Consider the following 1,153,433-nt stretch of genomic DNA (forward strand, 5'->3'; position numbering starts at 1 on the left):
GTAACTAAATTTCAACGCCTTACTGAACAATGTAGATGCAAATGTGACATTAGCAAATGTTATACTGATGCTATCATATGTGATGCTATCATATGTGACGTCATCACGCACAATTATGACGAATCTGGAATTCGAGGACAGAGTCTTAAATACCTGGCCCATTCCTTGCAACGATTTTGAAAATTGTAGGCTATTAGCATTCCGTTAAAGTGCTGCAGACCGTTTTGAGGTAGCGTCTGTTTGTTCCGTAGATAGCCGCGCAAGAAAGCCACGCAGTCGGCTCACAAACAACGGTCCGGCCGAGTAAAGACAGCCACAGCGCTTGTGCCAACACACTGCGCATCCGGAACAACGTGTGCCCTCGCTGTAATATGGACCTTAATCGCCGATCTTGTCCCTTGCGTGAAGCGACTTGCTTTTTTGTGGCAAACGGGGACATGTATAGTCTGTCTGCTTACAGAAACGTAAGCCACCTCCTCCCGTTACTCCTTCACGCAAATCTAAGTCACAAAAAGCGTGTAGCGTGTGTTCCAAAATTGCTTAGCAAACCTAAGTTGTCCACACCGTGCCATACGCTGGCGGTGTATAACAGACAAGAAATTCCTGTATTAGGTACTTACAGCCTGCCTGCAAATGTTACAGTGGTTACCTTGGGAGACAGTACTAATATTTTTGGTCTAGACTCTTTTGGTTTGCTTGGATTAAGCATGTGATTTCTGTTTGTTTCTTTGATCCCAGGGAAAGTGTAGCTAAGATGTACGCAGAATTTCAGGATTTGTTTTCTGAGGGTTTAGGCAAAGCCAATGATTTTGCCCTTGTCACAATGAAGAATAATGCACAGCCACGTTTCGCTAGAGCTTGTCCTGTCCTGGTGGCTCAGGAACTTACTGCTTCGCAAGAAAACGGCTCGTAGCACCCACTGTTGCCTATCAGTGAGCATCCTCTCTTGTTATTCTAAAAAAACCGTCAGGCGGACTCCGGTTGCGCACGAATTTTAAGAAAACTGTAAATCGTCGCACATTCATTGACAGTTATCTCTTACCACACCAGGAACAACTGATGAATAAATTGGGTGCTAGTTGTTACTTTTCCACAACTGAATTGTGAGAGACTTAACTTGCAGATCACTGCAGATGAGCAGTCGCAGCAAGTCTTTGACACTAATATTCATGTTGGTCTCTTCAAATTTTCGAGATTTCCATTTGGAAATGCTTCCCCACCAGCCATATTTCAGCATTTTCTGGAGCAGCTGACTGCAAAAGTTCGTCGTCGTTGACGCTTCCAAAACTTTCGTTTCGTGGTTCCTATGCACTGTGTTATGATTCATTCGACAATCCACTTCTTGCAGTTGGTTTTTCGTCTCGAGGAATTGCCTCGAGTTATTGTAACTGACAACGGAGCTCAATTTGTTGCCGCCGACTATGAACAGTTCTGCACTGCCTCCGGCATAAGGCACACTACGACTGCACCGTGCCACCTGCAATCAGACGGCGAAGCTGAATGCTTTGTACGAATATTTAAGCAACAGATGGACAGACTTCGTGCCTCCCATGCCTGGAATCAAGCTCTGTTGTTATACTTCTCCTCTTACTGCTCCCAGCCATGCCAGCAACCATCGCTGGCAGAATTTTTTCCGTGGAAGGCGCCACCGCACCTTGCTTCAGCTGCTGCAGCCTCCCCCCCCCCCCCGCCTCCTCCCGGCGGGCAGCGTCCACCATGCACAAGGAGGCAAAGTATCACTCTAAGAATTCGGTGTTTTGTATGGCGGATGGAGGTACAGTGAGTGAGGTGCCATTGTGTTGGACGCTCTGTGCTTCTCCTGCAGGGACGCAGAGGATAGCTAAGACTCACCAGAATCAAATCCGTCCATGTGAATTGCATGATCCAGCCTCATACTTTGTGCTTTCAGGTCTCATGCCTGTCTGGACGCAGCAGCCCTCGCTGCATTCAGCTCCCGCAGACCCCGTGCCGTCAACCCTGATACCGAACCCAATGGAAGTCGACTCCCTTTCGTGGTCGTCGCTGTCTCAACACCCTGGGGGTTGGCCCTCTCCCAGAGGCTGTCCCATGTGCCGCCTTGTGTTCCTCTGCACTCGTCGAAATGCCTCCGTTTTCATTTGCCGCTCCACCTCTGGATGCATTTGCGCGCCCGGATTTCAGCTGGTGATCCTGCTTAGGCTTAGGCTGTAGGTCAGGGAGCAAGTGGGAGCTTGGCATCAGCTTCAGTTTGGGCTCCTGTTTCCTCACTGCTACCTATATCCATCAGTCCCTCCTGTATTCGCTATACATCTACACTACATGACGACTGTGAAGAGGTTTGGGGGAGGGGGGAGGGACGTGCTATGACATATCAATACGACACCAAAGGTGTCATAACAGTGGAATTACACGTTCCGGTCTGACGCCGAGAGCGGTCGTGCAGGATCTGGCGGACACAATGGGGCATGCCCGTTGAGCCACACCTTTGCCACCACAATACTGGATGGCCGGTGGCAGCCGCTTGCCCCACTTGCACTCGGAGCCACTTGATGCTGTGCAGATATCATCTGGTCGCGTCTCCATATCCATCGTTAGTGCTTTAGTTCAGGGAGCCATATCCTTGTTGGCATTGTGGTAGCTGGATTCTTTCCTTGTTGCCTCATCTGTAAAGAGTCTTGGTACATTTGGAGAAATACAAGTTAAGTAAATCTTTTGTTTGCTGAATTACTTGATAACTAATCGTTCCTGCTCCTGTCCATCTTTCCTACAACAATGGCTTCAAAAACACTCTATAGCCCACCTCTCCTTGCCATTGTGTACGAGATTGTACACAGCAAAGATGACCCAGTTTCATGGACATTTTTATTTATATTAGAGGCGGACACATCACATTTTTCAGTCAATGTACTGATATTTTCCGAAGTTTTAATATTCTGTTGCATTTCGTTTATACACCTGTTCTGATTTACTGCAGCTTATTCCTGTCGTGACTCATTCTGATAAATCATAAGCTACTGCCCTCTGTTTCTTTATCACATTCCCTTTTTCTCGTCTACGGCTTTAAGACATTTTTCAGTCTCCCTGATGTATTTCCCTAATTTATTTGTGATTTTTGTTAGTTTCCTGGCTGACTGTGATTAGCTGTCGTTTAATACTCAGTCACTTTCTTCTGTTTTATTATTAGTCACTTCTAGTCTTTGGTCAGTCTCAACTTGTTGTTGCTTAGTGTTTCTAGCAGTTTCTTCTCTTTTGTTATTAGTTTCTTCCTGTTTACTTATTACAGCTGAAAACATCCCTTGCTTTCTAAATTCTGTGCTTTTATTTTTCATAGCTTCACTTCCTGTAGTTGTCCGTTCGCTGTCAACTGCCTGATGCTCTCTGTCGCCTTTAAATTATCTTCTGTGTAGCGGCACCACCGTTTAGGATACGGAAAGTTAGTTTTGTGCGATATTCTGAGCACAAGCTACGGCCAGGTGCGGGCTGGATTGCAGTAAGTTACGCTGACCAGCGGTTATGAAGTGGAATGGAGGCCACAGGGGCCATCGAACCGCTGAAAAGCGTAAACGCAGAGGTTCGCATGTCGCAAGCTATAGGAAGAAGAGGCCCACTCGGAGGGATTTGTTAGCGAAACAGAGCCGCGAAGCCGAGTATAAAAAAAATGGTTCAAATGGCTCTGAGCGCTATGGGACTTAACATCTATGGTCATCAGTCCCCTAGGAAACTACGTAAACCTAACTAACCTAAGGACATCACACAACACCCAGTCATCACGAGGGTGAGAAAATCCCTGACCCCGCCGGGAATCGAACCCGGGAACCCGGCCGCGGGAAGCGAGAATGCTACCGCACGACCACGAGCTGCGAACAAGCCGAGTATAAATAGGTGTTGTTTTCTAACGAGAGAAATTCAAGAGTGGCAGCTCTCCTGGACGGCGGGGCATGTCACACTACCGGCGACACACGGCGATGGGGCTGCTGTGTTGGCAGAAGAACCAACACCGTGTTGCTAGAGGAGGCCGAAATGCACGCGTTTAATTACACGCAGACTGGCGTGAGATCAGGAACAGTTAAATGTAATTAATATAGGCAATAAGGTACGCTGTTGCTGGAATACTTAACTTTAATCCATAATCGGTGTACATCGCTCTTGACGGTACATTAATATGCTCAATATAAACTGGTAATGGCACCTTGCTAGGTCGTAGCAAATGACGTAGCTGAAGGCTATGCTAACTATCGTCTCGGCAAATGAGAGCGTATTTGTCAGTGTAGCATCGCTAGCAAAGTCGGCTGTACAACTGGGGCGAGTGCTAGTAAGTCTCTCTAGACCTGCCGTGTGGCGGCGAGAAGTCTGCAATCACTGACAGTGGCGACGCTCGGGTCCGACGTATACTACCGGACCGCGGCCGATTTAAAGGCTACTAGCTAGCAAGTGTGGTGTCTGGCGGTGACACCACAGGGGCGACAGCGTCCCAGTCCACAGGGGGTCGTTGGTTCGACCCTCTGAGGTCGACGCGGGGTCAGCAGCCAGCGAGGGCGGGCCACTCTTCAGCTCGCTACCGCGCGCAGTCGTCTCGGCTCCCGAAACACGCCGGGGACTTACGAGGCGAGGGCCGCAGATTCGGACACTGGAGAGCGCGGGCGGTCGTTGCCACCGCGTTCCCAGCTACGCCAGCCGAGGAAGGAACAGAAGCCCAGCTGGCTTGCAGCTCCCGGCGGAGGAGCGCGCGGAGTCAACGGTGGCCGCTGAGTCGGCTGCTGGCGCAGCCATCCTGACGTATTCGGAACTCTACAGCTGGCGAACAAGGCCGGCACGATACAGCGATGCGTTGCACAGGCCGCTGGGGGTACTTTCTCAGCAATGCGGGGCCTGTGACGCGGACCGAGGTCAACGAAACACTGTAGTGGAAACGAATAAATCATTTGAAAGGCTCTCGCCGAGTTTTAATACGGCACCTCCTGGCACCCATCAACTACAACTGGTATTTCCTACTACTCCTTTCCCACAATATCTCTCATTTTAATTACTAATACTTCCTTAGATATTGCAAACGGAAACATACGACCATTCTCTCGCTCCATAATTGATTCTACACTTACGTCACTCATCATAATTTTTCGCTCATACTCTACTGCCGGCCGCGGTGGCCGAGCGGTTCTACGCTCTTCAGTCCGGAACCGCGCGACTGCTACGGTCGCAGGTTCGAATCCTGCCTCGAGCATGGATGTGTGTGATGTCTGTAGGTTTGTTGGGTTTAAGTAGTTCTAAGTTATAGGGGACTGATGACCTCTGATGTTAAGTCCCATAGTGCTCAGAACCATTTGAATCATTTGAACTCTAATGCTTCTAAGGAGGGCCGTCTTTAAAGTATTAGAGGCACTGGACACATTAGGATAATGGGGCACCTATGACCTCGACAGAGTACTATTTTGTTAGAATATACAAAGAAAGCAGATAAGCAAGGTTCTAGATATATTTTTATTTCTTTACATCCACCTTAAATGAATAGATAATACAACATAATCCACAAAAATTTAGGATTCACAGGTTAGTGCTCAAAAATCTATGTCGATTGAAGAGGTACCTTTCTAGATTTGAGATGAACAAACTCGTTAATCGCTTCTTCAAAATATATATTTTCAAGCATATCATATTCTATGCACATCAGCGATAAACTTGTTGATCTCTCCTGAAGCGTTGTGCTTCTTAATTCACGTTTTATTCTTTTCAATTTGGAGCAGGAGTGTTCCGCACTGCAGTTGGTTACCATGAAGCTTAAAAAGATTTTCAAAGTGATTTCTACATTTGGAAATGTGTGTTCAATTTTGTTTTCTTTCAAAAGGCGATATATTTCCTGCGTACTATTAGATCCCCTATTTTTACTATGAACAGCTTTCAAGTATGTTAAATGCAGACATTCCGTTTCCAATTCTTCATAATAAATTTCAGTAAATTCTTTGCAATTTTGTCTCAGCTCTTCGGAATTCAGACTTTTTATGCAAAAAAATAAACCAAAACGTTGACTAAATCTCATACGAACTTAATGGCTCTTTTAGATGAACACTCAGGGTATCAGAAGAAAGGTTTCTGATTTGAATTTCTCCTTTCCATTGAATTGGAGTGACGGTGCAGAGCCACCAAAAAAACTCGTGAGTTCCTATGTTTTGTTCTCTGACATAGGTCCTCGTAATTAGATTCTGTGTTTCTTTCTTTGGCGGACGATTCGAAGGCATCAGATTTATCCCTGAGGTTAATGACAATATCATCAAATGAAGCGAACATATTAGATGCAACAAGCAATGTTATTGTTTCTTACTTGTTTCGTCAATTCCTTGCGAAATAAAGCTCCAAATTTCCGTTAGTATAATAAATTCTAGCTTTCCCATTTTTCTGGACGGACTAAGAGTTTCGTTTCTAGTTTCTCTTGCCGGTTCTGTATCTTCTGCGATGGACATAAAAGTTTGTATAATTTGTTTATGACCACACAAGGCGCTTACTGCATCTGCTCGGGCTGACTTTTTTTGAACCTAAACGTTCTGTCAATATACTCCATCGGTGTGTAGATCTCGACAAAAAGTTGTAACATTTCTGAACCATTTCAAAAGACTTCGTTGCCTATTATACAAACCTAGCAGGTTCGAAACCTAGATGTTTAGTGAATGTCCCGAACATGGCACAAAGGTGGCAAATTCACATCTCTCCTTGATTCTTTCTGGTAGACATATTTGTAGCATTGTCGTGGCTTTGTCCTCTGGAATCTTTTACGGGTCTTCCACGATTTTCTAAAACATGCATGATGCTTTCCGCTAAATACTCAGATTTATGGTCTTCAGTAGGTATATATTTCAGGAACCTGTCTAGAGGAGCACGGTCTTTTACGTATCGAACTACAAAAGTTAGCTGGTCAGCATGAGATAGATAGGGCGTACTGGCAATGCCAATGAAAAAAATCTAATTCAACTTCACTTATAATTTTTTCAGGATCTGTTTTCTCTTTACGTCAATAAACTAATTACAGATATTCGTTGATACATAGTTACTTTTTTCAGGATTCACAAACTTTTTAAATGATCTGCAAGAAACGGATCTAATTCAGTTAATGATTCCAAACATCCTAAATAATTTCCATTGTTGGGAGATCCTAGTATTTCATTGTCATCTCGAAATGCAAGTTCTCTCGATGCCAAAAATTTACAACACCTACAATCCGTTTAAGTACATTTCTCCAGCAATCACTTCTTTTGGATGTTGAGATAGTGGGTCTATATCTATTCTACCAACCGCTTTCCCTCGTGCCAGGTAAGTCATCATACATTGCCTACATTCTGAGCTATTTTCATGTGTTAAAATTATGATTAATGTGTTTCAAATCATTACATCCACTCGGAGAGCATAGATTTACATCAGAAGGGTTAAACAATCAGCATGAAAAACTAAATACAGAGTTTTGGAAGGCGAGTACAACAACCATTTTCTTTCGACGCTTAATTTGTTTTTTAATTTGCGAATAAATTTTGCTCGAAAAAGTCAGAATCTTTATTTTGGAAATATACAGGTCCCGCATGAATCAAAATTTCGCGATTTCTTTCTTTAAAAGTTTAATGAAAATAATCAGCGAGATCGTGTGATATTTCTTCTGGGTTGGAAAACTGTTGTTCATTTGACACAGTTGTCACTGTTGGTGAAGTCATCGAAGTTGTTGCACTTTCGTCATAGGGACGGTCGCTTTCTGATTCAATCTGTTTTCCTAAATTGGTAGAAATCTGAAACTAGTGTAGAAGACTAGCATTCAGATATTCCCGCAGTTTGTGATCGACATGACCCAACATGTGGAAGATTTATGATCTGATTGCTACTTACAGAATTTACTCCAGCAGTAGTAATAAAATATGCTGTTAGTTTTGTTAACTTTTCAGTTACTTCCTTCTGACTTATAGTTTTTTTCCTTTTGGCAGATTCACTCGGCTTTGACCGTTTAGACATTTTATACTATAATTTAGTAATTATTTTTACACCGAAAATAGTCGCTAAACAAAACAAAACAGGTTCAAATGGCTCTGAGCAGTATTGAACTCAACATCTAAGGTCATCAGTCCCCTAGAACTTAGAACTACTTAAACCTAAGTAATCTAAAGACATCACACACATCCATGCCCGATACAGGATTTGAACCGGCGACCGTAGGAGCCGCGCAGTTCCAGACTGATGCGCCTAGAACCGCTCGGCCACACCGACCGTCTAAAACAAAACAGGCAAACGACGATTTAATCAAAGAATACCCCAGAGCAGAGTAAGTAACAACTATAAACAAACCAAACGTTATAACACCGCAGGCAAATACAGGGGAATTTCCGATCGTCGAGTCGGTTTACTTAAGTCGGTCGGTCACGTGTAGTTTTACGTCCCTATTCTCTCCGTGAAGAACTGCGCATTTGCGAAAAGCTAATAAGCAAGTAGGTATTGTAGTCAATCATTATCGTTAGATTTTTCCGAAATAAATTTGTTTTTCGGTAGTAAATATCGGTTATCGTTTTGTGATCTAGCAGGAACTAGGGGCCCCTATCGATAGCGGGGCCCTGGTCACGTGCCCAGAGGGAAACAGGGGCCTGCTTGTAAGTAGCATTACTTCATATTAAACAATGTTAATCGAGCTGAATTTAAATTTACTTCAGGTAAGTTTCAATTATTGTGCGTCGAAATCCGGACCTCAGCCTGCGTGCCTCCAGCGCATTCCTTCTCTGCCGCTGCGCTGAGCTGAGCTTCTTCCCTCGTGATTCCGTCGCGTCGCGTTGCTTCCTCTGGTTACGCGGTTTGCCTTGCCACGCCCCACGTCACTATCTTTTTTTTTTCTCTGTAACGACGTCTTCTCGTTGATCGTTTTTTAAGTTTGACTCGTGGAAGGTTCGTAATCTTGTACACGAATTTTATTTTCCGCTTCTTTTGGGTCATCAGTCTTCTGACTGGTTTGAGGCGGCCCGCCACGAATTCCTCTCCTGTGCTAACCTCTTCATCTCAGAATAGCACTTGCAACCTACGTCGTTAATTATCTGCAGGATGAATTCCACCCTCTATCTTCCTCTACGGCTTTTACTCTCTACAGCTACCTCTAGCACCATGGAAGGTATTCCCAAATGTCTTAACAGGTGTCCTGCCATCGTGTCCCTTCTTCTTGTCGATGTCTTTCATATATTCCCTTCCTTCTTCACCGATTCTGTGGAGAACCTCCTCGTTCATTACCTTCTCAGTCTACATAATTTTCAACATTCTTCTGTAGCAGTACATCTGTAATGCTTCGATACTGTTCTTTTGCAGTTTTCCCACAATCCATGTTTCACTAAGATACAATGCTGTGCTCCAAACTTACATTCTCATAAACTTCTTACTCAAATTAAGGCCTATGTTTGATACTAGTAGACTTCACTTGGCCAGGAAAGTCCTTTTGGCAGGTACTAGTCTGCCTTTGATGTCCTCTGTGATCTGTCTGTGATTGATTATTTTGCAGCCTACATAGCAGAATTCCTTAACTTCATGTACTTTGTGACAAGCAGTCCTGATGTTCTGTTTCTCCCTGTTCTCATTTCTGCTACTTCTCATTACTTTCATCTTTCTTTTATTTACTCACATTTCTTATTCTGTACTCATTAGACTGTTCATTCCATTCTGCAAATCCTGCAATTATTCTTCACTTTCACTGAGCTTAGCATTGTCATCTGCGACTCTTGTAATTGATATCCTTTCGATTTGATTTTCCATTCCACTCTTGAAACTTTCTTTTATTTCCGTCACCGTTTTTTCTATGTATATTTTGCACAATAGTGGAGATACGCTACGTCCATAATTGACACCCATTTTAATTCGAGCAATTCGATCTGGGTCTTTCACTCTTGGTCTTTTACCTGTTGGCTCTTGTACTTATTGTGTATTACCCGTCTTTTCCTATAATTTATAACTATTATTCTCAGTATTTCGAACATCTTGGGTCATTTAACAAAGTCAAACGCTATCTCGACGTCGAGAAATCCTATGAACGTGTCTTGATTTTTCTTTATCCTTGCTTCCATTATCAACTGCAACATCAGAAATGCGTCGCTGGTGCCTTTACCTTTTCTAAACCCAAGCCGTTAGTCATCTAACATATTCTCAATTTTCTTTTCCATTCTTCTGTATATTGTTCTTGTCAGTGACCTAGATGCATGAGCTGTTAAGCTGATTGTGCGATAATTCTCGCACTTGACAAATCTTGCAATCTTCTGAATTGTGTGGATGATGTTTTTCCTAAAGTCATGTAGTATATTGCGGGACTCATACATTCTATGCACCAACGCGTATGGTACATTTGTTGCCATTTTTCCCAAATTATTTTAGAAATTCAGATCGAATATTATCTATCCATTCTGCCCTCCTCGATGTTGAGTCTCCCAAAGCTCTGTTAAAATCTGACTCTAATAATCGATCGACTACCTCTACCATACCAATTCTTGTTTCTTCTTCCATCACGCCATTAGACAAATCTTCCACTTCATAGAGGCCTGCAATACAATCTTTCCAACCATCAGCTCTCTCCTCTGCATTTAACAGTGGAGTTCACACTGCACTCTCAATGCTACCACCCTTGCTTATAATTTTCCTGAAGGTTATTTTCACTTTTCTCCTTGCTGAGTCAGTCCTTCCGACAATCACTTTCTTTTCGATTTCTTCACATTTTTCATGCAGCCATTTAGCCTTAGCTTCCCTGCACTTCCTGTTTATTTCATTCATAAGTGAGCTAAATTTTTGTATTCCTAAACTTCCCTCAAAATATTTGTACTTTCTTCTTTCATCGATCAACAGAAGTATTTCTTCTGTTTCCCGAGGTTTATTAACAGTTAACTTCTTTGTACGTATGTTTTTATTTCCCGCTTCAGTGATTTAGACATATCCATTCCTCTTCAACTGAACTGCCTAGTGAACTACTCCTTACTGCAGTACCTCCAGCCTTGGAGAACTTCAAACAAACATCTCCATTCCTTAGTGCTTCCATATCCCACTTCTTTAAGGTTTGATTCTTCCTTACTAGTCTCTTAAGCTTCAGCCTAATCTTCATGACTACTAAACTGTGATCGCAGTCGCTTCTGGATAAGCCATACAATCCAGTGTCAGATTTCGGAATCTCTGCCTGACCAAGTAGGATGTAATCTAACTGAAACCTTCCCGTTCCTCTCGGCCTTTTCCAAATGTACCTCCTGCTCTTGTGATTCTTGAACAGATTACTAGCTATTATTTGCTAAAATTTATTACAGAACTCAGTTAGTCTTTCTCCTCTCTCATTTATAGTACCAAATCCATATTGTCCCTTAACCATTTCTTCTACTCCTTCCCCTGCAGCCGCGTCCCAATCGCGCTTGACTATTTGACTTTCATCTCTGTTTACGTACTGAATTACCCTTTCAGTATCCTCATATGTTTTCTCTGTCAGTTCATGTTCCACTCCGACTTTGGCATGTCAACCTGAACTATCGCTCCGTATAAGACAGGCGAAACACTTTCTACGTTGCTCGACTCCCATAGTTTTAATATTACTGTCCGCAAGTCACAAATTTCAGTCATTTTTACAATTATTCTTGTTTTCGCTTCCTTTTTGGTGCACGCGCTATGAAACTGCACTTCCTGTTGTTCACACAAATTAGTAAATAGCAGTTAGTTTCATCGCAAGTTATCCAACTGCACTCGCATTTCACATTCGAAAGGTGCCTAATATGACCACTGCAATTTATCCGTATGTGGCCATTTCATCGCAAGACAAGCCAAGTGCAAGAACCCCTCACTCGCGTTAAAACTCTAAAAACGTGTCAGTTTAGGTAATGGGACCGTAGAGGATGGTATAAGAGGCGTACCATATGACTGCGCATGCTCTTAAGTCCGAGTTTTGCGGATATTAAGACTATCCGTCCTTGGAAGTCCTTAATGAGTCATCATGTAGGATTGTTTCTATCTGTCTTGCTGAGAAAGTCTCCAAGTTCATGTCCCTCGAAGAACCAGTATCGGCGCCGTCGGGTTCTCTGTAAAGTGGAATTATACTTCCTGCGATTATAAGCGATAGAGTGGTAAGCTATATTATTCGGAATAATGTTCAGAAACACTCTATTACGGTGTATTTATTTAGTAAACACCGTAAAATGATAATATTGCCACAGTTAATGTACCTCGTACATTTACTTCCTTGACTGATTTCGGGCACCGTAACCTGTAGGCTTCTCGTAATATCTGTATTAGAAAAATCGACTTTTGTTAGTCAAGATCACTTGCTTCGCATCGAAATAACTGTGCTTGCCCTAATGTCACCATGCTGACGTAACGGGTGTTCTCTTGTCTAGCCACAGTGCCTCACACCACCTTCTACTGGAAACGCCATGTGCTCCACCGACTCCTTCACTCAACATCGGGACTCGACTCTTTACTCCTGACTGTGTGCGTTCTGCAGTAACGCATTAGTCACTGAATGCTGCATGATAGATGCAGATGCGATATGGAACAGTAAGACTGGAAAATAAAGAAATAAAATAGCGGTTGAAAGGAAGGAGTACCTTACAAGTAGCTACAACGACCTCTAGTTTTAGTCCTTAAGATGAAAATGTCTGAACATGATCTGTATGCGTTTGTTCTACATGCGGCTGCTATTTCCTAAATACAATGCTGCCTCCTTCCCCCCTTACGGCTGTCTAATCCTCCATTGCCATCCACTAACTGCGCCATAATGGCGTGAATCTTCCTTTGTAGCTCCTTTCTAACCTAATGCAGGAAATTAGGGGAGGTTCTGCTAAGCTGACAAATAATATTACATGTGTATTTCCAATTTTCCCATCCCCCAACTCTCCAATCCCCGCACTGCCACTCCTCCAGATAGTGTTTACGCTGCATGGGAGCCCACCGCTCACGAAAATATACAAGTTCGCACTTTTATGACGCATAGGCATCATTCCTTAAAACAAGTCTGTGACTGTCTCCCGTGATTCTCCGAACTACATTTATTTACTTCACAGTTATCCAAAGAAAGTACAAGAAAAGGAATCTATATTCTGCAGTTCAGTGACGCAGTTGCTAACTACACAGTGTTCCAAATAACATGGTGTGAATACCTGAGTCGACCGATCGCTACAAATACAAAAATCATTTATAAGTGACATTCACTGCCTATTTTATAAAACAGTGAGTATTTCACTGTTACCGATAGCTTTCCGTCCGTTAGATATGCAGGAATTTGCGAACTGTTATAATATTCATCTGTCGAGCTACACAACCAAATCGTAGCACGCAGCGTCCCAGTTATTAGTAGTAGTTTTAATTGTATTATTGTAGTAATTAAACCAGGCAGTAGATAATAATAACAACTGAACAATCAAAACGTTCAATTAATAATTAGTTTATGAGATGTGAACAAAATAACTAATACGGTTTCCAGTTCGTTTTCTAGCTAACTGAATTTACTGATACTGATTTACACTACTTAGAAAGCCCTCGAGTGCTCAGCTGTGTCAAGTATCTAAATATGTAAAACATCGTTTCCCTTAGAAAAGTCAGAGATGCGTGTCCAGTGGAAATTATTTTGTCATTAATTCAGATTAAATTAAAACTACTAAAATACGAAATGTAATTAGTGGAAAGCGAGTTATGCAGTTGACAGTTCATACGAGTCACAACATATTCGCAGTCTCACACAAAATTAAGAATTGTCTGAAATGAACTGTATGTTTGCAATATATTCTGAATACGATGATAAGTACTGTACTATATGCTAAGCTAACTTAAGAAATGTATAGCAGATGAAAATTCAAGCCAAGTAATGACTATGCAAACTCAAATATGTATTACTGTTAACGAAACTTATCACTGAACGTAGGCATACTTTTAATTTACAGTCCCAAAATGAGCAAAATTTGTTTTAGAGAACTATTTGAATCACTTATTTATCCCTAAGTAGTCATTTCACAAATTAGTAATTCAGACCAGGACTTAGTTGTGAACATATACAGGAGACCAGTAGAGCAAAAAAAAAAATAATCAAGCTGAATAAGGAAAAACTGTTGTCAGTCTAAGGACTGCTTTCATTACCACGGTGATTTATCGGGGTAGTATGGTTGGAGGTGGCTTCCTGAACACTTTGAACCGATTTAAGCACCCAGATATACGGGGACAGCGATTTAACGTAGGCTAGAATCAAGTATGAACTTAGTATTTTTCGCATTTACTACTTATTGTTAGAGATGAAACAAGTGATAAAAAATGACAAAACACATAGGACAGTGTCGCAAGCCACTGGATTTGTGGTTTGACAACCACCCAATTCTTTAGCCCCTCCTCAAGTTGTCTTCATCGACGTTAGCTCTTTGGCCATTGAGTTTCGTGTTTCTGCATCTTGATGTAAGACTGTCTCTTTTGAAAAATGATTTTCAAACACTATTTGCAGAAGAGAAAGCGAAAAAACTATTACTGACAATCCTTACCAGTTTTGCCTACTTCTCATTACACAGAATACACGTTTAAAGTGAAACTCAAAAGAAAATGAGCAAATGTCTCCTCATTTATAATTGCCGACCACAACACTTAATCTTCCGAAGAGTGATCTGTATATTTCCAATCTTCCTTTTCTCGACTTTGTCTTCTCATTCGGAAAAACATGGCTCTTCAAATGTTCTGCCTGTAGAAATTCGTCTCTAACTGAGTACATTCCTCATGCTGCTATCACGGAACTGTATTTGTCGAGTTCCTCATGTGAAAGTGAATATGTCAATGTGTTGTTCGCGTAACTGTTTCACACTCGTACCTTCGGGAAATTCCATAACAGTTGTTCCGTCCCGCTATCATGGCTCATTAATATGTCCGCACGGGTTGCACGTTATTCGCGACTGAAATTTGTTAGTTCCTTCGGAAACATCTAACAGGCACTAACGGCCGTATTCTGTGTCATTCCACATTACATTCCGTCACACCCAGTTATGTTCCACATGTTGCATGAAGCCCTAAAACTTCTAACGTTACTAGCTCCCTAATTAAAACAGAAATTTGCATTAAATTTATTTGTACACCGCTTATTTAAAAACAGCAGTTACTTATTGGATAAAATTGACGTTCTGTTTAAAATTTTACAACTTGTCTCTGTAAAAACCCCTCATATAACTATCTAACGTTCAGAATGCCACAGGAAAAATAACATGTCACACTTTTACCTATATAACAAGATTCATTTTTCTTATTATTTTATAAGTTACAGAGGAAAATACATATGGCAGGCGTGGCCAAGCTTTCCGGTGGGGGTTAGAGGTGTCCCTCGGGCATGGATGTGTGTGTTTGTCCCTGGATAATTTAGGTTAAGTAGTGTGTAATCTTAGGAACTGATGATCTTGAATTTTTTTTTTTTTTTTTTTTTTTTTGGGGGGGCGGGCGGGCCAAATTGGATTTCCCCGTGGATCGCATTACTAATTTTTGTATTGTGTACCAAAACAAGCAAGAAATATTAATTAATTTTTTTTAAGAAAATAAAACAAATCTGAGGAAAGAATCTTTATTATATAATTTAATGAAATACAATTTTATTGGGTTGTCTGGCTTAGTCTGAACTAAGTGAGTCAAAATGGTTCAAATGGCTCTAAGCACTATGGGACTTAACATCTGTAGTCACCAGTCCGCTAGAACTTAGAACTACTTAAATCTAACTAACCTAAAGACATCACACACATCTACACCCAAGGCAGGATTCGAACCTGCGAGCGTAGCAGCAGCACGGTTCCGGACTGAAGCGCCTACAACCGCTCGGCGACCGCGGCTGGCTGTAGCTCTAAAGGTATGCATTTTAGAGCACATGTTTACTGAATATTTTTCCCTGTTTTGGTCCATACTATCATCTCTAGAAGTTGCCTATCGTGCAGTCTTAGCAACAACAGTGCAAGTACATGCAGTCCTCTGTCAGAGGTGTCAGAAAGGTTTTCGCTTATAACTTTCTACCCGTTCGTTTTTAGTATGGGGATCCTTGCACCAAATTGATACATTTACCCTTCTCAGTTATCCTAGAAAGTTTGTAACTTCATTATGGAATCCCCCCATATACATATAAATCTACAGGCGTCAGCGATCTGTAGCGTCGTTGGATGAAATTACTGGACATGGGCTTCTACTCAGAATATTATGTACTCAATTCCTCTACAAGTCCTAGAAGTTTTTCACTGATACATATTACTCCAGCAATATGAATGTGACCACATTCAAAAAGCCTGGCTAACCACCTTTTGCAGCCCGAACGGTCGGGAATTGAGTCAGTGAGGGTGTGGAAGGTTTCGACAGAGATGTGGAACCACGGCGATTCCAATACCTTGGACAGCTGCTATAGGATTCTTGGCTAAGGCTCGATGGTACGTCCAGACGACCCAGGGGGTCCCATAGATTGCAGATTGGGTTTATATCCGGGGAGTATGATGGCCCCAGGAGTACGGTAGAGTCGTCCTGGTTCTCTTGGAACCACGCACGTACAGTGCGAGCTGTGGACACGTCGTGTTGTTCTATTGGTAAAGCTATCGCGCTGAGGGAAACACAAACTGCATGTAAGTGTGGCCATTGTGCCGGAGGATGGATGCACACTTATGATGATATTGTTCCTTTCAGAATGACGAGATCACACAGGAATTGTCATGAAAACATTCCCCCGGCCATAATGGTCCCTTCTCCGGTCTGGACGCTTCTGATGATGACTCCAGGGCGTACACGGCAACAGCTATCTATTTGATTTATCATACAAAGTAGTTAATCTGAAAAGGCCATCTGTCGCCAGTCAGTACACGTCCAGCGGCGTTTATGTAGTGTACATTCCAGCCTTCATCGCCGATGAACAAGAGTCAGCATGGATGCTTGAACCAGGCTCCTGAACAGAGAAGACACTGTTGATAGCCCTTGGTTCATTTGGGCGGTTAGTTGCTCAACAGCCTCAACTGTATTGGCCCATACACAGTTCCGCAGCTACAGGATAGCGTCATTTTGCATAAACGGTACACTTTAACTACGGTGATGCACGAATACTTTGCGAAATTAGCCGGTTGGGAAATGTCTCCAACCTTCGCCCGGAAGCCAATGATCATGTCCTTTTGGATATCAGATAATCTCTCCGTTTCATCGTTACGACAACGACTCCACTCCCTTCTGCATCCACGACACGCTTTACATACCGTCCACTGCTATAGTTGCCACCTGCCATTTGTGAGTCGTTATAGTACGTTGAGGTCGAACATCGGCGATGGTCACATGTGAATCGACCGTGTGTGTGTATGTGTGTGTGTGTGTGTGTGGATGGTGAAAGGAGGGATGGCGGGCCCTCGCTGATCAAGGAATCGAATAACAAGAGCGAGTACGTTTCCACATGGCGCTGCCTTTTTTTCCACCCACACAGTGATGCGTGTGAACAGGTGGCCTATGTCGCAGGCGGGGAATGAAAAACGCAGTGCTCCTCTTCACTAAAACTTTGCCGGCGGAAACGTGCAATTACGCGTGTGCATATCGGATAGCGACTGTACTGAACCCCGCAATGAGAGGCCGATTTGATCAACCGCCGGAGCGGTCCAGTGAACATGACTCTCTCTCAGTTTCAAATTTTGCACCATCTGCGCTCCCAGCAGGACGTAACAGGGTAATTTTTTATTGTATATAATCAAAGTCGTGTGGCAAACGTGCAGGCCGTCTGGTGCATGACACGCCGTTCCGCGCTAATGGCTGCGCAATAACTCACGATAAACCGCTGCTGGAAAACGGTAATTCCACTCATTGGAACTAAACGCCAGTCAGTGTACGCTCAGCCATGAGTACGCAATACAGATATTCACAAATGAATTGACGTATTGAATGTGTGATTCTTGGCTGGGTGCTAGTAACCGAGTTTTAGACAGTATTATGTATGATTAATCCCGCAGTAAGGAAAAGCGCTTCCTTTTTCTCCGTGTCAAGAAGAATTACGATGAAAGTTGTTCAGTATGGGAATTATATTCCTGAAAGCAATATTTTTTTTTTCGTACCTGCTTCTTAGCAAAAAGTATTCTGTGCCGTTGCAGAATGAAAGCTCTGCAACATGCAGCCATCGACAAATGAATATCTGCCAAAATTAAGAAATTATCCACAGTTTTTATAATTGATACCATCTCGTAGGAATGTAACATAGTCTGGATAGATTTTTTATTATCGACTCCAGCATAAAACTGCGTTGCAGATCATGGAATCGGGACAAGGACAAGAAAAACAGGCAACAACAATAAAAATTACAGAAGTGTGACATAACAAACTTTGCCATCAGATACGACATGGACCGAAAGAGACGGACTGAGAGGGCGCTGCCATTCGTAGACACAGTACAAAGCTCTCCCACTAGATGGGGTTAGCAGACACCTTCACGAAGTAACTGTATACACTCAACCACGAATATGCAATACAGATATACGCAAACGAATTCACGCAGTGTGAACGTAGTGTTGTGTTTCTCTGACGGCGTGTCCCGCTTGCATAAGTCGTTGCAGAAACTATAAAACAACAAAGAACGTGTGTGAAATTTTGTTTCGTGCTTAAAATATCGGCAACGCAAAATCATTAAACGCTTCAAGAGGATTTCCAGGAGAAAGCTGTGAGCCGCACACTAGTTTTCTACCGGTTTGGGAGCTTTAAACATGGAGATAGCATTTCTGAAGACCAACCTCGTTCTGGACGCCCTACAACCTCGCGAAAACAGGAAAACATTGAAAAATTTGAAAAAAAAGAAAAGAGGAAAAAAAACGAGGATCGTCGTTTCACGATCTACTAAATTTCAACAGAGATACGCGCGAGTTGGACCTCATGCCAGTGGATTTTGATTGGGCATTTGCACATGAGACGTGTTGCCGCTAAATTTGTTCAGATCCTTTTCGCACAGGAGCAAAAAACCATGCGCATGAATGTGTGCCAGGACTTAAAAATAGACTGAAAGTGATCCAAACGTTTTGAACAAAGTCATTCCAGGTGATGAGAATTGGTGGTGTTGGTGTTACGGGTATAACACAGGAACCAAGCAAGCGTCAAGCAAGTGGGGGACTCCCAACTCTCCCATACCAAAAAAAGCAAGACAAGTGAGATCGAATGTGAAGACGATAATCATTGTCTTTTTTATGTTTGTGGAATTGTGCATCAGGACTTTGCACCTCCTGGACAAACTGTTAACCAGCAGCGTAATGTGGAAGATGTAAGACGTCTGCAAGAGGTTGTGCAGACGAAACGCCTGGAACCTTGTCAATCAGGTGACTGGTTCATTTATCACGATAATGCCCCCCACACACGGCCCAACGGATGACCCACTATTTGGCATCTCACCGATAGTCTGTCTTTTCCCACCTGTTGTCTTCGCCTAAAGTAGCCCCATGCGACTTTTCCTATTGCCGCGAAAGGAAAAAAAAGAAACGCCAAAAGGGAAGGGGTATGATGATTTGGAGGCTGTAAAAATAGCTTCGCAAAGGGCACTTTATGATATCAAAGTGGAAGTGTTCCAGACATGCTTCAAATATGGGGAAAAACATCCGACAAGTGCATTGTATCTAATGGACAACACTTTGAAGGTCACTGAAGGAATTTTGTAGAAAGGTTCTGCAGTGTCCTCGTCACCACTGTAGAGTCTCGTACCGAGGAGGATAGGGAGAGGATGTTATTATGGTTGGCCGGTATCCTCTTCCTATAACACAAAGGCACACTTGGATGAACACGGTTCTCTATTTACATGAACAGATAGCTGCTACTTAACTTTAAAACAGTCCCTGTGTTTTGGTACAAGCTCTTCAATGAATGTCCTCCTGCGAACAATATCGGTAATCTTCCTGTAATCTGACGCTGTGTACTGTCGTAGCTAAGTCCACTCTGCAAATGAATGGCATACGCCAAACTGAAGTAAGTGCGCGCTTGATCCAGCTTCTACTATCGACCTTCTTGCTACATCTTTGCCGAGTGGTGTGCTGGCGACAGCTTATGCCAGCACAGGTTCATGAATAAATTTTTTATTACAAGAAAATCCTGGGTTTTTTGGGTCCATATATTTTATGAATTCGATGTGTCCCTTCTTCTGGTCATGTGTCGGACCGGGATTTCGACATGTCTGAAAGAGCAGACACCAAACATTCATATCAGTTATCATTTCTATGGGCTATGAGTCCACAACCTCCACAACCTTCAGTGCTGATGCACAGTCACGTTCGACCTCCTGCGGAAATCAGAAAGTAGTAACCATGGAGGACATGGATGGGGACTGCTGGTAGGTGACGCTAAGTGTGAATGTGAGTCGGCCGATGGCGTACCAAGATATTCTGCGCAATGGCGGTAAAGACTGTGGTCGCGTGGAGCAGTGGGTAAGCCAGCTGCCTCGTAATCCAGAGACCCCAGCTTCGAATCCCGATCAACTCCGCTAACTCTGCAAAAGCTCCTGATCCAGTTCATCATGGGTTCCTTCCCCTTCCTTTCCTTCCACCCATCTCCACCTTCAATTTGCGTAATATGACCACCAGAGGTTGCAGATTTGTAAAAGAAAATAAAAATTGATAGTTACACATACCTGGCGCCGTAAAGTGCAGTTTGTCAACTAACATAAAATACGAATGTACTAGATAGACTACAAACTTAGTATATACAGGTGATGTGTGCGTATATCATAGGCTAGTATATCAGAAGAGTGCCATAGATATTTCTCCAAAATAAAATAAACTAATATAAATCAAAAAAGACATGATCTTAATCCAGATTTCTATATCCAAAATACGCCATGCAATAAAAGCAAAATCTCACAGTAAATGTGTATCTTACATATTCGTTCTCCTTATTGTATTTTAAAAGACAGTCCAAAATTAACAAAAATATCCAAACCGTATAATTTCAGTCTTCCATCTGTTAAAACACAGCTTTAAGAATTGCCCTTCATTTTAATGAAGAAGTTTACAAATCTCTTGAGGATTATAACTGTAAGGCAAAAAACGGGAGAAGGGGGAACAAAGTTACTAAAATAACTCTATTAAGAATCTTAAAGAGCAGATTGAATTTTTCTATAACGTTTACTTTAATAGTTATGATGTTCTTCAGTAGGTACGCAGTGACTAGTATTTCTCCTCGTTCTACAAAAATTAATCTGTTTATCTTGTGTGGGAGTGGTGGGAGGTAGTCGACGAAGACTGCAGCCTGTGACACGCATAAACTTATTGCTGCATAGTTCATCGCTTTAGTTGCTATGGCAGGTGGCATACTCAAGCGGCCACTCTGTTAAATATCTCACATTACTATCATTGAATGAGTTCGTAATTTGTAGTATTTGCAAAGAACTACAGCTATTTTTGTGACTGTACCCCCTTCTCGCGTTTTATAGCTCACACTAATGGTCCACAGCATATTTGTATTCTGCCTCATTAAAATGCGGGGCAATTTTTAAGGCTGTGTTTTAGGAGATAGACGACTCAGACAGTGTTGATTAAAAATGTTTGTTAATTTTGGACCGTCTTTTAAAGCACAGAAACGAGAAAGGACATGTACGGTACATCTCTACTTTGAGATTTTTTTACATTTCTTTTCATCTTTTATTGTATGACGTATCATGCATATGGAAATCCGATTAATGATTATATCTTTTAGTTCATGATTTCAATGTCTATGTTAGTTTATTTTATGATGGAAATCTCTTACGCTGTTTTAATATACTACTCTATGAAATATTCACACGTCACTTGAGTATGCAAAAACTTTTTTAGCCTTTGACATATGCAGTCGTCATCTGAATATACGTTTGTCAGTTACGTTAATACTGAAACTGCACTTTCCAGTGAGGGTACGTGTGGGTTCTCATAATATACTGCTGATAATTGTGCAGCCTCTAATGGTAAAGTTTGCAATGTCGCATTTTGTAATTTTTATTGTTGTTGCCACTTGTACCTGTTCCAGCTAGATCTGAAGGTGATATGCAGCTCAGTGTGAATAGGTAGTCGGTAATAAAGGAAGTTACACAGGCGGTGTTTGCTTATTTACTAACGTAAAGAGCGTTGATGGACACACAACACCAACCATGCACTTTTTCTGGTCACAGCGAGATTGATTTTTGCTAACTGAAACTTCGCTAACTTTTCGCTGAACATGATGGCACCAAAAATGTACTTACCATTTTCCTAATAACGAAACAATGTAAAAGAATTGGATCTCGTGAAGTTCAGACTAAACCATTAACTATCAGAGATTAGAGTTCTGAACTGAACAGAGCTGTTAGTTGTGTTGCCGACGATAGGCTATTAAAAAAAAAAAATGTTTGATTGGTTCTATCAGTACTTACAAATGTGCATACGCGCAGACCCACAGTCACAGCAAAGAAGAAGTATAGCAAAAGATAGGCGTTAAGTTTGACTGTAAACATATTTTAATGCTTACATTCTACGCTTGCAATAACCATGTCATTTATCATCTGTTTAGAACGCAGTTTACGTGTGGCAGCCTGTCACGAAAGAAATGATACAGTCCATCATACAAAACTTTACGGCCCTAGGCAACGGGTAAATTAGAATACGACATTTGATGACACGGGTCGCAGAATACATGTACTGAGCTTTTCGGTTAAAGGGAGTTACAACGAAATAGGATTTCATCAGGTGATGTCAGCACACAGAGGAAGTTCAAAAGAAAAGAGTCAGAAGGAATGAGTTTATCCGAGTCCTGAGTGCAGTTCATATGGCAGTTGTGGAAGATCGCCAAGGCCTGTCCTCTCTAATACGCCACGAAGTGAGAGAAGAGACACTGTATTTTATGGCGGGAGACAGCAGCCGTCAATGTCGACAGAATATGTCAGGAAGTTCAACAGAATGCTAAAAATTTTAAAGAAAATGTCTATCTCAAGCACTTATCTCCGCCAGCAGCCCGAAACGCCAGGAACAATACACTCGGCCATCTCGCGTATGCTACAGCCGTCAAGGGAACACAGCATCCGACCAACGCAGGTACAACCAACTCCTCCTCCTAGTATAACTACCCGCTGAAGAATATGTGTCTAGAAGACGAAGGACAACATGCCGTTGTTTATTCACTATTGTCGCCATAGAAACATTTTGCGCTACTGCCGGGAAGGAAGGCGAGTTTTCAACCTTTTACTGCGCCACCAGACATCAACACCACAACAGTTTCTTTTCACGTCAGTTAGCTGCACGTGACTACAGTCGATCTGCTGTACGAAGTTCAACGCCGCATCCTGGTCGAAATACCCAAACACGGTGTAGACGTTTTTCATCATGTTTTGGATCGCCGACTTCGTGCCAGACCTCACCGACCGACATAGATACCACTCCTCAGTGCAGCACACCGTGAATAATGGGCTGTCATTCCCCAAGAAACTTTCCAGCACCTGATTGAAAATATGCCTGCGAGAGTGGAAGCTGTCATCAAGGCTAAGGTTGGGCTAACACCATATTGAATTCCAGCATTGCCGATGGAGGGCGCCAGGAACTTGAAAGTCAATTTCTGCCAGGTGTCCAGAGGTTACTTTTGACCACATAATGTATAATCTACGTTGTAAATTCTCCAAGTTCGCAATTGTGAAACATGAATTCAATACAAAGCTATCTTTTCTCCCAAACGAGAATGACAATACTACAACAAGGGTGTACACGGAAAAGTCGTCGGGGAAGCACTGGAAACCCTAAAAACACAAAAATCCTGTGGCTGTATCATATAACGGGTATTAACCAACGTCAAAAAGGGTGATGCAATGTAACAACTACCTGGAATAGTGCAGCACCTGCGTGTAGACTATTATTAACAATTTGATACGAACGTGAAGGAAGATTTAGCTGGGATTTCTAACGAAGTGGTGCTGTGCGACTACCTAATGTCAAAAAATGGCTCTGAGCACTATGGGACTTAACATCGGAGGTCATCTGACCCCTAGAAATTAGAACTACTTAAACCTAACTGAGGACATCACACACATCCATGCCCGAGGCAGGATTCGAACCTGCGATCGTTGCGGTCGCGCGGTTCCAGACTGAAGCGCCTAGAACCGCTCGGCCACTCCGGCCGGCACCTAATGTCAAACCATAACTTCTGCGTAGAAGGAGAATGCCAGGGAAACTGCAATGTGATTTTGGACAAGCATTACACGGTTGACACTGGCTGTTTATTGTGGGTCAGTTCCAAATGTAAAGATATGTAACTGATTTATGTGTCAAATCACAAGCTCACTATAAACGAAGTTAATGGTAGCCACCTTACCGTTTTTGTAAAGTGTCTAGACATGCGACTTTTATACATGTTTATACTTTTCTTGGCTAAAGGACGTGATATTGTCAGGGTAAAGGTTACAATAGAAGGCTACAGAATGGGCTGTGAGTTTGACCTTGTGCAAGACTCTTCAACTGTATTAAAAACGATCAAACAGTATTTACCACGTGCTCTAGTGGTCTCCAAGCCAATTCGTTCGATGTGTTGTCAATTAATTTACAGAACAGATGTTTTGTGGTGTTTTTCAACGCTCTGCAGTTTATCTACTGGGGTACTAGGAATATCCGAAAATGTACTGGTGGACAAGTGAGTTTTTAAAACACTCAAGGCCAAGAAAACTTATAAGATATGTTCTACCTGCACACAGTTTTAATTATCTATTTATAAATTGCAGTGATGTTTGTAATATTGACTACAACAAAGGTAATACAAATGTCATTCAGAAGTGTTATGTTAAAACAGTAGAAAAATGTTTTTCTCAATCTAGGACATCGTTCTCCACAATAATATCAAGTATAGGTATTGTCGAATTAGGGCTGGTTGCCACAAACAAGGTTATTCCATAAGCCTTAAGGAAAAGAACCAAACTGTAGAACGGAATTGAACCTTTCCTCTTCAGGAAATTACTCCCCTACAAACAGTTAATGTGTTATGTTTACGAAAAAGGAAACCTTAAACGGAGGACGTCAAAGTCAGGAAACGAAAGCTGGTAATATGAAGAAAACTGAAATTAGAAAAACATCAAGCTACTGCAGATGTACTAGTGCAGTTTATATATTGTTTTAGAAACATCGCATGTATAAATATGTCTATGGCTGGAATAAACAAAATATTTGCATTTACAGCAGACAGTAGAGGAAATTGATCACAAGTTGCAGTGCTGACCGAAATCAAAGGAATCGAGAGAATTTACTGCATTAAAGGATACACGAAAAAAAATTTATATTTCTCTATTCCCACTTGTAGTAGCTTAGTGTGGTGAGCTGGATGTTGTGCACTAGCAACAGAACAGCCATTTGTAGAATTTAAAAACAGTGGAATATCTGAATTTAACGGACACTCATCTGAAAAATTTATAGTTCTACGTTGTACACAGAAAATCAGAAAAAGTGAGTAGAAGAAAATCTGTTAGCGTACACACAGGATGTATGAAGAGCTTTAAAATTAATGTCATGGAGGGACTAAGAGTTAAAATTACAATCGCCCAATGCAAGAACAGAGCTTACAGTTCAAGGCGTACAGCAGGCATTTCACAGGAGGGAAATTAGATATATATTAGAATTCGAGAACACACCATCTGGTAATTGTCAAATTATTGGCTGGAGAAAGCAACAGCTGATTCAGATCTGAATTTAAGTAACAGGTTGAGAATTAGGCCGGGTGTTATGGAAACTCTGACAAACGAAAATAAAGAAACAGTTGTTTTGTGTGGAAATGTACATGCAAAATTAATAACAGTTTTTGTATAAGAATGTTTATTGTTATTCTTCTCTGTGCCGAAATCTTAAAAAAAGTTTCCAATGTAAGATGATTACTATGAATGTCTTTTGGATAGGGGATGTTGGTAGTTGGGTTACAATGAAAAGCTGTTGAAACTAGATAGTTGAGAGCATTGCGACTCTGTTTCTTACCTATAGGAAGTGTGATAAAGTTAGTGGCAGTCCTGATACAGTTGAAAAGTTTGTTTCATTTTCCAAGAGAATCACCCCAAGAATATCATCACCGCTTCCAGTATTCGCTTCACTTCATGTATGCGTCTGTTGAGAAAGTTGCTGAGACAATGCAACAGGACTTGCATATTACCAGGGCAACGTGTCCTGATGATGCAAAGCTTCAACTTGTGGCAAAGAAGGGAGTCTTCCATACGAAAACCTAGACTCGATGGAGAGACTCAACATAATCACACTACCAGACATAGCTGCATTTTGAGTCAACAAACAGTCACTGACATAACGGACGCAGAGTATGAGCATGCAGTGAATGTTTGGCAGAAGTCAGGTATCTCTGTCTTAGGACACTATGCTACATTATACATTAAGACGGATGTGCGCCTACTCACAGACATTTTCGAGGAATTTCGCAGTGTATGCCTGGCCACATACCATATGGATCCTGCCTTTGATTTCATTGGACCAAAGCTTTCTAGGTTGCAGTGTTAAGAGCACTTCTTAGCATCAAACTGTTGACTGCCGCTCTTCTGCGAGTGCAGGAATCGTAAGGGGAATTTTCCAGTGTGTGCAGAGATACACCAAGCCTAATATCCTGTGAATGATTGATGAGGAGTGCACGCCATCTAACGATTTATGTCACATTGTTTAGTTGGACGTAAACAACCTATGTAGGCAAGCCATGCAACAGAGTCTACCGTATTGTGGGTTCCAATTGACGCCAAACGGAAAGTTACAAGACTCAAGGAAAACGTCCACAATGTTGCTGTGGATGCCGGTGAGGGATATATTCTGCAGGGAGAACTGGTACATCCTAAACATTTGCACGACACGCCCAACGTACACAGCAAATTGTCACTCATTCGGCAGCGCTTAGTCCTGCAAAATGAATTTTTCTATTCCTGAACTTCCCTCAAAATTTTGGTACTTTCTTCATTCATCGATCAACAGAAGTATTTCTTCGGTTTCCCTAAGTTTTTTATCAGTTAACTTCTTTTTACCTAGGTTTATCTTTCCAGCTATTTAGACATGTCATAAAATATTCAGATGTGTGTGAAATCTTATGGGACATAACTGCTAAGGTCATCAGTCCACAACCTTTCATACTACTTAACCTAAATTATCCTAAGGACAAACACACACACCCATGCCCGAGGGAGGACTCGAACTTCCGCCGGGACCAGCCGCACTGTCCATGACTGCAGCGCCTGAGACCGCTCGGCTAATCCCGCGCGGCCAGTAATGTCACATATTTCGGATGGAATCACGCATGGCATCCCTCTCCAGCTTCATATAAACACGGAACTGAGGGTGTCTTGACATGTCACATTGAAAAGGATTTTAGAAATTAATGAATAATTCACTATCCGGAATGTTGTAACTGCGACTGTTCCAGTCGCGGGGTTACCGAGAATAAAACAATGGTGGGACCAAACAGGAGCGGCCCGAGAACAAACAAAACGAACGGGAAAAGACGGACAAGAACAATGACGGATGACCAAGCAAGACCTTACGAACAACAACACGTTACAAGCGAAAAAGCTCACTTACCCACAACGTCCACTCGTCCACTCGTACACGGAAACAAAGTAACACTTTCTTTGTCCGTAGGCGAGATGTCGATAGACTCATGCGAATATGAGATTGCCTCGCAGAGCTCTTTTTTTTTTTTTCCTTTATTGTGGTTTCATTCCCCTGCCCCATATGGGCAGGGGAGGGCTGTCAGCGGCACAATCCGCCGCTCTTCAGCCGAGAGACACGACAACTAAAACAAGAATAAAATGATACATACATAAGGAGATAAAAAAGGTGAACATAAAACATAGTAAGGGGAGAAAATGGAGGTAAAAAGACATGGACATGTAGACGTTCATGGGGAACAGTTACTCGCTGAGCGAGAGGCAGGCGCTTAAATACATGATAAGGTACGTCACTATTGGTCACTGGGACCACGTGCTCCATCGTGGCGAACTCACATTATACATGGGCCAGGAGCATGGGCAGCCAAGAGTTACGGCGCGATGGCTGCAGGAGCCTCTAGTACTAATCGAGGTCCATGCCATCTGGGGCGGATTCGAAACCTGCGGCGCTCGGTACCAGAGGGAACAACAATGGAAAATGTTAGAAAACGTCGCAAAACGCATTTAGTTTCCCCGTGGCTGGAGGGAGGTTGTCGTTATGACAAGATATGACATTTTAAAGCGGGTCATCATCTTCAGTGTGGGGCTAGTCACTTCAGAGATGGGCAACTTTTCAGTGCAGTTCACGATAACTGCCTACATCGTCATGGGTGTCCTGAATCCCTCTGTACCACTTTCATTATGAGTTTGCGAAGCTAAATTTCATCAATCTCAAGTACGTTTTTATGGATACAGATCGATTTATCTACTGGATAAAAGGCTCTGATTCATATGAAGTAATTTGTACCGTTACAAAGAACTCTGCACGTCTGGGTATGTAGAGAAATATTCTTTTGTAATAACATCGCAAAAGAAGAAAGTTAACGGCCTGATGAAAGACGAGACATATGGCTTACAGATCGTAGAATTGTATGGATCAGGTCCAAAATGTACACATATTGTATAGGTACATACACGATGGAGAGGCAGACTTGGGATGTGCATCATGTGGCCTCGACTGTTGCATAGATAGATGATTGCAAGGCGTTGGCTCTACTGCTCCGGTCGCAGGTTCGAATCCTGCCTCGGGCATGGATCTGTGTGATGTCCTTAGGTTAGTTAAGTTTAATTAGTTCTAAGTTCTAGGCGGCTGATAATCTCAGAAGTTAAGTCGCATAGTGCTCAGAGCCGAGCCCGTTGGCTATACTTCACATATAGTGCACCAGTGAGTTTTCCTATTCACATATCACGACAAATGGTTCATCTACGGAGACTGGATCAGCACCCTTCTGGACTCAAGCTATTCATTGAATGAGTGTGTGGTTGGTTAATTTACATGTAAACAGTTGATGTGTGCGCAGAATTTTTTGATGAGCCACTTCTCATAGTTGTGTGTGGACGAGCTGCACTAGAAAGGGTGCCGATTCGATCTCCACAGATGAGCCATTGGGCGTCATGATGTGAAAGCACGATTTTAAGTGGCAGTGCAGTTTGCACCTCATGATCTCTCTATGGAAAGACTCATTGGTCCAAGTCCAGTAATGGCCACACATCGCAATCGTCAATATAGGTAGCGTTTTAAGCTGCATGATTCACATCCCTAGACAGTAGGCACATAGACTGATGGAAAAAAAATTGGAACACAAAAACGTAATTAATGTAGAGTAATGAAATTTTGACAATACATTTGTCAACGTAATGGGTTTAAGTGATTAACATTGCAGAATCACAGGTTAATGTAGACGTAACATAAACCACTACGAATGTGAAGTTCTGATACATTAATAGCCGGTGTAACCACCAGAATGTTGAATGCAAGCAAGCAGCTGTGCATACATTGTTACTGTACAGGTACCAGATGTCAGTTTGTGGGATTGAAGTTTCATAATAGTTACACTTGGCAGGTTAAACGAGGAACTGTTAATGCTGGTTTTGAATTAGGCTGGAGTTATTGTCTGATGATGTCCTGTAAGTGCTTCATTTGAGACACATCTGCTGATCGAGCAGGCCAAGTAACATGTCGACCCTCTACAGATCATGTGAGGCTCCAACAGTGGTAAATGGCCTTCCGGCTGGAAAACGCCCCCTGGAATGCTGTTCATGAACGGCAGCGCAACATACTGATGTACAAATTTGCTATCAGGGTTTTAGGGATAACCACAAGAGCACATCACTGAGAGGCGAATTCACACGCCAGATAATAACTCCAGATGTAGTTCCATTGTGCCTAGCAGGCAGTCAGGTTGGCTGCAAGCCCTCGACTGGCCTCCTTCTAACCAACACACGGCCATCACTGGCACCGAAGTTGAGTCAGCTTTGATCAGAAAATACAACAGACCTCCACCCTGCTCTCCAACGAGCACTCCTTTGGCACTGCTGAAGTCGGAAAGGGCGGTGGTTTGGGGTCAGTGGAAATTTCAACTGCTGCTCAAATCGCTGCTGCAGATGCAGTACGATGTGACACGGCCATCTTCCCTCTCAGTAGTGCCACGTGCCCGTACGTAGCCTGGTCTTCTTGCGACTGTACATTCTCGTGAACACTGCTGCCGGCAGTCATGTACAGTGGCTCCATTCCTGCCAAGTCTTCCTGCAGTATCGCAGGAGGAATATCCAGCTTCTCAGAGCCCCATTACACGAGCACGTTCAAACTTAATTCGAGAACACACCATCTGGTAATTGTCAAATTATTGACTGCAGAAAGAAGCAGCTGATTTCAGTTTAAGTTGCAGGTTGAAAATTAGACCGGGTGTTATGGAAACTTAAATGCATTCTTGACTAACGTCAGAGTACCACGTCAAAACTCAAACACTCACGACCGTTACAGCGTGTATTTGATGGAAATCTCATTTGCACCCTCATAGTGGCGCTACTAGAGCCACTCTTACGCGATTGGCGCGAAATTTGAATAGACATCATCTTTCACGTATAGAAACACGCCTACCAACTTTCTTTTATGTCACACAACCCTTTATTAGAGCTTACATTTTTTCCGGAAATGCGCATACATTGTAAACAGAAAGACATGATTATAATGTAAGTATTTTACGTGTAATGACCAAGGAAGAAAATAGAAATATTGTAAAAAAATGTTTATAGAAACAAAATTTGAAACATACTACATAATTTCTTCCCTATACTAGCCTTAGTAAAAAAAAATGTACCTAATAGTTGTAAGTCATCAGAGAAATAAAAATTATTTGTAAATAAAAGGTATATATGTATTTACCAAAAACATTGGTTTTGTAAATACATCAAACAAAAAATAGCAAATTGTTGTATATAAGAAAGAAATAGCTTTGTAAAAAGACCACTGTGTGTGTGTGTGTGTCTCTGTGTGTGTGTGTGTGTGTGTGTGTGTGTGTGTGTGTGTGTGTGTGTGCGTGTGCGTGTGTGCGTGTTATCAGAAACAATTAGTTTTGTAAATAAAAGAATACAATTGTTACCAAACAGCAAAAAGATGCATTGCCACAGACCAAATTTGTAAATTATAAACCACATCAAGTTTGTTAGATCATTGTATTTATTTAGAGAGCAGAACCTCTCCATATGATGCACAGGCCTTGCAAAAACAGCGCTAAGCAGTTTAGTCAGTTATAACGGGTGAAAGGATGATACGAGCCAGGCGGAGCTCAAATCTTATTCGTCCATGGGGGAGACGTGGGGGTTGGAGGGGGGGCGGGGCGGTCTCCTGTCACATCAATGTGTTCCAATTGTCCAATTGATCCAGGGGTTCCCCCACTCCATTTTGTATCAAGTTACTGGTGTCGAGTTATGTTATGATGTAGTCCACTTTGCTGAGGTGCATGGGTAGTGCGGAGGCTCTCCTAACTGTTCCTGAATATTGCTCACACACTTGACAAAGTTGCGTGGTTAGGACAGGGGTTTCCCTGGATGACCATGATCAGTTCAGTTGGGGGATGGGAGTGAGGAGTGACCTTGAATATAAGTGACCCAAGCGTGTAACCACACACTTGGAGTTTGACCTGACACTGGACGTGACCTCTAGATAATATTGTTATCTTGGTTTGTACTGGCTCTGATAAGCTACTGCCCAGAATATACGAAAAGGTTGACTGCTAGAACGGAGAGGACGATCAGACATGTCTTATGAAATTAAGTAGTCACTTCCATGGTAGTTGAGCAAGTTGAAGTGGGTACAAACTGTGGGGATCAGAAGACATTTGTGTGCCCAGCTTCTGTGGTTGCCTATTCCAGTGACGAGCATTCCATTTCAACTTAACTGTCTATTGTGATATTCATTATCGAAGTATTAAAACCTTAGATACTTCAAATGCACCCAATTGTTCCTCAGTGCTTGCGTATCCTAGTTCTGTCCTGATTGATTGATCATGACCAGTGTCTTAAACTTTTAGTAAACCCTACATAATTACTCCATTCAGCCTAACATCTGATTTCTGAATCTCTTTCTGATCATGATGTAATCCAATTGGAACCTTCCTGCGTTTCTGATCTTTCCCAAGTGCACATCTATTACCTGCTTACATTTACTGCAGAACTAAATCAGCTTACGTCTCCCTCATTCTTATTACAGAGCACTTATTTTCCTGTAATTCTGTTTTCCGTTGCTTTCCCACCATAGAGTTCGGATCACCCAAGATCTATAGATTTTGATTTCCCTTTAAATAAAGAAGTACACGCTCATTACCCTCATATTCTTTCACTATTTGTTTATGGCTAAGTGATTTCTGCGGGTATACTTGAGGTTGGTATTCGGTTTTCTATCGATTCTGATGACAAAAGTCCGTTGAATGCACTGCTTACAGTAACTCTATGTCGTACTTTTCATGAAGATTTCTACTCTTGTTACAATATTGACGGTTGCTGTTGACATGACGCTAGATAAGTCCGACCAGAAATCCTTCCACCATAATTCATTATTACCTACTATATCTTGACTGAGGCTTTGCTTTTCCCTTAGCAGTATTTCTAGTTTCCATACGATAATCAGATTTCTGACATTCCGCTTCCTACTCGACGAATATTAAATGTCCGCTGGTTTTTCGTTTTCAAACAGTCACGTCCGTCCGATAATCTTTTACCGCAAGGTTCCAAAAATTGACAAATCCAGGCTATTTTACGAATGGAGAGATCATTTTGACCCTTTTCCGTATACCGGCCTCATGTGCTGTGCACATTATACATCGTCGTTGTAATGGTTTCCTTTGGTTTTTAAATCCTCATTCACTTTATCATTACTGATTCTTCCGCCTCTTACCGTTTCTCGACCTATGGGGAAGTGGTTGTTCCGGAACGTCTGGTCACTTCTCCACCATCTTCAACAAGGCCGTTGGGCGAACGTAGTAATGTGACTGGCTGGGGACACTTTCTCCCGTGTGGTGTCAGAACGTAAGAGAAACGCGGATTTAAAGGGTTATTTCACTATATGAGAGACGAACGTTAACTTCTTCACACAAGATATCTGGCCTCGGTGGAGACCATCTACTTAATGAGGTGGATGTAATTTATCTGGTGCCACTCCCCCTCTATGGTTTTGCCGCTGTCCAGGACTCTGGCCCGTGAGGAACTGTATAATCTGTCCGGTCACAAGGTTGCGGAACTGCCACACAAACCGTGACCAGCGGGCTGCCATGGAGACGTAGAAAGAAATGTTTTCAAATGCCCTTTCGTAATGTAAGAAGGAATACAGAAAAAAATCGATGTATCCGCATAACATTTATGGGTGCTAAAACCCTTCCCAAATATGATGTTACTTTTCAGCATTCGAAATCGTCAGACAAAAGGCGATAAAGTACAATCAACAACCAAATGGAACGAGATAAAAATGCAAAATGGTGAAAGAGACGTTCGTGCTGACAAACGAGTAGAACAACAGTGGAGCACGTGGTTCAGACAGAAGAATATAATACAAAAATTATGTTATGTATAATGTTCGATATAGTTATTACGTAAGGGTCATAGGGCTAAGACAAACTGAGAGGAGCGTCAGAAAGACTTAAACCAGTCGAGACTGGTTTATTAATACCCACCTCCTCCATCCCCATTCCAACAGCCTCTCCACTCTCACAGACTCCCTTAGGTAGTTACCGTGATCCCTCAGTTAGCTCTAACGCATGTGACCAGGAGAAATAAAATCATGTACAGTTTTCTACATTATAGTTTTTTTTGGTCATCAGTCTACTGACTGGTTTGATGCGGCCCGCCACGAATTCCTTTCCTGTGCTAACCTTTTCATCTCAGAGTAGCTTTTGCAACTTACGTCCTCAATTATTTGCTTGACGTATTCCAGTCTCTGTCTTCCTCTACAGTTTTTGCCCTCTACAGCTCCCTCTAGTACCATGGAAGTCAGTGTTTTCCACATATTCCTTTCCTCTCCGATTTTGCGTAGAACCTCCTCACTCCTTACCTTATCAGTCCACCTAATTTTCAACATTCGTCTATAGCACCACATCTCAAATGCTTCGATTCTCTTCTGTTCCGGTTTTCCCACAGTCCATGTTTCACTACCATACAATGCTGTACTCCAGACGCACATCCTCAGAAATTTCTTCCTCAAATTAAGGCCGGTATTTGATTTTATAGTTTATGTGCAAATAAATATTCACCGGGAAACACCTTTATACCATGTGTCTTTAGCACACACAGAACAATAAATGGGTGCATGAACAGGATACAAAAGTAAACATATAAAAATTTAAACATATAACGTTACACAGAAACAGCTTGGTCTAAACAAACTGCCAAGGAATCACTACAAATCTCACCTCACAAAATAAATAGTGAATTAAATTTGTATGTATAGGTTATGTGCAAATAAATATTTACTGGACGACACCTATACCATGTGCATTTAGCACGTATAGAACAACAAATGGCTGCGTGAACGGGATACAGCTTAGAAAGTAAGTAAAAAGATAAACATATAATGGTAAATCTTGGGGCGGTTAGTAGACCCGCAACCGAGCGCCTTCCCAGGTGGCGGATAGGGGAATGCCTCCTAGATATAGGTGGTACCGAGGAAATGAAATACTCGGGGCGGACCAAAACTACCAGTAGCGTCTGTTCCCACAGTGGGCGGCTACAAAAGGCTTCTGCTCCACATGTCACTAGCGGCCTCAACCAGCCTCCTGATCTGGAAAGTCAGGAGTACATGAGAAGAATCGGAGTTTCTCAAACTCCCTCAAGACCAAACGCAAACACCACATCGTCACACTCAACGTGAACACACTGATGGAGACAGGAAAGATGAAACAACTCACAGATACTTTCGAAAAATTTCGCATCAAAATATGTGCACTGCAAGAAACACGGTTCCCAGACGAAGACCATTTCAACACGGAGAACTTCAGAACACACAAAGGAAAATCATCGAGACAACTGAAAAACCTACAGCTTTTTGGCGCGGGATTTGCAGAACACAGGTCCATCACGGAAGGCATATTCGGCTTTTCGTCACCAAACCAAAGAATCAGAACCATTACAGTGAAATCAGCCAACAAATCCTACACAATAATCAACGCACATGCACCGACTAATGACTACAACAGGAAAAACCCGGACGAAATTGATGACTTCTGGACGACAATGAAAGAAACTGCCAGGAAAATTCCTGAACATAGAGTCAAAATAATACTGGGAGACTTCAATGATAAACTCGCAAAAGAAAAGATATACAGACATACCACAGGAAAACATACTCCACACAAGGGCATAAGCCGCTCGGGAGTAGCCGAGCGGATTCAGGCGCTGCAGTCGTGGACTGTGCGGCTGGTCCCGGCGGAGGTTCGAATCCTCCCTTGGGCATGGGTGTGTGTGTTTGTCCTTAGGATAATTTAGGTTAAGTAGTGTGTAAGCTTAGGGACTGATGAGCGTAGCAGTTACGTCTCATAAGATTTCACACACATTTGAACATTTTTGAACCACAAACAAAATTGGAAAACACCTGATAGACTTTTGCAAAAGCCACGACCTTGCCAGTATGTCAACAAAATTCAAGAAACCAACACGGAACCTTATCACATGGAAATTACCCAGTGGAAAGCAAGAACTACAAATCGATCACGTAATAGTCGAGAAAGACTCACAAAACAAAATTTTGAACATAGACACACGTAAAGGCTTCTTCGACTCAGACCACCACCACCTACTACAGATCAGGATTCGTCTTTTGCCAAAGAAAAAGCTCCAGAAGAAGAAAATTGTTGGACCAGATCCAGAACCTTACTTTAAACCAGACACAAATATTAGACAACATTAAAATGGAGAAAACAACAGACTGGACGCACCTTTCGGGAAGAATCCGAGAGGCCATGAAACTAGGACAAGCACCACGCACAAGGAAACATCGTTAGTGGAACCATACATGTGACCAAGCTATTGACCAACGAATCAGTACATGGAAAAATTGAGTAGCCATAAACCCCAAGAGAATTGGATGAACTTCCTGAAAACACAGAAACAATCAAGCAAAATCATTCGCAGTGAAAAACGACAGTATGATAAAAGGCTACTGACGGAGATCGAATCGGACTGCACGAAGAACAATACAAGAAACTTCTACAGAACGTTCAGAGAAAATATTATTGGATATCAACCACCCAACGTGTGCGTCAGAAGACCGGATGGAACCCTAGAAACTAGTACCAAAAACAATTGTGACATTCTGGAACAGTACTTTGAAAAATTCCTTAACACGAACCTCCCTATGGAAGAAATGATGACAGAAACGAGCACGTACAATCCGGATAGTGAACCTCCAACTTAGAAGAAGTTAAAGAAATTATCAAGTCACTCAAGAATCGTAGAGCACCAGGAGAAGACGGTATCATCGCGTAAATGTGGAAGTTACAAGACCCAGAATGAATGTGGTATCAGCACATTCCGCAGTTAACATTCATTACGCCAGAGATTGCAATTGTATGCAGCAAATGATGGCCACCACATTGAACATCTATTGGTCTGACATGTCGTGACACACTCTATTCCACTCCGTAATTGAAAACGGAAACCGCTCAGTGGTTAGCGTAATAGATTCTCATCCGACCATCATGATTTAGGTTTTTCGTCATTTCGCTAATTGCTTCACCCAAATTCCGGGAGGATACCTTTGAATGGGCACGACTAATTTCCTACAACGTTCTTCCATAATTCGAGGTTATGCTCCATTTGTAATGACCTCGCTGTCGGCGGGACATTAAACTCCAATATCCTCCTCCTCCTCCAGACGTTACCGATGCTGTAGTAGAGTTGTGGCGATTCGTGAATGAGTCGTTCATTTGAACGGCTCTAAATAAAGAATCATAAGAATCGAATCGGGATACGGATGAATCGTCGTTCAAAAGAATCGTAAGAAAGATTGCGTGTTTCCGAGTCGTGACGATTCCAAGTTCCAACGATTCATCGATTCTTGGTACGCTATGCTTCGAAGGCAACTTCCGAATCATGCCGAGTCGTGCCGAATGATTATGACCGCCAGATGGCAGTCTAGTGTAGGATGCGTGTGAACAAAGGAAGCTCGGAACGAACAAACGAAGTTCGTGGGCCGTAATATTACTCGTGAAAACCAAGCTGACACTTGGCGGTGGCTGACGGCAACGAGCGTAAAGGCATTTCCCATTTTCTATCGCTACCATCAGCCACCGCGCCGACGTCAGCTTAGTTTGCGCGAGCAGTACACGAACTAGTTATGACACAAACGATATACAGCGAGTACACAGCTCCCAATACAGACGACTAAAATCAAGAAATCCAAGTATGATGAATAAATACGTACCTCTTATTTGTTGCAGACGGAATGCAAAACACACACACCTTCTATACACACGATTATGTATTATATTTCGCGTACCTCGAAAATGGCCCTAATGATTTGGATGAAATTTTGTGTTTAGACTGGTTTTTGCTTTTTGAGTTCACCTACGTCAATTTTGCAATATAATTATGCTACACAGTTCCATTCGTAAAAACGCAATTTTATATTATATAAACGCTATTTCATATGTTTTTATAACGCCATCTCGTAAAACTTTGTTAGTACGTATTTAATGTAGTTAAGGTTTTGGTTTTTATGTTTATCTGTATATAGCACGTGATTTTACACAAAAGAATTTTTTAAATAAAAACGCGAATTTCGTGTTTCTTGGGAACGGCTTTAACAGAGTGGATAAAATTTTATATTTAGATATGAATTTTGATTTTTAAGTTTATCTTTAAACAAAAGCTTTTTAATTTATAATTTCGAGTTTTCGAATGTTATCGTGTTCAGATTCATATTAAATTTTAGTAATGTCGCCGTATACAATTGAATCCCACTGTTTAGAAGTATGTCGTCTTCTCACGTAAATAGTAGTGACAGCCGCAAGTTCTCAGACAAATTAAAAGCAAAATACCTATGCTTTGTATTTAGAAGAAATGAAAGTTAAGCTAAATTTGCTGTGTGGGAGGGCTGTCAGCTGCGTTATGAATTACAAAGGTGATGTGGACTTGGAAAGACATCTTAGCACAGAAAAACATAGTATGATATGAGCCAAACCACGTCTGCCTCACTGCTAGATTTTGTTACTATAAAACAGACGTCTGTAGTTAGATACGTTCAAGCCACACAACCAAACTGGCATACCACGTAATTTTGCACCACCTTCCGCACAAATCGACTCCTCTTTCCTGGCATACTGAAATAAAACAATAGATGCAACCAAATCAAACGTGACCTTTCATCAATTAAGGCATTACACATATAAATCGAGAATCATACTTGCAACTCCTATGCATGTTTACACATAAGTAAACTACTACTGGCATATCTTATCATGACACAGTTCGATTCTACTAACCCGATTGACAATTTCAGACATGTCCTGCCATCTTTTTGCATTCCGTAAGAATCGTGCCATCGCAGACTAGAATGAATCGTGAAAGAATCGCGAACGAATCGTGGGAATCGATTCGCAATGTGAGATTGAATCATAGGAATCGAATCGTGAAAAAGATTCGTGTTGCCCAACTCTATGCTGTACGTGTACTGCAAGAGACTGTTTGTTAGGAGAATGAGCCACTGTGGCGCGGAAGCATGGCGACCTTACGCCTGTCACCGCTAGATGGCAAACGCATCCATTTCACAGCAGCAGGGAACTTCATCGTAGCTGAGCATACTAGCACGAAATGTTTGTAAATCGTACACACAAAGCTTCCTCGAGAAACTCTGTACCTATTAACAAAGTCCCTACAGTAGTTCCTGAAATTTTTTACGGATTACGAATGTAATGTGAGTTAGTAATCACAGAACCATATATTTTTAGGAATTTTTCCCCTAGCTGTGCCGTGTAACAGTGTTTTTTGCCAAATTTCATGACTCTAGATCAAGGCGAAGTACTCTATAGGTCATGATGAGTGACTTTTCGGGTAACAGAAGATAATTGGCTGTATATTTTCTGTGGTGTCACCGCCAGGCACCACACTTGCTAGGTGGTAGCTTAAATCGGCCGCGGTCCATTTAGTACATGTCGGACCCGCGTGTCGCCACTGTGTGATCGCAGACCTAGCGCCACCACAAGGCAGGTCTCGATATACGATAGAGCACTCGCCCCAGTTGTACGACGACATTGCTAGCGACAATACGGACGAAGCCTCCCTCTCATTTGCCGAGAGTGAGTTAGAATAGCCTTCTGCTAAGTCCATGGCTACGACCTAGCAAGGCGCCATTAGCCTTACCTACTTTGAGAGTTATTGTATAAATGTCTCAAGAAGAACGCTGTATTCATCAAAGAATAAAAGTTAAGTATAAAGCAGCTACATACTTTTCTTGCTACCATTCAATAGTTATCCTGTTCCAGACTTGACGCCAGTCGGCGTGTGTGTAAGCGTGCCTTTCGGCTCCCTTCCCAGTGTGGCGTAGCAAGCTTGTTACGCCACAACAGATTGGCGACGAGGATGGGATCTTGTTCTTTCTGATAGCTTACATTTATTTGTGTCATGGCTTCGCCACAATCTCCAGATGTACTGTCCGAATTTTATCGCTTGCAGAATCAGCAGACGCAGGCGTTATTGGATGCCCTTGGACAGCTCGTCCAGGGTCAACGTGCCATTCACACCGATGCGGCAGCCGCCGCTTCACCGCTACCGCAGCCACAACATGCAGTTGCACCGCCGTTTCGCAGTTTTAATGCGGCGCACGAATCGTGGCCAGAATGGTCCCGACAGTTCGGCTTTCATCTAGCCGCCTACGGAATTCAAGGTAATGAGCGGCAGCCGTTTTTGCTTTCTTGTGTCGGTGTGTCCACCTACCGTGTGATAGTGAAATTGTTTCCCCGACGCGACGTAGCAACTCTGTCCTACAAGGAAATTTTGTCTGCTTTAGATGCCTATTTCAAAGAAACAGTTAATGTGGTTGCAAAACGGTATACGTTTTTTCGTACAAAACGCACGGCCGGTCAAACTAATAGGGAGTGGGTAGCAACATTGCAAGTACTTACTAGGGACTGTGCCTTTGACTGTGACTGTGGCCTTTCTTATTCAGATACAATGGTACGTGATGCAATTGCACAGAACGTTTCTGATGTTCGCTTGACTGCTCAGGAATCTTTTGAAACTTCGCCAGCCGTGTGTAACATTAACCAGCCCGCCGGCGAGCTGCGCGGCCCGGTAAATTGCCCTCGCGCACGTCGAAGCAGCTGCCGCTGCGCTCTAAGCCACGTGTGCCGCGCCAGCACACAAATGCAGTGAAATCATGCCCGCGGTGTGCTACTCGACATTCGCGTGAACATTGCCCGACACGCCAAGCTATTTGCTTTTTCTGTAATAAGAAAGGACATGTTCAAAGTGTTTGCCAGAAAAAGCTCAGATCAGACAATCACAATCATTCCAGGCCCTTTGCTTCGCGCCGGAATCGAACCAAGGACACTCTGGATCGTGGACCTTCGCCCATGGACATTCATGTAGTTAATTCCGCTTCGTCCAGTGCCACTTTCTCTAACAGTGACTGTGTTCGTCCCACAGAAACTGTGCGTCGACGTCGCCGGACATCACGTCAATTAGCAAGTGATTCGGTACAAGTGTCTGTTCAAATTGCTCAAAACAGTCGCTCTTGTCGTCAGCAGGACAATAAACTTTTTGTAGATTTGGACTTTAATGGCAAGGTCATACCGTTCCAGCTCGATACCGGAGCTGCAGTTTCATTGCTCAATCACGACACGTACAAACAACTGGGCAAACCTCCATTGCGTGCCGCAAATGTTCAGCTCAGTACGTATTCAGGACAGAAAATTCCTGTGTTAGGACAGTGCAGCCTTCTTGCCACATATAAAGGACAAACAAAACTTGTGTCATTTTACGTTCTTCGTTCTTCTTCTGCAGTGAACTTGTTTGGTTTAGATTTATTTCAGTTGTTTAACATGTCTATTGTAAATCAGGTCCTATCAGTGAATCAGACTGTGCCTACAGACAGTGTTTCTAGGTTATGTGAAGAATTTGCAGACATTTTTGCACCGGGCCTAGGTTGCGCTACAAACTATGAAGCACATTTGGAACTGAAAGTCAACGCGCAACCGAAATTTTTCAGAGCGCGCAATGTTCCTCACGCATTGCGTGATGAGGTCGCAAGAACACTAAACGATTTAGAATCACACGGTGTAATTGAACGTGTGCAAGCTTTTCTCTGGGCCTCACCCTTAGTAATTTTGCCAAAACCTTCCGGAAAATTGAGACTATGCGTGGACTTCAAGGCCACAGTGAATCCACAACTAGTGACTGCTACTTTTCCTTTGCCCCGCCCGGAAAATCTTTTTGCTACACTGTGCCCGGGAAAATATTTTTCAAAGTTGGATCTAGCCGATGCGTACTTGCAAATACCGGTGGACGACGAATCCCAGCGCGTATTGGTGGTTAACACGCATCTTGGATTGTACAGGTTCAAAAGACTGCCGTTCGGGTGTGCATCCGCCCCTGCAATATTTACAAACTATTTGTGCGTTGGTCCCTACTGCAGCAAACTATCTGGACGATATAGTGATCTCCGGACAGACAGAAGAAGATCATCTTGCGAACCTACCAACGTTATTTCAGGTCTTGCGACAAAATGGTCTTCGCTTGAGGAAGGACAAATGTGTGTTTTTTGCTCGTGACTTACCATACCTGGGCCATGTCATCAATGCCCAAGGCATACATCCAAGTCCAGAGCACCTCCGTGCCATACAAGATTTGCCTTCCCCTCAAAATGTGCAGCAGCTGCAGAGTGTGTTGGATAAAATTACCTACTATCATCGCTTTCTGCGCAATGCCTCTTCCATTTCAGCTCCGCTTCATCGCTTACGCCGTAAGGGTGTTCCGTTCGTCTGGACGACGGAATGCGAACGCGCCTTTCGCCAGTTGAAATCGGCGTTGCTTTCTAATACTTGCCTCACGCCTTTCGCTCCCCAGAAACCCCTTTTGTTGATGGTAGATGCATCGGATTTCGGGATCGGTGCTGTGCTTGCGCACAAAGTTGGCTCGCATGATCGCCCTATTGCCTTTGCGTCCAACTTGCTCTCATCTGCGCAAAGAAATTACTCACAGATAGAGAAAGAAGCTTTGGCTCTCGTGTTTGGTGTTACTAAGTTCCATGATTTCTTGTATGGTCGTCACTTTCCCATCATCACAGACCACAAACCTTTGACGTCGCTTTTTCATCCGACCAAGCCTGTACCTCCGGGTACAGCGCAGAAATTCATTCGCTGGTCTATTTTCCTCTCGCAGTACCGCTACGATATCTTGTATTGGTCCACTGCTCAGCACGGCAACGCTGATGCGTTGTCCCATTTGCCTGTTGCTGAGGATAAAGCATTCGATTCTTCCGAACTTGCTTGCCTGTTCATTGATTCGGAAACCGATGAAGTGGTCGAATCGTTTCCGATTGATTTTCGTCGTGTAGCTACAGCCACAGCTGCTGACCCTGTCCTTGCTACCATTTGCGTTTTGTTGCTACGCAATGGCCTTTGTCAAAGTCTCGGATCGAGGATCCGTTGGTTCGCCGATTTTTTGCTCACAAGGAGAGACTTTTTGTTCGACGTGGTGTTTTGTTGTTGCGTTCTGATAATGATCAGTCCAGAGTAGTGGTCCCACGTTCGTTACAGTCCTCTGTTTTAAGGCTTCTTCACCAAGGACATTGGGGTATAGTGCGAACGAAACAACTTGCTCGTCAGCACTGTACTTGGTTCGGAATCGATGCTGCAATTACGAATATGTGTTCTTCTTGCATGGCGTGTGCCGAACAACAATCCGCACCACCGCGGAAAGTCTTTGCATGGCCAAAAGCCACTTCCCCTTGGCAACGCTTGCACATTGATTTTGCTGGTCCATTCTGGAATGCTCGATGGTTGGTTCTGGTCGATGGCTTCAGTAATTTTCCTTTTGTTGTCCGGATGTCTTCCATGACGTCCTCCGCCACCATCCAAGCGTTGTCTGCTATCTTTTGCATTGAAGGTCTTCCGCAGACTATTGTTTCCGACAATGGCCCACAATTCATGTCCGCAGAATTTCAGTCATTCTGCCAGGCCAATGGTATTCAACATCTGACATCCGCGCCGATTTCGCCTCAGTCAAACGGTGCCGCTGAACGATTGCTCGGGACTTTCAAGTCACAGATGTTGAAATTGAAAGAGTCGCATTCTCGGGAGGACGCATTGTTGCTCTTTTTGTCTTCGTATCGCTCTCAGCCCCGAGATGGTCGCTCGCCGGCTGAGTTGCTCCACGGTCGTCCTCATCGAACCTTGATGTCTTTGCTGCATCCGCCACATCAGGTTCCTGTGCAGTGGCAGACTCCTGCTTTTGCTCCAGGCGAAGTTGTATTTTATCGCAACTATCGAGGTTCACGGCGTTGGCTCGCAGGGCGCATTCTTAGCTGCCTCGGCCGCGCGATGTATTTGGTTGTAGGGGCCTCTGGTGAGGTGCGTCGGCATCTCAATCAGCTGCGCCTCTGTCGTCGCACGGGTTCTGCCGCTCCCCGTCTGCTTTCAGCGACGGTGCCGTCCGGTCAGCGCCCTGGGGACCCATCTACTGGCTCGCCTCATCCCCAGGTGTTACCGATGATGCCTTCCATTTTGCCCCATGGCGACGCGCCGCCGCAGCAGCCGCCGCCGCCGCCGCCGCCGCCTGTTCTCCCGCCTGCGCCGCCCGCATTCGACGCTTCGCTGCAGCCGCCAAGCGCCTCCCTGGGTCACGCGCCGCCGATCGCTTCCCGTGACCAGCCGTCCTCCGCCATGGACCTTTTGCCCGCTCCGGACCACATGACGTCATCGCGCGTCGGGTACCCCGACGCAATGGAGGTCGACCCTTCGGCCCCTCCTGTCTCATTACGGGCGCATAAACCGCATGTTGACGTGCACACTGGACTGGGTTTTCAGGCGTTTCCTAGATCCCCTCGGACCGAATGGCCGGGTGCGGGTGGCACAGCCTCGCCTGTTGTTAGGCTCCCCACCTCATCGCATACGTCAACATGGGGTCCTCCCCACGGCGGGCGGAAGCCTTATCACATGACCGTTCGCCGATTTGCGGGGGAGGAATGTGGTGTCACCGCCAGACACCACACTTGCTAGGTGGTAGCTTAAATCGGCCGCGGTCCATTTAGTACATGTCGGACCCGCGTGTCGCCACTGTGTGATTGCAGACCTAGCGCCACCACAAGGCAGGTCTCGATATACGATAGAGCACTCGCCCCAGTTGTACGACGACATTGCTAGCGACAATACGGACGAAGCCTCCCTCTCATTTGCCGAGAGTCAGTTAGAATAGCCTTCTACTAAGTCCATGGCTACGACCTAGCAAGGCGTCATTAGCCTTACCTACTTTGAGAGTTATCGTATAAATGTCTCAAGAAGAACGCTGTATTCATCAAAGAATAAAAGTTAAGTATAAAGCAGCTACGTACTTTTCTTGCTACCATTCAATAGTTATCCTGTTCCAGACTTGATGCCAGTCGGCGTGTGTGTACGCGTGCCTTTCGGCTCCCTTCCCAGTGTGGCGTAGCAAGCTTGTTACGCCACAACATTTTCATTGCATTGACTTAAATATTTTACACTGCCAATGGACCATGGATCTTAGTATGTGAGATAGATTTCAATCTGATGCCTCCAACTGTTCCTAAGAAAAAGGGGTCTTAACAGTCGGGCAGACAGATAGACAGATAAGTGATCTTAAAGTATTTCGTTTTTACCGACTGAGGAACAGAAACCTAAAAACGAGCCTGAAACATTTTTCTGGAAACGCCAGCGTTGGACAATAATTCTCACGCTGGGCTATGACATGCAGCTATTGTGTTCCCTTGTCTCTTACTTTTTAGCTTAAATGGAATAAAGACTCATTACTGAACGCTAAACCGGGTTCATATGAGTCAGGCTTTCGCAAAAATTATTACAACATCTGGTTTAATAAAAGTAACAGACGATCTGAAGCTACCTATGGATGGACAATATTGAACTACGAAGCTCAACATAGTTTTGACATGATATAGTCCCAATAAAGATCGATTTCAATCTCTCGATTTTTCTTAATCGATGTGTTCAGATGAAAAGGTCTTTGTGTAGTGTAACCAAAATTTTATCTAGTAATAGTTGTCCCTTATGTGACGTACCAACATACTTACTTACAACTGCTGGAAATTCTACGTCTCTGTTGACACTACGAACATTAATTTTGGTCAAGAGCCTCGATTTAATTTCTGAATCATAAAACCATTTTAAATAATCACCGTAGGCTGCCAAATTATTTATACAAGGTGACGCTTATTGCATCATGTAACACATTACATTATTGGCCACATATTGACTGTGGCCATTTTCAGGGCATTCGTGATGCATATATCATCGACACAACTGCATTTGAAAATTGTCTAAGGCAGAAACTGGCCACACATCACGTGATGCAATAGAGGTCACATTCTACAACGAATTTTCCAGCCTAGGGAGGATGTTTAAAGTAGCTTCATGATTCAGAAATTAAGAATAATCATCGCACGGGAGAACCATCCTAGACCCGCGTTCTGGAGGACAACAGCACAAATCTGATCCCGACCATCCAGATTTAAGTTTTTCGGCTGTTTTGTATTTTACTTTTCTCTCTATTCAAAATGGGGCTTACTGAATTCTGGAATGCGTTGGTAAAGCGTACGTAAATGTACCATCAAACATTGTCGGTGCGGTGGTGGGGGGTCTTATGAATATTAAGTGAAATAAGAGTTACAACTACTTCGTTTTATTACAGTAAAATCAATGGCGAACAATTGCAACCTGTGGCAACGTTAACAAGACAAAACTATGGACAAATAAACAACTGAAGGGCAACTCTAATATGCTTTGCGTATCGGACATAGAGGACGGGGGGAAAGCTAATAACCTCACAAGAAATTGTCGTATAATCATGAAATGCCTAGCGAGTGCTTTAAGGTTAATGGAGGTAACTCATACTACAGGAAGCAAAAGTGTCACATCTGTGGACATAGTTGGAAGGAAACTATTCATTACTCACAAAATGCAAGTCTGTAGAGTGAAGCGCGTACTAATCGGATTACGAAAAAGTGACTCTAATTTTTGCACATTCCGTCCGGCAAATGTGACACCATATGGGAGTGGTTTAAGTGGCTGTTGAATAGATTACTGGTCGACCAGTGAAGCTCGCCAGTCGTCAATTCTAAATTAGTCCGAAACGTTCTGACTTCCCAATCCATCATCTCAGGAGGCTCTGCGACAGCTCTCAGTTTCGAAGTGGGGCTTCGGAGGCTCCAAATATAGATTTTTGTGACAGAAGCCAACTTACCCGTCTGGTTTCCTATCGAATGGGAAGTAAGGGGGAACTTCGCGTTGGCGCCTTTTTCCTTCTGTCACGATATTTAATTGCTTCGATATGCAGTCTTCCGAATGCAGACCGATCAAACTGCTCATTACAAAAAGTTTGTTCTTTCTCAGACTGGCTAATCACTGGCTTGTGTCCTACCAGACTCTTCCGTGTTCCTCTCTCTCTTGTTTGTTTCTTCGGCGAATGAGGTGCTCTGCCCAATCACTGTCTGGTATCCTTCTTAGAGTTTGTTTACGTTAGCCAGTAGCGGCAAGTTTCACTTCAAATAAACATCGCTTTTCTCCATAAGCAGAGCGTTCGGGGTTCTCTCCCAATTTCAAAGGCTCAGTACCGAGCATCCATTATGCATTAATACGATGTTTATCTTTAATTTTCTGTGCTTTTCTGCGGAAACGGCAGGCTTCGGCCATCTTGTATACAAAGGTGTGTTCCAGCTAAGGAAGGCGAGTTGCTACTCCATTTCCTGGCTGTAAAACTTTTTTGTCAGGCATTTAACTTTTGGGAGATGCTGTCTGCTCTTGTAGACAATGACGCGACGCTATTAGGCGCCTCTGCACGGCAGAAGCTTCTGTTCAGTGGTCAGTGACCTTTCAGAACGCCCCCAGCGGCTTTTCCTAGAACTTGACCCTGGGGGTGACTCTCTTATGACGTGATCTGGTGCGTGTCGCTGCTCATTGCCTCATAATGCTTTCAACATTTCGCACTAATGCTTCGCATGCAAATATGAATTAAGGGTGAGAGAACAGCACAATTGTGGCAGTTACCCAGTAACGTTGACTGTAGTACATTAATTTTACTGACGTAAATGGAGAATTCCTTTTAAATGAGATTTGCATAGGTGGCTAGACTGTCTGTACATAACTGTTCTGTCCCAATGGTTCCTTTGGAAGAGTATGTTTAATTTCACCCCCATCCTTGAAACAATATGTGCTGGTGCTCCATCTCAAATTACCTCGATATCGACCTGTACATTAAACAGTAATTTTTCTTCATTTTTTTCAAATCTGAACTACTTCTTAATCGCTGTATCATCATATATTTTTTGAGAGATAGCTTCCGTGAGCCAATCCTGCAAATCCAGTTATGTGAATAATTTATGAATTTTCGACACATTCTATTACAAAAGCCTTTTGAGACAATTAATGTATATTAATAAAACACTGTGATCAAGATACTTCAATTACGATACTTATATTTATATAACAATGCCTTAATTGCAATTATTTGATTACAACATTCACAAAGTTACATTGGTAGCTCGAGTAATACTTTGCCTACAAAAAAAAAAAAATCCTATTTCACTTTCACAATCCTGAATCATTTGATATGCGTCACTGTAACATCCTTTATGATTTACATATTTCAATTGTTTCTATTGATTTAATTTTTCTATGTTTCTCTCTCTTCCATTCCCCCTTTCATCTAAGTTCAGCCATCACATTAGAAACACGATTAGCATGCGATCGGAGCCGGCAGTTTGTGACGACTCTGAGTGTCATTTACATGTACTGAGTTACCCATATAATTGACCAAACGCATATTTTACATTTGTATGATATTTGGTCTAATTCTTAGGGTATGTCTTAATTCTTTTGTAGGACTTGTTGGAAGCCAAAGCGTTGACGTCACTGGCCACTAGAATAAAAGAGGCAACCTTCGCTTAAAGATGTAGTTGTGGTCATGGTCCCTGGCACGATGTGGACGGGCGGTAGCAAGCAAGCTCTCTGACAGCTACAGATATCGATATTTTCAAGACGGTTCTATGTTGGTTTTGACCAGTATGAATGTGGCAACAGTGACTCAGCGAGAAAGTTCAGCGCTTTTAATTTGATTTCTTGCTTACACCCGGAATCCAAATATGTAAACTTTTCGTGAATCCAAATATATAAACTTTTCGTAAAGTTTTTGTTTATTACATCCGACGTTAACCAACATTTCAGACACACAATGAATCCGTCGACATGCAGCCCTGCACAACCAACGACAACGAGATAGATATATATCCATGGAGCTGTGGATTCAAGAGTCTACATCATTCGTTGGGGTAGTTATTGATGCCATTTTAAATAAACGTGGGTAGATCTCACACTTATTCGCCATATATAGCTGTCTATATTTATCTTCAACTACATTGCAGTAGATTCATGTGTATGTGACAAGTTCAAAGACAGTTAAGAACAGATTTCGAGAACGTAAAATTTTACCTACGTGCATTACCAAAATTTCCACAGTGTAAAAAATTAAATCACAATCCATCTCAATAGGAAGTGGTACTGATTAGTGATTCTAAGCTGATCTTCATGACATAATTTTCTCTTCCCCAGGTCATAACGGATCGAAACATAAACTGGCGTGATCATTTGACTAGAGTTCACATTAAGGCATCAGAATCTCTGAATGCGCTACTCAAATACGAAAAGCTTTTCCTTGAAAAGATACCGTTATAGGTAACTTGTACAACCTCTTTCTTTCACTTCCATTTGTTAGTCTGAGTCATAACATCGAGCGAACACTTCCTCATAAAAGCTCACGGCGCTTGGTACAGGAGATGAATATCTGCTTAAGATATATCAGTGACGTCATGTTAATCATATTTACAGTTTTTGGCTTTCTGCAGGCAATCGCAAAGATTTCCAAAGACGATGGCTCCTTTATCTTCCGAACAATACATGGAGTTCCTGATTCTTCTCGTTGACCTTAACGTATTTGCATGAACAACACAGAAATACACTCGTTCCTATCAAATTGAAATCCTTCCTTCCCACTCTATGCCGCAGATACCATTAAAGTCCCTTTCAATTGTAGGAACTCGATTCTCGTATTACCTTCCTCACCCTATCAGAGAAATCCATTAGCACTCCAGCTTCTCCAGGTGACATAACAAAATTCCAGGTGACATAACAAAATTTCTGAATTCGTTTAGGTATGCATAGCTTATCCTAACACAACAAGGTGCTGTCCTCTGCCACCATTCTCATAACATTTTAAAGTCTATCTAGCAAGTAAAATCTATATGAATTCTGTCCTGTAGAACCACGATTTCGTGATATCTCTCCGTTGTGGACTCCTAATAATATTTTATGTCTTCCGCTGTCACTCTATTTACAATAGTTATTTTTATTGTTAGCAGTAGTATTAGTAGTGTTCTCATTGTTATCATCTCTTTTTCGTTATTCCTTTTCCATTACGTTTCACATATTTTAAAACCATTCTGTATCTTCTATTGCTACCAGTATTATTATGATTATTACTATTATTATTATTTATAGTTCCAGTGCTATAATCGCTTAAGCAAATGTGATGTGGAACGTACTACTTACGTAAAACGTGGTTTCGATATAAGGGAAAGATGGAAGGCCTTAAGATGATCACGATCAATATGCAAATAAAATACAAACTCTCAACTGTATACGCCACGAACCATAATATGAACTTGCTCAGGTAACCTATGTTGTTAGGGAATGTGCTGTTTATTTTATTTACTTACTCTTCACAATTACAGCCTATTATCTAAAAAACTTAAATAGGCCATCCATATTACATCTCCTTGGATAATAATATGTATTAAATATTTTCTTCTGATACTTAATTTTTACAATACAACTACTTCTACTCCTACAAAACTAGAATAAACCCCTTAACCAGTTACCCAACTACTAAGCACTACAGAATCTGTTCTCTGTTTGTTTATTTATTTCGGTGCATTTAACATGTAGATGGATGTATAAAATGTTGAGCATGTCTTGGCTTAGTGTACGATGACACGTTGATTAACGAAACTGGCTGCTTCACAGTAAAATACAATGACTGCTGCTTCCCACTTTTAATTATAGGACTGCATATCAGTTCTTACGTCAGTTTGCAGAATCAGAAAGACTGCTTCTACCGGAGTTTCCCGATACTCGATAACTTTTAATCTTGTTCTTATACCAGAATAATCGCAATACCTGTGAGAGAACGTTACCGTAAGAAAGCTATAGCTTTTGTTCCAGATATCAGCACCACAATCACTATAACAGATGCAAATACAAATAGATCGTAAAGGAATGACGGAGGTCGATATGCGGTACTGCTAAGTCGTGTCTTTGACACTGCTTCCCTCATAAGGCAAATTAGTGGCGCTCTAACACAAGAATAACATTATGTTTTGCTTCTCCTTTCAAAAGTTATGTGTTTGAAGAAGACAGTTCGCTTGTATCTGTGCGTTCAAATGTTTGTTTCGCAGTGCAAAACAGAGGAGCAGTAACCGGAATTTCGCAGCTGATGTAGACGGTATCTCCATACTAGCGTGAATATTAAGAGTTAACGGGGGAGACAAGAGTGGAACTAGCAACTCTGGCGCTATGTAATTCCGAGTTGTGCGTTACTTAAACGGCTGACTCGCGGAGAGAATGGCTAACCGCACTCCGCGCGAGTTCTGCCACTTTTCTCGACAGCTGAGGAGGTGCTGTCTGCCAGCAACACTTGCTCCGGTGCCTTAATTAACCGCCATGTTTGAGCAGCAAAGTTGAGCGCAGCCTGCAAGCAGCTTGTCGACACCAGGCCACGGCGGGGGTCGGCCGAGCTGCAGAGCTCCTGGCAGGCAGTATAGGACTTCGCGATACACAGATAACCACTTTAAAAATACTTCGTTTGAGCATTGTTTTAAAGACATGTCAGATAAAAGTAGTAAGAAAATTGAAAATGTAAGAAGGAAACAGAAGATCATCGTAGGAAATTAGACCTGTAACTGACGACAAATAGGCCTAAAAGACATCTAGGATGCACCCTGATCTCCGTGGTTAATGGGTAGCGTCTTTGATTACTAATCCTAAAACTAGTGGGCCACTGGCATGGCCTCCAACCGAAATAATAGGGAACGGTGACTGAAGGTAACCGGTGTATTCAAAAGGCCTTGTCATCGAGGGTATAGATGTCGGGAAATGTTGCGCCACCGTATATTCTCTTGGGTTGGGAAGAGTGAATGCCAAAGTAACATTTTGAGAAACAGTTGATCAGAATCCTAAGAAGTTTTGGTCTTAAGTTAGTAAGGAAATCGAAATTGACATCTTCAACTTTTATAGTCCTGTCTTCCTCAGTTGCGTGTAATATTACGGTATATTAATAATTTTTACTTATGGACCGTCTGACAGCAACTGAATAAAACACAATTTTAATGACATACGCGTTTCGCCTTTATTTTCTGCAAGACATCATCAGTGGCCTGGAATATGTACATATGTTAGCTATTTTATTTACATTTTTGTCATTGTGCCTATAGGTTATAAACAGTTCTGGTGGTTGGTATTTCCTATTAAGTAGTAATGTTTTGAACTGTACTTACAGGTTGCGTGGACAATTTCCTACATATTACGATCTTGTTGCATTTTTGATGTTGTTCTTCTTCCTATGAACGCCAATTTGCGGTTTTTTTCCACATTCCACAACACTATGCACTGAACGCTTGTTTTACAGCAATATATATCACACCAAAACACGCACACACACACACACACACACACACACACACACACACACACACACACACACATACAGAAACGCACACACATACAGAAACGCACACATAAATGCATACACGAACAGACCAAAGATACTTTAATAGTTACACTCATAAGTTTGGCAATAACATTCGATCTTTGGCAAAAACATTTGACAGTCGGCAACAGAAACCAAAACATTGCTGTAAAACAAGCGTTCAGTGCATAGTGTTGTGGAATGGGGAAGAAAAAACCGCAAATTGGCGTTCATAGGAAGAAGAACAACACCAAAAATGCAACGGGATCGTAATATGTAGGAAATTGTCCACGCAACCTGTAAGTACAGTTCAAAACATTACTACTTAATAGGAAATACCAACCACCAGAACTGTTTATAACCTATAGGCACAATGACAAAAATGCAAATAAAATAGCTAACATATGTACATATTGCAGGCCACTGATGATGCCTTGCAGAAAATAAAGGCGAAACGCGTATGGCACTAAAATTGTGTTTTATTCAGATGCTGTCAGACGGTCCATAAGTAAAAATTATCAATATACCGAAATCGAAATTATCTATTCAATAGCTCAGTGACCATACTGAAGCATATGATGACAAAAAGAGGCAGATATGATGAATTCTGTGTTTCACAGTAAACGACCGTAATGCAGTTTCTCGTTTCGATTGTTGAATGACTGTTTTTCTCGAAAAAGGTACGTAACGTATGCAAGTTCGTTTTGTGAACTCTACCAGTGGTGGTTGTCTTGGGATGGACATCTGCTTCTGTTGTACTGGAGGCTGGTGGACTGGTGATGGGACCCTCACTTTTGTGTACTGGTCATACAGCTGATCATTTGAACTATGCTCACAGTTTTTCTTCCTTCTTCTGTGTGACCCCCTCTGCTTTCCTTGATGCCAGCCTGGTATATATCACCAGCAATGCAAGCTGGCCACTTTTACCCTTCCCCTCTCCCCATAGTTTTTGCCCCTTGATGTAGTATGGTAAGCTTCTGGCAGGTGCACATGTTGTCTGACAGTAAACACATGATGCACACTGTGTCGTGTCACCAGTGTTATGCTACATGCCCAATATTCAGGCAGCGAAAACACTGCACTGCTCACTTCGTGTCACTGGGCTTCAGTCTGCCCAATACCTCAAAGAGCAGTAAAATGGTGACTATTTCATCGTTCTTGCTGTATCGGGTGGGGCCCACAAACAGGAAGACAGGAGGTCGTGTCCTGTTTGAGACCCGGCAGGGTGTGGTAGCATCTGCGTTTTATCCTGTGGGCGACTATGCCTGGTGTGAGAAGTCACGGCAAGCTGCAGATTGTGGCTTTAATGGTCTCCTTCCACCTCGGTTCATGGTCAGGAGGTTCTTCCATCACGATGTCACGGAAAATCTCTGTGGATACATCATAGGCTCGATGGTCATAAAGGATAACAACAGCAGGTCGCCATCACGTTTCATGCTTTGTAGTAGCAGTGAAGTCTCCTTGTGTGGCAGCTGTGTGACCGGCTTGGAGTTCAGTCCACTACTTTCACCCAGTAGAAGAAGAGGCGAACAGGATAACGCCATTGGCGAAGGTAAGCCAGTAATTTGATGCATTTCCACTAAAATTGAAGTCGTGTGGGGTGATGAGTGGCCACCTAAAGTGGATTCCAACATATGCAGCATGACGTCATGACCAGTACATGCTATGCTACACAGGGTGAAAGTAGTGCACTGAGCTCCTAGCCGGTCTCACAGCTGCCATACAAGGAGACTTCACTGCTACTACGAAGTGTAATGGCGGCCTGCTGTTGTTATCCTTTATGACCATCAAGCCTATGATATATATGGACGAGCGGTGACTTCTCCAGTCGTCAGGTTGTTAAGAAATGGCTGTAGAAGCGTCAGAAACGCCAGAGAAACATTATTAATTCATAATACCTTTATTCCTGCTGAGTACAATGTGGCTTGGTGATATCAACGACCTTCCCCGAGTCCTCGCTGACTCGTAGCTATGACACCAGATCCGGTCCGCACAGTCTTGCTAGCGCAACGCCGCGTGCTGTGACATAGCGGAGGAGTGCCCTTACTCGCACTTCGGCCGCGCGTAGCTGGTGGCACCCTGCTGGCCGGCCGGCTACGGACAGCAAGCTGCTGCGTGTGGAGGCTCCGGGTTGGAGTCCCGACGCTGTCGGCACGAGAGGCGTTCTCGTAGTGCGGAGTGTACTCTATACCACCCCGTCTTCTTCCCTGCTCCTCCAGGTGGCTCGTCCGCGGTGGACGGGCGGAAAGGGCTGCAGTCGCCCAGCGTCGTCGGCTGACCCGGTTGTGACGGCGGATGCACAGGGTCTACGCCCCGCACGATCTCGACGACGGCTCCCTGATGTGGTCAGCACTGGCGGCGAGTGAGTCTGCCGCGATGTCTGCTAATCCTGCGTCGATGACTGACAGTGGCAGCAGAGAGGACCAGAGCTGGTACTGTCCCCTCACGTCTGCTGTTGGATGGGCCGCCCTTACTGCAACATCTCCTTAATAAAGATTAACATGTCGATCACCGAGCTGAGCGCTACGCAGCGACCCAGTACACATCTAACTGCAAGTCTAACTGCGAGTGCCTTGTTGCTATCAAAGCTGGCGTATTTAAAGGGAGCACGAGCGACCTCCTGACGGCATGCTCGTTTGTAATGAACGCATTCGTTCCACTTATACTGCTGATTCATCTGTCGTACTCGCCCCTTAGGTGTTCTTGCGACAGAGTTACGTGTTGTTACGGCAGACTTACGCGAAGTTGCGAAATGCAGTACAGCTGACGCTATACCTCTGTCTTGCACTCTACGGAAGTCTCCGTCTAACACAAACCCGCGCGCTAAGCAATTTTTTCTCGCCCGTTGTGTGTAACCGGGCCATTGCCCCTGCGTGACGACACATTCCGATGTATGTGCAATCCTCTTAGCTCTTGGCTAACCTACTGCCTCTGGCTCTCGGCATAGGCAACGAAACTTTGACAATATTCCACGTTTCTAACTCTTTACTACTCAGCGACACTACAGTACACCAAAATATTGTTTATATGCATTTGTGCCAAATATTTTCGTTAATATGGTTCTTAATTAAGCATATTACAAGCAAAAAAAACATTTAATTGTAACAGATAAGTGAGACACAAGTAGCAATGACTCAGTTGTCCAAGTTTCTGGTAAAAGAATAGGGGTTGGGAAATAATTGTCATCCTAACAATTACATGAAACATAGGGGTGGTGAATGCAATAGATATTAGGACTGTACCAGCCAGAGAAGAGATAATAAGATGGAAATATGCCTGCTTCCCTTTTCATTGATGATCATACATGAATTTAATGAATTGTCAGACAATGCCTAGTTCTATTAGGTCCTAACCTGCTAGTTAGACTCATCACAATCATGAAGGGGACCAAACTGTGTATGAATGAAGTAGCTGTCACTGCGACTCATCACACAACCTGCAGTCCACCTCTCCAGACAAACGTTCTTCTTGCTGCTGCCACTCATTGCCGAAGTCTGAAGCCCCTAGTCTTAACGCAGTCGTGTGTATTGCCTCAAACCCTCTGCAAGAGATTCTTTCTTCTCTGCATCTCCTGCTACTAATCTGAGGAGCGCCTGCACAACGAACATAATCTTCGAATGAAAAAAGGTGCACTGAACTCTGACCAATGATGAAATCCATTATATATATTCCAATATTTTAATATGTATGCCAATACTTGTTTCTTTGGCGCTTCAGAGTATAATTGAAGAGAACATATCTTGCTTGTACATTACGGCCAGTTCCATTTTACCAATGTGAAGGTATATCATATCTGCTTTGACAAAACAAATCGTGAGAATCTGTTTTGTAATAGGACCTCCTATACGAATTTACTGCATTTCTCTCCCTCTCTCTCTCTCATCGGTAACATGGAAACCAAGTTCCCTCTAAATGCTTACATTTGACAATTTTGCTCCATAACTCCTCTCTGCCGATGTGTCTGTAAATGTTCCATTAATCAGAGATTCTAGCATTGTAGTTTTTTGAGCAATTTCATCATCACAGCCTATTTCACACAATCTACTCACATGTCTGGAAAAAAACACTATCATTTCTAGCCGGCCGAGCGGCTCTAGGCGATACAGTCAGGAACCGCGCGACCGCTACTGTCGCAGGTTCGAATCCTGCCTCGGGCATGGATGTGTGTGATGTCCTTAGGTTAGTTACGTTTAAGTAGTTCTAAGTTCGAGGGGACTGATGACCTCAGAAGTTAAGTTCCATAGTGCTCAGAGCCATTTGAACCATTTGAACTATCATTTCTAGGTTCCACATTGACCTATAATTCATTCAGTGTCTTCCTTATAATTAGAGGTTATGGAGCAGGGAATAACACAGAACTTACATTAACACTTATTTTTATAAATGCAATTCTGACGATAGTAATGAAAACAGTTATGGTTCCACCAGAATAGATATAGTCGATTTCTGTTAGTTTTATGGGCAAAATCAGTGTGGTTTTCAGGGAACTGCCATATTCAAACTTTTAAGCAGCTATACCACCCCTTGCAATAGAACCTCCTTCTGTCTCTCTCTCTTCCGATATATCAAAAAACAAATATCTTCTGCATGTTGAAATCAAGCGTACTACATATACATGTACCGCTCCAATGGAGCGGGTGGCCAGTGCTCGAAGTCACTTGCTCAGATCTGTGTAAAATTTTGTCAGTTGTACTGGAGGAATTCCATACCCAACAGTCTGTCAATCACAATGGAGGGTCCTCGTATTGTTCCTTCATTAGCAATGTAATACATTGTTCTTTTGGATTTAACACATCCCAAGCAGTGTATGGCTACAGCTTTGTTCACTGCCATACACTCTGTTTTCCTACCATGACTTCAAGGTCTGTGTTAGGTGCTAAACCAACATTAAAATGTTTCGATAAATTGCCTGTCACAGAAAGATGAACATTGGAAGATATAAACTATACAGTTCTCACCACAAACATGTTGGTTGAAATAAAACAGAGAGTTGATGTTACTCACTGAAAAAAACATGGAAGACATCCCAATATATGAAAGTTGAAAGAGTTTACAACTTTGCAGAGAATTTCCAACAGCTATCCGAAGGTGATGACCTATACAGTTACCCTCATCTTCTACAGAATGGGATAGTGGATGTCTTGGAGATTGGTATCAAAGAGCATTATTTCCTCAATTTGCAGTCATGTACATGATTAATGTCGGGTGTTGACCATCACCGGAAGCTGCTATTCATAACACATGTACTGCAGTAGAAATAAAAACAGGTACCATTATCTTATTGGTGAAAATAAAAAGACATGTGGAGGGTATTACATCATATGGACATAGGACGAGTCTGCAGCATTGAGTAACACTTCCGAACACCTGTTGGAAAGTGATGACCTCTATATTTAAGACCATCGTCCACAGTGCCAAGCAGCAGATATCCAGTGGTCTAAAAGGATCTCTACACCTCAAGCAAGTGTCTTCAGTCAGTCGTTATGTGGTAATCAACGGTGTACCAGTGGAGGTATAGGATGGTAAAGACACCCTTGATATGGGACAACATACTGTAAAACACACCACAGTTAATAGCATGAGCAATTTTAGCAATTTTATCAGTTGTTCCATAATTTCAATATCATCCAATCACATGGTACAACGCTTCCCAGTTTCTGTATCATCGCTAAATCACCTCTCCTCTACTTTTCAAGTACCATATACTAGCTTGCAAATGCACATAGACGACTGCGCAGTACATCCATTTGGTCATATACGTCAAAGTACACAAGGTGTTTCATAATTTATAAGCCAGCGAATGACACAGCAAAATGCTTTCCAATTTCTGTATCATTGCTAAATCACCTCTCCACTACTTTCCAGGTACAATATAGTAGATTGTGAGTGCAGATAGATGACTATGCTGTTCCACCATTCAGTCCTATACATCAAAGTATACCAGTTGTTCTGTAATTTTATTGCCAGGCAGTGACACTGTAGAACACTTCCCAATTTCTGCGTAATCGCTATATTACCCCTGTGCTACTTTCCAGGAATGATATGCTAAATTGTGAATGCAGCCAGATGACTGTGCAATACGTCCATTTGGCAATACACACCAAAGTATACCAGACACTGCCCTATACCGATGCAATTAGGTTATCTACAAATTTACAGCGCACTGACTAGCCATATTTCCCTGAGTGGATGGGCGTCACAGAGTATATAGCATAAAGTCAAACACTGACAGATCCCTCCCACACTGTCATTGACCAATCCCCCCTGCAACGCCAGTCTTACCCACAGAACCAATCTAAATGCACAACAGCTCACCAGATGTGTGCGTGTGGAGGAGAGTAGTACCTTTTATGGGTGTGTAGTATATATGAGACTGTTACAGTGATAAAACCGGTAGTTAAGAAGAAACCTATTTTTTATACATGATGGACCTCCAGACAATTGGAGTTTTAAACAGTTCACGTAAATCAATCATACTATCAATTCTGAAGCATTATTCCACTGTCTGGAGTCAGTACCAGGAAAGTAACAGCATGACACAAATGATTATAGAGCATAAACACACACTCCGATGGTTAAATGGTTCTGCGACTAAAAATGCTATATTGTTAAAGCCATATGGTTTCAGAAGTATTAGTTGTGCGAAATGCAACGCTCTAATGCAGGCTATATTTGTCTAACATCGGCCATACAGCAATCCTGCATGTTTCCTTCCCCAATCACTGCAGTGGCGAACTTTAAAACGATAAAACTATTTCCATCTAGCCTATTGTGGTGTCCTAGGAAGGCATCGTCGGTGTATATCCACCACTTGAGATGCTTATAAGCCAACCAGAACGAAGTCTGGAGACTGCTGTTCTGTCTCTTAGCAAATCAATGGATTTTATACGTCTTTTTAAGTCGGAAGCGTACCATCCCTCGATCACACTTCCCGCTTGAATCGTGCTTATCATTAGTTAGTAGTGCTACCATCAGTTTTGATGGATGCAGCTATGTCTCACTAGGAAATTGATCGAAAAAAAATCCGAAGTGAGTATTTTCAATTGCTGGTACATTGAGGTACCACCCAAGCCCTGCTGTATGGAAATGTACACGAAGAAGCAGCAGTTTCTTACGATGGAGTAAGCACCATGATCAGAAGCCAAAGGAAATGTATGTAGCAATTTCGTTCTAATACCACATCTGTCGAGTACACCCTCCCTCCCACCCGCCTCACGTTATTAAAGATCATATATGTGACAACGATCCACTCTCTTACAGAACGCTCTAGGAAACGGCTTAATTCTAATAAATGCATAGCTTCTTCTCCTTAATACTTAAGTAATAACAATGTTTGTGAGAACCAATCACAATTCGGTAATACTGTATACGCGACTGCATGTGTGAGAACACAATTATAGATTGGGATATATATGTTTTGTATGCTTTAATATGGCGCCTCTGTGTAATACTTATATCACTTTTGTTGAGGTATTTGTTACAACAACCCACATAATTTACAGCTGTAGGTGGAGGGTTAAAAGTGAAGAGTGTCAGATCATAATTTTTAAGCTTTTCTCAAATTCGACTGTCACAGTACCCCCAACCTACCTCAGTTACCCGCATTCCGTGCTGCTTTTTCTCAGTCAGTCTAAGTAAGTATGCAGGTTTTTTCGCAATTTTACGTATTTCGTCGTATTTCCCTCAATTTTACGTATTTACCATCAATTTATGGTAATTATAACGGTTTTTGCTCCATTTTAATCTATTTTATGTCATTTTTCAAATAATTTGATATTTTTCCGTAAATAGATGGTCATATAGCTGGTATACCAATGTATTCTTTGATTTTGTATGAGGATATTTCTGTGTCATGTGCACCAGCCTACTAAAAGACCCTAAGAATTACTCTAATCCCGATGATCTACATGCATGCATTTTAGGTAAGAAGTCTATGAAAAGTATAGTAATACTCTCATTGTACCTATCCGAGAGTTAAAAAGTGAATGGAAGCTCGTAGCATGGAAACAAATCCCTGTACTCCTACGACACATCAAAGAGCTTGTCTACAGACTCTTGTAGGGAAGTACATGATGGGAACTCAAAGCCTATCACAGTTCTACATGTTCATCAGGCTTCCACTCTACCGTGTAGGGCTCCGCAAAAGGGAGTTGACATGTGCACCCAGCTGATTTCTGCTAATGCTCTGACATTTTTTTCTCGTAAGTACATGCTCTTATTGCTTACCAGCTTTACTACTTTTGTTTACACCTTCCAACTCTGATACGTCTCCACAATCATGTCAGGACATTTAAAAACTGTACATTTCGGATACTAGTTTTTTATGCTAGTGATGCAGTATTCGTTATTTGTAAGTGTGTGGACTGCACTTAACATTCTGGAACGTGAGAGTTTCTCCTCCCCGCATCTACAGAGTGTGCAGCACTGGCAACATAATTTATAGACGAACAGTTAGGAAGCTATGCATATGAACCAGCACCGTCCGCCACTGACAGCACTACGCATATGCATATAGAGACTATGGAAGAATATTACCAATAGCGATGTCTCGATTTAAACCGCTTGTGTATTATTTTCGAAAGGGCTACAGCTCTGCAAATAGCGACAAATTCTTCGCAAAATGGTTCAAATGGCTCTGAGCACTACGGGACTTAACATCTATGGTCATCAGTCACCTAGAACTTAGAACTACTTAAACCTAACTAACCTAAGGACAGCACTCAACACCCAGTCATCACGAGGCAGAGAAAATCCCTGACCCCGCCGGGAATCGAACCCGGGAAACTCTTCGCAAAACGATTCTTTGGTATGTAAGCACATTTAAATTCATCCTGCTACAGAGCATAACAACCTCAATTTAAGTTATGTTATCGATATTTGGTAACAATATTGTCTAGATTCTCCAATAATAACATCAAACCAAGACATCCTGCTGCGCCTATCATACCTCCTTTTACATATACAATTATGGGACGTAATAACCTTTATTCTCTAAGTTATTTCACGTATTTCAAATGTCTGTAATACATACGTGCATCACAGTTTATTTACAGGCACTGATTTGAAAGCGAGAGACGCTCTCAGGTCATGTAATTTGTAAGCTGAAAGGAATTGCTTAATATAGGTTTCTTTTTTTATTCAGAGTTTAAATTCTGGCTTTTTCTTTACTCTGATGACGGTTTAGAATAACAAGGACATTCTGCGATAAACGGTAGTTTTTGCAGCAAAATAGTGGAAGTTTTTTTTTCTTCAGTTCTATGCAGGGTGGACTTGTATGGGTCTCTGCAGTCTGGTCGTTTGTAATCGGTGCTGCACTTCATTGGATGTCTCAAAATAATGAGATGCGAACTGTATCCTACAGCTGAACGCAAAAACTTTACCTATTTTGCTCATCAACTAAAAGAAAATGGACTGCACCTAATTTCGTGGAAAGGGGACATTTATTATCGTCACGATATTTAACAGATGCTCGATTATAAGAGATGTTTTTGTGCTGGATACAAGTGTTATAGTGCAGTGTTTTCCTCCCAGAATGGTGGTTACTGGCAGTGGTAGTATAGTGACAGCCCAGTGTGTGTGTGTGTGTGTGTGTGTGTGTAAGGGGAATGGCTGTAGGCAGATGTGCTCTGGTCAGGGAGTGGCGTGTGGGGTGGGGTGACCTTAATTTATCATTTATCTCCTACCGTTTAGTTGCATTTACATGTCTTGTTTTGGCAAAGTACCGCCGCCTCAAGGTGGGCCGGGTGCTGCTCGTCAAGGAGCCACTAGCTGTAGGCTGCAAAGCAGGGCATGGTACTTGGTGGTAGCAGTTGACTGTTCGAAAAAGCCTTTGCCCCCTGTAGGTGGAGAGAGGAATCGAGGGAAGGAGGAAGGGAGAAGGTAGGATGACGGGCGCTATGAGGCCCTTCTAATTTTCGGCAGTTCGTGATTGCACACAGAGAACAATGCACGTTCAACTACCGCCCACTCAGCAATCTTTTGGGACGGCGATTTTCCCCAGTACATATATTGCATTATGACCTGTTCATTACGAGTGCTTGTTTTTTTTTCACGGCAATTTCTATGTGTAATTAAAAAAGTGGTGCATTTTCCTTCAGATGCACTAGTGTGTAATGGCTTCGATTACGTGGGCTGCAGAGTTATTGTCGAGCAGGTGTCTGTAGCGATCTCTCACGTCAAACAGTGATAGATGCAGTCCTCAGCTGTGTGCTTACAGGTAATACACTTATTAAACTCCTCTCTGCTCAAGACCAGTATCTCGTCAGTTGAATACATTTCCCACCAAATAATAGACATAGTACCTTACACCGCAGCCTTTTTCTCATCAGCTTTTAGGTGAAGGATAGAGATTGAGTGGATCTCCTACAAGTTTCCAGTGGTATTGTGAAACTTTTTCACAGCAGGATAGCACCAGTTTTATGTCATCATCAATTTTTCACCTGAATTGCAATTGTAGGCAGTCCATGAGTAGCACTATGCATGTAGTTGTGTAATTAGGGCCAATATCTATGATTAATTACGTAATAATGTCAAGTCTTTACTTCTGCTTCCCAACCAAATTAAAGAAAATACATAAGATAACCTTCCTCTCATGCGGCGGAATGGTTTCCATGTGTTGGGGGGTATACTTGGACTTTCTGTCCAGAAGGACCAGGGTTTGAGTTCCAGAAAGGGCAACGCGATTTTTAATTTATCCTCCAATTCCCAAGTTCGGGGGAGGGGGGGGGGGGGGAGGACTACGACAGCATAGCCCTGAGACAAACAAATTCCCAAACAATTCTAAATTTCCTCCAAAATCCGATATTCCCGCCAATAGGTAGGTGGGTGAAGGACAGGAGGAGGGTGGGGAATATGATGGGCCAAGCTGAGAAAAACACGTGACTTCATTTGTGGTGGGGAGTGGGGGTGGGCGTGGTTGGGGTAATTAATTGACAATCTAATTAATTTGCATATCTTTTGATATCAAAGTTAGGGGTGGTGCCGCTATCTCCGTACTACTTACCTATTGAAGACACAAACGCAAAAATACACTGTTCGTTTTATCACAGTAAGAATTATTCGTAAAATGAAGATAGTTCGCTTCACAGCCGCAAGGAGTTCTTGCAGACAGACTGAATTTATTTGCTTCCTCTTACTATATTTTCAGGCGGTAGTCGCGATGAATGCTCGACACTGTGCAGTCGTGGTGTATCCAGGGCTGGAAGTTTTGAAACAGAGTAAAAATCACCAGAACTACTGGATGCATCCAGTTGTGAGTTGTTTATACAAGTTTTTTTTAAAGAACTACGAGAGAATGAATTCATATTTTTAAAGTACTTCTGAAAGTGTTTCTCAAGCTTTGATGAATTACGCCACATCGTTAGAAACGCATTACAGGAGAAAGACATGAACATGAGACTATTTACACTTTCAGTGGAAATTTGACTGTGCCTTCAAGGTAAATTCTAGTATATTAGTATCCTACCTGAGACAGAAATTATCTCAGCTAAAAATAAATCAACCTGTTAATATCTATTACTATTCTTAATAAACCTTCACGGCAAATATTTAAAAAAGTAATGATATGATCATTAAAGGAAAAAGGTGAATTCTCTTTTCTGCTCTGATATAAAATGAGAAGTTACTTGTATCCTTCTCTTTTTTAAAATAAGATAGGTTAATGAACTTTTCATGAAAGTGACAGAATATACATGCAAAAGTAGAAAGAAATTAATACCTTTCACTTCATTTTTATGAAAATGCAGTTAAATCAGAATTAGAATCAGCACGGTCTTGTATTACTGAAGATAATTGTTCTACAGACGATAGTTTCCTCAAATTGATACTACTGATATTACATTTGCCCTAATTCAGGGGTTGCACCCAGGTTGTAAATATTTCCTTGTGTATGTAACGTCTGGAAATTTCCTGGGCATGCTGCATCCGTTGCTATACGTCACATACGTGGCTGACACACTGCATGGAAACCATGAAATCGTTGTAATGGTTCAAATGGCTCTGAGCACTATGGGACTCAACTGCTGAGGTCATTAGTCCCCTAGAACTTAGAACTAGTTAAACCTAACTAATCTAAGGACATCACAAACATCCATGCCCGAGGCAGGATTCGAACCTGCGACCGTAGCGGTCTTGCGGTTCCAGACTACAGCGCCTTTAACCGCACGGCCACTTCGGCCGGCAAATCGTTGTAATCTCGAGTTTCGTATGCGGTGAAGATTTGACGTAGTTGTAAAGCTTTCACAGAGAATTCCAGTTTTTGATCCGCATCAGATCAAGTGGCAACAAGTAAATGAAAACGATTTGTCTTCGTGCTCAGGGGAAGGGGAAGTAACTGGAGGATTTTTTATTTTGTGTAACTCATTGGCCTACTTACAGGGTGATAATTATTTAACTATATGAAAAGAACGTAAATTCGTTACAAACTACGTACTTTATTCAATATGTAAACATCAGTACAGGTATTAGGATTCAGGTTAGGACATTTTCGATATGTCTGCCATCATTGGTAATGAAGTGCAGATGAATAGAGAAGTTCTGCAGGACACGCTGAGTTGTCGGACTATCGATGCTGTCGATGACCTACTGAATGGCTGTTTCCACCTCAGCAGTGGTTTTGGGGTTATTGCTGTGCACGTTGTCCCTAATGTAGCCCAACACAAAGCAGTAGCGTGTGTTCGGATCCGGATAATATGGCGGCCAATCGAGATCCATGCCAGTGACCTCTCGGTACCCCAGAGCCAGAATGCCGTTCCCAAAGTTCTCCTCCAGGACATCAAACACTCCCCTGCTTCGTCTTGCCTAAACCACATTTTGTCGAAATAAAGGTCACTTTGGATAATGTGGATTGAAATCATCTTCCAAGACCTTCATGTACCGCTCGATAATCAACGCGTCATCAAGGAACATCGCACCGATTTTTCAGTGACTGGACATTATACGTCACACAGTCACCCGTTGAGCCTGCAGAGACTTCTCGATCGCGAAATGGAGATTCTTAGACCTCCAAATACGTCAATTTCCCCCACGGCTAAGGCTATATATAGTTCAATAACTGTCACCCTGTAAGTCCACCCATAGCGTCATCTGATGTTAGTACTTTGCCTGTTTTATCTTTTGCCAGGGATAACTCCAATGGATATTCCGAGTACCGTATTTCGTCTTCCTGCAGACTTGAAACTGAATCACTTGTTTCTAAAGAGGGTGCCACCTAATCAGTCTATAGGCGACAGTTTAGTTAAGCCTTCTGGAAAATTAACATCCACTTCAAAACAACTGACGACATCAATTAATGACTAAATATTGACTTTGAGCTATACATTTCCTTAGTTTTAATTTGACGACTGGATGTTACATAGTTAAGCTGCACTATACTTGCAAATTTGGCAAGTCAACAGGCGGTGATATGGCGAGAACAGTGCCGTGCGTAATTTGGGGTTCTCTGTATGGCACTTGTCTACCTCAGCGACAGGCAAGGACTGGAAGAGGTTCAGACAACACTATTTTTAAAACATTGAGATGGTGCAAAGGCCTGAACGAAAATACATTTTATATACCACAGCCATCTGGTTTACCAAATGCCAATGAAATACTTAAATTGTATATGGTTGTAGGTAACGAAACATTTAGGATCTCAGAATACGAACTACATGAGGAAAGAATTTCCAGCTTCTACTTGTTGTGAACTCGTCGGTATGGCGTATGTCCCTCTGGCATATGTCGTACAAATGACGTGTGTTCCAGCAATCAGTGAATGTGAAATTGTATTTTTCTATTTATATAACTAAAGACCTCGTGAAATGTATTCGCATTTGAGAATATGCACAATCATCATCTGTTTAATACAATGAAAACTTGTGCCGGACCGGAACGCGATCCTGGATTTCCCGCTTATCAACATCAGTCCCTTCCCATCAGGCTATCCAATCACGACTCACAGCCAGCCTAAAACTTACTTATGTCGTTAAATCTGTATTTCTGAAGAAGTGAGACATTTTGCATGAATGTCACTTGCCCACACGTCCGAAGGAACACTGCGTCGTAACTCGGAATGGCATAGGCAGTGGCGGCTATTGTGCGAGGGTGCAAGAGTATGTCAACACCCGAAATTTTGATGCCTCATGGATTTATTGGTTATTTTTCTTCGAATGTTGTTAAATGTATCATAGATGAACCAACCTGAACCTACTGTGTTATTGCTCCTCTAGATTCCGTGAAGCTTCTCGTCAGGGTCGCGAGCACATCTTCGGTGGTGCTCTTTTTAAGGAACTTCTGTGCTTGCAGAAGTTGCTGTTATATTGTTTCAAGTGCAGTGTCGCAGAATAGTAAAGAGTTGGAAACGTGGAATATTGTCAATGTTTCGTTGGCTGTGCCAAGAGCCAGAGGCAGTAGGTTAGCCAAGAGCTAAGAGGATTGCACATGTATCGGAATGTGTCGTCACGCAGGGGCGATGGCCTGGTTACACAACACGCGATAGAGAGAGAGTTGCTTAGCACGCGGGTTTGTGTTAGACGGAGACTTTCGTGGAGTGTACGACAGAGGTATAGCGTCAGCTGTACTGCATTTCATAACTTCGCGTAAGTCTGCCGCAACAACACGGAACTCTGTCATAAGAACACCTAAGGGGCGAGTACGACAGATAAATCAGCAGTATAAGTGGCAGGGGTAAAATACAGAGAGCGAAAGGCTATTTACAATTTGTACAGAAACCAGATGGCAATTATAAGAGTCGAGGGGCATGAAAGGGAAGCAGTGGTTGGGAAGGGAGTGAGACAGGGTTATAGCCTCTCCCCGATGTTATTTAATCTATATATTGAGCAAGCAGTAAAGGAAACAAAAGAAAAATTTGGAGTAGGTATTAAAATTCAGGGAGAAGGAATAAAAACTTTGAGGTTCGCCGATGACATTGTAATTCTGTCAGAGACAGCAAAGGACTTGGAAGAGCAGTTGAACGGAATGGACAGTGTCTTGAAAGGAGGATATAAGACGAACATCAACAAAAGCAAAACGAGGATAATGGAATGTAGTCGAATTAAGTCGGGTGATGCTGAGGGAATAAGATTAGGAAATGAGACACATAAAGTAGTAAAGGAGTTTTGCTGTTTGGGGAGCAAAATAACTGATGATGGTCGAAGTAGAGAGGATGTAAAATGTAGACTGGCAATGACAAGGAAAGCGTTACTTAAGAAGAGAAATTTGTTAACATCGAGTATAGATATAAGTGTCAGGATGTCGTTTCTGAAAGTATTTGTATGGAGTGTAGCCATGTATGGAAGTGAAACATGGGCGATAAATAGTTTGGGCAAGAATAGAATAGAACCTTTCGAAATGTGGTGCTAAAGAAGAATGTTGAAGATTAGGAGGGTAGATCACGCAACTAATGAGGAGTTATTAAATGGGATTGGGGAGAAGAGAAGTTTGTTGCACGGCTAGAAGAAGGGGTCGGTTGGTAGGAGATGTTCTGAGGCATCAAGGGATCACAAAGCATTAGAGGGCAGTGTGGAGGGTAAAAGTCGTAGAGGGAGACCTGGAGATGAATACACTAAGCAGATTCAGAAGGATGTAGGTTGCAGTAGGTACTGGGAGATGAAGGAGCTTGCACAGAGTAGCATAGACAGCTGCTTCAAACCAGTCTCAGGACTGAAGACCACTACAACAACAATCTATAGGCACTGTTATTAATACAGCAGTATTTCAATGGAATGCAGATTTTACTAATGAAAATTACTCGCTCTTTAAAAAAGGTTTATTTACAAACGAAAAATTTTAGCACATTTACTACAGCTAATTTATATTTGTGTATTAGCAAAAAGTAAAGACATCTGCTTAAGGTTTAACGACAGGTACACAGTTTTTTGTTCTACTGATTTTTTTTATTATTTCGAACTAGTTTTCGGCTTAATAGGCCACCTTCAGGAAACAGCTGACTAGCGTCTGTAGATAGTGTAATAAGCCGAAAACTAGTTCAAAATAAGCAAAAATCAGTAGAACAAAAACAGTGTACTTGTTATTAAACGTTAAATATGGAATTTTTCTACCAAGTAGTAACGGAAGAATTCATAAAAAGAACACCTGTTATAACCGAGACCAAACAAATACCTAGAACTACCGGTTATTCAAAACTAAAATACCAGTATCGGTTTTAACCGGCTTGTTTCCAGCATTGACTACCTTCAGTCGGCACTTCTTCTGCCCCACTGCCCGTGTGAACTGGCCAGTAGATTCTCGTGGTCCATACCGTTGAGGATGCAGCCGAGCCACTACCTTCTCGCTGCGGGCGATGCGGCTGGGAAGCAGCGAAATTATGCAGCAGCATACTTTCCACCTTGAGTGGGCTGCTGCATCTCTAGACCGTGCACCATAGCGGCGCTCCCATTTTCTAGACAGCTGACGTACAGCAAATATTCTGCTCGTATGAGTGAAACAAGCTTAATCGGCCACGCCGCGCTGCGCCGAACCTAATTTCTTGGTTTCGCGCGGCTGGTGTGGTCGTGCCTTTGTAAGGCGCCCCATGAAATCCGACGTCCTTAAAATCCGCAGCCCCAGGCAGTCGCCTAGACCGAAATATTCCCCTGAGTTCAGAGGACATCCTGCTCTTCCCTCCGTTATAAAAATTCCGGATGTCGTTATTTAAGAGATGCCTAATTAAATGTTTTGTAGAACACACATAGAGTACAGTATTGCTCACTGGAAAATTTGACTACTTGCTAGTCTAAGCTAACAGCGGTATTTGAAGTTCTGTAATCGGCAAGGTTTCCCAGTGAGCTCTGCTGCTTAAGGCGTTTTCACTGGAGGTGTTCTGTTTGTTCACACATTCTGGAGCAGCACCGAGGGTAAAGAGGACCACCGTAATGTTATAGGAACACGATTTAATCGGCGACAGTGGCCCATGATGTACCTCGCTACGCTTCAGAATGTGGCGTAGATCTGTCGGCAATTGTCTCGGCTAAACATCGAATGACAATGAAGATGACTAACTTTATCGATAGAATCGGTTATCTTGCGTGTTTAGTAGAAATAATAAAAAGTGAACTTCGATGGCCTAATAATTTACTGGAAACCCCGCGCTTCACTTTCGAAGTTTTGTTTTGTGTGGTGCCCGAAGTGATGTAGAAAACTTCTTGACAAGTAGCGTACCTTATTCACCAATTTAAAGGAGAGCAAATAAGTGTATTTATTTAACAGACAGAGCGATTATTAAGAATACTTGGAGATCCGACTAAATTCATGTCTGAACAGTGTGGAGTAGTGATTCCGATAGGAAGACTGTAAACGAGTTAGAAAATATAACATGTGCGAGGGAACTTTTACTGAATATATCGAGTTTCTGCACAGCGATGTAAAAATTATGCGTAGGGATAAAATTCTGTCAGAACGGGCTGGGCCGTTGCTAAGTGTAATACATCCGCCGGGCACCCAACAGTGGTGCAACGATAGTGAACGCTCATAAGAACTGAAGAACACACAAGGAGCTTATTGCCTCATAATGTGCGATAACGTCAGGAACACCTGCTGCAGCATTCCGCAGTGCAGAGCAGACACAACGGTCTTCTGTAACATTTCACCTGTGTAAGTCACTGGGAGTTCTACTACATGATGGCCTCATGGTTGAAACAAGCTGCAAAATAATATTCGGTCGTCTTTGATAGAATTATTTGAGCCTATTTTTCTCTACGTCGTGTGACTAGGGCCTCCCGAAGGGTAGACCGTTCGCTGGGTGCAAGTCTTTCGATCTGACGCCACTTCGGCGACTTGCGCGTCGATGGGGATGAAATGATGATGATTAGGACAACACAGCACTCAGTCCCTAAGCGGAGAAAATCTCCGACCCAGCCGGAAATCTAAACCGGGTCCTTAGGATTGACATTCTGTTGCGCTGACCACTCAGCTACCGGAGGTGGACGTTTTATCCTCTAATAAACTAACTTTAAACATATCTTCTTGTGATTTTACTTTTCTTTACTATAATTTAGGGATTAGTAACTTCGTAGTGCGCAAAGGAAATGTATTAACATCTTTCTCTACATATCGCTGCGCCATTCGGCTAACTTTGCATTTGCTATAGTGTAGCCAGTCGTGAATAGTCTGCCACAACGGCTGCAAATATATTTACATGTCACTAAAAATATAAAATAGTTTTATGATTTTCGATTTGAATTTAATGCTCTCAGTTACATATTATTGATGCACATACATTCCATACTCTAGCATACATTCACTACTCAAGCATAATGTTACATGTATCCCGCTACAATAAAGTTTTAATTGTTAACTTTATTAGAACAGTAGTACGTTCTCTTACTATATGTTGTATGTACTTCACACTTACTTTTTCTGGGCTGCACCATCCTAAGATTTTCTCTTTTCTAATTATACATGCGATTACACTATCCAGTTACTCATCTACTCACTATTTCTAATTTCATCTCTCTATAGTATAAAAGGCGATGTCGTGACTGACCGACTCACTCATCATCGTCCAGCCCAAACCACTAAGGATAGAAACTTGAAAATTGGAGAAGGTGTGGATCTCATTTTCAGGCGTCGATTAAGAAGAAATTTTACGAAATTTCAATCCTAAGGAGGTGAAATAGGGGGTGAAGGGCTTTTTCTGAAAAATGTCGCAAGGCAATTTTGAAGCCAGAACAACGAAAATTAGTGTTTGATTTCTCGGTCAAAAATTAAAAAAATGTGTTTCAACTTTTTCGAAATTTAACCTTATGGGAGTGAAATAGTGGGTGAAAGCTTTTTTGAAAATGTATCATTACTGAAGAAGTGCCAAAGTATTTTTAAGGCTACATCTACAAACATTGGTGTTGACTTCTCGGTTACTAGTGAAAAAAAAGGTCGTGTTTCAGCGTTATAGGAAATTGTCCCCTAAGGGTGTGAAATAGGAAATGAGAATTTTTATGAATTTGTTTTATTATAAAAGTGTTTTATAGTTACATCTATGACAATTTAAATATGGCTTCTCAGTTAGAAAAAAATACTTGTTTCACTCTTTTTGGAAATTCAGCAATTATGGGGGTGAAACGGGGGAGGAAAGTTTTTTTGGACATGTTTCACTGCAAGCATTTTTGAAGCCAAATTTATGAAAATCTGTATTTGGCTTCTCTGTTAGAAGTTAAATAGACGCATGCGTTTTTAGGAATTCAGATCCTAGTGGGGTGAAACAGGGTGCATTTGGCTTAGAAGTGAAATATACGCAGGCGTTTTTGGGAATTCATCTCCTAGTGGGGTGAAACAATGTCAGACTTATTCACTCACTCATCGTCGCCCAGCCCAAACCACTAAGGCTAGAATTACTTCAGAGCTACTAGAGGATTTTTAAGACTACATCTATGACAACTGATATTTGACTTCTCGGTTAGAAATTTAAAAAAAAAAAAACTATGAGCTTCAGTGTTTCTGGAAATTCAACCGCTTAGGGAGTGCAATAGGGAATGAAAATTTTAAGGAAAATATTTCGTTACATTAAAAAAATTTATAGCTAAGGTAATGAAAATTGGTATTCCACTTCTCGGTGAGATATAAAGAAATATTTGTTAGGGGATGAAAGTTACTATGGAAATATCTGCACGAGGACGTGAAAGGCATGAATAACAAATACTTTGGACTCCAGCTACCAGATTCGCTTTTTGGTCTTAAGTACATTTGGAAAAGACCATGCCTATATGGCTTTAATCTTAATTAGAGTGAAAAAGTTAGAAGGTGTTGCAATTTGTAAACAAGATAAAAATACGATTCAATGAAAACAAAAAAAAAAATCTTTGTAGACTACACAGATTACGCGATCGAAACATCAGGTGTTAAGCTAGTTCACCTATATAATGCTTTTAAATTATTATAACTTCACCTGGTTCTGCAGATTGTTACTTTGGAACAATATCAATTGAGAACTGTTACCTGATCTAGCTATGCCTTGATGGCTTTATATGTAAATCTACATTATTTACGCTGTAAAATAGAGCGCTTAGGTCACGTTACGACGCCGCCAGTCATATCTCAAAATTTACATTAGCTTAATGCGGCAGAGATTACGAAGAACCTCTGTTTTACTGTTGGGTTTAGCCAGCGTGAAGAACAGAAAGAGTTGAAGAAGCCAGTCTCTTCGGTGAACGAGATAACGCCTTTCTAGCTTGTGCCCCAGCCGGAAACGAACGACATTAAACCCTAGAACCAATATTTCATGGCTTATCTCGCGAATGTCGTTGAAGGTGCGAGGTTCATCGTTTCTGGATTGATTCCAATTTTCGTCGAGCCAGCAGCACAAAAGTTACGAGTTGGCTGAATGCCTCCACCACCACACCCCGGGTAAATGCTTCACCTCACGTTAGCTGGTCTCATCGTAGTGGTGAGACACGCGTAAGATGTAGTGCACCTGGCGGGTTGTGTGACTTTAAAACGCACCCAGACGCTTTTTGAATTTCATAAGAGTTTATTACAGCATTAACTAGTTTTCTAGCCACTGCGTTCTCAATTCCAGATGTAGGTGACAGAGGAACGTTACATACCTCGGACCGAGAGCAGCCAGACGCTAAAGCTGTGGTGCTGACACGAGTAATGGAAATTTGTTATGGTAGCATTGTCTACACAAATCATCAATTTAAATTAGAATTGGGTGTTCACCATCCTCAGTGGATGTAATTAACGTACGTAGTAAGCGTCTCAAACACACCACTTAGAGCAGAGCAGTTAATCCGAATTTTTTTTCCTTATTTTTTTTCCTTTCTTTTCTCTTTGTAAATTACTTTGTCAGTAAGAAAGTACCAACCATTTATTCACTGTCTCCTGCATATCTTTATACTTGCTAGTGCACTGAGCTTGATGAGATGTATATATTTTTTCTTGCTTCTGAAATGGCATCTGTGGAGAATTTCCCACAAAATATTTAAGCTAAAATTAGAAAAAGAAGTTTTAACAAAAAATGTACACATTTTCGTAATACACTATTTATACGTCTGTCAGCCCGCCTCAGTAGCGTAGCGGTAGCGTTACCGCCTACCACACTAGGGGCCCGGGGTCGCTTCCCGGCAGGGTACTGGGTGTTAAGTGTCCTTCACCATCGTTATCATCATCATTAATTCGCAAGTCGCCGATGTGGCGTCACCTAAAAAGGACTTGCAATACGACGGCCGAACTTCCCCGAATGGGGCCTCCTGGCCAACAATGCCATACGATCATTTCATTTCATTACATACGTCTCTCTAGTCTTTTCATAATTATACAGATTCACTGCAATACTGGTTTACATCTGTCGTGTAGATAAGGTTGTATACAATGCACTGGAGGTTAGAAATGCAATTAAATACATTTAAGTTTACACATGATACCTGCAACACATTCTGTGCATAGTTGTGAAGTACTTTTTAAAACATGGCCGAAATGCTATGGTCTTTATGCTTTCTTAGACTTCACATTGTGACCTTTTGGAGATTTCATGTACTTTCTCGTTTGTGGTGAGTGTCTAACGAAGGCAGTGTTAAGACTTATGTAAGAAACGAGTAGCCACGAGCTGTGGGATATTTTCATAGGGCTTAAATATGATGCATGTGAAAGTGGAATTGTATGCGATGTTAAAAAAAATGTAGCAGCGGCGTGCTTGAGGATAAACCGGGCCATCTTCTAACCTACTGAGAGTAGTGGTTTTCGGGCAGTATTCGCCAAGTTAAAGATATAAAGAACTGGGTTCACATATGCTGACGTTCGCTAGACTCATTGAGGCTAGTACATGTACAAACCGACGTCTGCATGACCAGTATGCAATTTACACTTGAGTACTTGGCAGAGGGTTCATCGAACTACATTCAACTATTACTGCACCGTTGCACTCACGAGTAGCGAGCTGCAAAAATAAACTTAAATCTTTCCGTGTGAATTGTGATTTCTCAAATTTTCCTGCGATGATAATTACTCACTGTGTAAGTGGGCGTCAACAAAATTGTTTCGCATTTGTATGAGAATGTTGGTGACTGTGATTTCGTGAAAAGATGTAGCCGCGACAAAAAATGTTTTCCTTTAATAACTGCTGCCCCACCTCACATAGTCGTATCATATCCATGACGCTCTCTCCCCTAGCTTTCGATAATGGAGAATGAGTAGCCTTTCTTCGATTCTTTTCTTTATCCTCCGTCAATCCTACATGGTAAGGATCTCGTACCGCATAGCATAAGTGCAGGAGGTGACGGAGAAGTGTACTGTAGGTCTCCTTACTAGACCTGTTGTATTTTGTAAGGGCCCTGCCAATAAAGTGCAGTCCTCGGGTCGCCTCATCCACAAGGATTCTTACGTGATTGTTCCAGTTTGAGTTGTTCCTAATTGTAGTCCTTAGGATTTTTGCTAAACCGATAGCATTGTGGTTTGTGTGATTTGTCGTGTAAACAAAATATTACGGATTCCTTTTAATCCCTATGTCAGTGATGAAATGGACCCACCTTCCAACAATAAGTTAAGCAGTTTTTAGTAAAAATAATGTACATTTATTTTTAATACAATAAATATAGACAAAAGGGTAGGTAAGCACATTTAGCACTAAGGTTTGATGAATAATTTATTCAAAAAATGGCTCTGAGCACTATGGGACTTAACAGCTATGGTCATCAGTCCCCTAGAACTTAGAACTGCTTAAACCTAACTAACCTAAGGACATCACACAACACCCAGTCATCACGAGGCAGAGAAAATCCCTATCCCCGCCGGGAATCGAACCCTGGCGTGGGAAGCGAGAACGCTACCGCACGACCACGAGCTGCCGACAATAATTTATTCATAAGATTTATACTCATCTTTTTGCTGTAACAATACGGTGCTCGTCGATTTAATAGGAAACGATTTTGGTCCGCAGGCGTCGATTGTCCATTGAAAACATTATTTCACACAATTTCTTATCACTTTATTTGACGTTGTTTACCTAGTCACAATAGTAACGCATTTCCATCAAGTGTTTACAAACAAGAGAGCAATTTGCGCAACACTTTTTCAAAACAAAGTATATTACAAATGAGCAGCAGACGTTATTACAGATCATAGTTTGACTGACAACTGACTGCAGGATGAGCGCAGACTAAAAGCAGACTGACTGATTTGGGACGCATTCCCTTGAATACATGAAATTATGTTTTTCCTGAATGTTATAGAGTATATTTGTTAATTCTGCAAATTATAATAATATCCAGTTTTACAAACAGAAATAATCTAGGTAAGCTTTTGTCCCTTTTGTGTGAAAAGAGCAGTTTTAATAAAAGTTCTTTGGTACAGCAGCAAAATAAAAATTTGAAATTCCAAGGCATGCCACGACAAGGAGTTTGTTTATGCCAATAGTTGATATCACAATACATCGTTTTTACATAAAGTGAATGTGTTTTCAAATATAATTTTTAAAGGAATTGTATATGTTTTTTTTTCAAATATAATAACCATTCCTAATTTGATTAATATAAATGTTTTGTTTATCATTACGTAAATGAAATTTGAGAAACAGTCAAATCCACGTGGCATTACTTATGAATGATATGAAAAAAATTCTATCTTTCTTAAACAAAAAATCTCTCTAGTAAGTGATATCTACAGGATGACACGTTTTTGTATTTTAATTCATTCACATAATGCTGTACAGTGTAATAATATTGTAGACAAATTTGTGAAAGAGTGTAATTTCATAAATACTTCAGACTATAGGATACTCACATAAAGTCCATGAATTACGTACTACAAGATCGAAATCAGATTAAGCATTACAGAAAAGCGAGATGTAATTCCATCGGTTTCGGTAAACATAGGATGGTGTCACAGTTATCGCTTGATACAGAAACCTCGTAATCTTGGTTTGTTATAATAATCTCATATCTTTCATTGTTCGCAAGTTGCCGCGATGAGAAACATTCCATTTTGAGATATCACAGCCGACTGTGTATTTTCTTTCTAAACGTTGCGCTACAGACCTAGCTGCGGGAGATCTCTCAGGTTCGACTCAAAATACCATGCGTCTGCATACTCTGACACCCAAGGCAATGTTAATTTCTTAGACTGTCTCATTTCTTTACCAGTGTATCATGTGTCGAAACATTGTCAGAGAACACATCACGCAGAGGCAGTACCACGAGCTTGTGAAAGGGCCATGATGATCAAGCTCTTTAGCGCCCGACAAATTTAAATTCATCCACATCGAGTTGTTATAAGTAGTAGGCTGTGGTTCAAACGTGCTTATTGTAGTCAGGCAAAGCTTCTTTTGTTTAGAGTCAAATTTTGAGCGTCACGCACGTTTATTTGAACTTTATACAGATGACGTGGCTAGTATTTATGATCTTATCGCATTCTGATGATAACAGTTTAATGTCTTCACCAAAGTGCGTTTTATGGCACAGACGTTGACTGTGTGTGTTGAGTTCACTGGTCGCGTCATGCCTTTCTCAGAGTCAAACCAACTCGGCCTTTTTAGGACGTATATTGTCATTATCCACTATGTGAAGATTATTTCGGCATACTGTACATGTCGAGTACGTCGTCGACTTTACTCCGTATACACATTAACATATATACTTACACACACTCTAGATCTTCATATTTATAGCTCTGTTACAAAAGTTCCAAACACCTGGTTCTGCCGTGGCTTTCGGGAGGTTTCCCTTACTTGTAAGGCGAATGTTACAACTGGTAATTCACTGAAAAATATTCCCAGTAGGAATTTCATTTGCCCCAGTATCAACTTGTCCAGTATGTAGCTACGTCATTCTTGACTCAGCTGCGTCGTTATTCGAACAGCCCAGTTCTGTATTTCGTAATGGGGAATGAAAAGTACTAAAAGATCTTTCTCCGTCCACGGAATATTAGTGAAATACCAGAATCATACTGTCTGATATCTCTTTGTAGCACAAGCAAGACACGCTTTGAGAGACAGACAAGTATCTACATTTTATTTTAGACTAATCCATGCATTACAATCTTTAGTCACAGCCTTCAATGTTGTTGTATTAGACATTTCAGTGTAGACATGAGGGGATGTCTTCTGTATTGTCCGTAACAGATTGTCCTCGGCATTTTCGTTCAGGGTGCTGCGACGGAATGTTGCAGATAGTGAACACACCTTCAGCCACAACAGTGTTGGGTGATCTGTGGAAATCGTCATGTTGTGTATGCCAAGACTGGAGTTAAGCTTCGTTTTACGAATCCAAAGCCTCTCAACAACTGAAAAGTAAGGAAGTTTTCAGTACGATTTTTGGTAATAGCTGTTTACCTAGCATACGGGGTTCACCGACGCAACGGTACGTTGTTTTGTTAGATGCATACTGAGTTTCTCAAAAGCCTTCATGTGAAGTAGATGCAATTACCGCTCCAATGCCTCAATTGTGAGCGCCTTCATGTTAATGTTGTTTTCCTCTCACGCATTCCTCTGGGAGGGTGCGAATCTCTTCATCTCTTCGAAATTGCGTCCATTTAGTCGGAATCTACCTAATTAGGAGCTCCACAGAAAAAACTTATTTGCCATGGGTACTTTCACGTGCTTGCTGTTCTACACAGCACCTTCACTGTTTTTAAATGAAATGTACAAAAAAAAAGTTTTCATACATGCGAATCAGGCTAAGAATCTAAATGTTAGGTAATCGGGAAGTTTCCGGTGGGCATTGCTTGAAGCACTGTACTGCGCATGTATTGTGCAACTGCAGAACGTATATAAATCTATGGAAATATTGGTTAAATTTATAATATAGACCTAACCAGAGAAAATTTCGCGATTAGCATCCCTCAAAAATAGCAGTTTACTATAATCTTTATTTCGAAAACCTACTACATTTATCGTCTAATTTTACTTAATTTTCCTTTAATAATGTTGTGAGATCAGAAAAATTAAAGAATTTTAATCACTGATGTAAGAACGTAGTTTATTAACATAGCTATTAACAACTAAAAGTATGTTTAAAAAATAACTAATCATTTCCGTTCATGTACATGCCAAAATCAGTTAAAATATTGCACCTGTATGCTATTTGTTTGTTAGGCAAATTATGGATAAGGAAAAGAATGTAACAGCAAAGTCAAATTTGACTCCCATTTAATACAAGTACAACACTTCAGCAAACAACCAGCCTTAATATGAAGGTCTCAAATAATCTTATTGGTTTCTTTTCCTGCGATGGCACGTTATACTTTTGAAACTAGATGTAATAGCTTTATAACTTAACCGAACCATAATTATATGTCACGTTCTAATAAACTGTGGGAAGTCGTAGTGTTGAGCCGGAAATCTTACGTTCAGATTCAATACCTATTTTCCATCACCTTCAGTTTTGGATGATGGCCGTTTTCAAGTGCTGTTAGTTATCATAAATGACAGGGCACATTCACTTCATGGTGAGGTCAGTTGATTTCTGGTTCATAAAAACAACTAACACCTTCAACCGTATTTTTACTTCGAGATCGCTCTCTGATTCACTTTTATGAGTAGTGCAGTCACCTAACCCACTACTTCTCGATTCATATTCTTCAAAGCTACCGCTTTTTGTTTCTATGGAGCTTTTCAGAATAGTCAGTGGTGAACGGTTTATGTTTATGTTGTAATATTATTGGATTTCAGATACTTTGCAAATGAGATATTTGCCATAAAAGAAAGGAACAGCCAGCAGGCTGTAGTTCGTAAAGATATTAAACATCACAGCGCATGTGTAAAGAAACGAAATACTTAATAACGTGCGCCTACACCAATACGCGCGTCCAGCGTTAAAATATTTCAAACAAACACTATGACCCGCTGGGTGCAGATTCTAAATCATTGCCACAGCACTCGTTAGCAATAAGCTGCGAAACATTTGAAAGAACAATCCATCATTTGTTAAGAAATCTTGTAGAGACTCCATTACCTTTTTACGTTTGGTCGCCGATTTGTTAAGACGTGTTGTGTAGCGCCGCTACAGGTTATATTTTACTTACTGTCAAAAACCATGTAAATCACCAAGCAAAACGCTTCGGTAAACCGTGTGACGCTAAAAAGTACTTATGCGCACGCCAGAAAATTTTATTTTAAGATCTCTCAGAGAGACAAAAGCAGCGATTGTTGAACTGCTCCATGTATGAAAGAAACATAAAAATCTAAATTTTGTATTCATTGTATATTTGTTAATGTCTATTAGTTTAACGCCTTTGTTCTTTCAAAATATATTGATGCTTCACTTTACAGAAAATGACTGCTTATTCTTTTCTTTAAACTCACAATGATTTTTCAGTGTATGTAAGCTTTGTTACAGGTTCGTTGTTCATCGCGGTACCTCTATTGTATTCGGGAGGACATTAATGTGTTCAATTTCCAATCCGATAACTTTTCACAAAATCTAACAGTTTTGCATTCATTTCCATTTTTTTTTATTATTCAAATAGGACCCTTACGTTTTTTCATCGAAGATTCTGATTGCGAGAAGGATATCCGGGTCAAAGGTCAGTCACGAAACCACCTTCGCGTAATTAAACCTTACGTCTCTTGAAAACAATCGAGAACCGACGCATCGGCGATCATCCATTAATTTTTCTCTCTTTTCAAGTCGTACCAAAAACGGCAAAGCAGAACTGCCGTGAGTACGCAGTCTAGTGTTGTAGGTTGCATTCTTTATCTTTTCGGCAAACATTGCCAGACATTATCATCATTACTGTTATACTGGATTAAATTTGTGTGAATTGAAAAATCTATAACACTAGAATGTCCACTCCATGAGTTGCACCAGTTGTTTTTAGGGTAGGCAGGGGCAAAGGTGACCACTGGACAAAGACCCGACTCTAGTGTTTTTCGTTCTGTTAGTGCAGTGTGGCAGCGATGCATCTCCAGTTGAGAGCTGTTGTGGTAGACGTGTGTTGTGATAGCGGTTTGTGCTTTGAAGATTTCGCTATACAAAGTGATTTAGCTTTTCGGAACTTTCACTCACAGTATTTACCACGTAACTGATGGCTATCTGTCTACAATAACAAAACGCAATGAATAGCCACTTCCTGCTACATAATCTAACTGATGCTTTAAGCTTAGCTTTTAGTTTAACAAGTTGCCATCTACATGTACGTGATTACTCTGCTATTCACAATAAAGTGCCTGGCAGAGGGTTCAATGAACCACCTTCAAGCTGTCTCTCTACCGTTCCACCCTCGAACGGCTCGCGGGGAAAACGAGCACTTAAATTTTTCTGTGCGAGGCCTGATTTCTCCTATTTTAGCGTGATGATCATTTCTCCCCATGTAGGTGGGTGCCAACAGAATGTTTTCAAAATCGGAGGAGAAAACTGATGATTGAAATTTCGTGAGAAGATCCCGTCGCAACGAAGAACTCCTTTGTTGTAATGATTGCCACTCCAATTCACGCATCACGTCTCTGACACTTTCTCCCCTCTTCGCGATAATAAAAAACGAGCTGCCCTTCTTTATACTTTTTCGATGTCATCCTTCAGACCCACTTGATGCGTATCCCACACCGCACAGCAATACTCCAGAATAGGGCGGACAAGCGTAGTGTAAGCAGTCTCTTTAGTAGACCTGCTGCACCTTCTAAGTGTTCTGCCATTGAATCGCAGTCTTTGTTTGGCTCTACCCACAACATTATCTATGTGATCGTTCCTATTTGCGGTATATGTAATTGTAATCCGTAGGTATTTAGTTGAGTTTACAGCCTTCAGATTTGTGTGGCTTAACGCGTAATCGAAATTTAGCGGATTTCTTTTAGTACTCATGTGAATAACTTCACAATTTTGTTTATTCGCACCATAAAGATATCTTATGTAAATCATTTTGCAATCTTTTTGATCATCTGATGATTTTACAAGCACTGACTTTACAATGACAGCATCAACAATCTAAGACGGCTACTGAGATTCCCATGTCGTTAATATAGATTAGGGACAATAGAGGCCCTATAACACTTCCTTGGCGAACGCCTGATGTTACTTCTGTTTTACTCTATGACTTTCCGTCTATTACTACAGGAAATCACGAATCCAGTCGCACAACTGAGGCGATACTCCATAGGCACGCAGTTTGGTTAGAAGACGCATGTGAGAAGCGGTGTCGAAAGCATTCTGGAAATCTAAAAACATGGAATCAATTTGACATCCCCTGTCGATAACACTCATAACTTTATGAGTATAAAGTTGTGTTTGACAGGAACGATTTTTTCTGAATCCGTGCTGACTATGTGTCAATAAATCCTTTTCCTCTAGGTAATTCATAATTTTCGAACACAGTATATGCTGCAAAATCCAAATCGAACTTAGTGATATGGGCCTGTAATTCAGCGGATTTCTACTACTTCCATTTTTGGGTATTGGTGTGACTTGAGCAATATACGGCAGCTGATGGCAGAAGTTCAGAAATGAACACCATGGGCAAGATCCTACGAAATAGCTGGGGCAAATGACGGCATGCATACCTTTGCTCCAAAACGTTTGTCTTCTCTTTTTCAATCCTGAACGCTTTACTTTATTTGACATATTTAATGGACCTTAACTCACAGTTCACTATTACACATCGACTGATTCAATACTAAAAGACTAATTCAGTTTCGTTTTATATTAACTACGAGAGAAAAAACTCCTCCACGCGGCTGTCTTCCAAAACGTTTAAGGAGGTAAAGTAGCTAACTGAAATGGATCTTCGATTAGAAGTGCAGCTCCAAGGTTTGGATGTAACGAGTCCACATTTCGTAAAACGCTTAAGACAGGCAATGGAGTGACATCACTGGACCTTTCAAGACAGTGTTTTCTGAGACAGCGGCTCACTGTATCAATCTGAAGTCTATGTTCTATGGCCTTACGTTTAAATACGTGCGACATTTAGCATATCAGTTTACCAAAAATAATGGCATAAAGCACCCATTTAAGAAAGAAACTCAAATTTCAGGGGAAGGCTGAGATGGCTCAGTTATCGCACGTCATAATTTGAATTTGAGGCAACCGGAGGAAAACAGTACCGGGAGGATAACGGGGTTCAATAAATCACAAATGGAACTTTTTTCAGCAACTTGGAAACTTTTCAGCCTAAATGTAATTTTCCGCCCCATTGAGTCCATAATGAAGTCTAAAGAGAGATACAGGCTGTACTGGCAAAACTGTAAAAAAGTGTGGGAGTAGAAGACCAAACAACAATACAGTGTTTTTCATTGCGTTAAAATGTTTTGTAATTATTAGTGATGTGTTAGTGTTATGTTTTGATGTTTAATACGAGCGCAGTGATAGAGACAATGATGATGATGATTGAAGTGATGGTAATGATTTCGATATAGTAAAACATTTTATAAGTTAGTAATGGTAGTACCTGATAAATATTGTAAATCTCCCTTAGTCTGTTATAATCATAATAATTTCTTTTTATGTAGAATTTTGGCACATAACAAGAGGATGTTTACCCTAGTCATTAGGTAAAGATTCATTTCCTTAATTTGTCACATTTTATTAAATATAACTTTAATATAGCATAGAAGCAATCGTGTAAAGTATGATCTAGATGTATTGTGTTCAAATTTTATTGTCACGTAACATGAAAAGGAAAAAATAGAAAAGTGTTAAGTGCGCACCTTTTTCCCTGTCTACCCTACTTTCCAAAAATATTATCAGAAAATCTTTTGTAGTGTTCCGTTTTTGACATTACGGTTTTATACCTTAAGCCACAGAGCGAGGTGGCGCAGTAGTTAGCACACTGAACTCGCATTAGGGAGGACGACGGTTCAATCCCGCGTCCGGCCGTCCTGATTTAGGTTTCCCATGACTTCCCTAAATCGCTCCAGAAAATGCCGGGATGGTTCCTTTGAAAGGGCACGGCCGACTTCCTTCCCCGTCCTACCCTAACCCGATGAGACCGATAACCTCGCTGTTATGTCTCTTCCCCCAAAACAACCCAACCAAAACAACCTTAAGCCAATAACTTGTGCAATTTCGAATCATCTTTGGTCTCTGAAATCGCAAAAAGTTCATTTATTATTACTTTACGGCCTCGGAAGGGGGCTATTGTAGGAACAGCTAGGCATGACCATCGCGATATTGTTATCGTTTTCGGCCCGGAAACGGAAATGTTTTTCCTTTTAGCATGAACTCACAAAGAACTTGAGGCTGTAAAAATGAATGAAATGCTTCTAAAACGACTAAAGATTTTTAAAACACTTCAGCAGCACTTTCCTCCTACAGGTACTCCAAGATTTAGTGAAAATGCATTCCAGTTCCTGATCAGTGAAGTGGCCTTACCATAATGCAAACCACTGCACTTTTTGATGTCTCTGCCGTTTCTTACCCACGCCCATGCCTTGTTGGGACATAATTGCTACAGATTTTTCGATGTCTATACATTTCTTAAAACTGAAGTAAGCTGATTAATCAGATCTCCCTCTGGAGTTAATACTAATACTAGGTCTACAACTTTGCTCCCAACGTTTTTTCTCGAAGTTCGGGGCCTTATTGCGAAAAACTTACAAAAAAATTATGATTAGTAGTATTGCCCATCGCTGGCCACTACATTATCCCATCTTTCGGATAGCATACGAATCACGTGGTGGAAGAACTGGGCGTCTTTTGTGGGGATCCATGAATAAACTGAATTTTGCACTTGTTCAGATGATTGTAAGCGCTGGATAGCCAGACTGTATGCCACTGATCGGAAAAGGTGGTAGTCAGAGAGAGAGCAACGTATGGAGAATACGGCTGGAGGGATAGGACTTCTCATTTCAACGTTTCCATGATATTCTGACGGGTTTTGCGACATGGGATCGAGCACTGACCTGCTGCAGAATTACCTTTACCTGTCTGCCGCTGTATTGTGGCCGTTTGTGTTTCAGTGCTCGGCTCGAACGCATCAATTACTTTCGATAATTATGTCGTGTGATTGTCTTCGTCTGTTTCAGTAGCTACGAAAACGTTCTGTCTTCCACCGCCATGCCGGTCTTCGACGTCAAAATCACTGTTCTTAAGGCGTTGAAAACATTTTGTGCACCTTCTTCGACTAATAGTTCCGTTAACATTGGTCCTACCCAGCATTTTAAGACCAACAGCCGCTGATTTCTTCATGTTAAAGCAGAAAATTAAAACTTCCGGAAAATGGCGAGAAATGAGTATGTAAGTTGACGTACTTAATCGATAATAACCTTATGATGCAATCACAAATCGACTAATACTTTTATGGCATTACGTTTACAGATGCCTATACTTATTGTATTACACCTATGACCAACCGCATGAACCCCACTTGCCGCTACTGCCGTCTATTGCAAAACGGCGGAAGCAAAGTTGTAGACCTAATGTAATGGAGTAGTATTATTACTTTTTGATTATAGAGACAACTAAATCGAAATCTCGCCCGCATCTCGTGGTCGTGCGGTAGCGTTCTCGCTTCCCACGCCCGGGTTCCCGGGTTCGATTTCCGGCGGGGTCAGGGATTTTCTCTGCCTCGTGATGGCTGGGTGTTGTGTGATGTCCTTAGGTTAGTTAGGTTTAAGTAGTTCTAAGTTCTAGGGGACTGATGACCATAGATGTTACGTCCCATAGTGCTCAGAGCCATTTTTGAAATCGAAATCTCGTTTGTCAATTACCTGCACAACTGCATCGCATAATGTCAATGGAGGGTAAGTTGTGTGACTACCTCAACTGTTTAAACGCTCTTTTTACGTGACAGCCTAAACAATTTTCCGACCTACATGCACTGAGCACACAACGTCACGTACCAAACATACTGACTTTCAGAAAGCACAAATTGGTACACTAGTAGTTACGTAATATACTGACATCTCTAAGGAATTCTTTGGTGGGATGGCGAGTCTCGGTTATATTTACACCACCATAATCACCAAATGAAAGATGTAGTAAGGTGAGGTATCGTTACATCACAGAGCGAAACGATAGCCATGATGGCTTGTTTTGGTTCGAGCACATGGCCACTGTTCTATGAGCCCACCCTAACGTTTGCCGGGTTCCTAGGGGCGTGGCACTGGGGTGTGGTGATAGCAGCAGGACCCACGTGATTAGTTAATATTCTCTAACGTCCGGACGTGACGTCATGGATGCCAGGAGCATTTCTCAGTGATACACATTTACGCACATGTGGTACAAACTGCAAAATTATAGCAAAGTACGCTATGCCACATAAAAGGTTCCAGACACGCTTTCACTATGTAGAGAACGACTATTGAAGAGAAGTATTTAATTAGTTAATGAGTGGAACATAACTCTATAACTGCCTTTTTCCAATAACTGTAATAACATTTATACTAATTAAACCGTAGCGAAGCCCATCATGTCGATGCGTATCGAATGAGCTACTCACATGTTTATTTAAACAATGAGGCAACGATTAGAAGAGTCTGAATTAAGTAGTTAATGAAAATCTGCGTAAACGATAACAAAAAACTGATACACCTAGTAGTACCGCAGCACATGTTGAAAAATAAAAACAAAAGTTGTGAACAACATCTATACCGTAAATTTATAATATTTAATGCCCATTTATATTCTACTGACTAAATCTCAGCATCACTTGGGCTATTATTTGAATTCTATCAGAGCTGAAGAAATTTGGAAGACAGCAGCGGAAATTGCCGTTCATGTACTAAATGACTGATGTGTCACTTGCACAGATATGTATGCCGTGAATGTTCAAGGCACAGTTCGCTAAGATAGTCCGAATTATGTGAATATTTTAAGAATATGATTGTGTTTGTGGACTACCTATTCGCCTTAAAATGTATCTCAGGATTTTAAACATGGCTGTCATCATTTACCATGATGCTTAAAATTTATTATGACATATCATTGATAGCCGCTCGGGGTAGCCGCGCGGTCTTGGGTCTCTTGCCCGGTCCGCGCGGGCCCTCGCGTCGGAGGTTCGAGTCCTCCCTCCAGCATGGGTGTGTGTGTCGTCCTTAGCGTAAGTTAGTTTAAGTTAGACTAAGTAGTGTGTAAGCTTAGGGACCGATGACCCCAGCAGTTTGGTCCCATAAGACCTTACCACAAATTTCCTAATTTGCTTGGGTCAATCAGATTCAGCTCTAAAGACGTGTCTGGAGACGCCCTGGTCAGCCGTGGGATACCAGCATGATGTCGTCCGCTGCAAGGCCCGACAATCGGGAGTGATTGTCTGGAGTGAAATTTCTTTTCATCGTAGGACCTTTTCAGCACAGTTGTCGTGGACGATATTGCAATGGTTTGTTGCTCTTCATAGCAAGCCATCCTGAACTTACATGGTTACATTCCAGCAGGATAATGCCCACCTGCATAGGGTGATAGTTGTACTGCTTGTCTTGGTGCTTGTTAACCCCCACCGTTGCCAACGAGGTCGCTGGATCTCTCCCCGCTTGAGAAAGTTTGCAGCAGTATGGGCAGAGCCTCCCAATCTAACTCGCCAGCTGTCGAGATTTCTGGCACAATATCTCTCAGGTGGATACCCATCAAATCTATCAGACAATGCCAAGTCGAGTAACAGCTTGCGTAATGGCTCTAGATGGACCAACGCCTTACTGATTTCCTCAGTTTGTGAAGCTCTTTCTCTTAGCTGTTGCACATAATCTACACGTTAGCTCCAGAGTGTCCGACGTTGTTCGCATTTTGCGTTGAAACCTCTTCCATTTATGTCAAGTCTTACTTCAACTGTATATTAACCAGAGGGACTGCTGAGGCTAGTTGAATATCCGAGGCAGTGGTGAGTAAGAGTTTGGTGTCATATTACTGCAGACTACATAAACGGCCGCAAAACATATCCACAAATATACCTGGCCAGTAGAGGCTCTGTTACATTTATACACTGTGTAATTGCAAACAAGTGGACTTGATCTATAGTGCAGATGTCTCTTCAGGTCATTTCTTGACAGTTTAGAAAATGATAATTTTTAAGGACGAAAAGTACATAAACAAAATAAAGCAGCTGCAACGTTTAAAGCACATTTTCTTCAAGAGGATAGTATCTCGTTACTATATCAAAAATGCTTGAATAATACATTAGTTTAAATACAAAAGCGGGTAACATCAACAAGGAATGGAACAATATAAAGGAAGCTCTAATTAAAGCAGCAACAGCAGCGCTTGCCACAAAAAAAAACCTTTTAAAAAAAAAAAAATGAGTCTGCTATACTGGGTAGAAAAATTCGTATTCTAATTGCGGATAAGAAACATGACTACTTAAAAATGTTGAATTACCCTGACGATCAAGATCTGAGACAAGATTATAAAAGGAAATCAGCTGTAGGCGAAAGTAAGCACAGGAAAGTTAAAAATCTCAGTTGGGATAAATATATTACAGACATTAGGCATGATGTAAGAGGAAGATAAGGCAAAGCATACAAAATAATGAAACATTTAAACAAAAAAAATAAGGAAAATCTGCAAATAAACACTGAGCCGTGGCAGCTCTGTTCCTTATCGATTTCTGCTCTGATTCGACATTGTTGCCTCGATAGTGTTAAGTGCTTCCGGTGGCGCCATTGTTGCTCGCTCGCGGAAAGAGGGAAGGTAGACAGAGAGGAAGTACGAGTCGATGTGATACGACGTGAAGACGGAACGCTCCCTTCGGGGGTGATTCCCTTGCCGAAATCTGAGGTGTCTCTCGGCAAAGTGAGCTACTTTGTTGAGACACTGGCGTTTTGTGGACACAGTCAACTGCTTCTGGGTAGGGTCGTAAGACTGGCTGAAATCGACTACGATAGCCTGTTCTGGGGATCAAAGTCAGTTAGCAGGAGCGTGACACATTTGCCAACGTTCTGACTGCAGAGGTGATTTGGAGTTTATTTGCCCCTAGGGAACCAAAGGACGACGCCATTGCATTTTAGGTTAAGTAATTTCGCACATGTTTGTTGGTCTTCCCTTTGTTTGGATTTAAACCGTTGGTACTCAAGTACAGGAGTGTTCTTGAAAGACAAGTGTCGCTTGAGCTTGTACATACTACTTAGTGTTTCAGATGCCCGGTTAATAGTTGCTTTCGTTATTTTAAAAAAATTGTTACGCTTGTTAGAATATTTTTCTTAAGCTGGCGAATACTAAGAAGTTATATGAGCTGCTGCTTCATAACCCTATTGATCTTTTTTAAAAAATTGCGGCATGTGTTAGGATATTTTTCTTTACCTGAGGTATATTAAGAAATCATTTGGGGCTGTTTGCATAATGTCTGTTGATTGGTAATTCAAAATTTTGACAGCTTTTACAATATTAGTCAAATTAGTCAAATATAGTTTAAACATTACAAAGTTATAAAAAAGGAAACAGACACGAATGTCAGAACTACTGTGGTATTAGTCACTTGAATCCATGTCATAAATTGTATGCTAGAATTTTAATAAAACGACTATCGGCAATCGCTGTAACGGTATTCTAATGCCCAACATGATTTTCGGAAAGACAGATCATGCTCGTACTGTGTCTTCACCACTACTCAACTAAAAGAAAAACATCGTATATTCAATTTATCAACTTTTTTACCTGTATTGACTATGGAAATGCGATTAATAGTGTAAATAGAAACAGAGCGTGAGAAAGTTTAAGAAACAGAGCTATTCCATCCTGTAAGAGCTGTACAAGGCTTGTATATGAGTAATAAAATACAAATAAAAAATACCAGGCAACAGACATAATATGGCTGAAGTAAACCAAGGAGTTAAGCAATGGTGTTCCCTCTCACAAATTCTTTTTAATATGTAAATCGACGCCGCAGCGAGAACTTGGTTATAGACGATAATATATTTTAAAATTAACGTTATGGATGTTAGTACCGGCACACTACTTTTTGTTGCCAACAAATTAAATTTTAGTCAGAATGAAAATGGCTTAGAAAAAGCTGTCTTTGATTTACGTAAAATAGCTTCAACACAAAGACCACATCAATGGCATTTGTAGGATACCAGCCTCTGTGAGTTAAGACTGAAATTGACAAACATATCAAGTTAATACAGCTCAGTATTTATAGTTCACTATTACAAACAAGACGAACAATGAAATATTAAATAAATTAGACGTATTTAACTATTTCCTTGGAAATTTATGCAGGACATTGGGAAAGAAACTCCAGACAGATACTCTACACGACTTCTACAAGATTGTGGTCATACCAGGACTGCCCTATGGATGCGAAAAATGATCTCTTAAGGAGAGAGGTGAAAAGAGAATAGAAGCATATGAAATGAATTTCCTTGGGTAAGTGGTTGGATATACTTTGATGGATAAATGGAGAAAAGATAACATCCGAGCTGAACTGAATATGCAAATCGTAACTGACTTAATAATGGCAAGAACATATAGACGGCAGGTGAGACGCAAGAATCACTAAAACCATAAAACAGTACAAACCAAAGGCAAAATATATTTAGCAAGACCGTTCTTCTTCTTCCGTATCCGGATGCACCAATTATATCTTCCCTTCCTAGTACTTAGCAACGTAGTTTGCTTTGTCATTGACTTTCAAAATATCATCTTTAGTGCATGTTAAAGACATATCTGGGCAAATCAATAGGTGGTCCAAGTCCTGTATTGCTCCGCATTCACACTTATCGCTATCACTGTAACCCCATTTAAATAGGTTTGATTTGCACCCTGTTACTCCAGTGCGCAGCCGGTTTAATGACCTCCAAGTTGTAAAAGGTAGTTGAAATCCCGCAGATCCCTCCTCAAGTAGTTCCATTGTGGAGTGTACCACCATTTCTTCCCAAAGAGATAGCCGCCTTGCGACGGGCTTGGTGGCAAGCTCTTCAGTAGTTTCAATGAAACTACTGCGGGATTTCAGCCGGACACGTTGTTTTGGGTGCTTATGCATTAGGTGTCGAGGATCATTCTTTTGTTTTGATCTTTCGATCTCGGCGGCTACTTGTCTGTGGATAGTGGGTGGTGCTATGCCTATGAAGGGATAAATGATGTCTGTGGGAGTTGGTTTGAGGCATCCTGTGGCAATACGTACAGTTTCGTTTACGGCGACGTCAACTTGCTTAGTGTGAGCAGAGTTCCTCCAAACTGGGGCCGCGTATTCCGCTGCTGAGATACTCAGCGCAGACCCGTGGTGCGCAAAACATGTGATTGAGCTCCCCACGATGAACCTGTTAGCTTCCGCAGTATGTTGTTCCTGGCACAGACCTTTTTTTTAGTGTTGTGACAGTGCTGCTTAAAAGTAAGTGCTCTGTCCAGTGTTACTCCCAGGTATTTTGGGCTGTTTGTATGTTTCAGCTCTTCCCCTTGCCACATGACTCGGAGTTTCCGTTTGGCTTGTTTGTTCCTAAGATGGAAGGCGGATACTTGAGATTTACTAGGGTTTGGTTTGAGATTATTGCCGTCGTAATAGGTAGCAAGTTCTGTTAAGGCTCCTGAGAGATTCTCCTCCACTTGTTCAAAGATTTTATCCTGAGTGGCCACTGCTGCATCATCAGCATATATGAACATTCGTGTCTGGTGGCTGATGGGAAGATCATTGGTATAGATGTTCAATAATATTGGAGCCAAGACACTACCCTGTGCAAGTCCATTTTTCTGTGTCCTCCACCGGCTGTTTTTAGATTGTAAAGTAACATAGTAGCGTCTGTTCTGTAGCATGCATTGCACGGACATAGAAAGGGTGTAGTCCTTAGTGACATTATACACTTTCTGGGTAAGCAACTTATGGTTAACTGTGTCATATGCAGCACTGAGATCCAGGAATGCGACCCCAGTTACTTGTCCTCTCTGATAGCCGTCTTCGATGTACTGTATGAGATTAAGGATTTGGCCACAGCATGATTTTCCTGGTCGAAATCCAGCTTGTTCGTTAATGAGGGCTTTGTCCACATAATCAGCAATGCGTTTGAGGATCATTCGCTCCAGCACTTTGAATAAATGACAAAGCAGTGAGACACGCCGGCAATTTTTAGCTTCAGCTGGGTCTTTCCCTGGTTTTAATAACGCAATAACTCGAGCTTTCCTCCGCAGTTTAGGAATTTGCAGTGTTGTGATACAGTAATTCATTAGCTCTAGGATACATGCTTGTACTCCCGGTCCAAAATGTTTAATTTGCTCAGATCTCAGATCGTCGAGGCCAGCGGCCTTATTGTTTTTCAAATCGTTGATGGCATCTTGTAGCTCCTGAATGAAGAACGGGCGAGCTAGGAAGCTAATCTCCTCGTTCAATTTTCTTTTAATTTTGCCATTCCTGGTCTTCCTTTTAGTTTTTCCGTTCATGAGTAGTTGGTGAGCTGTCTGATCAGGTGTAACTTCACTGTAATTTGGTTGTGGTTCTGTTGGGTCGTTGTTGAGACTTTTGACCAGTTTCCATGCCTTCCTACTGCTGCGCTTCATGTCCGTCTCTTGTAGGAGGTTACACCACTTTTCCTTTCTCGCTTCGGGGATACCAGACATCAGTACCTCAACTGCCTGGATCGTTTCCTCTGAGAGGGGGTCCTTATTGTACAGTTCTTCATACTTTTTCAGAGCTTCCTTGCTGCTACCATTGAGTCCAGCGATATACTAGGTGCGGCACCCTCTAGGTATGCGCCGTCGAGAGATTTTCTTGACAAGGTCTATAAAAGATTCATATGATTGTATCTCTGGTTTAATTTCCAAGATCTCCTTATCAAGGTCCTCTGTGAAAAGTTCCCAATGAGCTTTTTTGAAATTGAAGGGTCTCTTGAAGGGCATTACATCTGATTTGATTACTGCAGTAATGCAGCAAGTTATTGCTCTGTGTTGCGATCTTGGAATTGGGTCCTCGATTTGCTTTACAGTTTGCAGGGATACCTTTTCGGAGACAAAGATGTTATCTGGATTATATCCTCGTTTCCATCTTCCGCTGTTAACTGATGCAGGCATCTTTGGGTCATGTATCAATTTCAGTTCAGCCTGGTCTGCCCAGATCTCCAGCATTTCGCCATCGTCATTTGTCTCTTTATAACCCCATACGAGACCGAGACAGTTAAAATCTCCTAGTACAACTTTAATGTTTTTTGAATGGAAATTTCCAGGCTCCGTAAATTTGAACCTCGCACTGGGTGGTTTGTAGACGGATGTTACAGTACATGAATGTAGCTCAATAGTTAAAATTTCTATATTTTCTTCGCAGGTCAGAGCACAGGAGCATACGTCTAAGTTCGGTTTCACAAATATAGCACTTCCGTACCTTTCGTGTGGTCTCTCAAGAACTAATTTCATGCCCTGTGTTTTTGGTCTATGGCTAGTTGGTGCTCTGTGTGTTTCTTGTAACACTAAAACATCACAGTTGTTTCGTTTGCACATGTCAGATAATAAAATTTCTTTATTTACGGATAAGCCTTCAATATTGCAGGAAGTTGTCACTAGTGATGGTCTTGATAAAGGCCTTTTTTGAGTCTCTTCGGAGAGTTGTTTTGTCATCTTTGGTTTTGGTGCTCCGGTGTTTGCAGGATTGGCCGACTAGGTCGTTTCCAGGGGACGCCCGATTGCTTGTTGTTCGAGTGGTGAACACAATCTTCGTGGAGACTCCTGCAGTGTCCCTCAGCAAGACCGTTGAAGAGATGGCTTGATCAATTGTGAAGGAGGTGGAACAGACCAAAAGGTCCAGTCTTTGATGTAGATGATGACGACGATGAATTTCTTAACGATGGGCTAACGTCTCTCCTAGGGGAAGTGAATACATCGATGTATGTGGTACGAGTGGTATGGGTGCTGGCTGTCTCAAGACTGCCTTGTGGCACGGAAAACGCTCAGACAGCTTCTTTGTGGTAGCTGGATAAGAAGTGAAGCCTGATTTGACACCACTGGTCCTTCTTCTGTGGCTGAACTCAAAGGTAAATTGTAAAAACAACTCATCGTTGCAGCGAGTGCAATGGTATATGTTGTACAGTAAAGTAGTAAGTAAACGCAAAAAGAAATTATGTGAGAAACCGGCCGAGTCGCTGCCATTATGGGGCTCGTCTCCAAGCAGTGCAACAATGCCGTCCCCGAATACCAACTCACGAAGTGCAAAGTGCAATCAAGCTGTGATCTCGTTTCATCAGACTATGTGACAGGGCATCCAAGAACAACTGATTCTGCCAACTGTTCAAAGCAGTCAGGACGCTCAACTATAACGGGGCTAAACGTAGCAACATCACCTACATATGTCATAAAAATGCATTTAGGGACGCAAACTTCGCATAAACGAACGCTCTGGAACTCTGAACACTACAGTAGCCGAGAGCGCTGACAGGCTCAGATAACGAGATTACATTTGGTCTCCGGTGTGTGTGTATGTGTGAATATGTGCGCGGGGGGGGGGGGGGGGGGGGAGGCGGGCGGATGTGGAGGGGGGGGGCATCTCATCACCTGCTACAAAACTTTCATCCATCTCATGCTCACTGTCAGAGTGAGGTCATTCCATCTGCATCACGGATACCGATGGCTCTGATGAACGCAACAAGTGTCTACAAGCTGCCGTGAACTTGAAGTACACTGCTGCAAACCTGCAGCCCTCCGTTTGTGGAGGGGACTCCTGATCGGCAAACCTGCCGGTCACAACGGTGTATGAATGGAAATGACGGCTGGCTGATCTTCCGCTGATGAAGAACCGATCTGCACGTCTGCAGTCAGTTAGACTTGGGCGCTGGGGGTCTGAGTCGCCACTACTGCGGCCGTTCAATTACCGCCTTTCTGGCTGTATACTGGGACCGCGACCTGGGGTGTCCTAAGGTGTTGCTGACTCTTCACAAGTACTCTCACCCCAGCTCAGCGCTGTACCGCCTGATGACAACCCGACCTCGGCTAGGGTCGTGGCATTTAAAAGGAGTTCTTCAATGTGTCCAGAGATACACCAGTGACTACAACTGTGCAGTGTTGAATACGACAAGCATTTCGAACACTTGATGATGTAAATCGAATTTTAAGAAACTGTTAATGGCCACATTCCTTCCTGAAAGGCTAGTAATTAATTTTTATGACGTAATATTTCAATGTAAGTTTATATCATGACAGTAAATTCAAGGCGCGAAGTTGTTATTTAAAAATTTTGTACCTAAAATCTCTGTTACACAAACCGACTTTCTATAAAATCTGTGACACAAACAGTAGCAGAAATGTTACTTAACTTGCGACACACGATTAAAACGCTATTTTCTTCGTCGGCCCTACCGGATGTAGCGAGTGTATTAGCAATGGTTTTCATTAAACTTTAAATGGGTTATTTCACTTTTATGACACTCTTAGCTGAGTCTAGTCGGAGCATCCCCTCAGCATGACGCGACAATGCTGTAGAACCACACTAACTTCCGTGTAAGACATCAATCAATTTCATATTCAAAACAGGCACAGCCTAAGTTTGAGGCATTCTTATATTATGCGAAACGACTAACTGGATTTTGAAGGGCGAGACGATGTATAATTGGTGGTGAACAGAAAACCATATCACAAGAAGTAAAACGGGAAGGGAGATCGGATTTAACGTCCAGTCAACATCGAGATCACTAGAGACGCAGAGAAATCTCGGATTACATGATGGATGGGGAAGAAAATCGGCCGTGTCCTTACAAAGGAACCGTCCCGCCACTTGCCTGGAGGGATTTAAGGAAACTACAGTAACCTAAGTCTAGGTGGCAGAACGCGCTTTTGGACCGTCGTCATCCTAAATGCAAGTCCAATGTGCTAACCTCTGCGCCATCTCGCTCGATCACAAGAACTCGTTACCAATCTTGTGGTCAGCAAGAGAGCACGTTGAACAGCAAACACTGCCGTACCTGGTGAACATACACCCTGTTGAAACTTCCTGGCAGATTAAAACTGTGTGCCGGACCGAGACTCGAACTAGGGACCTTTGCCTTTCGCGGGCAAGTGCTCTACCGTCTGAGCTACCCAAGCACTTCCCCGCGAAAGGCAAAGGGCCCGAGTTCGAGTCTCGGTCCGGCACACAGATTTCATGTGTCAGGAAGCTTCACATCAGCGCACACTCCGCTGCAGAGTGAAAATTCCATTCTGTATACACCCTGTTAATAACCACGTCCCGCCTTTTTTTTCTGCGCTGTGCTATGGCAGTTCCTATGTATGGTCCACGTTTCATCGAACTATGGCACTTCTCAGTGAGACATCATCCCGAATTTACTTTCTGTCTTCACTTTTGCGCACCAGAAAGAAAGCAGGAGGAGTTACAGCGAAAATTATAAAGCGTCTGGAGTGATTCACAGGGAGTATGAGGTGGAGAAGAATGCCAAGCATTCTGGTCGCGCCGTGAACCTTGGTCTTCACATACAGCTAACTGCGTTCACTGTTATGGCGACCGCATTCGACGAAACGACGACAGCTCTGCGGGGATGAAGTGGAGGCCACATCGCAGCGGCGCCACATGTGACGTATTTGATGTAAAATGGATGGCAGGGGGGGGGGAGGTGTGGGGGCGGGATGGAGGAGGAGGAGACGGTGCGAGACCGTCTCGCCGGGACCTCATATTGAAAGCGGGGTGAATAAAGTGGCCCGCAGCGACGGCGCGTGTGGGCGGCGCAAAATCACGCGAGGTGAATAAAATGGAGAAGCCACGCGGCGTTCTGCCTCAGTGATCCCGACGGCTGTCGTAGATCATTCGCAGACATTTACACGGTTTCTCTACGATAGTGGAAATTGTTCTCGAGATTTGATGGGACAACTGACGCGATTGTATAGCACTCGCTTTACCTCATGTCATTAACGTTTTGATGATGTCGCATACGAACTCACAACTCCTCTCTGCTTGCCGCGCATAAAATACACTGGCCAGTCATATTAATGTGACCACCCTACACTACTGGCCACTAAAATTGCTACATCAAGAAGAAATGCAGATGATAAACGGGTATTCATTGGACAAATATATTATACTAGAACTGACAGGTGATTACATTTTCACGCAATTTGGGTGCATAGATCCCGAGAAATCAGTACCCAGAACAACCACCTCTGGCCGTAATAACGGCCTTGATACTCCTGAGCATTGAGTCAAACAGAGCTTGGATGGCGTGTACAGGTACAGCTGCCCATGCAGCTTCAACACGATAATACAGTTCATCAAGAGTAGTGACTGGCGTATTGTGACGAGCCAGTTCCTCGGCCACCATTGACCAGACGTTTTCAATTGGCGAGACATCTGGAGAATGTGTTGGCCGGGGCAGCAGTCGAAAATTTTCTGTATCCAGAAATGCCCGTACAGGACCTGCAACATGAGGTCCTGCATTATGCTGCTGAAATGTAGTGTTTCGCAGGGATCGAATGACGGATAGAGCCACGGGTCGTAACGCGTCTGAAATGTAACGTCCACTGTGCAAAGTGGCGTCAATGCGAACAAGAGGTGACCGAGACGTGTAACCAATGGCACCCCATACCATCACGCCGGGTGATACGCCAGTATGGCGATGACGAATATTGGCTTTCAATGTGCTGTAAACAGAACCTGGATTCATCCGAAAAAATGACGTTTTGCCATTCGTGCACCCAGGTTCGTCGTTGGGTACGCTATCACAGGTGCTCTTGTCTGTGATGCAGCATCAATTCTAACCGCAGCCGTGGTCTCCGAGCTGATACTCCATGCTGCTGCAAACGTCGTCGAACTGTTCGTGCAGATGGTTGTTGTCTTGCAAACGTCCCCATCTGTTGACTCAGGTATCGAGACGTGGTTGCACGATCCGTTACAGCCTTGCGGATAAGACGCCTGTCATCTCGACTGCTAGGCCGTTGGGATCCAGCACAGCGTTCCGTATTACCCTCCAGAACCCACGGAGTCCATATTCTGTGAACAGTCACTGGATCGCGACAAGCGCGAGCAGCAATGTCGCGATACGATAAACCGCAATCCCGATAGGCTACAATCCGACCTTCATCAAAGTCGGAAACGTGATGGTACGCATTTCTCCTCCTTACACATGGCATCAAAACAACGTTTCACCAGGCAACGCTGGTCAACGGCTGTTTGCGTATGAGAAATCGGTTGGAAACTTTCCTCATGTCAGCACGATGTTGGTGTCGCCACCGGCGCCAACCTTGTGTGAATACTCTGAAAAGCTAATCATTTACATATCACAGCATCTTCTACCTGTCGGTTAGATTTCGCCTCTGTAGCACGTCATCTTCGTGGTGTAGTTGTAGGTGTCGCCACCGGCGCCAACCTTGTGTGAGTGCTCTGAAAAGCTAATCATTTGCATATCACAGCATCTTCTTCCTGCCTGTTAGATTTCGCGTCTGTAGCACGTCATCTTCGTGGTGTAGCAATTTTAATGGGTAGTAGTGTATATTGAGTACAACGTACCATAAACACTGACAGACGGTGGGTGGCACTAGTAGCAGTGTATGGCATACGATACGAATTGGGATGACAGTCTTTATCGTAATGCGATAACGGAGCGATTTATCCCACGTCCAAAAGGGAATGGTCGTTGACTTTCACGCAAAGCGTGGAATTATTTCCAAAACGGAAAAGTCTATAAATTGTTTGCGTGCCACCGTGTTTAATGTATACCATGCATGGAAAAATGGCGCTGTCCGAAACCAACACCAAGGCAGCTGTGGTGCGCCACGGGTCATGTATGACAGGGGTGAACGACGGCTGAGGAGATGTAGACGTGACACGTTTGAACAACTGATCTCCCATACGAATCAAGGAACTTCCAACTGTGAATCCTAAAGTATGGTTCATCTAATGTTACTGTTGTAAATGCGTCGGCAGCAGGTGCCTTGTTCTTTCACCCATGCGGCAATTTGCAAGCCAATATCCCAACAGGACGTCCAAGAAATGGTGGCAAGTGACCTTTGCAGGTGAATTTTTTATTCTCCAAGGGACCCATGGTCGTTGGTGTGTACTGCGTGAAACGTTTGAAAGCAAATACTCTGCGATCAGGAGAGAGTATTATGATCTGGGGAATGTTTTCTTAGCATTTCCTGGGTAATATCGTAATTCTGGAAACAACAAGTATACCTCTGTCCCTGGGGACCGTGTCAATCCCTACACGCAGTTTGATTCCTCTCGGCGCGATTGCGTTTAGCAGCAGAACAACGCATCGTCTCACACAGCTTGCAGTGAACGTGCGTGGTTCTAAAGGCACGAGGATGAGTTACTGTACTTCCCTGACCATAGAACACCCTGGATTTAAACCCAGTGGAGAATCTGTGGAGCCACCTCGATCGGGCTGTTCTCGCCATCGAACATCAACCGAAAAAACCTTTTTATTTGTTTATTTAAACTGATCTGATTAGGGCCATCAGGTCCTCTCTTACACCACACCAGAGATTCACACATACAATATCTATTACATAATTGCTAACTATGAAATAACAATTTCAGTATTTCATATTGTACTAAAATGATTCGAATACAGAAAGTGGCAGTGTAAGTAAATTACACTGTCTGTAAACTAACAAATTTAATACTGGCTTTAATTATAATACTGCAGGTGCAGCTACAAATGTCGGTAATTGTAATAACGACAATAATAATAATTATTAATAATAATAATTATTATTATTAGAATAATTTTGTCGTAAATAGCATTAATCATAGTGATAAATATAAGAAGATGTTGGCCAGATAAAGAGGGTAAATAAATTTAAATATGTGGGAGAAATTCACTATAGAAGGCAATAGAAGAAAGAGTATATAAAATGGAGAGAGCTTGGGGAATAACTAGCAATGTCTACAACAAAAGGTGTCTGTCTAAAAATTTGAAGATACAGCACTACAACACAGTAGTATAACCAGAGTGACTTTATGCAAGTAAGTGTTTAGTACTGAACTAAAAATTACACAAACTTGAAGCCCTAGAAAGAAAAATCATTCGAAAAATACTTGGACAACCAAAAAATACAGAGGTATGAAAATTAAGAAGCAATGAAGAAGTTTATTGCAACATATAAAAAATAAATGAGACACTGCGAAAGAGGCAACTGCTATTTTTTGGACACTAATACAGAATAAACAGCAACAGGTTAACCAAACATATTTTTAAATATCTTTGGGACAAGAAGTCAACAATAGCCTTTATTCAAGAAGTTTGGAAAGATTTGGAAAGAAACAACATAAGTGAAAAAGATGCAACAGAAAGAGAGAGTTTCGAGGAAAGCGTTACAAATGGAATGATTCCAAGACAAGAAGGAGAAGGAGACAGGGTCAAAATGGTCCGAGGAGAGAAAAAGGATACATAGTGAAAAGATGAAAGAACACTGGAGGAAAAAGAAAGAACAACAAAGAACGAAGCACTAAAATTGGTGCGAGGTCCTTAGATGGCCCAAACGAAGAAAGAAAGAAAAAGAAGAAATATAAGAAGACTTTATGGATCTGCAAAATAGATGTTTTCTGATATAGCGGGCTTTGGGAAAAGGAAATTTAAGAAGGCTACATTTCCTAAGATTATTGGTTAAAGAGGAAGTAGAGAACGTGACTAATGTATCCCGCCAAGCTAGCGGTTGCAGAACACTGCTTGAACGAGATTCATGCGATGGACAACTGTTAAACCATTATTAGAGATGTCATTAAAATACGCACAAGATACATTATCATCATCTGGGACTACAGCTATAATCTCAGCGACACTTGAAAACCAGCACGGGGTCTAATTAAGAAGACAGCGAACACAACGCTCTGGCGGGCAGAGTGGACAGAGTAACTCGACCCACACAGTTGTTAAGTGGGGCGCCCTGCCATATGTTATCGGCCACGGAAAGCAAAGCAAACACCTCCTAAGTATACTTTACGGTGTTCAACAAGCTTAAACTGGCACTCGCTACAGTTACATACTGCACAGGCCATGCACTGACATACACCCTGATTATCTTGCCAGATTCTTCCCATCTCCCTCTCTCTCTCTCTCTCTCTCTCTCTCTCTTTCTCTCCGCCCCCCCCCCCTTTTGTCAGATACTTCCTTCTCTTTGCCACTGTCGAACGCGAAATTACTCGTAATTCGTTGGTATAAATCTGGAACAACTGTTCCGAAACGCATTAAATGCACACAAATACAGCAAATGGTTGTCAACATAGAATACCCAAAAGACTCTTTCAAGGTGTTCATTACAGCTACAAAATATTTATGGGACATAGTTAACGTACCTTCATTGATGACCTCATATTACTCCTACAAGTTAAGTTAGAATACCTTTAAATCAGAAAAAAATGGAAATTAGTGGTAAGTTCCTATAGGACCAAACTACTGAGGTCTTCGGTCCCTAGGCTTACACACTACTTTAAGAAACTAACTCACGCTAAGGACAACACACACACCCATGCCCGAGGGAGGATTCGAACCTCCGACGGGGGAAGCCGCGCGAACCGTGACAGGACACCCTAGACCGCACTGCTACCCTGCGCGGCTTAGTCACAAAATCATTACGTCCATGGTCAGCGTTTCTCTTGCTGTAAAATATTTTTAACATTGCAGCAGTGGACATGTAACAGATGGCAGTCAAATCCCGTGCGAACATTATACACAAAATACACAAATAAATCCTGCACCTACTATTGAGCAGACTCATGTATTATGTGACGTGGTGTGTAAGGAATCTCTCCTTCCCGACAAATGTACTCAGTGCCTCATACTACTTTCATACTTACTCACAGTAAAAAAAATACTCCGAAGCTCAGTACTTCACTGCATCCAGCAAGACAAAATGCTCAGTGCTCCATCGCTAATGGCAATTACCACTCAATGCTTCACGGTACTAGCAACAGATATCAAAATTGTAAGGCGCCTATCATCTTTATGAGGTAAAGTAATCTTACACCCCATCTGATTCTTCCATCATCGTCATCTTACAATACTGCCTAAATAGTTTAAACATTAGTGGGAAGTTGTCCACGTTTCTCTATATCATTCTATTGTCCTCTAGGTTGTACATCCCCCACAGTTACGATACTGGTTATTTCTTCTCTAAGAATACTTCATTTTCCTCACTCTGTATTGTCCAAAATATCAATAAAAGAAATTGCGGTTTATAACTTTGCGCTTGTGTTATTTCTTCATCATCTTCAATGCAGTTTAAGTGTCTTCAGCGAACTCTCTTCATCTCATTGCACTCTGCAGTTATCGTGGCGTTATTTAAAGTAATGGAAACATTTACTTTGGGCACACATGCATATCTGAATTCCTATTCTTAACTAACTCCTAACCGAATCTATCGTACTTCTAGTAACCATATTCATCTTAGTAACCATATTCATCTTTGATGTCGACCGGAGTTGCCGAGCGGTTCTATGGGCTTCAGTCTGGAACCGCGCGATCGCTACGGTCGCAGGTTCGAATCCTGCCTCGGGCATGGATGTGTGTGATATTCTTAGGTTAGTTAGGTTTAAGCAGTTCTAAGTTCTAGGGGACTGATGACCTCAGATGTTAAGTCCCATAGTGCTCACAGCCATTTGAACCAGCCAATTACGCACCCCATAGCTCGTCTTTCGCATCAGCGTTCAATATTTCTACCGCTTTCTGCCCTGTTTCTACCAACACAACTGCTGGACTTCCTGGATCGCTAACACGACATTCCTCTCTTGGTTTCATTCTTAGTTGACCATTTACACGTTCAAATTTACGCCCACTAAACTCGTCATCTCCTTCGGGTAATTACATTTTCGCATTTATCCAATATTTTGTGTGGGCGAACACATCAGAGGATTTCCAACCTCAGATAATGTATTACAACTTAACTATTTATAATTACTTCTTTTCATTTATGATTTCCTAGATGTAACGTATTCCCAGTCTTCATCATGGACACTATTGTGGACTGACAAGACAGCCAGTCCACAATGACGGGTAACCGAAAGGCAAGCGTTTAAACTCACGCAGGCTGGCGTGAGGTCTGAAACAGGATACGTAATGAATGCTATAAAGAAAAGTACGTAGCTTCTGGAATACTTAACTTTAATCCACATTTGTAGAACATCGCTCTTGATGATACATGTTATAACCACAATATATATAGCAAAGGATTATGGCGCCTTGCTAGGTCGTAGCAGTTGTAGCTGAGGGCTATGCTAACTATCGTCTCGGCAAATGAGAGCGTAGTCGTCAGTGAACTGTAGCTATGAACGTCGGCTGTGCTAGTAAGCGAGTGCTAGTAAGTCTCTCTAGACCTGCCGTGTGGTGGCGCTCGGTCTGCAATCACTGATAGTGGCGACACGCGGATCCGACTTATACTAATGGACCGCGGCCGATTTAAAGCTACCACCTAGCAAGTGTGGTGTCTGGCGGTGACACCACACACACAATGCCCTTCAGACTGTGATTCGTTATTTTCCGTGATGACTTTGGCCACAATCTGGGTCTTCAGAAGTCTCGCTGAAGCAGGTGGTCAGACTGTCAAATGGCTCTGTGCACTATGGGACTTAACAGCTATGGTCATCAGTCCCCTAGAACTTAGAACTACTTAAAAACTAACTAACCTAAGGACATCACACAACACCCAGCCATCACGAGGCAGAGAAAATCCCTGACCCCGCCGGGAATTGAACCCGGGAACCCGGGCGTGGGAAGCGAGAACGCTACCGCACGACCACGAGATGGTCAGTCTGTCCTCCTCCCATTCCAGTTTCTTCTTGGCCTACTCTATTAATTAAACACTTTCGTACTTTCTTCGCTAAGCAATATGATGCCTTGTATTTCCAAGTTCTTGTTGCACAAATCGCCCTTATCGTCTTTGGAAGTTAACTTGAATTCTTTCCCACAAAGTGTACTGGTTTTTTGACATCAAACTCATCAATTAAATGCTGAAATGAGCCTGCATCATTCATTCCACAAGTGGTTATCGTAATACCTTTTTGTATTCTATTTGGTTATTTGGTTTGGCAGAACCGTGTTCGCTCATTCTCCTCAAAGCAGGCATCCGAGAATGATTTTCTATTGACATTTCTTTAAAATACTGCACTGGACTGCGAAACTGCAAGCCTGCGCAGGGTGCCATCATGTAAATGCGTAATCTGAAACGCTTCTGCTTTTCTTGCAGCCAGAATTTCTGCAGAGCTGCCTATTTACACTTCTCATGCGTCCTACATCTTGCCGTAATCACTCCGTTGCTACTATCTCTTCCCAAAGATGTATGGAAATAAAGCTGACTTTATAACCAGCAGTCCGTGACCTCAGAAGTCTGTCCTGGAACTGTTCGCTCCAAATTTTAGAATGTAAAATGTCCTGTCTGTCCAGAAGCTTCACGAACTCCTGAACAGAAACAAAATGTTTTCTTATTTCGTCCTCTTCGACGTCTTGATAATCTATTCCTACCAGTGCAACTGATCATACATTCGCAGGTGGTGGTACAAGACAGCGGCGTATGTGGCTATTTTGTCTATTAATTCACGTAATTCATCTTCTTCCTTCCACCTGTTTCTTCACTCATTGTCGTCGCAATAATCTTCGTGTTCTTTCTGACCCACTATTACGCTGTCTATCCTTAAACAATTCCACCGTCGCTTTACGATTGTAGCAGTTTCTGTCTAATTGTACTTCTTTAAATTGGAACAACGTATTTATGTCCCTCTCATCTTTTAGATTTACTAAACAGTCCTACCCCAACCTACTTATTTCCTGATTTGAGATACGTCGTCTGTGACTTTGTTTTTCGACTCTTTAAACACATCAACGTCTTCGCTTAATCCATCGGATTCATGTCTTTAGATACGGTGCGTAGATTATTTTCTCAGGCGCTGATTTGTTCTTCAAGTAACTGTTATGTAAACAGTTACAGATGATGTTGAGCCGCAGTCAAGCAATATTTTTTAAAAGAGTAAACCGTGATTTGGTTTTGTATTACTACATTATCTTCGGGACTATTCTTTGACAGTTCATCTTAAAGACATGTGTTGATCTTTTTTACTTGATTTGGACTGCATTAACAGATATGATACAATAATGGTATAGCAAATTTTAGCATAGTACTTGAGAATAGCATAAAAATCTGGTTAGTACAATCAAATGGTGGATTACTCTTATAAAAAATACCTATTTCGTCTTTTATTCGGATTTCTTACTCTCTTTCTCAATCATTTAGTCCAATTTTACCATTCATTCGTCACATGTTAATTGTTGTCTAATTTAATCACCATGTTCCTTGAACTGTTCCTCAATATTTTTGAAATACGTATCATTCTCCCCGTCTAGATTTTTGAAATTTTCGTCTGTTTTTTTTTTAACTTCTTAAACTTTCTTGTAACGGTCGTCAAGAATTTCATTACGCTCATCCACATTTTTGTAATGTTCTTCCACTTCTTCCTGTAACTCTTTTTGAACATCCTGTCATGCTATATTTGTTTTCTGCCGCCATCTCAGTTAAGAATGTTTGTAGATTAAAAGGTGTAGCTGAAGAAGAATTTGATTCACGATCCTTAACACTCTGTGTCACATTCTCACACTCAACAGCCACGGAGTCCTCCGTTGCCTGTGACAAGGTCACACCCTCTTCAGAAAATAATTTAGCTTTAGACTGCTCCATATTGTTCTCCAAGTTATTTATTTAACTATCCATCATTAATGACCATTCCCAACTGCTCTCCCTCTCCTCTGTCCTTTCTGGACTGCGTTCTTCAGCTCCCATATTAAGACCGCAGTTTATAATTATAGATGGACTCGCTTCTTTCTTATCAATGGTACTTATCTTTCCTGAACTAGACACATGAGAAATGTCAGCCTTAGCCTAACCAAATACTGGTACAAACCTCAAACACTTCCGCCTAATAATCAAGTTCCTAAACAACACCGTATGAAACAAAATAAAATCCTGCCAAAATCGCAAACACAATAAAATATTTACCTCAAAGTTCCAACGACAAAACTCAGGACAATGATGGAATTTACCCAACAACCTTTCCGGTAAAAAAAAGCACAGTCTAGCACAGAACAAACAAGTTATCATTAGCTTAAATTCTTGAAGTTATTTCTTTATAATTGTGTCCATCCTTCCTTTTCTGGTGAATATGCGATCAATAAGCGATGAATAATAGCAAGATTCATTGATTTAAAATTTTGACTATATAAATCAGAACAGCTTCAAATTTTGTAAGTTAATCCTGGACAGGGTTCTCCACGTTTCTTTATGAGCTTAGGCTGAGCTGTTTACCATACCACTAAGATGTTATAAGTCTGATCCTTTGTGGCATACAGGGAAGCAAGCTCCCCACAAGATCATGTCAGTTTAAGAAAAAACAGTTTTATGAAATGGAAATGATTTATTTATTGAAGGAAAATTGTTAGGTGTGGCTCATTTAACGATGAAAGTACAAGTATCACACCACACGTGGATGTATTAATGTAGGAGCCCATCTAAATACAATAGAAACAAGTAGTCATACAGCAATTTGGTTTGTCACCATAAAACGTCAACCAAATGAATTATCCACTGAATTAAGGGTATGAGCTTTTGCTAAGTGGACAAAAGGACTGTGATTGTGAAATACAGGCTTGGGTCAGTTTGGTTGGCACAAGAAAGCATACTGTGAATGTGTATTGTGGATACAACCACTACTGTGAAAACGGTTTGTCGTTTCAAGAAAAACTCGTGGTAAAGTACATATGAACACCAGTAGGGTCGTCAAAGTTGGTGACGGAAGCAACAGAATGGTACGAAACTTAAAACCATCCAATATCACATGTCCTTCGAAACAGCGATTGCATTGCCCGCTCATTCAAACCGTTCTTTAACGGTCTGCGTGCAGAACATGATAGTAGTAATTGTTGGAGCCTTAGAGTCCGGCTCTGTACTCAGTTTGAATAAGCAGACATCTTTCTGTGCAAAGGCTCAGCAGCAAGACTACTCTCTCCATTGTCTATACCGCAGGTGATCTCCATCCATCACTTGGCAGCAAGTATTTTCTTCGGTCTATGGCACGAAGAGTCCTCTAACTTAACTCCTAGCAAAATGGATATTTCTGCCAGTGTAGGGATGTCACCGGCAGATCTTGTGAGTTTCAAAAAATAATAAATTTATACATAAGTTTAACAAACTTGTACTCCAGTGGATTTTTTCACGATTGACTGAAATGATCTGGCAGAGAGAGGAAGACAAAAAATTTCTAATGCCGACGAATCAAAAGGCACCCATTCTACAGAAATAATTACTTCTAACTAATCAGAGTCTCTTTTACTAGGATTTAAACGAACATTCCTTCGTGGTTTGAACACAGATAAAATGGTCAGTCTGATGCTTTACCTTTCTGAAGGCTACATCTTCCTTACAATTTATCTTTCTTAAAAGGATTTCAACCAGTGCGAAAGCAATTTGGTGGTAGACAGGTCACCCACAAGTCGCCAGATAGGAAATTCTCTTACACCACCTTGGAGGCTGCTTTCAGCTATAAACACCTTTATAAGCCTACAGTTCTTCTAAGTAAGCTTCCATGTTGAAAATGCCAGCTAAGAGAAGCTCCAAAGCTGCACAAAGGTCCCCATCACTGTAATAAAAGCAAAGGAGCAGAAAAATAAATTAGTTGAGCCGTAATCAGCTGTATTGAAAATGTCTGCTGTTATTATGCAGTGTTAAGGAATTAAACATTAGTGACTACTGAGATATGCATATTACACTATAAAATACGTGGCATGACAGTTTGCAGTAAACTGTCATGCAAGAGCAAGTTTAATTTTTCAGGGGTATAATAAAATTTCACTATCTATCATAAACATGATTACACATGGAAGCTTTTTTCTTGTGGGACTTTCAGTTATGCCATTCCTATTCTTTATGTCAGCGTGTCAAATTGAATGAAGTTAATAACGCTGTCCACGCATTATCACTCTGGTACATTTATTGAAGTATAGCTGGGTCCTTAATATTAAGGAATATTACAAATGAAGGAGAGGTCTACAAGATCTAATATTAAGTTATACATATACTGCAAGGATATCAGCACATTACGAAAACATTGGCATCCAGATGCAAATTCGTACCCACTAATGTGTGAATTAAAACTTGAAGTGAAACTACCAAGAGAATTACATAATGTAGGATGATATAACATCAGTATGAGAAAGGAGATAGCTGAGAAATTAAAAACTGCATTCCAACAATCCTCAGGATGTAACGCCTGAAGCGTCCGCACATCATCATCATCATCACCATGGAAAAAAGTTCAACTATGCACATTGAGTTTCTCCAAATAAGACGAAAGTTAAGTAGTGCATGCATATGTTGCACTGAACACATTGTGAAAAACAATCCAGATGATTCTGAATGCACTGTATATGTGTATTAAGTGAGCCTCATGTATGCAGTTGTACCTCACGTATATACCATCAGAATATCAAAACTTTTAAATTATGTTGCTCTGCTTACATGTTTTAATTCTATATGTAATATCTGATGAAGAATGCTAACATGTTTTAATTCTATATGTAATATCTGATGAAGAATCCTATGTCAACTGAGAACTGCCATTATTAAAAAATAAAATAAATTTATCCAACTTTAGTACTAGTTCCAAAATTGCTATTAAAGGACGTTACCAGTTGCTAATTTCAACTACATTACAACTACATTTATATACACTGAAGAGCCAACACACCTGCCTAATATCGTGTAAGACCCCCGCGAGCACGCAGAAGTGCCGCAACACGACGTGGTATGGGCTCTACTAATGTCTGAAGTAGTGCTGGAGAGAACTGACACCATGAACCCTGCAGGGCTGTCCATAAATCCGTAACAGTACGAGGGGGTGGAGATCTCTTCTGAACAGCACGTTGAAACGCGTCCCAGATATGCTCAATAATGTTCATGTCTTGGGAGTTTGGTGACCAGCGGAAGTGTTTAAACTCAGAAGAGTGCAGCTGGAGCGACTCTGTAGAAATCCTGGACATGAGGGGTGTCACATTGTCCTGCTGGAATTGCCCAAGTCCGTCGGAATGCACAATAGACATGAATGCATGCAGGTGATCAGACAGGATGCTTACGTTCGTGTCACCTGCCAGAGTCGTATCTAGACGTATCAGTGGTCCAATATCTCTCCAACTGTACACACTACACACCATAACAGAGCCTCTACCAGCTTGAACAATCCCCTGCTGACGTGCAGTGTCCATGGATTCATGAAGTTGCCTTCATGCCCGTACACGTCCACCTTCTCGACACAATCTGAAACGAGACTCGTCCGACCACGCAATATGTTTCCAGTCATCGACTGTTCAATGTCAGTGTTGACGGTCTCACGCGAGTCGCAAACCTTTGTGTCGTGCAACCATCAAGGGTATACGAGTGGGTCTTCGGCTCCGAAAGCCCATATCGATGATGTTCCGTTCGCACGTTGACACTTGTTGACGCCCCACCATTGAAATGTGCAGAAATTTGCCGAAGGGTTGCATTTCTGTCACGTTGAACGATTCTCTTTAGTCGTCGTTGGCCTCGTTCTTGCACGATCTTTTTCCGGCCGTCCGCGGCTCGTGGTCTTGAGGTAGTGTTCTCGCTTCCCGCGCACGGGGTCCCGTGTTCGATTCCCGGTGGGATCAGGAATTTTCTCTGCCTCGAGATGACTGCGTGGTGCGTGTCTTTCCTCATCATATCATCCTCATTTATTCGCAAGTCGCCGTAGTGGCGTTAAAGAACATGTGGAGGAGCGACGTCGTAAATTTGACGTTTGACCGGGTTTCTGGTATTCACGGTACACTCGTGTAATCGTGAAATGGTCAAACGGGAAAAGCCCCACCTCATCGCTACCTCGGAAATGCTGTGTTCCATTGCTCGCGTGCCGTCTATAACACTACGATTTTTATAACCTGCCATTGTAGAAGAGTAGCCGATCTAACAACTTGTAATATTATTATATTTCCGTAATTTGCAAATGAGATATTTGTCATAAAAGAAAGCAACAACCATTCGGCTGAAGTTCGTAAGGATATTAAACATCACTGCGCATGTGTAAAGAGACGAAATACTTTATAACGTTCGCCTAACCAAGGCGCGCGTCCAGCGTTAAAACATTTCCAATAAACACTATGACCCGCTGGGCGCATTTAAATCATTGCCAAAGCGCTCGATAGCAATAAGCTCCGAAACATTTGTAAGAACAATCCATCATTTGTTGAGAAATGTTCTAGCGACTTCATTACCTTTTTACGTTTGGTTGCCGACTTGTTAAGACGTGTTGTGTAGCAGCGCTACAAGTTATATTTTATTTAGTGTAAAAAACCATGTAAATCATCAAGCAAAACGCTTCGGTAAACCGTGTGACGCTAAAAAGTACTTATGCGCACGCCAGAACATTTAATTTTTTAAGAAATCTCGGAGAGACAAAAGCTGCAACTGTTGAACTGCTCCATGTATGACAGAAACATAAAAATGTAAGTTTTGTATTCATTGTATATTCGTTAATGTCTATTAGTTTAACGCCTTTGTTCTTTCAGAATATATTGATGCTTCACTTTACAGAAAATGTCTGCTTATTCTTTTCTTTAAACTCACAAAGATTTTTCAGTGTATGTAAGCTTTGTTACAGGTTCACACTTCATCACAGTATCTCGATTGTATTCGGGAGGACATTAATGTGTTCAATTTCCACTCTGATAACTTTTCACAAGATCTCACAGTTTTGCACTCATTTCCATTTTTTTATTATTCAAATAGGGCCCTTAGGTTTTTTCATCAAAGATTCTGATTGCGAGAAGGATATCCGGGTCAAAGGTCAGTCACGAAGCCACTTTCGCGTAATCAAACCTTACGTCTCCTGAACACAATCTAGAGCAGACGCATCGGCGATCATACATTAATTTTTCTCTCTTTACAAATGGTACCAAAAACGGCAAAGCAGAACTGCTATGAGTACGCACTCTAGTGTTATAGGTTGCATTCTTTATCTTATCGGCGAACTTTGCCAGACATTATCATCATTACTGTTATATTTGATTAAATGTGTGTGAATAGCAAAATCTGTAACATTATTACTTGGCGCCCGAACAGGGACCTGACTAAAAACTAATCTGCTCTTTTTAGTTTTCACGCAACCAGTTTGGGGAGATTTGGAAGCGAGTCGCAGAAAAATCAGTAAAAGAAAGAAAATAATCGCAGCTCTCAAGACAACGAAAATGAGTACGACTTTTCATTACGTTCGATGCTTTGCACACCAAGTATTCCATCGCCTAATGAGAATTCATTGTCTACGATTTATTCCTTCTCCTTTCGCTCTCTAAATTCGAAATTTCCGTTTCCTTTTTCCACTTAAAACGGTCTCTTTCACTTCATTCCGCTTAAAATAGATATAATTTTGTAAAAATTTTCAATGTTGTAAACTTTGGTGGATCATAATGGCTGCTATCTGCACCAGTTTCAGCGCTGAATAAATGCTTTCCATTGTTTTTTTGTCTTTCCGGTTGCCATATTGGCATCTTCGTGTGTTAGAGTTTCAACTGTTCACTACGTGGAAGCAATATCTGAGAAATCAGGACGCCAAAACATTGGCGCGCCTGAGAAGTGAAAATCATAATCATAAACTATCTTCTCTGTCTAGTGTGGTGTAACTACGCTAAATCTAAGATGGCAGATGAGCAACACAGACGACTTAGATCGCCCACGGGCGTAAGCAAACCTGTATCTCGTAGTGAAGGACTGACGGACGATGAAGTGGTACGCGATGTGTCGGCGCCACAGTCCGCGTCGATATCGCGAGAATACTCGCTAACAGATGTGTTAAAACTGTTCGATGACATGAAAACGAGTCTTGAAACACACATGAGTAATCTTGACACTCGACTGGGACAGTTAGGGAACAAAAGTGAAAATCTTGAGGCTCACATGGGTACTCTTGGAGGTCAAATAGCGGATGTCGATGCCAGGTTGCAGGAGCAAAACAGGACAGTTGACACCAAATTAAGCAATTTAGAGTTGAGAATAGAAGATACTCAAGTGCGCTTGACTAACTTAAATTCCGTTATGACCGACATCCAAGCGCAAATATGAAGTTCGAATGACACCATGTAAGAGAAAATTAAAGCCATTACCACTGCGTACGCAAGTGAGCTAAGCGTAAGCGTGAATGCCAAAATTGGCAGTGTTCTTTCCATGGTGGAATCCGCCGATGCTAACATTGGTTGAAAGTTTACGAAATTCGCACACCCAGGTAGACGTATGTAAATCAACTGCGAGTGACTCTTTGAAGCATTAGAGTGATGTTTCAAAGAGAGTAAGTCAACTGACAGAAAGTGTCAATAACATTGGCGAACGTATTGAAAACCTTGCCCAGTGTATATCAGATGTCAATATTGACAAAACGATCAAAGATGTCATTCATGCATGAGCACTACACTTAATAGGGAATTTGAAGAGTGGGTACAGCCTAAAGAACAGTACATAGAGAGTAAGGTACAATCCGAACAGGAAGGCGCAGTTAAGTCTGCCACAGTAGAAATTTGGACTTCTCCCGGAACTTCTGCTGACACTCTAACCATTACTGAACTAGACGAAATCAGACGAGCATTCAACCATGATCTTTCGGAATGGAAGCAACAGCTGACCAATGACGTCGATCAGCTTAAGAAACAAGTTATCGATTTGCAAGGCGATAATCAAAGCGATTATTCGCTCCCGCCAGAACAAGATTCTCGGCACTATCCGGAATGTCATGTGCAATTCTCACCAACAGCAAATAATAGGCGTGAAAAAACTTCAACCTCACGAAGTCACACTGATCAGCTGACACTTGTCGGACTAATGTGAGACTGTTTTGAAACATAGTTTTCCAGCCGTTTGTATCTGAAAAACGGAATATATATCCCATAGTATTTCTAAAATCATTCTCAGGTGCCTTTCCCGAATCATGGAATGACAAACAGCGAATACAGTTCACATTAGGGTATGTACACGGAGAAGTATCAATCTGGGGAACAGAAATAATAGACAAGTGTTGCACAATGCAGATTTCGAAAGACATTTTTTGAATAAATTCTGGAGCTCAGGTATTCAACAAAGACTTCGAAAAGAGGTCTATAACGCCGAAACTTTCACGCCAAATGACGAGGTCTGAGGCGCTATTTCGGGAAATACCTACGTAAAATTCAGTATTGGGATACGTCCATTTCAACCAAAGATGTCACCATGATCTTAAAGTCAAAACTTCCAGTGTCAATAAGGGAAAATTAGTCAATGTATGCGATGGTGACCAAGAAGCTTTCCTTTCCGTTCTTGATAACTTGGATATGATGTATGAGGAAGTGCGTGCGAGTGCGTGGAATAACTACAATAATGGACCGCCAGCTCCGCGACAGCACGTAGTAAACAGTGCCAACACCGGACCACCAAACTTGCAGCCTTACAGTAATCATACCAATTTCAATCGCCGCAACGAGAAACCATATGCCAAATACTCAAATCAAAATAGATACAATCCGCTTCAACAATAACCACAGCGACAGTACTGCAATTCGCCGTTAAATCACAACGGTAATTACCAGTGTCAGAACAACAGGAAACGCAATGACAATCGTCACAGGGGAAGGAAATGGAACAATTATAACAGGGCACAACAGTTTAATCAGCAAAGTAACTTTACCCCTTCATGCCGAATTAATTTTTCACAACCTCAGAATGCGACATTTCCTCACCAACCTAATCAGCAGATGAGGAACAATAATCAAAAGAATCCGTCACATACTTTTCCGAACACCGCCAGTTCCAACAACCAAGGAAACCCGACCATTTTCTGCACACAGGCGAATCAAGCAACAAACGCGATTCCAAATGACCTGAAATTAAGTGACTCACAGTTCGCATCGAATACGAACGCAAATTTCCAGCCAAATGTGACACAGAATCCCATCAGTTAAAAACAACTGACAGTTCATTTGCACCCAAGATGGAAAATCAGTAACAGCTTCTTTATGCCTCCATGGAGAAGCTGCGGAACATTTGGGGGGCAACTTCATTAAAGGACGTATCAACGTAATGAGATACGAAGATGACAGCGACTTACGGGACGACCTATTACACGAAAACAACACATACGACATCGATGACCTGTGGGAGAAACAAGTCAGGGCGTCAACTTTGATTCGCATCTCTGATATACCTGTCATTGCCATTATCGACGCAGGTGGAAACATCAATGTTTTGTCTATGTGTGTATACAAAATGGTGTGCTCTGTAACAAAAATTCCTTCACTCTCTGTACAAGGATGTACTGTATCCGGAGCAGTGGGCTCCTTGGTACAGAAGGTTAGCCTGCAAGTACAAGCACCGATACAATTGGAATCCGACTGTATACAGTTGGCATTTTTATTAGTTAAGAACTTGTCTGATCCATGCTTGTTAGGAATGGACTTTCTAAGAAAAAAGCGTACCATTATCGATCTGGCTGAAGGGAAATGTACGCTAAGACTCAACGATAGGAATTTAGTCATACATCTAATAAGAACAAAAGTCAAGATACCCAACCTTAAGCCCAAAGTGAAAATACGCAGACTCTCGGACAGGCAACATTACTATCGCTCTATTGTTGAGTCTAGCGACGTCAACAATGACTCTGACTTGTTGCCAACCGCAGACGAGCTACGCACGAAAACTTTGGAAACAGACGGACTCAATGACCGACAGAAACATGAATTGCATGATTTGCTGTCTAAATTTGTGAACATTTTTCCCGAAAACCGGGTATTATAGCTAACTATGAATTTGACATGAAGGTGAATCACCATGATACTTTTTGTAGAACAACCTATTCTGTTACACAGGCCTGTAAGGAAACAGTCAGACAAGAAATTCGTAAAATGCTTAAATGGAAAATAATAGAACCATCGAATATCCATACAGTAGTCCTTTGTTGTCTATTTATAAACACGAAGAAAGCGTCAGACTTGTCTTACACTAGAAGAATATCAATAAAATCATCATACCAGTATGCACAATACCTGAAGCCCTGCAGGAACAATTACAAAGATTCGATTGTGTGAAATTTCTATACTCCACTGACCTCTGCAATAGTAATTGGCAGGCGAAACTGTCATCATCTTGCAGGAAGTACATAGCATTCATCTTTTGCTGATCACTCTTATCATTTTCGAGTCGTACCTTTTGGTGTTAACATTACTTCTGGTATTTTCATTGCAGCCCTTGATCATGTGCTAGGCCCGGTGTTGCTTGACCAAATAACCGTCTATGTTGATGATTTACTGGTAGCAACGGCTTCCTGGGAAGAACATTTAACTCTTCTACAACAGATCTTCCAAAGATTCTCTGATTTCGGAGTGACCGCCAATCTGCAAAAATCCAAATTCGCAAAGAGGGAAGTAAAGTATTTGGGACATCTAATTTCTTTGGAAGGAATCTCCCATGAACCCAGCAAGCTAACAGCTATAAAAAATTCTCCAGTACCTTGCACTAAAAGGCAATTAAAAGGTTTAATCGGATTAACCTCATTCTTATCGTCACTTCATTCCAGATTAATCAATGAACCGCCCAGCGTTGTTGAATTTATTCAAGAAAAACGTCCACTGGATAAGGACTTCTGAATGTCAAAATGAATTTCAGAAAATCGAAGAAGCTCTTCTAACGAGTACACATTTTAAGTCATCCGAACATGAATTTAGATTTCTACATTTCTTGCGATGCATCATTTCAAGGATTAGATGCATGTTTATTTCAGACAGAAGAAACTGGTGGCCAGAAGGAAATCAAAATAATCAGTTTTGCCAGTCGAGTCCTAACCGAGTGTGTGAGATCATATTCGGTAGCCGAATTATAAGGATTAGCTGTTGTGTGGGCTTTTCGTCTTTTTAATTACTATATTTATGGACGTAAAATAAAGGAATACGCAGATCATCAAGTACTAAGATTTTTACTCTCCTGCAAACCTTATCACCCTAGGCTTACCCGAAGGTGCCTGTTTTTACAAGAGTATGATTTCGAAATTATTTACATAAAAGGCAAGAATAACATTATTGTTAATGCATTGTCACGTATGCCGGTTGGATTGCCGGAGCCTACTGAATTAATAGAACAGATTTCCAATCACAAGATACTTCTCCAGAAAAATCCTCTGCATCGAAGTTACTTTCCTCGTCTTTGCTGTCAAATGAACACTCTTCAAGACACAGATCGCATTGGTTGAAAATTAAACAGTTTCTTCAAAATAATACCGATCACTTGTTGTCAAAGTTTTATAAAATACAAAATTAAGTTCTGTTCCATCGAACTTCTCTTTTGACAGGGAGGTGGTGTGTCTGTGATCCTAAAGATTATGTTGAACATCTCATCTGGCACACTCACCTTTCCTGGGGTCATTATGGGCCGGAGAAATGTAAACGCAAAAATTTCAGCATATTGGTATGTACCTAATCTTCATAAGAAAGTTCACTAGCTGTTAAGAAATTGCTCCATTTGTCAAAAAGCCAAATCTTCTAACCTACCAAATGCCTTACCTCTAAACCCGATGCGTACTGAAAGACCAAACCAAATCGTCAGTTTATATAATGCAGGGCCGCTTCCTCGTGGAAGAGGAGGTGGAAGTATCTGGTCGTACTGTCAGATCTTTTAACGAAGCATGTAAGACTCTATGCAATGAAGTCATCTAACCCACTTCCACTGATCAGACGAATTGAAAAGCACTATTTCCCTCGCTTTGGCAAACCTGAAGCCATATTATCTGATAACACATCAACTTTTGTAGGGAAATGGTGGAGAAATTTCCTTGCAACCAACAACATCAGGCAAATTTTGATATCGCGATATAGACCGCAGAGTAATCCCACAGAAAGAGTCTTCAAAGAGTTCAATTGTTTCATACGAACTTATATTCCAAACTAGCAGACTCGCTGCATTGATTTCGTCACACAGTTTGAAGAGATTGTCAATAATGTACTTCACATATCAACAGGTTACACGCCATCTGAACTAGTTTCTAAATGGCTAGGAAGAAATGAATTGGTAGAGCCTATTCCGAAATCACAACACCCTGAAGTAACGTTAGACGACAAGTTAAGGCAAGCTCTCATATCTTTAACCACTCATGCCAACCTAAGAAAAAAGGCACATAACAAGCACATTAGCAAAGTTTTATCGTATCGTATAAATGAACGAGTGCTATTAAAGACCCACTTCAAACCATCTTTGATTCATCATAAGAATTGCAAGTGGCAACACTTATATGAAGGACCATTTATCATCCTAAGAAAGTCGCACATTGGTTGCTATCTATTAGCTCATACTGTATCTTGACCAATGAAAGGGATGTATCACCACGCAAACTTGAAGAAATACCGAGGAACTCCTTGAAGCTATCTGCTAAGTTAAGCGGATATATATATATATATATATATATATATATATATATATATATATATATATATATATATATATATATATATAGGGTGTTACAAAAAGGTACGGCCAAACTTTCAGGAATCATTCCTCACACACAAATAAAGAAAAGATGTTATGTGGACATGTGTTCGGAAACGCTTACTTTCCATGTTAGAGCTCATTTTATTACTTATCTCCAAATCACAGTCATCATGGAATGGAAACACAAAGCAACAGAACGTACCAGCGTGACTTCAAACACTTTGTTACAGGAAATGTTCAAAATGTCCTCCGTTAGCGAGGATACATGCATCCACCCTCGGTTGCATGGAATCCCTGATGCGCTGATGCAGCCCTGGAGAATGGCGTATTGTATCACAACCGTCCACAACACGGGCATGAAGAGTCTCTACATTTGGTTCCGGGGTTGCGCAGACAAGAGCTTCAAAATGCCCCCATAAATGAAAGTCAAGAGGGTTGAGGTCAGGAGAGCGTGGAGGCCACGGAATTGGTCCGCCTCGACCAATCCATCGGTCACCGAATCTGTTGTTGAGAAGCGTACCAACACTTCGACTGAAATGTACAGGAGCTCCATCGTGCATGAATCACATGTTGTGTCGTACTTGTAAAGGCACATGTTCTAGCAGCACAGGTAAAGTATCCCGTATGAAATCATGATAACATGCTCCATTGAGCGTAGGTGAAAGGACATGGGGCCCAATCAAGACATCACCAACAATGCCTGCCCAAACATTCACAGAAAATTTGTGTTGATGACGTGATTACACAATTGCGTGCGGATTCTCGTCAGCCCACACATCACGTTGTAATGAAGCCTTATCCGTAAAGAGAACATTTTTACTGAAATGGGGATTGACACATTGTTGGATGAACCATTCACAGAAGTGTACCCGTGGAGGCCAATCAGCTGCTGTTAGTGCCTGCACACGCTGTACATTGTACGGAAACAACTGGTTCTCCCGTAGCATTCTCCATACAGTGACGTGGTCAACGTTACCTTGTACAGCAACAACTTCTCTGACGCTGACGTTAGGGTTATCGTCAACTGCACGAAGAATTGCCTCGTCCATTGCAGGTGTCCTCGTCGTTCTAGGTCTTCCCCAGTCGCGAGTCATAGGCTGGAATGTTCCGTACTCCCTAAGACGCCGCTCAATTGCTTCCAACGTCTTCCTGTCGGGACACCTTCGTTCTGGAAATCTGTATCGATACAAACGTACCGCGCCACGGCTATTGCCCCGTGCTAATCCATACATCAAATGGGCATCTGCCAACTCCGCATTTGTAAACATCGCAGTGACTGCAAAACCCTGTTCGTGATGAACACTAACCTTTTGATGCTACGTACTGATGTGATTGATGCTAGTACTGAAGAGCAATGAGTCGCATGTCAACACAACATTACCTTCCATCAATTGGGGCAACTGGCGGTGACTCGAGGAAGTACAGTACATACTGACGAAACTAAAATGAGCTCTAACATGGAAATTAAGCGTTTCCGGACACATGTCCACATAACATTTTTTCTTTATTTGTGTGTGAGGAATGTTTCCCGAAAGTTTGGCCGTACCTTTTTGTAACGCCCTATATATACATATACATATATATATATATATATATATATATATATATATATATAATTTGTCATACTACATATGAAGTAACAGGATACATAATTCAGAATAGTGCACAGGATTAATACCCTGTCAAATGCCTCAACAAGAGAATTAAACAATATGAGCATATTCTTAAGGAGAGCAAGGTTTCTCTCAGATGTAAGTTAGTTTTAAGTTAATTGAGCCATGAACGGCCTCAGACAAAGAGCTGACAAATAAATAATATAGTAGGGACTTGTAAGTGCCACCCGCTACAACTAGTTTTAGGCATAGCAATGTTATGTTATGAATAAGGTGTGTTTGACAACAATTTCTATAAGAACACCGGTGAAACGCATCAAACAACGGCAACAACACAGCATGTAAGAATCAAGTAAGTCGATAACGATCCAGGTAACAGGAAAGAAATGCGCAACTTAATTATCTTTGTTACCGCACGGAGAAAACCGTATGCTTTTATAAAAATTTTCTGCAGCATCGCGCAGCTGACATACTTAAGGAGATCAGTTGCGGGTGAACTAGTACTAGAATTATCTATGTCAAATCTTCAAGATACGACGAGTGTTTCAAGAAACCAATTTTGCGAATACACAGAACAGAAAGCAGCCAACAGACTCTGTTCACTGCTAATGTATGCTTATGTAATTTTAGATATGTATAGAGAAATGCCTAGATAGCTGGATCAAACGATACTGAAACTACTGTATCGATTTAATTATACTAACTATCTCGAAAGACTAAGGTGGTAATGAATAATTTATGTTAAGCTCATCATTTCATATGTCATTGACATTGTGTCTTCAAATTTGTTCACTCTATTAGGTTCTATTGTGTTTTCCTCCAATCAGGATCCCTGCCTTCCCAACTTATCCAGTAGAGAAGAGAATTTTGCTCGCTGATTGATTGTTTGATACGTACAGACTGTACGTATGGATGGTCGTGACACTATGGTTGTTGACAGGCTATGCTCATTTTCCGCGAGCCGCGAATTCAATCATGATTTGTTATGTGCAGCTGCACGATAGGGAGCAACAAGCTTCCCAATTTCCCTGGTGGAAACTTGAACATGAACTGTTCATCACGTCAATAAAGCCACGTTGGCTATGTCTTCAAACTAACGACGTAATTAACAGAGAGAAAATAAAAGAGCTGAACCTGAGAAAAGAGTAACTATGGTAAAAGGAAAAGAATAACAAGATTTCGAACTAGGTGTAAACCTAATGTGCCTTAGGAAGCACAAACTCTAAATGAGGGACACGTTTTCTTTCGTTAGGCCTTGTAGTCACAGAGACTGTTTTTCCTTTGTAAAAAATTTTCAGACATATTATGTATACCAATGTTAATTGTAGTCTGTAGGGATAATGCAGGCAGCAATTAATGGACACACGTATGCTGCTGCGGGTCAATCGACTATAGACAAGGAATTAAAGGACACGTATAAAATTGTGGCGTGTGAAACTTAACATGACGACCAAATACATTTGGACACGAAACAATAATAACGTGTGAACTGAAAAGGTGATAACTCCATGGACACGTGTGAAATTCCGCATGTGAAGTAACGTCATAAGTACTAGTACCGCGAAACCACGAGGTGAAAGCCGAACAGTGCAAGTGAATAAGTGCTGTACTTACCTAAACCGGTACTGTACATCCTTCTATATTCTTCGACACAGGTTTCGCTGAAGTTGCCGTGTCTGGCTGCTCCCTTATTCCCGAGTCGATGAAAGTGTCAAACTTACAGCACTGCTAGTAGTAACCAAAGCCTCTGCTTCTCACAGAATACTGCCGCCACCGTTGTCGAACCTTCAAGTTATTATCACGTGACTATGACAAACTTATCTAACACTGCGCACGCTGCGCGCTCAACAATCCACATTCCTTTGCGCAACGAGCGCGGGCGCCAAACGTGTTTGAAATACTGTCAAAATAAACTATGATAAACAATGAGTTAAGCACTCATATACCTTATGAAATTATAAAGACACTAATCAGAAAAATGTGAAGCTCGGCTTTGACAATTGCTACCGAATTTATAACGAGGCCAAGTAACGACGAAACGTGTCAACAAAAAATAAAACAAGAAACTTGAATCAATACGAAAGCTAAGCAATAATAAAAGAATGAGACTTTGTGTACACAAAAAAATTGTTATCCTTACCTAATCCAATTTTTCTTTTAGACTAAGTTATTAGTAAGTAAGCACATTCTAATATAGATTTTCTCTGTATTTTTCATGTATGTGAACATGAACGGAAGCTCGAACATGTTTCAAGTGAAATAGAGACCACCACCAAACGACTCAATACGCTACAGAACCAGTCTTCCATTTCCTAATCCACGACGTTTTCCCAAAGGTCCATGACGTCCAGACAACCACTTCAACCACCATAGTGAAAGTGATGCCCTAATTTTCCTCCATTGCGAAAGTGCAATCTATTTCTCCACTCATGTGCTGTAGTATGATTTTAACTCGAAATTTGACACTCGCAGTGCAAGTCATACCTACCCAAGTGTAGTGAAACCTTTTTCTGAGTAGGTCACGAAAGCCATAAATCAGTAAAGTGCTACGCGTTTACCACAAGAAATCTTCGTCGAGATCACAACAAAAATGTTCCTGTAAATGTTACTGTACAACAAGAATGTCAAATCTCTGTAATATATTTTTCCAAGAGTGCACAATGCAGCAAAACTTCCTGTGAAGTCAAATAATTTATTTCTTTATTATTTTTAATATTTGTTGTGCCATGTATAACGCACCTATGTATGTGTATTTTTGTCCTAATTTCACGGTCTCTTACTGAGAAATGAACATCTGTTATCTTAGTATAATACATTAGAAAGAGTACGAGTCAATCGTCAAGTAATTACTCTGTGAACAAGTCAAAATTAACTTCATGTGTACGAATGTATTTACATTTTATTCCTTATGTCAACTACTTTGCTTAACGGCATATGTGAGATTTAATGCAAAGAATTTAAATTAATAATCCTAACTTGTTTCACGAAAGGAACAATATTACGCCTAAGCGTGGGTCGCGATGATCCTCACGGAGCCTCCGCTCCTCACGCGGGAAGCAATGTGATGTTATTGGATTTCAGATACTTTGCAAATGAGATATTTGTCATAAAAGAAAGGAACAGCCATCGGGCTGTGGTTCGTCAAGATATTAAGCATCATAGCGCATGTGTAAAGAAAAGAAGTATTTATACAGTGCGCCTACGCCAAGACGCGCGTTCAGTGTTCAAACATTTCAAATAAACACTACGACCCGTTGGGAGCAGATATTTAAATCATTACCACAGCGCTCCATAGCAATAAGCTCCGAAACATTTGAAAAAAAAAGCAACCCATCATTTATTAATGTTCTAGAGACTTCATTACCTTTTTACGTTTGGTTACAGACTTGTTAAGACGTGTTCTGCAGCACCGCTACAAGTTATGCTTTATTTAGCGTAAAAAACCACGTAAATCACCAAGCAAAACGCTTCGCCTAACAGTGTGACGCTTAAAAGCACTTATCTGCACCCCAGAACATTTAATTTTTTGAGAAATCTCGGACAGACAAAAGCAGCAAATTTTGAACTGCTCCATATATGAGACAAACATAAAAATGTAAGTTTTGTATTCATTGTATATTTGTTAATGTCTACTAGTTTAACGCCTTTGCTATTTGAGAATATATTAGTGCTTCACTTTACAGAAATTTTCTGCTTATTCTTTTCTTTAAACTGACAGTGATTTTTCAAAGTATGTAAGCTTTGTTACAGGTTCGCACTTCATCGCGGTATCTCGATTGTATTCGGGAGGACATTAATGTGTCCAATTTCCAATCCGATACCTTTTTACAAAATCTCACTGTTTTGCATTCATTCCCATTTTTTTTATTCAAATAGGTCTCTTAGGTATTTTCATCGAAGATTCTGATTGCGAGAAGGCAATCCGGGTCAAAGGTAAGTCACGAATCCACCATCGCGTAATCAAACCTTACGTCTCCGGAACACAATCGAGGACCGACGCATCGGCGATCATACATTAATTTTTCTCTGTTTCCAAGTCGTACAAAAAAAAACGGCAAAGCAGAACTACCGTGAGAACGCAATCTAGTGTTATAGGTTGCATGCTTTATCTTATCGGCAAACATTGCCAGACGTTATCATCATTACTGTTATATTTGATTAAATGTGTGTGAACAGCAAAATCTATAAACTAGGAACTCCGGCAGACACTTGTTGTCTTATGTAGGCTTTGCCGACCGCGGTGACCTATTCTGGCTGTTTACATATCTCTGTATTTAAATGCGCAGGTGTGTACGAGTTTCTTTGGCGATTCAGTGTACTTAATTAGCTGAAAATTATTTGCTTAACACGGTATGGTACAAATACTCAGGAAACACATTTGTTAAAAGTAGAAAGTACACTGCAAGTGAACTCAATCCAGACACTCACTTGAAGTGGTTGTAAATGAATATGTGAATAATTTTCAGCAAGAGAGTACAAAGAAAGCGACTTGAAGAGCGTTGTATAATGGTCGCAAATTATAGAATTGAAATGAATTATCACTACTTATGGAATGTATGGAACACAACGAACTTATATGAAGCATACATTTACAAGAGATTTTGTGCAGTCTGTATGCTACAGACACTTTGCACTTCACGAATGCTTGTAAATATTGCTCTACAGCCGGCCGGAATGGCCGAGCGGTTCTAGGCGCTACAGTCTGGAACCGCACGACCGCTACGGTCGCAGGTTCGAATCCTGCCTCGGGCATGGATGTCTGTGATGTCCTTAGGTTAGTTAGGTTTGCGTAGTTCTAAGTTCTAGGCGACTGATGACGTCAGCAGTTAAGTTCCATAGTGCTCACAGCAATTTGAACGATTTTATTGCTCTACAGCTGTATGTAATGCAGTTTGCCAACTTCCCATCTGTTTTATACAACAGTTTTAATTTTCATTCGCTATCAACTCTTCTATATCTGTTATGTAGGTTATTTACAACGATATAAATAGCAATTAAGGAATAAATGCAAGGTAATCACAACGATGTTCTACAAGTGACAGTGATTGAAATTGTTAAAAGCCTCTCTTCATTTCCCCTCCACTGTTATGATCAAGAAATCCGTGGTAATCCTTATTTTCCGACTCTTAACTTCCATTTTTTGATTTAGTTCAAATTACATAAGCAGCTACTTATTACCAAACACAATTTGACTGCAATGTTTGTCTCTTAATGAGGCTACTAAACTTTGTGAATTAACTTTCCGCAGGTTCCTGCCTTTTTTATGAACACAGTGTGCATGAAATTCTAGTGTTCAGGGTCTGGTTCATTAACGTAGGGCTACCATCGTCATTTTAGCGGCTACTCTACTGACACTTGCTAATGGAATTACAATGGGTAAAATGTCTTCTACGTGAGGAGATAATTGTAGAAGACTGTTGTCAAAGACGTACTATGATTAAATTTACAGTTTTCAATTACAGAGGAAAGAAAAACAGACTCACATCGCTAGATTATTATGTAAACTCATCATAATATAAGCTTCTGTCAGATATTTAATGGCCTAGAACCATTCTCATATGAATAATGTCAATGTATTGTTGACCATGTTATGAAGAATATCTTTGAGTTGCTGCTCCAGCGAAGTAATATGTACTACGATATTTCGTGTACTGCTACTACGCTTTGGACACTGGCACTACATGTACACGTCTGCTTGTCGCTATCAGTATTTATGACCGCCCTCACGAATGGTTTTCTTCTTCGGAGAAAACAAGTAAACGAGTTGCGCAGAAAGCCATAAATCCTGCTGGTACTGGTGCCGCCGGCAGACACCCATGCCGTGTCCCGGCGGAGAGACTCGGCGATAAAGCTGTGAGGTCACTTCAGCAGTAAATTATATCAAAACGGGGCAACCAACGTAAGCGACCTATCGTGGAATGGCGATGCTCTTCCCTTGGCGATTCCGTTGACTCTTCCCAATAAGTACTCACGTTAACGAGACACCGTCGCTATTACCTGGTAAAAAAAATGAAGAACGGTTCGAAATTGTTATTTCCTTAATTTCGTGTGTGATGTGGAGCTCAGCACACTGAGTCGCTTACCTTGATTTTTCTGAAAGTCGGTACTGTTATTTCTTTAATTTGTCTGGGCGTTTTCGAGCATAAAAAGCTAAACGACTAAGCCTTGCGTTTGCCCTAAAGTTAAAACTGAATCTCTTAACTTTTTCTGCACGTTTTCCAAGGGTTAATCGGCATATTAATTGTTTATTTGGTTAAGATATGTCAGTTCTATTAACTTTTGTTGTTGCTTTATTGATTTTTAGGTACTTCTGGGGTTTAAGAGTTCATGTAGGTGTCCATCTGGTATATTCGGCATAAAATTGTTCTGCTTATGTTTTAATTACTTGCATTTTTATTGTTACTGTGATGCAAGCTACTGTGGAAACCTACTTAGAGAGAGAGAGAGGAGGCAAGATTTGCCATAGCATCTATTACGGTATAGGTTCCACGTTATTAACCCGTAATATTCAAGTGATGCGCTGCTTATTTCGGAAGATAGTGTGTTATCTAACTGATTAGGAGTTGTAAAAAAGAAAGCAAATAATCTGATTAATGAAACTGACTGTCAGAAATCGCAATTCATTCATAAGGGACCGAAATGTCTGTCTCAGTCCTACCTGAAATTATTGGGGTTTCAAAACCACATCGATTTTCGACTTGTCTGAGGTAGTTTTAAGTACCGCAAATACAATTACGCCTCTTCCACCACGTCATTCACTATAGTCGGGCAGTTTTTAATGATTAATTGATCTTAGTCAGCAATGATTCAGAAAATATCGTTCTTGCGACACGCAGATAGCTCTATATATTCATGAAGTAATGAGTGCTATCGACAGGGGACGTAAAATTGACTCCATATTTTTAGATTTCCAGAAGGCTTTCGATGCCGTTCCTCACAAGCTTCTTCCAACCAAACTGCGTGCCTATGGAATATCGCCTCAGTTCTGCGACTGGATTCGTGATTTCCTCTCAGAAGGTCACAGTTCATAGTAATAGACGGAAAGTCATCGAGTAAAACGGAAGTAATATCCGGCGTTCCCCAAGGAACTGTTATAGGCCCTCTATTATTCCTGTTCTATATTAACGACATAGGAGACAATCTAAGTAGCCGTCTTAGATTATTGGCAGATGATGCTGTCATTTACCGTCTTGTAAAGTCATCACATGATCAAAACGAATTGTAAAATGATTTAGATATCTATGTAGTGCGAAAAGTGGCAATTGACCCTGAATAAAGGAAATTGTGAAGTTATTCACATGAATACTTAAGGAAAACCGCTAAATTTCGATTACACGACGAGTCACACAAAACTGAAGGCTGTAAATTCAACTAAATACTTAGGGATTACAATTACAATTACCCCAAATTGGAACGATCACATAGATAATGTTGTGGGTAGAGCTAACGAAAGACAGCGATTCATTGGCAGAACACTTAGAAGGTGCAGCAGGTCTACTAAAGAGACGGCTTACACCACGCTTGTCCACCCTATTCTGGAGTATTACTGTGCGGTGTGGGATCCGAATCAGACGGGACCGACGGATAACAACGAAAAAGTACAAAGAAGGGCAGGTCGTTTTGTATTATCGCGAAATAGGGGAGATAGTGCCACATACACGATATGTGAATTGGCGTAGCAATCATTAAAATAAAGGCGTTTTTCGTGGCGACAGGATCTTCTCATGAAATTTTTCAGTCGCCAGTTTTCTCCTCCGCTTACACAAACATTCTGTTGGCACCTAAAGGATAAAATAAGACAAATCAGGGCTCACACAGAAAAATTTAAGTTCTCGTCTTTCCCGCGAGCCGTTCGAGAGTGGAACGGTAGAGAGACAGCTTGAAGGTGGTTCAACGTACCCTCTGCCAGGCACTTTATTGTGAATAACAGAGTAATCACGAGGATGTAGATGTACGTGTACAGACACTGTAATGGGTATAATTGCTATAGCAGGTGCTTTTGTCCTTACGCATGGGATAGTAATCACCTACGTTGAAGTACTATAATAAGGAGAATTAATACACCGTAACTGAAAATATTTAATGAAAGACATTATGACAGCGGTGGAAACTTTTTACCGTAAATGTATAAGTTTAACGCCTCATCAACAATAAGGTAATAAGATATGGTCTATAAGGATAAGTGAGTGTGGGGACAGTCTTCATTGTTGCCAGATTTCGAGGCATCTCCCCCTCCCACCACCATTTCAGCCCTCACCATGTCCTTGCTTGTTGGCCAATTGACTCGCATATAAAATGGTGGGCTGTTATCCTATTACCTGATGTAAACTGGTATAGCTGGTATGGACGCTAGATTACCAGGAAATTTTACGCCACAATTTGATACCCTGTGGCTTTATCTCTACCATTTATTATATAACTATTTTCCCCTGGTTTGTTGTCACTAAACATTATTATCCAAGATGTTTTACAGATGTTTCCCAAAATATACTTATCTTAACAAGTATATTTTATGACACAGAGTGGCTGTCTCAACCCAAAAATGGGGGTCGAAGATAAGTCTGTCCCGATCTATTTATTTAGGAATGTTTAACACTATGCCAAATAAATTCTACTAAATTCAAGGTAGTTGGATTACAAAAAGGCAATCACTGATGTTTTATGGAATACATTTACTCTTTAGCATTGTAAATCACGAAGGAGACGCGTTGGGTAGCCTCGCGATCTCGGTGTCCTGCCGTGGTTCGCGCGGCTGTCCCTGTCGGAGGTTCAAGTCCTCCCTCGGGCATGTGTGTGTGTGTTGTGTTAGCGTAAGTTAGTTTAATTTAGCGTAAGTAGTGTGTAAGCCTAGGGACAGATGACCTCAGCAGCAGGAACTTACCGCAAATTTCCAAATTTTCCATGAAAAGACAACCGTAACCGCTGTAAGGACCTTCCACTGACACCAAGAAACATTATCAACACTAAGTATGTATTATTTAACGTATTAAAACATTAGACAACTGTTCACACGCTGCCAAATAAGTACATTCTTTTAATGTTCTGAGAGTCCCAGCTAAAGTCCGCAATGGCTGCCACCTCTGGCCTACTTGGAGGTCCAGTTTGTAATGACTTTAATAGTGCTGCAGCAGACCCAAAACCAAGACACATTACACAGTCCTCGTGAGTCGACAGTTTACCTGAATAAGCACTTTAAGCTTCCTGCCGTGCCCCACAAGCAAATAAGTGTCTTTGAGTGATCATGAAACCAGCTAATGCAATGGCTGCTTACACTCATGGTGTAAAATTCTGTAAAAACATCTTGTTTACTATAATCTGAAGTCACATAAACAGTATGGAGGCTATCTTTACTCTTTGTTTAAACACAGTATGGCCGTAAGAAGTTGCCATACAAGTTTAGATATTGCCGCTATCGATTACGTGGTATCAATATCGCCTTGTTTTTATCCACTGCCCTATACAGATTTGCGATGGCTACCTGCTAGAGCCACCGCCACCACTCATGCTGTATGCCAAGGGATTGCTATGCTGTCCAGCCATGAAGTATGAGCCAGTGTCACTGACTGATAGCTCTTCGCTCAGTGATATGAAACAACAAATAAAACTGTAGTAAGCTAACATCTGTAATAAAGTGACTCCAGGGAAAAGGTTCAAGTGGCTCTGAGCACTATGGGACTTAACATCTGAGGTCATCAGTTCTCTAGAACTTAGAACTACTTAAACCTAACTAACCTAAGGACATCATACACAACCATGCCCGAGGCAGGATTCGAACCTGCGACCGTAGGGGTCGCGCGGTTCCAGACTGAAGCGCCTAGAACCGCTCAGCCACACCGGCCGGCCAGGAAAAAGGACTTCATCCATTGTACTCACATGTAATAGAAAAGAAAGGATTATTTTACAACACAAACCCTCTGTGAGCTGCAGAGTTATCACTTAAAACACTTCCTATGCTTTATTTTAACACAACACACTTAAGAGCAGTTTACTAAACTGTATTTTATAATCCACAATTCACACGTTATTTAACATAGTGACTGGTGTAAAGTAATTACCACGCTAGCTTGGATACCAATACCTCACACCACTTACCTATCCCTCACAGCTAAGTACCAACTAAGATCAGATGCATAATACAGATGTCTTTCATTTCATTACGAGTATATCCTCCAGTCATTCCATCGATTAAGTGAGTAATAATCATGCATTTCTAAATGCCATCAGTATACGTACGGATCCACCCATAAACTAATGATTAAACTATACAACAACGTTTAAATCGTGTGGGAAAGACTGCGTTTTATTGCTAAAACATATACAGGATGCAGCAAATCTATACTCAAGAGGCTTCCTGTGATATGATTGCTAGTCCTCTTTCATAGCGACTATCTACATGTACATGTGGCGAAGAGTAGATAGTATCAATTTGCCGATATGAAAGTAATTAAGCTAAACGAATGCCGATACTTCGAAAACGATAGATAATGCTTAAGAACCCAAGGCTACCTACGAAACTCATTCACTGTACATTTGCTATAGCTCAAACACACATGTAACAAAGGGGAGCGAGCTTGTATCAATAGTTGTTTTCCACTGTTATCTGTGATAGCTACTCAGTAACCAGTTTGGTCACATCTCATGAGGGCATAACTTGTCCACCTGCGAAGCTTTTACAGGGCTCGCTGCAGAAGCTGGATAACGTTCTGTTTTGGAGTTCTGATTGGAGCGGACCGGCAGGGAAGCGCCTGCTGGACAACGTGGAGTGGGGTTGTGCACACTCGAAAGAGGAAGCAGACGTTCTGACAAGGCTTTATTCTGTGAAACATTTGATACTCCGAGGGCACCGATTAGTAGTAGCAGTTGCTGAACAGACTGAGGAAATTGCTGCTGCTGACTCCATAGAATGTGTCAGCTGCCATCACATAGGAATTAAAACTGGTGAGCATGTTCGAATATTTGCTTCTAAGATTTCTATATATTGAAAACTGTGCCTATTGACGCACTCCCTAGACAGTCTTGTTGGACCGTCAAGCTTCGGTTGTCCCTACAAAGATGTTTCTGATTCTGTATTACTTGCCTTACACTGCCTTGATTCTAGGTATAACAGACGCCTGTGAATTTTAATTAATTGAGACCTGTTCCATGTTTTGGAGCTTGACAAACAGATTAGGTTTACGTTGTGTTTTATTAAGGTTCAGAAATGTTATTTCCATAATGTGCTAGCTGTTTAGGAGCTTAACCGACTGACTTTCCTTGTACTGGCAAATGGCTCTGAGCAGTATGGGACTCAACTGCTGAGGTCATCAGTCCCCTAGAACTTAGAACTACTTAAACCTAACTAACCTAAGGACAACACACACATCCATGCCCGAGGCAGGATTCGAACCTGCGACCGTAGCGGTCGCGCGGTTCCAGACTGTAGCGCCAGAACCGCTCGATCACCAGCGGCCGGCTTTCCTTGTACTCTCTGAAGTCAAAACTGTTATTTCTTTACCTTTTCAGGGTGTTTTAGAGCATAAAAAACTGAAAGACTTGTATTTTTCTTAAAGCGCAATAGTAATATAATTAATTTTACTGGGTGTTTCCTGCAGGTTACCTAGCATTTTAACTGTATGAGTTAGGGCTAGTCAATTGCATTAATGTTTTTTGATGTTTTATTAATTTTGAAATACTTCTGGAGTTTAAGACTTCATTTTTTTTTTTTGTATGGTATAGTAAGGCAATCTATTGCAGGAACTTACTCAGTGATTTGCACAGAATACATGTCTAGTACTAATGTGTTGGGCCAGGTCCTAGTAACATGCATTATTCATCCTGCTGTAAACTTTTTTTTGTGTCTTTGGTATAATGTTGTGATCGTTTTGCCAACAATTGTTCATTAGAGACAAGGGTATCGTCTGGAGTGCCCCAGGGAAGTGTAATAGGATCGCCCCCCTATATACATAAATAGTTTGGCTGGCAGGTTTAGTGGCCATCTGTGGTTGTCTGCTGACGATGTTGTGGTGTACGGTGTACGGTAAGGTGTCGAAAATAAGTGACCGTAGGAAGATACAAGACGACTTCGACAAAATTTCTAGTTGGTGTCATGAATGGCAGCTAGCTTTAAAAATGAAAAAAAGTAAGTTAATACTGGTGAATGGGAAGATCAAACCTGTAATGTTACTAGTGTCCTGCTTGACACAGTCAAGTCGATTAAATACCTGGGCGTAATGCTGCAAAACGATATGAAATGAAACAAGCATGTGAGGACTATGGTAGGGAGGGCAAATACTCGACTGCAGTTTTTCGGGAGAATTTTAGGAAGGAGTGTTTCACCTGTAACGAGACCGCATATAGGACGCTGATTCTTGACTACTGGTCTAGTGTCTGGGATGCGTAACAGATCAAACTGGAGGAAGACATCGAAGCAATTCAGAGGCGGCTGCTACATTTGTTACCGGTGGCTTCGAACAACACGTAAGTGTTGCGGAGATACTTCAGGAACTCAGACGGGAATCCCTGGAGGGAAGGCGACGTTCTTTTCGAGAAACACTGTTGAGAAGATTCAGAGTGCCGACGGTTGAAGCTGATTGCCACACTACTCTACTGCCACCAACATACATTACGCGTAAGGACAACGAAGATAAGCTACGAGAAATTAGGGCTCGTGCGGAGCCATACATACCGTCGTGTACCCCTCGCTCTATTTGCGAGTGGAACAGGAGAGAAAATGACTATTAGTGGTAAAGGGTACCCTCCACCTCGGACCATAATGTGGCTTGCGAAGTATCTATGTAGACGTACATAAACAATTACAGCTTCTTATTTGATTAATTCACTTTTTCCCTTCCAGTTCCTTGCTACCTGCCTTTCAATGGCTGCCAAGTGTGGATCTGTAGGTGTGTGCCAAATAATTATAATTTAAAAAATTATCCTTAGTAAGATACGTTGTTCTAGGTTAAGAACTGAGATTTATTTTGTGCTGAGGCTAGACTAATGTTTCAGGTATGCTTTTATAACTTTTACTCGTCACGGAATGGAGAGGTCTAATGGTGATCTCACATTCCGAATAGCAGCACCTCCGGTATCAGTTGTGGATACGTGGCCAGCCAGGGGAAGGGAGGGGAAGGGAGAGCTGCCGAGCAATGCGTGCAGCCATGTGAGATCTTGCGCTGTCCACTACCAGCCATCGTTGACAATATTGACAATGTAAGTGACCCCCTAAATGTGTCCTACTTCGTGCTAGGCAGTACGCAGCAAAATGCTGACTTCCTGCAGCGTGTTAATTGTTACCGAGCTCAGATTTATCAAAATATGTGCCAAAAATCATTTGTGGAAGCCAGTTCAGAACTTACAGTCAGTGAATACGAGTAAGGAACCGGTCCCAGTAATCAAAGTATTGCAGAATAATGTCATGCAATTGTGAGATTCAGTGTATTACAATGGCACGACAATTCTTTTGATAATAATAAGGAGTAAGCTGGCCGCTGTGGCCGAGCGGTTCTAGGCGCTTCAGTCCGGAACCGCGCTGCTGTTATGGTCGCAGGTTCGAATCCGGACTCGGGCATGGATGTGTGTGATGTCCTTAATTAGGTTTAAGTAGTCTAGGGGACTGATAACCTCAGATGTTAAGCCCCATAGTGCTTAGAGCCATTTGAACCAATAAGAACTAAACCTCTTCTGTGACGAATTTGTAAGCTGACACGATGTGAAGTTTTGTTGGTGGTAAGAGGTCTCATCGGTTTAATAAGTCACCTTACGCCATTTTTACAATGCTTTAAGGCACTGGTGGTTTGGCTATTGATATGAGTGAAGAAACTGTTCAATTAGAGCATCATGCAGATATTCTTAAGGTTGCTCATTTGGTCGTTTTCCAAATGACATCGCCTTTAACTCAGGACTGCTTATGTATAGTGGTTGCTACAATTTTGCAAAAGGCAGGTACGTTGAAGGATTTATGGGAAATGTGTTTCCAAGATAATGTATCTATTTGAATCAGGTATTAACTTGCCAATCAGTTTTGTGTGTGTGTGTGTGTGTGTGTGTGTGTGTGTGTGTGTGTGTGTGTGTGTGTGTTGTGGTGGTGGACGGGAAGGGGGGGAGATACTGGTTCGTGATGAGATACTCACGCAGTATATTAACAAGATTCCGATTGCCATTTCGGAGCTAAGTTTAGAAGTTACCGTAGACGAAGCCATGAATAATATTTTGGTATGAATGCAACCTGAAGATCGTTCAAATGTATTATGTACTGAGAAACCTAGTACTCTTACTGACCTCCGTAAAGTTGTGGCAAGTACACATAGTATCTGCTTTGCTGTGAGGAACAATCAGGTTAGCGAGTCCATTGTTAAGAAATAGTGGTGCCGCAAATAAGAAGAGGGTGGGGTCCGACTGGTATCCCTTCCAATAGAAAGAGTAATCATTGTGAAGGGCACTTTATTTCAGGACATCATATTGCACGACACAAATTTCGGAGAGGCAGACGCCAAAAAAACGCGAACCCACCCAAGAGCGGGTCCCACTAACAGCGCGTAATAAGGTCATGGCAGTTACAAGACAATTTCTCCTATTTGAATCATAAACTTATGTATACCTCCTTAGACTCAGACCGCAGTTTTTCAATTCTGGGTTATGACTGCTATTTGAAGTAGATAGCGGATTACGGTGCCCTCAATCAAAAGACGATTTTTCAGTCATTTGCATTGCCAGACGTACACAATTATCTTACATTATTTGCTAGCGCACTATACTTTACTGTGCCACACCTTAACCAAACCTACCAAAACGTACCCTTCGCTTAAGATTCTAAGCCCCTTACAGTGTTTCTTACCGACTGGAAATCATTTGAATTCAACCATAGTCTTTTTGCAGTATCTACCAACGCCTAGTTCTTTCACGTTTAACGCTCTTTAAGGGGATCTTAAGTGAGAATTTATAACTATTTAAATAGTGCAGTGGTTTGCTATTTCAGGGACATCTGGAACATGTTACGCAAGTTCTAGTTCGTTTGTGTTTAGCAGGCTTGAACGTAGAACTATCTAAAGCGAATCATACCTAGCAGGAAATATTCTGTTTAGGCAAATTAGTTTCTGCCTCCGGAGTGAAGACTGATAAGGAGTATTGCAGAGTTATCCAAAATCTTCCTCCACGTAGGGACAGGACTTACTGGGAAAATCACTTTATTTCGGAAATTCATATCCAATTTCGCACAGTTAGTGGCTTCCTCGAATCGGATGTGTAAAAAAAGGGGAAGTTTTCGGTGGACGGTTGGTTAGCAGGTGGCGTTTGGTGCTCTCAAACTTGCCTGAAGTAATGCTCCTGTCTTGCTGTTTCTTTATTTTGAGGGGCCATTTGTAGATCGAACTGGTGCCTCGAATTTTGGCATTGTCGGGATCTTTATTCAGGAGCACGACGGTGACAGGGGACCAGCCACGTATGCTTCTAAGACTTCCTCTGCTACCGAACTGAAGTACTCTGTCTATGAATTAGAGGCGTTAGTGGACATTTGCGCTTTGGAAATATTAAATTTTATCTGAAACATCAGGAAATTTCGCCAGAAAGCCACAACGACACATTAATTTGGATGCTTGCCTGAATGAGACGAAGTGGAACGATCGTGTTTTGGGACATCCACATCTCTGCCTTCCGCTTTTCAGTGAAACACGTAAGAGGAGCACACAGTCAGATCGCGGATACCTTCTTGAGCTACGTGTTTGAGAGCGATAATACTGATACAGAGGTTTTTAAGGATAGAGAGTGTGGAGTCTGGGTCTCGGCAATACTGGCTGAGATATTTTCGTTGTTCCTGCAACTTAAGGTAAAAATAGGATCAGGACCGGATAATACATTTCGTGAAAAGGAGGTTTCTCGCTAGGGAACCAGTACCAGGTTTCCAACTCAATAAAGAGTTCCTTTATTACCACATCCATTATGATAAGAAATTATAAATTTGCCCTCGAAGGAGTTTATACCTGTTTGCTTTCCGGTATTTTCATGAATCGTTCAGGGACAATTGGGGATTGATAAAACTGTAATGAGATCTAGGAATACTCATTTGGCATAGATTAAAGAACGAAGGCATGTTGGTGAGTTAGAGGCATGTAATGTTGCTAAGACAAATCTGAATGCTCGCCGTGGTTTTCTCTATTCTACACAGGAAGAGAACCCCCGTGGATGAGATTTTTAAGATTACTTGATGCTCCTTCCTTGTACCCCAAAAGGGCAGCGGGTACTTGATTGTTGAAGCATTCTCTCATTTTCTGTGGCTGATACATGGTTGGGGGGGGGGGGGGGGGGTGACATGACAGCCAAATTAACACTCAGCATTTGGCTAACGTTTTTTTCCTATTTTCGATCAACCTAGGACCTCAGATAGTGATAATGCACCGGCCTTTGTTTCCGGAAAGTTTAGAATTTCTGCTTTCGGAAGCATTATTTCGCACTGTCACCATTCCTTGGTATCCGCTGTCTTTCTTTGTTGAAAGGGTGAATCATATCACACTCAGACTAGGTAGATGCAAAATTGTACCCTTGTAACTCCTACGCATGATACCCACAGGGCAATCCCGGGTGCTGAGATATTCACTTACACTATTAACTCTGGACAACTATGATCTGTTAATGATCCCCTATCACAGCAGCTTAACCCTAATATTATACAGACATACGGTTGTCTTCAAGCCAGAAGAAGGCTGAGTGCTCTCATCAGCTTTGCCAAGTTGAAAGTTGAGGGCATGGTCTCTATCATCAGTTTTGGAAACCAAACCAAGGCGGGATAAGATTTCTAGTAAGCTATTAATCTAAGTCTGTCATACTCACAAAACCGCCTAACGGTCTGTAGTGGAGGGTACTTCTGGCGCCACTAATTAAAGAAGAACGACTGTCGTCAAGTCTCTGAATTAGCTGTAATTTCTCGAATCTTTTCCTCGTTGTCATCACATGAGATTCATGTCGTAAGAGTTAATATGTTGTCTACTCTTCCAGGAAAATGCTCTCTGGAAACTTTAATAGTAAACCTCTACATGATGCACAATACCTCTCTTGTACCGTCTGTCACTGAAGTTTGTCGAATGTTTCCCTAACGCACCCGCACCCACTAAGTGATCGCAGTACAACACGCTCTGGTCTTCGTTAGATCTTCTCTGCCTCTCCTATCAGACCTACCTGGTCTGGATCCCATACTGGTGAATAGTACTCAAGAATCGGTCAAACAAACACCTTATGGATGAGTTACATCTCCTTAAGAGTGTTCCTAGGACTGTCAACACATCTACTTTTCCTACTAGTTGTTTTATGTGGTCATTCCACTTAAGGTCGTTCTGAATAGTTACTCCTAGATCTTTCGGTGGATACTGTTACTACCAGTCGTTTTTCATCAATAGTGTAGTTGTAGAGAAGTGGAATTCTTTTCCGAAATACTCGCAAAATGTTACATTTAATTACGTTCGGAGTCAACCGCGAGAGAATGCACCATTCATCAATCCTCTGCAGGTCAAACTGCAAATCGATACTGTCTTCTGACTTTGCTGCTTCGTTATAGACAATCGCATCATCTCCGAACCGTCTTGAAGAACTTCCACACTTTCTACATCACCAGTTGTACATATTGTAAATAGTAACAGTACTGTCACACTTCCTTTGGGTACATGAAAGTTCCCTTTGCGTCTGCCTGTATTGTCCTGTTAAGGGCAAAGTGTTCAGTTTTTCCTGCAAGGAATTCCTGAATCCAGTAGCAAATCTAGCTCGATGCTCAGTAAGAATGTACTTTATTCGGTAAAAGGCAATGCGGGACGTATCAAATGACATCCTGAAGCCAATGGACAGGGTATCAACCTGAGCGCAGATGTCTCCACCTCTAAGTATCCCATCGAGGAACAGATCGAGCTCAGTTTCACAAGATCTTTGTTTGGGGAGTCCATGTGGATCTTTATAGAAAAAAAAAACAAGTTCCATAATTGTGCAACAGAGGCCTGTAATTCTGGGCACCTTCCTAGGACTCTTCTTGAAAACTGAAATAAGATGACGTTCTATTCCAGTCGCTAGGTTTCATTCGTTGCTCAAGCGATCTACTGTGAATTGCTGCTAGAAGGGGAAAGAGTTCTTTCGCATAATGTCTGTAGAATCTTATAGGCATCTCGTCTGGTCCTAATGCCTTCCACTTCCAAGCGATTCTAGTTGCTTTTCTGTTCCGCGATCGATTATCTCAATATCTGCCATTTCGACATTCGTACGACGATTCCAAGGAGGGACCGTGTGACGATCCTCCGCTGTGAAACAATTTCGAAAGATCGAATTCAGCATTGCGGCCTTCTGTCTACTGTCTTCTGTTTCGGTGTCCATACGATCACTGAGGGGAATGAACAGAAGATTTTGGGCAGCTTACTGATTTTACGTAAGAAGAAAACCTCTGAGTTTTCAATCAGATCGTTTGAGAAAATTTTGCTTTTAAAGTGACTGAGCGCTTCTCTCATTCTTCTTCTCGCACTCATTTTCGCTTTGTTCAGCCTTTGTTTGTATTTGTGTATCTTTCCCAACCCTTAATTTTTCTAAGTAGACTTGGTTTTCTAAAGTGTTATCCGCAGTTCTCGAAATATCGGCATTCTTGTAACCTCTCTTCTTCTACCTCACATGCTGGCATTTGCGTCATGGTTTTGGAGCTATGATAACGGAGTTTAAATGGTGGAAGTTACTCTTTGTCAGACAGCGTAATGTGGAGTGCGGTTGTTGTGCATCTGGTTTCTGCAACAGTCTTCGTATAGACGTTAGCGTCATCTGGGCAGAAGCTTCATGGAGTGTACATATAATACCATCTTTGCTAATTGCAAAGGGAGCGCAAACGCGGATTTGTTATGGATGGGGAGCTAAATCGGTTGTCTCCTTCTCTAAGGATTCATCAGTCACATAGGGTTCCCATATTGTGCAGCAAAACTGTAAAAGAGGACTGTCAGGCGTAGCGTATGCAATCCCTTTTGGTATCGATTTGCTGCATCTTCTAGGTATTTTGGCAATATAAAACAGTCCTTGATTCGCTCTTCCACGCGATAAATGGTAAAGTACAATCATGACATTTACTGTGTACAAATGCTATTCAGAAATGTATGATGATTTCAGAATTAAACGATGAAAGCTACATGTGAAAACCACAAATGACTTAGAGGACACACTCGTAATGGACTGGATGACATCTGCATTATTCATCTGATGTTATTTAGTACCTGACTGTCAGGAATAGATTAGTGGTGTGGGTTGCCAATACCTGAGAGTGTGAGTAGATGTTGTAAACCACCCCGCATTTACAATAAAGTGTAAATTACGTGTCATCATACACATTTTATCAACAACTAGCGAGTGTGCTGTGCTCCAGTAAAGTGTTGGAATCGCTTTAAGTGACAACGCTGCAGGTGACAGAGGGTAATGTGAGCAAGCAGTGTAGTAAAGGAATCATACGAGTGCACACGTGGTATACACTGAACTGAGTCATATTCCCTCAAGTCATCTTATTTCTGGTGATAGTTCTCACGTGATGGCTCTTTGATAAGCCAAGTGCCTTCAGCCACCCACAGTGGCCCGTAAATCACGATTGACTAGCATAGCAGTCTCTTGGGATCTGGCTAGCTGTGGCGGCTGCAACGATGGGCAGCAGACGAAATCTGTGTAGGACTTGCATAAATACGAGTCCAGATTGATGCTGCGTACACGCTAGTTGTTACACTTAAGTCTGTCTGGCAGCTGCTAATGTGTTTAAACAAAATGTAGACGTAGCACTCATCCTGTTTATGTGTGCACAGAATTTAACAAGACAAGGTTGAGCCGTGCGTGGTTCGTGTTCTCGCCATTATGTATTTTACACCCTGTTTTTAACGTACTTCCACCTCACTACGCTAATTTAAATTACTACTGTCACTGAGTTGCTGCTTTACCTGACATTGTGCAGCGTTATCAGGGCGTATCTATATATCCCCTCTCGTAGTATCTTTGCTTGACTGCTATTACTTCCCAGTCGTTGTCTGTCGAAAGAGAGTTCACGTAGCGAGTTCGTGTTGCGAGTTCGGGCTGCTAGTCTGTTGTGGACGCGTAGGGATCGCAGTCCGGACCTGCCAGTTGGCGAGTTGCAATGAGGTACTAGTGCAGTCTGGTTGGAGTAGTGAGGTGTGCATCGACATGGCTCGCCCGACCATTGCCGCCACGCATCACTTGAGCCGGACCACGGTCTTGGTGGATCGTCGGTCGGTCGTCTAGCCGGACGATGCGTTTTGGTTCGCCGATCGTTAATGAGTCGGCGGTGTGTGTGTGTGTGTGTGTGTGTGTGTGTGTGTGTGTGTGTGTGTGTGTGTGTGCATCGACTCCCGATTTCTCTTCGTGCATGCTTAGTTACTGTTGTGTATCGTTTAGCTTTTCGTGCAAGTGTTTGTCAGGTTGTGTGTGTAGTTCGCGTTATGTCTACTGACGACGATTTTAGATGATGTCGGCATTCTGAGTGCAGTTGGTCGGTTGTGGCGGACGAGAGAAGCTACCTCCGAAGGGTGCAGTCGGCTGGGGCCGCTGGCAGCCCCTGCGCAGTGTCGGAGCGTGTGTGGAGCTGTCCGATCGCTACGAGCTTCGTGGTTCACCGACCCAGGACGTCACAGTTGAGTAGTGGTCTCAACTAGCCAAGCTACGTCTATTAGTGTTGTGGTGGTCCGCTTCGGTGGTTTGCTGTTTGGGAGGTTTTCCGATGAGCAACACCGAGTGGTTCTACTGCTGAGATTTAGCCGCCATGCGGTGCAATTAACTATTTTGCTCGACTACAATTTGAGTGCACCAGCGGGATTTTCTGCCTTGAGACCGTTAGTGTACCGGTTACCTGCCCTAGCCACTGACGTAAATTCAGCCATCGTCCTTTCCTCACCTGCTGTCGCTGTCCAACATGGTGTGTAATTTTGACAGCTAATTGTGGATCATCACGTTTGTAATATTGCCGGTTGGAGTTCTCATGTACAGACCGACGGGAAGCTAGTCGTTGTGTCGGTCGGTCCGTGGCTGTACCCTGGCTGGGTTCCGACGGATCAAGTATAGTTGGGTTCTCCACCTGTCTCGCCCAGGGGAACGAGGGCAGACCGACCTCCCTGGGGGCATTCTGAGTGCCACCGGTGTTTAATTATCTGTTGTCAGCTACTTTAAACTTTAGGCTTATGATTATTGTTTGTTTCTTAAAACTTTGCAAAATAAATTAAAAATTTTATCTTTCAAGCTTAAACACTGCGGCCCTCTGCCTTTAAAGATTATGGTAATATATTTTGAAATTTTGAAGTTTAACTTTGGCCCTCAGCCATTTGTGTTGCACCTTGCATATTTTGCCTTTTGGGTTTTAAATTATTTTATTGCTATCTTACTTAAATTTTTGATTTTTTAAAAATTTCTTGTTAGCCTTCTGCCTTTAAAAGTCTATGGTAATATAATCAAAAATTTTGGAAATTAATTGTAGTCCTCAGCCATTTCTAATGCACTTTGTGCATGTTGTTTTTTGAATTATTTTATTGCTATCTTAATTGGATTTTTATCTTGTTAAGATTTTTTGTTGGATACCTTCAGCCGTGAAAAAGTTGCTAAATTACAATAAATGACAATTAGAAGCAGAAACTGACCTCAACCCTTGGCTTTTTCCACGGCCCTATTACCTGTTCTGCCCAGCGGGTTTAGCGGGCGTTTCAAAGGCGACTCCTGGAAAAGTACGGGGCGAATGTTGCAGCAACTGCTTTAGCATAGAAGGGTGATGGATGTAAGAAACCTATCTCCTCCCGCTCAGGATGCAGGCTGGGGTGACACACTTAATTTGTTTATTCAAATGCACTGCTGGTATACATGGACTGCGTAGTGCAGTTTGGATGTACGTCTGGTGCAGCGATTTTAAGATATTACATACTAGCCCTCCATGTCATCCAGAGACGACGAACGGCGCACGCTTTCGCTGGCAGCTTCTGCGCACAGTGGCGACGTATTGGGAAGCGTGAAAATGCTCACATAATGATTTAAAATGCCACCTAAAGCACATTGATTCCTGATACCGTTTTCGGGTTGTAAGGTACCCCTAATTTCCGGATAAGAGGGCATTTTACATCGTTTCCAGTTTTGCTATTTCATATATGTGATATGAGTGTATCAGTGCTGCAGTATGTGCGAGCTAAGGAGAGAGCGGTAGGTTTCCCCGCTGGTGGTTGGCCGTCTGGCCCTTTCGGTGGCAGTGGGATTAGGTGCCGGCAAAGAGATACGCAAGGAAAGCTCATTCGTTCTGACGAAAATCAAGTAACTGACATTAATAAATACTTGCTAAGAAAAATTACCTTTTACCACTAAGACATTAGCAAGAGTCTATGAGTCATACTATCTTTCAGTAATTTTACAATGCCAAGAAACGTTGATATTAATAAATAAATGAATAATTGTGACGTAATCGAGGATGTACGATCTTGTACGAACTATATAGATCTTAAGCTCAAGTTACAGGCTGTGCGGTATGGTCGGCAGTAGTCGATAGGGTGCCTTTCGATCTAACTATGCAGTAGACCATGCACCGTTAATAGTTAGCTTATAATCAGTGTGAACAAGTTCATTTTACCGTTTTTCTTAAATAAACGCCTCATAATGGCATCCAGTGTAAAAATTATTTGCGCAAAAAAAAAAAAAAATCTTCCCACTTCATTACGTAAAATATAGACTGGGGTACTGCACTTTCAGAAACCGACTGCGCTGCTGCATTTCTGCAATGAGACGTGAAACTACGGGAGCGTCTCCATACGACACATAGGAAGAAATCCTACGCGACGGCCTACTACGTCAGTTAAAGGACGGACTGGCTTAATTATGGCAAACGTCGGGTGGGAAAGCGTGGCCAGTTACGCTCCCGGTTGGTTGGTTGGTTGACTGATTTGTGGTGGGAGGACCTAACAGTGAGGTCATCGGTCCCACAGGCCTAGGGAAGAATGGGGAAGGAAGCAGGCCGTGCCCTTCCAAATGAACCATCCCGGCATTTGCCTGAAGTAATTTAGGTAAATCACGTAAAAACTAAATCAGAATGGCCGGACACGGGTTTGAACCGTCGTCCATCCGGATGAGAGTCCAGTGGGCTAACCACTACGCCACCTCGCTCTGTAGTTACACTGTACGTCTACGAATGGGGGAGGGAGGGCGGTTCTTGCACGGTGTGAGCGCAAGCACCAGAAAGCGTTATACTATTTTTTATTGTAAAAAGAATTCTGCTACATGAGTAATAAGGCTGAAATATTACAATGAACCAAAAGGCGAAAGTAATTATTCTTAAATTTCGGAGGCATAATAGGGGTCTCTTAGATCCAGCAACCATTACTTCTCTCAAGGAACTGTGTTAAAATTTATTTATTTTAGGTGATGTTCTGTGTAATCCTTGTAAAATCAATTGGCGTACTTCAGAAGGACCACTGCCTATTGCATGTGACACTAATTATTTTATTTTGCAAATTTAGTAATCCTACTTGAATAACTAAGGACAGCGGTCTCTCAGACCCCGTAGCGAACCAGCTGTCTCTGCCACGTCATATTTATATTTTACCAGGATGATGTGAAGTAACTAGATTAAAAATATCAGTTTAGCACAATTATACTCTTTATTGAGAGGTCAGAAGCAAAGTAAAAGGTACATCCCAGAGCTCAACTGAAGGTAAGCGGATTTCTCAGTACCAAAACGCTTTGAGATAAGTGTAAGTTTTGTATCAAAAGCGGAACAACAATTTAAGATACTATTGTTCCTTGGTTAGAAAATAATTATACACCGTACTGCTTGTAGAGACAGAAGAATGTCTGACAATAAGAGTCATCAAAACTTTAAACCATTTGTTACTGAACTGTATCAAGATGAACCTCTCTTTAATCAAGAAGACAGCAGAGATTCAGACATTATTGGTCATCAGGATAATAAACTAACGTCTAGCTTCCCAGGTGACGTTAGCAGTGAAGAATTAGATTATGCAGCTTACAGAATTGCATATTTCCCTATCGGTCATGATGGAACTCAGTAGAATAAATCACTGCCGCCAGTGAGAGGAATACGAGTACACAGTACCACGGAAAATCCACCTTGTACAGTGAGAGGTACTGTAATTAAACACATAGGAAAATCCACTCGAAATGACGAATTCCATGACCTGCGAACTTTTATAATCAACATGTTCGTCAGAAACACAATCTGATAGTTGCACATTATATGGCCAAAAAGAACAAATGTGTCTGTGAAACACACTACTGTAGATGAAAGACGGAGAAGCAACGTTGCTCTATAATGATGCACATCAGCAGCTGATTCTCTAGACCAGAAGACAAATACATGCACCTGGAACCTGTGGTGTCACCGCCAGACACCACACTTGCTAGGTGGTAGCTTTTAAATCGGCCGCGGTCCGGTAGTATACGTCGGACCCGCGTGTCGCCACTGTCAGTGATCGCAGACCGAGCGCCACCACACGGCAGGTTTAGTGAGACGTCCTGGCACTCGCCCCAGTTGTACAGCCGACTTTGCAAGGAACGGTTCACTGACAAATACGCTCTCATTTGCCGAGACGATAGTTAGCATAGCCTTCAGCTACATTTGCTACGACCTAGCAAGACGTCGTATTCAATTGATATTGAGATTCTATTAATGTATCATCAAGAGCGATGTTCTACAAATGTGGATTAAAGTTAAGTATTCCAGTAGCTACGTACTTTTCTTTATAGCATTCATTACGTATCCTGTTTCAGGCCTCACGCCAGCCTGCGTGAGTTTAAGCGCGTGCCTTTCGGCTTCCTCTCATTGTGTCTAGGCTGTCTCGTCTAGACACAACAGAACCGAAAGTCAAGGAGATAGTACTTTGTCTTATGGAAATACGTGCTTATTTCGCAGTAATACCCCAATGACATGGCAATCAGATACGACAAAAACACAACTCTCCTGATGTGGAGAGGAGAATCAACAAGCAACGCCTCCAAAATAAAGTACTACAGGTCACGGTACATTGTGGAATTAGTAGCCAACGGGCAAAGATTACGGCAACTGCAAGATCTCCAAAAAGAAAGTGCTCCATGTTTGCATACCTACAAGACATAAAAGCGCTCAACCATTCTGCAAATGCAAAAAATATATGTGAAGAACATAGCGAAATTATTTGCGAAAAGTGTTACTTTTAATGAGTAAATATCCTAATATGGATCAGTAAAACTGACAATTAATTACTCGATCATGAAAGATCATAAAGTACTTTACTATGTTGTATTTCATATTATACTAAAATAAAAGTCACCCTATCATAATAAATACTTCTTTATTCATTTTGTGTCATCAACTGCTTTTAAACTTTATGATATTTCTTTTAATACGAACATTTAGTACTTGCTTTAAGGTAGTGGTCTACAGACCTCTCCCAACCAGTTTTGCTGGTCCAGCCACTCAGGCATCCAAGAGTTAACTAACAAAATATCTTGCGATATTCTAAATTTAATGCCACTTTGTACTTAGCACTTTGTTGAAAGTTCCAAAATAAAGAGAGCATGCAATAAGAAAGCTATTTTACTTGGAGTTTCTTTTAATTTTCCATCCTTTTGACACTGGGCTATGTCCACTGTAACGTCGTAGTGGTTGACTTATCTTGGACAACTACGTTTTGATTGTGGCACACATGTTAGTCATTAGTTATACTGATTTATGAAACGTCATCTCTGAAAAAGGTCTTCAGTAATAAATTATTGCAAAAAGAATAACACAGTGATAATAATTTATAGGGATAAGTGTCATGAATATCTGACAACTATACAGGCTGTGCCAGTAAGCCTCAACCAACAGGATAACAGGCCGCCATTTTACACGAAAGGCAATTGGCATAGAATGGTGGGGGAGGGAAAGGGATAGAGTAAGAGAAGTTGGGTGGAGACCGGGCAACAATGCAGACTTGGCTCAGGCTCCCACTGTTCCATTACTGTTGGCCTCACATCTCACTATTTGTCTACATGTATTCAATGAATGACCTGGAAAGCTGAATGTCGATGGCTGGACTGAACTTCGAACATCCCCAAAATTAAAGTTTGAGGGCAGTCTCTTGAATACTGGGCAGCCAAGTCTTTTGGATCGCTGGGCATATGCATGGTATTCTAAATTCCATTCCAGTAATCTCAGTGATGATGGGGCCCATATGGAAAGATTCACTGGCAACCACGTCTGCGACAGTAATCTGGTGCTTTGAAAATTGTGCAGAATCGTGTTCATCCTCATCTACATCTTGATAAGTGATCTGAATACCGCTGTACACTGGACTGCGGGGGATGTGTCATACCAAAATCAGCCACCTCCTGTCCTATCTAATTAGCACCGTAATTTTTCTTACCTTACTTCCATATCTGCGCGATGTATGTGATATTCGTAGCTGGGCAGTCTTCTCAGAATACAGCTCCTCTTTATACATCCAGCAGCGTCATATGAGAATCCGTCTTCCTTACAAGAATATAGGGCGGTGCTCGGCGGTATTATCTATTACATTAAGCTGATCTGGGTGATATTTACAGACGTCGGACGATGGTTTGTGAAAACGTTATAGGTTTGTAGAAAAGAAGATGAAATCTGTGCAGTTACGAGAGTGTCACATATCGGAATAGACGTACCTCGTCACAAACGACGCAAGACTGGTAGTAACAGTAAGGAACTATTTTCACAAGCTGCGACATTGTCGCGAATCGAAGAGTGACCCGAATGTAGAATAAATTTCCTTTACTTCACGTCTATGGTTACAATGCTTTTTGTCTCTGTGAAACAGATCTGAAGATGGTCATTATAGACCGAAACCGGCAGTCTGACCTCAAAAAATTTGTAACCATAGACTTGAAGTAAAGGAAATTTAAGGAACTATCTATCGTTACGAACTATTTCTGAATACTGGACTGTGTCCTATTAGCCTCTCATGTTTCATGAAAATCGATCACGTCATTGACTGCAGATTACCAGTTTACCATTTACCCTTACTTGCTCTTCGATAGAAAGGACTTGTGTGAAGCTCTGCGCAAGTCCGCCAATACTGGTGGCGAACGTATCAGTTCGATGATGCTCACTTCACCATTATCGTCTTCACAGCTGGACCCATTTTAAATCCATACGTTCTGATTTTGTTCCTCTAATCAAAATATTGTTGCACGTCTTTAGCGTGCACCGAGCAAAGTGGCGCTTAGGTCAGGTACGGCACTCGCATTATGGACGACTCGGGCTCAAATCTTTGTTTCTTTCAGAAGGATCAGGCCTATTTGCTTCCCCATCCCTCGTGCTGCGTCTCTGATGATACCGTCGTCACTGAGACGTTAAATAACAATCTTCCTGCCTTTCTTTCTTTTTTTACCGTGAGCACTGTCAGAGCCGCGTCGATATTGCCCTCCAGCGGAGGGCAAGAAGAGGTAAACTGCTCGTCCACTTCCAGTGACTTGATTGATATTGATGAACGTTGCCACCCGTAAGGACCGAGCTCACACTAAAAAAAAAAAAAAAAAAAAAAAAAAAAAAAAAAAAAAGAATGGAAAAACTGTGCACCAATGCGCCACGACAAATATTTCGTTAGTGCTGTGAGCAGCCGGTTTTTGTCCCGATTAGGTGTCTCCCGAAGGCTATGGCCTAAGATCATTACTACATCGGAAACAGCAAGTAACAGCAATTGGTTTTTATTTATTTATATTGTGGGCAGTTGCATGTGGTTGCATCAGATTTAGTTTTGTTGAACATAATTGATTACTAAACAGGAGGTAGCGTACATTTATCATTGAATATACATTTCACATCATGTTAAAACTCGGTGCATTTTTTTTTTCAAGAATCCCTGTGGAACTACAGTTCAATAGAGTCGAAAGACTTAGTCAACAGAAAGCATTTTAATATATTTCCCTACTACACAACATCAGCCACAATCAAGACTTTGGAACAGATGTCTGGTGGAGGTAATTAGCGAGATTATAGCGCTTGGCTGTGGGGCCGCATATAGTCAAAAATGTTGTCATCGGTAGAGGAACTAGACCGCTTTTACGATAAACAACGACAAATGGCTCCCCTCACTTGAAAGTATCTCAAACAGGTTTGAGGGTCTACACTGTTTATGCAGAAAGTAAATGTATCACACCGTACTACTCCAGTTTGAAGCTGAATAACAATTTTTCAACAGCACGCTAGTATGCACTACAGAGCAGTGGTTCAGAGGTGATGAGGTACGTCATATACTGCTACTGTCGCGTGAACGGGCAAGTTGTTACTGGAACTTAACTTGAATGGGAGGGGTGGTCATGTGTTTGTTTCAGATGAGGTGTAAAATGTAGGTAAACATATTGAATTCATAGCTGTTGATCTAACAAAGCTGGAGATCTACACACTGCAAAAAATGCTTTGCATCATCCTGGTTCCCAGAACTCCTGAAGATCTCAAACACAGTCCCTTTGACAGTTCAGAAAAGTTACTAAATCCGCCCAAAGATGTAAATAACCATGCATGAGCAGCGCCTATTAGACGTAGGGGGTTCGACAGTCGAACAGTTCCAGTCGTTCCACCAGGAAGGAGGCACACGGCTCGTGTCATCTGTAGTTCAACCATGCCTTAGACAGTCAATACCGCGTTTCGATCGTGTCCACATTGTTACTTTGTATCATGATTGGCTCTCAACAAGGGAAGTGTCCAGGCGTCTTGGAGTGAACCAAAGCGATGTTGTTCGGACATGGAGAAGATACAGAGAGACAGGAAATGCCGATTACAGACCTCGCTCAGGCCGCCCAAGGGCTACTACTGCAGTGGGTGACCGCTACCTACGGACTCGGAGGAACCCTGGCAGCAATGCCACCATGTTGAATAATGCTTTTCGTGCAGCCACAGGACGTCATGTTAACTACTCAAACTGTGGGCAACAGGCTGCATGATAAGCAACTTCACTTCCGACGTCCTCGGCGAGGCCCACCTTTGCAGCCACGAAACCATGCAGCGCTGTACAGAATGGCCCAACACAATACCGAATGGATGGCTCAGGATTGGTAACACGTTCTCTTCACCGATGAGATTCCTTCAACCAGACAATCGTAGGAGACGTGGTTGGAGGCAACCCGGTCAGGCTGAACACCTTAGACACACTGTCCAACGAGTGTAGCAAGGTGGAGTTTCCTTGCTGTTTTGTTTCCTACGGATAGTGCAGCAGTATCGACAGCATATTGACCTAGGCATTCGTCCTCGTGGACGACAGTTAGCTCCCCCATCGTGCACATCTTGTGAATGATTTCATTCGGGATAACGACATCGCTCGACTAGGGTGGACAGCATGTTCTCCAGACATGAACCCCATCGAACATGCCTGGGGTAGATTGAAAAGGGCGGTTTATTGACGACGTGACCCACCAGCCACTCTGAGGGATCTACGCCGAATCACCGATGAGGAATGGGACAATCTGGAACAACAGTGCCTTGATGAACTTGTGGATAGTATGCCACGACGAATATAGGTATGCATGAGCTACCGGTGTGTGCTGCGATCTGGACCACCACCTCTGTAGGTCTCGCTGTATGGTTGTAATGGTTGTACAGCATGCAATGTGTGGTTTTCATGAGAAATAAAAAGAGCGGAAATCATGTTTATGTTGATCTCTATTCCAATTTCTGTATAGTTTTCCGAAGCTCTCGGAACCGAGTAGATGCAAAACTGTTTTTGATGTGTGTATAAGAAGTCAACCATTCTCTGTTTGTGTGTGTGTGTGTTTGTGTGTGTGTGTTTGTGTGTGTGTGTGTGTGTGTGTGTACTGTTAACCAAGTATTAATGCTGATATCGTCTTTGGCAAGTTAACTGAAGTCCTACAAGGAGTGTTAGTCCCCAAAAGTAACAATAACACGTGAGGACATGAGTATTAATGTAGGTGTTTAGGCAGAAATTAGTGAAAACTTACTATACATTATTTGCACTTTTGGCGTGACACAAATGGTAAACACGGCTGTCAGGGTACCAAACAATTCAGAATCAGTGCGAGGCCTTATACTTGCAGTTACGGACTAGGGAAATTTTTAAGCATTCGTAAGGGATAATTACTCTCAGATAATAGGGCTAAAGACAGGCTTGGTAAAACGTGTAAAACTGCAGATCTACCAAATAATTTTCTCGGAACATAAGATATATTCTTTTTCGGGGACAATGGGACATTGGCAAACAAAACCTAGGATGAAGTGTATGTGGAGAACAATGCAAATGCAAAGTTCCCTAAGTTCTGCACATCGCTTAAATTAGTTTTAGAGGAGGCATTTAGAAAGAAGCCATTTGTGCTGCAGCAGCTGAGTAAAATCGATGCATCACTGCTTATATTAGAAAGTCCTTCCAGACATCTAAATTTCTCAGTTCATTTCAGAATCACTACACTAATCCACAGTTCCTGCATTACTATCATAAGTATAAAGAAATATACGGGAGAGTACTGTTTGTTGCAAAAAATCAATTAACGACAAAATAATAATAGCAAAGTAGCGTTGTATGTCATAAAACAAGAAACTGGGAACAGCAGACGCTAGTGTAATACATACATAACAAGGAAGGTGCTTAGGAATATCCAATTTTGTAGATGATTGTTTCTCTGGTATTGTGGAATAGCAGCAGCAAAATCTTTCGAACACACATCCAGCGCCCACAATGAGTTACAAAGCAAGCTGAAACATCCCCTTAGAAAAATTTATGTATGATTGTGCAGATAAACCCCTTACGTTATTTGATTTTCAAACAGCTGAGCAAAACTGAACGTGCACAAACATGTCTCTCTTTACTTATTCAGATCATCAATAAACTAACACACAATATTTTTAGCACAACGCAATCTGACTTTCAATAATCCCTACAAAAGAGTGGCCCTGACTAACAATAACCTGTACCTTTCATGAATCACTTACCTCACAAAAATCATCGTTACTCGAACTGCTGCAATACAGCGAGCGCCAATACTGCCAGCTAAGTAAAAGATTCTAACTACTGAAGGCACTAACTACTGATAGGCATACTTAGCAAATGAAAGATTTTGATATAGAACAAACAATGTAGTTACCTTAATATTGTTCAAAAGTCACTATATATATCAGTTCATGACATCAGGTCTTACAAATTTACTGTCTCTGATGGACACACGTCCAGATCATCCGCTCTCAAAACTCCGCGGCATCTCTCTCCCCACATCTACCACCGCTGGTGGCTCACCTCCATCTGCGCAAAGCTACGCGCTGTTCACATCCAACTGCCCACCACTACAATAGCGAATATCACAACAATGCCAACCAGCCACCGCAGACTGCACACAGCACAGCTAGTGATTTTCATACAGAGCGCTACGTGGCGTTACCAATATAAAAACTAAACAGCCTACTTACAAAGATCAATGGAGTTCTTTCCCAAAATAGAGCTTGGAGTCACGACGACCTTCCAACAATAATAAAACAATTCAGCAGGAATTGTCCCGAAGTCGTGGATAGATAACACACAAGCCCCTTTAACTAACATAACAAACGTGTGCTTTAGATCTGGTATTTTCCTATAGTACCGAAAGCATGCGTGAGTTGTGCCCTTGGTAAAGGAAGGGAAAGCGGGATCAGTGAAAACTACAGGCCAGTTTCACTGCCGTCTTGATTCTCAAAAATAATGGGATCAATCATGGAAGAGATTAGTAAATTACACGAATGAATTCGTCGGCTGCTGGTGGGAAGGTCTCAGTATTTCAATATTTTGTAGGAGCACAATGATGTTACTCCGAGTGTCATGGCGTGGGGACCCATAGGGTGTGAGTTCAGGTAACGGCTAGTAGAGACTGAAGGAGCTCTGGCTGCACAACGGGACGTCTCGACCGCTTCTCCGTCCTCGTGTATTACCCCCTTGCAACGGTTTTGTAGTGACATTTTTCGATACGACAATACTCTTACAGACATGAAAGATATTTCTATAAACAGCTTGCCTGATGTTTAGGTATTTCCATGGTCAGAAATGTCTCTCATATCTGATCACGACAGAACACTTGTCGGACCATCTTGCACATCAACTCCACATCCAACATGTCAAGTCCTGGGACAGACGGTCTCAAGAGAGGAAAAAATGATCATATGACATCTTTCGCTACCGAATCACTCAAGTATGCAGGACAGACAGGATGCAATGTCTGTGATACAAATATGTCGACTCGTACTGCCAAGTTCTTTGTAAATTAGTCTCGAATTTGTAATCACTGAAATAACATGATTCACACTCTCTATCCGAGGAGTTTCATTTTCTACTCATCCTCCTGGGCGCAAATTTTATTTTGTCAGTCAATGTATTACATGTTTGTAGGATGTGGATTAGCTGCCAATCCCTATACAAGACTGTGATCGGATGCAAGACTCTCTGCACTTTATAACAGACTTGTAACGATGTGCTTCAGGTACACAAGTGCGTCATCTAGGAACAGGCTCTTGGGGAAACAGTCTCTAGCAGCCGGATTACTTGTACACTTACGACCAGCGTTATGTGTCATACTATCTTCCGAAACGCCAGTTGCAGCCTTACCATGTGGTGATGCGTCTTTAGTAAGACCCTCGAGACAGCTCACACTGTTATACGGTTTGGCGACTGCTCGCTTGTTAGGAATGTACTCTTTGATAATGTCGACGCGATGGAATAGGAAACTGTTAATACCATTTGCATTTTTTGTAAAGCTGTAAGCATCGTATTGTCTTACCTCTACCAATATCTCACTCACAAAAATTTCCGTACACTCTGGACAGAAAACAAAGAAGTTCCGCAAGCTTCGACAATACAGTCTGGGATTTGTTCATATTGGGAGAGGTGTGTGAGAATGCCGTAGCACAATTTTATTTACACTGGATACAGAATAGATTAGTTATTCCACAAGGTGAAAAAAATCCCCTAGGAAACAGTGGGTGTCAAAAATTACACATCTTTAAATGATTTAAAATGGTGAATATGGAGCGTCAGTATGGCTGTTCGCGATACTTCAGTGGGTAGAAGTGGGTGGCGCTCGATTTTGGACCCGACATACATGACTTTTTTTTCAATAAAATTACAAAAAAGTTACGAAACTGACTTTAGACCGTTATTGTGCAAACTTATATTGTTTTATGTATTTTATGCACAAAACGTACACTTACAGAAGACTACACAATATTGACTAAAGGCCTTCGGCGGAAAGTGAAGGCAGTTGGTGGGAACTCTGAACGCTACAGTTTTCAACTTAGAACAAATGTCAGAAACTATTTCGAAACTGATTATATTGTCCATCGTAGCATGCATGGATATTTGAAGAAAACTGGTTTTTAACAAAATGGAGCACTCTGAAATAAAATTCAGTGTTTCCCACAAAAGGCCGTTACAAAAACATGTTCCAAAAATCGAAATTAAAATATACCTCAAAAATCGTTCGCACTACGGCAGCAAGAACGACGATTCACAAGTTACAAAAGACTATAATGTAACTGCATCTATATTTCATGAGTTACAGCTGCTGTCAACTTGAAGACCGTTGTTTTGAAAAAAAACCAAGCGTTTAAATTATCGACATGTACTTTTCAACAGTGAAACTGAACAAACCCTTAATCAGCAATTACAGCAGTGTAAAGGTGGTTTTTTTTTCTCGCCGATGTCGAAACACTTTTATTTTTACAAAATTATATCGATTAACTGGATTTATCTTACCCATCGCAGCGTTCCTTGTACGACTGTGATTACTTTCCAGACGTTTTCTATCAGTGTAAACGTTATTTTCAGGCAAGCGGACTGCCAAGTCAAGGACACGCGAGAGAAATACGTGCCGCGCGGGATTAGCCGAGCGGTCTTAGGCGCTGCAGTTATGGACTGTGCGGCTGGTCCCGGCGGAGGTGCGAGTCCTCCATCGGGCATGGGTGTGTGTGTGTGTGTGTGTGTGTGTGTGTGTGTGTGTGTGTGTGTGTTTGTCCTTAGGATAATTTAGGTTAAGTAGTGTGCAGGCTTAGGGACTGATGACCTTTGCAGTTAAGTCCCATAAGATTTCACACAAATTTGAACATTTTTTGAAGAAACACGTGCTTTCAGACAGTTTACCATACACGAATCGTGTTACGATGAGAAATCTTTTTGAGAATAGTATCGTAGTCGATACTAATACCCTCTGTGATACTATCCGAACTAACGGGACACTGTTGCGCCGGTAACTGTTACACAGCTTGCATTCGAACGCTCAGATGTGCCAGACCCCCTGCAGTAAATCGCGGTTCTAGCATATTTTAATATTTGTGGCACATTTTGCATGAATGAAACTTTAAAAAAGATTATATTGGAACAAATAAGCCCTCGGTCACAAATATTAAGTCAAAATTGACCTGGTTTCGACACTACTATGAGCGTCGTCTTCAGAATTAGACTAATTGTACTAAAACATATTAGGTGTATAGTACATTAATAAAATTAAAGTTTGTACTGACTCGAAAAGATGCAGTACTTACAAGTCACATATTAAAAAAGGTTAAGCCGGAAAGGCGACGTCATGAACAGTTGTGAGATGGCGAGCCGCTAAGGGCCTCTCGTACTGTGAACAAGGGTTGCAAAAAGCCCCTTTAGAGGAACATTTTGAGCCAATAAAAATAAGATAAATAAATTTGTACCCTGGTCTGCTTCCTTAACCTTGAATAGGACGCGCTATGGCACCCGTATTTACACAGGGCACCAGCACGCCAGCAGTAGTTAACCTGTAGGACAGTGGGCTGCCTGGGGCACCCGGCCAGCCCTCGTCGTGACTGCATTCGCGCCGCCAACTTCAATAGCCGGCGACGGAAGGACGTGCGCGGTGCTTCCCTGCGGCGGCCGCCTTAGTAATTCATGAGGGTCTTAGCGAGTCAACCAAAGTTGGCCCCCTCAGGAACTTGTGGCTCCCAGGAGGAATGTTTTGCGAGCTGCCGGGCACGCGCTACGCGCCGGCAAACAGCAGAACCAGCAGTAGCAGCAACAAGCCCACGAAGCGGCTCAGCGCTGATCCAGCGAGGCCAGCTGGGACCGTGATGACACTGCGACCGGTCCTGGACGACCAGCCGTTCCAGTACTTCTGTGTTTCCTCCTTCACTGAAAGTGAACATCAAGGCATCGAAGAGTACGTACCGCCGTAACTGACGGAAGCGTGTATGTGCTGTGTAACTACGTTACTGGCCATTAAAATTGCTACACCACCAACATAACGTGCTACAGATGCGAAATTTAACCGACAGGAAGGAGACGCTGTGATATGCAAGTGATTAGCTTTTCATAGCATTCACACAAGGTTGGCGCCGGTGGTGACACCTACAACGTGCTGACATGAGGAAAGTTTCCAACCGATTTCTCATGCACAAACAGCAATTGACCGGCGTTGCCTGGTGAAAAGTTGTTGTGATGCCTCGTGTAAGGAGGAGAAATGCGTACCATCACGTTTCCGACTTTATCAAAGGTCGGATTGTAGATCGCGATTGCGGTTTATCGTATCGCGACATTGCTGCTCGCGTTGGTCGATATCCAATGACTGTTACCAGAATATGGAATCGGTGGGTTCAGTAGGGTAATACGGAACGCCGTACTGGATCCCAACGGCCTCGTATCACTAGCAGTCGAGATGACGCATCTTATCCGCGTGGCTGTAACGGATCGTGCAGCCACGTCTCGATCCCTGAGTCAACAGATGGGGACGTTTGCAAGACAACAACCATCTGCACGAACAGTTCGACGACGTTTGCAGCTGCATGGACTATCAGCTCGGAGACCACGGCTGCGGTTACCCTTGACGCTGCATCACAGACAGGTGCGCCTGCGATGGTGTACTCAACGACGAACCTGGGTGCACGAATCGCAAAACGTCATTTCTTCCGATGAATCCAGGTTCTGTTTACAGCATCATGATCGTCGCATCCGTGTTTGGTGACATCGCGGTGAACGCACATTAGAACCTTGTATTCCTCAACCCCATACTCGCGTATCACCCGGCGTGATGGTATGGTTACACGTCTCCGTCACCTCTTGTCCGCATTTACGGCACTTTGAACAGTGGACGTTACACTTCAGATGTGTTACGACCCGTGGCTCTACCCTTCATTCGATCCATGCGAAACCCTACATTTCAGCAGGTTAATGCACGACCGTATGTTGCAGGTCCTGTACGGGGCTTTCTGGATACAGAAAATGTTCGACTGCTGCCCTGGCCAGCACATTCTCCAGATCTCTCACCAACTGAAAACGTCTGGTCAATGGTGGACAAGCAACTGGCTCGTCACACTATGCCAGTCACTACTCTTGATGAACTGTGGTATGGTGTTGAAGCTGCATGGGCAGCTGTACCTGTACACGCCATCCAAGCTCTGTTTGACTCAATACCCAGGCGTATCAAGGCCATTATTACTGCCAGAGTGGGTTATTCTGGGTACTGACTTCTCAGGATCTATGCACCTAAATTGCGTGAAAATGTAATCACATGTCAATTATAGTATAATATATTTGTCCAATGAATACTCGTTTATCGGCTGCATTTCCTTTTGGTGTAGCAACTTTAATTGCCAGTAGTGCAAAAAGTTACACAGCCTAGTAATATTAATTTGACCACGGCCTGTGGTGGACGTCAACGAGCAATAACCACACACAGACAGACTTGTGACGTGGTACAAGCCCAAGGCTATCTGTGCCATTAAGTATAAAATGAGATTCATCAGAAACCACCACCTGTTACCACTCAGTGCACATCCGGCTGTCGTATTTGGATACAAATCATGAGTCACAAGCGCCGGAATGAACAAGCAGAACGCAAGACCAGAGAAGGCGGTGGGATGACGTCAGACAATAGCCCACTGACCAGGACGTCACTACAATAGGAGCGGCATCTAGCCGAAGTGAATATAAGTCCTGCTCCTGCGAGCCTCGGCCGGACTTTAGTGGACAGTACTCATAGAATATTAGCACGGCCTAGCAGAGAGTGCTACGAGAACAGTTATTACTGATGCATGTTCATTGCTTGTTTGGATTTTGTCTATAGTGAAGAACATTACTGCATGCATGTCGCCCACCACTTGCGACACCGATGTAACTCCAAAGTTAAGTATTACCAATCTGCTTTATTCAAAAAAGCTATTAATGTAAGTTGCTTGTATCGTTGTACAGCATTCCGAGAACGCAGCATCCTTTAGGCACTCTATACGAGACGAGTGAACGGGACCCTACACTTAGGAACCGCTTAAAAATGAGCCATGATCGAAAACGGTAGCAATAAATAAAAATACATGTATATATTGAAGCATCTATGGTGGAATATCGTTAGAATGAAATATATTAATGAGATATGAATTAGTTATTTAGGTGGGGCACAAATATGCATGAGAGATACTAAGAAAATAGGAGTTCTGAGAAACAGAGAAGGAACAAAGGGAGGGTGATAATTCAGTGGGGTACTCTGAAGTTGTTACGCTATGGTGTTTGCAGATCAATGGAGCAAAGCCTTATATATCTGGCGAGGACTGATTAAACACATGATATGGAAAATGAAATTAATGGTAGAACGTTCAATGTTCAAAGAATACTCTATACCACCTTTAGATGGATATGTACCATATGACAGTGCAAAAACAGACGTAACAGAGCACTGAACATTATACACAACTAACTTAATGCCTGCTGCTTTGCTCGTGTACTGGTAGACTGTATCGCCTGCAGAGAATTTTTTTTTTTCATTTCTTTTATCGAATTTTTGTGTCGTTCACAAAACGCAGCACCTTCTAAGCTTTCCACGTTAGTTAAGGCCATATAAGCAAGGACTTTTGCTAGCAGAAGCCCAAAATTTTTGGTAATCGTGTCTTTTGCTTTCTTGTGGAGATATTTCCATACCAACTACCATCCCCTAACAAATACTTCTTTATATGTAACCGAAAAGTAAAATACCAGTTTTCATAACTTGAGCTTTAATAGTTTTTTGCTGTAACGAAATATTTTCTTAAAATTTAACACCCTCTATTTGACACCCTCAGGGGTTCAAATTAGAGAAACTCTGAAACACTTAGTGTTTTGTTTCTAACCAGGAAGTGAAAAACCAGTTGACACAGACGCCTTAAAATCCTTTAGTAGTACTTAAGTAATCATTTATTTTCAAAAACCACTATTTGGCCCTCTCTGTGGTTAAATTTACAAAAATGCTGAACCATGCATTTTTTTTACTTCCTGACTGAGATCCAAATACCAGATTACGCAATCCTAACTTCAAAATTCCCTTAATAGCAACAAACTTTCGAAAGACCTATCCGATGTTTCACCATCTTAGGATTGGAATCTCGGACAGTTCCTTCTCAAACGATGTATACAGTATAAGATACACACCCGCTCCAATCTTCGAGTTTCTATTCTTAGCGGTTCTGGCTGGGCGATGATGAATCAGTGAATCAGTACCGCCCTATTTCGCCCCCATGTAAGTTAATTTCCAAAAGCACTGGTATGCGTATGCTTTATTTCTAACAGAGAAACCACAAACAAATTTTCTTGGATTTAGCTTCAAAAATGCTTGCACAAAGAAATATTTCTATAAGAGCTTGCACGTCCCTTTCACCCCCATGGGAGCTGAATTTCTAAAATCAGTGAAAGATGTTTGTTTCTCTTTCTAACTGAGTAGCTAAATTTAAATTTTCATATATCTAGCTTTAATCATGCTTTGACAATAAAGTATTTCCATACAAAATCTCATGCGCTGTTTCTCCTTCTCAGGAGGTCAGTTTCCAATACCCTGAAACACGTATTTTTGTATTTGTAATCGAGAATTCAAATATCAATGTTCATAAACGTAGTTTTAAAAATGCTTCAGTAGTGCTTTAATAATGACGTATTTTCGAAAAACTGATTTCATCTACTATTTCATCCCCATAGGGTCAAATTTCCAAAAACGCTGGAACACGTATATCTTTACTTCTGACCGAGAAATTAAATACCAATTTTCGTAGGCCTAGCTTCAAAATTGTCTTAATAGCGACATTTAAAAATAAAATCTTCAGCTCCTGTTTCATCCACTTTCAATTGGAATTTAGAAAAATCTCTTCTTAAACGACGGCATCAGTATAATTCTCTAAATTTCGAGTTTCTATCATTAGGGGCTTGGGATGTTCGATGGTGAATAAGTCAGTCAGTCAGGACACTGCCTTTTATATATAGAGATAGTTCCTACAGTTCTAAAGGAGAGGTATGCATAACAGGAAGTTTTGATTGCACTGTTGGAAATGGAAAACGGAATAAACAAAAATCATGATACATTGTATCATTTCGGAACCTAAAGCAAACCATTGACGATGGTGGAATATACTAACAGCATTCGTGGGTAGACGCTGATAAATTACGGAAACTGGTTATACACAGATCATCGTGGAACTGTCAAATAGCCTTAGTTAGCATATTAACGAAAAGCAAGTGCAAAAATATTGTGACATACAAGAAGACTCGATCTTGCTACAAAGTGCGTAGAGCAGCCTCGCACCCGTTACATATTTGCAGCTATGTGTCTATCACGCAAGCCATGGAGTGGTATGTGACGCAGAGTACATTTAAATGGCATTTTCTTCAAATTTGTATTCCATTAGCCCATGCTAGACAGTTAAGAGAACTGTTTAACATATAGGAGGTATTTTTCGTTAAACACTGTAGCCTTGCTCAAATATTGTTTCATTACAAAATACTACCAGTGCAGAAGAGAGTTTTACGAGCAAAGTGACATTGTTGTAACAGTTTCAAAATTCAGTTTGCCGTGGAAAATGAGAACAATGCGCAGTCTGGATAAATCAGTGCGTCTGATGTGCGTTGATAAGTAACTCACACAGGTTGATTCTCGCTATGGAATCCATCAATAGTCAAGAGCTCAGAACATATTTAGTTAATACCTTTCCCGATTGAGTAATATATGCTTGTTGGCATACTTACAAAAACAACTGAGGCAACTACAGAAGGCTTTTAGAATAAATGGTAACCCTAATAGGAGTAACTACTTCCAAGAAGAAAGAATTTCCGTACAGAAAACAACAGCGCTAGCGAGGAAAACTGTCTTCCTCTTTATTAGCAAGACTGCTAACGGCATTGAAAAATTTTTGGCAATACATATTGTTAAAACGAATTTGAGGCAACAGGAAATTCTGACTTAGTTACAAATATTGGTTCAAATGGCTCTAAGCACTATGGGTCTGAGTCCCCTAGATTTAGAACTACTTAAACCTAAGTAACCTAAGGACATCACACACATCGATGACCGAGGCAGGATTCGAACCTGCGTCCGTAGCAGCGGTGCGGTTCCCGACAGAAGCGCCTAGAACCACTCGGCCACAGCTCCGGGCTTACATACAACTGCTAGCGCTGTACGTTGTCTGTTGGCTGTAGGTGGTGTGTGCAAAATTCCGTTGTGGGATGGATGCAGGATGATATAAAAGACCGCCCACAAACAGGGGGCCCTGTCAGAGAAGAACGAAATGCAATGAATCCGAAATGGGAACCTGTGTCGTTGGAAGTATCCTCAGCCAGTGAAAGCGTTGGAATGTCAGGAACAACCTGAACAATCAACGCACACGTGTCTTAATTACAGCAAAAATAATATACTGTATTCTCGATGCTGTTGTACGTTACAGAATGTGTAGGAAATGGCAGCCACCAGATTCAGTTCAGGCATAACATGTTCATAGATAATTATGGTGCACTCTGTCAACTACACCAGGCTGCACGCCAGTCACATTAGACACTGGAACTACACAGAGAAGAAGTGTTTTTTCTCTGCGGACAGGTGTCACGTACGTGAGGTGGGTGATAAGAACCCCCTCCCCCCAATTAAAAAAAAAATCAATCACTCAAGAGGCGTCAGATCAGGGAAGCGGGACGGACATGTATGGCACACATCCTAGGTGTTGCAACGGAAAAGCTGCGATGATATTGACAATAAATTTTGGGATATCCGAACATGTAATTCTTGGAAATTGTTAAAAGTAAAAAGGCCCCAATAGTTGACTTTCGTGAATGTTGCGTGAATTTAACAATGAACACGACTGGTCTCTACCAAAGTATTCTTTCATCACGAATTCGCTCCAACCAACGCGAAAGCAGATATTGTATAGGAAGTATACGGGGAAATGTATTATGGTGCCTAAAGTAATGTCGTCTCTATGCATGTCGATATGCGTTTTTCATTTATCAGCTGAAGTGTATGTCAAAGCGGTGTCAAGGACATTTTAAGGCTAGAGTGACCTGTTGTTCACTCGTAAATAATTAAATCTTACGTCTTTATGGTGAAACAGCCATTGAAATTCGAAAATATGTACACATCCGACATCATATGCTTAGTGAGTTTCGCAAGGGTAGTAACGCAACATTTCCTACCAAAAATATTTGTAATGTACATCGAAGTACAGAAGACGTTCGTAAATGCCATAGTGTTCTAAAATAAAATCCGGCAGTTTTGATTTTTCCGACTCGTATCGATCAGGAGGACCAACAGCTTCACGCAATGATACCTTGAGGGCAGAAGTAGGAAGCAAATCAGTGTTAGACAGTCGAAGACCTGTCAAACACTCAACTAACCTTGGTCGACCGTTCAAGACCATTTGCAGCAGATTAGTAATTATAAACGAAGACCACCAGTCCACCACATGCAACTTCTTGCTTCAGCGGCAAAATACACAACCGTTTCTCGATAACTTGATCACTGGAGACCACAAACGGCAAAAGGCAATGGCTATCTTCGAATGACTCGCCATGATGTAGAACTAAGCAAGGTTTCAATCCCTGAAAGGCGCTCCTGTGTGATTGGTGTAGAATTCGCGGGTTCGTTCATTTTGAAGTCCTGAAATCTGGACACACTGTAAATGCAGAACTTGACTGTGAAGAATTGGACTGAGTAAATCAATCTACAATTGAGAAATGTCCAGCAATTGTCGACATAAATGGCGTTGTTCTGCAACACGACACTGTAAGACCGCACTGCGCAAGACGAACGACGAACCCTGAGAAGTACTACCCCCCCCCCCCCCCTTACTCCTCCTACATTTTACCATCAGATTTTTATTTATTCCGATTGCAACAACATTTTCTAAATACCAAAAAATTTGAAAATGTGCATGATCTCCAATACGTCATTTCAAGATATTTTGCACATAAAGCAATTCATTTTTATCGATTCGATATTGAAAATTGGCACTCTAGATGGCAAAAAGTTTTTGATGAAGAAGGTGATTACATCATAGATTAAAAATGAAAATTTGTTAATAATTAATGTGTTTAAGTTTTTTGACAGAAAACGACTTCATTTTCCGGTCCCGTTATTACCTGCCTGATTATTATTGTTATTTAGTAACGAATCAATATTTCCTTTGTCCCGTACTTGGTGATTTGGACTCCTATCTAGAAAATTTACTCTAACTGAAGTATTCTAACTGCGGTGTCACCGCCAGACACCACACGTGCCAGGTGGTAGCCTTTAAATCGGCCGCGGTCCGTTAGTATACGTCGGACCCGCGTGTCGCCACTATCAGTGATTGCAGACCGAGCGCTGCCACACGCCAGGTCTATAGAGACTTCCTAGCACTCGCCCCAGTTGTACAACCGACTTTGCTAGCGATGGTTCACTGACAAAATACGCTCTCATTTGCCGAGACGATAGTTAGCAGAGCCTTCAGCTACGTCACTTGCTACGACCTAGCAAGGCGCCATTATCAGTTGCTATTGAGATTGTAAAGAATTAAATAATGTACAGACAAGAGCTACGTTCAATATTAATGGATTAAAGTTAAGTATTCCACCAAGTACCACCTTTTTTCTGAAGTCTAAATTCCTTGTCTTGTTCCAGACCTCACGCCAGCCTGCGTGAGCTAAACGCGTGCCTTTCGGCTTCCTCCCAAACCCGTGGGTTGGCTCCTGCCAATCCACAACACTAACAAGGGAAATCTCCATCGCACCCTCCTCAGATTTAGTGGCAAAATGGCCCAGTGACTAGCCCTTCAAAAACTGGACACTGGTCAAACATGAAAAAAGGAAGAAGGTATACTTAAAGCGAACGGTCCATGCTTAAAATGTGGAACATCGAGTGCATTGTAATAACTGTGGCGTCTTGGTTGAATGTTGGCCTGTAAAACAGAAGACCCGTCTTCAAACCTCCTCGTGCCCTATTTGTTTCATAAAATTATGAACATTTCGTCCCATCAATGATGTATGTGTTCTCCTTCTGTAGTCATACTATACAATGGTTGCAGAATGTGAATGGTGTAGTAAGAATATATTACCGTCGCAAGTAAGTGTGATGAATAGTGAGAACAGGCGAAATGCCGCATAGACCTGTCACGGAAATGAAAGCAACAAATAAACCGATGTGAACTATGTTACGACAAAGGAATTCAAGTGTCAAAATTTCCAAAACGACGCGCAAGTCATAACATGTAGTAATTGAGTAGAACAAATAAGAGGTACATATGTCTGGTCGTTCTTTCCTTACACCATTCTGTTTCTAACCGACGTTGCACCACGCCACAGACCCAAATTTAAATACAGCAAATAGACACGACAATGACAGGACCGATAGTTCATAATTGTATGGAAAAAAGGGGCAAGAGATAGATTGAAACACGGATCTCGGCACTCGCAGTCTAACACCGTGACCCCATAGTCACGACGCTGTGACTATTTAAGTTTGATCGATGTTGCGCATCTTCATCTTGGACCGTTCACTGTTTCTACGGGATGTTCAAAAGTCTCTCCGGAGTGCCGTATGATTGTTAGCTACGCGTGGCGTATGCCGCAGTGATTACACCGAAATGAAACTCAGTGAAATACAAGTTATTAATTTATTGAATTCACTTACAAATTTTCACATTAAACGTTGTAAGTGTCCCCCTTGTTGTTGAATACACAATTCAGTTCGTCTAATCATGTTTCGAAACGCAAGCTGTAACATTTCTTCTGTAACAGAAGCAGTGAAAGTGGACATTTCAGCTTTCAATTCATCGATGGATTTTGGATGGCTTTTATAGACAGTTGCTTTCGCTTCACCCCAGAAGTAAAAGTCAGGTCGTGTTAGGTCAGGCGATCGTGGAGGCCAAAGTCCCTGTGATCACCAAAAACATCAGCAAGCGGTGACATTGAAACGCGAGCTGTATGCGCGGTTGCACCATCTTGTTGAAAATAACCATTCAGTATTTCACGTAACACAAGTTCTCCTATGAATGGGTACAGAATATCACTGCAGTATCGTTGCGCGTTTATTGTTTCGTTGAAAAATATGGGACCCACAATCCGACGTCTAGAAATTGCAATCCTAACTCCTACTCTCACAGAATTAAGTGGTTCTTCATGAATACACAATGGATTTGCAGAACACCACGTACGAGAATTTTGAGAGTTCATGAACCCGGATAAATGTAACCACGCCTCATCAGTGAAAAACGTTTCATTAAGAATATGCCTTTGATTTTGTTGACGAAATTTTTGAACCGTTGACAATAATGCAGTCTCTTCCCATGATCAGTATTTTTCAGTTCTTGCACGACACTTTGTACGGGAAAAGTTCAGCTGTGTGGGCCATACCGACACTAACATCGATTTCCTGGGCGAGTTTTCTTACTGACTTGTTCGGACTCATGGACATTTTATCGGAAATATCAAGTAGTTTATCCTCAGACAAAACGCTGGGCCGACCATTTCTCGGTAATCTATCACTGAAGCCGTACTTCGAAATTTGTTAATCAAATCTCGCACTGCATCGCGATGTGGGAGTGTTGTCTCCGGGAAAAGTGAATTTAATGTTTGACGAACTGAAGCTGTGTATTTACCGCCAGCTTTGAACACTTGTTCGACTAAATACACACGTTCTTTAATGGTTAGCATTTTAACTGTGACAAAAACGAAACAAACGAACAAAGGAACTAAACTTAAACGTTCACGTCAACACGTAACGACACACACCAACGATACTTCTGACGCTGGGTGAGATAAACGAAGCAGTGGAATGTTGGGAGAGACCACTTGAAGGGAAGTAAGTCAGGCAGGTGAACAATCGTACGGCACGCGCGGCTAACAATCATGCGGCACTGCGGAGAGACTTTTTGAGCACCCCGTATTTTGCTTATTGTTTCACAGCTGAGTTCATCTCCTTCCTGTTTTGATGCTTGATCTATGTTTGGCCTCTGACGGGCTACCCACTGGGACATCCTTCCACCAAATTGGAGGGGGGTGCGATGGGGAATTCCTTTGTAAGTACTGGACGAATTCTTTTGTCACGATTGGATGATAGTATCAGAATACCACTGGTTTGTCTGCATAATTGTTTAAAGGTCTGTTTCAAGAAATAAATTTCACGGTCAACCTTCATATTGACACTGGAACTACATGCGTGCATCGTCCTTGTTCCAGTTTTTAAGCTGGAAACGGACTGTGTTGAAGTGAGTGGAATGTTCTGTCGGATTGTGTTATGGGAAGCACTCGCTCTGCAGATATTGCGCAGTAACAGATAGGAATAAGCGCGAGGTTGTCCCAGCGGAAATCTTAGAAAAAGTCGCGCGTCCTTTCTGGCCTCCACACGCGAGCGTCAGAGTTCCAGGGGGCGCCTCGCAGAGCGGTGATTCGTTAGCCGCGCGCCCAGTTCCAGCAGTAATGAAAGCGGAACGGCTCTCCAGGGGACGCCCAAGCACCCGTGCAGCCGCTCTTCCTGGATCTGCCGCCTGCCTCGCAAGGGGTTTCTAGTTGGCTGCAGTTCCTCACTCTGAGATTCACCGTGGTATCCTTCACTGCGTCGAGAACCTTTCTGTATCCCTTCACACAGTACGAAGTGACATACTTAATGATTTAAGTCGAAGAAAATATACTCTGCCGTAAATGGAAAGTGTTATCCGTGAACACCTTGAACAAACGCTACGAAATTGGTAATCCAGTATTTCGCGCCTGTGGCAGATTATCCCATGAGAGCTCACTTCGGGATATTCAGTACAGCAAAATGCCATTCCAGTAGTTGAACTGCTAATTTCACTGAAACTTCACAGGTGTAGAACGCAGTACATTATTTCCAGAAGTTATGAAATGCGTTATCCCCATATTTCGTAAGCCGTGGTAGGGGAACAAGGGGGAAACAAATGGTAGCACCAAAATTTTTCTTTTAACAGGGTGCCTTTATTGGAGTGAACAGTTCCACTAACTCTCAATCTTTCAAATCAGCTTTATTTCTTTAGGCAAGCAGCTGTGATTAGTCAAAACAACAAACACTTTTAATACATTAGCAAAGGGCAAGCTGGGAAGACAATGAAATTTAAATAACAAGTATCCACAAATATGGCTTCACAGGTAAGATTAAACTTACGATTGTTAAAAGAAATTTTCTGGCATCGCAGCGGTAGGCAAGATGAAATTAGCTCAGTTAACAAAATACAATTACACCAACCTCAAATGCAAGTTAAAATTTAACACACACAGTTACAACCGCCAGCTTCCATCTCATAGGTGTGCAGATGTCATTACCAAGGGGAGTGTGCGAACCAACTTTAAGCAACTGTAACATGGCATAGACCAAATTACAGATTCGGCAGTCTATGCAGAGAAGTCGGCAAGAAACGGTAAACAAGTCAGGAAACGATCACCGTCGCCCACATACACACTCGCGCACGGGCACAGAGGAGCCAACCTTAAGCCAAGGAGATAGGACAGGCAGGGTGCAAAATAAAAAATATGAAAAAGAAGAAATTCGTCACGTGGCACACCGAACCACTGGACGGATCTACCAAAATTCGACCCCCGGGCGAGGAAACGGGAAATCGTACGGTGACAGGCCAGCAAAAACCCCAGACAAACACAGAGAGTCCCACAAATTCCAAAATTTAATTTAATTCATAATTCCCCAAAACCCCGGATCTTGGCACAAGCGAAAATTCAGGCCACAGGATCCAAAAGCACTCTGCAGAAGAGTAAGGAGGGAAAAGGTTAAACAAAGTTCTGCAACGGCACAATAGAACGCCAAGAAAAACACACTAACAAGGGAACCTCCCCATCGCACGCCCCTCAGATTTAGTTATAAGTTGGCACAGTGGATAGGCCTTGAAAAACTGACCACAGATCAATCGAGAAAACAGGAAGAAGTTGTGTGGAAGTATGAAAAAAATAAGCAAAATATACAAACTGAATAGGCTATGCGTATGATATACAACATCAAGGACAATCTGATCTTATGAGCACCGTGGTCCCATGGTTAGCGTTAGCAGCTGCAGTGAAAGAGATCCTTGGTCAAATCTTCCCTCGAGCGAAAATTTTAATTTTTTATTTTCAGACAATTATTACCTGTCCGTCCGATGCGATCACTATTTTGGGAGTGATTATCACATCCACAAGAAAACCTAAATCGGGCAAGGTAAAAGAATCTTTTTACCCATTCGCCAAGTGTACAAGTTAGGTGAGTCGACAACATATTCTTGTCATATGACGCACATGCCGTCGCCAGTGTCGTATAGAATATATCAGACGTGTTTTCCTGTGGAGGAATCGGTTGACCTATGACCTTGCGATCAAATGTTTTCGGTTCCCATTGGAGAGGCACGTCCTTTTGTCTACTAATCGCACTGTTTTGCGGTGCGGTCGCAAAACACAGACGCTAAACTTATTGCAGTGAACAGAGACGTCAATGAACGAACGGACAGATCATAACTTTGCGAAAATAAAGTAGGTAAAAATTTTCACCCAAGGAAAGACTTGAACCATGGACTTCTCATTCCGCAGCTGCTCACGCTAACCACGAGACCACGGCGCTCCTGAGCTCGCGCTATCCTTGATGTTGCTTATCTTGCACATGGACTACTCAGTTTGTACATTTTGCTTATTTTTTCATAGTTCCACACAACTTCTTCCTGTTTTCTCGATTGATCTGTGTTCAGTCTTTCAAGACCTATCGAATGTGCCAATCTATAACTAAATCTGAGGGGGGTGTGATGGGGAGGTTCCCCTGTAAGTAAGGTACATCACCCCACAGACAGCCGATAAACACGAACACTGGGGTTTGCCCACGTTTCCGACACAATGACAACAACGAAGGAAATTTTCATCTGGCCATAACACGCTGAAACACACAAACAGCACCAAACTTCCTAGGACGGAAAAGTATTCCCTGTATACTATATCCGAGAGCAGCACAGCCACAAGCTCCTGGGAAGGCGCGATCCAGGGAAATCGCCGCGAGAAAGGTGATCCGACACGAGTATCGTCACCCAGACCTCAGCAAGGCGCAGTCAGACAGGGCAGGAAAGCTGGTGATCAGGCGACGACTCCAACCACGGACCCGGGGAGCAGCGAGTAACACCAGCCCCGGCCAGCGACAGCGCAGAGGGACCCACCGTCCGACGCAAAAGGCAATACTCGCGCCGCTCGCGCCCAAACTTGACAGCCCGCGCACACGCCACCGGGCAGAGACGGCGCCACCCGCCGCCAGGAATCGCCCCGCAACGGAGAAAGAAGCACCACGCGGAGGCCCAAGGATCGAGAATCAATCGGGAATACCACCGCCACGGCACGTTTCAGATTTAGCACTTCGAGAAAGGTCTACTCGTTGCTAGGACTAACATAGGAGCATCATGTCTACTAATCGTACAACCATCGAAATTGTGGCGACGATATGGGCGCACGGCACGAGTGAAACAAGGAGAGCAAGCTCAGATACGTACAGGAGGACTACTCCACGAGACTCTGAGGAATAGACGAATGACAAAGTCTGAAATTCAGGCAGGGCTTACGAGCACAGTGTCACCAAAAACTGCCAGGAACAGAGAACAGGAGGCTGTGTTGAGATTTAGAGTTGCCTAGCGTCGTTTCCCGCTCACGCCATACCACAGACAACAGAAAGGTAGCATCTGTAGAGCCCGAATCAACTTGCCCCCCTTCTAACAGCCGTGTACCGCAAATCTCTAGAGGAACGGAGGGTTCCAAATGATTGGAAAAGAGCACAGGTAGTCCCAGTCTTCAAGAAGGGTCGTCGAGCAGATGCGCAAAACTATAGATCTATATCTCTGACATCGATCTGTTGTAGAAGTTTAGAATATGTTTTTTGCTCGCGTATCGTGTCGTTTTTGGAAACCCTGAATTTACTCTGTAGGAATCAACATGGATTCCGGAAACAGCGATCGTGTGAGACCCAACTCGCTTTATTTGTTCATGAGACCCAGAAAATATTAGATACTGGTTCCCAGGTAGATGCTATTTTCCTTGACTTCCGGAAGGCGGTCGATACAGTTCCGCACTGTCGCCTGATAAACAAAGTAAGAGCCTGCGGAATATCAGAGCAGCTGTGTGGCTGGATTGAAGAGTTTTTAGCAAACAGAACACAGCATGTTGTTATCAATGGAGAGACGTCTACAGACGTTAAAGTAACCTCTGGCGTGCCACAGGGGAGTGTTATGGGACCATTGATTTTCACAATATATATATAAATGACCTAGTAGATAGTGTCGGAAGTTCCATGCGGCTTTTCGCGGATGATGCTGTAGTATACAGAGAAGCTGCAGCATTAGAAAATTGTAGCGAAATGCAGGAAGATCTGCAGCGGAAAGGCACTTGGTGCAGGGAGTGGCAACTGACCCTTAACATAGACAAATGTAATGTATTGCGAATAGATAGAAAGAAGGATCCTTTATTGTATGACTATATGATAGCGGAACAAACACTGGTAGCAGTTACTTCTGTAAAATATCTGGGAGTATGCGTGCGGAACGATTTGAAGTGGAATGATCATATAAAATTAATTGTTGGTAAGGCGAGTACCCGGTTGAGATTCATTGGGAGAGTACTTAGAAAATGTAGTCCATCAACAAAGGAGGTGGCTTACAAAACACTCGTTCGACCTATACTTGAGTATTGCTCATCAGTGTGGGATCCGTACCAGATCGGTCTGACGGAGGAGATAGAGAAGATCCAAAGAAGAGCGGCGCGTTTCGTCACAGGGTTATTTGGTAACCGTGATAGCGTTACGGAGATGTTTAATAAACTCAAGTGGCAGACTCTGCAAGAGAACAAGAGAAGCGCTCTGCATCGCGGTGTAGCTTGCTCGCCAGGTTTCGAGAGGGTGCGTTTCTGGATGAGGTATCGAATATATTGCTTCCCCCTACTTATACCTCCCGAGGAGATCACGAATGTAAAATTAGAGAGATTAGAGCGCGCACGGAGGCTTTCAGACAGTCGTTCTTCCCGCGAACCATACGCGACTGGAACAGGAAAGGGAGGTAATGACAGTGGCACGTAAAGTGCCCTCCGCCACACACCGTTGGGTGGCTTGCGGAGTATAAATGTAGATGTAGATGTAGTGTAGCATTCTGTGGAGTATACCTTCTGTCTACAATCCCATAATAGTGCAAAGGCGTGTGGAACAGATGAGATGCCTATAAGATTCTGCATAGATCATGCGAGAGAAATTGATTCCCTTCTTGCAGCAGTTCATAGTAAATAGCCGGAGCAAATAAAGCTACCTAGCGATGGGAAAAAAGGCAGGTCACTCTCGTTTTCATTATAGGTCGTAGGCCAGATGCAGATAATTGTACGACTACATCGTCGATGTCAGTCTGTTGTAGGATTATGGAACATTTTTCACGTATTTAGAAAACGAAAATCTACAGTATAAAAATTAACATGTATTGCGCAGAAATCTCACGGAAGTCAGCTCGCTGTATTACTCCATAAGGTCCATAGCGCTGTAGACAATTGCACTCAGGTTGATGACGCGTTCCTTTACTTCAGGAAGGCATTTGACACCGTCCGGCATTGCCATTTGGTGGGGGAAGAAAAAAGAAAGAAAAAAAAGATCTTACCGTGTATCGGACGGGATTCGTAACTGGAAGCATCGGTAGCCTCTAAGACTGTTCGCAGATGATGCAGTTCCCTACAAGAAAGCAGCAACGACTGAAGACAGTATTGATTGCAGAATGACTTTCAAAGGATTCGTGAATGATAAAGGGTCTGGCAGTTAACCCTGAGAGTAAATACAATTAAGGGCCAAAGATACTGGTATATCTGCCTAATATCGTGTAGGCCCCCCGCGAGCACGCAGAAGTGCCGCAAAGTGACTGTCATGGACTCACACTAATGTCTGAAGTACTGCTGGAGGGAACTGACACCATGAATCCTGGCAGGGCTGTCCATAAACCCGTAAAAGTACAAGGGGGTGGAGATCTCTTCTGAACAGCACGTTGCAAGGTATCCGAGTTTTACTCAATAATGTTCATGTCTAGTTAGTTCGGTGGCCAGCGGAAGTGTTTAAACTCAGAAGAGCCTTCCTGGACCTACTCTGTAGTCATTCTGATCGTGTGGGGTGTCGCATTGTCCGACTGGAATCGCCCGTCAGAATGCACAACGGACATGAGAGCATGCAGATGATAGGGCAGGAAACCTACGTACGTGTCCATGGATTCATGAGGTTATTTACATAACCGTACACGTAATTCCACTCGATATAATATGAAACGATACTCGTCCAACCAGGCAACATGTTTCCCGTCATCAACAGTCCAATGATGAGTGACTCTGAACGCGGTGTTGTAGTCGGCGCACGAGCAATGGGACACAGCAGTTCCGAGGTAGCGATAAAGTCGAGATTTTCCCGTACGACCAGGAGAAGAGTAAAGCTTTGTGTCGTACAGTCATAAAGGTTACAGGAGCGGGCCTTCAGCTCCGAAAGCTTAAATCGATGATGTTTCGTTGGATGGTTCGCACGCTGACACTTGTTGATGGACTCACATGAAATCTGCAGCAATTTGCGGAAGTGTTACACTTCTATCACGCTGAATGATTCTCTTCAGTCGTCGTTGGTCCCGTTCTTGCAAGTTCTTTATCCGGCAGCAGTGATATCGGTGATTTGATGTTTTAGCGGATTCCTGATATTCACGGTACACTCGTGAACTGGTCTTACGGGAATATCCCGACTTCTTCGCTACCTCGGAGATGCTGTGTCCCATCGCTTGCGCGCCGACTATAACCCCATGTTCAAACTTACATCATCTTGATAACCTGCCAGCGTAGCAGCAGTAACCGATCTAACAACTGCACCAGACACTTGCTGTCTTATATAGTCGTTGCCGGGCGCAGCGCCGTATTCTGCCTGATTACATACCTTTGATTACGCCTCTACGAGTCTCTTTTGCGCTGTAGAGTAAATCTGGCATATTGCGCATACACTAGAAGAGAAATCCACTACTGAAAAATGACGCTATTGATGACAAATTACTAGAAACAGTATTACTGTACTATTACTACTTAGAAGGAGTTACTATTTAGAACGACCTTAAGCCGAATGACCACATAAGGCAAATGGAAGGAAAAACAGATGCAAGACTGAGATTCAGGGGATGAATCTTAAGGAAATATAACTCATTCACGAAGGAAGTGGCATACAAGACGCTTATTCAACCGATTCTTGAGTATCGTTCATCTATCCTGGATCCTTACCAGATAGGACTCGTAGAGGATATAGATATCATCCAACGAGGAACAATGAGTTTCGTCACGGGATCATTTAGGTGGCGCGAGTGCCTTACAAGCATGCTCAATAAACTCCAGTGACAGCGTTAAAATAGAGGCATCATGCATTGCCGTGAGGTTTGCTACTGAAATTTCGAATAATCACGTTCAGTGACATCTCGCGCAATGACCACAACGAGAAAATTCGAGAAATTTGAGCTAATGCGGAGGCTTATCGATAGACTTCCTTCTTATGCGCCATTCGTGAATAGAAGAGGAACGGGGGGGGGGGGGGGGGAGGATCATGTATAGGAACCAGAAGTACCCTCTATCGCACACTGTTAGGTGGCTTGCGGAGAATGGTGTAGATGTCTTCAGAAGACATAGTGACAAGTCAAAGTAATTAGCATTTCTCGAGACGCGTACCTCTCAATCACGCCGGTATTTGGCAATAACGTTAAACCCAGTTGTTAAGTTGAACAATTGTTGGGTTTATGCCGTTATTCGCGTCTTTCTTGCACGATATTTCAACTGCGTAACTTGCAGTCTTCTTCAGGTGCTGTCTGATTGTGATTCCAGTGTGGAACGAGTCCGGTATTTATGCCTATATTGTGCTAGACCGCGCACCAGACAATCTGAACGTAGTGTGTGGTGCCAAGACATTAGCAGCGACTGTAGTGTTTTCTTCTAGCTGTGACTTTTCCGAATTCCGCGTGCGTTCTTTGTGGTTATTATCCGTTGTCAGTCTTGCTGCATGAAGTTCTGAATGACGTCAAAGTCGTGCTAGACATTTTATCTTCCGATTGTTACCACTGAAGCCCTCGTGTGATCTAGGACGCTCTGTTATAGTGTCGTGTCGTGTCAGACGTTCCATCCGAGGGCCGTGAACGCCAGGAGCGGCTGCAATGTTATTTTCAGGATGCTGGTGTTCAGACTGCCGTTCGAGAGCCGGTAGAACGTCCTCAGGTATTGGGTCTGTTTTCTGACGTACCGTTTCACACGCTTCCTTGGCTGTTTTTTCTAACTCCATCTCAATACGTGTGTCCCCTTGGATCTTAATGTGGCCTCTGTTGCAACTTCAGAAGACGGACTGCCTGGTTCCAATCCGAGCTCAGCTGGAAACCTGTGTCACGGTTAATGAGATTCTCAGTGACCTCAAATTCAATAGATTCTCTGATAACGCTGTCCCAGTATCTCGATGTTTGTGTTATAATCTTGGCATAATTTTAATTCATAGAAAGATTTAGTTCTAAACAATGGTTAGCAACCGCCCATTTGGTTGGCTGTCTCAATCTGGTGTGCCTTCCGTGTTCTTTGCACCTGCTGTCAAGAATCCTAATCGTCTGGTCGATGTATGCCACACCACATTCACGTGGTATGTGGTAAACTCCGGTTTCTGAGGACCCAGGTCATCCTTCACACTTCCTACAAGAACCTTAATTTTGGTGGGTGAATGGAACACACTCTTGACGTTGTGTATGAGGAGAATTCTACTAATTTTGGCAGATATCGGCCCGACATGTGACAAATAAGCAACCTTCTACTTTCTTCTCGTACCTCTTCAGGATCTTGCAACGGGAAAACAGGGCGCAGTGGCTTGTTAACATCTAGCAAAAAGTATCCATTTTTGTAGAACACGGAACAGTCGCGGCTAGAACTAAACACTACAGGCACCGATGTTGGTCGGCGCATATCACGGAGCGTGCGCTTAAAGCGGCGCGAACCGCACGTGGAGCGGCTAGTACAACATAGTCATAAATACTCGACTCATTCCAGACTGGAATCACTATCAGACAGAAAACTGACAGTCACGCAGTTGCAAGGAAGACCCGAATAACAGCCAGAAATCCGTCTGTTCAAAAGAAAGCGTCTCGCCGGGAAAGCCTAAGGAATTGCAATAGACCCCGTCCTTTATGAACCTGGTACCAAATGAAGTCCAGCAGTTTACTACAAGTATCCATTCTGCAGGTCACAGTGTAAAGGTCTTGAGGAACGTACAGATCTTTCACTTGCCATTCAAGTCCACCAGTTTTTCTCCCATTTCTGCAGACCAATAGTAAAGAGGAACAAAAGTACTGATTTTAGGTAAGTTGGTCCTAGAGGATCGCTGATGTTTTATCTCAGCTGTGATGTAGGGGTAGATACATCTTCGTCCTATCCCTATTTGATATTATTGGCGCAAATTTGAGATGGAACCCTTTGTTTCGCGTGGCACCTCCACTGGATTTGTCCATTTTCCTACATGATGTTGTAACCATAGAAAACCTGTCGATAATATGTTTCTGTTTCCCCTAAACTTCATTTATTAATTTGAGAATCATAATTTTCGGTTACTTCTGATGAGTGCTTTATGTGTCTTCATGACATTATTTGACCGCTACGTTCAGCACCAATTTAAAGGTTGCTTGGAACAGTATAGCTGCGCTGCTCAAAAGACAGAGCACACTGTGTAGATTTAGACGAATGCCTATACAAATCAGAAATTCTCATTAAATATCTGGTTTTAGATTTTTCCAGAGTTAATGCAAATTTCAACTCCGCTTTTAACGGTCGCAAGCCACCGGGCCCCATCCTGCAAGAGATCAGGAAGAAAGAGCGGGAGGAGCATAAAACTCGTTAAGAAAAAAAAAAAAAAAAAAAAAAAAAAAGAAACAAGAAGCAGGGTTCATCTGGCTCCAGACGATAACAACGAATAAGCAGATGAATCTACGAGTAAAACTGGTGGAGAAAACAAAAATAATACAGGTTTATGTTACCGACAGAAATAGCCCCAAAGGGCTTAGAGAAAGAACAAGACTCAAAGTCTGGCATTAACGAAGGAAGTAGTAGCACTCCACACACAAGTGCTATAGGCCCTTTGGCGAAGATGATGCTGGCAGCAGCCCATCGCAACTCGCAGGTGTTGGGGTTGAACTATGATCCAAAACTAAGTCGATCATACATCTGTTGCTACCGTTCACGGATTCGATACTGATACCTCCGCGACCAAAGCCCATCATGCTGCGGATACCTCCGTGACCCAACCTCAGGTTGATGCGAGAAGAATCACGACCAACCCGAAGTGCAGTTTAAGCAGAGTTCACATACGCCCTCTTCCAGCCAAACAATGCTAGTTGCCAACTGCAAAATTAGAAGCACTCCCTCCCAATCTTGAGGGTTCCTTCCAACTAGGGATCCAGCCAAAATATCGGGTTTCTTCAGATGCCAATCACAAAATGAACACCTCCCCAACTTCCAAAAAACGTTCAATTCAGCGCTGCTCTCTCCACGTCACACACATCAAGATAACTTCCTGTTCTTCCGCCTATGCCTGGGAGCCGGCCGCGGTGGCCGTACGGTTCTAGGCGCTTCAGTCTGGAACCACGTGACCGCTACGGTCGCAGGTTCGAATTCTGCCTCGGGCATGGATGTGTGTGATGTCTTAGGTTAGTTAGGTTTAAGTAGTTCTAAATTCTAGGGGACTGATGACCACAGCAGTTAAGTCCCATAGTGCTCAGAGGCATTTGAACCATAGTGCTCAGAGCCATTTGAACTATTTTTTTTGACTGTCTGGGAAGTAAAGGAAAAGCAGCTATGAGGCTACACATTGTTTCCTGTGACCATTGCCTTCTACAACCGGTAGATGGTTATCTCCAGTGGAGTTTCGGAGAACACATAAAGGCGTTGCCGCCTCCTGCACTTGGCGCAGCTGTGTTCTCCAGCCGGACACTAGGCTGTGCAGTCGCGTAGGTGGAAAACAGCCATCCCAGCGTCTGTTCGGCCGGCTTCACTAACTAGGCGGGCCGTTCTTGCTGTCTGGCCGGCCGGTCCCAATTGGCCGTAACTTTCGTTCACTGGTCCCTGTCTCAAATCCAACACGTGTTTTCTCATGTGCACCAAAAACTTTCACAAACCAGCGATCCCATCGCTGTGGTAACAAAGTAACAAAGCAAATATGTGGAAATTACGAAGAGCACTTGCTGCCAGTCACCGTGATTCCATTCCAGCAATAAATATTCTGGTACTGACTTACCCTGTTTTTAGTAACTGAATTACAAAATCAAACTCTAATTTTGATGAAAACAGTGTGCATAATAATCTGTCGGTGTGGCGAAGATAATGAGTACGACACACTCCGAAACGTCGCTTTATTTTAACACTGCCATCCGGCTGCAAATCGGAGAGCTTTCGATCAAATGTATACGCCAGGAGAGTTTACATTTACACAGAGGCCTGGAATATCCTTGACTGGAGTAGTGTCTTCAGCGATGAGTCCCATTTCGAATTCAGCATCGATGACCAGCGAAGACATGTCTGGAGGTTCCCCGGACAGTGGTGGAATATGAGCCTGACTGTTGTGCGCCATATGGCCCACAAACAGGAGTAATGGTATGGAGTGTCATTTCTTTTCATAGCCAGACCTCTTTGGTTGTTATCTGCTCCGGTTTGTCGCCCTTCGTGTGAAGCTCTCCTGGCCATATATTTCAGCAACATAACGCCCGCCTGCACAAGGAGACAGTTCTTACTGCTTCTCTCTGTTCTTCTCAAAGCCTATCTTGACCAGCAAGTTTGCCGGATCTCTCCCCAGTTGAGAACGTTTGGAACACCATGGGCAGGGTCCTCCAAACAGACCGGCATTTTGACAATCTAACGCACCAGTAGGTCAGAATTGGTACGACATCCCTCCGGAGGTCATCCAACAAAAAAAAAAAAAAAAAAAAAAAATGGTCCAAATGGCTCTGAGCACTATGGGACTTAACTTCTGAGGTCATTAGTCCCCTAGAACTTAGAACTACTTAAACATAACTAACCTGAGGACATCACATACATCCATGCCCGAGGCGAGCGTGCGACTGTAGCGATCGCACGGTTTCAGACTGTAGCGCCTAGAACTGCTCGGCCACCCCGGCCGGCCGTCATCCAACAACTCTCTCAATCAATGCCAAGCTGAATAACTGCTTGTATAAGGGAGAGAGGTGGACCTACGTCTTACTGACTTGATCAATTGCTGAAGCTCTTTCTCGTAAATAAAGCATCCAATTTTTCTGATATTGCAATAATTCTGTTGTCAGTACATGTACATAACTTCTACCAATGTCCATCCAATTCGGATAATTTCTTCGTGGTGCGTCTTTTTTGTCTCTGAGTGTATTTTATCCCTGAAAGAATGACTTAATCAATCAGATGAACAGAGAATTAAAATAGTCACCTTTTGTCCGACATTGCTAAGCTAGGTTATGGATTCCAACTGAATTATATAAATTTTAATATGAACTGAATTGCAAGCCTGAGTCAGTTTTTAAAATAAACAACCAGTTTTCTTTAAAGTAATGGTTTTCATGATTAATGGAATTCTGCACACTACGCCACTGATGGCGACAAAATGTATTGTTTGCAAAATCTTTCATGTTCCAATTAATAATTAGTCACATATTAATTCTCTCCATGGTATTTTTTTTCAGTAACAAGCAATACATGTCATGCCTTACATCTACAAATTATTTAGGGCAACTGCATGTACAGTCTTTACGTAAACATAAACGGTACAGTTAATTCTAAGCAATGTTAGCATGCTAGTTAACTGTAACATTCAAAAGTACCTCATATGTCTTATCATGTAAATACACTGATGCATATACATAGAATTTTAAGGGATCTCGTGTACCCAAAAGTCTTGGTCGACTTTTCGGCCAAGGCTGTCTCCGTCAAGTGGACTGAAGTTCCATTTCCGCGCTTGTAATGGAAAATATCAATAACGACAGTACATGTACTCCATGTGGGTACATCACTTTACAGATCAGAAGATGACAATCATAATTCTTCAAAACGACAGTCAAGTATAAATAGTATTTTTTGTGATCTTGGTTAGTGAAGGTTCCTCCAAAGCAAATACAGATCGCTCCTTCCAATCTGTACTTGTCATAAATTTAAGTCTAATTACAGAGCACACACAATACTTCAGCAATCATTCTTCCATAGCTGCAGACGCGAATGGAAAGGAGTAAACCTTAATTAGTCGTACAATGAGAAGCAAATCGTGTCGCACTCTGTATGGAAGTAGGAGGAGCTATGAGAACGCCTCCGGCAGTTAACTTGTAAGCGTTCTAATCTGACAGTGTCTTTTGAAATGGAAGAAGAGGCAGTCAGCTCCTCTGAGAAGGCAGGTTACAAGAAATGTGCCCCACCTACCCTCTTACTCTTTTTTCATAGCGGCTCACTTGTGATACATGTGTGTGTGTGTGTGTGTGTGTGTGTGTGTGTGTGTGTGCGCGCGTGTGTGTTTGTGTGTGTGTGTGCAGAGATAAGCCTTCTGTCGGGAGGTCGCGGGAATTGAATGGGCCTCGAGAGGAGGGCGCCTGGGGGAGCAATCAGCAGCCGCCGGCTAAACGCCTGAGGCAGCCTGGCCGCCCCCCCACCCCCTCTTCTGCCCGCCCCACTCCTCCCCTATCCTGTTCAACCCGCTCCTCTTTCACAACGCAGCCGGTATCTGGGCGCCGGGGCGAGGCGCACACTATACTGCCACTCGGCCGTCACAGCCTGTGGCGCGGGCAAGCATAGCTGCAGGCGCCAACCCCAACTGGTGGACATCCAGGTACCAAATTCCACTGGCGTGTTCATTACTTTTATTGAATTCTATTCCTGGATATAACACCTATATCTTCAGGAAGAGAACGAAAACACCGTTCATATAATTCAGTTTCGACCAGAACTCATAGTATGATTCATCCTCTCGATTAAATAGTTTTGCAATAGTGTAAAGCATTTTTCAGAAAATTGTTGAGCAGTATAATTTCCAATAGCTCTTCGTCATTTCAGGATATTAACGTTAAACTTTAGCCATTTGTGCACTGTTAGTTTGGATCACTACGATTTACGAAATCGATCAAGTATCCCTAGTACGCAATACAATACTCAGAGCAGCCGTAACGACCATTTCTTTTTCCATTCCAGTATTGTCTAAATAAGACTAATAAGTATTGCGAAGTGCCTGAATTCTCTAACTTTTCTTTAACCAGGTGGGCTTGGTGTAAGGAAAATATTTATTTTGTCAGCCTAAAGGGACTTCGAAATTTTGTGACAGTTACGGAGAATAGACAAGAAACTGTTACATTGTTGGAGGGGTAGTCACGAAATTGGACACCTCAAGCTCCGATCCGCACCCCGCAGTCCTGCGGCTCTAAGCACTGTAATTCCCTCGCTTCATAGTTTCAATGCAGCATGTACACTGTTAACAGCTGAATGTTCTGTGTTTCCGCGCTATATCGAGAGTTCACGTGGGCTTTAAGTTTTCCGCGCAATGGTGCACTGATATATGTTTGTTAGTGGGAGAAATACAGGAGCAAAGACCATCATGTAAAGCTACCCCTGTGTCGGTGTGCTTAAAGTGCGAAAATACATTCGAAAACTATCTAAAATTATCGTATCAAACGTACCGAAGAATTTTTACTGATATAGCCAGCAGTGAAGAAGACAGGAATAATATAAATTTTGAGCAAGTTCACAAAATAACAACACAACCTTGTGGTAATTCCGAATCTAGTATTTTTCGTATTAACAATTCAGTAGCATTGGCAGTATCTTCAGATGCGAGCATGTGTTTTGATCCATCAAGAAAGAAATAAAAACGGGAGTTACAGAATGTGACAGTTTTGACGAAACGTTATTGCTTATAGCTATGCTTCAATACTACGTCAGAGGAGATTTTCCGATGGCTAGAAAAACATAGAATGGTCGCCGTGAAAAAATTAATTATTCCGATTCGGAGAACTTTGTTCTTTGTCCTCAACAATCATTAGATTTTTGAATCAGAACGTATAGTGAGGGACAAATATTTTTAGTGGAATGCAAACACACTGCGACAGCAAGAACGGGGTTTCGTGTAAAATGCACTTACTGCGTGATGAAGACAATAGTCTCGGAGTATACTTCCGTAAAACTTGGGTTTCGCACACAAAAATATGTTTTCCTTGACTTGAACGGATATATTGGACTGATAATACATAAAGTTACTTTTGTACAGCGATATCGACGATGTGGGTGATGGGTGCAGTAACGAAGGGCCAATAACAGCCGCAAATAAAAAGTGAATATTCTCGGTTGTATTAAGACGTGCCGCAGGGACTAAAATTCTGTTGATGGAATACAAGCATTTTTGCGCTGCCGCACACGGAATCTCTCGTAAATAAAATGCTTCATATGTGACACGACACAATAAATGATCTCTCAGTTGTTACAAAATTAATTTGGTAATTTTTAACAACTTTCTTGCTTTAAATTTCTACAAGGCTTAACACAATGCAAAGTTTTCAGCGAATACTCTCGGAATACTTTTCTTTCTACACGATAACACATGTCTCACATGCATCTATAAAATTTTACAATGTTCATGTATTATTTTCTGTCCAAATATGTCAATGGTTCTCTTTTTTCGACATGTTGAAGTGACAAAAGATATTAGCGATTGGTCCCTCTCACAACGTGTTTGCTCTTCAGCTCGGGAAGTACAGGTGCAGTCTGAATTTTAGTCTTGTGTCGTAATAGCTGAGGTGAAGTCGCATTATCTGGGAAGCCATGCTCCTTTGATAATACTTCATCAAGCGTATATAGTTAAGGAGGCCTCACCACAATATGAGCCAACCTGACTCAGTCCGCATGTAAATACATATTTTCGTTTTCAGTATTTTTTCATTCATTTGGTAGTTTTCTACGTAAATCGTGACATTAGGAGTCTGCTAATGTAACTATATGAAACGTCCGCTAAATCACGCAGGGCTAACAGGTAATTAGGACTGTGGCAAGGGCCAAGGGAGTTGCGGTCGGATTCATTTCACAACTGTAATTTACTGTCATTTAGTCCAACAAAACGCTTTTGAAAGAATTAAATTTGCTTCGTGGCTGAAGGCCTCCAAACAGATGCTTTAGAAAAAGTTCAATTCAGCAAAGACATGACACAAATTTACGAATAAGATAAATCGTATACATATATGAGAACGGCATACGGACCCGCTGAAGGCCGCCGGATTAAATCATCAAAATTCCGAATATACTATGATGATTACTGAAGGAAGAAACCCACAATGTATTAAGAGGACTAGCAGGGCTGATGGCCCACAAGGTGCACAGAAAGAGACAAACAAACGCAATAAGATGGCTGAAGGCCGAAAAGTTAAATTCTGCAAATTAAGGAAATTCTGCCCTCGTTCACTTAGGCGAGTCAGGTGCTAAGTCCACCGACACTTCATACTTCATTCATGCGAACCCAACCAAGGGACATTCACGGACCGACCAACCAACCGCTTATTTGCCACGACGCAGCACACGAAACTTCTAGCCCCCCTCCCCCCCCCCCCCCAAAAAAAAAAAATACGCGTATGTGAACTGAGTTGCCAAAATTACACACCTTGTTAGGCAGCGACAACAGATGAGGAAAGGACGCTGCGTGAAATTACGTTAGTGGCCAGGGCACATAACAGGAACATTAACGGCCACAAGGCAGAAAATTCCACTGGTGTACTTGAATTGTAGTCAACCAATGCAGTTAATTGTACCGCATGGCGGCTAAATTTCAGAAATAGAAACACTCCGTGTTGCTCACAGGAAAACCTCCCCAAGAGCCAACCACCGAAGCGAACCACACAACATAAATGGACGTGGCTTGGGTACTTAAAACGCCACTCAAATTAGACGTCCTGGGTCGGTGAACCTATGAAGCCCGTAGCGATCGGACAACTCCACACGCGCTCCGACACTCCCCAGGAACCAGCAGCAGACCCAGCCGACTGCACCGCACGGAGATCCTCCCTGGTCCGCACCAACCGACCGACTGCCTACTGGTCCGGCCGCAACTGCTGCTCCGTAGCGACTGCACTGCAGGTACGTCTCACACTCACTTCCAGACACACGACGGCGGGAATACTGGCTCGGACCTAAACATGACCTAACCATGAAGAGGAAACACGCCCACTGGCTGAGCGACATCCCTGCACCAGGAAAGGACCGGCCAAAGCTCCACAAGATGGTAATTGGAAGGGTCCAGAAGCGCTCAGAGAATCAGTTACCCGATGAGACGACAGACCTCTCAGAGCCAGTGTGCAAACAACATTAAAATAGTCAGTGGGAATAACACCGACTACACACACAACCTGACAAACACTTGCACGAAGACCTGAACGATACCCAACAGTAACTAAGCACGCACGGAGACAAATCGGGAGTGGATGCACTCACACACACACACCCACACACCCACACCCACACACCCACTCACACACCTACACACACACAAACACACACACACACACACACACACACACACAGCCGACTCATGAACGATCGGCGAGCCAAGACGCGTCGTCCGGTCGGACGACCGTCCGAGGATCCACCAAGACCGTGGTCCGGCTCAAGTGATGCGTGGCGGCAATGGTCGGGCGAGCCATGTCGACGCAGACCTCACTGCTGCTCCAACCCGACAGCACTAGTGCCGCATTGCAACTCCCCGACTGGCAGGTCCGGACTGCGCTGCAGACGCGTTCCAGCTGACTGGCAGAGCCGAACTCGCTATCTGAACTCACTATCCGAATTCACTGGCTTACGACAGTCAACGACCGGGAAGTAATTGCAGTCAAGCAAAGATACTACGAGAGGGGATATATCGATACGCGTTGCTAACGCCGCTCACGGTCAGGCAAAGCAGCAACTCAGTGACAGTAGTAATTTAAATTAACGCAGTCAGGTGGAAGTACGTTAAAACAGGGTGTAAAATACATAATGGCGGGAACACGAGCCACGCACGGCTCACTTTCATTTTTCGTATTTTGCCATATTTCAATGTGTAGTCCATATTTTTCAATATTTCAAAGTTTAGTCCGTACTTTTACATCATAATTGCATAAACTCATATTTTCAACGATATTTAGTATGAAACTGATCTTTTTAAAGCGTAACAGCATTAAAAAGTTCATTAAAATGTACTTCGAAGCGCTGTTCCTAGGCTGGAAGTAGACGAGCCGAAAACACAAATCGTACCATCTGAAGCAGCCTAGTCTTTTTAGTGATGCTTCTCAGGGATTATGGGAAGAGAGAAAGGAGCAAATTCTCTTCCGGGGAGTGAAACGCTGAAATGACGTTTTCGATGTGGTACGAAGGGGAACGTAGTTTTTTACATGGTGTCCACTGCTGTCAACATAATCTACCCTACCAGTCATCTCCCATAGTAAAAATGTCCTGCCAAAGTTATAAGCTTTCTCTATTATCATATGTCGTAGTTGTTGATAGTAATGAACATAGTAGTAAATTAAGGCAGCTAAAACGCAATTTATTTCGATGGCAAAGGTTGTCGGTACAATCGGCGTCCTTGAATCTAACAGTCGAAGGGGTCCCTAAAATGTACAGACAGTACCTTATACGCCGTGTTCGTTCGTCAACGTTTCCTGTTTCGTCATTCGCTTGTCTTTAGAGTGGAACGCAAAACAATTGATCCGCACAATCAAGCTGGTCAGTTCATTCCAGAAATGTGAAAAATAAGGCTGCAGCATTAAACGTTTCCTCATTGTTATACTTAACTTCATACATCGCGTAACGGTTCACGCGCACCTCCACAAACAGCTCGCTAGTCGTAGGTATAACTTCGAGGTTTGCCGCTACGGGCCGTTGTGTTATTTACAAATTGCATGTCTCAGTGTGTGTGTGTGTGTGTGTGTGTGTGTGTGTGTGTGTGTGTGTGTGTGTGTGTGTGGTCTTTTCATATATATATAAAAATGCCGGAGGATAAGAATTGGGTGTTTCAAGTTTCTCAAATGAGTCTTTGAATACAGATGGTAAAGTGCTGTTCTGTAATGCTTGTGAAAAGCCCGTGTCGCCTGAGCAACGGTTTCTAACATCACACAGCACATATCTACCACAAAGCATAAGGTAAACATTAGAAGGAAGAATAAATTCAAACAACAATTTTTTCTGATGTAACATCCAATGGCTCCCAAAGGTCTACCTTCTCGAAAGATTTGTCCTATGCCACGATTTGTGCAGGTATACCTTTATGGAAATTAAATTACCCAGTGTTTAAAAGCTCCTTAGAGAAGTATTCAGGCAAACTTAATCCTGACGATTCAGCAGTTAGAAAAACCACGAGGATTGTCTGACGTAGATTCGAGACATAATTCAGGATGATCCTATATGGGTCGCAATCGACGAGACTACTGACACCCAAGGGTGGCGCATTGGCAATGTAGTAATGGAACGACTATTTGTAGATAAATCGAGCAAAGCCTTTCTGTTGGCGTGTGAAGAGCTTGCTAAATATAATCACCAAACATCAACAGAGCTCTTTAATGATGCTGTGGCGTAACAGATGAACAAGTTTTCTTGTTAATTGCCGATGGTGATCCTTATATGATTAAAACAGCAAATGTTCTGAATGTTTGATATCTTAGAATGGTCCATGTAACGTGCGTATCACACAGGATAAATAGATTAACTGAATGCATAAGGATAAATTACAAAAAAATTTGATAGTTTAATATCAAACGTGAAAAAATATTATAGAAAGATCCCACTATGATCTCTTAAAGAGACGTATCCCGATATTACTTTGCCATCAGATCCAGTACTGGCACGTTGGGGTACACGGCTAGAAGCAGCCAGTTGAATACCACGCTGAGCATTTCAATGACATTAAAACAATTATTTTTCAGCTTGAAAATGTATTTTGAATTCAACAGAACCTTTTGAAAATGATACTCTACCGACTGATCTAGTGCACATTAAAGGCAATTATTACTTTCTATCGTGTCAGATTAAGACATTGGAAAACCTTTCAAAGTCATTGAGGACAATGTAAAAATTATCGAAGTTAGAGAAATGTAAATCAGCGAAACAGGATGACACGTTGCTAAGCTGATTTTTGAAAAAAAAATAAAGATTTTAATATGCTGACAAAAATTAACATTACTCTGTGCAGAAGAATAGATGATTAGCTTGAAGTCCCATACTCACTTCCAGAATTGTGCAAATTTTAGTTTGTTCCAATCACATGCTGCGAAGATGAAAGATCTTTCAGTTGGTGTAAAGCGTTGTTCCGTTAAAACAAAAATAGTTTTAATTTTTAAAATTAAAAAAAAAAATCTGACGCTCGGAAGTAATTTTTAAAGTGTGTGGTTGCCAAATTATGAACCCGGCATTTTTAATCATATTATACAAATTTTGTTTTATTTGTGGTATTAGAAAGAGACTTTAAAGAGTAACTTATAAAACTACAGCACCACAAACTGTTTATCCGTCGTCTGGAGCAGATATCTCGCAGGCAGTTGGCTTACTGTACCACACTGTAGGCGAACATATAACTCAGAAAGGGGTTACGGTTAAAAAGAAGATACGTCGGAATAATTGGCAGTCGTGGGACGAGTACAGTTCCATCCTTTTCTATTCACTTCATTTAAACATTATGATTTGATCTGTAATATTATTTTGTTGACGGTACAGAGTCCATTCCCTTAGGTTGCATAGCTGACACTATGAGAGTAAAAGTATATGTTGCCTCCAACGCTGAATAATGCGTACCTGAGTCCCAACCGACTGGGGACATTTGAGAGAAGCACAATCAGTCCCATTACAAACAGACGGGTTTGTTGTGTATACAAACATTTGGAAAAACTTCTAGCCGTGTATACGAGATAATCTGACGAGGAATCCGCTGGAGAAGAAGCCAGCGTGGTGATAAGACTGGAGCTCCCATGTCACTCAACAACCGCCAGCCAGCGACTTTTCGAATCACAGGGGCGGAAAACTCTGTCACCCTCTACATATCCTGAAGGAACGATTGCGGATTGTCGATCGGTCATTTGGCGAGATTTCAGTTTCTGCACGGCATTGACAAAGACAGAATAATGGGAAATAGAGTGCCCTGGAGGAAAGAGCACGAGGCTAGCGACAAAATTGCGGGGTAGGGACATCCATGGGAAAAGCATCATTCATGCAGAGACAGTCAGTGCGAGATCACTTGGCCAGCAGTATTGATTAATGAAAGGTGAACTTTTATCGCTATTTATTTGTTCTATTACAACACTGGGCCAATGGCCCTGCCGCAGTAGTAACACCGGTTCTCGTCAGATCACCGAAGTTAAGCGCTGTCAGGCTGAGTTAGCAGTTGGATGAGTGACCATCCGATCTCCTAAACCCTGTTGGTAAGCGGGGTGCACTCAGCCTTTGTGAGGCAAACTGAGGAGCTACTTGATTGAGAAATAGCGGCTCTGGTCTCGGAGACATACGGTCGGGAGAGCCGTGTGCTGACCACATGCCCCTACGTATTCGCATCCGGTGACATCTGTGGTCTGAGGATGACATGGCGGCCGGTCGGTTCCGCTGGGTCCACCAGGTCCTGTGGACAGAGCTTTCGTTTAAGTTCACATTACAATACTGGGTCATTGTCTAAGATTTGACTCGCGACCAAAAAACTTCTACTTGACAATTACGAAACTATTATAGACAGTGTCCTTCAAATAATTGACCTTAAAGTTACAGTTCCATCCCTGGTGCAGACAGCTGGGTTCTGCGGTCAGGTACTTACATTGAACTCTACTTCTAATTTCCTCCACCCCTGTGAAGTAATTACTAACATTTAACTATTATTCAGTATTTAACCTTCACCACTGTTGCGCGTTTCGTTTTCGTCTTACACAGTCCGCCCCGGTAGCCGAGTGGGCATCAGTCGGCTTTTGGCGGCCGTGGTGTGCGGACCTCCGGCGTGTGCTGTGCGCTGCGGTCTGCTGCGCTCCGCTCGGTAAGTCAAGCGCCTGTTGCAGTAGTTAGCTGCGTTATTTGAGACTCTTGATGGATTCATATTAGAAGGAGAGATGGCTCAGCCTAATAGAAGAGACACATTGAAATTTGTTTTTGACCAGAAAGGGCAGAGACCGAATTCGTTCGAAAATGAGACATGGTTAGAAGAAGTTATGAAAATTTCGTTTGAGGATATTACAGGTATTCACCTTTCAATTGTGAGTAGTATTGTGTATGTCAAGCTTAAAAACACGGAATTGTGTGACAAAATTGTTGAATCTAGTGGCGGAACATTTAAGTTCAAACATCACGATGGCAATGTTACTGAAGTTCGTGTTACGCATGCTGGCTTTGGATTAAGAACTGTCCGTATCTTTGAGCTACCATTTGAAATCACCGCTGCGCAGATCAATTCCGTGATAGCTCCTTATGGGAGAATAATTAGCAATTTTGCAGAAAAGTGGTCTCCTGCTCACAAGTTCCCCGTCTTGAATGGCATCAGGCAACTGCGAGTGGATTTACACAAGCACATACCCTCGTATATAAATGTTTGTGGTTATCGGGCTATAGTCATATATGATAGGCAGCCAAGAACCTGCGCGTTTTGCGGCGGCACAGGCCATGTCCGCTCGCAGTGTATACAACGCCGAGTGGCCCAGCTACCTGCGGGCGAAGCAGTGAGACCCCCGGCCATGTCAACGTTGCCTTTATCTTACGTAGCGGCAGCCGCTGGACAACTCCATACGCGTGACGCTCCTGATGCTACTCGGGACGCTATCCAGGATGATGCAGCTCGCGACAATGAAGTGATAATGGAAGTTAGTGACTCGACGGTGACAACACAGCCAAAGAGTCAAGAAAACGAACCAAATATCTCTGTTCAAATAGAACAAACTCCTGAACCGGTTATAGTCCTTCAGAATGAGCAGTCTCCAGAAAACCACAAGGAAACCAACCCATCACTTGCCAGAGAACAAGACCGAGCGCAAGAAACCCAAGATGTAATGGAAAACGATGAAACCTCCTCAAGAGTCAGTCCTCCACGAAAACATAAAAAGAGGAGACTAGCTCAAATGGGAGCTGAACAACTGGCACCCCCTTTGCGAGAAAAAGCAAAGCAGATTAGCAACAAACTGCATGAAGAACAACATCGTAATCCGGTTCTGAGTATGCAGGCACCTGACCCCTTGCAAGCCAAATCAAATACACCATGCCCCATGTCAACGGACCAGTCGTCAAACGAGGGGTTGAAGCTGATAGTAAATTTCGATGCAGACAAGGTTTTCCCCGATACTAGAAATGCAGAAAAAGAGACATCGAAAGCTAATCAACACAAAACCTGGGCTGATAAATCGGATGAAATGCATCAAGATGAAGAATTGAACGAAACTGGAGGAACGGAACAGACTTCTGCCCCAAGAGATCAACTGAACACGATGAATACATCATTGCCGGAACATACATGTGAAAAAGGATTTTCCTCCGACAGCACTTCGTATGACGAATACTGACTTCGGTAATGAATAGGACAATATGAACGCAGCGCAAGCCTACGAAATCGCTACGTTGAACATTAATAAGATACGCTCCTCCCTGCATTTACAACATCTGCAAGACTTTCTATACGCAGCTGACGTTGATATACTACTGTTACAGGAAGTAACAGATATTAAATTAGAAAAGATACGTGGATACAACGCCACAATAAACCCCGGTATCGGTGCAGAGCTGGGAACCGCAATTCTCACGAAAGAAGGAATCCGTGTCACACAAATAGCAAAACTTGAAAACAGCAGAGGGGTTGCAGTGACTGTTAACAATGCCCGCATCATCAACGTTTATGCACCGTCAGGCAACAATAACAGGCGTGCTAGAGCGGATTTTTTTAGAAGGGAAATCGTTCATCTCTTCGGTACACGTCAAGATTATATAATCCTAGCCGGCGATTTTAATTCTGTACTTAGCCCGAAAGACCAGACACCGAATTTCAACAAGTCCGTAGAACTGGAAAGAATAGTCCACCAAATGCAGTTAACCGATACCTGGGAACATACCCATGGCGCACGGGCCGGTTTCACATATTTTAACAGTCACTCAGCAAGCAGGCTAACAGAATTTACGTGTCGTCCAACCTTAAGAACCATGTACTCCAGTCTGAGGTCTGGCCCACTATGTTTTCTGACCATGCCGCGTACATCACGACAGTAAATTTGGAAAAACAAGAGACTTACCGAGCGAGGGGCATATGGAAACTCAACATTACACATCTCCAAGATGAGGAATGTCGCGTAGCATTTACTAATGTGTGGCAAGAATGCGAGAAACGATTCCCGCGATACAGTTCTGCCATAGCTTGGTGGTTACAATGTGCGAAGCCTAAAATAAGAAGGATGCTGATGGATTACTCGCGACAGAAAAGTTTCTGGATTAAAAAGACGACTGAATTTTATTTTAGCTGCCTTAGAGACCTGTACACCTTGGACACACGATTAATGGAGAACTTTAGCCGGATTCAGAAAGTCAAAGCAAAACTTTTGGCGCTGAAGCGGCGACAGTCAGAAGGTTTTAAAGTCAGAGCGAGACTACACAACATTGTAGAAGGGGAAGAACCGGCTATGTACCATGCAATGCGTGAGAATAAGAGAGGAAACAGAAAAATACTGACAGAAGTTAAGTTACCTGATGGGACCAGGCACACAAAACAGCATGAGATTCAAAACGCTGTTCATAAACACACTCCTGGAAATTGAAATAAGAACACCGTGAATTCGTTGTCCCAGGAAGGGGAAACTTTATTGACACATTCCTGGGGTCAGATACATCACATGATCACACTGACAGAACCACAGGCACATAGACACAGGCAACAGAGCATGCACAATGTCGGCACTAGTACAGTGTATATCCACCTTTCGCAGCAATGCAGGCTGCTATTCTCCCATGGAGACGATCGTAGAGATGCTGGATGTAGTCCTGTGGAACGGCTTGCCATGCCATTTCCACCTGGCGCCTCAGTTGGACCAGCGTTCGTGCTGGACGTGCAGACCGCGTGAGACGACGCTTCATCCAGTCCCAAACATGCTCAATGGGGGACAGATCCGGAGATCTTGCTGGCCAGGGTAGTTGACTTACACCTTCTAGAGCACGTTGGGTGGCACGGGATACATGCGGACGTGCATTGTCCTGTTGGAACAGCAAGTTCCCTTGCCGGTCTAGAATTGGTAGAACGATGGGTTCGATGACGGTTTGGATGTACCGTGCACTATTCAGTGTCCCCTCGACGATCACCAGTGGTGTACGCCCAGTGTAGGAGATCGCTCCCCACACCATGATGCCGGGTGTTGGCCCTGTGTGCCTCGGTCGAATGCAGTCCTGATTGTGGCGCTCACCTGCACGGCGCCAAACACGCATACGACCATCGTTGGCACCAAGGCAGAAGCGACTCTCATCGCTGAAGACGACACGTCTCCATTCGTCCCTCCATTCACGCCTGTCGCGACACCACTGGAGGCGGGCTGCACGATGTTGGGGCGTGAGCGGAAGACGGCCTAACGGTGTGCGGGACCGTAGCCCAGCTTCATGGAGACGGTTGCGAATGGTCCTCGCCGATACCCCAGGAGTAACAGTGTCCCTAACGTGCTGGGAAGTGGCGGTGCGGTCCCCTACGGCACTGCGTAGGATCCTACGGTCTTGGCGTGCATCCGTGCGTCGCTGCGGTCCGGTCCCAGGTCGACGGGCACGTGCACCTTCCGCCGACCACTGGCGACAACATCGATGTACTGTGGAGACCTCACGCCCCACGTGTTGAGCAATTCGGCGGTACGTCCACCCGGCCTCCCGCACGCCCACTATACGCCCTCGCTCAAAGTCCGTCAACTGCACATACGGTTCACGTCCACGCTGTCGTGGCATGCTACCAGTGTTAAAGACTGCGATGGAGCTCCGTATGCCACGGCAAACTGGCTGACACTGACGGCGGCGGTGCACAAATGCTGCGCAGCTAGCGCCATTCGACAGCCAACACCGCGGTTCCTGGTGTGTCCGCTGTGCCGTGCGTGTGATCATTGCATGTGCAGCCCTCTCGCAGTGTCCGGAGCAAGTATGGTGGGTCTGACACACCGGTGTCAATGTGTTCTTTTTTCCATTTCCAGGAGCGTATATCTCAGATATGATGTCCACCAAACCTACCGTCGACGAGGCGCGGCGTGATCTTGTTAGAAACGTATCACGACGAATTAGTACAGAGCAAGTAGAAAATCTCATGGCCGAAATAGAAGAGGACGAATTGAAAGACGCAATAGCACAGAGTCCTAAAAATAAGTCTCCAGGACCTGACGGTATCCCCGTGGAATTCTACCAAGTGTTCTGGCCACAAATGAAAAGCAAGTTGCTATGTATGTACAACGAAATCATGAGTGGCACTGTTGCCGCTCCCAAAGAATTTCCTGAAGGGATCATAGTTCTAATTCCTAAAAACTCACTTAGCAAAGCGATTGAAAACCTTCGCCCAGTAACATTACTCAACAGTGATTACAAAATTATGGCCCGCGTATTAGCAAGAAGAATAAAAATGGTTATTAACTCTGTAACTGGCACGTACCAAACATGTGTAGGCAAAGACAGAAACATCTATCAGAATATATGCGAATATAGGGATATAATATCAACCGCAAATGTATGCCGAATAAAATGTGCTTTAGTGTCATTAGACTTCGAGAAGGCGTTTGACAGGGTCGATCATAAGTATCTTCTTGGTATCATGGAAGTAATGGGATTTCCACCACGATTCGTGAGGATTATTCAACAAATTCTGAAAAACAGTGTAGCACGAATAATGATAAACGGACAACTAAGTAGAGAGATTGAATTGACTGGATCCGTACGTCAAGGTTGCCCAATGTCAATGGCCCTTTTTTTCTTAGCAATAGAACCTCTCCTCGCGACACTCACGCATCACCTGCAAGGGTTGTGTATAAACGGCAAGAAAATAGTGTGCAACGCCCACGCAGATGATGTGGGCGTCCTGGTTATAAATGAAGAAGAAGTGGCGAAAGCTCTTCAGATTGTACACACATATGAACTTGCTTCTGGCGCCAAACTAAATAAAAGGAAGTCAGGCATCATGAACCTAGGCAGAGGAATATCCATGCAAAATCGGGGACAATTGACGGAAGTATCCACATTGAAATGTTTGGGTATTGAATTTAGGAGCAACATCCAACACACTATTGCCGTCAATTATAAAAAACTACGTGCAAGCATACGAGCATCTCTACAAGGAAACAGTATGAGGCAACTGGACGAGATACAGAAAATCAAACTAGTAAATGTGTATATAACATCCAAACTTAACTATGTTGTCCAAGCTTTTCCGATGCCATTAGAAACAGCCAGAAGAATTTTATCCGCGATAGGAAGCTTTGTATGCCAAGGCAACATTTTCAAAGTGAAGTTCAATACACTAACACTCCCAACAAGGAAAGGAGGTTTAAACCTTGTTGATGTCAGTTACAGGTCACGAGCGTTATATGTATGTCGAATGTGCAAGCAATGGAAACAGATGCCCGACAGCTTAACAGCCCACTTGCTGAATGAAATTGCTCCAACAAGCATGCAGCCGCCTATAGATGTGAAGCATATACCAGCTGGTCTTTGTCACCTGAAAACTTTTCTCGTTGAGTACAGTTATATCTCCTCGAGGCTCTCAGAAAAGCAGTTGAAGAGGGTAAAGGACATCTATACATATTTGATGGAAGCTAAGGACGGAAATATTATTGAAAGAAAATACCCCAACAACGACTGGTCTGCAATTTGGAAAAATATCGACGATCGGAACTTACCCTCTAAGGTGAAAGCAACTTGGTATAATGCAGTCAACAGGAAAATTTCAACTAATTCCAAATTGCACGCTATACATCTCACAAATTCGCCCTTGTGCGCGTCATGTAACCTTCTTGACACTGAAGAACACCGATTCGTGTGTGAAAGAGTAAGAGACATATGGCATATAGTTAAGCAGAAATTAGCGACCGTTAACAGAACATCTCCAACCGTTTTCACCGCCGCAGATTTTCTGACTCCAGACGCAGTGCCATACCCTGATACGAAAAGAAATGCTGTTAACTGGCTAAAAGGGCACACAGTGCACTATATCTTGAAGGCAGAAAATAAAAGCAAAGAAGATTATTGGGTGTATCTAACGACTCAGCACCATCATCTCATGCGGACAAAAGACTACAAAAAAAATTACGCATGCTTCCTACATCGAATCATGGAATAAAATTAAACAGAGAACAACAGACAGATTAAGATTGGTACGGAATTCAGAGATGTCAGCCTTGCACGGTTACAAATACCTGGAACCGGAATGTCTTCGATCCTTTCACGAGACACTGCAGAAAAGAAATCAAGTCCGTGGCAAGACGCACAGGACTATATCCTCATGAAGAAAGTAGACATCAAGTTTTATGTATTGTATTTTATTTTTTTTAATTATCTTATGCCATACGCGGAGAAGTTTTAAGTTCTAAAAAAACGTTTCTTCAAGGGGTTGCAAGATTTTATGTTTTCCTTATGAAGATGAGAGACTTCACGTATCAGTTTATTTTAATATACTTATCTTTCCATTAGCAAGAGGAAGATTCATTACCTTTAATTAATATTAAGAAGAAACATTTATTTCTCATTTCTGTTAGCTAAGGTAATTTAGACATCCAGCTTACAGAAAAAAAAATTAAGAAGCCGAAATAAAAAATAAAAAATAAAAAAAAAATAAAAAAATAAAAAATAAAAAATAAAATAAAACAAAAAGATACAAAAAAAGAAAAAGTGGCCGAGCACTCGCAAAAAGCAAGAAAAATGAGGACTTGGCATCAAAAACATAAAAAAGTACATACAATAAAAAAAGTAAAAAAAAAGTTGGTAGAAGGATGGACTCATAATAATAATGATAATAATAACAAAAACGACAAAAGCAAAGAGCCTAGCCGAAGAAGGCAAAGCAAGGTGAGCGTTTGGAAGGGCTGTGAGGGGAGAAGGGAGGCCCAAAAAAATGAAAAAAATAAAAAGTGGTCAGCGTAACTGTCAATCCTAAGGGCCCGGTTTGATTCCCGGCTGGGTCGGAAATTTTCCCCGCTCAGGGACTGGGTGTTGTGTTGTCCTAATCATCATCATTTCATCCTCATCGACGCGCAGGTCGCCGAAGTGGCGTCAAATCGAAAGACCTGCACCAGGCGAACGGTCTACCCGACGGGAGGCCCTAGCCACACGACATTTCGATTTTTTTTCGTCTGACACAAGTGTGGAATTAGAGAAGTGTAGAGGCAACCATTCGCAGAAACCCACACTCGAAATTCCCGTGACCAGAATATCTCACATGGGAAGCCATGGCATCCACCACTTTTAGTCTCCTACACTTTTCATTACATAAGCAGATGGTGAGGTAGCCATCTACCCGCTAAGGATCACTCCAGGAGGCTGCCAACTTGCAGGGACGGCCCATGCCTCAAGTCTCATCCGGGTAATTATCTAATCCTTTTGTTTGCAGTACGAGCTTAGCTACTAAGCAACCTAGCTTCCGACATCTTGTGAGACCATGGACGCTGATGCCGTTGCCTATACGAAAGGTGAGCGTGTCTGCATATTTTGTCAGCTATGTTGGTAAAACTGGTAAACATCTGTGGGTCGTTTATGATATTAGTTATGCTGCTGGGCTGCAGTGATTGACCTTCATCTGAGACAAGCTGTTAATATTCCACAGACTCCAATAACATTTTTGCTGGTTGTTCTCCACCGGGGCACTAAAGCTCATTATCCCTGTGGCCTCTTGCCTATTTCGTGGAGATAAACTAAACGAAGGCTATGTCCCATGAGAAACTTTACTAATCTCTGTGTTGGTATAATATGCTTAATGGCCAATCGATTTTTGATGTTATGTACAAGGATATGAACCTTTCTACCCGTTTCGAGGCATCCCATTCGCTCTGGCAAATCCGCATGATCTTGCCTTTAATGTCTCTGAAAGTGGCAAAGTGTTCTAGATCTTGTTTCCTGAGCCTAACTATAGCAGCATTCTGCCTTATTCCTAGGGCTAAGGGACAGAACATCATTATAACGTCCCATTATAACCAGTAGGTCCTGTGTCGAATGCACATGTACACGTGACCAAGACATTCTTTCGTATCTTCCTAATAGCCATGGCAGGCCACACTACAAAAAGTCTGTGATCCGATATGCTGGAGACGTACACCACAGTCAGAGGAAGGGGGCAATCATGGTACACGTTATTGGCATTCACTGGTGAATGAAACCGCCTCTTCCACATATGTAGGATTTTGTTCAGCAATGCCAAGGATTTGGCCGTGACTTGCTCGGTTTTGGGGGGTAAAGCTGCATGTTTCATTAATATGAACGCTAAGGTTCAAATGGCTCTGAGCACTATGGGACTCAACTGCTGAGGTCATTAGTCCCCTAGAACTTAGAACTAGTTAAACCTAACTAACCTAAGGACATCACAAACATCCATGCCCGAGGCAGGATTCGAACCTGCGACCGTAGCGGTCTTGCGGTTCCAGACTGCAGCGCCTTTAACCGCACGGCCACTTCGGCCGGCTGAACGCTAAGGTATCTTGCTGCCAGTTAGGGGTGTAATTTAATTTTTCTTTGAGTAAGGTCAATGCAAATTTTGTTTTAAAATGAATGTAAACGGTCTTGACAGCAACAAACTGTTTTTCTTTTGAAGTTACCGGTTAGGTCTGTTTTAGACCATCTCCCTCGTACCATGATGGTAGGCGGTGCTGGTGGCTGTACGACGTCACGAACGCTACGTTCACCGGCACCCCCTACCATCTTGGCGCGAAGTCTGCCTGAAGATGGTCTAAAACAGACCGATACCGACAACGTAAAAAAAAAAAAAAATAAAAAAAAAAAAAAATAGAAAAACTTTCTTGCGCTCGAGGCTGTTTAGGTTCATTTTAGAGAGATAAAAATATCACCCTCTCCAAGAGAAATATTCTCAAACGTTACTGATAATTTTGTGTCATTACACACGTCAACAAGGGTGCTAACGGCAAGTGTAGCTTGCCCCTCTATCTATGCTATAGCCCTGAACCAGAACGACGAGGTCATCAGCATACGTTACGGCACCCAACAGTGCATTGTCTCGCTGCAAGGTGTTTAGAAGCAAAGACTGCACAAGGAGCCCTCTGGGCAGCCCTTTGTTTTTGGCACCACAGAGCACGAACCGTGATTATCCCCACACCACCAGAAAATCATAAACCATCCGTGGATACTCTGTCTCCCGCAAGCGGGAGAAGAGGGCCGACCCCCCACCCCCTAGACTGTCAAAGGTCTCCGAAATACAGTGTCCACGACCACATATGTCGATGTGGCCCAGTGGCCAATGTTACAGACCTGTTTCAAGACATCCTGAGGGGATTTGCCTACCCAGAAGCCGCACTCCGCGTCGCTTAGACCTCTCTAGAGTGCGGCTGCTCATCTGACTGTCACAGAGAAGCTTCTCGAGTGCCTTGCCCAACACGTCTAAGGGATGTATGGGCACATATAACTTGGTAACGGTAGGGATCTACTCTCCCTTTTGATAACGACAACTTTCGGGATCTTCCGCTTTAGGGGGCCCTTGCCTGTCATCAAACATTTGTCAAAGATCTTACTTAACCACAGATGCTATTGATGATATTAAAGTATTTCTACAGGTCCCGTTCTGGTGTTTTGCTTTCAGTAAAGATGAGGAAGAGTGCCCGTGGTCTAGGGGTAGCGTCTTTGATTCATAATCAAAACGTATTCGGTCCCGGGTTTGATCCCCGCCACTGCCTAAATTTTGATAAATAATCAGCATTGGCGGCCGAAGACTTCCGGCATAAGAAGTCAGCCTCATTCTGCCAACGGCCTTGTCAATGAGGGCGGAGGAGCGGATAGAGGTTCAGGCCACTCTCTTGTCCTAGGGGTGGGAAATTGCCCCTAAAGGCGGAAGAATCAGCAATGATCAACGACATGAGGATGCAGAAGGCAATGGAAACCACTGCATTAAAGACACGTAAAGTGTATCCACAGGACATGTGGCCTGTAATTGAAGAAGTGTCATGATGATCTCTCCATTGGCAAAAGATTCTGGAATAGTCCTCCATTCGGATCTCCGGGAGGGGACTGCCAAGGGGGAGGTTACCATAAGAAAAAGATTGAATAATCAACGAAGGGATGACTTTCTACGAGTCGGGGCGTGGAATGTCAGAAGCTTGAACGTGGTAGGGAAACTAGAAAATCTGAAAAGGGAAATGCAAAGGCTCAATCTAGATATAGTAGGGGTCAGTGAAGTGAAGTGGAAGGAAGACAAGGATTTCTGGTCAGATGAGTATCGGGTAATATCAACAGCAGCAGAAAATGGTATAACAGGTGTAGGATTCGTTATGAATAGGAAGGTAGGGCAGAGGGTGTGTTACTGTGAACAGTTCAGTGATCGGGTTGTTCTAATCAGAATCGACAGCAGACCAACACCGACAACGATAGTTCAGGTATACATGCCGAAGTCGCAAGCTGAAGATGAACAGATAGAGAAAGTGTATGAGGATATTGAAAGGGTAATGCAGTATGTAAAGGGGGACGAAAATCTAATAGTCATGGGCGACTGGAATGCAGTTGTAGGGGAAGGAGTAGAAGAAAAAGTTACAGGAGAATATGGGCTTGGGACAAGGAATGAAAGAGGAGAAAGACTAATTGAGTTCTGTAACAAGTTTCAGCTAGTAATAGCGAATACCCTGTTCAAGAATCACAAGAGGAAGAGGTATACTCGAAAAAGGCCGGGAGACACGGGAAGATTTCAATTAGATTACATCATGGTCAGACATTCTGAAATCAGATAGTGGATTGTAAGGCGTACCCAGGAGCTGATATAGACTCAGATCACAATATAGTAGTGATGAAGAGTAGGCTGAAGTTCAAGACATTAGTCAGGAAGTATCAATACGCAAAGAAGTGGGATACAGAAGTACTAAGGAATGACGAGATACGTTTGAAGTTCTCTAACGCTATAGATATAGCAATAAGGAATAGCGCAGTAGGCAGTACAGTTGAAGAGGAATGGACATCTCTAAAAAGGGCCATCACAAGAAGTTGGGTAGGAAAACATAGGTACAAAGAAGGTAGCTGCGAAGAAACCATGGGTAACAGAAGAAATACTTCAGTTGATTGATGAAAGGAGGAAGTACAAACATGTTCCGGGAAAATCAGGAATACAGAAATACAAGTCGCTGAGGAATGAAATAAATAGGAAGTGCAGGGAAGCTAAGACGAAATGGCTGCAGGAAAAATGTGAAGACATCGAAAAAGATATAATTGTCGGAAGGACAGACTCAGCATACAGCGAAGTCAAAACAACCTTTGGTGACATTAAAAGCAACGGTGGTAACATTAAGAGTGCAACGGGAATTCCACTGTTAAATGCAGAGGAAAGAGCAGATAGGTGGAAAGAATACTCTGAAAGCCTCTATGAGGGTGAAGATTTGTCTGATGTGATAGAAGAGGAAACAGGAGTCGATTTAGAAGAGATAGGGTATCCATTATTAGAATCGGAATTTAAAAGAGCTTTGGAGGACTTACGGTCAAATAAGGCAGAAGGGATAGATAACATCCCATCAGAATTTCTAAAATCAATGGGGGAAGTGGCAACAAAACGACTAATCACGTTGGTGTGTAGAATATATGAGTCTGGCGATATACCATCTGACTTTCGGAAAAGCATCATCCACACAATTCCGAAGACGGCAAGAGCTGACAAGTGCGAGAATTATCGCACAATCAGCTTAACAGCTCATGCATCGAAGCTGATTACAAGAATAATATACAGAAGAATGGAAAAGAAAATTGAGAATGCGCTAGGTGACGATCAGTTTGGCTCTAGGAAAAGTAAAGGGACGAGAGAGGCAATTCTGCCGTTACGGCTAATAATGGGAGCAAGGCTAAAGAAAATTCAAGACACTTTCATAGGATTTGTCGACCTGGAAAAAGCGTTCGACAATATAAAATGATGCAAGCTGTTCGAGATTATGAAAAAAGTAGGGGCAAGCTATAGGGAGAGACGGGTCATATACAATATGTACAACAACCAAGAGGGAATAATAAGAGTGGACGATCAAGAACGAAGTGCTCGTATTAAGAAGGGTGTAGGACAAGGCTGTAGCCTTTCGCCCCTACTCTTCAATCTGTACGTCGAGGAAGCAATGATGGAAATAAAAGAAAGGTTCAGGAGTGGAATTAAAATACAAGGTGAAAGGATATCAATGATACGATTCGCTGATGACATTGCTATCCTGAGTGAAAGTGAAGAAGAATTAAATGATCTGCTGAACGGAATGGACAGTATAATGAGTACACAGTATGGTTTGAAAGTAAATCGGAGAAAGACGAAGGTAATGAGAAGTAGTAGAAATTAGAACAGCGAGAAACTTAACACCAGGATTGACGGTCACGAAGTCAATGAACATAAGGAATTCTGATACCTAGGGAGTAAAATAACCAATGGGGGACGGAGCAAGGAGGAGATCAAAAGCAGACTCGCTATGGCAAAAAAGGCATTTCTGGCCAAGAGAAGTCTACTAATATCAAATACCGGCCTTAATTTGAGGAAGAAATTTCTGAGGATGTACGTCTGGAGTACAGCATTGTATGGTAGTGAAACATGGACTGTGGAAAACCGGAACAGAAGAGAATCGAAGCATTTGAGATGTGGTGCTATAGAAGAATGTTGAAAATTAGGTGGACTGATAAGGTAAGGCATGAGGAGGATCTACGCAGAATTGGAGAGGAAAGAAATATGTGGAAAACATTGATAAGGAGAAGGGACAGGATGATAGGACATCTGCTAAGACATGCGGGAATGACTTCCATGGTACTAGAGGAAGCTGTAGAGGGCAAAAACTGTAGAGGAAAACAGAGATTGGAATACGTCAAGCAAATAATTGAGGACGTAGGTTGCAAGTGCTACTCTGAGATGAAGAGATTAGCACAGCAAAGGAATTCGTGGCGAGCCGCATCAAACCAGTTAGAAGACTGAACAAAAAAAAAAGGTGAACAAGGCCTTCTCAACTTCCTCCACGTAGAAGAGGTCCTCGTGACCGTTGCTTTCAAACTTTTCTAGTAGGCTTTCTCCGATGAGTCTTCATTCTCCTGCATACCCGGCCTGTACCGATCTCCTCTTGTCGGCTGGTTCACGCTCATGCCTCGGAGGTTGGCAACCGGCCGGTCGACGGCGAGTAGCGGTGAGGAAAGAGGAGGGGACCGGACTGCAGTGCGATTCGGAATAAGGCGACTTGACACGAGAAACTGTTGTCAATGTGTCTGTTCTACGACGGCTAATGTTACTTCTATGGAGGTATATCGCTTTTCTATTGCTAATTAATGCATCTCGTGGCAAATTAATCAATCCCAAGACTGTTGCGTTGATGAGAAATGACAATAGAATACGAGTAAAATTTCTTTTAATTGAGGGGGAAAAGAGCCTGCGGCAGCTAAGTACTAAAACATGATATGTCTTACGACTGACGCAACTTAATGATGATTGCTGTTTTCGCACGAAGTTTAAATTGACATCAACTTGTATTTCGTGATTATTTTAATCACATGCTCATCACAAAAACACTAGTTGGCAATAAATTCTACTTATTTTGCTTTTCACTGGAGCCTCAATAGCGGGAACCACTTTCCGCGAACTACTAATTCGAAGATAGTCTTTTAAGTTGCAGCCTGCGAGTGAGCTTCTGTGGGTAGATTTCGTTCTCAACACTGTAAGTAGCTCCCGTAATTATGCATAGATGTAACCGTAGCTGCAAACTTGCGAAATCATGGAAATTAATAATTAGGAATATTTTTATTAAAGTCAACAAGATTTATTTCATTACAAAATTCACATCGCATCTCCGTGTCACGGCATAGGCTCCATATGTAGCTAGCCATCTCCATTGACGTCTTGTAAACTGATGATGTATGCCTCCACTTCGTAGTTTCAAATTCGACCATAATGCTACTTTTCATTGATTTAGAAACAGCTGCTCTCCACATTAAATACTGCGCACTGTGTATGAGTATATACTCTTGCGTCTATGGATACAAGGAAAGTAACTCACCGTCATTCCTCTGAAGACAGCATACTGTTTCATCTTCCCCTGCGCTACAAAATAAAGTCTGACCATCACAATTACCGTGAGCGTTCAGTGCCCAGGCGGCAAGCGAGCGTGAGCGATCGAAGTCGCCTAGCCGCAACTGAAGAGGCCTGCGCTGCCCAGACGTATTGTAAAAGTGTGTGTGTGTGTGTATGTGTATGTGTGTGGTGTGTGTGTGTGTGTGTGTGTGTGTTTCACGTCTCGTAAACGACTGGACCGATTTCAACCAACCTCAGTACAGATATCCGTTACTGACATGCTGCCACATCAAGTAAGACTTTTAAATGTATTATTTCCGTTATACTAAGTGTATTTGCAATAAATTTCGCAACAACATCCACATATTCAGCGCAATGCATCTACAAAATTATGTCCTAGTACTACAAATAGTTCAGGAGATACTAAGTCATGACAACAGATGCGTGAAAAGCTACCGCATTTTCATGACATTCCAGAAAGTGATTTATTGTGCTGCGAGAAGTTAGATTTTTCTCGTGTGCGTGATCTTGCAAGGGCAGTAGGGAATATTTACATGACAGCAACCAAGAGTGGGAAAATGGACGTAAGAAAGCTACAACTATGGTATGAGCACTGGTTTTGGCCAATAGCTATTCAAAATAACTTGCTTTTGCTTGATTCCTGGTCTGCGCGTAAAATTCTTATCCGTTTAGAGGAAATTACACATTGCAGTTCATAGCAGCTGGAGCCACTGAACAGATTCAGCCTCTGGGTGTTTGGTTTGTTTAGTGCCTATGAAACATAGTACTACACTATCTACTGCTACTCCTTAAAGCAGGGGCGGCCAAGAATTCGGCACGCGAGCATTCCTTGACCCGATTGTCAAAGCATGCAGCATGACTGGCACGTTTCCCTCATCGCCATGGGCGGTGGGGCGAAGGGAAGGGGTGGGGGAGAGGCGAACTGCGATTCCGTCGCATTTAAATGGCAATGCAATCACACTGTGCATGACCTGGTTTGGTATTTCACATTTCTCAACACAGATCAAAACCCAATCCGATTTTCATAACCATCTAATTATTTTTGGCGTGCTGAAGATATCTAAGTTTTATCTGTCAGGTTAAGGACAGAAGAAGAACGTTTCACAGTTTTCGTGTTCATGTTGCCATGTAATCGTGACATGTTTAGTTTTATAATCGAAAAAAACGTCTTTTACACACATTTGATGGTCGACATGTTATGGCACTTTTGCAACCTCATTATGGAGAGGTGGGAACATGACGAGAGCAACGTAGACGTCCAGGAGAGTTTTAAAGATAAAACGATTTGTATTCGAAAAGGGAATTAGCTTTCAGATCAATCAGTTACATCTGCACATGCGAAGGGGGGGTGGGGGGGGGGGGAGGTTTCAGCTGAAACATAAATGGTCTCGAAAGGAAAATTGGCGTTGTTCTCAAAACGTTTATGGAACTTTTCTTGCTAAGTCACAATGCATTCATAAAACCTCCTGTTTCTTTTAACGTCAATGAGCTTATGGGATTGGACTGTGTGTCCGACGGTGTCCTTTGTACTCCACGATTTTCTTTTTAAATGCATCCCCGCCAAATCAGAAATAAATTGTTTGTCCCCTTGCAATGACTTTCTGTGGGAAATGTTCGGTCAAGTCTACCTGAAACGTGAGGTCTGCAGCCCACTCCGGATGTTGTAATTTTCGTTCTAGCGGCCCTTTATCCTTCATAAATTCAACAACAGCGAGCTTTAAAAAATAATCGTTCCAGTAACTCCCCTTGACGAACCAACCTGCTTTGCAGTAATATATAATCCACACATTATCTTTCAGTTCCATCGAAATCAGTTGCAGCTAACAGCAGAATAATCCGTATGACATTAGAAATTTTGCTATTCGTACCACCAGTTTATCCACGTTCCCCGTACCTTCACATGTAGCACTAAGTGCTCTACCATATATAAAACAATGAATCCCGTCTTTCCGTCGCTGTAACCTGTTGGCTCCTTCATTGCCAAATATATCTTTAAAGTCTTTCTGAACTGTATTTTAATGTCGTTTCGTAACAAATTTGGAGTACTCATTGCTTATGCAACTCCATAAAATATTTTGAGATTTCTCATCCCTGTCTTCTGTCATTCCCATTCACTTTTAAAGGCTTCTGAAGATAGATCGATAGATTACTTTTCTGTGCAAACAGCCACAGGACCTGTGAACGTCCTCCATACCACGAACAAGTAGCGAATGGTAAACAGCGTTAACCCTACTATTCTGCCAAACTGAAGAGAGTTGTACCGACTGAAAAAATGCTACACCGCAATATTCGATGTTCCATGAACTTCCGAGAAGGACCGAGGCCGGGCCTTTGCCTGCTCGCCCGCGGCCCGCACACGCTGCACGCGTTAAGTTTGGAACGCCATGGCCGGCACAGCCTTTTAGTATAGCCAATTTCGCGATGAAGTCCACGACACACCGTTTCGGGTTCAGCTGCATGCCATCACATTCTATCAGTTCTCATCACCCAGTTACACCAATACGATTCTATGTACATTCTTTAGGAGTGGATGCCTAGTTGAATGTCGTGCAAGGTTTGTTCTCAATGAGTTCATCTTCGATCTGGATGGTGCGAACCTTTGTAATCCCTGTAGCGCGCCATGTTTTATTCGGTGTTCATGGTGCAAGTTAATGGTTCGTTTTGAACGTTTCTTGAATGTCAATAACGTCCTTTTTGTGAAATGTAGGACGTACCTCTCACAGACGGTTGAGATCTGCACCTCCTGTGCACTCATTTTCTGTCGTCATTTTGATGCACATGGTGAGTCATTAGCCGCTAATATTTTTCCTGTCATAACTGTTAACACAACACTTTCAAAGGAGCCTTGCTAAAGACCCCGCACTCATGGGATTCCTTGTTTTACTGGACTGAAAGAATTTTTTCAAAATTTTTACTCCATTATATATTATGATTCGGGCAGCAAGTGTTATGATGAAACACTGGCTACACCTGGAAGAGTGCAGTAACGAAACTTCCTTGACACCCACGCTCAGCTCATGTGCGTGTATTCCCACTGTGGGTGCAGATGAGCAGGGGACGCTCTAGTAAAGACACTGCTGACGAGGGACATGCTGAGGTGCTATTTCGCCAGCCAACCGAAGGTCTATAAACGGTCACTTGGTGGACGCAGAGCAGGCCAACGAGAGCGCATTCCTACCACGCGATCCCTCTCTTGCCTGCTAGCTCAGTCCAGCTGCGAGAAACTTTAACGCCATAGAACAAGTCACCTTATCCCTGAACACTAAGGTTTGGAGATAAAGAAATCAAAATGTGGTAGCTAATCGTCTGGACAGCGTCTTCATTTTATGAAACCTCTTGACAAATGCGAATGCTCACATTCACCTCCATCCTAACTTGTCCTCACCTGCAAAATGTGCATACGCAAAAGAAAATGTGTGTAAATACACCAATAAAAATTATAAAATAATTAGGTTTACAAATTATTGTGTATTCATATAGCGGAAAAAAGGAAAACAGTGAGTGCATGCCTTCGTAAACAACTAGTTTTGTAAATGAAACCACAAAAGAAAATATCTTAATAAAAAAATTATTTTACACAAGTGTTACTGCGGAAGAAATAACTGTTATTATTTCCAGGTCCTACAAATATAGAATTATTGTTCATAATAATCTGTTTATAACAAACTCGAACCTCCCCGAATGATGCACAGATCTCGAATGAAGAGGCTTACACAAGTGTACTTGTTATAAATGATAATAAAATGGAGGGGGAGCTTGAATCTTATTGGTCCATGTTTGAGGGGTGGCGTTACATCATGACGTTAAATACACCTCACACAATTTCCTAAGCAGTTGGTTAGTGCGGGCGTTCTGCTGGGTGACCATGACCATACATTAACTTGCAGAATCGCCCAAGGTGTGAGCATAGGGTAGTTATCCTCATCAATTGCAGGTGTTTTCAGGGGGAGGGGGGAGTGATTGAAGATCGTGAATCTAACTACCACAAGTATATAGGGTAACATAACACTGGAAGTCTTTGCCGGTGACGTTGAGATAACATCGTTATCTGGCATCATCCGGCATCCATAACTTACACTTTTTTGTAGGGGGGGGGGGGGGGCCGATACTGCCGTAGTGGCTTAGTTTAATCTGCACTATGACGCGACTGACAGCGTCCACGTTGCGACGTGGTGTCCTTCCTGCCCCCTGGTACAGTGATCGCCACCAGCTGCATGCACAACTGTGTCGGTGCAGTTTTTTTTTTTTTTTTTTTTGTGGTTTTAGGGCGCAAAACTTCTATGGTCATTAGCGCCCAGTGTCGGTGCAGTAGCGATAGCTCTCCCGCCTACTGAAATTTCATAGACTGCAAAATTCATCCATCCTTTCAGCGGTCTTCTCTCGTAATCATATTGGATGTTCATCTCCTGTGCACGCCTACTCGTAGTCATAATACAGTCGAGACAGTAGAGAAAAGATCTTATAAGATGCGCACAAAGGTAAAAGCGAGGGCCAAGCCTGCGTCTCACAGATGAAAAATTCCGAGAACGAGATTTCGATATTGTTGTATTCGCTTTCGTGTGGTACCCCCGATATACAGGGCGAATCAGGGCGAAATGTTCAGCCACGCGGGGTAGCCGCGCTGTCTAGCGCCTTCTGACAGTTCGCGTGGCTCCCCGCATCGGAGGTTCGAGTCTTCCCTCGGGCATGGCTGTGTGTTTTCCTTAGTGTAAGTTAGGGTAAGAAGTGTGCAAGCCTATGGACCGATGACCTCAGCAGTTTGGTCCCATAGGAACTTGCAACAAATTTCCAATTTTCCGAAATTTACTAGCTTTGAGGCCTGATGATTATACTGAACATGATGATGATGATGATGATTGGTTTGTGGGGCTCTCAACTGCTCGGTTATCAGCGCCCGTACAAAGTCCCAGCCTTTGCTCAGTCCAAGCTCGCCACTTTCATGAATGATGATGAAATGATGAGGACAACACAAACACCCAGTCATCTCGAGGCAGGTGAAAATCCCTGACCCCACTGGAAATCGAACCCGGGACGTAGTGCTCGGGGAGCGAGAACGTGACAGCGAGACCACGAGCTGCGGACGATACTGAACAAAATCCGTCGAATAAACGTATGTACTGTTCTCACAATGTCCGAGGAAACCAATGGAAACAACCGCATAATTGTGTACATTTCCTCACAAAAGATGTTCAAAACGTCCACTGTCAACTGCAATGTATTTTGTAGCTCTTTTAGACAACTGCAGTGTTGCTGATTTGGGTTCATTCATAAGGTTGTTTACTTCAGCATATGGACGTAAAACACGTGCGTGAAGTTCCTCCAATGTGTCCACTATGTACTTATAGACTCCGCTCTTAAACTAAGCCCGTAGCAAGTAATGTAGTAGAATAAGATCTTGTGGCCTCGGCGGCCAAGAAACAGCTCCAAGGTGACCGATCCAGCGTCTAGGATACGTTTCAGTGAGGTACTGTCTCACTGGCCGTACGGAAGGTACATGTGCCCTGTCGTGGTGAAAGTACTTACGATGTAGTGTTACCAAAACAATACAATTTGTGTATTCTGCTAACAGATTTTGAAGGAGCTCAGGATACAGCACTTCATTGAGATGATTATCCAATAAAACAGCATCACAAATTCAGAAAGAAACATCGTTCAAAATTTGTTTCCATACTAGCGCACAGGCTTTCATCTGTCCACAGGTAAGATTTCCACGTGTTATTGATGCCATTGCAGGTAAATGTTGACCTACCAGTGAGTAGAGTACGTGGAATACAGCAATGGATCATTGACAGAATTCCTTTCGTTTGGCATCATGTCCCACATGCAGATGTTAGACACCTCGCCAATGATACTGATGCAGACCTGCGTGCATCACTCATTTTTTTTTTTTAATTTTTTAATTCTAAGCTGTGCAGGAATTCTTCAAGAGCTGATAGTCGGGCTTCATTCTACCATTACAAGAATATTCTCAACTTCTCTGACAACTGTCGGACGGGACGTTCAGATTCACCATGTTCGCTGGTAAGCGTACAACGCCCACGCAATCTGTCAGATACCCTGCTGGACACCCTGTTATACGGAACTCTGCGATTAGAAAATCGTCGATTGACCTCGCGAACAGTGGCTCTGGAATTCCCACTGCAAAAGGCTTACACAACGATCGTGTCACCATACTCCGCATGTGTGAATCCTGTGGCATTTTGCCTACGCTGTACCACTGAGACGTGTACAGTTGAAGAACTCGTCGTCCTATCGTGCCCAAGCATAAACATAGCCAGTAAAGACAACACTACGTAGGCTGATGTCGCTTTAGGGATGGGCAAAACTGACCAATGAAAACCGATACCGGCATTTTATTTCTGAATAACCGGTATTTTTCGGTATTTGCTTGGTATCGGTTATAGCAAGGGTTCATACTTTTTACTGATAACTGGACAGAAAAACCGAAATATGAAATAGTCATACCAGCACTGCTAAAATTCTTCGATGTTAAATAAAGCTTTTTAAAAAAGGAGTAATGTTTATTCATAAAATCTGCATTGGTTTGAAATATTGCATTATAATAGAAACCGGGAGACACGATAATTGCTATTTCAATAAAAACGCCGATAGAAACGACCAACAAACACAATGCATGACAATTTTTACCGCATTGCTGGGACATGAATATCCTTGTTAGCGTGCGTCGCGGCTTATGTGCACGAGTACGTGTAGGACTTGGTCCCACCTCGTCTATACGATAATGCTTCGCTGTCTTCCCTGGACATCCATTGCATTACAGAATGACAACCCTGTTGTTGTGCTCTTCAGCCCTGAGACTAGTTTGATGCAGCTGTGCATACTACTCTATCCTGTGCAAGCCTCTTCATCTCCCAGTACCTACTGCAGCCTACATCCTTCTGAATCTGCTTAGTGTATTCATCTCTTGGTCTCCCTCTACGATTTTTGCTCTCCGCGCTGCCCTCCAATACTAAATTCGTGATCCCTCGATGTCTCAGAACATGTCCTACCAACCGATCCCTTCTTCTAGTCAAGATGTACCACAAGCTCTTCTTCTTCCCAATTCTATTCAATACCTCCTCATTAGTTATGTGATCTACCCATCTAATCCTCAGCATTCTTCTATAGCACTAAAATGTAAACTTTCCCGGCCGGAAATATCATGTCCATTACAATTATCCGGGCTGTTATGCCATGGTCGGTTGATGAATTCTGTGGTGATTCCCAACGTTTCGTCTCCGACTGCGGGAGAGATCTTCAAGGGGGTCCGAAGCTTGATGGAAGGTCAAACACACACACTGGCTCGCTACTGACTGCCGCTAAATTCCGTGTCCGCGCGCCCCCGCGCCGCGGCGTGACGTCACGTGTTTTGAAAACGTCAGTGCAATTGGCCGCCGTCCGTCGCCGTCGATCGCCGTTGCCATCACCCGGTAGTGGACGAGTGGTACACATCTCCTTTAACACCGGCATCCATATACCGTTTAATTTGAAGCCTTTCGGTTGAAATTATTTGGGTGTTTAGCGATTTCGATTACCTCCCTGTAGAGCCTTTCGTATTATCCGCTCGTGGCCGCTAGTACTTGCGTCTCCTCGAAACAAATATTGTGGTTCCCTGGCTGGAAAGCTTGCTCCGCAACAGCTGATCGTTCCGTTTCTCCTCTTCTACAATTTCCCTTGTGCTCTTCCAAACGTTTAGAAACAGTTCTTTTGGTGGTACCCACATAAACATCACCACAGCTGCATGGGATCCTATACACTCCAGATTTTTCCAATGGTTTGCGAGCGTCCTTGGCAGGCCTAAATTATTCCTGTATCTTCCTAGTGGACTTGTAAATTACGGTAATATTCCGCTTCGTCAAGATCCTCCCTATTCTTTCCGTTACATTTTTAACAAACGGCAGGAAAACCTTAGATTTTGCAGTAGCCTGTACGTCAGTATGATTTCTGCGTAGCTACCTCAACGCACGTTTTATTTCGGCGGACGAATACCCGTTCTTCGTTAGTGCATTGTGGAGATGTTCCATCTCAGCGTCGAGCAACTCAGGTTCACAAATATTTCTAGCTCTGTCCGCTAACGTCTTGATAACACCCCGCTTCTGTTGTGGGTGGTGGTTCGAATCCCGGTGCAAATAACGGTCCGTGTGCGTGGGTTTGCGGTACACTGAATGGCCCAAACTACCATTTTCGTTTCTAAACTCAAGCACATCGAGGAAATGTAGTTTGCCGTAAGAGCACAAGGGAAATCGTAGAAGAGGAGAAACGGAACGATCAGCTGTTGCGGAGCATGCTTTCCAGCCAGGGAACCACAATATTCGTTTCGAGGAGACGCAAGTACTAGCGGCCACGAGCGGATACTACGAAAGGCTCTACAGGGAGGCAATCGAAATCGCTAAATACCCAAATAATTTCAACCGAAAGGAGGAGGGCGTCAAATTAAACGGTATATGGATGCCGGTGTTAAAGAAGATGTGTACCACTCGTCCACTACTGGGTGATGGCAACGGCGATCGACGGCGACGGACGGCGGCCAATTGCACTGACGTTTTCAAAACACGTGACGTCACGCCGCGGCGCGGGGGCGCGCGGACACGGAATTTAGCGGCAGTCAGTAGCGAGCCAGTGTGTGTGTTGGACCTTCCATCAAGCTACGGACCCCCTTGAAGATGTCTCCCGCAGTCGGAGACGAAACGTTGGGAATCACCACAGAATTCATCAACCGACCACGGCATAACAGCCCGGATTATTATAATGGACATGATATTTCCGGCCGTGAAAGTTTACATTTTAGTATCAGACGCCACTACGGGGAGGAGAAGTCAAGATAAGTGCGACGCCTGGAAGGACTCCAGAAGAAGAGAGTGCAGCTTTTGTGTTCCCTCACATTCCTGTCTCGTTGCAGAGCCGTCTGCGTTATACCGAAGTTTCTGAAGATAAAGCGACTGTTCTATTCGGGAAAGGCACAACGCTTTTTCAAACGGACTGAGGAGGCCTTACTACGAGAGCGCATTCAGCAGACCCGACGGGACTTGGCAAGCACAAACTGTAAGTTAATGTCTCTCCACATTACGATCAGTAATAAACTGTGCAGCGGTGACTGGGATAAAATTGATAGACTACTGCATGATACCATGGGGAAGCGTATGTTGACGACTTCTAGTAGACAGAAGAAGAAGTTTGATAATTTGCTACCTAATCAGACTGTTCGGCATTTAGACGTTTCCCGGACCGTTATCAATTTGTCCAAACGTTCGTTATCTGACGATGAGACATCTGTGCTTGCCAAGGGACGAAATTTTGCTGTTAGTCTGCGTTTTGTGCCCACGGAAGAAATTATAGCCAATGTAGAAGCAGGAATTCGCAGTGTAGATTCTGTAACAGCTGAAGAAATCCGTATAGAAACAGTGAGAATATTAGCCAATGCAAAACCGCCGAAAAGTAATATAACTGTGGGTGAGAGAAGAGCTTTAAAACTCCTGAATGACGACGATAGTATTTTGGTTATCCCAGCAGACAAAGGAAGCGCAACGGTGGTTATGGATGTGGCCGACTATCAGAGAAAAATTACGGATCTACTGGATCCGAAAGCATATAGGAAGCTGAATAAGGACCCCACTAACAGCGTTCTCAGAACTGTGTCGCGGTTAATAAAAAAGCCCTCCATTGAAGAGAGTGTACAGAAGGGTCTCTGCAGTTCGGTTGCGCTACCACCGAGGCTTTATGGATTGCCCAAAATTCATAAAGAAAATGTTCCGTTAAGACCGATACTAAGTGCCATTGGTTCGCCCACCTACTCGTTAGCCAAGTTTTTGACTACGCTGTTAAAACCACATGTGGGCCGTTCGGACTCGTATATAAGGAATTCGACACATTTCATCAGCAGATTGAATGGCGTAGTGGTCCAGCCGGAGGACATATTGGTCAGCTTCGATGTGGTATCGCTGTTTACCATGGTTCCACTTAATGATGTATTGGAACAGCTGGATCGAATTTTTCCTGCCGATATTTTAGAGCTGTTTTAGTGTTGTTTGACGACCACATACTTCAAGAGGAATGAACAGTTTTATGAGCAAACGGATGACGTGGCTATGGGAAGCCCCCTAAGTCCCGTAATTGCAATCTTCTTTATGGAGAAATTCGAAGAACAGGCCTTAGGTACTGCCAGCAAGAAACCAAACGTATGGTTCCGATACGTGGATGACACGTTTGTGTTGTGGAGACACGGTAGGGAGGAACTAAGCCGGTTCCACGAACATCTGAACAGTATAAACTCAAGAATTCAGTTTACAATGGAGGAGGAGGTAGACGGAAAACTATATTTCCTCGATGTGCTTGTGTTTAGAAACGAAAATGGTGGTTTGGGCCACTCAGTGTACCGCAAACCCACGCACACGGACCGTTATTTGCACCGGAATTCGAACCACCACCCACAACAGAAGCGGGGTGTTATCAAGACGTTAGCGGACAGAGCTAGAAATATTTGTGAACCTGAATTGCTCGACCCTGAGATGGAACATCTCCACAATGCACTAACGAAGAACGGGTATTCGTCCGCCGAAATAAAACGTGCGTTGAGGTAGCTACGCAGAAATCATACTGACGTACAGGCTACTGCAAAATCTAAGGTTTTCCTGCCGTTTGTTAAAAATGTAACGGAAAGAATAGGGAGGATCTTGACGAAGCGGAATATTACCGTAATTTACAAGCCCACTGGGAAGATACAGGAATAACTTAGGCCTGCCAAGGACGCTCGCAAACCATTGGAAAAATCTGGAGTGTATAGGATCCCATGCAGCTGTGGTGATGTTTATGTGGGTACCACCAAAAGAACTGTTTCTAAACGTTTGGAAGAGCACAAGGGAAATTGTAGCAGAGGAGAAACGGAACGATCAGCTGTTGCGGAGCATGCTTTTCAGCCAGGGAACCACAATATTTGTTTCGAGGAGACGCAAGTACTAGCGGCCACGAGCGGATACTACGAAAGGCTCTACAGGGAGGCAATCGAAATCGCTAAACACCCAAATAATTTCAACCGAAAGGAGAAGGGCGTCAAATTAAACGGTATATGGATGCCGGTGTTAAAGAAGATGTGTACCACTCGTCCACTACTGGGTGATGGCAACGGCGATCGACGGCGACGGACAGCGGCCAATTGCACTGACGTTTTCAAAACACGTGACGTCACGCCGCGGCGCGGGGGCGCGCGGACACGGAATTTAGCGGCAGTCAGTAGCGAGCCAGTGTGTGTGTTCTACGGACCCCCTTGAAGATGTCTGCCGCAGTCGGAGACGAAACGTTGGGAATCACCACAGAATTCATCAACCGACCACGGCATAACAGCCCGGATAATAATAATGGACATTCTATAGCACTGTAAAGTTGTTGCTATAATTTGCTATGAAAGCGGTGCTGCTATTCACGACCATAAAAGTGGGTTAAAAGCTGTGAGCTGTCTGGGGAAGTTAACCTTGCATTACTGAGCAACTGTTTCACCAGGTATCCCGTCTAGCTTACCAAACTCCCAACCAGACTAACATTAATTATAATCTTTTAATAGTCATACGACAACCGGTGATATATATATGAAAAAAGAGAATTTAAATAAAAAGAAATAAATCAGTTTATATTTGGAAATTTGTTTTAACATTGATCATTGAAATTTCAGCATATTAAACTTGATTCATAACTAAGCTGGTGCCTTATTTAGGATTGTGAAAATGTGAGATTGTAATCTTACGGAACACATCAAATATGGATCCAAGATTGGGAGACTGCATACAACACTGCATTCATAAAATAACACACGAAGAACGTAGAAACATATGCAAGAGGAAATTAACCACAACCATCCGATTCCTCACCCAAAGAAGTTACGTTCGTAGCGCAACCCTGTCCGTCATGTAATTACCACACACTGGTATACTAAATTCATACTAACTCTCTGTGAAATCTTCCCGAAAAGAATAGCTGAGAGCTACTTTGATGATTACACCACATGCTTCACGTGGTCAACTTGGTTTACACAAAGAGTGTAATTCCACATTAATTTTGATAGTTAAAATAAATTAGATAGAAAGGCAATTTACAAAAGAAAAACCTCGAACTGGTTACTATCGTCTTACTATTAACCTGATGGGTCAAACAATTGTATAAGCACGTGGTACTGGCCTCACAAAAAAACGCCACACGTGGGTTGAACATAAAGAAATGTTGCTATATTGAAAAATATTGTCAAGACGAGACGTTATAATCTCACGCACATTCGCATTTGAGATTGATGATCTTAGTTAGAGTTACTGATCAACACGTGGTTCCACTTTACACACAAAGTAGTGACAACGCAACTACCGGAATATATTCTGAACTTCACACTCGAAATACACTGCGTTGCAATTTAAGATAACATTAGATATTTTATAGCTAAACCTGAAATAAAGGTGATTAAATTTTCAGTTAGGCTGAACTTAAGAAATCCATTGTCCTACGGACTTAGCAGACACGCCCTTAGCCGGAGATCTTACCACTTCAGACGCTCGCCGCGGACAGACTGAGCTGGTCCCTTCCTGAGGGTGGCTCACAAATACAAACGGAAGTGGCCAGAGGGGCAGCTTCCTATACCAACATGACAAGGGACGCACAGGACCATACTAAGGATAGAACCCTTTTGCTTTTAGAAAGCGTAGCGCCGGCCGAAGTGGCCGTGCGGTTAAAGGCGCTGCAGTCTGGAACCGCAAGACCGCTATGGTCGCAGGTTCGAATCCTGCCTCGGGCATGGATGTTTGTGATGTCCTTAGGTTAGTTGGGTTTAACTAGTTCTAAGTTCTAGGGGACTAATGACCTCAGAAGTTGAGTCCCATAGTGCTCAGAGCCATTTGAACCATTTTTGAGAAAGCGTAGCTACCTGTTCCGACGTTGGTCCTACTGTTCTCTAGCAGACAGGCTTGTCTGCTACCCTCAAGCATGCAACTAGAAATACATTTGCTCATTCATCCTCTCACACAGAAGGGAAGGGGGATGACAGTATCTTATCATATACAGTACATAAAAGAAAGCGGATGTAGGTTCCGTATGAGACTGTGTGACATGAATTACATATAAACTGTGTTTTAAAGTGTAGTGGTGTGTCAGATCGTTCTTGTTTATGTGTAAAAGTAACACGTTCCACTACTCAGTCTCCTCCCAGATAGTCAGAAACGCCACAGTAAATTTAGAATAGGAATTTATGCCATAAATGACAACAGATTTAAGAAATTAACATCAAAGGAATCCAACAGAGACCTTTCAGCACCACATTTGGAAAGCTTCTATTCTCTTCTTTATCGTCCACATTTGACTTCCATACATGACAACCCTAGTCTGTAATATTTTTAAGAAGTTACGTAGCAATGAAATGCAAACCTTCATTTATTTAAAAACCATTTCTATGAGATAATAAAAGAGAAGAGAAATTATGGTAACAATAGCAAATCAAAAACAACAACAATTTATTCATAGTGGACGATAAACATAATAAGAAGCTCATCCTTTGCCTGCGTCTATATAATACGCTTTTATCTGCTTGCAGCTCTCGAAACGGGTAAATTAACACGAAAAACAAAGTTCTTCAACCTCAGTTTTCACCCTTTAGCACTCATGATTCGTAAGTTTCAAATAATGGTGTGATTCCCGATTACATGACTTCTGTGGTGAGTTTCGAAAAATTAGAATTAATGGAACTGGCGGATTTTCTTTTGTTTCAGTATGCAATCGCATACCACTCTTCGCCGGAAACGGTAAATGGTGGACTGCCAAAGTTTCTTTTTGTTTGCATATTTAATACAATATTTTGATTATAACTATCTTGTAATTGAGAGAGTCAGAGTCTTTCAATCTTTGTTAGATTTTTACTATTATTACAGGAAATAACAGGAAAAACTACCGAAAATCGGTTATTTAAGAGACCAAATATTTTGTGCGATTTCAACAGTCAGTTTAAACTAGCGTGAAAGAAAACGATATAATCGAAAACCGGTGGTTTCAGCGATAACGGCCATCCCTTTGTACAATCGCCTACCACTCTTCGCAAGAAACGGTAAATGGTGGACTGCCAAAGTTTCTTTTTGTTTGCATATTTAATACAATATTTTGATTATAACCATCTTGTAATTGAGAGAGTCAGAGTCTTTCAATCTTTGTTAGATTTTTACTATTATTACAGGAAATAACAGGAAAAACTACCGAAAATCGGTTATTTAAGAGACCAAATATTTTGTGCGATTTCAACAGTCAGTTTAAACTAGCGTGAAAGAAAACGATATAATCGAAAACCGGTGGTTTCAGCGATAACGGCCATCCCTTTGTACAATCGCCTACCACTCTTCGCAAGAAACCTTAAATGGTGGACTGCCAAAGTTTCTTTTTGTTTGCATATTTAATACAATATTTTGATTATAACCATCTTGTAATTGAGAGAGTCAGAGTCTTTCAATCTTTGTTAGATTTTTACTTTTATTACAGGAAATAATAGGAAAAACTACCGAAAATCGGTTGTTTAAGAGACCAAATATTTTGTGCGATTTCAACAGTCAGTTTAAACTAGCGTGAAAGAAAACGATATAATCGAAAACCGGTGGTTTCAGCGATAACGGCCATCCCTTTGTACTTACATGCGAGTGCTGGTGAAGAAGGGCGACTGACGTCCGTAAGTTGAAAACAGCTGTATGTCGGATATGGTTCAGAAAAGCGCATATATTCATTTGAAATTTTTTGTTCAGAATCGCCAATACTATCTTCCCTCGAAGATGTCCCTTTGCTCCTGACTCACCCTGTATACATATAATCAACTGCTGAGAACAACACAAATAAACGCTTCTTGACGGTTCTTTTCTCACCCAGTGTAATCGCCACGCAGATGGGCGAACCGTGTGCTGCTAAACAGGGAGGCAGGGTGTGAAAGTCCCGCAGCTGTAGCGGACGTTAATTGACCTAATAAACTTGGCGCTCACGTACCCATTAATAATGAGCGGCCACGCCCTGCAACGGGCCCACAAAGCCGCGCACGCAGGAAATTGCGGCTGGACAAAGCGTTGGCTGCTGCCGGAGCCGCCCGCGTGTTAAAACACACCGGCTGCCGGCTGGCGCTCCCACCTAATTTCCACACGAGGTGGGGGGAGGGGGATGAGGGGGGGGGATCGTGGCAACCCTAGAGAGGAGCCGTGGCGGAAGAAACATCGCCGTAATTTCTTAAAGGGAAGAAATCGATCTCCTAACATTGTGGGATGGTATTTCACAAACCCAAAGAGCTTTTCGTGTTATCTGCTCACTGAACACTGCTATCTTTCCAATGAGTAATTTAGTTCTCCATGGTCGTGAATATCTATTGGTAACGTATGGAATTACAGCGTCATGTTCTACGGTATCTTCCTTCGTCGTCGGGTTTGTCGTTCTTGCCGTGAGACACCATTGTATCAACCTTAAGAGGGGTAGGACGTCAAACGAGTGACTTGGAGCAGAAGAGGCACCACTGGACATTTTAATTTTCACTGTCTATACTTTTCGAAGTCAATTCATAAAACTATGTCAGCATGACCAGGAAGGATTCAGGATTCACACTCGTAGCAGCGGAAGTCCAAAAACATAACTAAATATTTTTTTTATACATGTGAAATTTCATCATTTTATTTGACTTACTATTGGCCGCATTTGTTGCTATAGGTATACTTCCATTCGTAAGTAAGAGAGACTGTTCGATGAATTTTGCACAGCATACCAACCATACTTACAGGTGTCTGAAACTCTAGAATCTATTTAATTTATGAAAAAATGAATGAGCTGTTACGTTTTAAACTTTATGTTTAGAAAAGAAATCAAATTTTGTAGTTAATTATCTCACTTTTACCACAGTTTTTTATAGATTTGAAAAATTCTAGAGTTTCAGACACCTGCAAGTATAGTTTGTATGCTGTGCAAAATTCATCAAAGAATATCTCTTACTTGTGAAGAGAAATGTACCTATAGCAACAAATGCATCCAACTGTAAGTGAAAATATGATGAAATTTCATATGTAAAAAAATTTATTTTGTTATGGTTTTGCACTTCCACTCCTATGAGTGTGAATCATGAATCCTTCCCGGCCATGCTGACAAAGTTTTATGAATTTATTTGTAAAAGTATAGACAGTAGAAAATAAAATGTCCTGCGGTGCCTCTCCTGCTCCAAGTCGGCCCGTTTGATGTCCTACCCCCCTTAAGTCATTAACAACACACAACGGTCACGGTATCATCTGATTCCCGAATAGCTGCAGTAGTTAGGATCTACGAACTACCCCCTTTTGTCCAGGCCCCCAAAACTTAACTCGTAACGAGATCCCTTCGAAGCAAATTGTCATAAAGATCGTCTATAAAGTCTTCGTACAACGATAAGAAATGTTACAGTTTATGGAATAATAACAGATACGACCAAACTGTCTTGTTTCTTTTGTTTTATTTAACGTAACTTTGTTCACAGTTTTATTTCGCATTCACCACTCATTCACACTCTGATGTGGAGTATATGCGAGTGCCTGAACCCTAACTCCCAAGTTCCATCGAAACCCTTTGATGAACGGTTTTGGTTGCTCGACACCAACAGTCAATGATAATGATACAGTATTTTGTAATTGACTCTTCTAGTTTAGCCACCGCCCTCCACAAATGTTTGTTAGGCGTAAGACAATTACACACTTTTCTCTCCGTTCCGCTATCATTAAGCGTTCGCGTAAAAATTAACGTTTTTCTCCTTTTCATAAATTGGAGACCGCTCTCCGCGATATAATTAAAAAAATAAAAGTTCTCAATACCGCGTCCGTCGTGATATGCGTATAGATTTAACCCGGAATTGACCGCCCTGTAGGTGTACTCAATTTAATGACCACACTTCGCTATCCGCGATTTCGTGTAACTAAATGTCCTTTTGTTACTCTGATTGTATACCGTAGTTATTTAAAACTCGCCCCTATATTTTTTCACAACGCACAATTAGCACTTCTTTACTTGTTTATTTCTAAGAGTAAACGACAAAATGACGCCGTATCATCGGCTTCGTCGATATAAAGCAAAACATCTCAATCTGCCCAATTTTACCTCTTCTTATAGGATCGGCTATCTTACTCATTAATTTACTATTTATTATTTCCAATAACACTAAACAGCTATCGCCGTTATATTTTAATTGTATTCAAAAGCATGTTATTATTATGATGACCGACCAAATCGTAACAAATCGCGTGGCGTGCATTTTTTAACGATAGCTTTACACTTGCTCAGCTTTTATTCATGCAATATTATATATAATATACAGACAGGACCGAAAGATCGATCTCTCTACCGTAACCAATAGAGGCAAATACGCTATTCAAGTTCCGTTACATCTACACTCCTGGAAATTGAAATAAGAACACCGTGAATTCATTGTCCCAGGAAGGGGAAACTTTATTGACACATTCCTGGGGTCAGATACATCACGTGATCACATTGACAGAACCACAGGCACATAGACACAGGCAACAGAGCATGCACAATGTCGGCACTAGTATAGTGTATATCCACCTTTCGCAGCAATGCAGGCTGCTATTCTCCCATGGAGACGATCGTAGAGATGCTGGATGTAGTCCTGTGGAACGGCTTGCCATGCCATTTCCACCTGGCGCCTCAGTTGGATCAGCGTTCGTGCTGGACGTGCAGACCGCGTGAGACGACGCTTCATCCAGTCCCAAACATGCTCAATGGGGGACAGATCCGGAGATCTTGCTGGCCAGGGTAGTTGACTTACACCTTCTAGAGCACGTTGGGTGGCACGGGATACATGCGGACGTGCATTGTCCTGTTGGAACAGCTAGTTCCCTTGCCGGTCTAGGAATGGTAGAACGATGGGTTCGATGACGGTTTGGATGTACCGTGCACTATTCAGTGTCCCCTCGACGATCACCAGTGGTGTACGGCCAGTGTAGGAGATCGCTCCCCACACCATGACGCCGGGTGTTGGCCCTGTGTGCCTCGGTCGTATGCAGTCCTGATTGTGGCGCTCACCTGCACGGCGCCAAACACGCATACGACCATCATTGGCACCGAGGCAGAAGCGACTCTCATCGCTGAAGACGACACGTCTCCATTCGTCCCTCCATTCACGCCTGTCGCGACACCACTGGAGGCGGGCTGCACGATGTTGGGGCGTGAGCGGAAGACGGCCTAACGGTGTGCGGGACCGTAGCCCAGCTTCATGGAGACGGTTGCGAATGGTCCTCGCCGATACCCCAGGAGCAACAGTGTCCCTAATTTGCTGGGAAGTGGCGGTGCGGTCCCCTACGGCACTGCGTAGGATCCTACGGTCTTGGCGTGCATCCGTGCGTCGCTGCAGTCCGGTCCCAGGTCGACGGGCACGCGCACCTTCCGCCGACCACTGGCGACAACATCGATGTACTGTGGAGACCTCACACCCCACGTGTTGAGCAATTCGGCGGTACGTCCACCCGGCCTCCCGCATGCCCACTATACGCCCTCGCTCAAAGTCCGCCAACTGCACATACGGTTCACGTCCACGCTGTCGCGGCATGCTACCAGTGTTAAAGACTGCGATGGAGCTCCGTATGCCACGGCAAACTGGCTGACACTGACGGCGGCGGTGCACAAATGCTGCGCAGCTAGCGCCATTCGACGGCCAACACCGCGGTTCCTGGTGTGTCCGCTGTGCCGTGCGTGTGATCATTGCTTGTACAGCCCTCTCGCAGTGTCCGGAGCAAGTATGGTGGGTCTGACACATCGGTGTCAATGTGTTCTTTTTTCCATTTCCACGAGTGTATCTTGAGTCGTATTGTTACAATGTGTCACTCAATATTTTCTCATTGCGACATTAAAGCTGTGTGGTGTTTTTCATTATTGATTCCAAACACAATATTAATGATGATGACTATACAGAATGCCAGATAATCTATACTACCATATAAAGACAAATGTGGTTTAGCATTGCTGTAAGTAACTCGAAAAGTTCTTGACTGATTTACTTCACATTTTCGCCCGATGCACTAATAAACACTCGTATACACGCAGGTTATAGGGTGAGTCCGAAAGGACTTTCCAACTCTGGAATTATACAGAAATTTATTTTGTTAACTTACAGTCTCTCCCCGATGTTATTCAATCTGTATATTGAGCAAGCAGTGAAGGAAACAAACGAAAAATTCGGAGTAGGTATTAAAATCCATGGAGAAGAAATAAAAACTTTGAGGTTCGCCGATGACATTGTAATTCTGTCAGAGACAGCAAAGGACTTGGAAGAGCAGTTGAACGGAATGGATAGTGTCTTGAAAGGAGGTTACAAGATGAACATCAACAAAAGCAAAACGAGGATAAAGGAATGCCGTCGAATTAGGGAGGGGAATTAGATTAGGAAACGAGACACTTAAAATAGTAAAGGAGTTTTGCTATTTGGGGAGCAAAATAACTGATGATGGTCGAAGTAGAGAAGATATAAAATGTAGACTTGCATGGCAAGGAAAGCGTTTCTGAAGAAGAGAAATTTGTTAACGTCGAGTATAGATTTAAGTGTCAGGAAGTGGTTTCTGAAAGTATTTGTATGGAGTGTAGCCATATATGGAAGTGAAACATGGACGATAAATATTTTGGACAAGAAGAGAATAGAATCTTTCGAAATGCTAAAGATTAGATAGGTAGATCGCATAACTAATGACGAAGTGTTGAATAGGATTGGGAGCAAGAGAAGTTTGTGGCACAACTTGACTAGAAGAAGGGATCGGTTGGTAGGACATGTTCTGAGGCATCAAGGGATCACCAGTTTAGTATTGGAGGGCAGTGTGGAGGGTAAAAATCGTAGAGGGAAACCAAGAGACGAATACACTAAGCAGATTGAGAAGGATGAAGGTTGCAGTAGGTACTGGGAGACGAAGAAGCTTGCACAGGATAGAGTAGCATGGAGAGCTGCCTCAAACCAGTCTCAGGAGTGAAGACCACAACAGACCACAACAATAACAACAACAACTTACAGAATCGGAAGATGTGACGTTTTGTAGCAAACAACCTGGACTTTCGCATAAAAGTGTCAAGGGTCATGTTGGTTCGATGTGACTACCATTTGTGTTGCGGCAAACAACCCACTGGTAGTCTAATCATAAACACGCGGGTGACCTGGTGATTTATCGCGTTACAGTGTCAAGCCACCTCAACAAAGTTCTTGCGCCAAGAATAAATTGTAGGCCTGCTTTCCGGTCCTGTAGCGTCATCTGTGCGAAATTTACGCCGAACAGTCGTTGCAGAGTTCGAGTCGTGAAGCGAAAATACACAACAATGTGATACAGCTACCGATTCTGTAAGTTACCTCAGTAAATTTCTATATCATTCCAAAACTGTAGTTGCGACAACTTTCGAAATGTTATAGAAGGTGATTTGAAAAACTAATCGAGGACAGGGAATCGTCGGAGGAAATGTTCAACGACGCTTGAAGCTGAAGACGCTGGTTCCTCCCACCACGCCACCCTTAGGCAGAAATCGTGACTTTCTAAGCTGACGGACCGTAGGCGGTGGAGCAGATAGAGGTAGCTGCTACAAAGATAGGTGTTGTCTCCCATGAATGTGATCTTTTTGACACAGATTTTCATCAACGGTTTACTTTTCTCCTGGAATTCTCTATAATCTCCAGTGTTTTTCGGTACACAGGGAAAAATAAACTGCATCTGGATAAGCCGTGTGTGGAACAGTCATCCACCCATGCAACAGAGCATCGCGTTCATAGTTCTGTCTACATAGCATCTAGCGCCATCTCTTCCGCTGGCTATAGTGGTAATCAGCCGCGATCGAGCATCGCATTCATAGTTCTGTCTACACAGCATCTAGCGCCAACTCTTCCATTGGCTATAGTGATCATCAGTCGCGATCACTGAATAACCAACAACACTCTGAGATGTTCCGCCTACGGTCCGGAGGCGTAGAAAGTCAAGTTTGATGCCGAGGGGACGGTCAGGAAGCAGGCGCCGGTGCCTTTAACATCGACGGTGTATTACGTCGCTAGTTGACGTTTTCAGACACGAGTTCCTATCCTCGGTTTGGTCCTCTAGACAGCCCATACAGCCTATACATCCCGTTATTATCAAAACTATTGAAAAGTTCTAGACTAATTTTTAAGGAACTGTGTATATGTGTTCTGTTAAAACCGACTGCAAAAAGAAAATGCTGTCATGTACAGTGTAGTGAAAATGTGCGGTTTCTTTTTCGCTGCCAGGTTGATGATAGCAAGGCATTTAAACCATTAATTACACTGAAGGGCCAAAGAAACTGGTACACCTGCCTAATATCATGTAGGGTCCGTGGGAGCACGTAGAAGTGCCGCAACAATACGTGGCAAGGAGTCGTCTAATGTCTGAAGTAGTGCTAAAGGGAACTGACACCATGAATCATGCAGGGCTGTCCATAAATCCGTAAGAGTACGAGAGGGTGGAGTCTCTTATGAACAGGTCGTAGCAAGGCATGCCGGATATGCTAAATAATGTTCGTGTATGGGGAGCTTCGTTGCTAGCGGAAGTGTATAAATTCAGAAGAATGATCCTGGAGACACCCTATAGCGATTTCGGACGTGTGGGTTGTCGCGTTGTACTGCTGGAACTGCCCGTTGGAATGCATAATGGACATGAATGGCTGCAAGTGATCACACAGGTTGCAACCTGTGTCTGCACAGGTATGAGCTGCCCTTAGGCTAGGTGCAAATTGAGAAGCGTATAGCACGTGTGACGTGACACGACACTACAGCGCTACACGCACGTGCCGCACGGGTCGCGCGGGTGCAGCGCATATTGCGACGCGTCCACCATACTTCGCACGCGCCGACTGGCGACGCTCTGCGCTGACTGAACCGAAGCGCGCGCAACCTCTTATCTTTCTCAAACGATTTTACAGAAACTATTCTCTGAAAATATATGATTTTTGCCTTACTTGTAGCGTTATATGTCAGCTTCGTGACGTAGTGCCCATCACCTCGCTAATGACCATTCTTATTGTGATGTACACATTTTAGTAAGACACTACGCAAAACTCAAAAAGTCTGCAACGAAAATTAGGGGTCGGCGTTTGGTGCGTATTACACGATGTGTTGCTGCGTATGAAATTTAGCTACCATGCTGAATTTTTGTTTACACTTGGGAGGAGATCTCTATCTGCCTCCGATCTCGAGAAAATGGATAGTGCGCTCACTTCCGATCTCACGCCCGCGAGAATGAAATACTCGCAACATCTCTCGTATCTCCTAAACCGCTCGAGACATCGAAACGAAAGTTTGGCGAATGATAGCACACAAGGAGGAGAGTGTTTTGCCAATTATTAAACACACGGAACTTTCTTATCTGTGCAAGATATCACCACTTACACTTCTTTTTTTATTTATTTCACTCCAATGACTGTAATTTCTTAAGAGTTATCGACAGCTAGCGAATCAAGAGCTTCCTAGTATGAAAATAAATATGAAATTTCTTCTTTTATGTTACTGCAAACCGATACTATGAGGTTTTTCGTAAGCTATTGAGCTCTGTGATTGCCAATTACTTGTTTAATGAGGCCCTCCGTTTCGGAATTCTGTCGCAATAGTTGCTGTGAGATGAGTTTGGCAAATTACATTGTGACAAAGAAAGTACAATTAAACCAGTCACCAAGAGAAATGTGACCTTTACTCATAAATGATGATGCTTCTTCGAATGAGAAAAGGTTAACAAGTCACACAAAAACAGATTGGCAATTCTGTTGGAATTTTGGTGGAATCTCCGTAACCCATCGTATTTTTAACACTGAGCGATGGGAATGGAAGCTTACCAAAGGATTTTATTCCTTCTCTTGATCCGAGCAGTATTAAAATAGTGACGAGCGTTCCATCAGGCGGAATGATACACACATGCCAGATACTGTTTACTCACCTAGGGCTTGCCAAACTGACAATGCGTGATCGCGAATAAAATAGTTGTTATTGAGAAAAATAAACAATTGATCCGTCGCACAACACAATGGTCAGTGTATTGTCAGCAGCGAAGGATAATGCGCGCGACAGGAATGCACAAGCTAGCCATGTGTGCCTTGTGAGATGGAGTTCGAAAAACATTGTCATGAAAGTAGATCTGCTGTTGTCAGCAGCACATTTCAACAAATTAAATATATCTAATCATAACACTCTTTTAGGATATTCCTACTTTCGTAATAATACCGACAATTTTCTTCATTTGTGTAGCCTGTTGATGTATAATTAGTTTATTAATGCTGATATTATCCATGCAACAATTGAAATGCTTTTTCTCGTCACGGCGAACCAATTAAAACATTGTTATTTGTGACTGCTTTTCGACTGTTTCTAGCTAGCAGTGGAAATATGTTGTTCACATGCATGTAGTACAGTGTGTCGTATTACATTATTACATCCATATCAGTGTAATCACAGTGAGACTTCTATACTTCAGATCTTGGACGCTTTTTACCAGAAGCACAAAGGGATCACACCTGTGGAGAATATCCCTTTCTAAATTTTTGTAACAGATCGTACGGATACGCTAGCTTACTAGGCAGCGAGAAGATAACCTTGTTTTACTTTCCTGCCTTGATTCTTAATAACGTGATTTTATAATATTCCTTGCTTCCTTATTCACTACCCTCTGCCCCTTGTTGGGATCTGAAAACATCGCGTAGGCATATGGTGCAATTCCAGCGGCCAATGGCTCATCAGTTACTGAAGCATACATTTTTCTTGACAGAAGAAAAACAAAACAAAACTATGCGGATATTAATAACAGGAAAGTATAACGTGCTAACGAAGAAAGCTGGCGCGTTTAAATGGCGAAAAACGAAATACTACCCAAAGGCAATAAAATTCAGTACACAGTAAGGCAAAATTTATCGTATGGGCAATATTACCATTGCTCATATGCGCCGTTTCGATGTGAGCATATGGCAGGGCTACTTTTCCGCTCCCCGCCTCAAATTTCCCACGGTGTTGGCGAGTCACGTGCGACGCGCGGCGCGAGAAACTGTGCCTCAACCACAACTCCACGCGACCTGGCGCAGGCGCGTGTCGCGTCCCAGTCGCGTCGCGTCGCAATTTGCGCGGTCCCATTGGAAACTGTGACGTTACAAAAACGCGCGCTCGCTGCGTCGCGCCACACGCGCTATACGCGTCTCAATTTGCGCCTAGCCTTAGAGGCTCGCCTTCACACATTCTTTTTGAATTTTTGTGACTAAAGCCCTTCTGGCTTGTTATTTATGTTATACGTGACATGTGAGTACTGTCTCTCTCTAATTTTCTTAGTCAGTACTTACCCTTTTATATATATAAGATTTTCTTCCATAAATTTGTAATTATGTTACAAGCCACTTTGTATTCCTAAATTCTGATCAAGGCACTCTTAGAAGTGTTGAAACGTGGTCAATAACACTAAAAAAAGTGTGACCGACGTCGCATTTGCTGATTTTCAATTTATAAACGGTCACTGAACCAAGCAGCCTGATTAAACTCGTGGCGCGAAAATCCCCACTTTATCGCAGTCTCAGAGATGCTGTGTCCCATCGCTCGTGGCGCGACAGTAGCACTGTGTTGAAACTAACTTAAATCTTGATAACCTGCCATTGTAGCAGCAGTAACTGATCTAACAACTGCGTCAGACACTTCTCCCATATAGGCGTTGCCGACTATAGTGTATTCGGTCTGTTTACATATTCTCTTTATTTGAATACACATGCCTATACCAGTTTCTCTGGTGCCTCAGTGAATTCCTCCTATACAGGGTGGTCCACTGATCGTGACCGGGCCAAATATCTCACGAAATTATCGTCAAACGAAAAAAACTACAAAGAACGAAACTTTGCTAGCTTGAAGGGGGAAACCAGATGGCGCTATGGCTGGCCCGATAAATGGCGCTGTCTCATGTCAATCGGAAATCAACTCCGTTTTTTTAAATAGAATCCCCCATTTTTTATTGCATATTCGTGTAGTACGTAAAGAAACATGAATGTTTTACTTGGACCACTTTTTTCGCTTTGTGATAGATGGCGCTTTAACAGTCACAAACATATGGCTCACAATTTTAGACCAACAGTTGGTAAAAGGTATGTTTTTTAAATTAAAATACAGAACGTAGGTACGTTTGAACATTTTATTTCGGTTGTTCATTGCTATACGTGTACTTTTGTGAACTTATCATTTCTGAGAACGCATGCTGTTACAGCGTGATTACCCGTAAACACCACATTAATGCAATAAATTCTGAGAATGATGTCCATCAACCTCAATGCATTTGGCAATACGTGTAACGACATTCCTCTCAACAGCGAGTAGTTCGCCTTCTGTAATGTTCGCACATGCATTGAAAATGCGCCGACGCATGTTGTCAGGTGTTGTCGGTGGATCACGATAGCAAATATGCTTCAACTTTCCCCACAGAAAGAAATCCCGGAACGTCAGATTTCGGTGAACGTGCGGGCCATAGTATGGTGCTTCGACGACCAATCCATCTGTCATGAAATATGCTATTCAATACCGCTTCAACCGCACGCGACCTATGTGCCGGACATCCATCATGTTGGAAGTACATCGCCATTCTGTCATGCAGTGAAACATCTTGTAGTAAAATCGGTAGAACATTACGTAGGAAATCAGCATATATTGCACCATTTAGATTGCCATCGAAAAAATGGGGGCCAGTTATCCTTCCTCCCATAAGTCCGAACCATACATTAACCCGCCAAGGTCGCTGATGTTCCACTTGTCGCAGCCATCGTGGATTTTCCGTTGCCCAGTTGTGCATGTTATGCCGGTTTACGTTACCGCTGCTGGTGAATGACGCTTTTTCGCTAAATAGAACGCGTGCAAAAAATCTGTCATCATCCCGTAATTTCTCTTGTGCCCAATGTCAGAACGTTCAAAGTCGTTGCCATGCAATTTCTGGTGCATAGAAACATGGTACGAGTGCAATTGATGTTGATGTAGCAGTCTCAACACCGACGTTTTTGAGGTTCCTGATTCTAGCGCAATTTTTTCTGTTACTGATGTGCGGATTAGCCGCGACAGTAGCTGAAACACCTACTTGGGCATCATCATTTGTTGTGGGTCGTGGTTGACGTTTCACATGTGGTTGAACACTTCCTTAAATAACGTAACTATCCGGCGAACGGTCCGGACACTTGGATCATGTCGTCCAGGATACCGAGCAGCATACATAGCACACGCCCGTTGGGCATTTTGATCACAACAGCCATACATCAACACGATATCGATCTTTTCCGAAATTGATAAACAGTCCATTTTAACACGGGTAATGTATTACAAAGCAAATACCGTTCGCACTGACGGAATGTTATGTGATACCACGTACTTATACGTTTGTGACTATTACAGCACCATCTATCACAAAGCGAAGAAAGTGATCCAACTAAATTCATTCATATTTCTTTACGTACTACACGAATATGTAATAAAAATATGGGTTCCTATTTTTAAAAAAGCGCAGTTGATATCCGTTTGACCTATGACAGCGCCATCTAGAGGGCCAACCAAAGCACCATCTGGCTTCCCCCTTCAAGCTAGACGCGTTTCGTTCTTTATAGTTTTTTCGTTTGATGCTTGTAAAGTGAGATATTTGGCCCGGTCACTCTCAATGAAACACCCTGTATATATTCTTCATCATTACATTAGTTTTGAAACTGTAGATGTACACACAACAATGAGCTGTTTTGTTTTGTTCCCTGTTGTCGGTCTTAACAGAATACAGGAAAGTTGCGTTAGTATCTTTACTGACTTGGTCTACATTCATATTCTCTTATTAAAACAATGCGAAGTATTTTCAGTGAAGGTACGGTTCTTACAGGTCCAGAAAGATCTCTCATAACCAGTACACCAATGATCGCAAACCTTTTTCCCACTTATTTTAAGCGACTTCAGTTCCTAGCGAAGATTTTGCTTCCAATAACAATAAACAAGGCGCCAGGTCTTTAAAAGTGGGAAGTGCTGCTGGACAGAGTGGGTGAAGGATGACAGAGAGGGATACATGTAAAAATTTAAGGTAAGGGGCCCTGATCCAGAAACGACAGTCAAAATTGTGAGCTACAGATGTTCTAATACCTGTGACAGTGAACACTGGCCCTGAAAACCATACCTTAAGAGCTATGGGCACTTGTTCAATAGAAGATGAACAGGTCTATGGCTCTTGCATGGGGGCTTAATTAAATATAATGAATACAAATACTTTTAATTTTAGTAACTGACTGTCCGGTTACACAGTCTCGTAACCGGTTTGCCCTGTCTGGTATAGTAGGCAATCTGACTGCATAGAATAACAACAAGGAACGAAAGAAAACTTCCGTTAACACAGTTAATAAATTAATTCCCCAGCAACTATAAAACCTACGAAACAACAAGGCACAAGCGTCGCCGTTCTGTGTGTGGAAGTGTGATTCAACGTACACATCTGGCACGGTTCTTCCTCAATAAGACCAGATATTTTAAACACCATTTATACCGAAGTAATTAAAAAAACCAGAAATACTATAATTGCACATAGAAATATGAAATACAGTCTAATACAAGAACACGAGCCAGATGCATTGTTGACTGAACCTGTGACCAAGAGGCACTATTGTTTAAGACATTGAAATAATAAAAAAAAAGGAATTTTTTACCTTCATATATATTGACGAAAAGCACACTCTAATCATTACAGCATCCCCAATCCAACAATATCTGATGTCTAGCCCATCAAAACAATATGACAACATCTGAACGAGCACTCTCCATGGGAATTTCTCAACAACGACTCACCACTGCTACTTCTCAATAAGCACTCTCCACTACGACATCTCAGCAAGCACTGCCTACTGCTACTTCTCAATAAGCACTCTCCACCACGACTTCTCGATAAGAACTCTCCACCACGACTTCTCGAAAAGCACTGCCAGTGGAGGCGGCTGAATAATACTCTTTGGCGCAATCTCTGTCGCTGTGGCTCAGTGTAGCCACCTTTCACTCTTAACGAATGTATTTTAGATCCCATGTTTGTTGGACAGTTCTTTCCTGTGAATCTATGTGGCTTCAGCTTTGCCTAGTATTTGCTTAACGTGAAAATTTCACGTAAGGTCAGTGTGGATGGTTACACACAGATATGTTACGGTAGGTACTGCTTCCAGAAATTTGTCATCAACAGTGTAGCTGTATAGTAGTGGATTTACTGTCCTATGTATGCAGTGTATGTTGACATTCGTTCAGGGTGGACGACCAGTGGCTGCACCTTTAATCCATACTGTGCAAGCCGTTTTGCAAATCGATGCTGTGTTCTGGCGCTGCTACTTTCTTATAGAAATCGCATCATCTAAGAACAGTCTTAAGAAGCTTCCACCGCTTTCTGTTAGACGTTTTAGATGCATTGTAAACAGTGACCGTCCTGTCACATTTGCTTCAGGTACTCTGGAAATTACCTTTACATCTGTTGAACTTGTTCCGTTAATAGAAACGTGTTGAGCTCTATCTGCAGGGAGGCCTAGAAGCCAGTCGCAAATATGTCCGCTACCCGGTGAGCTCTTATTTTTTCCACAAAACCGCCTTGTGGGACTGTGACAAATGCCTTCCTGAAGTCAAGGAACACAGCATCAACCTGAGCGCCGGTGTCACCAGCGCTGTGGATCTCATAGAGGAACAGAGTGAGGTCAGTTTCGCATGATCTCTTCGGAAAATGTTGACTTTTACAGAGAAGATTTTCACTGTCAAAAAATGTCAAAATTCTTCAGCAGAAAAAAATGTTGCACAGTTCTGCAACACATTAATGTCAACGATGTAGGTCTGTAACTATGTGCATCATTTAATGAAAACGTTAATGAGCTTCGTCTTCCCCGCTTCCCCCAGTCGCTAGATACTCTTCTTTGCTGCAACGATCTACGATAACCTAGCGCCAGAAGGAGAACAAGTTCTTTCGCACAAACTTCGTAGTATCTTACAGGCTTCTCATCTCGTCCTAATGCCTTGCCACTACTAAGCCACTGTAGTTGCTCCTCCATTCTGCTATCGGATACCTCAGTGTCTCCAGTTTCGACACCCGTACGACGATTGAAGGGAGGGACCGCGTTACGATCTTCCGCAGTTAAACGATTTCCGAAGATGGAAATCAGTGTTTCGGGCTTCTCTCTCTTATCTTCTGTTTCGATGCCGTAATGGTCACAGAGTGAATGAACAGAGGATTTGGCTTAAATAAAGAATTAATTACAGGTATACACAGGGGACATCTATACTGAATATTGTGTTAAAGGCGCTTGTGTATACGACGCGTGCATGAACTGCTTCGATTTCTTTATAACTGCCAGCTTCAGAGATTTATTAGTAAAATACTGGTGCGAAGCTGTGGACAGAGGTAGCAACAGTGGTAAAAGATGCAAAGTTATACAGAGCGGTAAACAAAGCGTGTGATCAGTGTTTCGAACCGTGTTTCTGTTCGATTTATTTGAAAACAAACACATCTTTCAAGTTATATACAGCACTTTACGCACAACAAAAGTTCTGAATGACTGTGTTTACCTAAAGGATTAAATCAATGAAATATTGCAAGTACCTGTGCAAAGACGTATTCTGTCAGAAAGGTATGAGAAATTCAGTTACAGACCAACACCACATGTAGCACGAGTTCGCAGCACAGGTGATCAGTAACATGACAGTCACACAAATCTGGTAAACATGTAGATTGTAGAGGTTAATATTAGAATGAGCTGTAGTCCCCGTGCGAACAGCTTTACCCCGCACTAGAGACCAAGGGCTCTGGTCACATCACATAAGGAAATGAACGAGCACTTCTCTGGCCTGTGGGTTTGTATTTACTGGCTGCTGCACGTATGTGTTACCGCTGGTTGTGAGATCAAGCCCATACTGTCGCTCTTTGAGTCGCAGGCTACAGCAACTGGCTTCAAAAGTTACTTATCGTCTCTTATGCCTACAAGGCAGCCGCACGTCCAACGTATAGCCCAATTAGTGCTTTGATATTTCCAGAAATGTGGCTAGATTACGGGCGGTATATACGTGTCAGGAGAGTAATCGTCCTCTACACAGTGTAGCTTTACGTTGGTAAAGGGATAATGTCACCCATTAGTCGTTCACAAAATATCGGAATTGTATTTGTTGTAACTATTACTAATTAAACTCTACAACGTGTATCATGGTTACTAGCGGCAACTGACTCAGCTGAACGTATTCAAACATATTATACAAATGGATGTACATACGTATATATGTATGTATGTACGTTCCACATCTCCTCCTAAGCCAATGGACCGATCTGAACCGAGTTCAGCAGATCATTTAATTCTTCTTCACTTTCACTCAGGATAGCAATGTCATCAGCGAATCGTATCACTGATATCCTTTCACCTTGTATTTTAGTTCCACTCCTGAACCTTTCTTTTATTTCCATCATTGCTTCCTCGATGTACAGATTGAAGAGTAGGGGCGGAAGGCTACAGCCTTGTCTTACACCCTTCTTAATACGAGCACTTCGTTCTTGATCGTCCACTCTTATTATTCCCTCTTGGTTGTTGTACATATTGTATATGACCCGTCTCTCCCTACAGCTTACCCCTACTTTTTTCAGAATCTCGAACAGCTTGCACCATTTTATATTGTCGAACGCTTTTTCCAGGTCGACAAATCCTATGAAAGTGTCTTGATTTTTCTTTAGCCTTGCTTCCATTATTAGCCGTAACGTCAGAATTGCCTCTCTCGTCCCTTTACTTTTCCTAAAGCCAAACTGATCGTTACCTAGCGCATTCTCAATTTTCTTTTCCATTCTTCTGTATATTATTCTTGTAAGCAGCTTCGATGCATGAGCTGTTAAGCTGATTGTGCGATAATTCTCGCACTTGTCAGCTCTTGCCGTTTTCGGAATTGTGTGGATGATGCTTTTCCGAAAGATGGTATGTCGCCAGACTCATATATTCTACACACCAACGTGAATAGACGTTTTGTTGCCACTCCCTCAATGATTTTAGAAATTCTGATGGGATGTTATCTATCCCTTCTGCCTTATTTGACCGTAAGTCCTCCAAAGCTCTTTTAAATTCCGATTCTACTACTGGATCCCCTATCTCTTCTAAATCGACTCCTTTTTCTTCTTCTATCACATCAGACAAACCTTCACCCTCATAGAGGCTTTCAAAGTATTCTTTCCGCCTATCTGCTCTCTCCTCCGCATTTAACAGTGGAATTCCCGTTGCACTCTTAATGTTACCACCGTTGCTTTTAATGTTACAAAAGGTTGTTTCGACTTTCCTGTATGCTGAGTCTGTCCTTCCGACAATCATATCTTTTTCGATGTTTTCACATCTTTCCTGCAGCCATTTCGTCTTAATTTCCCTGCACTTCCTATTTATTTCATTCCTCAGCGACTTGTATTTCTGTATTCCTGATTTTCCCGGAACATGTTTGTACTTCCTCCTTTCATCAATCAACTGAAGTATTTCTTCTGTTACCCATGGTTTCTTCGCAGCTACCTTCTTAGTACCTATGTTTTCCTTCCCAACTTCTGCGATGGCCCTTTTTTAGAGATGTCCATTCCTCTTCAACTGTACTGCCTACTGCGCTATTTCTTATTGCTGTGTCTATAGCGTTAGAGAACTTCAAACGGATCTCGTCATTCCTTAGTACTTCCGTATCCCACTTCTTTGCGTATTGATTCTTCCTGACTAATGTCTTGAACTTCAGCCTACTCTTCATCACTACTATATTGTGATCTGAGTCTATTTCAGCTCCTGGGTACGCCTTACAATCCACTATCTGATTTCGGAATCTCTGTCTGACCATGATGTAATCTAATGGAAATCTTCCCGTATCTCCCGGCCTTTTCCAAGTATACCTCCTCCTCTTGTGATTCTTGAACAGGGTATTCGCTATTACTAGCTGAAACTTGTTACAGAACTCAATTATTCTTTCTCCTCTTTCATTCCTTGTCCCAAGCCCATATTCTCCTGTAACCTTTTGCTCTACTCCTTCCCCTACAACTGCATTGCAGTCGCCCATGACCATTAGATTTTCGTCCCCCTTTACATACTGCATTACCCTTTCAATATCCTCATACACTTTCTCTATCTGTTCATCTTCAGCTTGCGACGTCGGCATGTATACCTGAACTATCGTTGTCGGTGTTGGTCTGCTGTCGATTCTGATTAGAACAACCCGGTCACTGAACTGTTCACAGTGACACACCCTCTGCCCTACCTTCCTATTTATGACGAATCCTACACCTGTTATACCATTTTCTGCTGCTGTTGATATTACCCGGTACTCATCTGACCAGAAGTCCTTGTCTTCCTTCCACTTCACTTCACTGAACCCTACTATATCTAGATTGAGCCTTTGCATTTCCCTTTTCAGATTTTCTAGTTTCCCTACCACGTTCAAGCTTCTGACATTCCACGCCCCGACTCGTAGAACGTTGTCCTTTCGTTGATTATTCAATCTTTTTCTCATAGTAACCTCCCCCTTGGCAGTCCCCTCCCCGAGATCCGAATGGGGGACTATTCCGGAATCTTTTGCCAATGGAGAGATCATCATGACACTTCTTCAATTACAGGCCACATGTCCTGTGGATACACGTTACGTGTCTTTAATGCAGTGGTTTCCATTGCCTTCTGCATCCTCATGTCGTTGATCATTGCTGATTCTTCCGCCTTTAGGGGCAATTTCCCACCCCTAGGACAAGAGAGTGGCCTGAACCTCTATCCGCTCCTCCGCCCTCTTTGACAAGGCCGTTGGCAGAATGGGGCTGACTTCTTATGCCGGAAGTCTTCGGCCTCCAATGCTTATTATTTATCAAAATTTAGGCATAAGACGCTACCCCTAGACCACGGCTACATCACAAGAAGTCGCTTAACAAGCACTAATCATAGAAAGTGGATAGGTCGAGCAGGGTTTATATTTAGTCCCCAAACATTACCTGATCTCAGTCCACTGAACATATCTGTCAGTGGTTATCTCAGAAGTGAAGTGAGTTGTACTTTCACTGATTCGGCTGAAGACCTGGAGCAGCGAGTTGTACGCTCTTTACAAAATTAAAAATGGGTGTTTGAAAGAGGTTGTAACTCACTGCACAGACGAGAGCGCTACTGAATTCAGTATATACGAGTCTACACTAAATTGTTACATGTAACATGCTGAAGATGAAGTACCTGCTGGTAGTGCAAACATTTGGGAAAGTAGAGTTAGTCGTGGGATTAAATGAAAACTTACGTTTCAGACATATTTGTATTAACATAGATAGTAGTTGATACTGAAGTCTATGGAGGCCGTAACCGCCTCGTTCGCACTTATCTCGCAACCACCACGTATGCGGTCTTAGGTTAACTGGATGTTTTATGTTCTATTAACGCACTGTTTCAGAGTGTCAGTATGTAGCTATTAATTGTGATTCACCGAAACAACTAAATTCACGAAAGATGTCGCACTTGAGCGCCTATTCTCGTGATGTGTTACTATACGCTAATAACCCGCGAAATCTTGGAAACAACCCCATAGTCATCACGCGTTGCCTTGTGATGGTACAGTCCTTTTCCTGTATCAATTATCGCAGGATCGAAATATGCTAAATATCTCCCAGAGGTCATTAGTTTTATGTTCTGAGTCGCAAATGGAAAGTTTATGTGTATGATGAACTAAAAGTACATGTTTTGTCAGTTTTGTGTATTTCGTGAGAAGACACAGTAGCTAAGTGGCGTGATCTTTAACCCTATATCAAATGATGACGTCGACGGACGTACACTTCCAAGACCTGGGGGGTGCGGGCCAGAAGAATATTCCGGAAGCTTCCTTTGTATGTTATAACTTGTGTTAAGAAAACGATGAAAAAACTATACCAAAACGTTAATTGAAATTATGTATGTTCAGATCTCAGATGGCCACGCTTGCTGACACAAGTATATTGAAGTTTTACTTTACGTGGCAGTAGAGAGCACGTAATATTTTGTAATAAAACAGTTTGTGAGTTCGGGTAAAAAGTTAAAAGTGTTCATGTACTTATATTTTTGGAGATACTCATTCAAAAATATTTACCAAGGCCGTGTTTAAAAGACAAAGTTCGGAAGTGATTTTTCTGAATGGAAATTTAAAGTCTATTACCACGCTAAAAGAAAGACCTGGTAGTATTTTGCAAAACTGATATAAATTATGAATATCGAAATAAAGCATACGTTCCTGATGCAGTGTAAGAATGAAAAGAAACTATTTTTGTTACTGAAGAAGTCACTTAATTGATGAAAAAGTACGGAGATGGTGATCTACTATTTACTGAGAATTAATTACACGTCAGTCACAGATAACTGCACGCGATACTTTTGGTATCATAAATAATCCTTGGTCAGCACAGAAACAGAAATCGATGCACAGAGTGAATCTTTGAATCAAATTACGTAACTGTTTTTTGTTGGTAATTTTTTGAAGTTTAAATGCCTTTCAATGCCCGCAATTCGTGCTGGATTAGAGGAGGACACGTATAAATAGTAATATTATCAATTGTCGGGTATGCACATATATAGTTAAGTGAGATCCCTGGAAAGGAAGAAGCAGACTGTAGTTTTGCAACAGAGCTACGTAATGAACGCTCGTTCAGCAGAATGTATGTGGTAACCCTTAAAGACATCGCCACATAATCGCTGCGACATTACCGCCGTATTGCATCTAATGTGCCAACCGTGGTCAAGGAAGGAAGAATGGGTTTAACAGCCCGTCGACATCGAGGTCATCAAAGATGAAGCACAAGATCAGATTGTGTCAACGACGGAGAAGGGAATCGGCCGGGACCTTATCAAAGGAACCATGCCGCCATTTGCCTGCAGCGATTTAGGGAATCTCTATGGTCGGACAGGGGTGTGAGTCCAGTGAGCTAACCACTGCAGCACCTCACTCGTGAACTTGTGGGCACTAGTGAAGAAATAAGTGAAACCCGTTGGAGAAAAACGAGAAGTATGAAATGGAAAGACACATCCTCACGAAAAAAAAAAAAAACATTCGGAAGAAAGAAAAGGCAAAAAGACGAGATGGAAGCAGTTAACGAATGTCAAAGAAAAGAAGAATTCGCTAGACAGGGTGGGGGGATTAGAGAGGAATCTCTTTGTGCGGCAGGAGTTTCCGAGCGTTCTGCAACATCGAGCAGCCGCCTGCGCTACGAGTTAGTGCTGTCCAAACTTGCTGCTGACGTAGAAGAACTTGCTGCTTACGTTTGGCAACTCGAAGCTGACAAAGTACAACTAGGTGGCCGATGCAACCGCCGCAGATAAACATTTACTCATCAGAGCCCTCCAGTGTAGACAATAAACAGATGTAGCGAGCCAGATTAATAGCTACAATGTGGGTTTAGCGTTAGTTAGGGTGAAAAAATGACTGGGGTGACATTATGTAATTTGCTATTCAGAGAAAATTGTATCAATAAATGTTATAAACTATGGTTGATAGAATTATCTGTTGCATTACCACTTGCAGTTAACTGTTTGGTGGGTAGAAAATTTAATGCAGTATCTGCTATTAGTAGATCATCAAGGAGCATACGGTGTCATTATCAGATTATTCCCATATGATGAAGTATGTTGAAGAGATGTTCGCTACTATTAATGAAAAACTAGATAACGGTTTGCAAGAAAAGCTTAATCATTTGCTGTGAGTAACGAACAAATGAAAAATTATTTAAATGCAACTAAAATTAGATAACTGTTTGCAAGAAATAATCTTTTAGCCGCAAGTAATGAGGTACTAGATAAGAGATTAAGAGGAATGAGAAACGTTTGAGCTGTAAGAAATGATAAAATAAATACAGGCCATAAAGGAATGAAAGACAGATTGACTATTAGTAGTAATGAAATAGGTGATAAAATGAAACCATGTTAATGTTGATATCAGTTTTGTCCCGTTGTTACAGATAAAACGGATAAAAAATTGGTGAAACGAAGTATGTTCTATCGGTAACACTAAAATACCAACTGATATGCCTACATTTAAACTTCATAGTGCTGTATACCCAATAGTAATTTAAAGGCATTTGACGACACATTTCTCAGTTCCCTGGAATGATATTAGAAAAGTTCAGATTGTTTTCAGCCTTATATGGGAAAGCTGAGAAATGGAGAATGCATTACAAGGAGGAGTTTACTAGCAGGAAAGAATCTGGTAAACTATTCAGAGAAAAACATTGATATGAATGGAAAGATAAGAAACGTACCTTTGGCGAAAAATACTGAAGAGTATGATAGGAAAGAAACTAAAGAAAGTTTATTCTAAGTCATTTAAGACAACTGGATGCATAAAAAGAGATCTTTAGGATGCACATATATTTCCTTAGCAGAAAAGGAAAGGTTAAGAGGTGCTCTGCAGCAGGAAAAAAACAATTTTGTGTAGTTGTTATTCACTTGGGTAAATAACAAGTAGCAATACCTCGTGATAAGGGGGGGGAGTTTCTAATACAACTGAGAGGAGTAATAAAAAAACACGTAGTGGCGTACAACAATCAGTAGCATTATTCACTGCCGCAGAGCCAGAAGATCTGCGTGGTATGTTGAAGTTTTTTATGAGGAAGCTCGAAAACGTCAGTGCGAGGGAATAGATATACAAGTTTGTCAAACGGTTATCGCACCGTTTCTTCTGGACGACTGCATTAGTTGTTGCCTGGAGGAGAAACAAATGATATAGACGAAACGAAAGATGATACAGTCGTCCCATAGTTAACGTTGGACAGCAGGAAGAAGAACAGTACTCACGTTCGAAAGTGAAAAGGAACCACTAAAAGATACGATGATACCAGTGTTATCAGAGTACGGCAGCGTTAACGGGGCTCAGGAGTAAAAATCATATAGATGTCAATGGAAACAGTGAACCCAATAATTAGTAAGATTGTATAACCTTACCGGGGTATGAGTGTATTGATCGTCTTCAGGAGGAAGAACAAACAGCTGTGGGTGAAGGAATTGGTTATACCTTCGTTCATTGGTCAGCAGAATTGGTTACTCTCCAAGTACGAGTCTAGAAGGGCCGTTACACGTTACAGGAACTGCCGCTGAACATATGTTTCTAAGTTACAGTTTTCATCACATATTCTAAAGGAGCTAGATATTTCTTCTAGACTACATAATCATAGTTCTAAAAATAGTATGGAATATCACGGGAAAGACAATAATAATAAGTATATCCATACCTTCTCATTTTGTTCTTGTTATTACTAAAACGTTTTTTGTTAAATATAGAGTAAGAAATAATGTTAAGTGTCCATGGAGCTAGCTCTCTAGCTAATAGGAAAACGTTTCAGTCATGCTTTAAACACACGAGAGCTTATCAGCTGCTTCAAATTAGAAAAAAAACGAATATAAGATAATATTAAATATTTCATAAAGGAAAAAAGCGGATGTACCCCAACGTCATGTAGCCCAAGTTAGGAAAAACAATGTATGTTGGAAAACATCGAACATTCCATGGTAAGTGCGAGAAAAAATGCCCACTTATGTATCGATTCTATCACAATAAGAAAAGAAGAAGGGATATATTCAGGTGTCGTACGTTTCACAAATCATAAAGAGGAGAGAACGATAATAGGAAGAATTCGTCGAAATATACAGATTGTAACAAATATTGGGTAAGGTACCTTCACAAAGAAGGAACATAAGGAAGTAGCCTCCATTGAGTAGATAATAATGTAGATGCCGGAAATAATTTACGTTTTTTTGGGAAAATAGAGTATTGTTCAAACAGAATGAATGGTTGTGTCTGCTTTATCTGTAAATCATTCGGCCAGAAAGAGTTACCTTAATTTACAGGTATTCAGAGAAATGACCTACAGTGCGGAACGAAGTTAAGGGATAATTTTGTTCGAATCCCCCTAATTGCCTCCCACTGAGACACATTACATGTGCCTACATGTGCCTACATTCTTCCTCTGGAACGGTGTGAAAGCTTGGCGTCCTGTGACGTCATCTTATGGCTCGGTGACGCTTGAAACAGCGAGCCGTCAACACGTGTAGTGGAAAGGCCATTACTCAGAAGTACACGTGCGCTATAAGGTTGGTTAACGATGTCACACTGGATCAAATTTCACTACAATTCTGCCTATCGCCAAAGTGGGAGTCGAGAACGTCATCAGTGCCCCTCTTACCCACACTTAAGCCCTTCTTTTTATGTCTCCACGATGGAGGCTAGGACAGAGACTTTTAATGTTGAAATCATGATGTATTCTTATAAGTCGGAAAGGAAAGCACTTCAGACACACCGTACGCTGCGGCTCAGAATCAACACGAAAAGGCCTCCGGGGCTGGTGCAAAGGGCGTCAATGAAACCACCCTCTTCCCTGTGACAATGATTGCCACATACTGCGCGCAATGCGAATGTTGGTGAAGCGTGAATTTACTTTCAAAACTTTTTCTTAAGAATTTACTAGCGATTCATCAAGAACAATAACACATTTAATCACACTATGTGATCGTGTAAGTTGTTGCCAGTGGGTAACTGATGAAAACAAATCAAATTTCTTTCAACAAAGGGAAATTTTATTCCTAAAAGTCTTTTATTTAATTTTTCAGAAACAGATTTAAAATTATAATCAGTGAGCACCCTCAAAATACCAAGTTACTATTTATTCAGAGACAGAAAGAACAAATTTTTGACAGTATGACCTTTCGGGCTGAGAACCAGATTACTTTAAACTAAAAATTTTAACAATTCACACAAGCACGTAAACTATGCACCCCGTAGGAGGGATGGAAATGGTACAAAACACTAACATTAAGGGGCTCCGGAAAGGCTCAAAATCATGAAAAGTTCAATTTTTACTTTTTTGCGTTTTCTGAATCTGCAGACTATTACCTTTTAATAGATATATAATTTATTCAATTCCGAAGACTACAACTATTTTTAAATTTTTTTTGAAATGTGTTCTACATGGGCGTGACCCACTGTGGCGCTGTTAAACTGCTGTCAAATGGTGTTATTATTAACATCCGTGTTCATCAGGTACATTTTAGTGATGTGAGATAAAGTATGTGTTGTGGCTAACCTGTGATGGTTCAATATATATCACTGGTGTGATTGTCGATTGTTTCATGTTTATTTACTCTGTCGTTATCTCGAAAATATTCGTAATTAATTATGTTTCTTGAGTCTTTGTTTTGTTGAAGTATAATAATGAGAAAAAGTAAAGTTATTAGAAATCCTCTGAAGGCTTTTAAGAAAAGGAGAAATGTTGGAAAGCCAAAGGTATGTGTTATTACTGTAAACAATAAAGACGATAACCAAGTGAGTGAACCTAACCTCTCAAGTACACCTGCCCATAGCAGTCAAAGTGGGAAAGAAAATACTTCACAGAAGAAGCTTGGTTCAATGAGTGAAAACTATGAATGTTTTATGGGTGAATCGGATGTGAATGAAATATTTGATATGTCGGTTCTCAAAGGAATTTTTTCAAACTGTGTAAGATGTATTCATTGTAGTGAAGTTGGTCTGGAACTCTCCGTAATAAAGCACGTAGGACTTGCTAGTGAAATACAACTGAAATGTGATAAGTGTTCATAAATGACCACCTTTTGGAACAGTGTTGCAGTAACTGCAACTGATGAAAATGGTAGCAAAATCTACGAACACAACAACGAGCGATGCTTGCTTTAGACAAGGAACGCCTTCGGGCTGCAGACAGGGCTGTAAAGAGTCTAGAAATACAAGCAAGAGTAAACAGGAGGAAGAATAAGAGGAAGCTGGAGGAGGAGTTTGCAGAGGATGAAGATAATCCATCCTATGGACCTGGTATGCACTAAAAAGTTAATCCAATCTTTGTCGCTCGATTCCCAAAACTTTTATTTTCTCATACAAATTACATGTTTTCTAAGGATCTTCCAAACATATTTGTTTCAAACTTTCAGTAAATGTTACACAGTACCTTCTGCATAATTTAACACAGCCTTTTTCCTAAAAACTGTATATTTTTGAATATATAAATAAAAAATTGCAAAAATATGTTGTGAATTTTCATTACAATTGAAAAAAAAAATCATCTTTAATAACTGAACTAAAATTTTGTAAAATCCCTGTGTTAAGTTGTAGCCCATATTCCAATAAATAATCTGTAAAAAGTTCAACTTCATACCTCAAATACTTTGTGAGGAAAGATGTAATATATAAGCGTTATTTTAACATTGCAAGTATAGGGCGTTCCGGAGCCCCTTAAAAGGTTGACTTGCCACCGAAGGTGCAACACGATTTTTTTTTTTTAAACGAAAAAAAAACTCTTAACGGTTGAAGGGTGGCAACTTTATATACTAAAATAACCATTTAAATAAAATCCTATGAAATGCAGTCTTACATAAAATACACAAGGTTAGCCAAACATGTTCTACATTATACATATACCGCCTCTCAAAAAGATAGGCAAGATAAAAACATATTTCAGAAATTCGGCCAATACACTTCAAGCAATAAATTCGTTAACGCCGAATCCGACAAACATCACAGAGGCAGCTGTGAACGTATGGCAGATTGACAGGGAGATTACTGAACAACCCGAACCGCAGGTTGCACTAACCCGCCCCTACTTCAAAAGGGAAAAACGGACCACCCAATTCATAAGTAACCACCCTTGCGGGTGGGCAAACGGAGAAGAATGGCCGGCCATGGTGGCACAGCTGTGCTAGGCGCTACAGTCTGGAGCCGTGATTACGTTTTTATATAAATGTTTACTGCTTCTCTAACTGTAGTAAAATTAATGTTCAGTCCAAGTTGAATTGAACTCAACTTTTTCCTTTTTGTAATTCGCCCCCACATCTTAATCTTTGTTCCATAGTATACGTCCTAGAGCGTGTTCCCTTGTGCAAATGTACACAGGTCCATTCATTTATTTGCTCATTAAATCAAGATTTATTTTATAAAGTAGTCAACCTAAGAACAGAGTGGCTGTTTCACTGGAGTTTGACCTAAGCTGTGCAACATCTACTTTCATCCTATCCTATAGCTAAGGAACTAGTACTTTCAAAGAGCACTATTTATGGAAGAAAGACTTATCCTCTGGGTATTGGCTGCAAATTTCTTAACTGTCGAGTAACAGAAGTACGTATTGCTAGAGAGACCTTGAATTAAGACTTACCCAGCAACGGAACCACTCGTTCATTTTGTCTACGAATTTTACAGCTTGTTATCATTAATTACTTTATTTAATAGCGACACTAAAATAAATTTACACATATAAATTAACATTCAATTAAATATACATTGCCTGCCGCTGTGGCCGAATGGTTCTAGGCGCTTCAGTCCGGAACCACGCGGCTGCTAAGGTCGCAGGTTCGAATCCTGCCTCGGGCATGGATGTGCGTGATGTCCTTGTGTTAGTTATGTTTAAGTAGTTCTAAGTCTTAGTTACGCTTACGTAGTTCTAAGTCCAGGGGACTGACGACCTCAGATGTTAAGTTCCATAGTGGTTAGAGCCATTTGAAATATACATTGATTTAAAACTGTATTGGATATAACTCCACCAAATGAGTAAATTACATAAAGTAAATATAAATTTTATTGCAATAGATAGCTTGCATGATAGTACATTCAGTAGATACCGTTCACGTGTCCATCTTGACAGAATCTCCAGTTTTCAGTAAGCCATATAGCCTTTAACTACGAGGGACGTTCAATAAATCATGCAATCCTCTTTTCTGAGAGCAGGATAGTTTTGTTCAAGATCCTAGCAACTACACCACATTATTCCCCACTCATTTGGCTGCAAAACCCTCTGTCTCAATACAATCTTCGTCCCATGCGACGCTCGTACGCCACCTATTGGTCGGCGCCGCAGCCTACGATTGCTACATCAATAACTTGCCTATCCTCCCCAACGGAGTGAACTCTTCACTGCACCAAACAGATGGTTGTTCGAAGGCCCGATATCCAGGCTGTACGATGGACGGGAACAAACAGTCTAGTGAAGTTCTGTGAGCTCCTCTCCGGTGAGCAGACTTGTGTGAGGCCCTATGTTTTCAGGGAGAAGGAAAAGTTTATTCGTATTTATGTGGCTATGATCACATGGTAGTTGTTTGTTCAGTTTCCTGAGGATACCAGAGTTCACTTCAGAGTTGATCGGTTCACCGTGAGGTAGGACATAAAACAGAGTAACATTTTCAGAGTCCCAGAAAATGGTTCCCATGAATATCCCTGCTGAGGGTACGGCTTTGAATATGTCCTTTGGAGGAGAGTGGTGTGGCGCCATTCCATTGATAGCCGTTTTGTTTCCAGTTCGAAATGTTGAAAACATATTTGATCGCCTGTGACGATGGTGGACAGCCAGACAAGTTTGGGCGACCTTGTTGCGATGATGTGTCGTTCGACTTTTCATTTAGTTCACTGCTAGGTCTCCCAGGACATCCTGCAAGCGCCTACGAATATCTGCGAAACTCTTTCGCCAAAGGAAAGTCAATGACAGCTCACTGCTTAGAACGCTGCTCCGTTACAGACGCCATTTGGAAGGCTGCATATAGCGCTGCCACCTGTCGGTACATCATGAAACTATAGGGGCGGAAGCGGAATGTTCCACCACAAATTCCGCGTTTTTTCGACCAAAACTAACCGAGAAAGAAATGTGTTGCGTTAGTTATTGAACGCTTCTCGCAGTATGTGCTATTTCATGCCAGACGTAAACTTCACAGTCCTAACAATGTGGTCGCGACGTCAGTCCACCATAACACGTGATGAACAGCATCCTTTTATTCTTGTTGCTTCAACAGACACCGTTGACCTCAGCTTCAGCCAGTCCACAAAGCCCTTCCGTCGCTGCCTCTCAGCCACGTTTTGTTTCCTTCTCTCTCTGTCTTTTCTCGCTCCCTCTCGCACATGGGCCAGCAGGGCAGACAAGCGTGCTCATCCAGCAGCTCATCACCTCCTCTTTCGCCCGTTATTCCGTCCCCCTTTGTCCCCCGAGGCACGGCCCACTTCTTCGTGCTCCGGAGCCCGTATTACGCTAACGGCCCTGAGAAGAGATCTGTGCATAAAGAGGAGCTATCCGCCATCCAACCCGGCTGGACAGACACGCCCGCCCGCGGTGCCCGCTGGACGACAATGCCTCCCCTCACCCTTTCTTCTCCTCCCCCCCCCCCCCCCCTGCTACTCACTCAACCAGCGGAACTCCTCCTTCCGCCCTCTGGCGCGTCACACAGCAAACGGCAGCGAGCTTATACTCCAGCAGGTGAGAAGTTATTCATGAGCCTCACGTCCCACACAAAGCACCGACCCGTCTCCTCGGCTCCCCTTTAACTATCCGCTTTATTTTTCCCCCTAACGGTGAACGCGTCTCCCCTTTCTCCGTTTAGACGAGTATTTGTGCCCGCCTGTATGGCCGAGTGACGTGAGCGGAGAACGAAACGCCCAGCACCACACCTTTCTCGATTATCGCTGCCACAACTCCTGGGACATCAGAAATGTTTGCTCTTTTCTCTCCTCTATTTCTTCTGCGTCCTTCTCGAAAACAAGAGGTATGTCTCGAGGACTCAGTGCTACGTTCCCTCGCGAGTCTGGTATAGTGAGGAAGGTACAAAGTGAAGTGGAATGTTTTCATTTTAGAAGTGCAGGAATAATAACGCAGGACCCTACTCTAGATAATCGTTCACAATAGCCAACATTGCAAAAATTGAAGATGTATTCTGCTCCTACGATCATATGGCTGCCGTCGACGCTACCACGAATTGTGTAACAGAACTTAAACTAAACTCTGACGTTATAAAATGAGAAAAATCAGTTTTCATAGCAGGAGAGAGTGTTACACCTAGAGCATAGTGCATCAGGAAACTGGTTGGTCGGTCCTCCAGTCTAGTGACAGATTTTGTAATCACATGAAAGTATACGCACTACAGACGTCATCGACAGTCCCCATCATTTTCTAGTTTTTGTTGTTGTTGGATGTGACGTTGGTTTTCGTGCAGAAATTGTAAATAATTCGAGTTTTGTACGTGCTGTATGATACAGGGTGATTTTTTCCACCGTTTACAAACTCTAGGGATTGCTAGATAACAGGATATGGAACAAAATATATCTAATGAGCTTACATCCAGAAATGCATGGTTTATATTTATTGAGTCATACATTGTTACAGAGACTGCGGAGTAATTCGCGCTTTACCATGCAGCCACAATTATAGTATGCAAAACTTCCTCCCAGAGGATGGTACTGTTGGTCATACGTCATGCCCTAGCGCCCACTATTTCCATAGTAATTGGTAGTGTCGTGTCCGATTACTTCTCTTGTTGACTCGCCTTGTAATGGATGTGTTACAGCGATGATCATAATGGTTCCGTATTCGAATCGAGAGCTTGTCGACGTGGTGTTTACTTAGGGAAAAGCAAATGGCAACGGGTGGCGGGTGGCGAGGTTTATCATGAGACCCATCCCATCCTACAACAACCACAGCATACAACTTTTGCAACACTGTTTCGCCTTTTGTCTGAGACAGGGTTGTTTCATGAAACAGGAAATCATGAAGCACGTATCCAAAACTTTTGGACACCAAACTTGGAGGAAAATCTCAAAAAATGGTTCAAATGGCTCTGAGCACTACGGGACTTAACTTCTGAGGCCATCAGTCCCCTAGAACTTAGAACTACTTAAACCTAACTAACCTAAGGACATCACACACATCCATGCCCGAGGCAGGATTCGAACCTGCGACCGTAGCGATAGCGCGTTTCCAGACTGTAGCGCCTATAACCGCTCGGCCACCCTGGCCGGCGAGGAAAATCTCATTAACGCTGTGTAGGGCGAACGCCTTGTGAGTACCAGACAGTTGGCCTGCCAGTACAGGATAAGCTAGACCATTCTCCATGAGAGTTGTTACTACTCTTATCACTTACAGCATGTGCAGATTTTCCACAGCCGGGGCAATTTTGTCACTGGTTTCTTCATCCGGCAATCACAATTCCTTTCAGTGGTTGCGTCACCTATCCTGTTCGCAGATGAGGCCACCTTTATACTGAGTGGTATCTTCAACTGACATCTGTGGGATTAGTATGCAGAGCCCCCATGTTGTGGTGACAGCGAATCATCAGCATCGGTGAAGCCGGAATGTGTGGGCCGGGATAATTGGCGACCTATTTGGGACCTGTTTTCCTTCGAGGGTCGCCTACTATCGAGGAAAGCCACTGATAATTCGAAGGGGTATGCGGCTTCCACATGATGGTGCTCCCCCCACTACACCGTTAACGTCCGGCCACATCCCTGTAGCGTCTTCCCAGGTCGATGGATTCGACAAGGGGACCGTGTTGCATGGTGTGCTGATTCACCGGATCTCAACCCGTGCGGTTTGTGGTTATGAATTCATCTCAGACGTATACAGTACGCTGAGTCCATTAGAGGTGTAGAGATATTGGAGCAGCATATTCATCCTGACTTTGATGAGTGGCGGTAGGTTTGTTTTTCCCACGAAGAAGCATCACGTAAGTGTTGGAAAACCAGAAAAAGAAACTCTTGCCGACAGAGACCAACTATTCCGCGAAATCTTTCTAAGTTTCAAGAAGTGGTGCTAAGGGAGGCGTGGAATGGTGTAACAGTGTTTCCTTCGTATCAATCCCATACAGACCTTGCAGATAAGACTATTTACCATGTGCACAGAGGCATTTAAGTATTCGTTTCCGGTGAACTGCACACACGAATGCTACCGTAAGTATACGTACATTGTGTGTCTCTCCTAAGAGTCATCGGATGAATTTTCTCTGGAGTTTCTGTAGATATATGCAGTTTCGTTTTTGCTGCGTGTAACTGTAGTCAGCCCCAATAAATAATGCTAATCACGTCTTTTATGCAACACCCAGTGTCGATGGAGGGTATCGGTTTGTTCCCCGTTATAGACAAACTTTTTTCTAAAGCGGAATTTTACATGTCCACTGGATAGGGCAGAGGAGGAGGAGATTAATGTTTAGGATCCAGTCGACCGCTAGGTCATTAACGACGGAGCGCAACCTCGGATTAGGGAAGGCTTGGGGAGGAATTCGGCTGTGCCCTTTGTGAGGAACACGACATTTGCCTGAAGCGATTTAAGGAAATCACGAAAAACGTAAATCATGATGGCCACTGCGTCACCTCTTTCGATTAACAGACTGGTCCCAGATTAGTCTAGAGCAATATTTCCTGTATCGATATGTATTACTAGGAACAGTAAACCAAGAACACTAACCAGTACCGGAGTGGCCGAGCGGTTCTAGACGCTACAGTCTGGAATCGCGTGACCGCTACGGTCACAGGTTCGAATCCTGCCTCGGGCATGGATGTGTGTGATGTCGTTAGGTTAGTTAGTTTTAAGTAGTTCTAAGTTCTAGGGGACTGATGTCCACAGTAGTTAAGTCCGATAGTTCTCAGGGCCATTTGAACCACTTGAACTAACCAGTAATACAGCAGTGACAGCACCACCATGCCGTGCGCTGACTACTACCGCCAAACATGCAGTATTATTCTTCGTATTTTATTGTCCCTGTTAATACGTATCGATAAAGGAAATATTCATAACTAACTGGAAGAATGCAGAAAGCTGAAACTGACAGTACAGATAGTCTGCAAAAATCAGCAGAGTCCTCTAGCTGAAGAGGTATCAAGAATGGTGTCCCACATGGTTCAGTCTTAGGTCCCATATTGATCTTAATATACATTATATTAACGACCTGCCACTGTATATTCATGAAGATGCAAAGCTAGGTCGTTTCGCTGATGACAGTAGTAATCAAACAAGAATTAGCTAAGGACATTGTAACGAATGTCTTTCAGAAAATTATTCAGTGGTTCTCTGTAAACCGATTCTCACTGAATTTTGAGAAAGCAAAATACATACAATTGTATACAGTAAATGGCAGAACACAACTTATAAATATAGAACAGTAGTGTGTTGCTAAGGCAGAATATTCAAAATTTCTGTGTGTACGTTGTTGAGAAATTGAATTGGAAGAAACACATTGATGATCTGCTAAAACGGTTAGGTTCATGCGCTTATGCTATTAGGGTTATTGCAAATTTTGGTGATAAACATGTCAATAAAGTAGCCTACTATCTATATTTTCATTCGCTACTACCTAATGGCATCGTATTATGGGGTACTTCACCATCAAGAGAAAAAGGATTCATTGCCCAAAAGTATGCAATATGAATAATAGGTGGAGCCCATTTATGTAAGGAACTTGAGACACTCACCTTACATTCGCAATACGTATATTCACTTACGAGATTTGTTGTTAATAACTCATCCCAGTTCAAAAATAATAGCGAAGTGCATAGCTATAACACTAGAAGAAAAGATGATCTTCAGTATTCTGGGTTAATGTAATTTTGGCACAGACAGGTGCGAATTATGCTGCCGCTACAATTTTTAGTCTTTTTCCACATAGCATTAAAAGTCTGACAGATAGCAACCAATAGACTGTTTAAGAACAAATTAGAAGAATTTCTGAATGACAATTCCTTATACCCAGTAGATAAAGTTTTAGATATGAACTAGTAACTATATATATATATATATATATATATATATATATATATATATATATATATATATATTGTGTAATGGAAACTGACGTTGAACTGACACATCCAAAATAAATACGAAATGTCATATTCGTGATCTATGGAACAAGTGTCAATGTTATGCAATGTATCACCCTATACTGATATGTGACCTCTCTACAAAGTGGAAATGTAAAATTTCGCTTTAAAAATAATTTTGTCTGTAATGAAAAACTAACTGGCGCTTTTAGTCGTCACTGGGCGTCGCATGAAATACATGATCAGCAGTACTTGTTTGGATTGACTTCAGCTACACACTCCGAAAACAAAATTACAAATATCTGCCGAAACTCCAAGGAAAATGCACCAAACGGCTCATAGGAGAGACACTCGGTCCACGTGTGGTGTCTCTGAATGAACAGACACCATATGTGATCCAACGGCCATACAAATATTATTCCAAGGATTTCAGGGACATTTGGGCACAGGTGAAAATTTGCACCAGAATGTGAGTCAAACACGAATCTCCTACTTAAAGCGAGTGGTCCCATTAACCCCGTCGACTATCCGAGCACGATTCCCCTCCGACCCAAATTTCCAGCCTGTTGTACGCTACTAGGCTTGCGTCACCTACCCATGAAACCCACACTCGCTATTCCGGATCCCTGCAAGAGATAGGGCTTGGTGTGCATCTGCTGTGAGATACACACTAATAAGCCAAACCAATATGACCACTGCCAGCCACGTCGTTGGATTCCGAATCGTGGCGTTGCGCGCACGTGACGCAGTAACAAAAGGATCTAAGCGGAACAGACACGGACGGGGGCTCACCATAGCAGAGATTTGGGCTGCAAATGGGGAAATACATTGAGTTAAGCGACTTTGACGAAAGGCAGATTATTATTACACAGAGACTATGAATGAGTATCTCGAGAACGGCGAGGGTGGTCGAATGTTCATGTGCTACTGTCGTGATCATCTACGGGAAAGGTAGTAGGACAGTGAGATTACCGCTAGGCGCCAAATGGTTGGACGTCCACGAGTCTTCACAGTACATGTGGTTTGGAGGCTTCTCCGCTCTGTCAAGTAGGATAACTGGAGGCCTGTGGTCTCTCTGCCGAAAGAGCACAACGTTGGTGCACGCAAAAGCGTTTCGGAGCACATTATTCAACATGCAGATCCACAGCAGACCACCACTACATGTTCACATATTGACTCAACGACATAGTCAATTACGACTGCTGTGCGCACTGAACCATCAGAATTCGACCGTCGATCAATGGAAACGTGTCGGCTCTTCGGGTGAATCACATTTTCGCTGCACTAGGTCGACGGACGTCTCCATAAACGGTATCATCGAGATGAACGTCGGCTCGAATAGTGCAGCGCGCCACGGCATAGGCTGGTGAGGGCAATATGATGATACAGGGGACATTCTTCTCCGCTTGCGTGGGAACTGTGGTACTAATCGAAGACAAGCTGACACCTTCGCCCCTTCATGCTTCATGTCTCCCCCGACGGCGATGTCATCTTTCAGTAACATAAGTGTCCGTGTTTCGGAGCCAGAACCGCAGTACGGTGAGCACGCGATGATGTCTCGGTGACCAGATTCGGTTGGTGTAAATCCTATGGAACTCACTTGGGACGCTGTCGGGAGCCGTGTACGGAAATCAGCGGCCTATTGTTTACAAGAATTACGCGTCCTATGTTTAGACATCTAAATCAAATACCTCCACAAGCCAGCCAACAAACTGTCGGATCCCTGATACGGAGAATCAGTGATGTTTTCCGTTTCAAAGACGAAACAACAAGCTGTTAAGCAGGTGGTTATAATGTTTTGGTTCATCAGTGTGTGTAAGTGTGTGTGTGTGTGTGTGTGTGTCTGTTTCTTCTTTCAGACGGCCAAAGTTCCATCGTAGCATTGCAGATGCACACCAAGCTCAATATCTCCAAGCAATCCGAAACGGCGAATATAGGTTTGGTGGGTAGGTCGCGCAACGTTAGTAGGATGCAACAGTCAGAGGAGAAGCGTGCTCGTGTGGCCGAAGTGGTTTAGCTGACCACTCACATTAATTGAGATATCTGAGTTCGAGTGCTGCACAAATTTTCACCTGTTGCCACTGCTTCATAAAATCCAAAATAAATAAATAAATAAATAAAATAAAATAAAATAAAAAATAAAATAAAATAAAAACTGGCTCTGAGCACTATGGGACTTAACTACTTAGGTCATCAGTCCCCTGGAACTTAGAACTACTTAAACCTAACTAACATAAAGACATCACACACATCCATGCCCGAGGCAGGATTCGAACCTGCGACCGTAGCGGTCGCGCTGTTCCAGACTGTAGCGCCTACAACCGCTCGGCCACCTCGGCCGCCCATTCAATGCATAAATGCTGCTAAGGTCACTGAAAATCTTCGAACAAGAACAGGCAGTAATCATTGCAAGTCGTAGAATGATAAGTACTGTATGCAGTGCGTTTTAGATTGGTTTGCAAAGCATACATGTAAATGTAGAGTTATTTGTTTACTAAACTTTATTTATAGGATATTTTTTTCTCATTATGATGAATGTTAATTCCTGTAATAATATGGACCACTTTTTTCCCATACTGTATGAATAAATATGATTTGTGTTGTAGACATGTATAGATGAAAAATTAGTGTGCTATAGTCCGCAGCTCGTGGTATTGTGGTAGTGTTCTCGCTTCCCGCGCACGGGATCCCGGGTTCGATTCCCTGCGGGGTCAGGGATTTTCTTTGCCTCGAGATGACAGGGTGTTGTGTGTCTGTCATCATCATTGACTCGCAAGTCGCCGAAGTGGCGTCAACTAAAAAGCACTTGCAATTTCGGCGGCCGAACAACCCGCGTGGGGTCTTCCGGCCAACAATGCCGTACGATTATTTCATTTCAGTGTGCTATAAAGAATGCTTCAAGGTGGCACCACACTTGTGAAAAGAGTGATGACTCACAGCACTGATAATGGTGGGGTAGGTAGCGATTAAAATTGTACATGATGTCAAAATTATGATAATGATGGTGCAGGTGAATGTGATGCTTATGGGCGAGAGGCAAGATGCGTCTATAACAAAGGTACGAGAGAAATGTAGACTTGTATTAAAAAATTCGGGTGAATTATAGTGGCCCAGGGACAGAAAGGAGGTCAAAGTAGCGGTTTTTACGTCGATGTACGGCAGAACTGGAAGATAATGTATTTTCACATCATGCATGGACCCTAATGGAAAAGTGTAAGAGAATCGGAAAGTATTAAATTACCACTAGTGGAAGTCCATTTTAATTAACGCAGGTGTCCATTCGGCGCCACTTCTGAAGCTCGAGGATGAGGGTCTTGACGGTGGAATGGAGAGGGGAGGGTGGGGAGTGCAGCGGTTAGAGGCTGGCAGAGCGCTAATGGCCGAGGCGTCCTGGTTTTAGAGACTCGACCGCGCTTGATGGACGCGGCAGAGCGCCGCCGCAAGGCAGGTCGGGGCCTGGGTGTGTGTGTGTGTGTGTGTGTGTGTGTGAGAGAGAGAGAGAGAGAGAGAGAGAGAGAGAGTCGCGCCGAGTGGGGCAACCTCACCCAGCTGCCCATGGGAACAGAAATGGCTGGAACGGACTAAACGGACCGAAACTGCTCACTAAGCGTAAGAGTCTCTGCAAAAGTTACTAATGTCTAATGGACAACCTCTTTAAACGGTAAGTACATGCATGCGGTCTGTGAGCGCAAAGATAGTGTTTTTACGTTAATACAGTGCCCGAAAACGGTATCCAAGAAAATATCTTCCTAGTACCTTTAAGTAGGAGTCTTTGGTATGGTGTACCTGGTATTATAATAATAGCACTTCCGGTTAGCTTATGACAAACCTTTCTGCCACGGACTAGCCGCGTGCACGGATGTCAGTTTATTCTTAGCTCGGCGTAGAGCTTATTCCCGTGCTTGCATGCATTGGCTTTGTTTGCTGATGGAAATGGACTTTCTCTTGCTTGGTACCTTAATTTAGTATGTTCCGAGTACGGCATCATGGTATATTCTTACGAGGCAGAGGAGGAGAAAATTCGGCAACTGATGGAGGAAAGTGGAACTGATGATCTCGAAGGTGATGATTCGATTTTGAAGAAGTCGATGACCCAGAACGTACAAATGTTACCGAATACGAAGCGTACGGTGACAAGCAAGAGACAGTAATGAGGTGCACAGAATGAAGTGTTTGTCGGTACTGATCGAATAGTGTGCAAGTCACGAGCTCCACTAAAAAAACCGCACACAGTTTCTCATATCATCGTAACTCATTAACTGGGTATAAAGGGAGCTGCGAAAAGTACTATCAATCTACTGAACTGCTGGAATCTGTTTTCTGGTAAACCAATTATGCACATCTAGGGAACGTTTCTAGGGAGAGAGACGCCCAATAATATATATAACTGAAATGACTAATTCTGCAACAATGACTAATCCTGCAAGATTTCTATTGAACAGATTGCATAGGAGTTGAGATATTTAATCTCATCACGGGCATAAACTGGTTTGATTTTCTCCTACTCTGCCTCAGATTCGACCATAAGGAAACAATATGAGAGTCAGAAGAAACATGGTTTCGATAACCAGTTCTTAAAATCTTTCAAAACTGTTATAAACTCTCAAAATCCATTGAGCTATGCGTGGCTCATGTTCCCGCCATCATGTATTTTATACCCTGTTTTTAACGTGCTTCCACCTCACTACATTAATTTAAATTACTACTGTCACTGAGTTGCCACTTTGCCTGGCCGTGAGCGACGCTAGCAGCGCGTATTGAAATATCCCTTCTCGTAGTATCTTTTCTTGACTACTATTACTTCCCGGTCGTTGTCTGTGGTGAGGCAGTTCGGGTCGCGAGTTCGGGCTGCCTACCACTTGGCACGCGTCTGGACGCAGTCCGGACCCGCCAGTCGGACACTTGCAATGCGGCACGACTGCAGTCAGGTTGGAGCAGTGAGGCTCACCCCGCCCATTGCAACCATGCATCACTTGAGCCGGGCAACGGTCTTGGAGGATCGTCGATCGGTCTTCCTACTGGACTACACGTTTTGGCTCGCCAATCTTTCAAGAGTCGGCTGTGTGTGTGTGTGTGTGTGTGTGTGTGTGTGTGTGTGTGTGTGCATCGACTCCTGGTTTGTCTTCGTGCGTCCTTAGTTACTGTTCGGCATCGTTGAGGTCTTCGTGCAAGTGTTTATCAGTTTGTGTGTGTACTTGGCGTTATGTCCACTGACGACTATTTGAGATGCTGTCGGCATTCTGAGGTTAGTCGGTCGGGTGCTGCGAGCCAGGGAAGTTATCTCCGCACGGTGAAGTCGGCTGGGTCTGTTGGTGGTCCCTGTTCAGTGTCGGAGCTTGCGTGGAGCTGTCCGATCGCTATGAGCTTCGTGGTTCACCGACCCAGGACGTCAACGTTGAGTAGTGGTTACAAGTACCCAAGCCACGTCCATTCATGTTGTGTGGTTCCTTTCAGTGGTTCACTGTTGGGGAGGTTTTCCTGTGAGCAACACCGAGTGTTTCTATTGCTGAAATTTAGCCGCCATGCGGTCGAATTAACTATATTGGTTGACTACAGTTCAAGTGCACCAGCGGAATTTTCTGCCTTGTGGCCGCTAGTGTTCCAGTTACCTGCCCTGGCCACTAACGCAATTTGAGGCAGTGTCCTTTCGTCACCTGTTGTTGCTGTCCAACACAGCGTGTAGTTTTGTCAGCTTAATACATATACATATTTGATTGTGGTTAATCACGCCCGTAACATTTTGTGTTTGAATTCTCATGTACCGATTGGTGGCAAGCAAGTCGTATGTCGGTCGGTCCGTGGCTGTCCCTTGGTTGGGTTCCGGCGGATCAAGTGTAGATCGGCTCACCACCTATCTTCTTTAAGTGAACGAGGGCAGACCGATATCCTGGAGGCCCCTGAGTGCTGTTGTCTTTACTGTCTTTCGCACCGGTGTTTAGTTGTCTGTTTATAATCTATCATAGCCAATGATAAAGAATTCTTGATTTCACTGTGTTTTGTGTAAGTAAGTTTGAATTGTGGCAAGTGGATATTTGCTGAAAGGTCATTGCTGTTGTGTTGTCTTTTCTTTTAGTCCGGTTTCATCTTCTTAAAACTTAAGGTTTATGGTTGTATTAAATTTTTAATTTTGGAAAATTTACTGTGGGCCTTCAGCCTTGGTACCTTATTCTTAAAATTACCTTTCAAGCTTAAACATTGCGGCTTGGAACCTTATTCTCAAAATTACGTTTCAAGCTTAATCATTGGGGCCTTCTGCCTTTCAAACAATATCGTAATTAATTTTAAAATCTTGAAAATATTATTGTGGGCCTTCAGCCGTTTGTATTGCATCTCGTTTATGTTTGTCTATCCACCTTTGCCTTGAGGCTTTCACGATCGCTGTTAATTATTTTTTTTTTTGTAATTGTAACTGCATGTTTTCACTCACTTGAAATTTACCTTGTTGATTTTTAAGATTTCTTGTTTGGAGGCCTTCAGCCGTGAAAGATTTGGAGTTTGAAACTCGTAGTTTTGCTGCTTTGGTTATAAATGTGTTATTAAAATTACAATAAATTACAATTTTAATGTGAAGCTGACCCCAACCATATTGGGCCCTTTCCACAGTCCTAATCACCTGTTCTGCCCAGCGGGTTACCGGGCGTTTCATACATGACAGTTGATGAAAAGCTAGAAACATTCTGTTGAAGATGCTGATTCCTCCAGAACATGCCAAATAAGTTGAACAAGTGTTGAATAAAGATTTTTGCAGCAGTGAATGCTAGAATGCGTTGCATGTTCATCATGGAGGTGTATTTTGGGCTACAACCTGAAGACATAGGCAAACAGGACAAGAGGTCATCCGAACTTGTTCAGAGACTTCACCGACCTATCATGAATACAGAGCGCAACGTAACTTGCGACGGTTGTTTCACAAGTTACGATATTGCAGGCAAATTGATGACACAGAAAACGATCATCTTTAGTACCCTGGCGAAGAATAAGAGGTAACTTTTCTTTGAATTTACTAGTAGTAAAAACCGACAAAGAAAGTCAACATAGTTTCATGAAAATTGCACCTTATGTACCGAAAGGTAACAAAGTTGTGTCACTTGTCTCTACAATGCATCACTGTGGAAATACTGCCGAAAGTACAGGCAATGATAAAAAAAGAAGTAGTCACATTCTGTAACCTTATAAAGTGTGGAGCTGACGTCATAGACGGAATGAGTGCAAAATATAAAGTAAATCAAAATACAGGAAGATGGCCAATGGTCGTATTTTATAACATCATGAACACAGCTGCGATAAATTCCGGTACTATTTTCAACACTATTCAGAAAAAGCAACTGGGAAGAAGATAATTTTTGGGCAGCTTCCTTTTGCGCTACTGTGAGACAATCTTGAGCAAAGGACAATGTCAAAAACTCCCCCAAAAAATGTAACTGACAGAATTGGAGAGCTTCGTGATGTAAAAAGCTCTAAAGTAGAATGAACTGGGAGCTCACGCGGACGGTGTACAGACAGCAAAAGCAAAACCCGAAAAACTAGTTATGTTTGTAAAAAGTGTAAGAAAATCATTTGCTTTGAATACTCTGTTACTGCGCGTGCCACTGTGTTGACAAAATGTCCCACTGAGTATGCGCACTATGTTGACAGCAGATCATTGTTTTGTACCTCCATTTTCCGTAAATGCATTTGAGCAAATTATAAAACTTTCCTATTAAATAGATATATGAAAGTGATTGGAAATAATACTACCTCATTTACTAAGACTTCCCTCCATAATACATACCAAAACGCAAATTAAAATCGATGGAAACTGTAAGAGTCTGCGGCGTCAGTTGCGCGTACTGACGTCGAAATTCCAGGCGCTTGCACCGCCTGAACACCATAAACTGATAATATCGACAAATTAATAATGATTAACTGAAATCTAACATTTTCCCGAGAGCTTGGTCTTACGATGGAACTGGGATGGTAGGCATACTATTAGCAACTAGCGAGGATAGAGATCCGCAGCTCGTGGTCGTGCGGTAGCGTGTTCGCTTCCCCCGCCCGGGTTCCCGGGTTCCATTCACGGCGTGGTCAGGGATTTTCTCTGCCTCGTGATGGCTGGGTGTTGTGTGATGTCCTTAGGTTAGTTAGGTTTAAGTAGTTCTAAATTCTAGGGGACTGATGACAATAGATGTTAAGTCCCATAGTGCTCAGAGCCATTTTAAAGCATAGAGCGCAGCCTGTACGTAGTATTAACACTTGGGTTAAGAAAGATTGTTGTATACTCGAAAGAGGCCTGGAGACAGTGAAAGGCTTCAGATAGATTATATGGTGGTAAGACAGAGATTTAGGAACCAGGTTTTAAATTTTAACACATTTCCAGGTGCAGATGTGGACTCTGACCACAATCTATTGGTTATGAACTGTAGAATAAGACTGAAGAAAATGAAAAAAAGGCAGGAACTTAAGGAGATGGGACCTGGATAAACCGAAAGAACCAGAGGGTGTAGAGAGTTTTAGAGAGAGCATTAGGGAACCCATTGACAAGAATAATGGAAAAAAATACAGTAGACGAATAGTGGGTAGCTTTGAGAGATGAAATAGTGAAGGCAGCAGAGGATCAAGTAGGTAAAAAGATGAGGGCTAGTAGAAATCCGTGGGTAACAGAAGAAAATTTGAATTTAACTGATGAGAGAAAAAATACACACATCAGAAAAGATTTCCATCACCTCGGTTCCGAGAGTTCCGGAACCTGTACAGAAGAATGGAATAGAGATCCACATAAACACCTTTGCCGCCCATTTTATTGCTCATGAAAACCACACATTGCATGCTATACCATCATACAACGAGACCTTCAGAGGAGGTGATTCAGTGATTCAGATTGCTGTACACACCGATACCCTGGTACCTCTCTAATACCCAGTAGCACGTCTACTTGCATGAAGCATGTCAGTATTCGTCGGGGGGCGGGGGGGGGGGGTGGAGGGGGGACTATCCAAAAGTTCGTCAGGGCACTCCACAATGGCGATTCGACATAGGTCCCTCAGGGTGGTTCGTGGGTCACTTCGTCCATAAACAACCATTTTCAGTCTCTCCCAGGCATGTTCGATAGGGTTCATGTCAGGAGAACATGCTGGCCACTCTAGTCGAGCGATGTCGTTATCCTGAAGGAAGGCGTTCACAAGATGTGCACGATAGGAGCGCGAATTGTCGTCCATGCAGACGAATTCCTCGTCAATATGCCGCCAATATGGTTGCACTATCGGTCGGAGGATGGTATTCACGTATCGTACAGCTGTTACGACGCCTTCCATGACCTCCAGCGCCGTACGTCGGCCCCACATAATGCCATCTGAAAACAGCAGGGAACCTCCACCTTGTTGCACTCGCTGGACAGTGTACCTGAGGGCGTTCAGCCTGACGTGGTTGCCTCAAAAGAAGTCTCCGACAATTGTCTGGTTGAAGGCAAATGCGACACTCATCGGTGAGGAGAGCGTGATGCCAATCCTGAGCGGTCCATTCGGCATGTTGTTGGGCCCGTCTGTACGGCCCTGCATTGTGTCGTGGTTGCAAAGATCGACCTCGCCATCGACGTCGGGAGTGAATCTGAGCGTCATGTAGCCTACTGTGCACAGTTCGAGTCGTAACACGACGTCCTGTAGCTGTACGAAAAGCATTATTCAACATGGTGGCTTTGCTGTTAAGGTTCCTCGGAGCCATAATCCGTAAGTAGCGGTCATCCGCTGCAGTAGTAGTCTTTGGGCGAGCTGAGCGAGGCATGTCATCGGCAGTTCCTGTCTCTATGTATCTCCTGCATGTCCGAACAAAATCCCTTTGGTTCACTTCGAGACGTCTAGACATTTCCCTTGTTGAAAGCCCATCCTGGCACAAAGTAACAATGCGGACGCGATCGAACCGCGGTATTGACCGTCTAGGCATGTTTGAACTACAGACAGCACGAGTCGAGTACCTCCTTCCTCGTGGAATGACTGGAACTGATCGGCTGTCGGACCCCCTCTGTCTAATAGGCGCTGCTCATTCATGGTTGTTTACATCTTTACGCGGGTTTGGTGACAGCTCGGAACAGTGAAAGGAACTGAGTCTGTTATAGAATATCCACAGTCCTATCTTCAGTAATTCTGGGAACTGTGTGATTCAAAACATTTTTGATGTGTGTATAAAGATGCAGTAAATGAAGCAGGTAAATATGATACTGCGTGAAGAATTTGACAGAGCACTGACAGACCTAAGCGGAAATAAGCGCCCGGGACTAGACAACATTCCATTAGTACTACTGATGGCTTTGGGAGAGACAGCCGTGGCAAAACTCTACCACCTGGTGAGAAAGATGTGTTAGACAGACGAAACGCCCTCATTCTTCAAGAAGAGTAAAATAATTCCAATCCCAAAGAAAGTAGGTGTTGACAGATGTGAAAACAACCGAACTATCAGTTTAATAAGTCACAGTCGCAAAATACTAACAAGAATTCTTTACAGACGTATGAAAAAAAATGGTACAAGCCGACGTCGAGGAATATCAGTTTCGATCCCGTAGAAATGTTGGAACACTTGAAGCAATACCGACCCTACGACTTTTCTTAGAAGGTAGCTTAAGGAAAGGCAAACCTACGTTTTTAGCATTTGTAGACTCTGAGAAAGCTTTTGACAATGTTGACTGGAATATTCTGTTACAAATTCTGAAGGTGGAAGGGTCAAATGCAGGGAGCGAAATTCTATTTACAATTTGTACAGAAGCCAGGTGGCAGTTACAAGAGTCGAGGGGCATGAAAGGGAAGCAGTCGTTGCGAAGGGAGTGAGACAGTGTTGTAGCCCATCCCCCACGTTATTCAATGTATATATTGAGCAAGCAGTGAAGGGAACAAAAGATGAAGTTGAAGTAGGAATTAAAATCGATAGAGAAAAAATAAAAAGCAGTTCAACGGAATGGACGGTGTCTTGAAAGGAGAATGCAAGATGAACATCAACAGAAGCAAAGCAAGCATTATGGAACGTAGTCGAATTATGTCGGGTGATGCTGAGGGAATTAGATTAGGAAATGAGACACTTAAAGTAGTAAAGGAGTTTTGCAATTTGGGGAGCAAAATAACTGATGATGGTCAAAGTAGAGAGGATATAAATTGTAGACTGGCTACGGCAAGAAAAGCATTGCTGAAGATGAGTAGTTTGTTAACATTGAGTATAGATTTGTCAGGAAGTCGTTTCTGAAAGTTTTTGCATGGAGTGTAGCCATGTATGGAAGTGAAACATGTACGATAAATAGTTTCGGCAAGAAGAGAATATAAGTTTCGAAATGTGGTGCTACAGAAGATTGCTGAATATTAGATGGGTATATCACGTAGCTAATGAGGAGGTACTGAGTAGAATTGGGGAGAAGAGGAATTTGTGGCAGAACTTGACTATAAAAAGGGATCGGTTGTTAGGACACGTTCTGAGGCATCAAGGGTTCAGCAATTTAGTACTGGAGAGCAGTGAGGAAGTTAAAAGTCGTAGAGGAAGACCAAGAGATGAATACACTAAGCAGATTAAGAAGGATGTGGGTTGCCGTAGGTACTGGGAGATGAAGAAGCTTGCACAGGATAGAGTACCACGGAGAGCCGCATCGAACCAGTCTCTGGACTGAAGATGACAAAAACAACTACAATTATTCATCTATTCATCAAGATGATCAATATCTGGAACTGTAATACTTGTGTTTGAAAGTATTTATGATCTGTAGCCTTTTCGTAATATCGGTATAGGGAAAAGCGACTTTTATTAGCAGATATTTATTAAACAAGATAACTTGCTTCGCACCAGACCCTGTGTTTCCCCTGAATACCTCGCTGGTGTTTTCATTTATAGCCACAGCGTCTCACACCACCATCCATTGGCGACGCCGTACAGTACACCCGCTGCTTTAACCAGTGTGGGAACTGAAATGTGTACTCCGGACTGTGTACGTTGTGTAGTACTCACTGAACGCTGGATGATGTCTGCAAACAGGAGGCAAAGCTGAAAAAGTGGAAAATAAGGACACGAAGTGAAGGGATACCATACAAAGGGTAAATAATTTAGTTATTACGGTACATTACCGTACCCTATCCATGCTCTGCTTTCGTCCATTTTATTATCGAAACAATAAAAGTCTTCAGAATTAGAAAATAAGCAGTTTTATGCAGTGAGAACTGGTGAGTAGTGATTAGTACATTTAAAGCCAAGGCTCAAGATATCATTAAATACAGTTCTCGAAATGCATGAAGGTACGACGGTAATTCAACAAACATAACCGTATCGCCTTATGTTGGTGGGCCCAAAACAAATTATGAAAATAAAGAAAAGTACTACATGTTATCAGCAAGAAATATTAATTAAAGTCTAGCATTACTTGTTATCAGTCAATTACAGGTGAAACACATCAGTTGATCAAACAACACCTATAATTAGTAACCGCTCAAACAGCTCAAGTCCCAATGACAAATGCCAACCATGGCGGTGGCAAAATATTTTAAAGTATTAAGCAGTTGCAAGAAGAGTTACTAACAGAAATTACAGCTCAAGAATACCAAGAAACGATCAACTACGGTTAGCAACTGCACAAACATCTCAAGGACTAATCACAAATGACTATCACGATGAGCTAAATAATTTAAAGTACTTAAATTTTACGAACAACTTTTATTAAGGAAAACGATGCCTTTGCCTCAAAGACATGTTTATGGCAAGGTTGACATCTATTAAAGTGAATGAACTTTCAGTACAGATAACGTTAATAGCATTTAAGGCAAATACGCGATAAGTGAATCAACGGCTGGCTGCCATACAATCAAGCACTACATTTGGTGAAGGTGCTTTAGGATTCACATGAAACTTGGTTAAAAAGCAAGAAATCCGTTAGGTGATTTTTGGGCCTTACATCTGAAAACTACACCATGGGCAGGCTCGGTATCAGGCTTATAACACAGTTACCTTCATGGCACAATGGCCTATCAAAAAGCTAAGTACAAGGAGTAAAGTTCGCGAGACCTTCGCGACAAATCGCCCAGAACATACAGGGCGGCACAAATGACGGAACCAACTTAATCTATTGGCCGCCTGTGGAAGGCGTTGCTTACATTAAGTATGATTTAGGAGAAATCAGTTGCATTATATCATAAGATAAATTAATTATAAAGATTAAGGTTCCCTTATCAGTACCATACGCAACCGAAATGTAGAGCACAAAAGAAAGGCAAAGGCTTAACCTCAGGCGACAAAGGTAAGCAAACAGTGACAATAGCGGACCAAATATGGAGAAGGAATGAGCTAAGCTCAGTAGGTAAAAACAGCAAAGAAACAAATCGCAGCCGGCCGCGGTGGTCTAGCGGTTCTAGGCGCTCAGTCAGGAACCGCGCGACTGCTACGGTCGCGGGTTCGAATCCTGCCTCGGGCATGGATGTGTGTGATGTCCTTAGGTTAGTTAGGTTTAAGTAGTTCTAAGTTCTAGGGGACTTATGACCACAGATGTTGAGTCCCATAGTGCTCAGAGCCATTTGAACCAAACAAATCGCAAAATAAATTTTACCCAGACAGCTAATAACAAGTAATGTGGATGCACTGCAATCGGCTGGCCAGCTATATTACCAAAACTGATACCTTCATCACAGGTGCATGATGAAAATGCATTACAAAATGATTCGGTGAATGCTAGAGGACCAAACAAAGCATATAGTGAAGCCCCTCCCTGCGTTCGTTTCTGAATTCCATAAATAAGGGATTAATTAATGGCTCATCTGCCATGTAACACACCATAAGCAGAATTAAACACTCGCGTAGTACACATCAATGAATAAAATACGTTTGGCAAGTACTGAATATGTTACATATTATTCTAATAAAATACAGAACGCTGATGAATAAAGCAAGGTTGGCGAGCACTGAATAAGTAATACGCTAGACAATTGGTTTACAGATAACTTTAATAGTAAATGTGTTAAACATTGTTCTAATAAAATACCAAACACAAATGAATTAAAGATGTCGGGAGGGCACTGCATAGATAATAGGCCACATAAGTGGATTACAGTTGGCTTTACAGAAAAAATTGACAGGAATCATGGACTTACGTACACAAACAACCACACAACTCTACCCGGTATCATGGAGAGTAGAGAGAAAACAATCAAATTGTAATACAAAAATCCCAAATACGTGTCCAGAAAATCTGTTAAAACCAACCTGGTAAAAAATAAAACGGAGCACCTCTGCTCGTCATAGAAAATGGAAAGGATGACCACAAATACTAGCTAGACACGAAAGGAACCAGGATGTAGTGGGTCGCTCATCAGTTAAGACCAAATTACTGCCTCTTACGACAGGCTTCACTGTAATGTAGTGTCACAGTATGGACACACAGTAGTCCCCAGAGCAGTCTCACTTCCTCCAACACTTGCACTCCAACCAGTCAGCGTGCCAATAAGTATCGCCAAGCCATGCTGCTGCTTTCCAATTCTGTTTGCCCCAACAGAGGCAATACGCCAAGCGTGACCTTCAACTCACAGCTGCCAGCAAGTCATTTTTCTATCAACTGCCGAATACATCCGAATATCATGGCACGTGGCTTCTCACGGGCTGCCTTGGGAGCACGCGTCGTCTGGAATCCCAGCATTTGAGAAGAGATGTATATAACCGATTAATGTGTGCCAATTTTGTCACTCTCACACGGCACACGTTCTCACATGATATTCAACAAACTCCATTGTCAGACGCTGCAAGGTAGATGTCATAGTGCACATTGAAGTTCAGAGATCAAATTCCTAGAACATACTTTCCAAGAACATTCAGGCAACATTTTACTTCCTCCCATGTATGTCTCACCACAGTGTGGAAAATATGAATTAGCGATCTGGTGGGGATTCCCTACATTCGTTCTCCATGAGCCTCATTACCGAATGGAAAAGGTAGTAGTACCAAAGGCAAGGCCCGTCATATAGTGTTAGTTGGTTGGTGTGGATGTAAATTGTGCTCATGTACACAAATTAAAATACCCGATCTTAAATGAAATATTGTTTCACATCTTGGGAGCTATGTGTTCCAGCTTTCTCGCATGAAATGTTTTTAGGGCAACATTCGTGGCTTGAAGTGATCGGCAGATCTCACACTGCCATCGTGCTGAATCTGGTACACTGCTGGTGGTCTGCGTATTCTCAACACTATTTTCCGACGTCATAACTCGGTGTCTTCATCAGGTGTTACCTACGACTGGTCGACAAGCTGGCAGTGCGAAATATTCATGCCTGGGAGGTGTTCAGTGTTTCCTAAGCCGTCCGCGCCCGCTGCGGCCGTTTCTCGCGGCACTATTCGTCTCTGGGCATAAACTCGGTTCTTCATCAGGTGTTAGCTGCCACTGGTCGACAAGCTCACAGTGCCAAATATTTATGACTGGGAGGTGTTCGGTGTTCCCTAAGCCGTCCGCGCCTGCTGCGGCCGTTTCTCGCGGCACTATTCGTCTCTGGGTTTAAACTCGGTGTCTTCATCAGGTGTTAGCTGCGACTGGTCGACATGCTGACAGTGCCAAATATTCATGCATGGGTGGTGTTCGGTGTTCCCTAAGCCATCCCACCCGCTGCAGCCGTTTCCTGCGGCACTGTTCGTCTCTGGGTGTAAACTCGGTGTCTTCATTAGGTGTTAGCTGCGACTGGTCGACAAGCTGACAGTGCCAAATATTCATGCCTGGGAGGTGTTCAGTGTTCCCTAAGCAATCCGTGCCCACTACGGCCGTTTCCTGCAGCACTATTCGTCTCTGGGCATAAACTCGGTGTCTTCATCAGGTGTTAGCTGCGACTGGTCGACAAGCTGACAGTGCCAAATATTCACGTCTGGGAGGTGTTCGGTGTTCCCTAAGGCGTCCGCGACCGCTGCGGCCGTTTCCCGCGGCACTATTCGTCTCTGGGTGTAAATTGGGTGTCTTCATCAAGTGTTAGCTGCGTCTGGTTGACAAGCAGACAGTGCCAAATATTCATGCCTGGGAGGGGTTCGGTGTTCCCTATGCCGTCCGCGCCTGCTGCGGCCGTTTCCCACGGCACTATTCATCTTTGGGTTTAGTCTCCGTGTCTTTATCAGGTCTTAGCTGCGACTGGTCGACAAGCTAGTCGCTGAGATGTGCAGCCGCGAGAAGGACGTACCTGCGCCTGCTAGCGACGCGAAGGGTGTGGCAGATCGCCGTTCGGCCGCGCTTGCGCTGTCGACGGCCCCATCTGGCCCCCCACCTATGACGACCACTGCTACGGCTCTGGATTTGACGGACACTGCTCCGGAAACGTTGAAGAATGCGCTGTCTGCTCCGCTGCCCGATTCTGAAGATGAGAGCACTGCTGCTCCTCGGCCACGCGGACGCAGCGGGAAACAGAAGAGGCGGGCAACAGCTGCGACGACTGCTGCTCGCAGCTCGCCGATTGAGAAGAGGGCCAAGCAAGACTTTGCCCCTGACGCTGACGGTTTCGTCCCGGCCCGGCGAACTGCAAGACGCATGCTGTCATCGACGGCGCCACCAACTGTCGTCGCCAACTCCTTCGATGCGCTCGAGGACGCGCCGGACCCGCCGCCGAGCAATCGTGCGCCGAAGACAGACGCCCATCTTCCGCCGGTGGTTCTTCAGTTTCGGCCGCCCTATGGAGAACTGCAGAAGCTGTTGCGCAGCTGGACAACGGCCGTGTACACCGTGAAGCCTGCGGGGCGAGACCTATACAGGGTCACACTCCGCACTGCTGATGACTATCGCCGGGTCACCCAGGAGGCGTCTGAGCGTGGTATCCCTTTCTATACCCACGCCTCCGCACCTGACAAGGTCCTGAAGATCGTATTTCGTGACCTTCCGTTCAACATGGAAGCCGATCACCTGCATCGAGAACTCGCAGACCTGGGCTTCTACATACGGGCAGTTGTGAAGATGAAGTCGCCAAAATCACGCGAAGATATGCCGCTCTTCCTGGTCGTCTGCTCTGACACCGTGGAGAACCGCAAACTCTACCAATTGACGCGGGTCGCCGACGTTCCGGTCCAGACCGAAGATCTTCGTTCCCGGAGAGGCCCTGTGCAGTGCTTTCGCTGCCAGGGAATCAACCACGTCGCGCGCCACTGTTCTATGCCGGACAGATGCGTTAAATGCGCCGGCGCCCATGCAGGAAGTGCGTGCCCCCGTCCGCCCACCGAGAAGCCTACATGTGCACTCTGTGGCGGTGCTCATGTGGCCAGTTATCGTGGGTGTGAGGTATGGAAGCGTGCCATTGCTCGCCAGCGTGGCCAAACACCAGCGCCACATCAGAAGAAGCTCGCAACGAGACGGCCAGGCGTCTCTTTCGCGGCGGCAACGTCAGGGACGTCCTCCGCCGCCCCGGCTACGTCGGTTCCTGCTCCCGCCGCATCCGAGGCCGTACCGACACCGGAGGCTCCTGCGCCTCCACCACCGCAGCCAGTGGCGGTACCGGGTACTGCCTCTCCCGGGCCGTCGGCCGGACCGCGCCCCACCAACCGCCGGCGCGGGGGTCACCGCCCAGTGGGTACCCAGCGCTCAGCACCGTCCGTCGAGCAGCCCCAGGTGGACTCTCACAGCGAAGCAGCCACGCCCCCCCTTTCCTGCGCCAGGGCCGCGCCGGCTGTCTCCACCGCTGACCTGGCCAACCTCGTCGCGCAGCTCACAGCCCTGGTGACCAGTGCTACGAAGTTGATTGACGTCCTGTCGCAGCAACTCACCGCTGCAGTGCCGATGGCCTCTCCGGCCCCAACCGCTGCCAACACTCAACAGCCGCACCATGGGCAGCGTTAGAGGGCTCACGGTCGTCGCGTGGAATGCCAACGGCGTCCGCACCCAAGCTGGCGAACTTCGCCAATTTCTCCGAGATGAAGCCGTCGACGTCTGCCTTATCAATGAAACACACCTGAAGCCTGGGGTAGACGTCAGGGCGGCCAACTACTCAAGCTATCGCACCGATCGACTGACGGCGGGTGGGGGGACAGCCGTCTACGTCCGCAATGGCATACGTCACCATGTGATACAACTTCCACCACTGGCGACGCTGGAGGCCACTGGTGTCGTTGTTCACACCTCGGCGGGCACCATCACGTTCGTCGCGGCCTATCGGCCGCCGTCTCGTCCCCTGGACCCTGCTGACATCGATGCTCTGCTCTCCTTGAGGGGGCCAGTGTTCGTCGCCGGGGACTTCAATAGCAAACATGTCTCCTGGAACTCCAGGATCACCAACGCCGCTGGCCGCTGCCTGCTCCGGATAGCGGAACGTCACCATGCGCTTGTGGTGGGGCCGTACGACCCGACCACTTTCCCTGCTCGTGGCCTCCCAGATATAATTGACATCGCAGTCGTCAAGGGTATCCCTCATCAGATCACCGCCACGACGCGGACTGCACTGTCGTCGGATCATGTCCCTGTGGTTTTTGACATCGACCTAGACGCCCTCCAGCAGCCCAGGCGCGGTATCTCACTTGCTGGCATCGACTGGGACAGGTTTCAAGAAGCCGTGACGCACTCACTAGCCGCCGCACCGCCCCCTGCGGAAGTTGGAGCGGACGAAGCACTTTTGCACTTCGCGGCAACCACGATCGACGCTGCCACCATAGCGACGCCGCCCCGACCGCGCCCCCCGCCTGACTACTCCCGACAGCTGCCGCCGAACATCCTTGCGGCCATCACTGAGAAGAACCGGGTCTACCGGGAGTGGCAGAGGACGCGAAATGCCAACACCAAGCGCCTCCTCAACAGGATGCGTCGGGACATCCGGGCCGCCATTGACGATCATCGCAATCGCGACTGGAATAACAAGGTCGCCGCCCTTTGTCTTGAAGATGGCACAGCCTGGCAGATGACGAAGCGTTTCCTACGCCGCACGCAACGTATCCCCCCGCTGCTGGTCCAAGGTCAGGCTGTCTGCGAACCAGCTGCGAAGGCTGATGCTCTTGCTGACGTCTTTGAGGCGGCGTTTATGCCTCTCGAAGACCCGACTGACGCTGTCACCGACGACCTGGTTGCTGACCAGCTCCCACGCTACCTGGAGGCGCGTGACGACGATGACGTCATTGAAGAGACAACGGCGGAGGAGGTGTCGACCATCCTGCGTGCCCTGCACCCCAGGAAAGCTGCCGGCCCAGACGAAGTTTCCAACGCCCTGCTCCGGAAGTTGCCGCCCGTGGCTGTCACTCATCTTGCTGACATCTTTAATGTCATCCTCCGGTCCTGCAGCTTTCCTCAGTCCTGGAAGCATGCGGAAATCGTGGCGATTCCGAAGATGGGGAAGGATCTGCGGCAGCCCGTGAACTACAGACCTATTAGTCTCCTGCCGGCCGTCTCTAAGGTCTTTGAGAGGGTGTACATCAGGCGGCTGCAGCGCCACGTCGACGAGGAAGGCCTCCTGCCCGAAGAGCAGTTCGGGTTTCGCAGGGGCCACTCAGCCGTTCATCAACTCCTTCGGTTAGTGGAAGATGCGTTCGTCGCCCTCGAGCAGCGCGAGTTCTTCGGCGCGGTGTTCCTGGACGTGTCGCGTGCTTTCGACAGCGTGTGGCACCGCGGCCTCTTGTTCAAGCTTTTTGAACTTGGGGTCCCGACGTCGCACGTGCGTCTCATCGCTTCCTATCTTGCTGATAGAACCATCCATGTGCGGGCCGCGCAGGGCTTGTCCTCCGTCCGCCACATCAACGCCGGGGTGCCGCAGGGCTCGGTCTTGGGGCCACTCCTGTACTCGCTGTACACGTCTGATGCGCCGAAGATCGACCGTGTGCAGCTCGCCCTGTACGCGGATGACACGGCTCTCTACACTCGGAGCCTCAATGCCGCTGTCATGCGCCGCCGTCTGCAGCTCGCCGTTGACACCCTGGCAGCCTGGGCAGTCAAGTGGCGTCTCCTATTCAATGGTGCCAAGACTCAGTTCCTGATCGTCACCAGGCGACTCGTTCCTGCAGGTTTGCAGCCGCTCGCTGTCGGTGGAAGCCCTGTCCCGTGGCGCCCAACGGCGCATTACCTCGGCGTCACCATTGACCGCCGACTCACGTTTGCTCCACACATTCGCGACGTGAAGGCCAAAGTGCGGAACAGGCTCCGCACCCTGTACCCTTTGCTGAACCCTGGTTCCCAACTACCACCGCGGCTGGGCATCACCCTGTACAAGGCGCTGCTCCGTCCTGTACTCCAATACGCCGCCGTCGTCTGGGGGAACGCCGCCGACACGAACCTGAAGAAGCTGGAGACTCTGCAGAATCGCATCCTTCGGCTGGCCTTACACCTGCCTTACGATTTTCCCACTGCTCAGCTTCACGACGTCGCGGAAGTACCTCTACTCCGTGACCTCTTCCAGACGACCGCCCGCACCTTTTACGACAGTGCTGGTCGGTCGCACAACGCCCAAATCCGGACGCTGGGCCACAAATTGCAACGCAGCGTCACCACCCGCTGGCCACACCTGCTAGCTATGTAGCTGGCACTGCCGAACTGTGCTGAGGAGACACCCAAGAAGACATCCCACATGTGAAGACGCAACATCAGCATGCATGGGAGGCAAAGCATTAACTGCTGCGAACTCCATCACACATCGGAGGAAAAGTATCTCCGTGCAGATCCATGCGATGCGATGCGATGGTCGACAAGCTGACAGTGCCAAATATTCACGTCTGGGAGGTGTTCGGTGTTCCCTAACCCGTCCGCGCCCGCTGCGGCCGTTTCCCGCGGCACTATTCGTCTCTGGGCGTAAACTCGGTGTCTTCATCAGTTGTTAGCTGCGTCTGGTTGACTATCTGACAATGCCAAATATTCATGCCTTATGGGTGATCAGTGCTCCCTAACACGTCCGCACCCGCTGTCACCGTTGCCCGCAGCACTATTCGTCTCTGTGCGTAAAGTTGGTGTCTTCATCAGGTGTTAGCTGCGACTGGTGGACAAGCTGACAGTGCCAAATATTCATGCCAGGGAGGTGTTCCGTGTACCCTAAGCCGTCCGTGTGCACTGCGGCCTTTCCCCGTGGCACTATTCGTCTCTGTGTGTAAATTCGGTGTCTTCATCTGGTGTTAGCTGCGACTGGTCGTCAAGGTGATAGTGCCAAATATTCATGCCTGGGAGGTGTTTGGTGTTCCCTAAGCCGTCCGCGCCCACTGCGGCCGTTTGCCATGGCACTATTCGTCTCTGGGCGTAAACACGGTGTCTTCATCAAGTGTTAGCTGTGACTTGTCGACAAGCTGACAGTGCCAAATATTCATGCCTGGGAGGTGTTCGGTGTTCCCTAAGCCATCCGCGCCCGCTGTGGCCGTTTCTCGTGGCACTATTAATGTCTGGGCATAAACTCGGTGTATTCATCAGGTGTTAGCTGCGACTGGTCGACAAGCTGACAGTGCCAAATATTCATGCCTGGGAGGTATTCGGTGTTCCCTAAGCCATCCGCGTCCGCTGTGGCCGTTTCCTGTGGCACTTTAGTGTCTGGGCGTAAACTCGGTGTATTCATCAGATGTTAGCTGCGACAGGTCGACAAGCTGACAGTGCCAAATAATCATGCCTGGGAGGTGTTCGGTGTTCCCTAAGCCGTCTGCACCCGCTGCGGCCGTTTGCCGCGGCACTATTCGTCTCTGGGTTTAAATTCGGTGTATTCATCAGCTGTTAGCTGCGACTGGTCGACAAGCTGACAGTGCCACATATTCATGCCTTGGAGGTTTTGGGTGTTCCCTAAGCCGTCCGCGCCTGCTGCGGCCGTTTCCCGTGGCACTATTCGTCTCTGGGCATATACTCGGTGTCTTCATGAGGTGTTAGCTGCGTCTGGTCGACAAGTGACAGTGCCAAATATTCACGTCTGGGAGGGGTTCGGTGTTCCCTAAGCCGTCCGCGCCTGTTGTGGCCGTTTCCTGCGGCACTATCCATGTCTGGGTTTAAACTCGGTGTTTTCTTCAGGTCTTAGCTGCGGCAGGTCGACAAGCTGACAGTGCCAAATATTCATGCCTGGGAGGTGTTCGGTGTTCCCTAAGCCATCCGCGGCCGCTGCGGCCGTCTCCCGCGGCACTATTCGTATCTGAGCGTAAATTCGGTGTCTTCATCAGGTGTTAGCTGCAACTGGTCGACAAGCTGACAGTGCCAAATATTCATGCCTGGGAGGTGTTCGGTGTTCCCTAAGCCATCTGCGGCCACTGCGGCCGTTTCCCGCGGCACTATTCGTCTCTGGGCATAAACTCAGTGTGTTCATCAGGTGTTAGCTGCGACTGGTCGACAAGCTGACAGTGCCAAATATCCATGCCTGGGAGATATTCGGTGTAGCCTAAGCCGTCCGCGCCCGCTGCGGCCGTTTCTCACGGTACTATTCGTCTCTGGACGTCCTATCTTTCGTCGAGGCCGCTTTCCTCTGTTTTCCACGGTGGCAGCCGTACTAGGTCCGCGCCCACCAACCACGTTCTCAGCTTTATCGGCACGCTGCAGACGTTTCTTAGTTGGCGATGCCTCTGACTTTCTGTGCCCCAGTCATTCTAGTGGCCTTGTGGGTTCGGTACATCCCCACAAGGTGCGCCTCTTTCCAAATAAGGCTGCTGTGGGTACTGTGCATTCCGTCTGTGTACACCGCAGCAATCTCTGGTGTCGGTGGCCTCCGTCTGGAGTTCTGTACTGTGTCAGCTCGCAGGTTGTTTGGTGCCTGGCACTTCCGGTGGTTGATGTTGTTCCCTCTTTCCCGTGTGCACTATAGTTGTCTTCTGAGAAGGTGGTGGTAAGTTCCATTGGGACCAAACTGCTGAGGTCATCGGTCCCTAGGCTATCACACTACTTAGTCTAACTTAACCTAACTTATGGTAAGGTCAACACAAACAGCCATGCCCGAGGGAGGACTCGAACCTCTGATGGGGGAGCCGCACGAACCATGGCCAGCAGCCCAAGACCGTGCCTCTACTCCACGCGTCCGTCGAGGATGTAATCGCAGCCCGGTGCTCCATAAGAGATACGATCCCGTTTATTACGCCCCTGGTTGTCTGACGTTCATTACTGGAGAAGGCAACTTTTTTCGTTGTTTTTGTAGTAATTCTATGGCCGGATTCCACGCCATACAGAGATGGGTTCCTGCTTCCCTGCTGATCAGCTTCTCAACTTGATTTCGATGGATTCTCTAATCTGGTATTCTGAGCCAGGATCCTGGTTTATCATAATAGATGCCAAGTTCAAGTTCCAAGCAATGTTCTACTACTGCTGGCCTGTCATTACGTGGTATGTATTTGATGTTCCTTAAGTCTCATGTCAACAGTTCTGGTGGTTCGACCAATGTAAGACATATCAAATTCACATGGTATATGGTAGACACAAGGTTTCCATAAACCCAGACTATCTTTGACCGTTCCAAGGACCCTGATATTGTTTAGTGGACCGAACGCACTTCTGATTTTGTGTTTCTTACGGATCCTGCAGATCTTAGCAGATATATATCCTAAATGGGGTAGATAGACTAGGCTCCTGGTCTCTTCTCCTTGTTCTTCTGCCATTTTGCCAAGCTGTCTGAGTCAGACAGTGTCTTGGCTCGATGAATAAGTGTTCTCGGTACCCCGTAATCCTGCGCCCGATGAAGTCTATCGATATACACTGAAAAGGCAAAGAGACTGGTACACCTAACTAATATCGTGTAAGGCCCCCACGAGCACGCAGAAATGCCGCACACGAAGTGGCATGGACTTGACTAATGTCTGAAGTGCTGGAGAGAAGTGACTCCATTGATCCTGCAGGGCTGTCCATAAATCCGTAAGAGTATGAGGGGGCGAGGATCTCTTCTGAACAGCACGTTGCAAGGCATCCCAGATATGCTCAGTTATGTTCATCTCTGGAGAGTTTGGTGGCCAGCGGAAGCGTTTAAACTCAGAAGAGTGTTCCTGGAACCACTCTGTAGCAATTCTGGGGTGTCGCACTGTCCTGGAATTCCCCAAGTCCGTCGGAAAGCACAAAGGATATCAATGGGTGCAACTGATCAGACAGGATGCTTACGTATGTGTCACCTGTCAGAGTCATATGTAGACGTATCACGGGCCCCATTCACTCCAACTGGACACGCCCAACATCATTCCAGAGCCTCCACCAACTTGAAAAGTCCCCAGCTGACATGCAGAGTCGATGGATTCGTGAGGTTGTCTCCATACCCGTACTCGTCCATCCGTTCGATACAATTTTAAACGAAACTCGACCGACAAGGCAATATGTTTCCAATCATCAACAGTGCAAATTTTAGTGTTGAAGAGCCCAGGCGAGGCACAAAACTCTGTGCAGTGCAGTCATCAAGGGTGCACGAGTGGGTCTTTGACTCCGAAAGCCCGTATCGACGATGTTTCGTTGAATGGTTCGTAGGCTGACACTTGTTGATGGCCCAGCATTGAAACCTGCAGCAGTTTGAGGAAGGGTTGCACTCCTGTAACGTTGAACAATTCTCTTCAGTCGTCGTTGATCCCGTTGCTACAGGATCTTTCCCCGGCGGCAGCGGTATCAGAGATTTTTGACACGTTCCACAATGTCCGAGGAGTTTCGGATGTGATGGACGCACTTTCTCGCATATGGTACTATCTTCTTACGGTGAGTGGCTGCAGGGTAAGTGCCTGCATCAGTATTCCTAATGATTGTGTGAAGCGGTACACCCTCTTTATGTTGGGAAGACGTAGACATTGGCAGTAGGCTACAACCGATTCTATGAGATGACACCGAATCGCCGGCAAAGACTAAGAAAAATCTGACACTACGTGTACATTACTTTAGCAAATTATTTCAGATAGTCTGATTGTATTACATAGTATGAATGAAAATATATTTCCAAATTAAACTCTTTTCGACTGAAACTTTTTTTTATATGTTACATGGATCAACTTATACAAATATGAGGAAAGATACGGTTTATGAAGGAATGGCAGGCCCTTGTAAAATTCTGATGATGCACCATTTTAGTCAAAATTTAAAGGGTTTGCTCAAGAGCGTCTTGCAAACTTTGAATATCTGGAGACAAAGTAGTACCCCGATACTTTTATTGGTCCGACAGGTGTTTTCGGTTCAAGAATGGTTCAAATGGCTCGAAGCACAGTGGGGCTTAACATCTGAGGTCATCAGTCCCCTACACCTAGAACTACTTAAAGCTACCGAACCTAAGGTTATCACAAACATCCATGCCCAAGGCAAGATTCGAACCTGCGACTGTAAAAGCAGCGCGGTTCCGGACTGTAGCGCCTAGAACCGCTCGACCACAGTGGTCGGCGCCATTTTAGTCTGACAAGATATTTCAGACGAGTGTACTTTCTACTGCAGACAAAAGAATTATTCGCAAATCAGAATGGTTCAAATGGCTCAGAGCACTATGAAACTTAACATCTGAGGTCATCAGTCCCCTAGACTTAGAACTAATTAAAACTAAGTAACCTAAGGGCGTCACACACATCCATGCCCAAGGCAGGATTCGAACCTGCGACCGTAGTGTACTCGCAAATCAAAGAATGATTTGGAGAATTACACAAGTCACAGGGTATACTTGTTAAGATTAGAACAGACTACATGAAGCAGTTTGGAAAAACGGTTACATTGACATAAAAGAAGATTCAAAGACTACTCACATTTATATTGATTGCTTTGCTTAGTTAGCGGAATGAACAACTATCTAAAATGAAAGCCAACATATAAAGTCACATTCACCACTGTCTGTAGAAATTTCTTACTTCACAGTTGCTGTTTAGACCTTTAGGCCTTTATAAAGTGGTATTGCCAAAATTTCAGTTGAGAAATAAATAATTTCTAAAATCAACGGTAAATGTGATGTTCTTTAAGAACATTCTTTATGACTGAGAACCTTGGTCATGAGAAGTTAACCAGAAAACAGACTGTCTTCACGCAAAGACGCACTGTTAAAGTGCCACGAATGTTAAAAGATACAACTAATATAAGTTCTCGAGTATACATCTTGTAACAGGTGTAGTCGTCACAGGTTGCGGCGACTTGAAATCCCGCGGCCGCCTTTCCTGTAATTTCGGAGGGTCAGCTTCGCCTCGCACTCCCCGCAGCCTGCCGTTGGCTGTTCAGAAACAACTTACCGATATGGTCGGTATCGGCGACAGTGACGGTCACCGTCACACTTATCCTTGGTGTCCACAGTTTGGAAACTTAGTTGCCGATGTTAAAGTTGCTAGAGGACGTGGCTAACGTGTCTGTGCTGATTATTTCACGTTAAGACGGGCCAGTGTTATCATGAAGCAGGTAATGTTAGCAATGGCAGAAAGGGGATACTAGGGCTCATTTGATATTAAATAGATATGCTAATTAAGTAAATCGATCAATTAAGCCACCGCTCTCTCTCAGTCCCCTTAATGTATTGTTCTCCTGCGTGGTTTGTGACTTGCTGGAGGTTTATTTATGACTCCTGGATAATCTATCCTTTGGAGACTCCCCCCACCCCTTCCCCCCGTACCCCTCGACCCCTTAAACCCTCAGGGAAAAGGGAGTCCAGTTCTGAGCCATTTTACCCCTCCTGAGAAATACCCCAGCCCTCCCTCCCAGACATCGATCTGCCATCTCTCACTTCCCCTAGCCTCCCCTATTTGCAAAATGACGCCAATAAGACTCAGCCCATTCTGAGCTGCTGGAGAGGAAGGACATGATGTGGTGTCTTTATTTATTTAGTTTCTGAGGCTATAGGATTATTCTCCACACTACGCCATCCCCACCCATACTTCCCACTGTCCTTGCCCCAACTTTCTACCGTCCCACTTCTTTCGATATCGTGTGTGTCTGTTCACATTCCTATGTGTTCTAGTTGGCAAACCAACTCGAAATGAGCAGGAAATTGCTAGAATCATAACTGAAACAATTCTACAGTCTGGTGTATGCATCGATAAACTTTTTAGAAATGGAAGAGTGCTAAAAAAATCAGACTACACATGCAAAATTTCATATGGGTCCCTACTCTTAAGTTGACACATCGTTAAAGAATGCTGCTGATAATAAAACTGTGCTAAAATAGGTGTTCTAATTCTACACACTGTGCTAAAAAAGACTGCATGTCGCATACAGTGGATATAAACACTTCGTGTGTAAATTGTGTCTGTACACACATAAAAAACTTTATAAATTACTAGGCGCTATCGCACCAGAGGCTGAAACTGCTGCCTCTAACGAATACACACAACAGCCCGTAAACGTGATTAGATATTGTAAAAAATAACGTCAGACTCCACAGAGTCGCCACCTGCCTACTGCAGCATGACACACGAACACGTGTAGCTGGCTTCACAGCCTACAAGCGACTGCCTTTGTCATCAGAGTCTCCGCCTGTGGTAGCATCTGTGATCACTGCATGAACTAGTACTCTGGGACCATTCTATAGTGCTCCCGTAAAGTTTGAGCCCCCCCCCCCCCCTTTGCTGCGAGCCCTGCCTTTAGGCTGGCTGCCACAGTATTGTCTGCTGCAGGCTGCACTGTTCTGACCTCTGCATGTGTTGGCTACTGATGGCCCCCTATTGGTCCTGCATTCCAGATATGTTGGTAGGAAACTGGGATCTGTAACTTTGTCGGAAACATAACAATATCTTCAGATGTCAAAGACGATACTGATTCCTTCCATGAAGGAGACAGAAAAAGTATTTAGTTACCTCCTTTACGTGCCAGTAGCTCTCTGCCCCTGAGAGTACCCCGTAACTGTGTCTGAATCAGAGCAAAATATATCACTGCCAGAGGTGGTAGAGATTTACAGGCTCCTTCTAAGAAGGACTACGCCGTTGCTGCCCTCGCAAAGGAGCCACCCAGAGAAAGTAAGTAGTTATCTCCTTCTATGAGTGGGAAATTACAGTTTTGTCTGAAACCAATTTAACTCGCTAGCGATCTCAGAAGACGTCTACAAGTCTCTGCTTGTCAGAGAGGATGGTAAAAACTACACATTGTTGGGTTCAGTAGGTATCTGCTTGTAGGACAAAGACTTGCAATCCGTGTGGCCCAGCATGAATTTGCAGACCTGTACTAAGTTATTGGTCACCACTCCTACATTCCTACTTCTTGTCGCTAAATTATGGGACAGAGAAATTTATATAAACCCTACCCGCACCCTAGTCTTCCTCATTCTGCTATCATCGGCAGTTGTCTCAGGTCGCTTGTCTCCGTGCTTGTACACTATTTGTCCGTCGCTATTAGTTAAATATTACTAACTGAAGCGGTCTGCAACTGTAAGCAGCAGCTATGCCAGTGGTAAATGCCCTAGGCAGTGAGGATCGTCTAATAAGTGTGAATTAAAACTGATAAATGTAACTTTTATTTTCCTTAGAGTTCGTTCACAAGGAATCCTTTTGTATGAATACATGTCATCTGCTTATTGTTTCAACATATATCCACGAAATAGAGGATCAGCTGGAAGCTGAGAGGCAGCAGTGCAGCGGCAGCAGTAGCGCCAGCGGCAGCGACACCGTCGTCGTAACTGTGTACGTTTCTCTTCTTTGTAGACTGGATATATATGTAATATGTTGCTCAGCCAGATTTTTTATAAACATTTTTTTCTAATATTTCATCATGTGCTGTGCAGATATGTATTGTTTTGTTGTGAGACGACATCATGGAAGAGGAGAAGAGAGGATTAGAGGTTGTCATACCTTGCCCGTCTCACTTATTGTGTTTTATATGTGTATACGTTTTTATTTTATTGAATTTGAGTGTTGTAGGTGATTTCGGCGAGCTGCATCGATAGCTTCAGCATGGTTCAGGCGAGAATGATGAGTTGCTACAATAAGTGGAGGAGATGGACAGGGACTTGCATCGTTATGAGGAGACTACGGATATGATTTTCAGTGACCTGAGGGATATGTCACGGAGCCAGAGCGATACAGGTTATTTATAAACACACTCACTCTACTTGCGTATAATCATTGTTTGTAATGACGTACTTGCAGCAGCAGCAAGCATTGCCTAGGCTGATGTACTCAGATTTTTTCATTATTCTTCTTCTTTCATCAGGTGCCTCACCACAGTGCACCATGGCATGGGTACAGGAGTAGTGAAGAGAACCACGCAGAGGTGGTCCTGCTCTGCGGCACATTCCGCCCTATAAGACGCTAATCGTTGCAGCGCGGGGAGCCACAGTAGCTGCTGCCGTCCCTGCCGTGGGTCTACTTTTAATTATCTCCTTCTGTTTCGAGCAGTCTATTACGATGATTGGCGCCAAGTCCTCGAATTTCAATGGGCTGAGTAGACATCCTTTCTCTTCTTCACAGTACGAAACATGGAGTCTTGCATACACGTCATTAGCAATACTGTATACATTTTCATTCCAATGCGCGTGTAAAATATCACATGGATAGAATTCGGAGCTCAGGTACACTCTGGCATTAATTAACTCGCAGTTGTCAAATTGGTGCAGTCATTTGCCGTATTCCCTCTTCTATTGGTCTGAAACACAGATGTGATGAAACTGGGTGCCTTCAATTCAGCAGAGGTTTTAATCGCCCATGTTTATCTGCCTCCAGTCGGTGGGTACTCGATAACCTCCCATGAACGGAAAGATAACGCTAAAATTACACAAGCATTCAGAAATTTTAAAAGCTTCAAACGCTGAATATCCGATACAGTGATGTGTGGTATTTTCTATATTATTTTATTGATGGTGGTCTCATTCGTCTCTTGAGCCCTTCGAATGTATGAGTTGTTATCCAATCACATCCAGTATTAGAATAAGTTCCTGTTTAGCATACACAACAAATTGACGCACGTCTTCGAAGGGCAGTTTTAGAAGTGTACATACAATAAATGTCTTGTACTCTTCCACTGTTCTACCCTCTGGCTCATTTTTGAACCATCCAGCATTTTCTAAATCGTTCAAATCCGAGGGAGAAGCATAGACATACGTTTTAAGGATTCGTGTGATATATACGTTGTGTGTACAATCAATCTCGACCCCATTAAGTTCATATTGTATCTCAAGAAGCAGGAACACTGAAGCATTACATGTAAGGTTCGATGCCAGCGTAGCACTGCCATCCCTTTTCGAAAATGATCCATCAAGATACATGACACTCTTGCATGGGAGAGCTAAAGTGTCTTGGTGTTGGGTGACAGTCTCAATGTCATCGTTTTTTTTAAATGTGATTCTTGCATAAAGTTATTCCTGGAATATAATACACTCGTCATATTCCATCGGACTAGGTGTATCAAATGACATCACTGCGAGGTTTCAGACCTACTGATTCAAGAAACTTGTAGTTCACATGTGTTTCACCTTGCTGATCTGTTGTGAGGAGCCACGCTGTGCGTCGTGCACGTTGGTTTTATTCCTTACACCCATCCTGTCTTCGTTGACAATAATAGGATGCTGGTGGCTGCTGCGAGCCCTAAACGGTTGAAGGTCGCTGCCATTGCTCCCGGTCTAGCAAGTTAAAGATAGCCGCCGCCGCTTCCAGTACTGATAGGTTTCTGCATGTTCGCGGTCATTGCGGAGATCGGTGTGTTTGTTATCCTAATCCACAATATGCAGCTCCGTATAGTCCACAGTCTGAACTGTTACTGCGAGGTTAATAGCGTTGGTAGGTGTGTGAACGATCTTATAACCTGTTCCAACTGATGGGAAGAACCTGTAAATTGTATGAATCAGTCTATTGTTGAGGTAGGTGCTTGTTGTAATGTTACACACGACGTGGATTGTTTTAACAGGAGGTGTATTCACTGACTGGTCGGATTTGTAAAATTTATTACAGTCCGTCTTTAATACCTGTCTTTTGAAACCAGTAGTCGTCTTACTGAACCTTTCTTTCTAAGGCAACTCGCTGCATTCGATGTCTTTATTTCAGATTCAAGAGTATTTATGTTTGCAAATTGCACAATCTCTTTTCCAGACCGTTTTAAAATGTCGTTTAAATCGTCAATATCGTATACACCACAATCTGTTTCCACAGTTTCTTTTCCTCCATTAATTACCAAATGAAGTTCATTGTTAGTTTCTGTGATATTCGGAATGCTGTTGTATGTCCCCAGTCCAATCAGCACAACACTCCACTCTCCGTTGTTTAAATCAATCGGTGTTAAGTAATCCTCGCTTCTTACTGACGATAGTTCTTTTAAAGTGAGAGGTATACGACATTGCATCTGAAAGTCAACTGCTGAGTAGATGTTGAATGCAACCTCTTATACATCCTTCTACATAAACATTAGAAGGAACATGATCTACAGATTAACACGCAAGGTAGTATTAAAGTCCTGGTAGCGATGAAAAATGCAGAACACATGTCTTCAGTTGGTGAAGTTTCGTTGTAACTCTTCTGGTGACCGCAAATGAGTAGAATTAGCAGGCTATTTGAATTTTCTTAACTTACGCCACCCATTGGTTTCCTGGTCTCCCAGCAACATCTAACTTCACAATTCCACGTTCTCCAGATTTTCACATAGTTTTCGGTACTGTATTCCACATAAACACGCCAAGGCATCTTAGAATGCCTTATTTTTTCCTAACAATTTGAGCAGATCTGTATTTATAAGTTGTCTATTCAGTAGTACAGCTAACAGGCTTTTTCTTATTTATGAGGAGACTTAGTCCTTTCTTGTATTGTTTGAGGTATAGTCCTTTTTCCGATGGCTGCTGCTTCCTCTAGCTCTTCTGTGCGTTCGTGACTGTTTTGGAAGTAGCCGCAGCTCCACCAGCCGAGGAAACCACAGCTGAGAGACCTGCGAGAGCAGGAATGAGGAAGGGGATAATTCCGCCTGATATGTTGGATATCGGAGAACCGGGATGTTTCTACCGGCCTTGATGCTTCAGGGCAGTTTTGGATGCAAACATCGCTGTCAGGATATTTTTTAAACATCGCTGTTGTGGTTTCTTCTTCTTCAGTGCACGATGTGCATCTTTCACAACTTGTTTGACATTCACACCCAAGTTAAACTTAATTCTGCCAAGCATGATTTTGCCAATTATTTTTGCTGCAATGCACTCTAAACTAAAATTCGATCTGCAGCGTGCTATCCTGGGAGAGCATCATGTTCTGCACATGCAATATCATGTTCCTAATACACCTTGTCAACCAGGTTTATCCCATTATCACCATGAATAAAAAATTTTTGAAGCTTTGTACCAGGTCCGCAGTATTTATACGCCGGAATGTACTGTTACACCTTCTATAATGTGGCTCCTACCATGTACGTTATACTACTGAGTTGGCTGTACTCGGTGTGCCCTATATATGGTAGACTATCAGTGTCAATCCAGCCGTTCTGTGTTGCGGGAAAACCAGGCCATTTGACTAATGCTCTATTCCCCTGACATCTTATGACATTCTTTATGAGAAAAATATGTGGTTCTGAACTCTTCTGCATTCCCTTTGCGCAAAAGCATCGTGATATTTAAGTGCCACTGCTATCCTTTAAGATGTAAGTTCTCTGATTTGTTCTCTGCACTTTGTTTATGGCTCTTCAAATACTTCAAATGGTTCAAATGGCTCTGAGCACTATGCGACTTAATTTCTTAGGTCATCAGTCGCCTAGAACTTAGAACTAATTAAACCTAACTAACCTAAGGACGTCACACACATCCATGCCCGAGGCAGGATTCGAACATGCGACCGTAGCGGTCTCTCGGCTCCACACCGCAGCGCCTAGAACCGCACGGCCACTCCGGCCGGCTTCAAATACTGTCTTGTATTTTTTTATGTGTACCCTATCGCCCACACTAAATTTCTGTTTACATTGATCCATGAGTTCTTTATCACGAAAATCATTGGTCTCATTTTTATTGTGCTCTGATTGGTTTGATTATAATGAGCAATTATTTCTGTGAGGATATATGTCTATTTGTATAAAATGCGAATATTGAAATGCATCCACATTTCACTGTCTGCTTTTCTACTCAGACGTTCCACAATACTTGCCTTCAGGCGAGTGAATGTTGTGTAGTGATGTATTCGATCCTGCTGCATCGCTATCTCGAAATACCTATTGCAAAACTCTCCATCATGATCGGTGTGGATGTCGACCGGACATTGATCCATCCCTGTCTGCAACAAACTCTCAATCACTGCCGAAACATATCTACATATCTCCCTGTTTCTGTTCCAAAAGGTAAAGCCCAGGAAAACTCGGACTGGGTATCAATAACCATTAAAATATACTCACATCACCCCGGATCTGAACACAGGTATTGATTTTGGGTATCGTATCACGGACACAGCCCCTTTTACTGTTTAGAGATGTCACGTAACCCACCTAAAGATGTAAGCAACCATGCATGATCAGCGCCTGTTGGACGGAGGGGGTCCGACAGCCGATCATTTTCAGTCATACTACCAGGAAGGAGGTACATAGCTCGTGTTGTGTGTAGTTCAACCGTGCCCGTACGGTGAATACCGCGGCTCAAACACGTCCGCATTATTACTTTGTGCCAGGAAGGTCTCTCCACAAGAGAAGTGTGCAGGCTGCGTCTCGGAGTGAACCAAAGCGATGTTGTTCTAACATAGCGGAGATACAGAGAGACAGGAACTCGGACCGTCCAAGGGCTACTACTGCAGCGGATGATAGCTACCTACGGATTATGGCTCGGAGGAACCCTGACAGCAACGCCACCATGTTGAATATTGCTGTCCGATATGTGAATGCCATCCTCCGACCGATAGTGCAACCATATCGGCAGGATATTGGCGAGGCATTCGTCTTCATGGACGACATTTCACGCCCCCATCGTGCACATCTTGTGGATGTCTTCCTTCAGGATAACGACATCGCTCGACTAGAGTGGCCAACATGTTCTCCAGACATGAACCCTATCTAACATGCCTGGGACAGATTGAAAATGACTGCTTATGGACGACGTGACTCACCAACCACTCTGAGGGATCTGCACCGCATCGCGGTTGAGGAGTGGTTCAAAAATGCCTTGATGAACTTGTGGACAGCATGCCACGACAAATACAGGCATGCATCAATGCAAGAGGACGTGCTACTTGGTATTAGAGGTACCAGTGTACAGCAGTCTGGACCACCACCTGTGAAGGTCTCGTTCTATGGTGGTACAACATGCAATCTGTGGTTTTCATGAGGAATATAATGGGCGGCAATGATGTTTATGTTGATCTCTATTCCAATTTTCTGGACAGGTTCCGGATCTCTTAGAACCGAGGTGATGCAAAACTTTTTTGATGTGTGCATTTTAATCCGTTATTCACATATGAATACTCCCTCATATCTACAAGATCAGCTTGCCATAAGTCATCCAGACCTTCAACAATAACATTCCTATCTGGTATGTCTGCGTGCCAGTTTGTGCAGAACTCGAACTACTCTCTCCATTCTTATTCGATATACCTTTCTCTCTAAGTTTTGAAATTATTGATACAACGAATGAGAAATATTACCTGTAGCAGCTGATCCAGTCAGCAGTCGCTGTCGATCTATTAGCTCATTTTGATCATCTTAGTATATACGTTGTGTAGTTTGATTGCTGATTCTTTTATGCTGTATGTCAATACTGGAGCTATATCGAGCATCTAATATAGGTTTTATAAGCTTCTGTATTTCTCACTGTGTCCAGTGTCCTGCTTTCCTATGTGCACAAGTCAATTGCAGCATTTCACCATACACCACCAGCTCTTTGGGTGAATAATTTACACTTTCTGTGGGCTTTAGGGAAATGAGATTCATCAGAAGTTGTTATCACATTTGAGTACGGCTTTTTCTTTTAGACAGATAGGCTGCGTGCCCAACTTGTATGGTTTTTCACCACTGACCCAAATGTTTTGTCTATCTTAGCATTTCTGTGACGATTAATGAAATCATCAGTGCCGTCGGCGTCTGTCTTCCTCTACAGTTTTTGCCCTCTACAGTCCCCTCTTGTCTTAGCAGATGTCCTATCATCCTGTCCGTTCTCCTTATCAGTGTTTTCCACATATTCCTTTCCTCTCCGATTCTGCGCAGAACCTCCTCATTCCTTACCTCGTCAGTCCAACTATTTTTCACCATTCGTCTGTAGCACCACATCTCAAATGCTTTGATTCTCTTCTGTTCCAGTTTTCCCACAGTCCATGCTTCACTGCCATACAATGCTGTACTCCAGACGTACATTCTCAGATATTTCTGCCTCAAATTAAGGCTTATGTTTGACAATAGCAGGCTTCTCTTGGCCAGGAATGCACTTTTTTGCTGTTGCGAGTACACTTTTGATGTCCTCCTTGATCCGCCCGTAATTGGTTATTTTACTGCCTGGGTAGCAGTATTCCTTAACCTTTATTCCACTCCAAAGCCTTTCTTTTATTTTCATCATTACTTCCTCGATGTTCCGATTTGAACAGCGGGGTTGAGAGGCTACATCCTTGTATTACACGCTTCTTAATGTGCACTTAGATCTTGGTCGTCCACTCTTATTATTCCCTCTTGGCTGCTGCACATATTATATATGACCCGTCTCTCCCTATAGCTTACCCCTACTTTTCTCAGAATTTCGAACATATTGCACCATTTTACATTGTCGAATGCTTTTTCCAGGCCGACAAATCCTATGAACGTGTCTTGATTTTTCTTTATTCTTGCTTCCATCATTAACCCCAACGTCAGAATTGCCTCTCTCGTGCTTTTACCTTTCCTGAAGCCAAACTTATCGTCATCTAGCGCTTCCTCGCTTTTCTTTTCCATTCTTCTGCATGTTATTCTTGTAAGCAACTTTGACGCATGAGCTGTTAAGCTGATTATGCGGTAATTCTCGCACCTGTCTAATCTTGCCGTCCTCAGAATTGTGTGGATGATGCTTTCCCGTAAGTCAGGTGGTATGTCGGCAAACTCATACGTCTTTCACACCAACATGAATAATCGTTTTGTTGCCACTTCCCCCAATGATTTTAGAAATTATGATGGAATGTTATTTATCCTTTCTGCCTTATTTGATCTTAAGTCCTCCAAAGCTATGTTAAATTCTAATACTGGATCTCCCATCTTTTCTAAATCTATTCCTGTTTCTTCTTCTATCACATCAAAATGGCTCAAATGGCTCTGAGCACTATGGGACTTAACATCTTAGGGCATCAGTCCCCTAGAACTTAGAACTACTTAAACCTAACTAACCTAAGGACATCACACACATCCATGCCCGAGGCAGGATTCGAACCTACGACCGTAGCGCTCCCGCGGTTCCAGACTGAAGCGCCTAGAACCGCTCGGCCACTTCGCCTGGCTTCTATCACATCAGACAAATCTTCCCTCTCATGGGGGCTTTCAATGTATTCCTTCCACCTATCCGCTCTCTCCTTTGCATTTAACAGTGGAATTCCTGTTGCTCTGTTAATGTAATCGCCTTTGCTTTTAATGTCACCGAAGGTTCTTTCGACTTACCTATATCCTGAGTCTGTCTTTCCGACAAGTCATTTCTTTTTCGATGTCTTCACATTTTTTCTGCAGCCATTTCGTCTTAGCTTTCCTGCATTTCCCATTTAATTCATTCCTCAGCGACTTGTATTTCTGTACTCAAGAGTTTCCCAGAACATTTTTATACTTACTCCTTTCATCGGTCAATTGAGGTATTTCTTCTGTTACCCATGGTTTCTTCGCAATTACCTTCTTTGCGTATCGATTCTTCCTGACTAATGTCTTGAACTTCAGCCTACTCTTCATCATTACTGTATTGTGATATGAATCTATGTCTGCTCCTGAGTACGCCTTACAATCGAGTATCTGATTTCGGAATGTCTGTCTGACCAACTGAAATCTTCCCGTATCGACCGGTCTTTTCCAACTATACCTCCACTTCTTGTGATTCTTGAACTACGTATTCATTATTACTAACTCAAACTTGTTACTGAACTCAAATAATCTTTCTCCTCTCTCATTCCTGATCCCAAGCCCATATTCTCCTGTAACCTTTTCTTCTACTCCTTCCTCTACAATTGCATTCCAGTCTCCCATGACTATTAGATTTTCATATCACTTTATACACTGTACTAAGCTTTCACTATCCTCATACACTTGCTCTATCTCTTCATCTTGAGCTTGCGATGTATACCTGAACTCAAAAATGGCTCTAAGAACTGCGGGACTTAATATCTGAGGTCAGCAGTCCCCTAGACTTAGAAATATTTAAACCTAACGAAGTTAAGGACATCACAAACATACATGGCCGAGGCAGGATTCGATCATGCGACCGTAGCAGCAGCGCGGTTCCGGACTGAAGCGCCTAGAAATGGTTCAAATGGCTCTGAGCACTATGGAACTTAACTTCTGAGGTCGTCAGTCCCCTAGAACCCAGAACTACTTAAACCTAACTAACCTAAGGACATCACACACATCCGTGCCCGAGGCAGGATTCGAAACTGCGACCGTAGCGGTCGCGTGGTTCCAGACTGTAGCGCCTAGAACCGCTCGGCCACAGCGCCCAGCTATACCTGAAGTATCGTTATCGGTGTTGGTTTGCTGTTGATTCTCATATGAGCAAACCTGTTACTGAACTGTTCACAGTAACACTCTCTTTAACCTACCTTCCTATTCATAACGATTCCTACTCCCATTATACCATTTTCTGCTGCTGTTGATATTGCCCTGTACTCATCTCACCAGAAATACTTGTCTTCTTTCTATTTCACTGACCCCTACTATATATAGTGTTGTGGCTTGGCAAGACAGCCAAGCCGCCATGAGGAAGCCGAAAGGCACGCGTTTAAGCTCACGCAGGCAGGCGTGAGGTCTGGAACAGGACAAGGGAATTATACTAACAAAAAACGTACGTAGCTGCTGGAATACTTAACTTTAATCCATAATTGGTGAACATCGCTCTTGACGGTACATGTTTTACAGCATCAATAGTAACTGGTAATGGTGCCTTGCTAGGTCGTCGCAAATGACGTAGCTGAAGGCTAAGCTAACTATCGTCTCGGCAAATGAGAGCGTAATTTGTCAGTGAACCATCGCTAGCAAAGTCGGCTATACAACTGGGGCAAGTGCTAGGAAGTCTCTCTAGACCTGCCGTGTGGCGGCGCTCGGTTTGCAATCACTGATATGGGCGACACGCGGGTCCGACGTATACTAACGGACCGCGGCCGATTTAAAGGCTACCACCTAGCAAGTGTGGTGTTTGGCGGTGACACCACATATAGTCTGAGCGCGTTCAAGCTTCTGATATTCCACGCCCCGACTCGTAGAGCGTTATCCTTCCGTTGATTATTCAGTCTTTTTCTCATTGTAAACCCCCCCCCCCCTCCCCCTCCTCCTTGGCAGTCCCCTCCCAGAGATCCGAATGGGGGACTATTCGCGAATGTTTTGCCAATGGAGAGATCATTATGACACTTTTTCAGTTACATATCCCGTAGATATACGTTGCGTGTCTTTAATGCAGTAGTTTCCATTGCCTTCTGCATCCTCATGCCGTTGATCATTGCTGATTCTCCAGCCTTTAGGGGCAGTTTCCCAGTCCTAGGACCAGAGAGTGCTCTGAATCTCTCTCCGCTCCTCCGCCCTCTTTGACAAGGCCGTTGGAAGCATGAGGGGTGACTTCCTATGCCGGAAGTCTTCGTCCGCCAATGCTGATTATTAATCAAAATTTAAGCAGCTGCGGGATTCTAAGTAAGGACCGAGGACGTTTTGATTATGAATCAAAGATGCTATCCATAGACCACAGGTCGAACAGTCATTGTACCAACCAACATAGAAACTAATGGAGATTCTGTGTATACCTACTGTCATTCAGTTTTCTAAATCCGCCAATAACGAGAAATTCTTACTGTGTGTGATTCCAAAAGTCTATGCATATCTTCACAGAATCACTGAATAACAAGTCAGTTCCTCCATGCGCCCAGTAAATATAATTTAAATTTAGATTGTCTTGTTTTAGAGCTATAATGAGATTGACATTATCCCGCACCTGTAATATGTTTGAGTCAAAGTACATTAACACTTACATGACGACCAAAATAGAAATATAGGAGAATTTTATCTTGGTTTTCCACAGTAACGTCGTCAAACATGAACATAGTGTTTGGCTTCAGTTTTTCTGGCACAGGGATTTGACTTCTTTGGTTGAATGCCATGTGCGTTACACCATCCTTGCCCTACAGTGTCTTCTGCAGTAACTGATACTTGGACTGAAACAGAGTTTCTGAACATACACGTGCATGCTGAAAGCGGACCCTATATGACAGTGTTAACAGTGAAAGTAGAACATTTATCTTGCTGCAGTTCTATGGATCTGCAATTATCACTCATATATGATCGGCAGGAGTATTCTATTATTCTTTTCCCTCTTCTGGTGTTCTTACGTACAACCATGGGACCAATCACGTACAACAAAGGCCTGACATTTCACCCGCCTTGCTGTAATACCGAAAACATCAGGTTTTGGTGTGCAATGGGTTTTTATAGAAAATATATGTCTAAACTCAGCTACGGGTTATAAATATGCATGAAAAGTTTCACCTTTTATTCAGTTTAAGAATGACTGAAGACACTGATTGTGGTGAGGATGTGATTCAAACAGCTTGGTGCTGCTGACCTATTTTAGACAATGCAGTGAAAATAATTGTAGCAGTAACATCATTATGATAGGTATGAACAAAATAAAAACACAGCATGAGGTAATATATTTTTCTTCAACATTCATACATAGGGTGAACTACATCAAAAAAATCCACTCGTTCTTTCTTTATCTTCACAACGGTGCAGGATTTAGCAAACAAAGCTTTCTTGTATGCAAAGAATTCAGCATGCATTTCTCTCAGACTGATGGTGTTCCTTTAGCTTCTTCTTTTGGCATTCTGTTGATGCAGTATTCTAAATTGTCCGCATGCATACTGTATTTACGTAGGCAGTTCACAATGACAGTTTGAACACACAGCAGTCAATGATTTTCTACACAGGGGAGAGAACCATCCTTAGGTTGAACATATTTGGAAGGGTGGAGGGTTGAAGATAAATGGATCGACCTCCACATTTCAGCAAGAGTGCCACACTGTCATACAGTTATGTTATAGACAGTGTCAGGTCAGCGTAGTAAACGTACAGGGGTGAACGAGATGGTCAGTAATCGGAGGTTATCCAGTTACTGATGTAGGGTTCTGCACAACACAGTTCATCTCATTGTAACCACATAAACCACACTTTAACAATTCTCGATTCTTTCTCAATCTCTAACACGATATTCAGTCACTGCCCACTGATAGTTCAATACCAATATTTGAACGGCTAGCTGGTAAATTGAAGTGAAAAGCAGTAGAGTAATGAGAGGTACTCGTAGCTTCTCACTACATCAGCACTCTGTCCTTGCAGTAACACCAGAATGTTCCGGGATGGTGCATGTGTTGAAGACCAGTACTGGCCTGCACCTTCATTACACACTGTCCTGCTTCAACATGCTGGTCAGTGTGCTACAGCACTTCATCGTGCTGCTGCCGTTGCTGATCCTGACAGGCTGGAAGTCGCTGCAGGTCATGACAAGCTGGTGGCAGACAAACTAGAGATTGTTGCTGACTTGGACATGCCAGAGGCACTGAACAAAAAAATAGAAACAATAAGAATCCACGCCCAAAGAGAGAGTTGAACAAAGGCACGGAGATGGACCTCACGTAGTTACTTTTAAGCTTCTTCTGCGAGACAGAGCATATGATGATCTCTACTCCTGCTGATACTTCATGGTTCTTCCAGTGACTGACTGTGACTGAGATTGCATCTATCTTACATCCCCCTGATGTCATGATCATGTGACCGGATGTAGCTTTCCTGTACTGTTGGTTCCTGCTACTTTTCAAGCAAGTTGAGGGGAATTTTGCATTCCTATTGATTCCTGAAAGAAGTGGTGGGGGGAAAATCCTGTTTAAGGCGCCGTCAGTTATGTGAACTACGTCAGTTGTGGCAGTTTTGGACAGTAGCTGAGTTGCGGGACACACACCAAGGTGAACATCTCTGGTGCATTCTGTCAGGGGTAGTGAGTAGGATGAAGTTGTCTCCAGCACTGGGTGTTGACCAGCTATTTCATAAAACAAGGACAGCTGTAATACAGGCAATAGTCTCTATGAGCTGCGAAAAGGATCGTTGTTATTTGCTAAAAAGTATTTCCCCTACATTCATTCATTATCACCCCCTTCCATTCATAGTACAGGAGCCTATGGTTGAGGTCATCAGCTGTATTTTTAGAAGTAATACCTTTATTAAACGCCTTTCTGTCCAGTATCAACATTTTGTCAGCTGAACACATTTCCCACCAAAAATTAAGACAGAACCTTCCACTCCAACATTATTCCCACCATTCCACAAGTGGGAGTATGGGCCCGTGCAAATATATTAGGGGTGGTTGAGTGTGGAGAACAATCCAAAAATGTCAAAAATACATAAATAGATAAAGACCTTATCTTACATCGCTCCTCTACAGCGGCTCAGTACAGACTTAGTCTCTTTGCCAACAATTTCCAGCTGGGGAAGACAAGTAGAGGGGTGGGGTTAAGTGGGGCATGGGACAGGAGGGCTGGGGCATTTTGGAGGATGGGGACAAGCGGTTCAGAACTGAACAAGTGTGCCTGGTCCCAGAGAGGTGGGAAGGAAGAGGGGAGGGGGAAGGGTGGGGGCAGAATTATGGATTATTCTCAGGGTGTCATAAATGAACGCCAGAGGGTGATAAACCAATCAGCAGAATGGGATGGGGATGGTTTAATTGATTAATTTAATTAATTAGCACAACAGTTTTATATTAATAGTTGTAATATTTTCTTATTTGATAGATTTGGCAGTTAATGTTACCTGGGTGCCTTGCAGAATCGTTATTCTGGCATATTCTTCATAAACTGAGTATACGACTATCTATTGTATAGTTAAAACTTTTATGTTGTAAAAAGGGTGCATTCCCAAAACCATTTATGTTGTGTGCTAGCTTGCAAACCTAAGTCATAAAATTATATCTGGATTTTTTTAGTTGAAAGTAAGTGTCTGAAATTCTGTCTAGCTATAATAATTGTATGAGACATTAATTGTAATTAAGCATTTTGAAACTCTGCCTTGTTATTGATATTATTATGTCATAAATTTTCTGAACTGTTTTAAAATTCATCTTTTTATTATCATTATTATTATTATTATTTTGTGAGGGATCATTACAATAAACTTGCTGCGAATTTTAACCCTTTTACGGTCATACGATTAACATGGCCTGCCGTCTAATAAAAAACATTCACACGTTTCTCTTTATCCAAATATATTTTAATATAGGTGTGGTATCGTGTGGAGCCTTGCAGTGGAAGCAATAAGTGGTACAAATATTAATAATTATCGCACAAATTGCACTACACTATGGCTAGGTTCTTTCTTAATAAGAATTATGAGGAGATATAAGAGGACATTTTTACTTCTAAACATTTTACGTTTCGTGATTCATCCTGTGTTGCTCTGTAGAGACCAGAAACTTTTCTGTGTATGTGGATGCGCCCACGTTCCTGTTGACAGTGAGAAACGTGGCGTTTAAGCGTAGAGTTTCTATTGAACGGGACCAAATTCCCTCTCCTTCAACCACAAACAACCGATAGAAGCACAATGTAGGATACGTCAGCTCCGAAAGTAGGATTCGTGGATTCCCGTTTCCGAGAAGACGTATCACGCCGGCGGATCGCTTGCGCGCTAGAGGGCGGGACAGTGATGGATGGGGGCTGCCGCCGCCGCCGCCATCGCCTAGCAGCGCCGACGACACCTGCTCTTATCAACACGGCGAGTCGTGGCGGTGGCGGTGACAAATGGCGGCCCAAGCGCTGTGGACTGTCACGTCACACTCTGCCGGGTAGGCGCGGCTGCACGAGCTGTGGATCCGGCGAAGTGTTTGCATGAAGCGATACTGGCACATTTTCGAGCTAAGGTGTTGCTATGGAAACGAAGTCCACTGGAGCACCGTTCGTACCGGAAAAAGGTTTGGTCTGGTAAGTAGGTAGGGCCACGTGTCAGCTCAACAAAGGAGTATTCTTACGTCACAGTGGGATTTTGGAAAGTGATCATGGAAAACTCATCTGTGCCTTAGCTTGCGACGTGAAGTCACGAAGTAGGTAGGGCCACGTGTCAGCTCAACAAAGGAGTATTCTTACGTCACAGTGGGAATTTGGAAAGTGATCATGGAAAACTCATCTGTGCCTTAGCTTGCGACGTGAAGTCACGTATGGTGCCTGAAACCATAATGTAAATTATGAGCACTGTTTGTACATGGCTATAGAGGCTCATTGAAAAACAGCAGATCCAATGTTGGTAAAAAGCTTTATACAGAACGGTCCAGAAATATTGCCGCTGACATCGATAGGTTGTAGATGCTGTCTTGAGAAGCAAACAGAGGGTATGAACCTGTGTCGGGAAACATCATACAGCGACGCTACAGAGTGTCGAAGTTAAAGGTATTGGCACTTGCCACTAGACCACCCTTCCACAGCAAACGTGAGTTTGTACGCTGACGGTCAACAGGCGGAACGTCTTGGAATGTTGTTCGTTATTCAGTCATTGCGAGTGATTGCCACGATCTCCAACGGAGAAGAATGAGCTAGCTGCTGTGTAGAGAGGCTTCTGGTGCTTTATTGCCTTGGTGGATGACAGTCCTGTACAGGGACTTCCAACACCAGTTTCTTTTTCTCTGGGAATCCTCCAACATTTCTGATGTTTTTCAGTGTACAGGAGAACATAAATTGCCAAGGAAACAGAGCATGGCGTTCTTAGAACGGAACGCCTGTCTGTGCAGCAGCTACCTCCATCTCCTCCACCGATGATAGTGGCTGTAAGTTTGAACAGAAGTCTGTAGCTAAGGTAGAATTTTCAAAATTTTTAGGTGTGTCCATTGATGAGAGGTTAAACTGGAAGCAACACAGTGATGGTCTGCTAAAACGTCTGAGTTCAGCTACGTATGCTATTAGGGTTATTGCAAATTTTGGTGATAAGAATCTCAGTAAATTAACTTACTATGCCTACTTTCATTCACTGTTTTGGTATGGCATCATATTCTGGGGTAATTCGTCGTTGAGTAGAAAACTATTCATTGCTCAAAAACGTGTAATCAGAATAATTGCTGGAGCCCACTCACGGTCATCCTGCAGACATCTATTTAAGGATCTAGGGATCATCACAGTAGCCTCACACTATATATATTCACTTATGAAATTTGTTGTTAATAATCCAACCCAGTTCAAAAGTAATAGCAGTGTGCCTAGCTATAACACCAGGAGAAAGGATGAACTTCACTATGCAGGGTTAAATCTGACTTTGGCACAGAAAGGGGTAAATTATGCTGCCACAAAAGTCTTTGGTCACCTACCAAACAGCATCAAAAGCCTGACAGATAGCCAACTAACATTTAAAAATAAATTAAAAGAGTTTCTAGATGACAACTCCGTCTACTAATTGGCTGAATATTTAGACATAAATTAAGGAAAAAAAACACTTAAACATTAGTGTCATGCAGTATTTTGTGTAATGTAATATCTTGTACAGACATCTTTTATTAACCTGACACGTTCCACATCATTACGAAGTGTCGTATTCATGATCTATGGAACAAGTACTAATCTAATCTAATCACTGAATAACAACAGTGCGAGGCGTTCCACCTACAGTTCGTCAGCCTACAGAGTCACGTTTGCATCAAAAAGGGTGGCCTAGTAGCAGGCACCAGCGCCTATAATTTCGACGCACTATAGCGCCTTTCAATGAAATTTCTGGACACGGGTTCCTATTCTCGATCTTTTCTTCAGGATACACTCTACAATCCCTCAAAGTTTGTCGCAATATTTCTGGACCACCTTGTATCAACTGAGGTGGCAAACGTCATAAGGTTTAAAGAAGGTGGTAGTATCGTGTACACAAGACAAAAAAGGGAAGTGCATTGGTGGAGTCATCATTTCTACTCAAGTGATTCATATGAAAAGGTTCCAGCAGGAAGGAAAGTAACAGACTTTGAACACAGAGTGGTAGTTGGACTTAAATGCACGGGACAATCCATTTCGAAAATCGTTAGGGAATTCACTATTCCAAGACCCACAGTCTCAAGAGTCGGCCGAGAATACCAAATTTCAGGCCTTACCTACCACAAAGGACAATGCAGAGGCCATCATTTAATTCCGGCGAGCAGTGGCCTTTTCGTAGCACTCTCAGTGCTAACGGACAAGCAACAGAGAGTGAAATAACCGAAAAAATACACGTGGAACGCATGACGAACATATCCTACACGCAAAATTTTGTGTTAGTGGTTTATGGCAGCAGATGACGAACATAAGTGCCTTTGCTAACAGTACGACGTAGCCAGCAGCGCTATTTCTGGGCGCATGACCATAGCGGTTGGACCATAGACGACTGGACAACCATAGCCTGGTGAGATGAGTCCGCACTTCAGTTGGCCAGAGCTGTCCCCACAAAGTCATGGACTCAAGTTGTCAACAAGCTACTATGCAAGATAGTGGTGGCTGCATAATAGTGTGGGCTGTGTCCTAACGTCTCGAGGTGTTTGCAGATTGTGTAACTGAGGCATGACTCGGCTAGCTGCCCGGTATTCAGCTAATCGCCAGTGGGGAACCGCATAAGAACTACCATACAACCAGATCTGACCTCATCGTCAGGATATAGGCGGATTCGATCAGGGCTCCAGGCCGCAGGTCCTGCTCGAATCCCGGAAATGGCTTGTTAACAAGTGCGACTGTCCGGACAGGTACTGGTTTTCTATTGATACAACGCGTTAAAGGCACTTTGTATTGTTCTGTATGTTAACGGGGGGCCTAGAAATGACGGAGAGCCTCCGTCCCCGCCGCAGCCACAGTGGTCCACAACCCCACGACGACTACCTCAGTCTACTTCACCCCTCCGCCGCCCCACACCGATCCACTCTTTAAGGGTTATTCTGTGGTTCGGCCCCCGGTGGACCCCCCGGGAAACGTCTCACACCTAACGAGTGTAACCCCTATGTTTACTTGGTAGAGTAATGGTGGTGTACGCTTACGCGGAGGACTTATTTGCGCAGCAATCGCCGATAAAGTGTAGCTGAGGCGGAATAAGGGGAACCAGCCCGCATTCGCCGAGGCAGATGGAAAACCGCCTAAAAACCAACCCCAGACTGGTCGGCTCACCGGACCTCGACATAAAGGCACTTAGTTGGGTTACATTCGCCGTACTTGTCTACTACAGATAATTTTAGGTGCTGAGCGTGGTTGGCGTGTCACACAAGATAATAAAGACGAATTACATAAATATGATAAACATACAGAAATGGTCGATAACGCAGAGTAAAACATTTCGCTATTAAACATTCAACTATTTTGCCTTGCTTTACAACATTAGGGATTACACCAGATGTCACTAAAACGACAAGAATCATAGTCATCTTCAAGCGTAATGTAATGCTGACAGCATAAACTCAAGTCATATCTCACTTTTTGTTGGCCAGGATATATGTAATGCTAGTGGATATCGTAAGAGTACAGAACGCGAATTAATATATCTTATTCTGGTATTATTCTTTGGCTAACCATGTCTAAACGAGGAAAAGAAAAGAGGTATAGTCGCTCTAATGCACTTCTGTTATAATTTGAAAGCTGAATGTGTCTTGTATTCTATTACAGACTGTAGAAAACTGGATAAAAGAAAAGGAGGCAAGGAATATCAAGATTATTCTTGAGCTTTTCAAAATGTTAAGTACGAACTAAACGGTATATGATATTTTGAACCACTTCTGTGGCCGAGCGGTTCTAGGCGCTTCAGGTCGGAACTGTGCCGCTACAACGGGCGCACGTTAGATTCCTGCCTCGGGCATGGATGTGGGTGATATCCTTAGGTTACTTAGGTTTAAATAGTTCTAAGGGACCGATGACCTCAGATGTTAAGTCCCATAGTGCTTAGAGCCATTTGAACCATTTGAACAACTTATGTGGTTCTTCGTTGTTCGCTGGCTCATGCTCTAGTGAGAGTGAAAGTGCATTCTTCAACCTTTTTATGACTAATTTCAGATATAAAATAAAAACTAAAAGTTAACACATGCTTCACAGCGATCATTAGGTGCGAAAAAGTATGGTTCATTGCTCTCGAAATTTATGTAAGCCACACTTTAATGGCGCCCTTATTAATGGGATTTGATGTTATATTGTATTACATTTTTGTACATTTTTCTGCTGCATGGAGTTGCAATTGGGGGTAACAGAGGTTGCAGACTAACGCTGCCGACTGTTGCATCACATGAGAATTTCTTGTCTTCTAACAATATTATCAGTAAGATTAATTTTTTTTCAAAAGTTTGTCTTTCGCATACTAACAACGCGAAGCACTCTTAGCTTGTATTTTGGAATGAGTAATCTGACAGCCTACTCATTGCAATCATTCGTCGGGTTTGGTTACTTATTGCATTAACAGAAAAGTTGAAATTTTCCTTTTTATCGGGAGTTTGGATGGTATGATAAAAGCTGGAAGTCAGGGCAAAATGGATCCTACGGATGAGGGAAATGTTCAGCCAGAAGTAGACAATATTAAACCCGTTGGACTGAGTCAATTGAACAGAGACCCTATTGTGGAAAACTTACGTAGTCTTGAAATCAAATGATAAGACGAAATCTTGTCAGCTCTGGAGAACAAACTCGGTGAGATGGCAGGTGTAAAACAGGATTTCTCAAACGGAACTGCTGATTGGCAAGCCAGCTTCGCGGAAGAAAATACTGCGTCCCAAGCTAGCACTGCCAAAGAAATTTCTGATAAGCAAGAGCATTTCAAATGCTCAGGAGAATATTCAGGAAGCAGTTTATAAATTAAAGAAAGAAGTAGGTAGTATTAAACAAGCTAAAGTGTCGTTATTGGAAACGATAAATGGTTGTTCAACAGAGTGACGAGCTTCTCTCTTGAGCAAGACAAACGAATGAATGAACAATTGATACTAAAAATGATCAGTTTTTCGTTGAACTTAACTATTGGATAGATACATGTAGATAGATGTACAGATTGTCAGTGTCAGAGTGGAAATGTTCATGCTGTGGTGAACCAAATTTCAATTTAAAAGGACGGTTCCGATGACGATATTAAACAAAACGTACCTCATATCATAGAACAAATTGTCGCCGATTTATGGTAGTGGCGTATTGACATTAACGGATCGAGTTAACGAATAAAGAATGGATGAAGTTGGGGAGGATGGGGGCGGTACACGATTATCATTATGAGATTAATCAATCTGAGAGGATTTATGGATGAATTCCGAAGTCAGATCGTCTCCTGCATGAATAATCTCATTTTGCTGTGATTTTGCCACCTCTTCTGCATGGTGCCCTGGGAGCAACCAGAAAGTTAAATAAACTAGTGAGTAAACAAGTGTATCTGAAAATTAAATTTTCTGTCTTGTTTCTTGAGTATGACTTTTTGGTTATTTCTAATCTGACGTTAACACTGGAAATTGATAAAAATTGTGTTTGGGATTATATCGATGAAAAAGGAATTTGATGAGACTAATAAGGAGAGGGTAACAAACATGCTGGTTGTAACTGTGATAATAGTAAATCCATGAGTACTGAAAGTATTTGATTAAAGGAGAGCGTTTATGGAACACACAGTTTGATTATGAGAAAATATAAGTGCATTTTCATATGTGAGGTGGTTTGTGATTTATAATAACTGACAACCAGAATGATATTTTGTTGTGTACAAAAATAATTAGGTATGTCCTCGATAAAGTGGGTTTCTGCTGAGTAGGTTTCTTCTTGGTGAAAATATTCTGTCAAGACTGTAAAGAAAAATTAGTTATTTTTACTTGTATTTCACAAGTATATGGAATTTTAGGGCATTAGAATCATAAATGCTTAGCGCTGCTCTGTGCTAATGATCACAACTGTGGGGAATTCTACATTTGCACAAAAGAAACGTTAGTTCTTATAGTTCCCATTTTTTTGTCAGTCTAGCAAATAATATTTAAATTACGAATCAGCCTGTTGTGACACAAGAGGGCCATCAGATTAGTATTGATCCAATTGGTTGATCACTTGAGTCTGTTACAGTATATTGCAAATTTGCATTATTAGTGACGTGATCTTGTTATAAATTCATCATTCAGCTTGGTACCAGAATGAGTAGTTCTGTGGTAATAAATATGATGACACTGTACCAACGTTTATCCTCCTTCCTATTGAGCATATATGCTCAGTTCTGAATATTGGGTGTAGGTGTGTCATATAGAATTATCTCTCGAGCGGAGTTCTGTATTAACGATAGATCTATTACGAATTTTATTGATTTGAGGTTACTTACATAGTTGATTCCCGCACATAATCTGATTTCGTATGTGATTCAGGCGGTCAACCTCAAAAGGTTGATTAGCTGTAATGAAATACGTTGCCAAGATGTAAGCTGATGTCCCGATGCTGGTGCCATCAGTAATCCGTTCCCTTTCTTTTCCTTTCCCACCCGGCCACCTTCAGTTTACATACAATCTATCACAAATGAGGATTTCGCTTGGTGTCTGTTCTTTCGGATATGTCACATTAATACATAAATAGACCAGCAAACTTCGTTTCGATGGAGTAGATAGTTGATGCAATCGCTCGATGGGGAACAAACTAAAGTAGGATTACTTTATTTATTCGAGTGTTAAAGCATAAGCGCTGGTGGATCTTGTACAGTACGCGTGCTGGCGTGGACACGTGACTTCAGAGTGGGGAACGAGGCTTGAATTCATAAACAATGCCATATGAGATCTCGTAAATAATTATAAATGAGGACAAGCTAACCGTTGATTACTGTGAGATGTTTACCGACATTTGCTACACGTAAACACTATTGTTGACGCACTGGCGGCACGAGTGCGATTCCGATAAGTTTACTTTCATACGTGACTAAAATACTCTAATAGCCACCCTACAAGCGTACTTGTGGTGCATTAGCGGATTGTTTAAGAGAAACTGGACAAGAAATGTGGCCTTATTGTAACGATATATCGTCCGGAATAAAATTCATTTTGGACGCTCTCATGTAACATTATATATATATATATATATATATATATATATATATATATATATATATATATATATATATATGACCTACTAATCCAAATCACTTATGCTCTAGGGTAACTGGGCTATTATATTACAAAAATGGTTCAAATGGCTCTGAGCACTATGGGACTTAACTTCTGAGGTCATCAGTCCCCTAGAACTTAGAACTACTTAAATCTAACTAAGTTAAGGACATCACACACATCCATGACCGTGGCAGGATTCGAACCTGTGACCGTAGCGGTCGCGCGGTACCAGACTGTAGCGCCTAGAACCGCCCGGCCACCCCGCCCGGCATTCTACTACAGAGGAGACCCCTACGGCCACGTCGGTCTGTCGGGTGTGCTTCATTCTATCCCTCCACATAGCTTTGTCTTGATTTTTTTGCGCTTAGCTCGTTAGTTGAAAGTTTCATGCTCGCACGCCACCGAATGCTGTATGTAACTTGTCAATTCCAATTCTTCAGTCATCCTCAGAGTCCTTGACATACCTACAATCTCACACCTTGGCGGAATCCACGAAGGGCTTCGACAACGATCTGTCCAACTCATCACTGCCGCCTGTGCCAGCTTCCTTGCTGACGTTTTGCCAACACCGTGTATCCAGCTGATCAGTAATGACGAAAATGAACTTTACTAAAAGTGATATTATCCTTGGTAGTCAGTACACACAGCAGTTCATACTCCTTCACTAAGGTCTGAAGTGCCTTTAAGTCACCAAAAATGAAAGAATATACATTTTATGTAACACAATAAACGTAACAGATTATTTGACCTTGATATGATATCCACGAACCTGTAAATATTTTCTCGAGGTTGAAACTTTGTCCCAAGGTTTTGCCTTGGTTTACTTTGAGACAGCGCCTTAATTGTGAAGCCAAGAAGACATTTTAATCCAAGGTTGCTCTAGACGCTAAACAGTATAATGCTCTAGATGCAAGACAAATAGAACATTAAGACAGTAGGAAATGAGACGCGTAAAGTAGTAAATGAGTTTTGCTATTTGGAGAGCAAAATAACTGATGATGGTCTAAGTAGAGAGTATATAAAATGTAGACTGGCAATGGCAAGGAAAGCGTTTCTGAAGAAGAGAAATATGTTAACATAGAGTATAGATTGAAGTGAAAGGAAGTCGTTTCTGAAAGTGTTTGTGTGAAGTGTATCCATGTATGGAAGTGAAGTGTGGACGATAAATAGTTTAGACAAGAAGGGAATAGAAGCTTTCGAAATGTGGTGCTATAGAACAATGCTAAAGATTTGATGGGTAGATCACATAACTGATGAGGAGGTATTGAATAGAATTGAAGAGAAATTTGTGGCACAACGTGACTAGAAGAAGGGATCGGTTGGTAGGCCAAATTCTGAGACATCAAGGGATCACGAATTTAGTATTAGAGGGCATCGTGGAGGGTAAAAATCGCAGATGGAGACCCAGAGATGAATACACTAAGCAGATTCAGAAGGCTTTAGGTTGCAGTAGATACTGGGAGATGAAGAAGCTTGCACAGGATAGAGTTGCATGGAGAGCTCCATCAAACCAGTCTCTGGACTGAAGGCCACAACAACAGCATGTAACCCCACAGTAATACTTGAAACAATATCCATTAAAAATGATTCTGGAAGTAAGAGAATGGAAAACAAATGTAGTCCAGTATTAGAAGTGAAATCAATGGCCCTTGAGCTGGTACGGCTCGCTATTTATTTAATTATTTATTTTTAATCACCCGATTTCTCAGTACTCGCCGCGATGTCAATATCGAACTCGAATTGGAGTCTCTGGTTGCAGCAGATCTTTGGCGAGTTGGCTTTCCGCGCTCCACGAAGTGACAGAACGAGGAAGAATGGGGTGCGAGGAGTGAGATCGGGACTGTGTGTGTCGGAGGGCAAGGCCGCTTGGTCGATGGGCCCCGCGGAAGCTGTCGGTTGGGGACGGAACGCCGTGAGCTCCAAGGTTGAGAAGTGACTTCTTGGTTCTGCCCTTGGATACCGACGAAGAATTACGGCAAGTCTGGCGTATAAGGTGAACTTAAGATTTCTAGAAAGGATGCACGTTGGTGGCGCTTGTATCAGGTGTAAGCTTTGCTTCGGTACTGCAGTCTCCAGTTAGAGTGCTGCTTGGGAGGAGAGCGTTGATATCGGTTGTTGTTGTTGTGGTCTTCAGTCCTGAGACTGGTTTGATGCAGCTCTCCAAGCTACTCTATCCTGTGCAAGCTTCTTCATCTCCCAGTACCTACTGCAACCTACATCCTTCTGAATCTGCTTAGTGTGTTCATCTCTTGGTCTCCCTCTACGATTTTTACCTTCCACGGTGCCCTCCAATGCTAAATTTGTGATCCCTTGATGCCTCAAAACATGTCCTACCAACCGATCCCTTCTTCTAGTCAAGTTGTGCCACAAACTTCTCTTCTCGCCAATCCTACTCAATACCTCTTCATTAGTTATGTGATCTACTCACCTTATCTTCAGCATTCTTCTGTAGCACCACATTTCGAAAGCTTCTATTCTCTTCTTGTCCAAACTAGTTATCGTCCATGTTTCACTTCCATACATGGCTACACTCCATACAAATACTTTCAGAAACGACTTCCTGACACTTAAATCAATACTCGATGTTAACAAATTTCTCTTCTTCAGAAACGATTTCCTTGCTATTGCCAGCCTACATTTTATATCCTCTGTACTTCGACCATCATCAGTTATTTAGCTCCCCAAATAGCAAAACTCCTTTACTACTTTAAGTGCCTCATTTCCTAATCTAATTCCCTCAGCATCACCCGACTTAATTTGACTACATTCCATTATCCTTGTTTAGCTTTTGTTGATGTTCATCTTATATGCTCCTTTCAAGACACTGTCCATTCCGTTCAACTGCTCTTCCAAGTCCTTTGCTGTCTCTGACAGAATTACAATGTCATCGGCGAACCTCAAAGTTTTTACTTCTTCCCCATGAATATTAATACCTACTCCGAATTTTTCTTTTGTTTCCTTTACTGCTTGCTCAATATACAGATTGAATAACATCGAGGAGAGGCTACAACCCTGTCTCACTCCTTTCCCAACCACTGCTTCCCTTTCATGCCCCTCGACTCTTATAACTGCCATCTGGTTTCTGTACAAATTGTAAATAGCCTTTCGGTCCCTGTGTTTTACCCATGCCACCTTCAGAATTTGAGAGAGAGTATTCCAGTTAACATTGTCAAAAGCTTTCTCTGAGTCTACAAATGCTAGAAACGTAGGTTTCGTTGATATCGGTATTGTCATCTATTTAGCTGTTTTGAAGTAAATTACTGTTTTGGGTCGAAGGTGAATCCCAGTGAGGGACCGAATCATTGTTTGTGTTATTATAAACTTCAGTCAGCCTCCAGGGTGTTAAACTCTTATCTACAGTTATAACGAGTAATTTGACACTCTGGTAGTGTCCACGAGTGAACTTTGGAGGTACTGTCAAGTGTTTGTAGTAATGTCAAGATTGACTGTGGAGTTTTTCAGTCGGACGCTTATAAATGGTGTTAACTGCTGTTCACTTCTTACTGTATTTTACGGTTCTACTTGTCGAGCTGAAATCGCCGACAGTATTTTCATAATTTACTTTGGGACGTCATTCTGTGGTTTGGTGTGGCCCTCCTAAGAGTTTAAAAAACCCAAATATTTTCTTACTCTTTTTGTCGAGGTTGTCTTGCAGTAGTTGTTGATTTGTATCTTGTCTACCCTGCCGTACTGCTGCCTGGTGCTCTGCTGTATAGTCGAAGTGTTCAGTAGTACCGCATCTACATCGACATGTAACCCTAGTATGCAATTTGTGTAAGTTGGTTGCGCCCTGTTAACTTTTTGCACATCGTGCAAAATCTTTCCCGTGTTATCCTCAAAGACAGCACGGTGCACAACAGCGCATGACCACGACGAAACTAAAGATGTGTCTTCTATATTATTTTATTGACAAATGTAACCACTGAGCTTAAGAGTTGATTTGTGTTTTTTATTTCTTTTGAAAAGAAAAGACTTACATACCCGCCTAGTTATTCAATCAATGCTTAATTATTTGTCATAATTCCCTGGGTGTCGTATGTATCATATGTAGCGAAGTTTATGGTGTAAAGTCTTTAAAAGGAAGGAAAATATTCTGTGATACGGTGCGCATCGTAGAGGCTACGAGGTTTGAGTGTTCGTTGAGAGTAATCAGATTTTACTGCATTCAAGTTGTTTTTATTAAACATTTTTGATCGATATTTTATTGCCTTTAGATATCACAGCTGATATCTAGGAAAACTTTTGTATTGCCATGTGATGTTAGAATCTTTTATTTAACTTTGCACTACGCAATTTTTAATTTTAGTGTTGTTCATAGCCATACATCTGGCGTTTTGAGTTTTCAGCATTGTAAATCGATTCTGAGACCTGTTCTTCGTTCTATTACTTTTCAAGAGACTGTTGGTTAAATCATGTTTCAGGAACTTTCACGAAGAATCTATATTAAGGATTTTGCTGTTCATGATAACGAGTGTTTACTTACCATTTTAAAATAAAGTTCATAAAGTTGTAAAATAACAAAGGTAAAAATAAAACTTGTACTAGAGAAACCGTGCCTGCCCGTACTCCCCGCAACTTGCACGTATTCAAGGTATTGGCCCTCGCTCGGTCTGATGTTTCTCCGGTACCTATCCCAGCTAAAGCCTCCGGGGCCACGTCAGCCCTCAGCGTTAAAAGATGGGGACATCGGACCGTGGGAGAAATATTCAGCAATTAAGGATTCCTCACTGAGAGCAATATGACGCTCGTCTCTCACGTCTTGTTGATCAGTGTACAAATGTGTTACAGTAGTGGGTATCATAAGAGCGCAGATCGCTCATTAGTTATCTGTGGTTCTGTTACTGTTGTTGGGGTTCTGAATGTTGAAATGAGGAAAAAAGAAGTAATACTATCGCTTTCATGCGATTCATTGATATTATTACAGGGTGTGTGTGTCCTGATTCCTGCTACCGAGTGTAAGTAACTGGATACAAAAGTAGTGGTGAAGTGTTTCCATATTATTCTTGGGCTTTTCTGAATGTTTAATGCGAACTAAACATTTCATGACGTTTTGTATATCTTGCATGTTTTTGACGTTTTTGGTTGCTCATGCTCGACCGAGAGTGAATATACAATCTTCGACCATGTTTTAAATATTTTGAAACAAAAAATAAAAAAAATATAAACACATACTTCTCGCTGACTATTAGCTGCGCAAATGTGTCGTACATAGCACTGCGTGCGATAGTAACCTGGTCACTAGGTGCCAAAGTATTGTTCTTTTAATGAAATAAGGAATAATTTAAAGGTTTTAAATTTGAAATGTTAACAGAGAAGTGGAAAAACGATTACCTAAAGTCGTTCAAAACTTAAGTAAGCCACGCTTCAACAGAAGTCAGAGGTAAACCTGAGCGGACGATATTCTCGATGTATAGGTATTGTTAACCACGAAAGTGACATAAAACAGTGAGTGGGAGGAATATAAAGGAGGTATGTTGTTTCTTCGTCTGCCGGGTATATGTTGCTCAGCCTATGCTATCAAATCCTTGTAAGGCTTTACTACTTCCTATCTCCTATTTAACTTCACTTAAGTAGTGTTTAAGCAGTGTTTATTTAAGTAGTTCTTTTAAATTTCTGTTACATAGCGAGGTACGCTTAGAGTAATCCAGGTACATGCGATTAAGAAAGATCTACCATTACAGTGCTCTAAGAACTTTAACAAAGACTGATCTCTTAGCTGACAGTCAAGAGTTCTTCAGCCCTTGGTTTTCCTATGATTTGCACTTTACTTATTTTACATGTGATATGAACTGCAAACATTAGAGAATAGTATAGCAGCCGAAATACATAGTAATGAACTAACTAAAATAAAAGGTAATTTAATCTTACCGCCAACAACCAACTAGGCAAATTTATGTCGTTCAAGAACTTTATCAAGGCTGTTCCGAAATTTCTATTTTAAATTGCTTGCAACTCCAGGCTACATTTAATACAGACCACGTTTTACAAGGGAGACTGAACTCAAACAAGGACTTACTGTAACGGAAAATAGCGCTGTGCAGCGGCTCGCGTTGCTTCTGTTGTAGGTTTCCGTCCTCTGTTGGAGACCAGACTGTATCGTTTAGCTGACATCAGTGCAGTTGTTTGTATTCTTCTTGTGTTGACTGGCGCCACTGGCTTTCGCAAGCGTTGCGTGTCCGCTAGTGGCAGCAGCGGCGTTATCGATATGTAGTAACTGTGGCCCTATTTCTGGGGTGACGTCGTTATTCTTCAGAGTCGTGCGAATGAGGAACCGGTTTGGGACTCCGGAGGAGCCAAGAAGGCAGTGCGGGAACAACCCGGGATCGCTGGCGGCACGCATGCACTGCCGGATGGAAGGGCTGTGGTCGCAAGGGTACACCACCTAATCGTGAACAGGATCCAACAAGCTTCAAGTTGAGTTGATTTGAATCCTAGCAGTGAAACCTCCAGCATCGTGAGATCTTGCGACTTTCCAGTGAGTTGGGTTTGTCTTGTGGCTCGTAGTGGCGGCGAGACAAAGAGCAGCGAATGGAGTGCTTGGGGGAAGGCGGATCTAATCAGCTTACCTCGACTTCTTGTTACTAATTGCTGCGTTCTATGTGTTACTACTTACTAAGCTCAACCAGCGGTATTTTTCCTGCCTGGTGGCCGCTGATGCCCCAGTGACTGGTCCTGGAGGTTGGTGTATGTAACTGCAGTGTACGTTCCTCCCCTTGCCGCTGCTGTCCTGTAAGGCATGTAGTTTTTACAGTTTCCTTGTTTAGTAGGTCGGTTGGTGTTTCTTCTACTCCTTCTACTCTGGTAGTAGTGTGGTTCCTTTCTCCTTTCAGACTCGCTAAACACAGCATTCTGTGGTCGTAGTGCAGACCGGCGGTTCCGGCTTTGGCGTGGTGTTCCATCGTTGCATTCGGTATTGTATGTTACGTAGCTTCAGCAGATTATCATTAGTCATTCGTTAGACTGCCACTAGTCTGAGTTACCATCTTGTGAAGTGAATGCAACTCATGGCTGCCTTTCTCATCGCTCGCGAAAGTGTGTTTGGCCTGACCTACTCATATGTCGATTCCTGGAGCACCGTCTGTAACTAGCCTATGTGTTTTATTATTGTTATTAATTTATAATTGTATTACCAAATGACCATCATTTCTCACCTGTTTGGTGACCAGTTGCTTTTCCTTTTGAATTAGCCTTATTATTATGTTTGCTGTTTTATTGTATGTTCCTGAATTTTTTAAAATGTAGTTGCCATTCTTTTCGCTGACAGTCAAGGGTATCATTTAGCTAAGAGTTCGTTTTATATAAAAGAACCAGTACGTAATGTGATAATGTAACTTCTTTCTCCAGTAATTACCGCAGTAGAGAATCCTAGGAACTTGCAACTGGACAAGCAGACACTCTGTCCGGACCTGTGACACATATAGTAATACGTTCTCTTACACTTTGGTACTTTTGTTTGTTTATTCTTGTATAGTACAGGCTGTTTTACTTGGTTAAACATTTATTTGCCCTTCTGTTATTCCGGCTAGTCTACTAAGCTGTACATAGAGGTTCTGGTTTTATGGATGTTAGAGCAACATAAGCCTTGAACCAAAAAAGTCAGAGCAGAGTATATTCAAGGTCAAATGTACTTTTTTATTTGGGGGAAAAGTGAGAATAAAATCGCAGTCGTAGATGGTGTACGCCTTTTGAATTTTTCGTAGAATACTATGAGGTAACAGGGACCGTCAGCATCTTATTAGATGTGAGAGATTCCGAAGATGCTGAAGGGACAGAGTTGTCTACTGAATACAAAATGTAATTTAGTTTGAAAATTTAGTCCTGGGAGCTAATAAAGCGCAGTTTCACCCCTCCTTTCCCCCACCCGCTGTACCGCCCATACTCCTCGTCCCCTCTCCCCCACACCCCACCCCATATAATGAAGTCATCTCCGGAGTTCCTGTTCTGATCGCCAAACATGCCTCCAGAATAATTAGTGCAAAACTGAATCAAGAATGTGTGAAGATTCAGGAAATGATTTGTGTGGTACAAGGGCCAAGCAATGAGGGCAATAAATCTAGGGGAAGATGTAGAGTGGAGATTATTCGACTAGTAACGTAGGATGTTTGGTGTAAGTGCTACTCTGAGAAGAGTTTGGCAGAGGACAGGAAGTTGTGCCTGGTTTCATCACATGACAGGTGACCCAATTATTGAAAAGAAACTTCTCATGGCGCGTCGTGATATGTACTCAGCAATTGTACGTAAGACTATGGGGACCCGTCGTTCACAACTAATTGACATTGGTTGCAATATCATTCAAAGTCTTCACATGTTGCTTGATGGCTGACTGTCAGTGAATTCCCTAACAGTTTCTGGCTAAACTGTAGGACAATGTGGATGAATAGACCCTCAGTTCAGGAAAAAAAGGAGCTTGCAGATTCATCTCTATATGTAAAAGGCGAAGTCCTGCCTGACTAGCTGATTGGCTGTCTAATCACCCACCCCAAACTTAAGACTTCGAGAGGTTGGTTGGTTGGTTATTTGGGGAAGGAGACCAGGCAGCGCGGTCATCGGTCTCATCGGATTAGGGAAGGATGGGAAAGGAAGTCAGCCGTGCCCTTTCAGAGGAACCATCCCGGCATTTGCCTGGAGTGATTTAGGGAAATCACGGAAAACCTAAAACAGGATGGCCGGACACGGGGTTGAACCGTCGTCCTCCCGAATGCGAGTCCAGTGTCTAACCACTGCGCCACCTCGCTCGGTACTTCGAGAGGGTGTAGACCTCATACCGTGGGCATCTTTCAAGACGGGGCTTTCGAAATTCCAACCCTAAGGGGGTGAAACCGAGGATGAATTGTTTTCTGCTTTTTTAATGCAATTTTGAAGCTAGACCCGCGAACATTATTTGATTTTTCGGTCAGAAATAAAGAAATGTGGGTTTCAGGACTTTTGGCACTTTAACACTGTGGGGGTGAAGTGGGGAAAGCTCTTTTTTTTTTTTTTTTGAAAAGTGTCATCGTTTACTAAAGTTTTTTTAAAGCTACAACTGTGAACGCTGGTATTTGATTTCTCGGTTGCAAATTAAAAAAAAAATGTGTTTCACTGTTTTTTAGAAATTGAACCCCTAAGAGGGTAAAATGCGGGATGACATTTTTAATGAAAATATTTTATTATGAAAGCCTTTTCAAAGCAATTTTTATGAAAGATAAAAATTGTGATTCTCAATTACAAACAAAAAATACGCGTTACACTGCTTTTGGAAATTCAGCTCCTGTGGGGGGAGAGACAGTGGACAACAGTTTTTATGGAAATATTTTATTGTACAAGCATGTTTGATGCTTCATGTACGAAAATTTGTATTTGGCTTTTGTGTTAGAAATAAACTTGCGCATGTCACTGTTTTTGGAAATTCAAACCCTAAGGGGGTGAAAATGTGAAAGGTTTAATGAAAACATTTCATTGCAAATCTTTGTAAGTGGGTGTTTGGATTCTTGGTCTGAGATGAAAAAATACATATTTCATTGTTTTTGGAAATTCATACCCTAAGGGGTGAAATAGGCTGAGATAGATTCCCAGCCCAAACTGCTAAGGATAAAAACTTGAAGCAGGGAGAGGGTGTGGATTTTATACTATAGTCACCGTTTAAGAAGGGATTGTTAGAAATTCCACTCCCAACGAGGTGAAATAGGAGATGAAAGTCTTTTTGAAAATCTCTCCATTAATGGAATTCTGAAGCTAGAACTACGAAAACTGGTGTCTGGTTTCCATAAAAAAAACAAAAAATACGTGTTTCAATATTTTTGGGAATTCAACCACTGAGGGGGAAAATAGCAGGTGAAAATTTTTCGACAATAAATAATTATCAAAGATTCTTAAATCTGCTTCTATGACAGTTGGAATTTGACTTATTTCGGAATATAGAAGTACGTGTTTCAGTGTTTATAGAAATTTAACCCCTAAGGAAGTGCAACAGGGGATGAAAAGTTTGAGAAAATATTTCGTTACATTAAGAAAGCTTAAAGCTAAATTTATGAAAATTGGTATTTCACTTCTCAGTTAGATACAAAGAAATATTTGTTAGGTGATGAAAGTTGCTATGGAACTATCTCCACATGAACGCGAAAGGAATGATTAACAAGAACTTTGGACTCCAGCCAGAGGTACATTCGGAAAGGACCATGCTTATATAGCATTAATCAGCGTGAAAAACTTAGGTCTTGAAGTTTGTGAACAACATAAAAATTCGATTAAATAAAAACAAAAAAATCTGCATCCCATACAGTTCACGCGAGCGAAGCAGCTGGCGCTAAGCTGTACCGTAATAAAAATGCTTAGAAGCATAGTTATAATTTAAAAAAAGGTAAAGCGTTATTCCGGTGAATGTGACGACGATAAATTCGCTGAACGAAGTTCAATAAACATAGGAAAGTTCCATGCCAAGGAATGGAGGCAATAACAATACTAGACAAGATTGTCATGACTACCAACACTAGCAGCGACTATAGAAAACGAACAGATAATAAAAATTACATGCTGTGGAAAATGTTAAAGACAGCAGGACCTTAGTAGTCGTAATATTTTACTCCTTATGCTTACCGAGAAGAAGTATGTGAAAACAGATATGAAAGTCTTGCTAACGGCATCATTCGTATTAATTTAACCCAAGCGTTTTCAGTTTGAAAAATGTGATGATCCAATTTGTGAAATAACTGGTATCTGACTTAAAATATGAAAGAGAATTGCAGCAGGAAGAACTTATGATCAGCACTCATGATGTTCCAAAAGTCTTAATTACAATGGCAGAAAAACTACGACCAAATTTTGTACCTTCAATGTGGAGGTCTGTGGAAACGGATCGCAATCTCCAAGTAGAAAACTATAATTAGAAAATCGGTTTTGTCCTTGCGAGGGAATACTGTGTATTAGTTAAGAAAGAAAAATACAGCTATGAATATTCAGCTATATTTGAACATCGACTGAATGACACCATGATCGTACCAAAACAGATCTTAGTACTTCAGTAAAATAGTACGACTGACTTGTAAAATAAAGTTTAAAACTGGATGAAGTAGTGAAACATCAAGTGAAGCTCTTCAGTGACTTCGCAAACACAACAATATTATAAGTGCAATACCTAGGAAAACACAGATAAGGTAAATGAAGTAACAAATTACGCAGTGTTCCACAGCCAAACAGAAATTATTTTATGTTAGACGTTATGCTGTAACGGGGCACACACCAGAAAATATGTAGGTACCTATAATGTTGGATAGATAACTGAACCAAATTTTACATATGTTGTCTTTATGTTGCTGTCTACAATATGGATTTATTTGAAGTTGTTTGTCAAATAATATGTTCAGATCATTGCTGGATTCTTTTAGGACACGTAGACATGCTCAAAGTCCAGTCCAGAATAGAACCGGGTTGCTCATCGAGTATCGAGCAGGAGTTCAAAATGGCTCTGAGCACTATGGGACTCAACTGCTGTGGTCATCAGTCCCCTAGAACTTAGAACTACTTAAACTTAACTAACCTAAGGACATCACACACAGCCATGCCCGAGGCCGGATTCGAACCTGCGACCGTAGCAGCAGCGCGGCTCCGGACTGGAGCGCCTAGAACCGCACGGCCACCGCGGCCGGCTCGAGCAGGAGTCCTGAAGTGTCTAGGGCCACCGTCGTGTTGCACGAGAACGTCGTTCAGCAGCGGAACTCAGTCGAATTCAGCAACCAACAGCTGAGATAACTTCTGTAGATTCAATGCACTAGTCACAGACCCATCGGAGAAGTACGACTCTGTGTTAAACTCACTGGTAACATCGACCCCTTGCATAACACGAGGAAAATTCCGGTTAGTTTCCTCATAATAATGGCTGTCTTTCCCCAAGATATAAACATTCTGAGACAGGAAGCTAAGATACACAGTACATTCATCCGTCATCATAATCTTACACTGAGCCACTGACGTTGGAAAATCTGCAGGTAACTGTTCGCACGTATTGCGTCGCGTTATCATATCATGACTACCTAATTCTTAGATGCTGCAGGGACGAAATTACCTATAATCTTCTGTCTTCATCTAACTACTCATAGAGGTTCTGGGAATGGTCATCTCCAATGACCGCTTCCTTGTCAGTTTTATTGAACGACTCAGCGGTGCATGTAAGCCTTTAGTGACTTCATTATGATTCTAACATTCCTTGGGTGTTCGACGGCATTGTGCATCTGTCACAGACCCAGTTAACTTTGTTTCTAGTTTCCTAGGTTTAACCGCTGTCGGGACTTCGTTATTCTCTAATTTGATCATGTGACACCCGTTCGTTCGTTTTCTTACACACATATGCTAAGAAGAAGACAGTCAGTTGTGAATCTGCTTGTATGCACCGTTATACCCAGAGCTGGCTCGAGATTGCCCTATACGCCACAGCATTAGGTACAGTATCGAGCCGTTTGGAACAGTCATGCGAAATTTGACTCGCGCTGCGCGAGTGAGAGGGTTACGCGAGAGGCTAAGAACTGGCCCGGAGAACAACCATAGCTATGCTTAAAATCAGATAAATTAATGAAGCTCAGAAGGCAAGAACGTTAAATCCGCAAACAACTCCTGTGGTGTTTGAATAAATCTTCAGTAAGAGTTTTTGAGGGGTCCACTTATACATGTAGCCCGATTTTGTAAAATGTGCTGAAATGAATGTCATATGTAGAAGAGATTGTATTTTCACTCTACTGAACCAAAGATATTGCCAGAGTAGCAGAAGCGATTGTAGGTAGTGGCGCGTGGACCGCAGTAGCAGGTGCCGTTGCACTCTGTCATAGGTAGGATGTAAGACTTAAAGCTGGTGGCTAGTTGTAAGAATTTAATTGTTGGTCTATGAACGTAGCATAACATAGACCCCCTGCGGGTTCGGGGGTGAGAATAGGCCCGCGGTATTCCTGCCTGTCGTAAGAGGCGACTAAAAGGAGTCTCAAACGTTTCGGCCTTATGTGATGGTCCCCTGTCGGGTTTGACCTCCTTATCTCTAAATTTTTCCGAAGAGCGAGCCGATTGGGGAAGGGCGCCTTACTTGGTGCATTGTGTCCGTGTTGTGTTGAGAACTTTCGCCATGTTGTTCGTCGTTGCATTGCAGTCTTGCCCGCTCTCCATCGCTTGGGCATGGATGCGCTCCTGCGTGCACTTTCTGCCAAGCACTGTGCAGGGCCATTTTCTGCACTGGCGACGCCCATGGACCACATGTCACCTAACATCCAGCACGGTAGCCAGTCCGTTGTGGTGGGGCCGCCATGTACCCTCTTGGTTGTAGCCCCCTGACAACACAGGGATCGCTCTACTGATGCCTGCGCCGTTCACTCCCCACGTATGCCAAGGAGTAGATGCCCATCTCCCTGGGGTATCAGGACTCCCGGCAATGGCCATCCTGCCAGGTGGCTAGTGCTGTGGCTGGGTGGCGCCCGTGGGGAGGGCCCTTGGTCGGAGTAGGTGGCATCAGGGCGGATGACCCGCAATGAAGCGTGGTACATCATCTATCGCTGGTGGGCCTCCACCAGCAGTCTCTAAGCGATCGAGGTCTAACCTCAACGGGAAGAAATTTGATCAGAGATCTTTTCCCTCCCTAGCTACTCCATGGGAGGAACGTCTTGCTAAAGAAGGCAGTGGAGAATATTCACCCCGGTACCTCGTGTGTACGCGGGTTGATGGAGAATCATTCATGTCGACCAAGCCCCAGTTTTTTGTGGAGCATTTAGAGGACAAGTTGGGGGAGGTGGAGGGCCTGTCCAAGATGTGCTCTGGTTCTGTACTCATCAAAACGGCATCCTCTGCCCAGTCACGGAGGTTGCTCAATTGTGACAAGTTGGGGGATGTTTCCGTTAGCATCACGCCGCATAAGAGTCTCAACATGGTCCAGGGTATTATATTCCACAGGGATCTTCTTGTGCAGTCCGACGATGAATTACGCTCCAACCTCGAACGACGAGGTGTTCACTTCGTCCGGCGCGTCCATCGGGGTCCGAGGGATAATCAGGTAGCCACCGGTGCCTTCATCTTGGCCTTTGAGGGTGATGTCTTACCCAAAAAGGTTAAGGTGATGGTTTACCGTTGTGATGTGAAACCATATATCCCTCCTCCGATTCAGTGTTTTAAATGCTGGAAGTTCGGGCACATGTCATCTCGCTGTACTTCCAGCATCACGTGTCGGGATTGCGGACGTCCTTCGCATCCTGATACTCCATGTGCTCCGCCACCCATTTGTGTTAACTGTGGAGAACACCATTCCCCCTGCTCACTGGACTGTCGGATCTTCCAGAAGGAAAGGAAGATAATGGAATATAAGACCCTGGACCGCCTGACCTACACCGAGGCAAGGCGGAGATATGAGCGGCTACATCCCGTGCCCATGACATCCACCCATGCCGCTGCTGCACAAGCAGTTCGATCCTCTCCCGTGTCGTCACGTGCTGTTGCCTCTCAGCTATGTCTCAATGAACCGGCCCCCTTGGTTGTGGAGGGCACTTCGCCCACTGTTACTCCATCTACTCCAGGGGCAACACCACCCCAACCATCGGGGAGATTCGTCCCCCCTTCCCAGCCGGAGAAGCGTAGGGCTTCTTCGGCTACTCTAGCCAGGAAGGGGTCCCTTGGGGCCCTCCCTTCCCAGGCTTTGCCCAGTGTCAAAGCGGACACCCGCAAAGTTTTGAAACAACAACCGGTCGCTGGTCATAGGGCATCACGGTCGTCGTCCATCCCTGAGACTGACCCAGTGGGGCCCTCCCAGCCAGACCCTCCCAAGGCACGGCGTGCGAAGCAGTTGAAGAAAAAGCCTCCCAAGCATCCTGACATTGCGGTGGCACCTGTCCCACCGCAATCTTCAAACTCTGCATCTGAGGACGAGGTGGAGATCCTGGCGTCCGCTGAGGACCTTGATCTCGCGAGTCCCTCCAACGCCATGGAAAGCACTGGCACAGGTGCTCACTTGGAGGCAGCAGGTGACCCAGCGGCGTAATCTGCCTTCCCCGACCCGTCCCGCGTTTCCCAGCCATGGCCAATACCATCCTCCAGTGGAACTGCAGCGGTTTCTTCCACCATTTCGCTGAGCTCCGCCAACTTCTCAGCCTTCGCCCTTTCTTCTGCATTGCTCTCCAGGAAACTTGGTTTCCAGCGATGCGAACCCCCGCCCTCCGTGGCTATCGGGGTTATTATAAGAACCGAGCAGCTTATGACAGGGTGTCTGGTGGCGTCTGCATATATGTCCTTCACACTCTGCACAGCGAGTCTGTCCCTCTCCAGACGCCTTTAGAGGCTGTCGCTGTACGCGTGTGGACGCCACAGGCTGTTACTGTCTGCAGTCTTTACATTCCACTGGATGGTGATGTCTCGCAGCATGTCCTGGCTGCACTGGTCGCCCAATTGCCGCCACCTTTCTTGCTATTGGGCGACTTCAACGCCCATAACCCTCTGTGGGGTGGATCAGTGGCCACAGGTCGAGGCGCCATTGTTGAGCATTTATTGTCGCAGCTCGATCTCTCGCTGTTAAATGGGAGCCTTCACACACTTCAGTGTGGCGCATGGCACTTCCTCCACCATTGACCTTTCCATCTGTAGCCATAGCCTCTTACCGTCTGTCCAATGGAGTGTGCATGATGACCTGTGTGGTAGTGACCACTTTCCGCTCTTTTTGTCACTACCACAGCGTCACTCTTCTCATAGCCCTAGCAGATGGGCTATGAATAAGGCTGACTGGGATTTGTTCTCCTCCACTGCCGCTTTTGCGCCTCTCTCTACTGATGACATTGATGCGGTGGTTCAATCGGTCACCACCGGAATCGTTACTGCCGCCGAATCTGCCGTTCCCCGTTCTTCTGGGTCCCCTCGGCGGAAGGCTGTGCCTTGGTGGTCGCCTGAGATCGCTGAAGGGATTAAAGATCGCCGGCGGGCGCTCCAGCGTCACAAGCGACATTCCTCCTTAGCCCACCTTATCGCCTTCAAACGGCTGCGTGCGCGGGCCCGCCTCCTTATCCGCCAAGGCAAGGAGGAGTGCTGGGAGCGGTATGTGTCCACCATTGGCCTCCATGTCACTCCCTCGCAGGTCTGGGCCAAGATTCGACGCGTCTACGGCTATCGGACCCCTGCCAGCGTCCCTGCGCTCTCACTGAATGGAGCCGTTTGTACTGACTCCGACGTCATTGCAAATCGCTTAGCAGAGCATTTTGCTATGAGTTCCGCTTCTGCGAATTACCCCCAGGCCTTCCGCTCCATTAAAGGGCGGCTGGAACGTCGGAGCCTTTCGTTTCGCACCAACCACCCGGAATCTTACAATGCTCCATTTAGTGAGGGGGAATTTCGCAGTGCCCTAGCTGCTTGCCCTGATACCGCTCCTGGGCCAGATGGCATCCACCGTCAGATGCTGAAACACCTTTCAGTGGACTGCCAGCGGCGCCTTCTCGATCTTTACAACCGTCTTTGGTTCGAGGGAGAGTTTCCGTCGCAATGGCGGGAAGGCATTGTCATCCCCGTTTTGAAACCTGGAAAGACCCCTCTGGAGGTGGACAGCTACCGTCCCATTAGCCTCACCAACGTTCTTTGTAAGTTGCTTGAACGGATGGTGAGCCGGCGCTTGCGTTGGGTACTGGAGTCTCGGGGCCTTCTGGCTCCGTCTCAGGGTGGGTTCCGTAAAGGCCGCTCCGCCACCGACAATCTGGTGAGCCTGGAGTCGGCCATCCGTACTGCTTTTGCCCGCCGTCAGCACCTGGTCGCTGTCTTTTTCGACATGCGGAAGGCGTACGATACGACATGGCGTCATGACATTCTTTCTACGCTTCATGGATGGGGTCTTCGGGGTCCTCTGCCGATTTTTATCCGCAATTTTCTGTCGTGTCGTACCTTCCGCGTGCAAGTCGCGGCCTCGTATAGTTCCTCCCACGTCCAGGAGAACGGTGTGCCACAGGGCTCTGTTTTAAGTGTCTGTTTGTTTTTAATAGCCATTAACGGGCTTGCTGCGGCCGTGGGAAATTCTGTCTCCGATTCCCTGTATGCTGACGACTTCTGCCTTTACTACAGCTCTACTGGCATTGCAGCTGTTGAACGTCAGCTACAGAGCGCTATCCGTAAGGCGCAGTCTTGGGCTGTAGCGCATGGGTTTCAGTTTTCGGCAGCCAAGACCCGCGTTATGCATTTCTGCCGGCGCCGAACAGTCCATCCTGAGCCGCGGCTTTATCTTGCCGACGAACTCCTTGCTGTGGTGGAGACCCACTGGTTTTTGGGTGTGGTTTTCGATGCCCGGTTGACTTGGCTGCCTCATATCCGGCAGCTGAAACAGACGTGTTGGCGGCATCTAAACGCTCTGAGATGCTTGAGCCACACCCGCTGGGGCGCCGACCGCTCTACCCTGTTGCGGCTCTACCAGGCGTTAATCCAGTCCTGTCTGGATTATGGGAGCCTGGCTTATGGCTCAGCATCCCCATCTGCGTTACGGGTGCTGGACCCAATTCTCCACAGCGGGATACGCCTTGCCACTGGTGCTTTCCGCACCAGCCCTGTGGACAGCGTACTAGTGGAGGCAGGTGTACCTCCACTGCGGGTATGACGCCAACAATTACTGGCTGCTTATGCTGCCCATGTTTTTAGTTTGCCCGGGCATCCCAATTACCGTGTCCTGTCCGCGAAGTCGGTCGTCCATCTGCCGGACCATCGGCCCCGGTCAGGTTGTCCGATCGCCGTACGCGTCAAGGAGCTTCTCTGCGGGCTTGGGTTTTTCCCTGTTCCGCCTCCTTTCCAGGCGCCTCTGCGTACACCCCCGTGGTGTGTTCCTCGCCCTTGCCTTCGGCTCGACTTGGCACAGGGCTCGAAGGACTCGGTCCCTCCAGAGGCCTTCCGCCGCCGCTTTTATTCCATCCTTGCCACGTATCAGGGCTCTGGAATTGTTTACACCGACGGTTCGATGGTTGCTGGTCGTGTCAGGTATGCGCTCACTCTAGGGGACCATTCCGAACAACAGTCCTTGGCGGCTGGCTGCAGCGTTTACACTGCTGAGCTAGTCGCCATCTTTCGAGCCCTAGAGTATATCCGCTCCTGCTCAGGTGAGTCCTTCGTGATCTGTAGCGTTTCCCTGAGCGGTTTACGAGCTCTCGACCAGTGTTTTCCTCGTTCTCGTCTGGTGATGGCTATGCATGAGTCCCTGCATACTCTTGCGCGTTGCGGCCGCTCTGTGGTCTTTGTGTGGACCCCCGGTCATGTCGGTATCCCGGGCAATGAACATGTTGACCGCCTGGCGAAAGAGGCCACGTGTAAACCATCTCTGGATGTTGGCCTCCCAGAGACTGATTTGCGGGCAGTCCTCCGCCGAAAAGTTTTTGCGCTTTGGGACGCTGAATGGCGCGATCGGATTACACCCAATAAACTCCGTGCCATTAAGAAGACGACGACTGTGTGGCGGTCATCCATGCGAGCCAACCGCAGGGACTCCGTCGTCCTTTGTCGGCTCCGCATTGGCCACTCCCGGCTAACACACAGTTATTTACTGCGCCGGGAGGACCCTCCTCTGTGTCGCTGTGGGGCAGCTTTGACAGTGGCCCACATTCTGTTGGCCTGCCCCCTTTTAGCTGTGGTCAGGCAGACATTTGCGCTGCCTGATACGCTCCCTGCCCTTTTAACGGACGACTCCACTATGGCTGACTTAGTTTTACGTTTTATTCGGGCAGGGGGATTTTATCATTTAATGTGAGTGTTTCTGTTTTATTTTATTGTTTTGTGTTGATTCTGGCCTTTGGCCTATGATTTTAAACTAATTTTTTAATGTGTTTCTCAGTGGTTGGCTTTTCCTTTTTTATTTCTACGGTCGGCCAACCACCGTCACACTATGTGTGCTTTAATTCGTTTTGTCTTGTCTTTGTCTCAATTTCTCTTGTTCTGTATCGTCTGTGATCTCTTCTGTTCCTCGTTTTTATTCTCTGTGGGTGTTCTTTGTCTTTGGAAAAAGGGACCGATGACCATAGCAGTCTGGTCCCTTTAATCCCCCAAACCAACCAACTATAACATAGATTTTATAAAATGAAATCGTGAATGGTACGGGTTGTGCCTCACAGAGCTCGTAAAAGTTAGGTCGTAGTTATTTATACAAAAGTGTAAAGTGTGTTACTAATTTGTGAGGCTGTAAGATTATCATGAATTGAAATGACAATGATCGTTAACAAATACTGATCACGGCACAAGGCAGTTATAGAAGAGTAATGGATGTATACTGTAACACAAAGATAAGGCAACCGGAACAAATTTGTGAGGTAATGAAATTTTGTACATTTAGTTAGTATGGCTTTTGCTAATTTTTACAGTGGTGGTCCTTGAATGTCGGAACCAAGTATTTTGTATCAGATTTGATGTAGAGGTTGATTAAGTATACCCAATTTGTAATATTTTGTGTTTCGTAATCGGGATATAAAGAAGTTCAATTTTGGAATCTATTTTGTCAAACGATGTCAGACTTCCTGTCATGTAACAATCCAAGTATTTTTAATAATGACAGGAAGTGAGAATTGTAGAACAGTTGAGAAGTTCACTGTTTCTGAAGTTAATGTAAAATGGTTCATACCAGACTTTGTGAATGAGAAACTTTATTTTGAATACTGTTTTCAGACTGAAGCGTTTGATCTTAAAATATGTCGTGTTTCAAAACAATGAGTATTTTTTAAAGAAATAAGTTTTCAACCAGACCAGGAGAAATGATAATGTGCTAGAGTCAGAAAAGTATTAATGATAGTTAACACCTTCAATGCAGACAGGACTGCACAGCTTCTGTTCGATCTAATATTGCTACTGACTCCTGTGAAAACACAAAATATGCCACCATATCGTTTATCTCTTTCAAAGCAGCTACGTATAATCATGACAACCTACAGTTAGAACACAAAATTAACAGCTACAGGACGGCTATATCCATTATTACAGAAAATGAAATGCACCAACTTCGTGGAAGTCACATTCAAAATTGAAGCACGGATGCAGATGTTATTTTAAGCAAACTGAGTTTTATTACAAACGATAAGCTAGCCCAATCTGATGTCACAGCCCTTAAGAATGACGGTTACAACAGTTTGAATTCATTTCAACAGTCCCCTTCTAATTGTGACGAACAGCGTATTCACTCTGATCATTGTAGTGTACTACAATTGACAGGAGCTTTCATAAAAAATTATCTTCTGGCACAGTTCATTTTACACTGTCAAGCAACATTTGCAATATTTCAGATAAAATTTGTGAAATGACTCGGAGTAATGCTTTGAGCACCAGTACAGAAAAGCCTAAGCCACGAAAGCAACGTCGTAGGAAGCATATTCAAAAGACCAGTATATATGCAGATGACATTTTATGTGAAGACGATTTATTATCTACGATCAATCAGCTCTATCTAACAAGACAACCTGTCAGGATAACGCCAAAAACAGTTCCAAATTATTTTCACAACAGACTGCGTAATATTTTGTACTCAATTCACCGTTTATTTAATATAAGCAAAGTCACAGATTCCAATTCGGGAGGACGACGATTGAATCCCGCGTCCGGCCATCCTGATTTAGGTTTTCCGTGATTTCCCTAAATCGCTCCAGGCAAATGCCGGGATGGTTCCTTTGAAAGGGCACGGCCGACTTCCTTCCCCGTCCTTCCCTAATCCGATGAGACCGATGACCTCGCTGTCTGGTCTCCTTCCCAAACAACCCAACCACAACAGATTCCAATACACCGACCCCGCAAAATAATGCTATACAAACTGCAAACAACTCTGATAATGCTAAGATTTCTCAAATGTTACAAATTAGTCAAGGTGAAGGGCAGTGGATAGTACAGCCAAGAAAACATAGAGGGTAGGGACAGAGTATATCTGCAACAGTTAAGTGCCATGTCGTCCTTATATCCAGCGGCGACGCGGTCAACAATACCTTCGGGCCGCGCACAACGGCACTCCACAGATATTTATTGTGATATGTTACATTTACCTAGTCAGTAAGCTTTATTGCACTTCGTACCACTGTTTTTATACCTACATATACCATAATCACATTTCTTCTTTGCTTTGGCCATAGCAGCTGTTGACTAAAGACTAATGACGATTGACTGTTAATTATTTTCTTTACAGGTAAGATGGACTGCCCTTAGCAATTATTCCCATATCCTTTCCCGTAGGCATGCGTACTGTTAGAGATATAGGTCATGTGCTAGACTGAAATACATGAAGCCCCAAGTGTACTATACAAGCTATAAATATTGTCTTTACTCATACAATGCCATACTTTTATTTTAATTTTTTTGTCCAATATGTGCACATACAAGCCATACAGGGCCATGCTTTCCATAATCCTGCTATTTATGCACTTTGTTCTTTTAAAAGCCATGTCGATTTATGTATTCTCATTAAGAATTACGTATAGACCTCTGAGAACCATATAAAGTTATATGTACATGATATTATATGATACTTTCTCAACATTGATGTTTATAGTATGTAAAAAGACCACTTGGAGCCTCTGATTGATATTTTATATTCAGTTGTTTTGTGTATTAAGATTTGCATTTATTTTATGTGCTAGGCCTCTTGGGGCCCCAAACTTTTTATAGCTATGAAGATCAGCAGTTATGTATGTAGGAAGGCCACTTTCAGCCTCAGATTGATATTTTCTATGCGATTGTTTTAAATATTAAGATTTGCATATATTCCAAGTAGAATGCCACCTGGAGCCATTCAATTCTTGATTTTCTGTCAGGTTTTTGTAAGTAATTATGTCACAATATTGCTTAAAGAAGACCACAGAGAGCCAGAATTCTAATTTTCATGACTTTTATGAGGAGCTTGTGTAAGCATTTATGTAAAATGGCCATTGCAAGTCAGAAACATCAAATTTACATTACAATTTTAGGTAGTTATGTACTGATGCATAGTTTATAATGGCCACTTGTAAAAACCCTATGACCTTCCTTAGCATGTATACTTCATATAATGGCCACATGCAGCCATAACATGAGTATTTCTTATTACACTCTTAAATATTTGTCAGGATGTGAACTATGTAAAAGGAACTTGTAGCTATCTCACTATTCTTCTAATATGTCGAACCACAGCTATATGCATTGTGATAGGTATATACGCCATTGTAGGTCACTATGTAGGATTATCCATTACCAACAATTTAGTCTTGCGTTGTTTGCTTCAATATTTGTCTTGTTTATTTAGCATGTATGCTAGAATTCATATACTCACAGACAGACTAATGGCACATTTCCTGAAAATTATTATACTTACAGACAGACTGTTGACACACTTCTCATTATTTTGCATAGAACTGACATGTCATAATGTACAGCTCTATGGCTTAGTCTAGTTCATGGTTTAATTAGCATATTCTACTTTTACTGTTCTCTGTTCCCACATATACTAGATATTGTCATATTGCAAGACTCAGTATAGGCTGATTTAGAGCTTACACCGACACTTTGGTACATTTATTAGGATATATTCCACTACCTTACTTGTCATACTGCTTCCCACCTTCCAGCTTCAAATTTCCTCCCTCTGCTCATGGCATTGGAGCCATTCGATATTAGCATTCATACTTCAATGTGGCTATGCACAATATGGATCGATGAAGAATCTTCAAATGTACTGATGATGATTATCACAATACTGATGTACCGAAAGCAACAAACTGTGGGTGTTGGTAAATATAGTGCCAGGTACCAACTGTTCCTTTGTACTGGAATGAGCCTATGGTGACTTCAGAATGAGATTTTCACTCTGCAGCGGAGTGTGCGCTGACATGAAACTTTCTGGCAGATTAAAACTGTGTACCGGACCGAGATTAGAACTCTGGTCCCGAGTTCGAGTCTGGGTCCGGCACACAGTTTTAATCTGCCAGGAAGTTTCCATGGTGACTTGTTTAGCTGTTTTTGGACCCTGGACCAACCCACTACGACTAATGCTAAGATGTGAGACTGCAAAGAATTGGACTTTATAATGCAGCCACATCTACGTGGTTATAAGCTTCAGAGATGCACTAACCTTTTCTTCAACATTTTCCCATTATTTTCTTGACAATTAGGGATATACCTCATTCTTAGTTTCAGTAATGATACGCATCTCCTAGCAACATGTATTGGAAAATTTTGAATATGACATGACCAGACTTTAAATTTACTACTTATGCACCAGAGCACCAGTATGTTTAAGACCTCAATGATTGTACTGTCTTTAGGATTGTATTGTAATGATTATGTAATACCAATTATTCATGTTGTAAATACAAATGTAGAAAAGTCCCCTACGTTTGGTGTCAAGAGCACATCCAAATGGTATGGGAAATTTAACAAACACTGCTGGAGGGTTACGTGAGGGTCCACTTGTAGGTGGAGCCCGATTTTGTAAAATAATTAATGATAAATGAGCTGAAACGATAGTCATATGTGGAATATTGTATGTTTGACATCACTGAACAAAATATGTTGCCTGAGTGGCAGAATCGATTGTAAGTATGGGCGCGCGGAGCGCAATAGCAGTTGCTGTTGTACTCTGTCATAGGTAGGAATTAAAGATAGTGGCTAGCTGTGAGAATTTAGTTGTCCGTCTATGGACTTAGCGTAGTACACTTTTCATAAAATGGAGCGATGAATAGTATTGTTTGTGCTCACACAGATGCCGTAAATGTAAGATCGTAGTTATTTCTGTAAAAGTGTAAAGTGTATTCCAAATTTGCGAGGCTGTAAGATTATCATGAACTGAAGTGATAATGATCGTTAACCAATACTGAGTTTTGCATATGGCAGTAACAAAAGTGTAGTAAACTTATACTGTAACTGAAAGATAGACAACTGGAACAAATTTGTAAAGTAATGAAATTTTGTATATTTTTTACGCAGTAACGTAATGTGATGTGGCTTTTGCTAATATTTACACTGCTGACTCTTGGATGCAAGATCCTAGTACCTTCTATCAGATTTCATCAAGAGGTTGATTAGGTATACCCGATTTGCAATATTTTGCGTCTTTCGTAATCCTGATGCAGAGAAGTTAAATTTTGGAATCTATTTTGTCAAACGATGTCAGACTTCCTGTCATATAACAATCCAAGTGTTTTTAATTACGACAGTAACTAAGATTTGTAGAACAGTTGCTAAGATCACTGTTTCCGAAGTTAATGTAAAATGTTTCATATCAGATTTTGTGAAGGAGAAACTTTATTTTGAATACTGTTTTCAGACTGAAGCATTTGATCTTAGGATATCCCCTTATCAGTACCTCATCCTCATCCATGTCGTGTTTGAACACAATGAACATTTTTTTAAAGAAACCATTTTTCAGTCAGAGTAAGAAAAATGATAATGTGCTAGAATCAGAAAAGTATTAACGATAGTTACCAGCTTCAGTGCAGACAGCAATGCACAGCTCTGAGCCAATATCCAATATTATAAATGAACATTTGCGAGGTTATTTATTTAACAACCAATCTACTGATATTATTTGCATGTAGCTATTTTACGTCCGGCATTGCACTTCGCTGTGCCAAGACTGAATACCTCCTATGCCTGCTGCGGAGAGAATTGAATGCCAAGATTACATCCGTTGCGACTCTAGAGCTAAGGAATACTTACTTCATTGGTTATTTGCATAGGGAATTTTATCAGTTTACTGCACAGGGCTATAGAACTCGGTACTCACGATTCCGGTAAATTTCAGAGGGATTGATTTCATTATAAATACTGCATATCGGTTTTGCAGATTGTCATTTGCTCCACGACACGTCACACAGTAAATTTGCATAATACAAACACTACACGTTACATATTCATTGGCAACGAAAAACACCAAATGTTTTTAAAGGCACTTTGCAAGTTATCACACAGAAACGTAAGTATTCATATACACTGACTGAAAATAAAAAATGTTGCTACCAAGAAGGTGTTGCGAAACATGAAAGAAAGTTGGTAGGTGTGTTTCTACATCAGAAAGTTTGTCCATTCAGATTCTGCCCCAGTCGCATAAGAATGAGGCTAATAGCGTCACTATGAGAATGTGAATCAGGTTTTCTTTAAATACACGATGTAACTCTCGGGATCCTTAGTTACCCATGGGATTGGACATGGTGAGTTGATGTTAGAGAACACTTCCTTTAAGGCGACAAGGACGCCGCTATGAGCCCCTCACTGTGTCTGAACGAGGTTGTGTAGTAGGGCTACGAGGAACTGAATGTTTCTTGTCCGTTATTGCAGAAGGATTTCACCGGAACGCAGGTACTGTGTATGACTGCTGACATCGCATGGTCACAGGAAGGTACGGTCGCAAGAAAACAGGGCTCCATAGGGCCAAGTGGCACTAACGAGATGGAACACTATCGAGTTCATCGTATGGCTATGTCGCATCGCACTGCGTCTTCAGCAACGATTTAAGCATCAGTTGACACTACAGGGACGCAATGAACTATTACAAACCTGTTACTTCAAGGATAGCCCTGTAGCGTTCATTCCACTGGCCGCAAACAACCGCCATTTGCAGTTTCAGTGGTGTCAAGCGAGCGTTCATTGGAAGGCCTGGTGGCGGTCAGCTGTGTTTTCTGATGACGTCAGGATCTGCCTCGGTGCCAGTGATGGCCGTGTTTTGGACAGGAGGAGGTCAGGTGAGAGTCTGCAACCAATCTGCCTGCGTGCTAGACACACTGAAGATACGATCTGCAGTGCGATTTTGTATGACAGCAGGCGCTCTCTCGTGCTTATCCCACGCACCCTGACTGCAAATTTGTTTGTCAGTCTGTATATTCGACACACTATGCTGACATTCATGGACAACATTCCAGAGGGTGTTCTTCAATAGGACAACGCTCACCCACATGCCGCTGCTTTAGTACAGTGTACTCTACACAGGGTCAACATGTAGCCTTGTCGTGCTCGATCACCAGATCTGTCTACAGTCGACTACATATGGAACATCATCGAACGACAACTCCAGTGTCGTCCACAAAATGGTTGAATCCCAGTACTGACCACAAAGTGCAACATGCGTAGAACTCAATCCGACAAATTGACATCCGGTTCCTGTACAACACAATGGGAGAATCTTTGCATGCTTGCCTTCATTTCTCGTCAGTGTACAAACTTTTTTGGTGATTTTCAATTAAAGGTAACAGACAAAAGCGAAAATGTATTTCTCCAAACAAATTATGTACCGAACATACTACAATATTTTATTTGTTTATGACAGATTAATGATTTACAAACAGAGTTACAAAACCCCATTTAGATCTTTGTATAAATACACTACTGGCCGTTAAAATTGCTTCACCACGAAGACGACGTCCTACGCGAAATTTAACCGACAGGAAGAAGATGCTGTAATATGGAAATTATTAGCTCTTCAGAGCATTCTCACAAGGTTGGAGCCGGTGGCGACACCTACAACGTGCTGACATGAGGAAAGTTTCCAACCGATTTCTCATACACAAACAGCAGCTGACCGGCGTTGCCTGGTCAAATGTTGTGATGCCTCGTGTAAGGAGTAGAAATGCGTTCCATCACGTTTCCGACTTTGATAAAGGTCGGATTGTAGTCTATTGCGATTGCGGTTTATCGTATCGCGACACTGCTGCTCGCGTTGGTCGAGATCCGATGACTGTTGGCAGAATATGGAATCGGTGGGTTCAGGAGGGTAATACGGAACGCCGTGCTGGATCCCAACGGCCTCGTATCACTACCAGTCGAGATGACAGGTATCTTATCCGCATCGCTGTAACGGATCGTGCAGCCACGTCTCGATCCCTGAGTCAACAGATGTGGACGTTTGCAAGACAACAACCATCTGCACGAACAGTTCAACGATGTTTGCAGCAGCATGGACCATCAGCTCTGAGACCATGGCTGCGGTTACCCTTGACGCTGCATCACACACAGGAGCGCCTGCGATGGTGTACTCAACGATGCACCTGGGTTCACGAATGGCAAAACATTTTTTTCGGATGAATCCAGGTTCTGTTTACAGCTTCATGATAGTCGCATCCGTGTTTGTCGACATCGCGCTGAACGCACATTGGAAGCGTGTATTCGTCATCGCCATACTGGCGTATCACCCAGCGTGATGGTATGGGGTGCCATTGGTTACACGTCTCGGTCGCCTCTTGTTCGTATTGACGGCACTATGAACAGTGGACATTATATTTCAGATGCGTTACGACCCGTGGCTCTAACCTTCATTCGATCCCTGCGTAACCCTACATTTCAGAAGGATTATGCACGACGGAATGTTGCAGGTCATGTACGGGCCTTTCTGGATACAGAAAATGTTCGACTGCTGCCCTGGCCAGCACGTTCTCCAGATGTCTCACCAGTTGAGAACGTTTGGTCAATGGTGGCCGAGCAAATGCCTCGTCACAATTCGCCAGTCACTACTCTTGATGAACTGTGGTATCGAATTGAAGCTGCATGGGCAGCTGTACCTGTACATGCCATCCAAGCTCTGTTTGACTCAATGCCCAGGCGTATCAAGGCCGTTATTACGCCCAGAGGTGGTTGTTCTGGGTACTGATTTCTCAGGATCTATGGACCCAAATTGCGTGAAAACATAATCACATGTCAGTTCTAGTATAATATATTTTTCCAATGAATACCCGTTTATCATCTGCATTTCTTCTTGGTGTAGCAATTTTAATGGCCAGTAGTGTACCATTATAACGGCAGGTAAGAACGTTACAAACCAGTTTCGAAAGAAAACTGGAACAACCAAATGAAACAAGGAAGAAAATTAATCAAGAATGAAATGCCTTATAAGCAAAATACATCGCTCTCAACTGTAACTTTCATCGCGGGAAGAAACTACTACAAGACCAGTCTTCGAGATAGTGTCATTGAACGTTACTGGATGATATAATCATATTTATAATCTTTATTTATTTATTTGTTGCCGTTGTTACTAATAACTTGCTCCCTAGCAGGATTTAAGTCCGTATTCACAGCTATTTTTAACATTAAAATTCACAATTCATTGAAAACGTTAAGACTTGTCGTGGACACAGGATCAACAACTGGCTAGTCGAAAGATCGAATAGAATCAGAGATTTCTCGAATTATGACGTAAGCTGTTCGAACACCTTTTTAAGTAATTTACTTGATTCATGTACTTGTTCCTGCCGTGTTGCCGACCTCTGCTATTAGTCACACCTCTGTTTTACTTAAATGAAACAGCTACAGCACTGTAAGAGGTTCTACTTGAGTGTCTGATTTCACACTGCGTCGATTATCTGTTAATTGTTCAAACACATCCTATTATACCACAAATGTTTGCCACAGTATCATCTTGGTCGGAAAATAGTACAAGATCACGTGCCGTAGCATTCGACAGAAACACAAGGCAAGTATCACTATCACTTGTCGTATTTACGAATAGTAATTATTATCCACTGTTGTAATTTGAGTGACCTCTACGAGGAGGCAGACGTACTATGAGTAGCGAACATTATTTTCAACCAAGTACACATTTCACGACAGCATCTAACCGCGAAACGATATGTTAAAATACTTCACTACTTTCCGAACGTCACTTCCGACCCACCTTGTTGACTGACAAAAATATTTTTTCTCAGAAAACCAAATTTCACTTGTTTTATAACAATGGAAGCAATTGTTCCCCTTCCCATGAACGACTGTTCTGATCGATGAACGCAGTAATAAAATATCTTTGTTTGCATAACCCTTACCCGATAGATAATCTCTTTTCTTATTGCAATGCATAGACGAACCTGTAATTGCGACTTACAGAAACACATTTATATGTACAGTAATTATAAAATCACATGCATTGTGCTTCGCGTTTCGCTGAAGAAATGTAGATACGGAATTGAATGCTGCTCTGCCTCAAATTGGTTGTCTTAATTAGAACTATACATTTCCTGACGGCTCTGTCACTGCTGAATTAGTTATAAACTAATTATGAAATCTTTGACGCTAGTGTTACTATAAAATTTTTAATAATATGGGTACTGTGGATGGAGACTTCCTTTGTAACTTCATAGTTTGTTGTGCAGTTATATACGAAAGCACTCAACTAAATCGTTTACTAATATAATTTCGTATTGCGTTATCACACTTTACTATTTAATGTTTCTAAATTTGTTGAATGAATCAGTACCTTAATCTGATAAAACGATATCATGAATTACACCATCAATTATTCACAACAGATCTCACGTGTCTATGCAAACAATATGTGTTGAACTTAATCCTAATTTCGCCGAATTCTTTCACTCCATGTCTGAAAATAGCACTTTACCATTTTGTACGTCGTTACTTTTGCAATGTGCATAGAATGTTATAGAGACAGAATGCAGAAAGTTTCCTGGTGGATACAGTAGGGGCTGAGATTCCATCTTGCAATATTCATAGCATTAGCGCCTTTAGGAACATGATTACTTGTAAGATAATAATGTATGACGTTCAGGCACTATGAGATATGTATTCAGTACACTGCATGCTTAATAAGAAAACCGCCTAGAATGATCGGTATTAATAAAACACGTAAAAAGAGTAATGAAAAATCATAATTCATTTCAGGATAAAATCTATGTGTTGCGACTAGAGTAGCAAGGCGTAATTCCGTATTGTTGTGGCGTATGAGTGTGGGAGCTAAGTTTGCTTTGTTAACTTTGTATTTGTTTCGTTATTAGACATAATAACAAATTTTCAGTCAGGCATGGTTTCGTAACTAGAATAATTTATACGCCACTGATTTCTCGTGAACCTTAAACTGAACAAAGACAACATAGTGAATACTACCAACTATACGTTCCGTTATTTGGCGTCAGTTGAGACACACTCATACGCCTAGAGGATTATTGCGCAATTTACAGCTTATCTTTTTTTGTTGTGATAAATTCTGTTGTTCATTAACGAGCTACATCAACAAAAACGTAAGAGTTTAAAATGGCCGAAGTGGCCGTGCGGTTAAAGGCGCTGCAGTCTGGAACCGCAAGACCGCTACTGTCGCAGGTTCGAATCCTGCCTCGGGCGTGGATGTTTGTGATGTCCTTAGGTTAGTTAGGTTCAACTAGTTCTAAGTTCTAGGGGACTAATGACCTCATCAGTTGAGTCCCATAGTGCTCAGAGCCATTTGAACCATTAAGAGTTTAATGCGAACGCCATTTCTGGTTGTTTACGAAATATCGCCCGTATATGAGTGTCCTAGTAATCTCAATGGGATCATCATTCTCATTTGTTTTCTAGATTTGCTACAAGTAGTACTAACATCATACATTACATTACAGATAGAAATAGTCCAGAAACATATGCTGTACTTTTCATCATGAGAGTGTATTGCATCATGTTACCGGTAAAATAAAAACTTTATTAAATGCAAAAACTCGCCTTTCGTTGTCACTGCGAGCCGCTCTACGTTCAAAATATACGATCCGCCAGGACGATTTTGATATTTTACATCGGTATCTTTACTCCACGCACCAGCTTACGGTTTGCGGCGGTGGGTTTTTTATGGTGACGCTATCATTTTCCGCAGCCCAGTTCCCATTCTAGAATCCTACGTGGGAAGAACGATTGTCGGTAAGTTCCAGTATAAGCTACAATATCTTCTGCGAGATGTATGTAGGAGGAAGTAATATTCTTCGTCGCACTTCTTGGAACGTACGCTTTTTTCAGCCATAATCCTCTCCTTCTTGCACGGCGCCTCTCTAATACCATCTTCGTCGTTTCGTTTGTGGGAACGTTAGCGTCGCTGACTACAGAAAATGATTCGCAGTCTTATGTCTGACGGTGGACGGTAGCAGAGAAGTTCACTCTGTGGGTCGAGTGTCTTATGTCCGGTATTTTTGCATATATCGAGTTCCTAGGAAATAAAGTGTGTAGCTTATTCCTTACCATTGTGTCGTTCATCATCCGCCATCACTACGAACGGGAGTTCCACAGGTTGTTGCTACTGAATTTAGCGCTGCTGACGCAGGTAAAGAACTCGTAATTGCTACCATGTTCTGATACTATAGTTCAATTCTTTTATCTTGGCGGCTCGCGCATGCCCGCCCAGACGCTGGAGATTGCTGCGTTGCCAGTTGCACACGACGCACGCGCCAAGAGAAGCAGCGCCATAGTATAGCATAGTTCGCAAGCTTACGTTTAGGAGGGAGCGCGCAGTTCGTGAAGTAAAGCCACCACGGCCGCATTAACCCTTTCGCTGCTACAAAGGCGTGCTCCGTGCATTCCGCGCTGTGGGCCATTGTGTCACTGCACTGCTCGCCTGTGCAGACACATTGTGTTCCGACTGCTTTGACACTCTTTATCATTCGATTCCACAAAAACTATTCGGCTCAAAAATTAGATTTTTACCTATCTTCTTGACTGATACCTTCCCCCCATAAATGACTTAATTTTGTTTCGATGTTCAACGCAGTTATTATGCAGCATTAAATATAGTAAACCATTGCACGAAATTTTGAAGAGTTTGCAGAGGTAAAGTCCATAGAGTATACTTTCGAGATGGTCGATTTTAGTTGCCACAATGTTGAGAATGAAATGTGGACAAGATACCTATATATTTCATTTAATTTAAGCACCACATAAGTGTTGTATGTAATATTGAGAAATATTCCACCTTCTGTGACTGTAACAATAGTTTTACTTACACTGGGCACGTTTGGCTTTATTTTAAAGCTCTTCAATCAATGAAAAGGAAGTAGACAAAATACATTAAACAAAACTGTGGACTTCCAGAAACATTAGGGCTTGAATATACCGTCTGTCAGTGAAGTGCTCAGAGCTATGTCAAATATAATTTTGTGTGTGGCACACACTTACAGCATTTATTTGCTAAAACACTGATGAGCCAACACAAACGTTGAAAATTGTGCTACCGAAGCACAAAACTACGAAAGGTGACTTGGCAATGCAGGACACAAAATACAGTCCTCTTATGATGCTTCAAAAGAGAGAAACGCGTCTGGTCTAAATAAGTCGCTTATTACAGTTGCAGAAGAGGGATATATTTCAATACCATTGGTAAAACTGCTACTGTGGAACAAAAACAAGAAATAGAACATGAATACCATTGTGTATGTGCCATACCTTTCACCGATGGAAGTGCATTACAATAAAGCCAAACGCGCCGTGTGTAAATAAAACTTTTATTACAGTCGCGAAAGACGAAATATTTCTCAATATTACATATGACACCTATGTGGTACTTAAATTAAATGAGATAATGTTATACAGTAAATATTACATGAAATTTAGGTATCTTGTCCACATTTCATTCTCAACATTGTGGCAACTAAAATCGACCATACGGAAAGTATACGCTATGGACTTTTACCTCTGCAAACTCTTCAAAATTTCGTGCAATGGTTTACTACATTTAATGCTGCACATCAAAACAAAATTAAGTCATTTATGGGGGGAAGGTATCAGTCAAGAAGACGTGTAAAAATCAAATTTTTTGGGCAAATAGTTTTTGTGAAATCGAATTATAAGTGTGTCAAAGCAGTGGGAACACCATGTATCTGCACAGGCGAGAAGTGCAGTGATGACAAAATCGCGCACAGTGCGGAATGCGAGGAGCACGTTTCTGCAGCGGCGAAAAAGTTAATGAAGAGGCAAAGCACTAGAAATTTCATTCAAACGAATAAAATTCGTGAAGTAAGGTACTCCAATACTGTTTTCAAATAAAGAAAATTTTACGCACCACACAGGGTTTGAACTCATAACCTTTCGCTTGGCAGCCCAACACCTTAACCGTTCCGCAACCTTTTTTTTTTTTTTTTTAGTGGGCCGGTGGGGGCTCGGGGGGCAAAGTGGGCAGGGGTCGAAACCTGAGGCCTGGCCACAGTGTCCCCCTCACCACCACCGAGCTTGTGGTGCTTAAGGAAGTGGGAGAAACAGGAATCATCAACAGTAGTGGAAGGCGTTGTTATTTATTTATTTGCATGTGTTTTTGTAATATTCACTAATTGCATGAAATAATGGGAACACATAGGCGAAAGATAAAAGAAATATAAATTCTAGGTAAAGAAAAGAAAGGAAAAAGGAAAAGCAAAAAGAAATAAAATCCGCGCAATCTGTGACGCGCTCTCCCATCCGCGGAGGTCAGAAGTAGAATAGATCGTAGGCGGTTGAAACTCAGACACCGCCGGGGGAGGAGGGGTGGGTGCCCTCTGTGCCAGGCACCCCCCAACTCAGTGGAGGTCTAACTAGGACCGCTCGAAGATAGTTAGCAAATAATGTTTGGTAACGTGGCGTGTTTTCGAGAGCTGCATGGGCTGTTCGTAAATAGGTCCAGAAGTCGAGGCGGGATTTAGGTCCCTCATTAAAGAGATAAGCGACCGCCCACCCTTTGACCCACGTAATAGCATGACATTTGGTGGCGGGAAAATGTCGGTCCTCCGGGTATAGAAACATACGAGGCTCGACTGTATCTGGTGGCACCCGGAGATAGCAGGCAATGATTTGCTGCACGAAGCGCCATACATCTTGCGATGAGGCGCATGTCAGACGGTGTTCATCAGTGTCCAGTTGCTGGCAAAGGAGACAAAGAGGGGATTCTGACAAGCCAATGTTGTGCAGGCGCTGCTTCGTGGCAAATTTCCTGTTGACTATGTGATACCACAGCGCCCGGACGTTCGTAGGGAGGAAGGGCTGGTGGACGGTAGTCCACACTATGGGCCACTGGATGGAGGGGTGTTTGGTCTCCATCACATTCCGGGGAACACAGCGCAGCAACAGGCTGTAAAAATCCTTAGTCCTAGGTGGGCGTGTATTTGGGAGACTGGTATGTATATAACTGTAGTCGACGAAAAAGGTCGAAAGATGGGACAAATGAGGCACGATATGGCCGACAGACACTGGTGGTGAGGTGGAAGCTGGTAGGAGGACCTCAAGCAAGCTGCGTGTTAGAGATGTACCCTGGCCCATCCACTGTTTTCTCATGGTACTCATGTACAAGGCTGCAGATCGCATACGGACATTGACGAGCCCGACGCCACCATACTGTGTGGGCAGGGTAAGTGTCTCATAACGGACTTTAAACATTGAACCAGCCGTGAGGTAATAGCCAAAAGCCGCCTGAAGGTTGCGCCCAATTGCAGTTGGCAGAGGGAGAACTTGCGCGATGTAAACCAATTTTGATGCCACATGAAGATTAATAAACGCAACCCTTTGAAGTGTGTCCTGGCGGCGCAAGAGGTTCTGGCGGACGTCGTTGCGGATGACGTGTAACAGCCGCCGTGCGTGTGACCGTGGGGGTAAAGGTAATGCCCAGGTACCGGAAAGTCCGCACAAGCGGCAGTGGTGCCACTTCACCCTCCTGGAGGCCTCGTCCAATGTGCATTGCAGAAGATTTGGCGACATTCATGGCACTGCCAGCGGCAGCCCCATAACGGGTAATCAAGTCGAGGACATCCCGAATCTCAGAGCCGGAGCGAATGAGGAGGAGGAGGTCATCAGCATATGCCCGACAGCGAAAAGTGTGTTGGCGTAGGGTGAGGCCAGAAAGCTTGGTCGTCAAGCCCCCAATAAGGGGCTCAAGGGCAATAGCATACAGGAGGGTAGAGAGGGGGCACCCCTGCCGTATCGAACGGCAGATAGGTACCGGCCCTGCTATACGTCCATTGACTTGGACACGTGAACTGGCACTGTCGTAAAGACGCCGGATGACGTCGAGAAACGGAGGGGGGATGCCCATTCGGGCTGCCACCGAAAACAGGAAACGATGACGCACTTTATCGAAGGCGCTGTCGAAGTCTATAGCGACGACCGCTGCCCGGAGCCTGCAGGCCGCCGCTATCGCAATTAAGTCGCGGCATTCCCCTGTGGCAGTCTGTATGTTTATCTGTCCGCCAGGCGTCGTTTGTTCTGGCGAGAGGATATGAGGGAGTGTAGTTCGGAGCCGCATTGCCAGTAAGCGCGCGAAAATCTTGTAATCGGCATTGAGGAGGGTGAGCGGTCTGTAACTCGTGACCATCGAACCACGGGCGGGTTTGTGGACTGGTATAATGATGCCCTCAGCAAAGGCGGGTGGGATTGCTTGGTCAGATGTTATCAGTTCTTGATACATAGTCGTCCACCGTGGGGCCATGAGGTCCCGAAAGGTACGGTAAAACTCAATCGGTAAGCCGTCAATGCCGGGCGATCTGTTGACTGCACCTTTGGCGATTGCGTTGTTGACTTCGTCTAGCGTGACCGCCACTGTCAAAGCATCCGCCTCCGTGTGGGGGAGGGTGCGCGTGACGTAATTCAAAATGGAGTCGTCTGCTGCAGTTTCAGCGTCGTCATCACTATAAGTACGACGGTAGTGTTCGACGAATGCGCGGACGATGTCATTCTGAGTGGTCACCTGCGTTCCATGAGGCGTTGTCAGAGTGCTGATGATCTGCCGACGACGCCTTCGGTTGTCGGACACTATATCATGCATGGATGGAATTTCTAAATCCGCGTGATCGTGGCGCCGCATCCGTATCACGACCCCTTGCAATTTCCGGCGTGCCAGCGCAATTATCTTCGCCTTAGTTCTTTGCCGTTCCAACTGGTTGTCCGGGGTTGGCGGTTGAGCATCCAGATCTCGGAGAATCGCGTAATAGAAGTCAACAGTGGTGCGATGCCAGTCGGCCATGTCCTTCCCGTACCTCATCAGTGTCCTTCCGATCGCCGGCTTGGCGCAGTCCAACCACCATGTCAATGTCGAGCGGTAGCGGGGAAGGCGTCGTTCGCAGGCTGTCCACGTGTCAGTGACTTGTTGGCGACACGCCCGGTCATGCAAGTGTGAGGTATTGAGTTTCCATGGCGCACGGCTGCGCCATACTGATTGCGGCGGAAGGAGGACCGTACAGATGTAAGCGCAATGGTCGGAAAAGGCCAGCGGCCAGCGTTCGGCGCCCCGTATCGCAGATCTAAGAGTTTGTGAGACATATATCCTGTCTAGTCGGCTTGCGGAATGACTTGTAAGAAAGGTATGGCCAGAAAGGTCGCCGTGTTGTACTTCCCAAGTATCGTGAAGCAGGAGGTCTCGCACCACTATACGTAGCTCCTGGCATGTAGTATAGTGGGGAATCTGATCTTTAGGATGCAGAACGCTGTTAAAGTCACCTCCTAGTAGGCAATGGTCATAACGCCCTAAAATCAGGGGAGCGATTTCCTCGGAATAAAACTGGGCTCTTTCATGCCGTCGTTCGGTGCCTGAGGGAGCGTAGACATTAATGATGCGTGTCCCCATGGCAGTGAGTGCCATGCCCCGAGCTGATGGAAAGAAGGCGACATCGGTCACAGAAATCCCGTGGCGGACGTAGATGGCCACCCCGCGGCCCATAGGATCACTCGCGGAGGCGTGGGCGGTATAGCCATTAATATTCGGGAGACTAGCCAAGTGAACTTCCTGCAGAAGGGCGAAATCAATATCCGAAGCCCAGAACATCTCCTGCATAAGGCGGATTTTCACCCTGGAACGGATGTTGTTGGTGTTGATGGTTGCTATCCGGTAGGCCTGGTGTCGGATTGCTGGTGGCTGGTCCACTCCGCCGTCCGCGCAAGGGTGTGGGCGTCGCAGCGGAACGTTATCCCGCTGGGCCGCGGGGGAGTCTGGGGAGAGTATGATTAGTGGTGCGGCCGTGACGGCGCAGGGTCCTGTAACGGCTCCTGCTCCGTGACCTCCTCCTCGTGCCACGCCGTGGAAGCGGAAACTGGTGTATCGTCCATTTTGTCTTCAGAAGATGTTGTAATTGTGCGTGGTGTCGTGTCGCCTGTGAGACGTTCATGATTTAGTTCAGCGTCAGCACGGGGCGCAGGCACACCGATAGATGTCTCCGCGCTCATGACGTCTTCATCAGCAGTAGCGGGTTCTGAGGCTTCGTGCTGGTCGACGGGTACGTCCTCCTCGACTTGTAACGTGTCCTCTTGGCCGGAAACGGTGCGACGTCTTCGCTTGCGACGTTTCGGGGAACGTTGTTTCCTTGTGCGACCCTCCGTGTCCGACGACGGAAGGGAGTCACGTCGTTCTGGCAGAAAGGCCGCTGTAGGAACGATGAGCGAGTCGATCTCCATCGTGTTTCCGAGATCAGGGTCAGCGTCTGGTTGCGTCGGCATCTTCGGAGCGGCGTCAATGGCCGGCCGAGGCGGCGGGTCGTCCGAGGCGCTCTCCGTCAGTGTCTGGTCGGGCTCGTTGGTGGCGTCGTTTGTGGTGACCGGGCGAAGTTGCAACGTGGTAGGAGAAGCCAGAGCAGCGGCATAGGTCACCGGTAGCACTGTAGGTTGCGACGTGGGTGGTTTTTCGGCAGCTGGAAGTTGCGTAATACGCCGTTGTAGGCATTCGGATCTAAGGTGGCCTTCTTTGCCGCACCCGGAACAGGTCCGAGGCTGGCCATCGTATATAATTATGGCACGGCATCCGCCGATCTGTAAGTAGGACGGGACGTGGCTTCGGAGATCTATGGTGACCTGTCGGACCCCGTTTAGGACAGGATACGTCCGAAACTGTGTCCACTTCTCCGCAGTGTGGCCGTGGACTGTGCCGTATGGGCGTAGTGCCGCGACGACTTCCTCAGCTGGAAGTTCGAATGGCAATTCGAAAATGCGTATCGTTCGCATACCTAAGCCTGCGTGGTCGACGGTTACCTCTCCCACATTGCCATCAGCGTGACAGAAGCGGAGCCCCTGTTTGGTCTCACGTAGTATGCGTTCGCACGCCGCGTCGTTAATGATTTTCACATAGACCGTGCTGCTCACGATGGACAAATGTATGCCTATAATATCGGTCGCCGGGATCTTCACTTCCTCTCGCAGAAAACGCTCCACCTCAAGTGCTTTGGGTCGGGCATAATCGTTGCAGAAAGTAAATCCGGAGTGTTGATTTACGGTAACGGTTCGCCATGGATCGTACAAGGTAAGCCGGCACTTAAGCAACGGCCGTCAGAAAGTAAACAAGGCGAGCTCGCGCGCCGCACGAAGTCAACACGTACGCGTCCGCTCTGTTGCCCTGCCGAAGGCAGACTGTACCTCAGCTCATCGAATAGTTTAACACCAGAAGGAGTCTAACACCTCCCCCAACTACTTATAAACACTGTTGGTATGACTATGAATTACTCACGCTTCGTCGAAGTACAATAGGAAATAAACAATTACCGCTGTCCTTTATTGCGAAAAAGCAGTTCGTGAGATTGAAACAAACACCTTTCCTTGCTATCGCCTGAATTAGGAGTCTTATTGCTTGTTTGGTTTAATTAATAGAATATGAAGCAATTGGCATAGAGAAAGCTTTTTCCAAACTGTCTATAAAAGAAAGTCTGCTATCAAGACATTGCTTTTATTCTATTACTTTATTTATGACGGAACGTTTCTAAAACTGAAGACACTCGTCCGTGCTCTGCACTGCAGTCGAGATCTGGCAACGTCGTTCTCTGTTCATTGGCTGACTGTGTTTTGTGACGTCAGATGCGCAGAACGAACCTAAACTCGGCCGCCAAGATATATGACGCGCACTTTAGTGGTTTATAATGCCACATGAGTGTTGGAAAACTAATAACTCCGGTTATATCTGTTATCACTTTCATTTGGTTCTGAAGCATTCCGTGTTTTCCAAAAAAACCAAACACTTCTCATTTATCACAAGCAAATCCTTGTAGTGCCATATTTACATTTTTTCTGTTACGAAAATTAGCACCTTATGGAAAATCTAAATTGTGTGCTAAGAAAAGTTTTGTGATAGGTAAATGTTCATTTACAATTGCAGTTTAGAAATTACTTTTAATATAGTGGAAGTAAAGTACTGATATGAAGGTGCAGGGAGAGGTCTCTAAACCTGATCGTAATGAAACTCTTGCTCCGTCTAGTGCACATAATAGCATATGAGAATGACTGTATCTAGCTCACTGGTTGCATGCAATCATTTCCTAGATGTGCTGTACGGCCATCGTTCTAGAGGACCTCTAAAAACGTGCTGGGTACTTTACAAGTTGGAGAATTTATGCTCGATATTCAGTTGTAGCTTTTGTTGTTCATATCACTGGCGTTGCTTTTGTATTTTTGATAACGTGCCGGTTGCATCTTTGTCACGACTGAAGCTAACGCTGCCGGAGAATCACAGAGTTTCATTGCTCTGTGTGTGTGTGTGTTCGTGTGTGTGCGAGCGCGCGCGCAGCGCACGCTCTGGACATTGCGAAAACCTCTCTGACGAGATGGCGCCAATATATATACGTGTCGATAGCAAATACTTGTCGCTCACAGCAGACCAGCCAGCATTTATTCTCGAAAATCGTTTCCATTTCAGAGAACCGAAGTGGTTTCACTTTTATTGCTTATGCTTGAACAGTGTTCTTTCGACTGTAAGTGCTTTGCCTTTCACGTCAGTCCACGTACGTGTCCACCACTGGTAGCGTTTTGTTGCAGGTCAGCCTGTAGCATGTAATAATAACAGACGTCAATCAATGTTGCTTAAAACTCAATGTCCCGCATATCATTTCATAGCCGATTCGTTGACATAGAGTAGCCTCATTACTGACTTTAAATAACTACATTACAGAAGTGTGACAATATTCTGCATGGAATGTACCGTGATGATAGTGATCTCAATACTAAGGGTTGTGGAACTCTGTCCTCTGAACAGACCTTCGGCGCTTCTGGAGGCTTCTGTCGCAGAATACTTCTCCATGTTATAGTCATGCCAATAGCTTACACCTCTTTGTATGCAATTAACTTTATTTGCTTAGTGCTGGTTGCAAATACATCTTTGTCTCTAATATAATTTGAAACATCGACTTACAACACCAGAAGAAGACTGTAATACTTCAATACATGACCCTCCCAATACCGCAATTATTTCTTCCTCTACATGTGTTAAAAACTTGCAGCCCACGTCAGTATTAATTCCTGCATGTAGTAACCATAAATTGTAGCTTAGTAGGTTAAAATTGAGAAAAGGTATTCTATGTGTATATCCAACGGGAAACTGACAGTCATTCCTCTTTATCTACCACGTATATGAGTTGCCAAACAGACAAATATACCACCATATTGTGCAAATTGCCTTCCTGAAAACTCGACATTTAATGTGCACTGAGTTGCTAGGAAAATGCAGTCAGGGAATTCATCACATCAGGTACCAGGTATGAAATCATGTATTTCACATTAAAGTAACAGTTATTTTTTTGAATCAGCAGTCTTCCGACTGGTTTGATGCGGCCCACCAAGAGTTCGTCTCCTGTGCCAACTTCTTCATATCAGAGTAGCTCTTGCAACCTACGTCCTCAATTATATGCTAGATGTCTTCTAATCTGGGTCTTCGAATAGTCAGCTGTAGCCACGCATATTTGGGAAACGGAACTCCCCATGTTGGGAATAGATCAGGATCTCGTTATTTTACATAGACCGGACAAAGTCAAAAAGCTAGATCTACTAGAACTGCTGGAAATTACGATACATAGCGTGGATAATCAGAACACACTGAATGAACAGCTAACCGGTGATACAAATAACTTTTTCAAACATTTAACTGGTTTCTTTTAGTAACTACATTTTTAGCAATTGGCAGGATACCATCATTTCATGAGGTCCTTGGAACATGTATACATTATCTGTTTGTGTAGACATCTCTGTGACTTCCTTCTTTACTTGGGCGTGAGCTCACTCGCTTTTCGTTGTAGTGTATGGCTACATGGTGTGTGGTATCAACGAAGACGCATGGGCGGTTTACTACGATAGAGGAGAGAGCCATGTGGATAGATGTTTAACACCATTGGCGACACCATTTTAGAGCTTTTTATATCTTGACGACTATGTGGAGATGCTCCTTGGAAGACACGGCTGCAGCAAGGGAAGTAGCCACGATGTTTTAATTTTTTTATCAGTTTTATTGTGCCTGGTGCATATTGCATTTTAGCGAGTTTTAACAGGTCCATTTACTTTTTATTATTCTGATGATGGAAGCTTGACTTCCGAAACGCGTCAGTCTTAGTGTTTTACACTATAAACAAGCGGTTGAGCCGATATATTTTTTAACATTGACGAACTGCAGCGGTCGTGACAGTTATTTTCCTTTGAGACTGGAGTCATATGGATGATATTCATCAAGAACGCCTTCAAGACGATGAAGATGCCATTATCAACAGCTCACTGAGCTCGAACGAGGTCGTGTAATGGGACTACAAGAAGCTGGATGTCCCTTCCGCGATATTGCAGAACAACTTGGTTAGGAATTTAGCTACTATTCGTGACTGCTGGTAAAGGTGGTCACAGGAAGACCAGGCACCGAACGGCCATATGATACTACCGACAGGGAAGACTAACATGTTCGGTGTATGCTGTGGCGCACCATACTGCGTCGGCAGCAGCAATCTAAGAAGCAGTTGGCACCACAATGACACAACCAACTGTTACAAATCTGATACCTCTAGGACAGCTCCGAGCCTGATGTTGAGTGGAGTGGATTCCACTGACCCCAAATTAGTGCTTCTTGCAAATTCTTTGATGTCAATTGAGAGCTGAGTGGAGGGCAGAATGGAGGTCTATTGTGTTTTCTGATGAAAAGCGATTCTGTGTCGGCTCCGCTGATGGTCGTGTATTGGTTAGGAGGAGGCTAGGTAAATGGCTGCAACCGAAATGTCTGGGTGCTAGACACACTGGATTTACAACTGCATTTATGGTATGAGGTGCGGTTTCGTATGACAAGAGGAGCTCTCTCGACCTTATCTCACGCACGGTGACTGCAATTTCGTTTGTCAGCCTGGTGATTCGGCCTGCTGGGTTGCCATTCATGAACAGCATTCCATGCGGTGTTTTCCAGAAGGATAACGCACGCTAACATACCGCTGTTGTAGCACCAACATACTCTACAGAGTATCGACATGTTGGCTTGACCTGCTCGATCACCAGATCTGTTTCAAGTCGAGCACGCATGCCTCATCATCTGACAACTCCAGCGTCATACATAGCCAACATTAACAGTTCCTGTATTGACCGACCAAGTGCAACAGGCACGGACCTCCATCCCTCAAGTGGACATCCGGCATCTGTGGGAAACAATTCATCCACATCTGCATACTTGCGTTCAACATTTTTACTGTTACACCAGTTATTTATGTAGCATCATGTCACATTTACAGTGGCTCTATCAACTTGCAACGTTAATCACATAAATTTGATTCCTAGACAAACGTAATCTCGAAATGTCATTACTCTACATCCATTATTTCTAGTCGCTGACACTTCTTCCGTCAGAATATTTAATTTGTAGATTTATACTGCATATAACATAGTTATCTAACGGATGAGGTAGTGCAGCAAAGCAGAGAAATAAATGAGTAAAGCATAAGACGAAACAAAGCAGAATGAAATTTAGTATCAGGATGTCAAGCCTGGATCAAATATGAATTTTTAAATAATACAGAAAAACTGTTACTTTTCGCACTAGACCTGAAACAGTTTATTTCGTACTTCTCCATCTGGAATATTCGGTGTACAGATTCATATGGATGTTTTTAAAGACAGTGTGTCCTAGTTCCTTTAGGAGAATGGCTATGAAATGTAAGTCGTGGGTTATGTTCACGAAGTCTATGTATCTGTTCAAAATAGTCTCCCCTTGAATCAATACATCACTGTAAAAAGAGCTTCGAAATAGTCATTGTAGACTTTTTCCGAACTGCCTTTAATACAGCAGTGCAGTTTTCTTAGGCGTACACCACTGCGTCATAGCGGTATCCTTTCAGTGCCAACTTACTTTGGGGGGTAACCAGAAGTCGGCTGGAGCCAAATCCGATGAATGCTGCCGGAGATGAGGGACTGATCCGTTTCCTCGCCAAAAATTCGAGCACGATCTTCGCCTTGTGGGCTTGGGTGTTGCCATGCAGGAGCGACCAGGAATTTGCCTTTTGGCATTTTGGTGAAATTGGACAAAATCTCGCCACAAACACAAAACTTAATACAGAGTTTGATGTTGCCCCCCCGGTCTACCGTCATTTTCCGACGATTGTCCGACACGTACTGTTACATCCCCGGCCAATACGCCTGTTGTTGAAACCTCAGGGATCGCAATGCTGCAACTCGCTCCGAGGCAGTACTGCAGTTTGGAAATTCGCACAAGCAGTCCTAATGGAACTGGGAGAAACAGTATGCCCCATGGTTTTAAGTCAATTACAGTACAGTGCAATCTAAGGAAATTTCACGGAATAGTTCAAGCCTTCACTACCTAAAAGGTAAAAAGGGTGTCAATAGGAATGATTTCTGCACCAAGCCAGCAGTCGTCATCTACATCGGAACTAATAAGACATGGTTTCAAGAATCCCACCTAGGTCGCTTAGTTGTTACACTACTGGCCATTAAAATTGCTGCACCACGAAGATGACGTGCTACTGACGCGAAAATTAACCAGCAGGAAGAAGATGCTGTGATATGCAAATGATTAGCTTTTCAGAGCATTCACACAAGGATGGCGCCTGTTGCGAAACATACAACGTGCTGACGTGAGGAAAGTTTCCAACCGATTTGTCATACACAAGCAGCAGTTGACCGGAGTTGCCTGGTGAAAAGTTGTTGTCATGCCTCGTGTAAGGAGGAGAAATGTGTTCCACCACGTTTCCGACTTTGAAAAAGGTCGGATTGTAGCCTATCGCGATTGCGGTTTATCGGTTCGTGACGTTGCTGCTCTCGTTGGTAGAGATCGAATGACTGTTAGCAGAATATGGAATCGGTGGGTTCAGGAAGGTAATACGGAACGCCGTGCTGGATCCCAACGGCCTCTTATTAGCCCCCCAGGGGGTCCACAACTCTTTTGTGGACACGTGCGTAGCGAGCACGGGACCCCGAGCTAATGTGGCCCTCCTTCCTTTCCGGGTTGCATACCTTCCCTTCCCTTTCCGCATCCCTCCCCGTCCCCAATCTTCGCCCCCCCCCCCTCACCTCTGGCTCTTTCCTTCCGTTTCTCCCCCTCTGGGAGTATGGTTTGTGCCTACGGCCGGAGACGGACGTTCGAAAATGTTCCAAATTCCTTGCTTTTACACTTGCAAGTCCTCGTCCTTCCTCTGTCCTTCTCTTTTCCTTCCCTCTTCTCCTTGCCCTTTTCTCCGCTGCAGCGTTTGAGACCCCATCTTCTTTCCTTTCCCCTTGTCTTTTTTCCTCCCTGTGTGTGTCTGAAGGCCGACCCACGCACTTCCATGCGTAGCCGGTGACGGGGTAACGCGTAATTCCCCGCCCCGGGTAGACAGGTAGGACACGTACGTACCCCCTGGTAACGGCCAGGCCCAGGGAGGGGTGATTACCCGAGCTGATACCTTCCGAAAGTGCCGATTGGTCCCTCCGTCCGTTTGTCGGGAGGTGTGACCTGAGGTGTGAACAATCACCTAAGGCGGGTGTGCCCTCGGTGAGGGCCCCCACAAGGGAGGAGCGCGCCATCGAAGACGCCGGTAATCATGGGGGATTCTTCCGCAATGGTTTCCTCACCTTCCACTATGTCTGCTTACAAACGTAAGTTCACTGAGTCTCAGCCACAGACTGTCCTTCCATCGTTGCCACAGTTCCTTGTTGTTTCTCGGTCTGACGAAGGTCACGACTTTTCCACGGTCAACCCTTTCATTATTCAGAAAGGTGTCGACGCAATTGCGGGTCCTGTAAAGTCTTGTTCCAGATTACGGAATAGCACCCTGTAGTTAGAAACACACAGTGCCCTCCAGGCTCAAAAATTGCTGTGTACTTCTCTGCTCCACACCTTCCCTGTCCGGGTGGAACCGCACCGTACCTTAAATTCCTCGCGTGGAGTCGTTTATACCCGCTCCCTCGATGGATTGTCTGACGAAGAAATTCAGCACTACCTGTCTGACCAGGGCGTCACGGCTGTTCATCGGGTTATGAAAAGGGTTGACTCGAACATCATTCCAACCCGCACTGTCTTCTTGACATTTGACAAAGTTCAACTCCCATCAAAAATCAAAGCAGGCTATGAGATAATTTCCGTTCGCCCTTGTGTCCCAAACCCTACGCGTTGCTATCGATGTCAGCGGTTCAATCACACCAGCCAGGCCTGTTCCAATCCGGCCAAATGTGTTACGTGTGGCAAGGATGCCCATGAGGGTGCTTGTCCACCTCCATCCCCTCGCTGCATCAACTGTATGGGTCACCACGCTGCTTCCTCTGGAGGTTGCCCCGTTTTTAAGGACGAAAAGCTCATCCAGGAAATAAGAGTGAAGGAAAAGGTGTCGACCTTTGCTGCTCGAAAGTTACTCGCCAGTCGACAGCCCACCGTGCCTCAGAAAGGAAAATACAGCACTGTCCTTGCTTCTCCTCGGCCAACAAAGGAGGCGGCCACGCAGACTTGCGACCACACCTTTAGTACCACGGTCGTCAGATCGGCCAGCGCAAAGATCGCCCGTTCAACCTAACCACTTCCGCCTGCCCACTCTATGGCTCACCCTTCGTCGGGTTCTGCTAAATCTCGAGCCCAAAAGTCAGACGCGAAGTCTTCGAAAAAAGAGCATTCTCGTGAAGAGTTTTTACGTACCGCTACTTCACAACCATCGGTTCCTCCTTCATCTAAACATCATACTTCCAAGAAGGCTACGAAGAAACACAGTTCCTCTCCTTCTCCGCCAAGGCGTGTCCCATCTACAGCACCACGTGGCGGCAATCGCCCTCGGCCGTCTTCTGTGTCGCCGAGGCGCACTGCTGGTGGCCGGTCAACTGGCCGATCGTTGGTGGCAGGAGCTGCTCCTGACCAACCTATGGATCAGGATCTTCTGCCTTCGACTGAATGCCATTCCATGCTGTCGGTCGCCAGCTCTGAGCAGTCGTTGAGTTGACAGCACCCTTGGTCACGTTCCTCTATGTCCATTATCCACTGGAATATCCGCGGCATTCGAGCCAATCGGGATGAATTGTCGATCCTCTTACGATCCTACTCGCCGGTCACCTTCTGTCTTCAGGAAACAAAGCTGCGTCCCCATGACCGCTTTGTTCTCCCTCATTTTCAGTCCGTCCGATATGACCTCCCCTCTGTTGAAGGCACTCCAGCCCATGGAGGACTCATGATTCTGCTCCATGATACTCTCCATTATCACCCAATCCCCTTAAACAGTTCCTTCCAAGCTGTCGCCGTCAGTCTTTCCCTTTCTGGATACACATTCTCTCTTTGTACGGTATACATTCCATCGTCCACACCAATAGCACGAGCTGATCTCCTTCATCTTCTTGATCAGCTTCCACCCCCCTATTTGCTGGTTGGGGACTTCAATGCCCACCACCCGCTTTGGGGATCTCCACATCCTTGTCCACGTGGCTCACTATTGCTAGACGTCTTCCACCAAGCGGATCTAGTCTGCCTCAACACTGGGGTCCCCACATTTTTGTCTGCCTCCACGACAAATTTACCTCATTTGGACCTTGCGGTCGGTACTGTTCCGCTAGCTCGGCGCTTCGAATGGTTCGCCCTTGATGATACACACTCGAGTGACCACTTTCCATGTGTTCTTAGACTGCAGCCTCAACTGCCATATATGCGCTCGCGACGCTGGAAGTTTGCCCAAGCCGATTGGACACTTTTTTCGTCTCTAGCGACATTCGATGACCGTCGCTTTCCCAGCGGCGACGATGAGGTCACACATGTTACCGACGTTATTCTCACAGCTGCGGAACGTTCAATACCACGCACCTCCGAATTGCTCCGGCGCCCCCCAGTTCCTTGGTGGAACGAGGCATGCCGTGACGCAATACGTGAGCGGCGACGTGCTCTTCGCATTTTCCGTCACCATCCGACTTTGGCCAACTGTATCCGATATAAGCAGCTCCATGCGCGATGCCGTCGCGTCATCCGCCATAGCAAGAAGGCAAGCTGGAAATTCTTTATTAGCTCATTTAACACCTTCACTCCCTCCTCGGAAGTTTGGAGTCGGCTTCGACGGTTCTCAGGCGCGCCTAGTTTCTACCCGGTCTCTGGGCTCACTGTCGCGCATGATACCTTAGTAGACCCCGTCGCAATTTCTAACTCATTGGGTCAGCACTTTGCTGAGATTTCGAGCTCTTCAAATTACCCGCCAGCGTTTCTCCCGAAGAAACGTGCAGCGGAAGTGCGACATTTTGCTTCCTCCTCTCAAATTCACGAAAGCTACAATACTGTTTTCTCCATGCGGGAACTCCAACATGCCCTCTCTTCTTCTCGCTCCTCCGCCCCAGGACCGGATGGTATCCATGTCCAAATGTTGCTGCATTTATCAACCCATAGCCTGCGTTACCTCTTTCGCCTTTATAATCGAATTTGGACCGACAGTACCTTCCCCAAGCGATGGCGGGAAGCTATTGTCGTTCCCGTTCCGAAACCTGGACAGGACAAACATCTCCCCTCTAGCTATCGCCCCATTTCTCTCACGAGTAGTGTCTGTAAGGTTTTGGAGCGTATGGTGAATTACCGTTTAGCTTGGTGGCTGGAATCCCGCAGTCTTTTAACACCAGCCCAATGTGGATTCCGAAAGCATCGTTCTGCCGTTGACCATCTTGTTGCTCTATCCACTTATATCATGAACAATTTTCTCCGGAAACGCCAAACGGTAGCAATATTTTTTGATCTGGAGAGAGCATCCGATACCTGTTGGAGGACAGGCATCCTCCGCACACTGTTCTCTTGGGGCTTTCGAGGCCGGCTGCCCCTTTTTCTTCGCGAATTTATGGCAGAGCGCACATTTAGGGCGCGGGTGAACACTACTCTCTCCCGTACTTTCTCCCAAGAAAACGGGGTACCCCAGGGCTCCGTACTGAGTGTTGTACTGTTTGCCATCGCCATTAATCCAATTATGGATTGTCTCCTTCCTGATGTCTCGGGCTCCCTCTTTGTGGACGATTTTGCGATCTACTACAGCTCTCAACGGACCAGCCTTCTTGAACGACGTCTTCAAGGATGTCTCGATCGCCTCCACTCGTGGAGCATCGAAACCGGCTTCCGGTTCTCACCCAGTAAGTCCGTTTGTGTTAATTTTTGGCGACGTAAGGAGTTTCTTCCGCCCTCCTTACATCTAGGTCCTGTCAACCTTCCGTTTTCCGACGTCGCTAAATTCTTGGGTCTTATGTTTGACAGAAAACTGTGCTGGTCCTCCGACGTTTCCTATCTTTCGGCTCGCTGTCTGCGTTCCCTTAACACCCTCCGTGTCCTGAATGGTACCTCCTGGGGAGCGGACCGAGTGGTCCTTCTCCGCCTCTATCGCGCCTTAGTGCGCTCGAAATTGGATTATGGAAGCATAGTCTACTCCTCTGCTCGGCCGTCTATTCTTCGGCGTCTCGACTCTATCCACCACCGTGGATTACGTTTAGTGTCTGGAGCTTTTTACACCAGCCCTGTGGAAAGCCTTTATGCTGAGACTGCTGAACCTCCGCTGTCCAATCGGCGGACAGTCCTTCTGAGTCGTTATGCTAGCCATCTGTCTTCCATGCCTGCTAATCCAGCCCATGACCTTTTTTTCGACGCCTCCTTTGATGTCGGGTATGCAGGCCGCTCCTCCTCCCTACTACCCCCGGGAGTCCGCTTCCGTCAACTGCTCCATTCTCTTTCCTTCCGCTTTCCTAAAACCTTCTTGACAACTTGGGGTACAGCACCGCCTTGGCTCCGTCCCCGGATCGACTTGCTCAGAGACCTATGTCAATTTCCCAAGGATTGTACCCCTACACTTGTTTACCGTCGGGCATTTGCTGCTCTATGTGCACAAATGACGAAAGCCACATTTATTTACACCGACGGCTCGAAAACATCGTTAGGTGTAGGGAGTGCCTGTATTGTTGGCGACACCCCAAATCACTTTCGGCTTCCCGACCAGTGTGCGGTTTATACTGCGCAGCTTTACGCTGTTCTCCAGGCTGTCCACTACATCCGCCGCCATCAGCGGATACAGTACGTAATCTGCTCAGATTCTCTCAGCTCTCTCCTCAGTCTCCAAGCTCTTTACCCTGTCCACCCTCTGGTCCACCGGATTCAGGACTGTCTGCGCTTGCTCCACCTGGGGGGCGTCTCAGTGGCGTTCCTCTGGCTCCCGGGACACGCTGGTATCTGTGGGAATGAGGCGGCCGATACAGCGGCCAAGGCTGCAGTCTCTCTTCCTCGGCCAGCTATTCAGTCTCTTCCGTTTACCGATCTACGGAGCGGTTTATGTCGCCAAGTTGCTCATTTATGGCATGCGTATTGGTCAACACTTCCCCATAATAAATTGCGGGAAGTGAAAGCCCTTCCTTGCGCTTGGACCTCTTCCTCCCGAACGCGTCGTCGGGAGGAGGTAATTTTAGCTAGACTCCGGATAGGGCACTGTCTTTTTAGCCATCGACATCCTTTAAGCGGTGATCCTCCCCCACTCTGTCCCCACTGCTCTCAGCTGTGGACGGTCAGACACCTTTTAATTGAATGCCCCTATTTTCATCCGTTACGCTCCCGTCTACAGCTATCGCCTGATCTATCGTCGATTTTAGCAGATGACACGCGCTCAGCTGACCGCGTTCTACAGTTTATTAGTGACAGTGAAATGACGTCAGTCATTTGAAGCTTTTTTCGGGACAACCAACCCCTTTCTATAGTGGATTTTTAAGCATTCCTTCTGCCTTTAGTTTCTCAAATTGTATGACTTTGTTCCCATTGCTGCTGATTTTAAATTTCGTTTTTTCCTGTTTCCTACGTCACGGGCTGGGCGCTAATGACCATAGAAGTTTTACGCCCCAAAAAAAGGAAAAAAGAAAAAAAAAAGAAAAAAAAGGCCTCTTATTACTAGCAGTCGAGATGACAGGCATCTTATCCTCATGGCTGTAACGGGTCGTGCAGCTACATCTCGATCCCTGAGTCAACAGATGGGGACGTTTGCAAGACAACAACCATCAGCACGAACAGTAGGACGACGTTTGCAGCAGCATGGACTATCATCTCGGAGACCGTGGCTGCGGTTACCCTTGACGCTGCATGACAAACAGGAGCGCCTGCGATGGTGTACTCAACGACGAGCCTGGGTGCACGAATGGCAAAACGTCATTTTTTCGGATGAATCTAGGTACTGTTTACAGCATCATGATGGTCGCATCCGTGCTTGGCAACATCGCGGTGAACACACATTGGAAGCGCGCATTCGTCGTCGCCATACTGGCGTATGACCCAGCGTGATGGTATGGGGTACCATTGGTTACACGTCTCGGTCACGTCTTTATCGCATTGACGGCGCTTTGAACAGTAGACGTTACATTTCAGATGTGTTACGACCCGTGGCTCTACCCTTCTTTCGATCCCAGCGAAACTCTACATTTCAGCAGGACAATGCACGATCGCATATTGCAGGTCCTGTACGGGCTTTTCCGGATACAGAAAATGTTCGACTGCTGCCCTGGCCAGCACATTCTCCAGATCCCCACCAACTGAAAATGTCTGGTCAATGATAACCTAGCAAATGGCTTGTCATAATACGCCAGTCACTATCCTTGATGAACTGTGGTATCGTGTTGAAGCTGCATGGGAAGCTGTACCTGTACAGGCCATCCAAGCTCTGTTTGACTCAATGCCCAGGTGTATCAAGGCCGTTATTACGGCCAGAGGTGGTTGTTCTGCGTACTGATTTCTCAGGATCTATACATTTAAATTGTGTGAAAGTGTGATCACAAGTCAGTTCTAGTGTACTACATTTTAATCGCCAATAGTTTACATTAATTATGTTCCTTAAATAACACAACTAGGTGCTACCCCTGTTTTCTCTGTAGATAACAATAATAGTGATAAATAATAAATCAGTCGTTGTTTTACGAAGAATGGATATTAATAACAAATTCAGGTCAAAATGTAGTATCGTAAGTGATTTTAGTTACAGAAATTCGAAAAGACACAACACACAGTACAGAATTTGTAGGAGGATTCCGCCTAGCATGATGTCTAAAATAGGATGAGAAGCAGAAGAGCTAGACAGGACTCAATTCTCGGGGTTACTGCATCATAACAGATTCAATATAGAGGAGCACACCACAGAACTTCTCAAATGCTTCAACAAATCCTCATATCCAGTATAATGTAAATAAATTGAGATGGTTGGGAGCAGGACACAGCGACTGCTGGAGTGTAAGGCTGCGCAACAAATTGAAGATGGAATATAAAATTTAATTTATTACGGAAGAAAATTCATGAAAGGTACTGGTAATAACTTATTGTCATATAACTTGTTCAATTTAAATGTACATCAGCTGATTTAACATGTATCATGAACAAGTTACCTAACACCAAACAATCTGCAAATATGAGATTTAAACCCTTCCCAAAATTTTAATGCTTGTAAAATGTTATTACGAAACACAGAAAATTACCAAACTGGTCACTGTATTTAAGCCTTACATAACCTAATGGGCACTATGGCTTACAGAAAATAATATCACAGACGTATAGCAATATCTGCCGACTACAGCACTGTCTTACGTGATCCTGTGTGCCACAATGGTTCACAGAACCAGCTCATATAGTTAAATGGTAAATATTACCCACAATAGCGCTTACGTTATAATCTTACGTAGTACACCGATTTGCCAAGACAATGCAATTAAAGCCAAGTACAGTCTGGTCCAGAATAACGAGTGCCCTACCACTGATTAAACTACTCAGAGTCAGTAACGAACTGTTTTACAAGGCACGCACATTCAGTTCAGACACGTTAACAAGACAGTGCCTCCATTTGAATTTTACCACAGGTATCCACCAATAGTCGTAGGCCAGACGGTGATTCGAAAAGGATTGATGATAAGTTACCGCACTGTAGGCGGTTGGCACTAAACCCCTGGCGTGCGATAGACGTGTGGGCCAGAAACCCCGTTGCAACAGGAGCCGTTAACAACAGTACTCACAGAACTCTTTGTAAAACTACACCGTGAAATGACGTCAAAGGGGTTTCCAAAACAGTTTAACACTCAAAAGTAGTGAGTAAGAGAAAAGGACAAAAAAAAAAAAAATTAACACACACGACACTTACAATTAACCTTGAATCTAGCTGTGGTTAAGATTGAATTAATTTTAATCCAACAGGTACACAGTGGTGTGAGAGAAGAGTTAAACTTTACTTGACTAGCGTGACAATTTGGGCGTCCCTTAACTGACATAAGTTCGGTAACAAACTGAAATACAATTTAAAGACACTCAAGTAAGGGTACTGTGAAACACTTCATCAACGCCCACATAGGCACTCCAGTTCATACGTAAATCCTCCAGGGCACAAGTCAGTATTTCGACACGTGACGTGTGAACACTCATTGCTCAGCAGCGCAAGCCTGAAAACGACAGAAAGAAGTTTCGCTGTAACTCCACCAGATGAAGATGCATCAAACTAACAGCTCACCTTCAACAATATTAATCCAAATACCGCTAATAAAGTAGTGACCAGAATAACACCAGCCCGTAGCCACAGCGTGAGGAAGGTTGAACTCGTAAACAGAACGAACGACAGCGAGTCACTGCAGCACTTCCAGTTCGGCTGCTCGGCCGGCCCCAATGCAACTGCCACACTCACACAACTTGCCGACGCGACTTCCGCGATCTTCCGGCGTCGCTCCGCCCAGGCCCGCTCGTCTCTCTCTCTGCCCGAGACTCCCTTTCGTCTTCCCGCACGGAATCCCAGAGTGTGCACCAACCCGCGCACCGCAAAGCGAATCGAAAGAGATCGAACACACTACACCGGAACAATCAAATCGCAGGAGCACACGGCCCAGAAATGTTGGTGGTATAGAACTGGAAACAACTGACATAATTCGATTCCATAAGGTGATATGGAAGCATGTTTTGAGACTCATGAAGAAAAATCAAAATTATCCGTTTCTAAAAGCATGTTTGCCGTGCGCCCGCGTTAAATTTACAGCAATTCCCCCGGACTGGGAATCTCTCTGGCCCGCAAGAGCGCATGCAGCGTTATTGTCGCCGGTGGAGGGCGGGTTGGAGGAGGAGGTAGTTGAGGGCTGCGGCGACCGTGAGAAGAGGTGTGTGACACGAGCGGCGAGGGGTGCAAGTGAGGCGACGCGTTGTTGTGGCCAAGCGTCTGCCGTGGCCCTTTGGCAAGACTGGTCCCTGTGCTCACTGCGGGTTGGCGGGGCCGAGTGTTGGTCGGAGCCGTGAACATGGCTCGTTAAAGGCTACTTCGGGGGGACGCACAGTATTCGGCGTGTCCTCTGCTACTGAAATTGCAAGAAATTTGTGTCCATTGTGGTGCCAGGTTAGAGTCTTGTCTGACCTTTGCAAGTACTGGACGTGGTGGATACTGCTGGATGACACCCATGGGTTTCCGACCACTAGTAATCGTTGTTACATCCTTCTCTCGGCGCTCTCTAAGCAAGCGTTTGTCAGCGGGCACTGGATTTTACGAGAAGTCACGGTGAGCAGCCGATTAGTGCGCACGTCACTAGGTGTTGTGTGGTGGCTATTTTGACTCCATATCCTGGTTGCCCGTTGTTATGTAGATAAATGTGTTATTTATGAAGGTTTTGCTTGGTACTACTTGAGTGCAGTTCTGGTAGTGTGTGTGGGCTTGTGGCTGTCACTATTCCAAACTGATTTTGAATCTAAGGGTATAGAATGTAGACGTAATTCTTATGATTTACAAATTGTACTTTATAGTGAGTGAAGATTTTTTACCTTATTTCTCAAGCGTGTCTATAGTTACCTGTTGGCTGGTGTCTCGAGCTCAAGCTGTTTACTAAATTGTTTGTATCTACAAAAAAAGCTAAAGAAGAATTTCTGCGTTTGTAGTAGGTTAATTTTTACTAATTAATTAACGAGTGTCTCTGTGCTACAGGATAGGTGATTGTATCACTTGTTGACAACGATCTTGTTAAAAATGCCTGAGTACCATGACTGAAATTTTTAACGAAAGTTTCTAGTACTGTGGTAGCGGCAACCACCGTCCTATGTTCGTAGAGAAGGAGGAATTATTGCTACTGGCGTCACCTCTGCCACCGCCTCCATCATAAATTTGAACGACTTTTTTCAGTCATTTTGGCAACTTTGAAGGCAATGGCGTTTTGACAATTACTGGCAATTGCCGGTGGTTGATATGTGTGACATAATCATTTGATCAGATGTTTTGCTGTATCCTCCTTTTATTCCATTTAATATTCTTTACAAAAGAGATTTGATTGTATACTGTTGCCCTTTGAGGTTGCCATAACTTGCTTATTGAAATTTAGTCTTTTCACTTAATGTTATTCCTGGATGTTTGCTTTCAAAAATAAATTCATTAAAGTTTTTAAAACCGTTAATATATTCATTATGGCTGATTACCATTCCACTCAACACCATGTCCCGACCGCATTCCAGCGTGCAATATAAATAATTTGAGGCGTGAATTTAAATATAACTACTGAGGATTTCGAATACTCACAGCTGTTTCCCAATATACTTATTCCTTATACGAATATATCACAATGAACTTATCTGTTACCCAAAGCCAAAGCTCAATTCATAGAAGAAATGCCCAAAGTGAGAAAATTATACATAGAGGTCCCTTACTTAGGCCTACAAGCTTTTCCGATATTAGGTCCAAGGGATACAGTAAAATAGCACTGGTGCATCGGAATATAATACTGGTCTCCCAGGAGCCGCTCAAAGCACAAACTCTTAGAAGATTCACTCTTATTGTACATAAGTCGGCGTTGTGCCTTTTGTGTTCAATCCCGATGCAATGTCTGTGTTTCATGGTCACTGTGAAGGTCCAAGGGATACAGTAAACCTCCTCTGGTGCATTGGGATCTGATACTGCTCACCCAGAACCCGCTCAAAGCACAACCTCTCAGAAGATTCACTCTTCCTGTACTTAAGTCGGCATTATGCCATTTGTATTAAATCCCGATGCAATTTCTGTGTTTCATGGTCACTGTGAAGGTCCAAGGGATACAGTAAACCTGCACTGGTGGATCAGGATCTGATACTGCTCACCCAGAACCCGCTCAAAGCACAAACTCTTAAAAGAATCGCTCTTCTTGTACTTAAGTCGGCATTGTTCCTTTTGTATTCAATCCCGATGCAACTTCTGTGTTTCATGGTCAATGTGAAGGTCCAAGGGATACAGTAAACATGCACTGGTGCATCGGAATCTAATACTGGTCTCCCAGGCGGCGCTCAAAACACAAACCCTTAGAAGATTCACTCATCTTGTACATAAGTCGGCATTGTGCCTTTTGTAATCAATCCCGATGCAATTTCTGTGTTTCATGGTCAATGAGAAGGTCCAAGGGATACAGTAAACCTCCACTCGTACAGCGGAAACTAATACTGGTCTCCCAGGAGCCGCTCAAATCACAAACTCTTAGAAGATTTACTCTTCTTGTACTTAAGTCGTCATTCTGGGTTTTGTATTCAATCCCGATGCAATTTCTGTGTTTCATGGTCACTGTTAAATTCCAAGGGAACCAGTAATCCTGCACTGGTGCGCCTGAATCTAATACTGGTCTCCCAGGAGCGCCTCAAAGCACAAGCTCTTAGATGATTCGCTCTTCTTTTACTGAAGTCGGCGTTGTGCCTTTTGTATTCAATCCCGAAGCAATTTCAGTGTTTCATGGTCAATGCGAAGATATAACGGATACAGTAGACCTACACTGGTGCAAATGAATGTAATACTGGTCTCCCAGGAGCCGCTCAAACACAACCTCTTAGAAGATTCAGTCTTCTTGTACTAAAGTCGGCATTGTGCACTTTGTAATCAATCCCTATGCAATATCTGTGTTTCATGGTCTATGTGAAGATGCAACGGATACAGTAAAACTGCACTGGTGCATCGGAATCTAATACTGGTCTCCCAGGAGCTGCGCATAACACAAACTCTTAGAAGATTGACTCATTTTGTACTTAAGTCGGCATTGTGCCTTTTGTATTCAGTCCCGATGCAATTTCAGTGTCCCATGGTCAATGTGAAGGTCCAAGGGATACATAAAACCTGCACTGGGGCGTCGGAGCTAATACCGGTCTCTCAGGAGACGCTCAAAGCACAAACCGATAGAAGATTCATTCTTCTTGTACGTAAGTCGGCATGTGTCTTTTGTATTCAATCCCGATGCAAATTCTATATTTCGTGGCCAATGTGACGGTCCAAGGGATACAGTGAACCTACACTGGTGCATCGGAATCTAATACTGGTCTTGCAGGAGCCGCTCAAACCACAAACCGTAAGAAGATTCAATCTTCTTGTACTTAAGTCTGCATTGTGCTCTTTGTTTCAATCTTGATGCAATTCCTGTGTTTGATGGTAACTGTTAAGGTCCAAGGGATTCAGTAAACAAGAACGGGTACCTCGGTATCTAATACTGGTCTCCCAGGAGGCGCTCAAAGCACATACTCTTAGAAGATTCACACTTCTTGTACTTGAGTCGGTACTGTTCCTTTTGTATTCAATCCCAATGCAACTTATGTGTTTCATGGCCAATGTGATGGTCTATGGGATACAGTACTCTTGCACTGGCGCATTGGAATCTAATACTGGTCTTCCAGGAGGCGCTCAAAACACAAACCCTTAGAAGATTCACTCTTCTTGTACGTAGGACGTCATTCGGGGTTTTGTATTCAATCCCGATGCAATATCTGTGTTTCATGGTCAATGTGAAGGTCCAAGGGATACAGTAAACCTGCTCTGGTGCATCGGAATTCAATACTGGTCTCCCAGGAGCCGCTCAAAGCACAAACTCAAAGGAGATTCACTCTTCTTGTGCTGATGTCGGCATTGTGCCTTTTGTATTCAATCCCGATGCAATTTCTGTGTTTCATGGTCACTGTTCCTTTCCAAGGGATACAGTAATCCTGCACTGGTGCGCCGGAATCTAATACTGGTCTCCCAGGAGACCCTCAAAGCACAAACTCTTAGAAGATTCGCTCTTCTTTTACTTACGTCGGCATTGTGCCTTTTGTATTCAATCCCAAAGCAATTTCTGTGTGTTTCATGGTCAATGTGAAGGTCCAAGGGATACAGTAAACCTGCTCTGGTGCATCGGCATTCAATACTGGTCTCCCAGGAGCCACTCAAAGCACAAACTCTTAGGAGATTCACTCTTCTTGTGCTTAAGTCGGCATGTGTCTTTTGTATTCAATCCCAATGCAAATTCTGTGTTTCGTGGCCAATGTGAAGATCCAAGGGATACAGTAAAGCTGCACTGGTGCATCGGCATCTAATACTGGTCTCCCAGGAGCCGCTCAAACACAAACACTTAGAAGAGTCCCTCTTCTTGTACGTAGGACGGCATTGTGCCTTTTCAATTCAATCACGACGCAATATCAGTGATTCATGGTCACTGTTAAATTGCAAGGGATGCAGTAAACCTGCACTGGTGCATCGGAACCTATTACTGGTCTCCCAGTAGCCGCTCAAATCACTAACCCTAAGAAGATTCGCTCTTCTTTTACTGAAGTCGGCGTTGTGCCTTTTGTATTCAATCCCGAAGCAATTTCAGTGTTTCATGGTCAATGCGAAGGTATAACGGATACAGTAAACCTACACTGGTGCAAATGAATCTAACACTGGTCTCCCAGGAGCCACTCAAACGCAAACTCTTAGAAGATTCAGCCTTCTTGTAAAAAAGTCGCCATTGTGCACTTTCTAATCAATCCCTATGCAATATCTGTGTTTCATGGTCTATGTGAAGATGCAACGGATACAGTAAAACTGCACTGGTGCATCGGAATCTAATACTGGTCTCCCAGGAGCCGTGCATAGCACGATCTCTTAGAAGATTGACTCATCTTGTACTTAAGTCGGCATTGTGCCTTTTGTATTCAACCCCCATGCAATTTCAGTGTCTCATGGTCAATGTGAAGGTCCAAGTGATACAGCAAACCTGCACTGGTGCGTCGGAGCTAATACTGGTCTCCCAGAAGACGCTCAAAGCACAAACCGATACAGGATTCATTCTTCTTGAACGTAAGTCGGCATCTGTCTTTTGTATTCAATCCCGATGCAAATTCTATGTTTCGTGGCCAATGTGAAGGTCCAAGGGATTCAGTAAACAAGAGCAGGTACATCGGTTTCTAACACTGGTCTCCCAGGAGGCGCTCAAAGCACAAACTCTAAGAAGATTCACACTTCTTGTACTTAAATCGCTACTGTTCCTTTTGTATTCAATTCCGATGCAAGGTATGTGTTTCATGGTCAATGTGATGGTCTAAGGGATCCAGTAAACTTGCACTGGCGCATTGGATTCTAATACTGGTCTCCCAGGAGGCGCTCAAAACACAAACCCTTTGAAGATTCACTCTTCTTGTACTTAAGACGTCATTCGGGGTTTTGTATTCAATCCCGATGCAATATCTGTGTTTCATGGTCAATGTGAAGGTCCAAGGGATACAGTAAACCTGCTCTGGTGCATCGGAATCTAATACTGGTCTCCAAGGAGACTCTCAAAGCATAAACAATTAGAAGATTAACTCTTCTTGTAAATAAGTCGGCATTGTGCCTTTTGTATTCAATCCCGAAGCAATATCTGTATTTCAAGAGCAAAGTGAAAGTCCAACGGATACAGTAAACCTGCACTGGTGCAAATGAATCTAATACTGGTCTCCCAGGAGACGCTCAAAGCACAAACTGATAGAAGATTCACTCTTCTTGTACTTAAGTCGGCATGTGTCTTTTGTATTCAATCCCGATGCAAATTCTATGTTTTGTGGTTAATGTGAAAGTCCAAGGGAAACAGTAAACCTGCACTGGTGCATCGGACTCTAATACAGGTCTCCCAGGAGCCGCTCAAGCACCAAAACTTAGAAGAATCACACTTCTTCAACTTAAGTCGGCATTCTTCCCTTTGTATTCAATCCCGATACAACTTCTGAGTTTCATGGTCAATGTGAAGGTCGAAGGGATACAGTAAACCTGCTCTGGTGCATCGGAATCTAATACTGGTCTCCCAGGAGGCGCTGAAATCATAAACCCTAAGAAGACTCACTCTTCTTGTGCTTAAGTCAGCATTGTGATTTTTGTATTCAATCCCGATGCAATTTCTGTGTTTGATGGTAAGTATTAAGGTCCAAGGGATACAGTAACCCTGCACTGTTGCAAGTGAATCTAATACTGGTCTCCCAGGAGCCACTCAAACGCACACTCTTAGAAGATTCAGTCATCTTGTACTTAAGTCGGCATTGTGCACTTTGTAATCAATCCCTATGGAATATCTGGGTTTCATGGACTATGTGATGGTGCAACGGATACCGCAAACGTGCACTGGTGCATCGGAATCTAATACCGGTCTCCCAGGAGCCACTCAAACGCACACTCTTAGAAGATTCAGTCATCTAGTACTTAAGTCGGCATTGTGCACTTTGTAATCAATCCCTATGGAATATCTGTGTTTCATGGACTATGTGAAGGTGCAACTTTTACAGTAAACCTGCACTGGTGCATCGGAATCTGATACTGGTCTCCCAGGAGCCGCAGATAATACAAACTCTTAGATGATTGACTCATCTTGTACTTAAGTCGGCATTGTGCCTTTTGTATTCAATCCCGATGCAATTTCAGTGTCTCATGGTCAATTTGAAGGTCCAAGGGATACAGCAAACCTACACTGGTGCTTCGGAGCTAATAACGGTCTCCTAGGAGACGCTCAAAGCACAAACCGATAGAAGATTCACTCTTCTTGTACTTAAGTCGGCATGTGTCTTTTGTAATCAATTCCCTATGCAAATTCTATGTTTCGTGGCCGATGTGAAGGTTCAAGGGATACAGTAAACCGTCACTGGTGCATCGGAATCTAATACTGCTCTCCCAGGAGGCCCTTAAAGCACAAACCCTTAGAGGATTCGCTCTACTTGTACTTAAGTCGTCAATCGGGGTTTTGTATTCAATCCCGAAACTATTTCTGTGTTTCATGGTCAATGTGAAGGTCCAAGGGATACAGTATACCTGCTCTAATGCATCGGAATTCAATACTGGTCTCCCAGGAGCCGCTCAAAGCACAAACTCTTAGAAGATTCACTCTTCTTGTGCTGATGTCGGCATTGTGCATTTGGTATTCAATCCCATGCAATTTCTGAGTTTCATGGTCACTGTTAAATTCCATGGGATGCAGTAAACCTGCACTGGTGCATCGGAGCCTAATACTAGTCTCCCAGTAGCCGCTCAAATCACAAACCCTAAGAAGATTCTCTCTTCATGTACTTAAGTCAGCATTGTGCCTTTTGCATTCAATCCCGATGCTATTTCTCTGTTTCGTGGTCAATGTGAAGGTCCAAGGGGTACAGTAAACCAGCTCTGGTGCATTGGAATTCAATACTGGTCTCCCAGGAGCCGCTCAAAGCACAATCTCTTAGAAGATTCACTCTTCTTGTACTTTAGTCGGCATGTTTCTTCTGTATTCAATCCCAATTCAAATTCTGTGTTTCGTGGCCAATGTGAAGATCCAAGGGATACAGCAAAGCTGCACTGGTGCATCGGCTTCTAATACTGGTCTCCAAGGAGCCGCTCAAACACAAACCCTTAGAAGAGTCACTCGTCTTGTACTTAAGTCGGCAATGTGCCTTTTCTATTCAATCCCGACGCAATTTCTGTCATTCATGGTCACTGTTAAATTCCAAGGGATGCAGTAAACCTGCACTGGTGCATCGGAGCTTAATACTAGTCTCCCAGTAGCCGCTCAAATCACAAACCCTAAGAAGATTCAATCTTCTTGTACTTTAGTCGGCATGTTTCTTCTGTATTCAATCCCAATTCAAATTCTGTGATTCGTGGTCAATGTGAAACTCCATGGGATACAGTAAACTTGCACTGGTGCATCGGAATTTAATACTGGTCTCCCAGGAGCCGCTGAATGCACAATCTCTTGGAAGATTCACTCTTCTCGTACTTAAGTCGATATTGTGTCATTTGTATTAAATTCCGATGCAATTTATGTGTTTCATGATCAATTTGTAGGTCCTAGGGTTACAGTAATCCTGACTGGTGCATCGGAATCTAATGCTGGTCTCCCAGGAACCGATCAAAGCACAAACTCGTAGTAGTTTCACTAATCTTGTACTCAAGTCGGCATTGTGCCTTTTCTATTCAATCCCGATGCAATTACTGTGTTTCACGGTCAGTGTGAAGGTCCAAAGGATACAGTTACCCAGCACTGGTGCATCGGAATCTATTACTAGGCTCCCAGGAGACACTCAAGACACAAACCCTTAGAAGATCCACTCTTCTTGTCTTAAGTCGACATTGTGGCTTTTGTATTCTATCCCGATGCAATTTCTATGTTTCATGGTCAATGTGAAGGTCCAAGGGATACAGTAAACCTGCACTGGTGCATCGGAATCTAATACTGGTCTCCAAGGAGACCCTGAAACCACAAACTGTCAGAAGATTCACTCCTCTTGTACTTAAGACGCATGTGCCTTTTTTATTGAATCCCTATGCAATATCTATGTTTCGTGGTCAATTAGAAGGTGGAAGCGATGCAGTAAACCTGCACTGGTGCATCGGAAACTAATAATGGTATCCCAGGCGTCGCTTAAAGCACAAACTCTTTGAAGATTCAGTCTTCTTGTACTTAAGTCGGCATTGTGCCTTTTGTATTCAATCCCGATGAATTATCTGTGTTTCATGGATAATTTGAAGGACCAAGGGATACAGTTAACCAGCACTAGTGCATCGGAATCTAATACTGGTCTCCCAGGAGCCGCTCAGACACAAACCCGTAGAAGATTCACTCTTCTTGTACTTAAGTCGGCATTGTGCTTTTTCTATTCAATTCCGATGAAATCTCTGTGTTTCATGGTCACTGCTATAGTCCAAGGGATACAGTAAACCTGCACCAGTGCATCGTAATCTAATACTGGTCTCCCAGGAGCCGCTCATAGCACAAACCCTTAGATGATTCACTCTTCATGTACTTAAGTACGCATTGTGCCATTTGTATTCAATCCCGATGCTATTTCTGTGTTTCTTGGTCAATGTGAAGGTCCATGGGATTTAGTAAACCAGCACTGGTGCATCGGAATCTAATTCTGGTCTCCCAGGAGCCGCTCAATGCACAAACTCTTAGAAGATTCACTCTTCTTGTATTTAAGTCGGCATTGTGCTTTTTGTATTCAATCCCGACGCAATTTCTGTGTTTCACGGTAACTGTTAAGGTCCAAGGGATACAGTAAACCTGCACTGGTACAACGGAAACGAAGACAAGTCTCCCAGGAGACGCTCAGACCACAAACTCTTAGAAGATTTACTCTTCTTGTACTTAAGTCGGCATTCGGGGTTTTGTATTGAATCCCGATCCAATTTCTGTGTTTGATGGTCAATGTGATGGTCCATGGGATACAGTAAACCTGCACTGGTGCGTCGGAATCTAATACTGGTCTCCCAGGAGACCCTTATTCACAAACTCTTAGAAGATTCGCTCTTCTTTTACTTAAGTCGGCATTGTGCCTTTTGTAATCAATCCCGAAGCAATTTCTGTGTTTCGTGGTCAATGTGAAGGTCCAAGGGATACAGTTAACCTGCACAGGTGCATCGGAATCCAATACTGGTCTCCCAGGAGCCGCTCTAAGCTCAAACTCTTAGAAGATTCACTCTTCTTGTACTTAAGTCGGCATTGTGCCATTTGTACTAAATCCCGATGCAATTTCTGTGTTTCATGGTCAAAGTGAAGGTCCAAGGGATACAGTAAACCTGCACTGGTGCATCGGAATCTAATATTGGTCTCGAAGGAGACCCTCAAACCACAAACTGTCAGGAGATTCACCCATCTTGTACTTAAGACGCATGTGCCTTTTTTATTGAATCCCGATGCAATTTCTATGTTTCGTGGTCAATGAGAAGGTGGAAGTGATGCAGTAAACCTGCACTGATGCATCGGAAACTAATATTGGTCTCCCAGGAGTCGCTTAATGCACAAACTCTTTGAAGATTCACTCTTCTTGTACTTAAGTCGGCATTGTGCTTTTTGTATTCAATTCCGATGCAATATCTGTGTTTCATGGTAACTGTTAAGGTCCAATGGATACAGTAAACAGGCACTGTTCAATCGGAATCTAATACTGGACACCCAGGAAACGAACAAAGCGCAAACTCGTAGATGATTCATTGTTCTTGTACTTAAGTCGCCATTGTGCCTTTTGTATTCAATCCCGATGCTATTTCTGTGTTTCATGGTCAATGTGAAGGTCTATGGGATTTAGTAAACCTGCACTGCTGCATCGAAATTTAATTCTGGTCTCCCAGGAGCCGCTGAAAGCACAAACTCTTACAAGATTCACTCTTCTTGTGCTTAATTAGGCATTGTGCTTTTTGTATTCAATCACGATGCAATTTCTCTGTTTCATGGATAATTTGAAGGTCCAAGGAATACAGTAAATCTGCACTGGTGCATCGGAAACTAATACTGGTCTCCCAGGAATCACTTAAAGCACAAACTATTAGAAGATTGACTCTTCTTGTACTTAAGTCAGCATTCTGCATTTTGCATTCAATCCCGAGTTAATTTCTGTGTTCCATGGTACTGGTAATGTCTAAGGGATACAGAGAACCTGCACTGGTGCTTCGGAATCTAATACTGGTCTCCCAGGAGAAGCTCAAAGCAAAAACTCTTACAAGATTCACTCTTCTTGTGCTTGAGTCGGCATTGTGCTTTTTGTATTCATCCCGATGCAATGTCTCTGTTTCATGGACAATTTGAAGGTCCAAGGGATACTGTAAACCAGCACTAGTGCTTCGGAATCTAATACTGGTCGTCCAGGAGCCGCTCTAAACACAAACTCTTAGATGATTCACTCTTCTTGTACTTAAGTCGGCATTGTGCCATTAGTAATAAATCCCGATGCAATTTCTGTGTTTAATGGTCAACGCGAAAGTCCTAGGAATACAGTAAACCTTCACTGGTGCATCGGAATCTAATACTCTTCTCCCAGGAACTGATCAGTTCTCAAACTCGTAGTAGATTCAATGTTCTTTTACTTTGGTCGGCATTGTGCTTTTTGTATACAATCCCGATGCAAATTCAATGTTTCGTGGCCAATTTGAAGGTCCAAGGGATACAGTACACCTGCACTGGTGCATCGGAATCTAATACTGGCCTTCCAGGAGCCGCTCAAAGCACAAACCCTTAGAAGATTCACTCTTCTTGTACTTAGGTCGGCATTGTGCCTTTTGGATTCAATCCCGATGCTATATCTGTGTTTCGTGGTCAATGTGAAAGTCCATGGGATACAGTAAACCTCCACTGGTGCATCGGATTTAATACTCATCTCCCAGGGGCCACTCAAAGCACAAACTCTAAGAAGTTTCACTCCTCTTTTGCTTCAGTCGACATTCTGATATTTGTAATAAATCCCGATGCAATTTCTGTGTTTCATGGTCAATGTGAAGGTCCTAGGAATACAGTAAACCTGCACTGGTGCAGCGGAATCTAATACTGGGCTCCCAGGAACCGATCAAAGCACAAACTCGTAGTAGATTCACTGCTCTTGTACTTAAGTCGGCATTGTGCCATTTGTTTTCAATCCCGATGCACATTTAATGTCTCGTGGCCAATGTGAAGGTCCAAGGGATACAGTAAACCTGCGCTGGTGCATCGGATTCCAATACTTTGCTCCCATTAGCCGCTCAAAAGCACAAACGCTTAGAAGATTCACTCTTCTTGTACTTAAGTCGGCATTGTGCTTCTTGTATTAAATCCCGATGCGATTTCTGTGTTGCATGGATAATTTGAAGGTCCAAGGGATACAGTAAACCTGCACTGGTGCATCGGAAACTAATGCTGGTCTCCGGGAGTCACTTAAAGCACAAACTCTTAGAAGATTCACTCTTCTTGTACTTAAGTCGGCATTGTGCAATTTGTAATAAATCCCGATGCAATTTTTGTGTTTCACGGACGATGTGAAGGTCCTAGGGATACAGTAAACCTGCACTGGTGCATCGGAATCTAATACTGGTCTCTCAGGAGCCGCTCAAACACAAATCCATAGAAGATTCACTCTTCTTGTACTTAAGTCGGCAATGCGCCTTTGGTATTCAATGCCGATGCTATTTCTGTGTTTCGTGGTCACTGTTAAATTCCAAGGGATACAGTAAACCTTCACTGGTGCATCGGAATCTAAAACTGGTTTCCTAGTAGCCGCTCAAAGCACAAACCCTTAGAAGATTCACTCTTCTTGTACTTAAGTCGGTATTGTGCCTTTTGTATTCAATCCCGATGGTATTTCTGTGTTTCGAGGTCAATGCGAAAGTCAATGGGATACAGTAAACCTGCACTGGTGCATCGGAATGTAATACTGGTCTCCCAGGAGTCCCTCAAAGCACAATCCCTTAGAAGATTAACTCTTCTTGTACTTAAGTCGGCATTGTGCCTTTTCTATTCAACCCCAATGAAATTTCTGTTTCATGGTCACTGTTAAATTCCAAGTGATACAGTAAATCTGCGTCATTGCATCCGAATCTATTACTAGTCTCCCAGGATTCACTCAAAGCACAAACCCTTAGAAGATTCACTCTTCTTGGACTTAAGTCCGCATTGTGCATTTTCTATTCTATCCCGATGCAATTTCAGTGTTTCATGGTCACTGTTAAATTCCAAGGGATACATTAAACCTGCACTGGTGCATTGGAATCTAATACTGGTCTCCCAGTAGCCGCTCGAAGCACAATCCCTTAGAAGATTCACTCTTCTTGTACTTAAGTCGGCATTGTGCCTTTTGTATTCAATCCCGATGCTATTTCTGTGTTTCGTGGTCAATGTGAAAGTCCATGGGATACAGTAAACCTTTACTGGTGCATCGGAATCTAATACTGATCTCCCAGAAGCCACTTTAAAGCACAAACCCTTAGAAGATTCACTCTTCTTGTACTTCAGTCGACACTCTGATATTTGTAATAAATCCCAATGCAATTTCTGTGTTTCATGGTCAATGTGAAGGTGCCTAGGGATACACTAAACCTGCACTGGCGCATCGTAATCTAATACTTTGCCCCCATTAGCCGCACAAAGCACGGACCCTTAGAAGATTCACTCATTTTGTACATAAGTCGGCATTGTGCCCTTTGTATACAATCCCGATGCAATTTCTGGGTTACACGGTTAGTGTTAAATTCCAAGGGATACAGTAAACCTTCATTGGGGCATCGGATTCTATTACTGGTCTCCCAGAAGCCGCTCAAAGCACAAACCCTAGGAAGATTCACTCTTCTGGTACTAAAGTCGGCATTGTGCCACTAGTATTAAATCCCGATGCAATTTCTGTGTTTCGTGGTCAATGTGAAGGTCCAAGGGATACAGTAAACCTGCACTGGTGCGTCGGAATCTAATACTGGTCTCTCAGGGTCCGCTCAAACACAAACAATTAATAGATTCACCCTTCTTGTAGTTAAGTCGGCATTGTGCCTTTTGTATTCAATCCCTATGCAATTTCTGTGTTTAATGGTCAATGTGAAGGTCCTAGGGATACAGTAAACCTGCACTGGTGCATCGGAATCTAATACAGGTCTCCCCGGAAGCGCTCAAAACACAAACCCTTAGAAGATTCACTCTTCTTGTACTTAAGTCGGCATTGTGCCTTTTGTATTCAATCCCGATGCTATTTCGGTGTTTTGTGGTCAATGTGAAAGTCCATGGGATACAGTAAACCTCGACTGGTGCATCGGAATCTAATACTGATCTCCCAGAAGCCACTCAAAGCACAAACTCTTAGAAGATTCACTCTACTTGTAATTCAGTCGACACTCTGACATTTGTAATAAATCCCAATGCAATTTCTGTGTTTCGTGGTCAATGTGAAGGTCCAAGGGATACAGAAAAATTGCACTGGTGCATCGGAATCTAATACAGGTCTCCCCGGAAGCGCTCAAAACACAAACCCTTAGAAGAATCATTGTTCTAGTACTTAAGTCGGCATTGTGTCTTTTGTATTCAATCCCTATGCAATTTCTGTGTTTAATGGTCAATGTGAAGGTCCAAGGGATACAGTAAACCTCCACTGGTACAACGGAAACCAATACTGGTCTCCCAGGAGACGCTCAAAACACAAACTCTTAGAAGATTCACTCATCTTGTACTTGAGTCGGCATTCTGCATTTTGTATTCGATCTCGATGCAATTTCTGTATTTCATCGTAACTGTTTAGGTCCAACGGATACAATAAACCTGGACTGGTGCATCGGAATCTAATACTGGTCTCCCAGGAGCTGCTCAAAGCACCAACTCTTAGAAGTTTCACTCTTCTCGTACTTAAGTCGGCATTGTGCCTTCTGTATTCAATCCCGATGCAATTTCTGGGTTTCATGGTCAATGTGAAGGTCCAAGAGATACAGTAAACCTGCACTGGTGCCTCAGAATCTTATACTGGTCTCCAAGGTAACCCTCAAAACACATACCCCTAGAAGATTAACTGTTCTAGTACTTAAGTCGGCATTCGGGGTTTTGTAATAATCCCGATGCAATTTCTGTGATTCATGGTCATTGAGAAGGTCTAAGGGATACAGTAAACCTGCACTGGTGCATCGGAATCTAATACTGGTCACCCAGAACCCCCTCAAAGCACAAACTCTTAGAAAATTCACCCTTCGTGTACGTAAGTCGCATAGTGCTTTTGTATCCAATCCCGATACAATTTCAGTGTATCACGGTCAATGTGAAGGTCCAACGGATACAGTAAACCAGCACTGGTGCATAGGAATCGAATACTAGTGTCCCAACAGCCGCTCAAAGCACAAACTCTAAGAAGATTCACTCTTCTTGTACCTAAGTAGGCATTGTTCCATTTGTATTCAATCCAGGTGCAAAATTTGTGTTTCATAGTGAATGTGAACGTGCAAGGGATACTGTAAACCTGCACTGGTGCATCGGAATCTAATACTGGTCACCCAGGAGACGCTCAAAGCACAGACTCTTAGAAGATTCACTTTTCTTGTTCATAAGTCGGTATTGTGCCTTTTGTATTCAATCCCGATGCAATTTCTGTGTTTCATGGTCAATGTGAAGGTCCAAGGGAAACAGAAAACCTTCACTGGTATATCGGATCTTATACTGGTCTCCCAGGAGACGCTAAAATCACAAACTCTTAGGAGATTCACTCTTCTTGTACTTAAGTCGGCATTTACCCTTTGTATTCAATCCCGATGGAATTTCTATGTTTCATGGTAAATGTGAAGGTGCAAGGGATACAGTAAATCTGCATTGGTGAATCGGAATCTAATACTGGTCTCCCAGGAGCCGCTCAAAGCACAAACTTTTAGAAGATTCACTATTCTTGTACTTAGGTCGGCATTGTGCCTTTTATATTCAATCCCAATGCAATTTCTGTGTTTAATGGTCACTGATAAATACAAAGGAATACAGTAAATCAGCACTGGTGCATCGGAATCTAATACTAGTCTCCCAGGAGCCGCTCAAAGCACAAACTCTTAGAAGATGCACTCTTCTTGTACATAAGTCGGCATTGTGCGTTTTGTATTCAGTCCCGATGCAATTTCTGTGATTCAAGGTCAATGTGAAGGCCTAAGGGATACTGTAAACCTGCACTGATGCATCGCAATCCATTACTGGTCCTCCAGGAGCCACTCAAAACACAAATTTTTTGACGATTCACTCTTCTTGTACTGAAGTCGGCAATGTGCCTTTTGTATTCAATCCGAATGCAATTTCTGTGTTTCATGGTCAATGTGAAGGTCCAATGGATACAGTTACCCTGCACTGGTGCTTCAGAAGCAAATACTGGTATTCCAGGAGCCGCTCGAAGCACAAACTCTTAGAAGATTCACTCTTCTTCTACTTAAGTCAGCATTGTGCCTTTTGTATTCAATCCCGATGCAATTTCTGTGTTTCATGGTCAATGTGAAGGTCCAAGGGATACAGTTACCAAGCACTGGTGCATCGGAATCTATTACTGGTCTCCCAGGAGACGCTCAAGGCCCAAACCCTTAGAAGATTCACTCTTTTTGTACTTAAGTCGGCATTAAAGCTTGTGAATACAATTCCGATGCAATTGCTGTGTTTCATGGTCAATGTGAAGGTCCAAGGGATACAGTATGCCTCCACTGGTGCATCAGAAACTAATACTGCTCTCCCAGGAGTCTCTCAGAGCACAAAATCTTAGTGGACTAACTCTTCTAGTTCTTAAGTCGGCAATCTGCCTTTTGTATTCAATCCCGATGCAATATCTGTGTTTCATGGTATCTGTTAAGGTCCAAAGGATACTGTAAACCTGCACTACTGCATCGGAATCTAATACTGGTCACCCAGGAACCGCTCAAAGCACAATCTCTTAGAAGATTCACTCTTCTTGTACTTAAGTCGTCAATCTGCCTTTTGTGTTGCATCCCGATGCAATCTCCGTCTTTCACGGTCAATGCGAAGGGCCAAGGGATACAGTAAACCTGCACTGGTGCATCAGAATCTAATACTGTGGTCCCTGGAAGTGCTCAAAACAGAAACTCTTAGATGATTCACTCTTCCTGTACTTAAGTCGGCATTGTGCCTTTTGTATTCAATCCCGATGCAATTTCTGTGTACTATGGTAAATGCGAAGACCCAAGGGATGCAGTAAATCTGCACTGGTGCATCGGAATCTAATACTGATCTCCAAGGAACCGCTCAGAGCACAATCTCTTAGAAGATTCACTCTGCTTGTACTTAAGTCGCCATTGTCCTATGTATTCAATCCCGATGCCATATCTGCGTTTAATGGTCAATGTGAAGGTCCAAGGGATACAGAAAACCTACACTGGTACATCGGAAACTAGTACTGGTCTCCCAGGAGACGCTAAACTCACAAACTCTCAGAAGAATTACTCTTCTTGTACTTAAGTCGGCATGTGCCCGTTGTATTCAATCCCGATGCAATTTCTATGTTTCATGGTAAATTTGAATGTCCAAGGGTCACAGTAAACCTGCACTGGTGCATCGGAATATAATACTGGTCTCCCATGAGCCGCTCAAAGCACAAACTCTTAGAGGATTCACTCTTCTTGTACATAATTCGGCATTGTGAATTTTGTATTCAATCCCGATGCAATTACTGTGTTTTATGGTCTCTGTTAAATATCAAGGGATACAGTAAACCTGCACTGGTGCATCGGAATCTAATACTGGTCTTCCAGGAGCCGCTCAAAACACAAACTCTTAGATGATTCACTCTTCTTGTACTTAAGTCGGCATTGTGTATTTTTGTAATCAATCCCGATGCAATTTCTGTGTTTCATAGTCAATATGAAGGCCCAAAGAATACAGTTACCATGAATTGGTGCATCAGAAGCAAAAACTGGTATCCCAGGATTCACTCTTCTTGTACTTAAGTCGGCATTTTGACTTTTGTATTCTATCCCGATTAAATTACTGTGTTTCATGGTCACTGTTAAATATCAAGGGATACAGTAAACCTGCACTGGTGCATCGGAATCCGATACTGGTCTTCCAGGAGCCGCTCAAAACACAAACTCTTAGATGATTCACTCTTCTTGTACTTAAGTCGGCATTGTGAATTTTGTATTCAATCCCTATGCAATTTCTTTGTTTCATGGTCAATGTGAAGGTCCAAAGGATGCAGTTACCCTGCACTGGTGCTTCGGAAGCAAATACTGGTATCCCAGGAGCCGCTCAAAGCACAAACTCTTGGAAGATTCACTCTTCTTGTACATAACTCAGCATTGTGCCTTTTGGATTCAATCCCGATGCACTTTATGTGTTTCATGGTCAATGCGAAGGTCCAAAGGATACAGTTACCCTGCACTGGTGCTTCGGAAGCAAATACTGGTATCCCAGGATCCGCTCAAAGCACAAACTCTTAGGACATTCACTTTTCTTGTACTTACGTCGGTATTGTGCCTTTTGTATTCAGTCCCGATGCAATTTCTGTGATTCATGGTCAATGTGAAGGCCTAAGGGATACTGTAAACCTGCACTGATCATCGCAATCTAATACTGGTCTTCCAGGAGCGGCTAAAAACACAAATTCTTTGATAATTCACTCTTCTTGTACTTAAGTCGGCATTGTGCCTTTTGTATTCAATCCCAATGTACTCTCTGTGTTTCATGGTCAATGTGAAGGTCCAAAGGATACAGTTACCCTGCACTGGTGCTTCAGAAGCAAATACTGGTATCCCAGGAGCCGCTCGAAGCACAAACTCTTAGAAGATTCACTCTTCTTCTACTTAAGTCAGCATTGTGCCTTTTGTATTCAATCCCGATGCAATTTCTGTGTTTCATGGTCAATGTGAAGGTCCAAGGGATACTGTTACCAAGCACTGGTGCATCGGAATCTATTACTGGTCTCCCAGGAGACGCTCAAGGCCCAAACCCTTAGAAGATTCACTCTTTTTGTACTTAAGTCGGCATTAAAGATTGTGAATACAATTCCGATGCAATTGCTGTGTTTCATGGTCAATGTGAAGGTCCAAGGGATACAGTAAACCTGCACTGTTGCATCGGAATTCAATACTGTTCTATCTCCAGAGCCGCTCAAAGCACAAACTCTTAGAATGGACACTCTTCTTGTACTTAAGGCGGCTTTGTGCTTTTTGTACTCCATCCCAATGCAATTTCTGTGCTTCATGGACAATGTGAAGGTGCAAGGGATACAGTAAACCTGCACTGGTGCATAGGAATCTAATACTGGTCTCCCAGGGCCGCTCAAAGCACAAACATTAAGAAGACTCACTCTTCTTGTCCTTAAGTCGGCAATGTGCCTTTTGTGTTGAATCCCAATGCAATTCCTGTGGTTCTTGGTCAATGTGAAGGTGCAAGGGATCCAGTAAACCTCCACTGGTGCATCGGAATCTAATACTGGTCTACCAGTAGCCGCTCAAAGCACAATCTCTTAGAAGATTCACTCTGCTTGTGCTTAAGTCGCCATTGTCCTATGTATTCAATCCCGATGCCATATCTGCGTTTCATGGTCAATGTGAAGGTCCAAGGGATACAGAAAACCTCCACTGGTACATCGGAAACTAGTACTGGTCTCCCAGGAGACGCTAAACTCACAAACTCTCAGAAGAATTACTCTTCTTGTACTTAAGTCGGGATGTGCCATTTGTATTCAATACCGATGGAATTTCTATGTTTCGTGGTCAATGTGAAAGTCCATGGGATACAGTAAACCTCCACTGGTGCATCGGAATCTAATACTGATCTCCCAGGAGCCACTCAAAGCACAAACTCTTAGAAGATTCACTCTACTTGTACTTCAGTCGACACTCTGACATTTGTAATAAATCCCAATGCAATTTCTGTGTTTCGTGGTCAATGTGAAGGACCAAGGGATACAGTAAAATTGCACTGGTGCATCGGAATCTAATACAGGTCTCCCCAGAAGCGCTCAAAACACAAACCCTTAGAAGAATCATTGTTCTAGTACTTAAGTCGGCATTGTGTCCTTTGTATTCAATCCCTATGCAATTTCTGTGTTTAATGGTCAATGTGAAGGTCCAAGGGATACAGTAAACCTCCACTGGTACAACGGAAACAAATACTGGTCTCCCAGGAGACGCTCAAAACACAAACTCTTAGAAGATTCACTCATCTTGTACTTAAGTCGGCATTCTGCATTTTGTATTCGATCTCGATGCAATTTCTGTGTTTCATCGTAACTGTTTAGGTCCAACGGATACAATAAACCTGGACTGGTGCATCGGAATCTAATACTGGTCTCCCAGGAGCTGCTCAAAGCACAAACTCTTAGAAGTTTCAATCTTCTTGTACTTAAGTCGGCATTGTGCCTTCTGTATTCAATCCCGATGCAATTTCTGGGTTTCATGGTCAATGTGAAGGTCCAAGAGATACAGTAAACCTGCACTGGTGCATCAGAATCTTATACTGGTCTCCAAGGTAACCCTCAAAACACAAACCCCTAGAAGATTAACTGTTCTAGTACTTAAGTCGGCATTCGGGGTTTTGTAATAATCCCGATGCAATTTCTGTGATTCATGGTCATTGAGAAGGTTTAAGGGATACAGTAAACCTGCACTGGTGCATCGGAATCTAATACTGGTCACCCAGAACCCCCTCAAAGCACAAACTCTTAGAAGATTCACCCTTCGTGTACGTAAGTCGCATAGTGCTTTTGTATCCAATCCCGATACAATTTCAGTGTATCACGGTCAATGTGAAGGTCCAACGGATACAGTAAACCAGCACTGGTGCATAGGAATCGAATACTGGTGTCCCAAGAGCCGCTCAAAGCACAAACTCTAAGAAGATTCACTCTTCTTGTACCTAAGTCGGCATTGTTCCATTTGTATTCAATCCAGGTGCAAAATCTGTGTTTCATAGTGAATGTGAACGTGCAAGGGATACTGTAAACCTGCATTGGTGAATCGGAATCTAATACTGGTCTCCCAGGAGCCGCTCAAAGCACAAACTTTTAGAAGATTCACTATTCTTGTACTTAGGTCGGCATTGTGCCTTTTATATTCAATCCCGATGCAATTTCTGTGTTTAATGGTCACTGATAAATACAAAGGAATACAGTAAACCAGCACTGGTGCATCGGAATCTAATACTAGTCTCCCAGGAGCCGCTCAAAGCACAAACTCTTCGAAGATGCACTCTTCTTGTACTTAAGTCGGCATTGTGCGTTTTGTATTCAGTCCCGATGCAATTTCTGTGATTCAAGGTCAATGTGAAGGCCTAAGGGATACTGTAAACCTGCACTGATGCATCGCAATCCAATACTGGTCCTCCAGGAGCCACTCAAAACACAAATTTTTTGACGATTCACTCTTCTTGTACTGAAGTCGGCAATGTGCCTTTTGTATTCAATCCGAATGCAATTTCTGTGTTTCATGGTCAATGTGAAGGTCCAATGGATACAGTTACCCTGCACTGGTGCTTCAGAAGCAAATACTGGTATCCCAGGAGCCGCTCGAAGCACAAACTCTTAGAAGATTCACTCTTCTTCTACTTAAGTCAGCATTGTGCCTTTTGTATTCAATCCCGATGCAATTTCTGTGTTTCATGGTCAATGTGAAGGTCCAAGGGATACAGTTACCAAGCACTGGTGCATCGGAATCTATTACTGGTCTCCCAGGAGACGCTCAAGGCCCAAACCCTTAGAAGATTCACTCTTTTTGTACTTAAGTCGGCATTAAAGCTTGTGAATACAATTCCGATGCAATTGCTGTGTTTCATGGTCAATGTGAAGGTCGAAGGGATACAGTATGCCTCCATTGGTGCATCAGAAACTAATACTGCTCTCCCAGGAGTCTCTCAGAGCACAAAATCTTAGTGGACTAACTCTTCTAGTTCTTAAGTCGGCAATCTGCCTTTTGTATTCAATCCCGATGCAATATCTGTGTTTCATGGTATCTGTTAAGGTCCAAAGGATACTGTAAACCTGCACTACCACATCGGAATCTAATACTGGTCACCCAGGAACCGCTCAAAGCACAAACTCTTAGAAGATCAACTTTTCTTGTTCATAAGTCGGTATTGTGCCTTTTGTATTCAATCCCGATGCAATTTCTGTGTATCATGGTCAATGTGAAGGTCCAAGGGATACAGTAAACCTGCACTGTTGCATCGGAATTCAATGCTGTTCTATCTCCAGAGCCGCTCAAAGCACAAACTATTAGAAGGGACACTCTTCTTGTACTTAAGGCGGCTTTGTGCTTTTTGTACTCCATCCCAATGCAATTTCTGTGCTTCATGGACAATGTGAAGGTCCAAGGGATACAGTAAACCTGCACTGGTGCATAGGAATCTAATACTGGTCTCCCAGGGCCCCTCAAAGCACAAACATTAAGAAGACTCACTCTTCTTGTCCTTAAGTCGGCAATGTGCCTTTTGTATTGAATCCCAATGCAATTCCTGTGGTTCTTGGTCAATGTGAAGGTGCAAGGGATACAGTAAACCTCCACTGGTGCATCGGAATCTAATACTGGTCTCCCAGTAGCCGCTCAAAGCACAATCTCTTAGAAGATTCACTCTTCTTGTACTTAAGTCGTCATTCTTCCTTTTGTGTTGCATCCCGATGCAATCTCTGTTTTTCACGGTCAATGCGAAGGGCCAAGGGATACAGTAAACCTGCACTGGTGCATCAGAATCTAATACTGTGGTCCCTGGAAGTGCTCAAAACACAAACTCTTAGATGATTCACTCTTCCTGTACTTAAGTCGGAATTGTGCCTTTTGTATTCAATCCCGATGCAATTTCTGTGTACTATGGTAAATGCGAAGACCCAAGGGATGCAGTATATCTGCACTGGTACATCGGAATCTAATACTGATCTCCAAGGAACCGCTCAGAGCACAATCTCTTAGAAGATTCACTCTGCTTGTACTTAAGTCGCCATTGTCCTATGTATTCAATCCCGATGCCATATCTGCGTTTCATGGTCAATGTGAAGGTCCAAGGGATACAGAAAACCTCCACTGGTACATCGGAAACTAGTACTGGTCTCCCAGGAGACGCTAAACTCACAAACTCTCAGAAGAATTACTCTTCTTGTACTTAAGTCGGGATGTGCCCGTTGTATTCAATCCCGATGCAATTTCTATGTTTCATGGTAAATTTGAATGTCCAAGGGACACAGTAAACCTGCACTGGTGCATCGGAATATAATACTGGTCTCCCATGAGCCGCTCAAAGCACAAACTCTTAGAGGATTCACTCTTCTTGTACATAATTCGGCATTGTGAAATTTGTATTCTATCCCTATGCAATTACTGTGTTTCATGGTCTCTGTTAAATATCAAGGGATACAGTAAACCTGCACTGGTGCATCGGAATCTAATACTGGTCTTCCAGGAGCCGCTCAAAACACAAACTCTTAGATGATTCACTCTTCTTGTACTTAAGTCGGCATTGTGTATTTTTGTAATCAATCCCGATGCAATTTCTGTGTTTCATAGTCAATATGAAGGCCCAAAGAATACAGTTACCATGAATTGGTGCATCAGAAGCAAAAACTGGTATCCCAGGATTCACTCTCCTTGTACTTAAGTCGGCATTTTGACTTTTGTATTCTATCCCGATTAAATTACTGTGTTTCATGGTCACTGTTAAATATCAAGGGATACAGTAAACCTGCACTGGTGCATCGGAATCCGATACTGGTCTTCCAGGAGCCGCTCAAAACACAAACCCTTAGAAGATTCACTCTTCTTGTACTTAAGTCGGCATTGTGGCTTGTGAATTCAATTCCGATGCAATTGCTGTGTTTCATGGTCAATGTGTAGGTCCATGGGATACAGTATGCCTCCACTGGTGCATCAGAAACTATTACTGCTTTCCCAGGAGTCTCTCAGAGCACAAAATCTTAGTGGACTAACTCTTCCAGTCTTTAAGTCGGCAATCTGCCATTTTGTATTCAATCCCGATGCAATATCTGTCTTTCATGGTAACTGTTAAGATCCAAAGGATACAGTAAACCTGCACTACTGCATCGGACTCTAATACTGGTCACCCAGGAGCCGCTCAAAGCACAATCTCTTAGAAGATTCACGTTCCCTGTTCCTAAGTCGGCATTGCGACTTTTGTATTCAATCCCAATGCAATTTCTGTGTTTCATGGTCAATGTGAAGGTCCAAGGGATGCAGTTACCCTGCACTGGTGCTTCGGAAGCAAATACTGGTATCCCAGGAGCCGCTCAAAGCACAAACTCTTGGAAGATTCACTCTTCTTGTACATAACACAGCATTGTGCCTTTTGGATTCAATCCCGATGCACTTTATGTGTTTCATGGTCAATGCGAAGGTCCAAAGGATACAGTTACCCTGCACTGGTGCTTCGGAAGCAAATACTGGTATCCCAGGATCCGCTCAAAGCACAAACTCTTAGAAGATTCACTCTTGTTCTACTTAAGTCAGCTTTGTGCTTTTTGTATTCACTCCCGATGCAAATTCTGTGTTTCATGGTCAATGTGAAGGTCCAAGGGATACAGTTACCAAGCACTGGCGCATCAGAATCTATTACTGGTCTCCCAGGGGACGCTCAAGGCCCAAACCCTTTGAAGATTCATTCTTCTTGTACTTAAGTCGGCGTTGTGGCTTGTGAATACAATTCCGAAGCAATTGCTGTGTTTCATTGTCAATGTGAAGGTCCAAGGGATACAGTATGCCTCCACTGGTGCATCAGAAACTATTACTGCTCCCCCAATAGTCTCTCAGAGCACAAAATCTTAGTGGACTAACTCTTCTAGTTCATATGTTGGCAATCTGCCTTTTTATTCAATCACGATGCAATATCTGTGTTTCATGGTAACTGTTAAGGTCCAAAGGATACAGTAACCCTGCACTACTGCATCGGAATCAAATACTGGTCACCCAGGAGCCGCTCAAAGCACAAACTCTTAGAAGATTCACTCTTCTTGTTCATAAGTCGGTATTGTGCCTTTTGTATTCAATCCCGATGCAATTTCTCTGTTTCATGGTCAATGTGAAGCGCCAAGGGATACAGTAAACCTGCACTGTTGCATCGGAATTCAATACTGTTCTTTCTCTGGAGCCGCTCAAAGCACAAACTCTTAGAAGATTCACTCTTCTTGTACTTAAGTCGGCATGTGCCCGATGTATTCAATCCTGATGCAATTTCTATGTTTCATGGTAAATTTGAAGGTCCAAGGGATACTGTAAACCTGCACTACTGCATCGGAATCTAATACTGGTCACCCAGGAGCCGCTCAAAGCACAAACTCTTAGAAGATTCACTCTTCTTGTACTTAAGTCGGCATGTGCCATTTGTATTCAATACCGATGGAATTTCTATGTTTCATGGTTAATGTGAAGGTCCAAGGGATACAGTAAACCTGCATTGGTGAATCGGAATCTAAAATTGGTCTCCCAGGAGCCGCTCAAAGCACAAACTCTTAGAAGATTCACTCTTCTTGTACTTAAGTCGGCATTGTGCCTTTTGTATTCACTCCCGATGCAATTTCTGTGTTTCATGGTCACTGTTAAATACAAAGGAATGCAGTAAACCTGCACTGGTGCATCGGAATCTAATACTGGTCTCCCAGGAGCCGCTCAAAGCACAAACTCTTAGAACATTCACTCTTCTTGTACTTAAGTCGGTATTGTGCCTTTTGTATTCAGTCCCGATGCAATCTCTGTGATTCATGGTCAATGTGAAGGCCCAAGAGATACTGTAAACCTGAACTGATGCATCGCAATCTAATACTGGTCCTCCAGGAGCCGCTAAAAACACAAATTCTTTGATAATTCACTCTTCTTGTACTTAAGTCGGCATTGTGCCTTTTGTAATCAATCCCAATGTACTTTCTGTGTTTCATGGTCAATGTGAAGGTCCAAAGGATACAGTTACCCTGCACTCGTACTTCGGAAGCAAATACTGGTATCCCAGGAGCCGCTCAAAGCACAAATTCTTGGAAGATTCACTCTTCTTCTACTTAAGTCAGCATTGTGCCTATTGTATTTAATCCCGATGCAATTTCTGTGTTTCATGGTCAATGTGAAGGTCCAAGGGATACAGTTACCAAGCACTGGCGCATCGGAATCTATTACTGGTCTCCCAGGAGACGCTCTAGCCCCAACCCTTTAGAAGATTCACTCTTCTTGTACTTAAGTCGGCATTGTGGCTTGTGAATACAATTCCGATGCAATTGCTGTGTTTCATGGTCAATGTGAAGGTCCAGGGGGTACAGTATGCCTCCACTGGTGCATCAGAAACTAATACTGCTCTCCCTGGAGTCTCTCAGAGCACAAAATCTTAGTGGACTAACACTTCTAGTTCATATGTCGGCAATCTGCCTTTTGTATTCAATCCCGATGCACTTTCTGTGTTTCATGGTCAATGTGAAGGTCCAAGGGAAACAGAAAACCTCCACTTGTACATCGGAAACTTATACTGGTCTCCCAGGAGACGCTAAAATCACAATCTCTTAGAAGATCCACTCTCCTTGTACTTAAGTCGGCATGTGCCGTTTGTATTCAATACCGATGGAATTTCTATGTTTCATGGTAAATGTGAAGGTCCAAGGGATACAGTAAACCTGCATTGGTGAATCGGAATCTAAAATTGGTCTCCCAGGAGCCGCTCAAAGCACAAACTCTTAGAAGATTCACTCTTCTTGTACTTAAGTCGGCATTGTGCCTTTTGTATTCACTCCCGATGCAATTTCTGTGTTTCATGGTCACTGTTAAATACAAAGGAATGCAGTAAACCTGCACTGTGCATCGGAATCTAATACTGGTCTCCCAGGAGCCGCTCAAAGCACAAACTCTTAGAACATTCACTCTTCTTGTACTTAAGTCGGTATTGTGCCTTTTGTATTCAGTCCCGATGCAATCTCTGTGCTTCATGGTCAATGTGAAGGCCCAAGAGATACTGTAAACCTGAACTGATGCATCGCAATCTAATACTGGTCCTCCAGGAGCCGCTAAAAACACAAATTCTTTGATAATTCACTCTTCTTGTAGTTAAGTCGGCATTGTGCCTTTTGTATTCAATCCCAATGTACTTTCTGTGTTTCATGGTCAATGTGAAGGTCCAAAGGATACAGTTACCCTGCACTCGTACTTCGGAAGCAAATACTGGTATCCCAGGAGCCGCTCAAAGCACAAATTCTTGGAAGATTCACTCTTCTTCTACTTAAGTCAGCATTGTGCCTTTTGTATTCACTCCCGATGCAATTTCTGTGTTTCATGGTCACTGTTAAATACAAAGGAATGCAGTAAACCTGCACTGTGCATCGGAATCTAATACTGGTCTCCCAGGAGCCGCTCAAAGCACAAACTCTTGGAAGATTCACTCTTCTTCTACTAAAGTCAGCATTGTGCCTTTTGTACTCAATCCCGATGCAATTTCTGTGTTTCATGGTCAATGTGAAGGATCAAGGGATACAGTTACCAAGCACTGGTGCATCGGAATCCATTATTGGTCTCCCAGAAGACGCTCAAGTCCTAAACCCTTAGAAGATTCACTCTTCTTGTGCTTAAGTCGCCATTGTGCTATGTATTCCATCCCGATCCAATATCTGTGTTTCATGATCAATGTGAAGGTCCAAGGGATACAGAAGACCTTCACTGGTACATCGGAAACTAATACTGGTCTCCCAGGAGACGCTGAACCCACAAACTCTCAGAAGAATTACTCTGCTTGTACTTAAGTCAGCATGTGCCCGTTGTATTCAATCCCGATGCAATTTCTATGTTTCATGGTAAATGTGAAGGTCCAAGGGATACAGTAAACCTGCACTGGTGCATCGGAATATAATACTGGTCTGCCATGAGCCGCTCAAAGCACAAACTCTTAGAAGATTCACTCTTCTTCTACTTAAGTCAGCATTGTGCCTTTTGTATTCGTTCCCAATGTACTTTCTGTGTTTCATGGTCAATGTGAAGGTCCAAAGGATACAGTTACCCTGCACTGGTACTTCGGAAGCAAATACTGGTATCCCAGGAGCCGCTCAAAGCACAAACTCTTAGAAGATTCACTCTTCTTCTACTTAAGTCAGCATTGTGCCTATTGTATTTAATCCCGATGCAATTTCTGTGTTTCATGGTCAATGTGAAGGTCCAAGGGATACAGTTACCAAGCACTGGCGCATCGGAATCTATTACTGGTCTCCCAGGAGACGCTCAAGCCCCAACATTTTAGAAGATTCACTCTTCTTCTACTTAAGTCGGCATTGTGGCTTGTGAATACAATTCCGATGCAATTGCTGTGTTTCATGGTCAATGTGAAGGTCCAGGGGGTACAGTATGCCTCCACTGGTGCATCAGAAACTAATACTGCTCTCCCTGGAGTCTCTCAGAGCACAAAATCTTAGTGGACTAACTCTTCTAGTTCATATGTCGGCAATCTGCCTTTTTATTCAATCACGATGCAATATCTGTGTTTCATGGTAACTGTTAAGGTCCAAAGGATACAGTAATCCTGCACTACTGCATCGGAATCAAATACTGGTCACCCAGGAGCCGCTCAAAGCACAAACTCTTAGAAGATTCACTCTTCTTGTTCATAAGTCGGTATTGTGCCTTTTGTATTCAATCCCGATGCACTTTCTGTGTTTCATGGTCAATGTGAAGGTCCAAGGGAAACAGAAAACCTCCACTTGTACATCGGAAACTTATACTGGTCTCCCAGGAGACGCTAAAATCACAAACTCTTAGAAGATTCACTCTTCTTGTACTTAAGTCGTCATTCTTCCTTTTGTGTTGCATCCCGATGCAATCTCTGTGTTTCACGGTCAATGCGAACGGCCAAGGGATACAGTAAACCTGCACTGGTGCATCAGAATCTAATACTGTGGTCCCAGGAGGTGCTCAAAACACCAACTCTTAGAAGATTCACTCTTCCTGAACTTAAGTCGGGATTGTGCCTTTTGTATTCAATCCCGATGCAATTTCTGTGCTCTATGTTAAATGCGAAGACCAGAGGGATGCAGTAAACCAGCAATGGTACATTGGAATCTAATACTGATCTCCAAGGAACCGCTCAAAGGACAACCTCTTAGAATATTCACTCTGCTTGTACTTAAGTCGCCATTGTGCTATGTATTCAATCCCAATGCAATATCTGTGTATCATGGTCAATGTGAAGGTCCAAGGGATACAGAAAACCTCCACTGGTACATCGGAAACTAATACTGGTCTCCCAGGAGACGCTCAAAGCACAAACTCTTAGAACATTCACTCTTCTTGTACTTAAGTCGGCATTGTGCCTTTTGTATTCAGTCCCGATGCAATTTCTGTGATTCATGATCAATGTGAAGGTCCAAAGGATACAGTTACCCTGCACTGGTGCTTCGGAAGCTAATACTGGTATCCCAGGAGCCGCTCAAAGCACAAACACTTAGAAGATTCACTCTTCTTGTGCTTAAGTCGGCATTGTGGCTTGTGAATACAATCCCGATGCAATTGCTGTGTTTCATGGTCAATGTGTAGGTCCAAGGGATACAGTATGCCTCCACTGGTGCATCAGAAATTAATACTGCTCTCCCAGGAGTCCCTCAGAGCACAAAATCTTAGTGGACTAATTCTTCTCGTTCTTAAGTCGGCAATCTGCCTTTTGTATTCAATCCCGATGCAATATCTGTGTTTCATGGTATCAGTTAAGTTCCAAATGATACAGTAAACCTGCACTACTGCATCGGAATCTAATTCTGGTCACCCAGGAGCCGCTCAAAGCACAAACTCTTGGAAGATTCACTCTTCTTGATCATAAGTCGGTATTGTGCCTTTTGTATTCAATCCCGATGCAATTTCTGTGTTTCATGGTCAATGTGAAGGTCCAAGGGATACAGTAAACCTGCACTGTTGCGTCGGAATTCAATACTGTTCTATCTCTAGAGGCGCTTAAAGCAGAAACTCTTAGAAGGTTCACTCTTCTTGTACTTAAGGCGGTATTGTGCTTTTTGTTTTCAATCCCGATGCAATTTCTGTGCTTCATGGACAATGTGAAGGGCCAAGGGATACAGTAAACCTGCACTGGTGCATAGAAATCTAATACTGGTCTCCCAGGAGCCGCTCAAAGCACAAACATTAAGAAGATTCACTCTTCTTGTCCTTAAGTCGGCATTGTGATTTTTGTATACTATCCCAATGCAATTCCTGTGGTTCTTGGGCAATGTGAAGGTGCAAGGGATACAGTAAACCTCCACTGGTGCATCGGAATCTAATACTGGTCTACCAGTAGCCGCTCAAAGCACAAACTCTTAGAAGACTCACTCTTCTTGTACTTAAGTCGTCATTCTTCCTTTTGTGTTGCATCCCGATGCAATCTCTGTGTTTCACGGTCAATGCAAAGGGCCAAGGGATACAGTAAACCTGCACTGGTGCATCAGAATCTGATACTGTGGTCCCAGGAGGTGCTCAAAACACCAACTCTTAGAAGATTCACTCTTCCTGAACTTAAGTCGGCATTGTGCCTTTTGTATTCAATCCCGATGCAATGTCTGTGCTCTATGTTAAATGCGAAGGCCCCAGGGATGCAGTAAACCAGCACTGGTACATTGGAATCTAATACTGATCTCCAAGGAACCGCTCAAAGGACAATCTCTTAGAAGATTCAGTCTGCTTGTACTTAAGTCGCCATTGTGCTATGTATTCAATCCCGATGCAATATCTGTGTTTCATGGTTAATGTGAAGGTCCAAGGGATACAGAAAACCTCCACTGGTACATCGGAAACTAATACTGGTCTCCCAGGAGACGCTAAACTCACAAACTCTCATAAGAATTACTCTGCTTGTACTTAAGTCGCCATGCGCCCGATGTATTCAATCCCGATGCAATTTCAATGTTTCATGGTAAATGTGTAGGTCCAAGGGATCCAGTAAACCTGCACTGGTGTATCGGTATCTAATACTGGTCCCCCAGCAGCCGCTCAAAGCACAAACTCTTAGAAGATTCACCTTTCTCGTACTTAAAGTCGGCATTGTGCCTTTTGTATTCAATCCCGATGCTATTTCTGTGATTCATGGTCAATGAAAAGTCCTAGGGATACAGTAAACCTTCACCGATGCATCTGAATCTAATACTGGTCTCCCAGTAGGCGATCAAAACACAAACTCTCATCAGATTCATTCTCCTTGTACCGAAATCGGCATTGTGCCTTTTGTATACAATCCCAATGCAATATCAGTGTTTCATGTTAAATGCGAAGGTCCAAAGGATCCAGTATATCTGCACTGGGGCATCGGAATCTAATACTGGTCTCCCAGAAGCCACTCAAAGCACAAACTCTTAGAAGATTCACTCCTCTTGTACTTGAGTCGGCATTGTGCCTTTTGTATTCAATCCCGATGCAATTTCTGTGTTTCATGTTAAATGTGAAGATCCAAGGGATGCAGTATACCTGCACTGGTGCATCAGGTTCCAATACTGGTCTCCCAGGAGGCGCTCAAAGCACAAACTCTTAGAAGATTCACTCACCTTGTACTTAAGTCGGCATCGTGCCTTTTGTATTCAATCCCGAGCAATTTCTGCGTTTCATGGTCGCTGCTAATTTCCGAGGGACTCAGTAAACCTGCACTGGTGCATCAGAATCTAATACTGGTCTCCCAGGAGCCGCTCAAAGCACAAAGAAGATTGACTCTTCTTGTACTTAAGTCGGCATTGTGCCTTTCGTATTAAATCCCGATGCAGTTTCTGTGTTTCATGGTCAATGTGAAGGTCCAAGGGATACAGTAAACGTGCACTGGTGCTTCGGATCTGATACTGGTTCTGCCAATAGTCTCTCAAAGCACAAACTGTTAGAAGATTCACTCTTCTTGTACTTAAGTGGGCATGTGCCCTTTGTAATTAATCCCGATGGAATTTGTATGTTTCATGGTCAATGTGAAGATCCAAGGGATACATAATATCGGCACTGGTGCATCGGAATCTAATACTGATCTCCCAAGAGACGCTCAAAGCACAAACTCTTAGAAGATTCATTCTTAATGTACTAAAGTCAGCATTGTGAAATTAGTATTCAATCCCGATGCAATTTCTATCTTTCATGGTCAATGTGAAGGTCCAAGGGATACAGTAATACTCCACTGTTGCATCGGAAACTAATATTGGTCCCCCAGGACACGCTCAAAGCACAAACACTTAGAAGATTCACTCTTCTTGTACTTAAGTCGCCTTTCTGACTGTTGTATTCAATCCCGATGCAATTTCTGTGTTTCATGTTTAATGTAAAGATCCAAGGGATGCAGTAAACCTGCACTGGTGCATCGGAAACCTATACTGGTGTCCCAGGAGGCGCTCAAAGCACCCATTCTTATAAGATTCTCTCTTCTTGTACTTAAGTCGGCATTGTGCCTTTTGTATTAAATCCCGATTCAATTTCTGTGGTTCATGGTTAATGGGATGGTCCAAGGGATACAGTAAACCAGCACTGGTGCCTCGAAATCTAATACTGGTCTCCCAGGAGGCGCTCAAAGCACAAACTCTTCGAAGAATCATTCTTCTTGTACTTAAGTCTGCATTGCTGCTTTCGTATTCAATCCAGATGTTATTTCTGTGTTTCATGGTCAATATGATCGTCCAAGGTATACAGTAAACCTACACTGATGCATCGGTATCTAATACTGGTCTCCCAGTAAGCGATCAAAGCACAAACACTTAGCAGATTCCCTCTTCTTGTGTTTAAGTCGGCATTGTGCCGTTTGTAATCAATCCCGATGCAATTTCTGCTTTTCATGGTCACTGTTAAATTCCAAGGGATTAAGTTAACCTGCACTGGTGCATGGCAGTCTAACACTGGTCTCGCAGGAGGCGCTCAAAGCACAAACTCTTCGAAGAATCAATCTTCTTGTACTTAACTCTGCATTGTTGCTTTCGTATTCAATCCAGATGTTATTTCTGTGTTTATGGTCAATATGAACGTCCAAGGTATACAGTAAAACTACACCGATGCATTGGTATCTAATACTGGTCTCCCAGTAGGCGATCAAAACACAATCACTTAGCAGATTCCCTCTTCTTGTACTTAAGTCGGCATTGTGCCATTCGTATTCAATTCCGATGCAAATTCTATGTTTCATGGTCAATGTGAAGGTCCAAGGGATACAGTCATACTCCACTGGTGCATCGGAAACTAATACTGGTCTCCCACGACAAGCTCAAAGCACAAACTCTAAGAAGATTCACTCTTCTTGTACTTAAGTCGGCATTCTGACTGTTGTATTCAATCCCGATGCAATTACGTGTATCATGGTCTCTGTTAAATTCCAAAGGATACAGTACACCTGCACTGGTGCATCGAAATCTGATACAGGTCACCCAGGCCCCGCTCAAAACACAAACTCTTAAAAGATTCACTCCTCTTGTACATTAGTTGGCACTGTGCTCTTTGTATTCAATCCCGATGCAATATCTGTGTTTCATGTTTAATGTGAAGATTCAAGGGATGCAGTAAACCTGCACTGGTGCATCGGAATCCAATACTGGTGTCCCACAAGGCGCTCAAAGCGCATATTCTGATAAGATTCTCTCTTCTTGTACTTAAGTCGGCATTGTGCCTTTTATATTAAATCCCGATGCAATTTCTGTGGTTCATGGTTAATGGGAAGGTCCAAGGGATACAGTAAACATGCACTGGTGCATCGAAATCTAATACTGGTCTCCCAGGAGGCGCTCAAAACACAAACTCTTCGAATAATCACTCGTCTTGTACTTAAGTCTTCATTGTTGCTTTCCTATTCAATCCAGATGTTATTTCTGTGTTTCATGGTCAATATGTAGGTCCACGGTATACAATAAACCCTCACTGATGCATCGGTATCTAATACTCGTCTCCCAGTAGGCGATCAAAACACAAACTCTTAGCAGATTCCCTCTTCTTGTACTTAAGTCGGCATTGTGCCTTTTGTATTCAATACCGAGCAATTTCTGAGTTTCATGGTTACTATTAAATTCCAAGGGATACAGTAAGCCTGCTCTGGTGTTTAGCAATCTAATACTGGTCTCCCAGCAGCCGCTCAAAGCACAAAAGTATTCACTCTTTCTTGTACTTACGTCGGCATTGTGCCTCTTGTATTAAATCCCGATGCAGTTTCTGTGGTACATGGTTAATGGGAAGGTCCAAGGGATACAGTAAACCTGCACTGGTGCATCGAAAACTAATTCTGGTCTCCCAGGAGCCGCTCAAAGCACAAACTCTTGGAAGATTCACTCTGCTTGTACTTAAGTCGGCATTCTGACTTTTGTTTTCAATCCCGATGCAATTTCTGTGTTTCATGGTCACTGTTAAGGTCCAAGGGATACAGTAAATCGGCACTGGTGCATCGGAATCTAATACTGGTCTCCCAAGAGACGCTCAAAGCACAAACTCTTAGAAGATTCACTCTTAATGTACTAATGTCAGCATTGTGAAATTTGTATTCAATCCGGATGCAATTTCTATCTTTCATGGTCAATGTGAAGGTCCAAGGGATACAGTAATACTCCACAGGTGCATCAGAAACTAATACTGGTCTCCCAGGAGACACTCAAAGCACACACACTTAGAAAATTCACTCTTCTTGTACTTAAGTCGCCTTTCTGACTGTTGTATTCAATCCCGATGCAATTTCTGTGTTTCATGTTTAATGTGAAGATCCTAGTGATGCAGTAAACCTGCACTGGTGCATCGGAATCCTATACTGGTGTCCCAGGAGGCGCTCAAAGCACACACTCTTATAAGATTCTCTCTTCTTGTACTTAAGTCCTCATTGTGCCTTTTGTATTAGATCCCGATGCAAATTCTGTGGTTCATGGTTAATGGGATAGTCCAAGGGATACAGTAAACCTGCACTGGTGCCTCGAAATCTAATACTGGTCTCCCAGGAGGCGCTCAAAGCACAAACTCTTCGAAGAATCATTCTTCTTGTACTTAACTCTGCATTGTTGCTTTCGTATTCAATCCATATGTTATTTCTGTGTTTCATGGTCAATATGAACGTCCAACGTATACAGTAAACATACACTGATGCATCGGTATGTAATACTGGTCTCCCAGTAGGCGATCAAAACACAAACTCTTAGCAGATTCCCTCTTCTTGTACTTAAGTCGGCATTGTGCCTTTTCTATTCAATCCCGATGCAATTTCTGCGTTTCATGGTCACTGTTAAATTCCAAAGGATTAAGTTAACCTGCACTGGTGAATCGCAGTCTAACACTGGCCTCCCAGGAGCCGCTCAAAACACAAACTCTTAGAAGATTCACTCTTCTTGTACTTCAGTCGGCATCGTGCCATTTGTATTCAGTCTCGAGCAATTTCTGCGTTTCATGACCATTGTTAAATTCCGAGGGATTCAGTAAACCTGCACTGGTGCATCGGAATGTAATACTGGTCTCCCAGGAGCTGCTCAAAGCACAAAGAAGATTGACTCATCTTATACTTAAGTCGGCATTGTGCCATTCGTATTAAATCCCGATGCAGTTTCTGTGTTTCATGGTCACTGTGAAGGTCCAAGGGATACAGTAAACGTGCACTGGTGCTTCGGAATCTAATACTGCTCTCCCAATAGCCTCTCAAAGCACAAACTGTTATAAGATTCACTCTTCTTGTACTGAGGTGGGCATGTACCTTTTGTATTCAATCCCGATGCAATTTCTATGTTTCATGGTCAGTGTGAAGGTCCAAGGGATACAGTAAACCTGCACTGGTGCTTCGGAATCTATTACTGGTCTCCCAGACGCCGCCCAAATAAGAAACTCGTAGAAGATTCACTCTTTTTGTACTTAAGTCGGCATTGTGCCTTTTGTATTCAATACCGATGCAATTTCTGTGTTTCATGGCCACTGTTAAATTGCAAGGGATACAGTGAACCTGCACTGGTGCATCAGAATCTATTACTGGTCTCCCAGGAGCCGCTCAAAGCACAAACTCTTAGAACATTCACTCTTCTTGCACTTAAGTCGGCATTGTGCGTTTTGTATTCAGTCCCGATGCAATTTCTGTGATTCATTGTCAATTTGAAGGCCTAAGGGATTCTGTAAACCTGCACTGATGCTTCGCAATCTAATACTGGTCCTCCAGGAGCCGCTCAAAGCACCAACTCTTTGTTGATTCACTCTTCTTGTACTTAGGTCGGCCTTGCGCCTTTTGTATTCAATCCCAATGCACTTTCTGTGTTTCATGGTCAATGTGAAGGTCCAAAGGATACAGTTACCCTGGAATGGTGCTTCGGAAGCAAATACTGGTATCCCAGGAGCCGCTCAAAGCACAAACTCTTGGAAGATTCACTCATCTTCTACTAAAGTCAGCATTGTGCCTTTTGTACTCAATCCCGATGCAATTTCTGTGTTTCATGGTCAATGTGAAGGTCCAAGGGGTACAGTTACCAAGCACTGGTGCATCGGAATCCATTATTGGTCTCCCAGAAGACGCTCAAGTCCTAAACCCTTAGAAGATTCACTCTTCTTGTGCTTAAGTCGCCATTGTGCTATGTATTCAATCCCGATCCAATATCTGTGTTTCATGATCAATGTGAAGGTCCAAGGGATACAGAAAACCTTCACTGGTACATCGGAAACTAATACTGGTCTCCCAGGAGACGCTGAACCCACAAACTCTCAGAAGAATTACTCTGCTTGTACTTAAGTCAGCATGTGCCCGTTGTATTCAATCCCGATGCAATTTCTATGTTTCATGGTAAATGTGAAGGTCCAAGGGATACAGTAAACCTGCACTGGTGCATCGGAATATAATTCTGGTCTGCCATGAGCCGCTCAAAGCACAAACTCTTAGAAGATTCACTCTTCTTCTACTTAAGTCAGCATTGTGCCTTTTGTATTCATTCCCAATGTACTTTCTGTGTTTCATGGTCAATGTGAAGGTCCAAAGGATACAGTTACCCTGCACTGGTACTTCGGAAGCAAATACTGGTATCCCAGGAGCCGCTCAAAGCACAAACTCTTAGAAGATTCACTCTTCTTCTACTTAATTCAGCATTGTGCCTATTGTATTTAATCCCGATGCAATTTCTGTGTTTCATGGTCAATGTGAAGGTCCAAGGGATACAGTTACCAAGCACTGGCGCATCGGAATCTATTACTGGTCTCCCAGGAGACGCTCAAGCCCCAACATTTTAGAAGATTCACTCTTCTTCTACTTAAGTCGGCATTGTGGCTTGTGAATACTATTCCGATGCAATTGCTGTGTTTCATGGTCAATGTGAAGGTCCAGGGGGTACAGTATGCCTCCACTGGTGCATCAGAAACTAATACTGCTCTCCCTGGAGTCTCTCAGAGCACAAAATCTTAGTGGACTAACTCTTCTAGTTCATATGTCGGCAATCTGCCTTTTTATTCAATCACGATGCAATATCTGTGTTTCATGGTAACTGTTAAGGTCCAAAGGATACAGTAATCCTGCACTACTGCATCGGAATCAAATACTGGTCACCCAGGAGCCGCTCAAAGCACAAACTCTTAGAAGATTCACTCTTCTTGTTCATAAGTCGGTATTGTGCCTTTTGTATTCAATCCCGATGCACTTTCTGTGTTTCATGGTCAATGTGAAGGTCCAAGGGAAACAGAAAACCTCCACTTGTACATCGGAAACTTATACTGGTCTCCCAGGAGACGCTAAAATCACAAACTCTTAGAAGATTCACTCTTCTTGTACTTAAGTCGTCATTCTTCCTTTTGTGTTGCATCCCGATGCAATCTCTGTGTTTCACGGTCAATGCGAACGGCCAAGGGATACAGTAAACCTGCACTGGTGCATCAGAATCTAATACTGTGGTCCCAGGAGGTGCTCAAAACACCAACTCTTAGAAGATTCACTCTTCCTGAACTTAAGTCGGGATTGTGCCTTTTGTATTCAATCCCGATGCAATTTCTGTGCTCTATGTTAAATGCGAAGACCCCAGGGATGCAGTAAACCAGCAATGGTACATTGGAATCTAATACTGATCTCCAAGGAACCGCTCAAAGGACAATCTCTTAGAATATTCACTCTGCTTGTACTTAAGTCGCCATTGTTCTATGTATTCAATCCCAATGCAATATCTGTGTATCATGGTCAATGTGAAGGTCCAAGGGATACAGAAAACCTCCACTGGTACATCGGAAACTAATACTGGTCTCCCAGGAGACGCTCAAAGCACAAACTCTTAGAACATTCACTCTTCTTGTACTTAAGTCGGCATTGTGCCTTTTGTATTCAGTCCCGATGCAATTTCTGTGATTCATGATCAATGTGAAGGCCTAAGGGATACTGTAAACCTGCACTGATTCATCGCAATCTAATACTGGTCCTCCAGGAGCCGCTCAAAACACAAATTCTTTGATGATTCACTCTTCTTGTACTTAAGTCGGCATTGCGCCTTTTGTATTCAACCCCAATGCACTTTCTGTGTTTCATATTCAATGTGAAGGTCCAAAGGATACAGTTACCCTGCACTGGTGCTTCGGAAGCTAATACTGGTATCCCAGGAGCCGCTCAAAGCACAAACTCTTGGAAGATTCACTCTTCTTGATCATAAGTCGGTATTGTGCCTTTTGTATTCAATCCCGATGCAATTTCTGTGTTTCATGGTCAATGTGAAGGTCCAAGGGATACAGTAAACCTGCACTGTTGCGTCGGAATTCAATACTGTTCTATCTCTAGAGGCGCTTAAAGCAGAAACTCTTAGAAGGTTCACTCTTCTTGTACTTAAGGCGGTATTGTGCTTTTTGTTTTCAATCCCGATGCAATATCTGTGCTTTATGGACAATGTGAAGGGCCGAGGGATACAGTAAACCTGCACTGTTGCATAGAAATCTAATACTGGTCTCCCAGGAGCCGCTCAAAGCACAAACATTAAGAAGATTCACTCTTCTTGTCATTAAGTCGGCATTGTGATTTTTGTATACTATCCCAATGCAATTCCTGTGGTTCTTGGTCAATGTGAAGGTGCAAGGGATACAGTCAACCTCCACTGGTGCATCGGAATCTAATACTGGTCTCCCAGTAGCCGCTCAAAGCACAAACTCTTAGAAGACTCACTCTTCTTGTACTTAAGTCGTCATTCTTCCTTTTGTGTTGCATCCCGATGCAATCTCTGTGTTTCACGGTCAATGCGAATGGCCAAGGGATACAGTTAACCTGCACTGGTGCATCAGAATCTAATACTGTGGTCCCAGGAGGTGCTCAAAACACCAACTCTTAGAAGATTCACTCTTCCTGAACTTAAGTCAGCATTGTGCCTTTTGTATTCAATCCCGATGCAATTTCTGTGCTCTATGTTAAATGCGAAGACCCCAGGGATGCAGTAAACCAGCACTGGTACATTGGAATCGAATACTGATCTCCAAGGAACCGCTCAAAGGACAATCTCTTAGAAGATTCACTCTGCTTGTACTTAAGTCGCCATTGTGCTATGTATTCAATCCCGATGCAATATCTGTGTTTCATGGTTAATGTGAAGGTCCAAGGGATACAGAAAACCTCCACTGGTACATCGGAAACTAATACTGGTCTCCCAGGAGACGCTAAACTCACAAACTCTCAGAAGAATTACTCTGCTTGAACTTAAGTCGGCATGCGCCCGATGTATTCAATCCCAATGCAATTTCTATGTTTCATGTTAAATGTGAAGGTCCAAGAGATACAGTAAACCTGCACTGGAGCATCCGAATCTAATACTGGTCTTCCAGGAGCCGCTCAAATCACAAACCCTTAGATGATTCACTCTTCTTGTACTTAAGTCAGCATTGTGTATTTTTGTAATCAATCCCGATGCAATTTCTATGTTTCATAGGCAATATGAAGGCCCAAAGGATGCAGTTACCATGCATTGGTGCATCGGAAGCAAAAACTGGAATCCCAGGATTAACTCTTCTTGTACTTAAGTCGGCATTGTGACTTTTGTATTCACTTCCGATGCAATTACTGCGTTTCATGGTCACTGTTAAATATCAAGGGATACAGTAAACCTGCACTGGTGCATCGGAATCTAATACTGGTCTTCCAGGAGCCGCTCAAAACACAAACTCTTTGATGATTCACTCTTCTTGTACTTAAGTCGGCATTGTGAATTTTGTATTCAATCCCTATGCAATATTTGTGTTTCATGGCCACTGTTAAATTCCAAGGGATACAGTAAACCTGCACTGGTGCATCGGAATCTAATACTGGTCCCCAGGAGCCGCTCAAAGCACAAAATCTTGGAAGATTCATTCTTCTTGTTCATAAGTCGGTATTCTGACTTTTGTATTCAATCCCGATGCAATTTCTGTGTTCATTTTAACTGCTAAGGTCCAAAGGATACAGTAAACCTGCACTGGTGAATCGGTAACTAATACTGGTCTCCTAGGAGCCGCACAAAGCACAAACTCTTAGACGATTCACTCTACTTGTACATAAGTGTGCTTTGTACCTTTTGTATTCAATCCCAATGCAATTCCTGTGGTTCGTGGTCAATGTGAAGGTGCAAGGGATACAGTAAACCTCCACTGGTGCATCGGAAACTAATACTGGTCTCCCAGTAGCCGCTCAAAGCACAAACTCTTAGAAGATTCACTCTTCTTGTACTTAAGTCGTCAGTCTTCCTTTTGTGTTGCATCCCGATGCAATCTCTGAGTTTCACGGTCAATGCGAAGGGCCAAGGGATACAGTAAACCTGCACTGGTGCATCAGAATCTAAGACTGTGGTCCCAGGAAGTGCTCAAAACACTAACTCTTAGAAGATTCACTCTTCCTGTACTTAAGTCGGCATTGTGCCTATTGTATTCAATCCCGATGCAATTTCTGTGTTCTATGTTAAATGTGAAGACCCAAGGGATGCAGTAAACCAGCACTGGTACATTGGAATCTAATACTAATTCCCAAGGAACCGCTCAAAGCACAATCTCTTAGAAGATTCACTATGCTTGTACTTAAGTCGCCATTGTGCTATGTATTCAATCCCGATGCAATATCTGTGTTTCATGGTCAATGTGAAGGTCCAAGGGATACAGAAAACCTCCACTGGTACATCGGAATCTAATACTGGTCTCCCAGGAGACGCTAAACTCACAAACTCTCATAAGAATTACTCTGCTTGTACTTAAGTCGCCATGCGCCCGATGTATTCAATCCCGATGCAATTTCTATGTTTCATGGTAAATGTGAAGGTCCAAGGGATCCAGTAAACCTGCACTGGGGTATCGGTATCTAATACTGGTCCCCCAGGAGCCGCTCAAAGCACAAACTCTTAGAAGATTCACCTTTCTCGTACTTAGAGTCGGCATTGTGCCTTGTGTATTCAATCCCGATGCAATTTCTGTGATTCATGGTCAATGAAAAGTCCTAGGGATACAGTAAACCTTCACCGATGCATCTGAATCTAATACTGGTCTCCCAGTAGGCGGTCAAAACAGAAACTCTTAGCAGATTCATTCTCCTTGTACCTAAATCGGCATTGTGCCTTTTGTATACAATCCCAATGCAATATCAGTGTTTCATGTTAAATGCGAAGGTCCAAAGGATCCAGTAAATCTGCACTGGTGCATCGGAATCTAATACTGGTCTCCCAGAAGCCGCTCAAAGCACAAACTCTTAGAAGATTCACTCCTCTTGTACTTGAGTCGGCATTGTGCCTTTTGTATTCAATCCCGATGCAATTTCTGTGTTTCATGTTAAATGTGAAGATCCAAGGGATGCAGTATACCTGCACTGGTGCATCAGATTCCAATTCTGGTCTCCCAGGAGGCGCTCAAAGCACAAACTCTTAGAAGATTCACTCACCTTGTACTTAAGTCGGCATCGTGCCTTTTGTATTCAATCCCGAGCAATTTCTGCGTTTCATGGTCGCTGCTAATTTCCGAGGGACTTAGTAAACCTGCACTGGTGCATCAGAATCTAATACTGGTCTCCCAGGAGCCGCTCAAAGCACAAAGAAGATTGACTCTTCTTGTACTTAAGTCGGCATTGTGACTTTCGTATTAAATCCCGATGCAGTTTCTGTGTTTCATGGTCAATGTGAAGGTCCAAGGGATACAGTAAACGTGCACTGGTGCTTCGAGATCTGATACTGGTTCTGCCAATAGCCTCTCAAAGCACAAACTGTTAGAAGATTCACTCTTCTTGTACTTTAGTGGGCATGAGCCCTTTGTATTCAAACCCGATGCAATTTCTATGTTTCATGGTCAATGTGAAGGTCCAAGGGATACAGTAAACCTGCACTGGTGCTTCAGAACCTATTACTGGTCTCCCAGGAGCAGCTCAAAGCACAAACTCTTGGAAGATTCTCTCCTCTTGTACTTAAGTCAGCATTGTGCCATTTGTATTCAATTCCGATGCAATTTCTATGTTTCATGGTCAATGTGAAGGTCCAAGGGATAAAGTAATACTCCACTGGTGCATCGGAAACTAATACTGGTCTCCCAGGACACGCTCAAAGCACAAACTCTAAGAAGATTCACTGTTCTTGTACTTAACTCGGCATTCTGACTGTTGTGTTCAATCCCGATGTAATTACGTGTTTCATGGTCTCTGTTAAATTCCAAAGGATACAGTACACCTGCACTGGTGCATCGAAATCTGATACTGGTCACCCAGACCCCGCTCAAAGCCCAAACTCTTAAAAGATTCACACTTCTTGTACATTAGTGTGCACTGTGCTCTTTGTATTCAATCCCGCTGCAATTTCTGTGTCTCATGTTTAGTGTGAAGATCCAAGGGATGCACCAAACCTGCACTGCTGCATCGGAATCCAATACTGGTGTCCCACAAGGCGCTTAAAGCACATACTCTTATAAGATTCTCTCTGCTTGTACTTAAGTCGGCATTGTGCCTTTTGCATTAAATCCCGATGCAATTTCTGTGGTACATAGTTATTGGGAAGGTCCAAGGGATACAGTAAACCTGCTCTGGTGCATCGAAAACTCTTACTGGTCTCCCAGGAGCCGCTCAAAGCATAAACTCTTAGAAGATTCACTCTGCTTGTACTTAAGTCGGCATTGTGCGTTTTGTAATCAATCCCGAACAATTTATGCGTTTCATGGTCACTGTTAAATTCCGAGGGACTCAGTAAACCTGCACTGGTGCATCGGAATCTAATACTGGGCTCCCAGGAGCCGCTCAAAGCACAAAGAAGTTTGACTCTTCTTGTACTTAAGACGGCATTGTGCCTTTCGTATTAAACCCCGATGCAGTTGTTGTGTTTCATAGTCAATGTGAAGGTCCAAGGGATATAGTAAACGTGCACTGGTGCTTCGGAATCTAATACTGGTCTCCCAATAGACTCTCATAGCACAAACTGTTAGTAGATTCACTCTTCTTGTACTTAAGTGGGCATGTGCCCTTTGTAATTAATCCCGATGGAATTTGTATGTTTCATGGTCAATGTGAAGATCCAAGGGATACATAATATCGGCACTGGTGCATCGGAATCTAATACTGATCTCCCAAGAGACGCTCAAAGCACAAACTCTTAGAAGATTCATTCTTAATGTACTAAAGTCAGCATTGTGAAATTAGTATTCAATCCCGATGCAATTTCTATCTTTCATGGTCAATGTGAAGGTCCAAGGGATACAGTAATAGTCCACTGTTGCATCGGAAACTAATATTGGTCCCCCAGGACACGCTCAAAGCACAAACACTTAGAAGATTCACTCTTCTTGTACTTAAGTCGCCTTTCTGACTGTTGTATTCAATCCCGATGCAATTTCTGTGTTTCATGTTTAATGTAAAGATCCAAGGGATGCAGTAAACCTGCACTGGTGCATCGGAAACCTATACTGGTGTCCCAGGAGGCGCTCAAAGCACACATTCTTATAAGATTCTCTCTTCTTGTACTTAAGTCGGCACTGTGCCTTTTGTATTAAATCCCGATTCAATTTCTGTGGTTCATGGTTAATGGGATGGTCCAAGGGATACAGTAAACCAGCACTGGTGCCTCGAAATCTAATACTGGTCTCCCAGGAGGCGCTCAAAGCACAAACTCTTCGAAGAATCATTCTTCTTGTACTTAAGTCTGCATTGCTGCTTTCGTATTCAATCCAGATGTTATTTCTGTGTTTCATGGTCAATATGATCGTCCAAGGTATACAGTAAACCTACACTGATGCATCGGTATCTAATACTGGTCTCCCAGTAAGCGATCAAAGCACAAACACTTAGCAGATTCCCTCTTCTTGTACTTAAGTCGGCATTGTGCCGTTTGTAATCAATCCCGATGCAATTTCTGCTTTTCATGGTCACTGTTAAATTCCAAGGGATTAAGTTAACCTGCACTGGTGCATGGCAGTCTAACACTGGTCTCGCAGGAGGCGCTCAAAGCACAAACTCTTCGAAGAATCAATCTTCTTGTACTTAACTCTGCATTGTTGCTTTCGTATTCAATCCAGATGTTATTTCTGTGTTTATGGTCAATATGAACGTCCAAGGTATACAGTAAAACTACACCGATGCATCGGTATCTAATACTGGTCTCCCAGTAGGCGATCAAAACACAATCACTTAGCAGATTCCCTCTTCTTGTACTTAAGTCGGCATTGTGCCATTCGTATTCAATTCCGATGCAAATTCTATGTTTCATGGTCAATGTGAAGGTCCAAGGGATACAGTAATACTCCACTGGTGCATCGGAAACTAATACTGGTCTCCCAGGACAAACTCAAAGCACAAACTCTAAGAAGATTCACTCTTCTTGTACTTAAGTCGGCATTCTGACTGTTGTATTCAATCCCGATGCAATTACGTGTATCATGGTCTCTGTTAAATTCCAAAGGATACAGTACACCTGCACTGGTGCATCGAAATCTGATACAGGTCACCCAGGCCCCGCTCAAAGCACAAACTCTTAAAAGATTCACTCCTCTTGTACATTAGTTGGCACTGTGCTCTTTGTATTCAATCCCGATGCAATATCTGTGTTTCATGTTTAATGTGAAGATTCAAGGGATGCAGTAAACCTGCACTGGTGCATCGGAATCCAATACTGGTGTCCCACAAGGCGCTCAAAGCGCATATTCTGATAAGATTCTCCCTTCTTGTACTTAAGTCGGCATTGTGCTTTTATATTAAATCCCGATGCAATTTCTGTGGTTCATGGTTAATGGGAAGGTCCAAGGGATACAGTAAACCTGCACTGGTGCATCGAAATCTAATACTGGTCTCCCAGGAGGCGCTCAAAACACAAACTCTTCGAATAATCACTCGTCTTGTACTTAAGTCTTCATTGTTGCTTTCCTATTCAATCCAGATGTTATTTCTGTGTTTCATGGTCAATATGTAGGTCAACGGTATACAGTAAACCCTCACTGATGCATCGGTATCTAATACTCGTCTCCCAGTAGGCGATCAAAACACAAACTCTTAGCAGATTCCCTCTTCTTGTACTTAAGTCGGCATTGTGCCTTTTGTATTCAATACCGAGCAATTTCTGAGTTTCATGGTTACTATTAAATTCCAAGGGATACAGTAAGCCTGCTCTGGTGTTTAGCAATCTAATACTGGTCTCCCAGCAGCCGCTCAAAGCACAAAAGTATTCACTCTTTCTTGTACTTACGTCGGCATTGTGCCTCTTGTATTAAATCCCGATGCTGTTTCTGTGGTACATGGTTAATGGGAAGGTCCAAGGGATACAGTAAACCTGCACTGGTGCATCGAAAACTAATTCTGGTCTCCCAGGAGCCGCTCAAAGCACAAACTCTTGGAAGATTCACTCTGCTTGTACTTAAGTCGGCATTCTGACTTTTGTTTTCAATCCCGATTTAATTTCTGTGTTCCATGGTCACTGTTAAGGTCCAAGGGATACAGTAAATCGGCACTGGTGCATCGGAATCTAATACTGGTCACCCAAGAGACGCTCAAAGCACAAACTCTTAGAAGATTCACTCTTAATGTACTAATGTCAGCATTGTGAAATTTGTATTCAATCCGGATGCAATTTCTATCTTTCATGGTCAATGTGAAGGTCCAAGGGATACAGTAATACTCCACAGGTGCATCCTAAACTAATACTGGTCTCCCAGGAGACACTCAAAGCACACACACTTAGAAAATTCACTCTTCTTGTACTTAAGTCGCCTTTCTGACTGTTGTATTCAATCCCGATGCAATTTCTGTGTTTCATGTTTAATGTGAAGATCCTAGTGATGCAGGAAACCTGCACTGGTGCATCTGAATCCTATACTGGTGTCCCAGGAGGCGCTCAAAGCACACACTCTTATAAGATTCTCTCTTCTTGTACTTAAGTCCTCATTGTGCCTTTTGTATTAGATCCCGATGCAAATTCTGTGGTTCATGGTTAATGGGATAGTCCAAGGGATACAGTAAACCTGCACTGGTGCCTCGAAATCTAATACTGGTCTCCCAGGAGGCGCTCAAAGCACAAACTCTTGGAAGATTCACTCCTCTTGTACTTAAGTCGGCATTCTGACTTTTGTTTCCAATCCCGATGCAATTTCTGTGTTTCATGGTCACTGTTAAGGTCCAAGGGATGCACTAGATCGCCACTGGTGCGTCGGAATCTAACACTGGTCTCCCAAGAGACGCTCAAAGCACAAACTCTTAGAAGATTCACTCTTAATGTACTTAAGTCAGCATTGTGCCATTTGTATTCAATCCCGATGCAATTTCTATGTTTTTTGGTCAATGTGAAGGTCCAAGGGATACAGTAATACTCCACTGGTGCATCGGAAACTAATACTGGTCTCCCAGGAGACGCTCAAAGCACAAACTCTCAGAAGAATCACTCTTCTTGTACTTAAGTCGTCATTCTGACTGTTGTATTCAATCCCGATGCAATTTCTGTGTTTCATGGTCTCTGTTAAATTCCAAAGGATACAGTACACCTGCACTCGTGCATCGAAATCTGATACTGGTTACCCAGACCCCGCTCAAAGCACAAACTCTTAAAAGATTCACTCTTCTTGTACATTAGTTGGCACTGTGCTCTTTGTATTCAATCCCGCTGCAATTTCTGTGTCTCATGTTTAGTGTGAAGATCCAAGGGATGCACTAAACCTGCACTGCTGCATCGGAATCCAATACTGGTGTCCCAGGAGGCGCCCAAAGCCCAAACTCTTCTAAGATTCCCTCTTCTTGTACTTAAGTCAGCATTGTGCCTTTTGTATTCAATCCCGATGCAATTTCTGCGTTTCATGGTCACTGTTAAATTCCAAGGGATTAAGTTAACCTGCACTGGTGCATCGCAGTCTAACACTGGCCTCCCAGGAGCCGCTCAAAACACAAACTCTTAGAAGATTCACTCTTCTTGTACTTCAGTCGGCATCGTGAATTTTGTATTCAATCCCGAGCAATTTCTGCATTTCATGGCCATTGTTAAATTCCGAGGGATTCAGTAAACCTGCACTGGTGCATCGGAATCTAATACAGGGTCAAACAGGAGCAGCTCAAAGCTCAAAGATGATTGACTCTTCTTGTACTTAAGTCGGCATTGTGCCTTTCGTATTAAATCCCGATGCAATTTCTGTGTTTCATGGTCAATGTGAAGGTCAAAGGGATACAGTCAACGTGCACTGGAGCTTCGGAATCTAATACTTGTTTCCCCAGAGCCGCTCAAAGCTCATACTGTTAGAAGATTCACTCTTCTTGTACTTAAGTTGGCATGTGCCCTTTGTATTCAATGCCGATGCAATTTCTATGATTCATGGTCAATGTGAAGGTCCAAGGGATACAGTAACCCTGCACTGGTGTATCTGAAAGTAATACTGGTCTAACAGGAGCCACTCAAATAAGAAACTCATATAAGATTTACTATTTTTGTACTTAAGTCGGCATTGTGCCTTTTGTATTCAATACCGATGCAATTTCTGTGTTTCATGGCCGCTGTTGAATTCCAAGGAATACAGTAAACCTGCACTGGTGCATCGGAATCTAATACTGGCCTCCCAGGATCCGCTCAAATCACAAACTCTTGGAAGATTCTCTCTTCTTTTACTTAATTCGGCATTGTGCCTTTTGTATTAAATCCCGATGCAATATCTGTGGTTCTTGTGTAATGTGAAGATCCAAGGGATGCAGTAATCCTGCACTGGTGCATCGGAATCCAATACTGGTGTCCCACAAGGCGCTTAAAGCACATACTCTTATAAGATTCTCTCTTCTTGTACTTATGTCGGCATTGTGCCTTTTATATTAAATCCCGATGCAATTTCTGTGGTTCATGGTTAATGGGACGGTCCAAGGGATATAGTAAACCTGCACTGGTGCATCGAAATCTAATACTGGTCTCCCAGGAGGCGCTCAAAACACAAAATCTTCGAAGAATCACCCTTCTTGTACTTAAGTCTTCATTGTTGCTTTCGTATTCAATCTAGATGTTATTTCTGTGTTTCATGGTCAATATAGCAAACCTGCACTGGTGCATCGAAATCTAATACTGGTCTCCCAGCAGGCGCTCAAAACACAAAATCTTCGAAGAATCACTCTTCTTGTACTTAAGTCTTCATTGTTGCTTTCGTATTCAATCCAGATGTTATGTCTGTGTTTCATGGTCAATGTGAAGGTCAAAGGGATACAGTCAACGTGCACTGGAACTTCGGAATCTAATACTGGTTTCCCTGGAGCCACTCAAAGCACATACTGTTACAAGATTCACTCTTCTTGTACTTAAGTATGCATGTGCCCCTTGAATTCAATACCGATGCAATTTCTGTGTTTCATGGCCACTGTTGACTTCCAAGGGATACAGTAAACCTGCACTGGTGCATCGGAATCTAATACTGGTCTCCCAAGAGACGCTTAAAGAAGAAATTCTTAGATGATTCAATCTTCTTGTACATGAGTCGGCATACTGAATTTTGTATTCAATACCGATGCAATTTCTGTGTTTCATGGTAACTGTTAAGGTCCAAGGGATACAGTAAACCTGCACTGGTGCATTGGAAACTAATACTGGTCTCCTAGGAGCCGCACAAAGCACAAACTCTTAGAAGAATCACTCTACTTGTACATAAGTTGGGTTTTTGCTCTTTGTATTCAATCCTGATGCAATTTCTGATTTTCATGGTCACTATTAAATTATAAGGGATACAGTAAGCCTGCCCTGGAGCATACCAATCTAATACTGGTCTCCCAGCAGCCGCTCAAAGCAGAAAAATAGTCACTCTTTCTTGTACTTACGTCGGCATTGAACCTTTTGTATTAAACCCCGATGCAATTTCTGTGGTTCATTGTTAATGGGAAGGTCCAAGGGATACAGTAAATCTGCACTGGTGTATCGGAATCTAATACTGGTCTCCCAGGAGCCGCTCAAAGCACAAACTCTTAGAAGATTCACCCTTCTCGTACTTAAAGTCGGCATTGTGCCTTTTGTATTCAATCCCGATGCTATTTCTGTGTTTCATGGTCAATGAAAAGTCCTAGGGATACAGTGAACCTTCACCGATGCATCTGAATCTAATACTGGTCTCCCAGTAGGCGATCAAAACACAAACTCTTAGCAGATTCATTCTCCTTGTACTTAAATCGGCATTGTGCATTTTGTATACAATCCCGATGCAATATCAGTGTTTCATGTTAAATGCGAAGGTCCAAAGAACCCAGTAAATCTGCACTGGTGCATCAGAATGTAATACTGGTCTCCCAGAAGCCGCTCAAAGCACAAACACTTAGATGATTCACTCCTCTTGTACTTCAATCGGCATTGTGCCTTTTGTATTCAATCCCGATGCAATTTCTGTGTTTCATGTTAAATGTGAAGATCCATGGGATGCAGTAAACCTGCACTGGTGCATCAGATTCCAATACTGGTCTCCCAGGAGGCGCTCAAAGCACAAACTCTTAGAAGATTCACTCTGCTTGTACTTAAGTCGGCATCGTGCCTTTTGTATTCAATCCCGAGCAATTTCTGCGTTTCATGGTCGCTGTTAATTTCCGAGGGACTCAGTAAACCTGCACTGGTGCATCAGAATCTAATACTGGTCTCCCAGGAGCCGCTCAAAGCACAAAGAAGATTGACTCTTCTTGTACTTAAGTCGGCATTGTGCCTTTCGTATTAAATCCCGATGCAGTTTCTGTGTTTCATGGTCAATGTGAAGAACCTAGGGATACAGTAAACGTGCACTGGTGCTTCGGAATCTGATACTGGTTCTGCCAATAGCCTCTCAAAGCACAAACTGTTAGAACATTTACTCTTCTTGTACTTAAGTGGGCATGTGCCCTTTGTATTCAATCCCGATGCAATTTCTATGTTTCATGGTCAATGTGAAGGTCCACGGGATACAGTAAACCTGCACTGGTGCTTCAGAATCTAATACTGGTCTCCCAGGAGCCGCCCAAATAACAAACTCATAGAAGAATCACTCTTTTTGTACTTAATTCGGCATTGTACCTTTTGTATTCAATACCGATGCAATTTCTGTGTTTCATGGCCACTGTTAAATTCCAAGGGATACAGTGAACCTGCACAGGTGCATCGGAATCTATTACTGGTCTCCCAGGAGCCGCTCAAAGCACAAACTCTTGGAAGATTCACTCCTCTTGTACTTAAGTCAGCATTGTGCCATTTGTATTCAATTCCGATGCAATTTCTATGTTTCATGGTCAATGTGAAGATCCAAGGGATACAGTTATACTCCACTGGTGCATCGGAAAATAATACTGGTCTCCCAGGACACGCTCAAAGCACAAACTCTAAGAAGATTCACTCTTCTTGTACTTAAGTCGGCATTCTGACTGTTGTATTCAATCCCGATGTAATTACGTGTTTCATGGTCTCTGTTAAATTCCAACGGATACAGTACACCTGCACTGGTGCATCGAAATCTGATACTGGTCACCCAGACCCCGCTCAAAGCACAAACTCTTAATAGATTCACTCTTCTTGTACATTAGTTGGCACTGTGCTCTTTGTATTCCATCCCGCTGCAATTTCTGTGTCTCATGTTTAGTGTGAAGATCCAAGGGATGCACTAAACCTGCACTGCTGCATCGGAATCCAATACTGGTGTCCCACAAGGCGCTTAAAGCACATACTCTTATAAGATTCTCTCTTCTTGTACTTAAGTCGGCATTGTGCCTTTTATATTAAATCCCGATGAAATTTCTGTGGTTCATGGTTAATGGGAAGGTCCAAGGAATACAGTAAACCTGCACTGGTGCTTCGGAATCTAATACTGGTCTCCCAGGAGCCGCCCTAATAACAAACTCATAGAAGATTCACTCTTTTTGTACTTAAAGCGGCATTGTAAATTTTGTATTCAATACCGATGCAATTTCTGTGTTTCATGGCCACTGTTAAATACCAAGGGATACAGTAAACCTGCACTGGTGCATCGGAATCTAATACTGGTCTCCCAGGATCCGCTCAAAGCACAAACTATTGGAAGATTCACTCCTCTTGTACTTAAGTCGGCATTCTGACTTTTGTTTTCAATCCCGATGCAATTTCTGTGTTTCATGGTCACTGTTAAGGTCCAAGGGATACAGTAATACTCCACTGGTGCATCGGAAAGTAATATTGGTCCCCCAGGAGACGCTCAAAGCACAAACACTTAGAAGATTCACTCTTCTTGTACTTAAGTCGCCTTTCTGACTGTTGTATTCAATCCCGATGCAATTTCTGTGTTTAATGTTTAATGTCAAGATCCAAGGGATGCAGTAAACCTGCACTGGTGCATCGGAAACCTATGCTGGTGTAACAGGAGGCGCTCAAAGCACACATTCTTATAAGATTCTCTCTTCTTGTACTTAAGTCGGCATTGTGCCTTTTGTATTAAATCCCGATTCAATTTCTGTGGTTCATGGTTAATGGGATGGTCCAAGGGATACAGTAAACCAGCACTGGTGCCTCGAAATCTAATACTGGTCTTCCGGGTGGAGCTCAAAGAACAAACTCTTCGAAGAATCATTCTTCTAGTACTTAAGTCTGCATTGCTGGTTTCGTATTCAATCCAGATGTTATTTCTGTGATTCATGGTCAATATGATCGTCCAAGGTATACATTAAACCTACACTGAGGCATCGGTATCTAATACTGGTCTCCCAGTAGGCGATCAAAGCACAAACACTTAGCAGATTCCCTCTTCTTATACTTAAGTCGGCATTGTGCCGTTTGTAATCAATCCCGATGCAATTTCTGCTTTTCATGGTCACTGTTAAATTCCAAGGGATTAAGTTAACCTGCACTGGTGCATCGCAGTCTAACACTGGTCTCCCAGGAGGCGCTCAAAGCACAAACTCTTCGAAGAATCATTCTTCTTGTACTTAACTCTGCATTGTTGCTTTCGTATTCAATCCAGATGTTATTTCTGTGTTTATGGTCAATATGAACGTCCAAGGTATACAGTAAAACTACACTGATGCATCGGTATCTAATACTGGTCTCCCAGTAGGCGATCAAAACACAAACACTTAGCAGATTCCCTCTTCTTGTACTTAAGTCGGCATTGTGCCATTCGTATTCAATTCCGATGCAAATTCTATGTTTCATGGTCAATGTGAAGGTCCAAGGGATACAGTAATACTCCACTGGTGCATCGGAAACTAATACTGGTCTCCCAGGACAAGCTCAAAGCACAAACTCTAAGAAGATTCACTCTTCTTGTACTTAAGTCGGCATTCTGACTGTTGTATTCAATCCCGATGCAATTACGTGTATCATGGTCTCTGTTAAATTCCAGAGGATACAGTACACCTGCACTGGTGCATCGAAATCTGATACAGATCACCCAGGCCCCGCTCAAAGCACAAACTCTTAAAAGATTCACTCTTCTTGTACATTAGTTGGCACTGTGCTCTTTGTATTCAATCCCGATGCAATATCTGTGTTTCATGTTTAATGTCAAGATCCAAGGGATGCAGTAAACCTGCACTGGTGCATCGGAATCCAATACTGGTGTCCCACAAGGCGCTCAAAGCGCATATTCTGATAAGATTCTCTCTTCTTGTACTTAAGTCGGCATTGTGCCTTTTATATTAAATCCCGATGCAATTTCTGTGGTTCATGGTTAATGGGAAGGTCCAAGGGATACAGTAAACCTGCACTGGTGCATCGAAATCTAATACTGGTCTCCCAGGAGGCGCTCAAAACACAAACTCTTCGAATAATCACTCTTCTTGTACTTAAGTCTTCATTGTTGCTTTCGTATTCAATCCAGATGTTATTTCTGTGTTTCATGGTCAATATGAAGGTCCACGGTATACAGTAAACCTTCACTGATGCATCGGTATCTAATACTCGTCTCCCAGTAGGCGTCCAAAACACAACCTCTTAGCAGATTCCCTCTTCTTGTACTTAAGTCGGCATTGTGCCTTTTGTATTCAATCCCGATGGAATTTCTGCGTTTCATGGTCACTGTTAAATTCCAAGATATTAAGTTAACCTGCACTGGTGCATCGTAGTCTAACACTGGGGTCCCAGGAGCCGCTCAAAACACAAACTCTTAGAAGATTCACTATTCTTGTACTTAAGTCGGCATCGTGTATTTTGTATTCAATCCCAGGCAATTTCTGCGTTTCATGGCCATTGTTAAAATCCGAAGGATTCAGTAAACCTGCACTGGTTCATCGGAATCTATAACTGGTCTCCCAGGAGCTGCTCAAAGCACAAAGTATATTGACTCTTCTTGTACTTAAGTCAGCATTGTGCCTTTCGTATTAAATCCTAATGCAATTTCTGTGTTCCATGGCCTATGTGAAGGTCAAAGGGATACAGTCAACGTGCACTGGAGCTTCGGAATCTAATACTGGTTTCCCTGCAGCCACTCAAAGCACATACTGTTAGAAGATTCACTCTTCTTGTACTTAAGTGGGCATGTGCCCTTTGTATTGAATGCCGATGCAATTTCTAGGATTCATGGTCAATGTGAAGGTCCAAGGGATACAGTAACCCTGCACTGGTGTATCGGAATCTAATACTGGTCTCCCAGAAGCCGCTCAAATAAGAAACTCATAGAAGATTCACAATTTTTGTACTTAAGTCGGCATTGTGCCCTTTGTATTCACTACCGACGCAATTTCTGTGTTTCATGGCCACTGTTGAATTCCAAGAGATACAATAAATCTGCTCTGGTGCATCGGAATCTAATACTGATCTCCCAAGGGACGCTTAAAGCACAAACTCTTAGATGATTCAATCTTCTTGTACATGAGTTGGCATTCTGAATTTTGTATTCAATCCTGATGCAATTTCTGTGTTTCATGGTAACTGTTAAGGTCCAGGGGATACAGTAAACCTGCACTGGTGCATCCGAATCTAATACTGGTCTCCTAGCAGCCGCACAAAGCACAAACTCTTAGAAGATTCACTCCCCTTGTACTTAAGTCGGCATTGTGCCTTTTGTATTCAATTTCGATGCAATTTATGTGTTTCATGACAAATGTGAAGATCCAAGGGATGCAGTAAACCTGCACTGGTGCATTAGAATCCAATACTGGTCTCCCAAGACGCGCTCAAAGCACAAATTCTTGAAAAGATTCTCTCTTCTTGTACTTATGTCGGCATTATGCCTCTTGTATTAAATCCCGATGCAATATCTGTGGTACATGGTTAATGGGAAGGTCCAAGGCATACAGTAAACCTGCACTGGTGCATCGAAAACTAATACTGGTCTCCCAGGAGCCGCTCAAAGCACAAACTCTTGGAAGATTCACTCCTCTTGTACTTAAGTCGGCATTCTGACTTTTGTTTTCAATCCCGATGCAATTTCTGTGTTTCATGGTCACTGTTAAGGTCAAAGGGATACAGTAAATCGGCACTGGTGCATCGGAATCTAATACTGGTCTCCCAAGAGACGCTCAGAGCACAAACTCTTAGAAGATTCACTCTTAATGTACTAAAGTCAGCATTGTGAAATTTGTATTGAATCCCGATGCAATTTCTATCTTTCATGGTCAATGTGATGAACCAAGGGATACAGTAATACTCCACAGGTGCATCGGAAACTAATACTGGTCTCCCAGGAGACACTCAAAGCACACCCACTTAGAAGATTCACTCTTCTTGTACTTAAGTCGCCTTTCTGACTGTTGTATTCAATCCCGATGCAATTTCTGTTTTTCATGTTTAATGTGAAGATCCAAGGGATGCAGTAAACCTGCACTGGTGCATCGGAATCCTATACTGATGTCCCAGGAGGCGCTCAAAGCACACACTCTTATAAGATTCTCTCTTCTTGTACGTATGTCCTCATTGTGCCTTTTGTATTAGATCCCGATGCAAATTCTGTGGTTCATGCTTAATGGGATAGTCCAAGGGATACAGTAAACCTGCACTGGTGCCTCGAAATCTAATACTGGTCTCCCAGGATACGCTCAAATCACAAATTCTTCGAAGAATCATTCTTGTTGTACTTAAGTCTGCGTTGTTGCTTTCGTATTCAATCCATATGTTATTTCTGTGTTTCATGGTCAATATGAACTTCCAAGGTATACAGTAAACATACACTGATGCATCGGTATGTAATACTTGTCTCCCAGTAGGCGATCAAAACACAAACTCTTAGCAGATTCCCTCTTCTTGTACTTAAGTCGGCATTGTGCCTTTTCTATTCAATCCCGATGCAATTTCTGCGTTTCATGGTCACTGTTAAATTCCAAAGGATTAAGTTAACCTGCACTGGTGCATCGCCGTCTAACACTGGCCTCCCAGGAGCCGCTCAAAACACAAACTCTTAGAAGATTCACTCTTCTTGTACTTCAGTCGGCATCGTGCCATTTGTATTCAATCTCGAGCAATTTCTGCGTTTCATGGCCATTGTTAAATTACGAGGGATTCAGTGAACCTGCACAGGTGCATCGGAATCTAATACTGGTCTCCCAGGAGCTGATCAAAGCACAAAGAAGATTGACTCATCTTGTACTTAAGTCGGCATTGTGCCATTCGTATTAAATCCCGATGCAGTTTCTGTGTTTCATGGTCACTGTGAAGGTCAAGGGATACAGTAAACGTGCACTGGTGCTTCGGAATCTAATACTGGTCTCCCAATAGCCTCTCAAAGCACAAACTGCTAGAAGATTCAATCTTCTTGTGTTTAAGTGGGCATGTGCCCTTTGTATTCAATCACGACGCAATTTCTATGTTTCATGGTCAATGTGAAGGTCCAAGGGATACAGTAATCCTTCACTGATGCCTCGGAATCTAATACTGGTCTCCCAGGAGCCGCCCTAATAACAAACTCATAGAAGATTCACTCTTATTGTACTTAAAGCGGCATTGTGAATTTTGTATTCAATACCGATGCAATTTCTGTGTTTCATGGCCACTGTTAAATTCCAAGGGATACAGTAAACCTGCACTGGTGCATCGGAATCTAATACTGGTATCCCAGGATCCGCTCAAAGCACAAACTATTGGAAGAATCACTCCTCTTGTACTTAAGTCGGCATTCTGACTTTTGTTTTCAATCCCGATGCAATTTCTGTGTTTCATGGTCACTGTTAAGGTCCAAGGGATACATAAAATCGGCACTGGTGCATCGGAATGTAATACTGGTCTCCCAAGAGACGCTCAAAGCACAAACTCTTAGAAGATTCATTCATAATGTACTAAAGTCAGCATTGTGAAATTAGTATTCAGTCCCGATGCAATTTCTATCTTTCATGGTCAATGTGAAGTTCCAAGGGATACAGTAATACTCCACTGGTGCATCGGAAAGTAATATTGGTCCCCCAGGAGACGCTCAAAGCACAAACACTTAGAAGATTCACTCTTCTTGTACTTAAGTCGCCTTTCTGACTGTTGTATTCAATCCCGATGCAATTTCTGTGTTTAATGTTTAATGTCAAGATCCAAGGGATGCAGTAAACCTGCACTGGTGCATCGGAAACCTATGCTGGTGTAACAGGAGGCGCTCAAAGCACACATTCTTATAAGATTCTCTCTTCTTGTACTTAAGTCGGCATTGTGCCTTTTGTATTAAATCCCGATTCAATTTCTGTGGTTCATGGTTAATGGGATGGTCCAAGGGATACAGTAAACCAGCACTGGTGCCTCGAAATCTAATACTGGTCTTCCGGGTGGCGCTCAAAGAACAAACTCTTCGAAGAATCATTCTTCTAGTACTTAAGTCTGCATTGCTGGTTTCGTATTCAATCCAGATGTTATTTCTGTGATTCATGGTCAATATGATCGTCCAAGGTATACATTAAACCTACACTGAGGCATCGGTATCTAATACTGGTCTCCCAGTAGGCGATCAAAGCACAAACACTTAGCAGATTCCCTCTTCTTGTACTTAAGTCGGCATTGTGCCGTTTGTAATCAATCCCGATGCAATTTCTGCTTTTCATGGTCACTGTTAAATTCCAAGGGATTAAGTTAACCTGCACTGGTGCATCGCAGTCTAACACTGGTCTCCCAGGAGGCGCTCAAAGCACAAACTCTTCGAAGAATCATTCTTCTTGTACTTAACTCTGCATTGTTGCTTTCGTATTCAATCCAGATGTTATTTCTGTGTTTATGGTCAATATGAACGTCCAAGGTATACAGTAAAACTACACTGATGCATCGGTATCTAATACTGGTCTCCCAGTAGGCGATCAAAACACAAACACTTAGCAGATTCCCTCTTCTTGTACTTAAGTCGGCATTGTGCCATTCGTATTCAATTCCGATGCAAATTCTATGTTTCATGGTCAATGTGAAGGTCCAAGGGATACAGTAATACTCCACTGGTGCATCGGAAACTAATACTGGTCTCCCAGGACAAGCTCAAAGCACAAACTCTAAGAAGATTCACTCTTCTTGTACTTAAGTCGGCATTCTGACTGTTGTATTCAATCCCGATGCAATTACGTGTATCATGGTCTCTGTTAAATTCCAGAGGATACAGTACACCTGCACTGGTGCATCGAAATCTGATACAGATCACCCAGGCCCCGCTCAAAGCACAAACTCTTAAAAGATTCACTCTTCTTGTACATTAGTTGGCACTGTGCTCTTTGTATTCAATCCCGATGCAATATCTGTGTTTCATGTTTAATGTCAAGATCCAAGGGATGCAGTAAACCTGCACTGGTGCATCGGAATCCAATACTGGTGTCCCACAAGGCGCTCAAAGCGCATATTCTGATAAGATTCTCTCTTCTTGTACTTAAGTCGGCATTGTGCCTTTTATATTAAATCCCGATGCAATTTCTGTGGTTCATGGTTAATGGGAAGGTCCAAGGGATACAGTAAACCTGCACTGGTGCATCGAAATCTAATACTGGTCTCCCAGGAGGCGCTCAAAACACAAACTCTTCGAATAATCACTCTTCTTGTACTTAAGTGTTCATTGTTGCTTTCGTATTCAATCCAGATGTTATTTCTGTGTTTCATGGTCAATATGAAGGTCCACGGTATACAGTAAACCTTCACTGATGCATCGGTATCTAATACTCGTCTCCCAGTAGGCGACCAAAACACAACCTCTTAGCAGATTCCCTCTTCTTGTACTTAAGTCGGCATTGTGCCTTTTGTATTCAATCCCGATGGAATTTCTGCGTTTCATGGTCACTGTTAAATTCCAAGATATTAAGTTAACCTGCACTGGTGCATCGTAGTCTAACACTGGGGTCCCAGGAGCCGCTCAAAACACAAACTCTTAGAAGATTCACTATTCTTGTACTTAAGTCGGCATCGTGTATTTTGTATTCAATCCCAGGCAATTTCTGCGTTTCATGGCCATTGTTAAAATCCGAAGGATTCAGTAAACCTGCACTGGTTCATCGGAATCTATAACTGGTCTCCCAGGAGCTGCTCAAAGCACAAAGTATATTGACTCTTCTTGTACTTAAGTCAGCATTGTGCCTTTCGTATTAAATCCTAATGCAATTTCTGTGTTCCATGGCCTATGTGAAGGTCAAAGGGATACAGTCAACGTGCACTGGAGCTTCGGAATCTGATACTGGTTTCCCTGCAGCCACTCAAAGCACATACTGTTAGAAGATTCACTCTTCTTGTACTTAAGTGGGCATGTGCCCTTTGTATTGAATGCCGATGCAATTTCTAGGATTCATGGTCAATGTGAAGGTCCAAGGGATACAGTAACCCTGCACTGGTGTATCGGAATCTAATACTGGTCTCCCAGAAGCCGCTCAAATAAGAAACTCATAGAAGATTCACAATTTTTGTACTTAAGTCGGCATTGTGCCCTTTGTATTCACTACCGACGCAATTTCTGTGTTTCATGGCCACTGTTGAATTCCAAGAGATACAATAAACCTGCTCTGGTGCATCGGAATCTAATACTGATCTCCCAAGGGACGCTTAAAGCACAAACTCTTAGATGATTCAATCTTCTTGTACATGAGTTGGCATTCTGAATTTTGTATTCAATCCTGATGCAATTTCTGTGTTTCATGGTAACTGTTAAGGTCCAGGGGATACAGTAAACCTGCACTGGTGCATCCGAATCTAATACTGGTCTCCTAGCAGCCGCACAAAGCACAAACTCTTAGAAGATTCACTCCCCTTGTACTTAAGTCGGCATTGTGCCTTTTGTATTCAATTTCGATGCAATTTCTGTGTTTCATGACAAATGTGAAGATCCAAGGGATGCAGTAAACCTGCACTGGTGCATTAGAATCCAATACTGGTCTCCCAAGACGCGCTCAAAGCACAAATTCTTGAAAAGATTCTCTCTTCTTGTACTTATGTCGGCATTATGCCTCTTGTATTAAATCCCGATGCAATATCTGTGGTACATGGTTAATGGGAAGGTCCAAGGCATACAGTAAACCTGCACTGGTGCATCGAAAACTAATACTGGTTTCCCAGGAGCCGCTCAAAGCACAAACTCTTGGAAGATTCACTCCTCTTGTACTTAAGTCGGCATTCTGACTTTTGTTTTCAATCCCGATGCAATTTCTGTGTTTCATGGTCACTGTTAAGGTCAAAGGGATACAGTAAATCGGCACTGGTGCATCGGAATCTAATACTGGTCTCCCAAGAGACGCTCAGAGCACAAACTCTTAGAAGATTCACTCTTAATGTACTAAAGTCAGCATTGTGAAATTTGTATTGAATCCCGATGCAATTTCTATCTTTCATGGTCAATGTGATGAACCAAGGGATACAGTAATACTCCACAGGTGCATCGGAAACTAATACTGGTCTCCCAGGAGACACTCAAAGCACACCCACTTAGAAGATTCACTCTTCTTGTACTTAAGTCGCCTTTCTGACTGTTGTATTCAATCCCGATGCAATTTCTGTTTTTCATGTTTAATGTGAAGATCCAAGGGATGCAGTAAACCTGCACTGGTGCATCGGAATCCTATACTGATGTCCCAGGAGGCGCTCAAAGCACACACTCTTATAAGATTCTCTCTTCTTGTACGTATGTCCTCATTGTGCCTTTTGTATTAGATCCCGATGCAAATTCTGTGGTTCATGCTTAATGGGATAGTCCAAGGGATACAGTAAACCTGCACTGGTGCCTCGAAATCTAATACTGGTCTCCCAGGATACGCTCAAATCACAAATTCTTCGAAGAATCATTCTTGTTGTACTTAAGTCTGCGTTGTTGCTTTCGTATTCAATCCATATGTTATTTCTGTGTTTCATGGTCAATATGAACTTCCAAGGTATACAGTAAACATACACTGATGCATCGGTATGTAATACTTGTCTCCCAGTAGGCGATCAAAACACAAACTCTTAGCAGATTCCCTCTTCTTGTACTTAAGTCGGCATTGTGCCTTTTCTATTCAATCCCGATGCAATTTCTGCGTTTCATGGTCACTGTTAAATTCCAAAGGGTTAAGTTAACCTGCACTGGTGCATCGCCGTCTAACACTGGCCTCCCAGGAGCCGCTCAAAACACAAACTCTTAGAAGATTCACTCTTCTTGTACTTCAGTCGGCATCGTGCCATTTGTATTCAATCTCGAGCAATTTCTGCGTTTCATGGCCATTGTTAAATTACGAGGGATTCAGTGAACCTGCACAGGTGCATCGGAATCTAATACTGGTCTCCCAGGAGCTGATCAAAGCACAAAGAAGATTGACTCATCTTGTACTTAAGTCGGCATTGTGCCATTCGTATTAAATCCCGATGCAGTTTCTGTGTTTCATGGTCACTGTGAAGGTCCAAGGGATACAGTAAACGTGCACTGGTGCTTCGGAATCTAATACTGGTCTCCCAATAGCCTCTCAAAGCACAAACTGCTAGAAGATTCAATCTTCTTGTGTTTAAGTGGGCATGTGCCCTTTGTATTCAATCACGACGCAATTTCTATGTCTCATGGTCAATGTGAAGGTCCAAGGGATACAGTAATCCTTCACTGATGCCTCGGAATCTAATACTGGTCTCCCAGGAGCCGCCCTAATAACAAACTCATAGAAGATTCACTCTTATTGTACTTAAAGCGGCATTGTGAATTTTGTATTCAATACCGATGCAATTTCTGTGTTTCATGGCCACTGTTAAATTCCAAGGGATACAGTAAACCTGCACTGGTGCATCGGAATCTAATACTGGTATCCCAGGATCCGCTCAAAGCACAAACTATTGGAAGAATCACTCCTCTTGTACTTAAGTCGGCATTCTGACTTTTGTTTTCAATCCCGATGCAATTTCTGTGTTTCATGGTCACTGTTAAGGTCCAAGGGATACATAAAATCGGCACTGGTGCATCGGAATGTAATACTGGTCTCCCAAGAGACGCTCAAAGCACAAACTCTTAGAAGATTCATTCATAATGTACTAAAGTCAGCATTGTGAAATTAGTATTCAGTCCCGATGCAATTTCTATCTTTCATGGTCAATGTGAAGTTCCAAGGGATACAGTAATACTCCACTGGTGCATCGGAAAGTAATATTGGTCCCCCAGGAGACGCTCAAAGCACAAACACTTAGAAGATTCACTCTTCTTGTACTTAAGTCGCCTTTCTGACTGTTGTATTCAATCCCGATGCAATTACTGTGTTTCATGTTTAATGTCAAGATCCAAGGGATGCAGTAAACCTGCACTGGTGCATCGGAAACCTATACTGGTGTCCCAGGAGGCGCTCAAAGCATACATTCTTATAAGATTCTCTCTTCTTCTACTTAAGTCGGCATTGTGCCTTTTGTATTAAATCCCGATTCAATTTCTGTGGTTCATGGTTAATGGGATGGTCCAAGGGATACAGTAAACCAGCACTGGTGCCTCGAAATGTAATACTGGTCCCCCAGGAGGCGCTCAAAGCACAAACTCTTCGAAGAATCATTCTTCTTGTACTTAAGTCTGCATTGCTGCTTTCGTATTCAATCCAGATGTTATTTCTGTGATTCATGGTCAATATGATCGTCCAAGGTATACAGTAAACCTACACTGATGCAGCGGTATCTAATACTGGTCTCCCAGTAGGCGATCAAAGCGCAAACACTTAGCAGATTCCCTCTTCTTGTACTTAAGTCGGCATTGTGCCGTTTGTAATCAATCCCGATGCAATTTCTGCTTTTCATGGTCACTGTTAAATTCCAAGGGATTAAGTTAACCTGCACTGGTGCATCGCAGTCTAACACTGGTCTCCCAGGAGGCGCTCAAAGCACAAACTCTTCGAAGAATCATTCTTCTTGTACTTAACTCTGCATTGTTGCTTTCGTATTCAATCCAGATGTTATTTCTGTGTTTATGGTCAATATGAACGTCCAAGGTATACAGTAAAACTACACTGATGCATCGGTATCTAATACTGGTCTCCCAGTAGGCGATCAAAACACAAACACTTAGCAGATTCCCTCTTCTTGTACTTAAGTCGGCATTGTGCCATTCGTATTCAATTCCGATGCAAATTCTATATTTCATGGTCAATGTGAAGGTCCAAGGGATACAGTAATACTCCACTGGTGCATCGGAAACTAATACTGGTCTCCCAGGACAAGCTCAAAGCACAAACTCTAAGAAGATTCACTCTTCTTGTACTTAAGTCGGCATTCTGACTGTTGTATTCAATCCCGATGCAATTACGTGTATCATGGTCTCTGTTAAATTCCGGAGGATACAGTACACCTGCACTGGTGCATCGAAATCTGATACAGGTCACCCAGGCCCCGCTCAAAGCACAAACTCTTAAAAGATTCACTCTTCTTGTATATTAGTTGGCACTGTGCTCTTTGTATTCAATCCCGATGCAATATCTGTGTTTCATGTTTAATGTCAAGATCCAAGGGATGCAGTAAACCTGCACTGGTGCATCGGAATCCAATACTGGTGACCCACAAGGTGCTCAAAAGCGCATATTCTGATAAGATTCTCTCTTCTTGTACTTAAGTCGGCATTGTGCCTTTTATATTAAATCCCGATGCAATTTCTGTGGTTAATGGTTAATCGGAAGGTCCAAGGGATACAGTAAACCTGCACTGGTGCATCGAAATCTAATACTGGTCTCCCAGGAGGCGCTCAAAACACAAACTCTTCGAATAATCACTCTTCTTGTACTTAAGTCTTCATTGTTGCTTTCGTATTCAATCCAGATGTTATTTCTGTGTTTCATGGTCAATATGAAGGTCCACGGTATACAGTAAACCTTCACTGATGCATCGGTATCTAATACTCGTCTCCCAGTAGGCGACCAAAACACAAACTCTTAGCAGATTCCCTCTTCTTGTACTTAAGTCGGCATTGTGCCTTTTGTATTCAATCCCGATGCAATTTCTGCGTTTCATGGTCACTGTTAAATTCCAAGATATTAAGTTAACCTGCACTGGTGCATCGTAGTCTAACACTGGTCTCCCGGGAGGCGCTCAAAGCACATCTTCTTAGAAGATTCACTCTTCTTGTACTTAAGTCGGCATCGTGCCTTTTGTATTCAATCCCGATCAATTTCTGCGTTTCATGGCCATTGTTAAATTCCGAAGGATTCAGTAAACCTGCACTGGTGCATCGGAATCTATAACTGGTCTCCCAGGAGCTGCTCACAGCACAAAGAATATTGACTCTTCTTGTACTTAAGTCAGCATTGTGCCTTTCATATTAAATCCTAATGCAATTTCTGTGTTCCATGGCCAATGTGAAGGTCAAAGGGATACAGTCAACGTGCACTGGAGCTTCGGAATCTAATACTGGTTTCCCTGGAGCCACTCAAAGCACATACTGTTAGAAAATTCACTCTTCTTGTACTGAAGTGGGCATGTACCTTTTGTATTAGTTCCCGATGCAAATTCTGTGGTTCATGGTTAATGGGATAGTCCAAGGGATACAGTAAACCTGCACTGGTGCCTCGAAATCTAATACTGGTCTCCCAGGATACGCTCAAAGCACAATCTCTTCGAAGAATCATTCTTCTTGTACTTGAGTCTGCATTGTTGCTTTCGTATTCAATCCATATGTTATTTCTGTGTTTCATGGTCAATATGAACGTCCAAGGTATACAGTAAACGTACACTGATGCATCGGTATGTAATACTGGTCTCCCAGTAGGCGATCAAAACACAAACTCTTATCAGATTCCCTCTTCTTGTACTTAAGTCGGTATTGTGCCTTTTCTATTCAATCCCGATGCAATTTTCGCGTCTCATGGTCACTGTTAAATTCCAAAGGGTTAAGTTAACCTGCACTGGTGCATCGCAGACTAACACTGGCCTCCCAGGAGCCGCTCAAATTACAAACTCTTAGAAGATTCACTCTTCTTGTACTTCAGTCGGCATCGTGCCATTTGTATTCAATCTCGAGCAATTTCTGCGTTTCATGGCCATTGTTAAATTACGAGGCATTCAGTAAACCTGCACTGGTGCATCGGAATCTAATACTGGTCTCCCAGGAGCTGATCAAAGCACAAAGAAGATTGACTCATCTTGTACTTAAGACGGCATTGTGGCATTCGTATTAAATCCCGATGCAGTTTCTGTGTTTCATGGTCACTGTGAAGGTCCAAGGGAAACAGTAAACGTGCACTGGTGCTTCGGAATCTAATACTGGTTTCCCAATAGCCTCTCAAAGCACAAACTGCTAGAAGATTCAATCTTCTTGTATTTCAGTGGGCATGTGCGCTTTGTATTCAATCCCGACGCAATTTCTATGTTTCATGGTCAATGTGAAGGTCCAAGGGATACAGTAACCCTTCACTGGTGCCTCGGAATCTAATACTGGTCTCCCAGGAGCCGCCCAAATAACAAACTCATAGAAGATTCACTCTTTTTGCACTTAAGTCGGCATTGTGCCTTTTGTATTCAATACCGATGCAATTTCTGTGTTTCTTGGCCACTGTTAAATTCCAAGGGATACAGTGAACCTGCGCTGGTGCATCGGAATCTAATACTGGTCTCCCAAGAGACGCTCAAAGCACAAACTCTTAGAAGATTCACTCTTAATGTACTTAAGTCAGCATTGTGCCATGTGTATTCAATCCCGATGCAATTTCTATGCTTCATGGTCAATTTGAAGATCCAAGGGATGCAGTAAACCTGCACTGGTGCATCAGAATCCAATACTGGTCTCCGAGGAGGCGCTCAAAGCACAAACTCTTAAAAGGTTCTCTCTTCTTGTACTTAAGTCGGTATTGTACCTTTTGTATTAAATCCCTATGCAATTTCTGCGTTCCATGGTCACTGTTAAATTCCGAGGGAGTCAGTAAACCTCCACTGGTGCATCAGAATCTAATACTGGTCTCCTAGGAGCCGCTCAAAGCACAAAGAAGATTGACTCTTCTTGTACTTAAGTCGGTATTGTGCCTTTCGTATTAAATTCCGATGCAGTTTCTGCGTTTCATGGTCAATGTGAAGGTCCAATTGATACAGTAAACGTGCAATGGTGTTTCGGAATCTAATACTGGTCTCCCAATAGTCTTTCTAATCACAAACTGTTAGAAGATTCACTCTTCTAGTACTTAAGTGGGCATGTTCCCTTTGTATTCAATCCCGATGCAATTTCTATGATTCATGGTCAATGTGAAGGACCAAGGGATACAGTAACCCTGCACTGGTGTATCGGAATCTAATACTGGTCTCCCAGGAGCCGCTCAAATTAGAAACTCATAGAAGATTCACTCTTTTTGTACTTAAGTCGGCATTGTGCATTTTGTATTCAATACCGATGCAATTACTGCGTTTCATGGCCACTGTTAAATACCAAGGGATACAGTAATCCTGCACTGGTGCATCGGAATCTAATACTGGTTTCCCAGGAGCCGCACAAAGCAAAAACTCATGGATGATTCACTCTTCTTGTACTTAAGTCAGCATTCTGACTTTTGTTTTCAATCCCGATGCAATTTCTGTGTATCATGGTAACTGTTAAGGTTCAAGGGATACAGTAAACCTGCTCTGGTGCATCGGAATCTAATACTGGTCTCCTAGGAGCCGCACAAATCACAAACTCTTAGAAGTTTCACTCTACGTGTACATAATTCGGCTTTGTGCCTTTTAAATTCAATCCTGGTACAATATCTGAGTTTCATAGTCACTGTTAAATTCCAAGGGATACACTAAACCTGCACTGGTGCATCAGGATCTAATACTGGTCTCCCAGGAGCCGCTCAATGCAAAAACTTTTAGAAGATTCACTCTTGTTGTACACAAGTCGGCTTTGTGCTTTTGTATTCAATCCCGATGCAATTTCTGTCTTTCATGGTCAATGTGAAAGTCCTAGGGATACAGTAAACCTGCCCTGGTGCATAGCAATCTAATACTCGTCTCCCAGGAGCTGCTCAAAGCACCAAAAGATGATACAACCTTTAATGTACTTAAGTCGGCATTGTACCTTATGTACTAAACCCCGATGCAATTTCTGTGGTTCATGGTTAATGGGAAGGTCCAAGGGATACAGAAAACCTGCACTGGTGCATCGGAATATAATACTGCTCTCCTAGGAGCTGCTCAAAGCACAAACTCTTGGAAGATTCACTCTTCTTGTACTTAAGTCGGCATTGTGCCTTTTGTATTCTATCCCGATGCAATTTCTGTGTTTCATGGTCAATGTGAAGGTCCAACAGATGCAGCAAACCTGCACTGGTGCAAATGAAACTAATACTGGTCTCTCAGGAGCCGCTCAAACAAAAACTCTTAGATGATTCACACTTCTGGTACTTATGTCGGCATTGTGCCTTCTGTATTCAACACCGATGCAATTTTTGTGTTTTATGGTCAATGTGATGGTCCAAGGTATACAGTAAACCTGCACTGGGGCAACGGAATCTAATACTGGTCTCCCAGGAGACCCTCAAAGCACAAACTCTCAGAAGATTCACTCTTCTTGTACTTATGACGGCATTGTGCCTTTTGAATTCAATCCCGAAGCAATTTCTGGGCTTCATGGTCAATGTTAAGGTCCATGGGATACAGTAACCCTGCTCTGGCACATCGGAATCTAAAACTGGTCTCCCAGGAGCCGCACAAAGCACAAACTCTTAGAAGATTCACTCTTCTTGTACATAAATCGGCATTGTGAATTTTGTATTCAATCCCGATGCAATTTCTGAGTTTTATGGTCACTGTTAAATTCCAAGGGATACAGTAATCCTACAATGGTGCATCGCAATCTATTACTGGTCTCCCAAGAGCCGCTCAAATAAGAAACTCATGGAAGATTCACTCTTTTTGTACTTAAGTCGGCATTGTGCATTTTGTATTCAATACCGATGCAATTACTGTGTTTCATGGCCACTGTTAACTACCAAGGGATACAGTAAACCTGCACTGGTGCATCGGAATCTAATACTGGTTTCCCAGGAGCCGCTCAAAGCAAAAACTCATGGAAGATTCACTCCTCTTGTACTTTAGGCAGCATTCTGACATTTGTTTTCATTCCCGACGCAAATTCTGTGTTTCATGGTAACTGTTAAGATCCAAGGGATACAGTAAACCTGCACTGGTGCATCGGAATCTAATACTGGTCTCCTAGGAGCCGCACAAATCACAAACTCTTAGAAGATTCACTCTACGTGTACATAATTCGGATTTTTGCCTTTTAAATTCAATCCTGATGCAATTTCTGAGTTTCATGGTCACTGTTACATTCCAAGGGATACAGTAAACCTGCACTGGTGCATCTGGATCTAATACTGGTCTCCCAGGAGCCGCTCAAAGCACAAACTCTTAGAAGATTCAGTCTTCTTATACACAAGTCGGCTTTGTATTTTGTATTCAACCCGATGCAAATTCTGTCTTTCATGGTCAATGTAAAAGTCCTAGGGATACAGTAAACCTGACCTGGTGCATAGCAATCTAATACTGGTCTCCCAGGAGCTGCTCAAAGCACAAAAAGAAGATACACCCTTTAATGTACTTAAGTCGGCAATGTACCTTATGTATTAAACCCCGATGCCATTTCTGTGGTTCATGGTTAATGGGAAGGTCAAAGGGTTACAGGAAACCTGCACTGGTGCATCGGAATATAATACTGGTCTCCCAGGAGCTGCTCAAAGCACAAACTCCTTTAAGATTCATTCTTCTTGTACTTAAGTCGGCATTGTGCCTTTTGTATTCATTACCGATTCAATTTCTGTGTTTAATGGTCAATGTGAAGGTCCAACAGATACAGTACACCTGCACAGGTGCAAATGAAACTAATACTGGTCTCCCAGGGGCCGCTCAAACAAAAACTCTTAGATGATTCACTCTTCTTGCACTTATGTCGGCATTGTGCCTTCTGTATTCAATGCCGATGCAATTTCTGTGTTTTATGGTCAATGTGATGGTCCAAGGTATACAGTAAACCTGCACTGGTGCAACGGAATCTAATACTGCTCTCCCAGGAGACCCTCAAAGCACAAACTCTTAGAAGATTCACTCTTCTTGTACTTATGACGACATTGTGCCTTTTGAATTCAATCCCGAAGCAATTTCTGTGTTTCATGGTCAAAGTTAAGATCCAAGGGATACAGTAAACGTGCAGTGGTGCATCGGAAACTAATACTGGTCTCCCAGGAGCCGCTCAAAGATCAAACTGTTAAAAGATTCACTCTTCTTGTACTTAAGTCTTCATGTGCCCAATTCTATTCGATCCCGATGCAATTTCTATGTTTCATGGTCAATGTGAAGGTCTAAAGGATACAGTAATCCTGCACTGGCACATCGGAATCTACTACTGGTCTCCCAGGAGCCGTACAAAGCACAAACTCTTAGAAGATTCACTCTTCTTGTACTTAAATCGGCATTGTGAATTTTGTATTCAACCCCGATGCAATTTCTGAGTTTTATGGTCACTGTTAAATTCCAAGGGATACAGTAAAGCTGCAATGGTGCATCTGAATCTATTACTGTTCTCCCAGGAGCCGCTAAAAGCACAAAGAAGTTTCACTCTTCTTGTCCTTAAGTCGGCTTTGTGCCTTTTGTATTCAATCCCGATGCAAGTACTATGATTCATGGCCAATGTGAAGGTCCAAGGGATACAGTAAACCTGCACTGGTGCATCGGAATGTGATACTTGTCTCCCAGGAGCGGTTCAAAGCACAAGCTAACAGAAGATTCACTCTTCTTGTACTTCAGTCAACATTGTGCATTTTGTATTCAATCCCGATGCAATTTCTCTGTTTCATGGCCACTGTTAACTTCCAAGGGATACAGTAAACCTGCAGTGGTGTATCGGAATCCAATACTGGTCTCCCAGGAGGCGGTCAAAGCTCAAACCCTTAAAAGATTCTCTCTACTTGTACTTAAGACGGCATTGTGCCCTTTGTATTAAATCCCGATGCAATTTCTGTGGTTCATGGTTAATGGGAAGGTCCAAGGGATACAGTAAACCTGCACTGGTGCATCGAAATCTAATACTGGTCTCCCAGGAGCCGCTCGAAGCACAAGCTCTTCGAAGATTCCCTCTTCTTGTACTTAAGTCAGCGTTGTTGCTTTCGTATGCAATCCAGATGCAATTTGTGTGATTCATGGTCAATGTGAAGTTCCAAGGTATACAGTAAACCTACACTGATGCATCGGTATCTAATACTGGTCACCTAGTAGGCGATCAAAACACAAACACTTAGCAGATTCCTCTTCTCGTACTTAAGTTGGCATTGTGCATTTTGTATTCAATCCCGATGCAGTTTCTCTGTTTCATGGTCACTGTTAAATTCCAAGGGATTAAGTAAACCTGCACTGGTGCATCGCAGTCTAACACTGGTCTCCCAGGAGGCGCTCAAAGCACATCTTCTTAGAAGATTCACTCTTCTTGTACTTAAGTCGGCATCGTGCCTTTCGTATTCAATCCCGAGGAATTTCTGCGTTTTATGGTCACTGTTAAATTCCGAGGGATTCGGTAAACCTGCACTGGTGCATCGGAATCTAATACTGGTCTCCCAGGAGCCGCTCAAGTTAAAAACTCATAGAAGATTCACTCGTTTTGTACTTAAGTCGGCATTGTGCATTTTGTATTCAATAGCGATGCAATTACTGCGTTTCATGGCCACTGTTAAATACCAAGGGATACAGTAAACCTGCACTGGTGCATCGGAATCTAATAGTGGTCTCCTAGGACCCGCACAAATCACAAACTCTTAGAAGATTCACTCTACGTGTACATAATTCGGCTTTTTGCCTTTTAAACTCAATCCTGATGCAATTTCTGAGTTTCATGGTCACTGTTACATTCCAAGGGATACAGTAAACCGGACCTGGTGCATCTGGATCTAATAATGGTCTTCCAGGAGCAGCTCAAAGCACAAAAAGAAGATACACCCTTTAATGTACTTAAGTCGGCAATGTACCTTATGTATTAAACCCCGATGCCATTTCTGTGGTTCATGGTTAATGGGAAGGTCCAAGGGATACAGAAAACCTGCACAGGTGCATCGGAATATAATACTGGTCTCCCAGGAGCTGCTCAAAGCACAAACTCTTGGAAGATTCACTCTTCTTGTACTTAAGTCGGCATTGTGCCTTTTGTATTCAATCCCGATGCAATTTCTGTGTTTCATGGTCAATGTGAAGGTCCAACAGATACAGTACACCTGTACTGGTGCAAATGAAACTAATACTGGTCTCCCAGGAGCCGCTCAAACAAATACTCTTAGATGATTCACTCTTCTTGCACTTATGTCGGCATTGCGCCTTCTGTATTCAATGCCGATGCAATTTCTGTGTTTTATGGTCAATGTGATGGTCCAAGGTATACAGTAAACCTGCACTGGTGCAACGGAATCTAATACTGCTCTCCCAGGAGACCCTCAAAGCACAAACTCTTAAAAGATTCACTCTTCTTGTACTTAAGTCTTCATGTGCCCAATTCTATTCGACCCCGATGCAAATTCTATGTTTCATGGTCAGTGTGAAGGTCTAAAGGATACAGTAATCCTGCACTGGCACATCGTAATCTAATACTGGTCTCCCAGGAGCCGCAGTTAGCACAAACTCTTAGAAGATTCATTCTTCTTGTACTTAAATCGGCATTGTGAATTTTGTATTCAATCCCGATGCAATTTCTCTGTTTCATGGCCACTGTGAATTTCCAAGGGATACAGTAAACCCGCACTGGTGTATCGGAATCCAATATTGCTCTCCCAGGAGCCGCTCAAAGCACAAACTCACAGAAAATTCACTCTTCTTCTACCTAAGTCGGCATTGTTTCTTTTGTATTCCATCCCGATGCAATTCCTGTGTTTCATGGTTAATGGGAAGGTCCAAGGGATACAGAAAACCTGCACTGGTGCATCGGAATATAATACTGCTCTCGTAGGAGCTGCTCAAAGCACAAACTCTTGGAAGATTCACTCTTCTTGTACTTAAGTCGGCATTGTGCCTTTTGTATTCTATCCCGATGCAATTTCTGTGTTTCATGGTCAATGTGAAGGTCCAACAGATGCAGTAAACCTGCACTGGTGCAAATGAAACTAATACTGGTCTCTCAGGAGCCGCTCAAAGAAAAACTCTTAGATGATTCACACTTCTTGCACTTATGTCGGCATTGTGCCTTCTGTATTCAACACCGATGCAATTTTTGTGTTTTATGGTCAATGTGATGGTCCAAGGTATACAGTAAACCTGCACTGGGGCAACGGAATCTAATACTGGTCACCCAGGAGACCCTCAAATCACAAACTCTTAGAAGATTCACTCTTCTTGTACTTATGACGGCATTGTGCCTTTTGAATTCAATCCCGAAGCAATTTCTGGGCTTCATGGTCAATGTTAAGGTCCATGGGATACAGTAACCCCGCTCTGGCACATCGGAATCTAAAACTGGTCTCCCAGGAGCCGCACAAAGCACAAACTCTTAGAAGATTCACTCTTCTTGTACATAAATCGGCATTGTAAATTTTGTATTCAATCCCGATGCAATTTCTGAGTTTTATGGTCACTGTTAAATTCCAAGGGATACAGTAAACCTGCAATGGTGCATCGGAATCTATTACTGGTCTCCCAGGAGCCGATCAAATAAGAAACTCATGGAAGAGTCACTCTTTTTGTACTTAAGTCGGCATTGTGCATTTTGTATTCAATACCGATGCAATTACTGTGTTTCATGGCCACTGTTAACTACCAAGGGATACAGTAAACCTGCACTGGTGCATCGGAATCTAATACTGGTTTTCCAGGAGCCGCTCAAAGCAAAAACTCATGGAAGATTCACTCCTCTTGTACTTTAGGCAGCATTCTGACATTTGTTTTCATTCCCGATCCAAATTCTGTGTTTCATGGTAACTGTTAAGATCCAAGGGACACAGTAAACCTGCACTGGTGCATCGGAATCTAATACTGGTCTCCTAGGAGCCGCACAAATCACAAACTCTTAGAAGATTCACTCTACGTGTACATAATTCGGATTTTTGCCTTTTAAATTCAATACTGATGCAATATCTGAGTTTCATGGTCTCTGTTACATTCCAAGGGATACAGTAAACCTGCACTGGTGCATCTGGATCTAATACTGGTCTCCCAGGAGCCGCTCAAAGCACAAACTCTTAGAAGATTCAGTCTTCTTATACACAAGTCGGCTTTGTATTTTGTATTCAATCCCGATGCAAATTCTGTCTTTCATGGTCAATGTAAAAGTCTTAGGGATACAGTAAACCTGACCTGGTGCATAGCAATCTAATACTGGTCTCCCAGGAGCTGCTCAAAGCACAAAAAGAAGATACACCCTTTAATGTACTTAAGTCGGCAATGCACCTTACGTATTAAACCCCGATGCCATTTCTGTGGTTCATGGTTAATGGGAAGGTCCAAAGGATACAGAAAACCTGCACTGGTGCATCGGAATATAATACTGGTCTCCCAGGAGCTGCTCAAAGCACAAACTCCTGGAAGATTCACTCTTCTTGTACTTAAGTCGGCATTGTGCCTTTTGTATTCAATCCCGATGCAATTTCTGTGTTTCATGGTCAATGTGAAGGTCCAACAGATACAGTACACCTGCACTGGTGCAAATGAAACTAATACTGGTCTCCCAGGGGCCGCTCAAACAAAAACTCTTAGATGATTCACTCTTCTTGCACTTATGTCGGCATTGTGCCTTCTGTATTCAATGCCGATGCAATTTCTGTGTTTTATGGTCAATGTGATGGTCCAAGGTATACAGTAAACCTGCACTGGTGCAACGGAATCTAATACTGCTCTCCCAGGAGACCCTCAAAGCACAAACTCTTAGAAGATTCACTGTTCTTGTACTTATGACGGCATTGTGCCTTTTGAGTTCAATCCCGAAGCAATTTCTGTGTTTCATGGTCAAAGTTAAGATCCAAGGGATACAGTAAATGTGCAGTGGTGCATCGGAATCTAATACTGGTCTCCCAGGAGCCGCTTAAAGAACAAACTCTTAAAAGATTCACTCTTCTTGTACTTAAGTCTTCATGTGCCCAATTCTATTCGATCCCGATGCAATTTCTATGTTTCATGGTCAATGTGATGGTCTAAAGGATACAGTAATCCTGCACTGGCACATCGGAATCTAATACTGGTCTCCCAGGAGCCGCACAAAGCACAAACTCTTAGAAGATTCACTCTTCTTGTACTTAAATCGGCATTGTGAATTTTGTATTCAATCCCGATGCAATTTCTGAGTTTTATGGTCACTGTTAAATTCCAAGGGATACAGTAAAGCTGCAATGGTGCATCTGAATCTATTACTGGTCTCCCAGGAGCCGCTAAAGGCACAAAGAAGTTTCACTCTTCTTGTCCTTAAGTCGGCTTTGTGCCTTTTGTATTCAATCCCGATGCAAGTACTATGATTCATGGCCAATGTGAAGGTCCAAGGGATACAGTAAGCCTGCAATGGTGCATCGCAATGTGATACTTGTCTCCCAGGAGCGGCTCAAAGCACAAGCTAATAGAAGATTCACTCTTCTTGTACTTCAGTCAACATTGTGCATTTTGTATTCAATCCCGATGCAATTTCTCTGTTTCATGGCCACTGTTAACTTCCAAGGGATACAGTAAACCTGCAGTGGTGTATCGGAATCCAATACTGGTCTCCCAGGAGGCGCTCAAAGCACAAACCCTTAAAAGATTCTCTCTACTTGTACTTAAGACGGCATTGTGCCCTTTGTATTAAATCCCGATGCAATTTCTGTGGTTCATGGTTAATGGGAAGGTCCAAGGGATACAGTAAACCTGCACTGGTGCATCGAAATCTAGTACTGGTCTCCCAGGAGCCGCTCGAAGCACAAGCTTTTCGAAGATTCACCCTTCTTGTACTTAAGTCAGCGTTGTTGCTTTCGTATGCAATCCAGATGCAATTTGAGTGATTCATGGTCAATGTGAAGGTCCAAGGTATACAGTAACCCTACACTGATGCATCGGTGTCTAATACTGGTCACCTAGTAGGCGATCAAAGCACAAACACTTAGCAGATTCCTCTTCTCGTACTTAAGTTGGCATTGTGCATTTTGTATTCAATCCCGATGCAGTTTCTCTGTTTCATGGTCACTGTTAAATTCCAAGGGATTAAGTAAACCTGCACTGGTGCATCCCAGTCTAACACTGGTGTCCCAGGAGGCGCTCAAAGCACAACTTCTTAGAAGATTCACTCTTCTTGTACTTAAGTCGGCATCGTGCCTTTCGTATTCAATCCCGAGGAATTTCTGCGTTTTATGGTCACTGTTAAATTCCGAGGGATTCGGAAAAACCTGCACTGGTGCATCGGAATCTAATACTGGTCTCCCAGGTGCCGCTCAAATTAGAAACTCATAGAAGATTCACTCTTTTTGTACTTAAGTCGGCATTGTGCATTTTGTATTCAATACCGATGCAATTACTGCGTTTCATGGCCACTGTTAAGTACCAAGGGATACAGTGAACTTGCACTGGTGCATCGGAATCTAATACTGATTTCCCAGGAGCCGCTCAATGCAAAAACTCTTAGAAGATTCACTCTTCTTGTACACAAGTCGGCTTTGTGCTTTTGTATTCAATCCCGATGCAATTTCTGTCTTTCATGATCAATGTGAAATTCCTAGGGATACAGTAAACCTGCCCTGGTGCATAGCAATCTAATACTGGTCTCCCAGGAGCTGCTCAAAGCACCAAAAGAAGATACAACCTTTAATGTACTTAAGTCGGCATTGTACCTTATGTACTAAACCCCGATGCAATTTCTGTGGTTCATGGTTAATGGGAAGGTCCAAGGGATACAGAAAACCTGCACTGGTGCATCGGAATATAATACTGCTCTCCCAGGAGCTGCTCAAAGAACAAACTCTTGGAAGATTCACTCTTCTTGTACTTAAGTCGGCATTGTGCCTCTTATATTCTATCCCGATGCAATTTCTGTGTTTCATGGTCAATGTGAAGGTCCAACAGATGCAGTAAACCTGCACTGGTGCAAATGAAACTAATACTGGGCTCTCAGGAGCCGCTCAAACAAAAACTCTTTGATGATTCACACTTCTTGTACTTATGTCGGCATTGTGCCTTCTGTTTTCAACACCGATGCAATTTTTGTGTTTTATGGTCAATGTGATGGTCCAAGGTACACAGTAAACCTGCACTGGGGCAACGGAATCTAATACTGGTCTACCAGGAGACCCTCAAAGCACAAACTCTTAGAAGATTCACTCTTCTTGTACTTATGACGGCATTGTGCCTTTTGAATTCAATCCCGAAGCAATTTCTGGGCTTCATCGTCAATGTTAAGGTCCATGGGATACAGTAATCTTGCTGTGGCACATCGGAATCTAAAACTGGTCTCCCAGGAGCCGCACAAAGCACAAACTCTTAGAAGATTCACTCTTCTTGTACATAAGTCGGCATTCTGAATTTTGTATTCAATCCCGATGCAATTTCTGAGTTTTATGGTCACTGTTAAATTCCAAGGGATACAGTAAACCTGCAATGGTGCATCGGAATCTATTACTGGTCTCCCAGGAGCCGCTCAAATAAGAAACTCATGGAAGATTCACTCTTTTTGTACTTAAGTCGGCATTGTGCATTTTGTATTCAATACCGATGCAATTACTGTGTTTCATGGCCACTGTTAACTACCAAGGGATACAGTAAACCTGCACTGGTGCATCGGAATCTAATACTGGTTTTCCAGGAGCCGCTCAAAGCAAAAACTCATGGAAGATTCACTCCTCTTGTACTTTAGGCAGCATTCTGACATTTGTTTTCATTCCCGATGCAAATTCTGTGTTTCATGGTAACTGTTAAGGTCCAAGGGATACAATAAACCTGCACTGGTGCATCGGAATCTAATACTGGTCTCCTAGGAGCCGCACAAATCACAAACTCTTAGAAGATTCACTCTACGTGTACATAATTCGGCTTTTTGCCTTTTAAACTCAATCCTGATGCAATTTCGGAGTTTCATAATCACTGTTACATTCCAAGGGATACAGTAAACCTGACCTGGTGCATAGCATTCTAATACTGGTCTCCCAGGAGCAGCTCAAAGCACAAAAAGAAGATACACCCTTTAATGTAGTTAAGTCGGCAATGTACCTTATGTATTAAACCCCGATGCCATTTCTGTGGTTCATGGTTAATGGGAAGGTCCAAGGGATACAGAAAACCTGCACTGGTGCATCGGAATATAATACTGGTCTCCCAGGAGCTGCTCAAAGCACAAATTCTTGGAAGATTCACTCTTCTTGTACTTAAGTCGGCATTGTGCCTTTTGTATTCAATCCCGATGCAATTTCTGTGTTTCATGGTCAATGTGAAGGTCCAACAGATACAGTACACCTTCTCTGGTGCAAATGAAACAAATACTGGTCTCCCAGGAGCCGCTCAAACAAAAACTCTTAGATGATTCACTCATTTTGTACTTATGTCGGCATTGTGCCTTCTGTAATCAATGCCGACGCAATATCTGTGTTTTATGGTCAATGTGATGGTCCAAGGTATACAGTAAGCCTGCACTGGTGCAACGGAATCTTATATTGCTCTCCCAGAAGACCCTCAAAGCACAAACTCTTAGAAGATTCACTCTTCTTGTACTTATGACGGCATTGTGCCTTTTGAATTCAATCCCGATGCAATATCTGTGTTTCATGGTCAAAGTTAAGATCCAAGGGATACAGTAAACGTGCAGTGGTGCATCGGAATCTAATACCGGTCTCCCAGGAGCCGCTCAAAGAACAAACTCTTAAAAGATTCACTCTTCTAGTACTTAAGTCTTCATGTGCCCAATTCTATTCGACCACGATGCAAATTCTATGTTTCATGGTCAGTGTGAAAGTCTAAAGGATACAGTAATCCTGCACTGGCACATCGGAATCTAATACTGGTCTCCCAGGAGCCGCACAAAGCACAAACTCTTAGAAGATTCACTCTTCTTGTACTTAAGTCAACATTGTGCATTTTGTATTCAATCCCGATGCAATTTCTCTGTTTAATGGCCACTGTGAACTTCCAAGGGATACAGTAAACCTGCACTGGTGTATCGGAATCCAATACTGCTCTCCCAGGAGCCGCTCAAAGCACAATCTCATTGAAGATTCACTCTTCTTGTACTTAAGTCGGCATTGTGCCTTTTGTATTTAATCCCGATGCAATTTCTGTGGCTCATGGTTAATGCGTTAGGTCCAAGGGATACAATAAATCTGCACTGGAGCATCGGAATCTATTACTGGTCTCCCAGGAGCCGCTCAAATCACAAACTCACAGAAAATTCACTCTTCTTCTACCTAAGTCGGCATTGTTCCTTTTGTATTCCATCCCGATGCAATATCTGTGTTTCATGGTGCATGGGAAGGTCCAAGGGATATAGTAAACCTGCACTGGCGCATCGGAATCTAGTACTGGTCTACCAGGAGCCGCTCAAATCACAAACTCGTAGAAGATTCACTCTTCTTGTACTTAAGTCGGCATTGTGCCTTTTGTATGTAATCCCGATGTCATTTCTGTGTCTTATGGCCACTGTTAAATTCCAAGGGATACAGTAAACCTGCACCGGTGCATAAGAATTTAATACTGGTCTCCCAGGAGGCGCTGAAAGCACAAACTTTTGGAAGATTCACTCTTCATGTACTTAATTCGGCATTCTCACTGTTGTAATCAATCCCGATGTAATTTCTGTGTTTCATGGTAACTGTTAAGGTCCAAGGAATACAGTTAACCTGCACTGGTGCATCGGAATCTAATACTGGTCTCCCAAGAGACGCTCAAAGCACAAACTCTTAGAAGATTCACTCATCTTGTACATAAGTCAGCATTCTGACTTTTGTATTCAATCTCGATGCAATTTCTGTGTTTCACGGAAACTGTCAAGGTCCAAGGGACACAGTAAACCTGCACTGGAGCATCGGAATCTAATACTGGTCTCCGTGGAGCCGCACAAAGAAAAAACTCTTAGAAGATTCACTCTACTTGTTCATAAGCCTAATATGTGCCTTTTGTATTCAATTCTGATGCAATTTCTGAGTTTCATGATCACTGTTAAATTCCAAGGAATACAGTTTACCCTCAATGGTGCATCGGAACCTAATACTGGCCTCCCTGGAGCCGCTAAAAGCACAAAGAAGATTCACTCTTCTTGTACTTAAGTCGGCATTGTGGCTTTTGTATTACATACCGATGCCATATCTGAGTTTTACTGTCAATGTGAAGGTCCAAGGGATACAGTGAACGTGCACTGGTGCTTCGGAATCTAATACTAGTCTCCCAGGAGCCGCTCAAAGCACAAAATCTTAGAAGATTCATTCTCCTTGTACTTAAGTGGGCATGTGCCCCTTGTATTCAATCCCGATGTAATTTCTATGTTTCATGGTCAATGTGAATGTCCAAGGGATACAGTAATCCTGCACTGGTGCATCGGAATCTAATACAGGTCTCCCAGGAGCCGCTCAAATCATAAACTCATAGAAGATTCATTCTTCGTGTACTACAGTCGGTATTGTGACTTTTGTAGTTAATTCCGATCCAATTTCTGTGTTTCATGGCCAATGTTAAATTCCAAGGGATACAGTAAACCTGCATTGCTGCATAGGAATCTAATACTGGTCTCCTTGGAGCCGCACAAAGCACAAACTCTTAGAAGATTCACACTACTTGTACATAAGTCGGCTTTGTGCCTCTTGTATTCATCCTGATGCAATTTCTGAGTTTCATGATCTCTGTTGATTTCCAAGGGATACAGTAAACCTGCAATGGTGCATCGGAATCTAATACTGGTCTCCCAGGAGCCGCTCAAAACACAAACTCTTAGAAGATTCACTCTTCTTGTACATAAGTCGGCATTCTGCCTTTTGTGTTCAATCCCGATGCAATTACTGTCTTTCATGGTCGTTGTGAATGTCCATGGGATACAGTAAACCTGCCCTGGTGCATTGCAATCTAATACTGGTTTCCCAGGAGCCGCTCAAAGCCCAAGAAATATTCACTCTTTCTTGTACTTAAGTCGTCATTGTGCCTTTTGTATTAAACCCGATGCAATTTCCATGGTTCATGGTTAATGGGTAGGTCCAAGGGATGCATTAAACCTGCACTGGTGCGTCGGAATCTAATACACAAACACTTAGAAGATTCTCTCTTCTTGTACTTAAGTTGGCTTTGTGCCTTTTGTATTCAATCCCGATGCAATTTCTGTGTTTCATTTTCACTGTTAAATACCAAGGGATACCGTAAAACTGCATTGGTGGATCGGAATCTAATACAGATCTCCCAGAGGCCGATCAAAGCACAAAGAATATTCACACTTCTTGTACTTAAGTCGGCATTGTGCTTTTTGTATTAAATCCCGATGCAATTTCTGTGGTTCATGGTTAATGGGAAGGTCCAAGGGATAGAGTAAACCTGCACTGGTGCATCGGAATCCAATACTGGTCTCCCAGGAGGCGCTCAAAGCACAAACCCTTAAAAGTTTCTCTCTACTTGAACTTAAGACGGCATTGTGCCTTTTGTATTAAATCCCGATGCAATTTCTGTGGTTCATGGTTAATGGGAAGGTCCAAGGGATACAGTAAACCTGCACTGGTGCATCGATATCTAATACTGGTCTCCCAGTAGGCGATCAAAACACAAACTCTTAGCAGATTCCCTCTTCTTGTACTTAAGTTGGCATTATGCATTTTGTATTCAATCCAATGCAATTTCTCTGTTTCATGGTCACTGTTAAATTCCAAGGGATTAAGTAAACCTGCACTGGTGCATCGCAGTCTAACACTGGTCTCCCAGGAGGCGCTCAAAGCACAACTTCTTAGAAGATTCTCTCTTCTTGTACTTTAGTCGGCATCGTGCCTTTCGTATTCAATCCCGAGGAATTTCTGCGTTTTATGATCTCTGTTAAATTCCGAGCGATTCAGTAAAACTGCACTGGTGCATCGGAATCTAATACTGGTCTCCCAGGAGCCGCTCAAATAAGAAACTCATAGAAGATTCACTCCTCTTGTACTTAAGTCAGCATTCTGAATTTTGTTTTCAATCCCGATGCAAATTCTGTGTTTCATGGTCACTGTTAAGATCCAAGGGATACAGTTAACCTGCACTGGTGCATCAGAAAGTAATACTGGTCTCCGAAGAGACGCTCAAAACACAAACACTTAGAAGTTTCACTCTTCTTGTACATGAGTCGGCATTCTGAATTTTGTATTCAATCCCGATGCAATTTCTGTCTATCATGGTAACTGTTAAGGTCCAAGGGATACAGTAAACCAGCACTGGTGCATCGGAATCTAATACTGGTCTCCTAGGAGTCGCACAATTCACAAACTCTTAGAAGATTCACTCTACGTGTACATAATTCGGCTTTGTGCCTTTTAAATTCAATCCTGATGCAATATCTGAGTTTCATAGTCACTGTTAAATTCCAAAGGATACAGTAAACCAGCACTGGTGCATCGGGATCTAATACTGGTTTTCCAGGAGCCGCTCAAAGCAAAAACTCATGGATGATTCACTCCTCTTGTACTTTAGGCAGCATTCTGACTTTTGTTTTCAATCACGATGCAAATTGTGTGTTTCATGGTAACTGTTAAGGTCCAAGGGATACATTAAACCAGCACTGGTGCATCGGAATCTAATACTGGTCTCCTAGGAGCCGCACAAATCACAAACTCTTAGAAGATTCAGTCTACGTGCACATAATTCGGCTTTTTGCCTTTTAAATTCAATCCTGATGCAATTTCTGAGTTTCATGGTCACTGTTAAATTCCAAGGTATACAGTACACCTGCACTGTTGCATCTGGATCTAATACTGGTCTCCCAAGAGCCGCTCACAGCACAAACACTTAGAAGATTCACTCCTCTTGTTCTTAAGTCGGCATTGGGCCTTTTGTATTCAATCCCAATGCAATTTCTGTGTTTCATGGTCAATGTGAAGGTCCAACAAATATAGTAAACCTTCTCTGGTGCAAATGAAACTAATACTGGTCTCCCAGGAGCCGCTCCAACAAAAACTCTTAGATGATTCACTCATTTTGTACTTATGTCGGCATTGTGCCTTCTGTATTCAATGCCGACGCAATATCTGTGTTTTATGGTCAATGTGATGGTCCAAGGTGTACAGTAAACCTGCACTGCTACAACGGAATCTAATACTGCTCTCCCAGGAGACCCTCAAAGCACAAACTCTTAGAAGATTCACTCTTCTTGTACTTATGACGGCATTGTGCCTTTTGAATTCAATCCCGAAGCAATTTCTGCGTTTCATGGTCAAAGTTAAGATCCAAGGGATACAGTAAACGTGCAGTGGTGCATCGGAATTTAATACTGGTCCCCCAGGAGCCGCTCAAAGAACAAACTCTTAAAAGATTCACTCTTCTTGTACTTAAGTCTTCATGTCCCCAAGTCTATTCGATCACGATGCAATTTCTATGTTCATGGTCAATGTGAAAGTCTAAAGGATACAGTAATCCAGCACTGGCACATCGGAATCTAATACTGGTCTCCCAGGAGCTGCACAAAACACAAACTCTTAGAAGATTCACTCTTCTTCTACCTAAGCCGGCATTGTTCCTTTTGTATTCCATCCCGATGCTATTTCTGTGTTTCATGGTGCATGGGAAGGTCCAAGGGATACAGTAAACCTGCACTGGTGAATCGGAATCTAGTACTGGTCTCCCAGGAGCCGCTCAAATCACAAACTCATAGAAGTTTCACTCTTCTTGTACTTAAGTCGGCATCGTGAATTTTGTATTCAATCCCGATGTAATTTCGGTGTTTCATTGTAACTGTTAAGGTCCAAGGAATACAGTTAACCTGCACTAGTGCTTTGGAATCTAATACTGGTCTCCCAAGAGACGCTCAGAGCACAAACTCTTAGAAGATTCACTCATCTTGTACATAAGTCAGCATTCTGACTTTTGTATTCAGTCCCGATGCAATTTCTGTGTTTCATTGTAACTGTCAAGGTGCAAGGGATACAGTAAACCTGCACTGGTGCATCGGAATCTAATACTGGTCTCCTTGGAGCCGCACAAAGAACGAACTCTTAGAAGATTCACTCTACTTGCTCATAAGTCGGCTTTGTGCCTTTTGTATTCAATCCAGATGCAATTTCTGAGTTTCATGGTCACTGCTATATTCCAAGGAATACAATTTACCCTCAATGGTGCATCGGAACCTAATACTGGTCTCCCAGGAGCCGCTAAAAGCACAAAGAAGATTCACTCCCTCTTGTACTTTAGTCGGCATTGTGGCTTTTGTATTCAATCCCGATGCCATATCTGAGTTTCATGGTCAATGTGAAGGTCCAAGGGATACAGTGAACGTGCACTGGTGCTTCGGAATCTAATACTAGTCTCCCAGGAGCCGCTCAAAGCACAACATCTTAGAAGATTCATTCTCCTTTTACTTAAGTGGGCATGTGCCCCTTGAATTCAATTCCGATGTAAATTCTATGTTTCATGGTCAATGTGAATTTCCAAGGGATACGGTATCCCTACACTGGTGCATCGGAATCTAATACTGGTCTCCCAGGAGCCGCTCAAATCATAAACTCATAGAACATTCATTCTTCTTGTACTAGAGTCGGCATTGTGAATTTTGTATTTAATCCCGATCCAATTTCTGTGTTTCATGGCCAATGTTAAATTCCAAGGGATACAGTAATGTTGCACTGCTTCATAGGAATCTAATACTGGTCACATTGGAGCCGCACAAAACACAAACTCTTAGAAGATTCACTCTACTTGTACATAAGTGGGCATTCTGACTTTTGCATTCAATCTCGATGCAATTTCTGTGTTTCATGGTAACTGTCAAGGTCCAAGGGATACAGTAAACCTGCAATGGTGCACCGGAATCTAATACTGGTCTCCTTGGAGACAGGCAAAGCACAAACTCTTAGAAGGCCTCACTCTACTTGTACATAAGTCGGCTTTGTCCCTTTTATATTCAGTCCTGATGCAATCTCTGGGTTTCATGATCTCTGTTGATTTCCAAGGGATACAGTAAACCTGCAATGGTGCATCGGAATCTAATACTGGTCTCCCAGGAGCCGCTCAAAGCACAAACTCTTATAAGATTCACTCTTCTTGTACATAAGTCGGCATTCTGCCTTTTGTGTTCAATCCCGATGCAATTACTGTCTTTCATGGTCATTGTGAAAGTCCATGGGATACAGTAAACCTACCCTGGTGCATAGCAATCTAATACTGGTTTCCCAGGAGCCGCTCAAAGCCCAAAAATGATTCATTCTTTCTTGTACTTAATTCGTCATTTTGCGTTTTGTATTAAACCCGATGCAATTTCTGTGTTTCATGTTAAATGTGAAGATCCAAGGAATGCAGTAAATCTGCACTGGTCCATCGGAATCCAATACTGGTCTCCCAGGAGGCGCTCAAAGCACAAACTCTTAGGACATTCACTTTTCTTGTACTTAAGTCGGAATTCTTACTTTTGTATTCAATCCCGATGCAATTTCTGCGTTTTATGGTAACTGTTAAGGTCCAAGGAATTCAGTAAACCTGCACTGGTGCATCGGAATATAATACTGGTCTCCGAAGAGACGCTCAAAGCACAAACTCTTAGAAGATTCACTCTTAATGTACTTAAGTCAGCATTGTGCCATTTGTATTCAATCCCGATGCAATTTCTATGTTTCATTGTCAATGTGAAGGTCCAACGGATACAGTAATACTACACTGGTGCATCGCAAACTGAATCTGGTCTCCCAGGAGACGCTCAAAACACAAACTCTTAGAAGTTACACTCTTCTTGAACTTAAGTCGGCATTGTACCTTTTGTATTAAACCCCGATGCAATTTCTGCGTTTCATGTTAAATGTGAAGATCCAAGGAATGCAGTAAACCAGCACTGGTCCATCGGAATCCAATATTGGTCTCCCAGGAGGCGCTCAAAGCACAAACTCTTAGAAGATTCACTCTTCTTCTACTTAAGTCGGCATTGTGCATTTTGTATTGAATCCCGATGCAATTTCTGTGGCTCATGATTCTTGGGAAGGTCCAAGGGTTACAGTTAACCCGCACTGGTGCATCGAAATCTAATACTGGTCCCCCAGGAGCCGCTCAAAGCAGAGACTCTTAGAAGATTCACTCTTCTTAAACTTAAGTCAGCATTGTTGCTTTTGTATTCCATCCTGATGCTATTACTGTGTCTCATGGTCAATGTGAAGGACCAAGGCATACATTAAACCTTCACTGATGCATCGGAATCTAATACTGGCCTCCCAGTAGGCGATCAAGACACAATTTCTGAGCCGATTCACTCTTCTTGTACTTAGGTCTTCATTGTGCGTTTTGTATTAAATCATGATGCAATTTCTGTATTTCATGGTCACTGTTAAATTCCTAGGGATACAGCAAACCTGCACGGGTGCATCGGAATCTAATACTGGTGTCCCAGGAGCAGCTCAAAGCACCACCTCTTAGAAGATTCACTATTCTTGTACATAAGTCGGCATTGTGCCTTTTGTATTCATTCCCGATGCAATTTCTCTGTTTCACGGTCACTGTTAAATTCCAAAGGATACAGTAAACCTACACCGGTGCATCGGAATCTAATACTACACTCGCAAGAGACGATCAAAGCACACACTCTTAGTAGATACACTCTTAATTTACTTAAGTCAGCATTGTTAGATTTGTATTTAATCCCGATGCAATCTCTATGTTTCATGGTAAATATGAAGGTCCAAGGGGTACAATAATACTCCACTTGTGCATCGGAAACTAATACTGGTCTCCCAGGAAACGCTCACAGCACAAACTCTTAGAAGCTTCACTCTTCCTGTACTTAAGTCGGCATTCTGACATTTGTAATCAATCCCGATGCCAATTCTGTGTTTCATGATCACAGTTAAATTCCAAGGAATACAGTACACCTGCACGGGTGCATCGAAATCCAATACTGGTCTCCCAGGAGGCGCTTAAATCACAAACTCTTAAAAGATTCACTCTTCTTGTGCCGGTTCTGGCGCTGCAGTCTGGAACCGCGAGACCGCTACGGTCGCAGGTTCGAATCCTGCCTCGGGCATGGATGTGTGTGACGTCCTTAGGTTAGTTAGGTTTAACTAGTTCTAAGTTCTAGGGGACTCATGACCTCAGCAGTTGAGTCCCATAGTGCTCAGAGCCATTTGAACCATTTTGAACCACTCTTCTTGTACTTAAGTCGGCGTTGTGCCTTTTGTATTCAATCACGATGCAATTTCTGTGGTTCATGGTTAATGGTAAATCCCAAGGTTTACAGTAAACCTGCACTGGTGCATCGAAATCTAATACTGGTCTCCCAGGAGCCGCTCAAAGCACAAACTCTTCGAAGATTCACCCTTCTTGTACTTAAGTCTGCATTGTGCCTTTTGAATTCAATCCCGAAGGCATTTCTGCGTTTCAAGGTCAATGTGAAGGTCCAACGGATACAGTAAACGCGCACTGGTGCATCGGAATCTAATACTGGTCTCCCATGAGACGCTCAAAGTACAAACTCTTAGAAGATTCACTCTTCTTGTAGTTCAGACGGCATTGTGCCATTTGTATTCTATCCCGATGCAATATCTGTGTTTCATGGTCAATGTGAAGGTCCAAGGGATACTGTAAACGTGGACTGGTGCTTCACAATCTAATGCTGGTCTCCCAGGAGCCGCTCAAAGCACAAACCCTTAGAAGATTCACTCTTCTTGTACTTAAGTGGGCATGTGCCCGTTGTATTCACTCCCGATGCAATTTCTATTTTTCATGGTCAATGTGAAGGTCCAAGGGATACAGTAAACCTGCACTTGTGCATCGGAATCTAATACTGGTCTCCCAGGAGCCGCTCAAATCACAAACTCTTAAAGATTCGCTCATCTTGTACTTAAGTCGGCATTCTGACATATGTATTCAATCCCGATGCAATATCTGTGTTACATGGTAACTGTTAAGGTCCAAGGGATACAGTAAACCTGCTCTGGTGCATCGGAATCTAATACTGGTCTCCCAAGAGACGCTCAAATAACAAACTCTTAGAAGATTCACTCTTCTTGTACATAAGTCGGCTATCTGACGTTTGTATTGAATCCCGATGCATGTTCTATGTTTCATGGTCACTGTTAAATTCCAAGGGATACTGTAAACCTACACTGGTGCATCGGAATTTAATACTGGTCTCCCAGGAGAAACTCAAAGCACAAAGATGATTCACTCTTCTTGTACTCAAATCGGGATTGTACCTTTTGTATTAAATCCCGATGCAATTTCTGTCTTCCATGGTTTATGTGAAGGTGCAAGGGATACAGTGAACCTGCAGTGCTGCATTGGAATCTAATACTGGTCTCCCAGGAGCCGCTCAAAGCACAAAATCTTAGAAGATTCACTACTCTTGTAATTCAGTCGGCATGGTGCCTTTTGTATTCAATCCCGATGCAATTACTGTGTTTCATGGTCGATGTGAAGATCCAAGGGATACAGTAAACGTGCACTGGTGCATCAGAATCAAATACTGGTCTCCCAGGAGACACCCAAAGCACAAACTCTTGGAAGATTCACTCTTCTTGAACTTAAGTGGGCATGTGCCCGTTGTATTAAATCCCGATGTAATTTCTATTTTTCATGGTCAATGTGAAGGGCCAAGGGATACAGTGAACATGCATTGGTGCATCGAAATCTAATACTGTTCTCCCAGGAGCCGCTTAAAGCACAAACTCTTAGAACACTCACTCTTCTTGTACTTAAGTCGGCAATCTGACTTTTGTATTCAATCCCGATGCATTTTCTGTGTTTTATGGTAACTCTGAAGGTCCAATGGATACAGTAAACCTGCACAGGTGCATCGGAATCTAATGCTAGTCTCGCAAGAGACGCTCAAAGCACAAACTCCTAGAAGATTCACCCTTAATTTACTGAGGTCAGCATTGTGCCATTTGTATTTAATCCCGATGCAATCTCTATGTTTCATGGTAAATGTGATGGTCCAAGGGATACAATAATACTCCACTTGTGCATCGGAAACTAATACTGGTGTCCCAGGAGACGCTCACAGCACAAACTCTTAGAAGTTTCATTCTTCTTGTACTTAGGTCGGCATTTTGACTTTTGTAATCGATCCAGATGCAAATTCTGTGTTTCATGATCTCTGTTAAATTAAAAGGGATACAGTACACCTGCACTGGTGCATCGAAATCCAATACTGGACTCCCAGGAGGCGCTTAAATCACAAACTCTTAGAAGATTCACTCTTCTTGTACTTAAGTCGGCGTTGTGCCTTTTTTATTCAATCCCGATGCTTATTCTGTGTTAGATGGTCAATGTGAAGGTCCAAGGGATACAGTAAACGTGCACTGGTGCATCGGAATCTAATACTGGTCTCCCATGAGACGCTCAAAGTACAAACCCTTAGAAGATTTACTCTTCTTGTAGTTCAGACGTCATTGTGCCTTTTGTATTCTATCCCGATGCAATTTCTGTGTTTCAAGGTCAATGTGAAGGTCCAAGGGATACAGTATACGTGGACTGGTGCTTCAGAATCTGATGCTGGTCTCCCAGGAGCCGCTCAAAGCACAAACCCTTAAAAGATTCACTCTTCTTGTACTTAAGTGGGCATGTGCCCGTTATATTCAATCCCGATGTAATTTATATTTTTCATGGTCAATGCGAAGGTCCAAGGGATACAGTAAACCTGCACTGGTGCATCTGAATCTAATACTGGTCTTCCAGGAGCCGTTCAGAACACAAGATCTTAGAAGATTCACTCTTCTTGTACATATGTCGTCATTGTGCCTTTTGTATTCAATCCCGATGCAATTTCTGTGTTTCATGGTCAATGTGAAAGTCGTAGGGATACAGTAATACATCACTGATGCATCGGAATATAATACTGGACTCCCAGTAAGCGGTCAAAACAGAATCTCTTAGCAGATTCACTCTTTTTGTACTTAAGTCGGCATTGTGCCTGTAGTATACAATCCCGATGCAATATCTGTGTTTCATGTTAAATGTGAAGGTCAAAGGGATCCAGTAAACCTGCACTGGTGCAACGGAATCTAATACTGGTCACCCAGGAGATGCTCAAAGCACAAACTCTTAGAAGATGCACTCTTCGTGTACATGAGACGGCATTGTGCTCGTTGAATTCAATCCCAATGCTATTTCTGTGTTTCATGGTCAATGTGAAGGTCCAAAGGATACAGTAAACCTGTACTGGTGCATAGGAATCTAATACTAGTCTCCCAGGAGCCGCTCAAAACACAAAGAATATTCACTCTTCTTGTACTTAAGTCGATATTGTGCTTTTTGTATTAAATCCCGTTGAAAAATCTGTAGTTCATGGTTAATGATGAGGTCCAAGGGATGCAGTAAACCAGAACTGGTGCATCGGAATATAATACTGGCCTCCCAGGAGCCGCTCAAAGCACAAACTCTTAGAAGATTCACTGTTCTTGTACATAAGTCGGCATTGTGCCTTTTTTATTCAATCCCGATGCAATTTCGGTGTTCCATGGTCACTGTTAAATTCCAAGGGATACAGTAAACCTGCACTGGTGCATTGGAGTCTAATACTGGTGTCCCAGGAGCCGCTCAAAACACAACCTCTTTGAAGATTCACTATTCTTGTACTTAAGTCGGCTTTGTGCCTTTTGTATTCATTTCCGATGCAATTTCTGTGTTGCATGGTCACTGTTAAATTCCAAGGCATACAGTACACCTGCACTGGTGCATCGAAATCCAATACAGGTCTCCCAGGAGGCGCTTAAATCACAAACTCTCAGAAGATTCACTCTTCTTGTACTTAAGTCGGCATTTTGCCTTTTGTATTAAATCCCGATGCAATTTCTGTGGTTCATGGTTAATGGGAAGTTCCAAGGGTTACAGTAAACCTGCACTGGTGCATCAAAATCTAATACTGGTCTCCCAGGAGCCCCTCAAAGCACAAACTCTTCGAAGATTCACCCTTCTTGTACTTAAGTCTGCATTGTTGCTTTTGTACTCAACTCCGATGCAATTACTGTGTCTCATGGTCAATTTGAAGGTCCATGGGATACATTAAACCTTCACTGATGCATCGGAATCTAATACTGGTCTTCCAGTAGGCGATCAAAGCACAAACTCTTAGCAGATTCCCTCTTCTTGTACTTAAGTCTGCGTTGTGCCGTTTGTATTCAATCCCGATGTAATTTCTGTGTTTCGTGGTCAATGTGAAGGTCCAAGGGATACAGTAAACGTGCACTGGTGCTTCGGAATCTAATACTGGTCTCCCAGGAGCCGCTCAAAGCACAAACTGTTAGAAGATTCCCTCTTCTTGTACTTAAGTGGGCATGTGCCCTTGTATTCAATCCCGATGCAATTTCTATGTATCATGGTCAATGTGAAGGTCCAAGGGATACAGTAAACCGGCACTGGTGCTTCGGAATCTAATACTGGTCTCCCAGGAGCCGCTCAAAGCACACACTCTTAGAAGATTCACTATTCTTGTACATGAGTCGGCATTCTGAAATTTGTATTCAATCCCGATGCAATATCTGTGTTTCATGGTAACTGCTAAGGTCCAAGGGATACTGTAAACCTGCACTGGTGCATCGAAAACTAATACTGGTTTATTAGGAGCGGCACAAATAACAAACTCTTAGAAGAATCACTCTACTTGTACATAAGTCGGCTTTGTGCCTTTTAAATTCAATCCTGATGCATTTTCTGAGTTTCATGGTCACTGTTATATTCCAAGGGATTCAGTAAACCTGCACTGGTGCATTTGAACCTACTGATGGTCTCCCAGGAGTCGCTCAAAGCACAAATTCTAAGGAGATTCACTCTTCATGTACATAAGTCGGCTTTATGCTTTTGTATTCAATCCCGATGCAATTTCTGTCTTTCATGCTCAATGTGAAAGTCCTAGGGATACAGTAAACCTGCCCTGGTGCATAGCAATCTAATACTGGTCTCCCAGGAGCCGCTCAAAGCACAAAAACAAGATTCACACCTTCTTGTACCTAAGTCGGCATTGTGCCTTTTGTATTATGCCCCCATGAAATTTCTGTGGTTCATGGTTAATGGGAAGGTCCAAGGGATACAGAAAACCTGCACTGGTGCATCGGAATATAATACTGAACTCCCAGGAGCCGCGACAAGAACAAACTCTTGGTAGATTCACTATTCTTGTACTTAAGTCGGCATTGTGCCTTTCGTATTAAATCCCGATGCTATTTCTGTTGCTCATGGTTAAAGGGAAGGCCCAAGGGATACTGTAAACCTGCAATGGTGCATCGGAATCTAATACTGGTCTCCCAGGAGCCGCTCAAAGCACAAACTCTTAGAAGATTCACTATTCTTGTACTTAAGTCGGCATGGTGCCTTTTGTATCCAATCCCGATGCTATTTCTGTGTTTCATGGTCAATGTGAGGATCCATGGTATACAGTAGACGTGCACTGGTGCATCAGAATCAAATACTGGTCTCCCAGGAGACGCTCAAAGCAAAAACTCTAAGAAGATTCACTCATTTTGTACATAAGTCGGGTTTGTGCTTTTGTATTCAATCCCGATGCAATATCTGTCTTTCATGTTCAATGTTAAAGTCCTAGGGATACAGTAAACCTGCCCTGGTGAATAGCAATCTAATTCTGGTCTCCCAGGAATCACTCGAAGCACAAAAAGAAAGATTCACTCTTTCTTGTACCTAAGTAGGCATTGTGCCTTTTGTATTAAGCCCCGACGCAATATTTGTGGTTCAAGGTTAATGGGAACAACCAAGGGATACAGAAAACCTGCACTGGTGCATCGGAATATAATATTGGTCTCCCAGGAGCCCCTCAAAGCACAAACTCTTAGAAGATTCCCTCTTCTTGTACTTAAGTGGGCATGTGCCCTTGTATTCAATCCCGATGCAATTTCTATGTTTCATTGTCAATGTGAGGGTCCAAAGGATACAGTAAACCTGCACTGGTGCATCGGAATCTAATACTGGTCTCCCAGGAGCCGCTCAAAGTTCATACTCTTAGAAGATACACTATTCTTGTACTTAAGTCGGCATTGTGCCTTTTGTATTCAATCCCGATGCAATTACTGTGTTTCATGGTCGATATGAAGATCCAAGGGATACAGTAAACGTGCACTGGTGCATCAGAATCAAATACTGGTCTCCCAGGAGACACCCAAAGCACAAACTCTTGGAAGATTCACTCTTCTTGAACTTAAGTGGGCATGTGCCCGTTGTATTCAATCCCGATGTAATTTCTATTTTTCATGGTCAATGTGAGGGTCCAAGGGATACAGTGAACATGCACTGGTGCATCGTAATCTAATACTGGTCTCCCAGGAGCCGCTTAAAGCACAAACTCTTAGAACATTCACTCTTCTTGTACTTAAGTCGGCAATCTGACTTTTGTATTCAATCCCGATGCATTTTCTGTGTTTTATGGTAACTCTTAAGGTCCAATGGATACAGTAAACCTGCACAGGTGCATCGGCATCTAATACTAGTCTCGCAAGAGACGCTCAAAGCACACACTCCTAGAAGATTCACTCTTAATTTACTGAGGTCAGCATTGTGCCATTTGTATTTAATCCCGATGCAATTTCTATGTTTCATGGTAAATGGGATGGTCCAAGGGACACAATAATACTCCACTTGTGCATCGGAAACTAATACTGGTCTCCCAGGAGACGCTCACAGCACAAACTCTTAGACGTTTCATTCTTCTTGTACTTAGGTCGGCATTTTGACTTTTGTAATCGATCCAGATGCAAAATCTGTGTTTCATGATCACTGTTAAATTCCAAGGGATACAGTACACCTGCACTGGTGCATCGAAATCCAATATTAGTCTCCCAGGAGGCGCTTAAAGCACAAACTCTTAGAAGATTCACTCTTCTTGTACTTAAGTCTTCGTTGTGCCTTTTTTATTCAATCCCGATGCTTATTCTGTGTTTAATGGTCAATGTGAAGGTCCAAGGGATACAGTGAACGTGCACTGGTGCATCGGAATCTAATACTGGTCTCCCATGAGACGCTCAAAGTACAAACTCTTAGAAGATTTACTCTTCTTGTAGTTCATACGTCATTGTGCCTTTTGTATTCGATCCCGATGCAATTTCTGTGTTTCATGGTCAATGTGAAGGTCCAAGGGATACAGTAAACGTGGACTGGTGCTTCAGAATCTGATGCTGGTCTCCCAGGAGCCGCTCAAAGCACAAAGCCTTAAAAGATTCACTCTTCTTGTACTTAAGTGGGCTTGTGCCCGTTATATTCAATCCCGATGTAATTTTTATTTTTCATGGTCAATGTGAAGGTCCAAGGGTTACAGTAATCCTGCACTGGTGCATCTGAATCTAATACTGGTTTTCCAGGAGCCGTTCAGAACACAAGCTCTTAGAAGATTCACTCTTCTTGTACATATGTCGTCATTGTGCCTTTTGTATCCATCCCGATGCAATTTCTGTGTTTCATGGTCAATGTGAAAGTCGTAGGGATACAGTAAAACATCACTGAAGCATCGAAATATAATACTGGACTCCCAGTAAGCGGTCTAAACAGAATCTCTTAGCAGATTCACTCTTTTTGTACTTATGTCGGCATTGTGCCTGTTGCAAACAATCCCGATGCAATATCTGTGTTTCATGTTAAATGCGAAGGTCAAAGGGATCCAGTAAACCTGCACTGGTGCAACGGAATCTAATACTGGTCTCCCAGGAGATGCTCAAAGCACAAACTCTTAGAAGATGCACTCTTCTTGTACATGAGACGGCATTGTGCTTTTTGAATTCAATCCCAATGCTATTTCTGTGTTTCATGGTCAATGTGAAGGTCCAAAGGATACAGTAAACCTGTACTGGTGCATAGGAATCTAATACTGGTCTCCCAGGAGCCGCTAAAAGCTCATACTCTTTGAAGATTCACTATTCTTGCACTTAAGTCGGCTTTGTGCTTTTTGTATTCAATCCCATAGCAATCTCTGTGTTTAATGGTCCCAGTTAAATTACGAGGGATACAGTAAACTTGCACTGGTGAATCGGAATCAAATACTGGTCTCCCAGGAGCCGCTCAAAGCACAAACTCTGAAAAGATTCACTCTTTTTGTGCTTAAGTCGGCGTTGTGCTGTTTATATTCATCCCCGAAGCAATTTCTGTGTTTCATGGTCACTGTTAAATTCCAAGGGATACAGTAAACCAGCACTGGTTCATCGGACTCTAATACTAGTCTCCCAGGAGCCGCTCAAAGCACAAAGGATATTCACTCTTCTTGTACTTAAGTCGGGATTGTGCTTTTTGTATTAAAACCCATTGAAATTTCTGTGGTTCATGTTTAATGATGAGGTCCAAGGGATGCAGTAAACCTGAACTGGTGCATCGGAATATAATACTGGCCTCCCAGGAGCCGCTCAAAGCACAAACTCTTAGAAGATTCACTATTCTTGTACATAAGTCGGCATTGTGCCTTTTTTATTCAATCCCGATGCAATTTCGGTGTTTCATGGTCACTGTTAAATTCCAAGGCATACAGTACACCTGCACTGGTGCATCGAAATTAAATACAGGTCTCCCAGGAGGCGCTTAAATCACAAACTCTTAGAAGATTCACTCTTCTTGTACTTAAGTCGGCATCTTGCATTTTGTATTCAATCACGATGCAATTTCTGTGGTTCATGGTTAATGGGAAGTCCCAAGGTTTACAGTAAACCTGCACTGGTGCATCGAAATCTAATACTGGTCTCCCAGGAGCCGCTCAAAGCAGAAACTCTTCGAAGATTCACCCTTCTTGTTCTTAAGTCTGCATTGTTGCTTTTGTACTCAACTCCGATGCAATTACTGTGTCTCATGGTCAATGTGAAGGTCCATGGGATACATTAAACCTTCACTGATGCATCGGAATCTAATACTGGTCTTCCAGTAGGCGATCAAAGCACAAACTCTTAGCAGAATCCCTCTTCTTGTACTTAAGTCTGCGTTGTGCCTTTTGTATTCAATCCCGATGCAATTTCTGTGTTTCATGGTCAATGTGAAGGACCAAGGGATACAGTAAACGTGCACTGGTGCTTCGGAATCTAATACTGGTCTCCCAGGAGCCGCTCAAAGCACAAACTGTTAGAAGATTCACTCTTCTTGTACTTATGTGGGCATGTGCCCTTGTATTTAATCCCGATGCAATTTCTATGTATCATGGTCAATGTGAAGGTCCAAGTGATACAGTAAACCTGCACTGGTGCTTCGGAATCTAATACTGGTCTCCCAGGAGCCGCTCAAAGCACAAACTCTTAGAAGATTCACTATTCTTGAACATGAGTCGGCATTCTGAATTTTGGATTCAATCCCGATGCAATATCTGTGTTTCATGGTAACTGCTAAGGTCCAAGGGATACTGTAAACCTGCACTGGTGCATCGGGAACTAATACTGGTCTATTTGGAGCGGCACAAATAACAAACTCTTAGAAGAATCACTCTACTTGTACATAAGTCGGCTTTGTGCCTTTTAAATTCAATCCTGATGCATTTTCTGAGTTTCATGGTCAGGGTTATATTCCAAGGGATTCAGTAAACCTGCACTGGTGCATTTGAAACTACTGCTGGTCTCCCAGGAGCCGCTCAAAGCACAAATTCTTAGAAGATTCACTCTTCATGTACATAAGTCGGCTTTATGCTTTTGTATTCAATCCCGATGCAATTTCTGTCTTTCATGCTGAATGTGAAAGTCCTAGGGATACAGTAAACCTGCCCTGGTGCATAGCAATCTAATACTGGTCTCCCAGGAGCCGCTCAAAGCACAAAAACAAGATTCACACCTTCTTGTACCTAAGTCGGCATTGTGCCTTTTATATTATGCCCCGATGCAATTTCTGTGGTTCATGGTTGATGGGAAGGTCCAAGGGATACAGAAAACCTGCACTGGTGCATCGGAATATAATACTGAACTCCCAGGAGCCGCGAAAAGAACAAACTCTTGGTAGATACACTATTCTTGTACTTAAGTCGGCATTGTGCCTTTCGCATTAAATCCCGATGCTATTTCTGTTGCTAATGGTTAAAGGGAAGGCCCAAGGGATACTGTAAACCTGCACGGGTGCATCGGAATCTAATACTGGTCTCCAAGGAGCCGCTCAAAGCACAAACTCTTAGAAGATTCACTATTCATGTACTTAAGTCGGCATGGTGCCTTTTGTATCCAATCCCGATGCAATTTCTGTGTTTCATGGTCAATGTGAGGATGCATGGTATACAGTAGACGTGTACTGGTGCATCAGAATCAAATACTGGTCTTCCAGGAGACGCTCAAAACACAAACTCTTGGAAGATTCACTCTTTTTGTACTTAAGTGGCTATGTGCCCTTTGTATTGAAACCCGATGCATTTACTATGTTTCATGGTCAATGTGAAGGTCCAGTGGATACAGTAAACCTGCACTGGTGCATCGGAATCTAATACTGGTATATTAGGTTCCGCACAAATCACAAACTCTTAGAAGAATCACTCTACTTGTATATTAGTCGGCTTTGTGCATTTAAATTCAATCCTGATGCATTTTCTGAAATTCATGGCCACTGTTAAATTCCGAGGGATACAGTAAACCTGCACTGGTGCATTGGAATCTTCTACTGGTCTCCCAGGAGCCGCTCAAAGCACAAACCCTTAGAAGATTCACTCGTCTTGTACACAAGTCGGCATTGTGCCTTTTGTATTCAATCCCGATGCAATTTCTGTATTTCATGGTCAATGTGAAGGTCCAACAGATACAGTAGACCTGCACTGGTGCAAATGAAACTAAAACTGGTCTCCCAGGAGCCGCTCAAACACAAACTCTCAAATGAATCACTCTTCTTGTACATATATCGGCATTGTTCTTTCTGTATTCAATACCGATGCAATTTCTGTGTTTCATAGTCAATGTGATGGTCCAAGGTATAAAGTAAACCTGCACTGGTGCAAGTGAATCTAATACTGGTCTCCCAGGAGACGCTCAAAGCACAAACTCTTAGAAGAGTCACTCTTCTTGTAATTAAGGCGGCATTGTGCTTTTTGAATTCAATCCCGATGTTATTTCTGTGTTTCATGGTCAATGTTATGATCCAAGGGCTACAGTAAATTTGCATTGGTGCATCGGAATCTAACACTGGTCTCCCAGGAGCCGCTCAAAGCACAAACTCTTAGAAGATTCACTCTTCTTGTACTTCAGTCGGCATTTTGCTTTTTGTATTGATTACCGAAGCAATTTCTGTGTTTCATGGTCACTGTTAAATACCAAGGGATACAGTATACCTTCGCTGGTGGATCGGAATCTAATACAGGTCTCCCAGGAACCGCTCAAAGCACAATGGATTTTCACTCCTCTTGTACCTAAGTCGGCATTGTGATTTTTGTACTAAATCCCGATGCAATTTCTGTGGCTCATGGTTAATGGGAAGGTCCAAGGGATACTGTAAACCTGCACTGGTGCATCGCAATCTAATACAGGACTCCCAGGAGCCGCTCAAAGCACAAACTCTTAGAAGATTCACTCTACTTGTACTTAAGTCGCCATTCTGACTTTTGTATTCAATCCCGATGAAATTTCTGTTTTTCATGGTCACTGTTAAATTCCAAGGGATACAGTAAATCTACACCGGTGCATCGGAATCTAATACTGGTCTGCCAGGAGCCGCTCAAATCACAAACTCTTAGAAGATTCACTCTTCTTGTACTTAAGTCGGCATTGTGCCTTCCGTATTATATCCCGATGCAATTTCTGTGGCTCATGGTTAAAGGGAAGGCCCAAGGAATACTGTAAACCTGCACTGGTGCATCAGAATCTACTACTGGTCTCCCAGGAGCCGCTCAAAGCACAAACTCTTAGAAGATTCACTCTTCTTGTACATATGTCGGCTTTGAGCTTTTGTTTCCAATCCCGATGCAATTTCTGTCTTTCATGCTCAATGTGAAAGTCCTAGGGAAACAGTAAATCTGCCCTGATGCATAGCAATCTAATACTGGTCTCCCAGGAGCCGCTCAAAGCACAAAAAAAAGATTCACTCTTTCTTGTACCTAAGTCGGCATTGTGCCTTTTGTATTAAGCCCCGATGCAATATTTGTGGTTCATGGTTAGTGGCAATGTCCAAGGGATACAGAAAACCTGCACTGGTGCATCGGAATAGAATGCTGGTCTCCCAGAAGCCGCTCAAAGAACAAACTCTTGGATGATTCACTCTTCTTGTACTTAAGTCGGCATTGTGCCTTTTGTATTCAATCCCGATGCAATTTCTGTATTTCATGGTCAATGTGTAGGTCCAACAGATACAGTAAACCTGCACTGGTGCATATGAAACTAAAACTGGACTCCCAGGAGCCGATCAAGCAAAAACTCTTAGATGATTCACTCTTCTTGTACTTATGTCAGCATTGTTCTTTCTGTATTTAATACCGATGCAATTTCTGTGTTTCAAGGTCAATGTGATGGTCCAAGGTATACAGTAAACCTGCACTGGTGCAACTGAATCTAATACTGGTCTCCCAGGAGACGCTCAAAGCACAAACTCTTAGAAGAGTCACTCTTCCTGTAACTAAGACGGCATTGTGCCTTTTGAATTCAATTCCGATGTTATATCTGTGTTTCATGGTCAATGTTATGATCCAAGGGACACAGTAAATGTGCAGTGGTACATCGGAATCTAATACTGGTCTCCCAGGACCCGCTCAAAGCACAAACTCTTAGAAGATTCACTCTTCTTGTTCTTAAGTCATCATTGTGCTCTTAGTATTGGTTACCGAAGCAATTTCTGTGTTTCATGGTCACTGTTAAATACCAAGGGATACAGTATACCTTCACTGGTGGATCAGAATCTAATACAGGTCTCCCAGGAGCCGTTCAATGCACAAAGGATATTCACTCCGCTTGTACCTAAGTCGGCATTGTGCTTTTTGTACTAAATCCCGATTCAACGTCTGTGGCTCATGGTTAATGGGAAGGTCCAAGGGATACTGTAAACCTGCACTGGTGCATCAGAATCTAATACTGGTCTCGCAGGTGCCGCTCAAAGCACAAACTCTTAGAAGATTCACTATTCTTGTACATAAGTCCGCATTGTGCCGTTTATATTCAATCCAAATGCAATATCTGTGTTTCATGGTCACTGTTAGATTCCAAGGGATACAGTAAACCTGCACTGGTGCATTGTAATCTAATACTGATATGCCAGGAGCCGCTCAATACACAAACCCTTAGAAGATTCTTTATTCTTGTACTTAGTCCGGCATTGTGCCTTTTGGACTAAATCCCGATGTAATTTGTGTGGATCATGGTTAATGTGAAGGTCCAAGGGATACAGTGAAGCTGCGCTGCTGCATCAGAATCTAATACTGGTCTCCAAGGAGCCGCTCAAAGCACAAACTCTTAGAAGATTCACTATTCTTGTAATTAAGTCGGCATTGTGCCTTTTGTATTCAATCCCGATGCAATTTCTGTATTTCATGGTCAATGTGTAGGTCCAACAGATACAGTAAACCTGCACTGGTGCATATGAAACTAAAACTGGACTCCCAGGAGCCGATCAAACAAAAACTCTTAGATGATTCACTCTTCTTGTACTTATGTCAGCATTGTTCTTTCTGTATTTAATACCGATGCAATTTCTGTGTTTCAAGGTCAATGTGATGGTCCAAGGTATACAGTAAACCTGCACTGGTGCAACTGAATCTAATACTGGTCTCCCAGGAGACGCTCAAAGCACAAACTCTTAGAAGAGTCACTCTTCCTGTAACTAAGACGGCATTGTGCCTTTTGAATTCAATTCCGATGTTATATCTGTGTTTCATGGTCAATGTTATGATCCAAGGGACACAGTAAATGTGCAGTGGTACATCGGAATCTAATACTGGTCTCCCAGGACCCGCTCAAAGCACAAACTCTTAGAAGATTCACTCTTCTTGTTCTTAAGTCATCATTGTGCTCTTAGTATTGGTTACCGAAGCAATTTCTGTGTTTCATGGTCACTGTTAAATACCAAGGGATACAGTATACCTTCACTGGTGGATCAGAATCTAATACAGGTCTCCCAGGAGCCGTTCAATGCACAAAGGATATTCACTCCGCTTGTACCTAAGTCGGCATTGTGCTTTTTGTACTAAATCCCGATTCAACGTCTGTGGCTCATGGTTAATGGGAAGGTCCAAGGGATACTGTAAACCTGCACTGGTGCATCAGAATCTAATACTGGTCTCGCAGGTGCCGCTCAAAGCACAAACTCTTAGAAGATTCACTATTCTTGTACATAAGTCCGCATTGTGCCGTTTATATTCAATCCAAATGCAATATCTGTGTTTCATGGTCACTGTTAGATTCCAAGGGATACAGTAAACCTGCACTGGTGCATTGTAATCTAATACTGATATGCCAGGAGCCGCTCAATACACAAACCCTTAGAAGATTCTTTATTCTTGTACTTAGTCCGGCATTGTGCCTTTTGGACTAAATCCCGATGTAATTTGTGTGGATCATGGTTAATGTGAAGGTCCAAGGGATACAGTGAAGCTGCGCTGCTGCATCAGAATCTAATACTGGTCTCCCAGGAGCCGCTCAAAGCACAAACTCTTAGAAGATTCACTATTCTTGTAATTAAGTCGGCATGGTGCCTTTTGTATCTAATCCCGATGCAATTTCTGTGTTTCATGGTCAATGTGAAGATCCATGGGATACAGTAGACGTGCACTGGTACATCGAAATCAAATACTGGTCTCCCAGGAGACGCTCATAACACAGACTCTTGGAAGATTCACTCTACTTGTATATAAGTCGGCTGTGTGCTTTTTAACCTCAATCCAGATGTATTTTCTGAAATTCATGGTCACTGCTAAATTCCAAGGGATACAGTAAACCTGCACTGGTCCATCGGAATCTACTACTGGTCTCCCAGGAGCCGCTCAAAGTACAAACTCTAAGAGGATTCACTCTTCTTGTACATAAGTCGGCTTTGTGCTTTTATATTCAATCCCGATGCAACTTCTGTCTTTCATGCTCAATGTGAAAGTCCTAGGGATACAGTAAACCTGCCCTGTTGCATAGCAATCTAATACTGGTCTCCCAGGAGCCGCTCAAAGAACAAAAAAAAAGATTCACTCTTTCTTGTACCTAAGTCGGCATTGTGCCTTTTGTATTAAGCCCCGATGCAATTTCTGTGGTTCATGGTTAATGGGAAGGTCCAAGGGATACAGACAACCAGCACTGGTGCATCGAAATATAATACTGGTCTCCCAGGAGCCGGAAAAAGAACAAACTCTTGGAAGCATCACTCCTCTTGTACTTAAGTCGGCATTGTGCCTTTTGAATTCAATCCCGATGCAATATCTGTATTTCATGGTCATTGTGAAGGTCCAACAGATACAGTAAACCTGCACAGGTGCAAATGAATTTAATACTTGTCTCCCAGGAGCCGCTCAAACACAAACTCTTCGATGATTCACTCTTCTTGTATTTATGTCGGCATTGTGCCTTCTGTATTCAATACCGATGGAATTTCTGTGTTTCATGGTCACTGTTAAATACCAAGGGATACAGTAAACCTACACTGGTGCATCGGAATCTAATACTGGTCTCCCAGGAGCCGCTCAAATCACAAACTCTTAGAAGATTCACTATCCTTGTACATAAGTCCGCATTGGGCCTTTTTCATTCAATCCCGATGCAATATCTGTGTTTCATGGTCACTGTTAAATTCCAAAGGACACAGTAAACCTCCATTGGTGCATTGTAATCTAATACTGATGTCCCAGGAGCCGCTCAAAGCACAAACCCTTAGATGATACACTATTCTTGTACTTAGATCGGCATTGTGCCTTTTGTATTACATCCCGATGCAATTTGTGTTGGTGATGGTAAATGTGAAGGTCCCAGGGATACAGTGAACCTGCACTGCTGCATCGGAATCTAATACTGGTCTCCCAGGAGCCGCTCAAAGCACAAACTCTTAGAAGATTCACTATTCTTGTAATTAAGTCCGCATGGTGCTTTTGTATCCAATCCCGATGCAATTTCTGTGTTTCATGGTCAATGTGAAGATCCAAGGGATACAGTAGACGTGCACTGGTGTATCAGAATCAAATACTAATCTCCCAGGAGACGCTCAAAACACAAACTCTTGGAAGATTCACTCTTGTTGTACTTAAGTGGGCATGTGCCCTTTGTATTGAATCCCGATGCAATTACTATGTTTCATGGTCAATGTGAACGTCCAGAGGATACAGTAAACCTGCACTGGTGCATCAGAATCTACTACTGGTCTCCCAGGAGCCGCTCAAAGCACAAACTCTTAGAAGATTCACTCTTCTTGTACATATGTCGGCTTTGAGCTTTTGTATTCAATCCCGATGCAATTTCTGTCTTTCATGCTCAATGTGAAAGTCCTAGGGAAACAGTAAATCTGCCCTGATGCATAGCAATCTAATACTGGTCTCCCAGGAGCCGCTCAAAGAACAAAAAAAAGATTCACTCTTTCTTGTACCTAAGTCGGCATTGTGCCTTTTGTATTAAGCCCCGATGCAATATTTGTGGTTCATGGTTAGTGGCAATGTCCAAGGGATACAGAAAACCTGCACTGGTGCATCGGAATAGAATGCTGGTCTCCCAGAAGCCGCTCAAAGAACAAACTCTTGGATGATTCACTCTTCTTGTACTTAAGTCGGCATTGTGCCTTTTGTATTCAATCCCGATGCAATTTCTGTATTTCATGGTCAATGTGTAGGTCCAACAGATACAGTAAACCTGCACTGGTGCATATGAAACTAAAACTGGACTCCCAGGAGCCGATCAAGCAAAAACTCTTAGATGATTCACTCTTCTTGTACTTATGTCAGCATTGTTCTTTCTGTATTTAATACCGATGCAATTTCTGTGTTTCAAGGTCAATGTGATGGTCCAAGGTATACAGTAAACTTGCACTGGTGCAACTGAATCTAATACTGGTCTCCCAGGAGACGCTCAAAGCACAAACTCTTAGAAGAGTCACTCTTCCTGTAACTAAGACGGCATTGTGCCTTTTGAATTCAATTCCGATGTTATATCTGTGTTTCATGGTCAATGTTATGATCCAAGGGACACAGTAAATGTGCAGTGGTACATCGGAATCTAATACTGGTCTCCCAGGACCCGCTCAAAGCACAAACTCTTAGAAGATTCACTCTTCTTGTTCTTAAGTCATCATTGTGCTCTTAGTATTGGTTACCGAAGCAATTTCTGTGTTTCATGGTCACTGTTAAATACCAAGGGATACAGTATACCTTCACTGGTGGATCAGAATCTAATACAGGTCTCCCAGGAGCCGTTCAATGCACAAAGGATATTCACTCCGCTTGTACCTAAGTCGGCATTGTGCTTTTTGTACTAAATCCCGATTCAACGTCTGTGGCTCATGGTTAATGGGAAGGTCCAAGGGATACTGTAAACCTGCACTGGTGCATCAGAATCTAATACTGGTCTCGCAGGTGCCGCTCAAAGCACAAACTCTTAGAAGATTCACTATTCTTGTACATAAGTCCGCATTGTGCCGTTTATATTCAATCCAAATGCAATATCTGTGTTTCATGGTCACTGTTAGATTCCAAGGGATACAGTAAACCTGCACTGGTGCATTGTAATCTAAAACTGATATGCCAGGAGCCGCTCAATACACAAACCCTTAGAAGATTCTTTATTCTTGTACTTAGTCCGGCATTGTGCCTTTTGGACTAAATCCCGATGTAATTTGTGTGGATCATGGTTAATGTGAAGGTCCAAGGGATACAGTGAAGCTGCGCTGCAGCATCAGAATCTAATACTGGTCTCCCAGGAGCCGCTCAAAGCACAAACTCTTAGAAGATTCACTATTCTTGTAATTAAGTCGGCATTGTGCCTTTTGTATTCAATCCCGATGCAATTTCTGTATTTCATGGTCAATGTGTAGGTCCAACAGATACAGTAAACCTGCACTGGTGCATATGAAACTAAAACTGGACTCCCAGGAGCCGATCAAACAAAAACTCTTAGATGATTCACTCTTCTTGTACTTATGTCAGCATTGTTCTTTCTGTATTTAATACCGATGCAATTTCTGTGTTTCAAGGTCAATGTGATGGTCCAAGGTATACAGTAAACCTGCACTGGTGCAACTGAATCTAATACTGGTCTCCCAGGAGACGCTCAAAGCACAAACTCTTAGAAGAGTCACTCTTCCTGTAACTAAGACGGCATTGTGCCTTTTGAATTCAATTCCGATGTTATATCTGTGTTTCATGGTCAATGTTATGATCCAAGGGACACAGTAAATGTGCAGTGGTACATCGGAATCTAATACTGGTCTCCCAGGACCCGCTCAAAGCACAAACTCTTAGAAGATTCACTCTTCTTGTTCTTAAGTCATCATTGTGCTCTTAGTATTGGTTACCGAAGCAATTTCTGTGTTTCATGGTCACTGTTAAATACCAAGGGATACAGTATACCTTCACTGGTGGATCAGAATCTAATACAGGTCTCCCAGGAGCCGTTCAATGCACAAAGGATATTCACTCCGCTTGTACCTAAGTCGGCATTGTGCTTTTTGTACTAAATCCCGATTCAACGTATGTGGCTCATGGTTAATGGGAAGGTCCAAGGGATACTGTAAACCTGCACTGGTGCATCAGAATCTAATACTGGTCTCGCAGGTGCCGCTCAAAGCACAAACTCTTAGAAGATTCACTATTCTTGTACATAAGTCCGCATTGTGCCGTTTATATTCAATCCAAATGCAATATCTGTGTTTCATGGTCACTGTTAGATTCCAAGGGATACAGTAAACCTGCACTGGTGCATTGTAATCTAATACTGATATGCCAGGAGCCGCTCAATACACAAACCCTTAGAAGATTCTTTATTCTTGTACTTAGTCCGGCATTGTGCCTTTTGGACTAAATCCCGATGTAATTTGTGTGGATCATGGTTAATGTGAAGGTCCAAGGGATACAGTGAAGCTGCGCTGCTGCATCAGAATCTAATACTGGTCTCCCAGGAGCCGCTCAAAGCACAAACTCTTAGAAGATTCACTATTCTTGTAATTAAGTCGGCATGGTGCCTTTTGTATCTAATCCCGATGCAATTTCTGTGTTTCATGGTCAATGTGAAGATCCATGGGATACAGTAGACGTGCACTGGTACATCGAAATCAAATACTGGTCTCCCAGGAGACGCTCATAACACAGACTCTTGGAAGATTCACTCTACTTGTATATAAGTCGGCTGTGTGCTTTTTAACCTCAATCCAGATGTATTTTCTGAAATTCATGGTCACTGCTAAATTCCAAGGGATACAGTAAACCTGCACTGGTCCATCGGAATCTACTACTGGTCTCCCAGGAGCCGCTCAAAGTACAAACTCTAAGAGGATTCACTCTTCTTGTACATAAGTCGGCTTTGTGCTTTTATATTCAATCCCGATGCAACTTCTGTCTTTCATGCTCAATGTGAAAGTTCTAGGGATACAGTAAACCTGCCCTGTTGCATAGCAATCTAATACTGGTCTCCCAGGAGCCTCTCAAAGAACAAAAAAAAAGATTCACTCTTTCTTGTACCTAAGTCGGCATTGTGCCTTTTGTATTAAGCCCCGATGCAATTTCTGTGGTTCATGGTTAATGGGAAGGTCCAAGGGATACAGACAACCAGCACTGGTGCATCGAAATATAATACTGGTCTCCCAGGAGCCGGAAAAAGAACAAACTCTTGGAAGCATCACTCCTCTTGTACTTAAGTCAGCATTGTGCCTTTTGAATTCAATCCCGATGCAATATCTGTATTTCATGGTCATTGTGAAGGTCCAACAGATACAGTAAACCTGCACAGGTGCAAATGAATTTAATACTTGTCTCCCAGGAGCCGCTCAAACACAAACTCTTCGATGATTCACTCTTCTTGTATTTATGTCGGCATTGTGCCTTCTGTATTCAATACCGATGGAATTTCTGTGTTTCATGGTCACTGTTAAATACCAAGGGATACAGTAAACCTACACTGGTGCATCGGAATCTAATACTGGTCTCCCAGGAGCCGCTCAAATCACAAACTCTTAGAAGATTCACTATCCTTGTACATAAGTCCGCATTGGGCCTTTTTCATTCAATCCCGATGCAATATCTGTGTTTCATGGTCACTGTTAAATTCCAAAGGACACAGTAAACCTCCACTGGTGCATTGTAATCTAATACTGATGTCCCAGGAGCCGCTCAAAGCACAAACCCTTAGATGATACACTATTCTTGTACTTAGATCGGCATTGTGCCTTTTGTATTACATCCCGATGCAATTTGTGTTGGTGATGGTAAATGTGAAGGTCCCAGGGATACAGTGAACCTGCACTGCTGCATCGGAATCTAATACTGGTCTCCCAGGAGCCGCTCAAAGCACAAACTCTTAGAAGATTCACTATTCTTGTAATTAAGTCCGCATGGTGCTTTTGTATCCAATCCCGATGCAATTTCTGTGTTTCATGGTCAATGTGAAGATCCAAGGGATACAGTAGACGTGCACTGGTGTATCAGAATCAAATACTAATCTCCCAGGAGACGCTCAAAACACAAACTCTTGGAAGATTCACTCTTGTTGTACTTAAGTGGGCATGTGCCCTTTGTATTGAATCCCGATGCAGTTACTATGTTTCATGGTCAATGTGAAGGTCCAGAGGATACAGTAAACCTGCACTGGTGCATCGGAATCTAATACTGGTCTATTAGGAGCCGCACAAATCACAAACTCTTAGAAGATTCACTCTTCTTGTACACAAGCCGGCATTGGGCATTTGTATTCAGTCCCGATGCAATTTCTGTCTTTCATGCTCAATGTGAAAGTCCTAGGGATACAGTAAACCTGCCCTGGTGCATAGCAATCTAATACTGGTCTCCTAGGAGCCGCTCAAAGCACAAAAGAAAGATTCACTCTTTCTTGTACCTAAGTCGGCATTGTGCCTTTTGTATTAAGCCCCGATGCAATTTCTGTGGTTCATGGTTAATGGGAAGGTCCAAGGGGTACAGAAAACCTGCACTGGTGCATCATAATACAATACTGGTCTCCCAGGAGCCGCGAAAAGAGCAAACTCTTGGAAGATTCACTCTTCTCGTACTTAAGTCGGCATTGTGCCTTTTGTATTCAATACCGATGCAATTTCTGTGTTTCATGGCCACTGTTAAATTCCAAGGGACCCAGTAAACCAGCACTGGTGCATCGGAATCTAATACTGGTCTCCCAGGAGCCGTTTAAAGCACAAACTCTTAGAAGATTCGCTCGTCTTGTACTTCAGTCGGCATTGTGCTAATTGTATTCAATCCCGATGCAATTTCTGTATTTCATGGTCAATGTGAAGGTCCAACAGATACAGTAAACCTGCACTGGTGCAAATGAAACTAAAACTGGTCTCCCAGGACCCGCTCAAACACAATCTCGTAGATGCTTCACTCTTCTTGTACTTATGTCGACATTGTTCTTTCTGTATTCAATACCGATGCAATTTCTGTGTTTCATGGTCAATGTGATGGTCCAAAGTATACAGTAAACCTGCACTGGTGCAACTGAATCTAATACTGGTCTCCCAGGAGACGCTCAAATCACAAACTCCTAGAAGAGTCACTCTTCTTGTAATTATGACGGCATTGTGTCTATTGAATTCAATCCCGATGCTATTTCTGTGTTTCATGGTCAATGTTATGATCCAAGGGACACAGTAAACGTGCACTGGTGCATCGGAATCTAATACTGGTCTCCCAGGAGCCGCTCAAAGCACAAGTTCTTAGAAGATTCGCTATTCTTGTACTTGGGTCGACATTGTGCCTTTTGTATTAAATCCCGATGAAATTTGTGTGGGTCATGGATAATGTGAAGGTCCAAGGGATACAGTGAACCTGCACTGCTTAATCAGAATCTAATACTGGTCTCCCAGGAGCCGCTCAAAGCACAAACTCTTAGAAGATTCCCTATTCTTGTAATTAAGTCAGCATGGTGCCTTTTGTATCCAATCCCGATGCAATTTCTCTGTTTCATGGTCAATGTGAAGATCCAAGGGATACAGTAAACGTGAACTGGTGCATCTGAATCAAATACTGGTCTCCCAGGAGACGCTCAAAGCACAAACTCTTGGAAGATTCACTTTCGTTGTACTTAAGTGGGCATGTGATCTTTGTATTGAATCCCGATGCAATTACTATGATTCATATAGTCAATGTGAAGGTGCAAGGGATACAGTAAACCTGCACTGGTGCATCGGAATCTAATACTGGCCTCCCAGGAGCCGCTCAAACCACAAACTCTTAGATGATTCACTCTACGTGTACTTAAGTTGCCGTTCTGACTTTTGTATTTAATCCCGATGCAATTTCTGTGTTTCATGGTAACTGTTAAGGTCCAAGGGATACAGTAATCTTGCACTGGAGCATCTGAATCTAATACTGGTCTCTCAGTAGCCGCACAAAGCACAAACACTTAGAAGATTCACTCTTCTTGTACATAAGTCGCATTGTGCCTTTTGTATTCAATCTCGATGCAATTTCTGAGTTTTATGGTCACTGCTATAATCCAAGGGATTCAGTGAACCTGCACTGGTGCATCGGAATCTATTACTGGTCTCCCAGGAGCCGCTAAAAGCACAAAGAATTTTCACTCTTCTTGTACTTTATTCAGCAATGTCCCTTTTGTATTAAATTCCGATGCAATATCTGTGGGTCATGGTTAATGTGAAGGTCCAAGGTATATAGTGAACCTGCACTGCTGCATCTGAATCTAATACTGGTCTCCCAGGAGCCGCTCAAACACAAACTCTTAGAAGATTCACTATTCTTGTACTTATGTCGGCATTGTGGTTTTTGTATTCAATCCCGATGCAATTTCTGTCTTTCATGCTCAATGTGAAAGTCCTAGGGATACAATAAACCTGCCCTGGTGCATAGCAATCTAATACTAATCTCCCAGGAGCCGCTCAAAGCACAAAAAAAAGATTCACTCTTTCTTGTACCTAAGTGGGCATTGTGCCTTTCGTATTAAGCCCCGATGCAATTTCTGTGGTTCATGGTTAATGGGAAGGTCCAAGGGATACAGAAAACCTGCAATGGTGCATCGGAATATAATACTGGTCTCCCAGGAGCCGCTCAAAGAACGAACTCTTGGAAGATTCACTTCTCTTGTACTTAAGTAGGCATTGTGCCATTTGAATTCAAAACAGATGCGATTTCTGTGTTTCATGGTCACTGTTAAATTCCAAGGGATACAGTAAACCTGCACTGGTGCATTGGAATCTAATACTGGTCTCCCAGGAGAAGCTCAAAGCACAAACCCTTAGAACATTCACTCGTCTTGTACTTTAGTCGGCATTGTGCCTTTTGAATTCAATCCCGATGCAATTTCTGTATTTCATGGTCAATGTGAAGGTCCAACAGATACAGTAAACCTGCACTGTTGCAAATGAAACTAATACTGGTCTCCCAGGAGCCGCTCAAACACAAACACTAAGATGATTCACTCTTCTTGTATTTATGTCGGCATTGTGCCTTCTGTATTCAATACCGATTGATTATCTGTGTTTCATGGTCACTGTTAAATACCAAGGGATACAGTAAACCTACACCGGTGCATCGGAATCTAATACTGGTCTTCCAGGAGCCGCTCAAATCTCAAACTCTTAGAAGATTCACTCTTCTTGTACTTAAGTCGGCATTGTGCCTTTCGTATTAAATCCCGATGCAATTTCTGTGGCTCATGGTTAAAGGGGAAGCCCAAGGGATAGTGTAAACCTGCACTGGTGCATCGGAATCTAATACTGGTCTCCCAGGAGCCGCTCAAATCACAAACTCTTAGAAGATTCAATATTCTTGTACTTATATCGGCATTGTGCCTTTTGTATTAAATCCCGATGCAATTTGTGTGGGTGATGGTTAATGTGAAGGTCCAAGGTATACAGTGAACCTGCACTGCTGCATCGGAATCTAATACTGGTCTCCCAGGAGCCGCTCAAAGCACAAACTCTTAGAAGATTCCCTACTCTTGTAATTAAGTCGGCATGGTGCCTTTTGTATACAATCCCGATGCAATTTCTGTGTTTCATGGTCAATGTGAAGATCCAAGGGATACAGTAGACGTGCACTGGTGCATCAGATTCCAATACTGGCCTCCCAGGAGACGCTCAAAGCACAAACTCTTGGAAGATTCATTCATGTTGTACTTAAGTGGTCATGAGCCCTTTGAATTGAATCCCGATGCAATTAGTATGTTTCATGGTCAATGTGAAGGTCCAGAGGATACAGTAAACCTGCACTGGTGCATCTGAATCTAATACTGGTCTATTAGGTGCCGCACAAATCACAAACTCTTAGAAGAACCACTCTACTTGTATACAAGACGGTTTTGTGCCTTTTAAATTCAATCCTGATGCATTTTCTGAAACTCATGGTCACTGTTAAATTCCAAGGGATACAGTAAACCTGCACTGGTGCATCGGAATCTAATACTGGTCTCCCAGGAGCCGTTTAAAGCACAAACTCTTAGAAGATTCAGTCGTCTTGTCCTTAAGTCGGCATTGTGCGTTTTGTATTCAGTCCCGATGCAATTTCTGTATGTCATGGTCAATGTGAAGGTCCAACAGATACAGTAAACCTGCACTGGTGCAAATGAAACTAAAACTGGTCTCCCAGGAGCCGCTCAAACACAATCTCGTAGATGATTCACTCTTCTTGTACTTATGTCGACATTGTTCATTCTGTATTCAATACCGATGCAATTTCTGTGTTTCATGGTCAATGTGGTGGTCCAAGGTATACAGTAAACCAGCACTGGTGCAACTGAATCTAATACTGGTCTCCCAGGAGAAGCTCAAATCACAAACTCTTAGAAGAGTCACTCTTCTTGTAATTAAGACGGCATTGCGTCTTTTGAATTCAATCCCGATGTTATTTCTGTGTTTCATGGTCAATGTTATGATCCAAGGGACACAGTAAACGCGCAGTGGTGCATCGGAATCTAATACTGGTCTCCCAGGAGCCGCTCAAAGCACAAACACAAGATTCACTCTTCTTGTACTTAAGTCGGCATTGTGCTTTTTGTATTGATTACCGAAGCAATTTCTGTGTTTCATGGTCACTGTTAAATACCAATGGATACAGTAAACCTTCACTGGTGGATCGGAATCTAATACAGGTCTCCCAGGAGCCGCTCAAAGCACAAAGGATATTCACTCTTCTTGTACCTATGTCGGCATTGTGCTTTTTGTATTACATGCCGATGCAATTTCTGTGGCTCATTGTTAATGGCAAGGTCCAAGCGATACTGTAAACCTGCACTGGTGCATCGGAATCTAATACTGGTCCCGCAAGAGCCGCTCAAAGCACAAACTCTTAGAAGATTCACTAATCTTGTACATAAGTCCGCATTGGGCCTTTTTTATTCAATCCTGATGCAATATATGTGTTTCATGTTCACTGCTAAATTCCAAGGGATACAGTAAACCTGCACTGGTGCATTGTAAACTAGTACTGATGTCCCAGGAGCCGCTCAAAGCACAAACCCTTAGAAGATTCACTCTACTTGTACTTAAGTCGCCATTCTGACTTTTGTATACAATCCCGATGCAATTTCTGTGTTTCATGGTAAATGCCAAGGTCCAAGGGGTACATTAAACCTGCACTGGTGCATCGGAATCTAATACTGGTCCCCCAAGAGACGCTCATATAGCTAACTCGTAGAAGATGCACTCTTCTAGTACTTAAGTCGGCATTCTGACTTTTGTATTCAATCCCGATGCAATTTCTGTGTTTCATGGTAACTGTCAAGGTCCATGGGATACAGTAATCCTGCACTGTAGCATCGGAATCCAATACTGGTCCCGCAGGAGCCGCTCAAAGCACAAACTCGTAGAAGATTCACTCTTCTTGTACATAAGTTGGCATTGTGCCCTTTGTATTCAATCCCGATGCAATTTCTGAGTTTTATGGTCACTGCTATATTCCAAGAGATTCAGCAAACCAGCACTGGTGCATCGGAAACTACTACTGGTCTCCCAGGAGCCGCTAAAAGCACAAAGAAGATTCACTCTTCTTGTACTTAATTTGGCATTGTCCCTTTTGTATTAAATCCCGATGCAATATCTGTGGGTCATGGTTAATGTGAAGGTCCAAGGGTTACAGAAAACCTGCACTGGTGCATAACAATCTAATACTGATCTCCCAGGAACCGCTCAAAGCACAAAAAAGAGATTCACCCATTCTTGTAGCTAAGACGGCATTTGCCTTTTGTATTAAGCCCCGATGCAATATCTGTGGTTCATGGTTAATGGGAAGGTCCAAGGGATACAGAAAACCTGCACTGGTGAATCGGAATATAATACTGGTCTCCCAGGAGCCGCTCAAAGGACAAACTCTTGGAAGATTCACTCCTCTTGTACTTAAGTCGGCATTGTGCCTTTTGTATTCAATACAGATGCAATTTCTGTGTTTCATGGCCACTGTTAAATTCCAAGGGATACAGTAAACCAGCACTGGTGCATCGGAATCTAATACTGGTCTCCCAGGAGCCGTTTAAAGCACAAACTCTTAGAAGATTCACTCGTCTTGTACTTAAGTCGGCATTGTGCTTTTGTATTCAATCCCGATGCAATTTCTGTATTTCATGGTCAATGTGAAGGTCCAACAGATACAGTAAACCTGCACTGGTGCAAATGAAACTAAAACTGGTCTCCCAGGAGCCGCTCAAACACAATCACGTAGATGATTCACTCTTCTTGTACTTATGTCGACATTGTTCTTTCTGCATTCAATACCGATGCAATTTCTGTGTTTCATGGTCACTGTTAAATACCAATGGATACAGTAAACCTACACTGGTGGATCGGAATCTAATACAGGTCTCCCAGGAGCCGCTCAAAGAACAAAGGGTATTCACTCTTCTTGTACCTAAGTCGGCATTGTGCTTTTTGTATTAAATCCCGATGCAATATCTGTGGGTCATGGTTAATGTGAAGGTCCAAGGGATACAGTGAACCTGCAGTGCAGCATCAGAATCTAATACTGGTCTCCCAAGAGCCACTCAAAGCACAATCTCTTAGATGATTCACTATTCTTGTACCTAAGACGGCATTGTGAATTTTGTATTCAATCCCGATGCTATTTCTGTGTTTCATGGTCAATGTTATGATCCAAGGGATACAATAAACGTGCAGTAATGCATCGGAATCTAATACTGGTCTCCCAGGAGCCGCTCAAACGAAAACTCTAAGAAAATTCACTCATCTTGTACTTATGTCTTCATGTGCCCTTTTATAATCAATCCCGATGCAATTTCTGTGTTTCATGGTCACTGTTAAATTCCAAGGGATACAGTAAACCTGCACTGATGCATCAGAATCAAATACTGGTCTCCCAGGAGCCGCTCAAATGATAAACTCTTAAATTATTCACTCTTCTTGTACTTAAGTCGGCATTGTGCTTTTTGTATTCGTTCCCGAAGCAATTGCTGTGTTTCATGGTCACTGCAAAATTCCAAGGGTTACAATAAACCTGCTCTGGTGCATCGCAATCTAATACTGGTCTCCCAGGCGCCGTTCAAAGCACAAAGAAGATTCACTCTCCTTGTACTTAAGTCGGCATTGTGCATTTTGTATTAATTCCCGATGCAATTTCTGTCATCCATGGTTAATGTGATGGTCCAAGGGATACAGTGAACTTGCAGTGCAGCATCGGAATCTTTTACTGGTCTCCCAGGAGCCGCACAAATCACAAACTCATAGAAGATTTGCTCTTCTTGTACCTTAGTCGGCATTGTGCCTTTTGTATTTAATCCCGATGCAATTTCTGTGATTCATGGTCAATGTGAAGGTCCAAGGGAAACAGTAAACGTGCACTGGTGCTTGGGAATCTAATACTGGTCTCCCAGGAGCCGCTCAAAGCACAAACTCTAAGAAGATCCATTCTTCTTGTACTTAAGTGGGCATGTGCCCTTTGTATTCAATCCCGATGTAATGTCTATGTTTCATGGTCAGTGTGAAGGTCCAAGGGATACAGAAACCCCGCATTGGTGCATCGGAATCTAATACTAGTCTCAAAGGAGCCGCTCAAATCACAAACTCATAGAAGATTCACTCTTCTTGTACTTAATTCGGCATTGTGCATTTTGTATTCAATCCCGATGCAAATTCTGTGTTTCGTGGCCACTGTTGAACTCCAAGGGATACAGTAAACCGGCACTGGTGCATCGGAATCTAATACTGGTTTCCCAGGAGACGATCAAAGCACAAAAGATACTCACTGTTCTTGTACCTAAGTCGGCATTGTGCCTTTTGTATTAAATCCTGATGCAATTTGTGTGGGTCATGGTTAATGTGAACGTCCAAGGGATACAGTGAACCTGCACTGCTGCATCAGAATCTAATACAGGTCTCCCAGGAGCCGCTCAAAGCACAAACTCTTAGAAGATTCCCTATTCTTGTAATTAAGTCGGCATGGTGCCTCTTGTATCCAGTCCCGATGCAATTTTTGTGTTTCATGGTCAATGTGAAGATCCAAGGGATAAAGTAGACGTGAACTGGTGCATCAGAATCAAATACTGGTCTCCCAGGAGACGCTCAAAACACAAACTCTTAGAAGATTCACTCGTCTTGTACTTAAGTCGGCATTGTGCTTTTGTATTCAATCCCGATGCAATTTCTGTATTTCATGGTCAATGTGAAGGTCCAACAGATACAGTAAACCTGCACTGGTGCAAATGAAACTAAAACTGGTCTCCCAGGAGCCGCTCAAACACAATCACGTAGATGATTCACTCTTCTTGTACTTATGTCGACATTGTTCTTTCTGCATTCAATACCGATGCAATTTCTGTGTTTCATGGTCACTGTTAAATACCAATGGATACTGTAAACCTACACTGGTGGATCGGAATCTAATACAGGTCTCCCAGGAGCCGCTCAAAGAACAAAGGGTATTCACTCTTCTTGTACCTAAGTCGGCATTGTGCTTTTTGTATTAAATCCCGATGCAATTTCTGTGGCTCATTGTTAATGGTAAGGTCCAAGGGATACTGTAAACCTGCACTGGTGCATCGGAATGTAATACTGGTCCCGAAGGAGCCGCTCAAAGCACAAACTCTTAGAAGATTCACTATTATTGTACATAGGTCCGCATTGGGCCTTATTTTATTCAATCCCGATGCAATATCTGTGTTTCATGGTCTCTGTTAAATTCCAAGGGATACAGTAAACCTGCACGGGTGCATTGTAATCTAGTACTGATGTCCCAGGAGCCGCTCAAAGCACAAACCCTTAGAAGATTAACTATTCTTGAACTTAGGTCGGCATTGGGCATTTTGTATTAAATCCCGATGCAATTAGTGTGGGTCATGGTTAATGTGAAGGTCCAAGGGATACAGTGAACCTGCACTGCTGCATCAGAATCTAATACAGGTCTTCCAGGAGCCGCTCAAAGCACAAACTCTTAGAAAATTCCCTATTCTTGTAATTAAGTCGGCCTGGTGCCTCTCGTATTCAATCCCGATGCAATTTCTGTGTTTCATGGTCAATGTGAAGATCCAAGGGATACAGTAGACGTGAACTGGTGCATCAGAATCAAATACTGGTCTCCCAGGAGACGCTCATAACACAAACTCTTGGAAGATTCACTCTCGTTGTACTTAAGTGGGCATGTGCCCTTTGTATTGAATCCCGATGCAATTACTACGTTTCATGGTCAATGTGAAGGTCCAAGGGATATAGTAAACCTGCACTGGTGCATCGGAATCTAATACTGGACTCCCAGGAGCCGCTCAAACACAAACTCTTAGAAGATTCACTCTACTTGTACATAATGCGCCATTCTGACTTTTGTATTCATTCCCGAAGCAATTTCTGTGTTTCATGGTAAATGTTAAGGTCCAAGAGGTACATTAAACCTGCACTGGTGCATCGGAATCTAATACTGGCCCCCCAAAAGACCCTCAAATCGCAAAGTAGTAGAAGATTCACTCCTCTAGTACTTAAGTCGGCATTCTGACGTTTGTATTCAATCACGATGCAATTTCTGTGTTTCATCGTAACTGTCAAGGTCCATGAGATACAGTAATCCTGCACTGGAGCATCGGAATCTAATACTGGTCCCTCAGGAGCCGCATAAAGCACAAACTCTTAGATGATTCACTCTTCTTGTACATAAGTCGGCATTGTGCCTCTTGTATTCAATCCCGATGCAATTTCTGATTTTTATGGTCACTGCTATATTCCATGGGATTCAGCAAACCTGCACTGGTGCATCGAAATCTACTACTGGTCTCCCAGGAGCCGCTAAAGGCACAAAGAAGATTCACTCTTCTTGTACTTAAGTCGGCATTGTCCCATTTGTTTTAAATCCCGATGCAATATCTGTGGGTCATGGTTAATGTGAAGGTCCAAGTGATATAGTGAACCTGCACTGCTGCATCTGAATCTAATACTGGTCTCCCAGGAGTCGCTCAAACACAAACCCTTAGAAGATTCACTATTCTTGTACTTATGTCCGCATTGTGGTTTTTGTATTCAATCCCGATGCAATTTCTCTGATTCATGGTCAATGTGAAGGTCCAAGGGATACAGTAAACGTGCACTGGTCTTTCGCAATGTAATACTAGTCTCCCAGGAGCCGCTCAAAGCACAAAATCTTAGAATATTCACACTTCTTGTACTTAAGTGGGCATGTGCCCGTTGTATTCAATCCCGATGCAATTTCTATGTTTCATGGTCAATTTGAAGGTCCAAGGTATACAGTAAACGAGCACTGGTGCATCGGAATCTGATACTTGTCTCCCAGGAGCACCTCAAAGCTGAAGGTAATAGAAGATTCATTCCTCTTGTAGTTAAGTCGGCATTGTGCATTTTGTACTCAATCCCGATGGAATTTCTGTGTTTCATGGCCACTGTTAAATTCCAAGGGATACAGTAAACCTGCACTGGCGTATTGGAATCTAACTCTGGTCTCCCTGGAGCCGCTCAAAGCACAAAGTCTTAGCAGATTCACTCTTCTTGTACTTAAGTCGGCATTGTGCTTTTTGTATTGAATCCTGATGCAATATCTGTGGGTCATGGTTAATGTGAAGGTCCAAGGGATACAGTGAACCTGCAGTGCAGCATCAGAATCTAATACTGGTCTCCCAAGAGCCACTCAAAGCACAATCTCTTAGATGATTCACTATTCTTGTACCTAAGACGGCATTGTGAATTTTGTATTCAATCCCGATGCTATTTCTGTGTTTCATGGTCAATGTTATGATCCAAGGGATACAATAAACGTGCAGTAATGCATCGGAATCTAATACTGGTCTCCCAGGAGCCGCTCAAACGAAAACTCTAAGAAAATTCACTCATCTTGTACTTATGTCTTCATGTGCCCTTTTATAATCAATCCCGATGCAATTTCTGTGTTTCATGGTCACTGTTAAATTCCAAGGGATACAGTAAACCTGCACTGATGCATCAGAATCAAATACTGGTCTCCCAGGAGCCGCTCAAATGATAAACTCTTAAATTATTCACTCTTCTTGTACTTAAGTCGGCATTGTGCTTTTTGTATTCGTTCCCGAAGCAATTGCTGTGTTTCATGGTCACTGCAAAATTCCAAGGGTTACAATAAACCTGCTCTGGTGCATCGCAATCTAATACTGGTCTCCCAGGCGCCGTTCAAAGCACAAAGAAGATTCACTCTCCTTGTACTTAAGTCGGCATTGTGCATTTTGTATTAATTCCCGATGCAATTTCTGTCATCCATGGTTAATGTGATGGTCCAAGGGATACAGTGAACTTGCAGTGCAGCATCGGAATCTTTTACTGGTCTCCCAGGAGCCGCACAAATCACAAACTCATAGAAGATTTGCTCTTCTTGTACCTTAGTCGGCATTGTGCCTTTTGTATTTAATCCCGATGCAATTTCTGTGATTCATGGTCAATGTGAAGGTCCAAGGGAAACAGTAAACGTGCACTGGTGCTTGGGAATCTAATACTGGTCTCCCAGGAGCCGCTCAAAGCACAAACTCTAAGAAGATCCATTCTTCTTGTACTTAAGTGGGCATGTGCCCTTTGTATTCAATCCCGATGTAATGTCTATGTTTCATGGTCAGTGTGAAGGTCCAAGGGATACAGAAACCCCGCATTGGTGCATCGGAATCTAATACTAGTCTCAAAGGAGCCGCTCAAATCACAAACTCATAGAAGATTCACTCTTCTTGTACTTAATTCGGCATTGTGCATTTTGTATTCAATCCCGATGCAAATTCTGTGTTTCGTGGCCACTGTTGAACTCCAAGGGATACAGTAAACCGGCACTGGTGCATCGGAATCTAATACTGGTTTCCCAGGAGACGATCAAAGCACAAAAGATACTCACTGTTCTTGTACCTAAGTCGGCATTGTGCCTTTTGTATTAAATCCTGATGCAATTTGTGTGGGTCATGGTTAATGTGAACGTCCAAGGGATACAGTGAACCTGCACTGCTGCATCAGAATCTAATACAGGTCTCCCAGGAGCCGCTCAAAGCACAAACTCTTAGAAGATTCCCTATTCTTGTAATTAAGTCGGCATGGTGCCTCTTGTATCCAGTCCCGATGCAATTTTTGTGTTTCATGGTCAATGTGAAGATCCAAGGGATAAAGTAGACGTGAACTGGTGCATCAGAATCAAATACTGGTCTCCCAGGAGACGCTCAAAACACAAACTCTTGGAAGATTCACTCTCGTTGTACTTAAGTCGGCATTGTGCCTTTTGTATTCAATCCCGATGCAATTTCTGAGTTTTATGGTCACTGCTATATTCCAAGGGATTCAGCAAACCTGCACTGGTGCATCGAAATCTAATACTGGTCTCCCAAGAGCCGCTAGAAGCACAAAGAAGATTCACTCTTCTTGTTCTTAAGTCGGCATTTTCCCTTTTGTATTAAATCCCTATGCAATATCTGTGGGTCATGGTTAATGTGAAGGTCCAAGGGATATAGTGAACCTGCACTGCTGCATCTGAATGTAATACTGGTCTCCCAGGAGCCGCTCAAACACAAACTCTTAGAAGATTCACTATTCTTGTACTTATGTCGGCATTGTGGTTTTTGTATTCAATCCCGATGCAATTTCTCTGATTCATGGTCAATGTGAAGGACCAAGGGATACAGTAAACGTCCACTGGTGCATCGGATTCTAATACTGATTTCATAGGAGACGCTCAAAGCACAAACTCTTAGAAGATTCACTCTTCTTGTACTTAAGACGGAATGTGCATCGGAATCTAATACTTGTCTCCCAGGAGCAGCTCAAAGCAGCAGCTAATAGAAGATTCACTCTTCTTCTACTTAAGTCGGCATTGTGCATTTTGTATTGAATCCCGATGTAATTTCTGTGTTTCATGGCCACTGTTAAATTCCAAGGGATACACAAAACCTACACTGGTGCATCAGATTCTAATACTCGTCTCCCAGGAGCCGCTCAAAACTCAAACTCTTAGAAGATTCACTCTTCTTGACCTTATGATGGCATTGTGCATTCTGTATTCAATACCGATGCAATTTCTGTGTTTCATGGTCAATGTGATGATCCAAGGGATACAGTAAATCAGCACTGTTGTAACGGAATCTAATGCTGGTCTCCCAGGAGACGCTCAAAGCTCAAACTCTTTGAAGATTCAATATTCTTGTACTTAAGATGGCATTGTGCCTTTTTAATTCAATCCCGATGCTATTGCTGTGTTTCATGGTGAATGGGTTAGGTCCAAGGGATACAGTAAAATTGCACTGGTGCATTGGAATCTAATACTGGTCTCCCAGGAGCCGCTCAAAGCACAGCCTCTAAGAAGATCCATTCTTCTTGTACTTAAGTGGGCATGTGCCCCTTGTATTCAATCCCGATGTAATGTCTATGTTTCATGGTCAATGTGAAGGTCCAAGGGATACAGTAAACGTGCACTGGTGCATCGGAATCTAATACTGGTTTCCCAGGAGACGCTCAAAGCACAAAGGATATTCACTCTTCTTGTACCTAAGTCGGCATTGTGCTTTTAGTATTAAATCCAGATGCAATTTCTTTGGCTCATGGTTAATGGTAAGGTCCAAGGGATACTGTAAACCTACACTGAAGCATCGGAATCTAACACTGGTCCCGCAGGAGCCGCTCAAAGCACAAACTCTTAGAAGATTCACTATTCTAGTACATAAGACCGCATTGGGCCTTTTTTATTCAATCCCGACGCAATATTTGTGTTTCATGGTTACTGTTAAATTCCAAGGGATACAGTAAACCTGCACTGGTGCATTGTAATCTAATACTGATGTCCCAGGGGCTACTCAAAGCACAAACCCTTAGAAGATTCACTATTCTTGTACTTAGGTCGGCATTGTGCCTTTTGTATTAAATCCCGATACAATTTGTGTGGGTCATGGTCACTGTTAAATACCAATCGATACAGTAAACCTTCACTGGTGGATCGTAATCTAATACAGGTCTCCCAGGAGCCGCTCAAAGCACAAAGGGTATTCACTCTTCTTGTACCTAAGTCGGTATTGTGCTTTTTGTATTAAATCCCGATGCAATTTCTGTGGCTCATGGTTAATGGTAAGGTCCAAGGGCTACTGTAAACCTGCACTGGTGCATCGGAATGTAATACTGGTCCCGCAGGAGCCGTTCAAAGCACAAACTCTTAGAAGATTCACTATTTTTGTACATAAGTCCGCATTGGACCCTTCTTATTCAATCCCGATTAAATATCTGTGTTTCATGGTCACTGTTAAATTCCAAGGGATACAGTAAACCTGCACTGTTGCATTGTAATCTAATACTGATGTCCCAGGACCCGCTCAAAACACAAACCCTTAGAAGAATCACTATTCTTGTACTTAGGTCTTCATTGTGCCTTTTGTATTAATTACCAATGCAATTTGTGTGGGTCATCGTTAATGTGAAGGTCCAAGGGATACAGTTAACCTGCACTGCTGCATCGGAATCTAATACTGTTCTCCCAGTAGCCGCTCAAAGCACAAACTTTTAGAAGATTCACTATTCTTGTAATTAAGTCGGCATGGTGCCTTTTGTATCCAATCCCGATGCAATTTCTGTGTTTCATGGTCAATGTGAAGGACCAAGGGATACAGTAATCCTGCACTGGTGCATCGGAATCTAATACTGGACTCCCAGGAGCCGCTCAAAGCACAAGCTCTTAGAGGATTCGCTCTACTTGTACTTAAGTCGCCATTCTGACTTTTGGATTCAATTCCGATGCAATTTCTGTATTTCATGGTAAATGTTAAGGTCCAAGGGGTACATTAAACCTGCACTGGTGCATCGGAATCTAATACTGGTCCAACAAGAGACGCTCAAATCGCAAACTCGTAGAAGATTCATTCTTCTAGCACTTAAGTCGGCATTCTGACTTTTGTATTCAATCCCGATGCAATTTCTGTGTTTCATGGTAACTGTCAAGACCCATGGGATACAGTAATCCTGCACTGGAGCATCGGAATTTAATGCTGGTCTCTCAGGAGCCGCACAAAACACAAACTCTAAGAAGATTCACTCTTCTTGTACGTAAGTCGGCATTGTGCCTTTTGTATTCAATCCCGATGCAATTTCTGAGTTTTATGGTCACTGCTATACTCCAAGGGATACAGCAAACCTGCACTGGTGCATTGGAATCTATTACTGGTCTCCCAGGTTCCACTAATAGCACAAAGAAGATTCACTCTTCTTGTACTTAAGTCGGCATTGTCCCTTTTGTATTAAATCCCGATGCAATATCTGTGGGTCATGGTTAATGTGAAGGTCCAAGGCATATAGTGAACCTGCACTGCTGCATCTGAATTTAATACTGGACTCCCAGGAGTCGCTCAAAGCACAAACTCTTAGAAGATTCACTATTCTTGTACTTATGTCGGCATTGTGGTTTTTGTATTCATTCCCGATGCAATTTCTCTGATTCATGGTCAATGTGAAGGTCCAAGGGATACGGTAAACGTGCACTGGTGCATCGGAATCTAATACTGATTTACCAGGAGATGCTCAAACCACAAACTCTTAGAAGATTCACTCTTCTTGTACTTAAGACGGAATGTGCCTTTTGTATTGAATCCCGATGCAATATCTGAGTTTCATGGTCAATGAGAAGGTCCAAGGGATACAGTAAACGTGCAATGGTCTTTCGGAATGTAATACTAGTCTCCCAGGAGCCGCTCAAAGCACAAAATCTTAGAATATTCACACTTCTTGTACTTAAGTTTGCATGTGCCCGTTGTATTCAATCCCGATGCAATTTCTATGTTTCATGGTCAATGTGAAGGTCCAAGGGATCCAGAAAACGTGCACTGGTGCATCGGAATCTAATACTTGTCTCCCAGGAGCAGCTCAAAGCAGAAGCTAATAGAAGATACACTCCTCTTGTAGTTAAGTCGGAATTGTGCATTTTGTATTCAATCCCGATGCAATTTCTGTGTTTCATGGTAACTGTCAAGGACCATGGGATACAGTAATCCTGCACTGGTGCATCGGAATCTAATGCTGGTCTCTCAGGAGCCGCACAAAACACAAACTCTTAGAAGATTCACTCTTCTTGTACATAAGTCGGCAGTGTGCCTTTTGTATTCAATCCCGACGCAATTTCTGAGTTTTATGGTCACTGCTATATTCCAAAGGATACAACAAACCTGCACTGGTGCATCGGAATCTATTACTGGTCTCCCAGGAGCCGCTAATAGCACAAAGAAGATTCACTCTTCTCGTGCTTAAGTCGGCATTGTCCCTTTTGTATTAAATCCCGATGCAATATCTGTGGGTCATGGTTAATGTGAAGGTCCAATGGCTATAGTGAACCTGTACTGCTCCATCTGAATCTAATACTGGACTCCCAGGAGTCGCTCAAAGCACAAACTCTTAGAAGATTCACTATTCTTGTACTTATGTCGGCATTGTGGTTTTTGTATTCAATCCCGATGCAATTTCTCTGATTCATGGTCAATGTGAAGGACCAAGGGATACGGTAAACGTGCACTGGTGCATCGGAATCTAATACTGATTTACCAGGAGATGCTCAAACCACAAACTCTTAGAAGATTCACTCTTCTTGTACTTAAGACGGAATGTGCTTTTTGTATTCAATCCCGTTGCAATATCTGAGTTTCATGGTCAATGAGAAGGTCCAAGGGATACAGTAAACGTGCACTGGTGCATCGGAATCTGATACTTGTCTCCCAGCAGCAGCTCAAAGCAGAAGCTAATAGAAGATTCACTCCTCTTGTAGTTAGGTCGGAATTGTGCATTTTGTATTCAATCCCGATGCAATTTCTGTGTTTCATGGCCACTGTTAAATTCCTAGGGATACAGTTAAAGTGCACTGGTGTATCGGAATCTAACACTGGACACCCAGGAGCCGCTCAAAGCACAAACTCTTAGCAGATTAACTCTTTTTGTACTTAAGTCGGCATTGTGCTTTTTGTATTAAGTCCTGATGCCATATCTGTGGGTCATGGATAATGTGAAGGTCCAAGGGATACAGTGAACCTGCAGTGCAGCATCAGAATCTAATACTGGTCTCCCAAGAGCCACTCAAAGCACAATCTCTTAGAAGATTCACTATTCTTGTACTTATGTCGGCATTGTGGCTTTTGTATTCAATCCCGATCCAATATCTGTTATTCATGGTCAATGTGAAGGTCCATGGGATACAGTAAACGTGCACTGGTGCATCGGAATTTAATACTGGTTTCCCAGGAGACGATCAAAGCACAAACTCTTAGAAGATTTACTCTTCTTGTACTCAAGACGGCATTGTGAATTTTGTATTCAATCCCGAAGCAATATCTGTGAAATTCATGGTCAATGTGAAGGTCCAAGGGATACAGTAAACGTGCACTGGTCCTTCGGAATGTAATACTAGTCTCCCAGGAGCCGCTCAAAGCACAAAATCTTAGAATATTCACACTTCTTGTACTTAAGTGGGCATGTGCCCGTTGTATTCAATCCCGATGCAATTTCTGTATTTCATGGTCAATGTGAAGGTCCAAGGGATACAGTAAACGTGCACTGGTGCATCGGAATCTAATACTGGTTTCCCAGGAGACGCTCAAAGCACAAAGGATATTTACTCTTCTTGTACCTAAGTCGGCATTGTGCTTTTTGTATTAAATCCAGATGCAATTTCTTTGGCTCATGGTTGATGGTAAGGTCCAAGGGATACTGTAAACCTCCACTGAAGCATCGGAATCTAATACTGGTCCCGCAGGAGCCGCTCAAAGCACAAACTCTTAGAAGATTCTCTATTCTTGTACATAAGTCCGCATTGGGCCTTTTTTATTCAATCCCGATGCAATATTTGTGTTTCATGGTTACTGTAAAATTCCAAGGGATACAGTAAACCTGCACTGGTGCATTGTAATCTAATACTGATGTCCCAGGAGCCGCTCAAAGCACAAACCCTTAGAAGATTCACTATTCTTGTACTTAGGTCGGCATTGTGCCTTTTGTATTATATCCCGATACAATTTGTGTGGGTCATGGTCACTGTTAAATACCAATCGATACAGTAAACCTTCACTGGTTGATCGTAATCTAATACAGGTCCCCCAGGAGCCGCTTAAAGCACAAAGGGTATTCACTCTTCTTGTACCTAAGTCGGTATTGTGCTTTTTGTATTAAATCCCGATGCAATTTCTGTGGCTCATGGTTAATGGTAAGGTCCAAGGGATACTGTAAACCTGCACTGGTGCATCGGAATGTAATACTGGTCCCGCAGAAGCCGCTCAAAGCACAAACTCTTAGAAGATTCACTATTCTTGTACATAAGTCCGCATTGGACCCTTTTTATTTAATCCCGATTCAATATTTATGTTTCATGGTCACTGTGAAATTCCAAGGGATACAGTAAACCTGCACTGTTGCATTGTAATCTAATACTGATGTCCCAGGACCCGCTCAAAACACAAACCCTTAGAAGATTCACTATTCTTGTACTTAGGTCAACATTGTGCCTTTTGTATTAATTACCAATGCAATTTGTGTGGGTCATCGTTAATGTGAAGGTCCAAGGGATACAGTGAAGCTGCACTGCTGCATCGGAATCTAATACTGTTCTCCCAGTAGCCGCTCAAAGCACAAACTCTTAGAAGATTCACTATTCCTGTAATTAAGTCGGCATGGTGCCTTTTGTATCCAATCCCGATGCAATTTCTGTGTTTCATGGTCAATGTGAAGATCCAAGGGATACAGTAGACGTGCACTGGTGCATCAGAATCTAATACTGGTTTTCGAGGAGACGCTCAAAACACAAACTCTTGGAAGATTCACTCTCGTTGTACTTAAGTGGGCATGTGCATTTTGTATTGAATCCCGATGCAATTACTATGTTTCATGGTCAATGTGAAGGGCCAAGGGATACAGTAAACCTGCACTGGTGCATCGGAATCTAATACAGGTCCCCCAGGAGCCGCTCAAAGCACAAAGGGTATTCACTCTTCTTGTACCTAAGTCGGTATTGTGCTTTTTGTATTAAATCCCGATGCAATTTCTGTGGCTCATGGTTAATGGTAAGGTCCAAGGGATACTGTAAACCTGCACTGGTGCATCAGAATGTAATACTGGTCCCGCAGAAGCCGCTCAAAGCACAAACTCTTAGAAGATTCACTATTCTTGTACAGAAGTCCGCATTGGACCCTTTTTATTTAATCCCGATTCAATATTTATGTTTCATGGTCACTGTGAAATTCCAAGGGATACAGTAAACCTGCACTGTTGCATTGTAATCTAATACTGATGTCCCAGGACCCGCTCAAAACACAAACCCTTAGAAGATTCACTATTCTTGTACTTGGGTCAACATTGTGCCTTTTGTATTAATTACCAATGCAATTTGTGTGGGTCATCGTTAATGTGAAGGTCCAAGGGATACAGTGAACCTGCACTGCTGCATCGGAATCTAATACTGTTCTCCCAGTAGCCGCTCAAAGCACAAACTCTTAGAAGATTCACTATTCTTGTAATTAAGTCGGCATGGTGCCTTTTGTATCCAATCCCGATGCAATTTCTGTGTTTCATGGTCAATGTGAAGATCCAAGGGATACAGTAGACGTGCACTGGTGCATCAGAATCTAATACTGGTTTCCGAGGAGACGCTCAAAACACAAACTCCTGGAAGATTCACTCTCGTTGTACTTAAGTGGGCATGTGCATTTTGTATTGAATCCCGATGCAATTACTATGTTTCATGGTCAATGTGAAGGGCCAAGGGATACAGTAAACCTGCACTGGTGCATCGGAATCTAATACTGGACTCCCAGGAGCCGCTCAAAGCACAAGCTCTTAGAGGATTCACTCTACTTGTACTTAAGTCGGCATTCTGACTTTTGTATTCAATTCCGATGCAATTTCAGTCTTTCATGGTAAATGTTAAGGTCCAAGGGGTACATTAAACCTGCACTAGTGCATCGGAATCTAATACTGGTCCCCCAAGAGACGCTCAAATCGCAAACTCGTAGAAGATTCATTCTTCAAGTACTTAAGTCGGCATTCTGAAATTTGTATTCAATCCCGATGCAATTTCTGTGTTTCATGGTAACTGTCAAGGACCATGGGATACAGTAATCCTGCACTGGTGCATCGGAATCTAATGCTGGTCTCTCAGGAGCCGCACAAAACACAAACTCTTAGAAGATTCACTCTTCTTGTACATAAGTCGGCATTGTGCCTTTTGTATTCAATCCCGACGCAATTTCTGAGTTTTATGGTCACTGCTATATTCCAAAGGATACAACAAACCTGCACTGGTGCATCGGAATCTATTACTGGTCTCCCAGGAGCCGCTAATAGCACAAAGAAGATTCACTCTTCTCGTGCTTAAGTCGGCATTGTCCCTTTTGTATTAAATCCCGATGCAATATCTGTGGGTCATGGTTAATGTGAAGGTCCAATGGCTATAGTGAACCTGTACTGCTCCATCTGAATCTAATACTGGACTCCCAGGAGTCGCTCAAAGCACAAACTCTTAGAAGATTCACTATTCTTGTACTTATGTCGGCATTGTGGTTTTTGTATTCAATCCCGATGCAATTTCTCTGATTCATGGTCAATGTGAAGGACCAAGGGATACGGTAAACGTGCACTGGTGCATCGGAATCTAATACTGATTTACCAGGAGATGCTCAAACCACAAACTCTTAGAAGATTCACTCTTCTTGTACTTAAGACGGAATGTGCTTTTTGTATTCAATCCCGTTGCAATATCTGAGTTTCATGGTCAATGAGAAGGTCCACGGGATACAGTAAACGTGCACTGGTGCATCGGAATCTGATACTTGTCTCCCAGCAGCAGCTCAAAGCAGAAGCTAATAGAAGATTCACTCCTCTTGTAGTTAGGTCGGAATTGTGCATTTTGTATTCAATCCCGATGCAATTTCTGTGTTTCATGGCCACTGTTAAATTCCTAGGGATACAGTTAAAGTGCACTGGTGTATCGGAATCTAACACTGGACACCCAGGAGCCGCTCAAAGCACAAACTCTTAGCAGATTAACTCTTTTTGTACTTAAGTCGGCATTGTGCTTTTTGTATTAAGTCCTGATGCCATATCTGTGGGTCATGGATAATGTGAAGGTCCAAGGAATACAGTGAACCTGCAGTGCAGCATCAGAATCTAATACTGGTCTCCCAAGAGCCACTCAAAGCACAATCTCTTAGAAGATTCACTATTCTTGTACTTATGTCGGCATTGTGGCTTTTGTATTCAATCCCGATCCAATATCTGTTATTCATGGTCAATATGAAGGTCCATGGGATACAGTAAACGTGCACTGGTGCATCGGAATTTAATACTGGTTTCCCAGGAGACGATCAAAGCACAAACTCTTAGAAGATTTACTCTTCTTGTACTCAAGACGGCATTGTGAATTTTGTATTCAATCCCGAAGCAATATCTGTGAAATTCATGGTCAATGTGAAGGTCCAAGGGATACAGTAAACGTGCACTGGTCCTTCGGAATGTAATACTAGTCTCCCAGGAGCCGCTCAAAGCACAAAATCTTAGAATATTCACACTTCTTGTACTTAAGTGGGCATGTGCCCGTTGTATTCAATCCCGATGCAATTTCTGTATTTCATGGTCAATGTGAAGGTCCAACAGATACAGTAAACCTGCACTGGTGCAAATGAAACTAAAACTGGTCTCCCAGGAGCCGCTCAAACACAATCTCGTAGATGATTCACTCTTCCTGTACTTATGTCGCCATTGTTCATTCTGTATTCAATACCGATGCAATTTCTGTGTTTCATGGCCAATGTGGTGGTCCAAGGTATACAGTAAACCTGCACTGGTGCAACTGAATCTAATACTGGTCTCCCAGGAGAAGCTCAAATCACAAACTCTTAGAAGAGTCAATCTTCTTGTAATTAAGACGGCATTGCGTCTTTTGAATTCAATCCCGATGTTATTTCTGTGTTTCATGGTCAATGTTATGATCCAAGGGACACAGTAAACGCGCAGTGGTGCATCGGAATCTAATACTGGTCTCCCAGGAGCCGCTCAAAGCACAAACACAAGATTCACTCTTCTTGTACTTAAGTCGGCATTGTGCTTTTTGTATTGATTACCGAAGCAATTTCTGTGTTTCATGGTCACTGTTAAATACCAATGGATACAGTAAACCTTCACTGGTGGTTCGGAATCTAATACAGGTCTCCCAGGGGCCGCTCAAAGCACAAAGGATATTCACTCTTCTTGTACCTATGTCGGCATTGTGCTTTTTGTATTACATCCCGATGCAATTTCTGTGGCTCATTGTTAATGGCAAGGTCCAAGCGATACTGTAAACCTGCACTGGTGCATCGGAATCTAATGCTGGTCCCGCAGGAGCCGCTCAAAGCACAAACTCTTAGAAGATTCAGTTTTCTTTTACATAAGTCCGCATTGGGCCTTTTTTATTCAATCCTGATGCAATATATGTGTTTCATGTTCACTGCTAAATTCCAAGGGATACAGTAAACCTGCACTGGTGCATTGTAATCTAGTACTGATGTCCCAGGAGCCGCTCAAAGCACAAACCCTTAGAAGATTCACTCTACTTGTTCTTAAGTCGCCATTCTGACTTTTGTATACAATCCCGATGCAATTTCTGTGTTTCATGGTAAATGCTAAGGTCCAAGGGGTACATCAAACCTGCACTGGTGCATCGGAATCTAATACTGGTCCCCCAAGAGACGCTCATATAGCTAACTCGTAGAAGATTCACTCTTCTAGTACTTAAGTCGGCAATCTGACTTTTGTATTCAATCCCGATGCAATTTCTGTGTTTCATGGTAACTGTCAAGGTCCATGGGATACAGTAATCCTGCACTGCAGCATCGGAATCCAATACTGGTCCCGCAGGAGCCGCTCAAAGCACAAACTCTTAGAAGATTCACTCTTCTTGCACATAAGTTGGCATTGTGCCTTTTGTATTCAATCCCGATGCAAATTCTGAGTTTTATGGTCACTGCTATATTCCAAGAGATTCAGCAAACCAGCACTGGTGCATCGGAAACTACCACTGGTCTCCCAGGAGCCGCTAAAAACACAAAGAAGATTCACTCTTCTTGTACTTAAGTTGGTATTGTCCCTTTTGTATTAAATCCCGATGCAATATCTGTGGGTCATGGTTAATGTGAAGGTCCAAGGGATACAGAAAACCTGCACTGGTGCATAACAATCTAATACTGATCTCCCAGGAGCCGCTCAAAGCACAAAAAAGAGATTCACCCTTTCTTGTACCTAAGACGGCATTGGCCTTTTGTATTAAGCCCCGATGCAATATCTGTGGTTCATGGTTAATGGGAAGGACCAAGGGATACAGAAAACCTGCACTGGTGAATCGGAATATAATACTGGTCTCCCAGGAGCCGCTCAAAGAACAAACTCTTGGAAGATTCACTCCTCTTGTACTTAAGTCGGCATTGTGCCTTTTGTATTCACTACAGATGCAATTTCTGTGTTTCATGGCCACTGTTAAACTACAAGGGGTACAGTAAACCTGCACTGGTGCATTGGAATCTAATACTGGTCTCCGAGGAGAAGCTCAAAGCACAAACCCTTAGAACATTCACTCGTCTTGTACTTTAGTCGGCATTGTGCCTTTTGAATTCAATCCCGATGCAATTTCTGTATTTGATGGTCAATGTGAAGGTCCAACAGATACAGTAAACCTTCCATGGTGCAAATGAAACTAATACTGGTCTCCCAGGAGCCGCTCAAACACTAACTCTTAGATGATTCACTCTTCTTGTATTCATGTCGGCGTTGTGCATTTCGTATTAAATCCCGATGCAATTTCAGTGGCTCATGGTTAAAGGGGAGGCCCAAGGGATACTGTAAACCTGCACTGGTGCATCGGAATCTAATACTGGTCTATTAGGAGCCGCACAAATCACAAACTCTTTGAAGAATCACTCTACTTGTATATAAGACATCTTTGTGCCCTTTAAATTCAATCCTGATGCATTTTGTGAAATTCATGGTCACTGTTAAATTCCAAGGGATACAGTAAAACTGCACTGGTGCATCGGAATCTACTACTGGTCTCCCAAAAACCGCTCAAAGCACAAATTCTTAGAAGATTCACTCTTCTTGTACATAAGTCGGCTTTGGGCTTTTGTATTCAATCCCGATGCAATTTCTGTCTTTCATGCTCAATGTGAAAGTCCTAGGGATACAGTAAACCTGCCCTGGTGCATAGCAATCTAAAACCGGTCTCCCAGGAGCCGCTAAAGGCAAAAAAAAAGGATCCACTCTTTCGTGTACCTAAGTCGGCATTGTGCCTTTTGTACTACGCCCCGATGCAATTTCTGTGGTTCATGGATAATGGGAAGGTCCAAGGGATGCAGAAAACCTGCACTGGTGCATCGGAATACAATACAGGTCTCCCAGAAGCCGCTAAAAGAACAAACTCTTGGAAGATTCACTCTTCTTGTACTTAAGTCGGCATTGTGCCATGTGTATTCAATACCGATGCAATTTCTGTGTTTCATGGCCACTGTTAAATTCCAAGGGATACAGTAAACCAGCACTGGTGGATCGGAATCTAATACAGGTCTCCCAGGAGCCGCTCAAAGAACAAAGGGTATTCACTCTTCTTGTACCTAAGTCGGCATTGTGCTTTTTGGATTAAATCCCGATGCAATTTCTGTGGCTCATTGTTAATGGTAAGGTCCAAGGGATACTTTAAACCTGCACTGGTGCATCGGAATGTAATACTGGTCCCGAAGGAGCCGCTCAAAGCACAAACTCTTAGAAGATTCACTATTATTGTACATAGGTCCGCATTGGGCCTTATTTTATTTAATCCCGATGCAATATCTGTGTTTCATGGTCTCTGTTAAATTCCAAGGGATACAGTAAACCTGCATTCGTGCATTGTAATCTAGTACTGATGTCCCAGGAGCCGCTCAAAGCACAAACCCTTAGAAGATTAACTATTCTTGAACTTAGGTCGGCATTGGGCATTTTGTATTAAATCCCGATGCAATTAGTGTGGGTCATGGTTAATGTGAAGGTCCAAGGGATACAGTGAACCTGCACTGCTGCATCAGAATCTAATACAGGTCTTCCTGGAGCCGCTCAAAGCACAAACTCTTAGAAAATTCCCTATTCTTGTAATTAAGTCGGCATGGTGCTTCTTGTATCCAATCCCGATGCAATTTCTGTGTTTCATGGTAAATGTGAAGATCCAAGGGATACAGTAGACGTGAACTGGTGCATCAGAATCAAATACCGGTCTCCCAGGAGACGCTCATAACACAAACTCTTGGAAGATTCACTCTCGTTGTACTTAAGTGGGCATGTGCCCTTTGTATTGAATCCCGATGCAATTACTACGTTTCATGGTCAATGTGAAGGTCCAAGGGATATAGTTAACCTGCACTGGTGCATCGGAATCTAATACTGGACTCCCAGGAGCCGCTCAAAGCACAAACTCTTAGAAGATTCACTCTACTTGTACATAAGGCGCCATTCTGACTTTTGTATTCATTCCCGAAGCAATTTCTGTGTTTCATGGTAAATGTTAAGGTCCAAGAGGTACATTAAACCTGCACTGGTGCATCGGAATCCTATACTGGCCCCCCAAGAGACCCTCAAATCGCAAAGTCGTAGTAGATTCACTCCTCTAGTACTTAAGTCGGCATTCTGACGTTTGTATTCAATCACGATGCAATTTCTGTGTTTCATGGTAACTGTCAAGGTCCATGAGATACAGTAATCCTGCACTGGAGCATCGGAATCTAATAAAGGTCCCTCAGGAGCGGCATAAAGCACAAACTCTTAGAAGATTCACTCTACTTGTACATAAGTCGGCATTGTGCCTTTTGTATTCAATCCCGATGCAATTTCTGATTTTTATGGTCACTGCTATATTCCAAGGGATTCAGCAAACCTGCACTGGTGCATCGGAATCTACTACTGATCTCCCAGGAGCCGCTAAAAGCACAAAGAAGATTCACTCTTCTTGTACTTAAGTCGGCATTGTCCCTTTTGTTTGAAATCCCGATGCAATATCTGTGGGTCATGGTTAATGTGAAGGTCCAAGGGATACAGTAATCGTGCACTGGTCTTTCGCGATGTAATACTAGTCTCCCAGGAGCCGCTCAAAGCACAAAATCTTAGAATATTCACACTTCTTGTACTTAAGTGGGCATGTGCCCGTTGTATTCAATCCCGATGCAATTTCTATGTTTCATGGTCAATTTGAAGGTCCAAGGTATACAGCAAACGAGCACTGGTGCATCGGAATCTGATACTTGTCTCCCAGGAGCACCTCAAAGCAGAAGGTAATAGAAGATTCACTCCTCTTGTAGTTAAGTCGGCATTGTGCATTTTGTACTCAATCCCGATGGAATTTCTGTGTTTCATGGCCACTGTTAAATTCCAAGGGATACAGGAAACCTGCACTGTTGCATTGTAATCTAATACTGATGTCCCAGGACCCGTTCAAAACACAAACCCTTAGAAGAATCACTATTCTTGTACTTAGGTCGGCATTGTGCCTTTTGTATTAATTACCAATGCAATTTGTGTGGGTCATCGTTAATGTGAAGGTCCAAGGGATACAGTGAACCTGCACTGCTGCATCGGAATCTGATACTGTTCTCCCAGTAGCCGCTCAAAGCACAAACTCTTAGAAGATTCACTATTCTTGTAATTAAGTCGGCATGGTGCCTTTTGTATCCAATCCCGATGCAATTTCTGTGTTTCATGGTCAATGTGAAGATCCAAGGGATACAGTAGACGTGCACTGGTGCATCAGAATCAAATACTGGTCTGCGAGGAGACGCTCAAATCACAAACTCTTGGAAGATTCACTCTACTTGTACTCAAGTCGCCATTCTGACTTTTGTATTCAATTCCGATGCAATTTCTGTGTTTCATGGTAAATGTTAAGGTCCAAGGGGTACATTAAACCTGCACTGGTGCATCGGAATCTAATACTGGTCCCCCAAGAGACGCTCAAATCGCAAACTCGTAGAAGATTCATTCTTGTAGCACTTAAGTCGGCATTCTGACTTTTGTATTCAATCCCGATGCAATTTCTGTGTTTCATGGTAACTGTCAAGGCCCATGGGATACAGTAATCCTGCACTGGTGCATCGGAATTTAATGCTGGTCTCTCAGGAGCCGCACAAAACACAAACTCTAAGAAGATTCACTCTTCTTGTACATAAGTCGGCATTGTGCCTTTTGTATTCAATCCCGATGCAATTTCTGAGTTTTATGGTCACTGCTATATTCCAATGGATACAGCAAACCTGCACTGGTGCATCGGAATCTATTACTGGTCTCCCAGGTTCCACTAATAGCACAAAGAAGATTGACTCTTCTTGTACTTAAGTCGGCATTGTCCCTTTTGTATTAAATCCCGATGCAATATCTGTGGGTCATGGTTAATTTGAACGTCCAAGGGATATAGTGAACCTGCACTGCTGCATCTGATTCTAATACTGGACTCCCAGGAGTCGCTCAAAGCACAAACTCTTAGAAGATTCACTATTCTTGTACTTATGTCGGCATTGTGGTTATTGTTTTCAATCCCGATGCAATTTCTCTGATTCATGGTCAATGTGAAGGTCCAAGGGATACGGTAAACGTGCACTGGTGCATCGGAATCTAATACTGATTTACCAGGAGATGCTCAAACCACAAACTCTTAGAAGATTCACTCTTCTTGTACTTAAGACGGAATGTGCCTTTTGAATTCAATCCCGATGCAATATCTGAGTTTCATGGTCAATGAGAAGGTCCATGGGATACAGTAAATGTGCACTGGTCCTTCGGAATCTAACACTGGACTCCCAGGAGCCGCTCAAAGCACAAACCCTTAGCAGATTAACTCTTTTTGTACTTCAGTCGGCATTGTGCTTTTTGTATTCGTTCCCGAAGCAATTGCTGTGTATCATGGTCACTGCAAAATTCCAAGGGTTACAATAAACCTGCTCTGGTGCATCGGAATCTAATACTGGTCTCCCAGGAGCCGCTCAAAGCACAAAGAAGATTCACTCTTTTTGTACTTAAGTCGGCATTGTGCATTTTGTATTAATTCCCGATGCAATTTCTGGCATCCATGGTTAATGTGAAGGTCCAAGGGATACAGTGAACCTGCAGTGCAGCATCGGAATCTATTACTGGTCTCTTAGGAGCCGCTCAAAGCACAAATTCTTAGAAGATTCACTACTCTTGTAATTAAGTCGGCATGGTGCTTTTTGTATTCAATCCCGATGCAATTTCTGTGTTTCATGGCCACTGTTAAATTCCAAGGGATACAGTAAACCTGCACTGGTGTATTGGAATCTAACACTGGTCTCCCTGGAGCCACTCAAAGCACAAACTCTTAGCAGATTCACTCTTCTTGTACTTAAGTCGGCATTTTGATTTTTTTATTAAATCCTGATGCAATATCTGTGGGTCATGGTTAATGTGAAGGTCCAAGGGATACAGTAAACGTGCACTGGTGCATCGGAGTCTAATACTGGTTTCCCAGGAGACGCTCAAAGCACAAACTCTTAGAAGATTCACTCTTCTTGACCTTATGTTGGCATTGTGCATTCTGTATTCAATACCGATGCAATTTCTGTGTTTCATGGTCAATGTGATGGTCCAAGGGATACAGTAAATCAGCACTGTTGTAACGGAATCTAATGCTGGTCTCCCAGGAGACGCTCAAAGCTCAAACTCTTAGAAGATTCAATATTCTTGTACTTATGATGGCATTGTGCCTTTTTAATTCAATCCCGATGCTATTTCTGTGTTTCATGGTGAATGGGTTGGGTCCATGGGATACAGTAAAATTGCACTGGTGCATTGGAATCTAATACTGGTCTCCCAGGAGCCGCACAAATCACAAACTCATAGAAGATCCATTCTTCTTGTACTTAAGTGGGCATGTGCCCTTTGTATTCAATCCCGATGTAATGTCCTTGTTTCATGGTCAATGTGAAGGTCCAAGGGATACAGTAAACGTGCACTGGTGCATCGGAATCTAATACAGGTTTCCCAGGAGACGCTCAAAGCACAAACCCTTAGAAGATTCACTATTCTTGTACGTAGGTCGGCATTGTGCCTTTTGTATTAAATCCCGATACAATTTGTGTATGTCATGGTCACTGTTAAATACCAATCGATACAGTAAACCTTCACTGGTGGATCGTAATCTAATACAGGTCTCCCAGGAGCCGCTCAAAGCACAAAGGGTATTCACTCTTCTTGTACCTAAGTCGGTATTGTGCTTTTTGTATTAAATCCCGATGCAATTTCTGTGGCTCATGGTTAATGGTAAGGTCCAAGGGATACTGTAAACCTGCACTGGTGCATCGGAATGTAATACTGGTCCCGCAGAAGCCGCTCAAAGCACAAACTCTTAGAAGACTCACTATTCTTGTACATAAGTCCGCATTGGACTCTTTTTATTTAATCCCGATTCAATATCTGTGTTTCATGGTCACTGTTAAATTCCAAGGGATACAGTAAACCTGCACTGTTGCATTGTAATCTAATACTGATGTCCCAGGACCCGCTGAAAACACAAACCCTTAGAAGATTCACTATTCTTGTACTTAGGTCGGCATTGTGCCTTTTGTATTAATTACCAATGCAATTTGTGTGGGTCATCGTTAATGTGAAGGTCCAAGGGATACAGTGAATCTGCACTGCTGCATCGGAATCTAATACTGTTCTCCCAGTAGCCGCTCAAAGCACAAACTCTTAGAAGATTCACTATTCTTGTAATTAAGTCGGCATGGTGCCTTTTGTATCCAATCCCGATGCAATTTCTGTGTTTCATGGTCAATGTGAAGGGCCAAGGGATACAGTAAACCTGCACTGGTGCATCGGAATCTAATACTGGACTCCCAGGAGCCGCTCAAAGCACAAGCTCTTAGAGGATTCACTCTACTTGTACTTAAGTCGGCATTCTGACTTTTGTATTCAATTCCGATGCAATTTCTGTCTTTCATTTTAAATGTTAAGGTCCAAGGGGTACATTAAACCTGCACTAGTGCATCGGAATCTAATACTGGTCCCCCAAGAGACGCTCAAATCGCAAACTCGTAGAAGATTCATTCTTCAAGTACTTAAGTCGGCATTCTGAAATTTGTATTCAATCCCGATGCAATTTCTGTGTTTCATGGTAACTGTCAAGGTCCATGGGATACAGTAATCCTGCACTGGTGCATCGGAATCTAATGCTGGTCTCTCAGGAGCCGCACAAAACACAAACTCTTAGAAGATTCACTCTTCTTGTACATAAGTCGGCATTGTGCCTTTTGTATTCAATCCCGATGCAATTTCGGAGTTTTATGGTCACTGCTATATTCCAAAGGATACAGCAAACCTGCACTGGTGCATCGGAATCTATTACTGGTCTCCCAGGAGCCGCTAATAGCACAAAGAAGATTCACTCTTCTCGTGCTTAAGTCGGCATTGTCCCTTTTGTATTAAATCCCGATGCAATATCTGTGGGTCATGGTTAATGTGAAGGTCCAATGGATATAGTGAACCTGTACTGCTCCATCTGAATCTAATACTGGACTCCCAGGAGTCGCTCAAAGCACAAACTCTTAGAAGATTCACTATTCTTGTACTTATGTCGGCATTGCGGTTTTTGTATTCAATTCCGATGCAATTTCTCTGATTCATGGTCAATGTGACGGACCAAGGGATACGGTAAACGTGCACTGGTGCATCGGAATCTAATACTGATTTACCAGGAGACGCTCAAACCACAAACTCTTAGAAGATTCACTCTTCTTGTACTTAAAACGGAATGTGTTTATGTATTCAATCCCGATGCAATATCTGAGTTTCATGGTCAATGTGAAGGTCCAAGGGATACAGTAAACGTGCACTGGTCCTTCGGAATGTAATACTAGTCTCCCAGGAGCCGCTCAAAGCACAAAATCTTAGAATATTCACACTTCTTGTACTTAAGTTTGCATGTGCCCGTTGTATTCAATCCCGATGCAATTTCTATGTTTCATGGTCAATGTGAAGGTCCAACGGATCCAGAAAACGTGCACTGGTGCATCGGAATCTGATACTTGTCTCCCAGGAGCAGCTCAAAGCAGAAGCTAATAGAAGATTCACTCCTCTTGTAGTCAAGTCGGAATTGTGCATTTTGTATTCAATCCCGATGCAATTTCTGTGTTTCATGGCCACTGTTAAATTCCAAGGGATACAGTAAACCTGCACTGGTGTATCGGAATCTAATACTGGTCTCCCAGGAGCCGTTCAAAGCACAATTTCTTAGAAGATTCACTATTCTTGTACTTATGTCGGCATTGTGGCTTTTGTATTCAATCCCGATCCAATATCTGTTATTCATGGTCAATGTGAAGGTCCATGGGATACAGTAAACGTGCACTGGTGCATCGGAATTTAATACTGGATTCCCAGGAGACGCTCAAAGCACAAACTCTTAGAAGATTTACTCTTCTTGAACTTAAGACGGCATTGTGAATTTTGTATTCAATCCCGAAGCAATATCTGAGTTTCATGGTTAATGTGAAGGTCCAAGGGATACAGTAAACGTGCACTGGTCCTTCGGAATGTAATACTAGTCTCCCAGGAGCCGCTCAAAGCACAAAATCTTAGAATATTCACACTTCTTGTACTTATGTGGGCATGTGCCCGTTGTATTCAATCCCGATGCAATTTCTATGTTTCATGGTCAATGTGAAGGTCCTAGGGATCCAGCAAATGTGCACTGGTGCTTCGGAAACTGATACCTTTTCTCCCAGGAGCAGGTCAAACAGCAGCTAATAGAAGATTCACTCTTCTTCTACTTAAGTAGGCATTGTGCATTTTGTATTTAGTCCCGATCCAATTTCTGTGTTTCATGGCCACTGTTAAATTCCAAGGGATACAGTAAACCTGCACTGGTGTATCGGAATCTAATACTGGTCTCCCAGGAGTCGCTCAAAGCACAAGGACTTAGAAGATTCACTCTTCTTGTACATAAGTGGGCATTGTGCCTTTTGTATTCAATCCCGATGCAATATCTGTGTTTCATGATCACTGTTAAATTCCATGGGATGCAGTAAACCTACACTGGTGCATCGGAATCTAATACTGGTCTCCCAGGAGCCACTCATATCACAAACTCTTAGAAGATTCACTCTTCTTGTACTATAGTGGGCATGTGCCCTTTGTATTGAATCCCGATGCAATTACTATGTTTCATGGCAATGTGAAGGTCCAAGGGATACAGTAAACCTTTAGTGCTGCATCGGAATCTAATACTGGTCTCCCAGGAGCCACTCAAATCACAAACTCATAGAACATTCACTCCCCTTGCACTTAAGACGGCATTGTGCAATTTGAATTCAATCCTGGTGCAATTTGTGTGTTACATTGCCACTGTTAAATTGGAAGAGATGCAGTAAACCTGCACTGGTGCATCGGAATCTAATACTGAACCCCCAAGAGACGCTCAAAGCACAAACTCTTAGAAGATTCAATCTCCTTGTACTTATGACGGCACTGTGCCTTTTGTATTTAATCCCGATGCAATTTCTGTGTTTCATGGTCAATGTGAAGGTCCAAGAAATACAGAAAACGTGCCATGATGCTTCGGAATATATTACTGGTCTCCCAGAAGCCGCAAAAAGCACAAACTCTTAGAAGATTCACTCTCCTTGTACTTAAGTCTTTATGTGCCTTCTGTATTCTATACCGATGCAATTTCTGTGTTTCATGGTCAATGTGATGGTGAAAGGGATACAGCAAACCTGCACTGGTGCAACGGAATCTAATACCGGTCTCCCAGGAGCCGCTCAAAGCACAAAGAATATTCACTCTACTTGTGCTTAAGTCGGAATTGTGCTTTTAGTATTAAATCCCGATGAAATTTCTGTGGTTCATGGTTAATGGGAAGTTCCAAGGGATACAGTAAACCTGCACTGGTGCAACGGATTCTAATACTGGTCTCCCAGGAGCCGCTCAAAGCACAAGCTCTTTGAAGATTCACTATTCATGTACATAAGTCGGCATTGTGCCTTTTTTATTCAATCCTGATGCAATATTTGTGTTTCATGGTCACTGTTAAATTCCAAGGGATACAGTAGACCTGCACTGGTGCATCGGACTCTTATACTGGTGTCCCAGGAGCCGCTCAAAGCACAAACACTTTGAAGATTCACTATTCTTGGACTTGTGTCGGCATTGTGCCTTTTGTATTCAATCCCGATGCAATGTCTGTGTTCCATGGTCACTGTTAAATTCCAAGGGATACAGCAAACCTTCACCGGTGCATCGGAATCTGTTACTGGTCTCCTAGGAGCCGCTCAAAACACAAACTCTTAGAAGATTCACTCTTCTTGTACATAGGTCGGCATTGTGCTTTTGCAATCAATCACGATGCAATTTCAGAGTTTCATGGTCACTGTTAAATTCCAGGGGATACAGTAAACCTGCACTGGTGCATCGGAATATATTACTGGTCTCCCAGGAGCAGCTAAAAGCACAACGAAAATTCACTCTTCTTGTACTTAAGTCGGCATTGTGCCTTTTGTATTAAATCCCGATGCAATTTCCGTGGCTCAAGGTTAATGTGAAAGTCCAAGGGATACAGTGAACCTGCACTGCTGCATCGCAATCTTATACTGGTCTCCCAGGAGCCGCTCAAAACACAAACTCTTAGATGGTTCACTCATCTTGTACTTATATCGGTATTGTGGCTTTTGTATTCAATACCGATGCAATTTCTGTGTTTCATAGTCAACGTGAAGGTCCAAGGGATACTGTAAACGTGCACTGGTGCATCGGAATCTAATACTGGTCTCCCAGGAAACGCTCAAAACTCAAACTCTTAGAAGATTCACTCTTCTTGTACTTAAGTCGGTAATGTGGCTTTGGATTCAGTACCGATGCAATTTCTGTGTTTCATGGTCATTGTGAAGGACCAAGGGATACAGTAAACGTCACTGGTGCATCGGAATCTAATACTGGTCTCCCAGGAGACGCTCAAAGCTCAAACTCTTAGAAGATTCACTCTTCTTGTACTTAAGTCGGCATTGTGCCTTTTGTATTCAATTCCGAAGCAATTTCGGTGTTTCATTGTCAATGTGAAAGTCCAACAGATTGAGTAAACCTGTACTGGTGCAAATGAATCTAATACACATCTCCCAGGAGTCGCTCAAACACAAACCCTTAGATGATTCACTCTTCTTGTACTTAAGTCAGCATTGTGCCCTCTGTAATCAATCCCGATGCAATTTCTGTGCTTAATGCTTAATTTGATGGTTCAAGGGATACAGTAAACCTGCACTGGTGCATCGGAATCAAATACTGGTCTCCCAGGAGCCGCTCAAAGCACAATCTCCTAAAAGATTCACTACTCTTGTACTTAAGTCGGCATTGTGGCTTTTGCATTCAATCCCAAAGCAATTTCTGTGTTTCATGGTCACTGTTAAACTTCAAGGGATACAGCAAACCTGCACTGGTGCATCGGAGTCTAATGGTGGTCTCCCAGGAGCCGCTCAATGCACAAAGAAGATTCACTCTTCTTGTACTTCAGTCGCCATTGAGCCTTTTGTATTAAATCCCAATGCAATTTTTGTGGTTCATGGCTAATGGGAATGTCCAAGGGATACAGTGAACCTGCACTGCTGCATCGGAAGCTAATACTGGTCTCCCAGGAGCCGCTCAAGGCACAAACACTTAGAAGGTTCACTCTTTTTGTACATAAGTCGGCTTTCTGACTTTTGTGTTCTATCCCGATGCAATTACTGTGTTTCATTTTAACTGTTAAGGTCAAAGTGATACAGTAAACCTGCACTGGAACATCGGATCTAATACTGGTCTCCCAGGAGCCGTTCATAGCACAAAATCTTCGAGGATTCACTCTTCTAGTACGTAAGTCGGCATTCTGCCGTTTGTATTCAATCCCGATATGATTTCAGCGTTTCATGGTCACTGTTAAATTCCAAGGGATACAGTAAACCTGCACTGTTGCATTGTAATCTAATACTGATGTCCCAGGACCCGCTGAAAACACAAACCCTTAGAAGATTCACTATTCTTGTACTTAGGTCGGCATTGTGCCTTTTGTATTAATTACCAATGCAATTTGTGTGGGTCATCGTTAATGTGAAGGTCCAAGGGATACAGTGAATCTGCACTGCTGCATCGGAATCTAATACTGTTCTCCCAGTAGCCGCTCAAAACACAAACTCTTAGAAGATTCACTATTCTTGTAATTAAGTCGGCATGGTGCCTTTTGTATCCAATCCCGATGCAATTTCTGTGTTTCATGGTCAATGTGAAGGGCCAAGGGATACAGTAAACCTGCACTGGTGCATCGGAATCTAATACTGGACTCCCAGGAGCCGCTCAAAGCACAAGCTCTTAGAGGATTCACTCTACTTGTACTTAAGTCGGCATTCTGACTTTTGTATTCAATTCCGATGCAATTTCTGTCTTTCATTTTAAATGTTAAGGTCCAAGGGGTACATTAAACCTGCACTAGTGCATCGGAATCTAATACTGGTCCCCCAAGAGACGCTCAAATCGCAAACTCGTAGAAGATTCATTCTTCAAGTACTTAAGTCGGCATTCTGAAATTTGTATTCAATCCCGATGCAATTTCTGTGTTTCATGGTAACTGTCAAGGTCCATGGGATACAGTAATCCTGCACTGGTGCATCGGAATCTAATGCTGGTCTCTCAGGAGCCGCACAAAACACAAACTCTTAGAAGATTCACTCTTCTTGTACATAAGTCGGCATTGTGCCTTTTGTATTCAATCCCGATGCAATTTCGGAGTTTTATGGTCACTGCTATATTCCAAAGGATACAGCAAACCTGCACTGGTGCATCGGAATCTATTACTGGTCTCCCAGGAGCCGCTAATAGCACAAAGAAGATTCACTCTTCTCGTGCTTAAGTCGGCATTGTCCCTTTTGTATTAAATCCCGATGCAATATCTGTGGGTCATGGTTAATGTGAAGGTCCAATGGATATAGTGAACCTGTACTGCTCCATCTGAATCTAATACTGGACTCCCAGGAGTCGCTCAAAGCACAAACTCTTAGAAGATTCACTATTCTTGTACTTATGTCGGCATTGCGGTTTTTGTATTCAATTCCGATGCAATTTCTCTGATTCATGGTCAATGTGACGGACCAAGGGATACGGTAAACGTGCACTGGTGCATCGGAATCTAATACTGATTTACCAGGAGACGCTCAAACCACAAACTCTTAGAAGATTCACTCTTCTTGTACTTAAAACGGAATGTGTTTATGTATTCAATCCCGATGCAATATCTGAGTTTCATGGTCAATGTGAAGGTCCAAGGGATACAGTAAACGTGCACTGGTCCTTCGGAATGTAATACTAGTCTCCCAGGAGCCGCTCAAAGCACAAAATCTTAGAATATTCACACTTCTTGTACTTAAGTTTGCATGTGCCCGTTGTATTCAATCCCGATGCAATTTCTATGTTTCATGGTCAATGTGAAGGTCCAACGGATCCAGAAAACGTGCACTGGTGCATCGGAATCTGATACTTGTCTCCCAGGAGCAGCTCAAAGCAGAAGCTAATAGAAGATTCACTCCTCTTGTAGTCAAGTCGGAATTGTGCATTTTGTATTCAATCCCGATGCAATTTCTGTGTTTCATGGCCACTGTTAAATTCCAAGGGATACAGTAAACCTGCACTGGTGTATCGGAATCTAATACTGGTCTCCCAGGAGCCGTTCAAAGCACAATTTCTTAGAAGATTCACTATTCTTGTACTTATGTCGGCATTGTGGCTTTTGTATTCAATCCCGATCCAATATCTGTTATTCATGGTCAATGTGAAGGTCCATGGGATACAGTAAACGTGCACTGGTGCATCGGAATTTAATACTGGATTCCCAGGAGACGCTCAAAGCACAAACTCTTAGAAGATTTACTCTTCTTGAACTTAAGACGGCATTGTGAATTTTGTATTCAATCCCGAAGCAATATCTGAGTTTCATGGTTAATGTGAAGGTCCAAGGGATACAGTAAACGTGCACTGGTCCTTCGGAATGTAATACTAGTCTCCCAGGAGCCGCTCAAAGCACAAAATCTTAGAATATTCATACTTCTTGTACTTATGTGGGCATGTGCCCGTTGTATTCAATCCCGATGCAATTTCTATGTTTCATGGTCAATGTGAAGGTCCTAGGGATCCAGCAAATGTGCACTGGTGCTTCGGAAACTGATACCTTTTCTCCCAGGAGCAGGTCAAACAGCAGCTAATAGAAGATTCACTCTTCTTCTACTTAAGTAGGCATTGTGCATTTTGTATTTAGTCCCGATCCAATTTCTGTGTTTCATGGCCACTGTTAAATTCCAAGGGATACAGTAAACCTGCACTGGTGTATCGGAATCTAATACTGGTCTCCCAGGAGTCGCTCAAAGCACAAGGACTTAGAAGATTCACTCTTCTTGTACATAAGTGGGCATTGTGCCTTTTGTATTCAATCCCGATGCAATATCTGTGTTTCATGATCACTGTTAAATTCCATGGGATGCAGTAAACCTACACTGGTGCATCGGAATCTAATACTGGTCTCCCAGGAGCCACTCATATCACAAACTCTTAGAAGATTCACTCTTCTTGTACTATAGTGGGCATGTGCCCTTTGTATTGAATCCCGATGCAATTACTATGTTTCATGGCAATGTGAAGGTCCAAGGGATACAGTAAACCTTTAGTGCTGCATCGGAATCTAATACTGGTCTCCCAGGAGCCACTCAAATCACAAACTCATAGAACATTCACTCCCTTTGCACTTAAGACGGCATTGTGCAATTTGAATTCAATCCTGATGCAATTTGTGTGTTACATTGCCACTGTTAAATTGGAAGAGATGCAGTAAACCTGCACTGGTGCATCGGAATCTAATACTGAACCCCCAAGAGACGCTCAAAGCACAAACTCTTAGAAGATTCAATCTCCTTGTACTTATGACGGCACTGTGCCTTTTGTATTTAATCCCGATGCAATTTCTGTGTTTCATGGTCAATGTGAAGGTCCAAGAAATACAGAAAACGTGCCATGATGCTTCGGAATATATTACTGGTCTCCCAGAAGCCGCAAAAAGCACAAACTCTTAGAAGATTCACTCTCCTTGTACTTAAGTCTTTATGTGCCCTCTGTATTCTATACCGATGCAATTTCTGTGTTTCATGGTCAATGTGATGGTGAAAGGGATACAGCAAACCTGCACTGGTGCAACGGAATCTAATACCGGTCTCCCAGGAGCCGCTCAAAGCACAAAGAATATTCACTCTACTTGTGCTTAAGTCGGAATTGTGCTTTTAGTATTAAATCCCGATGAAATTTCTGTGGTTCATGGTTAATGGGAAGTTCCAAGGGATACAGTAAACCTGCACTGGTGCAACGGATTCTAATACTGGTCTCCCAGGAGCCGCTCAAAGCACAAGCTCTTTGAAGATTCACTATTCATGTACATAAGTCGGCATTGTGCCTTTTTTATTCAATCCTGATGCAATATTTGTGTTTCATGGTCACTGTTAAATTCCAAGGGATACAGTAGACCTGCACTGGTGCATCGGACTCTTATACTGGTGTCCCAGGAGCCGCTCAAAGCACAAACACTTTGAAGATTCACTATTCTTGGACTTGTGTCGGCATTGTGCCTTTTGTATTCAATCCCGATGCAATGTCTGTGTTCCATGGTCACTGTTAAATTCCAAGGGATACAGCAAACCTTCACCGGTGCATCGGAATCTGTTACTGGTCTCCTAGGAGCCGCTCAAAACACAAACTCTTAGAAGATTCACTCTTCTTGTACATAGGTCGGCATTGTGCTTTTGCAATCAATCACGATGCAATTTCAGAGTTTCATGGTCACTGTTAAATTCCAGGGGATACAGTAAACCTGCACTGGTGCATCGGAATATATTACTGGTCTCCCAGGAGCAGCTAAAAGCACAACGAAAATTCACTCTTCTTGTACTTAAGTCGGCATTGTGCCTTTTGTATTAAATCCCGATGCAATTTCCGTGGCTCAAGGTTAATGTGAAAGTCCAAGGGATACAGTGAACCTGCACTGCTGCATCGCAATCTTATACTGGTCTCCCAGGAGCCGCTCAAAACACAAACTCTTAGATGGTTCACTCATCTTGTACTTATATCGGTATTGTGGCTTTTGTATTCAATACCGATGCAATTTCTGTGTTTCATAGTCAACGTGAAGGTCCAAGGGATACTGTAAACGTGCACTGGTGCATCGGAATCTAATACTGGTCTCCCAGGAAACGCTCAAAACTCAAACTCTTAGAAGATTCACTCTTCTTGTACTTAAGTCGGTAATGTGGCTTTGGATTCAGTACCGATGCAATTTCTGTGTTTCATGGTCATTGTGAAGGACCAAGGGATACAGTAAACGTCACTGGTGCATCGGAATCTAATACTGGTCTCCCAGGAGACGCTCAAAGCTCAAACTCTTAGAAGATTCACTCTTCTTGTACTTAAGTCGGCATTGTGCCTTTTGTATTCAATTCCGAAGCAATTTCGGTGTTTCATTGTCAATGTGAAAGTCCAACAGATTGAGTAAACCTGTACTGGTGCAAATGAATCTAATACACATCTCCCAGGAGTCGCTCAAACACAAACCCTTAGATGATTCACTCTTCTTGTACTTAAGTCAGCATTGTGCCCTCTGTAATCAATCCCGATGCAATTTCTGTGCTTAATGCTTAATTTGATGGTTCAAGGGATACAGTAAACCTGCACTGGTGCATCGGAATCAAATACTGGTCTCCCAGGAGCCGCTCAAAGCACAATCTCCTAAAAGATTCACTACTCTTGTACTTAAGTCGGCATTGTGGCTTTTGCATTCAATCCCAAAGCAATTTCTGTGTTTCATGGTCACTGTTAAACTTCAAGGGATACAGCAAACCTGCACTGGTGCATCGGAGTCTAATGGTGGTCTCCCAGGAGCCGCTCAATGCACAAAGAAGATTCACTCTTCTTGTACTTCAGTCGCCATTGAGCCTTTTGTATTAAATCCCAATGCAATTTTTGTGGTTCATGGCTAATGGGAATGTCCAAGGGATACAGTGAACCTGCACTGCTGCATCGGAAGCTAATACTGGTCTCCCAGGAGCCGCTCAAGGCACAAACACTTAGAAGGTTCACTCTTTTTGTACATAAGTCGGCTTTCTGACTTTTGTGTTCTATCCCGATGCAATTACTGTGTTTCATTTTAACTGTTAAGGTCAAAGTGATACAGTAAACCTGCACTGGAACATCGGATCTAATACTGGTCTCCCAGGAGCCGTTCATAGCACAAAATCTTCGAGGATTCACTCTTCTAGTACGTAAGTCGGCATTCTGCCGTTTGTATTCAATCCCGATATGATTTCAGCGTTTCATGGTCACTGTTAAATTCCAAGGGATACAGTAAAACTGCACTGGGGCATCGAAATCTAATACTGGTCTCCCAGGAGACGCTCAAAGCATAAACTATCAGGAGATTCACTCTTCTTGTACTTAGGACAGCTTTCTGCACTTTGTATTCAATTCCGATGTTATTTCTGCGTTTCGTGGTCAATGTTAAGGTCCAAGGGATTTAGTAAAGGAGCTGTGGTGCATCGGAATCTAATACTGGTCTCCCAGGAGCCGCTCAAATCACAAACTCTTAAAAGATTCACTCTTCTTGTACCTAAGACGGCATTGTGCATTTTGTACTAAATCCCGATGATATTTCTGTGTTTCACGGTTAATGTTAAGGTCCGAGGGATACAGTAAACGTGCAGTGGTGCATCGAAATCTAATACTGGTCTCCCAGGAGCCGCTCAAAGAACAAACTCTTAGAAGATTCTCTCTTCTTGTACTTAAGTCGGCATTGTGCCTTTTGTATTCAATCACGCAGCAATATCTGTGATTCATGGTCAATGTGAAGGTCCAAGGGATACAGTTATCCTGCACTGGTGCAAATGAATCTAATACTGATCTCCCAGGAGTCGCTCAAACCCAAACCCTTAGATGATTCACTCTTCATGTACTTAAGTCGGCATTTTGCCTTTTGTATTCAATCCCGAAGCAATATCTGTGATTCATGGTCACTGTTAAGTTCACACGGATACAGTAAACCAGCACTGGTACATCGGAACCTAATACTGGTCTCCCAGGAGCCGCTCAAAGCACAAATTCTTAGAAGATTCACTTGTCTTGTACATAAGTCGGCATTGTGCATTCAGTATTCATTCCCGATGCAATATCTGTGTGTCATGGTCAATGTGATGGTCCAAGGGATACGGTAAACCTGCACTGGTACATCGGAATCCAATACTGGTCTCCCAGCATCCGTTAAAAAGCACAAACTCCTAGAAGATTCACTCTTCTCTTTCTGAAGTCGGCATTGTTCCTTTTGTATTCAATCTCGATGGAATTTCTATGTTTCATGGTCAATGTGAATGTCCAAGGGATACAGTAAACCTGCACTGGCGCATCGGAATCTAATACTGGTCTCCCAGAAGCCGCTCAAAGCACAGCGAATATTCGCTCTACTTGTACTTAAGTCGGCATTGTGCATTTTGTATTAAATCCCGATGAAATTTCTGTGGTTAATGGTTAATGGGAAGGTCCAAGAGATACAGTAAACCCGCACTGGTGCAACGGAATCTATTACTGGTCTCCCAGGAGCCGCTCAAAGCACAAGCTCTTTGAAGATTCACTATTCTTGTTCATAAGTCGGCATTGTGACTTTTTTATTCAATCCTGATGCAATTTCTGTGTTTCATGGTCACTGTTAAATTCCAAGGGATACAGTTAACCTTCACTGGTGCATCGGAATCTAACACTGGTGTTCCAGGAGCCGCTCAGAGAACAAACTCTTTGAAGATTCACTATTCTTGTACATAAGTCGGCATTGTGCTTTTTTATTCAATCCTGATGCAATTTCTGTGTTCCATGGTCACTGTTAAATTCCAAATGGTACAGTAAACCTACAAGGGTGCATCGGAATCTAAAACTGGTCTCCTAGGAGCCGCTCAAATCACAAATTCTTAGAACATTCACTCTTCTCGTACATAGGTCGGCGTTGTACCGTTTGTATTCAATCACGATGCAATTTCTGAGTTTCATGGTCACTGTTAAATTCTTAGTGATACAGTAAACCTGCACTGGTGCATCGGAATCTATTACTGGTCTCCCAGGAGCCGCTAAAAGAACAAAGAAGAGTCACTCTTCTTGGATTTAACTGGGCATTGTGAAATTTGTATTAAATCCCGATGCAATTTCTGTGGGTCATGGGTAATGTGAATGTCCAAGGGATACAGTGAACCAGCACTGCTGCATCGCAATCTAATATTGGTCTCCCAGGAGCCGCTCAAAGCACAAACTCTTAGAAGATTCACTCTTCTTCTACTTAAGTCGGTATTGTGGCTTTTGTATTCAATTCCGAAGCAATTTCTGTGTTTCATTGTCAATGTGTAGGTCCAACAGATACAGTAAACCTGCACTGGTGCAAATGAATCTAATACTGATCTCCCAGGAGTCGCTTAAACACAAACCCTTAGATGATTCACAATTCTCGTACTTCAGTCGGCATTGTGCCCTCTGTAATCAATCCCGATGCAATTTCTGTGTTTCATGGTCAATTTGATGGTCCAAGGGATACAGTAAACCTGCACTGGTGCATCGGAATCAAATACTGGTCCCCCAGGAGCCGCTCAAAGCACAAACTCCTAGAAGATTCACTATTCTTGTACTTAAGTCGGCATTGTGCCTTTTGTATTCAATCCCGATGCAATTTCTGTGTTTAAAGGTCACTGTTAAATTCCAAGTGATACAGTAAACCTGCACTGGTGCATCGGAATCTAATACTGGTCTCCCAGGCACCGCTCAAAGCACAAACTGTTAGAAGATTCACTTCTCTTGTACTTAAGTCGGCATTGTGCCTTTTGTATTCAATCCCGAAGCAATTTCTGTGTTTCATGGTCACTGTTAAACTCCAAGGGATACAATAAACCTGCACTGGTGCATCGGAGTCTAATACTGGTCGGTCAGGAGCCGCTCAATGCACAAACTCTTAGAAGATTCACTCTTCTTGTACTTAAGTGGGCATGTGCCGTTTGTATTCGATATCGATGCAATTTCTATGTCTCATGGTCAATGTGAATGTCCAAGGGATACTGTAAACCTGCACTGTTGCATGGGAATCTAATACTGGTCTCCCAGGAGCCGCTCAAAGCACAAACTCATAGAAGATTCACTCTTCTCGTACTTAGGTCAAAATTGTGCCTTTTGTATTCAATCCCGATGCGATTCTGTGTTTTATGGCCACTGTAAAATTCCAAGGGATACAGTAAACCTGCACTGGTACGTCGGAATGTAATACTGGTCTCCCACGAGCCGCTCAGAGCACAATATCTTAGAAGACTCACTCTCATTGTCCTTAAGTCGGCATTCTGACTTCTGTACTCAATCCCGATGGAATTTCTGTGTTTCATGGTAGCTGTTAAGGTCCAAGATTTACAGTAAACCTGCACTGGTGCATCGGAACTAATACTGGTCTCCCAGGAGACGGTCATAGCACAAACTCTTAGAAGATTCACTCTTATAGTACTTAGTCGGCATTCTGCCTTTTGTATTCAATCCCAATAAGATTTCTGAGTTTCATGGTCACTGTTAAATTCCAAGGGAGACAATAAAACTGCACTGGTGCAGTTGGATCTCATACTGGTCTTCCAGGAGCCGCTCAAACACAAACTCTTAGATGATTCTCTCTTCTTGTACCTAAGTCGGCATTGTGCCTTCTGTATTCATTCCCGGTGCAATTTCTGTGTTTCATGGTCAATGTGATGGTCCAAGGGATACAGTAAACCTGCACTGGGGCATCGGAATCTAATACTGGTCTCCTAGGAGACGCTCGAAGTACAAACTCTTACAAGATTCACACTTCTTGTACTTAGGACAGCATTGTGCCCTTTGTATTAAATCCCGATGTTATTTCTGTGTTTCATGGTCAATGTTAAGGTATAAGGGATACTGTAAACGAGCTGCGGTGCATCGGAATCTTATACTGGTCTCCCAGGAGCCGCTGAAATCACAAACTCTTGGAAGATTCACTCTTCTTGTACTTATGACGGCATTGTGGCTTATGTATTCATTCCCGATGCTATTTCTGTGTTTCATGGTCAATGATAAGGTCCAAGGTATACAATAAACGTCAGTGGTGCATCGGAAACTACTACAGGTCTCCCAGGAGCCGCTTAAAGGACAAACTCTTAGAAGATTCACTCTTCTTGTACGTAAGACGGCATTGTGCATTTTGTATTAAATCCCGATGACACTTCTGTGTTTCATGGTCAATGTTAATTACCAAGGGATACAGTAGACGTGCAGTGGTGCATCGGAATCTAATACTGGTCTCCCAGTAGCCGCTCAAGGCACAAACTCTTAGAAGATTCACTCTTCTTGTACTTAAGTCGGCATTGTGCCTTTTGTATTAATTCCCGATGCAATTTCTGTTGTTCATGGATAATGGGAAGGTCCGAGGGATACAGTAATGCTGCACTGGTTAATCGGAATCCAATACTGGCCTCCCAGGATCCGCTAAAATGCACAAACTCCTAGAAGATTCACTCTTCTCTTTCTTTTTTTGTATTCAATCCCGATGGAAATTCTGTGTCTCTTGGTCAATGTGAAGGTCCAAGGGATACAGTAAACCTTCACTGATGCATCGGTATCTAATACTGGTCTCCCAATTGGCGTTAAAAACACAAATTCCTTTGCAGAAACACTCTTCATGTACTTATGTCCGCATTGTGCCTTTTGTATTCACTGCCGATGCAATTTCTGTGTTTCATGGTCAATGTGAGTGTCCAAGGGATATAGTATACCAGCACTGGTGCATCTGAATCAAATACTGGTCTCCCAGGAGCCGCTCAAAGCACAAACTCTTAGAAGATTCACTCTTCTTGTACTTAAGTGGGCATGTGCCCTTTGTATTCGATATCGATGCAATTTCTATGTCTCATGGTCAATGTGAATGTCCAAGGGATACTGTAAACCTGCACTGTTGCATGGGAATCTAATATTGGTCTCCCAGGAACCGCTCAAAGCACAAACTAATAGAAGATTCACTCTTCTCGTACTTAGGTCAAAATTGTGCCTTTTGTATTCAATCCCGAGGCAATATTTGTGTTTCAAGGCGAATGTCAAGGTCCAAGGGATTCAGTAAACGTGCCTGGTGCATCGGAATCTAATGCTGGTCTCCCAGGAGACGCTCAAAGCACAAACTCATAGAAGATTCACTCATCTTGTACTTAGGTCGACATTGTGCCTTTTGTATTAAATCCCGATGCAATTCTGTATTTCATGGCCACTGTTAACTTCCAAGGGATACAGTAACCCTGCACTGGTGCGTCAGAATCTAATACTGGTCTCACCGGAGCCGCTCAAAGCACAAAGGAGAGTCATTCTTCTTGTACTTAAGTCGGCATTGTGCCTTTTGTATTTAATCCCGAAGCAATGTCTGTGTTTCATTGTCAATGTGATGGTCCAACAGATACAGTACCTTCACTGGCGCAGATGAATCTACTACTGGTCTCCCAGGAGCCGGTCACACACAAACTCTTAGATGATACTCCCTTCTTGTACGTAAGTCGGAATTGTGCCTTCTGTATTCTATCCCGATGAAATTTCTGTGTTTGATGGTCAATGTGATGGTCCAAGGGACACAGTAAACCTGCACTGGTGCACCGGAATCTAATACTGGTCTCCCAGGAGACGCTAAATGACAAACCCTTAGAATTTTCACTCTTGTTGTCCTTAAGTCGACATGTGCCCATTTGTATTCTATCCCGACGCAATTTCTATGTATCATGGTCAATGTGAAGGTCCAACAGATACAGTATACCTGCACTGGTGCAAATGAATCTAATACTGGTCTCCCAGGAGCCGCACAAACACAAACTCTTAGATGATTCACTCTTTTTGGACTTACGTCGGCCTTGTTGCTTCTGTATTAAATCTCGATGCAATTTCTGTTTTTCATGGTCAATGTGAAGGTCCAAGGGATACAGTAAACCGGCACTGGTGCATCGGAACGTAATACTTGTCTCCCAGGAGGCGCTCAAAGTACAAACCCTTAGGAGATTCACTCTTCTTGTACTTAAGTCGGCATTGTTCTTTTTGTATGCAATCCCGATGCAACTTCTGTGTTTTATGGTCAATGTGAGGGTCCAAGGGATGCAGTAAACCTCCACTGGTACATCGGAAACTAATTCTGGTATCCTAGGAGACGCTAGAATCACAAACTCTTAGAAGATTCACTCTCCTTGTACTTAAGTCGGTATTTTGCTTTTTGGATTCAATCCCCATGCAATTTCTGTGTTTCATGGTCAATGTGAAGGTCCAAGGGATACAGTAAACCGGGACTCGTGCAAATAAATCTAATACTGGTCTCCCAGGAGCCGCTCAAAGCACAAACTCTTAGATTATTCAGTTTTCTTGTACTTACGTAAGTATTTTGTTTTTTGTATTCAATTCAGATGCAATTTCTGTGTGTCATGGTCAATGTGAAGGTCCAAGGGATACAGTGAACCTATACTGGTGCGTCAGAATCTAATACTGGTCTCACCGGAGCCGCTCAAAGCACAAAGGAGAGTCATTCTTCTTGTACTTAAGTCGGCATTGTGCATTTTCAATTCAATCCCGAAGCAATTTCTGTGTTTCATGGTGAATGTGAAGGGCCAACAGATACAGTAAACCTGCACTGGTGCAAATGAATCTAATACTGGTCTCCCCGGAGCCACTCAAACACAAAATCTTAGAAGATTCACTCTTCTTGCACTTGAGTCCGCCTTGTGCCATCTGTATTCAATCCCGATGCAATTTCTGTGTTTGATGGTTAATGTGATGGTCCAAGGGATACAGTAAACGAGCAGTGGTGCATCGGAATCTAATACTGGTCTCCCAGGAGCCGCTCAAATCACAAACTCTTAGAATATTCACTATTCTTGTACTTAAGTCGGCATTGTGTCTCTTGTACTCAATCCCGATGCAATTTCTATGTTTCATGGTCACTGTTAAATTTCAGGGGATACAGTAAACCTGCACTGGTGCATCGGAACCTAATACTGGTCTCCCAGGACCCGCTCAAAGCACAAAGAGGATTCACTCATCTTGCACTTACGTCGGCATTGTGCCTTTGTATTAATTCCCGATGCAATTTCTGTGGTTCATGGTTAATGGGAAGGTCCAAGGGATACGGTAAATCTGCACTGGTGCATCGGATTCTAATACTGGTCTCCCAGTAGGCGCTCAAAAAACAAACTCTAAACAGAATCACTCTTCTTGTACTTAAGTCGGCATTGTGCCTTTTCTATTCAATCCCGAAGCAATATCTGTGTTTCATGGTCAATATTAAGGTCCGAGGGATACAGTAAACCAGCACTGGTGCATCGGAATCTAATACTGGGTTCCCAGGAGACGCCCAAAGCAGAAACACTTAGAAAATTCAGTCTTCTTGTACTTAAGACGGCATGTGCCTTTTGTATTCAATCCCGATGCTATTTCTGTGTTTCATGTTCAATGTTAAGTCCAAGGGATACAGTAAACGTGCAGTGGTGCATCGCAATCTAATACTGGTCTCCCAGGAGACGCTCAAAGCACAATCTCATAGAAGGTTCAATCTTCTTGCACTTAAGTCATCGTTTTGCCTTTTGTATTTAATGCCGATGCAATTTCTATGATTTATGGTCACTGTTAAATTCCAGGGGATACAGTAAACCTGCACAGGAGCATCGGTATCTAATACTGGGCCCCCAGGAACCACTCAAAGCACAAACTCTTAGAAGATTCACGCTTCTTGTACTCAAGTCGGCATTTTGCATTTTGTAGTCAATCTCGATGCAATATCTGTGTTTCATGGTCACTTTGAAGGTCCAACGGATACAGTAAACTTGCACTGGTGGATCAGGATCAGATACTGGTCCCCCAGGAGATGCTCAAAGTACAAACTCTTAGAAGATTCACTTTTTCTCTACGTAACTCGGCATTGTCCTTTTGTATTCAATCTCGATGCAATTACAGTGTTTCATGGTCAATTTAAAGGTCCAAGGGATACAGTAAAGCAGCACTGGTGCATCGGAATGTAATGCTGGTCAGTCAGGAGCCGCTCAAAGCACAAATTCTTAGAAGATACACTAGTCTTGTACTTAAGTTGGCATTGTGACTTTTGTATTCAATCCCGATGCAATTTCTGTGTTTCATGGTCAATGCGAAGGTCCTAGCGATGCAGTAAACCTGCACTGGTGCATCGGAATCTAATTCTGGTCCCCCAGGAGACGCTCAAAGGAGAAAATCTTAGATGATTCACTCTTCTTATACTTAAGACGGCATTGTGCCCTTTATATTCAATCCCGAAACTATTTGTGTGTTTCATGATCAATGTTAGGTCCAAGGGATACAGTAAACGTGTAGTGGTGCATCGCAATCTAATACTAGTCTCCCAGGAGCCGCTCAAAGCACAAACTCTTAGAAGATTCACTCTTCTTGTACTTAAGTCGGCATTGTGCATTTTGTATTCAAACCCGATACAATTTCTGTGTTTCATGGTCACTGTCAAATTGAAAGGGATACAGTAAACCTGCACTGGTGCATCGAATGTAATACTGGTCTCCCAGGAGACGCTCAAAGCACAGGCTCTCAGAAGATTCAATCTTCTTGAACTTAAGACGGCATTGTGCCTTTTGTATTCAATCCCGATGCAATGCCTGTGTTTCATGGCCACAGTGAGGGTCCAAGGGATAGAGTAAACCTGCACTGGTGCATCAGGATCTGATACTGGTCACCCAGAACCCGCTCACAAACTCATAGAAGATTCACTCTTCTTGTTCTTAGGTCAGCATTGTGCTTTTGTATTCAATCCCGATGCAATTTCTGTGTTTCATGGTCAATGTGAAAGTCCAAGGGATACTGTAAACCTGCACTGGTGCACAGGAATCTAACACTGGTCTCCCAGGAGCCGCTAAAAGCACAAACTCTAAGAAGATTTACTCTTCTTGTACTTAAGTCGGCATTGTGCTTTTGTATTCTATCCCGATGCAATATCTGTGTTTCATGGTTAATGTGAAGGTCCAAGGGATACAGTATATTTCCACTGGTGCATCGGCAACTAATACTGGTCTCCCAGGAGATTCTCATAGCACAAACTCTTAGAAGGTTCACTCTTCTTGTACTGAAGGCGGCATTGTGGCTTTTGAATTCAATCCTGATGCAATTTCTGTGTTTCATGGTCACTGTTAAATTCCAAGGGATACAGTAAACCTGCACTGGTGCATCGGAATCTAATACTAGTCTCCCAGGAGCCGCTCGGAACACAAATTCTTAGAAGATTAACTCTTCTTGTACTTAAGTCGGCAGTGTGCATTTTGTATTCAATCCCGATGAAATGTCTGTGTTTCTTGATCACTGTGAAGGTCCAAGGGATACAGTTAACCTGCACTGGTACATTGGGATCTGATACTGGTCACGCAGAACCCGCTCAAAACACAAACTCTTAAAAGATTCACTCTTCATCTACTTAACTGGGCATTGTGCTTTTGTATTCAATCCCGATGCAATTTCTGAGTTTCATGGTCAATTTGAAGGTCCAAGGAATACAGTTATCCTGCGCTGGTGCATCGGAATCTAATACTGGTCTCCCAGGAGACGCTCAAAGCACAAACTCTTAGAAGATTCAATCTTCTTGTACATAACACGGCATTGTGCATTTTGTATTTAATCCCGATGCAATGTCAGTGCTTCATGGTCAATGTGAAGGTCCAAGGAATATAGTAAACCAGCACTGGTGCATCGGAATATAAAACTGGTCGTCCAGGAGCTGCTCAAACTACAAAGTTTTGGAAGATTCACTCTTCTTGTACTTAAGTCGGCATTGTGCATTTTGTATTCAATCCCGATACAATTTCTGTGTTTCATGGTCACTGTCAAATTGAAAGGGATACAGTAAACCTGCACTGGTGCATCGGAATGTAATACTGGTCTCCCAGGAGACGCTCAAAGCACAGGCTCTCAGAAGATTCAATCTTCTTCAACTTAAGACGGCATTGTGCCTTTTGTATTCAATCCCGATGCAATGCCTGTGTTTCATGGCCACAGTGAAGGTCCAAGGGATAGAGTAAACCTGCACTGGTGCGTCAGGATCTGATACTGGTCACCCAGAACCCGCTCACAAACTCATAGAAGATTCACTCTTCTTGTTCTTAGGTCAGCATTGTGCTTTTGTATTCAATCACGTTGCAATATCAGTGTTTCATGGTCAATGTGAAGGTTCAAGGGATACAGTAAACCGGCACTGGTATATCAGGATCTGATACTGGTCACCCAGAACACGCTCAAGGCTCAAACTCATAGACGATTCACTCTTCTAGTCCTTAAGTCGGCATTGTGCTTTTGGTATTCTATCCCGATGCAATTTCTGAGTTTCATGGTCAATTTGAAGGTCCAAGGAATACAGTGAACCTGTACTGGTGGTTTGGAATCTAATACTGGTCTCCCAGGAGCCGCTCAAAGCACAAATTCTTAGAAGATTCACTCTTCTTGTACTTAAGTCGGCATTGTGCCTTTTGTATTAAATCCCGATGCAATTTCTGTGTTTCATGGTAACTTAAGGTCCATGGGATACAGTAAACCTGCACTGCTGCATCGGAATCTCATACTGGTCTCCCAGGAGCCGCTCAAATCACAAACTCTCAGAAGTTTCACTCTTCTTGTACTTAAGTCGGCATTGTGCCATTTGTATTTAATCCCGAAGCAATGTCTGTGTTTCATAGTCAATGGGATGGTCCAACAGATACAGTACCTTCACTGGTGCAAATGAATCTAATACTGATCTCCCAGGAGCTGGTCACACACAAACTCTTAGATGAGACTCCCTTCTTGTACGTAAGTCGGAATTGTGCCTTCTGTATTCTATCCCGATGAAATTTCTGTGTTTGATGGTCAATGTGATGGTCCAAGGGACACAGTAAACCTCCACTGGTACATCGGAAACTAATACTGGTCTCCCAGGAGACGCTAAAGGACAAACCCTTAAAATTTTCACTCTTGTTGTACTTAAGTCGACATGTGCCCATCTGTATTCAATCCCGATGCAATTACTATGTATCATGGTCAACAGATACAGTATACCTGCACTGGTGCAAATGAATCTAATACTGGCCTCCCAGGAGCCGCACAAACACAAACTCTTAGATGATTCACTCTTTTTGTACTTACGTCGGCCTTGTGGCTTCTGTGTTAGATCTCGATGCAATTTCTGTTTTTCATGGTCAATGTGAAGGTCCAAGGGATACAGTAAACAGGCACTGGTGCATCGGAACCTAATACTGGTCTCCCAGGAGACGCTCAAATCACAAACTCTTAGAATATTTACTCTTCTTGTACTTAAGTCGGAATTCTGGGTTTTGTATTTAATCCCGATGCAATTTCTGTGTTTTATGTTAAATGTGAAAATCCAAGGGATGCACTAAACCTGCACTGGTGCATCGGAATCTAATACCGGTCACCCAGGAGACGCAAGAATCACAAACTCTTAGAAGATTCACTCTCCTTGTACTTAAGTCGGTATTTTTCTTTTTGGATTCAATCGCCATGCAAATTTCTGTGTTTCATGGTCAAAGTGAAGGTCCAAGGGATACAGTAAACCGGGACTCGTGCAAATAAATCTAATACTCGTCTCCCAGCAGCCGCTCAAAGTACAAACTCTTAGAAGATTCAGTTTTCTTGTACTTACGTCGGTGTTTTGTTTTTTGTATTCAATCCCGATGCAATTTCTGTGTTTCATGGTCAATGTGAAAGTCCAAGGGATACAGTAAGCCTGCACTGGTGCATCGGAATGTAATACTGGGTTCCCAGAAGCCGCTCAAAGCACAAACTCTTAGAAGATTCACTCTTCTTTTACTTAAGTCGGCAAAGTGCTTTTTGTATTCAATCCCGATACAATTTCTGTGCTTCATGGTAAATGTGTAGGTTGAAGGGATACAGTAAACCAGCACTGGTGGATCGGAATCTAATTCTGGTCTCCCAGGAGATGCTTAAGGCACAAACCCTTAGAAGATTCAGCCTTCTTGTACCTAAGGCGGGATTATGCCTTTTGTATTCAATCCCGATGCAATTTCTGTGTTTCTTGGTCAACGTGAAGGTCCAACAGATACAGTAAACCTGCACTGGTGCAAATGAATCTAATACTGGTCTCCTAGGAGACGCTCAAAGCACAAACTCTTAGCAGATTCACACTTCTTGTACTTAAAGCGGCATTCTGACTTTTGTATTCAATCCCGATGCAATTTCTGTGTTTCATGGTAACTGTTAAGGTCCAAGGGATACAGTAAACCTGCACTGCTGCATCGTAATCATATACTGGTCTCCCAGGAGCCGCTCAAAGCACAAATTCTTAGAAGATTCACTCTTCTTGTACTTAAGTCAACTTTGTGCCTTTTGTGTTCAATCCTGATGGAGTTTCTGTTTTTCATGGTCAATGTGAAGGTCCAAGGGAAACAGTGAACCTATACTGGTGCGCTGGAATATAATACTGGTCTCCGAAGAGCCGGTCAAAGCACAAATTCTTAGAACATTCACTCTTCTTGTACTCAAGTCGGCATTATGCTTTTTGTATTCACTCCCGATGCAATTTCTGGGTTTCATGGTCACTGTTAAGATCCAAGGGATACAGTGAACCCGTACTGGTGCATCAGAATCTAATACTGGTCTCACAGGAGCCGCTCAAAGCACAAAGGAGAGTCATTCTTCTTGTACTTAAGTCGGCATTGTGCCTTTTCTATTCAATCCCGAAGCAATCTCTGTGTTTCATGGTGAATGTGAAGGGCCAACACATACAGTAAACCTGCACTGGTGCAATTGAATCTAATACTGGTCTCCCAGGAGACGCTCAAAGCACAAACTCTTAGCAGATTCACTCTTCTTGTACTTAAGTCGGCATTCTGACTTTTGTATTCAATCCCGATACAATTTCTGTGCTTCATGGTAAATGTGTAGGTTGAAGGGATACAGTAAACCAGCACTGGTGGATCGGAATCTAATTCTGGTCTCCCAGGAGATGCTCAAGGCACAAACCCTTAGAAGATTCAGCCTTCTTGTACCTAAGGCGGGATTATGCCTTTTGTATTCAATCCCGATGCAATTTCTGTGTTTCTTGGTCAACGTGAAGGTCCAACAGATACAGTAAACCTGCACTGGTGCAAATGAATCTAATACTGGTCTCCCAGGAGACGCTCATAGCACAAACTCTTAGCAGATTCACACTTCTTGTACTTAAAGCGGCATTCTGACTTTTGTATTCAATCCCGATGCAATTTCTGTGTTTCATGGTAAGTGTTAAGGTCCAAGGGATACAGTAAACCTGCACTGCTGCATCGTAATCATATACTGGTCTCCCAGGAGCCGCTCAAAGCACAAATTCTTAGAAGATTCACTCTTCTTGTACTTAAGTCAACTTTGTGCCTTTTGTGTTCAATCCCGATGGAGTTTCTGTTTTTCATGGTCAATGTGAAGGTCCAAGGGATACAGTGAACCTATACTGGTGCGCTGGAATATAATACTGGTCTCCCAAGAGCCGGTCAAAGCACAAATTCTCAGAAGATTCACTCTTCTTGCACTTAAGTCCGCCTTGTGCCATCTGTATTCAATCCCGATGCAATTTCTGTTTTTCATGGTCAATGTGAAGGTCCAAGGGATACAGTAAACACGCACTGGTGCATCGGAACCTAATACTGGTCTCCCAGGAGACACTCAAATCACAAACTCTTAGAAGATTTACTCTTCTTGTACTTAAGTCGGAATTCTGGGTTTTGTATTTAATCCCGATGCAATTTCTGTGTTTTATGTTAAATGTGAAAATCCAAGGGATGCACTAAACCTGCACTGGTGCATCGGAATCTAATACCGGTCACCCAGGAGACGCAAGAATCACAAACTCTTAGAAGATTTACTCTCCTTGTACTTAAGTCGGTATTTTTCTTTTTGGATTCAATCGCCATGCAAATTTCTGTGTTTCATGGTCAAAGTGAAGGTCCAAGGGATACAGTAAACCGGGACTCGTGCAAATAAATCTAATACTCGTCTCCCAGCAGCCGCTCAAAGCACAAACTCTTAGAAGATTCAGTTTTCTTGTACTTACGTCGGTGTTTTGTTTTTTGTATTCAATCCCGATGCAATTTCTGTGTTTCATGGTCAATGTGAAAGTCCAAGGGATACAGTAAGCCTGCACTGGTGCATCGGAATGTAATACTGGTTTCCCAGAAGCCACTCAAAGCACAAACTCTTAGAAGATTCACTCTTCTTTTACTTAAGTCGGCAAAGTGCTTTTTGTATTCAATCCCGATACAATTTCTGTGCTTCATGGTAAATGTGTAGGTTGAAGGGATACAGTAAACCAGCACTGGTGGATCGGAATCTAATTCTGGTCTCCCAGGAGATGCTCAAGGCACAAACCCTTAGAAGATTCAACCTTCTTGTACCTAAGGCGGGATTATGCCTTTTGTATTCAATCCCGATGCAATTTCTGTGTTTCATGGTCAACTTGAAGGTCCAACAGATACAGTAAACCTGCACTGGTGCAAATGAATCTAATACTGGTCTCCCAGGAGACGCTCAAAGCACAAACTCTTAGCAGATTCACACTTCTTGTACTTAAAGCGGCATTCTGACTTTTGTATTCAATCCCGATGCAATTTCTGTGTTTCATGGTAACTGTTAAGGTCCAAGGGATACAGTAAACCTGCACTGCTGCATCGTAATCATATACTGGTCTCCCAGGTGCCGCTCAAAGCACAAATTCTTAGAAGATTCACTCTTCTTGTACTTAAGTCAACTTTGTGCCTTTTGTGTTCAATCCCGATGGAGTTTCTGTTTTTCATGGTCAATGTGAAGGTCCAAGGGATACAGTGAACCTATACTGGTGCGCTGGAATATAATACTGGTCTCCCAAGAGCCGGTCAAGGCACAAATTCTTAGAACATTCACTCTTCTTCTACTCAAGTCGGCATCATGCTTTTTGTATTCACTCCCGATGCAATTTCTGGGTTTCATGGTCACTGTTAAGTTCCAAGGGATACAGTGAACCCGCACTGGTGCATCAGAATCTAATACTGGTCTCACAGGAACCGCTCAAAGCACAAAGGAGAGTCATTCTTCTTGTACTTAAGTCGGCATTGTGCCTTTTCGACTCAATCCCGAAGCAATCTCTGTGTTTCATGGTGAATGTGAAGGGCCAACACATGCAGTAAACCTGCACTGGTGCAAATGAATCTAATACTGGTCTCCCAGGAGACGCTCAAAGCACAAACTCTTAGCAGATTCACTCTTCTTGTACTTAAGTCGGCATTCTGACTTTTGTATTCAATCCCGATGCAATTTCTGTGTTTCATGGTAACTGCTAAGGTCCAAGGGATACAGTAAACCTGCACTGCTGCATCGGAATGCAATACTTGTCTCCCAGGAGCCGCTCAAAGCACAAATTCTTAGAAGATTCACTCTTCTTGCACTTAAGTCCGCCTTGTGCCATCTGTATTCAATCCCGATGCAATTTCTGTTTTTCATGGTCAATGTGAAGGTCCAAGGGATACAGTAAACAGGCACTGGTGCATCGGAACCTAATACTGGTCTCCCAGGAGACGCTCAAATCACAAACTCTTAGAAGATTTACTCTTCTTGTACTTAAGTCGGAATTCTGGGTTTTGTATTTAATCCCGATGCAATTTCTGTGTTTTATGTTAAATGTGAAAATCCAAGGGATGCACTAAACCTGCACTGGTGCATCGGAATCTAATACCGGTTACCCAGGAGACGCAAGAATCACAAACTCTTAGAAGATTCCCTCTCCTTGTACATAAGTCGGTATTTTTCTTTTTGGATTCAATCGCCATGCAAATTTCTGTGTTTCATGGTCAAAGTGAGGGACCAAGGGATACAGTAAACCGGGACTCGTGCAAATAAATCTAATACTCGTCTCCCAGCAGCCGCTCAAAGCACAAACTCTTAGAAGATTCAGTTTTCTTGTACTTACGTCGGTGTTTTGTTTTTTGTATTCAATACCGATGCAATTTCTGTGTTTCATGGTCAATGTGAGAGTCCAAGGGATACAGTAAGCCTGCACTGGTGCATCGGAATGTAATACTGGGTTCCCAGAAGCCGCTCAAAGCACAAACTCTTAGAAGATTCACTCTTCTTTTACTTAAGTCGGCAATGTGCTTTTTGTATTCAATCCCGATACAATTTATGTGCTTCATGGTAAATGTGTAGGTTGAAGGGATACAGTAAACCAGCACTGGTGGATCGGAATCTAATTCTGGTCTCCCAGGAGATGCACAAGGCACAAAACCTTAGAAGATTCAGCCTTCTTGTACCTAAGGTGGGATTATGCCTTTTGTATTCAATCCCGATGCAATTTCTGTGTTTCATGGTCGACGTGAAGGTCCAACAGATACAGTAAACCTGCACTGGTGCAAATGAATCTAATACTGGTCTCCCAGGAGACGCTCAAAGCACAAACTCTTAGCAGATTCACTCGTCATGTACTTAAGTCGGCATTCTGACTTTTGTATTCTATCACGATGCAATTTCTGTGTTTCATGGTAACTGTTATGGTCCAAGGGATACAGTAAACCTGCACTGCTGCATCGGAATCCAATACTGGTCTCCCAGGAGCCGCTCAGAGCACAAATTCTTAGAAGATTCACTCTTCTTGTACTAAAGTCAACTTTGTGCCTTTTGTATTCAATCCCGATGGAGTTTCTGTTTTTCATGGTCAATGCGAAGGTCCAAGGGATACAGTGAACCCATACTGGTGCGTTGGAATATAATACTGGTCTCCCAAGAGCCGGTCTAAGCACAAACTCTTAGATTGATTCACTCTTCTTGTACTCAAGTCGGCATTGTGCCTTTTGTATTCAGTCCCGATGCTATTTCTGTGTTTCATGTTCAATGTTAAGTCCAAGGGATACAGTAAACGTGCAGTGGTGCATCGCAATCTAATACTGGTCTCCCAGGGGAGGCTCAAAGCACAATCTCATAGAAGATTCAATCTTCTTGCACTTAGTTCGGCATTTTGCCTTTTGTATTCAATGCCGATGCAATTTCTGTGATTTATGGTCACTGTTAAATTCCAGGGGATACAGTAAACCTGCACAGGTGCATCGGAATCTAATACTGGGCCCCCAGGAGCCGCTCAAAGCACAAACTCTTAGAAGATTCACTCGTCTTGTACTCAAGTCGCCATTGTGCGTTTTGTATTCAATCTCGATGCAATATCTGTGTTTCATGGCCACTTTGAAGTTCCAACGGATACAGTAAACTTGCACTGGTGCATCGGGATCAGATACTGGTCCCCCAGGAGATGCTCAAAGTAAAAACTCTTAGAAGATTCACGTTTCCTCTACGTAACTCGGCATTGTCTATTTGTATTCGATCCCGATGCAATTACAGTGTTTCATGGTCAATTTGAAGGTCCAAGGGATACAGTAAAGCAACACTGGTGCATCGGAATCTAATGCTGGTCTGTCAGGATCCGCTCAAAGCACAAATTCTTAGAAGATACACTAGTCTTGTACTTTAGTTGGCATTGTGCCTTTTGTATTCAATCCCGATGCAATTTCTGTGTTTCATGGTCAATGTGAATGTCCAAAGGATACAGTTAACCCGCACTGGTGCAAATGGATCTAATACTGGTCTCCTAGGAGCCGCTCAAAGCACAAACTCTTAGTTGATTCACTCTTCTTGTACTTACGAGGCATTGTTCCACTTGTATTCAATCCCGATGCAATTTCTGTGTATCACGGTCAATGTGAAGGTCCAAAATATACAGTATTCCTCTGTTGGTGCATCGGCACATAATACTGGTCTCCCAGGAGACGCTCAATGCACAAACTCTTAGGAGATTCGCTCTTCTTGTACATAACTCGGCATTGCGCCTTTTGTATTCATTCCCGAAGCAATGTCTGTGTTTCATGGACAAGTTGTAGGTCCAACGGATACAGTAAGCCAGCACTGGTGCATCGGAATCTAATACTGGTCTCAAAGGGGCGGCTCAAAGAACAAACCTTCAGAAGATTCACTATTCTTGTAATTAAGTTGGCATTCTTCCTTTTGTCTTCAATCCCGATGCAACTTCTGTGTTATATGTTAAGTGTGAACGTCCAAGGGATACAGTAAACCTGCACTGGTGTAAATGAATCTAATACTGGTCTCCCAGGAGCCGCTCAAACACAAATTCTTAGATGATTAACACTTCTTGTACTTAAAACGGCATTGTGCCTTCTGTATTCAATCCCGATGCAAATTCTGTGTGTCATGGTCAATGTGATGGTCCAAGGGATACAGTAAACCTCCAATGATGCAACGGAATCTAATGCTGGTCTCCCACTAAGCGCTCGAAGCACAAACTCTAAGCAGATTCACTCTTCTTGTATTTAAGTCGGCATTGTGCCTTTTGTATATAATTCCGATGCAATATCTGTATTTCATGTTAAATGTGAAGGTCCAAGGGATGCAGTAAACCTGCATTGGTGCATCGGAATCTAATACTGGTCTCCCAGGAGCCGCTCAAACACAAATTCTTAGATGATTAACTCTTCTTGTACTTAAAACGGCATTGTGCCTTCTGTATTCAATCCCGATGCAAATTCTGTGTGTTATGGTCAATGTGATGGTCCAAGGGATACAGTAAACCTGCACTGGTGCATCGGAATCTAATTCTGGTCTCCCAGGAGACGCTCAAAGGAGAAACTCTTAGAAGATTCACTCTTCTTGTACTTAAGACGGCGTTGTGCCCTTTGTATTCAATCCCGAAACTTATTGTGTGTGTCATGATCAATGTTAAGTCCAAGGGATATAGTAAACGTGCAGTGGTGCATCGCAATCTAACACTGGTCTCCCAGGAGCCGCTCAAAGCACAAACTCTTAGAAGATTCACTCTTCTTGTACTAAAGTCGGCATTGTGCATTTTGTATTCAATCCCGATACAATTTCTGTGTTTCATGGTCACTGTCAAATTGAAAGGGATACATTAAACCTGCACTGGTGCATCGGAATGTAACGCTAATCTCCCAGGAGACTCTCAAAGCACAGACTCTCAGAAGATTCAATCTTCTTGAACTTAAGACGGCATTGTGCCTTTTGTATTCAATCCCGATGCAATGCCTGTGTTTCATGGCCACAGTGAAGGTCCAAGGGATACAGTAAACCTGCACTGGTGCATCAGGATCTGATACTGGTCACCCAGAACCCGCTCAAAGCACAAACTCTTAGAAGATTCACTCTTCTTGTTCTTAAGTCGGCATTGTGCTTTTGTATTAAATCCCGATGCAATTTATGTGTTTCATGGTCAACGTGAAGGTCCATGGGATGCAGTAAACCTGCATTGGTGCACAGGAATTTAATACTGGTCTCCCAGGAGCCGCTCAAAGCACAAACTCTAAGAAGATTCACTCTTCTTGTACTTAAGTCGGCATTGTGCCTTTCGTATTCTATCCCGATGCAATATCTGTGTTTCATGGTTAATGTGAAGGTCCAAGGGATACAGTTATCCTGCGCTGGTGCATCGAAATATAATACTGGTACCCCAGGAGTTGCTCAAACTACAAAGTTTTAGAAGATTCACTCCTCTTGTACATAACTCGGCATTGTGCCTTTTGTATTCAATCGCGTTACAATATCAGTGTTTCATGGTCAATGTGAAGGTGCAAGGGATACAGTAAACCTGCACTGGTGCATCAGGATCTGATACTGGTCACCCAGAACACGCTCAATGCACAAACTCTTAGAAGATTCACTCTTCTTGTCCTTAAGTCGGCATTGTGCTTTTTGTATTCAATCCCGATGCAATGCCTGTGTTTCATGGTCAAAGTGATGGTCCAAGGGACACATTAAACCTGCACTGATGCATCGGAATCTAATACTGGCCTCCCAGGAGACGCTCAAACGACAAACCCTTAGAAGATTCACTCTTCTTGTACTTATGTCGTATTTGTGCTTGTGGATTCAATCCCGATGCAATTTCTGTGTTTCATGGACCATGTGAAGGTCCAAGGGATGCAGTAAACTTCCACTGAACATCAGAAACTAATTCTGGTCTCTCAGGATACGCTCAAATCACAAACTCTTAAAAGATTCAGTCCTCTTGAACTTAAGTCGGCATTGTGCCTTCTGTATTCAATCCCGATGCAATTTCTGTGTATCATGGTCAATGTGATGGTCCAAGGGATACAATAAACCTACACTGGTGCATCGGAATCTAATACAGGTCTTCCAGGAGACGCTCAAAACACAAACTCTTAGCAGAGTCACTCTCCTTGTACTTAAGACGGCATTGTGCCATTTGTACACAATCCCGATGCTATTTCTGTGTATCATGGTCAATGTTAAGGTCCAAGGGATACAGTAAACGTGCAGTGGTGGATCGGAATCTAATACTGGTCTCCTGGAACGCCCTCAAAGCACAAATTCTTAGAATATTCACTCGTCTTGTATTTATGTCGGCATGTGCCCTTTTGTATTCAATCCCGATGCAATTTCTGTGTTTCATGGTCACTGTTAAATTCCAAGGGATACAGTTTACCTGCACTGGTGCATCGTAATCTAATACTGGGCTCCCAGGAACCGCTCAAAGCACAATTTCTTAGAAGATTCACTATTGTTGTACTTAAGGCGGCGTTGTGCCTTTTGTACTCAATCCCGATGCAGTATCTGTGTTTCAAGGTCACTGGTAAATTTCAAGGGACACAGTAAACCTGCACTGGTGAATCGTGATCTAATACTGGTCTCCCAGGAGCAGCTCAAAGCACAAAGGAGATTCACTCTTCTTGTACTTAAGTCGGCATTGTGCATTTTGTATTATATCCCGATGCAATTTCTGTGGTTCATGGTTAATGGGAAGGTCCAAGGGATACAGTAAATCTACACTGGTGCACCGGAAACTAATACTGGTCTCCAAGCAGCCGCTCAATGCAAAAACTCTTAGAAGATTCACTATTCGTGTACTTATGTCGTAATTGTGCTTCTGGCTTCAATCCCGATGCTATATCTGTGTTTTATGGTCAATGTGAAGTTCCAAGTGATGCAGTGAACCTGCACTGGTGCAACGGAATCTAATACTGGTCCCCCAGGAGCCGCTCAAGGCACAAACTCTTTGAAGATTCAGTTTTCCCTTACTTAAGTCGGCAATGTGCCTTTTCTATTCACTCCCAAAGCAATTTCTAAGTTTCATGGTCAATTTGAAATTCCAACAGATACAGTAAACCTGCACTGCGGCAAATGAATCTAATACTGGTCTCCCAGGAGCCGCTGAAACACAAACTCTTAGGAGATTCACTCTTCTTGTACTTAAGTCGGCATTCTTTCTTTTGAATTCAATCGCGATGCAATTTCTGTGTTTCATGGTAACTGTTAAGGTCCAACGGATACAGTTAACCCGCACTGGTGTATCGGAATCTAATACCGGTCTCCCAGGAGACGCTCAAACACAAACTCTTAGAAGATTCACTCTTCTCGTATTTAAGTCGGCATTCTGACTTTTGTATTTAATCCCGATGCAATTTCTGTGTTTCATGGTAACTGCTAACGTCCAAGGGATACAGTAACCCTGCACTGGTGCATGGGAATGTAATACTGTTCACCCAGGAGCCGCTCAAAGCACAAACTCTTAGAAGATTCACTCTTCTTGTACATAAGTCGGCATTGTGTTCAAATGGCTCTGAGCACTATGGGACTTAACATCTGTGGTCATCAGTCCCCTAGAACTTAGAACTACTTAAACCTAACTAACCTAAGGACATCACACACATCCATGCCCGAGGCAGGATACGAACCTGCGACCGTAGCAGTCGCGCGGTTCCGGACTGCGCGCCTAGAACCGCTAGACCACCGCGGCCGGCGGCATTGTGTCTCTTGTATTCAATCCCGAAGCAATTTCTGTGTTATATGGTGACTGCTATATTCCAAGGGATACATTAAACCTGCACAGGTGCATCGGAATCTAATACTGGTGTCCCAGGAGCCGCTCAAATCACGAAGAAGATTCACTCATCTTGTATTTAAGTCGTCATTGTGCCTTTTGTATTAAATCCCGATGAATTTTCTGTGGTTAATGGATAATGGGAAGGTCCAAGGGATACAGTAAACATGAACTGGTGCATCGGAATCTAATACTGGCTTCCAGGAGCCACTCAAAGCACAAACTCTTAGAAGATTCACTTTTCTTGTACTTAAGTCGGCATTGTGCCTTTTGTATTCCATCCCGATGCAATTTCTGTGTTTCATGTTCACTGCTAAATTCCGTGGGATACAGTGAACCTGCACTGGTGCATCGGAATCTAATACTGGTCTCCCAGGAGCCGCTCAAAGCACAAAGAGGATTCACTCTTCTTGCACTTAAGTCGGCATTGTGCCTTTGTATTAATTCCCGAAGCAATTTCTGTGTTTCATGGTCAATGTGAAGGTCCAACAGATACAGTGAACCTGCACTGGTGCAAATGAATCTTATACTGGTCTCCCCGGAGCCAGTCAAACACAAATTCTTAGCAGATTCACTCTTCTTGTACTTAAGTCGGCCTTGTGCCATCCGTATTCAATCCCGATGCAATTTCTGTTTTTCATGGTCAATATGATGGTCCAAGGGATACAGTAAACCTGCACTGGTGCATCGGAATCTAATACTGGACTCCCAGGAGACGCTCAAAACACAAACTCTTAGAAGATTCACTCTTCTTGTACTTAAGACGGTATTGTGCCATTTGTATTCGATCCCGATGCTATTTCTGTGTTTCATGGTCAATATTAAGGTCCAAGGGATACAGTAAACGTGCAGTGGTGCAGCGGAATCTAATACCGGTCTCCCAGGAGACGCTCAAAGCACAAACTCTTAGAAGATTCACTCTTCTTGTACTTAAGTCGGCAATCTGCCTTTTGTATTCAATCCCGATGCAATTTCTATGTCTCACGGTAACTGTTAAGGTCCAAGGGACACAGTAAACCTGCACTGGTGCATCGGAATCTAATACTGGTCTCCCAGGAGTTGTTAAAAGTACAAACTCTTAGAAGATTCACTCTTCTTGTACATAACTCGGCATTGTGCCATTTGTATTCAATCCCGTTGCAATTTCTGTGTTTTTTGGTCATTTTGGAACATTCGTGTTACCTACGACGACCTCTGTCATCTAGTTTTGATTTGCGCTCACCATTACATTTACACGATGGTGTCTTTCCATTTTTTGTGTACGGTGTCATGACTTTTCATACTGTTGCTCTTGGAACATTCAATAAGCTGGCTGTCTTGGTTACTAACACTCCATCTAATCGTGCCTCCACAATCTGTTCCTCTTTGAAACCCTGTTAGGTCTAACACGAATTGTGTCAGACAACACGAAACTACGGCTGCTAAAGTGACTGCAGAACTTGACAGCCATCTTCGAGACCCCGTATTATCGACACTGTCTGCGGAGAGCTCCGTAAAGCGAATATTCATGGACGAGCTGCTATACCAAAACCATTAGTGATGACAACCAACGCAAAGAAAGGTAAAACATGGTGTCAGGAGCGTAAATCCAGGACGGCTGATCGGTGAAAACACGTCATATGATCAGACGGGTCAACATATTCTACATCTCCAACAATGGGCCGAGTTTTCGACGGGAGAACGACAAAAGAAGCCTACAATCCTGATTGCTTGATTCCAATGGTTAAGCTTGGAAGTGGATATTTGATGGTGTTGGCAGGCATGTCATGGTATTCTGCTGGTCCCATCATTACTCTCAAAGGCCATCTAGCAGCCCAAGCTTATGTGAACATTTTAGGTGATAAGGTGGACGCCATAATTCAAATGTTGTTCCCCAACAATGATGACATATTTCAGGACTATAATGCACCCATTCACACATCCAGGACAGTACACTCGTGGTATGAGGTGCATTCAATTGAACTGCAGCATCTTCCCTTGCCAACACAATCCCCGGACTTGAACATTATCGAACCCGTGTGGGCAGTATTGGAGCGCAGACTCCGGAGCAGATTTCCGCATCCCTCGCCACTACAGTAGTTAGAAGAGGTTCTGATCGAAGAGTGCCATAACATTCCACTGGATATTGTACAAACATTATATGCCATCATTTAGAGGAGAATCGCAGCTGTATTATGGCCAATTGGTGGTCCAACCCCTTATGAACAAACCATTCCCAAGTAAATACAAAAAATGGTACAAATTGCTCTGAGCACTATGTGACTTAACATCTGAGGTCATCAGTCCCCTAGAGCTTAGAACTAATCAAACCTAACTAGCCTAAGGACATCACACACATCCATGCTAGAGGCGGGATTCGAACCTGCGACGGAACGGTCGCGCGGTTCCAGGCTGAAGAGCCTAGAACCACTAGGCCACTTCGGCAGGAAAGTAGGTACAGATTTTCACATTATTTTGCCTATCACCTGTATATAAGATACAGAGAAAAGCAAGTTCATCTTTATATGTACACCGCAAGCCAGAAAATGGTGCGTGGCAGAGGGTACTCTATATGACTACTAATCATTTCCTTTTCTGTTTCAGAGAAAATCAGCTCTCTATATGTATCCGAACGACCCCTAATTTCTGTCTGTCCTTATCAGAAATGTATGTTGTCGACAGTAGAATCGCTGTGCAGTCAGCATCAAATGGCGGTTTTCTAAGTTTCCTAAGTTTTCTCAATAGCGCTGCTCGAAAAGAACATCGTCACCTTCCCTTCAGTGATTCCCATTTCCAGAAGCATCTCCGCAATACTCGCGTTTTGTTGAGACCTACTGGTAACAAATCTATCAGCCCGCCTCTGAACTGCTTCGATGTCTTCCTTTAATCCAAGCTGGTGCGGATTCCAGACACTCGAACAGTGCTCAACAACGGGTAGCACTGGCGTTCTATACGGGGGCACCTTTACAGATGAACCACACTTTCTTAAAATTCTCACAAGTCTACGATTCGCCTTCAATACTATAGTCGTTAAATGCTCATTCTATTTCATATTGCTCTGCGGAGTTACGCCCAGATATTTAATCGACGTAACAGTGTCTAGCAGTACACTACTAATCTGTATTCGAACCTTATAGGTTTGCTTTTCCTATTCACCTACTCGAACTTATATTACTCTACCTTTAGAACTAGCTGCCCAATCATCACAACTGGAAATTTTGCCTATGTGATCTTGTATCCTCTTACAGTGACCCAACAACGACATCTTCCAATACACCTCAGCATCATAAGCAAACAGCCACAAACTACTTCTTTCCCTGTCCGCCATAACATTTACGTGTATAGAAAATAGCAGCGGTGCTATCACCCTTCCCTGGGGCACTCCCGACGATGCCCTTGTCTCTGATGAACACTCGGCGTCGCGCAGCACATACTGGATTCTGTCATTTAAGAAGACTTCAAGCCAGTCACATACCTGGTGGCGGCGAACCTATTCCGTACGACTGTACCTGCGTTAGTAGTCAGCAGTGTGGCATCGTGTGAAATTCTTTCGGGAATCTTTTCCCTTCATCCATGTTTCGCAGGATCTCGTGCGGGACGCTTTCTGTAACTGTGCTGGTTTGTGGACGGAAGCTTTTTCCTCTCGAGGATATTTATTTTATTCGAACGGAGAATATGTTGAAGGATTCTGCAGCAAACCGATGTTAAAATTACTGGTCTGTAATTTTACAGGTCCATTGCCGCGCGGCTGGAGGCGCCATGTAACAGTTTGCGCGGCCCCACCCGCCGGAGGTCTGACTCCTCCCTCGTGCATGGGTGTGTGTGTGTGCGTGTTGTTCTTAGCACAGATCAGTTTAAGTAGTGTTTAAGTCTAGGGACCGATGACCTCAGCAGTTTGGTCCCTTAGGAATTCACACACATTTGAACATTCTCTTACCCTTCTTGCATACAGAAGTCACCTGCGCCTTTTTCCAGTCGACAAGTATTTTGCGCTAGGCGAGAGATCCGTGATAAATGCAAGGTAAGCAGGGGCTGCCGTAGAGTACTACAGACGCTGATTACATAACGTAAATGTTTTCTTCCCTGTCTTAGGAAATGCTGAAGCCTGTCAGGCTCTCCGATGTGGCAGGAGTGCTCAGCAGAATACGCGTGACTTAACGTTGGAGATCAGTATAACCTACATCACTGGGGGGGGGGGGTTAGGGGTTAAGGTTTTTAGGAGTCTCCCTCTTCGTCGAAATGAGAGATGCAGAAAATGTGACCGTTCGGGCTGAGTCCCTGAAAGTGGACGAGAAACAACCGAGTTACGCACAGGCCCATATCGATCCTCCATCCGGAAGACGGATTTAACTTGTCAGACGTTTCAATCACGCGTTGCCTGCGTTGTTAGTGGTGTAGGTCTTCCACACTGAATTACAGGTTGCTATTGTCAGTTATACACGGGGGAACTGCCGGGAACCCTTCGCGCAGTCATTACACCGGTGTGTTTCAGTGTCGCACAGAGTAAACCGACATGCCGTGACTCCTAGTGCAGCACATAGTTTCGTTATATGGAGCGTCAAAGAGCTTGTGCATTAAGGGCGTACTAATACAACGTGCACTGCAATTCAGGGTGAAGGAGGAGTTTGTTTGTAGATTGCAGCCGACCCACCAACATCAAAACTTGCGGCTAACAGATTGCCAAGCAGCGCCACCTCAGAGACACTATGCGTCTGGCACTCGGTAGCACCGCAAGCAATGAAACTTGCTCTCCACAGAGTAGCATTAGGGCGTGCGGTGCAAAGCACGTCGGCACTGCAAGTTGCGGCAGGGCGCCCAAGGCAGGGCTCTCTAAGGCTGACGTAATTTCCATCTTGTACGGACGCTAAACTTGCCCTGCTCCTTCACGAAAAGCGTAACCCCTGCATTTCCCTACCCATAACTACATTCGCAAGTCATGTTTTTCCCTCTCTATCACCCTCTCTTTCTCTCATTATAAAAATCTCGAGGTCACTCAACGAGACGTATTCACTTCTCCAGTGAACGAATCAACATTGTACTTCAAAATGTTCAAATGTGTTTGAAATCTTATGGGACTTAACTGCTAAGGTCATCAGTCCCTAAGCGTACACACTACTTAATCTAAATTAGCCTAAGGACAAACACACACACCCATGCCCGAGGGAGGACTCGAACCTCCGCCGGGACCAGCCGCACAGTCCATGACTGCAGCGCCTAGACCGCTCGGCTAATCCCGTGCGGCCATTGTACTTCCATAAAATGTAGAAGCGAAATGATGAAGCGACGCCGCTCCGTTAATAATATGTTGTAATCTTACAGTTCACGCTCGTCGCATCGATCACATGACGGGCAAATTTAGACGCCCTTTGTAAGGTGAAAGAAGTGTGAGTGTCCTTTCTGATTTCTCTGCGTACTTTAATTCTAGGATGCTATGTCGTGACATAAAGGATGTGTGTATTTCAGGCTAACATCCGTATTGGTTAATTTAAGAATATTTATGAAATAGTTTAATAAACAATTCCCCAACGCCAGTACTTCTGGCCAAATTAACGTCAATAAATTGATGACAAAATGGCGGCACAATGGCACTGTCTCAAGAAAGAAAAAATATCAAAACAAAGGACTTTTTTTTGGAGTCATCAGTCTTCTGACTGGTTTGATGCGGCCCGCCACGAATTCCTCTCCTGTGCTAAGTAGCACCTGAAACCTACATCCTCTATCATTTGCTGGATGTATTCCAATCTCTGTCTTCCTCTGCAGTTTTTGACTTCTACAGCTCCCTCTGGTAGCATGTAAGTCATTCCCCCATGTCTTAACAGATGCCCTGTCATCCTGTCCCTTCTCCTTTTCAGTGTTTTCCACATTTTCCTTTCCTCTCCGATTCTGCGCTGAACCTCCCCATTCATTACCTTATCAGTCCATCTAATTTTAAACATTCGTCTGTAGCACCAGATCTCATATGCTTCGATTCTCTTCAGTTCCGGTATTCCCACAGTCCATATTTCACTACCATACAATGCTATGCTGCAGACGTACAGTATCAGAAATTTCTTCCTCAAATTAAGGCCAATATTTGATATTAGTAGACTTCTCTTGGCCAAGTATGCCCTTTTAGCCAGTGCTATTCTGCTTTTGATGTCCTCCTAGCCTCGTCCGTCACTCCTTATTTTACTGCCTAGGTAGCAGAATTGCTTAACTTTATCTACTTCGTGACCATCGATCCTAATGGTAAGTTTCTCGCTGTTTCAGTTTCAGAAAAACTGAATGATTTCTTCAAGAACGAAAGGGTTATAAACTGCGGAAGTCAATAAAGCGGTGGCCCCTCTCTCCCACTTATGTAAGCAGTATTCGGCTTACCATTCATTGATAGAGTTGCTGGATGGTCTTTTGAAGACTGTAGTGTCACATTCGGTCCAACTGGAGCATTAGATCGTCAATGTCCTGAGCTGGTTGTAGGGTCCCACTCATAATGTTCCAAACTTTCCCAGTTGAGCGGAAACCTGGCTACCTTGCTGGCCAAGGTAGGGTTTACCAAACACGGAAAAAGCAGTGTACTGGCGGGCATTATCTTGCTGAAATGAAAGCCCGGGGTGGCTTGCCATGAACGGCAACAAATTGGACGTATAATATCGTGGACTTACCGCTGTGCTGCAAGGGTGCCGTGGATGACCATCAAAGGGGACCAGCAAGAAATAGCAATGCAGACCTTCACTGTTGCTTGTCGGGCAGTGTGGCGGGAGACAGGCTGTTATTCTATCATTGTCCCGGACATCTTCAGACACGTCTTCGGCCTGAAATTTCATTGACGGGAGTAGAATTAACTCCTATGATGAGTCCCACTCCGAATTCAGACCCCATGTTAAGCGGATACGTGTTTGGAGACGCCCCAGATAGCAACCCGACTGTCGCCCACCACATGGCGTAAGAGCCGGAAGTGATGGTCTTACGTGCTGTTTTGTTTCATAGCAGACCTCTTCAGTTGTTAGCTGCGGGATGCTTACAGTACAGCAGTACGTCGACAATATTCTACGTCCGGTTTTATTGCCCATCATGACAAACTAACCTGGGTTTACATTTCAGGATTTCAGCGAGATAATGCCACCATCCCCTCCCCCCCCCACCCCCCCCCCCCCACGTTCCCGCCTCACCTCCCTCCCTCACCCCTCCTCCTCCCGTCTACCAATCCGCACACAGCGAGAATTTCTACTGCTGGTCTAAATGTTTGTCAGACCCTACCTTGTCCAGAAAGGCCGCCAGCTGAGAACGTTTCGAGAATTGTGGGCTGAGCCTTCTAACTAGCTCTGAATTTTAACGATCTAACGCATCAGTTGAACACAGTCCGGCACAAGGACATCCAACAATTATGTCAATGAATGCCAAACCTAATAGCTCCTTGTATAAGGGCCAGAGGTGGCCTGACGCGTTATTATGTTGTTCAATTGTGAAGCTCTTTCTCTTGAATAAATCATCTATTTTTTGTGAAATTGTGATCACTTGTTTGTCTGTACATGTACAACACATCTACCTAATTCCACCCCATTCGGATAATTAATTCGTGGTGCGTCCTTTTTGTGTCTTACAAAGGAACATCCCCATCGTATCCCCCTCAGATTTAGTGGTAAGATGGTCCAGTGGATAGCCCGTAACAAGTTGAACACAGATCAAGCATGAAAACAGGCAGAAGGTGTACTGATCTGTGAAAAGAAAAGAAAAATAGAAACCTTGAACGGTCCAACGACAACAAGCGTGGCATAGGGGATGCTGAAAGCGCAAAGGCATCGTATGTATGTGGTCACGACGCTGCAGTGCCGAGAGGGCGATCCGTGTTCAATGCTGCCTCTTATCATTTCTTTCCACAAAATTATGTACTGCCCGTCCGGTTTTGAAATGTTTGTTCCTTTTCTGTAGTCTTGTGATACGATGGTAATCCCAAAAGTAAAGTCACCTATTTTTTTATAAGTACATAGACCCGTTTATTTCCACAATGGTTTACATCAGTTTACAGCTTGAACAGGTAGCTATTTTTGGACATAATCACCACTTCTGTCGATGCATTTTTGTAGTCGCTGTGGCAGTTTTTGTGTGCCCATGTCATATTAGCTCACCGTCATGCTGTTCAGGAAGTTATGAACCTCTTCTTTCACCCCGTCGTCGAAGCTGAATCGCTTTCCGGCTAAATGTTCTTTTAACCTAGGGAACTGGTGATAGTCACTGGGCGCCAAGTTAGGACTGTAGGGTGGGTGGGTGATTATGTTCCACTGAAACTGTTGCAGGAGGGCAACGGTTTGCCTATCGATGTGTGGGCGAGCGTTGTCGTGGAGAGTGTGTACGCCTTGCTGAACATTCCTATTCTCCGGTTCTGAATTGTCCGTTTGAGTTTTTTCAGGGTTAATTGTGGTCCCAGCTGCTGAACTCCGACGACGAGGTGAAAGGAGAGGTTCATAACATTCTTCACAGCATGGCGGCGAGCTGGTATGACATGGGCATACAAAAACAGCCACATCGTCTACAAAAACGCATCGACAGAAATGATGATTATGTCGGGAAATAGCTAAATGTTCAAGCTGTAAACTGATGTAAACCATTGTGGAAATAAACAGGTCAGTCTACTTATGTAAATAATAGGAGACCTTACTTTTGGGCTTACCCTCATACTACACAATGGTTATAGAATGTGAGTCACGTGGTAGGAATACGCTACCGTCGCAAGTAAACGTGATCTATAGTGAGAGCAGGCGAGATACCACAAAGCCGTCTCACATAGACTGACTCACCCGGCGTACAAATTAGATGGGTCGATAAGAGATTGCTATCATATGACACACGTTCTGTCAGTAGCGCCGCGTATAACACACCAGACTTGTTTTGCGGGGAAGGATTTGGTTGACTTGTCGTCTAATCATCAAACGTTTGTGATTTCCATTCGAAAACCATTTCCTAGATACAGTAGCTGTGCCGAATAAACAGTCATTATAGGTCCCTATCTTGTACCTCGCTGTTGCAAATGGACGTTATACCACGAAAGAGATACAAATTCGAATAAAGCGATCAGCGAAAAAAAAAAAAAAAATTGGGACGAGGAAGTTTTGAATGTGGCTCACCAGTTTGGTAATCTAAAACCGTAATCACTCCGCCGCGACGCGATTACTGTTTGTGGTTCTGCTATATTGCTCTTCTTGTCCTTGGACCGTTCACTGTTTGCAATTTGAATTTTTTCACAGCTCAGTACAGCATCATCCTGTTTTCATGCTTGACTTAAGTTTTTGACGGGCTGTCCGCTGGGCCCTCTTACCGCTAAATCCTAAAGGATGCGTTGGGAAGTTTTCCTTGTTATTGTGTGAATCTGGGAATAAATATTGATTCATAGCAGCTTGCTCGAATATATTGACTAGCGCTCGCAGCGTACGAAGAAATGTTGATAGATTTTACCGCGCTCCAAGTGTACGGGTACACAGGGAAGCGTTTTGATTATCATTTACCGCCAGTCATGACCGCCAACAGCTCTAGACAGACTACAACTACGAGGGTGAGTGAAATGAAAACCTTAAATTTGTAACAACAAATATAAATTTCGTGCCGTTATCCTGTAAATTGGTAAGCGTGCTACAAACAGCGTGCAGAATGGCCTGTAGGTGGCAGCATAGTGCAGATGCATACGTGCCGTCGCAGTATCAGTATAAAGATGGCCGCCCCACTTGCGACTTGCACCAGGGAAGAACAGCGTTCTGTCTTTGCGTAGTGATGGTGTGAAACCTATTGAAATTCATCGATGAATGAAGGTTCAGTATGGTGATGCATGTTTGTCACACCAGCAAGTCTACAGATGGAGTAGGAAATTCGCAAATGGTTCGACTTAAGTGGAAGATGCTCCTCGTCCAGGTCAGGCACAATGAGTTGTGACTCCACAGAACATTGCAGCAGTTGAAGCTATAGTGAAGGAAAACCGCAGAGTGACACTGAATGACCTTGCAGCACGTTTACAGATTAGTCATGGGTCAGCACACCACATTGTGCATGATGTGCTCCAGTTTCACAAAGTGTCTGCAAGATGGGTGCCACGGCAGCTGACTCCTGAAATGAGAGACCGACGTGTTGATGCTTGTGAAGATCTTCTTCGGCGCTTTGAACGAGAAGGTGATGACTTCCTTGCAAGAATCGTTACTGCGGACGAAACCTGGGTTCACTTCCACCAACCGGAAACGAAGAGAGCGAGCAAGGAATGGCCCCATTCCTCATCACCAAAACCAAAGGAGTTTAGAACAGAACCATCGGTAGGGAAGGTTATGCTGACTCTCTTTTGGGACGAAAAAGGCGTCATTTTGGAGCATTACATGCCTAGAGGGACCACAGTCTCCAGTTCATCATACACAGATCTACTAAAAAATCATCTGCGGCCTGCAATAAAATCAAAGCGACGTGTGTTGCTGTCAACAGGTGTCCTTTTGCAACATGACAATGCAAAGCCCCACACTGCCCGTACAGCAGTTGCAACAATCACAGCCCTGCATTTTGAGTGTCTTTCTCATCCTCCATACTCTCCATTACAGAAAGTACTTACGAGAGACAATGGGCCTCACAGGTGTCGTAGGTCATACGTTCGAAATACAAGAATAGCGTTAGAAAGAACTGTTTGTAGTAGTTGTTTCGATGGTGGGACATTTTATACATAGCTTTGGGACATTATATATATATATATATATATATATATATATATATATATATATATATGTGTGTGTGTGTGTGTGTGTGTGTGTGTGTGTGTGTGTATGTGTGTGTGTATGTATATAGTTTCACATTTATCTTAGTCTGAGAAATGGACAGCACATGAAAAATACATTAATTTTGCGAACATACTATTTACTTTTTGGAAAGCATTGCTAGTGATGAAGATATCACACGGTACAACGAGATGTAGGACGATGACTTTTTCCGTACAGAGAGATATAAAGCATGTACAACACTCAGGTAACATAAACATAGGGGCCGTGATGTTTGTGAGTGTAAACTAACGTCAGTGTCCGAAACAGACTTAGTGCATGTTTATGTAAGACGATGAAACTTCTAAACTTAGTACTATAAAGAGCCTAACAGGACAGTAATAAGATAAAGAGAACATTGTTTCTAATCAAGCAAGAAGCGTGTGCTCACATTAACTAGAAAATATCTTTTTGAACGCGCCCTGTGTGAACAGCGATTGCAAATGTAAGACCATGTAAACAGCAAGGAAAACACAATAATATTGTGCTTCTGATCGATGTGGTGAAGATCTGTAATTGTAATTTCGTTTTAATACTAGAGGAATGTCGAGTCGTTTTACAAATAACCTAAAATATTTTTTGGGTTAGATTCTAACCAGCGATCTATGGACATTATAAAATTCGACGCTTTCGCGCTGTAACAAGTCAGCTACCAAACAAACAGTGTAAGGTTTGTTTTCTTTGAATGACACTGCCTCTCATTGTAAGAGTGGGAAAGCATAATTAATGTTAACTTCACAGTGCAAAACATTTCTAATCAAGTTAGGGAACTTTTGGTCGACGTGGTGGCAATTTGCCGGTTCAGTGCAACTGCATTTTACTTATCTTGCTGTTCTCTGGAACCCCGAAAAACAGGAGTTTTTATGGATGTATTTGTACAGTATGGTACTAAACACCATTTGCAACCCATTTTCCAAATGTAAATTCCAAAATGAGACATCACTGTGGATGTGTTTCATGACAGCAGGAGCAACAAACTAACCAGTGACGTCACAGGGATCAAATAGAGCGTTTTAACGGGCTTCCAAATTATTTTAATTACATTTTTGTTTTTATAAAAGAATATTAATATTGAAGAGGAAAAAAAGCATGTTTGGAGCGTAAAATGGGGTAATTAATCATTTAAGACCTCTTCCAGAAAACGGTCAAATAACCTATTATGCTGACAGTTCAAATGGTTCAAATGGCTCTGAGGACTATGGGACTTAACTTCTGAGATCATCAGTCCCCTAGAGCTTAGAACTACTTAAACCTAACTAACCTAAGGACATTACACACATCCATGCCCGAGTTAGGATTCGAACCTGCAGCCGTAGCGGTCGCGCAGCTCCAGACTGTAGCGCCTAGAGTCACTCGGCCACTTCGGTCGGCTATGCTGACAGTGAATTGAACTGACATAGTAAGAAATGACAGCATTTCTAGAGAATTGATGAGGGGCCATGTAGCTCATATACAGACTGTGGCAAACAAAAGTGGTCCGAGCAATGGAGATCCAGGGTACAAAGAAACACAACAGAGGAAAGAAAATACAGTACTAATCTGACTATAGCAGGTGTTGGAAGTGACACCATTCTTCTCTTAGCGTTTGTGGGCCCTGGTCAGCCGGTTTCTGAAGAAGGATCGAAAGTAGACTGCTGGATTTCTGCAGTCTCATCCGAAATGTTATGTTGCAGTTCTTGAAGACTATAGCGGTTGTTGGTTGTTGCGAAACACCATAGACTTGAGGGCTCCCCACACGAAGTAATCGCACACTGACAGATCAGGCCCAAGCTGAGTGGTCAGCTAGGGCCAAGACCAGACTGACCACTGCTAACAACTGGGCCAGCGGTAAGGTTGTGTAAATGTCCTTCAAGATTCGGCCGGCTGTAGGGCAGGTGCTCCGTCGTGTTGGAAGTAACTGTAGGGCTTTTCCTCCCAGTTAATGCTCCCACAAATTAAGGTTCAGTTGTACCCGATCGTCCGGCCATTTGCCAAAAACTGTGTAAATAATATTAAGTAGAAGAATAGACAGGATGATCAGACCCTAGCGAGGGCAGAGAATAACTTGCTTGGTATTAGAGAGAGTGCTGGAGAGGATCAGAGACATTGCTATATATCTAACAATTAAGTGCTTTACTGACATGAAGAGATATCATCGGGTGCTTCAAGATTGAAATATAAAGTAACTAGACAATACATGAAGAATGGAAATTAAAAAGGGCTCTAAGTGCCATGTCTCACCTTCGTTATGAGAATAAAAATCAAACAGTACATCTCTTTTTGTACATGGGTCATTTCTATCCGGAAGACAGAGAAGATATTTTGATACCACCGAATTACTGTGCCTACCTCATCACTGCAAAAATAATGAGACATATGAGAAAATAAATATTTTAAAAAAAGTTTTACGTGTCTTATCAGGGAATAGAGTAATTCTAAGTGTCAATAAGAAAGTTATGTTAAAAAATATATCGGCTCAACCACTTGTTTATAGTGTAAAACACTAAGATTGACGCGTTTCGGAAGTCAAGCTTCCATCATCAGAAAAAAAGTAAAAGAACCTGTTAAAACACGCTAAAATGGAACATGCACCAGGCACAATAAAATTGATAATAAAATTAAAACATCGTGGCTACTTCCCTTGTTGCAGCCGTGTCTTCCAAGGTGCATCTCCACACAGTCGTCAAAATATGAAAAACTCTAAAATGGTGTCGCCTATGGTGATCAACATCTAACCACATGGCTCTCTCCTCTATCGTCTTAAACCACCCGTGCTCTTCGTTGATACCACACACCACGCAGCCAAATACGACACTGAAACGCGAGTCAGCTCACGCGCAAGTAAATAAGGAAGTCACAGAAATATCTATACAAACAGATAACGTATACATGTTCCAAGGACCTCATGAAATGATGGTATCCTGCCAATTGCTAAAAATGTAGTTACAAAAAGAAACCAGTGAAATGTTTGAAAAAGTGATTTGCATCACCAGTTAACTGTTCATTCAGTGTGTCCTGATTATCCAAGCTATGTATGGTAATTTCCAGTTGTTCTAGTAGATCCAGCTTTTTGCCTTTGTCCTTCCTATGTAAAATAACGAGATCCTGATCTATTCCCAGCATGGGGTGTCCCGTTTCCCAAATATGCGTGGCTACAGCTGACTATTCGAAATTATTAAGCCGGAAAGCATCGCTATATTGTTACTTTAAAGGACCTACCAGTTTGACCTACATAGCTTGCCTTGCACGTGTTACACTGAATTTTATACACCCTAGCTCTCTCATATGTATCGCTTTCTTGCTTAGTTTAAACCACAGCGTATTATTGGTCTGAAAAGCAGTATCAACTTTAAGTCCGCCCCAGTAGCTGAGTGGTCAGCGTGACGGATTGCCGTCCTCTGCGCCCGGGTTCGATTCCCGGCTGGGTCGGAGATTTTCTCCGCTCAGGGACTGGGTGTTGTGTTGTGTTCATCATCATTTCATCCCCATCCGGCGTGCAGGTCGCCCAATGTGGTGCCGAATGTAATAAGACCTGCGATATGGCGGCCGGACCTGCCCCGCGAGGGGCCTCCCGGCCAATGACGCCAAACGCTCATCATCATCATCATCAACTTTAAAAGGTTTGAAAATGTTAGCCACTTTTTGTGAAATATCACCGAAGTGTGGTATTGTGACTCTCGTAATATTATTTGCGGTATTCTTCCTTGCATTCGCACGCTGTTTGTTGTGGCGTAACAAGCTAGCTACGCCACACTGAGAAGGGAGCCGAAAGAAAGGCACGCGTACACACACGCCGACTGGCGTCAAGTCTGGAACAGGATACGTTATGACTGCTATAAGAAAATACGTAGCTTTGGAATATACTTAACTTTTCATCACTCCTTGTGATACATGTCTATTGACTATACAAATGAGACTCGTAAGATACATGCACTGTTACAATTGGCGCCTTGCTAGGTCGTAGCCATGGACTTAGCTGAAGGCTATTCTAACTGTCTCTCGGCAAATGAGAGGAAGGCCTCGTCCGTATTGTCGCTAGCAATGTCATCCGTACAACTGGGGCGAGTGCTATATCGTATCTCGAGACCTGCCTCGTGGTGGCACTAGGTCTGCGATCACACAGTGGCGACACGCGGGTCCGACATGTACTAAATGGACCGCGGCCGATTTAAGCTACCACCTAGCAAGTGTGGTGTCTGGCGGTGACACCACACTGTTTCTGTCTTATTAATTTATTGACAAAGTTTTGGTGATATCCGTTAGCTCTGGCTAGTTGTTTCATGATGTTCAGCTCATTCATTCTGTCTTCTTCATTCATAAGGACTCTAAAGGCTCTATCTATCAAAGATCTAAAAGCAGAAAGTTTCTGGCTATTAGGATGGCAGGAATTATTTTGTACCAACACATCAGTTGTTGTTGGTTTCCTAAATATTTTAAAAACATGCCTATCATTTTGTTTCCTAATACTTTGGTCGAGAAATTGCAGTTCACCATTTTTCTCTTCTTCCACAGTGAATCCTATTTTACCGTGTAACTCGTTAAATTTATTTACTATTTCTGCAACTTCTTTTTCTTGCCCATCGATAAGAAGCAGCGTATCATCTACATAGCGTTTGTAATATACAACTTTATCCACGGGATGTTGCGGGTTAACGAGGAGTCTTTTTGCCAAATGATTTATAAAGATGTCTGCTATGGTTCCAGATATACTGGAACCCATAGCCAGTCCATCTTTTTCCATAAATTTATTGTTAAAATAAAAATAATTATGCTTCAGAACGAATTCTAACAGTTCGATGAATTCGACTATTTCTTGCTGAGACAGTGTTTTGTACTTAGCAAGGGATGACCTTAACGGCCTCATTTACCGGCACAGTCGCATAAAGGTTTTTAATGTCTAGAGATACTAGGCGGGCCGTGTCAGCGATAGGCTTATCCTTAATTTCATTTATCAAAGCTGAATTATTAGTGATTGAAAACTTATCCTCAAACACGAAAGATTCTTTTAAAATTTTATCGAGCATTTTAGTAATTTTGCATAAAGGACTGTTTCTAGAATTCACAATTACTCTAGCAGGACAATTTTCCTTATATACCTTAAACTGAGATCTACGTCGTGGAGCTTTCGGATTCATGACGGAGCAGCATATTTTTTCTTTTTCTGTGAAGAGGAATAAAGTCCTCTTGACATTCACAACCACGATCTCTCATCCCGTGTGGATAAAATCAAAGAAAGTCATGGTTTCAAATGCCATTAATGCAGAGGCACTACATTTTTTAATTGGCATTCTTCTGTGTAAGGGTTTTCATATAGCCATTTTAGTTGGATGAGACACTAAAGTTAATCACAGTCCACTTGAGGATCTTACATGTTTGTATTATCAACACAGCTTAATCTTTAAATTAATTCATAGAAGTCAGTAGTGTGCATAGGAATTATAAGGAAGAGGTTCATAACTTCCAAACAGTCGCCGCGCGGGATTAGCCAAGCGGTCTTCGTATATCGAGCTAAGTGAAGGAGACCATCGCCTGTGCAACTTCACTGTGAACCACCGCTTGGCACAAGAACCATGCACCATCTAGTAATGAATGTTTGGCACATTTTGTCCATGATTTGACCTTCGCAACAAGTCTGAGGATACCCAACGAGAACGTAATACCACTGAAATGGGTTTTAAGAAAATATGGAGCTTGGAACGTTTTTTATTTCAACTCTGCAGATATATTTAATACTTTTCCGAGAATTCGTGTGTATGTTCGATCGTTAGAGACGGTAAGCGAGTGATGGAAAAGCTGAATGCAGGGATGACGTGGGAGGAATTGTGTTGTAAGTAGTTACTTCCCCGCCTGCCGAGAGGGCAGAACAGTCGGAAGCCCTCCATCCAGGGAGAGCTTCAGCATGAAGAGCACGTGCGACAGGTAAACTTCTCCAGCGCCAGCTTAAAGCGGCGACGGTGGGCGTGTGGGTCGTAGCTCCAGGCCCCCAACTGCGAGGGGACAGTACGTGCTGCGTACGGAGGCGACGGAGGCGGACGCGCTTGCTTACTGGGGAGCCCAGGCGTCTCTTCCCGTCCAGTGGCTGCCCTCCAGTGTGGTGTTCCACACTCGTTGCCATCTGTGCACGTCTAAGCAAAATGGTCGCTGTTCCTGCCTGTGCGTACTGATGTGATTTTCATTGGTATGGATTTAAAAAAAGTTAAGGATGTCCACTCGACTCCGAACAAGTGTTAACAAAATTTATTGAACACATAACGTGACAGAAAATAGTGAATCATAATAACAGTAGAATGTTACTACAAAATGTTTCGTTTATACTTAATGGCAAGGAGGCGACGTGTTAACTTATATCCTAAATTTCGTCCACATGTGCAAAGGATATCTTCAGATCTGGCAACTCCAGCGAAAGGAAACGGGCCTCCAGTTTGTAAGGCGTGTTACGATATGTACAGATCTCACTCCCATTTATCACTTGATACTGAATGCATGCTGAATGCTCGCTCTTTAAGTGCAGCTCATAATGCACCTCTAAACTAGAAACTGGTTGTACTTTCGATGCAGTTACCGGTTTTGTCACTGAACATGTCACCTGCAGATAGAGAGGAAACCATAGTAAATAGTTTAACACATCGTCCAAGGTCTCTAAACCAAAATATTTTGCCTGAAGCAAACAGAGCCCGTCAAAGCCTTCTGTACCTTTGTATAAAGACCTTTTAATACTGCGAGGTTGTGGAACTTATGAGGAGAACAAGTCGCATATTTTAATTTCAGATAAACTGCCCAAGCAATAGTTTTTAATAAACCTGTAAGCTTCATCCTACGTCGTGAATATCTTGTGGAAAATATCTTCTAAACTCTGTTGGTAACGAATGAAATTAATATTATGAAGCGTGTACCAATGAGGTTAAGTATGGAGAGGTCTGAATAGCACCGAAACATCTATTAAGTTTTGGTTGCAAAGCCTATAGAAGAGAACAACGACTGACAAAAATCGACCTTAGTGAAGAACAATTTTTCTTCCGGAGAAATGCAACGCGCTAGTAATTACGATGTAACTCGGAGAGCTGATTGAAGGAAGAGAAATCCATTAAGACATATAAATATCTATTATACGTTCTTGACAAAGTCAATTAAAATTCAGACTTCCGAATACTATAGGTAGCTGGCATACAACAAAGAGAGCAAAAGGTTGTCTAGAACTTGAGTATAAACCACACTGCAGTCGAGGACATAGTAGAGGTTGATAAGCTAATGACTAAGGTTCTAATCTGCACATAAAGAAAACAATAAATTTGGGAAAATAATCAAAGTTCTGAGAGAATAAATTAAACCATTGCTGTTTCCTGATGACCCTGTAATCCTGTCGGAGGCAACGAAAAATTTAGAGATCATTTGTACGGAATGGATAGTATCTTGAGGATGGACTGTTAGCAGTTCCTAACTAAAATTAAAACAAGACTAATAAAGTACATTCAAATTAAAGGAAATAACGTAAGAAATGAGACAGTAAAAGTAGGAAAGCTACATTATTTGGCTGGCAAAGTAACTGTCGACAACAGATGGAGAGAAGGTATATAATGTAAACGCGAACAGCAACAAGACCTTATCTAATAGATATACATTTTTTGACACGACTTATAAAAATATGTGATAGGAAACCATGTCGGGAATTATTTGCCTGCGATGCAATTTTACATAGAAATGAAGCGTTGGCACAGTAGAGACAAGAGTAGGATAGAGAATTTGGAACTGTGGTATCACAAAGAAAGCTGAAGGTTAGATGAACGTAATTGATGAAGTTGTACTGAAGAAAATGAACCTGTGACACAGTTCGAGTTAAAGAAAGGATTCGCAGGTACGACTCGTCCTGAGGCACCAAGGAGTAGTTACAGCAGTGTTACTGGGAAACGGAAGGCGGGAGAAGTTGTAAGGGATGCCGTAAAGAGTCTTAACAGAAATACGCGATTAGGCGGGACACTGGGGAGAGCACAGAATCAGTATCAGACTAAAGCGCACAGAAGAACAAAAATACTTTCATTCTTACCGATGCTTCACAGCCATTTTCTCGTGTAAACAGGTATACAAGTTCAACGTTTAGTACCGAAAAAATCGAGAGAAAATGATTGTTACAGCTTCATCGGTGGAACACTTGTATCACGCTAAAGTTTCTTAAATACATTAAAACGATGTTGTGTTGAACAAAGAGGTATTGAAGGAATACGTAGAATATATATTACTTGGATCATGTCCTGTTGAGGAACTAAGCACCGAAACTCTGGCTTAATAACGCAAGCGTAGAAATTTCCATGTGAAGCAGTTGTAAGTGAGTAGGCATTACTTGCGTGTGTGTTATTTGTCGTAAATACAAACCTGAGAACGTGAATTAACAACATAAATGTTCTACTGAGCTCAAACCCACATCACTTACATGTAACTGAAAAGAATCCTGTGTGTGTGAAAAACGATCTCATTCAGAAGCAAATAAATAAGCAAAGAAATGATATCAGGTTCAGTAGAGTTGGTCAGTGCGAACTGTTTGAAAAAAAAGTAACTACAAAAACACAAGTCAAACGGTAATGTCGACGCATATAAGAATGTAACCTGGAACACACGAAAATTTCTGCACTGACATATAGCCTTGGTACAGTAGAGAAACTGACGGAAACTACGTTGCTCAATGGAAAAGAAGCAATCTCGTATTATGAATCTCACCTGCGAAACGAAGCACTGGCAGAATTAGCAACACAGAAAGACTCCGCAACAGCTACAAAAACTCTGCAGTACTGCTAAAAGCTAAGTCAATGTGCTCCTTTGGGTCCCCCAGATCCCTCACGACAGGAACTTGCAATGGCGTTACCAACTGTGGAACGCCAGTGCGGTGGTATCGATCAATGATACCACGTAGTATGATAATAATAAGTTATTCACAACACCTCTGGAAGTAGGTTGATGCCCTAGGTGGTACTGCAAAACACGTCATGGACGTGGGCATTTTGCAATCACTGAAGACAGCGGTCCAACCACCCTGGAACAATGAAGGACGGAGTCATTCTGTTGAAGCATAATGCCTTTCCACATGTTGGCAAGATTGTTCCGCCTATGCTGCAGAAGTTTCACTACGAGCCCCTGCCCATCCTCCATACAGTCCCAAGCTCGCCCCATGTGATTTCCACAGTTTTGGAGTCTCGAGAAAAGATATTTATGGCTATCGATTTGCTTTGGCCGAAGAAGTTCTGTACTGTGACCGAAGTGACGTAAGTCGCTTGGACAGAAGTCGACTTGCGATTGTACTATTTAATCGCGACCCAATTTTTGTGTTGCATCGTCAACGTGAGGATCCGTGGATTACAGTAAACTGGCAGTTATGCGTCGGGAATAAGCGACGTGACTCCCAGGGGAAATTCTGTATCGTGAACGTAGAAACGATAGTCGCTTAGACTGAAGTCGACTGGAGCCTGCACTATTGTACCACGAAGATATGTGTGTCGCATCGTAAATGTGAGAATCCGTGGTTTACAGTAACCAGCAGCGATGCGTTTGAAAAAAGCAACGTGACTCATAGGAGAAGTTCTATATGGTGACCGTACCCACGTTAGTAGCTTAGACAGAATTCTGCCGGAGCCTGTAGTATTAAATCGCGACGCAATTTGTGCGTCGCATTGTGAATGTGAGGGTCCGTGGATTAAGGTAAAATATCAGTAATGCGTCGGTACCAGCAATGTGACTCCCAGGAGAAGTTCACTATGGTGACTGAAACCACGTTTGTCGCTTACATAGAAGTCGTCTGGACAGTGTACTATTGAATTGGGACAAATTTTGGGTGTCGCATCCTCAATATGAGGGTCCGTGGAATGCTGTAAAGTGGCAGTGATGCATCAGATAAAAGCACCTCGTCTCCTAGGAGAAGTTCCATCTTGTGGGGGTAGCCACATTAGTTGCTTAGACAGAAGTAGGCTGGAGCATGTGCTATTGAATTGCGACGGAATTTGTGTGTCGCATGGTCAAAGTGAGGGTCCCTGGGTTACATTAAACTGGAAACGATGCGTTGGAAACAAGCAACATTACAAGCAACAGGAGAAGATCTGTGTGGTTACTGTAGGCACGTTAGACGATTCAATAAAAGTAATCTACATCCTGAACCATGAACCGCGACGCATTTTGTTCGTCGCATAGTCAATGCGAGGGTCCGTGGTAGTGATGCGACGGATACAAGCAACGTGACTCCCAAGAATTTTCGTACCGTGACCGTAGTCATGTTTGTAGCTTAGATAGAGTTCTGCTGGAGCCTGTACTATTGAATCGCGTCGCAATTTGTGTGCTACATCGTCAGTGTGAGAGTTTGTGGATTAGAGTAAACTGGCAGTTATTCATAGGAAATAAGCAACGTGACCCCGAGTAAAAAAATGATTCAAATGGCTCTGAACACTATGGGTTCAAATGGCTCTAAGCACTATGGGACTTAACAGCTGAGGTCATCAGTCCCCTAGAACTTTGAACTACTGAAACCTAACTAACATAAAGACATCACACATATCCATGTCCGAGGCAGGAAGCGAACCTGCGACCGTAGCGGTCGCGCGCTTCCAGACTTAAGCGCCTAGAACCGCTCCACTTAGACAGAAGCCGGCCAGAGATTGTAATATTGAATCTGGACGCAATTTGTGTGTTTCATCGTCAATGTGAGTGTCCGTGGATTACAATCAAATGGCAGTGACGCGTCGGAAATATGCAACGTGACGTCTACGAGAAGTTCTGTATGCTCACCGTACTCACGTTTGTAGCTTATATTCAATTCTGCTGGACCCTGTAACATAGAATCGAGACGCTATTAGCGCATCGCATCGTGAATGTGAGGGTCCGTGGATTACGGTAAACTATCAAGTTGAAAATTTGAGTGTTCTTAGAGCACTTGTTTAGTTAAATCTGTGAGATCAATGTGTAGCTTCGTATTTAGCAGGGGCAGATTTGCATTCTAGCGTACGTTACGTGAAATTCACGTTATCGTCTGTCATTTGTTTATTTATTTCAAATAGTCTCTGCACGTTACTGACTGTACAGTTAGCCTTCTGCCGCCGAGCAGTGTGTCAGCAGTGCGCAAGTAGCAGCTTTACTGCATTTACTAAGCAGTCTTGTATTTTCATAACCGTTTAAATTTTGTGCCGAATTCTTTGTGCTCTCTGTAGATCGTCCATACATTCTTTGTACAACCGTATTTAGCATGGTCAGGGATTGCGACTGCTGTGTTCGGATGCGGGCTGAGTTGGCATCCCTTCGCTCCCAGCTTCAGGCAGTGTTGTCTTCGGTCACACGGCTTGAGGCTGTTGCCAATGGGCATCATTGTGGGGGTCCGGGCAGGGGTTTGTCGGGGACGGCCAGCTCGTCCCACGCATCCCCCGATCGGACTACGGCTGTGGATGCCCGGGATACTGCCCACATTGAGGCTGACCCCTCACCCATGGTAGAGTGGGATGTCGTCTCGAAGTGTGGCAGGGGGCGGAAGACATTCCGGAGGGCTGAACGGAAGGCCTCTCCAGTTTGTCTGACGAACCGGTATCAGGCTCTGTCTCCAGCTGATACTGATCTTCGGCCGGACGTGGTTGAGGTTGCCACTCAGTCGGCAAGATCCGGGCGGTCGCTTAGGGTGGGCTTACTGGTAGTTGGGAGCTCCGACGTCAGGCACGTAATGGGGCCCCTTAGGGCTATGGCTGCAAGGGAGGGGAAGAAAACCAATGTGCACTCCATGTGCATACCGGGGGGAGTCATTCAAATTGTGGAAAGGGTCCTTCCTGATGCCATGAAGGGTACAGGGAGCACCCATCTGCAGGTGGTAGCTCATGTCGGCACCAACGATGTGTGTCGCTATGGCTCGGAGAAAATCCTCTCCGGCTTCTGGCAGCTATCTGATTTGGTGAAGACTGCCAGTCTCGCTAGCAGGAAGAAAGCAGAGCTCACCATCTGCAGCACTGTCGGCAGGCTGACTGCGGGCCTTTGGTACAGAGCCTAGTGGAGGGTTTGAATCAGAGGCTGAGACGGTTCTGCAACCGTGTTGGCTGCAGATTCCTCGACTTGCGCCAAAGGGTGTTGGGGTTTCGGGTTTCGCTGGATAGGTCAGGAGTCCACTACACACAGCATTCGACTACACTGGTAGCAGGGGTTGTGTAGCGTGGACTGGACGGTTTTTCAGGTTAGATGGCCTCGGGCAAGTGCAGAAAGAACAACAGTCTAACACGGTGGGGGGCAAGGTAAGGATATGCGGGGACAAAGCAGCAATCGGTACTGTAATTGTAAACCGTCGAAGCTGCGTTCATAAAGTACCGGAATTTCAAGCTCTGATAGACAGCACCAAAGCTGAAATCGTTATACACTCCTGGAAATTGAAATAAGAACACCGTGAATTCATTGTCCCAGGAAGGGGAAACTTTATTGACACATTCCTGGGGTCAGATACATCACATGATCACACTGACAGAACCACAGGCACATAGACACAGGCAACAGAGCATGCACAATGTCGGCACTAGTACAGTGTATATCCACCTTTCGCAGCAATGCAGGCTGCTATTCTCCCATGGAGACGATCGTAGAGATGCTGGATGTAGTCCTGTGGAACGGCTTGCCATGCCATTTCCACCTGGCGCCTCAGTTGGACCAGCGTTCGTGCTGGACGTGCAGACCGCGTGATACGACGCTTCATCCAGTCCCAAACATGCGCAATGGGGGACAGATCCGGAGATCTTGCTGGCCAGGGTAGTTGACTTACACTTTCTAGAGCACGTTGGGTGGCACAGGATACATGCGGACGTGCATTGTCCTGTTGGAACAGCAAGTTCCCTTGCCGGTCTAGGAATGGTAGAACGATGGGTTCGATGACGGTTTGGATGTACCGTGCACTATTCAGTGTCCCCTCGACGATCACCAGTGGTGTACGGCCAGTGTAGGAGATCGCTCCCCACACCATGATGCCGGGTGTTGACCCTGTGTGCCTTGGTCGTATGCAGTCCTGATTGTGGCGCTCACCTGCACGGCGCCAAACACGCATACGACCATCATTGGCACCAAGGCAGAAGCGACTCTCATCGCTGAAGACGACACATCTCCATTCGCCTCTCCATTCACGCCTGTCGCGACACCACTGGAGGTGGGCTGCACGATGTTGGGGCGTGAGCGGAAGACGGCCTAACGGTGTGCGGGACCGTAGCCCAGCTTCATGGAGACGGTTGCGAATGGTCCTCGCCGATACCCCAGGAGCAACAGTGTCCCTAATTTGCTGGGAAGTGGCGGTGCGGTCCCCTACGGCACTGCGTAGGATCCTACGGTCTTGGCGTGCATCCGTGCGTCGCTGCGGTCCGGTCCCAGGTCGACGGGCACGTGCACCTTCCGCCGACCACTGGCGACAACATCGATGTACTGTGGAGACCTCACGCCCCACGTGGCCTCCCGCATGCCCACTACACGCCCTCGCTCAAAGTCCTTCAACTGCACATACGGTTCACGTCCACGCTGTCGCGGCATGCTACCAGTGTTAAAGACTGCGATGGAGCTCCGTATGCCACGGCAAACTGGCTGACACTGACGGCGGCGGTGCACAAATGCTGCGCAGCTAGCGCCATTCGACGGCCAACACCGCGGTTCCTGGTGTGTCCGCTGTGCCGTGCGTGTGATCATTGCTTGTACAGCCCTCTCGCAGTGTCCGGAGCAAGTATGGTGGGTCTGACACACCGGTGTCAATGTGTTCTTTTTTCCATTTCCAGGAGTGTAGGTACGGAAAGCTGCCTGAAGCCAGACATAAATTCTGCCGAAATTTTTAAAACGACACAGACGGTGTTTAGAAGGGATAGATTGCACGCAACCGGTGGTGGCGGGTTTGTCGCTGTTAATAGTAGTTTATCCTGTAGTGGAATAGAAGTGGATAGTTCCTGTGAATTATTATGAATTATTATGGGTGCAGGTTATACTCATCAACCGAATTAGGTTAATAATTGGCTCCTTTTACCAACCTCCCGACTCAGCAGCATTGAGAGAAAATCTGGAATACATTTCACATAAATTTTCTCAGCATGTTATAGTCTTAGGTTGAGATTTCAATTTACCAGATATAGACTGGGACACTCAGATGTTTAGGACGGGTGGTAGGGACAGAGCATCAAGTGACATTATACTGAGTGCACTATCCGAAAATTACCTCGAGCAATTAAACAGAGAACCGACTCGTGGAGATAACATCTTGAACCTACTGATAACAAACAGACCCGAACTCTTCGACTCTGTATGTGCAGAACAGGGAATCAGTGATCATAAGGCCGTTGCAGCATCCCTGAATATGGAAGTTAGTAGGAATATAAAAAAAGGGAGGACGGTTTATCTGTTTAGCTAGAGTAATAGACGGCAGATTCCAGACTACCTAACAGATCAATACGAAAATTTCTGTTCCGACACTGACAATGTTGAGTGTTTATGGCAAAAGTTCAAGGCAATCGTAAAATGCGTTTTAGCCAGGTACGTACCGAGTAAAACTGTGAGGGACGGGAAAAACCCACCGTGGTACAACAACAAAGTGAGGAAACTACTGCGAAAGCAAAGAGAGCTTCACTCCAAGTTTAAACGTAGCCAAAACCTCTAAGACAAACAGAAGCTAAACGATGTCAAAGTTAGCGTAAGGAGGACTATGCGTGAAGCGTTCAGTGAATTCGAAAGTAAAATTCTATGTACCAACTTGACAGAAAATCCTAGGAAGTTCTGGTCTTACGTTAAATCAGTAAGTGGCTCCAAACAGCATATCCAGACACTCCGGGATGATGATGACATTGAAACAGAGGATGACACGCGTAAAGCTGAAATACTAAGGACCTTTTTCCAAAGCTGTTTCACAGAGGAGGACCGCACTGCAGTTACTTCTCTAAATCCTCGTACAAACGAAGAAATGGCTGACATTGAAATAAGGGTCCAAGGAATAGAAAAGCAACTGGAATCACTCACGGAGGAAAGTCCAATGGACCTGACGGGATACTAAATCGATTCTACACAGAGTACACGAAAGAACTTGCCCCCTTCTAACAGCCGTGTACCGCAAGTCTCTAGAGGAACGGAAGGTTCCAAATGATTGGAAAAGGGCACAGGTAGTCCCAGTCTTCAAGAAGGGTCGTCGAGCAGATGCGCAAAACTATAGATCTATATCTCTGACGTCGATCTGTTTTAGAATTTTAGAACATGTTTTTTGCTCGAGTATCATGTCATTTTTGGAAACCCAGAATCTTCTATGTGGGAATCAACTTGGATTCCGGAAGCAGCGATCGTGTGAGACCCAACTCGCTTTATTTGTTCACGAGACCCAGAAAATATTAGATACAGGCTACCAGGTAGATGCAATTTTCCTTGACTTCCGGTAGGCGTTCGATACAGTTCCGCACTGTCGCCTGATAAACAAAGTAAGAGCCTACGGAATATCAGACCAGCTGTGTGGCTGGATTGAAGAGTTTTTAGCAAACAGAACACAGCATGTTGTCATCAATGGAGAGACGTCTACAGACGTTAAAGTAACCTCTGGCGTGCCACAGGGGAGTTTTATGGGACCATTGCTTTTCACAATATATATAAATGACCTAGTAGATAGTGTCGGAAGTTCAATGCGGCTTTTCGCGGATGATGCTGTAGTGTACAGAGAAGTTGCAGCATTAGAAAATTGTAGCGAAATGCAGGAAGATCTGCAGCGGATAGGCACTTGGTGCAGGGAGTGGCAACTGTCCCTTAACATAGACAAATGTAATGTATTGCGAATACATAGAAAGAAGGATCCTTTATTGTATGATTATATGATAGCGGAACAAACACTGGTAGCAGTTACTTCTGTAAAATATCTGGGAGTATGCGTGCGGAACGATTTGAAGTGGAACGATCATATAAAATTAATTGTTGGTAAGGCGGGTACGAGGTTGAGATTCACTGGGAGAGTCCTTAGAAAATGCAGTCCATCAGCAAAGGAGGTGGCTTACAAAACACTCGTTCGACCTATACTTGCTCATCAGTGTGGGATCCGTACCAGATCGGTTTGACGGAGGAGATTGAGAAGATCCAAAGAAGAGCGGCGCGTTTCGTCACAGGGTTATTTGGTAACCGTGATAGCGTTACGGAGATGTTTAATAAACTCAAGTGGCAGACTCTGCAAGAGAGGCGCTCTGCATCGCGGTGTAGATTGCTCGACAGGTTTCGAGAGGGTGCGTTTCTGGATGAGGTATCGAATATATTGCTTCCCCCTACTTATACCTCCCGAGGAGATCACGAACGTAAAATTAGAGAGATTAGAGCGCGCACGGCGGCTTTCAGACAGTCGATCTTCCCGCGAACCATACGCGACTGGAACAGGTAAGGGAGGTAATGACAGTGGCACGTAAAGTGCCCTCCGCCACACACCGTTGGGTGGCTTGCGGAGTATAAATGTAGATGTAGATGTAAATAGCAGTTTTGTTCAAAGCAGTTTACTTTCGTGGATAAGCCGAAAAGTCTTACGATCGATTCTTTGAAGATAGGTTGCCAAGAAATCGTATATTTCAGAAAGTTATATGTGAATCGGTGGCAATTGTGTTAGAGACCTTCAAAGAACATCCTTTCCGGGTGAAACTCCGATCCGAACGTGGCTCTGTGAGTTCTTCGCCTCAAAACTAATTGATTTCTACAGTCGCGGAATCGATAAGTTAACGCAGCGTTGGAAGACTGTTGTAAATAGTGGAGGAGAATGTATTATTGACGACTAAAGTCTGTGTTACATTAATCGTTGTGTTTATTAAATGTATCGGAAAACGATACAAAATGACGTACCAAACCAATAATATACTGCAAGGTAGTAGACTGTTGTGGTAGAGAAAGAGCGAAGAAGACAATGACAATGTGAGAGAAAGAGAGGGCACAACGGCAGTGTAACATAGTTGACAGTGACAGAACACTGCCAGGAAAAAAGTGACGGAGATATTGTCATTGCGAGAGGTATAAAGAGAAAGTTGAATGACGAAGAGACAATGACAGTTAGAAGAGCACTCGGAATGAATGAATACGATACTAGCAGTAACACAGGGGAAGATGGAGACAGTGCCTGTGATAAGAGACAGTAGTAGTGGGACAGAACGAACGGGGCTGTGGCTGTGAAACAAGAGACAGTGAAAATTACGGAGATACAAAGAGATAGTGACAATGAGTTGGACTCTGTCGTCGTCGTCGTCGTAACTCTCATCTCTTACTTCCCCTCTTTGGGGAAGTGTGTTGAGGAGTTTGTAGCCGTTTGGCTTTTACTCCACGTGTTTGCCTGTGGGTGTGTGATTATTTTCTATGATTTTTGGATGTCTGCGTAGTGTGATGAATGTTCTGTGTGTGTCTGGTACTTGTCTGAGGTTGGCGAGATGATTGATTTTATGGGGGAGAGAACAGGATCAGGGATTGGAGATAGGGATTTTCCCTTCGACTTAGTCATCGAAGATTGTTATTGGGATTTTTTCCTGGTCGTGGGACCTAGGGAGCGGACGAGGTTGTTTCCTGATCTGGAAGAGCTCTCATAGAAGCCAAGTTCTTGGAAACCCTCTTTCAGGAAGGGGATATCAGGTGCGGCGTGCACATCGTTAATGGGGAATTCCAGAGGCAGATGCAGTGCCCTCGTGAGAGTGCGACTCTGCAGCCTCTGGAGTTCGTCCAGATGTTGCTTCGCCATGTATCCGCAGACAGGGCATGCATACTCCATTGCTGACCGTATAAGGGCCTGATATACATTTACTCCAACAGATCAGGGAAGGGAGCTGGTTGTCTTGAGGATTGGTTAGAGGATGAACATTCTGGCACAGACCTTTCTGTAGACCTCGTCTATGTGGGGCTTCCACACAAGACGAGAGTCAAAGGTTACGCCAAGATACCTGGCGGTTCTGCGCCATGTGAGTTGTACTCCGTTTAGGTGAAAGTGGACGGGGTAGCGTTGGGGAGGGCCACACCTTGCGAGCCTCCAGGTGATCAGCATAGCCAGCGTTTTCTCAGAGTTGGTGATGCACCAGCGACAGGGTCAAGTTTCTTGTTCGCATTACTTGTGTAGGAGGCTGTGTCGTCTGCATATTGTGCAGTATGCACCAAGGGGTCCGCTGGTGTGCCCACAGTGTACAAATTGTACAATACAGGACCCAGAACTAATCCCTGCGGCACCCCAGCACGGATACGCCTTTTGGTGGAGGTGGCTGTTTCTACTTTAACAGAGAAAGTTCAATCCGTGAGATAGCCATAACGTGTAGAGTAGCCCTCTAAGCCATACTGAGTCGAAGGACTTAGCTACATCTTTTTGCACTACCCTTCAGTAGCCTCTGTGGTTGACGCCCTCTGTGGCTGCTTCAGCCACTCTCGTGACTCAGGATCCATTGTGGGGCAGATTGGTTCTACCGGCATCCGAATTGGAAATCTGGCAGAAGTTTCTCTCTGGTAATATGTTCCTGTATGGGTATTAGCAGGAGGAGTTCATAGGTCTGGCTGAGTTGCCAGGAGTCTAATCGGCCTTGAGTGAGCGAGTGAGAGTCGACGATTATGAGTGACTTGCAGTGATAGAGTGGTGGGTGTAAGCGAGTTAGGGCTAGGGGAGCTTGTGAGAGTGAGAGATGAGCTGTATGTTCAGAAGAGCTCGAATATGTTCGCATGCCATTTTTGCAAATGTCTGTAAAGAAGCTGAGGAAGGTATAATGAGGCAGCTGGTATCCCACTTCTCGATCAGAGTTTTTCAAACAGTACTTTTCCGATGGTGACTCTTACCTGAAAACACAACATGGATTTTGATAGGCATTGTTTGAAGAAGAAGTAGTTAAGGTATAAACCGGCTGGTCCCTTGTCGAGGTTCGAGTCCTCCCTCAGGCATGGGTGTATGTGTTCGTCCTTAGGATAATTTAGGTTAAGTAGTGTGTAAGCTTAGGGACTGATGGCCTTAGCAGTTAAGTCCATAAGATTAAAAAAGAAAACAAATATTCCTGAATCCAATCAACAGTACCATACCAATCTCCCCACAGGACACCCATAGTAGGAGAGTTTAGCTTCCTTCTAAAATCTGCACATTTCATCCAGTTTTCGATTGAGATATTTTTTCCAGTATTACCGACACATGTCGACTAAAGACAAAGAACAATGAAACTGACTTACACTGGCTTTAATTAATTTCATTTCTAAGTCGCCACAAGCAAGTAAGGCGTCACTTTGCTGAAGACACTCTGGCTGGTCACTGGGGGCTGTGTTGGCAGCCTTCCGTTTTAGAGACGGCTGTTCCCCGGGCTTAATGAGGGCGTTCGGTTGCGAGGGACTGGGCTGTTATTAAGACCTGCCGAGGTGCCGGCTCTGCCGCTGCTGCAGTGCGCGGCGCGGCGTGGGGGCTGCCCACCTGGAGATATACGGTTATTACCTCGGCCGGCGTAATTAAATTGGGCATAAACCAACTCAGAGGCGCTATCCGCCGCCGCTGTATCTTCATTCTGCTTTCCGGACCGAGTCGCGCTACCGGTGTTCATTTATTGTCGTGGCGCGGTGTAATATTCAACTCCCCCTTCCGTTCTGTCCCTAAACAAAAGGGAAGAACGAAATCATTCCCGCTGAGGGATACATACTGACCCCGTCGGATACTGTAAAAGCTTCAAATCTGACTGTAGCTGTTCCTTATATTAGGAGATGACGGGACACGCACACCCTGCACTAACTCCCACCAAGATATTTTGAAGAACTGAACTCTCGTTTATAAAAAATGGTATCTCCTGAACTGTCTGTCGTGCAGAAGGAAGCTATACGCTCCCACTATGGGTGTCCTGTTGGGAGATTGGCATGGTACTGTTAATGGGACTAAGGAATATTTGTCTTACCTTGTTTCAATCTGAATTACTTCTTCTTCAGACAATGACTATCCAAATCCATATTGTGTTTTCTGGTAAGACTCACCATCGGTAAAATTCTGTTTTAAAAGCTCTCGCTGAGAAGTGGGATACCAGGTGCCTCATTTTACCTTCCTCAGCTCCTTTACAAACATTTGCAAAAATGGCATGCGAACATATACGAGCTCATACAGATCATCTCTCACTCTCACAAGCTCCCCTAGCTTTAACTCGCTTACACCCACCACTCTATCGCTGTAACTCACTCATACCCATGCACTCTCACTCACCCACTCAAGGCCGATTAGCCTCTTGCCAAATCAGCATGATCTGTGAACGCCTCCTGCTAATACCCATACAGGAACATATTACCAGAGAGAAACTTCTGCCAGATTTCCAATTCGGATTCCGGTAGAACCACTCTGCACCACAACAGATCATGAGTCATGAGAGTGGCTGAAGCAACCACGGATGGCTTCAACCACAGAGGCTACTGCAGGATAGTGCTAAGAGATGTAGCCAAAGCCGTGGACTCAGTATGGCATAGAGGGCTACTCTACAAGTTATACACACGAGGGTTCCTCGGGAGCATAGTTAAGCAAATTAAAAGCTTTCTCACGGATAGAACTTTCTCTGTTAAAGCAGAAACAGCCACCTCCACCAAAAGGCGTATCTGTGCTGGGGTACCACAGGGACTGGTTCTGGGGCCCGTATAGTACAGTTTGAACACTGTGGACACACCAACGGCCCCCTGCTCAATATGCAGACGACACAGCCTCCTACACAAGTAATGCGAACTAGGACCTGGTCATCTGTAGACTACAAAGTGTTTTAGATGAGACAGAAACTTGGGCCCATTGCTGGCGCATCACCATCAACTCTAAGAAAACGCTGGCTATGCTGATCAAGGGGAGGCTCGGAAGGCGTGGACGTCCCCAACGCTCCCCCTTCCACTTTCACCTAAACGGAATCCAACTTCCCTGGCACAGAACCGCGTAACCTTGCACTCTCGTCTTACGTAGAAGCCCACATAGACGAGGTCTGCAGGAAGGTTTGTGATAGAATGTTCATCCTCTACCCAATATATTTTACATGTAGAGTCACTGGTATTTGTGAATACTGTCTCCAAAATGTATCGCAAATACAGTTACTAGTGAATAAGTAATACACTGTCCATTCACGTTGATGCGATCACCCGATAAAAGCCTGAAAAACCCACTGTGGACCATTGCAAGTCTTCCAGCAAGAGGGTCAGTGAGGTTTTGGGAGTTGTTGATAGGGATTTGGAGCCACGTCGACTCTAGTGACGTGGAAAGCAGCGTAAGTTTTCTCTGTTGAGGATCCATGGCACAAGTAGCCTAATCGAAAAGATTCCACAGATTTTTTCAATTGGATTTAAATCCAGCGGCCTTGGCGGCCAGGGGAGTGCGGTAAGCTCATCCTGGTGCTCTACTAGCAACGCACATATACTGCGAGCTGTGTGACACGTTGTGTTGCCATGCTGGTAGATGCCACCCAGCTGTGAAAAAGCAAACTGCATGAACAGGTGGACAAGATCTCCAAGGATAGATGCATACTTGTGTTATTCGACTGTGTATTCCAAAATGACGGCATCGAACGTGAAATTTCACAAAAACATTCCTGTGACAGTAATGCTGCCTCCACTGACCTGCAGCCTTCCGACAGTTGTTGCAGGGTGTTTGCTTTCAAATGTTTCGAGTCATACAAGCCAAAGGCCATTTGTTCGATAGAGCATAAAACCTGAATAATCTGAAATGGCTACCTGTTGCCTCTCAGTGGACGTCCAGTTGCGATATTGGAGTGCAAAATACAGCTTTCGTCGCCTATGAAAAGCGATCAGTGCAGCTGCTTGAACCAGGCACTGGAAGTAGAAGCCCAAGGGGAGCAACTTCAGTATTGGGGCAAGGGTAGATTTGAGACAGTCTGTATTGTTGCCAGATGTATCCAAGATGGCGCCGATGTCGTCATCCAAGATGGCGGCATCTAGACTTGGCAACCACGATTGATGTTATCCAAGATGGTGGCTGGGACGTCATGCAAGATGGCTGATTTTTGCGGGAAGATAGGTCAATTGGGCTACCTCCACTAAACTAATCCCTCCACAAGAAAAATGGCGGGAAGTTCAAACTGCAACAGGATAATGCCTAACCCCACGGTTATCTCAAGGAAATCGTGGGAAGATAGATCGCTTGGGCTACCTCCACTAAACTAAATCATCCAACTGCCACCTCTTCACAGGAACTGGCGCCAAGTTTGAATTTTGGTGGTAGAGAAAGGTCACTTGGGCTATCTCTACTAACCTAAGGAAATGGCAGGAAAGAAAGGTCACCTCCACTAACCTAAGTCACCCAACCACAACCTCTTCCTAGGGGTTAGTGGGGAGAGGACTCGACCTGTGCTTGACAAAAGTCTTTATTATTTTCCATGCACTACTTTATTTAAACAATTAGAGGCCTTAACACCATCCAGTGTGGTCGTCAAGGGGTCCAGACTCCATCTGACCTGAAGCTTCCTGGCAGATTAAAACTGTGTGCCCAACCGAGAGTCGAAATCGGGACCCTTGCCTTTCGCAGGCAAGTGCTCTGCCATCTGAGCTACCGAAGCACGACTCAAGCTCGGTACTCACAGCTTTATTTCGGCCAGTATCTCGTCTCCTACCTTCCAAACCTTGCAGAAGCTCTCCTGCGAACCTTTAAGAACAAGCACTCCTGAAAGAAAGAATATTGCGGATACATGGCTTAGCCACAGCCTGGAGGATGTTTCCAGAATGACATTTTCACTCTGCAGCGGAGTGTGCGCTGATATGAAACTTCCTGGCAGATTAAAACCGTGTGCCCGACCGAGACTCGAACTCAAGACCTTTGCCTTTCGCGGTCAAGTGCTCTGCCATCTGAGCTACCGAAGCACGACTCACGCCTGGTCCTCACAGCTTTACCTCTGCCAGATGGATTCTGAATCCCTCTGACCTAGTACACAGGACCACCACCAGGGAGGGCTGTCATACTTCCTATGACATAATCCAAGAACGTGAGGGGAAATTGTGGGAAACATTGGGTCGCCATAGGGTCCAGACTCCAACTGACCTGATACACAGTACCACCAACAGAGGGCACTTCATCCACTGTATAACCCAAGATGGCCACAATGACATAAGCTGATGATACAAGTACCATTATCCAAGATGGTGGGAAACAGTGTGTTCGACACGTGGTCTGGGTGTAGTACACAGTACCACTGCAAGAGTGCACTGTTGTCTGTTGCGTGGCATAATCCAATATGACAGTCCAAGGTGGGAGGGTAATGGTGGGAAAAGGGCTCTGCTTGTGCTGGACATAAGTCTTTATTTTGCAGGCAGTGTCTCCACCATGAGATTTAGAGTCAAACTGACCTAATACACCATACTGCAAGCAGGGGGTGATGTCATCCCTCCTGTGATATAATCCAAGATAGTGGTATGGAGGGGGAAAATGGTGCGAAAATGACTCAGAGCTGTAAACTAATCCTAAATAATGGTCTGTGGACACGCAATCAATTCCAAAATTACTGAAATAATTTCAATACAGACATGCAAACTCCTCCCCTAAATAATGCAGTACACAGATGTGCAGACACGAAATCAACTCTTAAACTGTAAATTAATGCAGAACACAGCTTACAGACATGTGTGCAAATTAATGCAACAGACACGCAAACAACGTACGCAGGCAGTGCCCGCCGCCTCATGCCCTCTGGACCGCACAGGAGGCCAGTGGCAGCCTCTGCAATGTGACGTGGCCATCAGGACTTAAGCCACGTACAGTGCCTGTTCGGGCCTCTCAAGCATGAGGTTGGGCCATCCCATTCATACTTGATCCCTGAGAAATTCCTCTTGAAATACATGTTCACCTAGGTACTGTTGCCGACGCGACCGGACGGGAGCGAAACCCAATTTACAGAGTGCAGATGCTCTAAGTTCGGCCATGCGCACATGTGTTCGCCACTGATGGCGTGAACCCTCCCTCCACACGTGGTCCGGCGAAGAGCTAATTGCCGAGCGACACTGCAGAAATCTGTTCCAGAATATCACAAGCTGCTTTCTCCCTAGCAATTCTAATGGACCATCCGTGACGTGCAGCTGACACATTGCAGCACATATATACATACCATCGGCAATCAAGCAACATTCTCAATGTTGTACAGAAGCCATATAGCTATCAAAATAATAACCAAGTAGAATTCTAGTAAATTGCATAGTGTTCCAGAAATACGTAACGTGCGCTTTCTTGATGTCTCAGTTTGTATGCACTTAAATTCTTTCCCTAACAGAACCTGTTTACGAAAATAGCGCAGAATAACATCGAATACAGTCTTCATAGCTGTCCTAATGTGCTACCCCTCCATCACGTGTTACCATTCTTGCTTTCAACACACATCAGTTTTCTCTACACTATGTAGAGGCTCCTATATCCCAGCACAAAAGAATGTCTTGTGAATGAATCGAGCATTATGATTAGCTCTTATCGAACTCAGCCTCCAAATTACTGATGCGACCAGTGTGGATGCACCGTCCACCATTTCTTTCTTTCTACAGATGAGATTTTCTGTGTGTGTGTGTGTGGGGGGGGGGGGGGGGGAGACGATAGCATGTTCGGCTGATGGATTTGAATGGACGTGGATCTGCTTCAAACTGTAGTATCTGTATCTAATTTGGAGAGGTATCACATTGTGCCAAAACACGGTCCTGTTGCACTAACTCAGGACCTTGTGTTTCTACACAGGTTGCAGAATGTGGTGGATATGTATTTCTGCGACTTCTGCTCAGTTCTGACTGAAATTGGAATAATTACACGCAGAAAGCTGTAGAAATGGGAGCAGTTGCAAGATGTGTAGGGGGTGAATAAAACCATGTTGGAATATTACTGTAGCACGTAGATTCGAGAAAGGTGACTCGTTTCGAGATATGGAAGGGTCAGAAATATGATTGGGTAATGGTTGTAATCATTAAAGGAATTGTCAATAGGATCCAATTCAGCTATGTATCTGAATGGAAAGACCAGATTCCACGTCAATGACATCATTTCTAGTGGAAAGCATAAGAGTAGATATCTCAGAAGCTAGTGTATACTTTCTTACGACCTCAATCGGCACATCATCTACTACTACTGTTTATGATCCTTCTCAATCAGTCACCGCCTATAACTCAGTAGATATATCACCAAACGTCTGACATGGTATCGAGAAAGAAAATGTTACAAGTACTATAGAAATATCTAGTTGGAGGGCGTGAGGGAGTCGCAAATTCCGCTTACATACCATATTCCTTAGGCGAATCACTTTCAAAATTCAGCGCTTTTATTATGAGGCTGCACCATCGGCGATGTGTAACTGGAGTGCTGGTCTGATACTATATACTCCTGCGATAGCAGTCACGGTATTTGTCTGTACAAAAAACCACCTCATTCAGAGGTAATGTTGTACCTCGATTTATAATGCCAGTAGAGCCTTTAACATGGATACTTGCGTGAACCTTTAGAACCAAGACCGCTTGTGACGGTTGTGGTGTCACCGCCAGACATCACACTTGCTAGGTGGTAGCCTTAAATCGGCCGCGGTCCATTAGTACATGTCGGACCCGCGTGTCGCCACTGTTAGTGATCGCAGACCGAGCGCCACCACACGGCAGGTCTCGAGAGACGGACTAGCACTCGCCCCAGTTGTACGGACGACTTTGCTAGCGACTACACTGACGAAGCCTCGCTCCTTTGCCGAGTAGATAGTTAGAATAGCCTTCAGCTAAGTCCATGGCTACGACCTAGCAAGGCACCATTAGCCTTACATAGCAATTGATACTTATCGTATAAAGCATGTCTCATCTAGAACGATGTATACAACAAGGATGGATTAAAGTTAAGTATTCCAAAAGCTACTTACTTTTCTTTATAGCATTCATTACGTATCCTGTTTCAGACCTCACGCCATCCTTTGTGTGTTTATAGCGTGCATTGCGGTCCCCTCAAATCACACTGTGTCGGCACTTCTGTCGACACATCATATGGCGACGAGGATGGGATTCGAACCCACGCGTGCAAAGCACGGCTGCCCCGGCTGAGGTTCGAGTCCTCCTTCGGGCATGAGTGCGTGTGTGGGGCGGGGGGAGGGGGGGGGGCGTTGTTGTTTGCTCATAGCGTAAGTTAGTTAAAGTTAGATTAAGTAGTGCGTAAGCTCAGAGACCGATGACCTAAGCACTGTTGTCCCATAACATCTTACCAAAATGAAAATATAAAATAAAACAAATTTCGGCGCCAGATAGGTTTTTCCAAGCTAGAACAGTTCTTATCATAGAACCAACATAAGAAAGATTCCAGGAATAATATAAGATAAGGAATACGTATTCTACTTCTATTGAAGAAAACTGACGTCGTCTTTGTAGCCCACATAAAGCAGTAGATAAAAAGTTTTCACACCGTTTCTTGTATTTCTTATCCTTCTTCAACTTTAAATGTTCTTCTGCGACATAAAACATGTGCTCTTCTAAGTTCGAAGTTTTGTTTGCTAACCCATAAAACACAAAATGTCCCAGAAACCAGGAATAACTGTTATTCCTTGCGGATGGGTAACATTTCCAGTCGGGTTGTAAAGCTACAGTTATTGGTATATGATTTTCTGTGGTTTTGTTGGTAACTGCTGATTTCTCTGGTTGCAAATTCTGATTTTATTTTTACATGTGTTCTATAGTTTCTACACGCTGTCATTTGTTGTAGTACAGAGATGGTCTCATTTTGATTTTCCATAATCTTCCGCTGTGGGTACGGTTTCGCTTACGACGTCATGTACCATACAGCACTGGCTCCAACAGGCTGTAACGTTCCCTGGCAAACTCACACATTAACAAACTGAAATTTATTTGTACCATATACGCCGCTCTGAGCATTTGTATATAATGTAATTATTTAACAAAAAATGTTATTGAATTTTGCGTAAAAGACATTTGTTATTATTGTAATATTTTTTGTAGTAATAATCTCTCTGTATTTAGGATGGTAATATTTCTATATTAAATATGTAATTGCGAAATGTGTCAATATCTGAGATAACAGAGATGTGAAATTCAGCCAGAGGGAAATAATGTCGTGAAATTACAAAGAAATGTTAATAGTCAGCAATACTATAAAAGCACAATGCACTATGTATTCTTTGGTCTTCCTCGTTTAGAGCTGAAAGCGGTAGGAAGCTGTGTCGATGTATTTGGTGAATGGGTAGACGTCATTTGTCTGTATCTAGATTTAGCCGCCATTGAAGGAGAAATTACGAACTAATGTGAGTTGAATTATTGCTTGATCTAAATATATCAGAATTTATAAAAAGTGTGTATTATTAATGTAAATTAGCTTGCCCGTGTCATCTATAATATTTCTTTAAAGAGTTTTCAGCAATTTTTTAGCGGTGTTGCTGGGCTGTGCCGCGACCGATCGATTTGCAGCGGCGGCACATTTAAAACATTGTTCCGCTAAAGGAAAAATCAACCTAACCCGTAAATCGGGAACAGATAGATAAACATTAACAGTGAACTAAGAGAATGTTCTTCTTTTACAGCGATCCAGAGACTGACTGAGATTTTAAAAAAAATAGTTACACATTTGTGCATTCTTAGACGGATAGTTAACATTGAAATTTAACAATTTTGGTTCTTTCAAATAACTTTAATGTATAGCGAAGTAGGTTTGATCAGTGATAATTAAATGTCGGCTTGGTAATAATTAACCATTTTCTGCTAATAGTGATAATCTTGTGTTCAAAAGCTAACGCCGGGTAAGAATTCAGCAAAAATATTTAACAAAAAATCCACTGCATTTAGAAAATGTGTGCCAAGGCCGAATGATGTAAAGAATTTAATTTTCAACCAAATATTCTTAATCAGTTAATATGAGTTCACGTAATTTTTAAATGTACGTAATTCTTTTGAAAGCGAAAATTTTTATTACCACACGTAAATAAGAGAGAGGTTCTACAACAAAGTTCGCACGCAAAGAAAGTAAGGTAAAGAAAATTAACTTAAAAGCAAATTTTATTCTTTAACGAAATTTAAACAGCAATTTCGTTAAAAGGCGAAAGTTAATTGTTGATATTTTTCCAAATGTTCATCCCGATTTTCGCAGGATATTTTACCTGAATTGGGTTGTGAACGGAGTTTCTGGTAATATTATCATAGACGGTAGTGTGGGTTTGTGCTGGAGGAAGCCATATATACCTCCAATCGACGTAATCTAGACAGGCATCTGTATGTTCTACATTAATGGGAGCGTTCCTGTCACCAGGACCTAACAAGAGAAATAGAAGTTTCGTAATGCTTGTCGTAGTTTAAAACAGTGCGTTAGAAACGGTGTGTCACACCTAGATTTAATGTCTTTAAGTCCAGGTCCCTCGTTGTACCGCTGCAAAGTCGCCGTGTGGAGGGATACTTTGAAGATATTTTGTTTCCACACATACCAACACGCTACAGCTAGTATTTTTCGTGTAGCGACGTATGGTATCGGTAAGAGTGTTGCGAAATTACATATTTTTCTAAATATGTATATATTTCTAAACATAACTTACTGCAATAGGCCTAACGACTGCATGTTATGGTCCTTCGGCAACTCTCTGATGACGTTAAGTTACCGCTCCCAATAGTTCGTAGCCATGAGCTTGGGATTCACCCTTAAACACAATCCAAGTCAGAGTCTCTCTTCAGTTACATCTAACCGGCGTGCACCTATTGCACAATTGCAAGAACCGAGATGCATTATTATGGATTTTTGAAGATCCAGTTTTGCGCCAGAGGATAGTGAGTTCTTCAGCATAAACGTGACAGACTGTCTTAGTACTGAAGTACTTAGTACGCCTATCAATTTTTGGTGCACTGTAGAAAGCAAAGGTTCCATCACGATCGCATATAATGTCACAGACAGTGGACATCCTTGACGTGGTGACTGTTGAACTGTAAATTTTACTGTCAGTTGCCCACTGATACATTTACATAAGACAGTTATAATGTGGTCGTTGAAGCCCATTTTCTTCATGGTGATGAATAAGAAGCCATGATTGATCCTATCAAAGGCTTTATCACATCTAAAATCAATAAAGAATGACCATTGCCACTTATCCAAGTGAGGTATATGACGTCCCTATAATCACATAAGGTATCTAGCATTGATCTTTCCTTTAATGCACTCGTTTGTAAGGTCCTATGACATTTTGGAGGAGTGGCTTCATCCTTCTATTCAAATACGACTGAGAATTTTAAAGTCAGCGTAGGTAAAGTAAGTGGTCTTAAATAGAGAGTACTCTTGCTGCTCGGGTTTTTCGGAATGACTGCAATCACTCCCTCCGCAAATGTAGGAGGGAACGCCTGGTCAGTTAATAACTCATTGAACATATGAGTGAGCTCATTCCGTATTACGTCCCGCATGCGTACATAAAATCTGACCAGGAGCCGATCGGAACCAGCTGACTTGTTCCTCGGAGCGTCGTTGATTACTGTTTTTATTTCGTCCTGATCTATATGTTCGATTAGACTGGCATTGTCCTCCTCACGTATCCCGTGGTAACGTTTGCTAAAAAGTTCTTCAGCGTCCAGTGTATCTGTTTCCGTTCCAGTGAAAAGATATCTTTAATACTTCGTTATATATCGTTTGATGGCTGGCTGAGTAGCGTACTCACTTTCGTCGTCGTCCGCCAGCGCGGTTATTATTCTTTGTTCCCCTCTACATGTCTTCCTTATTACGTCGTATAACGGGTACGTTCCTGCATAAGCTCGTTCTTCCCTTGGGTTCGCGTACGCAACCCGTCTAGTAGCTCCCGGACTAGGGGGGTTATTTTCGACTTGAAGCGTTTCAGTTTGATTACATTAGTCGAAAGGCCATCTGGTTCTTGATAAAGGTCTCGCAAACAGGAGAAGTAATATTCCCCTATTTGTTTGATCCAATATGCTTGAGCCATTGCATACTGTATAATGCACTTACGAAGTAAGTGTTTTGCATGTTCGGTCCACCAAATGATCCGCTCCCGATACGTAGTTTGGGAGTGTAAGCATTTGTGCCAAGTCTGTCTAATCTGTTGCTTAAGTTCAGCATCCTGCATTAGTAGGACGTTAAGTGCTGTGGCCCAGAGCCACTAAAGTCTTCTGTTGGATATACCTGAAGAAAACATGATATGCATAATGGCCGGAGAAGTTTATAGGCCATACCTCACAATCATCAGTACTGCCCATGAATTCTTTGGTAACACAGATTCTATCTAACCAACTTGCTGACGTGCTGCTGACGGAGGTATAGCTGGTAGTACAGCAGTGTCTTGCAGTTCTAATACAGTCAGCAGTGTTTGTAGCTCTTGACAAGTGTTAAAATTGGGCGTCTGGTCTTCACGGCGCAACACACAGTTAAAATCTCCGGCAAGCATGGCGGCGGTCCCAACGTTCTTTAACAGTTTAACTATCCCATTCTTCTGTGCTATCTTTCATTAGTCCCAGATGGTTCATATATGCTAATAGAAATGAGATCATGAAGTTGATCAGCAATACCCCGACCAGTCTGTAAAATAGCTTGAGCTGGAAGATGCGAACACGGTTATATTCATGTGATTGTCTAACTCTATCTGAATGTTCTCATTCCGAATGGGAGCCTTTACCCTCATCGAATAAACCACTAACATTTCCCCTGTCTGAGATTTCCTAAGAACTTTTCTGTCTAATTCATGTGTCTCTTATTGTCTTGATATTCTAGGGAATCGTTTCGTTTGTTTAAATGACTTTTTTGAATTGTCCTTCCTTGATACTGGGTGGTCAGACAGGTCGTTCAATGTTGGATTGTTTCGGTTTTCGTCCTGTCAACTAGCATGTCACGACCTGCTGATAACATTCGAACATCACCAGGATTGCAACCTAGTGATACCACAGGATTTTAACAGCCATAGTAATTTCGTTTCCAGATGTCTTGCTATCCTCTAAGGCAGGGCCGGCCAGAAATTCTGCACGCGTGCGATGCTCCTGCACATGTGCAACTTCCGGGCCACAGCGTGCACGCCGCTGCCGTCTGCGTTCATGTAGCGCATGTTCCTATGCACAGATGTCGCTTTATCCACTTGCTGGGATACTCTGTACCGGCGCGTTCTAGTGCTCTTTCCACAGCCTGCAAGCCAACCAAGGGAAGGTATTTCGCGTATTAAACACTTACAATATTGTCACTGTCTACTCATTGAGACGTCTACTTTTATGTTAACAGTTTAACCCAGTAAGACAAGTAATACGGTTAACAATCGTGTGTTTTTATTAAAGCAGCTTGACTGATGGCACGTAAATACGCGTAATGTTTTTGATCTAGTGTTTAAGAAAGAGAGCAGTTAGCGACTTCCAACGATCCTTATTAATGATTTCAAATAACAATGCACGATTTCCTATAACTAATTCTCGGCCCCCTTAGTTACATCCACATAATTTCTGTCTCACTGACCTCTGAACAGAATGATAACCGCAGACCTCTCGATGATCACCTGTTATTTCGATACCATTATTGCTATATCTTTCATCAGTTCCGTCTGAAATCTGCATAATAACCGACAATTACATGAATGTTATGTTTTATCGACTTCAGCTGAGCGTAACCTTTCACACATTAAAAAAAAAAAACAAAAAAAACCTAAATGTAAGTATGCGTTGAAACAATCGGTTTAATGACCAATTTTCGTTATAATAAAGTAACATGGAGCATAATGAGACAATAATGCACAGTTAGTATACAATAATTTTTAATTATGAAAGGAATAAATCCAAACACATTTATCGCTGCTCATGAGAAATGATATAGTTAATATCGGGCACAAAAGCACGGCTCATTGACTAACGCAAGCAGTTGCGAAGATTTCCATCACTTATGCTTGATGGAAACCTTGATTTATTCATTTTCACCACCGAGAAAAAATCTTTCACAAACAGATGTCGACCCGAACATGGACATAACTCTCGGTGCAGGCGTGGAAATTCTTGTTGTGAAAAACTTTCGTAGAATTCTTTTGTACTTCGCACTGCAAAGAACTTGTCCTTCAGTATTTGCACTGTAGAGCGATCAGTTCCACCTGGCCTAGCGGTTCTAGGCGCTTTAGTCCGGAACCGCGCTGCTGCTACGGTCGCAGGTTCTAATCCTGCCTCGGGCATGGATGTGTGTGATGTCCTTAGGTTTAAGGGGCTCCGGAACGCCCTATACTTGCAATGTTAAAATAACGCTTATAAATTACATCTTTCCTCACAAAGTATTTGAGGTAGGAAGTTGAACTTTTTACAGATTATTTATTGGAATATGGGCTACAACTTAACACAGGGATTTTACAAAATTTTAGTTCAGTTATTAAAGATGAAATAAAGATGAAGGAATAAATACCAGTACCATGAAATTTCTGTAGAAGTTCTTCTAGTGTCTGTGGGCGATCAGTTTCATTAATAATAATGTCATTGATGTGACGCGAATCAAGTACGAGGCGAAGTGAACCATCCTTTTTCTTAACAATATGGAGCGGCTTTATGTACGGACTAATTGCCGGTTCAATAATTCCTTGGTCAAGCATAGCTTGCAATTCTTTCTTAACTTGATCTCTGTGAATGTATGGAATGGGTTAATGTTTGGCTTTAAATGTATCGTGCTGTTTAACTTGAAATTCATACATAAAACCGGACATAGTACCAGGGATGTTGTCAAAAACTGGAGCTTGCTGTAAAGGAATATTGTGTAGTTGCGTGCGTTCGTCGTCTGTATTTGCACTGCTCTGTTTAACTTTATCTGAAATTATTTGCATAACGTCATAGTCGGCTTCGTCTGGAGTATTATAGTTGTGTACATACGTATCTGTGAACAATGTGGAATGACAGTCTATGTTACGTGATGCAGAAATGACCCCTGTACGATTAATTGTTTGTTCTTCTGCAGATAAAGAGTGCTGAAATTCTAAAGCCAGTTGTACATTTTCATCCTTTAACATTGAATAGGAATTTTGAAAGTCAATAACTGCGTCGTGTTGTACCAGAAAATTCGTACCTAAAACATTGTCTGTTGTCAATAAGGGAACAATCCAAAAATTTGAGTGAAACGTATGACCTGCAATACAAAATGATATGTGTGTCTGTAGTTTTATATCTACTCCTTTACCAGATACTGCTCCTTTTACTTTAGTTTTGTCTAATGGTAACATAGGATAGGTATTCTGTTTGTTACATTCGTTGAAGGTTTCCTCGTTTATAACTGACATAGGTGATCCTGAATCGATTACTGCTGAAAATTTGGATGATCCAATCTTTACTTTAATGACAGGATGGGAAATGGTTTTTTGAATAACTGGTTTTTCCTGCAAAAGAGTGTCTCGGATGTCGCCAAAGTAATAACATTTTCGTCAACAAGATTCTGCGTGTCAAAAGTACTGCTTTCGTTGCTGGAAGATTCATTCTGCACTGTATCTAGTCAAATTCTTTCTGACGTACTGTTATTTTCGGGAGGATGCTGTGGCATTTCAACTATTTGTACTGTTCTGTTATTTCTTCCTGACGTATTAGGTTCGGGATGATACCGACTGTCTGGTTCATTCATGATAATCTGATGTTGCGGATGATTTTGCTGCAGGTAAGACCGACGGTTATTAAACGTACGCTGAAAATTGTGGTCATTACTTTTACGTCTGTCATGATAGTCATTACTATACGGTGCATTGCGATATGAGTTGAAATGGTGTTTTTTCTGTACGTACTGATTTCCTTGTTGCTGTGCATTACTATTTGGCGGAGCCGACGCTATACTTGTAGGCGGCGAAACATTAAAGTTTGGTAGACCTTATACTTTACATTGTTTGTTAGGTATGCTAACCGGCTGGTTTTGTTGCTGTTGTGGTAAAAACCCTCCATTGTGGCAAAAAATATGTCTGCGATAGCTGAAAATTTTGTACATACTGATGATTACACTTCTGTTTTTCATTAAAATTACACTGGTAGTTATGAAGTGTCTAATGAAAATTGTCACTTTCGGTAAAACTTGTCATATCAGGTTTCCTTTACACATTTCTAATCCTAGATAGATCGATAGTTGAAGAGATGTTTTGATACATATAAAGGATAGTAAAAGAGAAGGCAGCAGTGCAGAAAACTAAAGATAAAATAGCACTACTACGGCTCGGGGCCCTGTGCACGCTACGGCACATATTCATCGAAGTGTAATGAATCCCCTGAGGTAACTTACGCACTGCAAATAAATTTTAGTTTCTGCGTTACAGGCAATGCCGGTGAAAATTCAAAAGCAAATTGTTGTATCCAGGCCAATTCTAGTTTCTGCATTACAGGCCAAGCTGATGAAAATACAAAAGCAAATTGTCGTATCCAGTCCAAAGCTTGACTCTGTGTTCTGTCATTATTAAATACCTTAAATTTTCTCAGCGATAGAAACTGTTTGTAAACAAAATTATCGTCTCTGCATGTCCGAACAGGTTAAGGATTGTATGACAATCTGTTTGTCTGTGACTGTTCTGAATCTAAGACACGTACTCTCTGTAAATTATTTAAGCTACACTGGCTGTGTGAGTGTGAGAAATATTCAAGATGTGACATATGTTGTGACGTGTTAGAGAGTGAAGCATTTTTCATTTCTGTCACTTTAAAACGTTCGTAAATTTGGCTGTTCTGTTGTTCACATTTCTTATCGACTTTCGCATGCAGTGTGCGTGAAAGTTCTGATGAGATTAATTTCAACTCGTCGCGTAACTGTGTTGCGTTTTCAGAGCATTGTTTAGCGACTGCACTACTTTCATCTGTAAGTAATTTCGTTGTGGCTACACGTGTACTACTTAATTCTTGTGCAACAGATCTAATTTCTTCACTACTGTTCCTAGCACAAGCCTTAATTTACTCATGTAATTGTTCCTTAGTATCATGACATTGTGCGGTAACGGCTGTAATCTGTTCACTAAGTTGTTTGTTCTGTTCATTAAGGATGTCGTGTTTTTCATTCGACTGTTTGAAACTTTCATTCAATTGTTTGCACGATTCATTAAGCTGTTTATAATTGTTGTCTAGTTTTTCACTCAGTTGTTTGCAATAGTTGTCTTGTTTTTCATTATATTGTTTGTGCTGATTGTCTATTTCTTCATTAAGTTGTAGCAATAATGCCATAACTCGATCCATGCCAAAATTAGCTACTGTATTCTCTGTGCTGTGTGATGATGTATCTGTATGTATTTTGTATAACCATTTGGACATTCTGTGATTCTTGAAAAGGTTTGCCAATCGGATGTGCACTATTGGCCACTACATCGGAATCAAATAAATCTGGCGTATTCTGACTACATTGTTCATCTGTTCACTACGTAAATTTTGCAAATCGGGTGTGTCAAGCTGGGCAGCGTTCATTGTACTGGAACGTGCCGTGTCACCAATTGTTACATTTACTCTGGACATAATTGCATTTGTTTGCTCATCATTAGGATCAGAATCAATACTAGTGATCGGCAGGCACTGATTATCTGTATTTAGGGGATTATCATTATTACACTGAGTGTCGCAAGTATTATCGGTCAAATTATTCCAGTGGGCTATTTCACTCATTGCACATCGGGATGAACTGTTAACAGTTTTTCGCGGCATTTTTCACAAATGAAAATTAAGCACAAAATGAAACAAAGACGAAGCAAAAATGGAACAAACACAATTACAACAAAGAGCAATAAATTGCCGATGATCGGTGAAAGAAAGAGTAACAAATTAGTAAATGCGTTGCCCCAGATGCAAACTACATTTAAGTAAATAAGAGCAGATATATCACTACTTCTCAGAAATTCACAAAGAAATACGATCCTGGCCGGTTCTCACCAAGAGTAACCTCCCCACAAAATTCTTTCCAATTTGTAACCTCCCTACAAAATTCATTCACATTTAGCGTAACCTCAAAACAGAAAAATTCCCAAATCTCTCAACAGTAAAAATTATAATTATGTCGTTCACATTCAGTGTAACGTCCCAACAAAAAGTAAATTCAGTAACCTGGTGGTAATACAATGTAACTAACCTCTCAATTAAATTGTCACTCACTTATGACTTTTCAATAATTGACTGTGAATTTAACCTGGTAAATTTTGGACGTCAGCAGTGTTGCGTCATGGCCCTGAAAGATCATTCTGAATAAAAAAGAGAAAAATTGTTACCTCAATGAAGTCGCCGGATAACGCATATATATCTGCTCTTAAAATAATGTTTCTGGCACAGCCCTCTGCAATGCTGGCCGATAGATTTGTCATTTATGAAAGGAAGCAACTGATTTTTCTTTTACAACAATCGGGATGATCATGGATGGGAGAAATTAGTAAATTCTTTAACCTGAAATGAATGGTTGTTAAAAGTTACTTTTTATGAGAAAGGTTATTATTACGAGATTTTTAAAACATTTACTTGGGACTTGAGATAACATTACTACATATGAGCGAGGCTGCTTTTTACCTTATACAATAATACTCAGGCTCCGGCATCGCTGCACCGCGACCGGCCCAGCCAACACGATACACCAGACCAGACCAGAGCAGACTGCAGACTAGCAACAACTTACTGCTACAGCTACACACTTCCTACTGCAGTCAACACTACTCTCTGGTCAGAGATTCTCTTATACCTTGCATATCGTAGGCAGCGCATGAGCAATACATCGAAATTACACTCCTGGAAATGGAAAAAGAACACATTGACACCGGTGTGTCAGACCCACCATACTTGCTCCGGACACTGCGAGAGGGCTGTACAAGCAATGATCACACGCACGGCACAGCGGACACACCAGGAACCGCGGTGTTGGCCGTCAAATGGCGCTAGCTGCGCAGCATTTTTGCACCGCCGCCGTCAGTGTCAGCCAGTTTGCCGTGGCATACGGAGCTCCATCGCAGTCTTTAACACTGGTAGCATGCCGCGACAGCGTGGACGTGAACCGTATGTGCAGTTGACGGACTTTGAGCGAGGGCGTATAGTGGGCATGCGGGAGGCCGGGTGGACGTACCGCCGAATTGCTCACCACGTGGGGCGTGAGGTCTCCACAGTACATCGATGTTGTCGCCAGTGTTCGGCGGAAGGTGCACGTGCCCGTCGACCTGGGACCGGACCGCAGCGACGCACGGATGCACGCCAAGACCGTAGGATCCTACGCAGTGCCGTAGGGGACCGCACCGCCACTTCCCAGCAAATTAGGCACACTGTTGCTCCTGTGGTATCGGCGAGGACCATTCGCAACCGTCTCCATGAAGCTGGGCTACGGTCCCGCACACCGTTAGGCCGTCTTCCGCTCACGCCCCAACATCGTGCAGCCCGCCTCCAGTGGTGTCGCGACAGGCGTGAATGGAGGGACGAATGGAGATGTGTCGCCTTCAGTGATGAGAGTCGCTTCTGCCTTGGTGCCAATGATGGTCGTATGCGTGTTTGGCGCCGTGCAGGTGAGCGCCACAATCAGGACTGCATACGACCGAGGCACACAAGGCCAACACCCGGCATCATAGTGTGGGGAGCGATCTCCTACACTGGCCGTACACCACTGGTGATCGTCGAGGGGACACTGAATAGTGCACGGTACATCCAAACCGTCATCGAACCCATTGTTCTACCATTCCTAGACCGGCAAGGGGACTTACTGTTCCAACAGGACAATGCACGTCCGCATGTATCCCGTGCCACCCAACGTGCTCTAGAAGGTGTAAGTCAACTACCCTGGCCAGCAAGATCTCCGGATCTGTCCCCCATTGAGCATGTTTGGGACTGGATGAAGCGTCGTCTCACGCGGTCTGCACGTCCAGCACGAACGCTGGTCCAACTGAGGCGCCAGGTGGAAATGGCATGGCAAGCCGTTCCACAGGACTACATCCAGCATCTCTACGATCGTCTCCATGGGAGAATAGCAGCCTGCATTGCTGCGAAAGGTGGATATACACTGCACTAGTGCCGACATTGTGCATGCTCTGTTGCCTGTGTCTATGTGCCTGTGGTTCTGTCAGTGTGATCATGTGATGTATCTGACCCCAGGAATGTGTCAATAAAGTTTCCCCTTCCTGGGACAATGAATTCACGGTGTTCTTTTTTCCATTTCCAGGAGTGTACATCTTCTCGGACCTCTTGCAATCCCTATTTGTAGAACACAGACTGTAGGCGCTCTATCTCCATCGCCAAATTATCAGCATCTGACAGACCTCCTGCCAGTTGAAATAGGGTTCTGAGTACGCAATTTTCTGTGCTGAGTGATGGTAACTGCTGGCTTACAGGCACAAGTCGGTGTGAGCGGATTTACGCTACACACTGTGACTGGTGGTACCATCTGCGTTTCTCATGACTAGTACGACTAGGAATGGGAATAGTCTAACCTTTTCCAATTCCATGGTGATGGTGTGAGTTTAGGTGGTCCAAGGAAACATCAGCTTTTTCCCTTCCGTGGAGCTGCATAACAAAGGTGTCATCCACTTACTTAAAAAAGCGTTGTTTCACGCTGTTTCCAATTTTTTGCGACTGAATTTGCTTCCCAACACGCCGGGGTTTCGGTGATGATATGAGCAGGCATAACGTGGTATTGCATGGGCCTCAGGGTTACTCTTGAAAGGTTAAATTCCAGCCAAGGTTCACGCGATAATTTTGGCTAATCAGGTCCATAACTTGATACAATGTTTGTTCCCGAATAGTGATGCTGGGTTCCACGACAACAGAGGCCCTGTTCGCGTAGCTTACGTCGCTTTGTGAGCACTACAATGAATTATCTGACCTGGGCATCATAATTACCAGACCTCAGTATGATTGAGCATTCGTGGTCTTCTTTGGAGAGAAGGGTGCACGATCGCTATGCACCTGCATCATAATTGCCCAAACTTTCCTCTCTTTTGCAGGGGGAATCGTATATGATTCCCTGTATATGATGATACAGTGTCTGTGTTAATCTTTTTCGAGACGATTGGAAACTGTTTACAATGCCAACGATTTTGCTACACCGTTGTGTTTTGGTGTTTCCTAATTTTTCTCCATCCCCCGTACTTCGCAATGCCTTTAGTGATGCCGACAGCAAATATCCAACATTATTTCACCATTGTCTATGCTATGCCCTTCGAGCTGGATTTGATGCGGCTTTTCCATTTGAACGCCTTTTGTTTCTCGCTGAAATTCGCTAGAAGTGCGCCCTTAAGGGAACGAGTTATGTTGTTCAGAAACTGTTGCTACGTTCCTTTTTTTCGGTGCTCGATAGTTCCGTGGCGTTTCGTCCTCGTCAAACACCTCAAAAATAAATAAATAAATAAATAAAAAGGCTATCAGCACATGGAGGAACTCGACTGTCGTTTACAGAGACTTTTCATGTTTACCTCTCAAATCTTCTCCCTCATCCATGACGACACATTAACACGTGTATCTCTATCCTCTGTCACTGTACAGCGCACCATTCAGTGACATTTACTTGTTCTACCACAATAATGTGTAGCTTACCTCTTCGTTGATTTGCTTGCCATGAATAACTGACTTAAACCTCTCGCAGTAATCTGTCGACAAAGTGTGTAGGATGATGTCAAGGAGAAAAGCTTCGAGGAAACAGAAATGTTTTATTTTTGAATTTATATCATGGGAAGCAAGTTGTTCATCGTTTACTTCCCTTAAGAAATTAGCTTGCAGTATTTACGTTAAAAGTAAATCCAGTTTCACTTAGAATGCAATGTGTAGATAGGTAAATAATGAATTCGACATACTAAACCATTTTCTGAGTCAGCTTGTCTGCTTTATATTACAGCATTAGCTTTTTCATCAGCAGGCGCGGCGTAATCACACTCGTTTTTGTAATGGATACAAATTGGAATGCATGTGTATTAACTGTAAGAGAATTGCTTCGCCTGGTTTAATCTCATAAAAGCAGAAGCAAAACAGCCCATACCGAAGGTCGCGATATTATCTCGTTGTGCGTGGTATCTAACCCACTTAAAATACGTTCGTTAACCAGAAAGCTAATAACGGCTGCGGTTCATATGAAACTAAGGTACATTACGCGAATTCATATCAGCACATTATGAGTCGACATAAATATAAAGTAAACAGAAGTGAGATATAATTTCTCCTCCCTCTTCTCCTCTACCCCACCTTGGATGAATTCGTAGCCACCGAACATACGCGCTATGGACCCAAAATTACATTAACCTGCAACACTGCATCAATAAAGCATGATATCGCACAGAGAATAACGAGCATTTTCATAACTGTCTTTTAGTTCATCTGCCTATCCACTGAGTTATTTAAATCTCATGTCAACTTTCTCCTTTTTGAAACTGTATTACGCCCAAAGTGAGCGTATATTATAATCCTAGCTGAAACCTGCAAATTTTACTGCTTTACTGGTGTCACCATTAAAGCCGAAATATCTCTGCCACTGAATTGCTCATACGGTTTAGTGATCGAACTAGTTACTTGTCGGAATGCCTTGGTATTTTGTCATCCGTAGACAGAAACAAATGATCTGTATCATAACACGTTCGATTGCGTTTGTCGTGGCATCTTTTCGTAGTGCCCTGAAAATATTTTTCGCTGTTATCAGTTATCATTTACTTCTGGCCCACCACAGTATGATTATATGAATAAAAAATAGTTTCAAATAATGAAACACACTAGAAAAAATAAAGTTGACCTTACAACTTTCATAACATGTGGCTAACAAAATGCTGGTCGGTCCTTTGCTGACACCATTAATGTGGTAGCTTCTTTGGAGCTCTTTTCCAGTTCCATATACAGTTATTTTCGGCTATGTAAGAAGTTATATGACCAATAATAAAATTTCCTAAGAAAAGCTAGCTAGTTTGGATGTATATGTATTACCATCCGAAAAATTGAGTAAAAAGAATACAAAAAAGAATTTGTGTCAGGTTTTATTCATGAAATCGAATTCTATTTGCCTCCAAACATTCGGCAAAATAAAAATTAATCAGAAATAAGATCTCTAATATGAACCACAGGATATTTGAGACAAGGCCAACACGAAAAGAAAGGTAAATAATATGTATTCTGCATGCGATCCTTGTTATTCATAGAATAAACGGACTACACGAGAGTCGTTAACCGAGCTACCGGAAGACACAAGGAACATTTAGAGACTTTCAGAACACTGAAAGAGCTTAAAGGCTTTTCCTCAGCCACCGGCAACAAATGACAAAGAAGGGAAATGACGGATGTTAGGCAAAGTGAAATATCGCACTACTCGACTGTCAGCACTACCGAACGAAAATGTTTGTGCCGGGCAGGGTGGCCGAGTGGTTCTAGGCGCTACAGTCTGGAACCGCGCGACCGATGCGGTCGCAGGTTCGAATCCTGCCTCAGGCAAGAATGTGTGTGATGTCCTTAGGTTAGTTAAGTTTAAGTAGTTCTAAGTTCTAAGGGACTGATGACCTCAGAAGTTAAGTCCCATAGTGCTCAGAGCCATTTGAGAATGTCTGATGAAAAGTATTTCTCCTTCATTTGTATTGCCAACTCAGTGAAATGTGCTTCAGATTCCTGCTTTAGCAACTTTCTACACTGCATTTTATTTACGCTCATTTTGAGCTTTCCTGTAGACTATTGTTTGGTGTGTCATGTATACTGCAATTTCAAAATCACTGAAAGACTTACAAGAAACTACACACATGAAATATGTATTTCCAAGCCTCGGCACTGAAACAGAATTTCCTGTAATAATATTATTGCTTTTTCATATGCGTTATAGTGTGTCAACTGAATGAATCTTAGCTCCTGAATCAGACCACAGAAATTCATTGGATGGCTTCTTTTAGGATATCCACTTTTGGCGAAGGAGGAAATGAAACCTCCGACGCAGTAGACAGGAGTTTCAGGGCTTTCTTTCTGGGTACGTTGGAGTTAGAGCTGTTGTTGCATATTTTAGGCACACTGTATTAACATGGCAATATAGTTAAAACACTATCTGTACTTCAAAGTAAGATGATCAACCAAACATAATGAAGTGTACACTAATTACTAGAACAAAGCTATCAGAAGCACGAGCGAACAAAGCTGTTTTATCTAAGAATATTGAAGCTGCAGGAGACATTTAAAGCCCTTTTGTTTTCCAATATTAATAAACGTATATGGGAAATCGTGCATGTAAGTTTTCCCTCGAAGATGCTAAAATTACTACGGAGGGTTTCTGCAGTGGACGAAACAGTATCTGCTCCGATGCCCAAACAATCACAGAAAAGTAGCAACAGTGTCAATATTGTATGTAAATAACGTCATCAATTCCAAAAAATTTCTGAAAGCTACTTAGAGATACAAAATACGTTTCTTCCAGTTTCTTACAGATTCGTATATCTAGCGCCCCGTAGCGGTGAACCATCACTAAATATCTCCTAGGGCAGAGCAAAGACATCAGTCTTCTGGTTCTCGTACATACAAGGTGTTTCTGTAAGAGAGAGTACAAATTTAACATGACACTGAGGATGCTCCGGTGAACGATTTGAGACAGGGAACCTGGGGTTGGAGAAGCCAGCTTAAGGAAATAATAGGAATAAAATCAAGTTACTCAGCACTTTCTTATTTATCATAGTTACGGTTAACTGCAAACACCATTACTGTCACAATGAATATACCATGTGTATTCCATTTTACAAAATGTGCTGAAACTGATGGACATCAACTTCAATGCAAGCATGATATGGCCGTACAAGATTGTAACGGACCCTGACAAATGTCCCAGGTGTGTTTCGAATCACATCAGAGGCAGCTACAATTCTGGCAACTAATTTCATCTCCGTATCCAGTGAGGTCCTCTACACAAGTGACTTTAGATATCCCCAAAGAAAATAATCAAGGGGATTCAGATTAGGTGACCTCGCAGGCCACGAAATAGCACCTTCCCTTCAAACCCAGCGACCAGGAAATACGAGTACAATTCTAGGATGGTTGCGGACACCGTTATGCTGTATCGACATCCTCTTACGAACAGCCAAGGACTCGTTCTCCAACAACTCAAGCAGAACTCTTTGTACGAACTTCAAGTAAACGATACCTGCAGCGTGGCTTCCTAGTAATCAGACTGGTCCTGCTTGTTTCCTTGGAGGAAATAAAGAATGTACATGCAAATAAGTAGCACAATACGTGCAAACTTATACACATTTCTATAAATAAGCTGGAAAGCAGTAATGCTAGACAAACCGGTAGACAAGTTTACTTCCATATCCCTATAAAGTTGCTTCTCCGACCCTAGTTCTCTGTCTCAAATTGTTCAGTGGAGCATTCTCTATGCCTTGTTACACTTTTGCACGCTCTTACGGGAACATCGTGTATACCAGTGATCGTCAAACTGCGGCCCGGCAGCCACCTACGGCCCAAATCAAGTATTCGTGTGGCTTGTGTGTAGTTCTTCTGCTCGATAACAAAGTACTTACAGAGAAACTAAAATTTTAAGATGTGCTTAATTTTAGTGGAAGCTGGTGAATCCAGCCGCGAGCTGAGTAAAGTTGGCCGCTTACCCAGCGAACGTTTCCGTTGTTTGTCTTCCAGTAGTGATAACAGACGGGCTTGCGCAACTCGTACCGATCAGCTGGCGTAACATGATTTCATAAATGCGAATTACATAAACGGTGATATTCAAAAACTATACTTACTTATACTAAGCAATATGGAATAAGTACAAGAAAAATGGCATTCAAAAAATTAGTAAACATTCGAGATTGTATCTCATGTTCCATTATGGATTTAAATAAATGTAGAATTACTGTTATTAATCGTTCATCTGCTCATGCAGACAACATAAAAACATTTCGTAAGGCACTTTAAGGTGCTACAACTTTGACTCCCTAAGGGCGCCAACAATCTGTAACACAGGACAGTCGACACAAGTTATTCAAGCGCTCATCTCTTGGCCTCTCTCTACAATACTTCCCCCCCCCCCCCCCCCTCCAAATCACACACATATTTGTCCTCATCAACACCAAACAGTTTATCTCTTCATGTCTCATAATATGTCCTATCAACCTGTCAACACTTGGCCTATTTGTAAATGCTATTATTTCTTATTACATTATTCTTGAAATCTGTGCGTATCTCAACTGTCTCTTAATTTTACATATCAGGTAAAATACGTTTCTTATGGTTGGCTCTCCAAAAAATGGTTGAAATGGCTGTAAGCACTGTAGGACTTTACATCTGAGGTCATCAGTCCCCTAGACTTAGAACTACTTAAACCTAACTAACCTAAGAACACCTCACACATCCATGCCCAAGGCAGGATTCGAACCTGCGACCGTTGCAGCAGCGCGGTTCCGAACTGAAGCGCCTAGAACCGCTAGGCCACAGCGGCCGGCTTGGCTCTCCCAAGGATATCAATAGTTCTGGGGCGATACCGTGTACTCTCAGGATCGCTTCGAACAATTTTTATGTACATTACCTTATTTATTTAGGTTACTAATTAATAATAATATCGAAACATATGTGACCCGAGGCACCTCTCCCCAATATCTGTATTAACCCCTGAGCAAGGACGGCTGACGACTACTGTCATATAAGACAGTGTGGCTGAAGTTTGGGTATATACCCCGCACTGGTGGGTGTGCAGCCCAGCATAGTCATGCAGTTGTAGGTGCATTATATTATACCTGACACACATTAAAGTGTAAAATATTTTTGCAGTGCAGTGCCCCAGAGTTGCAGTCTGCTTAATGAATGACTTGCTTATATTCATCCTAAGATAAAAAGAAAGATAAGACGCACGACGTAAGAATTATCCGAATAGGATGGAAATCTCTGGAAGTGATTTACATGTACAAACGAACAAATGATTACAATTTCAAAAACAGTGGACGATTTAGTTAAGAGAAAGAGCTCACATATTCAGCGAGTTGATAAAGCGTTGATCTGCCTAAGGTCCTTATACAAATAGTTATTCGACTTGGAATTGATTGATAGAGTTTCTGTAAGTCCTCATAAGCGACGTTGTTGCTGTGTTCTTCCGTCCGAAAGCGATGTGATGCAGCTCTCCATGCTACTCTATCCTGTGCGAGCGTCGTCAACCCCCCTTAAATACTGCAACTTACATTCGTTTGAATCTCTATTCATTTCTTGTTCTCCTTCCACAATTTTTACCCCTTGCGCTTCCCTCCAGCACAAAATCGATGATCCCATGGTATCAAGGTTGTGCCACAAATTTCCATTCCCCCCAGTCCTATTCAGTACGTTACGTGATCTATCCACGCAACGTTCACCATTTTTCTGTAGAACCGTACTTTAAAGCCCCCACTCTCTTTTTGCCTAAACTATTTATCATCAATGTATCACTGCCATACATGGCTGCAGTCCATACATATACTGTCAGAGAAAACTTCAAAACACTGAAATCTATACATACTCTTTTCTTGAGACGTGTTTATATTCGATTACGTTCCATTATATTTGTTTTGCTTTTGCGGATGCTTATCTTACACACTCATTTCGTTCACCTGCTCTTCCAAGTTCTTTACTGTCTCTGGTATATGTACGACTACCTGCATTGACGCTCTGGTGGACCATTTCATTTCATAGAGAACTCCTCTGTATCAAACTCGGTTGTGTATTGTCAGAGTAACCACTGGAGACAGAAATAGTGTCTTATTTCCTGCTAAATTAGTATTGGCAGTGGAACCCAAAAGGGAAATGTTACTGAAGTTTCATCAAATTTTCTAGACACATTTTTATGCAGTATTAAGTATAAGCTTTCTGAAATGTCTCTTCAGGAACACCATGTGCATTCTATCACATTTCATAGTGGTACATAGGTCTATCAATTCATGGTGGCAATTACGGAAATGAAAGTAGGTTGTCAATCCTGTGATACGACATGAACCCTTGTGACAATACAGTAAAATGGCTCTAAGCGCTATGGGACTTAACATCTGAGGTCATCAGTCCCCTAGACTTAGAACTACTTAAACCTAACTAACCTAAGTACATCATACACATCCATGCCCGAGACAGCATTCGAACCAGCGACCGTAGCTGCAGCGAGGTTCCGGACTGAAGCGCCTAGCACCGCCGGCCAACGCAGTAAAATTAAGTTTCCTACAGCAAGGTTGTGCAATGGATCGGCTAACTATAATACGCCAATTCCACAAAACTATAAACGAGAAAGGTAGAAAAAAGAAAAGCAGGGCAGTTTCACCGTATTAGTCATTTCCCTCTGGGCGGGAAGGGAAGAATGGTGAAACTACCCTACCCTAAGGAAGAACATGGAGTGTGTAGCAATATATACACTACAACAGGTGAAGTTTCTGAACGATGAAGCGAACAATAAGGCCTTTTGATGGGATTTGTGAAGAAGAAGAACTGGCGAAAGTATTCCAGGTGTTTGAGTAGGTAAGGGATATTTGTAAGTCGGTGTCAGGAACCAAGGAGTAGAGGATTTAAGAGGCACGGAAGGCGAGGAGTACACGGCTCTCAAGCGTTAGAAGAGAGTGGGAAAACTTCGTAGGGGCGGAAACAAGGCAGTATTTCCATTGTAGACTACAGCATGAAGGGCATTTGTAAGTATGATAATGAATGAATTTAGTCCCCTTCTTACACCAGATACTGGTTGTACTGTCTGTGAGCCTCCATTTGATGAGTTGTTGTTGTTGTGGTCTTCATTCCTGAGACTGGTTTGATGCACCTCTCCATGCTACTCTATCCTGTGCAAGCTTCTTCATCTCCCGGTACTTACTGCAATATACATCCTTCTGAATCTGCTTAGTGTATCCATTGGTCTCCCTCTACGATTTTTACCCTCCACGCTGCCCTCCAATGGTAAATTTGTGATCCCCTGATACCTCAGAACATGTCCTAACAACCTGTTCCTTCTTCTTGTCAAGTTGTGCCACAAACTCCTCTTCTCCCCAATTCTATTCAATACCTCCTCATTAGTTATGTGATATACCCATCTACTCTTCAGCATTCTTCTGTAACACCACATTTCGAAACTTGTATTCTCTTCATGTCTAAATTATTTATCCTCCACGTTTCACTTCCATACTAGGCTACACTCCGTACAAAATCTTTCAGAAACGACTTCCTGACACTTAAATCTATACTCGATGTTAACAAATTTCTCTTCTTCAGAAACGCTTTCCTTGCCATTGCCAGTCTACATTTTATATCCTCTCGACTTCGACCATCATCAGTTATTTTGCCCCCCAAATAGCAAAACTTCTTTACTACTTTGTGTGTCTCATTTCCTAATCTGATTCCCTCAGCATCACCCGACTTAATTCGACTACATTCCATTGTCCTCGTTTTACTGTTGTTAATGTTCATCTTATATCCTCCTTTCAAGATACTGTCCATTCCGTTCAGCTGCTCTTCCAAGTCCTTCGCTGTCTCTGACAGAATTACAATGTCATCGGCGAACCTCAAAGTTTTTTTTTCTTCTCCATGGATTTTAATACCTACTCCGAATTTTTCTTTTATATCCTTTACCGCTTCCTCAATATACAGACTGAATAACATCGGGGAGAGGCTACAACCCTGTCTCACTCCTTTCCCAACCCCTTTCATGCCCCTCGACTCTTATAACTGCCATCTGGTTTCTGTACAAATTGTAAATAGCCTTTCGCTCCCTGTATTTTACCCCTGACACCTTTAGAATTTGAAAGAGACTACATTGTCAAAAGCTTTCTCTAAGTCTACAAATGCTATAAACGTAGATTTGCCTTTCCTTAATCTAGCTTCTAAGATCAGCCGTAGGGTCAGTATTGCCTCACGTGTTCCAGTATTCCTGCGGAATCCAAGCTGATCTTCCCCAAGGTCGGCTTCTACTAGTTTTTCCATTCGTCTATAAAGAATTCACGTTAGTATTTTGCATCCGTGACTTATTAAACTAATAGTTCGGTAATTTTAACATCTGTCAACACCTACTTTCTTTGGGATTGGAATTATTATATTCTTCTTGAAGTCTGAGGCTGTTTCGCCTGTCTTATACATCTTGCTCACCACATGGTAGAGTTTTGTCAGGACTTGCTCTCCCAAGGCCGTCAGTAGTTCTAATGGAATGTTGTCTGCGCCGGTGAAGTGGCCGAGCGGTTAAAGGCGCTGCAGTCTGGAACCGCAAGACCGCTACGGTCGCAGGTTCGAATCCTGCCTCGGGCATGGATGTTTGTGATGTCCTTAGGTTAGTTAGGTTTAACTAGTACTAAGTTCTAGGGGACTAATGACCACAGCAGTTGAGTCCCATAGTGTTCGGAGCCATTTGGACCATTTTTTGAATGTTGTCTGCACCCGGGGCCTTGTTTCGACTCAGGTCTTTCAGTGCTCTGTCAAACTCTTCACGCAGTATCGTATCTCCCATTTCATCTTCATCTACATCCTCTTCCATTTCCATAATATTGTCCTCAAAAACATTACCCTTGTGTACACCCTCTATATACTCCTTCCACCTTTCTGATTTCCCTTCTTTGCTTAGAACTGGGTTTCCATCTCAGCATTTGATATTCATACAAGTGGCGCTCTTTTCTCCAAAGGTTTCTTTAACTTTCCTGTAGGCAGTATCTATCTTGCCCCTAGTGACATAAGCCTCTACATCCTTACATTTGTCCTCTAGCCATTCCTGCTTAGCCATTTTGCACTTCCTGTCGATCTCATTTTTGAGACGTTTGTATTCCTTTTTGCCTGCTTCATTTACTGCGTTTATATATTTTCTCCTTTCATCAATTAAATTCAATATTTCTTCTGTTACCCAAGGATTTCTACTAGACCTCGTCTTTTTACCTACTTGATCCTCTGCCCCTTTCACTACTTCGTCCCTCAGAACTACCAATTCTTCTTCTACTGTATTTCTTTCCCCAATTCCTGTCAATTGGTCCCTTATATTCTCGCTGAAACTCTGTACAACCTGTAAATGTCTTACAATTTAAAACCTGGTTCCTAAATCTCTGTCTTACCATTATATAATCTATGTCATACCTTTTAGTTTCTCCAGGATTCTTCCATCTATACAACCTTCTTTTATGATTCTTGTACCAAGTGTTAGCTATGATTAAGTTATGCTCTGTGCAAAATTCTACCAGACGGTTTCCTCTTTCATTTCTTACCCCCAATCCACATTCATCTACTATGTTTCCTTCTCTCCCTTTGCCTACTCTCGAATTTCAGTCACCCATCACTATTAAATTTTCATCTCCCTTAACTATCTGAATAATTTCTTTTATCACATCATAAATATTATCAATTTCTTCATCATCTGCAGAGCTAGTTGGCATATAAACTTGTACTACTGTAGTAGGCATGGGCTTTGTGTCTATCTTGGCCACAATAGTGCGTTCACTATGGTGTCTGTAGTAGCTTACCCGCACTCCTATTTTTTTATTCATTATTAAACCTACTCCTGCATTACGCCTGTTTGATTTTGTGTTTATAACCCTGTATTCAACTGACCAAAAGTCTTTTTCCTCCTGCCACCGAACTTCACTAATTCCCACTTTATCTATCTATAACCTGTCCATTTCCCTTTTTAAATTTTCTAACCTACCTACCCGATTAAGGGATCTGACATCCCACGCTCAGATCCGTAGAACGCCAGTTTTCTTTCTCCTGATAACGACGTTCTCTTGAGTAGTCCCCGCCCGGAGATCCGAATGGGGGACTATTTTACCTCCGGAATATTTGACCCAAGAGGACACAATCATAGTTTAACCGTACAGTAAATCTGCATGCCCTCGGGAAAAAATACAGCTGTAGTTTCCTCTTACTTCAGGCGTTCGCAGTACCACCACAGCAAGGCCGTTTTGGTTAGTGTTACAAGGCCAGATCAGTCAAACATCCACACTTTTGCCCGTGCAACTACTGAAAAGTCTGCTGCCCCTCTTCAGGAACCACGCACTTGTCTCTCCTCTCAACAGATACCCCTCCGTTGTGGTTGCACCTACAGTACGGCCATCTGTATCGCTGAGGCACTCAAGCCTCCCCACCAACGGGAAGGTCCATGGTTCATGGGGGGGGTTGATTTATTAGGTGGTAATTCTAGGTTAGGTTTTGTATGATTGTCAATGAAGTGTATTTCAGTATTTTATTTGGATAGATTTGACACACTAGCGCTGTGAGGTGAAGATCTCTGACACGAAAAGCTCGGATGGTTTTCCCTGATATGGTTGGTTGCGTTTGTACGGGATGGATGGAGAAGTACCACTAGGTATCTGAGGAAGTGAAGTTATTGAGGAATATTTAGGTTGATTATTGGAACGAATGGAAGATCGTGGAATGGAGAGCAAGTATACTTTGAGGAAGTACACTGGAGGAACGTCGGCTTGGCCGTACGTAATACATCAAATACCAAAGCCAGGGTGGACTATTAAGGCATACCTGCTGTTGGATGAAAGCTGTGGGACTTGGGCTTGTTGACTCTTACATAGAGTGGATGGATAACTGATAGATGGATACTATTAGGCGGATGTTAGTACTACATATCAGGGGATTTCCCAAAGTACCAGAATGCCGTATACGGTTGCAGGATTTTTAAATTTCCAGAGATGAGAAGAAGAAATGTTGAGGTTATTTCGTGTTATTGGTGTTGGATGTGTAATAGTGATGACAATACTCATCAGCTTAAAAGTTTGTAGTAAGGAATCCCGGCTGAATGACGATTAGAAAGATACCTGATTCCAGTTGTTTCTGGATGCGTTGGGAGAGAATAGACTCAAGGATCCTGCTGACGCACGGCAAAGTTGATGGGTGGAGGAAGACGTTTCACTAACAGACTTACCGGGTTTTAGGAAGAGGAGAATAGTTTTCCATCTAGACTCAGTGTCCTGGGTGCATGCTTTACAGGTCCTTATTCTCTTACATGTAGTGGTTACTGAAACGCCCACAGATATGGACTGCGCTGATTCCGGGGAAGCGTTTTCAATTAATCTCCACGTATTTGTAGCCAGCAAAATGTGTCTGGCACACACAGAGTGTCCCAGACATTCGTGTCATTTTCTTGCGTGTCGATTTCATGCCATGATCCATCCTATTTCTTTCGTGTTTTCTAAGAGCATCACATCTGTAACGCCTGTCGAAAATAGGTTCCCACTCGTTGTTTCGCAGGTTAAGGACTGTGCTCCACAAAGTTTTCGCAAGAACTCCGAAACCACTGACGCACAAAATCCCTTAGACCTTGGTAGGAGTGAATTTCTAGTGCAAAACCAGGCACAGACGTAAAATGCGAGTCTGCGCCTTGTAAGAAAAGTGGCGAACAATTACATTCTGAGAATTCTGCTCCTGTCTATCGGATTACTAGCGCGATATGCAACTCTACGCCCTAAGCACGTGCCCAGTCGTAACTACACGATTAGCACTTGTGTTGTGGAAACCACTGGGACGTTGTGTGCCATGCTGAATTGAGGAACGAAAGGGCTGAACTTTCTCCACCGTCCCTTTCTCTTCTTTCTGCGTCACAGAAAATTCTCTCTCCCCAAGCTCTGTCCTCTTTCTGTGCATTTTGTTTTTCATAGGTGGCAGTTGGTTGCAACTGGTTATCTCAATGCACGAAGCTATGATGTATTGAGTAATGCAATATGAGCTGTAAAAAATGATGAAGGATATTTGATCTGTTGAATCCCTGCATGTTGTTGAGTGGGGATAAAACGACTTTCACCTGCTGTCCACCAGAGGACAGCGAAGTTTTGTTTAAATGAAAGTATATATGAGATAGACTTTTTGTGGGTATACGTAGTGGTACAAGATTACAAAATCCAGTTAGTAAGGTGATTTGTGGACACAGGATGGTATGTAGTTAATGTGGGTGAAGGTAGTTACGTGCAGACGAGGGTTCCTATGTCACTTGTTTTAAATGATGGTGTTTTGAGTGACGGCAAAACAACCTTAATTTAAAAGTCGGCTAGAAGTCATGCAAATACACAAACAAGAGCAAATAAGAAAAGGCAGTACACCCAGCGGCGCTCAGAAGTTTCCAAGGGTTGGCCTGGAATTGAAACACTAACGCTCGCTTAGGTGAGACAGGGAGTCGGCCCAACCATTCTCGATCCGACGACAACCCAACCGGCAGACATTCAACGGGCCCACCGACAAGATAACTTCCGCTCCACCCGACCAGTACACAACATGGAGTTCAATGGAACTACGTAGTAAGTATTGGCGCCCACAACAAATTACACATTGAGCTGTCAAACTGCACATCATGCTGGACAGTGACAACACTACGAGGAAAATTGCCCGAATTTACGTCAAAGGCCAGGGCAGGTAAGCGGAACGTTAACGGCCACAAGCCAGAAGATTCCGCTGGTGGACTTAAATTCAAAATAACCAAGTACAGTTAAACACCACCAGAGGGTGGCTACAATTTGTCAACTTGAAAACACACGCTGTAGCTCGCGGGAATGTCCCAACAGCTGACAACGAAATCCAAACCACACAATGTGAAGGGTCGTGACTTGCTGGTAAATTAAGTCAAAACTGAACTTTAGTGTCCAGGATCAGTGAGCCACGGACGTCGTAACAATGGGAAGAGAACCACACACTCCGATTGCGCGTAAACGCCGCCAGCGAGACCGGCCAAGCAACACGCCGCGGAGATTTTTTCGCTGCTCCGCGCCAACCGACCAACTGATCGCACACAGCACAGCCGGAAACTATAAGCGCCAGGAAAAAGATAGTACAAGGTGCGAATATCGATACACACCGCTGCTGCCACTAGCGGAGAGAGAGGATAAGAGCATAATAGCGATAACCGCGGGAGACTAAACACAGAATAGCAACGAAGGTTTAATCCAACGCATAACATGCGCCAGCTACGGCTCAATCTAGTTTACGCTGTCACCCCTAATGGTCAGATTAATTACAGTAGAGAGTTTCATATTACCACGCAGCGACTATCCAGATGAGGTAAGAATGTGCTTTTGGAGCCTTTTGAGTTGCTAACAGTAAAAGCAGAGACCGGATAGTGAAAATATGTGGCCTAGTACATCTGTCGTCTAGCAATGAGCCAACCATGCATAGAAACAGTACCGCTTCTCTTTCTCTTCTTCGTCTTGTCTGTCACAATTAAGTCTACCTTTTTAAACCTTTCACAGCTACGGCCCTTCGTGTATATCCAGTTGTTAGAAAGCCAAGACGGCTGCGGGCGTACATGTATGCCCGGCAGGTAGAATGTCCAGATAGCTACGGGCGTTCATTTATGCCGGCAGGAAGCAAAACCAGATGGCTAAGGGCATTCATGTACTCCCGGGCGCGGGAGCTGGTAAACAGCAGGATAGAACGGCGACTCCCTGTTGTCCGCATTTTATCTCTCCTGCCAACACTGCTCTTTTCTTATAATGTCGGAAAGCACGTCAACTTTTATCTTCTCCTGGGCCCTTTCTGCTTACGAGTTGTGCACTCGGCCATCCTATTCTTGTTTTCTTCCTGACCTTTGTGTTCATGATCTCTTTAGCATTTGTCCAGCTGATTGCTAAATGGTGAATTTGGAATTCTCCAAGGAGGGTGCATGGGTTTCTCCATGTCTTTTTCTTACACGGTTTGGCCCTGAAGTGTGTTGTCATGAATCTCATTTTGTGTTCTCGACACAGTTCAATTCGTCTTTCTCCATTTTTGTTTGTCCGCTGGCGTGCAGGGTACTTGCCCATTACTCATTTATGTTGCTTCTCTCTTCCAATCTTTGCATTATAATCTCCTACGAGTATCTTTACATGTCTGTATGGTATGTTTTTCAGTGTATCATCTAGCTCTTCCCAGAAACTATCTGCAACTTTCTTGTCTTTCCTGTTCTTGTCATTTGTTGGTGCATGTCCATTTATTATTGTATACTTTTTGTTCCCTGCTTGAAATGTCAGCGTTGATATCCCTTCTGACCTGCTCTTCATTTCAGTTCTGCCATCCTCGAATCTCTTGTATACTACGAAACCTGTACCAATGCATCTAGGTGCATGTCTTTCCTTTCCCCCTTAAACTCCTGGTTTCCCCTTCAGTATTATGAAGCTTTCTGACTCCATTGTATATTCGTTCAGTGTATCTTGTTTCTTGCATCGCTAATATTCCAATGCTTCTCTCTTTCATCTCATCTATTACCTGTTTAAGTTTACCAGTCTTGATCATTGTCTATACATTTATGGTTCCAATTCTGAAAGTCTTTTTACTTTTAATCTTCTTTCTTGGGAGCTCCGACTCTTCCCTTTTGCACTTTTTGGCAGGTCCCCCAGAATCCGAATGTCTGCTTGCGTCGACCTTGGTCAACGGCGGATTGTCCCCTTGGGGTAATCTCGATTCCATAGTGCGATTCATTCCATGAGCTAAAAAAATTTTTGATGGGACGGCTCGTGTCTGTCCAGTTATACGACTGAAGTTGCTAGCGCCAGAAGATGTGTTCAGGCCGCCCCTGAGATAGGGACACAGATGACTTTGGTAGCCGCCCCTAACATGAGGTACAGCCGCCACCTGATATGTTCCAGTGGCTCTTCCGCTCTCTCTGCCGTTGGGAAGCGCCGTTCCTCTTACGCCTTCGAGAATGCTGGCCGGGCTTCACTGTGACCCTAGGTAGGGGCCCTTACAGGCTGCTACCATCCGGAGCCAGATGGACCCAGGTTTTTTTTTACAAGGTTGTTACTCCTCCCCCTCCCCCTTCCCCAGGACTTGCGAGATGGGGCCTCGGGCTTGGGACCGGCAATAGTGGAGTTACAAAATATTCCTCTTATATATTAAATACTCGTCTACTCACAGCATAAGGTGGCTTGCAAGTATCAGTGTCGATGTAGGTATGCATCCTAGAAACATAGTTGCAGTCGAATGGCACGTTTAAGATTTGCTGTCCGTATGGTTACATAGCGTGCATGATTGCAAAGAAAAGACGAAAAAACGCGAATGTACTGAAAGTGAATGCACCTGAAGTTTCCGAAAGGAGACTATAATGCCCTACGCTACCGTCTGCATTCTCGAGATCAGAAAACGCAAACATGCCAGGTACTATAGAAGATGGTTAAGGTACAGTGACATGTACCATACTTTCGCAATGTAATGTTCTTCAACGAGGAATCCAGAAGCACTACAAACAGCTGCGTCTTCTTGCTAAAGATTTAAGTCTACATCAGACGACAATTCCTTTCACACTGCTGAGAGACAACCATTCGGACTAACGTCGGTGACCGAAAACCGTAATGCCGAAACCAGACAGATGATTTCAGTGATTGCTGCCTACAGCCCGTGGCTTCCAACCGATCTTTCTCCTCATGGTGTACGCCACTTAATTCAGAGCGGAGTCAGCACTTTGGGCCTTAGCGAAACTCCAACGTAAGTTAACTCATGTTCTTGAAGTATAATTCACTGATACACCCTTAACTTTTCTCTAGTTCCATGACAAGGGAAGGTAGTGAGTTTTGTGAAACATCAGCCGTGTCAATTGTGTCTAGGGAATGATGCCAAGCGCTTGTAACTGTAAAGAATGCTAGAAGGCCTTACTCAACGGATAAATTCAGACACAAGATGAGATGTGTAAGACATTGAATTGACGCTGATGAGGAATTAAATTCCCCTTGAAATAATATAGCAGGCTTGGGGGTGGGGATGATAAGTTGCCGGATCACAAGAACATTCGAACGACGTACAATACTCATACTATTTTAAAATTGGAAATTGAACAATTTAATTTCGTATGAAATCGTTGAGTTACTAATCCACAAATTGATTGACATACTTATTAAAAACAAAAAAAAATGGCTCTGAGCACTATGGGACTTAACATCTGTGGTCATCAGTCCCCTAGAACTTAGAACTACTTAAACCTAACTAACCTAAGGACATCACACACATCCATGCCCGAGGCAGGATTCGAGCCTGCGACCGTAGCAGTCGCGCGGTTCCGGACTGAGCACCTTAACCGCGAGACCACCGCGGCCGGCTAAAAACACAATCCAAGTTATTAAAATACAAAATATGATGCAATATAATCTGAGCAGCTGCCACCAGAATTAATTAATTTATTATTAATTATTACATTTTACAGAAATGACTGTATGAAATTTAAAATAAATTTTTTTTGAGAACAATATTAAATTTAAAAAATTCGTAATTGAATAGCACAGAGGTCTAATCAGATCACAAGTTTATAAAATGAATCTGCATGTTCCACATTACAAGTTTCAAACACATATTGAAAATAGCTAACAGGTCGGTAGCATCACTATCATGTGACTGTTTGATCGGAACTGGAAGGAATACCTCTGGTTCTAAGCAAGCGGAATAAGCTGACAACATTAAATTCAAAATATGCTACAAGTGGGAGTTGCAGGGCCAAGAAATTCCTCTTTCTTCACTTAAGCGTAGATGGCAATAGCCACTACAGAAATACACATTCTCAGTAAAGGCATTTATCGTGCCCAGGCCTCTTTAGTTGGACCCACAACATACACAACAGATACATCAACTACCCTCTAACATACGAACTACTAACTAACAAATTACATTTATATCACCAAACAGGCACTGTAAATATACTTTTAAACGGCGAACACTGCTCAAGAAGCACCTGATTCCAAAATAAACAACAAATTTTAATTATAGGTGCGGCCAAACTTAATACAGCAGCTCGAGCACACACATTCATAGAAATGTAGCTTGAATGAGATCAGTTATTGTATTCGTGAATGAAGATGTTTACATGTAACGATGGTTAATCAGCATTGCGAGTCAGAATAGCCACTGCGCAACGCTACATGATCGTGGACACAGCAATCGGACGCTCATCCTAATTTCTTGCAGATCGAAGCGTTGAGTTGAGAGCCGCTTTACCATGGGCTGCCATCAAGTAGGTGCTGTGACTTGTTTGCTAAGAATCAGGAACCAACGGATGCTGTTCATCAAATGTGGCTCTTCCTGTGTACCTCGTCCAGTGCGCCACCTTCCAGAAATTCCAGCGCTCCCTTCCACTTCATCTGGAACAATACACCTTCTGGTGTTACCAGTGGCTCCGCAAAAGCAAACCTCAAAAGACGCAGGCGCGAGTTCTACCTCACAATGTAGAAGCGTCCTATTCATTTAACTAGTACACTAGAATACGTCGTAGTAAAACTTGACCCTTGACCATTAAGTAACATGGAAACTGCACCTACTAACCAACCAAAAGCAAGCTCACACAACGGACTAACCGCCAGACCATAGCAGCTGCAGCCCTATGCTATATTCCACACCTAAAGCGCTTTAATCCGATGTCATCTGGACTTTCGATTCACCAGAATTTTACTACTCCCTTCATACCATCCGATGCCAAGTATTCCACCACGCCTTCCGTCTTCGTCTACCATCCCGCGAAAGTTTCATGTGTGAGTTTATCAATTTTCTCTCTTCCCTCTTCAACATGAACACCTTCTCGCACTCGTCACAACAACCACCCTATCGTTTCAGCCCTGGTTATTAAGGTTATTAACCTTGGTTTTTAATTGCGCCTGAGCCAAAAGATCCCTCCAGCCTTACGTGTACACACACTCCACACCCTGCCGTAATGAAACGGTAGCCTCTCTCCTCTGCCTTACCTACTTGGCTATGAAATTTGCCCAGTGGCTGTAGCCATTATTTCAGTTTGACATAACATTCCTCTTCCTGTTCATGCCAGGACTATTATTCACCTAGTTCCCTCCTTCCCCATCAACTTTTCCATTCCCTCTTCAAACGCTTGGATCACACTTATATCCAGGTCCTTTTCGAAAAACTCTTTCTACAGTCCTCAACTACTCTTCTGTTCCTTTACCATAAGTGCCTCGTTTTTATAAAAACTATTACCAGATGGATGTATTTTTTAAAAACAGGCTACAATATTTTACATAAAATCTTCAAAGCAGTACTGCTTGTCTTAGTAATTTTAGAAACATGTATCTATCTCTTATCTCAATTGTTTAGAAATTATGTTTCTATAATAGCACCAATTATGGCAAATGGTTCAAATGGCTCTGAGCACTATGGGGCTCAACTGCTGTGGTCATCAGTCCCCTAGAACTTAGAACTACTTAAACCTAACTAACCTAAGGACATCACACACATCCATGCCCGAGGCAGGATTCGAACCTGCGACCGTAGCAGTCGCACGGTTCCGGACTGCGCGCCTAGAACCGCGAGACCACCGCGGCCGGCGCACCAATTATGTTTCTGCAGTAATACCAATTAGGACTCCCTCCTCTAAACCACTAGTTCTACGGGTATTGGTTTGAAGTGGTCCTGACTCTACAGTGGGTTGGTTTGGGTTGTTTGGGGGAAAAGACCAAACAGCAAGGTCATCGGTCTCACTTTATTAGGGAAGGATGGGGAAGGAAGTCAGCCGTGCTCTTTAGAGGACCCATCCCAGCATTTGCCTGGAGTGATTAAGGGAAATCACGGAAAAACTGTGATGTCACCGCCAGACACCACACTTGCTAGGTGGTAGCCTTTAAATCGGCCGCGGTCCGTTAGTATACGTCGGATCCGCGTGTCACCACTATCAGTGATTGCAGACCGAGCGCCGCTACACGGCAGGTCTAGAGAGACTTCCTAGCACTCGCCCCAGTTGTACAGCCGACTTTGCTAGCGATGGTTCACTGACAAAATACGCTCTCATTTGCCGAGACGATAGTTAGCATAGCCTTCAGCTACGTCATTTGCTACGACCTAGCAAGGCGCCATGTTCAGTTACTATTGATATTGTAAATAATGTACAAACAAGAGCTACGTTTAACATTACTGGATTAAAGTTAAGTATTCCACCATCTGCGTCCGTTTTTCTAAGTTCTAATTTCCTTGTCGTGTTCCAGACCTCACGCCAGCCTACGTGAGCTAAACGCGTGCCTTTCGGCTTCCTCTAACATTAGTGGGTTGGTCTCCTGCCAATCCACAACAAAAACTAAATCAGAATGGCCGGACGCGGGATTGAGCCGTCACCGTCGTCCTCCCGAATGCGAGTCCAGTGTCTAACCACTGCGCCACCTCGCTCGGTGACTCCACAGTGGGGCTGAGCTCAAACACAGAGTGAAAAGTACTTAAAACACGTAAGATGTTGATCTACTGCCAGCCAGCGCCCATTTGGGGAATTATGCTACAATAAAAACAAATAATAAAATTCGCACCATATTCTAAGAAGAGAGGATATGCAATTTTGTGTAGGGACGTCTCCTATTTTTTGGCTATGGGCGGGTAAAGTGAACGATGTTCTTCACAGTTTCGTTATTTGTCCAACTTCATTCATCATTCTTCTTCAGTAATAAGAATGAACCATTGTAAAATTTTATCATCTGTGATTTTGGTCCTGAATGAGATTCCTTTTGTTGGTGTGAATGTGATTTAGGGTTTGTGACTACGAATTTGGTGGAAGCGTTCTGTAAATACGTTGCAGTAAACACTGAAATGCTTGCGTCTCTATTTGTCGTGTGAGATGCCTTGAGCTGGATACTGTAATCTGCCAACCCCCCGTGCTCAACACACGAACGTTATGCAAACTGGTGTGAGCCTTACATCCCATTAACCCAGCATATTTCTACTTACAGCAGTTCTAAAGTCTCTGTCATCTCGAAACTAGGTTGGATGCAAATGAGAGCAACTCTCATCAATCATCTGTCTTGAAAATTAATTAAACTTCCTACCACACACATATGCAAGGAGGCCAGAAACAGTATGTGAAGTCTGTAAGAATGTTGAATGCTGAAAAATGATTGGTAAAAAAAAGTCGATGCATTGCGCCGTTTCCGAATAAATTAGTAATGAAGTTAGTCAATCACGTCATTATGTGAGCAAATTCAAGCGGTCCTCCAGAGATGGTGTCACCAACCGTCTTTTCCGTTTGCTTTCTTACAACCGAACAATAGAGCGATACAAAAACTGGACAAGGGACGATAGTAAGGATTAAACTCTAACCGTAGGCTGAGCGTTCTTATGCCCTATCTTCCATGCTGTGAGAATAACTGACAATAACTGTATCTGGAAGGCCACTTGAATGTGCGGGTACAACGGCCTGCTTGGCTAATTTTAATGCTAATTAACTCGGAATCTGCACAAAGTATCGACTTTTCTGTTAACAAGTATATCTCTTTACAAGCTATCCTGAAATCTGCGCAAAGCACCGGCTTTTCTCTTAACAAGTGTATCTCTTTAGAAGCTACCCTGGAACACCCTTACAAACTTTTCACACTGTTTCTGCACATCCTGTATAATGTTCCACGTGAAGGCTCCAATTTTACAACGGAACGCCACAACAGTGATAGCACAGAGCAGCTTTGCAGAAGAAGTCGGTCATATTTACGAGGATAATCCCAAAAGTAAGGTCTCCTATTTTTTACAAGTACAAAGACCTGTTTATTTCTACAATGCTTTACATCAGTTTACAGCTTGAACATTTAGCTACTTTTCGACATAATCACCATTTCTGTCGATGCAATTTTGTAGACGCTGTGGCAGTTTTTGTATGCCCATGTCATAGCAGCTCACCGCCATGCTGTTCAGAAAGTTATTATACTCTTCTTTCATCTCGTCGTCGGAGCTGAATCACTGGGACCACAATTAACGCTGACAGGTACTGTAAGGCTCTGAAAAAACGCAGACGGGCGATTCAGAACCGGAAAAGTGGAATGCTGAGCGAGGTCGTACACATTCTCCATGACAACGCTTGCCCACACATCCCCCGGCAAACCGTTGCTCTCCTGCAACAGTTTCAGTGGAACATAATCACCTACCCACCCTATAGTCTAACAAAATGTATCGACTGAAATGGTGATTATGTCGAAAAACAGCTAAATGTTCAAGCTGTAAGCTGATGTAACTAGTAGAAATAAACATGTCTATGTACTTATAAAAAATAGGGGACCTCACTTTTGGGATTAGGCTCGTATTTATAACGGGAAAATACTCCTATCGTAGCACAGAAAATGCGAATATATTTGAAAACACTCCAACTGAAAAGTGGGGTACCAGCTGTCTCATTCCACCTCCCTCAACACCTTTAGATACTTTGGAAAAAAATTTGGTATGTGAACATATTAGCTCTTTTGTTAAAATTCCCACAAGATCCCGTAATTGTAACTTACACCCGCTAGTCCACCGCTGTAAGTTGCGCGTACTCATCCACTCCAAATTGCCCTTTCTAACTCACACATTTAGTCTGACTCATTATCATTCTCCATTTGTGCCTCTCTGTCATTGTATCCTGTGTCACAGTCGCAGCCCCGTTCGTTCAGTGCTACTGCTACAGTCTACCCTCGCTGCCATTACCTCCTTCTAACTCTCTTGCTGCTAATAAATCATTTCTTACATCCTACTGCTGCTGTCTCGTTTCACTATCTCTTTTCCTCGTTGTCATTATCATATACTTTGTGTCTCATTATCACATCCACTTCATCCTTGAACCCATGAAAAATAAATACAGTATCATCTTTGGTCTTGATTGGCAGAGTTGTAACGACATGTAAAAAAAGCTAATAATATAGTGTAACTATATCCACCAAGATAGTGTTTCAGCTTAATTTAACATGTGTAAATTCGTAAGACTGAAACAATATTGCTCGTACAAATAGTTACTAATACAATACGATTGCATTGTCTCCCTCATTTGGCCAGAAATAGGTATAAAGTTTACTTGTTAAATTACTTGAGCATAATTATCTCCAAGAATAATGACTTGCGAATAACTGTCTTTAATGACTCAGTGTACAACGTTGCACATGTCCAGTAGTTAATAAAATGATACAAAATGTATACGGGGTGGTCAATTGATAGTGACCGGGCCAAATATCTCACGAAATAAGCATCAAACGAAAAAACTACAAACAACGAAACTCGTCTAGCTTCAAGAGGGAAACCACATGGCACTATGGTTGGCCTTCTAGAAGGCGCTGCCTTAGGACAAACGGATATCAACTGCGTTTTTTAATTAGGAACCCACATTTTTTATTACATATTCGTATAGTACGTAAAGAAATATGAATGTTTTAGTTGGACTACTTTTTTCGCTTTGTGATAGATGGCGCTGTAATAGCCACAAACGTATAAGTACGTGGTATCACGTAACATTCCGCCGTTGCGGACGGTATTTGTTTCGTGATACATTACACGTGTTAAAATGGACCGTTTACCAATTGCGGCAAAGGTCGATAACGTGTTGATGTATGGCTACTGTGATCAAAATGCCCAACGGGCGCGTGCTATGTATGCTGCTCGGTATCCTGGACGACATCATTCAAGTGTCAAGACCGTTCGCAGGATAGTTACGTTATTTAAGGAAACAGGAAGTGTTCAGCCACATGTGAAACGCCAACCACGACCTGCAACAAATGATGTTGCCCAAGTAGGTGTTTTAGCTGATGTCGTGGCTAATCCGCGCATCAGTAGCTGACAAATTGCGCGAGAAAAGGGAATCTCAAAAACGTCGGTGTGGAGAATGTTACAGCCGGCCGGAGTGGCCGTGCGGTTCTAGGCGCTACAGTCTAGAGGCGAGCGACCGCTGCGGTCGCAGGTTCGAATCCTGCCTTGGCCATGGATGTGTGTGATGTCCTTAGGTTAGTTAGGTTTAATTAGTTCTAAGTTCTAGGCGACTGATGACCTCAGAAGTTAAGTCGCATAGTGCTCAGAGCCATTTGAACCATTTGAGAATGCTACATCAACATCTATTGCACCCGTACCATATTTATATGCACCAGGAATTGCATGGCGACGACTTTGGACGTCGTGTACAGTTGAGCCACAGGGAACAAGAGAAATTACGTAACGATGACAGACTTTTTGCACGCGTTCTGTTTAGCGACGAAGCGTCATTCACCAACAGCGGTAACGTAAACCGGCATAATATGCACTTTTGGGCAACGGAAAATCCACGATGGGTGCGACATGGGGAAGTGTAAGGTCAATGAGTCGGATACGAGTTTTGCAACTGTGAAATACTTTCCTACATTATAGAAGCGAATATTCAATTTGAACTAATATTGCGAAAATGTTGTGCTTGGATAGCTTAGACTGAAAATATTTCTGTTTATTTCAAAGGAAAACAATTGATTTTCTAAAACCTTGTCTGTCATACACAACTTGAAACAGGTCATGTCGATCAAATCGTCTGGAAGAACTGACAGCGACGTATATCGGAAGGCAGTAAGATCTCTTGCCTTTTGATTTGGCAGTACTCGACAGCCATTTCTAGGCGCAAGTAAATGAAGAAAGGCAGCACGTTTCTGCTATCAAGTAAAGTCTTCATCAATTACTTTAGTTTTCATGTAATCTACGAGTAATTGCTGATGTTTGATATTAACATGAAAATGATTCCGTAGACAGGGAAAGAACCTGTTCTTGGGAAACTACTTCTATATTGACCAAAAGGCAAGCACGTGTGTTCCAGCAGCGGTATGAATAAAACGATGGTAATAATGACGGCAATAATCGAATTATCCGGTAACTTCACACTTCATGGTGGATTTTCTCGAACTTAGAAATTTTCTCAATTTGTGAAAATTCAAAATGGCTTTACTTCCAGCCTATGATGCCTAGAAGAGTCTTTACATCCTGCTGACATGAGAATAGCATAATCTCCGCGTCAGAAGCTTACTTCTCCTTAATCATTTAATAGACTCGCATTTTTTCCACCGTGACTAATTTTGTAAGCTGAGCACATCATTCGTTTCAGCACACTCTTGAGGCTGCGAAATGTGGGCACAATGGTCTGGTGGAACGAATTATCACAGGTGCACTGCGTGGGTTCAGGAATTTACTTTTAAGAGGCAGAAACAGATTTATTTTACCTCTGGTAACCTCAAGAGAAAGAAGTTATAATCCATAATCCGCATTAAACATCACGTTCCTTCATTACCAACTGGGCAGAGCCGGTTTACGTTGGGAAATGACATAGCGGAAGTCATAGGAAACAGAAATACAGTCGCCAGTAAACTCACTTACATTAGAAAATTTTATTTTATTTGATGAACCGATAGCCATTTAAAGTAACAGATCTCTTATTTTACTTGTGCTTGATTGAACTAGAGACGTTGAAAAATTTGGTGCTGGACTGTGATTCGAATTCGTATCTCCTCTTTCGAGGATCTGAATCTCTCAGAACAGTATAGTTCAATCATTTCGTTCCTTTTCTCAAGACTGCAATCTTCTCTAGGTCTCCTCCAAAGGATCCAGTACAAAAATTATCATAATTTCATTTCAAGCCCTATCAAGTGCACACCCACCTGCTAGTGAAAATTAACGTGTATTTTTAATGTCTGTTCACGTGTTACCAACAATCGCAGTAGGTGTCGTTATTTCTGGTCAAACACGCACACATCTTACTGTTGGTGAGTAAGCAACTGATACTTACGCTATATTCGTGGATGCACCGTAGGTGTGCAGTTCGATTGTCGCTTAGCCACAAAACTTTATTTCCTTATTTTAGATTCAAACACCCAGCAGCTCGTAAGAAAAACCGATACGTAACATTTTATTTCTCTTTGTTAACAATCCGATTACGTGTTGGGTTCGTATCTCCGTCACAGAACTTCACATCTTGCACTTCATCTTTAAATGCATGTGTGGTGTCACCGCCAGACACCACACTTGCTAGGTGGTAGCCTTTAAATCGGCCGCGGTCCGGTAGTATACGTCGGACCCGCGTGTCGCCACTGTCAGTGATTGCAGACCGAGCGCCGCCACACGGCAGGTCTAGAGAGACTTCCTAGCACTCGCCCCAGTTGTACAGCCGACTTTGCTAGCGATGGTTCACTGACAAATTACGCTCTCATTCGCCGAGATGATAGTTAGCATAGCCTTCAGCTACGTCAATTGCTACGACCTAGCAAGGCGCCATTATCTTTTGCTATTTATCTTGTGATGCATGTACCGGCAGACCGATGTTCACCAATTATAGATTAAAGTCAAGTATTCCCGCAGTTACGTACTTATTTTGCTAGACTCAACTCCTTTAACTGTTCCAGACCTCACGCCAGCCTGCGTGAGCTAAACGCGCGCCTTTCGGCTACCCGTCACTGTGGATTGGCTGTCTTGCCAGTCCACAACAGCATGCACACTTTGTTACTTCAGAATGGAGGTATATCAGACATCTTTCGTGGTTAGCTAACAGAGACGAAAGGGTCTTGATAGGGGTCCCGGTTTATTACAAAAACTGTCGTCTTTTATTTTCAAGTTTAGATTTGGTTACTGGTATTGGCAAAAACTTCGGTATTTCATGACTCTTTATGGGTAGTCATCAATATGATGTGATTAGATTACATTAGATTAATTCTTGTTCCATAGATCATGAATACGACATTTCGTAATGATGCGGAACGTGTAATTTTAAATGAAAGATTTCTTTACATATCATGATTCAATTTCTTTACAACAATTTTTTACACACGCTCTCTCTCTCTCTCTCTCTCTCATTCTTTTTTATTTCTCTCTCTCTCTTCCTCTCTTCCTCTCTCTCTCTCTCTCTCTCTCTCTCTGTCTCTCTCTCACACGCACACACAGACACTCTCTCTGTCACACACACACACACACACACACACACACACACACACACACATTATTTTATTATTTTTATTTGTTTGTTGTTGTCGACTATCGGTGAGGCACGAAACGCCTGTGAATGAGTTTCTTAGTTTTGTGTACACTATCGAAAGAAATATAGAAACAACTATGAGAGTTACTGATTTATGATGCTCAGTTTGCAGTCAATTCTGAGTATTTTTAGTAACTACGTTTCAGTCCATCACCCTAGTTATAGTAATGCGAATCAGTCGCATTACGTATTCCAGGCCGTAGCAGCTGCGACTTGGAGACACCAGCTATGGTCACTTACCAGCCCGCTGTAGGATCACATCGGTTCGTCTTCTTCCTGCTGGTACTGTAACTGAGATTTGGCAACAAGGCAACGTATGTTTGGCAACTCTGTGATCGACGAGTTACTTCCTTGTGTGGACGGAATTAAGCCTCAAAGTTAACTTGATTTTACCTGTCATTTCCATTGAATAATCTTAGTTATTATCGCTTGAGGTGTAACAAAAGATTGTAAACTTACGGTTTTCAGCCCAGGAAAGTCGTTGCAGGTGGAAATCGCAACTAATCTCGTCGTTTAAATAGCGGTTTATGAGTTCTAGCCACTATTGGCCTCGTAAGAGGAAGCTCTCACACACACATACCTGTTCGCCAGCTATGTGGTAACGTGCTGACTTGTGAAAAAGCTTGTTATGGTTCGCAGCTCCAGTCTCACTGACTTCAACGTTTTCACCCCTTCTGTAAAAGAGCTACAAGCAGTCAGATTAAACATCAATAAGGAAATCGTAAGAAAATACTTTCGGCTCATAGTGCAATGGTGAAAAACTTACAATGCTGCACAACAGGTAGCGCCTCTTCCCGCTGCAGACAAGCAAATTTTGGGTTTCTAGAAAAACATAACTATATTTATGAAATGCCACATTTGCATACCTCTTGAGTATGACACAGCATACCAATTAAACACAGAGCCAATCAAAATCTAAGTGAGTAGTATTTTACTAATTCGTGTCGATAGAAGCATGCTTGTGTACAGATACTCAGTTTTATTAAGACAGACTTTCGTCGTAAGGTTATCGTGGGTAGTTTTATTTCATTTCTTATAATACAGTGCACAGTTTTCGTAAGGTTTCCTTTAGTGTTGTTGAAACAATAGTAAACATGAGACTGAAATTAATCATCAACGATATATGCGAATTCTCTGATATTATCTATAACAGTCTGATGATGCACATGCAGTTTATTGATTACATGCATGTAGAAAACTTATTCTGAGTTAAAGCTGTCAAACAATGTTTGAAGAAGAATAAAATGCCACTACCACACGACAACTAATGTAGAAAATACTTTTCTGACGTATTTGGGCACGATGCGCTCTCCCCATACATAATACAAAAGCTTCGCGATGCATCTGCTGCCTGGCTGTCTATTAAACCTGAAAAGAACAAAATGTCACAGAAGTTATGAAACTTCCCCTTTGAACAATTTATACATGACTGTGCTTAAACTGACATAAAATATTTTTAGCGCAACGCAATCTGACTATCAAAGATCCCTGCAAAAGAATGGCCCTGACTAACATTAACCTATACCTTTCACAAATCACTTACCTCACAAAAATCTTCGCTACTCAAGCTACTGCAATACAGTGAGCGCCACCACTGGCAGCTAAATAAAAGATTCAGACTACTGAAGGCACTAACTACTGATAGGGATAGTTAGCAAATGAAAGATATTAATAGAGAACAAACAATGTATTTACCTTGATATCATCATATATAAATATAGCAGTTCATGACAAATTTCAAAACTCCGCCATCTCTCTCCCCACATCCACCACTGCTGGCGGCTCACCTCCAACTGCGCAACGCTACGCGCTGTTAACATCCAGCTGCCCCTCTACAATGGCAGACAACAATGCAAACTAGCCACAGACTGCACACAGCACAACCAGTGATTTCATTTTCATACAGAGAGCGCTACGTGGCGGCGGCGTTACCAATACAAGAACCTAAACAGCCTACTTACATAAAGAAAACATAAACAGCCTACTTACATAGCCCCCATGCTCCCCACAAAAAATTTTTACAAATGGTGTTGGGCACTGGCCAATACAGATTTGACAAAAATTTTTCACAATTACAGTAACAAAGATATAAACTACAAGAAAAAAATCAGAAGATTCCAGTGAGGTATCCTCGGCTAAGGGACGACATATGAAACTTCCCCTTTGAACAATTTATACATGACTGTGCTTAAACTGACATGAAATATTTTTAGCGCAACGCAATCTGACTATCAAAGATCCCTGCAAAAGAATGGCCCTGACTAACATTAACCTATACCTTTCACAAATCACTTACCTCACAAAAATCTTCGCTACTCAAGCTACTGCAATACAGCGAGCGCCACCACTGGCAGCTAAATAAAAGATTCAAACTACTGAAGGCACTAACTACTGATAGGGATAGTTAGCAAATGAAAGATATTAATAGAGAACAAACAATGTATTTACCTTGATATCATCATATACAAATATAGCAGTTCATGACAAATTTCAAAACTCCGCCATCTCTCTCCCCACATCCACCACTGCTGGCGGCTCACCTCCAACTGCGCAACGCTACGCGCTGTTAACATCCAGCTGCCCCTCTACAATGGCAGACAACAATGCAAACTAGCCACAGACTGCACACAGCACAGCCAGTGATTTCATTTTCATACAGAGAGCGCTACGTGGCGGCGGCGTTACCAATACAAGAACCTAAACAGCCTACTTACATAAAGAAAACATAAACAGTCTACTTACATAGCCCCCATGCTCCCCACAAAAAAATTTTACAAATGGTGTTGGGCACTGGCCAATACAGATTTGACAAAAATTTTTCACAATTACAGTAACAAAGATATAAACTACAAGAAAAAAATCAGAAGATTCCAGTGAGGTATCCTCGGCTAAGGGTCGACATATGAAACTTCCCCTTTGAACAATTTATACATGACTGTGCTTAAACTGACACAAAATATTTTTAGCGCAACGCAATCTGACTATCAAAGATCCCTGCAAAAGAATGGCCCTGACTAACATTAACCTATACCTTTCACAAATCACTTACCTCACAAAAATCTTCGCTACTCAAGCTACTGCAATACAGCGAGCGCCACCACTGGCAGCTAAATAAAAGATTCAAACTACTGAAGGCACTAACTACTGATAGGGATAGTTAGCAAATGAAAGATATTAATAGAGAACAAACAATGTATTTACCTTGATATCATCATATATAAATATAGCAGTTCATGACAAATTTCAAAACTCCGCCATCTCTCTCCCCACATCCACCACTGCTGGCGGCTCACCTCCAACTGCGCAACGCTACGCGCTGTTAACATCCAGCTGCCCCTCTACAATGGCAGACAACAATGCAAACTAGCCACAGACTGCACACAGCACAGCCAGTGATTTCATTTTCATACAGAGAGCGCTACGTGGCGGTGGCGTTACCAATATAAGAACCTAAACAGCCTACTTACATAAAGAAAACATAAACAGCCTACTTACAGTTAGCCCTTTTTCCACATGCGACTATTTTGGGTTGAGAAGTGAAGGGAATTATGTTTAAAGTTCCATTAGATTGGTAACTTCAGCAGACAGCAGAGTTGCCTTTTAAAAAAATATAGTAGTAAATTTTTCGAACTCGGGATATCTTATTTAAGGTGCAGGGCACTTACCATTACGCTACCAGCTGACACATAGCTCCAGCATCTCCAGAGCTGAACAACAATTCCTCCAGAACTTCTGCATACCAAAGCGCTACAAGATAATGCAAATGGCCGGGCCTAGACTTCTGACGATGAGAGAAACAGTTAAAGATTTTCTTTTGTGCTGCACGACGTTTTTTACAAACAGATAGTACAATAGAATAGCTCAAGTGGAAAGGAACACTTCCTACACTGTTGGCAGTTCTGTGTAGGTGGCAGTTACGTGATTTTATTTCGGTGATTACAAAATAGAGTCGAATGTATACAATGGGTAGCCGAGGCAGCTAGATCATGGTGGTTTGGTCAACAAAGTAAATGAATTTACTGAACATGCTGCAACTTACGACAGGGAGCCTGTGTGTCAGAATTCTCATCCGGTGTGGCGCAACGGCGTTACAATAGAAAAATGAGTCACAGAAAAGAGGGTTCCATTCCCACTTCTGTCAATGTTTTTAGATAGGGAGAGAAAGCTTCCATTCTCTTCTGACTACATCAAGTTAAGAAGATATAATGGCAGTGTGGTCTGAAATTCACATTAAATATGATATTCCTTCTCGGCCAAGTAGACGTTAGGTTGAGCCACAATAAAGTATGGAGTGGCGACATGTAGAAACTCTATCACCAGTAACCTTTCTTATACTAGTTATTTATTCCTACTGACGAAACAAACGCTATGTAGAGTCCAGGACACTTATTCCATCTTTTATCTGAGATTTTGTATGTCGATAAAATTGGTTCTGAACTGAGAATGCAACTCAGACCGCCCTTAACTCGGAATATGATCCCATCGTGGCAATACAGCTCGGCTACAATTTGTTGTTTGTTCAAAACTGCAGATTACTCAACATCTCCACATATTACGTGTGAATGGGTTCGAATCCTGGCCCGGAACTAAAGATTTCATTATGTATTATCAAGCTCTAGCATGAGAACACCTATCTGCTGGTGTATAATGTGGTGTCACCGCCAGACACCACACTTGCTAGGTGGTAGCCTTTAAATCGGCCGCGGTCCGTTAGTATACGTCGGACCCGCGGGTCGCCACTGTCAGTGATTGCAGACCGAGCGCCGCCACACGGCAGGTCTAGAGAGACTTCCTAGCACTCGCCCCAGTTGTACAGTCGACTTTGCTAGCGATGGTTCACTGACAAATTACGCTCTCATTTGCCGAGACGATAGTTAGCATAGCTTTCAGCTACGTCATTTGCTACGACCTAGCAAGGCTCCATTATCATTTGCTATTTATCTTGTGATGCATGTACCGTCAGACCGAGGTTCACCAATTATGGATTAAAGTTAAGTATTCCAGAAGCTACGTACCTTTTTTGCTAGTCTCTATTCCTTTAACTGTTCCAGATCTCACGCCAGCCTGCGTGAGCTTAAACGCGTGCCTTTCGGCTTCCTCTCATAGTGGCTTGGCTGTCTTGCCAAGTCACAACAGATACTAATTTTGATTTTTAATGTTTTTTCATTTGTTGCCAACACTAAAGATATCTGACGTTTTTGACTCCCAGTGGGACAAAGAACTATTTGCGAAATCACTGTAAGTTCAAGATGTTATTCCGACCTGCTGGTGGAGAAAAATTCGGTAGCTGACGTCTCTTTGTGTTTAGTCAACAACGATATGTGTGGGGCTCTATTCCCAGTGAGCACTGAACTCTTCGTCATATTATTTCTAGTTGAAACATGCTCACATGTCGCTGCTGGTGCAAGAAACCCATATTTAACGTTCGTTTTCTCTAGAATGTAACAGCGATAGGTGCCGGGCTGGAGTCCTGGGAAGGAAAAAATTAATGTTCCTTCTCGTCATTTCAGTTAAAACATCTAGCTACTGGCAAGGATATCCGATATGTCACAGTTGGTTGTGTTTCGATATCAATCCGATTAGGTCCTGGGTTCGAATCCCTGTCCAACACAAAGCTTTACTTCACGGCATTTCAAGTAAGTTACTTGTGAAGAAGCAATATTTAACATCTCTCGTAGTTCGTTAACAGGGACAAGAGATGCTGGGGAGGAATTCGCGTCCGTTAAAAATGTTTGTGTTTGCAATTTAAAGTTGATATTTGCTAACTGATACTGTCTAAAATCGAAGTATATCACTCTCTGTATGCCTAATCAGAAATGACAGTTTGCTTCGGTCACGAAATCTTTGCTTAGTCTGCCTGACCTGGGATTCAATCCATATGCAGAACGAGACGGTTCGTCGTGTCATTTGAAGTTACGTGGGTTAAAATTAAACAAAAATTGGGTAGCTCGGTGTGGTAACTTTCATTCAAGGTGAGAATGCCGGAAGGGGCGCACAAACTGTGGAAAGCGGCCACAGGTGGTCGAGGAGTGCCTCGACAGGAGGCATGCGAACTGCCATCTTGTGAAAGACTAGCCACATGTAAGCCCTAAGCTCGGCTTATCTGCCCTCTCTTCTCGAGCCTACCCCCTGGGACAGCTGTTGCCACCAAGCAGGGCAGTCTGACTGAAACATTCAGAGTTTCCTGTGTGTTTCTTTCCAACCCCTGAGTCGATGCTGATATTTAACATTTAGTCTTAAGTGGAATTGGAATCGTGCTATTACTTGTCTTAAGTGGAATTGGAACGATTCCCACTGTCAGATACAAAATGAAAAAGAGATTGTCTAATTTCTTCGTTCAGTAAAAGCAAGACGAATAACTGTTTCTTCCCCCAAGAAATTACATCTAAATACACGTTTGATACTCTCATTCTGAATTACATCGTCATAACATCAAACACAGGTTGCAACTTCTACGTTCTTAGTTGGGGAAGTGCTATTAAATCGATTCGGTGCATTTACGAAATAATTCGTTAGGGTGACAGCAAGAGGATATACACATGTTATCTCGATATAAACATCTCGTCTAGCTCTCTCAGTGCTCTTATGGCTTTAAATGGCGGCTGACAAGAAATGTCATTTAGAAACACATAATGTTGATATAAGCATTTCGTCTAACACGCTCAGTACTCTTGAGGCTTTAACTGAATATCGGGAAAGACAGATAGCTGTTTCCCTGGGGCAGAAACTTTCAGCCAGCGGAAGGCCCAATATGCTATTACAATATCACCCTCTACCATCAACTAATGAATCAGGTCATAACCTTCCGAACTTTAATGACCAGTGGCAGAGATTAGTAGCCTCCCATAAATAGAAAACTTCTGAATTGTCATAATAACAAAACGCTCCTCGACGTACTTGGGACTGACAATCTAAAATCAAAGAATAAGGAATCATAAGGGAAAATACAGAGAACATAAGAATGTGACAGAATGATACATGGCATTTCCTAATCTCTAGCAGTTCATTTGAAGGTTCTGAAACAAAATATATATGACATCCCTAAGAAAACATCGGCTACAATTCTCGTTGGTCGCCACTGCACTATTCTATCTATAACAGCCAGAAACCTGAATTGTCTTCCTAACAATGAGCGAACCTCGACTAAAAACTTGTATGAATCATAATAACCATTCGTGTGTTTACGGGTACACAAACACAGTCTCCCAAAACACAAGCAAAATCCCTAGTCGAAACAACTACAGGCATAACTTAACCTAAGACAAATGAAACAGAAATGACATAACAGGAAAGCAAATACAAACTGATTACAGAGTATGAACAAAACTAAATCTACTGTACAAAAGGTTTAAGGTAGGAAAACGGTTAATCCCTTTCGCCTTCTTCATAGCGCAGAGTCTCTACAACGACGGCATTGGTGAAGACTAAATTTTTGATGTGGTAAGACCCAAGTACAGTAAGAAAACTTTCGTTTCTGGTTCTTCACTTAACAGAAGAGGCGGTGATTTTTCATCGCTACCTGCTGTTGTGGGAAGACGGAAAGTTGTTACACATTCTTCTCACTTATCTTCTTTTGCAGCACAGCCTTCCTAGTTTTCGCAATGGGATTCCCGTCTATTTGCCAATGCTGCGCTGTCAATTGAGGTGGAAGTGGAACTAATTCTCTGATTCTGTCCTCTGGATCCACATTCATCATCACCTGCGCTGGCGTTCGAAATCGTAGACATAATCTTCCCATGTGCCATGGCTCTTATTACAATAGATACGGGATGGTTGTCCCACTTTTCTCATCTCACTTACGGCTCCATTTACTTGTGGGTGGTATATTGCGGTATTACAAGATGATTCAGCTGCCCCTCCACCACCCCCGATTCATTTTATGCAACCTATACATAGTATCAAGACCGGTGACAACCATGTAAAATACATAATTTTCTCCTCAGAGCTGTAAAAAATACAATTGAGGTCTGCCCATTAGTTACATGGAATTTTGGGACTACACTCTGTCTCATTCCTTCCATACTTACCCGTCTCCAATCTACCTTTATGTAATTAGCCATGTAGTCATACAGATTTTGGAGGCTTCTGTAATTTTATTCAGTTTATAGTAGTTAATCTTTCGTGAATGATTCAGTAACATTGCCTTATTAAGAGTGTTTCACTATCGCTAAGAAACAAAAAAACAGGAGATATCAAAATGGAAAATGTGGATGTTAACTGCTTTCCGCAATACAGCCCAATTAAAGGGTTAATATTTTACTGCCCACGTTAATGTGCTAAAGCAGTTCCCTAAAAAAAGTTACAATAGGTCTAACCTGTCTTCATGTACTTTACCAGTTATTTTGCGACGTTTTGACAATTTGCTTCACATCTTCAGAGCGAAATGGCTTACTATATTGTTCTTTCATATGGGGTCGCACAAACCGACATGGGTAGGATTATATACCGGATGATTGTTACTTCCACACTGCCCGTTTTTAAACCCCCTATTAATTTCGTTGTACTCTACGGTGAAACGCACTTTATAAGGCAACGTTTCTGAACAATTTACGAAAGATGAAGTACTATAAACGGAATGAACTTACAAATGCATCCAAAACCTGTATGACTGTGCAGCTAATTACACAAGAAAGGTGGCAGACACTTGGGTAGGCATGGGAAAATTAAGGTAGATGTCGTCCCAAAAATGCCGTGTAACTCACGGCCAAGCCTTCCTTGTATTTTTTACAGTGCTATTCCGTTTGCTAACAGCGCAATATGCTCTGAGATGGAACGTATCGATTACATGGCTGTAGCCTGTGTGGATAAGTGTCCTGATACAGAGCCGGCCGGAGTGGCCGAGCGATTCTAGGCGCTACAGTCTGGAACCGCGCTGCCGCTACGGTCGCAGGTTCGAATCCTGCCTCGGGCATGCATGTGTATGATGTCCATAGGTTAGTTAGGTTTAAGTACTTCTGATGACCTCAGCAGTTAAGTCGCATAGTGCTCAGAGCCATTTCTGAACGCCGGCCGAAGTGGCCGTGCGGTTAAAGGCGCTACAGTCTGGAACCGCAAGACCGCTAAGGTCGCAGGTTCGAATCCTGCCTCGGGCATGGATGTTTGTGGTGTCCTTAGGTTAGTTAGGTTTAACTAGTTCTACGTTCTAGGGGACTAATGACCTCAGCAGTTGAGTCCCATAGTGCTCAGAACCATTTTGAACCATTTTTGAACCTGATACAGACGTAGGGCGGGTTGCATGAAACTGATCGGTAGGGGCAGCTGAATCACCCTGTGTAGCCTTAATTCTTCTCCTTCGTAGTGCCGCTTGCCACCTCTTCTAAACAAACATTTTTGCGTTGTCGTAGATAACATGTTTGGCACCCTCCGTTTCACCTACGAACTCTGTTTCGGATGAGTCAGCTACTGAGCTGCCAGTAGCCTTTTTCAGTGGCGTGAGGGTTACTTATTTCAAGACTAATTATACTGCTACGAGTGCTTACCTGTGGCCCCCACTTGTCTTTACAATTGCGTCCCAGAGGTCGAAAACCACATAGCCCCACATTGTTCGAGGAATGATCGTTGGGAAAGGAACAGCAATCTTTATGGAAGACGGCTTTGCTTACCGGCACTTTATGCAGACTGCCAGAACCTTCCTCACGCATCTGTCCATAATTTTAAAGTTAACCGTTTCCTCAAATTTGCTGACAAATTTCGCCTTTCATTAAAGTACTTAACTTAGGTGAATATACTACGTTAACTAATTTATCATATGCTCTGGTACCAACCAAGCTGAATCATTGTGATTCCCAAGCCGAAACAGTATTTCGCTTATCACCATATAAAAATGCCCCTGCGCCGGGAAATGCGTGTTGTTCATCTTCTTAATTTCCGTCAGTAGTTCATCGTTGTGTTGTTCTTTGTCGATGTGGTGCAGGGAATCCTGAATGTAGTTGTCGAAAGGCACATCCTTGAGGTACAGGATACCAAATTTATTCTCATTGCGTTCCTCTTCCGTACCCTCCAAAAGTCGTAATGGCGAGCGCCACAGGGCGTCAGCCATGAGCTAGACTTTACCGGGAATGTTACTAATCTCAAATGAATATTCTTGCAAATAAAGCGTCCAGCGATGTAGACGTGCATGGGTGAGTTTCTCAGTCATCAAAATTCTAGAGCCTTGTGATCAGTATTTTCTATTATAGTTGTTCACTAAAATAATACCTAAACTTCTTAATCGCGAACACAATTGTCCATGCCTCAAGTTGTGTGACGTAAACATTGCGTTCGCTTTTGCTGATCACCCGACTGCCGAATGCAATAGTTATGTGTTCGATTACTCCATATACTTTTGCCTCCTGAGATATAACTGCTCCGACTCCAACTTTACAGCATTCGCAACTGCGTAAACAACAAATCTTCTTCATTTGATTTTTGATCCCACTTTCAGGGCGTATTTTTACCTGTCTTGGTGACGCTAATTCCTCGCTGCCTACAAAACTTCTGTAGCAGTTTACTACAACTAACAGACTCCGCAGATGTTTCTTCGTGATGGGTGTAGATAACTCAGATATTACTGTTATCTTTTCTTCATTTGGGCGTATCGCGTCCCCAGAAATGTCCCAGGAAAGAAATCCCTGGTTGCCCAAAACAGGAGTTCTCTTGGTTTACAGTAGATATGGCCTTTTGCAATACCTGCAACAGCTTTCTCGAGTAGCGATTATTTTCTTCCCATTTCATGGTGGCAGACAAAATGTCGTCTATATTTTGTGATGAAATTTTTAACCTCCTCGTCCGGTGCTGTGTCTAGGGAGCATATATATACGCTGAAAGCTGTCAATAAAAAGGGCCAATGTTTTGAATTCCACTTGCTAGAGGCTTGCCCATAAATTCACCACTAAAAATATGCTTTTTCCATGGAATCGTTTACGTAATTCATCGAGAGTCTTCAACTTATGCGAGTTCAGAACCAATCTAATCTTTCTTTTTGACTATGTGCAAGGAACTGCTACGAGTGCTGCTTGAACATTCTATTAGCCCTTGTTCTAACATATCCTTTTACGTGTTTCTCCACCTGCTTCTTACACAAGAGTGGTAGACTGCATGTCTGAAATATTTATCGTTCTCCTTCATTCTAAACTTGTATCTAAAATATTTAAACAGTCCAGATTTACACAGAACACATGAGCATGCTGGATCAAGATCACTTTGAGCTGCTTCAAATTTTCTTCCAGGATATCCATCATTTTCGACACATTACTGTCGAAGAAAAATTCGGAGTAGGTATTAAAATTCATGGAGAATAATAAAAACTTTGAGGTTCGCCGATGACATTGTAATTCTGTCAGAGACAGCAAAGGACTTGGAAGAGCAGTTGAATGGAATGGACAGTGTCTTGAAAGGAGGATATAAGATGAACATCAACAAAAGCAAAACAAGGATAATGGAATGTAGTCTAATTAAGTCGGGTGATGCTGAGGGAATTAGATTAGGAAATGAGGCACTTAAAGTACTAAAGGAGTTTTGCTATTTGGGGAGCAAAATAACTGATGATGGTAGAAGTAGAGAGGATATAAAATGTAGACTGGCAATGGCAAGGAAAGCGTTTCTGAAGAAGAGAAATTTGTTAACATCCAGTATTGATTTAAGTGTCAGGAAGTCATTTCTGAAAGTATTCGCATGGAGTGTAGCCATGTATGGAAGTGAAACATGGACGATAAATAGTTTGGACAAGAAGAGAATAGAAGCTTTCGGAATGTGGTGCTACAGAAGAATGCTGAAGATTAGATGGGTAGATCACATAACTAATGAGGAAGTATTGAATAGGATTGGGGAGAAGCGAAGTTTGTGGCACAACTTGACCAGAAGAAGAGATCGGTTGGTAGGACAAGTTCTGAGGCATCAAGGGATCACCAATTTAGTATTGGAGGGCAGCGTGGAGGGTAAAAATCGTAGGGGGAGACCAAGAGGTGAATACACTAAGCAGATTCAGAAGGATGTAGGCTGCAGTAGGTACTGGGAGATGAAAAAGCTTGCACAGGATAGAGTAGCATGGAGAGCTGCATCAAACCAGTCTCAGGACTGAAGACAAGGGGGATCTCCCTCTGCTCTAATGAACCAATGGTACGCTCTCCAGCATTATCATGAGGGAGGGGGGCAACAGTCACGTTGTAGTGCTCCATCTTTGGTTGCCACGGTGTAATCGTGAAGCAGCACGTCATTACTGCTCTCCTTTGTTGGATTCAAGTGAAGCGTGGGTTTTCTGTCCACTGTAGCTAGGAAAATATCATCTTTACACACATCAATTATCGTGATATCAAGACACGTTAATAGGATTTATCGACCTGGAAAAAGCGTTCAGCAATGTACAATGGCCCAAGATGTTCGAAATTCTTAGAAAAATAGGGGTAAGCTATAGGGAAAAACAGGTAATATAGAAAATGTACAAGAGCAAAGGGAGAATAATAATAATAACAATAGATGACCGAAAACGAAGTACTCGGAGTAGAAAGGGTGTAAGACGGGGACGTAGTCTTTCACCCGAACTGTTCAATATGTACATAGAAGAAGCAATGGTGAAAATAGAAGAAAGGTTCCGGAGTAGAATCAAAATTGAAGGTGAGAGGCTATCAATGAAACGATTCGCTGATGACGTTGCTATCGTGAGTGAAAGTGTAGAAGGATTACATGATCTACTGAATGGAATGAACGATATAATGAGTACAGAATATCGACTGAGAGTAAAATGAAGAAATACGAAAGTAATGAGAAGTAGCAACAATGAAAACAGAGAGAAACTTAACATCAGGATTGACGATCACAAAATGGATGAAGTTAAGGAATTCTGCAACCTAGGGAGCAAGATAACGAATGACGAAAGAACAAGGAGGACAACAAAAGCAGAGTAATAATAGCAGAAAGGGCATTTGTGGCCAACAGAAATCTACTAGTATCAAACATAGGCCTTAATTCGAGGAAGAAATGTCTGAGAATGTACATGTGGTGCACAGCCTTGTATGGTTGTGTAACATGAACTATGAGAAAACCGGAACAGAAGAGAATCAAAGCATTTGAGATGTAGTGTTGAAAATTAGGAGGCCTGATGCCGTACGGAATGAGGAGGTTCTAGGCAGAACCGGAGAGGAAAGGAATGTGGGGAAAACATTGAGAAGGAGAAGGGGCAGGATGATAGGACATCTGTTAAGACATCACGGAATGACTTCCATGGTACTAGAAGGAGCCTTAGGGGGTAAAGCTGTAGAGGAAGTGAGGGATTGTAGTGCTTCCAGGAAATAATTGAGGACGTAGGCTGCAAGTGCTATTCTGAGATGAAGAGGTTGGCCCAGGAGGGGAATTCGTGGCGTGCTGCATCAAACCGGTCTGAAGACATGGCTCAAAATAGAAGGTACTGACACGTGAACTCCACGTCAAGGGTAATATCTGAGGTCAGGTGTAGGAGTTCATGACGAGGGTCACACCCTCGCACTTGCAACTCGGACTCACCTGCCTCTTCTCTTCAACCGTTTTGCCAAGTACAGCTACCCTCGGCCATGTCCTTCACAGAGCAAAAGCTGCCCTCTGTTCTGTCTTTTGACAGTGTATGACAGAGAAATACAGTTTCAGAAGACGCAATGATAATGCTACCTATGTTCACCAGAGCCAAGAGCTTCTGACCACCTATATTTATGATAGGACGCACCAACTCTTGGGCATTGTCTATCTTAGCGAGCGTGTCATCTCTAACTTTCATCATATTCGTTATCTGCTCCGTTTTGAGTCATGACTAGGTGTCTTGACCAGAGGCAGAATCCTGTAATTATATCATTTCCACGGCTTTAGGTTCTCGCTCACTCGGCAGTGCCGACATTACCTGACTTCTCATGATCTGGATACATGTTTTCCTCAAATTTCCAAGGCTTTTGACGACTACACCTTGGCCTCTATTGATATCACTATGCTTCCCTACAGTCGTGTTCGCATGCTTCGCGCTCAAATGAGCATTCGTCACAGGGAATTAATCTGAATGCTTCCATGTTGTTGTCTTCCATGTCAATGAGCGATTGTTTATCCTCTGTTGGCACTGAGTTGATGAATAGTTGGATCAGCTCTGCAGTGTTATATGGATGACAAAATGTCGATCCCGCTTAATAATTTCATCGAATTATATGGCTTAGAAGTGGAAATGCGTCAGTGCAAGGGGCGGAGTTCAACCATACGCTGATCCGTTCCACCGCCAACCAATGAAACATCATTATTTCGGACTCGAGTTCACCGATCATTGCGCAGTTTTGTGTTGTTGGTAACGCCCTAGCAGTGACCGTCTACTCAAGTGAGTACATACTAATAAGTTCTAGCTTCCTTCAGATAGACCAGAAGCTTGGTAATCTATTTTTAAATTTTCATATACAGGTTTCTGTGTATTGGTCATGGCCTACAGTGTAGAGTAAATATTCACTTACTAAGAAAAAATGCTTCTCGTCAAACGAGCTCTCATGTTTGGACACGGACGCTGAAGCAATACTAGCTTTTCTAATAGTGTCTCTCTCTTTCTACTCTACAGTGCCACGCCATTTGACCATTAATGCTAGCAAAAAATATTTACTCTCTCAGATACTGTTAAAAATGTATCTACCACTTGCAGTCGCCCAGCTCCTTTTTTCAGATTTTCTGTATCCCGGTTTGTCGAAGCAAATTCCTCAGTTTCAACGAAATGCACTGGTTCTGTCGCTTTTTAAACTGGGAATTCGTCCAGATTTTGAATTCTTCGTGCAAGTTCTTTATTCATGTCTTCGATCTTTCCCACTTTTTTACTTTCCCCATCGTAGTTGCGGTCTGGAGTAGCCTATCCACACCATTCTGCACTGCGATCGAGACTTTCTCTATTTGCTTTTCAGCATTCTAGAAATTTGAACTGATTATCCTTTCCAGTTTGGTCATCTTTTCCCAGAACTGTTTCATTTCTTTCTTCCCGTCCTTCCTATGTGTTTCAGGCTTTCATCTATCTGCTTTAGCTTTCCTGTTTATTACCTTTGCGCTACGTTCATCTGCTTCAGTTTCAGCTCTATATGCTTCTGCGTTTATACCTCATTCTCCTTGTGCCTCGAACACCTGTTTAAACCTTAGTGGCACCTCTCCCTTGGTTCCAAAAATCGAACTGCTTGGCACAAAGTTCGTTCTACTTTCGTCAACCTGATCGCTTATTAACTTGATCACTTATCTTGGCTTTCTGGCACGTAACTGCTCATACTGCCTCCCCCTCGGGAAGCTCAACAATAATTTGTTCTGTCTGCAGTGAACTTCAGTGTCACATAATTTTCATGGTCTCTCTCTCGGTCTAGCACGATTTGCCCTTTCCACACTCTAGAAGTACGCACATCTAATCTATTGTCTGACGAACAGCCACCCCAAAAATAGGACATAAACACCCTATACATACAAAATGTCGACATTTCACTTCAATTATCTTCGCACGCAACATCGTCAAGCAGACTGAACCCCCACTGTAAAGTAGAAGACACCTATTCTCGTTCCATTGCTAAGGTAGGAATACTCGCTCATGAAATGCTTGCGTCTGTATTCGAGGTACGATGTGTTTGAGCGTGATATCTTGGCGCTAGGCAGTGCAGAGTGTAAACCGCCAACACAACAAATATATGCTCAACACACAAACGATATGAAAACTGGTGCAAGCCTTATATCACATTACCGCAACAAATTGCTCATTACAGTAATTGGTAATTTTCGGTGATCCAAACTGTGCTGAATGCCAATGAGAGCAGTTCTGATTAATTATTTGTCATGCAAATTAATTAAATTTCCTACCACACGCACTATATATATCAGAAAACAGAAATTTCAGCAAACGCTCAGGCAGAGGAAAACAGGGCAGAAGTGGACAGGAAGATCAGTGAATATCTGAGAGGTTTCTGCGAAGGAAAAAAGAAAAAGACAGAAAGAAATGCCAAGAAAATTGATTGTCTCCTTAAGCAATACTTAACGATAACAATAATAACACACACACACACACACACACACTCGTTATTTTATGAGGATTGTGGGACCTGAACTACTGAAGGACAAAAAAGAAAATAAATCAATAAACTTTAATCTCTGAGCTTATTCTCTGTACATTTTACCACAATGAGATGAATGTTTTCTCATAATTAACATAAAAACGATTGCTTATTTGAAGCTCAATCAAAGAGACTTTATCTCAGAACATCTCTGCAACAGATTCTACTCCACAATCGAATACAAGTTGATGGCCTTTAGATTAAATAAATGACTGCTTGACTAAGTGTCACTTAGGACTGACTGTTCTTCTAACAAGTGGTGGATACCTTCACTTTAACAGTGATTGTTATGGAACCATAATCGTTTTTCCAAATCTGTGCAACTCGGAAACATTATTTACTAACGAATCATAGATCTAAACAAGCTAAACCCATGAAAAGGCTACAGAAGCTGCAGAACTGACTTCAAAGTTGTGAGGCGCTCAGAGGAAAGACAACACTAGCGCCAAAAAGCGTACACTAATTCTAACGACTGAGCCAAACTGCACCATGCTGCTGGTCGAGGTGCCCGAGAGGATCTAGGTGCTACAGTGTGGAACCGCGCGGCCGCTACGGTCGCAGTATCGAATCCTGCCTCGGGCATGGATGTGTGTGATGTCCTTAGGTTAGTTAGGTTTAAGTAGTTCTAAGTTTTAGGGGAGTGATGACCTCATAAGTTAAGTACCATAGTGCTCAGAGCCATTTGAACCATTTTGCACCATGCTGCGAGCAGGTGCCTCTGTCTCTATATACGACCTCACGGCCACGTGTCTCCATACAGTCTCCCTGTCTTTTCGACCGTACTCTCCACTCCCAGAAAACCACTGCTTAGAGGGGTGGATACACAAATTCTGCCTTGGCGACGACCAAGAATAACTCTGGACGTGTTAAAACGCACGGGAAGCTTGCCAAAACTTCTCCAATGTCTCTAACTGTATCCTCATAAAGTGGCCAGAAGTTGGTACATCGTATTTTTTGTGTCGCCACTCATTGGTTCAGACATGCACGCCACAGTGCCTAGATGAACTGCCTGATTGACGGACAACACGCTAAAATGTCGGTGTCGCGTGTTTGCGTCAGCCGTCCGTCAGCTGGCATACGGTTACGCTGCTTCCGTGGCCCGTACCAACCTGCGGGCTACCCGTTTTCAAACTGAAGGTCTCCCGCCACATCCTCTCCAGTATACGTCAGGGAAGCGAAATTCTCGAATCTTACTCCAGAAGCCACTAGCTCCGTATTTCCAGCCAACACAATTAAGAACATAAAGCTGCGAATTTTACTTGCCGTCGCAAAGTATTATATGACTGTCCTCTACAATAATTTGAACTTAACTAGCGACCCAAAGGGCTCCGTGAGCGTAGACTATCTATGGCCGGGTAACTTGTTAATAAAATGCAGTGACGAATATTGAAAACCGTATCATTCGTACAGTATTTCCTGAGACAGCCTTCCCGTACAGGCGGAAAAACGCGACGTAGGACTTTAATTTGTCATATACTGACGGAAAAAAATTTCAACTCCAAAAGACAATTAATGTAGAGTAATGAAATTTTGCGTGACGAGTTTAAGTCATGAACACTGCAAGAGACAGGTTAATGTTAGTGCAAGAAAATTTGTTGCAAATGGGAAACGTTGGTACATTAAGAAACGATGTAACCGACAGAATGTTGAATGTAAGCATGCAAAAGTGCATCAGTTATGTTGTACAAGGGGCGGATGTTAGTTTGTGGGATGGAGTTGCAGGCCTGTTGAACTTAGTCGGACAACACAGGGGCGATTAATGCTCGACTGGAAACAGATCTGGCGATCGAGCAGGCCTACGCAACACGCCGGCACTCTGTAGAGCGTGTTTGGTTACAACAGTGGCATGTGGGCGAGCGTTATCCTGTTGGAAAGCACATCCTGCAATTCCGTTAATGGATGACAGTCCAATAGGTCGCACGAACAGTCTGACGTACAAATTTGCAGTCAAGGGGCGTGGATAACCACGTGAGTGTTCCTGCTGTCGTAAGAAATCGCACACCAGACTATAGCTCCAGGTGTAAGTCTAGTTTGTCTGGAAAGCAGAGAGGTCGGTCTCAGGCCCTTAACTGGCTTCCTCTTGACCAACAAAAGGCCCCCACTGGCACAGAGACGGAACCAGCTTTCATCCGAAAACACAAAAGACCCTCCATTTGCCCTCCAAGGAGCTGTCACTTGACCCCACTGAAGTCGCAAATGGCGGTGGTTATGGGATCAGTGGAATGCACGCCACTCTTAAAGTAATCGATCTGTAACACCTGGTTGTGTCCTTGTGGTGCCAACTGCTGCTCAGATAGCTGGTAAAGTGATGTAGTTCGATGCAATAGAGCCATGCGCCGAACACGATGTGCAAGGTGGCTGTCGGGATTCCGGTAATCTTACGACCGTATATTCTCGTGAACACAACTGCCAGCAGTCATGCAGTCATGCACAGTGGCTACTTTCCTGAAAAGTGTTTCTGCAGTATCCTATAAGGAACATCCAGTTCCTCCTAGCCCTATACACGACCTCGTTCAAACTCAGTGACGTGCTGATAATGGTGGGATTGTCCTCTTAAAGGTATTATTGACTAACGCCAACTATCAAAGTGAGTGATATGCATCCTCTTACTGGCGCTAATAGCACCACCCTTATACGGCTGGCGCGAAATCTGAATCGACATCACGCTGCATATGTAGAAACACGCTTGCGAACTTCCGTTTACGTCGCACAACTCCTTCTTGGTATAACGATTTTTTTTCGTCAGTGTATGTGTCGATGGGTTATAGCCACACTGATCTCTTCGTTTTTCGTGTGAGTATTAAGACTCTGGTGGAGTTACTCTGTGGTATCTAATAAGAGTCTTGATCCTCAACGTAATACATTCTGTTTCCTACATGCACAAACAGAGATCTTTAGTTTCTGTTTCAGAGTTGCATCAGAGTACCATGCCATCTCTCTGACAACCATTTAAGCTTTTTTGTAAATATTGGAAACACACTTTTGCCTATGAGTATTGCTTTCTTGTTTCCCGTATTTAGATCACCGTTCCGTTCCGCCACAAAGCGGATAGTTATTTGTGCTGCTATCGGTCATAATGATACTTCAAATACTGACCCGAACGAAATGTAACTTTATTTTCGCTTTTAAAAGCTTTTCACAGCAGCGTTCATAGCGGCAAGAGTGATGTATTACGGCCATTACATCCGAACACACTCAAATTAGGCGCACTAGAACAATCATTGACAAAGCTGATCGTCCGCGAAGTGTGAGGCACATGACGTTCTGCTGGAAATAATGACGCTGTATACATCAGAGAGGCGTATCAGAGGCTGCGTGTAAGAGCCACGTCCATACTGCGGCAAATTAATGCACATTTATCAGACCAAATCGGCTAGGAAGCAGAGCAAAATGACAAACGCGCACTAGCGTCATAGCTTACGTTGCCGTCGCCCGTTACCTAGCGCCCAGAGTAATCAAACTGTCGCAGTCAGCTATACTAACAAAATGTTATCGAAATTATTAGTTGTGTACCATACCGAAATTCAAAAGGCAGCGAAATATGTGAACCGATTACCGTTTCGCTGCGATCACCTTTTTTGAAGTATGAGGAATGTTCAGTGACTAAAACAGAACAATTTTGTTCCTGAACGTATGTTGGTTTTACTCAGAATTCCAATACACAATACAGGGTGATTCAAAAAGAATACCAAAACTTTAGGAATTTAAAACTCTGCAACGACAAAAGGCAGAGCTAAGCACTATCTGTCGGCGAGTTAAGGGAGCTATAAAGTTTCGTTTAGTTTTACATTTGTTCGCTTGAGGCGCTGTTGACTAGGCGTCAGCGTCAGTTGATGCTAAGATGGCGACCGCTCAACAGAAAGCTTTTTGTGTTATTGAGTACGGCAGAAGTGAATCGACGACAGTTGTTCAGCGTGCATTTCGAACGAAGTATGGTGTTAAACCTCCTGATAGGTGGTGTATTAAACGTTGGTATAAACAGTTTACAGAGAATGGGTGTTTGTGCAAAGGGAAAAGTTCTGGACGGCCGAGAACGAGTGATGAAAATGTAGCACGCATCCAGCAAGTATTTGTTCGCAGCCCAGGAAAATCGACTCGCAGAGCTAGCAGAGAGCTGCAAATTCCACAATCAACTGTATGGAGAGTCCTACGAAAAAGGTTAGTTATGAAACCTTATCGTCTGAAATTGGTTCAAACACTGTCTGCAGCTGATAAGATTAAAAGAATCGATTTCTGTGATTTTATCCTTGCTCAAATGGAAACAGATGAATCTTTCGTTTCAAAGATTGTGTTTAGTGATGAAGCAACTTTCCACATTAACGGGAAAGTCAATCGTCACAATGTCTTTATATGGAGCACTGAGAATCCGCAGGAAACAACTCAGTATGAACGTTACTCGCCTAAGGTGAACGTTTTCTGTGCCATTTCAGCCAATAAAGTTTTTGGTCCCTTTTTCTTCGAAGGTGCTTCTGTAACTGGACTACAGTATCTGGAGATGTTAGAGAATTGGCTGTTCCCTCAGCTCGAACAAGAAGCACAGCAATTCATATTTCAGCAGGATGGAGCGCCACCACATTGGCACTTGTCTGTCCGTAACTACCTACCTAAACGTCAACTACCCGAGGCGATGGATCGGCCGCCAGGCAGCCCGTGACAGAGCACTTCATCACTGGCCTACAAGAAGCCCTGATCTTACCCCCTGCGATTTTTTCTTATGGGGGTATGTTAAGGATATGGTGCTTCGGCCACCTCTCCCAGCCACCATTGATGATTTGAAACGAGAAATAGCAGCAGCTATCCAAACTGTTACGCCTGATATGCTACAGAGAGTATGGAACGAGTTGGAGTATCGGGTTGATATTGCTCGAGTGTCTGGAGGGGGCCATATTGAACATCTCTGAACTTGTTTTTGAGTGAAAAAAAAAACCTTTTTAAATACTCTTTGTAATGATGTATAACAGAAGGTTATATTATGTTTCTTTCATTAAATACACATTTTTAAAGTTGTGGTACTCTTTTTGAATCACCCTGTATTATTCCCCACTTTTATGCCTACAAATCCCTATTTTTCCACATAATCTCCGTTCAATGTGATGATCTTATGCCAGCATTCTCCGAGAGCCTGTATGCACGCAAGGGAGCACTCTACTGGTCAATGACGGAGTCAACGTCTTGCTGCCTCAATAACCTCCCCATCATCCACGTACTGCTTCCCGCGGAGTGCATCCTTCGTTGAGCCAGAGAGACGGAAGTCGTAAGGTACGAGATCCGTGCTGTAGTGTAGATGAGGAAAAACATTCACTGAAGTTTTGTGAGCTCTTCTCGGATGCACGGACTTTGAGGCCTCGCTTTGTCAATGAGAAGGACAAGTTCATTTACCTTTTTGTGGTGACGAACACTCTGAAGTTGTTTCTTCAGTTTCCTGAGAGTAGCATAATAAACTTCCGAACTGATCGTGGAACCATGAAGGAGAAAACCAAACAGAGTAACCCCTCCCGTCTCCCAGGAACACCGCCGCCATGTTTTTACCGCCTGAGGATGCGGCCTCGAACTTTTTCTTTGGAGGAGAGTTGGTGTGGTGTCACTCCAGGGATTGCCATTTTGTTTCCCGTTAGATGTGACGAACCCGTCATCCATCGCATGTGACGGTGTTCGACAAAGAATTGTCACCCTCAGTCTCGTAACGCGTTACCAATTCTGCACAAATGGTCCTTCGTTGGTCTTTATGGTCTTCTGGTAGGGGACGAGGAACGCAGCCCTCACACACATCTGAGTACCTCAACGATGGATGAGTGAGAGTATCAGCACAAAAGAGACTTCCAGGTGTGCAGCGAGGTGTTTGTTTGTGATCCGTCTACCATCTCGAATGAGAGCGTTCGAACGGCCCCTCCAGCAAGTGAAGATATCGGTCAGGTGTGCACGACCTTGATGCGATGATGGCAGACTCCACGCCCAACGACTCACCGTGCTTTTATCCACTGCCAACTCTGCGTAGATATTCTTCAAACGCCAATGAAGATCTGCGATGCTCTGGTTTTCCGCCAAAAGAAACTCAATGACAATTCTTTGCTTGGCACGCACCTCCTTTAAAAACGCCATTTTGAAGGCTACTTACAGCGCTGTCACCAATCGGAACTTTGTGAAACTATAATGGCCGAAGCGGGTGTATTCCAGGACATCACACAACTCATTACACATTTTTTCAGCCGAAATTGCCCAAGAAAAGCATTGTGTAGCATTGCTTATTGAACGGCCTCGTATCGTGAAATGATAAACATTTCTTTGCACTATTCTCTATATTAGAACTTTATGCAGAACAGTTTAAAAACATATATATATATATATATATATATATATATATATATATATGCCTGCCGGAGTGGCCGTGAGGTTCTAAGGCGCTGCAGTCTGCAACCGAGCGACCGCTACGGTCGCGGGTTCGAATCCTGCCTCGGGCATGGATGTGTGTGATGTCCTTACGTTAGTTAGGTTTAATTAGTTCTAAGTTCTAGGCGACTGATGACCTCAGAAGTTAAGTCGCATAGTGCTCAGAGCCATTTGAGCCATTATATATATATATATATATATATATATATATATATATATATATATATATATATATATGTGTGTGTGTGTGTGTGTGTGTGTGATGGAGGCTTCATGGAGTTATGTTACTTGGCGTAACATGACAAAATCTGCTTTCCTCCTGAAGTTTTGCGCAGGGTGTTTTTTCTTTGGTATCGTATACCTCTGACACAAATCACAAGCAAAACAACAGCCTTAGCAAAAACGGAATAATAACCTGGAGCATTACAATTTTGAAACACGTTGTTCACAGCGATGAGCATATACCTTTAACCCAATTAGGGCAAGTATCGTTAGGCAATAATTTACGAAAAAATATATCTAAGGAATTTTAAGAAAATGTCATAGTGTTAAATTTGTTTTAGTATTTATAGGACAGCAGTGTAACATCGGAACATAATTTTACTGCCAGATATGCGCAAGCTATTGTTATTCAGTAATCTGCAGCAGAGAAACTGAGTTTCAGCAAAACAATTAAGTCTGGTTCAAAAAGAAGCAATGAGGAAGATGAACTCTCTATAGCATCCTATACAGGAAAATAAGACTACGGGAATTAATGGCAGTCCCAGCTTCATTGGTATTTTAAATCACACGAAGATCTCTAAGGATTTGTGACGTGACTAACTAATCTGTAGCCACGTTCCCAAATTCCTCTTCTGTAATAATGATACGTGTAATTAGTAATTCCTAGATCTCTCTATTTCATCTTATAATGATAGTTGTGAACGTTATTTAAGTTCGAAACTTCAGGCCATGTACACAAATTTAACAACTGTAAATCTCAGTCATCACGCCAGACATAGGAGGGCTACCTCACTGCTCGGTTTTACGGCTTGTTTATTAGTGTAATCATTATAATAATTGAAGAAATTTGACGCAATAATTTTATAGCACGCAGTGCTAGGTAAGACTATTTGGGATGAGTAGGAGCCGTTACGTGACGTCGTGTAGAACGCTGTTGCGGAGGGGCGCATCCGCCGTGACGAAGGCACTGCGCAGACGGTAAATAAACACCCCTCTTGGAAAAACTAGATTGATCGAGAAGGTTCAGGACATAGGCAAAATAACGTGAACAGTGGTAGTCATGGGATGGTACTGTTTGACTGTTAGCAACGCAAGTAAGGCACGTGTCGCGTTGGACTGTGCGTGTTCAGTACGGAGCAGGTATCAGTGCAGGTTGTTTAGGAGTAGTGCACACTTCGTATTTGCCTTCAGAGGCCGAGGTCGTCGTGCAATGAAAGATCTAACAGAGTTCCAAAGACGGCGGTTAGCTGAAGCATCATTAACCAAGACAGCCAACTTTTTGAATGTTTCAAGAACAACTGTTTCAATAGTCATGACAGTCTGCACAAAACATGGAGAGACGTCATCGTGTAAATCAAAACTAAATGACAGAGGTCGTCATACCTTAACGTCAAAACAACAGAAACATACAGCGGCTGAAAGTGACTGCTGAGTTCAATAGGCATTTTCGAGATCCCGTAACCTTCGACACTGTCCGCCAAGAACTTCATAAAGCGAATATTCAAGGACGAGCTGCTATACCGAAACCATTAGTGTCGACAATCAACACAAAGAAGCATAAAACATGGTGACAGTAGCATAAATCTTGGACGGCTGATCAGTGGAAACACGTCGTACGTCCGACGAGTCAACGTTTTCATTATTTCCAACATTGGGCTGTATGATTACGTCTGGAGAACGCCAAAAGAAGCCTACAATCCTGATTGTTTGATTCCAGTAGTTAAGCATGGAGGTGGAAGTGTGATGGTGTGGGCAGCCATATCATCTGCTGGTCCCATCATTACTCTCAAAGACCGTGTGGCAGCCAACGATAATGTGTACATTTTAGGTGATCTGGTGCACCCAATGATTCAAATATTGTACCCCAACAATTGTGCCATATTAGAGGACGATAATGCGCCCATTCACACAGCCAGGACAGTACAATCGTGGCATGCAACTAAACTGCAGCGCCCTCTCTGGCCAGCACGATCCCTGGATTTCAACATTATCGAGCCCGTGTGGGTTGGAGAGCAGATTCTGGAGCAGATCTCCCTCATCTCTACAGAAGTTAGAAGAGGTTCTGATCGAAGAGTGGCATAACATTCCATGGGAGGCTCAACAATCATTACATGCAAGTATTCCAAGAAGAATCGCACCTGTATTACGGAAAAATAGGGGCCCAACCCCTTATTAATAAACCATTCCCAATTATGTACAGGTGTTCACATTATTATGCCTATCTCGTGTAGTCAGGGGAGTAGTTAGTACATAACTTTAAAACGATTGTTAAAGCATGTATCTACTTCAACACAGCTGTAAGTTTTCTGCCACTTTTACCATCCTCATGGAGGGACAGAGAATGAGAGAGAGAGAGAGAGAGAGAGAGAGAGAGAGAGAGAGAGAGAGAAAGAGAGAGATAAAGGCGACGACGAATCACTTAAGCAAAGAGTAAATGTGTAAAATTACTTCGCAAAATAAAATAAAACTGCCACTCCAGCCTTTGGGTCTGAGGTGATGCGCTATGGGCCCATATAGTGTGGTGTGTCTCGCCTTGAATAGTTATCGCTCCTGCGTCGTTCAGTGGTACCTCTCCAGGTGTGATCAATTTTACTGGACCACTGTACTGACGCTGACATTTATTTAGCAATGCCATAGGTATACTATATTCGTTTCTTGTACTTATAATCATCTGGATTTAATCTCGAGGGCCAACTATCTACAATCAGTGAATCATGACCTTTTCATTTATAACATAGAAGCTGTTCAATCTGAATAAGTGTAACACTGCGCAAATCGCTTGCGGAAGAGCACACGTGGGAATACGCCGATATACGGAACTGTATCTGGTTGCAAATATCAGGATGATGATGTGCTGAAGTACCTGGAATCGATCGTGACCTACAAGAAGGTACAGTGCGCGAAATGAAACACCGGTTAGAGTCAGACAAAAGAGATTATTTTCCTCTAACAGACCCACTATCTTGAATGCTCTTATCCCCCATAATTAAGTCCATTGTCTACGAAAAAGAACAGTGATGACATACACATCAGACACTATGACACTAACAGTAAGGATAGTAATATGTTAGATTACTTTGAGAGGACTGTACTATCCATAATAATAATCCCCTGGTACGAAGGAGGGAGATATAGACTGTCACTCTTCACTTCCTTCACCACCCTCACTCTAGCAAGTTTTGGTTTCCTTGATATGACTGAAACAATCGAACTTTGGAAACAGTAACAGAAATATCCTACAACTAAAACATAAAGTAGAAAGGTTGGTGAATAACGCAACCAGCCACAAATAAATTTCAGAACCACAGACGGTTTCGGGCGTTCATTCCCATGTTATATATGACTAATGTTTACAGTTACATAAATCTTCTCAACGACTGCATGTCATCAGTTCCAACACAGCAAAATAATTTTTTAATATTTAGTGATAATATTATGTTGTTTTGATGGTAAAAAAGTTGCCCATGAACGAGTAGTAGTCGCGCCCTGAGGGTTCCATAGAAATTTCATTATGTATGTAGACAATCCATCCATTCCGGGAATAGAGAACTTCGATGATTTTTCCTGTTATCCACATTGATATTGCCATGATATCTATCCCAAGGAATTCAATATTTTCAGGAATGTTTTAATTTCAAGTTTGAAGTCGAATGGGAAATGAAAAGGAATTCTTTGTGTCCTATAATTACAAATTAACAACTTTCTTCTTTTTTTTACCTTCCTTCTTGCCAAACTTGACGATTCCACGCCAAGGGGACGTACGCATAAATTTTTAATGATTGACTTTGTGGGTATCAAAATATATGACAAAGATGGCCGTATCTGTAAACTCTATTGGCTTATCAGTTTCATTTTTACACATTGCCAAGGGTCCTAGATCTTAGTATATGACATAAATTTCAGTTTGATACGTCTATCGGTTCGTAAGACGAAGGGGTGTTAAGAGACAGACGAACAGAGACAGTGTAATAATAAACGAGAAAAAAATTTTTCGTGTGATGTAATTACAGATTAACAATTTTCGGATTTTCTCCTTTGTTTGTAGTGCGAAACCTTCCTTCTTAGCAAATTTCATGATTCTAGCCTAACAGGTTCAGAAGGATGTAGGGTGCAGTAAGTACTGGGAGATGAAGAAGCTTGCACAGGATAGAGTAGCATGGAGAGCTGCATCAAACCAGTCTCAGGACTGAAGACCACAACAACAACAACAACAACAACAGCCTAACAGGAGCTATATATAAGTTTTTAATGACCGAGTTTTTGGGTCTCAAAGTATGTGACATAAATGGCCATATCTTATGATTCCACTGATTCAGAAACTTTGACTTTTTATATCGCCAAGGGACAGTAGACATTAATACGTGACATTAATTTCAATTTGATGTATCTATTCGTTCCTGAAAAAAATTTATTTGTAAAGTCGGATAGACAAAGAGATAGACATACGAACAACAAAGTGATTTTGTAACGTTTCCGCTTTTATCAACTGATGTAAGGGACCCTAAAAACCCTAATACAGCTGCATTTATTTAGGTAAAAGGTGAAAAAGTTGTGTATACAGACATATGCTCCAGGGATCTCGTCTTGTCATGGTCCCTTTACCCTTCCAGAACGTTGAAAAAACTAACAAGAAGAGGTGCCATCCACTAGAGCGTATGCAAGTGTATATAACTTCCCCGCTTTATGTCTAAATAAATGGAGGCATATGGGCATTTATTTCCTATGAAAACAATATAAAAGTAGCGCTAAGTACTCAAATATTATTGTGCAGTGTTGAAGCTGACGACATGCAGCTGTTGAAAACATTTATGTAACAGGAAACGTTAGCCATATGAAGATGTACTTGAATGCCCGAAACCGTCTATGGTTCTGAACATGAGTATTTGTGCCTGGTTTCGTTATTCACCAACATTGATGCTTTATGTCTTAGACCCACGATGTTTCTATTACTATTTCCATAATTCCACTGTTTCAGCAGTGTCAGAAACACCAAAGCTTGCTGAAGTGAGTGTGGTGAAGGAAGTGAAGTAGTGATAGTAAAGTGCCGTGTGTGACTTCAGCTCTTTAGTGCAGAAATTCGGCAAGATGACAGCAAAATTACTTCCTAAGGCGAAGACGTTAAATAATTAAATGTCAAATAATTTCTGAAATGGATTTCGAGGGCAGAAAATGTGAGCTGAAATAAAACAGATTCTCAGAGCTGAAACGTAACAACTCACTATACGAATGTGCGCCATTCGAAATTCCTGCCGCTGCAGGCTTTCCATTAGTTGTAATTAAAACGCAGCTCTCAATTAGCAAATGCTTTCCGCGTGTGTAAGGGGAGGCAACAGACGAGGCCGCGCTAACGAAAACTGCATTGAAAGTTCAGAATGTAGCTGAAGTTATCGCAAGACGAGAGTTATTTCATGCGTTAGCCATATACGGCGAAGAGAATCAGGTACTCGTTTCAGATGACCTATAGAAACATAGTGTCACGACTAATCCACTTCACTGTCAGCCATTACAACTGCACACCTGTAAGAACAATAACTAACGAAAACTTACTCAATGGGCGTGTACTGTGTAGTAGGAAGGAGACACGATAATACGTAGTCAACTCACATTAATGTGATCACCGCCTACGTTCGAAGTATACGTGATGTAACCATTATAAACAGCCAGAGACGGCAAGTAGCGCCACTAGCACTGATATTGATGTCCTCCTCGCCGTGCCCGGCGACAGCGACTCCGTCAGTCTTCTCTGTCCCTGTTGTGGTAGGCTCGGATGTGGCTCGCGAATCCGAATTTCGCTTTGAATATCCTGTTGCATGAAGCACAGTGAAGTTGACCAGCAGAGTTGTAAGTATATGTGTAGACAGGCTTGAGCTGAGATTTTCGGAGCTCTCTTTCAGCATCCAGGTTCATTAGACGCTTTTGCTCGAATTGTTCGATGCTCTTATGTACAGTTGATCGCCACTCCGATCGGCGCAATGCTAGCTCTTCCCAACGGTTGCTTGGAATGCCACAGGCTGCAAGGTGGCGTTTAATGGTGTCTTTATATCGCAGGTGTTGACCACCTTTCCTCCTCTTCCCGCACGAGAGCTGCGAGTAGAACACCGCTTTAGGTAGCCTACTGTCATCCATGCGTACTATGTGACCACTCCATCTCAGTTGATGTTTCATTATTAAAGCTTCAATACCAGCCAGTTTCACGCGGCGCAAAATCTCCGTGTTTGGGACACGGTCTTCCCATTTGATGCGCAGAATTGATCTCAGACATCGAAGATGAAATTTATCTAGCTTCTTAATGTCAGCTTAGTAACAGCACCAGGTTTCCGAGGCATAGAGTAAGGTGGATAATACTACTGCTTTGTAGACTGCAATTTTTGTTTGTAGTTTGAGAGCATGCGATTTCCATACTCGGTCATTTAGCTTACCGAAGGCTGAGGCTGCGCTGGCTATACGCGCTGCGATTTCCGTTGTCAGGCTGTTGTCACTTCTAATTTGGCTTCCCAGGTATTTGAAATTTGACACATTTTGCAAGGGTTTGTTATTTATCTCAATACTGGAGTCATCTGCATTCAGACCTCTAAGTGGCTGTTTGAGAACTTGCGTCTTAGTGATGCTAATGGCTAAGCCAAATCTTCTGCAGGAGGCATTTAGCAGATTTATGTAAGTCTGAAGAGTTTCGCAAGAATTAGCCATCATGCATACTGAAACGTCCCCTTTGAACAATTTATACAAGACTGTGCTTAACCTGACACACAATATTTTGTTAGCGCAACGCAATCTGACTTTCAAAATTCCCTACAAAAGAATGGCCCTGACTAACATTAAACTATACCTTTCACAAATCACTTACCTCACAAAAATCTTCGCTGCTCAAGCTATTGCAATACAGCGAGCGCCACTACTGCCAGCTAAATAAAAGATTCAAACTATGGAAGGCACTAACTACTGATAGGGATAGTTAGCAAATGAAAGATATTAATAGAGAACAAACAATGTATTTACCTTGATATCATCATATATAAATATAGCAGTTCATGACAAATTTCAAAACTCCGCCATCTCTCTCCCCACATCCACCACTGCTGGCGGCTCACCTCCAACTGCGCAACGCTACGCGCTGTTCACATCCAGCTGCCGCTGCCCAACACTACAATGGCGAGTATTACAACAATGCAAAGCAGCCACAGACTGCACACAGCACAGCCAGTGATTTTCATACAGAGGTGGCGTTACCAATAAAAAAACCTAAACAGCCTACTTACAATACATCATCCGCGTAGAGAATCTCTAAGATGGATAGTTTGGTTACGCGACTTTTTGTTCTGAGGCGAGAGATGTTGAAGACACTTTTGTCTGTCCTTGTGTCGAGACTAATTTGATTACTACAGGCTTTGGTCGCGTCTCTCAAAACAACTGCGAAGTAAACTGAGAAGAGTGTGGGAACCAGAACACAGCGTTGTTTTACACCACATGTCACGGGAAACTGTTCTGAGAGCTTGTCCTCATGGCGGATTTTTGCCATCATGTTTTCATGAAACCGCCGAATCAAACTGACAATTTTGTCAGGGCACCCAGTTTTCGTTAGTATGATCCAGAGAGCTTCCCGTGGGACACGATCAAAAGCTTTTTCCAGGTCTACAAAGCACATGAACAAAGGCCGATGTTGCTCTAAGCTTTTCTCTTGCATTTGTTTGACAACAAATATGGCATCCGCTGTGCCTCTGTTTGGGCGAAAGCCACACTGGGTCTCTGGTAGCAGTTTTTCTGCAAAGTGTGTTAACCGGGTGTTAATTATGTGGGCAAGGACTTTTCCCACTGCTGAGAGAAGAGAAATGCCCCTGTGGGAGCTGCAGTCTGATATGTCACCCTTGCCTTTATAGGTCGTGGAAATACAAGCATCTTTCCAGTCTTGTGGAATCATTTCATGCTCCCAAATCCTTAAGATCAGAGCAAACAATGGTTTCTTGATGTTTGGCCCCCCATATTTATATAGCTCTGATGGCAAGTTATCTGATCCTGCTGTTTTGTCATTTTTCAGCTTAGCCAGTGCTGAAATGAATTCATCGTAGGAAGGGGCATCCGCAAGTTTTTCCTCAACTGGTAGGTCTTCAAGTGCTTCTATGTATGGAATATCGGTTGTCTGATGGTCGGGATTAAGAACGTCATTAAAATGTTCCGCCCACCGAGACAGGATGTCACTCTGTTGCGTCAGCCGACAACTTTTATCTTTGTTATAGACTGGTGCTATCTTCCCAACTCTTGGACCAAAGATAGTTTTCAGGGACTCAAAGAATCTGCCCGTTTGGTGTGTGTCGGCATATAACTGTATTTCATTCGATTTATTTGCCCACCAACTGTCTTTGAGAGCACGTATCTTCACTTTCAGATTGTAATGCGCTGCTCTACGCTTGTTATCATCAGGGGTGCGAAGAGAGGTTCTGAAATCATTAATTAGCTTTCTGATCTCTGGATCTGAGTCGTCAAACCAGTCCTGGTGCCTCTTCTGAGGCTTTCCCAAGACTTCTGAAGCACAGCCACGCAGTCTGCTAACGTATGCACTCCACTGTTCATCCACAGGGGCAGATTCAGATATCAAGAGGCCATCGACACCAAATTTTTCATCCAGTTTTGCTCTCATAGTCTGATCATTGGCCAAGATTTTGCAGGACAATTTTGTTGGTATTTTGTGTGAAGCTCGGCGTGGTGCCTTCAAAGTTATCTTTAATTTGGACCTCACGAGTCGATGGTCTGTCCATCCCTGAGCGCCTCTCATTGCACGTGTGACCAGTACGTCACCAAGATCTTTTTTCCGTACTATCACTTAATCCAGAAGGTGCCAGTGTTTAGATCGCGGATGCATCCATGTCGTTTTATATTTTTCAGGCAGACGAAAATATGTATTTGTCAGACAGAGTTCAAACTCGACACATAGAGTTAGAAGATCCAAACCATTCGAGTTGCATTTTCCAATCCCATGACGACCGAGGACTCCATTCCAAGCACTGAAATCATTCCCAACACGAGCATTAAAATCACCAAGTAACAGAAGTTTATCTGCAGAAGGAATATCCCTAAGGACATGTCGGAGGTCTTGTTAGAACTTGTTCTTCTCTTCATCCGGAGATGGCAATGTAGGTACGTATACATTGATCAAGTGAAGATATTTCTTGGATGCCAGGTGAAGTCTGAGTGTTATTATTCTGTCACTGATACCTTGTGGGAGTTCTGTTAGTGAACATGCCAATTTATTACGTATGGCAAAGCCTACCCCACTTTCCGCCCTTTCTGTGGATGATTTTCCACTCCAGTAGTAGGTATAACTTCCGAGCGGTTCACATAACTGTCCAGAGTCACTAAGATGTGTTTCATTTATGGCAGTAATGTCGATGTTATATCTAGCCAATTCCCTTGCGATAAATCCTGTGTTTCTCTCTGGGCACTGATTATGGTCGTTATCCTGTAAAGTACGGACGTTCCAGATTCCAATCATTAGATATTTAAGGTAACTGTTTATTTTATTATTTTTTGACCGCATATGTTAGTGAACAAGTGACCGCAGTTTGCCACTTGTGCTGGGTTGAGACTGGCTATGTTTAGGCCACCTTTTATAGGCCCCTCCCTGGATTAGGGAAAGCAGAGCGATCCTAAATAGGGCTGCTTTGTCGTCTGACGAGCTGCCGAACCAGTCCTCCCGTCTCTCACGAGTACCAGAACGACCATCACCGTCTGACCGCCTAACGTGCAGAGCACCAACTGAGGTTCAGGTACACCAAACCCTTGCCTCACCATCAGTACTCCATCGCCGCAGGACTTTCAAAGCTCATAGTCCATTGAAACTTTGCCGGAGTCATCTGCGCGTGAAGGTATTTAAAGTGGACAAGCAGTTGCGCAGATGCAGATCCGCTCTGTCGTCCTCTGCCTCTGGTTGGCAGTGGATCGTAGGGCCGATACGACTGGCAAGAGGCAGGGGATGCAGTGTATGGCCATATGCCACTGGAAGTATCCTGACACACGCCCTTAAGGCACATCACAGGTGCCTTGCTTCGTCGGTACAGAAGCCGTGAGTGTTTACCTATCGATATTACCCGCCTCCTACACCGATGAAGAGACTGACAGAAGGGAAGAAGGAAAGGGAAGGGAGTGGAAGGGAAAGGGAGGAAAGGACGGTAGGTCGTTGTGAGGCACACTTCGTCTGGCTCCTCTGCTGAGACCTGACCGGCTAGGTTGAACCTGCCAGTAGCTACGCTACCACCGGTATAGCTCTCAGCATCACAGGAACACGCCAACTCTCCCACCCGCACGGACAGTGCTACGATACGGTGGTGCCTCCAGGGCACTAGAAGGTATACAAAGGGCGTCAGGTAGGGGTTGGGCCGTGGGGGGGAGTGGAGGGGGGGGAGGAGTAGCAAAATGGCGCAATCCAAAACCAGCGGCCAGACAGTTGTGCAGAATTACAAGACATAGATGACACCGTTGAACATTGGCTGTAAAGATGCCTACAGGTGAATAGGTGTGGAACTATAGAGAAAGTGACCGTCCAGATGGGCTGAGAGCCTATTAACACTAGAACCGTTGATATTTGGACATACCTAGAACCGCAGCTGGGTCACTAGTGACTCGCGATCTTTTCCTTTATTTCCCCTATGTCAGTGGGTTATTGTTACTGCCAATGAATTTATTGTTCGAAGCACTAGGAAATTTAGAATGAAATTAACAAAAATAAACAAGGTTTACACAAATTATAAATTTATATTTTAAAACTTACATGTATTTGCTTAGTGTTTTTACTGGCTACCGTTACATAATGAACTCAAATAATAGTCTTTTGATGTACACTTGTTTCACACAGTTTTATTGCAGGTGTGACACTTTACAAATAATTTGTTTCCTTCACAGTTATACTTTACAAGGCAGCGTGTTCGCTTTTCTTGTCTGTCAGGAATATCTTCAGGTCTGACAGGGACGCTAGTCTTTCTAGTCGCTGCGTACTTCTCAGTAAGCTCCTCCCCCAGATGCAGGATTAAATTCCTGCGTTTCAATTTTTTATCATTTAGAGAATTGAACAGTACCCACGCATTTATCCCAGCCAAATCCAGCAAGTTGTAAAATGTGTGAACAGGCCAACGTCTCGATTGTGCTTTGACAGAGTATTTGCGAGCCATTTGGTCGACCACGTCCACTCCATATTTAGAGCAGTTATAAAACGTAACTGAATCTGGCTTCATTTTTATACCATCCTCAATCGTCACATAAGGATGGATATTGCTCAGAATCAGGACATTCTTGTTACTCTTACCCTGATAAACAGTCAGTGTGGTATCATCTTTTTTCAACAATACTGTGCCGGATAACTGTTCTCTTGCCTTCTTGATACAGACTGGTATTTCCCTGCGAGATCGAATTATTGTGCCCACAAGAGTCGTAGAATTAGATTTCAGTGTCTCAGAGAGCACTAAGGAGGTGAAAAATTTTTAACATGTGACATTTATTCCCTTGTTGAGGTAAGGTTACATCAATTTTTTTACAACAAAGTCACCAAGACGCTGATCACTCCGCCTAGTGTCATCCTTTCCTAGACAATGGATAGCATTCACAATATATTTTGAGTCTTTATCTACCGCCATCCAATACTCTTGCCCGTATTTGTCCGGTTTTAAGGCCATAAACTACGTGAATCTGCAACGACACTTTGAAGGAAACAGCTGTTCGTCGATTGTTATACATGGACCCAGTATGTATCTAGACTGTGCATTCTCAATGAACTCATTCCAGATTTCTGATACCAAAGCAAACTTGTCTTCTCTTAGTCGTTCTGATCTTGTGGATCTAATGTCAAATCTGAGATAACGCATTATCTCTCAGAATCTGTCACGAGCCATTGATGATTTCAGAAAATTATTTCCCCACTTCACTGACCACAATGCGTCTAGTTCTAAGCTCTTAGCTCCAATAACACCACGGACGTACAATATAGCTATAAAATCTTCCAGTTCTTCAAATTTTATAGTCCACTCATCTGAGCTCAGTACAGGACGTGCTTCAGTTTCTGTCCGTTATCATTAGATGCCATGCACTGTAACAGGTCTCATTCATGTTTCGTTTTGCATGCGGTGATGGTTCTGTAGTATCTTTGAAAACATTCTGTTGTCCATATCTTCAAGCTGAACAGTCACCTATTACTCCGACATTCCAGATTGTTTCATTGGGTGCTACAATATCGCTACCTGAAGGAAACTGAAGTAGTCCAGAACCCTGGGCATTTTGTTGTCCATGCCGACCTTGAGTACGTCCACTTCCTCGAGTTGACTTAGTCTTTGTGGCAGCTGTTCCTGTAATAGTAGTTATACGTATTAGAACGCAATTTAATATTGAATATATTGTGTAATACACTCCTGGAAATGGAAAAAAGAACACATTGACACCGGTGTGTCAGACCCACCATACTCGCTCCGGACACTGCGAGAGGGCTGTACAAGCAATGATCACACGCACGGCACAGCGGACACACCAGGAACCGCGGTGTTGGCCGTCGAATGGCGCTAGCTGCGCAGCATTTGTGCACCGCCGCCGTCAGTGTCAGCCAGTTTGCCGTGGCATACGGAGCTCCATCGCAGTCTTTAACACTGGTAGCATGCCGCGACAGCGTGGACGTGAACCGTATGTGCAGTTGACAGACTTTGAGCGAGGGCGTATAGTGGGCCTGTGGGAGGCCGGGTGGACCTACCGCCGAATTGCTCAACACGTGGGGCGTGAGGTCTCCACAGTACATCGATGTTGTCGCCAGTGGTCGGCGGAAGGTGCACGTGCCCGTCGACCTGGGACCGGACCGCAGCGACGCACGGATGCACGCCAAGACCGTAGGATCCTACGCAGTGCCGTAGGGGACCGCACCGCCACTTCCCAGCAAATCACGGACACTGTTGCTCCTGGGGTATCGGCGAGGACCATTCGCAACCGTCTCCATGAAGCTGGGCTACGGTCCCGCACACCGTTAGGCCGTCTTCCGCTCACGCCCCAACATCGTGCAGCCCGCCTCCAGTGGTGTCGCGACAGGCGTGAATGGAGGGACGAATGGAGACGTGTCGTCTTCAGCGATGAGAGTCGCTTCTGCCTTGGTGCCAATGATGGTCGTACGCGTGTTTGGCGCCGTGCAGGTGAGCGCCACAATCAGGACTGCATACGACCGAGGCACACAGGGCCAACACCCGGCATCATGGTGTGGGGAGCGATCTCCTACACTGGCCGTACACCACTGGTGATCGTCGAGGGGACACTGAATAGTGCACGGTACATCCAAACCGTCATCGAACCCATCGTTCTACCATTCCTAGACCGGCAAGGGAACTTGCTGTTCCAACAGGACAATGCACGTCCGCATGTATCCCGTGCCACCCAACGTGCTCTAGAAGGTGTATGTCAACTACCCTGGCCAGCAAGATCTCCGGATCTGTCCCCCATTGAGCATGTTTGGGACTGGATGAAGCGTCGTCTCACGCGGTCTGCACGTCCAGCACGAACGCTGGTCCAACTGAGGCGCCAGGTGGAAATGGCATGGCAAGCCGTTCCACAGGACTACATCCACCATCTCTACGATCGTCTCCATGGGAGAATAGCAGCCTGCATTGCTGCGAAAGGTGGATATACACTGTACTAGTGCCGACATTGTGCATGCTCTGTTGCCTGTGTCTATGTGCCTGTGGTTCTGTCAGTGTGATCATGTGATGTATCTGACCCCAGGAATGTGTCAATAAAGTTTCCCCGTCCTGGGACAATGAATTCACGGTGTTCTTATTTCAATTTCCAGGAGTGTATTTGAACAAAAAAACACCTTCATAAATGTAATATATAATTCCTAAAAATTCAACACGAAACGAAGCATAAACATAAAAATAGTTAAGCGCCTTTAGATTCCAAACAGGGACAGACTGCCACAGACGAATAGAAGAATAGAAAACATAAAGGTAGACAGAGACTAATTAAGACACAATCGATCCAGATATGAGGAAGGAATTGAGCCATCAATGAATGGGACGACATGAAGCGAAATATGGCGAAACAGGCTGAACTATGGGGAAAGGAAGAAAAGAAACGGAAGCACTGGTGGTGGAACAAGAAATGGGAGGAAGAGGGAGAGACTCGCAGGAAAGCCTGGAGAGAATGGAACAGCAAGAAGGAACCGGAAAAGTGGAAAGTTTTCTTAGGAGCAAGAGAGGAAGCGGCCCGAACAATAAGATGGACCAGAAGACAGAAGATGAAGCAGGAACTGGACGAGATTGAGACCAACTTCAGGAAAAACAACAGCAGACACTTTTTCTGGAAATTCAAAGAGAACCAGATTGGATACAAGGGTAGAGAACTGTTTATATGAGATAAGAAAGGGGAGCTGGCTGTTAGTGTAAAGGAGAACTGTCGGAGTTTTGCAGAGCACTTTCACGACCTGTTGAGCTGTGAACCACCTGAAGAAGAGCTGGAACTGGGGACTGACACAGAAGAGAGAGAGTCACGCCCTCCAACCAGGGATGAAGTCGCACATGCCATAAGCGATCTAAAGAATAATAAGACAACAGGAGAAGATGGTATAGCATCCGAGATGATAAAGTGGGGAGGCAACAAAGCAATAGACAATATGACCAACATAATTCACCAGATCTGGAGAACAAAGAAGTTGCCAGAAAGATGGGAGAATGCAATTGTAGTACCAATACATAAGAAGGGGGACAAGAGAGATGCAAACAACTACAGAGGAATATCGCTACTAGAGGTCGGATACCAGGTACTGTCAAAGCTATTGCTCAAGAGAGTAGAAGAACAGGTAGAAAGTACAGTCGGCGACTACCAAGCGAGATTCAGGAAGGGAAGAGGCTGTATAGAACAGATATTTATCCTGAAGCAGCTGATAGAACATAGGGCCTTAGAAAACCAAAAGTAATAACCTTCGTGGACTTCACAAAGGCATATGACTCCATCGACAGACAGACTCTTGTTAGGATCCTGAAGAACAGAGTACTTGATGGAACTACTCAAGAACTCATAAAAGAAATTCTGACAAACTAGCAAGGGTGAAATTCAGAGGAGCACTGTCCGAAGAATTTGAGATCAAGACTGGTGTTAAACAGGGAGATGGATTATCACCATTGTTGTTCAGTATAGCACTGGACGAAGTGATCAGGCAGTGGAGAGCAATAAACGAGGAAATGGGAATACCGAAGACCCATCTGGGGGACAAGAAGGACAACAGGGCTCAAGTGGATTGCCTAGCCTTTGCAGATGACATAGCAATAGTAAGTGAGACGGAAGAAGACGCAAAGACACAACTTGACAACTTAAGTAAGGTAGCCAGAAAGGTGGGACTGAGGATCACCTATAACAAGACAAAGACATTAAATACCACTGCAAACTGGGAAACACCAGAAGGCACTCTGCAAATGGTGGACAAATTCAAATATCTGGGAGAATTTATAACAGGAAGGAACAGGAGCAGGGAGAGAATAACAGAGAGGATAAAGAAGATGAGGTCAGCCTTCTGCATGACGCGAGACGTATACAATAAAAAGAATATATCCACAGAGGCAAACTTACGCCACTACAAGGCAATAGTGAGGAATGCAGTATTATATGCTGCTGAAACGATGACACTAGGAAGAAATGGGGCAGAACAACTAGAGAAAGAAGAGAGAAAAATACTGAGAGAAATACTAGGTCCCATAAGAGGTGGAGAGAGGTGGATGCGAAGACCTAGGGAAGAATTGTACCGAAACATGAGAACTTTATCCGGGGAAATCAGACTCAAAAGGGCAAGGTTTGCTGGACATGTAGTTAGGATGAGTATGGACAGAATGACGAAGAGAGTGTGGGATACAACAGGGAGGACAAGGGGAAAGACAGGAACCAAGTGGGTTGTAGAACTTCGAAAGGACTGGTTGTAATTGAGGATCAAGGTCGAAGGAAAGGAAAATTGGTGGAACAAATATTCACCGACCAATATGCCGGAGATCAATGACAGAGAAGAATACATGAAAATATTAGTGTCACCAGTGGACCCGGCGGGAGAAACGGATACTGATCTCGGAAGAAGAGCGGGAGAGAAGGCGAGAAAGAATGAAGATGTTCTGGGAGTAGAATAGGAAAATGTAGCCCACGAAGCGGCTACCCGTGGTCCTACAGAGACCGTAACGCAAGAAGAAGAAGAGGAATATTTTGTGTACCAGTGTTCCATCCCAGTTTTCCTGTTCGTGTATCGAACGGATTGAGGACAGAATCATTGTAGGTAAACCTCCATATGATCTCCAATCACTCCAATTTACCTTCTTGGCATTTTTGAGATGTGTACGAAGCAGGAAGAAATATATTGATTGCCTCTTATACGAACGTACACTCTTAAAGCCTTAAAAGATATGCAGAACGACCATCTCGCAGCGCGTGCCACTGCAGTTGGCTGACCATATTCGTGGCACCTTCGAGCTTACTAAATGAACCTGTAACGAAAAGCGCTGCTCTCCTTTGGATCTTCTTCGTTTCTTTTGTCAATCCTATTTGCAGCCGATCAATTGCTCACCAACAGTATTCAAGTAGTAGGAGAACAAAGGTCTTACTAACTGCGACTTTTGTGTGTGGCCCATACATCCCGAGGATTCTACCAGTGAATCGCAATGTAGTATGTGCCTTAGCTGCGATTAGTTTCCGTGGTCGTTCCATATTGAATTGCTCCATTCGCATTCACTTTGATGTTTTATGGCTGTGGCTGCTTCCAGTAACTGTTCTGCATTTTTTTTTATTTTAACAGTCAACTAACAATCCTACACGAAGCATTTAGCTGCCCAAATCTACGGGTCTTATGAAAACTGCAACGCCTTCAAAAACCACGTGCAAGATTTACATATCTCTCGCTTGCTGTGTGAAAACCTTTAGCCCTACAGCAGAAATGAACGGGGCCTTTTTGTAGGATTTTTAATGTAGATAATGTCCTGGAAGCCATCGTTTTAGTTATTCACGATAAACGCGTCTAAAGGTAACTTTAGTACGTTTCACTTGAATAAAACTATGATCCCCAGTGACAACTAATCCCAGTACAAGATTTAAATACATTAAATTTCTTACAGAATGGTCCCGTTCATCTTTTTCTGTAGGATTAATATAGCTTGCACGTATTGAGCGAAACAATATGAAAATGTCCTATGTGATGCTTGAAGACGCTGTGGCTTGCATAAAACCCATACTTAGGGCAAGGTGAACCACCCAGTTATTGTGAAAAGTAATCGTCCTGTAACACTCACTCTGAGTATAGCTGAAGTTACTTTTTCGTTAGAAAATTCCTCGCAGTTTAGAATGACGTTTAGTGTTTGCTACAAACTCTCCAATGCAATTTCAGTGCTACTATGATATTTAGTACGTTCGTACATTGTTCATTAGTCAGGAGTGCAGAACTGTAATGAACAGTTCTAAAAGTCAAAGAAACACATCTTGAAACTAGATACTGGTATCTACTGCTTTCCGCGTCCTGCGGCCGAACAGAGCAAGCTACATTTCACCCGATTGCTGTTTTCAGAACACTGTTGATTCTTGAGGAGATTTTAGGTCTCAAGATACGTCATAAAATGCGAATGCAAAGCATGTTTGAAAATTCTATATGACAGCTACGTCAAAGATACTGGCTCATAGTTTTGTGAGTCAGTACGACAACCAGTCTCGGAAATATGAAAGGCCTGTACTATTTTCTGATCGTTAGGACCGCTTCGCTTCTTTGGCGCCCTACGGTTCATGGCTTCTAGTCGAGCTCGCTTACCCTGCACCCGTTTCTCGAAATTGGCAGACAGCAACTCAGCCCGAATGACCCCACACACAGACTTACAAAGGTACTCGAATACGGCAAGAACAAACTCTTTGAGAAGACGCGTCTTTGCCGTGGCAGCGAACACGAAAGCACGGAATCCCCTTCTTAATAGAAGATCCCGGAACTTCTCCACCTTCACACAGCTGCTGCTTTATCGGAACTAATTGAGGATCTTCATCCTGCTGCTCACCCAGGTTTCCAAGCAACCCCGGAATCTCCTCTAACACTGCTCCCACGCAGAAATACTCCTTGTTAGATTTGCTAGATTCGCCCGACTCGTCTTCAGAAAATATCCCACTTAATGTACTGGCCACTTGATTACCGTCGCTTTGATATGATACACCCGGAAACGGAGCGTCGAAATTCGTACCGCTCACCTGGCCACATACGAGGCCGGGTCAGAAGCCATGACAACGCATGGTCCTCAGTTTCCGAAAAGAAAAATTTACGTTCAAGATAAATTTGAAACTGTCAGACCCAAATAACACCGCTAACGTCTCTCTCTCATACATTGAATAGTTATTTTCTGCGGGGGGACAAGGATCTCAGGCATCCCCCCTTTGTTTACCTGCAAGAGAACCCTGGCAATACCGCAATTAGAATGAACTCTTTCTCAAAATTCGGTATGGTGCACTGGGTAATGTTCAGAGCGTCGAAGGATGCCTGCAGAGATTCACCCCCTACAAATTTCTATCTTTCCCATCTGAGTTGGTTAAGGGGGACTTCCAGCTGTGCGAAACACCGCACATATTTGCGGAAAAAGTTGGTGTTCCCGACGAATATAACAATGTACTTCTTATTCTCTGGCACTGGAAACTGATGCACGGCTTCGGTGCGCTCTTGGTCTATCTTACCCCACTGACGCAGCTCGTGGTCGTGCGGTAGCGTTCTCGCTTCCCGCGCCCGGGTTCCCGGGTTCGGTTCCCGGCGGGGTCAGGGATTTTCTCTGCCTCGTGATGACTGCGTGTTGTGTGATGTCCTTAGGTTAGTTAGGTTTAAGTAGTTCTAAGTTCTAGGGGACTGATGACCTCAGAAGTTAAGTCCCATAGTGCTCAGAGCCATTTGAACCATTTTGAACCTAGAAAGGCAATGTTCTTCTTCACTAGGTTAAACTTCAATGGCTTAACTCTGAATCCCGCATCCTGCAGTCGGCATAATACTTTACTTAAATGACTTAAGTGGTCTTCGAAAGTCTTACCATAAATAATGACATCATTTAGATAGTTGCGTACGGTCTTGAACTTTAAGTCACCCAAATGAGAGTGTAAGAGGCCGTGGCAAAATCAAAAGAGACTCTGTTAAATTCAAACAAATTCCAGTCTGTACAGAACGCGGTCAATGGCTGATTCAGATCCAGGACTGAAAAGTACCGTACACTTGCAAGCCAGGCACAGCAATCATGTAAATCCTCCTGATCTCCTGCAGTTGCTACTAAAAATAACAGACAAACATAGGGAGACAAAGATGGACGAATTACACCGTCGGCCAGTTGCCGAGAGGCTGCTCCCAGAGTCTAACAGAGCACAAATAGGTTCATGACCTAGTATGGCAGGCACAAACGGCAGATTAGCCTGAGCAGACACTATGATTTTTAGTATTCTTTTAATTAGTCTGTCCATACTTCCGCTTCTGGCCTCAGCTCTGCTTTCCTTTCTCTCAGAGCATTGAACATTCACGCACAAAATACCCTGCCTATAGCAACACGTCCCTGCCTTAGTGGGTCTATACTCTGATGGATTACCCCTACCTATAAATTTTTCAACCCCTAAGCTAATGTTGATACTGGTGGCGCCACACCTACGTCGCTAAAACGTGATCTAGATCCGTAAAACAATGTGGCCTATCAGCAAAGATTACTAGCGACCCATCCTCAGGACGCATTCCCTCAATAATATTGTTCACAACCTCCACTTCATGTACATTAAAACACAACGTGGTAACTGCCGTTCTAATCCCCTCAGTGTACCAGACAAAACTATCCCCATGCACCTGGGCAGGATAAACACAGCCATTAACAAGCTTATGACGAAATCTGCTGCAAAAACTAGTTTCTAATTATCTCTGCCGGAACGTCTTCGGCGACGTTCTTTCCGTTATTGGGCCAGCAATGAATCTGCTAAGTTTGTTCTGAGTCAGTGGATATATAACCGGAAAAATGATAGTATCAACAAATCATAACACCATTGCCTGAGGCTGCAAGCGGATCGTCAACCACAACAAGTCAACAAACTGCTCGTTCGTGTCCACATCCAGATTTGAAATGCCCTGAAGTACACACAGCACTGGGCAATTTACTAAATAAATCCCAATTATGAAAACTATTTGCCTCCACAGTACCAAGTACCTCAGAACCATGACTTTCCCAGGGATCAGAATCCTCTCTCTTGGCTGCATTCACATGGATAGATCAAGAGATTCCTTTCAAAATTAAGGTTCATCATTACTTTATCATTTCACATTTCAATCACTGGTTTCTATTTAGGGTCTGAATTAACGGTACTAAGGTCCCCAACACTGTTAAAAATATGAATTTTTTCTCAAGCCGTTGTCAAACACACCTCTCAACCGTCCGTCGCTTCGAGAATGCCTCCTGGCCACGACAACGCTACAGTGCTGTCCCAGAACTGCCGCCTGCAGGCGACAAACCGCTCGAGAAGCCATTGCGGCCAAACAGACTAATAACTGGCGGGAACTATTGAGATCAAAATGGGCCCGCACGGCACAGACAGGTGTGAATATTACCGAAAAATCCGTTTAACAAGTCACGGTTGTAAAATGCTAACCCGAATTCTTTACCGAAGAATGGAAAGAAATGTTACAAGCCGACATCGCTGAAAATCAGTTAGGATTCCGAAGAAATCTAGGGACAGGTGAGGCAATACTGACTCTACGGCTTCTCTTGGAAGATAGTTTAAGGAAAAGCAAACCTACGCTTACAGCATTTGTAGACTTAGAGAAAACTTATGGCAATGATGATTGGGATATTCTGTTTGAAATTCTGTTGGAAAAATATGACTTGCACAGAAACCAGATGGCAGCTGTAAATTTTGAGCAGTATGAAAGGGAAGCAGTGCTTGGGAATGGAGTAAGACTGGGTTGTTGCCTGTCCCTGATGTTATTCAATCTGTACACTAAGCAAGCAGGAAAGGAAACTAAGGGAAAATTTGGACTGGGAATTAAAGTTGATAAAGACGAAATAAAACTTCGAGGTTTAGTGAGGATATTGTAATTGTCGGGGAAAACAAAGGCCTTGGAAGAGCAACTGAAGTAAAGAGTCAGAGTCTTGATAGGAGGATATAAGTCGAACGTTACCGTAACCAAAACAAGAAAAATGGAATCTAGTCGGATTAAATCAGATAATGCAGGGAGTTTTGCTATTTGGGTAGTAAAGTAACTGATGATGGCCGAAGTAGAAAGGATATAAAATGTATAGTGTCAATGGCAAGATTGTTAACGTCGAATAAAGATATAAGTGTTTTCTGAAGGCATTTGTCTGAAGTGTAGACGTATATGGGAGTGAAACACAGACGATGAACAGTTTAGACAAGAGGAGAATAGAGGCTTTTGAAATGTGGTGCTGCAGATCGCGTAACTAACGAGAAAGAAGTAAATAGAACTCGGGAGAAAAGAAATCTGTGGCACAACTTGACTAAAAGAAGGGAACGGTTGACAGGACGAATTTGAAAACTTCAATGGGTCACTAATTTACTACTGGAGGGATGTGTTGGGGATAAAAATCGTAGAAGGAGGTCAAGAGATAAATAGAATAACCAGATTCAGAGGGCTGCAGGTTGCAGTGGTTTTTTCGGAGATGTAGAGGCTTGCTCAGAGCAGGATAGTATGGAGACTGCATCAAACCAATCTTCGAACTGAGGACCACAACAACAGTAACAGTGCAGTACTGTTTTATCTTGGACGTGCAAAGGTATTAACAAGAAACCGAATGATGCAAGCGATGGATAGGTTAATGGTAATGGCGTGCAGTGTTTAATGCTAGTCAGACATTTTTGCACTGGAAACACAAGGTGCCTCTTCTTCACTACTAGTTCACGGAAGTTGATGCTTGAAGTGAGTGGATTAGGAGACGCGAAAAGAAAAAGAGTATCGATTTTCTCTGCTGCTGTTTCACGTTTACAGTGTATTACAGTTTGTCTAAAATAACCTGTGCTGTGCTTGCAGATCAGATACATCAAAACCGAGTTCTTATATTGGGATAGCGAATCGAGTTTCTATGAGTGAATGCTTTTTAAAAAATGTGGCTAACGCAGCAATAAATAAAGCTCTTTCTTTACAGGCAGCGAGAGAGCAGTTGAATATATCTGAAAAATTCTTGGGACTAGAATAATAAACAATAATTGTACTAAAGAAAGTCTCTGACCTTCATCAGAATTATAATTTGACCCTGGAAAAAACTGAGACGTAAACTTGTGCTACAGGCGTAGCAGTTGCTTCATCAAGAAGCGACATTATGGAGATAGCATTGAGTGTGGAGGACCTGCTTGGTTCAAAAACCACGTTTAGTAAAGATAACAAAATGGAGGGAAAGTTGTGTCTAAATTCCTTTTTAAGAATAAATGTCGGTATAGGGAAAAGTGAAGTTTATTTCCGACTAAGAAAACAGGACATTAAAAAAAAAAAAAAAACTAAAGAAATATTTGATTACTTTGAACTTTTCACCATACTGTTGGGAGGAAATGATCTTCTTGACAAACTGGGATTCACATGGAATGGACTCCAGATGCACAGTTTTGTTGGACAAGTGATTGCTCGTAATTTTAGCTAAGATTTTGAGGATGTAATCGTCAGAGAAAGACGAGGCAATGACTGTTTTAGCTAGCTGTTTCGCAAAAAAACACTTTTTACCCCTTTACGGAATGATGAAGGGCGTGTACAGCAAGCCGGAATTTCAAAGGGGGACACCTCCATGGCCAGGTCTGAGTCAGCCTTCATTATCCCAGTCTTGTTCGTGGAAAGGGTACTAAATTATTTCATTCCCAGAAAACCTTTAGGGAAAAATCTTATCTCGGATGGCAGTATTTTGCATATGAGCAACGCCACTTTTTTGGAAGTAGCCAGAGATGACAACATCAATATAATGTGCCTACCGAGTAATACAACACGTTAGCTTGAGGCACTCGACCATGCAGGTTTGAAACCACTGAATACATATTGGAAAGACGCTTGCCAGACGTTTATAAGTATGAACAACGGTATGAAGATTTTATTCAGAACTCATTTTCCGCTTCAATTCAGCGTGGATTCAATTTTCTACAGCCCAGAATAGCGTTGCAGCATCTACAGCTACAGGTATCTATCCACTTATCATGGGCGCTATTCCAGTTACGCTTATCATTAATCTAGCGTCTGCCAAGCTCATTTTTAAATCTCTTATTTCTGCTTCTGCCTCTCCTGGTACGAGTGCATACTTCAATAGCTTCTCCTAAGGGCCGGCCGATGTGGCCGAGCGGTTCTAAGCGCTACAGTCCGGAACCACGCAACCGCTAGGTTCGAATCCTGCCTCGGGCGTGGATGTGTGTGATGTCCTTAGGTTAGTTAGGTTTAAATAGCTCTAAGTTCTAGGGGACTGATGACCTCAGCAGTTAAGTCCCATAGTGCTCAGAGCCGTTTGAACCATTTCTCCTAAAGTGGGTTCTTTACATTATTCTCCACGGAAGATAATGTTATGCATCTGGTGCGCATTGCTTCTGTGGTGTCACCGCCAGACACCACACTTGCTAGGTGGTAGCCTTTAAATCGGCCGCGGTCCGGTAGTATACGTCGGACCCGCGTGTCGCCACTGTCAGTGATTGCAGACCGAGCGCCGCCACACGGCAGGTCTAGAGAGACGTCCTAGCACTCGACCCAGTTGTACAGCCGACTTTTCTAGCGATGGTTCACTGACAAATTACGCTCTCATTTGCCGAGACGATAGTTAGCATAGCCTTCAGCTACGTCAATTGCTACGACCTAGCAAGGCGCCATTATCAATTGCTATTTATCTTGTGATGCCTGTACCGTCAGACCGATGTACACTAATTATGGATTAAAGTTAAGTATTCCAGCAGCAACGTACCTTATTGGCTATATTAATTACATTGTCTGTTCCAGACCTCACGTCAGCCAGTGTGAGCTTAAACGCGTACCTTTCGGCTACCGGTCATAGTGGTTTGGCTGTCTTGCCAAGTCACAACAGCTTCACCGAGATGTAGCCGTGAACATCCCGGACGTCTTGCAGGTGCAGTTCAAGAACAACGATCAGGAAGACTGCGTGACGTGATGCTATACCACGATAACGCCCAGCCTCATTCTGTTAAACTGACAAAAATCACTATAGACGAGTTGGGTTGGAAGTCATTCCGCCTCCACCTTATTCACCCGATCTTGCGTCTTCAGTTTTTCACGTTTTCCGCTCTCTGTCAAATGGCATTCAAGTAACTTCCGTTCCGGATGAAAATTTGCTTCAAACATGGCTTGACATGTTCTTCGCCACAAAACAACGTGACTATTTCAGTCGTGGAATCATAAAGTTTCCCCAGAGTTGGCAGACTGTTTTAAATAGTGGAGGAGAATGTATTATTAAAGACTAAAGTGTCAGTTATTTGTATCTGTTCCGTTTACTGAACTTATGGGAAAACTTTAGGAACTTATGCACCAGCCTAATGTAAAGATGGCTGTTGAATGTAATCGAATTTGCTCCGAAGATTTTTATGGTACGTGAACCATATATTTTTGTGGAATATTTTAGTTGTCGATGACAATGTTACATCTTCCAATAACCTACCACAATGTTAGGCAATACTACGAACCTGTGACCTGTGACTACTAATGAGGACAGGTCCTGAATTTCTGTCGATCTGTGGAATGGCGACCGCAGGATAGCTGTGAATCTGTGGAGCCCAATGCCGGATTTACACGTGAGGAGATATTTAATGGTGAAATCGCACTGGGCATTACCTCTCACAGCCGCCAATGTTATCAGTTTATAACCACAATTGTATCAGGTTTTGACAATCTGTACGCAGTCGGTATTGGCGTCACTCATTATTCTCGCATACAATTAGTGTTTGCAGTGCAATGGTCCTCGTAAATGGACTTCAATTTAACGGGCCAGATGCGGTGCGATTTTTCCCGACGACCTTCATTATAATCAGTTTACGGCAGCCGCAAAAATACTGTGCGGCCGGCGGCCGGCATTTACTGCTGCGCTTTGGTCGTTCGCATCACTGCAGGGTGCTGACCCCGACAGTAAATTGCATTGGCCGACCAGAGACGAATATACACTCGGCTACTGCTGGATGATAACACGAAAGTGCTTGTCCGACAGTAATGACCAGATATTGGCCGTTCCACAAAGAGAATATGTCGAATGTGTGCGCAACAAAACAGAATTCGCCGGGCGTCACAGTTAACATATTCGTCTAGTGATTAGCAAAGATATTACCAGCATTAACCGATCGCTCGCTGAATGATGATTTTGTGTCAATTGAAATAAATCAATTAGCGGAAAAATTTACCATATAAAAATAGAAAAAAAACAATATTTATTTGACTACATGTAGCAACAGAAAGGAAATGCCAGGAAATCTGAAATAATGGTTTCAAGAGCAATAGCAGGCGCCTTAGTGTTTCGGTAGTCCAATTAAAGACAACCAAGGAGTAACGATTTTGTATGCTCTTATATCCCAATAGTGCTTCTCTTTCTCCTCCTTTTTAGAAACAGTGTAGTGTAATATCTTCCATGTCTCCTGTAGCAGAAATTTGTAATACTGATTAAATTTTCAGGTGAAATGCACCACATTGTAGAGCACGGTTGATTAATCAAATAATTAATCACGACATTTCTATTAATTTTCTGACAGTGTGTATACATATGTCATGATTTGCACTCAAAAGAGAAAACCAAGTTATCCGTGCACTACCTCCCACCTGCTCGCTATTAATGCTACGTTTACCAGCAACAAATAATCGTGCTACAAGCTCGGCTTAGCCGGAGGATCTCATGTTGTCGCGTTTCCCACACGTAACAGAGACCAGAAATGAACACAGACACAGGATCGTTGGCACTGCACATTCCACGGTCGATAAATTGTATCTCGGCCTCATGAGCCAGCGTAGGTGCCACTACATGTGTAACACAGGAGTACACAGAAAAAAACAAGCTCATGCACTTGGTGGAGATTTTCTCGTACTGGTAAGGAGATAAAATAGTGCTGTAACACGGCCTTCGTCTCCCACAACACTCAGCAGGTGATCTACATTTTACGTAAATGCAGTAGGTTGCGAATTGTGCCATAATGGTTAGATCAACGCTCCAAGTATAAAGACGTTTATGTGGCTGTTACGTTCAATCCATTTCATCTATTTACTGTATATGGTACCGAATAAATAAGTTCGGCTTGCTTTAGACTCATCTAGAACTAAACGTAATTCACCAACGATGTGTTAGAGTATGCCGCCGGCCGCGGTGGCCGTGCGGTTCTAGGCGCTGCAGTCTGGAACCACGGGACTGCTACGGTCGCAGGTTCGAATCCTGCCTCCGGCATGGATGTGTGTGATGTTCTTAGGTTAGTTAGGTTTAAGTAGTTCTAGGATCTAGGGGACTGATGACCTAAGATGTTAAGTCTCATAGTGCTCAGAGCCATTTGAACCTACTGGATAACGACATCGCTTGAACCGCTTTTTTTTTTTTTTTTTTTTTTTTTTTTACAGTATGCCGTGATTATCCATCACTGTCAAGTAGTCAGCAGGCCACAGTAACAGAGTGTGTTTTTGAAGTTTTTTTCGTCCCGTTATGTAATAGATGTAATCTACAGCTTTTCGGCTAGATTCTGTCTATGCATCGTGTTATGGTTACTCTAATATCCTTACAAAATGGTTCAAATGGCTCTGAGCACTATAGGACTTAACATCTGAGGTCATCAGTCCCCTAGAACTTAGAATTACTTAAACCTAACTAACCTAAGGACGTCACACACATCCATGCTCTAGGCAGGATTCGAACCTGCGACCGCAACGGAATATCTTTACACCAGTTCATTATATCCATAGGTATAATGTTCTTCTTCTGAACTTACTGTCATTTTAATCGATTTTAATGTGAGGCGTGTGTATTAGTGTTAGTAGGGAAATTGATGACTCAACAGTTTAGCGCCCTAAAACCGTAAGTCTCCTCCAGCTCCTTCTCCTCATCCTCATCACAAATCTTCATATGTTGTGCGTGGTTGTTAATAGGTCATAGTTCAACTTCGCCCTGCAATGCCCTTTGTATGTTGTGGAGCCCACATCAAGATCAGGGAGAAATTGGGAGCTCATGAGACACTCTGGTTTCTGCCATGGGAGCAGCTGTAATGTCTTTTATTTGTATATCTTTCGAAAAAGTAACATGAACATTTCAAAACGGAATTATATTTCGTTAGTATTATTCCCTAAGAATGTTCACGGATGAACTGTAGGTCTTTACACGGAACACGGACGTATACGTAATATGCACTGTTGTCATTTACCGGCGTTACATTTCATTATTAGATATTAGATCTTTATTTGACATCTCATTATAGTGGAAAGTCATTGTGCGTTACTGTAATTTCTCTGCTTTTATAGTTTCTCAGTGATCAAACAAAAATAACTTCAGCAATGGAAACGTTGGATGGCAGTTACCTACTTTGGTTTACATCCAACATAAATCGACGAGGTGCATTTGGGAACTGTGTAGTAACCTTAATAACTATGATAGGCCTTGGTATACGAGTTTCAGGAAAACAGTACTGGCAGACTGAGGTGTGAGGTGGATCCTAAAATGTACGTTAGTACATAAGATATCAGAACATGGCTTCAGTGCTGGCCATTAAAATTGCGATATCAAGGTGGAACACAAATAAAGTATTCCTTGTTTGCGTTTACTGTGTAGTAGTTACTCATGACTGAATTTGTAAATGATTTGTGGTTAACTAGGTGTGAGGTATAGTACATATCCGGCAGCAACAAGTGTTCCAACCCAGAAGGGTATCGAGTTACTCTGAGCTTGGATGTCAGATACAATATGTCAATACATACCTTTGCAGCCGGTGACCTGCCATTCTCTCAGCAAAAATTGTCGAGAAGTTTTCTGGGATAAGAGTTCTGGAGACCATTATGACCAGGACATCTGTCGAACAACATAGGTGTCGAGGGTAGGTGTGAATAGCACGAGCAACAGGAGACCTTTTACTACCTTGTTGAAAGATAACATTATGGGTATGTCAAAAATAGGTCAGAGCAACCGGCATTAACACGTCTGAAATGTAAAACCTGTTGCCCCGAAATCATCAGCTATACGAACCAGAGGTGACAGTGGCTATGGTATCGCGTCATAATATGAAAACCTGTAATGGAAAAACGAACGTTTCAGCCGAGGTTACAGTAGTCTTCCTCTGGATCTACTGGTAAACACGCAGAAACACTGGTACATACAGTGGAAGGCCATTTTGGCCGTGGCCGTGGTTACTCCTCTATAGGTTTTCACATTATGACGCGGCGCCATACCCACAACGCTTTTATGTTAACTGACTCTGGCCACAGAAGCCTAAGCAGCCGTATCTGGCAAAGTTTGTTCCCGTCTGGTCTCCTGTACAGGGATACGTGTATCATGATGTTCTACGTAGAACTGGGACTCGTCTCAAAAAACGATCTGGTGTGGCTTCTCCGCCGTGTTTTATCGTTAGACACACCACTGTCTGCGCACTCACCTCTTCTGCTGTGTCAAGGGAAGCCACAATAACGCACTCTAGGCTGCCACTACGCACTGCTTTAGACGTCTTGTTACTGTCTGTGTGGATGTTTGTCTTGCCGCAAACAACTCATTTCTTTCCTGGCTGTGTGAGCCGACAGGGCTGAGTAGACAATATGTGTGGCTTCTGGGGCACTACTCTTGCAGAGACACGGAGATCCTGAACGACGGTAAGTATGAACCACCTGAATCCTTCTATTCCACTGTCGCATGAAGTCCTGCGACTCCGCCTGTGTGAGCATTGGTATGACGGATTCATAAATCAAAAGCTCAATCAGATAAACACCTTCTTTAGTCAGATACGCATGCCACTTAGTTCTCCTTGCTGGAATGGTCCACAGAATCTGCAGTGTCACAGCCAGTGTCACGATTATCTGGCATTTCTTCCAATAGTGAATAGTCTTGAATCCTGTCTAATGTGTTTGTTACATAGAACTTCTTAAAGATATTTATAAGTGAAGAACTGGATTTGCATGTCCAAGCAGTCTGAATTCATTACACTATTATAGATACCGAAGGCTTCATCTGCTTCCCGGTAGAGATCAGGGCTTGATCACCTCGAAATAGCCGCGTGGGATTAGCTGAGCGGTCTTGGGCGCTGCAGTCATGGACTGTGCGGCTGGTCCCGGCGGAGGTTCGAGTCCTCCCTCGGGCATGGGTGCGTGTGTTTGTCCTTAGAATAATTTAGGTTAAGTAGTGTGCAAGCTTAGGGACTGATGATGTCACACTAATTTGAAAATTTTTTTTTCACCTTGAAATAATCAATTGCCGTACAGCTGCTTCAGATGATCTTTAAACGGCTTATTCACCACCACATCTAACACTTGTAATTGCCAACTCATGCCTCGTGGAATGACGAAAAAGTCTGTGTTTAGTTTTAGGATTTCTGTCTTCACTGCTGGTGTCAGAAGGTCCGTGGAAGCATCAAAACATGAAGGGTGAACATCCTACTATTCTTTAGGAGAGCACCTGATCTCCTGCTCCAGATTGTATAACCAATTCATCGGTCTATTATCCTCTTCCGTGGAAACGAAAAATGAGACCAGGTGGTAGCTTTCCATTTGGCATATTTTTACCATTGAGGATGATGTAGGGTCCAATCTTCATTGAAACGGAAAACACCGACAATAACACAGTGACTCGCTATGTGTCATTACACTTTTGGCAACTTTCCCTTTAACTGATGTACTGGATGGCATGCAGAAGTAAACAGTAATCACGTCAGCATTCTCGTTTTGCCCTAAAAGGTAAGCATGTTCCTTCCTCACTCTTATAAGGTGTCAGAGATATTCCACCAACTTCTCCACATTTGACGCTGGACGGTCCTCGACAAGCGATGTTCGACGTTGCACCGCAAGTCCATTGCGTCGCGTCATGCTTGCTCACTACCCCGAGCTTGCCTTAAACTGGATCAAAAAATGGTTCTAATGGTTCTGAGCACTATGGGACTCAACTGCTGAGGTCATCAGTCCCCTAGAACTTAGAACTAGTTAAACCTAACTAACTTAAGGACATCACAAACATCCATGCCCGAGGCAGGATTCGAACCTGCGACCGTAGCGGTCTTGCGGTTCCAGACTGCAGCGCCTTTAACCGCACGGCCACTTCTGCCGGCTAAACTGGATCCCGTGACACCAAATTACGTGCTTCATTTCATATGACACTGTGGGATACTGCCACTTCTTCGTTACGTTTCTCGCACAGAAATGTCACTACTTCCATTTCAGTACATTCTAAACGTCTACTATGTGGGCCACTGAAACTTTCCTACCTGGCTTCTCTTTTTTCGCACGTCCTTTGTTCTTTCGCCACCTCCGAACACTGACTTCAGTGACTCCACACTTTCTCTAAAGCACACTTTCTTTTCTGTTTTTGCATGGCGAACAACCATCATTTTGAAATCCGCGTTTTAGTAACGATTACATCCTGTTGAAAAACGCAATGTTGAAGCCCATCGTTCCACGTCACGATATCGAATATGCACTTCACTACACAGTTCAGAAGTGAAATTTCCAAAGTCAAACAACTGATAAAAAAACTGCCGCAACAAACAATTTCTGCTCTCGCACAACAATGCACAAAGCTCGTTCGTGCGTTCTAGGTTAAAACGGCAGGCGTGAGAGAGAGTAGAATTGCGGAGATAAAGCCTAATCGGAGCTCATCGTTCTATTTGGTAAAGAAAAGAAACTTCACATCGTATGCCACCAATGCAAGACGATATCTTGCTTCTGGGCACGAAATTTCTGGAGAAAGAACCGTATCCTGGATTCGGGGATATACGATATATTTACAAGCATTCAAATGTCTTTACTCTGAAATGAAGTGCCATTATGAGCCTTGCGGTGATGGCATTGACTTGATGGCTAAAGATAGTACGGGTTGCATAAATGCTGGGTAAACTGCGACGTAATCTAAGATGGTGGCAAGTCCTCCTCCCTGTCAACGACGTTACCATCATCACACGAAAAGACACGCACAGCCCCTCCACCTGTTACCCTCCCCCTTTCCGCATGTCCCCATCTCTCGCCAAGCAAAGTAACGTATGAAAATAAACCAGTCAGTCAGAATTTAACTACGAAATTACTCAAGCTTCTGACGCCAGTTTTCAAGGTACGCACAAATTCAGAAAAAATATGTAACCTTCATTTGACCAGGCGCGAAAGTAACATATTGTTGTAAAACAGCGTCGTGTTCAAATATGTTTACGTCTGAACTGACTGGATGCTATTGAGATGGGCTGTGATGGTCAGTTTACAAGGTGACCACCATTACTCTGCGTACTATTCGGTGGGACAATGACGGACAGATTACATGATGGCCGCCAGCGACGATGATGGCGCCTCTGCCGGTGCAGAGACTACGTCAAGCTTTTGGAGTGGGTCTTCCAGTTTTAACAACGCTGCAGGGTGCAGAGTCAGCAAGAAGAAATGTGATTACTAAGAATTAGTAAGCAACTTATATTTTGTTGATGCAGCGTCAAAATCTAGGTTTCCCACATTTGCAAGGAACATGATCTCGGAGAAATGCCAGCTCCGAGACTCTGTGTAATCAAAGAAACCTAGTTACTGGAACATGGAACAGATAAGTTCAGTTACTGGAGCGTGGAACAGGTAAGAGTCCAGGAACTCTGCATCCCTGTGTCACAATTGTGCGGTACAAAAATTGTTTTTCCGTTCTTTAAATCATGCATAATAACGCGATACGCCTTACGTCTTACGCGGGGCAACACTGGTCAGCAGCTCCCTGCAGTGTCTGCAGTAAGACGTTCCTCCCAGGTGGTTGCTGAAATGTGCACTCTGTTATGCAGACGTAATACTGGCTCTGTAAATCGGCCTTTATTTAAATTCCCTTGTGAAATCGGTAAACAACCACTATTTCCTAATAACCTCAACTAATATGAACATAGCATAGCCTGCTTAGTCTCTTCGTAAATTGTTGTCTGTCATCCATAACGACCTGTAAAAGTATGTGCCACTTGTCTAGGATTAGTTGTGCCAAACCGATGCAAGTCCTTCATAAACTCCAAGGATGACGTTTCAACGTAATTTATAAATATTATGAATTTATAGAATAAGTTTTTATATACTTTAAAACCAGATTACACTGAAATTAGAGAACTGATGTCATCTTCTTTTAAATTATCAGTCGAATAAAACATTTACTCATGTGATTTTGACGCAGAAAATATTCTTCTTTATCTCATGAGCTAGGTCAAGCTCATCCTTTGAGTTACTGGAATTAAACATCCCGTGCAAGAAAAAACAGCAAATTTTACTTTGCTATAGCATACCTTCTTGGTCCATTCTCTCAGCGCCTCTTTTGGCCTTAATTGTAACTTTGAACGCAAGAGGCTCCAGGGTCATAGCACAATAACTTGAACAATTTTCAACGCATCCCAAACCACCCGGTATATCAGGATGTAAGTAAATTCTTAATTAAAGCGCCCGGAATCGGTCTTCCAAATGACTTAAATTTTTCTATATTGATCCACATGTAAGTACTCTCGATTGCTATAGTGCCTCAGGTTACTGAGAAATGGAAACATTTCTGTTATAAAACCCACCACACACCATGGTTTGTGCGGAGCGATAATTGCAATACCATACATATTGAATTCCTGCAAAAAGTTATGTCGCGCACCGACTGCGATGTTATCCTCTGTTAACGGCGTAACTGGATATTACTGTGGAGAGCCGTTTGCTCCAGTCTAATCACGCCACCATACAGTGAGTCGCTAAAAACATTTCATACAAATATTAGCAAATTCCACCCCTGTAGCATGGCTTTAAGACACACTGACTGCCTGTGTGCATTGGTTCGCGTTACGATCCTTCTTATCATGATGACATGATATATATAACTAGAGGCATTAGACTGATGAATACCGATCTCTTAGATTTATGCAGAAAACATGGTCCACATGCTTCCTTTTAAAATCTCGTTTACGCTTGTTGTGGGCTGTTCTGATATGTCGCGATCCTACCTTCCCGTCTCTGAACTGGCTTTTATAAGGATTTCGAACTCCATCGTAAAACTCCTCGCATTAATACTTCGCATGGGCGTTTATGTCCCATAACCTTAAAACAAATCAGTATTCCAATTTCCTCCCCTACTAGTAAAGTCTGGTATTCAACCTATTTCATATGTTTCACATCGCTTCGTAGTGTACCTCTGACGTTATAAGCTGATAATACAGAGTTTTTCATCATGTGCAAATTCTAACAAAATCATTTTGCCTTTCCTTGTGATTATTCAGCATTCCTTCCTTCGTGTATATGACACCATCGTCAGTGTGATTGTCCTGGGGACACAGTCTGGTAAACCTTTTAAACAAAAGAAATTGGTATATCTTCCGGAAATCTATGAGAGCGGAATTTACACGCTTGCTTATATCTATTACTGGGAGGATATTGTACATGATAATCGCGATATGTGCGTGACATAAGTGGTTTTTTTCTCATCCGTTGTTGATTCTCTGAGAGAAACTTGCTTTTCTGCAGGTAAATTATACACTCTGCCTATTTGACGTTTGTTGCTTGATGCCTTCATGGTGTTGCATTTTTAAATAGCAGCACTATAGATTTAATATATTGTAAGTAGGCTGTTCAGGTTTTTTTATTGGTAACGCCACGTAGGGCTCTGTATGAAAATAACTGACTGTGTTGTGTGCAGTCTGTATCTGGTTTGCATTGTTGGAATTTGCTATTGTAGTGTTGGGCAGTTGGCTGTTAACAGCGCGTAGCGTTGCGCAGTTGGAGGTGAGCCGCCAGCAGTGGTGGATGTGGGGAGAGAGATGGCGGAGTTTTGAGAGCGGATGATCTGGACGTGTGTCATCAGTAAATTTGTAATACTGGATGTCATGAACTTATATATATATATATATATATATATATATATATATATATATATATATAATGACTTTTGAATACAGTTAAGGTAAATACATTGTTTGTTCTTTATCAAAATCTTTCATTTGCTAACTATACCTATCAGTAGTTAGTGACTTCAGTAGTTAGAATCTTTTATTTAGCTATCAGTATTGGCGCTCGCTGTATTGCAGTAGTTTGAGTAACGAAGATTTTTGTGAGGTAAGTGATTCATGAAAGTGCCATTCTTTTGTAGGGATTATTAAAAATCAGATTGCGTTGCGCTAAAAATATTGTGTGTCAGTTTAGTGTTGATCAGAATAGGTAAAGAGCGAAATGTCTGAGTACGTTCAGTTTTGCTCAGCTGTTTGAAATGCAAATAATGTAAGAGATTTATCAGCACAGTCATTCATAAATTTTTCTAAGGAGACGTTTCAATATCCTAACACAAAATTAGCGACGTACCACAATGGAGTTACGCAAATTGGTAACAAGCTGATAATGACACAAGTATCGACGGAAAATGCAGAACTGTAAACTCTGGTAGCCGATGGATGAATGTGTGACGCTGCACTGCCATTTCCCCGCTTAGCTGGTAAGGACGGTAAACAGGGGTCATATCGATACCACGGCATGAAATTTTTGCTAATTTCATCTCATGTACTCAGAAGGACAGTAGCTATGTCTCGTAGAGAGGCACTTGAACAATATACACAGCCAGCATTAGAGAAAGGACGTGTAGCTGGGCTCAAAGAAGGCGGTTGGAGTAATCGGCCACTCGCTCCACATTTGAATAGCAGCGATGCCACTACTCGACGATGTTGGCAGGAATGGGTGGACCATGGCCGGACACAACGCCAAGAAGGAAGCGGTGGACCTAGAGAGACGACAGAACGTGAGGACAGAGCAATCGTCAGAAGCGTTCAGAAGAACGGAACACCATTATTGTCGATCCGACGTGCAATTGACCATTAATAGACGGCCCACAAGGAGGAGATGGTTCAGATGACTCTAAGCACTATGGGACTTAACATCAGAGGTCATCAGTCCCCTAGACTTAGAACTACTTAAACGTAACTAACCTAAGGACATCACACACATCCATGCCCAAGGCAGGATTCGAACCTACGACCGTAGCAGCAGCTCGCTTCCACACTGAAGCGCCCAGAACCGCTCGGCCACAGCGGCCGGCGCCCACAAGGAGGCAGCTCAAATCACGGAGCCCAGCATTGACTACTGACAAGAGCTTTTTGATGTGGCGGCCGGCACATTCGGACTGGAATCTCATTAACTGGAGTGAAACTGTTTTTAGTGATGAGTCTTGCTTTGAATTTAGCCCAGTTGACCAGCGAAGACGTGTTTGGAGACGTCTCGGAGAGCGGTGGGGAACCAACCTCACTGTTGCCCGCCATATCCTCCATCAGAGAGGAGTGCTGATCCGGAGGAACCCGTAGTTTGTCATCTGCGGCACCGTTGCAGCTCAGCGGCACGTCAACAATATTGTATGCCCCGTTTTGCTGCGCTACAATGCAAGCCACTCCGGGTTTATATTTCAGCAAAGTAATGCTTACCAAAGCGTTCCTTGTCTTAACAATGCCCCATACCTTTCCCGAACTGACAGTTTGGTTTATGGACAAGGCCATCTACCCAGCTCGGAATTTTCTGAACTAACGTGGTTGGATAAGAGCTGAGTTGGACTAAAGAGTTGTTGAGTTGCTGAATTTGTGAAGCTCTTTCTCTGGAATAGACCATCCAGTGTTTTTGAAATTGTAGTCATTTGTTTATCTATACATGTACATCACATCTACCTATTCGGGTAATTCCTTTGTGATGCATGGAATTTTCTTTTCTTTTTTGTTTTGCCCTAGAGCGTATTTCTTTTTTTCGCTTTCGCCTTAGTCCCGCAGCGATCGAAGGTCGGCCTTTTTACAACGGATTTGGCAAGGTTAGTTCCTAGGGGTGGCTGGGTGACCTTCCTACCCCCACCCCGTACCCCCCTGGGACGGAATCAGTGTGCCCCAGCTGTCTGCTTCTAGTGTAAATCGTGAAATAGTGCGAACATGTTTCAAATGTCTGCGCCTCGTGTAACTGAGGCGGAACGTGGGGACCATCTCGGTATTCATCTAGGGGGATGTGGAAAACCGCCTCAAAATCACATCCAGACTGGCCGGCACACTGGCTCTCGACGTTAATCCCCAGGCGGACTCGATTCGGGGCCGGCGCACTTACCCGAGTCCAGGAAGCAGCGCATTAGCGCTCTCGGCTAACCTGGCGGGTTTTTGCCTTAGAGCGTATATCAGTAATTATCACACATACTCACCACAGCATTGAATGTAATCATGGTTATTATATAAGAAGATTTGCGTAGCCTATTTGATGGAGTAGATTCTGTTCCGCCACTCGTTTAATAACGAATTTATTTGATATCTGGCGAAATTTCAGTAGAAATTAGGAGCAGCGATGTGTTTGACAATACACTGTACTAATGTCGGTTCAGAACGGGAGGGAACACACTGAGGCCGGCCGCGGTGGTCTAGCGGTTCTAGGCGCGCAGTCCGGAACCGCGCGACTGCTACGGTCGCAGGTTCGAATCTTGCCTCGGGCACTGGTGTGTGTGATGTCCTTAGGTTAGTTAGGTTTCAGTAGTTCTAACTTCCAGGGGACTGATGACCACAGTAGTTAAGTCCCATAGTGCTCAGAGCCATTTGAACCATTTTTTTTGAACACACTGAATTCTTCTCATGTTTTCCGCTTAGTTCTTGGAATCAAGAGATGAATAAAAACGATGCGAGAGCACGCATATCAGTGGAGCTGTAGATAACATCTCTTATTTGTATTTTAAGGCTGCTGTTGCTGGTGTTCTTCAATTCGAAGACTGGTTTGTTGTTGATCTCCGCGGCAGTCAGTCCTCTGCATAATTCCTGCAACCAATATCCTTTTGAGCCTGCTTATTGTGGTCCGGATTTAGCCTGCCTCTAAATTATTATCTCTCCCGTTTTTCTGTAAGTCGAAATTGGTGACATCTTGAAGACATCAACTGGACCCTTCCTTTACTCAAGTTGTGGCATAAATTTCTTTTCTCCTCATTTCGATTCAGTATCTCCACATCAGTTATTCGATCTACCCATCTAATCTTACTGCAGCACCTCATTTGAAAGGATTTTTGTTGCCTTCTGCTAATAGATGGCAAAATACACGCATAAGCAAACAACACAAAGGCTATCGTGGGTCAACGGCTTAATAGAATTAATTTACGTAGAACAGGCTGATGTGATATAATACACTCCAATTTAACCTGACAAAAATTTTGCACGAACGAGATGAAAAACTTAATTTTAAAAATAAAAAGACTTGAAAAATTCTTCTGAAAAAATTCTTGACAAAGTGAACAAGCTATTGACATTTTATAGTGTTTGCAAGTTTCCACAATAACAATAGTAATGATAATAATAATAATAACAATAACAATAATTTCGTGTGGCTCAGTGGCAGGGTGCAAGTCTTTTATTTTGACGTCACATTGGCGACTCGCGTATACCTAACCAACCTCAGCAGTCGTACAGCTGAAACGAGATTTACAATTTAACGTGGAGTCTGAACCACATCTCATTTCTGGCGGCTCCTCACATCGTTCTATTACACATCAATCCCCCTGAATGATTTTAGGATCCTTTCAAACAATGATTTTCCTTGTTGATCGTTTTAATTAAAACACGTACTTACATGAATTCGAATACTGTGTTTCACTTGAAATTGACACCAAATCAAAATAAAAATAAATATCGGGAGTAATAAGATGTAGATGTTTTCTCTGAAGCGGCTATCGTTCCTTCGGCTAACTTTGTGGAAAGTTCAACAAGGCAAATACCATGCGCCGGCCGTTGTGGCCGAGTGGATCTAGGAGCTTCAGTCCAGAACCGCGCTGCAGCTTCGGCCGCAGGTTCGAATCCTGCCTCGGGCATGGATGTGTGTGATGTTCTTAGATTAGTCAAGTTTAAGTAGTTGTAAGTCTAGGGGACTGATGACCTCAGATGTTAAGTCCCATGGTGCTTAGAGCCATTTGAACCATTTTGAAATACCATGCAAACATTTTTTATAAACATATCTGTGTGATAGCACAAAGTTGTACCAAGTATCCAGACGCCATATGCAGTTATTATACGGCTACCGCAGCTTTCTAAGACAGTCGAAAGCGCACCAACCACACAAGTACCAATAAATATCATAAACAAAGGCCTTTTTACTACAAGGAGGCTGTGGTCTTTCGAGTTAGCAGAATAATCAGATTCATCTTCACAATTTACAGGAAATAGCTGGTTGTCATTCACTTTAGAATCATGTACCTTTATTTTAACAACACATTCATAACAGTAAATAGCACTATCTCATACACATTAGAAATTCTGAAAGCACTAAAAAATTGCAGTGATTCAGGTGGAAAGGTGACTAGAAGGCGCAAAAAAGAACTGGGAAATTTTGCTACATGACATTTACGAGCAAAGTAAACTAAAGAAATTGTGTATATGTCCTCAAATAAATGTTTCCAGATTTGAGTTCTTATGCGAAGCAGGTTATTTCCGTAGAAATTACTTTGTCATTCTTCGTGTTTCGCCGCTAACAGTTACCTCACTACCACATAAACATTCTCCTATTTCCCAGTACTCAGCTTAATAATTCATATTTTCTTCTCAGAAAGTGATATGGCGACTGAATTCAAGAAACGCGTGGGTGAAGCTTTGAACGAATTCTTTTCCCCTTTCCAGGAAATGTTAAGAGCAGCTTATTTAGCGGCTTGTATTGTTAACACGATTTTGTGTGTAATATCATTTTTAATTTTATGTACAAAAGACAATCTCCTCTTAGTCCTCACACAAAACAAAAATTTCCTGAAAGTCAAGAGGCACATTTCAGTTACATGTAATATTTTCGAAAATGCTTCGAAGTCATCCAGAAAGCAGATTTGTCACACCTTGAAGCCCCTGAAGCACGAAATATGGGCGAGACCGTGGCAGATTATCGCGGAATTCTTTTAAGAAAGTTTGAACTTTATTGGCTAGATTTATCGTTTGTAAAATTTCTTATAATTAATACATAGTTTTATAGTTAAATTGAATGCTCATTTTTCTAACTCGACAACAGATTTGAGAGTGCGAAACATTATTAACAGTCTGAAGTCGAAAGTGCAACCGTGTCTCGGGTATGGGGCAAGTTTACGCCCCTGTGATGGCACGCTTACACATACCACGGAACACAACAATAAGTGAACCAAATACACTACCCAAATTTGCAAAATATGTTTTACTGGCAGTAAAGAAAATTACAGGTTTTCTTACATGGATTAACATGGTAAAATACAAAAATTTTACTGGCAGATAAACAAATGTTACTCGCAAACTTCTATCTCTTAGCACATTATAGCATACATAGAAGTTTGAATCTTAATAATGACCTATTCATCATCATTCTCCGAGTTGCAGTGTACGCACACAAAAAATTTGTTTTCTGTAGCACAACCGCCGTGAGCCCATTTTTCGCATGTAAGGCTCTGAACCTCTTCTGGATTTCCTTTTGATTCGTTATATTGTTACAAACAGTAAATACATAGGCAGTTTCAACCTCTTCGTCAGACTACGGCAGCTTACAAGAAAAAGGAAGAAGAACTGGATGGGACGTTCTTTGAGACGGGAGTGCTCTCCGACAGAGCTCTGGAAAGGCTAGCTTGTGAGGGGAGATTGAGGGGAAGGAGGGGATACAACATGATAAACGACATTAAAGGGGAGCAAAAATAACGCGGGCCGGAAGAGATATCAGAAGATAGGAGGGCACTGAAAAAAACCTGTTCTTGGACAGAACGCTAATGATGATATCAGAAGTAGACAACAACATTTCCTCTTGTTCTTGTCGGAAGTAAAAATTGTAATGCGACATGGAGATCAGATGAGAGAAAACGCAGATCACGGCAAACTATAATTGCTTATTTATATAAAAAAACGAGAAGTGAACTGTTTGATAATCTAAAAATAACAAAACTGTATCGCTATAGATCCCACTGAAGATGTGTTTGATCAAAAAAGGCTAAATGCGCCTAGGAAAAATAAAGTAAGCTGCAGCAAGAAAAGGCGGTTTTATTTACAAAACAAGTACACAGATGTTCAATTTAAAGTACAGTAATCTCCTGTAGACGAAGATATATTTATCTGTTCTCAATTCTGAATGTTATGCTCCCTAGGAGCTTCGACAATCGAATAACAAAGTTTACCGCCCTACACGAAAGCACAAATATGTTCTTCGCGCGACGAAGTTCACTCAGCTGGTTCCGTGAAGTTTCCGAGAGCCTTCTCACTTGGTGGTAGTATTAGTCTTCCATTATCGGTGGCGCTCCAGCAGAAAAGGTTCGCGAGAAAAGTGCTATGCGTAGACGTGCCCCGTGCATAAACATGGCCCGGTCTCCCATACTTATTAAGTCAAACAAAAAACTCATTCCACGTCCAGCAGTTACATTTATGCCAGCTGAACTTCGGCTGCAGAGAAGGGTAATGTTGATTGTGATCCGTACAAACGCTCCTAGAATAGTTTCGAACAGTTAGGCCTCAAACTTCAGTGTCATCTGGTGCAACGAATAGAATAACGTGGACGGCTAAGAATCCTCGTGTTGTCTTCCAGGAGTAGTCTCAGTCACATGTTCACGACTGACGGCTGCGTCTGATGGGACAAGACTCAAAGTGCATGACCTCTCACTGTGGATCTTCTGCATCTACGTCTACATCTACATTTACATCTACATGATTGCTCTGCATTTCAGTGACTGGCAGACCGTTCACAGAACCACCTTTAAGCTATTTTTCTGACGTTCCAATCGTGAACAACGCGCAGGAAAACGACCACAAATCTTTCGGTGTGAGCTCTCATTCTTCCCTTCGTAAGTGGGCGTCAACAAAATATGTTTACACCTCTGAGGAGAAAGTTGGTGATTGAAATTTCGTGAGAAGATTCTTCCACAAGGAAAACCTCTTTTGTTTTAACGATTGACACCCCAGTTCGCGTATCATATCGGTGCCACTCTCTCCCTGTATCGCGATAATACAAAACGAGCTGCCGTTCTTTGAGCTTTTTTGATGCCCGCTGTGTGTTTTCTAAGTGTTCTACCCACAAATAGAACCCACAACATTATCTACGTAATGGTTTCAGTTTAAGTTATTCGTAACTGTACTACCTACGTGTTTAATTGAAGTAAGGGCCTTTAGATTTGTATGACTTATCATGTAACGGAAATTTAGCAGATTCCTGTTGGTACGTATGTACATGACTCCACACTTTTCGTTATTTAAAGTGAATTGTCTAAACCGTTATTCAATTTGTTTTGATCATTGACTTTACAAGCTGGTAAATGACAGCATCATCAGCAAACAATCTTAAAGGGCTTCTCAGATCACTTCCTAAATTGTTTATGTAGCTCAACAACAGCGGAAGGCGTATAACACATCCCTGCGAAACGCTAGATATTACTTCGCTTTTACTCGATGACTTTCTGTCAGTTACTACAAAATGTGATCTTTCTGAGAGGAAATCACGAAGCCAATCGCAGAACCGATATTCCATAGGTACGCAATTTGTTGAGAAGTCGCTTTGAGGAAAGGTATCAAAAGCCTTCTGCAAAACTAAAAACACGGAATCAATTTGACATCACCTGTCAACAGCACTCACTACTTCATTAAAATAAAGAGCTAGTTGCGTTTCCGAAGATCGATAGTTTCTGAATCCGTGTTTGCTGTCGACAAATCGTTTTCTTCAACTCAAAATGTTAGAGCACATTATATATTCCAAAATCTTACTGCAAATCGACGTTAGCGGTAGGGGTCTTAATTCAGTGGATTACTCCTACTTCCTGTGCTCCTATGCTGTAAACGTCATATCTCGACTCATCTGAAGCAATACTCCTTACATTACTACGTTAAAAAGTACTGAGGCGGTGGTTACGTACCCCTCGATCTAAGGGTAGCAGCATTTATTATTAATCAGAACGTCCTGAGTATCGTGTTCGAACCCAACCACTGCTTTAATTTTGAATAGACATAATTAGCAACGGCGACCGAAGACTTCTACCATAAGGAGTTATCCCCGATAAGCCGACGTCCTTGTGCTAGAGGAAGGATGCGCAGATAGAAGTTCACGTCGCACTATTGCCCGCAGGGTAGGAAACTTCCCCTAAACGCAGAAGAATAGGCAACGATCAACGGTATTGGTTTGCAAAAGGCAATGGAAATACTCCATTAAACACACATTATAAATATCCACAGGACATGTGACCTGCTTTTGAAATAGGGTCACGATAATCTCTCCACCGCCAAAAGATTCCAGATTACATCCCGATATGGAATGGGAGGAGATTGCAAAGACAGAGGTAACCATGAGAAATAGATGGATAAAGTAACAATGAACGAATAGGACCGTAGTCTGTCAGACGTATGAACGTAGCAGGACAGCTACAGTGTAGGCCGGTGAAGTCAAGGGGGAAGAAGATTAGGATTTTTGGTCAGATGAATATAGATTGTGCACCCTGCCCGACTCCATGGCTAATTTCACGCCCTACCTACTCGTACCCTAACACTCAAGAAGCAATTCATTAAAGCGTAGGCACAACAGTTTTAAATAAAAAGCTGGGCGAATAGTTTCATGCACTTTTAGGCCCCAGAAGTAACTAAAAAGTAATAACAAACCAACAAATATCAATGTAACTGCTTTATCATAACTAATTCAATCAATGTGATAATTAACTTGCGGGAAGGACCTACCAAAATTAATAAAATTACAGTTTTGTGATTACGGAAAAACACACGATAAAGTTAATGTGATTGCTGTTCTCCAAACAGCCATCAGTGTTAATGAAGCAATACGAAATAAGTTCGCTGAACGCTAATAACATGGCCTCGTCTGTGTTATGTGTCTGGGGCGCGGACCGCAGGGGGAACGCTTGGTACCCCAGACCGTAGATGAAACCCCCAGGAGCGGGTTTGGTGGGCGCGGACCGCAGAGGGAACACCTAGAACCGCAGAGGACGGAAAACGGAGCAGCGACGCTCCAGCAGGTCGCAGGGAATGGGCGCGGACCACATAGGAAGCGCCTGCTGCCATTAGTGGAGGGGGAAGGCCATAGGCATAAATACTGGACCAGGTCCACTCGAGGAGCAGTCTCAGGTCGCACCTGATGAAGGTCACGAGCTACGTGACCGAAATATCGTGCCAGTATGACGCTGATATCCGGCAGAACACCCGACAATCCAAGATGTCGATATGGGGTGTACTTAATTAAAACACAGGCGTTTTCCGTTGCGGCGGAATCTTCTAACGAAATTCCAATCACCATTTTCTGCTGCGAACAACAAAATATTTTGTTGACATGGACCTACATAGGGAGAAAGATCACCATGATAAGGGAAATCGGAACTCGTACGGAAAGAAATAGGTGTTCGTTCTTTCAGCGCGCTGTACGAGATTCGACTAATAGAGGATTGTGAAAGTGGTTGGATGAACTCTCTGTCAGAGAATTAAGTATGATTTGCAGTGTACCCATGTAGATGTGATGTAGATTTAGTTTTTATTAAGACATTCAATAATAATTAAATAATCATGCATAGTGGGAAAAAGAGGTTTGATTCTACAATTACCCTAAGAAATTACGGCAGCTAAACTGTCCGTGACTTTTATAGTTCGTCACTCAAAGATATTACAGCAAGGACTATGGCCCATTACTATACATCGATACAATTCCTCATACATTATTACTCCGTGACCTTATGGCAAAAGTCTCTGTGGTAAAAATTAACTACAGTCCATTTTCTTGCAGTGTAACAAAAGTGCCCTGGCCCTCCCGTAGCACATTACACAAAAATGCCCGCTTTATCGCATGCCGCAGCTACATAGACTAATTCAGAGCGTAGAAAACAAGACAAGAGAACTAGCAATACCCGCACATGGTTTATATTGTAGAGTTTAGAAACAAAAGCAGCCACGTTAAACCCTCTTTGGTTTCCCTGAAGCATTGCTTTGCTGGGGGCGTTATTCTGATGAGAGATTATATGTCGATAAATTTAATTAAAAGTTTTTCAGTGCTTTAATTACTTCTGATGTTATCGATCACCTCTCCCCTATATGAAAATAAGCCTAATAATATTGTTCCTAATTAAAAGAGCGGTTATAAACGCCCCCCCACCCCCAGAATGATAATAGTTTTCACTCTGTTGCACAGTGTTGTCATTCTCACCCGCAACTGTGATCTTCATATCGCCTAAAAGGGGTAATAAACTTACATTTTCTGATTTATTTGGAGTTTTCAATGTGTATTGTGTTGATAATCCTCTTGGCTTTTGCAGCTCCGAAGTGCTGATGATTGGGGAAAGGGGAAAGGTTAATGGTTATGTTCCATTGTTCTTTTTACATTAGTTTGTGCAATGGGTCTTAAAAATAACATGTTTACTTAATATCATAATAGATTTGTACATATTTTGAGTCATTTAAATACATCATGACTGCCTATCATAAATATCTGGATTTTAGATATCGTTCATTTGAACACCTCATCCCTAAATTATGCAGAATAAATCTGACTACCATAAATAAGTTCATTACAAGTATTTTTCAATTGTTTGAAAGTTGTCCAACAGAACAACCTTCAGTCTTTATCTTCATATGTTTTAAGGCTATTTCAGCTTATCAATTCGGCATCGCCCTTCGCTTGAGGTCCTCCGTGCGGTTGCACAGGGGAAAGTAGAACCAACACATGTGAGGCCCTCCGGACGATTACACATTGGAATACAGCAAATTATTTGAGATGGAACTCATCTTTTCGACCCGCCTCCTGAATAGGCTAGCGACTTGATAGAATGTTGTTAGCACTGTCTGCATGCTGACTTCAATTACTTGTTTGTTACGTCAGCACCTGGGTGAGATTGTTACCAACTCATGGACCCACCTCTTTTTATGACTTGCAGAATATGTTAGTTCAACTAACTATTTGCCGAGATGTCTCTTCTTATAATTCTTAATCAGCGTTATATCTTGATCATTGGAGCTTCTGAATTCTTCTTGCTGATTGATGAAGTACTTATTAACTTCTTATCTTCCATTGCCTTTTAATGCACCTTGTCATTCCTGCATGGGGTTTTACTTTGGAGTTGCTACCCCCACAGGTTTCTTTCTTGATATTATCGTCAGTCTTGACACAAACAACTTTATACGACCACCTGATTATTAGGTTGTCATTGTAATATTCTTAAGGTCTTGGTCCCTAACTGAGTGCAATTTCGCCCAACAGGACAACACGTCATTTCGACCACCAGATAGTTGTGGCAGCCTCAGTAAGTTATCTTGCAGTACAGGATGTTGTAGGGAGTGTCGGTGAGTGTTCTCGCCCCGTCAGGTAGGTTGTGCAGCGTCGGCATGTTGCACCGAGCTGACTCGCAGGTAGTGGTTCCGCAAAACTCATTCTCGTAGTGTCGATATGGAACATAAAATTTGTGCGCACATATGGGACCAACAATTGCACCTCTTCAAGACAAAAGAATAATAACTAGGCACATTTAAAATAGTTATCTCCTTAAAAGTTCATGAGCTTCAGGAAATGAACTTAATCCTGGTTATCTTTCACCAAACCACTCACGACACTGTTTTTAACAAAGATTCTAGATCGTCATATAGAAAATACATAACCACATCGGGTTCCTTTTATAGTGACAAATACATTTATTACATGTAATAGTTGTGCAATTAGCTACGTGAACAGATTCCGTCCTCAACGTTCTACCCACATATAGTCACAACACATGATCAATGTTCCCCATCACGAGCTCAGATTATGTTCTTTCAGTTCCAAACGCGTAATGACATGAAGGTTAATTAACCACTTCATGCGTGTCACGGGGCGAGATTCTGTCTTTTATTCAGTTCCGAACACGTAACGTGCATGACACGACTGACCAAACTTTTGTCTCAAACGTTATGATTCATTTACAGTACGTTTATCTTTAAACACAGTCACACAAATCACTAAGTAGACATATAGTACTAAGATTCTGTCCTCAAACGAGTTCATGATACCAGGTCAGTCACAGTCGGTGATTATATATTGCAAAAACTCACACAGTTTGTTCCACTGAATTAGGATCAACGCCCATTAAATAGGAAATAATTGACACTTAACTTTTAGGGCAATTGTCCTCGCGTTACTTACTGAATAGTCATCGTGCTTTTACATATTCTGGTCTCTCGAAGCTGACCTTACATCTGAGGCATTTATTCATCATAATAGTAGAACATAAATTCACTAACAACGTAAATAACCATACAAAAACATACACTAAGATAGTTTCTTCACATTTACATGAAATTGCACAGAAATATAACCTATCCTAAAGACAATAAGTAAACTCTTCTTCCTGGTTGTCTTCTCATTCATAGTATTTTTTCAAGTCTTTATGAGGGAACAACCCTCTGGCGAGCTTCCCATTGTGGATATCTCCCATTACGTAACTGCCCAGATGTGGACTCTCGAATATCTTATACCGTCCTGTATATTGCTGGCATGTTTCCGTAACAGTACTTCATCGTTCAAATTATATGTATTACCTTTAATTGGTTTCCCATCGTACTTATCCTCGCAGCTTTGTTCATGGCCACCCGAACTTAAGTAATAAGTAAATTTCTGTCTATTACGGTTCAGCTATTCTGCATGCTCAGGATGCTTTCTTGTGGAACTTTATTTCTATACGACTACACTCAGTGGATGAATTAGCAGTTCGTTATGGATCTTTTCAAACATACCAACGTATTCTATACATCTATACTGGTTTTTCTCTATATGTGATCTAAGAATCTATTGAATTCCCGGAATACCCGTTCCACATGCGATGCCTCGACATTGTAACAAGATACAAAGATGTGTCTTATATTTAAATTATCGATACATTCATGGAAGCCTTACTAGCATAACACGAAGCAAATCGGTCAATATAGCAGTCGGTTTACCTGCATTTTGAATGTAGTCATTTACCAGTTTACTTAGCATAGGTTTGGGGTTAATAGATCGTAAATGATACATTCGTGGAAAGTTGGAAAAAACATCATATTTAAATCTTCCTTTCGCCACTGGCAATGGCTCTCTGACGTCAAAAGACACAAGTTCAAGAGGTTTTGAAGGTATTATGGACTGCAACCATTGTTTGTTCAATTAGTTTATAGGTTTAACCTTTTGACATAATATACATTTACGCAAGATTTCAAATACTTTCCTCATCGTGTTGAGAACAAAATAGCATTGTTTCAGTTTCTCCAAACACTTATTAGGACTTCAGTTTCCCCACGAATAATAGTTATACAATACAAGCTGTAGAAACATTACTGTTGGAATACACACTCTCCATCTTTCTTCACGAAATAGTATATTCAGATGTAACTTATACTTTGGCATATGTAAATGAGTAACTTTATTCCGTAGAATACTGAAATTCTTATTCCAGTATGTGTCCCATTGCTGCAACTTGGACATATTTTTACATACATATTCTACCTCGTTCTTAAAAGGTACGTTTTGTATAACCGTTATATTGAAATTCTAATTATATTCAATTAGCTGACCCTAATTACAACTGCCTTGAGGTAATAGAGATAAAGCGTCAGCTACAATATTTTCTTTACTTTTAATACATTTTATTCCTATTTGGTATTCCTGTAATAGTCAAGCCCATCTCATAAGTCTTGAATGAAGAATTTTGCACGTCATGAGGAAGGGCATAACTTAATCATAACTTAGTCATAGCTTGGTTCAAGAATCATGAAAGAAGGTTGTACACATGGAAGAACCCTGGAAATACTGAAAGGTATCAAATAGATTATATAAAGGTAAGACAGAGATTTAGGAACCAGTTTATAAATTGTAAGACATTTCCAGGGGCAGATGTGGACTCTGACCACAATCTATTGGTTATGAACTGCAGATTAAAACTGAAGAAACTGCAAAAAGGTGGGAATTTAAGAAGATGGGACCTGGATAAACTGAAAGAACCAGAGGTTGTAGAGAGTTTCAGGGAGAGCATAAGCGAACAATTGACAGGAATGGGGGAGAGAAATACAGTAGAAGAAGAATGGGTAGCGTTGAGGGATGCAATAGTGAAGGCAGCAGAGGATCAAATAGGTAAAAAGACGAGGGCTAGTAGAAACCCTTGGGTAACAGAAGAAATATTGAATGTAATTGATGAAAGGTGAAAATATAAAAATGCAGTAAATGAAGCAGGCAAAAAGGAACACAAACGTGTCAAAATTAATATCGACAGAAAGTGCAAAATGGCTAAGGTTCAAATGTCAATGATCACTATGGGACTTAACAGCTATGGTCATCAATCCCCTAGAACTTAGAACTACTTAAACCTAACTAACCTAAGGACATCACAAAACACCCAGTCATCACGAAGCAGAGAAAATCCCTGACCCCGCCGGGTATCGAACCCGGAAACCCGGGAGCGGGAAGCGAGAACGCTACCGCACGACCACGAGCTGCGGACTCACTAGGGGTAAGATAGATACTACCTACAGGAAAATTAAAGAGACCTTTGGAGGAAGGAAAAACACTTGCATGAATGTCAAGAGCTTTGAATGAAACCCTGTTCTAAGCAAAGAAGGGAAAGCAGAAATGTGGAAGAAGTATATAGAGGGTCTATACAAGGGCGATGTAGTTGAGGTCAATATTATGGAAATGGAAGAGGATGTAGATGAAGATGAAATGGGAGATATGATACTGCGTGAAGAGTTTGACAGAGCACTGAAAGACTTGTGTCGAAACAAGGCCCCAGAGTAGACAACATTCCATTAGAACTACTGACAGCCTTGGGAGAGCCACTCCTGACAAAACTCTACCATCTGGTGAGCAAGATCTATGAGACAGGCGAAATACCCTCAGACTTCAAGAAGAATGTAATAATTCCAATCCCAAAGAAAGCAGCTGTTGACAGATGTGAAAATTACCGAATTATCAGTTTAATAAATCACAGCTGCAAAATACTAACGCGAATTGCTTACAGACGAATGGAAAAACTGATAGAAGCCGACCTCGGGGGAGATCAGTTAGGATTCCGTAGAAATGTTGGAACACGTGAGGCAATACTGACCCTACGATTTATAAGAAAGATCAAGGAAAGGCAAACCTACGTTTCTAGCATTTGTAGACTTAGAGAAATCTTTTCACAATGTTGATTGGAATACTTCAAATTCTGAAGGTGGTAACGGTAAAATACAGGGAGCGAAAGGCTATTTACAATTTGTACAGAAAGCAGATGGCAGTCATACGAGTCGAGGGTTATAAAAGGGAAGCAGTGGTTGGGAAGGGAGTGAGACAGGGTTGTAGCTTATCCTCGATGTTATTCAATCTGTATATTGAGCAAGAAATAAAGGAAACAAAAGGAAAATTCGGAGTTGGTATTAAAATACATGGAGAAGAAATAAAAAATTTGAGGTTCGCCGATGACATTGTAATTCTGTCAGAGTCAGCAAAGGACTGGGAAGAGCAGTTGAACGGAATGGACAGCGTCTTGAAAGGAGGGTATAAGATGAACATCAACAAAAGCAAAACGAGGATAATGGAATGTAGCCGAATTAAGTCGGGCGATGCTGAGGGAATTAGATTATGAAATGAGACACTTAAAGTAGTAAAGGAGTTTTGCTATTTGGGGAACGAAATAATTGATGATGGTCGAAGTAGAGAGGATATGAAATGTTTTCTGCCAATGGCAAGGAAAGCGTTTCTGAAGGAGAAAAATTTGTTTAAGTGTCAGGAAGTCGTTTCTGAAAGTATTTGTATGGAGTGTAGCCATGTATGGAAGTGAAACGTGGACGATAAATAGTTGAGACAAGAAGAGAATAGAAGCTTTCGAAATGTGGTGCTATAGAAGAATGCTGAGGATTAGATGGGTAGATCACATAACTAATGGGGAGGTATTGAATAGAATTGGGGATGAGAGGAGTTTGTGGCACAACTTGACTAGAAGAAGGGATCGGTTGGTAGGACATGTTCTGAGACATCGAGGGATCACCAATTTAGTATTTAAGGGTAGCGTGGAGGGTAAAAATCTTAGAGGGAGACCAAGAGATGAATACACTAAGCAGATTCAGAAGGATGTAGGCTGCAGTAGGTACTGGGAGATGTAGAAGCTTGCACAGGATAGAGTAGCATCAAACCAGTCTCAGGACTGAAGACCCCAACAACAACATGAGGAAGGTCAAAGTCTTGTGCTTACAATATACTTCTACCATTTAGATGTATACACAAAATCTAAACTTCTTGAGAGCCAACACCACAGCTAATATCTCCCACTCGGTCGTACTGTATGATCTGTCACAGTTGGAAAGTGTGCAGCTTGTTAAATATTCGGAGTATAGCATTTTAACTTTTACTAGTTCATTGTCGTCTGACGCTCCTTGATATTTGAATATATTTGATCCTTATTGTAGAAGTAGACTATTTCAGCTTCAATTCTTCTTATTTTAATTTGATCACATATTTTGTTTTGAAATTCCAGTTTCCACAGTGACCCGTCCCTGATTCTTTAAAGAACACACGCCTTCGCTGTGTCGAGCTTTCCGTCTCGTTGACACATAAAATTCCATCCCCAAATACATAGGTAAGTTAAATTAGGAGTCAACAAGAATGTGCTAACAAGTCGTTCCCCTTGCGCTACAATCTCCACCTGTACTTCGGCCTTTATGTGTACAGAATTGGTTTTTAATGGGCCAGACAAAGTACAGTCGGCTTCCGGTAATACTGGCAACTTCTCTTTGCTATTCATACATTTATAAAGTCCCATATACATCACACTAAATGTTGCACCAGTGTCCAACATCTTCATCTAAGATTTTAACTTTAACCATGGCTGGTACCGCTTCAATTGGATTATCAACTAATTTTCCTGGATTATCTAAGAGTTCATCTTTAATATCCATACCATCATTATAACTCAAAACTCACGCCTTTAAGATTTTATGGCCTCCCTTCTCTTCGCCAGCTGCACTGGGAAGGCTGGTTTTAGTTTTTCACGTCTGTTACCCATTTCATCAGGTACCACCATTCGAACCACAGAAATCTGACCATTCCATTCATTGTTACTTTTAGTAGACATATTCTCAGGCCTAGACATTACGGGCGTTGAATTGTGTGTATTCTGAGTCTGCTTATTTCTGTTGCTACAGTCAACTTTATTATTACGATTTTGTCTGTTACTCCCGTAAGTGTTATAAGAATTATTTTGTTTATAATTTTAACCCCAGACTGATTACCTTTATGATCTGGCGTAACGTCGAGCGCCGGCACGAAGAACACAAGAGAAGACATGACTGTGAGACGACATCAGCCAATCGGCTGCTGACTGGAACCGCACTATGACAGGAGCGGCCTCTAGCCGAAGAGAATATAAGCGCCGCTCCTGCCAGCCTCGGCCATCTCTGGCGGTAACTCGGAAGAGTATCGGCCTTCGATAACTGCATAGTCATTTATCGAAGCATTAGGTGTTGCAGATGGAGCAGTTGACGACCAGCGAGGCAGCCAGCGATCCAGCCAGCCAGCCAGCAGCAGCAGTCCCAGCAGCCCGGCAGCAGCAGCCATCCCAGCAGCCAAGCAGCCCCAGTGGTCGTCTTCCCGCCAGCAGCAGCACAGTGGGGCTTCGGCACCAGTCAGTGTCTTCATCTGTCTTTGTCCGTCATCATCTGTCTTAGTCCGTCTCCGTGAGTTCCTTCTCTTCCTCTGTCTCTACCCTATCTTGTTCTTTTCCTTCCTTTTCCCCTTGTCACCATGACTGTACCCACTACCACTAACACCACCATTGCCATCATCTATACCTCTCCATCCCCCACCACAATTGCGTAGCGTGCCCAGTCGTCCCCCCAATTCCATCCCCTCACTTCTCACCCTCCCGTCTTTTGGGCTCTTTGTCGCCCCATCCTCAGCTCCCTCTCCCTTAGCATCCTCCTCTGATCCCTTCCCTCCCCTCCCTCACTCTGTTGCCGCTGTCCCTGCGGCCCCCGCCATAGCCCGCACACAACTGTCACCGTCGTCATCACCATCACTTTCGTCATCACCTACACTGTCACCATCACCGTCACCAGCGCCAGCACCCACACCGGGACCTGCCAGCTCCCATCATCTCCCGGTTGCTCTCGTCCCCCATGCCTCTTCTTAGCCTTCTGTCGCTGTTAAGCGGCCCAACGGTACCCCCACCTCCTTGGTTCCCATAGAATCCCAGCCTCATCATCCTCCCCCCCCCCCCCCCAAGATGACATGAATGTCTCCCCACCTGTCCCTTCTACCACCTCCTCTTCCTCCTCCCCTTCCTCCTGCAAAAACCTCCTGTCCCGTCCTGATCCCTCACTCCTCGAGGCCCGGAACCTCACTCTGTTCCTCTGCCAACACTTTCCTAGAGCCCCCCATTCTCTCCTCACTCCCCATCGGAACTCCTTTCTCACCACCTCCCCTAGCCCCACCCTTCACTCTGACATCATCTGCCGAATCCCCATCACCCACTTTGGCCCTAATGCTTCCCTCATCCATCTGTCCCTTCCTCGGCCCCCTCCCACCAACCCCAACTCCAGCCTCACCCACTGACCTTCACTGCAATGATCACTCGGCTTAGTCTGATGATCACGGAGGGGGAGGTGTTGGTGGAGCCTAAGGTGCAGTGTCCCAACCTCCAGTCCCCTCCTTCCTGCAACACCTGCAACCTCCCGCACCCCAACTACTTCCAGAAGTGGAAGACCAGATCCCCCCACCCACCACTCGTGACGTAACTGTCCCTGTCCACCCTCTGGACGCCCCCACCCCTCCTGGCCACTCCCTTCGTCGCCCCCCCCCCCAGTGCTGAGGACTTCATCAGGTTTGTCACCATCATCCTCCAGAATGTCCACCTATTCCAGCTCCCCACACCCAGATATCCCTCGCCACCCGAACCATTTTCCAACCTTAACACCTACGCCAACTATTCGCATAACCTTGCCCACTTCACCTTCTCCTGTCTCGACACCGTTGTCTATATTCCTATCATGGCCTGACAGCACTTATCTTGCACAATAACATCCGTTCTCTTCCTGCAAACAAAAACCTTCTCCTGCACACCCTCATTACCCATCATGTGGATGCCTTCCTCCTCTTTCCAGCTACAGCATACTGTTCACACATCACCCTACCCCCTCCACCACTCCAATAATCCTCTTCCAATAGTGCGTGGCGGAGTAGCCATTGGCCAACACCGCCATATCCCAGTTCGGCTCCAACCCCTCATTCCTGACCCTGCAGAACACCTGATCCTTGGTCTCTTCTGCCCTGGCCTTACCATTACCTGCACCACCATCTACGTCCACCCTACTGCCCCTATTACTTTTGACTTCCTTTCCCACATCGGCCATACCTTCTCCTCCTACATGATTGCCACCAACCTCAACATCCATAGGCGTTCTGCTGCCCAGTTATGGCGGTGGCATCGGTTCCTCTCCACCCTCCAAGGTGACCTTATTCCCATTCCCCAGCACACCTCAAATCCAGCACCACTCCAGAAGTAGTCCTCTCCTCCTTGGTTGCATAGTGGTGGACGTCCTTGACCCTATTGGGAGTGACCATGTCCCTGTCCTCCTCACCATTTCAGACAGACGTCACCCCCATCCCGATCATCGCAACGACCCTCCCCCAAAATATGTCCATGATTGTTCCTGTGTCGACTGCAGTGCCTACCGGGATACCCTCTCTACCGAGGTCGATAGCCACCTCTTCGCCTACCACTACGCTGATGATGGTACCCATGCCGCCTCCTTTCTCCAGCAGACCTTGTCTGAGGCCTTGGAGGCCCACGTCCCTACCGTCGCCATCCACCTGCATCATCCCTATTGCCCCCACAGGCCGTCCTCCTCCTCTGTGAATCCCACCGTCTCTACCATGCCTTCCTTCACATGCATGACCAGGACACACTAAAATGCCACCGGCAACTACAACACGTCAGAAACTTGCTCGTGGCTAAGAAACACTGGGACTGGCGACAGAAATGCACCCGTCTTAATGCTACCCTTCCTGTCAACTCGTCCATGTACTGGTCAGCCTTCCGCTGCCTTACAATTCCCTGTCAACCTCAGTAACGACAATCAGTTTGCCTCCTACCTCTCTGATATCTTTACCCTCCTTGACAATCCCCATTTCGTTTACTCCCTCTTCCTGGATGTCCCTCCACTCGCTCCTGGCTTCCAGTACTTGGAAAACATTACATACAACGAACTCAATGCCCTCATCACTACTCAGGATATCATCAATACACTTACCATAAAACGCAACACCGCTGCCAGTCACAATCGTGTTACCTATCGCCACCTCTGCGAAGCTCCCGCCTCCTTCCTCTCCACCCTGGCCAGGCTACATAATGTGGTCTTGTCCACCCACTACTACCCTCACCTGTGGAAAATCTCCCGTGTCCTGATGTTCCTCAAACCCGACAAACCGCCATCTGTTGTCTCATCCTACCATCCCCTCAGCCTTACCTCAGTCTTCAGCAAGGTCCTGGAATCCATCCTAACCCGACACATCCAACAGCATTTCCACCAGCACCGCCTCCTTTCCGCTACCCTGTGTTGCTTTCGACCATCCTCCTCTGCTGATGACCTTCTCCTTCACCTCACTCATCTTCTCTTAAACAGCTCAACTCCTGTTGCTCCGCCATCTTCCTCTCCCTCGAACTTGAGCGTGCTTACGACCATGTATGGCATTCTGATCTCCTCTTCAAGCTCCAAACCTTTGCCTTTCCTATCAACTACGTCCATCTGATCAGGTCCTTTCTTTCCCAACAACCTTCCTTTGTCACCATCCATGACACAGATTCCTATACCTTCTACCTCTCCGCCGGTGTGCCCCAAGGTTCCGTCCTCTCCCCTCTTCTCTACCTTCTGTATATAGCAGACATGCCGAAGCCTTCACACCCCCCCCCCCCCCACCCCATCCACCTTCTCCAGTACGCTGATGACACTGCCTTCCTTGCCCTGGCTCCCACCCTGCAATGCTCCCAACACCTTCTCCAATCCCATCTTCACCAGTTCACCACTTGGTGCAACCAGTGGTTGCTCAAGATCAATCCTTCTAAAACCCAGGCGATCATTGTAGGCAAAACCACCCCTTCCTTCCGTCTCCTCGACTTTTATATCACCATTTATGGCTGTCCTATCACCCTCACCCCCACCCTCAAGTACCTTGGCGTCACCCATGACCGTCGCCTCTCCTGGAACCCCCCCCCCCCCCCCCCATCTCCAGACAATCCAGGCCAAGGCACACTACTGACTCCTTCTCCTCAAGCTCCTTTCTGGCCGCACATGGGGTCTGGACCCCTCCGCCATCCTACACCCCTATAAATCCCTCACCCACCCTATCCTCTGCTACACCCACCCTGGTTGCATCTTGGCCCCTCCCTTGAAATCCTGGAACGCCATGTGCTCCACCTTGCCTATAACATCGTCTACCCTCCCCCCTGTGGATCCTGTATGACCTCATTCCATTTGCGTACCTCCTCATTTTCCTCGAACAGATACAGTTCCTCTACACCTCCCGTTAACTTGATCCCCCTCACCTGCTTATCTCTCCCATCCTCTCCCACCCATTCTGCTGCTGCGCCTGTATTCCCACGTCCCACTTGCTGTCTATCTCTCCACTCTCCATACCGTCGGCCAAGGTGGCTTCTACCAACTCCCTTCCCTGATGATTACCTCATCGCCTCCAACTACCCCTCCTACTAACTTTGATCGTCCCATCCCCTGTGTCTTTTCCCAAGGGCGCCCTCTCTCCCTTCTCTCCCTCCTCCCATCCTCCCTCCCTCCTCCCCCAGGCTTCCCCTACCCCCTACCTTCTTTCCTCCCCCTCCCATCTCCTCTGCCACTGGCATCTTCACCCTCCCCTCTCCCTCCTCCCCCACCTTTTCCCCTTTTGGCAGATCCCCACACCCGTACACGTACAGTGAACATTCACGTGCTGGAGATCGTCGCCAGTGTGTTGTGTGTGCCATCGTGTTAGTGATTCAGTGTTTCGTCATTTGTGCTCCTTCGTTCACGTGTGCCATTTCTGTCGTCTCTGTTAGTGTCCGAGTGCTGAACGTTTTTATTTGGACTCTGCACCTGTGAATTGCTTCTTGTCTTTTAAATTTGTGTGTCTACTGTCGTCTATCCACCATGTTGTTTCGTTTTCCGATGTCTCCACTTGTACTGAATGTATTATCTGTGGCCGAAGAGCGGCGTAGTTTTTCCACTGCCGGCCTACCTTGTATGAGGTTTCCAAATGACAATAAAAAAATAAAAAACAGCCTCAGCCGGGCACTAAAGGGGCAGTAGAAGGCGGGTGGACCAGGACTTGTGATCCACATCCATTACTTGCATGGAATAGTGAAAGACATTGACTATTTGCATGTCGCCAATTGCTTGGGACAAATAAACCAGAATTAAGTATTATCAATCTACTTTATTCTATTAAAAACCATTAATGTGATTTGCTTGTATTGTTGTATAGCTATCCCAGAACGCAGCATCCATTAGGCACTCTATAAGAGACGAGCAGTCAGGAAGATATATTGGCGACAAGTTATACGAGCCCAGTGCCTGGCGGCCAGGGTATTTTCTGTGTTTGGTGCCTTAATTCTTTCTTGTCTTTACTGTGCAGCGGAGTTTACTTGCTTTAGCAGTCTCTTTTCATTTTAGCTAATCAGTGATATCAGGTGGGTGTTGCAGAAATTTTCTTTGCTTTTGTCCTTATTTTGCCTGCTTCCCTTGTCTGTTTGTTGCATATGCCCACCCCGCCTATCCCACCCCTTGCTCAGGCGCCACACAGCTAATGCAGATGTTTCAATTCCAGACGCAGCAAATATCCACAATGCGCAACACGCTGCAGCAGCAACTAGCCAAAGCTATGTGAAACTTTTGCGTCTCTTAGCAACGGTAGGAAGAGCAGTGTTCCGCCTGACCAACAAACTTTTTCCTAACGCCACTCTGAGTGAACTACTGGCTGACGTCGTCTCACAACGTCCTCTGCTCCTGCGTTATTCGTCTTCGTGCCAGCGCTCCTCGTTATGCCGGACACTTGTTATACTTACTATTCTGATTTCGATTAACATTTTGACCCTTGCCATTGCCTTTGGTTTTACTGTTACTATTGCTGCCATTTCAACAATTATTTTGTTGAGAGTAGTTGCAATTAGCAAAGTGAAATTGATTCCCCATTCTCATAGCGTCTTCCTGAATTACGTCCAGGGCATCAATAAATGACAAAAACTGGTCAACATCGTTATTCGGTACGTTTAATAATTTCTCGCGGAATTAAATAGGTAATCTTCCCTTGAGAATTCTGATAACCTCTGAGTAATGGGATTATCCCAGTATAGACTTTTCTTGTTGTACTTTTCAAAGTATTATCGTAAAGTCCTTTTTTCAGGTTTGTAAAATTCCATACCATAAATTTCAGCCTTTAATCTATTTTGTTTGTTTTGAGACCAACACTTCGAGATAGATAATTTTTCAAATCTCTGCAGGTTCTGCTACTTTCAGCTGCTTCCGGTGCTCTCAATGAAACTTCTCAACTGGCCTGTGACAGAATAAACTGTATTCTATCTTGTTCCTTTCAAGATCGTGGAAATATGTTTCTGAAACTTTTTATAAATGCCACTGGATGTATAGAATTTTCGTCGTTCGAAAATATTTAAAATTGCCTGGCTTTGAAAATACTGTGTCGGCCGTAGAGGATCAAACAGTCCCCTTGCGATCATATCGATTTTCAAGATCGGACTCTTTGCTACTTTTATTGTTACTATGATCGCCCTCTCGCCACTTTCGCTTTCTAACGTACGACTGATTTCTGTAGAATATCGTTCTGGATACCTTTCAAATTGGTTTTGTCTTTTAGGACTACCTTCGTCTTTGACAAACGATTAGTTACATATTCCTGCCACACAGGCATCTCGAATAAAGCTGCTTCCATTTGTTTCACGATGTCTACTCCTCGCGTCGTGGTGCATTTGATTTATGTTGCATCGCGTTCTCGAAAGCATTCTGAGCTTGCGTGTGAACTTCTTTGCTTCTAACCATTCTGACAAATGCTCCTCTATCTTAGTCATCTTTTTACTGAGATAGTCATCAATAAACTCCTGCCCTGTGATTTTTAAATCTTCTACTTGTTTAGTACTTTATCGATCTGTTCACCTATTTTAATCTGTTCTTTATTTATTGTCTCGAGGTTCCTCTCTAATTTGGAGACCGGAGTTTGCAATGTTTCGTTATTTCATTAGAAGGTTTTACACTTAATGTTAATTTATCTATCTCGACACATAAGTATTCATCCCTTTTCTTATTATCCCTTTTCTCATTACGTGATGCTAGGTCACTAAGAATCTGTAATACCTCTTTCTTAAATTCTTGTTCTTGATAATCTCATTGTTTCTGTAGTTCTAACATCTCCTTCCGAAAAGCTTCTTCCACAAGTTCGCGTAGTTGCTCTCGTCCCCTTTCTCTAAGTTCATGTTGTTACTCTTCTTCCCTGTCTCTAAGCTCACGTTGTTTGTTTTGCACTAAAATGTACTCTATAAAGGCTTTATCTCTATGATCACGTTGTTTATTTTTGTTCCAGATTTGATTTCACTAGAAATTCAAACAGCTTATTGCTACTGATATCTCCCGATGGCATGTTGACCACATTGGTTGGATGGTTGGATTACTTTCCTCACAAGCACCTACAGTTTCAAACTCGTCACCTTCAGTGTGGCCATTACTCCTTACCAAACTAGTTCTACTCAGGTTTGACATTTCTGGTTCCAGTAAATCTTCTGTCCTATTAACATCTAAGTTTTCCACAGGGATTTCATCCTCGCTCGTATCATCTCTGTCCAAAGTCCCTACACTTATATCTAGATTCGATCTTAGATAGTATCCCGTTTCATTGTTATCAATATACACTCTCAGAATAACACCAAAAGAATAATACACAATAAATAAAATATAACTCTACAAATTAAGTTTCGGCGTCATGGGCTTGCCTCATTTATCCACGCAATTAATACACAATGGTTAAAATATAGCTGTAACTACTTATGCAGTTTTGCGTCGCGGACTTGCCTCATTTATCCACTCAATAGTATGTCGTCGATAGTATGCCTTCCGATCTAGTCGTGTGGTAGACAATGCTCTCGTACGTTAATAGTTTGCTTATAATCACTGTGATCAAGTTCATTTTACTATGTCTCTGAAATAAACACACCATAATGGCATCCCGTGTAATAATTACTTGCACAAAAACCTTCATTCTGCTTCATTACGTAAAACATAGTACAGCACAGCACTTTCAGAATTCGGCGGCGCTCTTACCACTATGCAAGGGGACATAAGAGTACTAGATCCGCTCCGTACAACAGGTAGGAAGAATTCCTACGTGGCGGCTGACTAAGGCAGTTCAAGGACGGAGTGGCTTGATTATCGCAAAGCTCTGGTGGGAAAACGTGGCCAGTTATACCGTACGTCCCTTGTACAAGCATCTGCGGACTTACCTGTTAAACTACTACATTTCTGGAGGTTTAGTACCAGTGGGATGTTCTTACAAATTACTATATTTGGCCACGTTATGGAAGATCGTTGTGTCTCCTGGGCAGTATTGTCTTAAGCGCTGAATAAAGTCTACCCTTGCGTCCTCTCTAACACACTATGAGGCAATAAGTTCCCTGTCTGTTTCTGCTTCCAGTGTTGACGTTGGTTACGCCAAAGCTGCGAACGTGTTCCACTTAGTGTTGTTCCAGCCAGTTGCAACAAATTGTTATTCCTACACTTAACTGCTTATTCTACTGAGCAAAAAGTCATTTACGGATAGTAATTCTTGTTACACTCCTCACTGTTGTAACAATTTTTTCCGGAGGACGAGGGGGGGGGGGGGTCCTGTTTCTTTTTCTAAAGTGGGATTTAATGTATACTAGAATAATTTAAGATGTCTGGGAATTCATATTCAGCGACATATGAAAATTATAAAAAGGTTTCCTTTGTTATATATTCGTGGAATTTGATGTTATCTCGAGAAATGTCATCAAGGTAGAGGATCATATTTCCACAGAAACTATTAAGAAGAAATGATCGGTTCCGAAATTTTAAATTTAGTTTTTCAGATTATTTTATCCTATAGCCTGTTTGATTTTGCAGTGGTGCATTTTTAGCAGCACTGCAAAATGATGAATTAAAAATTTAGAAACAACATTTAAAAACTTGAAAACGGCAATGTACTATGAAGTATGCTGACAAAACCATCAAAAATATCTTACTACATTTCACGAAATAATTTAGTCTTGAATCCTCACTAACAAATCTTGCAGACATGTACTAATCTGACCAACAACCATTGTAAGTAAAACAATATACTCGTTGACATGCTGAATAATTTACTATTCTAGTGCCTGAATAGGCCAATTTCCCAGGACTTCATGAAGGAGAATTTTACTACCAAAACTTCCATTCAGTAGTTCCAAACTCTTACGGTCGCTTCCTAATATTATTACTTTCTTGCCATAAATATAAAACCAATATTTCAGTGTTCAGCATGTTCCGAGTTCTTGGACTGATCACTTAAGTTTCTGCTATACAAGTATTTCGAAATGAGTCTGTTGTTAACACGCTTAGAGATGAGATTAACAACAACCCATTTCCCATATCCAATGACAAAACAAGCGGCAGTTAATTTCGCCGTGGCTAATGCGCCGATTATCATAATGATGTAACATCAATGCATTAGCATAAGGACAGAGCTCTTAAATTAGATGCTGAATGTTTGCAGTGAAATCGTCGAAAATGCATGATCTCTTATCGTTGTTTCATACGAGATGTGGGCGTAGGTCGTTGTTACTATCGAATACAATTAAGGTTACGATGAGATAACCGGTATCAGTCTTAAGGGAGTACTATTTTGCACCGTATTTTAATGCTCGGCATTTGCTTTCGCTTTTCAGTGATAATATCAAGTAATATTTATTGCTTATTGTTCACTTTAGCGTACCATTGACGTGTGACATGACTTTTTTTCTTCCTCGATTAGGAGATCCTGATAATTTATTTCCCTAATTACAGTGTTGTCCTATGTACTGTTTGGTGATGTTTCTTATTCATTATTCTCCAAATGATGGATGTATAGAAGACACTTGCCGATAATTCTCACTGCACTGTACACACGGTATTTTCGGTAAGCAGTTCACCCAAGATAATTTCTAAACCGATGAAAATATCGTAATGCTATTTTCACCCAAATGAGTTGTCAAAGATTCCACACTATACAGTGTATAGTACCTTTTCGTAGCTATATAAATAAGAATGGAGCTGTAATAGTTTCTGCTACTGGGTTAGTAGTCGGAGATGAGAGTAATTCAACGGAGTTTGAATGTTCAAATTTCAAATAGAAATTACGGAGAAAGTTCAATATTTAGTGGAGTTATCTGTTTTGAATTTAGAACTGACAGTTGTTTTATACGTAAGATCGTGGTTTTATTGCGAGTGGTAGTTGTGAGACGGATGTGGGTGTACAGACCTTGAGTTTGTATTGTCTGATGTTCTTGTATTGTATGTAATAAAGACGGTAATTTCAATTGTGCTTTCCTTTCGAGCCAGGACAACCACTCCTACCTATGGCCACCACACACTGTATTGCGAATTACCGACATGTTCAGTTGCATTTACTAACTACTCAAGCAGCTTGTGCTCGAAGACAGAAGCGCGTGAATTGTCTCTGGGATGCTTTTTATGACTGTATCTCGATCTGTTTCTATAAGAGCCTATGTTCAAGTGTGTGGAGTGGCGGTATTCCTCGGAATAAAACGTGTAATTGTTTAAGTATTCTCGGGTCGTCTCCAAAGCTCTCTCTCTCTCTCTCTCTCTCACTCTCTCTTTCTTTGTGCAGTGATACTCCTAGTTCCTGTGATATCTTTATGTAATGTATGTGACAACATTCCACAACAGGAAATGTAATAACTACTGAGGCAGTTCATGTTCAATGACGAAGGGTATCCGTGCACCAGGGATGGGAAGGGATGAGGCCGTGGGTACTTCCGATGTGACAGGAAGCACTTAGCGGCTATCAGGTGACCGAGCCGTAAGCTCGTAACGTCCTCCTTCCCTTCTATCGAAAATGTTAGAAATATATGACCGTCTAAGCATGTGCCTAAACAATTGGAATAAAATTTTAAAATGGCTATCGTTCCGAAGATTCAATATAAAGTCGAGAATTGAGAGGGAGGATGCCTTCTAGGACAACTTATTCCGCCAACTTATATACTGTAAAATTTAGTATGGTTGTTCGAAAGGTTTGTGCTATCATTCACGTACTGCCGCAGGCCGGAGTGGCCGAGCGGTTCTAGGCACTACAGTCTGGAACCGCGCGACCGCTACGGTCGCAGATTCGAATCCTGCCTCGGGCATGGCTGTGTGTGATGTCATTAGGTTAGTTAGGTTTAAGTAGTTCTAAGTTCTAGGGGACTGATGACCTCAGAAGTTAAATCCCATGGGGCTCAGAGCCATTTGCACCACGTACTGCCAACGAGAAGGGGTACCACGTGGATCGGAACAGAATAATAAGAGTCACTGAAATAATTATAACTAAAAGAAATACGATCGCCAACCCAATTGGGCAAAATTTCTGATCGGTAGCTGAATTAATGAGCCGAACAGTCAATGTCAAGAATTACTTGAACACACGCGGCAACAGAGGGCTGCAAGCACGTTAGGAAAAACAATTGAAACATTTACGTAATAAAGCGAGAAAGAAAATACTTTGCACTCGAAATATCATTAACTAATACAGCTCAAATTTTCATACAAGATAACCTACTGTTGTAAGTGACAATGGCGCTACCTCACAATAACGTCTATTATTTTCATATGAATTTTAGAAAATGGCAAAGCAATAGTTAAAGGAAACTCTATTGACTTTTGAACATGGAAGTAGAAATTGATAATTACTGTATTAAAAGGTAATTTTATACTTTAGCACGACTGCAAGTCAAAAGGTGAACCAGAACTTTACTAACAACAAAGTACAATAATCACTGATATTTGCACTCACTCATTAATTCTAGTTAGTGCTTTTGTTCATAGTGCCAGGAATCATTTTAATTTGATTAGTTGATTTACCACTTGAAACAATTAGATCGCCTCAGTTTAGGTTCGAATTTAAAGTTAGTGAGACTGAAATTACTGAATGCTTTAAGTTCAAATCTTTAATCTAAGAGAATCATTTATTTCATAAGTAAAATTAAGTTGCACTGCATTTTTCATTTTTCATAAACGGTACTCGGATCATCATTGTAACAATAGGATAAGACAGGACCCTACTTGGTGAATGATTTTAGGAGAATCACGGGTAAACTGTTTTGATTAAACTGTGGTAATTATTCACTCGCAAAACACCACAAAGCTGAGTAACGCCGTTACAAAACTAGCTGACAATAAGCTGTGATGCAGCAGCCTTACTTCAGTCCACTCTCGCCGTGACGAAGTTGCTGGCGACGATACTGCTGCTGGCTCCTTTCCATTAAAATTAGCGAGCGCGGGAGTTATTGGCAATGATAATGGCGTGGCGGGTTCTTGATGTTGCTACAGCCAATATTTCCACCGCCCGCGCTCGTCACTTGCCACGTGTCGCTAAACAATCACTCCTTCAGTACAGGGCACGCCATCCACGCGTCCGCACTTCACCAAGTCTCACACCAGAGTTCTCTCTCTGCGTAGCGCGCGCTCTGACGTAACATCCTCCCGTATCCAAAGACGGCGCTACCCCAACGATACTTATTCGTTGACAAAAAGCTAACGTTTCCCTAACATTCCCTAAGCGATTACTCAGGGATATTTACATAATATACATAATTGATTATACAGCGACATAAACAAATTAATTCATACATCGTGTACATATAAATTTATATAAAGATAAAAACAAATATATATATACAGTAATAAATAGTCAAAGAGTACATCGGCATGGAAGTGTTACAAGCTGGCGTGGAGACTTGGGGCAGGTAGACTGGCACATTGCGTGAAGTGTCTCGGGACCCGTTGAAAGAGGCCGCACGGCAGAGTGGGTGACTGTCCTGCCTCTTGAGGTTTGGAAGACTGACTGAGTGAACTTTTATCAATGATCTACATTTACAGCTAACGCATTTATCAGTACCACCTGCAAAGCATAACTTAGCCCATATTTGTCTTCACCAAATATCAATGCTACTGGACAATTATCAAATGATCTACATTTATCAGTTTGAGTTGTAAAGCGTTGGTTAGCCCATATTCTTCTTCACTTAATATCAATGCTATTGATAGAGTCTCCAGATGCATATATGCTCCTCCTACTCCAGCACAAGCATCTTGTCCATCGAACACAGTTAACAATTATAATTGTCCTCGCAGTCAAGCAGTTAGGCACAGAGTGAGTCCTTTTCCTGCCATTTGTTCCCAGACCACCATCTAGGACTAAGTCATTGTACGGGAGTGGGGGACAAACGACAGTGGTACATGAACTAGGCCAGTTGGACTCTGGACCTTGGTGTGAACACCCTGGATGGAGCAATGCCTATGACAATTGAAATTGTTTAAATAAACAACACATGCAAAATAAAGACTTAAGTCTACCATACCCAGCAGCCCAGCGCAGACTGAGTTCTTTTCCTGCCAATTTCCAGATTGGAGAGGGGAGCAATGTAAACAACATAATGACTTACGTCCATCTTATACAGCAGCTCTGCTCAGAGCGAGGCCATTTCCCGCCAATTTCCAGATGTGGTGGGGAGGGGAGAGGATGGGAAGGGTGGAGGGTAGGGAGTCAGGTTAGTCTAGGTAGCCAAACTGAACTATTTTCCTGCCAAAATTTGAACTTCCCGCCATGATGTCATTGCGATGTTGCCACATCTATGGCCGTCATCCCGGATCTGCTATCCTGAATAAATATAACAACAATGCAATGTGGTGTGACGATAGCTTTGTCCCACTACTAACGCATCTGTCCAGCTGTAAAGTTATTTTGTTTGGTTGTTGAAATGGTGGACACAAGTGCATCTTATTTTTTTATTATTTTTGAGCTAAACGTATGTTTAAGGTATTTCAAGTTGGAGAAAAACACAGACGACACACCAGATAACTCTGTGGTAGTAATTAGTGGATGTATATGTCTGTAAATAATTGAAAATGAATTTTAAATTGCCAATATAGTTACATGTCCACACCATTGGCTGATTTTGGTATATTAATTGAACATAATGTTTTAGTGAATTCGTTGTTCTTATTCGGCTGTTTATTTGTGCTACATCCAAAGTATCAATGTGGATGTCAGGCGCTACATGATAATATCAGCGAAACCATAATGTATCAATCTGTCGGATTTAAAAGGCGTCAGTTGCCAAGACATGAACAGAAATTAAAACTTCTATCATTCTAAAACTCTAACGTATTCAAAAAATTGAATAAATGATATTGTTAAAATATTTCAGCTGTTTTCATTTAATCCAGAGGAAATAATATTGTATACATTTAGATATGGCGAAGCGTGAGAAAAATACTATGTGTGATACACAAAAGAAGGCGCTGGAAAAGAAATCTTCTTTATTCTGTCATGTAAGTCATACTTTTTACAACGTATAAACTCTGGATTTTTATGACAATAAATTACATCAACGTTAATTGAAGCCACGGTAATGAACTAAGGGAAGATACTCAGTAATTAATGCTGCGCCAATATAACGAAATTTATGTGTGAGCATACGTCCCAGATCATTAATTCTGCGTCAATACAGCGAAATGTGTATGTGAGCATACATCCGACATCAGAAGCGTATTATTCGCCGTGTATTTTGTGTAAAAATAGCAGAGGGTGGAAATTGTAAAGTTGGAACCGAACTACTGTTAGCTTTTATAGTAGCAAGCATACATGTAAACCAAGCATCTTTAGTTGCCCAGTAGCGCATTAATTAAGCTGCAGTCTGTGTTGTAATTACGTAACATGCCTCACGTAATTATCACCCTGTCTGTATCAGGGAATTTGTGAAACTTTACAAGATCCTGCACTACTAAAAAGCATAGCCGGACCACAAATTGTCTTTTGTTTCATGCTTCGATCGAGTTTGCAGCAAAAAAACGATTGTTCGAAACTGTTGACGGAATACAATAAATGAAACTTTGGAATACAATAAATGAAACTTCATGCTACATTAATTGTAGTTCTTAGTACTATGCCATTTCTTCCATACTTGTATGACACCCTGTTATCTCAAATGGACCAATTATTTTCGTCAATGATTTTCGGAACACTCGCTTGCTGAATACATGACGACTGAAAGAGAAGCGTACAGGCTGTTAGAACGAAACCGTAGACGTCACATTATCAACATAATGGAAGTCGATAGTGTAACTTCTCAAATCGCATTAAACTTGCACTAGCTCCTAATCGATTCTTTTTCAGGACGCGCTATAAGCACACCACGAAACATCTGTGATCAAATAGTATGTACGATACAAACCGGAGGGATTAAAAGTTCAACGTAGACCAAGGGTACAATAAGAAAGAGAAGAGATCTCTGGCAGACAAAGAGAACTGAAGGATTCGGCTGTGAAATCGTTGAGCGAAAATCAAAAATAATGCTTGGTGGAATCATTATCAGTTGAAAAGAGAAAAGCTGCGATACAGTAATTGTACGAACAATACAGAATCTCACTGTGCCTGAAATTCAGAGCTTTTAACGGCTTTGTGTTTATGAGAATTGCTCTAACCAATCAGATTCTAATATTACCGCTTTAACAGGAAAGTAAGTCTTCGGCAGGTTTCGCTGGGCACAGAAATTGTGGAAGCAGATTAGAGTGCGTTCGTGTAGCTTCAAAATATCGCTGCAAATAATTTTCACGACGTGTGCTACGAAAGATATTTTACATCTGGCACAACAGAATTCGCTCACAGAAATAGGTACCCATTTTTAGGTTACCAGTAAATAAAGTTCCTGAAAGTTGTTCATGACTTTTTCTGTTTACCAATAAATCAAGTTCCTGAAAGTTGTTCATGATTTATTCTGTTTCCCAAATATGAAGAGTCGACAAAATTACATTATTTAGACGGGAAAAGTGTATTATGCAATCAGTAGTGGGTCTTACTATACCTGCTAACAGCAGTCTGCAGCTTTACTACTTACTTCAAACTTCTACAAGCTGCGATCTGATACTCTAACGCATCATACATAAATAATGTTGCGTTGAATTAGTTATGTTGACTCAGCTTGTGTTCTGAACGTTCTAATCGTAATACTTTGTAGATAAGCAGCGATATCAGAAAGTAAAATTTTGGCAAATATTACATGTGCTTTTATAATACATTCACCTACTGGACCGGTACAAACGTTCCTTCCCTTTTAAAAAATGATTGCTTGGGATTTAACATCCTGTCTACCAAGTAGGTCAGAAGAGTTTAACCACAAACTGGGTCGAAGAAGGAATTCAGCCTTGTCATTTTCAAGCTATTTCGGTATTTTCCTTAAGGGATTTAAGGAAACATTCACAAGAAATGGCATAGGTACTTCCTATTTTATGTTCCGTACTTTAGTGAAAAATACGAAGAATTATTCCATACTATCCAAAGGTTAAATAGTATTTAGTAGCTCAAGTCTCCTTAATTTACGTGAGCGTATTTCGCCCAAGGCGCCATTACTTGTTGTAATGAATGCGCGTTTATGCGTAGTGGGTGTTCGTGTATTGCAACATCCACTCGACATTACTGCCGAAAATGTGATGGTGCGCACTAGTTGAACGGCCAGACATTTCATGTAGGCATTGTATCTGTAAACGAAAACGCGATTGTTCCAGCAATTCGCCTTGCGTCGTCTATAGCTACAGGGTGACAGCTATTGACCTATATGAAAAAAAACAACGTAAATTCGTTACAAACTACTCCGTTAACGGCACTAGAGATATACGGATCTAAGTTGTGACATGTTCGATACGCCTGCCATCATTAGCGAAATTCTACATGACCTACTGAAGTGTCGGAACATCGATCCTGTCGATGGCTGTTTTCAGCTCAGCAATGGTTTTGAGGTTACTGATGTACACCTTGTCTTTAAGAGAGCCCCATAAAAATGAGTCGCTTGTGTTCAGATCCGGAAAATATGGCGGCTAATGGAGACCCATGCCAGTGGTCTCTGGATAACCTAGGGCCAGAATGCGGTCTCCAAAGTGCTCCTCCAGGACATCAAATACTGTCCTGTTTCGTTGTGTTCCAGCTTTGTCTTCCATGAACCACGTCTTGTCGAAATCAGGCTCACTTTGAATAATGGGTGATACGGCGTAAATTCAGCGCCGGCACGCCAGTCCAGAACGACAGAGAAGGGAAGGTTGTGAGAAGCGGTAAACCAATCGCATGTTGCTGACTTCCCTCCATGACGACAGCAGCGGCCCCTAGGTGAAGACGACATAAACGCCGCGCCGAACTAGTGGTAGCCGACTTCGATAGCAGCTTCAATGTTTGCTACTGCGTCAGCCGAAGCATCGTAGTATCTATCATTAGCAATCTCTCTGTAGCACAGCTAGAGATCAGCAGTCACTGCAGTTTGGTTGACAGGCATTTATAGTAGGATCAAAGTATCTGTACTTGTCCTGTTGTAATAAATCTCACTGATATGAGTTGTTTAACTGATTGTCTATCGAACCAAGTATGCAGGATTCCTAGACACAACAACATGGCGATGAGATGTACAAATAACATGTGCCGACGACATAGGAACAATAACACAGCGACAGCCTGTTAATGCTTCGAACCGACTGACACCAGCTGCCACAGTGTCTCTTACAGGGCTTTTTCTTTTCACTTTTCTCGAGTAGGCGTTGCAGAAATTTTCGTTCCTTGTGTGCTTCTTTTTATTGCTTGCATTGCGTGTTTATTGCATTTGTCTGTTCCAAAATGAGCAACCTACCTATCCCACGCCCTACAAGGCACCTCAGCTGCAAGCGATAGATGCAACACAGCTAATACAGATGTTTCAAATTCAGACGCAGCAGATTGCAACCCTTCTAAATACAGTACCATAGTTACTGGCCAAACAAGCAACAAACACAGTGCGACCACTCGAGCAACTAACAACTGTTGCACCAAGTGCCAGTTTAAGGAAAAAGAAGCGGAATGGCTCGAGTGGTTGCAAGAGTATGAAGTCCACATAATGGCTCACAACATACCAGGTATTGTGAAACTACATTACTTTTTGCCAAAGGTAGGAAGTACAGTCTTTTATCTAATTCAGAAATTGTTCCCTAACGCGACACAAAGTTAACATTCCTATGATCAGGTTGTAGGTTCTCCAGCGAACTATTACGAACAACAAGTGAACGTGGTGGCAGCTAAGTACCAATTCATTTGTTGCATGAAAAGGTCAGAATCAACTTATCGCGAGTGGGTAACAGATTTGCAGGGTACGACGAGGAAATGCCAATTCAAATGAGCTTGTGGTGTTTTATATTCAGATGTTATGTTGCGTGATGCGATGGTGTATAGTGTACCTGATGTCAACGTTAGAGAACATATTTTGAAACAGTCAGATCCATCACTTCATCACATAGTCCAAGTTCGAGATCAGTACGATTCAGGTGCCAATAAGTCTGAGCAGCCACGAATTTGTCGGGCTGAGTCGACCCTTGCCCAGTAAGCAGCAACAGCATGGGTGCACCAAGCCACATAAACAGTTCTTTAAAACGGCGGTTACATCAGTGAACAGGATTAAGTCATGCCCTCGGTGCTATTCACGGCACAAACGCCAAGACTGCCCGTCCAGACAAGCACAGTGCTACGCTTCTGCCAAGCAGGATCTCGTATAATCCGTATGTTTGCAATGGAACAAACATGAGAATTCTACCCACTCACAAAAACCTAGTCACAAAGCCCGTGTAATCAATGCAGTGTATTCAAAGCTTGCTGCAGCCATTAGCAAAACTAGCAAGCAAACCATTTCTTCAGTGCTACGCCAGCCCAATAAACATTTTGTTCATTTGCATCTTAGTGGAAAATGTGTCACATTTGAGTTAGACATTGGTGCCTCTGTTACATTGCAGAACAGTAACACATATGAACTGCTAGGGTCTCCACGCCTGTCTAAAAGAATCACTCACGTGATGGCTAGTAATGGATAAGACATTCCAGTTCTCAGAAAATGTACTTTGCCTGCCATGCATAGCTCGCATGCGGGAATGTGACTTTCACTGTGCTTGAATCGTGCGATTGTGAGAACGTTTTTGGCCTTGACTCGCTTGATTTGCTTGGCCAAAGGCAGTGTAGCTAGCCTGTTGAAAGAATTTCCTGACCTCTTTTCTGAAGGTTTAGGCAAGGCTAACAATTTTGTTGCATGTATTACTATGAATGAAAATGCTCAGCCGAAATTTTGCACCTCATAACTGTTCCCATTACATTACAGGACAAAGTGGCTGCTGAACATAATGAATTGCAAGATAGTGGAGCTATTGCTCCCATAACAGCTAGTCAGTGGACATGTCCACTGGTTTTGCTCTCCAAACCTTCAAGTCACATTCGTCTCTGTGTTGACTTTAAGTCTGCAGTCAACCTACAAAATGTGATTGATACTTACACATTGCCACGCCCAGAGGATCTCATTGCCAGTTAAGGCGTTGGTCGCTACTTTTCAAAAATTGATCTGTGCGATGCATATTTTCAAATACCACTAGAGGAAGAATCTAAAACCGTGTTTGTTGTGAACACTCATATGGCCTTGTTTAAATATTTGCGTTTGCCTTGTGGCAGTGCTTCCGTACCCGCCATTTTCCAACGGTATGGCCAAGCGGTTCTAGGCGCTTCAGTCTGGAAACGCGCGGCCGCTACGGTCGCAGGTTCGAATCCTGCCTCGAGCATGGGTGTGTGTGTTGTTCTTAGGTTAGTTACTTTTAAGTAGTTCTAAGTTCTAGGGGACTGATGACCTAAGATGTTAAGTCCCATAGTGCTCAGAACCATTTGAACCATTTGAACCAACGGTATGTGGAACAGCTGGTTGGTCAAGTACAAAAATGTTCAAATTATTTTGGTCGATACTGCCGTAGCAGGTCGTACGCCTGAAGAACACATTGCAAATTAGCCTGCTTTGTTTCGTGTGTTACCTGTCGCAGGACTAAAGAACGGACTGGAGAAGTGTGATATTTTTAAAGGTGAGTTGCAGTACCTTGATCATGTCATAAACGGTAAAGGCGTACATGCTCTTCACTCACATTTGTTTGCCATACGTGACCTGGCAGTTCCTTGCAATGTCACAGAATAGCAGTCAGTATTAGGGAATGATACAGAATGATGCACAAGTTGCAGTTGCATTGCACAGCTTGCGTTGCAAGAACGTCCCTTTTGATTGGACAGATGCGTGCCAAGAAGCTTTTCAGAAACTTAAAGAGGCATTGCTCAGTGATCGATGCTTGGTTCGCTTTATTCTGACAAACCAGTTGTGTTGCAAGTTGACGCTTCCTCTTACGGAATCGGTGTAGCTCTTTTGCACGGATTTGGTGATAAAGACAGGCCTATCGCTGTTGTCCAAAGCTCAGTGCAACTATTCACAGATAGAGAAAGAGGCATTAGCTGTCGTGTTTGGTGTCACCAAATTCCACCAATATTTGTATCGCAGAAAATTCTACTTAGTAACTGATCATAAACCACAGCAGCCCTAACTTCATCCGATGAAGCCGGATCCTGTACGAGTTGCCCAAAAATTGCAAAGATCTCAGTACCAGTACAAGATTGTGTATCGTCCATGTGGACGCACTTTCACGTCTTCCGATTGGCCCTTATATAGACTTTGACGCTTTTGCTGCGTCTTGTTGTCACATCGATGCTCACGACTCTGAATTGCTTAAATCCTTTCTTCTCTAATATAGGAAAATTGCACAGGCCACGAAGTCTGATTCATATTTGAACATTTTGGTGAAATACATTAGTACATCTTCGCCTCGCTCATTGCATAGCATTAAAAAACTCCGTAGTGCGCCGATATTTTGCCCATCGGTGTAGCGTCGCTGCACAGCAAGGTGTGATTCTTCTTCATCACGACAGTGGGCAGTCACGTCTGCTGGTCCCCAAAGCTTAGCAAAAAGAAGTATTGCTGTTACTTCACAAAGAACACTGAGGAATTTTTCGTACAAAACAGTTAACACTGTACTTGGCAGGGTATGGGCACTATAACAGAACAGATGATGTCACTGTGTTAAGCATGTGTGGAAAATCAGTCCGCTCCGTCACAAAAATTCTCTGCTTGGCCTAAGTCGCAATCACTACGCCAACGTTGCACATACATTTTGCGGGTCCTTTTTGGAACATTCGTAGGTTGACTGTGGTATGCTCTTATAACCAGTTTCCTTTTGTTGTGCCAATGAACTCGACAACGTCACGTAGTACAGTTCAGGCGCTGTCCTCGATTTTTTGCCTCGAAGGTTTACCTGAGGTCATAGTGTCGGACAACGGCCCTCCGTTCACGTCAAATGAGTTTGAAACATTCTGTGGGCGCAATGGCATACAGCATCTAACTAGTGTACCGTTCCATCCACAGCCAAAAGGCAAAGCGGAAAGTTTTGTCAGAATATTCAATCAGCAGATGGCCAAATTTTGCACAGCACACACCAGGGATCACGCACTGCAACTGTTTCTCGCCTCCCATCGCCCGCATCCACGAGATGGACCTTCGCCGGCGGAATTGTGTCACGGCCGCCAACCATCGGACGCTGTTCCACCTACTCCACCCTCTTCAGCATCCGGCAGCAAGAATCGCTTCACGCCACATGATACTGTGTTTTTCAGGGCTTTAGCGGCAACTGACGGTGGGCGCGAGGCGAGATGCTTCGTCGACTAGGGCATGTATGTATCTCATTTCTGGCCTTGACGGATTGGAGCGCCGACATCATCATCAAATTCGCAACTGTTGTGTGAACGGTGATCCTTCTGTGTCACCTCCCCCACAATCACGGATCCCGAGGACAGTGCAGTCACAGCAGCCGCAAGAGGATGTCTTCACGACACCACGGTACGACCCTACGGATGGGACTGGACCCTCCCATGCTGCAGCAGCCGACGCCTTCTACATTTTGGCATGGGCCTCAGGAAATGGACACTTATCCTTCTGGGCGTTTTCTGGGGACGTTTGCACCAGAGCGAAGGCCAGATGGTGGAGTACAACCGGATGTCTGACGTTCCCTGCAGCCACAGCTTCAGTGCCCATCAGAGCGTCCGCGCTCCTGCCTCGCACCCTGTTGTCATGCTCCGTATACGACGACGGTCCGTCGCCATATGGCGTAAAGCCAGTGCCGGCAAGCCAGCCGCGAATGACAGAGAAGAGAAGGCTGTGAGAAGAGATCAGCCAAATCGCACGCAGAGCGGCATCCCTCCAGAAGGACGATGCGACAGCAGCGGCCCCTAGGTGGACATTAACGCCGCGCCCGAATGGTGGCAACTCACTTCGGTAGCAGCTTCAAAGTCAGCCACTTCGTTACTCGACGCATCGTAGCCTCTTTCATTAGCAATCTCTGCATAGCACAGTCGCTGACGTTCAGCTGACGAACTTTCGTAGTAGGATCACAGTTAAGTTTATTTATTAATTTAGCGTATGGCGCTACACACATGGTTTACACTTATTACATCATGAAATTATATGATAAAAGACACTATAAAATACATAAGTGAAGGATACATATTCAGATAAAATATATTACATAAACACAATAAAAAGTAACATCACAGCAGATACTTTGCGTTACACAAGGGTCTTCAAATTCTGACGTCCAAATCGGCGATCCATTCAAGGCAGGACGGTGTGGCGTTGAAGAAGTCAGCCCGACTACCCTGGTAGGCTCTTAATTCACAGTCCTGGGCGATGTGCTGGGAAGCTTTCGGCACTTGTGTAGATTGTGTGCACATAGTACATGTCCTGTTCGGATTCTGTTTAGGCTTTCCCATAGCTGTCGTGGAAGTTCAAAGCCCTTAGGTTTCTCTGATGGACAGATAAGTTCATGGTTGTCAGGGGAGGCACTATCACTCCAGCTCTCGTTCCATTTAGTACCCTTGCTGAAGTTGGCAGCTGACAGTTGTTGGGCCAGTCTTAGAGGGGGATTTCTGGAGCGGAGTCGTGTTCTTTCCAAAGTTGGGACATCTTCATGGATAGGAAGTAGGGGGTTATTCATTATTTTTGTGTATTCCTTCATCTGAGCTTCCTGTATTCGCAGGGAGGGTGGAGCTATATGATTAAGTGTTGGAAGCCAATATAGTGGGGTAGTCTTTATGCATCCATTTATGGTTCTCATACCAGCGTTAAGCTGGGTGCCCACCTTGTTTACATGCTTGCTGGTTAACCACGCTGGCGCACAGTACTCGGCTGCAGAGTACACAAGGCGGGGGCCGAGGTTCGTAGTGTGCATGCTGCTGCTCCCCAGTTAGTGCTGCAGAGCCTCTGAATGAGGCTGTTCCTTGAGCTTATTATATTTGATACATTTTCCAGGTGTCTTTTGAAGTACAATGTCCTATCTAGAGTGACCCGCAGACACTTCGGATATGGCTGATATCGCAGTTGACTGTTATTCATATGAACCTTCACCTCATATCCCACCATTCTGCTGTTCATACGAAAACAGCTGACTTGGTGGGATTTGGTATTAGCCTCCATTTGGTGAAATATGTGGTGTCACCGCCAGACACCACACTTGATAGGTGGTAGCCTTTAAATCGGCCGCGGTCCATTAGTATACGCCGGACCCGCGTGTCGCCACTGTCAGTAATTGCAGACCGAGCGCCACCTCACGGCAGGTCTAGAGAGACGTCCTGGCAGTCGCCCAGTTGTACAGCCGACGTTCATAGCAATGGTTCACTGACAAATACGCTCTCATTTGCCGAGACGATAGTTAGCATAGCCTTCAGCTACATTTGCTACGACCTAGCAAGGCGCCGTATTCAATTGATATTTATTATGTGAAGCATGTATCATCAAGAGAGATGTTCTACAATTGTGGATGAAAGTTAAGTATTACATCATCTACGTACTTTATTTGCATTTCTCAAGATATTGTCCTATTCCAGACCTCACGCCAGTCAGCGTGTAATTAAACGTGTGCATTTCGGCCTCCTCTAGAAACACAGTGTTGGCTCTTCTGCCAACACTAGAAAATACTCATGTATTTTGTTTAAGTCAGTTGTGAGGATGTTTTCAATGTCTTCAAACTTCTTGGTTTAGATAGCTAGGGCCACATCATCAGCATAGCTGAACTTCCTTGACATGGTTTCAGGAAGGTCAGAGATGTAAACATTAAAGAGCATTAGTATTGTACTTGTTGTAATATAACTCATTCATATAAGTTGTTTGACTGTTTGTCTAGCGAACCGAGTATGCAGTGTTCTTAGACACAACAATGGGAATAAAATCATTTTCCAAAACCTTCACGTACCATTCGTTAGTCACAGTGCCATCAACGAATATCGCAACGATTATTGCGCGACTGATTGTTGGACACCACACACTCACCTGCTGAGGGCGAAGAGACTTCTCGATCACGAACTGCGGATTCTCAGTCCCCCATATGCGCCAATTTTGCTTATTGACTAACTCATCGAAATGAAAGTGGGCTTCGTCGATGAAGCAGACCGTATGAATTCCCATAATGCCCCGCAGCCAATCGTGCAATCTGAACCTCCTAACGGAAACCGTTCAGAAGTTATGGTGATTTTATTTCCTATAGTTCAATAATTTTCACCCTGTATGTCCCTACGACGAGGATATAGCGCGGTCATGTATCCGCTGACCACAACGGGGATAGCTACGATCTTAATAACTTTAACAGTCTGTTAAGCTATGAGCAATGAATAATCACTGACTTTAGGCATGCTATAATTTTTTTTATTATTTAGTACTTTGCATGATGTACCACATTTCATCACAAGCAATGAGAGAGAGGGTAGAAATGTTGTGGACTGGCAAGACAGCCAATCCACAGTGACGGGTAACCGAAAGGCACGCGCTTAAACTCACGCAGGCTGGCCTGAGGTCTGAAACAGGATACGTAATGAATGCTATAAAGAAAAGTACGTAGCTGCTGGAATACTTAACTTTAATCCACAATTGGTGAACATTGGTCTTGTTACTGTACATGCTTCATTAGATACACATCAAAGGATAAATGGCGCCTTGCTAGGTCGTAGCAATTGACTTAGCTGAAGGCTATGCTAACTATCGTCTCGGCAAATGAGAGCGTAATTCTCAGTGAACCTTTCCTAGCAACGTCGGCTGTACAACTGGGGCGAGTGCTAGTAAGTCTCTCTAGATCTGCCGTGTGGCGGCGCTCGGTCCGCTATCACTGATAGTGGCGACACGTGGGTCCGTCGTATACTAGCGGACCGCGGCCGATTTAAAAGCTACCACCTAGCAAGTGTGGTGTCTGGCGGTGACACCACATGAAATATTCTGCACTTCTTTCTCCATGCACGTTCTCCGTCTTACTGACGTTATAACTTCACGTCAGGCCTTCTGTCCTCAAATGCTAGGCTAGTCAAAGGACAGAAAAGGCTTGCTTATCAGGGTGCTATCAAGACAGCCAGTGGGAGATGAGGAAATGTATTTCTCAGTCGTTTCTCGTAATCGACCACGCACGCAGCGCTTCATCAGGATCCAATATACTTTGGCCAATGGAGTTTTTCCTGTAATGTGCAACATTGTAGGCTCCTTATATGTTTTATTTGACTATATTAACTGTGTCCCAATAAATTTAGATCAAGTCTGGCATTTCTCTGACCTCAGTATAGGACCAATTAACCGCAATAATACAGTGTGTGTGTGTGTGTGTGTGTGTGTGTGTGTGTGTGTGTGTGTGTGTGTGTGTGTGTGTGTGTATGTGTGTGTAGATTTACGATGCCCGCAACCTAATATGTTTCCGTGTCTGTTTGCCCCCTAAAGGCAGAAATAAGTCCCAAAAAACCTCAAGTTCTCTACCATCCTGTTTTTGTTTTTGTAAGGCATCAGGTTTAGCTGCTCCAGAATGATTATATATGTCATTGGTTTGACTGAACTGGAAGCGAATGTAAAGTTAGCGAAATGTATCATGCATGCATCACATACAAACAACGTATTTTTACTGTAAAAGCACATCTACGTACGTACTACCGTCTGAATTATCTATAGAGCGTACACTACTTAATGAGCAGATTTAACATTACGTACATATGAAATACGAAATGCTTATTGAAGATGCATCAGTCCGTTTGTTTTGTAGGCATTTCTCGGTAAACGTTCGACCCCTTTGAAGTTCAGAGATTACTAGAATGCGCTTCATTCTGCTACTGAAGTTAAGTTGGTACTCATTGTTTCGTAATTGCAAATATCTCCTACGATAGTAAATCATGTTCCTGCTGATATTCTGTAGTCGTGGGTATTCTGTGACAACAGATATCACTTAACACAGGTGTGTAGGTTAAAACGAACAAATATTACTAGCAGAGTGTTTATTACGAGAACAGGGTTGTTTATTTGATATAAACATGATTACTGTTGAAACTGTGTTGAATAATGTTTACTAAAAATTGCAAAATTTTCAATACGTATTTTCGTGCTCAACTAGTTGCAAATATTGCAGGTCAGGCATAATAAATACTCTACATCTACATCTACATTGATACTCCGCAAGCCACCCAACGGTGTGTGGCGGAGGGCACTTTACGTGCCACTGTCATTACCTCCCTTTCCTGTTCCAGTCGCGTATGGTTCGCGGGAAGAACGACTGTCTGAAAGCCTCCGTGCGCGCTCTAATCTCTCTAATTTTACATTCGTGATCTCCTCGGGAAGTATAAGTAGGGGGAAGCAATATATTCGATACCTCATCCAGAAACGCACCCTCTCGAAACCTGGCGAGCAAGCTACACCGCGATGCAGAGCGCCTCTCTTGCAGAGTCTGCCACTTGAGTTTATTAAACATCTCCGTAACGCTATCACGGTTACCAAATAACCCAGTGACGAAACGCGCCGCTCTTCTTTGGATCTTCTCTATCTCCTCCGTCAACCCGACCTGGTACGGATCCCACACTGATGAGCAATACTCAAGTATAGGTCGAACGAGTGTTTTGTAAGCCACCTCCTTTGTTGATGGACTACATTTTCTAAGCACTCTCCCAATGAATCTCAACCTGGTACCCGCCTTACCAACAATTAGTTTTATATGATCATTCCACTTCAAATCGTTCCGTACGCATACTCCCAGATATTTTACAGAAGTAACTGCTACCAGTGTTTGTTCCGCTATCATATAATCATACAATAAAGGATCCTTCTTTCTATGTATTCGAAATACATTACATTTGTCTATGTTAAGGGTCAGTTGCCACTCCCTGCACCAAGTGCCTATCCGCTGCAGATCTTCCTGTATTTCGCTACAATTTTCTAATGCAGCAACTTCTCTGTATACTACAGCATCATCCGCGAAAAGCCGCATGGAACTTCCGACACTATCTACTAAGTCATTTATATATATTGTGAAAAGCAATGGTCCCATAACACTCCCCTGTGGCACGCCAGAGGTTACTTTAACGTCTGTAGACGTCTCTCCATTGATAACAACATGCTGTGTTCTGTTTGCTAAAAACTCTTCAATCCAGCCACACAGCTGGTCTGATATTCCGTAGGCTCTTACTTTGTTTATCAGGCGACAGTGCGGAACTGTATCGAACGCCTTCCGGAAGTCAAGAAAAATAGCATCTACCTGGGAGCCTGTATCTAATATTTTCTGGGTCTCATGAACAAATAAGGCGAGTTGGGTCTCACACGATCGCTGTTTCCGGAATCCATGTTGATTCCTACATAGTAGATTCTGGGTTTCCAGAAATGACATGATACGCGAGCAAAAAACATGTTCTAAAATTCTACAAGAGATCGACGTAAGAGATATAGGTCTATAGTTTTCCGCATCTGCTCGACGACCCTTCTTGAAGACTGGGACTATCTGTGCTCTTTTCCAATCATTTGGAACCCTCCGTTCCTCTAGAGACTTGCGGTACACGGCTGTTAGAAGGGGGGCTAGTTCTTTCGCGTACTCTGTGTAGAATCGAATTGGTATCCCGTCAGGTCCAGTGGACTTTCCTCTATTGAGTGATTCCAGTTGCTTTTCTATTCCTTGGACACTTATTTCGATGTCAGCCATTTTTTCGTTTGTGCGAGGATTTAGAGAAGGAACTGCAGTGCGGTCTTCCTCTGTGAAACAGCTTTGGAAAAAGGTGTTTAGTATTTCAGCTTTACGCGAGTCATCCTCTGTTTCAATGCCATCATCATCCCGTAGTGTCTGGATATGCTGTTTCGAGCCTCTTACTGATTTAACGTAAGACCAGAACTTCCTAGGATTTTCTGTCAAGTCGGTACATAGAATTTTACTTTCGAATTCAATGAACGCTTCACGCATAGCCCTCCTTACGCTAACTTTGACATCGTTTAGCTTCTGTTTGTCTGAGAGGTTTTGGCTGCGTTTAAACTTTGAGTGGAGCTCTCTTTGCTTTCGCAGTAGTTTCCTAACTTTGTTGTTGTACCACGGTGGGTTTTTCCCGTCCCTCACAGTTTTGCTCGGCACGTACCTGTCTAAAACGCATTTTACGATTGCCTTGAACTTTTTCCATAAACACTCAACATTGTCAGTGTCGGAACAGAAATTTTCGTTTTGATCTGTTAGGTAGTCTGAAATCTGCCTTCTATTACTCTTGCTAAACAGATAAACCTTCCTCCCTTTTTTTATATTCCTATTAACTTCCATATTCAGGGATGCTGCAACGGCCTTATGATCACTGATTCCCTGCTCTGTACATACAGATTCGAAAAGTTCGGGTCTGTTTGTTATCAGTAGGTCCAATATGTTATCTCCACGAGTCGGTTCTCTGTTTAATTGCTCGAGGTAATTTTTGGATAGTGCACTCAGTATAATGTCACTCGATGCTCTGTCCCTACCACCCGTCCTAAACATCTGAGTGTCCCAGTCTATATCTGGTAAATTGAAATCTCCACCTAAGACTATAACATGCTGAGAAAATTTATGTGAAATGTATTCCAAATTTTCTCTCAGTTGTTCTGCCACTAATGCTGCTGAGTCGGGAGGTCGGTAAAAGGAGCCAATTATTAACCTAGTTCGGTTGTTTAGTGTAACCTCCACCCATAATAATTCACAGGAACTATCCACTTCTACTTCACTACAGGATAAACTACTACTAACAGCGATGAACACTCCACCACCGGTTGCATGCAATCTATCCTTTCTAAACACCGTCTGTACCTTTGTAAAAATTTCGGCAGAATTTATCTCTGGCTTAAGCCAGCTTTCTGTACCTATAACGATTTCAGCTTCGGTGCTTTCTATCAGCGCTTGAAGTTCCGGTACTTTACCAACGCAGCTTCGACAGTTGACAATTAGAATACCGATTGCTGCTTGTTCCCCGCATGTCCTGACTTTGCCCCGCACCCGTTGAGGCTGTTGCCCTTTCTGTACTTGCCCAAGGCCATCTAACCTAAAAAACCGCCCAGCCCACGCCACACAACCCCTGCTACCCGTGTAGCCGCTTGTTGCGTGTAGTGGACTCCTGACCTATCCAGCGGAACCCGAAACCCCACCACCCTATGGCGCAAGTCGAGGAATCTGCAGCCCACACGGTCGCAGAACCGTCTCAGCCTCTGATTCAGACCCTCCACTCGGCTCTGTACCAAAGGTCCGCAGTCAGTCCTGTCGACGATGCTGCAGATGGTGAGCTCTGCTTTCATCCCGGTAGCGAGACTAGCAGTCTTCACCAAATCAGATAGCCGCCGGAAGCCAGAGAGGATTTCCTCCGATCCATAGCGACACACATCATTGGTGCCGACATGAGCGACCACTTGCAGATGGGTGCACCCTGTACCCTTCATGGCATCCGGAAGGACCCTTTCCACATCTGGAATGACTCCCCCCGGTATGCACACGGAGTGCACATTGGTTTTCTTCCCCTCTCTTGCTGCCATTTCCCTAAGGGGCCCCATTACGCGCCTGACGTTGGAGCTCCCAACTACCAGTAAGCCCACCCTCTGCGACTGCCCGGATCTTGCAGACTGAGGGGCAACCTCTGGAACAGGACAAGCAGCCATGTCAGGCCGAAGATCAGTATCAGCCTGAGACAGAGCCTGAAACCGGTTCGTCAGACAAACTGGAGAGGCTTTCCGTTCAGCCCTCCGGAATGTCTTTCGCCCCCTGCCACACCTTGAAACGACCTCCCACTCTACCACAGGTGAGGGATCAGCCTCAATGCGGGCAGTATCCCGGGCAACCACAGTCGTAGTCCGATCAGGGGATGCGTGGGACGAGCTGGCCGTCCCCGATAAACCCCCATCCCGACCCCCACAGTGATGCCCATTGGCAACAGCCTCAAGCTGTGTGACCGAAGCCAACACTGCCTGAAGCTGGGAGCGAAGGGATGCCAACTCAGCCTGCATCCGAACACAGCAGTTGCAGTCCCCATCCATACTAAGAACTGTTTTGCTAAGAACGTGTGAACTAATCTACAGAGAGCGCAAACAAATCGACAAAATTTAAACGGTTATTGAAATACAAGATTGCCTAGTAAATGCAGTAATGCTGCTACTTGCGCACTGCTGACACTGCTCGGCGGCGGAAGGAGACTAAGCGAAATTACACTATTCAGGTACTAAAACACGATGCTACACTCTCAAATACTATAATACGCCCGAAATTTATGAATTAAACAATGCAAGTACCAAAAACACGCAAAGAAATTAAGAATTAAACTATGTAACAAATGAGTGAGCTAGGAGTATACGACTTGCTGCTCAGCTGCTTATCCAACGGCGGCAGGGAGCACACTGACTGCGGCCAACCGACACTGGCCGTTCAAAACAAAACAGTAGACAAACGACTACGCGAATTTACACTATTCACGTACTAAAACGCGATGCTACAACTCTCGAATACTATAATACGCCCGAAATTTATGAATTACACAATGCAAGTACCAAAAACACGCAAAGAAATTAAGAATTAAACTATGTAACAAATGAGTGAGCTAGGAGTATACGACTTGCTGCTCAGCTGCTTATCCAACGGCGGCAGGGAGCACACTGACTGCGACCAACCGACACTGGCCGTTCAAAACAAAACAGTAGACAAACGACTACGCGAATTTACACTATTCAGGTACTAAAACGCGATGCTACAACTCTCAAATACTATAATACGCCCGAAATTTATGAATTACACAATGCAAGTACCAAAAACACGCAAAGAAATTAAGAATTAAACTATGTAACAAATGAGTGAGCTAGGAGTATACGACTTGCTGCTCAGCTGCTTATCCAACGGCGGCAGGGAGCACACTGACTGCGACCAACCGACACTGGCCGTTCAAAACAAAACAGTAGACAAACGACTACGCGAATTTACACTATTCAGGTACTAAAACGCGATGCTACAACTCTCAAATACTATAATACGCCCGAAATTTATGAATTAAACAATGCAAGAACCAAAAACACGCAAAGAAATTAAGAATTAAACTATGTAACAAATGAGTGAGCTAGGAGTATACGACTTGCTGCTCAGCTGCTTATCCAACGGCGGCAGGGAGCACACTGACTGTGACCAACCGACACTGGCCGTTCAAAACAAAACAGTAGACAAACGACTACGCGAATTTACACTATTCAGGTACTAAAACGCGATGCTACAACTCTCAAATACTATAATACGCCCGAAATTTATGAATTACACAATGCAAGTACCAAAAACACGCAAAGAAATTAAGAATTAAACTATGTAACAAATGAGTGAGCTAGGAGTATACGACTTGCTGCTCAGCTGCTTATCCAACGGCGGCAGGGAGCACACTGACTGCGACCAACCGACACTGGCCGTTCAAAACAAAACAGTAGACAAACGACTACGCGAATTTACACTATTCAGGTACTAAAACGCGATGCTACAACTCTCAAATACTATAATACGCCCGAAATTTATGAATTACACAATGCAAGTACCAAAAACACGCAAAGAAATTAAGAATTAAACTATGTAACAAATGAGTGAGCTAGGAGTATACGACTTGCTGCTGCAGCTGCTTATCCAACGGCGGCAGGGAGCACACTGACTGCGACCAACCGACACTGGCCGTTCAAAACAAAACAGTAGACAAACGACTACGCGAATTTACACTATTCAGGTACTAAAACGCGATGCTACAACTCTCAAATACTATAATACGCCCGAAATTTATGAATTACACAATGCAAGTACCATAAACACGCAAAGAAATTAAGAATTAAACTATGTAACAAATGAGTGAGCTAGGAGTATACGAGTTGCTGCTCAGCTGCTTATCCAACGGCGGCAGGGAGCACACTGACTGCGACCAACCGACACTGGCCGTTCAAAACAAAACAGTAGACAAACGACTACGCGAATTTACACTATTCAGGTACTAAAACGCGATGCCACAACTCTCAAATACTATAATACGCCCGAAATTTATGAATTACACAATGCAAGTACCAAAAACACGCAAAGAAATTAAGAATTAAACTATGTAACAAATGAGTGAGCTAGGAGTGTACGACTTGCTGCTGCAGCTGCTTATCCAACGGCGGCAGGGAGCACACTCTGCGGTAAAAACGCGTTTTTGCCTATTTTACATTATGAAATTTTTAATTAAAGTGTATTTATTGCGAGGCTGGTAATTCTGTGTGCAGTGATGTACTGAATAATTAACCACATTTATCAGCCCTTCAAAATCTAATAAATTTCTGTTTCGACAACATGATTTCATAAAAAATTTTATTCATTATTGAAAAACGCGACAAGGCATCTAAGTTTTTAACTGTCTTTCTCGTTAAACATAAAAATATTCAGTTGTTATTTTAAAAAATAGATAGAAACACGTTAATGTTTCGTAACATGTCAGAAGATTGCAGCCGCCAGAAGAAGAGCGGTATTGTTCGAAGTGAGTGCTGTCACAGAAACTCGTGTAAGGTCGTAAGTAACAGACTGCTGGCCTTATGAAAGCGACGAGTATTATTAACAATCAGTACTTCGCAGACTCATATTATCCATATAAATGATTTTGTGTAAGAATTACGGACATAAGTAAACTCTTCTATGACACTTTTGTAACATACATTGACAGAAAAGGGTTATTGTCTTCAACTAGGAGCAGACTAAGTAGCAAAAGTCCGGTAGTGGATCAATACAAATGAAGGAGGTTATTCCACTGAGTGAGTTTCAAGTTTGTGACCGAATGGATGCACTATTCCCGTTCGAACTTACATCTTCATGCATGATCACCAGACAATGATTTGATGCTTATCCTGTAAAAGTAGCTATAATCCTTTTTCTTTTCAGAACTATCGTCGAGGTAACCAGACGTGTTTGATTGGTTTGACTTTTAAAAAAACCTTTAAATTTGTCGCTGCTAAGCAGCGACAACATTAACTGTATGACACTATCGGAAAATTAAAAGGAATATGGCAGCCTCACATTTGAGTTGAACATCTACACAGAAAAGCGAATAATTGCAGAGAGTATGTCCTGCTGCAGGCTGTAACGTATCCCTCAAAGAGTGAACGTATAGTAAATGAACTGTAATCTTACGAAAACTAATTTTTCGGAGAGGAGACTCATCACAGTGATCACATGATTAGCAGATTAAAGAAAACATGAATAATCATAATTTTAATGTTAACTGATATTGAAGCTCCTGGTTGGCCCTCAGACGCGTCCTTTACCTGATATTCTCGGATTTCTTTTAGAGTGGAGTGCAAAGTCGGAAATGCTTGTGACGCCGGACCTTGATAATATGAATTATAATGCACGAAATGATTTTCACTAAACAGAAACAGTCATGTGACTTCGTAATCAGAAATTTAAATTGCAAGGCTCGACTTGTAAACGCAAATTTTTATATGATAGCCTGCCGACGGTGAGCAATCGACACGTCTCCGAATGAATCGCTTCTCAGCGTAGTCAAATAGCCGAAATACAAACTAACTCTCTACACATCATCAGTAAATATGGACCAAGTGCATCTAAATGAAACTTACTTGAAGTTAAATAACATTATTATTGTAAGTAAAATTACAGAGAACAAGGAAATGCATCTTTACATGAAGTCAGTCCTGAGACAAAATGGCAACAAGAAGACTTGATTCCTGACGTTGTTTTAAAGTAGAAGACATAGATTTATTTATCACTACGATATATCTTCAGCTGCAGTTGGAACGTCTTTATAAACAATGTCTTTTACGAATCCCCACAGGAATAAATCCAAAGGCGTCAATTCTGGAGAACGAGCCTTCCACGACACATCTCCTTCGCGTACAGTCCAACGATTTGGGTATTGTCTCTGCAACTCATATCTAGCCATCAGCGAAAAATCTGCCAGACACTCATACCAAATTCTGTTCCTTGTTCCTAAAGGTATTTCCTCCAATAACAGACCTAACGCTTCTTGCAGGAATGTGGTGTACTTCATACCATTAAGATTTCCTTCGATGAAATAGGGGCCTATAATTCTATCCTCCAGAATCCCACATCATACATTCGCCGACCGCGATTTTTGGTGTGCAACTTGCCGCGTTCAACATGGATTTTCAGTTGAACAATAATGCATGTTATGCAAATTAACATTTCCATGGTTCGTGAATGTTGCCACGTCAGTAAATAAAATCAAATTAATGAGTGTCATCCCTCTGAATATGAAGTTGAGCCTATCGGCAGGATTCAATGCGACGCATGAAATCCGTACCAGTTAATTCTCGGTGGTGACTGATATGGTAAGGATGATAATTATGACAATGCAGAACACGAACAACAACACTACTGTGGCTCATGCCAGATTCCCTTGCGATTTAACGCGAACTAACACAAGGGTCTCGAACCACAGATTCAAGAGTACTAATTTCCGTTTCCTCCTTAGTAACTTTCCTTTGCTGGGTATGTCTCCGATGCCTTAAAGATCAAGTTGTTCCCATTTTATCATACACATTTTTATACGGCGTGTAGGGTGAGTACGTTAAGGTTACCCTTCAGCGTGTAAGTCTCTATCTCTCACTGAATTTCGTTGTCATTCTCCGTAATTTAGAAGCATATCGACTTGTTCTTCGAAGGAATACATCACTCACATTTGCTTGATTCAACGATACTAGTGTTACCGTTTCTACTAGTGTTGTATTGCGAGACCGTCGATTGGTGTTACATGTCAATGGCACCTTATATGGATACCCCGTATTCGGCGAATATTTACTACTTGCCGAATATACGAGAGAGAATTGTGAGAGCATGTGCTTCGAATAGTGCCGACGTGGTAAGGAGTACCATTCAATCCGTGATAAGAGGATTGCAGCAATGCATTGATATCAATGGTCATCACTTCGAACACCTTCTGTAAGTGGACGTTCATACCACCGTTGTGACGTCCGTTGACCTTCAAGGACCGTACTGTTACACATCATTGGATTCGTCTCGACAGCCGCTATCAGAAATTAAGTACCAGTCTATAGTATCCCATTAAAAAAAAAAAAGTTGACCTTCATATCTCTGACGCGATCCCACCTAGCAAAAAAACAAAGTCAAGTTATAGCCCCCGTAGTCCCATGCAACATTTGTCTAACAAATTTTTCAGCTCGTGTCATACTTTCGGAGTTATTCTAGGGGGCAAAAGTTACTGACTGATCCTTTATAGTGGGAATTAGTGAAGTGCTGTGGCTAGAAAAAAATGGCTCTGAGCACTATCGGACTTAACGTCCATGGTCATCAGTCCCCTAGAACTTAGAACTACTTAAACCTAACTAACCTAAGGACATCACACAAATCCATGCCCGAGGCAGGAATCGAACCTGCGACCGTAGCAGTCGCGCGGTTTTGGACTGCAGTGCCTAGAACCGCGTGGCCACCACGGTCGGCATAACAATGCCTGTTGAATATCGTGAGTATTTATTACTGTCACTGAAGATTAACGTATCACTTGATACAGACAAGGTACTCGTCTCATCTCACAAAATGCAATGGGCGACAAATACTCGTATTTATGCAGAGCTCTGGGTTCCACAACTGCTGCACAGTAGGGACTATGCTGTCGTCTTTGGTGAAGATTGCAGTCGCTCCTGAGCGGTAGTGCGCTCGGGTGTAAGTAATCGTCCTGATGCGGTGACGTAGTGATGCACTTCTGGCGTAAGAAAATAAAATGGCTACAGCCGTGCTTATGATCTTATTTATTTTGTAGCTATCAGTTTCAGCGCTTCAGTGCGGCATCTTCAAGCCTCAGTTGATGCTGAAGGGGCTACCCCTATCCATATATATACTGCATCAGTGGTCGACATAACTGATTTACTCAGACGATCTGGAACTGTCATGTCAGTACTCCAACTGTGATTTCAGAACTCCAACCATCAACTGAGATAGCAGTTGATGGTTGGAGTGCCGACATCACAGCTACAGATAGCCTGCGTAAACCTGTTATGTTGGCCACTGATGCAGCGTGTATATGGATCGTGAGAACCCCTTCAGCAACAAGTAAGGCCTTAAATGACGTATTCAAGAGCCAAAACTGGTAGCTACACAATATATAAGACCATAAGGACAGATATAGGCGTTTAGTTTTATTACAATAGTGAACGGCCGTGGTCCCCAAGACATCCAGTCAAAATAATAGCGCAAATGGCTCTGAGCACTTTGGGACTTAACATCTGAGGTCATCAGTCAGTCCCCTACAACTTAGAACTACTTAAACCTAACTAACCTAACAACGCACGCATCCATGCCCGAGGCAGGATTCAAACCTGCGACTGTGGCGGTCGCGCGGTTCCTGACAGAAGCGCCTAGAACCGCTCGGCCACTGCGGCCTGCTCAAACGAATGGACGTACAAAAATTTCTGGGCGTGTCTTCTCCGAATCCTCTCACCCGTCGCTGCGTCTGGCAGCGGCTATGGTTACCTGCGGTTTCGTCGCTAGTTACCGCCTTGGCACCTCGTTCTTCGGACGACAGCACAATTATGAAAATGGGACTGAAAGAATCTATGGTGAAACTAAAGAAATTATTAATTTAACTGATACTAAGATTTAATTGTGATTATGGAGTGCAATTCGATAGGAAGAAACGGAAAAAGAAGGTAGAATGGGGTAGCACTGAGAGCAAATTCAAACTATTTCAGTCTGAAGAACTCAACAATGATATTCATGTAATGTTCGTGTGGATATCATTTCTAATTCTTGTATCATACACTACTGGCCTTCAAAATTGCTACACCACAAAGAGCACGTGCTACAGACGCGAAATTTAACCGACAGAAGAAGATGCTGTGATACGCAAATGATTAGCTTTTCAGAGTATTCACACAAGGTTGGCGCCGGTGGCGACACGTACAACGTGCTGACATGAGGAAAGTTTCCAACCGATTTCTCATATCCAAACAGCAGTTGACCGGCGTTGCCTGGTGAAACGTTGTTGTGATGCCTCGTGTAAGGAGGAGAAATGCGTACCATCACGTTTCCGGCTTTGATAAAGGTCGGATTATAGCCTATCGATGTTGCGGTTTATCGTATCGCGGCATTGCTGCTCGCGTTGCTCGAGATACAATGACTGCTAGCAGAATATGAAATTAGTGGGTTCAGGTGGGTAGTTCGGAACGCCGTGCTGGATCCCAACGGCCTCGTATCACAAGCAGTCGAAATGACAGGCATCTTATCCGCACGGCTGTAACGGATCGTTCAGCCACGTCTCGATCCCTGAGTCAACAGATGGGGACGTTTGTCAGACAGCAACCATCTGCACGAACAGTTCGACTACATTTGCAGCAGCATGGACTATCAGCTCGGAGACCATGGCTACGGTTACCCCTGACGCTGCATCACAGACAGGAGCGCCTGCAATGCTGTACTCAACGACGATCCTGGGTGCACGAATGGCAAAACGTCATTTTTTCGGATGAGTACAGGTTCTGGCTACAGCATCATGATGGTCGCATCCGTGTTTGGTGACATCGCTGTGAACGCACAATGTAAGCGTGTATTCGTCATCGCCATACTGGCGTATCACCTGGCGTGATGGTATGGGGTGAAACTGGTTACACGTCTCGGTCACCTACTGTTCGCATTGACGGCACTTTGAACAGTGAACGTTACATTACAGATGTGATACGACCCATGGCTGTACCCTTCATTCCTTCCCTGCCGAACCCTACATTTCAGCAGGATAATGTACTACCGCATGTTGCAGGTCCTCTACAGGCCTTTCTGGATACAGAAAATGTTGAACTGCTGCCCTGGTCAGCAGATTCTCCAGATCTCTTACCAATTGAAAAAGTCTGGTCAATGGTGTCCGAGCAACTGGCTCGTCACAAAACGGCAGTCACTACTCTTGATGAACTGTGGTATCGTGTTGAAGCTGTATGGGCAGCTGTACCTGTACGCGTCATCCAAAATCTGGTTGACTCAATGCGCAGGCCTATCAAAGCCGTCATTATGGCCAGAGGTGGTTGTTGTGGGTACTAATTTCTCAGGATCTGTCCACGCAAATAGCGTGAAAATGTAATCACATGTCATATTTAGATTAAAGTTCAGTCTTGATCACGTTATGTCTGTTTTAATGAGTAACCGGTTTCGGTTTTTTCTATAAAACCATCATCAGACCTGTGAATAAATTTTAAGAAATACTAGATACCAATCTTTAAATGAATGAAAAAGTCTAATGATGTCAAATTTTTTTAACAAAATAAAATAAAATTAGTTATACCCATTGGCTCCTTTGGGTTGGTAGGTGGAGCTCTCCTTGCTGCTGTGCAGTCAACTGATGGTTATGAGTGCTAAGCATGAGCTTAAATATGCAGAGGCTCCGCCTACTTCCTGTCACACTACTTCATAACTGCCAATCAGCGTTCATAATATGACGCCATCGTCAAAGTATAAAAGTAGGAAATACACTAATAACATAAAATTGATTCATTTAAATATCTGATTAACAGATAATAGTTGTGTCTACAACTTATTTATATTTTGAATAAAAACAGTGAATTACGATGTGTGATAGCTGTGCCCTCTATGGACAACCTTAATATTATTACAGTGCCAGTTACTTCAAAGATGTAAAATCCTTGGCGTTGTGGTATATATCGATTATACCAAGTCGCCTACATCACAATTGCATCTTTGTTGGATGCTGCAGAATCGTCTTGTTTTCACTGTAGTTTTTATGGCATTGTTCTTTATAGCATTAAGTTAGCAGCTAATAGTACGTTCAACATTTTATTTTTATTTCTTATTTTTTATTTTATGTATATCTGAATAACTGATGAGACTGCTGATGCAGCATATTTTACATACATTGCTTTTGCCATGGGTATAACTAATCTTATATTTAAAAAACAAAAGAGTAGATGCTTTTATTATAAAATTTCGTCAAAAAGGTCGTAATAATATTTTTCGCGAAAATCTAATTGTTCATTGAGCAGCATTGATGATTTGGTTTTCAAATGAGCATATATCTCGATTTCTTCTAGGATATTCATAAGTAAGCCTTTATTTGCATAATGAAGAACTTGTAAATTCTGTTATTAGTGTATTTCCTACTTTTATACTTTGACGATGGCGTCATATTATGAACGCTGATTGGCAGTTATGAAGTAGTGTGACAGGAAGTAGGCGGAGCCTCTGCATATTTAAGCTCATGCTTAGCACTCATAACCATCAGTTGACTGCACAGCAGCAAGGAGAGCTCCACCTACCAACCCAAAGGAGCCAATGGGTATAACTAATTTTATTTTATTTTGTTAAAAAAATTTGACATCATTAGACTTTTTCATTCATTTAAAGATTGGTATCTAGTATTTCTTAAAATTTATTCACAGGTCTGATGATGGTTTTATAGAAAAAACCGAAACCGGTTACTCATTAAAACAGACATAACGTGATCAAGACTGAACTTTAATCTAAATATAACAATTAATTGGTCACTGAATTCCAAAAATGTTTACCAAAATTGTGCAAAGTCTGTCTAGTCAGGCAATTGGAAATTACAAAAGGTTTAGAAATATTAGAACCAAAATTATGAAACTTGGTATGAAAATCAAATTTAATAAAACTTGCCTCATGGAACATATCATACCAAAATATGCTAAAATCAATATTCAATCCAAATCTAGTAATGTAACATATGTACAACAAAAGAGTAGTATTTTATGGATTAAATCTGAAATTAGAGAAGCTTTTAAGATAAAAGATTTTTTAAATGTCGAAATGTATAGTCTGCATTTATTGTTAAGTAATGAACTCTCACCTTTGATTTTTTCTATTTTACTAAGCAGCATTGATGAGAAAATAGACTTTTTGCGGAAAGCGATTACCCAAAGACATCAGAGAAAAATTGATTCACTCATAGCTAAACAACAAAATAAGCTTTCAGAAAAGGTCAACCATGTACATCAATTTTATCCAAGGACAATGAATCTTACAGATATTCAGTTCACAAAGTCCGAAATGTCACTACTTGACAAAGGCTTAAAATATAACTTAACTCCCCCACTAAATAATACCAACGTTAAACACATAATTGCTGATGTTATAGCAACAAGCAAAATATCAAAAATAAATAAACCTGAAGCATGTAAGATAGCCCTAAAAACGAAGGACTTAATTTTAAAAGAGAAAAATAAACTACATAGAAAAACTGAAGATAAAACACTTAAAAATATCAATAATAAACTACTAGCAGAGAAAGCAATTGTGGTAAAGGCCGATAAAGGAAATACCCTTGTAATTATTAAAGAAGACGATTATATATTTAAAACACTCTCATTTTTAATGAAAATGGGATCGTTGAAGTAACTAAAGACCCCACTCCAAAGTTCCAATTAAAGATTAAGAAACTAGTCGATGAAAATAATCACCTCTTGACCCCTGAGGAAAAAAATATGATGAAAAATATGAATCCCCAAATACCTAAATTAAGATCACAGATTAAACTGCATAAAAAAGAGAAATCTATACGACCTATTGTCAACTACAGAAGTAGTCCTTCATATAAACTAAATATGAAACTTAATAAAATTTTGAAAGCATTCTATACATATGACAGCAACTTCAGTATCAAAAACAGTTATGAACTAACACAACAAATCCACAACATAGACATTCCAACTAATGCAAATTTCGCCTCATTAGATATTAAAAATTTATATACAAATATACCAATTACTGAGACGATTAATATAATTAGGGATAACTTAATACAATACAAAAATATGACTAAAGACGAAATAATCGAACTTATAGAACTACTTGAATGCACTTTAGATTACAATTATTTCTCATTTAATACTAAAATCTATTGTCAGAAAGATGGCTTAGCAATGGGAAATTCTTTGGCTGGGACAGTAGCAGACATTTTCGTAAACCACATTGAGACGCAATTCCTGAAAAATAACCCTGATATCGCAAATAAAATCATATATTACAAGCGATATGTAGACGATACATTATTACTTTATAATGGTTCAAAAGACGAAATTGAGAAACTTGCTATAAAATTAAACTCTATGCATCCGAAGTTACAATTTACAGTTGAGCATGAAAATCGAAAATCCATTAACTACCTAGATCTCACGATAACTAATAACAACGGGAAACATTTATTCACCATATACAGGAAACCTACAACCACTGATGTTATTATTAATGCTACATCATGTCATCCTGACAAGTATAAAAAAGCATTTTTTAAGTCTATGATACACCGAATACTAAAATTACCGCTAGAAGCTAATGAGATCAAAAAGGAAATGACCATCTTAAAACAAATTGCAAAAACCAACTCTTTCGACACACGACAGGTAGATATCATTTTTAATAAAGTACAACAATCACGAAGTACTCCACTAATAAGTAATCCAAAATATATTAAGATGACATATATGGGAAACATATCAGATAGAATCACTAACTTATTCAAAAATTCTGGAATAAAAATAGCATTTACAACTGACAATACTTTACAGCAAAAATTAAGACATACCGTAAATAAAGATAATGGAAAATCTACCAGATCAGGAGTCTACAAGATCCAATGTAGAGACTGTGAGAAAATATATATCGGCCAAACAGGTCGAAATTTTGCAGTAAGGTACAAAGAACATACGTCAGGTACCTCACGAACAAAGTCTGTTTTTGGTCATCATATAACATTCAATAATCATGCTGAGGGGACAGTACAACAGAATTTACAAGTTCTTCATTATGCAAATAAAGGCTTACTTATGAATATCCTAGAAGAAATCGAGATATATGCTCATTTGAAAACCAAATCATCAATGCTGCTCAATGAACAATTAGATTTTCGCGAAAAATATTATTACGACCTTTTTGACGAAATTTTATAATAAAAGCATCTACTCTTTTGTTTTTTAAATATAAGATTAGTTATACCCATGGCAAAAGCAATGTATGTAAAATATGCTGCATCAGCAGTCTCATCAGTTATTCAGATATACATAAAATAAAAAATAAGAAATAAAAATAAAATGTTGAACGTACTATTAGCTGCTAACTTAATGCTATAAAGAACAATGCCATAAAAACTACAGTGAAAACAAGACGATTCTGCAGCATCCAACAAAGATGCAATTGTGATGTAGGCGACTTGGTATAATCGATATATACCACAACGCCAAGGATTTTACATCTTTGAAGTAACTGGCACTGTAATAATATTAAGGTTGTCCATAGAGGGCACAGCTATCACACATCGTAATTCACTGTTTTTATTCAAAATATAAATAAGTTGTAGACACAACTATTATCTGTTAATCAGATATTTAAATGAATCAATTTTATGTTATTAGTGTATTTCCTACTTTTATACTTTGACGATGGCGTCATATTATGAACGCTGATTGGCAGTTATGAAGTAGTGTGACAGGAAGTAGGCGGAGCCTCTGCATATTTAAGCTCATGCTTAGCACTCATAACCATCAGTTGACTGCACAGCAGCAAGGAGAGCTCCACCTACCAACCCAAAGGAGCCAATGGGTATAACTAATTTTATTTTATTTTGTTAAAAAAATTTGACATCATTAGACTTTTTCATTCATTTAAAGATTGGTATCTAGTATTTCTTAAAATTTATTCACAGGTCTGATGATGGTTTTATAGAAAAAACCGAAACCGGTTACTCATTAAAACAGACATAACGTGATCAAGACTGAACTTTAATCTAAATATAACAATTAATTGGTCACTGAATTCCAAAAATGTTTACCAAAATTAATCACATGTCAGTTCTAGTATAGTATATTTGTCCCATGAACACCGGTTTATCATCTGCATTTATTCTCGGTGTAGCAATTTTAATGGCCAGTAGTGTATCCTTAGTGCCCAGTGGGCGAGCCTTTTTTAGCTTTAAAATGTAAACTTGGCATTTATTTCTGACAGCCCGTCACTTGTTATTGAATTATCTTTATCTGAACAGTTATCACATAATTATCCTTTCAATGTTATGAAAACGTGACGTATTCTTCAAACATTATTATTATTTATTTTGTGGCCTTCATTGGACCACTGTAGTCAAAAATACAAAGTTCTAAACAAGTTGTTACACATGGATACAATTTGGTTGGACAATAACTTAATATATTTAGGTAATATAATTATTAGAGGCTATTCTTATATGAAAGGTGTTTTGCTCTTCTGTCTGCCCAATATTTCTTCATTCTCTCAGATATTTTCTTTCTTCATCGGAGACAACTCTTCCTGTACTCCTTTTATTAATTTTCATTTGTAGTCTGGTTTGCGGGTCTTGCAGTATTCTGGTTTTCTCTGTCTTGTGTTTTAGGTCATCCACTCTAATTTGAAGTTCTTTTATATCTTGCTTCATTTCTGTGATCTATTTAATGTCGCTCTTGCTATTCCACAATTTTTGTATTATTTTTTTACTAATTCTGTTTTCTGGAGTTCTCATCAGATGTCCAAAGAATGAGATGCGTTTCTCTCTGATTGTGCTCATGACTGATTCTATTTTCTTGTATACTGTTTCATTTGATGCTATTCTCCAATGTCCATTTATTTTATACTGTTTATTTATACATGTCCTAATTATTCTTCTTTCTATTTTTAGTATTCTGTCAATTTCTGCTGTATTAGTTGTTTTGAAGATAGTTTCAGCTGCATATGTTATTTCTGTTTCTGTATTTGTTTTATAGCGTTTTCATTTTGCATCTATAGGTAGGTTTTTTTTGTTGTATGTAGTTTTGGTAATGTAATTTGCATAGTTCCGTTTTTTTATTCTATTTTGCCATGATGGCTTCTCATTTAGATTGTATGTTATTATTTCGCCTAAATATTTAAATTTATCAACAATTATGATTTCCTGTTCTCCTATTGTAATTTTGTTTGCAAGTGGTGGATCAGTTAGCATAATCTCTGTTTTTTCAAATGATATTCTAAGGCCTACTTTCTCTGCTGTTTCTTGTAGTGATTTCACTTGTAGCCTGGCTTCTTGAACGGTGTTGGCTAGAAGAGGAAGATCATCAGCGAATCCCAAGCAGTTTAAGATAATATCATCTTTTGCACTTCCAATTCTTATCCTCTTTGGAATGTCCTTGTACCATTCTCTCATTATGTATTCCAGTGCACATTTGAAAAGTAATGGTGATAGGCAGTCACCTTGTCTTAAGCCTGTTTTTATGAGGAATGGTTCCGAAATTTCTCCTCTAAGCTTCACTTTTGATTTGGTGTTGGTTAGAGTGAGTTGTATTATTTTAATTAGTTTTGGATGGAGTCCTAGATTTCTTAAAATTTTTAATACTGAAGGTCTGTGGAGACAGTCATACGCCTTCTTAAAATCTACAAATGTTATTGCCAGAGGTTTGTTCCGTTTCTCGTAGTATGTCATAATCAATTTTAAACTAATTATCTGCTCTGCACAGCTTCTCCATGGTCTGAAACCTCCCTGATATTCCCCTAACTCCTGTTCTAATTGCTCCTTGATTCTTTCATATAGGATCTTGGATAGAATTTTATATGTGCAATCTAGGAGAGAGATGCCTCTGTAGTTGTCTGGGTTGCTCTTGTCTCCCTTTTTGTGTAGTGGGTGGATGATAGGTGTGGTCCAATGTTCGGGAAATTGTTCTGTTACCCACATTTTTTTTAGAGCCATGTCTAAGGAGGTCTTGACTGTGTCACTTGCATATTTCCACATTTCAACAAAAACCTGATCTTCTCCACATGCCTTATAATTTTTTTGTTCTTTAAGAATTTCTTCTACTTCTTGGAAAGTTGGAGGGTCTAGTTTGTTAGGTTTGGTTTTTATTGGGGTATTTATGTTGATTTGTAAGGGTTCTTTGGGTCCCTCGCAATTCAGAAGTTTGTAAAATGCTTTTGCCATGATTTCTGCATTTTCCTTTTTACTGTGTGTCGTTCTTCCATCTTCATCTTTCAGTATTAGTGTAGGGGCCTCATATTGTTGTAGTTGTTTCCCAAAGATTTTGTAGTAGTTCCTGGAGTTGGTTTTATGATAATTATCTTCTATAGACTTTATAATATCTTTATGAAATCCTCTCTTGATTCTTCTAATATTTTGAGTGAATTTTTTCTTTCATTTTTTAGGTTGATGCCATTTTCTTCAGTTTTATGTATTTGAAACTTTAACCATGCTTGGTGTCTATCTTCATGGAATTTGTCACATTCTGATGTCCACCATGCATGTTTCCTTCATGGATTCAAGGGAGCCAGATTCTCTGCTTCTTTTTTAAGATTAGGCACTAGTTGTTCTAGATCATCTGTTAATTTGATGGTTTGTGTTATTTGTTGGTACTTGATATTTTTAATTAGTTGATGTGGGGCCAACCTCCTTTTTATTTTATTAGTTTTTCCGGTCCTCTTCTTTAATGGTGTGAATTTGATTTTAATTTTAACCAGATAATGGTCTGAGCCTGTGTCTACTCCTCTCAGTACTTTAACATTGTGGATCTCCTTATGAAAATTTTTGTCCATACAGACATGGTCTAGCTGCCACTCGCCCTTCCTCCAGTCTGGATGTTTCCATGTTTTAAGTTTACTTGGATTCCTCTTAAAGTATGTTGATTTAGATATAAGGTTGTGTTCTCTGCAGAGTTCTACAAGTCTTTGACCGTTTTTGTTTGTAAATTTATGTGGACTCCATTTTCCAATTACATCTTTATATTTCCTTTCCTGTCCCAACTGAGCATTGAAATCTCCCAATAAGATTTTTACATTCTTTTTATTTACTCTGCACACAGTTTGTTCTAGAAGGTCCCAAAATTTATCTACCTCTTCCTTTGTTTTTGTTAGACAATTTTTTTCATTTGTTGGGGCATGAGCATTTATTATTGTATAGGTTTTATCATTGTTTTTAAGCTTAGAGTCGCAATTCTTTGTGATACTGCTTGGAAATCCGTTACTGAATCTATTATTTTTATGTTTACTTAAAACCCTGTTCCAAACTGGGGACATTGTTTCATTGCCCTCGGTCCTGGTTTCGCATTATAAATTCTGTATCCTTGTGATTCGAATGGGTCCTCTGTGGCGTTTCTCATTTCTTGGATCCCTGTTATTAAAATTTTTTGTTTATTTAGTTCATCTGTGAGCTCCTTGAGTTTTCCGTTCTGAAGTAGTGAGTTTATGTTGTGTGTTGCTATATAATTTATTTGCTCATGTTTAATCTTCTTTTTGTGTTTTAGTGTGCATTTAGATGGTTGTAAACGCTCCGATTCGTTGCTGTCTTCTAGTTGACTACCCACCGAATCCGATGTAGCCTTTTCCTGCTCAAAAGCAGGACGGTGGAATTTATTTCCTAAAAGACCTTTCCATTTTTGACTGTCGAAGGTTGTCAACCTTAGTTGGAGCAAGCTGCGATTTACAACTCCGGTTGTTAACCGCAGAGGGTGTGTCTGGTCCGCGAGAGCTATTTTATTTCACTCAAGTCCGCCAGGAAACCGGTGAGGACTTCCCCATCCGCCACCTGGGACGCGCCACGTAGGAGTATCACCTCTCCTCCTACTATGACACCATAGTAGGTTCGTGGATTCTTCAAACATATTACGATTTACTCCATCATTCATTAATTAGTACGAGGTCCTTTTTTGTCGAACGATGACAAGTAAACATGTTGCAGAGATTTCGCTTGTAATTTATCTGAAACTGGATTTGCGAACTGTGTGACATTAGTGCTGTTTTTCTCTTTTATAAAATTCATTTCAGTAATTCCGGAACGGCCTTTTCATCTGTTCTGTGGTACACTTTCATCGCAGTGAAGCTGGATCTGTGTCGTATGATACGAGATGTTGAACTGCAGAGCACGGCTGCAAGTTCGCCCTGATGGGAAAGGTAGCCCAGCACTCGCTTTAATCGCCGCTATTCGGCCGGTGCAAGCGCCGTCGACTGACTGTCGATTTTCTGCCGGACAGCGTCAGACCGTGCAGGAGCCGCTGACAGCGCAGTGGTCTGTGACCGGAATGCCCCGGAACTGCGGACAGGCGGATCGCTTCGGTACGACCGCGTCCTATTGCCATCAGGGCGCAGCCGTGCTGTTTCCGGGGCTTTCTGTCGCGCCGGCGGAAACGTGATGCAGCCCTCGTTCTGCGGGTAGCAGTGGTGGATCCGTTAGATCCTTCTCCGTTCACTCCACTACGTTTCATTGTGACCCACGTCTGCTCCTGACGAGTCTCTCCCGATTATACAAAGTTTGCTTTCAAATACATTTCTAGTAATGCGATCTTAATCATCAGCTTTTCCCCTTCTAGCCATTTAATCTTAGCGGCAAAGGATGTAATAATGGGTTTTCTTATTTGGGAAGCAACATAACTGATGATGGTAAGAGTAGAGAGGATATAAAATATAGATGGCTATGGCAAGCTTTCTGACAAAGAGAAATTTGTTCACATCGAGTATAGATTTAAGTCTCAGGATAATTTTTTTCTGAAAGTATTTGTATGGAGTGTAGCTATGTATGGAAGTGATACATGGACGATAAACAATTTAGACAAGAAGAGAATAGAAGCTTCCGAAATGTGGTACTACAGAAGAATGCTGAAGATTAGATGCGTAGATCACGAAACTAATGAGGAGGTATTGAATAGAATTGGAGGGAAGAGGAATTTGTGGTACAATTTGACAAGAAGAAGAGATCGGTTGGTAAGACAGGTTCTGAGGCATCAACGGATAACCAATTTAGTACTGGAGGGAAGCGTGGAGGGTAAAAATCGTAGAGGGAGACCAAGAGATGAATACACTAAGCAGGTTCAGAAGGATGTAAGTTGCAGTAGTTATTAGGAAATGAAGAGACTTGCATAGGATAGAGTAGCAAGGAAAGCTGCATGAAACCAGTCTCTGGACTGAAGACCACAACAAGAACAAGAACAAGGGGAAAGGACAGGGTGATGGGCATAAAATTTAGCTCAGATTCAGGATATTTTTTCTCCGTAATGGAATCTAGTACACAAATGGGGTTTACTGTAATGCAAAGCATAAACTGAAATTTTTATTAGTACTTTTTATTGAAAAATATTAATATTTTCACATTGAAATTGTGATTTTTCTAAACAGCTCTGAAAGGAAGTAGATCGACCGCTGTCGCTGTAAGTCCGTTTCTACTTATCTGAGACATGGAATTAACATCGCCCTGATACTTACAGATTTAATTTCAGTTCATCGTAGGGACTTGCAAAAAAAAAAAAAAAAAAAAACTTCAATTATGGATATTTGAAAAAGTGGTCGTGTTTTGGACCCCAATTTTTTTGACTGAAAAAATACTATCAATATAAAAAAATCAGATACAAAGAATTGTAGCGAATTCAGTGAGACCAAAAATCATAAATATTCGATGAAAATTGTAGCGTGGGCGACAACCATGGCGAAAAGCATGGTTTTGAGAAAAGCACACGTCGAGTTTGGCAACTATTTATCATATAAAAAAGGGACAAAGCTTGAAATTTACGCGATTTCATTGATGCCTGGTCCATAGTAAGTATTGCCTCGGCTAGTGAATGGCCACTTTCTGCTGCTTTGACCTGTTAAGCCCTCAATTTCCTCCTCAAAGCCCTTTCCGTCGCCGAGCGATTCACCGCTGGCGCCTCTATCTTCACAGAATCGGCGCTTTTCATCGTCGATTTTGGTTTGAATCACATCTGCCACTTGCATTAGCGCAGTATGGCCTACAGTGAATAGACATGCGACCAAATTTGAAGTTATGTTGACAATTTAGCTTCGGCTAGGTGTTACCTTTGGAGCGTTTCCCCAAGCGAAATTATTAACACTTTATTTCACATTTTGAGAAAAACCGCCAAAACAACGCTCCAGAAAATCAAGGTTACTCAAATCGGTATAAATAGGCTGATGGCATCTATAACGGCTTGTAGCAACCCGGTTCTCTAACGCCGAGGCGTGCCGTGCATTCTCGGCTTCAAACACTCACGGAATCGTTACTTTTGGAGTTCGCGCATATATATTGGAGGGTGGGGGAGTAACGCTTCAATGTATATACATTGATTTTCGCAATAAAAAATTTTCGAGTTTTTTTGACCATAACCCTGTCGTACGTCTTCAGTCAATAATTCTGTTAAATGAATTAACCTTTCACACATCATAGAGTGCAACTCAATTTATTATGTAAACTAACTGTAAAGAAGGTGTTTTCATGACTACTTTCCACAAACAACTAATGCTTACAGTCCTTCGTCGGTTACTTAATTTAGTTTTGTATTCACGGGGCTCGCGGTGAAATCTAAACTCTTGATCCGGATGCATTCAAGCCAAATAAAGCCTGAGAGCTTCATTACAAGTGCCGAAACATCGACAGACGTGATGAGCTATGTAGATCATGCTTTAAATTACTGGTGTTAACATCTTCAACTTTCTATCTTATTGAAGGAAATCTCCCTCTTGGCTGAATTCTCCATTGTCCGAATCTTTATCAGCTTTGAGGCACAATGACAAAAATGTAAATAAAATAGCTAAAATATGCACTTATTCCAGGCGACTGATGATGCCTTGCAGAAAATAAAGGCGAAACACGTATGGCACTAACATTGTGTTTTATTCAGTTGCTGTCAGACGGTCCATAAGTAAAAATTATTAATATACCGTAATACTGGTATTAACCCCATAGCACTAAAGGAAGCAAATATTACTTTACTACTAAACCATTGTAAGTTTTACTACTCCAGATTTTATTGAAGGCAACGGCCTTGCAGCAGTGGCTACACCGGTTCCCATGAGATCACCGAAGTTAAGCGCTGTCGGGCGTGATCGGCTCTTGGATGGGTGACCATCCAGGCCGCCATGCGCTGTTGCCACTTTTCTGGGTGAATTCAGCCTCGTGATGCCAATTGAGGAGCTACTCGACCGAATAGTAGTGGATTCGGTGAATAATACCATCATACCGACCGGGAGAACAGTGTGCTGACCCCACACCTCCCCTATCCACATCCTCCGCTGAGGATTAAACGGCGGTCGGATGGCCCGGTAGGCCACTCGTGGCCTGATGACGGAGTGCTTTTTTCAAAATTTAATTGGTAGGAAGTCATAATCTACAGGTTATCCACCAGTTGATTACAGTTATTAAAACTCCAGTGGTATGTTACATACAAAATAAGTACAAAATGTCCTGTTTTATTCCCCACAATGACAATTTGCTGCTCTAACTGTTATGGGAAAAAAGGGTCATAATTGATGATAACCCACTAGCTACAAATTATTGTTATTATTGTGACTCCAAACGTATTTTACACTCAAGATTAGTCGATAGAATTCTGCTATCTTCTAAGTTCGAGCAAGGAGTCTTCATCTGATTTCTCATTTGATACTTCAACGTCTCTAGCACTGTCACTATCTTATTGAAGGAAATCTCCCTCTTGGCTGAATTCTCCATTGTACGAATCTTTATGAGCTTTGAAGCAAATCGCACACTGTATTAGTGTTAAAATTAAAACTAGTGCCTCCTATTTTATGCTAATTTCAGTACCAAAAGGCGGGATTAGCACTGAAACGAGGACAATTTGGTATAAACTAATATCCTTCCAACTGCAGCTGCTCGATATTTCATGTAGGATGTCACACTGAGATAAATTCTAAGCGATAAAACAAGTATGCCGACTATTAGAAAACAGCTAAACCATTACTATATATTCGCAATATTTATCACAAGTGTGCCAGTGCTAGCAAACCTCCGGATTCAGCCAAACAACTACATTGTCATGTTCATCTACACAGAAACTCCACAGATCACATTGGCATAGGATTCATCGAGCGAACTTCGCGACAATTCCCTATTATTCTAATCTCGAACAGTGAGTGGAAAAGACGAACACCTACATCTTTCCGTGCGAGCTTTGATATCCCCTATTTTATTATGATTACTTTTTTCCCTATGTAGGTCGGCGACAGCAAAATATTTTCGCAGAAATGCTGGTGATTCATATTTCGCGAGAGGATTCCGCTGCAACGAAAAACGCTTTTGTTTTAATGATGTCCACCTCAATCCCTGTGTGCTGTCAGAGACACTCTCTCGCCTATTTCTTGATGATACAAAACGTGTTACTCTTCTTTGAGCATTCTCGATGTGCTCCGTTAATCCTATCTGGTAAGGATTTCAGATCGCGTAGTAGTACCTCAAAACAATACGGACAAGCGTAGTGTAGGCAGTCACCGTAGCAGATCTGTTGCATTTTCTAAGTGTTCAGCCAGTAAAATACAGTCTTTAGTTTGCCATCCCCACAACGCTTTCTACGTGTCCCATCAATTTAAGTTGTTCGGAATTGTAATTCCTATATATTTAGTTGAATTTACTGCTTTTACATTTGACTGATTTAATGTGTAACTGACGTTTAGCGGTTTTCTCTTAGCTCTAATGTGGAAGACCTCACACTTTCCATTAATTAGGATCAATTGCCAATTATGACATCTTACATATATCTTTTGTAAATCGCTTTGCAACTTCTCTTAATCTTCTAATGACGTTACTAGATGATACACGAAAGCATCATCTGGAAACAACCTAAGACAGCTGCTCAGATTATCTCCCAAACCGTTTAAATAGGTTAGGAATAGCTAAGAGCTTGTAACACTACCTAGGGGGACGCGATGCATCTCTTCTGCTGTAAAGCTCGATGACTTTCCGTTAATTACTACGAACTGTGACCTCTCTGGCAGGAAATCACGAATCCAGTCACATAACTTGTGAGGTGTCAGGGAAATCCAACACATTCCATGAAAACCCTGACGTGATAAGCAAATCCAGTAGTATGTCACATAGCTCCGAATAAATCGTGACATTAAAATAACCAAAGTAATACGAGTAACGAGTGAGCAAATGGAATACCACAGACTAACACAAGAATGCCTAAATGCATGTCATACCTTCCCACCGTGAGACAGACGCAGTTCCGAGGGGAGAAACGAGAAAAGAAGCCGAGAGCAGAACCGTGTTAAGCGAGAAGGCCCTACGATAAGGGACGGACACCCACATCACCAGCTAACCGCTACGACTACACCACCTGCAAGTTTTTACCGTGAGACTTTTTCGCGTCTCTGTTACGTTAGGACCACCCCCCAGCCCATGTTAAAAGATAGAGCCCTCCAGAAGAACAGTATAGATCTTACAATAACGCTTAAAGAACCACACCAGCTGCAAGTTTTAGCGTGAGACTTTTTCGCGTCTCTGTTACGTTGCAAACTTTAAAAACATTGCCCCACCACGAAAAGTATAACGTTTCTCATTGGATAAACTGAATTTTTGTAGGCAGAGCTTAAGGATAACATTGAGGCCCTGATTGGTCAGATGAAAACACAGCCATATAGTTTTTTTTAAAACCAACTTTGGTAAATTGTAGTAAGGAGAATTTAGGAGAGTGTTGCTTCCGAGAGGGCGAGCTGGACGGAGCTGCGCCGGCCGCCGCCCCCTGACGAACACCGACAAGCTAATTAACGCACGTGATGCCGCACAACAGTGCATAAAGGTTCACTCGGAACTGCAGAAGTCTCATCTGTTACGTCCCATTTTTGGGTAATACTAGTGTCTATCGTCAATTAAAGCTCATGGTGATCACATTTGGCACTTGAAGTAAAAATCTGAAACGCGATGATTTTTCTGTTGTGTAGTTATTGAGAACCCACATCAGCCACTGTAATTAACGACAAGTTAGGTAAGTAATTAAAGTTAACTGAGGGTCACTGTAGACCATTTTGATAGTTTTCTCTCTTGCGAAACTTAATTTAAACCTAGATTATAGATGTGATATGGCATAGGTCATCCTTCGATCCATTGCAGAACTTGGAAACCCATTCAGGGAATATTCGTTTACGTTTTTGTTGAACACAGTTGGTTTTTACCATCCTCTATTAAAACATTTCCTTTTATAAATAGTGCAATTTATAAACGATGTTTTGTGAGTAGAATAAAATTTCCAGTGGTAAACTTAACTGCTTTTTCGATGTTATTTTACCAGCTAACTAAAAATAGGAAAGGCTTGAACCCCTTCCACTAAATTTAGTTAGTATTAAGATTGTTTTACAGGGAGTGCAGTGGAGCTGACGCTGAAATCATTAAGTATTTGGTTATATCATCGCTAGTCTCACTGAAGTCTTCTGAATTCTACATGTCATGTGTGGTCTGAAGTCTCCGTACCAGCAACAGGTCCCAGGTTCAAACTAGTCAATTCCCTAAAAAACACGCTCAGAGCATCATTGCACGAAAGTGGTAGGGAGACACGATATAGAACAAACAGACACCATGCAGAATGTTTAGAAAATGGCGACCCTACTAGGATGGTAAAATACCAAGATTGAAGGTCGATCACATGCCTAAGTATGTCAGAAAAATATCTTGTTGAAAAACTTTTCTAAAAAAATTTTTTTTCCTGAAGATATACATAGTCGAAAACAGTAGCTGCAGCGATAGATAGTAAGATTATTCGATAGATAGTGAGTCTGGCAGAGACAATAGCATAATTAAGTTATGAATTTTAATATTGTTAGAATTAAGATTTCTCTCCAATGCAAGCGCACAGGTGGCGGTTACATCGTTGACAAGTTGGTTCTGACCCAACAAGTCAGTGAATGGATTGTCAGTCTTGGTAGTGTCAAGTCGTGTGAAAAAAAGTTTATGAAACGCGTGAGATCGTAAGAGCGCATGTTGACGCGAAGTAGGGCGCGTGAATTGCTTTTAAAACAGAAAATAAGGGATTCGGAAAGATTAGCAATGGCAGATCGACACCTTCACCGAATTGAGGTAGAGACCCAGCATGAAAATGGACAGAGAATAGATGACAGTACAACAGACCATGCAGTATCGCGAGAAATAGGACATATAACGCACCATAACGAGGATAATGTACGCTAAGGCACAGAAAACCTAGGTCAGCACAGGACAAAGGAGTAGGAAATTAGAGAGACAGTCGATGAGGATTCTAACTTACGTCTTGAATACGTAGAACCCATAGTACAAGTAATCAGAGCTCCCTCGCGACAGAGTACGAGGAATGCGAGCAGAAACGTGTCACAGCACAGTTCAATGCAATTGGTTGCAAACCAACAATAGGGCGAAAACACAGAGCGTAGGACGTCGGAAGAAAACGCAATAGGACCCACCAATCTGGCAGAATTATTACAACAAATTACGGAAATCATGACAAGGCAAAATAAATACATAGCGAACGAAATTCAAATTCAGAATGCAGAAACCACGACACAAATGCGTGAGATTAAAGAACAAAACAAAAAAATTCAGTTACACCTAAGTCATATTGAAGACGAGCCAAAAGAATCTCGACAAGTGATAGGAAACTTAATAACAGGTCACAATCAGTTGAGAACAGACATTGACAAGGTACAAGCGGACGTACAAACATTGCGTAATGTCATTCAGGACGAGATCAAAAGATTACGTAACAACACCCAGGGAGAAGTCAAGAAACTAGAGAAGCGGATAAACGTAATTACTAGACAAGCAGCCGGTACAGCGCGTAAAGTTGTTGAAAACAGTGTGTTGCACAAACGCATCACAAAGGCAGCGCTGAAAAGATATGATAACTGCATAGTCAAAATAGAAGCGCAAACGAAGCGACAATTTCAGAAATTGCGAACAGAGTTGTTGCAAACCATTGAAGAGCGTACTGAACAGATTCGAACAAGCACAGAGTCTGCAACCACATCCGTATCTGTAACAGCACCAGAAAAACAATCAATTAACGAAGATATCACGCATTTGCGATTCCATTCACAAGCGGAAAGTAACATACGTGACAATGGAAAGCCAGGTCGCAAAGAGTACAGTGCAATGCATTCAGCTACACGTTCACAACCGATGGAAGAAAATTATTGCGTACCACTCCAACGATACTACGCAAGGGTAGGCGAAAGTTACTGTGGACAATATCCAATGGATCTACCACAACCGGAAAGGATGACGGGAGAAATGATCAGAAACAAAAGTGGCGAAGAATCGCGAATTTCATATGGAACTATGACGAAGTAAGACAACGATCATGTCCTCAAAGTCAGAAAATTTCAACACTTTCGAGAAGGAAACTCATTACATCCACGAACTTTTATTGATAAATTCCGAGTAGGATTACCAGAACACTGGACGCTAGCACACAAATTAGACTTTATGTGTGCACACATGTCAGGAACAGTCGCAGAAACCATGCAGAATGTTGCAGCGACATGCCGATCGTACGAAGATTTCAGAGAGAAGTTTCTCTCACGATATTGGTCCAGCGAAGCACAGAACAGAGTGAATTACGAATTATTACAGAACCCATATTTGGAAAATTTTGGAGAGAAGAGTCCCGTGAAATTTTTCGAATTAATGGCAAAGAAAAATCAATGCTTAGATAAACCATACAGTGACGGAGAGTTGATTAAATTATGCGCGATGCAGCTACCATTGAAATACCAGCAATCATTAGTAGGTCGCGGAGGCAATGACGTCGAAGCATTTAAAGGTATTCTAAGGGAACTAGAGTTCGTATTTTCGGAAGATGACGCAAGAAAAAGACGAAGTGCACGTGAAAACGAAAGCAAAAAGCAGTGAAATCCACAAGACACAGTACGAAGAAACAATAACTACGAAACATGTGATAACTTCGCACCAAGAAACGACAATAGATTTCAACAAAGAACCGGTTATGGATTTAGAAGAGAATATGGCAATAACTATAATTCACCCAGGAACGGCAACAACTATTACAGAGGGAATAACGACAACCAGAACGGGTACTGGAGAACCAATAGACCGACAAATTATCAACAAAGAAACCACTATCAACAAGCGGAACAAGAAAAGAGAATACATACAGAAGAGATGGAGGTAAGACCACCAAACCCCGATAAGCGTTCGCATTGACAGCTATGCGCCCATGCCAAAGAGAATGACACACCGACTCAGGATAATTGCAGCACCCTGTACAGAGAAGTAAAAATCTTATCACGAGAAGAGAAGAAGGAAGAAACAAATCCGCAGGGACCAGATGAAAACGAAGACAAGAAAATAACAATATCGTGTTGGGACGAAATTAATTGGGAGAATACTGACGAGGAAGATGAATTACCAGAGGCATGCGCAACAAATGTCGGAGGAAAGGACGAAGTAATGAGTATTGCAGAGCTATTTGAGATGGAAACCAGGGAAAGCGAATTCAATGAGGATAATGCGCAGTCGACAGAAGCTGAAAATAAGTTCCGAGTGGGCACACAACCCAACGTATATAAGGAAGGAAGTTATGAAGCGATAATTAGAGCATTTAAATGCGATTAAGTGGAAGTAGAGACGAAGCAGGAGAAGATAGACGAGGATGACGAAAAGGTAGAGGATGTTGAAGAAAGCGTAAATGAATGAAGAAATAGAGAAGGGGAAATAAAAGAGAGAGGAGTAGCAGTCGAAAGTTATCCTACCGAAAGTTCTAATTCACAAGGGAAATTCCTGAATAGACTCGTGTATGATTCAGCGGAGGATTCGTTGATGCAAGAAGAAGAATAACAGGACCAACCCTTTCAAATTCAACCAATTGTGAAGGCCATGGTAAATGGAAATGTAAATGTCGTGTGACGAAGGCCTCCCGTCGGGTAGACCGTTCGCCTGGTGCAAGTCTTTCGATTTGACGCCACTTCGGCGACTTGGGCGTCGATGGGGATGAAATGATGATGATTAGGACAACACAACACCCAGTCCCTGAGCGGAGAAAATCTTCGACCCAGCCGGGAATCAAACCAGGGCCCTTTGGATTGACAGTCTGTCGCGTTGACCACTCAGCTACCGGAAGCGGACAAGGCCATGGTAAAGCTTACCCCAGTCAATATTGTAATTGATAGCGGAAGTGAACTGACTGCGATGTCAGAAAATTTATTCATGCAGTGTAATGCCAATGAGGAATTGCCAGTTCTGAAAACACATAAGATTAAAGTAAGAGGTCCTATTAGAAACAATGCTGTGGAAGTTACGAGACAAACAAGGTTAACTCATTCGTGCCAAGGTCAAAAGATCGAAGCCAACTTCGTGATTATACCTAAACTAACTGTAGATTTGATTATAGGTGCAGATTTTTTAAATGAGAGACGAGCGATAATAGATATGGGGAAAGGTGGCGTAACATTCGGAAATGTCACACTTCTCTTTGAGCAAAAGCTAAAATTACAAGAAATACCACTCATAAACAAACAATTAAGAATAGTATGAGGTAAAGAGGATGAAGGATTAGAATGGTATACACAAAAGGGGGAATCGCCTCAGCTCATGTCAGAAGTCCATAAAAAAGTCGACGAAAAATTGCAAGAAGTTCAAGGTGTTTTGGAACACAGTAATTAGATTTGGAGGGTATTTTACGAGATAAAGCAGAGGTATTTTTACCTAAGACTGGCAGTATTAAACACTTTCAGTACAAGTTTGAAAATTAATTTTATTACTGGTAAATAATCAGCATAATATTTCAAGATTATGTTGCAGATAAGATCGTCAGGAAAAAGAAGAAGGAAGAGAGAGGAAGGTGGGAAACAGAAAGTAGTTTCAATAAAAACAAAAACAAAAATAACACCAATAGTACCATAGATTAAGGTGAAGTAATAAAACGTAGATAGTCTAACAGCATGAAATACTAAAATGGTATACACCATGACACTACACAAAAATAAAAATAAAACGAATTTGAGGATTTTTGTAGAAGTTAAGATTCAAAATATCTTAGAATTGTAACATGGAAAGGACGCCTAAATTTGTAAAGCTTTTTAAGAAGGCGTAAAATAATGTACGTACTAGACATATGTTAGATGATTATAAGTAAAACTTTTTGTAAGAACCATTGTAAAAACTCCAGCAAAGACCAGATGCAACGACCCACAAGTTGCAACGTGAGAAGTATCAAGAAAGAAAAGGACTTAATTAGCAAGACACGATTCCTACAAGGCAGAAGCGTCGAGAGAAGGGAAAGGACAGCGAGACCAACAGAAGGCCCTTGTAACTGAAGTGGGCAATAAATTTAACCGCTAGGCGGAACCCTGCTGGGACAGAACACCCTGCGGTGACACGACACAACGCCGAACGCCGGAGGGGTCTCCAAGTCCCCCCACTCAGTGGAGTGAGCAAAAAACAGCCTGACAAGAAGACCGCTTCAGCAAGCCACCACTGGCAAAAAATATGTGTAAAAGTCACACTACCGCTATTAAACAGCAAGCTGATGCACGAAACTGAAGAAAACGTCCACAAAGTAGAAATGACATGTCCAAACCATTTATCAAACTGTTACTAGGAGGAGAACTTCAAAGTGACTAGTTACCAATAAATATTTCCATATCCTGCCCAGAGAAGAACCAAGAAGCAAGCAAGAAGCTGAGAAAAAGCAGGAAGAACAGAAGTTGAAGGTTCGCAAGATTGAGACCGAGAAAGAAGATGGGTGAAGAATAGACGACATACCTTCCCAAATTCCTATCCTATTGTAAACTAGTCGTCTGCGAAGTATTACAACGAAAAACGACTGCTTTCAGCGGCACATAACGATGACTTTTACGCATACAAAGCCAGTAAACCACGAGATTCTGCAGTCACAGCTCCATTCCATTATGGAACCTCCACAACAGCAACACACACTTGCAAAGCCAACAAGGAACGATGAACGAAGCTGTACATCAAACACTTGCCCACATCCATCTCGCTCAAGTCCACCACCTTCGTGCAGAAACATTCGCCAACCTCATGCTTAAACATTCATAGGATTGTGTGAATGTGTGAAATCAAATTATGTGATTTAGGAATTGTGCAAAATAATCGTGTAAAAAACTAAATAAGCTAAGCACATCAGACAGCTAATAAACTACAAAATAACAGTCATTGACAATAGACTTAAATAAAAAATAGACTATCGATAAAATTAAGTCATTAGTTCTGAAATGGACAGTATATAAATATAAAAGTAAGGCATAATAAACACTAAAACTATATGCCACACATTTTGTCCTCATAAAAATAAAAGAATAACTATATTTTACTTATTTTCTCCTTAAAAATAAAACAAAGAGTAAAAAATTATCTTGTTAGATGTTTTCCCTTTTTTTTAACATTAGTACCATTTGTTATGATAATATCTCAATACACCGAATAAATCGTGACATTAAATTAACCAAAGTAATACGAGTAACGAGTGAGCAAATGGAACACCACAGACTAACACAAGAATGCCTAAATGTATGTCATACCTTCCCACCGTGAGACAGACGCAGTTCCGAGGGGAGAAACGAGAACAGAAGCCGAGAGCAGAACCGTGTTAAGCGAGAAGGCCCTACGATAAGGAACGGACACCCACATCGCCAGCTAACCGCTACGACTACACCAACACCATCCATGAAAACCCTGACATGATAAGCAAATCCAGTAGTATGTCACATAGCTCCGAATAAATCGTGACATTAAATTAACCAAAGTAATACGAGTAACGAGTGAGCAGATGAAATACCACAGACTAACACAAGAATGCCTAAATGCATGTCATACCTTCCCACCGTGAGACAGACGCAGTTCCAAGGGGAGATACGAGAAAAGAAGCCGAGAGCAGAACTGTGTTAAGTGAGAAGGCCCTACGATAAGGGACGGACACCCACATCGCCAGCTAACCGCTACGACTAGACCACCTGCAAGTTTTTAGCGTGAGACTTTTTCGCGTCTCTGTTACGTTAGGACCACCCCCCCAGCCCATGTTAAAAGCTAGAGCCCTCCAGAAGAACTGTATAGATCTTACGATAACACAGAAAGGGCTACCCCACCCGCAAGTTTTAGCGTGAGACTTTTTCGCGTCTCTGTTACGTTAGGACCACCCCCCAGCCCATGTTAAAAGATAGAGCCCTCCAGAAGAACAGTATAGATCTTACGATAACGCTAAAAGGACCACACCAGTTGCAAGTTTTAGCGTGAGACTATTTCGCGTCTCTGTTACGTTGCAAACTGTAAAAACATTGCCCCACCACGAAAAGTATAACATTTCTCATTGGATAGACAAAATTTTTGTAGGCGGAGCTTAAGGTTAACATTGTGGCCCTGATTGGTCAGATGAAAACACAACCAGATAGTTTTTTTTTTTAAAACCAACTTCGGTTAATTGTAGTAAGGAGAATTTAGGAGAGTGTTGCTTCCGAGAGGGCGAGCTGGACGGAGCTGCGCCGGCCGCCGCCCCCTGACGAGCACCGACAAGCTAATTAACGCACGCAATTTCGCATAACAGCGCATAAAGGTTCACTCGGAACTGCAGAAGTCTCATCTGTTACGTCCCATTTTTGCGTAATACTAATGTCGATCGTCAATTAAAGCTCATGGTAATCACATTTGCCTTTTGAAGTAAAAATCTGAAACGCGATGATTTTTCTGTTATATAGTTATTGAGAAGCCACATCAGCCACTGTAATTTGCGACAAGTTAGATGAGTAATTAAAGATAATTGAGGGTCACTGTAGACCATTTTGATAGTTTTCTCTCTTGTGAAACTTAATTTAAACCTAGATTGTAGATGTGATATGGCATAGGTCAGCCTTCGATCCATTGTAGAGCTGTGAAACCCATTCAGGGAATATTCGTTTACGTTTTTGTTGAACACAGTTGGTTTTTACCATCCTCTATTAAAACATTTCCTTTTATAAATAGTGCAATTTATAAACGATGTTTTGTGAGTAGAATAAAATTTCCAATGGTAAACTTAACTGCTTTTTCGACGCAATTTTACCAGCTAACTAAACATAGGAAAGCCTTGAACCCCTTCCACTAAATTTAGTTAGTATTAAGATTCTTTTACAGGGAGTGCAGTGGAGCTGACGCTGAAATCAATAAGTATTTGGTTATTTCATTGCTAGTCTCACTGAACTCTTCTGAACTCAATATGTGATGTGTGGTCTGACGTCTCCGTACCAGCAACAGGTCCCAGGTTCAAACTAGTCAATTCCCTAAAAAACACACTCAGAGCGTCGTTGCGCGAAAGTGGTAGGGAGACACAATATAGAACAAACAGACACCACGCAGAATGTTTATAAACTGATTTCACAACAAGCCGCTTGTGTGGTACAGTGTCAAAAGCGTTCTAGAAATACGGAATCAATTTGAAGTTCCTTCTCAATAGTACTTAAGACAGTGTGAGTAAAGAGCTAGTTGTGTTTTCACAAGAACGATGTTTTCTTAATCCGTATAGACTGTGTCTCAATAGACCGCTCTCTTCGAGGTAATTCGTATTGTTCTAACATAAAATATGCTGCAAATCCTGCTGCATACCGACGTTAGTGATATGGGCCTGTAATGTAGTGGATTACTCCTGCAAACTTTTTTGAATGTTGTTGTGACTTGTACAACTTTCCAGTCTTTTGGCATGCATCTTTCAGCGAACGAGCGTCTGTATATGATTATGGAGGTATTGCATCAGCATACTACCTCACTGGTCTAGACCGGAAGACATTGTTTCATTAAGTGATTTAAGTTAGTTCACTACTCCGAGGATATCTAAGTTACTCACATTGGCAGCTGTTCTTAATTTTCAATTTAGTTACTTGACAGTACGTATCACTAACGTGTCCTAATTGGCGAGAAACACGAAGAGATTCCAACTGGAAGAGATTACCACTGCAATCGTAAATTTTACGAGGTTTTAGTATCTAAGGTCAATGAATATCGTAGAGTTAATCTTCACTGAAGCTGGCGTGATTCAGAAAGAAGAATACGAACTGCATGCCGCAGATTCCCTATTATCTGGAACATGAACCTCACCTGCCATACTTCTGTTTCCTAGACCTTTGTGGCATCGAGCACGTGTAGCTGAGGTTTTAGGAGCTACACAAAAACTTATTGATTGACGCGATGCTACAGACAAATAGGAAGATATATCTGGTACGTAGACAAAATACATTCACCACAACACATGAAATTAGAGGTAATCAGTTACATGCAATAACAGATCGATCCGCTCACATCTAATGAAATAAACTAACACGAAAGTGTCTTGCTGTAGGTCAAGACAAAACGACAAAATATTACTTGACACAGAAATGAAACATTAACAACTCCTCCACTCTTTTTAAGTGTACTCGTAGGAAATTACGAAAAGATTTCGGAATTTGAAATCGAATTCGAAATAGTCAATTGCCATGAAATGTATGTTTGAACAGAAGCCCAGGCAGTGGCAGTATGGAAACAGTTGCCATGTCCGTCGATCGAGATACGAATGATTCTAGCGTCTGTAAAACGACAGAAATTACTGCGAGTTACTACATCGAACTGCTAGGTCCATGGGTGCCACCATGTAACGAAAGCTAGGTCGCTGATACCGAAAATGGTCGCAACAAACGTTTTATTGCTATCACGAAGTGATTCCAACGGATAATAGCCGCGAAATGGGGCCCCGCACATATCAACTCAGATTCCCCTCCACGGTAGACCATCAAAAAGAAGTGCATTCCCCCAGCCTAACAATCGGTGGGTTATACAATCTGTTCTGGCTAGCGACAGCCCGGCCTCCCAGTTCAGTCACTAGGGGAAGTGAAGTGGCGCCAATTCCGTGAAACCGGGGAACTCTTGCATCCTTGCGCTACGAAGCAGCCGTGCTTTGATATACAAACTAATCGCACGGAGCTAGTGTAGAATTTCACCATCTTGTCCAAATTACAGAATTATTCAGCTGTGGCCCAAAACTTTCTCATGCGTCATCAGTTCTTATTCAGGTTGTCGATCGATAGTCTCAGATTGGATGGAAAACTTGATTTAATACCATTTGTCCAATAATAAATTTTTCAGACTTTCGAGTTAATAATTCAATGCACATTTGATTGATGTCAGTTGATTTGTAAATTCACTAGCAATCCGAACCTATGGTCGAATGCGCATGGTTATAAGGGGCAGTGAACTGTAAACGAGGTAAATGAGAGAAAGGTAAGTAAACGGTTTATTATTTCAAAATTAATCGTCATCACTGTTAAAAAATTTATCCTGTTATGAGGCAAGGGGGTCAGTACCTTCATGGAAAACAGCGGTTGCCCACGGAACCATGATTGTTCCAAAGCGTGCACCTCTGCGTCCGAAACAAACGGACGTCCATAACAGTCTCTCTTCGGGGCTCTAAATACACGGAAACAGCGTGGGGAGAGAGGGGGATTGTATCGAGGATGTGTAAGAGCTTCTCAGAGAAACTGTAGAGGCAACATTTAGGTGTGCATTATGTTGGCATCCTGTATCGAGTAAGGTACAGACGTTTTGCTGAGAAGCCCTCACAAATGGTCTACACAATCCCGGTCTCTTCCCAGGTGATTTCCATACAATTGGAGCCGTGAAGAAAAATATTTGTGACCATCGATTTACTTCTGACGAAGAACGGACGCTTGGGTACAAAAATGGTTCCGTAGGCAACACCAGACTTCTTTCATGAAGATATTGACCGTCCTTCCTGACAGCGGGATAAATGTATGAGGGTTGGAACTTTAATAGAGGCAACTGTTTATTTACAGCTACTACAAAATAGATACGTGCTTCAAAGTTTTACTGACCTTCAGAGTAGTCGCCAGCACTGTGTATATCCCGTTGCCAGCGATGTGAAAGTCGTAAGACACTTTAGCATTGCCAGTTGTGTTGACAGTTCGAGCGGCGCGGTTTATTGCCCGACGTTTTTGTAGCAGTTCTGAAGCGAATGCCGTGGAGTGTCACCTTCAGTTTAGAAATCGCGTTGAACTCACGAGGGCTTAAGTCAGGGGAGTGCTGTAGGTGGTATAGCACATAGCAACCCAATCAGTCAAACAAATCAGTAACAGCTTGCACTGTACGTACTTGAGCATAATCCTGCAAAATGATGGTCAGGTGCTGCAGTAAGTGTCGTCACTTCTGTCTCTATGCTGTTCAGTTTTGGAACACAACCTAGGACCAGCTTCTCATTTGCTGTAAAAATGATGATCATTGCACAGTAATGTGATTTATACTGTGATAAAAGCAAAACTTTTTTCTCCAACTAAACACTACGAGGTGGATCAGTAATCACAGTCCTGTTCTGTCAGTAAGGCTCTATGTCACCCTGCCAGAAATCAAAGATGGTGATACAATCCGCATTGAGAATATAAACAGGACAGATGTGATGGATATATTCCTTAATCAAAATATTCACGGGTGTACTGCCGATCTACAGTGTCCAACGGGCACAATATTTCGGAGATAATACATGTCGCCATCATCATGTGAACTGACGGACTTAGCTCCTGTGAACGTGCCGGAACGGAGATCCGTACGCTATGGCTGCTCAGAGGGAACTGGCTTCGGTCACGGCGGCGGCCGATTTAAGTACCCTCCACCCGCGGCGCGCTCCCTCCGCTGTCCGCGCCCCGCGCCACGGTCGCGCGGTCGAACAGTTTGCGACGGCGTCTGAGATGACGTCGTTGTGATGGCTCTGTCTGCCGTTGTCGTCAAAACTATACGTTTGCTGGATTTGCTCTTGATTAACCCAATCACTGGTTCCCAAGCCTTGCTAACATTATAGCCATAGACTTGGTTTATTAGGTCGTCATTGGTGCGAATTTCGATGTTCTCTATAACAACGCTGTCCCAGTGTCTCGACGTCTGTGCCAGTATCCTCGTGCGTCCATACGCCGAAGCGTGATTTTCCGACAAACAATGTTCAGCGACCCCCGACTTGCTCGTATACATCAGTCGAGTGTGCCTCTGGTGATCACGGCATCGATCCTCGACGGTACGCATCCTCTGACCAATATACGACTTGCCACATTGACACGGAATCTTGTACACACCGGCCTTCCTCAAACTGAGGTCATCTTTGGCGCTCAATTTTAGTGACTCTCGCAGGGGTACCCTCGTAAAAAAGGAAACGACGTCAAAACTCAGTTCCCTCTGGGCAACCATAGCGTACGGATCTCCGTGCCGGCACGTTCACAGGAGCTCAGTCCGTCAGTTCACCTGGTTATGGCGACATGTATGATCGGTGAAATATAGTGCCCGTTGGACACTGTAGACCGGCAGTACACCCGTGGATAATTAGATTATCAAATACGCCGGGAGAAACTCAAGAATCACGATATATTACTTATTTGTAAGCAACTCAAAAATTAGTGGAATATATCTATGTAACTTAAAACGGAATGTATTCCAGCGCTCAGTTCTGACAAATATCTACTACTATGATGTGGTTTAACACGTATAAAAATGAAAATCGAGTTAGTCAAGAGTTCTGTCTATTTCTCAGTCAACGGGGCACGTGACACTGTTGATGGTGATGGTGCCGGCACCAGAATTCAAGCGCTCCCAACCCTTTATCCATAACGACCCAAACCTAATGACTAATTATCCGGCATGTTGTTCTTTACTATGCATAATCTTGCGGAAAATTATCATCTTTGTGACTACATCCGTAGAGGACAGCCGATGAATATGATGTTTTTGTGTTTGCAGATTAAACGTATCCATGGGCTTATGATTTTACAGTTAACTTCACAGTTTAATTCCCTATTTCCTCAGCCTACATTCTTGAACTCTGACACTATTGTTTTATCATGAATCTATGACGAGAACGAGGAACAGTGCGACTAACCATTTATCTAGCAGTACACTGCTTTGTTACAGACCTCATGATATGGTCATAAAAGAAGGATGTATGCATGGAAGAAGCCTGGAGATACTGACAGATTTCAGATAGATTATATAATGGCAAGACAGAGATTTAGGAACCAGGTTTTAAATTGTAAGACATTTCCAGGGGCAGATGTGGACTCTGACCACAATCTGTTGGTTACGAACTGCAGATTAAAGCTGAAGAAACTGCAAAAAGGTGGGAATTTCAGGAGATTGAATGTGGATAAACTCACTAAACCCGAGGTTGTACAGAGTTTCAGGGAGAGCGTAAGGGAGCAAATCGCAGGAATGGGGGAAAGAAATACAGTAGAAGAAGAATGGGTAGCATTGAGGGATGAAGTAGTGATGGGAGTAGAGGATCAAGTAGGTAAAAAGACGAGGGCTAGTAGAACAGAAGATATATTGAATTTAATTGATGAAAGGAGAAAATATAAAAATGCAGTATATGAAGAAGGCAAAAAGGAATACAAACGTCTCAAAAATGAGATCGACAGGAAGTGCAAAATGGCTAAGCAGGGATGGCTAGAGGACAAATGTAAGGATGTAGAGGCTTATCTTGCTAGGGGTAAGATAGATAAGATAGATACTGCCTACAGGAAAATTAAAGAGACCTTTGGAGACATGTGTACCACTTGTATGAGCATCAAGAGCTCAGATGCAAACCCAGTTCTAAGCAAAGAAGGGAAAGCAAAAAGGTGGAAGGAATATATAGAGGATCTATACAAGAACCATGTACTTGAGGACAATATTATGGAAATGGAAGAGGATGTAGAAGAAAATGAAATGGGAGATACGCTACTGCGTGAAGAGTTTGACAGAGCACTGAAAGACCTGAGCCGAAACAAGGCCCTGGGAGTAGACTACATTCCATTGGAACTCTTGACGGCCTTGGGAGAGCCAGTCCTGACAAATCTCTACCATCTGGTGAGCAAGATGTATGAAACAGGCGAAATACCCTCAGACTTCAAGAAGAATATAATAATTCCAAACCCAAAGAAAGCAGTTGTTGACAGATGTGAAAAGTACCGAACAATCATTTTAATAAGCCACAGCTGCAAAATACTAACACGAATTCTTTACAGACGAATGGAAAAACTAGAAGAAGAAATATTAAGGAAAGGCAAACCAACATTTCTAGCATTTGTAGACTTAGAGAACGCTTTTGACAATGTTGACTCGAATACTCTCTTTTAAATTCTAAAGGTGGCAGGGGTAAAATACAGGGAGCGAAAGGCTATTTACAATTTGTACAGAAACCAGATAGCAGTTATAAGAGTCGAGGGGCATGAAAGGGAAGCAGTGGTTGGGAAGGGAGTAAGACAGGGTTGTAGCCACTCCCAGATATTATTCAATCTGTATATTGAGCAAGCAGTAATGGAAACAAAAGAAAATTTTGGAGTAGGTATTAAAATCCATGGAGAACAAATAAAAACTTTGAGGTTCGCTGATGACATTGTAATTCTGTCAGAGACAGCAAAGGACTTAAAAGTGCAGATGAATGGACTGGACAGTGTCTTGAGAGGTGTATATAAGATGAACATCATCAAAAGCAAAACAAGGATAATGGAATGTCGTAGAATCAAGTCGGGTGATGCTGAAGGAAGTAGAGTAGGAAATGAGACACTTAAAGTAGTAAAGGAGTTTTGCTATTTGGTGAGCAAATTAACTGATGATTGTCGAAGTAGAGAGGATATAAAATGTAGACTGGCAATGGCAAGGAAAGCGTTTCTAAAGAAGAGAAATTTGTTAACATCGAGTACAGATTTAAGTGTCAGGACGTCTTTTCTGAAAGTATTTGTATGGAGTGTAGCCATGTATGGAAGTGAAACATGGACGATAAATAGTTTAGACAAGAAGAGAATAGAAGCTTTCGAAATGTGGTGCTACAGAAGAATGCTGAAGATTAGATGGGTAGATCACATAACTAATGAGGAAGTATTGAATAGGATTGGGGAGAAGAGAAGTTTGTGGCACAACTTGACCAGAAGAAGGGATCAGTTGGTAGGACATGTTTTGAGGCATCAAGGGATCACCAATTTAGTATTGGAGGGCAGCGTGGAGGGTAAAAATCGTAGAGGGAGGCCAAGAGATGAATACACTAAGCAGATTCAGAAGGATGTAGGTTGCAGTAGGCACTGGGAGATGAAGAAGCTTGCACAGGATAGAGTAGCATGGAGAGCTGCATCAAACCAGTCTCAGGACTGAAGACCACAACAACAGTTATTGAGTAGCCACATCAGCCACTGTAATTTACGACCAGTTAGTTAAGTAATTAATGATAATTGAGGGTCACTGTAGACCATTTTGATAGTTTTCTCTCTTGTGAAACTTAATTTAAACCTACATTATTGATGTGATATGGAATAGGTCATCCTTCGATCCATTGTATAGCTGTGAAACCCATTCAGGGAATATTCGTTCACATTTTTGTTGAACGCAGTTGGTTTTTACCATCCTATATTAAAACATTTCCTTTTATCAATAGTGCAATTAATAAACGATGTTTTGTGAGTAGAATAAAATTTCCAATGGTAAACTTAACTGCTTTTTCGACTTTATTTTATCAGCTAACTAAACATAGGAAAGCCTTGAACCCCTTCCACTAAATTTAGTTAGTATTAAGATTCTCTTACAGGGAGTGCAGTGAAGCTGATGCTGAAATCATTAAGTATTTGGCTATATCATCGCTAGTCTCACTGAACTCTTCTGAATTCTACATGTCATGTGTGGTCTGACGACTCCGTACCAGCAACAGGTCCCAGGTTCAAACTAGTCAATTCCCTAAAAAAACACGCTCAGAGCGTCGTTGCGCGAAAGTGGTAGGGAGACACGATATAGAACAAACAGACACCACGCAGAATGTTTAGAAACTGATTTCACAACAAGCCGCTTGTGTGGTACAGTGTCAAAAGCGTTCTAGAAATACGGAATCAATTTGTAGTTCCTTCTCAATAGTACTCAAGACAGTGTGAGTAAAGAACTAGTTGAGTTTTCACAAGGACGATGTTTTCTTAATCTGTATAGACTGTGTCTCAATAGGCCGCTCTCTTCGAGGTAATTCGTATTGTTCTAACATAAAATATGCTCCAAATCCTGCTGCATACCGACGTTAGTGATATGGGCCTTTAATGTAGTGGATTACTCCTGCAAACTTTCATGAATGTTGTTGTGACTTGTGCAACTTTCCAGTCTTTTGGCACGCATCTTTCAGCGAACGAGCGTCTGTATATGATTATGGAGCTATTGCATCAGCATACTACCTCACTGGTCTAGACCGGAAGACATCGTTTCATTAAGTGATTAAGTTGGTTCACTACTCCGAGGATATCTAGGTCACTCACAATGGCAGCTGTTCTTAATTTTCAATGTAGTTACTCGACAGTACGTATCACTAACGTGTCCTAATTGGCGAGAAGCACGAAGAGATTCCAACTGGAAGAGACTACCACTGCAATCGTAAATTTTACGAGGGTTTAGTATCTAAGGTCAATGAACATCGTAGAGTTAATCTTCACTGAAGCTGGCGTGATTCAGAAAAAAGAGTGCGAACTGCATGCCGCAGATTCCCTATTATCTGGAACATGAACCTCACCTGCCATACTTCTGTTTCCTAGACCTTTGTGGCATCGAGCACGTGTAGCTGAGGTTTTAGGAGCTACATAAAAACTTATTGATTGAGGTGATGCTACAGGCAAATAGGAAGATATATCTGGTACGTAGATAAAATACATTCACCACAACACATGAAATTAGATGTAATCAGTTACATGCTATAACAGATCGATCCGCTCACATCTAATGAAATAAACTAGCACGAAAGTGTTTTGCTGTAGGTCAAGACAAAACGACAAAATATCACTCGACACAGAAATGAAACATCAACAACTCCTCCACTCTTTTTAAGTGTACTCGTAGGAAATTACGAAAAGATTTCGGAATTTGAAATCGAATACGATATAGTCAATTGCCATGAAATGTATGTTTGAACAGAAGCCAAGGCAGTGGCAGTATGGAAACAGTTGCCATGTCCGTCGATCGAGATACGAATGATTCCAGCGTCTGTAAAACGACGGAAATTACTGCGAGTTACTACCTCGAACTGCTAGGTCCATGGGTGCTACCATGTAACGAAAGCTAGGTCGCTGATACCGAAAATGGTCGCAACAAACGTTTTATTGCTATCACGAAGTGATTCCAACGGATAATAGCCGCGAAATGGGGCCCCGCACATATCAACTCGGATTCCCCTCCACGGTAGACCATCAGACAGATGTGCCTTCCCCCAGCCTAACAATTAGTGGGTTATACAATCTGTTCTGGCTAGCGACAGCCCGGCCTCCCAGTTCAGTCACTAGGGAAACTGAAGTGGCGCCAATTCCGTGAAGCCGGGGAACTCTTGCATCTTTGCGCTACGAAGCAGCCGTGCTTTGATATACAAACTAACCGCGCGGAGCTAGTGTAGAATTGCACCATCTTGTCCAACTTACAGAATTATTCAGCTGTGGCCCAAAACTTTCTCCGACGTCATCAGTTCTTATTCAGGTTGTCGATCGATAGTCTCAGATTGGATGGGAAACTTGATTTAATACCATTTGTCCAACAATAAATTTTACTGACTTTCGAGATAATAATTCAACGCACATTTGATTGATGTCAGTTGATTTGTAAATTCACTAGCAATCCGAACCTATGGTCGAATGCGCATGGTTATCAGGGGCAGTGAACTGTAAACGAGGTAAATGAGAGAAAGGTAGGTAAACGGTTTATTATTTCAAAATTAATCGTCATCACTGTTAAAACATTTATCCTGTTATGAGGCAAGGGGGTCAGTACCTTCATGGAAAACAGCGGTTGCCCACGGAACCATGATTGTTCCAAAGCGTGCACCTCTGCGTCCGAAACAAACGGACGTCCATAACAGTCTCTCTTCGGGGCTCTAAATACACGGAAACAGCGTGGGGAGAGAGGGGGATTGTATCGAGGATGTGTAAGAGCTTCTCAGAGAAACTGTAGAGGCAACATTTAGGTGTGCATTATGTTGGCATCCTGTATCGAGTAAGGTACAGACGTTTTGCTGAGAAGCCCTCACAAATGGTCTACACAATCCCGGTCTCTTCCCAGGTGATTTCCATACAATTGGAGCCGTGAAGAGAAATATTTGTGACCATCGATTTACTTCTGACGAAGAACGGACGCTTGGGTACAAAAATGGTTCCGTAGGCAACACCAGACTTCTTTCATGAAGATATTGACCGTCCTTCCTGACAGCGGGATAAATGTATGAGGGTTGGAACTTTAATAGAGGCAACTGTTTATTTACAGCTACTACAAAATAGATACGTGCTTCAAAGTTTTACTGACCTTCAGAGTAGTCACCAGCACTGTGTATATCCCGTTGCCAGCGATGTGAAAGTCGTAAGACACTTTAGCATTGCCAGTTGTGTTGACAGTTCGAGCGGCGCGGTTTATTGCCCGACGATTTTGTAGCAGTTCTTAAGCGAATGCCGTGGAGTGTCACCTTCAGTTTAGAAATCGCGTTGAACTCACGAGGGCTTAAGTCAGGGGAGTGCTGTAGGTGGTATAGCACTTAGCAACCCAATCAGTCAAACAAATCAGTAACAGCTTGCACTGTACGTACTTGAGCATAATCCTGCAAAATGATGGTCAGGTGCTGCAGTAAGTGTCGTCACTTCTGTCTCTATGCTGTTCAGTTTTGGAACACAACCTAGGACCAGCTTCTCATTTGCTGTAAAAATGATGATCATTGCACAGTAATGTGATTTATACTGTGATAAAAGCAAAACTTTTTTCTCCAACTAAACACTACGAGGTGGATCAGTAATCTCAGTCCTGTTCTGTCAGTAAGGCTCTATGTCACCCTGCCAGAAATCAAAGATGGTGATACAATCCACATTGAGAATATAAACAGGACAGATGTGATGGATATATTCCTTAATCAAAATATTCACGGGTGTACTGCCGATCTACAGTGTCCAACGGGCACAATATTTCGGAGATCATACATGTCGCCATCATCATGTGAACTGACGGACTTAGCTCCTGTGAACGTGCCGGCACGGAGATCCGTACGCTATGGCTGCTCAGAGGGAACTGGCTTCGGTCACGGCGGCGGTCGATTTAAGTACCCTCCACCCGCGGCGCGCTCCCTCCACTGTCCGCGCCCCGCGCCACGGTCGCGCGGTCGAACTGTTTGCGACGGCGTCTGAGATGACGTCGTTGTGATGGCTCTGTCTGCCGTTGTCGTCAAAACTATACGTTTGCTGGATTTGCTCTTGATTAACCCAATCACTGGTTCCCAAGCCTTGCTAACATTATAGCCATAGTCTTGGTTTATGAGGTCGTCATTGGTGCGAATTTCGATGGCCTCTATAACAACGCTGTCCCAGTGTCTCGACGTCTGTGCCAGTATCCTCGTGCGATCATACTCCGTAGCGTGATTTTCCGACAAACAATGTTCAGCGACCGCCGACTTGCTCGTATACATCAGTCGAGTGTGCCTCTGGTGATCACGGCATCGATCCTCGACGGTACGCATCGTCTGACCAATATACGACTTGCCACAATGACACGGAATCTGGTACACACCGGCCTTCCTCAAACTGAGGTCATCTTTGGCGCTCAATTCTAGTGACTCTCGCAGGGGTACCCTCGTAAATAAGGAAACGACGTCAAAACTCAGTTCCCTCTGGGCAACCATAGCGTACGGATCTCCGTGCCGGCACGTTCACAGGAGCTCAGTCCGTCAGTTCACCTGGTTATGGCGACATGTATGATCGGTGAAATATTGTGCCCGTTGGACACTGTAGACCGGCAGTACACCCGTGGATAATTAGATTATCAAATACGCCGGGAGAAACTCAAGAATCACGATATATTACTTATTTGTAAGCAACTCAAAAATTAGTGGAATATATCTATGTAACTTAAAACGGAATGTATTCCAGCGCTCAGTTCTGACAAATATCTACTACTATGATGTGGTTTAACACGTATAAAAATGAAAATCGAGTTAGTCAAGAGTTCTGTCTATTTCTCAGTCAACGGGGCACGTGACACTGTTGATGGTGATGGTGCCGGCACCAGAATTCAAGCGCTCCCAACCCTTTATCCATAACGACCCAAACCTAATGACTAATTATCCGGCATGTTGTTCTTTACTATGCATAATCTTACGGAAAATTATCATCTTTGTGACTACATCCGTAGAGGACAGCCGATGAATATGATGTTTTTGTGTTTGCAGATTAAACGTATCCATGGGCTTATGATTTTACAGTTAACTTCACAGTTTAATTCCCTATTTCCTCAGCCTACATTCTTGAACTCTGACACTATTGTTTTATCATGAATCTATGACGAAAACGAGGAACAGTGCGACTAACCATTTATCTAGCAGTACACTGCTTTGTTACAGACCTCATGATATGGTCATAAAAGAAGGTTGTATGCATGGAAGAAGCCTGGAGATACTGACAGATTTCAGATAGATTATATAATGGCAAGACAGAGATTTAGGAACCAGGTTTTAAATTGTAAGACATTTCCAGGGGCAGATGTGGACTCTGACCACAATCTGTTGGTTATGAGCTGCAGATTAAAGCTGAAGAAACTGCAAAAAGGTGGGAATTTCAGGAGATTGAATGTGGATAAACTCACTAAACCAGAGGTTGTACAGAGTTTCAGGGAGAGCGTAAGGGAGCAAATCGCAGGAATGGGGGAAAGAAATACAGTAGAAGAAGAATGGGTAGCATTGAGGGATGAAGTAGTGATGGGAGTAGAGGATCAAGTAGGTAAAAAGACGAGGGCTAGTAGAACAGAAGATATATTGAATTTAATTGATGAAAGGAGAAAATATAAAAATGCAGTATATGAAGAAGGCAAAAAGGAATACAAACGTCTCAAAAATGAGATCGACAGGAAGTGTAAAATGGCTAAGCAGGGATGGCTAGAGGACAAATGTAAGGATGTAGAGGCTTATCTCACTAGAGGTAAGATAGATACTGCCTACAGGAAAATTAAAGAGACCTTTGGAGAAAAGAGAACCACTTGTATGAATATTAAGAACTCAGATGGAAACCCAGTTCTAAGCAAAGAAGGGAAAGCAAAAAGGTGGAAGGAGTATATAGAGGGTCCATATAAGAGCGATGTCCTTGAGGACAATATTATGGAAATGGAAGAGGATGTAGATGAACATGAAATGGGAGATACGCTACTGCGTGAAGAGTTTGACAGAGCACTGAAAGACCTGAGTGGAAACAAGGCCCCGGGAGTAGACAACATTCCATTAGAACTACTGAAAGCCTTGGAAGATCCAGTCCTGACAAAACTCTACCATCTGGTGAGCAAGATGTATGAGACAGGCGAAATACCCTCAGACTTCAAGAAGAATATAATCATTCCAATCCCAAAGAAAGCAGGAGTTGACAGGTGTGAAAATTACCGAACTATCAGTTTAATAAGTCACGGCTGCAAAATACTAACGCAAATTCTTTACAGACGAATTGAAAAACTAGTAGAAGCCGACCTAGGGGAAGATCAGTTCGGATTCCGTAGAAATATTGGAACACGTGAGGCAATACTGACCCTAAGACCTATCTTAGAAGCTAGATTAAGGAAAGGCAAAACTACGTTTCTAGCATTTGTAGACTTAGAGAAAGCTTTTGACAATGTTCACGGGAATAGTCTCTTTCAAATTCTGAAGGTAGCAGGGGTCAAATATAGGGCGCGAAAGGCTATTTACAATTTGTAGAGAAACCAAATGGCAGTTATAAGAGTTGAGGGGTACGAAAGGGAAGCAGTGGTTGGGAAGGGAGTGAGACAGGGTTGTAGCCTCTCCCCAATGTTATTCAATCTGTATATTGAGCAAGCAGTGAAGGAAACAGAAGAAAAATTCGGAGTAGGTATTAAAACCCATGGAGAAGAAATAAAAACTTTGAGGTTCGCCGATGACATTGTAATTCTGTCAGAGACAGCATAGGACTTGGAAGATCAGTTGAACGGAATAGATAGTGTCTTGAAAGGAGGTTATAAGATGAACATCAAGAAAAGCAAAATGAGGATAATGGAATGAAGTCGAATTAAGTCGGGTGATGCTGAGGGAATTAGATTAGGAAATGAGACACTTAAAGCAGTAAAGGAGTTTTGCTATTTGGGGAGCAAAATAACTAATGATGGTAGAAGTAGAGAGGATATAAAATGTAGACTGGCAATGGTAAAGAAAGCGTTTCTGAAGAAGAGAAATTTGTCAACATCGAGTATTGATTTAAGTGTCAGGAAGTCGTTTCTGAAAGTATTTGTATGGAGTGTAACCATGTATGGAAGTGAAACATGGACGATAAATCGTTTGGACAAGAAGAGAATAGAAGCTTTCGAAATGTGGTGCTACAGAAGAATGCTCAAGATTAGATGGGTAGATCACATAACTAATGAGGAAGTATTGAATAGGATTGGGGAGAAGAGAAGTTTGTGGCACAACTTGATCAGAAGCGGGATCGGTTGGTAGGACATGTTCTGAGGCATCAAGGGATCACCAATTTAGTATTGGAGTGCAGCGTAGAGGGTAAAAATCGTAGAGGGAGACCAAGAGATGAATACACCCAGCAGGTTCAGAAGGATGTAGGTTGCAGTAGGCACTGGGAGATGAAGAAGCTTGCACAGGATAGAGTAGCATGGAGATCTGCATCAAACCAGTCTCAGGACTGACGACCTCAACAACAACGATTTGGTCTATCAAAGAAGCGTATTTTTCATACCTACTACTGAAACCTTCGACTAAGCAAGATGACAGAGCTATGTCAGTGTTCCAGTAACACCTGCGCATCTAGCATAAGTGCGAAACCCATAAACTGGGAGCAACTTCATCAGACGAGCCGCAGAAAAGCTAACTGATGCCAACAATTATTAAATATAATACAAACCTAGTAAGACGAAGATTAACGCCTAAATTGACTGAATATCAGGGAAGCACAGGTGCTCAGAACATTTCCTAAATACGAATGTATAGTTTATAAGTTATATAATAAGATCAACTTGGAGAGTTTATGATGATGTTACTTATGTTGTGCATCCATCGTGCGCTAAGTACGTTAATACAGATTGACGAAAAGAAATCGCAGCAGCAAACGATAGGTAATGTAGAGCAATGAAATTCTGGTAATAGAATTGTCTAGGTAACATATTTGAGTGATTAATATTGCAATATCACAGCCTCTGCAAACGTGAAGTGGTGGTACATCAACAACTGGGAATGTGCCGAATTCAAGCGTGTTTGTACTCGGGTCGGATGTTAGTTTGTGAGGTAAAATTCCATTCCTGTTGCACTTTGTTGGCCAATACAGGGACGGTTATTGCTGGTTGTGGATGATGCCGGAGGCGTCGTCCGCCAATGTCCAACGTATGCTCGACTGCAGACACATCTGGTGATCAAAAAGGCCAAGGCCACCTGTCGACAATCTGTAGAGCACGCTGACTTACGAGAGCAGTATGGGGGTGAGCGTTATCCTGTTGGACAACATCCCCAGGAACGCTGTTCAAGAATGGCAGCTCAACAGTTCGATTCACCAGACTGGCGAACAAAATCGCAGTCAGTATGCGTGGGAAATACGAGAGTGCTCCCGCTGTCATAGAAAGTTCGTAAGTGTAGTTGTAGGTCCAGTGTATCTAGCAAGCAGACAGGTTGGTTGCAAGCCCTGAACTGGTCTCTTTGCAACCAATACATGACCATCAGTCACATCGAGGCAGAACCACCTTTCATCAGAAAACAGAATAGACCTCCACCCTACCGTCCAATAAGCTCTTGCTTCACACCACTGAATTCGCAAATTGTGGTGGTTTGGGGTCCGTGGAATGCAGATCCATACGCCAAACACGATGTTCTTCCCGCTCGGTAGTACCACGCTGCCGTCCAGAGCCCGGTCTTCTAGCATTCTGGTAATCACCGCTGCCAGTAATCAAGTACGGCGGCTACATTCCTGCCATGTTTTTCTGCAGCATTGCAGATGGAAGCTCCAGCTTCTCGTAGCCCTGTTGCATGACCTAGTTCAAACTCAGTGATGTACTGATAATTACGTCTTTGTCCCCTTAAAAGCATTCTTGACTAACATCAACTCACCACAGCCAGTCTCATAGGTAATTAACTCTCACGACCGTTACAGCGTATATTTAAAGCAAATGTGATGTGCATCTTCATAGTGACGCTAATAGCGCCACCCTTACACGACTTGCTCGAAATTTGTACAACCATTTCTTGATGTAGAAACAAGACTACGTCGCACAACTCATTCTTGTTGTTGCCATCAGTGTACTGGGCATTGTATTCACCAATTTCTTGCCACTGTCGGTTGAATTAAACAAGGCTACTACCACGTAAGTCACATAATATACTCAGTAGAATTAATGTGTTTAAAATTATTACAACAGAACTTCCAATATGGCATGGCTAATGTGCAGTACACCAATCCATACCTTATTACTGCTTACTAATATTATCGGAATTTGAAGCTAGTAAAATAGTAGATTTATGTCTGGGGGTGAAGGGATTAACCAGATTCTTAACTATTTCTGCAGTTTTGTGCATTAACATGCCATAATTTCCTCATCATCCACATTCGCACTGAAGGCCAAGTGGTTTCACTGAAATACAGCAAAGAAATCGAATGAGGTACAAACCGAAAGCATATTTTCGTATCGAGTCTCTCCTGTGCCATTTTCTTCGTGTCTGAATAGCACATTACTTTTGGATGCGCTTCATGTTTTTGCTACAGTTTACGGCTTTTGTGGTTCCCTCCGGTGTGACTGAAGCTACTTCATGGTATCTCGGCTTTTGTCTTATGATAGCGTTCTTTCTTGCAGTCGGTGTTTTCAAAAGAGTTGTTTCTAACTCAGTTGTCTGGAGAGCTGCCTTAGGACTGGTATGGAATCTTCGTTAAACACACCTTGTCAAATTCCTTTATTCTGTCTGTTACTGGTTTCTCCAGAATCCTAGGCTTACTTTCATACAATTCAGTCTTCAAGACACACATGCTTAGCAGTGTTTTCTTGATGGTAAGGCCTACGATTGGTACTCGTACACTTCTGCTACCGCAAAGAATATTAAGGTACAGAAATTTAAAAAAAAGATTATTAGAAGTCACTCAGATTCTCACAGGCAAATCGAAGTCATGCCAGAGACAGAGGTGGAAGCAGGAAACGAGGAAGAATGTCGCAAGTGGGTCCGGTTGACGCCACTGCCGAGTAAGGATACGCGTTGAATGGAAAGAGACGTCCACAGAAAACAAGTAAGTTAGGCAAGCACATGCCACAGCTCGTAGAACATTTTGCAAGAAACTATATCTATTTAATAAGAGCACGTAGCGAGGGATGGACGCAGCTGTGGCAGTCTGTTAAGTGAGTATAGCAGAATAAGTAGGACACATTCGGTCATCACGAACCGAGCCTTGCGTCATAGTCTCAGGCTAGCTCCCCCTAACTACTGCTGTTCTTCCGCTCTTGTCACAGGCTGGTGACTGGGATCGACCACATTTCCAGTAATAATACTCGATTCCATGAACGCGATACTGTAGTGAATCTACGTCCTAAATGCTCCAGCACAGTCGATGAACTAGCCGGAGATGTTCTCAAGGTGAGGTCCTTCACTTGATGAACTACTTGATACGCGCCGCCCATCATCTACTGATGGAGAAACTGATTGTCTTCCGACAACACCACATTGGCAGTCTCCAAATGACAATCCCCTGTTAGCTCAAATAATCAAATTATGTCTTTCTAGATAGTAGAGAACAGCTGCAGCGTTCCAAAACCGTTTTACCTCGAAGTGTATCAATATGTTATAGAAGACAGTATTTTTATGATTTTTTTATGGTAGACTGTCAAACGTCAAGTATATATATGCACTGTGATGCAGATTTTAGTACGTGAAGCACCTAAACATTTCTTTGCAAACAACATGAGATCGGTGGCCTTAGTTTATGCTCATTATACGTTCTTAAATAAGCCTAAATAACGTTATATGGATTCCCGCTGTTAGTTGCGCCTCTCTGGTTTCTTAGAGAGAGCGTTTATGGTGTGTTACTAGAGGGCAGTCCTGCGGTTCGTTGAAGCGATTTTGATGGACACGTGACTCTATGTGGAGTCTTGCCTTGCCAGCTGTTTCGCACGCTTAAGAGAGCTCGCTCGCCGGGGCGGAGGTGGTTGCTGAGTTGCAGTTATCGACTGTTTGCCGTGGAGTGTGTGCGCACGGGATCTGAGGAATAATTTCTTCCCTCTGCCTCCACGGGTGCAGGTTGCGTCTTCTGAGTCGGCCTGTTCCCATTTCTGGTACCCTCGTTGGTGGACGCGTTTCTGCCAACATTACCTCTGCCTCTGTGTCCGACGTAGAAATAAATGGTAAGGACCTCATTTGCGTGCGTATATGTGTTGGATTCGTTTTGTGGAAACTGCTGTTTTGCTGAGGCCTGTTAACTGAGTTTTTTTTTTCTGGTTTCACTCTTACAGCGTTGTGCTGCTTTCGCTAGCGGCCATTATTTGGCCTGAATTTTAAAAGTGGATCAGCATGCTTGGTAAGTGAAACATGCCGGAGTTATGTTTAAGAAAGCTGTTCATTATTACTAGGTTATTTTTACAAGCACGAATGCTGATATTTATTCGTTAGACCTATTTCCTATTAAAAATAAAGTTGTTTTTAATTTCTTCAAAGGAAGACAATTACGAATGAAATCAGTTACTTTCGTACTGATATTGACTGCGCTGTAACCACAATATTATGCTCTGCTCGCTCTGAAATTACGCATGAGAGTTATACAGTGCAGCCGATTCATCCTGCTGACAAGTTAAGTTAAAAATTTTCAAAGACATTGTTCTATCCGACCGTCATTGTGCTGTTTCAGAATAGGTAGACAAATCCGCAGCGGAGATTCAGTACTTTCTTCAGCTTCTAACGTACCACCGGCACTAACTCGTTCGTTGCTTCAGGTATGCTGTCGAAAGGAACATGTGAGGTATGAGTCCTGGTGCCACCACACTCTTGCCCACGGTATTTTGGCGTTTTCTAGGTGTCCCGCTATAGACAGAGTTATATTATCCGATGATGTTCTGTCGACTATCCATAAAAATTGGTACCACCGTGTGTTACTAGTCTCTTCTCCGCTGCCTACTTCCCTCACTCTGTTCCCCTATCATCTACGCATAAACACATTATTCTTATGAATTTTTTGTGTGCTAGATCCACAGTTTATGCTAATATAAACGAGATTTCCTGCTAACAGCACTTTCTCTAAAATTAAAGCTTCATCCCCTCTCTTGTTATTCTTTCCATATTTGTTTCAGCTCTACGTTGAATAATTCTGTCACCGTGCTGCTCACATGCACGGACAACTAGTGACATCCATTTTAATGAAAGAAATTTAATTTAATGGAAGGAATCGTAAGTTGCATTAGAAAGTCTCCTTTACTTATTGATAGCAAGAGCATGATAATCATTCGCGTTGCAGCAGCACACAAGCAAGGTTACATTCCGTATTCGTAAGTGACTGTATACAGTTATGTATGCATGCGTGGAACAACCATGGCAAATAATCCAAGTGTTAATACAGATACTTAAGCATACAGTAGACAACCTACAGTGAGCAGTGAGAAGAGAACTAATGTTAGAACTCACCAGTAGCTACATAGATATAGGGTGAGAGGCCTGTAGTAGAGGCGAGCGCACAGGAAAAATGTTTATTGTCTAACAAACAGTTCTAATATAGCAATGTTATCAATGCAACATATATAATAGTAAATGAAACATATTTCAACCACCTATTGATGGTAAAGAATCCAAATTTAGCAAAATCGTAACAGACTTCATAACATATGGCGCCAGATGCGGCATGGTTAAAAATACATTTCGACTTCCACTATAAATCACTAACAGGACAAACAAATTTGCAAAATAAGTAATCTAGTAAATGAAACTTAAAAAAATCAAAAACTGCGCCAAAAAATTACACCACACAATATAAGCACGCTGCGGTTCATATTGCTCACAAGTAAAATAAATTTCAGAGGCATAATTAAATGAAATGAGAAATAATAAAATTTCTCCTCAATGTTTACACAGGCCTTTTGATGTCACCAGTGGCTTAACATGCAGCAATGATAACATTTGTAAGATTTATTGATCGACATTGTATAAAAATGATTGTAATGAAATAAATTAAAACTCTTAGGCAGCGACTAACAAAATACAGTGGTTGCTACTAACGGTGCGTGGAAAGTGCAGTGTCACCGCCAGACACCACACTTGCTAGGTGGTAGCATTTAAATCGGCCGCGGTCCATTAGTATACGTCGGACCCGCGTGTCGCCACTGTCAGTGATAGCAGACCGAGCGCCACCACACAGCAGGTGTAGAGAGACGTCCTGGCACTCGCCCCAGTTGTACAGCCGACATTGCCAGAAGGGGATCACTGACAATTACGCTCTCATTTGCTGAGACGATAGTTAGCATAGCCTTCAGCTAAGTCATTTGCTACGACCTAGCAAGGCGCCATTATCCTTTGTTATATTGCTATTATAGTTCTGTATCATCAAAAGCGATGTTCTACAATTATGAATTAAAGTTAAGTATTCCAGAAGCTACGTACTATTTTCGGCTACTCTAATTCCTTGTAATGTTCCAGACCTCACGCCAGTCTGCGTGAGCGTAAACGTGTGCGTTTCGGCTTCCTTGCATAGTGACTTGGCTGTCTTGCCAAGTCACAACATATTTGGCGACGAGTCTCAAAAGAGGCTTTAGCGTTCGTATTGCCCTAATTTACTTGTGTCATGGCTTCGCCACAATCTCCAGATGTACTGTCCGAATTTTATCGCTTGCAGAATCAGCAGACGCAGGCCTTGTTGGATGCCCTTGGACAGCTGGTCCAGGGTCAACGTGCGATGCAAAACGATGCGGCCGCCGCAGCTCAACCGCTACCGCAGCCACAACACGCATTTACACAACCTTTTCGACATTTTGATGCGGCACTGGAAAGCTGGACGGAGTGGTCACGCCAGTTTGGATTCCATCTCGCCGCCTACAGAATTCAAGGTAACGAGCGGCAGCCTTTTTTGTTGGCATGTGTAGGTGTGTCCACCTCCGTGTGATAGTGAAATTGTTTCCCCGACGCGACGTAGCAACTCTGTCCTACGAAGAAATTTTGTCAGCATTAGATGCATATTTCAAGGAATCCGTCAATGTAGTTGCAAAAAGGTATACGTTCTTTCGTACAAAACGTACGGCCGGTCAAACTAATAGGGAGTGGGTTGCACCTTGCAGGGCCTTACTAGGGATTGTGCTTTTGAGTGTGAATGTGGACTCCCTTATTCAGATACTATGGTGCGTGATGCAATTGCACAGAACGTTTCTGATGTTCGTATAAGGGAACAGATTTTGAAACTAGTCAATCCCTCCCTTCAACAAGTGATAGACATATTGGATAGGCAAGACACACTTGACTTTGCTCAGGAATCATTTGAAACTTCGCCAGCTGTGTGCCACATTAACCGGCCCACCGGGCGAGCTGCACGGAACAGTAAACAGCCCTCGCGCTCATCCGCACAGCTGCCGCCAAGCACTCCACTACATTTGCCCCGCCAGCAGGCAAATGCAGTGCTAAAATCATGCCTGCGGTGTGCTACTAGACATTCGCGTGAGAATTGCCCGTCACGCCAAGCTATTTGCTTTTTCTGTAATAAAAAAGGACATGTTCAGAGTGTTTGCCAGATGAAGCTCGGATCGGACACTAACAACCATTCCAGGCCCTTTTCTTCGTGCCGGAATCGAACCAAGAATACTCGGGCTCGTGAACCTTCGCCCATGGAAATTCATGTAGTTAATTCCACTCCGCCCAGTGCCACTCTCTCTAACAGTGACTGTGTTCGCCCCACAAATAGTGTGCGTCGACATCGACGGAAACCACGTCAAGTCGCAAGTGCTTCTGTACCAGTGTCTGTTCGCGTTGCACGGGACAGTCGCTCTTGTCGTCAGCAGGACAATAAACTTTTTGTAGACTTGGACATAAATGGCAACGTAATCCCATTCCAGCTCGATACCGGAACTGCAGTTTCCTTGATCAATAAAGACATGTACAAACAACTGGGCACACCTCTGTTCCGTGCTGCAAATGTTAAGCTAACTAGTTATTCAGGACAGCATATCCCTGTGTTAGGACAGTGCAGCCTTCTTGCAACATACAAGGGACAAACAAAACTTGTGTCTTTTTACGTCCTTCGTTCTTCTTCTGCTGTGAACTTGTTTGGTTTAGATTTATTTCAGTTGTTTAAGTTGTCTATAGTAAATCAGGTCCTATCAGTGAACGAGACTGTGCCTTCAGACAGTGTTTCTCGTCTGTGTGAAGAATTTGCAGACATTTTTGCACTGGGCCTAGGTTGCACTAAGAACTATAAAGCACATTTGGAACTGAAAGTCGGAGCGCAACCCAAATTTTTCAAAGCGCGCAATGTACCCCACGCATTGCGTGATGAAGTCGCAAGAACATTCCACGATTTGGAATCGCAAGGTGTAATTGAACGTGAGCAGGCTTCTCTCTCGGCCTCACCCTTAGTAATTTTGCCAAAACCTTCCGGAAAATTGAGACTTTGTGTGGACTTCAAGGCAACAGTGAATCCACAACTAGTGATTGCAACTTTTCCATTACCCCGCCCGGAAGATCTTTTTGACAAACTGTGCCCGGGTAAATATTTTTCGAAGTTGGACCTAGCAGATGCGTACTTGCAAATACCAGTGGACGCAGAATCCCAGCGCGTCTTGGTGGTTAACACGCATCGTGGTTTGTATCGATTCAAAAGACTGCCATTCGGGTGTGCATCCGCCCCTGCACTGTTTCAGCAATATCTGCAAACTGTTTGTGCCTCGGTCCCTACTGCAGCAAACGATCTGGACGATATTGTGATCTCCGGAAAGACGGATGAAGAACACTTAGCCAATCTCAGAACAATATTTCAGGTCTTGCGAAAAAATGGTCTTCGCTTACGGAAGGACAAATGTGTGTTTTTTGCTCGTGACTTACCATATTTGGGACATGTAATCAATGCCCAAGGCATACATCCCAGTCCAGAGCACCTCCGTGCTCTACAAGACTTGCCTTCGCCGCAGAATTTGAAGCAGCTACAGAGTGTGCTGGGAAAAATTAACTATTATCATAACTATATCCCACATGCCTCTTCCATTTCAGCTCCGCTTCATCGCTTACGCCGTAAAGGTGTTCCGTTCGTCTGGACGACGGAATACGAACGCGCCTTTCTCCAGTTGAAATCGACGTTGCTTTCCAATACTTGCCTTACGCCATTCGATCCCCAGAAACCCCTTTTGTTGATGGTAGATGCATCGGATTTCGGGATCGGTGCTGTGCTTGCGCACAAAGATGGATCGCATGATCGCCCTATTGCCTTTGCGTCCAAATTGCTCTCGTCTGCACAAAGAAATTATTCACAGATCGAGAAAGAAGCTTTGGCTCTCGTGTTTGGTGTTACGAAGTTTCATGATTTCTTGTATGGTCGTCAATTTACCATCATCACAAACCACAAACCTTTGACATCGCTTTTTCATCCGAACAAGCCTGTACCTCCACGTACAGCGCAGAAATTCATTCGCTGGTCTATTTTCCTCTCGCAGTACCGCTACGATATATTGTATCGGTCCACTGCTAAGCACGGAAACGCCGATGCGTTGTCCCGTTAGCCTGTTGCTGAGGATAGAGCATTCGATTCCTCCGAGCTTGCTTTTATGTTCATTGATTCGGAAACCGATGGTCGAATCGTTTCCGATTGATTTTCGTCGTGTAGCTGCAGCCACAGCTGCTGACCCTGTCCTAGCTACCGTTTTGCGTTTTGTTGCTACGCAATGGCCCTTGTCAAAGTCACGGATCGAGGATCCGTTGGTTCGCCGATTTTTTACTCACAAGGAGAGACTTTTTGTACGACGTGGTGTTTTGCTGTTGCGTTCTGATAATGATCAGTCCAGGGTCGTGGTTCCACGTTCGTTACACTCCTCTCTGTCTTACGGCTTCTCCACCAAGGACATTGGGGTATGGTGCGATAGAAACAACTTGCTCGTCAGCACTGTACTTGGTTCGGAATCGATGCTGCGATTACGAATATGTGCTCTTCTTGCATGGCGTGTGCCGAACAACAATCCGCACCACCGCGGAAATTCTTTGCGTGGCCGAAAGCCACTTCCCCTTGGCAACGATTGCACATCGATTTTGCTGGTGCATTCAGGAATCCTCGATGGTTGGTTGTGGTAGATTCATTCAGTAATTTCCCTTTTGTTTACCGGATGTCTTCCACGACGTCATCTGCCACCATCCAAGCGTTGTCCGCTATCTTTTGCATTGAAGGTCTTCCACAGACTATTGTTTCCGACAATGGCCCACGATTCATGTCCGCAGAATTTCAGTCATTCTGCAAGGCCAATGGTATTCAACATCAGACATCCGCGCCGTTTTCGCCTCAGTCAAACGGTGCTGCTGAACGATTGGTCCGGACTTTCAAGTCACAGATGTTGAAGTTGAAAGAGTCGCATTCACGGGAGGACGCGTTATTGCTCTTCTTGTCGTCGTATCGCTCTCAGCCCCGAGATGGTCGCTCGCCGGCTGAGTTGCTCCATGGTCGTCCTCATCGAACCTTGATGTCTTTGCTGCATCCGCCGCATCAGGTTCCTGTGCAGCGGCAGCCACCTGCTTTTGCTCCAGGCGACGTTGTATACTATCGCAAATATCGAGGTTCACTGCGTTGGCTCTCAGGGCGCATTCTTCGCTGCCTCGGCCGCGCTATGTATCTGGTTTTGGGGGCCTCTGGTGAGGTGCGTCGGCATCTCAATCAGCTGCGCCTCTGTCGTCGCACGGGTTCTGCCGCTCCCCGTCTGCTTTCAGCGACGGTGCCGTCCGGTCAGCGCCCTGGGGACCCATCTACTGGCTCGCCTCATCCCCAGGTGTTACCGACGCTGACTTCCATTTTGCCCCATGGCGACGCGCCGCCGCCGCCGCCTGATCTCCCGCCGGCGACGCCCGCAGCGGACGCTTCGCTGCAGCCGCCAAGCGCCTCCCTGGGTCACGTGCCGCCGATCGCTTCCCGTGACCAGCTGTCCTCCGACATGGAACTCTTGCCCGCTCCGGACCATCTGTCGTCTTCGCCCGTCGGCTGCCCCGACGCGATGGAGGTCGACCCTACGGCCCCTCCTGTCTTTTTACGGGCGCATACACCGCATGTTGGCGTGCACCCTGGAGTAGGTTTTCAGGCGTTTCCCAGCTGCCTTCGGACCGAATGGCCGGGTGCGGCTGGCACAGCTTCGCCTGTTGTTAGGCTCCCCACCTCGTCGCATACGTCAACGTGTGGTCCTCCCCACGGCGGGCGGAAGCCTTATAACACAACCGTACGCCGATTTGCGGGGGAGGAATGTGGTGTCACCGCCAGACACCACACTTGCTAGGTGGTAGCATTCAAATCGGCCGCGGTCCATTAGTATACGTCGGACCCGCGTGTCGCCACTGTCAGTGATAGCAGACCGAGCGCCACCACACGGCAGGTCTAGAGAGACATCCTGGCACTCGCCCCAGTTGTACAGCCGACATTGCCAGAAGGGGATCACTGACAAATACGCTCTCATTTGCCGAGACGATAGTTAGCATAGCCTTCAGCTACGTCATTTGCTACGACCTAGCAAGGCGCCATTATCCTTTGTTATATTGCTATTATACTTCTGTATCATCAAGAGCGATGTTCTACAATTATGAATTAAAGTTAAGTATTCCAGAAGCTATGTACTATTTTTGGCTACTCTAATTCCTTGTAATGTTCCAGACCTCACGCCAGTCTGCGGGAGCGTAAACGCGTGCATTTCGGCTTCCTCGCATAGTGACTTGGCTGTCTTGCCAAGTCACAACAGAAAGCTCCAGATGTTTCTTCTGATACGAAAACATTATTTTTGTTGCAAGGCTATCTTTAATAATATGATTCGCTGATGAAATTCTTATCCTCTTAATCCAGATTCAACAAAATCCTAACAGGTGACGACAAATTGCAAGCCCTATTGAAAGGAATGAACAGTCTAATGAGCAAAGCGTATCAACAGAGACTAAATCAAAGAAAGACGAAAATAATGAGGGGTAGCGAATGACAGCAGAGAAAAACTTATTATGGAAACTAATTCTTGCATAGCACGCAGCCTGATCGAATTTTTCTACCCTCGAAAAAGAACTGCGCATGATAAACGGATTTTGGAGTACGTTAGAAGTAGGCGAGCACTGAAAAATAACGTTCCTCGCTATAGATGTCAACCAGCACCAAACATAATTATTACTTTGATTAAAAAATTCTGGGAATGTACGACTGGGACTGCACTGGTTGGGACTGAGTCACCGACTACGCAAAAACCAGCGAAGGAGGTTTAAGATGTGTTTCAAAATGACGTTGAACGTTTAGTGGGATGCTAAGGTAATAAATGGGGTGGTCCTTTGCAGAATCGGAGAAGAAAGGAATATCTAGAAAACAATGACAAGAGGAAATGACAGATTGAAATAGTTCAAATGGCTCTGAGCACTATGGAACTTAAATGCTGTGGTCATCAGTCCCCTAGAACTTAGAACAACTTAACGCTAACTAACCTAAAGACATGGAACACATCCATGCCCGAGGCAGGATTCGAACCTGCGACCATAGCGGTCACGCGGCTCCAGACTGTATCGCCAAGAACCACTCGGCCACTCCGGCCAGCGACAGATTGAAGGAACATGTTATTTTTAAAAGTTTTTATATTTACCGTACGTGACGTTCAGAATTCGAATATTGAATTACGCTACTCGAATAGCAGGCAGCTAAGCCGTACGATGCAGTTCCCGAAGCTTCTCGAGATAATCTACTTTGAATCTCTCGGAGAAACTTTAATTCACTGAACATAGGACAACTTTTTGAGGGTCGAATGGTTCTATCGGTAGCGATCAAGACGTATTTGCTGGATCAGTGTTTCGTGTCTCGTTCCGTCGCTTTTTCCGTTGCATTCGAATACGTCATTTAAATAGAAAGATAATGAAATATAAGCTAATACACGTGTCTCTAGTTATCATTTATGATGATAAATGTAGGACGTCTTATTTATAATTAGGTATTGCGTGCCAAATTCATGATGGCATTTCAAATATAAATTCATGACTACCGATATTTAATAATGTTGTGGGCTGGTAGGAGAGCCAACCCGTATGAATAGAGGAAGCCGAAAGGCTCGCGTTTAAGCTCACGCAGGCTGGCGTGAGGTCTGGAACAGGACAAGGAAATTAGAACTTAGGAAAACGGACGCAGATGGTAGAATACTTAACTTTAATCCATTAATGCTGAACGTAGCTCTTGTCTGTACATTATTTACAATATCAATAGCAACTGATAATGGCGCCTTGCTAGGTCGTAGCAAATGAAGTAGCTGAAGTCTATGCTAACTATCGTCTCGGCAAACGAGAGCGTATTTTGTCAGTGAACCATCGCTAGCAAAGTCGGCTGTACAACTGGGGCGAGTGATAGGAAGTCCCTCTAGACCTGTCGTGTGGCGGCGCTCGGTGTGCAATCACTGATAGTGGCGACACGCGGGTCCGACGTATACTAAAGGACCGCGGCCGATTTAAAGGCTACCACCTAGCAAGTGTGGTGTCTGGCGGTGACACCACAAATAAAACATTGTTAATTAAGACTGACTAATTAAAAAATAACGCAAATTAAATTTTCGAAGGAGAAACGGTAACGGGGTTGCAAACCAAATACTGTTTCTCTGGAATGAGTCCATCGTTAAAATGATGTCTTTTTACAGTCGAAACAATATTGCACAATATAAACTGCAAATCGAACTTAATTAACTTTTAAAAATTTCTCTCTTTCGAAGTTTGTAAACACACTCTGATAACAAGTACTAATAAATATCTTCATATATACATAAGAAGAAAAAAAGTTGTATACACGGAAAGACGATGTCGATTTTGATGAGATGACGGCATAGGTCACATGGGGAATAGTAGACGAAGTGATGATGGCTTCAATGTCGTCCGCCAACAGATAGCGTAGTTGCTTAGCTAGCAGATTGCCATCTATGTCAACCCTCTAATAGGGAGTCGTCACAGGCAGAAGGCTCAGTGAGATGCAAACGTGTGAAACAAGCAGGTAACCATGCCACAGAAACGCACTCGCGCTTCCTACAGCCAAATGAGCCAGTTTGGAAGGGGTCGAATTGTGGCCCTCCTAGTGGCGGGATGGTCCTTTCGGAGAACTGCCTCAAAAGTTGGACGCACTGTTGAGCTGTGCAACGATGCTGGTATCGGTGATCACGTGAACATTGTCACACCCCTAGAAAAAGGTTCTGGACGTCCATGCAGCACAGATGCCTGCCAGGATCGCCGTATTGCAAGGGCAGGCGTGGCGGATCGTACGGCTATCGCAGCGCAGGTAAGGGAGCTTGTAAGCCCACACAACGCGACCTGTTGCGAACGGGTTATTAGTTGTGGGACTGCGGGCACCCACGTCTCTCGCCCGTCTTCCAATAACGCCCCAGCATCGACGTGCAAGCCTCTACAGATGCCGTCGGAGGATCACTTGCTATTGCGCGCTGTGGTCTTCACTGATAAAAGTAGATTCTGCCTGCATGTAAGTGATAGTCGTTTGGGCATACAACGTGGACCTGGTGTGCACTGTCTCGTACAGTGCATTCGTCAAAGACACAATGGCCCCATCCCAGGCCTTATGATCTGGGATGCGACAGGCTACAACTCTCATTCACCTTTGGTGTTTCTAGAGGGGACGCTAACCAGCGCTCGGTACGTGCAAAATGTTGTTAGACTCGACACTTTGCCGTTCTTACAACAGGTAGGCGACGTGTTGCTCCAACAGGAAAACGACCACCAGCACAGTGCCCTTGAAACTAAACGTGCTCTGCAAGACGTGCATCAATATTCCTGACCATCACGATCACCGGATTTGTCTCCACACGAGCACATGTGGGATACGATGAGATGAGAAGTGACTCATTCGACTCGTCAACCAAGAACTCCTACAGAACTATTTGAACAGGTTGAGCAGGCGTGGCATAACGTATTGTGGGTCAGTATTCACTACCTGTACGACCGACTGGATGCCAGTATCGTCCATAGAGGCTACACCACGGACTAATATGGGTGTTTCAGCATACCTCAAAATCTCTCGTGCTCTTGACCTGTAAATGTGATCATTTCTGGTAATCCATATACACTGTTCCAGCAATAAACCTTTATTTAAATGGAAACCTCTAAAGGTGTGTAGTAATTTCTTCCGGCAGAGTATATCGTGCTTTCTGTTAACTCACACGTCGTAATGTTACAAAGTGATAATAATATATGCGTTAATTATCGTATATGTGATGTATTTTATATGTGAATGACGTAGGTACTCAAAATGAATGGAAAAAATTTAAAAAACCGTGATCGGAACTGGAATCGGACCAGGAATCCTGCTATCAGCTGTTTCGATCATTACTGATAGAACTACGTGGTAGGGCGAAAATTTTCCTACGTTTACAGCAACTCGGAGGAATTTGAAGTAGAATTTCTCGAGACTTTCGTAGAGTCGTGTCTAACTGCTACGGTAGATCTATATATTTAAATTATTTACTATCAAAAACAGTTTTGATCACAATTTATTTATTATCGCGACCGGTTTCTACCACTACTGTGGTCATCTTCAGACCTACAGGTCGTGTACAAAGCTTTAATTAAAGGGCTACATACATTAAAGAAACTACATGAAGTTACAAAGCTATAAAACGATGAATTACCAATGAGCAAGAACTTCCTTCTTCTGGAGAATCACTACTGGAGAAACCAGTGCACGCCTTACTATATATAATGGAGGCTCTGCGCACTTCTGACGGAATAATGTCATTACTAACCAATGTGTTGTAAGTCGAATAACAATGTAAATTTTCTTAGTTAAAACAACACTGTCAAGAAATAAAAATAAACACACGCTAAACTTAGCATATTTAACAGCTATTGTGAATTAAGAAGCGTTAAAAATATTTAAACATGTAGGATAAATGAACTTCGTTTTGACAGTACATGGGTTGCCCTGTTAATGAACCATTGGGAACCACTGGTTGCCATGGTGAAGTTGGACGCCGTTCCAAAGATCAGGCAGCAGGCTTCTTTCCACTAAAGTTGTTCTTAAGTCGATAGGCAAACTAGTGATTGCCATGGTGAGGATAAACGCCAGTGCAAAGGTGTGGCAGCAGGCTTCTTTCTAACGAAGTTATTGCGAAAGTGGAATGGCAAAGACTGTCACGTCAGACGATGTACTATTGAGCAGCAATATGTCTTTATTGAAACGATTTTCAATGGCTGGGCTGCAATAATCTTTAGCTGAGATGTGTACTATATGCTGCACAGATACGATACGAAGTAGTTGTGCATATTTATGAAATATTGCCTATGAAGTTCGTATGTAGATTCCATTTTTTTTTTTAAATTACATGTGACTATTTTTAAAAAGGCATTGCTATTACTTGTGCCAGTCTTATCAACAAATAAAAATAGTGAAAATGGAAGGAAGTTAAAATTGTAATACTATGAGCCGTAGCATCAAAAATAAAGGAATGTGAGTTAGTAATATACAGTCTAAAACCATATAAGCAAATATTCTAAAACAGACAGTCAGTCATAAAATAATGTTTGGTGAAATAAAATTACAAAGTAAAGATAAAATATTTTCTAAAAGTCTCAATAATTTTAATATCGAAGGACAGAAGAGTGAACGTTCTAAAGCAGGTCATCGAAAAGCTCAAAGAAATGTTTGTCTTTGAATTGAAGTTGTTCGTTTAAAACAAATAACGGATTACTTTGGTGAAGTGAAAAGATTTCAATTTCTTCTACGGTATTTAATAGCAGTTTATTTTGGTATAGTATGTAATATTTTCAAATTGTTACAAATGCAACCCTCATAATGACTGCATCCATCAAGATGCTGACGAAATATTCATTTCGTACGTGCAGTACCAGTAGTATGTTCTTTAAAACGTGTTAGAAAGTTACGGCCAGTTTGGCCAATATACTGTTTCTCACAATCATTACATAGTATTTTGTAAACGCCTGGCTTTTGATATATATTTGGTTTCCCTTTTGTGTGTCTCAGTTTCATCTGTGGTGGGTTATTCGTTTTAAATGCTATTTTCGCGCTTGTATTCTTAAATAATTTATTTATTTTATCTGAAATAGGTCCCATGTATGTCATTTTTGTAAATCTCTTCCTGGAATTTATAACAGCATCATTTCTTCTTGTAATTTTTATATAACAGATCAACTTGATGGGAATTATAATTGTTAGCAACTGCTATCTGTTTTAATGTATCAGTTACCTTCTGGATTGCATCAGGTTTAAGAGGTTATTTCAATATCCTTTGTATCATTGTTTTAAAAATGCCATTTTGTATCTTAATGGATGGCATGATGTATATATTTATGTTCTGATCTTTACGCACCAAAAATCTAAAAACTTACAGAAATCTTTCTACCATGTGGTCCACTTGTGAAATGAAGAAGTTAGCACAGGAGACGAAGCATCAGATCCCTGTGACCCAACGGTAAGGCTGAATTAACCAATGTCGTATCATAATAGCTCCCTGTTTGTGTAAGATCTCAAATTACGTTCGTTGGGATCGTTAGATCGTTTACACAACAGTAATGGAATTAATGATTTATCATTGTCAGGCATGTCTGCGACAGGTCGTGATAATCGTTACGTTAATTCGTAATTGAACGTTCCCTATTTATTTCTCTTACAAAATTAGTCCAAGCTTTCACCGCAGTGTACTTTCATTTGAGGAGTGTAGAGTGGTAATTTGGAGTTATTTCGTTGTCTTCTAGACTGATGCGATAGACAAATAGTCACGATTTTTGGGAAACAAAAGAAAGGGAATTTTATTCTGGAGGATTAATAATTTAATACATGAATATTTAAAATGTTATACGAACTTAGCTGTAGAAATTTAAATCCCTATATGAAAGCTTAACTCTTTGTAAATAACATATCCAACACGAGTTGTAGAATGTCAGAAATATGCTAACGATACATGCACCTTTGAAAGTAAGCCATAATGCTCATCCAGGGTGATCCGGCAATATGTAGTGGAATTCAATTTCATTTCCACCTGCATACAGCATTACACATGAATAAAGGGCGACTTCGTTTTTATTATTACCTTCAGGCAAAACCCAAATTTCTGATCTTTGCCGGCTCTCGCATATACACAGCCGTAAATTTTACTCCGTACCCAGCGGCATTGTGGTCACTTTTATTCTTTTCTCCCATTTACTGCAAAACTGCATGAATGAGTTATCGTTCGAATGCCGTTGCGAATATATCGGCTCCATTGCCAGCCTGGCTGCGATAAAGGCAATTTATTCGGCTTCGACGGAACTAGCGTTGAATTTTTCGCTGCATTCCAAATGCTACGTGTTCTTTCACAAACGGCACATCTCATGCCTGCCTATGGATGTTATTCAAGATGATTTTATCCGTTGATACTCATGTGGAGACAATAATGCACCGCAATTCTTCCAGAAACCGATTTTATCTATCATTCTTCATTGTACAATCGACTCTAGTTTTAGCGTTATGAGAGCCTTCGGGAAAAGTTAACCTTCCACTCTATTTGAAACGTCCCCATAGAAAAATTATACAAGACTGTGCTTAAACTGACACACAATATTTTTTTAGCGCAACGCAATCTGACTTTCAAAAATTCCTACAAAAGAATGGCCCTGACTAACATTAACCTATACGTTTCACAAATCACTTACCTTTCAAAAATCTTCGTTACTGCAATACATCGAGCGCCACTACTGCCAGCTAAATGAAAGATTCAAACTACTGAAGGCACTAACTACTGATAGGCATAGTTAGCAAATGAAAGATTTTGATAGAGAACAAACAGTGTATTGACCTTAATAGTGTTCAAAGGTCATAATGTATATAGCAGTTCATGACATCCAGTCTTACAAATTTCAAAACTCCGCCATCTCTCTCCTCACGTCCACCACTGCTGGCGGCTCACCTCCAACTCCGCAACGCTATGCGCTGTTAACAGCCAACTGCCCAACACTGCAATTGCAGACAACAATGCAAACTAGCCACAGACTGCACACAGCACAGCCAGTGATTTTCATACAGAGCGCTACGTAACGTTGCCAATGAGAAAACATAAACAGCCTACTTACATAGTGTATAAAATTCCTTGATACTACATCTTTTCGTAAAATTCCAACGTAATTAACGAAAATCAACGATACTGACAAAGCTAAATCGTGATATGCCATAACTGATGTACTGTAAACTCAATGTTCGGCAGCTATGGGAAGAAAAGAACTGTGAGTCAATAGCTTTTTACGTAAGTGAAACATAACTACACAAAAGACGGATAGCTGCAAGAAATATTCTTAAATTATTACATTTACTCACACCAAATTGAACGGGACCGATGACAAAGCAGTTTGGTCCCATTACCTCCCCCCTCCCCCCTTTAAACCAACCAACCAAATTTAAAACAAACAATAATTAGATCTGAATAGTCTACAACAGAAAGTAATTTAAAACAAACAATATCGATGTTTGAATAGTCTACAACAGAAAATATTTTAAAAGAAACAATAATGGTATCTGAACATTCTACTACAGTAACTACGGGCTCTGAAAATATTAGCAGCTAAATTTACTTGTATCTATACTCAGAGGCAAGAAAACAGCTTCTAGTATTACACATTTGTAGGTTGTCATGCGTAACTTTTACTTCAGTTTCTTACAATAGAGATTCATATTTAGAATAGTTTTAGGCTTTTATCAGTCTGCAAAAAACAAATGTTTTAAATTTTAGCATAATGACGAGTACTAAACCGTTCAGGAAGTACAGAAAAATTTCTAGCAGTTCCAAAGGACAAAGTTCGTTTGTTATCTTCTTGCACCCAAGTATCTAGGTTCTCACCCATATCCCATACTGCAATTACAAAACCATGATTGTTGTTAGCGAATGTAGACTGGAAAAATTTCTAGACGACAGGTATCTATTGCTCTTTGGGGCTGTGTAGACGCCACAGCCCGTTGTAACTTAGCACCTACGTTACATAGTAATGTACAAATGTCGTCTCTTTCATTTTTTCTTTTTACTTGCCTTAAAAGACATATGTAAGTGTATGATAAAAATAATAAATGAAGGGAAATGACGGGTGTTTTTTAATCCTTCGTGTCGAAGCAAATTTATTTTAATGGTAATTTAAAGAAGGTAACAGGGGGCAGTTCGTACACATTCATTCATATTCAGAAGCGAGTGCATGTAATGTGACTCAAGAGCGCAGATGCCTATGTGCAGAGGTGCGAGCTAAGGTATAGGCAGGACACGTAAATGAATACACCAACAAAAGATGGTTCATTTCTGATTTAATTTAGTACTCTCGGAGTAGTATCGGTTTTCGAACACTCGGAGCAGTGTTCGAAACAGCATCGGAGTACCGACGGTTTATTCCACATTTCTTACACAGGAATACTGCGTACGAGTGGGAAGTGAGTGATTGTGTGCGCAAGTGTCATTTCCAACAGTGACGATCTTAAGAACGAAGGCAGAACGGCGTTCCCGACCTATTATGCAGTCTCAACATGATTGGTAAGTGATTTCGGAACGTGGCTTTGCACTTGAGACAATTCTGATGTATATTCAGAGGTTAAACACGCAGATGGCAGGGTGATCACATATTAGAAGTACTGAATCCCGATGATTGGTTCAGTATTAATGTAAGCAGAATAGCTAACTGTATTTTACATAGTTGAAAGACAAGCATGGCATTTTACATTCATTACAAGATCAGTTACATATCTTTTTTCAGTGGTCCTCACCCTATTTTTCTGTTTTAAATTCCGAAATGCATGAGGTAGATGAGTGGTGTTGAAGAATTGGCTAATGTACATAAAGTTTCTCTATGCAGTCTCAACATGATTGGTAAGTGATTTCGGAACGTGGCTTTGCACTTGAGACAATTCTGATGTATATTCAGAGGTTAATCACGCAGATGGCAGGGTGATCACATATTAGAAGTACTGAATCCCGATGATTGGTTCAGTATTAATGTAAGCAGAATAGCTAACTGTATTTTACATAGTTGAAAGACAAGCATGGCATTTTACATTCATTACAAGATCAGTTACATATCTTTTTTCAGTGGTCCTCACCCTATTTTTCTGTTTTAAATTCCGAAATGCATGAGGTAGATGAGTGGTGTTGAAGAATTGGCTAATGTACATAAAGTTTCTCTATGCAGTCTCAACATGATTGGTAAGTGATTTCGGAACGTGGCTTTGCACTTGAGACAATTCTGATGTATCTTCAGAGGTTAATCACGCAGATGGCAGGGTGATCACATATTAGAAGTACTGAATCCCGGTGATTGGTTCAGTATTAATGTAAGCAGAATAGCTAACTGTATTTTACATAGTTGAAAGACAAGCATGGCATTTTACATTCATTACAAGATCAGTTACATATCTTTTTTCAGTGGTCCTCGCCCTATTTTTCTGTTTTAAATTCCGAAATGCATGAGGTAGATGAGTGGTGTTGAAGAATTGGCTAATGTACATAAAGTTTCTCTATGTAGTGAGTATTTGATTCGTGAAGTGAATTATGCACTGAGGGAAAAAAATCACAACTTCAAGAATGATCTGCGCGACAGAAACGAAAGTTGGTAAGCGAATTTCCATATCTGAAAGATGACGATTGACCAGATTTCGCGCCGGCAGGGGTGGCCGAGCGGTTCTAGGCGCTACAGTCTGGAGCCGCGCGACCGCTACGGTCTCAGGTTCGAATCCTACCGCGGGCATGGATGTGTGTGACGTCCTTAGGTTAGTTAGGTTTGAGTAGTTCTAAGTTCTAGGGGACTGATGACCTCAGCAGTTAAGTCCCATGGTGCTCAGAGCCATTTGAACCATTTTGAACCAGATTTCGCCCCAGTCGCGTAGCCGGCCGAAGTGGCCGAGCGGTTCTAGGCGCTACAGTCTGGAGCCGCGCGACCGCTACGGTCGCAGGTTCGAATCCTGCCTCGGGCATGGATGTGTGTGACGTCCTTAGGTTAGTTAGGTTTGAGTAGTTCTAAGTTCTAGGGAACTGATGACGAAAGAAGTTAAGTCCCATAGTGCTCAGAGCCATTTGAACCATTTTGAACCCGATTTCGCCCCAGACGCGTAAGAGTGGCGCTAGTAGCGCCGGTGTAACGATACAAATCAGGTTTGCCGTAAATACTCGCTGTAACGGTAGTGCTGTTGGTTACCTTGGAGATTGGACGTTGTGAGTTGATGTTAATCAACAATGCCAACAAGTCGAGAGAGGCGCCATTATCAACACCTCGCTGAGCTTGAACTAGGTCGTGTAATATGGTCACGAGGAGGTGGCTGTCCCTTCTGCGATTCTGCAGAAAGACCTGGCAAAAACTTGGCCGCCGTATGTGGTTGCCGGCACTGGTGGCCACGGGACTGTACGGTCGGAAGACAACCGAGCTCCTGACAGCCATGTGGCATTACCGAGAGGGAACACTGTCGTGTTCGGCGTATGACTCTGGTGCAAAGTAGTGCATCTGCAACAGTATCCTGAGCTGTAATTTGCATCACAGTGACACAACAATCTGTTACAAATCGGTTACTTGAAGTACAGCTCGTGCCAGACGCCCTGTAACGTGCGTTCCACTGACCCCATACCACTGGAAATTGCGACATCATTTGTGTTAAGCGACGTCTCATTGGAGGGCAGAGTGGAAGTCTGTTGTGTTTTCTGCTGAAAGCTGGTTCTGCCTCGGTGCCAGTGGTACACATCTGTCGATTAGAAAGTGGCCAGTTGAGGGCTTGCAAGCAACCTCTATGCGTGCTAGACACAATGGACCTACACTTGTGGTTATCTGAAGCACCCTGATTACAGATTTGTACGTCACTTTGTTGATTCGACCTGTTGTTATGCCATTCAGAAACCGCATTCCACGGGGTGCTTTCTAACAGGATAACGGTCGCTCATATACCGCTATTGTAACCCACCATGCTCTACAGTATGTCGACATGTCTCCAATCGAACACATTGGGATGTCTTTCGACGAACACTCCAGCATCATCCTCAAACAACGTAAACCGTCGCCGTGTTGCCCGAAAAATGCAACTGACATGGAATTCCACCCTACAAGCTGGCATCAGCCACGTGTACAACACAATGCATGCAACATTGCATTTAACATTCTGCCGTTACACCGGTTACTAATGCAAAAGAATTTCACATCTGCAATTGCTTAGCTCCCGATTGCATTATTAACCTGTGTTCTAGCAATGTTAATCACTTAAATATTCTACCTACACTAATCTATTCCCGCAATTTCATTACTCCACATTTTTTTTTTTGGGTTGTGAGATTTCTTCTGTCGGTGTGGTTGACACGATTGACAGAAGTATCATAAAATACTAGTAATTGAAGGGGTTCGCCCGTTACTGTTGTCTTTCTTGTGCTTACATCTTAAATAATAGGTGCCACAGACAATCGGTTGCCAGCGTAAATTGTTAATATTAAGGGGACAGTGTTGTGGCGTAGCAAGACAGCCACGCCACGGGAGTAGCCGAAAGGCATGCGTTTAGTTCACGCAGGCAAGAGATAGGTCTGTAACAGGATAGGTAATGAATGCTATAAAGAAAAGTACGTAGCTTCTGGAATACTTAACTTTAATCCATCCTTGGTACATCGCTATTGACGATATAAGTGAGACTCCATAGATACATGCAATGTTACTAATGGCGCCTTTCTAGGTCGTAGCCATTGACTTAGCTGAAGGCTATTCTAACTATCTGCTCTGCAAATGAGCGAGGCTTCGTCAGTGTAGTCGCTAGCTATGTCGTCCGTACAACTGGGGCGAGTGCTAGTCCGTATCTCGAGACCTGCCTTGTGGTGGCGCTCGGTCTGCGATCACACAGTGGCGACACGCGGGTCCGACGTGTACTAATGGACCGCGGCCGATTTAAAGCTACCACCTAGCAAGTGTGGTGTCTGGCGGTGACACCACAGACAGTGTCTCGCAATTATATTTGCTGACTTATTGCAGTTTATAAAGGCACATTTGCATGCCGTGCGTGAGTTTCCTCGGAAACGCGAAATCTTAATTAAATAATTAATCTGTGACAAATAAATAAAGCCTATGGCACAGAACTGCAGCGCTGTGTCGCTGATAAAACAAAAACACAATTAAGATACTCTTAAGTTTTCTTTAAGAAAGAGAGGTCTTGGACAAGTGGTGCGGGAAGCACGTATATTTGATTGACTGGCACACCGCCATATTTGATGTTATATAAGAACACTGCGAGTTGCAAACTTTCTAGGCACTCGATTCTGTAAAGAATTTATATTTATGAAAGTAAGTAGAATTATTTAACTGTAGGCTTATTCGTTGAATATATCTGATTTAACTAACTGTGTAAACTTTCTATGTTTAGTAGACAGTCACCTCTGTACGACGTATTGACATGGCTGGCAAATTATTCTAATATTGAGATTTAGATTTGAGTCCGCACCTACCGCAGCAGTCTTTGGAAACGATTTAAATACGAAGTCCGATTATTTGAGTCTTATATCACGGTCAACTAAGAATAACATTACATTTACGAAAAAGCCATTGTCAAGCGTCTGATACCGAATAATTAAACATCCACGTTCCAGATAAGCAAATATTAATTAGATCCAATCACTATCATACACAATTAATGTTTTATTTTATTTTATTTTATTTATTTTGTAAGTTCTGTCCTGTTTATTTGTGGTTAAGCAAGCCTACTTTCCAGGCCAATTGGAGTTACTATGATAATCTAAAAGAGCGGAAAAGCAGGACTACCGTTGAGTGCTGGTCTACTAGCCGGTAAAATACTGCGACATCTTCCAAACGGTAGATGGCCGTTGATAAGCTGCTCGCTCTGGTTAATGAACGGAATGGCATCTACACAGGCAACCAATTGGACACTGACACCTGCTGATATAGTTCTGCCACTCTTAGTTTACGATTTGTTGATATAATAACATTCTGCCAGCTACACTGATAGTAAAGTGTGGTTAATTAATAGATTTTCCAAGTGGCCGCCATGGCTGCTAAATGCCACGGCGTTGCCTATGTACACTCCTGGAAATTGAAATAAGAACACCGTAAATTCATTGTCCCAGGAAGGGGAAACTTTATTGATACATTCCTGGGGTCAGATACATCACATGATCACACTGACAGAACCACAGGCACATAGACACAGGCAACAGAGCATGCACAATGTCGGCACTAGTACAGTGTATATCCACCTTTCACAACAATGCAGGCTGCTATTCTCCCATGGAGACGATCGTAGAGATGCTGGATGTAGTCCTGTGGAACGGCTTGCCATGCCATTTCCACCTGGCGCCTCAGTTGGACCATAGTTCGAGCTGGACGTGCAGACCGCGTGAGACGACGCTTCATCCAGTCCCAAACATGCTCAATGGGGGACAGATCCGGAGATCTTGCTGGCCAGGGTAGTTGACTTACACCTTCTAGAGCACGTTGGGTGGCACGGGATACATGCGGACGTGCGTTGTCCTGTTGGAACAGCAAGTTCCCTTGCCGGTCTAGGAATGGTAGAACGATGGGTTCGATGACGGTTTGGATGTACCGTGCACTATTCAGTGTCCCCTCGACGATCACCAGTGGTGTACGGCCAGTGTAGGAGATCGCTCCCCACACCATGATGCCGGGTGTTGGCCCTGTGTGCCTCAGTCGTATGCAGTCCTGATTGTGGTGCTCACCTGCACGGCGTCAATCACGCATACGACCATCATTGGCACCAAGGCAGAAGCGACTCTCATCGCTGAAGACGACACGTCTCCATTCGTCCCTCCATTCACGCCTGTCGCGACACCGCTGGAGGCGGGCTGCACGATGTTGGGGCGTGAGCGGAAGACGCCCTAACGGTGTGCGGGACCGTAGCCCAGCTTCATGGAGACGGTTGCGAATGGTCCTCGCCGATACCCCAGGAGCAACTGTGTCCCTAATTTGCTGGGAAGTGGCGGTGCGGTCCCCTACGGCACTGCGTAGGATCCTACGGTCTTGGCGTGCATCCGTGCGTCGCTATGGTCCGGTCCCAGGTCGACGGGCACGTGCACCTTCCGCCGACCACTGGCGACAACATCGATGTACTGTGGAGACCTCACGCCCCACGTGTTGAGCAATTCGGCGGTACGTCCACCCGGTCTCCCGCATGCCCACTATACGCCCTCGCTCAAAGTCCGTCAACTGCACATACGGTTCACGTTCACGCTGTCGCGGCATGCTACCAGTGTTAAAGACTGCGATGGAGCTCCGTATGCCACGGCAAACTGGCTGACACTGACGGCGGCGGTGCACAAATGCTGCGCAGCTAGCGCCATTCGACGGCCAACACCGCGGTTCCTGGTGTGTCCACTGTGCCGTGCGTGTGATCATTGCTTGTACAGCCCTCTCGCAGTGTCCGGAGCAAGTATGGTGGGTCTGACACACCGGTGTCAATGTGTTCTTTTTTCCATTTCCAGGAGTGTAGTACAGTATCTAAGGCAAATTTGGGAGCTCGTTCTGTATACACTATGTGATCAAAAGTATCTGGACAGCGCCAGCAACATAGGTTTTTCATATTAGCTGCATTTTACTGCCACATACTGCCAAGTACTCCATATCATGGATCTCAGTAGTCATTAGACATCGTGAGAGAGCAGAATGGGGCGCTCCGCCGAACTCACGGACTTCGAACAAAGGTCAGATGATTGGGTGTCACTTGTGTCATAAGTCTGTACGCGAGATTTCTACACTCATAAACATCCCTAGGTCCACTGTTTCCGATGTGATAGTGAAGTGGAAACGTGAAGGGACACGCACAGCAAAAAAGCGAACAGACCGACCTCGTCTGTTGACTGACAGAGAACGCCGACATTTCAAGAGGCTCGTAATGTGTAATAGGCTGACACCTATCCTGACCATCACACAGGAATTCCAAACTGCATCAGGATCCACTGAAAGTACTATGCCAGTTAGGCAGGAGGTGAGAAAACTTCGATTTCATAAGCCTCACTTCACGCCGGTAAATGCTAAACGACGCCTCGTTTGCTGTAAGCATCGTAAACATTGGACGACTGAACAGTGGAAAAACGTTGTGTGGAGTGACGAATCACGGTACACAATGTGTCGATCCGATGGCAGGATGTGGGTATGGCGAATGCCCGGTGAATGTCATCTGCCAAAGTGTGTAGTGGCAAAAGTAAAATTCGTAGGTGATGGTGTTATGGTGTGGTCCTGTTTTTCACGGAGGGGGCTTGCACCCCTTGTTATTTTGCGTGGCTCTATCACAACATAGGCCTACATTGATGTTTTAAGCACCTTCTTGGTTCTTACTGTTGAAGAGCAATTAGGGGATGGCGGTTGCATCTTTCAACACTATCGAGCACCTGTTCATAATGCACGACCTGTGGCGGAGTGGTTACATGACAATAACATCCCTGTAATGTACTGTCCTACACAGAGTCCTGACCTGAATCCTATAGAACACCTATCGGATGTTTTGGAACCCCGATTTCGTGGCAGGCCTCACCGACCGACATCGATACCTCTCTTCAGCACAGCATTCCGTGAAGAATGGCCTGCCATTCCCCAAGAAACCTTCCACCACCTTATTGAGCGTATGCCTGCGAGAGTGGAAGCTGACATTAAGGCTAAGGATGGACCAAGACCATACTGAATTCCAGTATTACCGATGGAGGGCCCCACGCACTTGTAAGCCATTTTCAGGGAGGTGTCTGGATACTTTTGATCATATAGTGTATGTCTGTATGTTATTCTCTGATCGTACCCGATTTTACTTGTCAGCTGCTTGTAGTATGTGTCAAAATGAAATTATTGCGTTGGTGAGTAAGTTAACACCGCGTACTCGTAAGTTTAATGAACACGACAAATAAGTACAAAAGAGAAATTAAGTCGTCAGTATGTTTTCCTTCACCATTTGCAACAACCTGCCAACGCTCGGTAACGTTTAGATTAGGCGACTGTAGGAATTCACGTGGTTTTGAGGCGAAGACTCGGTCGAGGCAATGTTCGGAGAGCATTTCCATCCAGAAGGTAAGTTCCTTGAAGGTTGTTCGATAGTGAACGGAAAAAAGTTTTTGACGGCGCAATATCAGAGAACAATGTCGGTGCGGAATGACTTCCCACCCTAACTCCTGTATGGCGTTTTTTGCCAGCCTAGCAGAATGCTGGCGGGCGTTAACGTGCAGTAGCATCAATTCACGCAGTCCTCCTGGTCGTTGCTCTTCGACTGCGTCTGCAGGAAGTCTCAGTTATTGTCAATAAATGTCGGCAATGATGGTTACACCTCATGGAAGCAATTCGTAGTACACCGCAACGTCGCTGTTCCACCATATGAATAACTTCATCTTCTGTGTATGCGCGCAAGTCTTTGTATGGGAAGTTGCTGCTTTGCTTGGGTTCACCAGTTCCATGTTTCCGCTTGTGTTAGCATAAAGACATATATTCTCGTCACCAGTAACGATACAGGCTAAGAATGGTTGGTGTTGTTCACGAGTCAGTTGATGGCGAGCAAGCAGAGGTGGTGACTTTTGTGATTCTGGCTTACAGCATGTGGTACCCATACACCAAGTTCCTCAACCTTCCCCACTGCATGCAAATTTCGCACGATATAGGAATGATCATAGTTCGTCACATTTGCCAGTGCTCGAGTTATTGCGTTTAAACGACTTTCATCATACCCTGAAAGTATTTATGAACGTGGTGAGTCACTAATGCCAAAACGGTCCTCCTTAAAATGTGAAAACCGGTTTCTTGCCACACTCTGTCGAATGGTATAGTCCCTAAGCACGGCGCAAATGTTTCTGGCTGCCTACGCTGCTGTCACCTCTGTCTTGAAGTCAGACAGAAGAATATATCGGAAATGTTCCAATTTCTCCACTTGGCACTCGATTTTCTCAGACCACAGATCCACTCACGATAACCAAATGAGAAAATGACAATATGTAAACTTAAATACGAGCAGTGACAATCGATAAATAAACCCATAGCAACCGGAATACCAAGAAGCAAAACAAAAACGCTACGAAGTTGTGTACAACGTAATATTCACATTAATCGTACTGAAAAGGTTCATTTGATTTTAGAAATTGTCCGTGGTGATATCAGTCGTATTGAAAGAGATTAGTTTATTTTAGATAGTTCCCACGGCGGTTCACGCAACTGTTCTGCACCAGAAAACACATTTGCACCAGTTCAACTAGCCGGCTATAGCAGCGCCACCAAGGATCATGGACTATGATATGGGAGGGACCTATTTGCATCCGCGATATAAAATAGTTCCTGCGATATACCACAGCGCTACAGAATTTAGGCCAGCGTACCGCTGTGCAGAGGAGATTCACGTTGAGTCAGAGCTACAGACTGACATACACTCCACTACAAAACCGCCGCCTGCTGCCGCTTTCTCTTCCACAGATATCACATGGCGTCTGCATCAGCGACGACGGTCCAGTCTCTGTGGTTGGGTGTCGAACCTGGTTGGTTGACAAACATTGGTAGAAGATTGACTGCATTCTATTTTTCCAGGGGTCTATATCACTGTGAATATATTAAAAGTAAACTCCTGCGGAATTTGGTTTCCGTAGCCAGCAGTGGAACTTAGTATTAGCTTATGGAAAGACTTTGAGTGACTCAATAAAGGCCTTCAGCTCGTCAGCCATTATTGAATGTTGATTGCGCCTGGTTCGTCGGAGCAGAAGGAAATACTACTTTTTCCAGTAAACTACCCTCCTGGAAATTGAAATAAGAACACCGTGAATTCATTGTCCCAGGAAGGGGAAACTTTATTGACACATTCCTGGGCTCAGATACATCACATGATCACACTGACAGAACCACAGGCACATAGACACAGGCAACTGAGCATGCACAATGTCGGCACTAGTACAGTGTATATCCACCTTTCGCAGCAATGTAGGCTGCTATTCTCCCATGGAGACGATCGTAGAGATGCTGGATGTAGTCCTGTGGAACGGCTTGCCATGCCATTTCCACCTGGCGCCTCAGTTGGACCAGCGTTCGTGCTGGACGTGCAGACCGCGTGAGACGACGCTTCTTCCAGTCCCAACCATGCTCAATGGGGGACGGATCCGGAGATCTTGCTGGCCAGGGTAGTTGACTTACACCTTCTAGAGCACGTTGGGTGGCACCGGATACATGCGGACGTGCATTGTCCTGTTGGAACAGCAAGTTCCCTTGCCGGTCTAGGAATGGTTGAACGATGGGTTCGATGACGGTTTGGATGTACCGTGCACTATTCAGTGTCCCCTGGACGATCACCAGTGGTGTACAGCCAGTGTAGGAGATCGCTCCCCACACCATGATGCCGGGTGTTGGCCCTGTGTGCCTCGGTCGTATGCAGTCCTGATTGTGGCGCTCACCTGCATGGCGCCAAACACGCATACGACCATCATTGGCACCAAGGCAGAAGCGACTCTCATCGCTGAAGACGACACGTCTCCATTCGTCCCTCCATTCACGCCTGTCGCGACACCACTGGAGGTGGGCTGCACGATGTTGGGGCGTGAGCGGAAGACGCCCTAACGGTGTGCGGAACCGTAGCCCAGCTTCATGGAGACGGTTGCGAATGGTCCTCGCCGATACCCCAGGAGCAACAGTGTCCCTAATTTGCTGGGAAGTGGCGGTGCGGTCCCCTACGGCACTGCGTAGGATCCTACGGTCTTGGCGTGCATCCGTGCGTCGCTGCGGTCCGGTCCCAGGTCGACGGGCACGTGCACCTTCCGCCGACTACTAGCGACAACATCGATGTACTGTGGAGACCTCACGCCCCACGTGTTGAGCAATTCGGCGGTACGTCCACCCGGCCTCCCGCATGCCCACTATACGCCCTCGCTCAAAGTCCGTCAACTGCACATACGGTTCACGTCCACGCTGTCGCGGCATGCTACCAGTGTTAAAGACTGCGATGGAGCTCCGTATGCCACGGCAAACTGGCTGACACTGACGGCGGCGGTCCACAAATGCTGCGCAGCTAGCGCCATTCGACGGCCAACACCGCGGTTCCTGGTGTGTCCGCTGTGCCGTGCGTGTGATCATTGCTTGTACAGCCCTCTCGCAGTGTCCGGAGCAAGTATGGTGGGTCTGACACACCGGTGCAATGTGTTCTTTTTTCCATTTCCAGGAGTGTATATTGCTGAAAATTACAAACTTTAGTTCCGCGTATGGCGGAATCTTTAGTGTCGATTAGGTTTATTTACGAGCTACGTGTGCGCCAATAGCCCTGGTTCGGAACTTGTGAGTGCTTTCTGTTATGTTGGCAGAAGAGCCAACACCGTGTTACAACTGGAGGGCGAAATGCACGCGTTTTAGCTCACGCAGGCTGGCGTGAAGTCTGGAACATGACAAGGAATTAGAATTCAGAAAGTGGACGTAATTAGTTTGATAACTTTAATCCATTAATGATGAACGTCGCTCTTGACGGTACATGATTCACAATATTATCTGTTCAGAATAGTAACTGAATATGGCGCCTTGCTAGGTCGTAGCTGAAGGCTATCCTAAAATGTTGTCTCTGCAAATGAGAGCGTATGTAGTCAGTGGACCATCGCTAGCAAAGTCGGCTGTACAACTGGGGCGAGTGCTAGGGAGTCTCCCCAGACTATACCTGCCGGGTGGCGGCGCTCGGTCTGCAATCACTGATAGTGGCGACACGCGGGTCCGACGTATACCAACGGACCGCGGCCGATTTAAAGGCTACCACCTAGCAAGTGTGGTGTCTGGCGGTGACATCACACTTTCCTCAGGAAACTACAACGTGTATACCGTGGATTAGACATTGGATATGACTTCACAGGCTCTGTTCACCATGCTACACATTCAGCAGGCTTCTCAAGCGCTGATGTACGGGTTGACCTCGTTGCCCACAGCCACACTAGATGTCTTTAGTTGTCTCCCTCAAACTGACACCTCGGTGGAGAACTACCGCACTTCTGCTCCATCGTTCCCGTCGTTCGACTGCAAACTCGAACCGTGGGCCAACTGCATCGTGCGGTTGCAACGGCATTTACTGGTCCGCGACATCTCCGGTAATGAGCAGCAACGTGCATTCTTGTTAGCTTATGCTAAACCTGAAATCTATGAGCTGGTACAACAACTGAACCGGAGGCTGGGCCCCACACCCTTACTTACATCGACACGGCAAGCCATAAATTCTTCATCTGCCTCAAACTCGCTGGAAAATTCTACAGGCAATGGATTGCCTGGTTGCAGGACTTCTCACGAGACTGTTGTTCTGCGTGCCAGAATCTGTCCTGCCCAAGGTCTTATGCGGGTACCATAGTGACAGACACGATATTGGACACGATATTGATGTGTGACCCAGGTGACTAGCTCATCAGAATTGTTGTTTCAAGGACCCCTCTTCAGAGGTATTTTTGCCACTCATCAGGGTTTTTGAGCAATCGGTGCATTAAGCCACATTACTGGCCTACCAGTCTCAGGTTTTGCCGCTAGAATCACCCATCGTTCTCCACCCCATGCCTGACCAGACTGGCAACTGGCTCAAAACGACCAGGCGTCCAAGCACCAATCTCATCCACTGCCGTCCTGTAGCCAGTGTTTAGTGTAAATGGCACTATCTGTGGGCGAAATGTATGGTATGTGCTAAATCAGGTCACAGGGAAATAGTCTGTCAGTCCAACAAAGTATCAGTGGACTACTTGCATTGATCCGCCATACAGTGAAACAGTGGTCAGAGATGAGCCTCTTCTTCATGTCATATATGTGCAATCAGTGTTCCCTTTTATGTCCATTACGAGTGTACCTCTCTGTCTGCAAATAGACATGGATTCCTTAGCTACTATCCTTGACTGGTGCTCCTACCAGCAGATACGTGCCCCACTCCTCCACCCCATGGATTTCCAGATGTGTTCACAGCTACTATGCAGTACTGCGCCTTCTCCATTGAGGCACCAATCCTAGTGGTGTACTCCCTTGGGACTGCAAATTGAATCTATTCGCTGTGCATTCCGTACATTCTCTCGGCGTGTCATGTCTCCTGGACGATTTATTTACTTGTTTGGTGTTCTCGCGTCCGATTCAGGATTTGAAGCTCATATTTCCCTGCTCCCATCTGCTGTCACCAAATTCTTCCAAGTTTATAATGTGCCTTTTGAGCTCTGTGTCAATCTGTGGTTTTAACTGCATCGTTTGCAAGAAGAAGGTGTAACTGCCGCCGTCTTGGAGTAGTCGATGGGCGACGCTGGACGTCATGGTCGAGAAGCCAAATCTTATCTTGTGAATCTGTGAGGATTTCTCAAACACGATCAACTCCCAGCCCATGGTCGACTGGCTGGTGGTACTACTTTTGCCAAGATGATCTCAAGGATGCCCAACTCCAGCTCCCCTTGGATGTGGAATCCTGATAGAAAATAGTCACCAGAACGCCCTTTGGAATAGCTATGGGCATTTTCAAGCGTTATTTGGGGAACACGGATTCATGTAGTTCCATGTGAGGCGAATTACATAGATGACATAATCGTCGCCAGCAGCGATGCAATGGATCTTGCCAAGAATTTAGTGGCCTTGTTTCCCATGCTTCAGGATGCAAACCTCTGTTTCAATAAGAACTAGTGCAGTTTGTTGTGCAGCATGTCGAATACTTGTGGCACATTCTCAGTGCAGTGGTCACTCGTTTCATTCAGTGACAATCGGAGGCGATCCAACTGTTGTCCCTGCCCAATGATTTTAGCAAGCTCAAATCTGTACTGGGGCAGTTAAATTACTACTGAAAATTCATTCACTGAACAGCAGCCGTAGCAGAATCTCTCCAGAAAGTCCTGCGGTAATCGTCAAGTGGGAATGGTCTCCTGCATGCGCCAAAGCTTTTGGGGAACTGAAGCAGGCCCTCCTCCATCCCTCTTGCCTGCTAGCATACGATCCTTCCCTCCAACTCATTCTGCAGATGCGTTCAATTGTTGCATATGGGCGGACTGACCCCATGTCCTTCATGGGATGGAATTGTCCATTCCTTTCCTTTCGAAGACCCTCCTCATCGCCCAAAGCTATTATAGCCAAATGGAGAAGGAGGAGCCTCAAAAAGTTTCACGATTACATTTATGAGAGACCGTTTACCTTGCTCATAGATCAAAAGCCGCTGTTGCCCCTCTTTAAGGGTTCCACATCCCTTCCCCCCAGCATTGGGTGTTGTTTCTTTCAGTATATAACTATATCATCTAGTACTGCTCCAACACCCATCATGCCCATGCTTATCTTTTGTCTCGTTTACCAGTAGGTCTGAACACAGATTTCAACACAAACCCAGAGGTGCATCTTCACTTGGACGACGAGGCAGAAGATGGTGTCTCCCGCCTCCTGCTACACGTGTAATGCAGTCATCAGGGAACTTGTCCAGTATGGGTTGGCCACTAATTGCCACAGCGTCATCAACCCAAATGTACAAGCTTGTGGCCAATCATACCATTTGGACCTTGACCTCAATTTTTTCCATTGACGGACTCCTGGAAACTTTGGTCACGGATAAAAAGCCTCAACGTATCTCCAACAAATTTCGCCCCTTTTGTAAATGGAACGGCATTCAGTAATTTCATTCTGCTCCATTCAATCTGGCCTCAAAGGGCCTGTTGGAATGTGTGTTTCTCAGATTTAAGACACAATTAGCAAAGCTCCATACACATCACTCTCTCGCTGAGGCCTTATTTCTTCCATCCTAACGTTCCACACTTCAGGATGGATCCGACCCAACTGAGAAATAATATAGGCACCCTCACCAGTCCAAACTTTCCATCTGCTGGTCTCTCCCCCAGGACCTGCAAACCCCTTCACAAATGGTATGCTTTCTGGGATCCTGTTTAGGCCACCATTTCTTTTGTGGGGACATCACCAGTGGCTCCTGATGACGGTTACAAAAACTCGACAGCGGTAGTCACCCTGTCCACCGGTGTGGTCGACCTCAAGCACGTTGTAAGCTGTTGTGCAGACGCTGTTCCCCCTTACAGAAGACTTTCTGCTTGTTCTGTTCCAGATTCCAGAGGCCACGTGCAGCCGCTATGGGGTGTCCTGCGGTCTTCCCACACACTACCAGTGACTTATCCTGTGGTCCAGCCCACATACCCAGAACCAACGCCCATGGATGGGGATGTCGCTCCAGCCCCCTTGCTGCCCACCAGCCGAGTCCCAGAGCTGCTCGAGGATGTTGACATGAACTGCGCTCTCCCTATGCCACCGTCCAAGGTTTGGGGGGCGGGGGGAGGCGGGCGGGGGAGGTGGAGGGGGAAGGATGACATGTGGCGACGTTCTACATGTACGGCTGGCAACCTAACGTTATGGGTTGTCAACATGCTACGCAACTGCTCTGCACCAGAAGAAAGTTTTGCAGCAGCTCCACCAGACAGCCCCCTCAGCGCCGCCAAGGTCACACCCCACATGACCAAAACTAGTTCCTGCGATATCCTGCCATGCAACAGAAATTATGGCAGTGCACTGCCGTGCAGAGGAGGTTCACGTCAAGCCTGGACATGCTCTCCGCTACGACGATGCTGCCTGCTGCCGACCAGCTGCTTCCTCGGTGGACACCGCCTGGCCTCTGCAGCTCTGCCAACGGTCCAGTCTCATTGGTTGGATGTCGTAATCTATTTAACAAACTTTGGTAGGACATACTGAAAGTAAACTCTAGTGGAACTTGGTTTCCGTCTCCAGCAGAAGAACTTAGCTAATATTAGTTTGTGGAAAACTCGTCAAACTACGAGACGTTGAGTTGTTGAACGAGTGGGGTTCGTCGAAACAGATGAGCAGAGGGACGACTGGGGCTAGTTGGCGTAGTTTTTATTTTACAATTTTTCTATTTTTGCCTGCAGTACTTAGTGCTTATACGATCGACGCTACAGATTTGGCTACTAATTAATGACGAAAGTATCTCTCCGAATTGCATGCTGAATTCACAAAAAATTTTTTACTAAACCGTTGCGTCTATGTCAATTTACCCCACTTGTAGGGCTAGCTGGCACACGTGCTGGGGTAAGTTGGCATGGTTAATAGGTTCTGAGGAATAAACACAAGTTAGTAACTAAGACACCAAATACGTGTACCAGTCAGGTCCCGCTATTTTCTTTTCCTTCCAAGGAAGTGGTACGTTAACTTCACTATTGGTGGTTTTCTAACCTTCTTTTGGTCTTAATCCGAAATAAATATCTTAGGCCTTCTTAAGGTATTCACTTGGCAGATACTCCAACAGAGAGAACCTGTAACACAAAGTACAAAGTATGTCATGAGTTGCGAACCTGTTATTATGATAGGCACGTGAAATAGCAAGATATATGGCCTTGAAGTTCAATAGGCCCACAGGGAAAAGCTTGCAAAACTGTATATTTTAAAAAATGTTATGTCACTTGGCTGATACATACCATCATACGACTTTTATATCCACTTAGAACATCAGTGACTTTATCACTGGCAGCATCATATTCTCTAGTTTTTTGGAAATACTTAGCTAAGCTCCGTACAGGGATTCTGAATTCTTCTGATGTGGCGGTTAGGCTTCTTTTGTCGATAATGTTCCCACGAGTCTGGGATCTTGGCTTAGGGGCATGTTGGCATAGACCACGTGGCCAACTGACCCCTCACCTTTTCTTCACATAGGTATCTGCTGACTTTTTTTAACTACTTTATGATACATTTCATTGAAGGTTTGCCATGAGGAGTAACAAGAGAAAGACGGAACGAGCAAAGCATACTGCTCAGAACACAGAACAAGTGGGGGATGTCACACTTAGATTTGTATTGGAATAAACTGTGTAAAAACATTGCAGCATATGTCCTAAGAATCTTTTGCGGTGGCATGTGTGAATAAAATCTTCTCGGTTTTAAAGTCGTGTCAATTCGAATAAAATCCTCGGGCTGTCGGGCGACGATGGCGGAGGCAACCATCGAAAGGTCGAGAATTTTACTCGAACTGACGCGACTTGAGAACCGAGAAGATTTTATTCACTGCAGATAAGGCTAGGAAGTGATTAAAACTACGTGTGACAGAAAGTAGTATTTAGGAAGCATCATGGTAAAATCAAAATTGAAAAAATTGTATCCAATGTGACGACCGATGAGATTGAAAGAAAAGAGTGTATCAGAGGAGGATGATTATCAATCGAATGTAGAGGAGGAAGAACAACTTGCATCAAAACGTTAAATTACACAGTAAAAAGGGTTTCATGGGGAGGATTATAAGAGCGGTGAGCAGAGTGAATTCTCCTGTGAGAATAGAATAGCACAGAGAACTGCTCAAAACTTAGCCACACATCTAGCGACAAAGGGGAGAAACAGAAACGTGCAAAACAGCATTAGCCAGCAAAGATAGTGAGTATGACACGCTCGTAGAAACGCCAAAACAAGGGGTTGGAAACGGCATCGACCTCGAACAATTACTGATTTGTTGAGAGAATGCGAAGGGTACAAATGGAAGATAGTAAGTTTAACCGCCAATAGAAGTAAACCAGATCATCAACAATTCATAAAACTAATAAAAAAGTAGGAGAAGCATTACGAGAATATCAAGAAAATGTTTACAATATGTGAGGAAAGAATGGATGAGAAAATGTTTAAAGAGGGAAACATGAAAATCAAGGAAAATCCTAAGCGACAATCCCAAACAGTATTGCAAGAAATAAGTCAAGAAGAAACCAGGATCCAGATTAATAACGAAAAGTACGAATTCAAGAAAGATGTAGGACAGATAGTAAAGGCAGTAGATTAGCCAACTATCTACCAACTCTTTTAACAACTCTCCTCTGATTCATCCTTTTTTTTTTATTTCATCGATCGTCACATTGATACATTTTTGCAATTCTAATTTTACTACGATGCTTCCTAAATACTACTTTCTTTCACACGCAGTGTTTATCACCTATTAGTCTATGATGCAGTGCCCGCAACTCGTGGTCGTGCGGTAGCGTTCTCGCTTCCCACGCCCGGGTTCCCGGGTTCGATTCCCGGCGGGGTCAGGGATTTTCTCCGCCTCGTGATGGCTGGGTGTTGTGTGCTGTCCTTAGGTTAGTTAGGTTTAAGTAATTCTAAGTTCTAGGGGACTTATGACCGCAGCAGTTGAGTCCCATAGTGCTCAGAGCCATTTGAACCGTTTTTTATGATGCAGTGAATAAAATCTTCTCTGTTTTCAAGTCGCGTCAATTCGAGAAAAATTCTAGACCTTTCGAAGGCTGTCGGCAGTATCGTCGTCAGACAGCCCCAGAATTCTATTCGAATTGACACGACCTGAAAACCAAGAAGACTTTATTCACGCTTGCCACCGCGAAAGACTCTGAGGACACATATGCTGCAATGTTATTACACAGTTAATTCCAATTCAAATTTAAGTATGACATCTCCATTTGTTATGTATGCAGTCACACAAGTTCCGGAAGTCAAGACTGACGGAAGAAATAATCAACCACTAGGTTTCTAACAGAAAACTTGTGAGGAAACGGAATAAAAATATGTTGCGTCTTTACTATGAATAGAAGATGTGGATGCAAAGTTCGGATGTAGCGCAAAGAGAAGATTGTGAGTGGCGGTTTACCAAAGTTAAGGCTCAAACATGCCTCGTGGTGAGTGTCATCAATAGATTTTGATTTTCCAAGATTAAACTTGTGAAAAAAAAAACAAAGAAATAATGTGCTGCGTCTTCATTTGGAACATCAGATACGGGTATAACATGTGAATAATGCATGTGGCAATGTGAAAACGGTGGAAAAAGAACAAGCAAAAGGATACCGATTGAACTAGAAGTATGCACTCCGATTGAACACTAAATACTTTATCACCTAGAGGAGTAAGGTCTAGAAACGGTGACATAACGAAGAGTGATGATCTTGCAGAAAAAGCGTATGAAAAGGCCACCGGAAAGAAGAAACCAAGTACGCGGAACAGGCGGACGAGAGCAAAAAGAGCGCGGCCGTCTCGAGCAGAGATACGAAGAATGGAGGCTGAGAAGTTGGGCAGAAACGGCAGGGAATGAGAACGCAGGAAACATATGAGGGTTGCAAGATTGGCCCGACCCGCAACGCATTGGGAGGGCCCTCGAACATCTAGGGAAGAAGTGGCAAACATTACGTGCTAAAACAGAAAAATTAAAAGGCGAACGAGGAGACATCTTAGAAGAGGTTGATATATAAGGCCATAATCACCGATAATTGAAGCTAAAATACGTGCATGTGAGACTAAATCGCTAGTCGATTTGCAAAACCAACTGAGCGTGACGGTAAACATGTATAACGAATTACTGAAACCAGGAGATGAAACACCGAGGTTGTCTGTCAGTGGATTTAAAAGGAAAGGATCTACGAGTGGATATGGGAAAACAGTTACCTGTCAGTTAATGTTTGAATTTGAAATATAGGGAGAATCGTATCGAAAGAAACGCTGTAGTCGTGCATATTTGTGAGAGGAAGTCATTACAGGCTCCGACAGGTTGACGGAGCGCAATGCAGAGGTAGATTGTGGGAGAATGAAATGAAGTTTTACGGCGGAGGAAAGGAGAAGAAAGAAAACTTCAGTTAAGTAACGATAATACATAGAATACAAAGTTTTTCCCGCATATTGCGACTGGTAGCCTGTGAAGAGGAGACAGAAGACGAATATTTAATAAATCGTAACCGAACTGGTATAAGTATGATTCGTTGCGGATGGGAAGACGACAGAGAGTGTGTTACTGTAGACAGTACAGTGATAGGGTTATGCTCATCAGAACCGACAGCAAACCAACAGCGACAACGATAGTTGAGGTATATATGCAGAAGTCGCAAGCTGAAGATGAAGAGATACAGAGAGTGTATGAGGATATTGAACTGGTAACTCAATACGTAAAGGGAGATGAAAAAGTAATAGTCGTCGAGGAGAGGAATGCGGTTGTAGGGGTACGAGTAGAAGAAAAGGTTACGGGAGAATATGGGCTTGGTACTAGGAATGAGAGAGGAGAAAGACTAACAGAGTTCTGCAACAAATTTCAGCTACTAATAGCGAGTATTCTGTTCAATAATTACAACAGGAGGAGGTACGGGAATATTAAAGTTAGATTACATCATAGTCAGACAGAGATTCCGAAATCAGGCGTACCCAGGAGCAAAATGGTTCAAATGGCTCTGAGCTCTATGGGACTTAACGTCTGTGGTCATGAGTCCGCTAGAACTTAGAACTACTTAAACCTAACTAACCTAAGGACATCACACACAGCCATGCCCGAGGCAGGATTCGAACCTGCGACAGTAGCAGTCACGCGGTTCCAGACTGAAGCGCCTAGAACCACACCGCCACACCATCCAGCTACCCAGGAGCAGATACAGACTCAGACAAAATTGTGGTGCTGATAGAGAGATACGCAAAGAAGAGGAATACGGAAGTACTAAGGAATGGAGAAATACTCTTGAAGTTCCCTTATTCTATTGATACTGGAATAAGGAACACTTCAGGAGGGATAACAGTAGAAGAGGAATCGACATCTCTGAAAAGGACAATCGTAGATGGTGGAAAGAAAAAACATAGGTGCAAAGAAGGTAACTGGATAGAAACCATCGGTAACAAAAGAAATACTTCAGTTGATCGATGAAAGGAGGAAGCCCAAAAATGATCACGGAAAAACATGAATACTGAAATACACGTCGCTGAGGAAGGAAATAAATAGGAACTGCAGAGAAGCTAAGACGAAATAGTTGCATGAAAAATGTAAAGAAATAGAAAAAGAAATGATTGTCAGAAGGACTGACTCACTATTGAGAAAAGTCAAATCAGCCTTCCGTGAAATTAAAAGCAAGAGTGGTAACAATAAGGGTACAACGGGAATTCCACTGCTAACTGCAGAAGATAGAGCGGATAGGTGGAAGCAGTACACTGAAAGCATCTATGAGTGGGAAGATTTGTCTGATGTGACAGAAGAAGAGACAGGAGTCGACTTAGAACAGATAGTGGATCCAGTATTAGAATCAGAATTTAAAAGAGCTTTGGAAGACTTAAGATGAAATAAGGTAGAAGGGATAGATGATATTACTTATGAATTTCTAAAATCATTGGAGGAACTGGCAACAAAAATACTGTTTACATTGGTGTGTAAAATGTATGAGACAGGCAATATACCATCCGACTTTCAGAATAATGTGATCCACGCAATTCCGAAAACTGCAAGGGCTGACAAGTGCGAGCATTTTCGCACAGTCAGCTTTACAGCTGATGTATCCAAGTTGCTGACAAGAATGATGTACAGGAGAATGGAAAAGAAAACTGTACATGTTTTAGATGACGACGAGTCTGGCTCGGGAAAGGGAAAGGCACCAGAGAGGCAATTCTGGCGTTACGATTGATAATGGAAGCAAGACGAAAGAAAACTCAAGACACGTTCATGCGATTTGTCGACCTAGAAAGCGTTCGACAGTGTGAAATGCCGCAAGATGATCGAAATTCTGAGGAAAATTGGGATAATCTATAGGGAGAGAGGGTAATGTACAACAGAGAGGGGTCACGAAGTATATGAAGCTAAGGAATTCTACTACGCTGGCAGCAAAATAATCAATGACGAGCCCGCATCTCGTGGTCGTGCGGTAGCGTTCTCGCTTCCCACGCCCGGGTTCCCGGGTTCGATTCCCGGCGGGGTCAGGGATTTTCTCTGCCTCGTGATGGCTGGGTGTTGTGTGCTGTCCTTAGGTTAGTTAGGTTTAAGTAGTTCTAAGTTCTAGGGGACTGATGACCGTAGATGTTGAGTCCCATAGTGCTCAGAGCCATTTGAACCATTTTTAGTCAATGACGGACAGGCAATCTAAAACGCATACTAGCATTGGCAAAAGGGCATTCCTGGCCAAGAGAAGTTTACTAGTGTCAAACACAGGTCTTGATTAGAGGAGGAAATTTCTGAGAATGTACGTTTGGAACACAGTATTGTATGGTAGTGAAACATGGACTGTGGGAAAACCAGAACAGAAGAGAATCGAAGCATTTGAGATGTGTTGCTACAGACGAATGTTGAAGATTAGATGGACTGATAAGGTAAGGAATGAGGAGATTCTGCGCTGAATCAGAGAGGAAAAAGTATGTGGGAAACTCTGACAAGAAGTAGGGACAGAATAATAGATCTTTTAAGACAACAGGGAATAGCTTCCATGGTACAGGAGGGAGCTGTAGGGGGAAAACTGCAGAGGAAGACAGAGACACGCATACATTAGGCAAATAATAGAGGATGTAGGCTGTATGTGCTTCGCTTAGACGAAGAGGTTGGCACAGGAGAGAGATTCGTGGAAGGCCGCATAAAACTGGTCAGAAGACTGACGACACGGAAAAACAAAACCGATGTCATATATCTCCGAATAGCGAGGAAGGAGCAGATGAGCTTACACACGAAGAAATTAACAGCAGAATAAATGCAATCTCAAATACAGAAAGTGTAACAACTGGACTGCCATTCCTATTAACTGAAATATTTGGAGACGTTTTTGGAAAAAAAACCCGGGAACAACAAAACGCTCGTCGTATCGTCTTATCCAATTCCACTGGCCAGAAAAGAAGCAGTAGAAACTAATTGCAAAAATGCTGAATAGAGGTGTAATAGGGAGGGTTCGGAGTCAGTATGCAGTCCTTTCATCATTGTGGCAAAGAAACAAGAAATTAGCAGTCATAAAATGTAAAAGTTAATTATAATACGACTCTGGAATTATCAGGGTCAGTCTGTAAGGCGTAGTATCTAACTAGATGTACTTCTCTTTAGGACAATGCTATGTGTTTATCTAGGCTGTGTTAATAAAGAATTCTAAAGAAGTATAGTGAGTGTTCACCGAAGTAAAGCGTAAATTAAGGTTCCCTTGCACGTATACATATACACTACTGGCCATTAAAATTGCTACGCCAAGAAGAAATGCAGATGATAAACGGGTATTTATTGGACAAATATATTATACTAGAACTGACATGTGATTACATTTTCACGCAGTTTGGGTGCATAGCTCCTGTGAAACCAGTACCCAGAACAACCACCTCTGGCCGTAATAACGGCCTTGATACGCCTGGGCATTGAGTCAAACAGAGCTTGAATGGCGTGTACAGGTACAGCTGCCCATGAGGCTTCAACACGATACCACAGTTCATCAAGAGTAGTGACTGGCGTCTTGTGACAAGCCAGATGCTCAGCGACCATTGACCAGACGTTTTCAATTGGCGAGAGATCTTGAGAAGGTGCTGGCCAGCGCAGCAGTCTAACATTTTCTGTATCCAGAAAGACCCGTACAGGACCTGCAACATGCGGTCGTGCATTACCCTGCCGAAATGTAGGGTTTCGCAGGGATCGAATGAAGGATAGAGCCACGGGTCGTAACACATCTGAAATGTAATGTCCACTGTTTAAAGTGCCGTCAATGCGAACAAGAGGTGACGGAGACGTGTAACCAATGGCACCCCATACCATCACGCCTGGTAATGCGCCAGTATGGGGGATGACGAATACACGCTTCCAATGAGCGTTCAGTGCGATGTCACCAAACACGGATGCGACAATCAGGATGCTGTAAGCCGAACCTGGATTCATCCGAAAAAATGACGTTTTGCCATTCGTCCACCCTGGTTCGACGTTGAGTACTCCATCGCAGGCGCTCCTGTCTGTGATGCAGCGTCAAGGGTAACCGCAGGCATGTTCTCTTAGTCCATGCTGCTGCAAACGTCGTCGAACTGTTCGTGCAGATGGTTGTTGTCTTGCAAACATCCCCGTCTGTTGACTCAGGGATCGAGACGTGGGTGCACGATCCATTACAGCCATGCGGATAAGATGCCTGTCATCTCGACTGCTTGTGATACGAGGCCGTTGGGATACAGCACGGCGTTCCGTATTACCCTCCTGAGCCCACCGATCCCATATTCTGCTAACAGTCATTGGATCTCGACCAATGGGAGCAGCAATGTCGCGATACGATCAACCGGTATCGCGATAGGCTACAATACGACCTGTATCAAATTCGGAAACGTGATGGTACGCATTTCTCCTCCTCACACGAGGCATCACAACAACGTTTTACCAGGCAACGCCCGTCAACTGCTGTTTTTGTATGAGAAATTGGTTGGAAGCTTTCCTCATGTCAGCCCGTTGTAGGTGTCGCCACCGGCGCCAACCTTGTGTGAATGCTCTGAAAAGCTAATCATTCGCATATCACAGCGCCTTCTTCCTGTCGGTTAAATTTCGCGTCTGTAGTACTTCATCTTCGTGGTGTAGCAATTTTAATGGTCAGTAGTGTAGGTAGCCTCTTGGTTAGACAACTGTGTTAAAGCGTAGTGATTGAAAGAGTGGGCCCGGTGCTTGCGACACTTGTTAAGTGATGTGGCAGGTGCGAGTGGCCGTAGAGAATTTACGCGATGGAGCGGTGGCTCGCACGGCGTAATGTATTGTTGCATGTCGAGAGCCTGAGGTGCGAGGGGCTGCATTTTATTGCAGCTTCAGCTAGCAGACATCGACCCCATAAGCCGACAACAGCAGCTGTGATCCAGGTATCTGTTGTCCGATGAGTCGCTACGTATGTAACGTCAGCACTCTAGAAGGGCGGCACGCGAGGGGAGAGAGCTCGCGACGCAGCACATTGCCAGTGTGCGCGGATTCTGTTTTATATTCCAGTACTGATTCCCGGTGCGCTTATTCGTGGAGTTTGGTGACGTGCTTATGATGGCAGAAATTAATTTTTTTCCTATTTGTGGAGTTTCTTTTGGTCTGCAGCAAACTGAAATTTTCATACTCTCTTGTTCGTGTTCATTGAATTTCCAAACCTTTTCCGTGCCGTACACGGATAATTTGGAAACGTAGGATGCGAATTTATAAACTAAATTTCGGTGACCAATATTTAACAGATGGTAGGCCCAAATAAAATTTCACCCTTGCAGCACTGTCTACCGATTCATTAGGAAACGACTTCAGTTTTGATTTGATTCAGAAATCGCTTGCCGATTGTTGAGAGCGGATCACAACGACCGAGACATTGGTTGGACCCCACCACTTGTGAAGTTTGCAATGTGATTGGATTTTTGTTGGCAAAAGGTTCTTCAGCTGCTGAGATCCGTCGTGAGTATGGTTCAAATGGCACTGAGCACTATGGCACTTAACAGCTGAGGTCATCAGTCCCCTAAAACTTAGAACTACTTAAACCTAACTAACCTAAGGACATCACACACATCCATGCCCTAGGCAGGATTCGAACCTGCGACTATATCGGTAGTGCGGTTCCAGACTGAACCTCCTTGAACCGCTCAGCCACTACGGCCGGCCCGTGAGTAAAGATTTAGCGTATGGACCTAAGATAATAAGTGACAAATAAGGTAGAAAATATTGTCGAGAACTTCAAAATGGCCGCAAAACTGTTCACAGAGAAAACCAGAGTTGCAGGCCCAGTATTCGGACCAACGACATCGTTGATCAAGTGAACGAAACATTTGAAAGTGATCGGCGATTGACGATTAGTGGTCTGACTAATTCGTTCCAAAATGTAGCTCAAACCTCACTTAACAGTATTGTAACTGAACATCCCGGATATCACAAACTGCGTGCCAATTTGTTTCAAAAATGCTCACTGACCAGCACAAAGAGTAAAGAAAGCGTAGTGCACGACAGTTTTCGGGACGCTAGAGACAACATCGAGGTGATTTGTTGTCCACATCGTTACGGGCGACGAGACGCGCATATGGTGCATCGTGTTTGCCCAAACGAAAAAAGGTTAATAATACTCCTTTCTCGAATCGAAAAAGATGGCTACTGTTTTTTGTGACGAAAGGTGCGTGCTTCGAATTGATTTTATGGACCGTGGGTCAACAATGACAGATGATGGTGTATACGGCGAAACGCTAACTAAAATGGGACGTGCGATCCAAAATCGACGAAGCTGGAAACTGTAGTCCTGCATAATGCTTCTTCACGACAACACACGCCCTCACAGCGCTACCAAAACCAGGGAGAAGATTCAAGATTCTCGTTGGGACTTTTTGAGCACCTGCCGCACAGTACCGGCCTTGCACAGAGCGACTATTTCCTTTCGTTGCGTTTGAAAGAGTGGCTAGTTAGACAACGATTTGAAAACGGCACTGAACTCAGGTCTGACTTCCAACTACAGTAGATCCCGATAATCCGAACTAATTGGGAGTGGACCTTGATCGGATTACCGATTTGTTCGGATTAGACGGAATTACGGTGGCGAGTTTCTAGAATGAAGTATACCAAGCAGATAAGTAGGTTCACCATGGTAACAAATGGGAACAAGTGTGGGAACAATGGCTCACTCTCACTCCCTGCCCTTGTTGTTGTGCATTGTTGAGACTTTTGTAGTGTCCGCGGTCAGTGCACTGCCAGTTTGCTCGCAAAGCGCTTGATTAATTATCGACCGCTGGCACGTGTAACAGTTGTAACAAATGGTATACGTATTTTCGTCATGAGTAAACGGAAACGTACATTAACTATCAAACAAAAACTGAATGCTTTGAAACGGACAGACAATGGTGAGAATGTATCTAAACTGGCAACGGAACTGGGTGTTGGTAAAGCAACCACTTGTAAGAAGAACCGAGTGAAGCTTGAACAGTCCTGTGCCACGTCTTCGGGAAAAACACTCGAAATTCGGCAGACTTCGAAAAATTCCCCATACGATAAAGTGGATGAAGCTCTTTTCCTTTGGTTTACGCGGGAAAGACAAAGGGGAACTCCTTTGCTCCTTTGAGTGGAGCACTGGTTCAGGAGAAGGCTCTTTACCAGAACAAGGCAATGAATGGTGAAGAGCCTTTTAGTGTGGGTGCGGGTTGGTTGGACAGATGTAAAAAACGTCATGGAATCCGTCAGTTAACAGTTACTGGAGAGAAGCTTTCTTCTCACCGTGATGCAGCGAAGGAATACTTGGGTGAGTGAAAAAATAAGAGAGGGAAATTATTCTCCTCAACAAATTTATAGCGCTGAGGAGACTGGCCAACAAAAGGCCTGGCATCAAAAGCAGAATACCATGCTACTGGTTTTAAAATGTGCACAGATCGTGTGACTTTTTTAGCGCGCAGCAACGTTGCCTTTAATGCTGATCGGCAGATCCCCTAGGCCCAGAGCTTTTAAAAACTGGCCGTTTAATATCGCAACCAGAAAAAAGCATGGATGGATGGCAAGCTGTTCAAAGAATGGTTTCACAGCCTGTTTGTTCCCTCTCTTCGACGGTTTTCTAAGGAAAATCATTTGTCTCCCCGAGCAAACCTTTTGATTGATAACGCGCCATCTCACCGCAGCACTGAGGAATTATGTAATGGAGAAATTGTAACGAAGTTATTGCCTCCGAATGTTACACCACTTCTACAGCCGATGGACCAGGGCGTGCTGCAAACATTAAAACTGATTTAAGGAAAACGATTTTTAAGAATGCTGATCCAAGATGATAGTATTCATTTAGTGGACTAAATAGAAAAGACCCATGTGAAGGATGTTGGTTATTGCGTCACTGAGGCATGGAAAAATATTTCAGAAAATACTCTGAGAAAACCGGGAGAAAACTGTGGGCATCTGTCGAATTTCAGGACAACCTAGTTGAAAATGAAAAGGAAAATCTACTACAAATGCTACAGACAATCCCTGGATGTGAAGAAGCTAGTGAAGGAGACGTAGATGAGCGGATGGCAGCTGATTGGGTATGTGTGGAGAACTTACTGACGCTGATTTAGTTGCTGCTGCGACTCGAGACCAGGCAGAAGTGGACTGCTGTGACGGAAGTGACAATGAGCCTGAAAGCGACAAAGGAGAGCTGGTGCCACACAAAGACGCAGCAGAAGCCCTTGACCTCGCGATACGTTATTTGAAGCAACAGCCCGCTGCTACACCTGCCGTTTTGATGTTTATGAGACGATGGCGCAACTGTGCGTCATGCAACTGTCTTCATTACAGCCAAAAAATAATGATTGAGTTTTGTCATCTAAAAAGTAGGGATAAAATGTCCGCTGTATTTTAGTAAATTTTACAGCTTTTCTTTCATTGTTATTCATTGTTCAAACCTGATGTTTTCTTGCCAGTTTTTCTAATTCATGTTTACTGTACTGTGAAAATTAAAATAGTGTGTATCTACAGCAGATTACCGCACAGTTTTCCATAGTTAGACATTTTACATGTTCGGATTAACCGAACGTTCGGACTACCGAGGTTCGGATTAGCGGGAATCTGCTGTAGTTCGATTCCCAGGCGGGAGACATCTATGCAGAGCGGTTGAAGAACTTGTTTCAGCGTAAGAGAAAGCCTACGGGTGTAAACGGCGATTATGAATGAAAGTAAAGTAGATATGCAGTAAAATACTACTGTTAGTGAAAACCTTGTCCCAGGAGCTTATTTTTAAGACCAAACGGACATTCGTTTTGTATTATTCCTTGTATATTCTTATCATACATTGATTTATTGTCATACAAAACACCTTTTATCACATAAGTGCTTTGGACTACTTGCTTTGTTGAATCCTGCCTTCCCGTCAAATGGGTCAAATGATGCAAAGGGCTCTGAGCACCATGGGCCTCAACAACTGAGGTCACCAGTCCCCTAGAACTTAGAACTACTTAAGCTTAACTAACATAAGGACATCACACACATCCATGCCTGAGGCAGGACTCGAACCTCCGACCATAGCAGCAGCGCAGTTCTGGACTGAAGCTCCGAGAACCGCTTGGCCACAATGGCTGGCCTTCACATCAAATATGTGGGGTCTTGGAAACCTGCCTTCTCGGATAGCTAGACAACATCCAAACAAATCGTATTAATGAGTTTTTTTACGAAATGAACAATGACAATACTTAACTTTGACAATAACTCAGATGTATCACAAACAAAGACCGACATGCAATTGCATATATCTTCAGTATATACAATTCCTAAGTAGCCGGTCTTGAGGTGCCTAATCTTGATGCTGCTGTAGAAGTATGTGGGGACCAGTCGGCGAGGCGCTTTTGTCCCCTTCACATAGGGGGCGCTGTCGTTGCGTTGTCCTCCTGGGGAGAGGTCGGTCAGCATGCAACTGGCTGACGTCTTCTTCACAGCCCTCTCTGCTGTATTTCAGACTGGCGTGCCGGCGCTTGACTTTACGGCATAACAGGGTTAAAGTAAATAACAAACTGTGGTCCGAAGAATTTTGAGAAATGTGTTTCAATGTACTTTTCTTTCAGCCTGGACTGAAACTAAACGTAACTGCAATCTTCAATATCGTCTTATCTTGTCTGAATAATACTATACATTATGAAATTTCATGTTTTTCTGTAAATGCCCTAAATAATGGGGAATGGATGGATTTGGTTTTTGCGAAATGCCGTTTTGGAACAAATAAAATGAATGATGACATTGCCAAGCTATGAGGACACCACAGTCATTTTCAGTTAGTGTGGAGCTTCTTTCTTTTTTTTGCAATAACTGAGGTCTTTTTGATTTCTCAGAAATCCTTTTTCCAGCGGATTTAGGAAACAGTTAGTTGGGGAATGTAAGGATGAAGATATTGATCCCAAACGAGAAAGACAGAATCTACCCTTAGGGTTATTTGATACAGTCTAGCGGCATCGTTGTTGACGATGCCACATAATTCCAGAAGAGAGAGATTGGCTCCAGGAGATCGTTTGGCACGAAACAGTGACCTGGAGCATGGTTGCAGGGCAGATGCTGAGTGCGCGCCCTGACCACGATCACGCATAATAGTGGAGTATTTTGTGGAGAGATTATAGAAAGCAGCAAATTAGCTATCACGCGAGTCGGCCGTGTAAGTGTGTGAGCAAAGTTAGATGGTTGGATTAATTTTGTACCTGGGAGATAGTTATATATTTAAATTACGATCGTACACTATTCTATCGGCGATGGTAAACTCCTATATATGAGTGACAGTAATTGTAGTGTGAGTATCCTCAGAACTAGTACAGATGTGATACTTGAATTTAAAGTCGAATAAATGAAATGTCGTACAAAATTTTTTACGTATTACAACGCCATCATTACTATTAGAATATTTAGGGAGGAATGAATTACAGAACAGTGTGTGAGAATAAATGTGGCATGAACTGCGCGCTCACTGTCAGATCTTCAGCTAGCGGGGCATATACGTTGGGGTAATCCGCCCTCCAGAAATATCTACTAATGAATGACTCATGCTTAATTTTTCAGACAACTATGGCGAACAGTGATCAACTAGAAACGAATAAATACTACGGGGGGCAGGCTTACATGTTATTGAAGAAATGATTTGGTTTCAACATGGCTGTCCGGAGCCGAAAATTGATGTTTAAAAAACAGTGAGCAAGTGAATGACTGATGCCTCCATCGTTGGAGCAGGTTTCCTGTCCAGTGGCCTATCAGTCCCCGGATGCAACTGCTATGGATTTTTTACAGCTATAAGAAGTCATGGTTGAAAGCCCAGCAGGAACGTATAACTGATTGATGAAGCCCACTTTGCCAGTCTTATTGTGCGACAAACACGACGGAAAAAGTTATGAGTTTTTGCAGTGCATACACTGAGAGTACCAGTTGTTACTTTGAATAGTTGCTATGGGATTAACATGGTGTTATAGAGAGCAAGCTGTTTATGTCAACAGAAGCTAAATATTTATTTCCGTTCGTTAACTGTGTAACTCAAGCCATTTTAGGTCGTTCTGCCACCTGTATCTTCTGTTATCCATTTACTCACGGACAATAATATAGAAACTGGACCGACGTGTTGAAACCAAATCATATCGTGAACAACATAAGCCAATGTCTCCAGCCAGTGCATGTAAAATGCGCATGTAAAAAGCACCCTTGACACTGAGTCTCATAAAATTAATTTGTAGTAAACTGGCGTCAGGTAAGTCCCTAGCAGAGAACTAAGTGTATCCATAATAGCTTTCATAACTCTGTACACATCATAAGGCGAAAAGTCCTTAACTGGAATGTCAAAAGGCTACCCAGGTTATACATATATTCCTCAAGACAGCACGAAATTGTGTGTATCTACACTCATGCTCATAAATGAAGAATAATGCTGATACGTGGTGATACAACGCTCTGATGGGCGGGGTATGACCCTGCGGTGCATTTTACCTAGGGTCGTCACCCGGTGGCGCTAGCAGCAGTCCACATACGCAGAGGTATATTGGTGCATTTAAGAGTACAGTGCAGCGAGTAAGTGTGCAGAAGTTTTCAGAAGTGCTAATAGTAACTGTGTGTTGAAAATCGCTCAAGGATCACATATTGATGACGTTATGAGGGGTAGAATACTAGGACGACTGGAGGCTGGCAAAACATAGCAGGTCGTAGCACGGATCCTCCGTGTGCCACAAAGTGTGATCTCGAGATTATGGCAACGATTCCACCAGACAGGAAACGTGTCCAGGCGCTACAGGATAGAAGGTCCACAGTGTAAAACACCAAAAGAAGACCTATATCTCATCATCCGTGCCTGCAGACGGCCATGGAGTACTGCAGGTAGCCTTGCTCAGGACCTTACCACAGCCACTGGAATAGTTGTCTCCAGACACACAGTCTACGGACGACTGAACAGAAATGGTTTATTCGGCAGGAGACCTGCAAGGTGCATTCCACTGACCCCTGGTCACAGGAGAGCCCTCAAAGCCCGTTGTCAAGAACACAGTACGTGGTCATTAGAACAATGCTCCCAGGTTATGTTCACGGACGAGTCCAGGTATAGCTTGAACAGCGATTCTCGCCGGGTTGTTATCTGGAGAGAACCAGGAACCAGATACCCCTTAACGTCCTTGAAAGGCACCTGTATGGAGGTCGTGGTTTGATGGTGTGTGGTGGGATTATGATTGGTGAACATACACTCCTGCATGTTGCATTGGGGCTTAATTAAAATAAAATGAAAAGAATTTTTAAGCTTTTAGTTTAGCTGTATGTCCGATTACGAAGTCTCGTAAACGGTTGGCCCTGACTAGTATTATTACGCAATCTGACTGCATAGAACAACAACAAAGAATGAAATGAAGATTTTCGTTAACACAATTAATTAATAAAGACCCCAGCAACTATAAAACCTACGAAACCAACAAAGCATAAGTGTAACTGTTCTGCGTGTGGAAGTGTGATTCAACGTACACATCTGGCACGGTTCTTCTTCAGCAAGATAAGAAATTTTAAATATCATTTATATTGAAGTAATTAAAAAATAGAAATACTATAATTGCGTAAGGAAAGCAGACTTACACTCTAATACAAGTACACAAGCCAGATGCTTTGTTGACTGAACCTGTAATGACGCATTATTTAAGACATTGAGATAATAAAAAGAAAAGGATTTTTTTTTTTTTACCTTCATATATTGACGAAAAACACTCTAATCATTACAATATATCTCCACACCGACTCGCTACTACCACATCTCAACAAGATCTCTCCACCATGACCTCTCGACAAGCACTCTTCACTACGACATCTCAGCAAGCACTTTTCACTAGCACATCTCAACAAGCACTGACTACTACGAGTTCTCCCCAAACACTGCCAGTGGAGGCCACTGAATAATACTCTTTGGCGCAATCTCTGGCGCAGTGGCTCAGTGTAGCCACCTTTCATATGCCCCTCCTCCACGGGCCAGAATTTGATGGTATTTTTGCCAGCATTGGTGGTGAAAATACCACCAAATTCGTCCACAAAAATACAGACAAAAATAAAAGATAATATTAATACCTAAATATCACATAATTAGTTAAAATTTTGGCTTTGCACTAACCTTTCAATAACCTAATATATAAAATACAGTAAGCAATACAACTTCTTTTCATACATGTGACTTTACATAATAGTTCACACAATACACAAAAAATCAGTTTATACAAATGTTCACATAAAATGCTTTCAATGATTAGTTCCAGCAGTAGCACCCAGCAATGATCAACAGATGCAGACACCAACAAGTGACATCATTCAGCAGAAGCAGTTCCATTAGTGGCACTCAGCAATGTTGAGCAAGTACAGACACCAACAGGTGACATCGTTTCAGTAGAAGCAGTCCATCAGTCGCACCCAGCATTGTTGAACAGGTGCAGACACCAACAAGTGACATTATTTCAGTAGAAGCAATCCATCAGTGGCACCCAGCAATGTTGAGTAGGTGCAGACAGCAAGAAGTAACATCATTTCAGTAGAAACTGTTCTAACAGTGGCACCCAGTAGTGTTGAACAAGTGCAGACACCAACAAGTGACATTATGTAAGTAGAAGCAGTTCATCAGTGGCACCTAGCAATGTTGAACAGGTGCAGACAGCAACAAGTGACATCATCTCAGTAGAAGCAGTCCATTAGTGGCACGCAGTAATGTTTACAGGTGCAGACACCAACAAGTGACATTATTTCAGTAGAAGCAGTCCATTAGTGGCACCCAGCAATGTTGAGCAGGTGCAGACAGCAACAAGTGACATTATTTCAGTAGAAGCAGTTCCATTTGTGGCACCCAGCAATGTTGAAGAGGTACACACAGCAACAAGTCACATTTCTCAGCAGAAGCGTTTCCATTAGTGACATCCAGCATTGTTGAACAGGTGCAGACACCAACAAGTGACATTATTTCAGTAGAAGCAGTTCATCAGTGGCACCCAGTAATGTTGAACAGGTGCAGAAACCAACAAGTGACATTATTTCAGTACAAGCAGTCCATCAGTGGCACCCAGCAATGTTGAGAAGGTGCAGACAGCAACAAGTGACATCACTCAGCAGAAACAGTTTCATTAGTGGCACCCAGCATTGTTGACCAGGTGCAGACACCAACAAGTGACATCATTTCAGTAGAAGCAGTCCATCAGTGGCACCCAGCAATGTTGACAGGTGCAGACACCAACAAGTGATATTATTTCAGTAGAAGCAGTTCATCAGTGGCACCTAGCAATGTTGAACATTTGCAGACACCAACAAGTGACATTATGTCAGTAGAAACAGTTCCATCTGTGGCACCCAGCACTGTTGAACAGGTACACACAGCAACAAGTCACATTATTTCAGTAGAAGCAGTCCATCAGTGGCACCCAGCAATGTTGAACAAGTGCAGACACCAACAAGTGACATTATCTCAGTCGAAGCAGTCCATCAGTGGCACCCAGCAATGTTGAGCAGGTGCAGACAGCAACAAGAGACATTATTTCAGTAGAAGCAGTCCATCAGTTGCACGTAGCAATGATGAGCAGGTCCAGAGAGCAGTCCATGATATTCATTATCACTGATCACACTGTTCATCAGAGTTTATTAGCAGAAATTAAACATGTCCTAGTGGCACCAATCATGTAGAAAAAGTACAAGTAACAGTCCATAATATTCACTATCCTAGTCACACAGTTCATCAGCAGAAATTAATCATTTTTAAGTGGCACCCATCAATGTTGAACAAGTGCAGGTAACAGTTCATAATATTCACCATCACTAATCAGACAGTTCAGGCATGAATAATAGTTTGAATTCACATACAAATGCTTTTACACTAAACATACAAATCATAACAAACACACAAATGATGTCAGATAATTGTCATATTACAAATATTACAAATGACATTATCTCATATTACAAATACACAAATATCAGTAAACAAATAAAATAATATTTAGGAGATAGGTGGGTAGGATTAGGAAAGGAAAACACACAAAACACACTACTCATCTTTCATCCACATTAAGTACTACTGTGTAATTGAATAGTGTTAATTGTGTAAATGCAATTCTGTCAAAATTTGATGTTCATCATGTGTATGAAGTAGTAGTGGCAGCAATGTATAACAGTCAATAATAGTTAAGTCAACATCATAGTCATCATGTCAAGACCAATGTTTGCCAAGCCAGATCAAAATGTACGGTTGCTGAACAACTGTCAGTGAGCCAAGATATGCAATTACTTCCTCTCTCCAAAAAAAAAAAAAAAAAAAAAAAATATGTACTGCTTATTGACTTAACAAAGTGTGTGTATAGACTATCTTCCTTCTACTTTAGTGTTCTAGTCTGCTATCTTCATCCTCCTTGTTCCATATAGACCAACAAAAAAAAAAAAATGCTCCTCACTTACTTTACCTCTTATACACCAAAACTCCAATAATCATCAGCATCACATAATCTCAATACTTCAATAATACCTCTTACATCCATACATATAAACCTTATCACTAATAGCATTTACCTTAACTCTTGTCCACCAAAACTCCAATAATCATCAACTTCATATAATCTCAATAATACCTCAATAATACCTCTTCAATACGTCGACGCATATAAACCTTATCGCCAATATCATTTCACTTCCATAACAACTCTTTCCTCTAGTCAGTCTCCTCGAACAAGTACAGATAAAATCCTAGTGCAAACCTCATCATCCCATGCAATCCGAAGACACACTGTCAACACACAACCTCTGTGTAATCCATCTGATCCAAATCTTCTACTCATTATGAATTATGAACAAAAGAAATGCATACATGACCTCCAACAGACTTAGTTCGAATAACTCTCAGTAATTAAGTACGATTACGGAGTGTGAATGATCATAATATTTCACAACGTTTACACCACTTCAAGAATTATGGCAAACAGAAGCAAACATGTGGAGTATTTCTTGTGTCAAGTGTCACTTCCTATTTCAATTGCTCACGAAAAATGCAGTGTAATAACTGTCAATGGTCTAAACCTAGTTTTGGTATGTCATGTCGTTAGCTTCCTTCCTAATAGCATACATTCATACAGCTTTCATAAAACCTCCAGCTCATGTGACTTCTATGAAGTTTCTTGTACTAATGTCGTTTATGTCGAATTATAGCAGTTCAGTTTCCTATCTTAAAAATATAAGGCACTGAGCACAAACAAAACATGCAATAGCGAGTAAATATACCAGTAGAGAACAGAATGTCAAAAGTGGATGCAGCACAATTCTTACAACGAGGCTCTGCCAAGCGAACAATCTATAATTAATACAATAATGTGACCTAAACTCTATGTTTGTACACCTTATACCAGCATTTCTATATACCAAATTAAAGAGTAGTTATGACAACAAACAGAAATGTATAAATATGCAATCCATACACATAGCAGCAAATATGTTATCTAACATAATAAACAGGTCATTAGCATCATATCAGCATAAGCAAATAAATGTTCATATGTAACCTTAATAAGTAAACATGAAGGCGCAAGCAGATAAATCACAAAGTATAACTTACATACATAATCACAGTCAGCACAATTAATCAGGTTACAATTATAATTTAAATAAATAAGCACAGCAGGCACATAATAGAAAAATATGACATCAGTGAAAAAGCAGTGCAGCCAAGCGATGCATAATATACACAAGTTACAATCCAGCTCATTAATAATGATTGTCAAAATCAGTTAACGTACGCAAGCACGTCGCTTCACAATTAATTTCATAAAGCATGTAATTTAGCACAAAGTATGAATCACGTAATCGCGAGCAGCAATTTACGTCTAAAGTACGTACCTAAGTGGAAATATGTTACCTGAAAAATAAACTCAATTAATAGTTACCTTTTTAGTTTATTAGTTTCTTCTTGGAAATTACATTCTTTCTGAAATTTTCTCGATAGCAAGTCCTCTTAACGTCGGAGACACACAGAATTTACCTGAAGTTCTTAAATATTTTATAGAACCGTAGCCTGAAAAATACTGAACGTTAATAACATAATTCATCAAGTCACTATAGCTTTATACTGAATTTAGTCGGAGAAATTAAACTGTGTATTTGTTTACGGCTGTCAGTGCATTCGCACTGAGCGCTCGATCAGCTGTAGGCGCGTGACGTAGGAAGTAATTGTTTGCGGTCAACGACTGCCTTCTGCGGCGCGCAGACTTGACTGTTGCTTTGAGTATATGCCGCCGCCAAAACACAGCGCGGTATCCTTGTATTCTCTGCATGTTTACGTAAACTGTTGGTTTCTCGAAAGTATGTCATTCCACAAAAATTTTAACGTTTGATATATGATGTATTCCCTTAGAGCGTCGTGATTTAAGAGTTTCTACTTCAACAGTGTTATCATGTATAATTTTGCGAATTCTATATGGACCGTTATAAAGCAGAAAAAATTTGCGACACAGGCCTTTTCCTTTGTGAGACAAACGATGAGACTTTATCAACACCTTTTGACCAACTAACAAGATTTTTAAACGACCAGGACGCTTAGCTGATTTCTCTCTTCTAGCAGCCGCAGACACAATATTTTGCAGAGCCATGTTCACAACTTCAGAATGCCGCAGTTTCCGTGAAGGCGGAAAAGGAACGATTTCAGATATGCGATTCGTCGGTGCTTTGTTTTTTAATATCAGTAATGGCGGTAAAGAAGTTGAGTCATTAGGAAGTTCATTCAGAATGTTTTGAAAAATATGAAGATACTGATCCCACGTTCTGTGCTTCTGATGACAATAAAGACGACACGATTTATTGATTTCCTTCATCCATCTCTCTGAAGCGTTAGATTGAGGGTGAAAAAGTGAAATGAAAATTGGTTTAATCTTACGACGCCGTAGAGTACGAAGCCAAATTTTAGAGCGAAACTGTGATCCATTATCTGATATAACCTTATCAACATGACCCACTTCTTTAAGAAAATGTTTGATGAAAGCATTAGATACTGAACGAGCTGTTGCTTTGCGTAAAGGTGTAAAACACACATATTTTGATGTCAATCCCACTGCTACGAAAATGTACGCAAAACCATTAGTAGAACGAACCACTGGACCGAACAAATCGACTGCAGCCATGTCCTTTAATTTCGCTGGAATGATAGGAAACAACGGTGCTCTGTGAGAAATAGTTGGCGGCTTAGCCTTTTGACATAATTTGCATTTGGCCAGAACAGATCGAATACGTTTTTCCATATTACTGAAGTAGCAATTTTCCCGTAATTTATGAAAACATTTTCAGGGCCCAAAGTGTGCAAAACTGAAATGCGTATACCAAATCAGCTTATTAACCCACTCATCAGGAATATAAACTAACCAAACAGAGTTGTCGACCGATTTTCTTTTAAAAAGAATTTTCCAGATAGTTCGCAAAACGAGGTGTGGCCAAATTGTCCAATCTAACAAAGCGTCTAAGAAAATTACAGACACAAAGGAAACTACGAACATCACGTTTTGTGGTAGGAACAGCATAATTACGAATAGCATCTAGTTTCTCTGGATCAGGAAGAATACCTTCTGTAGAAATAATGTGACCGAGAACTTTCACCTGTGAACGACCAAATTCAGATTCTTTTAAGTTCACTGTAATGCCAACTCTTGCAAAAATACGTAATAATGAATCCAAAATTTTGTTATGCTCACTCCAAGAACGTTTAGCAATAAGAATATCGGCAACATATGAAGTGATATTGTCACGAAGATAAACAGGTAAAATTTCATTTAAGCTACGAATGAATGCTGCTGAAGGTAAAGTCCAGACGGTAATTTACGAAATCACTTTTCGGTAAAATAGTCATATCCGGTTATTCTTTATCTACTGTCTAGATAGATTGATAGTCGAAGAGTTGTTTTGACAGATGCAAAGAATAGTAAAAGAGTAGGCAGCGGTGCAGAAAACTAAAAGGGAAATAGCACCACTACAGCTCGGGGCCCTATGCACGCTACGGCACATATTCACTTAGTGTAGTGAATCCCCTGTGGACATTAATAGCCGCACATAATTTCCAGTTTGTGACCCAGTGGCCAACCTGGTGGAAGTGCGTACATAAATTGATCTAACCTTGAACATGGATGTATGTCATACTTAGAATTGCGAAAGAGCTTAAATTTCCGAACTGTCAAAAAGTGTTTGTAGTCAAAGTTTTCGCCTCGTGGCGACAAAGACCTACCGCGACTGTTCCAGTCCGAATGTCGATTATTGTCAAGTTCACGCGCCTGTCGCTCTCTTGTTGCATCCCGTAAATGAAACAAATTGCTTTCTTCAAACCCCTCTGCTATTTGTGATTCAAAATTTCTTTTGCTGTCTTTTCCTACGATTTCGCCTTCAATTTGTTTGACTTGCTTTTGTAATGCCTCAAATTCCCTTTTAACGCGTTCATTAAATTTTCCCTGATACTCTTCGGTTTCTACAAATGACAATGGTGCTGTATTATCTGAATCTCTGTCCCCATTTAAACTAAGACTTGTCAATTTGTCTGAAATCTCCTCAACTCTTTCCGATAAATCACCTATTTGTTCTTTCTGTTTATTTACGTCTTCCGTAAGTGTCGCGACTCGGATTTCAGTATTAACACATTTGGTAGATAACTGTTCATATTGTTGTGTTAGGTTATTTATTCTGTCATTTGGTATGGATTCCTCGATTCTTTCAAGTATTTCTTCCTTATCGTGTGCACATTGTAAATTTAACTCTGAAAATTTTTGTACTATCACGCGATCTCTTTCTTCCTGTTCTCTGTCCTGTTCCTCTTGTCTAATTTCTATTGAAATTAAACTATTATTGTGAGCATTCACAATCGGTTGTACTTCTTCTCTAATTTCTTTCTTTGATTCATCATTCATGTTTTTGAAACCTGTCCTTATTCGTGAGCTTAACCGTGTTGCCATTGCTTCCATCTCGGTTTTAATTGTTCCTATCTCTGTTTTAAATTCAGATCGAAAATTTTATATTGCACTCATCAACTGCTCCATAGTAACTGGTTCGAAACTCTTTTCACCCATAACATTTCCCGGAAAATCAACTTCTTTCGTCATAGCTGTAAAGCTATCTGTGTTCGATACTATCCCAGAATCTTCTGTCGTTAGTCTCGTATTCTGAAAATTTTCTGATCATGAAAAATTTTGAAATGGTTCCGGACTATTTTCCCGACTTATTAAATTGTTTTCAACTCCATCATTCATTATACTGTTGTTCTGTGTTGGCGAGTTCGCCATGTCAACAATTTCGTCATTCTCACTATTCATCATTTTCGCCTTTTTCATCGATCGCGTAATCATTTACAAAACATACAAAACTCGTCACAATACGAAAATTACAGAGAATATAACACGTTATCACCAACAATACCATTCACACGAAATGCTTCCCTCAAACACGATTAACGAACAATTGAAATAATTTCACTAAATTATCAAACCCGTAGACAAGTCAACAAAAAATAAATTTTGCAAAATACCATTAGAAGGGTGACAATTACCAAATCTACACATGCAAAATAGACTACAATTACTAAACTACAAATTACTACAACAATACTACCGTCTACTATTTTTACAATCAGAATAATTCCAAGGGACGATCCGAAGCAGCGGTCGCCACTTGCATGGGGGCTTAATTAATATAAAATGAAAATAATTTTTAAGCTTTTAGTTTAGCTGTATGTCCGATTACGAAGTCTCGTAAACGGTTGGCCCTGACTAGTATTATTACGCAATCTGACTGCATAGAACAACAACAACGAATGAAATGAAGATTTCCGTTAACACAATTAATTAATTAAGTCCCCAGAAACTATAAAACCTACGAAGCCAACAAAGCACAAGTGTAACTGTTCTGTGTGTGGAAGTGTGATTCAACGTACACATCTGGCACGGTTCTTCTTGAATAAGACAAGAAATTTTAAATATCATTTATATTGAAGTAATTAAAAAATAGAAATACTATAATTGCGTAAGGAAAGCAGAATTACACTCTAAAACAAGAACACAAGCCAGATGCTTTGTTGACTGAACCTGTAATAACGCATTATTTAAGACATTGAGATAATAAAAAGAAAAGGAATATTTTTTTTTTACCTTCATATATTGACGAAAAGCACTCTAATCATTATAATATATCTCCACACCGACTCGCTACTACCACATCTCAACAAGATCTCTCCACCATGACCTCTCGACAAGCACTCTTCACTACGACATCTCAGCAAGCACTTTTCACTAGCACATCTCAACAAGCACTGACTACTACGAGTTCTCCCCAAGCACTGCCAGTGGAGGCGGCTGAATAATACTCTTTGGCGCAATCTCTGGCGCAGTGGCTCAGTGTAGCCACCTTTCAATGTCTCTGACAGGAACTGTAGCAGGTCAGGTGTATCGGGACGTTTTGCTCCAGTATGCCCGCCTTTTCAGGAGTGCAGTGGGTCCCACCTTCCTCCCGATGGATGACAACGCACGGCTCCATTGAGCTGCCATCGTGGAGGAGTTCCTTGAAACAGAAGATATCAGGCGAATGGAGTGGCCTGTCTGTTCTCCAGACCTAAACCCCATCGAGCACGTCTGGGATGATCTCGGTCGACGTATCGCTGCACGTCTTCAAACCCCTACGACACTTCAGGAGCTCGGAGAGGCACTGGTGCAAGAATGGGAGGCTATACCCCAGCAGCTGCTCGACCAAATGATCCAGAGTATGCCAACCCGTTGTGTGGCCTGTGTAAGTGTGCATGGTGATCATATCCCATATTGATGTCGGGGTACATGTGCAGGAAACAGTGGTGTTTTGTAGCACATATGTTTCGGGAAGATTTTCTCATCACCAATACCGTGGACTTAAAGAGCTGTGTCGTGTGTTTTCCCTATGTGCCTATGCTATTAGCGCCAGTTTTGTGTACTGCCACGTTGTGTGTCACCACAACCTGCAATTATCCTTAACTTATGAGAAAGAGTGTACTCGTATAATGTATGCACTGTGAGTAGCAGTCGTCACTTTTAATGGTTGATGTATGATTAAGTCGGTTTTGTAGGTTGTAAATTCTTTATATCAGCAGAAATTAATATTAATTTGTGGTCTTTAACTCTGTATCCACCACGTCTGTCTCCTGTTGTCCAGTTACTCGCAATCATTAATCCCGACCCTGAACTGAACCTGTTGAAAACTAATAGTCCTGTGAACAATGAACATAAAGACTCAAACAGCGTCATCATATGTAAAAAGCATAAAATAAGTTGGCAACATATGAATTTCTAATAATGATATAATTTTAGCAGTAAAAGTTTACATGACTCTACATACAACGTAGGGTGAAAAGTCATTAATTGGAATGTCAAATGGCATCAAATGTTTTACACACATCCCTCGTTAGTACTCCTTAGTTTTCAGAATTTAACGTGATCACGTACCGAAATGAAGTGACGAAATCCTCGTTCAGCAGAAGGCAGCGCGAGATCCTGAGACGAGGCCGACGCCGCCTCTGGCCGCTCTGTTTACAACAGGAGGCGCGTAATCGGAAGCTGCCTCCAGAGCACACGGAAGACGTCGCAGTTGGCGCAGTGCGGCGTTTCCATCGGATTTCCGCACTCTTTGGCTACGATGCGACGCCTTCGCGGCCAAAGGGCTTCCGGGTAGCGTCGTCAGACGCCTAAGTTAACAGCTCGCCCGGCGTTACTACACTTGATTCAGGATGCCACTATTTGTGGATCTCCGTCAAAGGGGCCCTTATCAAAAGATATCTAATTCTCTCGCCTGCAAAGGGTAGCTGAGAATATTAAAGATTTATTACTTTTCTGAAATTTATGTTTCATTTAATAATTGCGTTTTTTGTGTATACAGACTAAAAATTTGTACCAAGGCGGGAAATCCAACCTTGGCCTTCTGCTTACTACACAGGTGCGTTATCCATTATGCCACCTTGGTACACGTAACTGCACTAACTACCCTGTGACACGTCATACCTCGATCCAAATTCTCACTGCAGCACGAGTATGCTTTAAATTCCCCCTTAGTCACGAACAAAATTGCCAAAGCTCTCCATGTTCTGGAACGGCATCTCAGTATCAAACGTAAATGGGGGATCCAGCCTGAAACCCAGGAACAGATCCTTATACACATGAAATAACACAGTTTCAGAGACTTTACTTGTCGATATACATAAAATCATTTCTGTTTGAGACCAGTAAAGTCTCTGAAACGGTGTCATTCCAAGTGTATAAGAACCTACTCCTGGGTTTCAGGATGGATTCCCCAGTTACATTCTATGATGAGATGCTATTCCAAAACATTGAGAGCCTCAGCAGTTCTGTTCATGTGTAAGGAGGAATGTAAAGTAGACTGTGGCGACAGTGACAATTTGGATCGACGAGAGGGGTGTGCCAAGGTAATCTGTGCAGTTGCGTGAGCCGCTAAGCCAACATGGTTTTGTGGCTAATGCACCTGTCTATGTAGTAAGAGGCACACCCAGCTTCGATTTCCAGCCTTGGTACAAATTTTGACTCACCACTTCGGTCTATGTACATAAACTCACATCTCTATGAGACTATCAAAATCTCTAAAACTGTATTTCATTTATAATTATAATGAATGTTGTTCTACCATTACATTAGCTAAGACTAGGGCCGATGTAATGCAGAAGCCAAATAAGCGGCAGCGCGAGGTGCCCTAAGAAGATGTACGTTTTCAAAGTCTTACCAAGAGCCCAAAGAACGGCGACTAATGTATTTGGGATTGGATGATGGCGGCCTGAAGGGGCGGGAGGCGATGAAGAGAGTAAGAGAATGTCATTTATGTGTCTAGGACTTTGTGATACTGTGAATATTTTAAAAGTACTATTCATTCAGGGTGCTCTTAGATTTATTCATTTCAGTGAGAAATAAACTTACGCAATTTGTTTAAAGCTGCAATATTAAACATGATTTATTATGCCAGACTTGAGTACAGAAACTGCATAGAGACCAAATAAGAACACAGAAAACTATCGATTTACACACACATAGTAATGACATAATTAATAACTGTAATTTGTTTTGCATTAATGTTTGATTATTTGTACTACTGTAGTCAAAGTGAAATGATTAATGGAATTAAAAAGCGATTTGTTAAAATGTAAATAACGATAGTAAAAACAAGTCATACTTCAGGTGACAGAAGAATTTAAGCGCAGTATCCTCCAGCTGTAATTTCACTGTCATATTGCGCTATCTTCCAGACTTACTGTTAGTTGTCTGGAGCATCCGCCACAGATGAAAATTTGAGTACCGTTAACACACAACAATATTTACAATTTTTCTGCTAATGATATGTGTTGTATTCGGTATATTTCGCACAAAAACCTACGGGGATATCTCAATACCGTTCACCCACCAAGAAAGTGCTCTCGAGAATTACCTTTTTGATATTGTAATAGTTTTTACTTTTAAATAAGGCGGTAGTCAAATAGAATGCACTTAGTACAAACAGATCGATACTGTTCTGATAACCGCATTAGAAATCATCACTCGGTACCAGTTAATTTTCTAGACGTAAAGAGGTTCAAATATGAAATGAAAACGGATACTGTGTTGATCAGTGCAAATTACTTGGATGAAAAAAACCACCTGATTTCAGGACATAGTGCCTAAGACGATCTGTCAGAAAGCCACACTACAATAACCATTTGGACATACTCGTCCATGACATTTTCCCCCCGCTACCCGTAAGGTAGCATGGTTCTCCAAAGTTGGCGCCCCCCCCCCCCCCCCCCCCCCAGTGGCTCACTGCTCTTTGGTGAGTACTTGCTTGTGGACCACGGGGCTCCAGCCCTCGCAGCACCGCTTCTCTTTCTGCGCTGCTTGTCTCCTCTTCTCCTGTCCTTTTCCCCTCTCTTGGGGAGATGTCTCGTTCCTTTATGGGTTCTTAAAGCTCATTTGCGTTGGGCTGCTTGTAGAAATCTTCTCTCTTGTACTGCTCTTTTCCTGTACTGCCCTTTCCCTGTACTGCCCTTTCCCTATACAGCCCTTTCCTCGTTTTCCTCTTTCCTCGTTTTCCTCTTTCCTCGTTTTGCTCTTTCCTAGTTTTGCTCTTTCCCTGTTCAGTTTTTTCCGTGTTCCGCTCTTTCCTTGTCCCTTTCTTTCGTTGTCCCTTTACTTGTTCCCTTCTTCCTGAGTCGTGGCGCGGCTGGCGCCAGTGTTCTCGCACTTAGAATGGCATCGCTGCCATCGATTATAGGGTCACCATCTTCGCCTTCCGCGATGCAGGCCGGTGGTCGGGTGGTTAAGGGAGAGAGAAAAGAGAGCGGAGTGGATATTCGCAGGGTCGGAGTGGCTTGTTGACGTTTACCGTGAGGCCTGTGGTACGACGCCTGTACGCTATGGGCAGGGTCAGCGAGAGATCCCTGCAGTGACTTGATGGGACCTCTGGTTTGGTATCGCGGTGGTGCACTGTTGTGTCTTGGGGCTTTTCTGCTGCGAGGACATATGTAGGTTCTTGTTACTGGCCATTGAAATTGAGATGTGCCTATGGCGTGACGGAGGAAATGTGTGATTCTCGCCGCTGTTGCACGTAAAAACGCTTCGTCTGCCTTGTGTCTGTGAAGGAAATTATTTGAAGTAAGTAGCTGATTCCACGGCGACGTCTTGCTCTCACGCGTTGTTGAATATATTTCGGAATTACTGAATGGTGAAGATATCGCACGTGTAAAGCAAATGTAGCCACTTGCGTCATACTAAACTATTGTTTCATTCTGCTTAAATCTGTATCAGATTTATATGCCCTTCTTTAGTTGCAGAAGTTACAGAAGTGTATAAACAGAGAGCTATGTGGAAAGGGATGTAAAGCTGAAACCCTGCCAATAAGTGAATACACTCGAACCCTGTATTACTAAAGGTGCCTTTCCAAACCAGCAAGTGTTATTCGGAGGTTGTCATGGTACTGTAAGTAATTACTATACACAAAATTGTTTATTCTGATTGTACAAAGTTGGAGACGTAAGGTCGGTTGTGTGCCGCTGTAAATTATTATTATTTTCTCTGTGTGACAGCCTAGCATTGTCAGTGGCTTCAGTCATTATTCCTGTCATATTTCGAGTTTTGTATTCGAGGGTTTGCTTAAGCTGACAGTGTTGAGTTGTAAGACCTATAACAGGCAAGTCAAACTGAGTATTCTATGAGCTCAAGACGATATTCTATTACGTGGTACTTTAGTTTGTTATAGGTTAGAAGCATTTTAGGTGTTATTAATATTCTGCTGTTTGCTTTGCCTGGAGACGAGCTAGTTGTGTGAAGTAGTTGTTTATATTTTATTAGTGTGTTACACGTGGTGCCTTTTCATGTTAATTGTTTTTAAGAAGATACAAATGAGTCTGTGTATGTTGCTCGTAGCTGAAACTGACGTGTTCACAGTGGTCGCGTCCTGACGGGGTTGACGGTGGCCTTTTTTACTACGGCACATCCGTCTATCCTTCTTCAGTACATTTGTCTCGCTTATATCGTTATTACGTTTGGCGAGTGGAATTAGGGTTTACGGTAATCACCTTATATGTTGAAGTTAAGTATCTCCCTTGCCAGGGCGCGATCCTTCGTGGATATAGTCGTATTCTGATCTGTAAAGATTGATAGTGTTATTCATTTGTTTTCGTGACATGTATGATTGTTTATCTTGTTATACTTAATGTCAGTAAAATGTAAGGGTTAGCGGTGTCCTAATTGGGACGCTGTATTCTCCTCTTGTGGAACCAAATTTAAGTTATTTTTTTTTCCTTTTAAAGTAGCCTTTAAATGCGTACATTTTGCTTCCATGTTTGGTGTTTTTATGGCTTCCACGTTAATTAACACACCGCCTTTTTTTATAGGTCTGCTACACGGAATCAAAAAGCTTAATAGACGCAAAGGAAACGTTGGCTGGGAGCAAACGTTTCACACTAGTTACTGTTGGTTCACCAGTGCTCTCCCGTATTAGTTTACTTTCTGCTGGTTCTTGGAAATAGTATTTCAGCAAACTTTAAATTTTCTGTACAGTACCCATCCCATTTACATGGTCAGAAAGACGCACCACAGAAGTAAGCTTAAAACATTTGGGTCACGAGGAACCACAATACAGTTACTGTCCACAGCAACAGAAGTTTCATCATGATCAGCATGTAGTAGAAGTGCTTCATCATGCTTCATAGGCTCATGTACTGGGTTCTGACATGTGCTCTTTACAGCAGTGTCTACAACGACGCTACTGCAAACTGACTTATGGCCGTAATCAGTAACGGAAAGCGGTTCACTGCGGACCTGATCTACAAATAAAAAAGCTTCCTCACTACGTGTAAAATGCGCTACGGTGCTTTTAACTTCAGAGCAGTTTTCTTCATAATGGTAAATAGCATTACACTGGAGTTAGGAATGCAAACATCACAAGCAACAAGAAGTGCGTTATCCAGTGATTTGCTCGACTTTTTGCCTTTGTACGTGGGTCCTTTTCACTATCGAATGGAAATGACGTGGTACCTCATCATCCGTTTTATTTAGTATTGAGTCGTTGAATCCTCTCGTCCCAATACTGTTTCCATTCTCTGCCGTAGAGGCTCCTAACGTGTTTGCCATCATTACGTGGAAAAGTTACAGTATTCTTAGAATCTGGCTGGTCATTAAGCAATGTTTCTCTATGCCCAACTCTTCTCTTCCTCGTTTTGATTAGTTAACTACGGCTTAACTACTATCTCCCGCAGGATGTTGTGGCCTCTCGTATCTCAGCATCTGTGTAACTGTCGGATAGAGCTACACCAGTAAATTCAGCTGTTATCCTTCGCCAGCAGTTATCTTCCTTATACCTTTAGTCTTCTGACCTGGTATTCCGTATTATATTTTCACCATTTACAGCATTTCTTCAGCTGTAGTTATTATTTCACATGAGTCCATACATCTCGATGCCCACAGCTCAGAATTATGTTTTCCAAAACTATAGACTGTCTCAGTACATTTGTGGGGCGGTGTAGGGTTTGTATTTCCATTTGGTCACCTTCCTGGATTCGAGTGTTAGATCGGAACGTCAGAGCGTCATAAGAGCTTGGAAATGAATTTCCGGAGCACCCTGAAGTAGCCATAATTTTGGTACTCATAACGAACATACCTTTACCCACACGCCAGCTCGCGTCGACTGAAACACAAAGTCCTTGCTTTGGAATGGAATAAGAAAATGCTGGCTACTATTTAAAAAGTTCCCTTGTTTATAAAATAACGTTCATTCAAAAATTATTTATTTCACACGCACAAAAATCTTCACATATTATAAAAAATATATGTTGGTGCGTCCTTCAGCAAGGTCCGAGCAGGCACACGGGGGGAGGGGTTTATTAGTCATTGGGAACTCCAACGTTAGGCGGGTGATGGAGCCACTTAGGGAAATAGCGGAAAGGTCGGGGAAGACGGCCAGTGTTCACTCTGTCTGCTTGCCGGGGGATCTCATCCGAGATGTGGAGGAGGCTCTGCCGGCGGCGATAGAGAGCACTGTGTGCACCCGACTGCAAATTGTTGCTCATGTCGGCACCAATGACTCCTGCCGTCTGGGTTCAGAGGTCACCCTCAGTTCGTATAGGCGGTTAGCGGAATTGGTGAAGGCGGAAAGCCTCGCTCGCGGGGTGGAATCAGAGCTAACTATTTGTAGTATCGTTCCCAGAACTGATCGCGGTCCTCTGGTTTGGAGCCGAGTGGAAGGCTTAAACCAGAGGCTCAGACGATTCTGCGGAGATCTGGGGTGCAAACTTCTCGACCTCCGCTATCGGGTGGAGAAATGTAGGGTCCCCCTGAATAGGTCAGGCGTGCGCTAAACGCCGGAAGCGGCTACAAGGGTAGCGGAGTACGTGTGGAGTGCACATGTGGGTTTTTTAGGTTAGAGAATTCCCTCCCTAGGCCCGACAAGACGCCTCCTGACACGCGGCGAGGTAGCAGTAGGCAAAATGCAACAGGGAATAACAATATTAATGTGCTAATAGTAAACTGCAGGAGCGTCTATAGAAAGGTCCCAGAACTGCTCTCATTAATAAACGGTCACAATGCCCACATAGTACTAGGGACAGAAAGTTGGCTGAAACCAGACGTAAACAGTAATGAAATCCTAAACTCAGATTGGAATGTATACCGCAGAGACACGCTGGAGAGTGAAGGGGGAGGCGTGTTTATAGCGGTAAGAAGTGCAATACTATCGAAGGAAATTGACGGAGATCCAAAATGTGAAATAATTTGGGTGAAGGTCATGGTTAAAGCAGGCTCAGACGTGGTAATTGGATGTCTCTATAGGCCCCCTGGCTCAACAGCTGTTGTGGCTGAGCACCTGAAGGATAATTTGGAAAATATTTCGAGTAGATTTCCCCACCATGTTATAGTTTTGGAGGGAGATTTTAATTTGCCTGGTATAGACTGGGAGACTCAAACGTTCATAACGGGTGGCAGGGACAAAGAATCCAGGGAAATTTTTTTAAGTGCTTTATCTGAAAACTACCTTGAGCAGTTAAACAGAGAACCGACTCGTGGCGATCTGGTGACAAACAGACCCGAACTATTTGGAACAGTTAACGCAGAACAGGGAACCAGCGATCATAAAGCTGTTACTGCATCGATGATTTCAGCCGTAAATAGAACCTTTAAAAAAGGTAGGAAGATTTTTCTGTTTATCAAAAATGACGAAAAGCAGATTACAGAGTACCTGACGGCTCAACACAAAAGTTTTGTCTCAAGTGCAGACAGTGTTGAGGATCAGTGGACAAAGTTGAAAACCATCGTACATTATGCGTTAGATGAGTATGTGCCAAGCAAGATCGTAAGAGATGGTAAAGAGCCACCGTGGTACAACAACCGACTTAGGAAACTGCTGCGGAGCAAAGGGAACTTCATAGCAAACATAAACATAGTCAAAGCCTTGCAGACAAACAAAAATTGCGGGAAGCGAAATGTAGTGTGAGGAGGGCTATGCGAGAGGCGTTCAATGAATTTGAAAGTAATGTTCTATGTACTGACTTGTCAGTAAATCCTAAGAAATTTTGGTCTTATGTCAAAGCGGTAGGTGTATCAAAATAAAATGTCCAGACACTCGGTGACCAAAATGGTACTGAAACAGAGGATGACAGAATAAAGGCCGAAATACTATATGTCTTTTTCCAAAGCTGTTTCACAGAGGAACACTGCACTGTAGTTCCTTCTCTAGATTGTCGCACAGATGACAAAATGGTAGATATAGAAATAGACGACAGAGGGATAGAGAAACAATTAAAATCGCTCAAAAGAGGAAAGACCGCTGGACCTGATGGGATACCAGTTCGATTTTACACAGAGTACGCGAAGGAACTTGCCCCCCTTCTTGCAGCGGTGTACCGTAGGTCTCTACAAGAGCGTAGCGTTCCAAAGGATTGGAAAAGGGCACAGGTCATCTCCGTTTTCAAGAAGGGACGTCGAACAGACGTGCAGAACTATAGACCTATATCTCTAACGTCTATCAGTTGTAGAATTTTGAAACACGTATTATGTTCGAGTATAATGACTTTTCTGGAGACTAGAAATCTGCTCTGTAGGAATCAGCATGGGTTTCGAAAAAGACGGTCGTGTGAAACCCAGCTCGCGCTATTCGTCCACGAGACTCAGAGGGCCATAGACACGGGTTCACAGTTAGATTCCGTGTTTCTTGATTCCGCAAGGCGTTCGATACAGTTCCCCACAGTCGTTTAATGAACAAAGTAAGAACATATCGACTATCAGACCAATTGTGCGATTGGATTGAAGGGTTCCTAGATAACAGAACGCAGCATGTCATTCTCAATGGAGAGAAGTCTTCCGAAGTAAGAGTGATTTCAGGTGTGCCGCAGGGGAGTGTCATAGGACCGTTGCTATTCACAATATACATAAATGACTTGGTGGATGACATCGGAAGTTCACTGAGGCTTTTTGCGGATGATGCTGTGGTGTATCGAGAGGTTGTAACAATGGGAAATTGTACTGAAATGCTGAGAGATCTGCAGCGAATTGACGCATGGTGCAGGGAATGGTAATTGAATCTCGATGTACACAAGTGTAATGTGCTGCGAATACATAGAAAGATAGATCCCTTATCATTTAGCTACAAAACAGCAGGTCAGCAACTGGAAGCAGTTAATTCCATAAATTATCTGGAAGTACGCATTAGGAGTGATTTAAAATGGAATGATCATATAGCGTTGATCGTCCGTAAAGCAGATGCCAGACTGAGATTCATTGGAAGAATCCTAAGGAAATGCAATCCGAAAACAAAGGAAGTACGTTACAGTACGCTTGTTCGCCCACTGCTTGAATACTGCTCAGCAGTGTGGGATCCGTACCGGATGGGGTTGATAGAAGAGATAGAGAAGATTCAACGGAGAGCAGCGCGCTTCGTTACAGGATCATTTAGTAATCGCGAAAGCGTTACAGAGATGATAGATAAACTCCAGTGGAAGACTGTGCAGGAGAGACGCTCAGTAGCTCGGTACGGGCTTTTGTTAAAGTTTCGAGAACATACCTGCAGTGAGGAGGCAAGCAGTATATTGCTCCCTTTTACGTATATCTCGCAACGAGACCATGAGGATAAAATCAGAGACATTAGAGCCAATTCTGTAGGAATGGTTGTAGGAGCCCACCGACAATCCTTCTTTCCACGAACAATACGAGACTGGAATAGAAGGGAGTACCGATTGAGGTACTCAGGGTACCCTCCGCCACACACCGTCAGGTGGCTTGCGGAGTATGGATGTAGATGTAGATGTAGATGTAGATGTGTGTATGTATGTTCCACATATCCTCCTAAACTATCGGGACGATAGCAAACAAACTTGGTATGCATAGACCTTACTGTCAGGTAAGAATCGCTGTGGCATACGCAACACCTACCTATCGTAATTAAGGATATATGACATCATAAACAATAAGATGTTACAGTCAGTGAAAAACTGTCGCATCGTGCACGGTATTTATATGTATGCTGTGCTACTAAATGAATTCTTAATAAATTTATCAGGCAGTATCCATATATGCCACTAAGTGCTCTTACAAATATATATCATTGTACCATACATGACGTCATAAACACAAAGATCCATGAAAAGCTGCCGTATTGTGCGTGGCGTTTAAATTTATTACTCCCTTGCTGATAACTCTTTTCGTAACACATTTTGCAGATAATGATCAAATATGCCGCTGAATGTACCTACGAAAATATATGAATAGGTAGTTCAAGAGATATGATATCATAAACACGTAGAGACGTGAAAAATGCCGCCTCATGCATGAAGTTTTAATACAATTATTGTCTACTACTAAGGCACTCCTACTGTCGAGTGAACTTAAGGGGCTCCGGAGGGGTTCAAAATCATGAATCGTTACTTTCAGCATTTTAAAAATCTACTGACCTTCCCCTTTCAATTGATATATAACTTATTCAGTTCACAAGGCTACAACTATTTTTAAAATATTTTTGAAATATGTTCTGTGTGGGCGTGACCAACTGTGGCGCTGTTAAACTGCTTTTAAATGTTGTACTCATAATTCTACATGCTTATCATGTAAATTTTTAGTGATGTGAGAAAAATTATGTGTTACTAAATATGTGTTGTAGTGAATCTTTGATAGTTGGATACATATCGCTGGCTCGATTGTCGTGTGTTTCATAATTATTTACTCTTTTTTAATCCTGAAAATATTCGTAGTGAATTCTGTTGAATGAAGTCTCTGTTTATTGAAGGATAATCATGGGCAAACGTAAAGTGACCAGAAATCCTCTGAAGGCTTTTAAGACAAGGAAAAATGTTGGAAAGCCGAAGGTAGGTGTTATTACTGTCAATAAGAAACACGATGCACAAGTGTGTGAACCTAACCTTGGTAGAGCATCTGCCCATTGCAATAAAAGTAAGAAAGAAAGTACTCTACGGAGGAAGCTCAGTTCAATTAGCGAAAGGTTTGGGTGTTTTATGGAATAATCGGATGTGAATGAAATATCTGATATATCAGTTCTCAACAAAATGTTTGCAAACTCTGTGAAGTGAAGTTCGTCTGTAACTCACCATAAGAAATCACGTAGGACTTGCCAGTGAAATGGAACTGAAGTGTGGTAAGTGTTTATGCATGACCACCTTTTAACAGAGTTAGTAACTCCAAATAAAGAAAATGGCAGCAAAATCTATGAACAAGGCATAAGATTTGTTTATGCCTTGCGTAAATTGGTTTGGGTGCTACTATAGGTGCAGTTTTCTATGCCATGATGAATTTTAGAAATCCCCCAAGCAAGTTTACGATCTACACTCCTGGAAATGGAAAAAAGAACACATTGACACCAGTGTGTCAGACCCACCATACTTGCTCCGGACACTGCGAGAGGGCTGTACAAGCAATGATCACACGCACGGCACAGCGGACACACCAGGAACCGCGGTGTTGGCCGTCGAATGGCGCTAGCTGCGCAGAATTTGTGCACCGCCGCCGTCAGTGTCAGCCAGTTTGCCGTGGCATACGGAGCTCCATCGCAGTCTTTAACACCGGTAGCATGCCGCGACAGCGTGGACGTGAACCGTATGTGCAGTTGACGGACTTTGAGCGAGGGCGTATAGTGGGCATGCGGGAGGCCGGGTGGACGTACCGCCGAATTGCTCAACACGTGGGGCGTGAAGTCTCAACAGTACATCGATGTTGTCGCCAGTGGTCGGCGGAAGGTGCACGTGCCCGTCGACCTGGGACCGGACCGCAGCGACGCACGGATGCACGCCAAGACCGTAGGATCCTACGCAGTGCCGTAGGGGACCGCACCGCCACTTCCCAGCAAATTAGGGACACTGTTGCTCCTGGGGTATCGGCGAGGACCATTCGCAACCGTCTCCATGAAGCTGGGCTACGGTCCCGCACACCGTTAGGCCGTCTTCCGCTCACGCCCCAACATCGTGCAGCCCGCCTCCAGTGGTGTCTCGACAGGCGTGAATGGAGGGACGAATGGAGACGTGTCGTCTTCAGCGATGAGAGTCGCTTCTGCCTTGGTGCCAATGATGGTCGTATGCGTGTTTGGCACCATGCAGGTGAGCGCCCCAATCAGGACTGCATACGACCGAGGCACACAGGGCCAACACCCGGCATCATGGTGTGGGGAGCGATCTCCTACACTGGCCGTACACCACTGGTGATCGTCGAGGGGACACTGAATAGTGCACGGTACATCCAAACCGTCATCGAACCCATCGTTCTACCATTCCTAGACCGGCAAGGGAACTAGCTGTTCCAACAGGACAATGCACGTCCGCATGTATCCCGTGCCACCCAACGTGCTCTAGAAGGTGTAAGTCAACTACCCTGGCCAGCAAGATCTCCGGATCTGTCCCCCATTGAGCATGTTTGGGACTGGATGAAGCGTCGTCTCAGGCGGTCTGCACGTCCAGCACGAACGCTGGTCCAACTGAGGCGCCAGGTGGAAATGGCATGGCAAGCCGTTCCACAGGACTACATCCAGCATCTCTACGATCGTCTCCATGGGAGAATAGCAGCCTGCATTGCTGCGAAAGGTGGATATACACTGTACTAGTGCCGACATTGTGCATGCTCTGTTGCCTGTGTCTATGTGCCTGTGGTTCTGTCAGTTTGATCATGTGATGTATCCGACCCCAGGAATGTGTCAATAAAGTTTCCCCTTCCTGGGACAATGAATTCACGGTGTTCTTATTTCAATTTCCAGGAGTGTATAATAGATTTATAGGGTCTAAAGTAGAAGATGTCTGCATAGAAACTATGACGAAAGCTATGAAAGAGCCAATAATAGATAACAGTGGCAAGAGAGACTTGACTGCAGCATTCGATCGTAGCTGACATAAACGGGGATAAACATCTCTTCATGTCTTAGTATGTGCAACCAGTGTGTATTCGTAGAAAGTTTTAGATGTAGCAGTTATATATAAATATTATAGATGTCCCCAAAGAAATGAAGGTACACATGAATATATTTGCACAGCAGACTATAGTGGCAGTAGTGGAGGAACGGAAACGTCTGGTGTTGCCAGTATATTTCAACGTTCCGTTGCGTGTGATAAAGTACGATATGTGAGTTACCTTGGTGACGGTGATACTAGGCGTTTCAAACGAGAACTGAAGCAATGTGGTAGTGATGAAAACCTCAGTGATGTTAAAGGAGTGGATAGGAAGGGAAGGTGAACCGTCAGTGTGGTTGACAAAATACAGAATTGTTACGGAATGGCTCTTAGGCAAAATACAAACAGTATCGACGAAATCAAGCAGGCTGTTCGAGCCCTTTTTTCTTCATACTTTTTCAACCGCTGAAAGTCCCCATCATTTCTTGTGTTCCAATAGAGAAAACAGTTGGTGTCACTACAACAAGGGACTGATAACTGATGAAGGGCAGACTCATAAACATAGTCTTCCTGATTCGGTAATGGAGCTGATAAAACCTATTTTCAGAAACTTAGCAGCACCTAAACTGTTAAAAAGCACACAACCCCAGTTACAGTGTAAATAGTGTCGTATGGTCAAGTATCTCCAAGATTGTGTTTGTTGCATTAGAAACACTTCACTTTGGTGTGTATGTTTCTACGGCTACATTCAAATGTGACAACGAAGTTAGGTTTGAACATGGCACGACGGATGGTTATTTTAGACAAGGAACGTCTTTGGCCTGCAAACAGGGTTGTAAATAACCTAGAAATACAGGCTAGAGAAAACAGGACAAGGAAGAAGCTGGAGGAGGAGTTCATAGAGGATGAAGATGATCCATCCTATGGGCCTGGAATGCACTAAAGAGATAATACTTCGTCGCTAGATTCCCAAAAGTTTTATTGTTCCATACAAATTACATTTTTCCTCAGGATTTACCTAATCAATTTGCTTCAAATTTCCAGGAATTGTTACACAGACCTTTCTGCGTTAACTTAACACAGCCTTTTCCAAAAACCTGTATAACTTTGAGTTTATAAGCAAAAAATGGCACAAAAATAGTGAATTCTCATTAAAATAGAATACATTAGCCTCTAACAACTGAACTCAAATTTTCAAGAAGCCCTGTGTTAAGTTTTAGCCTGTACTCTAATAAATAAACTGTAAAAATTTCAGGTTCGTGTTTCTTAATTTGGAGACATGATCCATATTTGCTTCACTGCAAGGTGTTTTCACAAATACAAGGAAAGGAATTTTTTTTCGATAGTTAACTACAAACACAGTTAATTTTTTGTTTCGGTTTGTAACAGAAAATTGGCAAAATAAATACCCGAGCAATGCCGGTCTTGTCAGCTAGTTTTCTATGAAACCCATCAGTTGTTGCTGCTCTAAACAGTACTTGGCACGGTTCAGAGCCTGGATCTCCGCAACATTCCATTTCGCGTTAATTACGATTCTGAAACTAATACTGTAGCTCTAATATTTAAAAGTAGTTCGTTGTCCGCGTAAAAGTGGTGACCTTCTGACCCACTTTCCATGCGAATTTACAACACGACAGCAGCGCGCAAATCGTATTATACCGAATCGACAGAAGCTATTCAAATATCGCAGTTCACGCGAAAGTTCAATTCCGCCAGTTCCATAAACGTGCGATATTACAGTTTCTCGGTATCACTTTCCGCTTCCCCCGACGCGCTTTATATATTCGCCACTGTATACTCTCCACTGCTACTTCTGCCACCTTCCATCTTTGAGTGGTTATAACACGTTGACGTCGAACATAGCTGGTTGTCAGATTAATGTGAACAAACCGTGTAAATGATTAAGAACTTATTTAAGTGAGGTCGGATCGCCACTGCAATGCTTTCTAGAGTAAGTATATATTTAGAAGAAAATCGCATCATAATTTTACTTTCGTAGCCAATTAATTATGCTGGCCCTAATCTCTGAAATGTCACATGTATTATCGACGTATCATTGAAAAATCCATTATCAGCACTGTAATTTGGTGCGTAGTAATTGATTATTGTATTGAAACCAATGCTCTGTTTTGTATATTCTCGCTTATTTTCATCTATAATATAATCTACGAAGCTTTGTGCTTTTTGGATAAGGCTTTTTAAAATAAGCTATTTCAAAATCTCGATAATTATTGATAATTTCAACAATCCTAATAAATCCTATTTATAGGATCAAAATACACGTATTCTCAGAATTTCAGCTTTCGTATCTCTTTTCCACGCTGAACATGAATGGAAGAAAATATTGAGGAATTTGTAGTGCTACTAATAGCAGCAAAAGGATGAAAACAACTGCGACTTTAACGGACACATGAAGTGGCAAGCACATTACTCCACTTGCTTAAGACCTCGCAAACACATAAATCCACAACACATACATCTACGTCCACATTTACATCTGTTCTCCATAAGTCACTTCACGGCGTGTGGCGAAGAGTCCTTCGTGTACCTCTGCGGCTTTCCATCTTTCCCGTTCTAGTCGCAAGTGGTTGGCGGGAAGAACGATTGTCAGTAAGCATCCCTGAGGGTTCGTATCCCTCTAAATTTATTGTCATTGTCTTATCGCGGTGTATACGTAGCAGAAAGCAATATATCTGTTGACACTTCTGGGAACGTTCTCTCTTTGAACTACAGCAATAAAACCTCTACTTGATGCAGAACGCCTGTCTGCTTCTACTGCTGAAGTTGCTTTATCATCTCTGAAACGCTTTCGTGCTCACTAAATGAACCTATAATTAAACGTACCGTTTTTCTTAGAAACTTCTCTACTTACACTAGCAGCCTTATCCTTTGCCTCCCATACTGATGTGCAGTATTCAAGCATATGTTGGAAGAGTCTTTCGCAGGGTACTTCCTTGTTGATGGATTGCATTTCCTCGGTATTCTTCCAATGAATCTCAGTCTGCCATCTACCTCATTCGTGTTCTGTTTATTTGTAGTCTCTCCATTTCGAGACGCTCATCACACATTTTATGGAAGTCACTGCTTCCAGCGGCTGTTCTGCAATCATGTAATCACACAATAAACGGTATTTCTGCCTATGTATTCGCAATACGTAACGTCTGTTTATGTTGAGATCAATTGCTACTCCCTGCACGGAACGTTGGTGCTATGCAGGTCTTCCTATATCTCACTACAGTTTTGTAGCATCGTGACTTCTCTGTACAGAACAGTATCCCCCACGAAATGCCTAATGCAACATCCGACGGTATCTACCAGGTCATTAATACATAATTTGAAAAGTAATAGCCCTGGAACACTGCTCTGTGGTACGCCTAAAGCTACTTTTCGTCTGAACACTTCTCTCCATTCAGAATGACGTGCTGTGTTCTGTGCTAGAAAATCTTCAACAAAATCACACAGTTGGTCTGATTTCTCTACTCTCGTCATTTGCTTAGTAGGCGGCAGTGCAGAACTGCGTAGATTGCCGTGCATTGCCTTCCAAAGTCAAAGCGAACAGCGTCTACTTTGGCGCCAGTAGCTACTGCATTCTGCGTCTCACAGATAAACAGGGCTAGATGGGTATGAAAGGGAAGCAGTGGTTGGGAAGGGAGTAAGACAGGGTTGTAGCCTCTCCCCGATGTTGTTCAATCTGTATATTGAGCAAGCAGTAAAGGAAACAAAAGAAAAATTCGGAGTAGGTATTAAAATACATGGAGAAGAAATAAAAACTTTGAGGTTCGCTGATGACATTGTAATTCTGTCAGAGACAGCAAAGGACTTGGAAGAGCAGTTGAATGGAATGGACAGTGTCTTGAAAGGAGGATATAAGATGAACATCAACAAAAGCAAAACGAAGATAATGGAATGTAGTCGAATAAAGTCGGGTGATGCTGAGGGAATTAGATTAGGAAATGAGACACTTAAAGTAGTAAAGGAGTTTTGCTATTTGGGGAGCAAAATAACTGATGATGGTCGAAGTAGAGAGGATGTAAAATGTAGACTGGCAATGGCAAGGAAAGCTTTTCTGAAGAAGAAAAATTTGTTAACATCGAGTATAGATTTAAGTGTCAGGAAGTCATTTCTGAAAGCATTTGTATGGAGTGTAGCCATGTATGGAAGTGAAACATGGACGATAAATAGTTTGGACAAGAAGAGAATAGAAGCATTCGAAATTTGGTGCTACAGATGAATGCTGAAGATTAAGTGGGTAGATCACATAACTAATGAGGAAGTATTGAATAGGATTGGGGAGAAAAGAAGTTTGTGGCACAACTTGACCAGAAGACGGGATCGGTTCGTAGGACATGTTCTGAGACATCAAGGGATCACGAATTTAGTATTGGAGGGCAGCGTGGAGGCCAAAATTCGTAGAGGGAGACCAAGAGATGAATACACTAAACAGATTCGGAAAGACGTAGATTGCAGTAGGTACTGGGAGATGAAGAAGCTTGCACAGGATAGAGTAGCATGGAGAGCTGCATCAAACCAGTCTCAGGACTGACGACCACAACAACAACAACAACATGGGTTTGACTATATCCCTCTCTAAAAGTTGCAACGCTGTTCTAACGACGCCGTGAAATAGCATATTCAAGGAGAAATCAGAACACTCAAAAATACACAGAAATTAGATTTATGTGCTTATGTATCCAATGGCGGCAATCAGTGTAATGACAGGGTTCCACGAAAACAATAGTACAGTGTCTCAGGCATACATGTATCGAATTTACTATGAAAGTAGTAGATACATATAATGCATGAACAGTCATGACGGAATTACGTAGTTTATATCATAACACGAGTATAAAAATAAGGGGTTTCCATTTCCTGGATCGAAATTGATATAAAGGCACTCACTGTCCTGTTGTGTTATGGCACTGTTAGTATTTTGTTCAACCTCCGTCCTTCCTAGTTACCTCAAAAGTTCTCTTTGACTTTGATTTGTTACGGGTTGTAGTTATTGCAGTGAAATATTTGTCTACTCTTCCCGTATCGTTCTTTTTGGATCACATTCGGTCCAAAATTGCCTCTTATGTATTTCCCTAAGGTTTTTCTATGGTGTTTAAATCCTGACTACTTGTAGGTCAGGGCAAGATATCGATATCTTCATGTACAAACTACTTTTTGGTTGTAACACAAACATACACAGATGCATTATCTTGCTGAAATATTAGACTTGCGCCCCCTTTCCTCCTTCAATTCTGCCTCTGGCATCTCAGTGTACATGTTAAGAGTTCATTATAGTGTTCAGCCAAGCAATTCATGACTTACCTTTAGTGCAGACAACTGACCAAATCATGACACTTCAACCATAAAAATTTCTGCACTTTATTACCATTTGTTCTGTTCTCAGATTATGCCAAGAATATTGAACTCCTTCCAGCCAATCTGACTTAAATTTCTTCTCATCATTAAACATCACTTTATCCAATTTTGCAGTCCATTGCATACGTTTTTCAGCATACTCCAATCCAACATGTTTATGTTTGGAAACTGTAAATCGGCAAAAAGTTGAAAAGATTAACGGTTTGTGTACCTTGCTTTGGGCAAAAGTAATCCTTTATACGCCTCAGATAGCTTTCCACTTTGCCCATATTTTCCGTTCTGTCCATATCGCTGGCTCAATCTAATGAATATAATAAATACTGTACTTGACCAGCTCAACTTCTTAACAATTTCACGGTTAGAGTGTGCCATTACCTAGTACGTAGCAATTTTTGCTTTTTCCGCATAGCATTGCCGCTGTCATCAATGGTGTCTGTTTCCTATCTGCAATAAAGACACACTATCACCGCACGGAGCCCCCTGCCTTTTTACCGAATTCCACGCTCTACCACCTGAACCGTTGATGTCTTATTATATACAGTGCTACTGACATCAAATACGATACTATTTGATTACATTTGTCAGTATACTGGATTTCATACTATTCCATATGCATTGTGCACAACTATGGCAACTGACTATGTTAGTAGTGTGGGATCCGTACAGATAGGGTGATAGAAGAGATAGAGCAGATCCAACAGGATCATTTAGTAATCGCGAAAGCGTTACGGAGATGATAGATAAACTCCAGTGGAAGACTCTGCAAGAGAGACGCTCAGTAGCTCGGTACGGGCTTTTGTTGAAGTTTCGAGAACATACCTTCAGCGAGGAGTCAACCAGTATATTACTCCCTCCTACGTGTATCTCGCGACGAGACCATGAGGATAAAATCAGAGAGATTAGAGCCCACACAGAGGCATATCGACAATCTTTCTTTCCACGAACAATACGAGACTGGAATAGAAGGGAGAACCGATAGAGGTACTCAAAGAACCCTCCGCCACACACTGTCAGGTGACTTGCGGAGTACGGATGTAGATGTAGATGTAGTATTCCTCCAAATACCCATACCTCCATACTGATTTCCACTACTCTCTAAAAGTAGTTACAGGGCAAAAAATTAACCTGAAAAGGGGCATAGAGTTATTTGATAGGTACCAGTCAAAAAAGTTAATTATAATTTTATGCTATCTGTCCAAAAAATTAGATGTCTATCCACATTATATAACTGTGTTCCTTCAGATAATTGTGGTTACTAAAAATCCTGTGTCAGTAGCGCTGCATTACGCAAGGGGCGAACTGCTATTAATAATTTTTGGATAGGCGAATACTTGTACAATCAACCATTTTATGCTGGCTACTAGTCATAAGGCTCGAGTTACTTCATTAGCACCAGGTTACACTGATATGGTCAGTATCATTACACATTATTGGTAATTAATTGAATGCTTTTGAACATGCCACCAATTCATGCAAAAGTGAAGTGAAGCTTACATATAACAGTATCCTGAGAAACTTTACATTTTTTCAACATAACCCAAAATCGAAATTATTTTGTTACTTCTGAGCGTAATGTCGTAATGGCTGCCAGCACAAGTGAGCTAGTTCTACTGACTTGGAAATTGTATACCTTACGGTTTTTAAATTTTTTATATTGGTCACTAGCACAACTGGATTATTTCCACCGTCTAAAATTTGATATGCGGTTTCATTTCAGGTGAGCGTGAGTGGCATCACAAAAGACATGGCTTGTCGTGTAATAATGATGACATCATAGATAAAAAGGGAAATGTCAGATGGGAGTCGCAGGTGGTACTGTAGCGCCTCCAAGCAGACACCATGTGAACTTCAAATATAAACAAACTGGGCTGGAGTCTCCATAGCCTCACTATTACATCTACACACTACCTTACTTCACATCTCGTACTGTCTGAAGTATTTATTTCTGAACATTGTTCCTGTAACCCAAAATATTTAGAATCGTCTGCTTAGGATCATCTGCCTGCTGTGTAAAGTTGGCCCTAAAGATTTAGCCACTGCTGACTGTGATAAGTGGAGCCTGGGTTCATAACGTGCCTAGATGGCAAACAGAAAGAAAAAAGTGAGGGGGAAAATGAAGATAAATATTAAATGTTCCTTGACAGAAGACAGTGTTGTCTTTAAAGGTTACTGTGATGCCAACAGACTTTAATCGAAAGCGTTGGAACGATATGCAAGCATACACGGAAAATAATTACGAAATCGTAGTACAAAGTTAACAGTCTCTTTGACAAAGCATTCACTGTATTATCATTACACTGATGGAGGTAGCGTGTGCGTTTGGACGAATGCCAAAGAAGAACATGATACTCAGGACATTAAGCTACCAAGTATAAGAAATGCTGGCGTGATGTAGTACTCACAATTTATGAGACTATTATTATTCACGTTGCAAGTAAACATTTGAATTTAATAGCAGTATCACAACACACACACACATACACACACACACACACAAAATGTCCTAGTACTGACAACAGACAGAACACGAGGCTCTTGGATGCATAGTCAGGCACTTAATCGCTTTTCCTTCCACCTAAAAATTCTTTTGTTTCAGTGTATTTAAATGAATTTCAACGCGGTTTAAATGATGCAAAGCTTAACCATTATCAACACAGCCTGAAAATCATTGACAATAAGCAAGGAATGTATTAATGAAATAAATAAACAAAAATTGAGAATACACCACTGTTTGTCAGTCCAACAGCACACAATTTAAAAAAGAAGTAAAACTGATTTTAATTTTTCCTTTGGAAATATTTTCTCTTACCATATGTGGCATGTTGTTGAAAACACTTTTAGATGTAGATACGAGTTCTGCAGCAACAGAATTATAACAGTGGGCACATAAAATAGGTTCTTTTTCCACAAGATAAGAATTGGACTTGTTTAACAAGACACTCAACACATTTCATTTGTGTTAACGAAGTGAATAATTTGTTGTAGATACAAGCGATTTGTCCAAATTTTTGTTAGGTAAACTAAAGAATAAAGTTAGAGTGAATCACGAAATATATAATTTTCTTCGCATTTGCTTTAAATAAATCCAAAGTTAGTCCAACAATGCTTTATCTCTATTGCACTCTCGTATTTAGTCTCTGTGCCACGGAGCCACGTATACAACAAAATATTTTCTAAACGTTTATAAAATGCAGTATGACATAAATTTTACAAAAACAATTTAACAGGAAGCACGACGAAAATATGAGGCATAAAGACAACACAAAATCAAAGTTGTTAATTACAGTGCAAAATGTTCTTGCACCTTGAGTAACACCTTCGTAAGTAGTCGTGAACCTAAATCGGAGCCAGTAGGCAAAATTGCGACTATGGACTAAAAATGTGTACTATTTCAGTATCGTATTGGCCGATGTTCCTACGAGAGTAAGTCGGGAATATGTAATATCTCTCGTAAGTTATCACTGGCAGATATTCCTTGCAAACTTCATGCGCTATAGATGCATTACTATGTTACGAAATCGAAGGAAACGTATCTAATTATTAAAAGAAGAACTGTAGCCCCACTTTTAGCAGCTCTAAGATTAAAGCATGGATCTACAGGAGGGGCGGAAAGTAAAACATTAATGAGTGCCGGAGGTACAGCGGATTTCTACTTCGTAACGGCTCTGCGTTTTCCGTAACGACACCCATTATCGTTAATGGACGCCGACAAAAGTTTATCCTGCAATGCGATATAAAAGTTGTGGCGTTTATAAAGACAGATGTTCATCCACCGTTGCTTTTCAAATATTAAGCGCCTTTAATGCTTTATTGTTTCAAACAACGAATCGTTAAAACCACTTATTTATGCTGTCATTACGAAACAGTAGCAGGAGACACCGCCTTGTCGTAGCAATGAACGTGTATGCGCAAAGTCTTGCGTGTTCCCTTGAAACTCAGGGCTGTGCCCGCTTTAGCATAACTAGCGGCGCCGTCTCCCGAGCAGGATGGGTTTAGGCGGACGAACTTGAAGAAGTGTATTCCACAACGCTCCATTTATTACCATAACCTTTTCTCTAATGCTTCTCCTCAACACATTAGGCACAAACGACGAACCGTATGGAAGATGAACATTTCACACTTGTGACTTCCAGTGAATGCATAGGAGGAAGAGGTAATGCAAGATGAAATGGCTAATCTACTGTTCATGAGCTTGTGGCAGTTCGTTCCAGCTCAGCTGTCTGAAATCGCGTGCTTCATACCCGTATGTGTTGATGAATGGTCACGCAGTGAGTAGGTTACTTCCTTGCACGTTGGAATCCACCTCAAACAGAATCTCTTGCCAGTAGGGTCAGATCTGTGGTATGAAGCGTGAGATTGGCTGGAATCTTCTAGTATCAGAAAACTATCTAAAATCCAGCAGCTGACATTCACTGCCAGGTTTTGCCACACAGAATGTCAGCTTCTGGTGTGAGAATACTCCTGCATACTTAATGCCTTTTTGCTTCGAACTGTCAGCGCCTTACATACTTAGCGTATTATGTTCCTCAAATTGTCCCGTTTTCGAACTGTACCTCTACATAGGAAAAGAGCAGAAAAAGGAGATACTCAAGGACGAAGAAAGTCAAATGCTTCAGATCCTGGAAGCTGTAAAGAACTGATGCTCGTAGCAAGTATTACTAAATCGTACGAAGTTTCTGGAATGACTTTGGTGCGTAAAAATTCTGGAGGACACCCAGTTCAAAAAACGGTGGATCCCTCCTGCACAATGGGTGAAGAATGAGAATCTCGTATGGTTATGTCGTTCCTGGAGAGTTGAAAGAAGTGGTTTCATTTTAGTAGAAGTCAACTAATGGAACATGTCCACAAACTAGTTGCACTGTTGAAGCTGGATACTCGACTCAAATATGGAAAATCTAGGAAAAAGGTTATACAACTGGTTTTTTTGAGAGACCCCCCAGGACACTATACACAGAATTCCAGACACAATGGCTTCGTCATGATGGAGAGCGAGTTTCTGATAAAAGACCATCTTGAATCAGCATTGAAAGCTCAGTATACTAATATTGCGCTTAAAAAATGTATGCAGAAAGTACAAAAATTGTACAAGATGAATTATGTTAACATTTATTTGTGCAAATGTAATACACAAATTATAATCATTTTTTGCAACAAAGGTTTTTATCTTGCGCCCCCTCCACGATCTGGAAAAGTAATAAGGTTTACAAATTACTCAAATTACTTTAAACACAGTATATGAAAAAATCTGGAGATTCTGTACTGCAAGATAAAAATCACACCGTAGCATGGGATCACTGTAATGTGGAGAGCAAACCTCATTCCTCGCTTCCATATATGTGTGTTACTACGCTACAGTACGTTATTTCATGTAGTTATTTTATGCAGTTTATACTGTGCGACAGCAGGATGAACTTGGATCGTTGCCAAATGTGCCTTAACCTGCATGTTAGCTCAGTAATATCAATAAGCGCCCCAAATGTATTGTGTACTCTTATAGAAGAAATCTTAACACACTTTGATAAATAAGCATATTCACTTTTTGGTTTCCTTAAATTGTGATACAGTTACCGAAGTATGGTCGCCGACAAGTGCAGAGTAACCTATACCTTAGATCAGTCTTGCACCTATGTTTCGTACTGTTATACCACAAAAAATAAAGACAATATACGGTGCCACAGAGATCGAATTAATGTCATTGAATAGTGCACTTCAACCCATAAGTTAGATCAATAAAGCCAAGTGTGTTTTGTGCTGTTTTAGAAGAAATTTTTATGTATTTAGGTACATAATACAGGCGTTTCTAAGCACTATTACATTTTGGTGCAAAGACGGAATTAACGTTCACGATCAGACATCTGTGTGCAATGTTGTTCGTCATTGCCTACGACATATCAAACCGAACAGTGTTTATAAAGGTAGCTTTTTTTATTCATTCAATTCCCACACCGAGCTGGCACAAGGATCAGTTGATTACTTATTTATATTTTATTACAGTTCACTCCGCAGCTGTTCATTATTTTTTTTAAGATACTGTTGTGTATTACGAAAATTTTCAGTTTAAGTGATACAATGCGTTAAGTATCTCTCAGAACGCACCACTCATACTATGCTTCGTTGCCAGAAAAAATTTGACGTCGTGGATATACTTGACAAAGGCATTCTGGCAATTAATTTGAGAGTTCTCAGTTATGTTTAGGTGTCAAGTCAAGCGTATCATAATGTGTAAGGTACGCAATAATTGTCATCCCTCTGTACCTGTAGATCAGTACGTGACCCACATTGTCTGGTATTTTTATACAGTATTTCAAAAGCAATTGCCGGGCTATGCTCGTTATTGTTAGTCCGAGTTTGCAATAATCTCTTGTCTTGCTTATCAGTTCAACAACTCTCCTTACCGTCCAAATACATATGCTCAGCCGTTATTGATATTTATGTCATTGTCAGGCATATCGCTATTATTAAGACTTGAGAAACTATTACTGGTCTCTCTCTCTCTCTCTCTCTCACACACACACACACACACACACACACACACACACACACACACACACATATATATATATATATATATATATATATATATATATATATATATATATGTGTGTGTGTGTGTGTGTGTGTGTGTGTGTGTTTTTCTGATTGAGCTTACGTATTTTTGATAAATAATAAGACATAAGACACTGTAGATATGGAAATATCTTGAGATAAATATTGTGTATGTGTGCATGTATGCACGTGTGTACGTGTGAGAGCGAGAGACAGAGAGAGAGAGAAAGAGAGAGAGAGAGAGAGAGAGAGATGAGATTTACCGTTGCGGCATAAGTTTTGCTAACGAAAGCGTGTGTTTTGCTGACTAAGAATATCACCACATTCCTGGCCTTGCATGTAGGCAGTCCAGCCGTGTGTCATTATTGGTAGCATACTAAGAACAATACAGTATTTGTTTATGCGCCTAAAAATGTGTGAGATAGTACCTAGTTATAGTATTGTTGCATCACCATGATATTAAGGAATTAGAACGCTTCAACCAACTGAAGGTTATATAGATTATGAACATCAAATGAGTGACTTCGTATGAACCACAACAGTTCTTGAGAAAGTGGAAGTGAACTGTAGAGAAGCCATCGTCATTGTCCACAATCTCAGATAGACTGACTATCTCCAGCGGATGAGAAACGATAGGCCTCTTCGACACGTACAGTACTGTGAAGCGAATACAGATAGAATGGCGAATAGCCCTTTTCGGGAATATTCCATGAATTAGCTCATGAAGACACTAATGATTCTATTACTGGCATGAATAACTGGTGCACCACAGTATAAGATCGTTTTCGCTGCCTTATGGCTGGTCCATCTACTGTTTTTCATTTTGAGCCGAGACATCGAAAACGTGAAAACGAGACACATCAGCGACGCCAACTTTACCAAATCCTACCACGCCTTCCACCCTTTATTACGTTAATGTAATGTGGCCTCGAGTTTCATGACGGGATTGCTCTACTAAGCCATCAGAGATCTCTCCACACCGGAACTGGTATAATGGAAATAGTGGAGAAAAACAAAAATTTTGGTACAGTTTTAGCCAACGACGGCGACGATGAAACATTTTCGTAAGAACACACTACTTCAGCCACGTACTTTCATAAGATGACACCAGCCTCAGAGGGTGGCGGAGACCATTCGTTAAGAAACTTCCTGGCAGAAAGCAAAGGTCCCGAGTTCCAGTCTCTGGCCGGATACACAGCCAGGAAGCGTGAAAATTTTATTCTGAAACCATTAGTTGATAATATTTTTCTTCGGCTGAGCTAAAGCCAAGTGAAATTAATTTTAAAATAGAGGGAATTGCTAGCTTCTCCACAATGTTTAATGCACTGTAAAGAGTGTCAGAACTCTCCATTACATTGAAAACAATAGAGCCAACTTAACGGTATTCTTTGCAATGTGCAAGATTGGAAATAAATAAGCACTCAGATACCGATAGTAAGAATCTGAGGACGAAACATGGGAGCACGACTCTAAGCATTGTTGTGAGGCTAATAATAATCTATGGGTAAAACATGTGAGCGCGATTGTAAGTAGAGTAGGGCGAGAGCTCGGAGACATAAGACGTATCATCCTTCCCTTACGTCGGTAAAGGCAGACTTTACCACACTCAAGGCCTGATTTCATTTATATACGCAGGAGAGATTTAGATAGCTTTGAAGATGGAATTCAAGGTAAAATTCGCAAGCATAATTCAAAAGCAATTGCAGCGTTATGCTAGTAATTGTTAGTCCGAGTTTGCAATAATCTCATGTTTTGCTTATCAGTTCAACAACCCTCCTTACCGTCCAAATAAATATGCTGTGGTTATTAAATGTTAATGTAACTTTGAAATTGAAATAATTTGTTAATCTGGCACTCAGGCGTTATTGATACTTATGTCATTGCCAGGCATTTCACTATTATTAATACTTGAGAAACTATTACTGGTCATGATGATTCCTGAAGTTTTAAATAGACTGAAATCCATTCTTACAAGTGATTTAATAGTTAAAGGGACCCAAGCAAACTCCTGGTTACTAATTTCATTCTTAGTAAAAATAAACTCTACCCTCTGATGCTGCTGCGAATTGATGTAAATACCATGCAAAAAGGCAGTCATCTAAAGAGGTGAGTGCAAAAATTAGGGACAAAACAGAGAAAGAGCACACCACAACATGTCATATAGTCTAGTCCAGTAAATTCCATTGCACAAGTCAGATACTGTTTCACTTGAAATTCTTATTCAAAAACACAGTCAGGTAGCTTAGGTATTCATTGATATAGGTTCATTTGTTCCTGTAGTTTTTCATATTCAAATACGCAGTCAGATATGGCTGTATTAACATCTTCAACATCCTGTCTGCCTCAGTGGGATGTAATATTAAAGTATATTGATAAATGTTACTTTTTGCGCCATCTGACTACAACTTAATGAAATACAATTTCCGTGCTATACGCGTTTTGCCTTTATTCTCTGCAAGGCATCTTGCATGGCCTGGAATATGTATATATTTAGTTACATGTTGGCCAATGTACATTCGTGGTCAAAACGAGCGAGACCCCTAGCCCTTTCCTTATGCCGATCCGCACAGCTTTAGAGTCTGCTACCCCGTATAACAGGCAAGGTGACGAACTGCTACCAACAAACTATACACAGACGTGAAATTGTAAGACTTTCCGAACTTTGTCAGACTCTGTTTTCAGTCATGTGTAAGACTATATTAATGCTGGTTAGTGTGTTAAACACAACACGTAAATATAAGATTTAAATGAAAGAAGAAACGCTAATGAGTATGAACTGTACTAATAAAAATGAATATCAGCTTATCGAGATATCATAACTGTTATAGTAAGGCAAAGTACCGCAGATCGTTACGAATTAGCAAAATATTATGTGCGTTCGGCCGCGAAATGGTTTGTGTCAACGTTGAGACCACTCATACTGGATTACCGTTGCTGACCTAACATGTAAGTGTGCAAATTTAGCAATGCGTGAAGATTCATAACGAAGTTCAGTTAAAAATCATTCAGTGCCACACTTGAGTCAATTCAATTATTGACAGAAGCGGAAAAAGTAGGCAGTAACAAGTATAAAACAGTACAAGAGTTTCATATTGACATCCACAGGCTGCCAATACAGAATAAAGGTAGCAATAAATTTCTTTACTGACAGCCTATCTGCCTCCATCGAGATTAAAACCGAAAACAAACCAGACCTCCCTTGCAGGAGCTAATACCTTTCACTACGCTAGCAGACAACCCAGGCAAACAGCCCTCTATTATTACTCCAGACAGGAATAAGCCGGCAATTTCGCAATGAAAATGGCAAAATGATCTGCAGTTTCTGTTGAGTAGAGCTTTGTGGACTCAAAAACATGAATTTTCTACCTTTATGTCACCGCTTATGTGACAGTCAATCGGGATGTTTATCTAAATAACAAAATACTGTTATTAGCGAGGAAATTTAGTAGGATAATTCTGCACAACCCCAGGAAACAAAGGGCTACATAGCTGCCAAACGTATTCTACAATGTTTCGATTCTCCATTAGACTCGCCACAGCCAGAAAACGTTAATTAGCCGAAGTGTTTCTTAAGCTAGCTAGCAATGGGAATGCTCGCACTTCTAAAACGCGGTGACATTAATACTGGAATCTGAATTACCACGTGTATATGCGAATGGATTTTTTAGCATTCCTGTAAACGTGATTTGGATCGAAAGCTTAGCTACCATTAATATGCTGATGTATCCACTGCAACTAGAACATTTCGAATAAAGAGTAGGGGGAATTATTTATGCGGCCCTCATCTTCAGTAACGGTCGTATCTATTTTCATTGTTAGAATTTCGTCACCTAAATCGGTAAAAATGGAACCCTACTAGTCTCACTTTCTTGACCGTCTATCTGTCTACTCAACATTTAAAACCTGTTTACCTCGAGTACGGGTAGACATAATAAACGGGAATGAATCGTACTTCCTGTTGTATACGGTCCCTTGGTGGTGTAAAAATGTGAGCTTCTTTCATTTATATCTTATATTTACGTGTTGTGTTTAACACACTAATCAGCATTAATATACTCTTACACATGATTGAAAACAGATCGACAAAGTTCGGAAAGTTTTTCAATTTCACGCCTGTGCATAGTATGTTGGTAGCACTTCGTCGCCTTACCTGTTATGCTGTGTAGCAGACTTTAAAGCTGTGCGGGTCAGCATAACTAAAAGGCTAGGGGTCTCGCTCGTTTAGTCCACGACTGTACCTACAGGTTACAAACAGTGCTTGTGGTTGGTTTTTTCTGTTATGTAGTAATATTTTGCGCAATACTTGCATGTTGTGTGGACGATTTTCTACGTATTACGCCTCTGTTCCATTTTTGGTGCCGTTTACCTTCCTATAAATGGCACTTATGGTTTTTCCCCACATTTCACAGCACTAAGAACTGAACCCTTGTTCTGATGCAATGTATTGGTTTGTGCTGAAAACTGTCGGATGTTATTGCCAAAGATCGAATATTATTGCAAAATTTCGAGTGAATTTTTGAAGTATCTGTGATCTGTTTGTGTATGCGTTTGTGTGTGTGTGTGTGTGTGTGTGTGTGTGTGTGTCAAGAAGGCGAAGGGGAGAGGGTTTTTTTTCTGCTTGTGTGAGAGGTTCAAAAATGGTTCAAATGGCTCTGAGCACTATGGGACTTAACTTCTGAGGTCATCAGTCCCCTAGAACTTAGAACCACTTAAACCTAACTAACCTAAGGACATCACACACATCCATGCCCGAGGCAGGATTCGAACCTGCGACCGTAGCGGTCGCGCGGTTCCAGACTGTAGCGCCTAGAACCGCTCTGCCACTCCGGCTGGCTTTGTGTGAGAGGGACGATATTTATCTTGTCATTTCTTTTGTTACATGTTGTAGGGAGTATTTGCTGATGTGTGTTTATTCATCTATTACAAGTTTGTTTTCAGCAGTGGCTTTCTGAATCTGGAAGCTTTCTTGTATTTTTATAAGATGTTTGTTATGGTTGCTTATTATCATTATTTTCATTTCTTTTTCCATGTTTCTAGGATGGTGGTTTAAATAGTCAGCAAATGTGGAGTGGTTTGTTTCGTACTTCCAACGCCTGATATGTTCTTTGTACCGTGTTCAAAAATTCCTGCATGTTATGCCTATATATACTGCATCACAGCTTTGACATTCAAGTTGGTACATTCCTGATTGCTGAAATTTATCCCTCTTGGTAGCTAGTTGGCTTAGGTGTGATTGGAGTGTTTCCCCAGTCTTACATGCTGTTTGGAAGCCCTGTCTCTTTAGGATGTGTGCAACTCTGTGTGATAATGTATGTGTGTTAGTCATGGTGTACCATCTCGTTCTCTTCTATGTGGCGTTGTTACTATGTATGTTTGTTGAGTGTGATTGTAACTTTGCAGTTTGTTAGTTCTCTTGTATTCTGGGAGTGTTGTATTCGTTTTGTATTTGTGTTTCTATTTTTTGACTGAGTCTGTGTACTACATGCGGATCATACCCATTGTTAGGAGTTATCTGAATGATGGTAGTCATTTCTTTTTCGTAGTTTCTCTTGTTGAGCGGGATTCCGTTTCATCAATGTAACATATGTATCAGTGCTGCAAGCTTCTGGTTGTGGGTTAGATGTGGCTGTTAGTATTCTAAAGATGTTAAATGTATGTTTGCCATCATCCTATTTTATTATTATGTCAAGAAAATTTATTTGATTTTCTTTTTCAAGTGTGAATTTTATGTTCTGATGAGCTTTGTTGATTTCTGAGTGGAGTTTATTTATTTTTTCAGTTGCCTCATCTACCAGACAAATAATGTCATCCACATATCAGTACCAATATATGTTTTTTTAAACTTTCATTAGTGGTTATCTTTTCAAATAGCTGATGACTGATGAAAACCCTTGCAAATGATCCAGATATTGTGGATCCCAGTCCATCACTTTGTAGATAATATTCATTTGGACGATGAAAATGACGAAATCAACGTTTTTTGGTTTCTTCATTATAAAATTATTTGGAGTTTTCTGAATAAAGCAAATCAAGTTTCACCCTTCTAATTGAATTCTAAGTGTGTTTTTTATCGCTGCAAATTTGACGCACCGCGTAAACGGTTGTAGCGACTTGGTGTGTCACCTCTGATGGCGCCGCTCGCTGGTTCATGCAGGGTATCTTTGCGGAATTAAACAGTGTTTTGTTCTCCAACGTTGTATGGCTTTATCTCTGTGACAAGTGACTGTTCATATCGGTAAGCATAAACGCTATGCCCTGTGTGTAGGCTTGTGGAGTATGCTTTGTGATTTTCAGCTGTTCAATTTGGGTATTTGACGAATTTTGCTCGTACCTGTTATACGTATTTGGTTTGTGGATATCAATACGCCCCGTTTCAGCAATCGAGCGTTTAAGAAAAGGCACAATGAGTGGATGAAGAAACCTTTTGTTGTTTCGAACGGAGATGCTGCTCAACCTGCTTCACCGATTACTCCATATGAATGTGACAGAACTTCTTCCAGCAAGAAACTTTGTGACAGCAAGGAAAAATTTGGAACCTATGAAACTGACAGTAATTATGTGAATGAAATAATTAACGATTCCTTGCTCTCTAATATTTTTAAACATAACGTATTATGTCAAGTTTGCAAATAAAGAAGACTGGAATTGAAAATAATTTCACACATTGGTTTGGCACGTAAAATGTTATTGAAGTGTAACGAATGTGCTGCAGAAGTTTCTTTTTATAATTCAAACAGTAGTCCTCGTAGTAGTAATAGTGGAAAGAAGGTGTCTGATATAAATGTTAGGCTAGTATATGGCTTGCGTTGCATTGGCAAGGCCAGTGCTGCAGGGACAATGTTATGTGGAGTTATGAACTTTCCAAAACCACCAACCAAGCTTATTAATTTGGTGGGATATTCTGCGAAGATATTGCTCAAACAACAATGAAGAAAGCAGACGAAGAAGCTGTGACAGATAATGGGAATTGTAGAGATTTAACTGTTGCTTTAGATGGATCATGGCAACGAAGAGGTCATAAATCTCTGAATGGATTTGTTACAGCTACCAGTGGAGACAGTTGCAAAGTAATTCGTGTTGTTATTCTCTCAAAACGTTGTAGATGTATGAGCAATACCAAGGATGAACAGTGAAAGTTGCGAAGCAAATTTTCGCGCTGGCTCCATGGAACTCCTATCTCCACCTCAGCATATAGAGTCGACAGACTGCTACCCATTTTCGATCAGTCACTGGATCGTTAGCTCTGGTATGACTAACTACGATTTAAAAGAACAGTGGGGTGCTCACCAATCATCGATTACTCTCAGTGATGAACATCTTCTCTCTGGCATATGTACAAACATGAAAAAAAGTTTTGCATCACCCCGGTTTTCAGAACTCCTGAAGATAGACGTTGACTGTGGATATTGTGCCATAGACACGGTCCCTTTGACTGTTCAGAGATGTCACTAAACCCGCCCAAAGATGTAAACAACGATGCATGAGTAGCGCCTATTTGGCGTAGGAGGTCCGACAGTCGGTCAGTTCGTCATTCCACCAGGAAGGAAGTACACAGCTTGTGTTGTCTGTAGTTCAACGATGCCTAGACGGTCAGTACCGCGGTTCGATCGCAATCGCATTGTTACTTTGTGCCAGGAAGGACTCTCAACAAGGGAAGTACCCAAATCGTATCGGTGTGAACCAAAGCGAAGTTGTTCGGACATGGAGGACAGGAACTCTCGATGACATGTTTCGCTCAGGCCGCCCAAGGGCTACTACTGCAGTGAATGACCGCTACCTATGGAATATGGCTCGTAGGAATCCTGACAACAACGTCACCATGTTGAATAATGCTTTTCGTGCAGCCACAAGACGTCGTGTTACGACGCAAACTGTGCGTAATAGGCTGAATGACGCGCAGCTTCACTCCCGACGTCAATGGCGACGTCCATCTTTGGAACCACAACACTATGCAGTGCGGTGCAGATGGGCCCAACAACATGCCAAAAGGACCGCTCAGGATTGGCATCACGTTCTCTTCAGCGATGAGTGCCGCATATGCCTTCAACAAGACTAACCGTGAATTTACTTTCAAAATCTTTTCTTAAAGAATTTACTTCATTTACTAGCGATTCATTAGGAACATTAACACATTGAATCAGACTATGTGAGCGTGGAAGTAGTTGCCTGTGGGTAACTGATGAAAACAAATTTTTTTCAACAAATGGAAATTTTATTCCCACAAATCCTTTCTTTCCTTTAAAAAAAAGAACGGACCTAAAAATTATAATCAGATAGCACCCTCTAAATAACAAGTTACAATTTATTCAGAGGCAGAAATAACAAATTTTTTTTTGACAGTGTGAGCTTTCGGGCTGAGAACCTTGCCGTTTCCTTTTAACATGGCCATAGTCACGACCGCACACAACAACCTTTGAAAAACTACACCTGATTACTTTAAACTAAAAATTTTAACAACTCACACAAACACATAAACTATACACCCCGTAGGAAGGATGGAAATGGTACAAAACACTTACATTTAAGAAAAAAATACTTGCCACCGAAACTGCACCTGGTTTTTAAAAGAAAACTCTTACGGTGGAAGGGCGGCAACTTTATATACTAAAATGACCATTTAAATAAAAACCCATGAAATGCAATCTTACATAAAATGTACAAACATGCTCTACATTACACATATACCGCCTCTCAAGATGATAGGCAAGATAAAAACATATTTCAGGAATTCGGCCTTTACACCTTAAGCAATAAATTCGTTAACACCGAATCCAACAAACCTGACAGACGCATGGCAGAGCGACAGGGGGATTACTGAACAACCCAAACCGCTGACTGCTCTAACCCGCCCCTACTCCACAACGGAAAAACAGACCACCCAATTCATAAATAACCAACTTCACGCGGGTGGGCAAACGGAGAAGAATGGTGAGACGACCCCAAAAGAAAGCGGCTGCTGACTTCACCAAGAAGACAGGTACAATTTAAAATGTAAATAAAACAACAATCTCCAATCACTTAACTACTAATAACTGCGATGACTGGAGAAGATCTGGCGCAGCACCCCCAAAACGCTCTCCCGAACCGTCCGCTCCCAGCCGCTTCAACGCACGCAGGAAGACGCGCCATATCCCATCTCACGGCATCGCAGCTCGACCCGGCCAGCCCGCCGTCGTGGTTTGACTCCTGTTGCTCTCGTGTCGGCCGTTAAGCCATTACACCTCGCTATACGGCGCGGGCCACTGGACTGACGTGGCGACCTTACAAGCGCCAACGCTCAAGACGGACCAGTCATTTTGTGTCTCAGTGCGCGACCGACCAACCGATCGATCCAACCGCCAATGCCCATTGCATGAACAAACTCGAGCAGACTGGCGGCCTAACACATACTAGCACTCCGGACGACAGACACTGACTGCCCCACACTGACCCGGCTCACCAACTGACCAGACTCGCCCCCTAGCGAGCTCATAGCGCCCCTTAAATGCACGTGAACAGGCTACTTTTCCCCTTTCCCACCAGAGGGAGACACCAAAGCTGCGATTGCCCCCGTGGCGTCACCGTCAGAAACGGAGGGCGACTGCTTCACACTACGCCCTGCAGCACGCTCTTCTATCCAGCAAATTTTACCACTGCTCAAAGACCACCGTCTTGTTTGGAGGCAACCCGGCCAGGTTGAGCGGCTTAGACACTCTGTCGAGCAAGTGCAGCCCAGTGGAGGTTCCCTGCTGTTTTGGAAAGGCATTATATGGGGCCGACGCACGCCGCTTGTGGTAATGGAAGGCGCTGTGACGGCTGTACGATACGAGACTGCCATCCTGCTACCGCTAGTACAACCATATGAGCAGCATATTAGCGAGGCCGTCTTCATGGATGACAATTCGCGCCCGCATCGTGCACATCTTGAGAATGACTTCCTACTGGGCCGGCCGAAGTGGCCGAGCGGTTCTAGGCGCTACAGTGTGGCACCGCGTGACCGCTACGGTCGCAGGTTTGAATCCTGCCTCGGGCATGGATGTGTGTGATGTCCTTAGGTTAGTTAGGTTTAAGTAGTTCTAAGTTCTAGGGGACTGATGACCTAAGCAGTTAAGTCCCATAGTGCTCAGAGCCACTTGAACCATTTGAACTTTGTACTGGATAACGACATCGCAAGCATATTCTCCAGACATTTACCCTATCGAACATGCCTGGTATAGATTGAAAAGTGTTGTTTATGAACGAGTTGACCCACCAACATCCCCGATGGATCTACGCCGAATCGCCGTTGAGGAGTGGGACAATGAACTTGTATATAGTATGCCACGAAGAATACAGGCACGCATCAATGTAAAGGGACGTTCTACTGGGTATTAGAAGTACCAATGTGTACAGCAATTTGCACCACCACCTCCGAAGGTCTCGCAGTTTGGTGGTACAACATGCAATGTGTGGTTTTTATGAGCAACAAAAATGGCGGAAATGATATTTATGTTTATCTGTATTCCAATTTTCAGTACAGGCTCCGGAACTCTCGGAACCGAGGTGATGAAAAACTATTGTTGATTTGTGTATTTCTAGTCAATGATCTGTTCAGTTGGACAAGAGAACCCAGTCCATTCCATGTAAACGCAGCCCACACCATTACGGTGCAATCACCAGCTTGCACAGTGCCTTATTGACAACCTGAGCCCATGGCTTCATGTGGTTGTACACCATACTGGAACACTACACCAGCTACCTGCTGAAGGCGGGACTCGTTTGACCAGGTCACGGTTTTCCAGGCGTCTAGGGTCCAACCGATATGGTCAAGAGCCCAGGAGAGACGCTGCAGGTGATATCGTGCTATTAGCAAAGGTACTCGCGTCGTTCGTCTACTGCCATAGCCCATTAACACACTGTCCTAAAGGAAACATTCGTCGTACATCCCGCATTGATTTCTGCGGTTATTTCAAGCGGGACTGCTTTTATGTTAACACCGAAAACTGTACGCAAACGCCGCTGCTCTCACTCATCAAGTGAAGGCCATCGGCCACTGTGTTGTCTGTGGTGAGAGGTAGTGTCTGAAATTTGGTATTCAGGCACACTCTTGCCACTGTGTACCTTGGAATATTTAATTATCGTGCAACTAACTCCAACTACCATTCCGCGTTCAGTGTCTGTTAATTTCCGTCCTGAGGCCGTAATCACGTCGGAAACCTTTATACATGAATACTCTTGAGTGCAAATGACACTTCCGCCAATGAACTGCTACCGACATCTCTCTACCTGCATCTCTCTATCCCATAACTTTCGTCTCCTCGGTGCAGTCATCAGGCACCAATGAAAGATGAAGTTCACCTCCATAATAGGAAAACCATACAAATCATGCTGATCGTCATTAGGCAGAATACCATTAATGTAACTAATTAACTGACGGCGCACCGTTGTCTGTTATGTTATGAAACGTTTTGCACAACATAGGACAGTTCTTGTATATGGAGGATGTGTACGCAACAGAGAATGAAAGCTACACTACTGAAACTGAACATCTTAAAAGAATTAAAATATTAAAACTGTAATCGATGGAAAGAGGTGTAGTGACCATATGATAATACGAAGATCCAACATATGGCTTTTTATTAAATTATCGCCTGAAAAATAATTTTTTTTAAAAAACCAATGTATAAAGTGAACTGGAAAATAATTTACAGTACATAAATTCTGAGTGAAAGAAAAAGCGAAGGGGAAGTGAGGGTAGGGTCGGGGAAAAAGAGAGGTGCATAAGTAAAATTTTAGGAACAAATATTATAAATACAACAAATAAGTGTGAATAAAAATTTCTGAATTACATAATGTGCGGTCTGTACTAAAGACAAAAGATAATATTATGTACACTGAGAACAAGGAAACGTCTGAACGAAACTGTTTACGTTAGCAACGTACTATAACCACCTATCATAATACGAATACATTGATATTGCACGAATAAATATTTCAATTTAGACGTTCATTCTTTCTATCTGTATATAACATTTTTGTCTTAAGTACAGACCACACGTTTTGTAATACCATAATTTTTATTCAAATATTTTGTTTGTAAGTACAACAATTGTTCCTAATATTACACTTACTCCTCCCCCACTCCGTCCCTCTGTTCCCCTCTGCTTTTCTCTCCCCATTGTTTTCACTAATAAATGATCTACTTTAAGGTATTTTATAGTTTACGTAATTCTTTGTTCTTTATAAATTTTTCTTTCTTCGGCGATATCCTAGTAAAATATCAGATGTTGGATCTTCCTATCATACATGGTCAATTATTCCATGTTTCTAGGTTTTAGTTTTAAGCCATTTTAGTGATATTTTCACTCAATATTGCACGCACGTCCCGCGCTTACAGGTACTTCCCTCTCTTGTCCGAAACGTTCCTTCACCTAAAAGACATTAATGCGACATCAGTTCACTAGTTACATCTGTTAATGACGATCAAGATGATAGGTATTGTCTTACTATTATGGAGGAGAATTTTATCTTTCTTTTGTGCCTTATGGCTACAATTGCAATATGTATCCACCACAACACTCTAACGTAAACGTAAATAATTCGTTGTATGATAGTGAGTAATTTTTCAGTTTTACTGTATCTTAAGATGCATGTGTTGTTAGCTGTTGCAGGTGTAACCACTGATTCTTCTGAAGATGACTCTTTTAAAGACGTCGAATCCTAGGTTAATGGTTTTGAATAAACCTTCTATTGCTTAAACTGACAGGCTGCATTTGACTATCTCCACATGAAAATTCTAGCAGAGTAGTTTTACAGCCATGTTTACATTAATGGAAATTATTCTCCAAGTCACTTTCTGAGTTTTTGTATTATTAAAAACTGGTTGTTCTTTTATGTACTGTGTAAGTAGATCAGTTTGATTTTTTGTACGCTCCATATACAGAAAGACAAACATGAAAAACGTGAAAGTGGGTCAGAATTGCTGCGTCGTGACGTGACGCTGATTACTGCCCAGCATCACCGTGATGGGCTCCGCCTGTGGGTATCGGTTACCTGCCAATAACAGTTGCGTCACGAGAGATCTGTGCCTCGCAAGGCCAACATATCAGTAGCGATACTCTGCTGTGACTAGGGTTGGAGGGGCAACATGATTAGTACCAGGCACGAGTAAGAGTGTACGGTGGAAGGTACCAGAGATCAGCCGGTGTCACATGCAGGCAATCAAATCGACATTCGTCTAGGGCGAGTTTCGAATCGGCAGAAATTGCCTCGGATCTAAACGCACTCTTCGGGATTAACACTCCAATTACTTAATCCCTACAGAAGATCATTCGACGGTTTTGAGACGATGTCCTGAAGCAATACGTAATTGCATAAACATGCATAGGTCACAAGACACATTAAGTATTGGGGAAATTAAACAACAGACCCAGAAAGTAGAAAATTCTTAGCTTGACGGTTTAAAGCGTCGTCTATTAGGTCTGAACATCATTTATCATATAAGAGAAAAGCACGATAGATTTTTAGTTGACTTGTTTGTCTCTCTGATAGAACAGCACGATTCTTAATATATAATTACAAATCAGGCGCGAAGAACTGCCAATCCGTCGACGTCGAGGTTTAAAGTGTGCATAGTAGGGAGTGGAATGGGAATGAAATCTCTAGATGGTTGTCAAAAACAACCATAACGAAATTCGTCTAAACTGACTTGGAGAAGTCACTTAATATCAAAAATTTGGTGATTTATCAAGCATTATTTATCAAGCATCACAGTTACTCCAAACTACTATTGCAAGTTCCCAATTGTCAGAACAGATTCCTCCTGACCTCTATTGATCGAAACGCCGCAAAGCACTTCCTATACGACTTTAATTAACCCTTACCGTCCGGTGCACTGAATTATAACAGTACTGGTGTGGGATATTGGAAACACTCAAAGGTTTAAGAGCCTAAACAATCCTATAGTGCAAAAGAACTATGTTTTAATGTTAGTGTACTGAAGTCTTATACTATTCCTCACCATTATACACTTTTCATGCATTGGTAACATTAATTTAAACATTTACGCTACAAATAGTAACAAAAACAATATTCCTTTCGTCCCATATTAATCTGTTATGTATTGGTACTGTACAGGCGCCGAAGTAGGCACCTCTACGTTGTTACGATGATGATGTAGAACCTGTACAGTGCCTTTCGAAGCTGCCAAAGCATGAGTAACAGGTTAATATTTACTCTTTCTGCTTTACAGTTCTGGGTCTTTTCGTCAGCCTTAGTTGACACCTGGCGCGACATGGAGGAATTCCAGTGATTCCTGCTGTCTGCTCCGCTGTACTGGTAGCCAACACTGCTACACGAGCAGTTCAGCCGAATGTTTTTAAGAGCTGCCACCTGGAAGGCGAAGCCTTAGTGTGAGATTGTGTCCCCACACTGCATTAGAGCGTGCTGGATTCCGCTCCCAAAGATGACAATGACCCGCGATTACCCATTGGGATCTACCACACCGTCAGACGTAGTGAGGGTATCTGATTCTGCGGCTGCTAGACAGGTAGACTCTGACATGCGGAAGAGCCAGCAAGGTTGATCAGGAACAGAGGCACCGGATAGAATCGAGTGTTCTGGTACCAACGCAATCGATCCTACTGACCAACTACGTTCAGAGCTGGAGAAATGTGGTACTTACAAAGATGGGTGGGAAGTGCTGACGTGAGTCTCTCTTCATTATAACGGAATGTTGCCACCTTCTTTATTAGTGGTCAGCGGTCCTTATACCACTGTGTTTTCTTAACATTATTGTAGCCAGTTAACTGCACTGTTGAGTCACTGGTAGGCGTTACTGCGTCTGAGGTATAGCCTGTTGCTTCGCATAACAAGAGCTACCGAATATATCTCTGCGTCTCTCTCTTTCTTTCTCTCTGTCAGATGACATTTTACTGAATGTTTAACTTGTGCTTGGCATTGGTGCCGATGTAGCACCGTGTGTTTGTGCACGCAATGAAGTTACGGTACTGACTGTTCATATCTGCCGCATAGCTTTGTCGCCAAATTTTAACTCCTTCCCCTATTCTAATCCGTCTTGTAACAGTTCTGCTAAGTTTCAACGTTTTCTACGTTATTTTATGTTTCTATGTGAATCAGAAACATGTTCTTTAGCCAAATAATCATTAAACATTGTAATCATATGACGTAGACATATCTTTAATCACTTCACACAGAAACGTTTTGTTTTCACATCCTTATTTCTTGAGCAGTTCGTGCATCTTACGTTCCTGTTTCTCTCATCGCCAACATTTCTGTTTGCAAACTCTAGTATTTCTAAAGAAGGTCCCTGATTTTCATGTTCCTGTATTGTAATCTTGGCCACTTCCGGTTTGACGGATTTGGATAGCGATGTCGTCGATGCTCTCTTGTATATAACAGGTTGTATCAGCTGAACTTGTTCCCGAAGGAACAGTGCTCTGGCCATATTAGTGGTCTTATTACTTCCGGTAAATATGAGTTGAGCATTTATTCCAGTAGTATCCACGATACAGAGGAATATTACAGAAGGCCAGCGTCTTGTTTTTGTTGACAAAGAGAAGGTGGCGCACGCTGCATCCAATGTGTTGACTCTTGTGTATGTGGAATTGCAGATTTCGATTATTTTAGACTTCTTTTCCTATTCTGTGCTGTAATCTGTTTCATCGAAGTGCACAGATGAAAGAAATATCAAGTTCACGTTCTTTTTTGCCACATATCTGCTTTTAAATGAGAAACGTTATTTCTATCTGTGCCATGTCGTGTTACGTGTCTAGGTTCTGATAACCCCAAGCAGAAACCAGACTGTGTCAATGTTGTGGCTTTGTGTAGGAGAGGCGGACTTGTAGATGCAGTAGGCATCTGGATTCAATCAAAGAATGAAGTTAAATGAGCTGTGATGGTGTACTGCGTTGTTAATAACAAGTTAAATAATGTTGTAGTCGGTTGAGTTCTGGTATGTTTTCTACAATCTTTGTTCACTGCTAATCGCTTACATTATCATCAGTACCTATGAAGTTTTTCTTTGATCGTATGGCTTGCATTTACAGATGGAGTGTTGGACGACACATTGTGATACAAATTATCCTGTATTCTTAGCCTCTTCTGATACGCACCAATGACTAAGGCCTGCGGGGCTCATGCAACCCGAATCACATATTCGTGCGAACCGTGGTTTCCACTCAGCCTTATTTCATAGCCATATGTATCTAACAACTAAGAGCCGAATGAAAAAACATCAACTAACACGAAGAGCCTCGTAAGAGTATTGGTTTCCCGCACAGTAACAAGCAAAAATCCTTACAGAGAGTGGAATAAGTAAGAAGAGCTTAATTTTTATGGTCGTCGTTGAATTCGGCCTTGAGCTAAATGAAGTCGTCCGCTCAGCTCGGTTCCAGAGGAATGCGTAGCACGGCCGTTGCAGGGTTAGAGGTTGTGCGAGGGGTAATGTTTCCTTATCTCCCAGTGCTGACTTCTCGTGGGCGTATGTGCCTTCTTGTGACTACTACGATGTAAATTTAAAATTGAAGTTACTCGTGTTTGTGAATGAGCATTATAGAGGCGGGTATCTCCAAATGAGATGCTTATTTGTAGCAAGGAAAATGATTTTAAATTAAGACTGTTGTAATAGAATGTAATAAGTAGAAAGGAAATAACGTTTAGAACATTTAGTAAACATCTGTAATAGTGTCTAGTATCGCATAATGCGTTCAAATATAAGAGCAATTACTGTCATTGAACAATTACTCATCTGCAGACACAGACAACACAACAACAGTTCGTCACGCAAATTCAACGTAACAACTTTGTGGCCGCTGAGGTGGCAACAATGTGAAACAGAGTACAGTCGACATGAAGTGACAGCCCGAGTTCGAAAAAGCTGTTTGTCCGGGTTGCCGGAGAAGTGAAACAACGTATGAAATTATTCTTCATCGAGGACGGTACAGTAAGTGACTGACTCCTACGGGTACCAAGAACCAAATGCCTCACATTCTCTTCCGCCCTACGTCCAGAGAGAGACCGCTCTGCTATGCCAGAACTCTGCCAATCGTCGTCGACAAAAAGCTTTCGCCAATTATGGCCTTGCAATAAATTCGTGTAGACTCCCACTAGCCTACTTTGTCAACATAAGGGCCACGGTGACTGCAAACCTGTGATGTAACAATCGAGCAACGTATTACAGCCTCCACCAGGACTTTGCTCGGGAAGCTTCCTGGCGACGAGTGCCTACGTAATATGACAACTGGGGTGCTTCGTGTGGCACCGTTTCCTCCACTATCCCGTGGAGCTCGGCGACAGTTTCTCCGAAACATCACAAACTATGGCAGAGCCGTTGCGTCGAGCTGGCGCGTTCTTTCCCATAACATCAGTCTTTCATGAGAACACTCCCCCAGCCATTTTAAAAATAGCGAACGTCCGTCGTTCTGGCCCCTGAGACCTGACATCAAAAGAAAACGCCTCCGACAATGGGTTTGGACTCTGTCCACAATTCCCAGTGGCCGGGTGTTCTGACAGTAAATGAACACAATTATGGTATGCATGCATCTTACTGCCGATCGTGTACGTATCAGTACATAACATCCACTTACCTACTTTGCATAACAGTGTAATACGGCAGCGAATCGACATTAATATGCATGTATGCAAATTCAGATTTTAAAAATGTAAGATAAGATGATTTGATGGCCTTAATAAATGTATGAAGAGCCCAGAGGGCCTGCCATCTAGCATGAGATACAAAAAAATTATGAATATCGATCTTGTTTTCACCGTGTTCAATATGCTTACATACCTTACAATCCCCAAAAGTTCAAGTAAACAAGTTTGTTCATATCTGCACACTTACAACTCTTTCTCGACTATGGAAAAGTTAAGAGATAACTCCATTCACTGCCAAGAACACCATGACTGCTCTTTTCCAAAGCTGTAATGGCATCTTTACCATTGGGGAAAAAAGACTGCAGTAGTGCTGTAACATAAAATCATGTTTTACAGTTGCCGGATTTAAGCTTTCTAACCACACTCAAATAGACTTTTCTTGAATATTGTAACTTGCACTGTTTTTTGAAGTTTTTGGATGGTGAGTCCAGAACGTGATAAACAAGAGAAGAGAACTATTCTGTTTTTTATTCATTATGGGAGTTGTTCCCTACCTCTCTTAGACCATTACGCCTAAATGCAATTAGTCATCACCTAGTACCCCACCTGCCATCTGCCCCCTCCCCCTAATTCCCCACATTAACACCAACTTTAGCAACTAGTTAAACTGTAGAACGAAGGACTTTTCTCGGAACACTTATTTTTTAAAATGATGAAAGAAGAACGATGTTTGGTTTGTGTGTGTGTGTGTTAGAATTAATGACAAAGGAATTTGCGGTGCATCGCGAGTACTACCTACAACTCCTTTTCAGAAAAGAAAGCTAACTATCAGCCGAGTGGGTACATTCTTGTTATAATACATGCTAGCCGTGCATTTCCCCTCTTCATTGCGGCACTTGCTTGACCTGCACACTGCAACAGCATTTAAAATCAAACAAGTCCAGATGTGTGTTCTATACTTACTGTTCGTAAATCACTTCATTGCTGCACTCCTTTCTTCTGAACTGGCAGTAATTTGGTGAATTAGTGGCAATAATGCTTTGTGTGTGACCACAAAAATAACAATAATAGTAAGAATAATAAAAGTGTGTGTAGCACTATAGTAGGTGTTGTTGCTGTGGTCTTCAGTCCTGAGACTGGTTTGAAGCAGCTCTCCATGCTACTCTATCCTGTGCAAGCCTCTTCATCTCCCAGTACTTGCGGCAACCTACGTCCTTCTGAATTCGCTTAGTGTATTCATCTCTTGGTCGCCCTCTATGATTTTTACCCTCCACTCTGCCCTCCAATGCTAAATTTGTGATCCCTTGATGCCTCAGAACATGTCCTACCAACCGGTCCCTTCTTCTTGTCATGTTGTGCCACAAACTCCTCTTCTCCCCAATTCTATTCAGTACCTCCTCATTAGTTATATGATCTACTCATCTAATCTTCAGCATTCTTCTGTAGCACCACATTTCGAAAGCTTCTATTCTCTTCTTGTCTAAGCTATTTATCGTCCATGTTTCACTTCCATACATGGCTACACTCCATACAAATACTTTCAGAAACGACTTCCTCACACTTAAATCTATACTCACTGTTAACAAATTTCTCTTCTTCAGAAACGCTTTTCTTGCCATTGCCAGTGTACCTTTTATATCCTCTCCACTTCGACCATCATCAGTTATTTTGCTCCCCAAATTGCAAAATTTCTTTACTACTTAAAGTGTCTCATTTCCTAATCTAATTCCCTCAGCATCACCAGACTTAATTCGACTACATTCCATTATCCTCGTTTTGCTTTTGTTGATGTTCACCTTATATCCTCCTTTCAAGACACTGTCCATTCCGTTTAACTGCTCTTTCAAGTCCTTTGCTGTCTCTGACAAAATTACAATGTCATCGGCGAACCTCAAAGTTTTTATTTCTTTTCCGTGGATTTTAATACCTACTCCGAATTTTTCTTTTGTTTCCTTCACTGCTTGCACAATATACAGATTGAATAACATCGGGGAGAGACTACAACCCTGTCTCACTCCCTTCCCAACCGCTGCTTCCCTTTTATATCCCTCGACTCTTATAACTGCCATCTGGTTTCTCTACAAATTGTAAATAGCCTTTCGCTCCCTGTAATTTACCCCCGCCACCTTTAGAATTTGAAAGAGAGTATTCCAGTCAACATTGTCAAAAGCTTTCTCTAAGTCTACAAATGCTAGAAACGTAGGTTTGCCTTCCCTTATTCTTTCTTCTAAGATAAGTTTTAAGGTCAGCATTGCTTCACATGTTCCAATATTTCTACGGAATCCAAACTGATCTTCCCCAAGGTTGGCTTCTACTAGTTTTTCCATTCGTCTGTACAGAATTCGAGTTAGTATTTTGCAGCTGTGACTTATTAAACTGATTGTTCGGTAATTTTCGCATCTCTCAAAACACCTGCTTTCTTTGGGATTGCAATTATTCTATTCTTCTTGAAGTCTGCGGGTATTTCGCCTGTCTCATACATCTTGCTCACCAGATGGTAGAGTTTTGTCAGGACTGGCTCTCCCAAGGCCGTCAGTAGCTCTAATGGAATGTTGTCTACTCCAGGGGCTTGTTTCGACTCAGGTCTTCAAGTGCTGTGTCAAACTCTTCACGCAGTATTGTATCTCCCATTTCGTCTTCATCTACATTCTCCTCCAGTTCCAGAATACTGTCCTCAAGTACGTCGTCCTTGTATAGACCTTCTATGTACTCCTTCCACCTTTCTGCTTTCCCTTCTTTGCTAAGAACTGGGTTTCCATCAGAGCTCTTGATATTCATACAAGTGGTTCTCTTTTCTCCAAAGGTTTCTTTAATTTTCCTGTAGGCAGTATCTATCTTACCCCTAGTGAGATAAGCCTCTACATCCTTACATTTGTACTCTAGCCATCCCTGCTTAGCCGTTTTGCACTTCCTGTCGATCTCATTTTTGAGACGTTTGTATTCCTTTTTGCCTGCTTCATTTGCTGCATTTTTATATTTTCTCCTTTCATCAATTAAATTCAAAATTTCTTCTGTTAGCCAAGGATTTCTACTAGCCCTCGTCTTCTTATCTACTTGATCCTCTGCTGCCTTCACTACTTCATCCCATAGAGCTACCCATTCTTCTTCTACTGTATTTCTTTCCCCCATTTGTGTCAATTGTTCCCTTATGCTCTCCCTGAAACTCTGTACAACCTCTGGTTCTTTCAGTTTATCCAGGTCCGATATCCTTAAACTCCCACCTTTTTGCAGTTTCTTCAGTTGTAATCTACAGCTCATAACCAATAGATTGTGGTCAGAGTCCACATCTGCCCCTGGAAATGTCTTACAAATTAATACCTGGTTCCTAAATCTTTGTGTTACCATTATATAATCTATCTGATATCTTCTAGTATTTCCAGGATTCTTCCATGTGTACAACCTTCTTTTATGATCCTTGAACCAAGTGTTAGCTATGATTAAGTTGTGCTCTGTGCAAAATTCTACCAGACGGCTTCCTCTTTCATTTCTGTCACCCAATCTATATTCACCTACTATGTTTCCTTCTCTCCCTTTTCCTACTCTCGCATTCCAGTCAACCATGACTATTAAATTTTCGTCTCTCTTCACTACCTGAATAATTTCTTTTATCTCATCATACATTTCATCAGTTTGTTCATCATCTGCAGAACTAGTAGTAGGCCTTATGTAATTACTGCTGTGTCGTGTTTACCTGTTCGAATCGAGCAATGTAGCAATTTCTGGACTACTGCAGGTACTATCGAGAACTTGGAGAAGACTTTTCTTGAGATAATTAGCATCTGTTACGTGTGTATCTCACTTTTAGAGTCAGCGATGTACTACTCAAAGTAAAAAATGTGTGTGGCAGGTGGGCTGTATGAAGAACCTGTAACCTCCACCCCATTGACGTTTCTTACTGAGAAAAAGTAATTATTGATAACCTCTCTTGCAAAATTGTAATAATAGCAAATACGTTTAGAAAATAATTTAATTTCGTGAGTAAAACAATAGAACCATTTAGTTTTTATCCTTCGTAAAATTTGACTCTACAGCTCAGGCGTTAATTACCCCAGCTTGGGACCCATTGCTTTACGAAGTTGCCAACGCAGGTGAGTAGTTAACTACACTGATTTTAGTTCGAAGCCGAAGATTGACGACTGTTATCTTTGGAAGCGAACTGAGACACTATCTACACGCACTACATTAAAGTATTTAATCCTGCAAAAATTTCACAGCCACACGAATTTATCACTGTGTCTGATGATGACGTAACAGTGAAAACTAGTTTGTAGAAATGGATAATTCGAAGTTCGATATAGTAGGAGCAAGTGAAGTGCACCAATAGGAAGAAAAGGATCTCTGGTCAACGAAGTACATGTGTATCAATACCGTACCAAGTAGAAATAACGCAAGAGTAAAACTAATAATGAGTAAGAAATTAGGAATGCAGGTGAACTAGTAACAACAATATAATCAACACATTGTCGTAGCCGAGACAAGTAAAAAGCCACCAGCCACGACAAAATTTCAAGTGTATGTCCCTGCTATTTGAGCAGACGATGAAAGGACAGAGGAAACATAAGATCAGGTAAACCAAATTTTTCAGGCCGTTAAGTGAAATGAAAATAGTAATTGTTGTCTACGTCTGGAACTATACAGTAGTAGAAGAAAGTGAAGGCAAAATTGCAGAACATCGCATTTCGGAAAGGAATGCAAGCAAAACTTGCAATGAAGAGTTTTTCCAAGAATATAATTCAATTTCATCATTGCTAATACTTGTTTGAAGAAATATATATGAAGAGACCTAGAGACACCACAATTTCAAATCAATTTTACAAAGAAGCTGGGAAACCATATTCTAATCTGCAAACATTTCCAGGATTAGACACTAATAGTAATTTATGGGTTTATTCATGTGTGGATACACAGTGACGGCGTAATTTTCGAACTCTAAAACAATTTTAAGTATCATGAATTAAGTTAAATTACTGGCCAGTTTCGGCCTGTGGCCATTTACAAATGCAGTTTTGTCGATGAAATTGGGGTCATATTTAAAAACATGTAGCACTAAAATGTTTTTAAATGTGACACACATTTCACCGAGGCCAATGCATTTGATAATGACCACTGGCTGAATATGGCCTGCATTTTAATGTAATACGTGATGCAATAAATTTCATTTGCATAAAGGATTTGGCATTCGACGACGGACATTTCAAATTGTTTTAACATTCGTAACGATCGGTTATAAGTTGCTGGTTAGACGAGAAATATTTTCAGAACGGTAGGAAATTAAGAGGATGGGACGTGTATAAATTTTAAGTACATGAAGTTACTGAAATTTTCAGGGGAAGCTTTCGACAAAGATTGACCGAAATACAAAAAGGTATAACGTAGAAAACTTTCAGCGAATAAACAGCGACTGCGGCAGACAATGAAATAGGCAAAAAAAGGCAAGAAGAAATCACTGGATATCATACAATATTTTGAATTCAATTGACGGTGCAGCGTATGGGCAACCCAGTGTGACCTCGTTGCGTGTACATAACCACCGATATGTAGGCAATGGATTAGTATGGAATTCGTACGTTTCTGACGTGCGTGCAGTAAATGTGAGCTATGGAGACATTCCTTCCAAATGCATCCAAACGGGACCACCATGCTCTTTGCCAAAGGACAAACACAGATAGACATCCATCGTTGACCAAGACTGCATATGGGGCAACATGTCTGTCCCAAACCACCGTTTTGGGACGGTGCGCCAAGCTTCCTCATGGTTGCGGTCTGACACAAGAGACAGGTCGATCTGATAGGTCACCTTCATTCACTACCGAGAACAGAAGAGGGCGATTGATGATGCGATTAGGACACACCGGTGCGTAAAGACTCGTGCACAAGCAAAGAATCTCGCGTCAGCTTCGATAGTGAGCATCACATTGCCCGGCAGGAGTGAGGATACCATTAAGGTCCGCAGCCAGCAGGTAGCCCGGGTGTTGAAAGCCGTACAAAATGCAAACTGGATTGCTGGTTGCCTGAAGCAAGTGATGCATTTCAATTGTGAAGGCAACACGATCCTTGAGCCCCTTATTACAGCCGACGTAATCTGGTGCCACTTCTGGGAATCGGAGTCGAAAGCGTTGCCGCTGTAGTAACGTCATTCATTGTCCTCTCTTCGCAGGAAGTTCGAGAGCCAGCCATCTGCTGCTAAGGTTATGGTTCAAAATGGTTCAAATGGCTCTGAGCACTATGGGACTTAACTATGGTCATCAGTCGCTAAGATTATGCTCATACTGTCTTTGATTATCGGGGTCCAGTGATTAATTATGTCAAGGACGCTGGCATCTCCATCATTTGGGAACGGTACTGCGCAACTCTAAAGAAATGAAGACATTCAATTAAGGTGAAACGTCTGAGAAAACTGCAAAAGGGTATGCAGCTTCTTCATGGTAACGCACGTCCCATATCGCAAATGTGGTAACGCAGAAGTGACGTCAACTTAAATTTGAAACACTCGAGCACCAACCCTGTGGTCCTGATGTCTCCCAATGCAATTATCAAAAGGCCTTGGAACGTCGACGATTTCTGTAGGACGAGGATGTGCAGCAGGCAGCTATGGACTTGAAACTTCCTGGCAGATTAAAACTGTGTGCCAGACCGAGATTCCAACTCGGGACCTTTACCTTTCGCGGGCAAGTACTCTACCAACTGAGCTACCCAACCACGACTCACGACCCGTCCTCGCAGCTTCACTTCTGCCAGTACCTCGTCTCCTACCTTCCAAACTTTACAGAAGCTCTTCTGCGAAAGTCTGGAAGGTAGGAGACGAGGTACTGGCAGAAGTAAGACTGTGACGACGGGGCGTGAGTCGTGCTTGGGTAGCTCAGATGGCAGAGCACTTGCCGGTGAAAGGCAAAGGTCCCGAGTACGAGTCCCGGTCCGGCACACAGTTTTAATCTGCCAGGAAGTTTCATATCAGCGCACACTCGGCTGCAGAGTGATAATCTCATTCTAGATATGGACTTCTTCGTACAGCTGAACACCGTGTTTTACCAAACGGGCATCTTCAACCTGGTGCGTTGTGGGATGATTGCCTCGATGCTCGGTCCGATTTTTCCTGATTGGTGTACCGAATTTGGACAGATCGCTGCTTGATCGGAATTCTGAAATTAAAAGAAAGAAAATTAACCAGGCAGAAAGGAATACAGACTCCTAAAAGAGCGTTTAACAGGGAAAGTAAAATATCAAAGCGAAAATGGATAGGGCAGGAATGCTAAGTGATAGAAGTATGTGTAACCATGTGGAAGATAGAGGAGACCAAAAGCGAAATTAAGGAAACCTTTGGAGTAGCTGACTGAATATCAAATCCTCAGATATCAGATATTACTAAACAAACAAGGGAATCCTGAGTGTTGGACAATATAAGTGGCCGCACAATAGAAACAAATATGAGACAGAATTATGAAAAGGAAGAGGAGGTACATAAAGATGGGAGAAGAATTTGGCAGAGCACCGAAAGACCTAATTCAGAATAAGGCAACCGTAGTAGACATAATTATCTCGGAATTAAAGAGATCCTTATTAGCAACCATGATGCATGCGTAACATGCTCAGACTTCAAACCGACTGTAATAATCCCTGCCTGAACGCTATATTCACGTGTCGGTCGTTTCGTAAGCTATCTCGTTACTGGACTACACTATCTGAGGATTATTCGAACGCATCAGTGGTCTCGGCGTCTCCCGTGATGAATCTCGAGCAGTCGTTCCACTTTAAAACGGTCTGAACGCACGTAACCCTCCTACGTCACCGGCTAATAAGGCTCTTCTATGTGACCGTGTACCTATAGTCCCTAATCTGCCGATGAATAACGCAAAACCGAGAGAAGTAGATGAAGTTATAACCAAATCGTCACTGCTCAGTACTTTAGCAATGACGATTAGAAACAAAGTTCGGTTAACTTTATATACTTTTACTACGTGAACTAACTTTTAATTATCAGTAGTTAGTGGAAAATTTGAAGAAAAGTTTTTCAAAGTATGTCATCAATGAAAATAATCGAGGGGTCGCCAGTTACTCACCGGAACAGGAATAATTAAACTGAAACTGAACTTTAGACTCGTAAGCAATCTTACGTAAGAATAGTTATTGGCGTCATTACGTAGGAACAGTACCTAACGCACACTTTCAGGTACTTCACACCACACATGTCGCAGTAGTCAGACAATAATCAAATAGCAAACACATACAACATATTATTTCGTTTTCAAAGATAATTAAATTAGGTTTATTTACTGGCTGTGGACCGAAACTTTTTATTATGTTTACTCACGTAATACTGGCTGTCGTAATCGTAGCAAGCAGGAAGATTGTTTTAATTTACTCATTGGCATGGACTGTCATTCACCTAGGAGTTACTCTGATATCTCTTTGTAATATAAGTTATAAATTATGCCACAATCTATAAATTACTTATGGAAACTGTGCCTTGACAGTGAAATATATTGTCGAAGTTAGGTAAATTTTTCACCCAAATTTTTATTATTATTTTTCATTTTTAGCAAATGAATTAACACTGGCTTTTGCATCATTCTATTACTGACACTATTCATATTACAACCAAAGATTTCATTATAACGTAATTGTCTAAAAGTTGGAAAAATTATGTTGAATTAATGTTCACTTCATTTTCACTTCATTTTTTGATTATCTCGGTTCGTACAAAGGGATGGGATGGATAATACTTGGATAACGACTTAGGGAAATTATTTACGTGACAACACACACAAAAACGATGTTATGCAAGCAATAAAATTTCAAATATGCTGGTCAGCCTATTACACTTCTAATTATAAAAAGTCTAGGTCTTACATCACCTTATGATGCCGTTGGTTTGTCGAGCTGCTTCATTTAGCAATAAAATAGGGCACAGGTGGATCTTCTTGACATACCACAACCAAAACAAGGGCCCACTGTACTCTTGATTATGTGAATTACTCTTGCTGCATACTCCGCAGTTCGGAAGCAGACTTTTTATCTCCTCACTTTTGCTTAGCCACACCGGCGAATACACACAACTAACGACAACAATCACCTCGCGACACCTAACTCCTACTTTTTTGGCGCGCTCTCACGCAAAGCGATACTGCATTTACAGTTTATAATACTCTTTGACGATAGCTTTTCCCTGACTAGGCCAGTGTGTCTACTGCAAATCGTTAACATTCAATGCGTTTCCTCTTTCTCAAATTACATATAGTATCTGTAACTTGACAACATATATTTAAAAACATTAATCAGCACGACTAATAAAACAAACTTCTTGAAACACATAGAAAATATATGATCATCCACAGACTAGTGGTGTTACATGCGAACGACGAGATATATAACGGATATGACTACTTCTAGTGATTGCCTGCAATCGTGTACTCATATAATAACCGTATGATCTACCTATTTGTGATCAGTACGTTATTTTTTTTTTATGTTAAGGGTGAGCTGCCAATGCCTGTATCAAGAGTCGATCCACGGTATGTCTTCCTTCATTTAACAATAACTTTCAAGCGTTCCTACCTTCGCGTATGTAACAGCATCATCCGCGAACGTTTCCATTTATTTGCTATTGCTTACAACTCCGAATTGAATGTGGGTCCTATTTTCAAAAGGCTACAGAAAGTTACGCTGTCCAGTCACATTATAGCCGTGTTCCACACGTCAATGACGCGACGGTGTCTTGACCGGCCCTTCTTTGCACCGGCTGCGATACCCATTCACAGTGGTCAGTGTTTCTTCAGGTGTGTGCAGTGCACCGGAGCGGCCGGGATGGGGGACGTTCTCGGATGAAGATGTCATGCTGATTGCTGTGATTTTCGACGAAGAAGAGAAGAAACAAATCAGAAACCGGATGTGGATATATCAGGCATGGGAAAATAGAGGAACTGAAGGGATGTCTGGCACCCTGTACAGGGAACTGATGCACGATGGTCTAAATTTTTATGGGTATCTGAAAATGTCAGAAAATTCATTCTTCCTACTATTGTACAAGTTTGAAGTCCATCTTGAAAAGCTAAACATACGCTGTAGAAAAGCAATCACACCAAAAGAAAGGCTCGACCTTTGGTTGAGGTTAATTAGTATATAATTTAATAACACATGAACATCAACAAAAGCAAAACGAAGATAATGGAATGTAGTCGAATTAAGTCGGGTGATGCTGAGGGAATTAGATTAGGAAATGAGACACTTAAAGTAGTAAAGGAGTTTTGCTATTTGGGGAGCAAAATAACTGATGATGGTCGAAGTAGAGAGGATATAAAATGTAGACTGGCAAAGGCAAGGAAAGCTTTTCCGAAGAAGAAATATTTGTTAACATCGAGTATAGATTTAAATGTCAGGAAGTCATTTCTGAAAGCATTTGTATGGAGTGTAGCCATGTATGGAAGTGAAACATGGACGATAAATAGTTTGGACAAGAAGAGAATAGAAGCATTCGAAACGTGGTGCTACAGAAGAATGCTGAAGATTAGATGGGTAGATCACATAACTAATGAGGAAGTATTGAATAGGATTGGGGAGAAGAGAAGTTTGTGGCACAACTTGATCAGAAGCGGGATCGGTTGGTAGGACATGTTCTGAGGCATCAAGGGATCACCAATTTAGTATTGGAGGGCAGCGTGGAGGGTAAAAATCGCAGAGGGAGACCAAGAGATGAATACACTAAGCAGATTCAGAAGGATGTAGATTGCAGTAGGTACTGGGAGATGAAGAAGCTTGCACAGGATAGAGTAGCATGGAGAGCTGCATCAAACCAGTCTCAGGACTGAAGACCACAACAACAACAACTTAGTTTTTGCTAATTAAATACATGAAATCAACGTTTCATCATTATTTTTATTGTCTTTTGTTGTATAGTCTTTTTGGGGCTTAGTACGGTTCAGAAGATCGTACGAGAACGTGTGAGCTAGTTACAGACAGTATGCTGGGGCGAATTGATGACTACTCCAACAGAGTAAGTGTTGAAGAATACCGCTAAGGATATTTATGAAAAGTGAATTTTCCCAACAGTATAGGTGCTGTAAGACGTTACTATTCAAGCTCTTTAGAGCACCGGATTGTCATTCTCAACAACATAAAGATATTCTCCACAACTTTTTAGCCTCGTGTAGATGCTCAGTATAATCATCGATGTTGCTACAGATGTCAAGACATATGGAATGATACTGTTAAAGCTTTAGCCAAAATTCTCAACCAACCTTTTACCCAGATGGTTGTATTCATTGATGTAGAAACAGAAATATTCACGTATGTGTGACGTAGCAATAGAATAATGGTACTGCGGATTTTAGGAGCACGTAATGACATTCCAATGAGCAAGGTTTCACGCTGTTATTACACACAGACGTTTCAAGAGAAAACTCAAGAGGCGAATCCCAGTCAGCCTTACAAGAGAATCGACAAAGCAGTTTTTTCGCACAATGTATTTTAACACAAATTTTTTGATTAATGAGCTGGGGAAATTCGAATGTAAGCTTTCATTCTGCTTTCAACTTTAAAAAACAACTAATATTAAGACAGCAGGTTAAGTATAAGCATGACATATGCGTTCTGGGAATCAAAACTTTCAGATTATGTACTGGGTTCACCTTCGTGCATTTCGAATAAACAATTTTAAAGTGCCCACAGATCATCTTTACGTAGCGAAAAAATCCCCTTAACTAACATGGCAGATAGAAATCGCACAGGTAGTCGTTACTAAATATGCAAGTCCATTACTAAATTGAATTGCCAGTTCACACGTTAACATTACCCATATACAGCCCTCCTTTCAAAACTTGAACGACACCATTTTCAACAATAATCAAATGAATAGTAAGATTCACAACAATTAAAATAATGCAATAAATATAATTTATGTCAAGACAAGTAACTGTATCCAAATCCAAGTGGACTCAATACAGTAACCATGATGCGCACCAGAAACGTACTTCACTACGGTCAAGTCATTCATCCGTCTCAGCAGTGAGTGTGGCTTTACAAGCTGTAACGGCCACACGAATCTACATCGGCTAAGAGTTGCAAATGGCCCTCTAGACCAACATCACCTTTTTTCTAAAATGGCTGTTTAATGTCGCTCAGAGTCCACAATTGAGCGAATTGGGGTATGCAGTAGTTCCAGCGGGCTCTTCACAATACCCTTTATGCCCACTCTATCCAACAATGGCCTGGAACATCCGGCTGACCGACCATGTGTTCCAACCAGTCCGATGGACCACTAGGGCAAAGACTGCAGCCACGCTTCATAAACCGTCTCTGTCGCAGCGACAAGTTTGCGTCGTCCCCCTCCGAAAGGTTCTGCCCGCACGCTCCGGGCTCCACGGACGCAATCTGCCCCGGAGCGCCCTCTTAGTCATTGCAGCCGCCGGTGGCGCCACTCGCGGGAAATCAAAGCGGCCGCTGGCGACCGAATCGAACCGTCACTGTTACCATTTCTGCTCCACTTTCATTACAGAGGGTATTCTTCAGCTCTGTGTCCATGTTTGGGATTGGAGAACTGTTAAAACGCAGCATAGCTGCGCAGTAATTCGGTAAGTTTTTCGTCATTCACGTTTATGATGATAAACTACTGCATGACAACAGCCGGACCATGCCGCGGTCAGAAAATACCGACCTAAAGAAATACGAAGAAAACATAACCCCGTACCACACCTAAGAATGTACAGTAATGCTCAGGTAAATTCAGGAATACAGAAATACTAGTCAGTTGAGAATGAAATAAATAGGAAGTGAAGGGAAGATAAAGAGAAATGGCTACAGCTAAAATGTGAAGAAATCAAAAAAGAAATGATTGTCGGAGGACGGAGTCAGTATACTGAAAAATCAATGTTTATGATGGTAAACCACTGCATGACAACACAACAACCCGACCATGCCGCGGCCGTAGAGTCAGAAAATACCGACCGCAAGAAATACGGCGGTCACAGTACGGTATCGGCGAGAGTACGGTCCGCACAGCCACGGTCACGTCACGGGTGAGTGTGAACACTGGCCTCCAGAATTGCTAGAATAATGCATTCAAACACGTCGGCGGTATAACGGGCCGGTCACTACTGTAGCACAACTCAAGTGCGTGGGAAGCGGCCTTAAAGTCACCACCTGTCAAAAGGCTGAAAACCGATGCATTACGGCTTATGCAGGATCTGTGAGGTTCTGGACGGTTCCGGCACGGATGTGGAGATATGGCGACTGATGTTCCTTGGCCAGCTGCGCCAGGTTTCTCGGTTGCGGATCCACGGCGCGAACAGCGAGATCGAGGTTGCCTCACACATTCAAGACTGGGTTTAATTCAGAGGAGTTTAACGCTCTTCGAATCAAGCACATACACTGAAAACTGCTGGAAGATGCCATCGTGCTGAGGAGAAACAAACTGCATGTAGGGACCTTTCTTATAGCCAATCTGATCATCGTCTAGCATATCGTCAGTGTTCCTTCCCATTCTTCTGTACGTCGTTCTAATTAGCAACTTAGATGCATGAGCTGCTAAAGTGATTGTGCGACAATTCTCGCACCTGTCCGCACTTCCAATCATCGAATTGTGTGGCTGATATTTTCCAAAAGTCAGACGGTATATCGCCAGACTCATGCATTCTACTCACAAACGTAAATAGTCGTTTTGTAGCTACATTCTCCAACAGTTTTACAAATTCTGGTTCAAAATTATCTATCCCTTCAGCCTTATTTGATCTTAAGTCTTTCAAAACCCTTTAAATTCCCATTCTAATACAGGATTCCCTATCTCTTCTATATCGACTAGTGTTTCTTCTTCTATGACGTCATCACACAAGTCGTCCTCCTCATAGAGCCTGGTGATGTACTCGTTCCACCTATCTGCTCTCTGCTCTGCGTTTAACAGCGGAATTCCCATTACCGTTGTAATGTTAGCGCCCTTGTTCTAATTTCAGTAAAGATTCTTTTGACCCTGAGTCCGTCCTGCGACACTCATTTCTTTTTCAATTGAAGACAATGTCTGTATATGAGTCCGCGATCATTTTATTTTTGGCACTTATATTTTCACAAGTCCGTCTTCATCACATAGATTTCTTCACACCTTATGACCGGTTTCGGCTTATCACCATCTTCAGACCTGTTCTAATTATAAATATTGTGTAAGAGATCAGGCTGAATTAATTAAGATTAAATCTATACAATTCTTAGTGATGCATGAAATGGTTCAAATGGTTCAAATGGCTCTGACCACTGTGCGACTTAACTTCTGAGGTCATCACTCGCCTAGAACCTAGAACTAATTAAACCTAAGTAACATAAGGACATCACACACATCCATGCCCGAGACAGGATTCGAACCTGCGACCGTAGCGGTAGCTCGGTTCCAGACTGTAGCGCCTAGAGCCGCACGGCCACTCCGGCCGGCGATGCATGAAATATAAAATTTAAAATATTCAATGCCATGTATGGCACTCATACATAACGTTAAAATATTCTGATATAAATAATCGTGAAGTTAAACATGTGCGCGCTAATCTTCAGATTGCGTCAGTATTTATACAAAAAACTAATGCCAGCAGGGGGCACTTTAGCCAGAGTACATAGTAAAGCAGTGTGTCAAACATAAAGATTAAAATGTTGTTTCTATTGTCTTTAGTTAAAATTTTTCCCCCTTGGCTAAACGAGCGTCTGCGATTAAAAACGTATACTGATATACTAATGTGAAATTAGACTCATACTTGAAATCCATAAAAAGTACAAATAATATACAACAAAGTCCTTAGCCTGGTTAGGTAACATACCTCTTTTATGAATACCAGTATAAACAGTATAAAATAAAAATAAAAAATACAAATAAACACGAAATCTTCTATCCTAAAATCAGTTAACAGTGAACACAATCATAATATAATTAATGAATTAGTGACCCGTAATTAAAAATAGAAAATTGAGAATCGATATTATATAAGAGTGCAGTATCGATGGCGAATATGTCGTGGCTTCTCTGCATGAGTTCCCTGTTTTCCTGCGGTTGAGCTTACGGAGGACGGCCCAATCTTCTTGTCGCCGGCGGCCAGCACAGGACAATCCGCTGGGGTGTTCCACGTTACTCAAACTAGTAGGTCTCTGAATATATCAAAGCAAGCAATCAGGTTAAAAATGGCTCTGAGCACTATGGGACTTAACATCTGAGGTCATCAGTCCCCTAGAACTTAGAACTACTTAAACCTAACTAACCTTAGGACATCACACACATCCATGCCCGAGGCAGGATTCGAACCTGCGACCGTAGCGGTCGCGCGGTTCCAGACTGTAGCGCCTAGAGCCGCTCGGCCATTCAGGTTAAACTCTTTTTGTTCATTCATCAGTAATTTCGGTTGTTGTTTCCTGTGCACATAAATCTCCATCTCTTCGTTCAGGTTCATTAACTGTCCCTTTGGCGCCCTATGCTTTTTTTTTCGGTTTCTCCACATTTTTCCTGTAGCCACTTTTCCTTATCTTCCCTGCACTTCCTATTTATTTCATTCCCAACTGACCTGTATATCTGTATTCCTGAATTTGCCTGAGCTTTCTCTATTTCCTGAGCTGTGGTACGGGGTTATGTTTTCTTCGTATTATTATCACACTTACACAGTTCAGTCCACCTACCTCGATAATCTTCTTGTCAGCTCGTTGTCCCTTCACTCTGTCTTAGTAGGCACTATCTGGGTCGTGCAAAGCGGCGTTAAGGAAATCACCACCTAATACCCTAGTTAAAAATCAGTTTCTGTAAGGTCTACTGGTCATTCATAGCTACTACGATTCAACAAATGGTTATCAAGTACGTAGTTACGTCTGCACTAATATTGTCTCTGCAAGTTTACAGTTATAAACATTTGCTACACATAGTCACACGAAAGCAGCTGAATATTTCACACGCGGTTACCTTTTGAGCGGAAGCATTTAAAATTACCAAACAATGGCTAAAATGCTTCCCCCTGAAGTCGCTTTTTGCTAGCGATAACCGAATCGAATTTTCGTCCCTAATTCTTCATATTTAGATATTGTTTGCAAGAGCGATCTAGTGCGATGTGTTCGGTACAATGGTTCGGAAGTGACTCATCTATGCGATGTCGTCGTACAGATAGCGCCCCTCTTTCCGCGCACGCTCTCAATTCTGATTGGCTATTGATCTGAATGACCAATCAGGACATTATTTCTAGATGATTCTCTCTCACCCAATCACAATTTGGAAAGGAATTTACCATAAGTAAAACTTCAATTTATTACCTTAGATTTAATTATATATGAAATAAAGTATGAAGTAATTCCAAAATTAAATAACAAGTTTATTCCGACCCTAACTTCTTTTCTGGCTGCCTTTTGCAAAAACATGCTCACTCAGACATATGTCACATACTCGTGATTATTTCGAGGAATTTTTCCCACATTTCACATAGACATTCACAAAATTACATTTCGAACTTCCTATGTCCCTCATACACTCTCTCAATCATTACTATGCAACCACGTTACAAAACGTAAACGAATATCAGTTTTAAAGAAATCCAATGTCACGTCAAATTAAAATTAAAAATTTTATAAAATGAAAGATACTATTCAATTGATATTTTGGGACTGAACTTTTCTTAATAGCTCCATATGACGCTGAGAGGTATTCTGTTGCCGTTACGGGATCAATTTTGAAATACCAGAATGGTTTTTGTGATTTTTTAGGTAAATTATCCATCTTAGAAACTATGTTAAATAATGAAATGAAATTTGGACTGTATCATTTTAGCAATAACAATAATGAAATGTAGTTTGTTTAGATTTGTAGGGAGTATTAATATTCGTAACGTTCTATTACAGGTTGAGAGTCCGCCACTCGTGGCATCTGATATAGGTGCGTCATCTGCGTCCTAACCAAAGGCAAAAAACCAACAAATCTCCTGCAGCTACTGGACCGAGGCGCTCTGCACCTACGATAACACGGAATAACTTGCTACGCTACACCTTTTTTCATCGATTAACTGAAGCACTTCTGCTGTCTTTCATGGTTTCTTGGCAGTTACTTTCTTTGTACCTGAGTTTTCCTTTCAATCTTCTATGACTGCCCTTTTTAGATAGGTCCGTTCCTCTACAACTGAATTACCCACTGAGCAGTACCTGTAGCCTTAAAGAACTTCAACTGTGTCTCTTCATCTCTCTTCACTCCTTAGTACTTCCGTATCCCACTTCTTTGCGCACTGATTCTTCCTGACTAGTCTCTTAAACTTCAGCCTACTTTTCGTCACTACTAAATTGTATTCTGAGTCTATATCTGCTCTTGGGTACTTCTTACTTTCCAGTATCTGATTTCGCAATCTTTGCCGAAGATGATGTAATGTAACAAATATCGTCGTTTTTTTCTCGGCCTTTTCTAAGTATAACTCCTCCTCAAGTGATTCTTGGACCGAGTATGCGCTGTTACCAGCTAAAAGTTATTGCAGAGCTCAATTAGTCTTCCACCTCTCTCATTTCTAGTAGCAAGCCATTACTATCTTGTAACTACTCTCCGGCTCGTTCCCCTACAATCACATTCCAGTTCCACATGACTATTAGAATTCAAAAAAATTGTTCAAATGGCTCTGAGCACTATGCGACTTAACGTCTGAGGTCATCAGTCGCCTAGAACTTAGAACTAATTAAACCTAACTAACCTAAGGACATCACACACATCCATGCCCGAGGCAGACCGTAGCGGGCACGCGGTTCCAGACTGAAGCGCCTTTAACCGCACGGCCACACCAGCCGGCACTATTAGAGTTCCAACCCCCTTTACGTACTGATATACCCGTCCAATACTCTCATATAGTTCCTCTATCTTTTCACCTCCGGCTTGTGACGTCGGCATGTATATCTTAATTATCGTTGTCGGTGATGGTTTGGTGTCGATTTTGATGAGAACAACCCTATCAGTGATCAGCTCGCCGTATCTCACTCTCTGCCCTGCGTACTTATTCATCACGAATCCGACCTCCGTTATACCATGATCTGTTGCAGCTGATAGTAAACTGTCATCTGACCAGAAAGCTTTGTCTTCTCTACATTTCATTTCATTGAACGCCACTATATCTAGGATGAGCCTTAGCATTTCCCTTTGCAGACTATCCAGCTTCCCTACCACATTCAAACTTCTGACATTCTAAGAGCCGACTCGTTGAACTTTATCCTTTCCATGTTTATTGGATATTTTTCTCATGGTCCCCCAGGGCACTCCTTTACCGAAGATCCGAATGGGGACTAGTCCGGATTCTCTTGCCAATAGGGAGATGATAATGATGACATTTTTTCAATTACAGGCCACATCGCCTGTGGAGACACGTTATGTGCCTTAATTTAGTGGTTTCCATTGCTTTCATCCTCATACCGTTGAGCATTGCTGATTCTTCGGCGTTCGAGTGGCAGTTTACCACCCCTAGGGCAAGACAGTGCCCTAAACTTCTATCTGCACTTCCCCTCTCTTTGACAAGCCTTCGTCCGCCATTGTTGATGATTCTTATTCAAATTGTAAGGAGTAACGATGTTATAACCTGGGACTGTTGTCTCGCGGGAGGCGTGAGCGAGATAATTCCTGCAGTCGCACGATCCTTGGTGCCCTCGGTGGCTCAGATGGGGTAGAGGGTAAACAGGTACTGCGATAAACATGTAAACAGGAGATCCCGGGTTCGGGTCCCGGTCGGGGCACACATTTTCACATGTCCCCGTTGATATATATCAACGTCCGTCGGCAGCTGAAGGTATTAATATATAATTCTACTTTCGCTCTAGACGGCTGCAGCTCATCAATGGTGTGTGTTCTTTCGGACATGTCCGAAAGAACAGACATCATATCCATATAAGACTCATGATACTGTTACAGTCTTTTTTGCCACCCTCATACTTTCTATTATCTCTCTTATTTTACTGTTGTTTCCTGACCAGTAGTTTCTGTCACTTTCGGGAGATGCCCTTTGCGAAGGCAGTGGAGAGATCCCTGCAGCTGGTATGACTAAGATTACATCCACCGTAGTTGCATCCATAGCCCCTGTGAGCCGCACCAAGACACTCCGCTATGCATGCCTTAGGATTGACTTGTATCGAATGTGTCGTGCCCAGAAGCTGGCAGTGAATCCTAAGAGAGCAGTGAGGATTGCATCATGATAGAGTCTAAATTATTGCAATGGGATCTTACAGTAAATAGTACTCAGGCCTGTTACTATGTGCATGGCTTTGGTTACTTCATGACTTATCTGAAAGATATACGCTGATCGAAAAAAATCGCAGCACTAAAAAACAATTTATATAGACTATTGAAATTTCTGTAATACATTTATCTAGGTAACATATCTAAGTGAGAAAGAGGTATTTCGCAACGGCGCTGTTGTATAAAGCATTCTCGGACATCTTGCCGCGTCAGTTTCTGCTGACGAAGAGTGTTTTATACGACATACGAGGGCAGTCCAATAAGTAATGCAAACACATTTTTTTCTGAAACAGGGGTTGTTTTATTCAGCATTGAAATACACCAGGTTATTCCCCAATCTTTTAGCTACACAACACTATTTTTCAACGTAATCTCCATTCAATGCTACGGCCTTACGCCACCTTGAAATGAGGGCCTGTATGCCTGCACAGTACCATTCCACTGGTCGATGTCGGAGCCAACGTCGTACTGCATCAGTAACTTCTTCATCATCCGCGTAGTGCCTCCCACGGATTGCGTCCTTTATTGGGCCAAACATATGGAAATCCGACGGTGCGAGATCGGGGCTGTAGGGTGCATGAGGAAGAACAGTCCACTGAAGTTTTGTCAGCTCCTCTCGGGTGCGAAGACTTGTGTGAGGTCTTGCGTTGTCATGAAGAAGGAGAAGTTCGATCAGATTTTTGTGCCTACGAACACGCTGAAGTCGTTTCTTCAATTTCTGAAGAGTAGCACAATACACTTCAGAGTTGTTCGTTTGACCATCGGGAAGGACATCGAACAGAATAACCCCTTCAGCGTCCCAGAATACTGTAACCATGACTTTACCGGCTGAGGGTATGGCTTTAAACTTTTTTTTGGTAGGGGAGTGGGTGTGGCGCCACTCCATTGATTGCCGTTTTGTTTCAGGTTCGAAGTGATGAACCCATGTTTCATCGCCTGTAACAATCTTTGACAAGAAATTGTCACCCTCAGCCATATGACGAGCAAGCAATCCCGCACAGATGGTTCTCCTTTGCTCTTTATGGTGTTCGGTTAGACAACGAGGAACCCAGCGGGAACAAATCTTTGAATATCCCAACTGGTTAACAATTGTGACAGCACTACCAACAGAGATGTCAAGTTGAGCACTAAGTTGTTTGATGGTGATCCGTCGATCATCTCGAACGAGTGTGTTCGCACGCTCCGCCATTGCTGGGGTCACAGCTGTGCACGGCCAACAGAGATGTCAAGTTGAGCACTGAGTTGTTTGATGGTGATCCGTCGATAATCTCGAACGAGTGTGTTCGCACGCTCTGCCATTGCAGGAGTCACAGCTGTGCACGGCCGGCCCGCACGCGGGAGATCAAACAGTCTTGCTTGACCTTGCGGCGATGATGACACACGCTTTGACCAACGACTCACCGTGCTTATGTCCACTGCCAGATCACCGTAGACATTCTGCAAGCGCCTATGAATATCTGAGATGCCCTGGTTTTCCGCCAAAAGAAACTCGATCACTGCCCGTTGTTTGCAACGCACATCCGTTACAGACGCCATTTTAACAGCTCCGTACAGCGCTGCCACCTGTCGGAAGTCAATGAAACTATACGAGACGAAGCGGGAATGTATGAAAATATTCCACAAGAAATTTCCGGTTTTTTCAACCGAAACTGGCCGAGAAAAAAAATGTGTTGCATTACTTATTGAACTGCCCTCGTATTTAAGTGATCAGCATTGCAAGATCACAGGTTAATGTAAGCGCGAGAATAGCCAAAGCGGATGTGGAATGCTGATACGTTAATAACCGTTGTAACCACCAGAATATTGAATGCCAGTGTGCAAATGTGCGTGCATTTTGTTGTATAGGTGCCGGATGTCAGTTTGTGGGATGTAGTTACATGCCTCCTGCACTTGACCAGTCAATGAAGGAAGGTTAATGCTGTTTGTGGATGGCGCTGTAGTTGCTAACCGATGATTTCCCGTATGTGCTCGACTGGAGACAGATACGCTCTGTAGAGCATGTTGCGTTACAACAGCAGTATGTGGGTGACCGTTATCCTGTTGGAAAACACTCTCTGGACTTCTTTATGAATGGCAACATAGCAGGTCGAATAGTGGGAGAGCGACGAGAGCTCTCTTTCTTTCATACGAAATCACACCCGAGTCCATAATTCCAGGTGTAGGCTCAGTGTCTCCAGCACAGCGGCTGGTTGGCTGCAGCCCCTCAGCCGGCCATCACTGGCACCGAGGCTGAACTAGCTTTCATCAAAGAACAGACCTCCAGACTGCTCTCCAATGAGTTCTCGTTTGATACCACTCAAGTTGTAAATGGCGGTGGTTTGGGGTCCCTGGAATGCATGCTACAGGACGTCTGGCTCTAAGCTGTCCTTGAAGTAACCAATTTGTAACAGTACGTTGTGTCACTGTGGTTTCAACTGTGGCGCAAATTGCTGCTGCAGACGCAGTACGATGCGCCAGAGTCCCATACCGAACACGACGGGGGTCTCTCCCTGTAGTACCACGTGGCGGTCCGGAGCCCGACCTTCTTGCGAACCCACATTCTCGTCACCACAGCTGCCAGTAATCATGTACAGTGGCTGTATTCCTGACAAATCTTTCTGCATTATCCAGATTCCCGTAGCACCATCACATGACCTCGTTCAACCGCTCGCTCACAGAATGGTCCGTACCCAAAGACAGGAAAATTGCTCTAGTCACACCAATACACGGAAAGGGAAGTAGGATTAATCTGCTGAATTACAGACGAATATCACTAACGTCGATTTGCAGAAGGGTTTTGGAACATATACTGTACTGTAAAATTATGAAGTTCCTCGAAGAAACCGATTTATTGACACATAGTCAGCACGGATTCAGAAAATATTGTTCTTGCGAAACCAGCTAGCTCTTTATGCTCATGAAGTAACTAGTGCTATCGACAGGGGATATCAAACTGATTCCATATTTTTGCATTTCCAGAAGGCTTTAGACACCGTTCCTCACAAGCGTCTTCTAACCAAACTGTGTGCCTATGGAATATCGCCTCACTTGTGAGACTGAATTCGTGATGTCCTGTCAGAAAGGTCACAGTTCGTAGTAATAGACGGAAAGTCATCGAGTAAAACTGAAGTAATATCCGGGGTTCCCCAAGGAAGTGTTATAGGCCGTCTATTGTTCTTGATCTATATTAACAACATAGGAGACAATCTGAGTAGCCGTCTTAGATTGTTTTGCGATGATGCTGTCATTTACTGTCTTGTAAAGTCGTCAGATGACTATAACGAGTTGCAAAAAGCAGCGCACACTCCGCTGTAGAGTCAAAATCTCATTCTGGAAACATCTCCAGGCTATGGCTAAGCATTGTCTCCGCAATATCCTTTCTTGAAGGGATGCTAGTTCTGCAAGGTTCGCAGGAGAGCTTCTGTAATGTTTGGAAGGTAGGAGACGAGGTACTGGCGGAAGTAAAGCTATGAGGACGGGGCGCGAGTCGTGCTTGGGTAGCTCATATGGTAGAGCACTTGCCCGCGAAAGGCATAGGTCACGAGTTCGAGTGTCGGTCTGGAACACAGTTTTAATCTGCCAGAAAGTTTCAAATGCAAAATGATTTATACACTCCTGTAAATGGAAAAAAGAACACATTGACACCGGTGTGTCAGACCCACCATACTTGCTCCGGACACTGCGAGAGGGCTGTACAAGCAATGATCACACGCACGGCACAGCGGACACACCAGGAACCGCGGTGTTGGCCGTCGAATGGCGCTAGCTGCGCAGCATTTGTGCACCGCCGCCGTCAGTGCCAGCCAGTTTGCCGTGGCATACGGAGCTCCATCGCAGTCTTTAACACTGGTAGCATGCCGCGACAGCGTGGACGTGAACCGTATGTGCAGTTGACGGACTTTGAGCGAGGGCGTATAGTGGGCATGCGGGAGGCCGGGTGGACGTACCGCCGAATTGCTCAACACGTGGGGCGTGAGGTCTCCACAGTACATCGATGTTGTCGCCAGTGGTCGGCGGAAGGTGCACGTGCCCGTCGACCTGGGACCGGACCGCAGCGACGCACGGATACACGCCAAGACCGTAGGATCCTACGCAGTGCCGTAGGGGACCGCACCGCCACTTCCCAGCAAATTAGGGACACTGTTGCTCGGGGGGTATCGGCGAGGACCATTCGCAACCGTCTCCATGAAGCTGGGCTACGGTCCCGCACACCGTTAGGCCGTCTTCCGCTCACGCCCCAACATCGTGCAGCCCGCCTCCAGTGGTGTCGCGACAGGCGTGAATGGAGGGACGAATGGAGACGTGTCGTCTTCACCGATGAGAGTCGCTTCTGCCTTGGTGCCAATGATGGTCGTATGCGTGTTTGGCGCCGTGCAGGTGAGCGCCACAATCAGGACTGCATACGACCGAGGCACACAGGCCCAACACCCGGCATCATGGTGTGGGGAGCGATCTCCTACACTGGCCGTACACCACTGGTGATCGTCGAGGGGACACTGAATAGTGCACGGTACATCCAAACCGTCATCGAACCCATCGTTCTACCGTTCCTAGACCGGCAAGGGAACTTGCTGTTCCAACAGGACAATGCACGTCCGCATGTATCCCGTGCCACCCAACGTGCTCTAGAAGGTGTAAGTCAACTACCCTGGCCAGCAAGATCTCCGGATCTGTCCCCCATTGAGCATGTTTGGGACTGGATGAAGCGTCGTCTCACGCGGTCTGCAGGTCCAGCACGAACGCTGGTCCAACTGAGGCGCCAGGTGGAAATGGCATGGCAAGCCGTTCCACAGGACTACATCCAGCATCTCTACGATCGTCTCCATGGGAGAATAGCAGCCTGCATTGCTGCGAAAGGTGGATATACACTGTACTAGTGCCGGCATTGTGCATGCTCTGTTGCCTGTGTCTATGTGCCTGTGGTTCTGTCAGTGTGATCATGTGATGTATCTGACCCCAGGAATGTGTCAATAAAGTTTCCCCTTCCTGGGACAATGAATTCACGGTGTTCTTATTTCAATTTCCATGAGTGTATATCTGTATGGTGCAAAAACTGGCATCTGACACTAAATAAAGTTATGTGTGAAGTTATTCACACCAGTACTAAAGAAATCCTCTAAACTTCGATTACGCAATAAGTCATACATATCTGAAGGCTATAATTTTAACTAAATACTTAGGGACTACATTTACAAATAATCTAAATTGGTACGATCACATAGATAAATTGTGTGTAGAGCAAGCCAAAGACTGTGATTCATTGGCAGAACACTTAGAAGTTGCAACAGGTCTACTAAAGAGACTGCTTACACCACGCATGTCCGCCATATTCTGGAGTACTGCTCTGCGGTGTGGGATCCGCATCAGGTGCGACAAACGGATGACATCGACAAAGTACAAAGAAGGTCAGTTCGTTTTGTATTATCGTGAAATAGGGGGGATAGTGCCACAGACATTATACGTGAATTGGAGTGGCAATCATTAAAACAAAGGCGTTTTTCGTTGCGACGGGATCTTCTCATGAAATTTCAATCACGTTTTCTCCTCTGATTGCGAAAGCGTTCTCTTGGCACCAACCTACATATGGAGAAATGATCATCACGATAAAATAAGAGAAATCAGTGCTGACACAGAAAAATTTAAAGATCGTTTTCCCGCGCACCGTTCAGGAGTGGAACGGTGGACAGACAGCTTGAAAGAGGTTCATTGAACCGTCTGCCAGGCACTTTATTGTGAACTGCAGAGTAATCACATAGATTCAGATGAACCTCAGTAAGCTGCTGATGATGGCGTCTTTATTGGCCTTAAAGGCACTCTTGACCAACACCAACTCACCACGTCAAATCTCAGAGGTAAACGACCATCACGACCGTTAAAGAGTGTATTTAAAGCAAATATCATATGCATCCCCATAATGGCCCTAGTAGCGCCACTCTTATGTGACTGGCGTAAAATTTGATTATACAACATCTTTCGGATGTAGAAACACCCCTACCAACTTTCCTTTATGCCGCGCAACTCCTTCTTGGTGTTATGGTTGTAATACCCAAATCTGGTTCTTGTATACTGTCTTCATTTTATGTCTTGGCAGTACTTCTAGCCCTGCACGAAGATTCAATTCTCTGTCCACAGGTTTTGAAATAATTCTAACAGCACATACAGAAGAATGTTTTATTGCTAATTTAGATTCATAGACATTAAAATGACTTGAATTGGGAATGTTCCAAATGCTTACCAACAGCGATTTGTTTTTTCTTACATATCAGTAAGATATTTATAGAATACCACCTCTGTGTATCCTGTGCTACATTTTCGTCTTGTTTATTCGCTTCAGTAAACTGTGAGAGTAAAATTTGTTTTATGTCGAATTCTGTCTCTTGGTAACTTCATGCCTGAGTACGACCTAAGCTAACGTTTACTATACGTTGTCATAGCAAATTGTAGTATAACGTTTCCAATGTTATATTGAACATTACATGATTAACTGTACTGAAGTTTGTAACCTACGCAGTGATCGATCACACGGGTTCACCCAGGCTAAAATCAAATATTCCATATTCATATGATTCGATGACGTTTTGCCAACTCAATAATATTCCAATATTCATAGACATCCTTGTCAGCTTGTTACAGATTAATAGTGCGTTGCGCAAATGCAGAATGATCTCACTGCAGCAAGTAGAGCAACTGTAACAGCTGTGTATTAATTTTTATCTACTATTCTTTCGTAATGCTGACATGAGGAAAGAGGCAGTTCCATATGCAAGCAGCGATTTGTATGTTAACCGGCCAACAAGACACTATCAATTACAAAAACGGCAGCTTCGTGATTGAATCAGTTTCATACGAAATCCGTTGTCCATCAACTTATAATGCTTACAATTAAATTGTGCCATATGCTTCATACCCATATTTTGACACACGGAACTGCGTTAAGACCCGTTAAATTTCTCGTAATCGACAGGACGAGACATTTAATACGTCATGGAGGGGCGTACCGAGGCTCAACTATATTGACTATTGAGCGACCTTGATATCTCGTCGTCAATAATCATTCTCGCAGGCGTCAAATCTTTTCGCAGATTACATATTTGTGTGCCGAAGTTAGCTGTCCCACATAATATGTATTACAGTTTTATCTCAGCATCCACAAACAACGAATTCGTCTGTACTATGGTTTTCTATTGTGAGTGAATCGTTGTTATATTACGCGCTAGTTTTGTATTCGTTTTTCTTACGGTCAACAAGCTTCTTCACATTGCTCCTTAGGAAAGCCTCAATTTCTGTATTGTTTGCGAATGTAAGGTCCATGATTCACTCCCGCGAGTTAGTACTGTCAGTACACATTAGTTTTACGGTATATTTTCTGCTTAATGATAGATCGGAGTTTATTTCTGGATACAAAATTCAATTTCCTAAATTACCTCCAAGACATTTTTACACTCCTGTTGCTTGTACACCTACACTCTCGTTAACACTGTTATACAAATGCTTGAAGTAATTGTGAAACATCATCATTCATCTTATTTATCTTAACGATCGTCGTACTAACTGTACATTATCTTGTTCTTACTGTTATTTAACTTTATGCCTAACGTCATAGTAAATGTGTTCATTTACTTCAATCTTTGCTGAAGTTCGTCTAGACTCGAAGCAAAATTAATAAGACGTGAAAATAACATTATAAGAAACAAAAGACGGGTCAGATAATATCCATTTATGCACAATCCTTTCTTATCTTAGCGGTATGAAAACCTTTTACAAGGCTGCACTCGATAGTTTAGTGAGATGTTACCTAATCTTTTCTCAATTCAGCAGTTGTCAGCCTCTCAGTCTAATCGACTGAAAGCTTTATCATTGTTACGTGGGAAGATTATTTTCTTTCTTCCTCAACTTTTACAAGCACAGCTTTTATTTTCCCAGGGACAAATGTTTCCTCATAATCTATAAGTTCCTACACAACGTCATAGCTGATGTTCTTTATTTATTTCTACAGGTTCGTTGACAACCTACAGATGATTTACTGCGGTATACTGCAGGGTGTAGAGAAGTCCCCGTATCCATGGAATCCCTGTTTAGTGTGAAATGTTATTATGCTTGTTGTTAGCTATGTTGTTACTTATCCATTGTTGGAATCAGTTGTTGGAACTCATCTTGGCATTTTTTCGCAGTCGCAGCCGAGTTTTAATTTGTAGCCAGGGTAGATGTGAGCAGTCATAGTTACGGTGATTAGTGTGCGAGTGCACGAACGACAGGACAATGAGATAGATCATGAGAGCATTACAATAAAGATTTAGTACTGCTCCAACACTAAAGACAACACGTCTGGGTTTGGAAAAGTGCTTTTGCCTTTGGCAGTGTTAAAGAAAAGCCGCTGAATCGAAAGAAGAAGACACGAAAAGAAATCATAACCTCTGTTTCGATTGAACAACCTCGTGTGAAGTCGACAGGTAAATGTGCTTCGGTTCTCGGTATATCGACGCTCGTAAACGAATTATTGGAACAGACCGGAATGAGCGCGTTTAACACGCTGTGCTTAGTTAACTCAATTTCCAAATACAGTGTAGCGTCCCAGGGTTGTGTTTTGAGCTGAATATACCATTTATCGCAGCACATGTGCTATAAATATGTTACAAATGAGGAATTGCGCAATGCTGTTGTGGATGCATTTCGCACCATACACCGAACACGCTCAGAAATATGTCAATATAAATGCGTAAGGAAATGCTTTTAAAGAATGATGGCGAACATATCGATATATTGGACACTTAGTACAGTAGTTGTTGTAAGACAAATCAGATAAATTTGCGTTCAGTATTAGGAGATACGGCGACTTCTTTCGCACCATTAGCTCCAAAGCCAGCACGCTATTTTACGTCGTTACAGTCTACAGTTTTTTTTATAGACGATTGGGAAGTATTTCAAAAATATTGTATACCACTGCCAAAGACTAAAGAGCCAGTGGCTACTTACATATTTCCTGCAGCCTTTTCAGTGTATAACTACAATAATTTACGGTACTGTTGTTACTGCGCCACAATGCAGTAAGTATTTATGCAAGTATTCAAATTTTTCATTCACAACTGTTATCTCTTCATTGCCACCACTTTTGGTCTTTCCACGCACCAAGTTGTTTTCTTTACATTTTCAGACAGTGCTTAATTGAATGCGTCCATTTTCACTTGATACATCTCCGATGTCAGTTGCCTTCTTGCAGGTAATTAGTACTAGTTCGCATGTTCTCTCTGTAAAGGCACAATTATAAAATTTTCAATGAATTTTGGAGCGTAACATCAAGGATATTGCCGAACTGATGGCCTCGGAGGTACCCTTCGCCGTTTTATTCACACCTGTGTCAATGTGGCACAGGACGTTAACCAGGAACACTCAAAAGCGTAAGTCATTTTTGCCGCTTCATATCACGTTCAAATTTTGCCGAAAGGTTTTGAACAATCCCTAGAGGTTCCATTCTGCACACCTGAGCAAAAATTGCGGTCGCACTGCTCTCCAAATAGGTGAGATCACATTCAATGTGGTTGTTAGCCCACAATGACCGTAGAGAAGGGTAGCAGCTTCAGGGTGATGTCAGCAGCACTAATGTTCGTCAAGAGCGTTTTCCAGCTGTTCGTCACACTGGAAACTGTCCTTTTCGCCTGCGAAATGTGTGGGAATCATCGTCCCAAGGAAAGGGATGATTCCTTTGACGCTCGTGATGCCACACCCTGAGGCTTTTTCGTGGTGTTTCTGAGTGGCGGTGTGACTAAAACTTTCATTGTAGAGCCGTCGAACGAAGAAGTGAAATGTAAGAGGGGCTATGACGATCTTTCCATCGCGTGACAGGGCGCCATTGGGCAGAATTGTGGTCATATTGGGTGTCAATGGGGCATCATTAACCCACTTTACACATCACATCAACTTCTGAGCTCCTGCCTCTTTTTTGCATGTGACGATAACTTTCTGTTTGAAGCTCCACGCTTTTGCCTCATCACAAAGGAATGTTGTAGGCACGTTTGAGGAAAATTTCTAACTTATGTCTCACAATGGGAGACAACTACGGGGATTCGAAGAAGAGATTTTTTCATTGTGTTGCGCAGTGGAGAAAGGTCGCTGCTGGTGTATTCTTATATCGTACCTAGTCCTAGTTAAGTATATTGAAGTCATCAAGGTTACTTGTCAGTCTCGACCATCAGTCTTCTGATCTTAACCATCTGACAGTGAGTTCAACTGTGGACAATTCAGGCGAAGTAGTCCACTACTCGCAGCATCGGCAACCACAGTTGCAGCCGCAACCGAGGAATCGCTTAAATCTCAAGACTAGCACACTGGAGATTGGCCGCTTATGAGAACATCTAGCCTAGGAAACTGGCCTTATATGCCGTTATTTCAAGCGATACTGGCGCATACATGACTGAAGTATCTTCACACTAAAAAACCAAGTTTCAAGGTTTATTTTTAACGTTTACATTAGTTCTTTTATAGATCACAGATTCTAAAGTAATGATAACAGTAAGTATAATCATACAGCTATAAAAAGTACAAGGTGATTTATTCAGCAATTTTTTCCCCTTTAGATTGCAGAATTTCTTGCTCACTCTAGAATCCTGACGTATTTCTAGCAGAATTACAGCAAACCGCGAAATGTAACGAATTCACGGACGAAATTACGTCAGTGCGACTATTTCGGTTCAGCAATTCGTGACAAGAGCTGTTACGTTCACTAATGTTTCTTTCGAAATTGTTCGAGAAACTGACAGCAGAAGGAAGCATCAGTCAACGGACATGTAGCGAGACGTTTGTACATAGTTCTCATACGGAATGAGTCCACTTTTCTAGCGATATATGCCTCGCGAGTAAAGAAAATCGTAGATTCACTCGGGCCTGGTCTTTCTAACACAAAGTTGTGGTCTACAAAATGCTAGACTACTCAGACCATCCTGACACGCCTCGTCCCATACGACCCGTATCTGCATATCGTAACACTTATCTCCATCCGTCTGACGGTTTTATTAACACTCCAATTCGTGTTAGGTACACTTCAAAGAAGGATGTTACATGAGCCAAGAACAATGCTAAAAGTTTCAAATAATATGGCTTGCCTATTGAGCGTACACTAGCTCTAGTAAGGACACCGTTTCGTGATTAATAAATTGATATCTTCATAATTAATTTAGAGGTCATGAAATGAAATGAGCTTTCGTATTAGCTGCATCATCAAAGAAGAATGTGAAAGGGACTGTCTTGAATGTTAAGTGGTTTCGGATTGGCAGAGTCAGTGACAGATAATACAAAAACTGGATACTAATGTTCTAGCGTTAGGAAACTCTGTAGCATGTGTAACTTTGTGCTAATGTCCTTTCTTATTCGAAGCTGAAAATTGATATTGGTACTAGTCATCAGCGCCTTTATCCATTTTTGGGTCAACGTGTTCCTTGTCTGATTAGAATGCGTAAGTGTTAGCCACCACATGATGGGCCTCCAAGCATGCAAAAACATAACCATCTGCATGGTGGAGCTGGCCAGCATGGCCCATTCGCGCGACCTACTGAATGTAAAGTTCGTCCTTCACATGGCCGTAACAGCAGAAGTATCCGAACAGTCACCACTCCACCAACAATGCCGCTACTGCCAACAATTTAGTCATGCGGCTAAACACTACAGCTTGACACCCTGTTGTCGTAAATGCTCGCGCACCCACACATCACAACAGTGCATACAAATCCAAACAGACGAACGCAGATGCGCTAACTGTGGAAAGTCTCATGTGGCCAACTAAACGCAAAAACACTAAAACATCCAAGCAATCGTCGCAACAGTTCCAAATCGCCCTTCCCACCCCACCCCTCTGCGGCGCCCAGGGAGTAGTTGCGTCTTCCTCGCTTGTGCAGTCACTAGCACCAGCAGTGAGGGGAGGGCGTCAGACAATCATTGCCCGCCAGACACACAAACATCACCGTAGCAACTAACAATCAGCCTGTTCTGACAACGCAGTCCACTACACCAACACTGGTTACAACACAGGCACCTGAGCACAACACAGTCCCACTCCTCACAGCCACAGACTATGGCACACATGCAACCACAGCAGATGCACCCATCCAAGGGAAATCCAAACCCCAGGGGAGAAGAACAGACACCAGTAATAGAAGAGGGAACACCACCACACCTCAACAAACACTCCGACAACAGGCTATCTACACGCAAGCACACAGTCAAGCAGCAAACCGTGAAACCCTGAACACACAAACCACCCCCCTCAAAAAAAATCACTACAACAACAACACATGACCCAAAAGCAAACACACGAAGCACGAATACACAAGTCAGTACATCCACCACACCAACACCACAATTAGCCAACAACACAGCACTCTTATAACTGGCTGACATTAACATCATCCTAACCACAATTGGTGGGGAAGCGGAGTCTATTTTCCAATCATTTGTGGATTAAAATCCTCATGAGAGTCCCAAACCTCGCCACCACACTGAGTAAACGGCTTATGGCAGTCACAACCTGCCAGCACCTGGCTATCATACAACTTCTCTCACAGCACTTACCATAATCTTGCAAGGATAAACACCTCACCTAGCCCATTACATAAACAACGCAACTCTAACAATGATCCTGTTTTTGAACGCCAACAGGATCTACAATAAAAGGACTGAACTAGTTGCATTTGTGGAGTGATAGCATCCAGATCGCTATTATGAACGAGGCACTACTCAAACCGCACAGACAGCTACACATCCCAGGTTATTGTATCTTTCTTAATGACCGACTGGACGACAGGGTGGGAGGCTACACAGCAATCGTCATACACTAAGAAAAAGAGTACATGAACACAGAGTTCCCTGTACGGGACATGATAGGGTCTACAGCCGTCAGAATCAAGTTCAATGGAGTGTACACCGCATTCATATCGCTATACAGTCCGCCACAGAACATCGTAACACGCAAAATCAGCTCATAACACAGCACTGCGAATAATCGCTGCTGGAGATCTTAAAGCCAAATACCTAGACTGAAAATTATGATTACGAAACTATAACGGCAAAAAACTGTTCAAACACTCAAGAGACCGAAACTACATTATACTAGGGCCGGACGTACCCATGTTTGTGCCACAAAGAGGCGACAGAGGTCAGACGTGATAGACATAGCTGTCATCAAGGACGCCATAGGCACACTCATTGTTGAAGTTGAGGACGATCTGGCCTCTGACCATCTACCGCTAATACTGCAATCGGAAAAGACACAGCAGAACTTCGAACCACACCAGATACTCAGCTACACACGCACTAATTCGGCCCTGTTCAAGGAAACTCTTCAGAGTCGTAATATAGGGACACACGAAGTTACGTACACAGAAGAAATAGATGTAGCTGAAGCATTCGCTACTGCTGTCCGGGACGCAATGACTGACGCCATTCCAGTTCTTACACCACCACAACACGCAACAGCCCTGCTTCCAAGAAATCCTGAGCCTCATCTCAATGAGAAATTGTCTCAGAAGATACTGGCACCGTAGCACGTGCTTGTTATACAAACTGCATGTTAACTAGGTATTATACAGGAGAGCAGGCAGAGCTCGTGGGCAGAGCTCTTGCAGCGTCATTTACAAAAAGTCTGGTTCCCTCTGATCCAGAATTCACGGTTGAAACGGACCAGGAGGTCCCTCGACTTGTAGTCCATCCTGCGCACGACTATATCAGACAAGTAGCATCCGTGAAATTACACTACTGACCATTAAAATTGCTACACCACGAAGATGACGTGCTACAGACGCGAAATTTAACCGACAGGAAGAACATGCTGTGATATGCAAATGATTAGCTTTTCAGAGCATACACACAAGGTTGGCGCCGGTGGCGACACCTACAACGTGCTGACATGAGGAAAGTTTCCAACCGATTTCTCATACACAAACAGCAGTTGACCGGTGTTGCCTGGTGAAACGTTGTTGTGATGCCTCGTGTAAGGAGGACTTTGATAAACGTCGGATTGTAGCCTGTCGCGACTGCGGTTTATCGTATCGCGTTGGTCGAGATCCAATGACTGTTAGCACAACATAGAATCGGTGGGTTCAGGAGGGTAATACGGAACGCCGTGCTGGATCCCAACGGCCTAGTATCAATAGCAGTCGAGCTGACAGGCATCTTACCCCCATGGCGTAACGGATCGTGCAGCCACGTTTCGATCCCTGAGTCAACAGATGGGGACATTTGCAAGACAACAACCATCTCCACGAACCGTTCGACGATGTTTGCAGCAGCACTGACTGTTGTTGTTGTTGTGGTCTTCAGTCCTGAGACTGGTTTGATGCAGCTCTCCATGCTACTCCATCCTGTGCAAGCTTTTTCATCTCCCAGTACCTACTGCAACCTACATCCTTCTGAATCTGCTTAGTGTATTCATCTCTTGGTCTCCTTCTACGATTTTTACCCTCCACGCTGCCCTCCGATACTAAATTGGTGATCCCTTGATGCCTCAGAACATGTCCTACCAACCGATCCCTTCTTCTGGTCAGGTTGTGCCACAAACTTCTCTCCTCCCCAATCCTATTCAATACTTCCTCATTAGTTATGTGATCTAGCAATCTTATCTTCAGCATTCTTCTGTAGCACCACATTTCGAAAGCTTCTATTCTCTTCTTGTCCAAACTATTTATCGTCCATGTTTCACTTCCATACATGGCTACACTCCATACAAATACTTTCAGAAATGACTTCCTGATACTTAAATCTATACTCGATGTTAACAAATTTCTCTTCTTCAGAAACGCTTTCCTTGCCATTGCCATTTTACATTTTATACCCTCTCTACTTCGACTATCATCAGTTATTTTGCTCCCCAAATAGCAAAACTCCTTTACTACTTTAAGTGTCTCATTTCCTAAACTAATTCCCTAGCATCACCCGACTTAATTAGATTACGTTCCATTATCCTTGTTTTGCTTTTGTTGATGTTCATCTTATATCCTCCTTTCAAGACACTGTCCATTCCGTTCAACTGGTCTTCCAAGTCCTTTGCTGTCTCTGACAGAATTACAATGTCATCGGCGAACCTCAAAGTTTTTATTTCTTCTCCATGAATTTTAATACCTACTCCAAATTTTTCTTTTGTTTCCTTTACTGCTTGCTCAATATACAGATTGAACAACATCGGGGAGAGGCTACAACCCTGTCTTACTCCCTTCCCAACCACTGCTTCCCTTTCATGTCCCTCGACTCTTATAACTGCCATCTGGTTTCTGTACAAATTGTAAATAGCCTTTCGCTCCCTGTATTTTACCCCTGCCACCTTTAGAATTTGAAAGAGAGTATTCCAGTCTACATTGTCAAAAGCTTTCTCTAAGTCTACAAATGCTAGAAAAGTAGGTTTGCCTTTCCTTAATCTTTCTTCTAAGATTAGTCGTAAGGTGAGTATTGCCTCACGTGTTCCAGTGTTTCTACGGAATCCAACCTGATGGTCCCCGAGGTCGGCCTTTACTAGTTTTTCCATTCGTCTGTAAAGAATTCGTGTTAGTATTTTGCAGCTGTGACTTATTAAACTGATAGTTCGGTAATTTTCACATCTGTCAACACCTGCTTTCTTTGGGATTGGAATTATTATATTCTTCTTGAAGTCTGAGGGTATTTTGCCTGTTTCATACATCTTGCTCACCAGATGGTAGAGTTTTGTCAGGACTGGCTCTCCCAAGACCGTTGAAAGGTGGCTACACTGAGCCACTGCGCCAGAGATTGCGCCAAAGAGTATTATTAAGCCGCCTCCACAGTGCTTGTCGAGAGCTCGTTGAAGTCTGTGCGTGGGCAGAGCTCGTAGTAGTCAGTGCCTGTTAAGAACTCGTAGCAGTCAGTGCGTGGGCAGAGCTCGTAGAAGACAGTTCGTGTTGAGATGTGCTAGTGGGCAAGGCTTGTCGAGATATTGTAGTAAGGAGTGCTTGTTCCATGTTTTATCCAGTTATTTGATGGGAGAGATAGCAGATGTTATTCTAATGAAGATATTGTAATGATCAGAGTGCTTTTCGTCAATATATATGAAGGTAAAATATTGCGTGTTTTTTTCATTATTTCCATGTTTTAAATAATGCGTCATTACAGGTTCAGTCAACAAAGCATCTGGCTTGTGTTCTTGTATTAGAGTGTAATTCTGGTTTTCTTGAGTAATTATGGTATTTTTATTTCCTTTAGTTACTTCAATATAAATGGTATTTAAAATTTCTTGTCTTGTTGAAGAAGAACCGTGCCAGATGTGTACGTTGAGTCACACTCCCACACACAGAACAGTTACTCTTGTGCTTACTGGTTTCGTAGGTTTTATAGTTGCTGGGGACTTAATTAATTAACTGTGTTTACGAATATTTTCTTTCATTGTTTGTTGCAGTCAGATTGCGTACAAATACTAGTCAGGGCCAACCGTTTACGAGACTTGCGTAATCGGACAGACAGCTACTAAAAAAAAAAAAATAAAAAATATTTTCAATCATATTTAATTATGCCCCCATGCACGTGGCGACCGCTGCTTCGGATCGTCCCTTGGAATTCTTCTGATTGTAAAAATAGTAGACCATAGTATTGTTGTAGTAATTGAGTTTAGTAATTATAGTCTGTATTGCATGTGTAGATTTGGTAATTGTCATTTTTCTAATGGTATTTTTCAAAATTTTAATTGTTGTCTTGGCTACGGGTTTGACAATTTAGTGCAATAATTTCAATTGTTCGATTGATCGTGTTTGAGGGAGACATTTCATGTAAATGGTATTGTTGGAGATAAAGAGTCATTGTGTGTAATCTTCGTACAGTGACGAATTTTTTTTTATGTTTTGTAAATGATTACGCGATCGATGAAGAAGGCAAAAATGATGGATAGTGAGAATGACGAAATTGTTAACATGGCGAACTCGCCAACAGAGGAAAACAGTGTGATGAATAATGAAGTGGAAAACAATGTAATAAGTCGGGAAAATAGTCCGGAACCTTTTCAAAATTTTTCTCAAGCAGAAAATTCACAGAATATGAGATCAACGATAGAAGATTCTGAAATAGTATCGAACACAGATAGCTTTATGGCTATGCAGAAGGAAGTTAGTTTGTGGGAAATGTTAGGGGCGAAAAGAATTTCGAACCGGCTGATATGGAGCAGTTGATGGGTGTAATATTAAATTTGGGATCAGAATTAAAAACACGGTTAGACTCACAAATGGGAACAATTAAAACAGAGATAGGAACAATTAAAACTCAGACAGGAACAATTACAACTGATATGGGAACAATGGAAACACGGTTTAGATCTGAATTAAAAACACAGATGGGAACAATGGAAACACGGTTAGACTCACTTGGATCACAGTTAGGATCTGAATTAAAAACAGAGATGGGAACTTTGGAAACACGGTTAGATTCACGAATAGGGACATGTTTCAAAAATATGAAAGATGAATTAAAGAAAGAAATCAGAGAAGAAGTACAACCGATTTTGAATGCTCACAATAATAGATTAATTGCAGTAGAGATCAGACAAAGGGAACAGGATAGAGAACAGGAAGAAAGAGATCGCGTGATATTACAGAATTTTTCAGAGTTAAATTTACAACGTGCAAAGGATAAGGAAGAAATATTTGAGAGAATCGAAGAATCCGTACCAAATGACAGATTAAATAATCTAACACAACAATATGAGCAGTTAACTACCAAATGTGCTTATACTGAAACGCGAGTCGCGACACTTACGAAAGACGTAAATAAACAGAAAGAACAAATAGGTGATTTATCGGAAAGAGTTGAGGAGATTTCAGATAAACTGACAAATCTTAGTTTACATGGGGACAGAGATTCGGATGATACAGCTCCATTACCATTCGCAGAAACTGAAGAGTACCAGAACATAAATAAACATGTTGAAAATCAGGGAAAATTTAATGAACGCGTTAAAAGGGAAGTGGAGGCATTACGAAAGCAAGTCAAACAGATCGAAGGCGAAATTGTAGGAAAAGATAGCAGAAGAAATTTAGAATCACAGGTACCAGAGGGGTTTGAAGAAAATAATTTGTTTCATTTACGGGATGCGACAAGAGAGCGCCGGGCGCGCTAACTTGACAATAATCGACATTCGGACTGGGACAGACGCGGTAGGTCTTTGTCGCCACGAGGGGAAAACTTTGACTATAAACACTTTTTGACTGTCCGGAAATTTAAGATCTTCCGCAATTCTAAGAATGACATACATCCATGTTCATGGCTAGATCAATTTACGTACGCACTTCCGCCAGATGTGCCACAAAGTCACAAACTGGAAATTACGTGCAGTTATTAAAGTCCTCAGGGGATTCACTACTCTAAGTGAATATGTGCCGTAGCGAGCATAGGGCCCCGAGCTGTAGTGGTGCTATTTCCCTTTTAGTTTTCTGCACCGCTGCCTACTCTTTTACTATTCTTTGCATCTGTCAAAACAACTCTTCGACTATCACTCAATCTAGACAGTAGATAAACAATAACCGGATATGACTAATTGTACCCAAAAGTGACTTCGGAAATTACCGTTTGGACTTACTATATTTTCTGCAGCATTCATTTGTAGTTTAAACGAAATGTTACCTGTTTATCTTCGTGACAATATTACTTCGTATGTTGACGACTTTCTTATTGCTAAACATTCTTGGAGTGAGCATAACAAAATTTTGGATTCATTATTATGTATTTTTGCACGAGTTGGCATTACAGAGAACTTGGAAAAATTTGAATTTGGTCGTTCTCAGGTGAAATTTCTCGGTCACATTATTGCTACAGAAGGTATTCTTCCTGATCCAGAGAAACTAGATGCTATTCAGTTCGCAATGACATTCCTTTTAAACGAAAATCGGTCGACAACTCTCTTTGGTTAGTTTGTATTCCTGATGAGTGGGTCAATAAATTGATTTGGTATACGCATTTCAGTTATGCACACTTTGGTCCCAGAAAATGCTTTCATAAATTACGAGAAAATTGCTATTTCAGTAATATGGAAAAACGTATTCGATCTGTTCTGGCCAAATGCAAATTATGTCAAAAGGCTAAGCCGCCAACAGTTTCTCACAGAGCACCGTTGTTTCCTATCATTCCAGCGAAATTAAAGGAGATGGCTGCAGTCGATTTGTTCGGTCCAGTGGTTCGATCTACTAATGGTTTTGCGTACATTTTAGTAGCGGTGGAGTTGACATCAAAATATGTGTGTCTTACACCTTTACGCAAAGCAACAGCTCGTTCAGTATCTAATGCTTTCATCAAACATTTTCTTAAAGAAGTTGGTCATGTTGATAAGGTTATATCAGATAATTGATCACAGTTTCGTTCTAAAATTTGGCTTCGTACTCTACAGCGTCGTAAAATTAAACCAATTTTCATTTCACTTTTTCACCCTCAATCTAACGCTTCAGAGAGATGGATGACGGAAATCAATAAATTGTGTCGTCTTTATTGTCATCAGAATCACAGAACGTGGGATCAGTATCTTCATATTTTTCAAAACATTCTGAATGAACTCCCTAATGATTCAACTTCTTTACCGCCTTTACTGATATTAAAAAACAAAGCACCGACAAATCGCATATCTGAAATCGTTCCTTTTCGGCCTTCACGGAAACTGCGGCATTCTGAAGTTGTCAACCTGGCTCTGCAAAATATTGCATCTGCGGCTGCTAGAAGAGAGAGATCAGCTAAACGTCCTGGTCGTTCAAAAATCTTGTCAGTTGGTCGGAAGGTGTTAATTAAGTCCCACCGTTTGTCTCACAAAGGAAAAGGTTTGTGTCGCAAATTTTTTCTGCTTTATAACGGTCCATACAGAATTCGTAAAATTATTCATGATAACACTGTCGAAGTAGAAACTCTTAAATCTCGACGCTCTAAAGGAATACATCATATATCTAACGTAAAAATTTTTGTGGAATGACATACTTTTGAGAAACCAACAGCTAGATGTAAACATGCGGAGAGTACAAGGATACCGCGCTGTGTTTTGGCGGCGGCACATACTCAAAGCAACAGTCAAGTCTGCGCGCCGCACAAGGCAGTCGTTGACCGCGAACAATTGCTTCCTACGTCACGCGCCTACAGCTGATCGAGCGCTCAGTGCGAATGCACTGACAGCCGTAAACAAATACACAGTTTAATTTCTCCGATTAAATTCAGTATAAAGCTATAGGGACTTGATGAATTATGTTATTAACATTCAGTATTTTTCAGGATACAGTTGTATAAAATATTTAAGAACTTCAGGTAAATTCCGTGTGTCTCCGACGTTAAGAGGACTTGCTATCGAGAAATTTTCAGGAAGAATGTAATTTCGAAGAAGAAACTAATAAACTAAAAAAGGTAACTATTAATTGAGTTCATTTTTCAGGTAACATATTTCCACTTAGGTACGTACTTTAGACGTAATTTGCTGCTCGCAATTACGTGATTCATACTTTGTGCTAAATTTCATGTTCTATGAAATTACTTGTGAAGCGACGTGCTTGCGTACGTTAACTGATTTTGACAATGATTATTATTGAACTGGGTTGTAACTTGTGTATATTATGCATCGCTTGGCTGCTATGGTTTTTCACTGATGTCATATTTTTTTATTATGTGCCTGCTGTGCTTATTTATTTAAATTATAATTGTCACCTGATTAATTGTGCTGATGTGGTTAGGTATGTAAGTTATACTTTGTGATTTATCTGCTTGCGCCTTCATATTTACTTATTAGGAGGACATATGAACATTTATTTGCTTATGCTGATATGATGCTAATGACATGTTTACTGCTTTGCGTATGGATTGCATATTTATACATATCTGTTGTTGTCATAACTACTCTTGAATTTGGTATATAGAAATGCTGATATACTGTGTATGAACATAGAGTTTAGGTCACGCTATTGGATTAATTATAGATTGTTCGCTTGGCAGAGCCTCGTTGTAGGATTTGTGCTGCATCCACTTTTTGACATTCTGTTCACTACTGGTATATTTACTCGCTATTACTTGTCTTGCTTACGCTCAGTGCCTTATATTTTAAGATAAGAAAATGAACTGCTATAATTCGACGAACGACATTGGTACAAAGAACTTCGTTGAAGTCACATGAGCTGAGGTTTTATGGAAGCTGTATAAATTTATGCTAATAGGAAGGAGGCTAACGACATGACATACCAAAACTAGGTTTAGACCATTGACAGTTATTACACTGCATTTTTCGTGAGCAATTGAAATAGGAAGTGACACTTGACACAAGAAATACTCCACATGTTTGCTTCCGTTTGCCATAATTCTTGAAGTGGTGTACACATGTGAAATATTATGATCATTCACACTCCGTAATCGTACTTAATTACTGAGAGTTATTCGAACTAAATCTGTTAGAGGTCATGTATGTATTTCTTTTGTTTATAATTCATAATGAGTAGAAGACTTGGCTCAGATGGATTACACAGAGGTTGTGTGTTGACAATGTGTCTTCGGATTGTATGGGATGATGAGGTTTGCATTAGGATTTTATCTGTACTTGTTCGAGGAGACTGACTAGAGGAAAGAGTTGTTATGGAAGTGAAATGATATTGGTAATAAGGTTCATATTTATCGACGTATTAAAGAGGTATTATTGAGGTATAGAGATTATATGAAGTTGATGATTATTGGAGTTTTTGTAGACAAAAGGTAAGGTAAATGATATTGATGATAAGATTTATATGTATCGACATAAGAAGTATTAGTGAAGTATTGAGATTATGTGATGCTGATGATTATTGGAGTTTTGGTGTATAAGAGGTGAAGTAAGTGAGATGCATATTTTTTTTTTATGGTCTTATGGAACAAGGAGGATGAAGATAGCAGACTAGAACACTAAAGTAGAAGGAAGATAGTCTATACACACACTTTGTTAAATCACTAAGCAGTATATACCTTTTTTTGAAGAGAGGAAGTATTTGCATATCTTGGCTCACTGACAGTTGTTCAACAACAGTACATTTGATCTGGCTTGGCAAACATTGGTCTTGACATGATGACTATGACGTTGACCTAACTATTATTGACTGTTATACATTGCTGCCACTACTACTTGATACACATGATGAACATCAGATTTTGACAGAATTACATTTACACAGTTAACACTATTCAATTACACAGTAGTACTTAATGTGGATGAAAGATGAGTGAGTGTGTTTTGTGTGTTTTCCTTTCCTAATCCTACCCACCTATCTCCTAAATATTATTTTATTTGTTTGTTGTGGCTTGCACTGACACCCATAAATATTTTAGGTTTACTGATATTTGAGTATTTGTAATAGTTAATATGACAATTGTCTGACATCTTTTGTGTGTTTATTAGAATTTGTACGTTTAGTGTAAGAGCATTGTAAAAGCATTTGTATGTGTTTTCAAACTATTGTTCATGCCTGAACTGTCAGGTTAGTGAAGGTGAATATTATGGACTGTTACCTGCACTTTTCAACGTAATGTGTGACACTTAGGAATGATTAATTTCTTCTGATGAACTGTGTGATCAGTGATAGTGAATATCATGGACTGCTCTCTGCACCTGCTCAACATTGCAGGGTGCTACTGATGGACTGCTTCTACTGAAATGAAGTCACTTGTTGGTGTCTGCACCTGCTCAACATTGCTGGGTGCAACTGATGGACTGCTTCTACTGAAATGAAGTCACTTGTTGGTGTCTGCACCTGCTCAACTTTGCTGGGTGCAACTGATGGACTGCTTCTACTGAAATGATGTCACTTGTTGGTGTCTGCACCTGCTCAACATTGCTGGGTGCAACTGATGGACTGTTTCTACTGAAATGATGTCACTTGTTGGTGTCTGCACCTGCTCTCAACATTGCTGGGTGCAACTGATGGACTGTTTCTACTGAAATGATGTCACTTGTTGGTGTCTGCACCTGCTCAACTTTGCTGGGTGCAACTGATGGACTGTTTCTACTGAAATGATGTCACTTGTTGTTGTCTGCACCTGCTCTCAACATTGCTGGGTGCAACTGATGGACTGCTTCTACTGAAATGATGGTCACTTGTTGGTGTCTGCACCTGCTCTCAACATTGCTGGGTGCAACTGATGGACTGTTTCTGCTGAAATGATGTCACTTGTTGGTGTCTGCACCTGTTCAACATTGCTGGGTGCAACTGATAAACTGTTTCTACTGAAATGAAGTCACTTGTTGCTGTCTGCACCTACTCAACATTGCTGGGTGCCTCTGATGGATTGCTTCTACTGAACTAATGTGACTTGTTGCTGGGTGTACCTGCTAAACTTTACTGGGTGCCATTGATGGACTGCTTCTACTGAAATGATGTCACATGTTGGTGTCTTTTTTTTTTTGTATAAACTAATAATTAAAAGTATTTTATGTGAACATTTGTATAAACTGATTTTTTATGTATTGTGTAAACTATTATGTAGAGCCACATGTATGAAAAGAATTTGTATTGCCTACTGTATTTTATATATTAGGTTATTAAAAGGTCAGTGCAAAGCCAAAATTTTAACTAATTATGTGATATTTAGGTATTAATATTATCTTTTATTTTTGTCTGTACTTTTCTGGACGAATTTGGTAGTATTTTCACCACCAATGCTGGCAAAAATACCATCAAATTCTGGCCTGTGGAGGAGGGGCATATGAAAGGTGGCTACACTGAGCCACTGCGCCAGAGATTGCGCCAAAGAGTATTATTAAGCCGCCTCCACGGTGCCTGTTAAGAACTCGTAGTAGTCAGTGCGTGGGCAGAGCTCGTAGTAGACAGTTCGTGTTGAGATGTGCGAGTGGGCAAGGCTTGTCGAGATGTTGTAGTAAGGAGTGCTTGTTCCATGTTTTATCCAGTCATTTGTTGGGAGAGATAGCAGATGTTATTCTAATGAAGATATTGTAACGATCAGAGTGCTTTTCGTCAATATATATGAAGGTAAAATATTGCGTTTTTTTTTTCATTATTTCCATGTTTTAAATAATGCGTCATTACAGGTTCAGTCAACAAAGCATCTGGCTTGTGTTCTTGTATTAGAGTGTAATTCTGGTTTTCTTGAGTAATTATGGTATTTTTATTTCCCTTAGTTACTTCAGTATAAATGGTATTTAAAATTTCTTGTCTTGTTGAAGAAGAACCGTGCCAGATGTGTACGTTGAGTCACACTCCCACACACAGAACAGTTACTCTTGTGCTTACTGGTTTCGTAGGTTTTATAGTTGCTGGGGACTTAATTAATTAACTGTGTTTACGAAAATTTTCTTTCATTGTTTGTTGCAGTCAGATTGCGTACAAATACTAGTCAGGGCCAACCGTCTACGAGACTTGCGTAATCGGACAGACAGCTACTAAAAATAAAAAATATTTTCAATCATATTTAATTAAGCCTCCATGCACCGTCAGTAGTTCCAGTGGAATGTTGTCTACTCCGGGGGCCTTGTTTCGACTCAGGTCTTTCAGTGCTCTGTCAAACTCTTCACGCAGTATCATATCTCCCATTTCATCTTCATCTACATCCTCTTCCATTTCCAGAATATTGTCCTGAAGTACGTTGCCCTTGTATAGACCCTCTATGTACTCCTTCCACCTTTCTGCTTTCCCTTCTTTGCTTAGAACTGGGTTTCCATCTGAGCTCTTGATATTCATACAAGTCGTTCTCTTATCTCCAAAGGTCTCTCTAATTTTCCTGTAGGCAGTATCTATCTTACCCCTAGTGAGATAGGCCTCTACATCCTTACATTTGTCATCTAGCCATTCCTGCTTAGCCATTTTGCACTTCCTGTCGATAGCATTTTTGAGACGTTTGTATTCCTTTTTGCCTGCTTCATTTACTGCATTTTTATATTTTCTCCTTGCTTTCTTCTGTTACCCAAGGATTTCTACTAGCCCTCGTCTTTTTATCTACTTGATCCTCTGCTGCCTTCGCTACTTCATCCCTCAAAGCTACCCATTCTTCTTCTACTGTATTTCTTTCCCCCATTCCTGTCAGGTGTTCCCTTATGTTCTCCCTGACACTCTGTATAACCTCTGGTTCTTTCAGTTTATCCAGGTCCCATCTCCTTAAATTCCCACCTTTTTGCAGTTTCTTCAGTTTTAATCTACAGGTCATAGCCAATAGATTGTGGTCAGAGTCCACATCTGCCCCTGGAAATGTCTTACAATTTAAAACCTGGTTCCTAAATCTCTGTCTTACCATTATATAATCTATCTGATACCTTTTAGTATCTCCAGGGTTCTTCCATGTATACAACCTTCTTTCATGATTCTTAAACCAAGTGTTAGCTATGATTATGTTGTGCTCTGTGCAAAATTCTACCAGGCGGCTTCCTCTTTCATTTCTTAGCCCCAATCCATATTCACCTACTATGTTTCCTTCTCTCCCTTTTCCTACACTCGAATTCCAGTCACCTATGATATTAAATTTTCGTCTCCCTTCACAATCTGAATAATTTCTTTCATTTCATCAAACATTTCTTCAATTTGTTCATCATCTGCAGAGCTAGTTGGCATATAAACTTGTACTACTGTAGTGGGTGTGGGCTTCGTATCTATCTTGGCCACAATAATGCGTTCACTATGTTGTTTGTAGTAGCTTACCCGCATTCCTATTTTCCTATTCATTATTAAACCTACTCCTGCATTACCCCTATTTGATTTTGTGTTTATAACCCTGTAGTCACCTGACCAAAAGTCTTGTTCTTCCTACCACCGAACTTCACTAATTCCCACTATATCTAACTTCAACCTATCCATTTCCCTTTATAAATTTTCTAACCTACCTGCCCGATTAAGGGATCTGACATTCCACGCTCCGATCCGTAGAACGCCAGTTTTCTTTCTCCTGCTAACGACATCTTCTTGAGTGGTCCCCGCTCGGAGATCCGAATGGGGGACTATTTTAGCTCCGGAATATTTTACCCAAGAGGACGCCATCATCATTGAATCATACAGTAAAGCTGCATGCCCTCGGGAAAAATTACGGCTGTAGTTTCCCCTTGCTTTCAGCCGTTCGCAGTACCAGCACAGCAAGGCCGTTTTGGTTATTGTTACAAGGCCAGATCAGTCAATCATTCAGACTGTTGCCCTTGCAACTACTGAAAAGGCTGCTGCCCCTCTTCAGGAACCACACGTTTGTCTGGTCTCTCAACAGATACCCCTCCGTTGTGGTTGCACCTACGGTACGGCTATCTGTATCGTTGAGGCACGCAAGCCTCCCCACCAACGGCAAGGTCCATGGTTCATGACTATCAGGTCGAATACCATGGCTGCGGTTACCCTTGACGCTGCATCACAGACAGGAGCGTCTGCGATGGTGCACTCAGCGACGAACCTGGGTGCACGAATGGCAAAACGTAATTTTTTCGGATGAATCCAGGTTCTGTTTACAGCATTACGATGGTCGCATCCGTGTTTGACGACATTGTGGTGAACGCACATTGGAAGCGTGTATTCGTCATCGCCATACTGGCGTATCACCCGGCGTGATGGTATGGGGTGAGAATGGTTGCACGTCTCGGTCACCTCTTCTTCGCATTAACGGCACTTTGAACAGTGGACGTTACATTCAGATGTGTTACTACCCGTGGCTCTACCCTTCATTCGATCCCTACAAAACCCTACATTTCAGCAGGATAGTGCTCGACTGCATGTTGCAGGTCCTGTACGGGCCTTTCTGGATACAGAAAATGTTCGACTGCTGCCTTGGCCAGCACATTCTCCAGATGTCTCACCAACTGAAAACGTCTGGTCAATGGTGGCCGAGCAACCGGCTCGTCACAATACGCTAGTCACTGCTCCTGATGAACTGTGTTACCGCGTTGAAGCTGAATGGGCAGCTGTACCTGTACACGCCATCCAAGCTCTGTTTGACTCAATGCCCAGGCGTATCAAGCCCGTTATTACGGCCAGAGGTGGTTGTTCTGGGTACTGATTTCTCAGGATCTAGGCACCCAAATTGAGTGAAAATGTAATCACATGTCAGTTGTAGTATAATATATTTGTCCAATGAATTCCCGTTTATCATCTGCTTTTCTTCTTGGTGTAGCAATTTTAATGGCCAGTAGTGTACATAGGCTATAAGCACACCATAGCTATAAAAGCTGCTGGTCCCAATGGCATTAAGTACCTCCAGGAGTTCAAGGAAAATGTCATAGAGTATCTTATACACATCAAGAATGTCACCTTACAACACCAACACTTCCATCCCTGTTGGAAGGTCATCAAGGTTCTGATGTTCAGAAGCCAGGGAAAAACCGCTCCCTCTCACAAAATGACCATCAGCTTGCTGCTTGCTGAGCTGGTTCAGCAATATTGCTGAGAAAATAATACTGAAACGTCTCACTACACAGTGTATCAACAACGACGCCATGAGATTGGAGCAAAACAGCGCCCGAAATCACTACTTTGCAACTCCTCCATATAACAGAACACGTAACAAACGGCTAAAACACTAACAAAGCTACAGGGGCAGTGTGCCTAGACATCGAAAAATCCTTCCATCGTCTCTGCCACAATGGCCTCATACGCCATCTTAGTGATGCTGGTTTGCCTGATGGACTGGTACGTCTCATGCACTCACATCTCACCAACAGGTGCTTCAACACTGACGCTCAGGGCAAACAGTTAACACGACATGATGCATAAGCTGGAGTATCCCAAGGCAGCATCTTGGGGCCCCTCTTGTTTAACCTCTACTTAAGTGATCTAATATACACAACACGATGGTTGCCATCTACGCGGATGACACCACCATCCAAGCACAAGACTGGAAACGGTTAAGCATCTACTCACGACTACAGACTGCACTCAGAACTATCGAGCTTTCGCTGGTACGATGGCGTGTAAAAGTAATTACCGACATATGCGAGGCAGTGCTATTCACAGCACACACACCAACATTGCAGGCAAATAGCACTACACACACGCCCGATACGTTTCCGTGAAAAACTCAACGAGCTAGGTCAAACTTCCTGGCATATTAAAACCGTGTGCCGCACCGAGACTCCAACTCGGGACCTTTGCCGTTCGCGGGCAAGTGAACTACCGTCTGGGCTACCCAAGCACAACTCACGCCCCGTCTTTACAGATTTATTTCTGCCAGTATCTCGTCTCCTACCTCCCAAACTTCACAGAAGCTCTTCTGCGAACTAGCACTCCTGGAAGAAAGGAAGAAAGACATGGCTTAGCCACACCCTGGGGGATGTTTCCAGAATGAGATTTTCACTCTGCAGCAGAGGGTTTGGAAATATGGAAGGTAGGAGACGAGATACTGGCAGAAGTGAAACTGTGAAGACGGGGCGTGAGTCGTGGTTGGGTAGCTCAGACGGTAGAGTACTTGCCCGCGAAAGACAAAGGTCCCGAGTTCGAGTCTCGATCCGGCACACAGTTTTAATCTGCCAGGAAGTTTCATATCAGCGCACACTCCGCTGCAGATTTAAAATCTCATTCAAGGAGCTAGGTGTCTGGCTGAACTGGGAGCTAACATGGGGGACTACATACAATACGTCACCAACCGAACAGACGTGAGGCTCAAGCAACTTTTCACAATGCTGAACAGGGAAAGTAAACTGAATAGGAGGGTGTCGAGGCATTGATTAAATCCTAGATGACGTATGCAGCCCCAGTCTGGGGACGTACAGCTGAAGCACCCCTGCGGCTCCTGCAGGTCGTACAGATCAAGGTCCTACTCATTTTAAGCTACACTCCACGATTCACATGCATCATTGACTTTCACAATGAATGTTGTCTCAAGACTCTCTCGGAGGTATTCATAAACTCGCCACATGACTATGCAGGAATTCTGGACACTCGAACAAAGCCTTCATCCTGAATCTAGGGATAACCTCAGATGGAAGCACAAACGTTCAAATACACTCCTCCGTAGGGCCACGTAACCACTTGTGGCAAGCTAAGGCACACAAACAATGCAAGTAACGGTGAAACCCTGCATCACAGCAAAGTTCTCTGGCACCGCCAGATGAATCACACAGCAGCTCAACTGGCCACAGCAGGGTAGCCAAATCTTGCACACTAAACACAAACAAATCCTCCTACAATGTGCAATCGAATCTGTGACCAGTCGACCACTATATGACGACTGTGGCTTTTACACGTACACAGTTGGCCCAGTAGACATCGTCGGTGCCCAGCCCAGCAGCACCTCACGTCGATTCTGAATGATATTCTTATGACGAACCTAAGCTATGACACTGGTACCGAGCGTTGCACAACACCCAGTCACTAACTAAAGTTACCTTTGGATGATCTGTCGCAGATAGCAAGGAAATTCACCATTGCTCTTACTACCCGTCTCGACTGCCGCAGAGGCATTTTCCCTTGTCATTTACCTTGGCACTTTTTTCCCTCTGCCCTTAAACTTGCACTCTTCATCGCTTTTCGTCCATTTCTATCACCTCGATGGGTCCGCGTTAGTGGGTAACCCTAATCAGACGCATGTGCAACATCAAGGCCCCACATCCCGTGAGCTCCTCGATTTGCAAGCACCAAACTAGATTTATATAAAACTAGATGAGCTGGCTATGACACTAAAATCTACATGGCCCCATACGCCCGTCGGTACCTTGAAGAAACTCAATGGACACTCTTCCTACTCTTGTCGCAACGGTCTCCACTGCAAAAAGTGGTTATTCAGGCTTTCGACAGGTGGCCACATTAATGCGACTGGACTACGTATTATCCCGGGAACAAGTACTTACTTACTTACTTTCTCTTTTAACCTTACGATATAATCACGAAAGGATTCGGCAATACCGTAACCAGTTTCGACCTGGCTTTGGTTATTCTCAGTTTATCAACAGACAAATAGGAGGACACAAAGAAGCATTGTAAAATTTACGCTACTGGCCACTGAAAGTGCTACACCAAGAATAAATGCAGATGATAAACGGGTATTCATTGTACTAGAACCGACATGTGATTACATTTTCACGCAATTTGGGTGCATAGATCCTGAGAAATCAGTACCCAGAACAACCACCTCTGGCCGTAAAAACGGCCTTGATGCGCCTGGGCATTGAGTCAAACAGAGCTTGAATGGCGTGTGCAGGTACAGCTGCCCATTCAGCTTCAACGCAGTACCACAGTTCATCAGGAGCAGTGACTGGCATATTGTGACTAGCCAGTTGCTCGGCCACCATTGACCAGACGTTTTCAGTTAGTGAGAGATCTGGGGAATGTGCTGGCCAAGGCAGCAGTCGAACATTTTCTGTATCCAGAAAGGCCCGTACAGGACCTGCAACATGCGGTCGTGCATTATCCTGCTGAAATGTAGGGTTTTGCAGGGATCGAATGAAGGGTAGAGCCACGGGTCGTAACACATCTGAAATGTAACGTCCACTGTTCAAAGTGCCGTTAATGCGAACAAGATGTGACCGAGACGTGTAACCAATCTCGCCCCATACCATCACCCCGGGTAATACGCCAGTATGGCGACGACCGATACACGCTTACAATGTGCGTTCTCAACGATGTCACCAAACACGGATGCGACCATCGTAATGCTGTAAACAGAACCTGGATTCATCCGAAAAAATGACGTTTTGCCATTTGTGCACCCAGGTTCGTCGTTGAGTGCACCATCGCAGACGCTCCTGTCTGTGATGCAGCGTCGAGAGTAACCGCAGCCATTGTATTCGACCTGATGGTCAGTGCTGCTGCAAACATCGTCGAACGGTTCGTGGAGATGGTTGTTGTCTTGCAAGTGTCCCCATCTGTGGACTCAGGGATCGAAACGTGGCTGCACGATCCGTTACGCCATGCGGATAAGATGCCTGTCAGCTCGACTGCTAGTGATACGAGGCCGTTGGGATCCAGCATGGCGTTCCGTATTACCCTCCTGAACCCACTGATTCTATATTCTGCTAACAGTCATAGGATCTCGACCAACGCGATACGATAAACTGCAGTCGCGATAGGCAACAATCCGACGTTGATCAAAGTCCTCCTTACACGAGGCATCACAACGTTTCACCAGGCAACACCAGTGAACTGCTGTTTGTGTATGAGAAATCGATTGGAATCTTTCCTCATGTCAGTACGTTGTAGGTGTCGCCACCGGCGCCAACCTTGTGTGAATGCTCTGTAAAGCTAATCATTTGCATATCACAGCATCTTCTTCCTGTCCGTTAAATTTCGCGTCTGTAGTACGTCATCTTCGTGGTGTAGCAATTTTAATGGCCAGTAGTGTATAATGTCTACCAAGTAGTGCCATTAGGATAATATTACCTCTAAGAAATAACTTAGTAACGCAACTTTCCCATTATGCTGTCAGCACAGTAGCCTGAGGTACCAAAACATCACTACCTCGCGACTGAGTGGCAGCTGGTGACGTTGCGTTGATGCGGTAGCTAAGAAAAGTATGTAAGCGGACCAGAGAAAAATGGAGAAACGTTAGAGCGACGATAAGAACCGCAGATAGGAAATTCGCTAGCGGCACTGACAAAGGGCAGGTCGTTATCGTCCGGCTCCTGGGTACGACCATATCCGAAATGGAGAAACTGGCCGGATGTTCGCGTGCTTCTGTCGTGAGCATCCCTGGAAAGTGGCTGAGAGACGTATGGAAACCGAGTCGGCAAGCTCTGTAAAGCAGGTCGTCACAATGTGTAGACGCATATGGAAATGTAGATTTCTAGCCTTTAAAACTGTAACGGCTGGAAAGATAGATAAAACTAAAGTTTACTCGTTGCGCGTATAGTGGACAGTAGGAATAATACCTGATTAAATTGTAAGTTGTTTTGTTGGTACTGTGTGTGTGCGAAATGTAGTACTCAGACCTGCCGCCTCTCCTGGAAGAGTGGCTCTAACCGGCAAGGCCATCGAATCCTCGGATGAAAGCAGGAAGTTCACCATTCCACGTTATTGCAACTGTATTCTACTATAGTCTGCCACCAATTCATCGTGAGATCTTTGTCTGATTATGAGGTCTGGTGATCGTGCTGGTTAGGGAAACGCTCGAATACCGTATGTGCCGTGTGCGGCGGGGTATGTTCAGTGTTTGACCTCTATCGGTTCAGTCCACTTATCTCGGTAAGCTTCTTGATGTTTGTCCCTTCGTTCTGTGTTGGTAGATACTACGTCAGCCAATGAAAAGCAACGACAAACTCCTGCTAAATACTTACAAAACAAAGGCTGCATACCTCATGCTTGGAGGCAGCATGGAATTTCGTAATACTATTGGGCCTGTCGCATTCTAACTATGCTATGCGTGTAATGGCTTAAACTTCTACTAATTAGGCTTTGATGCCTCAAAAACAAGTTGTAAATGGCTACCAAGAGCATATATATGTGTCAACGCTCTTAGTGGTGCAAGATTAACACTGTTTTTAGCACAAGATTGCACGCAAAAGCATCCATATGGTTACCAGAACTCGGATGATTCTGATGGTCTATACAGCCACTGACTGCTTGTTGCCTGTGCTGTCGTGACCTACAACATATAACGCAGCATATTATTCAGTGTCTTTACAACTAACGCAGTTAAGTAAGCGGTTTTACGGCCGGCTGCACCAACGTCAATTAAAAGTTTACCGCGGTCATGTCGGTACTTAACCCTAATGTACGCAAAATTCGTCTGCACCAACCTCGATTAAAGTTAAACGAGTAAGTTAATCGGGGTGAAAGATAACCGAGTTTACAGGGTCGATTATCTTGATTTAATCACGATTAAAAGAAACACATAACATGGCGGCGCGTTTTGATGTTTTGGATGGCACAGAGGATACAGAAATGTTATTTATCAAAGAAAGGGGAAATCCTTCCGAAGATTACAGGGACAGGAAATACGAGGAGAGACTTCGTCTTTCAAACGAAACAGTATGGTGGTTTTTAGACCATATTTACGACAGTTTGGGGTATCCTTCGTGTCGAAATAGTCCTGTCCCGCTCATTATAGACTTTTAAAAACATTAAGGGCATATGTATCTGGTGCATTTAGTATAGTAACTGGCGACAGTTACAACTCCACAAAAAATTATCAGTGATGTGTCGGGGATCGTAGCAACAATGTCTCCTCAATACACAAAGTTTCCTTTTCCAGTAGAGTTACACCCCTTGATGGATCGTTTCAGCATACTGGCTGGATTTCCCAGAGTCATTCGTTAAGTGGACTGCACTTACTTAAAGAGTCAGTCTCATGGGGGACATAATGCGGATCTACTTCGGAATAAAATGCCGTATTTTTAATTTATCTGCCTCTGATTGCAGTTTAATAATACAGGATACTATGGATTGGTGACTTTGCTTTGTGCACGACCTACAGTATATCTTAATCGTACTCAAAGAGCCCAATTTTAAAACGGTAAAATATCAATTGGTCACTCACTCGGAGGTAGAAGCTACGCTTTCGGACCATAGCTCTCGTCACCACTTTCAAAGCCAGTAAATTAACCACTACACCAATACAACAGGCCTCACGATACCACAAGGAACACTATGGGAAGACAGTATTGTCTGTGAAAGAGGAGACACGCCGTTTGTCTGTGAGAATGAGGTGGAACCCACAAAAAAATAATGTCATTTGTAGTGAGTACGGCTGTCTTGCTTAATACTGCAAGCAATACGACCAAGGAAGAGTCACCAGTAAGACCCCGAAACTGTGCAGCTCCTGAGGCTGTTACGTAGTGAGAAAGGTCCCAGCATTGGCGGTAAGGAGCCAATATCTCCTGGTTAACGACTTTATCGTTATGATAGGTTGCCAGGACGAGCAGTTCGTCACAGTACAATTAATAAACTTTTTCTCAGAGGTAATTGATAATTAATATGTGTAACATACGTAATTATTTTTATATTAAATTATTATCATGCATAAATCACGAAATATTGAAACAGACGCTGAATGCAAACATATAATTTTCAAAATCAGTAAATTTATCGATAACGACACGGGTTTTTAGCATAATCGAATTATTAAATTAAAAAGGAAAATAATACAGAAGCGATAAAATATAAAAAATTCCACATTGTCAGTTTTCTTCCAGTATTTTAATTTCTGTTTCAATGCTAACATTTATAAAAGTTTGATCCTCAGTTCCTTAAGACGCTCCTGCTGGAGTACTTCAATCCTCTTCCGCAACACACTGTCCAGTGGAAATGAAGAAGTTGCCTTACGTTTTACGGGAAGTCTTCGCCGATTCCATCTCACCGATGTTGCTGCACTTGTTGAAGCTTGGGGGACGGTTCTTCAGCGGTATCCATAATAATCTCAAGTGGAATTACGTTTTCTGGTACTTGAGGATTGATTACACTGCCGTGAATGTGGGCGGTGCTGGAATCGTCAACTTCTGCTTCTCCAGCTACATCAACATCCATATCCATTATCACGTTGTATTGTCAAAAATGGTTCAAATGGCTCTGAGCACTATGAGACTTAACATCTAAGGTCATCAGTCCCCTAGAACTTAGAACTACTTAAACCTAACTAACCTAAGGACATCACACACATCCATGCCCGAGGCAGGATTCGAACCTGCGACCGCAGCGGTCGAGCGGTTCCAGACTGTACCGCCTAGAACCGCTCGGCAACAGCGGCCGGCTTGTATTGTCAGTCCGAATCGAATGGGTTGTGAAGGGACTTCAGTGACGACCTGCCAATTTCTAGCAGCTAGCAGTTTTGCCTGTTGCGGATTGTTTTTTTTTAAATTATTTATTTAGTCTATATAGTTTTCTATACTGCCATCGCCCCTCATTTCTTATACACTTGTAGGCCTAACTTTTATTCTGCTAAGTTCTTCCTCGGCCTTATTTACATAATTTCGTTGCATGTTTTCAGGCTTTGAGTTATTTGCGTTACACCAGAAATTACGTTTTGTGGCTGCTGGTATCATGTTCTGCTAAAAGTGTACTTAAGGTGTCCGCTGCATGTGCATGGTGTGCCCGCGTTGACGACGATCATCGATTACTTGAAATCTTTGTAAAACAAAGCCACATACGATGAGGGGAATAGTTTTTGTGTTTCCCTTAAAATAAACAGTTAATGCTATTACTTGCCGACATAAACCACACACGAAAAAGCCGCCGACACCATAAGTACACTTCAACATATCTTTGTGTTCTGGGTATCACGTTATTGCAATATTAATCTAAGCACCGTGAAAAATAGTGTTTTCAATTATGTTAGGTATAGGAATGTATTAATCTATGTAATTTAATCTTACCTGGAGAGGCCCAAGCATCCAGTTTTTCCTTGACAGTACAGTGTCAGCTTTTTTACAATCTAATGTTGCTGCAATGCAGAAAACCAGCTCCAAAATCATGTCGAGTTCAAACTCAAAAAAATTAGGCGTCTTTTTTTTGGTGTCCATAATGCAATCACAATTCCCACCTAACGTAAACAACCTGAAAAGGGCACGTAAGTAACAGAGAAGAAGGGAGTTGTCGTTATGTCACAAACTTGAAGTTCACGTCCGCCATCTTCCATAGCCCAAAAAATTATGTTAAGCATATTTATACCTCCACGGTTCATTATTTTAACCTCCTTGGCACAGGAAAACCGCCACATGAATGTAAAAAAAGAAGGGATTTGTCATTACGTCACAAACTTGAGGCCGACATCCGCCATCTTACAAAGCCAAAAAAATTTGGTCAACGGTATTTATACCTCCACAGTTCACCGCCGTGATACTTCCGCTTGATGTGACTCTCCCGTGCCCTTGCCCAGATTTGAATGTTGGGCCTATCTATCGGCTTCTGTGGTCGTATCACATCTGGTGCTTTCATTGAGGGAGACGTAGTCGTTTCATCACAAATTACAGCTTGCGTCGTTTACGTTTGTACTAATCGACCGACCGTAATTTGAAGTTTAGAGGAATTTCATTCGTAAGTGGTGCAGTTTAAGTAATATTTTCTTTTGCATACATGAATTATGTTTGCGCCGTTTACTTTTATTTTTTCCTGTGCCTTACAAACCTCAAACGCTCCGACTGTATTAGCTGTCTCGTCCACGCACAACACACGGCTCTGTGACCGGGCTGGTTGTTGGTGCAGCGTCTCATGCCCTAAACTCCTCCCGCCGATAATTATTAAGTGTTTACTTTCCCTCCCTCGTTCATTTTGTCGACATGCACAATATGCGATAGCACGCCTTGCTTCTTTCTTCATTGCACACGTTTATGAGCTATCAAAGAACACTTAGGTAACCTTTTAGCAAACGAGAGCATTAGAATTGTTGTGTATACGAGTTGACGGTCAAAAATGCAATGAACAAGAAGCAGTACCAGTAAGCACACAATCATTGGTTTTGGAATTCCAGCTGCATTTGCTATCGATGGAAATACATCAAAAATGGAATTAAACGGATTACGAAAACATGCGTCTTCTCTTCATAGTTATTCGAAACACATCAAGAAAAATATAAATTACGTTAACGGCGACAAATGTGTCGTATTACTAGATCGAATGCGCATACAAGAGCAGACACCGTTCGAAATTGTTTCCCTGACACTATGTTGTTCATGTAAGCACTGGAACCTTTACTGTTTAAAACGGCTGTTGCGTCTATATGGCAGAAATAATGAACAAGAAGCAATGGTAAACAGTTCTCTGCTAATTTTTTAAGCTATTTAAGATGGTGGCAGGCCCTGCCCACTCTGGCTTGAAAACATCACACAGAGGAAGTCTACGGCGCAATCTCCCTTCTTTCTTTACCTCCATGGACAGCCATGATGCAGACAGCGATTATCATCATCTCTGCATGTATAACGGGAGCCTTCCTTTGTAACACGCGGAGGCAACCACTGTCAAATTCCCAGTTAGCTAAAGGCATTTTCATAACCGGCGTTTAACGTTGGTGCATCACAGATACATGTTAATCGCAATTAAGCTTTAGCCGCGATCACAGGACCCTCGTTTCTCTACCTTTTTAATCGACGTTGATGCAGTCGGCCATTAAAGTGTCTCTTATTATGTAGCTGGGTGAGAGAGCAATTTTTTTTTATCCCATCAGCGTAGCTGTCGCTGTGCGCTGAGTCAAGGTGTCGACCTTCAGTGCTATGGATTCGTGTCATACACATTTCCTACGAATCTAAAGAAATAATGTCAAATTTTATTCGATGTTTTCATGCTGTACATACAGTTTTGCATTGATACTACAACATTACTACAAAAATCTCAGTTCAAGAACTTCAGTTCTTTGAGATATAAAAACGTATAACACACAACAACTTTTCTGGTAGTTCAAAACAGAGCTAGAGCTCGTCTTTTATTCTGTTTTAACCTTATCTGGGACTGCAGCCGAGAAGATATGGTTCATAGACATTGCTTTCTAGAATTTTCTGCAGTTTCGTTACCATAGCTTGCTGACGTTAGAATAATCATATTCAAATCATTGGTTAATTATGTTTTGCTGTGTAAGTCCTATAGAAAGAAGGTGTACGGAGGGCTTATTTTACAAAAAACGTATGTAAACGTACATGTGGGAAAACTCTCCTGTAATCATGAATCATATGATGTATGTGACTCATGTCCAGTGTGCGTGTTTTTGTACAAAAACAACTATACTAAGTTACATGTTACATCTATTACTATTTTATTTCTGGGGATTATTTAATGTTGTTTCATTTAAATTAAATATGGTTTAGTAAATTCAGAATTTTATCAATGAATTGCTTTCTGAAATTCTCTTATATAAGCTACTGATAATTATGTGATGGAGCGTATTTTATTGGGAAACTAAATAATCAGGCATTGGGAATGAAGCAGTCCCCGCGCATGTTACAGGGTTTTGTGGTATAATTCTGTGTCTAGAGGAGTCACTCGGGAACCATCTTACTTAGCAGACCAATACGAAACTACGCCACACAGATTTTTGTTAAGATGAAGGATCAGTTCTTCAATAGGAACTGTAAAGACATTACAGTTTTTAACATTTTATTGAAGATCTGAGATTTTTAAATAATTTAGTTTTCAAGGTATTTACGCGTAAATGCTCCGTTATATGTGGTTGGTACCGGCTACACCGCCAACATGCAGGCTTGCGTTATCGTGTTGAAACATTACGTCCTGCAGACCACAAAAAGAGGTCACATCCAGCGGCCATACAACTATCGAAATATAGAGTCTGCTGTCTAAAATACCAGCAATGCAAACTACAGGTTATCGTGCTTACTCAGTACCACCCCATTCCATTACACCAGATGGTGGGGCAGTATGACAACGTTACACGCGATCTGTCAAAATCCTAATTCCTCGAAACCTTACGGATAAGTCCACCTAATGCTGCACGCCGAACGTGGACTCGTACTGAAAGACGGTGTGCAGTATGGCTTCTGTGCTTGTTATTGTCGTCGGGCCAACGATCGTCGGCAGCTCGATGGAAGTCGCAGTTTCACTGTCGTCGACGGGCTGACAGTCCATGTTGTAGATGTCGCCGCGCTGAACAAGCGGATACTCCTTTTGCGGCAAACAAGAGACTCAGGGCGCTTGCCGTGGCTGTACCATTACGCACGGCGGAGAGAACACCGCCTCTGTCCTCTGTGGTACTAGACGTTTGGGTCAGCTGGTATCCAGTGTAGCAATAAAAGTGACCCTGTAGCAATAAAATTGACCCTCCAGATCATATTGATTCAAATTTTCTTGATGGTCGTGGGAAGCCGACCAACGAGAGTGGTAATACCGCGAAACGAAGGTCGCAGCTCTACCGCTGTCGAATTCCGACACAGGGTCTCTTTTTTCTTACACGAAACATAATACCATTTTCTTGCCAACATGCAGCTCTCAAATTCGAATTCTCCATTACGGATGCACCACGTAATCTTCCCTTTTATGCTTGATGCAGATGGCTATACTCTTGCCTACCTCCCTCTGTGCGCTGATGTTCTGATTCTTTTACATGTCGAAGAATGTAGTATAGTTCTTCCGTATTTGGAGTTTCTTCATGGCCTACTGTAGCGGAGCCAGAAACTGTTAACTACATATTTTTTTTAATGTAAGTGCCGTTATTTGGAAAATAAGACATGGTAAGGCTAACTCTGCTAGAATCACAAGAAACTGTTTTTTCTTATTTTGAGTTCTGCCAACATTTTTGTTACATCTCTTTCATTTACTTGATCAGAAGCCTCAAGCTCAGCTGCCAATGTGGCCAAACCATTAATACTACCTCGTATAGCAGCCAAAAGAAAAATGTTCTTAGCTAATTTTAACTCCTTTCGCCATTTGCTGCAGTTTTTGATATCGTTAGCAATACTCTTAGAACAACAGTAAGAATTGTGACAAAATTTAACTTTGTGACTAGGCTCAGTACATTGCTTAGCCTTTCTTTTTTACCCAAGCGCACAGATACTACCGTATTTTCTCTGTTAACTCTACCCCATTTATGTGGACAGAAACACCATCAGTTAAAATACATTCTAAATTTTTAGAGTTTTAGCAGCATTTCTTTGGACGTAGTATTAATATCACACATGTGGCCATAAAGCTATCGACTGCACACCGGCCGTAGCAGCGCCGCGAAACGGCATCAAGAAGGTGGCGATCCGCGCGCCAGTGGAGAGAGCGGTCAGCGCCACACCTCCAAGACACAGAGTTGAGCCCCTACTGTCAACGATGATCCAACCAGCTGCCCATCGCTGGTCGGACCCAATTCGGTCTCATAGTCCGAGAGCATCAGTACTGAAAGAGGGTTCAAATGGCTCTGTGCACTATGGGCCTTAACATCTGAGGTCATCAGTCCCCTAGAACTTAGATCTACTTAAACCTAAGGACATCACACACATCCATGTCCCAGGCAGGATTCGAAACTGCGACCGTTGCGGCCACGCGGTTCTAGACTGTAGTGCCTAGAACCGCTCGGTCACTCCGGGCGGCAAAGAGGAAGACGGTACTTAGCCTGCGTTCTTAGACAGGATAGTAGTAATAGTGTGTAAAAGCAATTGCATGTAGGTGTCACAGGAAGCACATCAAGCCACCTGACAATGAGAAGCTATGTTTCTCTCCTTTTTAGAAATAAAGTAATGTACAGGTAATTTTGGATTTCTTCCACCAGCCGTTGCAACTTCTCTCCTTCATTCTACATCAGTTCTGGCTCCCACAGTAGCTCACACAACAAGAAATATAAGAACTGAAAATAGTAAAAATGATTACTGCGGTGTTCAGATCTGGCGCCTGGTGCATTTAGTGCTTGACTCATTGTAAAATTTAAAAACATGTATTTTATATTGTTCTTCTCGATCTTTCATGGGTACATCTCGTGCTCTGCATGAGGAGCTCCTTTTCATTCTTCTGGCGAGGTGTCGTGTAATTGCTGATCCAAAATAATCGATTTATGATCGCACTTGTCTTTAAAATGCCAGACATGTGCGAGAAGGATCCGGGCATTGACGATTCCGTACCGTCGGCAGGTCACACAGCGACCTAACGGTAGGTCACTCTGAGGCAACACTCGTGTCTCTGAGCCACCGCAGGGAGCGGCGAACATCAAACGGACGCTTTCGATCGCGCAGCAACAGACCGCGCAGCGAGAGACGTCATCGTAATAATGGAAGTCTTGATAACCGAGTGACGGAAACTACTCGCATGATTACAGCTTGCATTTTATGTTCGCATTTCTCTGTTATTGATTCTTTAACGTATCAGTATTTTTCTCACACTTATAACCAAAATGGCGCCCCTAAATTTTATGATCGTGCTGCCTGACCCTAGAACAGGCCCTGAGTTTCTTGCATGCCTCCTCTATGGTGGCGTAATTCTAATGGCCAGAAACATAGATCATCGCTGATCTACATCTACATACATACTTTGCAAGCCACTTTACGATGCATGGAGGAGCATACCCCATACCACTACTAATCATTTCCTTTCCTGTTCCGCTCTCAAATGGAACGAGAGAAAAACGGCTATCTATATGCCTGCGTACGAGCCGTAACATCTCTCATCTTCATGGTCCCTCTACGTTGGCGGCAGAATATTCGTTCTGCAGTCAGCTTCAAATGCTGGTTCTCTAAATTTTCTCGGTAGTGTTCCCTCGAAAGGAGCTTCATATTCCCTCCAGGGATTCCTATTTCAGTCCCGAAGCATTTACGTAATACTTGCTTGTTGTTGGAACCTAAGAGTAATAAATCTCGACCTAGTGCTTACCCTAAACACTCCAGCAGTTCTCAATAATGGATCGCAGTAGTGTCATACATGTGATTTCCTTTATAGATGAACGGCACTTTCCAAAAATTCTGCCAATAAACCGGAATCGACCATTCACCTTCCATACCATGATCCTTAAACGCTCTTTTCATTTCGTATCGCCTTACCATGTCAAGCTTAGATACTTATACAGAAGTGTTCAAATGGCTCTAAGCACTATAGGACTAAACATCTGAGGCCATCAGTCCCCTACACCTAGAAATACTTAAACCTAACTAACCAGCCGACCGGTGTGGCCGTGCGGTTAAAGGCGCTTCAGTCTGGAACCGCGTGACCGCTCCGGTCGCAGGTTCGAATCCTGCCTTGGGCATGGATGTGTGTGATGTCCTTAGGTTAGTTAGGTTTAAGTAGTTCTAAGTTCTAGGGGACTGATGACCACAGATGTTAAGTCCCATAGTGCTCAGAGCCAGTCTAACTAACCTAATGACATCACAGACATCCATGCTCGAGGCATGATTCGAACCTGCGACCATAGCAGCAGTGCGGTTCCACACTGAAGCGCCTAGAACCGCTTGGCCACAGCAGCCAGACTCACTCATCTGTATTAACTCACTTTTTCTTTTCTTAGATTTAGACCTTGCTGTCACTTACCACATCATCTAGAAATTTTGTCTACTTCATCTTGCATATTCTTACAGTCACTCAACGACGACGCCTCCCCGTGCAATACAGCGTCGTCAGCAAACATATTGCTGCCCACCCTGTCCGCCAAATCATTTATGTTTACAGAGAATAATAGAGGTCCCAACAGACTTCCTGGGACACTTCTGACAGTACCCTTGTCTCTGTCGAACGCTGACCGTCGAGGACACAGTACTGGGATCTGTTACTTCGAGACACTTCCATGAGTGGTAACCTGCTCTGTATGCTCGTACCTTCGTCAACAGCCTGCAGTGGGGAACCGTGTCAAATGATTTTACGAAATCTAGAAATACGAACTCTGTCTGTTGTTCGATTCGCAGGATATCATGTGGGTAAAGGGCAACCTGGGTTTCGCACGAAGTATGCTTTCTAAAGCCTTGCAGATCTGTGCGCGGAAGATACTCCGTCTCAACTAAGTTACTTATATTGTGACTGCAGCAAACTGATGATATGAGTATCGCTATCTAATTTTGCGTGTCTTTTCTTTTATCCTTTTTACATGCAATAATCATCTGCACTTTTTTCCAGTTGTTTAGGACTTTGCGTTTGGTGAGAGATTCGCGGTAAATGGAAGCCAAGTAAGGGGCCACATCGGTAGAGTCTCTCTCTCTCTCTCTATTCGTTTAGTCGGTTCCGACTCTTCGTGATCCCATGAACCAAATCACGCCACTTTTTCCTGTCTTGCACTTTCTCCCGTAGACCTTCCAGGTTGGAACACATTGCTTCTGTGATGCCATCGATCCATCTCATCTTCTGACGTCCTCTTCTTCCAGTTCCTTCAATCTTCCCCAGCATTAATGTTTTATCCAGTGAGGCATGCCTTCGCATTGTGTGTCCAAAGTTGGTCAGCTTTTGTTTTAAGATTAGACCTTCCAGGGAGAAATCTGGTTTAATTTGCTCCAATATTGATCTGTTGGTTGTCTTTGCAGTCCATGGAACTCTAAGAAGTTTCCTCCAACACCACAATTCGAAGGAGTCAATTCTTCGCCGTTCAGCCTTTCTAATGGTCCAGGTCTCACATCCATACATCACAACTGGAAAGACCATAGCCCTCACAATACGGATCTTTGTTGCTAGTGTTATATCTCTGGACCTTATAACCTTGTCAAGGTTTGACATCGCCTGTCTACCGAGCAACAGGCGGATTTCATGGCTGCAGTCACCGTCAGCAGAGATCTGGGAAGCGAGATAACTGAATGTGGTCACTACCTCCTTGGTTTCTCCTGCTATATCCCACGAATTGGTAGGTGTAGTTGCCATAATTTTCGTTTTCTTCACATTCAGCATAAGACCAGCCTTTTCACTTTCGTCTTTCACCCTCAGTAAGAGTGTTCCCAATTCTTCTTCACTTTCTGCCAACAGGATCGTATCATCCGCGTACCTGAGGTTGTTTACAATTATTCCAGCTATTTTAATTCCTGTTTCTCCTTCTAGCCTCGCATTCCTCATGACATGTTCTGCATACAGATTGAATAAGTACGGTGACAGTATGCAGCCTTGCCGGACCCCTTTCTGAATCTTTATCCATTTCGTTGCTCCATACATAGTTCTCACCGTGGCTTCTTGGTCAAGGTATAAACTCCGTATCAGATGAATGAAGTGATCTGGGACACCCATGTTTTTCAGTACGTTCCATAATTTGTTGTGATCGACACAGTCAAAGGCTTTGGCGTAGTCAATAAAGCAGAGGTACACATCTTTCTGGATTTCTCTCGCTTTTTCCATAATCCACCGAATGTTAGCAATTTGATCTCTAGTTGCTCTTCCTTTCCTAAATCCAGCTTGATCTTCTGGCAGCTCTCGATCTAGATATTGGCGAAGTCTATTTTGTAAGATTTTCAACATAACTTTGCTAGCACATCGGTAGAGTACTCTATGCAAAACCGAACTGTATTCCACCCGGAACTGAAAACTTATGTGTCCTTAACACTCTCAATTGCGTCTCCACGCCAGGGATTGGTATTACTATAGCCTCCACGCGGGTCTCTGTGCGATGGTCAAACGTCGATACGTTCGTACGATTCTCCTGTGTGATCTATTTCTTAAATTCTAAATTTAAAACTTCGGCGTTCCTTTTGCTATCTTCTACCGCCACAGTAGACTGGTAAACAAGCGACTGGATGAAAGCCTTACCCTACTGAGAACAAATACAGGCTTTCTATTGGATAATATGTTTCGTCACCATCTTTGCATTACAAGTTCAGTCCAGAATGACAAAAAAGGCACTCATTTAACCCACAGTCGTGTAGCATTGTAGGACGTCGCCTGCCTACGAAGGGAAATTGTTTGTCAGTATGAACAGCATGATATCAGCTGAATGCAGTCACGACCATTGCAGTGGCACATAATGAAAGGAAGATAACTATCGCTACCTAGGAGCACAAAAGAATCGAACGTTGATGTACCCCCTCGGCTTTATTGCCGAATCCTAAAATCAATGTCACTCGATATTATGGCGATCGGCCTGACCATCGTCTTCTGCAGCGGCGTTGCTGCTGCTGAGCCCCCTGTAAAATTGATGCCAAGGCTGGAAACTTCCGTCCTATTAGGCCCTATACTACCGACGGTGCATGTGGTGCTTACCACCGGCGCTGTTCCCAAGACTACGATTGTCACGCCGCCGATAGTAGAACAAAGCTGCCAGCAAATAAATCTCTCTAATGATTAAAGTCATATCAGCCCTCATGTATTCCGCAAACCTGAATGATTATGAACAGTGAGCAATTATGAAAAGAGACAGGCCAAGATGGCTTTAATTACATCCCGATACCATCAACATTTTTTTTGTTGGGCATGTGCCACTAAAGAGCGATGGGGTGGGCATCTACAACAACAAAGTTTCTTACTTTGTTGGTCGTTGCTGGTCGTGACAAGTCTCGGCGTGTTTCACAGAAGGTAGGGCAAGGAAGGTATCTGGCAGAAAGATGTAAGACTATAATTCTCGCACAACACACAGTCATTCTCACGGAGTCCACGTCACGTCTACCGCAACTTCGGACTGGGCACGCGGCTGAAGGTCACTTTGGTACTACTACTGCAGACAGTGTTGTTAACAAGTTAGCAAATATGCTAAGTGAAATTCCCATCTAATCAAACTACGAGGGTAAGTCAATTATTATCCGCAAAGTAGGTATAAAATATTATTGTAATCAAATAGGAAATTTACAAGAACATCATTTTCCGACATAATCTCCCTGCGTTTTAACGCACTTGATCCATCGTTGCACAAGGTTCCTGATGCCCTATAAAAGAAGGTTCTCGGCTGAGCTGTGAACCAGGAATGCACCGCTTCTTTCACTGCTTCGTCCGAGGCAAATCGACGGTCTCTTGATGCCTGTTTGAGTGGACCAAACAAGTGATAATCAGAAGGGGCAAGATCGGAACTACATGGAGCACAATACAGTACTTCAAATTTGAGTTTCTGGAGCGTTTCAGCAGTGTGTGTAGCAGTATGCGAACGGACAATGTTGGGCAACAACACAATACATTTGGCAGCAGTAATCGGCATTTGCTTCGAATTTCAGGCTTTAGCCTGTCAGTAATCATTTCACTGTAACATGCACTGTTCATTGTTGTGACACTTTCCCCATAATGTTCCAGTACTGGACATTGGGGAGTCCCACAACGCTGTAAGTATCAAGGGACGTTTGAGCCTTGAACTCGTTCTTGCACGGCGAATTTGGATGTTTCCATTTCATACTCTGCCGTTTACTCTCCGGCTCGTAATGATGGATCCATGTTTCGTCACCAGTTACGATCCTGTCTACGAAGTTGTCCCCTTCGTTACCATAGCGATCCAAATGTTTTTTGCAAATGTCCAAGCGCATTTGTTTATGCAACCGTGTGAGTTGTTTTGGGACCCATCGTGCACAAACTTTATGAAACCCAAGTCTGTTGTGGATGATTTTGTAGGCAGAACCGTGACTAATCTGCAGCCGATGTGCCACTTCGTCAATAGATAATCGTCTGTCTAAGAGGATCGTTTAACGTGAACGCTTAATGGTTTCTTCATTTGTGGCGGTAAACGGTCGTCCAGCTCCTTCATCGTGTGTAACACTTATGCGACCATTTGGAATTTTTCAACCCATTCGTGGACACTCCGCTGTGGAAAAACACTGTTCCCGTACTGTACCGAAAGTCTTCGATGAATTTTGGCCCCTGATACGGTTTCCGACCACAAAAACTGAATCACTGAACGTTTCTCTTCTGTGATGCAAACAGACAGCGGAGCAGCTATGATTAACAGCGCAGCAGCGATAACAACTAACCTAGCAGCTTGGAAACTGCAAAGATATAGCAACAATGCACGCGTCAACAACGTAAAACGACAGTAGTACCAAAATAAATAGAAATATAACTAAATTGCGGATAATAATTGACTTACCCTCGTATTTTATTTATAAATGGCAAGAGTTGAAATTACTTTAAATTTTTGATTGTACTCCACCTTTACTGAAAAGTGTTGTTTCCATGAAATCCTTGACTCAAACGAATGACAAAAATTTACTTACGATACGTACATGTCGCTTACTTTAGAACCACAAACATAGATATCACCTCAGGATTCAAGCGAGCACGCTCAGTACACATTCTATGGTCTAGAAATTCTTATCTCTAGAATGGAATCACCATCATAATTTAAAAAAAGGAAAGCCAAAAGTTAACCAACAAAAAAAATGTACATGCACTGAATAAATGAGTACATTCCGTATTTGCATACTGGGTTGTCTCGTATGTTCGTTCGTTTTGCTCGCGCCTTCCATCCTAGCACCTGCAAACCATGCGCCCAACGTGCCTTTCAGAGTAACACGCTTACCTATCCGACCCTGCAACGTAGAGGTTGACAACCTGGCGCGTCAATAGATGTGAGAGTGTGTGTAATCGTGCGTGGTGTTGGATGTAACAGCGTGAACGTGTGTTTACAAGCTGTGGAAAGTAAGAATCAACATTAGTGACATCTTGTGCTGTTTTACTATCTTAATAGGAAAACTGCCTCACAATACCGGCAGAAGATTTGTGCTGTATTCGGGGACACTGCGCTGACGGCTCGTGCGTGTCAGAAGCGGTTTACTCGGTTTCGAGGTGGGAATTTTGCCCTAACAATCAAATATCGACGTGGACGTTCAATGGTTAGAGATGTGGAACGGCTTAATTACATGATAGTCAACAATGTGCAAATGACAACACAGGTGTTGGCGTCGGTAGTCAATGTCGCTCGTGCTACTGTAGCCAGGATATACTCGCGGTGTATGGGTTCCTCATTAACTGGGTGAAGCGAATTTGATTCAACGCCTGTCCATCTGTGACACCCAAGTGAGACGCAGTCAGAATGCTTCTTTTCTGGAAAGGCTGGTAACTGGAGATGAAAAGTGAATCGTGTACAACACCACCTGGGAAAGTAAATCGTGGCACAAGACAGGGTAGCCACCAATATCGGTTCCTAAACCACGGCTGCATCCGGGAAAGGTTCTGCTATGCATCTGGTGGCATTCCAAAGTCGTCCTGTATTACGAACTTTGTACGAATCTATCACATCTGAGGAATATGTTCGCAGTTGGATTGTCTCAACGCAACCACTGATGAGAAACGACCGGATTTTGGGGCACGATGTCATGTTCCACCATGACAACGCCAGACCGCATACCACTATGGCGACCTGTCAGAAGCTGCATTCTTTTGAGTAAGGATGTCTTGCCCCAACCATCGTATTCGATATACATTTCCGCTTCCGACTTTCACCTGCTCCGTTCCCAGCAGCCCATGGAGGACTGAACACTGAACCTCGAAGAGTTTGTCAACCTGCAAACCCCTAACATTTTGCAAAAAAGGCATTTATAAGCTTCCAGAGAAATGGTAATATATTGTCGGCAGTAATAGTATATTCTGCAGGAAATAAACAGTTTGTTCACAATATGTATTGTGCACGACCTTGTGTCTGAAATGTGTAAGCAGACAGGACGGTAACAACCCTGTCGGAGCTGAGCTGCAGGGGTTGCGTTCCCAAGTTTTCTTTGTGATTGCACTGTAACTAAAAGCGAATGAACTTACGAGACAACACGATATATTCAAATGACCACAACACATCGAATTAGACAAGGCAACAAACAAATGTAATTGGTGTATGTGTCCACAGATATTGTGGAATACATGCAAAAGAATATCCTGCCTCGGGCATGGATGTGTGTGATGTCCTTAGGTTAGTAAGGTTTAAGTAGTTCTAAATTCTAGGGGACTATGACCTCAGAATTTAAGTCCCATAGTGCTCAGAGACATTTGAACCATTTTTTTATTGCAAAAGAATAAATATCGACTAAGAAATTATGTTTGATAACTCAGTGCCTTCCAAGGAATAATTGAAATTACCAAGATAATGACAGATGTTATGAGAGTATCAGACATAATGTGCAGCTACGTTGAAAAACGCGATTGAAAAGTTAATCCATGAAAAATTGACATCAGTTGAACAAGTAAACACATGCCACAAATACATATATTCAAATGAGGGATACACACCGAAACAAGTCAAGAAACAAATGTAGATGGTGCATGTGCCCATGTGTATGAGACAAGTTAATGGCATCAAACACAAATGACAATATACATACGTAAATTAGGAATTTGGTAAATCAATGACTTCCGCAGGCTGAAGTAGTACCTGGAAGCATGTTTTATGCAGCAGACACAAAATAGCAAAAATTTAGAAGAAGTAAGATAGGTCCACATTCTCGAATTCATCCCCTCTTTCCAATGAATTCTAACCTATGGAAATTAACATATCATTTACACCACAAGAAAAACGTAATAATTAAAAATAATTACATGCAGTTAATGTAGCATGTCTACGATAAATTCAGTACTGATATTAGATATATAACTAATTTGTGAAACCCTACTGTAAAATTAAGATGTAACAGAGGCCAACGAATGGAGAATGTGAATATGTGATGTCACTGTATCATAATTACGTACAACATTCTTTGCAGCAAAAAATAAAATAAAATAAAATGTAGAACATACACATTGCCGCAAAAAAATTTAGTACACCCATCTCGAGGTTTCTAATTCACTCAGCAGTTATTGTTGCAACAGTGCCTATGGAGTACATGAAATGATTAAATTAGAGATAAATGTGGTGTTGCCAGAAGAACCAACACCGTGTTATGAATGGAGGCCGAAATGGTACGCGTTTTAGCTCACGCAGGCTGGCGTGAGGGGGGAAGAACTTTACTGACGTGAGGTCGGGAACATGACAAGGAATTAGAATTCAGAAAGAGGACGTAATTAATTTGATACTTAACTTTAATCCATTAATAATGAACGTCGCTCTTGACGGTACATGATTCACAATATTATCTGTTCGGAATAGTAACTGAATACGGCGCCTTGCTAGGTCGTAGCAAATGTAGCTGAAGGCTATGCTAAACTGTCGTCTCGGCAAATCAGAGCGTATGTAGTCAGTAAACCATCGCTAGCAAAGTCGGCTGTACAACTGGGGCGAGTGCTAGGGAATGTCTCTAGACTAGACCTGCCGTGTGGCGGCGCTCGGTCTGCAATAACTGATAGTGGCGACACGCGGGTCGGACGTATACTAACGGACCGCGGCCGATTTAAAGGCTATCACCTAGCAAGTGTGGTGTCTGGCGGTGACACCACAACCAGTCCCCTAGAACTTAGAACTACTTGAACCTAACTAACCTAAGGACATCACACACAACCATGCCCGAGGCAGGATTCGAACCTGCGACCGCAGCGGCCGCGCGGTGCCAGACTGTAGCGCCTAGAAGCGCTCGGCCTCCCCGGCCGGCTTGAATAGAATTACGTCACGCATATACATCCTAACGTAGATCTGAGGACACAGAAAAATAAAATTTTACACGTATGAACGAATATTGGAAATAAAAACTTGGGCTGACGGCCACCAATATGTTACATTAAGACAAAAAAAAATTAAAAAAAATTTTGTAAGACATATTGGCATAGGGACATCACAGAAATACCCACCATAGTATAAACACTAGACACGTGGTTCTGTAAGAGATGTTGGTTGACGAGTCGGACGATTCACGTCTCGTCCCAACATATCCCACACTCGCTCGATTGCAGACAAGTCCAGATCGTGATAGCCAGGGAATTTTCCGTTAGTCCTGCAGAGCCCTGTGAGTTTCAAAGGCAGCGTGCCGGCGAGCAGTGTCCTACTGGAACAACATATTACCCTCCTGTCGCAAAACAATAACAGTATCATGCACTTACCGAGCGCTGGTTAGCGTACCCTCCAAAAACACCAAAGATGAACCAGAGTAGTAGCCTATCGCACTCCAGACCGTAAAGCCGTGGGCTGCGGCCAGTGTTTCTTGGACGAATGAACTCTACGAGACAGTACTCACCAAGTGGTTGTCGTACATGAAAACGGTCATCAGTGGATGCAGACGGAATCTTCTTTCATCGCTGAAGACCACAGTGCGCCAGTCCGTGTGCGTGCCCATAGTACCACTGCTAATGATAGGTTCTTGTTGACACATCTGGGATCCCAACCCCTCTTATCTGTGCTGTTGTAGGTGTACGCTCTGCCACTGCTCGCATTACAATACGACGGTCCTGGCGGGCGTCTGTGCTTCACGAACGTCCAGAACCTCGTCTGCGGGTGTGAGATTGTTCACGTGACCACTGACGCAAAACATCATTGTACAAATGACGCAGCACCTCCAACTTTTGTGGCATTTGTCCGAGAGGACCATCCCGCCACTCGGAATGCTACAATTTGACCCCTTTCAAGGTCTCTCAGCTGTTTATAGTAAGCACGAGTGCGTCTCCTTGACTTGGTTGACTGTTTGCTTCATACGTGTGCTTATTACGTTGGCTGTGAGAATTCGTTATTGAGGGGTGAGCCGTGGAAAAAAAAAAGATCGCGCCGCAGCGCGTTGTGTGAAGCAGTCGCCCTCCGTTTCTGGCGGTGGCGCCGCTGTGGCAATCGCGGCTTTGGTGTCTCCCTCTGGTGGAAAAGGGGAAAGGTTGCCTGTTCACGTGCATTTAAGGTGCGCTATTAGTTCAGCAGTCGGTCAGTTGGTCAGTCGGAGTGAGTCTGGGTTAGTCACTCGTCACCAGTTGCTGGTCTGTCTCTCGTTCGCATTTCTGCGGCCGTTAGTGTCTGTCTGTAGTTCGGAGTGCTACTATGTCTGTCGTTTGGATCAAACCTTAAAGCCGGCTAAGTGAGCTAGTGGTCGCCCGGTCGGGCACAACTACCCACTATAGTGGGTATTATCTGTGATGTCCCTGCATCTGCGTTTGCGCGTTAGGCCGCCAGTATCCTCGAGTTGCTCGGTCAACGGTCATTGGCGATAGGATCGATAGGTTGGTCGGTCGCGCACTGAGACACAAGATGACTTCTCCGCCTTGAGCGTTGACGCATGTTAGGTCTCCACGTGAGTCCAGTGGGCCGCGCCGTATAGCAAGGGGTAGTGGCTTCGCGGCCGACACGAGAGCAACAGGAGTCAACCCACGACATCGGTCTGGCCGGTGCGAGCTGCGATGCCGTGAGACGGGAGATCGGCGCACCTTCCTGCGTCCGTTGAAGCGGCTGACAGCGGACGGTTAGGGATAACGTTGAGGATGCTGCGCCAGGTCTTCGCCAGAAATTGCAGTTTATTAGAGGTTAAGTGATTGGAGATATGTTGTTTCATTTACTTGTTAAATTCGTTTTCTTGGTGAGGTCACCAGCCGCTTTGGTTTGGTGTCGTCCCACCATTCTTCCCAGTTTACACACCCGCGGGGAGGTGGCTATTTATGAATTGGGTGGTCAGTTTTTCCCTTGTGGATTAGGGGCGGGTTAGAGCAACCTGCGATTTGGGTTGTTTGGTAATCTCCCTGTCAATCTGCCATACGTTGGTTGGGTTGGTTTTGGGGAAGGAGACCAGACAGCGAGGTCATCGGTCTCATCGGATTAGGTAAGGATGGGGAAGGAAGTCGGCCGTGCCCTTTCATAGGAACCATCCCGGCATTTGCCTGGAGTGATGTAGGGAAATCGCGGGAAACCTAAATCAGGATGGCCGGACGCGGGATTGAACCGTCGTCCTCCCGAATACTGCCATACGTTAATAGCTGCCTCTGTCATGTTTGTCGGATTCGGTATTAATGAATTTATTGCTTGAAGTGTAACCACTGAATTCCTGAAATAGATTTTTATCTTGCCTATCATCTCTAGAGGCGGTATATGTGTAATACAGAGCGTGTTTGGCCAACCGTGTATATTTTATGTTAGATTGCCTTTCATGTGTTTTTATTAAAATGGCCATTTTAGTATATAAAGTAAGAGTAGTATATAAAGGAAAATTTTTTAAAATCACGTTGCACTTTCGACGGCATGTTAATCTTTTAATGTTAGTGTTTTGTGCCATTTCCTTTGCTCCTACGGGGTGCATAGTTTATGTGCTTGTGTGAGTTGTTAAAATTTTTCGTTTAAAGTAATCTGGTGTGTTGTAGATTTGCACCAGTGTAGTCTTTCATAGATTGTTGTTAGCAGTCGTGACTACGGCCGTGTAAAAAGGTAGCAGCAAGGTTCTCAGCCCGAAAGCTCATACAGTCAAAAAATTTGTTCTTTTTGCCTCTGAATAAATTGTAACTTGATATTTAGAGGGTGCTTTCGGATTATAATTTTAAATCTGTTTCTAAAAAAAAGGGTCTTTAAGGAATTTAATTTCCATTTGTTGAAAGAAATTTGATTTGTTTTCATCAGTTACCCACTGGAAACTACTTCCTCGCTCACATAGTGTTATTAAATGTGCTAATGCTCTTGATGAATCGCTAGTAAGTAAAGTAAATTCTTAGGAAAAAGTATTGAAAGTAAATTCACGGATCAAAGGATACACACAGATGGCCCTCTGGTAGCTGTGCCACTACTCTGTATTTTGGCGGAAGACTCTGAATCCATTATTAGTACATCTCCTATTGTCCAGGTTGCATCTGCCGTCATCGGATCAAAATCGAAGTCGTCTTTCCAAGTGTACTACTTTTTCCCGCAGCGGTGTATGTCGGCCTCACCCAAAGTCTAAATTGAACCAAAGTTTAAATGCAATACATGTTAAAGTACTGTTGAAAAAGTAGAGTAAGGCAGTCATGTATGTAATTTTAGTAGCTTTAATCTGCTGTAGCGTAACGAAAGTGTTAGTCATCGTGAAGATCACGACGACCGGCGTGGCGTAACAACAACGCGAGATCGGAGAACGAATGTAGAAGAAGCACACACTGTCTATGGTGAATACCGGACCGGCGCGCGGCGGCGGAGCGCTACGGAGGTTGTGAGCTGATCCCCACCAGCTGACTGCGGCCAGTGGCCGGCGGGAGATAATCGTATTACGGCGGAGGGCAGGAGGGCAGCTGCCTGGGCCTGACCCAATAACGGGAGAACGGCGAGGCCCGCGCACCGGAGCACTAGACTGTATCACACCAAAACACGATGAATCACTGTGTCTACACTGGGAACACGGTGTTTCTAGAGAGACAGCAATTTGATTTCCTAGGTCAATGTACAGTAGGAAATAAACGTTAATTGAGAGCCCTATTCGTGCATATGGATTAGGAAAGGAAACGTAAGTTTTTGTACCTTTTCTCTCCTGTGGAAGAACCATTAGATGGGGCAGTCTGTTCTACATCACAGTACTGTGCTAAGTACACAGACCATTCAGCAGCTATCTCCTGTGACCAACTTCTTTTTCATTTTGATTTTTTCGTATCAGTGAACTTTCTGACAGGTTTGATGCGGCCCTCCGCGAATTCGTCTACTGTGCCAACCTTTTAAACTTGCACAAACCTTCGTCCTGAATTACTACCAATCTCTGTTTTCCTCTACAGCTTTTACCCTCTACAGCTCCAACCTCCTGCCCCTTCTCCTTTTCAGTGTTATCTATATATTACTTCCCTCTCCAATTCTGCGCAGAACCATCTCATTATGTCCCTTATGAGTCGATCTTATTGTCAACAATTCCCTGTCGCACCACATCACAAGTCCTTTCGTACTATTTTGTTCCGATTTTCCCAGATGTCATGTCTAACTATGGTACCATATAATGTTACGGTCCTAACCTACATTCTCAGAAATTTCTTCCTCAAATTAAGACCTATGTTTGATACTAGCAGACTTATCTTGGGCAGGAATATTGTTTTTGCCAGTACTAGTCTGCTATTTATGGCTGGCTCTGACCACTATGGGACTTAACCTCTGAGGTCATCAGTCCCCTAGAACTTGGAACTACTTAAACCTAACTAACCTAAGGACATCACACACATCCATGCCCGAGGCAGGATTCGAACCTGCGCCCGTAGCGGTCGCGTGGTTTCAGACTGTAGCGCCTAGAACAGCTCGGCCACCCGGCCGGCTGCTATTTATGTCCTCCTTGCTCCGTCCATCATGGATTATTTTGCTGCCCAGGTAGCAGATTTTCTTAACTTCACGTGCTTTGTGATCATCAATCGTGATGTCAAGTTGCTCACTGTTCTCATTTATACTAATTTTATTTACTTTTATCTTTCTTCAGTTTATTCTCAATCCATATTCTGTATTTATTAGACTGTTCACTCCATTCAGCAGTTCCTGTTTCTCTTCTTTTCTTTCACTGAGGATAGCAATGGCGTCAGTGAACCTTATCACTGATATTCTTTCATCCTCAATGTCAATAGATTTTTGAAGATTTCTTTTATTTCCCTCATTGGTTCTTCGATGTATAGATCGAACAGCAGGAGCAAAAAACTACATCCTTGCCTTACACCCTTCGTTCTTGATCTTCCAGTTTTATCGTTCCCTCTTGATTCATATACATATTTTACACTACCCGTCCTCCCCTATAGCTCACCCCTATTTTTCTCAGAATTTCTAATATCTTGCACCATTTGATGTGGTCGAATGCTTTTTCCAGGTCGACAAATCCAGTGAACGTGTCTTGGTTTTTCCTCAGTCTTCCTTCATTTATCAACAGCAACGCTAGAACTGGCCGTTTTCTAAAGCTAAACTCGTCGTCTTCTCACACATCCTCAATTTTCTTTTCCATTCTTCTGTATCTTATTCTGGTCAACAACTTGGATGCATGATCAGTTAAGCTGATTGCTCGATAATTCTCGCACTTGTTGGCTGTTTCTGCTTTTGGAGTTGTGTGGATCATGTTTCTCTCAAAATCAGAGGGTATATCGCCAATTTGACACATTCTACACACCAACGTGAATAGTCATTTCTTTTCCACTTCCCCCCAATGAGTTCAAAAATTCCAATGGCATGTTCTTTACCCTTTCCGGCTTGTGTGATGGTTAAGTCTTTCAAAGCCCTTCTGTTTCTAGTACTGGATCACCTACCTCTTCTAAATCCACTCCCGTTTCTTCTTCTATCACATCTGGCAAGTATTCCCCCCCCTGGTAGAGACCCTCAATATAGTCTATCCACCTATCCGCTCTCTGTCCTGCATTTAACATAGGAATTCATTTTGCAATCTTAATATTACCGTATATTTCCCCTAAGTTTCTTTTGATTTTTTTAGATGCTGAGTTAGTCCTACCCACAAAAGTTTTCTTTTTTTATTTCTTTACGTTTTTATACATCCATTTGGTTTATCTTCCCTGCACTTCCTACTTATATCGTTCTTAAATGTATTGTATTTATGTATTCCTGAATTCTCATCTTTGTATTTCTTTCCTTCGTCTACCACCTGAAGTATTTCACGTGTTATCCATAGTTTCTTCGCAGTTGCCTTCCTTGTACCTATGGTTTTCTTTCCAGCAAACGTTTCTGATCGGTTAACCATTTTCTTAATAAGCACTGAGATAGTAAGAACATGTCCGTTCTAGCTATTCTACAATCAACACCTGTTCAGTTCCTCTCGAGCCTCTGGCACCTCACTACCATAGTACAATCCAGATGAAAATGCATTACAGCAATTGCCGACGAGCAATACCATTATCACAGGGAACAAATTCGGTTCGCTAGTCCAACGACTCGCAAGCTCACGTTGTACTACAGGAGAAGAAAGAGAGCGGCTACGATGCCACGACACTAGATGAACTTCTCGACATCCTGCCTGAACGAGTCCGGTCCAAGAAGAAGACGGCTCAAGGTGTTGGCTCCCGCCAGAGGTAAACAGTTCAAACGTGCTTCGAGCAGACCACGGAACCCGGGGTATAGTTACGCCACACCATGGCCCACGTTGTCGGAGAAACAAACTGTGTCCGTCCAAGTGAAACGCCCGCTTCTAGTGTGACAATTTTCTGCACTACTTTCCTGTGTAATTTCTGTGATTTTCTTTGTTTAAAACCGACCATGCTAAACAAAACCCACAAGATCTATTGAAATACTTATTTAAGATGAAAGGCCAAACACGAATAAAGAAAGTATACTGAAACGCTATCGGTGCCAACCACGTGGCGCAAAACTCTCAAGGGCTGACCTATTGTACTAGTGACCCAGCAGCGACCACGTGGACTGCCCATACAGCCTCGTCACAATCACAATTAAAAGAAGATACAACCATAAAAGGATAGTACAGAATAGTACACAACACAATTAGAATCATTCCTCCACTAAACTAGAGCAGAGAAAGTGCATTTCATCGTGAAATTCTTAAGTTGCCGACCCAGCAAGGCTTTGGCGCGATTTCTTTCTAAGTCCCTAACACAAAGAAAATTAAGTTAATTTTCACACAAGTTGCGCCACTCATACCTAAAAATGGAAACTTCAATAATTCTACCAAATGAAAGTTAACGTTTAAGTGATACACTCAATTTGGTGGTGTCACGCTGATGTAAAGTGTCCATATTTGTTACTCACGCACCACTAACTATAAGTCGAATTACTCTGAAATAATAAAAAATCAAAACCCTCCCATCATTCCTCCCGCAAAAACCGAGTTGAAACATGCGTTCTGACCGGAATTTAGTACCAAAAGGTACATTCTCTAACAATTTTCTCACCACGCTGCAGCACATCCATTGGCGCTTACTCTCTCTAGGCCCCCTTCCCCACCCCCCCCCCCCGGCCAAATGAGGGGGGAAGGAAGCCTCCCATTGGCTACCTCCCACGTCACCCTCTGTAACAAGACACAATCACGAAATCGACAACCACCCACTCTGTACTCTACCTGAACAAAGATCCGCCAACCTCTTCCATCGCCTTAAACTACGTCCGTGTTTAGAAAAGAATAATAAAATTTCCCAAAACACTATCATTCGCCTCGTTGACACACGAGGAAAGGTGCACACGAGAAGAAAGTGTGACGCACAAAAAAAAAAAAAAAAAAAATAAATAAATAAAACGCTTTACGCATTTCCAGGCTCAGAAGGTCGAAGGTATTAATCGAGACAGCTGCTCGTAATCGCTTTCAGTATAGTGTTGTTAACTAAAATTTATCGAGAAATTAGCCCCAAAGGGCTTAAATGGAGCTAATGGCAGCACCGTTCCAACATCAACAAGCTAGAAGCCTGCTTATCCCCCTTAGAGCAAGAATTATAGGGAAAACAATGGTTGGCGATAACCGCTTAGCTAACTATCGTAGCTGCATGTAAGTGGCACAATAAAAGCTGTTCTATGGGTCCGTCGTTCGGTTTCGTTACATGTTAGATTTTTCTGGAACACTTCAAGTCAACTACCCTGTTTTTTCGTTTCTGCAAACACCAGCGACCTGGCAGCTGTAATGTCAAAATTGCGTCTTGAAGTTAAACGATGCAGTTTCAGTTGGTTGCGCCGAGCGCCGATTACGTCAGGGTTTCCAATCAGACGTCTCCGCGAACCATAAAGACCAATCTTGTCATTTTGACTTTTGTTAATTATTTTCAGCAAGTGTTTTTCGAGAACGCAGATGAGAAGAAATAGCACATTAAAAATTGTTTTTCACACAACTGGTATTACTGTGTCGGGACTCAGCGCCTGCACATTTCGCTTCCCGCGAAGCAGTACGGTACAGCGGGCCCCGGACCGAGTAGGGGTCAGCCTCGCCGGTCGTCCCGGAAACATAGACGCTTCCCAGAGACCACCAGGAGGCGTCCACGGCTCCGCAACAGGTCACTACAGCCGCGGACCTCTTTCCTTCCGCTCGACACGTGACTGCAAATAGAGCCAGCCATATCCATGCGCCAATCAGTACTTAGGCTGGCGCAGGATCCTGGAGAGGCAGTTCACGCTGAGCGAGCCCACTGGTTCATCGTAGCCGCCGCGTCATCGTCCACCGCCGCCAGCGTACCGGAGCCATCCGCGCCGCTCTTCACGAGACGCCCGGGGCTTGGTTTGGTGAAGTTGTATGGTTACTACAGACAGTTTATGTTTGGAAGAATCTCTGATGTAGATATTGGTAGGCTTGGAGGATCAGTCCTACCTCACGAATATAGTTTTTTAAATTTTGATGAAAGACTTTAGTGTAAATAACAACGCTATAACTCACACTCTGAGATTTTCCTATCCGCGGTAGGTATGCCATTTCTTCACATGGAAAATTTTGTTATTCCATTCACAATGCCCCCCCCCCCCCCAATGCAATCAGACTTCTTCTTTGTGCCACCAGTACTTGTTTCACACAGTCAAAAACAAATACTCAATAAGTCAAAAAGCTCAAAAACTAGTAGGACTCCTTCACACAGTGAAAGTAGAGTGACGTTCTACTACATTTTCAAAAGAATAATTTCAAATAATTACCTAAACTTGCTCAAAAATATAAAATAAAATAAAAAGACCGGCATTCTGTATAGCCGCTTCGATATCGATATATCTGGGGAGAAATATCTCCGATATACAGGGTGTTACAAAAAGGTACAACCAGACTTTCAGGAAACATTCCTCACACACAAATAAAGAAATGAAGTTATGTGGACATGTGTCCGGAAACGCCTAATTTCTATGTTAGAGCTCATTTTAGTTTCTTCCACCTACGCTCAATGGAGCACGTTATCGTGATTTCATACGGGATACTCTACCTGTGCTGCTAGAACATGTGCCTTTACAAGTACGACACACCACGTGGTTCATGCACGATGGAGCTCCTGCACATTTCAGTCGAAGTGTTCGTATGCTTCTCAACAACAGATTCGGTGACCGATGGATTGGTAGAGGCGGACCAATTCCATGGCCTCCACGCTCTCCTGACCTCAACCCTCTTGACTTTCATTTATGGGGGCATTTGAAAGCTCTTGTCTACGCAACCCCGGTACCAAATGTAGATACTCTTCGTGCTCGTATTGTGGACGGCTGTGATACAATACGCCATTCTCCAGGGCTGCATCAGCGCATCAGGGATCCCATGCGACGGAGGGTGGATGCCTGTATCCTCGCTAACGGAGGACATTTTGAACATTTGCTGTAACAAAGTGTTTGAAGTCACGCTGGTACGTTCTGTTGCTGTGTGTTTCCATTCCATGATTAATGTGATTTGAAGAGAAGTAATAAAATGAGCTCTAACATGGAAAGTAAACGTTTCCGGACACATGTCCACATAACATGTTTTCTTTCTTTGTGTGTGAGGAATGCTTCCTGAAAGTATGGCCGTTCCTTTTTGTAACACCCTGTATACCGATATTATTAGGAAAAATATCAGTATATTGACATTTTATAACAGCCCTAGTGAGAGGCTAGTTCTTCACACTCCCAGCACTTCCCTAACTCTTACTACGTGTTGGCCGTTTTCAGCAGAACACTCACAATTGCTAGATCTTATCACAGGCTCGAGTTAGACACACTACGGGCGCCTAACTTCAGATGAATCGCTGTTTATTTCCCTATAGCGAAGGCTGTTTCGTGGCCCTGAGTCACAATGCACGGTGCCTGGCCTGGCCGCAGTCATGGCCTGCTGCCCAGGCATTTGTCCTGAAGGACGTAAAGGGCCTACTCCTGCCAAGCCGACCTGCGCCGTATCGGTAGCCCATCCAGAGTACCCACGAAGCTCATACCTCACTTCCGAATTGAGAAGGAAAAGTTAACAGCGCCAAATTATTTGGACTGCTAACTGAAAAGAGAAAATTGGTTCGATCAACCACTGTAATGCAAAAAAAAAAAAAATCTTTCTAATAGCTAATCTCATACCTATCCTCATGTAAATTGCTACCTTCTGATCTCATTATGCAACTGAATAATTAAGACGGCTTAATAATTTACGAAAAGAGACTTGCCAAATGGCTTGCGTCTTCTCAATCCTAGGTTCGGAAATATAATGCCTGTAAGATGACGTCATTCTGGTGGGACGCAAATCTGCAGCCTCTACGCAAAGCTCTGTACAAACATCGCCAAAATAGGATGCGATACAGCTTCAACTTCTTGAGGTATGGAAATTTTCAAGTAACAGATTCGGTGTGATTTGTTCACGTGTACTCTTGATATTAGGTATCTCCAGAAAAAGAGATCACAAATCGACAGAATGGCAGAGTGTGTGGGACAACAAACATTGCAGAATCATGAAATAACATTCCAGGAAACTATTATCGAACCTCTTTCCTGCATGATCTCACCATGCGTGGTGTGGCTCCATCATTTGGTTTGTTGGTATCGATAGTAACGATGCCACGGGATAGTTTCTCAAGTCGGCACTAAAAGAGACACCTACGACAGCGCTCTCTAGCCGGTGCTGTCGAGGTCTACGAGCTCCGCGACTGCTTCTGCCCATTTCATCAGGTGCAGACAGCCAGGACACTTCGCTTCAACTTCGCACCACCTTGCAAGTTTATGTTTGCATATGTTTATCCACTAGTAAAGGTGCTTTAGCTGTATTGACAGTACCGACTTAATTTTCCTTTTTCCCGTTCCTACCCACGCGCCGCCTCCCAGGCGGGATACAAAATGGTGTCCTGTTATGTTCACCTTCACAGTTCTGGACGTGGAAGATGTTCAGGATTTCGATGTCACGAGCTGATGTCCCTCCTCAGAAAAGTGAGGACCAACAATCCCTGTTTCGGAGACACCGCACCACACTGTTACCTTCGAGCCGTGGAGAAGTTTGCAGTTCAAGTCGGTTCTCCGACCCCAGCATATCTACGTGGATACTCCGCAGGCCATCAGACGGTGCGTGGCGGAGTGTACCCTGTATCACTACTTGTCATTTTCTTTCCTGTTCCACTAGAAAACAGACAGAGGCTAAAACGACTGTCTAAATGACTCCATATGAGCCCTAGTTTCTCGAACCTTATCTTCCTTACGCGCAGTGTACATTGGCGGCAGTAGAATCGTTCGGCAATCACCTTCAAATGCCGGTTCTTTAAATTTTCTGAACACTGTTTTTCGAAAAGAACGTCGCCTTCCCTCTAGGCATTCAGTTCTCAAATCATCTACGTAACACATACATGTTGTTAGAACCTACCTGTAACAAATCTAGCACCCCGCCTCTGAAATGTTTCGAAGTCTTCCTTCAATTCGCCGTGGTACGTATCCCAAAACTTGAGCTGTACTCAAGAATAGGTCGCACGAGCGTCCCATATGCGGCCTCCTTTACAGGTAAGCCATTATTTCCTAAAATTCTCCCAGTAAATCGAAGTCGATCATTCGTTTTCCGTACCACAGTTTTCAGTCCTCGTTCAATTTCATGTCTTTTTGCAAAGTTACGATAGGATATTTAAGCGACTTGACTAAGTCAAGATGGGCACTATTAATACTCTAACCGAACATCACAAGTTGTTTCCTCGTACTCATCAGCATTAAATTACATGTTTCCATGTTTAGAGTTAACCGCCATAGATCACACAAACTAGAAACACAGACTAAGTCTACTTTTATCTTCCTACAGTAACTCAACTTCGACACATTACCGTAGACCATAGCATCATCAGCAAAATAATCGTAGATTGCTGCCCACTCTACTCGTCAAATCGTGTATGTTTATAGAGAACAACAGGGATCCTATCACTCTTCGTTGTGTCACTCCTGACGATACCCTTGTCTCTGATGAACATTCACCGTAGAGGACAACTTACTGGGTTCTATTATTTATGAAGTCTTCGAGCCACTTGCATATATGTCAACTTATTCCAAATGTCGTACCTTCCTGCGTGCAATGGAGCATTGTAAGGAGATCATTATCGAAGGCAATTGACACTTTTGGGTAAAGCAGTGAAAGACAAACGGCCACAGTACTGCGACAAATTTGAGAAGGTGATTTTTCAGCATGACAGTGCTCGATCCCACGTCACAAAACGAGTTAAAAGTACTTGGAAGCGTATTCTCGAGCGATTGCTGCATCTGACTACCACCTGTTTCTTTGAATGGCATTGGCCTAGCTCATCAGTGTTTCCGGTCATATGAACAAGTTCAAAATTTGACCGATTCGTGGATATGCTCAAGAAACGCCCAGTTACTCCACCTCGAGAATTGTTTGCTGCCCGAACGTAGTGGTCAGCGATGATCAGTACTCTTAATCGTAATTGTTTGTAAGTTCTTGAAAATAAAGCTTCGACTTTCAAGAAAGAAACTGTCGGAAGAAAAGTTGTAGACCTAATACGTTATTCCTACTCTTTTTGTCTGAGTCTTGCCCAAACCATGTCACATGCAGTTACAGTGTATTTGAGAGTCTTACTGCGACAAATACACCACACACATTTTCCATTGACCCATCCTTCCAGTATGATGTTAAATATTCCCCAAAACTTTCACTGCTATCAATTTCATGTTGAAGTAGCTCTCTGCACCAAGTATTATAGATCTGCTTCTTAGGAGCTCTTCAAAGTCTAGTAGGTTGTTACGGAAGTTTCACTAGTTAGTCATTACGATTTTAATGCCTCCTCAGTCGGGCAGGGGTTGTGTCTCCGGCTGCTGCAGTGATGTTTCCGGGCCTCATACAGCTGTATGCAGAATGGACGGAAAGTCTCTCAAACAAAAGGATTCTCACGCGCAGCCCACACACAGACAGCTACCTAGGTATCAACTACTGTTGTGCAGTACGTACCTGTCCCGTTTATCGCGATTCCACTGCTCACAACCCTTCTGACTGGTTTGACGCTGCCCGTTACGAATTCCTATCCTGTACCCACCTCTTCATCCGAGAGTAGCAATTTCAGCCTGGATATATTTGAGTCTCTCCCTAGAGTGTCTACGCTCTACAGGTCCCTCTACATGGAAGATATTACCTGATGTCTTACAGTTCTATGCCTTCTTCTTGTTAGTGTTTTCCATATATTTCTCTCCTTTCCATCTAATTTTCACTTTCTTCTGTAGCAGTCCATCTCAGATGCTTCTTCTCCTTTTGTTGTTTTCCCGCAGTCCACGTTTCACTCCCACAGAGTGCTGTGCAGCAAACGTACATTCTCAGAAGCTTCTTCCTCGAATCAAGTCCTGTGTTTAATGCTAGTACACTTCTCTCGGCTAGGAAAGCCCTTTTTGCTAGCGCTAGTCTGCTTCTTACGTCGTCCTTGCTCCATGCGTCATGGGGTAATTTGCTGCCTACGTAGTAGAATTCCTTAACTTCATCTACTTCGCGATTACCAGTCCTGATGTTAAGTTTCTGTCTGTTCTCATTTCTGCTGCTGCTTATTACTTTCGCCTTGCTTCGATTTACTCTCATTCCATGTTCTGTAATCGCGAGATTGCTTATTCCTTTCAGAAGATACTGTTATTCTTCACATTCACTGAGAATGGCAATTGCATCAGCGAACTTTTTCACTGATATCTTTTTCCCTTGAATTATAATCCTACTCTTGAATCATTCTTTTATTTCCGTTATTGCTTCTTCGATGTATGGCTTGAACAGTAGGAACGGAGCTTCATCCCTGCCTCACACGCTTTTCAATCCGAGCACTTCCTTCTTGATCTTCCAGTATTACTGTTCCCTCTTCATTCTTACACACATGGTATATTACCCATCTTCCCCTACAACTTACTCCTGTTTTTCTCAAAATTTGGAACATCTTGCATCATTTGACCCTGCTGAATATTTTTTCCACATCGACAAATCCAAAGAATATGTCTGGATTTTTTTAGCCTTGCTTTCATTATCAGTCGCAATCTCAGAACTCCCTCTTATGTGCGTCATCGTCATCTAACAGATCCTCAATCTTTTACGTTGTTCAGTATATTATTCTTCTGAAGAACATCGATGCATAAGCTTATTGTACGATAATTATCGCATTTGTCGTATGTTTCAATCATCGAAATTGTGTGTATGATATTTCTCCGAAAGTCAGATGATATTTCGCTAGACTGACTCTTTCTACACACGAAAGTAAATAGATTTGTTGCCACTTCACCCAATGATTTTAGAAATTCAGATGGAATGCTATCTATATCTTCAGCCGTATTCTATCTTTTATGTTCGGATTAATTTCATAATGATTGTAAGTACTGACTTTTTCTTCAACTCAGAGCTTTCTTAATTTATGCAGTGGTAACCTACTGTCAAAACACTGCAATACTGACATCATGACACTGCAATCTTCTATAACTGAGGGTAGACGGGGAATAATAAGTAGTGGAAACAGGAAGACCAAAACTTCTGTATCGGAAATGTAAGTGCTGTATGGACCAAATGAAACTGGCGCAGAAAACATATCGTGCTCCTGAAGATAGGCAACCCAGCATACGTCATCCGGCCTGGGTATGCATGATGTGAGTTGCCTGTCTTTGTCCTATACGATATGGAACAGAATTTTGTCGAGCTACATGACTGTTTTATGACATCCTGAGAAGTGAACTAATCCAGTGCATGCTGGCAGTTGCTTTGCAACCTAAACAATACTTCAGATATAAAACACTATGGTCCGCAGCTCGTGGTCGTGTGGTAGCGTTCTCGCTTCCCACGCCCGGGTTCTCGGGTTCGATTCCCGGCGGGTTCAGGGATTTTGTCTGCCTCGTGATGACTGGGTGTTGTGTGATGTCCTTAGGTTAGTTAGGTTTAAGTAGTTCTAAGTTCTAGGGGACTGATGCCCATAGCTGTTAAGTCCCATAGTGCTCAGAGCCATTTGAACCATTTATGTAAAACACTATGCTGTGATGTAAAGGTAAATTGTGAAGGCACAGAAAGAAGTTTCCAAAAATGTTAGAGAAATCAGCTGAATATCACTGGACTTTTAGGTCCATTTGACACGAATGTGTTTAAGAGATTTTTTTATTGCTGTTACAAAAGACTTCTATGTATATATTTTATTAAAATACATTATAAATTATTTTTCCACTCTCCAGAAGCTATAGCTGAACCCTAAAGTACTGAAGTGCTAAATACATTAACAAGCTCGCCTTTGACGAAGAAAATTAACTACATAGAACTAAGTTGCTGCAACTACTTGATCCATTGGGCTTAGAATAACCAGCTTTCTCAGGTTGAGATGTACAACAATATTTGTTGCTCTAAATGAGCCGTGGCGGGACTGGTGCCAGGGCTACCTTTGGTTAGGCACTATCGATTCCCTCTGGCGGAAGTTTGTCTTTGGAGCCTGGGCCGGCTCAGGATGTAGTGGGCAGTACGGAGTGGAAAAGGACAGCAACGTTGGACACGGCACGCGGAAGTGCGCGTGTTAGCGAGACGTTGGAGAGACGACAGCGAGCGCGGTGTGCCAGAGTACGGGCGGCAGTCAGCGCCTGATCGTACTGGGGTCAGTAGCAGCGGGCCGGCGCTGTGGCTTCTTGGCAGCCTCGTGAAGCTATGCATGTGCTCGCTTCCGTGAAGGAACACGCTGTTACTATCTGACTAAGCAACGTCTGGCGTCTTCGCCACATGGATCCAGCAGCTGGCATCAAGTTCAGTAATTCAAGTCCTACCAACGATTAGTGAAATATAATGATGATTGCTCTTGAGGCAGAAAAGTGTTGCAAGGTCTGTGATTTGATACTTCATGCCTCTTCAGTGTGTGCTTCACTCCTTAATAGTATTCTTCTTAACTCAGTTGGCAAGTGTCTAAAACATTAATACATTTGCGCAGCCTCACCGAACGATCTATATTCCGTGTCTAAAGATTGTCGGGTGGTACCTTACAGGCCCACATAACGTGCTCCATGTGATGTTTGGGTTTTAATGAGCCAGTTCCGTTTGCATCACTCGTGTACGTCGTTCTGCTTAAAGGAATGAAATCAGTTTTATTATTGTCAATTTTATCGAAGTAGTTTTCTGTGTAAGTTTGAGTATTAAGGTGAAGGAAGGGTTGTTTGGTTCCCTGTTGTCGCTTCTGATTTATGTTTCAGAGATCGGAAGCAGTGGGCAACCGAAGTGCAGAGCCTCCCCTTTTAATTTACTAGTGGGCGTACGGGCGGTGGACTGCGCCTGAGCACGCGTGTGCTGTTTGGTTCCGATTTCGGTGTTCTGAACGAGGTGGAAGTACAAACGGAGTCCACATCTTAATTCGAAGATAAGTACTCAGTCGCCTCCACCGTTCGTGGCCAAGTCGCGGCCTCACAATCTCGGGCCTCAGTTCTTGTACAAGCTGCAGTTTTCTAAAACTTGTGGTGACTCTGCAAGGTTGCCCGGGTTCAATGTTTTCAATATTTGTCTTAAGAATTTTGAGGGATTTCTAGAAGAATGTGTCTTAATTGAACCCGTTTTCTAAAATTGCGGTGCAATTTAGCCTTAGTGGGGTATGTCAATTTTGATGGGGAAATAACTGGGTTATTAATGACCAAACTGTTTATAACCTTGTAAAGTTGTTTGGTAATATCTCGCCCGGGAGGGGCGGTTTTCAATCTATGTGAAAATAATTGATTTCCTGGTTATTTGATGTAAGGTTCATTTTAAATGATTTACTTGGCCCGAATGGTGGTTTTTTAAATGTTTGCAAGGAGATTAATTCGCTTGTGGTTTCATATAACAAGCAGTTTGTAAAATTGGCCAGAGTGGCGGGTTTTTAAATGTTTTCAAAGAGATAAATTCATTTGTGGTTTTATATAACAAGCAGTTTGTAAAGTTTGCCTGAATGGCGTTTCTTAAAGGAATTATTATATGGTTTATGATTGTAATTCTCTTAATGATTTATCTATGATACAAATAAATATGTTAAAATGAAATGATCTCTGTTTGGGTCAAGTCCTTCCACTCCCTTTATATTAAAGATTAAGGAAATTTTAGAAAGAACGTAACCACTAAACACTTTGTGACCTCCAAAGAGCAGTGGCTTTGTAGCACATTTCGAATACAAGAGATAGTGCTGTACATTAAGCTTTCTATATACACTGAGGTGACAGAAGTCATGGGCTGCCAATTAATATCGGGTCGGACTTCCTTTTGCCGGCGTAGTGCAGTAATTAGAAGTGACTCGGACTCAAGTCCCTGTATGTCCTGTACAGAAATATTGAGCCATGCTGCCTGTATAGTCGTCCATAGTTGCGAAATTGTTGCCGGTGCAGCACTTTGTGCACGAAATGATCTCTCGATAATGTCCCATGAAAGTTCGGTGGGATTAATGTTGGGTGATGTGGGCGGCCAGATCGTTCAGTCGAATTACCATAATGTTGTTCAAATCAACTGCGAACAGTTATACCCCTGAGTCATCCATAAACATTACGTCGTTGTGTAATTGCAAATGGTCCCCCAGTAGCCGAACATATCCACCTCCAGCTAGTGATCGGTTCAGTTGGGGCCCACTCCATTCCATGTAAACGCAGCCCACCACCATCTTATACAGTGCCTTGTTGACGATATGGGTCCATGGCTTCGTAGGGTTTGCGCCACACTCGAATCGTATCATCAGGTCTAAACAACTGAAATCGGGACTCATCTGACCAAGTCACGGTTTTCCAGTCGTCTTTGGTACAACTAATATGGTCACGAGCCCAGGAGAGGCGCTGGAGCCTATGTGGTGCTAATAGCACCGGCACTCCAGCCGGTGGTCTTCTGCCATAGCCCACTGACGCCAAAGTTCACCGCACTGTCCTAGTAGGCACGGTCATCAAACGCAGCACATTAATTTCTGCGGTTATTTCGCTCAGTGTTACTTGTCTGTTAGCACTGACAACCCAACGCAAACGCCACTGATCTCTATCGTTAAGCGAAAGCCGCCGACCATTGCGTTGTCCATTGTGAGAGGTAATGCCCGAAGGCGGCCGGGGTGGCCGAGCAGTTCTAGGCGCTACAGTCTTGAACCGCGCGACCGCTACGGTCGCAGATTCGAATCCTGCCACGGGCATGGATGTGTGTGATGTCATTAGGTTACTTAGGTTTAAGTAGTTCTAGGTTCTAGGGGACTGATGACCTGAGAAGTTAGTCCCATAGTGCTCAGAGACATTTGAACCATTTTTTTAATGCCCGAAATTTGGTATTCTCCGTACACTCTTGACACTGTGGATTTCGGAATATTGAATTCCCTAACGATTTCTGAAATGGAGTGTCCCATGAGTTTAGTTCCAACGGCAATTCCTCGTTCAAAGTCTGCTAATTCCCGTAGTGAGGCAATGATTACGAGAACCATCTGAGTGCAAATGACAGCTCCACCAACTCTTTTGTACCTTGTGTATGCGATGGTACCGACATCTGTGTATGTGGGTATCGCCACCCGATGACTTTTGACACATCATTGTAATGGGGCGAATCAAACACAATAAGACAAATGATGACAAACCCGACGTGCAGCTGACATTACGTGAAGCAATCATTCGGAATGATGCTACGAGAATCTCTCTATATTACTCACTAGAATAAATCATGTAGGTCACCCACACTGATTCCCACAGCATGGCTTTCTGTTCGTAAATATAGTCTTAGCAGTACCTAATAAAGAAGCTGGAATATATAGAAATATGTGTACAGACTACATTTTCAGATGACGCGCGAATGTCTAATACAGAACGATGCAACTTTAATGAAATGTACGGTATGTTACAAAGCCAGGACCAAAGTAGTTATTAAGTGGACTCACTTCAATGAGGACCAGGGTTAAAGCCCGTCTGTTAAGCTAAATTTATGTTTTCCATGGTGTCCTTTAACTACTGAAGGACGATTTGACGATTCTTTGTATAAAACACGTTCGCTTTTCCCACCCCATCCTTCTCCAGGTTGAGTGTATGGTGTTTCATTGACCTGATGTTCAAGTCCTCTCATCTTTCCTTCAGCTCTTTGATGTAGACGCTTTAAACATCGTTTATCACTAAAAATATTATCTCACACAATACAAGATTTTTTTCATAGCTAGAAACAACGTATGAAAACGATCGTTACTGTAAAATGTTTTTATAGTTTTAGGCTGTCATAAAGAATAATGTTGTATTGACACTATTATAGCAGACAACGCCAATGTTTTCGTGTGATACGTTATGTATAGAATCTCATAATAAGAACCAGCATCAGAATAATGTGTACAGCTTTCGAAAACAGCAGTTTTTACTGAACAGTGGGTTCTGTTTCATGAGCTTCATCCGTCCTTTTGTTTAGATCCCACGTTTGGTTTATTTTGCAACAATCAGGTGGCCTGTTTTTGCACATAACAATTAATGAACAGAAAAAAATGTGTGTGAATTCTTAAGGGACCAAAGTACTGAGGTCATCGGTCCCTAGACTTACACACTACTTAAACTAGCTTAAACTGACTTATGCTAACAACAAGACAGCCGGCCGGGGCGGCCGAGCGGTTCTAGGCGCTACAGACTGGAACCGCGCGACCGCTACGGTCGCAGGTTCGAATCCTGCCTAGGGCATGGATGTGTGTGATGTCCTTAGGTTACTTAGGTTTAAGTAGTTCTATGTTCTAGGGGACTGATGACCTCAGATGTTAAGTCCCATAGTGCTCAGAGCCATTGGAACCATCCATTTAGGGTTTGGAGTGTGAAGCGACTAATGGATCTCACAATTTCTACTTCCTTCAAGATGCTTCAAATGTGGCCCTTGATTTATCGAGGTAACATTATTGTTACTAGGAAGATGCGTGACAAGATGCCTTTGGCCACTAAAGTGGGTACTCAAGGCAGATTTTGAGCTAGAAATCCTAAGATGTTCTTTAAACCTGGTACTAATGCTCGTGCCAATTTGTCGTACCACATGGAGCTATCATTAAAAAGTTTAAAAATTTACTATGGTTAAGGATACTCTTAACGGTAAAAACAACAAGAATTTTTTAAAAAAAAGTCTTAATAATTTTTTGAAATTAGAACTTGATAAAGTTGTTGACAGTTTTAAGATTTATTAAGTGGACACTGTCGGTAGATCTGTTTCGTTGCCGTAATATATGCATCTAATGGCACTCTATTAATTAATTATACGTACAAGAGTCCCTTTAGGTTAACATAAAATAAATATCAATTGTCACAATTGTATTTTGCGAATTGTTTTCAATAAAGGTTTTGTACTTGTTATCCCAATATTTCCCGATCTCATTCACCATCTATGTGTTCCCCAGAGACTACCGTTCATTCGCTAGAGCCAGCACACCATCAGCGCATGCGCGAGCCGTCCATAGGCAAGCTGTTTACTTTCTCGTCGTCAGTAAGACACAGAACGCTAACGCGACTCCTTTTCATGATAGCATATAGACCGGAGAAACGGCAAGTGCGGTATTCAGGTTCTAATTTTCCGTCAATAGCTACTTATTTTGGCCCAGATAGAACATCCCTCCATTCTGTTGCAACCACTTCTCGCTTTTTCATGCTAACCGCAAAATAGATCTTAATAATTTTTGATTCATATCCACCCTTATGAATGGACTATTATGATATAATGTGTTTAGGACCCATCCGCCTGTTGGTTTGGAAACCATTTGTTTTATTCAATGGCACACCGCCTTCAAGCGGTGTTTTATTCTGACGGGCAAGGAATATTGGCGACAAAGTACAGAGATTCTTAGCTACGAAGTTTTAGGGTAAGTGAATACAAACATTAGCATGTTCTCATGTAAAAGTTTTTAAATTCCATATAAAATTTTTAAAATGTTAAAATAATTTTAGAAAATTTTCATTTTAGTGTATGTCTCAGGATTGTTATACGTTCCTGATTTATTGTGATGCAGGTGTTCACATGAAGATGTAGTTTTTAGTGCCATGAGACCGGTAGTGACATAAAAATAGAAGACTAAATACAACTGGAGGGGTTGACACACAAGACAATCAATCATAGCTGTGTTGGCCCTACCTGCAAGATTGTCTGCTACTCATTATTTCCAAAATATATTTATCATTCCATATACAAGGCGGTTACGTACTGGTACACAGCAAAATTTCACAATATGCTTCCACAATTTATTTGGAGAACTTTTATTTAAGATAACATTTCATAAGATAACGTTAGGTTGAATAAATCCATTATTATATTTTGACTTTAAGAATTATTCAGTTTTATTGTGAAGAGTTAATATCGAAATGCTATAAGTTAATTTGAAAATTAAGAATCCATGTTTCATTAAAAAACAAGAAATACGAAATAAGAGCTTTATTAAACCACAAAAGTACCATCTTTCTCATAGCATATTTTCATATAGTCGACTAGCTGGCTAACAATCCTTCTTACACTGTAAAAGGGAAAATGTGAAGTACGCTGTGTTTAACGTCTCACCCTAGGCCTCGCAATGATTCTTCTTTATACTGATTGCTGCATCGAGACGTGTCAGTCCTCATTTACATAGAAATCAAGTAACATCTCTAAGCTGGCTATGTTTTCTAACTATTCGTAAACTGTTAAAGGAATGTCAGGGTCGAAATGGTCCTCGTTGTAATAATTATGCCTAGAACATGAAAAAAGCTCAGAGTTTTCAAATGTGTGGCTGTTAAAACAATTTTCTCCAAAAATTCAGAAACCACTGCCTTTTTCACTTCGATGGTAAATCACTGAGTATACAGAAAACGTGTATATGACCTTTTTCTAACAGCGTACCTCAAGAATCGACAATAAGTTAACAACAATGAGATAGTTAGCAATTATTTCAGCTAATAAGTTGAATCTTTTTTGTACGAGGGCCTGTCAACAAAAAATTCCCTAATTTTTACAGTCGCAAATGCACATGGGAAAACTTCATTTCAGGTGCTTCAAATGATATGATTATTCTGCACGTGTGCGAAATTTCGGACAATTCCGACCGATAGCAGAGACGGCGTCTATGGAAGACTCACGCCATTGCTAAAGTTGGTTATTCAGGCTTTTGACAGGTGCCCACACTGATGTGAGTGAACAGTCCAGCTGTGCATGAATAATCGTGTATAGTTACAGGCCAAGAAGTAACAACTGACCACGTCGCAAGGTCATGACGATCAAATGTTTGTCATCTGTGTCCTACCTTTGTTCAAATGGCTCTGAGCACTATGGGACTTAACGTCTATGGTCATCAGTCCCCTAGAACTTAGAACTACTTAAACCTAACTAACCTAAGGACATCACACAACACCCAGTCATCACGAGGCAGAGAAAATCCCTGACCCCGCCGGGAATCGAACCCGGGACCTCGGGCGCGGGAAGCAAGAACGCTGCCGCACGACCATGAGCTGCGGATCAACCTTTGTTCGTTTTGTATGCACGGGCTATCGCAATCAAAAATGGCGGATGCGTATTTGGCCGTTCGATTGCTGCATCGGAATTCTCAGACTGCCACACTAAAGCCCTACGGGACGGAAGGTCTTCCAATGCACGTGAAATCCACCAAAAGAACGCGTTTTCGTTGTCAATGTCTTTCCAGCGCGTTACCCGTTTCGTTCCACCAGCCGCTGTCGGTTTCCCCGCAGTGCGTGCCTATCTGCAGCGAGCGATCTCCGACGCCCGCGCCGCGACGCACCGCGCCGTCTCGGCAACGAGATTGGACGCGCAGGCGACGCGCTGTTCAGCTCAGGCGCAGCCTCCTCCCTCCCTCCTCCCACTCCCCACGCTATCGATTGCAGCCGCTTCGCTAGAATGCGTAGCCTCGTTCACATTCGTGGCGGCCGGCCGTGTTCCCCCTGTCTAACTGCTCTCGACTCCGCCGGAGGTCTGCTTAAGCCGTCGTCATTGGGGATGGGGTAGCAAACGTTGACCTGCACACAGATGCAGTATACAACACCACGAAGCGCAGCGCCGTCGGCACGTGGGAATGTCTAGTTAACTTGATTTTACGCCACGGCGCTGCCCAGCGGCAGTTGTCGGTTTTATTTGGCTCACAATCCGTACAGTTTGTTCACGAAGATGAACGCGCGTAAAGTTCCTGTTAGCTCTATTGAAACGCACATTTCATCGCTTGTCCAAATTCCAGTCGTGTTCCTCTGTCAGTGACATAAATAGCGTAAGTAAAGACTTCAATATTCGTGAACAAGTAAGAAGACATAAATGAAAGATACGTATCCAGACAGTAAGAGCATCAGAAATCGACTAATTCACAGCTGACACCGAACGCCATTAAACACTACTGGACATTAAAATTACTACACCACGAAGATGACGAGCTACAGACGCGAAATTTAACCGACAGGAAGAAGATGCCATGATATGCAAATGGTTAGCTTCTCAGAGAATTCACACAAACCTGGCGCCGGTGGCGACATCTACAACGTGCTGACATGAGGAAAAATTCCAACCGATTTCTCATACACAAACAACAGTTGACCTGCGTTGCCTGGTGAAACGTTGTTGTGATGCCTCGTGTAGCCGGCCGGTGTGGCCGTGCGGTTAAAGGCGCTTCAGTCTGGAACCGCGTGACCGCTACGGTCGCAGGTTCGAATCCTGCCTCGGGCATGGATGTGTGTGATGTCCTTAGGTTAGTTAGGTTTAATTAGTTCTAAGTTCTAGGCGACTGATGACCTCAGAAGTTAAGTCGCATAGTGCTCAGAGCCATTTGAACCATTTTTTGATGCCTCGTGTAAGGAGAAGAAATGCGTACCATCACGTTTCCGACTATGATAAAGGTCTGATTGTAGCCAATCGCGATTGCGGTTTATCGTATCGCGACATTGCTGCTCGCGTTGCTCGAGATCCAATGACTGTTAGCCGAATATGGAATTGGTGGGTTCAGGAGGGTTATACGGAACGCCGTGCTGGATCCCAAAGGCCTCGTAACACTAGCAGTCGAGATGACAGACATCTTATCCGCATGGCTGTAACGGATCGTGCAGCCACGTCTCGATCCCTGAGACAATAAATGGGGACGTTTGCAAGACAACAACTATCTGCACGAACAGTTCGACGACGTTGGCAGCATGGACTATCAGCTCGGAGACCATGGCTGCAGTTTCACTTGGCGCTGTATCACAGACAGGAGCGCCTGCGATGGTGTACTCAACGACGAACCTGGGTGAATGAATGTGTGTGTGTGTGTGTGTGTGTGTGTGTGTGTGTGCGTGAAGTCTTATGAAACTTAACTACTAAGGTCATCAGTCCCTAAGCTTACACACTACTTAACCTAAATTGTCCTAGGGACAAACACACACAACCATGCCCGAGGCTGGACTCGAACCTCTGCCGGGACCAGCGGCACAGTTCATGACTGCAGCGCCCTAGCGGGCCGGAGTGTCCGAGCGGTTCTAGGCGCTACAGTCTGGAGTCGCGCGACCGCTACGGTCGCAGGTTCGAATCCTGCCTCGGGCGTGGATGTGTGTGTTGTCCCTAGGTTAGTTAGGTTTAAGTAGTTCTAAGTTCTAGGGCACCGATGACCACAGCAGTTAAGTCCCATAGTTCTCAGAGCAATTTGAACCATTTTTGCAGCGCCCTAAACCGCTCGGCTAATCCTGCGCGGCGGTGCACGAGTGTCACAACGTAATTTTTTTCGGATGAATCCATGTTCTGTTTACATCATCATGATGGGCGCATCCGTGTTTGGCGACATCGCGGTGAACGCACATTGGAAGCGTGTATTCGCGTATCACCCGGCGTGATGGTATGGGGTGCCACTGGTTACACATCTCGATCACTTCTTGTTCGCATTGACGGTAGTTTGAACAGTGGACGCTACATTTCAGATGTGTTACGACCCGTGGCTTTACCCTTCATTCGATCCCTGCGAAACCCTACATTACAGCAGGATAATGCACGACCGCATGTTGCAGGTCCTGTACGGGCCTTTCAAGATACAGAAAATGTTCGACTGCTGCCCTGGCTAGCACATTCTCCACATCTCCACATCTCAATTAACAATCTTTCTTTCCACGAACAATACAAGACTGGAATAGAAGGGAGAACCGATAGAGGTACTCAAGGTGGCTCGTCACAATACGCCAGTCACTATTCTTGATGAACTGTGGTATCGTGTTCAAGCTGCATGAGCAGCTGTACCTGTATACGCCATCCAAGGTCTATTTGACTCAATGCCCAGGCGTATCGAGGCCGTCATTACGGCCAGAGGTGGTTGTTTTGGGTACTGATTTCTCAGAATCTATGCACCCAAATTGCGTGAAAATGTAATCACATGTCAGTTGTAATATAATATATTTGTCCAATGAATACCCGTTTGTCATCTGCATTTCTTCCTGGTGTAGCAATTTTAATGGCCAGTAGTGTACTTACATAACATCAAATGTTACAGAAATTATTTCTATTAATTTCATAAGGAAGTCCTACAACCGTTTAGAAAACGCGAAGGTGGATAAAAAATTGAGAAACAGTGAGATGTGAACGCTGTACCATTCAATCCTCCGTTCAGCAACGGTGCACATTTATCAACGACCCTCTGCTCAAGTTCTGCCATGAGCGACCTTGTATTTTTAGTTACAGTCTTCTAACGGTTTCAGTTAAGGAAATGTTATTAACTGACATTTAACTACAACAAATTCTAGCAATAATCACATTTGCTAATCTATTTTCAATGTACCGTTGCCTTAAAAATGTTTATTTTCGTATAACACGAGCTATAACGCAAAAACTACTAAATACGAAAATTTTTATCCACCATTATATTTGACGTAATTTTACTACAGCAAATCGTGCCAATGACGACTCGCTCTCGAGACATTCAGTCTTATGGTGCTTAGAAACAGCATATATTCATCGAGTGTAACGGACAACATAAAAGCCTTTGAAGAAGGGCTTCTACTGAACACAACATATACTATATTGCATGTCGCTGTCTGCTTGTGATGTATGGAGCAGTCCCGCTTCTTACTGATTCCGATTCTACGTTGCCGAAATATCGCAGGACTTATTTTGTGTTTCACGCGATGGAAAGGCCTCCCGACGGAAACAGCAGGAACAGACGTCACAAAACTCGTGGAATGCCACGTCGATGTTAACTAAGTACGCCCGTGGCCGGTGGTATTACTGAGTAGTAGGGAGAAATATCCGGTGAGTCGATTCATTCACGTAGACCTAGCACACGACGGTTTGAACCGGTTAGATAGCTGCGTTATGCCCTTATAACACACGCGCAACAAACGGACATCTGTGAAACATGTATCGAATGAATTAATTTCGAGTCGATGTGAAGGAACAAATTAGACCTACATTCATTAAAACTAATAATGTGACCATTTATCCGTTTGACGGACTTTAGAGTTAAAAAGACGTATACAGAGCTACATTTATAATCCCTAAGCCGCCTTCTGATGTGTAGGGTATCTTCATCACCTGTACCTGTTCGCCCCTTGCCTAGAAGTAACACGTTAGCAAACTCTTTTTGGAACATTTGATTTCGAAATTTCAGTTGCGAAACTTGTAAGATCTCGACATCATGAGAAGTGACAGTTTTGTATGTAATATTTGCCACAGAGAGCGTCTTCGGATGTCTAAACACATATAGTTATGAGTCGGTGAGTTGTGATGACGTCACTGACTTGAAGCCGACGTCCCTCAAGTTAGCGGCCGCAAACATTAACTTCTGGTAGGAGTGTTTTGATAAAAAAAATGCCAATTGGCGTTATTTACGGCTGCAGTAGTCGTTATTATTATAGTTTAAAATGTAAAGAACTCAGATTTCATTCGTAAGTGCACTCGTTCAAGGGATGTTTTATATACAAGAATTCTAATTACGCTGGTTACTTATTACGTTGGTTTCTTTTACTCTGGCGTTTTTACTTTTATAATTTGACCTTATACTTCCTACCAATACAACTCTGGTTCAATGCTGTGAGTAGGAAATACCGGAAACCGTACAGACATAGCAAAATGTGTTCTCAGAATTTTCGCAAAGAGGGCACAGACAAAACATCACCTCCGCATTTCATATTAAGGAAATTGCTGGATTACGAAAGGAGCCTCTTCACATCACGTACTTCGCTTCTTTGTTATTCGAAACGTGTAACAAAAATGCAAGTTACGTCAACAAGGTCAAATGCATCGTATCAGCGGATCAAATATGCCTTTAAGACGAGAAAAACGTCTGCAAATGCCTCTTTGATACTGTTTTATTGACATCAATGTAATATTTACTATTTAAACCAACGGTTGCATGGGCATGACAGAAATTAAGAACAAGAAACAGCTGTAAACAGTCCTTCTAAAATGTTTCAAATGGCTCTGAGCACTATGCGACTTAACTGCTGAGGTCATCAGTCGCCTAGAACTTAGAACTAATTAAACCTAACTAACCTAAGGACATCACAGACATCCATGCCCGACGCAGGATTCGAACCTGCGACCGTAGCGGTCGCTCGGCTCCAGCTGCAGCAGCTAGAACCGCACGGCCACTCCAGCCAGCTTACGTCCTTCTAACATGGCGGCGCTGGTTTCCAAGCAATGTCAGTTTACGATATTACAGTGCCTGCGTCATTCTGAATTACGAAGCAAACTGCCTTCGGACATGCATTCATGCATGCATTCAGAATAATACGGGCACTGCAATATCGTATAACACCTCCGACACCGCGAAAGCGACTTTCAAGTAAAATGTCTCACCTGTACGGGAATACACATAATGGATGTACGCCCACAAGTTGTAGAAGTAGGGTAGCCAACACATGGAAGATTGGGTCTGGCCGTTTGTCGTGCACAGATAGGCAATTGGAAAGGCGACCGCTCGAGGTAAGCGGGAAACCCCGGGTTCGAATCCCTCTCCAGCCCAAATTTTCACTATTGGCATTCCATTCTACAGTTGAAGGTTGTCCATATTCACAACTGCTAATATATTTATTGTATGTACTGCGTAATTGTGTAGCATCAACTCCCCTCATTATCCTTCCATGCCTGACCATATGGATGATATGTAGGTCTTTGGATATCAGAGACTGTATTTGGAGCAGACTACGTCACTGAGGTTCTGCCGTGAGTAGTTGTCTGTTTTCGGCAGTCGGTGGGAGACCAGCGCGGATTGCGGACATGGTGGTTTTTAAGATGTTTTCTGATATAACTTCTCATTTGGAGCGAGGTAATGTGTGTAAAATTGTTATTTGCTGCGTACACTAATTCTAATTTGCTTTCGGTCACACTTAACCTTCCGCAAATTATTACGATGCAAAAGCTGAAATACCGCTCAAAGATCTACCGTATGCTTTGATATCCACTACAGAATCACTAGACGTGTGTTAGAGCACTGATGAGTATTTCTCAGCACCCACTTGAAAGCTACCAGTTAAGTAAAACTTTATTATGTATTTATGTGTTCTAATCGTTTCTTCTCCTGTCCAACTACCGTAAGACGACTGCTGCTGCAGCACTCTGTAGCTCACATCTCCTTACAGCTGTGTATGAAGACACACACAACAGCCGGAGATTAAAATTTCGTGAAAAGACCGCACCGCAATGACAAACGCAGTTGTTTTAATGATTCCCACCCTAAATCGCTTATCATATCGGTGTTTCTCTCTTTCCCTTACTTAGCGATAATACACAAAGGGCTGACATTCTTTGAACTTTGTCGATATGTTCTGTCAGTCCTGTCTTGTAAGGATTCCATACCGCACAGGAGTACTCAACCAGAGAATTGATAGATGCAGTGTAGACAGTCTCTTTAGCGAATGTGTTGCATTTTATATTTGTTCTCCTATTAAAATGTAGTTTTTAGACGGTCTTCCCCACAACATTACCTATGTAATCATTTCAATTTCAATTGTTTGTAATTGTTTTCCTAGGAAATTAGCTGAACTGGCAACCGTTAGATTTGTGAGATTTAATATGGAACGAAAATTTAACGGATTCCCTCTGGTACCGTAAATTGAGGTGAATATGATCAGGTGGTGTCAATCCGATTATTAACCGGTTTTTCCACATTTGGATAACTGAGCGTATCATTTTAACAATTACATTGCAGCTGACCATTGTCAGCCAGCAAATCGCGTAGTCAGTAGGTCAGTGATTCTTGTGCTACGCTCATATAGTCAACACACCAGTGCGAAAACTGCTGCTGGCGCCTGTTACATCCAAATTTAACTGGTGAGTTGCAGTATAACTGCTTGCATATGAACGTCCTAAGTGATACAGTTTGGTTTTTTTGTTCAGTACTAATACCGGTTAGTCACTTTGCAGGCCTAATTACAAAACTTCATTTTTGTAGGGTGAATCCGACCACGCGAGTAGACCAAAAGATTCTGAGACCAACACGGAAGTTTAACTACAGACCATAATTTCTTCTAAATGCGGTGAAAGCTATCAGGTAAATTAAGCATCCAGAAAGCTTCAGAGCAATACGCAGTTCCATATACCACATTAAATGACAAATTGAAGGAAAGATACAAATACGAAAAATGCGGCCAACCAGCGTTAACCAATAATGAGGAAAAAAGCCTCGTTAAAGGACTATTGTATTGTGCGAAATGGGGGTTTCGTACAGGCATATCTTAATCGAGCAGGGAGGATTGAAAAAAATTTCCTGATAGTCGACCTGGGCAGGAGTGGGTAAAATATTTTCTCCAAAGAAATAAAGCAGCAGTTACCCGAGAAACAGTGATTGATTATTTGAGTGGTGTCGCTCCCTCCAAAATTATAAACTACAACGAGACAAACTTTTGTGAAAATCCTGGACGAGGCATAAGACATCCTGAAAGGATAGTTGATAGTTCTAAGTCAAGTACCACTTTGATGGTAGCAGCAGTTGTCGACGGCTCATTCCTCCCGCCACACACAGTTTATAAGGCAAAACACCTCTACGATACTTGGACTGAAGGGGGCGGTTCTGAATTACTGTATGACTGTCATCGGCGAGTCTTGTGGCTACGTGGAGTGAGGTCATGTTCCGCTAATGTTTTGGAGAGGCACAGTGGTGTTATTCCTGTGGACATTGTGTGGGGAACCATCTGTTATGACTTGAGGTCATGGCCGGTTGTGATTGATGGGACTCTGACGACACAACGGCGGGTCATGGACATCCTGTGTCCTCAAGTGTTAACTCTCATGCAACCATACTGCAGCAACACAATGCTTGTCCACGCATGGCACGTATCTCTATCACCTGTCAGCGTGTTACTGAGGTGCTCCACTGGCTAGCACCACCCCAGATCTGCACCTCTTAGAACATGTGTGCAGTCATCTCAGATGTCAAATCCGTCCCAGTGTCAGCATGAACGATATCAAGGACCAGTTACAATAGTTGTTGACCAGCTTACCTCAGGAAGGGATATAATGACATTATGACACTCTTCCCAACCGAAAGAACGCAGACACCAGATCAGGAAGGGAGGATACAATAGAAATCTGATAAATGGGCTTGCACTGCCTAATTCTTTTTAAATTTAACTCTGTTTTGTAATCTGACTGATACCCTCTCAACTCGTGACCTTCTATTCCGTTTACTCTTCTTCTGGGCACTTAATGTTTCGTCAGGCAGTGTATGCTGTAATTGCATCCAGTGAATATTGTGCCATAGAATGCAATGTGGCAAGCATCATCTACATGTTTAATATGAGACATGGAGCTACTGCAAAATATTACCTACTCACTTCTCACATATCTATGCTTCAGTTAATATGCAAGAATGACATTATTTCTTTCATCATTAGAACTGCAACCCGAGAGTCAGTCACGTTAAGGAAACTTATCATGATTTATTTCTGAGCAATACAGTGGCAAAATTTATTATAAAGTTTGTAAATATTATCTGAAAGTTTATCGTTTCCGTCCACCCGTTTCATAAATCGTATTGTTAACGAACGAGTAATTATAGACAGTTTAATTATTTGTACAGTGGTGCCATTGTGGTACAATTAGGTCTCATGTAATATGGTTATTTCATTTCTTAAACAAAAAAGTTGTCTATTGTTTCAAAAGCCACTTTGTCATAGTTCATGAATAATTTGACTTTTAGGATCTTGCAGATTTTACGAGAAACAACAAAGTTAACCAGTGATATTATTTCTCTTCGACTACGTTCTAAAGTTAGTGGAGAAGTAGCAAAATAAAATTGTGCGTGTTTCCTTCATTTATTCATTGAAGTTTACTTTTAAAGTATTATCAAATATACTGTTAATGATTTTGAGTGGGAATGTAATAGTAATTTCCAGATTTTTCCCCTTAAAGACTAGTGACGGATTCATTTTCCTAATAGTACATTCTATCACAAGGAAAAGGCACAAGGTAAAATTATACTGGTTCCAGTCACAGTTGTGTAGTTGCACTGTGGTTTCCTGGAAAATACGAAGTTTTCTAAAAGGTCAAACAGGTAAGAGGTGAACTGTTTGTGAAAAATCTGTATCTAACAAACTCAGTAATATCCACTAAACACTTTGGATAATCACGATAGATTCTTCAGTAGTTTGGGACATTGCCTTAAAATTAATATTATACAGTTTATTCTAGAATCAATCACAGTTTCATTACAAGTAATCATTAATAGTGTTAAAGCCTAAACTTATTAGGGTGTTCACGAGCGTAGCTTATGCGTCTGTGGTAGTTGAAGGTCTTAACGAGCTCACGAAGATTAACAGACGTGAACTGACGCTCGGCAGCTAACAGCTAAAAACAGCTCCAACACGCTGCAGGTTTCATTTTGTCTCGGAGGACTCAGTCTGGCACTCTCTTGTCGTGCTTCTCAATGTACGAAACTACACTACAGCTAGTGTGCTCGGTGCGGTCGTGTTGTCATGCGTCTCGGAGCTGCTCTAGTCATCGTTATGTTCGTACAGTTTGCCCGTATTCCAACTCTAATGCTTAATTTCACACGCAAATTATTAGATCAATGTATAAAGGGATTAAATACGTGCTGATAAGATTGAACTATGACGTATATAACTCAATTTGTACTTTTTTCAGCTGAATGTTCGTCTAAAATTGAATGTACCACTGTTTTACACATGTTTAACGATGCCTTCATACCAAGTGACATGTAGATCCTCGCCAATGTTCTCAAACACAGATTCTGTTTCTTTGAACCAACAAGCTATATTTGTCGCCCTACGTGAGATTCATCGCTGACGGAAGAACGTATTATTAACAAGTTTTGCATGAAGATGACCCAGTACAAAGAACACAACTGCTGTCCGTTGAACACATGTCTGGAATTGCCTTGATCACTTCTGTTGCTATGCATTAGATGTTCACCCAAAGTAGTTGGAAGGAGACGAACAAAGTCCTTCAAATCCCCTCCTTCCCCCTTCTCCCCTCCCCAGCCCCTACACAGAATAAAACATACCGTCGGGTGGGTAGCAGTAGGGGATGAACTCGTACATGTTACGGGCCAAACTACTAATAGTTCAAGTGGCTCTGAGCACTATGGGACTTAACATCTGAAGTCATCAGTCCCCTAGACTTAGAACTACTTAAAACTAACTAACCTCAGGACATCACACACATCCATGCCCAAGGCAGGATTCGAAACTGCGACCGTTGCAGCAGCGCGGTTCGAGACGGAAGCGCCTAGAACCGGTATGCCACAGCGGCCGGCCCCATAGGTTTGTCATTCCAATTCCAGTCAAGACAAGATTCAATAAACCAGTTAATTTTTTAACACGGTAACATAAGCCTGTGGAAGACGAAACAAGTACACGAAAAGTGTAAGAATTGCGCTTGATGAACCCCTTTTACCGCTGAATGCGTGTGGATGAGCAGAAGTACTTTGAGGTCCAAAAATAATATAAATTCTGTAATTGTGATTCCAAATTTCATGACATATCACTCAAAATCGTTTCGAAACACTGTGACTGCCAATATCATACAATTTACTTTCGTCTCTGACAGGAAAATAGCTCACAAATAAATATGTTTCTGCCTTATATAGTAGATGGAGTGGGGAGAACGTAATGGAAAGGGAACGAATTATTGACGTCAGCTGCATAGGGATTTTATGCGGAATCAGCGGCGACGAATGAAAATGTATGCGAGACTGGGACTCTAACGCGAGATCTTCTGCTTCCAAGGTGCTTGCGTTAGCCACTTCGCCATCTGCACAGTGTATTCATCGTAGCTGCACGGGATATCTAGGCATAACTCCCGGCCTATCCACAATCCCAGCGAGCGCCACCCATACGCAGACCCCGTCCATGTCCTCCATGCTCGCTACTTTGAGATTACCGCAGGAGGTCGATCGTGATTCAGTATCCGCATTGAAGGTGGTGCATTCGTTGCCCATCGCGGCGAATTAGTATACGAATGTACGAAAGAACAGGCAACACGTATTCATATAATTCTGATAACAAGTTTTTCTCTGTCACACATAGCTGACAACTGCATTCCTTTTACTGAAGAAACGAGTACGTTCTGCCATCGTTCACCTAACCTGCTCCACCTCTTATTGAGTTGATGCTGAAGCGCGGAGCAGCTGTGATGGGACTTTCCGAAAGACCGAGTGTGTGAATAACATGCAGACAGCACAGAGAAATATGTATGTAATAGGTTGTAGGATGATACTCTGAGTCCACCTATTACAGAGATAAAACGCGAGTGGCTTTGTTTAAAATACTTTAAATTTTAACAGCAAGAAGAAAGTGAATGCAATAAAAACTCAATACTTTTCAACTGTCTATCTAAAAATGGCGTGAATGACGAACTTGGTTTCATGTTACTGAATTCTGCCCTAGTAAAAATGTAACAGGGGCCAGCATGGAAGGTACTGTTTCGATTATATGACGCAATAACACCGTAGTTTTAATAGTTACATATACGTGTCAACGTAGCGTTGCTACCTCAAGTTGAACACTTTTGTTTCCGGCGTGTTCTTGCAATTGTGGAGGAGTCCGAGCACATGGTCCATGTAACCGAGAAGTGAGCGAGGGAGACTGGCAAACATAGAGGGTCACTCCAAAAAAAAATGCACACTTTTTTTAAAATCCATCTTTTATTCTACATATTTGAAAGTTTTACAGTGTGCAGGTACAACATTTTCATTTCTCCAAATAATTTCCATCTCTCTCAACTGCCTTACGCCATCTTGGAATCAGCGCCTGTATACACACATGGTAAAATTCTGGACCAACCTGTTGGCGCCACTGTTTGGCAGCGTGCACAAGGGAGTCATCATCTTCAAACCTTGTTCCATGAAGAGAGTCTTTCAGTTTCCCGAAGAGATACTAGTCACATGGAGCCAGGTCAGAACTGTAAGGCGGGTGTTTCAGTGTTGTCCATTAGAGTTTTGTGATCGCTTCCATGGTTTTTTGAATGACATGTGGCCGTGCATTGTCGTGCAACAGCGAAACATCCTGCTTTTGCCGATGTGGTCGAACACGACTCAGTCGAGCTTGAAGTTTCTGCAGTGTCGTCACATATGCATCAGAATTTATGGTGGTTCCACTTGGCATGACGTCAACAAGCAAGAGTCCTTCGGAATCTAAGAACACCGTAGCCATAACTTTCCCAGCAGAAGGTGTGGTTTTGAATTTTCTTTTCTTGGGGGATTTTGCACGATGCCACTCCATTGATTGCCTTTTCGTCTCTGGTGAAAAATGATGGAGTCATGTTTCATCACCTGTCACAATTCTTCCAAGAAATTCATCTCCACTATTCTCGTACTGTTCCAAAAGTTCGCTGCATACCGTTTTTCTTGGTTCTTTGTGAGCCACTGTCAGCATCCTGGGAACCCACCTGGCACAAATCTTTTTCAATTCCGACACTTTCAGTATTCTGCAAACACTTCCTTCCCCTATCCAAACGTAACGTGACAATTCGTTCACTGTGATGCGTGTGTCAGCAGTCACCAATTCGGTAACTCTCTGCACATTGTCTGGAGTGTGTGCAGTACGAGGCCTGTGAGGACAGTCCTCAATATTGCCGTGCCCGCTTTCATCACGTAACCTGCTTGCAAACCGACTAACTGTACTGCGATCGAAATACACCTTTTTCAACATCTTGTGGGTGTTTCCCACTGTCTCGTTTTCACAGCACAGGATTTCTATGACAGCTCGTTGCTTCTGACGAACATCAAGTGTAGCAGCCATCTTGAAGACATGCCGTGATGGCGCCAGTCACGGGAACAGGTTGAACTAAGTTTGAAAACAAGCGGGAAGGATGTATCTACACACTGTAAAACTTTCACACATGCAGAATGAAAACAGTATTTTTACAAAAAATAGTATGCATTTGTTTTGGAGTGGCCCTCGTATGAACTGTCAACCTACAATTCATGCCTAAGTAAGTCTTATGAACTGATATGTTGGTTAAAATTCATCCAGATATCCTGTCTTTATTCAAGTAACAGGCCGGATGAGTGTCTTTCAGACACTGTGTATTACAATACGAGAAGGATAATACTTACTCCACTGAACTAGACTTTGCTGTCAGATATGCGCCTGGAATGTAAAGCACTGCTGAATATGTTGTGGTCTTTCTCATTTGGTGGTAAGAGGCGAAACTGTGGGCATATAGGATTCTGAAATTCTGAAACAGTATTAATATTTGATGGTAATAAAGAGAAATTATCTGAAATTCTACTCTGCACCACTGTTCATAATAACTAATACTCTCTACTCATTTTAGTCCTAATAAGAAATTAGTAATATCACGATCAGTACGAAATACTCTTTGCTTTTAACTTTGTAATGACCTTCATGGACAACGGGGATTATTTACAGACAAATCTCTAACATATAGGCTTTATGTCACGTTCTGCACACAAACCCGGAATGCTAGCATTTCGATTTGGTCGCAGGAAACCGAGAATGAGGTGTAAGCGCTGTAGGTATGTCTGCGATAGGTTGGCGGGCATGTAGTTTTCATACAGTATTCAGCGTAGCTGTTGCGCACGAATTCGCTATATTTGTCATGAAATATAATGAGGAGGACAGCAGACTCCCGCAGTAATTCGGTTTCTGATGGTCTCGACTCTAACACAATAAACTGCGTGGTTCGCCCGTAATACGTAATGTAAACGGAAACTCGCTTATTATCACATATGTCGAAAGTTCCTGGATAGCCTCCGTTTTAATCTGGTCATTACTAAATAACAACATTGGGCACTGGCCAAATGTAGATCCCTCCTCATTAGGACACCATGCACGGCATGGTATTAATTAGATTTAGTGCATTAACCGGGCTATTTTAAGGCTTCAGAATAGCTACGCGTTCGTTACTTGTTATAGTGTATAGAATAGATGAACAGCGTTTCCAAATATGAAACATTAACGGCAGAGGCAGCTATTAGCGGGTGGCGTGTAAAATTTTATAGTGTGTAAGGGCGATGGACAATAAATATCTCATTTTGCGAAGCCGTAAGTTAGTTTTAGCCACGTTCTGATGAATCTACAACTACTTATTTGCTGCACAAACCAACGGACATTATGCATGGAAGGCGATTCTTCGTACCGATGTTAACGACAGTCTGATGTAATCCATTTCGTAGTGAGTGAGGAGAAAATTACTACCTCTGCTCATCACTACTCGCCCCAGTATCTCTTATCTTATTCTCATTATTTCTACCCGAGATACACTATGGTGACAAAAAAACGATCTCACGTTCTTCTTCGGATGGCAAGTCTCCAAATTTATTCTACATGTTTTCTCCAGAACTACGTCATTTTTCTTCTAGATTGCTCTATAAATTCCTCAAGAGTTTAATTTACACTGTCGTATACGCTGTATGGACGTTATCGATCACAGCACTGAGTGTCTGAATTCGTTCGGCGTTTAGTAACTCCTACTTGACAGTCAACTATAATTGGTCGCTCTTACGTAATGCATCCGATTTCCTTTACAGAGCCCGCATCTCGTGGTCGTGCGGTAGCGTTCTTGCTTCCCACGCCCGGGTTCCCGGTTTCGATTCCCGGCGGGGTCAGGGATTTTCTCTGCCTCGTGATGGCTGGGTGTTGTGTGATGTCCTTAGGTTAGTTAGGTTCAAGTAGTTCTAAGTTCTAGGGGACTGATGACCATAGATGTTAAGTCCCATAGTGCTCAGAGCCATTTGAACCATTTTTTCCTTTACAGATACACCGTGTATGAAAGATCTCTTCTAACAAATCTAGGACTTTAGTTCACCTTCCCTAATACTGACTTTACATATTGCTCCATTTGATACCTCTTCGTAGAGAACTACGGTCAAAAACGTATAGAGGAAAGTGTGTAACAAAGCTCGATGAGACTCGGACCATGTTTAAAGAGAGCTAGCTGCTACACTGTAGTACAGAATGTAACTGAATGAAATACTCGTTGAGGCGAACAGAAATGACTCTTTTATTCAAACATAATAATTATAGTGCAGTCATAGGTATTTATGAAGGTACCCTAGACATTACGAAGGCAGGACATGATTCTTAATAGCATGTGTGATCAGCTCGGCCAGCACTCCATGCTCCCATGCTGGTCACAGGCTGGGTAAGGAGTGCTTGTGGTACGACATTGCATTTCTCTACCATTGCGGTTGACCACTGTTAGATGGTAGTTGGTACATGTGGACTTGCTGCAATACTACCCAACCACGATATTGTTACACGTGGCCTCCAATGGTTGCTACCAGGAACACGAGGTTACTTTACACTAAACTAAACAAGTGCACTAAACACTCTCTCTGTGAAAGACTTCAAGACATTTGTGCGTATACTATCACGTGGTTCAGCGTATCCTCGCGAAATATCATGATAAGCCGACCGCGTCGCCTTACTCCCAGATACAGTAACGCTGTACTCGACTGATACGTCTCTCTGAAGCATCTCACACGCGCTCGAATGGTTCTAAGTCGGAGCAACGGGGGTGGCCGAGCGGTTCTAGGCGCTACAGTCTGGAACCGCGCGACCGCTACGGTCGCAGTTTCGAATTCTGCATCGGGCATTGATGTGTGTGATGCCCTTAGATTAGTTAGGTTTAAGTAGTTCTAAGTTATAGGAGACTGATGACCTCAGAAGTTAAGTCCCATAGTGCTCAGAGCCATTCGGAGCAACGGTCAGGCCAGTCAATTCGCCGAAATCTTGTAGTTCCAATAGACAATACTGGACGTAACCCCACATAGCAAAAGGCTGGAACAGGTAATGCACCCAGGAACATCGTCGAATATGATCGTTTTGTTGATTCAGGTTTTAAGATGTGGGGAGGCGTAATTTTTCCTGAGCGTACTCACCTCCTGAAACGCCCAGCTTAATCCGCAGGATAGGACAGGTAGTTCAAATTGTGGGAAGGGGCCAAAATAAGGGCTTTCAGTTACACTAGAACATACAACTTTATTATTTGATTAAACATTACAAGAGCCCAAAAACAATTTTTTTAAACACACAGCTTTAATCTTTGGGACATAAATCCCGACTGAAAGCCATTTTAATTTAAAAACGGCTGAAGGCCAATAAAACGCAAGCATAATCAGAAATTTAAAAGACGAGCCTTATCTTACCACAGTTCTTTATTTACGCTGAAGGCACAAAGAATCTGAGATTTTTCTGAGCAAACAATTTGAATTCTAAATCGGCTGAAAGTCAAGCACTTAAGGCTAAACAACATAATTTTTTTTAAAAAAAATAATAAGGCCTTACGTAAAACAGTTGTTAATTAGGCATACCTAAAGGAAAACAGAAATTTAAAAGGCAAAGCCTTATCTTAAAACAGTTCTTTAGTTAGGCCGAAGGCCCAAAGAATCAGACACTTCAAGAGCAAACAAGTTAAATTCAAATCGGCCGAAGGCCTAACACTTAAAACTCCATACCATTATTTTTTAAAAAATACCAAAGGCCTTACGTGAAACAATTCTTTAATTTAGGCTGAAGGCCTTAAGAGCAAAACAATTCAAACTCAAAATATGCTGAAGTCCCAACAATTAAAATTTAACAACATTAAAACCTTTAAAATGCCAAAGGTCTTACGTGAAACATTTCTCTAAATTACTCTGAAGGCCTAAAGAATCTTACGCCTTAAGGGCAAAACAGCCTTAATCTAAAAATAGGCTAGAAGCCATACAAGTACAAACAACAAGAACAAACAAGAAAAGGCAGTAGACCCAAGGACGCTGAGAAGTTCCGAGGGTCGGCCTGGAATTCAAACACTAACGCTTCCTTAGGTGAGACAGGCAGTCGGGCCTACCACTGTCGATCCGACGATAACCCAACCGACAGACAGTCAACGGACCAAGCGACAGGATTTTCCAACAGCCCACAACGAAATCCAAACGACACAATGGGAACAGTTGGGGCTGGCTGGTGGAGTGAGTGAAGCCTGAAGTTTCATGTGCGAGATCGGTGAGCCACGGGCGTTGTAGCAATGGGAATAGCCCCTCACACTCCGACCGCGCGTGGACCTTCTCAGCGCCAGCCGGTGTGGCCGAGCGGTTCTAGGCGCTACAGTCCGGAACCGCGCGACCGCTACGGTCGCAGGTTCGAATCCTGCATCGGGCATTGATGTGTGTGATGCCCTTAGTTTAGTTAGGTTTACGTAGTTCTAAGTTATAGGAGACGGATGACCTCAGAAGTTAAGTCCTATAGTGCTCAGAGCCATTTGAACCTTGTCAGCGGCGCCGGCCAGACACGCGCGACGGAGACTTCCTCGCTGCTCACGCCAACCTATGAATTGCCCAGGCCCGGAAACGGTGAATGGACCAAATATACGTCGACCTATGAGACGACCAACCGAACGACCAACCAACGGTGGTCACGCTCCAGTCTCCCTGCGTCGGACAGTACATGTTGTAAGACGTATGCTTTGCCGGCGATGGGCGAGGCATGACAGAATCTCTGACCAGAGAGTAGTTTATCGTTAGTTGTTGCTTGTCGCTAGTCTGCGCTTGTCTGCGCGAGTGGACAGTAGCGAGTCGGTAGTAGTCTGTAGTAGTCTGCGTGAGTCTGCGGGAGTCGGCATGCGTCGGCTGTGTGCTCTGCTCGCGACTCTGGTCAGGATTCTGGAGGATAAGTATTGTCGTAGAAGGTGAAGAAGCAGCCTTGCCCATATTTAATAATGTATGTTAATTTTAATTTAATTAGTTCAAAAAATGCCCCAATAATAATTTTTATAATATAAAGCAACTCTTTTAAAGAAAAAAACATTCATTTCAATTTAAAGAATTTTTACAATGCATTATCATTGCATCCAAGAATTAAAAAAAAATATACGCCAGCATTGCACGAAGCTGTGTCGAAAAATGACTAATTAAGAGCAGATATAATTGCAGTTTTATTGAGGTAAGAATTTTTGCTTTTTTATTCAGAACACAGGGCCGAAGGTCAGCGCTGCTGTCCTCATAAAATTCATCAGGTTACAAATTTTTTTTTATTATTTTGGTGTTTACAAATTTTTCTGTTTCGAATTTGAGATAAAATGAGAATAGAATTTTGTGGTAACATTAAATGTGAATGCATTTCTGCGCACAGACTATAAATCGGAGCCAATTTTGTTCAGAGGCTACAATATTAAGAAAAATTCATGTAATTATTATTTTGTGGGGGAGTTTGCGCATGGTTCACATTTTTATATATAAATTATTTTGTGGGGAGGTTACACTTGGTCCATTTTTCATTAACATTTTCTGTGGGGAGGTTACACTTGGCGACATCCGGCCAGGATCGTATTTCTTTGTGAATCTTCTGAGAAGTAGTCATATATCTGCTCTTATTTACTTAAACGTAGTTTGCGTCTGGCGCAACGCATTTACTCATTTGTCGCTCTTTCTTTCACAGATCGTCGGCAATTTGTTGCTCTCTGTTGTAATTGTGTTTGTTGCATTTTGCATTGTCTTTGTTTCATTTGTGAATTATTCTTATTTGTGAAAAATGCCGCGAAAAACTGTTAACAGTAAATCGCGATGTGTAATGAGTGAAATAGCTGACTCGAATAGTTTGACCGATAATACTTGCGACACTCAGTGTAATGATGACAATCCTCCATTTACAGACAATCAGCGCCTACTGACCACTAGTAATGTTTTTTATCCTAGTGATGAGCAAACAAATTCGAATGCGTCGTCTGTTAATTTAACGACAATTGATGACGCGGCACGTTCTGTTACAATGAACGCTGCCCAGTATAACATACCCGGTTTGCAAAATTTATGTAATGAACAGACAAATTTTTCTGACGAAAATGAACAGTGTACTCAAAGTACGACCGATTTATTTGATTCCGAGGTAGTGACTAACAGTGCACATCTTTTTGGCAAACCCTTTCAAGAATTACAGAATGACCAAATGGTAATAGAAAACGTGACAAATGCACATACACCATCAGACAGCACAGAGAATAGAGTAGGTACTTTTGGCATGGATCAACTTATGGCATTGTTGCTACAAATTAATGAACGTATTAAAAAACAAGGCGAAAATTCCAAACAGGATTCAATGTGTGTCTCCAGCGGTCGGCGAGTACTGGCTGTCGGTGCCTCACCGGCGCTCCGTCCCCGACTTCACTGCTGCTGCGTCCCGACTGCACTGCTGGTCCGTCCCGAACTGACTGCCAGACACACGACGACCCGGAAATACTATCGGTCGCTCCAGAGATGGTACGACATTGCACTTATCGATACGCGCTGCTACTGCCGCTCACGGGAAAGTAAGGCAGGAAGTGAGTGCCACCAGTAAACGTAATAAGAAAACTAGCCGCCAATACCGTAATAGAAGATGACAAACAATAAATGGCATAAACACGAGCAGTTCACGGCTCACATCATATTCTGTGAATACGGTACGGCCAGCAGTTGACATTAATGTGACAAGGTATTCCTTCCCCATATGCTTCTTTTGACGGTTGCATTCGGTCTTGACTTCATTTTTACGGATTACAGTGCGCGAACAGCGTCGAATAGCACTGGTGGAGGAGCTGCTTTTGCAATGAGAGGGTATTCGGCGAATGAACTGACACGAACGTTACTCCAACTTAAATACCATCTAACGCATGTACGTGGTGCATTCAAGTTCTAAGGCCTCCGATTTTTTTTTTTTTTTCTAATTAACTACTCACCCGAAATCGATGAAACTGGCGATACTTCTCGACGTAATCGCCCTGCGGACGTACACATTTTTCACAACGCGGACGCCATGATTCCATGGCAGCGGCGAAGGATTCTTTAGGTGTCTGTTTTGACCACTGGAAAATCGCTGAGGCAATAGCAGCACGGCTGGTGAATGTGCGGCCACGGAGAGTGTCTTTCATTGTTGGAAAAAGCCAAAAGTCACTAGGAGCCAGGTCATGTGAGTAGGGAGCATGAGGAATCACTTCAAAGTTGTTATCACGAAGAAACTGTTGCGTAACGTTAGCTCAATGAGCGGGTGCGTTGTCTTGGTGAAACAGAACACGCGCAGCCCTTCCCGGACGTTTTTGTTGCAGTGCAGGAAGGAATTTGTTCTTCAAAACATTTTCGTAGGATGCACCTGTTATCGTAGTGCCCTTTGGAACGCAATGGGTAAGGATTACGCCCTCGCTGTCCCAGAACATGGACACCATCATTTTTTCAGCACTGGCGGTCACCCGAAATTTTTTTGGTGGCGGTGAATCTGTGTGCTTCCATTGAGCTGGCTGGCGCTTTGTTTCTGGATTGAAAATTGGCATCCACGTCTCATCCATTGTCACAACCGACGAAAAGAATGTCCCATTCATGCTGTCGTTGTGCGTCAACATTGCTTGGCAACATGCCACGTGGGCAGCCATTTGGTCGTCCGTCAGCATTTGTGGCACCCACCTGGACGACACTTTTCGCATTTTCAGGTCGTCATGCAGGACTGTGTGCACAGAACCCACAGAAATGCCAACACTGGAGGCGATCTGTTCAACAGTCATTCGACGATCCCCCAAAACAATTGGCTGGCTCTGAGCACTATGGGACTCAACTGCTGAGGTCATTAGTCCCCTAGAACTTAGAACTAGTTATACCTAACTAACCTAAGGACATCACAAACATCCATGCCCGAAGCAGGATTCGAACCTGCAACCGTAGCGGTCTTGCGATTCCAGACTGCAGCGCCTTTAACCGCACGGCCACTTCGGCCGGCCCAAAATAATTCTCTCCACTTTCTCGATCATGCCGTCAGACCGGCTTGTGCGAGCCCAAGGTTGTTTCGGTTTGTTGTCACATGATGTTCTGCCTTCATTTAACTGTCGCACCCACGAACGCACTTTCGACACATCCATAACTCCATCACCACATGTCTCCTTCGATGAATTTCAATTGGTTTCACACCACGCAAATTCAGAAAACGAATGATTGTACGCTGTTCAAGTAAGGAAAATGTCGCCATTTTAAGTATTTAAAACAGTTCTCATTCTCGCCGCTGGCGGTAAAATTCCATCTGCCATATGGTGCTGCCATCTCTGGGACGTATTGACGATGAACGCGGCCTCATTTTAAAACAATGCGCATGTTTCTATCTCTTTCCAGTCCGGAGAAAAAAAAATCGGAGGCCTTAGAACTTGAGTGCACCTCGTAGGATACGGTGGGGAGACGTACTGCAGTAGGTCCACATGCAGCAGCAAACATACAGCAGTTGTCAACCGCACTGGTGCAAGAGTGGAACGCGCTATTTGAAGGACTCGTTATCAACGCTGTGGCCAGGACGAGGCATGTTGCAGAGTATGCAATGCTGTCCGTAGTGCTCACACACCGCATTAAGAACCATGCCCCACCTTTCGTAGTGTCCAGGGGCGTTGAGTGAAAGGCGGCTACTTCAGCATAATTATTATCGTTCAATAACCGTGTCATTTCCGTTCGTCACATTGCATACTTTATTTAACGGTACTATACTGTAGCAATTCTTTCAATGTTTGGTAGAAATTACATTGATGTATGTTACTTCACAGCGACACATCATGCCAAGTTACGCTACTGGCCATTAAAATTGCTACACCATGAAGAAGACGTGCTACAGATGCGAAATTTAACCGACGGGACGAAGATGATGTGATATGCAAATGATAAGCTTTTCAGAGCATTCACACAAGGCTGACGCCGGTGGGGACACCAACAACGTGCTGACATGAGGAAAGTTTCCAACCGATTTCTCATAAACAAACAGCAGTTGACCGGCGTTGCCTGGTGAACCGTTGTTGTGATGCCTCGTGTATAGAGGAGAAATGCATACCATCACGATTCCGACTTTGATAAAGGTCGGATTGTAGCCTGTCGCGATTGCGGTTTAACGTACCGCGATATTGCTGTTCGATTTGGTCGAGATCCAATGACTGTTAGCAGAATATGGAATCGGTGGGTTCAGGAGGATAATACGGAACGCCGTGCTCGATCCCAACGGCCTCGTATCACTAGCAGTCGAGATGACAGGCATCTTATCCACATGGCTGTAACATATCGTGAGCCACGTCTCGATCCTTGAGTCAACAGATGGGGATGTTTGCAAGACAACAACCATCTGCACGAACAGTACGACGGCGTTTGCAGCAGCATGGACTATCAGCTCGGAGACCGTGACTGCGCTTGGCCTTGACGCTGCATCACAGACAGGAGTGCCTGCGATGGTGTATTCAACGATGAACCTGGGTGCACGAATGGCAGAACGTAATTTTTTCTGATGAATCCAGGGTTTGTTTACAGCACCATGATGGTCGCATCCGTGTTTGGCGACATCGCGGTAAACCCACATTGGAAGTGTGTATTCGTCATCGCCATACTGGCGTATCACACTGCGTGATGGTATGGGGTGCCACTGGTTACACGTCTCGGTCACCTCTTGTTCGCATTGACTGCTCTTTGAACAGTGGACGCTACATTTCAGATGTGTTACGACCCGTGGCTCTACTCTTCATTCGAACCCTGCGAAACCCTACATTTCAGCAGGATAATGCACGACCGCAAGTTGCAGGTCCTGTACAGGCCTTTCTGGATACAGAAAATGTTCGACTGCTGCCCTGTCCAGCACATTCCCCAGATCTCTCACCAACTGAGAACGTCTGGTAAATGGTGGCCGAGCAACTGGCTCGTCACAATACGCCATTTACTACTCTTGATGAACTGTGGTATCGTGTTGGAGCTGCATGGGCAGCTGTACCTGTACACGCCATCCAAACTGTGTTTGACTCAATGCCCAGGCGTATCAAGGCCGTTCTTACGGCCAGAGGTGAAAATTTAATCACATGTCAGTTGTAGTATAATATATTTGTCCAATGAATACCCGTTTATCATTTGCGTATCTTCTTGGTGTAGCAATTTTAGTGGCCAGTAGTGTACTTTTGTCCTTAAGTTTGACACACCGGTGTAATACCATTACATGTGTAGTCAGTTCAATGTAGGAAAAATCAGCACCACTCTTTCTGTAATCGGATGCTAATGGGTTCTAATGTTGTACGCAGTATACTGCCTTCTTCAACACTGGACGAGACCATCTATTCGTCGTTCCACCTGGAAATTTTACCTTGGATTTTCTTTGCTTACATTCCTGCCACATCTATTGAGTTTTTCGCAGGAGCTTGTGCACTGGCTTCTCTGAGACAGATACTCAACGCACTAATCAGATATCTGCAAAGATGGCCCGTATGTCTGCATTTGGGTTAGAAAAGCCGACCACACTGAGTGCATCGTTCACCGTTAGTAAATCTACCTGTCACCTGCATGGATTGACTGCGAGATGGTATGTGTGAATACAGAAAGCAACCGCACAAGTGGTTTTACCTGTAGCCGTTACCCCCACTGATGACTCACGTAGACGCCTCAATTTGAAGAACTTGTAATATATTGAACAAAGCGTGGACACTTGTCAAATTAACATGCAAGAAACGCTGCTGGTGCAAAAAAGAAAGCTGTGTATGTTTTAGTTTCATAAGAAGTTCGGATAACGTGAAGGTATCTGAGAGTGCCTTGTAAAGGCCAAACGAGGGATTCGGTGACCTGATGCAAGATTTTGGACCCACAGTGCTCTAAAAAAACGCTGTGGAGATGACAGGTACAATAACACACAACAAAACAATTAATAGCAGTTGTTTGAAGGAGCACCTGATAATATGAAGTCCCCTTAATTGTCTCCTTCTTTCACTGTACCGAGGGAAAGGAACAGCAGCGACGAAGCATCGTTTCGCCTCCTGAGTTCCGTTGTGGCCAAGCCGTGGTTAGGGAAAGGTACTACTACTCTGGAGGAACAGCGTTCTGACTCCCCCCCCCCCTAATGGCCAGCTTTACTTGCTCATCGCTTCCCTCGAATTTCCTTAGGTGACTTACAGGTACAGGCAACGGACTGGTGCCTGTCCAGTTCCAGCTCCGTATCTGAAGACATCGATGCTGCAAGCCAACTTAAAGTTAAATCCGAAAATTCGTCGTCTCTCTCTTTCCTTCCCATCATCGTTTGGAGGACGTGGACTAAATTCTCACCCAGGGAACCTGACCCAGACTACGGACTTGAAGCAAATGGCTGCATGGTTCCTTGAATAATTTCGTTGCTGTTTCATCATCCACAGCTACATTTTCAAATTTTTTTTTGAGTCATCAGTTTTCTGACAGCCGTGTAGCAGTACGCAACAAATTACTCTCCTGCACGAATATCTTCATCTCTGAGTAACAGTTGCACTCAGCGTCCTCATTTATTTTCTGAATGTATTCCCATCTCTGTCTTTTCCTACAGTTCTTCCTCTCTACTCTCCCCTCTAGTACCATCGACATTTTTCTCTGATGCCTGAACACATGTCTTATATCCTGTCCTTCTTCTTGGGACTATTCACCATATATTCCTTTCTTGACCGCTTCTTCGGTACCCTCCTCATTCCTTGTATCAGTCCACTTGAATTTCAGCAATCTTTTGTTACGTCACATCTCAAACGCTCCGATTTTCTTCTGTCCCGGATTTCCCACTGCCCATGAGTCACTGCCTTGAAACGCTGTGCTCCAAAAGCACATTTTCAGAAATTTCTTCCTCAAATTAAGGGCTGTATTTGATATCAGTAGACTTCTATTGAACAGGATTGCCCAGTTTGCCTGTGCTAGTCTGCTTTTTATGTCATCCTCGCCTAGTTCGTCATACGTTACTTTGCTTCAAAGGTATAAGAATTTCGTAGTTCATCTACTTCGTGACTGCCAGTTTTGATGTTAGTTTTGTCGCTATTCACATCTCTCTTACTTCCAATTACTTTTGTCTTTTCCCACTGTGCTCGCAATCTATATTGTATATTCACAAGAATGTTCATTCTATTCACCAAATGTGGTAATTCTTCTTAACTTTCACTAATGCAATGTCAATCAGCGAATCTCATCATTGATATCCTTCCGACCAGATTTTAATCCCGCTCTTGAACCTTCCTTTTATTTCCGTCACTCTTGTTCACTACATGGATTGAGCAGTAGAGGACAAAAACTGCATCCCCATTGTACACCCTCCCGCAATTGGTTCCCTCTTGATTCTTCTACACATTATAAGCACGTATCACCGTCATTTCCTTAGCTTACTCCTATTTTTCTCATAATTTCGAACATATAGTACCATTTTACATTGTCAAACGCTTTTCTAGTTCGATGAAAACAATGAGTCTTGTGTCCATAACCACGCTAATCGTAGTATATTTCACGCACTTATTTTCCGTTGCTGTCTTCATATTTGTATGGATCACAAATTCCCGAAAGTCTGGTGGAACGATGCGATTCGTATAGATTCTACATTACAACTTGAATAATCGTTTGGCTGCCATTTTCCCCAGTCATATTCCAAATTCCGATGGCATTCTGCCCACTTGGCCTTATTTGAACTCAAGTGTTCCATAATTCTTTTAAATTCTAATTCTGGATCCCCTACCTTCCTTATCGCCTCCAATCTCATCTTCTATCAAGTCATCAGGCCTTCACGATATAGTGGCCTTCGATGTACTCTTTTCATCAACCCGCTCTTTCTGTGCGTGGAACAGTGCAATTCCTACTGCAAACTTGGTGTTGCAACCCATTGTTGTAATTTCATCAAAGGCAGCTTAGATCTCTTTGTGTTCTGAGTCAGTCCTTCAGACTATCTTTTTCTGTCAATTTTTTGGCAAGTTAGCCGCTGCCATGTGCCTCGGCTACCCTGAACTTTATATTTATTTCATTCCCAAGTCATTTATCTTACTGCATTACTGTCTTTCTCTGAACGTCCTTCTACTTCCTTCTTTCGTCGATCAAATGAAGTATTTTTTCTTATGCCCAAGCTTTCTTAGCAGTTATCTTTTCTGCATCTATGTTTGATATTACAACATCTGTCATAGCTCTTTTTAGCTACGTACTCTCCTCTTCGACTGAACTGCCTACTGTGGTATTCTTTGCCGCAGGACCCACATCATTAGCGAACTTCAAACGCTTCTCATCATTCCTCAATGCTTCAGTGTCCCACTTCCTCCCACACTGTTTCTTCAGTATTCTCGTAAAGATCATTCTATTCTTCATCACTATTAAATTATGTTCTGAGTCTTTGTCTGCTTATGGCAACGCCTTCCAATCCAATATCTGATTTCGGCATCTCTGTCTGCTATGATACAATCCATCTAGAATCTTGCCGTGTTGCCTGATCTGTCCCGAGCATACCTCCTCCTCTTTTGATTCTTAGATTCTTGAACAGAGTATTCGCTGTTACCATCTGAAATTTATAGTAGAACTCAACCTAATCTCTCTCATTCCTAGTACCAAGTGCATGTTCTCCCGTTACTCTTAGACGCGCGTTTCACTCCCCCACTGCTATTAGACTTGCGTTTCCTTTTACATACCGAATTATTCATTATACTCGTATAGTTTCTCTTTGTATTCATCTTCCGGTAGCAACATCAAGAAGTATACTTGAACTATCTGTATTAACGTTCGTTTGCAGTCTAGTCTGATGAGAAAACCTCATCACTGTTCACAAAGCCTCACTTTCTACCCTATTTTCCATCTCATAACGACCCCTTCTCTTGTTTTGTAAATTTCTGTTGCTGTTGATATTGTTCTGCATTCGTCTGACGAGAAATCATTATCTTCTTTAGTGCGTTTTATGTCACTGAACCACACTGTATCTAGATCTAGCCTTAGAATTTTCTTTTACAAATTTTCTAGGTTTCCTACTACTTTCAGACTTGTGACATTCCATGCTCCGACTAATAGTGTTATCAGTACTTTAGTTATTCCATTAATTCCCACGATTACCTCCCCCTTCGTTGAACCTACCAGAGATACGAATGCGGGACTAGTCCCGAATCTTTTGCCAGTAGAAAGACCATCGTGACACATCGTCAACTGCAGGCCACAAGTTCTTTATCTTTGACGTAGTGGTTTCCATTGCCCTCTGAATCTTCAGGTCGTTGCCTTTTAGGGGATGTTCCCACTCAAGGTCAAGAGGGTGCCCTAAAACTCTGCCCGCTCCTCTGCCCGCTTTGACAACGGCGTTTGCAACAGATGTCGACTTGGAAAGCCAACAGACTTCGGTAGCATTACTGATTATTTTTAATCAGTGTATTTATGCAGTGGATAACCTATTCCGCTTTCATTATTAGTCATCGACGCTACCTGTAGTCTAAGGACTTTTGTACCCTGCATACGATTCAGAAGTGCTCGACAGAAACTGTTTTCCTAGTGTTTTGTTTATTAGGGTTTCTTTACGTTATATTCGCGTATGGTGATGACGCTAGGAAGACTGCTTAGATATTTATGTGCCCATTGTGATTAACTTTGTCTTTGAAGTTCTTGTGAGCGTGATACGTAGGGGACTTTAGCGTACTCCTGGAATCATAATAATTGTTCTTGAAGCTTTGTATGTTGGTGTTCATGAAATTGTTGGCGTCTCTCTCCAAGTGTCTAACAGTTCAGGTTTATCAGCGTCTCCCTCACGCTCCATGGCGATGGCGACAGTGTTGACAAACATTCTGAGGTAAGACACACCAGTGATTCCCGAATCGTCTTCTTTTTATAACGGTTCCATTTTGTTACTGTCGTTCCAACGAAGAACGCAAGTTTGGCACCTGTTATACCTACGACTGACCCTATGGGATGACTGCACTTCATATCGTCACAAGAAGTTACATCTAATCTGAATGAATGCAGTTGCGAATCACTGTTGTTGTACTCACAGGATACAAAGTCTTTTGATGTTTTTCTGAGATGCAGTTTTTTTCAATTATGAACATAAAAAACAGGTAGCCAGTATTTGCCTAACTCTGAATTCGTATTGAGATCTGAGTGAATATTTGTGTAGCTGTTTCTTGACATTACTTCATTACAGATAACTGCACCGTTACCTACTGAGTTTACTATTAACAGATATTGGGCAGGTCGCTAGAGTATCAACACCTACCACTCCACCGCTTACTTCAAATTCCCTTACAGTTTCTAGATTACACATCTACAGGTACGAAATCAAGACGAGTTTAAGAAACATATTCGTTATTCTTGAACTTTCATTAGCTTCAGTAACAGCCTGAAATTCCAAAAGAAATAAGTACTGTAGATAATAATTTTCATTTTACAAATTGTATTTAGGGCACTGTAAATGCGTCGTGAAACATATCTACCTTTAAAGTGTGTTTAACACGGAAATACTTGCAAACCTCCTATGTTGACGGGGTAGTATTATGATTCGAGCAAAGTTCAGTATATTTATTCAATGTGCTTTCATATTAGGGTATAAACCATCATTAGCGATAACAAACCGCTGCATTAAGAGCAGCCACAGCTGAAATTACTAACAGAGCTCGCCAAATATTAATTTACATCTCTCTAATTCTGAAAAAGAAATCGCTGATCAAAGCGAGCAAGCTTGCGCGTACTGACGCAGGTACTGTATTCGAGGAAGAGGAAGCAAAACAAATGGAAAACAACGTAAAAAGCGGAGAGAAAGGGAAAGGGAAAAAAATACACAAAGCGTCTCGGGATTTCGCCAGAGCTGCCTAGTTTCCTTGTTAGAAGCGCGAGGTGGTGTAATTCGTCGCTAAGCGGCTTATGAAAGCGGAAAAAAGACGGCTCTCCCTTTGCCTTCGTTGCTGGAATTCGAGGAAAGCTGTCCAGGCGGAAAGAAATACCGCTGCTTTGTTCCGCCCGACATCAAAGGCGCGCTCCAATGGCGCGCGCAGAGTCCGAATAAAAAGGCGCCGCCCACCCTGATCACTGCTCATTGGCTCCAGCGTGCCAGGGAATGTGTGTGGCTGAGTCGGCCCACACATTGTGGGACATGACCCCGTAGCTGCCACGTGGCCAAAGTTCTCCTTATTCTCATTCATTTCTCTCTAATTGAAGGACGTCTGAGCTGAGCTCGCCGTGTTTAGCTGCTTGGTTTTTATTTACCCCACAAAATGTAATCCAACATAATTGGCACGCATTCGGAGTTCCGTCCATGCAAACTCAACAAAGCAAGGTTTTTGACATTACTGGGTAACTGTGGTGGTAAATCTGACTGTAATGCTGTCCTACATCAAGACATGCTCTACGAATAGCATAGTGTAATGATTTTTGGTTTTTATTTCGAGTACTTAATTACATCGAAAGTGATATCACTGCAGTAATGAGGCTTTTAGAATGTGTCTTGCAGTGTCGACCATCGGCTTATCTGTAATTATACTGATTATACTGCATTGATATTTACTGAATAATAATAGAAAACATAAGCACGGAAACGTATTGTTACTAATTCAGCTCGTTTCTTCTATGTTCACCTGAATGTTTTACAGCTATCGCAAATAAAGTACAAAATCTTGTCCTGATCCACTCATCTATCATGCGCCCCGCTTCTACATTTCATACACATCACCCAGACTTCATCAAATGAATCCAGACACATAATGCACTTTTCAGTCTCTTCTGATCACCCATTATTTCCACAAAATTCCAGTTTTCTTCGCCGATCTTGCAGCTGGCTTTCCGTAGCCACAGTTCCCGTGTTTACGTTATTTTGGAACACCGGAGTTAAGTTCAGCTTTCTTCAACTCTCTTTCAGACTTTATTTTAATCTCTTCACTTCGGTGACAATATCGTTCTTCGGCTGCACAACTGTCGCTTTGATAGACATAATCTTGCTCATACTCAATTTCGCGCTCTCTTCACTCCACTTTCCTCCTACTTTATTCTCATTTTTCACCATTTCATTCCGAACTGAAGTAAGAAGAAAAAAATATAATATAAAAACTGAAATTACTTCCGCCAGATTTTTAAAAACAGTAAGGCGGCCAATACTGAACAACAAACATGCAGTAGGATCTAGCCATATCTTCCTTTTTTATGGAAATTATCATGAAACAATGGTAAGATGTCATTTCTTACACAACATTGCAACGAAATTAATAACCTACCATAAAAACGGGTATCACAGGCCTCAAAATATCTTCTGTGCGCTAAGAACTGTAGAAACATCTCAAACAGAGCAGCTAAAACACTGAAGAGAGGCAGAAGATATCCGACTCTTGTGCACACAGATACATAAAACAGCTTCTCCTTACTGTACACTTCGCCTATTTGGAGCCGGAAAGGCAAAGCTCAGTACTGGCCGGTTGTGTAAGCCGGCCGATACTGCACGACTATTCCCCATACGGCGAGTAGTTGCCCTCCTATCCCCTCCCCTTAAAAGGAAAAATTATAATTTTCTTTAACATAATTCATATTCCTTCCCGACGAACTGACACTCGTATCAATTCAGTATCAATTTAGCTGAATCAACTGTGGGTTCTTGGTGAAACATTGTAAATAACAAACACTGTTTTTTTTGCCTTGTTTCACATATTTTATTATGGTTACATAATGGTTACGTAACAATCAGTAATGTACTGAAAATGGGCTTATATCCCGAAACGTAGGTTGCGCAGTGACCATAAGAAAATTTGTTAAAGAAGACAAAAACAATAGTTGTTTCGTCAATTCAATATGTTAAAAAAAGGCCAGAAAACGTAATGGACGGTGAATACTGACAACTGTACCTAGGGCAATTTGTCGTCAAATATCGCAGCTACTCCACCGTGTGCCACAGTTCTCTCTGCACTTGAAAATGCTAAATGACACTGAGATCTAGGTGCTTTCAGTAGCTTCGTGTTTTCAGTTCGAGATATTTTTTCTCGTGCTACCAGCCAGTATCAACAATTTATAAAAATAAGAATTTAGAAAATATTCGTTTCTATATGAGTGTCGCCTGCCGGAAAGCAAAACAATATGTGTAAGTGTCATACTAACGATGCTCTATCATGATTATTATTGGTGGTAGATATCCATTATGGAGTGATAGCATCAGAAATTTTTCCAGTAGATCACAGTTTTATTTTAGAAGACGCAGTGTTTCGTTTCCTTCGCTCAATTTGCATCGACACAACTAAAATCATTCCTCTCCCCTCCCAAAGATCCTATGCCATATCCATCATAGTTTGGCAGAAAAATATATCAACGATCTCTCTGCTGAATCATGTTAATAATCATTTCAGTTACGATAAAGTGACAAAGTCAGTTATCAGAAGGAAGTAAATTAACGAAACAGAAAAAACATGTAGGCTGATCACTGAGCTGTAACACTGTGGATGAATTACTGTACATCACCCTAGAACATTTAGCACAGCACTAAATTTTAAAAATATTGCTGCAATTTCCCCATAATCAGATAAATTACACGCAATATGGCCCGCTTTTTTATATTTTTTCCAGCTGGCCACTAGACAACATACATCACAGGAAGAAAATAGTACGTCTTTGAGAGGATTCCAGTTCACTCAAGACTTATTGTTGCTACAGTTCATATGGAGCACATGAAATTATTACAAAATGGTTCAAATGGCTCTGAGCACTATGGGACTCAACTTCTGAGGTCATCAGTCCCCTATAACGTAGAACTACTTAAACCTAACTAACTTAAGGACATCACACACATCCATGCCCGAGGCAGCATTCGAACGAGCGACCGTAACGGTCGCGCGGTTCCAGACTGTAGCGCCTAGAACCGCTCGGTCACCTCGGCCGGCAAATTATTACATTTACACGTCAATTGCACAAGCGGTTCTGAGATAACGGTTATAGATCCATGCTGAAACACCAATATTAGTACGTGATGGAGCCTCCGCGGATGGCAATGCAGACGCTGAGTCTGGCATCCAGTAGATCGTACATCAGTCGAATACTGTCCTTGAATACGTTACGCCACGCCTGCTCGACTCGATCACGTAGATCTCTAAGAGTTGTTGGTTAACGAGGTGCACGAGTCACCTCTTGTCCCGTCACATCTCCGACGTGCTCGGCTGGAGAGAAGTCTGTAGACTGTGCTGGCCAGGGATGTAGCTGAGTTTCGCAGGTCGTGTGTAGGCGAGCATTATTTTCTTGGAACAACACATCAGACTGTAGTTGCAAGAACGGCGAAAGAACGAGTTTAACAAAATTTTGCACGTACCGAGCGCTGGTTCGTGCCCCTTCTAGAAACATCTAAGGTGAACGAGAGTTCTAGCTTACCGCACCCCCACCCCCACCCCCACCCTCGTCTGGTACCAATGTGTCGTGGACGTATTCACTATATGCGGCAGCATTCACTGGGTCCGTGTCGTTCGTGCAAACAACGTATGACTTGAGTGCAGGCAGAATATGCTTTCATAGCTGAAGATCACGTAGCGCCATTCCATCTTCGAAGCGATACTCTGACAACATCAGTCGAGGTGTGCAAGTCGATGATGTGGCATGAATGAAAGATTGGCTAGAGGTGTGCGAGCCCGTATCCCACTTATAATAAGCAGTTCGTGTAGACACGTCTGGGCTCACAACCCGTCTTATCTTTGCTGCGATAGCTATGGATCACTCACTGCTGCCCTCACAAAACGACGATCCTGGTGGGTATCTGTGCTGCGTGGACGTCCAGAACCTCGTCTACGGGTGTGAGAATGTCCACGTGCCAACAGATAACAGCAACGTTTTGAAATTGACGCAGCACGTCCAACTTGTGTGGCAATTCTCCGAGAAGACCATACCGCGAATCGGAAAATCACAGTTTTACCCTGAAGGGGTAGGAAACATGGGAGCATGGCTGCCTGCTTGTGTCACACGTTGGCACCACTCTTACTGAGGATTCCTGATGAAAATCTGGACACAGATGGCACTACGCTGTCTTTTGGCGAATGACGTAGAAATCATTATCAGTAAATCTGCTATCCCTCAGGTGGCATATGACATCATCGAATCAAAATCGATGTCGGCTTTCCAGGAGTAGAGATTTTTTTGTAGTAATGTATAAAATGAAGGCCGTTGCAATTGAGTGTGCTGAACGTACAACAAATACGTATTCTCACCTCTAGCTGTGCTTCCAGCAATTGGTTTGTCACCTGTCGACAAAACAGTAAGCTAATAGCCGCGGATCATTCCGTAAATTCGTCGACTCTTGCCACCTTGAAACTGTAACTAGTACACACGCCATTAGAAGCAACAGTGTAACTTCTTCTTTCACCTGGTAGTCTTCTTTGGGCTTCTTTTTTAGGGGTGATTAATATTCTGTCCAGTGAGCTTACTTTATAAAACGTACTTTCTACCCACAGTGTCTTTAACTGGCAGTGTATACTTTGTACGAGGCTTATGTTTATTATCTCGTTGGTAGGTAGGTAACGCTCATGTACGCGCACGTGACACACTGTTAATGGCACCTAGGAAACCCTAATGCCGTGGACACCACTTCTAACCCTGACAATGTCCTCAGAGTGAAGACCAACAAAGTACACGTTTCTTCAAATATGCCGCATCGAGCTGATGCCACTCATTGAAGACTTGCTCCCGTAGGGATACCTTTCACATGATGTCCGAAATAGTCCCAGACATTTTATACTGAGGTGACAAAAGCCATGGGATAACGATATGTAGATATACAGATGACGATAATATAGCGCACACAAGGTAAAAAAGGCAGCGCATTAGCAGAGGTGTCATCTGTACTCAGCATAGAGATGGAGAATAAATGGCACCGAGAAAGTTAAAATAAACATCCTGGTCCATTTTCACAGTGTCAACCAGGCGGCATCTTCTATCACTCCTTTCTCCTAGTCCATATTCACATACTATTTTTCCTTTTTTTAAAATTTTTCCTCTGCTTTAACTATCTGAGCAGTTTCTTTTATCTTATCATAAATTTCCTCACTCTCATCATCTGCGGAGCTAATTGGCATGTAAACTTGTACTACTGTGGTAGGCGTATGCTTCGTGTCTATCTTGGCTAGTAAAATGCGGTCACTATGCTGTTCATTGTAGCTTACCGCATTCCTATTTTCTTATTCATTATTAAACCCATCCCTGCGCTACCCCTCTTTGATTTTGTATGTATAACCCTGTATTTACTTGCCTAGAATTCCTGTTGCCCCGCCATCAAATTTTACTGATTTTCACTACATCGAACTTCAACCTATCCATTTCCCTTTATAAATTTTCTAACCTGCCTGCACGATTGAGAGATCTAACATGCCGCTCTCCGATCCGTAGAATTCCACTTCTATGTCTTGTTTCACTTGAAAATAGGAAAACTTGCGGTTTGACGGTTCACATTGTATGCTTACACTCAGCTACTCTCCAGTTTCTGTATTGTTTGAGCCATTAAAGACGCCCAGTATCATATGCTGCCCTTTGGAACGGAAGTCTGAGACTTACCCGAATTCATATGCCAATGGCATATGCTCATTTCATTTCATTTTACAGCGATCCAAAGAGGTCAGAGCTGCATGACCAATATTTCAAATGCGTATTCCCAACATGAAGTCAAGGCGGGGCAGGCACCCTAGATGACAAATTCTTTATCGTAATTAGGTCACAGCTGGGTTTTATTAAACTGGCGACTATTTTCGAACTAGCAAGTTAATTTTTAAGCCAGGCCTATTAAGACTGCAGTAGTACCGTTTGGTTAGGCGACAGTCGGTTCACACGCAAGTAATTCACACATGAATATATTACATAAACATTCATATCTAGCGGCAGTCAAGTTTTGCTATGTATATTTATTCATGTAATGCCGTAGATTTATGTAGATTTATTCCTGAAGCACAATTGACCTACACTACAGTCTAGTTCCAGTGTACTTCGTGGTTACATTTACATTGATCTGACATTCCATGTGAGTCTGCATGATGTGTTTGTTACCTGTGTGTGAACTGATTGTCGCTTAACCGAGTGCTGTTAATGCAGCTTTAATAGGCTGCTGAAAATGAACATGGTAGTCGGAAACTAGTCACCAACTTAATAAAGGGCTACTGTCACAGAATTACCGTAAGGAATATTTTGTATGGTGAGCTTATTGAAACATGTACATGTTCTTTTGTATGTCGGGGCTCGAAACACTATCGGCGGTATCTTGTGGCTACAGGACGAGCTCAAACGGAATAGTAGCAACGTTGGACGGTGTTTGTGGAAATACTAGAGCAGTTCACTGAACGTGTGAATACTCTGGAGGTGGAGCTTTTTTATATGTATTGTGTGGCTGTCAATTACAAAAAAATTTGTGTACAAACACAGCGTATCGAATTTTTGGAGCTGACTGTTGTAGTGCCGTCGCTACGTTTGGGTTAAAATGGCTCTGAGCACTATTGAACTTAACTTCTGAGGTCCTCAGTCCCCTACTTAAACCAAAACTAACCTAAGGACATCACAAACATTCATGCCCGAGGCACGATTCGAACCTGCGACCGTAGCGGTCGCGCGGTTCCAAACTGTAGCGCCTAGAACCGCTCGGCCAACACGGCCGGCGCTACTTTTGGGGCATCACTGTGGAAATACGGGTATGTTAGAGATGTGGGCGAAAACTCGCGACAGCCAACGGTCGCTGAGGCATTAATTTTGTCAACAGACCTATCTACCCAGGCCGCACCCCGAAATCGTAGTGACGTAACAGAAGTGTAGCACAGCTGCAGTAGGGCCCCCCGGGGTGTCACTGTATTGGAGGCATTGCATCAGCATACCAGACATGCACTAACATGTATAAATAGTTGATATTAGCAGACAGATGGGCGGTGTAGAAGCTCACGTCGTAGTGGGTGCTGCTGTACCGCTCATGCCAGACATCACTAGATTACGGAACAATAAGCAGAAGACGCCAGTCAGGGCCGCCATCACCGTCAAAGGAGCTCGCAGTACTAAGTCCACCACCTGAGGACATTGGTGTGTGACGAATGCGCCACTTTCAGGCTCTCGTCAGTAGTGGTCAGACTTCTACCCTGGAAGGCAGTGGTTCACGCCCGGGCCAATTCAGCCTCATTCACACCAACAATGCAGTAAACTCGTTTCCACGACAGTTCATAGAGTCATGTACACCACAGGCTCATGCTGCATGACGAAACGTTTTGTAAACTGGATCAAGCGTTGTGCTGAAGCCTAAATAATTGTCAGCAACTTTGTGGTGAGGGGGGAGGTAGCAGGGGGAGGAATGTCACTGCCAACCACATCGCCAGCAGCCAGCTTCCGCGGATGTCAGCCAGGGACGTGTCTGTGGCATTACAGCGCAAGTAATGGTATAGCGCAAGTTGAATACAAGTGTTTTGCTTCACAACTGTTTTTCCCTAGGCGCCTCCGGGCAGCACTATCGTCTTCATCCTCTGTTGTACCTCAGCTCTACAACATAGCGGGCCCTCACCCACGGGTCACTACATTTTGGTGTCGGAAGTCCTTGTACGACAGTTGGTGCCAGCATAGTCGACATGGATGCAGCACGCTGGAACAATTGTAGGGCTCAGTGTCACGACACAGTACGGTGAATAAACAGACTACTGATTTTTGCACCAAGTAATGATGCTGTAGCAGTACTTTTCTTCTTAATTGTTCTAGGTGTTGTAACGTTCTTTTATATAACATATTTGTGTTTGTTATTGGATATGCAATGCCTGATGTTTGTCTTACGGAAATTTAGTGTGTGATGTGTTGCTGAGCAAATGGTGTGCTTAATCAGCTTTACTGTAATGCAAATATATATATATATATATATATATATATATATATATATATATATATATATATATATATTAAATAAAAAATCTTAATCTGAAAAACCAGTACGCATTACCTATAATGAAATCAATCCCTCTAAAATTTACTCAGTCTCGTGAGCACCGGGTTCTATTGTCCTGTGCAATAAACTGATAAAATTCTCTAAGGAAATAAACAATGAAATAAATTTTCCTTAGCTCTTGAGTCGCAACGGATGTTATCTTGGTATTTGTTCTCTCCACAGTAGGATACAAAATATTCAATCTTGGCTCAGCGAAGTGCAATGCCGGCCGTAACATAGCTTCATACAAATAATGTCAGTAGATTAGTTGACAAATGAATAACCTTGCAAATCTTCAGTGGCAAAATGGTTATTGGCTCAGTGCTGTGCAATGCTGCCCGCCACAAAGTTGTTAGAAACATTAATACTTTTCTGATTCTGGCAAATTAATATTTTTCTGACTCTGTTTGAAAAATCATTTCTTTAAAAAAAATACTCATTGTATTTAAACAAACATGACATGGAAGAGGATGAGGTACTGATAACGGGATACGCTAAGACCGAATGCTTCAGTTTGAAAATTGTATTCAAAATAAAGTTTCTTCTTCGCCAAAGTCTGATATGGAACATTTTACATTAACTTCAAAAATCAATGAACTTCTCAACTGTTCTACAAATCTCACTTACTGACGTAATTAAAAATACTACGATTGTTGCACGACAAAAGGCCTGACATCGTTTGACAAAACAGATTTCAAAATTTAACTTCTCTGTATCAGGATTACAAAACACACAAAATAGTCTAATCTTTAAGCAAACGGACAAATGGTCACACTAAAAATATTGACAATGTATCTATTTATTTGTCATTACTTCTTTCGCCACCTGGCGTCTCTATTGTTCTCAGCCAAGAGAAACTTATCATTGGCTGACATCATAGGTCTGCTTCAAAATGACTGATGTGAATGTTCGCGAGCGAATAACTACTCACTCTGTTATCTGAGGGAGGACGTCGTTACGGTGTTGAAGTTTCCACAGCAAGGAGACTGATTAGACGATTTAGAGATAATGGTGAGATAGCGAGACGTCCAGCACCTAGAAGAACACTAGGGTGGCGCTAAATGCTCCTTTTTCAATCATCCGGGAATGAAGCAGAGCTTCACATTTCCCGTGCTCGTCGAGAACAGCGCTCTGAAGATTAAAGAACCAAGGAATCAGGTCCCGTCGTGCTCTTATCAAAGATCCGTTGTCTGACTAAGAAGCTATGGATAGACTAGCAGTTATGAGTTTCTGGGAAGATATCTGTTGGAGTTCTCCGAAATTTGCACAGCTAATTCCACAAGCAGAGGTCCTGCTCGCAAAGATTCACATCAGCCATTTTGAAGCAGACTTATGGCGTATGCCAGTGAGGTGATACGTTCCTCTTAGCTGAAAACTATAGAGTCAGCAGGTAGCAGTCGAATTAATTACAAAGGAATATATCCGTTTTCTATATTTCTGCTATGACCATTTGCCTGTTTCTTTAAATATTAGACATAAAATGGAATCTTTAGAAAGTGTGTGGAACCTGGAATAGCCTACCACGGTACAATTTGTAGCTAATTAAAGTTTAAAATATTACGTGTTCAAAAAAAAGAAAAAAAGGGAATGATATTTGACACCAGTTAAATTCGAACGCTCGTCCTTCGCCTTCGTAAACCATTAGGCTATCCACTTCTTTTTAATCTTATTTTGTTCGTTTTTTTCCTTTGCATTTGTTCGGGCGGAAGTCCCGCTCAAGTTCATCGTTGTCCATTCACTGAGTTTTATTATTATTGTTATTGTTATTACAGAGGGCAGTCTGCCCTCTAACCGAACACGCTGAGCTATATCCACTCAGCCATCGCAAGAGCTGTGAAACGTTCCTCGTTGTAGCAGTTACATCGATGTGGAGGTCTTGTATTTCAACCGTTTCTATGTGCTCGAATAATAATTTAAAACGAAATGCTACGGTGAGTTAAACTGCAATGAATCTCGACGTATACTGTATCTTAACTATTATATTGCTTCTACTTGACGATGTAAACACCAAACTGAAACTCCACAGCTCATATATTTGTGACAACTGGCACTTCTGAACGTGGACATGAGCAATGCTCTGTTCTTGGACGAAAAATTTTTCTGACCGGGAAATCTTTTTGCCTCTCATCGTAAAAGGTGGAGACGAATAATGAGGCAAATGGGGTCATACTCCAGGCAGCACAACATAAACCATTAGGGTCAAAACTCGAACCTAAAAATTTTGTACTCTGCTGTCAGGTAGGCGACAGAGTTTCAAGAAGTTGGTATAGTGACTGGAATACCCAATAAGCGATGTTTTCTTCCAGCCAGCGCTAGAGATTTGCACGGAGTGGGCCATACCCAGAGGCTATGTCGCAAGCCTGAGTGCAGTAGGTGCGGTGTAGTTAGACACCTTCAACGCGGTTTTAGAGGCAGTAAAAGTAAGCATGTTGGACACAGACAAGTCTTAAACACAAGAGTGCATGCAGAGGCATAATGTTGTGTAGTGGAAATTGTGTGACGCATACGTTTTTGTTGGTCGTACGGGCACATGTATGAGTGGAAGGCTGCACCTTGCAGGTCAGATGCGATTGAACCAACTACGCTGTAATTTGTGTAGGATTGGAGATAGTGAAGTGGAGTCTCTAGGCTCAGAAATATCGGATTTTCAGGTTGGTGCTGCATGTTTCATGCAGAGTGTAGAAGTTTGGCCTTGTGTAAGGAAAGGTACTGTACGTTCCTAGAGTTAGAGTTTCGGATAACGCAGCTTTTCAGAATTGTCCTTAAGTGACGTGTTGATGAGCCCAAAGGGAAAGAGTTCCAGGTAGGGGAAACCGCCGCAGTGTCCGCCCGTAGTGAATAGTGAACCGCTTGAAAGGTGGACCACAGCACCAAGGCTTAAACTGAAAGACATTGTGCCACAATGCACCGGAAAGTTGCTCTGTGTGAGTATGGAACTGGAGTGGCCGATTAATATGTTGTGTAGGGTGAAACACCTTGTAAGAAATATATTGGAGATACCAAGTTGCTTTGTAAGAAGAAGCACTGTATGCGCACAGGGGAAATAGTACTCGTAAACTGATATAATTCTGGCGCCAATGAGATAAAGCTGACGAAGGGGTTGTTGGTTGCTAATCTGGGTATCCCAGATTACGATGATCGGAAGACGGAAAGTGCGTGCCGTGATCAGACGCAGTCTGCCTCAAAAAGTGCATCACTTAAGTAGAGCATAAAAAAACAGAAAGAGTGACAATGGAGGAATTTTTTGTTAGGGTTCGAGTATTTGTTTTTTCCTTTAGCGTCATTACCAGATCCACCTGTGACACAATTTTTAATTCCTAGACGGAATCAACCACCAATTTTTCGTAAACCAATCGTATGCCTCGGTATTAGCAGCAAGTTACGGAAGATTTAATTGACTAGTAGATAGCAGGAGGAATAATATAGAGCAGTAGTAGGTGAGAAGCTACTAAGCTTTTTCTGCAAAAGAATTTACCAGATGGGCCTGATAAACACAGGTTCTGCTGTGACTATTCACAGTCTAACAGTAAGACAGTGAGTGACGCATCCCCTGTACCTAGTATCATTGAAACCATCGATAACAAGGGACTATACAAGTACTCCGTCATCGATCTAAACAGTCGGTACCATCTGTTAGAGGCATTTCCTGAGGACAGCATTCGGAGTCCTCTTGCGTCATTATCAGTATCAAAGGATGCCATCCGTGAAAAAATTGCGCTAGCAAAATTTTAGTTGTTAGTGAAGGGGTACTAAGAGGGATGAAACCTCGGTAATGTACGGTGTACCTCAACGATGTAATCATTTTTTCAAATCGTATTTTTGAGGATTTACAATGGAGGATCTTAAAATATTACGTGCAGCACATTTGTGGCTAAGTACTCAGAAGTGTCATTCTGCTTTTTTGGAAGCTGCATACTTGTGGTACGCTATTAGTAGTGAAGGAGTTGATACATACATAATGATGAGAGACCCAGTGCTAGATTTTGCAGTTCCTAGGAATAGCAGAGTGTTATAATCATTTTGAATTTAGGGAATTATTATAAAAATTTCGTAAAAGGTTCTGGAATGTGGTGAGACCACATACAGAGGCATTAAACAAAAGTGTAAAGTCTGAGTGGGAAAGTAATTCCAGCACGCATTCGAGAAATTGCAGGGAGCATTGACATTAACTTCAATGTTAGTTTTACTGGCTAGGACAAAGAGTGAGTTCTTTCACGTGGCTGTTTAATTCAGGCATTGGTGTTTTCAGCCGGGTGGTAAACGGACAAGCACTTTCTACGTTGGAGGCAAAACGCTCTTGTGCGGTACAACGTGCATCTTAAACACAAAAGTCAAAGGTTAAAACTGCTCTATTGAAGGTAGCAGCCAAATGCTGGAGGGCTTTCTCGCAAAACTTATTAAATAAAACATACGTGTCATCAGCTGGACCTAATAGCACGTGCGTTTTATTTGAAACGTTTTGCGACGAAGCCCTACAGCACTGCGCTACTACCTTCAGTGATGCATTTTTAACTATTGATATATGTGATTGAGATGCACAATGTACCAGACAAGAGCCTGTATGCTCGAACATCCGTTCGTTTCAAAATGAGGTTGTACGAGCCTGTCTCCCTTCTGAATAAGATAAATTTATATTTGGCGGAGCCATGGTAATGGATTAACTAACCTTTTAATTTTGCGACTGGATGGATGGTATTTTCAATTCTACACTACTGCCCGTTAAAATTGGTACAACAACAAGAAATGCAAATGATAAACGGATATTCAATGGACAAATATATTATACTGGAACTGACATGTGATTACATTTATACTCAATTTGGGTGCATAGATCCTGAGAAATCAGTACCCAGAACAACCACCTCTGACCGTAATAACAGCCTTGATACGCCTGGACATTGAGTCAAACAGAGCTTGCATGGCGTGTACAGGTACAGCTGCCCATGCAGCTTCAACACGATACCACAGTTCATCAAGAGTAGTGACTGGCGTATTGTGATGAGCCAGTTGCTCGCCCACCATTGACCAGACGTTTACAATTGGTGAGAGATCTGGAGAATGTGCTGGCCATGGCAGCAGTCGAACATTTTCTGTATCCAGAAAGGCCCGTACAGGAGCTGCAACATGCGGTCGTGCATTATCCTGATCATATGTAGGGTTTCGCAGGGATGGAATGATGGGTAGAGCCACGGGTCATATCTGAAATGTTACGTCCACAGTTCAAAGTTCCGTCAAGGGGAACAAGAGGTGACCGAGGCGTGTAACCAATGGCACCCCATAGCATCACGCCAGGTCATACGCCAGTATGGCGATGACGAATACACGCTTCACATGTGCGTTCACAGCGATGTCGCCAAACACGGATGCGACCATCATGATGCTATAAACAGGACCTGGATTCATCCGAAAAAATGACTTTTTGCCATTCGTGCACCTAGGTTTCTCGTTGAGTACACCATCGCAGGCGCTCCTGTCTGTGAAGCAACGTCAAGGGTAACCGCAGCCATGGTCTCCGAGCTGATAGTCCATGCTGCTGCAAACGTCGTCGAACTGTTCGTGCAGATGGTTGTTGTCTTGCAAACGTTCCCATCTGTTGACTCAGGAATCGAGACCTGGCTGCACGATCCGTTACAGCCATGCGGACAAGATGCCTTTCATCTCGACTGCTAGTGATACGAGGCCGTTGGAATCCAGCACGGCGTTCCGTATTACCCTCCTGAACCCACCGATTCTACATTCTGCTAACAGTCATTGGATCTCGAACAACGCGAGCATCAATGTCACGATACGGTAAACCGCAATCGCGGTAGGCTACAATCCGACCTTTATCAAAGTCGAAAACGTGATGGTATGCATTTCTCTTCCTTACACGAGGCATCACAACAACGTTTCACCAGGCAACGCCGGTCAACTGCTGTTTGTGTATGAGAAATCGATTGGAAACTTTCCTCATATCAGCACGTTGTAGGTGTCGCCACCGGCGCCAACCTTGTGTGAATGCTCTGAAAAGCTAATCATTTGCGTATCACAGCATCTTGTTCCTGCCGCTTAAATTTCGCGTCTGTAGCACGTCACCTTCGTGGTGTAGCAATCTTAATGGTCAGTAGTGTATGAATATACAATCAGTTGCTAGTGCTTACAGTGCCACTAGCGTCGTGCTATGTCTTTGTATTCTCTGCGAGATTTCCGAGGTCTGGGACGTAGCTCTGCGTGCGGCATCTTAAAAGGACGAACGGAGAGGTACATTTGCATACAGAGTGTCGAGGCGAAGACGACTTGCTCTGGTCGTGCCTGTAGCGCCAACCGTAGGAAGATGGCGAGCCCTGGAGAGAACGTAGCACGCGGCGCTGCGCTGCCCTCGTCTTTCAATACGCCGGATCTCTTTCGTTGGAGATCGAGTGGCGCGCCGTGTTCGGTGACCAAGACACCGTCACAACCACACGCTGCTCCCGAATGCATGCCCACTGTCTTGTCCACTCCACCATATTGGCAGTGTATGGACTATGATGAAATAATGCATTGATGCACTATACAGTGCGAGGGAAAATGCCGCACATGAAGGTCGGCATGCGATTCCTCATATATATTCAACGCAAAAGTTTATCTAGCGAAATCGGATCGGGGGCATTTTGGAAACACACGTATGAAAACGAGGAGCTGGCAACACTGCCATATAGTGCGACGCATCGGAATGTACAGAGGAAGATATATCAATCCTCAATACGGCATCAGCTGTCGCAGCTCACTGAGTAGCCAGCACGAACATCAAAGCCTCATCGCCGTGGAACCATATTTCGAATCCTCGTTACGTTCTTTTTATTTATTTTATAGGCATCCTTTCCCTTGTTCTGGTGTTTAAGAGCAGAACATCGTTTTTTCACATAGCAACAGCCCATCACATGACAGGGTCTCCATTAAACTGCATGCATGTGTGCACTAATTGCACAGTCGACAGCCATAACGGGTGCCTTTAAGCTCAAGAAGGTCAGCTTCTCGATGGATTACACCAGCGATAAATATGTCGATATGCTTTTGGCGTTGGGTACATCTGATAACCAAGCTGCTGCTGCTGCTGCTGCGTCTCGTACGTATGCTGCCCTGTACCCTCAAAGGCGACACCCAGATCAGAGTATTTTTCGTCGCCTGGAGCAATGCCTTCGGATAACCAATAATCTTTGTCCACAAATAATGGACAGAGGTCTAACTGTGATACTGCAAGGTAGTTCAAGATATTTCAAAGAACGGTTGTTCAAGTGTTGCACGATGAAGAACTACATCAGTATCATTACATGTTAACACCAGCGGTTGGATGATCACATTCAACGAGTACGATTTTGTGAATAACTTTTGCACCAGGCGGGTGACGATGAGCATTTTATAAACAACGTGATATGGATTGACGAATCCAGCTCCACTCGTGAAGATATTTTGAACCTACACAACAGCCATTATTGGTCGGAACACAGCCCACATGTCACCTGTGAACTCCGCTTTCCGGCACGCTTTGGCGTAAACCTGTGGGCTGGAATCGAGGGAGGAGTGCTGTTGGATCATTACCTATTCCTGGACAAGTTGATTGCGCCCCATATCGTACGTTTCTATGCAATACTTCACCTGGTGCAGTACAAAAAGTGTCACTCGGTGTTCGGCGATAGCTATGGTTTCAGCACGATGATGCACCGCCACACCTGTTAGTAATTATTTAAATTAAGCGTTTCCAGGAAAATGGATTTGTCGTGGACGTCCAATGTTTTGACTTCCGCGTTCCCCGGACCTTCATCGACTAGAATTTTGTTTGTCAGGTACTTCAAGGGACATGTTTATATTACTCCACCTATGGATGTTTATGACCTAACAGCTCGAGTGCATACCGTTCCGTAATGGTGGTTGCAGTTGTGTTACTTAGGGTTCAGAAAAATATGATGCAGCGAATGGCGAAGTGTTTGCAAATGCAAAGTGATCACTTTGTACATCTTCTATATCGCGAATGTTGCTCGTACGTGTACATATCGGCTATGTGAATATAAGCCAGGACATGAAATCTACAGAACGTCATTACTGCGTGTGGCCTAACGTCCACTCTAGCATACCTGCTGTGTTTTTTGTGCCTCACTGCATACAGACATTGTTACTGTATCTACTATAATTTTCTGTTGGCTTTATCTTCGTCATGGAGGAAAGAAAATGGTCGTTTACGCCTGTAAGAAATTCATGTTATAATTTTCAATACAGGTAACTGTAACATAAAGTAATACACAAGAGACCGCATTGTGGAGGTGTAAATATGATACAATTGGATACTTCAGATGAAAAAAAAATGTTTTACCAGAACGCGCTTAGAACTTCGGCCAATTTGCGTACCCGCGTCCCACAGCACTGCCTCATCTTAAAGAGCTGATGGACCAACATCAGCACAGCCCGGACAGTATACCACCGGTTCTTGGTCACGCTGCACGCAATTACAGCGTTGACAGAGCCTCTTATTTTAAATCGCATTTCTATTAAACCCTTTGGCGGGACTATGTTTCGCTCGATACACTAATGCCTTGAACTGGATTGAAGAATCACAAGCTGACCGCCAAGTGCGGCATTTCTTCTTCACCCTGTATATTTAACTAACTTGTGGTTTGCGTGTATGAGCAACAGAGTGTAATGCATCTTCATGTTTAAGTGGCGAAAGAGTGTGATAGAACTGGCGACGAAATACCGAATCAGAAATGTGTGCTGTGCATATCACGAAAAATTACTTATAAAATTCCAAGATCTAGATTCGATGGAAGGTCCGACAAATATTCTTCCACATCCTTTACATTGTTTCCTTGAGGACAGTAATAATAGCGCCGTTCAATGAAAGAAAATTTTTATTCAGATAAAACTGTATGGTGCTAGAAACCTTTTAAAGTCTCAAACATCTACGATCTACATATGCAGACTGAAGCAATGTATAACAATTTGCGCCAAGGCTGGGATTCTAACCCAAGTTTCAGTCTTACTAGATACATGTGCCACCCACTATGCTACCATGTCACAGCACAACTGCATGATTACCGTAGCATACCTCTCACCTCAATCGAAATTCCCGTTCACGCTTCAGCCCATTTGCTATCCCACCTAATCTCGAAAAGTATTGCAGAGGCTCTGCAACCATAGTTGAATATAATAGCAGAGACTCTGCAGTACTGTTCGCGTTCAGGGAGAATACCAAGTGGGCTAAAACGTGAATGGGTATTTGGAAGCCGTGCTACGGTAGTCTTTCACTGGTCCAAAGCCACTGTGCCAGAGTGGTGTATGAACTAAACGTTGTTAATTTGGTACCAAACTGTTTAAAACTGGTATTAAGATTCGCATATTATCTGTTGTTATCAAACTTCAATAATTATCTGTGTCTACACTCTCTGTCAATAAACAGAGGGGCCCCGTATTAGTAACTTACAATAACTCTTGAGCTTGTAAGTCTCAGCGTGATTTCATCAAGAAATCAAGTATCTTCCTTGCATCTTTTCAGCACGTGAAAGGTAGCAGATTGCTTACTGTTCGTTATAATAATGTTATCGTGATTTTATGAGTATTTTGCTATGATATATTTCCAACAGGCAACTTGTCTATCAGTCACGTAAATCAATAGCTTGTAAACGCAGGTAACTCTTGCTATATATGTGGTGGAGTGACAATCCATACGAGAAAGCCTTAAATTAGGCCTTTTTATAGAAATGCTGTAACGTACCACATGTACCGCCAACCTCTAAGTGTGGATAAATGAAAAAGGAAGTTGTATGGCATTTGGTCTGTTAGCTTTACGATATATTTTGTAACACTTTGAATATACTGTATGTATAACACCATTCACTTAGCTTCATCGACAGTTCGCCGGGCGTATTTCCGAAAAATTGAAACCAGTTTGTTTATCGACCCAGAGATCAAAGAACTTTGAAGGAATACCATTCTGATTTGCTAAGAGAAAGCCGTGAAGTTATCCTTTGAGAACGTTTCCAGTGGTTTGCTAGGAAACTTCAAAACATAAAATTTCAAACCACTTGTGAATTATCTGACGCTCTCGTATGAACAGCTGCAATGCAAAAATGCTTCAAATGGCTCTGAGCACTATGGGACTTAAAAGCTGAGGTCATCAGTCCCCTAGAACTTAGAACTACTTAAACCTAACTAACATAAGGACATACCACACATCCGTGCCCGAGGCAGGATTCGAACCTGCGACCATAGCGATCGCGCGATTCCAGACTGAAGTGCCTAGAACCGCTCGGCCACACCGTCCGGCGCTGCAATGCACCATGACATTAAAAAAACGCTACTTGCAATGAGTGCTGCATACCCTCGTGGAATATTTGTTATGTGAACAATGACATATGGTGATCGCTTTCACCAGGTTTTTCACTGGCGAAACAAAAGTATTGTGAAGTGGAGCGAAAAAGCTAGAAAGCGGCATTCCTGAAATATAATGAGGCAGGTGAAAAACGGATGGTCATTCGGTAATCGGTATTTTTCCAATTTTTTCAGTCTTTTGCTTTAAGATACATGCAATAAATATCATATAACAAATACGAGAGTTAGTCAAATCTTCTCGTTTTGCTGGTTCTGCTATGAAAAAATACGAACGTAATACATTCCATTCACCATAGCATTCCACTTTTTAGAAATTTATTGAAAATTGATCACAGTTATACCATTCCCAAACGTGACGTGTTATTTTGCTTTAGCATTTGAATAAAGTGACAGAATGTGTAAAAGTCTGGTTAGCAAATTAATATTGTGCCACTGTCATTGTGCAATGGAGCGACGATCATTGTTGATGGCGGTGGGTACTCTTCTTACTGCATCTCATACCCCTCTAAAAAGAATGCAATGATTTCAAAACAAAGTTGGGTCTTGAAGTTTTTACCATTTACGATCCGTATTAAGTTAACACGAGCATCAGTTCTGAGGGCTTGAATCTCACAGAAGCGAGAGCAGGAGATTTACAGTCTGGAGACGATGACCAGATCATACGTAATTTTCGCCTGCTCAGGGTGATTGCAACTCACTGTTAAATGAAGCACAGATAATCTCAGGAATGCGCTTTACTTATGGCAGAATGAAATTAATGACTGAAAGCGAACTGCATTCCGCACATTATGAACCCCTTTTCCATGTTCTGCTGAGTTCATATTTTCAGCTGCTTTTTCTGAAACAAACATTACAACAATCGTAAATATTATACCTATTAATAATTTCGGGGAGTACATTTCCATTTAAATGAAACATAAATGTAACTCCTTTCTAATTTATTTAATTAAAAATCAACACTAACTCCATTACAGAGACAGACTTACATTAAATACGTCAGCTCATGTCGATGGAAACATGAAAAAGGAACAGGGAAAGTGGTCGTAATATGAAGCAAGGTTATAATATGAAACAACGTAGTATTTGATGACTAATAATGCCATCTGGCGACAGCTTCAGTTATCACAATCGTAATGTTCTGCTTCCGCCACTAGACGCAGCAGCTATCAGTATCTCATTGTTTATAGGCGCGAGTAGAAGCACATTGTTTCCCAACCTAAAGAAGTTTTTACGAGGATCTATTCAAATATTTTTTCTGCTGTCTTTATTTACAAGTTAGCATGCTTTTTCTACTTTACGATTTAGCAATGGAATTAAACTTACAAATGGTAATTTTAGTTACTTGAAACTGCTTGTCGAAAATCTAGTTTCATTGTTTCTTTTCTAAAGCTTTGTTGGCTGGAAATATGAAACACGCTGTTCCATATTACAACCCCTCATTTGTTTTTTAGGTGTCGCTATGCAAGAAGCAGGTTATGACCTGACAAAAGGGGAATGCGACAGAAATGGCAACCTGAAGATATGGTTGAAGTAATAATTGCTGTCAGGGATAAAACCAAAACTCTAAATGAACCAACAAGAGATTTCAATACACCGAAACTCATTAGAAAGGATATAGATCTAAATACTTTATTATATGAAAAATTAGGTAGAAAACATGTTCATCCAAAGAAACTGAAAAGGGCCCTGTTGAGTACTGCCTGGTGATGGAAATGAGCCGCGCGGGATTAGCCGAGCGGTCTCAGGCGCTGCAATCATGGTCTGTGCGGATGGTCCCGGAGGAGGTTCGAGTTCTCCCTCGGGCATGGGTGTGTGTGTTTGTCCTTAGGATAATTTAGGTTATGTAGTGCGTGAGCTTAGGGACTGATGACCGTAGCAGTTAAGTCCCATAAGATTTCACACACTTGAACTTGATGGAAAAGAATTTTATAGACTTACTTGTGATGACGTGAAGCGAATGGCTTGTCCGCTGACAGTAAGAATGGGAATCAGCAATCCGTTCACTACGATGTGACTGGAAGGGCTTGGTTCGATCACTTCATGAACAGACACAAGAATCAGCTATCAGTATGAACGCCCGAAGGAACATCGCTTGCTCCAGCCACCAGTTTTAACCGAGAGTGCCATGAAATTTTCTGATCTTCTCGAAGTCAAATACGCTAAACATCGTTATTCTCCTGACCGGATCTTCAGTGTTGGCGAGTCTGATCTTAGCGGAGTTCAAACAAAAATGCACCATGTATCTGGCATGAAGTGAAGAAAGCACATAGGAGCTCTCGCTGCTGCAGGGAAGCTAAGTCTGGTGACGATCATCGCATGCATGAGTGCAGGTGGCAACTTTGTTCCTCCGATGATGATTTTTCACTCAACAGACAGACTGATGAAAGGCGCACCTGCTGCAGCTATTGGAAAATGTCACCCTTCAGGCTGGGTACAGTTCTATCTATTCACTGGATGATTTACCCACTTCATTAAACATACGAAACCTTCAGCTGAATCCCCAATATTGCTCTTACTGGATGGGCATTATTCTCACCCCAGTAGTATAGATGTCACAATAAAAGTAAAGATAACAATGTGACAATTCTCTGCTTGTCACCTCATACTACACACAGACTACAGCCCCTCAATAGAGCGTATATAGGTCCTCTAAGGACATACTACAGTGAAGAGATTAGTCAGGCAATAAGAACAGGTGGTAAGCACACCTATGATACTGTGGAGAAGTTCGGAAAGGTATACCTCAGAGTCGAAAGTGGTGCAGCAGCAATGAATGGATTCAAAGGTACCGGCGTTTATCCACTAAACATAAGCTGGTTTCATTGCAGATGAACATGAAGGAGAGCAGGATGCTAACAGTTGTGAAGCCCTTTTTGATGATGAAGATGATGACGTAAAAACTTCTGGAACTGGTAATGGGACTGTGCGGCTAATTCCGGCAGAGTTTCGAGTCCTCCCTCTGGCATGGGTGTGTGTGTTTGTCCTTAGGATAATTTAGGTTAAGTAGTGTATAAGCTTAGGGACTGATGACCTTAGCAGTTAAGTCCCGTAAGATTTCAAACACATTTGAACATTTTTGGTAACGGATGCGATTCAAAGGTAGGCGATAGGGCCGAACGGAAGAGCACGTAACAGGTCCATTAATATCAGTAGGCTATGAGAAGCCACAAAAGACCTCTCCAGTCCCAAGTTCAAATGGAAGGCATCAGGCAGAGATCAGCCGGATTCTGTTGCCGAGCGGTTCTAGGCGCTTCAGTCTGGAACCGCTCAACCGCTACGGTCACAGGTTCGAATCCTGCCTCGGGCATGGATGTGCGTGATGTCTTTAGGTTAGTTAGGTTTAAGTAGTTCTAAGTTCTAGGGGACTGATGACCTCAGATGTTAAGTCCGATAGTGGTAAGAGCCATTTGAACCAGGCAGATATCTGAAAGCGTTCTCGGCTACTGTCCTAACCCCGCTGAAGTGTAGAAGAAAAAAGCATCAGTTCAGGTACCTCCGTGTTATAGGCCTTACGGAGTTCACCAAAAGCAACCAGGAACCAGCATAATGTAAAACAGTCCTACAAGAGAGAACTCTATTGATACTGGGAAACTACGAGTGTTATCAACAACAAGAAGAAATGAGTAGGAATGTTCGAGCGAGGAAGATGAAATGGAACTATCTTCTGGTAGTACACACCTGATGGAATCTGATGGAAAAGACGTTCCTGGAAACGATAACCCAGGTTGTTGTGTGGTAACGCATTTAAAAAGTCAAAGTCAGGAGAACTTTTGGTTCAGAGTGCCATGTGTTGTGGAGTGTGAGGGACTGGAGTGTTCATTTGCACCTTTTTTCATGAAGAACTATAAATTGTAAGTCATATTTGTTATTTGTAGCTCATAGAAACAATTCGACTAAAAATTTACACTATAATTTGTGAATTTTTTCGATGTAATGACAAAATAGAATTTTATAATTGCATTAATAAAACTGTTTAATTTATTATTTATTTACTCGTATAATCTGTCTCACATTACCACCCCATTTAAAAATGCTCATAAATTAGAGTAAGTTGAAAAACTATTTTATTTAACATGTTCATTTCTCATCGAAATCATCCTTGATGCTTTATAATGGATGTATAAACTAGCAAAAGTGACATTTTTGACGAAACAGCCACATTTCAAAATCAATAATTTAAAGAAAAAAGTGTTCCATATTACCACCGCTTCCTCTACAGTTTGCTGAGGGGATCTTCGCTTCCCGCTTTCGTTTTGTTACAAACACAAATTCCTCCAATTTGTTTCAGCCACAGGCTGATTTTTCTCATATCACTGATCTGAATTCACGGTTCATACAAGTTTTATTACATTTTTCACAGACCACATGAAACAATTTCACAAGAAAAAAACGCGAATTTGCGCTAGCAAATCGCTTTGAAGTATTTCTTTATATATATATATATATATAAATATATATATATATATATATATATATATATATATATATATATATAGTGTTACAAAAAGGTATGGCCAAACTTTCAGGAAACATTCCTCACACACAAAGAAAGAAAATATGTTATGTGGACATGGGTCTGGAAACGCTTGCTTTCAGTGTTAGAGCTCATTTTATGACTTCTCTTCAAATCACATTAATCATGGAATGGAAACACACAGCAACAGAATGTTCCAGCGTGACTTTAAACGCTTTGTTACAGTAAATGTTCAAAATGTCCTCCATTAGCGAGGATACATGCATGCACCCTCCATCGCATGGAATCCCTGATGCACTGATGCAGCCCTGGAGAATGGCGTATTGTATCACAGCCGTCCACAATACGAGCACGAAGAGTCTCTACATTAGGTACCGGGGTTGCGTAGAAAAGAACTTTCAAACGGCCCCCTAAATGAAAGTCAAGAGGGTTGAGTTCAGGAGAGCGTGGAGGCCATGGAATTGGTCCGCCTCTACCAGTCCATCGGTCACCGAATCTGTTGTTGAGAAGCGTACGAACACTTCGACTGAAATGTGCAGGAGCTCCATCGTGCATGAACCACATGTTGTGTCGTACTTGTAAAGGCACATTGTAAGTAGGCTGTTTAGGTTTTTATATTGGTAACGCCACCTCTGTATGAAAATCACTGGCTGTGCTGTGTGCAGTCTGTGGCTGCTTTTCATTGTTGTAATATTCGCTATTGTAGTGTTGGGCAGTTGGCTGTGAACAGCGCGTAGCGTTGCGCAGTTGGAGGTGAGCCGCCAGCAGTGGTGGATGTGGGGAGTGAGATGGCGGAGTTGTGAGAGCGGATGATCTGGACAGAGACAGTAAATTTGTAAGACTGGATGTCATGAACTTATATATATATAATATGACTTTTGAACAATATTAAGGTAAATACATTGTTTGTTCTCTATTAATATCTTTCATTTGCTAACTATCCCTATCAGTAGTTAGTGCCTTCAGTAGTTTGAATCTTTTATTTAGTTGGCAGTAGTGGAGCTCGCTGTATTGCAGTAGCTTGAGTAACGAAGATTTTTGTGAGGTAAGTGATTTGTGAAAGGTATAGTTTAATGTTAGTCATGGCCATTCTTTAGTAGGGAATTTTGAAAGTCAGATTGCGTTGCGCTAACAAAATATTGTGTATCAGTTTAAGCACAGTCATGTATAATTGTTGAAAGGGGACGTTTCAACATGTTCTAGCAGCACAGGTAGAGTATCCCGTATGAAATCATGATAACGTGCTCCATTTAGCGTCGGTGGAAGAACATGGGGCCCAATCAAGTCATCACCAACAATGCCAAACGTTCACAGAAAATCTGTGTTGATGATATGATTGCACAATTGCGTGCGGATCCTCGTCATCCCACACATGTTGATTGTGAAAATTTACAATTTGATCACGTTGGAATGAAGCCTCATCCGTAAAAAGAACATTTGCACTGAAATGAGAATTGACACATTGTTGGATGAACCATTCGCATAAGTGTACCCGTGGAGGCCAATCAGCTGCTGATAGTGCCTGCACACGCTGTACATGGTACGGAAACAACTGGTTCTCCCGTAGCGCTCTCCATACAGTGACGTGGTCAACGTTACCTTGAACAGGAGCTGACATCAGGGTTATCGTCTACTGCACGAAGAATTGCCTCGTCCACTGCAGGTGTCCTCGTCGTTCTAGGTCTTCCCCAGTCGCGAGTCATAGGCTGGAATATTCCGTGCTCCCTAAGACGCCGATCAATTGCTTCGAACGTCTTCCTGTCGGGGCACCTTCGTTCTGGAAATCTGTCTCGATACAAACGTACCGCGCCACGGCTATTGCCCCGTGCTAATCCATACATCAAATGGGCATCTGCCAACTCGGCATTTGTAAGCATTGCACTGACTGCAAAGCCACGTTCGTGATGAACACTAACCTGTTGATGCTACGTACTGATGTGCTTGATGCTAGTAGTGTAGAGCAATGAGTCGCATGTCAACACCAGCACCGAAGTCAACATTACCTTCCTTCAATTGGGCCAACTGGTGGTGAATCGAGGAAGTACAGTACATATTTACGAAACTAAAATGAGCTCTAACATGGAAATTAAGCGTTTCCGGACACATGTCCACATAACATCATTTCTTTATTTGTGTGTGAGGAATGCTTCCTGAAGGTTTGGCCGTACATTTTTGTAACACCCTGTATACAGACATGACGTGCTTCAGTCAATGCTTCGAACGCATTGAGAGGAAACATTAAATGTTAGTGCGAGCTACACTATACGATAGTCTCGTCCAAACAATTTATTTTGACTCGCATAGTTCAGCTGATAGAATCATACTGTATGTGCAAGTGAGCAGTGCAGCTGTCTTGACGTGCGGTTCGCTTCGACAGACCGCCGATGCCGTCACCGCCCTGGCCTCTGGCGACGCGTATTTGGCGGTGCTACGGCGGTGCTTGTGTGGGAACTAGGCGTATCACAGAGCCGGCCTGCCGCTTTGTAGAGCCGGCGGGTAATTGGGTCGCCCCGGGGCTGCATTGTAATTAACGCACGGCCGCCCCAGCCGCGCCCAGGGAAGGGGGCGTGGCGGGCGATCTCCGCACCCTTGTGACGTCACCGCCTACTCCTGCCGGTTAATATATATTTTGACAGCAAACTGCGATGCGTAAATTAGCGTCTGCACGTCGTATCGTGTGCCGTGAACTGGAACAACTTTGCCCAACAGGGCAACTTTGCCACTTTTTGACTAAGACTATATTTCGAGCGGTACCACGTTCCTTAATCATCCAACAGAGGCACCGATGTATTCACTGCACAGGGCAAGCCATGAATGATGGATCTGGTGCGCCTTTTAGGATTACTCATTTTTTCCTCGTCTTTGTCAGTACTTTTTTGGCTTCTGGAACACGCGTTTTCTGGCAGTCTAAAAAAAATGTCTCGCCCCGTCGACATGAAAGTGAAACCTATTTCTTTTATTCAGTGCAGTATATAATTACGTCTCAGATTCACTTTTAGAAATAAAACAGGGTGGTGCATTTAGTATAACAATAAAAAATGCCAATGTTACACCGGGAATCTCGTTAGAAATGGAACAACTTTGTCATTCTAAAATTTTGCCTTGTTGTTACCTCTTTCACACTTTTTTTTCAATCGAGCTTCTTGCATCTCTGTACAGCTCGATAAAATGCCAGTGATCATTCGAACCAAACTGGGAGCACGCAGGTATCAAAATTTTTGCTCTGAAGAGGATCATAATTCAGCCATAATAAAATGAATGCCAGAATGGTGCAGGATCTTACACAATCTTGGAATGTATGTTGTGTTAAAACTCTTGATAAAAGTGATTATCAAGAATTTCCAAATCTTTTTCAAAAATGGTTCAAATGGCTCTGAGCACTATGGGACTCAACTGCTGAGGTCATCAGTCCCCTAGAACTTAGAACTACTTAAACCTAACTAAGCTAAGGACATCACACACATCCATGCCCGAGGCAGGATTCGAACCTGCGACCGTAGCGGTCGCGCGGTTCCAGACTGTAGCGCCTAGAACCGCTCGGCCACTTCGGCCGGCAAATCTTTTTTTTTTTTTTTTTTTTTTCATTTCTCCGGAGATGGTGCATTCAAGTGGTCATATCTTCGTACTACAGACAGGAGGGAATGCTTTTATTTTCCAGTGGCACAGATAAAGACAATGTGCGTCTAATTAATCCCCCTAACAGTAAAAAACGAGGACATATTTTATTTTATGATAAAAACGTCAGACTAAAATCCACATTTAACTTTGAAAATTTGAATTTTTCGGGCATAAATTTCCAGCGCAGTCACGCCAGTCGGGAATTCAGAGCGGAGTGGGCTCTGACAAGCCGTCAGCCAGTTGCACGCTGATCGACCCCTCTCCAGGACGACAACGCGACAAAATATTCAAATGCTTCAAATGGCTCTGAGCACTATGCGACTTAACTTCTGAGGTCATCAGTCCCTTAGAACTTAGAACTACTTAAACCTAACTAACCTAAGGACATCACACACATCCATGCCCGAGGCAGGTTTCTAACCTGCGACCGTAGCGGCCGCGCGGTTCCAGACTGTAGCTCATAGAACCGCTCGGCCACCCGGCCGGCGACAAAGTTTTCAAGTGTGTGTAAATTCCTCAGTGGCCAAACTGCTAAGGTCATCGGTCCCTAGACCTACACACAACATAAACTAACTTAAGTATTGATTATAACAGTCTTGGTTGCAATATTAGCTTTTTATTTTTCAACGACGTGTTACGCCTTATTTAGGCATCTTCCGGTTATCTTAATTTGGTATTCTTAAAAGAATCGTTTAGTCAGTGTAGCCAAAGGGCATCGTCGAAGATATCAGGCCAACATCGTATTCGTTAAACTAACTTAAGCTAAGAACACCACACATTCCTCGAACCTCCGGCGGGGAAGGGGGGGGGGGGGGGGGGAGCAGTCCGTGACACTGCGCCTCAAACCGCGCGGTCACTAAGCGCTGTGACAACGCGACAGCAGAGGCCTCTATGTGAGGAGAACATAAGTGCCGCTCCCGATTGGCCTCGGGAACTTCTACAGCAGCATCCAGATTAGGCACTTCCAGACCAGAGTCTTAGGAACTCTATACACTGAAGCGAATTCTTATTTGCATGTCGTCCTTTGCTTGTGACACTTCTGTGTTATTGTCAAAGATAGACATTGTCAGTGCTTCATTTCGTAATAAAACTCTTTAATTCAATCTGAGTGATTTGAGAAAGCATGTTTCCTAGACACCCCACACATGACGAGTAGGCAGGTTCCAAAATCTGTTACATCCTTTCTACCTCTCCTAGCATTGAAATACTTAATACTAATGTGTAAAGTGTTTCCTGTGTTTCGAACTTCTATTTCTTTGGTTTTCAGTGATTTACGCTAGTTTTAACACAGGTCGCAAAGTTACCGGGTTCGCCAGTTAATTTTGTCAGATAAGTATTTCATTTTGTTACGTGTAAATACGAGTACATAATATGTCATCTATCTACACACTAAGAAACTAGAGATAAAGAAATGTATTTGTATGCTTTCAAAAACGTTTTTTCTTTTATTAGGTAACAAAACAGACAGATGAAAAAAAAGTGTGATAGTTGCCTCAGTTTATTGGTCTCAACGTTAAAGGTCCATTGAAATGCAGTGAAATGTTAATAGTTCCTCACAGTTCACAATGCAGGGCACTTTGACGTGGGACTTCCACTACTCAAATTAAACTCGGAAAATATGTACAGCAACAAGCTGTTACAGAAAGACAATAAAGTTCATATTGCTTCAACCAATACCACACGGTTCCTCTAACACTTATTTCCAGACATATAAGTAATCCCACAGTTCATAGGGACAACGACAATCTCGTCATACTAATAGGACACATATGGCTCCACAACGAACCCAGCTCAGAATTATTCCAATACAGATTTTAGTATGAACCTTTCATGTGCTCCCAGTCGCTCTTTACGCACACATATCTATATCTTAATTTTCAATAGAGTGTACCCTGTACTCCTACTTGAAGATTTTCACTTAATACTAGTAATAGCATTACTAAATTTGAAACCAACAATCACTTTACTAGAATCTAAAACTACAATCTAAATTCATTCATTTATAAATTTAAAAGACCATTAACTTAGTGCATAAGGATATAAAACAATCATCTATGTAACTTGTGAACATCAGCGAAGTGGCGCGTGCAGTTACATATTTTGTCACCATAGTGATACATTTCCACTCATCCAACTGCCATTACTTGTTCAGGCCTTTCTGTTTACTGCCCACGCAGATAACTGGTACTACCATACCTAAGATTCTTCTGAAACAAGTATACTATACGATGCAGCTGCTACTGCCCAGAAAGACACAGAAAAATCAACAGGTGACCCAATGACGTTGTTAACGCTCCACATTTAGGTGGAAATGATTTGATACCAAAAATTCACTGTAGCCAAGTCTCCACTTCACGATACTATGGACCCTATACCCGCACCACACTATACGCTGTGGCCCTACAGCCGAACATTCACCAATAACGTATGCTCAGGAGGTCACAGGGCAAAGACCATGAGTATGAGCAAAACATAGTGACAACAAGCAATGAATACTGTCAGTTCAGAGCACCTAATTCCTTTCAATACGGAATTACTCAGGAGGCCTACCACGTAACAGACTTTGACTCGTCCCGTCCATACTGCAAAATCGGAAGCAGCTCACACCTACCACGTTGCACCAAAAGCGATGTACCATCTAGTCCATGCTACATGGGCCTCGTTCCTCTGTGAACGCAGTGACTCAAAATCTCGACTCACTTAATTAACCACAGTTATCACTGCAAATTTCCACGTCATTTACAGAACAATCCACACATTCCATTGCGTCATGCCCCGCATACAGCTCACACTTCCTCGTCATTGCTCTGTGGTCCCCCACATAACGCCCTCCTCCCAGAGGTGCACGACACACAGCCCAACTGGCACAATACCAACAGTGGACAGCTCTCTAAGCCAGGTCGATAGTTTCGTTGCAGGGAACTATTTAGCTGCAAACTATTGTTGTTATCAGTTGTACTTGGCTATTAAATGTTCAATAATATATGACACATATATTTTCATAATATTTTGATCCGAGCAGGAGCCGTGGATACCCCATGCAGCTCCTGTGGTAAAGAATGAAATGTAAGTTCGTCCTCATTTTGGTATTAAATAATGGCCAAAAGAAAACAAGAACCCTGTAAAAATGTTCATGGGCCTAAATTATGAGCTCCTGTTATGCTCGAGGCATTAGTGTATTTCTAGAGGTGCAAGTGTTTGTAGATAATTTAGTAATATTGGCATTAACTTATTATTAACTGTTTTTGCTATAGTGGATTCGGAACTGGGTACAATAACAGCAGAGTGGCCGTCTAAAACATTAATTAATACCCAAGATGTGCTGGCATAGGCTGCCACCTGCACACTAGTTGGCAAAGTAGTTGTAAGAAGATCGATAATAGTTGCTGAGTCAAGCGCGCCTATTAGGAGAGAGGCTGAAGACAGACTCGCAAGCAACGCGCCGCCGACGCCCTCACGACTGCCGGTATTTGGTCTGCCGCCTCTGACTGGAGGGCCCGGTCAGTCACAGAAAATCAGCCCATTTGCACACAGAGTCAGTCGTAGGCAGAGTTGCAGACACAGACAGAGTCACAGTCTCTAGCTCAGAGGCAGTCAGTACGAAACGACCAGAGTTTTGTACGTAATGGAACTTGTACTTCGTCACCAGTGAGGCTGATGTGGACTATTACAGAAAAGCTTGTACCACAACAACTTGCTTAAAGATAAGTAACTTCTTGTTCTTATGAATAAATAACTCTGTTAATACATGTGTACACTTGTGTTATACAATGAGCATACTGGTCACCAAACAGCATCCTCACCTTGCTTCCCCTGACACAAGACTCCATAGTGGCAACAACGACACAAAAGTGGCGAAGAAGGCAATTCGTTAGAAGAGTTTGCATGCTTCTCTTCCGGTTTAGGTTGCAGGGGCGATCATTTTGATAATTTGTTGTACTGTTCTTGCACGTATTCCACGAGGGGAGCCGCAGCACTAATCAAACTTCTCTTGTCAACGGTTTTGCTTGCTTTTTTGCTATAACGTACTTGTGTAAACCATGGCTATCCCGCCCTCTCCACCCCTGCCACCGCACTGCAGACGGTCAGCATGACGGATGTAACATAAATTTTCCAGTTTCCGAACCAATAACCTTCTGCCTTGCTGACAACGGTACACAAGCCGCTTCGGCCGCACAACAAACCAACATGTCGGCCCTAAAAAGTGTCGCCGACCAGCATACAACTGTTCCGGCAATTTAACGACACAGGAATGGCTCCCATAGCTGACACAGTTCCAAGCACAGTATGAAGTTTATCAAGTTCAAGGTACTGTCGAGCTATAACACTTTCTTTCGATTGCGGGGTCCCCAGTGTTCAGGTTAATTCAGAAACTGATCCCAACTGCATCTCAGGATGAACTCAAAATGGCTCTGAGCACTATGGGACTTAACAGCGGGGGTCATCGGTCCCCCTAGAACTTATAACTACTTAAACCTAACCAACCCAAGGACATCACATCCATGCCCGAGGCAGTATTCGAACCTGAAACCGTAGCGGTCACGTGGTTCCAGACTGAAGTGCCTAGAACCGCTCGGTCACACAGGCCGGTAGGATGAACACAGTTACGAGTAAGTAATTGTTACATTAACTCAATAATACGACCAGCAAGTCCAAGTCCAAGATCAATTGTTTCGCTTGCAGAAAAAGCCGGAACAGACATACCGTCAGTGGTACACGGAATTAACGGGCATGACTATGTTGTGGCAACTTTTATAAAGATTTACCGAATAGGGATGCAATAACATTCGGTGTCCCTGATAGTAGAATACGGGAACAGACCCTAAATATTCTGATCAATTTTTTCCCCAATTATGGCAAATCTTGGAGCAATATGACAGGATTGCCCATCACGTTACGGAAAGTACTACATGTGTGGAAGAAAAGGGCCATGGCCACGCGGTTTGTTTGCAACGGGACAAAAACGCCAATTTAGCTCGCTTCCAGAGAAAAATAGGCTCGTGCACATGCACTGAAAGCTGTGTTTCACAAACCTACAACAGGTTCTTACAGAGTAAGATTAAGATTTGCCTTATTCTCGCCCTACCGTTGTGCAACGACGTTCTAACAAACTATTTATCTTCTTAGGAATTGCTGGCCACCTTGTGAACTTTCAAATGGTTCAAATGGCTCTGAGCACTATGGGACTCAACTGCTGAGGTCATTAGTCCCCTAGAACTTAGAACTAGTTAAACCTAACCAACCTAAGGACATCACAAACATCCATGCCCGAGGCAGGATTCGAACCTGCGACCGTAGCGTTCTTGCGGTTCCAGACTGGAGTGCCTTTAACCGCACGGCCACTTCGGCCGGCTTGTGAACTTTCAGTTACACACAGGTGCCTTATTAACTTTGCTTAATCGTGCCATGTAGAACAGTTAGGCTCACCACGTCTTACTAAATGTAGTAGCATTCGCATCTGAGTTGACTTCAAGTCTACTGTCAACCCACAGACACCAGTTGACACTTATCCATTACCTCGCCCTGCGGAACTCATGGACAGGCTTGGTGCAGGATGTTACTTTTCTAAGATAGATTTGCGTGTCGCCGGCCGAAGTGGCCGTGCGGTTAAAGGCGCTGCAGTCTGGAACCGCAAGACCGCTACGGTCGCAGGTTCGAATCCTGCCTCGGGCATGGATGTTTGTGATGTCCTTAGGTTAGTTAGGTTTAACTAGTTCTAAGTTCTAGGGGACTAATGACCTCAGCAGTTGAGTCCCATAGTGCTCAGAGCCATTTGAACCATTTTGAACCATTTGCGTGTCGTCTACATGCAAATTCTATTGGATGAAGAATCATAGAAAGCATTTGCCATAAATGCACACTTAGGACTGTTCAAGTATTTGTGTTTTCCCTTCGGCAGTGTTTCCTCACCCGGCATTTCTCAACGTCACTTGGAAGAGCTGACTACAAATATGCCATTTTGTTCAAACTACCTTGACGATATTGTCATCATAGGTCGTGCACCAGAGGAACACGTTGCCAATTTGCGTAATCTTTTACGAGTGTCGGCAGAGGCAGGGCTCGAATGTCATCTCGAAATGTGTTACTTTTTTTTTTCAAACTGAACTGCAGCACTTAAGTCATGTGATAAACAGTCAGGGTGTGCATCCCCTCCAAACTAATTTGCTTGCAATCCGTGACTTGACTGTTTCTCGCATGTCTCTGAACAGCAGTCAGTATTAGGCAAGTGGACATAGTACGTTCGGTTCATACCGAATGCTACTCAGATCGCGGCTCCATTGCGTCGCTTGCGTCACAATAAATGTGCCTTTTGCTTGGACTAAAGACGCTAGTCAGAGAGTCAAAACTGCCTTCCTTAGTCACAGATGTTTAGTGCATTTTGACTATGCCAAACCAGTAGTTTTGCAAGTTGACGCTTCTTCCTGCGAAATCGACACTGTGCTTTCGCACAGAATTGACGCGCGAGGCAGACCTATTGCTTTAGCCTCAAAGTTTTTCACTCAAACTCAGTGCAGTTGTTCTGAGATAGAGAAAGAGGTTCTCTTTACTGTGTATGGTGTGACCAAATTCCATCACTATTTGTGTGGTCGCAAGTTCTTTTTAGAGAAAGATCACAAGCCTTTGCAGAGTTTCTTTAATCCGTGAAAGCCAGTTCTTACACGCTCTGCTCAAAAATTACAACGTTGGGCTTTGTTGCTTTCGCAGTATCAGTATGAAATTGAGTACAGACCTACGGCAAGCATAGCAATGCAGACGCCCTATCCCAATTTCCGGATGGCCGATATTTTGATTTTGATGCATCTGCCGCATCTTGTTGCCAAAGCCATACGGAGGACTTTGAATTGCTGGTATCTTTTTCCTTGCACTACAGAAGAATTGCATAGGCCACGGAAGGAGACCCAGATCTCAAGATTTTTTGCATTACATTGAACGGTATCCAGATCTCAGTCGTGTGCCGATACTGTGTTCGTCGGCATAACCCTTTGGTACAAGGTGTGAGTCCAGTTCAAAATGACAGTGGACAATCGCGTGTGCTTATTCCCAAAGTGTTGCAAAGGGATGTGTTGCGATTGCTCCACCAAGGACAATGGAGAATTGTTCGCACTAAACAGATAGCGCCGGCAGTGTACTTGGCAGGGTATGGACGCCGATATTGAACAGATGACGTCACAGGGCTGAACCTTGGATTTACTTTCAAAATCTTTTCATAAGAATTTACTTTATTTACTAGCGATTCATCAAGAACATTAACACATTTAATCGCACTATGTGAGCGTGGAAGTAGTTGCCAGTGGATAACTGATGAAAGCAAATAATTTTTTTTCAATAAATTGAAATTTATTCCTAAAAGCCCCCCTTTTTTTTTTTAAACAGATTTAAAATAATAATCAGAAAGCACTCTGTAAATATCAAGATACAATTTATTCAGAGGCTGAAATAACGATTTTTTTTTCTTTTTGACGGTATGAGCTTTCGGGCTGAGAACCTTGCCGCTACCTTTTAACACGGCCGTAGTCACGACCGCTCACAACAACCTCTGAAATACTACACTGGTGCAAATCTGCAACACACCAGATTACTTTAAACTAAAAATTTTAACAACTCACACCAACACATCAACTATGCACCCCGCAGGAGGGATGGAAATGGTACAAAGCACTCACATTAAGAATTATTTGCCACCGAAAGTGCTACCTGTTTTTAAAAGAACTCTTACGGTGGAAGATTGGCAACTTTATATACTAAAATGACCGTGAAATGCACTCTTACATAAAATATACAAACAAGCTGTACATTACACATATACCACCTCTCAAGATGATAGGCAAGATAGAAACATATTTCAGCAATTCGGCCTTTACACCTTAAGATATTAATTCGTTAACACCGAATCCGACAAACATGACAGCGGCAGCTGTTAACGTACTGCAGGCCGACAGAGGGACAGACAGTAACTGCCTAACAAATGCGGACGAAAGACAGACGAGCAAGCTGGGGACGAGAGACTGACCAAGAGCACAAGTAGAATTTAACAAGTAAATGAAACAACATATCACGAATCAGTTAACTTTTAATAAACTGCGATTTCAGGTGAAGACCTGGCGCAGCACGCCCAAAACGCTCTCCCGAACCGTCCGCTGCCAGCCGCTTCAACGGACACAGAAAGGCGCGCCGATCTCCCGTCTCACGGCGTCGCAGCTCGCGCCGGACAAACCGATGTCGTGGGTTGACTCCTGTTGCTCTCGTGTCGGCCGCGAAGCCACAACCCCTCGCTATACGGCGCGGTCCACTGGACTGACGTGGCGACCTCACATGCGCCGACGCTCAAGATGGACAAGTCATCTTGTGTCCTAGTGCGTGACCGACCAACCGATCGATCCAACCGCCAATGCCCATTGCCTGAACAAACTCGAGCATACTGGCGGCCTATCATATACTAGCACTCTGGACGACAGACACCGACTGCCCCACAGTGACCTGGCTGACCAACTGACCAGACTGGCCTCCTAGCGAGCTTATTGCGCCACTTAAATGCACGTGAACAGGCTACCTTTTGCCTTTCCCACCAGAGGGAGACACCAAAGCTGCGATTGCCACAGCGGTGTCACCGCCAGAAAAAGAGAGCGACTGCTTCACACTACGCGCTGCGGTGCGCTCTTCAAAACAACAAATCTTACCACGGCTCAAGGGCCAAGGGCCACGCATGCGCGGAGATCCAGTCCGCTCACTCACAGACATGCTCAGCTTGGCCTAAGACTCAATCGCTATGACAACGAGTGCACATGACTTTGTAGGACCATTTTTGAAAACTCGTGGGCTCGTAGTGGTAGACTCTTTTAGCAAGTTCCCACTTGCAGTGATTATGAATTCTACTATGAGCTTGGGACAAGGAATGAAAGAGGAGAAAGACTAATTGAGTTCTGTAACAAGTTTCAGCTAGTAATAGCGAATACCTTGTTCAAGAATCACAAGAGGAGGAGGTATACTTGGAAAAGGCCGAGAGATACGGGAAGATTTCAATTAGATTATATCATGGTCAGACAGAGATTTCGAAATCAGATACTGGAATGTAAGGCGTACCCAAGTGCAGATATAGATTCAGGTCACCATATAGTAGTGATGAAGAGTAGGCTGAAGTTCAAGACACTAGTCAGGAAGAATCAATACGCAAAGAAGTGGGATACGGAATTACTAAGGAATGACGAGATACGTTTGAAGTTCTCTAACGCTATAGATACAGCAATGAAGAGGAATGGACATCTCTAAAAAAGGCCATCTCAGAAGTTGGGAAGAGAAACATAGGTACAAAGAAGGTAGCTGCGAAGGAACCATGGGTAACAGAAGAAGTACTTCATTTGATTGACGAAAGGAGAGCCGGCCGAGGTGTTCTCGCGGTTCTAGGCGCGCAGTCCGGAACCGTGCGACTGCTACGGTCGCAGGTTCGAATCCTGCCTCGGGCATGGATGTGTGTGATGTCCTTAGGTTAGTTAGGTTTAAGTAGTTCTAAGTTCTAGGGGACTAATGACCACAGCAGTTGAGTCCCATAGTGCTCAGAGCCATTTGAACCATTTGATGAAAGGAGGAAGTGCAAACATGTTCCGGGAAAATCAGGAATACAGAAATACAAGTCGCTGAGGAATTAAATAAATGGGAAGTACAGGGAAGCTGAGTTGAAATGGCTGCAGGAAAAATGTGAAGACATCGAAAGAGAAATGATTGTCAGAACGACAGACTCAGCATACAGGCAAATCAAAACAACCTTTGGTGACATTAAGAGCAACGGTGGTAACATTAAGAGTGCAACGGGAATTCCGCTGTTAAATGCAGAGGAGAGAGCCGATAGGTGGAAAGAATACATTGAAAGCCTGTATGAGGATGAAGATTTGTCTGATGTGATAGAAGAAGAAACAGGAGTCGATTTAGAAGAGATAGGGGATCCAGTATTGGAATCGGAATTTAAAAGACCTTTGGAGGACTTACGGTCAAATAAGGCAGAAGGGATAGATAACATTCCATTAGAATTTCTAAAATCATTGGGGGAAGTGGCAACAAAACGACTATTCATGTTGGTGCGTAGAACATATGAGTCTGGCGACATACCATCTGACTTTCGGAAAAGCGTCATCCACACAATTCCGAAGACGGCAAGAGCTGACAAGTTCGAGAATTATCGCACAATCAACTTAACAGCTCATGCATCGAAGCTGCTTACAAGAATAATATACAGAAGAATGGAAAAGAAAATTGAGAATGCGCTAGGTGACGATCAGTTTGGCTTTAGGAAAAGTAAAGGGACGAGAGAGGCAATACTGACGTTACGGCTAATAATGGAAGCAAGGCTAAAGAAAAATCAAGACACTTTCATAGGATTTGTCGACCTGGAAAAAGCGTTCGACAATATAAGATGGTGCAAGCTGTTCGACATTCTGAAAAATGTAGGGGTAAGCTATAGGGAGAGACGGGTCATATATAATATGTACAACAACCAAGAGGGAATAATAAGAGTGGACGATCAAGAACAAAGTGATCGTATTAACAAGGGTGTAAGACAAGGCTGTAGCCTTTCGTCGCTATTCTTCAACCTGTACATCGAGGAAGCCATGATGGAAATAAAAGAAAGGTTCAGGAGTGGAATTAAAATACAAGGTGAAAGGATATCAATGATACGATTCGCTGATGACATTGCTATCCTGAGTGAAAGTAAAGAAGAATTAAATGATCTGCAGAACGGAATGAATAGTCTAATGAGTACACAGTATGGTTTGAGAGTAAATCAGAGAAAGACGAAGGTAATGAGAAGTAGTAGAAATGAGAGCAGCGAGAAACTTAACATCAGGATTGATGGTCATGAAGTCAATGAAGTTAAGGAATTCTGCTACCTGGGCAGTAAAATAACCAATGACGGACGGAGCAAGGAGGACATCAAAAGCAGACTCGCTATGGCAAAAAAGGCATTTCTGACCAAGAGAAGTCTACTAATATCAAATACCGGCCTTAATTTGGGGAAGAAATTTCTGAGCATGTACGTCTCGAGTACAGCATTGTATGGTAGTGAAACATGGACTGTGGGAAAACCGGAACAGAAGAGAATCGAAGCATTTGAGATGTGGTGCTATAGATGAATGTTGAAAATTAGGTGGACTGATAAGGTAAGGAATGAGGAGGTCCTACGCAGAATCGGAGAGGAAAGGAATATGTGGAAAACCCTGATAAGGAGAAGGGACAGGACGATAGGACATCTGCTAAGACATGAGGGAATGACTTCCATGGTACTAGAGGGAGCCGTAGACGGCAATAACTGTAGAGGAAAACAGAGATTGTAATACGTCAAGCAAATAAATGAGGACGTAGGTTGCAAGTGCTACTCTGAGAAGAAGAGGTTAGCACAGGAAAGGAATCCGTGACTGGCCGCATCAAACCAGTCAGTCGACTGATGATCAAAAAAAAAAAAAAAAAAAGTCACGTAGCACCATTCAAGCGTTGTCCTCCATTTTTTGCATAGAAGGTTTTCCAAAAGTACTTCTGTCGGAATACGGACCACAGTTTACTTCACTGATTTTGAACAGTTTTCTGAACGCAATAGCATTCGTCATCTAACAAGTGCTACATTTCACCCACTGTCCAATGGAGAAGCAGAGAAGCAGAACGCTTCGTATGCACTTTCAAACAACAGATGGCCAAGCTTTGCACCACCAACACATGGGAACAGGCGCTGTAGCTCTTTCTGACCTCCTATCGCTCCCACCCACAAGACGGATCATCACGGGCGCAACTTCTCCGTGGTCTCCGTCATCGGACGCTGCTACACTTGTTACACCCACCTAAGCATCCGGCGCTGCCAAGGGTCTCCAACTATCGCTTTGGAACTATGGGTGCTAAGAACAAGGCGTAATCCCGGAACGCAATGGCCCTTCTATGTATTTCATTGCAGGTCCCGATGCTTTGGAGTGGCGCCACCAGAATCAAACCCGTGCGCGTCATTTGCCTCGTGATTGTGGTGCTTTTCTTCCTCCAGATTCACGGCCCCACGGGACCGCGCGGGCTTCGCAGATGCCTACTGGTACTACTGCAGGAGGAGCGAATAGACGGTGCGCTCTAGACCCCGCCGTTCCTGCTCGCGGACCCAATGGACCTGAATGTCCCATAACCGCCACCGACGCCGTCATCGCCCCACGACACGCCCTCAGGCCTGGGCGTATGCCCTGGCAGTTGTTTTCCAGAGGATGTCCGTGCTGCCTCACAAGCCAGACTGTGGGGAACGGTCAGGAGTACGCCGTCATTCACAGACATGGCTCCCGGGTCGTCTCTTCGTCCAGCATCCTGCCTCCCTCCCCGTTGGCGTTCGCTGCCTTCCTGCATGACAACGTTGCGGTATTTTTGGGGGGGGGGGGGTTGAGCGAGGGAGGAATGTGCTAGAGTAAGCTGTCACCGGCACACTGGTCGGCAAAGAGGTTACTAGTAGATCGATAATAGGCGCTGAATCAAGCGTGCGTCTTAGGAGAGAGGCTAAAGACAGATTTGCAAGCAACGCATCGCCAACGCCCTATCGACCACCTGTAGTTAGATCGCCGCCGCGGACCGGAGGGCCTCGTCTGTGAGTCACAGTCAGCCCAGATGCGGAGTCAGTCGCAGTCGGAGTCGCAGTCTCAGTCACTAGAGTCAGTTTTTGGCACAGAGTCAGTCAGTAGCTAGCGACCAGAGTATTGTTTATAGCGGGACGGCCGGACTTGTTCTTCACCAGCAGTGAGGCTAACGTGGACTATTACAGAAGTGCTTGTATCGCAACAACTTGCGTAATAATAAGTAGCTTCTTGTTCTTATGAATAAAGAACCCTGTTAATACATGTGTGCGGTTGTGTTACAGAAAGAGGATACCAGATACCAAACAAAATTCTCTCCTTGCTTACCCTGGGGCAAGACTCTACAGTGGCAACGGAGACACAAAACGAATAATTAAATAAAACTTCAAAACACAATTAAATTTAATCATTTCTTGGAATCGTCAATCAAATCTGCTCCACCACAGTTATTGTTTATGTATACAATACATAACTTTAGTTAATCTTGTAAATCTTATCAAGTGATCTGGATCCATCGCCACAGTACTATCAATGCAAGTGGACGCCGTAGACTTATACAATGTAACGGTCCACCGATGTCGCCATAACTAGGCTGACAAAATTAATACAAATGATATCACCAGAGGCTCGTCTGAAGGGGAGACTATTAAAACCCTGCCACCACAGACGCTCAATAACAAGTCCCTTTGTTCATGGCACTGCCACTTTCCCCTTTAACCCCCGAAATGTTCAAATGTGTATGAAATCCTATGGGACTTAACTGCTAAGCTCATCAGTCCCTAAGCTTACACACTACTTAACCTATATTATCCTAAGGACAGACACACACACCCATGCCGAGGGAGGACTCGAACCTCCGCCGGGACCAGCCGCAAAGTCCATGACTGCAGCCCCCAAGACCGCTCGGCTAATCCCGCGCGGCTAACCCCCCGAACCTTAAAACCATTACTTAAAGATTTTCCAGTTAAGAATTGCTGTATAACAGTGCAAAACTGAATTCCAGCAACTAATACTAATGAACTAACAAATAATATAAGAGCTAAGCTACAGTAACACTTGCAATATTCATCTAATAACACAATCTTCAGGAGAAGAGTGCTAGAATTCAGCTTCCAGGTACAGTTTTCAATAGCCACCTTCAGCACAGTAGCAAACATTCTGACAAAATTAAACAAATAAATTAAACCATAAAAAACAAGTGAACTCATCAACTTGACTAAAAATAATGACGCAGGCTTGGTGCAAAAGGACCGGTAAAAGACTAAGTAAACTCAGTCAGCATTATTGTAAGTAATGTTACAAGCTTGGTGCAAACTTACACACGCACAAGTGATTGCGTTCGCACGCGTAGCAGGCAGGCAACGCGGCCCGAAGCGCCTCAGCAATAGCACGCGCTGAACCCTACGAACTATGGTAGTACAAGAACTTACAGCGATTCAACCCGTTGTCTGAAAGCACTTACAACAAACACTGACGCACTACATTAGTGACAACCTGGCTCCACATCGATTAGAAAACATACTTCGTCTAAGATGGACAGGCAAGGTACGGCGATAAATGGCAATAAAGTTCCCTGAAAACTTCGCACGTACCGTCTACACTGCGTGTCCCTGATTAAACCTCAACTGTGCAGTATCGGAGCTTTGAACCATTGGCATCAGCAGGTGTGTTACGGTCAAATCCCGAAGTGCCACCGAGCGAGGTGGCGCAGTGGTTAGACACTGGACTCGCATTCGGGAGGACGACGGTTCAATCCCGCGTCCGGCCATCCTGATTTAGGTTTTCCGTGATTTCCCTAAATCGCTCCAGGCAAGTGCCGGGATGGTTCCTTACAAAGGGCACGGCCGACTTCCTTCCCCGTCCTTCCCTAATCCGATGAGATCGATGACCTCGCTGTCTGGTCTCCTTCCCCGAAACAACCAACCAACCGAAGTGCCAGATCCTGAATGACCGGCTTTATCGCACTTTCACTAAGATGTGTGACCAAGGCCCAATTACTCAAATGTAACAACATAGTTTGCTTTGGGCGGCCATTTCACGCACTGAATGGAGATGTCTGGACAAAGCACTATGCGATGATGGAATAAGCGCGATAGGCACCTATTCTTTCGCTTTCACTGTTAAGTTTGCCGGTCAAAGTCCGTCCCCTATCTCAGACTGCAACCTGCTCTTTTTCGAGAAACTGGCTTCGTTACGACTCATTTCCTCTGTAACTTGTCCTCATTTAGACAAATCGATTCCACTGTGAATACTGTGGTGATTACTGTTATTTATATTACACTGTCATTCCAGCAATGCTTCGCAAATACTAAATATGTTTGGGAACTACACTATTTTTGAGTCATCAGTCTTCTGACAGGATTGATGCAGCCCACCACGAATTCCTCTCCTATGCCATTCTCTTCATCTCCGAGTAGCACTTGCAGCCTACGTCCTCAATTATTTGCTGGGTGTATTCGAATCTCTGTCTTCCTCAACAGTTTTTACGGTTTCAACTCCTGCTAGTACCATGGAAGTTCTTCCTTGATGTCTGAACAGATGTCCTATTATCCTGTTCCTTGTTCTTGTCATTGATATCCACACATTCCTTCCCCTCCCCCCCCCCTCCCGATCTGCGCAGAGTCACCTCATCCCTCACCTTATCAATCCACTTAATTTTGAACATTCGTCTCTAGCACTACATCTCAAACGCTTCGATTCTCTTCTGTACCGATTTTCTCACAGTCCCTGTTTCACTAACATATAATGCTGTTCTCCAAATGTATATTATCAGAAATTTCTACCTCAAATTAAAGCCTATGTTTGATATTAGTAGAGTTCACTGGGCCAGGAATTCCCTTGCTATCAGTGCTAGTCTGCTTTTGATGTCATCCTCGCTCCCTCCGTCATTGGTAATTTTGCTGCCTAGGTAGCAAAATTCATCAACTTGGTCTGCTTCGTGACCATCAATCCTAATGTTGAGTTTCTCTTTGTTCTCATTTCTGCTACTTCTCATTAATCTCCTCTTCCTCTGATTTACTCTCAGTCTATATTCTGCACTCAATAGACTGTTCATTCTGTTCAGTAGATGATGTAATTCGTCTTTACTTCTACTGAGGATAGCAATATCATCAGCAAATCGAATCGTTGATATCCTTTCACGTTTCTTTTATTTCCATTATTGCTTTTTCGATTGAACAGCAGGAGCGAAAGACTACATCCCCGTCTTACCCCGTTTAATCAGAGCACTTCGTTCTTGGTCTTCCGCTCTCATTATTCCATCTTGGCTCTTGAACATGTTGTACGTTACCCGTCTCTCCCTGTGGGTTATCGCCATTTTCCTCAGAATTCCGAACACCTTGCATCATTTGACATGGACGAACGCTTTTTCCCGGTCGACATATCCTATGAACGTGTTTCGATTTTTCCATCGTCTTGCTTCCTCTATCAATCATAACTTCAGAATTGCCTCTCTGGTGCCAAACTCATCGTCATCAAACACGTCCTCAGTTTTCTTTTCCATCCTTCTGTATATTATTCTTTGCAGCAACTTCGATGCTTGAACTGTTAAGCTGATAGTGCGATAATTCTCGCACTAGTCAGCGCTTGCAATCTTCGCAGTTGTGTCAATGATATTTTTCCGAAAGTTAAATTCTGATTCTAACATCGGATCCCCTATTTCTTCTAACTCGACTTCTGTTTCTTCTTCTATAACATCAGACAAATCTTCCTACTCAAAGAGGCCTTCTGTGTACTTATTTCACCTATCCGTCCTCTCCTCTCCGTTTAACAGTGGAATTTTCATTTCTCTCTTAATGTAACCACCCATGTAGAAGGTTGTTCTGACTTTCCTATATGCTAAGTCAGTCCTCGGACAATCATTTCTTCTTCGATTTCTTCACATTTTTCATACAGTCATTGAAAATCTTAGCTTCCCTGAACTTCTTGTTTATTTCATTCTACAGAACCTTGTATTTCTTTTTTCCTCAATTTCCGTGAACAGTTTTGAACTTTCTACTATCATTAGTCAACTGAAGTATTTCTTCTGTTACCCGTGGTTTCTTCGCCAGTTACCTTGTGTGTAACTATATTTCTCTCTCCAACGTCAGTGACTGTCCTTTTTAGAGATGTCTATCCTTCTTGAACTGTAATGCCTACTGAGTTATTCCCTATTGCAGTATCTATAGCCTCAGAGATCATGAAGCGTCTCTCTTCATTCCTTAGTACATTCATATCCCACTTGTTTGCTAATTCATTCTTCCTGACTAATATATTGAACTTCATCATTACTGCATTCTGATGTGAGTCTGTATCTGCTCCTGCGTACGCCTTGTAATCCACTACCTGATTTCGAAATCTCTGCTTGACGCTGATGCAATCTAACTGACATATTCCCAACGGAATATTCAATATTACAAGCTGAATTTTATTACAAACTCGATTAGTCTCTATCCTCTCTCATTCCTAGTAGCAAGCCCATAATTTCCCGTAACCCTTCCTTCTACTTCTTCCCCTACCACCGCATTCCAGTCCCGTGTGGCTATTAGAGTTTCATCTCCCTTTACGTATTACATTGCCCGTCCAATATTCTCATATACTTCCTTTATCTCTCCATCTTCAGCCTGCGACGTCGGCATGCGTCCTAAATCCCTTGTCCACCCTGTCTCTGCCCATCTCCTGATCCCCCTCTCTCTCGATACACCTCCTACTACCCCCAATCTCCCTATGCATAACCTCCCTCTCTATGTCCATTTCCGTCTCATTGGTCAGTAGAGTGCCGTCAAAATAACAGAAATAAATCCATGAAGGTGTTTCGAGATTTTTGGTAACACCGCTTCCCCTTAATATATTACACATATATTTACATGAGTAATATATTTAAAAAAATATATAGCCGGTGTACGTCCGGACGTTCGTTAGAGCGTGGAGTAAAAGTTTGGCGTAAATCGATCAAAAACGTCCCAAGAATTTCGGTAACAGTGTTTCCCCTTTATACATTATACAGGGTGTTTCAAAAAGAGTATACATATTCCAGAGTATTATTTTATGCAAACTATCGATTGCTGCGCCTCAGCTCGGCTGTTGGAGAAACGAATACATAGTCTAGTTTATATCAATCGCCGCTAGATGTCAGTTGTCTTCCAATTTGCTTGGTAACCGTCATATGTTTAAAATGGCTACTCCGCAGCAGAAATCATTTTGTGTTTTCGAGTTTGCGAAGTGGAATTCCGTGACTACTTGTTGGTGATGGAGGACATATTGAATATCTGTAATCTGAAGTTGAGGGGTTCGTAAAGATGTGAGTAAAGTTTCATATTTTTATTTAATAAACACATGCATTCGAAATACGTATATTCTTTTTGAAACACCCCGTATATATATTTATATATAATAAACAGATTTTTTGTTTCGAACACGTATGCCCTGTCAAACAGAGAAAATTTTTTATTTCTTTCTACGCCAAAATTACCACTACCAACCAGAACAACGAACACAAAAAAGAAGAAAATCACCCAAATCGTTCTAGCTGATCTCAGGTGATGGTCTTTATACATGTTCCAGTTGATTTATATTTATATAGATTGTACTAGGCTAAACAGTAGAGACCCGTTTATCCAACCTGTACTGGCCGTTGCCTTGCCGAATGATCAGGAATGTGAGATGACGCGGAAAGTGAAAAATACTACCTCTAAACCGATTATATATTAATTTTAAGATTTTCTTACATTTACCTTTTTTCCTGCCGACCGGTTTGGACGTAATGGAAAATCAAATTAGGGAATTCCGGTTACCAGGACTCTGGTGTCTTTTTATTTGTGATACGTATATGGTTCTGGGCGTTTTCCATTAAAGGTGGTAAATCAGCTGCCGCAGCTGGAGCTGGCATGAAGTGGTACATCGATTTTACTTATTCATATTACTCCTGCATGTGCTTGTTGCACGGCTTCTTAACATTTGAGTTATCAGCGGGGCGAAGATAGCCAGATAGCATTCATGCAAACGTGGGCCAACATTTGCAACATTTGATAGGAAATGCAGGTCGTCGGACACTTTAGATACTCTGCTGGAAGTAAAAAAAAAAAAAAAAAAAAAAAAAAAAGACAGATATTGTAATTTTTCAAAGAAAGTTAAACAAGTCATAGCAAAGCACAGAAAAGAAAGCGTTAACTATCATCTGGTAAGAAAATAAGACGTCTCTGAAGCTGATGGAAAATAATGACTTATTGCGCCAGTAACAGGAGACATGCTACGTGCATACATAAGAACTGTTCGATGTGCAGCATAATACTCACTGGAACATTGGACATAAGAAGGTCTCACACGAATGGAAAAATAACTATAAACTAAATGCAAAAATTTGAGCATAGAAGTCATCACATCGTATCTCCGCTTATGCAGCCCTCGTCAGACTATGTCGCCTCATCCACAGAGAGCCTCTTAGTTTCCGAACCTGTGATGTTTAAAGAATTTATCATACCAGGTGGACCTGATAGACCTGCAAGGTAAAGCTGACATTAAGTTTATACTCAACTACTAGGATCATTTAACCTAGTTTACATTACGAAATATATTGTCAAACTGCGAATTCGACTGTACACCGGCTAGCAACAGAAGAAAATTTGTACCGAACCAAGGGTGGAACCCGGACTTTCCGCGTTACGTGAGCGGTTGCCTTATCTACTATGGCTATTCGTACACGACTGACGACCGGCCCTAACATTCCGTATGTTCGAGTGTGTAAGTCGCTTAATGCTCTCACACAGTTCGTATGATTCCCGCACAGGAAGAGACATTGTGTTTGCTCGACAGATTGCCTTCCTTTGAAATGAAATACAGTACGGAACTGACTGCAAGTTCCAAGGAACATTCCATCGAACTATACAGATTTTTTAAAATACACACACTGCCCTACTGCTAGTTTATTTTTTTACGACTCCTGCAAAGTAAAGGAGCAGAGGTAGCTTACCAGCTATTTGACATATTCACCATTATAGATCGTCTGAGTGCTTCAGTCACACAATGGGAGAGAATTTTCGAAACAAGTTATAAATGAACCAAAGAACATGTGGTCTAAATTGAAACTGCTACGCGGAAAATCTACACACAGTCAAAGCCAAGGTTCCTCCGAACGCGCCAGCGACGATGTTCAGAATATGATAATGATACGAATGGAGACAAGGGATTGAACACATTGGGCTATGTCAAATCAAACATGACGTCAGGGAAAAGAGATTACGAGCTAATGTCACTTTGCAAGCACGGGGTGCGAAAATGCTCAAAAATTCAGTTTTAAAACTGCCGCCAGGAAAAGCTGGAGAGAATGTTGGCGTCCGAATACCAGAGGCTCAGAGAGGTCGCGGTGATCGCAGAAGCGTTCTTGCAGTTGTCGCGTAGAGTCGTGAGTGCTTTCTACAAGATAGGAACAGTGAATGGTGTTGTAAAGCAACTTTATTTCAGAATTGAGTTTCCCATTCGGCACGAGGAAACACGCACTTGAGAAGCCATGGTTACTAAATAAAAACCATTAGAACCATCTCTTCTTCACAATCATTGACCAGCGGCCAAGGATATACTTGATGCAATTGCGCTACTAACTGCGCAAGAAATCGCTGCAGATGTAAAAATAACTCTCCAATGCAAATCCAAATGTCATAAACGTTTCATCTTGTTCTAATAAGTGATGAGTAATTGTAATAAATGAGACTGATAAAGTGACTGGATTGTACGAAGTTTGAAGTCATATACATTCATCAAATATCGAAGCTGCTGTGCAGTTGCAGATGTTAAAAAGTTCATATTGTACTTCAAGTGATAACTGACTGTAATATTCATAAAATGAATTGCTGGCATAAAGTAAAATATTATACAATCTCTTCCAATCACCTCTGTTTCTATTCCGATGTTGGCCGATAGACCGACTCCGTTTCGCTAATTGGGAGGACTAATCCCGAAATCAAGAAAAGATCGGATATTGGGTGGTCAATTTCAATTTCCATTGACACTGGACATTTCCTGCCTTGGCCGGCCACTTCCAGCTTTGGTCGATTTTGCTCTTTGGCCTTAACATATCCATCGGCCAAACCATCATTCGGATTTAAGCTTGATATACGACTACGGCTGTGGTTTGAGACATACATTGCACCATCCGTACTGCGCAATCTGCATCACTGCACTAGTTCGGAAGTCAACAGATGAGACACTGCTGATTAGGTACACCCAACCATCAGGTCATGGTCATACCAAATCAGTAGTGAAAAATCGGTTTTCAGTTTTCCACAAATCATATTGCACGTGCCGAATGCATTGCACAAAGTATGCAATCATTTCAACTACGTTCGTAATTGGAGAATTGAACACAATATGTCTCAGATAATGCAACAGCCAAAATTCACACCGGTTAAGATCAGGTGATAATGACTGCCAGGTCTAGGCAAATGACGGCTGTAATTCAAGTACATTCAAAATGCCTCTGCGGCAGCTAATTTACTCGCTGTGCAGTATACATGAAAATGATCTTAAGCAGGCAAACACGCTTTCAAAGGCTTGGGATGATTTCACTGCGCAAAAGACTCTCATAGCCTTTACTAGTGACGGTGCAGGTAACAGAACCCGCAGGATTCATCTCCTCAAAAAATACCACGATATACGATACCGTAACCACATTGCTAACTTCGTAGAATGAAGTGGTACCAGTTGATGTTTGTGTGGATTTTCCGTGGCCCATATTCTGCAAGTCTGTGTATTGACCTTGGAGATGGAAATGCACTTCGACTGTCCACAGATTGTTCCATGGCCATTCATTACCATTTCGACGAGAGCAAGAACTTGCTGAGCGAACGTTTGTCTTGCTGGAAGACAAGCAGGTAGCAACTCTTGACCACAGACGATTTTGTAGGGACAGCAATGCAGGATGTTTCGTGGAATTTTACGCACCGTGCTCGCATGCATGTACAACTTTCAAGCAATTCCCTGTGCACTGCATGCTTGCACACGACCGATCCATCCCCCCTGCAATGCTGTGGCCATATCTTCGATAGACGTCGGATCAATTGCTTTCCTCCCTGTGACACACTGACTTAAAAAACCTGTCTCTTCTAATTTTGTAATTATTATCTCCAGATCATTAGCCGATATCGGACCAATGGCTTTTTTCATACACTTGAGTTCGGAACTTCTGCAGGACTACTGGAGCACAGTCACCGTTCTTGTAGAGCAGCTTTACCTGTACTAGCGGGATCCTTCGTGGAGAAAGTCATGTTGGACGTCTAGGACGCAAGTTGAGGAACAGCCATGTGCCGAGCGTTTGTTGGTGTGCATATTTTGCCGCCTACAGCGCCATCTGTTGTTCAAATTTTCGTCTTTTTTTCCATTTGTTCTGTGGCGTTTTACCATCAGTCAATAATAAGCTGTCAAATATAATATTATTCTGAACAGTGTTATTCTTTCTACAGCGTTTTGAAACTGGAAGTTTAATTATGGACACCCTGTATATACACTCCTGGAAATTGAAATAAGAACACCGTGAATTCATTGTCCCAGGAAGGGGAAACTTTATTGACACATTCCTGGGGTCAGATACATCACATGATCACACTGACAGAACCACAGGCACATAGACACAGGCAACAGAGCATGCACAATCTCGGCACTTGTACAGTGTATATCCACCTTTCGCAGCAATGCAGGCTGCTATTCTCCCATGGAGACGATCGTAGAGATGCTGGATGTAGTCCTGTGGAACGGCTTGCCATGCCATTTCCACCTGGCGCCTCAGTTGGACCAGCGTTCGTGCTGGACGTGCAGACCGCGTGAGACGACGCTTCATCCAGTCCCAAACATGCTCAATGGGGGACAGATCCGGAGATCTTGCTGGCCAGGGTAGTTGACTTACACCTTCTAGAGCACGTTGGGTGGCACGGGATACATGCGGACGTGCATTGTCCTGTTGGAACAGCAAGTTCCCTTGCCGGTCTAGGAATGGTAGAACGATGGGTTCGATGACGGTTTGGATGTACCGTGCACTATTCAGTGTCCCCTCGACGATCACCAGTGGTGTACGGCCAGTGTAGGAGATCGCTCCCCACACCATGATGCCGGGTGTTGGCCCTGTGTGCCTCGGTCGTATGCAGTCCTGATTGTGGCGCTCACCTGCACGGCGCCAAACACGCATACGACCATCATTGGCACCGAGGCAGAAGCGACTCTCATCGCTGAAGACGACACGTCTCCATTCGTCCCTCCATTCACGCCTGTCGCGACACCACTGGAGGCGGGCTGCACGATGTTGGGGCGTGAGCGGAAGACGGCCTAACGGTGTGCGGGACCGTAGCCCAGCTTCATGGAGACGGTTGCGAATGGTCCTCGCCGATACCCCAGGAGCAACAGTGTCCCTAATTTGTTAGGAAGTGGCGGTGCGGTCCCCTACGGCACTGTGTAGAATCCTACGGTCTTGGCGTGCATCCGTGCGTCGCTGCGGTCCGGTCACAGGTCGACGGGCACGTGCACCTTCCGCCGACCACTGGCGACAACATCGATGTACTGTGGAGACCTCACGACCCACGTGTTGAGCAATTCGGCGGTACGTCCACCCGGCCTCCCGCATGCCCACTATACGCCCTCGCTCAAAGTCCGTCAACTGCACATACAGTTCACGTCCATGCTGTCGCGGCATGCTACCAGTGTTAAAGACTGCGATGGAGCTCCGTATGCCACGGCAATCTGGCTGACACTGACGGCGGCGGTGCACAAATGCTGCGCAGCTAGCGCCATTCGACGGCCAACACCGCGGTTCCTGGTGTGTCCGCTGTGCCGTGCGTGTGATCATTGCTTGTACAGCCCTCTCGCAGTGTCCGGAGCAAGTATGGTGGGTCTGACACACCGGTGTCAATGTGTTCTATTTTCAATTTCCAGGAGTGTAATTTGATTCCAATACACAGGACTTACCAACTGTCAGCCAACTTCTTACGTTAACCTTTTAATAGCCTTGCGTCATGTCGTGTGAATCGCTGGTACTGGCCGCACGTATGTTCCTGACAGATTGCTCCAAATGCCTACATGTCCGTCCTCCTCTCCTCCCATTATGCCTCCGATATCATTTCTATCAGGCCAGCCCACAGACCGTGCAGACGTGCCATTGTCGGTACACAAGCAAAGATGTGCCAACTTGAGAGATTCCATGCCCTCTTTGGCATGTCGACTCTCATTTTCATCAATTTTATTAAAGTTTTATGTCATTGCACAGTGGTAACAGGTCTACTAAGGTTATTGTAATGTGTGTATTTGTACCGAGATCTCAGAACTACTTTTCGCTTGATTCCTATGCATGTTGAGTTACTTCCCTAGTTTGCCTGTGCGAGATGAGCACCGGAGGACGCGACATACTGCGTTTCTGGTTGGGGGCTGCAATTCCGCGAATACTGAGAGGGTCGTACATCAGTGGGCTTAAACGCCTGGCGTGACACCTGACGTCTGTCGAGTTTCGCCTACTGTATGCAGGGTGAAACGATCTGCGAGACAACTTAGAGCCCGCTGAAGTTCATAGATTTACCATTCCGGCGCGTCTGGAACGAAGGCTGCTGGCTCTGACTGACTGCATTGTCCTCATGATTCTGAGAATACTTGAGGGGCGTGCCCTGCTGGGCGCAACTGTCTGGCGCCAGATGGCCGGTGGTCTACGCATGTTGTTTTGATAGCCGGTCAAACAGTAAGTTCAGTGTCGTCAGCTGAATAGCAGAGGCACGATTGGTCAACTTAAGCTGAGGCTACTTGACGTCATAAAGCCATACTCGAAACTAGAGGGAACGGTCGCTATTGGCGCGAATAATATTCTGAGACAGTGTGAGCGAATTTTGGAACCAGCACTAATTACTGATTCGCGGTTTTCGAGGGTAGTAGGGAGTTGAGCAATGTTGCCTTCGCTCTTACATTGTGCGGGTGCAGGGTATTCGGGATCAGATTTTTTTTTTTTTTGTGTGTGTGTTTGGTCGTTGCGTACGTCGTAAGACATCCTGTTCAAGTTCGGTGGTTGATCCTTCAACTCAGTTTTTTATTCAGAGGCCAACCGGTTCTCGGCTCTCTGACCGAACACGCTGAGCTACCGTGCCGGCGATCTTCATTGGAGTCGGACGGTCCTGCAACTTAGTCGCATTTTTTTTTTTTTTTTTTTTTGGCAGGACTTTGAATTCTCGGACAGCCTTCGAGGTCAGAGGTTGAAACAGAGATGCTGCACAGCAGAAGTAGGTACTTACATCATCAGAACACTGCCTACTAACGACCTGCTCCAGATTTCAGGGCTGATAAAGTATTTTGTGGCTCGAGCATTGTAGGACCTATCAATCTTATGCTGAAGTCCTCAACAGCACGTGCGCTCACTTTGCTACCAGTCCACCCCACCTTGCTTGTTTCTCCATGTGATCCCATTTGAGCTCTCACTATTCATCGCGATACTGCAATATAGTCGGGAGAGCAACATTTGATTTATTAGGACCTACAGGCACTATCGTCAATCTCCTGCTTCACAGGGAGAGCCCGTTGTTCTTGAGCCAACTCATATTCTCATAATAGTTCAGTATACCCTGTCCTTTGACGTACTCTTTGTGTTGATAATCATGTGCCTTTATGTTCTGATGTATAACAAACCTCATTGTAATATCTAATCCACATGTGATTTCGTAGATATATGCAGAATCCCATTTCATATTGTTTATTATGATAAAGTGGTCTTCTTCTCCTCTGAGTAGATTACGATTTTTATTAAATTATTGAGAGTGTGCACGCCTTACTTTAAAAACTACCAGGGTCCACCATCATTTCGTTTTGTTACCGTTGTGTGCATAATTAATTAGGTGGCATGTAAGGAGGGGGTCGAGTGCATAACTCGTTCTCATGCAAAATTCGTCAGAATTAAAGAAGTACAAACTCTTGTCCAGCCTGCCACTTCGCAGACTTATGGCAGGAGTTGTAGGTTGTTATGAAGTAAAGAAAATGGTTAGCTTGACTTGTTTGTCATTTATGGCTGAACATTAACTTTTGTGCATTCATCTGTGTGTGTGTGTGTGTGTGTGTGTGTGTGTGTGTGTGTGTGTACGTGCGTGTGTGTGTCAGAGAACAGAAACGAAACGAGTATGAGTCAAATATTCAGATTTCATACTTCACACATGAAGACACCTTTGTTACATCTATACTACTGGGCTTACTTCGTTCCCGCTCTAGTTCCGAGAACTGTAGGGTATTGAAGTGCAAGAAAGCAGGGGAGAGGACGTTGTTATGGGTGGTCGGTATCCTCTTTCTACAACACAAATGCACACGTGGAATACTACAGTACTGTATTTACATGAACTGGGAACTTAAGTTGAATATAGTCCATTCGTTGTGGTACAAGTTCTTCAGTAATAGTCCTCTTGCAGTCAATGTTGGTAATGATGCTATTACAACTTTAGTCTCACTGCTGGTAATGTACAAGTCCTGTGTAGCCACTAATGTGGTATCTATGTATTGTCATAGCCTGTGATGAACTAAGCTGTCCGCTCCCGGTAGCTGAGTGGTCAGCGTGACAGACTGTGAATCCTAAGGGCCCGGGTTCGATTCCTGGCTGGGTCGGATATTTTCTCCGCTCAAGGACTGGGTGTTGTGTTCTCCTAATCATCATCATTTCATCCCCATCGACGCGCAGGTCGCCGAAGTGGCGTCAACTCGAAAGACCTGCACCAGGCGAACGGTCTACCCGACGGGAGGCCCTAGCCACACGACCTTTCATTTCATGAACTAAGCTGCTTCGTGTGTATACTGACAGACACCGAAACGGAAGAGTGACTCAGTGAGGCCCTATTGTCACCAGAGGCGGCCCATAATACTTTCTGTTGAGAGGGCGTTGGTGGCTTGTTGCTTGTCAGTGTATCTCTGGCCTCTCTCATGATAGGCGCGCTTGATCCAGCACCTACTAACCAATCTTCGCCTCATCTGCACTGAACACTGTGCTGGTGACAGCTTAAGTCAGCAGAAGAACTGAGGCACTGTGGTCACTTCACACGCTTTGAGTCGTTCTCTCTTACTGAAGCATGTACGAGTGTAAGGCTAGTCATGACTTAGCATGGCAGATGAGAAAACGCTATTGTTACTGTAATGTAGCACTGACGAGGCAAAATGACCGTCAGGATCAGGTGGCCTTTAAAGAAGCTGTATTTCGTGAGACTGTGGAGAGTGTATCAACTGAAACTCCTCATTGCAACCCCATCGGATTTAGCGGTAAGATGGGCCAGTGGACAGCCCACCATAATGTGAACACAGATCAAGCATGAAAAGAGGAAAGAGGTGTAATAAACTCTGAAAAAAAGAGAATAAAAACAGTGAATGGTCCAAGGACAAGAAGCGCAACATAGAGCAATATGGAAGATTGGTTGGTTGGTTGGTTTGGGGAAGACCAGACAGCGTGGTCATCGGTCTCATCGGATTAGGGAAGGATGGGGGAAGGAAGTCGGCCGTGCCCTTTCAGAGGAATCATCCCGGCATTTGCCTGTAGTGATTTAGGGAAATCACGGAAAACCTAAATCAGGATGGCCGGACGAGGGATTGAACTGTCGTCCTTCCGAATGCGAGTCTAGTGAATATGGAAGAGCCCAGGCGTCATGTTTAATTGGTCACAGTGTTTGACTGCAAAATGAACGAGCCACTTATTTTTACTTACTTTTCACAACATTATGAACTGTCTGTCTGGTCATTGAAATGGTTATTCCCTTTCTGTAGTCTTAATAATTGTTATCTTATGCATTCGCTGTGGAATATGAGTCAGGTAGTAAGAACACTCTACCATTGAAAGTACATCTGATGAATAGTGAGAGGCAGCGGTATACCACATAGACCTCACACAGAAATTAAAATAGCAAATAAATCGGTGTGAACTACGTTACAATAAAGGAATTCAAGAGTAAAAGTTTCCAAAACTTCAAAAGTGTTAAAAACATGCCACACTGAAGCGCCGAAACTGGTTGCAACAAAATAAATAAAGTCATGAGGACGGCTGTAGGCGTTTTATTTTCTAACAGTAGTAAACGGCCGTCTGCCAAAGACCTCCTGCCATAAGGATGAACCTACGAAAACTAAAAAGAATATATGTTTTGGCAGAGCACAGGGAAAACTGTGTGACAGCGAAACTATTGCGTTCGTTTATTGCACCTCATCTGACAAACCGCTATGTTTTCATCATTTCCTTGATAGTGATCACATTCACATACAAACGAACACCTAAATCTGGCTAAGAGGGATATCTGACTTACTCACTAGGTGTACAAGTTAGGTGCGTCGGTGAGAAATTCCTATCATATGACACACATACAGGGTGTTTCAAAAATGATCGGTATATTTGAAACGGCAATAAAAACTAAACGAGTAGCGATAGAAATACACCGTTTGTTGCAATATGCTTGGGACAACAGTACATTTTCAGGCAGACAAACTTTCGAAATTACAGTAGTTACAATTTTCAACAACAGATGGCGCTGCCAGTGATGTGAAAGATATAGAAGACAACGCAGTCTGTGGGTGCGCCATTCTGTACGTCGTCTTTCTGCTGTAAGCGTGTGCTGTTCACAACGTGCAAGTGTGCTGGAGACAACATGGTTTATTCCTTAGAACAGAGGATTTTTCTGGTGTTGAAATTCCACCGCCTAGAACACAGTGTTGTTGCAACAAGACGAAGTTTTCAACGGAGGTTTAATGTAACCAAAGGACCGAAAAGCGATACAATAAAGGATCTGTTAGAAAAATTTCAACGGACTGGGAACGTGACGGATGAACGTGCTGGAAAGGTAGGGCGACCGCGTACGGCAACCACAGAGGGCAACGCGCAGCTAGTGCAGCAGGTCATCCAACAGCGGCCTCGGGTTTCCGTTCGCCGTGTTGCAGCTGCGGTCCAAATGACGCCAACGTCCACGTATCGTCTCATGCGCCAGAGTTTACACCTCTATCCATACAAAATTCAAACGTGGCAACCCCTCAGCGCCGCTACCATTGCTGCACGTGAGACATTCGCTAACGGTATAGTGCACAGGATTGATGACGGCGATATGCATGTGGGCAGCATTTGGTTTACTGACGAAGCTTATTTTTTCCTGGACGGCTTCGTCAATAAACTGAACTGGCGCATATGGGGAACCGAAAAGCCCCATGTTGCAGTCCCATCGTCCCTGCATCCTCAAAAAGTACTGGTCTGGGCCGTCATTTCTTGCAAAGGAATCATTGCCCCATTTTTCAGATCCAAAACGATTACTGCATCACGCTATCTGGACATTCTTCGTGAATTTGTGGCGGTACAAACTGCCTTAGACGACACTGCGAACACCTCGTGGTTTATGCAAGATGGTGCCCGGCCACATCGCACGGCCGACGTCTTTAATTTCCTGAATGAATATTTCGATGATCGTGTGATTGCTTTGGGCTATCCGAAACATACAGGAGGCGGCGTGGATTGGCCTCCCTATTCGCCAGACATGAACCCCTGTGACTTCTTTCTGTGGGGACACTTGAAAGACCAGGTGTACCGCCAGAATCCAGAAACAATTGAACAGCTGAAGCAGTACATCTCATCTGCATGTGAAGCCATTCCGCCAGACACGTTGTCAAAGGTTTCGGGTAATTTCATTCAGAGACTACGCCATATTATTGCTACGCATGGTGGATATGTGGAAAATATCGTACTATAGAGTTTCCCAGACCGCAGCGCCATCTGTTGTTGAAAATTGTAACTACTGTAATTTCGAAAGTTTGTCTGCCTGAAAATGTACTGTTGTCCCTAGCATACTGCAACAAACGGTGTATTTATATCGCTGCTCGTTTAGTTTTTATTGCCGTTTCAAATATACCGGTCATTTTTGAAACACCCTGTACTTCACTAATGCTGTGTATGACACACGACACGTGATTTCCGGTGAAGAATTCAGTTAACTTGTCGCCTTGTCAGCAAATGTTTGCGGTTCCCATTCGAAAGCTATTTCGTTTCGGTTGCTAATAGAGTAGTTGTAAGGAATCAATTTTCGTTATAGGTCCCTTCCTTACACCTCGCTGTTGCAGAACGTACGTTACCCCAAGACGAGAACACAAATTTGAGCACAGCGAGCAACGAAAAAAAATGATAACAATAACAATGATGTGATCACGGCTCGTCCGCCTTGCAGCCAACACCGTGACCACTTAACCACGACCCATGGATCTGCCACATTGCTCTATGTTACACTTCTTGTGCTTGGACCATTCACTGTTTCTATATCGACTTTTGCTTAGTCCAGTACAACTTCTTACAGTTTTCATGCTAGGTCGGTGTTCAGTTTTTGACGGGCTGCCACTGGGCACTGTTACCATTAATTCTGGGGTTTGAGAGGGGGCCGGCCGCAGTGGCCAAGCGGTTCTAGGCGCTACAGTCGGGAGGCGCGCGACCGCTACGGTCGCAGGTTCGAATCCTGCCTCGGGCATGGATGTGTGTGATGTTAGGTTTTAGTAGTTCTAAGTTCTAGGGGACTTTTGACCTCAGCAGTTGAGTCCCATAGTGCTCAGAGCCATTTTTTTGAGAGGGGGGGGGGGGGAGGCAGCGACGGGGAGTTTCCGTTGTAAGAAGAAATTTAAGTCATGCAAAGCACACAGCTGGAAATGTCTTCCATTACAGAGGGGAAGAAGTCTGGAAAGAGTTTCACGCAGCAGTTCACGTTTAGACGAGAAACGTATAGTGCAAATGGCTCTGAGCACGATGGGACTTAACTGCCGTGGTCATCAGTCCCCTTGAACTTAGAACTTTTTAAAGCAAACTAACTTTAGGACATCACACACATCCATGCCCGAGGCAGGATTCGAACCTGCGGCCGTAGCGGTCGTGCGGTTGCAGTCTGTAGCACCTAGAACCGCTCAGTCACTCCGGTCGGTCGAGAAACGTACGAATTACGTCCAGTGTAAACAATATGGTCGTATTCATGTTTATCCCACCTCCACCACGAGAAAACAAGTGCTTCGTCAAACGAAAACCTGGCACAAGGCAACGTCACCGTCCAAATGTGTGTAAAATCTTAAGTGACTTAAGGGTATACGGAATGAGTTTTTCGATGAAAAAATCGATTCTTGGGTAAATGCATTTTCGAAAAATTTAGACCCTCCCATTTAATACCATGTATAAAATATTTGGATGACGTGAATAGAACTATTTTAAATAATTTTTTAAAAATAATTTCGACACACGGTGTTCCGCACGTTGTATATGAGACGCGAAATATACCTGATATAGACAGCCTTGCCAGATATATAACTGAGCACAAGGGAATTAGCTTTTCTGTTGGCTACACTGCTAGACAGTTGACAAAAGATTCTGCACCATTTGTATTGTTTCCTTTGTGAGTACATCCATGTCTTTGTTGTGAAAGTCGTATGTGGAGAAGTCATTGAGTTTTCTTTCCTTCAACATGCCAAGACCTAGTCTGAAGGTATTTAGAAAGCGTGTACATTGGCGCAAGAAAGTAAAGTGTACTAAAAATTCGTCTGATTCATCTTCATCAGTATCTGATGTCCCAGTAGCGACTAACCTCCACACTGATAGTGATACATTGAGTGATGCTGCTGCCACTACACCAGAAAGTGCTTCAAGAATAAAACTAGCTGGAATTGAAGAAGAATACAAGAAACTAAATGCTGGGACTACAAAATACGAGGTAATTAACGTCTCTTTATTATCAGACGTTTTGTAGAACAATGTGTGCTGCAAACAATGTGGAAAATGTGGTGTTTCATTGAAAACAAACTTACATGTAGGACTTGCTTGTGAATTAGAGTTGACGTGCAGTTATTGCAAACACAGTGTTACTTTCTTCAATTCCTCAGATGTTACTGCAGATACAGGTAAACTATACGATATAAACATTATACTGGTTTATGGATTACGGTGTATAGGAAAGGGCAGGGCTGCAGGTGCCATGTTGTGTGGTGTGATGAACCTCCCTCCGCCACCTTCAAAATTTAACAAACGCATAATTGCAATAGGCTCTGCTGTAGAAGATTTGGCACAGGAAAACATGAAAGATGCTGTTGAGGAAGCAGTTGTTGAAAATAATAATAGCAGAGACTTGTCCATAGCTTTTAATGGAAGCTGGTAGAGGAGAGGCCACACAGCTCTGAATGGTGTAGTAACAGCTACAAGTGTGGACATTGGTAAGGTAGTTGATGTGGCAATACTTTCCGAGCATTGCAGGTGCAAGGAGAAAATGAAAAATAAACATGAAGAGGAGTGCATGGCAAATTACTATGGGTCAAGTGGTGGTATGGAAGTTGCTGGTGTAAGAAGTATTTATCAACGCTCAGTAAAATGGTACAACGTTAGATACATAAATTATCTTGGAGATGGTGACTCAAAGGCTTTCAAAGAAATTAAGGAACTGAGACCCTATGGTAACGATGTGAAAATTTCCTAACTGGAGTGTGTTGGTCATGTTCAGAAAAGGATGGGATCAAGACTTCGACGGCTCAAGGCTAGCATGGAAGGCAAGAAATTGAGCGATGGAAAAACTTTAGATTGGAAAAATAGACTGACAGATGCTACAATAGATCATATTCAGAAGTGCTATGGTCTAGCAATAAGACAGAATACAGCAGATGCAGAATTAATGAGAAGAGCAGTCTAGGCTCTGTTTTTTCATACAGCTTCAAACAATGAGAATCCCCAACATGGGCTATGTTCAAAATGAGACGATAGTTCGTGCAAGTACAACAGAGGCAAGTTAACTAAGAAACAATACAATCACCCTCATCACCTGCCACCTGCCATAATGGATGAAATAAAACCAATATTCCGAGATATCGCAGATATTAGTCTACTAAAGAAATATCATCATGGCCGGACTCAAAATCCAAATGAGTGTGTGAACCATGTGATATGGAATAGACTACCTAAAACTGTGTTTGTGGGTATAAACACACTTCACTTTGGCGTTTATGATGCTGTTTCATCATTCAATCAGGGCAATATAACAAAGTGCAAAGTTCTGCAGAAGTTGGGGCTCTGTGTAGGACTACAAACTGCCGCAGCTATGCTTTGTTTGGACAAGGAACGGCTCAGGTCTTCAGATAATGTCATAAAAGTATATTCAAAGATGACTAGACAGCATAGCAGAGCCATCAAGAGGAAGCTGTTGGACGATTCTGATGATACAAGCTATGGAGCAGGCTTGTACTGAAGTAAAAACTTTGAAGCTAATTTCCCGTAGCTTTAGTTTTTTGTGTATAAGGTACATTTTCTTAGGGCCTATTTATAGTAGAAAGATGAAATTTTCTGTAGTTGTTCCTTAAGACCTTCTAATATATCTGAATTGAAAGACATGTGGAATTATTTGTATTAATGGATGTAAATTTTAAAATACTTGTTAAAATGTATAACTTTTTTTAACATTTTCAAAAAATGAAATATCTCAGAAACTATACATTATTTTTTCAAAATTAATAATTCAGCATAAAAGTAGAACATATCTCTGCGTTCTGTGAAAAGATCAAGTATATCGTCCAAGTAACAAATGAGAAAATGTTCCTAACTTTTAGCTCAATTTAACATTGTAAGCATAGGGCGTTCCGTATACCCTTAATTGCTAAGGTCGCCAGTCCCTAACCTTACACACTAGTTAACCTACATCATCCTAAAGACAAACACACACACCTATGCCCGTGGGAGGACTCGATCATCGGCCGGAACCAGCCGCACAGTCCATGACTGCAGCACCCGAGACCGCTCGGCTAATCCCGCGCGGCAACTACGTCACTATTATAATCGTGCGACGAAACAGCGCGCTGTTTCTGTATTCTTTTGTCTTGGTAACCTGCATTCATGAGTTAACAGTGAGTAATAAAGTTTATCATTCATTTCTCTAATTTCTTTTAATAATTGAACGCTATTTAGATACTGCGATACATCCTCATGTCATGTTTTCTGGCACTGTCGTTATCTCTGGGATACAAATTCTAAAGAACCTTGTGTAATTAGAGAAATTGTTCTTTGTAATATTGAGCATTTTTAAAAGGTTGTCCACGTAAGAACTGATAATCTGCTAAACATACTCGGTATTCATTCACGTCGCCCTCGTCGTACCATTTACCGTCAGAGACGCTGGAGTAACACACGTACTCCACAGTCTCCGTCTTAGGTTTTTCAGCACAGATTGTGAGAGCGCACAGTCGCACTGCCTGCACCGGCTCAACCCTTGCCCGGCAGACCCACCGCCCTCCCCCTCATACGGTACGCCCTCTGCCGGCCGGAGATTGCAGTCGGCTGCTTGCTGACTGGAGTCTCCAGAGATAATCCGCCACCGCCGGCTCTCTGTAGGTCTGGGGAATGCCGAACCACGTCACCACGGCCAACTCCCACTCTTATGCTCCACTCGTACACTGCCGAGATTAACAAGGGCTCCGCTGTAAGCAAGCCAACATTCTTCAAGGTACACTTCAATTTGTTTGTGGCAGTTTTAGTTGTGGAATTCTAGAGGCTATGAGGAGTCATTACTACTAACAAACGAAGATTCACGGTGAAATAATCGATCCTGATGAAACCTGACAGGTACGTAGAGGAGTGAAAATAACGTAATACGTACCTTTTCATTCTTGGTTGGTTTGTTTGGGGGATTAAAGGGACCAGACTGCTACGGTCATCGGTCCCTTTCATTCTTGCCCAACTTCACTTTTAAGGAGTAAAACACACCATAAAAGATAATTTTGCATATTAGGTTTATGGGGAATATCTTCGAAATCATGATATGTAAAACATGTGTTGGTTTCAACTAGAAGCTGAAATGCAGTTAACTTTCTTGGCAACTGTATAACCAATTTTAGTAATAATTTGAAATCCTGCAAAATACCCACCACCATTAATTAATTTTGAAAAATAGAAAGATTTGTTGCAACAAAAATTAAAGAAGCTTTCACGCCACATCCTGCTGCACAATATGTGTTCTTAAAGTATTTTAATACACCAAATTAATTTCTAAAATCATTCGGGGAAGTGGCAACAAAAAGACTATTCACGTTGGTGTGTAGAATATATGAGTCTGGCGACATACCATCTGACTTTCGGGAAAGCGTCATCCACACAATTCCGAAGACGGCAAGAGCTGACAGGTGCGAGAATTATCGCACAATCAGCTTAACAGCTCATGCATCGAAGCTGCTTACAAGAATAATATACAGAAGAATGGAACAGAAAATTGAGAATGCGCTAGGTGACGATCAGTTTGGCGTTAGGAAAAGTAAAGGGACGAGAGAGGCAATTCTGACGTTACGGCTAATAATGGAAGCAAGGCTAAAGAAAAATCGAGACACTTTCATAGAATTTGTCGACCTGGAAAAAGTGTTCGATAATATAAAATGGTGCAACCTGTTCGAGATTCTGAAAAATAAAGGGGTAAGCTATAGGGAGAGACGGGTCATATACAATATGTACAACAACCAAGAGGGAATAATAAGAGTGGAAGATCAAGAACAAAGTGCTCGTATTAAGAAGGGTGTAAGATAAGGCTGTAGCCTTTCACCCCTACTCTTCAATCTTTACATCGAGGAAGCAATGATGGAAATAAATGAAAGGTTCAGGAGTGGAATTAAAATACAAGGTGAAAGGATATCAATGATAGGATTCGCTGATGACATTGCTATCCTGAGTGAAAGTAAAGAAGAATTAAATGATCTGCTGAACGGAATGAACAGCCTAATCAGTACACAGTATGGTTTGAGAGTAAATCGGAGAAAGTCGAAGGTAATGAGAAGTAATAGAAATGAGAACAGCGAGGAACTTAACATCAGGATTGATGGTCACGAAGTCAATGAAGTTAAGGAATTCTGCTACCTAGGCAGTAAAATATCCAATGACGGACGTAGCAAGGAGGACATCAAAAGCAGACTCGCTATGGCAAAAAAGGCATTTCTGGCCAAGAGAAGTCTACTAATATCAGATACCGGCCTTAATTTGAGGAAGAAAGTTCTGAGGGTGTACGTCTGGAGTCGAGCATTGAATGGTAGTGATACATGGACTGTGGGGAAACCGGAACAGAAGAGAATCGAAGCATTTGATATGTGGTGCTACAGACGAATGTTGAAAATTAGGTGGACTGATAAGGTAAGGAATGATGAGGTTCTACGCAAGAATCGGAGGGGAAAGGAATATGTGGAAAACACTGATAAAGAGAAGGAACAGGATGATAGGACATCTGCTAAGACATGAGGGAATGACTTCCATGGTACTAGAGGGAGCTGTAGAGGGCAAAATTTGTAGAGGAAGACAGAGATTGGAATACGTCAAGCAAATAATTGAGGACATAGGTTGCAAGTGCTACTCTGAGATGAAGAGGTTAGCACAGGAAAGGATTTCGCGGCGGGCCGCATCAAACCAGTCAGTAGACTGATGACCAAAAAAAAAAAAAAGTAAATAAATAAATTTAAAAAATTAAAAAAATGAAACAGTTATACGTTCGTTGTTATTCAAGCTATTCGTTTTACTTATTTTTGATTTATGTTTTAAAATGTAATTTTAAGTTTTAAGTTTTAAATTTCTTAGTTATATAGTTTACAGTTTCTCATACATGTGTTGAGTTAATTATATATCATAAGTAACTCTTTATTATGGTACAAAATCATTTTGATAATAATTACCTGTAAAGATATCCTTAAAACATAAACTTTGTTTTACTCCATGGACATAAAATAAATGAAATGTCTACAGGCAACACACGCGAAGGACACACAATATAAAACAAAACACAGCAGGATTCTCAAATTGTGGAAGCTGATCTTCCAAATATCTTGCTCTGTACCAAACATATTTCAATATATTGGGTACCTTGCGAAAAAGTACTGATTATGCACAAGACACTGCAGCTTGCATATATTATTTCCCAAGGCGCGAACGATATCATGATAATTTCAGTAGAACTAATTTGAAAATCTTTTCAAAATTTTTTCCAAAATCTAATGTCATATACATCCAATGGCTGTATCGATCCCGTCAAGCTTTTTGTGATCACTAATCGAACAAGTTCCTTGCCCTCGAATACGACGCTCAAAATAGTTTTTTCACACAGTCCACCAACCTTTTTCCAGTTGTTAGGAAAAATAATGGAGAGTTTGGTCGGCGAATAAAATAATCTTTTTTGTAAAGTCCCAAATGTTCTTGTGACAGCATCGAAATCTTGTACACTGTCTTCTGAAAAATTTCAACGATATTTATGAAAAGTTTTCTCTCCCATTGCAGGAGAAAAGTCTGTATTAATGCTAGATTCTTGGTGTGGTTAATGTGAAATAATCGTTTTAAGCGTCGTTGCTGAGGACAAGGAACTTGTTCATCTGGTGATCCCAAAAGTCTCGATGGGACAAGGCTAACCGTTGGAAGTATGTGGCATTTGATGATGGAACAGCTTTGTGAAAGGATTTCCAAAGCTACTTCTGCTGAATGATTATGATGTCAATTTGCACCTGAGAAAGCTTATAATCAAAGCAGTCACAAGTACATAATCAGTTCCTTTCACGACAGCTTTTCAAAGAATGGAAAGAACCCTGGTACAAATCAGGGTATTTAGACGATCACCTGCTACAACTTGAGGATCATGTTGATTTCTTTTTTATATTGTGTGACCATCGTGTGTATTACCTAGAGAAATTTCGTTCGTTTTGTGCGCATGGTGTAAAACAAACGTTATGTTTCAAGCATTTATTTACCAATAATCATTATTGTTGCGACTTTATATAATAATGAATTATTTATTATTTAGAATCAATGAAATTCGTGCATGTGAGAAAAACTAGAAAATGCGTGAATTTAAATCGTAAAATAATGCTTTACAAAAAAGTTAAAGAAGTAAGTACGATGATAATGAACGTTTAGAGATGTTAATTAGGAGTGCTGTAAAAACCCCGACACCTCACTGTGTACAGATTATCTTCCAAAAATGCTATTACAGGAACCAGCTAGTATTACACACATAGGCGGATGTGACATGAAAACTTCTTTCATTTTCGTTGTAATAAAAGTTCTCATTTTCAAAATTAAATATTGGTGGAGAGGCATCTTGCAAACCAGATTATTCCAAAAGTTGATCATACAGTTTTCAAGAAAGGTAATTATATTTCAGCTCCTGTATGAAATACATTTTTTATATATCATTGTTTCGAAAATTTTTCTTCTATACCTAATAAGCCAAATTTTCCTTGGGGTTGCGTTTTACCACTTAAAAGTGAAAGTGGTGACAAGTGAAAAAATATGTTATGCATTATTTTGTCCCGTCTACATACTCGCCAAGTTTAATCAAGTCGTATTGTCATTTCTGGGATTGATTCCTCGTCAGTAGCATCTACAAGGCAGCTCGTTAACGACTCACATGTGTACAGAAAGTTCGCAAGTTTACGTAACTATTACAAAATGACTTGCAGATAATCATCACTTGATCTAAGAATCAATGATGGACATCCAGATGAAATATATTTAATTTAATTCGTGTAAACAGGTAAAAACGGTCGATACCATTTCACAATGCGATTAGCGACCAGTCAGTCGAATTCCCACATATCCCGGCGTTTCGTTCGTTAGCAGTTTATTATAAAACGACATATAAATCTTGCCGTGCGAAATCAGACTGCAGTTTTTCTAACGACACATAATTTATCTTTATTTCGGAATATATTATGTAATTTACTATGAAACATATCTATCAATATGTCATTTTGTTGCGGAGATAGAAAATAGTGTCATTTGTTAATAATGTGTGGAAATATATGAGGCTTTATCCTGTCTGTGCCAAATTATATTCCTTTATCGTTCTTCAGTGAAGTTTTAAATGATTTCCAAAGAGTAGAACGTACAGCACGAGAGATAATAATTACCTGTACACTATTTGTTAACATTTGAGAAACAACTGCAGCAGGTAGCGCAAAGTAATTATTTGTTGTTGAGAAACAAAATTCAGTGTCAATCAGTTGCCAAGATAGTCTGTGATCAGTAATGGTGAGTCATAGCGGTGCCCGTCGGATGTCACCTTTTGCAAGTAAAGTGGCAGTATTGAGTGGATTTTGGAAGCTGTTTAATGTCATCAAGTAGTAGCCAAAAAATTTCACATGGGGCACTGCGATAGACAAGACTGCGACCAAAATTTCCGTACCAACATGGGCAGTACGAATACCTAGCAAAAGAAGGTGCACATCTAGTCGTGTATTCAACAATTCTAAATTTCAAAATAAATTGTTATGTCTGACAAAGGAAAAACTCACAGTTTTAGTGAATATTTTGCCCATTATGACAAAATTTGATCTGTTGTGAAATATTAGAACTATGACGGAAGGAATAATCTGTTTCATTGAAATGAGGTAACAAATCTGAGCAGCGTCGTTGTAAGATAGTTAATACTGTCAGAAGAATTCAGCATCCACCCTTCATGATGCAGTTTTGCTGGTATTTCGTATTTCACCATCAGCACGATGATTTCTCAATATTGAGTAAGGTGCACAATATTTTCGGTATTATATTATCTTTAAAATCTGCATTATCAGTTCTGCAAATGCTTAATACTAAGCTGGTGTGCATGTGTGAATGCTTCTTCTGGCAATGTCAAGTTCTTTGTTACATAAATGCTGTGCTCGTCTGTCTTATTCTAAATTGTTGATGACACCTCTCACAACCTTCTTTGTCACGTATTATTTCATTTGACTTCTTTCATTTCCGGCATGTGAAAATACAGAACTTGTACTATGTGTAGTTGAAATTTTTTGCTGTAACAAGATGTTGAGTGGCCAATGCGCATGTAATCAGTATTCCATAGTAGGATGTTTTACATAATATCCTGGCAGGTGCGTTACACATGGCGTCCATAGTGGACAAGAGAACAGTAAATTGGGACCTGAAGACTGCATTTAAGCATCTATAAATTGAAAACTTTGGTAAGTGTTAGATAATTTGCACTGCCTTGCAGAATAGTGTGGCAGGAATGGAACAGCTAAGTGAGATAGAGAAAATAATAAATAGTGATATAAAAGAAGGGAGCTTTGGTGAAACACATAATTGTAACAAGCATTATACCGAAGCGGGTGTTTTACGGACAAATAAAGGCAGAGGAGAGTGACTATTTCGATCAAAAGAAATTAAAATTTCAGTAATGGAAGGCTAGTTGGAAATGAATTTAGAAGTAAGAGCAGGAAGAGTCAAACTCTGAAAATAAGTAACTTCAATGAATTCATTAGCAATGAACAGTAAGCAAAGGTGTGAACAACATTCGTCGAACAGTTGTTAAATAGTAAGACAGCTGCACAATTAATGGAATTCCAGTCACCAGTGAGATAGAAATCTTACGTGATGTGGTAGGTACTTTGGAAGAACAGATGAAGAATGTAGGCTAAACGTTGGACTTATTAGAGGCCAAACCGTTAGCACATTATTTGAACAGTCAGAAAACACATTACACGATCTGCTGTAGAAGAATCATATAGCAACGAGAAAAAGCAGAATTTAGAGAAAAGGGTTACAAAAAGTTTGACAACGAAGTGTCAGAATTTAGAGTAGTTTTTTACGGAAGAAATAGTTGATTTGAGACTTTCATCAAGCTGCAACATTTTAAACTGAAAGTTAGAGAGGTAGAAACCTATTGGTTGCCAAATTACAAAGACAGCAATGATTTTAGAAGACTCACAAGAAGTCGGTAATATTTTCACGTTTTGATAGGCATGTAATGGGAATAAGGACATCCATGTTGGGAAGTATACGCCCCTGGGAACGCTTCGTACATTTCTTCTCGCGCATACGTGTTAGAATTCCACATGAATGACCTGCGGTTTGCTATATTAGCAGCAGAGAAAGAGGCTTACAAGGAAATTGGCGAATGCGCGTGATCATCGCTGGCGTAGAGCGTAACACTTTTAGAACAGTGGCCGTCAGACAGCAGCCCGCAGGTCATACGCGGACCGAATAAAGCGTTCGCGCGGCCCGCGGTTCTCCGTCGAATTTCATAAAAATCCTAGTACGAACTAAGAACAGAATCCGCAAACGTTGACTACTGTTCAGAGTGTATTTATCTTGATAAGTAAGAAACAAAAAATATTCATACTTAGAGAGACTGGAATATTTTAAGATTTGCTTAATTTTAAATGACGTTGGTGAATTCGGCTTTGAGCTAAGTGAAGTTTTCCGATTTCGTTAGGGGCATAGTGGTATGTAGCGGGGTCAGTTCGAGATTAGTAGAAGTAAGAGGCGAAATATTTTAATGTTTGTCTTCCAGTGCTGACAACTCACGAACATGCGCAACTAGCATCGACTATTGTATAAATGCCAAACAGGTGTAACTTGGATTCGTGAATGTGCAGTATAGAGACCGTTATCTTCCAGTGTGGTTCATGTTTGTAGCATTATTCTTATTAACGCTGTTGTAATACAGTGCAGTGAGTAAAAGAAAACTTTCAAAACTTCTAGGAAACATTTGTGATCGTGTCTCACATTGAAGTAAATGTTAGTAATTAATGGAACATGCTAATAATAGTAAGATCGGCAGGAGAAGGTGTGATAAAGTAGCCAAAGCGGAAAAAGACCACTGCATAATTTTGTGCCCTGCCGAGAAATGGTCACACTAGTTCCATTATACATCGCCATTGTAGTCAGTGAGACTGACAGAGGAAGCTTGTTCCGCCGTTCTCTAGTAGACATTTTGCGAGTCGTCAGATGTACGATAACCCATTTATACTATTACTGTTACCTCACCTGTACGGAGAGTACAAGATCAATGTTTAAACAACGTATTTTGGCCTAAAAATATAGTTACTTGTTATTTATTTCAGTTTCATTGTGTCTTCTGCGATTAACTAACCGCAACATGGTGTCCTATCGAGAAATGTGACCATACTGTTCGCTTGGGAAAGTGGCCACGGTGTGCAGCCCAATAAGTATTATCCACTTCCAAATACTACGCGTAATACGATTTATCAGACTGACTACTAAACCCTTTTACATACAAAGGTACCATCCTCCAGTTGATCCATTTGTGCCACTACTCATTAAGTTAGATTATTTTCAGCTATCTCCGTTACGTTATATTAGGCCTAATACAAAAGTACGATTGGAAACAGTCTGCAGCAGTCTCTTGGTACTCTTTCGGACACCGGGGCGTGGAGACGCCTTGTAAGTGCGCTCTGAAATCAGAAAAACAGACACAGACGTCTGTTGTGATGGCACTGGCCACATTACCGCTTAGGTATGTAAAACTATCGACTATGACAGACTTCAGAAAAATGCATGAACTTCCATTATATTATTGTCTTTTTCTATTAAAAATATTTTGTGTGATGCTCTATAAAAAGTAAATTCAAAATGTGTAAGTGATCAGCTTCTGTCAGTAACCACGGTTTGGTGAAAATTTAGTTTATCTGATAGAGGCCACTGTAAATCCCCAACCCTTCCCCTCCAATCTCCCCTCCCTCCCACACCCTTCACCTGCGGCTCTTAGTGTCAATACCGGTGATTAAGGAAGAAAGCTTGGCGACAGCTACTTCGGAAGCTGTTTTGGAAAACTTTTTCAAAATTTATTGCAACAGTGTAGACAGATGGCACGGTAGAATGCAGTTTTAGATGCTCGTCCATATACACCTGGGGATAACGGGTAAAATACGAAGTTTCAACAATATATTCAGAAAATCAGAGTGCATTAAAGTGTCATTCTTTGAGGACTCCTTGATTACTATCCATTTGAATTGTGAAATTTAGCCCGTAAGTGTCTGCTCAGTCTGATCGCTGAAAGTCACGTCACTTACTATATGCTGCTAAATTTCCTAATTATTACAATAAGTTAGAAAATATTAAAACTGCAAAACCTTTGAGAAAATTATTGCAGACACTCACGAGAGGAGAAAGTTAATAGGTGCATGTCAAGTACACAAATTCTTAAAAACCTTCCCAACCAAGTAATAAAGATATGATCTTCCAGGTGCAAATTCACATGAGAGGAGAATGTTCTTCAGTGAATTGGGAAAGGGGGACTGAGAGTGCGGATAGGAGGTTATTTTATCACACTTCTTACGTAAGTAGATACCGTTAACATGTTACCGTTGTCAAAATCTCATTAAATAGCTACAGTCGTTACCAGACAGAGAGCATCCAATAATCGCTCGGAACGCTTCTATGACAATATTGAATGACTTTTACGCATCTGTTAATAAGTTGTCGGATCGAACAACTATCTTGTCCCTACACATCTCTCTTTAACAGTGGTAGAAAACTTTCCTGTAAATATAACCTCAGTTTACTTTTCTCCTCCTCTTTCTGCCACCTGGTGAAAGACATTCACGTTGTCTCGCACTGTTCCAAGATATTTTTTTTACTCCAGTTATTATGTCTGTATGTCCGCAGCTCGTGGCCTTGAGGTAGCGTTCTCCCCTCCCGCGCACGAGGTCCCAGGTTCTATTACCGGCGGGGTGAGGGATTTTCCCTGCCTCGAGATGGCTGGGCGTTGCGTCGTCTTCATCATCATCATTCATCCCCACTAGTGTCGGAGGAAGGCAATGGCAAACCACCTCCGCTGGGACCTTGCCTAGTCAGCGGTGTAGGTCTCCCGCATCGTCCCCTACACTCCTCGGAGTATAGGTCCTCATCATCATTATGTCCGTATGACTATATGAAAGTCGCACTTACGCTAAACGGGTAGGATCAGAATGAGGTCCTCAAGATCATGGGAACGAAGCAGCACGTGCCTTGAGGAAGAAAAGTATATACAGCGTAAGTGTTTTCGCTAACTGTAAAAAAGTATGCGATGAGCGAAATTTTCGTGGATCTAAACAGTAAAGCAAAGAGACGAACGTTGATTGGTTTCAGATAAACTGGTGATGGTCGCCAGTGGCTTTCGTGAAGAATAGCAGGTGACCTTCGATCAGTAAAATAAGAGGATAAGTTTTCGTTACTGCCTGATCTCTGTTCGATCATATGTACGTAGCAGCAGTGTGACGTTCCGCCGGGTGTGTTCAAAACGAAGCAAAAATACATTACGTGTGGTAGTAACGACTACACTAAAAACAGACCTAATCTACCAATTTTTTCAATGTGTATTTACATGTACTAAGAAATATTGGGAACCGATCGCTGTTTAACAGTGGTCGGCGAGTAGTGTAATAACGTAGTGAACAAATATTTTAAAACTCTCAGTCAGTCACCAAGTAATCAGAGTGAGATGTTTGAGGTTCTAATCAGTTTATAGCTTCGTTCTGTTCAGGCAAATCTGAACTAAGTGGGACTGAATCATTGGTGTGGTCATTTTGGAATATTGTGGAGTGTATCCTTTCTGGCATATGCCGCTCAGTCACATTATCTGTGTATTCGACATTCAATTGTTATCTGACGATAGCTTCGGAAGTCGAACGTCGATTCGTCACCGAATGAACATTATTTTTTGATCATTACGGAGAGTTTCTTATTTATTAGCAACAAATAATCATGGAAACCCAGTTCTAACCAAAGGAGGCAAAGCAGAAAGTTGGAATGAGTATATAGAGGGCGATGTAGTTGAGGACAGTATTATGGAAATGGAAGAGGATGTAGATGAAGATGAAATGGGGGATATGATACTGCGTGAAGAGTTTGACAGAGCACTGAAAGACCTGAGTCGAAACAAGACCCCCAGAGTAGACAACATTCCATTAGAATTACTGACAGCCTTGGGAGAGCCAATCCAGACAAAACTCTACCATCTGGTGAGCAAGATGTATGAGACAGGCGAAATAACCTCAGACTTCAAGAAGAGTATAATAATTCCAATCCCAAAGAAAGCAGGTGTTGACAGATGTGAAAATTACCGAACTATCAGTTTAATAAGTCACAGCTGCAAAATACTAACGCAAATTCTTTACAGAAGAACTGGTAGAAGCCGACCTCGGGGAAGATCAGTTTGGATTCCGTAGAAATGTTGGAACACGTGAGACAATACTGATCTTACGACTTATCTTAGAAGAAAGATTAACGAAAGGCAAACCTACGTTTCTGGCATTTGTAGACTTAGAGAAAGCTTTTGACAATGTTGACTGGAATACTCTCTTCCAAATTCTGAAGGTGGCAGAAGTAAAATACAGGGAGCGAAAGGCTATTTACAATTTGTACAGAAACCAGATGGCAGTTGAGGGGTATGAAAGGGAAGCAGTGGTTGGGAAGGGAGTGAGACAGGGTTGTAGCCTCTCCCAGGTGCTATTCAACCTGTATATTGAGCAATCAGTAAAAGAAACGAAAGAAAAGTTCGGAGTAGGTATTAAAATCCATGGAGATGAAATAAAAACTTTGGGGTTCGCCTATGACATTGTAATTCTGTCAGAGACAGCAAAGGACTTGGAACAGCAGTTGAACGGAATTGATAGTGTCTTGAAAGGAGGGTATAAGATGAACATCAACAAAAGAAAAACAAGGATAATGAAATGTAGTCGAATAAAGTATGGTGATGCTGCGGTAATTAGATTAGGAAATGAGACACTTAAAGTAGTAATGGAGTTTTGCCATTTGGGGAGCAAAATAACTGATGATGGTCGAAGTAGAGAGGATATAAAATGTAGACTGGCAATGGCTAAGAAAGCGTTTCCGAAGAAGAAAAATGTTTTAACATCGAGTATAGCTTCAAATGTCAGGAAGTAGTTTCTGAAAGTATTTTATGGAGTGTAACCATGTATGGAAGTGAAACTTGGACGATAAATAGTTTAGACAAGTAGACGAAAGAAGCTTTCGAAATGTGGTGCTACAGAAGAATGCTGAGGATTAGATGGGTAGATCACGTAACTAATGAGGAGGTATTGAATAGAATTGGGGAGAAGAGGAGCTTGTGGCACAAAATGAGAAGAAGATGGGATCGGTTGGTAGGACATATTCTGAGACATCGAGGAATCACCAACTTAGTATTGGAGGGCAGCGTGGAGGGTAAAAATCGTAAAGGGAGACCAAGAGATGAATACACTAAGCAAATTCAAAAGGATGTAGGCTGCAGTAGGTACTGGGAGATGAAGAAGCTTGCACAGTATAGAGTAGCATGGAGAGCTGCATCAAACCAGCCTCAGGACTGAAGACCACAAAAGCAACAACAAATCATTAAATTATTTCGTTTGAAAACTACTTGGCAAATTAACATTTCCGAGGTGTGGACATCATGTTGATTTACAGCACAGTGATCAAGTAGGTTTAAGGCACGACTTGCTATTGTTCTAGACAGTGAAGCTGAATGCTGCAGCGTCTCTGCATTTTGCGGCTGACAGCTTGGGTGTCGGCTTCGTCGCCTTATAGCGCTGTGGACAGGGAGGCGGCAGATGTCTCAGGTCAGAGTAATGAAATTTCACGGCACTCCCCGGAATGTGAGGCGCCTGCATAATGAAGAGGTGGTTGCCGGAGGAGCGGCGCCAGCGGGCAGGAGTTGTAAACCAACAAGCGTGCGCCATCGGCTTCCGATGCATGCTGCTCGTGTCTATGGATGGTATGCGAAGGCCATCCCCCATCCCCTCTCCCCCCAAAAGCCACATCCTACTCGCATCGATGTCTAGGAGTTCGGAACGTAGACTTTGCTCTGAGATGCGTGAGGATTGCATTGGCTGAAATTCATTCATCCACAGTCCTTTATCTCATACAGACATACGTACAGCTTTATTCTAAGGGAAATCAGTTTGCAATCAAAGTGCAAAGGAACGTATCACTATGATGAACAGTATGTTTCCGGGATAACCAACTCACCAGCTATACAATACTGAAGCCTCTTTATACAGGGTGGTCCATTGATCGTGACCTGGCCTAATATCTCACGAAATAAGCGTCAAACGAAAAAACTACAAAGAACTAAACTTGACTAGCCTGAAGGGGGAAACCAGATGGCGCTATGGTTGGCCCGCTAGACGGCGCTGCCATAGGTCAAATGGATATCAACTACGTTTTTTTTAAAAATAGGAACCCCCATTTTTATTACATATTCGTGTAGTATGTAAAGAAGTATGAGTGTTTCAGTTGGACGACATTTTTCGCTTTGTGATAGATGGCGCTGTAATAGTGACAAACGTATGGCTCACAATTTGAGACGAACAGTTTGTAACAGGTATGCTTTTTAAATTAAAATACAGAACGTAGGTAGGTCTGAACATTTTATTTCGGTTGTTCCAATTTGATACATGTACCTTCATGAATTTAACATTTCTGAGAACGCATGCTGTTACAGCGTGATTACCTGTAAATACCACATTAATGCAATAAATGCTCAAAATGATGTCCGTCAACCTCAATGCAATTGGCAATACGTGTAAGGACATTCCTCTCAACAGCGAGGTGTTCGCCATCCGTAATGTTCGCACATGCATTGACAGTGTGCTGACGCATGTCGTCAGGCGTTGTGTCGATCACGATAGCAAATATCCTTCAACTTTCCCCACAGGAAGAAATCCATGGACGTCAGATCCGTTGAACGTGCGGGCCATGGTATGGCGCTTCGTCGACCAGTCCACCTATCATGAAATATGCTATTCAATACCGCTTCAACCGCACGCGAGCTATCTGCCGGGCATCCATCATGTTGGAAGTACATCGCCATTCTGTCCATACCGCGTACTTATACGTTTGTGACTATTACAGCGCCATCTATCACAAAGCGAAAAAAGTGATATAACTGAAACATTCATATTTCTTTACGTACTACACGAAGATGTATTAAAAATGGGGTTTCCTATTTTAAAAAAAACGCAGCTGATATCTGTTTGGCCTATGACAGCCCCATCTAGCGGGCCAATCATTGCGCCATCTGGTTTCCTCCTTCAAGCTAGACTTGTTTCGTTCTTCGTAGTTTTTTCGTTTGATTCTTATTTCGTGAGATATTTGGCCCGGTCAGTATCAATGGACCACCCTGTATATTATTTGGTTTACATATTTTACAAATTCTCCTAGACGGTCGAAGGAAACAAATTTATAGTGTCTTTTACCGATTTGCACCTATCTACTACGAATTTTTAGATGACTTTGCTTGCATATTTTAACTTGTTTTAAGGTGTACCTAATGTTGTTCTTAACGTTCATAATATCATGACAGAAAAGAGAGTAATAACTATGTAAAATACTGCACATTCACACTGAGAACGGTTGTATAAATTCCTACGTAAAAAGTGAACTTCGTCAGAAGATGCCGGTCCCCGTGTCTTACTCCGCCCACAGGCGTCACTGTACGCGGATACCGAGGGACATGTGGTCAGCACACCACTCTCCTGGCCGTATGGCAGTTTACGTAACCCGAGCCGCTACTTCTGAGTCAAGCAGCTCCTCAGTTTGCCTCACAAGGGCTGTGTGCACCCCGCTTGCCAACAGCGTTCGGCAGACCGGTTGTTCACCCACCCATATACTAGCCCAGCCCGACAGCACTTATCTTCGGTGAGCTGACGGGAACCGGCGTTACCATTGCGGCGAGTCCGCTATAAATTCCGACCAGCGTAATATAAATTGCGTTGTCTGTGACTATAATTCATCTTTAGCTACACTATATATTTCCCATTACTCTGAACCCTTTTCATACATTCATTGCTTTGAGATGACCTAATGACAGATGTTAGGGGCTTATCACGCTCTTGCCGCTAGGTAGCATTCGATTTGCTGGTTGTTCCGCTGTATAATCGCCTTAACGTTCGTTACATAGGTTCGTACATATGAGAACCACCATCATTCCAACAACTGTGAGTTTCACCCAGTCTCATTGTAACTCGTTCTCTACATTCAATTGTTTTCGTGACTCCACATAAAATGTTCCTTATTCTGAGACATGACTGATCAAAAGTCTATTTTTAGTGCCTTAACACTAATTACAAGCTTTATTTTCATTAATGCTACTTTCGTTGGTAGACAGTAAAACTCAAAGTGCATTCTTATCAGCATTTCTGGTCGAAGAATCAAAGTTTAAGCTGACAGAATGCAACACTTGTTTTAGAAATACTTGGTATTTCCTCCCTCACTCATTAACGTAATTTCACTACGTGATCCGACGGCCATCAATATGACGACATGGATTTTGATCTGTATATATGATGCAGGCGAGTTTCTCTAAATACATAATGTTGTAAGCACCAGTTTGTATGTTCGCAGCGATTTTATGTGAGGTAGGTGACTTATGAAAAAAAATGTGGTTTGCTCTGTTGGGATTCGTGATTGAAATGTGTTTACGAAATTAACAGATTTGGAGGTAGTTTAAGATTTCTCTAATTTCATATTGTTTGGATTTGTATTATTGTTAAGACTTCTTGCTCAGGTTCACTCTTTTGTGTTAATTATTGGATGCCAAATGTATAGCAGTCAGATTGCGTTGGACTCGTATATTGTGGGTAGTAAATAAATACGTTAAGTTTGAGTTGTCTTTGTCAGAAAAATTGTGTAGCTCAGTGTTTAACAAAAATAATTAAAGAGGTAGTTTCAATATGCGTTTAAGTAAAGAGTGACTGAAACAAGATAAAAACCTTTATTTGTGTATTATACATTGTCACAGTGATGTGACCACCATCTATATCTGACGTCAACGTGCAATAAAGACTTACAGACGACATGTGGCAGCACTAGCGGTGGAATGTATATAAAGCAGTTGTTGTCGCAATGCAGAAACGTCCAAACGAGATAATCACTGGCTTTGGAGCGAAGGATGGAAACATTTCCAAAACGGCTAAGACAGCAATTCTTTGTAAGTTTATAAAACGTGCCCACGTGGTTTAAGTATTCCGTGCATGAAAAAATGGTGCAATTAAAAATCGGCGCCGAGGAAACTGTGGTGCACCATATGCCGTAGGTCACAGAGATCAACGACAGGTGTGGAAATGTGTGATGCCGAATAGACATGCAATTCTTGAACAACTGAGCGTCCGGATGAACCAAGGGGCACCAACTGTTTGTCCTCAACGACCGCCCAGTAATAGTTGCTGCATATGGGTCTTCGCAGAAGGCGCTTGGTTCACGCAGCTTTCCATCGACGACGAAGGCTGGAAGTTGCACGCCAATTCCAAAATTGGCGGCAAGTGGCCTTTTCTGATAAATCACGTATTGTGCTTAATAGAACAAATGGCCGTTGGCTGGTAAGGCTTGATTACGTCTGGAAACGAACACCGAGCAACAATTGTCGGAATGATCCAAGCTGGAGGACAGAGCGTTATTGTCTGGGGAACATTTTTTTGGCATTCCGTCGGTGATTTCGTCATTATGGAAAGGGAGAACACCAATATGCATGTTACCTTGGGGACCCTGTCCACCTTATATGCAGTTTGTTTGTCGTGGGCATGATGGCATCTTCCAGGAGGACAATGCAACATTTCGCACAGCAGTCTAAGTGCGCGGTTCGAAGAGCTCCAGGATGAGTTTACCGTACACCCCTGGCCACCAAACTCCAATGACTTGAACCCAATCCGGAATCTATGGAACCACCTCGACAGACTCCGCGTGCCTTGGAACCTCTATCGAGAAAGCTTGTGCTGTACCCTTCAGAAGTTCACTGATTCTCTTCCTCCGTGTCTTGCAGTGATTCGTGTTGGAAAAGATTTTTATTCGGTATTACTTAAAAATTCATATGAACAGCCATAGTCGCAAGAACCTTTTTTCTCGTGGAGTTATCAGTTTCGGTCTGTTTTAGACCTTCTTCAGACATAACACCATATTGAGAGGCGGTGGCAGTGATCGGAGGAGGCAGAACGACTTCATGATCGCTAATTGGCTGAACAGTGATTACGGAGTCGTTGAGCCCACCCCGTTCACTGCCACCGCCTCCCAACATGGTGTTATGTCTGAAGAAGGTTTAAAACAGACCGCAACCGGTAACTTCACGAGAAAAAAGAAGTTTCTTGCGGTTGTGACTGTTCATGTTCCATTTTAAGCAATAAAAAAGAGCCGCTGCACTCCAAGGGAAATGTGCTCAAAATTATTTTTATTCCAGCTTTTGACAGACGGTCACATTAAAGTGACTGGACAGCGTATAATCAGTCGCAGCCACGGTGTGGTAAGTGTTCGAATTTGGGAAACGTAATTTATATTACGCTGGTGGGAATTTATAGCGGACTCGCCGCAATGGTAACGCCGGTTCCCGTCAGCTCACCGAAGATAAGTGTTGTTGGGCTGGGCTAGTATATGGGTGGGTGAACAACCGGTCTGCCGAACGCTGTTGGCAAGCGGGGTGCACTCTGCCCTTGTGAGGCAAACAGAGGAGCTACTTGACTCAGAAGTAGCGGCTCGGGTTACGTAAACTGACATGCGGTCAAGAGAGTGGTGTGCAGACCACATGTCCCTCGGTATCCGCATACAGTGGGGCCTGTGGGCGGAGTAAGGCACGGGAACCGGCATCTTCTGACGAAGTTCACTTTTTACGTAGGATTTTATACAACCGTTCTCAGTGTGAATGTGTACCTAATGTTGCTCTTAATGTTCATAATATCATCACAGAAAAGAGAGTAATAACTATGTAAAATACTGCACATTCACTACCTCACATAAAATCGCTGCGAACATACAAACTGGTGCTTACAACATTATGTATTTAGAGAAACTCGCCTGCATCATATATACAGATCAAAACCCATGTCGTCATATTGATGGCCGTCAGATCACGTAGTGAACTTACGTTAATGAGTGAGGGAGGAAATACCAAGTACTTCTAAAACAAGTGTTGCATTCTGTCAGCTTAAACTTTGATTCTTCGACCAGAAATGCTGATAAGAATGCACTTTGAGTTTTACTGTCTACCAACGAAAGTAGCATTAATGAAAATAAAGCTTGTAATTAGTGTTAAGGCACTAAAAATAGACTTTTGATCAGTCATGTCTCAGAATAAGGAACATTTTATGTGGAGTCGCGAAAGCCCTTGAATGTAGAGAACGAGTTACAATGAGACTGGGTGAAACTCACAGTTGTTGGAATGATGGTGGTTCTCATATGTACGAACCTATGTAACGAACAGCGGAACAACCAGCAAATCGAATGCTACCTAGCGGCAAGAGCGTGATAAGCCCCCAACATCTGTCATTAGGTCATCTCGAAGCATGAATGTATGAAAAGTGTTCAGAGTAATGGGAAATATATAGTGTAGCTAAAGATGAATTATAGTCATAGACAACGAGTAATCTCGAGCTACATTGCAGTCCGACAACTTATTTGCAGGTAAGTTTCTACCTCTGTTCCAAGACTGAAATTTATTCATGGTTGCTGTACTAGATATTTGTTCTGATAATGTGTTATTGACACGTCTAACTGCTCCAATGGTGAAGATGAAGCCAAGATAAATCGTGTGTGTTTTCGATCAAAAAAATTATCAACGGAAATAAGTACACACACAAAAGCGATTGTGAACTCTAAAAGTGAATTTTATTTATCTGTTGGACCAAATTGAGGAGCAAATATCCAAGGTCATGGAACGTGCCAGTAGATGAAATTACAACGTAACAGCAATAAAAGATGAAATAAAATGTTTATCAACCCAAAGAAAGTGAAGGCGTAAGTTTAAGTAAACGCAATCAACATTGCAATATAAGAATCACCTTAACTTTTCAAGGAACTCCTCAGCAGAATAGAAGGAGTGATCCATGAGGAATCTCTCTAGTTTTCGATGTGAAAGCGCGTGTGATTATTGCTAAGTTTTTTTGAATTCGTGTCGTACCTTCCTGAAATGGATGCAGCAGTATACTGCACACCTTTCTGCCCGAAAGTTAAGGAAAAGCGATCCAAACGCAGATTGGAATTCTGCTGAGTATTAACTGAGTGAAGGCTGCTGATATTGTTAACAAGAAACGACAGTATATATATATATATATATATATATATATATATATATATATATATATATATATATATATATATATACTGTAATGTAGCTCGAGATTACTCGTTGTCTGTGACTATAATTCATCTTTAGCTACACTATATATTTCCCATTACTCTGAACCCTTTTCATACTTTCATTGCTTTGAGATGTCGCAGATTGTGAGCCAAAAATATCCTTTTAGAATGGAAGGAGTTACCCAAAATATAATACCATATGACATAAGCGAATGTAAATGAGCAAAGTAGACTAACTTTCGTGTCGAACGATAACGTTCGAATAGTAAAAATGCAGCATTTACTCTGTGAGCAATTTCCTGAACGTGGGCTTTCCACAACAGTTTACCATCTATCTCAACTATTAGAAATTTGAACTGTTCAGTTTCAGTAATCATATGCCCATTCTGTGAAATTAAAACGTCAGGTTTTACTGAATTGTGTGTTGGAAACTGTAAAAACTGAGCCTTACTGTGATTCTGCGTTAGTTTAGTTTCTACAAGCCACGAAATTACGTCATGAACTACACTTTTTGAAACAGAGCCACTGTTGCATACAACATCCTTTACTACCAAGCTAGTGTCATCAACAAACAGAACTATATCAGAATTATCTATCATACAAGAGGGCATATAATTTAAGTAAATAAGGAAGAGGAGTGGCTTGAACACTGATCCCTGGGGCAACCCCCCCCCCCCCCCTTTTTTTGACTGTACCCTACTCAGAGCCCATATCACAGCCATTCTTAACATTGTGAATAACGACCTTTCGCTGCCTGTTGTTAAAGTAAGAGGTGAACCAATTGTGACCTACTCCCAATATTCCACTATGGTCCAACTCCTGGAGCAATATTTCATGATCAACACAATCAAACGCCTTATTAAAATCAAAAAAATATGCCTAGAGTTCGAAACCTTTTTTTTAATCCATCCAGTACCTTAAAGAGAAAAGAGAATATAGCATTTTCAGTTGTTAAACGACTTCTAAAGTCGAACTGTACATTTGATAGCAAATTATGCGATATGTGATTACATACACAGCCTTTTCTATAACTTTAGCAAACATTGATGGCAGAAAAATAGGTATAAAATTGCCTACATTTTCAGGAAACTGACCATTCTTAAAGGAAAAATTACAAATATGGCTAAGTACAGCGCTAATATGTGCAGCACAGTACTTTATGGTGATATTTCTCTAGGCACTCCATCATATCCATGAGAGTCCTTAGTCTTCAACGACTTAATTATTGACTCAATCTCCCTCTTTTCTGTATGACAGAGGAGTATTTCAACATCAAAATCGGAAAGGCGCTTACCAAGAGAATTATATGATCCCCTGTAGAAACTAAGTTTTTATTTAACTCACCAGAATTCCACAGAAAAAGGGTGTTAAATACTGTATAAATGTGACTTATCAGTAACGGAAATATTTATATTACGAACTGACTTTATATCGTCGACCTTCTACTGCTGACTAGACACTTCCTTCGCTACTGGCCATATAGTTTTAATTTTATCCTGTGAATTAGCTGTTCTATTTGCATACCACATACTCTTTGCCTTCCTAATAACATTTTTAAACAGCCTAAAATATTGTTTGTAATGGGCTACTGTAGCTTGATTGTGACTAGTTTTAACATTTTGATATTATTCTCGCTTCGTTCCACATGATATCCTTATCCCTCTGGTCTGCCACTCAGGCTGCCTTTTACTGCTAGTACCACGTTTGGAACGTTCTAATGGAAAGCAACACTCAAAGAGCAAGAGGAATGAGTTAAGGAAAGCATTACATTTGTCATCTATGTTACCAGCACTATAAAGATCCTGACACTCTTTTTCCTTAACGATGTTTACAAACTCTCTATTTCCATTGGACTATCTTTCGTACGTAGTTTGTGATTATATGCGACATTTTTTAGAGTGAAAAAGCCTTTTAGTGTTGTAATTTGTGCATCATGGTCTCAAAGCCCAGTCACCCTTCTACTAACGGAATGCCCACCCAGCAATGAAGAAATAATAAACATATAGTCTATTGCTGTGATACTGCTCCTTTGTACCCTTGATGGGTAATACATAGTCTGCATCAGATCATGTTAGTTTAGGATATCTACCAACGTCCTTTCTCTTGCACAATTATTTACAAGATGAATACTGAAGTCGTCACATGCAAATAATTTCTCGTACTTCCTATGAAATGAACGAAGAACCCTCTCTAGCTTGAGCAGAAGTGGCCCAAAAGCGGAATTATGGGACCTATAAACATCAATTAGAAGTTTAGTTTCAGGAAATTCAACTGCCCCAGCGCATTCAAATATCTGTTCAGTGCAGTGCCGTGATACGTCTATGGACTCAAATAGAATAATATCTTTTACGTACATGGCCACTCCCCCACCCCACAAGGAACTCCTTGAAAACCAACCAGCTAATCAGTATCCTGGTAAAGGAAGCCTCTGAACTGTCAAATAATTTAAGTGGTGCTCCGATATACGAATAACTTCAGAGTCAGTATCTATAAGCATTCCTCTAACGTTACCTCTGATACCTCTTACATTTTGATGAAATATGCTAATTCCTTCTCTGCTTGGAAACATGACGTCTTCTTAAGGTGATCCCCTAGTTACAGGGAGTTCCTTTAAGCAGATATACCTATCAGCTGACTTCAGTCTAAAAAAGGTGCAGCTCTAACACCAATACAAACTACAAATAACCGAAGAACGTTGACGATTTACATGCATTCATAAGTTTACATAGCCGTACATAAGTATTTGGGAATCATTAGAGTCACACAATGAGGAAGAAAATTCTGTGTAGTGCGTGTTATAGAATAATGAAAATATTTTTAATGAAAAAAATCATATACCACAAGAAAGTAGTTTATGGTGAAAGTCAATAAGTTTCGCAACAAATTTTGACGTAAATGCCTATAAGTAAATTATGTCAATGTATTTGTCAATATCATCATCTGCAACGTAAGAAAAACGTTGAAAGAAAATGTAACGTTTGTCAATTTGTAATATTTCTGGCATTGCAGCCAACATATTCAGGTACATGAAGCTCTTTTTAGAGCGGTTGAGAAGGCAGCAGTGAAAAGATGACGTGATGTGGTGTGAGGCGTCGATTTCAGATGGTTTGTTACTTACGGGTATCGAGAGAAACAACGCCTAAATTGTGGTCCTTCCCCGTGGTTGGCTGCTGCATTCGGACGTTGCGTACCAAAATTGTAATACTCTATTATTAATGTTGGGAAAACTAAACAGCGTATTCACATGAATTTCAAATTAAAGCATCTCTCAATTGCGTGGTATTTCACAACTATTAAAGACCAGCAGAATACTACACAACGAAAAGGCAGACAGAGCACTTCGGTGATCTTCGGATCGAGCCTAACTTGAATGGCGGGGGAAGTGGTTCGGCTGTTTGATCAGAGCTGGTTCGTCAGCGTCGGAGGACAGACATATGATATGCCGCTGTCGGCGTTAGTTAAATTCTTATTAATAATCTATGATTAGTTAATAGAGCTGGTTCGGCAGCATCGGAAGACAGACATGTTGTCTGCCGCGATCGGTGTCAGTTAAGATTTTATTAGCAATATGTGGCTATTTGGACATATGGCTGAGAAAAGTGTGATACGAGTTACGGATATATTCAGTTCATTAGTTTGTTGAAGAACAGAAATCATTTGTGACTCTAAAGTGGAATGTAACTGCTCAGTTTCTCGTGTTCTGCTAATAAAACGCGAGTGGCACCCCTTATAAACAAACTGACTGGAAATTTAATCATTTTTAAAACAACAGTTCCTCGCTAAGAGTTTCTTAAGGCCTCCAGATAACGGATTCACAACCTACGAGCTGTTTTCTGCACAGGGGACAACAACTATAGGAGCTGCAGGTTGGTGAACATTTACAATGCTGGCCATTAAAATTGCTACACCACGAAGATGACGTGCTACAGACGCGAAATTTAACCGACAGGAAGAAGGTGCCATAAAATGCAAATGATTAGCTTTTTAGAGCATTCACACAAGGTTGGCGCCGGTGGCAACACCTACAACGTGCTGACATGAGGAAAGTTTCCCACCGATTTCTCATACCCAAACAGCAGTTGACCGGCGTTGCCTGGTCAAACGTTTTTATGATGCCTCGTGTAAGGAGGAGAAAAGCGTACCATCATGTTTCCGACTTTGATAAAGGTCGGATTGTTACCTATCGCAACCGCGGTTTATCGTATCGTGACATTGCGGCTCGCGTTGGTCGAGATCCAATGACTGTTAGCAGAATATGGAATCGATGGTTTCAGGAGGGTAATACGGAACGCCGTGCTGGATCCCAACAGCCTCGTATCACTAGCAGTCAAGATGACAGGCATCTTACCGGCATGGCTGTAGCGGCTCGTGCAGCTACGTCTCGAGCCCTGAGTCAACAGATGGGGACGTTTGCAAGACAACAACCCTCTGCACAAACAGTTCGACGACCTTTGCAGCAGCATGGACTATCAGCTCGGAGACCATGGCTGCGGTTAACCTTGACACTGCATCACAGACAGGATCGCCTTCGATGGTGTACTCAACGACGAAATTGGGTGTACAAATGGCAAAACATCATTTTTTCGGATGAATCCAGGTTCTGTTTACAGCATCATGATGGTCGCATCCGTGTTTGGCGACATCGCGGTGAACGCACATTGGAAGCGTGTACTCGTCAGCGCCATACTGGCGTATCACCTGGCGTGATGGTATGGGGTGCCAATGGTTACACGTCTCGGTCACCTCTTGTTCGCATTGACTGCTCTTTGAACAGTGAACGCTACATTTCAGATGTGTTACGACCCGTGGCTCTACCCTTGATTCGATCCCTGCGAAACCCTACATTTCAGCAGGATAATACACGACCGCATGTTGCAGGTGTTGTACGGGCCTTTCTGGATACAGAAAATGTTCGATTGCTGCCCTGGCCAGCACATTTTCCAGATATCTCACCAAGTGAAAACGTCTGGTCAAAGGTGGCCGAGAAACTGGCTCGTCACAATACGCCAGTTACTACTCTTGATGAACTGTGGTATCGTGTTGAAGCTGCATGGGCAGCTGCACCTGTACACGCCATGCAAGCTCTGTTTGACTCAATGCCCAGGCGTATCAAGACCGTTATTACGGCCAGAGGTGGTTGTTCTGGATACTGAATTCTCCGGATCTATGCACCCAAATTGCCTGAAAATGTGATTATATGTCAGTTGTAGTATAAAATATTTGTCCAATGAATACCCGTTTATCATCTGCATTTCTTCTTGGTGTAGTAATTTTTATGGCCAGTAGTGTATTAGAGCGAATGCATTCCACACAGGGCGGTGTAACCAAATAGCCACCTCGCGTGTACAGAAATCTTAGTAGAAATGAGATCGGTGACACTTCTACTGTGGTAACGCAGATGAAGTATGAAGAAGAGAAATGTCTTTGATGGAAGGGGTTTATCACACACACTTCTCTCTAACTCTCTTTTTTGTAACATGCACTAAATAATTAATCAATTATTTGGTAACATCCACATCTGTAGACACTACCGTGATTCAGAGTAACAAATCTTTTCGTGTATGAGGCAAAAACAGACTGAAAAGTTTCTGCTAAGGCTTCCTTAGTTATTTGACTTAATTGTAGGATGAATGAAGAAGAAATTGTTGTCTCACTGGAAACTCGCTGTGCGTTAACATAAGACATGGTTAACGGTTCCACAGTGACCCATGTGGGGCGACAATGAAATTACACCTTTACCATCACTCAGCCATCCTCTCTCATACAAAGAGGAACATAATTAATATTTATTGAATCCGCCTCAGCTTCCACCAGAGAAGATCATCTGCACAACAGAAAAATTACTTAAACGAACTGACACAGGAACAATTGTCCGCACGTAGATACCTTCAGCCACATTAACCACAGGATGTCTTGTCTGCTCGCTAGTAACCTTATTAAAAAAAGCCTCATACGTATCTCCACATCAAAAAACCTTCGTTGTCCTCTGGGGGATAATACCCAGAAGTTATCGTATCATCACGTAGCAACGTACCGTGGTACAACGGAGCAATTGTCCATCATTCATTGTAGCTTATAGTATATTACGTCGCTTATAACATCGAAGCTTCGTGCACTTAGCTCACGAGTAAAAAGCAATTGCCAAATATATAACACAGAAGAAATGAACAGAAAATAAAAAAGGTGTTGAGAAGAAACGTTTAGTGATGCAGAAAGAACAGAGAATGAAGGCAGACAAAGTTAATTTCTTTCGTTTCGCTGTAGCGTCGGTCGGAGTGGCCGAGCGGTTCTAGGCGCTACATTCTGGAACCACGCGGCCGCTACGGTCGCAGGTTCGAATCCTGCCTCGGGCATGGATGTGTGTGATGTCCTTAGCTTATTTAAGTTTAAGTAGTTCTAAGTTCTAGGTGACTGTTGACGTCAGAATTTGAGTCCCATAGTGCTCAGAGCCAGTAGAACCCTCTGAACCATTTTGTTTCGCTGTCCGGCATGTCCATACAACGTCTCATCGGTTTCAACAACACATGTGCTAATCATGTAATTACGACTGTGTAAGCGCTTGGGGCGTTAAGTCGCTTAGTTCCAGATCTGACACAACGCCAGGATGCTTAGAATCTAACGGTTTCCTTCTTTTCTTAAGGCCTAGACGCGGATTTCACATCTGTGCCTGGTCTTACAATAGGAACACACTCCCAATAAGGTTCAAATGATTGTGTGCGCCAGTTATTTTGGAAACCTTGCAGACTCAGTATTCGAAGGCGTTTGCGAGGAAGTAGGAGTAATCCGCTGAACTGCTGGCCTGTAACACTAACGTCGATTTGCAGTAGGGTTTTGGAACATATACTGTATTCAAACTTTATGAAGTACCTCGAAGAAAACGATTTATTGACACATAGTCAGAACGGATTCAGGAAATATCGTTCTTGTGAACCACAAAAAAATGGCTCTGAGCATTATGGGACTTAACTTCTGCGGTCATCAGTCCCCTAGAACTTAGAACTACTTAAACCTAACAAACCTAAGGACATCACACACATCCATGCCCGAGGCAGGATTCGAACCTGCGACCGTAGCAGTCGCGCGGTTCCAGACTGAGCGCCTAGAACCGTTAGACCACCGCGGCCGGCTGTGAAACACAACTAGCGCTTTATACTCATGAAGTAATAAATGCTATCGACTGGGGATGTCAAATTGATTCCATATTTTTAGACTTCCAGAAGGCTTTCGACACCGTTCCTCACAAGCGTCTTGTAACCAAACTGCGTGCCTACGGAGTATCGCCTCAGTTGTGCGACTGGATTCGTGATTTCCTGTCAGAAAGGTCACAGTTCGTAGTAACAGACGGAAAGACATCAAGTAAAAGAGAAGTAATATCCAGCGTTCCCCAAGGAAGTGTTATAGGCCCTCTATTTTTCCTGATCTGTATTAACGACATAGGACACAATATGAATAGCCTTCTTAGATTGTTTGCAGATGATGTTGTCATATACCGTCTTTTGAAGCCATAAGATGATCAAAACTACATGCAAAATGATTTACATAAGATATATGTATGGTGCGAGAAGTGGCAGTTGACCCGGAATAAAGATAAGTGTGAAGTTATTCACATGAGTACTACATGAAATCAGCAAAATTTCGATTGCGCGATAAGTCACACAAATCTGAAGGTTGTAAATTCAGCTAAATACTTAGGGATTAAAATTACAAATAATCTACATTGGAATGATTACATAGATAATATTGTGGGTAGAGCAAACCAAAGACTGCGATTCATTAGAGGAACTCTTAGAAGCTGCAATAGGTCTACTAAAGAGACTGCTTACGCCACGATTGTCCGCCCTATTCTGGAGTATTGCAGTGCGGTGTGGGTTCCGCATCAGGTGGGACTGACGGATGACATCGAGAAAGTACAAGAAGGGCAGCTAGTTTTGTATTATTGCAAAATAGGGGAGAAAGTGTCACAGACATGATACTTGAATTGGAGTGTCAATCATTAAAACAAAGGCGCTTTTCGTTGCCGTGGGGTCTTCTCATGAAATTTCAATCACCAGTTTTCTCCTCCGATTGGGAAAACATTCTCTTGGCACCTACCTACATAGGGAGAAATGATCATCACTATAAAGTAAGAGAAATCAGGGCTCGCACAGAAAAATTTAAGTGCTCGTTTCTCCCGCGCGCCTTTCGAGAGTCAAACGGTAGAGAGACAGCTTGAGGGTGGTTCATTGAACCCTCTGCCAGGCACTTTATTGTGAATAGCAGAGTAATCATGTAGATTTAGATGTAGACCTCATAGTATTTCTGACTTTGAGTCATCATATTCAGGTGCTAGAAGCTCTATTTAGAGCGGTTGAGAAGACAGCAGTTGCAAGATAACGTAACGTGGCGTGAGGTTCCCATGACAGATGATTTGTTCGGTACGGGTATCGTGAGAAAGACCGTCTAAATCGTGGTTTTTCCCTTCTATTCAAAGGTCACGGCCGGATTCCTTCTCATGCTTCACTAGTTGGAAGTTTCGTGCCAAAATGGTTATCTTCTATAATTATTATTTCAAAAATTAAACAGCGTATTTACTTGAATTTCAAATTAAAGTATCTTTCAATAGCGCGCTATCACTCCTTTGTTTCACAAGTACTAATCCCCAGCAGAATAATAAACAAATGCAAACCGAAAAGGCGGACGAAGCACTTCGCCGATCTTGGATGGCGGGCGAAGTGGTTCGACTGTAAGATCAGAACTGGTTCAGCAGTGTCGGAAGACATACATGTGGTGTTCCTTGGTTGCTGTTAGTTAACATTTTATTAGCAATGTGTGGTTATTTGGATATATAGTTGGGAACAGTGTGATAGTAATTACGGAAATATGAACTTTATTAATTTGTTCAAGAACAGAAATCAATTGTGACTCTTAAGTTGAATGCAAATGTGTAGTTTCTCGTGTTCTGCTAATAAAAAGCATGTGGCATCCCGCATAAACAAACTTATTACAAATTTAATCATTTCTAACAAAACAGTTCCTCACTAAGAGTTTATTACAGTCTCCAGATAACTGATTTACGACCTACATGCTGTTTTCTGCTCAGGGGACAACAACTATAAAAGACTGCAGGTTGGTGAACATTTACTAGAACTTACGCATCCCAGTCTGGGCGTTGTAAGCAAATAGGCGCCTCGCATATACTGCATACTTAGTACAAATGAGATCAGTCAGACGTCATATGTGGTAACGCAAAGGAGGTTTGAAAGACAGAAATATTTTTAATGGAAGGTTTTATACCGGAGCCAAGCTAGCCCCTGAGGACCGGCAACCCATATTACACCACAGAGGATGGAGTCGTCTATGCCGAAGGCGTACGAAAAGCACCATGGTAAACACCGGCTATTTACATACAAGATAATGGAAACAGACGTTCCGAGCACTACTTCTCGCAGGGGGAGCTCGAGCCATGGCCTGCAGGAAGTACAACTACGTCAAAACCTGATTGGCTGGAGACAGCTATTTAGGGCTAGAACCAGACCCGAAGTTCAGTTCACGCCGAATGGAGACTTAGTGTACTGCGACCGTTTAAGACAACGTCTTCGTCTTTGAATTGGACTGTTACTAGTGTGTGTTTTTGCTACCAGGAACCTTTTTGGAAAACTAGAAGTGAACTTTTGTTTACCTCAATTGGGAGACTTTTACAGGCATCATTATTATTACCTTTCGTTTGTTGTTCAGTCATCAATCTTATGAACTTACATCAATAAGAGTTGTGTTTGTGAAAAATTGCGAACTGTCAGTCACAACAGAAGGGGTTTTTCATACATGTGCAAATATCTCCCTACATCTCCCTCTCATTAACCTTATCTGTATCTACTTACCGTAACCTTAATTCTCTCACGTCATCTTTATCTGGGTGCAGGAATAGTTGAAAGAATATAGGATGGATCGTGGCACGAAAGTGAAACAAAAGAAAATACTATGAACGGCTGGGAGACTCTGTGCTTCCAAGACACATTTTGGTAGCCGAAAATTCCTGGGGATAAGTTGAAAACTCTAAGAAACATACATACAGAAAATTCTCCTCATCACAAGAACTAAGCACGAAATACTTCAACGACAAATAGAGTTTTAAACGAGGATAAGAAATATACTGCAGTAGACGGATCCAATTGAATTATGTGTATCAATTTTACAGTCATGAACTACTCAACTGACACACATCTGATGTGCTTATCTACAAGTATACCTCACAGTAAGCATACTGACAAAAAAATTAATAGCGAGCGCCGTGGTTAGCACACGGGACTCGCATTCGGGAGGACGACGGTTAAAACCCGCGTCCGGCCGTCCTGATTTAAATTTCCCGTACTTTTCCTAAATCGCTTCAGGCAAATGCTGGAATGGATCTTCTGAAAGGGCACTGCCCGATTCCTTCCCTATGCTTCCCTCTTTCGCTGGGACCGATAACCTCGCTGTTTAGTCTCCTGCCTCCCTCCCCTAATCAAACAACCAACATTTTAATATTTAAATTGTCGTTCCAGTAAGGACGTGTCCAAACAAAAGACAATAAGATTCATAATTTAACTCTGTATATTATACTTCAAAATGTTGAGAGAAACAAAACCGTAGAAGCTGTACCATTAATGGGATATAATAACCACAGCCTAGTATTGTAACGTCCAACAAAATGTTTTTCTCCGAATATACAGGGTGATTCAAAAAGAATACCACAACTTTAAAAATGTGTATTTAATGAAAGAAACATAATATAACCTTCTGTTATACATCATTACAAAGAGTATTTAAAAAGGTTTTTGTCCACTCAAAAACAAGTTCAGAGATGTTCAGTATGGCCCCCTCCAGACACTCGAGCAATATCAACCCGATACTCCAACTCGTTCCACACTTTCTGTAGCACATCAGGCGTAACACTTTGGATAGCTGCTGTTATTTCTCGTTTTAAATCATCAATGGTGGCTGGGAGAGGTGGCCGAAACACCATATCCTTAACATACCCCCATAAGAAAAAATCGCAGGGGGTAAGATCAGGGCTTCTTGGAGGCCAGTGATGAAGTGCTCTGTCACAGGCTGCCTGGCGGCCGATCCATCGCCTCGGGTAGTTGACGTTCGGGTTTCATAACTAACCTTTTTCGTAGGACTCTCCATACAGTTGATTGTGGAATTTGCAGCTCTATGCTAGCTCTGCGAGTCGATTTTCCTGGGCTGTGAACAAATGCTTGCTGGATGCGTGCTACATTTTCATCACTCGTTCTCGGCCGTCCAGAACTTTTCCCGTTGCACAAACAATCATTCTCTGTAAACTGTTTATACCAACGTTTAATACACCACCTATCATGAGGTTTAACACCATACTTCGTTCGAAATGCACGCTGAACAACTGTCGTCGATTCACTTCTGCCGTACTCAGTAACACAAAAAGCTTTCTGTTGAGCGGTCACCATCTTAGCATCAACTGACGCTGACGTCTAGTCAACAGCGCCTCAAGCGAACAAATGTACAACTAAATGAAATTTTATAGCTCCCTTAATTCGCCGACAGATAGTGCTTATCTCTGCCCTTTGTCGTTGCAGAGTTTTAAATTCCTGAAGTTGTGGTATTCTTTTTGAATCACCCTGTATTTGAGCGTGTCATAAGACGTTCTGTGACATTCTGGAAAAATAGATCTCACTCAAGATATTTTTACATTACAGCAGTAGGAGCAAAATAATCGCATTTGATGCAAAACTGAGTTGTGAAAGCCACAGTATTTGTTCATAGTATATGACTGATCTGAGAGTCCATGTTCGCTCTCTACGTTCTGCTCTAAAAAATGGCTGCAGTTTTTTAATTGATGACAACACTTTAAATTCACTCATGGCGTCGCGATGCGCAGAAATTGGCAGCAACGGCAGGGCGGTATGCAGGGGCCATATGCACGTGGTACCACACAGCAGCGGCATGGCCGGCGGGGGTGGCTGGCTGCGTAGTGGCGCAAGTAGGTGACCCCGGTGTTGAAGCTAGGACCCTAAAGGCCCTCGTTCACGATCAAGCATTTTATCAAACTTGACATGCCAAATATTTACTCATGGTAGGGTGCTGTTTGACGTGTTTGTCAAGCATAGATCTTGTTTGACTTGTCTGCCAGAAATTCAGATTGACCGAAAGTTTGACAAGATGGGAGGCGATGTTTGTGACAAACTTTCGCCTCATATGTTTAGTGAAAATTGTTTTATTAAAATTTAACTCATTGTATCGTGAGTTTCCACGACCATGGGAACTGCGGTCGAATATATAAACAAAATAGCAGTGATAATTACCGAAATGGTAGAGGAATAGTATATTTCCACGCAATATACTGCGAGTTCAGAGGCTAAGAACAAAATCAATATTTTACCTTTGCAGTCACATACCAACGGAAGTGGAGTGAAACAAAATAAATCATAGTTCTCCAATTCTCTCACGGACGTTGTGGGCTACACGTTCCTAGGCTGTTGCATTTTAATGAAATATCATTACAGGAATAAGCGGAAGAGAATAAATTTTCAAATATATGCGTCTTCTTTCAGTGCTAAAGAAGCTACGGAACGTTTTACTGTCCATCCGAGAAAAGTTTATGTAATCATATGGTTCTCAATGTAACATTTCCGTTAACTGATTTTAAATCGTATATTTCTCTCTCATTTCTTTTTTAAACCATTCCCTGGACCAGTGTCATGTTTGCCTTTTCTTTAAACGCAGTACCAGAGTTAATGCTTTTTTTGTGGTTTTCAGTCCGCTGAATGGTTTGACGCAGCTGTCCGTGCTACTAGATATGCTCTATCTGAATTTGTAGCTATTCACTCTGGTGCCAAAATATAGTAAACACGAGTAGGTTCCGCTTCAAAATTAAGGTTAAATTGACCATCTTCCTTGTTCCGTGTACGGGCTTGTTTGACACATCTGTGGCTTGGTAAGAGCGATCTCTTCAGACAATTTCGCTCCTTTTAGGAGGGCGTCTAAAAGTTTTAAAAATTTCATTATCCATTCGAAGAATGTTCATGTAATCGTCTGGTTCTGAGGGTAATACTTCCTTTAGCAGGCATTCATGAGCTAATCTCTCACTTTAAGCCATTCCCTGGACGAGAGTATTGTTTCCCTGTTCTTCATCTTTGAACACAGTGCCAGAGTCAATGAGAACACAGTGCCAGAGTCAATGACAAGACTGATTGGTCTGGATTTGTGCCATTCTGAATACTGTACGAAGACGAACCGCGATGCTTCAAAGTGAGAAACTTTGTTTGAGCGCGTGCTGGCTTGCTTGACAAATCCGAGGCTAGATCAGACCAATTTTACCAAAATGCTTGATCGTTTACGGGGACCTTAACAGAGTCGGCAAGATGAGGCTACTGTGTGGCGAATGCGGGGCTGTACGTGTGGGCGGCGTGGCTGCAGGTGGGCCGCGCAGCCAGTCGCGAGCGAGGACATCTCGGCCTGTAAGCGGCGAGGCGCTCAGGAGGCGGTGCCAGCCACGCTACACGCAGCAGACGGGCGGCTTCAGTGTGCAACGCGGGTGGCCTATACGCAGCTAGTGGCGGGCGACAGTGGCAGGGAAGCCGCGCTGGCCGTGGGTAGCGCGCCAGTTCTCTTGGTGAGGCATGGGAGGGACACACGGTCACATTGCGAGCTGCTGTTTTTTTTTTTTTTTTTTTTTTTCGTACCTGGGCCCCAGGCCCAGGGTTAGCACGCGGCAACTGAGAAGCTGCTGTGGCTGCGACTGCAAAATGAGGCCTGCGCGCATGCAGCACGCACGTGGGCTGTGAGTCGCGGCTGGGTTTTCTGGGCGCGCACTTGTAGGTCTGGTGCGCTTAGGCAAGCAACGGGACGACGCAGTAGACTTTGTTCCTAGCGCTGGAATGTGCGAAGATAGCACCTGGTGCTGGAGCAAGCCGACGCCCTGCGATACCCAGGCTTGTCTCACAGTGGAATAGCAGCGGCGAGTGTTCACACGACGACCGAAAGTAAAGGGCCGCCTTCTCCCTCCGTTAGTAACGTGAATAACTATTTTGCATATAATTACAACTTTACAAAACTTACAGAACGAAACATGATGTATTTAAAGTCATTAACGTCGAGGTATATCAACAACACCTGTCGGCAGCTGAGGGTTTCAATTAATTATCATTTATTCTAGAGAAGCTGCACGGTCATCAGTGGCATCTATTCTATCGTGAACAGTTACTATCTTCATATATGTTAACATTCTTTTTAATATTTAAACACTTTACAGTAATTGGATACCAGTTATTGGGAAATTGTTCTTTAAGAGAAAGAAGTTATGCAAATAAGTTTTGTATGATGATAGCATGCAGGCCTACAACATTTTACACAAGCTGCTTTCACTTTTCTGTCTTCATCTCTAGGGCAGTTTTGTGGACCTCATTTCCTGGTCTTGTGGGTCCTCTGTTCTCTTCGTTCCGAAGAGTGAAACTAAATTTTCCGAAAGCTCTCTTGGGAAACAATTCTGTAGGCGCCGTTTCATGTGTGGTGAAGCAAGTTTAAATCCGAGATTTTTTAGAAAATGTTTTGTTTTCACTTTTTCCTGTGATTTTACAAGGAATATAATAAAAGCATTTATTGCTGCCTGGTCCAATATTCCACAAAACATCAGAAGTGGCCAGCGTCGTGCATTTTGTCAAATACATCCACACGTCCTTTCGTACTATCGTACTATTACAAAATTCAATGATCTTAGTTTTATTTGTGGTATGGGCAACATCAGTAGCATTATGCATTGTAGACAAAAGAACAACAGATTTGCCTATTTTAGGAGTGAAGGAGACAAGTGTTATTTTTCTGATGAAAAGCCAATTCCGACGATAGCAATTTCTTATTTCTGTTGGATAGGAAACTTGGGATTTCCGCCCTATTTTTCCTCAGCGTACCAACAATGGTCAAATTCTCTTTCAGCAACATGTCTGCCAAAGGTATAGATGCGAACCAATTATCACAAGTGATATTTCGACCTGTCCCAAGCATATTTCTGGACAGAGTTTCCACACAGTATGATGGCATACTTTCATTTGTATTTCTGTTCTCCTTCCCAACGTATGGAATAGCATCTATCATAGCTATACGTTCTGGCGTCATACATTGGTATTATTTTGATGCCATATTCATCTGATTTCTAAGCAAGGTAAACACGGAATGGGGATTAGTCACGAAAGCTGCTTATCGATTGTTACATACACATGAGGAGAATAACTTGAGCAGTAGTTACTAACAAAAGCTGTCCAGAGCTCACGAATTGGTGAAAATTAACTTATTTCTCTTGGTCTTATCATCAAATCTCAGACAATTCAGAAGAAATTTGAGCCTCATTTGAGACATAATACATTGGTACACAGATGAGCCGCACCATATTCTTCAGTGTTGAGATGACCATCTTTTCTTCTACCTGACATATAAAGGAATTCCGTCTGATCGGTATATGTACATTTTCTAGTTTCGATCTCCTCATTTGCATGAGCTACAAATGTATCAACAATTCCTGTACCTAATAATAGTTCGACAGCATCTACCTCTTCTTAAAAGTTTTGAGCAAAGTTAACAGCTTTACGAATTTTTCCAATGTTTCTACTTTGGGTTTTACCTTCCTTAGGCGGTATTTTAGACCATAAAAATCCATTCTTACTCTTGATTGTGTTTGCTGATGATACCTCCTTTTCATCACCATTACCATTTTCTGACGTTGTAGTGCCCGCATCTCGTGGTCGTGCGGTAGCGTTCTCGCTTCCCACGCCCGGGTTCCCGGGTTCGATTCCCGGCAGGGTCAGGGATTTTCTCTGCCTCGTGATGGCTGGGTGTTGTGTGCTGTCCTTAGGTTAGTTAGGTTTAAGTATTTCTAAGTTCTAGGGGACTGATGACCTTAGATGTTAAGTCCCATAGTGCTCAGAGCCATTTTTGACGTTGTAGCTACAAACCCAGAACTCTGTTCAGATTTTATTTCCAAATTATCTTCCTTGCTTCAAAATAAGTCATTTTACCTGCAGTCGTCGTTGTCTTCCTCCAAAACACTTCTCACGAACTACTCAAATTTTGGATCATTCACATTTACAGATTCCATACTTGAAAAGCTTATGAAATCTAGCTAATATATTTCACCTATGAAAATGGTGACAGGGGCGACCTATAACCCCAAGAACTATTCGATCTCAAGAAGCAGCTGAACACAACTGGCCAGCAGCACGACAGACCAGTGACAGATTTATACAAAAATGACGAAAGGATAGACAACCCTGCCAGAAAAAATTCCACTGTTACCAACTTAACAGAAGAAACAAACTGACACGAAGAAGATGCTGTGATAAGCAAATGATTAGCTTTTCAGAGCATCCAAACAAGGCTGGCGCCGGTGGCGACACCTACAACGTGCTGACATGAGGAAAGTTTCCAACCGATTTATTCATACACAAACAGCAGTTGACCAGCGTTGCCTGGTGAAACGTTGTTGTGATGTCTCGTGTAAGGAGGAGAAATGCGTACCATCACGATTCTGACTTTGATAAAGGTCAGATTGTGGCCTACCGCGATTGCGGTTTATCGTATCGCCACATTGCTGCTCGCGTTGGTCGAGATCCAATGACTGCTAGCAGAATATGGATTCGGTGGTTTCAGGAGGGTAATACGGAACGCCGTGCTGGATCTCAACGACCTCGTATGACTAGCAGTCGAGATGACAGGCATCTTATCCGCATGGCTGTAACGGATCGTGCAGCCACGTCACGATCCCTGAGTCGACAGATGGGGACGTTTGCAAGACAACAACCATCTGCACGAACAGTTCGACGACGTTTGCAGGAGCGCCAGGGAGGGTGTGCTCAACGACGAGCCTGGGTGCACGAATGGCAAAACTTCACTTTTTAGGATGAATCCAGGTCCTGTTTACAGCATCATGGTGGTCGCATCCGTGTTTGGCGATATCGCGGCAACGCACATTGCAAGCGTGTATTCGTCATCGCCAAACTGGCGTATCACCCGACGTGGTGGTACGAGGTGCCATTGGCTACACGTCTCGGTCTCCTCTTGTTTGCATTGACGGCACTTTGAACATTTCAAATGTGTTACGACCCGTGGCTCTACCCTTCATTCGATCCTTGCGAAACCCTACATTTCAGCAGGACAATGCACGACCGCATGTTGCAGGTCTTGTACGGGCCTTTCTGGCTACAGAAAATGTTCGACTGCTGCCCTGGGCAGCACATTCTCCAGATCTCTCACCAATTGAAAACGTCTGGTCGATGGTGGCCGAGCAACTGGCTCATCTCAATACGCCAGCCATTACTCTTGATGAATTATTGTGTTGTGTTGCAGCCGCATGGGCAGCTGTACCTGTACACGCCATCCAAGCTCTGTTTCACTCAATGCCCAGGCGTATCAAGGCCGTTATTACGGTCAGAGGTGGTTGTTCTGGGTACTGATTGCTCAGGATCTATGCACCCAAATAGCGTGAAAATGTAATCACATGTCAGTTCTAGTATAATATATATGTCCAATGAATACCCGTTTATCATCTGCATTTCTTCTTGGTGTAGCGATTTCGATTTTAATGGCCAATAGTGTACATGTGTTGGGAGAGAGAAATCGTTGGATCTCGCTTCTGACAGTGCGGACAGATAAGCAGGTTTCTGCGTGCCGCTTGTGACGATATTGTACAGGACGTCGTGAGGTCACGATTTATAAAGTTGGCCTCCAGTGCTGATGTTAAATGATAAAACAGGAAATAACGCCAAAGAAAGAGAATATATTTCAGTGTACGGCGTACACGAGTAGAACATAGGGTAGGCAGTTAGCTGGTGTAGGCCACTGTAGGAGATCGAGCAACTGATTAAAGTGGGCAACAGGAGAGGAGGGCATTCGATTCGTGTTCTGTTGGTGGCTGGTCAGGCGGTGGAGAATCAGAGGCCCTGCCTCCAAAGAAAGACGTATGTTATAGTCGAGGTGAGAGAAGAAACTGTGTCCTGCTCTGCAGAACCCTCTAGATTCCATACACGTAATCTGTCTCCTCTGCACGATATTAGCTAAACCGATGACGTGAATTTGCAGGTAAGCTTCAGTAGGAGGAGAGGGCATCTTATGTCAGTAGTTTTAACCAGGCAGGCCTTTCTCGTTTCTGAAAGGTAGGCCACTAGTGACGTGTACGCACAGCCAAAGTTACTCTAGGAGAATACTTGTAAGGATTTCATTGTGGTCTTTAAAATAAAATTTTCTAACATTAATTACCTTAAGTTTCAATGGCTGGCTGGCATTTAGTACGGTATAAGGCGGTTAGTGGATAGCTGCTGTTAACCATAGTATTTGAGGCAAAAAGTAATAAATTCAAGTATGAACTACAGAAGTACGATTTAGGCTTTAAATCGGCTGCGAGAACATTGGTTTTGAACCGGACGCTAGTTGATATTGTAGTTTTGACGGCAATAGATTATAGATGAGGCGAGGAAAACATCATTCAGGTACAGCTGAATTTTGTAAGAGCTTACTCTGAGCTATAATCAGTGCGTTTGCTTTTAAATAAACATTGCCTCCCGGATAGTTACATTAGTGTAACTACCGAACGGGCAGGATGTGTCTCGTGGAACCATCAGAAATAAATACGGACTAATTTTCATAAAATCACCATAGTAGTGGGCGTAATATTAGGGTTACTGCGGTTTGTGTAACTGTCTTGTTCTCCGCCTGTGGAGGCAACATACCTGTAAATAATATTTACTAATGTAGAGGAAATACAGCTCGCAGTTTCGGAATCCCAGTTTTGACAGTATGTGACTGTTATGAACGAATATAGTCAAACAGAAAAAATTCGTGAATAGTAAACGGCGATGCAACAATGTTTCGAAAGATTATCCACACGAGGCGAATAAGTAGTGCGGTAATGTAAATACAATAAGTAGCGGTCAATCAGAATATACGGCAGTCATCTACATCGGGTACTGACACTTTACTGTGAACAGTTTCAGAGTATGTATACATGTATAAAGTCTGTCGCAGACGCAAGAAATTAGTTATAGGAGCATCTCCAGGAAGCTGGCTTTGCTGTCCTGGTGAAGGTCGTCTGTCTTTCGTTCCTCCGATCAAATACGGCGTTTCGAAGGTGTACTTGCATTGTGTGGATGCTGTCTTGAGTGCTTATTGAATTCAATGCCAATTTTATGTTGTTTTATACGATTCAAAGGGAGAAAATGAAATCCCGTACTGACACGCAACCTAATCTACGTGAAATGCAACAAGTAGACATCCGAGACTTATGTCTCTATCCACCAGGTGGGCCATCACGAACAATGTTACATGCTCTGATTCCATGACACACTGTAGAGAGGCTTTGGAATTTAACTCCGGCTTTGGCGCTGAGTCTGGCGATAAGAAGTGTACCGCTGCCACTCAGATTATGGCAGAAAGATCGCGTCCGCTATCTGTCTATCAACTGCACGAATTTTTTCAATGGGTTATCAAAAGTAACTGCATGTGTATCATGTTTTATGATGCCAAATTTGAAGTCAGCCGTGCTTTCTCCGAAACGTGTGTGAAAAGAGTCCTGAAAAGATTATTTAGGCTGGCCGATGTGCCAGGCGAACGATCATTAATCCAAGGCGTGATTTCGATAGAAGGCTGGCTCACCTAACAAAGTAACGGACTTAGCGTTGATTAACAAAGGTTGACAGTTATTGAATTAAATGAAAGAAATGTAAATTAGTTACAAACTACGGAGTGTACACACTATATTCAGCATGTAAACGTCTCTACAGATATTCAGATTTTGGTTATGACATGTGCCACTAATGCCTGCCACTATTGGTGACGACGTGGCGCAGACGAATAGGGAAATTCTGCGTGAGCCGCTGAAGTATCGGAACATCGATGCTGTCTATGACCCACTGAACGGCTGTTTTTCAGCTCAGCAGTGGTTTTGGTGTTATTGCTGAACACCTTGTCTTTAATATAGCCCCACAAAAAGGAGTCGCATGTGTACAGATCCGGAGAATACGGCGACCAATCGACGCCCATGCCAATGGCCTCTGGGTAGCCCAGAGCCGGAATGCGCCAAAGTACTCCTCCAGGACGTCAAACACCCTCCTGCTGCGATGGAGTTGAGCTCCGTCTTGCACGAACCACATCTTGCCGATTTCAGGGTCACTTTGGATAATAGGGATGATATCATCTTCCAAAATCTTCTCATACCGTTCGGTAATCACCGTGCCGCGAAGGAATTTCGCACCAGTTATTCTGTGATTGGACGTTGCACACCACACAGTCACCAGTTGAGGGTGTGGAGACTTATCGATCTCGAAATGCGGCTCCTTAGTCTCCCAAAAAGCCAATTCTGCTTATTGACTAACCCATGCACGTGAAAGTGGGTTTCGTCCCTAAACCAAACCACGCATGTGCATACTAATTCCTATCATGCCCCGCGACCAACCGCGCAGTTTGAACATCCTAATTCAAACCGTTCAGAAGTTACGACGATTTTGTTTCATATAGTTCAATAATTGTCACCCTGTAAAAGGAATTTCCATTTTTCCCCATGTGGTCTTGTGGTAAAAGCAATCAATATGCAAAGTGGTCAGAAAAGTCAGGAAAGTTGCTAAATATATGCTGAGAGATGGTAAAAATATTGATAAGTTGCGCCATTTCCGAGTTAATTAGTATTGAAGTTGTCCAATCAGGCACTCAAACTCAAGCGCTTCACCAGAAACATCAAAGAATATAAGCAGTAAAGCGGATTTTGCTCTCCATAGGAGGTACGTCCCCCCCATGAACCATAGACCTTGCCGTTGGTGGGGGGGGGGGGGGGTGGGCTTGCGTGCCTCAACGATATAGATAGCCATAGCGTAGGTGCAACCACAATGGAGGGGTATCTGTTGAGAGGCCAGACAAACGTGTGGTTCCTGAAGAGGGGCAGCAGCCTTTTCAGTAGGTGCAGGGGCAAAAGTCTGGATGATTGACTGATCTGGCCCTGTAACACTAACCTAAACGGCCTTGCTGTTTTGGTACTGTAAACAGCTGAAACGAAGGGGAAACCACAGCCGTAATGTTTCCCGATGGCATGCAGCTTTCCTGTGTGATTAAATGATGAGGGCGTCCTCTTGGGTAAAATATTGCGGAGGTGACATAGTCCCCCATTCGGATCTCCTGGCGGGGACTACTCAACAGGACATCGTTATCAGGAGAAAGAAAACTGGCATTCTACGGATCGGAGCGTGGAAAGTCAGATACCTTAATCGGGCATGTAGGTTAGAAAATTTAAAAAGGGAAATGGATAGGTTAATTTTAGATACAATGCGAATTAGTGAAGTTCGGTGGCAGGAGGAACAAGACTTTGGTCAGGTGAATACAGGTTTGGAAATACAAAATCAAATAGGGGTAATGCAGGAGTAGGTTCAATAATGAATAAAAAAAAATAGGAGTGTGAGTAAGCTATTACAAACAGCATAGTGAACGCATTATTGTGGCCAAGATAGACACGAAGCCCACGCCTACTACAGTTGTACAAGTTTATATGCCAAGTAGCTCTGCAGATGATGAAGAAGTTGCTGAAATATATGATGAGATAAAATAAATTATTCAGGTAGTGAAGGGAGATGAAAATTTAATAGTCATGGATGACTGGAATTCGACAGTAGGAACAGGAAGAGAAGGAAACGTAGTAGGTGAATATGGATTGGGGCTAAGAAATGAAAGAGGAAGCCGCCTGGTAGAATTTTGCACAGAGCCTAACTTAATCATACCTAACACTTGGTTCAAGAATCATGAAAGAAGGTTGTATACATGGAAGAACCCTGGAGATACTAAAAGGGATCAGATGTATTATATAATGGTAAGACAGAGATTTAGGAACCTGATTTTAAATTGAAGACATTTCCAGGGGCAGATGTGGACTCTGACCTTAATCTATTGGTTATGAACTGCAGATTAAAACTGAAGAAACTGCAAAAAGGTGGGAATTTAAGGAGATGGGACCTGGTTAAACTGAAAGAACCAGAGGTTGTACAGAGTTGCAGGGAGGGCATAAGGCAACAATTGACAAGAATGGGGGAAAGAAATACAGTAGAAGAAGAATGGGTAGATTTGAGGAATGAAATAGTGAAGGCAGCAGAGGATCAAGTAGGTAAAAAGACGAGGGCTAGTAGAAATCCTTGGGTAACAGAAGAGATACTGAATTTAATTGATGAAAGGAGAAAATACAAAAATGCAGCAAGTGAAGCAGGCAAAAAGGAATACAAACGTCTCACAAATGAGATTGACAGGAAGTGCAAAATGGCTAAGCAGGCATGGCTAGAGGGCAATGGATGTAGAGGCTTATCTCCTGAGAGGTAAGATAGATACTGCCTACAGGAAAATTAAAGAGACCTTTGGAGAAAAGAGAACCACTTGCATGATTATCAAGAGCTCAGATGGAAACCCAGTTCTAAGCAAAGAAGGGAAAGCAGAAAGATGGAAGGAGTATACAGAGGGTCTATACAAGGGCGATGTACTTGAGGACAATATTATGGAAATGGAAGAGGAGGTAGATGAAGATGAAATGGGAGATATGATACTGCGAGAAGCGTTTCACAGAGCACTGAAAGATCTGAGTCGAAACAAGACCCCGGGAGTAGACAACATTCCATTAGAACTACTGACGGCCTTGGGAGAACCAGTCCTGACAAAACTCTACCATCTGGTGAGCAAGATGTATGAGACAGTCGAAATACCCGCAGACTTCATGAAGAGTGTAATAATTCCAATCCCAAAGAAAGCAGGTGTTGACAGATGTGAAAATTATCGAACCATGAGTTTAATATGTCGCAGTTGCAAAATACTAAGGCGAATTCTTTGCAGACGCTTGGAAAATCTGGTAGAAGCCGACCTCGGGGAAGATCAATTTGGATTCCGTAGAAATGTTGGAACACGTGAGGCAATAGCGACCCTACGACTTACCTTAGGAGAAAGATTAAGGAAAGGCAAACCTACGTTTCTAGCATTTGTAGACTTAGAGTAAACTTTTGACAGTGTTGACTGGAATACTCTCTTTCAAATTCTGAAGGTGGCAGGGGTAAAATACAGGGAGCGAACGGCTATCTACAATTTGAATAGAAACCAGATGGCAGTTATGAGAGTCGACGGACATGAAAAGGAAGCAGTGGTTGGGAAGGGAGTGAGACAGGGTTGTAGCCTCTCCCCGATGCTATTCAACCTGTATATTGAACAAGCAGTAAAGGAAACGAAAGAAAAGTTCGGAGTAGGTATTAAAATCCATGGAGATGAAATAAAAACTTTGAGGTTCGCCGATGACATTGTAATTCTGTCAGAGACAGCAAAGGACTTGGAAGAACAGTTGAACGGAATGGACAGTGTCTTGAATGGAGGTTATAAGATTAACATCAACAAAAGCAAAACGAGGATATTGGAATGTAGTCGAATTAAGTCGGGTGATGCTGCGGGAATTAGATTAGGAAATGAGACACTTAAAGTAGTAAAGGAGTTTTGCTATTTGGGGAGCAAAATAACTGATGATGGTCGAAGTAGAGAGGATATAAAATGTAGACTGGCAATGGCAAGGGAAGTGTTTCTGAAGAAGAGAAATTTGTTAACATCGAGTATTGATTTAAGTGTCAGGAAGTCGTTCTGAAGGTATTTGTATGGAGTGTAGCCATGTATGGAAGTGAAACATGGACGATAAATAGTTTAGACAAGAAGAGAATAGAAGCTTTCGAAATGTGGTGCTACAGAAGAATGCTGAAGATTAAGTGGGTAGATCACATAACTAATGAGGAGGTATTGAATAGAATTGGGGAGACGAGGAGTTTGTGGCACTATTTGACTAGAAGAAGGGATCGGTTGGTAGGACATATTCTGAGGCATCAAGGGATCACCAATTTAGTACTGGAGGGCAGCGTGGAGGGGGACCAAGAGATGAATACACTAAGCAGATTCAGTAGGATGTAGGCTGCAGTAGGTACTGGGAGATGAAGGATAGAGTAGCATGGAGAGCTGCGTCAAACCAGTCTCAGGACTGAAGACCACAACAACAACAGCAGGAGGTACGTACCACGGCCACTTCCGAAAGAGGGATGCTACGTTTGTACGTATGCCGTTAGTTTCCTATGGCCACATGTGGCTTTCTGACTATAAGGAATGTCGATATACGGTAAATGCACGTTCTGTCACTAGCGCTCTGCTGTTAATCAGTTGACATTTGCTAATGAAGAGGGCTGAGGTTATGATGCGTTGTGAGACCGAACGCTGTGCTGGTCCAACAACAATGAAGAGACAATGTGAAAGTGTGACTAAGTGAGTGGTGGAGAAGAAAGAAAAACGTGTGGTTTATCATACAAGACAGGAAAAGAAATAGAAGCCCTGCAGCAACAGCCAAGCTTGCAGGTATGGGACCAGTACATCAAACGTTAATGCTTCACAATAAGAGTATCTACGTGAGACTCTTATGACTGAAATCAAATAATATAACATAATATAATGTGTCACAATATTTGGTTTTAGGTGATCTGCAAATGTATTATTGTCACTCCTCGTCAGCAGAACATAAGACGAACTTGTTTACTACGCTCTACAAGCAAGACGAGCATTTACAACGCGCGTTCTTAATGGGCGCATGGGCACTGTTGCAGCAGAATGTCGGCGACGTGGGAACTATACCGATTCAACGGAAAGGATACTGCCAGTGTACATTGATTTTCATCGTTGCTGGTAGTGAGGGTGTACATAATCAGCTACGTAAGATCTTTATGCCAACTGCCTTTCCGCAGTGGTAACACCGGTTCCCGTCAGATCACCGAAGTTAAGTGCTGTCGGGCTGGGCTAGCACTTGGATGGGTGACCCAAGCGGGGTGCACTCAGCCCTTGTGAGGCAAATTGATGAGCTACTTGATTCAGAAGTAGAGGTTCCAGTCTCGGAAACTGACCTACGACTGGGAGAGCGGTGTGCTGACCACATGCCCCTCCATATCAGCATCCAATGACGCCTGTGCGCTGAGGATGACCCGGTGGCCAGTCGGTGCCTTTGGGCCTTCATGGCCTGTGCGGGAGAAAAAAAAGAAGATCTTTATGGACGTTTTTGGTATTTCAAAGAAATACTGCACATGTGAGTCACTACAGTAGAAAACGTACAAGGAAGTATTACTTAAGGACCGATCTCCATAAGAAGAGGTTCTTCACTTCGTTCATAGTAAAATATCCTAATAGCACTGTGACATATATGTTTGGCAGAAAAGTTTTTCTGGCGGATTTTCCTTCCTTATCGTTCAGAAAGCCACGATGCAGAAGATGTGACCGATTAGTTCTACAAAGTACGGCCAACCACCAGAATGCTGACAAAGATAAGCAAGGACTTGAATACTACCATCGCAAAGCCGAAAAGGCCGCACCACACTTAAGTACTGTTGCACCTGTTGCAACGTTGCCAGTGATACTTGCAGGCTAACATACATCTCGAACCGGTTATGTTCGTATCTCTCCTTATACATTAAGACTCTTCTGTCGGATACAACTCTCATGTTACAATTTCGATGTATATATGCATGACACTGGTAATACGACTGTGTATGTGTGAAACGAGACGGCAGGTGGCAGGGGAGCCAATGAAATCGCATCCTGTTTAATTGAATTTCTCAATAAAGTACTTAGCATCACAATCAAGAAAAAGCTGTGCGTATGGAGTGACAACTGCTCTGCACAAAATAAAAATAAAATTCTTGTATTGATGTACTCGTTTCTAGTGCCTTATGGTACGTTGACCATAAATATTCAGTTTCTGGACGTGCTTTCTGGCATGCGATCGAGATTTTGTAACCACTGAAAAGAGACTGAATGCAGCGAAATATTTTGTTCCGGGTGACCTAATGCTGTTAGCGACCTTATCACATCATGCAAAACCACTCAAAGTTCAGGAGATACATGACTCGCACTTTCTTGGCTTTTACACAGCAGCAGAAAACTTGACCACCACCAACACACTCTTGATATTAACTGCCTCGTGGATTCGGATAAATGCTCCTGGAGAAGTCAAAATAGGAACGAGCTGAAAGAATGGACAACGTTCAATGTCCTGGAGAGGAGCAAATCAGTCTCTGGTACTGTGGGAAGTTGACAACCGCAAGTGCTTATCATGAAAGAAGAAGACGGACCTATTACGTAAGATACCGTATTTACCCAAAGAACACAGAAAGTTTTACCAGAACATTTGTGTTTAAATGCGCGTAATATATCACAAGATGTTATTTGATACTCTTATTCTCGGTTGCCTAGCTCCTGTAATCATTGCAAAAACAATACAGGAACAATGAATTTAGCCGTCTACCATGATGTCATGTTCTTTTTGATACTGACGGGATACTAGATGTTCAGTTAAGTCTCTGTATTACTTACCACGCACTCGCTGCGGCCTACAATGTGACTTACTAATGCATTAGTTGTATCAATGCGTGCCACACAGAATTAATTGGTTTTCTTGCAATATCTCGAAAGATTCTTTTTAGCCCCTTCAGGATTTACAGTCTTCAATTGGCGTCAGTTCTTGTCATTGCGTAAACGATAGAGCACGATACTGCTCAGCCTTTGAATCCGACTTGGTTGTTACTACCGTCCCATGTACAAGTTTTGTATCGCTTGGTTAATCAGTTTTAGGATACCAAACGAAGAATATATATGGCAACACCGTCTCTGGTGAACTGCTTGAATTTGTGGGGGAAATGGCTTGATGCCAAAGATCAATGCTAATTTACTCGAAAACGGCGCAAAGTATTGAACTTTTTTCCTAATAGCTATTTCTCAGCGCTGCTTACCCTGCAACGCCTTTACGAACTGTTGAGGTTGATTAGGCTGAATCACCTGTTTCGGGTCACTGCTTCAAGGAGATTCCCTTTGGTTATCAGGACGCTGTTATTGGATTAGCCACACGAATACACACAACTTTCAAGCCTCGCTACCAACTTTTGTGGATTTAAGTTGTATATGAGCCCAACAAGCGCCGAAGGGAAAGAAATGACAGCTCGAAACACTACAAGCCCCACTAAAATATATTCTACACAAATTTCACTCATTAAAACTATACAGCTACATAATATGATTGACACCAACACCAGGACTTAATAAAACCTTCTGCAACAACAAATACGAAGAAGAAATATAATTATAGCTCCCCGTACAGTCTGCTGTCTCGCGTAAAATGTAGCATCCGTTCCGGATCATTCAGTGTCAACAGTTCGATGATAGACAATTTCCAAACCACTTTGGAACGATGGCTAGTAGCCTAATGTGTCCCTGTAGTCTTTCACCCCACAATATTTTCTTTTATTTATTGACAGTGTATGATAACAATGAATGTTTGAAGCACACTAAAATGGATGATCTGTTCTGATCACAAAACCATCAATTACGTAGACGTATATCCGAGAATGTTTCCTCACGCCGTATCAGCAGGAATCTAAATGATCATTTGGCATTCCATCTTCTTTACATAGACGTGTATGACCTTCCGCAATAGTCGGTACCCTATACATGTCATGTTGTCATGGGCCGTGGACCAAGCTGCAACTTACCGAACTTTCTCAGTTTACACTGAATAAAGGAAAAGTTCGTGAAACGACGACGCAGTCCGTCACCATCTGCAAGGGACATTTAAAATTAGTTGAGGAACTTCTTTGTTTTATTTTAATTGCATTCTAGTTCAAGAATGCAGTTGCTCTTTTGGTTTGTTCACACGTTTCCAGTTTATTCATTTTAAAGGTAGAAACTCTTCCGAGAAAACACTCTGTAGCATTAAACGTATGTTTCTTGTAGTTAGACGTTAACTTATCCCCAAGATTGTTCCACAAGTTATCTCTAAGCTATCGATTAATGTTTACTACTATGATTTTAATGTCAAGAAATTCAGACATTTCTGTACAAGACGCTACAAATTCGTCATTTTAGAAATTTCAAGCATAAATTTGACTGAACGGAGTCCTCATAAAAATCCCAGCAGTTGTAATTAATTTTATTGTTGATGTCAATGTACTGCTCTTGTATTGATACTCAGAACGAAGGACAGTTTTTACAAAATTAAGTATTTATTACGTACTATAATATTTTTTAGGAAACAGTATGTTTCGCAATGTGCTGGGGATTGATTATTCACAACAAAACAAGATTTACTTAGAAGGAAAAATATCATGAAGTCCTTTGTTTCTACACTACTGGCCATGAAACTTGCCACACCAAGAAGAAACGCAAATGATAAACGGGTATTCATTGGACAAATACATTATACTAGAACTGACACGTGATTACATTATCACGCAATGTGTGTGCTTAGATTCTGAGAAATCAGTACCCAGAACAACCACCTCTGGCCGTAATAATGGCCTTAATACGCCTGGGCATTGAGTGAAGCAGAGCTTGCATGGCGTGTACAGGTATAGCTGCCCATGCAGCTTAAACACGATACCACAGTTCATCAAGAGTGGTGACTAGCGTATTTTGACGAGCCAGTTGCTCGGCCACCATTGACCAGACGTTTTCAATTGGTGAAAGATCTGGAGAAGGTGCTGCCAGGGCAGCAGTCGAAAATTTTCTGCATCCAGAAAGGCCCGTACAGGATCTCCAACATGCGATCGTGCATTATCCTGCTGAAATATAGGGTTTCGCAGTGATGAAATTTAGGGTAGAGCCACGGGACGTAACACATCTGAAATGTAACGTCCACTGTTCAAAGTGCCATCAATGCGAACAGGAGCTGACCGAGACGTGTAACCAATGGCACCCCATACCATCACGCCGGGTGATACGCCAGTATGGCCATGACGAATACACGCTTCCAATGTGCGTTCACCGCGATTTTGCCAAACACGGGTGTGACAATCATGATGCTATAAACTGAACCTGGATTCTTTCGAAAAAATTCTGCGCAACGGATTAATCTGAGGTGTACCCTTTACCCTGTGGCTCCTGCAAGATGCCATTTCTATCCCCTTACTACTCCAGAAGTCAGACAGACGCTCCTAACATTCTAACAAGAAATGCCTGAAAAACTTTTAGCAATAAATATTTTCTGGAGTCGTCAGCTGTAAGGAAACGACACGAAAATTCACAAAATTGCTTACGTAACTAGTGGGATACTTGGGTACTGGAGTAGTGCTAGTTAGTGTAAGAAAAACATGAAACTAACGAAAATTATCATTTATTTTGCAAAAATTCTGAGAAATCACGATGGAACTTTTAGTTATGAATTGAACAAGATATATCCTGGTTCTTTTTGGAATGTGAAGTTATCTCTCAAGGATAGGATTCGCTAATGAAATTCCAATACAAAGTTTAAGATTGGTTTTGGCTTGGCAGAAAGGCTGAGAGGCGCGCCTACTCAACTTGAATAATTATCCTTTAGAATGTTGCTAGGTATGGTCGAGGCTGTCGCGTGTGAAATGCAGTGAAGTGTACTGTTGTGTAGGAAATATGGGGCTCACAATAGCTGTAGCGCACAATACCATAAGCTGTAATGACTGCTGTCTGTGCCGCTCGCTGCTGACAAATAAGATAACTCTCGTTGTATCTGGATTGACCTCCGCCAATGAAACTCTCCTTACGCCTTGATGAAGTCAAGGATTCCTATTCGCCCCTAGTCTAACTGTTGGCGTGGTACACTGGTCAGATTACCAGTTCACCGCGATGCAACTCAAAAACTCGCTCGCAGGCGTTTAACTATAACTCTGTCCTTTCACAACGCACAATATGTGTGTCAGCCAACACAGTGAACAATGCTTAATCGCAAGGACTCAATATAGAGTCGCACTTCGATTCGCTCTCAACAGAGGTGCTCTCCCAGTGAAGTACTGAGGAGAAACTTGTTCCTCGCTCCAAGATCGACAACGGAACAGCGCCTCTCCACGCCAGACGTGAAGGGGTGTATCTTTTGGTCTCTTCCATTACTCCTTCAGCTCAAGGCGGCAGAAATATCGTCTGCCAATCAGCATTGCTCTTCTAAAACGGGAGAATGACGTTTCATTTAAGGCGACCAATCCGGAAATCTGTAGTATCTCCGTTTGGTGTTAGCTGTCTCCCAGTGAAAATCTCTGAAACTGAGTGCTATGTGTAAAGAATGCGTAGGCTAGCCGCTCACACACAATGTAGTGGAATTTGCTTTTAAGCCGAACACGGGGTCGCTCCTCCTTTCCCTCGGGCGAACGCTGTCCTTTCCACGGGCGGCCACCGACCGACATACATGGGTTGGGCCTGGCCTCCTGGCGTGCGGTTGCCGCTCTCAAACTAAAACCTCCTGTGACCGTCGTGTCCGGAAAGTATGTGTGTACGCCAGCCTCGAGAATTTCAACCACGGCGCGCACTTGCGATTTATTAGTTATTTGCATTTCGTTTACTTGAAATCATACAACACCGACTTTATCATATTGAGTTTGGGTTCGAATGAAGCGTCTTGATGTGCGGAATATGATTATAAGGGCGGAATATGTAGGCAATGAAGGTCAGGAGACCACAACATCTTACACTGCCTGTGATGCAACATCAAGGGTAACCGCAGCCATGGTCTCCCAGCTGATAGAGCATGCTGCTGTAAACATCGTCGAACTGTTCGTGCAGATGGTTGTTGTCTTGCAAACGTCCCCATATGTTGACTCATGGCTCGAGCCGTGGCTGCACGATGCGTTACAGCCGTGTGGATAAGTTGCCTGTCATCTCGACTGCTAGTGATACGAGGCCATTGGGATCCAGCACGGCATTCCTTATTACCCAGCTGAACCCACCGATTCCATATTCTGCTAACAATCACTGCATCTCGACCAAAGCGAGCAGCAGTGTCACGATACGATAAACAGCAATCGCATAGGCTACAATCCGACCTTTATCAAAGTCGGAAACGTGATGGTACGCATTTCTCCTCCTTACACGAGGCATCTCAACAACGTTTCATCAAGCAACGCCGGTCAACTGTTGTTTGTGTATGAGAAATTGGTTGGAAACTTTCCTCATGTTAGCACGTTGTATGTGTCGCCACCGGCGCCGACCTTGTGTGAATGCTTTGAAAAGCTAATCGCTTGCATATCACAGCATCTTATTCCTGTCGGTTAAATTTCGCGTCTGTAGCACGTCATCTTCGTGGTGTAGCAATTTTAATGGCCAGTAGTGTATGTCATTAGTGAAAGGCAAGTAGGAAACCTATGCCGAATTTTCCCAAGCAACTAGAGCGTGAGAGAAGCCATATAAGGTTACATATGATTTACCAGCGTTAAAATTAGTGTTAAAATTTATCAAAGCATCTTAATTTGAACTGCTTGGATTAGCGCCATCATACGCACACAACTCTGTATTAGTTGGGTGGAGCAATAACGGTCAGTTTACGGGATGACCAACATTCCCCCCATTTCGGTCCAATGAGTGTTATTTTACAGAGCGACCACCACTCTCCCTCTTCCTCCCCTCCTACACCCCTCCCCCCTCCCCAGCAGGGGAAAGCAGTAAAGGAAGTGTGTGTGTTATTGCGAAACTTTTCTTCTTGTTTCCATGCATAGCCGGCCGAAGTGGCCGTGCGGTTAAAGGCGCTGAAGTCTGGAGCCGCAAGACCGCTACGGTCGCAGGTTCGAATCCTGCCTCGGGCATGGATGTTTGTGATGTCCTTAGGTTAGTTAGGTTTAACTAGTTCTAAGTTCTAGGGGACTAATGACCTCAGCAGTTGAGTCCCATAGTGCTCAGAGCCATTTGAACCATTTTTTTTCCATGCATACACTAATGTACTGGCACTATTTTCTGTAAAAACTGCCGAAAGTGGCTCCAGGTTCAATAGAATAACTTACGCTTTACATAAATTACCCAAAAATGGCGTCATATTCAGAAACACACCCACACAAACACAATGGCGTACTGTCTAGAAAAGTACTGCCAATACTACAGTACATTATCAAACCAATGTAAGTTTCACCTGAAATGTGTAAACAGGGGCCAAAACACACACGCATAGACACCTCAGAAATATATTACGCAGTTGGAATGATGGATAGAGAGAGAGAGACATATCATACTAGCATGAGGTTTTTGATAACTTGGTCCAGCTGTTCGCCACTGCTGCCTCTGCCCAGCTGCCAAGTACCTAGTGTAGGCAGTGGTATTACAGTGTGGGAAAATAACATTCTATAATAACTCATAACTTTTGTTTATTGTGGATTCGTGTCACTGATGTGAAAATGCCCTTGTAGCCAAAACTGTGTGGTCCTGCAGGCAATACTTCGATTGTTATTTGCATATGTAGATTGTTTAAAAATGAAATGAAGAGCCTCTATACTGTTAACGTACGAACACCAGATCTAGTATGAGGTTTCAACCATACGTTGTGTTAATGGGCTTAGTGTCATATGGTCTTCTGTGCTAATAAACTATTATTTGAATTGCTTAAAGTGAAGACTTCAAATAATCTTCATAGATATCGCTTGTTGCATTTGGATATTAAATAACACCAACAGATGACATCTTCGTTTGTGTGCATTCTGTTGCTGTATTAGTATTATAACTCAACCGATTTTCCACAAGTTGGAAACACTCATGGTTTCCTAATACTGAATTAGACATCTTACTAGAAGTACCTCCGCGTTTAAATCTAGAAACGAACGTCGTGCGACAGCCACTGAAGATTGCATATGGGTGCTTAATAATTTATATTGCAGCATACAAAAAGGCGTTTTCTTGTAAACTACAGCCATTTAGGTGAGCACTACTTGTAGAACCTTCGATTAACTGTGATGTGACAGTTATATTTTTAAAATTTTGCGTGAAACCGTGCGTTCAGGGGATTAATAGCCACCGTGATTGAGGGCTGATTTCTATCACCCTATCAATTCACCATCAATACCCCGCCAGACGGCAACAGCAGAGAAACTGTATACCTACAATCCTAGCCTAACCCAACACTTTACTTGGTTTTTTTTTTGTTTTTTTTTTTAGGTTTTGAGCAGGGTAGAGTGTTGGTCTAAGCAATGACAAAGCCACAGAACAGTGTTACAATAGTATATAAGATTTGATTAATAGATAAGGTACAGATAGTCCAACCAAGAGCAGCAAATTGCGACATGTGTTTGGTTTGTTGGCGGCGAGATTTTCTTAGACGCTCCACAGACTTTCGTAGCAGACGCTGCTGGAAGGACATTGTGCATCAAGTGGAGGTTTAGTGTTCAAAGTTCCAGAGCGTTCATTCAAAGTAGATTCGGGCAACGTATTACTCCATCCCACATCTGTCTCACGAAATGAACAGAAGGAAAAAATTCAGAAATAGTGGTGCTCGTACGACATTTTTCCGACAGTCATTCTTCTTACGTGTCATTTGTTAATCGAATACAAAATGGTGGAAACGAATGTGGCGTCAGACACACACCGTAAGATACCTTGTGGACTCCAGACTTTGACGCAAGTGTTTATACTTGTACAACATCTCTGTTAGCTTTTCTTTTGCTTTTTGGGTCATTAGGCTTCTGACTGGTATGACGCGACGTGGCACGACCTTCTCTCCTTTGCCAACCTCTTCGTGTCTGTGTAGCACTTATACACATTTTGTTACATGTAACACGGTATCTGTCGTACCTAACAGCGCTTACCCTCTAAAGCACTCTCATGTGGCACGGGAGTTCTGTTTTACTGACTTAACAGCTGTAATATCATTTAGTTCCTTTTTCTTGTCAGTTTTCCAAATTTTCTTACCCATTCATTTCTATTTCTATCAATTCACATAATTTTCGAAATCTTCCATGGAACGAGATCTCAATCGTTTCGAATAACTTATCTTCCGTTTATGTCACTGTCTTTGCTTCACTTCCGCTGTGCTTCAGAAACGTGTTCTCCGAAATCTATTCCACATAATGAGGTCCATGTTCATCGCTGTAAATTATTTTATTCGGCTATCCTAACCTGCTTTTTATATTTTACTTGCTTCCTCCGTCAAGGGTGAATTTTCTTCCAAGGTAGCGGCACCCAACTCAAATTTTAAGTCTAACGCTAATGTCATATCTGCTACTTCTCACCACCTTCATCTTACATTGTTTTATCCTCAGTGTTCGGTTATTTTGAAATACTGAATTGTTTTTCAGTTCAATTACGTGCGTTTCACTAATCGTCTATACCGTATACAAAATTGTACGTGACAATAAAAAAAAATTGTGGTCCCATGCGGATTCTGTGGCCAATTGACCATCAAGTTATTATCACACAAATTGTATTATTATTTTACTTTGCCCTGTGGGACTGTTGCTATAACTTGGGGCTCGATGGAGCTCAATATTCAGAAACTGAGCTCTTTTACAATCATGTATTGTTGTTGTGGTCTTCAGTCCTGAGACTGGTTTGACACAGCTCTCCATGCTACCCTATCCTGTGCAAGCATCTTCATCTCCCAGTACTTACTGCAACCTTCTGAATATGCTTAGTGTGTTCATCTATTAGTCTCCCTCTACGACTTTTACCCTCCACGCTGCCCTCCAATGCTAAATTTCTGATCCCTTAATGCCTCAGAAAATGTCCTACCCACCGGTCCCTTCTTCTTGTTAAGTTGTGCCACAGACTCCTTTTCTCTCTAATGCTATTCAATACCTCCTCATTAGTTATGTGATCTATCCATCTAATCTTCAGCATTCTTCTGTAGCACCACATTTCGAAAGCTTCTATTCTCTTGCTGTCCAAACTATATATCGTCCATGTTTCACTTCCATACATGGCTACACTCCATAAAAATACCTTCAGAAACAACTTCCTGACGCTTAAATCTGTACCCGATGTTAACAAATTTCTCTTCTTCAGAAACGCTTTCCTTACCATTGCCAGTCTACATTTTATATCTTCTCTACTTCGACCATCATCAGTTATTTTGCTCCGCAAGTAGCAAACTCCTTAACTACTTTAAGTGTCTCATTTCCTAATGTAATTACCTCAGAATCACCCGACTTTATTCGACTACATTCCATTATCCTCGTCTTCCTTTTGTTGTTGTTCATCGTATATCGTCCTTTCTAGACACCGTCCAGTCCGTTCAACTACTCTTCCAAGTCCTTTGCTGTCTCTGACAGAATTACAAAGTCATCGGCGAACCTCAAAGTTTTCATTTCTTATGCATGTATTTTAATAACTACTCGGAATTTTACTTTTGTTTCCTTTACTACTTGCTCAATATACAGATTGAATAAAATCGAGGGGAGGCTACAACCCTGTCTCACTCCCTTCCCAAGCACTGCTTCCCTTGCACGCCCCTCAACACTTATAACTGCCATCTGGTTACTCTACAAATTGTAAATAGCCTTTCGCTCCCTGTACGTATTTGACCACTGCCACCTTTAGAATTTGAAAGAGAGTATTCCAGTCAACATTGTTAAAAGCTTTCTCTAAGTGTACAAATGCTAGAAACGTAGGTTTGCCTTTCCTTAATCTTTCATCTAAGGTAAGTCGTAGGATCAGTATTGCCTCACGTGTTCCAGTATTTCTACGGAATCCATAATGATCTTACCCGAGGTCGGCTTCTACCATTTTTTCTATTCGTCTGTAAAGAATTCATGTTAGTATTTTGCAGCTGTGACTTATTAAACTGATAGTTCGGTATTTCACATCACATTTTACAGTCATACTATTCCATAAAAGATGCATTTCACCAGAGATCCCGCGTATAATCAAGGAATGCCAATTATTGCGAATTTTAGAATCACATTTCGCACAAGTTCCATAAGGGAAACTGCCTCTGCCTCATTGTGGTATTCTCCATTAGCACCACCAATTCTCCGAATTACGTGCAGGAGAGAGAGCCTCTAACACGAGACACACAGTTTCAGTCATTCTGATTTTCAGATGCTGCAGGGTACGTTTCTTGTCGCGTTCTGGAGTGGAAGCCTCGAGACTCTCATATATTGCATACCAGCAACAGATACAGGTACCGGGGAAAATACTCGAATAAAAATATTACCACACAGCACCATTGTCCCTGGGATCTATGGCGACCTTTTATTCCAGATGCAGAATATTTTTCGCTGTCCATAAAATGTTCGTTGTGACAGCGGAAAATTTCTACACGTGGAAGAACTTCAGCAGATTTTTTCGGTGCCCTTGCATAGTAAGCGCAGATATCTGATTCCACAGAGATTAATGGATGTTTTTATGTCTACAATAATTATAGGGAATCGATTATGAGAGTTAGACTCATTGTACTCATTTCTAACAATGTGTTTTGGATTGACTGTAAACTGAAGGAGGACGAAAGTACTGTGCAGCATAAAAATTGGATTACAATAAATATATCATAAATACAATAAATTATATACATGTAAACACAATAAATTATATCAATAACGTCTGTACGCTGGAGGATTATGGAACATATATAGTGTTCAAACATTATGAATTACTTCGGAGAGAATGTGGTCTATTGAAACACAGTCAACACGTATTTAGAAAAAACTATTATTATGGAACACAACTAGCTGTTTACTCACACACTGTGTTGAGTGCCACTGACAAGGGATATCAAATTGATTCCGCATTTCTAGATTTCCAGAAGTCTTTCGACACTGTACCATCTAAGTGGCTTGAAGTGAAATTGCTACTTGTGGAGTATCGTCGCCGTTATGCGACTGTATTCGTGATTTCCTGGCAGAGAGGTTAGGTTCGTAGTAACTGACGGAAAGTCATCGAGTAAAACGGAAGTTATTTCTGGCGTTCCACAAGGTAGTGTTATAGGCCCTCTGTTGTTGCTTATCTATATAAACGATTTGGTAGAAAATCTAAGCAGGCCTCTTAGGTTGTCTGCTGGTGGTACTGTCGTATATCGTCTAGTAAAGTCATCAGAAGATCAGAACAAATAGCAAAAAGATATCAGTATGGTGCAAGGTTAGCAACTGACCTTAATTAATGATGAATGTGAGATCATCTACATGAGTGCTAAAAGGAATCGGTTAAACTTCGGTTACACGATTCAACAGACAAATATAAAGGCTGTAAATTCAACCAAGCACCTAGGAATTACAATTACGAGCAATTTAAGTTGGAAAGAGCACATAGAAATTCTTGTGGGGAAGGCAAACCAAAGACTGCAGAACACTTAGAAAATGTAACATTTCTGCTAAAGAGACTGCCAACTATACCTCTACTGCAGTACTGCTGTGCGGTCTGGGATTATTATCAGACAGGATTAACGGAGTACATAGAGAGAGTTCAAAGAAGAGCCGCAAGTTTTGTATTATTCCGAAATAGCGGAGATAGTATCATGTTTGGGCAACATTAGAACAAAGGCGTATTCCGTCGGGACGGAATGTTTCCACGAAATATTCCTCGGAAATATTTTGTTGATGCAGAGCTACACAGGGAGAAACAATCATCGTAATAAAATAAGGTAAATCAGATATTTCACCGAAAGTTATGGGTGTTGGTATTTTCTTTTACTCGAGCCGTTCGAGACTGCCAGGAACTTACGGATGATTTGCAGAGTATACATTTAAATGTAAATATGGATGTGTGCTAACAACTCTGACAGTTGTGAAGATTGTGTAAATGGGCTCTAAGTTTCGGCTCTCTCGATGGGCAATTGCTCTATCCTGCCGGAAGTAACTGTAGGACTTGCCTCCTCCGTTAATGCTCCCACATATGATTTCAAAATGTTGGCAATGTAACACGCTGAAGTCAGCTTCTGGTGAAAGGAAATGGGAACAATGACGGCGCGTGCAGACACTGCATACCAAAAGCCAACCTTCTGATCATGCAGTGGTGTTTCGTGGAAGTTATTCGGATTCTGCACTGCCTAGAACCTGTGTATCTGTGAGTTGTCATAACCACTCAGGAGAAACTAGACTTCATCAGACATCCAGAATCAAACCATTCATTGTTATCTCAGTGCAAAAACACCGACAGAACTTGAGGCGCTGAGGAGCATCTGCCTGCTTTAATGCGTGAACAACAGACACTCGGCAGGGATCCATGTGCAGGTCCAGGTGGAGTATTCGGCTGCATGGTCGACATGATACGCCGGTTTCTTGCGACAGGCGTCAGGTTGATTTGGTAGGACTCTGAATGATTTCCAGGTGAATTACAGCCCCGTTTTCTGGTGTGCGGGCACGTTTCGAAATGTTTTTCGACTTGTTCAGAACAGATCCTATCTGACGCCATTTTCGGACTAAGCGTTGCATGGTACTCTTTGCTGGCACTTCGACACCATTAAACTTCTCACCAAACAACTGATCACACCGTTACCTCAACTTTGTTGTCGCGTAACTTTGCACAGCGAACACCTGCTGCTCCACCGTTCCCTTTGCACTACTCCACTCACACTAACTAAACCCACACTACGCACTGAAGCGTTGTGGATCACGTGGTGTGCGCGTCACTCGGGGTGGTTACATGCATACATTTACGTCCAACCGTATCCACTCATCCGGGCCACTTTGATTTGCTCCACCCTGCATATTTGAATAAATGCTGACATTGTATTCCTGCCAGGAACTGAAGAGAATGACAAGGCTGTACAACAACTACATTGCTAATATTTCCCATGGGAAACCCTTGTCCACACTGTGCGCATAATCTGAAAGTATCTCATTTTACTTTCTGAGTTTAATGTGTACCCGCCATCTTGTAATAAGACCAGAAACGGAGCATGAGAATTTTGTCCCGTACGTTGAGACAACTTCAGTATGGCGTTCAGGCCTGGGAGAGATCACGGCGGGACGTACGTAGCCATTATAAACGTTACCTTGCTACGACATGAAATCACGATGGAGGTGTCCGACGGTGTTCAAAAATTTGTTCAGTCTGTAACCGGTATGTTCAACGCCCTAGCCACGAACAATAAGAGTGAGCAATTACGTTGAAAAAATAAATCTAATTTCTCCAGTGCATCAGCTATTAGCCGGGGAAACCAATAAATAGAACAAATGAAACATTTATGAAACGTCCCCTTTGAACAATTATACATGACTGTGCTTAAACTGACACACAATATTTTGTTAGCGCAACGCAATCTGACTTTCAAAATTCCCTACAAAAGAATGGCCCTGACTAACATTAAACTATACCTTTCACAAATCACTTACCTCACAAAAATCTTCGCTGCTCAAGCTACTGCAATACAGCGAGCGCCACTACTGCCAGCTAAATAAAAGATTCAAACTATGGAAGGCACTAACTACTGATAGGGATAGTTAGCAAATGAAAGATATTAATAGAGAACAGACAATGTATTTACCTTGATATCATCATATATAAATATAGCAGTTCATGACAAATTTCAAAACTCCGCCATCTCTCTCCCCACATCCACCACTGCTGGCGGCTCACCTCCAACTGCGCAACGCTACGCGCTGTTCACAGCCAACTGCCTAACACTACAATGGCGAGTATTACAACAATGCAAAGCAGCCACAGACTGCACACAGCACAGCCAGTGATTTTCATACAGAGGTGGCGTTACCAATAAAAAAACCTAAACAGCCTACTTACACATTGTATTAGTTAGTTTCAGTCGTCTCTGTTTTAACTTTACGAAGCGTGTTGTCTTTGTTATGACGATCCTCTTATCCCTTCTGTTTTAAATATTTTTATCTTTTCTGCTCAATATTGTTGATAAGGTATCATTCAGTTCTGCTCTGATGCATTTTATCTTGTTGTTCACATCATAAAGACAGTATTTTCATAATCAATAAATGTCGGTTTTACTGCCCAACAGCTACTCACGCGATATGAATTTACCGTATATACTCTTTTTTTCAGATACAACTGCAAAGTTCTTTTTTGTACATGTTGGGCAAGATGCAAGTAAAACAACTACTAAAAAACCTCTTTTGAACATTCCATTTAAATATTTTTGTACGATTATTTATTTAAAGTTGTGAATGGACGCAAGGAATTATGCAAATTCAGTTACAATAAATCCACTGGCATACTGTCCCTAACATCCGAAGAATAGCAGTATTACAGGCTGCTTTATCATACGACGGCACATACTGGAATGATTGATGAGTAAATGAAACTACAAATTAAACTTCAATTTCTGTGGGGTTTCGTGCTATTAGTACGCAGCAGAAAACATTTTCTCACTGTTGTTGTTGTGGTCTTCAGTCCTGATATTGGTTTGATGCAGCTCTCCATGCTACCCTATCCTGTGCAAGCTTCTTCATCTCCCAGTACTTACTGCAACCTACATCCTTCTGAATATGCTTAGTGTATTCATCTCTTGGTCTCCCTCTAAGATTTTTACCCTCCACGCTGCCCTCCAATGCTAGTTGTAGTCCCTTGATGTCTCAGAACATGTCCTACTAACCGGTCCCTTCTTCTTGTCAAGTTGTGCCACAAACTCCTCTTCTCCCCAATTCTATTCAATACCTCATCTTTATTTATGTGAACCGCCCAGCTGATCTTCAGCATTCTTCTGTAGCACCACATTTCGAAAGCTTCGATTCTCTTCTTGTCCAAACTATTTATCGTACATGTTTCACTTCCATACATAGCTACACTCCATACAAATACTTTCTGAAAGGACTTCCTGACACTTAAATCTATACTCGATGTTAACAAGTTTCTCTTCTTCAGAAACGCTTTCCTTGCCATTGCCAGTCTACATTTTGTATCTTCTCTGCTTCGACCATCATCAGTTATTTTGCTCCCCAAATAGCAAAACTCCTTTACTACTTTAAGTGTCTCATTTCCTAATCTAATTCCCTCAGAATCACCCGATTTAATTCGACCACGTTCCACTATCCTCGTTTTGCCTTTGTTGATGTTCATCTTATATCCTCATTTCAAGACACTGTCCATTCCGTTCAATTGCTCTTCCAAGTCCTCTGCTGTCTCTGATAGAATTACAATGTTATCGGCGAAACTAAAAGTTTTTATTACTTCTCCATGGATTTTAATACCTACTCCGAATTTTTCTTTTGTTTCCTTTACTGCTTGCCCAATATACAGATTGAATAACATCAGGGAGAACCTACAGCCCTATCTCACTCCCCTCCCAACCACTGCTTTCCTTTCGTGCCCCTCGGCCCTTATAACTGCCATCTATTTTCTGTACAAATTGTAAATAACCTTTCGCTCACTGTATTTTACCCCTGTCACCTTTACAATTTGAAAGAGAGTATTCCAGTCAATATTGTCAAAAGCTTTCTCTAAGTCTACAAATGCTAGAAACGTAGGTTTGCCTTTTCTTAATCTTTCTTCTAAGATAAGTCGTAGGGTCGATATTGCCTCACGTGATCCAACATTTCTACGGAATCCAAACTGATCTTCTCCGAGGTCGGCTTCTATTAGTTCTTCCATTCGTCTGTAGAGAATTCGCGTTAGTATTTTGCAGCTGTGACTTATTAAACTGACAGTGCGGTAATTTTCACATCTGTCAACACCCGCTTTCTTTGGGATTGGAATTATTATATTCTTCTTGAGGTCTGAGGGTATTTCGCCTGTCTCATACGTCTTGCTCACCAGATGGTAGAGTATTGTCAGAACTGGCTCTCCCAAGGCCGTCAGTAGTTCTAATGGAATGTTGTCTACTCCTGGGGCCTTGTTCGACTCAGGTCTTTCAGTGCTCAGTCTAACTCTTCACGCAGTATCGTATCTCCCATTTCACCTTCTTCCACATCCTCTTCCATTTCCATAATATTGTCCACAAGTACATCGCTCTTGTATAGACCCTCTATATACTCCTTCCACCATTCCGCTTTCCCTTCTTTGCTTACAACTGGGTTTCCATCTGAGCTCTAGATATTCATACAAGTGGTTCTCTCTAATTTTCCGGAAGGCAGTATCTATCTTGCCCCTAGTGAGATAAGCCTCTACATCCTCACATTTGTCATCTAACCATCCCTGCTTAGCCATTTTGCACTTCCTGTCGATCTCATTTTTGAGACGTCTGTATTCCTTTTTGCCTGCTTCATTTACTGCACTTTTATATTTTCTCCTTTCATCAATTAAGTTCAATATTTCTTCTGTTACCCAAGGAGTTCTACTAGCCCTCGTCTTTTTACCTACTTGATCCTCTGCTGGCTTCACTACTTCATCCCTCAGAGCTACCCATTCTTTCCCTACTGTACTTCTTTCCCCCATTCCTGTCAATTGTTCCCTTATGCTCTCCCTGAAACTCTGTGCAACCTCTGGTTCTTTCAGTTTATCCAGGTCCCATTTCCTTAAATTCTCACCATTTTGCAGTTTCTTCTGTTTTAATCTACAGTTCATAACCAATAGATTGTGGTCAGAGTCCACATCTGCCCCTGGAAATGTCTTACAATTTAAAACCTGGGTCCTAAATATCTGTCTTACCATTATATAATCTATTTGATACCTTCTAGTATCTCCAGGATTCTTCAATATATACAACTTTCTTTTACGATTCTTGAACTAAGTATTAGCTATGATTAAGTTATGCTCTGTGCAAAAAACTACCACGCGGCTTCCTCTTTCATTTCTTAGCCGCTATCCATATTCAGCTACTATGTTTCCTTCTCTCCCTTTTCCTACTCTCGAATTCCAGTCACCCATGAGTATTAAATTTTCGTCTCCCTTCACTACCTGAATAATTTCTTTTATCTCATCATACATTTCTTCAATTACTTCATCATCTGCAGAGCTAGTTGGCATATAAACTTGTACTACTGTGGTAGGCGTGGGCTTCGTGTCTATCTTGTCCACAATAATGCGTTCACTATGCTGTTTGTAGTAGCTTACCCGCGCTCCTATTTTTTTTACTCATTATTAAGCCCAATTTGATTTTGTGTTTATAACCCTGTAATCACTTGACCAAAATTCTTGTTCCTCCTGACACCGAACTTCACTAATTCCCACTATATCTAACTTTAACCTATCCATTTCCCTTTTTGAATTTTCTAATCTAGCTGCCGGGTTAAGGGATCTGCCGTTCCACGCTCCGATCCGTAGAACACCAGTTTTCTTTTTCCTGATAACGACGTCCTCTTGAGTATTCCCCGCCCGGATATCCGAATGAGGGACTATTTTACCTCCGGAATGTTTTACCCAAGCGGACGCCATCGTCATTTAGCCATACAGTAAAGCTGCGTGCCCTCGGTAAAAATTACAGCCGTAGTTTCCCCTTGCTTTCAGCCGTTCGCAGTACCAGCACAGCAAGGCCGTTTTGGTTAATGTTGCAAGGCCAGGTCAGTCAATCATCCGGACTGTTGCCCCTGCAACAACTGAAAAGGCAGCTGCCCCTCTTCAGGAACCACACGTTTGTCTGGCCTCTCAACAGATACTCCTCAGTTGTGGTTGCACCTACGGTACGGCCATCTGTATCGCCGAGGCACGCAAGCCTCCCCACCAATGGCAAGGCCTATGGTTCATTGGCGGGGGGGTTTCTCACTACAAGACTAATATTTGCTTGAGATTAAACGAGGTTGGTAGTCTCCTGCCTTACATCGCAAGTAAAACAAGAACAGTGGGAAGTAAGGGAACAATACAGGAACCCATACTGAACTAAAGGAACTGTTTCATACACTCTTCGAGATCCATTTTACTTTAAAATTGCACTCTTTCAACTTCTTATCACAAACGAATACTGAAAAATGCATTTAGGCAAGACCTGTACCGTTGACATAGTGTACCAAACGTCCTATCCTTCGATGAACAACTATAGGCAGTGTGGTGTCACCGCCAGACACCACAGTTGCTAGGTGGTAGCTTAAATCGGCCGCGGTCCATTTAGTACATGTCGGACCCGCGTGTCGCCACTGTGTGATCGCAGACAGAGCGCCACCACAGGGCAGGTCTCGAGATACGGAATAGCACTCGCCCCAGTTGTACGACGACTTTGCTAGCGACTACACTGACGAAGCCTTTCTCTCATTTGCCGAGAGACAGTTAGAATAGTCTTCAGCTAAGTCAATGGCTACGACCTAGCAAGGCGCCATTAACCGTATCTGAAGATAGTCTTATTTGTATTATCAAGAGCGATGTACCACAAGGATGGAATAAAGATAAGTATTCGAGGAGCTGCATACTTTTCTTATTAGAATTCACTACTTATCCTGTTCCAGAATTCACGCTCGTCTGCGTTAGATAGCGTGCCTTTCGGCCTCCTTTATCTACAAGGTGTTGGCACATTTACCAACACATCAGGCAGAATTATTGCAAACACAGTGTTGTAATCAAGTTGGCTGAGTTTTAGCCGGTCGCCCTGTCTGGTGAGGCGTTACGTCATTGGTCATTAGGCAGCTGCTGTGCAGTTTGCATGGAACGTCCTCTGTTGGTTCTAGGGTTGCTCTCTCGTTTGTTTGTGTATCACTCGTGGTCTGTGGTTTACTGCGGTGTACAGTGGTGTTTAAGGTTTTCGTGTCAATTATTTACATTACTTTTTAAGCAAGCGAGCATACTCAAGTCGTATTGTGCTTTTTCTAGATGAAGTAATTGTAGTAGTAGCATCAATTTTCGAGAGATTTAGAGCTGCAACGTGAAAGGCTACTTCGCTCTTCATGAGGAGACCAAATTTATATGAAAACAGCAGTAGCTGGTATTTTTCAATACGTATTTCTTGGAAATCGTAGAGCGAAAAAAATTTTAATAAAATGTAATAAAATAAGTAAGTAGAAAGAAGTTCACCATTTAGAAATGTATACTTTTGTTTACCTGTAATTACTCTTATATTAAGCTGCGAGAGATATTATAGAAGTTGAGCGATTAGAATGTCTCAACTTTCGGATGAATGAAAATGTCTAAGCTTGCAATAAATTAAAATCCTTCGACAGCTTTCGCTAAATAGAGCAATGAACCTTTTTCAGTCTTCTCTAATGAATTGTTCCATCTGTCGTTGTTACTTGTTACAGTATTTGCTTATTAGGATAATTGAAACAGACGAACTACAAAAATGGCGGTAATTTGGGCCGAACAGATATCCGAAGCGAAAGTCGGGACGAAATAATGAAATGAATTTGAAAGGAATAATTACGAGTGAAATTATTTATTAGCTCTTTATCATCACAGACAAGAAATTTCCCTTGGTTTATCTTAAATCATTTAAATTGTAGCTTGCTTTACCAACCACTTCCGCATTTCAAGAGAATTGAAACTGGTAGTAGAAAGCCCTATTGAAAACCTTTACCCCATGTATTAAAAATGTAACTGTAATTATTACTGCTTGGTTACTAATAATTCGGCTGCACCGAGCGAGGTGATGCAGTGGCTAGCACACTGGACTCGCATTCGGGAGGACGACGGTTCAGTCCCGCGGCCGGCCATCCTGACTTAAGTTTTCCGTGATTTCTATAAATCACTCCAGGGAAATGCTGGGATGGTTCCTTTGAAAGGGCATGGCTGACTTCCTTCCCCGTCCTTCCCTACTCTGATGAGACCGATGACCTCGCTGTTTGGTGTCCTCCCCCCTCAAACAGCCCAACCCAACTAAGTTCATTGCACTCATATTTCATAAGATCGAAACCAATGTAATAATTACCTTTGCGGAACTAGCCCACGGAGGAAGTAAAAAATCATGGTAAGTGAAACTGAGCTTCTTCCTCTACTAATAAAGTAATTGTCATTCATGATTTCAGTTCTAAGTTCTAAGCTTCATCTTTAAAAACAATACATGTTAGATACATTATTTTTTCTTTTATTACTTAATCTTCGAAAAAGATAATTATTACTCATACATTTGAGACATAAGTTTGTGATACAGTTACTGTCTCTCGTGGTACCTCATGGAAAGATCATTCAACCCGCCAAAAAACGACACTCACATCGCAGCACAGGAAGACGATTTGTCCGTAATAAGTATGGATCATAGTACGTAGAGAAGAGAGAACAAGGTGTTAGTATTTTTGCATCTCAGGTAACCTAGAAGTGTTACGCTATTTCCTAAATAAAGTAGTGAAGTTGGTGCTCTGTATCCATTCAAATGTATTGGTAACCACTAAGAACGGCGACAAAAAGAAAAGTTCATGGACCGTAATAAATAAATATACATATCATTGAAGTGGTAAGTAAAAACTTCAGAAATGTTTCCAAACTACGATGAAAATCTGGTTACTCTCCTAATTACAGAGTGTATCATTATAATACACCAGCGCAGTGCACGCTGCATTGCTCGCGTGGACCGTACGCCCCACAGAGATTTCTTTTTGAATCGAATTTTTATGTTGTTCACAAATCGCAACATCTTTTAAGCCCTTCACGCAAATTAAGGCCGTAGAACGTACTTCTGAATCCGGCACCTGGTCTCGGAGCTCTTTGTTAACCCTGCCTTTTGAGTTGTTCTGCTGGTATTTCCGTAGAAACTTTCATTCCCTAAGACACATTTATTTATAAGTCAAATGTCAGCCTTCATAGACTTAGCTTTAAAAATGTGTTAATATAATGCAATATTTTCATAAAATTTCTCTAACAGAGAAGCCAAGATATTCAGAAGTTATATTTCAAAAAATATTTACATAATGAAAATTTTCATGAAATATATTCATCCCCTGTTTCACTTCCGTAGGTGTCGAATTTCCAAAGATGCGCAGGGAAGGGTAGGGGCGTGATTTGAGGCGCCTAGCCACGGTTCTCGCGTCTCCCCGTCGGAGGTTCGAGTCCTCCATCTTGTATGGGTGTGTGCGTGTGTGCGTGTGTGTGTGTGTGTGTGTGTGTGTGTGTGTGTGTGTGTGCTCGCGTTGTCCTTTGGGTAAGTTAGTTTAATTCAGATTAAGTAGCGCGTAAGCCTAGGGACTTACCACAAATTTCCCAGTTTTCTAAAACGTTGAAACAGGTATTTTATAATTTGTAACCGAGAAGTCAGATACCAGTTTTCATAGATGTAGATTTAAAAATACTTTATGGGTACCTTAATATTTTATTTTCAAAAAAGCTTTTACCTACTATTTTCCCTCCTTAGTAGTTGAATCTTCAAATATGCTGAAGAACGTATTTTTTATTTCCGACCGAGAAACCAAATACCAATTTTCGTAACTCTAGCTTGAAAATTGCTTTAGTTGTTACATTTTTCAAAAATCCGTCAATCCCTTGTTTATCCCCTTAGAGGCGGAATTTCGAACAATCCGTTACTAAACGATGCCTATAGTACAAGAACAAAACACTGTCCAAATTTCAGGTTTCTACCTTTAGCAGTTTGCACTATGCGATTGTGGGTTAGTGAATTAGCCAGGCCCTATCTCCTCCACTTAGGGGCTGATTTTCCAAAGCCATTGAAACACATATTTTTTTAAATTCTAACCGGGAAATCAAATATTAGTTTTCACATGTGTAGCTTTAAAATGCTTTAGCAGTTCATTAATAATTTTTTTTTTTCAAATTCACCCACTGTAGGTGTTAAATTTCCAGAAATGCTGAAATCCGTATTTCATTATTTTTGAACGACACAGCATGACCCAATTTTCTTAATTCTAGCTTGAAAAGTACCTTAATAGCAACATATTTTCAAAAAACCTTCAACCATACTTCACACCTTTAGGGGTCTAGTTTCGAAAAATCTTTCCTGAAAGGATGCATACAGTATAGCATTAACGCCCTCGCTAAGTTTCAAGTTTATATCCTTTGGGATATACGATTGGTGTTGATGAGCCAGTCAGTTAGGGAATTACCTGTTATACATTAAGATTGTGTCACAATACTATAGATGAAGAATACTTGGTTCGATTTTGTTATTTTGGTCATTCAGCAGGTACCGGTGAAGAGGTTATTCATGATACATCCATATTAAAGTGTGAAAACATGTTATGTTCATTAGGAAGTACAGTAAAAAAATGTTATGTGGATCCACAGTTAGGAGCAAAGGAAGACTGGATCAAAGTGGTTTTGAAAGGTGAGCTTAGAACTTCATGACGTGAGTGACATGCTACAATACCTGATTTAGCAATTATTTTCACTTCTTTGCATGGGCCATTCCATTTCGGTAATAATTAGGGAATTCAATATTCCGATAATCACAGTGTGCCGTGAGTACCAAATTTCAAGCATTACCACAGATACTGCAGTGGCCGACGGTCTTCACCTAACGACCGAGATCAGCAGTGTTTAGAGTTGTCAATGCTAACAGACCAGCGACCCGCCGGGGTAACCGAGAGCGCTAACGCGCTGCTTCCTGGACTCGGGTAGGCGCGCCGGCCCCGTATCGAATCCGCCCATCTGATTAACGACGACAGCCGGTGTGCCTGCCAGCCTGGATGTGGTTTTTAGGCGGTTTTCCACATCTTACTAGGCGAATGCCAGACTGGTCCCCACGTCCCGCCTCAGTTACATGACTCTCAGAAATTTGCAACACATTCACACTATTTCACGATCTACATTAGATGCTGACAGCTGGGGTACACTAATTCCATCCCGGGCGGTATGGGGTGGCGGTAGGAAGGGCATCCGGCCACCCCTTAAACTTAACCGTGCGAAATATGTACTTAACCTTCCCGACACTGCCCACAATGCGGGATAAAGGCAGTAGCGAAAGAAAGAAAGAAAGAAAAGAAGAAAGTGCTAACAGACCAGCAACACTGCGTGAAATAACCACAGAAATCAAAGTGGGACGTACGACGAACGTATTCGTTAGGACAGTACGGCGAAATTTGGCGTTAATGGGCTATTGCAGTAGACGACCGACGGGAGTGCGTTTGGTAACATGACATTGCCTGCAGCTCCTCTCTTTGGCTCGTGACCATATCGTCTGGACACTAAACGACTGCAAAACTGTGGCATGGTCACATGAGTCTCAATTTTAGTTGATATGGGCTGATGGTAGGGATCAAGTGTGGCGCAGACCCCACGAAGCCAAGGACTCAAGTTGTCAATAAAGCACTGTGCAGGCTAGTGTTGACTCCATAATTGTGAGAGCTGTGTTTACAGAGAATGGACTGGCTTCTCTGGTCCAACTGAAGCGATCATTGAATGGAAATGGTTTTTATCGACTACTTGGAGGGTACATGAAACCGTTCGTGACTTCATGTCCGATAGCAAAGATGGAATTTTTATGGATGACCATGCGCCATGTCACCTGCTCACAGTTGTTAAGGATTAGTTTGAAGAACATTCTGGACAACTCGAGAGAATGTGTTGGGTACCCAGAGTGCCGGATATAAATCCCATCGAACGTCTATGAGGCATAATTGAGTGATCAGCTTGTGCACAACACAATGCACCAGCAACATTTACGCAATTATGGATGGCTATAAAGGCAGGATGGCTCGATATTTCTGTAGTGGACTTCCTATGAGTTGTTGAGTCCATACCACGTAGAGCTGCTGTACTACGTCGGGCAAACGATGGCCCGACATTATATTAGGAGACATCCCATGACCTATGTCACATCTGCGTTTATGTCAGAGTAGGAATTATTATCAGCATTTGTTGTTTAAATACCGGGTGATCAAAAAGTCAGTACAAATTTGAAAACTGAATAAATCACGGAATAATGTAGATAGAGAGGTACAAATTGACACACATGCTTGGAATGAGATGGGGTTTTACTAAAAACCAAAAAATTACAAAAGTTTAAAAAATGTCCGACAGACGATGTTCTTTACAGGAAATGCACAATATGTCCACCATCATTCCTCAACAATAGCTGTAGTCGAGGAATACTGTTGTGAACAGCACTGTAAAGGAAGTCCGGAGTTATGTTGAGGCATTGGCATCGGATGTTGTCTTTCAGCATCCCTAGAGATGTTGGTCGATCACGATACACTTGCGACTTCAGGTAACCCCAAAGCCAATAATCGCAAGGACTGAGGTCTGGGGACCTCGGAGGCCAAGCATGACGAAAGTGGTGGCTGAGCACACGATCATCACCAAACGACGCGCGCAAGAGATCTTTCACGCGTCTATCAATATGGGGTGGAGCGCCATCCTGCATAAACATCGTACGTTCCAGCAGGTGTTTATCAGCCAGGCTGGGGATGAGACGATTCTGTAACATATCGGCGTACCTCTCACCCGTCACGGTAGCAGTTACAAAACCAGAATCATGCATTTCCTCGAAGAAAAAAGGCCCGATAACGGTAGCTGTGGTAAATCCAACCCATACCGTAGCTTCCTGGTCGTGCAATGGAGTTTCCACGACAGTTCTAGGATTTTCGGTAGCCCAAATCCTGCAGTTGTGGGCGTTGACAGACCCTCGGAGCGTGAAATAAGCTTCGTCGGTCCACAACACGTTACTCAACCAATCGTCATCTTTCGACGTCTTTTGAAACGCCCACACCGCTAATGCCCTTCGCTTCGCTAAATCGCCAGGTAATAGTTCATGATGCTGACGGATTTTGTACGGATAGCATTGGAGGGTAAACCTAAGTGCCAACCTAACAGTAGTGTATCGAATGCCGGTGAGACGAGCGCTGACTTCCCCGTGCATAGACGAACCCGCTACAGTCTCCATTTCTTCCTTAACTGTCTCAGCAACATTACGGCTTGTGCTCGGTTGGCTGCTACAGGGTCTATCGTCTAAACAACCCGGGGCTTCGAATATCGAAATCATTCGCGCCACAGGTGCATTTGTCAATGGACCTTTACCCGTTCGAATCCCCTTCCTATGGCGATAGGATCGTAACGCTGAACTGGCACATTCCCCATTCTGATAATACAGCTTCACTAAAAGCGCCTTTTCAGGTAACATCAACATGCTGCAACTGCTGGCGCATCTGATTCTCTCTCTCTTTACAGCTTCTTTTATACACGATTGTCATGAGTAGTCACTGGCGTTTTGCTGTCCAGCGCCATCTGTCAGACATATTGTGAACTTTGTTCTAATAAAAGCCCACGTCATTCCAAATATGTGTGCCAATTTTTACCACTTCATCTACATTATTCCGTGGTTTATTAAGTTTCCAAATTTATACTGACTTTTTGATCAGCCAGTACATTAACTAGGGTAAGATTCGTCACCTAAAAATGGGAGTAGTAGTGAGAATTATGATAATATTAACAAACAAATCCAAACTCTGAAAATGCTAATGTGACGAAATAAAAAGAAAGAAACATAATAACAAACAGGAAACACAGTGCTTTACCTACAAAGAAAATTCAGGGACCAGGCTCCGTCATATGTGGGTTTTCCCACAAGTTTTTTTTTTCAATTTATTGTCTTTGGTGCCGAGCACATTCAGCCATCCCAATAGTAACGTCAGTTAATGTGTATGATGATACTAAAGTAAGACGACAACAGTCCCAGAAAAGAAATGCAACGACCACTGTTCAAAGTGACGTCAATAGGAACAAGAGGTGAGCGAGACGTGTAACCAATGGCACCCCATACCATCACGCCGGGTGATACGCCAGTATGGCGATGACGAATACACGCTTCCGATGTGCGTTCAGCGCGAAGCCGCCAAACACGGATACGACCATCATGATGCTGTAAACAGAACCCGGATTATCCGGAAAAATGACGTTTTGTCATTTGTCCACCCTGGTTCGTCGTTGAGTACACCATCGCAGGCGCTCCTCTCTGTGATGCACCGTCAAGGGTAACCGTAGCCAAGGTCTCCGAGCTGATACTCCTTGCTGCTGCCAACGTCGCCGAACTGTTCGTGCAGATGGTTGTTGTCTTGCAAACGTCCCCATCTGTTGACTCATGGCTCGAGCCGTGGCTGCACGATTCGTTATAGCCATGCGGATAAGATGCCTGTCATCTCGGATGCTAGTGATGCGAGGTCGTTGGGATCCAGCACGGCGTTCCGTATTACCCTCCTGAACCCACCGAATCCATATTCTGCTAACAGTCATTGGACCTCGACCAACACGAGCAGCAATGTCGCGATACGATAAAACGCTATCGCGATAGGCTACAATCCGACCTTTATGAAAGCCGGAAACGTGATGGTACGCATTTCTCCTCCTTACACGAGGCATCACAATAACGTTTCGCCAGGCAACGCCGGTCAACTGCTGTTTGTGTATGAGAAATCGGTTGGAAACATTCGTCATGTCAGCACGTTGTAGGTGTCGCCACCGGCGCCAACTTGGTGTGAATGCCCTGGCAAGCTAATCATTTGCATATCACAGCATCTTAGTCCTGTCGGTTAAATTTCTCGTCTGTAGCACGCCATGTTGGTTGTGTGGCAATTTTAATGGCCTGTAGTGTACTTGGCGGTGGAGCGGTTTCAGGTGCGCAGTTTACGCCCAGTGCCTTGGTAAGCACCATCCTAGTTCGCTCTGCCACGGGAGGGACATTCTGAAATCTGTCTCCACTCAACGATCCTAAACTACCGACTTTGTCCTTCCTTTCTGACGGTCAATCGCCCACCGGCCGGACTCGGCAATTCTTCACTGACAGTACTCTCTACCTGCTTCCATGGCAGTCTCCAGACTGAAGTTACCAGATCTCAGGCAATGTACACACAGAAGCAAATAATGCAGCACACGACTAAAATACTGATTGAGCTTGTATTATACATTACACATGTAGATTTGCCATGTCGGAAAAAACTGAAGGCGACATCTCCCTGGACCACTCTGCACTTACCTTCCCTCTGACTGCTAATTAAACTCGGAACACATAGAAACAGTTACAACCTTCGAACAACAAATGAACAAAAGGCGTCAGCTATATTTAGTATTCCTTTTTGTTTATAGATTTCAGGGTGTACAATGTCATATGAAAGATAACCCAATTATTTCTACACTTTAAATAGACAGTGAGAGAGTAAATAAAACTTTGATACATTTCCTTACTTCTAACAGAAAGAAAAATCTTCCTCCTTAATTATGGGCACCTTGACAGTACGGTATGACAATCCTATCTAAGCTCCTCTTTCTTCCTCATTCTACAAAATTTGACTTCTACATCTTCCACCGGTAGAGGCAGGTGTTCTGCCGCAGTTCTAACGTGTATCGCTACTGGCTCCCCTAACAGCATTTCCTCTGAGCAATAACCATTAGTATCGTAAACTAGTTTATTAATTTTTTCTCCGAACTGAAGTTGGTACCCAACCTATTTACTGTGTTTTACAGAACAGTGGATGCGACCAAGCTTTCCCTTAAGGCGAAAACAGCGCTCTACCAGATTCGCAACAGTGCTTGAGAGGCTCGTTCAGTGCAGGGTTATTCCTCGCTGGCCCATTTCGATGATCCTGGCTCGGTAAGTGAAACGAGGACCGTTATACGACAGTATTCCTTGGACGCTGCCGAAAACGGTTGCATATCGTCGAAAACATGTAACCAACCCTATAGCGGACGTCGTCCTGACTGGGTACGGTTTTATGTGCTTAGTGAATGGTTCAAACGGCTCTAAGCATTTTGGGACTTAACATCTGATGTCATCAGTCCCCTAGATCTAGAACTACTTAAGCCTAACTAAGCTAAGGACCACACACATTCATGCCCGAGGCAGAATTCGAACCTGCGACCGTAGCAGCAGCGCTGTTCCGGACTGAATCGCTTCGAACCGCCCGGCCACAGCACTTTGTGAATGCATTCAAGGCTGCTCCACTTCCGACGTTGAGGTTACCCATGACGACAACTGACACTATTTCCGCTGGGGCCGAAGCAGTAACATGTTCCGATGTTCTATCAACCATCAAACCTGTAATCCCTCCCCCCTCCCCTTTAACCCCAGCGGACACCCTCCCACAGCAGGTTTGGCCTTTAGAAACAAGCTGCACTTCGCCAGTTGCTTTACTGTGACGGATTCCATTTTCTTGAAGTAAATGTCCTGTTTAAGAATGGCGAGACACTAAGCAGCGCCATAATGTGCGAATAGCGCGTGGAAGCATCTTGCTAAGTCGGCCTGCGTTTGTTGAGGAAAGCACAGTTTCCAGAGGTTACTGTTACGATGTGTTTGGACATACAGCACCCTGTTTAGCGCTTTGTAATATGTATGTTTGGACTCCATTGCTCGATGTATGAACATTGCGTTCTTTGCTCCTGGAAGTTTCGGTTCGAGAGACTGTAGTGGAATTATGTCTTCGAGGTTCTGTCGCATACCGGCATCACCTTCTGTCAGATGTACATCTATTTTCTTACTCTCCTGATGGCCCCATCGACCCTGAGCCTTCCAAGAAGGGACAACACATCTGGTATCACGCTGTCTTTTCTGGGCACATACTGGACGGTGTACTGGAATTCCTGAGGGCTAATGCCCAGCGCAGCTTTCGTTGAGGTGCTGACAGCTGTTCAGGGACGTAAGTGCCCAGTGATCGGTCACTGCTGTTACCTGATGACCGGAAAGGTACTGTCGGACCCCATGCACGCTCCATACAAAGTGTAGTAGCTTCTTCTCAGTCACCCCGTGCCGTCTCTCGAATTCGTTTAAAGTGTGGGTGTCAAAACAAACCAAGCAATGTTATTTATTTTCTCCCTAATCCGCACTCCTTATATGACTCCACAGCAATGGCGTAGTAAGAATTGTCTGTGCCTATTAAGAATTCCCTGCTAAAATCAGTATGGTGGACTGAAATATTACTTAGAAGCGAGTCGTAAACATACAGGGCGTGGCAAATAAAAGTATCTCAGAGAACAGAGTTCCAGGATACAAAGAAATACAGCAGAGGAAACGAAATACACTACTAACCTGTCTACAACATATGTTGAAAGTGACCACAGTTCATCTCTTGGCACTTTTGGGCGCTGGTCTGCAAGTTGCTGGAGGCAGGTCGAAGCGGGACTGATGGAGTTGCTGCAGTCTCATCCGAAATGCTGCAGTTCTTGAAGACCATAAGGGTTGTTGCGATACACCTTAGACTTGAGGACCCCCCACACCAAGCAATCACACAGGTGACATGGGTGGTCAGCTACGGCCGCGACCAGACTGAACACTGTTAACAACTCTGTCAGGTCTGGCGCGAAGATTGTGTCAATATGCTTCAAGGTTCGGAACGCTGTCTGAGCAGTTGCTCCATCATGTTGGAAGTAATTGTAAGTCTTTTCCTCCTGCCTTAATCTGTCAATCCAAAACCATTCACTCGTCTTGACCACTTTTATTTGTCCTACCCTATTGCAGAAATCGTGTTTGTGCTCTCAGTCCGGCAGAAGGAGACGTTCTTCTTTATCAGCCCAATCAGCTGAACGTTACTTCCTGCAACGTCATTATGAAAAATTGCCGTCAAGCCTAGCTAGGTGCGCCCTCTACTGCTGCTGGCTTTTAGGAGACGGAAACCGGCGAATAACTTCCAGTTTCTGTATCCCCGCACGCATACCTTCACTGTTCAGGGTATGGTCTAGGGATTTTACCTCCTGAAAGTCAAACTTTTATTTCTCTTGTCTTAGGATCAATGCTGCTGAGTTCCGCAGTGATCTGCGAAACTCGTTGAGGCGGTTACGATGTCGTTGAGATACAAAGTGGCTTGCCTGGGAAGATTTAGACCCAAGTCGAATTTGCGGCACTGATGAATCTATTGACTTGTAGATTACGCCCAAATGGCAGAACGTTGTATTCATAACTCTTGCTGTTGTCTAGAAATGCTGTACATTTTCTGGAAACATCCGACTGAAGAATCTGCCTCTACGACGCGGCCATATCCAGAGTGGCAAAATAACTATGCTCCCTCTAATCACGCCAGAAGGTCTTCCACGGATTCTGGGTGGTCTCTTTCTGTAACTAATAACTGGTTAATTTGACTGGCTTGACTAATGGTATATTACTCTGTGGTGTGTGAAATGGTCCTCCGTCTTTCAGACATCAAACACAGGAAGTTAGTCTCTCTGGTTTACTTTGGAAAATAGTTCAAAATTTTTGGAAGTTATTGAACAGGATTGTCTGTTGCTCTGAGGGTAAACAGTTTCCTCCGGAGATTTTGTAAGAGATCGTGCGATGGGGGGGGGGGGGGGAGGGGGTAGAGGAGTGTGGTCGTCCTTGAGGGCGGTCACGGCTGCCTGCTGGCACATAAACGGGTTCCCGACCCTCGGCCTCTACCACAGAGACAAGAATAGTTCGTACTGACTGGGGAGTGAAGGGGGAGGGGGCGATCACCCCTCGCTTGATCTGGAAGTGGTTAGCAAACTGGCAAATACACTTTTTCCCCATTCAGTCTTATGCACACCTCTTCCCTCTTGCAATAAATTACCTGTTAAGTGTGACTTCACCAGTCCGTGTCAAGAACAGTGGTAATCAACAGCTGGTTAGAACACCTTAATTCCCTGGATAGGGACCTCTGACAGTACCTGTTTGTTTACAGGCTGTTACGTGCCCCCTATGGCACATCTGATACTTATTGCTTTCACTGTAAGTACCTCTAATCTGACTCTATATTTAAAAGCTCTGAATAAAGTCTTGGAAATTACCGAGTGTGGTGTGCGTACTGTAAGACCTTCGGTACACACACCATCAGATTATTTGACTTGTCGCTCTAACGAAGTAGGCGAGTGTCAGCAATGTGTCTCGTGGTCTTATTGTGGCGTGTTTATCTTCTGCCGTTAGGTCAGATGATAGAAATGCCACTTGCACGCTTAGAGTAGCAGATTGACGGTGACCAGCTTTAAACAGAACTTGATTAATTTTCACACACATTTATTAAAATAATTACAATCATAAACTTTACTTAACTTGATTCTGGATGCTATTTACAATTGACAATCTGAAGTTCCTTTCGTCTCGGTACGTTAATCTTATTCTCACATATCTCTGATACTTGACAAAGTGTCTATACATTTCTCTTCATGGCTGTGTACAGGAATATGATAATCTTATTAGGTGCAGACTGAAACTTGACTACAGACTAATGCAGACTGGCTAATTGGAGGTCTGTACACTCGTTATAATACCTTGCGCGTTCAGGTATCACTGCGCGAGTGTGATCCGCGAGGAGAAAAGGTTCTACATTAGCAGTAATCTCATTTTGCGTTACATATTAATACGTGGATCGGCGGAAGCAGAATTTGGTCCGTCTCTAAGACAGCGCCATCTCGTAGTGCGGGGACGGACGAGCACTGCGCCTGCGCTGTTGTGCTTAGCGGGGCGCGCTCTATTGGGAAAGCTGTGTACCCACTGACTACGCGGAACTATGTACACAACTCCGAGATAGCAGCAGTTGTGTCCAGAACGAACTTCTGCTCTGCACTGAAAAATTTAACCCCTCTGATAACATGTCCTCCAGCGGATAGTATGGAAAATCGACCTCCCTGTCTGGATCTCCCACACACACTAGTGGGAGAATTGGGTAGTGAGCATTAGTTATCCGAGCTAAGGTCGGTTTCAACAGCTGTTTCCTCCTCGGGAGATTTATCCCTCTCTGTCTGGGCCGCGCCGCCCCGCCAGTAATCAGACGTGCGCCTCACCCCCTAGAGCGTCCCACAGACATATTTCTGTCGTTGTTGTTTTGTTGATAACATCTGTCCGGTTTCCTGTACCTTTCCGTTGCGAATATTGATGTTAGATCGTCCCGAATGACGTTAATTATTACTTCTAGTATTTGGAGCGCTACTCCGAGCCAGGTTTTGCTCTCCACTGATGGCAAGACATCTGTTTCTTTCTTCTTGAAACTCGACCAGTATGACCAACACGTCTAGCGACCGCTCCTGGCTCACTACCGCTCTCTTGGCCATGCGCTGGTAGATTACAGATATGATCTTCTCCGTTTACACGAACGGGTCCAAGTGATGCAGTGAGTAAACGTCACAGAAGAGGAATTCCTGCCAAGTTCCCCCACTCACACAGTTCAAGTATTGGGGAACTCTCGTAGCTTAATTGATCGAAACCCATAGAATAGTGCACTGGGAATTCACTTCGGAGGTTTAATGCTGTCTGAACACATTAAGTAACTGCTCATGCGTAATGCACATAATCTCTGCCCAGTCTCGAAAACTCTTCAGAAAATCCACTAGACGTATTCAGGAACTCATACCGCTGAATTTTTCCGAAGTAACCGGGTAATCTGTGGAGGAGGGTACTAGGGTGGTTGTGTAAAAACAGCTGAACATACACTACTGGCCATTAAGATTGATACACCAAGAAGAAATGCAGATGATAAACGGGTATTCATTGGACAGATATACTAGAACTGACATGTGATTACATTTTCGGCCAATTTGGGTGTATAGATCCTGAGAAATCAGTACCGAGAACAACCACCTCTGGCCGTAATAACGGCCTTGATGCGCCTGGGCATTGAGTCAAACAGAGCTTGGGGGGCGTGTACAGGTACAGCTGCCCATGCAGTTTCAACACGATAACACAGTTCATCAAGAGTTGTGACTGGCGTATGGTGACGAGCCAGTTGCTCGGCCACCATTGACCAGACGTTTTCAGTTGGTGAGAGATCTGGAGAATGAGCTGGCCAGGACAGCAGTCGAACAGTTTCTGTATCCAGAAAGGCACGTACAGGACCTGCAACATGCGGTCGTGCATTATCCTGCTGAAATGTAGGGTTTCGCAGGGATCGGATGAAGGGTTGAGCCACGGGTCGCAACACATCTGAAATTTGACGTCCACTGTTCTAAATGCCGTCAGTGCGAACAAGAGGTGACCGAGATGTGTAACCAATAGCACCCCATACCATCACGGCCGGTGATACGCCAGTATGGCGATGACCAATACACGCTTCCAATGTGCGTTCACCGCGATGTCGCCAAACATGGATGCGACCATCATGATGCTGTAAACAGAACCTGGATTATCCGAAAAAATGACGTTCTGCCATTCGTGCACCCAGGTTCGTCGTTAAGTACACCGTCGCAGGCGCTCCAGTCTGTGATGCAGCGTCAAGGGTAACAGCAGCCTTAGTCTCCAGGCTGATAGTCCATGCTGCTGCAAACGTCGTCGAGCTGTTCGTGCAGGTGGTTGTTGTCTTGCAAACGTCCCCATCTGTTGACTCAGTGATCGAGACGTGGCTGCACGATCCGTTACAGCCTTGCGGGTAAGATGTCTGTCATCTCGACTGCTAGTGATACGAGGCCGCTGGCATCCAGCACGACGTTCGTATTACCCTCCTAAACCCACCGATTCCATATTCTGCTAACAGTTATTGGCTCTCAACCAACGCGAGGAGCAATGTCACGATACGATAAACCGCAATCGCGATAGTCTGCAATCCGACCTTTATGAAAGTTGGAAACGTGATGGTACGCATTTCTCCTCCTTACACGAGGCATCACAACAACATTTCAACAGGCAACGACGGCTAACTGCTGTTTGTGTATGAAAAATCTGTTGGAAACTTTCGTCATGTCAGCACGTTGTAGGTATTGCCACCGCCGCCAACCTTGTGTGAATGCTCTGAAAACCTAATCATTTGCATATCACAGTATCTTCTTCCTGACCGTTACATTGCGCGTCAGTAGCATGTCATCTTCGTGGTGTAGAAATTTTAATGGCCAGTAGTGTAATCGGGCCTTGTGCTCGGAAGTCAGTGGGTTCTATCCTGCAGTCAGAGTGATGTCTATGTTTCTGTGAAAGAAATAGTGCCAGCAGCTTCCCAACTTGGTGCAGACTCAATAGGACAAGTCAGGAGCACAGCTAGTAAAAAGAAACTTAGCACACCTGTGACGCCTGGCGGGCAGGTGGCGGCAGAGGAGGTGTGCTCCACGGTGAACGGGACAGCCTTCCTCGTTCTGCTGCAGGATGGTGGGCGATCGTCTGTAACAAGTCTTCGATGACGTAACTACGCTGTACCCCATAGGCCCTGTAAACGATCAAACATGTTTGCCAAAATCTCTAATATCCAGCCACGGATTTGCCAAACATGCCCGTACAAGTTCAAACATTATTTGTCACTTTAACTTCACTTTGGAGCAGATGCTGTTAGTGTTCGTGTGTATTTTGACAGTAGTGAAAATGGCCACAAATGCAGACAGAGCAGCCATGGCATTGACTTTGTATTGCGTTTAAAGAGGAAGAAGAAAACACGACACTGGTCCTGAGCATGTCTTAAAATAAGAGATCTGCTAAAGGAAATATTAATAACAGAACCTGATGATTACAACAACTTTCTGCGAATGGACAATATAGCCTTATAAAACTAGTTACGGCCCTCCTAAGCGAGCACACTTGTCTGTCAATGGATGTGTCAAACAGGGCTGCACACGTATCGAGTAAGTCTGTCAATTTAACCTTACCTTTGAAGCACACGCTTTTCGCGTATGCTGTATTTTGGCACTAGTAAGAATGGTTAACACTGTGTTTAAAGAAGAAGATCATGACTCTGGTTCAGGGAATGGATTAAAATGAGCAATATGCAACCGAAAACCCGTTAATGGAAGTGTAACACTCAAAATCTGATGATTACCTATCTTTCTGCAGACGGACTGTGAAACGTTTAATAACTTATTCAGCGTTACTTCGCCCTTACATTGAGAAAGAAGGCACAAGTATGAAAAAATGTATTCACGTCTACATGATCTTCTAATGTCAGTTCATTACTGTAACACAACACGGGAACACGTAGCCCACATCGTCCTTTGAGGAACCCGAGAATGTCGATGTCTTTTATTTCATTCCACTCAGCTTGTATGCTACTGTATGCGTAAAATATTGGTTTTGTTCATAACCACTTTATGCGTAATATAAGTCTGCGAAAGATGTGATACTTCTACCATTTTAGCAATTGTAAGTCCTCTTTTGTTTTTATACTTTATGGTTTTCATAGTTGTGGAAAATCGCAATACAGTGGTAGAAATTGTAATAAAACACTTTTTCATTAAACATATGTGGTGACACATGGACGTAAAGAAAGTCCCCCGTCGTGTCAAATTTTCGGTCAATCAAAATTCCTCGCAAACACGATCTGTACATGGCAAACACATCAACCGGCACCGCACACGGTCAAATGTTTGGCAAGCATAGTTACGTTTAACAAATTGTTTGATCGTTTATTAGGACCTTAACGCCTGCTGTTCTGTGGTGGCGCATAACGAACCAGTTAACTCGGCTTCTGTTGTTTCCTCAGACAACCGACACCGTGAGGAACTCTCTCCATTGTGTTGGTACCAATTTCTTGGGAATTTCTCCTCAGCTGAGTGAATCCATATTTCCATCGCACGCAACATTTCCGTATGTCATCTGTTCGTCAGGCGTTCCTAGAGTGGTTAGCTGACTGTGTACTTGCTGAAGGATTATTATCACTCGTTCATTTACTCCGGCAAATTTACTTTCGACCTCGCTCATCTGTGATAGATAAAGCCTCCTTGTTTTCCTGAACTGCAGTGTCCAGCCTCTCGCCTTGTGCAGTTATCCCTAGAGCTTGAACGTAAAGCTGCTCTGTAACTTTATTAGGCTGCAGCTGTAAAAGGTACTGCAAACTAATCACTAACTGCTCCAACAGTCCACGGGTATACTGCCGGTTCACAGTGTCCAACGGGCACAATATTTCGGTCATCAGACATGTCGCCATCGTCAGGTGCGCTTACGAACTGAACTCCTGAGCGCGGGCGGCCGATTTAAATCCCCTACCCCCGCGGGCCGCTCTCTTCGCCGTCCGCGCCCGCGCGCCGGCGGTTGCGAGGACGTGGGCGTCGGAATCTGTCGTAGCGTCGATGTGCTTGCTACGTCCGCCCTGGTCGCCAGTTCGTACTTCTTGCTGAGAGTCTTCTTAATTACATTCAATGCCGGGTCCCAAGCCTAGATGAGATTGTAGCCGCAATGTCGGTTGATAAGATCTTCCCAGGTGCGAATGTCGATAGCCTCCCTTATAACTCTGTCCCAATATTTAGAGGTCTGAGCCAGGATTTTGGTACGCTCATAAACCATCTCGTGTTTCTCGGACAAACAGTGCTCTGCTACCACCGACTTATTTGGATATTTCAGTCGAGTGTGCCTTTGATGTTCTCGGCAACGATCTTCGATGGTGCGTACTGTTTGCCCGATATAAGTCTTCCCACACTCACAGCGAACTTGGTATCTGCCGGCCTTCCTCAAACTAAGGTCATCTTTCACACGGTTTGAGCTCAGTTAGTCAGCGCACCTGACGATGGACACTATGAACGGGCAGTATACCGGTGGGCTGTTAGAGCAACAAATGCGCCGGGAGAAACTGAAGAATCTAATCACTATTTTTTTTTTTTTTTTTTTTTTTTTTTTTGGGCATCAGTCTGCTGACTGGTGTGATGCGGCCCGCCACGAATCCCTTTCCTGTGCTAACCTCTTCATCTCAGAGTAGCACTTGCAACCTACGTCCTCAATTATTTGCTTGACGTATTCCAATCTCTGTCTTCCTCTACAGTTTTTTACCTCTACAGCTCCCTCTAGTACAATGGAAGTCATTCCCTCATGTCTTAGCAGATGTCCTATCATCCTGTCCCTTCTCCTTATCAGTGTTTTCCGCATATTTCTTTCCTCTCCGATTCTGCGTAGAACCTCCTCATTCCTTACCTTATCAGTCCACCTAATTTTCAACATTCGTCTATAGCACCACATCTCAAATGCTTCGATTCTCTTCTGTTCCGGTTTTCCCACAGTCCATGTTTCACTACCATACAATGCTGTACTCCAGACGTATATCCTCAGAAATTTCTTCCTCAAATTAAGGCCGGTATTTGATATTAGTAGACTTTTCTTGGCCAGAAATGCCTTTTTTGCCATAGCGAGTCTGCTTTTGATGTCCTCCTTGCTCCGTCCATCATTGGTTATTTTACTGCCTACGTAGCAGAATTCCTTAGCTTCATTGACTTCGTGACCATCAATCCTGATGTTTGGTTTTTCGCTGTTCTCATTTCTACTACTTCTCATTACCTTCGTCTTTCTCCGATTTACTCTCAAACCATACTGTGTACTCATTAGACTGATCATTCCGTTCAGCAGATCATTTAATTCTTCTTCACTTTCACTCAGGATAGCAATGTCATCAGCGAATCGTATCATTGATATCCTTTCACCTTGTATTTTAATTCCACTCCTGAACCTTTCTTTTATTTCCATCATTGCTTCCTCGATGTACAGATTGAAGAGTAGGGGTGAAAGGCTACAGCCTTGTCTTACACCCTTCTTAATACGAGCACTTCGTTCTTGATCGTCCACTCTTGCTTGACGTATTGTCTTGGTTGTTGTACATATTGTATATGACCCGTCTCTCCCTATAGCTTACCCCTACTTTTCTCAGAATCTCGAACAGCTTGCACCATTTTATATTGTCGAACGCTTTTTCCAGGTCGACAAATCCTATGAAAGTGTCTTGATTTTTCTTTAGTCTTGCTCCATTATTAGCCGTAACGTCAGAATTGCCTCTCTCGTCCCTTTATTTTTCCTAAAGCCAAACTGATCTTCACCTAGCGCATTCTCAATTTTCTTTTCCATTTTTCTGTATATTATTCTTGTAAGCAGCTTCGATGCATGAGCTGCTAAGCTGATTGTGCGATAATTCTCGCACTTGTCAGCTCTTGCCGTCTTCGGAATTGTGTGGATGATGCTTTTCCGAAAGTCAGATGGTATATCGCCAGACTCATATATTCTACACACCAACGTGAATAGTCGTTTTGTTGCTGCTTCCCCCAATGATTTTAGAAATTCTGATGGAATGTTATCTATCCCTTCTGCCTTATCTGACCGTAAGTCCTCCAAAGCTCTCTTAAATTCCGATTCTAATACTGGATCCCCTATCTCTTCTAAATCGACTCCTGTTTCTTCTTCTATCACATCAGACAAATCTTCACCCTCATAGAGGCTTTCAATGTATTCTTTCCACCTATCTGCTCTCTCCTCTGCATTTAACAGTGGAATTCCCGTTGCACTCTTAATGTTACCACCGTTGCTTTTAATGTCACCAAAGTTTGTTTTGACTTTCCTGTATGCTGAGTCTGTTCTACCGACAATCGTATCTTTTTCGATGTCTTCACATTTTTCCTGCAGCCATTTCGTCTTAGCTTCCCTGCACTACCTATTTAATTCATTCCTCAGCGACTTGTGTATCTGTATTCCTAATCACTAACTGCTTCTAAATATTTACAAGCTGTTCTAATCGGCTATTTGTCTCTACCGGGAAATCAGTCTTTTGTCTTGAGCTCTTAGATCATCCTTTGGCAGGTTAGTTTAGTGACTAAAATCTCTTCTAATTCGCCTATTTGGGCATCAAAAATTGTCATTAGCTGAGAAAACATGCTCATTTCAAGGCAAGGGACAACATCTGCTTCCGGAGCTGTACTTGCCATGTTAGTCTGGTCTGCACCCGGGCGTCGATGAGTGTGGTGCCTCGGCACCTGTGCGTCAGTAGGGGCGGCATCTGCCCAGGCGACAGCGTCTGCGGCGTCGTTGCTGGCGGGGGCAGTTGTGGTGGTGCCGGCGTCCCCAGTGGTCGCCCTGCAGTGGCAGCCATGTTGTAGTCTGCAGTTGACAGTTCAGCACTGGGGGCGACTTTACTCTCCGCGACAATGGGCAAAGTCGGGCGGTCCCCATACTCTGTGTGCACAACATAGGTGGCTTCCTCGTATGTGTTCGAAACCTGAAGATAGCCACCTGGTCCAACAGCCCGTTCAGGATCCCCTTCCTGACGGTCTGTTTGACATCTCAGCCTCTTCCTCATGGATAGTGTATATACTTGCATCTAGCAACAACAGTTCTCTCTCGGCAACTCTGGTAACGAAATCCGGTCGCCACCTGCAGTACTTAAAGAGGGTAGCAGATACTGCTCCTGTCGTCACTAGTGCAATCGGCAGGGGATGTCAAATTGATTCCAGAAGCCTTTCGACACCGTTTCTCACAAGAATTTCTAATCAAACTGTGTGCCTACGGAGTATCGTCTCAGTTTGGCGACTGGATTCGTGATTTCCTGTCAGAAAGGTCACAGTTCGTAGTAATAGACGGAAAGTCATCGAGTAAAGCAGAAGTAATATCCGGCGTTCCCCAAGTAAGTGTTATAGGCCCTCTGTTGTTCCTTATCTATATTAAGGACGTAGGAGGTAATCTGAGTAGCCGTCTCAGATTGTTTGCGAATGACTCTGACATTTACCGTCCTGTGAAGTCATCAGATGATCAAAACGACTTGCAAAATGATTTAGATAAGTTATCTGTATGGTGCGATAAGTGGCAATTGGTCTGAATAAGGAAAAGTGTGAAGTTATTCACATGAGTACTAAAAGAAGTCAGCTAAATTTCGATTACACGATAAGTCACACAAAAATCTGAAGGCTGTAAATTCAACTAAATACTTAGGGATTACAATTATAAATAACGAAAATTGGAACAATCACATAGATAATATTGTGGGTAGAGCAAACCATTCATTGGCAGAACACTTAGAAGGTGCCACAGGTCTACAAAAGAGACTGCGTACACTACGCTTGTCCGCCCTATTCTGGAGTATTGCTATGCGGTGTGGGATCCGCATCAGGTGGGACTGACGAATGACATCGAAAAAGTACAAAGGAGGGCAGCTCGTTTTGTATTATCGCGAAATAGGGGAGATAGTGTCACAGACATGATACGTGAATTTGAGCGGCAATCATTAAAACAAAAATGCTTTTCGTTGCAACGGGACCTTGTCATGAAATTTCAATCACCAGTTTTCTACTCCGATTGCGAAAACATTCTGTTAGCACCCACCTACGCAGGGAGAAATGATCATCACGATAAAAAAAGAGAAATCAGGGCTCGCATAGAAATCTTTAAGTGCTCGTTTTTCCCGCGTGAAGTTCGAGAATGGAACGGTAGAGAGACAGCTTGAAGTTGGTTCATTGAACTCTCTGCCAGGCACTTTATTGTCAATAGCAGACTAATCACGTAGATGTAGATGTAGTGTTGGGTCAGTAGTGCGGACAGAAAGAATGCTGAGGCCGTAACGGCTAACACCGAAAGAAAGGAAGACTGCACTGTAGTTCCTTCTCCAGATTGTCGCACAGATGACAAAACAGTAGATATCGAAATAGACGACAGAGGGATTGAGTAACAATTAAAATCGCTCAAAAGAGGAAAGGCCGCTGGACCTGATTGGATACCAGTTCGATTTTACACTGAGTACACGAAGGAACTTGCCCCTATTCTTGCAGCGGTATACCGTCGGTCTCTAGAAGAGCGTAGCGTTCCAAAGGATTGGAAAATGGCACAGGTCATCCCCGTTTTCAAGGAGAGACGTCGAACAGTTGTGCAGTACTAGAGACCTATATCTCTAACGTCGATCAGTTGTAGAATTTTGGAACACATATTATGTTCGAGTATAATGACTTTTCTGGAGACGAGAAATCGACTCAGTAGGAATCAGCATGGGTTTCGAAAACGACGGTCGTGTGAAACCCAGCTCGCGCTATTCGTCCACGAGACTCAGAGAGCCATAGACACGGGTTCACAGGTAGATGCCGTGTTTCTTGACTTCCGCAAGGCGTTCGATACAGTTCCCACAGTCGTTTAATGAACAAAGTAAGAGCATATGGACTATGAGACCAATTGTGTGATTGGATTGAAGAGTTCCTAGATAACAGAACGCAGCATGTCATTCTCAATGGAGAGAAGTCTTCCGAAGTAGGAGTGATTTCAGGTGTGCCGCAGGGGACTTTCATAGGACCTTTGCTATTCACAATATACATAAATGACCTTGCGGATGACATCGGAAGTTCACTGAGGTTTTTTGCAGATGATGCTGTGGTGTATCGAGAGGTTGTAACAATAGAAAAGTGTACTGAAATGCAGGAGGATCTGCAGCGAATAGACGCATGGTGCAGGGAATGGCAATTGAATCTCAATGTAGACAAGTGTAATGTGCTGCGAATACATAGACAGATAGTTCCCTTATCATTTAACTACAAAATAGCAGGTCAGCAACTGGAAGCAGTTAATTCCATAAATTATCTGGGAGTACGCATTAGGAGTGATTTAAAATATAATGATCATATATAGTTGATCTTCGGTAAAGCAGATGCCAGACTGAGATTCATTGGAAGAATCCTAAGGAAATGCAATCCGAAAACAAAGGATGTAGGTTACACAGTACGCTTGTTCGCCCACTGCTTGAATACTGCTCAACAGTGTGGGACTCGTACCAGATAGGGTTGATAGATGAGATAGATAAGATCCAACGGAGAGCAGCGCGCTTCGTTACAGGATCATTTAGTGATCGCGAAAGCGTTACGAACATGATAGATAAACTTCAGTGGAAGACTCTGCAGGAGAGACGCTCAGTAGCTCGGTACGGGCTTTTATTAAAGTTTCGAGAACATACCTTCACCGAAGAGTCAAGCAGTATATTGCAACCTCCTACGTATATCTCGCGAAGAGACCATGAGGATAAAATCAGAGAGATTAGAGCCCACACAGAAGCATACCGACAATCCTTCTTTCCACGAACAATACGAGACTGAAATAGAAGGTTCAAATGGCTCTGAGCACTATGGGTCTTAACTTCTAAGGTCATCAGTCCCCTAGAACTTAGAACTACTTAAACCTAACTAACCTATGGACATCACACACATCCATGCCCGAGGCAGGATTCGAACCTGCGACCGTAGCGGTCACGCGGTTCCAGACTGACGCGCCTAGAGCCTCCCGGCCACCCCGGCCGGCCTGGAATAGAAGGGAGAAACGGTAGAGGTACTCAGGTTACCCTCCGCCACACACCGTCAGGTGGCTTGCGGAGTATGGATGTAGATGTAGATGTAGAAATTCGCGAGCAGTGGAGGTTCACGAATTCTAAAATCACTGAAACCTGATGTGTCATGTCGCAGTCACCACGCCTGTGGGCGCTGCTTCTTGTAATTGTGTGGGATGACGAGATTAACTGAAAGTATGATAACAATGATTAAATTGGCTGTCAATCAGCCCCGTTCCCATAACGAGCTTGCGATTTTAAATCGCACCTAGAGATCTGCTGTTTTTCTGAACGCGGCCAGCATTTCGCTCCATCACATCATGCTTCAGTTTCAGCATTCGCACAGATAATAAATGGAGACAACAGTGTGAAGCTACAGACAAACGAAAAATAACAAGCACACAGATCTGGTAAAATGTTGCACATATTGTACCGAATGAACACATTAAGTGAGAGGTAGCCTGTTACCAGTGAATAACGGCTACTGCACACAATTTAAGCTAAGAAACGGCTGAGATTTAGTCTTGCTGCAGGTCAAGAGATAAGAACAATTAAACAAAACAAATTAAGGACATCGTGAATTAACAGAGAGTGTGCCGAGAGCTACGTGAAATGCTAATACACATGAGAATTCAGAAGATTGGATCAGGAAGTGGCTGTTCAGACCGCTATTCCGGAAACATGATACATTCACCACGCCTACGGTTTCGTGCAGGTACCACTGCATCGCATCGGAATTATTACCCATTAGCACGCACACAACGATGGTTCAGGTATACATGCCGACGTCGCAAGCTCAGTATGAAGAGATAGAGAATCTGTATGAGGAATTCAAAGGATAATAGTGTACGTAAAGGGAGAGGAAAATCTAACAACTGGAGTGCAGGAGTAAAAGAAACGGTTTAAAGGAGAATGTGGACATGGAACAAGGATGAGAGCGGAGTAAGAGTAATTGAGTTTTGTAACAAATTATCGCTGTCTCTCAACGTGTTTTTCACTTGCAATTTCAATAGCGTTTGGTGTGATTTATGTTTAGTTCCCAGTACACGTATGCAGAATTAAGATGTAGTGTCCTAATGCTGCTTGTGAGACAATACATATGATAGGAAGAGAGAAGAGATCAGAGAATAAGAGAGAGTGAGAGAGGAGAAAGCAAAGAGATTGTTCTCATGTGTTAGAGAAATAGATGTTCACTGTAGGGGACATGAGATATGAGAACTGCAAGGAAGCTGTGGGGAAGGAGGAACCCGGCAGTTATATTTAATTTTACACTCCATTTTATATTAGTTTAAAAAGTATTTGATTTTCCACACAAGTGATGCTACGGTTGTACCCACACTTGTACTCATTTTGCAACGAACACAACAAGATTAGAAGTTTATGAAATGCGAGATCTACAGTAGGTTGCAATATTTTGCCCTTGTTTGTGAAGCGTATATAAGTGTGGCATATTTGTGTGTTTCTGACGCGATAAATTAAAAGATGTTACCTTTTTTTTTTCCGAACACGCCACCCATAACCCATAGACCAGTCTCCTGAATTCCACTTTTAGAATAGAACTGCATGTTATTTACTTTACTAAACTGATCAATAACTGAATATCGCGACAAGAAATAGTTTAACTGCATTGAAGTCTACATTGTACGATGTGGATGTAGATCATGACTGCTGGAAATGGAAACTTTTAGCGGCATACAGTCGACATATTCTTGGTAATTATGAATCAGGCTGTAAGTTGACTGGTATATTTTCCCTGTCTCCATATATTCTGTTTATGACGTGTCGACTGCTCGCGAGCAACTTCCGCTGTTACCTCTGAAACGTATTCGCGTTTGTAACCTCTTGGGATGCTTCATTATTTTTATGGCAACATATGGTTTTGTTATAGTTGTTCGTATTAAAGATTCGTTTAATTTTCAGCATTCTCAATTTTTATCTATCACAGTGTCATATACTTTAGTCAAGGTGCTGTCTAATCACTTTTGTTTATTGCCTATAGTCTCTTGTTTTTACAGTCTTACAGCTAGATTAACTTAAGATTTACCGACAGTGGCGCTCTCTGTTGTTGTACAGCCTTATTTGAACTCTAGGTTCAATTTGGCTGTCTGTTACATCGTTTAGTCACCTATCATCGAGTTTCATTCGATGACACTGCCGGCTCTGATTATTTTAAGGTATTTTCGGTTACTTTATTTCTCTCTGCCCATTCCTCCCCTTTATGTTTGCCTTCACACATTTATCCCTGGTTTTAATCCTTCTAACTTTATACACTTGGTTATGGTCTAGTGTATCTTTTTCGGCGTTTCTTCCTCTAAATGTATTGTTACCATCGTTATGGCCAACAGCCCTACCAGCCGCTCGTACGCAATGCTTTGATAAAATTTTATAAAATTTAATTTGCTTTTTAAATTTATTAAAACGATGTTCAGTAGTTTAGCGTAGCTTAGAAGTTAACTCGTGATTTTGCATAATTATATCCTTGTTTTTCCTTTTTTCCTAGAAACTCTGAGGACGCTTTAACCAGGCAAAAAGCGTTATATGTTAAAAATAGCTTTGCAGCCGATAATGTCTCTTTATGTAATTAAGAAAACCTGTTGCTGCACTAATCAGTCCATCATGGAATGGAAAAGTTTTAGATTCCGTTCTGATTATGACCTATGTTTAATTCGTTGTTAGCCTTGGTAAGGCGACACTTGATTAGCTGACAGGTTTTCAAGCTCACATGCTTTTTCAGACATACGTCATGGGTCAGGTCTTTGTGCCACTGCACTGGTGTACAGGGATCTCTCATGTAAACTGAATCGTATTGTCCTGCATAAAGTCTTTGTGGTTCTGCAATCAAATAATAATTACAAGGTTAAAAAATCTCATATCCTTACTTGAAATTCATTTCTTTTACAAATTTAACTGAATGGAGTAAGAATTCTCCAGGACGGAAGTTGTGAATAGCCATGTGGCTTTGCATCAAGTAAGTAATTAAATAAATATTGTTTCGCCTTTATTCAATCATTAGATATATATGAACCACTTCTGATCGTAATTAATATTCGGACAACAAGTTTACAAGCTTTGCAATAGTAAATTATTTTCATATCCCAGAGGATAAGGTTGCCGCGAGATCTTCAAGAGAGTAACTACTTCTCCATTCTGGTGCTATGTGCTGTGTCAGCGTGGCATTACCCGGTCACAAGAACGAAATGTGATAAATTTGTGGATGAATAATTGCATATGCTGCTGATCAGGTAAGAACTAAATGTTGTTTCAGGGATTTAAAGCTGTTTTCAATAAATACACTACTGGCCATTAAGATTGCTACACCAAGAAGAAATGCAGATGATAAACGGGTATTCATTGGACTAATATATTATACAAGTACTAACGTGTCATTATATTTTCACACAGTTTGGGTACATAGATCCTGAGAAATCAGTAGCCAGAACTACCACCTCTGGCCGTAATTACGGCGCTGATAAGTCTGGGCATTGAGACAAATAGAGCTTGGATAGCGTGTACAAGTACAGCTGCCCATGCGGCTTCAACACGATACCACAGTTCATCAAGAGTAGTGACTGGCGTATTGTGACGAGCCAGTTGCTCAGCCACCATTGACCAGACGTTTTCAGTTGGTGAGAGATCGTGGGAATGTGCTGTGCAGGGCAGCAGTCGAACATTTTCTGTATCCAGAAATGCCCGTACACGACCTGCAACATGCGGTCGTGCATTATCCTGCTGAAATGTAGGGTTTAGCAGGAAACGAATGAAGGGTAGAGCCACAGGTCGTAACACATCTGAAATGTAACGTCCACTGTTCAAAGAGCCGTCAATGTGAACAGGAAGAGGTGACCGAGACGTGTTACCAATGGCACCCCATACCATCACGGCGAGTGATACGCCAGTATGGTGATGACGAATACACGCTTCCAATGTGCGTTCACCGCGATGTCGCCAAACACGGATGCGACCATCATGATGCTGTAAACAGAACCTAAATTCATCCGAAAAAATGACGTTTTGCCACTCGTGCACCCAGGTTCATCGTTAAGTACACCATTGCAGGCTCTCCCGTCTGTGATGCAGCGTCAAGTGTACCCGCAGCCATGGTCTCGGAGCTGATAGTCCATGCTGCTGCAAACGTCGTCGACCTGTTCGTGCAGGTGGTTGTTGTCTTTCAAACGACCCCATCTGTTGACTCAGGGATCGAGACGTGGCTGCACGATCCGTTACAGCTATGCGGATAAGATGCCTGTCATCACGACGAGGCCGCTGGGATCCAGCACGGCGTTCCTTATTACCCTCCTGAAGCCACCGATTCCATATTCTGCTAACAGTCATTGGATCTCGATCAACGCGATCAGCAATGTCGCGATACGGTAAACCGCAATAGTGGTAGGCTACAATCTAACCTTTATCAAAGCCGGAAACGTGATGGTACGTATTTATCCTCCTTATACAAGGCATCACAACAACGTTTCACCAGGCAACACCTGTCAACTGCCGTTTGTGTGTGAGAAATCGGTTGGAACCTTTCCTCATGTCAGCATGTTGTAGGTGTTGCCACCGACGCCAACCTTGTGTGAATGCTATCAAAAGCTAATCATTTGCATATCACAGCATGTTCTTCCTGTCGATTAAATTTCGCGTCCTTAGTACTTCACCTTTCTGATGTAGCAATTTTAATGGTAGTAGTGTAGAATGTTCGCCGGTGACCAGCAGTAAGACTTTTCAGATGCTACAGAAGATTCCGCTACATTTAGGTATGTGTGTCTGCGACGAACCATACCCCGAGAGTAATCAGACTGCGTAATATTATATGCTTTGTGGCTCAGTCACTTTCAGAACAGAAAAGTACAACTTTTGTGTGAAGTTTGAACAGCACAGATAAAAGCAACATACGTACACACAAAATAATCTGATGTCGACAAATGACCGAAAGAAATTACATAAAGTGTCATAAAATAGAAAAATATCCTTACAAGATCTATAATAGTATTAAACTAATGTTTCAATTAATTTCAACCCAACGTTTCGTAGTATGTGACATAAAATGTAGGTTAAGTTGGCAGCGGAGCCGAAAGTAAAATTAAAGTAAATAAATAAGTAGAAAAGTTCACATTTTTCCCATTTATTGATGTGTATAAAACGAGTTCCACAGCCGGTAGTGATGGAGACCCTTAATTAAAACTACAATCCTTCTAACAAGGGAGCCTTCCCATCGCACCCCCCTCAGATTTAGTTATAAGTTGGCACAGTGGATAGGCCTTGAAAAACTGAACACAGATCAATCGAGAAAACAGGAAGAAGTTGTGTGGAACTATGAAAAAATAAGCAAAATATACAAACTGAGTAGTCCATGTGCAAGATAGGCAACATCCAGGTGAACGTAAACCCATGAGCGTCGTGGTCCTGTGGTTAGCCTGTGCAGCAGCGGAACGATAGGTCCTTGGTTCAAGTCTTCCCTCGGGAGAAAATTTTAATTTTTTATTTTCAGACAATTATCAAAGTTCAGGGAGTCACATAAAATCAACTTCGCTCTCCAAAATTCCAGGACATGTTCAGATTTGCTTAGACATATGCAGGATTTGACGGTCTACACATGGAAAAATTTGAAAAGGTTAAAAACATATTTTGACAGAGCACAGACAAAACTGTGCGTCTGTGAAACTGTTGCATTCATTTGTTGCAGTTTATGTGACAAACTCTTATGTCTTCACACTTTTTTGGGAGTGATTATCACATCCACAAGAAAACCTAAATTGGGCAAGGTAGAAGAATCTTTTTACCCATTCACCAAGTGTACAAGTTAGGTGGGTCGACAACATATTCCTGTTATGAGACGCACATGCCGTCACCAGTGTCGTATAGAATATATCAGACGTGTTTTCTTGTGGAGGAATCGGTTGACCTATGACCTTGCAATCAAATGTTGTCGGTTTCCATTGGACAGGCACGTCCTTTCAGCTACTAATCGCACGGTTTTGCGGTGCGGTCGCAAAACACAGACACTAAACTTATTACACTGAACAGAGACGTCAATGAACGAACGGACAGATCATAACTTTGCAAAAATAAAGAAAGTAAACTTTTCATTCCAGGGAAGATTTAAACCAAGGACCTCTCGCTCCGCAGTTGCTCACGCTAACCACGGGACCACGGCGCTCCTGACTTCGAACTCTCCTAGATGTTGCATATCTTGCACATGGACTACTCGGTTTGTATATTTTGCTTAGCTTTTTCATAGTTCCACACAACTTCCTGTTTTTTCGACTGATCTGTGTTCAGTTTCTCAAGGCCTATCCACTCTGCCAACTTATAACTAAATCTGAGGGGGGTGCGATGGGGAGGTTCCCTTGTAAGAGTGATCTATTGCGCCGCAATATTAATACAATCGATTTTACAAACACCAAAACCACATTTTTTATTGCAAAGAATTTGTCTTCAATGGTTTGATTTAGTCAATATAAGCCACAATACTTGCATTGACTTACTATGTAGTTGCTGTTAAAGTTCATTCTACTTGCTAGGTGTAATTACTCTCAGTTCCCGAGTACTGTGGCCACATCTATAATTAGGTGGTGTGGCAAGTGGTAACAGATAACAGGGCTGGGCAGGCGGTAAGCGCAGGCTGAAAATTCCTGCTTTATCCAGGGGCTGGCGCTGCTGACAGCTAAATTAACGAGCCCGCCCGGCGGCCGCTGTATCCCAGCAGGGCCCAGAGTTAGCCGCGGCCAAATCAACGCCCAGGCTACCAACTTTGACAACGTTCCCGCCCCCTGCACTTATATGGCGGCTAACTCTGTTCTCTCTACCCCAATACAAGAATCCGCACTGCGTTCACTTTTCTAAAGTAGAACACTGGAGTATGATTGTCGGACGTGTCCTAGTAACACAGGTCTAGTAAAATATTACACAAGGAAGAGGCATTTAAGAAGAATTACGGGGTAAATTTAAACAAAAGTTTGCTTTTGTTGCAGGAAAATGTATCTTAGTATACTTTTCAAGTTGTGGATACAAGACTGAAGGTCACAGATCGAAGTTACACTTTTCACGTTTTAGGGACCAGGCTGAAGTACCAGCATTTCTAATCGGGCGACCATCACACCTGTTAACTTATCTGGCCCCTTCGAATTAATATATACATACTGTCCCGAAGTAATATACGGATACTCGTTATTGGCTCTGAGCACTATGGGACTTAACATCTGTGGTCATCAGTCCCCTAGAACTTAGAACTACTTAAACATAACTAACCTAAATACATCACACACATCCCGAGGCAGGATTCGCCCCTGCGACCGTAGCGGTCACGCGGTTCCAGACTGAAGCGCCTAGAGCCGCACGGCCACGACGGCCGGCGATACTCGTTATTCAGATGACATGAGAGACATAAAACTTGCTGCTGACAGCAATATCGGCCAAGTATCTGCAATCTTCTTTTTAAATGGATTACACTTGCGATTCTCACCTTTTCCCCTTGGGGGCCACCAAGTCCGTTTCAAATTTTCGCGGCACCCCTTCATGTGACTGTTCCCTAGATGGAAACGAGCAGAAACATAAAGTAAATAAATTAAATTTCTTTTACTATGGAACAGCGGTGAGATACAAACTTTAAGAGCTTATTGTGTAAGACACTTGAATTGTAACATATCTAAATAAACATAAGTCAGGCAATACGATTTATTTTTTTTTACTATGGAAACGACTATGACATAAAAACCCTACAAAGTAATTATGTAAGGCTCTTGAATGGAATCATACGAATATATAAGAAACTATGGCTCTTAAGCAGGGACACAAAACGGAACAATCACATCAGAAATGAAAAAGGACATAAAATTTAAATTAGTGGGTTACATGTCTGTAGAGATTAATTGCGTAGTATATATATAAGTTGACGAACAGGTGATAGACAGACTCTCATCTCGACATCGACATCAAGAATGTGGGACGTTTTGGCACATTTTACGTTCTTCACTAAAAAGAATCCAGCCTTTCCCAAGTAGGACGTTGCGGAGGGCAGACAATAGCATATTGCGTGATTCGCAGTACCCAGACATTCACTTTCGATTGAGATTCAGAATGCTTCGGAAGCATTTTTCAGTAAATTTAGATTTCAGAACTGTATTCAATGACATTTTGATAAACCGATCTTTTTCGGTGCCGTTTAATACTGCTTTGAGTATATTTTCCTAATCAATTGCAATTAATCAGTTCCCAGTCAGTATTTGAGATCCAAGGAAAATATTTGGACATTTCTCCTTGCTGCCCAGGTAGGTGCCATTTTATGTGTACATCTATCTCATTTTTTTCTTCTGTACGCAATTCATTTCATGAGAAATTCATAACTGGAAAAGCTGTGGCAAGGTTCTCTCCAATCACCAAATTGCAAAGGAGGTCTTTTTTTAAATGTAGCTGATTTTTCACTTGATGGCATGATCATGTCTTGTCTTCTTTGCTTATTTGGATTCATAGTTTAAGATTTGTTGTAAATATCGCAACCATTCTCTAGTGCAGCACACCAAACGGAGTTTTAAAGACATTCACAGAAATCAAACAAATTCGTATCATTAGCTTTAAAAACTGCAATTAGTTCGTCTTTAAGTTCTAGATTTCTAGTAAGTAATTTCCTGTCGAAAGCCATCAGATTTTGCTGTGTGATAAGAACACTTTACGAACTACATCGATTTCTTTACAGAGTTTCTCAGACTCCCGCGACGAGCTTTTATTTACATGATCGTTCAAACAACCGTTTGAATGATGTCACCCAAACAATATCCGCCCTTAGTCTTCAACATTAAATACTCTTTATGTAAAACGCAATACCTAGTTTTTACTGATGGATTTTTATTTCCTGTGACTGCAGCAGCGCCTTTAGTATACATAGCAATGTAACCTGTAACTTAACTCCATAATCCTGAGAGAAATTCTCGAGAGCAGCAAGTACAAGAGCTATTCAGAAAGTAGCGAACGTTTCCGTCCGACGCCGTTAGGCGCGCGCCGATCGCGTATATTATTTTGGTATCTTCGTGCTCGGAAGCTCAGTAGGCATCCGTCCGTGACACTGGGAACGTTTCTGCGCGTCTGGTTTTTTCGATATTCGAAATTGAAATGTGCGCTGCAATCTCGCCAGTTGTGACGTGCGGTCTGTGATACGGTTATTGTTGGCAATAAATCTAAAACCTATAGAAATTTATCCTGAACAGTGTGAAGTGTACGAAAACAACGTAATGAGTGAATGTTCCGTCCGGAAATGGTGCATTCCGTTTGAAAATTGCCGAATCGAGTTTCATTATGAAGAGAAGAGTGGATGCGCGAGCATTGTGACCGACCATTTTGTCACTAAAGTTGATGAAACGATTCATGATAACCGTCGGTTCACAATAATTGAGCTTTCGCTTTCTTTTCGACAAGTTTACGGACTTTGTTGTTTGAAATTGTCACTGAAAAGCTAGGCTACCACAAATTTTGTGCACGATGGATGCGCAAAATGCTTACAGAGCACCATAGAGAACAGCGAATGGGGCCAACGTTAAAATTTCTAGAGGCCTACCACAAATATGATGATTCATTGCTGGATCGAATCGTAACCACTGGTGAGACTTGGGTGAAACACGTCAATTGCGTGACAAAATTACAGTCCATGGAGTTGGGGGCAAACAAGGTCCCCCCAAAAACCAAGAAAATGTTTGCAAACCTTGTCAGCATGAAAGCTGATGTCAACAGTGTTTTGGGATAGGCAAGGTGTGCTTCTAATTGATTTTCTCGAATGTGGAGCAACCATAAATTCTGTCTGGTACCGTCAAACTTTGCACAGCCTTGGTAGAGCAGTTCAAAACAAACGCCGAAAAATGCTGACGTCCAAAATTTTATTTTCCACGATAATGCCCGACCGCACACGACAAACCGCACTAAAAAACTCCTTAATTCATTGAAATGGGAAATTTTTCCTCATCCGCCCTACAGCCCCGATCTTGCACCAAGCGACTTCCACTTGTTTCTAAAGATGAAGAACTGGCTTGCGACGCAGTGCTTTGATGACGACGTGGAATTCCAGGCGGGCATGACTCACTGGCTGAAGTCTCAGACGGCAGAATTTTACGACGAAGGTCTTTCAAAGCTTGTCCACCCCTATTATAAGTGCGTCGTGGTGTTTGGTGACTATGTGGAACAGTAGTATGTCAGTCGCTCTTTCAGATGTATATAATAAAATGTATTTCCTGCACTTAGTTTTCTTTAATGCCTGAACGTTCCCTACTTCCTGAATAGCCCTGGTGTATTAGCTCCAGTGGTTGTATCGAGCTTTCGACAAAACAGATGTTGCTCAATCATCTCTGATAAGCAAACAAATTTCACTGAGAATATTAATTGAGCTTTTTCGAAAATGGCAGTGCTTTCGTATAACTGTAGAGCCAATTTCGTGTTTGTTAATAAATTTACAACATTACACGAAGTATTAGTTGACAGTGCGCCAATGTACTGTATCATTTGATAGAGGCACCTTACAAATCTGTTCAGGTGTTTCCGGTCCCGACGTAGTAGCAACAGTTTTCTTACATAAAATAGTCTCCTTGTCGAAGTTATAGGGTTTCTGTTTCTTGGGAATCATTTAAGAAAGTTTGAATATTGATAACGACGTTTTATTTCAGAGCCTTACTGGTTCTTCCATCATAACAAACAATGCTTGAATAAAAATATACAGACGTTGACAATACTTTCGTGATTTTTGTGACACTGTGAGAGTGGAGTATGTTCGTTTTCGAGTACTCTTTATATAAAATTGATATCAAATTAACTGACTAACTAATTAAGTTGATAAATTAATCCTCCCTCTGAGAAATACCTAACCCATCAGAGGGTCTCCCCAACCTCCCCCCCTAGGAAATCCACAGGCCTCCCAAGCCCTCCCCACTGGGAGATCAAACTCGTGTGCCTGACGAGGCCTCGAAACTGGGACCTTTGCCTTTGAAGTATGGAAGATAAAAGAGGAAGTTCTAGCGCAAATCTGATATCAAGTTAATTGAATAATTAATTAAACTGATCAATTAATTACCCTCTTCCCTCTAGAAAATCCCTAATACGTCAGAGGATCCCCTCTCCCCCTCTCCGAAATCCCCAGCCAACCCCTCCCCAAGCCCTATTGGCGGATAGTTCAAAAATCGGCGGGGAATTAAAAAATCGGCGTGAAATTCAAATTTTGCCTGGTAAACTGGAATTTTGACGGTAAAATTTAAATGATAATTACATTGCATTGAAGACGACATAATAATAATTGATAATAATATATTCTCTGTTTATAATACTTCAATCTGCGTATTGCTTATCTGGTGTGTAAGGATGTAGAGTACTCTCTTTATTTTATCTTCTTTGGGATACTGGTGCAGTCAAAGTTTGACGTTACAAGCCAAGATGGTGCAGCCTAACTCCAGTACTCATATTTGCAGGAAACTCAAATATTAGCGAGAAATTCAAAATCTGCGGGAAAATCCAAACTTTTTTGTCTGGTTATAAAGCACAATAATTGGGGAGGAGTAGCTGCCATTGATTAAGCACTATAGGGTAGCTGTAGCCATGCTCGCCAATAGCTGCTGGACGTAGAGAGAATACTTCCGCTGTTGGTCTAGCACTAGAGAGTTGCTCCAGTCAGTAAGGCCAGTAGCCCTATGTGGGACGGATGGGTAATAATAATAGGACGGTAAACTATCATTGAACTGCAGGGAGTAGACTCCTGCCGGTCCACAAGTGAATAGCTGCTGACAGGAACATAAGGATGGTTAATAATACAGGAACAGAAACACACTATCCCAGTGCTCTAATTTTTTTCTTTATGATTATTTCATCTCCTCTCAAACCATATGTGCAGGGGTGGGCTCTTAGTGGATTCAATTTGCCGCTCTTCAGGCACCTGAAAGTAAAATTTAAAAAAAGAACATAATACAAAAAACTGGACATGTTGTTCGAAAAAAATAAACATTTTGTAGAGTAAAAATATAGATCGCCAGTTGCATAAGTTAAAATATAAAAGGCCGATTCGGTGATTAATTAAAATATAGATACAGATGAATGGAAAATAAGTGACGCACACGAAGACATATAAACAGATAGATAGTTGCATTAAGTAAAATAGAATGGTTGTTGTGTGATTTCTTGAAAGAGATACAGGGATGTATGTAGAGCTGAGTGGTAATATACTGCCAGAAGGAAGGGGAACCCAGTATTTAAAGTTAGTGTGTAGGAAGTGGTTTACAGGGGGACGTTTAGAGAAGGAAATGAGAAGAGTTGAGATGAACACGTTTGCAAACCAAGACTTAGGAAGTGAGTGGAAAGGATTGGAGGGGAAGGGTGTGGGTGGTATGCATCTCCTACATCTAATAGGACGAATACATATGAGGGCGGATTTCACTGTCAGGTAAGGGAAGGCGATTAAAGTTTCGTTGGGAGAGAATGCGAAGGGTAATGGAGGCGTAGTGTTGGGGCAATGTGGTGGTGAGTTGCAGCAGACTTCCAGGATGAATGAGCAGTGGGGAAACTAGGGAGTGGGTAGCGTCGAGTTTGTGGGTAACATAGGACATTCAAAGGTATTCAAGATCGAGGAGCAGGCTGGGCAATTTGGTAAGTAGGTAGAGGATTTGGGTGGAGGAGGGTGAGCGGATTTGAAAGGCTATGTGGGAAGGATGGCGTTGAAGTATCCATAGGACGTGATAATAGGAGGGAGGAGCAGGTGCCCATGTCAGAATGGCATAGCAGGGGATGCATTGGAATATGGCTTTAAGGTGGCGGTGGTGGTTAGTGTTTAACGTCCCGTCGACATCGAGGTCATTAGAGACGGAGCGCAAGCTCGGGTTGGGGAAGGATTGGGAAGGAAATCGGCCGTGCCCTTTCAAAGGAACCATCCCGGCATTTGCCTGAAACGGTTTAGGGAAATCACGGAAAACCTAAATCAGGATGGCTGGAGACGGGATTGAACCGTCGTCCTCCCGAATGCGAGTCCAGTGTGCTAACCACTGCGCCACCTCGCTCGGTGGGGTTCAAGGGCGTGGAGGATTGTGGAAGGATGCAGTTAACATGTTTGGCCCGTTAGTTGTTTTAGTAAATAGATACAGTTTTAATCATTAGATACCAGAGTTGGTGCTGTTTATAGTGACATAAGATGGATGGTAACAGAGAAAGGAGAGATGAGGCGGGCGTAATTTAAGGGGAAGTGCATAGATCTGGAGCTTAAAGAGGAGCCCAGAATTCCATACACGGTCTTAAGCTACCTCACGATCTATAGACACAAAAGTGGCGGATTTGCGATTGTTCATTTGGTGGGATAGGAGATACGTAAGGTATGGAAGTTGGTGATTGGACGAAAAATTAAGATGGAAGCACATTGAGAGACAGGAATTCCTAGGTGTTGTTGTAGATGTTTCTCGATACATTAAGCAGAACGGTCTCAAGGACCTTGCTAAACATGGTGGTCAGGCTGATGACAGTTGTAGGAGGTGTGAGCGGCAGGTTTTTCAGGTTTCCACGGTTCGAGATGGAAACTCGTCTGCTGCTCTTGAACACTGCGACCAAACTGGTGCCAACCAGCGACGGGCAGCTTAATAAATCAGTGTTGACAAGGGGAGGCGAACTCTGTCTTCCTGGAGGTGTGGCGCTGCTGACTCATTCCACTGGCATACAGTTCAGCGCCTTCTTGTTGCCATTTTATGGCACTGCACTGGTAGGTGTGCAATATATGCTTCAGGACTGCACAAGTATTAGCACTGATTTGTGTTCAATTTTCGGGCTATATTTCAGTTATGTGTTCTAGTTTCCGATCTGGAGTCATTATAGTCAGGAGTTTGGCCCACGTTACTGTAGTGGAGATTGTAAGTCTGTGGCTGTTCTTGATTTCGTCCCCCATGCAGTTCATGTTTTCATTCCAGGGACGAAATTTGAAAGTGTTATTAAAAACGATCTTACTTCGTATCTATAACGACTACCTTCTCGATATGGCAAACGCAAAGGGAGAGATGTGGATTCGTTGAACCTAGTACACAGTTCGTTAGTAATTGATAAACATGATCTTCATCTACACAGACACAAAATTTCTTATGTGACACATCTTTGCCTGTCGGGGTGGCCGAGCGGTTCTAGGCGCTACAGTCTGGAAGCGCGAGACCGCTACGGTCGCAGGTTCGAATCCTGCCTCGGGCATGGATGTGTGTGATGTCCTTTGGTTGGTTAGGTTTAAGTAGTTCTATGTTCTAGGGGACTGATGACCTCAGATGTTAAGTCCCATAGTGCTCAGAGCCATTTGAACCAACACCGCACTCAGTTACAACTAGGTCATGTAACAGGGCTACGAGAAGCAGAATGTTCCTTCTGCAAAACTGCAGAAAGAGTTGGCAAGAATGTAGCCACTGTACATTATTACTGGCAGCGGTGGTCACGAGAATGTACCGTCGCGACAAGACTAGGCTCCAGACGACCACGTGGTACTACCGATAGGGAAGTCTATTGTGTTCGGCGTATGGCACTGTCGCGTTGTACTGCATCTGCAGCAGCAATTTCAGCAGTTGGCATCGCAGTGACACAAAGAACTGTCACAACTCGGTTACTTCAAAGACAGCTCCGAACCAGATGTCCTGCGGCGTGTATTGCACTGTCGCCAAACCATCACCATTCGTGACTTCAGTGGTATCAAGCGCGAATTCGCGAGCTGGTTCTGTCTCGGAGCCAGTGATGGTTAGGAGGAGCGTTGGTTAGGAGGAGGACAGCTGCAACCAACCTGTCAGCATGCTATGCACATTGGACCTACACGTGGAGTTACGTTCTGCGGTGTGACTTCGTATGACAGCATGAACACTGTCTTGGTTATCCCATTCAACCTGAATGCAAATTTGTACATTAATCTTGGGATTCGACCTGTTGTGTTTCCATTCATTAACAGCATACCAGGAAATGTCTTCAACGAGGATAACACTCGCCAACATACCGTTCTTGCAATCCAACATGCTCTACAGAGTTTCGACATGAAGCCTTGGCCAGCCCGATCAAAAATGGTTCAAATGACTTTGAGGGCTATGGGACTTAACATCTGAGGTCATCAGTCCCCTAGAACTTTGAACTACTTAAACCTAACTAACCTAAGGACATCACACACATCCATGCCCGAAGCAGGATTCGAACCAGCGACCGTAGCGGCCGCGTGGTTCCAGGCTGAAGCGCCTAGAACCGCTCGGCCACACCGGCCGGCTGCAGCCCGATCACCAGATCTGTTGAGCATACATTAACATCATCGGACTACACCTCGTGTCATCCACAAACAGCATTAACCGCCCCTGTATTGACCGACCAAGCGCTTCGGGCAGAGAATTCCATCCCAAAAGGTCACATTCTGCAGCCTGTACAACGCTACGTAAGCGGTCTGCATGCCGACATTCAACATTCTGTTTGTCACACCGATTATTAATGTACCAGTATTTCACATTTGCTACCGTTTGTCACATGTGTACATTAACCTGTGAGCTTGCAATGTAATCTGTTAAATGTGTTACCTAGACAATTCCGTTCCCGAAATTTCATTACTCGTTAATTCTTTTTGTAGCGATTTTTTGCTGTCACTGAATATTCACAAAACACGAGTGCGTCGTGACCTGGCGATTAGGGAATGCTGATCCAGCAGCCCTACAACGATGTAACATGTGAACCAGAGTGGGCGGGAATGGTCATATGAAATACATGTGTGCAGTCAAAATCGCGACTTTTTTCTTTCTGGGAAAGCCAAGAAAGTTTTCAGATCCCGCCTCCAAAACTACTCCCTTACTGGTACGTGATATTTATACCTAAAAATACAAAGGGAGGAAACCTGTTGTCTGTATTATGGAGAGGGAAAAGAAGTGGGTGACGAAAGGCAGGCGTGCTACTGCGAGAAGCGTTTGATACACTACTGAAAGACCTAAGAGGAAAAATCACCGCTGGAGTAGACGTCACCCTCTGAAAACTATTACGTACTTTGGGACGATTAGCTGTGACAAAACTAGTTCATGTCGTATGGAAGATTTGCGAGATAGGCGGAATAACCTCAGATTTCCAGCAGAATTGACTAGTAATTCATTTTGTAAAGAAGGAAGGTGTTGGAAATAATGATTATTACCAAACCCTGAGTTTAATAAGTAGAAGCCAACTTAAAAGAAGATCAAAATGGTTTGGGGACCCATGCAAGCGTACGCGAGTTACGTTAGAACATACGAGGTGTGTCGTAATAGTAGTCTCTTATCAAACAACGTTTTCATTTTTTCAAACGACTTTATTATCCATATCAAAGTAGTCCCCCTCGAAACTTATTTATTTATTTATTTATTTAATTTTTTTTTTTGAGTCATCAGTCTTCTGACTGGTTTGATTTGGCGCGCCACGAATTCGTCTCCTGTGCTAAACTCTTTATCTTATAGTAGCATTTCTATCCAACGTCCTCAATTATTTGCTGGATGTATTCCAACCCTGGTCTCCCTCTACAGTTTTTGCCCTCTACAGTTCCCTCCAGTACCATGGAAGTCATTCCCTGATGTCTTGACAGATGTCCTATCATGCTGTCCCTTCTCCTTGTCAGTGTTTTCTACATATTCATTTCCTCTCCGATTCTGCGCAGAGTCTCCTCATTCCTTATCTTTATCAGTCCACTCAATTTTCAACATTCGTCTGTAGTACCACTTCTCAAATGCTTTGTTCTGTTCCTGCTTTCCTGCTGTCCGTGTTTCACTACCATACAATGCTGTGCTCCGAATATACATTCTCAGAAATATCTTCCTCAAATTAAGGCCTCTGTTTGATGATAGCAGGCTTCTATAGACTAGGAATGCTCTTTTTGTCAGTGGTAGTCTGCTTTTGATGTCCTCCTTGCTCCGTCCGCCATTGGTTGTTTTGCTGCCTAGTTACTAGAATTCCCTAACTTCACCTACTTGGCATCAATCAATCCAGATGTTAAGTTTCTCGCTGTTCTCATTTCTGCTACTTCTCATTACCTTTGCCTTTCTTTGATTTACTCTCACTCCATGTTCTGTACTCATTACCTATACACCGGCGGTATCTTTGTTCCCGGCCTTGGTTGATGTGCTGAAAGAATAAATTGTTTATGCATGATACATCTACTACCAAAAACGAAACGCAAATCATTGTTTTGACATTTGATTTGCCAATTCGATTTACTTTCAGTTGAGGAGCTGTCTCAATAAGCTACTCCTCATTTTGTCGCTTTGTCTCAGATTCGTTATCAAACATCTAAGATTCATCACATGTTACCACACAACTCAGCCATTCATGGTCGTTGGCAGTCATCGACCTAGTAGATAGTGTCGGAAGTTCCATGCGGCTTTTCGCGGATGATGCTGTAGTATACACAGAAGTTGCAGCATTAGAAAATTGTAGCGAAATGCAGGAAGATCTGCAGCGGATAGGCACTTGGTGCAGGGAGTGGCAACTGACCCTTAACATAGACAAATGTAATGTATTGCGAATACATAGAAAGAAGGATCCTTTGTTGTATGATTATATGATAGCGGAACAAACACTGGTAGCAGTTACTTCTGTAAAATATCTGGGAGTATGCGTGCGGAGCGATTTGAAGTGGAATGATCATATAAAATTAATTGTTGGTAAAGCAAGTACCAGGTTGAGATTCATTGGGAGAGTGCTTAGAAAATGTAGTCCATCAACAAAGGAAGTGGCTTACAAAACACTCGTTCGACCTATACTTGAGTATTGCTCATCAGTGTGGGATCCGTACCAGATCGGTCTGACGGAGGAGATACAGAAGATCCAAAGAAGAGCGTCGCGTTTCGTCACAGGGTTATTTGGTAACCGTGATAGTGTTACGGAGATGTTTAATAAACTCAAGTGGCAGACTCTGCAAGAGAGGCGCTGTGCATCGCGGTGTAGCTTGCTGTCCAGGTTTCGAGAGGGTGCGTTTCTGGATGAGGTATCGAATATATTGCTTCCCCCTACTTATACCTCCCGAGGAGATCACGAATGTAAAATTAGAGAGATTAGAGCGCGCACGGAGGCTTTCAGACAGTCGTTCATCCCGCGAACCATACGCGACTGGAACAGGAAAGGGAGGTAATGACAGTGGCACGTAAAGTGCCCTCCGCCACACACCGTTGGGTGGCTTGCGGAGTATAAATGTAGATGTTGATGTAGATCAATGCGCACGTTTCTTCGATCGTCCTTCATATCCTATAGCATCTATCCTTTAGCAGAAACAAAACTTCAGTCAAAATTTGATGTACAGTGAAAGAGTTTAAATTTTCAGCCATTATCCTTATTGTTAAATGTCGGTACGATCTCAGAAGAGCATGCGCAATTTCGACGTTTTCGTCGGTATTTTAAATTGAAGGTATCCCTGAGTGACGTTCATCTTCTACGTGTTCTCGGCTTTCCAAAAATTGTGTGTGCCAGTGAAAAACTTGCGCCCTTGAAAAGGAATGTTCTCCTTAGACCTGTTTCAACTTTTCATAGGTCACACTCGCGGATTCCTCAAGTTTGAAACAAAACTTGGTGGCATAACATCGTTATAAATTCCACTCGCCCTTTTCCTAGCACAAACATAACATTGCTGATGGCGCTCTCAAAATCACGTGATGGCTGTACAGATCTGAAACACGGACTGAGTGTCTGAACGCAGTGATCTACACAAGTACAACGCAACGCTGGCATATCGTTCGCAGTGTTATAAGTTATTGCTTTTCTCGTACACCTCTCGACTTAAAAAGGCAAGTAGTTATTTACTGAATTTATAGTTGTAGACAACGATCTTGAAAATATCTACTGGGACACATTTTTTTTAAAATTCTGAATGAAGTAGAGACAAAATACAGAGAGGAAAGTGGTGGTGTCTTTATTATACCTTCTCCTTATTGTTGCTTTTGCTGCTATTGTCGTTGTGCTCTTTAGGGCAAAACCTATCTTGACCCTGCTCTCCGCAATAGCTATGCAAAACTTTTCATCTCTCAGTAACTATTGCAGTCTTCGTCTATCTAAACCTACTTCATGTAATCGTGCCTTTATAACTTTTTACTCCCTCACTTTCACCATTACAAGATCGACAAGTCCTTCATTTCTTGGGATGTTTCCTATCAACCGATTTCTTCTTCTGGGCACTAGTCAAGATATGATACAAATCTCTATTTACCTAAATTCGATTCAGTGCCGGCTCCTAAGTTTTTCGAACTACCCATGTAACCTTCACCATTCTTCTGCAGCATCACTTTTCTAAAGCTTCTATTCTGTTCTTATACGCAATGCTTATCATCCACGTTTTACTTCCGTATAAGATTACCCGTGCAAATACCTTGAGAGAAGAATGCTTAACACTTAAACTAAAATTAGAAGTTAACAGACTGTGCTTTTTTTTAAAAAAAAAAAAAACACTTTCCTTGCTTTAGCCAGATTGCGATTCATATCTGCTGTATTTCATCCATTTTCATCTATTTCGCTGCCCAAACAGTAAAATTCATTAGCTACATTTAGTATCTCATTTTGTACCTCACAGTCACCTGGTTCAGATCGACTACATTCTAGTACACTTGTTCAACTTTTAATGACGTTTACCTTATAACCTCTTTCCAAGTCACCACCTATATAGTCCAACTGATGTTTGGAGTCCTTTTCCCACTCCAAGACTATTACAGTGTCATCAAATTTGTCATTTCCTCTCCCTCGAGAATTTACCAGTGTAAATCTTGTATCATATGTTTCCTTTGTCTCGTCTACTGCATGCTCAGTATACAGACTGAGTAACGTCGGCATCCGGCTATGAATATGTCTCATTTCATTCTCAACCACTATTTACCTTTCGTGGCCTCAGACTGCTTGAACTGCAGTCTAGTTTCTGTAGAAGCTACAAATATCTCTTCGGTCCCTGTGTTTTATCCCCACTACCTTCGAAATTTCCAAGAATAATTTGTGTTCGACATTGCCAGAATTTTTCTCTAAAACTACAAATAAGGCATACCTATGCCTTTGGACTTATTAACAATGACTTATTAACTGCCTACGGCCTTGCTACAGTGGTAACACTGTTTCTCGTTAGATCACGGACGTTAAGTGCTTTCGGGTGTGGCTAGCACTTAGATGGGTTGTCTTCCGGGTCTGCCGAGTGATGTCGGGAAGTTTGGTGCACTCAGCCCTTGTGGGGGCAGTTGAGGAGCTACTTGACTGCTCCTGTGACGAAAATTGACAACGGCTGGCAGAGCTGTGTGTTGACTACATGCTCTTCCTTACGCGAGATAACATCCCAAAGATTATCGGGCTCACGTGCGGTTCTTCTTCGTCGAAATGTCTTGGCTCAAACTCGTCTAGGAGTTGAACCGCACGTGTCGCATTACACGCCCTATATTAGACACTTGTGACCCATTGGTTAAATTGTCTGGCTGATGACAAGCTTGCGAAATGCAAAGTTAACATAACATATACTAACAGTAATAGTAATATCGGGAACTAAATTAACGACCCATAAATGATGTAGGTCACACAGTTGCGATTTGGCTAGAATAATGTTTATTCGGAAAGCAAACCAATTGCGAAAGTAGTCGTATTTAGAGTTACTGTTACATTCGGGCGGATATCCATATTGCACAGGATCATTCACAATCTCATCGCGAAATACAAGTTATCTAGAGTTCACACCAGGCGCGCGGCAGCTCACCACTCAGAGACTAGTCCGGCGGTACCATACAACGCGAAATTTTCTAAGTCGTTTCCCTTCCTAGCTGCCTAAAGACCGACCGTCCGCTTTCGCCTGTGCATCCAAACTGTCCACTTTCACGTCTGAACCAGCACTGCCCGTCCCCGGCCGCGTTTCCCGCGTGCCGAACATCTCCGCTCAACTGACTAGCGCGGTTCCCTTTCCTGGAGCCGTCTATCTGATTGGCTACAGCTTATTCTAGATTATTTCACATTTTAACATATTTAAATTGTTGTGACTTGGCAAGACAGCCAAGTTACTATGAGAGGAAGCCAAAAGGCACGCGTTTAAGCTCACGCAGGCTGGCGTGAGGTCTGGAACAGGTAAAGTAATTGAGACTAGCAAATAAAGTACGAAGCTGCTGGAATACTTAACTTTAATCCATAAGTGGTGAACATTGCTCTTGACGGTACATGCACCACAAGATAAATAGCAAATGATAATGGCGCCTTGCTAGGTCGTAGCAAATGACGTAGCTGAAGGCTATGCTAACTATCGTCTCGGCAAATGAGAGCGTAATTTGTCAGTGAACCATCGCTAGCAAAGTCGGCTGTACAACTGGGGCGAGTGCTAGGAAGTCTCTCTAGACCTGCCGTGTGGCGGCGCTCGGTCTGCAATTACTGACAGTGGCGACACACGGGTCCGACGTATACTAACGGACCGCGGCCGATTTAAAGGCTACCACCTAGCAAGTGTGGTGTCTGGCTGTGACACCACATAAATAATCAAAGCTTGACCAGTTTCACGTTATAAATAAAGTAACAACAATATCCATTACATAATAAACGGTACATTCTTTTACATAAAATCAATACAGTTTCCTTCTTAGCTTTGAAGGCCACGACCAGTACCCTTGCACCAATGTGCTTTCTAACAAATTAATAAAGAACAAAAGTAACTTTCTTTCTTCTTTCAGTTACGCCACAGCATCGCAGCGATCGCGGGGTCGCTGCGATTAGAACGGATTTGGCAAGGTTAATTTGGTTTTTTTTTTATTTTTTATTTTTTTTAACAGGTGGCCGGATGCCCCTCCTGCCGCCACGCCTTATCCCCAGGAATGGAATCTACATCTACATCTACATACATACTCCGCAATCCACCATACGCTGCGTGGCGGAGGGTACCTTGTACCACAACTAGCATTTTCTCTCCCTATTCCACTCTCAAACAGAACGGGGGAAATATGACTGCCTGTATGCCTCTGTACGCGCCCTCATCTCTCTTACCTTATCTTTGTGGTCTTTCCGCGAAATATAAGTTGGCGGAAGTAAAATTATACTGCAGCCTCGAATGCTGCTTCTCTAAATTTCCTCAGTTGTGATTCACGGAAAGAACGCCTCCTTTCCTCCAGGGACTCCCACCCGAGTTCCTGAAGCATTTCCGTAATACTCGCGTGATGATGAAACCTACCAGTAACAAATCTAGCATCCCGCCTCTGAACTGCTTCTGTGTCCTCCCTCAATCCGACCTGATAGGGATCCCAAACGCTCGAGCAGTTCTCAAGATTAGGTCGTATTAGTGTTTTATAAGCGGTGTACCACAGCTGTCTGCATCTAGTGTGAATCGTGAAATAGAGCGAACGTGTTTCAAATGTCTGCGACTCGGGTAACTGATGCGACCAGCCCAGTATGCACCAAGCGGGATGTGGGAAACCGCCTAAAAACCTCATCCAGGCTGGCCGCACATCGGCCCTTGTCGTTAATCCGCTGGGCGGATTCGACCCGGGGCCGGCGCGCCTACCCGAGTCCAGGAAGCAGCGCGTTAGCGCTCTCGGCTACCCTGGCGGGTAAAGAACAAAGAACAAAAGTAACTATTACGCATAAAACCTTATAACAAATATTCCATTACCTAATAATTCAATAAGGTGGCATTCAATCATCGTTCATTGTGTTTGTGTGGAGGAAATGATGATTTTTTTAAAATAAAGTTACCAAGCTGATATTTACATCATTTGTCATTTTACGGATGCACTTCTATATGAAATGTCTATCTTGAAGATCGACCAGAGCGTTCAGATTCAAGCATTCAAGTCTCTGTAACAAACCTTCTTAATTTCACTTTAACAATAAATCCTTAACTATTATAGATATGATCAATATTCAAGTTTTATTGGGATCACCATGAAAATTAATGAGAGTGGTAGGTTAAAATAACTTTGGCTGAATTCCTAGCACTAATACAGAATTAAATGGTTTTGATAAATGTTTCTTTTTATGGCCGATCTTATGTCCACCATATTTAACACTGCTACGTCTCCCCAAGTCTTCTACTGGATTTCCCTATAACGTAGGTTCTCGTCTGTCTCACTCGCACGCTGCAGAGCTTAGGGCTCAATAGACAATAGACGCCTATGTGCTTCCCCATCGCCGGTGGCTGTGGCCGAGCGGTTCTAGGCGCTTCTGTCCGGAGCTGCGCTGCTGCTACGGTCGCAGGTTCAAATCTTACCTCGGGTATGTATGTGTGTGTTGTCCTTAGGTTAGTTAGATTTAAGTAGTTCTAAGTTCTAGGGGACTGATGACCATAGCTGTTAAGTCCCATAGTGCTCAGAGCCATTTTAAGTAGTGCTAAGTCTAGAGTACTTATGACCTCAGATGTTAACTCCCATAGCACTTAGAGCCATTTGAATCATTTTTGTTTCCCCATCTCGTGGTGAATCTGCTCCCTTTGTGGCATCCGGTGTTGGACGACAGGGTTCGTTCACAATTCCTGAAGGCTGACTCTTTCGGATATTTAATTAAATGAGAGCGAAGTGCTCGTCAAGTCACACTTATCAGCATCTGGTGACACATAAGGGCTGAGGATTAAGTCATTTACTCCAAGGTCTTGGTTTATCGTTAGTTCTTCTCACAGTATCAACTTCCCATCTCATCCTTCTTTACTTCCTTTCCCCTCCCTATAACAATGTTCTAAAGTTTGTTTCCCTTATACAGATCCTCTATAAATATTCCTTCCATCTTTCAAGCTATCCTCCTTTGCCACTTGAAATCTTAATGTTCACACTGCAGCTTCTCTTTTCTCTAAAGCTGTTTTAATTTTCCTGTAGGCGGCATCGACTTTTCCATTAGTCATGCATGTTTCTGCAGTCTTACATTCGTACTCTTGCCATTCCTGCTTAGCCGTTTTTCATTTTTTGCTATACTCATTTCTAATGTTTGTGTCCCCTTTCACGTGCTTTATTTGGTTAAGTGTAATTTCTCCATTAGCCAGTTAAATGCACTACGTTCCATGTTAGCCAAGGTTTTCTATAGGGCTTGTCACACAGCTTTCTACACCATATCAGTGCCTAAACTGGCCAGTTCTACTTTATTCCTTTCTCCTATTTCAGTCAGTCGTTGCCTAATTCCCTCAACCACATTTGCATGTTTCACTTTCTCCAGGTCCCATTATCTTAAATTCCTACATTTTCACAACTATTTACACTTTATTGTGAGCTTCATAACAAATAAAGCATAGTTGAAATGAACATCAGTCTCTGGAAGTGTCTTAAATGTCTTATGGTTTGAAATATAGTTTCGAAAGCCCTGTCTCAGTAATATATAAATATTATAAAACCTTGCAGTGTACACAAGTGTCTCTCACAAAAACAGTATTCCCCTATAATTTTTAAACCAAGTGTTAGAAATGATTATGTCATGCTCTGTGCAAAATTCTGTAAGGCGGATTCCTCTTTGTTTCCTTACTTCCAAACAAAGTGATGATTTTAAATTTTGCTTCTCTTCCTCTTCCTACAGTCGAATTCCAGTCGGCATTACAAATTTTCGTCTCCTTTAAGTATCAGAACAATTTACTTTATCTCATGTTACATATATTCATTCACCTCCTCATCTATGGAGCGAGTTGGCGTATAACATTGTACTACTGTGGAGGGTGAAGGCTTGGTGTCCTTCTTGGCTATGATTACACTATGATATGCGCATTAAGCTGTTCATAATATTGAACCTAAATTTCTACTGGCTTTTCAATATTAGCCATTTTCCTAATTTAGATCAGTTTCACATTGTTGTGATATCGATATGACCCAAAAATCGTGTTCCTTCTACCACCGCACTTCACTAAATCTCACTATATCTAATTTAAACCTCTCCACTACTCATTTCAAATTCTCTAACCCACATACCAGATTAAGCTATCTAACATTCCACACCATGACCTGTAGAATGCTAGTTCTGTTTTTCCTGATAATGACACACTCCTAGATAGTCTCCAGCCAGAGATCCGAATGGGAGAGTATTGTACCACGGAATACTGTACCAAAGAGGATACCATCATAATTAACGGTAACAGTAATGTTACATGCAACCAAGAGAGTTAACAATGATAACAATAGCTATAGTTTCCAGTTGCTTTCAGCCGCTAATAGTATCAGCACAGCAATGATATTTTGGCTAATGTTACAAGGCCAGACCAGCTATTCCTCCAGCATCGACTGAAAAGCCTGGTACCTGTCTGTAGAAACAACGCGCTACGTGATACAGGCGCAGCAAGATATGTGCGAAGCGAATAGTTTCTTGCTTCGCAGCGTCATATGCGAATGTCACGACAGACAGTATTGTATTCCAATCTCCCTGTTCGACGTCAACATATATCGTGAATACATCTGTAAAGGTCTCTTAAAGCAGTGTATGACGCCATAGCTATGTGATTGGCAGACAGTTGTCACCATTCAGGTAATGCCACAACTTGAAATTACCTCTGATATTAGTATTGAACAGAAGACGATACCACCACCAGAGATCATCAGCCAAGGTGCACAATGCTTCAAAAGCCTTCTACATATTGCAATTTCCATAGATACAGCAGCCAGCACAGTTTTGGTGGCACAATAGTCGGAGCAGACCATTATCGATCAACTCCTGTTTGTCGCTTCGGGAACCTCTCCAGTAGGTCGATTCCTATTTGGAGCTGCTGCAGACAGGACTGGTAACAGAGGCCCCGGAGGTAATTGAAGAACCTCATTCCGTCGCTGGCATTCCTTACAGTGGCTCACTAACGGACCGGTACAGATCTGGCCAGTGATATCTGCGTTTTGTTATCTGAGGTTTCCCTGACGTACGGAAATCTTGAAAATTTCTCGGGTATTCAGACAGATGGCGTCGTCCAAAAGGCGCGGTATTTCGACAAGCCCATTTCTTGCCATCTCCAGGCGTTCCTGGAGTCTGATTGATCCCTGACGGATGCCAACTTTATACACACATCAAAAAAGTTTTGCATCACCTCGGTTCCGAGAGTTCCGGAGCCTGTACAGAAAATTGGAATAGAGTTCAACATAAACATCATTTCCGCTCATTTTATTGCTCATTAAACCCACACATTGCATGTTCTACCATCACACAACGAGACATTCAGAGGTGGTGGTCCAGATTGCTATACACACTGGTTTCACAATATAAATAAATGACCTAGTAGATAGTGTCGGAAGTTCCATGCGGCTTTTCGCGGATGATGCTGTAGTATACAGAGAAGTTGCAGCATTAGAGAATTGTAGCGAAATGCAGGAAGATCTGCAGCGCATAGGCACTTGGTGCAGGGAGTGGCAACTGATCCTTAACGTAGACAAATGTAATGTATTGCGAATACATAGAAAGAAGGATCCTTTATTGTATGATTATATGATAGCGGAACAAACACTGGTAGCAGTTACTTCTGTAAAATATCTGGCAGTATGCGTGCGGAGCGATTTGAAGTGGAATGATCATATAAAATTAATTGTTGGTAAGGCGGGTACCAGGTTGAGATTCATTGGGAGAGTGCTTAGAAAATGTAGTCCATCAACAAAGAAGGTGGCTTACAAAACACTCGTTCGACCTATACTTGAGTATTGCTCATCAGTGTGGGATCCGTACCAGATGGGTTTGACGGAGGAGATAGAGAAGATCCAAAGAAGAGCGGCGCGTTTCGTCACAGGGTTATTTGCCAACCGTGATAGCGTTACGGAGATGCTTAATAAACTCAAGTGGCAGACTCTGCAAGAGAGGCGCTCTGCATCGCGGTGTAGATTGCTCGCCAGGTTTCGAGAGGGTGCGTTTCTGGATGAAGTATCGAATATATTGCTTCCCCCTACTTATACCTCGCGAGGAGATCACGAATGTAAAATTAGAGGGATTAGAGCGCGCACGGAGGCTTTCAGACAGTCGTTCTTCCCGCGAACCATACGCGACTGGAACAGGAAAGGGAGGTAATGACAGTGTCACGTAAAGTGCCCTCCGCCACACACCGTTGGGTGGCTTGCGGAGTATAAATGTAGATGTAGATGTAGATACCTCTAATACACAGTAGCACGTCCTCTTGCATTGATGCATGACTGTTGTCACAGTGTGATGTACTTCTCGCAAGTGAGAGACTGTTTGTTTACTCTTAGGACAATGTATCTTTGACTTGTTATATTGTATGTTCTGTGACTATGTAATAAAGTGTTGTTAGACTGCTAATCACGACTCTACTGTGATTCACGACATAAGAATTTGGTGCCGAAACCCGGGATAGACTTTGCCCGAGACAATTCCACGGTTGTCATAGTGAACCGAATTCTGGACGCACGTCACGCGGCAATACTACGACGGGGTTTACTGCAGCGATTTGTTACACCACGCAACAAGCTCTTCGACGACAACCACCATCATACACAGCTAAGTTCAATTGAATTATCACGCAACATGTTTTGTAGTGCCATTTGTAAAGGCAACTGATTACATTATTGCCGCTGTGTACTGCTATTATAGCTGTTCGATTAGCGCTTTAACGAATTATCAGATCCTACGCTACGCCTGTAGATTGTTTATGACTAGTGCTGCCATCTAGCGACCATCAATTGAACTACTTCGACTAGCGATCCAAAGATAACGCCTTACTAGGACCAGCTGATCGCTAGCCGACACTGCCTTAAACTTTCGAGTAATCGGACGGAATGGACGTGCCAGACCACAAACCAGAAGCGCAATTACACTCTCTAAAGAGAAAACGTATGAGAGAAAGAGCAAATATTACGCGACTCGTGGCGGAAGTTGCAAGGTTGCCCGACAAATCAGAAATCGCGGATTATAAATATTACAGTGACAGATTGGGAAGCGTTCTGGACCGCCTCGTTAAATTAGATGACGATATTAACGAGTTGTTAGACGATGGCGAATACGAAGAAGATGTTCCTAAATGCGAAGATTATATAGACACCGCGAAACTCACAATTTCCCGATTGTCTCACGAAATAGAGAAACAGCTTGCGAAATCGGTAGCAGACATAAAGATTCCCGACAATCCGCCGGCACAATCTGTAACAATGAGTGTTCCCACAGCTTCAGTAAAACTTCCGCCGATCAAACTTGAGCCTTTTTCAGGCGATATTGAGACATGGGAGCGATTCTGGGAGCAGTTTGAGCAGTCGGTTGACAAAGATCCGACGGTAACTACAGTCAATAAACACATTTTTCTTCGCGGCTATCTCTCGGGAGAACCAAAGCATTTAGTGGACGGTATTGCGGTGACGGCCGAGACGTACGCAGAAACGAAGAGGATTCTCCGAGCGCGTTATGGCAACAAGGATGGAATAATTCAAGCCCACTTAGATTATCTCGAAGCCATAAAACCAATTAAGCTGTCCACCCCAGAGGAACTTAATTCAACATTCATTGAATGCCAGCGACGTATTCAAGCTCTCCGGGCACTTGGGGAAGACGTGAACGGATACGGTCGAGTCCTCGCGCCGAAAATTTTACGCGCTTTTCCGGATGATATATGCAGCCGCTGGATAATTCACGCCAAGCGTACAGGAATATCCGAAGGGGACATTTTGCAACTGATGGAGTTTCTGAAGGAGGAAGTCGACGGGGCGCTTACCACGCAGAAGATACGCGGTGAATTTTCAAGCACTTCTAGTAACCTTCCCACAGCGTCCACACTTCACGTACACGCGAAAATTAAGAGATCGACTCCGAAGGATACCAACGTAAAGGAACCATTCTGCGTCTTTTGTGAATCTGACGGTCATTGGGCGCAAGACTGTAAGAAGATCGTACGCGTTAATGATCGAATAGATAAATTGAAACTAGCAAACAGATGCTTTCTTTGTCTTCAACGTGGCCACAACGTGTCAAATTGCAAAAAGAAAGAAAAGGCTCGGTGTGTTAACTGTAAAAGACTGCATCATAAGTCCATTTGTGAGGAACGAAAGGATATTAGGGGTCCTGCGGGTCAGACAAACGTTACTTCCGTTGGAAAGGTATCTGTCGCTCCCCACGGTTACACGTACCTTCAGACAGCCCAAGTATGCGTCTCAGGACCTACAGGATTGAGCAGGACAACGCGATGTCTACTGGACGCAGGTAGTCAGTCCAGCTTCATAGCAAAATCGCTGATTGATGATCTGAAACTGCAAACGGTAGACCGACAAGAACTAACCGTTTGTTCCTTTGAATCAAACCCTACACGCCCACGCCACCGCAGGCTTGTTCAGTTTGATATGAAGGGGCTTTGGCAGAATTCTTCAGTGCCACTTACTGCCTTCGAAAGTACTCACGTTATTTCTCACCAGCCTTCGGTTCCACAACATATAAAGAGTTTACCAGATGCCCGTAAGATTACGCTGGCAGATCCGAAAACCGATTCAACAGAAGATCTTCCCGTGGAGATTCTTGTAGGAGGCGATTTTTATTGGAAGATAGTGAAGCACAATTCGCCCATACGCATCTCTGAAACCTTAGTGTTAGTTCCTCCTCTGTTTGGCTGGATACTTAGTGGTAACAAGTCACAAGCATGTGTGCATGCAACCGTGGTAAATTTTGCTCAGACTGTCCGATCTCCTCTGCACTCTGACAATGATTTCAGACACTTTTGGGACTTGGAAACTATAGGGACTACTGCCGATCAGGATCTACCTGTGAACAACAAGGATACGAGACTTCTTGAAGAGTTTAGAGCATCTTTCTCTGCAAAGGATCATCGAGCAGTCGTTACATTTCCCAAAATGCAACATAAAGTGCTTTCGAGTAACAGACCTATCGCGGAAAAACGATTCAAGCACCTCAGGGAAAGATTTCAACGTCAAGAGACATTTAAGCAAATGTATTTCGATCTTATGCTAGACTACATTACGAAGGGGCACGTAGAGGTCGCTCCCACCCCACTCTCAGGAAAGGAGCTATTTTATCTCCCTCATCATGCAGTGAGGAAGGAGGAATACGGAACCACTAAGTGGAGAATAGTCTTTGACGCCTCATCTCACGAAAACAATGCACCTTCTCTGAATGAGGTATTAGAAATAGGACCTAACCTATTACCAGAGATTCTGGAAATTTTACTGCGTTTCAGATTATATTGTACGGCTATCGTCGCAGACATCACACAAGCTTTCCTTCAATTAACCTTGAACGAAAAGGACAAAGACTTGACCAGATTTTTCTGGTTCAAGATTAGCCAGGATCAAACAGGAAATCTTCAAACGACGGACGAACTAACAGAATACCGTTTTAACAGGCTCCCATTCGGCCTGACCTGCAGCCCATTTTTACTTTCTGCACCACTAAGAGAACTTGCCGACAAGTGTATGACTGCATTTCCCACCGTAGCGCCACTTATAAACAAGACTGCATACATGGACGATTTTGTGATCTCAGTAGAAGGTGATAATTTGGTGATAACTATATACTATGAACTTGTAACCCTAATGAAATTGATCAGTCTCCCCTTATCAAAATGGGCTACCAACTGTGAACAACTCCACACTATCTGGAGGGCAGAAGGGCGAGAACTCCACACCCAGACTCAAGTTTTAGGTGTAGACTGGAACACCGCAGGTGACTACTTCTGTATCGATCCTAGCGAAATCATCAGAAGGTCGTCAGAAGAGCCAGCCACCAAACGACTCCTTCTACAATGTACGGCTAAATTCTATGACCCACTCGGACTGTTTTCCCCAGTTTCTCTTGTTGGGAAATTGCTATTCCAGGACACATGGTGCCGAGGAATTGGCTGGGATGAACTTATGTCCTGGGACTTAGGGGCACGATGGCGCACTTTGATATCTAGCTTACCTTCATTGTCACATATACGTGTCCCTAGATGGATAGCTACAGCTCATGGAAGAGACTCTCAGCTGCACGTATTCTGTGACGCCTCGGAAAAGGCACATGGAGCAACTTTGTACATTCGTACTGTCTTAGATGATGACGTCGTAACCCATTTAGTCTGTAGCAAGAACAGACTTGCTCCTATTAAGAAGGTGACATTGTCTCGACTCGAACTTTTAGCAGCAGTAGTTGGGACCAGACTATTGTGTTACTTTTGCCGCGCAACAGACTTTAAAATTGCCCGTGCGATACTGTGGACGGATTCTACAATAACACTAAGTTGGATTCGCTGTGATCCTAACAGATGGAAGACCTTCGTTTGTAATCGTGTAACTGAGGTACAAACAAACACGACTCCCACGCAATGGAAACACTGCCCAGGACCAGACAATCCTGCTGACCACCTCTCACGTGGACTCCTCGGCTACCAAATGAATTCTTTGGACATTTGGTGGCATGGGCCGCCTTGGCTTACACGCCCCCCTGAATGCCGGCCAAACAACGATACTCCAACGATGGTACGACTTCCTCCCGAAGAAAAGAGAAGGAAAACGCAGAGCCAAGTTTTGTCGATATCTACGCCAACCAGCCTTTTGAACTTACTTAAACTCAGCTCATACTGGAAGCTCATTCGTATCACAGCATGGACTCTCCGTTTCCCACACAACATTCGTCAGAAGAATAAATCTTCAGGAGAACTTACAGCCACCGAATTATCAACTACCAAAATGTATTGGATTCGAGTGGGCCAGAGAGATTCCTCCCCCAACGAATTACATGCACTTCAGAATAACTTACCACTGCCAAGAGAGTCAAAAATCGCACGATACAATCCTTTCCTAGAAGATGTACTGATACGTCTAGGAGGTTGACTGCAGTGCACTAGCCTAAATAGGGAACAAAAACATCCTGTACTCCTTGACGGTTCCCACCACTTCACACAATTGGTTATTCGAGAGACACACATCCGCCTTCATCACTTTGGTGTTCGTTCTGTACTATCCGAACTGCGAACCGAATTTTGGATCCTTAGAGCTCGTCAGGCCATCAAAAGAATCCTATACTCATGCCTCGCATGCAAGATCTTGAAGAATCCACGAGGGCAACAGATCGAAGCACCGCTGCCACCTGAACGAGTTTCACCTGCCAAACCATTTGCTGTAACCGGAATAGACTTTACTGGCCCACTATTCATCAAAGTGGGGAAGGAAACGCGCAAGTCATATATTACTCTATTCACATGTGCTACCACACGAGCTGTACACCTCGAACTCTGTACAGACTTGTCAACGGACAAGTTTCTTATGGCAGTTCAGCGATTCGCCGGAAGACGTGGACTACCCCACACGATATATACAGATAACGCGAAAACATTCCACGCCACGAATATGGAACTAGCCCAACTTTGGAAGGCATTAACCACCACAAAATCTTATCAGTTCCTCGCCCACCACGGTATTACAAGGAAATTCATTGTCTCCCGTGCGGCTTGGTGGGGAGGATGGTGGGAACGAATGGTGGGCACTATAAAGCGTTGCCTACGGAAGGTACTGGGACTCGCAAAGCTCACTGAGGAACAACTGAACACCACCTTGATCAGTATTGAAGCCGCGGTGAACTCCAGGCCCATCACACCAGGAGATGATTGTGATGCACTCACACCATCCCATTTTCTGGCGGGAGAAAAACTTACGACTATTCCGACGGGACCAGAGCCTTCAGCGAGCACGAATTTAACAAAGGAATTCCGACTGAGACAGAAACTCTGTGACAGTTTTTGGAACCGTTGGGTTAAAGAATACCTATGGGAGCTCCGGAACTACCATGAAGTTAAACGCCCATCGGGACGAGTCATCCCCTTTCGCCCTGGCGACATCGTGCTGATCCAAGAGGACCTTCGACATATGTGGAAGAAGGCCAGGATAGAAAAGTAATGACAGTGGCACGTAAAGTGCCCTCCGCCACACACCGTTGGGTGGCTTGCGGAGTATCAATGTAGATGTAGATGTAGAAGAGACGGCAGGGTAAGGACGATAATACTCCGGACACCAGAAGGTCACATCATTAGTCGTCCTGTGCAGCTGGCCGTACCTTTGGAGGTCGACCAGGGTGGGGAGGATGTCACAGAGTGATGTACTTCTCGCAAGTGAGAGACTGTGTGTTTACTCTTAGGACAACGTATCTTTGACTTGTTATATTGTATGTTCTGTGACTATGTAATAAAGTGTTGTTAGACTGCTAATCGCGGCTCTACTGTGATTCACGACAACTGTATTCGTCTTGGCATTCTGTCCACAAGTTCATCAAGGCTCTGTGGGTCCAGATTGTCCCACTCCTCAACGGCGATTCGGCGTAGATCCCTCACAGTCTTTGGTGGTCACATCGTCCATAAACAGCCCTTTTCAATCTATTCCAGGCATGTTCGATGGGGTTAATGTCTGGAGATCCGGCTGTATAACGAGCTAATAAATAAAGACAGCGGTTTCCACTTAAGCAAGGACAGCGATCCTGCCTTGAGAATGATTAAAACATAACGACAATCTACATGGAAATCCACCCTGTCAGGACACCGTAAGAAGAAGACGCATTGCCACCATGGCGGCAGAATTCCGCACGCGGCCATGGCCGCGGAAGGATTGCGGTCCGTGATCTGCCGCGGGTCGCCGCACTTTCCCCACCCTCCGGCGTCGCGCTACACACACTATCGGCCGCGGATCGCACGGAAGCGCCAAGACGGAGGCTGCGGGAGGGCAGCAAAAATTATATAAAGTCGGCATCCAACCGTGACGAATCAGACTCCAGGAACACCTGAAGATGCCAAGAAGTCGGCTTCCCGAAATATCGTTCCTATTGGACGACGCAACCCGGCTGAACACCAGAAAAATTTTCAAGTATCTTCGTTAATTCTGTCTAGTCTTCAAGGATCCAGTGTGACCAGAAGTAGGTTCGAAAATAAAGGACTGACTGCTCTCCTTTCATAAACAAATAGATCACTTGACCTAGCATCCAAATGCAAACAGACCTGTAACTTGTGCCCTTAGTTTGTTTATTCTACATTATTATTAATTAATTATTAATTAACGGCCAATAATTATTATTTTATCTATCTTAATCTATGGCCGAAGACGGCCGAGTAGTGCACCTGCGCTTAGGTTTACCCATGTATCCTATTGCCTTAACGTTATTGTAATTACCATAATCAATGATTTAAATATGTCTCTCTCTCGTCCTCCTCTCACGTGATTTCCTATCAGCCACCCACCACCAGGCCCCCTCTCACCACCAAAAATCTTCAGGTACCCAGCATAATGAGACAGGACTTAATATTCATGATCGACAAACCATCGACACCACCATGAAGCATCAGAATCAGCAGCAGAGTTCAGCCACGACGTCGATGGCGAACAGAAAGAAAATTAATCTCGTTTCTGAATGTATGTATTCACTCTTACGTCTCTCTCTCCCTCATTGCTCATTACTTCTAACATTATAAGTATTAGTATTGTTATGTAACTTTCCATTTAATATTTTTTTTCTCCCACAGAGAAGCGGACCCCTAATGACGATGAAAATGTAGTAGACCAGCCAGATTTATGGGAGCCAATCGGGTTCCTACACCCTTACCCGATTTATCAGTCTTCAGGTTTGCACCGCTTTTTTCTTCCTCACCCAAGTTTGAGCCTCCAGCACATCAGCAAAAGCAGCAGTGTGCGGTCGATAGGTCGCAACAGGACATAAAATAACTCTTCTCCCAGGACTGTAAGTTCTCGCTGTTACCGCAATGATCACCACTCATCATGCAGTTACGATGACAAACTCCATCAATTAGACTGATGGTTTTCTCAGTAACGACAATCGAATGTGTGTGGGAGTAAGTGTGTGGTTGTGAGCATGTCCTCTACTGAAGAGTTCAACACTGTTGTAGTCTTTGGCATTCCTTAGTTTGTGGCATTAAGACTGTACTTCCGTCATATGAGTTGTGGCAGTAATGTGAGAACTGTAAATGCTAGGTCGATTCTCCAATGATAAAACGGGCCTCACTGTATTTCTAGGCTGTCATACAAAAGGTGTTGGAGACTATTCAAGAACAATTTAAATGTCCTCAATGACAGTAGTCGAATAGCGTGTAATATGCCAGTTTTTCAGGATTCAACATTCAGAAACTTTGGGTCCACTACCTCTGTCATCCAGTTTGCTGTGGATGGCTATGTCAGATGATAACAGTACGTGAAGGTGTAAGGATGCTGATATACTGCTCACTAATGGGAACAATTCAGACGAAGAATTGACTATAAAGTTGGCTATGTATTGTGATTTTTTATGAAATATCTATGTTGGTCACCACAAACGAAAGTGGCTAAAGGAATGTGTCCATACTTTATATAAGCAGATGACCTACAATAACAACCAAAATTAAAAAAAGAAAATGAATTGGTTGTTCTACCTCTAAAACCTTTTCATCGCTATTTCAAGTAGGTAAGCATGTGAAGGCTTTGTGGCTCAGTCAGTAGGGTACTTGCACTAAAAAGGAGGTAGTGTCTCCATTATCAGTTGGGAAAGTTAAAATAGTTGTGAATTTTTACATACAGTGGAGATACCAAACGTTTGTCATAGGAATTTATGTAAATGAAAAGGATTGTAAATGGAAGGTTATATGTTCAACAATAGAACAGATTCTGTTTCATTCATTAGACACATGTACACGCATCTTTTTTTTTTTTTTACTTTTATGGAGAGAGAGATTTTTAAAGCTGACCATACGGAATCACAGGCATAAATTTTTTTCATAAATTCTTCAGTAATAATAATGACTAGACACTTTTTAAAACTAGTGACTAAATAGTTGACTAGTATATAGAAGCATAAAGTTTCTTCTTTGATACATGGTGAAATAATACTGATTAGATAGTATTTAATAATAATCCTAGACACTTTTTTCACAATAATCCTAGCGCATATCCCATGGGAGCATAAAAATTTATCATTATCCAATACTGAGATTTTTAAAGTTATTTTTTTGATAGAACTGTTTTAATATAGTCTTTTCTTAATGCAGTTGGTACAATATTAGCAATACAGTAATCATACTTGTTCTTTAACAATAGAACCTTTACCCAAGATTGGAGACAAATAATAAATATATAGCAGTGAATAGACATTTACAACACTAATAATGGTTGGATGGCCAGCAACAGCTGAAGAAATTATATATATATATATATATATATATATATATATATATATATATATGCTGGCACATAACCATCATCAGATTTGTACGCAGAGCATATATATATATATATATATATATATATATATATATATATATATATGTGTGGGTGTGGGTGTGGGTTTATGGGTGTATGTATGTGTGTGCGTGTGTGTGTATACAGGAGGATATCAATCGCAGATATTCGTATGTGTCGCATCCTCCCTCCCAGAAGAGGATACAGCTTTTATCCACACTAATTCTGAATCAGCAAAGTTTGGTTTCTCCAACACATACGAGTGGTGAGAAAAAAGTGGTGTTTGAAAAGGTCCATTATACACACCCCAGTATAAATTAGTTTTGTGAACACCAAAAACGTAGCCATCCACAGAGGAACTCCTTCTCGATTTATGACAGTGTGCCATTTAAAATTTGGCTTGGAAATTAAATCTTGTGCCTATAGAGACCTTTCCAGCAGTAAACTACCTTCTTCAATTCTCCGTTGTTTTTCTGGAAACAGCTTTATTTATTAATTTAAAGCAATCATTTTCGAAGTCACACGTCACATGTGCCCAACATTGTGATTGCTTGAAGGATATATTTTGGCTGACTAAACAATCCCTTTCCGAAACTGGGCCACTGCTGGTAGTTTCTGTAGTATAAAATGTATCTCCGTTTATCCTCCAGCGACGTCATCAGCTTGGGGATGGAACCGTTGCGAGGAACTAGGCACCAAAGACATTGTGCAAAACGCTGTGTGCCTCATGCAAACTGCTAGGATATGCCAGGTCTGCCTCCACGACACATCCTTCACCAGCATCCGCTGGCACATTCGCTAATTTGTCTGATCTGACAATTTTCCTCCTCGCACAGCCACAGGACTCCCCCCCTCCCCGAGAAAAAAGCAGAGACTGTTGCATGGTCTATATCTGTATAAGTTGTTAACATCAAGGTACATTGTGTAACTCACATCGTTTCATGCAATGAATTGTCCTACATTCCTTGGTCATTTCCTTTGGCGTGTCTATGGACTCATTGTAAATGCATTCCACGAATCTCACATTAGAACACAACAGCTTGTCGACATGAGGTAATAATTCAAAGCCGACACGTGTCTCTTTCGACATCACATCCCACGAAAGATTTGGCTCAGTGTATTGCGATGCAGATTCAGCGTGTATGTAGTCACGCATACACTCCAGGATTTCTAGAAACATCACCAAGTAGACATACACCTGTGTTAATATTTGGCTAGCATACTCCTACCTAAATCAGAGTCGTTGAATTCCTGTCAAACGTTCACACAAGCCCCTATTCCGCATCTGATATGACATAGCATTTAAGGTTACTGAGTAAGTGCTTCATTAGGCGATGTTGATTCATTGAGTCTCTTAATCCAATTCAGGGATTTGTATGGGAAGGCCCCATTTCTTTCGAGAGCAGAAACTTTGGGATATAATGCTGTACAGTGAGGTGAACGTCCTACTGACGCATTATCTCACCCCGTTTTTGAAGCATTGTGTGCAAAAACGAAATTAGTCCAGGAACCATAACGTAAGATTCGACGTCATCTCCTTGGAACACGAAATGTCTTCCTCAGTGCTCCAAGGCCGGCCACTAACTCAATCTTTTGGGAATCCGATAGTGAGCTTTGCGGCCACAGACGTGAGCACCACACCTGCCTAAATTACGGAAGAAATCGGGTATCCATCGACACATTTGGTAGCGGAAGTTGCATGTATTGTGTGATGCACTACAGATCATTCCTGTTAGATGACTGCGGTCTTTACATGTACTTTTTATTTATCTGTGTAAGCATAACCCACAAAAGCGACAGTCATCAGTTTCATGAATAACTCTGCATAACGCCTGCATTTCAGTCACGGGAATGTTGGTGCCATAAATGCCATCAGTGCACATCGCAATTGATCAGGCTCTAAAGCGTGACACATATGGCACATGCCACTCAGTGAGGGTTATATGGGAGGTTCTAGAGTACCTCTCACAGTGCATTATATGAAATCAGAGCATATTGTGAAGAGTAACTCTCCTGGTTGTGGAAATACTTAAACTCAACGAACTAGTTTTTTTTTCCAGTGGACATTTCACGTGTTTTAGTTGATGGATAGAACAATCTATCAGACGCTTTGCTAAACAGTGATTCTTAGTAAAAGATCTCTGGAACCAGAAGAATAACGATGTGCACCTATATTCTTAACAAGGCACCTTCAATAAGTAATGCAATACATCTTTTGTCCCACAATTTTGAAGTGTTGGGAGAAGAGCCAACACCGTGTTGCTAGAGGAGGCCGAAATGCACGCTTTCAGCTCACGCAGACTGGCGTGAGGTCTGGAACAGTTAAGGGAATTTTTAGTAACAAATAAAGTACGTAGTTGATGTAATACTTAACTTTAATCCATAAGTGGTGTACATCGGTCTGACGGTACAGGCATCACAAGTTAAATATAAACTGGTAATGGCGCCTTGCTAGGTCGTAGCAAATGACGTAGCTGAAGGCTATGCTAACTATCGTCTCGGCAAATGAGAGCGTATCGGTCAGTGTAGCTTCGCTAGCAAAGTCGGCTGTACAACTGGGGCGAGAGCTAGGAAGTCTAGAACTGCCGTGTGGCAGCGCTCGGTCTGCAATCACTGATAGTGGCGACACGCGGGTCCGACGTATACTAATGGACCGCGGCCAATTTAAAGGCTACCACCTAGCATGAGTGGTGTCTGGCGGTGACATCACAGCCTCCGTCTTGGCGCTTCCGTGCGATCCGCGGCCGATAGTGTGGGAAGCGCGACGCCGGGTGGTGGGGGAAGTCCGGCGCCCTGCGGCAGATCACGGACCGCAATGAATCCGTAATTCAGAAATGAGAGTAATTTTCTTTCTGTTCTCCATCGACGTCGTGGCTGAACTCTGCTGCTGATTATGATGCTTCATGGTGGTGTCGATGGATTGTCGATAATGAATATTAAGTCCTGTCTCATTATGCTGGGTACCTGAAGATTTTTGCTGGCGAGAGGGGCCTGTTGGTGGGTGGCTGATAGGAAATCACGTGAGAGGAGGACGAGAGAGAGACATATTTAAATCATAGATTATGGTAATTGCAATAACGTTAAGGCAGTAGGATACATGGGTAAACTTAAGTGCAGGTGCACTACTCGGCCGTCTTCGGCCATAGATTATGATAGATAAAATGATAATTATTGGCCGTTAATTAATAATTAATTGATAATAATGTAGAATAAACAAACTAAGAGCACAAGTTACAGGTCTGTTTGCATTTAGATGCTAGGTCAAGTGATCTATTTGTTTATGAAAGGAGAGCAGTCAGTCCTTTGTCTTCGAACCTACTTCTGGTCACACTGGATCCTTGAAGACTACACAGAATTAACGAAGATACTTGAAAATTTTTCTGGCGTTCAGCCGGGTGGCGTCGTCCAATAGGAGCGATATTTCGGAAAGCCGACTTCTTGGCGTCTTCAGGTGTTCCTGGAGTCTGATTCGTCACTGATGGATGCCGACATTATATAATATTTGCTGCCTTCTCGCAGCCTCTGTTGCGACTTGGCAAGACAGCCAAGCCACTAGGAGGTGAAGCCGAAAGGCACGCGTTTAAGCTCACGCAGGCTGGCGTGAGGTCTGGAACAGTTAAAGGATTTGAGTCTAACAAAGTACGTAGCTGTTGGAATACTTAACTTTAATCCATAATTGGAGAACATCGGTCTGACGGTACATGCATCACAAGATAAATGGCAATTGATAATGGCGCCTTGCTAGGTCGTAGCAAATGACGTAGCTGAAGGCTATGCTAACTATCGTCTCTGAAAATGAGAGCGTAATTTGTCAGTGAACCATCGCTAGCAAAGTCGGCTGTACAGCTGGGGCGAGTGCTAGGAAGTCTCTCTAGACCGGCCGTGTGGCGGCGCTCGGTCTGCAATCACTGACAGTGGCGACACGCGGGTCCGGCGTATACTAATGGACCGCGGCCGATTTAAAAGCTACCACCTAGCAATTGTGGTGTCTGGTGGTGACACCACAAATTTCAGTTGAAGACACGAAATTTTTTGTGAGAAATATTGCAATACTCCCGCTTCAGACCATATGGTTCCAAGAAGTTCCGATGGATCGCAGCTCTTTATGTAGCCTTCGAAATGGCGTCTGCTTGAGTTGCGTACTAAGCAGACAGCTGGCATTGAGTTTCTTTTGGCAGAAAAACAGGCGCTTGTAGAATGTCTATGGAGACCTGAGAGGAGTAAAAGAATGGCGAATCTTTGAATGGGGCGTCTGTCGTCATCGCAACAAGGTCGTGCGAACCAGTCCGATCTCCGGTATGCCAGCTGGCATCTCACACCTGTGACTCGTGTAATGTTAGAACGTGCGGACACTCTCATTTTATGTGTTCGCTGCTCAACTGGATGTCTCTGTCGATAGTGCTGACACACTCGTCCACCAGGTGGGGTACTTAAAGGCGTGATCAAATTCGGTTCCTTGCCACATAACAGAAGACCATAAAGGGCAGCGAAGTACCACCTACGCGGAATTGCTTGTGCATTACGATGCTGATACTGACAATTCTTTCTAAAATACCGTCACTAAAACTGAAACATATGTTCATTAATTTGAACCAGGAACAAAATGGCATTCAATGGAGTGGCACCACACCACCTCTTCTCTGAAGAAAAGCTCAAACCGGCACCTTCAGCCGGTAAAGTCGTGGCGACACTCTTGTGGGGCTCAGAACTGGTTCTTCTGTTTGGTGTCCTCCCTCATGGTTTAACGTCAACCGTGAACTGTATTGTGCTACTGTCAGGGAACTGAAGAAACAACTTCAGCTTGTCCATCGCCACAAAAATGCTAACGGAGATCTCCTTCTCAGTAACAATGCAAGGCCCCACAGAAGTTTGCACACTTGAGAGGTCATCACGAAGCTTCATTGGATTGTTCTCCCTCACCTACCACACAGCGCGGACCTATCACCGTCCGACTTCCATCCGTTTGCCCCAATGAAGGATGCACTCCACGGAAAGCACTGTATTTTACAAAATGTGGTGAAATCATCCTCAGTGCAAGCATGAAATTGGCGAACAAGATTCTGGCGCATCCTGACAAATATTCCTGATGTGTTTCGTATCATATCACAGGCAACCACAATTCTGGCAACCAATTCCTCCTTTGCATCGACTCGGTCTCATACACAAGAGACTCTAACTATCCCCGTAGAAAATATTCAAGGGGATTCAAGTCAGGTGACCTCGCAGTCCATGAGATAGGGCCTCCCCCACTAGTCCAGCGACCAGCGGATACGGCACAGAGATGGTTGCGGACGTCCACACTGAATTGAGGAGGTGCGCCATCATTTTGTATCTACTAAAAAATGGTTCAAATGGCCCTGAGCACTATGGGACTTAACTGCTGAGGTCATCAGTCCCCTAGAACTTAGAACTACCTAAACCTAACTAACCTAAGGACATCACACACATCCATGCCTGAGGCAGGATTCGAACCTGCGACCGTAGCGGTCGCGCGGTTCCAGACTGTAGCGCCTGGAACCGGTCGGTCACTCCGGTCGGCTTGGATCCGCATCCTCTCACGAACAAACAATGGTACGTTCTCCAACAACTCAGGTAGAACACCTTACACAATCCTCGAATACAGGTGGCCATTCAGATGCCCAGGTGGAAGATATGGCCCAATGAGATTGTTCTCTTTCCTTCCTTGCAGGAAATACACATGTACAAGTGAGTAAACAACACAGTATGTGTAAACTTGTACCAATGTTAGTGGTACGTTAGCTGTAAAACAGTAATGCCACAAGAAGCGGTAGACAACTTTACCGATACTTTCATTTTTCCTTAAGCTGGCATCTCGTGCCCAGGTTCCCTCCCTCAAATCGGTCATTGGGGGATCTTATATGTCCTGTTAAATGTTTGTACGCTCTTACGGAAACACTCTATATTTAGAACCTCCTAACTTGTTGTTCAGTTCTATGTAAAACTGTTGTAACTGACAGTAAAATTATGTGTGCTGTTGCAGAACTATTATTATTCGTACCATCTATTCTTTCACGTTCTCCATGCCTCCAGATTT

Source organism: Schistocerca serialis, chromosome 5 (genome assembly GCF_023864345.2).
Source record: "Schistocerca serialis cubense isolate TAMUIC-IGC-003099 chromosome 5, iqSchSeri2.2, whole genome shotgun sequence".
In the NCBI taxonomy this organism is placed as follows: domain Eukaryota; kingdom Metazoa; phylum Arthropoda; class Insecta; order Orthoptera; family Acrididae; genus Schistocerca; species Schistocerca serialis.